The following is a 1,096,249-nucleotide window of genomic DNA, read 5'->3' as shown; positions in this document are numbered from 1 at the left end:
CAGCTCTGAGTAAACAAACACAGCTTTACAAGATGAAGTAGGCTAATGGCTGCTCCAGCATCTGTGGGATGGCCTTGGACGGAAAATGACCTACCCTTTGCTTCATTCTGCTCGTACTCCTTTTACTTTATTCCCCTTCTCTCTGAGACCTTGAACTCCTCTTTCCATATGATCAGAGTGGGAAAAGTTGTCAGATGTGACAATTCCAGGACCCCTAAGCCTACATCAATGGCCCCCCTTTTTAAAAGATTGTATTTATTTATTTATTTATTTAGTTATTTAGTTATTTATTTATTTATGAGAAACACAGAGAGAGGGGCAGAGACATAGATAGAGGGAGAAGCAGGCTCCCTATGGGGAGCCCCATGCAGGACTTGATCCCAAAACCCTGGATCACAACCTGAGCCAAAGGCAGATAGATGCTCAACCACTGAGCCACCCAGGCATCCCAATGGCCACTCTTTGTAGTGTCATGTTCAGGATTGTGGTCTTTACCTCTCAGTCTCTCCTCTCCAGTTTATTTTTCCAATTGACTTTGAACTCACAGCTGAAGCAATTTTGACCAACTATGTGTTCACTGCTCTAGACCTGACCAAAATGGATGAGGGTCTCGGTGTACTTTGGAAGCACCTTAGGGGAAGCAATCCACTCTGCCTGACAGTGCAGGAAAAGGCTTCATGGGGGAATAACACAGGCACTGGTACTTGCAGAACTAGTTGAGGCTGCAGAAACCGGAAGCTAGGATAGCATATGATGGACAAGCATATGCTTCTTATGAATCATCATTTAGACAGAGCTTGAATAGGTGTGTGTGCTTCGATGGAGATACCTATTTTCTGTGAATTTATAGTCTTACAATTTTAAATATGAATATTCACCTAAAAGGGGAAGAGAGCATGGAAAGCTAAAATTAATTGCAGAAAACGTGTGATGCATATATTTCTCTTGGCTTGAAGACAGCAGCTTAAATCTATATTGAAAAGAATTAAAAATTTTAATTTAAAAAGCTTTTTTATAATATGGATTTAAAACTAGTAAGGATACACTGAAAGACAAGGCACACCAGCAGTAATTGGCCCTATGAAGTAAAGGAGGACACTTCAAGCCATTTTTTCTCATAAAATCCCTAAAAATATTTGGAAAAAACATGTACTTTTGGACATATTTTCAAGTTGAAATCTAAAAAATTTCAAAATGAGTTTAAATAGTTGCAAAAGATCTAATTTATGAGGCGCCTGGGTGGTGTCGTTGGTTAGGTGCCACTCTTGGTTTCCGCTCAGGTCATGATCACAGGGTCCTGAGGCTGAGCCCCCTGTCAGGCTCCACGCTCAGTACAAAGTCCGCTGAAGTTATTCTCTCTCTCTGCCCCTCCCTTCCACTTGTACTCTCTCTCTCTAAAATAAATAAATCTTTAAAAAATGTAATTTATGATAGTTTATAACACTGTTTTATTTTATTTTTTAATTTTTTAAAAATTTTTTAACACTGATGTTTTAGATGCATTTTAAGTTAATCAAATGGCATCTAAATAGTATGTTGATAAATACTCATCTGTTACAATTTTTCTTTTTTTAATGAATAAGCTGATCTTTAATAGAGAGAATTTTTTCTCCTTGAACTTGTATTTCTGTCCCACTTTCTCACAATATTTGTTTTCTAATTCAATGTTTTTAGACTTGAAATTATTTTATTGCTCAAGTCATCATATTTTTCACAACTAAAAAACTATATAAATCCATTAAAAAATTACATTGACATTAGATTCTAAATTCAAAATGCTTATTTTTGAATTGAGTCTTTATAATTATCACAAAATTAATAAAACTATATAAATTTTAGAAAAATTATTAAATATTAATATAAATTTTGTTGGAAAGCTATTTCTTTTTTAAAAAAGATTTTATTTATTAATTTGTGAGAGAGAGAGAGAGAGACAGCAGGAGAGGAGCAGAGAGGGAGAAGGAGAGAATCTCAAGCAGACTCTGTGCTGACCATGGTGCCCACCATGAGGCTCTATCTCGGGACCCTGAGACTGTGACCTGAGCGGAAACAAAGAATTAGAGGCACAAGTTGGGGGGAGGGGCAGAGAGAAAGGTAGAGAGAGAATCTCAAGCAAGCTCCATACTGAGCATGAAGCAGATGCAGGGCTCAATCTCAGGATCCTGAGATCATGACCTGAGCCACCTAAAATCAAGAGTTAGACACTTAACTGACTGTGCCACCCACGTGCTCCACAAAGTTATTTCTTTTTAAGATGGTTGGGACTTTTGTTTATTCAGTGAGTTGATGTGTCCAGCTATTGCTTATTATAAAAATGAGCTGTATTTGGCATCACTCTTATCCATATTTATTTTTATTGTGATAGCTGTAAGTGCTGAGAAAGCTTGTTCTCATAAAAAAAAACAAATGAAGGGCTTTTGTTATAGCAACATCACTCCCTTTGAATTTCTGAATTTGATGCCAAATATCACACGGTGATATAGCATAATAATAGTTTTTATTTTTTTTTAAAGATTTTATTTATTTATTCATGAGAGACACCTAGAAAGAGACAGGCAGAGACACAGGCAAAGGGAGAAGCAGGCTCCATGCAGGGAGCCCAATGTGGGACTCGATCCCAGGACTCCAGGATCATGCCCTGGGCCGAAGGTGCTAAACCGCTGAGCTACCCAGGGATCCCCAGTAATAGTTTTTAATAACCATCTGCTAATAAAATGGTTAGTTCTTCAATTTATGGAAAGCAAAGAATCTTGATAGTTACTAACACTAGGTGCTGGGGCTCTAACAGTAAAGAATTTAATCTAAGGAAAAAAGGTTCCTGAAGCTAGAATCCTGAGAAACACCTATTTAAGGAGGTAGATGATGAAAAATAACCAAGCAAATCAAGAACTAAGAGCCAGGAAGTAAAGTGTTATAGTGTTCAAAGGAGAAGAGAACTTTAACAGGAGATGTACTTAACAAGGTCAAAATAATTCAGGGAAGCAAGCTTGAGGAGGATTGATGCCATCATTCCTTTGAGGTTCCAAAGAGAATAAAGAAGTTAATTTTTTACTGTGTGTAAAACCACAAATTTTGACATTTTAATCAGTTATGGAGACTCTGGGATTAGGGCAGCTGGCACTCTATTTTTTTTTATCCAAATCATTTTTTATGTGTGAATCTCATTTAGGATTTTAATTCTGATGTAGTTGTCTATTTGTCTATACTTGGGCTGATTGCAGGTTATCACACTATTATTTTACACAGAATGTTGATTTTACATAAGGCAAACCCTTTTACTTTGTTCTTTATTGAAATTGTCAAAATTACATCTTCTTAATCATGAGTTGTACCATTTGTGAAACTATTAGTCTATTTCTTTACTTCTTTTTATTGTCTTCAGCAATGTTTCTGTGATTTTCCCTATAAAAATTTCATGTCTCTTGTTATTTATGTTTAGATACCTTAAGTTTTTGTTGCAAATGTGAATGAATGGATTTTATTTTCTCATTGCATTTTTGAATAATTTTTATGTTGATATTTTAATGAGTAGTAGTGTGGAATTGTCTTATTTCTTAAAAGTTTATTGGTGGACTCTTTTGCATATTCCACATAGACAATCACATTAACTACAATAGAGATACTTTGACCTTTCATTTCTAATTTTTATTCATTTTATGCCTCTTGTTGTCTTCCTGCATTAGATAGAAACTGCAGTAGAATGTTGCATACACGTGGCAATGCTGAGCTTCTTACTTTGTTCCTAATTTTGTAGGAAATGCTTCTAAAAGTTCACCATTAAATATGATTTTTATTGCAGGTCTTTAATGGATGGCTTCATCAGATGAAGATAATTCCTCTCTACACTAAGTGGGTTAAGTGCTTTATATCACCTATGTACATTTACTATCAAATGTTTGCATTTACTTAGAGAATAATATTTTTCTCTTTTAATTTATAATCATGTTTATTACATTATTAGATTTGTTGATGTTGAGCCATCATCCTTAGATTTCTAAGAATAATTCCATTTGAATATGATGTTATATTTTTTAATCATTGATGAGTTCTACTTACTAATATTTTACTTGGGATTTTTGAAGATATGTTGTAAGTAAAATAAATCTATAATTTTGTTTTCTTGTACCTTACCTTTCTATTTTGGTGCCAAAATTATATTAACCATAAAATGCTCTTTGTTTCTCCTCTTTCTGTACTTGGAAGTTTGGATATGATAGAAATTATCTCATAATCACTTGGGAAACTTTCTGAGCTTATTATCTTTTGAGGGAGGAGACTTTTGATCATCAATTCAACTTATTTAATGATTGATTTTAGTGGTATTCATATAAACTGGTCTGCAAATATATTGACAAATTTATTGATAACACTCTTATTTTTTAAATTTCAACTTATCTTTATCTTTAGTTATTATTCCTTTATGGTCCAGTATTGTTGATTCATGACTTTTCTTCCTTTTGATTAGTCTCACTATGTTTTGCTTCATGTAGCGGTTTGCAAATAACTACTTGTTGATTTTTATTGATCTTATCTGCTGTGCCTTTATTTTCTAATTCATCTGATGTCTGCCCTTACCTTTATTTCCTGCCATCTAGTTCTCGTGTGTTGTGTTTCTTTCTTCTTTCTTTTTTTAAAATATGTATTTATTTATTTGAGAGAGAGAGTGAGCATGAGCAGGGGTTGGGGCAGAGGCAGAGGGAGAGAGAGAATCAAGCAGACTCCCCACTGAGCCCAGAGCCCAGAGTGGGGCTCTATCTCACAACCCTGAGATCATGACCTGAGTCAAAACCAAGAGTTGGATACTCAACCAACTGAGCAACCCAGGTGCCCCTTTCTTTCTTATCTGGAGCACTTATTCATTTATAGTCAATCTCTTTCTCTTTTTCTTTTAAGAAAGTGCCTTCGATTTTTCTTCTTGTATCAATGTCTCCTCTTGCTGTAGTTTTTACAAGTTTGTCTTCATTCTCTATATTCTTTAGTTTCTCAAAAGTGTGTATTTGTCCAAGTTTGTTTTAAATGTTTCCTCTTGGGATGCCTGGGTGGCTCAGTGGTTGAGCATCTGCCTTTGGCTCAGGGTGTGATCCAGGTGTCCTGAGATTGAGTCCCACATCAGGCTCCCTGCAAGAAACCTGCTTCTTCCTTTACCTATGTCTCTGCCTCTCTCTCTCTCTTTCTCACTATCTCTCTCTCTCTCATGAGTAAATAAATAAAATCTTTAAAAAAATGTTTCCTCTCAGTACTTGGAAGCTCTTTCAGTTTAAAGACTCATGTGTTTCTTTAGTGCAGACTAATTCTTGGCCCTTACCTCCTCACTGCCTTCCTCCATCCTCTCACCAATTTTATTTGTGTTAGGTCATGGATTTGGGATTGGCAGAATCATTTTCAATGAGAAATTTAGTTTTTGTTCATTTGTCATTTTTTTCTTCTTTTTTTCTCCTTGTTAAATGTGCTCTCTCTCTCCTCACACCTCAGTGGTTTTCCTATTTTGTTTGTACATGTGTCAATTCCTTTGGACTCCCTGTTTTAGAACCAGGTTTTCTAATGGCTTTGGGGTTCCTGTCCTGCAATGACATTGGACTATTCTAGATACAGTCATAAGGCTAGTTAGCAGTTTGGCTTAGTTCCTGATCACAGAACTGTCTTAGTATTTCTTTCTCTTAGACCTACAATACTTTGCAAAGCCACAGTCCAAGCAAAAGGCTAATAGCTATTTTTAAAACATATCTTAACATAGAGTTCAGGGCATTGATATCAAGGAGTAAGTCTCGATCTCGTCCTCTCTCTTGCATGGAAGACTTTTAGTATCAGTTTTCCTTGAGAAGTCAAGATTTGGTTATCATACCTACTCTTGGGCATGGAGGCCAGCAAGGTTGTGACTTCCATCATGCTTATTGCTTTGCATTTCAATTCTGTTTTTAGTTTACTAGAAAGTATATTTCGCTTTTGAGTATGTGTGTCCTTTTAGTTGTCTCTTTCAGCAATTTTATTTGTTATTGGTATATGGATAAGAGGAAGAAGAATGATTAGTAGACTTGGGATCAAGTAATAATGAAAATAAAGTGAGATTTTAAGAGATTATAGAAATTGGGCATGCTAATTTTTAAGTGTTTCTTCATGTTAGGACTCTACATGTATCTGAAGAAGTTCCCTTGATATCAAATATTTTGATAAAGGTATATTGATTTGGCTTAAAAAACAACACAATTAAGAATCAGTATTTTTCTAAATGACTGATTAATAAGGAAGACCATTGCCTTCATCTCAGAGCTGGAGCTCTCTTGCTCCATGCCATCCTAATCCTCACCTGCTGTGGAAGATGAGGTGTAGATCAGGGTAAAGTTATGCAAAATCTGCAGACAAACCACTCAAAGCAAGTGTCCTTACAAACCTTTTTACAAAAGGAAATTTAAAAATACACAGATATATTCAAAGCCCACTTTTTAACCAAGAGCATCTAGCACTCAAGTATAAGAAGTCTAGACAGTGAAAACATTAATGTAGTGAGTTTATATTTTAGGAAATGTGAGGACCTGTTAAAGGGTTCCTGGGAAATCGGAAAAAGTAATATTCTTTCATTCAACAAGCATTACCCAGTACAAACTGTATTATAAGAAATAAAACCCGTGTTCAAGAGGCCCACAGCTTTGAGGAGTAGAAATTATTTAAATGCTGAATCACTAGCTGAGCTATGAGCAGAGAAGCTTTTATCTTGTTTGTTCCTCTGAAGCAAAGTAATTCTTAAAATTACTTAAAGTAGAAAATGTTCTCTTTTTGCCTTGTTTCCAGGAAATTCTGAGCTAAATTTATGCTTAATTGTATCACTAAAATTTGAAAATAATTATCTCAACCCTCCATCTATTGAATTTTGATTTTTTTTCAAATGTTATCTCCATTATGGAAATCTTTTAAATTATTTCAGGAATTACAGTTTTAATGGGTGGATTGAAAAAAAATAAATTAATAGCATTTGAGCTGGGTGGGGAAAACTGACAGAAGCTGCTCATACCAAGTTCAGCAAAAGTCCTGATATGCCCTCACCTCAGAAGCAGAAAATTGCCAAATGTATTATACTTGTATTTGTATGTTATATAATGCACATGAATAACGAATATATTCTTACTGTCTCACTTCCTTCCTGGGAACTCTTCAAATGGAATTTTATGTCTGGTTAAGAGTAATACAATTTAAGAAGGATGTGGATATACTGGAGAGGTTACAATGGAAACTACTTAAAATGATGGGAATTCTAGAAACCATGGTCTGTAAAGGAAAATGGAAAGAAAAATGAGACTTATTCAGCAAAAGGAGAAATAGTGCTAGGTTAAGAAGAAGATGATATGAGGCAAACCGGAGGAAAGTCATTTTTAACTACAGCAAGGGCAGATTAGATTTTTTGAAAGATCCATTAATTATTTAAGTGTTGGAAATACTTAGGGAGGTTAAGAAAATTTTTCTAAATGGAAGTTTCTCATAAACCACCCTCCCCCTCAATACTCCTTTGCGCTTCACTCTTCCCGACAAAGAAAGTTTACTTGTCTTTAGACATAACACAAGTAATAGGGTCAATGGGAAAGGACCTACCCACATGCCCATAAAGGAACTGCGTCTTTGACCCTGGAATTGCTGTCAACTATCTTTTTTGGTAATTTGGAAACTAAAAATATTCTGTTCTTTCAATAATACTGCAGCAGATGACCACCAGAATCCAGCAAGGTGTGGATGGGACAGTGGAAAAGGTGAAAGATCTCCTCTTTAGGAGACAGGAAATTTCCAGTCCCGGCTCTTCTAAAAACTGGTGGTTAGTCACTTAATCTCTTTAGGCTTTGTTTCTTCATCTCTGACATTAGGTGAAAATGGGAGCATGAGGGATCTCTGAGGGCTTAGGGCATTGTGATCAGTTACAAGTCCATGGGATTCTGAGACAATTTCTGGGGGTCAAGCAGGAGCAAAGAAGAAAGGATAGGATTTTTCCTCAGCAGCTTTCACCAGCAAATTGTTGCATAAGCGTGCCAGCTGAAACAAACAGCTTTGTGGGCTCCCATCACAGTGCCCTGCTGCCCTCATTCCTGAACTCTGCTGTGACCACACAGAATGCTGCCATCATTGGTGGACTTTGACCTATGGCCTTTCGGAGCCAAAAGGAAGAGAGATTATCAAGAATCTGGTTGCCTGTCTCTGACCCCAGTCCCACCCTGCTTGGCTGCCATCATAGCCTCAGCATAGCCTCCTCCAACAACTGAGACCTTTATTTATGCTCCAATTAAAAAAAAATGCCTCTCAAATGCTCAGATAGCTACTTTGATTGCATTCAAGCTCTCAAAGTTAACTAAACCCAATCCCTCAAAGCCTGGAGACTTTGAATTCTTTTTTTTCCTTTTTAGCGTTGGCACATTGTGGTCCTGCCCAGTGTGGAAACTGCTTCCACATCCTTACCCCCTGTTCACACTTTCCCCATCAATCTGATGACATGAAACCGCTTGACTCATAAACAGGACTTAGAGAAACAGAGGTTAAACCACGGGCACCAAAAGTGGTTGTGAGTCTGTGAGTGTGGAAAAAGTGGGAAAATCCACAAGCATGTGGCTTTTACCATCTGCCTCAAGTGCTGAACTGTAGAACCGTGTTCAGCAAGAGCCTGCTATTTAAAATGATACAAATACTTTGCCCCCCCTTCCTTGGTAAAGACCAGTGCGTTTTAGCCACAAAATTACCTTCTCTTCTGAATTTCCAGTATCTGTCCATTTTCTTTTCCTTTTCAATGACAACAGGAAGACTTCTAAGCCTCTATTAATGTTGTTCTATATGGCTGCTCTCCTTCTTCCACCTCTTATATATTATCTAGTGAGCCTGTTCAGTAAGAATTGCTGGAAATGCTTATACAGTATATACTATGTAGCAGAAACTGTTCTAAGCACTGTATGTATATTAACACACTAACTACTTAAATCAACCTTATGATACAGGTGTTGTCATTATCTGTATTGAACACACAAGGAAATCAAGTACGGAAAGGTTAAATGACTTTTCCCAGGTAACAGAGCAAATGAGTGGCAGGGCTTGGATTTGAACTTGGACTTACCAGCTCCAAAGTCTGTGCTCTTAGGAGCATCATGTTCTGAGAAGGACAGAGGCGGAAACTAAGAAAAAAGATGGTGCCATAGTGATGGCACCAAGATATAGAAGTTTTGAAAAAAGTTGACCTACTAGGTCAACTTTTCATAGGAGAGTACGTCAGGCACAACTACAATAAAAATTACCTATTTCCTTACTTTGTTTTTGTTGTGTTCCTGTAGTGTGTACAAAACTGCTATGCACTAAGCAGGTGCTTTGCACCCTTCAGTTTATTGTGTTACAGTGAATGCACTAAGAGAAGAGACCAGATTCACAGGTATTGAGTTCATTTTGTGGCAATAATGAGATTTTCGAAGGGAATAGAATGTGATAGTTCAAATACAGTCACTTGAATGGGTTAAGTCTGAACCCCTGACAGGTAGCATCGTGTGACTGGACATTTTCGAGTACTTTCCTGAAGGCATCTATACATGTAAACATGTATAGAGATGATTATAAACAACCCTGTGCAGGGAAACACATTATAACGTAGATTTTAATAGTTATACTGTAGGCACAGTAAGAATAGTGTACCTTTGTCCCCTGTTTACTCTCAGCCCTCCACACCTTTTTTCTTTTTATTTTTAAGATTTTATTTATTTATTCATGAGAGACACACACACACACAGAGAGAGAGGCAGAGACACAGGCAGAGGGAGAAGCAGGCTCCATGCAGGGAGCCTGACATGGGACTCGATCCTGGGACTCTAGGATCACGCCCTGGGCTGAAGGCAGCACTAAACTGCTGAGCCACCCGGGCTGCCCCCTCCACACCTTTCTGATTGATAATAAAGTGGTATCTATTTCACTTGATCATTAGCTTTTAGTTTACTTCAATTCAACAAACATTATGATGAGCACCTACTATGTCCCGGAGAGTTCCTGTCCTCAAGAAGTTTACTCAGTCCAGCAAGTTGATATAATTTTCATCATTTTAGGGCACAGACTTACCCATCCCTAAATTTGACACTGATTTACAACTATAAATAAATAAAGTCCTTCGTTTTGACTGGTGGTAGCTGAGAACATGTAAGAAAAACTCTTTCTCCATGAGATTCAAAGGTAGTGCACAAAAAGGAAAATTCATATATTTTATTCTTCTATGATTCATCATCAAGAGGGTTTTTTTTATTTTTTTGGTACAAATGATATCAGAATATTTCCTTCCCTTACATCTGTGTGGGTCTGTTCATTGCGTGAGTCATATGGTTAAAACTTTTGAAAATTTCTGACTTAACAATAAACAGTAAGAGAACAGAACTCCTTTATCTTTGGGGTTGGGTCTCCCGTCATTTACAGACAGTAGCCCAGAGCAATGAAATGTATGAGTGACTGACTGGGGGAGGGTGGTGGGGCAGACATTCGCTCAGTCTCTGTCAGTATAATACTTGTCTGAGATCGGTTTATCTTCCGCCTCTAACCTCAGCAGATCTGTGTCCCTGACCTGAAAATGTGGGAGAATTCAGCGGGTATGGGAAGATTTTTCTCATTAAAAAAAGGTGCTTTCATTTTATAAGAACATAAAAGAAATGGATATGCTAGGATTACTGCATGAGTTCCCCAGAACTGTCACAACAAAGTGCCACAAACTGGATGGCTCAGACAACAGAAAGGTATCGCTGCACAGCTCTAAAACCTGGGAGTCCAAAATCAGGATGTCAGCTGGATTGGTTCCTTCTGAGAGCTTTGAAGAAGAATCTGCCCCAACCCTCTCTCTTCTTCTCTGGTAGCATTAGACATTCCTCGGCTGATAAGTGACATTTTCCACGTGTCTTCACATCATCTTCTTCAATGAGTGTCTTGCCCTGTACCCAAATTTCCTGTTTTTATAAGGACACCAGTTTTATTGGATCAGGGCCCACTCTGCTTATCTCAATTTAACTTGATTATGTCTGTAAAGACCCTACTTCCAAATAAGGTCATGTGAGGTACCCAGGACTTCAACGCATCTTCTTTGCGGGGAGGCAGGCCAACCCATAACAAGCACCAAGAAAACAAAATGTTGTGGAGGTTTACAAATAAACCTGATAGGGCAGCCCTGGTGGCTCAGCGGCTTAGCACCGCCTTCAGCCCAGGGTGTGATCCTTGGGATCCAGGATCGAGTCCCACGTCGGGCTCCCGGCATGGAGCCTGCTTCTCCCTCTGCCTGTCTCTGCTCTTCTCTCACTGTCTCTCATGCATAAATAAATAAAATCTAAAATAATAATAATAATAAAGAAAACAAATAAAACTGACAAGTCTGCATGGCTTGAATAAAACCCTCTAGCTCTCCTTCCTCATATAGCTTCCATCCTTGGGTAGATTTTTGCCTGACTTAAATAAGAAGGATTGTGTGAATATAATTTTTCACGTCCTCAGGCTCTGAACATGTTTTGAGATGGAACCATGGATTTATATCCATGCTAGGGAAGACCTGGGGCAAGAAGTCTAAATCATAGGGCCAAGGCTGTCATTAATTAGTTTGTTTCCTAAGCCACTTCTCTTTCTTGAGGCTCCATTTCCTGATCTGTCAGATGAGCATTAATACACATTCCTCACATATCCCGTTAGAATGTATAAACCCTGCAAGTGTACTCACTTTAGTCCGTTTTGTTCCCTCCACTATCCCACGTGGCAGCTAGACGAGTTCTGGCACATGATCAATGATTACTATTTGTTACTTTCACAGGTAAAGGAAGAGACTTTCTGTATGCACTAAGTTCACACTGTGAATACACAGGATTTAAAAGTTAGAATGTTCTGTACTAGAGAGAGTTTGTGGCAGGGAGGAAGAAGTACAGCTATGGAAGACAGCAGACAGGTGTCAGGCTTTAGTATTGCCAACTCACTGTTCTAATCCTTAACTGCAAAATAGGGGGAAAGTAACCTCTAAAGTCCCTTTCACTCTAAAACTCTAAACTCCATGTTTTTAATGACATGGAATGTATCTTTCATGTGTGTTCCTAAGTCCCATGTAGTAGAGGTGAGCCCTCTGGTACACATCATAGCTGTTCTCTCAAGTTTTCTTAGACCTGTTATTAATCAGAACCCTTCCCCTTGTGTATGGCCTGAACTTGAGCCACACCCTTGAGAACCAGCTGAAATGAAATCCACCCTGAGGTGTTTGAGATGGAACCATGCAAGGGGAGTAGATGCAATATTTGGTCAGGCTTTTCCTCATATGTATTCTTCTCCACATTTGGTGCAGGATTTCAAAGACGTTTCATGTGTAGGAAACAACCAGGACTGAAAAGTAGTGGGTTTGGATTACTTTCCCAGAGTAGTGGGAATTTGGAATTCTTATAATGCAAATCAATACTAAGCCCATTTAGAATCAGACAAACAAAGTGATGATTATTTTATGTCTCTGGGCCCAGAGCAAATCCACTTCCAGCTAGTCTAATACCTATTAACATTTACAAAGTTCTTTCTAGTAAAATACAAGTCTTTGGGGAATAGCTCATGCCTAGCTATTTCATGCCTTTTCACACTTGGCACAAACAGATCTAGGTTTTGATGTGGAAATTCTTCCTTGTTATAAGAATTCTGATTCTTGAATCTCCTTTTCCCTCTCACTCTTTCTCCCTCATCTCCTACAACTACCTGGTGGTGAAAGAAGTCAGTGGGAAACAATCCTGTAAGCCGCACAGAGCTTAACCTGCAAGCAAAATCAGCTCTGTTGTTGGGGTGATGACTGAGATGGGCCCAGGCTCCCCTTGCCTGGGATAACGACTCTCATGTGCTCCAGACATACGTGCACTGTCTGTCCGGGGCATGCCTTGGGCACCTCAAGTTCCTCTCTTCTACATGTTTCTAATAATGTTAACTGTTCAATTTCCCCTTCCAGTCCTGTCCTATGAACAACACATCCCTCAAAGTGACGACACAGACTCAAACAGGAATTACCCACCTCACACTTACCAGTATGCTTGCCTATGGACTCTAGTAGGAAGTGAGTTTCTGATGTCTTAGACGGAAAGTTAAACATAAAAATCCTTTCAGCCATTAGTAATCATGGTATCTTCTGGAACATGGACTCTTTGAGCAACAATATGATTTCTCTTGAAATTTTTCTTCCTTGACCAGGGAAGTATCCGTGTAGCAGGTACTCAGAAAGAAAGTGAGCACCACACGAATTTGCCCTCAGGCACCTCATGATTCCAGATGGAGAATAGATAGGTAAGGAAACAATCGTAAAATAGTGTGAACAATATGTAGGCAGATTGGTAGGTAGACCATATCATCTAGGGGAGGATTTGTTCCACTTAGGGGGGGTTCTGAGATGGTTGGTCAGAGAAGGTCGAATCTGATCTAGCATTGAAAAATGGGACGGAGGTAACATTCCAACAGAGAGAGAAAAACATGAACGAAAGCAAATTTGGGTGTGGTAAAGCAATACTGAATAGTTCTGCATGGCTGGAAGATACAATATTTTAGGGGGAGTGGCGAGAAACAAACTGGAAAATTTGGACCAGGTCTTGAAGCTCCCACCAGGCCCGAAAGAACTTCTCTACTAATGTGTCATCTTTTGGCAGCTCAGCAGCTACCCCTACTGGCGAGGCACAGACGGTATCCAGAGTTTTGAATAGAGTCTTCCCTTTTATCTGGAACAACATCTGAAAGTATGCCCTATATATCACTACCCAGCTCCCAACTTTCGCCCTCCTCCATGAAAAGACGATGTGAGGTCTAATGCTTCCTCTGGGATCTAGTACAGTTCACCAGCTACGGATTTACAGCCAAAGCCATACACAGCAATGCAGAGTGTACCTTAACATAGAGATGGACTTGGGATCCCGGTGTAAGTAGTTGGGGCTGCTCAATAATTTTGGATTCTGCCCAAGTAATTTCCATCACAACCAGCAACTGGTGTTTCAAGCAAATGTAGAATAGGGACTCCTGCAATAGAATCTGTGTCGTCCTCATCCAACAGTTCATGATATCTATGGTTTTCACTTCAAGAAAAATTGTAGTACAGTGTGACCTCCTTTTCTCTTTAGCTGTCTGTCTCATTGATTGAGCCATTCAATTTGTAATACCAGGTATGTGCCAGGCATGACCAAAGACTTAACCCCATCAAGAGAGAAGATTTCTACTTTCAGAGCAGCAGGCGATTTTTGTTCCAAAATTCGAATTAGCTTTTCCAGTATTTCCAAAGGAAAACTCTACTTTTCTTCTTCAAAGATATTTTGGATCATTAGGGTGAAGGAACCCCTTGTCATCCTTCAAGTTAAAGGGGTGCCTACAAGAAGTAAATCTATGCAGTGTTTTCCCTGGGGCTTAAGTAGAATGTCTAAAGGGGCCTGAGTTGAAAAACAGGATTCTTTGGCAATTTGACCAATTCTTTCAGCATTAAGTACCAGTTGGAGGATTGCCAAAGGTAGGAAGTTTATTCTCTAGGAGGGCTAGGAGTCCCAGGTTGCTCCGTTTTCAGACCACAGGAGATGCTTCTCTAGCTTTGGGCATACACTTCTCTGGCAAAAAAAAAAAAAAAAAAAAGGCAATATTTACAGAAGTCATTGCTCTTCATGCTGTCTTCAAGAATGATGTCCACCCTTAGCCCAAGATTAAAAAGAAACAGAGGAGAGAGCAGAGTAATAATCACTTGAGGGTGGGTTTTTGGCTATTCCCACTGCCAGGACAAGTCTCCAGCAACCTTCCTAACTGAGATTGATGCAGTGGACCAGCCTGGGTCAGACTTTGAGGTCATTCAATAATTTCAGAACATAGCCCAAATCCATGTGCTATGGAAGCTCAGGCCCCTCTTGGTAGCTGTTTTGGTCTAGTTGGTGAGTGATAAAATGCAGGTATCAGCAGCTCCATTGTAATAGGAAGAAATTGAGCAAGAGCAGGGAAAATAGGTTTAGTACATGACCAATTGTAATCCTTGTATTAATCTGCTCAGGCTGCTATAACAGCATATCTTAGATTGGATGGTTTAAACAACAAATATTTATATTACAGTTCTGGAGGCTCAAAGTCCAAGATCAAGATGCTGGCCATTTCGGTTGTTAGTGAGAGCTCTCCTCTGGCTTGTGGACAGCTACCTTCTTGCAATAGCCTCACATGGGGAGAAAATCTCTCTCTCTTCCCCTTATTATAAAGCCACTGATGAATCCAGTCATGAGGGCCCACCCTCATTGCCTCCTCTAACCTTAAGCACTTCTCAAAGTCCTCACCTCCAAATAGCAAATTGGGACTTAGGGGCTCCAACATGTGAACATGTGAATGTGTGTGTGTATGGGGGATGGGAGGGGGGCACAATTCAGTCCATAGCAGTTATATAACAGAGAAAAGGGCTCAGCACAAAACTAGAAAGGAAAAGCCAGATACCTTTAGTTGTGACTGTTTCTTGTTCTTAAACTGTGTCACTGAGGGTGGGATTAGGATTCTGGTCTGAGCTGAAGTCCTTTACTGTATCATCAATGATAGACTTTTACTCAACAAATCAAATGGACTTCTACTCATCCAAGTATTACCGATCACTTTTTCCATGCTATAGGCCTCAATTCATGTCAACTGCTGGACAGTGTTAAAGGAAAAAAAAAAGAAAGAAAAGAAAGAAAGAAAGAAAGAAAGAAAGAAAGAAAGAAAGAAAGAAAGCAAGCTCAGTAAGGAGACAAGGCAAATAAGAAGATGCTCAGTAAAAATATACAGCAGTATAAATTTAAATAAATTAAGCTGTCTGAAGCTCTCTAGAGTAAAACAAGAGATTAAAAAGAGAGAAAAAGAAAGAAAGAAAGAAAGAAAGAAAGAAAGAAAGAAAGAAAGAAAGAAAGAAAGAAAGAAAGAAAGAAAGACCAGCCCACTGGAGTCTTCTGCACTCAGAGCTGGCTTCATGGAAACAGAGAGAGGTGAACTGGGTTCAGAAGGGAGGATTTTGGATAGAGGGAGAAATGCTAGATAGAAGAGAAAGTATGCTGAGTGTGCCTAAGATGTGGCTTACATCAGGGTCAGTGAAGAGATCTACCATGTGGATGCAGAAGATGGTCCCTTTATTATGGTGGTCCATAATAAGATCCATCGGTGAAGCTTTTTTTCTACTACTTTCTAACTTCTGTATAGAACCAACATTTTTGTTCCTTGTAAAATCAAAAAAATTCCTTAAAAGGATATTTAAAAGAAGATATAAGGAATTATTGGGTGTCAGGAACGGAACTAGCTGTCAGCTTTACCCTTCACCAGATGTGATATCTGAACAAACTATTTAACCTATGCTTTCATTTCTATATGTGCATAATGAGGGGAGCTCCTCTCATTAGCTTGCTCTTGCTTTTACTCTCTTTCTCTCAGGATTGTTGTGAGAAATAAATAAGGCAAAGGTTGCACTTCTCATGGTGCCTAGTGTATAGTAAGCATTCAAAAATTGTTAACTTCTGGGGCCCCTGGGTTGCTCAGTAGGTTAAGTCAGCCTTCGGCTCAGGTCATGATCCCAGAGTCCTGGGATCATTGAGCCTGAGGCGGGATCCCTGCTCAGTGGGGAGTCTGTTTCTCCCCCTTCCTCTCCCTCTGTGATCTCTCTGGCTCTCAGATAAATAAATAAAATATTTAAAAAATTCCCTCCTTCCCCCTTAATAAGTGGAAAAACAAACCACCATCTAGGTGTTTGAGAATTTGTAGCTACCAGAGAATAATCTCAAGAACTACTGCTGTCTTTTAGTTTCATTTTTTAAAAACCCCAAACTTCCAAAATAAAATACACTGGGAAAAGTTTCCATCGTTTGGAGTTTTACAAAGCCTGCCTACATGCCAGGACTTCACAGAAAGTGTCTGGGTTTTGCACTTAGGGAATCAGTGTCTCCATGATGCACATAAAATATGAAGAGTTTGCTTCTCATCAAGCCATGGAAGAATGACTGATTGTACAATGCCAGACGAGATAATTAGATGGTACAGACAATAGCTATTATCACAAGCACTAACACATGGTAACTTGCATGCTACTGTGCCAGAACTGTCAAGAATCCTCAAACTATATATCCCTGCAATACACTGAAGGAATCGCTTCAGAGCCGAAGCATCTGCAGGAGCAAATGAGGGGCAATTACTTCACCTCCAAAATAAAGAGAGTGATTTGATTGCCTTAACTTACACTTGCTTAACCTTCTTGGCTGAAGGATAGCATAGCACAATGTAGAAGTGCCCTCTAACGTTGCTTTAGGGGAAAAAAATTGGCTGTGGGTGGGGAAAACCTGGCCCCTGATACTTGCAGGTGTATTTTTCTTGGGAAGCAAGATTGCTAGAGAAACAAAAGATTTGGTTCGTTTGGCTTGGCAAGTCAAAAATGCAATCCTAGAAGAAGACTTTATTTAGAAACTTTATTTTTCCCCTGTTAACTTGAATAGTTTGTGGAAGAAAAAAAAAAGAACTATAAATGGTTCATAAGTTCGCAATTATTTTTGTTTTGGTTTTAAAAACAAAATATACTATCCCCACCCAGGTAGATCTTGCTATAGATTAATTTCACATTTAATTGGCTACTATTCAGATCCCCACAAAGCTGCAGTTTAGGCTGGGAGATAGAATTTTAAAGCATGTGAGTATACAGAATGGGCTCTGCCCCCTCGGTATTGCTGCTCTAGCCTGAATCTTCAATAGTCCTCTCTCCCCTGGGCTTTGTCCTAAGTCTGTAAGTATGTCTATCTCTCCTTTTAAATATACTCCTTCCTTGATTCTGCTCTTTCCATTAATCTCCAAATTACTGATTCTTGCTTCTTCCCACCACCACCTTCCATATACTCTTCAATCCACTATCATCTGGTTTTTGCCCCATCACTACCATGATACTCAATTTGCTGAAATCACTAGAAATTACCAAGTTCAAAAGAGACTGTATTTTTTTTTAAGATTTATGTATTTATTTGAGAGAGAGGAAAGATTGAGCATGAGCATGAGGGACAAAGGGAGAAGGAGAGAGAATCTCAAGCACACTCCCCGCTGAGGAGAGAGGCAGACCTGATCTGGGGCTCAATCTCACAACCCTGAGATCACTACCTCAGGTGAAACCAAAAATAGGATACTTAACCAACTGCGCCACTCAGCACCCCAAAAGACACTGTATTTTTATAGGGTGCCTCTGAGTAATGAATACTGTTGATTGCTTCCACCTCCTTGGAACTACTCCCCCCCCCCCCCATCTCTTCTCTGGTTTCATCTCCTTTCCTGGCTTCCCTCCCACATGTGCAGACTACATTTTCTTCCTTTCTATGCTCTTGCTGGGTGATCTTATCCACACTTCAATTTTCCCCTGAATTCTAGTGGCCACCAAAACAATATTCCTAGCCCCTTTAGCTTTCCTAAACCCTAATCCCGGTATTTCTAGTTGCCTAGAGGACAGATCATCCTGACTAACCTGTAGGAACCTCCAATTCAACACATTCAAAACTGAACTTACTTGAATTCTCTCACAACTTGCTGCCCTCCTATATGCCAGAGCAATGAATGTCATCCATTTGCTTAGGCTACAAATCTTTGGGTTATTTCTGTATATTTTGACCCTCCCAACACTCAGATCCAACCAGTTACAAATTCTTATAAATTGCATTTCATCAATATATCTTGATTCCTTCTTTTCTTTCTCTGTTTTTGCCCCTTTAATTTAAGCTCTATTTCTTATCTAAGACTATTATAATGAATTAGTCTTTTTCTAGCACTTCCTATCCTCTCTGTAATCCATTATATATGTCCTATAAGAGTTAATTCTTTGATACATGTTAATTCTTTTTTCATATTTCTCTGCTACAAAAGTGTACAAATAAAACCAGACAGTAGATTCTGTTGTACAAGACATAAATTCCAAAACTCCTGACTTACAGAAGACAGCAGAAGAATCCATTCACTATCTGGTCCTTCAATTCCCTTTACCACCCTGCATTTACAACACCATTCACTCCACACTTTTGCCACAACATTGCCATATCACACTAAACTCATTCGTGGGCTTGTCTTTCTTTTATGCCCTTCTCTTCACCAGAACAGGCACTTTCCACCTTCCACCTGATGAACTCCTGCTTATCTTAAATTATAATTCAACTGTTGGCACCTTTATAAAATTATACTGACCCCTCTGAGCTGAACTGGTAGTGACTTCCTTTAAATTTCCTTTTAATTTTCTATACTGCTACTACCAAATTTTACAATATGATTATTATCTTGAATTGCTTACATGTAAATCTCCCATCAAAGTTTGTTAAATCCTTGAAATGAGTGAATGTGTCTGACTTATTTTATACCTCCAGCATTTACCACAATGCCTGCCACTTGGGAGTTGGTGAGTCTGCGGAATGAATGAATGAATGAATGAATGAATGAATACATTCTATAAATATGCAACACTACAATCTTTGGTTAGACTTATAAAAAAACAAAGCAACAACAACAAAAAAACCAGCTCAAGACTTCTAGTGTTCCAAATCATAGGTCTTTATTCTTTCCGTTTTGGAATGGTCCTCTCCAGTGGCTTTGTCTTTCTTTAAGTATGCAAATGACTACCTTGTGGTACTTGTATTTAATCTATTTATCTCACTTTATTTAGATAGTGGATAGGAGCTCTGCATTCTATGGTTTCAGCTGAGCATGATGGGAAATAATTTTATATAAATGAGAAGAGAGAAATTACTTAAGAAATCTCCATAAGAAGATGAAATTAAGCTTCCTCAGCCCTTGTTGTTTGAGAGAGATTTCCCCCAGAAGCTGCTCTGCAGGCCCAAACCTTTCTTACCCATCACTATCTTTTTCATGAACCCAATTTCCTTAGAACACATTTCTTTTCCTCACCTTCTTGAACTTATGCCCAAATTTATTAACTGGGTTAGTGAGCTCAGTTGTTAATCAATCATTATATTAACATTTCTAAAGCCTGCTTTTACATGTGGTGTATTTTCTTCCTCTATTGGGAAGCATGGGGTTACCATTCAATATAAAAATAAGTTTTGGGGATAGGAGAATTTCCTTTATTCCATTATTCTATTGTTTTTTCCCCAGAACCTTATGAACTAAATCCCATGATACTGATAAAGCAGCTACACAGCTAACAGGTGCTAATGGGTTCCATTTGGCTCTAAATTACAAGGCTGAGAAAGTAATTTAAAGACCTAGAGCTGAATTATTGACCAGTCTTCATTAGCATCTTTAAAGGACCTTGGGAATTAAAAAAAAAAAAAAATCCAGACAGATCTAATTAACCTTTGAAAGGAGGGTAAGGTGAGAGTCATAGTAAGGAAACCACCTGAGACTGACTTGAAAACATAAAGAATGAGGCAAGGAAGATGAGAGATTGCATTAAAATATGTTATCAAAAAATGATTATCTTTTGATCAAGATTTGGGGCATATTTCATTTTTATGATGGGAAGTCATACCTAGCCAGGGACTGTAACCTATGGCATCTCTAAAAAAAAGTCTCTTCATATCCCACACAGAGTAAGAGCCACGTCATGGCAGCCGAAAGACATATTTTTTGTGCCAACCCAGAAAAACAGCAGAATTCAATAAAATAATGTTCTAGGCTAGTCTTTACCAGCTACCATCAGTGACAAAAGTAGGCCCACTCAGGTTACAGTTATCCTTTCCCTCACACCCTGAGACAAGCCCCTCTGTGCCTTATCCAATTCTGAGCCCCTAGTTGGTTTTCTTTTCATCTGACTCCTTGTTTTAATCTAGAGAATTTTCCCCAGCTTAAGTACTACCCCTAAATGGGTTCACTTAAGTCTTTTTTCTTTTTTCCTTTTTTTTTTTTGCTCCTGCAGAAATAGAAACATTTTCATTTACATAATTACCTTTGCCAACAGAACATGGAATCCTACAGGGAGCAAGGAGGCAATATGAAAAAGGGTAGAGAAACAAATTCATTGAAAATGACCAATAAGAAGGAAAGACATATACAGACAATAATCCACTTTCCTATTAGGAAAAAGTAAAAGATAAAATGATATTTTCGACACTCATGTTACCCATGTTTCCTTTGCTTTTCAAACCCTGGATGGAGCATTATTGAATCTTATCAGTGAGCAGCATGGAAGGTGGGCACTGGAAGATGGGACCTGAGCACTTTGCGTCCTCAGGACAGTGATCATGTGGAAGAGAAGCTAAGGCTTTTCCTGCACTCATTATTAGCTGCAGGGATCCTTGTCTGCAGAAGGGCAGTTTGTTCACAAGGCCAATTTTACTCCAGGGTAATTCATGGGCACCTCGTCCTTGTGAAGAAGGAAGGGGTGGTCATGAAAATAATTCTAAACACAGCTTACGGGAAGCCCGGGTGGCTCAGTGGTTGAGCACGTGCCTTCACACTCAGGGCATGATCCTGGAGTCACAGGATGGAGTCCCACATCGGGCTCCCTGCATGGAGCCTGCTTCTCCCTCTTCCAGTGTCTCTGCCTCTCTCTCTCTCTCTCTGTGTGTGTGTGTCTCTCATGAATAAAAAAATAAAATATTTTTTAAAAAATAAATAAACACAGCTTACTTAGAGTGGAGAACAAACTGAAAAGCATGATTTGACTCCTTAGTGTAAAAAGCGTGTGTAAAGCGCTCTGAGCAAGATGAGCATTGCAGTGATTTTCAGGGATATTCTGCAAGGCAGGACATCTTCCCCAGTCCAAGTCTGGATGATTTTCCTCCCTTCCTTCTTATTCCTTTCTCACCTTTCATATTCCTTCCTTCCAATCTTTGACAATAATGAGGATGATAAGCTGATTAAAATTACTTCCATGAGAAAATAATTAATAATGGTTATAAAGTTTATTGAATTTCTCATTTTGTGCTATGCACTTTCTCAGTATTTTATGTGTCATCTATTGGATCCTCAAACAAACTTTAAAGTATTTTATTACATTTTTATTATACCCACGAGTAGATGAGGCTCAGAAAGGGTAACATTGCCCTCGATCAAACCAACAATTTGAAAGAGCCAGGATTCAAACTCAAATGTGTCTGTCACCCAAGACTATGCATCTCCTACCATGCTATACTTTGTGTCAACTCGATTCTTCTGTTTATCAACCATACACTCAGTATTCCCTTTGTATTGTTTTGTGCTGAACAATATTGTTTGGTCATTGCTTGGAAAAATAGAAACAAAAGCATGTTATTTTAAGAGGGAAAATGATAGAATATAGAGATGGTTTGCTGTACCCCAGAGAAAATACATAGCTCTCAGGAGGAGAACCAAGGATTGGAGAGCTGGGATGTCTTCTTACTTCTCAGCTCTTCCCATCTTAGATGTCAGTTTCATCTTTACCATGCTCTGCAGACAACTTTTCCCTGTATTTCAGTCCAAATGGTGGTGAACAGGTATGCTTATAGGCCTGGGTGACAGCTATTGAAAGATAAGTCAACCCCAAGCCCAGAATCCTATCCTTCCATTTCAAAAATTTTAGAGAAGTATTCTTATTGGCTTAGCTTAAGTCATGGACTTATATTCTGGACCAATCAACTGTGTTTAAGGGACTAGTGTCATGTTGTACAAATGGATGCTCCCAGAGGCTCACAGCCATTACACGTGCTTTTATAGGAGACTGTTAGGATACCTACCCAGTATATGGTAGACATGTATTAGGAATCCATTAAGCATTGAGAACATATCCATGGATGAATCACCCAATATCTAAGAAGCTCAAAATGCTTGGGCTGGGGTGTGCAAATGTTCAAAATTCAGGAATGTAGGTAGGAGTACCTTATCTGTTTATTGCCTTACCTTAAGCCTCAACTCCAGTTCAGCCAAAAGTGGTAGAGAAGCAACATCTGTTCCTTCACACATCCCTGAATTCTTGAGTCAACTTCTAAAAAATGAATGACAATTTAAAATACCAGTATATTCCAATTCACTATTATAAGAAAAGTCATTGAAATTATCATCCTTCAAATATATTCATCATAAGGCATGTTTCAGACTAATAAACACTTTTTTTGACAAAGAGGAAAAAAAAGCCTAATTAAATTGTCCATTAATATGTTTCAAAAAAATCCAAATAATAGTATGCACAGATTTTCCCACATTTTTATTCTCTGAAACACTTCAGTTAGATGAGAAATTCTATATAATACATTCCCTCTTTGGATACTGACAGAGGGTGTTTTAAAATTTCAGAGAATTTCAGACTTATTTAACTTTGTTTAATGTAGCATTCGCCTACCGATTTAATGAAGGAAGATCTTACAAGTATTAGTATTATCATGAACACAGTTTGGAAAACACTACTGCAAAGGCTATGAAATAATCCCATGGAAAGATAGATTTCCTGTAGTTCCTATTTTACTGAACAGAATTTCACTGGAATTCCAGAAAGATCTCTATTTTTAAAGCTAAAGTTGTCAGAAAAAGTAAATCACTTTCCTAAGTTCTATTGCACAATAAGTCTAAAAGTCAGGTCTCTAACTCTTATGCTCTTTCTACGGGTCAACACATGGAGCAAGAGCTTGTTTGAGGTCTAGCAAAAGAAAAATAGTCAATTCATATGACCTTTTATGTTTTCCACAAAACTCACCAGTGGATTTCGTGGCGCAAAGGGTCAACTCTTCAGGAGGTAGATTTCTACAGAAACCGTGATTACTCAGAAATATAAACCCACCAGCTAACCAAACTCCCAACAATGTTTCAGATCCTAAGACTATTTCAAAATAACAACCATACTAATAATAAAAATAGGTTTAAATTTGGTTTTACTTTTTACCTATAGAAGAAAGGTTAGGAAATAGGAGAATTTACCTGTTGACTCTACTTCATACTATAGGAGTTTCATCCCCCTGAATTTCCACGTTAGGAATTCTGGGAGTTCCCTATATGATTCCCACAAATACCCTTGGTACTTCTACCTTTGTGTCCACTTTTTTTTTCTTTTTTACTTTTTTAAAAGATTTTATTTATTTACTCATGAGAGACACACACACACACACAGAGAGAGAGAGAGAGGAGAGAGGCAGAGCCACAGGCAGAGGGAGAAGCAGGCTCCATGCAGGGAGCCTGACGTGGGACAGGATCCCAGGTCTCCAGGATCACGCCTTGGGCTGAAGGTGGCGCTAAACCGCTGAGCCACCAGGGTTGCCCGGTATCCACTTCTTTCCTAGCATGTTGCCAATATAAAAGTGACAACTAAGCTACTAAATGCCAAGTAAAGGCATATCTGCTGCTATCGATGTTATTTGCATTGATGACATCAATGCCTAAAACCAAGAAGGCTGATGTCTGCAAATAGGTGTCAGCAATCTGGCCAACTCTACACATACTACTACTGCTGCCACAGCTGGCAACCCATGGCAACCATGGGGGCTGCTGATGCCTGTTTTGCTGACTTCCCAGCCATTTTCACCTTGCATTCTCAATATCTCACAGAGACAATAGAGAAATCACTTTTTAGTTTTATTGGCTTTTTGGTACAGTCCTTTTACCCAGTAACTCAACTGGAAGACAACAGTGACAAGGCCCTAGGCAATGTTCTCCCTCCCAGACCTGTTTTATGCAACTTGATCCAAGTCAGTGTATGTTGGCTTCTCTTTCCCTTGGAATGAGATTTTTCCTGAGCGGCTTCTCAGTCCTTTGTGGCTTTTCCCATCAGTTATTTAATTTTCTCAGACATAGGACAGAATCCTAGGATGGACACAACAAAGAATCCGGCTAGAACCCTGGCTGTAATAGCCTACTCCCAGCTGTTCTCATGCAAAGTAAGAAGGAATCTCTCCTTCACTGACTCTACTAAACAGTGTGCAACTGTTATGGGTTGGGCAAGCCCAGCTGCAATGAGAGTATCATTTTCCTAAATAAACATCAGTGTTAAAAGTAAGAGCTCCATGAAGTGGTGAAAAAGCCCTGGCCTGGGAAGAGGACATCTGGACTCTGCCTCATTAATTGTTTGGCCTCACTTGAGTCTGTTAATCTCTCTGGACTTTGACTTCCTAGCTTGTAAAACCCAGTGCTCATTCGGGTCACTAAGCGTCTATCTAGCCCTGACATTTTCTACTTGACTAGGTGAACCTAGGTCATCTAATTTCCACAAAGAACACTAATGTTAATTTACTGTCTTTATTGAATTTATTTATTCATTTATTATGACTGTTCCATCTGAGTCACTCTTATCCACCTTATTTTATAAATAAATTGAAGTCTGAAAGTTTTATGTTAACGTATATGCAATGCTAGTAAAAGGGTTCCATTTAGAAAAAAAAAAGAGATGTCAATTGGCAGCTTTTTTTTTTCTTTTCCACATATTTATTAATAATTCTTTATTGCCCTTGTCTTTCACAACCAAATTATATCAATATTTTGACAGCAATACCCTTTGCATTCACATTGCTAACTACCTAATTTGGACCTTCTTTGTCTCTGTCCTCAAGTACTTCATTGGTCAAGGAGCTTCTTAAATGTATCTCTTCTTCTAACCTCCTTGCCACCCCCAATATATCCTCCTTCCTCCTGGCAGATTATTTTATTGAATATAGACCCATTCACATCCCTACTGTTCATATGGATCACAGAATAACATCTGAACTCTTTAACCTGGCATTCAAAACTCTCACAATATGGCTTCAACACACCTGTCAAACTTTATTTTTTCTAGTCATCTTTCCTTATATTAAGCAAATGGATTTACTTTCAGTTCCTCCAAACACTTCAGAATACTTACACCTTCATTAACCTTGTTCCTTGGTTCACAGTGTCTGTGTCTCTGTCTGAGACAATTTTCCCTCTCAGTACATTGAAATCCTCTCTGTCTTCAAAAACTGAGTTCCAGTGAAACCTTTTTTTTTAAGCAAAAAAAATGCAATGACATGCTCCATGTCATTGGAAGTGGTCTTTCTCCCTAAATCATCTCGTACTTTTTTTTTTTTTAATTTTATTTATTTATGATAGTCACACAGAGAGAGAGAGAGAGGCAGAGACACAGGCAGAGGGAGAAGCAGGCTCCATGCACCAGGAGCCTGACGTGGGATTCGATCCTGGGTCTCCAGGATCGCGCCCTGGGCCAAAGGCAGGCGCCAAACCGCTGCGCCACCCAGGGATCCCCCATCTCGTACTTTATAAGTATCTCTACTTTGAGGCCTTTATAAATATATTGATTTTTTTATTTATTCAATCTTTCTTCTCCTTCTAGGCAATAAGCTCAAAAGGGACAAGAATAATGTCTATTTTTGCTTATCGTTCTGTTCCCTAGATCTAGCCCGGTACCTATCACACTGTGGGTGCTCATTAGGTAATTATCAATTAGTTGAATGAACATCTCTTAAGACTCATTTTCTAACTCATGAGGATAAACATTTGTATCCATGTCTTGTCTTTCATAATAAACTATTATCTCCTTGAAAATAGTATTTATGTCTGATTTAGGGATATCTTAAAGAAAAATTCCTTACATGTTGAAAGTATTTATTTACAAAGATTATTACCAAACATTATTTATAAATATTTACTAATTTATAGTTGATTAACAAGGCAATTTTAGGAAAAAAAACTTTGGAGTCATATAACTCTGTGTTCACATCCTGGCTTTGTAAAGCTAGATAAAAAATGTTCAAAGATATCTTCCATTTAACATAAGTATTACGCTTTACAACCTAGAAAATGGCTTTCATATATATCTCAGTTGATTGCCAATGTTAGATAGTGTTATAATCCCCAATTTTAGATGAGGAAACAGAGAGGTAAAAATAAGACAATTCAGGATTAAAAAGGCTAGTGGTCATTCAGCTACTAAATGGAAACACAGAGATTCAAACCAAGGTTTTCTAAAGCCAAAGACTATGTCTTTTCCATTCCTATGAATATATTGACAGTATATAGATGCTGGCCAATAAATCTGTGCCTTTGGATAGCAACAATGTCTCCAGACTTCAAGCCTCTTTTAGTGCTTTTCCACTGTTCTGATCTCTGAAGACACAAGAAGGAGCTTTTTTGAAATTTCTGGTCTCAAGATAGAAAGGTAGGAGTAGTCCCCCCTTATATGTGGGGCCTACAGATACCACTAATGTGGTTTCACATTCCATGGGTTCAGTTACCCTTGCTCAACTGCGATCTGGAAGCAGATGATCCTCCTTCTGATATGTTGTCAGAAGGTCAAAGGTAAACTAATGCTATATCAGTGTCTACATCCTTTACCTCACTTCATCTCATCATTTTATGAGAGACATTTTATGATCACACATCATTACAAGAGGAAGGGAGTACCATGCAAGAAGATATTTTGAGAAAGAGAAAGAGAGACCACACTTAGATAACTTTTATTACAGTATATGTTTATAATTGTTCTATCTTATTATTAGTTATTATTAATCTCTTACCATCCCTAATTTATAAATTAAACTTTATATATAGTAAGTAAGTTGGGACATAGTGTGTGTGTGTGTATATATATATATATATATATATATATATATATATATATATATATAGTTCAGTACTATCAATGGTTTCAGGCCTCTGCTGGGGGTCTTGGAACACATCCCCTGCAGATAAGAGATTACTATATGAAATACATTTTGGAGGAAGAGCAGAAATAGTCCCATTTTCATACTTGACACAGAAATTACAGAAAAGCTCTAAGAAATTTTTTTCTCTCTGATGCCTTTTTCACTAAATAGGTACAAAATGGAAACTCATCACTTTTACTTAAGCCAGAGACCCTTCTTTTCTTTCTGTAAAACCACTTGATCTCTATATTGAAGCTCAAATCCAAGTCAAGAGAAAAACAAGCTATTATTTATTATGCAGTTTGCTCTTATTAAGTTCTTCCCAGAAATGAATCTCCATCCCTCTCGGACTTCCTTTCACAGGACGCTCTGATCTGGCTCACCCTCACAGCACTGGGCAAGTTGTTTTGCCTGGCTTATTCCATCAATAGAAGCTCTCAGCTGCCTTTTCTCACACTCAGAATCCAGCAGACCATTTTCCTTGGTCATCAACAGAGAAATGGGGAGTCTTCTCTCTTAATGGTATTGAGCTTCTGCCAACCCTTTCTTAAAGATGCTAAATATTTGCTCCTTACTCAAGACATCTGGATACCTTGTGTGAGTAACCCCGTCCTAAGGGTGGTGGGTTGTTTGAAAGTGGATCATTCCAGTAAAAAACATTTAGGCACTTTCAAACAATTCTGATAGAACTTGGTAATTGAAACAAAACAAAACAAAAACCTTCCCAGTTGTAATTTCTACTCAATAGCAGGTGAAACAATAAAAAACTATTGAGCAAGCAAAAGTAATCTGCATCCAGAGAATTTTAATAAATTTTAAAACAAATAAATCCACACAGATTCTCTGGGGTTTTGCCAGCAAGTCTTTAACAATCTGTTTTTAATAGCCAGGCAATATCCTACAATGGCAGACATTGAAGAGTAATGAAGTACTTTGTAAAAAAAAAAATAAATAAGAATGATAATAATGCTGAACGCAGTTTCAAAAGAGAGACAAAACACTGGCTAAAACACAAGGAGTACTAGAAGTTATTCTGGTTAAATATCTGTCAGCTGGATAGCTGAGTTACAATGGCACTTCCATTCTTATTCCAGAATGGTGTGACAGGTATGTAGCCTCACTATACCACCTTTATTACTTATGAGCCACACAGCTAAAGGCCAATACAGATCTTATTAACATTTGTAGGGAATCATGACCTTTGGTCTATTTTTCCTTTTCTTTTTTTCATAGCCCAAAAATTGCCTCAAAACTTCAGAAACAAAAATAAGTTTTTAAAAGATACTTTTTTGGTAACCATTATTCTTCTAGTTAGAGTAACACCTCATTTGTCCATCATCAATGAGGAAATGCATAGTCTTCACAAATTAATTTTCCAATAAAAGAAAGCAAGTTTAGTGTTCAAAGGAGGAAATTTAGATATTTTTGCTGGAACTCTTTCTAAAAGATATTACATATTGAACAGGATTTGACCTTTTCTGATGATTCAGAGTTATCATCATGAGCATCAATCACTATGAATAGCCACCAACTCGTTCCTCCAGAGTGCAAATATACTGGAATTTCTCACAAGTTAAAAGAAAAGTTCCTTTTGATCCTATCTACCTTGATTTACCCCTTTATTTTCGTTTTTTAAACAGCTTTATTGAGATATAATACAGATACCATATAATTCACCAATTTAAAGTGTACAATTAATGGTTTTAGTACAGTCACAGGTATATGCAACCATTACCATGATCAATTTTAGAACACCTTCAGAAAGAAACCCTTACCCCTTAGCTATCATCCTCCCCATCCTTTGCTACCACTCCCACTCCCTCCGGCCCAAAGCAATATTACTCTACTTTCCATCTTTAGGTTTCCTTCTTCCGGACTTCCATACTGATGGAATCATATAGTACAAGGTCTTTTGAGACTTGCTTCTTTCATTTAGCATAATGTTTTCAAGGTACATCCACATTGTTGCATATATATTAACATTTCATTTTTTATGGCCAAATAATATCCCATTGTATAGATGGCTATACCAGGTATTTTAGTCCACTTGTCTATTGATGGACATTTGGGTTGTTTCTACCTTTGACTTTTTTGAAGAATGCTGCTGTAAATGTTCAGGCACAAGTTTTTGTGTGGACATATGGTTTTATTTCTCTTGAGTATATATGTAGGAATGAAATTGTTGGGTCTTATGGAAATTCTTTAATCATTTAACTTACTTCCAGACTATTTCCCAAAGTGGCTGCAGCATTTTACCTACCTTCCAGCAGTATATGAGAGTTCGAGTTTCTCTACATCCTTGTCAAAGCCTATTACCTGACTTTTTGATCTAGCCATTCTAGTAGGTATGAAGCTGTATCTTATTGTGATTTTGATTTGCATTTCCCTGATCACTAATGATGTTGAGCCTCTTTTCTGTACTTAGTGGCCATTTGTGTATCTTCTTTGGAGAAATACCTACTCAGATCATTTGTCCACTTTAAAATGGCTGGGTGGCTTGGGATGCCTGGGTGGCTCAGTGGTTGAGCATCTGCATTCCAGTCAGGATGTGAACCTCAATCTGGGGATCAAATCTCGCATTGGGCTCCCTGTGAGGAGCCTGTTTCTCCTTCTGTCTATGTCTCTTCCTCTCTCTGTGTGTCTCTCATGAGTAAATAAATATAATCTTTAAAAAAAAACTGGTTTGTCTCTTTACTATTGAGTTGTAAGGGTTTTTTATTTATTTTATATGTAATCTGACAAGTCCTTTATTGGATATATGGTTTGCAAATATTTTCTCCCACTCTATGGATTGCCCTTGTACTTTTTTGATGGGGTCCTTTCCTCTTAATTTCCTTCTGTTGTTATGCAGCTACCTGAAAGACATTCCTTACGGTCCACTAAGTCTTGCTTCCCATTTATTTCTAAACTCTACCACAGTGTGGTTCCAACACCCTCCGTTCCTTTGAAACCCTCTTATTAAGGACAAGTTGCTCTGATTAGAGCCAACAAGGACTTCCTTACTGTTAAATTCAGAGGCTTTTCCTTAATGCTCTTTTTTGTCATTTGATATTTGACAATATTCAATCTTCATTTCTTTGAAAAATCCTCCTTAGCTTCCATGATACCATTTTCTTCAGATTTCACTCTTAATATAATAATAATTCCTTATTTTCCTCTTCTACTCCTCTTCTTCTACCTCCACTCAAATGTTGATGTTCCCTAGTTTAATCTGCCATCATCTTTCCAGAGTACATATTCTTCTTGAATGATCTTGTGTATTCCCATGCCTTCAGCTATACTGATAACTTCTCAGATAAATCACCAGCCTCTACCTTGTTCTAGAGTCCAGCATTATATTTTTCACTGACTGTGAGTTCTCTCCCTTAATCACTTGGAAATCGTTTAGGCAGCTAAACTATGACATTTTCAAAATCCAAAATAACCTCTCTCTAATTGTTTATCTTCCCTTATTCTCATGTCATTGGGGCAAGGAAGTCTGGAATCATTCTCCTTTAATCTTTCTCTTTCATGTTGATCTCATGTTGCTCATCAAGTCAGTCTTACCTTCTATTTTTCTAATCTCTTCTTTAACTTATTCACTACTGTCATTGCCTTTTAATAAACTTACATAACCACTTAGGATTATTTTAGTACAGTCTGAGTCCATTCTTCTGTCATCTCTCCTGTTCAATCCATCTTTATTGTTTGAGCCAGCATTAACTTTCTAAAACACAAATCTGGTATTGGCACCTCCTACACTATCTACTTTTAATGACTTTTATGACCCACAGGATAAATTCAGTCTTCCTTTCATTATGTATCAGACACTTAATTAGTTTTTCCCTTGTCTACATTTCTCTTGTTGTCTTGTTTATCAACACCATAGCCCAGAAATCTTAAACTTCTATTCCCTCAAAATGCTGTATTCATTTCTGTTTTTTTTTTTTTTTATTGGTGTGGAACAAATTACCAGAAATTCAGCAGTTTAAAATAACATAAATTTATTATCTCACAGTTCCTTTGAATCAGAACTCTGGCACATTTTAGTTGGGTTCTCTACCAAGGGTCTCACTAAGACGAAATCAAGGTGTCAGACACCTGTGTCTCATATGGAAGCTTTATTAGAAAGAGATCCATTTCCAAACTCCCTAAGGACGTTTGTAGAATTTCTTTACAGGTAGCCATATGACTGAGGTAGCTGTTCTATTACTAGGTGATAGAAAGACCACTCTAACTGGGCGCCACTCTCAGTGCCTAGAAGTGACTCTCAGATCCCTATATAGGCCCTATCCACAATGGGTCAGTTTGCTCCTTCAAGGCAAGCAGGAGAATTTCTCTCTCTTTGAACATCTTAATTTCTTTTAAGGGCTCACTAAATTAAGTTAGATTCACCCAAGATAATTTCCATTTTGCTTAACTCAAGGTCAACTGATTAAAAAATCTTAATTCTATCTGTACAACCCCTTTTGACAATTAATACAACATAATCATATAAGTGATATCCCCTCGCATTCACAGGCATGTTCTGCTCTCACTCAAGGGGAGGGGATTATACAGGGTATGTTCAGCAGGGGTGGAAATCTTGGGGGCCAAATTAGAATTTGGCCTGTCTTACACATGTTTCTTTGTTTGTTTTTTTGCTTTTGTTTTTTACTATTCTATGCCTGTGTATATACTGCCATTTCTTTCTATTATAGTCATTCTTTCATTATTAGTTTGGAAAGTCCCTGATTGGTTTTTAAGACCAACTTCAGATGTTACTTATCCCTTAAGCCTTCAAGACAAATCAGTTTTTGCTTGTCTATCTTCCCATTGCACATTCTTCTTCTATCATAATTGATTATGTTTCTGCTTTCCCTGCTGCACTGTGATTTTTTTAAGGACATGAATTACCTTTTATTTGTCTTTGCTTCCCCAACCCCAGCTATGTATTAAGTTCTTAATGAAAAAAAAAAGTTCTTAATGGATGTGTATTGAATGAATTAATCCACCTCTTTGCTGGGCAGTAAGGCCATGATAATCTCATTGGCTGTTGAAGTGAATCAAGCTTTTAACCATGTAGCAAATGCCCTCAGTTTGACACTTAACTGTTAAGCCAGTTTTTTGTTTGGTTGGGTTTGGTTTGGTTTTGGTTCTCCGTCTCCCATTATATTATCAGATTGTCAAATGTTACTGCTTCTTAGAGTCAGGGACCCTAACGTAAAACTGCTTCTTTGGAATTGCTGTACCCAAATTGGTGTGGACCAGGAAACAAACTAATTAAATATATTAGAATTAAAGACAAAGTATGAATACAATGGTTATATTTTCACTGATTGTCAGAGAGACTCTTTTATGTTTGTATTACATGACCCTTGGCACAGAGACTGCAAAATCAATTTTGAATGTTTTTGTAGGCATCCTTCCAGATTCTTGGAAACCAGCTAGCAGTTTACTGAGTAAGTGACCTTTGACTAAGTGAGGGCCATTTTACATTCACGAGAACAACCATTTTGAAAGGTAACTTTAATAAGAAGCAGCTAAGAAGAAGAGAACATGTCCAACACTTGACTGTTCAGTTTACATAATTACTAACAAATGAAGGTCTTCAATAAACTTCACTGAAAGTCTTAAAACTGGAAAAATGAGCTAACAATATTTCTTCCAAATTAAATATTTAATTCACTTGTTTTTGTCATTTCATTCCCTAGTGGAGTGTCCCAAGTGGAGAGAGATAAGATTCCAAATATACACTTTAGAATCAGGCATCAAGTCCCCAACAGATCACAAAAAAGCAAAAGTCAATGAAGCAGACCTGGTGGAAAAACCTATAAATTCTGAGCTGTGCAGGTTGTATACTTCCAATGGCTACAATGGCAACTTGCCAGAAGCCTGAGGGTCACACTTAATTTGCACATAAATTTATATAAAAACTTTAAATTGTGCACATGCATGAACAAGCTTAGCACTCATTTGCATGATAAATGGAAATGTCTTGTTTCCTGTACTAGTTATGAAAGCTCCAAGATGGATAAGCTTTGTCCCCAGACCACTATTATGCAAAAATGGCTCCTCTGGGCCTTTATAGTCTTTGTTTTAAAATAAGCATACGGTGGTATTTTAAGGCCTGCTTGTTGCTGTTCCTATTGCCATGTTTAATACAAAACATGCTTAATAGATAACATTAATGAGACACTCTGAGAAACCAAATAAAACATTCATAGCAGTCTCAATAAGGAAAATTATGATTCCATTCCACAGAGACAAAACTTCAGCTTGGTTCAATATTATGCTCAAACTACAGACTCTCAAAGACATCTTTATTGGATGAATTCTTTGAGGTTTTTTTTTTTTTTTTTTTGGTGAGTGTTGGGTTAGACTGGGTGTAGACTATGTGTAGTTACTAGTGACACATAAAATAATATTTTTAAATAATAAATTTAATAAGAAGCAAGTACTCAACTTTCACAGTCTTCTGCAATAAGGAGGGCACATAATATTAGGAAACAAGATAACCATGATATAAAGGACTTACATGGCATAGGGAAGGATAGGGGTCAAGGTGCATCCAACTTGGATTGTTCTCTTCCTGCTGAAAGTCAGGAAGATCTGAAAAGCCCTATTCATTTCAGTAATCTTGTAAATGGAAGATTTGGTGATAAAAATTATGTGAACACATCTTCTCAAGGAAAGAGTAAACCTCCAGTATTTCAATATTAAATGTGCCAGTATAGTGTGAAATAAGAATAAAAATAGTTGAAACAACAAAAAAAGAATTGATGATAACCAAACATTGAGCAACTACGGATGTAAATTTAGTACTTTTCTACAGTCTGTATGTCAGAAAGGGATAGTCACTAGAATGTGTGTGCTATGAGAGTGAAGATGATGTCTAATATTATCTCTTCTGCCTGGTCCAATTTCAGCACATATGGGCTTCCATTAAATCTTTATTGAGTGTGAGAATGATGGTGGATCTGGTATCTAATGCTGTGACTCAGGATGACTCAAAATATGTAGTGTTAGAAGAGAACCAGTGGATAATAAAGAATCAGCATGAGAGATGAAGAAGATTTTGACTCAAACTTGGAAATAAATTCTCTCATTCCTAATGCAGTATTTCATCTTGTCTAGTGAGGTAGGATTGATGGTGATATAGAGACTCACGTGCCAGTGTTATATTATCTATACATATATTATAAATGTATATATATTTCTATATATTATCTATAGCTATTATATATATGTTTAGGTTCACAGTAGAATATTCCACAATATTATGTTAGTCCTTTTTCTTTATTATTATTTTTTTTTTAGAGAGAAAGAGAGGGAGCAGAGAGTGAGGGGAAGAGAGAATCTTAAGCAGTGATGAGGGGTTCAGTTTACTACCCTGAGATCATGACCTGAGTTGAAATCAAGAGTTGGACACTTAACCAAGTGAGCCGCCCAGGAGCCCCTACTGTAGTCCTTTTTCAATTCACATAAGTCTTGAAAACCTAATCAAACTGAACTAAAGTGACTCAAACAACACTTTTCTCAGGATTCTATTGGCCAGAATATAAAGGCAGAGTAAGAACTCTTAGAATGATTCATAACAAGAGTCTATTCTTGTATAGCATATTTTGTACAGCCTGATCCCTTTAAGCTTAATCAGGATAATATAAACAGAACACAATCTATGCTAACAGGCCCTACAGTATAATATTAATTTAAAACTGAATAATTTTGAGGTTTTGAGTATTTCTAGGAATTTGGGAGTGGGGTAGAGAATCATAAGTAGAGTAGTTTTATTGTTTTAATCTATTTATAGATTATTTATTTGAGAAAGAGCACACGTGCAAGTGGGGAGAGAGTCAAAGGGATAATGAGAGGGAAAGAATCTCAAGCAGACTTCCCACTGAGCAAGAGCCTGATGATAGACTCAGTCCCATGACCCTGAGATCATGACCTAAGCTGACATCAAGAGGCGGAAGCTTAATCAATTGAGCCACCCAGACACCCTGGTAGAGTAGTTTATAGCAAATAAATGCTAGCAAGTCAAATGATATACAGAAAATTCACCAGATTGAGAAATAACAGGAAACCTTGGCAACTAACTGCATAATGTTTGCTAGTCAGTTAATCTGAGGAAGACTCAGTTTTCTTACTGCAAAATGATAGTTGATCTAACTTCCCTTCTAGCTCTAATATTCTAAAGCTCTGAGCCTGATTTTTCATTGTTGTGTTTTACCACTATTTCATTTGTGAAATCCATGATATAGTTTTGTAATTTTCCTGCACTTATGCTTTACTACGGGATCATCCAAAGGCCTGGATTGTTTCTTACACATTTGATGACTATAAGTTGTTGCACTAAACTGGTATTCATGATCATACAGCTCATCTAGACCATCGAAAAATAGACATGAACAAAGACTAGGTGGACACGAAAGCAAGTGTCTAGTAAGTGGTTGAGAGGGAGTAATAATAAGACCAGTATTAGAAAGCCAGTGACAAATTAGAAGCCAGTGGTCATATAAAGTTGTGAGGTAGATATTGAGCATAATATATATATATATTTTATGAGTATAAGATGTTGAGCAGATCCATTCATTGATAGTAAAGACTCTGAAAAGCACAAGAAAGGCAGAGTAGAATGTTGAATGTCTTTCTTTTCAAATGCATGTGGTATGAAAAAAGAGGATTGGTCAATTTTAGAAATGGTTTAAATACTTCATTTACTTTCCAAAATACATTAAAAGCAGTGAACTACCCTGGAAGAATAAAAAAGACTATATTATCCAAACACTCATGCCCAGGAGTTCTGGATTCTAAAATATGATTTATCCTTAGGCTTTCACACTACCAAACTGATTTGAATACTATATTTGGCTATTTCATCAAGGACCTTAGTATCAAATTTTAAAAGACTCTGAAGATGCTTTGTTTTTTTTGTTTTTTTTTTTTTTTTTTTAAAGATTTTATTTATTTATTCATGATAGTCACAGAGAGAGAGAGAGGGGCAGAGACACAGGCAGAGAGAGAAGCAGGCTCCATGCACCGGGAGCCCGACGTGGGATTCGATCCCGGGCCTCCAGGATCGCGCCCTGGGCCAAAGGCAGGCGCCAAACCGCTGCGCCACCCAGGGATCCCTGAAGATGCTTTGTGAAATGTATTGAGCAATAAGAGATGTTTATTCTGGGAGTATTTCTTTGGGAAATTCAGTTACTACTTGGGAATGGATCAACTTCCAAAATCATAATGATTTTGATAATATTCATATCATCTCCTTGAAAGCTGAAAAAATAAGACATATTTTTAATGAAGTTCTAAGAGAAATAGTTTTCAAATAACAAGTCTTTCCATTTATTTTGCCAGAATGATTTCTATGTTTGGCATGGCTGGGATTCCAACTTGCTGGTAGGACTTCTATGAGAATGTCCACCTTCCTGCTCATAGATCTGCAGCCGTTGCCACTTGTCCTATATTTTGTGTTTAAGCACACCATCCAAAGTAAAACTCACATCTAAAAATATAGTGTAAGGTCACTTGTGAGATCTCAATAAAAGTGAGTTAAATTGAATGACAAACCTCTCATACTTGCAGAGTACACATGGTTCTTCAGTAAACCAATCTGCCTTTTAAAATGATTTTTCCTAAACCTCCTACTTTAATTATTTTTTGTCCTTCCCTCAGGGGCCATTGCTAGCAAAAGACCATAGCAACCTTTTAGATATTTATAAGCTATGTTTGTAGATACAATAAAACTCTGGTGCCATCATCTAAAGAAAGAACCAATTGGCTGCCATATCTTCTGTCCTCTGAATTTGAATGAGATGTAGTCCCTAAAGATTCTAAAGGGAACATGAAAAAAAAAAAAAGTTGCAAGCTAACAGCCAAAGTCATTTTTCTAAAAAATACCAAAGGCATTAACACCTTTATTTCATGAGATAGAATGAAGCCATTTCTCATATGAAAGTGAAGTAATCTTTTGCTATAAACTCTAAAGTGTTTTGGGGTCCTGAAACTTATTCCACAAAAAAGTAAGATAAAATTTTCAGTATCACAAGGCATGTTAACATGTTAAAAATTCCAAGAAGTCCTGTTCCAAAGAGGTGCATTTACCTTTGTTTAAACCTTTATAAAAACATATCTTACCTTTTTCTTTTTTCTTTTTTACAACACCTATTTTGTTACAAGGAACTATTTTTTTCTGCAATCTATGCCCCGAAGAATGCTGTCTTTCCTTTTGTGGAATGAAGCATAAGTGGCCATGATTTTCTTTGCTTAGCCAAAATACTATTAAACAGGCACAAAATAATAACATACAGCTGCCATTCTTTCCATGATTTCCTTTCTCCTAAGGAAAAGAATAACAGATAACTCAGAGTTCATTCTAAGCGCCTCCATTCACCCACCAATCTCCTGACTTGGAATTCCTGGTGTTCACCACTCAGCCTTACAAATTTTGAGCCACTTTTTCTGCTGATATGTGTCTGCCTATCAGGTGTGATTTTAAAGAGTATCAGATTATCAATAACAAGAATAATACCAACAATATGAAAAGTAATAATACAGCTTTAGAATCAACTCTTAGTGGTGAATGGAGGATATATGATAAAAGTTTCCATATAGCATTATTTTCTTCTCCCTGGAAAGAATATAGGCAGAATATCAAAATAATACCTGAAAGAAGATAGTTTAAGAAGTAACTAGAATAATAAAATCTGTCTCTTGGGTAGTTCTAGTCACCACTCTGGTTATTGTGTTACTACAGGTGTATTTGAACAGACTTCTCATTTTCTTCACCTCTAATTATTTCTAATTTTTCTTGGGTCCTTATGATTGTTGAGGGTCTGAGTGGGCCATAATGACTTGTAGGAAGCTGCTCAGCAGAAATAATAAAATTGACTTCATGGTGAGCTGAAGGTGGCACACTGAAAGGGAAATAATAATAGTTATTCCACTACTAAAATTCTGAAAGCATGCCACCATTTGGTCTTTCTGAAGCTCTTGACATCCAAGAGCCAAATGTCCTCTGGAATTGCTTCTTAAAAATACAAGCAATTGGATGTTTGAACAAAAGTAAAGAAGAGTAATTATTTCAAAATGAAATTTAGTACATTAATGTTTAGGCTTCTTTGGAAGGTAAAATACTGTTTGAGGATGTGGACTTTGAAAATTCTACATCTTACTAGACCTGCCATTAAAAAAAAAAAAAAAAGGCACTTGAATCCTTATAAATTTGGTTGCCTAACTTTGAAATTAGGCTCTGTAAGATAAAAGCACAAAGCAAGGAAGGTATATTAAAATTTCTACTTCCAAATATATGTCCATGGGACCTATGTTAATTTAAAATGTTTAATATATATATAAATTTATTATGAAATTTTTATCTTCAATGACACTAATAGCTTATATGTTTAGAATTTATAAACTGAATGCATTCAAGTCAATGTATCAATATGCTATGTTTGAGGTTGCACACTTTGAAAATTCTACCTCTTATTAGACCCACCACTTTTTAAAAACGGCACTTAGCATTAGAGGTGTGTGTTTCCTAAGCCGATTGTTGAATTTGGCTTCAGTAATCTTGGCAGATAGTTGCCACCTTCTGATCTTTGTTCTACTTGGCTGAAAACAAACCAGAATATGCCATTTTCCTGATTAAAAACCATCAGAATACCCTTACCCCCTTTTTTTTTCCAGGAAGATTGTGTAGTGAAGGCTTAATGGTTTCAAATCCTTGCTCTGATTCTTATGTCTATGTGACCAGCATGTTTTCATCTGTGGATTAGGTATAATAATAGCTTCCCATGGAATTGTTGCAAGAATAAAATGAGGAATAGAATGGGCTCATTTTTTCCAAGGCAGCTCTGAGTTGACTTCTTAGCTGACAAACTGGCCTATGGGGATGCCCTGTCTCTAAAGAAGATCAGAACAGATTGAAGGACGCAGGAAAACCTTTGAAGTCCAGGTTGTGGGTAACCGGATGCCCTCTCCCTTACTCCCAGGATTACATTCTCCCTTCCCAAGGAGGAGTCACCAGTGAAAGAGCCCAGGACTGTGAAAGAGCCCAGGACTCCGAGGACGAGAATGAGCCTGGCGGAGCTGATCTGCCCAACCCAGCCCGAGGCCACTGGGATTAATATTGTCTAATTCAGAATCTCCATGAGAATGGGAGTAAAGTGAATGTCTTTTGAAAACAGGACTGGTCACTGCCTATGATCATCAGTCAAATCATAACCAAGAGCATGGAGGCAGTCTATTTGACCACATGGTCATCTTCTAGGAACTAGGAAGCCACCCTCAGGAGTCCATCCTGGGAGGATCTTTCCTGGCTCCTCCTTTCCCAGACTTTACTGAAGCTTTAGTGTCTGCTAGTAGGACCTGGTGCTTTTGTTCCCTGCACCACCCCCACGCCTTACTGCCTCAAGATATCTAGTACTCTCCTTCAGGGAGGAGATTTGAGCTTTGTTCAAGCCCTGGAGGAGACATAGCCCTCATGAGGACTCCTTAAAAGGAGTCCTCACATGATTCCTCAGTAGAGAGGGCTGGGTATGAGCAGGAACCCCACTATAGGCTATATCAATGAAGAGGATGGGTCCCTTCCCCTCATCAAACTTTCCCCCTTGTCCCAGAGCTCAGCTCTGACCCAAAGGCTCTTTCATGTAATCATCAGTGTGGAAACTTAGCTCTTCACTTGGATATATTTTCCCTCTTTTGTGCATTATCTTGTTCTTCAAAACTGCCCTTCCATGAAGGAAGCCTGTGGAGTCAAATGGCCTGGCTGGTCACCCAGAGGTGACTGAGCCCCTCAGACCTCAGTTGGGTAGACAAGTTTAATAAAGGCTTTATGTCCTTGAAAAAAAATGAAGAATAGAATGAATTACATGTTTAGTTGACATTATTACTTTTGTTTTCATCAAGTCATGCTTGCTTGCCGTCTTGCCTTTATTAATTTTAGTCTCTTAGCCAGAAATGGGTTTTTCCTACTTTTTTCTAACCAAGCAAAGTTCTAAGTATCTTTTAAGTCCCAATCTAATTATAGCTTCCTTTATGAGCCTCTCTTTAATGTCGCCTGGTAAAATTAATTGTTCTTTCTTCTGGGCCTTTGTAGCTTCCTTATAAGTATTTGTACTATTTCATTTCTACCAAAGATCTATTATATGTGAGGCACTGCGGAGTTATAAAGAAGAATGTGACCTGATCTCTGTTCTTCATGTACTATAAGCTTGACATATTGCATGAAGACTTTTTGATCTCCCTTACCAGACTAAGAATGGAAAAAGGCACAGCCCAAATCATCTTAGCACGGTATATGCCACACTAAAGTGTTTGATAAATGTGGCTTGAATTAGTTGAATTATAGCAAAAAGGGCTTGTTCTTTACTCTCCTCTAATGCAACTCACTGTGCATGACTGAAGCATCCATATGAAAATAGGCCAAAATGACTCTGTGGCTTGGCAGGGTGTTGCACAGGGTGTGGAAGTCCAGGGTGCTGGGGGTATAGGTCTAATGCAAGGGCCATTGGCTGAACCTCTCTTTGTATCATGCTACTCTCCAAAAGGAACAGAATATCTTTTCTTAGAATAAAGTACAGTAATATTCTACCTTTTAACTTGCTTTTCTCATCTCTTCCAAATTTTATCTAGCTCTCTATGATCTAAAACTGTATTCATCATAAACTCTGAAATGTGACACAAATTTCCTCTCCCATGTCCTTCTACTGGGCGTCTTTGAAAACATACCCTCTGTTCAATTTAAGTTGAGGGTGACTAAACTGTGTCACTTGCTCTAAATAGGAAAGAGATGACATTGAAACTAAGCATTTTATTTTAATTCTGAATTACAAAAATTTTAATTTAATTCTGAATTTTATTTTAATTTCATCAAAACCATAACATGTCCACAGCAGTTCATTTCCACATCTCTTTGTCAATCCAGTAGGACAAATAAGGAGATAAATGAATGTTAAATCACACTTTAAAGAATGGAATTAATCAACCTTTCCAACACAATCATCAAGAGGAAGGCCATTAATAACCATTTGGTTTTGAAATATAAGTACCACAAGCACTTCCTCAAGAATGTATCATAAAGAATACCCCTTGGAGGACTGATTTGAAAGAGAAGTCCAAAGAGGTCCTGGAAGTGACTGTCTAAGGAGACAAGGAAAAGTATAATAATAATAACAACAACAACAAGAATTCTTTCTATTGGAATACCAAGGGAAACAAACTGAAGCCTATGCATTACTTTGTTAGGGCTGCATAACAAAGACCATGAACTGACTGTCTTTAACAACAGAAATTTATTGTTTCATAGTTCTAGAGGCTAGGAGTCTGAGATCAAGGTGCCAGTAGATTTGTTCCTTCTGAGTGCTGTGAGGAAGAATCAGTTCCATGCCTCTCCCTCAGCTTCTGGTGTTTTTTTTTCTGATAATCTTTGGCATTCCTTGGTGCAGGAAAACATCATCCTGATCTCTGCCTTTACCTTTGCATGGTGTTCTCCTTGTTTGTGTGTCTATGTCCAAATTTCCCCTTTTTACAAGGACATCAGTCACATTAGATTAGGAAGTCCCTTGTGCTCCAGTATGATCTCATCTTAACTAATTACATCAACAATGACCCTATGAATTTGTGAGGAGAGGACACAATTTAATCCACAACAGCCCCCTTTTATTATACAGAGAGTTCATGTTGTTTGTATGATTCTGAAGCACACATGGCAATGGAGATTCAGTCCAAGACTGAAATAAAAACAAAGATGAAGACTAAGAATAGATTTCAGCAAAACCCTCAAGAGGGCAACTGCAGTCATTAAGGAACCATGTAGGAAAATCTCAACCATTTTTAGCCGCCCCAGAGGAGGCTACTCACTGATATATGACTGCCTGACACATAGCTATAGAACTAAGTTAGTAAACAATTTAAATACTAGATCAGTTTTACTTGACTTCTCAGGCTTGCTTACTTCCATTGTTCCCCCTTGCTCCTTTCAACACAAATCTTCTTCTTCTTCTTCTTTTCTTTCTTTCTTTTTTTCTTTCTTTCTTTTTTTTTTTTTTTTTTGCTTGCATGGCAGCTCAATGTGTGCACATGGTGAAAACAGATTAGCTCCCAAATAACTGAGTGCCTTGGGCATTTATAGTCTCTTATTAAACTACCTTGTAAGAGTGAATGACTCCTGTGTCAGTTATGACAGTATTTAACTCATAATAATATACACTCTCATTCATAATGGATTAAATATTTATGGGTTTATGTATCTCATGTAAGAAGAAATACAGGTCTAGGGTATTTTAGTGATGCTAAGAGGGATTCTGACTCTTTCTGTCTTTCTGCTCTTATTCCTAGCTTGCAGGTATTGTCCTTATGCTATTGCTAGTGGATTCAAATCGCTTTTGCACTTTCAAGCCTCAGGATCTCATTGTGGGTAGGAAGAAGAAAGGGAGAATGACAAAGGGAAAGAGGACAAGGGACACAACAGCCAAAAACACCTTTTGCAATCCAGGATATAAAAACTTTCCTGGAAGTAAAAACTCCCCACTTAGCAAATTTCTAATTGCATCTCTTTCAGACTATGTCATATGACCTTTGTGGCTTCATAATAGATAAAAACAGATGCAATTATATTTTCAGCTCTGGCCTCTCTCTTGAATTCTGTCTTTCACTCCAAATCTATACATCTAGCTCTACCTGGATATCCCAGAGGCAACTTATACACCATATTATCCAATCCAAAAATAAATTCCCCTCTACTTACATTGCTCCCCCATAGATGTTCTCCATTCTAGCAGACATCCTAAGACAGAATTCTTGGCAATGCTCAAATCCTTTCTCTACATATTGTATTTAATTGATAACCAAGTCTTCTATTCTGTCTCCCAAACATTTCTTGAGATCCATTTTTTTTTTTTGCTTTAATTTTGGTCCTTATAGCTCTTGCCTAGAAGACTGTTATGGTCTTCTCAATGATCATCTCACTTCAGTATTTAACTCATTCCAATACAATTTTATATTGCTAGAGAAGTGAATTCCTAAAAGGCAAATCTAATCAGATCCTTCACCACCAACTACAGACATCTTAGTGATATATGTGAGGCCTTTTATGATTGGTCCTATGGCTTTCAATCTGACAAATTATTTGCAATCCCTGTGCACACCAAGCTCAGATTGCTGTAACTAGTTGATTAAAGGCATTAAATTAGTAAGGTACCAGCAGAATATACAATTATTCTTTGCCACAATTTCCTTTTCAAAACCATTAAATTAAATTAAATTGTTCTTAAATGTGCTTAGGTAAAATCTTGAGCTGACTCCTTAGTTTACTCAGGCCATTCTTAAATCAACAAATATTCTCTAGTTTCAGATATTAAATCTTCTCATCCAATCTGTATGAACATTTTATCTTTCCATTGTCTAGGGAGGAGAAGACCACTAGTAACCTAAACCAGAAAGACTGATATAGTGGCTACATAAATGGATTTTTGTGAGCACTAATAGATGATATAACGCCTATCTTAGAATGTGGAGGGTTTTGACATCTCTTATCATCAGCTTGGAAGCATCATCCAAAACTCCAGATTAGAAAAGATATCATTTTAACATTAACATTAGTTAACATTTATTAACCTGCGAACTTTCATTCTATCACCTTCTCTTGCAGTATATTTCCTTCCTTCATCCAACCGAATAACTTATACTTTTATTTCAAGATGATTTAATTGCATTTCTTAAGAGATCTACTCCCTTTGTTCCAACCAGAACTAATATGCTCACTTCATTCCTTAGACTTTGGTATAAAAATTCACCAGAGCAATTATCACATCATACAGTAATTGTATTTTTCCATATCTTTCTTTTCCCCTAGAATGTAAATTTTTCAGGGGAAGAAATCAGTCTCATTCATCTTTATAATTCCAAGGATGTAAGACAGTACCTGGATGGTTATTTAATAAATGAATCTACAAATCAATGAATAAAACCATTGTCTGAATTAATAAAATGTAATTGAAGTCATTAAACTCCATGGTTAGAGTTTGCCTCTAGGAAGGTTTGGGGGAGATCTTAATTTTTTTATTCTTCACAGAGATGATGTTAGAAATTCACTTTCTAAATGGTAAAAATAGCTCCTTTTTGTGTGTAATTTTTTCAGTGATCCTCAGCAAATGAAACTTTCTGGTGTAGATGCTTTTCAACAGCCTCAAGTGCACGAGCGCATGTGGCCTTCTCTGTAATACACTGTTATTGCATATCATAATAAAGATCTCTTTGGGAATAATTCTCCAAATAATTTCCTGTCTATAGTAGTTCTGCAATATCCTACACAGATAACAGTTTTTCATTTTCAAGCTCTTCCAGTTATATTAATTATATCAGAATAAAACAATGCATATTGTTTTCTAGCAAAGGGTCATGAGCTAATTTCAACATTTAAGGACTTTTCCAGGAATAATTAACCAATAACTATTAATAAGTAAGAAAGAAGAAGGGATGTGAAAGATGATAGGGAAGCAGAATTTTGAAATGGGTTTGAAATTTTTTTGCTCTAATATTATCCAACTTATATCATTATAATTTAGTTAAGAATATGTATTGAGCTGTCTTCTAAGTGTGAGAAATATCATGAACCTTGCTCTTGCCAAAATTCAACTTTTATTGGGAAAGATAGACATTTAAGACATATTGCAATTTAATGTGATTGATGTTGTGACTATCTAAAATCAGGATGCCACAGAGGCGTATAGAAGGTTCTCTCGAAATAAGAAGGAGATAGCCAAACATATTAAGGAGTGATTCCATTCTAAGCAAAGGGAAATGCATATTCAGTTAGAAACAAGAAATAAAATTGCCCATTAGAGGAAGTAAAGTTTGTCTGAAGAATAAAAGTGTAGAAACAATTCCACATCTTCTCATATATCAAGCAGATATTTTTCCCTTGTTCTAAATATAATTCCATTTTGAACCACTAACCAACACTGTTCTATAATGAAGTCATCAAAAGGTATGCCTGCAAGATTTGTGATTATTATTTTTTAAAGATTTTATTTATTTATTCATGAGAGACAGAGAGAGAGGCAAGGACATAGGGAGATGGAGAAGCAGGCTCCCTGTAGGGAGCCCAATGTGGCACTCAATCCCAGGACCCAGGGATCACAACCCAAGCTGAAGGCAGACACTCAACTACTGAGCCACCCAGGCATCCCTGTGATTACTATTTTTGTCTTTCCAGTATTATACTGATGTTTCTCTTTTATAGTTTATAGTCATTTATGATATTTCAGTGTCTTTTGTTGCTATATCATTTAAAAATATCAGATGATACAGTTACATCTCTGAAAATGATGGAAAAAAGTTCCCCAACTTTTCAGCCATAAAGAAAATGAAAACACTAGTAAAAATAGTCATGATCAACATTTTCAGAACTCTATAAATTAACCAAAGGCTTATGGAAATTAAGTGAGAATTTATGCAGGAAAAATGACTGAATCTCACTAAGAACAGTATTTGTGCCATTTTAACTTTTCCAATTTCCCCTTCCCCAACCCTGTGCTTCAACCATATGCTCTTCAAGAAATACATTTTATATATAAAGACAAAAATAGGTTGAAAGCAAAAGATGTAAAAAAGGCAGTCAGTAACCTAAAGGAAGTTGGAGTGGCTATGCTAATGTTATAAAAAATAGACTTTAAGACAAATTGTTACAGGAGATGAAGAAGAACATTTTATAATGATAAAGGGTCAATACATCAAGAAGATACAACAATTGTAAACACATATATACCTAATCAGAGAGCCTCTAAGATACATGGATCAAAGACTGAAGGAATTGAAGAGAGAAACTGACAATTCAGTAATAATAGTTGAAGACTTCAATATCCCACTTTCAATAATGTGTAGAACAATGGGATACTAATCAACAAGGAAATAAGGCTTGAACAACACAATGAAAGAACTAGATCTAACAGATATCAATATAATACTCCACCAAACAAGAATAGAACATATATTCCTTGCAAATGCACAGGAAATACTTATAACTCAGTAACAACAACAACAACAAAACCCCAGATAATCCAATTTAAAAATAGGTGAAGGATCTAGATAGCTATTTCTCAAAAGAAAAAATACAAATGGACAAAAAGCACATGAAAAGATCTGTGACATCATGAATCATTAAGGAAATACAAATCAAAACTACAAAAAGATACTGCACAACCATTAGCATTGCCATATTTAAAAAGACAGAGTAACAAGTGTTGGTAAGGAGGCAGAGAAATCAGGACCATCCTACACTATTGAGAGACATTTGAAATGGTTGAGCCATTATGGAAAACAGTCACCTTAGACCTCGGGCAGATGAGGGGAATCAAAGAGGTACTAAAGACAAGTCACCAGAGGTATAGAAAATAGGGCATCACTCCAGACCTGGGAAGAGCCAACAGAATTGAGGAAAATAACAAGAACACTGAGAAGGTGAGAGATGGGATAGTTGTAGCCAAAGGACCCTTTCTGCCTGGGCATTTCCTGTACACAGATGAATTCCAGGACTATGGAGATACAAACAGGCTTTGTGTCTCCTGCTTAGTTTTTCCACTTATCAGAATCAGAACTCCTCAGTTACTGATTCCAAAATATAAAGACATAGAAGACTGGAAAGTTGCTTCTGAAAAATAACCTGCAGGAACCTCTAATTACCTTTTGCTGACAAAAGCTGTGAGCTCCACAAGAAGGGGAGGGGTACTCTCCTCTTGACCTACAACTCATTATGTTAATGGTACTCTCAAATCATCCCTTCAAACATCTGATCTTCTCTTTTATAGGCTAGAAATGAGTGACAGAGATTGATCATAAGTTGGATATGGTCGGCTGTACTTACTTCCTATTATTCTCAGTTTGGGGATTATAGAAAAACATTCAAAATAAGAAAAAACATCCCAGCTAGCTTGCTTCAACTTATCAAATAATTCACTGGTTCTATCCATGCTGTTATTTTATTAGTTTTTTTTTTAAAGATTTATGTATCTAATTGAGAGACAGAGAATATATGAGTAGGAGAAGAGACAGAGGGAGAGGGAGAGAATCTAAAGCAGACTCCCCACTGAGAGTGGAGCTCGACAAGGGGCTCAATCCCAGGATCCAGAGATCATGATCTGAGCTGAAATCAGAAGTCAGACACCCCACCAACTGAGCCACCCAGGTGCCCCACCATGCTTTTGTTTTAGACTTAAGTAGAAAATGAACCCATCTTTATTATTTAAAATCTTTTAGTTGTTACAATTAGAATATATAATGATGGCTTGTGAGCTCCTTTGTCACAATTCAGATGCCATTTTCTCACAGAAGCCTCTGTGGATCAGTCTCTTCATGGAACTCCCTCCTAGCCACTGTCTCAACTACATCTCCAGCTTTGTGTCCTTTGAGGAACTTCAGAATCTTTGAGATGACCTTACTCATTTATTTACCTGCTCATTGTACTTCTCTCCCTACCAGAATATGCTTTATTACAATAAGAAGACCTTATTGTCAGAATGCCTGGGTGTCTCATTAGGTTAGGCAACTGATTCTTGGTTTTGGCCCAGGTCATAATCTCAGGGTCCTGGGATTGAGCCCATCCTCAGGCTCCATGCTCAGTAAGGAGTCTACTTGAGATTCTTTTTCTCCCTCTCCCTCTGTCCCATCCTGCACTCACCCTCTCTCTCAAATAAATAAATAAATAAATAAATAAATAAATAAATAATCTTTAAAAAAAAAGAGAAGATCTTATTGTCTTGCTCATTCTCGTGTCCTAAATGCCTAAAATAATTCCCGACACATAGTAAGTGCACGGTAAGTATTTATTGAATGAATAAACAAGCAAATAAGAAATATTTTTTTAAACATGGCGAGGTTTCATAATTTCATCTTGCTGTTGGAGTTTTTGTTCCTTGATAGAAGAGTTTCATACCCATTGTAGTGTCTGTACAGTAGTAGTTATCTACTGTACTCAGCAAACCACCAGGTAAATTAGATTGACATTTCCATGATAAAACTTTACTTGGAACTTTGATAAGCTATCTAGGCAGCTTCTTCAGGAAACTCCTGTACTCATGAGAAAACTGAGAACATTTGTTATCGAATCATACTTTTGCTTTTTATACATAATCATTTTCGGGTTATTTACCCTTCAAAATAGCCCCCAAATCTGACCACTTCATTCTAGTTTTTCTAACTCTACCTCTGCCTGGATTACTGCAGTAGCATTCAAACTATCTCCCTAAATCCAACTCTGACTTTTTCCAGTCCACACGGCAGCCAGGATGATCTTTCTGAAACTGAAATGCTGTTGTTTTCCTTCTTTAAAAACATAAAACCCTCTAATATGTTCTACTAACCATTAAGCTAAGGTCTTACCTTGTTAATATAGTTTGCAAGGAATTTTCAACCCACTCTCCTGTGCCCTATATAATTTTATTTCAAATTACTCTCCCATCTTTCAGTTCCTAGAGGAATATTCTCATTCTCTCTCTCTCCCCCAACTCCTTCTCGCCTTCCTCCCACTCACCAAAATATTCTTCATAAATAGAATCGTTTTCTTAATATCATTGTTGGATAGCTCATTGCTAACATATAAAAATACAATTGATTTTTGTATATTGATTGCTAATCTCATATCCTGCAACTGCACTAAACTTACACATTAAAGTTTTTATCGGTTACATAGGATTTTATCTATAATCATACTATCTGCAAATACAGTTTAACCTTTTTCTTTCCCATCTGTTTACTTTTAATTTCTTTGCCTTGCTTTATTTCCCTGGCCAGAACCTCCAGTAGAGCGCTGAATGAAAGTGATAAATGCACGCCTTTGCCTTATTCCAAATCTTGGAGGGAAAATACTTTTGCCATTGTGTGATGTTCGCTATGTATTTTTTTATAGACATCTTTTATCAAGTTGAAGAAATTCCTCCTTTGTATCAGTTATCTACAGCCTCATAACAAATATGTACAAACTTAGCATCTTAAAGCATTATGTATTTATCATCTGGACAATGTTTATGAGTTCTTGAAAAGAATGTGTGTTCTGCTATGTTGCGTGGAATTTTCTATACATGTCACTTAGGTCAAATTGGTTGATGATCTTACTGAAGTTTCTCACTCTCTCACCCCCACTGGCTTTGAGGAAGCCAATGGGCACATTGAAAAACACACCATGTGGCCAGGAGCTGAAGATAGCCTCTGGCCAAAGGCCCACAAGAAACTGAATTCTCAGTCCAACGACTGCTAGGAACTGATTCTGCTAACAACCTGAGTGAGCTGGGAAACAGGTTCTTCTCCAACTGAGCCTCAAATGACATTGCAGCTCTGACTAATACTTGATTGCCCTTGTGAGGTCCTAAGCAAGGGATCCAGTTAGAACATGCCCAGATTCCTGAGCCAGAGAAACTGAAATCATCATGTGAAGGACATTAATATAGCTGATATAGCTCTCTTACAGCTACTGTTTGTGTTATTATTTGCATGGCACATCTTCCATCTTTTAACTCTGAACTTCTTTGTGTCTTTAGTTCTAAAGCATATCTCTTGTAGGAAAGATACAATAGTAGTATTGTATACAACAGTAGTACATAGAGACACTCTGTCTCTTAACTGGAGTATTTAGTTCATTGACATTTTGGGTTTGTATTCTTTATGTCTCACATTGTTTTTGTTCCTCCATCTCTCCTTTACTGCTATATTTCAGTTAAACAGATATTTTTCAGTATATAATTTAAATTTCATTTTATTTTATTAATGATATGTCTGAGGCTTTTTTTTTTTTTTTTTTTTTTTTTTTTTTTTTTTTGCTCTGGAGAGCAAAATCTTAAAAAAAAAAATCTTCAATTTATTATGATCTCAACACAATCCACCTCAAGCTATTATTGATTTAACTTTAGTAAATTTAACAATGTTGCAAACTGTGAGTTTCTGTCCCCTGCTACAATTTAAGCCTGCCTCCTTTGGTAGCAAAGCTGCAAATTTTGAAGCTAATCCCAAGCTACTAAAACTATAGTTATTATCAGGTTGAGGGGGGGATGGGAGAAACCCCTAGTAAATAATCATTGACTCTCATGTTCTTACCTGACACTCTAGGAATTTTTCAACAATAAATGTTTCTCAATTTACTGTCTATCTGTAACCAACAAGAGAAGTATTTTCTGAAAATTCCGTCATTCGGGTTTTTTTGGAGGGAGGGAGGAGGGTAGGATAGCAAATCTCATCACAGTATCATAAATGGAAGTCCTCTTTATTTTTAAACTTATGTCCACTCTTCTTTGACCAAGATTGTCAGATGTTTGTGCCTGTTATTTAGTGATTTAAATTAGACCATTTCCCAGCATAAAAATGAGTAAGACTGGACATGATGTCAGCAAGATATCAGAATAGGAAGTACCCTGCTGTATTCTCTCACAGAAACAGTAATTTGGCAGCAGTCCATAAACAAAAGTAGCTTCATGGGATTGTTAGGATTCAGGCAAAAGATTGGGAAACCCTGGTGGAAACCAAGATTGAGAAGGGCCATGCTGACCCTGGTTCTGGCTACAGACACAGAAACAGCCCTGCACCCCTGTTGATTCAGCTATAGCCCTATTTAGACTTGGTCTTGCCACCAGCACCATCCCCAAGTGACCTGGGAGAAGACATGTTCACCCATGCCTTGAGTAGCCAACATGCTGACGTGGTCCTGGCTGTGTACCCTGAGGAAGTCCATGACCTAGATCTAACTTCTCTCCATGGTTTAGGAATAGTCCTGCCCATCCAGGGCAAGAGAGACACTCTCATCTGTGACCCTGAAGACAGGCCTGCTGACCTCCTCAGATTGCAGATTCTGAAGTGGCCCTGAACCCTACTAAACGATGGTCCAAAAGTAGTCCTGCCCACCAGTGAACACAGCAGAAAGAACCTGTACCCTGGAGCCGACTGTAGAACTCAGTCCTGCCTATGGATCCTGAAGCAATACCATGACTTCATCCCAGCCCCCAGTAGATGCAGTCCAAGGTCAGTTTTGTCCAGCTGGGGCCTCATTTAGTGACATGACAAGAGCTCTTCCAGGGTCTTGGTCAGAGCTACACCCATCTGTGAACCTGGTAATACTCCCATCATCTGCAATCCTATCTGAAAACCCAGATGATTTGAAGCGTCTTTTCAGGCCACAGTGCTATGAATCTACAGATCAACTACAGGAGAAAAGTGGGAACATTTCACCAATATTGGGAAATTAAACAATACAATCCTGAGCAACCAATGGGTCAAAAAATAAATCAAAAGGAAAGTCACAAAGTATCTTGAGACAAATGAAAATGGAAACAAACATACCAAAATCGATGGGATGTAGCCAAAGTAATTCTTAGAGGGAAGTTTAGAGTGATAAATGCTACTAAAGAGAAGAGAGGTCTCAAATAAACAACTTAACTTTATACAATTTTAATCTAACTATATACTAGAAAAAAGAAGAAACTAAGACCTAAGTTAGCAGCATGAAGGAAATAACAAAGATTAGAGAAGAAATAAATGAAATAGAGACTTGAAAGACAATAAAAGAGAGCAACGCAACTGAGTTGGTTTTTTAAAAGATAAACAAAGTTGACAATATTTTAGCCAGACTAACCAAGAGAAAAAAAAGAACCAAAATAAGTAAAATTATAAATGAAAGAGGAAACATTATGACAGATGCCACAGCAATGTAAAGGATTATAAGAGACTGCTGCTAGAATACCTCTAGGCCAACAAATTAGACAACCAATTTGGATAACCAAATTGGTTAACCAAATTGGATAAATTCCTAGAAACATTCAACCTAACAAAATGGAATCATGAAGAAATAGAAAGCCAGAGCAGATAATTAATGAATATGGAGATTGAAGTTGTAATAAGAAACCTCCCAACAAGAAAAAGTCAGGATCAAAAGGCATCACAGGTGAATTCTAACAAACATTCTTCCAAAAAATTGAAGAGGAAGGAACACTTTCAAACTCATTTTTATGAGGCCAGCATTACTTTAATACCAAAGCCAGGTAAGAATGACACAAGAAAAGGAAACCACAGTTCAATATTCTTGATGAACATAGGTGAAAAACCTTCAACAAAATCCTAGCAAATCAAATTCAACAGCACATTAAAGGAATCATACTCCATGATAAAATGAGATTTATCCCTGGGATGCAAGAATCATTCAACATATGCAGATCAATAAGCATGATACATCGGAATGAAAGATAAACACCATATGACAGAGTGAAGGATACAAATCATATGACCATCTCAATAGGTACCGAAAAAACATTTGACAAACTCAATAATTTTTTTATGATTAAAAATATTGATAAATTAGGTATAGAAGAAATGTACCTCAAAATAACAAAGGCTATATATGACAGTTAACACCACACTCAATGGTGAAGAGCTAGAAGTTTTTCCTCAAAGATCATGAACAAGACAAGAATGCCCACTCTCATCTATTCAATATAGTACTGGAAATCCTAGCCAGAGTAATTAGACAAGAATAAGAAATAAAAAGCACACAAATTAAAAAAGAAATTAAGTGCAGCCTGGGTGGCTCAGTGGTTTAGCGCCGCCTTCAGTCTAGGGTGTGATCCTGGAGTCCCGGGATTGAGTCCCATGTCAGGTTCCCTGCATGGAGCCTGCTTCTCCCTCTGCCTGTGTCTCTGTCTCTCTCTCTCTCTCTCTCTCTCTCTCTCTGTCTCTAATAAGTAAATAAATAAAATCTTAAAAATAAAAAAAATTAACTTGTGTCTCTAGATGACATAACATTCTATATAGAAAATTTTAAAGACCCCATCCAAAAACTATTAGAACTAATAAACAAATTCATTATAGTTTTAGGATATAAAATCAACATACTAAAATCAGTTGCATTTCTATACACTAACAATAAACTATTTGGAAAAAATTAAGAAAACATTCAGTTTATGATAGCACCAAAAAGATTAAAGCACTCAGGAATAAACTTAACAAAGAAGGAGAAATATCTGTATACTGAAAACTATAATACATACATTGGTGAGAGAAACTGAAGAAAACACAAATAAATGAAAAGATATCCCATGTTTATGGACTAGAATAATTAATACTTTTAGAACACTACCCAAGCATTCTACATATTCAATGTAATCTCTATTAAAATTCCAATGACATTTTTAACAGAAATATAAAAACTAATCCTAAAAAATCGTATGGAACCACAAAAGACTCTGAATAGTCAAAGCAAACTTGAGAAGAACAGATGGAGGATCACACTTCCTGATTTCAAACTATATTATAATGTTATAGTAATCAAATGATAAAATACTGGCAGAAAAACAGATACATAAACTGGAACAAAATAAGGAGCCCAGAAAAAGACCTACACATTTACAGTCAACCAGTCTTTGACAAGGACACCAAGAACACAAAATAGGGAAAGAACAGTCTCTTCAACAAATAATATTGGAAAAAATGGATATCCGCATGCAAAAGGATGAAATTAGATTCTTATCTTACACTATACACAAAATTTAATTTGGAATGGATTAAATCTCAGACTTACACATGAGACATGAAACCATAATACTCTTAGAAGAAAACATAGGGAAGAATTTCAACATTGGTTTTAGCAATGATGTTTTTGGATATGACACCAAAAGCACAAGCAACAAAAACAATGAGAAGCAAGTAGAACCGCATCAAACTAAAAAGCTTCTGCACAGCAAAAACCATGAACAAAATGTTTTCACCTACAGAATGAGAGAAAATATTTTCAAATCTTGACAACATAAGGAACATGCACAATTCAATAGCAAATATATATGTAATTATATTTGATTAAATTTACATTTATATGATTTATTTAGATTTATAATTTTTATATCTATTATAAATTATCCATATAATTCAATATTAAAATGGACAAAGGAACCAAATAGACATTTTCCAAAGAAGACACACAGGTACCTGGCCAACAAAAGGGCCAACAGGTACATGAAAAAGATGCTCACCATCACTAATCATCAGGAAATGCAAATCAAAACCACAATGAAATATCATCTCACACCAGTTAAGATAGCATTTATCAAAAAGACAAGAGATAATAAAAGTTGACAATCGTGTGGAGAACCCTCATAGACTGTTGGTGAGGATGTAAATTGGTATATCTTATTATGAGGTCTGGAAATACGGCAACATGGAAGTTCCTTTATAAAAATAAAATGATCATATGATCTAGCAACCCCATTCTAGGCTTATCACCAAAGGAAATAATACTATCAGACTCTCGAAGAGAAACCTGCAATCCCATGTTCATTATAACATTATCACAATAGCCAAGATTTTAGAAACAACCTCAGTGTCTATTGATGGACAAATGGATAAAGATGTGATTATACACACACACACACACACACACAGAATATTATTTAACTATAAAGATAAGAAAATCCTGCCATGGGCAACAACATGGATGAAACTGTAGGATATTATGCTAAGTGAAATGTTGGCCAAAGGGTACAAACTTCCAGTTATAAGATAAATAAGTTCTGGAGATCTCAAGTACAGTAGGATGGCTGTGATGAAAAATACGGTATTGTATATTTGAAATTTCCTGAGAGTAAATCTTTTTTATATATATAAATTTATTTTTTATTGGTGTTCAATTTGCCAACATATAGAATAACACGCAGTGCTCATCCCATCAAGTGCCCCCCACCTGAGAGTAAATCTTAAGTGTTCTCACCACACACACAAAAATATTAACTATATGACCTTATGAGTGTGCTAATTAACTTAATTGTGGTAATCATTTCACAATGTATATGCATACTAAATCATCATGTTGCACACCTTAAGTATATTCAATTTCTATATGTCAATTATATCTCCGTAAAGCTGGACAAAAATTCATGGTCCCAATTTAGGGGAAAAATTAATTTATAAGCCTAATAACCTATTGTTTAATATGTATCTGTTATACTAAATGATGAAATGACTAAAATAAGTAATAAAGACTTCTTCTTGGCTCTTCTGCTATTTTTGGCATTCTCAGATGCCCTTTTATGACATATATTCAGTTGCTGTTTCAGTTTAGAACATAGTTTCAATTTTCAACTTTAAAGTGAATTTTTAAAAAAGAATAATTAAAACTGCTGGGTTTGGGAATATCTGCAATAGAATATTTCAGCATTAAGCATGAATAATATAGTCTTTTACTCTCAACCGAAATGGTGAATCTGAACAAGAAATGGCTTTTATAAAAAAAAAAAAAAAGAAAGAAATGGCATTTATAACATTTCATGAGGATAACGAGAAATGATTTTTAGTTTAAAAAAATCACTGAAATAAATTTACTGGAAAAAATGTAATTAGATTTCTTATAGCATATTCATCTGACAATATGGGAGAAGGTTGCCTTTGATGAGAATTCAGTACATATTTCCAGCAATCTTTTTGTGTAAGAAAAAGAAAAACAAATTAGGAAAAAGAAAACTTCAGAAGCTTGACTACTCTGGTACTAGTAAATTTAAAAAATGCAATTTGTTAGGAAAAACAGTCTCTCTACATAAGGCAAAGTCTTGGCAAAGATTTATCCAGTTCATAAGAATTATTTCTGTAGGTCCACCTAACCACAAGGGAGTTGAAGCATGTGAGAATGTAAATGACGACTTGAGAGGAATTCAAACATGTTTAGCATCAAAGGCATATAATGCAGATGGAAGGGAGGCCCGGTATTGTGCTGTATTTGTTAATATGCATTAAAGCCTCAGTACCTTATGTCATTCCGTCTCCACACCAAGGCCTTGGGACAACCAGCACTTTGTGGCACATTTCATGGAGGACAGGATTGGCAGTGACCTCCCACCCTCGGAAACTCTGCCTCGCACCATGGGAATGTTCTTGGCCTGCTTGGAGAAGGTAATCCGAGGCTGCTCTTGGGCCACAAGCAGTGCAGTTTAGCAGTAATTACCTGGAAACTCTGCAGAACGATAGAGTTTAAGAAGCCTCCACAAATGAGTAAGTTTTTCCTAGAGAATTTCTCAAGCCCTGGAAAAAAGGTAGCTTATTATATGTAAACATTGCTGAGGGTGTTTGTGTGTGAGAGTGAAGAGTGAAGTGTTTGGGTGGCAGGGACGTGAAGGGAACATTGAAGGAGCAACAAGACAAGACCCAACAGAGATGAAAGGATGACACAGGCTGGCAGGAGGATGGACCCACCGTCACAGTTGATTGAGAGGAACCTGGGGAACCCTGAAGCAAAGTCACATAAACAGAACTCCAAGAAAAGTCTTTGAAAATAAAAGGGAAGGTAAGAGCCTCAGAGAAACATGCCGAAATTTCAGGAGGGAATTAGGTTACGTTGCAAAAATAGATATCAGGGGCTCAGTGGTGGAGTGTCTGCCTTTGGCTCAGGTCCTGATCCCGGGGTCCTGGGATCGAGTCCCACATTGGGCTCCCTGCATGGAGCCTGCTTGTCCTTCTGCCTGTGTCTCTGCCCCTCTCTCTCTCTCTGTGTCTATGTCTCTTTCTATGAATGAATAAATAAAATCTTTTGAAAAAAAATAGATATCAGAAAGATGGTGGTGCCAGAAGAGTGGGAGCAGCTCCAGGGGGTAAAAAAAAATCATTGCACCCTGCTGCTGCTGAGCCCCAGAGTTTAAAGGAGGACTTTCTGTAAACAGCTGCTGGCCAGATGTCCCAAAGCGAATGGAAAATGATAACACGTATGTAACCCTCCCCCCTTTCCAGGCGCTCCCCAGCCAAGGACCCCAGTTGGAACTGAATTCTCCACTGAGGGCTCTGTGGACCTCAGTGTCAGGGCTGCTAATCCTGCCAGCTTTTCATTTGGAGATTTTCTTTCCCATTCTCGGTGAGGGGTTTCCTGAAAGATCAGCAGACTCTATCCTCACCAATGTGACCCACGCTGGGAGCGGTGGAGGGAGCCAGGTCTCCCCAAGACCCCAGGGCCTGGGAGAGGAAGGGGCTCCCCGCATGGGCAGCTGCCGGTGGCTCCCCCAGCAGGGGCAGCACCTTCTCCATCAGCACCCCTCGCAGGGCCCACACTGGGGTGAGGAAGAGACAGGGCACGCCGAGCGTTTGGGTGGCAGTCACCCTACACCAATCCCTAAATGCACCTGTTTCATGGCCTCCAGAGGTGGAATGGGGTGCAACCCTCAATCACAGCGCACACCTCATTTCCCGGAGTTCAGCCAGTTTCTGGCTCAGGCTGAGGGCCCTTGTAACTCACAGAAGTTTCCTCTCAGGAGATACAGCCCATCACTCTCTCCGGCAAGTGTCTACACTGGGTGAATCACTCTGGTTAGGTGTGGAGGCAGCCAGATATGGATTTTAACCCAGTCTGTACCACGTATTAACTGTGTTACTTAGCTGCCTAACTGACTCACTCGCTTAGATCTGCCTCGGTTTCCTCATCAGCAAATGTTTCACTTCACAAAGCGGTTATGATGAAATCAAAAGCAATGGTTAGTTTTACAGTACTTGGTGTAATCTCCTCTGCCCCGTGTCTTGACTCACTATCCCCCTGAAATTAGAGATTGCTGGGAGAAGTCCCACCTCCTTGACGCCAGGTCAGGGACATCTGCAGAAAGGAGGTAGCAAGGGCAGCCCTGATGAGCTCCACTGGATCACATCACCTGGGAGCCAGGGACTCAGGCCTGAGCCTGAATTTCACGGAGCTTTAGGATGAGTAAGGGAAGTATCTCAGGAAAGGAGGCAGCCTCCCGGGAGCTACAGGTTGCAGGCCTGCAGGGGAGACAGACAGGCAATGCCCATACCCCACACAGGGATGTGAGAGAGGGGGCAGCACAAGCACAGCAGCCTCCTCTGTTATTTGTAGTAACAGTAGCCTTTGTGGAATCCACCCTCCTTGCTAACCGAAGGGTGTCCCATTGAGAGCTTCAGCTGTCTTCACTGAGGTGGCTCCAGCATGGCTGAGATGTCTGGTGACTTGTTGACCAGACCTGCCGGAATCTGCATGAGGAACTACAGAGAGAGAATTAATCATCGTTTAAAACTATCAGTATTGGGCAGCCTGGTGGTTCAGTGGTTTAGCGCCGCCTTTAGTCCAGGGCTTGATCCTTGAGACCCAGGATCAAGTCCCACATCGGGCTCCCTGCATGGAACCTGCTTCTCCCTCTGCCTGTGTCTCTGCCTCTCTCTCTCTGTCTCTGTCTCATGAATACATAAATAAAATCTTTTTAAATTTTTTTTAAAAACTATCAGTATTTATTAAGCATTAATTCCATTCTAGATGCTGTACAAAGCCCCCATACACAGTGATGTCAATACATTATGACATATGAGAAGAGAGCAGCAGGCAGAGGAGGATGCCCAGGGGTGCAGTCTTAGCTGAGGGGTAACTCAGCTAAGGCTGGCACGTGGTCATGTGGCTTGGACTTTCTTCTCAGCTCCAGGGGCATGTGGAGAGGAGGACCCTGAGGGACAGTGAACAATTTATAGCCTGCCTTCAGCTCCCAAGGACTTCTGGGAGCATTGTGTTGGTGGCCACCAGGTGGACAGAGAAGTTTTCAGGGGAAGGCACGGTTGTGACTGAATGAAGAACAGTATTTGTGGACATTGTGAAGGGTTGGGGAATGGGGATAGTTGGGGGAGAAAAAGCAAACAGGGCACCAAGTGACAGCTAACAGGACTTACCTCTGAACACAGGAGATACCTGTGGGGATTCCCAGACATATATCGGGGCTTTGGCTTTGGCCCCGAGAATGTTTGGATAACGTCAGCAAGAGGTGCATTCAAGAGGCAGGGAAAGCCACAAGGGTTGCTCTTCCACCATGGAGCATGAGCTGACACCGGGTTCATAGCCCAGTCTCGGCAGTAGCAATGGCAGCCACAGAAAGAGGAGTGGACAATCTTCCCTTTGAGCTCATCAAAGAGAGCGCCTCCCTACCTGTGTGGAGTAGAGAGGGTGTAGACACTGAGCCACATGCGTGCACTTGCGGGTCTTTGGAAAACTAATGCAGCTTGCTCGGTCAGGGTGGGGGCCACATTGCTGTGAACGTGGACAGAGTCCACTCCTGCGCACACCTGCAAGGCTCACAGCCCTAGTTACCCTCCTTGACCTTGGTTGACCCAGGGTGCCCTGCACAATGTGTGTGTCCAGTTGGATCTTTTCTCATGTATAAAATAGTATTAATCTTTACTTCCTAGGATACACATTTTATACAAACACTGACTAAACTGAGTCCTGGCATGGCTAGTATCTAAATGCATATTCATGACAACCTACTTAAGCCAGTGCTACTGTTACAGAAGAATCACCTGGAGAGCCTGATAAAATACTGATGCTGATCCAGTGTTTGCGAGGAAGCATGCCTTACAGGTGGCCAGGTAATGCTGCTGCTGTTCCTAAACCACATTTGGAGTAGTGGGGACTTTAACTCTTTGATCCTTGGTTTTCTCATCTGTAAAATGAGGATAAGGATGGTTAGGTTGCTGTGAGGATTGAATAAGATGGTACACTTTGCACAGTGTCTGGCAACTGTTGGGTGCTTGATAATAGGATCAAATATTTTAGGACTATATGTTAGTTTCACTTTATGGAAAACCCACAAAAATATACCATATGTCTTTGATGTGAATTTGTGTGTTCTAGGACAAATATTTCATTGCAAATTTTGTTTTACATTTCCAGACATTACAGAAATTCCTTTAAATTGTTCATTTTGGTTGTTTATATAGTATCTTCAGTGCAATGAATAAATGTATTATTATTGGTGATAATGAAAATAATAATGTATTTATCGTCTACATGGTGGTTCTTGTGATCAAACCTTTGGACAAGCTATGAAAGAAATCAGACCCATATTCATCCCTGGTGGCCTTATCTCTATTCTGGTTCTGTCAGCATGTGAAAATGTTTGTTCTGAATGACTGTCTAGAGTTACCTTTTAAGTACAGAATAACTTAATTATGGATCTCCCAATACTGGTAACAAAGTGCTATGAGATTTACAGGTTTTCTTTTTTTAAAAACTAAAAGCAAAAACCATCATTGTGCAGATTCTTCCAAAAAAAGATAATAGAGAACTTTTGACTTCCACTTATCTCAAGATAACTTAAAACTTCTTAAAAATCTTTTGCCAAAGATTTTCTGACTTATTTCTCATTTGAAGTTTTATTTTTTAAAGATTTTATTTATTTATTCATGAGAGACACAGAGAAAGAGAGAGAGAGAGAGGCAGAGATACAGGTAGAGGGAGAAGCAGGCTCCATGCAGGGAGGAGCCCTATGTGGGACTCGATCCCGAGTCTCCAGGGTCACACCCTGGGCTGAAGGTGGTGCTAAACCACTGAGCAACTCGGTCTCCTCTGAAGTTTTATTTTTTTTAAAAATCAGGTGTTTAAAAATGTCTGTATGATGTATCTATAAATTTATATGTAATAATTATTTTGACTCATTTAAAATGGATTTTCCCTTTAATATTACATCAGATTTTTTAAACCACTATAGTAGAATATTTCTAATAACTACTAAAAAGTGTTTTAAAAAACTCTTGCTGATATTAAGAACACCAATCTCTATTCTCTCCACAGAACCTATAAAACCACACCACACATAAAAGAAGGAATGCCATATGTGACTCTCTTCTCGTCAGCACTGCTAATCATGAGGATAAGTAAGACTGAGCTGCTTATTTTTTTAAAAAGATTTTATTTATTTATTTGAGAGAGAGAGGGAGAGAATGAGCAGAAGGATGGGCAGAGGGAGAGGAAGAAGCAGATTCCCCACTGAGCAAGGAGACAGAAGCGGGAGTCCATTCTAGGACCCTAAGATTATGACCTGAACCAAAGGCAGACACTTAACCAACTGGGCCACCTGAACTGATTATTTTGTAGTTCAGAGACTCTCATCTTCTTCATGGTGGGTGAAGCATTGTTGCCATTTTAAGTTTCCCAAGAAGTTCATCATCTTCACTCTAGAATGATGATGGTTAGCATTCACTGAACTCTCATCCAATAGTTTTTGATACTGGCTGCACATTAGGGTCTTCTAGGGAGCTGTCCAGTTCCTAGAGTGGTTGTACCTGAATCTCTGAGGCTCAAGCATTCATATTTTTTAAAGTGCCCCAAGTGATTTTAGTGTACAATGAGATTTAAGAAATACTTACCCTAATTAATAGAACATATTCAAAATCTAATTACAGATTAGTAAGAAGACTTTCATTTTATCATATAATCCTTACCACAATTCTGTGAAATCTGTATATTTGGTGGTACCTTAGATTTAAGCTTAGAAAGATCACAAAGCAGGACAAAATTCATATATTGAATCCAATTCTGTCTGACTTTCAAGTCTGTAGCAGTTCCACTAAGCTATGTCACAAGGGAAAAAAATGTGGTAAAATAATGAAACTAATTAAATTAATTTAAAAATAAGTGAAAAGTAAATATCACTCTTTGTGGTACTGGTAAACTTTCTCTGCTTTCTAGAGTGTTTTATTGCAATTTAGGCCCTGAAAGACCCAAACTGATCCATTTTCTAGGAAGAAAGGAACAAATAAGACATCCAAAGAAGATGGTTTTAGGCATAGTAGTAATCAAGATTGATAGGTTAAAAAAAAAAAAAAAGGCGATGCCTGGGTGGTTCAGCCAGTTGGTGTCCAACTCTTGATTTTGGCTCAGGTCCTGATCTCATGGTCACAACATCAAGCCTCTCATTGGGCTCTGTGCTGAGTGTGAAGCCTGCTTGGGGTTCTCTCTCTCCCTGTCCCTCTGCCTCTCTCCACCCACTCCCACTTGCGTGTGCTCTCTCTCTAAAAAAAGAATTATAGGTAATGAGTTTATTATATAGATAATAAGTACAATAAGTATATACTGCAAGCAAATATAACCACATTCATCTAAGCTTGTTAAACACCACAAGTTGCTCAAATAGACATTGAGATAATGAGTGCTTAAGACATACTGTAGCCTAGGTTAAGCACTATGTATGAGGAATGTGAAGTCTATAGAGAAAGGGAAAATATCAAGAAAGTGAAATGAAACCATCTTTAACATTATGTTGGGAAGAAAAACATCACCACTCACATGTATTTCAAACTCTAAATTTCAAATTCCTGCTTCCAAAGTTGACCAATATTCAAAGAGCAAATCTGAAATTTGCTTTAGATGCAACAGTTTTATAGCTGCTGCTTAATTAACTTCAGTGTGGTCTCATTTTTGACCACCATTCTAGTCCAAAGAAACCTCATTTGATAAGCCAATAGCTGCCTATGCTAAGGGTTACCAAGTCTAAGATTTGAATGTTTGCAAGAACACCACTAGGATCATTCTAGTCAGGACCACAATACTGAATTAGTATTTGCCCAGTTACCACAAAGCTGACTTAAGACTAAGACTATACCCAGACAGGCTATCATAATAGAATTGCTATTAAAATGACCCTACCAAGATTATGAGGGCAAACATCTTTTTCTTTCTTTCTCTCCAACGACAGTTTCCCAACTTAAAGGGAAAAAAAAAATTCAATGCAGATATGCATTGACAAAAGTTGAATTAAGGGTAATCCTTGTTGAGCAATTACTCAGAATATGAGTATCTAAAAGAGACTAGAAACATAATGAGATGGAGAAAATTGAACATATGCGAACTCTTTTTAGGCAGAGAACCATATGAGTCACACAGATAAGCCATAAGAACTCCCACCACTACCACCAGCTGCACTACTCCACTTATAAGAGCATGTTTATGCAATAAAGAGTTTCTGAAATAATTTGCAAAGGGTTCAAGTTAACTGCAAAGCTTTCTTTATGTGGAGCTTCTCTTTTTACAATGTGGGAGCTTGGTGAAGCTTCTCTCTTTTACCAAATTCTCTTTTTGTAAGTTTAGGGCCAAAGAGACACTGCCACCTGGTCCTCTTATCCCATCCTCTGACATACAATCTCTTCTCTCTTCCAAATAAAAGTGAAGTGAAATACCCGTTGGAAAATGCCTGCCCAGTGCAACCAGTCAGTCATTGGTCTGCCTGGGCCATTGGTCGGTCTGATTCTGTTGCTGATTCTTCTATCTTGTTCCAAGCTATGGAACTAGATGTCGAGTAAGAGCAATTTAGACCAGGTTAATTTGTATCTAAAGGAAAATTTCAATTATATATTTTTAGGACCTGACTATGTGCCAAGCAAAAAGAGGAACCAGGTGTGAGCCTATCTTTGAGGAGCTCTCAGTCTAACCATGGTTGGGATCAGGGGACATGACTGAAATTCTAAATTTGAGCTGTTGTGCAGAAAGTGACAAGAATACAACTACTCTCCTTTAATAGAACAGTGCTACTGTCTTTGAGGAAAAATTGATGTGTCTCAGCAAACAAAAGTTTTAAAGAATAGAATATTCCCTCTTGTTTCACATTTAAATGTCTGTGATTCTAAGGCATTCACTCAGCTGATGTTTACTGAAAATCTCTTGTAATCTAGGCACTGTTGGACAAAGGGAAGCTAAGACTGCTTAAATATGGTAGATGACCACCAGCTCAAATCATGAAAGTAAAGAAATATTTAAGAAGATATAAAGCAGAGAACACAAAGACAAAGAGACAAGAGAGAACAGTAGAAAAAGGATCACCTGCAAACAAAAAGAGGACAAGGTGGAAGGTTCTATAGTGAAAGATGTCCATCTTTGATCTTTGCAGATGCTGGCAGCCAGTGATACATCATTCCCAACCTCACCCTCTGCAGAAGATTGGTGATTTTTTTTCCTTTGGAGAAAAGGAATAGCTCTAAGAAAAGACTTACAGATATTGATATTTGGAGGTACCCTAATTGATTAGCTTGCCATTTGGGCTAATTATGAAAAGTAAAAATGAAAAATAGAGATCAAAACAAATGAAAGAATATTATAAACTTGAAAGAAACATGACAAACCAGGAAACATAAGATAACTTTAAAATTGCAACTTTGTTCCATATATTTGGACAGATAAAAAATGGTATTTCATCTATAAAAAAGAATAGGGCATTAGAAGAATGAAACAAACAGAGGAAAAGAAAAGGCTTTCGAAAATTAACAAAAATAAACACTAGGAGATCTGGAAAAATAAAGCTAAGGAAATCATTAAGAAAGTAGGGCAAAAAGAGAAAAATGGAAAATTGGAGATAAAACATAAGAAAATTAGAAGATCACTTCTAGAGACCCAACAGTTAACGACTAGGTATTCTGAAAAAGAGCAGAGAAAATAGAGTACATTATTAAATAAATAATAGAAGACAGCAGTTGGGTGTCTGCCTTTGGCTTGGGTTGTGATCCCGGGGTCCTGGGATAGAGTCCTGCATCAGGCTCCCTCCAGGGAGGCTGCTTCTCCCTCTGCCTATGTCTCTTGCCTCTCTCTCTCTCTCTCTCTCTGTATCTCTCATGAATAAATAAGTAAAAATTTTTTTAAAAAAGAAAGAATAGAAGAAAACTTACCAGAATAAGAATACATGAGATTCCAGCTAAATGAGTGAAAAAGACTGACACTCAGGCACACCAACAACATGAATTATGTAATTCTTGGAATTAAGAGAAGAGCCTCAAGACTTCCAGAGAAATCATTATGTCGTGGAGAAAAGAGGGAATAAGCATAGCTTGCAGTCTAGTAAAACCAATAAATGAACGATAGCAAGGTGATGCATTTAAAATTCTAGGGTGTGTTTTAACCTTATCATTAAGTAATTATAAGTTAAAATAATTGAGTTTTCAACTATCAGTCAAATATGTGGATATAAGAAAATTATTTTCAGACAGTCGTGTAAAAATTACTTACCTCCCATCCCTCCTTTCTCAAGAGACTTCAAGGGGACATATCTCACTAGAATGAGGGAATAAATCATGAAATATAAAAATTCCAGAACCAGCAAAAGGAGAAATTCAACAATGGAATAAAAAGCCTAGGGAAGCTCACTCTCTCCTTTCGCTTTATAGCTCCCAGGGTGACAGGGCCATGTTCCTGTAAAGTCCCTGGAACATAATCATAGCCATATATCCTGGAACACAAACATTGCCAAACATGAGTCTCCATTGTTTATCTTATAGCATGTTCTTTACCTAAAGGAAGACTCCAGTAGCCTGAAAAGGTGCAGGGAGCATCACTCATGTATAAATAGTCTAGAAATAATGCAATTCAGCTCAATGTAGGGAATACTTGCATTAGAAGCTGTTAGTAGTGCACCCAATCTGACTTTAACTTAGAAAAAAACCACCATTTCATAACCTTCATTTATTTACAAAAAGGCAAAATAGTGGGGGTGATTGTTGCTTTCAAAATATGGCTCAGAAAGACCTTAGCCTTGCCTGGGTTATTTATTAAGAATATAGGTTACTCAATACCAGACTTTCCTTCTGTTTTTTTTTTTGTTTGTTTGTTTCGTTTTGTTTTGCTTTCCTTTCCTTTCTTATTTGCATTTACAAGATGCACTTGGCTCACGTGGACTTTCCCTGTCCTAATTTTTAGACTCATCCATTTGTCCAAGTCATGTATATTTTAAAGGAAAATATTTCAGGACCAATACCATTACAATGAATCAGCACTGCTTTGGTAGAGGTTCCAGAAGAAAGATCTGAGATAATCCAAAACACTCTAGTTCCTCCTAAATGATAAACTATGGTGCTGGGTGAACCACTAACATTCACTTTGAATCTAATTCTGGGGTCCACCCTATCACATGACCTGTATTTGGACTGCTGACTTCATGGTGATGGAGGCCTTTCCTGGAGTCTGTGTTCCATAAATTTTGAAGAGAGCATCCAGAATATTTTCCCTCTTACACACCTCACCTGCATGAGCAGAGCAAGCATCGGACATGTGGGGCATGTGTATATTCCTGCCATGCACACCTGTACTTGCAGAAACCGCACCTCATTTGTACTGATGAATGAAAACCAAGGCAGCTTGTGTCTATTTTTTAATTATCACAAAGATCTGCATTGTAACTTAAAAAAAATCTTGGCATTCTCAAGTGTGAACAGATTCATGTAACATTAGTTGTTCCCCTTTTTTGTTTATAAACTGTGATAGTATCTCTTTCCATCTCTTCCACTTGGGTGCTGCCAAGACTTATTAAGCAGATACGAGTTAGTCATGCCTGGTACTAAATGAGTTAGCATTGTAGTAACTTTAGGAACTTCACTGGCATGTGATTTATTTTAGATAAACACACTTACCTATAAACATTCCAAAGTTAAAAGCATGTTTTTTAAACTAAAATTTGGTAATAAGACACTCTCATTTATTTTCAATCTTTTCGCAGTAAATATTCACTCATTCTATTTGAGAATAAAGGAGTTAAAAATACTCATTCTCCATTTTTTCTCTTTTCTGTTTCTTTTATTATTACCTTGTATCATAGAGAAAAGGGATTTAAACAAGGGATTTAAAGGCTGCTTATGTCAAATGACTTATTCTTAGAGCAGATTCATTTTGCTTTGCTCTGAGCAGTCTTCAGTGTTAAGGACATTTTCATAGACAACATGGAGAAGTCCATCTCTGTCTGCAAAGGTGACTTCACAAGACTAATAGATATTCTTCTAGGGCTCGACAGAGGTCCTCATTTCTTAGAAACTTAATTTTCAGAATGATCTGATGACCATGTTTTGATGTATTACTTCTGAATGCTGACTGGGTACAGTTTGGGTACAGTACCTCCTAGCATTCAGCTTACATAGAATCTCAATAGTTCAAAGAAACTTCAAAACATGTTGTTGAACAGTGTTGTTAAAAAAAAAAAAAAAAAAAGGTATCACAGTTTGACCTTGAGATGGATCTGTGGTAACCATGTTTCCCAGGAATACTGGTCGTGGCACATGATGGGGATACCAGTAACCATGATTCCATGCAGCCTCAACCTCAGGACAAGGGAGGCCGGATCAAACTCTAATTCATCTTTGCAGGTTCTAGAATTCAGGGAAAGCCTCTCTAAGAGGTTGACCTCTAAGCAGAAACCTGCATGAAATGAGAGAGGAAGTAAGGTGAAGATCTAGGGAGAGAGCAGAGAAGGCAAGGGGTAGATTTTGTTTGCTTGAGAAAGAACAGGAGAGTCATAGTGGCTAAAGCACAGAGGGAGAGATTGTGAGGGGATAGACTGAGCAAGGCAGGGAGGGATCAACGCATAGAATTTTGTTCACTTTGGCAAGGAGCTTCAGCTTTATTTGGAGTATATAGTAGAAATCCATTAGAGGGTTTTGAAGAACAGAATAATGTGACCGTGATGCAGGCAATGTTGGCTTTAAGTCCTCTGTTATTTTGTGTGGCGACCTTCTTCCATTAGGTTTTCCATGTCTCCTATAACCCCATAGGCAAAGTGAGGGGGAAAATCCTTTCTAAGTAACTAGCATCATACATATGTAGTAGTATATATGTGTGTATATATATGCAACTGGGATAGTACATAAAGACAAGCATCTTGGACTCAAATGTTTTGTAGCAGTTTTATTCATACAGTCTTACCTGTTACAAGCCCCTCTCCCCAAATATCTGGTCCAAGTTCCTGCGTCAGACTCCACATAGTTTTGGAAAAATAGAGTAACAAATATTCTGCTATTCTCAGAATTCTCCTTTTAGTCTTACCAGTAGTTTATTGTCTCTAGAATAATGTTTCCAGCGAGTCCTCTTCTGCTCATGGGGTCAGGTTTCTCCTACGCAGCTCCCTGGTGTCCTTGCCAACAGACCTGTGACAGGTCCTTCTCTCTTGTGCTCCAGAAACAGGAACTTATGCTCACCCTCTGGCATCCCTTCATAATGCATGCCTAGCAGGAACACCACAGTGCTTCAGAGGAGTCTTGGCCCCTGGATCAGTAACTCATAACATCAGTCCATTACAGCTCAAAGGGAGTTTTCTGTATTCTCTACCGAGGGACTCCCTTTAACTTTCCAACAGGTGATGTTATAAGGCCTCTTGAATAATTAACTGTCAAGACCATAATGTCAATTTTTCTTCTCCTGAAAATTTTTGCCTTCAGCTAGTTTTCTTACCGTCAAGTCTTCAAGGAAGGTGACTCCTTTTATTTAATGTGGTTTTCTCCCCCATTATTGTTTGCTCACTAAGCAAATACTTCTTTATTAAAGTGGCTCTGTATTTGACATGGGGTGAGGAAGGAGGTATAAGCTCAAACTGAAAAGTCAGAGATGATGAGATGCCCAAAGAACACTTAGATTTCTCGAGTTTAATTGCACCACTGAGGATCTGTTTATTCATCTGCAGTTTTTGTTATTGTTATTTTGCTTTTGGCGAGGAAAGGCTTGTTAGTGCCAAGGCAAACAAAACTTTCTACCACTTTGTAGAGGTACTGAGAATGAAATGGTTCTCTTTTTCAACCAGCAACAGCTTTAGACCTGATTGTCTGAGCAATTGGCCTGAAGAGTTCCCAAGAAAGGGATGCTTTCACTTCTATTGAGGAGCTCATGGTGCTGTACTCATAAGGCCCTCAAGTGCCCAGAAAGAATGTTTTTTTTTATTCCGTGGAAAGCTTCTCTGCTAACTGGACCCTGACTGAGTACCTTACCAGAGTTTTAAATGCTATAATCTTCTGCTGAGACCACTTTGCCGCATTTATCGTTTTACACAAATCTTTGATGTGTCTGTCCCACTATCAACAGCCCTTTGCTTAAGAAGGGCTTCGTCCATTTTTTTTTAAGATTTTGTTTATTTATTCATGAGAGATACAGAGAGAGAGAGAGGCAGAGACTCAGGCAGAGGGAGAAGTAGGCTCCATGCAGGGAGCCTGATGCAGGACTCGATCCCAGGACTCCAGGATCACGCCTGGGTCGAAGACAGGCGCTAAATTGCTGAGCCACCCAGGAGTCCCAGGGCTTCATCAATTTTTATATCATCTCAACATTTCACTCTTTTACTTTTCTTTAAAATCTAAAAACTTGGGACGCTTGGGTTGAGCATCTGCCTTTGGCTCAGGTCCTGGGCTCCTGGGATTGAGCCCCACATCGAGTTCCCCACAGGAGGCCTCCTTCTCCTTCTGCCTGTGTCTCTGCCTCTCTCTGTATGTGCCTCATGAATAAATAAATAAAATCATAAATAAATAAATAAATAAATCTAAAAAATCATATCCAAAGAAGTCTCCATTTGCTTCTGCATGAGGCTGTCCCCTACCATATTAAGCTCTGCTTTTGCAGCAGCAAGATGCCTGTCCCCCACCCCCCTCCCTAACTGGATATTGCGGCCAAGGATACAGGGATCATTTTAAAACACATGGAGTCCTTAGAAAATTTTAATTCCGCAAACCCACTTGAAACGGTAACGACCAACAGTCCTGCATTTTCTCGAAAGCTCAGGCTGTGTGGTGGCAGAGAAGGAGACAGTGGGCCGAGGCGGGCCTTGCCTGGAGCGGCTCCGGCTGCGTGGGGAGGAACAGTTCATTACTGCTGCCTACATCAGGCGACACTCGGAGGGCAAGATCCTAAAACACTGTATGTTTCTGGAACAATTTCATTTTTGAAAAGCTCATATTGCTGCCTTTTAAGTATTTTTTTTAAGTGCCCAATTGTGCCTGCTTTGAAGTCATGCCTTTCTGGTCCTCCTTCCTCTGCTTTCATCATCTGCGCTTGGTTTTAGGGACATTTACATTTAGGACACTTATTTAATTCTGTTTTAACCTCGGGTTTCTGAGTGTTGTACTGTTACTCCATTGTTATGTTTTGTTTTGCTTTAACCTGCTGCCAGAGGTGCCACGTGGGACTGGAACCCACCTTCTGCCAGAAGCAAGCCTGAATTCATGAACTTGCCATTTTCTTTGCTCTCCGTGGGACCTGCCAGACAGGCACCTCCGTGGAAGGACTATTTACCCAACACCAACACCTGCCAAGGAAAACAGAAAGAAAAACAGGAGGCAAAGAAGGTGGAACGGGTAGGAGTACGCCTGTGTTTAGAGATTGGAAGAACCTTTCAAAAGTTATTGTTTAGGGGTCTGGGAATATGATTCTTGCTGTTACCAAAAGCATCCCATCAGGGACACATGGTCTAACATCTTAGCTGAGAGGCAGACCTTGAGCTCTAAACTTCCGAGACAACATGAATTAAAATCACAGCAGACTTCTGACAGGGAAATGAACATTGTGATCTCAGCGGGAGTCTCTGTAGGGTGGTAGTCCACTGGATTACAAAATAATCTCTGTAATTAAACACATTTGACCTCTTCAATGTGTGGGAGAAGTCACGGATGAACAAATCAGAGGATTTGATTTTATGCTGGAAGGAGGGTGGTCCTGCTAAGGCAGGGTCAGCTATCGGGCAAGAAGTCAGGAGGAGAAGCATGTTGTTTGGCTGACTGATGCAATCCCCGGATAATTAGAAAACTGAAATCATGTCTTGGTGTTTTCATCATTCCACAGCCCCAGCACACACAGGGAGAGGGGAATGGAGATGTGGTCATCGGTCCGCGCTTACGTAAAGCAGAGGCCTTCTTTGCTTGTCTGTACGCACCGGGCTTCTCCCCAATGGTTTCTCCTCCCACCAAGAGAATAAACAAAATTCAGCCTAGTCTTCTCTTCTTATCCCTGATGTTGATAGAAAAAAAGGACTTTCAGAGAGGAGGGATACATGCACAAAGTGAGAATGCTATCTTTCTTCCCTTTCGCTCCAGAGAATAGATTGTGCCACCTTGGCTACGCCTTACAGAATGATCAATACTTAGTCACAGAAATGAGAAGCATGTTAAACACATCACAGCTTTTGGAGACATTATATTTCACAGCTAAGTGTTCTCTGCAGAGAACCACCTGGATGTCTCCACTCAGGAACATTCCAGTTCAGGCAGGACTGATGATAACTATTCTACACTCTCTCTGGAATCATAGCCACCATCCCTTATCTTCCACTTTCTTCTGCAGAGATGAGCAGAGCCAGTGAGGAAGAGCACTGAACTGCCAGAGACTCTGATTATGGTGGATTAAAACCAACGGAACCCTCAGAACCCTGACCTCTCTTTTTCCTCCCGCATGATTTAGTCTCCTCCATGCAATGACATTCCACTCACATGGTGTTGAGGGCCTCTCCTTTGGGTGTTAGACCTTGTTTCACAGGATCCTAAATATCTATAACTGTAATCCCTGGAATGAGAAGTGTGTCTCATGAACAAGTACATCACAGTCAGGTAAATTCCCATTTCACTGAGGGATTTCCTAAGTCTGTATGATGCTGTCATGTAATGCAAAACTCTAAGAGTTCCCCAATAGGTAGCGTCTCCAGAATACGTTTGACTATGAAGCCCCTATTGCTGTAGCAGATAAGAGTATGTACTAGTGTCATGCTGCTAATGTTAACTTGCAGGGATCTCTAGGATGACTTGCGTTAAGGTTCTGTCCTTGATCTTATTCTCTTCAGTATATTTATCAGTAGCTTGGATGAAGTCATAGAATGCGTGCTTACCAGATATCCCGAGGAACCAAAACTGAAATGGATGACAAATTTGTTAGATGATGGAGTATGCTGTCAACAAACAGACCAATTTGTTGGCCTGGTGATGGACCAAATCCCACAAAGTGAAATATAATCAGCGAAACTTAGAGTCCCTTCCTCAAGCCCCCAACTCATAAGTATGGGGTAAAGAAGATGTGACTGTGTAGAAGAAATACTCAGGATCTTTATTTGGGTGCAAGAGAGATATGAGATTATGATGAAGAGGATGAAGAGTTTGAAGCCACACATAGGTTAGAGGCAAGTTTGAGGCAAAATGAAGGCCATTTGTGTCATGTTTGCAATTCTGCAAGAAGGAACACAGCTTGAGTGAAATTATGTCCATAAATACTCCATCCTGCGAGTGAATAGGCCGGTATGTACAAGAATGTGAACGGACGGCACACCCCACACTCCCAGGCTCAGTAAGTGCAGCGTGACTCACTGGAATTGTAATTCAGGAATTGTTACACATTTAAACAATACTCATAACATTCTCTTCCAAATGCTTATCACTTAAAGTAATTCTGGTTCATCAACAAGTCCCAACACTTTCCTTGGCTAACGATACCTCCCAAACTGGTGCCCATCACTTCATATCTATAAGCAAGACTTTTACTAGGATCTCACAAATGTACTCTTAGGATTGTCACCTCATCCTGGCTTGCATGTGTGTGTGTGTGTGTGTGTGTGTGTGTGTGTACGTGAGCATTAAAGTTGTGCTTCACCTGAATTGTGAATAGATGATATTCACAACTTAAAGTAATCCCTTATCGGCTACTCTTTGTTGGAGAGCCAAGACAATAGTAATGATAAAAACTAACACCTGTGGAGTGTTTGTTCCGTGCCAGGCACTGTTATAATTGCTTAAAATAGATTCTTTAACTTTCACGACTCTCCATTTCCTTCTCCCTCCGGCAACCCCTGGCAACCACCATTCTGTTCTCCACTTCTGAGTTTGACTATTTTAGATACCTCATATAAGTAGAATCATACAATAGTTGTCCTTCTGAGACTGGCTTATTTCACTTAGCAGGAAGTCTTCCAGTTTCATCCGTGTTGCCACAAATGGTAGAGTTTCTTCTTTTTTTAAGGCCAATGTTCTATTGTATGTACAGACCACATTTTTTTTTATCCATTCATCTGTTGATAGACATTATTGTTGTTTCCATATCTTGGCTATTGTAAACAATGCTGCAATGGGCATGAGAGTGCAGATTTCTCTTTGAGATTCCAGGTTTTTTTTGGATGCATACGCCCAAGTGGAATTGCTGGATTATACATAGTTCCATTTTAATTTTTCTGAGGAACCTGTATACTGTTCTCCATGGGGGAACCATTTTACATTCCCACCAACAGTATGCAAGGGCTCCAGTTTCTCCACAGTCTTGCCAATACTTGTTATCTTTTCTTTCTTGTTTGATAATAGCCATCCTAACAGTTAGGAGATGTTATCTCATAACCTGATTTTTAAAATGAGCCCAGGACTGGATTAGACATTTCTCCAAAGGAGGCATACAAATGGCCACCACTTATATAAAATGTGCTCAACATCACTAATCATCAGGGAAATGCAAATCAAAACTAAGTTATCTCCTGTACTTGGTTTTATCAGGACTTTTAAAATCAAGTTTTGTTGAGGCATAGTTTATAAACAATAAGATGCACTCCTATTAAAAGTACAGTCCAGTGAGTTCTGACAAAAGCATACATACTTGTAACCACCAGCAAAACTATTTATAAAATATTATTATCACCTTCAAAAAATTCCCATGGCCCCTTCACCATAAAGTGCAAGCCCAAACGTGGCTCCAGACAACCATTGATCTTTCTATCACAATATATTAGGTTTAGCCTTTCAAGAGTTTCCTATAAGTAGAAACCTACAGGATTTCTCTCCTGTCTTCTTTTACTGAGTGTAATGTTTTTTTCTTTTTAAAGATTTTGTTTATTTATTCATGCGACACAGAGAGAGAAAGGCAGAGACACAGGCAGAGGGAGAAGCAGGCTCTATGTCGGGAGCCCAACATGGGACTCGATCCTGGGTCTCCAGGATCACACCCTGGGCTGAAGATGGTGCTAAACCATTGAGCCACTCGGCCTGCCCTGAGTGTAATGTTTTTATGGTTCATCATGTTGTGTGTACAAATATTTTATTCCGTCATATAGCTGTGTAGTATTCTGCTGCATGATTATAGCACAATTTGTTTAGCCATTTACCTGTTGAGGGATATTTAAATTATTTTGAGCTTGGGTCATTATGAATAAAGCCACTGTGAATATTTGCAAACAATTTCTGTGGACATGTTTTCATTTTTCTTGAGTGATTATAGATTAAAATGACAAGATCATATGGAAAATGTTGTTTAACTTTATAAGACACTGTCAAACTGTTTCCACAGTGGTTGTACCATTTGACATTTCCACCAGAAATTAATAAGAAGTCCAGTTTTTGCATAGTCTTGCCAAAATTTGGTATGATCTATCTTTTTAATCTTACCATTCTCATAGACGTGTGGTGGTATCACATTGTGGATTTAATTTACATTTTCCTGGTGAATATTGACACTGAGTATTGTTTCATGAGCTTATTGGGTCTTCATGTAGTTAGTTTCTCATGTGTCTCTTTAAATTCTTTTTAAAAGTTATGTTGCTTGTCTTCTTATTAAGGAATTGTGAGTTCTTTGTAAATTCTAGATACAATCTCTTTAATCTATAGTGGAAAAAAGCAAATGTTTTGTTCTTTAACTTGCATTTTTATTTTTAAATGCATTTTCAAAGCACAAAAATGTGGAATTTTGATGAAGTCCATGTTACAATTTTTTTTTCTCTACGCTTCATGCTTTTTGCGTTCTACTTTAAAAATTTGCCTGCCCCAATTTGCCAAGATTTTTCTCCTGTCTTCCTTTAGAATTGCATATATTTTGTTAATTTTCTTGCATATATTTTGTTAGCTTTCTTATTTCATATTTTACTGATATATATTATATTGGTTTTCTCATTTTAAGTTCCAGTTGTTTATTCTTAATACAACAAAATGCAATTAAACTTTGTATTTTGACCTTGTTTCTTTTAACTTGACTAAAGTCATTTTTAGTTTGAATAGGATTTTTTTTGACCCTTACATTTTTTTCACAAAAAATTATACCAACTGCAAATAAAAGCAGGTTTATCTCTTTACTTTCTTTCTAATCTGTATGTCTTTTTAATTCTTTCCTTTCCCCCCTTTTTGCATTAGCTAGAACCTCCAACACAACACTGAATGGCAGTGTTGAGAATTAATATGCTTGCCTTGTTTCTGAACTTAGGGGGAAATATTTCAGTTACTTATCATTAAGTATGAAATTAGTTTATGATCTTCATGGATTCTACTTATCAGGTTGAGAAAGTGATCTATTTTTATTTTGCTGAAGGCTTTATCATGATTGAGGATTAATTTTTTAATTACTTTTTTGCATCTATTTAAACGGTATTATAACTCTTATTATGTTTTTTATTAATTCGGTAAAGTTCATTGGTTGGCCATCAAATGTTAAATCAACCTTGCAGTCTCAAGACAAACACCACCACCACCATATTGTACATGTGTATGTGTATATATGTATATACTTATATTGCTGAATTTGATATCATAAAATTATTACCATAACAATATATTATTAATACACGCATATACACATAGATGAGATATAGTAAAATTATTTGCTCTACACTTCACTGAGGTTGATTTCTATTATTATGTCTCCTGCACAATGTAATCTGCCATTAGTCTAATCCAGTGAGCTACTCATTTTAGATATTTTATTTTTCGTCTGTGGTTTCATTCGGTTCTTTTTTTATATCTCCATTTCTCTCATTGAGTTCACATTTTCCTTTATATACTGTAAGATAGTTTTAACATCCTTGTCTGCTAATCCCATCATTTCCATCTGTTTCAATCATTTTGGTCTTTCTCTAGTGAGTGATGTTTCTCCTAATTATGGGGCACATTTTCCTGCTTTAAAGGTCTAATAATTTTTCTCTGGGTTCTGGACATTGTAAATGATACATTTTTTAAGTCTGGATTTTGTTGACTTCCTGTACAGACTGTCGGGCTTTGTTTTTAAAGGTAGTAAAATTAATTGCAAGTTAAGTTGATCTTTTTGAGTTTTAGTTAAGCTTTGTCCGGGAAGGTCCAGGAGGTATGATTTTCTTTCTTTTCTTTCTTTCTTTCTTTCTTTCTTTCTTTCTTTCTTTCTTTCTTTCTTTCTTTCTTTCTTTCTTTCTTTTCTTTCTTTCTTTCTTTCTTTCTTTTCTTTCTTTCTTTCTTTCTTTCTTTCTTTCTTTCTTCTTTCTTTCTTTTTCTTTCTTTCTTTTCTTTCTTTCTTCTTTCTTTCTTTCTTTCTTTCTTTCTTTCTTTCTTTCGTCTTTCTCTTTCCTTCTCTTTAGTACAGTTCACACAAAATGTTATATTAGTTTCAGGTGTACATAGTGATTTGACCAGTTTATGCATGATCCTATGCTCATCACAAGTATAGCTACCATTTGTCCTGATACACCACTGTTACAAATATTATTGACTATATTTCTTATGCTGAGCCTCTTATTCCTGTGACTTATTCATTCCATAACTCATCCCACTAGCCTTCACCCATTTTTTTAACCCCCTGCCCCCAGCAACCATCAGTTTGTTCTCTATTTAACGGTCTAATTCTGCTTTTTGTTTATTCATTTGTTGTTGCTGTTGTTGTTGTTATTTTTACATTCCACTTATAAGTGAAATCATATGATATTTGTCCTCCTTAGTCTGACTTACTTTACTTAGCATAATAACCTCTAGGTCACCCATGTTATCTCAAATGGCACTATCTCAAGGGATGAGTTAGTCTATTCATAAGGTCTGACCCATACAGGATCTCTAATAAATGCCCTAAGCAATCAGTGTAGGCTTGCAACTTTGACTGCCTGGCACTTCATGCCCTGCGTGAGTTCTTGGAACCCTGAAGTTTACAGATCCCTGGTCATTTCCCCCCCAATTGCATGTAGTTTTACCCTGTGCATGCATATCTTTGTGTCAGGAAAGACTCATGGATACCTCTGTGAAGATTGCTAGAGTCCTTCCTCCTCATTGCTCCCTTCTTTCTGAACTGTGCCATGCATAATACAGGGAAATTCTGTTTCCAGCCATGACAGAGTATAAAGGACTAGATTTACCCTCCCACTGCAAGCAAATGAAAAACGGAACAAGATAAATGAAACAACTGTTTTCAGGCATTGGAAGACGGGCAGCATCAGACTGTAATGCTTGAGAGAGAGGGAAAAAAAAAAAAAAAAAGACCAAGGTGAACTAACTCTCTCACTAGAAACAAGTTCCCTACTGCCCCAGGGGGAGAATCATCAAAAGCATTGTTTGGTTATCTCACTGAACTAAGGAAGCACAGGTTGGGGTTCAGAGAAAGTGAGTTGGTTGGAAGTTCTGGGACAGAGTTACAGGGAGGAAAGAACTTCGAGAAAAGAGCGAACTTCAGAAATCTACTTGGGAGATTCCTTTAGTTCATCAGACTTTTTGCTTTTTGCCGGCCAAGTGGGTATGGAATCATAATTCAGCATGGTCTTTTTTTTTTTTTTTTTGGGGGGGGATTTACCCCAAAGATACAAATGCAATGAAACGCCGGGACACCTGCACCCCGATGTTTCTAGCAGCAATGGCCACTATAGCCAAACTGTGGAAGGAGCCTCGGTGTCCAACGAAAGATGAATGGATAAAGAAGATGTGGTTTATGTATACAATGGAATATTACTCAGCTATTAGAAATGACAAATACCCACCATTTGCTTCAACGTGGATGGAACTGGAGGGTATTATGCTGAGTGAAGTAAGTCAGTCGGAGAAGGACAAACATTATATGTTCTCATTCATTTGGGGAATATAAATAATAGTGAAAGGGAAAATAAGGGAAGGGAGAAGAAATGGGTGGGAAATATCAGAAAGGGAGACAGAACGTAAAGACTGCTAACTCTGGGAAACGAACTAGGGGTGGTAGAAGGGGAGGTGGGCGGGGGGTGGGAGTGAATGGGTGACGGGCACTGGGTGTTATTCTGTATGTTAGTAAATTGAACACCAATAAAAAAAAAATTCAGCATGGTCTTAATTTGAATTCTTCTGATTACTAATAAAGTTGAGCAATTTTCAATATATTTATTGGCCACTTGTTCTTCCTCTTCTAGTAAGGTGTCTGGTCAAATCCTTTGCCCATTTTTCTTTTGAGTTTTTTCTTATTTACTGTTTCTTCTACCTTGCTAAATTCCCCTATTTTATCTAGTGATTTGTCTGTAGGCTCTTTGATGTTTTCTTTTTTTTTTTCCTTTTTTTAAAATTTTTATTTATTTATGATAGTCAGAGAGAGAGAGAGAGAGAGAGAGAGGCAGAGACACAGGCAGAGGGAGAAGCAGGCTCCATGCACCGGGAGCCCGACGTGGGATTCGATCCCGGGTCTCCAGGATCGCGCCCTGGGCCAAAGGCAGGCGCCAAACCGCTGCGCCACCCAGGGATCCCTCTTTGATGTTTTCTATGAAGGAAATCACAAAATGTGAAAATAATACGTTGCCCTCTCATTATCAATTCTCATACCTTTTATCCCTCACTGTGGTGACTCATAATGACAATAAGTGGTGAGAGCCAATATTCTTCTCCTAAAGTGGTTTTATTTTTATTTTTTTTAAGATTTTTATTTATTTATTCACGAGAGACACAGAGAGGGAGAGGCAGAGACACAGGCAAAAGGAGAAGCAGGCTCCATGCAAGGAGGCCGACGTGGGACTCGATCCTGGGTCTCCAGGATCAGGCCCTGGGCTGAAGGCGGTGCTAAACCGCTGAGCCACCCAGGCTGCCCTAAAGTGGTTTTAAACATTTTCACCATGTGGGTGTCTGGGTGGCTCAGTCGGTTTAGCATCTGACTCCTGATTTCTGCTCAAGTCATGATCTCAGGGTTATGAAGTCAGTCCTGCTTCAGGCTCTGCACTCACCATGGAAGCTGACGAGATTCGTTCTCTCCCCCTTCCCACCTCTCAAGCATACTCTCTCACTCGCTCTCTCTTTCTCTAAAATAAATACATAAATAATAAATAAATAAATAAATAAATAAATAAATAAATAAATAAATAAAATCTTTAAAAATTTTTGACCATTAAGTTGGTGTTTGTTCTAGGTATTTTGTTTTGATGATTCCTTTTCCCAGGTTAGGGATGATCCCTTTATTCCTAGTTTCTCAGGTTTCTTTTATGAGGCATTTATTTGTACCCAAGAATCCTGAAGAGATCTAAAATTTCGCTGTCAACAACTTCTGCCAGTGGAATAATGTTTTATCTAATTTCCCCTTCCCCTTATGTTACTTTCCAGTTCCATTTCTCTGCCTTATGCAATCTCAAGACCATCATCCTCTGTCCTCGTACAGGGAGTGAAACTCACACACATACTCCACTCTTCTCATTAATTAGCGAACTCTGTTAGATAATGAGCTCACTATTCTGATTTTCAGATTGCTTTTTTTTTTTTACATATGGGTTTTCTTTTCTTTCTTACTAATGTAACTATGTGTTTAAAATAATGAGTATTGTATCCTCTCCCAGTATTTTAGGGTGTTTGTAGCAAGTTAATATTCCAACTATCCAATCCACAATATTGGCAGAATCAGAAATTCTCCAGTTTCATCATCATAGTTCAGAGTGCTAGAAGAAAAGAAAGAGAAGGGATAGACTTAGAAATTGGAAGAAATGCTATCAAGTAGTTTATAAGATGAAAACTACTAATGATCTAGTCTTCCTTCATAAAATGCCTATTAATGTCTATATGATGTTGTTGAATAGTGTCTCTGACACAGCATTTTCCATAGTTGCTGTGTGTACTTCCTTTGAACCTATTTGTGGAATTATGATAATGTAGCCCAAATTTGAAGGGAAGGATTCTTCATAGACATGTGAACAGTGAAGGAAGGAAGGAAGGAAGGAAGGAAGGAAGGAAGGAAGGAAAGAAGGAAAGGAAAGAAGGAAGGGAAAAGAAAGGAAAGGAAAGGAAAGGAAAGGAAAGGAAAGGGAAGGAAGAAGGAAAGGGAAGGGAAGGGAAGGGAAGGGAAGGGAAGGGAAGGAAAGGGAAGGGAAGGGAAGGGAAGGGAAGGGAAGGGAAGGGAAGGGAAGGAAAGGAAAGGGAAAGGGAAAGGGAAAGGAAAGGAAAAAAGAAAATCACAGAATATGGTTGAATGGCTTTTCTACATGGAAACCTCAAACTCTAAACAGGAAACCTTGTAAATGCATTCCTTAAGTCATTAGCTTATTCCTCTAAGAGTGACATGCTAAACATTTTTAACTTCTTTTCAAAAAATCAAGTCTTGGCTTCATAGATATGTGTTCCCATTCTGGTAAACCATCCTCTCACTGCTGCATGGGAACCCTTGCTCCATGCTGAAGGAACAGCCCTCTGTACTCAGCTGACACTGAGATGCTCCATTCCACTCCCAGGAGTCTGTTGCTCAGCAGAGGACATTGCAGCCTCAGTTGTGATGGAAGCTCACCGTGCCTGGCCCCTCCATTCCAGGGTCACACTTGTTCCCTACTCATCACATTCTTAGGGAAGAAAGGAAAGTATGCAAGGAATAAGGCTGTCCTCTCTGACCTTTCACTTATGGTCCCGTCCCTAGAGAAAAGGAGTAAGCATTCATGAGAATGAATGAGATTCTTTCCCTTAGTACCTGTCTGCCCATTGTAAGGACATTCTGTTCTGCTCTTCAGACCAAGGTAACTGTTCTCGATCTGGATCCAGGCTGCTTTGAAAAGGTATGTGTGAAGACCTGTGCCTTTCTCTCTTCCTTTTAGTCACCAAGAATTACAAGCCACAGATAGAGCTCTGCCGACTAAAACTGTCACATGGATGGATGAATCCAAGGTCTTAACTACCAGTTGGAGGATGAAGAAATGAGGTAGTCCAGCCACGGCCACAAATATCAGTTAAAAAACGAAGCTGGTATTTTATACTCCAGTTGTGTGTCTCATAAATCATATTTCACAACAGAGTAGTGTTCGGGATAGGCAGAAAATGTAAGATTATCAGCCTTAAATCACAAATCCTTGCCCTCCTCTAACTCCTTTCTCCAATCTTTAACCAGAAACTTCTTGAAAATGCAACTTTGATGGTATTACTCTACTTGCTTAAAGCATTTGGGTTTCATGCTGCCTGGGTGGCATTGCCAGTTAAGCATCTGACTCTTGATTTCAGGTCATGATCTCAGGGTTGTGAGATGGGGTCTGCACTGAGCGCCTGCTCAGGAAAAGAGGTTCTCTCCCTCTCCCTCTGCTCCTTCTCACCTTGCCCCTGTGTGTGCTCTCTCTCAAAAAAAAGGGGGGGGGGAGGCATTTCAGTTGCTTTATTATTTGTAATGCCTCATGCCTTAATTCACCAATATTCAACACCTGCTGTCCTCAGTAGCCTAATTTTTCACTTTTCTAGTTATACTGTATTCCTCAGTCATAAATGTTCTAACAGAAACTAATTTCTTTCTAATTCTCCGCCTTGACACAGTTGTGGCAGGTTATTACTCCTGAGCCATCAAAAACTTTGAAAACGCCCTTTTGAATAATCCAAAAGAAAGTAAACGAAGCATAGACTGAAGATGCAGTTTTGTATGCAAATTATTTGATAATTCATTATTTGAATATATGTGATAGTTATTTAAAACACTGTTATTATAAAAGCAATAGATGTATGTCACAAACAACTGAAAATCATAAAAAGTGAGAAATAAAATCCCTGCTCCCTTCCACAGTCTAACAAATCTTACTCCTCAAAAGATGTTATAAATCTTCTTGGATGTTCTCTGTGCATTTAGAACACATACATTCAAGTTTTTTACTTAAAGGAAGTTCATTTCACACTGTTGTGCAACTTGTTTGTAGAATCTAAGTCATGTGTGTGCATGCATATATAAAGAATTCTTATGATCATCTATATTCCATAGTGAGGACATGATATTATTTATTTGTTGTAAATTACGCTGTTTAAATATTTTTTACTACTTCAATAATCTTTATTTGGGCTTTTGCTTTTAATCAAATCGAATTTTAATCAAGAATCTTTTTTTAAAGTTTATATCAGTTTGAAAAAAAAGTTTATATCAGTTTGTATTTACTATGGTAAATATATTTGGCAATTTTACTATACATGATTTTATTTTATATTCTATCATATTATTTTATGTTAGAGTTTCCCTTTTACCTCTTCTCCTTCTCCCTGTTTAAATTTTAGACACTTAACAGTTTCTGCTTATATTTGTATTTCTTTTATTCTCCTGATAAGCAGTTCTATTACCACTTGACTTTAGAATTTTAAATAGCATGCTTAAAACTCTTCCAATTTCTCAATTTTAAACAGTACATACCAGCTCACATAAAACAATGAAAAAAATTTAAAAAATAAAGGATTACTCCTTCAGTGCAAGCAGAATATGACTACAACCACAAACCATGGATTTTCAGAAATTTGTAAAATCTGTGAAAATTAGGACCAAATGGAGGCAGGACAAGTGAGAGCCTATATGTAATCCTACATGTTACTTTGGTTGAATTCAAGAAACAGTTCTTTGTCTCTTGTGACAGAAACCAGGATTTGGAGTGGGCCAGAGAAAAGGTTTGAAACCAGTCTATGGAGGTTTGACTCCCAAGCACAGACTGGTAAAGAAGAAAGGTCTGGACAAGGTATATCGGAGTTGTGCCATCTTTGATTTTTCTTTATTAGAATCCTCATCCCAAACCAGGTAGAGAGAAGGAAAGCTATAATCAGCTAGAGTTACATCTGATACCATAGTGAAAATAAACACTAAGTCACCGAACAGAAACAGACGGACTGGATAGAACTAAGCTTGCAGGCCTCCTGCTGAGCAATCGGCCTACTTCAGCGTGTGAAGGGAGATATGGAAGGAATTCCTGGAAGATGAACGCAGTTGTTCTACAGAGAAAAACAACAAATATGCTGAGAAAGTGTTCTGAGATGACACTCCATTGCCAATTCTAATCACCCTCCTTGCCCCTTCCCATGTTATTCTTGAGCAAAGAGCAGATTTAGATAGAATATTAGATATTAAAAAAAAAAAACAGTGAACAGAAAGGATTCTACATGAGACCCAGGTACATATTCAACAAAATGGGAACATGGCATGCTGTTATAAGCATGATAATCAGATAATCTGTGAAACGCACTTTAGAAGAATTACGTGGAATATGAGAATATTCCAGGCAAACCATTTCCTAGATTTGTGAAGAAATTAGTAAGACAATGAGTTGGAAAGGACACAAGATACCAAGATTCTTACTCTGTAGTTTGTTCAGGCTTCCCCTCAGCCAAAGACACCCAGGGAATCCTACATGACTTCTGAAGTCTCCCTTTTTGGTGCCTTACCCTTCAGATTCCTGGACATCCTCCAGATGCTGATCTCTGCCTCCTCAGCTCAGAAAAACAACTATATCTATTTAGATTCCAGATCCCTACATTGCACTCTGGAAATTGTACACATGCACAGGACTGGGATGATTCAGGGCTCTCATCCCATGGATTTCCTTTCTCTTAAGGATTGCTTTCTAGCACTGCCTGTTGTCCAAGACCTGGATGGACACAGTTGCCTCATTTTGAGGGGGTGCCTTTTCTAAGGCTGTTTAAGGAAGGGAAGTAGTTGGGTACCAGTTACTCCATCATAGCCAGAAGCAGAGAGACCACTTCTTTTTCTATCAAACTCAAATTCCTCTTCTAACTAGCACTTTGAAACTCTCAATGCTTTTGTATTTGGGGTTATAGCGAGTTATATTGTGCATAAAATAAGCAAGAGCATGCACAAATGCAAAACAACATGTCAGAGATGAAGGCTGAAATAACTCACAGCTTCTACTGCTACCTGCTAGTGACAGACAATGCCCAAGCTACGTTCTCTCATATAGATTTGCACATATTAATGAAAATTCATAAAAAATAAGTTTGTAAATACAGAAGCTTCTAAATTTCTAGTTCCTACTTCTACCAATCAGTGCCTTAATTTACTAAATATTGCAGGATGACATCAGAAGGTACATGTCTGATATACAGAAAACTTGAATCACAAAACGGGTGGACGACTTGATCAGGTAAGGAGACCTTCACTGATAGAAATTCCTTCAGAAGGAAAGAGATGAGTGGAAGCTTGGAAAGGTCATGAAGGTGCAGAGGAAGAAGATTTGACAAAGGACTCAGGGGGCCCAGGCCTGAGGCAAAGTGTTACCATGTAATAGGTCTACCAAATTGCTAAGAAGCCCAGTAAGTGCTGAGGCAAAGGGCTGCAACCATCCGCAGATTGCCATGCACTTTTGCAAAGTGCTGCTGCTGGAATGTCAAAGGAAGGTTTGAGGTTCCGTATTTGGTAGGCTTTGCCAATTTTCTTCCTGACTTTTCTAAGTGAGGTCTTCTTAGCACTGAGAACAGATCATTTTCTAGCCCATCAGTGAAACCCTGATCACCGTTCCTCCCTTTTTTAGAACTTTTGGTTGAGTGAGTTGCCAACTCAAAGCAATGGTGGTGTTCCTCTTCATAAAGACAATCTTTGTGATAATAGTCAACAGTGCTGTGCAGTATTTGAAGTGCTTTCCATGATCAACACACGTAATCATCGCAAGAACCATAAGAAGTAGGTATTATTATCCCAGTTTTATAGATGAGAAGCTGAACATAAAGATTAAGTAATTTGCCCAAGAGCACAAGGCTAGGAGGTGCAGAGCTGGGAGTCAGAGCCAGCCTGAACCCAGAGCCTGAGGACCTCCCTACTCTGCTTTCCTGCCTCTCGGTATCCTAAAGTGCTTACTAAACGCTGCAGATTCCTGGAGAGCTAGGAATGTCTACCCTACCAATAATTTTCCATAATATTCAGCCTGTGTTGTAGGTAAAACTATATTTTCCCCTCTGCCATGGCTATCACTTTTCAATGGACACCACCTACTTCCTTTTCCCTTCAATGAACATCTGTTTCGCAGCATCTAAGTGACCTGGTTAGAATATTGCAACTGGAGAGAGGTGGGTGGTGTTACAATGAATCCCAGCCAAGGCAAACCTTAAAACCCGGCAGCACTAATGCTCTCCAACACAGTGCACAATTTTGTTTGGTGGACCAGTTTCGATTTAGCCATCCAAGTAACTTGTCACTGCCTGGTTTACATAAGAGAGTGTACTGTGTGTGAGCATGCATGTGCATAAAACTAAGTTTCTTTCCACCTTTATAGCTCAGGCCAAATGGCTCCAGGGGTATAACTTGAAAGCATTGTAAGTGGAAACAATTCTACTTTTCTACCACAGGTTTTCAATGTAGAAAGGGATTCTTTTCTATTTAAAAAAAAAATCGCTAGAGGATAACAGTATTTCAAATTTATGTCATAAAGACAATTTATTACCTTTCAACTTTGAAGCAGCTACCTGAAGTAAATCGATTTTCACAGCACTCCTGAGTGTCATGTTAGTATGCCCTGCTCTGCAGATACAAAGCAGAGCAAGTGGTTTTGAGTTGTGAGTGGAGTTGACATTCAACCAGTAACTAAGATTCTGTCCTCTCTGTTAGAAATAAAATTTACCTTCATGCCTGCCCCTGGACATACAAGCCTCTGTGTTCTCTCTGTGAAAGCCATAATAATGAATGGGTTATGTCTTGATTTTCACTCATTCCTCTACTCATTATTCATTCACTTATGCAAACAAGTATCTGAGAGTTGACTCCAAAGGACTGCGTCAGGTGCTGTGATACAATTATGACCCTACACTGGAGGATACTTCTAGTCTAAAAGCTGAAACATACATGTAGACGATGTCACTATGTGCTGCAAGTACCCTGCCTGAACTATGCAGAAGGGCCCTGAATCATGGGGGATCGCTGAAGAGGAAAAGGTAGCTGGCTGGGAGGAGGAGGGAAGGAAGCAGAGAAGGCTTCACAGAGAAGGTGGTGATGGAATTGTTTCAAAGATGAATAGGAAGTTGTCACATGGAGGAGGGTGGGAAGGTATGCTGCGCAGAGGATACAGCATGTGTAAAGAAAGGACTACATGGGGATCCCTGGGTGGCTCAGCAGTTTAGCGCCCGCCTTTGGCCCGGGGCATGATCCTGGAGTCCCAGGATCGAATCCCACATCAGGCTCCCTGCATGGAGTCTGCTTCTCCCTCTGCCTGTGTCTCTGCCTCTCTCTCTGTCTCTCATGAATAAGTAAATAAAATCTTTAAAAAAAAAAAAGAAAGAAAGAAAAAGAAAGGACAACATGATGTATGTGCCATGGCCCATTCTGAGAGATGAGTGGTGTGGTATGATGGGAGCAAAATCTAGGGTGCTAATCGCCAGCATCAAGAGAGAGGAACAGTCTGAGGCTGGATTGGAATGAACCCTGTATTTTGTGACAAAGAGTTTGTACTTTATTCTGTAAGTTCTAAAGAGCTATGTGTGTGAAAAGCAGAGAAAGGATGAGAGAAACAGAATAAGCAGCAGGATGGTGCTTACTCTTTAATAGGAAATGGAGCACAAATTACAAAATATAGTACCAATTACTTTTTTTCCTTTCAACTGGATTTTTTTTTTTTTTAACTAAGGAGCTTTTCCATGAGGCAACCTTATCTTTACATGTTCATATATATTTAGAAAATGAGGCATCTTTTAGTTTCTAAGGGCGTATTTGCTCTGGACTTCAAAGTAGGGAGCTGGGTAGCCGCCCAGGACCCCCAACTATATAATACTGGTGTCACCATTTCTTTGTTTCAATATATTCTGTTCAACTGTCCAAAAGACTGATTGGGACAAAACAGCTTCTTTATGGGGCTAAAACAAAATTAAACTTCTCTGTTCTGAGGTATTGCCGCTAAAAAAAAAAAAAAGGAAATGTCTTTCTAGATTCCTAAGGTAATGCATTTCTCAGTTTGTGTTTGGGAATATACCTAAATGGTGTCTAAAGTCAAATATAGGGCATGTGATAGTATATGGGACAGAAAGACTGGGGACCGCCAGAATGGGAAATGAGACACAAAAACAAGAAGACGAGACCAATCATCAAATGAGAAGTTGCTGAGGGAAAAAGATCAAGGATTCTTTTTTTAATTCGACATATTTTTATTGTGTACAATTCACCCTTTTAACTATTTTTACGGACACAACTCCACGGCATAAAGTACACTCACCTTGTTGTGTACCCAATACCACTACCTGTCTTCAAAACTTTTGCATCTTCTCTAGCCCAAACCCTGTGCCCAGTAAACAATAACTTTCCATTGCTTCCTCTCCTTCCTTGCCCCTGGCAACTATCATCCTTTCTTCTGTTTCTCTGAATTTGATTACTCTAGAAATCTCATATAAATGAAGTCATACCATATTTGTTCTTTTGTGACTGGCTTATTTCACTTAGTGTGACGTCTTCAAGGTTCAGCTGCTTTGGAGCATTTGTCAGAATTTCCTTCTTTTTAAGGCTGAATGAGAGTCCATCAGATGTGTATACCACATTCTGTTCATCTATTCGTCTTACAATTGACACTTGAGTTGCTTCTATCTTGCAGATATTGTGAATAATGCCTCTGTGAGTAGAAGGGTATAGATTTCTGAGCCAGGGAATTTTTTATTAGCAATGTAAGGAGGAAATTGAAGCAACATGCTGCTGAAGGAAAATTTGGCCAACATTAGACAAAGTGTAATAGTATGATGCTATTACAATCCTTGAAACACCCCAGTTTTTATGAAAAGGGAAAATGAGGCCATTTTGTTTACAGGGGGGCCAATATCATTTGGTTGAATATAAAGATGAAATTGAATATGACCAAAGTATATTGAATTAAAGTAGAGGAAGACATTAATTATAAGTAGGGAAATCAGGAAATGCTTCGCAAGATGGTGGCTTTCAGCTACACTTGACCTTTCTCAGCCAAGACTGCCTCCTGGATGGGAATGACCTTGGCATCGTGGCCTTGGAAAATCAGGAGGAGAAGTTTCCCAGTGTGTTCAGTAAACTCTGCTTGGTTCATAAAGTTTAACCTCTAGCGAGTATCAATTTTTCATTATGCAGCTTTAGTTACACATGCAGAGTGGTTCAGAGAACTGATCTCTATCTTCCCTTGCCTATCCTCTCAGCTCTCCTGATTTCACTTAGAATGCATGACTGGGTGATGGGCACTGAGAGGGGCACTTGATGGGATGAGCACTCGGTATTATTCTATATGTTGGCAAATTTAACACCAATAAAAAATAAATTTAAAAAAATTTTAAAAAAAAAGAAATGTAATGCACTAAAAAAAAAAAAAAAAAAAAAAAAAAAAAAAAGGAATGCATGATTGTATTCAAACAATTCTTCCAGGAAATACCACACATATGAGTGAGTGCAAACGCTCCTTGCCCTAATACCCTATGCCCACTCTTCACCAAGATAAATCTTAGAATACAACTTTTCCTCCATTTAAAGACGGGAAGTGAGAACTGACAAAGGCCTATAAAGGGCACAGGAGACTTTTGGTAATTAAAAGGTTCTAAATGTGTAATTTAAATAGGCTCCGAGAAGAAATGGAACCTTCCAGGAGTGTTTGAAATGGCAACTCTCTAATGCAACAGCAGCAGGCAGTAATGGAAAATCCTGCTTTGGCAGAAAAAAAGAAACAGGTTTCATCATTAAAGGTGTGGTAAAAAGATTTTGTAAATTAATGCATAAATCAGTCAACCTGTATTTTAGTTAACTTAGCCAAAAACGCTAGGGACAAAAAAATTGTCAGAGTTTAGAATGAAGTGTAAATCACTCACTAAGGGGGATCCCTGGATGGCTCAGCGGTTTGGCCCCTGCCTTCGGCCCAGGGCATGGTCCTGGAGTCCTGGGATCAGGACTCCCATCATGGAGCCTGCTTCTCCCTCTGCCTGTGTCTCAGCCTCTCTCTCTCTCTCTGTGTCTCTCATGAATAAATAAATAAAATCTTTAAAAATAAATAAATAAAAAATAAATCACTCACTAATTTTATAATAATAATACACATACAGAAAAGTGCAGAAACTATCGGTACACAGTTTAGTGAGTATTTACAAGTGAACATATCCATGTAACTGCTGTCCAAATCCAGAAAGTGAACGTTATTAGCACTCTAGAAGGCTCTGACTTGTTACCCCCCATTACTCTCTGCCCCATCCCCAAAGATAACCACTTTTTCTGACTTCTATCACATTGATTAATTTTGCCTGTTTCTGAACTTTACATAAGTAGAAAGAATATAGATTGAATTATATAGTACTCTTTTGTGTCTGGCTTCTTTTGTTCACCATTATTTTTGTGAGATAAATCCATAAGTGTAAATGTCTAGATTTTTCTTTCTATATAGTGTTCCATTGTGTAGATATACCACAATTTCATTTTGATTCTTTTATTGATGGACATTTGCATAGTTTCCAGGAAAGGACTATTACTAATAGAGCAGCTATAAGTATCCTAGTACATTCCAGGTTTGGGTATATATACATTTCAGTTGGGTACATGCCTAAGGGCAGAACTGCTGGTCATAGATGATGCACATGTTCAGCTTTAGCAGATACTACAAAAAGTTTTCAAAAAAAAAAAAGTTTCCAAATGGTGTGCCAATTACAATTTCATCTGCAGTGTACAAAAGTTTGAATTGCTCCACATTCTTGTCAACACTTGATATTTTCCATCTTTTCCATTTTAGCCATGCTGGTGCTAATTTATGTTTCTATTATAACTAATAAATTTAGCCTGTTGGATATCCTCTTTTGCAAAGTACCCTTTCAAGCTTCTACCCATTTTTTTATTGGTCTGTCTGTCTTATTGATTTGTAACGATTTTTATACATTGGCATATATTCAGAAAATATCTGTGTGGGTGTATGAGTTCTCTGTCAGGTAGAAGTTTTACAATTATCTTTTCCCATTCTTTAGGTTGCCGTTTTACTCTCTTGATGCCTTTTGGTGAATAAAAGGTTTTTTTTTTTTTTAAGATTTTATGTATTTATTCATAAAGGACAGAGAGAGAGAGAGAGAGAGAGGCAGAGGCACAGGCAGAGGTTAGAAACAGGCTCCTTGCAGGGAGCCTGATGCAGGACTCAATCCCAGGACCCTGGGATCATGACCTGAGCCAAAGGCAGATAGATGCTCAACCACTGAGCCACCCAGGTGTCCCATGAATAAAATTCTTTAAATACCCACCATTTGCTTCAATGTGGATGGAACTGGAGGGCATTATGCTGAGTGAAATAAATCAATCGGAGAAGGACAAACATTATATGGTCTCATTCATTTGGGGAATATAAATAATAGTGAAAGGGAATAGAAGGGAAGGGAGAAGAAATGGGTAGGAAATATCAGAAAGGGAGACAAAACATAAAGATTCCTAACTCTGGGAAACGAACTAGGGGTGGTGGAAGGGGAGGAGGGCGGGAGGTGGGGGTGAATGGGTGACGGGCACTGAGGGGGGCACTTGACGGGACGAGTACTGGGTGTTATTCTGCATGTTGGCAAATTGAACACCAACAAAAAATAAATTTATTATATAAATAAATAAATATTCAAAAAATAATTTAAAAAAATAAAAAATATAATAATATACATTATCATTTTTTTTTCTTGATGGTTACTTTTTGGAGTCCTTTTAATATTTTTCTACTAAAAGCTTTTTTGCTTTTTTTTATATTTAGATCTGGAATCCATATGGAACCGACTTATGTCTTGATATTAGGTAGGGATTAAGATACAGATGCATATGTGTGTCTGTTTTGCTTGGTAGCATTTATTTTTAAAAATCCCTTTCCCAATCATCCTGCATTGTCATCTTCCCAATATAAGATCCATCCCAATATAAGATCCATTGATCTTATGTTTGGATCTGTTTTCCCGGTCTCAAATCTATTCCATTCATTGGTATATTTATCTTTAATACTATGCTGTATTATTTACTATAGCTCTATAAAGGTCTAGCTATCTAGTAGTATAATTCTTTCACATTTGTTATTTTCCTCCTTCAGGATTACAGTAACTATTCTTGGTTCTATGCATTTCTATACTCATTTTAAAATAACTTTTATCAGGGTGCCTGAATGGTTCAGTTGGTTAAATATCCTACTCTTGGTTACAGCTCAGGTCATGATTTCATGAGCCTTGAGATCCAGCCCCAAGTTGGGCTCAGCACTCAGTGGGGAGTCTCCTTGAAGTTTCTCTCCCTCTGCCCATCCCTCACCTCTAAAATAAATAAATCAATCCTTAAAATGATTTTTATCAATTTCCATAGCAAAATATGCTATTTCAAATTTTTTTAAATCTATGGTTTAATACAGAAAACATTAACATCTCTAACACATTGAATCTTGAATCATTAACATCACCTAACCCCCCTATTTATCTTGCTTTTCTCTAATTTCTTTCCGTAATGTTTCTAGTTTCAGTACAAAGTTTCCACATTTGTTTTCTACTTGTGCTGGTAAGTTGAAGCCCCACTGATTTTTGTAAATTGACTCCAGCAAATTTGCCAAATTGACTTGTATCCAGCAAATTTGCCAAATTGACTCTTATATGGTTTCTCTATGGATGATGATGGATTTTCTGTCTACACAATTATGTCACTTCTGAGTAATTCTATCTCTTATTTTCCTATTTCTATACATCTAAATATTCTGCACTTGCCTACTGAACTGTCTGGTAGCACATTCAGTATAATGCTGAATAGAAGGATGCTAATGGGCATCCATGTTTCATTCCCAATCCTGAGTCCAAGCTTTTAATGTTTCATTTTTACTATGTGCAGCTTAGCTATATCATTTTTATAGGTCCCCTTTATCAGATTAAAAAGTTCTCCACTATTTTTCTAGTTTCCTGAGAAAATTTTGAGCTCTTGTTAAACTATGTTAAGTGTACTTTCTCTACTTGTGAGGAGATTGCATGGTTTCTCTCTTTCATTCTCTTATTGAGTTAAAATATATTCGCTGATTATCAATGGTAAATAGTCTTACATTCCTGAATAAACCAAAGCAGGTTATGATGTATTATCCTTTCCATATTTTACTACTCACAATTTTTTTTGGAATTTTTGCATATATGTTCTTGAGAAATTGAACTATAATTTTTCTTTCTTATGATGTCCTTGTCATGTTTTGGGATCAAGCTATGTTGATCTAATAAAACAAAATGGAAAGTATTTCCACTTTTTTAATTATCTGGGAGCACTAATGTAAGATTAGTATTTGTTCCTCCTTAAATATTTAGTAAAATCCACTAGTGAGTCTATCTGAGTGATCCTGATACTCTTTTTTGGAAAGGTTTTTAATTATGCACTCAATTTAATAGTTATATGGCTATTCCAGTTTTTCATTTTTTTCCTTTTATTTTTTAAAATTGAATTTTGCTAAGAATCTGTCCATTTTATCTACCTTTTCAAAATTCATTGGCATAAAGTTCATAGTAAAATCTTATTACTGTCTTTGTAATGTCTCCAGAATCTGCTTTAGTGACTATTCTTTCATTCCTGATGTTAGTAATTTTATTTCTCTTTCTCTATATCTCTCTTTCTGTCTCTCCTTACTCTTTACCCTCTTAGCCTTGATGCACATTTGTTAATTATATTGTTTTTCTTTTAAAGAATCAACCTTTGGGGGTTTTTTTACATTTTTTATATTTACATTTTTACATTTTACATTTATTTATCATTTTATTTCTTCATTATTTTTTGCTATGTCTTTATGATTTTCTTCCTTTTGCCTTTCATTATATTTAGTTCCTTCTTTTTGAGGTGGATGCATTGCTTTTTAATCTTCCTTCCTTTTGTATCTACTTTATGGCTATAAATTCCCTTGTGATCACTGTCTAGTCCACTAGATTTAATATATGTTTATTATGATTTGGCATAAAATATTTTCAAATTTCTGTTGTAAATTTTTCTTTGACCATGGGTCATTTATAAGCACATATTCCTTATTTTTTAAAGGCAGAATTTTCCTTTTTAAAAAAAATATTTTATTTATTTATTCATGAGAGACACAGAGAGAAAGGCAGAGACATAAGTAGAGAGAGAAGCAGGCTCCCTGCTGGAAGCCTAATGAGTGACACAATCCCTAGACCCTGGGATCACAACCTGAGCCAGGAGCAGATGCTCAACCACTGAGCTACCCAGGTGCTCCCAATAAGGAATTTTCTTATTATTTGTTTATACACTTCTAGCCTAACTGTCTCATTGTGCAAGCTGAAACTTTTAGTACAATATTGAAAAGAAGTAGTACCTTGTCTTATTTCCAATATTGTGAATAACTGTTCTGTATTTTTCCTTTAAGTAAAATGTTTGCTACAGGATTTTTTTAGATATATATTACCATGTTAAGAAAGCAGAACATGTAATCCTAATCATTATGATATACTTCTTTCACTAAGTAATATTCAGAGTATTTTACTTTATTCCACTTGTCTCCTAAACTTGGCCTAAGTTAAGAAAGCTCTCCTTTAAAAAAAAAAAAAAGGAGTTTATTCATTTATTCATGAGAGACACAGAGAGAAAGAGAGGCAGAGACACAGGCAGAGGGAGAAGCAGGCCCCACCCAGGGAGCCCGATGTGGGACTGGATCCCGGGAGCTCAGGATCACGCCTTGAGCTGAAGTCAGACACTCAACCACTGAGCTACCCAGAAGTCCCTAAGAAAGCCCTCCTTATGAAGAACAGGGCTTCCAAACCAAGACACATCCCAATATTTTAATTTTCTGCACCCACAATGGATTTCTCTATAAACCACTTCTTTAGAAAGAAAGTAACTTGTTCCTCTGCTGTGGGATTCCGAGAAACATGTTTCTGGGTCATTTCAGATCTGAGAGCTGATGAGGACCCAGGGGTGAATCTTAAGACGTGGTATTTTTGCATTGTTTTCCACTGTAATTGGGCATTTATTGCCTTTACCCTCCTCCATTCCCCATGTCCCCTCCACAGACACACTTCCACCAACAGAGAAAGAGGATCCCCTATCCATCACCCAAGTCATATTGTTTCCTTATCCTATGGTATCTGTATTGCAACTTCTATGTTTGTGGGCTAAAGAGATCCATTCAGTCCCTTTTTTTTCTTTTAAGATTTTATCTATTTATTTTAGACAGGGTGGGGAGCCCAACTCAGGGTTCGATCTCACAACTCTGAGATCATGACCAGAGCCAAAATCAAGAGTAGAGTGCTCAGTTGACAGAACCACCCAGGCACCCCGGTTCGGTCCCTTTCTACTTCCTAAAGTGATTTTCCATTCTCAGAGATCAGCAAATGAAATATTTATGTGAGTAACAACTTCTGCAAGTACCTATTTAGTGCAGAGAAAGTAAAGAAACAGTTTGTGCTCCCCTATTACCCTCAGGCACTAAGCAGACATCGCTAATCTTTCACAGAATAGAGTCTGACTATCCTTCCCAACACAGCCCGCTGGACTTCCTTCAAGAGCATTTCTTCCTTACGACTGGGGCAGATACCTACTCCTCTCCTCTGTAAAAGATCTTTACTGTTAGCCCTAAAGTTGGGAAGCCCTTTGGTGGAGGGTGTAAACTTTAGGTTTCTTCTTATAAACAAGTATAGGATCTCTTTTCAGCCACCCTCTAAAGAGTGGAAAACACTGTCCTTAATATAGCACGATAATATCTTCACTTTTTAAAATGTAGATTTCACTTTTCCTATAGTGAGAAAAATATCAGTATCTCAGAAAAATGGGACCAGTTGCCAAAACAGAGTTGTGTTTTTTAATGGGACAAGGGTTGAAATTCACTTGTATCCTTGATATTTTTAAATAGAAAAAAAAAATCAAAGCCAGATGATTCACTATATTGTGATTGGTTTTCATTTCATTTCTTCCTCTTCAGTTTCCAATATTCATCTGTCCAGTCTAATCTCATAACTTGGAAGTTGTTAAAAGTCCTTTTTCTTTTCCATCTCTTTTCCTCATGCCTTAAGCTTCCAAGGCTTCTCTAATTAGATGAATAAGTGATAAATCTGTTCATGACTTGTGCAGCAAAGCAAAGGTCTTTCTCTCTCCAGGCTCCCACACATGCCTCCAGAGCAGAGCAAAGGCCTGGTTAGTCCTGGTTACTCCCAAAGAGGTAAAGGGAACTACATTATAGCTTAAATTGATTGTTCTCTTCTTTGGAGAATTGCTGGCAGCTTCTTTGAGTCGTAAAATGCTTTGCATATATAGAGAGTGGGTTGAGTGATCCGCTGAGTAGGCAATCACGCATTCTGTAGAGAAATTAACAAAAGCCTCTTCTAACAAATGTAAGCGAGAATAAATCCCCTTTTTCTGCTCTTCTTGACTCCTATGAATACATTAGTGAAATGGTCATTCCCATAAAAATTAAAATCCATGTTAGTGTTCCAAAGATAGTTTTCACTGTATACACAGAAAAAAAAAATGGTACTGTGGAATAGCAATATATTGCATGGCACAAGGGGCCACATTTCTACCTTTCTGAATCCCATGACCTTAAAGATTGACTATTGGGTTGTGAGGGGACAGGTCACAGTTGCTAAGATGATCTCAGTTGTTTTGCTCGTGTCTGGATCTGCAAATACTCTCTGGGCCCCTCCAGTCTCTCTTACTTCCCTCTTGCCATCATTCTTTGCTGGCATTCAAGAACAAGCACATAAGGGACTGACACATGAAAGCCCCCCCCCCCAAATTTAAGAAAACATGAAGGATTTGGGATGGAGTGGGGAGGCCAGTGCAGAAGAGCCAGCTTCTGTTCTATTTACTTCATGTGTATTTCTCAAGAGAAAGATGTTCCCTTTCCAGAGCCTGGGACCACCCAGGACAGTGAAGCAGTCTTGAGACAGGCGACCTCGTCAGGTGGGCCTCCTTGGGCACAAGTTGTCTTACTTCTCAAGAGATTGGCTGAGAAATCCAGTCATGTTGCATAACAGATCCTGGGGCTTCAAATTTTAACACACACAGATTTCAGGAGGAGGGAAGGCGGACTTAGGGCAATCCCTATCACGTCCTCCTTTCCAAACTCCTTGCTGTTCTACTTGAATCCCCTCTTCTTATTTATTCCTTGGTGCCCCCACCCCCACTGCCACCAAGTCCCTGTAACAGCGCACTGACCTACTTGGAAGTTGGCTGCAGATCTGAGAATCCCAGTCCTTCCCCGGTTTCTGTGGTTGCCACATTCATTACTCATAAAAGACACAGGGAGTCCCAACTCTCCACGGAGCCTCTGGCCTTTACTTTACTTTATTTATTTGTTTATTGATTTTGCCGCAGCTCACACTGGAGCCCAGGGAGGGTCTGTCCACTCAACCAAGAAGGCGAGCATGGAAGCTTTGCTAGAAAGAGCCCTCAGTTCTAGCATCTCAATCAGGTGAGAGTTGGGTGCTCAGGGGGTTTTGTTTTGGTTTTGGTTCTTAAGATTAGCCCAACTAAAATGTTATATGTTTTCATGATTGTTCAACCATGTGTAATTTTTTAAAACATGAGTATTACTAGAAGCAAAGGAAATGAGTTTTCCTGCATGTGCAATATTTAAAAATAACAATGCCAAATGTAAATAAAAAGGGAAGGTACTTCCTGTAAGTTTGTGAAGGATTCTGAAAATAGCTTCAAGTCTGAGCCAATGTTAATACAGTTACACAGCCAGAATTTCCATGAAAGCATTGGTACCTTGGGTGTTTGTACTAGTAAAATTGTGCAAATATCTGCAGCCTGGATGCTCTGCTCACCACAGCTTGACTGTCCCGCACACGGTGACTTGAGATTCCTTAGTTCTCATGCCACTTTTTAACCCCCAATTAAAAAGGTGGCAGTCATGTACCTTGTGATGTCCAAAGACTTTCAAACCTGTGCTGTATTTTATAAAATAGCATGAAACCTGGCTGTGTCACTAAACCAACACACTGAAGGGGTTTTGATCATTCTGTGAGTATAGAGGTGTGTAAGTGTACATGGGGTGGGGGGGCAGGAGAACTTTCCTCTCCTCACCACACTGCCCTTTACAGTAGCTCCCTACATCATACAATAATGAAAGTCTTTCTCCATATCCAACAACACAGTCACCACTTTTCCAGGTATGTTCTCTTAATTATCTCATTTAATCTTCACAGAAATCCAATGCAGTACAGAAGCCAGAAACTACTATTTTCACTTCAGAGATGAGGGAACCCAAAAACTCAGAAAAGATAGAAAATTGAGTAATCCCTGAATGTTCAATTTCAAGGATGATTATAATTTTTAAAAAACTAAGGAGGCCACTTAGAGTAGAAAGTAGTATTTTTCCAAATGAGGATATTAAAGAAAATGCTCATAAATGCTCATCAATAATTATGATAATGGTCAACCCCACACACTGTAGCACGCACTTACCGTGGGCTATGACATTGGATTTCCTTGATGAGAATCCCAGTTTCATCACTTAGCAGCCATGAGACCTGGGCAAATCAGTTGACATCTTGGTGCATCCTCTTCCTCACCTTCAAGATCAAAGTAATAGCACCTATTTTATAAATTTGTTGTGAGTACTAAGTTAATATCTGTCAAGTGTGCAGGGCAATGTCTAGCTTAAGTAAGCACTGCTGCTATTTGTCAAATAAATAGTCTCATTTAGTCCCCACAACAGGCCAAAGAGATGAACAGCAAGGTTAACCAAATTACTGAAGGCCATACAGATAACAGATGGCAAAGCAATGCTCTCACCCAGAAAATGTAAGCCTAGAAGCCACAAACTTAAGGGCTATGCCACACGGAGCATTAGCCTTTCAATTTTCTATAAAAAGGGGACTTTTTACCCCTAAAATTAAATAGGATATGGCATTATGATAAAGGACACCTTTCCTAAGGAAAGACAATTAGAGATTATACAAAGGTATATATTCACATTTATATTTTTATTTCCTTAATATATATGCATACATATATATGTTTATATACACTAAATCGTATCTCTTTTAAAGTTTTTATTATGTAATAACAAAAACTTGGCTGTGGGTGGTACTGGCCTATGGAGAACATTGGCATTATTGATTTGGTTTACTGAACTAGGGGATCCTTGAACAAATTCTCTTGTGTGTCTCTGAAATCTACCCACTGTCTCTCAGCAAGCAAGGCACAGTAGCATCTGTGTGCTGGTTTTCCAGAAAGCAAATTCCAGATACTGTAACAAATAAAAGCTGTAATACTTCTTCTCGTCTTCTGCTGAGAAGAAAGAGTATAGATCCCATGCAATCTGTGTCAAATAAATAATAGAATCCTGAGTAAACATTTCATGACCCTCCAAAAGATCTATCTACCTTCAAATGAGATATAATTAGGAACTCAGAATATACTCAATCTCCTACTACTGCTTTGAAGAAGCCATTGGTTGTCTCTATTCTTCATCCATAAGAATAAAGGCATAGTGGAAAGTCTAAGACCACTCAGACTTGAGATGAGACAAATCTTTCGGCAGAGGGATGAAACCTGTATGGATAATATTTGAATGGAATTTAATAATGGTTAGAGTAGAAAATAAAGATCAAAGAAAAACCTTTCCCTGGTCTCTTGGGACCTTGAATGTTCTGTCTCATTGTTTAAAATGACTCCTGATTTGGGTAAGGTCCTGAACAATTCTTCAAGCTTTCATGGCTAATAAAGTCAGAAAAACCTCCTGACCCTAGTTCAGGGGAACTCTTATCCCATGATACTGGGTCTTGGAGTTGGTGACTATCAGGACTTCGACACACAGTCTGGTGTTCTGGCAAACTCTTCCTGAAGGGCTTTCTTCAGCCTGATCTGATCCAGGGGACATAGAAATTACCATGTTCCCTATGGGTCCCAGAAAGACCATGGTTCTGGATGCTTTGCATCCAATCACACTGGATTTATTTTAAAAAGATTTCATTGCAGGAAAATGCATGTAACATACAATTTATCTCTTCACATTTAATTTTTTGTTTTGTTTTCTGAGGGTGGGGGAAGGGGCAGAGGGAGAAGGAGAATCTTAAGTAGGGATTGATCTCACAACCCTGAGATCATGACCTGAGCCAAAATCAAGAGTCAGATGCTAAAAAAAAAAAAAAAAAAAAAAAAAAAGTCAGATGCTCAAAAGACTGAGCACCCAGGTACCCCTACCCTTTCACCATTTTAAGTATACACTTCAGGACAGTAAATATGTCTATAATGTTATGCAACTATCACCACCATCCATCTTCATCAACACTTTTAATCTTGTAAAGCTGAAACTCTATAACCATTAAAAAAAAATAATCCACCAAGCACTTGGCAATCACCCTTCCACTTTCTGCTTCTATGATCTTGACTACTTTAAGTGCCTAAGGAAAGATAATTAGAATCATACAGTATTTGTCTTTTTGTGACTGGTTTATTTCACTTAGTGTAATGTCCTCAAGTTTCATCCATGCCATAGCATATGTCAGAATTTCCACACTGGAATCTTCTTAAGGCTCAAAGAAAATATCCTATTTGCCTGATGTATTTGGGAGTACAGAAAAATGGCAAACTTTGAAGGCATTAGCAGGCCTCCCTACTTTTTCATCACAAACGCAGATGGAAATGCAGAAAATGTATTACTCATACAATTCTCATGGTTTGAAGGCTTTCACCTCTATTACCATAGCAGGTACTATCCTCTATGGTAAGTAATATTTTTACATCTCTGTTCTACCTTACAGTCTACTGTAATTCTGAACTTCCTGAAACACTGATTTCCTTCTGCCATTTCCTAACAAAAGAGAATGCATGGCTCTTTACCTGTGATTCCCTTTCTAATTTTTATGGCCTTCCATCCCCTGCCTATTCCCCTGCTCATGGCTTATCCAGTCTGACTTTGACAGTTTGATTTGTTTACAGTTCCTCCTCCCCTCTCCAACCTTGCCATGACTTCCCTCCAAGCAGAATGCACTTCCCCACCCTACTGATACTGGGCTTGGATATGTCAGTTTTGCCAAATGGAGTGAATGGAAGTGACAAGTTGTTAGTTCTGAGCCAAAGATTTAAAAGGCATGGCAAGATTCTTTGGGCCCTTTTGAGCTTCTGGCATCTTCTATTACAGAGCATGTGCCAAGTTGTCAGAGATCCTGCAGCTTGAGTCCTAGGATGAGTAAATATGGCTTGTAGCCTAGAGTTAAATCCAGATGAACCCAGGAAATCTTAGCCAAACTCAGCAGAGGCATACCTAATCTGTGGACTCATGAGCAAGAAATAAATTGTTGTTGGTGCAGTCTATTAAGATTTGGGGCTTGTTTGATACACAGCAACATTGCAACAAAACTGACTGATACACTAACCTCAAACTATACTCTTCATCTTGAGATATGTCTCTTGCTCTAACTTAGCTTTCTGGTCTCCAAATATACCAGACTTCTCTCTGCCTCAATTATGATCCTTGTGCCCTTTCCCTCCTCTACATTTGTAAATCCCAGGTCAAGCTCCCCTTCACATGTGAGATTTTCTCTAAATTTCCCTCTACAATTTGTAAACGTGTCAAGTTTAATATGGACTGAAATCAATACCTTTTTATTCTGATTTATTTCATTTCTAAATAAAACGATTGACTCATCTTCACCTACCATTCTATTTCATGACACCTTGTTGAGAAAGTAGATTATCAATATAGTAGAAAATACTTTGGCATTGAGTCAAAAGGCAAGGGTCAAATCTTGCTTCTGATTAGAAACTTGAGCAAGTTACACAATCTCTCTGAGCATCAGTCTCATCACCTTCAAAATGGTGGCTATAATACCAGATTTAGAGGAAAGCATAAATAAGATGAAGTAACTCCATGCTCTACACCCCTTCCTCACTTACATTCACTAATGTCCACCCCATTCCAATCACTTTGTTTTATTACTTCTGTTGTGAAGAAAAAAAAAATCCTTTCACACAGATGATTGAAATAGATTTTCCATGAATTTTTATCAAATAGAAAAAAACAAATCAATCACTTTTCTAGTATTTTATGTGACATCAAATTTAAGCCCAGAAGTGCTAAGATTCATGTTAACTATAGTAGAAAGTTAAGATATATTTCCTTCTTTGCAGTCTAACCTAGAAGACAAACTAACAAGCCCACTTTAAAATTATTAGAAAACAATTAAAACATAAATTATATGGTCTGGATTTTTTTTTAAAGATTTTATCTATTTACTCAAGAGAAAGAGCACATTTACTTGGGAGGAGGAGCAGAGAAAGAAGAGATACTAGCTCTCCATTGAGGAGGGGGCATGTCTTAGAGCTCCATCCTAGGACCCCAAGTTGTGACCCGAGCCAAAGGAAGATGCTTAACTGACTGAGCCACCTAGGCGCCCCATATATTTTTTAAAGTTCAATAAAAATAAGTAATCCAAGTAGTCTAAGAAGTGAAAAAGTTTTTAAGAAAGCACTTGGGCTGAATATTATATCTGTAATATCAGGGTAGGCAGAAGGCTGAAAGAAAGGTGTTCCAGGTAGGGTGTGAATAACATCAATGAAGCCCAGTGGTAAAGGAATGGGACAGTTTATGCAAAGACAGTAGAAATATCAATCTAGAGGAATGGCTTTATGTACCAACCAGAAAACAAAATGAGATTGTTTTAATATAATGGGGCCAGATTAAGAAAAACCAGGAACAACAGTTCTGGTTATTTCAGCAACAACAACTGGGACTTTATGTTGCTGCTAAGAGTAAACTATTATGTGTTCTTGGAAAGAACAATGATCTAAAGGATAGACAGATAATAAATATAGTTTATTATTCTCTCAGCTCTTGATAATTATACAAAAGTATGCTGCATTTGTTAGCACTTCTACTTTTTTTTTTCTCCCTCTTAGACCCAGAAATGTATTTCCCTCAAGTGTAGACCTAGCAGAGGTAAAAACCTTTTTAATCAACCTTTCTAAGAATTATAGTAAATAATGATATCTTTTTTAAGATTTTTTTTATTTGTTCATGAAAGACACAGAGAGAGAGGAAGAGACATAGGCAGAGGGAGAAGCAGGCTGCCCACAAGGAGCCCAACGTGGGACTGGATCCTGCACCCCTGGGATCACTCCCTGCCAAAGGCAGATGCTCAACTGCTGAGCCACCCAAGTGTCCCTGATATCTTTTTTTTTCCCCTGATATCTTTTGAAATAATTTTTAAAAATCACAGTCTTGGAGTGCCTGGGTGACTCAGTTGGTTAAGTGTCTGCCTTCAGCTCAGGTCATGATCTCAGGGTCCTGGGATCCAGGTCCACAGGAGGCTCTGTATTCATTGGGGAATCTGTTTCTCTTCCCCCCCACCCCCCCCCCGCTGCTTCTACCCTGCCCCTACCCCTGCTCATGCTCTCTCTCTCAAATAAATAAATAAAATCTTTTTAAAAAATAAACACAATCTTTTAGTATTTATAGTATATTGGTACTAATTCTTTTCCTCATTCCCTATATATCCCATATAAATCCCCTCTAGAGAAAAGCAGGAAGGATGAAGGAAATTCTATAAATGTATCTCATGATAAAAAACTATAATACTTAGTAATTTGAAACCCTTTATATCATGATGATCTTTGTCAATTGGGCAAGCCATATTTACAAGTTCATTATGTGTATATTAATCTATGTTTGAAATGTAGATTTTTATCCTTTTAATTTGTAAAGTTCTCTTAAAGACAATTTTTTTTAAAGCTTTATTTATTTGAGATAGAAAGAGAGAGCACAAGCAGGGAGGAGGAGCAGAGGAAGAGGGAGAAGCAGACTCTCTGCTGAGCAGGAAGCCCAAGGTGGGGCTCAATCCCAGGACTCCGTGATCACAACATGAGCCAAAGGCACACACTTAACCAACTGAGTTAACCAGGTGCCCAAAGACAATTTTTTAGAATAACCATGGAGGCCAGATGATAAAGAGTTGATTTTGATAGAATTCCTCACAATATTGATAGAAAGATTGAGGTTTGAATGTCCCTGAAAATCATATTCCATCTCTCTAAAATTGGCTGGTAGATCAGAAAGCCTTAAGCTGTGACTTACTCTTCTCTCTGTCAGCAGTCATAAGGAGAGAGACCAGTGTTTCTTTTAAAACTTCTTGGCTTTTCTAATATATTCTTACTCTGAAAACAAAGGAAAAATCCCCTCAGTTACTTTGCCAAAATGTGAGTCTGATGTTAACATACATTGGCTGAACAATAGACAACATAGTAACAATAAGGAAAACTGATTTGTGGATGAAAAGAGAGATGACAGATACTGTTTGGTTTCATTGTCTTTTTCCTTTGCTGCAACTTCTTTTCTCTCTCCCTAGACCTGAGTCATAGTGACATTAGGACTCCCAGTTTCAGTGCCAAATCCTATAAATGATCCCATTCATGCCATGCTAATACCATGCTGTGGTGGGCAGGCTCAGCACAGCTTCCTACTCTGAAGTTTGCTTATGTTGCTCCCCCACTCCTGTTATATACCACATGGGACAAAATCCCAAAAACTTGATAGAAATTTTTATTTCTCAATCCGAAACTAGTCACCTTTGATATCAATGAGTATAATACCCAGAGGGAGGAAAAAAAAAAAGAATGATTACAGAATAATTGAAATGTTTTCACAGTGGATAATTGCATACTCAGTGAACTGGCTTAGGGGATCCTTTGTGCGAAAGGCTGCCAAAATAACAAAAAAAAAAAAAAAAATGGGAGAGCTAAAGAAAAGAATATGGTGCTTTAAATCCGCTCTCTTAAATCTGAACATATGCTCTATCAGAAGTAAATGTATGCTAAATCTGATGCGGATTGTAATAGCTTCTGCTCCTAAATCTCTGAAGAGAGAATATTGATTTCCAGTTTGCTTTAATCTACTCCAAAGGGGAGCATAGGACCGCTACTTATTCCTGGTATCAAATGCTTTATAGTAGTTTCCTATAAAGGAACATTCCAGAGAAGCTTCAGGGAAGAAAAGGGGTCAAAAATCTAGGGTGACAATGAATATCATGCCTATCTATAAAAAAGTTAGATCTAATCTTCAAGGATTCATTCTTTCCCGGTTTAACCCTATCTTTCCAATTCGTTCTAGCCTAACCTCTTCAGTTCACTTCACTGTTCCTTTCAATCCTCATCCCTTTTGACCAGCTCTTTCCCTTTATTATGAGAACCACATTTCCAGCCCATGGAATTTTTCCATTCTCTGGCAATTTTTAGCTTATAAACCTCCGGGTACCAACTATCTTGTTGTAATCTCTTCTTTTTGGGTTTGAAGGTATTTTCTGTGATGTCTAATACAATGCTATCTATGTGCCTAGCAGATATTCATTCATTCCTAAGAGACCACTGGACCGCTTTGTAAAGTGCCAGGATAAATTGAACTTTTATAAGAACACCAAAGTCCTACAACAACAGATTCCGGGCAAACACATTGATAACATATTTAAACGACAGGCACTCAAATATCCACACACTACTTATTTTCAGTAGCAGGAACCTAGACATAGCCAGCGTAGAATTTGCAGAGGTGGGGGCAAGGATGGGGAGGAGGTTGTGGCTGGAGGAGATGGAATCCTAGGATGAGCCAAATAAAACTTTAAGCTGAATCCTTGATTTCTCAGTGGCAGGTATGGCTCAGCAAATAAGGATTACCCTTGGAAATATTTAATAAAAACACCCTGTTCTGTTCTGCTCAGTGGTGTTAGGAGGTAGACCACACTGTTGGGTATAGTCAAGCATTGCGCTTGTTGTTCAGAAATCTGTGTATTCTTTACAGCTCAATCAGTCACACCTAGGGAAAACATTCTCCCCTGGATTTCTCATCTGAAAACTGAGTGAGCGGGGTAGCACCTTTCTTACCTGCCACACAGTGTGGTTTTAAATTCAAATGATGGAACCCAGAGTTTAACAAAGAAGAGGCACCCAAAAAGCATTTGTTGAGTGAATAAGAAGGATGACAATTTAACTTGACCACATGTGACTGTGCATCATGCAAATTATTCGATACTATCCTCGTTAAATCAGGAAAACAGAACCAGGTATTTTCTGAGACCTTTTCACATTTCACCTTTTTTTCATGTTCTAATGTTGCTGTTATTATTTCCTGTGATTACATCTATAGCATAATTTTTAAAAGGAAAGGGAAATTTAAAATAATCTGTATAATTACTACCACTTCAAAGAAGTAGAAGGAAGAGATCACACCCCATCTCTTAAGTATGGCCTACTCAGTGACGTCTTTTCCAAGAGTATATCATAAAAAGGGGGGAAAAGAGTAATTTTACAGTAGTTACACACTACTTCAGCCAAAGGGTCATGGTTGACATCAACAGGACTAAGTCGTGCTGTTAATATGTACCCTTGATAGTGGTGCTTATACTCTGTCACCTTCCTCCCCCAAAACTTACACCACCATTCGAATAATGAGATAAACATCAGACACCCCAAACTGAAGGAAATTCTACCAAACATCTTACCAGTCCACCTCAAAATTGTCCAGGTCATTGGGACACCTGGGTGGCTCAGCAGTTGAGCATCTGCCTTTGTCTCAGGGCGTGATCCTGGACTCCCCAGATCTAGTCCCACATTGGGATCCCCTCAAGGGATCTTTCTCTGCCTGTGTCTCTGCCTCTCTCTCTCTGGGTCTTTCATAAATAAATAAATAAAATCTTAAAAAAAAAATTACCCAGGTCATCAAAAATAAGGAAAGTCTGAGCAGCTGTCACAGTGCAGGGGATCTTAAGAAAATATAACCAGTAAATGTAATTGCTATCAAGAGGGGGAATCTTGAGTAGAAAAAAAGAACCATACATTAAAAACAACAACAACAACAATAAACAAAAGAAATGTGAATAACGTATGGACTTACATTAAAAAATAATTTAGCAAAAAAAAAATTTAAAAAAAATTAAAAAAAATAATTTAGCTTCATAATGTATCAATATTGGTTCATTAGTTGTGATAAACACATCACATTAGTGTGAGATATTAACAGCAGAGCATCCTGGATGCCAGGTGTATGGAGACTCTACTCTCTTTGCCACCTTTCTGTAAATATAAGATTTTTACAATAAAAGCTTATTTAAAAAGATCAAAGCCTTGATCTCTCAAGTTAACTCCAAGGGGGTCCACGTTTGCTCTGCCTACTTGGTATAAAACCTGGGCACAGCGGCCCTGTCCTTTTTTGAAATACTGACTCCTGAGTTCTTTATTTTTTTAGAATTTATTTATTTATTCATGAGAGACACACAGAGACAGGCAGAGACACAGGCAGAGGGAGAAGCAGGCTCCATGCAGGGAGCCCAATGAGGGACTCGATCCCAGGACCACAGGATCACGCCCGGAGCCGAAGGCAGACGCTCAACCACTGAGCCACCCAGGTGTCCCTGACTCCTGAGTTCTGATTGGGATCCATGTGTATGTATGTGTTTACCTTATCTCATATCAAGTAGTTTCTGTTTCATGTACATTAATTAAAACAAGACTATTTTGTAGATGCCAATTTAGACATATTTACTCCCTTCTTATTTAGTAAATAATATGACTATGTTGTGACTAATATAGTATACGGCTCTTCTGGGAAGCATTATTATATATAGCTCAAGCATCCAGAATGCTGCCTGAAACATTTTAGACAAAGAATGATAGTAAGTGAAGTTAAAAACAAAACACTAGGTAGGAATTTAAAGAATTAGACCCTTGGTCCTATCTCTGTTACCAAATCGTTGGGTGACTTAGATAAATCTGATCATATGTCTGAGCAGATGTTTTATTTTAAAGAGATATATTGGGGTTCTGGTCATTCACCTGGAAAGTAGTGTTCATTGGTGCTCACCCCAATTTAATGCCACTTGAGAAAGTTCCCTGAATATATGTTTTTTATGACTCCTTGTTACAAAAAGAGGAACTGGTTGTTTGGCTGCAAGGCAGAAATTATATTCCCAAAGCTGGAGCTATAAGCACAGTCACTAGTACTGGACAGGAAAAAACACACACAGGCGCGTGTGTGCACACACACCCACCCACCACCACCCACACTGCTTAAGAAAAGTGACTGGATCCACAGAGGCTCTTTCCATTCCTCCATACTTGTTGAAAAGTTTGAGGTGCTAGATGCTACAATCTACTATTTATCTTGGCTTAAAAAAAACAAGAGCAGAGTAATTCTATTCTGTGTTCCTTAAATAGGTGTGGAGGCTGTATGTATGTGCCTAGTCCTTAGATTTTCTCTTTAGTGCTGAAAAATTAGTTCCCTTCTTTATTAATGAGGCATCAGGGGATGACAGAGGTGATTTTTTGGTTGAACTTTCATTGTCTTAATTGCAAATCCAGCATCTGATGCCTCCATTGATTCCTGCTAGAGCCAGGGAGCATATCTCCTCGTCAAAGTAACTGTGCCACTAAAGAGACAGCACTCTGGGAACAGTCATTTAACATGAGTAAAAACAGAATTTCATTTAAGAAAAATCAAAGAAGTAATTCACAAATGATTCCCACAACTCTTTGGAGAAGCTTGGGCAGCCACAATAAGTTTATCATGTTGTTGATACAGACAACAGTCTAAACCACCCCGGGGGTCTGTGGGAAATCAAACCCCAGGGGGCGGGGTAGATAGAAGCTTTCTGGGAGAAATTCCCAGGCAACTGTGAGTGTGGTTCTAAATGAGACTGGTGGGAATTTCCAACATAGACTGCACTTTGGGGGGCCGGGGCAAGACAGAAAATCTTTTTCTTTTGGACTGGGGCTGGGAATATTTCTTTCAAGCAAAATCTAAGCACCCACCAGTTGGACGGGTTGCTTAGAGCCAAGTTATAAATGATTAATTTTATCAAGGAAAAGAAACAGTGCCTCTTTGCTAAGCTTTGTAACGGGGTTCATATAAATTTGCGTAAAATATTATGTGGGATTAGCGTAGCCAGCCAGGAATTGAGCTACAGGAGCCAAGTGGAGGGTGGGAGCTTAGCCAACAGGAGAAGCAGGAGATGAAGTGGATCAAGCTCGCCAAGCCAAGGAGGCCAGCCAAACCAGAGCTACAGTAGCATAGAAATGAGAAGTGAGAGTCTGGCTCATCTGAGGGGTGTTATCATTATTAGTATTGCTGTTGTTGTTTATGAAATAGAATTTCATCCCCTCTTTCCCCCAAATAATATTCTCCTTACATTCAAGTTTAATAAGAATATACGATTACTAAAGATGACAACAGGGAAGTTCATTTGCTTTTTAGGTTAAGTTCGACCTAGCAAAGAGATCCAGCAGGTTGGGAAGTGGAAGAGGAAGGACACGGATGGCCCTCCAGCCCCATAATGGCTGGAAGGCAGTAGGGAGACCTAAATGTAGAACACGGAGCCTACATTATTTACTCCCATAATCCCATGTGAGAGTCAGATCCAGAGGGTCATAACTTTTGTCCAGAGACTCCACAAGGCTTTGCTTTGGCTTATTCTTTCCATGATGTCTTCCTGGAGCCACTTTCCCTAGAGTTAGGAGTGGAAGCTGTCAACAGTTTTATCAGGACAGGCCTGATTATGTCTCCTCAGCTCCACTCCAGATAGTAGACTTATTCAGCAATATTCCTACTGGGATAAAAGTACAAGGAATTGGTCAGAATTAATACATTGAGGTCACACATCTTCCATTGTGGCCAGATCCAGTCAGAATCTAATGTACACTTGTGGACACCCTCCAACCCCCCATGATCGTCCTGCACTTCTGGCAAAGGTCCCAAGTAGTAGCAGGTATGCTACCCACAGAGGAAGTGTGCCCCTCCTCACATTCCAACAGGTCTTCTTTCCCTTCCTCAGGGTTCCCAACACATTCTCCACAAGGAGGTCTAAACCAAAAGGACCCCAGTGATTTGTCAATAGTGGTTCCTCCAGGACAGATGAAGGGGAACCACCCTTCCTGACCAAGCCTGTAAGGAACTGCCCTGCTCTGTCTCAAGAGGGAATTATTTCTGGCTCCACTTCCAACCCCTGATGCACAACACACACAGTGTACAAGAGCACAAGGCGCATCCCAGCTCTGAGGGCATTATTCCAATATGACTCCTGTCTGTGCCCCCCACCCCCACCCGGCCAACAACAAATGTACAGGCACATGGAGGAGAAACAACCCTTCCATGCCTTCAGCAAATTCTGTGGGCTCTGCGCAGCTGAGAAGAGGATGACATTCTTTTTACTTTCAGCTGGAGCTAATCTGACGATCTTCTCATAAACACAAACTGAGAGATTTCTTGTGTTCTGGAAAGAGACAGGGTGAAGTCTGGACTTTTGCCCTAAGCCATGGTAGAGGGAGTTCCCCTCTTGGAAAAGGAAGTCTTGCCAGCTATGGCTGGCCTCACAAATGCCTAGAAATGGGTATTAGCATAGCCAACCATGGTCCCTTTGTCTGAGATTTTTTTTTCATTTAGTCCTACTTTGGGGGAGCCTACCTTTGATTTGCTGGAGTCGATGAAAATAAGTTTTCCTGACTGCAGGTGCCTTCTGGTGATCTAGGGCACAAGAGAACTATAAGCTTCCCGTGAGACTCTCTGGCCCTACCAAACACCCATCTCCATTGCCTGTGTACTAGCTGAGGGGTGTGCTCACAGACAGGAGGCACGGTGTACGACCATTTAGTGAGAACTGGGGCATTTGATGTTTTCTTTTTCTTTTAATTCTCATGACAACTTCATGAGGTACATTTTCATTTTATAGATACAGTTACAGATTCTAAATACATAACTTCCCTGAGGATATCTAGCTTAAGAAGTTCTAGTAAGTTCTAGCTTGACCTCAAACCCAGGTCTGTGTGACATCAGAGCCCAGGTTAACGATGCTGGGCCACCTGTTTAATAACGCCCTGAAATTCTGTGTCCCAGAAAATGAGTTCTTAACCTGGCCACTCCGCAAGTGTCTCCCTCAGAATCAGAACCTGATAATGCTTAAGCAAAACTTTTGAGATCTCCCTGCTCAAAAGCACAGCTACTCTTTTTGCCTTCTATAACAGAGAAAGAACCTCAGGTCCCACAGAAGTGATGTGCCTGAGGACACATAGTGACCTGTGGAGCCAACATTCAAATAAAAGATTTTTATTTTGTCTTCTCCTACAGTCATTTGATAGTGAAATAAAATCAGTAGGAAAGGAATAAAAGCAATTCCTCCCTTTCACTGTGAAATAGAGACAGCCTAATGCTGCCAGGTGAACTGAACTGTTTTCCATCCTGGGACATGACTAGTATTTTTACTTCTTCTTTTTTTTTTTTTTTTTTTTAGTATTTTTACTTCTGTTTATGAATTTTCCATTTTGCCCCAAGATAGATAATAAGAGCTACCAAGAGTGGAAGATGATTTAGATGATGATTTAGAGGGATGAAAATTATCTTTGCTAAAACTTCAAACAGAAAGAAACCGTTCTATACTTGCTTTTTTATTAAATTTCATGACATCTAAATAATCACACAAAGAGCAATCTTCTATACTTGCTTTTTAATTAAACTTCATCACAGCTAAATAAGCACATAAACTCAGATTTTTCCTTCAGTAGGCGGTCTTGTGCCAAAACTCTCATGTTCAAATCATTCTCAGCTTAGTAAACAAAGCCATTTTCCAGCGTTTAGAAAGTAAAATGATCCATCAGTATTTGCTGATATTAAATGATACTTGATCTCCGTGTACATCATCTGTCTGCTGTATCAGAAACTCCTTACAGGCAGGATTTTTTTTTCTTATTAATCTGTATATCTCAGTGCCTATTTGAGAGCTATGCAGAGAGTAATTGATTGACAAATGTTTGAGGATGAAAGATAAATGAATAAGGCTGGCTGATACGCAAATTATCTATTCCCCTTTTCCAGGGAGTCATGATCTTTAATTGAAAAACTGGTAGGGAAGGAAAAACCAGATTCCTTGTTTTAAATGTGAAGAAGCCATTCATCCATTAATCCTTTCACCACTTAATTATTTCATATACTTGTTCAGGTGTACATCCACTCCCCCTGCCATGTCCCAGGCACTGGGCTGGGGAGCTCTTAGCAGCTCACATCTGATGAAAGGAGGCAGATCAGTAAAGGTGGACAAGTCCAATGAGAAAGTAGAAAAGAGAAACATCTAACCCAGTTCCCAGGCCCCAGAACTACTTTAATCTTAGGGAAAGAAAATAACTTGGATGCTTGAAATTGGAAAGGCACAAATAAGTTTGGTTATCCTTTGGGTAACCACAAGATGTTTTTCAAACTATTACCCCAACTCAAGGTATCCCATTGTTATGGTTCTGCCCTTGATGACATCATGTCAATGCTCTTCTTCAGATGTCTCAGTTTCCTTCCTCCTACCCAAAGCGTATTTTTGCTGGACAAATAGCCCTCTCTATTCTCCCTTGGGGTCTATTTTCCCAGTCATTGTTGCAGTCGACCCTTCTTTTCTCTATGGTAGATGCTTGCATGATGGCCTTGATATCTGAGAACCTACCATTAGCAGGATTTTGTACTCGATAATGGGCATACAGACATGGATGCCACTTACAAAAAAAGCAAGGAGTTTGCTAAAGTTTTATGTTTGGTTTCCCTGAATCATTTAGCTAAATGAATATACTCTACCTTTAAGAAGTAGTATGGTTTGGAACACGCTGCCTCCATTTAGATCCTTTCTAAGAATCTTCTCTCCTTTTCCTCAAAAACTCAAAAGGGACATGTACTTTATTCATTTATTTATACTTAAATCTGGGCACTTGCTCTGAGGAACACTGTGTTAAGGATTGTGATCATATTCATCCCTGGTGGCACTGACAGTCAGAGGGACTCACAGTCCATTGGGAGGGACTAGTGAATAGTAGGGTGTTATTGTGGAGTGCTTTGGAGGCACAGAGGAGAAGCACCTCAGGCAGTGTAAGCGTTAGAAAAGGCATCAGGAGGAAACTTCATCTAAGCCAAGACTCGAAAAAGGAATTTGAATTAGCTTGATGGTAAGATGATGAAAGAAAGTACCAGCAGTAGGAATAGCCTTCAGTTATGACACATGCTTACAGAATCTGAAAACACGCTTTCACATACAGAAAGACAAATATTGCATTACCTCATTTAGACATGGAATCAAAAAGAAAAAATATACTGCACTTATAGTAACACAGTAGAATGATGGTTAACAGAGGAAGAGGGAAGGTATTGATCAAAAAGCACAAACTTTCAGTTTTAAGAGAAATCTAAGGTACAGCATGGTGATTATAGCTAGTAGTAATGTACCATATGCTTGGAAAAAAGGAAACATATATTGAAACAAAAACACAAGAATACAAATGTTCACAGCAGCCTTATTCACAATAGTCAAAGAATGAACATTACCCAAATGTCCACCAATGGATGAATGGATAAACAAAATGTGGCACATCCATACAATGGAGTATTACTCAGCAATAAAGAGGAATGGGGTGATGCTACTAGATGGATGAACCTTGAAACATCATGCTAAGTGAAAGAAACCAATCATGAAAGGTCACATATGATGTGATTCCATTTATATGAAACGTCTAGAATAGGCAAATTCATAGAGACAGAAAATGGATGACTGGTTGCCAGGGGCTGGAGGGTGGGGAAGAGACAGGTGAGGGGAGGAGGAGAGAATGAGTAATGGGTACAGGTTTTCCTTTCAATATGATGAAAATGTTTTGGAATTTAGAGGTGGTGGTTGTAAAACACTGAGAATGTACTAAATACCGCTCAAATGCACACTCTAAAACAGTTAATTTTATGTTCTGTAAATTTCAAATCAATAATTAGAATGAATAAATAAATATATAAAAAGTAAAAATAGGTTTTGCATCCATTGCTCTCTGAATCCATTGAAATTAAAGGCCAATTTCAGAAAAATAAAAGGATTTTTCTAGAGTTCATCTAGTATTTCTCTTTCACTCCTAATATCTTATAATAATAGGAAAATTTTAAAGCACCTTGATATCATTTACCACATAAAATATTCCTGAACTAAGTTTACAGAAGTCATAGAATAAATTAGTCAATGTATCCCAAGCCTGTAGTGCAATGCAAATATGCCCGAGATTTTAGTGCAGAAGAGGTGCAGAAGAACATTCAAGACAGGGAAGGATAGAAGTGCCATTTTTCTATTGATCAGGACATGATCAGGACAATTGTTTCCTTATATAATGGTCCATGTGTACACAAAAGTGCACATATGGGTTTGTAGTCTATGTCTCTATCTTTAGAATTACTGTAAAAAAAAGAACACACGGTGGTAGAAATAGAAAATATTGGAATGAGAAATATAATTTTTACATTTGATTTGTGTTTTTTGAAAAACATTTTATTTTTTTATTTATTTTTTTTTTAAAAAACATTTTAATCTGAAGAGCTTATGCAGGTTAATTTTATTATGTCTCTGACATGGAGAATTGGCTACCGAGTGCTGTTAATAGTTTCCCTATCTTGACTTTAAACTCAATAAGTCCAAGACAGTATATCCTATTAACTTGGTTTTCCTATGTTCTAGCATGGTGTGGTTTAACGTAAGTCCTTGACAACTATTTGTTAGGTGAGTGAATATGAGAGCTCCCTGCTTTAATCAGAAAAGACTGCACAAAGGAGGGGTTTCAGCCTGGCAGTTGTTACAAGCAGGGAAAACAGTGAAGGGAAAGACTAAATGTAGGACCTGGGGCTTTGACCTTGGCCCATGAGTACATTTTCATGGCTAAGCTGTCAGTCATACACAGAGGGTAGGTGAAATTTGGATGGCGATTTGTTTGCTTTCATTAAAGTGATCAAGGATGCTGTAGCGTGTAGTAGAATTTTTAAGACAAATGATAATGCTGTGGAATCTATAGCTGAAGAACCGGTTTTACAATAAAATTTGTTATATTATGTAGGAGAAGCCAGCGAAATGTATGAACTCTGTGTGAGGATCTCCTGAGCATAGTGTTTTTAAAGAGTGTGGCTTCCTGGTCAGACTCCCTGGGTTCACATCTCCGCTCTGCCATTTGCCAGCTGTATACCTTGGGGTAACTTACTCAACCGCTATTCCTCAGACTTCTGATCTTCAATGAGGATAATCACATTTACCTTGCAGTGCTATTGTAAAGGTAAAGTGAGTTAACATACTTCAAAACCAAAGGATGATTTTTGCACATATGAAGTGCATAATAAATGTTTATTTACTACTCTATTGCATGGGTTACAGAGGATCAGGTGGTCCTACCAGCCCAGAAATCTCTGGCATGGTTTACTCTTAGCTCCTCCCTGGCTTAAAATTCTCACCATGGAGAATTTAAGTGTAGAGAAAAAGAAAGGTTTCCAGACAGCCATTTTTTAAGTGTGCATAAATTACTTCAAAAAGAGAAAAAAATCATAACATCATTATGTGGTGGGTGTGATGGTTAGTTTTATGTGTCAGTTTGACTCGTCAGTGGGTACCCTGGTTAAAAATTATTTCTGGGTATCTTGGAGGATGTTTCTGGACGGGATTAATATTTGAATTGGTGGACTCAGGTACATTGCCCTCCCCAATGTGTGTTGGTATTATCTAGTCCACTGAGGGTTTGAATGGAACAAAAGGTGGAGGAAGGAGGAATTAGCAATTAGCATCTTTTTAAACCCTGCTTCACTGTTTGAGCTGGGATAGCTCATCTCATCTTTTCTGACCCTGAGACTAAGATATATATAATATTTATTTTCCTGGTTTTCAGGCCTCTGTACTTGGAATGAATTACACCACATGCTTTCTGTGGGACTTCTCAGCCTCCATAATCATGTAAGCCAATTCCTCATAATAAATATCTTTCTCTCCCGCCCTCCTTCTCCCTCTCTCTATCTCTGTCTCTGTCTCTCTCTATGTATATAATCTATTTATATTATATGATATATTTGCATTATATAAATATACTTCATATATTTATATATTTATGTATATACTATATAATATATTATATAAATATAATTCTGCCAATAAGAAAAATAGATCCTCAAAAGGGAAAAGTTACCTCTCAAAACTTATTGATGTACCCAAGATTATCATTCCATGTATCTACCTCTTAATCCCCTTTTTATTTCACATCTACATCAAATCTTCTTCCATTAATATAATTGCCAAGATGATAGAATGCGGGCTGATGTTTGATGGCCTTCAGAGAAGACCTTGAAAACCGAAGGGAAAGTAGGGAACACCCTGCCTTATAGGCAAGGGACAACCCAAAGATTATCAACCAAGAAGCATCCCCTAGATAATAAAGAAGAAGAGAGGAAGCATTGATGATGAGGAGGAAAACATTTACTTAACACAGAAGGTTTCTTCCATGATGTGAAAAGGTAAGAAAGAGGTGCTAGATGGAGGTAATCCCTGCATTTCCCAGGTGTCTGGCTGAGAGGATGAAAAAGAAGAAATGGGAACTAAGAAAGTCTGGGATGACTGAGTCTGACTTTCTTTGGAGATTTCCAGAGCATCTATCCTGGAGCTTCACAGTTGGAGGGAAGTAAACATCCAAACCCAATAAATGTTCTAAAAGAAAGCAACCCTCAAGGGGTGCCTGGATGGCTCAGTAGGCTAAGTGACCGACTCTTAGTTTCTGCTCAAGTCATAACATCAGTGTCATGAGATCCAGCCCTGCTTCAGGACTTCTTGCTCAGCCAGGAGTCTGCTGGAGATTCTCCCCCCTTCTCTTTCTGTCCCTCTCCCCTCCCCCACTTTCTCTCCCTCTCAAATAAATAAAGAAATAAATCTTAAAAGAAATAAACAAAAGAAAACAATCCTTGATGAAGAGTTTTTTTTTTAATTTTTGAAGAGTTTAAATGTCTCCTACCCACTTAACAGAAATTGGTATTTGATGGGATTTTTTTTCAGCAAGATTGAAGGTTTTACAAGAAATCTCAAACCCTGTGCAACTTTTCTTCTGAGAAACCTGAAGGTCTTCAAATTTCCATTGTAACAGCTGATGATGATTGCAGTGTGACCCCAGAATAGCATGACTGTGAGTAACGGTCTAGGACATCACAATGTTTTGACTTGATGCTTTTTTTCTTTTCTATAATATGCAAGCAACATGTTTTATTGGTAAAGTGGATTTTAATTTATGTTTATTCTTTGCCACTGACATATTATAAAACCAGTAGTTTTCATAATTTGAGAGAGTCAGGACACCAGATATTTGCTATGTAATTTTTTTTATATACTCAAATGCCTTTAGACAAAACAAGAGCCTAATTTAGCCACCCACTAGCCATGAAAGCATCTGGGGCACATAATATTTTTTCCATGGGGCCTGGATGACTGCTTTTGGTGCTTGTTTATTTGATCTGGGAAAACACAGCTCACAAACAGCATCTGGATTTCAGAGAAGGTTCCTATATTTGCCCCCAAATTCTCCCTTTCAGTCAATGCTATCCAAGTGACTCATCTGCAGGGTCAGAGAGTTGAGTTGCTCAGCAGAGACTAAAATGTAAGACTCCCTGGCTCATTCCCTGTAACCACCAAGCCCTACAATCTCCTCCATGGGTGTGTGGCATGGGAACCTGCATGAGGTTTTGCCAAGACCACCAGGGACTGGGAAGAAAACCAGATCTTATAGCCAAAAGTGGGCAATACAGTTCTGACAAGGGTAAGAGGGACCCTGGAGAGGTTTTCGAAGTTGTTTGTTTGGTTTAAAGAGTTCCCTGCTAAGAGCAGAAGCTGGGGTGCGGTGGGAGGAGAAACTTTTTTTTTCCATTAAAAGGTGTGACTGAGAACTTGCAATTTTTGATGACATGTTTCTCCCCGAGAGATCTTCACTATTGGCAGTCCCATTTGAGACACCGATGAAAAGCTGTGGGGCACAGTTTTCCAAGGTCTCCAAGAGAAACGCAACAGTTGTAACTTAATCCAGTTCCAGTGGGGCGAGTAGCTTAGAGTAAATGAAATAAATAGCAAGTGGCGCTTCTCGAACACTTGAGCGAAGGTGAAACAAGACTAGGTCATGTCAGTGTCAGCTTGACCTGTACCTCTTATCAGCCTGAGAATTACGGCTTCCCCCGGTTTTGCCCAGCTCCTTTATTTACTTTATTGAATAACGTCTGGAAGCAGGCCACCTACCTAGCTTGACCTCCCTACCACTGTGGTTTTCAGCAATCTGTTTTCGGCAGATTTAACGCCAATCTGTTTTCACTGATTTATTGTATTGCTATGGCATCATTGAGACACACCTCGCCATGAAAGGAATGTTCATGGAACATGGAGATTTCTGTCATTTTAATGAATGCACAATAAGTTTAGACAAAGTGAAGAAATAGCTCATTTCTCAAACAGGCTCGTTAGCTGGTGACCCAAGTTAATGTCTAACTCTGGGCTTCTCACATTTTTTTTTTAAGATTTATTTGTTTATTTAAGAGAGAGAGGGAGAGAGAGCATGACAGGTGGGGGGGGGGCAATGGGAGAGGGAGAGAGAGGGTCTCAAGTAGACTCCTTGCTGAGAAGGGAGCTTGACACTGGGCTCGATGCCATGACCCTGAAATCGTGATGCTGAGCTGAAATCAAGAGTCAGGTGCTTAACCAATTGAGCCACCCAGGTACCCCTGGGCTTCCACATTTTTAATCTTCTTTTGTTTCTTTTTTGTTTTTAACTTAATTTTTGACATAAGGAAGAAGATTCCAGTTACTCTGCAATGTGTGAAATCAAGCTCAGTTATATCTTCAAACATGGTAAGTCTGCTAAGAACTGAAAAGTATGATTATGTTTAAAGGAATACACAAAATACAGGTTAATACTTATATAGCAGTAATTACATAGGGCCATGTCCTCAAAACAAAAAGAAAAAAAATCAAGCTTTTCCCTTCTTCTTGTAAGTGGGGGAACCTAATATTTAAATGTTACTAACTTCCCACAAAGACAGTCAATATTTAAATCCCTGGACTTGGGCAGCCCGGGTGACTCAGCGGTTTAACGCCGCCTTCATCCCAGGGCGTGATCCTGGAGACCCGGGATCAAGTCCCACATCAGGCTCCCTGCATGGAGCCTGCTTCTCCCTCTGCCTGTGTCTCTGCCTCTCTCCCTCCCCTTCTGTGTGTCTGTCATGAATGAATAAATAAAACCTTTAAAAAATAAATAAATAAAAATAAAATAAAATAAAATAAAATAAAATAAAATAAAATAAAATAAAAAATAAATCCCTGGACTTCTTCCATAGATGTATGCTGGATTAAGTTCCCTTACTCTTCGTACTTTTTCTTTTTTTTCTCTCTCTCTGACTTTCTCCACCTTTTCTTCTCCTTCATCCCTTTTTCTCTTCCTCTATCCATAATTTCACACCTCTTGGCTCTAGGATATCTTTTTTGTTTGCTTGTAATTTCTTCTGCCCTAAATGACAGTGCTTCTCTTGTCTTCTTGTAATATTATATTCTTGAGACTCACAGCTTTCTTTGTCATTTTAAAGTAAATTCATTGTTACAGACCAGATCTATGTTTTATTTATGTATTCTACAGTTCTGAAGAAATGTGCATAGCATTCAGAAACTTTGTTAGAAGCCCTCTCAAATCTTTCCAGTGCTTTTATGGTGAAACATTATCCATCCCAAAGCTAGATATCTTTTGTAGCAGCCATTGTCCAGCCCTGAATGATAATACTGGTAATGAAAAAAATAAAGATGAATATACCAAATTCAGCCTTTAAATAAATCCCACACCACATTTTCTTTCCAACACGTCCATAAAGTCTCATAATTTGGGGAGGCGGGGTTGTAGGTTAGTATAATCATAGCCTTTGGAATAGATAAACCTGACTTCAGATATTGGCTCTGCTACTCACTAGTTCTGTAATCATGACTAAGTTCATCTCTCTCTGCCTCATTTTCCTTATAATGCCTACTCTGTAATATTATGGTGAAGATCAATGAGAAATATCATGCATAGTATTAATATTACTGTATGTTACATAGTATACGTTCAATGGAGCTTTAATGTGATGGGCAAATATTTTTCATTGATGGGAAAGCAGTATCAAAACTGCCACCTTATGTAACTCACATTATTAACTTAAATAGCGTAAGAAAAAAGCACAATTTCTACAGTTTAAGTTAAATACAACTAATTATTTTTCATAGAGATAGTGTCTTGATTTGAGTCTTAACTAAATTAACTTTATTATAGACTCTGGCTTTGGGACATCTGGTACATTACTCTGGATGTTAAGCTGTCTTCTGAATAAAGTTTTCTCCCTACAATGGTCCCTAGCTGGTTGGTGGCAAGGCAACATTAGTCACCATAATATACTAAGCACATTGTCACTGCAAAGTGATTACCAAGGGGCCCTATTCCATTATTTCTATAATTCCCCAGGACAAATTACCTGAGCTCATTTACAAACCAGGTCTAGTATAAATCCAGAATGTCATAAACAGAGCCCAGAAATTTGTATTTCTCCTGGTTTTCTAGGGGCCATGAATACATTTAAGAATCGTAATGAAAGCTATATGTGACATCCATCACTTTTCTATTTTTTTTTTTAAGATTTATTTATTTATTCTAGAGGGAGTGAGCTAGAGCATGCATGCAATGGCAGGGGCAGGGAGGGAGCAGCAATGGGAGAAGGAGAGAAGCAGACTCCTCACTGAGCACAGAGCAGGATATGGGGCTCAATCTCATGACCTTGAGACCATGACCTGAGCTGAAATCAAGAGCTAGAAACTCAACCAACCTACTGAGCCTCCCAGGCCCCCCAACATCCGTCACTTTTCTCATCAGTTGCAGAACCTTCCTGGGTTTATAGTTTTGAAATCTACACAATTCACAAAATCACAGGTGCTGAGTACAACTAATCTTTACTGGATGTCAATGCCTTCATGAAGGTGAAGAATAGTAGTAGAAAATGTCTATTCATGTCTTAGAGTGGAGGCGGGTGGGGGGATGGGTGAAATAGGTGATGGGGATTAAGGAGTGTACTTGTCCTGATGAGCACGGAGGGTTGTATGGAGATATTGAATCACTGTGTTGTACACCTGAAACTAATATTACACTATATGTTAACTAACTGGAGTTAAAATTAAAACCTAAAAATAAAATAAAATAAAATAAATAAAACTGAATATAAAAGCAATTATCTTGAATTTAAATGGTCTAATGCTCTAATTACTTGAAAATTCCAGGCTAGATTTAAAGAAAAAAACTACTCTTCTGTTTATCGGAGACAAATTTGAATATCGTGGCACAGAATATTTGAAATTTCAATGATGAGGATATTATATTGTATAAATACTAACCAGAAGAACGAAGGTATATTAGGCAAATTTATTTAATGTCAAAGTAAACTTTAAGAAAAAAATATAAAAGATTTCTAAAAGGCTGTTTTCTTTAAGGTAAAAAGCTTAATTCACCAGAAAGAGATATCAATTATAAGTGTCATGTACCTTAAGAACATAACCTCAAAATATATAAAGAAAGGCTGACAGAAATAAAAAGAAATAAATGAGTTTATAATTAAAGAGGGAGATTTTAACACAGCAAGATAATAAATATAACAAGTAGACAAGAAAATACATCAGTAAGGAGGTAGAAGATTTTAATAACATGATTAACCAATTTCTTAGTTGACTATAGGGGCACCTGGGTAGCTCATTGATTGAGCATCTGCCTTTGGCTCAGGTTGTGATCCTGTGGTCCTGGGATCGAGTCCCACATCGGGTTCCCCACAGGGAGCCTGCTTCTCCCTCTGCCTATGTCTCTGCCTCTCTCTCTGTCTCTCATTAATAAAGAAATAAAATCTTTTAAAAAATTACAATGAAAATTGGGAAAGATTTTGATCTGGCTGAAAATAAAACTACATATCAAAACTTGTGAAATGCCACTAATGCCATATTTAGAAGTTTACAATGGTGGATACATTTATTAGAAAAGAAGCAAGTCTGAAAATAAATGAGCTATCATACATCTTAAGAAATTAGGAAAAGAATATCCAATTGAACAAAAGAACGTAAACAGAAGAAACTAATAAAGATAAAAGAAATTAATGAAATAGTAAACAAATAGACTAATAAAGAAGGAAGTTTCATTAAAAAAATATAGCGAAATTAATCAATGCTGGACAAGACTACCAAGAAAAGAAGAAAGAAGGTACAAATAAGCAATGCCAAAAAAGGAGAAGGGAGCAGCAGTGCTGAAGAGCCTGCGAACCTCTGAAAAAATCATCAGAGGCAATAAAATGATGTTGAGATTTGCTTTAAAATAATTCAGGGGAAGGGGGTAGTGGGAAGAATATGGATGAGATAAATTGGCATGTGTTAAAAATTGTCAAAGCTGTGAGATGAGTACCAGCTCTCTAATTTAGCATATGCTTAACATTTTCCAGGGTGGGAAAGGAAAGGAAAGGAGGAATGAGAGGGAAGGAGGAGGAAAGCAAAGAAAGAACTCAGCAGAGTATTATTTGTAAAGTGACTACATGTCTAGTTTATACTTTTTGACCTGATATCCCAACTGCTTCCTATTTTCACTTGAGTTGCCTTTTGTGACAAAACATTACTTTTAGTACTTATAATAAAATCATCTGGATGGATTGTGTAGACCTCTTCTTTGTACTGTCACCGTCTACTGTGGCTTTATCTAGTGGTGTATGAAATGTACGCTCAGGGCACCTGGGTGGCTCAGTTGGTTAAGCAGACGTCTGCCTTGGGCTCAGGTTATGATCTCAGGGGTCCTGGAACCCAGCCCCACATCAGGCTCTCTGCACAGTGGGGAGTCGCTTCTCCCTCTCCCTCTGTGTCTCCCCGCATGGCCCACTTGTGCTTTCTCTCTCTCTCAAATAAATAAAATCTTAAAAAAAAAAAAAAGAAGAAAGAAAGAAAGAAAGAAATGTACGTTTAGTGAACAAGGTTCTCACTATAAAACTGAAGATGTTTATAATCATAAACTAACCCTAACCAGACTCAGTGCAGCAAACACCTCCCTTCACAGGCAGCAAGGAAGGCACTCACTGATTAAATTAGTTCATTTTGCAGGACAGCACCAGCTGACGCTGGGCTCCGGGGAAGATAGGAGACTAGTCATCTGACAGCCCCTGTTGGCTACTTGGCATTCTAGTGAGTTATGCCATGATTCATGCTGAGACTATGAGATGCATGAAACCACCAGGCTGCCAGAGGTGGAGTCTATGAGAAAAGTGAAAAATTACAGGTTACATGAGGAATTTATGTGGGAAAACAGCTGTGCAGCCCTGCCAGAAAGGGTATGGGCTAGAAAAATCTTAACTCTCTTGCTATAATGGTTTTGTCATTCACTGACTGGAGTAACATGTAGAACTATCTATATGTTTCTTTTACTGTTTGGTGATGCTTTTTTACTTTCTAAAAAATATTTTTGAATTTCAAAAAGCATATTTGGTAAAAATAAATTCTGGATTTCAGTTTCTCAAGAATGTTGCTGATAAACATCTGGACTACACAAATAGGAGTTTACATTTACCCAGTCATCATGGGAGTCAATGTTATTCCTGCTACACACACAAAAAAAGACAGAAGATACAAATTTACTAGCGTATCACTATCTTACTACAAAATTAATATTTGAGATTATTTCTGAAAACCAAAACAAGCAAAAGCAGCTGCAAAAGGTATATTTATATATCATGACTTTCCATTTAGATCAAATGACTGGTCTAAATTAATTCCACTCATTTTGTTAACATAAGATTCCTTGCACTCATATGAAAAGTAAAGTGACAGCTATGAATATATTGGCTCCATTAGTTCTCTAACTTCCTAAACATGTAAGCACTGGCTTTATTCTAGTGTCATCAGACACTTCAAATAGAAAATCAGTTAATTCAACAACTCTTCTGTTGTTTACACAGAGTGAAATGCTTGGAAGTTTATTCTGTTGAAAGTCAGAATGGGACATTTTTGTGAATGCTATTATAAATTTTCTTTAAAAGTTCAACAATAAAGACAAGATTATTCATTTCTGTGATAAAAATACAAATTTTGGTGAAACATGACACCAATACAAGGTAAAATTCTTAATTTCAAATTTGTGTCTTAGTCATTAGTTGTGCTATACACATAATTTAAAATTACACTCAAGAAACTACTACTTGAAATCAAAGCTCCAGTTGTCAATACTTACAGATATATATAAATTTTGACAAGGAACTACCAACATTTTGTGATAAACTTATTAAATTTAAATATACATACACCATAGCCAAACACACGTGCTGCCTTTGCCACTCACTATCAGATTTTAGAAATGTTCAAGCCTTTGAAGAAAAACTATTTAGTAATTCAACCTCAATGACCTACAATGCTTTTGAAGTTCTTAAAAAATAAGACTTCTGAAATTTGTCTTTATTTTTCCAAAATCAATTGTAAATCTTTAATGAAAATATTCATTAAGTGGAACAACAGAAAGCTTTAGTTCTTAGAATTACTAATTGCAATTAGGTAACAAATTTTTTAGAGAGAAATACGAATGTATCCCTTCATTAATAATGGAAGGAGGAACGGAAGAAATTAAATACGAGAACTCAAATGGTGTGTGAGGTTTAACATTAAAACATTATGACTGAGATTTGTGATATGTCAACTTGTCATAAGAATGTTTTGATGGACCTTCTATTTTAAATTGGATAAATTTACATTCTGAACTAGAGTGGAATGAAATTGAAAAGGCCTACAATTTTACAGCATATAAATTTAGCAAATGCTCAAACAATCGTAATCATAGACAACTTGTTTGATGAATCTTGCTAAGCAAAAACATTTTTAGAGAGATGTATTTTAAATTGAAGAGACATAATCTGTGAAAATATGTGGACTGATATATTTACACATTTCTTTATGAAAAAAATTTATTCTTGAAAACTATGATCTTTGAAGTACCTCAACACCTGTAGCAAAAGTATGCTCTCAATTGAAAATATCTCCATCTATAGAAAAACATCAGTTGAAATTGTCAACAACTTCAAATTTAGAAGGATGAGACTCAATTTTGAAAACACCACAGGAAATGCTATGAAAAAATTAAAAATAGTAAGGCAGTATTGTAAAAAAATATATTCTTCAGAAAAATATCAGTGACAAAGTAATATCAGTGATAAGCACAGCCAAGAAACCAACTAGGTAACATGAATATTTACTAAAAACAAATATTTGTATGTCATTTTATAATGTTTCGATACTCAGTATGAAGACTTGTTTTAATAAAAATAGATATGCTCTTTATATTTTATAGAATGGCTTTTATCTTTGAAAATAGATTGTCAGTAAAACCATTTTATAAGTACAGCAAACTGTTTTAGGTAAAGAAATAAATATCTAAAAAATTACCCAATTTTAATTATTTGCACTTCCCTTCTCAATCTCAAAAGTGTTCCAGTAGGATTATAAATTATATGATCACTATAATCATAAGCAACTTAAAGAAAATGAACTTAGATTACAAACATCAAAAAATTTCAATTTACTTAAAAATATATGATTACTGGGGTACCTGGGTGGCTCAGTCAGTTAAGCATCTGCCTCCAGCTCAGGTCGTGATTCCAGGGTCCTGGGATGGAAGTCAGTCCTGCATAGGGCTCCCTGGTCAGTGGGGAGGTCTGCTTCTCCCTCTCCCTCTCATGCTCTCCCAACCCCCATAATGCTCTCTCTCTGCCTGTCTCAAATAAATAAATAAAAATGCATATACATAGAATTACCAAAGATGAAAGAAGAAATCAAAAACATTAATAACACTATAGTGACCATTAAATAAATAAACTTGGTAAATAAATACTTTTACCTTTGTAACAAAACTTGACAAAGACATTGGCAGGGGGAAAGGGGGCAATTACAGACAAATCTAACTCATGAACATAGAAGCAAAAGCAAAATTCTTAAACATTGTATTAGCAAGCCATGCCAAGGTAAATACATCATGATTAATTTGGGTTTAGACCAAAGAGGCAAAGTTGGTTTAATATTAAAAAATAAATCAGTATACTTCAGCACATGAAGGAATCATGAAAGAAAAAAATATGGTTATCTCAATATTAGTAAAAACCATTTGCAAATATTCAATATATATTTGTGATTTTTAAAAATTCCTTGTAAATATAAATAAACTTTCTTAATCTGATAACAATATCTTCAAAAAACCTTCAGCAGACACTTTATTTTATGGTAATAAATTCTGAAATTTCAAGAATAAGAATAAGAAGCTTAATATCACAACTTCTCAAAATCATCATGGAAGTGCTATAAGAAAAATAAGAGGTGTAAGGATTGAAAGAGAAAAAAATAAATTATTATTTTCACTGAAAATAAGATTATATAGAAAGTTCAAATAGGGGCATCTGGGTGACTCAGTGGTTGAGCGTCTGCTTTTGGCTCAGGTCAGGATCCCGGGGTCTTAGGATCAATCCTGCATCTGGCTCCCTGCGGTGAGCCTGCTTTTCCCTCTGCCTATGTCTCTGCCTCTCTCTCTCTCTGTGTCTCTCATGAATAAATAAAATATTTTTTTAAAAAAAGAGAATTCAATAAGCAGCTTTTCAAAATTGCTGGGGAAAGATCCATATGCAAAAAATCAATTGCATTGTGGTGACTTGCTAACAAAATGGGAAGTTGAAGTTTTAAAAAATATCATTTTCAGTCTTACCAAATAACCAAGTTTCTAGGAATAAATCTATAGAAAGCCCTGTAAGATGCTTACATGGAAATTTATAAAGTATACAGCACAGAAATCAAAGAAAACCTAAATAAATAAACTATTGGATATACATGCTTATGAAATGTAAAAATTAATTTTGTTAAGATGTCAGTTCTACCCAAATGGACCATACCCAATGGTTCTACCCAATGGTTTAATGCAATTCCCACAACCCCTGCAAAAATAAAAAAAAAAAAAATCCTAAAGCATTTCTTTAATAACTTCAGCAGATTTTGAAGGGTTGACTCTAAAACTTCTATTAAAAGGCTACCAAAGTCAAGGCTATCTAGGAACCATTTGAGGGAAAACCAGTAAAAGGATTTGTTCTCCTAGACACCAGATACCAAGACATATTATAAAGTGACAATAATTAAGACAATGTGATATAGGCTCAAGGATTAACAAATAGGTCTCTGGAAAAAAGTAAAAAGAGTCTATACAGACCCACCCATATGTAGATACTATATTGAAGATGGCGGTGTTACTATACAACCACGGAAAAATAATAATCTTTTTGATAAATATTGCTGGGACAATTGGACTTAAATACGGACAAACTGAAATATCCTCTACCTCAATTATATGCAAATATCCATTTTTGATAGGTTGTAGATCCAAACATGAAAGGCAAACAATAATGTTCTAATGTAAAATATGAGAGTGTATGCATAACCGAAGGGAGAGAAAGTTTTCTTAACCAGAGTATAAAAGACATTATCCTTGAAGGAAAAAGAAAATAGTAAATTGGACTGTATTCAAAGTAAAAACTTTAATTTTTCAAAAGACATCAAGAGAGTGACAAAGGCGAGCCACAGAAAGATGATATTTACCATCTTTAAGTTAACAAAGTGTTCATATACAGGATATATAGAGAAGTGCTACAAATCAATAAAAAGACCCACTGAATAGAAAAAATAATCGAAATAATACTTCATTAGCAGCCAATAAATATATAAAAAAACACTCAACTTCATTGTCATCATCAGGGAAGCGCATATTAAAACCATGGTGCAATACCACTACATGCTTGCCAGGATGGCTAAAATGAAAAAGACTTAAAATAACAATTGATGGGAATGTAGACAACTGGAGCTCAGGGCTGGTCAAAGTATCACTTTGGAAAACTGGTAGCATCTATTAGAGCTGAACATACACATATCTTATAATCCAACAATTCTACTCCACAGAAATGCAAGCACATATGCACCAAAAGATTGGAACGAGAATATTCATAACATCATTATTCATCATAGCTGTACCTGAAAACTTTCCACATATCCAGTTAGGATATATTCTTCCCCGGGAAATCTATTCATCATTGAAAACAAGCTACAGTTACTTGCACAACTTAAATGAACTTCACTAATATATTGTTGAGTGATAAAAAAAAAATCAGATACCAAAGAATATACACTATATTACTGCAGTGTAGCATTAAAGGTCAGGATACTCACAGAATAAATGACCAGATCTTTTCTAGATTACCCAGATAGCTCAAGGTTTCTTAAAGTAACTTGGGGGGAAAAATCAGTCTTCTTGATCATTGTGTGAAAAATACTGTTTCTGTTTGATAAATCTAGAGTATTGATCCTTTCCCTAGAGGGAATTATGCATGCTTGGTTAGCAGATTTGGGGGGAAAAAGTATAATAATATATTTTTTTGTAATAATATTATTATGTCATAGTATGTGGGTCCAAATCTTGATTCTACTATTTACCAGCTGTGAGATTTTAGTCAAGTTACTTACCTTCTCTGTGTCTCAATTAATTAATCTGTAAACAACAACAACAAACAGCTGATAACATTTACCTGACAGGATTGTTGGTTAAAGAGTTAAATTATACAACACAGGCAAAATATGTAAAGCTCCTAGCATTTAACAGTCACTTAATGACACTCATTAAGTGGGTGATAAAATTGTTATTATGCACTCTGGTGTTTTAACCATTAAGTTCATGAAAAGGAAAAGAACTAATATTCCCTGAATCTATTATGCTTCAGGTATGGCATCAGCTTATTTTTATATTTTAGTCAATCCACAAAATAATGTTACTGGGTAAAGATAATTCCTTATTGATCATATTAGGGAAACCTCATAGGAGAGCTTAAATAACTTGTCCAGGTCCAGACAGCTTGTTTTGGAATAAAGGCCTCCTTTTCATAAATATTTTGAATGTCATTTGTCTGGCAGTACATTTGACACCGTCCCCATGTGTACCTGCCCTTCTGTTTTATAAAGTAGCCTTCCTGTTTTTCAGGGTCAGGAAAACTCTCAGACCCCATTTTTTTTCTCTTGGTTTCATATTTCTTGTCTACTGTCTATCTGAGCAGCCGATCCCTCCCTAAACCCTAATCATTTCCTTGTGGATCCAGACCTACAATTAGGCTAATAGGTAGAGGGATGAAATAGATAGAAGGAGACATTCTATTAGCGGCTTTTTAGCATGTGCCCCTATAGGGAATAAAGGTAAATGGATTCACACCTTAGGAAGAGAAGTTACACTTACCCATCCCTGATTTATCACCACCACCATCATCACCCCCTCCTAACATACACGCTTTGCTGTTGTTTGCAGATTGATTTAAATTAGCCTCTAAGTAACTCAAAGCTTAAATAATGAGGTTCTAATATCCCCAGGCCCCCATGAGGGAGTGAAATTCAAAGACACAAAAACCAAGAACAAGAAAAAAGAGGGTCATTTCCATGTCTCTTAAAAATAAATGCAATATTTTACTTCCATGAGAAGTAAGGGACACGGGCTTGAGGGAAGGAATTCTATAAAGTATTAAGGAACGTCCCAGTGGTGAGGTAAAGGAAAACCAATCATGGCATCCACTACCTTGGCTGAGGCTGCTCTCCAGAAGGGCTGCCCAGTTTTCCTGCGGTAAAAGGGGAAGGAGCTAGCACACATATCTTACGAGCATAACCATAATGGACACTGACGCAGAGCTCTAAAAAAAAAATGAATGGGCTAATTCTGACTTCTTGAAGTTCCTACAATTTCTAAGCACGGAGAGTCTTAGATGTCAATTTTCTAGCCTTTTCTCTCTGTAAAAGAGATTAAGTCATGCCACTGATCACCTAAATTATATAATCAATCTTTAATGCAAAATAATCATTAAAGTTGTACTGTTTTTTGGTTTGTTTATTTATTTTTATCCAAGTATCATTGATACAGTGTTAGATTAGTTCCAGTGTAAGGATGTTTTGTGGATACAGTTGTCAAGCATAGTAACTGAATTCCTTTTCTCTATAACCAGTTTGGCCACATCATTATAGTCAAAACCTGTAGATAATCAGGTAGTTTAAGTTAAATCAGAACCCCCCCAACATTTTCAAAACAAATAGATCAGTAGGTGATTATTCATTTCACAGAAGTTTGTTTTTTTAAAGCATCCACCATAGGATTTCTTTTTTTTTAAATAGAAGAGCTGTCTGGTGTATTTAAATTATGATTCTAAAAAACTCCTTTTTTTTTTTTTTTTACACCAGGGACTCAAACCAAGTGAAATATCAGATCGGTCAAGTTGGGTTTGGAGAATATTTCGATGTTCTGGTTTTGTTCCATTTCAATTGCTTTAGAAAAATTTATAATGTCAGTCATAGCTCAAACTGACTCACAGAGGCTTTTTGGAGGGAGTAAAGTTGAGATTGGGGGGACCTGTGGTTTGTTCACAATGCCATAAAGAAGAATAATTTAGAGTTTTAATTTCTTTCAGACTTGAATCTATTAATGGAATTCCTCTTTCTCTTTAGCTCATAGTTTGATTTTAGTAAACACTCTTAATTTACATATATATAACTTTTCAGAAAAGAAAACTTCTTTGCCTAAAATGAAGTAAATCTGAAACACAAACTAATATTTCTACCCTCTATAAAAGAAGAAACCAACAAAAAGCTGCAATTTTTATAATGATATTAGGTATCTGTAAGTGTTACTCAAGCTTTTCCTCTAAACTGAACAACTCAAATGTCATTAACATTTACCCATAATTCCTGTCTTCAATTTTTTCCATCTTCCAGTATTTTTTTCTCTAAATCATCTTTACCTCTCTATCTTTTCTGTAAGTGTAAACCAAATTTGCAGGTAATATGCTAGTAAAGTCTTGACCATTTCTGAGCATATGAAAAATGCTCATTTTGTCAGTCTCTCTCTGTTCAATTCTATCCCATATATTATCTTAACTCTTTTATTTTCCTCTGTTTTTAAAGACAAGTCACATATATGTTTTATTTCTAGATCATTGTCAGATTAGCTTGTGTCAAGTAGTCATTCTCTATTTTGTATTTCATTGTTTAGATTAAATCCTTGCACTTCTTTCCATTAACCTCATTCTATTATTAATATTCTGTATTTCTTCTTAAAAAAAAAACAATAGCATCATCCAGAAGACTTTTTTAAGATTTTATTTACTTATTCATGAAACATGGAGAGAGAGGTAGAGACATAGGTAGAGGGAGAAGCAGGCTCCCCACAGGGAACCCAAGGCGAGACTCGATCCCAGGATCCCAGGATCACGATCTGAGCCAAAGGCAGATGCTCAACTACTGAGCCACCCAGGCATCCCATCACCTAGAAGTCTTTTGAGCTAATTTCTACATATATCCTTCATGTCATTAGAAAGAATATGGAATAACAGCAGTCTGAGATCTATGGCGATAACACCCCGACTCATCCACCCCAGGCACAGAAAAGCCTTGTTTGAATGGAAGAGACTAAGAGTGTCCCTGATGAAGAGCATGGATTTTGGAACAAACAGACCTGACTTTGAGTCACAGCCGTGCTACATTGTCACCATGTGACCTTGGGATATTGACTTAACCTGTCTAAAGCCTCTATTGCTGCCTCTTTGAGGTGATCACTGAATTACTAGGATGAATAAATGACATAAATGTCATCCCTATGGAAACTGTTAATACCTAGTATATCCTCAACACCATTTTCATTATTTTTACTGTCATTTTCTTTTTGCGCTGTGACAATCAGTGTTATGAGAATATATGTCTGATGGAGAGGACAATGAGAAATTGGGGAGCATATGAGCAGAGAAGTCTATCTTTGAAATTTCTGGGAGATTTTCAAATCCTCTGCTTCTCTAAGAGATTCATTTGTTGACACTGACTTAGCAAAGTGGATGACGTAGAGCATAAGACAGCATCATTATCCTTGCCATCATTGAAAGACATCAATCCAGTCATTAAAAAAAAAAAAAATGCCATGCTACAGCCTGACCTCTCAGAGCACAACTGATGTCATACAAATTGACAAGCAAATGAAAAAAAACAACCAGAGCAGCGTTGCTGGAATAGCCATAGGAGAATATAAATCAATACATATGTTCTATCAAGTATTTTGGGAAGTAGGAGAAGAGTATAGTATAAGCAAAGAAATCCATAGGCACCTATAGTTCAAAAGAAGAAACAGTCTTCTTTGTATGAAAAGACTGCCTTCAAGTTTTCTTTAGGTGATGGTTGATGGTGCCAGGAAATCACATCGCTTTACATTGCATAAAGACTATGTGTATACAGAACCGTGGATACCAACACAAGTTGTTTCGCCTTGGAATAAAATCTGACTGTTTTCTACATATTTAACCAGAACATCCATTTGAAACTGCTCAACTTTTGGAGAAACATAGTGGTATTTAGAATTCTATTTAACAAATTTACTAATTACTGTGTTAAACATTCATGAGTCTTGGTAAAGAGACTTCAATCTAAAAGTCTCAGACATTGCAGTCAGTTTATACTCACTATTACCAGGCGACTTGCTGGTTATATAGTTATAGTTTCTGAGCCCTTAGTGATTAAGTGTCCAAGCATTTTGATAATGTGCTCCATTATTCTTGGAACTCACTACATGGCCTTCTCCACCTCAGGACTTCACTCACAGGGATTTTAATTGGAACTCTGTTTTATTGTTTAATGAGAAGGGAAATAGTATCGACCCTATCTCTTATTCTAGTATAGGAAGAAGAATAAATGTGCATCCCATGTTTTATAGACATGTTTTATATATGATTGGCCTTTGTTTTAACTTCTTTTTGTTACTCCTAATACCCTATTATGCTGCTTTTGAGAGAAAGTCCTATTTTATTTTCTTAGACTAGACGTTATGAACTGTTACATCTCTACGCTTTTGTCTCTACAGTCCATAATCCCAGGATGCCCTTCTCCCCTGTCTTTTGACATCTATTCATGCTTCATATTAAAAAAAAAAATAAGTGCATTCCAGGGGCACCTGGGTCACTTGGTCGTTAAGCAACCAATTTTCTGTTTTGGCTCAGGTCATGATCTCAAGGAGTTGAAATTGAGCCCCATGTCAGACCCTGCACTCAGCATGGAGTCTGCTGGAGGTTCTTTCCCCTTCCCTCTCTCTCTCCCCTTATGCTCCTCCCCCTGCTCTCTCCCTCTCTTTCTTTCAAATAAATATATCTACAATTTAAATTAAATATATTCTTTCAGAGAGAGCATTCCATGATCCCTTCAAATTACCCTAGCTGAGCAGAATCAATAGAGTCCTACTGTAGATTTCTACGGCATGTTTTTTAATGGACGTCTAGTTGGCATACTAGTTCCATTAGTCTCAGGTGTACAACATAGTGATTCAGCATCTCTGTACACTATGCAGTGCTCACCACAAGTGTAGCTGCCATCCATCCATTACAGGTATTGCTATTACAGTACCATTGACCATATTCCCTATGCTTACCTTCCACTTCCATGACTCACTCATTCCATAACTGGAAGCCTGTACCTCCCACTCTCATTCACCCATTTTGCCTACTACACTTTGTTCATGCATCTATCTGACTTGTTTATTTAATGTGACTTGTGGAGTACTAATCCCAGTAGGGGCATTTAAGGGCAGCAACAGCAGCTCGAGCAGGGACCAGCAGACAAGGCATCTCCAAGGGCCAGCAGTAGCAGGGATCTCAGGGGATTTTGACAAGACCAGGAGGCATTACCACAGTGAACTGGTCTGGGAGAGAACCAAAACGGTGTTTGCAACAATGGGGACCAATGCTTTAGTGAGTGGGTCACGCCTGGATACCGCTGAGTAATCTGAAAGGAAATAGAGCCAACAAAAAAACTCTTTGGGGAGAATCATTTTGATCCTGTTTTAACCCCTGGAAAACACTAGATGTATTTATGAACTCATTTTTCCCTTTCAAATTGCAATTCTTGGAGGCAGGGAATGTTTTCTTCTTTCTAAGTCTGGGTTGTGGTCTTGCACATAGAAGCTGCTCAGAAAAATCTATATTGAGTTACATTATTTCAATCAGCTTTTTTGAATATTAGACCAGTTAGATTATTACTTCAAGAATTTCTAGGAGTCATTCATCATAAGAAAAAGATCAATGGTGATTTTCAGTATTTGTCAGACTTTGAAATGTGCCTTGGCTTACATGCTGAACAAACCAGAAGATGAGAACATTTGAGGTTTTACTTCTCTTTCTTCCTGTGCACTGATTAAACCTAATTTCCTATTGTCAGTTTCTCGTCCTTTCTTCCAAAATTGCTTTCAGAAAACATAGCTGTTTTTGGCATAGCTCTTTGCACACGGAACTTTTCTATTCAACTCCGAGCATAAGAATCACTTCATTAAATAATAATAATAATATCCCTAATTTATATATCACTTTACACTTGTGATACACAGACACACATTCTCTCATATGACTCTCAAACCAACCCTCTTTAAATAAACAGGGTAACTATGATTGAATCCATTATCTATGTGGAAGCTGAAATCATTAGAAGCCAGTAAGTCAGAGTTCAAACTAGGTCTTCTGTCTCCATATTTATATTCTTTCCACTGCACTAGAAGACATCACATCCTGGTACTTTCCCTCCAACTTTGCTCTGGGAACATCTAGAAAGCACTTGTGAGCTCAGGTTTCCTATTCACCGCCATCTCTCTCTTGACCACATCCCTTCAAACTCTGCCCTTTGCAGATTTTGACCTCTGAGTGTCTCTGGACTTACATAATGGATTTGTTCTTCCCAGGGTAACCAAGTAAAATATAACAAATACAAGGAACAGCAGAGTGGGCAAACACAAATATGTATTGGCCTATTAAATCATCTATTCCCCAGAACAATGGTTCATAGAAATTGGAGATGGAAAAGACCTATGAGGTCATCTTATCCACCCCCAGGACAAAGCAGGTTCAAGCCCAGAATACTAACAGCCAAGATGTCATTTTGTTTCCAGCCCTGCCTTTGAGGCTCTAGATTGTATCTGCTGCTGGAATCTGCTGGAGGGGAAACAGCAAAGTGATCTCTAAGTTGGAGCATAACTGGGGTCCCCAGGACCTCACTGCTCTGTGCAAAGGACAGTGAACTTGGAATCCATCAATCCTCCCCTAATGGATGTGGTCCTAATCAGCAGTGATTCCTGCAGAGGCTTTCACAGGTGAGTGGTTGAGAATGAAAATCTGACCTCATAAAAGGCCACAAGCTCAAATCCTTTCTGGTCAGAATTGGCCAATGGGAATGTCCTACTGCACGCAGACGGTTTGAATCATGAGAAACCTGCCAAAACCTGCACCTTGGGTTTATTTTTCTCTATCATTTCCTAATTTATCACTGAGGCAGATCGGTCAGGGAGGTGGAGTGCTGAACATTGTGAGAAACCCCTCAGGATCCCCTAAAAACATCACTGTTTGTAGAGCGACATTAACATAGAGAAGCATCCTTTATGTGGACCTTCTTACTTTAACCCTTCTTATTTGAAAGAAGACTTCGTTAAATATTCTTGGAAGAAAGCAGATCCATGTTCTGAAGGCATAGGGAGACTACTGTGCTGAGAGCTTTACAAAAATCGATAATATAATAAAAACAAAAACAAAAAAGGAATAATAACCGAGTTCAGATCAGCCATGTGACCAGCAGTAAGGTAGTAAGGTACTTCCCTCTTTCCCTTAGAAAATAAGAGTGTCAAATCTCTTTGCTTCTAAGATGCATTCTACATCTCAACCCTCCAAAAGAGCCCCAAATAACTATTGATTTTCCACAAAGCCTGTGGAAAAATGACTCCCCTTTTTCTCTGATTCGTCAAGATGCCCTCCACCTGACCTAGGAAGAGAGCTTGGAATGGCAAGAGATGGACCTCCTTTTCATGCTTTGGTTTTCAGAGCTCAATCATATTAGTGCCTTCTATGATGAGAGATTCTAAGAAAACAATCAGTAAGTTCAGAAAAACATGGCACCCTGTATGAGTTCAAATTCCTCCAGAAGCTTTGGGCAGGAAGGAGCTCCAAAGCAGCACCCTCTCTCCATCCCTCTTCCTCTCCATCATCCCTTCCCAGGTCCAGCAGGTCTGTTCGTGCCACCTTTGGGAAACACTTCTCTCTTTTATGCCCCAGGCGTTCCTAAAGAACTCCTAGTCTGAGTTCCTGGCTCATTAGAAAGTTATTCACTTGTGGCCTCAGTAGCAATAAAGACTTAGCTCTTTCAATAACCCATCTTTAGCCAACATTGTGTGTTCAAACTCAGCTTTGTGGGGTGCCTGGGTGGCTCAATCAGTTAAGTATCTGCCTTCAGCTCAGGTCATGATCTCAGGGTCCTGGGATGGAGCCTCGCATTGGGCTCCCAGCTCAGTGGGGAGGTCTGCTTCTCCCTCTGTCCCTGCCCCCTCCTTGTGTGCTCTTTCTTTCTTTCTCTCTCTCTCTCTCTCTCCCTCTCAAATAAATAAATTAATTAATAAGTTCTTTAACAAAAAAAAAAGTTCCTTCTTACTTGTCCCTCTTCCCTTCTCTTGTCACTTTTGGGTCATTGTGTTCATGATACAAACCCTCTCTGTTTCCCTCTCTGAATTGCTCAGTCCTCCCTGAGGACCAGCCTCCACCCCACTCCATCTGTCTCTTTCCTTTCTCCCTGCCCCGCTCCTATGGCCTTACTGTCCCTTCACCATCTGTCAGCAGGTGAAATGTGAAATAAGCCACCAATATACCTCAGGGCTTAAGAATTTCAGAAAAGATTCACCTCACCCCCTTCAGGCCCCAAGTGCTCTATTTCTGAATCATCAGGTGCAAAATACGGTCTGCCTGTCTCTTCACTGGCCAACAGCTGATAACATAATATATTCCACTTGCACAGATTATTTTTTATGCTCTCACTTGTTTTTGTTAATAGGAAAAAGAGGATAGAGTATTGAGAATGAGAGAAAGAAGACAAGAATGGAAAAACTGAGCAAATGTTTTCTCAGTTCATCTTCGAGCAAATTAAGAAAAGCTGAATCAAAGTATAACTTGCCCCTTACTTGAACCTCTGAATTTTCTCAGGGATAAAAAGGACTGACATAATTGTATCAGAGTGAACTGGTAAATGCTCAAAGCAGGCAAAAATAAGGTAATAAAGTTCTGTATGGGAGGCCTGAGTTGGGGAATGACAGCTCTGGGTATATGTGAGTGTCACCTACCCCAAGCATCTACTGATGCAGAGGTAGGAGCTAACATCTCAATGATGCAGTAGGAGGAAAAACATTATAAAAGACTCTGGGATCTGTGCTGCAAATGCCCTCAGTACCTTTGATGGGTCTGTTAACCCTCTCGGCACCATGTCTTAAACAAGCATGAGAGCCCAATTACACATGGCTCAGTAGGGAGAATTAAGCTTGATTCTCTTAGGATCCTCTTCCTCACTTGCTGCTTGGTTTGACTACTTTTAATCCAGTGTGTTTTGGGGCATTGGAATGGGGGAAATAAGATTTGTTTTAAATTTCAACTTTTAGATTTGAATATTTGAAAAAAGGAGGAAAAATCAGTCAAGTATTACGATCACTAACCATTCATACACACACACACACACACACACGCACACACACACACACACACACCTTGGTCCACCATCTATTTGATACTCAAAGCGTGATTCCTGGACCAGAAGCATGAGTCTCACTGGGCAATTGTTAGAAATGCAGAATCTGGAGCTCCTCCCTAGGCCTATGGGCTCAGCAGCCAGCTGCGTTTTTATAGGAAGCCTAGGTAAATTGTTTGGGCAGCATGATCCTACAGCCATCCTAAAAGGCAGAAAGAGGGGCACAGTCTGACAACACGGAAGGGAGGCATGTAATTGTGAAGACTGTGATAAATTGGAGAACATTTCCTTAACCTTACTTTCAGCCTATGTCAGGAATAAAGTAGGACAGTAATCAACACGTTGCACTTCGTTGTTTCTAAGGCAAGTCTGAATCTGTCACTCTCACCCTAAAAGCTCAATCTGAAATTCCAATAGGTGCCTCCAGCAGAACAATGGTGTTTCACACACAACTGCAAAAATCACCCAGGAAGGCTTTCTCCGGGCAATGTAACTGGGTCTCACATTCCGGTACCCAGTCCAATCAGAGTTGTTTTTCTAAGGATAAAATAAACTTTTAATTAAAAATAAGCCCAAGCAGGCACCCGTGTTGCTCTCTAGTTGCTAACTGAAACAATAATACACTATTTCGTATAAAATGAAAAAGAAATGTCATTTGGTATCTTTTTCACCAAATAGTTTTCAATTGCTGTTTAAGCTAATTGCTTTATTTCCATAGAAACAAAACTTACCACAAGCCTTTCCTTAAAGTCAAAATAGCCTTCCAGGGCTCCATGGCTTCAGCCACACTTTGAAGCTTAAGCACTGTTTGGCTGAGCCTTTCTTCTTTTTGCTTAGTGATACCTGCCTGCAAACCATTCCGTTTACACCCTGCTCCAGTAGCACTGTTGGAGCTTTGCTGGTTGGAGAACAAGGTTTCGGACACCAGCCCCAATCATGAAACAAAGCTCCCTCCCCACAGTCTCCTGTGCAGCAGGGAACACGTTTCTCTGATGACACCAGACTTTCTTTTTTTTTTTTTCCTCCAAGACCCTAAGCTTTCTTTTTTTTTCCCTCCAAGACCCCAAGCTCACCTTTGAGACTTTCCTCAGTATAGATTTCTACACTAACTTCAATAGGTGTCTATACCCTTTCCTTGCTTTTTCAGAGACTTCAGGAATTTGCTTTTAATTAAAGGAGATAGATCATTCTCCCCTCACAAAGAGTTTTTGATAGATCTTTTTATCAACCTACAGGGTAGTTTCTTCCATGATGTTACAAAGCATGTTTGTTTGAAGGAGTCTTCATTGGCACCATGTATGAGGATGGCAAATTATAGGGAAACGTGTGTGTGTGTGTGTGTGTGTGTGTGTGTGTGTGTGTGTGTGTGTGTGCTGCTTTATTCCAACATAATTATCTGCTCATAAAATACTTGAGAGGGAGAGAAGTTTCATGAGGGACTTTTCAAGATCAGAGAACTCAGCAATAGGAGTGGGATCATCTGGCCTGAAGACAAAATTTCTTACCCCTACCGAGGTTAAGAATATGTGCCCCGAGGCACCTGGCACCTGGGTGGCTCAGTGGTTGAGCATCTGCCTTTGGCTCAGGTCATGATCCCAGGGTCCTGGGATGGAGTACTGCATTGGGCTCCCCGCGAGGAGTCTGCTTCTCCCTCTGCCTATGTCTCTGCTTCTCTCAGTCTGTCATGAATAAATAAATAAAATCTTAAAAAAAAAATGTACCCCAGAGTTCACAGCCATGGGCCAAGCCTGACTTGGCCAAAACTGTATTGGCAAATTGGACAAATTACTTATCTGTATCTTGGTTTCCCCATCAGAATAATAAAAGAACCTACTTATTAGTGTCATTGAGAAGACTGAATGAGTTAATATGCAGAGAACACCTAAAATATCTAGCATATAGCAAGCACCACATAAATAATTACTATTATTAGTTGTAGGCTATGGGGGGGGGGATGAAGCAATTTTCCTAATGTGTTCCGTGCTATAGTTGAATTCACAATTCTAGGTTTTGCACAATGTAGTTTTTTTTTTTTTTTCATCTGACAGCCTTGCCCTCAAGAAGTCTTAAGCGTTTCATATTATCCTCCCACCAATTACCAAGGTAATATACACATGCATCCTTCCTGGAATATGGGGGGACTGAGGAACTAATAGTAGAGCTGACTTAATTATAGAAGAAAAACAGAGGCTGGCCTTTGCCATCGCTTTTGATGCCCAGCCAAATATTCTTTCAATTAAAAGACACTTCTTTAAAGCTAGTTTAAATCTGTTTTGACCTTGGAGGGGCCGAGAACTTCTGGTTTCCAGCTTTTCTATTAATTGAACTTGCCCACCAGGCATCTGGGTGGCTCAGCAGTTGAGTGTCTGCCTTTGGCTCAGATCATGATCCCAGGATCCTGGGACTGAGTCCTGCATCAGTTTCCCCCCAGGGGGGCCTGCTTCTCCCTCTGCCTATGTCTCTGCCTCTCTCTCTGCGTCTCTCATGAATAAATAAATAAAATCTTTCAAAAAATAATAATTGTACTTGCCCACCGATAAATAGTCCCACTGCTGGAAATCCCCTCAAAGGCTAAAAAAGAGATGATGGAGGACTTCATGTGACTCAGAGGGCCTGAGCCTGAGACGATCCTGCACGACACAAATGGGGAACATCCTCAGTCTGTCGTTTCCCTATACTAATCCACAAAAGCGGGGGCCAGGTCTTAGGTTACCGGGTGCCTAGGATATGGTCGAAAACAGGAATCTTTGAGAAACAGAAGGAAAAGACCTACGTCACCTTTGAAAAAACAAACAGGATGAGAACAAAAGGAAGAAATGTCTTCCCTCTCTGTGAATTCTTGGTTTACTGGAAAAACTGAATTGCTCCGCTGCCACGCTGCTTTGGGTCCCTTGTTCCCTTTCCAAGGTAGTTGTTGTGTGCAGCATGAGCCACAGGCCCCAGAGCCAACCTTAACAAGTAGGTGGTTCCCAGGAAAATTTTGCCCCCCCATCATAACCCCCCCCCCCAGATTGTGGTGCTTCTCCAAACTGCCTTCACACTTCTGCCTTCAGTGAATGGAGCTGGAAATCTTGTGAGGACATGTTTCCTGGAGGGTGATTTTGAGACTTTCTTGCTTCTCGTGTCAGCCCAGACCAGAGAGACAAAGCCAGAGTTGGATTGCAGAGGCAAAGAGAGGAACATAGAGCCGAGGAGACATCACCATTCCTAGCAACTGGTCCCATAAAGTCTGGAGTAGAGGCTTCAGTTGGTTCTCATTTAATCTAAACCCATTTATTGCAATATCGAGCACAAGCTATTATACTTTGTAATCGGGCCCCAAAAAAGGCACAGCCAACTGTGCACGCGTTGCTCAGAGCTGGAATACTTGGGCCGGGAGGTAAGACATGTGCCCTGGTTGGAGTGGGGACAAACCTGCTCTGGTTCCAGATTGCAGCCCCGCACCATGAGCTTCACGTTTCCCTGCCTATACAAACACCAGCACAGTTTGGGAAACGGGTGTCCCCCTGGCTGCGAGTTGGCTGTTACCCTCCCGGGTGGGCTGGGCGCTGTAGGCTTGGACTCACTCAAACACCTCCAAGTACTTCTCAGATGTTTTGGGTTCGGTAAAACCCTCAAGTGTGTTTGGCCTGCTTGTTCCCCTCCTTTTTTCAAGCCCCTGCGTGTTTCAAGGGAAATTTAATCCATATGTTTCTGATACATTTACACTTAACTCATCAAAATATTGTTTCGTGAAAACCACTGGATGTCCAGGGCACTTTAGAAGTTCTTTCAATGGAACTTTTGAAAGCTTTTTTTTCTTAGAAACAGGAAGTCACATTTGTGCCAAAAGTTGAAAGAGCTCGAACCTCAAAAAAAAAAAAAAAAAAAAAATGGAATTCTATCTGGAGTTCCAAATCCACAGGTTTCCAGGGGGTTCTAAACTTGGCAAAGCATCTCCTGTTTTGGAAGCCAGAAACCTATAAACAGAACCCAGCCTTAGGTTCCACATTCTACCCAGGAGCAGACCCACGTCTCCGCTCCATAAAGTGAGAGAGAAAACTCACTTCGCAAGGGAACTGTGGTGACTGCACCTCGTAGCAAAGACAACCTTTGGTGTTTGGGGAGGACCATCCAAACCTGTGCAGGAGGACCTGAGCTTCGTTCGTGCCGTGGGATACGTTTGACTATTGCAAGTGCTGGTAAATTATAGGTTCCCCTATATGCCCAAATCCTCACTTTTTAAAAATAGAAAGTAAGAGATTTGGGCCAAGGGTGCTTTGTTGCTGCAGAGCCCAGATGAAAACCAGGGCCAGGAGCAGGAGCTGATAGTGGCAGGACAGAACAAGGCTTTCCCCTCCTTGGCTGTAATTACTATGACTTTGCATCAAGGTCTTGCCAAGGGGACAGTTCGCAGCCCCTTCCCTCTTGCCCTCCTGCTACAGGTTTCATTTTCCTGCCCAGGGTCTCGAACTTGAGCCCATTAGAGACAAGTTTCGTCATCTGGTTTCTCCCAACATTCATCAGGCCTCTGCCAGCTTCATACTTTAAGAATCTCATAAAAGTTATCTGTTATTGTCCAGACATGATTCTCTACAACCACTCCAAATGAAACACTTTTCATCAGGGTAAAACACAACTACATTTTTTTTTTTTTTTGGCTCAACTCTGGGGCAACTCTAGCTATTGTCCTCTAAGGCCCAATGGAAAGGAGACCTTTTATTCCATGTTTGCACCCCTCGTCTTGCAGACTGGCTTCCCAACCCAATGCCTTGAGAAAGAATACTCATTCGCTCATCTGTCTTAATCCTGAGCCACCTGAGGGTGACCAAGAAGAGTTCAAGTGTTCCTCTGAGCTCACCCCCACTGAACTGTCCCCTAATTGAATAGACTGAATGCTTGTGTCTCCTGAAAATCCGAAAAATCTGTAGGTTCATCCTCTAATCCCAATGTGATGGTGTTTGGAAGTGCGACCTTTGGGAAGTAATTAGGTTGTGAGGGTGGAGGCTTCACAAATGGGATTAGTGCCCTTATAAAAGGGACCCCGAGAGATCCCTCACTCTATCAGCTTCATGAGGATGTACTGAGAAGTCAGCAGTCTGCACCCAGAAGGGGGGCTCCCACCAGTACCTGACCATGCTGGCACTCTGATCTCAGACTTCCAGCCCCCCGAACCGGGAGAAATAAATTCCTTCTGTTTATAAGTCACAGTACTTTGTTACAGCAGCCCGAACCGAGACACATGGCTCAAGTGGCATATCTTCCCCAGGCAGCAGAATGTGCTATCTTTAGGATACAACTGCCAGCCCCTTCTGGAAGGAAGCAACATCCTTGTTGTGTCTCCTCCCCACCCCACGTGTGCACTCAGAAATATCTGCTTTGTCCACAGGTGCTTTGCCATCCATCAAAACCCATAACTTTTCACATGTGTCTCCCTCACTCAGAGCAAGGCCAGGGGGGATATCAACCACTTTGTCAACACCATTCCCCGTGACTCCTTCTCCAAAACTTGACCACCCTAACAATGACTGCAGCACAGTGTTCATGCACTGAATTCTCACTTAGGGATGTGTGCATGCACTAAACTACACACATACACACCTGCCAGTCTACTTACACACAAACAATGTACATACGAAGACCAGATCAGCACTGGGGAAGCAGCTGGCTGGTTGGAGATGCTGGAGGTGCTGGGGAAGGTACTCAGTTTGCTTCAGCCTTGGCTTCATCCCCACACACAGGGCCCCAGTGACTGCACATCGAGAGGAAAGGCCCCGTCTAGGACTCCAGGCACCTTCCTGTTTGCTTGGCTGCATTTGCACAATCTCTCTAAAAAATCAACTGTCTCCCCTTTCAGCCTCCCCCGGGAAAGGCTCTGGCAGTCCATGGAAGTACTGTGTACAAGGTCTGTGAGATGAAAAAATTCCCAGGAAAACAGTTTTGGCCCAAGCCACTTTCTGTTAACCTTGGGTATGCACTTTTGATTTGAAAGCAGGAAAAAAGAAATGCCATATTGTTTCCTCTCAACTTCTCTTACCTTGCTTGGCATGCCATTTGCCAGTTTAGACCACCTATCATGCAGACCTGCCTTGGAAGAAAAGGCTCTCTGATGACAGGAAAACCCAGGAATTTGTGAAGCAAGAATGCCCCCTAATGGAAATGCAAAGGACATCATGTAATTCACAAACTTAACTTACCCTACCTTGTGCCTTGTTTTAACCAAACTGGCCATGGAGCTGTTCCAGGTTTTAGATCTTGGGCTCTGAGTTCACATTAATTTGCACATGATTCTAAAAGAATGAATACTTCAAATGACCATGACTTCCATTTATAAACCATTTTGAGAGGCTCTTTGATGTGATCCTGGCCTTCTGTGCCATTCCAGTCTCTGTACCCAACAAACTGTCCACCCATGCTATGATAAACCAGTGTCACAAACCAACAAAAATTATTCTCTGATTTGTTTAAGCGTGTATAGATTTTGTATAGAGATAGTTCCTCTTATCAATATCACTAATATCTCCATTTAAAAATGTTTCCCTATTCCGCATCCCTGATGGTTGAGAAAACGTGTATGTTTTCCATGCTTTGTTTCTTTCAAGTTCAAGATGGAATACCCAATTCTCTCAGACTCCTTTCCATCTGAGAAATTTCCATTTTCTTTCATAAAGGCATATGTTTGCCATTGAGACAATTTCACTTGGCCCAGAGCACCTCCAAAGCCCTCTTGGTCACACAGTGTTACAGGATATGAGCCCAAACATAGCTGTGTCAGACAGCATAGGAGGGTTTTGTTCAGACTTGCTGACTGCAGTTACTGAGAAAAACCCACATAGGCATTTTCCAGAAGGACTGATGATTAGCTTAAATTGAACCTAGGATAAGGCTAAAGCTCTCTGAGTACTACATAGCTACTTCCTTTGTTAGTCAATTAAATAATTAATACTAAGTGGTACAGAGGCAGTCAGTTGCCTCCCACTTAGCAGCCCACATCTTAAAGGACTTCTCACTTGCCTTTGTTTAGCCATGTTAATGGCTCAGGCAATAGATGGGATCTAGCCAGGGTTGGACTTACTCTACTTACCATCCAAGCAGAAGCTTAGACTCCAGACCATGGGTGGAACTGCTGACCATGGACGTCTGAGGGTGGAGTTTTCTGAGATAAAAGCCGCAGAACTTGGTGTTGGTGATTTAATGTCATTAGAAACAAACCAAATAAACGCTGCTGCTTACTCCCACTGGGGTGGAAAATCGATGTCAGGCTTATGGGTCAGTAGGTATTCACTTGACTTCTGACTGGACTAGTCAAACCTGAGCCAATGGGAATGTCTACTCTCGGGTTTTGATTAGTGGTCTTGTCTCTGACTTCTGTGATTCAGAACATTAAACAGCTTGGGTGGGGAGGCTTCTATGGAAAGCCTACTATCTATTCTTGCCTGTAAAGATCTCTTGCCAAAAGACTTCACACATCCAATGCCATTGCTGGAGGAGGTAAAGATGGAAACTACAGTGTCAGGTGGGACCTAGTTACTCAACATTAGTACACATGAGCCAAGACATGAACTGAGCCACTTTCATCACCATAACCACAACCTGGCAGACCAGAGTCCATTGCTTGCCTGCCGAATGTTGTGCCCTTCCATCTCTAAAACAGAAACAATGATTTCAACTCATAGGGGTACCAAATAGTTAAGGATACCAATTACCTCCAAATGAGTAGACAGTTTGCATTTGTTTGGTCAATGGAGATATGCTATTCATTGGAGTTTTGGTCTTGAAACACAATAATGGACATGATATTCGCATTCCAGCATTCTCAATTTTTTAGTATGGTGGCTGATTTGACACAATAGAGAAGCACATAACTGGTTCTTGTGTCTACCTACGTCTGTCATGAAGCACATTGCCCTCTCCTGATCTTTCTGTTGAAAATTATTCCAGAGTTGGATTGATTTGCTTTCGAATGAAATAATTTTTGTTTAAACCTTGTCAGTGTTTTTCATTGAGAAGACCCTATTTAAAGTTCCACTTAGTTTCCAAACTACTTTCTAGCAGGATAGGGCCTCTGAAATCACTATTCAAAAGTTCAAGTATCCATGAACAGCCAAACACCACAACCTGTCATTCTTTCTGGTGTATTTTGAGGGCTTTGAGTCTTTGCTGAAAAATGTCATCTTGTTGTGATATGAAATTCCGCCATCACAACATATTTCACTGAGTTCAACATTTCCTTCTCTCTCTCTATTTTAAACTATAAATTCACCAGGCAAGGTGATATATTAACCAGCAAGGAAAAGTTGTAGAGAGTAGAGAATGCGTTTTGTTTGACAGCAAACCGGAACCTCCTTGATCCTCTGTCATAGGTTTTCCCTTGCTTTAAGACAACACAGTGGCAAAGAGCCTGGAGGCCCAATTTAAAAAATATCCCAAGATTCCAGGAGTGAACAAATTACATCCTTGCCCTGGCAGACACCTTAGCCCCTAGGGCAGAGTCCAACATGGAAGGCTGTGAAAGCTGGTGGTCAGCAAAGAAGGCATAATATAGATGCAGTGCTGTAGGTCAGGAGTGCAAATGTTTTGATTGAATTATGTGTGGGCTTGGGACTTGAGAAACAACTGTGGGCAGCCTGGCCTCAGGGGTACATAAAGAATGGTACAAGATGTGTACAATTGTGGAAAGATCCTTATATGACCTCTGCCCAAAATTGACTCAATCTGGTTCCAGCCAAATTCATCCCTCATTTTTAAGAGTGACATAGTCACTCACCAACTCCCAAAGGCCTGGAATTAATCAAACTTCAGAGAGAACAACAACAACAAAGTGTGTTTAAGTAATACCTGGGTTCTCCATTCTGTTCCATTGATCTATGTGTCTGTTTTTGTGCCAGTACCATACTGTATCTACGATCACAGCTTTGTAATACAGCTTGAAGTCCGGCATTGTGATGCCCCCAGCTTTGGTTTTCTTTTTCAACACCCCTCTGGCTATTCAGAGTCTTTTCTGGTTCCATACAAATCTTAGGATTATATGTTCTAACTCTGTGAAGAAAGTCCATGGTGTTTTGATAGAGATTGCATTGAATATAGATTTCTCTGGGCAGCATAGACATTTTCACAATGTTTATTCTTCCAATCCATAAGTATGGAATGTTTTCTCATCTCTTTGTGTCTTCCTCAATTTCTTTCATAAGTGTTCTGCAGTTTTTAGAGTACAGATCCTTCACCTCTTTGGTTAGGTTTATTCCTAGGTATCTTATGGTTTGGGGCACGATTGGAAAAGGGATTGATTCCTTAATTTGTCTTTCTTCGGTCTCATAATTAGTGTATAGAAATGCAACTGATTTCTGTACATTGATTTTGTATCCTGCCTCTTTACTGAATTACTGTATGAGTTTTAGCAATTTTGGGGTGGAGTCTTTTGGATTCTCCATGTTACAGTATCATGTCATCTGCAAAGAGGAGAGTTTGACTTCTTTGCCAATTTGAATGCCTTTTATTTCTTTTTGTTGTCTGATTGCTGAGGCTAGGACTTCTAGTACTATGTTGAACAACAGTGGTGTGAGCAGGCATCCCTGTCATATTCCTGACTTTAGCTGGAAAAGTTCTCAGGTTTCCCCCATTGAGAATGATATTTGCTATGGACTTTACTTAGATGACTTTTTATGATATTAAGGTATATTTCTTCTGCACTCTGAAGAGTTTTCATCAGGAAAATTTGCTGTATTTTGTCAAATGCTTTCTCTGCATCAATTGAGAGGATCATATGGTTTTTGTCTTTTCTTCTATTAATATGATCTGTCATGTAAATTGACTTATGAACGTTGAATCACCCTTGCATCCCAAGGATAAATCCCACTTGGTCATGGTGAATAATCCTTTTAATGTACTGTTGGATCCTATTGGCTAGTATCTTGGTGAGTATTTTGGCATCCATGTTCATCAGGGATATTGGCCTATAATCCTCCTTTTTGATGGGGTCTTTGGTTTTGGGATCAAGGTAATGCTAGCCTCATAGAATGAGTTGGAAGTTTTCTTTCCATTTCTATCTTTTGAAATAGCTTCAGTAGAATAGGTGCTATTTCTTCTTTAAAAGATTGGATCATTACTCAGCCATCAGAAAAAATGAATATGTGCTATTTACATTGATGTGGATAGAACTAGAGGGTATTATGCTGAATGAAATAAGTCAATCAGAGAAAGACAATTATCATATAGTTTCACTCATATATGGAATATAAGAAATAGTGAAAGGGACCATAAGGGAAGGAGGGGTACCTAGTGGGAAAAAATTAGAGAGGAAGACAAACCATGAGAGATTCCTAACTCTGGGAAACAAAGTGTTATAGAAGGAGGAGAGGTGGGTGGGGGGATAGAGTAACAGGGTGATGGGCATTAAGGGAGGGCATGTGATATGATGAGCACTGGGTGTTTTATGTTGGCAAATTGAATTTAAATAAAATAAAATAAAATTTTAAAAAAGAAATAAGTAAAAAAAAAAAAAAAAAAAAAAGAAAGAAAGAAAGAAATACCTGGTGATTGTCTATAAAGCTTACAGTGGGGAGCCCTCCAGTGGCCATTGGAAAAATTGAACCCTGATCAGTTTGGGCATCAGTCTCTTAGAGAGATATGTCAACATCACAGAATTGCTTATTAATTAGCCCCAGTCATGTAACAGCATCTAAGATTAAGCTGAAAAAGATCTCAGAGGAGGAAAGGGAGTCTTGCTATCCTGAAGATATGGGTCACAGACAGGGAAAGTAGTTGACATTGATGTTGGCTGCTGAAGTTTGTTCTGGTTATTTCCCTTGCAAAGTACATGACTTTGGGTTCTTTATGCCCCTCTCTGCTCCATCAATTCCCCTCTCTGTTTCTCTCCTGTAGCCCTGTTGTGAGGATTCAATGAAATAAGAGAGCCAATCAGCTAGCACACACAAGGTGTCCTAAGAGTGCTAGTTCTGTCCACTTTTCCCAAGATTATTTATGATTATAATGCTAGCTTTGGACCTTACAGAATTGAATTATTTTGTTAGTTACCTACTTCTTTGGTTAAGAGTTGTCTTCCCAACTAGCTTGATATCCGGTTCTTCACACTGCTTTGCATTCACTAACTAGTGTCTATCTGGTATGTGGTACCAGGTAAATGTTGATTTAACTGTATAACAAATGTTTCCTCAGAGTCTACTATATTGACTACTCTCCTGAGTACTTTTATTAGGATTGCCTGGCAATTTCAGCAAAAGAGGCACTCTCTTTTTTCTTGCTCTCTTTTTCATTTACCTAAAAACAAAAACAATTTCACCTAAGGAGGTTTGGGCTAAAATAATGATTCTTTCCAACTGTGGACAATGATAGATTAAGATTAACCTTATGCTATGAAAAATGAAATGTTTCTATTCATCAAAAGTCTCTTGCTTCAGAGAGGAGAGGATGAAGATACTTCAAGAACACCAGAGAAGAAAAATACAACATATAGAACCATCCATATGAAATGTTGACAAAACAAATAAGAGTAGTAAAAACATACCAGAAGAAAGAAGAGTAGAGCATCAGAGCAGACAAGCTCAAAGCTTGGAACACTATTGCCCAATCTCTGCATATTAGCATTTTATGCCACAGACCTTGAGTGTGGATCATTAGGTAAGTATCGAACCTGGCGTACAACTCAATAGGTCAAAGTTCAAAAGATGATATAGTAAAAAAATTTAAAAGAAGGTAAAATCATTCTTTAGGGTCCAAAGTACTTTCATATATATTATTTGTATGTGACAGATTGTATTTTCTAAAGATTGTCACAATAATATCTCCCATCTCATTTGTTCTTTTACAATGTGATTTTGCCATTCCCATCAAGAGATAGAGTCTAATTCCTCTTCTCTTGAATCTGGGTGACTTGTGAACACTTACAGTAATAGACTGTATTAGAAGTAATACAACGAGCTGTCAAAGTCAGGTCACACAAGACAATGCAGCTTCCATTTTGTTTGCTTAAATCTTTCACTTGGAACCCTAAACTTCCATGTAAGAAAGCTGATTACCCTTCCATTACCACTCTGAAGAGGCCACATATTGGTGCTCTGGTCAACTGCCTCTCCTATGAGTGAGCCAACTTGGACATCCACCCCAGTTGAGCTTTTAGGATGAAAGCAGCCCCAACCAACATCTGAGTATATGCACATGAGTGATTCTAAGTAAGAACTACCCAGATGAACCCTGTCTAAATTCCTAACCCAAGGGGCACCTGGGTAGCTCAGTCAGTTTAGCTTCTGGCTCTTGGTTTCAGCTCAGGTCATGATCTCAGGGTCGTGACAGGAAGCTCTGCACTCAGCATGGAATCTGCTTGAGACCCTCTCTCCTTGTCCCTCTTCTCCTCCCCCACCTCCCCTTCAAAAAATTAAATAAATATTTTAAAAATAAAGAGGGCACCTGAGTGGCACAGGTTGTGTCTGCCTTTGGTGCAGGTCATGATCCTGGGATCCCAGGTTCAAGTCCCTCATCAGGCTCCCTGTGGGAATCCTGCTTCTCCCTCTGCTTGTGTCTCTGCCACTCTCTGTGTATCTCTCATGAATAAATAAATAAAATCTTGAAAGAAAGAAGGTCCTAACCCAGAAGTCATGAGTACAATAAAATCATTGTTTTAAACTGCTAATCAAGGTAATTTGTTATGCAGCAACTGTATTGAGAACAATATGTAAAGTTGGTGACTTATTCCCATTTTAAAGATAAAGATGGTTTCAGATCATTAACATGTCCTAAGTGTGGGAATTAGTACTTAAGATGTAAGCTTTGTCTAAATGACCTCTCACACTACTAAAGAAGATGACTTGTGATGAAGATGATATGTAGATAAGAGTCATGAATAATATCATCAAAGCACTATAGAAATGAGGGGAATGAGATGCCTTTAATTCACATGATCAGAGAAAGCTTCTTAAAGATGGTGACATTTGAGCTTGACTTTGAACAATAGAGATAGATCTTTTTTGAAGCAGAAATAAAGATCCAGAGACAGGAGTGGGAAATGTTTTGTAATAGTGAGGTCTCAAGGAACTGAACATTATTAGCCCTTTGCCTTCCCACTCCATTTCTGATTATGGCTTCTTGGCATCTAAGTTAAGCTACCTAACAGGAAACCATCTGACCAATTCCACCAAGAAAAGCAACAAGCCTTTGAAAATGCCCAGAACTACCAAGAGACACTCTTTACAACATCTTTAAGGCTGATATTTCAGAGGCTTTTTTTAAAAAATGTGTAATGTGAAATCTTTGAAAAAGTCTTTGCAGGAGTCCTTGGAACACTCAAAAGGGAGCAAAAGAGTTCCGGGATCTTCTATTCTGCTCAGTATTTTATATGCTAAACATTTATTTACAAAGTGGCAGAAGTCAATCAATGGCAAACATTCCTTACCTCCCAAGACTTGATATTTGATCTATTCCAACTGTTTGTTGTTGTTTTAAGACAATGGTTTTAAAATTCAAGGCAATCTTTATCACTTATGTGACCTTTTAACTTTGAAAAATAAGTGATTTCTTATCTCTCCTTTTTTCTCCTCCCCCTTGAAAATACCCATTTTACTACGTATGAACTTATAGTCATATTCTGGATCTAAGATACTTAACAAGGGTTTTATTTTTAAAGTATGGAAAGAAACATTATAAAATAAAATTGGACAATGCATGAGAAATAATCAAAGGCCATTAGTTTAAAAGAGGACTTTAAATACCATGTCTTTTAATACCTATATTGTAACTAAAATTGTTCTTTTACACAATGACAGCAATTTGGAAAAAAACACATTTAACTGGGAAGGAAAAAAATCTAAACACAGTTAATATGTTTCAGAGCACGTTACCTAAGAGGTATCAACTAGAGCTGTTCCAGTTTGATAGCCACCAGCCACATATAGTTACTTAAATTTCAATTAATGAAAGATTAAATTCAATTCCTCTGTTACACTAGCCTGACTTCAAGTGGTCAATAGTCACATGCGCCTAGGGGCAACTGTGTGAAAATGGGCAGATACCAAACATTTCATCATCGTGGAAAGTTCTATTAAACAGCACTGCTCTAGAGAGCTAGCTAGCTGGTCCTTTCATCAATATTCAGTCAGCAGTGTGGAAATTACTTGAAATGGAAAGGATCTAATAATTCTTGAAATGCAAAGCATTACGCTTCTGTTGGAGGGACACCTTAATGCCATAACAAAAAGCCTTACTTGTATATTAACTTTTGAAGAGGGGTTGATAATTTTGAAATACAGCTATAAACATTCATTCATTCAAGAAATTTTCACCAATTTTGGCTTGTAAATATCCAATAGGTGCTAAGTCAAGAAGCCACTTTGAATTTCAAGGGCATTTAGAAACGATAACTTTATAACATATATGATAAGTAAGATGAATATTTGTTCAGCTTTCCATAAATCGGCCCCAAACATCAAGTAAAAAAATTGAAAGAGTGTCATTGTTTTTTGCTGAAATTAACAATAACATTCAATATATAAATCGTTATATGCTTTATTTTATATTTCAGCTTTCCTCAGCAATACATTTCATTTATTCCTTTACAAATTTATTCATCAACAAATGTTTGACCATTATCTATAAAACTTATAGAATAAATTTTCTTTTCTCAAAAGATTTCAGCTTAGTCAAAAGACAGTAACCAGAATGGGGAAACCATGGTAAGTGGGAACAGTTGAAAGAACTAGGAATGTTTTCTCTTGTGAAGACAATTCTCAAAGGGCATACTGCTTGCTTAAAACGGGATGAGTACTGGGTGTTACTCTGTATGTTGGTAAATTGAACACCAATAAAAAATAAATTTATTAAAAAAATAATAATAAGTAAATAAATAAATAAAAAATGAGGACTTTCACGTGGAAAAGGCTTGAGACTAGTTCTTTGTAATCCCAATGGAGAAGTGACATCAGTGTCAGAAAGCTACAAAGAAATTGATTTGGAATCAATGTTAGTTCAAAACTAGCTAAAGATAGAATAGACTGCTTTAAAAGAATTGAGTTAAAAGTCACTGATGACATTCAAAGTCAAGCCGGGTTTGTCAAGGGATGTAGTGCAAGGAATCCAAAGATCACATGTGTGATTTTATAAGGTCTTCTTTGGGATCTTCTTGAATTCTGAACTTCTGTAATGCCAAGACTAATCTGCATCACAGAAGCCTTTTGAATAATAACAAGTTGTTTTATGATGTTCATTCCTTTTGTAAAAAACTTTATTTGAATACAATTAATTAACATATAATGTATTATTGGTTTCCAAGGTCAGTGATTCATCAATCTTATATAATACCCAGTGCTCATTATATCATGCACCCTCATTGGTGTTCATCGCCCACTTACCCCACCTCCCACTTCCCTCTTCTCTAGCCACCCTCAGTTGTTTCCTATGATAATGATGTTATTCCTAATGGTTTTTGCCTAGGGCTAATGTATATAATAAGTAATATTTGTAGAATGAGCTATTTTATTGATGACATTCAATTTTATAACCTACTCACTGTTTTATATATCAAATTCAATAAGAATATCTTCAAAAATACAAATGATAAGAATTTAACAAATATTGATTGTGATTTTAAATCAAGAAAATGATTCAACTCACATAAAACTTGGATAATTCTGGGAAGTTTACCACATTTGGTCAATTTTGTTAAAGTTGTCAAGTGATTAACAAAGTGATTAGCTAATGGTAGATAAAAATTGGTAAGCAAGATGAAAGACCATGTCCAATTTGGGCAGAAGAATCATTGCAGTGTTACCTAAAATGCTGACGATGTCACAAATTATTGAACTGATATTGCATAGTATGCCTACCTCTCTGTCTTCTACATAACTACTGAACTTTACTGAAATCTCTTTCAGGGCAGCCTGGGTGGCTCAGGAGTTTAGCGCTGCCTTCAGCTCAGGGTGTGATCCTGGAGGCCTAGGATCGAGTCCCACGTCGGGCTCCCTGCATGGAGCCTGCTTCTCTCTCTGTCTGTGTGTCTGCCCCTCTCTCTCTCTCTCTGTGTGTCTCATCAATCAATATATAAAATCTTTAAAAACAACAAAAAAAGGAAGAATCTCTTTCAAAATAGTAATGGTTATCTCCATTTGAAAAAAACGAAATCCAAAACCATTTCTCTTTCAAGGTGGCAGATAGAACCAGAAATCAAACTTAAAACTATGTGTAAATTTTGGAATGTTCCAAGCTTTGTCAGAATCTATGAAACCTTTTAAAAATTATTTTGAAGCAAACATACTGACAGAGGAGAGGAAAATGTTAAGCAGTCAAATTGAAGCAGAGACTTTCCATTTGTCTAATGAGTATCATGAAAGCCTCTGTCAGAGTTTCTTAATATTCCTGTCTGTGCAGTGTATTTACCTGGAGTGAGTTCCATTCAATGGCATGAACCATAGAAGAAAAAAAAAAAGTGCAATCTTGCATTCTAATTAGTTTATAACTATTTAGGCTCATGTTAAAAATTCTTATAAATAACTACAAATTCATCCTGGAAATATTTGGTCTTTGATGTATTTATCATAAAGAAAGTTTTTTTCTTCTTCTTTAAGTACCGGTGATAGAGAAGTAAAATTAAATACATAAAAATGCATCAAAAGTAGAGTTTACTTAAAGGCATCTATGTTGTCCTGGCATTTTTAAAAATGAAGCCTCAGAAAAATGGTATCCTATCTTAATTGAATAACACATGTAATTTTAAAAAGTCACTTCTTAATTTAATAAGTGGGTCATCTGAACTTTATTTGTGTATGGATTTCTTGTCATCCATTGTTAAAGATTATGCATTTGGGTAATATTGGCCTTAATTTGGAAAGCTATCAGAATAGCCTTATGAAACTTCTCTTGGATATTACAAGAGTTTAGAATCACTCTTCATTATTTATATAAAATCTTCCACTTTTCAAAAATCCTTTTTTTCAAAAGGATTCTGACTTTTCTGTCCAATATCCTTTCAAATTTCTTATCCAGGTGCTTCTTAAATTTTAATCCTCTGACAATCTTCAGAAGAATCTTCAAGAAAGTATATAAAAATGCAAATACTCAAATTTTGCCAGAGTCAGGTTAAGGAGATCTCTATAAGGTAGAGACCAGAAATCAGCATTTTTAAAGCCCCCCCAAATAATCTTTAACAAAGTTGAAGAACATTTTCTTATTAAATCTTAACAGGATTTTCACTTGTGCAAAGATGGAAAAAACAGGGCCATATCAACCCTCTAACTTAAAATTCCTTTTGAAAAACAGATAACTATAACAAAGAGGAATTTTCAGATACTGGATATCCAGCAGGTCAGTGATCACTGAGAGAGGGGAAACAAATTAGGTGATCTCTAAGATTGCCTAGCAAGAGTTTCCAGGCTACTGCACAAGGAAAAGAGAAGGTAAGAAGAACCTAGTAGTCTTCCCAAGTAGAAGAATTAGAGCTGGGAGTCCAGGAAGGCTATAGGGGCTAAAGTTTGTAAGGTAGATGCCAGAGACGAGAAGGCTGACTGATAAGACTCTCTGGAAACCAGAAGAGGCTCCACCTCTTTTCTTTAACTAAGTACTAGCCAGCATCCTCAAGGTTCTAAATGTAGGGGTACTATTACTGAGTTAAAGTTTTTCCTATTTTCTAATATAAACCATTAATACTATAAATTTCCTACTACATGAAGAAACTTAAGCTGCAAGAAAACTCAGAAAGACAATTCAATTAAAAAAAGCCCCAAAAATGGTTCAAAATGAGATATTTAGCGAAGAGATAAAAATCATTAAAAAGAAAGAAGCAGAAAAAGAAGAAGAAGAAGAACAACAACAACAACAACAGCAACCAAGCAGAAACTCTGGAACTGAAGAAATCAGTGGGTGAAACGAAATATACAATAGAGAGCATTTTCAGTAAAGCAGAACAAATGGAAGCTAGGATAAGAGAGTTAGAAGATAGATATTTTATTTTTTTTTTTTAAATATTCATATCTTCTCTTTTTTTTAATCCAGATGGATAATCTTGGTCTTTTTTTTTTTTTTTTTTTAATTTATGATAGGCACACAGTGAGAGAGAGAAAGGCAGAGACACAGGCAGAGGGAGAAGCAGGCTCCATGCACCGGGAGCCCGACGTGGGACTCGATCCCGGGTCTGCAGGAAGGCGCCCTGGGCCAAAGGCAGGTGCTAAACCGCTGCGCCACCCAGGGATCCCTAGAAGATAGATATTTTAAAATAATGAATTGGAGGAGGAGGAGGAGGAGGAGGAGGAGGAGGAGGAGGAGGAGGAAGAAGAAGAAGAAGAAGAAGAAGAAGAAGAAGAAGAAGAAGAAGGAGGAGGAGGAGGAGGAGGAGGAGGAGGAGGAGGAGGAGAAAAGAAAAAGAAAAAGAAAAAGAAAAAGAAAAAGAAAAAAAGAAAGAAAAAGAGAAGAAAGAGCCTACATGATCATTAGATACCATCAAAGTATAAATGTTAGAATAAAGAGGATTCCAGAAGAGAGGAAGAAGGGACAAAAAGTTTATTCTAAGAAAGAATACCTGAGAACATCCCCAACCTGGGGAGAGAATTAAATACCCCCATTTTATGACTTAATAGATAAGCCTATCCTCTCAATGCAAAAGGACCTTCTCAAAGATATATTATAATTAAAATGTCAGTGATCAAAGATAATGAGAGAATTCTAAAAGAAGCCAGGTGTAAAAAGGTTATAACTTAGAAAAGAACCCCCATTAGGCTAATAGCAGATTTCTTAGCAGAAACTCTGGGCCAAGAGGGAGTGGAATTATGTAGTCAAAGTTTTGAAAGAAAAAAAATGTCAACCAAGAATACTTAGGAAAGTTATCCTTCAGATGTTGAGGAGAAATAAAGAATTTCCCAGACAAACAGAAACTTAGAGTTTCACCCCTACACCTTTCAAAAAATACTGAAAGGGCTTTTTTAGGCTGAAATAAAAAGATACTAGTCAATGCCATGAAAATATATGAAAGTATACAACACATTGGTAAAAGGAGATATATGGTTAGACTTACAAAGTTCTGATTTGTAGTAAGATGGTATATTAAGCACTTACCTATAGTTCAAAGGTCATAGGAAAGGAGTGCTAAAAAATAATTATTAAGGGATGCCTGGGTGACTCAGTGGTTGAGCATCTGCCTCTGGCTCAGGGCATGATCCCGGAGTCCTGGGATCGAGTCCCACATCAGGCTCCTTGCATGGAGTCTGCTTCTCCCTCTGCCTATTTCTCTGCCTCTTTCTCTGTGTCTCTCATGAATAAATAAATAGAATCTTTAATAATAATAATAATTCTAAATTTAAATAGGTTGAGTTCACCAATCAAAAGGCATAGAGTGGAGGTACCTGCATGGCTCAGTCAGTTAAGTATCTGCTTCTTGATCTCAGCTCAGGTCTTGATCTCAGAGTCATGAGTTCAGGCCCCACATTGAGCTTCATGCTGGGCATGAAGCCTATTTAAAAAAAAAAAAAAGGCATAGAGTGATTGGATGGATAAAAAAAATAAGCTCAGGTATATATTGCCTACAAGAGACTCACTACAGCTTTAAGGACATATATAGACTCAAAATGAAGGGATGGAAAAAGATATTCATGCAAGTGGAAATCAACAAAAGCAGGGGTAGCTATATTTATATACCAGGTAAAATAGACTATAAGCCAAAAATGATAACAAGGGACAAAGAAAACCATTATATGATGATAAAGGTGTTCATTTCATCAAGAATATATGAGTCATAAATATATAAGGCACTCAATATTGGAGCTTCTAAATATATTAAACAAATACAGATCTAATGGGAGAAACAGACAATATACAATAATAGTAAGAGATATCAGTACCCCACTTTCAGCAATGAATTGATCATCTAGACAGAAAATCAATAAGGAAATTTTGGACTTGAACCATGCATTAGACCAGATGGACCTAACAGACATATATGGAACATTCCATCCAACAGGAATACACACATTCTTTGCAAGTGCACACAAAATATTCTTCAGCATAGACCATGTGATGGGACACAAAACAAGTCCTAGCAAATGTAAGAAGACTGAAATCATACCAAGTATCTTTTCACAGAGGTTTGAAACTAAAAATCAATTTTAAAAAATCTAGAAAAATCTATACATATGTGGAAATTAAACAACACACTTCTGAACAACCAATGGGGTTATAGAAGAAAGCAAAAGGGTGTTCAAAAAATATCTCAAAACAATGAGGCACCTGGGTGGTGCAGTTGCTTAAGGGTGTGATTCTTGTTTTCAGCTCAGGTCATGATCCCAGGGTCATGAGATAGAGCCCCTCATTGGGCTCGGCACTCAGTGCAGAATCAGCTTAAGATTCTCTCTCCCTCTCCCTCTGTCCTTCCCCACTCTCATACTCTTTCTCTCTCTCTAAAACAATTAAATAAATCTTTTAAAAAATATCTTGAAACAAATGAAAATGGAAACACAACATACAATACCTATGGGATGCTGCAAAAGCAGTTCTGAGAGGGAAGTTTATAGTGATAAATGCATACCTTAAGGATGTAAAAAGATCTCAAATAAACAACCTAACTTTATACCTAAGACTGAATGAGGAAGAAATAGAAAATCTAAGCATATCAAATACAAAGAAGGACATCCAATCAACTTCAAAAACTTCCCAATGGATCCCTGGGTGGCTCAGCAGTTGAGCGCCTGCCTTCTGCCCAGGGCATGATCCTGGGGTTCCGGGATCGAGTCCCACATCGGGCTCCCTCCATGGAGCCTGCCTCCCCCTCTGCCTGTGTCTCTGCCTTTCTCTCTCTCTCTCTCTGTGTCTCTCATGAATAAATAAGTAAAATCTTAAAAAAAAAAAAAGAAAAAAGAAACACTTCCCAATGAACAAAAGTCTAAGACCAGATATCTCCACTAGCAAATTCTACCAAACATTTAAGGAAGAACAAAAGCCAATCCTTCCCAAACTCCAAAAAACTGAGGCACGGGGAATACTTTCAAATTCACTTTATCAGGCCTTTTTCACCTTGATACAAAAGCCAGATAAAGACATTGCAGGAAAAGAAAAGTGTAGAATACTATTTCTAATCACTTCTGATGCAAAAATTCTCAACAAAATGTTAGCAAACCAAATTCAATTAACACACTAAAAGGATTATTCACTATAGTCAAGTGGGATTTATCCCTGCTTTGCAAGAATGGTTCAACACATGAAAATCAATCAATGTGAGGTATCACATTAATAGAATAAAAGATAAAGGTTATATGATCATCTTGATAGATGCAGAGAAAGCATTTAACAAAATACAACATCCTTTCATTACAAAAACCCTCAACAAATTTGGTACAGAAAGAGCATACCTCAACCTAATAAAGACCATATGCAATAAACCTATAGCTAACCATATACTCAATGGTGAAAAATTGAAAGCTTTTCCTCTAAGATCAGGAACAAGACAAGAGTGCCTACTCCCACTTTTTAAAATTTTTATTTAAATTCAATTAACTAACTTATAATGTATTATTAGTTTCAGAGGTAGAGGTCAGAGATCTTACATAACACTTAGTGCTCATTACATCAATGCCCTCCTTAATGTTCATCACCCAGTTACCCTCCTCCCATCCAGCGATCCAATTTGTTTCCCATGATTAAAAAGGTCTTATGATTTGTCCCCCTCTCTGATTTCATGTTGTTTTATTTTTTCTTCTATTCCCCTATGATCCTCTGTTTTGTTTCTTAAATTCCACATATGAGTGAGAGCATATGGTAATTGTCTTTCTCTGATTGACTTATTTCACTTAGCATAATACCCTCAAGTTCCATCCACATCATTGCAAACAGCAAGATTTCTTTTCTTTTGATGGTTGAATAGTATTCCATTATATATATATATATATTATATATATAGTATTCCAATATAAATATATATATTATATATGTCTTTGTGTGTGTGACTATCATAAATAAATAAAAATTTAAATAATTAAATAAATAAATAAATAAATAAATAAATAAATAAATAAACAAACAAACAAACACTGGGGTGCAAGTGTCCCTTCGGATAGCTACCTTTGTATCTTTGGGTTAAATCCCTAGTAGTACAATTGCTGGATCATAGGGTAGCTTCTTTTCAATTTTTTTTTTAAACATTTTTATTTATTTATGATAGTCACACAGAGAGAGAGAGAGAGAGGCAGAGACACAGGCAGAGGGAGAAGCAGGTTCCATGCACCGGGAGCCCGACGTGGGACTCAATCCCGGGTCTCCAGGATCGCGCCCTGGGCCAAAGGCAGGCGCTAAACCGCTGCGCCGCCCAGGGATCCCCTCTTTTCAATTTTTTGAGGAACCTCTGGACTGTTTTCCAGAGTGGCTGCACCAGCTTGCATTCCCACCAATGGTGTAAGAGGGGTTCCCCTTTCTCTGCATCCTCACCAACATCTGTTGTTTCCTGACTTGTTAATTTTAGCCATTCTGACTGGTGTGAGGTGATCTTCATTGTGGTTTTGATTTGTATTTCACTGATGTGGAGTGATGTTGAGCAATTTTTCATGTGTCTGTTGGCCATTTGTATGTCTTCTTTACTCCCACCACTTTCATTCAACATTCCAGCTTCTAACAATTGGAAGTCCTAGCTATAGTAATTAGATAAGACAAAGAAATAAAAATCATCCAAACTGGAAAAAGAAGTAACATTGTCATTATTTGCAAATGACATGATCTTATATATAAAAATCCTGAAGACTCAACCAATAAATTGTTGGAACTGTAAAAAAATCAGAAAAGTTGGAGAAAATATAATCAACATACAGAAATCATTTCCATTTCTGTATACTAACAATGAAACATTTGAAAAAATAAAGAGAATTATCTAATTCACAATGGTGTCAAAGGCAATAAAATTTAGAATTAAATTAGAATAAATTTTAAATAACTAATTAAATTAGAATAAATTTAACCAAAGAAATGAAATATCTGTATACTAAAAACTATAAAACCTTGATGAAAAAAAAAAAGAAAAAAAATTAAACCTTGATGAAAGATATGAAGAAGACATAAGCAAATGGAGATATATCTCATGTTCATGGATTGAAAGAATTAATACTGTTAAAATGTCCGTACTACCAAAATCATCTACAGATTTAATGCAATTGCTATTAAAATTTTAATGACATTTATCACAGAAATTTTTTTTAAATCTTCAAATTTGTATAGAACCACAGAAGACTTCAAATAGCCAAAGCATTTGTGAGAAAGAGCAAAGCCACAAACAGACTTCCTGATCTCAAACTATCCTATGAAGTATAGTAATCAAAGCAGTATGTTATTGTCATAAAAATAGACCAATGCAACAGAATAGAGAGCCTAAAAGGAGACCCCTGCATTTATGGTCAATTAGTATTTGATAAAGGAGCCAAGAATACTCAATGGGGAAAGGATAATCTCTTCACCAATGGTGTCGGGAAAACTAGATAACCACATGCAGAAAAATGAAATTGAATCCTTATCTTACACCACTCATAAAAATTAACTGAAAACAGGTTGAAGCCTTAAACATAAGACCTGATACCATAAAACCCCTAAAAGAAAACATAGGAAAGGAATTGCTTGACACTTGTCCTGGCAATCATTTTTTATGTTAGACATCAAAAACACAAGGAACAAAAATCAACAAATGCATCTCCATCGAACCAAAAAGCTACTACATAGCGAAAAAAATGAAAAGGTAATTTGGGGAATGGGAGAAAAGATTTGCCAAGCAAATATCCAATAAGGGGTTAATATCCAAAATACATAAAGAATTCATACAATTCAATTAAAAAAAAAAGAAAATCTGATGTTAAAAAAGGATCCAGCATCACTAATCATCAGGGAAATGTAAGTCAAAATCACAATAAAATATTACCTCATACCTGGGAAAATGGCTGTCACCACAAAGATAACTTTTCCTCTCTCTGCCTTCCCCCTTATCATCCTCCCCAACCCTAGGCCTTGAGTCCACAAAACTCCAGGAACTTTCTTGTTCAGGGTCCCTCCTCAATGACACACACCTCTGCACCCCCCACGCTGTGCTTGGACTGGGGCACCGTTCCATGGAGGAAAATGCAATAGGGAGCAGTAGACCCTTTTTCCAGTTTTAGACCCTTGCTTACACCATTGCACTAAGTGATTAAAGGCTTGAGCATGACTTTCTTTTTGGTTTGTTTTTATTCAGCTACTCTGACAGCTGGTGGCTCCCTCAGCTTCCGACAGCTCAGCTGACCTCCTGGCACATTACTTTTTAACTGGCCAAACTCAGAGAGATGGATCCCATTTTACAGATGAGAATTGGAGGCTCTGATGGGTGACTTGCTCAAGATCCTTCAGCTAATAGTGATCAAATCAGGATTTGAGCCCAGATCTATGTGCCATGCCTTTACTTAGAACAGTTTTTTGTTTGTTTTCAAATTATGTGTCGTGAATAATTAGTGGCATTTAAAAATATTTTAATTGTTTCAACCTGATGTTTTAAAATAAAACAAAAAATGAAAAGATTAGATTTCACTGCAGATAGTAATGGTAACTACTGTTTTTTGGACATTTTTGTTTCCAATATATTTCTTACTCTGGGTGAGAGCTAAACATTTTGAAGCCACTAGCTTCGAAGGGTTTCTTCCACACAACTCACCCTTGCACCCTACTCTATGTGGGGATAGTAATACCCATAGTACTGAATTTCTGAGAGGGTTAAATATGACAGTACGTGTCAAACCACAACACAGTGCCTGCCATCTGTAATCTGGGTATTCTTGGAATGCCCGCTCAGTGCTCCAGCCCCTGCGCCCTGTGCCTCCATCCTGTGTGTTCTCTCACTCTCTCTCTGAGAGGCCATTGATGCAGTTTGCAAAGGATCCTTAGTCCCTCTCCCCTCTGGATTCTGAATCCAAGAGAAATCAAAGTATGGTGTCAGATGAATTGCAGGCCAAAGCTTGCACCCAAGATTGCAATGGGATTCTCACTCCTCTGGCCTGAATTGGATTGACTTACCCCTTCCCATCCAGAGCCAATGCCAATATCAGTGTCTGCTCACCAAGCTTGCCCCAGAGGGCTTCCCATGTGGAAGAAAGCAGGATGCAGCCTGCCTGTGGGTCTAAAGAGGCAGCTAGGGAAACCCTTGGGAAGAGTCACTGGGCAGAATGTGACAGAGAACATGATAGCTTCCCTCCCACAGTTTCCATGAGGGCAGAAATTCTTATTATAATTCCTCTGTTTCTCCCAGAGCTCCTATCATTTTTGTTCTGTAAGCTAATACGCTGAAGCATTCAAGTCTGCTATTCATGGCTGGTCCTCTAGGAGAGAAGTCCTACAGTCTGTGGGGCAGGACTGCTTCCATTCTTCTAATGTGGCTTTCCTCCAGTTCCAAAGACTGCCCCTCTGTGGACTGTCCCAAGACCTGAGACATACCAAGTATCGACTTTGCCCCGAAAAGAGTCAGACCGGGGCATACACTAGGGTATTCACAAAGCCACTCGGCACCAGAGGTCAAAAATCCCTGATCTTTCTCCTGTTGCAAATAATACCCAGAGACATACTCCATTGTACCTCAGTAGAAGTTATGTCATGAGCCCAAATGACTACATAAATTGCTCTATTTACTATTATAAATCACAATGTTCTCAAATTTGAATATAAGCATCCTTCTCATAATAAATTCATCAAAAGAAATGAAAACCAAACATTAAATCTCCTTCCTCCTCCTTTATGTTAAAGCACAAAAACTTAAAAAAAAAAAAAAAAAAACACTTTGTTTCTTCATTTCCCCATTTCTTACTCTATTCAATTCCAGCCAGAATGATTTCATTTAAACATCTGGGTAGAATTGGGCTTCTTCACATAGCTGCCAACTGGGGCATTTCATCAGAGGGGGTGATTTGTTCAGCATTTTGAAAGTTGAATTAACCTCGGGGCCCTGGGTGGCTCAGTCAGTTAAGTGCCTGCCTCTGGCTCAGGACATGAACCCGGGGTCCTGGGATTGTGCCAGGGTTCCCTACTTCGCAAGGAGCCTGCTTCTCCCTCTCCCTCTGCCCCTTCCCTTTCTTGTGCACATTCTCTCTCCCAAATAAATAGATAAATAAAAATCTTAAAATTAAGGTAATCAAATCCTCAATCCTTTTTAAGAATTCAAAAGAATAAATCAGAGAGATGAGAGTATCAGAGGACCAGTCCCATGCTAAGAAAATCTGAAAATCTTAATACATGCTTATTATAGCAAAACAGCATTTTCCATACCACACAGAGTACAGCCTTTAACCACATGAGGGATGCCAGTCAGACACTGGAGCAGACACTTGTTGGACTCTTGAGGGTATAGGCCATCTCAACCCATCTCAATTCATCAGTCTATCAGCATGGAGTGGTTCTGCATATTTTCAATAATCATTACCATCTTTTCTTTGTCCAGATCTTACCCCAATGGGTAATGAGGCTGCTTAAACTTTACAATCATTTCTTATGTTTCACATCAATCCACTCTAATAACCTTTTTTTTCCCAGCTTTATGGAGATACAATTGGCAAATAAAATTGTAATCTGATGACTTTTTGAAAAATCTCATTATGAAGATTTTAGTCTCTTTTGGTTCAAAATCTCCTTCTTCTATGCCTATAAAGCTTTCCCTCCCCTTTCATTCCAGGCTATCTTGAGGCACAGAACTTTTGGAGTATAATTTTCTCTTCCATCATCTTTGTCTTTCTTCTCCTCTTTTCTTACTCTTGTCATCTAGGGATAGCCATTTTTGTGTATAATTGCCCGTTGAGTTAAGTTTACTCTCCTCTGATTTTTTAAACATTACTTTTTGTCTCATGTTACACACTTATTTGTAGATTTATCTATTATCCATTTCTCTCAATGAGTGAAAAGCAGTCTTTGTCTGGTTTGCTACTCTATCCCCTTAGCAATTATAGTTCTTGACAAATAGTGGGCACTCAGTAAATATTTTGTTGAGTGAGTGGATCCCTGCTCATCTAGTTCAGCCTGTGGATTCTATAGGTACAGGTGGTTCAGGGATCTTGTCCCTCAAAGGTTTCTTGTCATGAATATTCCTTTTGAAAGATGTAGTTAGAAGTTCTATCTGGCCACCAGATGGAAGCATCATGTTTATATTCCTCTGTTTTGTGTACTTTTCCCCTACACTGTGGCAATTCCTGGCAAGCCTACAGAGTGTTAATCCCCATCCTCTGTATTCCTAAATTGGGTTTATGGATACCTTACTGTGGAGGTTTGGTAAAGATAAAGAGGGCTTCCAACCTCTCTCTTTTGCTGTGGCACTTGCATGGGTCCCCACGTCCTTCTGTTCAGCAGTCATCCTGCTAGGAAAAGTAAGGACAGTCTTTGTTTCCTACAGACACCTGCAAACTTCACAAGGAAAGTTCTTGGGGGCTCTCTGGCACTCTACTCCATAGGATAGTAATTATTTCCTGAACTCAGCTCTTCTTAAGAAGGTGATATCACCTCCATTGTCTCCAGCAGTGTGTGTGTGTAAACTAAAGGGAACAGAGCTTGCTATGTTGATTCTTCTAGAATTCCGCTTTGGACTATTTTCACTGTGATAACCACTGTCAGTAACTCTAGAAGAACAGGAGAATTGTGAGAAGTAATTCATAATTTTATAAAACATTGGAGAAGAAAGGTAGACAAACAATAGGACAGTGGAAATAACATCATTGTTTTCAGCCATGGCAGTCAACCTGGACCAGTTCTGTAGAGCTCATGTATACTCCCCACCGAGTGCTGCTCCTGGAGTCTCCCTAAGAATTCCAGGGAGAAGCAGAAACCCAGGCCATAGACTTATCCCAAATCTTGCTTTTTCAGCATTTAATCCTTAGACATTGAATAAACCTTCCCTGTGGCTGTCTGAAACTCCTCTTCTACCACCTATGACCCTTTGCAGCAGAACCAAATTTATGATCTGTTTTTTAGCACAAGTTGAGAAACAAGATAGAGTGGGAAATTAAAAGAAAAAAATCAATTCCATTTTCACCTCTTCAGGCTCAGTACTCCAAAAGTACTGAAGAGTGGAAGTCAGAGAGTGCCTGCTGTAACTCTGTGCCCTTATAGTCCTGGAAGAGATGCTGTAAAGAAACCACTACTTCTTTTGAGGTGAGCAGGTTCTAGCTCCCCAAAAGATTTTGAAATCATTAAAAAATAAGGTTGTTCTCTAGAATCAAAGAATCTTTTTTGACCCATGAAAAGAAATTGCCATCTGTTCCTGAGCGCAGAATCTACTCTCTCAGTTGAAGGTCCTAATTACCTTAATCCCTAAACTGAATCCCTTTTATTTGCTAAAACCAGACAGGGATCCACCCTTGAAGATACCAGACAAAAAAATTGGCTTAATCCTCCAAATCTGGCAGTGCTTTTAAAAACCAATCACAGGCCTACAAACACCAGCCATAAACTGCTACAGCCCACAAATTCAAAGACTGCCAAGGCCTATGTTTAAAACCATCCTCCCAAGCCACCCCAAGACTCATTTTCTTGCTCTTTCACACGTTATGTTGATTTCTCAAGGTTTCCAGACTAATGTACCATGTACCTGGTTTCAGAAAATTAGATGTCTGTGCTTCCAGATTCTGATCCAGTTAAGATGAAAGGACACAAAACATTTAGCCACCAATATGGCAATAATTGATTTAGTCAGGAATCATCAATAGAAGCTACTCCAATACGTCACAGTTTGTTGTTGAATGGGATCAAACTAGCAAGATAAAGATTGCATATTAATTACAAAAGAAAAATTGTTCCTTTATTGTGGCAAAATCTCTTAACCAAATGATCAAAGTCAGCATGTTGAATGAGACAAATCTGGTCAACTGAGAAAGACTGATCACCTTTATAGTATTTTTGAAAAAAAAAAAAATCTAAATCTAATCATGAGAACACAATCAGAGAACATATTAAAAGGGCATTCATTAAAAAATTGAATTGTATTCTTCAACAATACCATCATCATGAAAGCCAAATAAAGGCTGAGGAACTCTTCCAGATTAAAGTATAGTAAAGACACAAATGCAATGTCAATCCTGGATTGGAACACAGATCAGGAAAAAACAATTGTTGTAAAAGACATTTCTGGAGCAATTGGTAAAATTTAAATATGGACTGTGTATTTATTAGGTAACAGTATTGTGTTAATAATTGAATTCAATAATAGTATTGCAATTATGAAGGACAGTGTCTTCATTTTCTGAATATATATGCTGAAGTATTTAAGAATGATGATTCGTGATATCATCAATACTCAAATGGTTCTGAGAAGTAGTAATTATATTAATATTGACATTTTTATTCAAAGAGATAAAGTATACCTGAAAAAAACATTAACGATTGCTGAATCTAGATGAAAAGTATTGTGAGTATTTATTGCCTTACTCTTGCCACTTTTTGTAGGTCAAAAATTTTCAAAATAAAACCCTAAAAAATCTATTCAAAATATATCAAAAAAGTAAATCTAAGAAACAGGTCCAAGAGTCAGATTAAAAGTATCAGCCTTATTACTGGTAAAAATGGATTAGAGAACATGAAGAGTAAGGGACAAAAATATGCATCCTAACTCTTTTCTGAAGTGCTTTACTAGATAGAGAACCTAGTCTTTCCGCAAGATCTCTCCTTGCCTTCTCCTCCCCTGAGAAAACTGGGTTTAACCTACAAAGTATATTCTGTATATTGGGTGTGGGTGTGTGTGTGTGTGTGTGTGTGTGTGTTTGTTTGTTGTCTTAACTTCTTATACTATCACTTGAAACATATATACAATAGATTTTACTCCTAGAGTTCTTAGTTGGTTTTGAAAAGCCTCTCTGTTCATGCTTGGTTTTTGGTATACTTATCATTGTAAGTACATACTTTATTTAGTATGTAAAATATTTTCTTACATTGTTTTAGTGCATCCTGTATCTGCCAACTCTAACATGTCAATCTTTTAGTATTTACGTATTTTGTATCCTGTTTTTGTTGACAAGCATTCGTTATGATTCCTGGACTTCTCTTTTTTTTGGCAATCTTGTTTCCGAGCTACACTTATTTCCATCTGTGAAAGTTCTATTCTGAGCCAATTCTGAAAACTCTCCAAATTATTGTCAGCCATATGATCCCCTGTACAGGGACAATCTCACACTTTTCAATTATTTTGGCTAACAGTAGGTGTCCCAGACTCAACTTCCCTCCCCTCTCTTTGCTTTTCTGAGAATTGATAACCTCTCAAGACACCTTGGTGGCTCAGTGGTTGAGTGTCTGCCTTTGGCTCAGATTGTGATCCAGGGTCCTAGAATCCTGAATCCTGATGCTCCCTCTGGCTGTCTCTGCCTCTCTCTGTGGGTCTCTAATGAATGAACAAATAAAATCTTTTTTAAAAAAGTAAAAATAAAGAAAATTGATAACCTCTTTATTCTGATGCTGTAAGACTCTGGCCAGCTTTAGGGAAATTCTTACTGCGTGCTGGCCCGGATAGTCTCTGCCACTCTACTTTGGTAGCTTTCATTCAGTCGCTCCAGCCATTGCTCCGTCTCTGGAACTTTGACTTTATTCCATGCTGGTCCGGCTTCCAAGCATTCCCACCTCAGCTCCTGCCCATGAATATCCAGCCCCTGCTTCCTAGAAAATTCAGGTTTGTTTTTGTTACTGGGTTGTTATTTTTTTTTTTTAATGATGACTGATTTTAGTGATGCTCCTTCAAAGTGATATATTTCCTTGTGTATTATTTAAACTTGATTGTTAACTCATCATCACTGTTTTTTCTCCTATGAAGGTCCTATATGCTTTAGGTTGTGAAAATATTCCCTTCAGTGTGGTTTTGAGTTTTATTATTCAAAAGACCCTCAATATTCTAACTTCTTCTGAATAATTTTCCAAGCTGGAGTGCTGATGACTAGAGGCAACTTTTTTTCCTATGCACATTTCCAAGTGGATAACAAGCATTTTGTTGTTTCCTTTTCCTGGGTCTGTAGATGGAGTTGTTCCAGTCCTTTTTCCCATAAATATGTGAGACCAAAAAGCTTCCAGCCTATGCAGAAGCTTAGCTTCAGATTCCTTCTTGCATGGACTGAAGACCATATCTTCTCTTCCATATCTCACGTCTGGGACTTGTATTCTTTTATAATGCTGTATTATCAGCTTCTAATTGTGCCTCTGCCTAGAATTGCCTCTGAGTTCCAACACCTGAGAATATCTCATTTTTTCTGAGAGCTATGCTTATTGATGTATTAATAGCATGGGATGGGGAGAAGAGAATGCAGCTTCCATGGTCTATTTTATTTCAATCCTCCATTTTCCTGACTGTTCTCATGATACTTCTCTGTAACACCATTTAACCTCCCTGACTGTAGTCAATTGGATAGACACTTTGGTAGGATTTACTCTACCCTCAAGTTCATGGGTAGGCTTAAAGCAATTAATGAAGCCCATAACCCTGAACAAGGTGATTGGTTTAGAGTTGGTAACATTCACTCAGTAGAGCCAATGAGATGCAAGAAGACATTTTCTGACATACTTGATAAAAGTTGCCAAATTTTGAAAGATATAAGATAGTAGTATGACCATGTTATTGACTACAATATATATTACAGTTTTTATTTTATGATTTTACGTTAAATTTTTCTTGCTTATGTCTAAAACTCACTCAAAGTAATGTAATTAATTTATTATAAAAAATGTCATATTTACTTACTTTAGACAAATGGGGCATTTATGTAGACAACTGAAAACCCTCTCCCAAGTGGATTTACCTGTAGTCTCAAGATAAAATATATTCTCCATTATATAATACTTTTTTAATTTTCTTAATACAATGTATCACTAACTCAAGTTATGTTTATTTGATTACTTATTTCATCTCCTCCATAAAATTAATCTCAATGGAACAAAGACCTTGTCTTTCTCGTTAACCACTATATTCTCAGCATTTGCAATGGTATATGAACATGTTGGAGACTCAGTTGAATAAACCCTAGCCACAGTTCAGGATTTTCCTGTTTACCCTTTTCCCATTCACTTGTTCAGGCTCCAAAAGAAGAAAAGATCATCTCTGTTAATAATTCTCTCAGAAGTATAAGGTTGCTCTCTTCCGAGAAATCATTTTTAAAATGTCTCCTTGATCTCACTGGCCTGTATCAGAATGTGTGATCATCTCTGAACTGATTACATCAGCCAGAATCATGGTCTTCACTGATTAACTTAAACCAACCAAGAGCCATCCACATTGCTGAGGGCAGAAAGAATCCACTCAAATCAATTTACTAAGAATGTGAAAGAGGCAGTTCCTTGAAGAATATTCTAATGGAATTACCATGGAAAAAAAAAAAAAGATACACATTAGTATCTCCAACAACTTTCCCGTCAATCTGTAAGAAAGGATCTTACACATGATAGTTGTAGTCCAGGAAGGTCAAGTGACTCAAGGAACATTAGCAAAGATTTAACATAGGAAAGAATTAACATTGAATTCCCAAAGGGCTAAAATTGGAACAAAATCCCTAATACTTCTCCCTATTAATTATTATTTAATTTAATTATTTAATTTAATTTCTTGGTACACCATTCATTCATTCACCAGAAATATGTTTTGATCATTCACTATATACCCAACAAACACATGCTATTTGAGATATTGAAGACTAGGGTAGTAAACTATACAAACAAAGCCCTTATCCTAAGGGAATTTATACTCTACTGTGAAAGACAAATGACAAACCAATGAGTACGTGCATATCTAATATAATGTCAGGTAGCAATAAATGCTGTGAAAAAAATAAGGAAGAGGAAGTGGATAGAGAATGACAAGGAATGATATCTTATGAAAGGTGGTCAGAGAAGTCCCCACCACGAAGGTGTAGTTGAGCTGCAACCTGTATGAAATAAGAGAGTGAGATATGAGGATATCTCATATGAGATATGAGATATGACAAGGGAACTGTGGGTAGAAAGAGCAGGAAATAACTAAGGCCTGAAGTGGAGGCATGCTCAGCTAGTTTGTGGAAGAGGAAGGAGATAGCATGATATGATAAACACAGCTTGTATACTCTTGGACAGATTAATCAACCTCTCCTGATCTTACTGTCCTCTTTTGTAAACAGGATATACCCTACTTTGCCCTACAGATAAAGGTGACTATCCATATAAAGCCTCTGACACACCATACATGTTTGGCCAGAGATGATGCCTTTCTTTTAATGCTCTTCTCCATGGGTCCAGTCTTCACTCAAGTCATCTTAGGACACTAACTAACCATATGCTCAATTTGCCTTTATAAACCCTTTTGGTTTGAAGGCAGCTGCTGCTTTGAAGAGTTCTCTGTCCAAACCATGTGGTTTTGTGACCCTTTTGTTCATGATCCTGTTACATTAACCACAATCCACAAAGGGGACTGCAACAAGCTACCTTCTTCACTCTGGTGGTTTTTTTTTTTTTTTTTAAGCTAAGTGGGTTGTGTGGGTGTCTGATCATATGAGTCAAAGGTTCCAACCAGAATATAAATAAAATCCAGCCTTTGGTCAAAAGAAGCCAGTGTCAATTGGTGTAACCAGACCATACGATGTACCATAAACCCTTGTAAACTATTGAAATCCGTTCTCCATTGATGTTTCCAAATGTATTAGGATAATATTTTCTGTTTGGTTTCTAAGTTGCTAACTTTTTCTAAATAGTCAGGTCTCACTTTATGCATAAAGTTTTACATACATATATATAGCGTATATGCGTATGTGTGTGAATACATGTGGGATGTGTTTGTGTGCATGTGCGTGTGTGTGTGAATAAATAATCCAGTTAGTCTATGAATATTTATTTGCCTAGGCTTTTTATAGATTTGCACTGGTTTTCAACCTCAGCTCCACAAATTCCTTTAGAGCTATATGGAGAAGGATGTAGGGAGTGAAAACATGTGTGGACAGAGATGTGGGCTATGTGCCACCACGGTTTCAACTGGAACTTCAGCTCTTATCTATTTACATAGTTAGTAAGATTTCATTTGAATGAACAGTCCTGCTAATTTAAAAAAAAGTGAAAATGTCTTAGGATACCGGAACAAAGCCAAAGTGAGATATGATTGGAGACATAATTAACCAAATTATGTTCTTGTATCAGATGGTGAGGAAAAGAGGATATTAGACTTCCCTGACTTCTGTGTCACTGACAAGGGAGTGTCCTCTTTTTTCTAAGTTCTAGTATTAGATACACTTTAGGTGCATATGGATGAAGTATTTAAGTGAAAGAAGGAACATCTGGGCTACTGTGTAATTATTGTGAGAAAAATAGTTAAGTTATAACATGAATAGAATAAATCATTTTGTACTTCCCAATTAGCCTTTTTTCTGATTTGCCAGTTGTATTAACAGGGAAATGGCTTTGCATTTAAGAGTATCCATCTTCCGGGGCCCCTGGGTGGCTCAGTGGTTGAGCATCTGCCTTTAGCTCAGGACGTGATCCCCGGGTCCTGGGATAAAGGCCCACATTGAGCTCTCCAGAGGGAGCCTGCTTCTCCCCCTGCCTATGTCTTTGCCTCTCTTTCTCTGTGTGTCTCATGAATAAATAAACAAAATCTTTAAAAAACAAACAAAGAGTTTCCATCTTCCCATAAAGTTATAATGCTATTTCAAAGTTTCAGAGTCAAGATTATGTAACAAATGTCTAGGAACTAGGTGAACAAGACCTTATTAGCAATAGAATTTTTGTTAAATTCTGTTAAATTTTGTTAAAATTCTGATTAGGGTTACATATCCATAATGAAATTTAACCATGTTTTTCTTTTTAAAATTATTAGAATTATCACTTTTTAAAAATTAAATTGGAAAAAATCATTTGGTGAGAAATATGCATTTACTTTCCTAATCTGCAACATTCCAACCTGACTACCTTCCATTCTGTTGGCTGCTTCAGAGCATCCTTATTTAAAATGAAGAACTGGTCCATTTGATCTGGATCTTTTCCAGCTCAAAAATGCTATGGTCCTGGGGGATCCCTGGGTGGCTCAGCGGTTTAGCATCTGCCTTCGGCCCAGGGTGTGGTCCTGGAGTCCCGGGATTGAGTCCCCCATCGGGCTCCCTGCGTGGAGCCTGCTTCTCCCTCTGCCTCTCTCTGTGTCTCTCCCATGAATAAATGGATAAAATCTTTAAAAAAAATGCTATGGTCCTATGAAATGTTTCCTTGTGGAGTTTTCCACATCTTCCATGATGTTTGTGCTGGAACACATCAAGAGAGTGGAAGACTGCTAGATCTTTTGCTGATTGTTTTGCATTTCCTTCCACCTGGATTCTGACAAGGGGTAAGGGAGCAGGCAAGTTAGTTTGAGCCATTTTTTTTTTACCTAAAAAAACAAAAAACCCTCATCTATAAATGCTTTTCAGAAAGAATAAATTCTTATGAGGAGTTTCTTGTTTTCTTACATTCAATGTTCTCTACCTTAGGTGACAATTTTTCAAAGCCAGGGAAGAAATGAACTGCATGAGATGTCTGAGGCTCCCTGGTGGACCCAACATGCTGGTGCTGATAATAAAGAGTCTACTTTGACTCCATTTCTGAGAATATAGCCCACTGGTGAACTGAATTGTGCAACTTCATTATCTAGCCTGCTCATTTTCCTTCCAAAAGGATATTTAAAATTTCAGATGTGTCTGGGATCCTGCATAGACTCTCTGAAAGTCTAAAACCCAGAGTTGTCTATTATACCTGCTTTCAATACTCCTTCCTTGGTGTCATCTGCTAACATTCCATGTGCATTATCAGGTTGACCAAAGACTTTTGTTCCCATTTTAAAATCTTTCTCTCCATCTTAAGCTTTGCCGTCATCTTGAATGATGTCATCACTTTGGAGGAATCACCCTTGAAGTCATCAATTCAAAAAATTTAACCATGACTTCTGTTCTTCCATTTTTCCTACCTACTTATTATCATTGTGCCTACACTTTGACAGTACCTCTGTTTTTCATCTACTTTATTTCTGTCTGTCCAGATTTTCTCTTTTCTTTTTTTTTCTGTATCTAGTTAGATTCTGTTACTTCTATTAAATCTTGGCAACATCCTCAGTCGTCTTGCTGCTTATTCATTGAATCACTGCCTGGAAAAAGCCAAACCCTGGGTTAATACAGCTAGCTACTTTCTTTTCAATGTTCTAAGCCACTGAGGCTGAATATATCCACATCGAGCTCATCATCCTCTCACCAGCTCTAGTTGCCATGTGGTACCATCATGGTACCCTCATGCCCAGGACCACCACCTGTTGAGTTATCTCTCAGGAAGGAAGACATCACACTAAATTTATCCATCTCTTAACCAACCCAATTTCCACTCTCTCAGCAGGCCTTAGTGATTGTGCTCCAGTTCTTATTTCTTCATTCTTACTTCCACTCACTTAGTCTATTCCCTCAATAGTTTCCTCGACTTTGACATCAGCCTCCAAATGGTCTCCCTGCATTCAGTCGTGGCCTTGTCCAACTTATTCTGTACACTGAAACCAAAATGATATTGTTAAAATACAATTCTGATCAAATTACTATTCTAATTATGACCTTCAGTAACTAACCATTGCTCCAAGAATAAAGTCCAAACTAACTAAAATGGCCACAAGGCCTTTCAACATCTCAGCCTGTCTCCTTCTGCTGCTCTGTATCTAATTTCTCTGAAGATCCTCCTATAGTCCTTGTTCTCTCTAGCTTCCAAGATTTTTGTATGTTCTCTACTTAAACATCCAGCAGTATAGTATCTTTTCCCCCATTCACTGACTGGGCTAGCTGCCAATATTAACTTAGGTAACATTTAGACCTCCCAAATATGAGAAGGGATGTTTCCTCTCTTCCTATAGCACTCTTTACTTCCCTTATCATTCTCTTTATCATTATCATATAATTATATCTTTATTTGTTTGTGCCACCCATGCCCCATCTAGTGAGACTAGAATCCCTGAGAGCACAGAAACCTTAGATAGGTCCAACCTCAGAAACTAGCATAGCAATAGAAAATTGTAGATATACAATTACTATTTGTTACATTAATAACTAATTCAATAGATATGGTCTAACCATTAATGGAGTCATTCATTCAAAAAATATGTAAGTGCCATTCATAGTTACAAGTGCTAGAAATACAAAACAAAATCATTTGGGACACATTGGAACATATTTTTATAATAAAGGTAATAATAACAAACCTTTATCAAATATATAATATGTGCCAATTATTGTTCCAAGTGAGTAATATGTCTTGTTTAATCCTTAAAACAGCATTATGAAATAGGTAATACTACCTGCATATTGCCAATACACGAACTGAGACAAATGGAGGCTAAATAATTTCTCTACATTTGGGAAACAAGTGGCAGTGCCAGGATTTGAACCTGAGTAGCCTGATTTATGAATCTGTGAAATTCCAGTTTCTTATTGGGTTAGAGTTGCTTCCGTGTCTATATTTCTTTCTAGACCATTAGTTTCAGAAATGAGGAAACCTTACAAAGCTCAGTTAAACAAGAGAAGTTGTCCTTAGGGCTTTCACAATCTCTGTGTGGGTGAGAAATTCGCTGTGTGGGAAAGGTAGAGGGCAGACTGGCACACAAAAAAATCTCAATTGATGTAATTGGAACAGAGCATTCTAAAAGTTCAAAGGAGCTGGTGATTCTCTCAGCCCTTAGGAGATAAAGAGCCAAGCAAGCCTTTATGAAAACATGGCTATTTGGCTGGGTTTTGAAGGATGGATAAACAAAGGCTTAGACACAAGAGTATGAATGACTTGGAGAAATGGTCACAATACAGGCTAGCTGGAGCATGGGTTGCTTGGGATATTTCTATAAGCCATGGGGCAGCAAAGTAGGTTAAAGTTTTATGCTCCCTGCCTGTTAGAAAGTTCCCATATTATTTTGTGGTGATAGTGGTGAGGAGTTTGACCAAAACCCAACTTCACCACTTCCTGGCTTTGAGACTTTAGGTAATTCACTTAAGCTCTCTGCCTCAGGTTCTTCATCATAAAATAGGGTTAATGATAGTGTCTAATGTACAAGGTTGCTATGATATTTAAATAGTGCATATATCTAATATGTGCATATATACATAATTTGTGTGTGTATGTGTGTGTGTGTATATATATATATATATATATATACTAGAACAGTACCTGACACATAGTAAGCACTGTGTACCTGCTAGCTATAATTATGATGTAACTTTCAGACATTTTTTAAAATGAAATCTTACATGGAATCCACATGTAAAGAATAAATTTAAAGAATAAGAAAAAAACAAAAGCTGCTCTGTTAAAGGAGTTCCACCCCCTTGCATTTTCTGTCACTTTATTGAGTTGTCCCTGTGGTGTTTCCTGGGAGTCCTAGGACTCCAGCAGAAAGGTTTGAAATCTTCCATGGTAAGCATTGGAAAGACACCCTAACTCACAGGGAAAGGAAAGCTTTCTCCAGCCTACAAGTCACTCTTGAAATTGAGACTCCAAGATTTAGTATTAACTAATGTTATCAACAGTGGTGCCTAATAGCCATCTCTAACAGATCTGAATTAAACTCCTGATTTCCTCCCCTTTGCCCCCACAACCGGCAAAATCCATTTCTCTCTACCTTCTTTATTATTATTATTATTATTATTATTAATTATTATGTAAATATTTTATTTAAATTTAATTTGCCAATGTATAGTGTAACATCCAGTGCTCATTGCTCCACCTTCTCCACGTTGTAAATATCCCCACTTTTCAAATGGTTGTGAAGCCAAAAACTTTGATTCCTTCCTTCTCTCACCTCATATTTATTCTGACCTGCTTAAAAACCTTTCAATCTTATGCCATATATCACAAAATTCAAACTGATTAACATGAGCATTCAGAGCTGTATGTGATTTAGTCTGACCTTTGTCTTTTTTTCTAGCATTGTTTTCTATCCCTCACTGGTTGCTTTTCCTTCCTGGAACATGTCAACCTGCATCCCTGCGTGGGGCTTTTATACCTGATATCCCTTCCCATCAATTTCAGTAGGGTTTTCTATGATTTGTAATGTTGCAAATAATATCTGGATGCCTGGAGCCCCATCACTAACCTGATACTATAAGAACTATTATAGTTTCTTACTGTAATAAACTTACTATGTAAGTTTCTTACATAGTCATGACTGTTCTTTCTACTGGCTCTTAGGGCTTATAGATTCTGCAGCCACCTCATTTTGCAGCTCTAAGAATTTGTTTGTCCAAGAGAAAGGAAAGGCCAGGTCATGGAGAGGTTTTGTGATTCACTAAAGAACCTGGACTTGATCCTGGAGACTATCAGGTTAAAATGAGAGTAACTTGGTTATATTTGCATTTTAGATAGATTTCTTTGTCATTCATATGGAAGCTAGTTAAATTCAAAGTTTTTTGCTTAAAGAGTTCAATAAATATGCAGATTACAAGGGGAAGAAGCCAGACTTGAATTCCAATATTCTAGCTTCAACCTCACAATTACTCCCTTTAATAAGTGAAAGGAATAGAGTTTCTCGGGTTAAATGTCTTAAATGTCTGTTTATTCTTTCCTTTAAAGACATTTGTTAAAATGCTTACAATATGCTTTTCTATATATCCTGGGAATAAAGAAATAAAGAAGATCCAATCTCTGCCCTTCAGAGTTTACAGTCCTTTTATGTTTTAGCTTTAATTTGATTTCTAATAAGCCTCTGTTTCTCTCCCCACTGGGGTGATTTCTTCCTTTCCCCATTCTTCCCTGGTGTGGACAGAACATAGAGGCACAGTGTCCTTCCATTGCATGTGTATGGAAATTTTCTATGTTTCCATTTGAGAGAAGCCTGACCATTCTTGTGGCAGATAAATTGGGTTGGAAGACAAATTAAAAATTTGACCAGCAGCTACACTTGATGTTGTTCCTACATCATGTATAAGTGTTCTAAGGATTCTAGTTACACAGACCATCACAGTTTCCAAGAGAAGAGAAACCGAACCAATGAGGCTATGAAACTCACCCAAAAGGAGCATTCATCTGGAATACTAAATGGCTTCTTTAATATTAAAGAGAGGAAAAGAAAACAGTTATGCATTCTCATAAATTTAAGCATTTTTTCCCTGTGTCATCTCTGAAAAACTTGCATGTGAACCCCAAGGATCATAGTAACATTTTTTGGTTCAAAGACTAATTTGACTATAGGAAAAATGATCTTATACAGTGATCAGTGTGGGGTAATATAGCAGATGCATAATAAAATGATGGAAAGTAATGATTGATAGTGTTAAACACTTAAATAAGACTTTCAGCTTCCTCAAACCATATTTCTTTTTAACTTTATAAGAACACTGGCTAAATGGAGAGCAAGTAACCATATGACAACCGGACAAAACTAAAGCACAGAAGTCTCAGTGATTTGTTTCACGTATTGATAGCTATACTGGAATTAAAAGCCAACTCTATGAACTTCCAGACTGTATCTTTCCTATTAAATTGTATGCATGTAGTAGAGTCAACAAAAGCACAGGCTCAGAACTTGGGCAGATCTAGGTATAGGCCTTTTTGCATACTACTTTATTTGTACCTTTAATATTCAATATCCCAGTAAAGCGTAAAAAGTAAAAAATAAATAAATAAATAAAGCACTGGGATTTTTCTGTATTCTATAAGTTCACTCTTATTACCTTTTAACTTGTATTAAATACTGCTTTTTCTTACCCGGGGATATAGAGTCAGGAATTTTGGGTCAGAGATTTTAAAGTAATATTAAACCTGAGCTCATGTGAAGAATGGATGGATCACTCACATGTACCTTTGAGCTTTGCTGCAATGGTAGAGGAGTCCTAGAGAAGAGAGTCTGAATTCATGTCCTGATTAATTTTTCCTCTATGAACTTGGGCAAGTCACTTAATATCTCCATACCTAAGTTTCCATATGTATAAAAATTGTAAGTCTCTGCTATATGAGATTGCAAGGATTAACTGATAAAATATATGGAAGACAGAAAAGTGCCTATCATATATTTGATTCTCAATAAATGGCAGTTAATATTGTAAACATTGTATTTATATTAAAGTGGCTATTTCCCTCATGCGTGGCAAAGCCACCTAACTCTAATAACTGTAATTTTTCTTTTAATTTTAATTATTTTTATCATGTTTCATTATTTCCCGTGAGCCACATAATAGCAGCCAGTCTTCAGATATTCCATCTTCTATTGACCTATCTATATAACTTCCCCTGCCTTATAGACTTTAGACAATTGACAATGGTAAAGACAGTCCACTTTGTTTTAACAAATAGTCTTCCTTTTTAAAATAAATTCAGGGACACCTGAGTGGCTCAGGCTGGGCGTCTGCCTTTGGCTCAGGTCATAATCCGGGGGTCCTGGGGTCGAGTCCCACACCGGGCTCCCCACAGGGACCCTGCTTCTCCCTCTGCTTGTGTCTCTGCCTCTCTCTGTGTGTCTCTCGTGAATAAACAAATAAAATCTTTTAAAAAAACTCAATTTCCTTGGGCATTTATGTTTTACTCTGTTATGAGAATAGATCATGCCAAGGCTATATGTGGAAAATATTTAGGCATGCTCAATTTTTCTTGATTCCATCCATTCAATAGACATCCACTGAGCACCTGATGATCCCTGTGCTCAAGAAATTGATAGTCCAGGGATCCCTGGGTGGCGCAGCGGTTTGGCGCCTGCCTTTGGCCCAGGGCGCGATCCTGGAGACCCAGGATCGAATCCCACATCAGGCTCCCGGTGCATGGAGCCTGCTTCTCCCTCTGCCTATGTCTCTGCCTCTCTCTCTCTCTCTGTGACTATTATAAATAAATAAAAATTAAAAAAAAAAGAAATTGATAGTCCAATAGAGAGAAAAGCATATCAATAAATAATTTTAACACATATTTCCCTCTTAAAGCTGACCTTGTGATAAAGCCTTGTATACAAGTGAATGTGAACCCAGAAGCAGGTGTGAGGGACAGGGAGACTGAACAGAGGAAGAGAAAAAAAACAATTGAAGCATATGTTATAAAGCTGGCCATTGTTTCAAGCAGCAACTGCTGCTTGATTTTATGGGACCGTCCAAAGAATTCTATGAAATGTGTCTCAGAGCTATCTGCTTAGGAGACAAAAGGAAGATGCATTTGTCCATTAGCTCATATATTACATTGGTCAAGTGTGGTTCCAGTGACCTAACTGTTCTGAAGTTTCTAATTCCTACTTCAGTGTGGAGCCAATATCCACAGACATCCCATACTGTTGCATCAGAGGAACCATGAAGCACAAAGCAGCATGAAGTCCGAAAGTGTCGTTGTCAAATTTCAGCTTCATGGAACTTGTCAAAATCTAAGCAGATCTGCTTGCCACTGCAATAACTGATGTAATGCAAGGCTTGGAATATTATGAAACTGTGCATAAGGGTTGTCTGATACAATCCACCTCTTGCATCCCTCCAATCTGCTCAAGCTCTCCATTTAATCCAATATGTCACGAGGTCTGCTTCACGGGGATGGCCAGCCACAATAGCTGCAAAGGCTTAATACAAGAGCATTAGGTGAAAAAACTGAAGTCCTTGTTGCAACTGGCCCCAAGGCAATGGTTGATGTTCATCATCTCCCTCCTCCACTATTTGTTTTAGATTTTTCTTGCATTTGTCATCTCTCCAGCTTAATCTATATTTCCTGGAGAAGTGAGATGTCTCATCCCTGAGACATCTAAGCTCTTGTCTTTTGTCAGAAAGTGAATGCTGTAATTGTCCATTCATTATTAATGCTGGGCATAGAAAGAGTACAAGAGGCACCTGATGAGTTCCTCGAGTTCCAGAAATCCTCCTCTCTACCTGTGTTTTGTAGAAACAGCCAACCCTAGCTCTCTCTGGAAATCCGGCTAAACTCTGCCATCTTTGTAGTTGTTTTGTTCTTTGCCTGCTGGTCTGATGGCATGTAGAACCAATAGAATAGAAACAATAGAATTCTCTTTGTTTCTGGTAAAAGTCTTTATCCCTAAGGAACCAGGGCCTCTGATGAAGCAGAAGTTAAGGTTGCAAAGGTAATGCAAGTTCCACAAGCAGTATTCAAAAGTGAGAGGAGCCAATCTTACTCCCATTGCTTGGGTGTTTGACCTATCTAGTCTACTTAATGAAGATATAACCCCCCATACACTTACTATTGATTCAACACACATACTGTATCATAGAAGACAGCACCCCAACACAATACTCTAGCCCTTGGAAAGTGTTAGCACCAAGTTGGCACCTTAGTTGAGGTTTTCACTGGACATCCCACCTTTCTAATATGCCATTTACTTCAGGATGGTGAGATATATGGCTGGATAAATAGAATCCGTTGCCATGCACCTAGCATTGTACCTCTTTTACCATAAAAGAGGTCACTGGGTCTGAAACAACAGGGATATCATATTGATAGATATGTGTGGGATATCATATTGATAGGTAACTTACTCTATAAGCTCTCAAATGGTGGTGGTGCTGACCAAGCCACTATGAATAGAGAAGGAAAGCCCCAATCCAGAATAGATCATTTTGTTGAGGATAAATCACTGCATTTTTTTTAGAGTAGAAGGGATCTGATACAATCAACTTGTTTCAAATAGAAAGTTGATTGTACCATATTAAAAGCCTAGTATTGGCCTCTTTGCTGGCAAACTGGATATTCGACCATTGCAACAGCTAAATCAGTCTTGATTAGTGGGATCCCATGCTTCAGACCAATGCAAAACCTCCATCACTGCCACCATAACTACCTTCATGGGTCCTCTGTGCAAAAGACTGTATGCCTGAAGATAGAGACTGAGAGCATATATATTAGTCTGCCTGACTTTTAATTGTCTTCTCTGTGGTAGATGCTCTCCATGAGCATTAATATTCATATGAAATTCTCAAATATTGTGCCCATTCACTGCAAAAATCTCCCTGCATGCTGCTTTTCCAGATTCATCGTCCAGGATTTTACTCCTTCCAATCTACTTACCACTGGCCAGCCTTCTCTTTGCATCCTTACCATGAGCTACTTCTATAACCACATAAACAAAATGCCAAGTGCACCACTCAAAGATTTACCCATTTGATGGATGATCCCACTACTGTTTTTTGGGATGTTAGAGTGGGGCTTCGGTTATGCAGCATTCAAATTACAACTAGAATATTTATATAAACCCATCTGGGGTGCTCGCTTCAGCAGCACATATACTAAACCCATCTGGGAACTACTCCCCAGTTTCTCTTTCATCCGTTGGCCTTAGGAAGCCTTCCTCATGGAAGGCATGCCATGAGTTGAAAAAGAATCATTTTTTTTTAATAAATGGAACTGTATGGGAATCTGGAATACAATTCAAAGAATTTACTTGTGTATTTTGGACCTGCCTAGACCCACTCTTAGATATGTACAATGCATTGCTTCTATGCTTATCCAATTTTGTTACTTCATGGGTCTGATACTCTCCAAAGCATGACAGGCAACTTGAGTTTATACTATCTTACTTGGTACCACATGACCTGACACTCAGTCTTTTGTAGGGTCCAGTATGACACCAGAACCTGCTTTTCAAATGATAGGAGTTCCCTACCAGAGAAAATATAGCCTTCCTTCACATCTCTAAAGGTATAAACTCTGAGTTTCTTACTGGAACTTGCTAAAGACCCCACATGGGGGGTCTTTATTCACCATGGGATATTGTATTAGTTATCTAATTGCCCCACACTGCTGCATAACTAAATACTCCAAAATGTAGTGGCTGCAATCAGTTTGCCTTCCAACTATCACTTATTTTAAAGCAAATGTCCTTACCTTCAAGTAAGTACATAGCATACCCATATTGCTGGAAGCAGTTGTAGTCTCAGTGCCTTCTCTGTCACCCATTCTTATTTATATGGGATGGGGTTTGAAAGGTAAAAAACCCTGAATCAGACTGTCTCACCCATCTTGTAGCAAATCATGTAGGAAGACATTTGCTACTATGTGGCCAACTTGAGCCAGGTGGGGGGACTGGGGGAGGGGGGCAGCTCCACTCTTCCTGGTGGGTATCATGTGCTCCTCCTTTAATCCAACACAGCAGATTGAATGTTTGTCCCTCCTGTGAGGTTTTCATCCCTGCAAAAATGGCTATTAATTTTAGTTCTTGTATTAACTGAAATATATTTTTCTTTCAACCCATTTAGCTGTATCCAGAGCCAGGGAACCCACACATGGATAACTAATTCTAAGTGTAACAGTCCTGACAATGGTTCCCCAGGGAACTGCTTATATCCATCAATAAAGTGGTTGAATTGCTCAAGTAGTTCCCATATTCTCTGTTCTACAGTATTTCCCATATTTATCATGCTTTTTTTGTAATTAGAGCTTTCACCTCTAAAATTGTCTGCTCAAATTCCCTTGACTGGAGCTTCGCTTGCTGGCCAAGCACACACACAAAAATTGTATCTTGGTTATCTCTTGTTCAGCAATTATGAAGTGACTAACAAAATTCACAATTTGCTGTCAATGTGCATATCCTTCTTAGTTTTTTTTTTTTTTTTCTATTTCCCCAGGCTCCATATCTGTCATCTCTAAGTACCATTAGATTTTCCCCATCACAAAGCACCAAGTTTTTACCATTTCAAACCAAGGATGACTTAGTGGCCATTTTAGGCATAAAAAGCTCGTTTTCATCTCTTCTCGTTTGTATCAGTCTGCTCATGCTGCTAGAACAAAACACCACACTGGGCAGCTTAGACAACAGACTTTTAATTTCTCACAGTTCAGAAGACAGGAAATTCCAAGACAAGGTGCAGCAGATCCAGTGTCTGCTGAGGGCACACTTTCCTGGCTTATAGGTGGCTGCCTTCTTACTGTGTGTTCACCTAGCCTTTTCTCAGTGTGTGCTTGGAGAGAGAGTATGCGGGAGCAAGCTTGGTCTCTCCTCCTCTTCTTATAAGGACACTAATCCCATCATGAGGGCCTTACTCTCAAGACCTCATTTAAACCTACTTCATAATGGTCTCACCTCCAAATACAATCATGTTGGAAGTTAAGGTTTTAAGCATTCAATCCATAACATAATCTTCATTCTTTTGCTCCCAAAACAGTCTTAGCCACTTCTCCATGGAAAGTGAGTCAGGGATCTTTTTAGTCGTTCTACATCTGAGACCAATAGCACTAATTTATTATGTTATAGCATCTTTTTCAACGAATTATTTATGTATACACATCCCAGCCACGTGACCAGCCTCAAACATTGAAATCCCCCAGGTCCTACTGAAACCAGCTGCAAAGTCATGATTGGTAAATCCAATTATTATTTCTAAGCCATGCCGATAAGTAATTGCATTCTGTCCCCAAACAACTTACAGACTCATGGTTGTAAAATATAATTCATCTCAGTTAGTAAACACTGTAACTTTAGTCAAGGATTAGAGTACCATTGTCTAGGCAACCTGGAATAAGTATGTAATCCAGTGTGAGATTACCCCGTGCTCTATACAAGGAGCTGGCCAACTTCTTCTGTATGGGGCCACATAGTGAATATTTTAGGATTTGTGGGCCATATGTTCTCTCTTGCAAGTACTAAACTCAGCTGTCATAGCATAAAAACATCTATAAACAATGCATAAATGAATGTGCATGGCTGTGCTTCAATAAAACTCTACATACCAAACTAGGCAATGGATCAGATTTAGCCCACAGTCAACAGCAGGCCAACCCTTGCCCTACACCATCCCTTTTACTTGTATCTGTACCTCCTTTAGCACAGGTGAGCATCTTAGTAATTGTAATGCTCTAACTGGCCAGCAGTTATGACCGTCCTGGAGGTTACCTGCACTTTACCACCGACAATACCATCTTTGCTATTCCTGATTGGTGAGTGAGCCTGCTCTATAATCCAATTCTGATAATTGGCTTTTTAGGACCACTTCTGTGCCAGTTGCCTTTAGCTTGGGCTTCTTGAAAGCATCAGCTGAGACAAGGACTTGGGTGAGGATAGTTTATTTGAGACAATGCTAGGACACAGGAGTGAGGTCAGAAGAGAATGAGACAAGAAAGGAAAAGCATTATCAAAGTTATGCAGTAGGCAATGAGGGCGTCTCGAAAAGCATGCAAGGTATTTCTTAGAATTGTCATTTACTGTACAAAGAATAGGGGTTGTAGTCCTTATATACTAGTTCTCAGCCCACCTTTATCGACAAACATTAACTACCCTGAATTTCTGGACTGAGCTTGGGCCTGAGCCTAAGCGGGATCTTACAGGTCCCTGCAGAGTTGGAGAAAGCCATGAAACAGAAAATGAGGACACATGGTAAACTCTGAAATGAGAAGCTGTCAGTACAAGGTGACTTGAAGGTTGTAGTGAACTCTTATCACAATGAGGCCTGAAATCAGAGGCGGCCAGGGGCAGTGGCCCAGGGTGCCAGCTATATAAAGGGTGAGATGACACAGGAAGGAGAATTCATTTGCAGTACTAAGTAATAACCATCTAAATAAGCAGAAGCTTCAGAAGACTGAAGCACTAGGGTAAGAGGAGGGGTAGCCTCCTATATGGTACATTGAAAGGGTAGAAAATCCACTCCCCCTGGGGGCAGGGGCCAAAGGGCAGATCAATTGTCTAAACTGGCTTTCACTTCCCAGGTCACAATTACACCCACTTGTATGATCCAAGGTGTTAAGCCATTTTAAAACACAGCAGATTGAGGGCAGTTTCAACCTCTGGGTTCAAAATGAGGAGTGACTACTCTCTCCACAAAGCCACAGATGCTCAGGCCCGTCCTACTGCCCAGAGGGCCTCTTTCCTTTCCCAAATGAGCCAGCCCTGAGAGTCAACACCTCACCTCACAGCCTCTCTCCTGGAACCAACAAGAACCTGTGATAGCACTTTGATATACAAACCCAAGATAAGGCCAAAAATAAACAAATAAAAAAAAATCATTAAGAATAAGAAACTTAGTATAACCTTATGTTTAAAAATGAAAAAAAAAAACCTGTAATAATCTAAATGTCACTACTTAAATAAATTGGCACCCACATAGTTGTGCAGTCATATTTTAAAATATTACACGATTCAACTCATATTTTACAAATCCTTAAGGATATTAAACATGCTCACAATAAATGCAAGTGTGAAAAGGCAGAGTATAAAAGAGCATATACTACTACAGTGACTTCATTTTAGGTGAGTAAAGTGGTATACTCTCTTTTTACTATAGGCTTCTTGCTGAGGGCCTTCCAAGAACACCATGATAAAGCAGAAGGAGATGGTTCAGAGGAATGATCACTTAAAGAAGTCTGAGCCAAGGGACCTTGCTGACGAATTACCAGACCCACATGTCTCTGAGATTGAAGAACAGAAACATTTTGTCCCGGCCACTGACCACAAACCAGAGGTAAAGGGCGCATGAAGCCTCAGATGACTCAGGACAAGGCACTTCCGAAATGTCCACTGAGCTTATCAAAGCCTCTGTGACACAGGGTGGCTGATAGTATGGGAGCATGATGACTTGTTGTTCTAAATAGTGTTGAGAAAACTGGGGCACTTTCATAAATATAGTAACAGAAGCTATAAAAGTCTTTCACAGCATAGGAATGCAGCTAGCAGTGACTAATGTCTTGTGGTTCTTTCTAGGATAATAAAATGTAATGTCTATGGAGTTTGGCCTGAAAATGATTTCAGCTATTTCAGGAACACAGTCTTGGACAATTTGTTGACACTCTGGCAAAAGAAGGATTAGTCTCAAATCAGTAAGCGGTCCTCAGAAGGTAAGGAATCGCAATTTTGTGAAATAAAGACAGCATCACAGATCTGAAGGGAATCCAAGCCTGAACAAGAAGAAGAATGGGAAAACAAAATTTGTAGGCTAGGATTTTGAAAAAAGACTGGATGGAAATTTTGTAATTGGAAGATCCTCGTTTGTGTGGTGGAGGTGGGATGGGCAGCATTCAGTTTCATTTTGAATTCTTGAAGTGAATTAAACTGTCTCCCCTTTAATTTGACTTTTTTCCAGGGTTCTCCTTGGTGTTTCACACACAGTGTCAGGAGAGGAGTAAATAGCAGTCCTACACCTCTGATGGAAATCCTCTTCTACTTTCGTTAGATCTAGCATCCTTTTATTGAAGAAAAATTTTGAGCTTTGGTAAAATATTTAACAGTCATATTATTACTAGCCTGAGACTGTTTCTGTTCCTGAAAATCATGGAATTCCTAGGTTCTATGGGTGAAAAAAACTGTCAGAAGCATAATACAAAGGAATCTAGGGGCGCCGGGGTGGCTCAGTCACTTAAGTATCTGCCTTCGGCTCAGGTCATGATCCCAGGATCTTGGGATCAAGCCCCACACCAAGCTCCCTGCTCAGTGGGGGTCTGCATCTCCCTCTCCCCCTGCTCTTGCTCTTTCTCTCTCTCACTCTCTCTCTCTCAAATAAATAAATAAAATCTTTAAAAAAAATAAATAAAAAGGAATCTATTTTTTAAAAATACAAAGCTTGTTTGAAATTTTTGAAGTGTCAGGATAGACATGTTCTAAGTGAAAGAAAACTGAAATGATCATGTATTTGTATTAAATTTTTTAAAAGATTAATATTCTCCCAGTGATGTTTTATTCATAGTGAGTTGATAAGACCATCTCAATTTATTGTATTGGCAACATCTTTAGACAGCAGGACCCAGGAGTGATATGTCCTTGTACTACCCTTGGATTCACTGAATCACCAGTAGTTCCCTGGTCAATGGTTATCTCTCACCTTTTGACAGAGTAGCTCTTCCATTTAGTGTGAATCTGCTTTGAGTTAATTTTCAGTGAAGGACAGGCAACATTATGAGTCTTCTTGCTCAGAGCAAATGAGTCACAAGGGGAAAAAAAATGACATATTATTAATACTATATAGAAATACTACAATTTTATTATCTACTTTCTTGGCAAAGAAAGAAGAATCCAGTTTAACTACCGACTACCAAATGGAAGAACTACTACAATAAAGCCAAAAGGCACCAGTCATAGCAAGTTACCGAATTAGCAGTTTAGTTCTCTGAGAACTAAAGAAATTACTGGCTGTCATATTTTAGTGCCAAATGCTCAGAATTATTATCTCTTATTATCTATTTTTATTATCTATTACAAAGAACATGGTCCTTCTTTATTATTTTCAATAATACCTCTAAAATATAACAGCAGCAACAACTCAAACATAAAATGTCAAAAGTGAGCTGTTCATCAAAAAAACATACATACACTGCCTGGTGATGGTGCTGCAGGGGATTTGGGAATTTTTCAATTTGTTTAGGTCAATGATTTCTCAAGGCACAGCATTATTCCATGTATTCATTTATTCCACAATTTATTCTACATGTATCCACAAATAGGGTAAAATAGAGTAAAAATTTAAAAAAAAAAGATTAAAAATTAACTGCCTATAATGTGAGAGTTGTCATGGAAGGTACTGCAGAGATGACTCATTGTCAGCCTCTGAGAAAAAGGATCTTAGGATTTAATAGGGTTGTAACACTATATCTACCATACACCCTACCAGGTGGCATATGGTTACTGCCACAAAGAGAAACTCCAAACGGTGTATGCTAAAAGGGATGAATAAAGAAGGGAGTATTTTTTAATGGCACTGACCAATGAGCAAAATTTCAGTGGACAGTGAGAATGTTCTGGATAGGATGTATTATGGGCAATGATGTAGAAGCAGGAGAGTGCACCGTACATTCTGAGATTAGCCAGGAAAGTCACTTTGGCTTGCTCTTACTTCTATTTCAAGTAAGAGGAGATAAGATGAATGTGTATTGGTTGGTGTTTATCCTTTTGGAAAAAAAAATAATCTAATTCAACTATTGGCTACTGGGGGAGTAGATAATATACAAAACATTATGATGAGTTACGTAAAAGGATTAATTCTGGACAAAATTGTCAAGGGGATGAAATTTTTCTTTGGTTCCCACACTCTACCTCCTTCAGTGCCTTAATACTTTCCTTAATCCTCTTAGAAATCTACTTGCAGCTCCTCACTTCATAGGTAATTGCAAAACACTGGTTAGCATCTCCCACTGTTACCTCAGAGATGCTCTGTATATGTTAATTAGAATAAATGGGTTATTAAGGATGAAACAGGAAATTCAAGCATAAGTTAGTGGATGAAGAAGAATTTGGGAAGATATTAATTAGCCTTCCCAGACTCCTAAAACCAGTTATTACATGTAGGGTTAAAGTCTGCTCTATTACCTGGAATCTTAAGCTTTCAGATAGAATTTATTTTTCTCCCACAGCTATGTAATCCTCCTGGGAGTACATTTTGGACTGTGCAGAAGATGAAAAATTCAATTAAGGAAGAAATTCTTAAGTACCTGGTAAGGGAGACAAGAGCATTTACTGCCGTTCAGTTAGCACATATCCATTATGAACTAATCTTACACCTTCCACAGAAGCTAGAGCACATCAACTGATTTACCCAGCCTCCCTATGGCTACAGGTGGTTGTGTCACATGCTTTTGGCCAAAAAGACAGAAGTAGATGTCTGCTGGGGAACATCTGGGAACTTGTGCTTCACTGATAAAGGGGACAAAGATAGCTGGCAAAACCTCTTCCAGATTTCAGCATGAGCCCAATGCCTGGAGCAGTGACAGGAGTCCTGTCAAAAATGAAGACAAAGAGAACTTCAGAAACGCCAAATCTGATGTCTCTGAACTGCTGAATCAGCACAAGCTACCACATATTTCTTGTTAGGTGAGAAAACATAATCTTTTTACTCAAGCCATTGTTAGCTGGATTCTCTATTACTCGCAGCTGAAAGTGCTCCTAACAATGAAAGGCCAACATCAGAATGCACTGAGATTTTTTTTTGAGAATTTTTCTTTAAATATATTTATCTCGGGGTTGGAATCAGGAGACAGTGGGAGTGAGGCATATTATGCAAAACCATGAACATACAATTCCAATTTTTACAGCTCCCTCCCTTAATCCTTCAATCTGTGAGTTAATTTTAGGCATGGAGAGGAGTGTCTCAGCTTTAAACAAAATCTTTAGTAGCCAAAGGTTCACATTCCAAGTTGTCTAGACCAGCTCAGAAATATACACTGTATTATGAAGCACATTTATAAACATCATTCATAACCAAAATTGGGAAAGACACAAATAATTATTGAATACCTCCTAGTATAGATATTTTGCTGTTTGTTTTATTTGTATTATCTCATAGATTCTATACAGCTTTGAGAGATAAGTCTTTATCTTCACTCTTCTCTCTTGCTCCTCTTCTGGTGAAAAATCTGAGAGCTGAGAGGTTAAATGGTTTGTTCTTACTCCTCTGGTCAAAGGCAGCATTCAGATATGCTTATATTCTTTCCATTACCAAAATGTCTCCTCTATAATTTTAAGATTTTATTTATTTATTTGAGAGAGAGAGAGAGAGAGAGAGAGAAAGTAAGGAAAGGAGCAGAGGAGGAGAGGGAGAGAATCTCAAGCAGACTCTGTGCTGACTGTGAAGCCCACCATGGGGCTCTATCTCAGGATCCTGAGATAGTGATCTGAGCCAAAACCAAGAATCAGAGGCTTAATTGACCAAGCTCCCTACATCTCCAGGCACCCCACTCCTCCATAATTTTAAATCTTGATGCTTTAATTATTTATACTCATTGAATTATAAAATAGAAAATTTAAAACTATGCAAATCATAAGATCTTTTAAAAAGAAAATGAAGACAGAGTACTATGTAAACTCAGCTTCTAAACTAGCTCTTTTTGTTCCAAGTTTCATACACAAAATCAATATTCTAGTAGCTTTGTGTTTCAATACAACTGATACTGCCATTTGCTTTCTGATATTTCAGGTCACAAATAGTTCATCAATCAATTCAATAAAAATGGGGGGAACGTGATATGGCAATCCATCTTTGACTATAAAATTTGTGATTCATAGAGCCCATTTTAGAGCTTAATTTTGAAAGAGGTAAACTGAGTTCCAGAGAGTTTCAGGGCCCATTGTTATTTCATGATATAACCAAGTTAAACTTGTTATAACAAGTTTCTTGACATCTAGAGTAATACTGTTTCTATTGTGCCATAATTCTGGATCTTCTACAAGCTGTCTGTGTACCTTTGGCAAGCTACTTAACCTCTTAAACTTCTTTTTTTCCCCTTCTCTCAAAAGGGATGATAGTAATAACATTTTTTGTGGTATATATGTGAGAGCTGTTCCTTTTCTCTCTCCAAAATAAACCTCTGATTTTAATTTCTTCCACACAGCGTTAGTAGCAGCCCCTCTCTCAGGAGTGTATTCTTAATAGTCTAATTCAAGCTTAGAGAACTATCCTTTTTATGTATGTATACATACATGTGTGTATATAGATATATATAATATACATGTGTACAATGTTAAACACAATGGCAAAATTAATTTTCTCCCTAAGATCATGACGTCCAATCTCATCATCACTCATTGAGTATTATGTGATTCCAAAATTGTAATAACAGAAGGAAAAGAAGGTGGGCATATAGATTGGAAAGGAAGAGGCAAAACTGATGCTATTTTCAGATGACATCATTGGGTATATAGAAAAACCTAAGAATCCTACTAATCAATCCTAAAGAACTAATAAGCAAATTAAAAAGGTCATAGAATACAAGGTTAAAATATAAAAATCAATTTTATTTTTATATCAAGAGAAATGATTGAAAATTAAATTAGTATTCCATTTACAATAGTACCAAGTACCATAAAGCATTTAGGAATAAATTAATCAAAAGATATGTAGAATGTTATCACTGAAAAGAACACACTATTGCTGAGAAAATATAAAGAAGACCCAAATAAATACATATACCATACTCATCGACAAGAATACTCATTATTACAAGGATAATAATTCTCAACAAATTAATCTATAGATGCAACACAATCCAGGCCACAAATCCAGCAACAGTTTTTTTGTGTGTGTTTTTGTTTTTGTAGAAACTCAAATGCTGGTTACAAAATATGCACAGAACTACAAAGAACCTGGACTATTTGAAGCCTGAAAAAGAACAAAGTTTTAGGATTTACATTATCTGATTTCAAGACTCACTGCAAAAGTGCAATAATAAAAGCAGTATGGTATTGGCTAAACCAGAGAAAAACTGATCAATGGGATAAAATAGAATGCTCCAAAATAAACCCACACTTACATAGACACTTAATTTTCCACAAAGATGCCAAAGCCATCCTGGGGGGCGGGGGGCGGGAAGGAATGGCTTTTTAACACATAGTGCCAGAACAACTGAATATATCCATATGGAAAAAGAACCTTAGCTGCTTTCTTATACCACACTCAAAAATTATCAAAAATTAGGGTTTAAAGGACAGCATAGGAGAATATGTTAGTTATTAGTTTGGTATAAGCAATGGCTCCTCAGGAAGAACACAGAAAGCAGTGGCCCAATAATATAAGATAATATAGATTTTACCCAAATGAAAAACGTTCACACAACAAAACATACATAGGTGATGGGCAGCAGCTTCCCATGTGTCTAACTCGGATATAAGCCAGCATCAGAAAGGTTTGATTAACTTATCACTGAAACCCGTCTATTTTAGTGGCAAATCTTTCAGCACTTCACAACTCAGGAAATGCCTGTCATTGCTCAACCTATCAAAATCTTCAGTTGAGCCCAGAGCCATTCACAGTGGCATCTGATGGGAAAGATAAGATCCCTGCCATAGCACTAGTATACTACCCACGATTATTCTATTCTAATAAGCAGGCTTCTGGCTCATTGCTAAATGCCAGCTAAAGACAGAACCATCTGGAAAGCAGAGTGTAGAATGATCTCTATTTTTCCAAGAATCAAAGCAAGGTGGAACATTTCTGAATGAAACCATGGATGTTATTCATAAAATCTGGGCCACATGAGGTTAGAGGCATATTGATTTCCAGTCTAAGGATGAATTGGCCATCTTTGGCCTTTCCAGAAAATGACCACAGATTAAAATGATGAAGAACAGATGCCACTATTTGAAGCTTCAATTAGAGAGCCCTAAATGCGCTTAATTGGCAAGACAGCCATAACAACTGCGTCCTGCCACAGATTGACGGATGGATGACAAATGGTTTCATGTGGTCAAGACAAATCCCAGGTCTAGCTGCTTCCGAATAAACAATCCGGCGAGTTTGAAAAGGTTTGAAGGAATCAAACTTGCCAATACTTACCAAGTTCCAGGAAGGCCTTAGATTTGAGTAATTCTATGTTAGAATTAGGTTTGAGAACAAAAAACTATTTTTAAAAAATGTTTTCTTAGAAGAGTTCCTTAATGAGAATATCCATACCTAGCAAGGCTTAGAGAGAGCACAGCCCCTGGTTTGTCTAGGTTTCTGCCTCCCTTTTTCTGCCTTTTCCTATCTCTCAGCAAGCCTCCCCTTCTCATTACCCATTACCTTCTCATCTTCTTATAATGTCCCAGAAAATATATACTATATATGTGTGTATATTTACATTAAGTGACAACTGACTGACTAGTATTAGATTATTTGCCTTAACAGGAAAATCTACAGTGCATAAGTCGCTGAAATGTATAACTAATGATTCAATTGTGGGTGTCACGGACAAGTTGGAAAAATATTGGAGGCAAAAAATATCCAGTATGTAGCCAATTATTCATAAGCTGGGTATTAACACCCCCTCTTTGAACATCTTTTTGTAAGTTATGATGAGAAATACAGTGAACTAGAAATCAAATTTCCTTCCCTCCTATATCAGTGCCTGATATAGGTTATGTGATTACTAAATATCACATGTTCTCTAGGAGTTCAAGGAGTGGAGAGAGAACTTCTAAGAAGGGTATTCATGGAAGGCTTCAGGGAAGAGGCTGACAACAAGTTGTCCATGAAGGGTTCAACTCATGCAGCTGCGAATAAGGAGGACAGTCTGGGTGGGGAAAATAAGCAAAGGTATGGAAGAAAGGCAGACGTGGAGAACGGACATCACTAATCCTTAGGTGAGTGTTCATCTAAGTGTGTCGATTTACACTGGGCTTCACAGATCAAGGAAGCTGCTATGTACTATTTTCTGTTCTCTGAATTGGCAACACTATCACAGGCTAAAAGTCCCTGCACTACTCTTCATTCTACTACTTTTTATATAAAACTCAATATGTATAGGGAGCCATGGTCTAATTTATATATTCCAAGTTACATTTTAAAATAGCAAATACACTTGAGGCAAAACAGTCCTTTGAAAACCTCCTTTTGTTTTGTTTTCCTTCTCCTGGCTGAAATTAAATACATTCTGTCCATTTCCTCTGAAGTTACCAACCTCATTTCTTTAATAAAGAGAAAAAACATTATCCAAAACTGCAGTCTCAAAATAATCTCCAGAGATTATCCAATCAACACTCCTGTACTTAGGATTAGTGTACTTATTTTATTTTATAAACAAAGTAAGTAATATTACTGATAATAATAGTCATAAAAGAGTAACAACTCTAATCCTGTCTTAACATAATAAATAGGAAATTAACAGAGCTCATTATTCTAATGGTTATACAGGGATTTTCTATTTGCATGACAAGGATTCAGAAGCTTTGTCCTCCAAACTAACACCAGAATATTGAGGAATCATTTTTGAAAGGATAATTATCATTGTTGGTATCGTTCCCAGTTCTGAAGACTTGCATAAATCATAGCTGTAGCATGTAGGATGTCTATGAAGGGAACGTTCATTCAAAATATAAAGGGCAGTTCCTGGTTTCAGTGTGTTTGTACCTTCCTGACCTGCACACATGGACACTTCAAGCCTGGGAGGGAGCAGGTTGTACAGGAAGGGAAAAGCTTGGGCTTGGCATCAGGCCCTTGCTAGTTGTTTGATCTTTGGCAACAGACCCAACTTTTCTAAGCCTCCATTTTTTTTTTTTTCAATCCACGGTAGAGATCCAAATGCCAATGCCATATGTGTGTTGGGAGGATTGAACGATATAAAGTCTATAAAGCAGCTGCAGAGAACCCACACAGGCAAGCATTCTGGGAGAAACTATTTTCTGAAGTTGATAATCATCAATGCTTATGTCCCTGAAATTGTAACTTACTCAAAGGATTTACTTCCAGGGTTATAGATGCATCTAGTTCTACCTATACATAAGTTCCCTCAACCCTCAGCCAATGGGAAATGGCTGATATTTTGGCACCTCATCTCACCACTTGAAATACAGTATTCCCTACAATAGATTAAGAAGTGCAAGCACATTGCCCAGTGCCTGGATGATGTGTTTTAAGTAAAAATTTAGAGAGATGTTTTTCACTTTCTGGAAGAAGAAGAAAAAAACCTGTGAAAATAATGCTGGTGAAAGGAACTTCCTCATAATATTATCTTTTCATAAATTTCTCAGAGGACTTATGAATGATGCAATGTAATTGGCATCTGTATAGTTTATTTATTACACCACCAAATACAGCTAGCTTTATTTCTTCCTTTTTCTCATTGATGTAATATTTTTAAACCTGTAAAAAACATCCATGAAATTTAAAATCAGAGACACAGGATTCTAAGTTTCCAAAAGCTTCTATCTTCCTCTCACAAAGATTTTTTTTCTAACATAATGTGTTAAAAACTCCGACTCAGTCTCTCCCTTAACCTATTCACCATATTAATCAGAGCTCTGCATTCCCAATATAAACACATAGTGCCTAATAACTGAGTCTTACCAAACGCTTGCTTAATAGATCTGCTCATTCCTGCACTTACATATCGTATATGTACCAACACACATTTGTGTATTCCCAAGCCAACACATGCCAGTTAAATTTATTATTTCACAATTTAATTAAATATTACAAAAGCCTATGAACCAGGAGTGAAAAAATATAGTTACTGTTTTAACGAGAGTTAAATATAATGCTTGGGAAGACCAAATAAATATAAATGACAAGAAAAATCTCATTCAATTAGGTGGAAGTAGATAAATGTAAACAAACTAGGGGGGAAAGTAACAAAAATCTAAGATTCTGTGCTTAGAATATTTTCCCTTTTTAAAGTTCTTGCTTCACAGTAAAGAACCAAAACTTGGACATTGAAAGTGATACACAATGGATGTGGTTAATGGAAAGGAGACTGTATTGAACTTCAAACAGTGGATCCACATTCAAAGAAACAATTTCAGGGTCACGAAAAGAAAGAATTGTATATGAAGATCCATTTATATGCTTTAAGTTTATATAAAATACATGTTAGGGGTGAATTTTTCAGTTTAAGCCGCTTTATCTAACAATCAACTGTCATTTCTAATATAAATGCTTAAAGCAAAAAAAAAAAAAAAATGCTTAAAGCTTCTGTTGTGTTGGAATACTCCAGTATTCTTCAATGGATTTTTGTACAGTGACAAATTAATCTTATTTGTTATATTCTTTTAGCAGGCAACCAAGAACATGAGATCTTAATTATAAAAATAAGCAAAACAAAAATAAGAAGTTAACACCTAATTAACAATGAGGTGTTTTGTTTTGTTTTTTAATTGCCTGTATTTGATGATTTCCCCATGAGAATGGACCTCCCTTGGTCCAGATGCCCTTCTTCCCTCAAGATATTACTCTCTCTCCTGTCATCATTGCCTGTCATCGTAGCTAAAGCTACCCAAGATTCCTTCATGACTTAAATGACCATACATCCTGAAAAACAGAGGACAATCCTGGTTTATGGTTGGTGTCCTGACATAATTACTGAAAGCACCCTATTTCACTTCCAAAGTTGTCCCAGTTTCTATGATAAGTTATACGAGCTCTATATTCCTATGGTATCTCATACCACCTTGTTCTCTGAATCTTTTACTTATCCCTTCTCTTATCCCACCTATCCCCTTTCTCTGTCTACTCTGCATTGAGGAGGGGGGGAATGTGGTTGCTTAGACATTTATTTCTGACACGTAGATCATTCTGCTGCAAGATGTAGATCTTATTCAAGATTTGCAAAAGGAGGAGCTTTTTTGGAAGGATATACAGATGTATCACAGAACTCAGATAGAAGATAACATTTTCATTCCAAACTGAGACCATTAAGCAAAAGACCTGAAGGAGCCAAAACAATCTGTATCTTTCTACCTCTCTCTGTCCCTGCATAGTTTTGTCTCATCCTCTCTTCACATGACTGTTTTATTCTCCTCTTTCTTTATCGAAAGTAAAGCCTTTTCTGCTTTACTTTCACTTTACCCAAACATGGCCATCTTAGTCATGATTTTTTATCACCTACCAGTTTTATTACTCAGCACAGACAATCTCAATTGACGTGGCCCTTCTTAAAATTCTCAGGAGAACAAAGTATCATTTTTATCCTTTATTCTTTTAATGTGGCATATCATATTCTTTTATTTGCCTATGTTGAAACATCCCTGCATCCCAGGAATAAATCCCACTTCACCATGGTGTGTGATCCTTTTAATGTGCTGTCAAATTTAGTTTGCTGACATTTTATTGAGGATTTTTGGTTTTGGTTTTTTTTAAGATTTTATTTATTTATTCATGAGAGATGCACACACAGAGAGAGACAGAGACAGAGACACAGGCAGAGGGAGAAGCAGGCTCCATGAAGGGAGCCTAACGTGGGACTCGATCCCGGGACTCCAGGATCAGGCCCTGGGCTGAAGGCGGCACTAAACCACTGAGCCACCCAGGCTGCCCTATTGAGGATTTTTGTACCTCTGTTCATCAGGGATATTGACTTATAATTTTCTTTCCTTGTGGTGTCTTTATCTGTCTTTGGTATGAGGGTCATGCTGACCACATAACATGAGTTAGGAAGTGTTCCCTCCTCTTCAGTGTTTTGGAAGGATTTGAGGATTGGTGTTAATTTTGTAAACATTTGGCAGAATTCACTTGTGAAGCCATGAGGTCTTGAACTTTTCTATGTTGAAAGGTTTTGGTTACTGCTTTAATCATCATACTTGTAATTGTTCTATTTCTATTTCTTGATAATTCAGTCTTGGTGGGCTTTATGTTTCTAGGAATGTATCCATTTTTCCTAAGCTGTCCAATTTGTTGGCGTATCATTGCTCATATTTCATATTTCTGTGCTATCAATTGTCTCCTCTTTTATTATATGTTTTCTCCATTTATAACTTTATATATTTGTGTCCTATTTTTTCCCCTTGGTTAGTCTACCTAAAGGTTTGTTAATTTTGTTTATCTTTACAAAAAGTCAACTTTTAGTTGATCTTTTCTGTTGTTGTTCTAGTCTCCATTTATTTCTGCTCTAATCTTTATTTTTCTTTCCTTCTGCTAAATTTGGGCTTAGTTTTTTCTTCTTTTTCTAGAAAAAAAAGAATAAAATTAGGTTAAAATGGAATAAAGTTAGGTTGTTCATTTGAAAGAAATTTTAATGTAGACATTTACCACAATAGACTTCCCTCTAAGAACAATTTTTGCTACATCGCATAAGTTTTGATATATTGTGTTTCTATATTCATTTGTCTCATGGTACTTTTGATTTTCCTTCTGATATCCTTTTGGACCCATTGGTTGTTTAGAAGTATGTGGTTTAATTTCACAAATTTGTTAATTTTCCCCTTTTCCTCTTGTAATTGATTTCTAGTTCCATACATTGTGCCTAGAAAAGATACTTGATGTGACTTTAATCTTCTTAAATTTGTTAACACAAGTTCTTGGTCCAACATATAATATACTCTAGAGAAATTGCATGTACACTTGAGAGGAATGTGTATTCTGCTGCTGTTGGATGGAATGCTCTGTATATATCTGTTAGGTCAATCAAATCTATAGTGTTATTCACGTCTGCTCTTTCCTTATTGATTTTCTGTATGGATATTCTATCCATTGATGAAAGTGGGATGTTGAAGTCTCCTCCTATTGTGGTATTGCTGTCTATTTCTCCTCTCGTTTCTGTTAACATTTTCTTTATTTTGGTGCTCCAATGTTGGGTACATAAATATTTGCAACTGTTATATTCTCTTAATAAGTTGACCCCTGTATCATTATACAGTGACCTTCTTTGTCTCTTGTGACAGATTTTGACTGAAAGTCTATTTTTCTGATAGAAGTATAGCCAACCCTGCTATCTTTTGATTGCCATTTACATAAAATATCTTTCTCCATCACTTCACTTTCAGCCTATAGGAATCCTTAAAACTAAACTGAGTCACTTGTAGGCAAAATATAGTTGGATCTTGTTTCTTTATCCATCAGTCACTCTGTTTAGTGAGTAAAGAATTGAATTCATTATATTTAAAGTAATTACTGATAAGTAAATATTTACTGCAACCATCTTTTTCATTATTTTCTGGCTGTTCTATAGTTCCTTTGTTCCTATATTCCCCTCTTGCTGTCTTTCTTTGTAATTTGTTGATTTTTTGTAGTGGTGTGTTTTGATTCCTTTTTCTTTATCTTTTGTATATCTACTAAAGATTTCTTCTTTGCAGTTATCATTAAGTTTACATAAAACATCTTATAGTTAGAAGTCTATCTTAAGCTGATAGCAGCTTCAACTGCACTTCTCCATCTTTCCTATTCCCACAAGTAATGCCACTAATGTCACACTTTACATCTTTTTTTATTGTATATTCATTAAGACATTAGTTTAGTTGTAGTTATTTTTAATATTTTTGTCTTACAACTTTTATACTAGAGATAAGTTATTTATAAACCACCATTATAGTATTATGATTTTGACTATGTATTTACTTTTCACAGTGAGTTATACTTTTATTAGTTTCATGTTATTACTTAGCATCGTTTCAGCATTTTTCATAAGGCAAGTCTAGTGGTGATAAGCTTTGCCTAAAATAGATTTAGTTTTTTACGTGTGGATGTCCAATTGTACCAGTACCCATTTGTTGTAATGACTATCTTTACTCCATTGTAGTGCTTTGATCTTTTGTCAAAGATCAGTTGACTATATTTATGTGGGTCTATTTCTGGACTCTCTAATCTGTTCCATTGGTCTGTTTGTCTAATCTTTTAGCAATATGACCCTTTCTTCATTACTACAGCCTTATAGTAAGTCTTAAAGTTGGGTAGTGTCAGCCCTCCGACTTTGTTCTTCTCCAATATTGAGTTGATCACCTGGATCTTCTACTTCTGCAAATACTCTAGAATCAGTTTGTCAATATCCAAAAAAACCTTGCTGGGATTTTTATTGAGATTACATTGTGAAGAACTGAAATATCTATAGTATTAAAACTTACTAATCATGAACTTGAAATATTTCTCCACTTATTAGTTCTTTTTAATGCCTTTCATCAGAGTTTTTTAGTATTCCTCTTATAGATCTTACATATTTTGTTAAATTTGTGTCTAAGTATTTCTCTTTCTCTCTCTCTCTCTCTCTCTCTCTCTCTCTCGGTGTCAGTGTACATGGTAATTTGCTTTTAATTTCAAATTCCACTTATTTATTGCCAGCACAATAATATTTTAAAAGATTTTGTTAATGCCACTTAACAAATCCACTGACACTTGGGCTATGTAGCACTAATAAAGCACTACTATCTTTGCTTTAGGTGCAAATATGTCCTATGAATATTGTCTATTTAATAGATATTTTTCAGAGACTGAGTTTTCAAAGCTCACAAGAGGAATTTATAAGATATTTTGACATGAATTATGATACTTGTCAATGTTCAGATCACCATGAATAAAAGAGTTGTATTGATCACTGCCTACAAATTTGGAAATGATTAAGAAGCTACAATGAAATTACAATTCATTTTTACTAAAAACATAATGGACCTGAGAAAGACTGAAGGAGACCACAAAGTTTTATATAATTCCGGCAAGGGGGATCTTAACCTACTGCACCTATATATCACATATGTGTTAATTTATATATATAAATGCCTTTAACAATCTTTACTCTTATCCAAAACAATTTCTATTAATAATAATCCTTTTAAAAACTTATAAACATAAATGTTTAATTTTTCAATGTGTACAATATTCAATTCTTATAAGCAAGCCAGCTTAATTATCTTACTACTCTTTCCATGGCAAGAGAACCAGGCAGCAGAGAGTAATAAAATCTTAAAACAACTGTCAAACATTCCCAGTTCAAATGATTCTTACCAATCTACTCTCTACCTGACCAAGTATTTTGTAGTTTAAGGGGAAGAAATTTAAAAACAAAAAATTTTAATACATGTTATATTTATGATGTTGTATGCACAATCAGTAGTATTTACACATTACAAGTGTGGAGTTTTCTATAGCCAGTTAGAAGTGGGTAAGCAAAAGAAATAATTTAGCTCCCACACTTTTTCCACACTTATTCTTCCACAATCCATTTCTAGACAACCCACATGTTACTGTCACTGTGTAAACAAGTTGTTTACACATATACATGTACTGATTTTCAACAGCTATTCATTTTACCTGCTGATAAATAATCCTGTCAATATGTCCAAAATGATGGATAGAAGCACACAACTGCGAGCCAGAAAAGATCGTAGAGGTTACATGGTTCAATGTGCTTGCTGCATAGATGAGGAAATGGAAGCTAAATGATATTTACAGGCTTGCCCAATGTCACATAGCCTGAGGATGTGATTATTTTTCAAATATCTTAAAATACAACTAAAAGATCATTTAATGAAAAGAGTGGGTAGACATGATATGTTAAGAAAATTAGCACTTCAATTTATTTTCTCACATGTTACATGGTTTCACATCAGTGGGCCATTACATATCTTGATTCCTCTAAAAGGCCTTCCAAGTCTGGTAATCATCTCTCAAAATCGTACTCAGGTTAAATGCCTTTAGCTATTACTATTACTTTATTACTAGCTATTTAGCTACTACTTTATTATTTTGATACTTGGTATTTGCATTACATCATATGATTCATCAGATATATCTTATGACTCACTTCTTTTCCATGTAGTCCCCCTCTTACTCCGGCCACTACTGTTGTGACTACTGCCACGAGTCATGGACTAGCTTTGTGCAAGTGCAAACTGGCAGTGCCTCACATCATTTCTTTACTCAGTACTTTCACTTCTTGTCCTGGGGTTTCTTTGATGTAACGCATGGGTTACCTGTCGGTATCCACTCAGTACTCATGTACATCAACTCATGGAACTTAACCCACATGTGATTATTCTTTGACCATTTGGGGACAAGGACTGAAGAATACATTCTTACCCCTTTATACTCTGGGAAGCCAGTTCTCAGATGCATTTTTTTTAACTTTTATTTTTTAATCTTTTATTTTTTAATTTTTTAAGTTATGTTTTAATAATATTATAAAATATATTTTTTTCAGTAATTCATCAGTCTTATATAATACCCAGTGCTCATTACATCATGTGCCCTTTTTAATGCCCATCAGATGCATTTCTAAAGGCTCTTCTGATGAACCTGCATGACTGAACACAGTTATCCATTGCATGGTCAACTTGATAATGTACCTCCCCACCCTGTGCTGTCTTCATCCCTTCCCTGTTTTACTGTCTTTATTTCCCACTATTGCTTCCTGTGCTCACTTCCCAATTTAACTACCTATGTGCAAGCCATTTTCTCCATAGAAAATTGCACCAACTCAATACAGACTGGACTATGGTCTCAGACATTTCAGGAATGAAGGTTTGTAACACTGCATTTGCTTAGCTGAAATCTAGCTGAGGATAAGGGAAATGTCCACTTACACTGGATAGTGGAAGAAAATTTTGTGGTGATAATATTTGACCTCATAACCAGATACAAAGCCAAGGATGGTAGCAAGTATGCATATTTCATTTTAATTGATTATTTTTCTCCCCTTTTCCGGATTCCTTATATGAAAAGTTGTGATTATGGTAATATTACAAATAAGTTCCCATTGAAATCATGACTGAATGATATCATTCCATCACTGCATGGCAGCTGATGGAATTTTGTGTCTCCTCGAAGTCAGGGATGATGATTTCTTCATCTAAATACAGGGCAAAAATGGATGCTATGCGGCAAAACTAGAGAACACACCATTTTCTGACTTAGATTCATTCATTCTCTACCCTTTTTTGCCTTCTCTGTGCCAAGAATGCTGACCTCTAGTGCTCCTCTGATGACTGGCTTCTAGTAGGATTTGGTCAACAGGAGGACCTGGCAAATGACTAGAAGCCAGAAAAAGAGAAATGTGGTATTTCTTTCCTGCTCTCTCACTGCCTGGCACCATTATTTCTGGTGGCTGCTGCATGCCTCTCAATCACAGTGCTCACCAGGCCCTGGTCACACTATTTCCTCCCCATGGCTCAAAAGAATAATGGTTTCTCATTGTCATTAGTCTGAATGTCAAACCATGCCTTATTTGTCTTCTTAAGTGTGCCGACCCTAACCCTGTTAAAGTCTCTCATTTGAACCATCTGAATGAATTCTGTTTTTTTGCCAGGTCCCTGGCTGATGCACACATACTTGCTTCCACACACGGACATGTGTACACATACATAGATACCAAGACACAGAACATTCTCGTTTCAATGCAAATGAGTCACCTATGGAGAATGGTAATCAAATGCTTTATAGGGATAAAAAGGGAAAAGATAATGAGGCACTGGGACCATTTATTTAAATAAAAACTGCTAACCATTTTAAATTATGTTGTCTGTTCCATTAACAATGTTTTTATAGTGATCTCAAACACATTCTTTTCAACTGTCACCTCTTTTCTTCTCTGGACCTCCTTTGGAGAGGGGGTAGAGATTACACTGCAGCTATAATATGATCAGAAGTAAAAAGTATTGGGGCGCCAATGTTGGAGAATGTTGGAATGCAGAAACTTAGAGTTACAGAGATGTAGAATCCTATGTTTTGGGGGCACCCGATGGCTCAGTTGCTTAAGCATCTGCCTTCAGCTCAGGTTGTGATCCCAGGGTCCTGGAATCAAGCCCCACATAAAGCCTGCTTCTCCCTCTATCTCTGCCTCTCTCTGTGTGTCTCTTGTGAATAAATAAAGTCTTTAAAAAAAAAAAAAGTAGAAAGTATTGCAAGTAAGGACAATAGGCCTTATTCAACTGAAAAATTCTAATTCGACTGAAAAGCAATCACTCCTAAGAACCATTTTTTTCTTTTTCAGCTCCTTTCTCTCATGTAAACCCTTGCAGGGCACTCCTCTTTTACCTTCTGTCCTGCCTGCCCATGTTCCTAGTGTACTTTCCCTGTCTTTACATTCAGACGCTATACCCCCAGGCCACATCATTTATGTACATGGTAGGACACATGAACACAACAGCTGGTATGACAAGACTGACATATCCATTTATAAATCCTTTAAAGATGCTTATTTCATGACCTATCATAGAGAAAGAGAAGGAATAACCAGGCCTTAATATGCCCTGTTTCACCCCAAAGGCTAAATCACATCTGATTATAGTATTGAACATAATGAGGTATCTGAGTTTACTAGACTTTATTTTGAATAAAGAAAACCTATTTTCAAATTGAATTATTTCCGTTTTCCCTCTACACATAACAGGAATTTTCATGTCTGTATTTTGACACTTTGCCAAATGTTGAAATAAACAACATAATTCTTTAAATGGACAGACAGGGCCTCTTTACTTAAAATAAAGCTTGGTAAACTCAGAAATGGCTTAAAAGTAAATAATATGAGAGAAAATGACCTCCAGAAGTGTAGGAAATGACTTCCTGACCAGATTAAAGTTTTTTCCTACTCAAATATGGTAAATAAACTCTGTGTGGCAGGATGTTCCTGTCTTCGTTTACATTACCTGGAGGCTGGTACTGTTGTCTGAAGGAAGCCGCTCACAATGTTCTTTATTGACTCAATACACTGCACGAAGGTGTCTCTGCGTTTGCTGGCTGTGGTTGTGTTACAAACCTGGAGAGAAAAATTGAACAGCTCAATACACTCTGCCACATATTCGAAATACAAATCAACACCAGAACCTTCTAAAAATTGCCCTGAAATAGTTATTTATAACATTTCTTCCTCTTTTTAAAGTTGCTTTGAATAAAAATATTTCTGCCTAAAAATCCATTAAAGTGTTATCACTTTGAAAAAATTAAAATTAACATTAAAAACAAAAGAAATGTTAATCTCATCCCAAAACACCCTCACAGAATCGTCAGAATAATCTTTGACCACCTGGCACACTGCCCACGTCCTTATTATTTTATTTAATACAGCATTAGATACAAGTGGTACCCAAAGTCTTCTTGGCTTTCTGGTGGCCACGCAATAAACAGAGATCCAAAAGATCTTTTTCTGAAAATATCTTAAGAGATCTGAGAGCAAAGCAGTCAGAGAAAAATGGTTGAGAATGTTCGTTACATCCACTTTCATTCTAATCTTTATTCCTGCCATTAGAATCTCTGCTTCTATTTCAGTGTCCTATTCTGCGTTCCTTGAAGGATGCAAAGGAGAGCCCACCTTGGGTATAGAGTGAGTCCAAGATTGACCAGAGCTCCTCTGAATAGTTGAATCGCAGACACACATCACAAAGCCTAAGAAATAGGAGCTTGCAGAGCAGGGGTGGTCTATCCACGGTGCTGGCAATAAAGAGGTGCACAGTCTGTAGTTCATTTTAAAGCAGTCGTAAAACTGATTAAATATTGATCTGCTTTTTATTATCGCCATATGCTAGTAATTCTAAACAAAGTCAATGATATAATAGCTTTGCCCACAAAACTAAACTAAACTAAACAAAAAACCTTATTTCTGCAACCCATCTCTTTGGCCACTCCTAAGACAGAGGCTTTTAAAGCATCTGTAAATACAGTATAACAGCAGCATCCTTATGTCAACCTCAACGTGAGCAGATGGGAAATTCTATTCGATCATAGCCTCTGTCTCCCATCTATGGATTCCTGCACCTCATGGTGGGGGGAAGGAGTACAGGGGAAGACTCCAATTCACTTTGCTAAAAGTAAAATAAAGCTCCAGAAAAGAAAAAAGGCCAGGAGGACAAAATTCACATCAGGAAGTTGACTTTGTTTCACTTACTGAAACATCTACATGGGTGCATTTAAGCCCGAATGCATATACACAGAATTACTGTAATTTGTATATTTGTATCAGGTAGGAACCAGTCTACAAAATCAGGTGTTCATTCTCTTATGAAAAATGTTGAAGCACCTACCACGTGCTGAGTACTCTTCGATTTTGAAGGCTTCCATTATAACAGTATACAATATAGAGAAGTATGACATACACACAGTCCCGGTTCTTTACTGAACCTATTAAATCAAACATGTGTACTCTTATCTAGCAGAGATAAGAATTTCCAGTGACGGAACAATGTAAACCTTTACTGAGACAGGAAATGTTTCCCTTTATTGCCTAATAACTGCTTAATCTCATCTTCCCTGGAAACATCAAGATCCATTACCATGCAGAGTAGGATTCAAATTTGTTCTCTTCCACCTGAGGGCCTATCAGAAAAACAGAGGAACCACATTATCTATCAACAGCGGCTACCTTAGTAAGCCCAAAAAGGAATTCAATTTTGCTCTTCTTATAGCAAAACTCAGATTATTTTTTCTTCAATCTTCCATGGGGAGGGGATGTGGGGGAGGAAGCAGAGAAAACAGTTGCAAATGGCGAAAGCCAGTGGTGATTTCTTCCACTTACTCCTATGATTACACATTATTGCACTGAGGGAAGAGAAAAAGGAAAGAATGTTTCTGGGATAATAGACACATATCCCAGTCATGGTGATTGAAACTTAACATTGCAAGACCTTTTGTCACTTGAAAGGTTCATTCTTGATCATTTTATGATTTACAGAGAATGCAGTGCGACAGAGCGTTGAAGGTTGGTTACTGATTTTTTCCTCCAAAGCCAGAAAGAATTTGTCTTAGCTTGATTTAATTGAGACACCAAAGGATACAGTTTTGAAATGCTCCAAAGGAAAAAACAGTTGCAAAATCAGAAAACCATGTAAGCTACTGACGCCAATCAGCTAGACCATGCAAAGGTGAGCTCTGTTGGCGGTTTAGTACTTCATTTCCTCGAAACTGAAATGCTCTGCAGAAAAGTGCCCTTGTGATTAAAAGTGACACTGATTGCGACACTTAGAAAGGTTTCTCCAGATTTTGCCGCATTAGGATCCTTCCACATTGTGAGAGAACTTAGATGATTCTGGCACGCAGAATTCAAACAGGAGTGCTATCTTATACTCAACAATATTTTCGCCATTTCACTCTTTCAGATACCTTTGAATGATTTAAGTTGCACTCGTGAAATACATGCAAGTTAAATATCAGAGTAACATAACTCCAATGATTACACAAAGCACATGAAATTAAAACCTAGTAATGAAAAAAAGAGGAGAGGGGTGCCTGAGTGGCTCAATTGGTTAAGCATCTGACTCTTGATCTGGGCTCAGGTCTCAATCTCAGAGTCACGAGTTCAAGCCCCACATTGGGCTCCATGCTGGGTATGGAGCTACTTAATTTAAAAAAAAGAGAGAGAGACTGGAGAGTGAGGAGGAGTGTGTGTCCCTACTTGTCAGGGGCATTCTAATGGCTTGAGACACAGTGATAGCCGCTCTTACATTTAAGTATCAATGGCAAGTGACCATTTTAATTTAGTGGATAACCAGATATGACGTCATCTGATGCCCTTCCACCATATTAAAAAATCACAAGTTTCTCCATGTTGATTAAAAAAATATTTTGTCGTATATTTGAGGCATACCCATATTTAGCAAGAAGTAGAAGACTGCTAAGAAGGAGAGATGCTGTGCAGACTGGAAATACAGATGAAGAATTCTTTAATAAGCTTCAATAAGTATCTCTTCCTTTGTCCATTTCAAACAAGCTATGATGATCCTTTGTGACATTAAGATTTCAGGAAAGAGAATAAACAGTCAGAGAATGTAAGTAACTCTTCCATGATGACTGTGATTTTATATGTCAACCTAACTAGGTCATGGGGTGCCCAGATATTTGGTCAAACATTATTCTGGATGTGTCTATGAAAGTATTTTTGGATGAGATTAACATTTAAATTGGTCAGGGCACCTGGGTGGCTCAGTCAAGTCATGATCCCAGCTCAAGTCATGATCCCAGGATCCTAGGATCAAGTCCTGCATCAGGCTCCCTGGGAGGAGTCTGCTTCTCCCTCTGCCATGTCTCTGCCTCTCTCTATGAGTCTCTCATGAATAAATCAATAAAATCTTAAACACACACACACACACACACACACACACATTTAATTTGGTCAACTGAGTAAAGCATATTTCTCCTCCTAATGTGAGTGGGCCTTGCTCAATCAGTCGAAGGCCTGAATAAAACAAAAGAGCTGACCCTTCCCTGAGTAAGAGAATTGCTCCTGCCTGCTGTCTTTGAACTGAAATATAGACTTTTTTCTCCCTTCTGACTTGAATTGGAATATCAGTTCTCCTGGGTCTCAAGCTTATTGGTCTTTAGGCTGGAACCACTCCAGGAGTTTCCTGCTTCTAGGGCCTTTGAACAGGAGCTACTCCATGAGCTCTCTTAGGTCTCCACCTTTTCTGATTCATGATGCAGATCTTAAGACTTGTTAGCCACCATACTCATGGGAGCTATTCTTTATAATAAATAGGTGAATAAACAAATACATAAATACGTACATAAATAAACACACATATCCATATATACCTCCTATTGATTCTGTTTCTCTTTGAACCCTGACTAATGCAATGTCCAAGGGTATTTTTCTTAAGCATGAATTAACTTTCCCATTCCCTGCTTCTTTTCTTCCTTCACTCCTTCTTTCCTTCCTCCAAAGAATACAGATATTTATAGTTACCCCAAAATATTCACTGAATAGTGATTGGATTTCTGTTGGTCACTTTATCTTCTATTAAACCCCTGTATACATGTGGGTATATTTCTAGGTTTTCTATTCCATTTCAGTAATTTATCCACTCATATGTGTATACCACTCTCTATAAAAATCATTTGTTTTTTTAACTGTAGAACTACTTTTTTTTAATTATTGAGATTCTATGAATTTTAATATAAGACTCCCCCCTCTCCTCATTTTTGTCAACTTTCTACGGGGTATTCTTTTTGTAAATTCTTTTCAACATTGAGGTATAGTTTATGTAAAGTGAAATGCATAGATCTTAAACATACAGTTTGATGAGTCTTGAAATTTGTATACAACCATGCAGATTTCAATACACTAAGTCATGTTTTGATTTATTTCTTTTATTTTGTTTTCAGAAGTGGCATCTTTATGTTGTTTAATCTTCCTATCCGAGCAGAAAGTATGTCTTTGTATGTGATCAAATGCTTTTTTGTGTCTTCATATAGAAGGTCACTAAATGAGCGTCTATTTCAAGAGCACAAAATAAACTTCTATTATGTTATGCCACTAAGAATTTGGAGGTCATTTGTTATAGCAGTTAGCCTATGCTGACCAACACAGTTACACTTAATGTACAAGGTTTGGTTTATACTTTGTTGCCTCGTCATGTCTGTATTATATTTAACTATAAGATCCTGGTAGACTGATTGTTATTAATATTTAAGTGTACTATTTCTTAGCATAAATGAACTTCTACAAAACACCACTAGGTGTCCTCTACTAATAATTTTCACTGAACTGCTGAAGGATAGACTGAAACTCTTTGTCCCTGTTTGTGCAACCCTTTAGCTGTGCTGGCTGAATTTGTTGAAAGTTGGACCAGAACTCCACCCCTCCTGCCATCATTGTTAAAACACAGACAAATTCATTTAAAAAATTGGACCTGTCTGTTCTTTATTTTTTAAAACATTGTTGAATAGATCATTCTACTCAGGAACAATAGTATAGCCTTTATCACATTATAAAGATAAAGTGAGTACTAGAGATTAGTAGATGATTTATCTTAGAGTTACTTAAGATCAAATTTGGAAGAGACAAACTTATACTGTACACCTCCCTCATTTCCCACCTTTTTTCTCTAGCATCATAATGCAGCAGAAAATCCAACAGGGTTAGCTTTGAAAGAGAGAAGTAATTATAGAGTGGGGGAATCTCAGAAAAGAGTAGTTGAAGTCCTATCTCTCGACTTTATGTACCTGCTTAGAGGAAGGCACTGGAACTGGTTGAAAATCATCTTACAGGGCTATTGGTAAAGCCACTTCAACCCCCACTGGCTTCAATATTCCTATTTAAGAAGAAGATAAGAATGGAGGAAAAGAGATCAAAGGTTGTTGAGGTAGAATAGATAAGAATCAATGGTGTCTAGAATGCAGGGAATGGCAGCAAGCACTGAGAAAGGGAAATATATTTGAGAGGAATACAAGAGAAGAAATCCAAAAGATTTGGCAGCCATTAGATGTTTTGGGTGAAAGAGAAAGAGATATCTAGTAAATCTCCAGAGTTCTAAAGTCAAGACAACTAGACATAATGGTACCTCTTCCTGAGGTAGGAAAAACTAAAGAAAGAAAAGAAATGTTTGGTCCCAGGTTTCGGCACCAAAAAAAAAAAAAAAAAGAAAAAAAAAAAGAAATGTAGTACAAGGAAAGAAGGAATATGTTTTCACTTTTTAATGTGTTGATTTTGATGTATCCAGGGGACATCCAAGTGAAAATATCGGATAGACTGAAATCATTCCAAAAAAAGATTAGGGGTTAAAGAAAAGGGTGTAGCAAAATATTTACTCTTCTCCACTGCCTAAAATTCAGCCAAAAGCAGACAAACAAAAAGAGCAAAAATAGTCTATCTTCAATGGAACATGGAAAAGGACACAACCACAGGCCACAAAGTAGGAGACGTATCTGCCAAATACCTGAAGTCTAGACTAAGATGAGAGAAGAGAGCCTGGTGAGCCAACCTCTGCCTCCTAGGATCTAGACCACGATAACTAACGTCCCCGAAAGTTCATGTCACCACCATAAAAATTCCTTGATTAGTGTATTGAGCTCTGTGGTTATAAAGAGTAGACAAGAAAGGAGGGATACCCTTACAGAGACCAGGATGACATCTCAGAAGGCATGCTGATCCAGCATGTATCTGCCTTGAGGGTGGGGGAAAGGTAGATGTGGGTGGATGCATGTGTGAGAGAGAAGAGAAAGGAAAGGAAGGCAAAGGGAAGGGAGGGAAGGGAAGAGGAGAAAAGAGGAGAGGAGAGGAGAGGAGGGAAAAGATTCACAATATACTGTCTAGCCAAGGATGACCTCTGGAGGTGAAAGAGGGAGGGAAAACACTTAGAGCCAAACTGCAACAGAGCTTGTGACTTAAAAGACTATTGTTCTCCTCAGCCACTCCTAACCACAGTATGTATGTATGCATATATGTATGTATGTATGTATGTATTTATAGCTGGTCACTGGCTTCCATTTGAAGATGAGTAATAATTAAGTAGAAACCAGCATGGGCCTATACATAAAAAAGAGAGAGAGAAAGAGAACACACACATATGCGAAAGGCAGATAAGGGGCATATTTTACCCAAAGGAAATAGAAGAATTACTCAGTAAGGTAGATAAAGAGTAGCTCTCCACATGATATAAAAATATGTGAGCTCTGTTTAGAAGAGACAACATGAATAAGATAGTACTTGTCATGGGTGTTGGCCTGTTTTGTTGCCTGGCATCCACTTCCCCTTTTCTTAGTAACAGTTACCAGTCCTGCCCTCATGCAACCACAATGCTTTGAAAGGAAACGGCCCAACCCTCATATCTAGGGGTAGTGTTTCAGCCAAAGTGGTTGGTTCAGGAATGGACCTGTGACCTAAGTTGTTCAACTCATAATGAAGCCATTATTTCTGTGCCTTATTTGGGTTAGAAAAATCTTTCCCTCTTTTATTTCCATGTGAATGAAAAATAAATTTTAGAAGCTGCTGGTAGCCATTTTACTACCACAAGGGGAGCTCTTGCCTAAGAATGGAGTCACCACCAAAGGAACTAATTTGAGAGGAGCAAGAGAGAGACCAAGTGTGAACATGTAGTTTTAACCTGGGATAAACTCATTCCCTGCTCTCTTCAAGATCCAATCAATATTCTCTTATTATTTAAGCCATTTGAGTGAAAGCTATTTATTGAAATACAGAGATCAAGAAAAGAAATTTAGTAGTACTAGATAATATTTATTGAATGCTTGTTTTGTGCTAGGCACAGTCCTAAGCACTTTATGTAAACATCAAGGCCAGACTCTATAATAGGTACGATTATTACTTCCACTTTATAACTGTGTGACCCAGATGAGAAAGTAATGATTCTAAAGTCGCAAAACTAGTAACAAATTGAGCAATAATTTGAACCCAGTGAATCTAATTCCAAAGCTATACTGACACAACAGCAAAAGACCATTTAGACAATTTAAGAAATTAAGTAGAGGGGCACCTTGGGTGGCTCAGCAGTTGAGCATCTGCCTTGGGCTCAGGTCGTGATCCCGGGGTCCTGGGATCAAGTCCTGCATCAGGCTCCCCACACGGAGCTTGCTTCTCCCTCTGCCTATGTCTCTGCCTCCTTCTGTGTGCCTCTCATGAATAAATGAATAAAATCTTAAAAAAAAAAAAAAGAAATTAAGTAGATATACCTAAAGTGGAACATTGTAAACTGTCTTTTTCTATTTCATCTGTTTTTGGTTTGCTTCTTGAATACTTCTTATATGGAAGTTAGATCTCCTAATCATCTCTATAAAAATGTTCATATCCTTGTTCTTTGTAATTTTGTGAGATAACTTCAAGATTCTTCAAATTATTTTGGTGTCCTTTATTGGGTTTATTGAAATTTCGGCTGTTGTGCAATGTTTTATGTTTACATCTTCCTTTTCTTGATTTTCATCTCATCTTTATTCACAGATGACATGATCATCCATGTATAAGATGCTATAAAATCTGTAAGAAAGCTACTAGAATTAATAAATAAGTTTACTAAAGCCAATGGATAGAGGGGTTGATGTCAATTGTATTTCTGTATATTAACAATCAGCATTTGGGGATCCCTGGGTGGCGCAGCGGTTTGGCGCCTGCCTTTGGCCCAGGGCGCGATCCTGGAGACCCGGGATCGAATCCCACGTCGGGCTCCCAGTGCATGGAGCCTGCTTCTCTCTCTGCCTGTGTCTCTGCGCCCCTCTCTCTCTCTCTCTGTGACTATCATAAATAAAAATAAAAATTAAAAAAAAAAAAAAACAATCAGTATTTGGAGCTTGAAATTTGAAAGGCAATACCATTTGCAACAGCATCAAACAATATAAAATAGAGATAAGTTAAACAAAATATGTGCAAGACTTGTACACTCTAGACTATAAACCATTGCTGAGAGAAATTAAAATCCTGAATAAATATAGAGATATGTTATATTCATGGATTAGAAGATTCAATCGTATAAAGAAATAAATTCTCCCTAAATGAGTGTATATATTTAACAGAATTCCAATAAAAATTCCCAAAGGCTTTTGTACAGAAATTGTCCAACAAAATTGGGAGATTGATATTAGCTAACATCAGTACTTTTTATAACACTATAATAAATAACACAATGAGATCCTGACATGTAGATATAAATCATTAAACAAATTATAAAACCACATATGTATAATGAATTGATTTTCAACAAAAGTACCAAGAAAAATTCAATGAGTAAAATGATAATCTTTACAGCAAATCATTAAGAATAATTGCATATACATACACAATCAAATGAATCTCAACTCTAACCTTGTACCACATACAAATATTAATATGAATTAGATTTGCCCAACTATATGTAAGAGCTAGGACTGTAGACCTTCTAAAAGAAAACACAGGGAAAAAAATCTTTGTGAACCTGGAGTAGTTAAGATCACCAGTCTTGGCATAAATTTCTTCTTTCTTTCTTTCTTTCTTTCTTTCTTTCTTTCTTTCTTTCTTTCTTTCTTCTTTCTTTTTTTCTTTCTTCCTTCCTTCCTTCCTTCCTTCCTTCTTTCTTTCTTTCTTTCTTTCTTTCTTTCTTTCTTTCTTTCTTTCTTCTTCTTAATTTCTTTTTTAGAGAGAGAGAGAGAGAGAGCACATGAGTGGACGGGGGAGAGGCAAAGGGAGAGGGAGAGAGAGAATCTTAAGCAGGTTGCACATCCAGTGTGGAGCCTGATGTGGGGACTCAATCTCCCCACCACTCAAAAGGAAGGATCATTACCTGAGTTGAAATCAAGAGTTGGTAGCTTAAACAACTGAGCTACCCAGGAGCCCCTGGGCAGAAATGTCTTAAACCATGTGCACATGCACAAAATAAGTCACGAAAGAAAAAGTTGATAAATTATTCTTCACGTAAATTAAAACTTATGCCCTTCAAAAAAATAATGTTAATGTTACAGAAATGAAGAGACAGCCCAGATTAGAAAAAAAAAAAGGATTGTAATGCATGTATCTGAACATGTACTAGTATCCAAAAAACAAAACAAACAAAAAAACAAAAACAAAAAACATTTACAACTCAATAGTAAAAAGACAAACAATCTAATTTTTTTAATAGGCAAAGGATTTTCATGGATACTTCACCAAAGACATATAGGGATAGTAAATAAGCATATGAGAAAATAATCAACATCATCTTCAGGGAAATTCAAAGTAAAATCACAGTGACATATTGCAATATATTCACTGAAATGTCAAAAATCAAACAGTGACAACACCAAGCACTGTCAAGGATGTGGAGCAACTAAACCTACTTATACAATGTTGACGAAAATGCAAAATGATAAAGACACTTAGGAAAAACAGTTTGAAGGCTCCTGAAACTATACACATGCAATTCCAGTAAAACACAGAAATTGATATCTGAGTACTTACCTGGAGGGAAAAAATGTATGTGCCCACAAAATGTGTATGAGAATATAAAGGATAAAAACTGGAAGCAACCCAAATGTCAATCAGCTAGTAAATGGATAAGAAAAATGTAGTATAGCCATAAAATGAAATATCACTCCACAATAAAAAGGAATGTACAACAGTGCCTGGGTGGCTCCGCCACCAACTCTTGATTTTGGCTCAGGTCATGATCTCAAGATCCTGAGAACAAGCCCCAAGTCTGGCTCCCTTTCTCTCCCTCTCCCTCATGCCCCCACCATCCTGCCTCAAGTACTCTCTAAATAAATAAATAAAATCTGAAAAAAAGAAAAAAAAGGAATGTGCAACTATATACACAACAACAATGGATGAATATCAAAAGCATTATGTTAAGTCAAAGAAGCCAGACGGAAGGGCGCCTGGGTGGCTCAGTCAGTTAAGCATTTGCCTTCAGCTTAGGTTATGATTCCAGAGTCCTGGGATCAAGTTCCACGTCAGGCTCCCTGCTCACTGGGGCTCCTGCTTCTCCCTCTCTTTCTGCCTTTCTACCTTTCTACCTGCTCATGGTCTCTATCAATAATAATAATAATAATAATAATAATAATAAAATCTTAAAAAAAGAAGCTAGACATAAAATATTATATGCTGTATAGTTTCATTTATGTGAAATATTGCAAAGACAAATCTAGAATAACAGAAAACAGATCAGTGATTGCCAGGTACTAGAATGAAGAACAAAGATTTACTACAAAGCATGAGAATACTTTAAGGGGTAATATAAATATTCTAGGGATCCCTGGGTGGCGCAGCGGTTTGGCGCCTGCCTTTGGCCCGGGGCGCGATCCTGGAGACCCGGGATCGAATCCCACGTCGGGCTCCCTGCATGGAGCCTGCTTCTCCCTCTGCCTGTGTCTCTGCCTCTCTCTCTCTCTGTGTGACTATCATGAATAAATAAATAAAATCTTTAAAAAAAAAAAATTCTATATGTCATGATTAGCTGCAGCTGTCAATACATACCTGTAAACTTTTGTTAAAATAGAATTTTACATTAAAAAAAATCGCAGGATTTTATTTATGTAAATTATCCTTGGGCAGCCCGGGTGGCTCAGCGGTTTAGCGCCGCCTTCAGCCCAGGGCGTGATCCTGGAGACCAGGGATCGAGTCCCACGTTGGGCTCCCTGCATGGGGCCTGCTTCTCCCTCTGCCTGTGTCTCTGCCTCTCTCTCTGTGTGTCTCTCATGAATAAATAATAAAATCTTTAAAAAAAATCATCCTTAATAAGTTCTAAAAATTGAAAAGGCTCTTGCCAATGTAGTATAACCGTTAGACATGTAAAGATGGTGAATATTTTAAACGGCTGTTAAGACCTCCGGACAAACAAATAAATCTTTAGTTAAAGAAAAATCATACAAATGGCCAAGAGGTATATAAATAGGTATTCAATGTCACTAACCTCCATGAAAATGTAAAGCTAAACTGCAATGATTTTTATCACTTCCCTCCTATTAGGAGGGCTAGTATCAAAAAGTCAAAAGATAACAGGTATTGATGAGGCTTATGCACTGTTGGTAGGAATGTAAATTAGAATAGTCATTATGGAACATATTATGGAGGTTACTCAAAAATTAAAAGTAAAAATACTATATGATCCAGCAATCCCATTTTTGGGTACTTATCCAAAGGAAATAAAATTAGTACCTCAAGGGGATAAATCCACACCCATGTTCATTGCAACACTATTCACAATAGCCAAAAATGGAAACAACCCAAGTGTCTGTCAACAGATGGATGGATAAAGAAAATGTGATCGATACATATACATATAAACATACATATCCAAATGGAATATTATTCACTTTTCAAAAAAGGAGAATATTCTGCTGTTTGCAACAACATGGATGAATCTGGAGGACATCATGCTAAGTGAAATAGGCCAGAAACAGAAAGACAAATATCCCATGAGCTCACTTACATGTGGAATCTAAAAAAATAGTCAAACTTAGAGTAGTAACACAGACTGAAATAGTGGTTACTAGAGGCTGGGAAGTGGAGGAATGGGTGAGGTTTTACTCAAAGTATTCAAACTTTCAGTTATAAGATGAATAGGTTCTGAGACCTAATGTACATCATGGTGACTCTAGTTAATAATAATGTATTATATGCTTGAAATTTGCTAAGAGAATAGATCTCAAAAGTTCTTACCACAAAATATAAGTTGATTATGTGAGGTGACAAATTTGCTAATTGGTTTGATTATGGTAATTATTTCACAATGTATACATATATGAAAATATCACCTTGTGTACCATAAATATATACAATTTTTATTTGTCAATCATGCTTCAGTAAAGCTGGAAGGAAAAGTCAAACCAATGAAGGGCTCAGGGATCAAGTTATTGCAGAGCAGAAATTATTGCCACAGGAAGGAAAATTCACAAAAAAAAAAATTTGTAAAAGTTGTATAGGTTGGTGAAATTCGGGAAATTTTGATTGCTGCAAGAGCTGCCCCAAACAAGTAAAGCCCAGGGTATATTTAATGCTTTGTCATATATCTACATGTTAAACTGAAAGTCTGTGCTGGCATTTGTACAGATGTTATGTCCGTGAAAGTCTTCACCTCTCTTGTAAAAAATATGAAAGTTTCAATTTCGTCACAGCTACATTTCTTTCTTCACAGAGGGATTCTGGTGTCGCATAGTTTTTGGTGTGAAAATGAAGAATCTTCTGGATGATGCTAAATGTTAAATGTTAGCTCTACTGAACAAAGACCAGTTTGCTCAAGACCAATCAGTGTGAAAATTTAGACTAAGAACACATAAATTTCCTGCTACACACAGAAATCTGATGGCTCAACTGATGAAGAGTTCTTAACAAGTTGTTTGAGTTAGAAGATAAATTTCAGAAGCAATTTCAAGCTGGTACCCTAGGGGCACCTGGGCAGCTCAGTCAGTTAAGTGTTTGCCTTCAGCTCAGGTCATGATCTCAGGGTCCTAGGATCAAGCCCCCAGGCTCCCTGGTCAGTGGGGGGTCTGCTTCTCTCTCTCCTTTACCACTCTTCCTGCTCATTATCTCTCTCTCTCTCTCACTCTCTCTCTCTCTCTCAAATAAATAAAATCTTAAAAAAAAAAAAGCTAATTGTCTAGATTTTGCTGTTTGCTTTGAAGATAAAGAATGGCTTCAGAAACTAGCCCCCCTACTTGTTTAGCTGGTTTATATGATGAACATGGCTGCCAGGGAGGCTAGTTTCTAATATTATATTGTGTGTTAACTAACTGGAATTTAAATGAAAACTTAAAAAGAACGGACCCAAACAAGTCTCTGCAAAGCCTGGAGAAAATGTTTTGACTTCACATGACCTGATTCGTGGCCTTAAAAGGGAACTCATGATTTGGGAAAATCGTGTTCCAAAATAATACCTTTCAAATGTTTCACTGTTGTTTGGACTTGAGAATGAGAGAGCATATGGACAAAGTTTTAAGTATTGTTGAAAACCCACCGGAAGAACCAAAGATTGGAACTGAATATTTTTGATCTTCTCTCTCTGAAATCTTCTGCTCAGCCTCAGAACATGTCTTTGACAAAGGAAAAAGGTTTACTCATCTGCCCCTGGATAAGTTCTGGATTTCAGGGAAGAAGACTATCCTGCAAGTTGTGGGAAAGTAGTGAACGCTGTTGCAGGTTTTAAAACCTTAACACGTGTAATCAAGTTTTTCTTGATCTAAACAAGCATTAAGAGCAAGAATAGCAATCTCATTTCAGTTAAAAATGATATGTGTGTGCCTATCTCAAGTTTAACACAGAACTGAGTATTTGTACAACAAAAATAAAAGCTTCACAAAAAAGAGGTGAATTTCATTCTTCACTTTTAGGGTCAAAAATAGCATCTTTATACATAAATATTCTATAAAAAATCAAGAATGCTTATATAAGAACTCATGTAAGACCATGAGCCTTATCACACTACTTGGAAGAAACTGTTTTTCAAAGTGTTTTGTAAAATTGTGTCTTGGGTTATATTTTCATTCATATAGCTTCAGTTTATGGCTTTGGTTATTTTACTGTTTAACATTGTCAAGAAATTTTCATGTTTTAAACTGTATTAGTTAAAATCAATGTAAAACATTATTTAAATCAAGGGTGCCTTGGTGGCTCCGTCGGTTGAGCAACTGCCTCTTGATTTCAGCTCAGGTCATGATCTCAGGGTGGTGAGTGTGGAGTCTGCTTCAGATTCTTTCTCCCTCTTCCTCCCCTTCTGCCCCTCCCCACTTTCTTCCCCTCTCTCTCAAATAAATAAATAAAATCTTTTTAAAAAATTACTTAAGAGCAGCCCGGGTGGCTCAGCGGTTTAGCACCGCCTTCAACCCAGGGCATGATCCTGGGGTCTCTGGATTGAGTCTCAAGTCAGGTTCCCTGCATGGAACCTGCTTCTCCCTCTGCCTGTGTCTCTGCCTCTCTCTCTCTCTCTCTGTCTCTCATGAATAAATAAAAATCTTTAAAAAAAAATTACTTAAATGAAATCTACCAAAGCCATCTTTACAGCATTGAAATTCCATTTTGGCTTAAAGTAGTGATTTACCAGAAATTTATTGTTTGGCTTATGATTTTAAAAAATTTATAAAAATTAAAAAAGATCGATTGTGAGAAAGGTAACCAAAGCTTAATTGGCTAGTTCTTTTTCAATAATATTGACTGAAATATAATTTTTAGCTTTTAAGTACAAAAAAATACTCATACAAATGCCATCCACAAAACATACCACATATTATACTTCATTAGTGTCTTGCATAGAAAAAAATCTGTTGTGAGATTTTTAAACCAATTCGAATAGATAGAATGATCAGGCAAGAAAAAAACTCAAGTTTTCAACCATCTCTGCTACTGACTTGCATTAAGGCTGACATCATTTGTGGGGAGGGGGATATCACACAAAAAGAGAAAGTTAATAAGTTGGCTAAAAGAAACAGATCATGAGAAAAATATCATTCTTTACTCAACAGAACATGAATAATTGGCTCATTACACCTCCAACTTACTGGCCACCTTAAGATACCATGAACTGTTAATACAATTTTGATTCAGGAGTTCCTGAGACCTGAACATTATTGCAAATATTCTTCAAAGATAAAAAGATTAAGAAATGCTCCAGCTCAGGTCATGTTCCCAGGGTCCTGGGATCAAGCCCCACATGAGGCTCCTTGCTTAAGGGGGAGTCTTACTTCTCTGACTCTCACTTCTCTTGCTTGTGCTCTCTCTCAAATAAATAAATAAATAAATAAATAAATAAATAAATAAACTCTTTAAAAAAATACAGAAAAGAAAGGCTTTTCTAGAGTGTCCACTGGAAAACTTCAAAGCATTCATAAATCCTGCAGGATGGTATGCAATCTTTTAAAAATAATTATGACTATGTGATAATTTTTAGAAATTTCATGGTTCTGCTACTACAAGAGTAATATTTCCTTTCCTTATATTCTACTGGTCATTGATATTATGTGGGAAAGTTACGTTTTGTGAATATTTTTAAATCCAAATCCCCCATGAAGCTCTGATTTTTTGCTTTTAGCTCCAGCTGATTCCCATGGATGTTTTAATAATTTAAATTTTTTTTTAATTTTTATTTACTTATGATAGTCACAGAGAGAGAGAGAGAGGCAGAGACACAGGCAGAGGGAGAAGCAGGCTCCATGCACCGGGAGCCCAATGTGGGATTCGATTCCGGGTCTCCAGGATCACGCCCTGGGCCAAAGGCAGGCGCCAAACTGCTGCGCCACCCAGGGATCCCTGTTTTAATAATTTAATCTTCAAGCAATGATAATAAATTGTTTAATCTTCAACTAAAATAATTTAATCTTCAAACAATGATTATAAATAACAGTGATGATAGTAAGGGAGTAAACATGGATCATTCCAGTCTCCTCTTCCTATTAGCACCCCACTTCTATTTGGAGAACACTCCCATTATATGAAGTACTGCGGGTTGGGAGGAGAAACCCTTGACTTAAATTAGCCAGGTAATCCTCTCCTGGATGTAGCCTGTTGAGCCGGTGACCTGCCAACATGCACACTATTGAAGGTATGAATCATTGACACCAAGGCAGCACTGGGAGATGGGCTACACCAGAACTACTTCTAACCAAACACTGTCCCTGCCATGTATCTTGCTTCTTGACCCTCGTGAGTTCCTCAAATCCTATTGTTTCCAAGCCTGTGAGCCCCTGAGAATTTTCCAACAAATCCCTTCTTTGCTTAAATTAAATAGAGTTCTAATTTATGAAATCTGCATAATTTATCCTTGGTTTTAATAAGACTATTTCTAGTGTCTCACTCGTAAGTATTCTTTTGGCTATTGGTCCATGGCAAATATTCCTTTTTTACAATAAGGAAATGAACTTCAACATCTGATTCACTAAAAACAGGTTTTAAACAAGGAATGGATATTGAGTTTTATCATTTGCCTTTTTTTTTTTAACAGCTACTTAAAGGATTGTTTGTTTTTATGACCTGACCTGCTAACACAACATATCATATTCCTGGGATATAGTCCACTTGTTCTTGGTACACTATTCTTTCACTTTATTTTCTTCTGCTTAGTATTTAACTCTAGACTTCCTCATCTACCCTCACCTACCCACAAGCAGAGTATTCCATTATGAGCTACCTTTATTAGTTTTTGTACTAGATTTATACTTCATGTTTTTCCATAATGTAGAACAGATCATATATCAGTATATTAAATATTATCAGAAATACATACTCTTTAAGAGTTGCAAAGAATGTAACAAAAAGGCCATAAGGCCCTCAAGCATTTATTGAAGGTAAATTTTTTACTGTAATTTGACTAAGATAATAGTGAAGAATCTGAGGAATCATATTTTTAATATAAGATTTTTATATTGCTCATGCATAGTTTTTTTTTAATAGTAAGTGGAAATGTCATAACTCTAGATCCTAGATACAAAACACATGCTTCATAACCAGATCACAAATGTTCTTCACCCATTCTCTATACCTGTGTGATGACAAGTTATCCTAGTTAAAGGCTAGATAGATAGCTAAAAGAATTTTCTCTTTTCATGTATTAAGATTATAAATCTCCATAAGATTCTTCTATTTCTTGACACTTTGAGTATAAAACAGAAAGCTCCGTTTTTTATTGCATAGAAAATACAATTATATTGTACGTCTGCTGCTTTGCACATGTGTGGACTATAAGGAAACAAGGGGTGAGATTTTATTTGGATTCTCCCATCCTTTATCAGGTCTTTTTATTTTAATCTACTTCTATCAAGGATCTATTTGAAATCAGGATTGAGAACTACGGGGCACCTCTGATTTTTTAAAGTATTTTACAAATTTCCATTTCCTTCTATTCACTTCACCTTCCCTTCAGGCAAAGTCATTTGCAGTGGAGGATCAGAGTTACTTTCCTGAAACTGGCAGACTGCTGATTCATTCTTCACTTAATAATGAGAAATGGCAAAGCTATACAAAGAGCAAAGATTGTTTTAATGATACCTTATCTGTGGAAGTACCTGGGTGGCTCAGTTGATTAAGTGCCCAGTTCTTTATTTTGGCTCAGGTCATGATCTCAGGGGTGTGGGATCGAGCTCCATGTAAGGCTCTGCTTTCAGTGGGGAGTCTACTTCAGATTCTCGCCTCCTGTCCCTCTCCCAACACCCTGTCTCTCTCAAATAAATAAATAAATAAAAATTTAAAAAATAGTACCTTACTTGTGAATGCTACATGACTACTTTGCTGACAGAAGTAATAATTGAGAATATTTGTTTAGCCACATATTGAAGAATTGTTAAAACCAAAGAGATCTCCAACAATTCCACTTGTGGGTATATAATCTCAATAAATTGAAAGCCTGAGCTTGAACAGATATTTGTTCACCAATATACATAGTAGCATTATTCACAACCACCAAAAGGTGAAAATAATCCAAATGTCCATCAACAGATGAATGACAAACAATGGAATGACATACTCTGGAATATTATTCAGCCAGGCTCCCAGCTCAGTGAGGAGTCTGCTTCTCCTCCTTCTTCCTCTCCCCCCGCTCATGCTCTTTCTCACTCTCCTTGTATCTCTCTGTCTCAAATGAATAAATAAAATCTTCTTTTTAAAAACCTCAACAGGGATCCCTGGGTGGCGCAGCGGTTTGGTGCCTGCCTTTGGCCCAGGGCGCGATCCTGGAGATCCGGGATCGAATCCCACGTCAGGCTCCCGGTACATGGAGCCTGCTTCTCCCTCTGCCTGTGTCTCTGCCCCTCTCTCTCTCTCTCTCTGTGACTATCATAAATAAATAAAAATGTAAAAAAAAATTTAAAAAAATAAAATAAAATAAAAACCTCAACAATAAGAAAACAAACAACCCAATTTAAAAATAGGCAAAATATCTGAGCAGTCACTTCACCAAAGAAAAATACAGATTGCAAATAAATAGATGAAAAGGTGTTCAATGTCCTATGTCATTAGGAAATTGCAAATTAAAACAAGATATTTCTACATACCTATTAAAATGGCTTAAATCCCAAACACTGATAACACCAAATACTGGTAGGAACTCTCGTTCATTGCTCATGGGAATGCAAAATGGTACAGCCACTTTGGAAAACAGTTTGGCAGTCTCTTACAACTCTACATACCCTTACTATGTAACTCAGCAATCATGCTCCTTAGTATTTGCCCAAATGAGTAGAAAACCTACATCCACAAAAAAGCCTGCAAATCAATGTTTATAGAAGTTCCATTTACATAACAGCCAAAACTTGGAAGCAATCAAGGTGTACTTTATTAGGTGCATGGATAAACTGGTATATTCAGACAATATTCAGCACCAAAAAGAAATGAGCTATCAAGCCACAAAGATATTGAGGAAATTAAAAAGCATATTACTAAGTAAAGGAGATCAATATGAAAAGGTTATATATTATATGTTTCCAATTATATGACATTCTGGAAAAGGCAAAGTTATGAAGATGGAAAAAAGTTAGTGGTTTTCAGAGGTTGGGTGAAGGGAGGAACGAGTAAGACAATGAAACTATTCTGTACGATATTATCATGATGGATGCATGCCATTATATATTTGACAAAACCTATAGAACCCACACCACAAAGAGTAAACCCTAATGTAGTGACAATAATGGTAATAGGTGATGAAGTGTAGGTTCACTGAATATAACAAATGTGCCACTCTTGTGCAAAATGTTGATAGTGGGAGAATCTACAAGGGGAGGCCAGAGAGGGAAAGCATAAGAACTCAGCACTTTCCATTCAACTTTTTTTACAGATTTTATTTATTTATTTATTTATTTATTTATTTATTTATTTAGGAGGGAGAGACACAGGGATCGCAACTGATAGCACAAGCGGGAAGGAGAGAGCAGAGAGCCAGATGCAGGGCTCCATCCCAGGACCCTGGGATCATGACTGAGCAGAGAGCCAGATGCAGGGCTCCATCCCAGGACCCTGGGATCATGACCTAAACAGAAGGCAGATGCTCAACTGATTGAGCCCCCTAGGTGCCTCGCCATTCAATTTTTATGTGAACTTGAAAGTAACCTAAAAAAGTCTAATAAAAAAAAATTTTGATACATCCTCTAATATAGATGAACCTTGAAAACATTATGTTCAGTAGAAAAAAAGCTAGACAAAAAAGGACAAATAATGTATGGGTTTACTTAAATGAGTACCTAAAATAAGAAAGCCACAGAGACAGAAAAGGCAATAATGGTTACCAAAAGCTAGAGCTAGGAGGTAACAAAAGATTGTTGTTTAATGGGGACAGAATGTTGTTTAATTGAGAGGATGTAAAAGTTCTAGAAATGTATAGTGGTGATAATTGCACAACAGTGTGAAAGCACTTAATACCACTGAGTTAGTCACCTAAAAATTGTTAAAATATTTAAGTTTATGACATGTGCATTTTATCACAATAAGCAAAGCAAAGAGAGGAAAATCTCTGCTTTTGTATTCTTTAGAAATCTGTGTTTCCAGGGATCCCTGGATGGCTCAGCAGCTTAGCGCCTGCCTTCGGCCCAGGGAGTGGTCCTGGAGTCCCAGGATCGAGTCCCACATCGGGCTCCCTGCTTCTCCCTCTGCCTGTGTTTCTGCCCCACCCCACTCTCTCTGTGTGTCTCTCATGAATAAATAAATAAAATCTTAAAAAAAAAATCTGTGTTTCCAGTGAAGTTAAGTATGACCAAGTTGAACAATTATGTGAGTAAAGCTGGTGCATAAGAACTGTGGTTTTATCTGACTTGGGATTTGACAAATGATTGCACTTTCTCTTTTACTCAGTCTTTTTGTTCAAAGGTCTAAAATTCTATGTGAAATGTCTTCCCCCGTTAGACAACCCATAACTCTCCTGATAATATTTCACATTAAAACCGGAAAATTCAAAAGAGATCATACTGTGTGAAAGAATACAAGTTGGTCTTGGGAAAACTGAATCCACAGTAATATTTATGAGAGTAGGGATAAAATCATGGTAAATTGGGATGCCTGGGTGGCTCAGTAGTTAAGTGTCTGCCTTCAGCTTAGGGCGTGATCCTAGAGTCCTGGGATCGTGCATGGAGCCTGCTTCTCCCTCTGCCTATGTCTCTGCCTCTGTCTCTCATGAATAAATAAATAAAATCTTTTTAAAAAATTACGGTAAATTATAGACAATATCTTGTGATCTTCTTTTCTTCAAACTAGAACTATCCCCCTTGTTTTGACACATGAAAAAATATTCATACATCCTCAAACAGTACAACTAATTGGAATATTCAAATGTATTAGCTAGCCTCCATTATCGTGAAGTTCTAAGGTATTAAACCATTAGTCAGTAAAATAGTATAGAGACTTTGCTTTGCCTTTGGCTTAAAAAAAATAAACAAACATGCTCCCATCCAACAAAAGCAGCATGTGTATTCTTCTCAAACACACATGGAACATTTACCACGATAGATCATATGTTAAGACACAAGACAACTCTTAATAAATTGAAGAAGATTGACATTATACCAAGCATTGTTTTCTTGGCACAGTGGTACGAAACCAGGCATAAATTACAAAAAGAGGGACGCCTAGGTGGCTCAGGGGTTGGGTGTCTGCCTTCGGTTCAGGGTGTGATCCTGGAATCCTGAGATCGAGCCCTACATAGGGCTCCCTGCATAGAGACTGCTTTTCCCTCTGCCTATGTCTCTGCCTCTCTCTCTGTGTTTCTCATGAATAAATAAATAAAATCTTTTAAAAAAATTACAAAAAGAAAACTGGGAAAGTCACAAATACATGGGGATTAAATGAAATGCTCCTGAACAACCAATGGGTCAGAGAAGAACTGAAAAGGGCAATAAAAAATTTGTATGAAGCCACAAAGACACTGAATAGCCAAAACAATCTTAAGAAGAACAGAAGTATCACATTTCTTGATTTCAAACTGTCTTATAAAGCTATAGTAATCAAAACAGCATGGTATTAGCATAAAAACAGACACAGATCAATGGAATAGAATTGAGAACACAGAAATAAACCCACACATTATGTGGTCACTAAATTTTATGCAAAAAAACCAAGAATATGTAATGGGAAAATAATAATCTCTTCAAAAGTGGTGGGAAAAGTGAAATCCACATGCAGAGAAGTAAGAAATAGAAGTACCATATGACAATTTCACTTCTGGTTAAGTACTTTAGGGAAATAAAATAATCTCAAAGACATATTTGCACTCCCATGTTCATTGCAGCTTTATTTATAGCAGCTAAATCTGGAAACAACCTGTGTCAGTTGACAGATGAAAGGATAAAGAAAATGTGGTGTAGGTATGTAATGAAATATTACTTAGCCTTTAAACAGAAGGAAGTCCTGCTTTTGGGAACAGCATGGATAAACCCGGAGGGCATTTTGCTAGGTGAAATAAGTCAGACACGGAAAGACAAGTATTGTATGGTACCGTATTTATATGGAATCCAAAAAATAGTCAAACCATAGAGACAGAGGATAATGGTGGTTGCCAGGGGCTTGGGGTAGATGGGAAAGTGGGGAGAGGCTGGTAAGGGATACAGGTTTTCAGTTCAAGATGAAAATGGTCTGAGGATCTAATGTATAATATGACAACCATAGTTTAAAACACTGTATTGGGACAGCCTGAGTGGCTGAGCGGTTTAGCGCCGCCTTCAGCCCAGGGCCTGATCCTGGAGCCCTGAGATCAAGGTCCATGTCGGGCTCCCTACATGGAGCCTGCTTCTCCCTCTGCCTGTGTCTCTGCCTCTCTCTCTCTCTCTCTCTCTCTCAGTGTGTCTCATGAATAAATAAATAAAATCTATTAAATAAATAAATAAATAAATAAATAAATAAATAAATAAATCACTGTATTGTATAACTGAAATCTGATAAAAGAATAGAACTTAAATATTCTCCCCCAAAACAGTAACCATTTAAGGTGATGCATGTGTTAACTCAGGGGAAATCCTTTCACACTACATACATGTATTAAATTATTACGTTGTACACTTTAAATATCTAACAATTTTATTTGTGGGTTATATCCAATAAAATTGAGGGGAAAAAAAGAAATAGAACATTTGCTCCTTAGAATAATCCTCTTAGGTAAGCCCTCTTAGGTAAGTCCTCTTACTGTGGACTTTCTCCAGGCAAAGAAATTGGGGCTTAAAGGATGTTAAGCAATTTGCCTGAGATCAGTAGGTAGGAGCAGAGTGAAGAATTGAACCAGGGTCTTACTCCAAAGCTCATACTCTGAATCATTACAGGATTTGCAGGTATATCCATTGTGGTCCGTGTCACAACATGGTATAACTTCTTGCACATACGTCTCTTTTAAAATGAAAAGATGATAACGGACAAATTAACAATGTGTGATTTCCTCTAGTCTTTGACTTTATATGTCCCTTTGCTTGCCCAGCATTAGTTCAATCTAATGCCTAAAATTCTCTTCTATCCTGCTTTCCTCCCCCCAACTTAGCTTTTTTGGCGGGGAAGTATAGTATGTGTGTATTCACAAATCTATCTTTTAGCCTGAGACAGAAGTGATGGAAGAGAAATACCTGGTGCTTCTGACTCAGCGTCATCAACTCAGGAACATCCTCACCAGCATTTGGTGTTATCAGTGTTTTGGATTTGGGCCATTCCAATAGGGGTGTAGTGGTATCTCTTTGTTGTTTTATTTGCAGTTTTCTAATGACATAGGAAGTTGAGCATCTTTGCATATGCTATTTGACATCTGTATTTCTTCTTTGGTAGGGTTCAGGTCTTTGGCTCATTTTTTAATTTTTTAAATTTTTTAAATTTTTTTGGCTCATGTTTTAATTGAGTTGTTTACTTCCTTTTTGTTGAGTTTTAAGAGTTCTTTGTATATTTTGCATAATAGTCCATTATCAGGTAGGTCTTTTGCAGAGGTGTTTTCCTAGTCTGTGGTGTGTCTTTTCATTCTTCTAACAGTGCCTTTTGCAGAGCAGAATCTCATTTTAGTGAAGTCCAGTTTATCAACTTTTATATTTTATAGATTGTGCTTTGGGTGCTGAATCTAGAAATTCATGGCCAAACCAAAAGTCACCTAGACTTTCTTCTACGTTACCTTTTAGGAGTTTCATAGTTTTGTGTTTAACACTTCAGTTTTTAAAGTACTATCTCCTACTCTATTTGTCCTAACATCTGAAAACTCCCAGAAAAAAAAAAAAAGTGTTCTGGCCTGGCTTTTCTGGCTAATTATTTTCTACTCTCTTTTATGGATTTAGATTGTCTCAGTCTATAAATCTGTAAAAAGGGAGTATTTTTCCTTGCAACAATTTTCTATTTCCTTTCTGTTAATTGTGTGAATTAAAAACAGAGTGCAGAGGAGCTGCAGATTTGGAGAGAATCATTATGTTTATAATAATGATGAAATGCTTCCTGGCAGAAAGTGACCTGTACTCTAGTCATCTTTAGCACAACTGAAGGATTGACTCTACCAAGGAGTCTATATTTGTCCAGATTCCATTTTCAAGGCTAGGACAGACCAAACTGGGAGCAAAAGCATGTGAGAGCAGAAAAGGTGGAGGAGGACACATCAAGAGGAGGTTTCTGAGTGCAGGAGTTTGAAAGGTCCATGCCCAGGACAGGCCTAAAAAGAGTGTGAAGTTAGGCTTTATGGAAATACATCTCATTATTTGCTTTTGATGCTGTTTTAAACTCCCAATAATACATTTTGTATTTTGAAACATTTGGAAATAGTTCCATTTTCAAATGTAGAAAAATAAATAAAATTCCAAAATTTGAAGACATAATGAGATTGAAAAACAGAAATATTCAACATGTAAAAAATAGAGGGAATAAAATGAACTACTTCTCTTCACTGTCATCACACAGACAAGGAAGGATACTGTGGGAGTGATGAAGCCAGCCAAGTAACAGAGATTTTATTCGACATCTCTGGGCAGTGAAGCCTTTCAAATGTTGATAAAATCTGTAGTTATTGACGATATCCAATATTTCTCATCATCAATGGACACACAGCAGAAATACTGATGCCATTCTTTGAACTTTTTTATATGTGACTTAATACAGGGTCATGTAAACTATACAATTTTGCCTCTTAAAAATTAGAATACATGGCGATAAGGCCAGGATTGGGTCCCTTGCAGAAAACACTCAATTTCCCTTTACTTTTTTCATTCTGATGGAGATTTTCTGTTTGTTTGTTTGTTTGGTTGGTTGGTTGGTTGGTTGGTTGGTTTGGTTGGTTTTTCTAATCCTCCCTGAAATAAAGACAGTGCTTATGGTGTTAGTTGGAACAGTGGTTAGATTATCTGGAAATGTCATTAATATTTCACACTATGTCACCTGTTTTTAATTTTTCTCCTTATTATATGATGACCAAAGCTAACATTTATAAATGACTATATTATACCAGGCACTATACTGTGCCATTTACATTGATTTTCTTGTTTGATTTTCATAGTAACTGCTAAGATCTTTATTTTCATCCCCATTTTACACACGAAGGAAATGAAGGAAAAATAATTCCCCCCAGGGGTCACCCACTGCTGGGTCAGAATTCACACTCAGGCCATCTGGCTCCAGAGCCAGTGCTCTCTACTGCCTCACGGCAATATCTTCTCATGAGTGGCACAAAACTAAAACTGTGTGCTTATTTCCAGTAAGAAGAGAGTTCCAGCTCTCTAACTGGTTTCCTGCTTTTAGGTTTGCTCCTCTCAAATGTATCCCAGACACAGCTACCGCTGTGGCTTACAAAAATTGAAAGCTACTCCTGTTTTGCCCTGCCTCAAGCCCTTCAAAGCTTCAGCATCCCCCGTAGAATAAGATCTAGTGTCTTGGCAGCTGAGAGCCTCTACGTGAGCAGGTCTCTGCCTCATGTCCCTCAGTGCTCCCTTCCCACAGTTACACGCTGCCACAGGTACACTTTGTTTCTCACGCACACGTTCCATGGTCTCCTATATAGTTTCTGAAACACACAAGCTATTGTTTCTGCATGGGGAGGTCTCCCATGCTAGCCCTCTCTCCATCAGAGAAACACCTCTTGCCTCTCACTGATGAGGGAAACAAAGGCAAGGGATGTAGCTTAAATTAAATCTCCTTACAGCTGGCAGCCCACTGATACCTGAACCATGCAGAGCATGACCTTGGTTAAGGAACTGCCTTACTGACTCTATGTTTTATTAAAGACTAAAAGTAACCTTACCTTAACAGCAGCTAGCCCCTCATGCTCCTGAAAGCCTTGCTTCCAAATCCCATAGAGACTTATGCTATCCCGAACCCCCACTCATGAAAAAAGTGTATAATCAGTTACTCCTCACAACCCAGCTTTTCCTGCTCATGGGTCCTCTCCTTGTGCTGCAATAAAATCACCTTTTTGCACCTTTTGCACCAAGAACTCTTTATTAGCCACTCGCTCATGAACCCCAAAACTCCCAAATTTCATAATCACCAAGAACCCTATGCATACCATACATTCCCCTGAACCTCATACTCCACCGGGGTGAGATGCTCTCTTCTACCCCAGCAGACTGTCCCCTAGAATTGTGTTTTGGTCGCTGTGGTATAGCCTTAATACAGGCGCCAGCCTCTCCCAGGAGACTACAGGTTCTTTGAAGGCAGGATTGGCCTCATCACTTTGAATACCATCTGAACATTGGATAATGAAGGAATGAGACTGATGCAGGCAGGTGGAAAAGTGACCCAGTGATCAGCCTGGTCCTTGAACTGGGTTCTGAGGCTTTCAACTTGAGTCACTGGCCTTAAGAGGGAAGCTCGGTAGCCCCACACCTCCCCTGCGCCAAGCCTGAAGCCTGCAACTCCTAAACGCTCACCGATCCTCACTCATGTTTTCAGCTCCTGAGCAGCTTGCTATAGATGGGGCTTGATATGTAATAAAGCTGAGCATTCTGATCTCAAAACAGGACCGGGGTTCAGAAACGCACAGATCTTGGCGCTGAGTCAGTGTTAATGAAACTCCTTAATTGCACCATGCTTTCTTCAGAAAAGCTTTAACTGAAAATGCCCATGTTTTATTTCACATCGTGGCCTTGCACATAACTGCCAAGTCATAAGTTTTAATGCAACAGGCTCCCTGTTTCAATCCAAAGCAGTCCAGTAAGAAACAAAACAGCCACGTTTTGTAAGGCACGGAGTTACTTTTCTCTCCAGTTCTTTTTAGAATAATGTGTGATCTAATGACACTTTTTCCTTTTTTTGCAGACCTAACACTGCTCATTTATTTCTTGGTCTTAATAAGTCACTTGCTTCAGTGTGTCACTTTTCCCAAAGAGAAGAGGAGCCCATAATAGAACTGTCATGATAACTTAAAAATAAAGGCCAAGAAAGTAATTTTTAGAGACAAAATCCTGCTATTTTAAGTTGACATCAACATCACGGTATTGACATTAACCCAGATGACTTTAATTTCAACTCATTCTTTCAATAAGAAGTATTGAGTCTCTACATTTATAATATCACTCTAAAATAGATTGAAAGGCTTGTTGTCAAGGAACTTGCAAAATAATCTTTTAAGCTTGTACACATGAATATCTCCTGATTTGTATTGAATAAAGATAATTTGTAGAACTGGAGTGTTTACTCATCTTCCTTTGTATCCATCAGAGGAAAAAACTCAGCCCTCTGGAGAGGAGAAAACAAATCACAAAACATAGAATAATAAAGCTAGAAGGAGAAATAAAGACCACAGTAACTCAGCCGTCCTCAAGATATAGTCTGGAACCCAGGTATCCCCTGACGTTATGGCAAAGATCCCATAGCAAAAAAAAAAAAAAAAAAAAAAGGTCAGGCTGTTTAGTATACATTTTCGTTATTTTATCACAATACAGTCTCAAATGAGAAATGTCATATTCAAACATCAGTGGAAAAAGGTATATAAGAGTTTTTGTTGTTGTTTTTTTTTTTTTTTTTTTTTTTTAGATTTTATCCATCCATTCATGAGAGACACAGAGAGAGAGGGGCAGAGATGTAGGCAGAGGGAGAATTAGACTCCCTGTGAGGAGATCAATGTGAGGCTCACTCCATCCCAGGACCCCAGGGATCATAACCTGAGCCAAAGACAGATGCTCAACCACTGAGCCACCAGGTGCCCAAGAGCCAGACTTTTTTTTTTTTTTTTGAGCCTGACTTTTAAATAAAATTTTAAATTAATCCCTCAGTTAGATTAGCCATCTCTCTCTTCTCTTGTTTGTGAAATAAGAAAAGTTGTTAGATCATTTTCAAATATAGTAACTATGACAAATCCATGGATGTAGAAATACATTTTTTCTCACATTTACATAAACTGGTGCACACACACGCACACACATGCAGTATTTCAGGCAAAGATCCTACTACCATTCTCCACTGCCGTCAATTTGGGAGTTTCTTTCCTAACTAAAATTTACCCCAATTATTTTTTGTTTTCTCAGCTTAAAGTGGGGATAATGATAGTGCTTACTTCTTAGGGTTGTTGCATGAATTAAATGAATAAATACACAAAAAATACTTATAATAATGTGGCACACAGCAGGTGTTATTTAAGGATTAGCTATTATTTCTCATCCAAGAGATATTTTTCAAAGCTAGACACTTCCTCTAATTTATGTCCACAACTCAAATGGCATGAAAGCCTGGGCTGTAGGAAATAAAACCAAGCCTGCCAATAACAAATGGGAGTTCATGTGGTATTTAAAAGCTCATCTTTGTAAAAAGATGATTATATACGGAGGCTAGGGATATTTAGGTTGAATTTTAAATGTGTGTGAGGAACAGAATTCATTATCTTGGGCAGTGAGGACAACCCTTTTGTGTTGCTCTGAAAATGAAGATGTGTGCTCTATAGAAGGTATTCTAATACCCTACGTGGCTTTGATTCAGTTAAGCCAATTGGAGGCATACAAAGAAATTGGAAGATGGGGAATAGACAAAGAACAAATGAAGTGCAGAATAAAAAGAGAGAGAGAAAAAGAGAGGAAATGGAACTAGCTAGGTGGGCAGAGATGTATGGAGATGGTACCGTAGGAGAGGAAGAGCAAATCAGCAAACAGGAGACAAAGAGGTTAGGAAACAGAAAACTGAGAGTCAGAGAGAGAGCAGAACTTGTGGACAGCAGGTGGAATGAGGACATGGAGCATGGGAAATGGGGATCTGAACTCACACAGGCTAAGAACAGGCTGACAGCAGGTCCTAACTTAGAAGCAAGAGGAGAGAGCAGGTGGGATTGCTTAATCACAATATCTGAGTAATCATGGCACCCACAATGGGATCACTGACTGCTTCCCAACATGCTGAAATTGCTGGAACTGTTGGAAACTTTAACATGTTAGATTCTCTTACTAGTATCTACCTTATACCACAATATCCATACATAGGAGTAAAATGCAATTGTGCATCAGAATCATTGTTGCCTCTTATTTAATAACAGCTGGCAGAAACAGAGCCTAGCCGTATGCCCAGGGCAGAAGTAAGGGGAATACAATGGAAATAGAGAAATAGGGGCTGAATTGATTGTCATTCACAAGATGGGGGGAAAGATGAATGAATATGAAAAATAATTAATCTAAATATATTTCTTCCTTCTCTATTAGAAAGATGGTGACACTGTTCACTAAGAAGGTGATACAGAAGGAAGAGTAGGTCTGGGAGAAGACAAAGGGGAGTTTGATGTGAACATGAAATATTTTAACGTCAGGCAAGAGGTATGAATAAGGGTATCATCAGAGGATTGTTACAATCTCATGCAGAGAATCCAAAAATCCATTGGAACAGTTGAGACCATATGGCCAGCACCAAACTTAAACCTTTGTCTTGGAAGAATTAGGCTGGCAATGAGATCAACATGACATGCGTTGTATGGGAGGCTGTAAACCTCTGAGTGGCCTCCATGCCCAGAGCTCCCTCTGGAGAAAAGTTGCAGCAGGTGAATCTTATATTTGTGAAGTCACAAAGCCTTAGCTAATGTGACACTGCTGCCTTGATCTTAATCATAGTCAGTCATAAGGAGCTGGTGCCCAAGCCAAAAGCAAGAGTAGATATGGGTTAAGGAGGTCAACTACCAGAAAGGTGTTTCAGCACCAAATTCCAGTCCAGAGAGGTGTTTCAGCACCAAATTCCAGTCTTAAGGTCCTTTTATATAAGAAGGTGACAAAAATGTCCTTAGTCCAATCTACTGGAAGTAAGTGGTATTCAGAAAAAACAGCAGGGTTAAAAGATGCCTGTGTTGAGGGAACAATAAAATAACTGGAGCGGTTGAGGAGCTATTGTATCTTGTTTAGCAATGAGCTGTTCCTTCCACTCTCCCTGACACCTGCTATATGCACCATCTGGCCTCAGATGCCCTGGGACTCAGCTGAAATCCATAGCAGATAAGGTGGGTTTTGATGAGTTCTCATTTTTTGGCAATTCTCAGAAACCCCCACCATTTTACAGAACATGGGCAGTTCCCTTCCATGCAACCTAAAAGACTATGGGCAACGTAAGGACCAATGCACTGGGGGAGCCAGAGGACCCAAGTTTGAGAGAAAGCTCATGTCAGAAACCAGAATCCCATAGCCAAGTATGTTAGAACACAGCCAAAGTATAGGAACATAACCGAGTCATGAGTCACAACAGGAATCAGACTGGGAAGACTAATAATGGGGAATGTAAGGAGGGGCACCAACAAAATTCTTTCAACTGTGACTTGGACAAGCCGCTTCTCCGTGCTTCATGTTTTTGGATCTGGAAAATGGGAACAATTGTAGTCCCTTCTGCATAGGTTTTTCTTTTAAGATTTAATTTATTGATTCATGAGAGACACACAGAGAGGCAGAGACAGCAGAGGGAGAAGCAGGCTCCCTCTGGGGAGTCTAATGTGGGATTCGATCGTAGGACCCAGGGATCATGCCCTGAGCCAAATGCAGAGGCTTAACCACAGGTGCCCTCTCTGCACAGATTGTTATGATGACTAAATATGTTAAATGTGTGATGTCCTTAGAGCTGTGAACACAGTAAACATGTAACTGGCTGTTAAAAAATAAAATAAACTGCTTGCTTAACAAACAAAAAAAAAAAGTGTCTTGTATCAGCCCGTTTATCCCTTTAGAGGAGTCTTAGACACCATGTTGCTTCTGACACACATCATAGCAAAGTTAGCCAAATGCCAAATGTACACTGAGATTAAGAAATTTCTCTCTTGAACTTGTGGTTAAGCTTTCTCAATTTGGTTTATTTAATAATTGTACCTAGGACTCTCAATATATGTATTCTGGGTTAAGTGAACTTGGAAAAATGACAAGTTGTGCTGACACTGGATCTTTCATTCTGAAAACCTTCAGAAGGAAGGTGGAAGAGAAAAATATGTAGGGAAATATTATGTAAAGAGGGACAAAAATGTCATTGTAGAGAGAAAAATATCATTCTGGTCTGGTGTTGTTCCTAAAAAAGACACCAATCAACAGTAAAAGAATATAATCCAAAGTGAAGAAACAACTATTATTATTATCAATTGCTATGCATTTGTTATGTTTTTTATTTCCATAGTCTAATTTTACATTTGATAATAAGCATCTCCTTTGAGTTTCCCTACAAGCTATATAATTTCTGATTCTAAAATATATATGCAATCATCCAATACAATTTTTTAAAAGATTTATTTATTTATTATAGGGGGAGAGAGAAAGAGTGAGTGCATGGGGTGGAGGAAGAGCAGAGGGAGAAGGATTCTTAAGCAGACTCCATGCGGAGCGTGAAGCCTGAGGCAGGGCTTGATCTCACAACCCGAGGATCATGACCTGAGCTGAAATCAAGAGTCGGTCCCTTAACTGACCGCGCCACCCAGGCACCCCTCATTTGATACAATTTTTACTTAGCCAGAAAACTAAAGGGCAATTTCCATTGAGAAGCTACTCTAGTTTATGTAGTATACTGTTCATTGTTGCATACATGTTTTTCTTATTTAATTCTCGTGACAAGTTTATTGGGTTAACATTATCATCCCCATTTTTACAGGTGAGAAAAGAATGAGAGCAAGGGTAAAAACAAAGCAAGCAAGCAAGCAATAGAGAAAGAAAAAGAGACAAGTTAGAACTGTTGACTTCTATTGTAATATTGCATCTGGAAGATTATACTACATTTTAAAAACCTTTTTGTCCACATTTTTATAAATGATGAATTCTACACTAACAATGAAATAAACGAAATAATGCAGTGTTTTGTTTTGAATTTCACATTTGTCCTTTGATTTCAGGCATTTGTCTTCTAAAAACCTTCCAGGGAGTATTTTCTCTGTTTAACCCTGGTAAATATTTGATTTGTGACATTTTTTCTTCCTGCTGGACTCTTAGAATCATCCAAGAATGAAGGCACAGAATTGCTCAAGCTTAAGGATTTAATGCTGCATTTGAATGTGGTTCCATTCTAACCAACTTGGAGCCTGTTGATTTAAGGTTTAATAAGAAGTCATATGGGACATGTGCCTTCTTGTTTAAAAACACTCAGGGCTTTTGATGATGCCACTATTCCATTACAACCAGATACTTTACTGAAGCAACAAAAAGAGGAAGAGGAAGAGTTATCTAATTTTTAACCTTTTTCTTTATCTTTCCAGATTTAGTTGAGTGATATCCTTGCTTTTTAAGGATCTAAGTGTAACTATTGCGAAGAACTTCTCCTTTACCAAGTATACTCAGTAAAAAAAAGTTTCAAACTTCTTTGTTCAACAAAGTAAAAATGGTCACTGGAAATATCATCAAAATTATTGTCCTCTCAAATTATCTTTCTTTGATGCTTCTTTGGTTAAGCCATCTAAAGGCACTAACAAAATACAATCCCTACTGCAGAAAGTTATCAACTGATAAATTATATTAAGGTTTTTTGTTGAAATAAAAGTAAATGAAATCTACCTAACTTGAGCAAAATAATAATAATAAATAACTTTACAGGGATACTGTAACATTTATTGCAATCCAGGAAAGAATAAACAGGCCTTGAGAACAGGAACTCAGGAAGCTCTGGGACCCAATAGCAGAAATTCATGGAATTTCTAGAATGCAGTCTGGAATTAGTAAGCTTCCAGAAACTTTCAAAATCTATGTCTTTTGGGTCAAAGATTCCAAATTTCTGGAAAGAAAAATGTGGTTGGTCTAGCCAAGGTCAGAGTCAGTTCCAACTACAACAGCAGGGTCTTAAAATCCGGCTTAAAACACTTGCATGTCACCGTTGTACTTCCCATCAAGTCCAAATATCCTACCAGGAACTCCAGGGCCTTCTATCATCTGAGGCCTACCCATTCTCCAAATTCAACTCAAACTACAGACCCACATGCTCAATACCCTTCTCCTCTGAAATCTTTACATGTTCTCTTGCCTAAAACTTTCCCCACTACTCTTTCTCGTTTCTTAAGTATCAATCTAAATGTCATTTGACCGAGTTGTTTGAACCTCTGCATCTAAACCAGGTCTCCCCTGTTATTTTCTCCCATAGAGTTCTCTTCTGTTCTTTTATAGTACTTACCAAAATTTGTAAATGGATATTTACTTTGGAATTTGTTTAATCTCTGTCTTCTATCATCTCTAACTATAATCTATAAGAGGGCAGGGATTTTAATTCTTTTGTCCCAGTTTCAAAACTGAGACAGTATCTGATACCTCGCAAATGATCCATGAGTATTTGTGAACAAATGAATGATGGTTGATGGAGGATCACCCTTATGTTTCAGGGGCAGTTCTCAAAGGGAGAAACTGGGCATCACCTTGCCCACTGTGCAGCACCTGAACATGAAGACAACTGATTGATTGAGAATTTGAGGTGAAATGGGCAGAATGTTTACCCAAAAATGATTCATATTTAATATTTTGTGAAATCCAAGTAATTTTTTTACTTTGAATAGCTATTTTTTCTTTTAAAGAAAAGCATAATTTGGCAATATTTATTTGGGGAAATGTAGATAGAGAGAGGATTCCTTTTGACTTACATGTGCCCAGCACTATAGTTCAGTGGCCAGAGTAATACGAAAGAAGTATGGGGGTGAAGAAAATAATCAAAAATAATATATTTTTCACTCCTGACCAGTGAGGCAGGGGTTGCACTGGACCAAAGGCTGAAGCTTGGCCATCTAGCATTCCAAGCAACATTGTTTCCTCTAAGCATCCCTTTTATTCTGCATTCCATCCTGGGTGGGCCTGAACCTGAGAGTGCAGCTTCTCCTGTATCAGCTGCTGGCAGTGCCCTGCACCCAGGCCAGTTAAAGTTTTCTTGGAGTCTTGGCCCCTTCCTTTCACTGGGATCCCTGCCCAGCACCTTCCTATAGAGACAACTTAGACAAGAACAGAAAAAAAAAAAAAAGAAAAAGAAATAAAGTAATAGGAAGGAAGGAAGGAAGGAAGGAAGGAAGGAAGGAAGGAAGGAAGGAAGGAAGGAAGAAAAGAGGAAAACACACCATTTTAAGGAATCTGGAATTCCTTCCTCCTTCCGAGCTAGGTGCCTCTCCACCTTCATTGGCTCCTTTGTCCTGTCATGCTCAACTGCTTTTGCTTTCTGTCTGGACACCTGATCAAAGGACTAAGGTCTCCACTGCAGCCTGGTTTTAGGTCTTTTTTTTTTTTAATTTTTATTTATTTATGATAGTCACAGAGAGAGAGAGAGAGAGAGAGAGAGAGAGAGGCAGAGACACAGGCAGAGGGAGAAGCAGGCTCCATGCACCGGGAGCCCGATGTGGGATTCGATCCCGGGTCTCCAGGATCGCGCCCTAGGCCAAAGGCAGGCGCTAAACTGCTGTGCCACCCAGGGATCCCTGGTTTTAGGTCTTAAGAAAGAATCTTTCACAGCACTGCTGATGTAAATTACAGTTTTTCTCTCTAGGACCCTTCCCAAAATATGCAACTTTTTTGGTGGGAAGAGAGATTGTCCTGTTGACTTCAACCCATCTCCTGAGGCCTGTGGCAATAAACCTTTAGGTACTTAAAGTTATACAGAAAATAGAATAAAATTAATACCAAACTTGAAAAAATACATCTTTGAGTACTTGAAATTCGTAAGAGCATGAAACAGTAATTATTAAGCAAACACCTGAGAACTTAGCTTCAATTTTCCTGCTTAGAAAAGGTAGTAAAGGGAATACTGTAGAAAATTGTGTGGATATGCCTTTAATAGCCTGCCTGGTCCTAAGTTATGGAGGACAAAAGGTGATGACTTAAATTGGTGCCCACTTAACCAACTGGAAATCTAGGCCTGAGAAATTCAAGCCCAGATCAGAATATATTCACTGCAACCTGTTGCAATCTTTAATAGCACACATTGGTGGGGGACCAGACTGTTTATCCTTCCTCCTCATGCCTATTTTCAAACTCTAACATATTATGAGGTTATTAGGAGTGGGCTTCCTGAATCCCTGCTGTACCACATCCCCAAGGAATTCAAGTGCTTAGAGGGTCACATAAGCAGAGTTCGTGCTTTGACCACGAATCATAGTCACCCAAACCATCAAACCTCTACAAGAATGAGACCAGTGGTCTTCTTCCACCAAAGCCTACCTAAACCATCGTGGATGAAAACAACACTGCCTGCGACCGCAACAATAAGAAAAGCAAAACTGAAGATGACGGAAGAGTAGGGTCCCCAAATCACCTGTCTCCACCAAATTACCTAGAAAACCTTCAAATTATCCTGAAAATCTATGAATTCGGCCTGAGAATTAAAGAGAGACCAGCTGGAAAGCTACAGTGAGAAGAGCTCGCGCATCTATCAAGGTAGGAAGACGGGGAAAAAGAAGTAAAGAAACAAAGGCCTCCGAGGGGGAGGGGCCCGCGAGGAGCCGGGCTGAGGCCGGGGCGAGTGTCCCCAGGACAGGAGAGCCCCGTCCCGGAGACGCAGGAGCTGCACCGACCTTCCCGGGCGGAAAGGGGCTCGCGGGGAGGTGGAGCAGGACCCAGGAGGGCGGGGATGCCCTCGGGCTCCCGGGACAGTAACAGGCACCTGCGCCCCGGGACAGTGCGCCGAGCTCCCTAAGGGCTGCAGCGCGCACGGCGGGGCCCGGAGCAGCTCGGGGGGGCTCGGGGGGGGGCTCGGCGGAGGGGGCTGCGGGCGGGAGCAGCTCGGGGGGCTCGGGGGCGGCTCCGCGGAGGGGGCTGCGGGGCGGGAGCAGCTGGGGGGGCTCGGGGGCGGCTCGGCGGAGGGGGCTGCGGGGCGGGAGCGCGAATCCACCAGCGCAGGCTTCGGAGCACAGGGCGCCGGGACACAGCCCAGGATCCGGCCTCCCCCGGGACAGGCAGAGGCCGGGAGGGCCCAGGACAGCGAGGACGCTCCTGCCCCAGCTGAGCAGATCAGCGGCCCCGCCCCGGAGCCTCCAGGCCCTGCAGACGGAGAGCTCCGGAGTTCCTGCGGGGGCTGACTCCAGGGCTGCAGAGCAGCCGCGGCCACTGTGGCTGTTCCTCCTGGGGCCTCACGGGGTGAACAACCCCCACTGAGCCCTGCACCAGGCAGGGGCACAGCAGCTCCCCGAGTGCTAACACCTGAAAATCAGCACAACAGGCCCCTCCCCCAGAACACCAGCTGGACGGACAAGTTCCAGGAGAAGCCAAGGGACTTAAAGTACACAGAATCACTAACCCCGTGGTTCTTTTTGTTTTGTTTTGTTTTGTTTTGCTTTTTGATTTGTTTCCTTCCCCCACCCCCTTTTCTTCTCCTTTCTTTTTCTTCTCTCTTTTTCTTCTTTTTTTTTTTTTCGTTTTTTTTCTTCCTTTTTTTTTCTCTTTCTCTTTTCTTTCCTTCTTTCTCTCCTCTCTTTTTCTCCTTTTCCCAATACAACTTGCTTTTGGCCACTCTGCACTGAGCAAAATGACTAGAAGGAAAACCTCACCTCAAAAGAAAGAATCAGAAACAGTCCTCTCTCCCACAGAGTTACAAAATCTGGATTACAATTCAATGTCAGAAAGCCAATTCAGAAGCACTATTATACAGCTACTGGTGGCTCTAGAAAAAAGCATAAAGGACTCAAGAGACTTCATGACTGCAGAATTTAGATCCAATCGGGCAGAAATTAAAAATCAATTGAATGAGATGCAATCCAATCTAGAAGTCCTAACGACGAGGGTTAATGAGGTGGAAGAACGAGTGAGTGACATAGAAGACAAGTTGATAGCAAAGAGGGAAACTGAGGAAAAAAGAGACAAACAATTAAAAGACCATGAAGATAGATTAAGGGAAATAAACGACAGCCTGAGGAAGAAAAACCTACGTTTAATTGGTGTTCCCGAGGGCGCCGAAAGGGACAGAGGGCCAGAATATGTATTTGAACAAATTCTAGCTGAAAACTTTCCTAATCTGGGAAGGGAAACAGGCATTCAGATCCAGGAAATAGAGAGATCCCCCCCTAAAATCAGTAAAAACCGTTCAACACCTCGACATTTAATAGTGAAGCTTGCAAATTCCAAAGATAAAGAGAAGATCCTTAAAGCAGCAAGAGACAAGAAATCCCTGACTTTTATGGGGAGAAGTATTAGGGTAACAGCACACCTCTCCACAGAGACCTGGCAGGCCAGAAAGGGCTGGCAGGATATATTCAGGGTCCTAAATGAGAAGAACATGCAACCAAGAATCCTTTATCCAGCAAGGCTCTCATTCAAAATAGAAGGAGAGATAAAGAGCTTCCAAGACAGGCAGCAACTAAAAGAATATGTGACCTCCAAACCAGCTCTGCAAGAAATTTTAAGGGGGACTCTTAAAATTCCCCTTTAAGAAGAAGTTCAGTGGAACATTCCACAAAAACAAGGACTGAATAGATATCATGATGACACTAAACTCATATCTCTCAATAGTAACTCTGAATGTGAACGGGCTTAATGACCCCATCAAAAGGCGCAGGGTTTCAGACTGGATAAAAAAGCAGGACCCATCTATTTGCTGTCTACAAGAGACTCATTTTAGACAGAAGGACACCTACAGCCTGAAAATAAAAGGTTGGAGAACCATTTACCATTCGAATGGTCCTCAAAAGAAAGCAGGGGTAGCCATCCTTATATCAGATAAACTAAAATTTACCCCAAAGACTGTAGTGAGAGATGAAGAGGGACACTATATCATACTTAAAGGATCTATTCAACAAGAGGACTTAACAATCCTCAATATATATGCCCCGAATGTGGGAGCTGCCAAATATATAAATCAATCATTAACCAAAGTGAAGAAATACTTAGATAATAATACACTTATACTTGGTGACTTCAATCTAGCTCTTTCTATACTCGATAGGTCTTCTAAGCACAACATCTCCAAAGAAACGAGAGCTTTAAATGATACACTGGACCAGATGGATTTCACAGATATCTACAGAACTTTACATCCAAACTCAACTGAATACACATTCTTCTCAAGTGCACATGGAACTTTCTCCAGAATAGACCACATATTGGGTCACAAATCGGGTCTGAACCGATACCAAAAGATTGGGATTGTCCCCTGCATATTCTCAGACCATAATGCCTTGAAATTAGAACTAAATCACAACAAGAAGTTTGGAAGGACCTCAAACACGTGGAGGTTAAGGACCATCCTGCTAAAAGATGAAAGGGTCAACCAGGAAATTAAGGAAGAATTAAAAAGATTCATGGAAACTAATGAGAATGAAGATACAACCGTTCAAAATCTTTGGGATGCAGCAAAAGCAGTCCTAAGGGGGAAATACATCGCAATACAAGCATCCATTCAAAAACTGGAAAGAACTCAAATACAAAAGCTAACCTTACACATAAAGGAGCTAGAGAAAAAACAGCAAATAGATCCTACACCCAAGAGAAGAAGGGAGTTAATAAAGATTAGAGCAGAACTCAACGAAATCGAGACCAGAAGAACTGTGGAACAGATCAACAGAACCAGGAGTTGGTTCTTTGAAAGAATTAATAAGATAGATAAACCATTAGCCAGCCTTATTAAAAAGAAGAGAGAGAAGACTCAAATTAATAAAATCATGAATGAGAAAGGAGAGATCACTACCAACACCAAGGAAATACAAACGATTTTAAAAACATATTATGAACCGCTATATGCCAATAAATTAGGCAATCTAGAAGAAATGGACGCATTCCTGGAAAGCCACAAACTACCAAAACTGGAACAGGAAGAAATAGAAAACCTTAACAGGCCAATAACCAGGGAGGAAATTGAAGCAGTCATCAAAAACCTCCCAAGACACAAGAGTCCAGGGCCAGATGGCTTCCCAGGGGAATTTTATCAAACGTTTAAAGAAGAAACCATACCTATTCTCCTAAAGCTGTTTGGAAAGATAGAAAGAGATGGAGTACTTCCAAATTCGTTCTATGAGGCCAGCATCACCTTAATTCCAAAACCAGACAAAGACCCCACCAAAAAGGAGAATTACAGACCAATATCCCTGATGAACGTGGATGCAAAAATTCTCAACAAGATACTGGCCAATAGGATCCAACAATACATTAAGAAAATTATTCACCATGACCAAGTAGGATTTATCCCTGGGACACAAGGCTGGTTCAACACCCGTAAAACAATCAATGTGATTCATCATATCAGCAAGGGAAAACCAAGAACCATATGATCCTCTCATTAGATGCAGAGAAAGCATTTGACAAAATACAGCATCCGTTCCTGATCAAAACTCTTCAGAGTGTAGGGATAGAGGGAACATTCCTCCACATCTTAAAAGCCATCTATGAAAAGCCCACAGCAAATATCATTCTCAATGGGGAAGCACTGGGAGCCTTTCCGCTAAGATCAGGAACAAGACAGGGATGTCCACTCTCACCACTGCTGTTCAACATAGTACTGGAAGTCCTCGCCTCAGCAATCAGACCACAAAAAGACATTAAAGGCATTCAAATTGGCAAAGAAGAAGTCAAACTCTCCCTCTTCGCCGATGACATGATACTCTACATAGAAAACCCAAAAGTCTCCACCCCAAGATTGCTAGAACTCATACAGCAATTCGGTAGCATGGCAGGATACAAAATCAATGCCCAGAAATCAGTGGCATTTCTATACACTAACAATGAGACTGAAGAAAGAGAAATTAAGGAGTCAATCCCATTTACAATTGCACCCAAAAGCATAAGATACCTAGGAATAAACCTAACCAAAGATGTAAAGGATCTATACCCTCAAAACTGTAGAACACTTCTGAAAGAAATTGAGGAAGACACAAAGAGATGGAAAAATATTCCATGCTCATGGATTGGCAGAATTAATATTGTGAAAATGTCAATGTTACCCAGGGCAATTTACACGTTTAATGCAATCCCTATCAAAATACCATGGACTTTCTTTAGAGAGTTAGAACAAATAATTTTAAGATTTGTGTGGAATCAGAAAAGACCCCGAATAGCCAGGGGAATTTTAAAAAAGAAAACCATATCTGGGGGCATCACAATGCCAGATTTCAGGTTGTACTACAAAGCTGTGGTCATCAAGACAGTGTGGTACTGGCACAAAAACAGACACATAGATCAGTGGAACAGAATAGAGAACCCAGAAGTGGACCCTGAACTTTATGGTCAACTAATATTCGATAAAGGAGGAAAGACTATCCATTGGAAGAAAGACAGTCTCTTCAATAAATGGTGCTGGGAAAATTGGACATCCACATGCAGAAGAATGAAACTAGACCACTCTCTTGCACCATACACAACGATGAACTCAAAATGGATGAAAGATCTAAATGTGAGACAAGATTCCATCAAAATCCTAGAGAAGAACACAGGCAACACCCTTTTTGAACTCGGCCACAGTAACTTCTTGCAAGATACATCCACGAAGGCAAAAGAAACAAAAGCAAAAATGAACTATTGGGACTTCATCAAGATAAGCTTTTGCACAGCAAAGGATACAGTCAACAAAACTCAAAGACAACCTACAGAATGGGAGAAGATATTTGCAAATGACATATCAGGTAAAGGGCTAGTTTCCAAGATCTATAAAGAACTTATTAAACTCAACACCAAAGAAACAAACAATCCAATCATGAAATGGGCAAAAGACATGAAGAGAAATCTCACAGAGGAAGACATAGACATGGCCAACATGCATATGAGAAAATGCTCCGCATCACTTGCCATCAGGGAAATACAAATCAAAACCACAATGAGATACCACCTCACACCAGTGAGAATGGGGAAAATTAACAAGGCAGGAAACCACAAATGTTGGAGAGGATGCGGAGAAAAGGGGACCCTCTTACACTGTTGGTGGGAATGTGAACTGGTGCAGCCACTCTGGAAAACTGTGTGGAGGTTCCTCAAAGAGTTAAAAATAGACCTGCCCTACGACCCAGCAATCGCACTGTTGGGGATTTACCCCAAAGATACAGATGCAGTGAAACGCCGGGACACCTGCACCCCGATGTTTATAGCAGCAATGGCCACGATAGCCAAACTGTGGAAGGAGCCTCGGTGTCCAACGAAAGATGAATGGATAAAGAAGATGTGGTTTATGTATACAGTGGAATATTACTCAGCCATTAGAAATGACAAATACCCACCATTTGCTTCAACGTGGATGGAACTGGAGGGTATTACGCTGAGTGAAGTAAGTCAGTCAGAGAAGGACAAACACTATATGTTCTCATTCATTTGGGGAATATAAATAATAGTGAAAGGGAATATAAGGGAAGGGAGAAGAAATGTGTGGGAAATATCAGAAAGGGAGACAGAACGTAAAGACTCCTAACTCTGGGAAACGAACTAGGGGTTGTGGAAGGGGAGGAGGGCGGGGGGTGGGAGTGAATGGGTGACGGGCACTGGGGGTTATTCTGTATGTTAGTAAATTGAACACCAATAAAAAAAAAATTAAAAAAAAAGAAGAGTTAAAAAAAAAGAAAAGCAAAACTTATATTAACATTGTACCTATTCTCTTGAGATTATTGTACAATAATCTGGGCCCAAATTTATGTCTAGATTCTATCTGACTAAGGCTCTTCTTTGAGCTGGATTCAAAGCCTGGTAAACACCCCTTGTCCTTACCTTTCCTCTGTCCCATCTACCACTTCTCAGATTCCCAACATAATGATTTAAGATTTTATGTCTTAAGGCCTAAGGCCTCCTCTCCTCATTTCTCTTTTACTTATACAATCTAAAAGTGGTCTTGTAGCCAGGCTAGGGAGTCTCCTTCCCTAAGATCTGCATTCCAGAGGGCTCCATCTATCCATACACATGCGTGCATACACACATATTCAAATGCATGATGTTGCTGTCACTGAGGCCCAGCAGTCATTAGTGGCACAGATGAGACACAATCCCAAACATCAACTCTCTTGATTAATGTCATTCAGGTCTCAGAAGGCGCTAGCTCTCCAGCCATTTGTCTTCAAAACACATCTGAATGCCATGAAGGTTTGGGGTTGGGCCATTGCTGGCATCAGTGAGGACTATTGCTTTGGAATGTGAAGAAGAGTTGAGTGGCAGAGCACTTCGATAACAGAAAAGACAAAATTACTAATATCAAATCCTGCTTCTCAGGTACTATGAATACAATACATTCTTGCATCGTAAAGTGTCTTTTCCTAGTAGTGCAGAAAGTGAAGTGCCCTGCTCCTCTTTGTGTTCCAATTTCTGATTGGGAATTAATGCACTATTAGCAACAGTTGCTTTTCACGGTTCAGGAACATTTTGCCATAGTAAACAATTCATACTCCTCTTAAGTTTGTATATATGTAGGGGCTCAGAGGGGTGCGTGGTCTCCTGGGGAGGCCAGCTCTGCGGGGTCTCCATCCACACCTGAGTGAGGTTTTGAGGTTCCTGTACATCACCTTGGCGGTCCACCCCTGTGCAGCAGGAGCTTTGAAAGACTGAAATGACTGGGGAGATTCCAGGATATGGTTGGCAACCTCCTCTTCCTCCCCACAAAGTGTGGTTTGAGATGGAGGAAGTGGCTGTTTTATTCCAATAAAAATAAGTATAAATTGCAAACCACATTGTATATATGGAGATCTGAATGTAATACCATGAAGCATGTTACTCGCTTGATCTTTTCTTTCTTACATTGACAACTGCAGGAACACGGAACGCTAGAATTGATCATTCAATCAGTATAAAAATTCATAATAATATGTGTTAGCTTTTTTCAAAACAGTAAAATAAATATTACCTTATTTGAATAATTTTCCTTTAAAACTTTGATATTCAATAATTTAATTCTTCAGTTTGACTTTATTTTTAAAAGGATTTTATTTATTTATTTCAGAGAGAGAGAGAGAGAGTGAGCACAAGTGAGGGGAGGGGCAAAGAGAGAGGGAGAAGGAGACTTCCTGCTGAGTGCTGTGCCTGAAGCAGGACTCCATCCCAGGACCCTGAGACTGTGACCTGAGCCCAAGTCAGATATTTACCCAACTGAGCCACCCAGGTCCCTCATAGTTTGACTTTATTTTAATAGATAGTTTAAATGTTTTGGTAAAAAACATTAAAAATACTTTTATTTTTTCAAATTTTCCATTTAATTAATCCACATTTTTAAAATGCCAAGTTCATCTCTTTTAAATATAATCTCAATGTATTCTTTAATCCTTTTAATTCTAATCTAAATTAGTATACAAATTATGCTATTGTCTTGATCTTAATAATATAACTAGCAATTTCTTTAAATGCAAGCAAGAAAAATCCATTTGTGGGAATAAATAAGAAATAATTTGTGAGTTATGTATACCTTTATTTTATTACTCACCCAAACTTTATCAACCTATCAAATGAACATTCAGATATGCACAATAAGTTATCTTGATACTTTGGCAACTTTTCATCACACTAAAGTCCTAGCTTTAGGTATGCTATTGTTTTGTAATTCGAAAGTATATTTGTCAAGGTGGGAGAATAGAACTGACCTTATATAGCACTTTGTTAGCTTGAATTGTGTTTTAAATATCTCAATTATTGAAGTTAGTCAATATTTACTTAAACTCCATTTGACTCTTGCATCAGACCTCTTAATACTTAAAGGTAGATGTGGACTGGTTTCCTTTTCAGAATCCTTTGGTTTTTGTTTTGGTTTTTGTTTTTAAAGATTTATTTTAGAGAGAAAAACTCAGAGGGGAGGGGTAGAGGGAAAGAATCTCAAGCAGACTCCCTGACCTGGGGCTCTATCTCACGACTCTGAGATCATGACCTGAGCTGAAATCAAGAATTGGACACTCAATCGACTGGGCCACCCCAGTACCCCAGTAGCCCTTCTCTTATCTTTTTTTTTTTTTTCCTGTGCTACTCTTTGACTTCTAATTGTAGCACTGGCCATAGGCCCTACTAGCAAATCTAGACAAACCATGGGAGCAAAGTAAAAATGCACAGAATCATGATTCAATGGAGAGACATGCCCTACTGGTACGATCTATATTGTGCACAGCGTGGCCCCAGGAAACAGTGTTGATTTAATTAAGCTTACACAGAGATACAAAGCCTCATAACCCACAGTTACTTATTCTCTGAAGTGTAGTAAGTCTCACACTCTTCTGTCCTGTGACATATAAGAGAGATTCCTTCAGTGGAATCTAGCTATAACCATTTGATTCTAGCTATTATTACAAGATCCTTCTTTTAGAATCTAAAGTAATTCCTTTATTGGAGGAGGATAAAATAAGAGAAAACCACTGATCTTGCTTCAAGATTGTGCAGTTACCCTTTTTGTTCATCCATACAGCCCATGACTTTCCACAACTATCTTTTTTTTTTTTCATTTCACACTTGACAAATAAACACTCATCTTCTTCAATTAATAAACTTTTTTAAGAGCAATTTTAGGCTCACAGTAAAATTGAATGGGAAGAATAGAGCGTTCTCATATACCCTCTGCCCCTCCCCACATGCATAACCCCACATTTTCAACACCATACACCAGAGGGATAAATTTGTTATAATCGGTAAATTTACATTGACACATGATTTTCACCTAAAGTTCATCTACAAAGAGAGTTTTAACCCTTCCTTTCCAATCTATGTACCTTTTTTTTCTTGTCTTATTGAAAGTTCCCCTTAAGTTCATAGTTTGCTGAGAGGTAGGTTTGTTGTTGTTGTTGTTGTTGTTTTGGTCATGAATGGGTATTGAATTTTGTCAAATGATTTTTTTCTGCATCTATAGATATGATCATGAGATTTTTCTTCTTTAGCCTGTTGGTGAGATGAACCATAATAATTGATTTTCATATGTTGAACTGGCCTTTCATGCCTGGGATAAACTCCACTTGTTTGTGGCGTATAATTCTTTTTATATATTGTGGATTCAATTTGTTAATATTTTGTTAAGGATTTTTACGCTTATGTTTCATAAGAGATATCAGTCTGTAGTAGTTTGGGGGGTTATTTTGTTTTGTTTTTGTAATGTCTTTTTTTTATTTTGGTATTAGAGTGATGCTGGTTTTGGAGAATAACAAATGATATAGTCCCTCTATTCCTGGAAGAGATTCGAGAGAACTGACATAATTTCTTCCTTAAATATTTGGTATAATTCACCTGCGAACCCATCTGGACCCGGTCATTTCTGTTTTGGAAGGTCATTAATTATTGATTCAGTTTCTTGAAGAAATATAGGCCTATTCAGATTGCCTATTTCTTCTTATGTGAGCTTTGACTGATTGTGTCTTTCAAGGAATCAATCCATTTCATCTAGGTTATCAAATTTGTGAGTATAGAGTTGTTCATAATACTCCTTTATTATCTTTTTTAAGTCCCTGGGATCCACAGCAATTTACCTTTTTTCATTTCTAATGTTAGCAATTTGTGTATTCTTCTTTTCTTACCTAGTAGAAACATCTACTTAGTAGAAAAAAAATGTATTAATTTTCTCTATTGATTTCCTGTTTGCAATTTTATCAATTAATGCCCTAATTTTTATTGTTACTTTTCTTCTGATTAATTTAGGTATAATTTGCTCTCCTTTTTTGCTTATCCTGAAGTGGCAGCTTATCTTGTTGATGTTAGATCTTTGTTATATTCTAAAAATACGCATTCAGTGCTAAAAATTTCCTTCTAAGCACTGTTTTCAATCCTACAAATTTCAATAAGCTGCATTTTCACTTTCAGTTAGTTCAAAGTGTGTTTTAATACATCTTGAGACTTCTTCTATGACCCGTCTGTTATTTGGAAATGTGTTTTTCAATTTCCAAGTATTTTTTAATTTCCCAGCTATCTTTTCAGTATTGATTTCTAGTTTAATGATAATGTGGCATGAGATCAGACATTGTATGGTTTCTGTCCTTTTAAATTTGTTAAGGAGTGTTTTATGGCCCAGAATGTAGCCTGTCTTTGTGAACATTCCATGTGAGCTTGAGAATAATGTAAATTATGTGGTTAGATAAAGCAGCCTATAGATGTGGACTATATCTGGTTGACTGATGGTGTTATTGAGTTAAACTCTGTCTTTACTGATATTCTGCCTCCTGAATCTGTCCATTTCTGATAAAGGGAGTGTGGAGGTCTCCAGTATAATAGAGCATTGATCTATTTCTCCTTGCAATCTGATCAGGTTTAAGCTCATGTATTTTGACACCATATTGTTAGATTATTATGTCTTCTTGGAGCATTCACCACATTATCATTCTTTATCCCTAATAACTTTCCTTGCTCTGAAGTCTGCTATTTTGAAATAAATATAGCCACTCTTGCTTTCTTTTGTTAGAGTTAGCGTGGAATATCTTTCTTCATCTCTTTACTTTTTTTTTTTTAATTTTTATTTTATTTATTTATGATAGTCACAGAGAGAGAGAGAGAGAGAGAGAGAGAGGCAGAGACATAAGCAGGCTCCATGCACCGGGAGCCCGATGTGGGATTCGATCCCGGGTCTCCAGGATCGCGCCCTGGGCCAAAGGCAGGCGCCAAACCGCTGCGCCACCCAGGGATCCCTCTTCATCTCTTTACTTTTAATCTCTATGTGTCTTTACATTTAAGGTGGATTTCTTTAGACAGCATATAGTTGGACCTTGTTTTGTGATCCATCCTGACTATCTTTTATTTGGGTTCTTAGAATATTGATATTTAAGGTGATTGTTGGTATAGTTGGATTAATATCTCCCATATTTTTTACTACTTTCTATTTGTTGCTCTTGTTCTTCGCTCTTATTTCTGTCTTTGCTTTGCCTTTTGTGGTTTTAACTGAATACTTTATATTTCATTTTCCTCTCATTTCTTAGTATAGTAATTATACTTCCTTTTTTACTTTTTTTTAAAGTGATTTCCCTAGAGTTTGCAATAAACATTGACAACTAATCAAGTCCACTTTCAGATAACACTGTATGGTTTCATGGGTAGTGAGTACCCTGTAATAACATAGTATTCCCAACTCCTCCTTTCTACCTATCATTGCTATCATTCATTTACATAAATATATATCTATACATAAGCATATATAGTCAAGTACAATGCTGATAATGTTATTTTGACTAACCCAACAGTTGTTAAATCAATGAAGAATAAGAAAAATAAAAGATTTTATTTTCACTTATTCATTTACCAACACTCTTTCTTTGTCTACATTGATCTGAATTTCTGACCTATACCATTTTCTTTCTCTCAAAAGAACTTAACATTTCTTCCAAGGCAGTTCTACTGGCAGCAAGTTCTCTCAATTGTTACTTGTTGGAGGAAGTCTTTATTTCCCTTTCACTTTAGAAGGATAATTTCACAGGGTACAGAATTCTAGACTGGAGATGGCTGGGTTTGGTTTTTGTTTGTTTGTTTTTTCTCGACATTTTAAATATTTCATTCCGCTTTCTGCTTGCTCGCATGTCTTCTGAGAAGTTGGATACAATTCCTATTGTTGTTCCTCTATAGCTGCAGCATATTTTCCTCTTCTCTCAAGACTTTTTATCCGTGATTTTATGAAATTTAAATATGAAATGCCCAAGTGTAGTTGTGTGTGTATTCTTGTTTATTTTTAAATCTTTATCCTGATATTTTCTGAGCCTTCTGGATCTGTAGTTTGGTGTTTAACACCAGTTTGGGGGAATTCTCAATCATGAATGCTTCAAATATTGCTTCATTCCTTTCTTTCTTCCCCTTCTGGCATTCCCATTATGCATATGTTACACCTTTAATAGTTGTCTGAAGTCCTTTGATATTCTGTTCTTGTTTTTCTATTGCTTTTGTGTGTGTGTGTGTGTGTGTGTGTGTGTGTGTGTCTTGTTTTTCAGTTTTGGAAATTTCTGTTGTCATATCCTCAGTCTCAGATTTTTTCCTCAGCCATGTCCCATCTGTTAATGAGCCCATCAAAGGCATTCTTCATTTTTCTTATAATGTTTTTGATCTCTAGCATTTATTTTTTATTCTTTCTTAAAATTCCTAACTCTTTGCTTATATTATCCATTTGTTCTTGCCTGTTGTCTACTTTTACAATTAAAGCCCTTAGCATTTTGGGGCACCTGGCCGGCTCAGTTGGAAGAGCATACAACTCTCGATTTCAAGGTCATGAGTTCAAGCCCCATGCTGGGTGTAGAGATTACTTAAAATAAAAACTTAGAAAAAATAAATAAAGCTCCAAGCATCTTAATCATTTGGTTTTATTTTATTTTTAAATTCCTGATCTGATAATACCAACATTCCTGCTATATCTGACTCTGATTCAGATGTTTTTTCAATGTCTTCAAACTGTGTTCATTGCCTTTAGTATGCCTTGTAATTTTTTGTTGAAATTTGGATATGAGTACTGGGTAAAAGGAACTGAAGTAAAAAAGCATTTAGTAATATAATGATAAAGTGTGTGGAGAAGGGAAGCCTACTATATTCCAATGATTATATCTCGGTCTTTTGATGAACCTGTGCCCCTAGGCTGTGAACTTTATAAGTGCTTTTATGTTTCCCACCTCCCACCTCTTAAATGGGATAGGAGAGCTAGAGGGGCTGGAGTTGGGTATTTTCATTACCACAGTTAAGTTAGGCTCAGTAAAACCCCAACAGTTTAGGTCGCAATATAACAGTTTCTCATGAGGGTAAGCCTTCTTAAGAACAGAATGTTCTGGGCAGCCCTGGTGGCTCAGCAGTTTAGTAGCCTTCAGCCCAGGGAGTGATCCTAGAGTTCTAGGATTGAGTCCCACGTCAGGCTCCCTGCATGGAACCTGTTTCTCCCTCTGCCTGTATCTATGCCTCTCTCTCTTTCTGTGTCTCTCATGAATAAATTAAAAAAAAAAAAAGAAAGAAAAGAATGTTCTGGCTTATTTCAGATGATTCCTTTTTCCCTCTTCCTGCTTGAAGCATCAGGGAATTATTCTCCTATATTCACTGTGAGGATTTGGTGGAGGAATTAAAACACAAAGAAGTGTGCCACCCTCCCACCCATTAATGGGTCCCCTGGAATTTTTAATTCACAGTTGTCCACACTGAGTCTCCAGCAATTCATCAAATATAGTTCAGGTTTTCTTACTTGGAACTGATAACTCAGAGATTTCTTCTCATTGGTTCCTACTCCTGTCAGTTATTACTTTTTATATCCTCTTGTTTGTTTCTCCAATTTCAGTGGTAGCAGTCTGCCCTGTGATTTCACTTCTCTATCAAATCTAAAAAAGGTTGTTGACTTTTCGGTTGGTTCAGCTTTCGACTTGTTAGGATGGAATGGCAACTGATAGCATTCTTTTTTTAATTAAAAAATTTGAAAAATATATTTAAATAAATGCATGAGTGTGATCATATGATACTGTAATTTACATTTTAGTCTTTCTTTTTCTTTGTCCACCTTTGCCTTGTGTTCCTCCTTCTAACTTCCTCGACAAGCTTTAGCGCCTCTCTTTTAAAACCCAGGATAACATGTTAATAACCTCGTATGTATCCTTCCATGTTTTTCTCCATGCTTTCATAGACCTATATATCTATGTACAATTACATATTCAAAGTTATTGGATATTGGTTTAATAGGAGCGTGACCATATCATACATGTTTTTCAGCATGTTACTTCTTCACAAACCAAACCTCTTGGAAATTAGTGCAATTCAATTGGCATAGCTTTAACTTATTCTTTTTAATGTCTGTATGACAGTCAATAGAGAGAATATGGATTTAATTAATTCAGCTGTAACCCTATTGTATTCTCAAAATAGGATTCTCAAGAGCATTCTTGAAAGACTCTTGATGTTTATGACCCAAGGTTTAAGAAACCATCACCTCAGAGTACACTATACTTGGAACCAGGAAATACTAGTCCTCACCTGTTACACTTTAACAATTGTCAATAAAGGTGGTATATAATTTTTTAAAGACCTATATATCTACATAGGAAAAAGAAAAAAAAAAAGGTAAAAACCCACATCAGTTGCTTCATAAAAGGGCCAGATAATGAAAAACAATTCTCCTTTTACCAAAGAAACTCCTCAGTAGAGTAGGAAACAATACTCTGCTAGTGCTGACACAGCCACGGACCATCTAAATGAGTGAGTGAGATTGGCAGGATTCTGAGATGGCCTCCAAAATCACGCACTCTAGTTTATATGCTCTGTATAACCCCATCCCCTTAAACAGGTGGGACTGTGCCTACAATGGGTTTCACTCCTGGGAGTACCTTGTATGATGAAAGTGAAAGCTGATTTTGAGTTAATCAAAAGGGAGGCTATCCTAGGTGAGCCTTACATAATCACAGCTTTTCAAAGGGTCAGAGATTTGAAGAAAGAGATACTTTCTTCTTTTACCTTTAAAGAAGCAAACAAAAGTGCTGCTAGAGTGCACATGGTTAGAACTAGAAGATGGCCTCTAAGAGCTGGAAGCAAACCCTGGCCAACAATCCTTAAAAACATGGGCCACTCAGACCTATAGCTCCAAGGAACTAAATCCTTTCAACAATGAGGAGCTTGGAAGAGGACCCCTAGCCACAGATGAGAGATTAGAGCCTAGGCCGTCTCAGCATTGTGAAATCCTGAACAGAGAACCCAGCAACTTCATGTCGGGATGACTGACTTACAAAACTTCAACACAGTAAATGGGTATTGTTTTAAAGCACCAAGTTTATGGTAATTGGCTATGCAGCAATAGAAAACTAATACAGTGACCATGGACGAGACATGAACTCCAGGCTTTACCAAGCTGAGGTAAGATAATAGGCCTAAAGGACTAGCTTCCCAGTTCCAGAACATTATATTTTTAGGATTCTACTCTAGATGAAAATCAAACCTCTGTTTCCTTGATACTATCAGTCAACAGAAACAGTCTGTGTTTAAAGAGATAGCATTCTTTTGGAAGACTGGGTTTATTCACAACCTTCCACTTGACAATGTCATTAGAATGATTTGACATACTACTTTTTTTGTCTGGCACATTTTGTAAGTATTTTGCATATTAAATAAAAGCCTCTAGGCAGATTTATAAAGAAACATTTATTATATGGGGTTGAATAAAATGGTAAGTCACTAGCAATAGTGAGAGAGAGAAGACTTTAAAAGTAGAGGTCAGTTGTAATAGCCTATTTCTCAACATCGACCATGAGCAACAACGGTTTTGAGATAAAACCCTACAGGCTGCCCTATAATCAGATTAGCATGGAGCTGAATTTGTATTAGCAGGAATTGTGTATGTACCACGTGTGAGGATCCTAGAACAATAGGACATATTTCACAAAATCAGAACACTTTGTCGTTTTAGCTGCATTTGAGACCCATTAGAGACTGTATTTTGCAAAACGATGAAATCTTTAGTATGTTCCCTGCCTATCCCTTCAAAGGTGAATGAGAATTTTAAGATAACTCTATAAAAATACCCACTTGCAAAGGTCTTGATCCATCTACCTCTCTTTTGAAATAAAACAAAAAAACAAATATGTACAATTCCACCACAAACAAATTGCTCCTACTCATTTCCTAGGGCTGCTGTAAAATGGCTTAAGCCACAGGAATTAATTCTCCCACAATTCTAGAGCTAGAAATCTGAAATCAAGGTGAAAGCCACTCTCCTTGCAGATGGCATAGGGAGGAATCCTTCCTTATCTTCCAGCTTCTTGGTTTCCTTGTTTGTTTGTTTTGTTGTTGTTGTTGTTGTTTTTGTTTGTTTGTCTGTTTGCCTCATGGCTCCAATCTCTGCCTTGTCTCCGTATCACTTTTTCTAACATGTAGGTGTCTCAAATCCTCCTTTGCCTTTCTCTTATAAAGGCATTTGCCATTGGGTTTCAGGCCCACCTCAATAATCCAGGATGAATCACTCTCAAGATCTTTAACTTTATTACATGCAGAGGTTCTTTCATCCAAATAAAGTAATATTCATGGGCTTCAGATATTTGTACCAGGATATATATATCTTCTGGGAGTCACCATTCAACCTACTATACTGCCTCTTTTTTTTTTTTTAGATTTTATTTATTTATTTAGGAGACAGTGTGAGAGAGAGAGAAAAAGAGAATGTGCACATGAGCAGGGGCAGACTTCCCTGTTGAGCAAGGACCACAATGTGGGGCTCAATGTGGGACTTGATCCCAGGGCCCTGGGATCATGACTTGAGCAGAAGGCAGATGCTTAACCAACGAAGCCACTCAGGGGCCCCTACACTGCCTCTTTTTCTTTTTTTCTGTTTAGAGTTGAATCTTCCTCTTTTCCACCCACCTCCTTCATTCATATGTTGAAATCCTGACCCTCAGTACCTCAGAATATGACCTTATTTGGGAACAGTTTGTTGCAGATGTAATAAACTAAGTTCAAATGGGGTCTTTAGGATGAGCCCTAATCCAGTATGACTCGTGTCCTTATAAAAAGGGGAAATTTGGACATCATAGAGAACACCATGTGAACATGAAGGCCAAGATTATATTTCTACAAGCCAAAAAAAGCCAAAAATTACTAGCAAACCACCAGAAGCTAGGTGGGAGGCCTGAAACATTCTCTTCACAGCCTGCAGAAGGAAGAACCCTGCAGACACTTCTTCTTGGACTTCTAGCCTCCGGACTGTAAGACAATGAATTATCTACACTTAAATATCATTTTAAAAAGTGACAATCAAATTACAATTTTGTAATCTATAATCATGTTGCATTTTATTTGCCTACATTCCACCATTCCACCGGGAGTATGTTTATCTTCTACCTTATAAACAACGCTGTAGTAAACCTGTAACTTTGTCCATATGGCATTTCCCTTTTTGTAGATTATTTCCTTTGGATATAATCTAAAAAAATGGGCATTGTTTATCAAAGTTTAGAACAATAAGAAAAATTTTGAGTGAATATGTTATACCCTGGAAATGTGTTGCTAAATTACTTTCCAAAGAGTTGTAACAATTTACCTTCTAGGGACTGCCTGATGAGAGAATTCAAAGTGTTCTCAACAACCCGTGACAGTATCATTTCAAGTAGTGTCATACACGTTTGGAGAACACAATCAGGTGTATTCTCCCGTGGGAGGAAGGGGAACAAAAAGTCGATTTGCTTGGTCCTAACTTTCTCTCTCTTGCTGTCAGGCTATCACCAGAGGAAATTAGCCCCGGTGTCTTTAGGCTACACTTTGCTTGCCATGACCAAAGAGAGCTCAGGCAAAGAGAACTCCAAGTGGGTATGAATTCTTTTTAATGCAAGAGAACTCCCGTTTCATTCATTGTAACGTTCATGAATTACATGTTATCTCTTTAATCGTGTGCAGACCGTCGTGATGAGGACAGTGAAGACAGCTTGTGAGAAGGGCAATATTCATTTTGGTTTTTTTCTTAACACACCATATTGATTCGGGAATGTTATCTTCCACCTTCTTCAAGGAATTAGGTTGGGCGTTGGCCCGCATTCAGCACTTGCGTGCTGCGGACTGGGACGGCTCCGCTCCCCCGCCTGCCCTCCCCAGGTCTCCCCCCTGACGACCGATCCGGCTTTGGCCGTTTACATAGCAAAATGACCAAACCGAATCTGCAAAGAAGCCACCAGGCTAAGAAGCAAAACATCTCCCGTCCGCCCACCCCGCTTTTCCTTCTGAATCTGTCTGAAGCGCTGCTGAGCAAAGCTGGCGCGCTGCTGCTTCTGCAGCTCCATCCCTGGTCCCTTCTCGTCTCCCATCCACCTGCCCACTCCCCCCTGCACCCCCCCACCCACCCCGACCCCCTACGCAGACAGAGCCTCAAGTCTGCCCTCCAAACCCCGGGGGGGAGTAGGGCGGGCCTCCACTCCTGCAGGATTTTCAGAAGGACGCTGCGCCGGTGGGTCCTCGCCTCCGCAGAGCGGAGCAGATACAAGAGCATCCCTCCCACAGTGGGGGGGGGGGGGGTACCCACAAGCTCAGTGACCTCGGATTTTGAGCCTGTATTTTCTCCTCGGGTGGATGGGGGGGGAGGTGTGCCCTCCAAGCATTCAGACTAGAACCCCAGACTTTCTGTCTCTGTCTCCCCCCTCCACTTCCCTCCTCCTCCTCCTCCTCTGTTTCTCTCGCAAGGTGTGGGAGCTCTTCTTTTCGAGGCCAGAGAGGGGCGCCTTTCTAGCTCCCTTTCCCCTCACCCTCACCCATCGATTAAAAAAAAAAAAAAAAAAAAAAGCCCGGGAGTAATAGCGAGCGGCCGTGCTGGGTGCCGAATGAATGGGAGCCGCGGGCGGGCCTGCGCGGGCCCTCGCCAGCCCCGCGCGCTCCTCCCGCCGCGGGCCGAGGCCGCCGCCGCCGCCGCCGCCACTGCGCCCCGCGCCCAGGCCGCGGCGGCAACGGGGAAGGTCGGAGGGAGGGTGGTTTCCTCCCGCCCCACACCCAGCCTCGGAGCCGGATATATAGTGTCACGTTTGGGAGGCGAGAGCGAGAGGCTTCCCCGCGCCGGAGCCCCCGCGGGCCTCGCAGGACCACTAGTTGAGCCCGCGCCCGCCGCGCCCAGGACCAGGTACGGCAGCGGCCGCCGCCCGGCGCCCGGGACCACGCGCCTCGCAGGCCACGCGGGGCGGGGGGCCGGGGGCCGGGGGCTGGGGGCTGGGGGCGGCCCGGGGGCGGGCGCGGCGGCGGCGCGGGAGGGGCGGGTCCCTGCGGCCCGGGAGCCCGGGGGCAGCGCTCCGGGCGGCTCCAGCCCCGGCCCCCGGCCCCCGGCCCCCGGCCCCCGGCCCCCGGCCCCGCGCAGGGGGCGCCCGGGCGGAGCGGCCCCGCGGGGGGGACGTGGGAGCCGCGCTGGGCGGCCCGGAGCGCGGAGGGAGGGAGAGCGGGCGGGGGACCGGCGCCCGGGAGGGCCTGGCGGCGGCCTCCGCACCCCCGGCTACGCCTGAAGAGTGCGCGGCCCCCGGGGCCACGTGCCGGCCGGCCCGGTCCGCGGCCTCCCAGCGCCGGAGGGAGCCGGCGCGCCCCCGGACCCCGCGCCCCGGACCCCGCGCCCCGGACCCTCCCGCCGCCGCGCCCGCCGCGCCCGCCCCGCCGAGGCCGCGGCCCCCGGGCTGAGCAGCGCAGGGGCGGCCGGCGGGGTCCGCGGCTCCGGGGACCTGGCCGCGTCTCCCTGCGGCCTGGGCGTGGTGCAAAGAGCGGGGCGGGGGGAGCCCGGAGACGCCGGGCAGCCGCCGGGCCATCCCGTTCGCTCCAACCGGCTACGAGCCACCGCACTCCTGGACACCCGGGAGAGCGTCCCATCTGCCAGGCTCCTCCTGCGCCTTGCGGGGTGCGTAGAGTTCGTGGATGAACACTTCTTCTTCCGTGGAGGGGTGGCCTGCTGTGAGCAACCAGGTCTTTGGTGCATCTGCAGGAGCTTTGGTGGCTGGGGACCGGGTGGGGTGCTCCATGGGACCATGTGGGGTGCTCCACGGGACCGTGTGGGGTGCTCCATGGGACCATGTGGGGTGCTCCATGGGACCGGGTGGGGTGCTCCATGGGACCATGTGGGGTGTTCCATGGGACCGTGTGGGGTGCTCCATGGGACCATGTGGGGTGCTCCATGGGACCGTGTGGGGTGCTCCATGGGACCGTGTGGGGTGCTCCACAGTCTCCACGGGACCGTGTGGGGTGCCCCATGGGACCGTGTGGGGTGCTCCACGGGACCGTGTGGGGTGCTCCATGGGACCGTGTGGGGTGTTCCACAGTCTCCACGGGACCGTGTGGGGTGCTCCACGGGACCGTGTGGGGTGTTCCACGGGACTGTGAGCTAGGGCAGGGCAGGGACAGCTGAAGAACCCAGAAAGGTTAATCGGATGTTTCTACTTGTTCGACGTGCATCGAGAGAAGTTTGACACGGTGAGAAAGGAAATCGGAGAATTACCGTGTGGTTTCTTTCTTTTATTTTTTTTAAAGATTTTATTTATTTATTTATTTATTTATTTATTTATTTATTTATTTATTTACTTATTCATTCATTCATTCATTCATTCGAGACACAGAGAGGGAGAGAGGGAGAGACACAGGCAGAGGAAGAAGCAGGCTCCACGCAGGGAGCTGGATGCGGGACTCGATCCCGGGACTCCAGGGTCACCTCCCGCCCTGGGCCGAAGGCGGGTGCTAAACCGCTGAGCCACCCAGGCGTCCCTACCGTGTGGTTTCAATTGCTCAGCTCTCCACCCCCAATTCTGTGAGTTGGACATCTGGCTGAGGGGCAAGAATATTTCGGCTGAAAAGGCAAAGGACTAAAGAAGCCACTCGAATTGCGAGAAGAGGCTTTTCAGTAAAACGCACGTTAGGGATATTTGTTTGTGAGACTCCCAAGAGATGGCCATGGTGTTTTACCGCCCGCCCCCCCCCCCCCCCCCGACTAGGGTATTGAAATATTTCATCTGGAGTGTGTCTCAGGGTGCATATCTTTAGAGGACTCTTTCTATTTCTGCGGGCATTTTCTGCACCTTCTTTTTTAAAACCGATTCCTGCCTCACTCCTACACCGAGAGTTGGTGAATCTTACCGTGAAGCATTTCTCCTTTATTTGAAGGAGGGAGTGTGACATCTCATTACAAAAGAAGGGAAGCTTTCTTTAAGGGGGCAAAAGATCAATCAAAGAGCTAATATTTGGGTGTCACGTTGGGGTTCATAAAGAATTTGATCACCTTGAACATCTCTCCATTTGCTCTCCTATCATCTGAAGATGCAGTTTGAGTGTATTTCTTTCTGGCAACATTTGGGCAGCCTTAAGAATTCTGTGTTCTTTTGGATTAACTCCGGTGCAGTCATGAAAACTCACTCATTCACAGGCAGTCTCCAGAAGGATCATGCACAGTGACCACCAGCCTGCTTGTCCCTAACATTCTTGGCTCTGTGAGAACATTTTTTTTACTCTTGAAGAGGCATTCTTGATGCTTTATTTTGTTAACAGACCACTTTAAGAATCTGATAAAAAAAAAAAAAAGCTATAGAATATGAAAAACAAACATATGCACATTAGCAAAGAATTCTGCCTACAATTTCAGGAGTTCACAGCCTCCTTGATACCCAACCAAGTATCAGATGTGCAGAGGCCCTGCGCAGGGCCGGCTTCACGGAAAGGCAAACTGTGCAGTCACAGTTTAATGAAGGACTCCGGGCTTGGTTTAATGTTCTGCTGTCACTGTCAGCTGTCTTAATAATTTTCAAACAAAGAGCTCCAAATTTTCATTTTATACTGGATCCTGCAAATTCTGTACCCAGCCCTGACCCCAGGTTAACCATCCTGTTCTAGAAATTACTGAATAACAGTGTTGTGATAGAGTGATCCTACATTTCAAGTGAATTCTGCAACACAAACCTGGAAGTTAGCTGCTAGATACCTATATCATTAAGCCCCTCCTCCTCGTTCCCAGTTTCCATGCTGACCAAATAAAGCTAACACACTAGATCTGCTACTGTATTCATCTTAAAAGGTTGTTGTGATGATACACTTAGGTAAAGAGATAATAACTGTAGATATATTTTCTTCCCTTGAACAGTTTTATGCTAACAAAGATCCTATTCTTATAGGCTTAACTTTTCTATTCCATGTTTCAGAAGTAGCCTGAGGAAGATCAGTGGCAGGACTTGTTTAATAACTGTTATATTTTGATGGGGAAGAAAATAAAACAAAAAGTAGCTAAGATATTCAGTATTTATTTATTTTTTTTAATTTTTTATTTATTTATGATAGTCACAGAGAGAGAGAGAGGCAGAGACATAGGCAGAGAGAGAGGCAGGCTCCATGCACCAGGAGCCCGATGTGGGATTCGATCCTGGGTCTCCAGGATCGTGCCCTGGGCCAAAGGCAGGCGCCAAACCGCTGCGCCACGCAGGGATCCCGATATTCAGTATTTAAATAGTCCTTAAAAACCACTATTTGGACAAGATTGGGATTGGCAAGTAAAAGTGCAGAATAACTTATTGGATCCCCAAGATGATTTCTGAATTAAATGGCTCTTTGGATCCAACTCATCCAAAAATCGGACAATGAGAAGCCGAGTGAATGATTGAAATCTTTTTGCTTCATTTAAGTTCTAAAAATCCATATTTTCCAAATCTTGAGCAAGTCATTCTTTTAAATATTCTAAGAGATACCTAGAAGGATAATGTACACCCAGTCCTCTACCAAGCTGTCTTCACCTCTTTTAACACTAGGGTCGCTGGGAAACTTCAGGCAAGTTCTCTGTCTCGACTTTCCTCCCTTAACTATTTATCTTTATCCCAGCTTTTATTCCCAGTATGATGGCAACACACTCCAAAATGTTGAGGAAGAGAACAGTGAAAGGAAATGAGTCAAATTCCCATATCAAAGTCTGAAAATGAGGGCAGTAAAAGTGGTAGCTAGAGGCTCCTTTCATACAACTACTCTGCAGAGGCATGTTGTGTACTTTAGGTTATGAAGTACCAGGTCTTGTGCTTGATAGACTTATGACATCATTGGCAAGACAAACTATAAAGATAAGGTGTTAATTAACATTAACAGATGAGTTGTTACACGGCAATATAAGAGCACACACTAAATGACTGGTACAGAATATAAGTACAACGAGTTTCCAAGAACAGGAAAAACTGAAATGGCTAAGGAAGCTTTAGAGGAGAGTTCCAGGAGACGTTCCTTAGAGCTCTGCTCCCAACAGAGATGAATGATTGAGTGTTCTGGGTGATTAGTGTGCAAAATAATGAAAATCTGGTTGGACCTAAAATTTCATGTGGGAAAAGGCTGGAGATAAAACCATTAGAGAACTTTGCAGTAGCTAGCTTCATTCATGTGCTAAATCATTATTAAGCCTCTTCTGTAACTAGACACAGTGCCAGTTTTTCCACATTTAGTGTTGAATAAAGCAGATGTGTTCCCCATCTTGCGGAACTTACAGACTTTTAAGAAAATAAAATGTAATAACAAATTGTTGGAAGTAGAATGAAGAAGAACAAGGCGCTATTTAAAAAAAAAAACAATACAGGAGGGGTACCTGGGTGGCTCAGGTGGTCGTGTCCAACTCTTGATTTCAGCTCCGGTCTTGATCTCAGGGTCCTGAGATCGAGCCCTGTGTTTCATGTTTCAGGCTCCACACTCAGCAGGGAGCCTGCTTGAGTTTCTCTTTTCCTCTCCTCTCTGCCCTGCTCACAAGCACTCACTCTCTGAAATCAATAAATCAATAAATCTATCTTTAAAAAAATACACAGGAACCAATTCAGATTTGATGCTCTGGGAAGGTCTCATGGACAATGAAAGATTTACATTGATATTTGAAAGAAGCTTGGGGGGTTAGCTTGGGAAAAAAAGAAAAGGAAGGAAAAGCATCTGGGTAGAGAAGTAGCAAATTGGAAGGCGGTTAGGAGAGGAAAAGCCTGGAAGTGTTCAGAGGACAGAAAGGAAGCACATGTGGCCGGAGTTTGGTGAGGAGATTGCCAAGAGGCTAGACATGAGTGTGGGAAAGAAACACTCTGCTTGTGTAACACCTCACAGATTTTGACAGAGATTTTGAATTTTATTTTGGTGGGAAGCCGCTGAAGATTGTGATGCCATATTTTAAAGAGATCTTTATGAGTGCAATAAGGACAAAGGACAAGAAGGATAAAGGATTGGCAGGAGGATGACCAGTTAGGCAGAGTGCCGATGACAGTACTGACAGGGAAAGTGGAGAGAAGTGGACAGACTTGAGATGTATTTCGAAGGAGAATTGGTAGAACTTGTTGATAGGTTGGAAATGAGAGGTGTGTGAGGCAAAAAGAAGTGAGAGAATGAATTCTTTCAGTCAGATACTGCTGAAAGTTTGTAATCCAAAGCAATAGACTCATGTGCGTATGATTTAGAGTTGCCACAAGAACTGAAAAATGAAATGGAAGCTGGTAACCCTGCCTGGAACCTCTGGAAAATATACCAGGCTGTTGGGGTAGAGGTGAGAGAGAGAGGAGGGAGATACTTTTGCTTTTCATACTATCATTTATACTGTTGGGATTATTTTTAAACCATCATATAGTTTATCACCTCTGTAAAAGTTACCGTAGTAATAAATATGGCTCCTGTTTTGCTGGCTTGGCCACATGAATAGAATATAGAGTCATTTCCTAAAATGAAAAAAATTAGGAGAGAAAGGTTTGATCCTTATCAAAGTGGATTGGTTCTAAAACATAATTCAGTCCCCTGCTTAAAGCCTTTCTATGCTTCTCCCTTGTTTATATCAGCATTTCCCAAAATGTAGTCTATGGATCATTAGTGTTTTGGCTTAACAGTTAAGTGAAGGAAAAAAAAAAAAAAAGCTTTCCTGATCATTTAAGTTTCAGAAACAATTGATTTAACCTAGGTAAGCAATTTTATTGCAGGAATCCTCAGAGCCTTTAATTTACTAATGCACACTTAGAATCAAGAAAGAAGGGATATTTTATGCTACATTTCCTAAACTTATTTGACCTTGAAATGCTTTTTTTGGTAGAACATCTAACAGTCAGCATTCAGCATGCCACGCTTTGGGAAATGCTATCCTTATATTAATAGAGTAAACCTTTGAACATTCACAGCTCTCTATTAACCATCAACTTCTCTCATCCCTTTTATGCTACTTAGCTGGAACTGGAAGGAAGCAGGAGACCAGAACAGACTCTGTTAATAGGCTTTAAGTGCATGATGAAACCATAAAGAGATATTCAAAAGCAAAACCTACAGTCTGATGAAAAATAAGTTTTTATTTGTGAGTGTTTTTTTTTAAATTTCTACTTTCATGGCAAGGCTATGCAGGACCTCCCTGAGGTCCATTCTATCAAGTCCAGATTTACACGTGAAGAACCTCAAACATAGACAGTGGGGAAGATGTCACAGGTCCATGGTAAGTCTGGGCCTTGTTTGATGTTCATAATATATCTTACAGGGCAACACGATGTGAATTCATAAGGTGTCTGTAGGAGTGAAGATTTTGCAATGAATTTCATACATCTTCTCTCTGGGACTCCAGTGCATTTGCAAGGTGGTGGGTTGACGCAGGAATGCAATCTATGACCAAAGAACAACGCAATCCAAAGTACAGAAGAAACAAGTTCACAGGGCTCTGGACTCTGACCATGGCTACATCCACTCAGTGCTTTAGCCCTGGGGTGGGCATACTATGGCCCGAGGGTCAAATCTGGCTCCTGCCTGTTTTTATATATCCCTTGAACAAAGAATGGTTTTTATGTTTTTAAATGGTTGAAAAAAAAAATTGCAAGACTAATGTTCTATGGCACAAGCAAATTATATGAAAAAGAAATGTTAAAATCCATAAATAAAGTTTTATTGGAAAACAGCCAGTGTCATGTATCTATTCATCATATTGTCTAGGAACTTTAGTGTTCTACTCAGTGAGTAGTTGTAACCAGCAAAGCCTAATAAATACATCTGGCCCTTTACAGAAAATGCCAACCCTAGATCTAGGAAGTAAATTCACTGGCTATAATTTTAATAGATTTGTTTTTCATTTGTTTTACATATTAGGGGGTAGTCTTAGTTCAGGCTGTTATACCAAAGTACCATAGACTGGGTGGTTTATAAAAACTGAAATTTATTTCTAACAGTTTTGGTGGCTGGGCTCCTGGGCTTATAGATGTTGCTGAGGCTGATGTCAAAGAGTTTACTCCCTATTTTTCTTCTAGGAGTTTTAAGTCTCAGATGTTTAATCCAGTTTGAGTCGATTTTAGTGTATGGCATCAGAAAGTGATTCCGTTTCATTCTTTTGCAGGTAGCTGTTTTGTTTTCCCAATAGCATTTATCAAATCTTTTCCTCATTGTATGTTCTTGCCTCTTTGGTCATGGATTAATTGACCATAAAACATAGGTTCATTTCTGGGCTCCATAACCTGTTCTGTTGTTTATAGGTGTCCATCTTTTCATTGTAACCTCACTTGGTGGAAGGGGCAAGGGAGTTCTCTGGAGTCTCTTATATACAGGTACTAATCCCATTCATAAGGGTTCTACCCTCATGATCTAATCACCTCCTAGAGGTCCCACCTCTAGACCATCTCACTGGGAAGTAGATTTCAACATATGAATTTTTGGGAGACTCAAACATTCAGTTTATAAATTGTAAATTGACTTCCTAGACGCTCCTCAATGATTATCGCCATTGGCGTCATGACAATGCTATTTCTTGTCTGACTAGTGTAGCTAATGTTACGTGCCAGTATGAAGGGCAGAAGATAGTGTTGAAGATAATCACTTTTGAGAGCTACTCAAATATTTGCACTCCTATATAAAGGGTGGGCACTCATACAGACAAAACTTGAGCCCCAAGAGGTAGAGAGGGTAATTAACCCCAGTATTACTTAGTTGCTGAAATCTGTTACCTCTGAGCACGGATTTACTGTAAAGTGTCACCTTCGATTTTTATTTCAATAATGAGGCAAATATATTTTTTATTTATGTACCCTTTGGGGAATATTGATGGTTTCAGGGTGATAGATAGTTTTAATCCAGGGGTAACAGAAATACACATTTCATTGTCTCCATCCTATACTTAATTGAATCAGGATTTGGGACATGAGGATCCCCAAGTGCTTCATACATAACCAGCACAGTTAGGGTACAAAATGTGGGGACAACTGATTCAAGTACTTCCATGGGACTATGAACCAGAAGATCAGACACCTGAAGCTTGGTGCTTAGGTTTATCATTGCTATCATGAAATCCTTCCAGGTCGGTGTAGTCAGTGGGAATCAAACAGTGTGAAATACGGGGCTCCTTGCCAGGTACATTGAGCAGGAGATTTTTTTATGACTAACTCAGAGGCCTACCTTAAAAAAAAAAAAAAAAAAAAAAAAAAAAAGAATTGATTTCAGGTAATGTCTTGATTCAGTAGGCTTTTTTTTTTTTTAACTCTAATGCCTCTACCAACACAAAGAATATCGTATATTTCTTTGTGTAGTCAACAATGTGATTAAATAGGCAGTGACAAAATCGTTCTCACTATAATTATCAAACACTAAGAATAGCGCGTGTTTATTGTTTTCATCATGGTTTATTTTAAAAGTCCTTGATAAGTTTCTATCCTTAACCTCTGTAGTCTAGCAAAAGCATTTCTAAGCTGTAGTTGACAACATGTGTTCCCTGTGGCTTTTGGACATACTATGTTTTTTGTTATTTTTAAGGTATTTTAACATCCCAGGCTCCTTCAGAGGTGGCTCCAAACTCCTGAGCCACACATTTGAGGTGAGGAAGGGAAAGCAAAGACTTCCCTGCAAATGTATGTGGAAAAAACAAGACTCTCCCATCCACTATGCATTCTTCTACCTCAGCTGAGGAGTTGTTGGGTCAGTAATATTCACGGGTGAATAACAGGGTGACTGTAAGGGACAAGAATCATATTTCCTGAGCCAAGAAATAAGGAAAAAGTCATTGTGAAAACACGTCACATTTTAGATCATTTTAGAAAAATGATGCTTTATTTATCCCAGGTCAGTCAGAGGACACATCCCACAAAAATCACACAAACCCTGGCATCCTCGAGGGCAGGATAGTTGGAAAGTTAGGAAGACCATTAAATTATGTGTCTGGTCCCAATATATTTGAAACCATTTACTTCTAGTAAAGTTAGATTTGCCAGTGCACAACACTGTCAAAAAAACTGGAGGAATCTGCCCAGGAGAATTTGATAAACTGAACAAAAGAAGCTGTGTGTAACATTTCAGTACATGTGCCTATATCGAAGGTTTTGCTTATTATTTTCAGGAAGCAACATTTCATATAAAAACGTGTATGGGTGGCACCAGCAGTTTTTTTTCCATTAAAATATCATCTTAAAGATGAACAATATTCATTTAATAAAGTTAGAGCCATTTAGCAAAAGCTTAAGAGAAATTGTCCATTTAATTTCACGTAAGACATAAATGTAAAGAAGATAAATATTAATGAAATCAATTTCATGTCAATCTGTATTTTTCTTTTACACTGTAGCTGTTGTCTCATTCTGAATTGAATCATATTTCTTTTTTTTTTTTAAGATCTTATTTATTTTTTCATGAGAAACAGAGAGGCGGAGGCTCTCCTGAGGGGAGAGGGGGGAGCCTGGGGCGGCACTCAATCTCAGGACCCTGGGATCACACCCTGAGCAGAAGGTATTTGCTCAACCACTGAGCCACCCAGGTGTCCCAGTTGAATTGTATTTCAATTGTGTTTTATTTATGCAAGACCTCCAGGACATATCTGCCCTGAAGATGAGCAGATGATCTTAAAGATGGACACTTGTTCTCTTTCTCCAAAAGACTTGGAGAGTCTTAAGATCCACTTCCAAAACTATTCTCAGAGTGGTGGGAATCTCTGATGGGCTGAAAGGGTTAATTTCTCTCATCCAAAAGAGCAGTCGTACTTGTCAAAACTCTCTCCCTAGTAGAATTCAGACTTTGCCTCTCCCTTCTCTTCCTCCTACTTTGGTCCCTTCCCTGCCTGAAGCAATAGTTATGCAAGTGCCACTGAGTGCATTACAGATCACAGGACTGCGCCTTAGATAAATTTAGGTCTCACTTTCTGAAGGACAGAGTGAAATTTTCTCAAATTAAATTTCCCCGAACTCCTGGACATGCTACGTGTCGGCCCATACCACACCTTCTTATCTACTGTACTGAGTGGGCACTGCAAATAGCATTGCCTTAACTAAGTATATTCATATTCTAAGTGATAGAGTGTTCGAGTACCTCCTCTATATGCAGTCCAGGTCCCCCACTTTATAGAAAAGCCAGTCCCAAAGACATAAAGTGACTTGTCACACATCTATTTAATGGATGAATGTACACTAGTATCCAAATCTTATGACTGCAAGTCTCATGACCATTTCATTCCTTTATGCCTTCATTTATTAATACATTTGGAGAATCAGCCATGTGCCAGACAGAGTGTTTAGCTCTTCAAATATGATGCTGAACAAGGTATGTCACCTGCCTTTAAACTTTAGTGCCCCCCACTCTCTGAGTGATGTTTAACCAGTTATAGCTTTGGAGTTTGTGAAATCTTTCAGTAAAGATCTTCAGTGTAAAATATAAAATACTCACATGTTTTTATTTCCCCTTCTTCACCTTCCCAACCAGACCCAGTTAGTGATTTTGCTTCCTATAGTCCTGCACAGTTCACAGCAACAAGAGTATGCTGGCAGGGGCACCTGGGTGGCTCAGTTGGTTAAGCATCTGTCTTCACCTGCTGGTCAAAATCCCAGAGTTCCAGGATCAAGCCCCACATTGTGCTTCCTGCTCAGCAGGGAGTCTGCTTCTTCTCCTGCCCTCCCCAACTTGTGCTTGCTCTCTCTCGCTCTCTCTCAAATAAACAAATAAGATCTTTAAAAAAAGAGTATGCTGGCAAATGGAGTTAAAATGAAATATTAGAAATTCTGAAAGGAAGAGAATGAAAATTCTGCCCCAGGGAATGATGTTCTTCATTATTGACCACAGGTCCTGAGGGTTGATTTACCTGTGCTCTTCTCCTATCAGTTAGTTACTCACTCTTTCCCCATACCTGGCTGTGGAGTAGGTTCTATCCTCAGGCTTCCTCTTCCTTTCCTGCCCCTGAAGGCAGCCACATGGTTTCTTTGTGTTTTAAGTAATTAACTGCTTGTTGTTCTGGAAGAAAAGATAGGGGAAGAGAAAAACCAACCAATGGAGGGAATTTACAAAGTTTCCAGAATGATACCTTTGAGTCTTGGAGAAGACCAGTTGTTGCTGACTCCCTCTGAGATGATAAGTGGAAACCCCATATCTTTAGCCATCCATCTTTGTTTTCTAGAAGAGAGATCAAAAACCAATCCTCTGCCCTAAAAATCCTTCCCTATACTCTTAAATCAGATGAGTATGGACACTTGTCTGATGAAGGCACCTTTGACTTTCCACGAATCCTCAAAGAGGTCAAGATCAAAGCGTGATTGGAACCACTGCTTTAGGAATACTTCAGGGGACCATTTTACCTCTTTGAAGTACTCCAGACCCAGGACACTGCCAGGTCAGAATATCCTTTCTGAGGATTCCTCCCAGGATCTATACAAGTGTTTGGCATGCTTAGGTTCTTCTGTTCCATCTTCCTCTATGTGTCACATGACTCAGAGCATTACATTGCTTCAGATTGGAAAAGGATCGCCCCTTTGCATAACACCTTCCATTATTCTTCATTTCCCAGAGCAGCCTTACCAAGTGTGTGAGGTGCTAGCTGAGGTAGTTTTGGAGTGGGGAGTGGGGAGTGGGTGTTCCCAGTGCAAAAGACCTTTAACACCACCGTCTCTTCTTGTTACCTGGCTGGGTATCCAGAGGCAAGTTACTTCACCTACCAGTTTACCTGGTTTGCTGGGGTTGCTGTAACTACCTACCATAAACTGAGTGGTTTCAATAACAGAAATGTATTGTCTCACAGGTCTGGAGACTAGAAACCCAACATCCAAGACCAAGATGTCAGCAAGGTTGGTTCTTTCTGAAGGCTGTGAGGGAGGGTGCCCTTCCAGGCCTCTCCTGTTGGCTTATAGGTAGCCATCCCCTCCCTGTGTCCTTACCTCATCTTCCCTCTACACACGTGTATCTGTGTCCACATTTCCCCCTTTATAAGAACACCAGTGGGCACCTACATCAGTTTGCCCTCACCTTGATTTAATTTGTTACTTCTACTACAACCCTATTTCCAAATAAGATCACATCCTGAGATCATAATACTGGTTTAAGGCTTCAATTTATGAGTCTGTAGAAGACACAATTCAACACCTAAAACCCAGGAAACTGACACTTGACTCTTCCTTACACAATGGCATATGTTGCTAAAAACAAACACCAAAAAGCTATATGCATTTTTATATAAAGTAATAATGAACAGAAGTAATGGTTATTGCCTTCACCAAGAGGTTCTTCTCTGAGTGATTTTTATTATTTTTTATCACATATATATGGAACAGTAAATATGTCATAAGTGCAATAAGTTGAACATGCTCAAGCATCTCTCAGATTCCAGCTTCCAGATCAAAAAAACAAAACATCATGGGCACTCCATACACCTTCTTCATGCTCCCATCCAGTCCCTACCTACTGCCTCCAAAAATAACCACTATCTTGACTTCTAAGTCATAGAGTAGCTTCACCAGTTTTTGGAGTTATATAAAGGAAGTCATATGGTATGCATTCTTTTGTGTCTGACTTCTTCATTCAACATTGTGTTTGTGAGATTCATCTAAATTGTGTGAATTTGTAAATTTTTCATTCTCATTGCTATATAGTATTCCAGTACTCCAGTATGGCATCATGGATTTGTTTTTATTTCTTTGGTGACTGACAAGACAGAATCTTTTTTACATATTTATTGGCCATTTGGATTTCTTCTCTTGAGAAGCACTCAAGTCTTTCCCCACCCATTTGTCATTTTCTTAACTATGTGCGCATATATTTTATACATTTTCGATATAATTCCTTTGTTGGATTTATGTATTGTGAATGCCTTCTTCCAACTGGGTTTTTTTACTCTCTGAATTTTTTCTTTTGATGAACACAAATTCTTAATTTTAATAGAGTTCAAAAATTAGTATTATTCTTCTATAGTTAGTGGATTGAAGATGTTCAAGGCAAGTTACTTGCCTTGATCAGAAAGATGTTCTCTTCTAAAGGTTTTATTAAGTTTTGTCTTTTGTACTAAGATCTTCTATCCATCTGGAATTAATTCTTTATATGATATGAGAAATAATACATTTTCCATCTTGATATCCAATTGACTTAGTGCCATTTATTAGAATTCTGAGGATGATTGCAAATCGGAGGACATAGTAACAGTTTGGACACTTCAGTTAGAACTAACACATTTAAGCATAAAATCACTTAAAATATATCTTGCTATAAAGATATCTGAGGCCCATGTGACTATGAATATTCTAGAACCCTCAGTGTTAAGGTCAAAGTACTTATTTACCTGCTTATTTGGACTTAGTTTCTGGTCTAATAGGTTAGGTAAAATAAAATAAATTTGTTTAATTCACACTCAAAAGTCAAAGTATAAAAATTGTGTCTGAGATATGGATGAGAAAATTACTATGCTAATAGAATGATAAATTTATGATCGAGGGATCCCTGGGTGGTCCAGCAGTTTGGCGCCTGCCTTTGGCCCAGGGCACGATCCTGGAGACCCGGGATTGAATCCCACGTCGGGCTCCCGGTGCATGGAGCCTGCTTCTCCCTCTGCCTGTGTCTCTGCCTCTCTCTCTCTCTCTCTGTGACAATTAAATAAATAAAAAACAAAAAATAAAATAAAATCTTTAAAAAGATTTAAAAAAAATTTATGATAAATTTAAGGAACAAAAATCAAACAGTTCTTAAGGAAGATAACAAAGGGCTTACTTGTCTTCATTGAACTTGCACACTAAATGTCTTACTAGTTATCTCAACTCACCTTAAGATACAAGATAGCTGAAATAATGAGAAATTGAAGGCAAGCAGATTAATTAGGTTGGCCATTCATTCTTTTATGCATTCATTCAACAAATATTTAGTGATTACTATTAGGTAGTACGTCAAATCCCATGAATATTACAAAGAATAAAACACAGTCACTGCCCTCAGGATGTTTGCAATCCAGTGGAGAAAGACAAGTAAGTGATCAGTTATATGCAGTGTGATATTGAATGAGGGCTCTGAGAATTTGGTAGATCAGACTTTCAATTTAGCCAGAGTGGGGGAGAATTGGGAATTGCTTCCCAAAGGAGATAAGACTAAGTCTTACCCAGTGAAGGGTAGGGTGGAATGAAGGGTATAAGGCCATGTGGTCTCATCTACAAATGTATATGGCATGTCCTTGAGCTAGTCTACAAGCTTAGTGACCTGAGGTAAATGGCTTTAATTTATCTGTGCTTCAGTCTCTTATTTACAAAACATGGTTTATAATAGAAAATATTATAGAGTTGTTGCACTGATTCGTGAACTGATACATGTAAACCACCTGGAAGAGTCTTTTGGTAGAGAGGAAGTGTCCAGTGAGCCCAACTATTGTCATATGCAACAGTTAAAAGTTAAAATTGGCCCTGTCACTCTGTAGAAACAAAGATCTATAGCATTAGTCCAATGTAAAAGCTGAGGCAGAGAAAGAAAAGACTAGAACTCGGGAATACAGACTCTCATCCTGATCCTGCCACCTGTGACTATGTCTGCCTTAGAACATGGCGAGATTATCTCTAAAGCCCCTTCCAGCTCTCATGGCCTATCATTGTGCAGCTTCTGCTGGCAAAAACTTAATAAATATTTTTTATTCTGGTAGAGAAATTTTTTTAAAAAGATAAAATTTGATTCTGAGGTTTCCAGCTGAGTGACAGGGTGAGCAATGATATCATTTCAAAAGAAGTAGGCATGTTGTGAACAGATTGGTGTGCGGAGACTGGGAATGATATGGCACCAATTCATGGATAGAATTTTTAGGTTGGGAGAAACCACTTCTTTCATTTTAATTCAGTGTGGTGGAGAGTCAGGGTATTTTTGGTTGTTAGTAATGACCACAGAAACAGGAGCCTGGTTGCCTGGCCCAAAAAGTTTGACACTTTCTAGCAAGTTACTTAAGTGCTATGCATCTAGATTCCTTCATCTATAAAATGCAGACAAAATGCAGGCTGTACCATGAACAGTTGCCATTTGTAGGTCAAAATGGTTAAGTTTTGGCAATTGTACAGGGTAATACACACTTTCTAAAGGGCTGTGCTGAGACATAAATGAGTTCACATGTCTCACATGCAAAGGATAGTGCTCAACCCAAAAAGGTAACATGGAGGTGTTTTCTTTATTACTATGGCATTTGTCTGGTTCATAATCTACTATACAAGTTTCATTTGGCCAGGAAGATTAGGCGTTGCATAGTATGTCTGTGTCAGATCTCTTTCCCATCTGTATGTTTAGGCAGTCATGAGGTCTTGGTTAGGCAATTTGTCTGTAAGGTACAATCATGTTCACCTTCAGTGCTGGAATCCACTGCCATTTTGCTTATTTCCAGTGCTTTCCTTGGTTTCTACTCAAAAGGGAAATTTAACATCAAAGTTCCTGGGTTGAACCTAGCTTCTCCTCTCTCTTCTTTCCTCAAACCCCTGCCCTCCCCCTCCAGCCCAGTCCTTGGCATCCAAGGGCCTCCAGTCCATCTCCCCCATGTAGCATGAGTACTGGTCAGCCACCTTCTGAGGGCCCTCTGCATTCCAGACATTAGTCTGGCCCTGCAGGGAGGGTTAAAGAAGCTAAGGACATCTAAGAGTGGTCTGGTCTCCATCTAAGAGGGAGATCCAGAATTGGGGAGAGCTAAGAGGGGTAAGAGGAGCTCCAGCCAAGCCTAAGCTATGAACTGAGGAATGGGAATGAGGCAGAGCTTGTTGGGGAACCACACTCTGACTGCATGACATTTGAAGAATATTACTGTGCCTGTATGATGAGGATCCAACTGTGTGTGTGAACCAAGATGCAAAGAGATGTTAGAGAAGTAGCAAAAAGAAAACTAGAAAAATGCCCTTGCCAAGTAAAAGCACTACTAGTACAGTTCCTTAAGAAATTGTTTACTGGCTGTTGCCCAGTGTTACCCATACATTAACCATGATTCACATGATATATGTCCTGGTTTATGACTCGTCTTTTCACATTCTTTTTGGTATTTTTTGAAGAACAAGTCTTCCTACTATTAATATTGGTGAATTTACCAAATGTTCTCTCTTTCCGTTGAGATTTTTGTGTCTTTAAACAGATCCTTCCTTATTTGCTTTATTATTGAAGTAATGAGTTTGTGAACATCTGCTCAGGCTATGGTCTCAGACTCAAGGTTGTAATGATCTGTGTCCTCTTGTTGATGTCAGCACAGTAATACCATTCTTACAAAGGAGGGAAATTCTCAAATGATGAAATGAGGGATAAGAATTAATGGCTGATTGGAAACACCTGTACTGTTTACTGACTAATGAATCAAGAGACTGTGCTAGGTAGGCACTTGACATACCATATCACATCAATCCTAGGGATTACACAGTATACAGATGAAGAAAATAAGGCCCACACAGTTTAAAATGCAAGCATTAATATAAAAATACAGTCATTATTGAAGCATAACTTTAGTAAAGAGAGACATTTCCAACTCAAAAATCTATTTTGAGGGCAGCCCGGGTGGCTCAGCAGTTTAGCACTGCCTTTGGCCCAGGGCGTGATCCTGGAGACCTGGGATCGAATCCCACGTTGGGCTCCCTGCATGGAGCTTGCTTCTCCCTCTGCCTGTGTCTCTACCTCTCTCTCTCTCTCTCTCTCTCTCTCTCTCTCTGTCTCTCATGAATAAATAAATAAAGTCTTTAAAAAAGATCTATTTTGAGGGGTGCCTGGCTGGCTCAGTCAATAGGACACGTAACTCTTCATCTCAGGGTTATGAGTTCAGGGTCACGAGTTTAGCCCCACAATGGGCATAGAGCTTACGTAAAAAAGAAAAAAAAAAGGCTATTTTGAGAGCAAGTCTAAAGAATGCCTTTGGTGTTGAAATACTCCCATTGTTTGAATGTAGTAGACATGTTTGTATTATCATCAGATTTTCCTGAAAATCAAGGAAAAATGATTCTATATTCATTTTTTGATGGGCAGTTTCTCAGGAACAAAATCACGGATTTGTCTTTATTCCCAAGAGACAGTTTACCAAATTATTTTGTAAATAATTCGAATATTTGAAGCCTTGGAGAGGAAATTGACTGCTGAGGATAGTCTCCTTGCAAATTCAGTACCTTTGTGCTCCTAGAGTTCTAATAGTCTAATGTACAGTGGTTGAGAAAAAAAAATATAGAACAGAGAGTTATCAGGTGTACCTGTGTTCTAGATGTTGTTTTATAGGAAAAGCAGGAAGCAAATGAACACCTGGTGAAAAGTTTTTTTCCCCTCATTATCTATGAGAGTTAGGAGGCTGCAGTTGATTTGATCAAAACAAGTCTTAGCTCTTGGCACTGGAATTGGCGTTGGCCAAATCACTCATATCTGTTCCTCAGTTTCCACCTCTCTGGATAATAACATCTACACTATTTACCTCGCAGGACAGTGGTGAAAAAATACTAAAATGTGCTCATGAAACCCTTTAAGAACTGTGAAGATATGTGTAAGATATGACACGAGTTGCTATTATTAATAGTAATGTAGTATCGATAACACATAAGACTGGTAATTTTTTGTGTGTATGTATATAGTTTCTGACGTCTATATCTGTATATAATTTTACACACAAATAATGATAATAATGATAATAATGATAATAACCATAGTAACCCTTTCCATTTAAATTCTATTTTATACTCTTTGGAAGACGTATACAGCCATTACTTAATGTGAGCCTCAGAAGCACCCTGTGAGGTAGGCCACACGTTGTCCCTCATTCCCATGCCCCTAATGCAGATCCCCACATTCTCCCTAAAAGAAAACCTCTCTTCTTTTGCAATTTCGACAGCTTCTCCCAGTCCCTGATACTATATTACCTTTCACTTCAGATCATTATCTGATATTTGTCAAATATGAAACTCACCTATGTCCATTCCTTTCAACTTCTGAGAGTCTCTGCAAGTTCAATATCCATGTGGAGGACACACAGCTCTCTCGTGCCTTGACCTCACATCTTCTTCAGCTTTCATTTTAAGCCCTAGACCCCGTGTTTTTATTTTTTAAAGATTTTATTTATTTATTCATGAGAGGCAGAGACACAGGCAGAGGGAGAAGCAGGCTCCATGCAGGGAGCCCAATGTGGGACTCGAGCCCGGGACCCTGGGATCACGACCTGAGCCGAAGGTAGATGCTCAACTGCTGAGCCACCCGGGTGTCCTGTAAACCCCATGTTTTTAGAAACCCACTTCCAAGACCCATCCCTGGGGGTTCAGTATTGTTCCAGACTGCTACATCTCAATCTAATGGTTCACACATGGAGAGCGATATTCTTTACTTCTAGCTCTCTTGTTTTCTTTCTCCTGCCCAAGCTCCAATCCCAATACAGCAAGACCTCTGGTCATTTTTTGCCTCCTGTCTGCTCAACACACACACACACACACACACACACACATTTTCATAGTACATGAGTTTCCTCCTGGCTTCCTTTCTTCTCTGTGCAGAGTAGGTCCATTACTTTATCTCTTAGTCAGCTTCCTCTGCCTCCTACTTTTCCCATTTGTTTCCCTCTAAATCCATTGCTCATGCCCCCAAATTTGGGTCTTGCCAACAACCCATTTTCCCAGCTCCAACTGCACGCAGTCAGGGGCTGCTGGAGAAAACCAGGGAAGTATGTGTGTGAAATAGGGATAGGACAGATTTCTCTTTAACCTCAGCTGGACTCACTGCTGCTTTCAGCTTCCTTGCTGGTTTCTGGTCTATTTTCTTTCCCATCTAAAGCAATGGTTATAAACATTTATTCCTTTTCCAGGAGTACCTTCCTTTACTTACAGCTCTTTAACTGACAAAATATGACCTTGGCATATAGTCCTTAGGGAAAAGAGAAGTAACCAAAGGTCTATCTCAGGTTCTGTTCCAACCTCCCAATTTATGTACCTCCCCACCCACTCTTACCTCTTTTCCTTCTTTTTATTGGTTTATTGATATATTTAAACAAATCTTTTTAAAATGATTTCTATACTCATTGGCACTCAAACTCATGACCAGGAGTTCCAGAGTCCCATGTTCCTCCCACTGAGCCAGCCAGGCACCCCTCTTCACTTTTAGAGGATGAACTAGCTGTCCTGTCTTCAGGGCTGTCCTCCTCCTCCTCCTCCTTCTTTTTATCAATTGTGCTCCTGCTCTATGTTTCTCCCAGAGCCTCCATTCCACTTATTCTCATTCTCTCCTGCTTTTCTAATTCTTCTGAGATTTAGCTGATGCTCAAACATCCTATTTCACCCACAAATGAACTTCCCACACACACCTTTATTTTTTGTCCTTCTATTCTTCTCTTGCTACCCTGTCACCCTATATCACTTTTCCTGCTATGGTTGAACTTTTCCCAGAGGTAATTTACACTAGCTATTCTAATCAAGCAATCTGTCCAGAGTTGTCATATAAATACTAGAATCAAAAAAGAGAACATGAATTATTCTGACAATTTGGTGCTTTATTTCATCACTTTCTTCTTCCATGTTGATAGTTCACCTTCATTAAGAAAAATACTTGCTTTGGAGGAGTATGTGAACATGACTTGCTTCTTTGACTAATGACTAGAGGTGGTATCAGAACACCAACTGGGAAACCTCATGGTGAAAGTAAGAAATTTAAGGACAACGATAGGGACCATGAAATAAAAAATTCTGATTATCAGTTGCTGAGGTGAAATTCTTGGAGAAATCGTGCATCAAAAATAAAAAGTATAGTCTAAATAAATGTGTATATCCTCATAGAAGAAACACAAATAGTTTCTATACTCAGGATTCCAGAAAGTACCAGAAGGTGAGTTCTTGATGTGTCAAAGAAGATTAAACACAGATGTCAGAGGAAGCCTTTTCTTTGCAGTTTATCCTGGCTTGAAACCAGAAACCAATTGGGAGTTGCTGAACTTTGGCTCTTGCTCCATAAGAGAAGAGCATGCAATAAGATGAACCCTTACCTCTGTTGGCAGAAATTAGTGTCATTTATGATATTAAGAGGGGACCTGGGGGATCTTTTACTATTAGCAAGTGTCAAGTTACCTTGAAAGTATTGAGTCACCTCCTTTCTGGGGGTAGAGAGTAGTGGTATATTTGCCAATGGATTAGGCCCTGTGGGGCATATAATTTAGTATATGTACAGAAGCTAAAAGAGTTCATTTCTAAAGAACAGGCTCAGAATAAATGAATAGAAAGTAATGCAAACTATAAATAATAATAATAATAATTTAATATTCATCTTATAAAAACGCTAGAGTAAAAATTGAAAAACAAAACAAAATGCTAAAGTTTAATATTGAGGGTAAAAACTAGGTAACCTGAGTTTATGAAACTTTAAAGAATCAAAAAGTTTAAATATTGCACTCCTTTTATAAAACTATGTGCCTATTGCTTCTTAAGTTTTCAAAAGCACTAAACATAGGAGATCACTTTTTATGACCTTCATTATTACATTTTAATTTTAAGCTATCTAAATTGCTCTTATCTCTCTTGAAAATTTTGGGAAAATGTTTAGCAACTTGGTTTAAACAGAAAATTTAATTCCTAATAGATAAAAGCTCTTTGTTTTTCAGTAATTGCCAAAGGTATCACTGTTACTGAAGCAAGGTATACATTTGTTTTTCTTAGTCATTTTACTGCTGGGGTGTGCATCACGTCATGATGCCACTGGCCTACCACTAAACTCTGTGATGTGCAGTCATCACAACTCTAGCTGAGTTTGGATAAAAACAGCAAAAGCAGACAGGTAATTTACCAGTGGCAGAAACAATATTTTGAACATTTTTATTTGGTTTGCATTATTTTCTTCAACCTAGAAAAGAAAGAACTCTTTAAGGAGAAGAAATTCATTTGTATTTAAAGGGAATGAAGTTTAGATGAAGCCGTTGAAAATCGAGAGAAAAATCAAATAATAACTATAGCCCGCACATCACCCTGATTGTAGCAATTTATGATAATTGAATAAAAAATCTAAAATATATAATTGCTTATGACAAAGACTGGGGAAATGATACTCCAAATATACTACGTAAAAAATATAGGTGTGTTACCTTTGCCCCAAGTCACTAATCCAGTGTGTAATCATTTAGGCTCCTTGATTCTACCATAGGCACTCTGTGTTCACTTGGACTTTTTCCCGTGACAGTGTCACAGAAAATGAAAATGACAAAAAGGGAATTGTACGTTAATCCACTAAATACTTTTTCAGAGAAAAAGTGGTAGGTTTGGTTGTAGGGAAGGCAGAGACTCTTTGTTCTTTAACAAACCATCAGTGAATTTCATGTAGCCATGCTGACATCCTGTCCTTCGTCAACACGGTTAAGCAAAACAGAGCTGCACACAGCGCTTACATCATAGCATGAAGCAATGGCCAACCTTATCTGGATCCCAGACCTTTCTGAAGTGTAGTTAGTTTTCAATAATCCTGGGTAAGAGCCTGAAGAGGTTCACAGATGATGTAACAATGAACAGAGCCAATTCAGTTGGAGATGATGTTGCATGCCCTCAGAGGGCATCCAGACATTCACACACTAGAGCAAACCTCATCAGTCTTATTCCAGGCTTTTCTGACTACATTGGATCCAGGGTGGCAAAGCAGGTGGAGACCTGCTGCATAAATTCCCCTCATCGACAGAGCAGACATCAGAGCTGGCTGTGGCTGCTGTCTTGATTCAAAATTTGTAAGGGAGACTCTTTTTTCTTCTTATTATGCTCTTACTAGAACATATTATTATGCAGATGTTTCTGTGGAAAAATATGAATAGAATAATGATGCCATTGAGAACTATGCCAGAGACTCTGTTCACCATCACAGGGGCATTTCTCCAGACAAGAATTGGTGTATGACCAAATTTTCTGTGGCTAGCGTAGAAAGGGCCATCCTCAGGTTTTCTTCTGTAAAGTTGGATAACTAAAAAGATATTTGCAAATGATTAAATCCTGTAAAGTTGGATAAGTAAAAAGGCATTTGCAAATGATTAAAATGGGGACTGGGTTGAAAAAAGCATTGAAACTGTCATCAACTCCACCCACTCATTGACCTCACAGCTGGACAAAATCTCAAGTGGACATTGGTTCTGGGCTCTAGAAGATATTACTATCTTCATTTTACAGACACGTCCCACGGTTTCCCACAAGATGACATGTAATCATCAAACTTACAATTAAATAACAATTATAATGTAAGCCTAAAAAAATCAGCAGCCATATTTCTGTCTAGAAGATGGATTGCCTTTATAAACAAGAAGCATGCAAAAAGATGTAAGGAAAACTGAATTTACCTATGCTGCTGCTATGAAGGAGCTATATGGCGATCCAAAAACAGCAGATCATCTCTCCTTGGCTCCATAGTTTCAAATGCAGTCAGTGGCATCTCCGATAAGACACATTGCTCATGGTCTGCTACATGGAGACTACACCAATAATTTTCAGCTGGGGGTCAGATCTGGGACTCCAGGTTGCTCTTCTCTGGCCACTCTGGGTCTGCTGTCCTGCCCAGCCTCAGGGTTGGCATCCCCCTTACATGCCCTCAGACACCAAACCTACTTCACTCACTTCTCTTACACGCCCCCTCTCCCCCTGCCCCTGTGGGGCTGGAACCCCAATGTGGTCCTCTGAGGGCCCTCAGGAATAGTGATCTGCTTTGGATACAGCTCTGTTATAACAATGACAACAATAAGAACAACTATGGAAAAGAATTCTCAGTAAAATGGATTCCCAATGCTGCCACTCTCTCATGTTCTTAAAACTTACATAAAGTAAAAGTGTTTTTCAAAACATACCTGCAAAATCAATGTTCCTCTTAGAATAAAAAGGGAGGACAGCTTTGTTTTTCCAGCATGGTGAGGCCCAGGTTCTTTGATATTGCTTTGTGGAATATAAGACACAAAAATCAGAGAAACCCGATGCTAGACAACTTCTTGAAAGATGATCCTTTTTTTTTTTTTTTTTTTTTTTTGCTAGCAACATATTGCTTGCTTTACATGCTTATTGAATTTGCTGACATTATTTCAACTGTATGAATTTGCTAGGGTTGTCATAAAAGGTACCACAGACAGCTTAAACAACAGAAATGTATTTCCTCACAATTCCATGGGCTAGATATCTGGGATCCACATGTTAGCAGAACTGCTTCTTTCCAAGGGCTATGAGGGACGGCTCTGCTGCAGGCCTTCCCCTTTGGCTTGTAGATGGCCTTCTCTCCGTGTCCTCACATCAACTTCCTTCTGTATGTGTTTGTATCCAAATTCCCTCTTTTTTTAAAGATTTTATTTATTTATTCATGTTGGGGGGGGGGGAGGTGCACACAGGCAGAAAGAGAAGCAGGCTTCTTGTAGGGAGCCTGACATGGGACTCAATCCCGGGACCCTAGGATCAAGCCCTGGGCTGAAGGTGGCACTAAACCGCTGAGCCACCCAGGCTGCCCCTCCTTCCTTTTTTAAGAACGCCAGTCGTACTAGATTAGAGTCCACCCTAATGGTCTTATTTTAACTCCATTACCTTTGTAAAGACCCTCTTTTCAAATGTGGCCACATTCTGAGGTACTAGGGACTAGGAATTCCACCTTTGATTTTGGAGTGAGGATACAATTCAGCCCATGATATTTGCCTGGTATGAGTGGGAAACAGAGCCAGAGAGAACCAAACCCATCCTGGCCCCTTCTGTCTCCTCTGTTTGGGTGATCTGTCATCTGAGTCAATCAGTCATAAGCTATAGTTTGTCAGTTATGAAGGTTTGCAGCAGGGAGCATTGTTGATGGGAATGAAATGGGCCATTTTCTGTATAAAATTTAAAACTCTGGGGGTACCTGGGCGACTCAGTAGTTGAGCGTCTGCCTTTGGCTCAGGTCATGATTCCAGGGTCCTGGGATCGAGTCCTGCATCGAGCTCCCAACAGAAAGCCTGCTTTTCCCTCTGCCTCTCTTTGTGTCTGTCATGAATAAATAAAATCTTAAACTTTAAATCTCTGCTATGACTACTGCCAAGAAGAGAAAAATGGCTGATGGGGAAAAAATATCATGCTTTTCAAAGTAGGTGGGCTGGAGAGTAATAATATTTTTTTAAAGATTTATTTATTTATTTGAGTGGGGGAGGGGCAGCGGGAAAGAGAATCCTGAAGCAGATTCCCCTCTAAGCACAGAATGTGGGGCTCTGTGCTTACGTGGGGCTCGATCCTAGGACCCTGAGATCATGACCTGAGCGGAAATCAAGAGCCGGCAACTTAACAGGCTGACCCACCCAGCTACCCTCTAAGGAATAATAATAATAATAAAGATATTGATGTTTATCTCCTATTTGCAATGGAAAATTCTCTTTAAGAGGTACTTTGACATAGTCAAGTAGTTTACAAGATTAGTCAAGAAAAATTGAAATCATCCAGCTTGAGAAGAATGAAACAAGAAAACGTCCTTCAAAGGTTCAGTATTACCAGTAGAAGGTGTGATGAGTATGGCTAACCTGAAGACCAATTCACTGTTGGTGAACTAATAAGAGAATCTTTTGGTGAAGCTTTTCCTTGATCCAAAAAAGGAACATAGGAAATGTTATTTGTAACATCCTAAATGTTTTACAGAGTAATAAGAACTAAACGAAGGTTTAAAAGGCTTCTCCGTGAGAGCCCAGTGCCACCAATTGTATCCTAGCTCATAAAGAGATTCAAGGGTGTTCAGAATGCCTCTCATCTCTCCTTTGCTTCTTTGAGGATGGCTTTCCAGTGCTATCATGGTGCACAGGACCCAACCCCCGCCCCCCAAACTATCCTCTCCCCATGAAGTCCTTCACTCCACATCCTTGACCTTCAGGGAGTTCCTCCATCTAAATTTATCCATTCACTTGTGGCCCTACTACATTGGTCTCTTACTCAACTAATTGCAGATATGTTGTAACCATCTGACATGTGACCCCTTCCAGAATGCATATATATAATTTAACCAGAGACTTCATTATCTTCTAAATAATATTTTCAGGCCCCATGGATTACTTCCAGGGGAGAGATACTCGGTTTGGGGAATATTTCTGCTCTTTAAATCACATGTATTTTCCTAAGGTCATATGTATTATTCAGTGAGTTTATTATCAGCTGGCTAGTTAGCTATCATCTGTCTGTAAAAATCACACAAAATACGAAGGACTAGAAAATCTTGGATTTACTGAGGGAGCATTTGTTTTTTTCATTCATTCATTCTTGTATGTGCAGAAAGAACAGCAGCTTGTGATATATCCTCTCCCTATTTTTTGGTAGGAGGTCAGAAGGCAGCCACTTTTGCTATCTTTTCCAAGCATATATATTTTTGCATAGTCAAAGCCCATTGTATTTAGTTTCATTACCTTTAAATGTTCATTAATTCCTATATGCTTATCAATAAAATACATAATTGCGTGTTTTTTACTTAATGACTAATGTTTATCTTGTTATTATACTTAACCATATTTTCAAATATATCACATAACAACTGGTAAACATTGAAGGATAGACCCTTAGATTAGTTTTCCTGAAGTTTATACATAAAATTACCTATTAAAGATTAAATTTTCTGTAGTTAACAGTAATCAAATTTTATTTGAAATGTTCCTTTTGGAATATAGCATGTTTATGTTTCTCCAGAAGCTAAATTGAAGAGAGTGGATTTATCCTCTAGGACACTCTCTAATTAGAATTTTACCTCAGTGGTCAATAGCACCCAAACTTATTTTCATTCATTTATCGAGCATAAACATCTATCATTCATGCACTAAGTGGCTACTTTAATGCCAAATGAAAGTTTAATGGAACCCTTCAGATTTTCTGATGCTGTACCACATCATTACTTTATTAGGAAATCTCACAGAAAAATGTACTAAAAATTGTCCTGATTATAAATATCAACACAAATTTGGAACTTCATAAACATGATATTTTTTGTTCCGTTGTTACGTATTGAACTGTACATATTAATTTGGTTTGCGTTATGTGAATTTTACCTCTATAAAAAAATATTTTAACACAAAGGTAGAAAATCTCTGAGAGACTTATCTCCCTCCTCCATGAAAGGACCTTATATAACTCTACCAGGATAATTGTCTATCCAGGCCACAGAAATAAATTTGAATCTGCAGTTCTGGGAGAGATTAGGTCAGGCTTTAAATAAAGAAGTTGTAGGCAAGTTAAATTGTCACTGAATTCTTAAATACTACTCAGAGTCCAAGAACTGTACTTCTTTGGAAATATTTGTTTTCACTGTGATAAAGTATATGGGCTGGTTCCCAAGATCCATTGTAATGGTTGATGGTTGATCTATCATCTTTGTTCTTAAAGGCTTCTGGAGATTGAGCTTTTTTTTTTAAACTTTCATGGCATTTTCTAGAATTTCACTCTGAGCCTCAAAGTTTGTGAGGCTCAGTTAAACCTCTCCTTCAACTTTTTATTTTTTTTTAAGATTTTATTCATTTATTCATGAGAGACACAGAGAGAGGCAGAGACATAGGCAGAGGGAGAAGCAGTCTCCGTGTAGGGAGCCTGATGCAGGACTCGATCCTGAGACTCCAGGACCATGCCCTGGGCCAAAGGCAGCCGCTCAACCACTAAGCTACCCAGGTGTCCCTCCTTAAACTTTTTAAATTCATTTCTTCTCTTTTAAATTCTCAGTAGGAAGAGATAACAGCTGAATCCAGCAGATACCACTTCAAAAACCCTAGTAGTGTTGCTGATCATTCTCCAACTTTCATAAGCTTTCCTCCAAAAATTTTTAAAACAAATTTAAACCATCTTTATTATTCATTTCTTGCCTCTTTTCAGTATTTCCATTTCACACATCATTTCATAGGGTTCCAAACTAGATATAATTGTTACCCAGATGTGTAATGGAAAAATTAATTTCTTCTTCTAGCATGCTGTCCTCTTATTCTCTAGATGGATAATAACATCATATCATCAAGCACTATTGGTGCAATGAATTAAAATGTGTCTTCACAACCATCTCTCTTTTGTTCTCTGTCAGCTCCATGCTCTTTACTTGCAGTAATGACACTAACATTGTGTTACTGTGTTATACTCTGCTTTGGGATTCAATTTTAATTCTAAATCTTTGGCTGTAACTGATGGCTCTTATCTCTCTGATGGTTTTAATTCTATGTATGCTTGCTATTAAAATCCACTCTATTCCTTTCGTTCCAGTTCTACCAACTCTTTTGAATTCTGATGCTATTTCCAAAACATCCGTCCACCTGAGTCCTTGCAGGGAAGGGCTATCCTTAGATGTCTTATTCAGATGGAAGTGGATGTGTTGCTGACTATGCATGGCTAGAAGCAATACTGGAACATAGCAGAACAAGAGTGGGGGAAAAACAGGAGACGGGTGAGGACGATCCAGGTGGTCTGCAGGTCAGGGTTCCAGCCAGAAGCTTAAGCTTGACAAGGACACCACATCCAGAGAGCCATGAGTACAGAGGGCAAAACTCAAATACGACTACACCAATTCCTTCACTACTTGAGAGGGAAAATTCTGAGGCATGGTATATTTGTTTGCTATTATTGCCATAATGAAATATCATGGATTGGGTAGCCTAAACAAGAGACATTTATTTTCTCACAGTTCTGGAGGCCAGAAGTTGAAAATTAAGGTATTGGTAGATCTGATTTCTTTGAAGTCTCCCTCCCTGGCATGCAGATGGTCGCCTTCTCATTGCAACTCATGTGATCTTTCCTCTGCATGTGCACAGCCCTGGTATCTTTTTGTCCAAATTTTCTCTTCTTGTGAAGACATGAGTCACATTGGTTTAGAGCCCACCCTCACACTGTCATTTTAGCTTAATCATCTCTTTCAAGGCCCTTTCTCCAAAAACAATCATATTCTGACATACGGGGCATTAGAGTTTTAACATATGGAGTTTGAGAGGACACACTTCAGCTCACAACAGTTGGGTTTTACACCATTTCCAGTGTTTCCTTGAGAAATTAAGACCTATTTGCAGGTCGTGGTAACTGGCTTAATATCATCCCTTACTAGATGCTTTCCCTTACCTATATCATATCTCTACTCCCCTTCAGATGTTCTCCGTACCTCCACAAACTTCCACCCAAATCCTTTCCTTAGGGTCAACTTTTGTGGGAACCCAAATTGGGACAGAAACAAAAGAAGAGACATTGCAGTGCTGTAAAGTGACCCAGAAACCGTCTGTCTAGCATCAGTTGACCTAAATTTGAGTTCTAGATTCAGACTCTGACACTTCTACCATCATATTGTCAATCTCCTTCAACCTCAGATAATAACAATATCTGCTTCATAGGATCCTTTAAGTCCTTAAATTAGAAAGTGTATGTGATATCAAAAAGCTAGTTTTAAATACTACTTTCAAATATTATTACCACAGTAAGACAAAATTCTCTGCCCTCAAATAATTCCATTCACATTGGATAATCAGGCTTAAATCTATGAAATTTTTATACTGCATAAAGTAGCATATGGTTAAGTTTCAAACGAATAATATAGTCTACCATAATTGTCACTGCTGAAAATATTAAATAACAGCAGATTCTAACTTAATCCAGAAAGCTATCCTGACTGCTGGATCCCTTTACTTCACTGGTATCTATTATTCATATGCTATGGAGAGAGAAAGTTTGTATAAGAAACTGTTCTTGCCATCAGAGCTTATAATCCTGCTTGGAGCCCTAGACATATACACAAGTGAATGAAATAAAACACAGCAGGTGCTAAGTGCTAGAACACTAGATGAGTAAACTTCCTATGAACTTAGAAAATTATACAGGATAAACACTAAGTATGGTTTTATAGTTCAGCCCTCAACTAAGCTATTATTAGACACTGGGTTATTATGTTAATAAAAAGTAATTTTTATAAAACCAAGAACAAAAGAGTTTTATAAAATTATACTGTAAAATCATTCACAACTATGTATATGTTTTTTTTTTTTTTAAACTAAATCTTTGAAAAAAAAGCACATCTCAATTCAAACTAGCCTATATCTGGTGGCTCCCATCTAGGAGAGTCTGTGTGTTTTTCTACACCATCTTTGTCTTTCTTACAAGATGCATGGCATGAGCAGCTGAGTGAAAGACCTCAGTTGACTCCCATCAACTATCCCCATCACTGTAACATAGAAAGAAATGAGACTGGTCTGACTAAATGTGTTTTTCAGAAAGCCAAAAAGCATGTTGATTATTATTTTGTATCTTCTGAATCTTCTAAGCATTTGAAAATTAATTTCTTGATGAGTCACTTGGGTATTTCTTTTTTTTAGGTATGAAGCTAAATTGACCATTTTACAATTCCAGGCTTGGCTTTTTCTTTTTCCTAAAAAATATGAAATCTTTTTGCCATTTGCCATAATTGCTTTCATTATTCGGGATATTACCTGAACAAAAGTTTCTAGACTTCTTATCATAATCTTACACAGCTCAGTTCTTATGGCTTTGTTTTGTATAGTATTTTGCCTGAATTTCCCTTGCTGAAACTTCCAAAAGTATTCCCACATTTCCTTCAGCTAATACAACTATTTATTTCTTACTCATTTTTTAAGAAAGTGAATTTTACATGTCACTAAATTCCTTCTGGCATTTTTTCATGCTATCTTGAATATAGCCATTTTGTCCCTTCCTCCTCATTTCTCTAGAGCTTGGTTATTGAATGATAAACATTTTGCTTGGGGTATCATATATTTTTCACAAATGTTTTATTTCTACTTGACTTTCAGTAAAAATATCCCTAATATAAGAAGCATAAGTGTGCTTTTTAATATTCAGATTTCAAGTATAGGACATTTGAACTTTAAATCCAATAAGGCAGATTTTAAAATGTATTGAGCCTGTACATTAGCAACTTAGATTATGAGATAGAGAAAATCATATCGACTTTTCTGAAAATTTTTAAGGGAATGATTTATCCACATTATATTTGGAATTTGGAACTCTGTGGCCTAAAAGCAGAATAAAATAAGCGATCATTTCTAGTCCATGTTTGTTTTTTGTGTGTGTGTGTGTTTAATTATCCACTTCTCAACCAACATAGAGAGTTTATATTCCAGGCAATGGCTCTATGTCTGCTTTTATTTAAGCTTTTTGGCTGAATTTTCTGTCAAGGTTCAGACTGTAAATATTTTAGGCTTTGCCAACTTAGTGGTTTCTGTCGTAACTACTCCATCTCCCTGGCACTGTAACATGAAAGCAGCCTTAGACAATATTTAAAGGTATTATTTATTTAGAAAAACAGACTTCAGATTATATTCGGCCCATGGACTGTGGTTTGTTGGTCCTTGTTCTAAGTATTCTAGAATCATTCACTTCACTTTGACTGTATAGACTGGCCGTTTGGTCTCCCATTATGATACTGGCATAATGTTGAGTTTTACTGAGCTTTGAATACAAAGAAGACAAGTTCAGAGATCACTAATTCTTATCTGAATATGAAATTATATTTATTGTCTTTCTAAAAGTTTTCCTGCTATGTGTACTTAAAAACCATTATACCTCTGCTTTTAAAGTGAAATTTATCCAATGTTTACACTGTTGATTTGTTTTAGTAATTCCCATAAAACCTCATCCTCAGCTTTGTGGCCATCATTCCTTGTCTTTTGGCCCTTCGTTTTTTTTTGTTTGTTCTGTTTTTTTTTTTTTAAGATTTTATTTATTTATTCATGAGAGACACAGAGAGGGCAGAGGCTTAGGCAGAGGGAGAAGCAGGTTCTGTGCAGGAAGCCTGATGCAGTACTCTATCCCAGGACCCCAGGATCATGCCCTGAGCCAAAGGCAGACGGTCATCCACTAAGCCACCCAGGTGCCCCTGGCCCTTAATTTTTACATATTTCTCACTTTGAGTTCATTTGCTGTGTGGTGAATACTCCTAAATTTTCTGGCTTACATCATAGTGTACAAAAGCCTTCCAATTTACCAAGGGGATTTATCGTGTTTCTCCATTAAAGTGTAGGGATGCATTAAAATACTGTTGGCTAAAAGGGACAATTGCAAGATACTCAGCTGAAGCCATTGCCAGTTAAACAGTGAGGCCAGTTTGAAGAGTTTTCAGTAGTTAAACCTAGATGGGATGCTTTTGAAATACTGATGTGAGTAAACACAGCAAAAACAAATGCAACATAACAACCCAAACTTTTCAGTGACGGAAAGTCCTAGAGCTGCTGCAGAAAGGCTTGCTCTGGTTGTAGATGTTACTGTTGAAGGGGTAAGTGGCCAAGTTATAATTGCTATAGGAACTGTAACTGAGACTTGACCTTTGATACACTCACAAGTTCAATCAACTTTGTGTTAACTGGCTTTTGCATTTCCTTGTGTTTGTGAGTAGCTTTGTGTTAGGCCTTTACAGAAAATAACTAGAAACAAAACTGGGGAGGAAGAAAGCAAAAAGCTTGATTTTTTTTTTCCAGAGTCTTATCCACTGCTAGCATCAGAGTTCCTTCTGTAGAATCAGCTTGCAACAGTGCTTTCTGAGGATAATGAAGTCCCTTGTAGAGACTACTCCTTGAAAGTAAATAGTGAACTCTTTATCAGAAAGTCAGTTGCCTGGTTGTTTGTGTTGGTTGATTAGAACGTTGGTTACGGCCTATAAGCAGGTAGGTTTCCTGTGGCTTGTCAGAAAGCAAGGGAAGAAAAACAGTAGCCCAGTGAGGATCCGTGAGTGAGAAATATATAGCGATTGCTAATTCTCTTACCTTTCTCTTTAAATAAAATTCAGAAAATGGGATCCCTGGGTGGCGCAGCGGTTTGGCGCCTGCCTTTGGCCCAGGGCGCGATCCTGGAGACCCGGGATCGAATCCCACGTCGGGCTCCCGGTGCATGGAGCCTGCTTCTCTCTCTGCCTGTGTCTCTGCCCCTCTCTCTCTCTCTGTGACTATCATGAATAAATAAATAAAATCTTTAAAAAAAAAAAAAAAAAAAAAAAAAAAAAAAAAATTCAGAAATGGGTGAGTCCACACACCACAGGAGTTCCTACTGGTTGTCTTGTTATTGTACTTTGACAAATTAAACCAAATACACTATCCTTTCTGGCTATGCAAAATTAAATGTTCTGAGTAAATATGAACTATCAGGCTCCTTAAGCCCTACGTTTCAGAGTACCAAAACCCAAAGGACCAGAGGAGACTCACTTGGAAATAAAAAAAGGTTAGCATTTATTAAGCACTTTCCGCATGCCAGATACTGTGATGGATACTTATCTATGCAATCTCATTTAATCCTTACAACTTTCCTTATGGAAACCTGAGGTGAACAATTACACAGTTAATAAGCGGTGGAACCAGTGCTTGAACCTAGTTCTGTATAACTCCCAAATCCTAGAGTTCTTTCTTTATTTTATTTTATTTTTTTTTAAGATTTTATTTATTTATTCACGAGAGACACAGAGAGAGAGAGAGGCAGAGACACAGGCAGAGGGAGAAGTAGGCTCCATGCAAGAAGCCTGATGTGGGACTCGATCCCAGAACCCTGGGATCACAACCTGAGCCAAAGGCAGACACTCAACCACTGAGCCCCCAGTTGCCCCTCCTAGAGTTCTTTAAAAACCACCCATGCTTTTGCAAATTTCTAGTTCCACAAAGAATATTTGTTATACGTTTTCCAGATAGCTCAAAGGTTCCATAAAATATTGTACTTGTGCATGAAATACCAAAGTCAACTAATATATCTAAATTTAAAGAGTGAGATCCATTTATTGAGTGTCAGCTTTCTATAACAATGCAGCCTAAAAGTCGGATCAACATGAAATAAAAGTGAAAATGGAATATAAAGGATGAGAGAGTTGAAAAAAAGGCTTTGGTTCCTAACGTGACACTCTTTTCTCATTTGTATACATATACCTGTAAATTAGTGTCTACATTGCAGATATCAAGAATTTTTAAAAATTTGATAGCAAAGGGAGTAAAATGCTGCTATTTCCAGTTATGTAGCTTTTGAAATTTCACAGTAGCTTCTCAGAAGCTTGCCATGTGTTACCTTTTAAAACACAGTAAAGAATTTTTTAATAGACAATGTAATTAATAGAGCCAGGCCACCCTGGGTTGTAATACAAAAGCTCAGCACATCTATTTTCTCTTGCTCCATTTAAGTTAACTACTGCCCCCTTCAGGCATTCTTGTCTCCCTTCGTATAGTAGAGGTATTCCTTCAAATGGAGTATATATTATTTACTAAAGGTGTACAGTTGTGTTTCCATGTGATAAATGAAAGCAGAAAGAGATTATGTGTTGTAGTGGTCCATTGGAGGTGTTAACCATTCCCCAAGACTAGTCTGCAACTTCCCAGCTTCTGACATTTAGTCTTGGCATCATGTTAGTATTGATTAGGTTTAATGGCATGGATTCACAGTATATGAACTCAAAAGAAATAGATGTTTTTAGGATTTTGTTGGATGCAAATTTATTCCTAAGAATGATAATTATTATGTCCTCATTGAAAGGGATATAATGTCTCTTCTTCTTCCAGTTTCATGGTGACTGGGTGTTGTGGTCAAATCCATAGAATTGGAATGGGTTACCATCCAAAATTTGGTTTGGATTTCCAAACTGAAGATAGTACTACTACTGCTACTACCACTACTACTACATAGACACAGACAGACACACACGTACACACACACACACACACACACACACACACACGCTAAGAACTGTGAAAAGGTTTTTAATTCTCATAATAAAGCTTTGTGGGGAGAACAAGACAGACCCCTCAAGCTGATCTGAAAACAGCTCAAAAGAGCTATGAAAGGAAAAAAGAGACTGGCTTTGAGTTTTCATGGTAGTTAGGGGCTGGAGCTGGAGTGAGGGATTTAGTGCATAGTATGAACTTACTGCTGGTGGCAAAGCACCTGGGTTTTCTTATCAGCTTGCCCAGATCTGAGGCAGGATGGGAAGAGGTCAGGGTAAGGCTTGGAAAGTACCTGTAGTCAAACATCAAATAATGGAATGAGACTCTTTATTACATTGGGTCCTCAGATATTAAGAAAGATTATTTAGTTAACATAGAATTAGTGTGAGACTCCTGGGTGGCTCAGTCAGTTAAGCATTGGCCTTCAACTCAGGTCATGACCCCAGGATTCTAGGATTGAGTCCTGCATTAGGCTCCCCAAGAAGCCTGCTTCTCCCTCTTCCTATATCTCTGCCTCTCTCTGCATCTCTCATGAATAAATAAATGAAATCACTTTAAAAAAAAAGAGAAAAAGTAGATCATGTGAGTACAACAGTCTAAAGCAGTGGTTCTTGATCTATTTGGAGTCATAGGGCTATGGGAGAATTGCTGAAAGTCCTTGGTGGAGCAAAAATTCAGGTGAAACAACATTTGCCTTTGACCTATAAGGTACATTATGTTATTCACTAATAACTTTACGCTTTGTGGCAAATAAAAATTGTTCCAAAGGGCAAGAACTTATTTTATAAGCTAGTTATTCCTTACTAGGGCTGTTTATCATAGTTGGCTGGCTATGTTCATTTACAGTTTCCAGTGAGTCTCTAAACCTGTCTTTGTGTTTTGATACTGAGCTCTTTCTCCTGTTTTGGAACTGAAATATAAAATTGTATTTCTATGAACATATTGAAGATCCAAAGGCCCTAATAACTAGACTTACAAGGATCAGATATGCAAGCAATAACAGAAATCTTGGATTGAATGGTTACCATGTACTAGCCAGAGTACAAAGCAGTATCTTATTTAATTCCCCAACAATCTTTTTAAAGATTTTATTTATTTGTTTGTTTGTTTATTTATTTTAAAGATTTTATTTATTTATTCATGAGAGACACAGAGAGAGAGGCAGAGACACAGGCCGAGGGAGGAGCAGGCTCCATGCAGGGAGCCCAACGTGGGACTCGATCCAGGTCTCCAGGACCACGCCCGGGCTGAAGGCAGTGCTAAACTGCTGAGCCACCCGGGCTGCCTAATTCTCCAACAATTTTATGATGTGGTTATTAATCCCACTCATTGATGAGTGAACTGAGGCTTAGAAAGACTCAATGATTTGCCTAAGTATTCATTGAACACCTCCCAACCACCTGATACTATAGAGGAAGATGCAAATGAAACAAAACATGGACTCAGTAAGCTTTTAAAACTAAAAATTTCTTTTTTAATTTTTCAAAATTCCAGTGTAATTAACATAAATAAATGTTATATTAGTTTCAGGTGTCCAATATAGTGATTCATCAATTTTATACATCACCCAGTGCTCATGATGCTAAGTGTACTCTTGGTCCTCTTCACCTATTTCACCCTCCCCCCCCACCTAACTCCCCTCTGACATAAAAAAACTAAGTTGTTTTTTATTTTAATTAATTGTATTTTACAAATGTCTATGTTTGCAGTTATGAATTGGAATTTTCAGCCTTGTAGCTTAATGATACCCCACACCAATGATATGGAGAGTTGACTTCAAAAACTCTACGGGTGTTTCATTTAAGGAATGTCATCCTCCATCACAGGCTTTGTTAATAGTGACAGCCAAGCAAACAGACATACCCCAGATATTTTAATTCAAGACAAAACAACATCTCAGACTTAATGCAAGATAATTTTTATGAACCAAAATTCATCTCTTTTGTCTGTACATACATGAAATAATTGATACAGCTTAATGGTGACATTAAGTGTACTTCAAATAGATGTGACATTGCTACCTCCTTATTTATAGCTTTGAACAGCTGTGTACTTTCAAAATAACAAACTTTTTTTAAAAGACGAGAAAAGAATAGAAGAGAAAGGAAAAATATGCTTGGAGAGTTTCTTTTTATGCTTACTATTTTGAAATAGTTTTGTATAAATGCAATTTATATCCACTCCCATTATTCTTTTACACTGAAATATTTTAAGGCTTTTAAGGCTTATCACTCATATCCACAGCTTTGTCATAAAGGACAAAGACTTTAGAGTATTAATGCTTTGAAGCAATGTTTTCCCATTTGTAAATTAAAATTTAAAAAACTAAAGCATAAAAATGTTAGGTGCCCCCATGAAACAATGATGCTATCAACACTACACTTCTACCTATAAAGGTGGGAAAAGCAGAGTGATTTTGTAATCTAAAGATACCTTCTGCATCACAGACACTATTTTCTCTCCTACCCCAACTCTTCACACTCCCCATTTTCCCTGAAATTCTGGGAGTATCTGAATTTCATTAATTTCCCCTCTTTCCTTTCTCTTTGACCTATGCATTTATCCATCTACTTGCCAAACATTTATTCTAAAGTAGCAGATGGTAGGCAGGTGCTAGAGAGGTAAAGATAAAATCATATTCCTGTTCTCAAGGTACTTAAAATCTAAAGAAAAAAAGACAGATTTGAAAACTATTGCAATGTGCCCTGGTAAATATCACTGGAATTCTATGAAGAGCCACTGACCAGTCTAAGGGGTTGCCCTGGACCTATTAAGAAAGCCAAATGTAATTCATGTGACTAAAATGCAGGCATATGCTGAAATGGAAAAACATACAGGGACCAGCTCACCTACAGCTTTGTTATATGCCACATTGGGAATTCAGACTTTATCATGACTCACATTAACAAGGCATAAAAACTGAAGCAGCTTTAGCAGGAGAGTGACATAATAATACATGTATTTTAGAAAGATCCCACTGAAAGCTATATGGAAGTAGAATGGGCCACACTATAGGAAAGATGGAAGCTTGTAGAGGAGAGTGTGGCAGCAGCAGTAAGGAGGTAACGGGGATGTACACAGAAGGGGTTAATTGTAGCAGAATCTCCAGGATTCATAGATTGAAGTTATGTGGGGAGTGAGTGAGATAGAGATAATTCACACGTTCTGGCTTGAGTTACCAGGTGGATGGTGGTGGTGTTAATCAGGACTGGGGATCAATTCTTTTTTTAATATGTTGTGTTTCTGGTGCCACTGAAACATCTGAATAGAACTGTGCAAAACCCAATTAGGTGTGAATCTAGGGCTCAGGAGAGTAATCTGGGCTGTGGATAATAGAATGTATATAGATGGTTTATAAGTGGGGGTTGAAAAAAATAAGTGGGGGTCAAAGCAGTAAGTATGAATGAAGTTATTAGTAGCTAATTCAAAGTGAAAACTCGGAGGGCCTAGGGTGGCACTTAAGGGAATTACAGCCTCCCTAGGACCAAATTGAACTGTTTCTAGGCCATATGGTACCTTTGTATGAATTAGAGAACACCTTTACTGCCATCATCCAGAGTTGCCGTCATCTATTTTCAAATTTATGTGGTCTACAATGTGAATAGTGTCCCCATGGAGCTGACCAGTAAAATATCAGTTTTGAAGATTTAGAAGCTTTCACCAGGCGGATAAGAAATCAAGTGTTACATAGCAACTATCAGAATAGAGTTTCAAGGCAGAAGAATGGTCAACACCACCCACCAACTATAACTCGGGTGGCAGGTAAATGTGGTCTGAAAGTTTTCATCAAATTGCTGTTTGATCTTAGGGGAAACAGTTTCAGACAAGATCTCAGCTTTGGGTTATTCCCCTCCTAAATTTGGGCTGTTCTCTTTCTCCTGCCTCCTGCAGATACTTTGAACCCAGCCACTGTTCTGCTTCCATCCTCTTCACCATTTGAATCTATAGACATCCAATTCCTGTCTTACTTTTGCTTTAAGAGCCATATTTCCTATGTTGGATCTTGATACATTTTGTTTTCCTCTCTTTCCTTTGGTCATTCATATCTCCACCTGATCCAGCTCATTCAGTTTCTCGTGAGGGCTTTAAAAAAATGTATTGGTTTCAGTCACAGTTCTTATAGACATTAATTACCCTTCAGATATACTTGTGAGCATACATTTATATTTGAATACAGGTACCTTCTAAACAAGTGATCAAAGGGAGATTGAGATCTTCCTAATATTCACTATCATCTTTTTGGATAAGGAAAATTTTATCAGGCCATTTTAGACAACCATGCCAAATCATCTGGCCCCTTAACTCAAATGAGGTTTCTGCCTTCTTCATCTAATGGAGGAGCTATGGGTGTAAATAGAGGTCAAGAAGTAGACTCATCAAGAAAAGAACTTCACTTTCTAATGTCTTATACGGTGAGACTTATGATAAGATAAATTGGTTAGTCATAAGTTACATCTATAATGCTATCATTCATCTAAATTGTGAATGATGACTCTGACATACCTAGGTCACACCTGAGCTCATTACTTCACTGGAATGGCACCGTCCAATATAGTAGCTACATCTGGAAATTTAAAATTAAAATTTGGGAGGGACGCCTGGGTGGCTCTCAGTTAAGCATCTGCTTTGGCTCAAGTCAGGATACCAGGATCACAAGATTAAGCCCCACATGAGGCTCTGCTCAGCAGGGGAGTCTGCTTTTCCCTTTCTGTCTACCCCTGCCCCACATGCTTACTCTTGCTCACTCTCTCTCAAATAGATAAATGGCATCTTAAAAAAAAAAAAAGCTAAAAAATTTAATTATTTTAAATTACATTAAAATAAAATTCCATTTCTAAGCCATAAGCCACATTCCAGGTGTACAGTAGCCATATATAGCTATAGTGGTTACCATGTTGGACAGCATAGGTATGGAACATTTCCTCATCAGAGAAAATTCTCTTGGGATAGCACTACTCCAGAATAGTGCTGATTATTCCTGTTGGTTCTCTATTGTTGATGACTTTAAGGAAATAAGTTAATCTAGTCTCTCAGCAATAATGCACAATTTATATTATACTATATAGAGGATTTTTTGCTTGTTTTTTATTTGATATGATAATTAAAGAAAAAAGGGAATCTATTTCCAATCAGCATCTATAGTGTAATGGTAATGTTATCATTACCATTTTACAAATGAGGAAAATCAGGTTAAGAGAGGGAAAATGCTGGAATCAAAATCCAAAGTCACATTTATCTGGTCCAAAGTCTACTATTTGATGGCTTCCAGAAATCACCATACGGTGGTTACATTTTTGTTTCTCCAAGTAAAATACGAATGTACACTGGGGTATACTCAAAAGATAATGGCAGAACCTTCTAGACCCTTCAAGGAACGATTTGTATTATCAAATGAATATTTATTTAACTGATGAACATGTTGGTAGTCATGTACTTATACTCTTTTAAGAACTCACTGGGAGGTTCATTCATTTTCTTACCAGCAAAAAACAAGTTCTGGCATTCAAAGAACATTCTTGTTAAAAAAAATAATCAAAAAATTCATTCTACATATATCTTCATAGAAAGTCTGAGAAAAAAAGAAATAAATCTCAATAATATTTTTCCAGAAGATGAATGCTATTTTGCTTAAATTGTCCATTCAACCCTGAAAATTCATGGAGACAAGGTAGTACACGTGATTTTGTAATTCGTTGTACAGATGACTTCTGGAGAAAGAACTGATACTTGATGCTTGTATTCTACAGAGAAAAGAAGCACTTTATGAAATTTAATTTTGCTAAAATCTTGGCTTAAAGCTGTGGTCTTTGGTTTGCATGACATTCGAACAAGAAAGGAATCTCCTCCTTAAACTGTAGAAAAGTAAATGAAAATATAGTAACTCTCCCACCAGCATGTAATTGTTTTTCCTTTATTGTTTTTGCCAGAAAGCAATTCATGCTGCATGTCTACCCTCCTTTGCAGAGAATTAATAGAGAGGTTTCCTTGGTCCTTAGGTTTCCACAAGAGAATCTTCTAAGAGTGAAGTTCCCACTTTAAATCTTAGTTAGTGTTCATGGTCTACATAATTCTACTTGGGCCCCAAGAAAAACTTGAAAATCATGGCAATTGTAGGATAATCCGTCGCTGAGGTAACCAAAAACTTTCTATTTCCCACAATCTTGTTTTGTCTGCATGAACACTGTGTGTATATTAGTACAGGAATGAAGGCTATAAATGAGTGGGGCCTTGATTGCCACCAGCACCTTACAAATTGCAGAAGACTTCACGTTAGAAAATATGTCAGAGGTCAAATGTACTCTTTCAATAGGATCCAGAGTGGTAAGACCCAACCTGATTTTGTAATCAATAACTTGACAAACGCTGCAGTTAACTTACAGCAACTTGTTTCTTGGGCATAGCAGCAAATGAGAGATAGATCTGTGTGTTTAAAAGAAATGAACTTGTTCTCCATATAAATACAGATCATTAGCTTTTTTCCTAAGGGTCTCCTCTAAGCCAGGACTAGGCTGGCACTGGAAAGACCAGGGAGACATGGGCCCTGCCTTTGTTGAGCTGATATTCCCATGGGATGGCTGGCAAAAAAACATACGAAATAACAATTAAAAATACCATATATTTCATGAAGGAAAGTAACATAAATCTGACAGAAAAAAGGACAAGGACTCATTTACTGTACATAGGATGTTCAGGAGAACTTTTCTGTGTATGTGGCATTTAATCTGATGTCTGACAGGTAGAGCAGGAACTAACTTTGTGAAATGTGTTCCCCACAGAGGGAGCAACCTGTCCAAAGGCCCTGAGGTGAGATTATGCCCCTACACAACTGCCACAGGCTTTTACAAGGTCTTTTATTCTTAACAGAATCATCTGATGACTCCTTTGTAATATTATAATTGCAAGTATTATATTGTTGCTTTCATGGAGAAATTTGAGGTTTTTCCATTGAAATATTGTTATACAGTGAAACCTCCCATTTGGGAGTATTCATTCATTCCTTTCAGTTTGTGAAAATCACCCCATATACCTGTGATTGGGGATGTAGTCAAAGTTGACACATTTTACTACGTTTGGATAAAGTTGCTCATCGGTCCCCTACCACACCTGAATCATCACAGAGATTTTTCAGGGGTTGTAGAGAGAAAGATCTGTCAAACAGGAATATAGTGTTTATTTTCTCTAGTCTCAGCAAAGAACAGGCCTGGAAGTTTTCAGTGTAGCAGTATGTCACACAAACCTTTGCTCTCCTACTCTGTTCTGCTAATCTGAAGGCACAAAATTTCCACTTTGTAGTGTTCGTTGAATGATTACATGAGGGAAGGAAGGAAGAAATGAAAGAGAGAGAAACAAAGAGAAGGAAAAATTAAAACCTATGTGATATTTTAAGTACTTGTTGTTTGGAAAGTATGTAGTGAAAGAACAGCCAGTGTAGGGCAGGCTGTAGAAGAAGCAAAGACCAATGAAATGGAGGAAAAGCTCCATATGATCCTTTAAATAAGAATGAAATCATGGTACTAGCCAAACTCAAAGAATCTCACATAGAGGGAAGAACAAAGGCATTCTTGGAGCTTGAAAGGATCTTAGAGACCAATGAAATTCTCAGAAGTCTCAATCTCTAGGAAATAGCTACTGTGTCATATGGCTGAACAATAAAGGCAGGCACAAGCAAGGGAGTTAGTGGTCTAGAGATTATTGATTCCTATTTTCACTTGTCTTTTAAAAAGACTGTATTTTATTTATTTTTTGACTTGTGGCTACCAGCTGCCCATTATGAAAAGCTTTAAAAAAAAAAAATCAATGTCTTCTGGCCTTGATTGGAGCCTAGAGACTGTGTCTTAATGATAGCATTTCCCAGAAGTAGAAGCATAATAAAGATGCAGTTTCTTAAATGGTACTGGCCTCAAATGTACTCTCCAGTACTCGGCATCACTAGGAAGTGTGTTCCACGAGAGCACATCCTCATCCAATGAGCATGACCTTGCACCACCTGTTTGTCTGACTTGTTTCTGAAGAATTGAGTATAAATCACCAAAAAGATGGGCCGTTTTCACCTTTGTGCACAACTGGACCTAGCACTTATCTTCGATCAGGTTTTGAGTCTTGGATCACCATGCCATTTGTAGCTTACTTGAACTTTCTCAGATTGTTGCAATGTTCCTACAGGGTTCAGTACTCAGAATAACTAAGGTAGATGCTAAAAGTGACACCCAGGTTTGCCTAACACACATTCTTGCCTCACCAGATTCATGACCAATTGAGAAACTGTGCCAAATTTCCTAGCCATGGGCTTATATTCAACTTGGGACAAGGACACAGACTCAGACAGCTGCACCCACATCACTGCAGGGCCTGCATCTTTCCCATAGAGCTCATCGTGGGATGCCGTGGATAAAATCATGTTTGGCTTTGCTTCAGTGCCTTCGACCCCTTTCAGGCAATCAAAAATATTTATTGACCCCTAACTAACTGTTGGAAGGCACAGTGGGATTCAACTCTCATTACTTCCACCTCTAATTGGGGGATTAAGATACTCCGACATTTAAGCAGGGGAAAGCACAGTGAAGGTGCTCAGTAAGAGTAAAAGAAGACCATGACATGAAACGACAGGCAGTCCATCAGCATAGGCCAGAGGATCGACATGAGCTGTGGCTCTGTGGTGGGACTTGGGGAGGAAGGAGACAGGCCTCCATGTCAGAGGAGCCCCAGCAGGTATTCCATGGACAAGAGGTCCATCTGGGGAGGTTTTACAGAATGCTAAAAATGCCTGGACAGGTGGAAAAGAGGAGTCAGGGCTGCCACGAGAAGGAAAAGAAGTTTATAGGAACAAAGCTGGCTTGGTCACAGAAAAAAGTTAGCATAGGAGGAGAAAAAGAGAAAAGGTAGAAAAGTTAGATTTCATCAGGTTTTTAAACAGCCTTGTGTGGCAGGCCAAGGAGTTTTGGAAGCATCTTCGGCTCAGGATAGGGGGGTATATTTAGCCATCACACCTGATTCTTACAGCTGGAGAAGGATATTAGAATTCCTCTGTATCACATAACTCCTCACTTCCCACTTCCACCCCCTGCTTGGAAGTCTAAGTCTGATAGAAATGAAGTGTAGACACATGCTAATACTTTACCAGTTCCTCATTCTCTCAGATGCAGGATTCCCACTGTTCCTGTGGGGGTGTGGTGACTCACGCCCAAGTACAACCACTTGCGTAGAACTCCCTTGAGTAATAGCCAGAACGGGGCACCGCTGGGGCAGCAAAGCCAGTGTCTCCCAGACGGTGGCCAGGCCACACTGGGCTCTCACCCCTTTACCTAGGATGAGGGGGCTCCACACTGGCATATCCTGAATTGCACAGATGCTTTCACCATGGCTGCAATCCACTTGCTACCTTGGTTTTGCTATCTCTCTGCCTCTTTCTCTTTCTTCTTGTTGGAAGGGCAGTCCTGGGTAAAGTTTCAATCCTATTACTGCAAATATTGGGCTGAGAGAGGTTTGACAAATGGACGGATGGACGGATGGATGGATAGATAGGTAGATAGGTAATTTTTCTGAAGAAGTCCACCTAACCAGAAGGAAACCATTGAGAGCTTACAGCTGGCATTTCCTAAGATTCTTTGCAGATAGAATTCTTTACAGCTCTTAAAGGAGGTAAATTTCACACCACTGTCTTGAATTCCAAGCTGGAACACAGCACATTAACTGTGAGATTCTGCTTATTCATATAATAACGTAAAAAGACTGTTTCAAGGAAGTTTGTGTTTTAGCACTAAATGCATTTCCTCACAGTGAACTAGAAGCTGAGCATTTCCTGGCTGAACAAGAGCTTTGAGCAGTAACACCACCTGCATGTGGCTTTGGGGGGGGGGGGCGTTGCGGGGATTGGTGGGGGCGGGGCAGGGAACCACCACAATTTGAAAGCAACTGAAATCCTCTTCCTGTGCTTCTTCCTCTGAATTGAAGTTTGAAGACTGCGGGCACTTCTGGTGAACTCCACGGAATGCTTCGGTTTCTGCTGTGTTCACACTCATCTCCTCATTACTGAGCAGCTGCGGACCAAACAGGGCAGTCTTCTGCGCAAATCTCAGCAATGCAGGGACTTGAGCCTGCCACTCTGTCCATTGAAATAGGAGAAATAGGCCGTATCAGAGGCCAAGAGTCAGAGAATATTCCTCTAATTTTTCTGTGAAACCTTTCTTGACAGGATGTGGCATGTGGCTAGGCAACTATCACACTCCTTATCTTGTTCATTCTTCATTTACATTTCTATCAGATTTTACTAAAAGGTTTATTATGGTTAGTTTCATGAGAAGAAATGCAATGGTCTGATATTCCACTATTAGGAAGTATTTAATGAGAACTCTGGTTTGGAGCTAAGTGCTAGAGAGAAGAAAGACAAAAGAGGCTTTTTTGGCCAGTGGCGCTCTGGAAACAAAATCATAAAACATGAGCCAATTAGAGAATAAATACTACCAAAATGAGAGATACTTACAACAGCTGCAGTACACATTTTGAAAAGGAAATGATCGTGTGCACTGGCGTGTTTATCTTAAACATGGGATTGGACTAATGAGGGGTACTTAATTTCCGAGTAGTAGGAGGAACAGGAACAAAACCATGGGAGAATGTTCCAGTGGCAAATGTGAGAAACTAATAGGAACTAATGTGGGAAAAGCAAACTGCTCTAGATGGATTCGTCTGGAGAGGATACGCAGAATATTGTGCAAGGGAAAACAAGGTTAGCTGGAAGACAAGCTAGATGGTCGTAGCAGAAATTCAACCAGGAGGTAATTTGGGCCTGAACTAAGATCAAAGCACTGCACAGGGAAAGAAAGATGATCCAAGAGGAATTTCACTGCAAGAGTCCAAAGATCATATGTTTCTAGTAAAAAAAAGAACATTGGAGACCATATAGTTTAATGAATGATAAGATGTTTTCCTCTGGAATCAGTGCTTTCAGCAAAGGTTTTTGTCTTTAGAACTGTTTTTGACTTTACAAATGTATTCCTATAAAGTCTTCTCTTACTACCTTTTTCTTTCTTTCTTTCTTTCTTTCTTTCTTTCTTTCTTTCTTTCTTTCTTTCTTTCTTTATTTTTGGATAGATGGAGTGGATTAGGTCAATCATCAATCTGTTTAAGATTAGACTAGCTTGTGGGGTTCAGCTCCTCTGGAACTGAACTTGAGCAGTTCAGACAGTGATGCCTTCCTTTAGAACAAATATCTTTTAATAATTTATGAAGGCCAGTTGCATCAGTTGTGGGAGTGATGATTTCACCAACTCAGACTCTGGAAAGAAGTCCTCACTGCTGCTGAATTCCATTCAGTCCTACTAGTAGAAAACCAGAAGTTAGGGTCATTAGGCAGGCTGGGTCAAAGCGAATAGTGAGTTCATTCTTCCAGTAAAATAGCCTCCTTGCCACTAGTTAAAAAGTGTATTAAGACTTTTCTGCTCCAGGGAAGGATACATACATACACACACATGCACACACACACACACACGTAAGAGAAAGAACAATGAACTCAAAATCAAATGAGCTGATTTCAGTCTCAGCCCTGCCCCTGCCACACTCATTCATATACACTAAATGTGTGACCTTGATAAGCCACTTAATTTCTTCTTATTTCTGATACTTATCTTGTTTCATTTCATCAGCATCCTAACAGTTGTTACAGCTGGTGAGACAGCTGGTAAGTGTTTCTCTAAGATAGACAAGGAGACAGAAACTCAAAGAGTTGTCCAAAGTCAGGCACTTGTAAGTGAATGCCAGGACTGATTTCCAAGCCTAAGCTCCTGTGCTACCTCATGCCAATGGTGCAGATGGCCAGGTAGAGCTTATGTTCATGGGTGACCATCTCTGCAGCTGGCAGTGGTTTGGCCTGATTAGTTATATGGATAAAAAATGGTAGAGTCTGGATGTATCAGTTATGGCAGTACAAATACCTGACACTTCCACAGCTATTTAGAACAGACACCGCCCCCAGCATCTTGAGGTTGCCTTGCCAACACCTTGATTTTGGACCTCTGGCCTCTATGAGACAATAAATTTCTGTTGTGCTAAGCCAACCAGTCTGCTGTACTACAGCAGCCCTAGGAAACCGATACGGTGAATAATGGTACAAAGAATGCAACAAGATAGTACAGACCAGAGCATGGAATAAAGAAAATGGAAGCTCTTTCTCTGAACATCAACACTGATTGAGATCATTCAGAAAGTGAATCTTCCATTGAATCAAACACTTTGAGACAATAAAGAAATTGTTGTCCTTATATCCCCTAATTTGCATCATAGATTAACAGACATTCATGTTTGGAAGGAATAAGGTCACCTAGGTCAGCCATCCTTTGGCTAATTACGAATCTTCAGCCATGTACCAGCAAAGTGGTTTTTTAGCTTCTGCTTAGATACATCTGCTAACTCCTGAGGCAAACCACTCTATCTTTAGCAGCTCTAATGATTAGAATGTGATTTCTTATATTAAGCTGAACTATACCTATCTACAGCTTTCAACCATTTATTATCATTTAGTTTTTTAAAACAGGAAAGAACAAATTTAATTCTTTTTATGTGTCAGTCCTTGCAACGTTTGACAGCTATCATGTGCTCCCTAAGTCATTTGTTCCCTTAACTAGCCCATAAGTTCTTTCAACTATTGCACATATGACATAGTTCTTAGTGTTTTAACCTTTATGTTCAGCCTCATGAAATGTGTTCTAGTTTATCATATAGAAAGGAACATCCAAACCCTGGTTATAATCAAAATTGTGCAGATTAGAATTAAATATACTATTATTCTAGATGCTGTTTTGTTTTGATTTAGAGAAGGGGGCAGGGCAGAGGGAGAGGGAGAAGGAGAATCTTAGGCAGGCTCCATGGCCAGTACAAACCTGACTCAGGGCTCCATCTCACAATCCTGAGATAATGACCTGAGCCAAAATCAGAAATCTGATGCTTAACTGACTGAGCTACCTAGGTGCTTCCTACTTGCTGTATTAAATAAATGCAACCTAAGATTACATGTACTGGGGTCAGATCATCACTGTGTTCAGTAATATTGTGCTGAAATCAACTAAAATTCCTTAATCACTTTTCCCACTATATAAGCTACATAATGATAAGCTTTGGCTTGATCATTAAGTACCATAGTGGCTTGGCAGAAAATAGGAGTTGACATGTCATTGAATGAATGAATTAATTATAGATAGATATACTAATACTAAACCGTGCATTCCCCCTAAACTTGCCCAGTTTTTTTTTTTTTTAATTCAAAGGAGGGAAACTTATTGTACTTTTTTTCGTTAAATTCAGGCAGAGAATAAATACCTTCTAGCCAGTCAAGAATCCTATTATTCGTCACATATCATGCAGACAGCAAAGATCTTCCTTTTGTTTAAAAATTGTTTCTTCTGCAACACTCAAATAGCACTGAGAAAAATAGCCATTTAAATACTTGGTTTTTATCTGTCCTTTAGCTAAGACTTGCTTTATATTCCAGACAAGTATTTAAACCCTCTGCTCTCTCCACCTATAAAATGGTGCTAATATAATATGAAGTGTATGTGTATGAATTTAGTACATTATGTATGCATATGTGTATGCATATTTATAAATGACTACATATTAGGATGACACTCATAAAAAAGGCTGTGTTGAGCCCTTTGTTAGTAGTTATAATTATAATGTGGTGACTTATGAGATCAGTTTTGTGCCTAGATGTATATAACAAGCCAAAACTCTAACTTTTATGTAAAGGAGGAAAGAGTGTGAGCTGCATTCTATTTCCATTTTGCCAATGAATTATTCAATTTCTTAAAATAATTGAGTCGATCCCTTGTGCTAGGTTTTCTATATATTAAATGAAGAAAATTCTTCTCCTTGACCTCCTTGATATTAAAGAGCTGATGGGATATATTCGTAAAGCACTATATGAAATAGAGGAAAATTAACTTTGACAGCATCTCAATAAAGACATGAATCCTGGGTAGCCCTGGTGGCTCAGCGGTTTAGTGCCACCTTTAGCCCAGGGTGTGGTCCTGGGGACCTGGGATCGAGTCCCACGTCAGGCTCCCTGCATGGAGCCTGCTTATCCTCTGCCTGTGTCTCTGCTTCTCTCTCTCTATCTCTCTCTCTTTCTCTCTCTCATGGATAAATTTAAAAAATCTTAAAAAAAAAAGACATGAATCCTCTATATAAAAGTCAATGTTTCAGATTCTTTTTTAAATAAGTAGTTTTTCACAAGAAATGTTGTGAATAGCATGAATTTTCTACTTGACATGCTTTGGCTGTCTTACTTGCCTTATTATCAAATTAATTTAATTATAGTCCACTTAATGAGGAAATATTTTGTGTTTTTTTAAAATGAAACATAAATAAATCTTCAGTTTTCCATATAAATGGCAATCAGAAATTCTAAAACAAAACATAAAAACAGATGTCCCAAAGGTGGCATTATTTTAGTGGCATGAAATGAAACCACATTAATCAACTAAGAGTATAGCCCATACATGGTAATGAACACTAACTTAAGGGGTTTCCATTTTGTCTTTGTCAGAAGAGCTAGTTAACTTTACTGGGGAAAGATGCCAGCATGATATATATTTTTTTAATCTAAAGGAGAATTCAAAATTTGTGTTGGGATATGATGTTCTCTATAAATCACTCAAAGGACATAGAGATGAAGAGTGACTCATATATAGCTCTTTGGTAGCCCAGTACTACAACATATTGCTTCAGTGGTTGCCTGTTTTGGAATAGTGTGGGACTGCCTAGCCCAAACTATTTAACATTGTGCTCATGACCATATGTTATTCTTAGGTAAATCCAATTTAAATATTCTATTATTTTGTGTAAGTATATTCTTAATTTATGAACCAGAACACAGATCAGACATATATTTCACTTGATATATTGAATATTTTTTCCATATTATTCATTATGCGTAAAAATAACCTCATAGTATTTCATGACATGACTCAGATAAACCCCTTTACTTTCCTGTTGTCATACATTTGTTTCAGTGGATGCCCTATTAGAAGCAATGCAATGATGGACAAGGACAAAATTCTATTAGAGAAAATAGAAAATTATAGAGACTGAGACCAGTCTTGTCAGATCTTGGGAAGTAGAAAAGGATAAAAAGCTTGAGTGATACTGGGGGAAGCCTGAGAGGTATGATAATGAAAACAAAGTGGGCACCAGGAATGGAGGGAAGAGGTGAAGGTTATAATTTACCGGCCAATATAGCCTTTCCCAAATCATCCTTCTACTTGTTGGGAAGGTGCCCTTGGCTTTAGCAGAACTCTGAGGACCTATCAACAAGACTTCACTTGACCTGAGGAGAAAATATATTTTAACTACATATCTGTGGTTGACATGTGCTCTGTTTATATTAGAAATATCTGGCTAACCACTTTTTGAAAATAGTAGCTAGAAATTCCCAGAGGACGTTTAGAAATATTTTATTCTATTTCTTGAGTATATATTCAAGATACAATAAAAATAAATGAATCTGAACCTGAAACAATAGAAGACAAATACTTAAAAATCTGGCTGCTACTTCTACCTCTGCCCTAAAAACAAAACAAATGTGTTCTCTCGAGGAAAAAAAAAATGATTGCTAAATCTGGTGACCCATTTCTAGTCTTTATTTTTGCTGACCTGCCTTTTTCATTTATCACTATCCTTGATGGTTCCTCTTCATGATCATGACCTGTACTCTTAGTTTCTAGTTTACTTCTCTCACTGCTCTTTCTCTGACCCATTTTTCATCTTTATAGTCAGGGTTACTCAGGATACTATCTCCTCATATCTTCTTTTGCTGTCATTTAGCAAAGTTACCAATTTAAACTATATTCCCAATGCAGATAACCCCCAAATTTGTGTCCAACCTTCACCTATTTCCAGATCATCAAGAAAGGAACTCAAGTTAAAAAAAAAAAAATTAGGGATCCCTGGGTGGCGCAGCGGTTTGGCGCCTGCCTTTGGCCTAGGGCGCGATCCTGGAGACCCAGGATCGATTCCCACGTCGGGCTCCCGGTGCATGGAGCCTGCTTCTCTCTTCCTGTGTCTCTGCCTCTCTTTCTCTCTCTGTGACTATCATAAATAAATAAAAATTAAAAAAAAAATTAGACACCTAGAAAATTGCTATAAAACAAAGATAAAGAGAAAAAAGTATTAAAAGTAGCTGGAAGTGGGGAAGTTACATTCAGGAAAAACAGAGTAAGAACAAGGACTGAATTTTCTACAACAATGGAAGTCAGAAAATAATGGAATGATATCTTTGAAATGTTGAAAATAAAAACCTGCCAACTTAAAATTCTGTATCCAAGGTAGGTAATATTTTTACCTCCCTCTTAGGGCTTGTATGAGAATTACATGGATTAATGTGATAAGTCACTTAGAACAGTGTCTGTCCCAAAATAAACTCTAAAATGTTTGTGACATAAAGTAAAAACTCCGTGGGTAATTGGGATTGCAAATTGCTGCAATCTTTCTTGGGAAAAAATTGCTAGGAAAAAAATGGGATGTCAAACAGTCTAACCTAGGTGGTATTTATTTTCTTCTCCATACTTTTCTCCAATCATGAATTACTAATATTATGAAACAGGACAATGCTGATGGAAGGTTTGCTTCATGAGAACAGGGCCTTTGTGTAGTTCACTGCATCCTTCAGCACATAGAACAGTACCTATTCAATAAATCAGCTCACACCATGGATATGAGAAAATCCTTTCTTGATCATAATTTGCAATATTATGTTGCAACTGAGTAGAAAGAAAAAAAAGATGAACCATAAAGTCTAGACCAATTTAAATCCTTAAAAACGATTTGCATAATAGAAGTAATTCTGCAAATGCTTATATCTAAAGATAGTGCATATACCATGTCTTTCATTTTCAAAAGACTTCAGAGAGGAAGGCAAATGCATCATTTGGTACCCTTTTCTCTAATAGCCTTAGTGTTTTTTATAATTTAGACACAGAAACTTTTTTTTTTCTTCTGGGGGACATGAAGAATTGCATGAAAAAAAGAAGTATTCTAGCCAGATTTAGAAACCTAAAAAGTCTGAAATGTTTAGGACCAAATCTTTTATTATGGTGCTTACTCATTACAAATCAAGAGTGTTAGGGCTAGCGGGGTACTTAGGAATCACCATCCCTATACATTACACAGGAGGAAACTGAGCTCAGTGAGGTTACAGTGCTAATTAGAAACAGAGCAGGGCTAGAACCTAGGCTTTTAGTTGACGTTCAAGGTGAATTCTTAATGGACTCTGGCCTTGGCAGTTTTCCCTTAAACATCTCACTCGCTTTCTCCATGCAGACCCTTTCTCTATTAGCTCGTTATTGCTAATGGATGTCAGATACAGAGTTAGATCAAGAGCAGTACCAAACCTTTTCCTGGGAATACAGTGGAAAGTTGAGACTCGTCTCATGAAGTGAAAGAAATAGGAATCCTATGGATATATTTTTTTGAGTATTAGGGAAAGATTTCTAATTTACAATAATTTTAAAGGGAGGTAGAGTTTAGTCTCATAAATGAGTTGCTATATTTCTTTATTCATCTAATAGATGGTTTTGGTAAAAGTATGGAAAAATCTAAAATTTAAACTTAAAATCAGACTTTTACTGTATGTAAGTACTTCCTTCCGGAAAATGGTAATTTACTTACTAAAAAAGTAAAAAATAATTTATGGTGACTACTCTAAGTATGCATTTTTTTTCTCTGCTCATCAATATTTCCTCTCACTTTTTTTTTTTTCCCCTCTCACTTCTTTCGGATCTTCTAATTAAGATTACTGGAGACTAATATATTTTGAAAATCAAATGACTCTTTTCACATAAAAAAATACAAACATCTTAACTACTTTTGAATTCTTCCATCTCTTCAAAATATATTCCAGTTGACCCCAAATTTAATAATTTTAAATACCCCATCTATTAAATTTATTTTTTGTCTTTCCAAAGTATCCAATTATTTCTGACACTTTATTTCTTGACAAATGGTCTAACTCGCAGCCAGTTTTCTCCTCTATTTAATCTGCAGTCATGCATAATGCTATGTGCCTAAAAATGTTATATCCTAGGACCACCAGAGTTAGAAAATGAGTTTGTTGGGGGTTAATGTGAGTAATGGTCTTTTACTTTAAATGAGAAAAATATCTATAGATGATGCCTGGGAACTAATTTAAGTTATCTATGCATGCTTTTATGATCTGCCTCTCTTTTCCTTCATCACAATATGTCAGAAGGAAGTCTCCAAGCATCACAAACTCTTCCACTGTATTTGAACTTTTTCCTCATTGAGTATATGTAGAGAATTAATCATATCTCAATGATAGTGATATTTCCTTATTTCCATTGTTAAAGAGAAATTATCCTGATGCTTGTTGAAAATGACAAGGAAGATTTTATTCAAGACTATTGCTGTAGGAGCCAAGACTATATCAGCTGGGGAGGGAGATTGAACTCAACGCTGAAGAACAAATAGGGGTGAGTGGGGGTTTCTAACTGGTAGACAGCATGAGGAAGAGGATGGCAAATTAATCAGGAACTTGCTTAGATGTTAAGGTGGGGGTGAGCTAGAAATCAAACTCAGTTAGAAATGAAAGGTGGAGGAAGAAGAGCTTGAGTGGATCAAGAGTAGGGAGGATTCTCAATAAACTGGCCTGGGAGAGTCTTCTACTGAAACTGGGTTCAGTAGGTCAAGTTCAAGACCTGGGTGAGAAGAGGGCTTACAGGAGCCCGATTAAAGTTTGGTTAAGGGGATCCCTGGGTGGCTCAGCGGTTTGGCGCCTGCCTTTGGCCCAGGGCCTGATCCTGGAGTTCTGGGATTGTGTCCTGCGTCAGGCTCCCAGCATGGAGCCTGCTTCTCCCTCCTCCTGTGTCTCTGCCTCTCTCTCTCTATGTCTATCATAAAATAAATAAATCTTTAAAAAAAAATTTTTTTTTAAGTTTGGTTAAGTAGGAATTTTTTGTTACTGTAACATTTCTGGGTTTGGATTTACCCACTAATAAGGACTAATTTAGAATGCCAGAGGTACCGTACTAATTCTTTTGTAGCTCTGGAAAATAAGCTCCATTATTATTAATACTGCTAATATAAATGAGTGACACCAACTGTCCTTATCAGAACAAAATCTTTTAGTAGGTCTGTACACACACTGACAGTTTGTTGCAAATGAAATCTAGGAAATCTGATCAACCTTAGAGGATAATGAGAATGTTTGTAATATTTCCATTGTTCTGACTATTTGCCAGGCTCTGTCCTGAATCATTTTTATAAATTAATTTTTTTAATTCTTGCTATAATCTTCTCAGGGAGGTACTATTATTAACATTATCCCAGGATTACAGACAGGGAAACTAAACCACATAGCAGTTACAAAACCCAACCAAAGTTACTTAATTGAAATACATGAGGGTTGTGATTGGAATCTAAGCAATATGACCTTGAGATGGTGGTCTTAACCACTTCTATAAAACCCCTTTCTCCTCATATCCCCAAGCAAACACATAGAACTGGGAGATAGGTAAAGGGGAAATCTATAGCTTTTGTTACATTCTTCATATTCAGTACTTTTTGCCTCCACCACCTACTATAGTTCTTAATACATAACAAGTCATCAGTAATTCTTATTGTGGGATAAATGAATGATCGAATGAGTTATAAGATGATGTTCAGTTTCTGATTGTTATGGAGATAACTGAGTTGGGTTTCTCAAACTCTGGCTTGCAAGGGCTGCAATAGCAACATTTTACGACAGAAGGCATTATCTGCATTTCATAACAGGTGATTGCAGGTGTCCGTGTCCGTGGAAGCCCAGCCCACAAAACCTTCCAGTGTCAGCTTGGGGTGAGCTGGACCTCAGGCACATGGATATAATAGTGCAATGAGCCTTTCTTCCAGAGGTACTAAAGCTCCCTTGAATGAAAGGCTGCTGGTCATGAGATGCTTTGGGAGCCCGTTCCATTGCTTTTTAGACCTAGTTTAAATTTTTCTGCCACATTTCCTGCTCAGTTCTTATTCATACCTCCTTCTGATCCTAGGGAAACTGGAAGTGGGAGAAACACGACGAGAAGGTAAGAGAAAAACAAGCAATGAATGAAGTCCCAGATGTTGCTAAAGCTAATAGGAGGAGTGACAAGCTAAATGAGTCTTGGGGCGAGAGACCTCATTTTCACTTTTGCTTGGTTTCGACCATAGCTCACCAGAACTCACTTATCCTAAGAAATCAATGACTAATTTCCTGTGAAGTAGAATCAATGAATCTGCAATGTTGTACATTGGTTAAAAATGATTGCTTGGTTTACTTTGGGCTGTGAAGTATAAGCCAAATGATTGTTGCGAGCTATTGAGATGTTTGAATAAGGAAAAAAATGTTTTCTACTGTAACACCATGACATGAAATGCTGGACTTTCTCTGGGACCAGGGGAAGGGGTCATGGGGGTGGGGAAGGGGTGGAGATGGTTGTCAGCCGTCTCTGAAACTCAGTTCTGCCCTGAGTATGTGTATTACCAACTGCCACTTTGGAACATCTGGTGCAGATTTAAAGGCTAAGGGTTTTCATGTGGGATTCAAACATAGGTTATAGTAGAAAGAACTCGAGAGCTCCAGGGAAGAATATGATATTTCAATTGTATTTGATCACTTTATTAAAATTGCCTAGAAAAATCGATTAAAAAACAGAACTTAATTTTCATACTCAGAGCAGAGGTTATTCATTCTAGCTCACATCTAACAATAGATGTGTGCATGTGTGCGTGTGTGTGTGCGCTTAAATAATCAACCCCAAAGTGCAGAAGGCTGCCTTTTCCATTCTGGTTGGGTATGGAGGAATTGGAATAGGGCCTTCATTCCATGAATACTTCACCTCCTGTTTTGTTTCATGGCCTTTCCATGGAACATATTCAAACCATACATGTGCCAAACTAATAAGAATTAGACTGAAACAGTGTTTTTAAAAGTCATTAATAGAATTTTGAAATTGCAAAGTGGAATTAATGCCATTGAATGAAAGCTGTGTGGTTTATATAAATTAAGAGAAGGGTCACCAAGTGAGTACTTGATGGCTTCATGTTCTTTTTTTGAGCAAAGGGATATAAAAATAATGTAAATTACCAAGTAATTAGTTAACTTTGTAAATGAAAAACTCTGGGGCAAGTTACCTTCTTTGAGCCTTGGCTCTCTCATTTGTAATAATCATGCCTGCCTCATAGAATTATATTAGGGTTAAATGGGATACTGCATATAAGGCCCTTAGCAGAAGGCTCGGTATGAGCAGTCTTAGCTACTGATGTTTTTGCTATTATTGTGGATCAAAGTTTATGGTTATAGGATAGCTCTAGAAACATTATGCTCTAAATGATTAGCATATATTTTTCCCAGTGGGAAAATTGAATGGAGGGGCTCTTGGAATGCTCTAGAATAATAATTTCAGTGGCAGGGTGGGTTGTATCTCAAGGAAGGATCAGAACTTATGTAGGTCTCTGGCCTTTCCAGCTACTCAATAAGACCATGGGACAAATGCTGATGTGGAAATTTGAAAATAAGCAACAAATGAGGGCAGTGATCTTCTCCCTGGAGTAGAGCTGCCAGTTTTGCCCAACAGTTGTCAATTAGTACACCTTTGAGCACCTCAAGGCCTTACCTTGTTTCAAATCCAAAAATGATTGCAGCCTGACTGATTTCCAAACTAAATAACATGTGGAGGTGACGGTGCATGCTCTCTACCCTAAAAAATACGTAGCCAACGTTACCTTATTGGCTTCATGTAGAAGGAAACAGACTCTGGAAACAGAGTTCTCACATTCAAAATCCCACTCTTCCTCTTTCAACTATCAGACTTGTGCAAGTTACTTAAGCTTCGGGGCTGAGAGTTGTCATTGATTACCTCATGGACTTACAGTAATGATCCTATGAGAAAATAGTTATATGTCAACATGAGATATTTGTCTGCAACATAGTGCTGCATAAATATTAGTGATCATTTTATTTATTTTGTTGGATGATATTTGCGCTGAGAAGTGTTAAAAGATAAACTGAGGCATATTAAATATGTTAAGGGTTGATCTGAGTGAAAATCAATTAGAATTGGGTGGTGCTAAGCCAGAAGCAAAGCAAAGATATTATTTGATTAGCTATAGCTTATATGGTTGCATCATTTATGAAAGCCAAGTTGGTTATTTGTGTTTGGTTGTCCTTAGGTTTCAATTTCTTAATGTTGAGGCATTACAGGCTAGGTTTGGTTTGCTCATGTAAGGTAGGAAGGCATTAAAGCTGCTTCTGTCTAATGGCCTCCTTGTTTATTTTAACAGAAGTTAGATATCATTCTGGTTTTATTACTTAGCTTCCTCCATGAGTTAGGTTGACTCAGAGTAAAGAAATTGAGAGAAAGGAAAATTAGAGGTCTTGTTCCCCAAACCCATCAACAAGCCTCTATACTTGCTTCCTCTATTAACTTAATAGTATGGGATCTGAAAATTGCCTTAAGATTTAAATTATTACTCATTTCACTTCTAACGGAAGGTTCACAAAATACTGGGACAAGGTCTTTGTCACTAAAGTAACTGTAAGGAGTTAATTAGCAAAAGTTCATATGTAAATTCTGTTCTGGAAAAGCTTAAACTCTAAGTCCCTTTTCCAAACTGTTTTGGAAACACAAATCTATTTGGGATGGTAAGTTTCTTTTAAAATGAGATTCTAATCCATCCCAAATCATTTTGATGTAGTATTGTAGAGTAGGCCTATATCTTCTTCCCCTCTTCTCAGAGAGTTTGAATCTATATCTAATTTTCACACTGTTTTTCGTTCCACCTTGAAATCATTTTAGTTCTAGTCTCACCCTGATTTGGAGATAGTGTGTGGAGCCTCTGAATCCCACGAAACAGATATTTTGAGTAATGATGTAGGAGACTACTAAATTCTTTTAGAGCCAAATGGTACCATCTTTTGGGAAGATGGTGGAGATATCCTGGTAGAGCATCATCCAAAAGCATGATGAGGTGGTATATTAGAAAGAACATAGAACATAATTAATATCTTTATCTTACTTAGGCCTTTAAAAACTATGATTCGAAGATAAAATTCAAAGCAAATGTCCCTTTCCTTCTTTATTTTTTTTAAAGATTTTATTTATTTATTCCTAGAAATGCAGGGATAGAGAGAGAGAGGCAGAGACACAAGCAGGCTCCATGCAGAGAGCCTGACGTGGGACTCGATCCAGGGTCTCCAGATCACGCCCTGGACTGCAGGCGGCGCTAAACCGCTGCTCCACCGGGGCTGGCCCCTTTCCTTCTTTAAAAGGAGGTAATTTCTTCTATCCTGGTGAAGAAGGAGAGATCCCTTAGAGTATAGAATTGTCCTGATTCCTGCAGGGCACCCTCTGTGCTGTAATTGTTATATTTCTGACTTCTGGTGTTTGTCAACAGATTTGGCTCCTTGGTTGCTAAGAGCTAGAGAAATATTTTGTTCAAGGCATTTTGATTGACAGTATTTAAAAGAACTTAGAAAATTTTGAGAAGGGAATTTAAATTAAAGAAAATAGAAACATCATAATGAAGCTATTGGAAATTAAACAATGTTAATACAATCAGATATGGTTTATCCATTATCCCTGATACAGTAGTTTCATATTATCTGTTTAATTCCTGACAATTAATGCAAATTTCCCCCCTTTCATCTTTCGTAGGGTTAAAAAACAATGAATGGGCAGTCTTAAATTATGCATAAGAAGTAGGTTCCTTTTCTTTCACAATTTGCTTCTCTACTGAGCAGGTAATTGTGTATTTACAGAATTTGACCCAAGACTTTCCACCTCATCCTTTTTGCCATTTTGCCTTTTATATGGGGGATATTATAACTGTCTCTAATCAGTTTTGTCTGGGCAGATTACCTTATTAAGCAATCAATTTTTCAAGAATGCTATGAAATAAGAAACTTCAGTGTCAGCCCAGGAAACATCTAAAAAAGCAGCATTCTCTTGACTGCAGGAAAATTTTTTTTTTCCTAAGAATCTTTACGTTGCATTTTACTTTCCAGGGCAATTAACACCTGCCCCATTCTAGACTTAACACCAGAGCAGAATAATGGCCACAGACTGTGTATATTGCCTGGGTACTCTGGTAAAGTCAATCTAATTGACTTCCATTTTGTTTTCTTTTAAAGAGTGGGTTTTTTAAGTCATATAACCTTTACCAACCTATCTACCTTTTCCTTGGCAAAATATTCTAATAGTCCTACCTTTGATATAGATCTGTTTTGTTTCCAAAAGAAACAAAAAAAATCACCAGGTTTTGTACTGTAAAATATTAGAGTTATATCTCTGTTTTCTCTTCTGAAAAATGGTACCTCCTCATAGAGTTACATTTACTTTAAAGTTTTAACTCTTAAGCAAGTTATTATTTTTAAGTATCATACTACCAAAAACACTTCATTTGAGAAACTTGCCATAAAATTGATTATTTCAGGGGTGACTCATTCCAATTTTTTTTTCATCATATTCTCATAGAAAAATCTGAATCTTCCCTGAAGTGTGGATATCTGGACTGGCATCTGCAGCCACTTAGAGTAAAACTCATAAAAGAGTGTCTTTGTTTTAGGCAGAAGAAAAACAGAGACCATTTACAGAAACTCAGCAATGTTCTGTCTGTAGCTACTCAGTCTTGACATTCTTTGCACTGGTTGTTTTTAAAAGCATATCCACACGTGATCGAGTGTATTTCTAAAGCCCATCTTCCCCGCTGAGTATGGCATGCGCGGTTTACCTGTTGTGTGATAATTCATATATTTGGAGTGTAGTCCGTTTTTAATTCTTCTAATGACAGAGAAACAAAATAAGATAAAATCTGAGGGTCCTGCAAGATCTCCGCTATTTTTTAATAGGTCCCTATGAGAAACTCAAGTGTGGGGCTTGGAAATCTGATATTTTTTTAAAAAAAGATTTTGTTTGAGGGCACCTGGGTGGCTCAGTGGTTAAGTGTCTGCCTTCGGCTTTGGTCATGATCCCACTGTCCTGGGATCAAGTCCCACATCAGGCTCCCTAGGGAGAGCCTGCTTCTCTCTGCTTCTCATTTGGAGAATAGACAGTGGAGCAAAGGGCAGTGAGGGCAATGAGGGCAGCGAGAATCATTTAGAGGTTGTTGCAATAATGATTTGGTCCAATTTGACACGAGCAATGATGGTGAGAAGTAGTCAGATCCTGGATATGCCTTACAGGTAGAGCTCAGGGGGTTGGTGAGAGGTGGAGGTAGGACATGAGAAGAAGAGAGTCAGATGGCCTCAGTATCTCTACAATGAGCAGCAAAAAAAACCACAGGGTTTTATTTACTAAGATGAGGAAGGTTACCAGTGGAGCAAGCTGGAGGAGCTGTTTCAGGAGCTTGTTTTGAGCATTTTAAGTTAGAGATGCCTCTTAGACGTGTGACAAGCTTGGCGTGTCTGGTTAACAGTGTCTGAGCAAAGCAAGCACAGGAGAACATGTTGTCCAATGTGCTGGAGAGACAGGCTGGGGTTAAACCACATCAAACCTTGGAAATCAGCTGGGAGATTTCAGCCTTATCCTAGGAGCAAAGGGAAGACATAAGGCATTAAGGGGTATTTCAGACTATTGGATTTTCATTTTGAAATGAGAACTGGCTGCAGTATTGCAAAGAGTTTGGAGTTGGGAATTGATGTGGATGAGAATGAATGCAGAAAACTTATTAGTAAACACAACAGTCTAGACAAGATGTGGTGGCTTAAGTCAGGTGGTCGAGGTAGGCAATTAGATGAATTCAGGAAGTGACTGTCAGGAGGTGATGGGCAGATATGGAGCCGAGAGGGAAGGAAGTGCCAAAGGTGATTGTGGGCTTATAGGCTTGTATGAAAGAATGGACAGTGATTTCATTCAAGAATACAAGAAAAATTTGAATGAGAACTAGTTTTTTAGGGAAAAGATCATAAGATGAAGGTGCCTTTATAATATACAAGTGGAAATGTCAGGTAAGCATTTGCATACCATGGTCTGAAGCTCAGGAGTAAGGTCTAGACAGAAGAGAGTAATTTAAGAGAGGTAATTCCAAAGCTTAAAGGAAAGATAGTTTTGGGGTACCTGGGTGGCTCAGTCAGTTAAGTGTCTGCCTTCAGCGCAAGTCATGATCCAAGGGTCCAGGACTTGAGCCCCACATGGGCTCCCTGCTCAGCGGGAAGTCTGCTTCTCCCTCTCCCTCTACCTGCTGCTCTCCCTGCTTGCATTCGCTCACTCGCGCGTTCTCTCTTTCTCTTTCTCTCTCTCTCTACTTGCCAAACAAATACAATCTCTTTTTTTAAAGAAGGAAGGAAAAAAAATAAAAAATAAATAAAAGAAGGAAGGATAAGCAAGAGCCTTGGGGTTGATCTAACTGTTTGCAGTTTAGGCTAAGATTTCTTTAAAGACTGTCTCTTACTTTCTCCTTGAACAGTAGAGCAAAGGACTCAGCCTGTGCATGTCCTCAAGCTTCCAGCACTCTCGACATCTACACTGACCATGAAGCAGCTTCAGGCTGGTCCCATCCTTTCCACCTTGGCTAATACCAAATTGTAGACGTCTCTAGTCATCTGTCCTCTCCCACATTCTGGTATCTACACTCCTTTGTGCTTTCTTCCCTTCTCTTGTTTTTTTTTTTCTTCTTACTACAGTCTTCCCTCCTACTCTTTCCAGCATGTTCATGGAAGCTGTCTTCATCTTTTACTTTCTTGCTGTAACTGAAATTTGAATATCCCATTAGGAACAATCTCAATAGTTTATTTTCTTTCCTAAGATCAGGAGGGTGTTCAGCATCCTCTTACAGCGTAAGCATTGTATCTTCAGACATCTTTTTGTAGGCCATGCCATCCGATTATTGTTCCACCCAGTATCTCTGCCATCTGTCAACATCATGGTTATTTCTCCATACTTTATCATAGCTTTGGCATCAGAGTCCCCGTGTCCCTCTTCACTCCAGATTCTAGTACATCAATGTGGATGACCCAAAAAATATACTCATCCCCCGCAATGTTCTTTGACCTATTCATTTCCAATGTTCTTTGGGTTAACTCCTCATTGACAGCTATTCCCATGGCCACATCATGGACCTTGTCACTCACAGCTGCTTCAACTCTGGAATCCTGAATTCTAGCATCTCTTTTGAGATCTTGAAAATAACCTGTCTTTGAAAAGTTGAAGCCTTCAGTGTTCTCATCACTACACTACTTCTTTGACCTCCATGAATTCTCTACTCCTTTAAACACCACCCCCCTCCATTTTCTCCCAATCTGTCAGTCCTATTCTCTACCTTGGTTTTATTTTCACTCCTAAGTGGCCTAGACTCTACAATTTTTAATCATTTTCCTAAACTATTTTCTTAAATCATCCACTCCATTTTCTACCACCTTCCATACTTCACCTCCAGAATCCAAATCCTGGAAAGACTCCAGTGTCCAGCCTCACGGCACCAATTCATGCACCACCAAGCACAGCTGCAGAAAATTGCACGTGTGCAGACTGATGTCACTGTCTCCAATTTAGGCGAGACCCTCAATCTTGCTCAGCAATACTTCTGCCTGCCCTTGTCATCTTCTTCTTACAGTGCTCACAATGGCTCCTTCGCTCCTTCCCTGTCCTCCTCAAGCCCTCTACCCCATAATTTCCCATGCTGTTTTCAGCACTTGACTTCCTTTCCCATTTCCAAAGAAAATAGAAGCCTTAAGATAGGAACTCTGTCAATTTCTCCTCAAATGGATAAATTGCACAATTCATCATCTTCCTTCTTTTCCTCCTCACCTGCCACGTACCTGCATGAACTTAACGATATTTATACCAAATTAATATATGTCTCTCCTCCTTTCAAGTTAATTTGTGAAGTCTATTTGGATTGCATTTGCATTTCTCTTCTCTTTTGGGGGCTTCTCTCTATCAATGTTTTATAGTATTTGGGCAGTAGGAAAGATATTCATAAAGAAGCTGGGTAAGATTAATAGACTAGAATGAAAATAAAAATCTTGAGTCAGGACGACAGAATAAACAGTAGTTGGAATTTTTTTAAGTGCAAGTTCAAAAATCTCATCATATTTTCACTGTGGTGCATGCTGGGAATGCAACATTAGCAGCTTTGTGTGTGGTGGAAACGCCCCTTTGCGCACCTCTCCGTATTTTTCCATAAGTCATTCACCTGCAAATAGAAAATTACTGAGCCACTCCTATAATAAGTCTTGAAGTAAAAAAAAAAAAAAAAAAAGTCTTGAAGTATGTGGTCAAATAAGAGGCACACTGTGGAGTCCAGGTGTGATAAGTCTGTAACCAATATACATTTATTAGTGATTGGTTTTCTCTTAGAATAAACCTAGAAGCCATACCAGAACCTGTCACCACACATTACATTTCCTGCTTCACCGTGGCCCACATACCAGTCAGTTCCATTGGCATTATTGGGCATCTACAATGCACAAAGCATTGTTTATATGAGGTGCTACACCCAGCTCTGAGAAAAAAAAATGTGATAGGTGATGGGAGCAAATGAGACGAGAGTTATATTTTTATCAAGAAATAAAGCGCTGCTAGTCAATATCATGTTCCTTTTCCAATAATTCTAGTGAATTCTAGGTTGAGTTAAAAAACAGGAAATCTTCTTTTGTGGACTCAATCAGACTATTGAGAGACATGGCTGGTAGAGCAGATGTGCTTTTTATTAAAGCCTTAAATGTTCAGAAAGAATTTCCCTTAACCTTTTGAAGTACTGAATTACACCCTGAACCAAAGAGAGGGAACCAGGACACAGCTAAGAAAAAAAAGGAATGCTGGATGCTTTGGTAACTTGGTGCCTTAGTTCATGGTTTGGAGAACAACAAATCAAAAATGCCCACGCTTTTGAAATAGGAGAAATGGAATCACAGAATATCAACCATGTTAAACTGCTGATACGTTGTCATCCTTTAACTAGTTTAGTTAAAGCTCATTAGGTTGATCATGATCAGAATATATTTCTAACCCTTACTAATTACTAGCCCAATCTAAAATATAAAGACACTTTTTTTTCCTGTCTTGTTTTAATACGTTTATGTAATAAGTTAAAGGACTTCTGTGCTCGTGAACAGTACCAGCAATTCCTTTCCACTTGAAAATACCTAAAGAGTTCTAAACCCAAACTGAAATGTATCATTAAATCCACCTTGAGCTAAGTGTAAAAATGGTTAGAATAGGGCCTCACATAATAGTTTAGATCAGTGGTTCTCAAAGTGAGATTAGGTGGGATGTCTGGGTGGCTCTGTTGGTTAGGCATCTGACTCTTGATCTCAGCTCAGGTCATGATCTCAGGGTTGTGAGTTCAAGCCCCACATTGGACTTCACACTAATCATGGAGCCTTACTTAAAAAAAAAAAAAAAAAAAAAGAATTTAAAAAAGCGGGGTCCGCAGATCTGTGTAGTATCCAAGATACTTTCAGGAATCCACAGGATCAAAGCTACTTTCATAAAAATGTTAAGATGTTATCTGCCCTTTTTACTCTGTTGATGTTTTCACTAAAGGTACAAAAGTGATGAGGGGTAAAACAGTACGATTCAAGGCAGTGACCCCCACCTGTACTAATAGTCATTGCATTCTTGATCATCAGGTTCTCCACGCTTAAAAAAATCACCAGTTTCATTTCAGAATATCCTTGAACTCAGCAGTTAAAATAATTGTATTTCAATTCTTGCTTACATATCTTTATTTATTTTTAAATTTATTTATTTATTTATTCATGAGAGACACAGAGAGGGAGAAGGAGGTAGAGACATAGGCAGAGGGAGAAGCAGGCTCCATGCAGGGAGCCTAACGTGGGACTCGATCCTGAGACTCCAGGATCACACCTCAGGCCAAAGGGAGGTACTCAACCGCTGAGCCACACAGGCGTCCCTACATATCTTTAATATTTCATGTGATGACATGAAAAGTATGTATAAAGAACTTCTGCCTACCAAAGAAGGCTGGCTGTCTCAAAGAAAAGCACCTGTGTGATTGGGTTGAGAACTGTACTAGCTGATTTTTTTCACAAAATATCATTTTATCTGTAAGAAAGACTCCTGGACAAACTATGGTTTTTCAGATTTGGGTCTTTGGCAGACATGTCCTCAAAATAAACTAAGTGGACTGGTCACTTATGTAAATAACTGACAATATTTTTGACAATGACAGACTTTGAGCTTTCAAGTAAAGATTAGAGTTTTGGAAGACGTGTCAGTCGCCATGAGCTTGACAGCTTCCCAAGACTTACAGACTTCGCTAATGAGATCGGTGATGATATTAACAAATATGATTTTTTATATATAACTTCATTACATAATGAAGTTTGTCAACATTTTGGAACATCTGCAGAACTCAGTGAATCATTAATTTCCAAGCAACCAATGAATGATATTATAAAATTATGCATGTAAGTAAATGATCCATCTAAATAGTGAGCTAGACCAATGGGTCTTAAAGTAACAGTCTGGAATGCTCATAGAGTTTTAAATTCCACATCGTACTACTAAACTTTAAGAAACTACAGTTTGCCAAATTTGGGGTATGATATAAAGAAAATCCACAATTATTTGGAAAGAATTTTAAAGTACTCTTCCCTTTTCCAACTATATATCTGTGTAAGGCCAGATTTTCTTTATAGATTCGACCAAAACAATAGCAACAGATGGATACAGAGAGAGATATGAAAATCTAGTTGCTAAGGCATATATTAAAGAGGTTTGCAAAAATGTAAAACAGTGCCAATCCTCTCAATGTATACTTTCTCATTATGGAAAATGGAATCACTTTTCAAAAAATACATTATTTCTGTTAGCATTTACTAGGTTGTTACCATTGTTTTAAATGATAAGTAAATATTTTTTGATGTTTCATATTCATATATGCTAAATATTGGTGGATATAACCACTTACAAGGTCTTTGGCATACTCAGTCACATTTAGGAGTATAAAGAGATCCTGAGACAAAAAAAAGTTTGATAAAGCTGGTTTAGCTGGTCATCGTGAGTGAAGAAGGACTGTTTGACTCACGCTGAACTGCAGGCACAGAGAAGACAGTATGTTTTGTGACATTTAATCCCAAGAGAAATATAAGTGGTTTTGTCATTTATTGATTAAAATATGCTTCGCAGACATCAGCCAAGGAATTTTTTTAAAATTTTTATTTATTTATGATAGTCACACAGAGAGAGGAGAGAGGCTGAGACACAGGCAGAGGGAGAAGCAGGCTCCATGCACCCGGAGCCCGACGTGGGATTCGATCCTGGATCTCCAGGATCGTGCCCTGGGCCAAAGGCAGGCGCCAAACCGCTGCGCCACCCAGGGATCCCCCAGCCAAGGAATTTTTAAAGAGATCCAGCATTTTAACAATCCGAATTCTTTGACCGAAAGCAACAGAAACAGGCAAGGGCAACTGGATTAGTCTTCCATTGTGTAACAAATTACCCACAATTTACCGACTTAAAACAACACATAATTATTATCTCACAATTTCCATGCAGTTTTAGAATTCAAGGAAGCTTGTCTCTTCAAAGCAAAAAGACAGTCACTCTTATAAAGGGATCACTGATCAGAAAGTCCACCAGGGATGATCTCTCTTTTCAGTGGATTAGCACCGTAATTACATCTATAAAATCTTTTCACCTTTGCCATATGAAGTAACATAATCGTGAGAGTGAAAAGAGAGTGAAAGCCCATCATCTTTGCTGAATCTATTGATTAGAAGCAGATTACAAATCCTGCCCATTCCCAAGGGGAGAGGATTATACGGTATGCAGGAGGTGGTCATAGAGGTGGGGGGGTGCCGTCTTAGAATTCTGCTTACCATAGAAATATAAACAAATAAGAGTGTTATTGGAAGTGAATGAAGTAGCCACATAATCAAAGTAGTGGCTGAAAAACCAGCCTTAGAAAGGGCAAGAAGCCCTTTTGCATTTCCTAAGAGCTATCAGAGACTTGCCCTTGGTATCAAGAAGACAAGCATTAATTGACTAGATTGTCTACTCAGCATGCCACCACTAGATGAATCAACTCCATATTTATTTATATTTTTATTTTTAGGGTAGCCTGGGTGGCTCAGCAGTTTAGCACTGCCTTCGGCCCAGGGTATGGTCTTGGAGTCCCAGGATCAAGTCCCACATCAGGCTCCCTGCATGGAGCCTGCCTCTCCCTCTGCCTGTGTCTCTGCCTCTCTCTCTCTCTCTCTCTCTCTCTCTCTCTGTGTGTCTCTATGAATAAAAAAGAAAAAAAGAGAAAGAAATATATTTTTATTTTTATGTTTATATATTTTATATGTATCTATTTTATGTATCAATTTTTGTATATCAATACATACATATATATTTTTTAAGATTTTATTTATTTATTCATGAGAGACATAAGCAGAGAGAGAAGCAGGGAGCCCAACGTGGGACTCCATCCCAGGACCCCGGGATCACGCCCTGAGCCAAAGGCAGGCACTCAACCACTGAGCCACCAGGTGCCCCAGGAATTTTTGTTTTTTGATTTCACTTAATTGTTCTTGCTTCATAATGCACAGCACAGATTTTTTGGTTCACGTTCCTTCTCTCACCATCATATTCAGGCCTTCTCTCTGCCCTCTAGAATTCTTCCTCTTCGTCCTCCTTTCTTCTCCCTTCCTCCTCCTCCTCCTCTCTCTGTCTTTCATAGAGTGGGTGAGAGGTGATGGTTGTCATGACTAAACTTGCCCATACTTTCCTGGAAAAAAAAAATTGTGATCTTCCTAGGAAGTATTCCTGCCTTTCTCTTTCCTCTGAATTACAGCTCTCTAGGTGTAATTTATTGGCATTATTTTTTTTCTCTTTGTAAGCTTTTATTGAGAAGACACTATATCTGTTAAAAAGGCAAAAAGGCTTCTAAGAACATCTAGGCCAACACCAATTCCAGGTATGTTTTTTTTAAGATTTTATTTATTTATTCATGAGAGACACAGAGAGAGAGGCAGAGACGCAGGCAGAGGGAGAAGCAGGCTCCTTGTGGGGAACCTGATGCGGGACTTGATCCCAGGACCCCAGGATCACGACCTGAGCCTAAGGCAGATACTCAACTGCTGAACCACCCAGGCGTCCCCAGTTATGGTTTTTTGATGAGCCTATATAGTTGGAAAGGGTCACTGCATTATGTCATTTATTCACAGATAAACATGACTTTCTCTAAAGTGCTAGGGACTTCATTGAATGAAGCTAGTTCTGAAAATGCCATTTTGAATTTGTACTAAAGGAAGATGAAGTTTTGTATGTATTACATTTATAAAGTGTATGTATGTGTACACATATGTGTGATGTTTACGTATGTGTGTAAACATTGGCTAAAATGCATTTCCCCGCTTCTCTTTTTTTTCTTCCTCTAGTCTTCCTGTGACTTTTACCTTTTTTGACAGAAATCTAAAAATACATACTCAAGAACCTGATGGAGAAATTTCTGTAAATTTTAGATTTATTTTACCTAGGTAATCTGCACAATTATGGTTATTTGTAGGTATATACTACTCAGTTTTTTTTTCCTTCTCTTCAGAGAAAAAGAAAAAAAAAATGTTCTCCCCCTCCCTCCTCTTGCCTCTCCAGCTCAATCTCCTTATTTTTTTATTTTCGTATTTCATGTTTTAGCAGCCTTCACTGCAACCTGATAATATTCCCGGTATTTCCTTTAATGCTATATTCTGAGTCACTTAAAAAAAAAGGTATGAATTGTAAAAGCATTTCTTTCCTTCCTGTGTCAACATTTGAAATGAAAAGCAAAGAGTCTTCTTTTTCTTGTTGCAAATTCCAGCAGCAGGGCTTGTGTGGCATGCTGTCTGTCCTTCCTGCTTTTCATTCCTGCCAAGGTCCCTTAGCCGCCCCAGGGAGTGGTTGATTCCTGAGTGAACAGTGGATGGGTGTGACAGATGCCCCCAGGCGTATGTCCGGAGTGGGGAGGAAACTCCCCTTCCTCTCCAGTCTACAGAGAATCGCTTCAGTCGGTGTCCTCGGTGACAGCGGAACATGGCCAATGTCGGGGGCAGCCTCTGTTTCTGTTCTTGGACTGCAAGTCCGAATGCTCAGCATGGACTTGCTTCTGGATAGCTTTGTGCCTCCGATGCAATGCAGAGCATTTCATGTTGCACAAAAGGATTCACGCAGATTTTGACACAAAACTTAAAGATTCCTGTGCACTGGAGAGGAGAGTCTGTGTGAGTTTGAGACATTAACCTTGGCACCTTTACTCCATTAGAACTAGGCAGCTTAAAATGACAAAAGGTAGTGAGTAAAATAAAAGCTTCTTTTCCTTAAAATTATATTATCGTTAATCAACTGTCCTTCCTGCCCTCTGAACACCATTATACTAGTAAGATTACCCAGTACTCTAAATTAGCGACTATACACCTGCTAAAAGTATGCATTCTAGAGCTAGCATGTTATTTTTATTTTTTTTTAAGATTTTATTTATTTATTCATGAAAGACGCACAGAGGGAGGCAGAGACACAGGCAGAGGAAGAAGCAGGCTCTCTGCAGGGAGCCCAATGTGGGACTCGATCCCAGGACCCCAGGATCACACCCTGAGCCAAAGGCAGATGCTCAGCCGCTGAGCCACCCAGGTGTCCTCGCATGTTATTTTTAAATGCTTCTAAAGTTAAACAGAAGCTCACCTTCAGGAATTGCCTTAATTCAGTAAGATGTGCAGAGGTGGGCAGCTACGTGGTCCCATGGATCAGTGACAACACAAGAGTCACAAGACTTTTTCTCCACAAACAACTCATGTCTCTCCACCTACTGGGCTCTAGACCTGTTCATATATTCAAATCATTGTAAAGAAATCGGACTCAGGGTCACCATGACAACCTTAATACCTCCTTACACTCTTAATAGTGCTTCTGAATTGAACTTTTCTATTGAACTACCAGGCCGGTAGACTAATATTCCTTATATACCTGGATCACTTTCTTTTGAGAAAAGATAAAAGTACTCCAAAAATACAAATAAAGTTTAGCAGAGGACAGCAGAGGAAAAGCTGCTTTATCTCTTCTACCTTTGAATAAAGGTTAATAGAATAACTTTGGAATTAGATCAGGCTCAAAACCTTGCTCTCCCACTTGGATGGCTCCATTCAAAGTGAATCTCTATAAATTCTCTTATCTGTAAAATGAGTGTAATGGTTATGTGGAAATAAATGAAGACTAACCAAATGAGAACAAGCTCTGTTGTTATACATGATCTGGCCATTGCCCATTTTTATAGTCAGTCTCTTAGTTGCACCCATGAAAAGCATCATCACGGTGTGATCATGTACCACATGCTCATTAAATAGAAGTACAGTCTCTGTAGGTGTTTGAAACCACTTCTATCTGATACGTTTTTCTTGATGTCGGTGCTGGAGTTTGGATCAGAACTGGGTGAATGTGGAGGAAGTCAGCTTGTTCTTCCTGAGGAATTACGTCAGTTGGAAAGGCATATCAGTTGTAGACAAATTGCCTGTGAATTTGTTAGGAGAATCTGAAATTGTTCATCCCATTCATTTCACTCCTGGGAACTGTCCAAGCCCAAAAGAAACTCCTAAGTCTTAATAGGTCTCTAAATTCATCCTGAGTTTAGGATGTATCTGGGGAGACAAATGAGCTTAAAGCTATTGCAGGTATTAGAGGTTCTATGACAAGAATTCTCATGTGATGAGAGACAAGGCACCTTATCCTGAACAGGTAGGTGTCTTGTTCCTCACTGTATCTCCAGCATCTACCACGATGCCTGCAACATAGTATATACGTAACCAGCAGTTGAATGAATGAATAAGTGAATAAATGGATGAATTTCCCAACTTAGATCAAGGAGCTATTATGAAAATAAGAGGTGTCACCTTGCCTACTACTTGCTATGTAATTTAGATATTCCCGTATGTTCCTTTTTTTCGCCAGAACTCCTAAAATCTGGTTGAACTAAAAATAACCAAGCGATTGATCACAGAATTTATAATGATAGGCAAAGTCACAAATGACTATTTTGGTCACCATCTCTCCCCCTCCAAATGCAGAATTCTGGAAAGGAAATGTGAATGAACACATTAAATGGAATTTTAAAGCACTGTTCAATGAGCAGGAAAGATGACTCAAAGTAACTTCTTATTAGCATCCATGTGAAGTGGTACCAAATTTGAACTTTAAAAATGTTAAAGTTATTCAAATGATTTCACAGAAATATATTCCAAGCCAGTTGGTTCACACAGCCTTTTGGAGACCATACACATCCACATGACAGGCACAGTTTCTTGCCTTTTGTATGACAGAGTCCTCGAGGACAAGGATTTCAAGACAAGAGACATGGCTTAGCATCCAGCCATTACTAGTGTGCACTGCATCCCCACACATCCATTTATCCATCCATTTGTTCATTTATTCGGTCACTTACATAACATTGATTGGCCACGCAGAATTTCTCAGGCAGTAGGGCTAAAAAGTGAATCTACTATTCCTGCCCTCGAAGAGCTTGGTTTATGATGTGAGATCAATGATGAACACAAGTGCAGCTGAAGACAGGGTCTGGCGGAACTTATTCATTCAGTTATAAGATCTGAAGCACAAAACGATAACTACAGTCTTTGCCCTTGAAAAGAACTTCTATTCTTGTCAGCAGAAAACTCGTGTACACAGATATTTAAGATAGAATGTGGTAGGTGGAGGCAGGCCCTTAGAAGGCAGACAAAAATTCAGACTTGGGAATTCTCATACCTTCCTTCTCCTTAGCCCTACATCTTTCACATAGCTTGGGGTGGGGTATGTATAAATGGAAATGGAATCAAAATTCATTTTTTATTGATAAGTAAGCATGGTGTTTGCTCTAGGTATGAAACAGGTAATTGCTAATACGTTGCATTGGCCGATAAATTCTGAGATAGGCAGCAGAGGTCAGACTATGAACAGCAGCCTTAAGAATATGAAAGATATTCTATCCCTGGTCACAGTAAAATGAACAGAGAGTGGATTTAATATACCACTAAAACTATGAAAAACACATGAAACACAGGTGATGTGATTGGCTAGGGCACATTAATAACCATTGCCAAAGAGTGTAAAATGAAGTCTGTATCCATTTAAATAACATGATAATTAGAGGAGAGAGCAGAGTGCTTCTTTTTCTCCATGAAAGTGATATTAAACAATTAAGCCTAGGAAGCTGTCCCAAACACAACTTCGATAGATTGGGTCTTTCTGATAGCTTGCACTTTGCTGTACAAAACCTGTTATTTTTCTTCTGATACTGTGTAGCTGCTACCCACAGTTTAATATGGACATGAAGTAATTTTTTTTTCAGGTCTATAAGGAACTTTCTTTTCAAGACAAATGATTACAAATTTTATGGATTTTTAGTAGTCATTGTACATCATCAGAGAAGAATAGGCGCTGTTTGTACTTGCTGTGCTTCTGGCATGGATTAAGAACCTACGCAGAGAATTGTAAAGAAAAGCATTAGCCTTAATTCAGAATTAATCCTTCATAAAGGCCTAACTGCATATTTCCAAATAGTATGTTCATATTTATTTAGGTATTTCCTGAGAGACTGTCAACTTATTGGCACAGGTTATGATCAGTAAATTCCATTAGAAAATAAGGATTTCCAATTCACCATATTGATTTATATACAGTATATGGGCTGCTGAAGTGAGCACTATTTATTTATTTTTTGCACTATTGATTTATATTTAATTAATTAACCTTTTTAGAAAATATAATTTCCCATGTGGTTCAAGAATGGTTAGTTGGTATGTGGCAATGGCTAAGCTCCTGAAATCTCCCTACATGAGGTGACTAGTGCTGTGACTTTTCTTTGGATAGGTACAGTCAATAAATACTGCATTTAATCATTGACAGTGGCATATCCTGTTAACCACAGAAACAGTGGTATCTGTTAAAGAACCATATATACCATTATGACATTTTGGTGCAAACAATAATTTGGACTGTGGTTTTATAGCAATTTCTCAGTGTTATTCTATGAATCAAGTTGTCTTTTTGGTGAATTTATTGATTTTTTGACATTAAATTAACTTCCTTTTGGGGCTCCTGAGGGGCACAGTCAGTTAAGTGTCTGCCTTTGGCTCAGGTCATGATCTCAGGGTCCTTGGACTGAGTTCCACATTGGGCTCCCTGCTCAGCAGGGAGCCTGCTTCTCCCTCTGCCTATGTCTCTGCCTATCTCTCTCTCTCTGTTTCTCATGAATAAATAAATAAAATCTTTAAGAAAAAAAAGGCTTTTACACATCCCAACTATTTTGTTTCCATGTAGTTTCCCTGATTGAATAACAGATTGAGATACGGTTGTATGGACTGGGAAATAGAAATCTCAAACTTCATTTCTTGAGTCTACTTGAGTGTCTGAATAAGTCTTTCAACCCATATGAGTGCAGACTGTATCTTATTAGAAGAAATTAGGACACCTTGATATGTAACTTTTCTCATGCTGGGGTAATGCAATATGTTTATTAGTCATCAGTATACTATTCTACTCTCTGTGCATATATTTGAACTGTATTTTTAAAAATCTTTTAAGAGGCTATTTGTTTCAACTTTTGGTTGAAGCAGCAAACAGAGGAAAAAATAATAATATTTTAAAGCTTTAGTTATTTATTTGAAAAGATGTGTCCCCGTTCCACCTCTTTCAACACATGTGTTATTATGGGTAACAGCTGTGAACTCCAACGCTGGTAGTAAACACGCAGAAAGTCTTTCAATCTTAGCACAAATGGGAGGTCAGAGATGAAGTTCAGACAAAGGCTCTGGCTGGACTGCAGCTACTTTCTGCAGCATCCTGTGTTCGCCACATCCTACTATTATTAGAAATGAGAACTCGCAAGTAAGCAGATTATTTTTTTGTATTGTTTTAAGAAAAAAAAATGAATCACAGGGACAACCTAGGCTTACATTAAAGATATAGGCTAAGGTACAAAACATGATCTGGCGTCAGACCACACTCAGTTAAATTCCTTATACCTAAATCTCTCTTCCAACTTAGGTGTGAAGTCATGGACTAGTCATTAAAGTGCTTCTACTTGGGCCCTACCTCAGACTTTCTAAATCAGAATTTCAGAAAATGGAGTATGGTTATAGGACAATTTTAGATGATTCAAATACCCACAGGGCTTTGTGAACCACCCCCTGACTTTTTATTCACTGATTAAAGGAATCAGTCTTTCAGTTCTGAATCATTCATTTATTGACTTAATATTTATTAAGACACTTTTCATTGCACAGTACTGCGCTAGTTAGCATGTAAAGAATAATACAGTATAAAATACATCTGTGTCAAGCATTTTACTATCTAATTTGGGTGACAAGAGGTATCCTCAATATCTATTAATAAATAAACAAGAGGTATTTGGACTATTAAGTAGTATTAATAGTATAGCATGTAACATCCAGAACAAGAGAAACATCATTCTGTTCTGATCAGATGACACTTGGCATAATAATCTCTCTTGCTTATCACTTTATTTGATTATTAAAACTGCTCTCAGATAGAATATTATTTAACAGCAGGGGAAATTGAGTCCTAGAACTGTCAAAATTCAAAATTGAAAGTTACATGACCATTAGAAAACCGAGAAATAAAATGTGCTCTGTGGCTAACACCTACACCAGTATTCTTCTCACTGTACCTAAATTACACCTCACATAATTTTTCATTGTTGTTACTTAAGCTGAGTCCATTTAGAGATAAAAGAGTTTACTGATAATGAATACTTTGGTGGAAAACCAGACAAGAGAAATAATTCCAAATAACTAAAACTTCCTTCCTCTCAATATGTATTTTATGTTCAGCAACTGAGCCATATAGCAAGGATTTTGTTCTTTAAAATTTGTGAGAGAAGTCCTGCATATGGTGAATGTGTTAGAGGAAAATATAATTATTGTGTTGGTTCATTTTATGTGTCAATTTGGCCAGACTACAGAAGTAAATTTGTGAGGGGAGCCCCAGCATCCTTGAAGAGCTCAGTGATCATTCTTCTCTGCAGGCCAGAATTTATAGTGGGAACTGCTGTCATTAAATTAGGAGACCTAAATGGAGTGGGGATCCTGGTACAGCAGAAGCCAAATGATGACCCTTAATTGCCAAAGTCAAAGTGGTCATGGTTCCATAATGGACAGCAGAATGAAGAACAAATCAGAATAGTCTGACTTGTAGAGAACTAGGGCATTGACTGGTTGATCATGGTGTTCCTAGAAGTGAAATATATAGGAAGCCTACTAAATTCTTCCTTGATCTGTATGAGCAGAAAAGTCCAAGGTCAACTGAACAAAATTTTTAACTTGAATCATAAAAACAGAGTTATGACCCCTTGATCAATCCCCAGATATGAGCCACAATGAAGAGGAAGCCAGGTCCCCTTGAAACAGAACCTCTGAATCTTGCTAAAAATTTATTCTGTTAATCTTTCTCCAGCTATCCCCAAAGGGACATGCAATCTTTAATCAGGGTAACTGTACATTGGAGAAAAAGGAAATGAGCTTTCAAGGACACTGGGCTTACTGGACTTTGGCTCTGAATTGACACTAATTCTAGGGAACCCAAAATAAAATGTCACTCTGGTCTTTTGGTCAAAATAGGAGCTTATGGAGGTCAGGTGATCAATGGGGTTTTAGGTTAGAACCATCTTGCAATGGGCTCAGTAGATGTCTGAACTCATTCTGTGGTTATTTGCTCAGTTCAGAAAGGCATAATTGAGGAACACGTGGGTGGCTCAGTCAGTTAAGCCTCCAACTCGATTTCAGCTTAGATTATGATCTCAGGGTGGTGAGATGGAGCTCTGCATTGGGCTCCATGCTGGACATGGAGCCTGCTTAAGATTCTTTCTCTCCATTTCCCACTGCCCCTCCCTCCCACCCTGCTCACATGCTCGCTCTCTCTCTCTCAAAAAAAAGAAAAATATATATATAGTTTATAAATATTATATTTTATATATTTATATATTAAATATATATTGTTAGATATATATTAAATATTATAATTTATTATATATATAAAATATGTTTAACAACTGGGAGAATTCCCACATTGGTTCCCTGACTTGTGGAGTAAGAATGGCCAAGTGAAAGCCACAGAACTACCTCTACCTAGAAAAATAGTAGACAAAAAGAAATACCTCATTCCTGGAGGGACTGTAGAGCCGAGTGCCACCATCAAAGACTTGAAAGATGCAGAGGTGGTGATTCTCACCGCATTCCCATTTGACTTGCCTATTTGGCCTGTACAGAAGACAGATGGCTTTTGTAGAATGATGGTGGATTGTCATAAGCTTAACACGGTGGTGACTCTGCTATACCAGATGTGGTTTCATTGCTTGAGAAAATTGACACATCTGGTGCCTGATATGTGGCTAATCTGGCAAATGCCTTTTTCTTCATCCCTGTTGATAAAGACTACCAGAAGCAGCTCGCTTTTAGCTAGCAAGGCCAGCAAGACGCCTTCACTGTCCTACCTCAGGGATCTATTAGCTCTGCAGTTCTGGGCCATAATTCAATTTCCAAGAATCTCAATCACCTTGCCCTTCCATAAGATGTAATTTTGATGATTACATTCATTGATGGCATTATGATGATTGGACCTAGTGAGCAAGAAGTAGCAACTGCTGTAGACTTATTTGTAAGCTATCTGTTTCCCAGAGGGTGGTAAATAAATTTCAGGAACCTTCTATCTCAGTGAGAGTTTAGGGGTCCAGTGTTGTAGGGCACATTGAGATATCCTTTCTTAGACAGGGGGTAAGTTGCTGCATCTGGTTCATCTTACAACCAAAAAAGAGGCACAATGCCTAGTGGGCCTCTTTGAATTTTGGAGGTAACATAGTCTTCATTTGGGTGTGCTGTGCTGGCCCATTTAGTGAGTAACCCAAAAAGCTACCAGTTTTGTGTGGGGCCCAGAACAAGATAAGGCTCTGCAATAGGCCCAGTTGCAGTGCAAACTGTCCTGCCACTTAAGCCATATAATCCAGCAGATCCATTGGTGCTTCAAGTGTCCCTAGCAGAGAGAGGTGCTGTTTGGTGCCTTCTGCAGGACTCTATTGGTGAATCACACCACAGACTCTCAGGATTTGAGAGTACAGTCTTGCCATCCTTTATGGGTAGGTAACTATACTCCTCTTAAGAAACAGCTTTAGACTTGCTATTGGGCCTTCATAGAGACTGAACACCTAACCATGGGCCACCAAACTATCATGCAACTTGAGCTGCCCATCATGAACTGGATCTTATCTTACTCCCCAACCAAACCATAGAGTTGGGCATGCACACCAGCACTTCATCATCAAATAGAAATTGTATGTATCTGATCAGGCCCAAGAAAGCCCTAAAGACACAAGTAATTTACATGAAGAAGTGGCCCAAATGCCTGTGGTCCCCACTAGGACTACGCTACTTTTTCTCTCTCAGCTTACATCCATGACCTCGTGAGGAAATCCCTATAAACAATTGGTGGAAGAAGAAGAGATGATATATAGTTACCACACAAAGTGAACAACTGCTTCTCTTTGGGACATCCCCTGAAGGACAATGGGAATAGAATGTCAAGTGACACTCAGTGAACAGAATGTCAAGCAGTGCACCTGGCTATTCACTTTACTTGCAAGGAGAAATGGCCAGATTTGCAACTGTGTACTAATTTATAGCCTGTGACCAATATTTTGCCTGGGTGGTCAGGGCCTTTGAAAAAAACATGATTGGAAAATTTATGACAGGAGAGACTGGGGAAGAGGCATATGGAATGGACAAAAATATGAAGATACTTGTGTACCTCATGAATATTTACCAAAGAGTGACCATAGCAAAGGAAGATTTTAATAATCAAATGGATAAGATGACCTATTCTGTAATATCCAACTACCTCTGTTATGCCCCAGTAGCTCATAAATCAAGTGATCATAGTGGCAGGGATAAAGGTTATGCATGGGCTCAGCAGCACAGACTGGCTCACCAGAACCAACTTCTCTACAAACACACTGGTGAGTGCCCGATTTGCCTGCAGCAGAAACCAACACGGAGTTCTCAGGGTGATAAGCTAGCTACCTAGAGATGGATTGATTACATTGGACTACTTCCATCATGGGCCAGTGTTTTGTTCTTACTGAAATAGAAGATGTGGATTTGCTTTCCCTGCATGTAATGCTTCTACCACAACTACCATGAGTGTACTTATCGAATGCCTATACACCATCATGGTATTCCACACAGCATTGCTTCTGATCAAGGAACTCACTTCAAAGCAAATGAAATGTGGCAAGGGGCTCATGCTCATAAAATTCACTGGTCTTACCATGTTCTCTACCACCCCAAAGCAGCTGGTTTGATAGAATGGTGGAATGGCCTTTAGAAGACTCATTTATAGTGCCAGCCAGGTGGCACTACCTTGAAGGACTGGGCCAAGGTTCTCCAGAAGGCTGTACGTGCTCTGAATCAGCATCCAATAGATGGTGCTATTTTCTCCCATATCCAAGATATGGAGTCCAGGAGTTTTGGGGTGGATATGAGAGTGTCACCACTCACTATTATCCTAGTGGCACACTAGCAAAAATTTTCTCCCTCTCTCCATCACCCTATGTTCTGCTGGCCTAGAGAGCTTAGTTCCCAAGGAAAGAATGGTTCCACTAGGAAATGTAACTATGATTCCATTGAACTGGAAGTTTAGATGGCTGCCAGGCCACTTTGGACTCCTCATGCCTCTGAATCAACAGGCAAAGAGGAGAGCCTCCAGGTGGGCTGGGGTGACTGATCCTGACTACAAAGGGGAAATTCCATTGCTACTTCACAAGGGAAGAAAAGAAGAGTAGGTCTGAAATACAGGAGATCTCTCAGAGTATCTCTTAGTAGTACTGTGCCCTGTGATTAAGGTTAATGGAAAGCTGAAATAACCCAGTGCAGGGAGGACTACTGATGGCGCAGGCCCTTTATCCTACCAGGTAAAGAATCATAGCCAGCTGATGTGCTTGCTGAGGAGACAGTGGAAGAAGATATTTATAAACACCAGCTGCAGCCATGTGACTAATTATAGAAATGAGGATTGTAATTGTCATGACTATATTTTCTTGTTTTATTATGAATACATTGTGTGTATAAAACAAATATGTTTGTTTTCCTTACCATCTGATCCTCTTATCATGTAACATAACATGTATTGATTTTATATCATAGTATTTAAATACTTTCAACTTTATGTCATAGTATTTAAGTTATGGGATATTAAGAAGAGGAGTAAACATTACCCAAAGACTTTGCATTCTCTTCTGGGGAAAGTGTGTTTTAATTGTATGCGAAATAGTTGTATAATGTTGGACAGAAGTATGAGTTTATTTGGATTTCTGTGAGTATAAAGTTGACAAGAGTGGACTTATGATGTTTATTTTTATATGTCAACTTCGTTAGGCTACAGTGCTGGATACCAGTTAAACATTATTCTGGATGTTTCCGTTAAGGTGTTCTTTGAATGAGATTAGCATGGACATCAAGGACTTTGGGTAAAGCAGATTATCCTCCATAATGTGAGTGGGCCTCATCCAATTAATTGAAGGCTTTAATGGAACAAAGACTGACCTCCCCCAAGAAAGAATTCTGCCTTTTACCTTAAACTGCAGCTTTTCCTTGAATCTCTAACCTGCAGATTTTGGATTGACCAAGCCTCCATAATCTCATGAGTCAATTTTTTAAGAACGCCTTTTTAAAGACTTCCTCTGACATCTGCATTTAATTTCTTAAATCTATCATCCTCCGTTTCTCTCCCCATCTTCTTCTCCCCTCCCTCTCCCTCTTTCTTTGCTCTTCCCTCTCTCTCCCTGTCCCAGTCTCTCCCCCACCCTCTCTCTTTCCCTTTCCCTCCCTCCTTTCTCCTTCCTGTCTCTGTCTCTCTTTCTCCCTCTGTCTACAGATAGATGGGTAGGTACATAGATATTCTATGTCCTGTCATCTTTTTTAAAAAAATAGTCTTTAGTTCTAAGCAGAGCATGAAAAAGTAGGTTAGCTTATTATCTATTCAGTTGGGTTCCTTTGGTCATTGTGTTAATAGATCAAGCATCCTTTTATTTATAACCCGACCCAATTTATAATTCATCAAGATAAAATAGGAAGCATCAAGATTTTCATTTGATTGTGACTCTCTTGATACCATTTTAGAATCTTCATATGCTGCCTGTTGTTTGACTTACCTGTAATCAATAATTATGATACCATGTGTTTTCGTAATGCCTTATTATTTAGAGAAAATGTTTACGTATTAATTAGTCACATCTAACACAGTGTGTTGCACATAGTAGGCAGTCCACACACCTATTTAATCAATTATGATGAAATAATGAGTTTAGGTCATATTATTTTCTTTTTCATTTTTTTAAGACTTATGTATTTATTTGAAAGAGTGTATGAGTGGGGAGGTGGGGCAGAAGGAGAGAGAGTCTCAAGCAGACTCCCCACTGAGCACTGAACCCAACACAGGCTCCATCTCACCACCCTGAGATCATGACCTGAGCTGAAACCAAGAGTTGGATGCTCAACCAACTGAGCCACCCAGGGGCCACTCCTTTTTTTTGGGGGGGGGGGCACTCCTTTTTAATTCTTGTTAAATTTGGAGGGTTCTTTGAAGACTTACTAATGAGCTAAGCAGAAGGAAACTAGGAAGACTGTGTTAATGTGATTAATTTTGAGTTCCTAAAGCCAGATGGGAAAATGATACAGGTTTGCTCCAGAACTGAGAGTGATAGGAACTATTGTCAAGTTATTTTACTCATTTGGAAATGTTCATGTCTCTGTTCATGTGTGTCTGTGTGTGCATTGGCCTACTCAAGCTGCTATGATAAAATACTATAGACTGGGTGGCTTTAACAGACATTTATTTTCTTACAGTTTTGGAGGCTACAAGTCCATGATTCATGGGCCAGCAAGTTCAGTTTCTGGTGGGAACTCTCCTCTTCACATAGTAAATAACTGCTTTCTCTCTCTGGACTCACACAGCCTTTCCATGGTGCCTCTTTGAGAGACTGCTCTCTGGTATCTCTTCTTACTATCATTATGGCACAGGTCCTGTCAGGTTAGGGCCCTACCCTGATGACCTCTTGTAACCCAAAGGCCTTATATCCAAATACCATCACAGTAGGGGGTAGGGTTTCAATATATGTGTTTGTAGGGGACATAATTCAGTCCATAACAGCGTGTAATGTCAGTTGAGCCACACTTTAAAAAATAATTTAAGTACATTTTAAACTAAGGAGGTTTGTTTTTGCAAATTTCTTTGTACCTTTTTGTGTCCACAGCAAAAGAAGAAAGTATAAAAATACTGCCTGCCGTTACTTTCTGAGAACTACTTTTTTAAAGTATGTATTATTAAACTACCTTTTAAATCATGGAAAGAAATTATAGATATGAAATGAGACTCTTTCCTTTGAATCCTATCACACGGTTAAACAGCTACTGTCATTTATTTCACTCACCTGCCAATCTTTCCCAGAGGTATTCGTAATGGACATTATGATATTTTCACAAACTTATGTGGTCTCCTTTTATTCATTGAATAATATTTTGTAAATGCATTTATGCAATTAATTCAACACACATATTGGGATAATTTCAACCGTTCAGTTTTGATGAAGCAGAACAACTTTCATTTGCTGAATTTTACAAAATAGCATCAATTTTCTTCAATAGATCGGCCCATATTACCGTGTCCATTGCCAACCAACACTCCATTTGCCTACCTCATTTATCTCTTAACGCACACAGGATCTTTGAATCTTCAAAGAAGGCACAGAATTACATAGAGATGATATTGGCTCAATTTATCCATAGTATTATTTATATTCAGCAACCAAGACTGATGGTTTTCCTCAACTGATCTCACGCTGTTCCAATTACCATTCTTTCCTAAGCTTGCCCATAATTGGGTGAAATTGAAAAGCTTATTCTGTATGGAAGGTGGAGTTCCTAGTCTAACTTAAAGCACAGAGACCAAAAGAAAGTTGGTTTGAAAAAAAGTATAACATCTTTATCTGAAGAAGTTTTCCTTCATCTCCACTTTGAGTATAATCAGGATTTGCCACACATGTCATTTGCTTGGGTAGATGTATGTAGCTATGAACAATTTAATAGAGGTAAAATCCTCTTTGTATTTAGTTTCACAAGCAGAAATTTAAGCCTTGAATATTGACTTTGAATGTGGTATGCTATTATAAAATGAGCATTGAAGAAGGTCCAAGAACAACGATTCTCAGTTTTTCCTGAGATCACATTTGACAAATCTTAGACACATTTTGGGTTGTCATGCCTGGCTGGGGAAGAAGGATGTTATTACCATCTAGTGAGTAGAGGCCTGGGATGCAGCTATATGCTAAACACTTTACATTGTACCAGACAACTGCTCCCCCTGCCCCCACCAAGATTTATCCATCCCAAAACATTAATAGTGCCAAGACCAAGAAACCTTGGTTAAGTAAGATTCCTGGGGGAGGGAGGGGGAAGCACCTTGTTTCTTTTTGTAAAATGCTTTTCTCTAAAGACTATCAAGAAATTTGGATAAACTAGTCTCCCTTAAGTATCTGAATCTTAATTTTTTATTTTCCGGAAGAACCACTCAAAGAATTATTTCCATATGCTGAAACGTGCAAAAAAATGTATATAGCTTGGCACAACAATCATGATTCAGTATTTTGACATCTGTTCTCTAGAGATGAGAACAGCCTCATTTTACTACCAAAAGGAGAGTAAAAACTAGCTATTTCTACTCATGACCATGAGAAATGATCTTAAGGAGAAAAAAGGCTCCAGAATAGAAAGGAAGACTCTAAGCTGCCTACAGCCTATTCACTACTATTCCCAGTACCTAGATAGTTTCTGGCACATAGTAGACATTCAATAAAAATACCCTGGCTGACTTTCAGAGGCCCCCTCATTTTTCATTCAAGCATCATATACCCTACGTTACACAGGATGATTCTGAAAATTGTCAAAGTGGCTTAGGCTTCCTACAAGCCATATCATGAGCATGAGGAACAGGAAATGTTCCTTTGCTCTCTGCGCTGGCAATCAAAAGATATGAAAGGCAAACCATGACTGGTCAGCTGGTCCTAAACATATTCCTCCTTCTACAGTTGCCTATCATCCATTACTGAATGTAAATTAATTTTTAAAATAATTATTTTAATGAATTATATTCAGGATTAGTAATTCCGAGACTTTGCAAGTTTAATATATGGAACAGAATTCAGAGAGTCAAATTTTATATAAGAGTTTCTCAGGCCAGGAACTATGCCATATATTGAGAGTGGGGCAAGAAGTAGAAAATCATCTCTGATACAGCTTTGATCTGAGGATGAGGAATTCTTGGACATTTTTCAGAGTCACTTGCCTTGATTGGAGTCTTGGCCACACTCCTCTGCCACCTGCTCTTGAAAATTGGGTAATGAGTGCCACGAAATACTGATTTGTTTTGTTTTCCTGTCAGAGAACTCAGTGTACTCTGCCGTGGTTTTGGTGTGTTTGAGAAGTATTTGGACTCCAGACAGAGCAGGAAAATTCTATTATTTGGGGACACATCAAGTCTTCCTTTGTCCTATCAAGAAATGAACTCATTAGAAATATACTACCTGCTTCCTAAAAAATTTTTGTCACAGGTTACAAAACTGCGTCTGGGATCAAAATTTCTTAAAAGGATATTCACATTTCTAGAAAATATGACAACACTAAAGCATATAAGAGTGCAAAACAAGCATCTGATCTCTTTAGAACAAAGGAGGTTGGAGATAACTCTATCCAAACTCAGTTCCTCTTCTATGTTTTCCTTCCAGCCATGCTCATTTAGACCAAATATAGTAAAGGAGTATGGTGCTGAAACATTTTCATACATAAAGGAACTGGCAAGGTTTATCATCAAGTAGAGTTGCATTTGGGGAAAACAGTTTACTTGGCTTGATGACTGATTGAGTTGTAAATCATCTCCTATTTCCAAAAGAAGGTATATAAAATGCATAAGATAGAGCACTTAAAATAAATGTCAAAAGGAAAAAACAGGAACTATTAAGAGGAAAAAAATGTATAACCAGTGACTATATTAATAACTAATACTTACTGAATATATACTATAGGTAATATCTCTAAGAGTTTTCTTTTTTAATTGATGTATAATTAACAGAGTGTTATATTAGTTTCAGATGTACAATATATAATTCAACAATTTTTATATTGCTTAGAGCTCATGATGATAAATGTACTCTCAATCTCCTTTATCTATTTCACCCATCCCCCTACCCACCTGCCCTCTGGCAACCATCACTTTGTTCTCTGTATTTAAGAATCTGCTTATTTGTCTCTTTTTCCTTTGTTTGCTTTGTTTCTTAAATTTCACCAGAGAATGAAATACTATAGTATTTGTCTTTCTCTGACTTATTTCACTTAGCGTTAATCTTCTGGGTCCATCCATATTGTTGCAAATTGCAAGATTTCATTCTTTTTACGAAGTAATATTCCATTGTATATTATGTATGCCACATCTTCTTCATCCATTCACCTATTGAGGGACATTTAAGTAATTTTTATATCTTAGCTATTGCAAATATGCTTCAGTAAACATAGAGGTACAGATATCTTTTCAAATAAGTGTGGGTTTTTTGTTTTCTTTAGGTATATACCTAATAGTGGAATTACTGGACCATTGGTAATTCTATTTTTTTTTTTTTTTAAGAATTCTTTATACTGTTTTCCACAGTGGCTGCACCAAATTGCATTCCCACCAACAGTGTACAAGAGTTCCATTTTCTCCACATCCTCACCAACACTTGTTATTTCTTGTCTTTTTGATTCTTCCCATTCTGACAAGTTCTAAGGTGATAACTCATTATGGTTTTGATTTGCATTTCCCTGATGATGAGTGATGTTGAGCATCTTTTCATCTGTCTGTTAGCCATTTATATGTCTTCTTTAGAAAAATGTCCATTCCTGTCCTCAGCCCATTTTTAATCAGAGTATTTAGGGGGTTTTGATGTTGACTTGTATGAGTTCTCTATATATTTTGGATATCAATCCCTTATTGGATACATCATTTGCAAATATCTTCTCCCATTCATAGGCTGCCTTGTCATTTTGTATTGATGGTTTCTTTTGGTGTGTAATAGCTTTTTATTTTGGTGTGGTCCCAATAGTCTATATTTGCTTTTGTTTCCCTTGTCTGAGGAGACACATCTAGAAAAATGTTTCTATGGCCAATGCCAAAGAAATTACTGCCAGTGTTTTCTTCTAGGAGTTTATGGATTCAGGTCTCACATTTAGGTCTTTAGTCCTATTTTGAGTTTATTTTTGTATATGGTGTAAGAAGGTGGTCCAGTTTCATTCTTTTGCATGTAGCTGTCCAGTTTTCCAAGCATCATTTAATCAATAGACTTTTTCCATTGTATAATCTTGCCTCCTTTATTGTAGATTAATTTTCCATATAAGCATGGTTTATTCCTGGGCTCTCTAGTCAGTTCTCTTGATCTACGTGTCTATTTTTGTGCCGATAGAATACTTTTTTGATTACTAAAAGTTTTTGTAATATATTGACTCATATAATCCTTGGCTCAACATTATTACATGGACACTTTTGTTATCCCCATTTACCTACAATCAAGCTACAAGACAGAGAGATTAATAATTTGCCCAAGGTCACAGAGCTAATAAGTGGCAGAACTAGGATTTGATTTCAGATAGTCTTGCTTAGACCCTGTGTGCTAAACTAGGATGTCATCCTGCCTTCCAAACTTGGTGACAGCACTTTTCTGAGCTTCCAGGCAGGCAAGGCAAGACTCTTCAGTACTTTTCCCAAGTGATAAAAACTTGAGAAAATGATTGGATAGATTGTAATATGAGTAACATTATGATTAATTGCCATTTTCCACAAGATCCAGATGTGTTCTTCAAAATACTGTTTTTCACATCCACCCTCAATAAAAGGGTTCTTTTTTTTTTTTTTTTTTTAGATTTATTTATTTATTTTAGAGAGAGAGAAAGCATGGGAGGGGGAGGGAGGAACAATCTTCAGGCAGACTTCCTGCTGAGCACAGAACCTGACATGGGGCTCAATCTCACAACCCTAAGATCATGACCCAAGCCGAAACCAAGAGCCAGATGCTAAACAGTCTGAGCCACCCAGGTGCCCCAATAAAAGAGGTTTAAGTAGTAACTCAGTGAATATAACTAAAGTGATTTGAAATCCAACTATCCTAAAGTGAATAGCCGTGATGCTTGGATGTGATTTCTCTCATTGGTCCTTATTTTATTTGCATTTGTAACAGTCTGTAATTGTCTTGTCTACATATTTACCTATTTTTGTATTGCTGGCCTCTTCTACTAGAAGGGAGTGTGAGGATCTGTTTGCCTCAGCCATCTGTTTATCTTCGTTTAGCACAGAGTCTGGCATGGCAGGTACTCAAAATTATTTCTTGAGTAAATTCATGAGTGTATGAATCCTCCAAAGGCAAAGAGTTCTGCCGAAGAACAACCTCAAGATCCTTACAGTATAAATTATGATGCTATGTACAATTTATAAATTACGACGAGTAGGAGTTCCTTAAGGAGTTCTTGGTAGGGTAGTCCTGACTGCCATTGACGAGGAAGGGTGCTGACTCTCCTACTTGTTTTCTTCTTCTTCCTGAGCTCTGATGTCAGGGCCAGAGTTGGGTTCTGTAGGATCACCCCACCACCACCCAGCAGCTCACTGGGAACCTGCTGCCGGTGGCAGTGACAGGGACAGAGAGGAAGTCCACACTCACACCGCAGCACTGTTCCCTTCAAAGTTCTTGGCTGCTGCTCTCAATGGACAGTTGTAAAACCAGACTTACAGAGATAACACTTCACGTGGCCTCCCAAGAGCAGGTGGTGCCTCCCCTGAGAGGCCCAGGCCCCAGGCCCACATCTGGCTTCTTCCCACCCCCAGGTCTCTTGTCTCTCAGTGCTCCAGGCAATGGCCTTAAGTGGCCAGAGCCCTGTGTTCCCTGGGCCCTATTTGGGGGCTTAACAAAGCCTCCAGTCCCTGGCCTCGCTCGGCCAACCTTCTCTGCCCTTTGTCTTCTGCAGTGTTTCAACCCTAAGAGGAACACGTAGGGCAAGGCGGACACTAGACCCCTTTTCAGCTCAAGGAAGAGAAAATGTATTTTTTCAGCAATGACTGGGTAGGCCAGGGCCCGTTAGTTTAAGTGAAACCAGAAGGTATTTGCTCCCGGATTTTCTCTAAAGAAAACTGCAGCTGAAATGCTGGTTACATCATAATTCTTAAAAGAATGTAATGGCTGTTCTAAGCTTTGTTTTCACAGGTTACGGGTCCACTCCCAGCCGTGTCATCGACACTCCCGTGACACTGAATTCCTTCTGTTCCCTCCAGGCAGTGCAGCCCGCCACACCTTGCACCTTTGCTCTTGCTCTGGGTTAAAACACCTTCACTCCAGCCCTTCCCTGCCTGCACAGTTCACCTCAGGGCAGGGGTGGGCCTCCCTGAAATTTCCAGATCCTGCTCTACACCCCACATTTGTTTTAGCACTCACATATTATACTTAATGATCTATTTAGATGTCTGTCTCCTCCGTTAGGCTACGAGGAATCTCTTGAGAGCGGGAACCATGTCTTACTCATTTTTATTTTATTTTATTTTATTTTATTTTATTTTATTTTATTTTATTTTATTTTATTTTATTTTTTTGCCGCAATTCCTGGCATAAAGTCTGGCATGCAAAACGGGCTCAATCAATACTGACTGAGATGAATCGTGTTGTCACTAAAATATGGTGCTCTCACTCTGACCTTTTTCTGCATTCGGAACTCCTGGAAGCACTGGAAACATTTTAGATTGTCTGCATTTTAGAACTTCCGAGAATGTAATGTTTTGTTCCTTCTTTTCCTTTTCAGGAACCTCTTTCTGGAGCTATAAAAGACAAAGAGAAGAATCATGTCCATGATTGCAGCTTTCTATAGTGGCAAGTCCATTCTCATTACTGGGGCCACAGGCTTCATGGGCAAAGTGTTGATGGAGAAGCTATTTCGCACCAGCCCTGACCTGAAAGTCATTTACATCCTTGTGAGGCCCAAGGCTGGCCAGACAACGCAGCAGAGGGTTTTCCAGATCCTAAATAGTAAGGTATGCCGTAGGGGAAGAACCCTGGGACAAGGTGACTCACTACAATGTTCCCTGACATCCCCAGACTGCTAGTGGGGGCCAGGATGCCTGGGCAGGTAGAGGAGAGGAAACAGAATAAGATGGCAACCAGCTGCTCACAGAAAACCTGTGATGTTTTCCTGTAACTGAAGAAAGAGGGCCTAGGCCCTAGCCAGGGCAGGTGAGCAGATACTCTATGTTCTGGAAATAACTGAGTAAGAGTCCAAATGCCAAAACCCCCAGTGTGGACTCTCCAAGCTCAAAAGCTGTCAGAATTCAACAAAACTCTTTCCTATACCTTTCTTCTAGATTCAAGGTAGTTCCTGCCCCACCCCTACCTCCCATTTGGGGATGTTCTGTTCTGTTCTGAACAGATAGGATTAGTTAAGTAGCCATGTGATAATACTTCTCGTTGCCCAAACTCCACCCAAGGTTTAGGTGTTATACACTTCTTCTGGGTCACTTGGCATTTCAGTCATCCCAAGGGTTCTTCTCAGGGGAAGGACATGCAAAATGAAATATTATATGCGTAAATAAACATTTGGGTAGCAAACCCTCTCAGCCCAAAAAAGGATTATGCATATCCTCCCATGTTTTACCAACTTGAAGATAGTACTGGCTTTGGTCTCACCAGTATCTGAGCTCAAATTCTGGCTTTTCAATCCATTGTCACTGTACCTTGGAAGCTCTAGTGTGCAGTGTTCAAAGTAGGAGCAACAGCAAACACTTCCCAGGACTGCTACAGGAGTTGAAGGAAAAAAGGCACGTGTCTGGTTTATAGTCCTCTTTAGAATATACGGGGTCATTTAGGGTTGGCAAGAGGAAAATGTAAAGAAGACACTGTCTTACAGTCTCCTTTCCTGTGTGTCAGAATGCTCACATCTAGCAGAGGCAGTGCCTCCAGCGCAGCACACTGCAGACACCCAGTAACCCCGGTGGGCACATCTGTCTGCCAGGCACCAGGATGAGATTTTGGTACAAATGATCATAAAGAGGGACGGCTGGGTGGCTCCGTGGTTAAGCATCTGCCTTGGGCTCAAGGCGTGATCCTGGAGTCCTGGGATCAAGTCCCTCATTGGGCTCCCTCCATAGGGCCTCCTTCTCCCTCTGCCTGTGTCTCTGCCTCTCTCTCTGTGTGTGTCTCTCATGAATGAGTAAATTTAAAAAAACAACAACAAATGATCATCAAGAGAATCAGGAAAGCCTCTCCTTCATCTCATGGTGTGACTCCACAGTGGGACAAGTAATAGTAGTTGCCAGTTACTGGCAGTAGGTGTAGACGCTATTCAAAAGCTTCCTCATGTCTTATTTCATTGATTTTTGCAACAGCCTGTGAAGAAAGAATGACTCGTATCCTCAATTTTTATTTTTATAAAGGGGAAAACTGAGACCTGAAGTGTTAACTTACCCAAGGTCACCCAGCTAGGAAATGAGAAAGTCAGACTTCAGATCTCTTCAGTCTGGCTCTCGAGCCAGTATGCTTGCGTCTCCCCTGCACTGCCCGCGTGGTAACCAGTGGTTCTTAAGAGTAAGACCAAAAGGCTAAGTGGCATAAAACCAAAATCTAGAATAATGTCTCAGATCCCTCCTCAGGCAGCTTTGTTCACCTATATACCCCTAACAGACTTTGTTTTTATCACATAGCAAACATGTCTTTATAGCTTTGTAGCCAGCTTATAAATTTCTAGATAAATATTGTGGCAGAGAGTCTTGTGGTCAGCGCAGCTTTACCTACTATTCTCTTCGATGACATTACTTTTGTTCTGGAAATCTTGGTTGTACTATATATAACTTCTCTATGAAACTGGCTTGTGAAATCTCTATACCTGTTTCCACTATTGGGCTATTTATTGTCAGCTGTTGACCTTTATAAATAGTGGTTCTCAAAATGCAGTCTCTAAACCAGCAGCATCAATATCCTCCCCGGGAACTGTGTGTTATCAGCTGGTGCTTAAAGAGCAGAGGCTTCAAGGCAGCTGACCTGGGTTCGAATCTCAGCCCTACCATTTAGTAGATGTAGGACAGTGGGCAAGACACGTATTTTATTGAGTTTTAGTTTTCTTATTTGTGAAGCGTCTGTCTATCTACCTCTGTCTCTCTCCACCCACTCAAGTCTTTCTGGATTCAGATCCAAGTCCGACATTATTAGGTATGGTATGGCTTTAACCACTATCCCCTGTGCCTCACTTTCTACTGTTATGCTAATTAGAGTTTATTGTATAGATTTCTTCATAAACTTTACCTAAGAATTATGGGAGGAAAGAAATCTGTTGTGCATTATACGACTGAAAAACTTAGTATCTGTGGTCAAACGCCGTGTCTGCATGACCATTTTGTGGGTTTTTTCTTTTTTTCCTCTTTTCTTTTTTTTTTTTATTACTTTTATTTCTTGAGGGCCTTAGACATCTAAAGAATTTTGAGAAGCTTACACACTATGTCTGATTATTTTTTAAGGCAACACCTACCTCCATTCTATGTTGTCATTTATAACAAAAGAGAGCAGAATTCTATTACCTATTATAAACAAGCCTTTGGTTATGCAAATATCCACTTTCTTGGCACTTTATGGAATTTGATACCTACAAAATGGTATTCCATGGGGGAAAACAAGGATGTGCTTTATTTTGGGGTATTCCAAAACTGAAAAGCTGCCACTACACAAGTCACAAATGCTGACCTCAGAATATGAGGACGCTATTGCTGATTGCTGTCAATAAAGCTGCACGGAGGCAACAAATAACCCAGTCATTAGTTACTGACTGTCTGTGAGATACAAGGTATTATTGCTCATAATCATTGTGAAACTAAAAATCCATAATAAAGACAAACTTTAAGATTATATGTTTAAACTATGTGAACAGACTACTTTTTGAATTGTAAACAAAACAAACAGCAAGCTTTCCAGATTATATTACATTTTTACTTAGAGCATGTGGCTATTTAAATTCAAATGAATTATAATATTGAACTTTACAATTCAGTTTTTCAGTCAGACTAGGCATATTTCAGGGCTCAGTAGCCACATGTACTGCTGGCTGCTTTCGGGCAGGTGTAGAACATTTCTATTATCACAGAGGGTTTTAGACAGCATTGATCTAGATAATTGTGTACAAAGACCATACCATGCTTCAGATTTCTATCCTACGCATTGTTTTTATTAATTCTACACTTACTGAAGTGCTTTCTTGTGTGTCAAATGTAAGCTAGGCACAAAGGACATGAAGATAAAAGTGAGATAACCAAGTCAAGTGACAGAGATAGTCATGTAAAACATGACTGCAATGCAACCTGAGATCTCCAGGGAGAGGAGACCAAAGGGCAGTCTAAGCAGAAAGAATCACACTTGCAAATGGGTGACTGGTATGGTGTGTTTGCGAACCTCTGGGTAGCTTGCTTGGCCCTAAACATGTGAGTTTTTAAGAACTAGAAAGGCATACTGAAGCCAGATCCTGAAAAACTACAATTGTATTAGTTAGCTCATTTTCAGTTGGAAGAAAACTCCATTGAAACTGGCTTAGAACCCAAAGGATGATGTATTGATTATACAGTAGAAAACCCCAGGACCACAGTAATGAGCAGTTGCCTGGAGCTTTGGCTTCATTGGTCTGTGAATCTCTCGGCTCTGCCATTTTGTTCTGGCTTTATCCTTGTTATGATAAGATGGTTGGTGTTTTGTCTTGTTTTGTCTTGTTTTGTTTTGTTATGTTGATAAGATGGTTGTTATCGTTACAAGATTCATTGCATTCTTTGGATAAAGAGAGGCTGTCTCTCCCTAAAGCTCTCAAAATTGATGAAACCTCTTTTCTGGAATTTCCTTCAGCAGATTTCCCCTTATATTTCATCAGCCTGTGTTAGGTTACATGTCTACTTCTGCATCAACCCCCATGGCATGAGGTATGCGAGGTACTGCTTTATTCAGAAACTCCAGATCTAAGCTAACTGCTGGGCACATAGAGTAACAGTGCACTTAGATCAATAAGTCTTACCCCGAGGCTGGGGTAAGACCATCTTCTCCTGCAGCACAGTAGCTACATGGAGAAAGGAAAACATCTAAATGACTTATCAAGACACAGCAGAATGGATGTTAGGAAGACAGCATCCTGAGAAGAGCATGGTCTCAGGAGTCAGACACACATGCCCTCTCCCTACCAAGCAATGTACCTTTCCATAACTGAGCCTCCATTTTCATATGAGGATACTAATGGCTATTGTCTTCTGCACGGTTGTGAGATGTCAGTGAGCTAATACAGGAAAGGCACTTAGCATAGTGCCTGCACCATAGCAAGGGTTCAGCAAATATTTGAGCCCTTTATTCAAATACGGGAGCTTGAGCTTTTTCTTTGAGGGGATGGAAGTCCAGTTAAAGACCGTTTTTGTCATCCCACAGCTAGATGATTTCCCACTATTTAAGAAATGTTAATAAAACAGTACTCAGCTGCCAAAGGTGGGAAATTAATTGTGGGATCTATGATGAGTTTAGTTGAATCACTACAACAGAAACCGTACTGTCTGGCCCTTTACGGAAGAAAGCCACCAACTCTTAAAATAGAGGGTCAGAAAAATGCCTTTTGATACAGAACCCCTAAGCATGTTAGACAAAATATATGTTTGTAAAGTCATCTTAATGCATCACTGAGCTAGAGAAAAAGCAAGAACAGAGGCAACCTTAAAAAATTAGCTACCTGGGAATTCTGAATAATCTCAGAGAGGATCCTGAATTGGGATTGTAATCAATCAGAACTCAATTAAGTGCAGAGAGACCAAAGCTGACATAGGGTTAAAAAGGCAAAGTAGAATTTCTTTATGGATTTTGTTTATATAAAAGATTATATAATCAACTTTTTACTTTGATAATCCAAAACATTGCACTTGACTGGTCATCTCCAATGCAGAGATAACTAGACTGGAGCTTGATTGTAACTTAAAACCAAGAAAAAAAAAAACCAACCAGCAGCCATTTGCCAAATCCCAGAATGGTTAGGACTCTACATTTCTAGTCCTGTAGATACTTTTAAGTTGCAACTTTTAAATCTTTTCCCCATATCTTTCAAGGTAGTCCCAATAGTATTAAGTCCAGCCCCCGGAGTTAGCTTTCTCTAATTGCTCAGGCTCACATACCTACCTCTCTGCTAAGCCTTTCTTCTCACAGTCTCCTAAATTCAACCTCAAAATAAAAGTATTTTTCTTTTTTTAATTAAAAATCTGTCCTCTCTCTAAAAAAGACTTTACTGTTATAGTGAAACTATCGAAGATACATATTAGTGAGTGTCTTAATACAAAACAATTACTAGAGCATTAAATGCTCAACAGATTGAAATATGGACATGTCTTAAGTTTCTAGCTATTTCTGGGTTTGTAGCAAAGGCACTCATTATTCTTTCATAAATGTTTGACTTATGTGGTCAGATAGAAGTATGCAGAATGGACGGATCTTGGGCGTCTACCCCAAGTGAAGTGAAATAATGTAGTTTAACATTTTTTTACAGCTTCTTATTTTAAAAGTGAGACTATTCCATATGAATTCCAATTTTCCTCTATTTGGTTAGAATTCCTCTATTTGGGAAAGGTGTAAGTCAGTTATTCCAAATATGTGGGCTGCCACAATTAGCCGTCCAAGATAGGGTTATACTTTAGGGAATACACTCATAAAACTTTGATTTCTGAGTAATTCTGTGTGCTTTTATGCTCTCCTCATGTCAGATCCAGTAAGAGTGAGAGAGTCTTAGGTTTGGCAGATAGCACACCATCTTCTCAAATGTATTAGATTTGCCAAAACCAATAACACATTTATTACCTCAATTTTTTCCCTTTAACTTGCAAGTCTGAGACCTTTCCGTTGTGTACTCTCATGTATTACCAATGTCCTCTTGGTAGATCATCACCCAAATTTATTCAATGAACGACTTCAGTGCATTCCAGGTTTTCAGTGGTCTTATCTGGGCCCAGGCCAAGCTTTACTTCCATCAGATAGCCCCTCTCACTCCTGGATTTTACTCCGAGGAACTTTCCTGCCTGGTTTAGTGTTACTTCCAGGAAGCCACAAATCCAGACCCAGTTTAGCTTCTTTCGTTTACCCTTATTTTGATGTAGACAAAGTGACTTACGTGCAGCCACACCTTATTCCTACGTTGGGCCTGGTGTTGCTCTTAAGCAATATATCTCTTTGATCACACATAGTAATGCGTGGATTCAAACCTGTCTTAAAGTGATACGGTGTTCTTAAAGGTAGATTAATCATATCAGATATGTGAGACTTGGAAGCGTTTCTTTAAGACATAACAATTTAAAATGTTATCAGTCTGCCTTTGCTTCCTACCCCAGGAAAAAAGGGTCAAGAGAACATCTGCTCTATCTATCAAAATTCATGCATCTGATTCATTTCTTTCCTTTCATGGTATGGACAGCTACCACCTCTTGCTTCCTGTTTCCGTGCTTTCAGAGGGAGACAATTAAGTGGGAGATGCTTTGGAAAAAAGGTTATTGTTAATCCTTGGGCTACAGAGAACTAGGGCTCCAGAAGTCAGAATGGATCGGTTTTCTCATATATAACTAGGTTCCTGAAGTATTTTCAGAGCACTTAAAAGAAAATATCAATAGAAGGAAAGAGATCTGAATTAATGGCAATTTCTCGAGGACTTCCTCATAAAGATAATTAAGCTGGCCCTCTAAGAAAACACCCAGAGACACACAAATATGTTCCAGATATATCACTGTAGTATTATTTATGGTAGCAAAAACTGGAACCAATCTGAATGTTCTATGGTAGAGAAAGATAAAATAAGCAATAATACCTACATATGTTAGACTAGTATAAGTGCTTATTTTATAAACTATTACATGAGAAAACACTTATAATATATTCCATGTAAAAAAAAAAACAACAAAACAAAAAATCGATGCAAAACCATATTCTATACAATCTCAACTAATGTCCTATGCTGCTAGGATCTTGAATTAATCTTATTTTTTTGGCACTTCCAAATTTTCAAATTATAATGATCATGTTTACTTTTATGGTGAGGAAAAAGGTGCCCTCTTTCATAGTGAAAAAATAAGAGCAGTAATCTTTTCCCAAAGTTTTGCAAATATAGTGAAAATGAACATGTTTCACGTCTACAGTGGGGGATGAAACAGCCGCTTTTTAAAAAGTAAATAAACAAGGCAGCAAAGCAATCATGAATTTCCGAAACTATGTCATCAGATGTAAGTTCAGTTGATTTTGAGTTTTGAAACTGATGGTCAAAATTAAATAATTTGAATCTATTTTTTATTAGAAATATGATTCCAAGGATTCAGCATTATTATTTTTTTAATCTTCTAGTTTCTTTCCTAAAATGTGAGAAACTTCTAAGGAAAATAAGGCCATTCCATGTGCTAAAATGTGAATGTGCTCATCACAAATCCATGCTATCCAACTTGTGGGTCCCCAGGGTGCCCAAGCTGGCTGCTTAGTCTCTTACTTATGAAAAATGTGTTCATTACATTATGAATCAACCAGCTTTTTCATTGTAGCAAAAAACAGTTTTAGAGAGAGAAATTGATATTTAATCTATTTTGCTGTCTTGCATATTGCTTTGCTTAACAAGACATAGCTCTTCCCCACAGCAATAGATAATAAGTTGCCAATAAATCATTCAGTTGTCAAGTTCAAAGAAATGTTGAGAGGTTCTTTAGTGCCTTAAGGATGTGTTTCTTTTTACAACACTCATGTCCCATTTATACCCATTTAGGATTTTAAACTGATTGTAATCTACTCTTAATAACTTTAAGGAAACCTCAAGGAGACAACATCCATATTTGAAAAATAAAACCCCAGGTAGTTGAAATTGTATGAAGAGTGAGGTCATAATTAAGAGGTATTGAGAGGTTGGTATCTAAAAGATGTTTTATTGAGAGAACCCTAAACTTCTGTTAAACTATAGTAATCAAATAAAGGAAGCGTTGCAGTGAGATTATGCTGAGTTTAGAATTAATCATCTGAAAAGACCAGGCAAAATTCAAAGTTTCCAGGGCGGGAGTGTCTTATATGATGTCACCAGGAAATGGATTAATAAACAAAGACAGAGCTTGGCAGGTTGCACTGGATACTTCAAGTCAACTTCTCTGGAAGAATGTGAATTACTCAATAAGCCCTCATTTGTCCATGAGATAAATCAACTTTGAAATACCCTAGAGAACTGTGGTTAATGAATCATGCAAGGTCACACACTGGGCTCTCAGTTCACAGAACTAATCAGGTTTAAGACAACAGAAGATAGTAACATTTTATGAAATAGATTATTGAATCCTTTCACAAGACTGTCCCTGTTTGGTAGTTTCTAGAAGGCATTAGGTAAATTAGTCCCTGAGAGGAAAAAATAATGCACTTAGACAAATCAACTTTGAACCAAATAACACCTGCAAAGGAAAGTTCAGCAATCTGACCTTGTCGAGTCCTGAGAAGCATCCAACAGAGATGTTCATTTCATTTTACATACAAGTTCCCTGTTAGTTCTCAAAGACTTTGTCATAAGAAAAAGAGCGTTTTCATATTTGGTTCAAGGAGCTACCCTGTATAAGAGCTGCTTGTTCCCAACATTCAAAAATGAATTTCTGATTGACATTAATGATTCTGTTAAATCTCTACATAAGACAAAGGCAACTGGAAACAGCAATTTATATTTTAAATTCCCAAAGACAATTTTGTTCCATTCCTTTTTTTTTCCTAAGAAACTATGCCACCAAAAGCGAGAGGCTTCTATGAACTTGGAACAACCCAAAAAAGATATCATCTTCCCCGGAATTTAAATTTCCCCATGATTAACAAGCACACACTTTTAAAGGAGTGTAGCTGGCCTTCCATTTGACAGTTACTCAACTTGGATTATTTGAAGCATGTTAAGCCTACTCCCTGTGGGCCTTTTCCTTTCTCTTAAGAAAAAAAATTAAAGAAAGAAATTGATTTAGTCCTGGGGATATAATAACAGTCCAAGAAACAGAAGCAATTTATTTTCTCAATCTCTTATTTTCTTTTACAATACAATTTACTAGGTAATTCAATCACTGGCATGATTTCACACATCCAACTTTTTCCTTCCTTTTCAATTTCTTCCAGTCACATCAAATCTCTTTCTTAAAAGCTTCAAATTGCCCATACTCATTTCACTCAAAAAGTCACCAAGCCACAGGATTCAACTTGACTCTGAAATACGTTCAATTTGCAGAGGTGTCTGGATCACATAGTATATAATCAGAAATCTTGGAATGGATGACCCAACAAATACACACATGTGCGCGCACACACACACACACACACACACACACAGATGTCTGATTAGCAGCTTTTTAAAGCCGAGTATTGCTGTCTATGTGAAGAGTTTTCCTATGATCCTGAACCTACTAAGTAGCAGGCACTCCGTTAGGCATCTGACTTGGCGTTGGCCTGTTTGCCCTCACAAACCTGTGGTATGCGCTCTTGCTACCTCACAGGTGAGAAACTCATCCAGGGAAGTTTTTGCCTGTCCAAGGAAATGCCAACGAAGCACAAAGGATTTAAAGGCAGTCCTCTTACTTCTAAAATTCACACCATCCCCACTGCCTTGCATTGCCGCCCCTGAGAAACTACATCCTCTAAGCTCTGATTGTCTTGCCCTGCTCTCCAGGTGGTACATTTGCTAGTGATGGCCACCTCCTTAGGAAGGTAAGACGATGGCCACTTCTGCATTAACATCATCGCTTTCCCCATCCTTTAGTGTGGAGGATGCAGAGATGCCACCAAATCTACTAGTAGGGACTTGGAAGTCATCTTAAGATTGGTTTCCATCTTCCCAACCACCCTAGTTCCTCTTAGCCTCTGTTACCTCTCTCAGAAAACTCTGAAAATGACCTTGGAGGCACAACACATAATGAGACAATGAGCTGAGCACTGTGTCCTCTTCGGTGTTTACTACAGATTTCTATGCAAAGTGAAACTAAGACGTTTTAATGCAAAATTGTTTTGAAGAGTAGCAGAATATATGCTGAATCATTAGTTCTCTAGCAATAAGCATTTTAGATACATGAAAACAATGAGGCCCCAAGTGGTGACTAACTTGCCCCAGTCACCCAACTCCTAAACAGGAGAACCAGAATTCAAACCCAGGCCTTCCGGGCTCCAAAGAGCCTCAGATCTTTCCCAGGGGCTCTCACCCACAGCGTGGATCACACTCACCGGAGAGCTTGTTCAAAGTACGGATGCCCAAGCTTCCACCCAGGAACCAGGTTAGAATCTCCAGCAGCAGGACATCTGGGGTTGTGTTTTTGTTTTTGTTTTTGTTTTTTTAACAGCTTTCTAGGTAACCCTGCTACATGCCAAAGTTTGATAACTACACTGTTACACTGTACAGCTTTATGGTCCTATAGAAATGGTCCTCACTAAAGCGACAAAAACTTCCAGGTTAATCCTTTAGATCTTAGGAGAGTTATTAGTGAACTAGCAAAATCGTAACATTTTGTAAGTTTTCGTGAATCTTTACATTGGGTGTATAGTTTCTGCCTTAATTTACTTGCACTTATTTGTTTTTTAGTTTAGGTTATATCCTTTCTTGGTAAGTCTTTTTTGCTCGAGAGCTAACTTGCAGGATCTGTTGATTTGCTTTTACTCAGCACACCAAAATTTCTCTGATAAATATTACAGGTTCTCTTTTGCTTTGGGATACCTGGTACTCCACAGGGATTGCCCTCTAGCTTAAGAGACCTTACATGTTTTTTCCCCATTAGAAATATTAGGCAAATTTTGGTGGGCTGCTGGAACAAGAGAACAGAGTTATATTAGAAGAGAGGGACTCAACACTGAATAAAGATCAAAGACTCAAGATTATTAAAGATACCATGACTTCAGTGGTCCCCGGAAAGTAACTATTGGATACCTCCAAAGTGAGGTCAGGTAGGGGCACCTGGGTGGCTCAGTCGTTTAAGTGTCTGCCTTTGGCCCAGGTCATGACCCCAGGGTCCTGAGATCGAGCCCCACAACAGGCTCCCTGCTCAGCAGCGAGTCTGCTTCTCCTTCTCCCTCTGCCTCCTATTTGTGCTTTCTCTCTCTCAAATAAATAAAATCTTAAAAAAAATAACAACAACAACAAAGTGAGGTCATGGGGATAACAAGTTGATTGTAGAAATCCAAGCTCAGGACCTCTAAACTATTTCAAAAGCGTTAAAATAAATGCCACGCCCCCCAGCACCTTGTCCAATCCCTGCTTCTGATAAGAATACAGTCCTGGTATCTGGCTACAGAAGTCATACCCAGGGAATTTATCAAATCCAGAATATTTCTCTTTTTGGTCTTTCTGCTGATTTTCTCACTTACGATTTGCAAAGCTTCTCTCTTGCCTCTGGGCTGTCAGTACCTATGGCCAAAAATGGAATGGTCTCTTGTGTTTGAAACAAATGAAGAGAGAGAAATACCTGCAGTATAACATCAAATCAATAGAACACTGCTAGACTTTCCAAGAGAAATGTATAGCTTTGTTATCAGTTTGAAATGTTTATTTTTTTAAAGATTTACTTATTTAAAAGAGAGCGAGAGAGAGGGAAAGAAGGAGGAGGGAAGAGGGGCAGAAAGAGAGAGAGAATCTTGAGCAAGGCTTAAGGGAGGCTCCATCTTACCACCCTGAGCCAAAATCAAGAGTCGGATGCTCAACTGACTGAGCCACCCAGGCGCCCCAAGTTTGAAATGTTTAGATCGCCTCTTACCTTGAGATCTTTCAGTGACCACAGCAAAGTGTCCTCTGTCAAGAGCAGGATTTCAGAAAATGGAAACACAGCAGTCCCTCCTCCCTCCACTTGAGTCTTCATCAGTGGCAGGTAGCCACTCCACTCTACCTTCTCAGGCCTGTGCCATTAAATAAAGACTATATGAGAGGGAATGTGATAAATCTTGGAATCTAAAATAAGTACATTAAGTTCTTTAGTGGTGGACCTTCAATGAAATTTTTGAAATTATGTATTTTTTTCCTCACTCATCTTTGTTCCATCGATTTTTCTTCCTACCTTTAATGAATGTCTCCCATCAGCAAGAGAAACTTTCTGAAGAGCTCGTGTCCACTGAGGACCCATTTGCAGCGTATCTTCTGTCCTTCAGTTGTGGCATTATTATAAAAGCAAAGGTTCTGCTCTGAGTCTTTCCAGCTCCCGTTTGCAGTCAATGCAGAGGACCCAAGGGAACACTTTGTTTCTTCAACTTGTGGTAGTTACCGGCTGTCTTTCATGTCACCAACACAAAGGAGCTGGTGAACAAATGATTCCAGGAATCAAGCTCCCACTCCTGGTTCTATTACTCTTCTTACAGTAATTAATTTCAATCTAACAAGCAACACTTGCGTCTTTCTGATGCACTGGGTGCCATCCAGCATAATATAATAAACAAGAACAAAGGAGTTTATCAACCAGAGGGGGAAATTTAAACCCTGACTTTAAAAATGGATATGAATTTTCAAAATTAATGTTTCACCAAGTATGGCCTGTGGAGCTGGTTAAGGAATATACCTGCCTGGGTAACATGCCAAACCTACTGAGTCAGGATCTCACAGGGTAGAGTAAGGAAGTCATTTTTAACTGGGTGCTTAGACTTTTTTTTTTATGCCTATACCGTTTGAAAACTGTGGATGTCCTTTTAGCTCCTTTTAACTGCCCTGGACAGTTATATAGGGAAATAAGTCCAACACCGTTGTTCATGAGCCATTAATCTATGTTAACACTCCAGCTGAAGAAGGAGTTCTCGTCTTGGGATCAGTTAAAATGAACCAGGGAACTTGACGTGAAATGCAGACTCCTAGGTGTGCCCCAGTCATTTCTTACTTAGTGGATGGGGCCGGGGGTCTGGAAATACAGTTTTAATGCACATCCTAGTTATTCCAATGTGGTTTGCTCGGTGGATAACACTTTGAAGGCACTGACCTGATAGCAGTTGGCTGTAATCTCAGCAGTCTATTTAGGACGTGGCAACATTCAAGAAGCATTATTTTGTTAGAGGCTGTAGTGAAATAGTGAGATGCCAGACGAAGCAAGTCATATTACTGGCCATGGATAGTACAGTAAAATATGACCCTCACTTAGCCCTGTGGTTTGAATTGATGCAGCTAATTCACTGATTTATTTCAGTTGACCATAAGCAATCCCATCTGGATTAGAAAACTTAGACTTTAAAAAAAATTAAATATCTGTTCACTCAGATACCACCTCACATTGGAAGATGTAATCAATAAATAGAATATGGATTGGAATACTATTTCCTGGGACGCATGGGTGGCTCAATAGTTGAGCATCTGCCTTCTGCTGAGGGCATGATCCCGGAGTCCCAGGATGGAGTCCGCACTGGGCTCCCTGTGGGGAGCTTGCTTCTCCCTCTGCCTGTGTCTCTGCCTCTCTCCATGTGTCTCTCATGAATAAATAAATAAATAAAATATTAAAAAAAGAAATACTATTTCCTGAAATGGTACTTATCTCCATGTATCACATTTACACAGGTGATCTAAAAGTACAATATGGGGTAACAGGATTCTCTGCCTTTTAAAGTCATAAAAACCAAAGGCAAAAGAAAATCTGTGTGGTAGCTTACATTGTGTGTGAGGATCTCCATCGCTGGAAGGATGGACACCAAAATCATTTTCCACTTACTGCTCTTACGTAGCCAGAAGTCATCACAGGCCAAAATCAAAGATTCCACAGAACCCTCAATAAATTTCATGTGAATAAAATCGATCATGCAGACTCAAAACTGAACTTTCTACAAATCCAATTCCTTTTTTAAAAGGGGGGAAACTGTGCAAATTTTAGATAAATGTACCCAAAAATATCCAACATGGACCACAAGAAGGGAAACATTTGACAGTGAAAACTAGTATTTAGCATGCTTATGATCCATAGAGATTATAAAAGGTGTAAGGTATCTTTCTGGAAGAGCCAGAATGACCTTTGTTGAGAATGTCCCATAGACACTTTATCCACCTCATCAATCCCAAATGTCAAAAACTCACTGAGGATTGATCTACCTTCCAGAGTGTTTTCAGAACTCAAGTAGCATGGTACTGCAAGGCTGATCCTGCAGTGCAGAAAAATGGTAGCTCAAAGGCGGAAGTATATTAACTCTCTAGACTTGACTTCCTTCTCTGATCACCTTCACTGGATTCCCGGAAAAACCTCTGAACATGGTCTTGCCTGATTCAAATGAGGCATGATTTCTCTGACTACTTAAGGTCAACTTCTTATTACCCAATAAAATGAGCCTAGGATGGATCTCCAATGGAGAGAAGAAGCCTGCTACTCAGGATCGAGGAAGAAATGCAAACATTCTTTGGGGGCAGAAGGGGGAGAAGAGGACAGGCTCTGTTACTCTACTGTGATCAAAACCACAGACTAGTTTTCTCTGCTCCTAACCCTTCTAAACTTTTAGCCTTACTTTTCCTCACTGTTAACATCCCGTACCAATACTATGGTAGAATTTCATTTTATCAAAACAGATTGAAGCCAAGATCATTTTGTTAGAATTATATTCTTTGAGAAAATGGAAAATACCAATTTAATCTAAGAACTTGTATGTGGAGGGGGAATGTAGAGACTGTTCCATCCGAATAATTGTAACAAGAGCTAAAACTGCCAGTGTTCTTTCCTTTATAAATAAATTAGAATATGAAGAAATCAATTGAAATCCCATAAAAAGTACATAAACTCATGTGATTCTCTTACTAGACAATAACGGCCATTGATACTAGAATGAGATTATATAAAAGTTGTATTCGTTTTGCCCATTACAAATTTGCTTACTTTTTATTTTCTAATATGTTTGTGCTGCTAAGACATATGGTTCCTCTGGGCCAGTGAACTACGTAGTTTCAAACTTGTGCCCATGAGAACTCCCTTGTAAAGGCTGGTGATTTTGCTGGTAATTTGTAAAGGCTGATAATTTGTACTGAAAACCACATTTCCCAGCCAAGGATGGAAACAATCACCAAGTATAAACACCAAGCTGCCTTGTGGGGGGAAAAGAGGATGGGGCAGGATATGGAGAATTTCCTGTCACTCCTTCACTCTGCAGGAAAAGCTCAAAATATACTCTTTACTGGTTATTAGAACTGATTTTATTTTTGAATGCTTATCAAATGAAGAGGAGCAGAAATTACACTAAGCCGACTGAGTCACATGAAGTAAAACAAATGCCTCTTGAGTAAATACCTTCTTTGATATTACAAATAAAACTGGGTTTTGAGAATTATAATGAAATAAGTTAGCAAAAACAAGAACAATGTGATGGTGATGATGCTGTCTGCATATTGATTTATATTTATGTTTTAGCTGTTTGAAAAAGTCAAAGAAGTTTGTCCAAACGTGCATGAGAAGATCAGAGCTATCTATGCCGATCTCAATCAGAATGACTTTGCCATCAGCAAGGAGGACATGCAGGAGCTTCTCTCCTGTACAAACATTGTCTTCCACTGTGCAGCCACCGTGCGCTTTGATGACCATCTGAGGTACATTCCCATTTCCCTCTCATGACTCGTGTGTGTGTGTACATGTGTGCATGAGTGTGCACGTGTACAAGTGTGTGTATGTGTGTAAGTTTCTTTGTGGTCTCCATTAAAAAAGAAAAAAGATATATGCAAATGATGAATCACTAAATCCTACCCCTGAAACTCATAGTTTGTTAACTAAATTGAATTTAAACAAAAAATGTAAAAAAAAAAAAAAAAAAGATATATTCTCAATGAAAAGGAAGTTTAAGGAGTAAAACTTCTTCAAAGATCTCAGGATCCCTGGGTGGCGCAGCAGTTTGGCGTCTGCCTTTGGCCCGGGGTGTGATCCTGGAGACCCGGGATCAAATCCCACATCAGGCTCCCGGTGCTTGGAGCCTGCTTCTCCCTCTGCCTATGTCTCTGCCTCTCTCTCTCTCTCTCTCTGTGACTATCATAAATAATAAATAAAAGAAAAAAAAACCTAAAAAAAAAAAAAAAAAGATCTCACTATCCAGGGATAACCATTTAATATTATGGAGAGCATTCATTCCAACTTTTCTTTATGCATCCATAAAATAGATTTATGTTCAACTTCACCCAGAAATTTGATATTTTTTTGGCATCATATTGAATATGATGCATGGCATCATATAAATAATTGTTTAGCAACTTGCTCAATTATATCTTTGGTTATCTTTCATTGTCAATAGATATGCTATTATAATTTCTAATGACTGCATGATATTCCATTATACATGTAGATAACATACTCGACTAGTTCTGTATTGGTAGATATTTTTGGATTGTCCTAATTTTTCAGTGTTAGAAACAATGCTTCAATAAACAACTCTGTGCGTGCATTTTGTTATACCTTTGTGTGCTTTACTTTGGGTAAATGTCTAGAAGTAAAATTTTTTTTAAATTTTTATTTATTTATGATAGTCACAGAGAGAGAGAGAGAGGCAGAGACATAGGCAGAGGGAGAAGGCAGGCTCCATGCACCGGGAGCCCGACGTGGGATTCGATCCTGGGTCTCCAGGATTGCACCCTGGGCCAAAGGCAGGCGCTAAACCGCTGCGCCACCCAGGGATCCCTAGAAGCAAAATTGTTAGAGATGTACAGGTGTGCCCAGGTTACAAATGGTTTACATTTTAACATATGCTAAGTAGTTTTCCACAAAGATGGTACTGATTTACATTGTCCCCATGCACATGAATCCTCATTTCTGACACCCACACCCATACTGTATTATAATTCTTCATTTTTAATGTTGCCAATACAATGGAAATGCCATTGCAGATTTTGATTTTGTTGATAATTTAAAATTTTAAAATAAATAAATAAAAAATAAAAAGTTGAAGATGTGGAAATGCTGATGCACATTTTATTCTTTTGTGAAATGCCTAGTCATGTTCTTTGCCTATTTTTCTACTGAAACATTTTTTTTCTTGTCAATTTTAAGACCTGTTGGAATATTTAGCATATTGATTTTTTTGTATTTTATAAGGCTCAAAATATTTTAACAGTGTATCATTTGTCGTCAACTATTTTTATTATTTATTCAGTTATTCATAATTTCATCTAGAATTTTTATTGCTTCATTTTCACCTTTAAATCTTTGACCCGTTTAGAGTTTATTTGCCTATAAAGAGAAATGGGAAAATTCTATAAAAAGGAAAGTAATGTGGGTGTGAATACGGAGTAGCTTTTGAAAGAATTTCTAACAGATGGCTACTTCTTAAGTAACACTTATTAAATGATTTGCTTTTATTCTTTATTTAAAGTGAAGCTTTTATAATATACTGAATTTCCATTGTTGGACTCTTTATTTTGTTCTATTACTTAGGCTTTCTCTTCCAACACCACAGCATTTTATTACAGTAATTTTTATTTTATTAGGCAAGTATATACACATAATTCTCTTTTTATAGAATTTTCCTGACTATTCTCTTCTGCTTATACAACTTGATTAAACTTAGGATAACTTTTTCAAGTTCTTAAAAAATTGCAAATTTGATTAGGAATACCTTGAACATATCAACGAATTTAGAAAAACTCAACATATCTAAAACATTGGTTCTTCCTATCCAAGAACAATGTTTATTGTTTATTCAATTTTTCTATAACCCTTAAAGAAGTTATATCATTTTCTGTATATAGTCTGTTCATTTATTCTTAACTTGATATATTTTTTAAATGTTCGGTTTTGAATATGTGCCTTTCTTTCACCATATTCTCCAGAGTTTTTTTTTTCCTTTTACATAACTTTTATAAATGGACACTTTCCTGAATTAATCATTACATGTCCCAGGGTGGTTTTTTTAGCTCTTCTGTTTATTTTCCAGATATACAAGTATGTAATCTGACAGGGATTTTTGTGACTGCCTTTACACCTTTTATATCTGCTGATTCATTTTATTTTCCTCTCTGATTACCAGGTGGAAGTTCAGAGCAATATTAAGTAGTAGTAGTGATTGTAGGCAGCCTTCTTGCCCCTGACTTTAAAACTTTTCACCATTAAATGTGATACAGGCTAGCAGAGTGAACGGGATATATTTTAATCGTTTATTCTTTTAGTGAATTTTTAAAACTTAAATTGGAAATGGATACTGAATGTCATTTAAAACTTTTTAAAATACATTATAGAAGATCATTTAGTTTTTCTCTTTTTTTAGCTAGAGTAGTAGGGTTCCTGATATGGTATAGATCATGTATTTCTAGAATGCACCATTTCATTGTCATCACATATTGTGCTTATCTAACTTCGTGTCCTATTAGCTAAAATTTCAGATTTTTATATCAAATTTTATGTCTGACCTGGACCTTTGCGATTGAAATTTATATTTCTCATTCTACCTCCATCCACTGTTGCTCTCCCACAATGTATTTGAATTTTCCAGCTTCTTGAGTTAGATGCTCAATTTATATATTTTTATATTTTTAAGGGCTGTTTAGGAAGCCCCTTTATACAGAGGATTATGATTTTTTTTCCTTCTAGCACATTTAGAACCAAGCAATCTCGAAATGCAATATGAACAATGCTTTAATGAATAGGATTTATGTGCACAGAATGCATAAACAACATATAACACATTCCAGACGTCGCATAACCGTGTAGCTGGGACCCATACTTTTCTTCGTGGTTCTATGGTGCAGCCACAAAAATCAGATAGACATGACAGTTTTTGGAGTAGGTGAAGTTCTCGCAATGGCGGGTTGCCTCATTACTTCCTTCTGCTTAACCTCCTGCAGACATGCCGTGCAACTTAATGTCACTGCTACCCAGCAGCTCTTGCTCATGGCCAGTCAGATGCCAAAGCTGGAAGCCTTCATACATATCTCTACTGCCTTTTCAAATTGTAACCTGAAGCACATCGATGAAGTCATCTATCCATGCCCTGTGGAGCCAAAAAAAATCATCGACTCCATGGAGTAAGTTGGGTCACGTGAGGGGCCAGGAGGTCGGCAGATTGTTGTTCTCTTTGATTCTTTATAGTCATTCCTTAATGAGGTGACAAAGGGAGACAGTCTGGAAACAGCATGCTTTGAGAAGGTGCCGGCTGTTACTACCCTATCCCTGCGCTTCCCTTCCTCCCAGTGGGGAGGGAGTATAGGGCTTGGTAATGGGGGAGGATGGACATAGGTAAATCCCACAGAAAAGTTTTGTTAAGTAGTTTAGGATTATAATAGGTACAGGGGAATGCTTTCCATACAGATGGTTTTTCACTTCTTCATGAACTCAGCATGGTCACTAAGGGCAGTAGAGTGTACAGTAGCAAGGTTGCAGCAGCAGACCTACCCAGCTTCTGCAGCTTACTCTGTGTGTGACCTTGAGTGATTTCCTTGGCTTCTCCTTGCCTCATCCCTTCATTTGTGAAATGGGGCCAATAATAATGCCCATGTTGTAGTGAAGATAAATTGAGTTATATAAAGCAGTTAGTGTGCTAGGGAGTGTTGAATAGCAGTTAGTCAAAAAGTTAATAAAGAAGAGCTAATAGGTAAGGGGAAATCCTTCCAGGAGTGGCAGAAAGTGCCAGTCTCTTGGTCTAGCGGCCGAGATACACTCTCCTTATTGTCCTGCTGTGGAGGGACAACAGCAGGCTAGCATTTTTCTCTTCTCGCCTAGGAACAGGAACCACTTTGCTCTTAGGACGTGGGCCTGGTCTCAGAACAAGGATGTTTTTGTTTTCTGTGTCTTCATTCTTTTGTTCAGTTTACCGAGTTTACCTTGTCTAAAAAAAAAAAAAAAAAAAAACTGCAAAAGAGTACGACAGCAGAGAAAATCGACTACTTCACAGTGAAATTTGTCAGATGTTAATTTCAGGCACTGCTGTATCTCTATTTGAGATACACTCTGTAAAACGAAGCTTAGCTAAATCAAGAGTTCATTCCCTTCAGGGCAACCATTTTTATCTCCTACAGCTCTGAGAATAGATATTTTTACCTGTCATTTTAAAATATCCAGGACAAAGAAGAAGGAAAGTCATTTAAAGGACCTGGAATTTACCTAAAGCCGCTAATAAGCGATGATTTGCTTAAGTGGTGCAAAGGAACCTTCCAAGTGCAGAGCTTGTCGGGAGAGTTGGAGAAAAGGTGCTCTGATGCCCAGAGTCGGTACAGGAGGGTGGATGTGGAAAGCCTCAGTGCATTTGCAGATGGAATCGATTAGTTGTCTAGTTGTCGGTTAGCTGCCCTCCTAGGGTGCTGTCTCTCAGTAGATGTGGTGCTTACGTATTCGCTGTGCCCAGGAAAGGGGCAGACCTGCTTTGACTGCAGACTCTACTGCTGAGATTCCAGAGCCTTACGCTACTGTTGACCAGTCTAGCACCTGACGGATCACAGTGTGAGGTGAGGCAGTACAGAAGTCTTGCAGAGTTTGCCCGAGAAAAGAGACAGGAAATGCGGATTTGGTTCACCCCTGGTGAGGGCCTTCTCTAGGTACTCCTGCACTTCCTCCCTCCCTCCCAAACTATGTCCAGACACTCAGTACCCCTAGACCTCAAAGAAGAGGAGTTGATTTCTCTTCAGATGTTCAGCACTTGCCATCCTCCTCGACTCTGTGTCCCCCGGTAAAAGCAGGTAACTGCTACATGATCTATGATCAAACTGTAATTGGCATTTCTACAGAATTTACATCTGTCATTTACTGCTCCCCAAGGAGTATAATTATTTTTAAAAATACACAGCCAAACAGAACTAAAAATAAAATAAATTTTGTCTCAATAGAATAATTTTGCATGCAATCAAGGAACCAAGGCTTTAAAAACAAAACAGAGCAAGTCATAAGCACAATTTATTAACTCAGAATTTTATATTCAGGACCACGTGTCCAGCCTCCTCTCCGTCAGCCCTCCCTTTACATTTGTGCTACGGCCCTACTGCAATTACTCCTCTTCCTCATGCCTCTCTGCCTTGGCTTATGGTGGTTCAGTTTCCAGAAGCTACTTCCACCTCTGCTTCCTGGGTTAATTCTTACTCGGACATCAGAGGTCTCCTCTGAAAGCCATTGAGCTGAGGTGGCTTCCCCAGTGCCTCTAAGTACCCCGTGCCCACCTTAACCATCGCTCTTACACGGGTTATTCTAAATATCTGTGTTCTCTATTAGGCAATGAGCTTGGCAAAGGAAGGGAATGTCTCTTGCTCCTCCTGGCTCTCAATGCCAGCACATGGTAGGGACGCCAGTGTTTGCTGAATGAATGAAATGTTGTTGCTGGAACGAGGTGACCACTGTTCACACTGTCGCGACTGAGGTTTTTGGGTTGGTTGGTTTAAAAAAACGTGGGAATAGATGGCAGGATTCCATAGCAAGCTTCTTATATCTGGGCGTGTGAAGTCCCATGTGTAAAACACCTGTATGCCCTCATCTTCTCCCTATTTCTGATGGCCTGTTTTTTCCTCTTAAGCTTCTAATAAAACCTATGTGTTAAGTCTAGAATAATGCTTTGAATAAAGCCAAGGAACCTTTTACCAGCTACACTGTTGGTTATGATGCTTTCAACAACCCCTATATCAGATGGAGTTCTCTGAAGGTTTAGAATAACAAATAGCATTGGAGTTATTCCGAATAAATATTAATTCACCTAAATTTAGTTACTTTGATTCAAGAAAATACGTTTTCTCTGATTTCTATTTTTGTAATTGACCTGTGGTTAAAACAAAGGTACTTTCCAAGATTTTTAGGTTTCTATTTCCCTTGGAAATTTTTACTAATAGTGGCCTCACGGGGTCTCGGAGCTGTCATTATTCTTGGTATTTCAGTGGTCCTCATGTTTTAAAAAGGAACCAGGTGTTAAACTCTAAGATGATCTCAAAGCTGTGCTCTGGGCTTTGTGATCTCAAGAAAATCACCCATGTGGGTGTGCTAATTAACTAGATGTGGGGGGAGGGGGTTGGAATCCTTCCACACTGTATCTGTATATCAAATCATCATAATGTACATTTTCAATATCTTACCATTTTGTCAGTTATACCTCAGTACAGCTGGGGAGAAAAGAAAGAAAGAAAGAAAGTCACCCATAACAAAATAAAGTAAACCTTTATTTTCCCAGAAAACCAGTTTAATGAGAATTCCAGTTCTAGGAAATAAAAAAGGATTTGCACTTTTTTGCCAGGAACTTTTTCAGTTGTGTAGGCCCGAGGGGTAAGGCTCAGTGGTGTTCATAAAGGGACTGGGACTGTGAACCCAAAGCTGACACCTTCCAGCCCTGCCCCATCCCCTTCCACCCACCTCATTCGGCTCTCCCAGCCTAAGACTGCCAAGCCTCAGCTCCCTTCCTTCAGCCTGGATCTGAAAAATTCCAGAATTACCTTGGTCCTGAGCCATGCCTGAAAGATAAAATCTGATCAAACTTTTAGCGTGGTAACGTAACCACATTTTAACAACACCTGAAATTAGGAGTTGATGTTTTCTATTGGCATGACAAGCGTGGCCATTAATCAGCATTAAAAAGACAAACAAACAAAACAACAACAACAACAAAAAAAAAAAAAACCAGGCTTTTCTTTCTTTTTTTTTTTTTTTTTTTTTTTTTTAAGATTTTATTTATTTGTGTGAGAGAGAGGGAGAGAGAGAGAGAGGCAGACACAGGCAGAGGGAGAGGCAGGCTCCATGCAGGGAGCCCCATGTGGGACTTGATCCCAAGTCCCCAGGATCCCACCCTGGGCCAAAGGTGGTGCTAAACCGCTGAGCCACCCGGGTACCCAAAGCAGGCTTTTCTAGTTCTCCTTACTTGCCTGTGTCCTCGGCCCTTGTCACAACTACCGCAGGCATTTTCTCAGGGAATTGTGCCACCGTTCTTACTCATCTGTCTTTGTATTTCTAGCTTTTACATTTGGGGATTTTTACCTTTAGAAACTCCTGGGCGTAAATGGATGAGGGATTACCAATGAAATTACAGTTTTCCAGAATAACAGCTTAAGTAGGCTTATTTTTAAAAATGCACATAACTGACCAGGAAAGACTGCTGCTTTCCATCTTTTTTTCAGGCCAAGTTAACTCCACAAGGATTTCTGCACCTACATGAAAACTTGAGATAATTCGAGTTAGAAACTAGGAAAGTGGATCTATAAGTATTTACTGCTTTATTTAGCATATTTAATATCGTCAATGTGCATTAAGAAGGGAAGGACCGGGCAGCCTGGGTGGCTCAGCGGTTTAGCGCCACCTTCAGCCCAGGGCGTGATCCTGGGGACCTGGGATCGAGTCCCACGTCGGGCTCCCTGCATGAAGCCTGCTTCTCCCTCTGCCTGTGTCTCTACCTCTCTCTCTCTCTCTCTCTCTCTCACTCTCTCTCTCTCTCTCTCATGAGTAAATAAATAAAATATTTTTTAAAAAAATTTTTAAAAAATAAGGGAAGGACAGCTATGAATCATCACTGAGCAAGTATTGGGAGTAAAGACACTTTCATGGACACCCAGTTCCTTACGGTAATACTGTAGGGTTGGTAGTAGCAGCGTGACCTACTATGCTAATAAGGGAACCAAAGCTCCGAAAGGCTGAGGAGCTCTTCTGAAGTCTCTCAGCTGATAAGTTACAGGGACACCATCTTTTTCTGCAGTCTCATGATTCTGGTCACATGGCTCTGGCCTTTTTGGCACTCCCACGTACTTGGCAGTGTGAGCAATTAAAAGGTACTTTCCTCCAATATAGACTGTGTTCTCAGGGAGCTCCCAGTAAAACACAAAATAGAACAGTAAAGATGAGGAGTGTGGTAGAGCATACTCAGGTTGAGGGAGTAGATGGAGTGGAAAGGCCATCGGGGACAGGCACAGGATACGGACTTGGATGAGGAGGCACAGCATGGGTGGGTGGGATGGGGTCACAGACAAGCACAGCCCCTGGAGCAGGAAAACTGGGGGCATGGTTGTGATCCAGCTGTAAGTCCCCTTGGGCAGCACGGCTGGTGCATGTAGGGTGCATCACATGTTACAGGTATATCGCACATTAGAGGCCTAGCTGGGAAATGGGTTGGGGCCTCACTGAGATCTTGAACACCATGTGGAGGGTTGTATTTAATTCTGTAGAACAACAGGGATCCGAGGCAGAAGGGGCAGGTATGTGTGTGTAGCGAGGTGGGGTTGCTCGGTTGGTTGTTCCATTTTGTTTCCATCAAAAAAAAAAGACGTTGATGAATGTGGGCTTTAGGAACATTAGTAGGGTCATGGGGGAGCGGGGGTAGATTCGCCTGGGCAGTGGCCAGAGGCAGAGACAGCCAGAACCTGCCTTGTTGTGGGGAGGGATCTGGAGCTGGGGAGTGGAGACAGCTACAAAAAAACCCACTTCTGTGTTGGGGAGAGAGAAAAATCGGTAGGATGTGGGGTGACTGCTTTGCACGGGGGCTTGCACACAGCTGTCCAATCAACTGTCAGCTTCGGAGACTCCATCTCTAGTGCCCAGAGTTTAATTCTTTTAAAGTTCAAGTCTACTGAAGGTTTTAGGCATCCAAGAAGCGATGCCTTTCTGAGAGCTAATCCCAGTTTGTTCAACTCTTACGTTTGTGGAGTGGCGTCCTTTCAGATTGGTGATTCCCCAGCTTGCCTGACCATCACAATCAGCGATCCACTTGACAAAAGCAAAGATTATCCAACTGTCACCCTCAAAGATGGGATTTAGAGGTTTTAAGATGGTACCCAGGGATCTAAATTTTGTCATAGGCCCCATGTAAGTCTTAATGATGAGCAGGCAAGTTTGGGGAAAAGTGTCTTAAATTGCTTTTCATTTCACGGCTCTCGTTTGACATGGGGCTCATTCATATTCCAGTCACCAAAGCACTCTGGCCTCCCCACTCTCCTCGCTTTGCCTCTCCGTTTCTAGATGCCGATGAAAAGCTCCTGATAGATTTGTACCTACTAAAAGTCACGCTTTTGAAGCTACCTGGCGTCCAGAAGCACAGCTAATCTGCCATGTGAAAAAGAAAAGGTGTTTTTTGATCAAACACTGACAGCAGCCAGCTGTGGCAGAAATACGAAAGGAAATCAAAGGTTGGAAAGTAGTTTTGCCTGCGTGCTGAAGAACACATTGTCAACACTAAGAGGCGCATCTATCCCAGGGGAAAGGAAAACACTCATTCTGATACTTGTGGTTTTACTGTCACGATTGTATAGGCTTAAGATGGCATCTAAGCAGCTGGCAAAAAACTGAAAATTTAATGGGGCTCTATTTATTTTTTAAAAGATCTTATACATCTATTCATGAGAGATACAGAGAGAGAAGCAGAGACATCGGCAGAGGGAGATGCAGGCTCCGTGCAGGGAGTCCAATGCGGGACTCGATCCCAGGACCCCAGGATCATGCCCTGGGCTGGAGGCAGGTGCTCAACCACTGAGCCACCCAGGTGCCCCATTACTGGGCTTTAAATACACATCAGAGCCAGGTTAGATTGTTTCCTAGACAGACTGAATAATTTTCCTATTATCAGGCTGTTGGAGGTCAGAATAGGCACTCACTGAAAGCCTGGAGGGAAACGCAGAGGCTGGTTCACCAGGAGCATTAGACACGGGTATACCCTTCTCCCCAGTACAAAGTCTACATGGACTCTGGAGCCAGCTCTGCCAAGTGGAAGTTGGTCAACATGTAGCCTTTCGGTTTCTCCACACTTTTCGTCGCTGCCAACTGGGTATTTTCACTTCCAGTTTTGCTTTGTCCCCTATAAACACATCTCCCTCCCTCCTTTCCTTCCTTCCCCATAGTCTCCCTCCAACCCCACCTCCTCCTGAGTTCATTCATGCTCTCCGGCCGCTGTCCATCTCAGCTTCCCAAAACAGTATTCAAAACACACACTGGCTGATTATTACCTTTGTAGATACATGCTCCTTGGTTGTTTTATCAAACAAATATAAAAATGCCTTAGATTTATTGGCTCATTTTGCTTTATCAAATAGCCCTAAGTGCGGTTGTGAGCATCCCTGAAAATTAGGACAGCTGTAATGAACACCATTTTTCATCAGTAAAAATCAAGGAAACAAGAAGATAATTCAGTGGAATGCAGGCGGAGGCACGAATAGTAGAGGCAGGCCATCCATAGAGCACTACAGCTTCTTTTTGCAGTCGTGTTCTTAGAAAACTATGAAACCAGCATTTGTGGGTTTATTTTTTTTTAAGATTTATTTACTTTAGAGAGAGAGAGAGAGAGAGTGCTGGCAGGATTGGGGGGGGTGCGCGGGCAGAGGGAAAGGGAGAGAAAGAACCTCAAGCAGCCTCCCTGCTGAGCTCAGAGGCCAACACCAGGCTGGATCCCAGGACCCTGAGATCATGACCTGAGCTGAAACCTAGAGTCAGAGGCTCAACTGACTGAGCCACCCAGGTGCCCCCAAACCAACATTTTCTAAGATAAGCTAACTTATCTTAGCCTCCAAGTGTTACCGGTTCCATGCACACCAACATCAGTGACAGACAGCTGGTCTCAGCTATGGGCTGTATCATCCTGGTGCGTGGCTAGCTTCTGATGTGTTCTTAGAGTTTTTTCCTTTACAAACTTAATGAAATTAGGCTGTATTTCTCCTGACCCGGTTATTGCAATCTGCACGTGTTCACTGAAAGAAAAATGGTCAGTTAATCCAGTGCCCATCATCAAATCAGATGAGGTAAAGGTAACATCGTCATAAAATGGAGAGGTGCCTAATTTATCCCACACGCTTTATCCCAAACCTCAGGTGGCCATATAATTGGAAAATCTTCTATTTTTCTAAGTATTTGGAGTTGTTTTTATTCTAGGAACTTCTCGACCTTTCCCTATTCAATTGAAATCAAAAGGCAGGGGATCCCTGGGTGGCTCAGGGGTTTAGTGCCTGCCTTTGGCCCAGGGCGTGATCCTGGAAACCCAGGATCGAGTCCCACATCGGGCTCCCGGCATGGAGCCTGCTTCTCCTTCCGCCTGTGTCTCAGCCCCTCTCTCTCTCTTTCTATGTCTATCATGAATAAATAAATAAAATCTTAAAAAAAAAAAAAAGAAATCAAAAGGCATTTGAGTGTCTAGAAAACACTCAGCACTAATCACAGCAAAGCAAGAAGGAAAACCCAAACATTACAGACAGTGCTCATGTCCCACTCCAATATCAAATGAGAGTTATTAAATTTGAGAGTTGTGTTTCTGAATAAATATCGGCATAAGCACATCTTAAATGCTCACTAATTCATCATGGGAGCAAAGTGGTAACAGCTAAGATCTTTTTACAATCAAAATAGTATGACTGAGCTCAGTCCTTTACGATAGGAATCAATGTACCAAACAGACTAATTACAAAATCATACCAACATATCTACATAGCCTAATTTTTAAAACCCATATTATAAGAAATGGTTAACCGCATAGATCTGTCAGTTAAGAAAAACATTAAATATTTAATTGACAGTGATTTCATTGCTTTCTCTGAGAAGTGCAGATAGGCTTTGGGATTATCAAAATGGTTCTGACATCTTTAAAAAGATTAGGCGGGTGTCCTGGTAACTCAGTTACTCATGATACATGTCTTTTTGTAAGTAGGGGTGTTCGGCAATCACTGTTAAAGCCGCTTCAGAGTACTCTAATCGCTCCACTTGACAGACTATTAATAGTTATTAGAGAACTTCAGCGTTCGTGGGAAATCTCTAGAAATAATTACCAAGTTATTACCATAGGCTGTAAATAGAGCTTCAAAGTGCATTTCATAGATTTGTTGAAACAGGTTGTAAGTCTGCCAAATGTCCCTGCTTTTATTCATTGAGGCATTGAATGGAATTCTACACTGAAAAGCTAAAGCCTGCAGGATTGGTGCACCGGGTGTTAATCGGACAATGTTGAATGAGCAGGGCTGCTTCGGAAGCACCCAGGGTGAGAGTCTCTAAACTCCGCCGGCAAAGCACGTGGCGTACTCCTGGGCCCGGCTGGCACCCTCAAGTGTCCTCAGGGGTGTCCTCATGAGCCAGTTGGAACGGAAATAATTGATGATAATTAGAGATCATATGTAGTAAAGTAGTAGGTTGCGTGGCTGTTGAATTTATCAATGTAGGTGGGAGGAAGCAGGACTCAACTGGTAAGACTGGGCTTAGCGCAGAGCAGAGAGTTCATCCAGCAGCGCGCAGGATTTGGACTCCTACACACTCAACCTTGGTGGCCTGTGTGTGGAATTCCAGAATTCAAGCAAGAAAGGGAAAGTTTTGTTTGATTATGTTTTGTTTTGGGGTACTTTTCTCCTCTCTCTCTTTTTTTTTTTTTTTGATCTGTTGTCTAACATATGTTGCTAGAATTCTTTTTTACTCTATCTGTAGGTGGTTAGACGATGCTATTATTGACGAGATCACACCCAAGCTGATCGGGGATCGGCCCAATACTTACACGTACACCAAGGCCTTGGGAGAGATGGTGGTGCAGCAGGAGAGTGGGAACCTAAACATTGCCATCATAAGGCCCTCCATTGTGGGGGCAACCTGGCAGGAGCCTTTCCCGGTAAGCGGCCGCTCACCTGGATTCCTCGCTTTGCTGCCAAACCAGAGTCCTACTCACCCAATTACTTTCTGAGGTCCTTCTCTCTCTCTCTCTCTCTCTCTCTCTTTCTCTCTCTCAAAATGTGTAGCTGAGTGCAGCATATCAAACGCAAACCCATTATATTAGGACAAAATTCCATGTTTGGTTCAGGATTTATCCAGCATGAGGCTCGTCCGGGGTTTACACTGCCTCTGCTAGAGTTGGGTGGGAGTCTTAAATTAGCTTCCCATTAACCCTTGGCTGAAAATTCCCATGGGAGATAGTTTTAGTTCTTGGCTTCCCCACTATAGTTTAAATATACCAGAATGTTTCTGATGGCCAAATTGGTAATATTATGACTGCCAGGGTAAGTAAGTAAGGATCACAAACTTCACAGAAGGTTCTCAGTTTAGGAATAATTAATTTTTGCACCTGTATACTACGGTATCCTTTTAAAAGCACACTGAGCGATACCATCTTTTTTGAAGCAATTCTGTGAAACTTTAGGGCCAAAAAAATTTGAGCTCTGTTACTGACTGAAAAATGCAGCCTTTTGAACGGTCTCATCTGTAAAACTGAGCTAATGCTGTTTAAGCCCCATACTGGACCCATTCTGGAGAGCTGATCAAATGAGACAAGGTAGGAAGAGTGTTTAGTGTAGTGCGTGGTCCTCAGTAGAAGCCTCAACGAATATTAAGCCCTTCATCTTCTCTTTTCTCTCTCCTCTCCTATTTTCACGTGCATGTTGACTTTTACAGATAAAGAAACAGACATAATAAGGCCAACTGCCTTGCTTAGGGCTTCGGAGACAAATTCAAAAGGATGTGTTTGTCTAATTGCTCCTGAACATATTTTTCCTGCTAACATCTCTAAGCAAGCTAATACAAATAGAGTATGGACACTAGGACTTTTCAAATGTTCAAGAAATGGATAGTTCCCACAAACCAGGTTAGATATGTAGTGTTCTGGAGAGTTAAAATCAGACCCAAGGTGAAGAAAAATGATGGTTAATGAGTTGGTTATCAAGTTGTGATATTAACTCAGCCTCTAAGATATCATAAAACAACCTGAAGCTCTCCATGACTCCTCCTATTAAAAAAAAAAAAATGCTGCAGAATTTTCATTCTTGCACAAGTTCAGAAGTATCCAGTGCTTTGCCACTGACCCCTGTTTGTGATCTTAGATATACTGGATAGAACCTTCTGTTGGCTGGGGTTCAGTGCTGTTGTTTTGACACTTACTGAGATCAGACTGCGGACACTGCAGATGTGTTATGAGTTTTCTGACATGTGTAACCAATACAGATCTTTTTTCTTTTAGGGTTGGGTTGATAACTTAAATGGACCTAGTGGGCTCATTATTGCGGTATGTATAATAATATAGAAATAACTCCTTGAAAGGTAATGGAGCAATAGGAACAAAATGCTTAATGTTGGTTTTGCTTCATTGATCCCAAACCATAAATGTTACTTTGCTTAACTACTGTTGAAAACAACTTCATCTCAGTGTTGCTGATTGGAAAATAGAGGCGGGATGAAATTACTTTCATCATTTGTGGATTTTATTATCAGGAAAAAAGAGGTTCTGTGATATCATCAGTTATTATTTAGGAGTTCTCGTTTTTGCAAAGCCTGAGCATCAAAGACCATGTCTGTATTTCCTTTTGATTACCACAAGATGGGAGTGTTTCTTCCTTTTTGCTATTTATCAATAGCTCAAATTAGTACAGTGTTTGCCAGAGGTGAGGTGGAAGGATAAACAGAGCACAGAGGATGTTTAGGGCAATGAAATACTCTGTATGCTACTATAACAATGCATATGTGTCATTATGCATTGTGCAAACCCATATAGTGTACAACACCAAAGGTGAGCCTTAAGGTAAATAATGGATTTTGCTAGTAATGATGTGTCAGTGTAGACTCTTCAGTTTAAGAAATATGCTTTCTGGTGAGGGATATTGATAATGAGGGGGACTGTGTGTTGGGGGAGCAGTTATATGGGAAGTCTCTGTACTTTGTCTCAATTCTTCTGTGAACCTGAAAGTGCTCTAAAAAAATAAAATCCTAAAAGAAAAAAATTAATATTTAAAAAAATCAGTGGAGTTTGAAATAGGTTAATTCTAAGTTCTAGGCTATTGAAGGAGCCGTGGTAATCTAGACATGCTGGTTAGACATTTTTTTTCAGATATTAACAAAAAGCAAATAAGCCACACTTGTCCCCCATTTTATGTTCCTATTGAAACTTCATGATCGTGAATTTAATTAAACCTCTTTGATTTTTTTAATGTCTAAAAAAAAATACACAAAAAGGGGGGAAGCAATAAAAATCAAAGATTTTTTATTTTTATCAAAAATTCTCAAAGATTATTCAATTCTTGATTACAATATACATTCAAGAGTTAATGTGTGTGGGTAGACATGTTATGTATATACATAAAAATACATCAATAACTAGTTCCCAATAGATACAAGAAAGAAAAGCTACCAATAGGAGCAAAATTTTCACATATAATGAATATAGAAAACACTTTTCCCCAATAGTCTTCTCCCAGACAAGGAGAAACAGCAGGGCCTCTAGGTCAGCGGCCCTCTGGGGGCATCTCCCTGCAGCGAAGGCTGATCTAGTTGACGTGAGGCCTGACCCAGTTCACAGTTCACGCTGAAGCACTGTTAGACCAGAAGCACATCTCTACTCTTTAGGACAATGAATAGGAATTCACTTCTGTCCGAGTTTAAATCTTATTAGAAGTGCCATGCTTCGGACTGCTTCTGTTCCTCTCAGAATTAGGTCCCACATGAACTAACATACAAATGTAAGAGTGAATTTGTGACTCCTTGTCAACGACAGTGACAGCAAACTTCTTTCTGATTTCTTTGTCACGGCCCCTCTCTTTTTGTTCTCTACCTGCCTTCAACTCTTTCTTCTTTAAAGCTGAGTTGGGGGTGAACATGTGAGAACTTAGAAGCTGAATATTTTAACATGATCCTAGAGTGAGTTTTATTATATTATTTGCAAAGCTGCAGGATGCCTGGGTGGCTCAGTGGTTGAGCATCTGCCTTTGGCTCAGGGTGTGATCCTGGAGTCTTGGGATCCAGCCCTGCTCAGCGGGGAGTCTGCTTTTCCCTCTCCCTCTGCCCCTCCTCCTTACTCCCTCAAATAATAAATAAAAGAAATGGTAAACTAATATTAATGGAAAATGTGGGAAACCTTAATTCTTAAAATGTCTTATGAATTTTTAAATGTGAAAAATTTCTCTTGGTGTTTGTTAATTAAATATATTAACCTCTCAAAAATTTGAGGAACTCAACTCCCTAAAGGAATCTGAGGACTTGTGTGGAAATGTTGGCATTTGGACTTGGCTGGGGGGTTGGCTAGGCTGAGAGAAGTCAGCCTTAGCGCGAACCTAGGGAGCTGTGAGTCGGTCGGTGTTAACTATTATTACTAGCAGCATTTAGTATTAGCCCCCGCTGTTACCTAAAACTTGGTTCAGTATTTAATGTTCTTTTTCCTGTGCAGGCTGGTAAAGGGTTTCTTCGGGCCATAAGAGCTACTCCGATGGCTGTGGCAGATTTAATTCCCGTTGATACAGTCGTCAATCTCACCTTGGCTGTAGGATGGTACACAGCAGTTCACAGGTGTGCATGTGGAAGCTGACTTTCAACAGTTTGATGAGAAGGAGGATGCATATGCTAGGCTTATTTTCAAAATATATGCATTTCATTATAGAAGACCCCAAATGTCAGAGAGGATCTGTTTCGATATCTTACATAGTTCTTAATATGCCATTATGTATTCATGGAGGTGTTTTATAGATACTGCGTAGTATTTTGTATAAAGTAACAAACTCTTTAAATCATTTAACCATAAAATTCTTGATAACCAAAAAAAAAAAAAAAAAGCTTTTTCTATTCAGTAATCTAAAATACAGCTCCCCTTTTTAAGGCAAAGGTAATAAAAAGTAGGTGAAATAAGGTCATCTTTTATATTTTATAGAATTGCTCATTTCCTGATAAATGCCAAAAGTTCAGATCACCAGATGGGGGGGCTATTACCTAGTACAAAAAAAAAATAAGTTGTTTGTATATTTGATTCATAGCAAATGGCAAACAACTAAATTTTTTCTTATTCAAAGTCAGCCATTTAGATGTTTTGCAATCCATCAGGGCTTAACTGTACTTAGAAGAAAACATAGCCTATATTTTGCCCAATAAGCATATCCAGAGGTTAGCAATATGATCTGCTCTCTCATTGTCAGGGTACTTCCGTTTGCTCCCTAAATACATCAACTTATTGAGATCTCTTTCACATGCACACGCACAAACACATACACTTTCCTAGTCTTCTTCCATTTTGCATTTTTACCCAAAGAAGGAACAAAAAGATGGAAGTGTTGCCTTATTTATGGGAATTATTGAAACATCTTTGTCTACATGTTATTTTCCCTTATCTTTCTTCTATCCGTCCTCCATTTTGTTGTGCTTATTTTTTATTTCATTTTCCAGGCCTAAGTCAACATTAATCTACCACTGTACATCTGGTAACCTCAATCCTTGTAACTGGGGCAAAATGGGTAAGTGCCTCTAGAAATGTGACTACTAACAATTAGTGTCTGCCCACACACTATTAGTATCGACCACAGGGGGAAAAAGGTGACAAAAATGGGAGCTTAGAATCTAATGGGAGAAAAAGATGAATAATAAATAAGATAAAATAATTAATAATTATAAATGTGTAAGAGTTAACTAGAATGTACTGTGGACCATCAAAGAAAGAGGATCGGCGGGAATATGTACATGACTGTAAGCAATAAGGGGTCCACTGGCTATAAACATTTTAAAAATAGATAAAACTGAGTAAAAGTCAGCAGTTAATAAGTAATGTCGGTGAGGAAATAGCCCTCCTGCTGAGGTGGTGGCTCCCATGCTCAAGTCCCTTGTACCCTGGATACATCACTGAGACTGAAATCATCAATGACCAAGTAGATTTAGAAGAGTTCAATAATACTACCTTATGTTACTGAGAAATACTCTTTATCAATGTATACAGTGAGCCGTGTGACCTCAAAAGTATCTTGTTGAAGTAGTTAATCCTGCACATGATAGAAAATTAGCTAACCCATCTTACACTCCTTTGTCAATTTAGTTGATTTTCAGCAAATATCTGAAACTTTTAGATCAAATACTTTTGTTTAGATACTAGATATAGAAAAAAAAAAAACTCACATGTACGTCATTTGTTAGAATCTGATTTCCAATTCAGAGCACTCTGCTATGCTACTCTGTAAAGTTGTCACAACAGTAAAAATGAAATGAAATTATCTACTACCACCAAGGTTCTTTAGATCATATATTCAGTTATTTAGATCATATATCTAAATAATTCTGAAGACATTTGGAAATAAAAATAAATCTCCTCTACCTCAGTAACAGAATTAAGACATCACTCATAAAAAGAGGTAGTAATGGAAGCAAACAAGGTATGTTGAGCTCCTAAATAAGAAGGTGCACATGTAAATTCCATTTCTGAAATTCCAGTCTTCTTCTATGCTGAAATCTCTTATCTGTCTTATCAAATTATACAATGTCATAGTTGAAGGTAATCTTAAAAATAATCTAGCGTCCTTGTTTTATTTTATATATGAAGCCCCAAGATAGTGAAAGATCTATTCAAATTCATATGGAGAGCTGGTACCTAAAATAGAAACAGAAGACGGTCTCTTGTGTCTTCTGGATGTGCAGTAACAATTCCACTAGTGATTCTTAAAAGTGAATATGAACCCCTATGGGAAGAAAAGTTCAGATTCCTGGGTCAGATATTTCTTGAGAATCTTCTCTGTATAAAGAATATATATATATATTATATACATTCCCAAGTAATACATTTTAAGGAGGACCAATAATCACATTACCATAATAACTGATATCTTTATCATAATTGAATAATGAACTTAGGTATATTCTTTGAAAATTTTTCATAGATAAAATCATTTAATTCAAATTAATGTTTTTTGAAAAATTCTTTATTTTACAAATGTACATTAAAGGTTTTTAACTAGGTTTTATCTACATAACAATATAAAAAATTATTGTGAAAACAAATCTGGAGACAAGAGTGGACAATTGAGTCTGGGATATTCACAGAGAAGCAGAAATACCAAAGAAGTAAAAGACTGGTATTTAAAGTGAGCCAATGCAAGGGAATCCTGCCTCCATATTGTTTTTCACTTAAACCACTATGAAAGCTTTAGGTAACCTTTTATAAAGGTTTAAGTAAAATATGAAGAAACTAAAAATATATATATATATATGTATATATATTTATTTGAAGAAACTCCCCTGATGGTTCTACAAGTGATGATCCAACCTAGGAAATAAGGCCCTCAGTCTCTGTCTTGGGACTTTCAGAATAGACTAGATAATCTGGGAACCGAATAATGGATTTAAGCTTTTCTGATCAATATCTCACTGTATTGATTGAAACTACTTCCCCAAGAAGTTGTTTTAGAATAAAGGCTTCAAGATAAGGACCCAATGTGTAAGCCGTTCTCATTATTTGATTTTGTAGGTGAACTTTTGCCTGGCACAAATATCTTCGTATTGTTCTCACAGATTGATTCTTGACTCTACACAGCAAATCACTAGTCTTTATCATTTTGACCCACTGCAAATGCCCTCCACTACAGTGGGCTTACATGCTCCTAAACTTAATACTATTATATATAAACTTATATATTATATATGTTATATATAAACTTAATACTCCTAAAAAAATACTATTTTTTTTTCCCGCAGGATTCCAAGTCTTGGCAACCTTTGAAAAAATCCCATTTGAGAGAGCTTTTAGGAGGCCATATGCTGACTTCACAACCAACACCATCACAACCCAGTACTGGAATGCAGTCAGCCACCGGGCTCCTGCCATCATATATGACTTCTATCTGAGGCTCACGGGAAGGAAGCCCAGGTGAGAAGCTGGGTCAGTTGCTTTAAGAGTGTTGCTACATGGAAGATTAGGGCCCCAAAGTCCTTAGCCCTCCTTTCATCTGGGGATTAAAGGTAACAACTGAATCTTATATAAATTTGGGACCAACCAAAGCAGTAGTAATGAGAAGCCCCAAAGGGACCCGTACCTTAAAAATCCTCCATCATAATAAAGGAAGTTAAATGTTGAGGAACTTGCTTGGTGAATTCAGCAAGTAATCATTCACCCAAAAAGCAAAGCAACTGAGACTCTAAGTCTGGGGTTTTCTATATTGTTAGGTAATCTTAAAATTGTGCAATAATGGTAACAGCCATGCCACACACACACACACACACGCACACACACACACACAGGATGATGTGAGATGATTTCATTTTCATTCTCACAACAATCCAGAGAAGATGTAATCAATACACCAATTTTACAAATAGGAAATAGAAGCTAAAGTAGCTTAGAAGTGGCAAAGATCTGCAGAAACCTGAGCTAGATTTACTGCCACCTAGAGGTGAGTAAAGAAATTAAAGGGAACAAGGTAGAATGAAATGTGCTGATGCTGAGGCAGCTCTGTCGCCATCTAGCAGTTGACGTAGGAAACATCTCTTTCTGTCCCCCTTGAGGAATTTTATATTGTTGTCTGAAGAGTCATTGTTATAATTACCAAAGGCAATCTCTGCAAGCAAGCACAGGAGCATGAATAGCATTGCTTTCTGTGCTAGTCTCTTTATAGGAGGAAGACTTTATTGCTGTGTTTAATTTCTGTCCTTATTAGCAGTGCAAATAGCTAAAACTATTAAATAGTTCAGATAAATGCAATGTTGCATTTATCTGAATTTCCAGAGACCTTATTTAAAGCTCATAATTCAGTAATCATCAGTTTTTTCTTGAGCAAGGTGAAGAGAAGATGCTGTGGCTATGGGAAAAATATTTGTAGGGGGCTTATTATATAAAGGTGGGAAAAGAAGGAAAACCAAACATTGTAGGCAGAAATGCTGAAGACTTTAAAATTTATCAGGGTTGGAAGAAGACCTCGATAAAGAGCAGAGGTCCATAAGTAGAAAAAAGGAGGAAGGGAGCCAATAAAAAATCTTTATGAATTTTGTTTGTGAGAAATTAAATATTTGTGGGAAACAGGTAGATTTCTTTTGTGATAGGAATAATCTTTATGGCAGAAAATGCTAGAATCCTTCTAGACCCTTCTTCTTCCCAGATGTTTGTGTGTAGTCTTCCATGCATTTACAACCATATAGAGACATATATAAATATAGTGTTGCTTTGAGGTGTGTGTGTAAATCAAGCCTACATATTTACCCACTTTTTTCACCAATGTTCCTTGAAAATCTAAGTCATTCTATCTAGTGTTGTCTGTTTTTTCCTATCACAAACAATGGGGCAATGAGTATCACTGCATTTTTTTTTAGAACTTGCTACTGGGTCTGGGGAGGATGCTGAGGAGTGTGATTGCTGGATTGGAGGCTATCTGGAGTTTGTGACTACCGCTAGGTTGCCCTAAAGGAAGGCTGCCAATTTGTACTACCACATCAGCACAGGAGAGGAAAAATGTGTTAATTACCCTCATCAATACTTAGCAAAAAATCAATCTTTTGAATTGTCAAACTAATAGCAATGAATGACATCTCTTTGTTATTTTGATTTGCATTCCCCTGATTGCTGGAAGGGCCGAGCTTTTATTGTTCACTGGACAATTTTCTCCTCTGGGAGTTGTCTGCCTCTGCTTCTTACCTATTTTTCTATTGGATTGTCCTTATTAATTTACAGAAATTCATATTTATGTGCATAAATATATATTTAATGTATTTTCTCCAAGTCAATTTCTTCTCTCATAGCTTTGATTATGAAGCTTTATTTAATACGAGGGGAGTACATATAATGTAGGTCTAAAAGCATGGAGTTAGACTGTGACTTACAGATTTAAATCCTGGCTTCACCACGTGAAGCACCATATGAGCTCTAAATTACTGTTTCTAATACCTTACTGCCTCATCTGTAAAAAGGGACAGTAATCATTCCTATTTTATAAGATTTTATGTAAGAGGGCATAGAATATAGTAATCACTATTATTGTTAAAGAAGTTTTAGATTTTTATGTGATTAAATGAATCACTTTTTTCCTTTATTGGTTTTACATTTTATGTGTTAAGAAGACCAGGCAGCCCAGGTGGCTCAGCGGTTTAGTGCCACCTTCAGCCCAGGGCGTGATCCTGGGGACCGGGGATCAAGTCCCATGTCAGGCTCCCTGCATGGAGCCTGCTTCTCCCTCTGCATGTGTCTCTGCCTCTCTGTGTGTGTCTCTCATGAATAAATAAAACCTTAAAAAAAAAAAAAGACCTTCTGTACCTGAAAGTAATAAATGTACTTTCTAAAAAAAAAACAAAACACAAAAACTATGATACTGATATATTCCTGTACATAGGGTATCATTCTACAATGATTATTTTTAAAAATTAAAATAAATTATTGAAATCACATCAATTACATGAGAGCTGTAGGATGGATAATTATCCATTTGGCTGCTACAGAAGTATCATAGACAGGGCAGGTTATAAACAACAGAAATTTCCCTCTCACAGTTGTGGAGACTGGGCAGTCTAAGATCAAGGGCTGGTGGATTCAGCATCTACTGAGCGCCTGCTTCCTGATTCCTAGACAGCCATCTATGCTGGAAAGGCCAGGAGAGATTTCTGGATTCTCTTTTAAAAAGGGCACTAGTCACCTCCTAAAGTCTTCTCTAAATACTATCACATTGATGAGAATAGGTTTAAGTATATGAATTTGGAGAGGAGGGGGATATAAATATTTAGTCTATAGCAAAAATGTAAGATAATAATAGCCAGATGAAACCCTATTATGATGCTTGTATCAGGGAATAAGGAATCTACCTTCTGCCTAAGAATTTCCCATGTACAATAAGTCATTGGGTATATAAGCATTAGGACTTGACCAGAAATAAGACCAAATTCCCAAAATAGCATCATAAGTCATTACTGGGTCAAATGGGTAGTCACTACTGCCAAAACTGGCCCGAGATAAATGTTGTAGAGGCCAAATGTTCTATAGGCTAAATTGATTTGTAGCCAGAAGATCTAGGTTGATGCATTAGCTGTGTGACTTTGAACCGTTAATCCTTTTGTAAGATGAAGGTAAAGAATGTAGATCTTTACCACCGGTGAGGATCAAATAAGAGCAGGTATGAAAGTTTTCTATAAAAAAAAAAAATTTAAAAAAAGAAAGTTTTCTATAAATGGTTGCAAAGTTGGAAGTTCACAACTAGGCAAAGTGAGCTTAAGATAGATTAAGTGGCCACGATAATATAAGCATCAAAACCAAAATTCCAACCCCGTTTTGACTGACCTGAAAAAGCCTCTGCTTTTCTAATCTCACCACTCTGTGCCCCATTACTTTAGATGGCCTGCATCTCCCAGTACTGTGGTCAGGACTTGGACCAGCTCACTTTGTCCATTCACAAAATGTACCTACCTAACAGAGATGCTATGAGGATTAGTTAAGATATTTGTTTAAGGTATCAGCACTGTGCCAGACAGTGGGTTATCACCTAGTTATTTTCTGATATCTGGCTGGGTTTTTAAAATTTTTGCTACTCTTGAGAAAGAGAAGATAGTAAAGAAGCAGAGGAGGAGTTTGGTGGTATTAAAATGACTAATAGAACAAACTCCTTTAGATGAGATGCATCAGCTTCCTTCATTCAACACAGTTCATAAATATGGAAAGAGAAAAAAGAATACGTGTTTTAATGAAGAAGTGGGGGGGAAGGTAAAGAGGGAAATTTTTGATATTTCCTTTTATATATATTTTTTTTTCTCAAAAGTAATTTGTCATACGTCCTAAAGAGTAACCGTGCCATCTGTGGTGTGCTGATATTTGCTCCTATGTGATCTTTACCTTAGGATGACAAAGGTCATGAATCGGCTTTTAAGAACAGTTTCCATGCTGGAATATTTTGTCAACCGGAGTTGGGAATGGAGCACGTACAATACAGAAATGCTAATGTCTGAGCTGAGTCCTGAAGACCAGAGAGTAAGTAGAACGCTGACAACCAACAGGAAAATCTTACTCATTTGGAATTTAGAATTATTTGACCTGGAAAGCTGATAAACAAAGGAAGTTTTAGTTATAGACACAATATTTTTTTTTTTTTTTTTTATGCTAAGAAAATCAGTCAGTGCTATTGACACAATTGCAGGACATAAGTTAATGTAGGTAAGAGACCTGGGTTCTTGACCTTGGTTAGATTCTCACTGCTATCCTGCAGTCACATTTCATGTACTGAATTTGCTTCAATCCCTGTTCATCCTTGGTGGCTGTTTTCAACAAACCCTCGGTACCTCTGTATTTTCCCTAACCCCACAACATAGGACTTCAATGAAAAATCAGTTTTACTGCTCATAAATTCATCCACTATTCTTATTAAATCAGAATCATTCTCCATCTCCAGAGCTTCAATTCTTTCCTTTTTAAAAGCTAACCCCTACTCCCATTGCATCCCACTTAGACCTCCCTCCCTCCCTCTCCCTATAATGATCTGTCTTCAACAAATCAGACTTCTTATTTCTCAAGACAGGCCTTCACCTTAATGCTTTGCACCAGTGCCATTTCTTTCTTTACATTAGCTTCTTGGCAGTTAGAATAGTTAAGTCCTGAAATCTTTGTGTATTCTGAAATTCACAAGTATAGAAATCTTTTGTACTTTGTACATGTTCCTAGGTTTTTCTTTTCAGGGAATCACATGTTCCCTGACCATATCCTTAGTTTTCTATTAAACTTTAGTTCTTACTCTCTTGCTTGGCATTATCTACTAAAAGAAATTTTTTCAAAAGGTAAAGCATTTCTTGATTTATCTAATACTTGACAGTATGTAGAAGAGACCATGTGTGAGGAGGAAACATTAGAAGGCCATAGCTAGCCTCACTTGCCAACTACGGATTTCCTTCTACAAACCAGCGACACAGACCATGATTCAAATCCAAGCCCTAGAATTACTTTGGGTCATGGAACCTAAGGGTTATTTACAAAGTCAAACACCATAATGTTATATTAAATACACCAGGTGAGATTTAAAGGGATATTTTAACTGAAATAATTTGCTGAGCATCTCTAAACCTGACATGAAATAGGGCTATATTCAGAAATATCTACATACCTTTATAGACAAAATTATTCTAAAGTACTTGCTTGAAATGCATAGACAATGATGAAACTAGATTAAAAAAACCTCGAGCTATTGTAAATTATTTTTAAAATTAGCTTCAAATTTTATGTGGGCTTATCTTTATTGCATTCTCTTCATGGAATTTATCCATCTAAATAATTCAAAAGGTAATAAGGTTAGTGTTTCGTTTTTTGACATGTATAACCGAAAATTTTGTGGAAAAAAAGAATCAACTCTGCTCTGGATATAACATGTGCTTTCAAAATAGCTTAGCAAAGATAATAGTCCTGAATAATTGGATATAATTGCCAAACTCTGGCTTAGAATCGAGTTTGATTTGCCCTATGGAATGAGGATTCCAAACTAGGGCCTCATTGAAATCTAACTTAGAACTGTGAAATAGTATAAAAATAAAAGCCTCTGTTTATATAGTAATATTTAGTGATTCTATAACAAACAAACATATCCAAAGTAATACAGAATCACTTTTGGAAAGCATTTCAGCTGTTGGACAAGTCTATGAAGCTCTCTGGAACTCATCAATCTCATCTGTTCTTTGTTGATTCTCCACAGTATTTCACAAGAATTTGAGATAACTTGCAATAAACATATAATAACAGAAAAGAGAAATAAAACATCAAACTAGGGGAAATATTAAAATGTGAAGTCAAAGAATGAAAAATAGAATGTCCATCCATGTGTAGTCTATAAGATCCTACTAAGTCACTGCAGTTAAGCAAGGAATTTGTTTTTGGGCTTTTTAGTAGCAAAATGAAAGGGAAAATATAGTTCCGTGGCATTCTGTGTCCAAGAGGAGGAAATGCACCAGTGTTCCAAGAGAAGCACTAAACTCGTACCACTGAATTCAAATGTTTTTGAAGGGCTTCATTTGACAACACACATAATAAATAATATCTCTGAAGCAAATACAGAATATAAATTTTGCTAAACTATAACTTAAGGCTTTGCTTATCCAGTCTTATTAGTCTGCTCTATTAAGTAGAAAAGGATGGTAGGCCAAGGAAACACCACCAAAATTTAAGAATGGAAAAGAAGCACAATTTGTTCTGGTCCCTAACCAAAGGTGTCCCATCACTTTTAAAAATAACTAGTCCTCATTTATTTGAAATGAAATTAGCCTTCACCAGACAAAAGAATGACAATTCTTTTAAATTTCCCTCACAAGACTTCCCAAAGGTCAAATATTTGTCCTTGATCTATGTTTAAATATTTCTGTGTAAATGGTAATCCATATTATCAGTGTCTTTGAAATAACAGTTCAAATAATCTCCTTTGGAGGAGTCCAACCCAAGTCTCCCAAACCATTTACTCAATTATGTGAAAGACTGTCACTCACTTATGTGAAAGAAACGTCATCAAAAGGACAATGTGATTGTCTCCAGCAGTACAATTCTGGCAATCCATAATCTCTTCTTGCCTTTCAGGTATTCAACTTTGATGTGCGCCAGTTGAACTGGTTGGAATATATTGAAAATTATGTTTTAGGAGTTAAGAAATATTTATTGAAAGAGGATATGGCTGGGATCCCAGAAGCAAAACAACATTTGAAAAGGTAAGCATAACCAGTTAATATTTATTAAGCACTTACCACATATATCTGATTCTATACTAGACATGAAATTTGAGCAGGGGAGGGGAAGAATCAACATTTTTTGAGCACTTACTACATTACAGGTCCTTCCTTGTACACTCTCCCCTTGCAGTACACTGTTTCACTTATATTTCACCACATGCCTATGAAGGAAGTATCATTTTGTTATCCCATTTTTCTTTTTAAATGAAAGAGCCTTTTAGGCTCAAAGAAAGTAAGTAATTTGTACATGGTAAGACATGGTAAGGAGCCAGATTTGAACCTAAGTTTCTGTTTCTTCATATCCTGTCCCAATGTGATATAAAGAATACCCAACAACAGGAAACCTGACTGTACTCTTTAACGTGGGCAAATCAGTCACTATTTTTTAAGTCCTTAAATTGCCTTAAATTTCTTTCAGTCATTATTCCATAAGGGACAGAGAACTGTTAACAACCTGATACAATTCTGGTAGGAGCAAAGGGTTTTTAATGCAGAGATTATCAGCATGGAAAAGTAAATTGAAAACAGAGAGGAACCTTGAATAGCAGGCTAAGAGCTTAGAACTTACCTTCTACTGAACAAACAGTGAAGATTTCTGACAAGGCAATATGATCTAAGTATATTTAAGAAAGATTGTTAGTAATGTTTGTAAGATTGGTTAAAAAAGAGAGAGGTATGGGAAAGAGAAACTCATACTATGGAAATTTGATTATTCCAGAGGCATGGTGTAGAAATAAAAGCTATAAAAATCAAGAGGTCGTAAGGTCATGCCACATACCTGTGAACACCTTACAATATTCTGGTCACAACCAGGAAACAACACATTTAGATTTCAGATAACACAGTTGGGTATTTGGTGCTGTTTTAACTTTGGTTATATATGTCTGTTCCCCAGGCTCCGAAATATACACTACCTCTTTAATACTGCCCTCTTTCTCATCGCCTGGCGCCTTCTCATTGCAAGATCTCAGATGGCTCGGAATGTCTGGTTCTTCATTGTGAGCTTCTGTTATAAATTCCTCTCCTACTTTAGGGCATCCAGCACGCTTAAGGTCTAAGAACATTTGGCAAGCTCCTTTCACCTGGAACCTCTTGGATACCTCTAAAACAGCAAACTGTGGTTCTCAAGATTAAGAAGTAACAAAGAATATGCCCCAAGCTCATTACCTGTCCAATGTGTTGTCATGTATTCATCCCTGTTTCTTACCTATATATTGTTTTTATTTCAGTGAAAGAAGGAAAGTCATATCCTAGCCTATAATCATATCTATCTTAGGAAAAATTATTTCCAGATTGCTTCCTAACATTCTATACTGTGCCCTTGAATATAAAACACCAAAATACACTTATCTGTCCGTATTTAGGTTTTTTCTCTTGAGAGGACTAATTTTGACTCCATGAACATGGAAGAACACATGGTAGAAGCTAAAATATGCTAAAGAAAGGCAGTTCTAACCTTGGAACCATTCTGGGGTTCTAAGATTAAGTTGAGGAGGAATGATCTTCACATCCTCAGAAATACTGTAAAAGAAATCATTCTCCACTGAAATCTCAGCTTCCTGTGTTATACCATGGAGACCTGATTGAAGGCTGGGGGAAATTGGAAAAGTAGGTTCACATTTAGCACCTCCGTCAACTACACCTACTTCTGAAATAAAAAAAAATAAATAAAAATAAAACCCAAAAAACAAGGTCTAAATAATTATGTGTAGAATATACATATTTGATGTAGACTATACATCAAGCATATTTGCATCGGGACTGCTTATTATTCTTTCAAGTAAAATTAGTTGTCGTAATTTGAATCTGACAACTATTATTTCTAAATCTTTTGAATCATCCATTTTCCTGATAACCTCTCAAGAGTTTCCTTCTTGTTCACTGAAGTCACTAAACCCCTTATATTTAAGCTTATTTTGCTCAGGCCTCAGAGTGACTGATGGGAGAAAGGTACTAGGCTAGAATCATTAAAAAAAAAAAAAAACAGTCCCCTGATCTCTGCCTGGGAGGAAAGCAAAATTTCAAACATAAATGTAAATGCTAGTTTTAGTCTTTTTCTGCAAAGTAGGGAAGATTACCCTTCTGTGATCACCAGGACTTGCTAGTATCTTGATCATTCCAATTACACAATGTTAACTGTACAATGTACAGCAGAAGAGGATAGACTTCACTAAGTGACTGTCAACTTAGAGACTGGGTATTGTTTTGTTTAAAAATATTTTATGTATAATATCAATGAATTAGTAAAAACTATATTTATTCTCAAATTCCTATATTAATAATATAACTGTTATCCCAACTTTCCTCATATTTGAGAGATCTGTGTATGTTGGATTGGAGCATTTCATGTTAAAAACATGGAATATTATTCAAATACGGTATTTGGGGCCTAAGCAACTAAAAATAATCACAACTACTAGAAAACTACAAAAGCATAAAATGGTAAGGCAGTTATGCTTATGCTCACTTTCCAGAATAATTAGTAATACTCAAGAAAGCACATGCACGTGGTTGCAGTGCACAAGGCTTGAGGGCAGCTTCTAGTCCAGTATTACTAGAGATTTTTCTGAACACTATAAAGGGCATTTAGGGGAACACTTCTGGGCAATGTCTTTTCCAATCTTATTTAAGGTCTGGGAACTTCTTTCCAGGGCAGACAAACCAGCTCTGAAACAAAGCACTTGGTGATCTTTAGTTTGAGATGTCTATATGATACTTCTGAGTTACATTAAGATACAAACTGCAGATAGGATAAAAATGAAATCAAGATATAACTCATTGAGATTGGATTAAACAATTATTCTAAGAATTTACTATCTTTTGATTGTTTCACCAATTCCATAAATTCTACTGATTAAGTATTCATTTTAATTTTTGATTAAATGAAAGTTTGAATTAAAAAATGTTTTCCTCTTCTAGTGTTGTATCTTTAACTGCTGACTATTATGGTAAATCTCCCTCCCCTGAGAAAAAAAGAATCTTCCAAAGAAACTACCAAATGAATATAAATTAACACACATCCATACATAATATTTAACTATGTTCTGATACCGTTAAGAGTTACATTTACAAGCTGAAGCATGTTTTATCTATGGCATTAATGACACAAAGTTCTGTGATGATTATGTGGTAAAAATAGGTATCTTATGAAAGAAAATCCCTAATTATTTTATATCAAGAACAATTAACAATTATTTGAATGCCTAACACATACAATTACAATGCAGTAAGAATCTTCTACTATTGAGAAAGGGACTGATGGTAAGTACAAAAAGATTTCTGTTTTTAAAAAGTTTTGTTCATTCCTATGTTTTTTGCCCACAACATACCTGATACAGTAAATAATATTTCAGAGTTTAAGACAGTCACCACCTAAGCAATTATTAGAAAAAATTGAAGCAGGTGGGCATACAACTCAAAAAAAAAAAAAAAAAACATTCCTTACATGACTTACTAATTTTATACTAACCCAATACCATCACCTCCAGTTAACAGCTCAAACAGCTGATTTAGAATCTCAGGGTAAATAGACTGATCTGAGAAGAGACCCAAATAGTGTGTTATCTTACAGTGGACATAATAGTTTCCAAAAACATCAGTATTTTTCAAAGTTCACAGGAATCCCATGTGAATTTCCACATGGTTATTTTTCTAGAACTGCAAATCCATTAATTATGTTCTGGAAACATGAACAACTGTCTGTAGTTAAAAGTGATGGTTGTCCCATATGCCCACATAGAGGTATGGGAAAATGTTCACTGCTTAGATTACTTTGTAAAAATATACATTTCTTTTATTTAATGAAATAAAATTAGCTGGTTTTATGATGTAACTGGCTTGAGAGACAGTGGTGACTTATAGTAGAAATAGTTATGGCAAAGGACACTAGAGTTTTAACAGCTAGAAACCCCTATTTTGGTACACAAAAAATTCAGGTGTGAATTGAAATACTGATTCCAACTTGGAGCTATAAACAGGTGGGGAGATATGAGGTTGGACAACTTGTATCAATTCTACTTTAAAGAAATAAAAAATCTTGTACTACAAGAATTCACCAAGTTCATTTGCAGAACTGCTTGATACAAGAAAGATTCTGAAGTATTTTATATCAGCTTTAGTATGTAGCTTTCATCAGTATGTCCCCGCACATCTACTGTCTTACCTTAAAGTTATTACACAAAATAGCATAAAATGGGTTATATTTGGAAGTTGTTAATCTAATTCCTTTTGAGTAACATCCAATACAATTAGGAGTTGCTAAGACAAAGCTATTTAAATGTTTCACTGACTATAATCTTATATTCAACTCCGTTGACAGTTTTATAGACTTGAGTCAACTATTCAATTTGCATCACTCATTCACTTTTTAATATGAAAATACAAAAGAAATCCACTCTTATACAGTAATTTAACTCCATTTGGAGCAAAAGCAAATGTAACAGAGTGATATTTAAAGATTGCCAGTTTTCCTATAAGGAAAAAAGCAGCTTAAATATGAGGAACTGGGGCTTATTTGGGGATACATGATCATAAAAGGACAAAGAAACTTATATTTGTCATTTTATTTAGAGTCCAAATGTTCGGGATTGAGACATTAAATGAGTCTTTTGTATTCTCTTTTCTCTAAAAATAAAACAAAACAACAACAAAAAAAACACAAGAAAACCAAAAAATCCAAGGCAGTTTGTTTCCTACTCCTAAGATAATGCAAGGTGATTTTATCACTAAAAAATATTTCAAGAGTGGGGGAAAACTACAATAGGAAATACTTGAATATCAATACAGGCATTATACCATAATGTATGAACATATGGTGATCTAGTTTTGATAGTGCTGACAAAGGGTGGACTCACTTTGGCTTGCAGAAGGTTTGTAATAGAGCTCCAAGCAGAAGGGGAGGAAGGACTTAAGTACTAAGTTCAAGGACATAATGAAATTTTAAAGGTCCTCTGGCTCAAGTTTAGATAACTTTTAAACAATCAAAATTATCCATCTTGAGATCAAGATTCAAAGTTTTAAATTTTGAAGCAGACAAGCTCCATATAAATTTTACTTTCTGGTACCCAAATCAGTAACCCACAACATAAAAAAGACAGGTTGCATAAAATATCCCTACTGATACCATTAAAAAATTAGACCTTAGTCATTCCTTTATGAATTCCAAAGTTAAGTTTGCATTAAAGATTGTGAACTTTACTTGCATTAGTAATTTTACTATGAAAATTCAGTGTTCTCTATCATAAAATGTATCTGAGAAAAATGTGATACTAATGGTCTAAATTGAGAATTAGAAGTAATTTGTAATTATAATACTGGGTTAATCTTTTCCCAAGAGGTAGTCTGTATTGTACAAATACTGCAGCAGAGAATTATTCACCTAAATATTTTATCTCTTTTTATAGGCCAAAGTATACAAAACACAGTTTAAAAAAAAAAAAAAAAACTTTCATGTAAGTTGAAGTTTCAACTTTTAAAATATTTAGGCTGGAATATATAAATATTATGAATACCCTAATAAAATGAAAAAGGACTGAGTAATAAAGTTGGGTAGCCTCCCCGAGGCACAAGCCAAAGCTCCATAATAGGTATGTCAGTACACTGTTCCCTGCAATGGAAAAGAAACACTTGGCAAGATCAGAAACTCCTAACTGATCCTAATATGCAGGCATACTTCATCATTCACCATCCAAAAGGCTGGTCAGAATCTTACTACCTTGATGGTCAAAAACCTGTCTTTGACTATTTGAGGAATTTCAGGTAAAAAGCTTTCTTAACTATTAAAGTATAAATCAATGGCAAAGCAGGATTTGGCTTTAAAGAAATTCCTTTTATAGTCAGCTTTAGTGGGACAGATTAATTACATTAAAATTTTAATAAGGTATTTGGAAAACATGGGAACAATTAAAAATCATATGTAAGCAAGCACCAAAATAATTTTAAAATCCTTTTAAAGATACTTAACTGCTAAAATCCTAACTGAAAGAAAATAATTTTAAATCAATATTGTTTTACCTCCCTTAAAAAAACAAAACACCTTGAATGAACTTTCTGGAAAGCAGATTCACAGAACCAAGATTCAGTCTAAAATAGCTAAAATTCTAAGTAAAATTCCTTCTGAGAGATGTTCTATTAGTTCCTAGTCTAACTTCATTGGAAACAGTATTTGAAATAAATCAATAACAGAGAAGGCTCATTCATTTTTTGGAGTTTTCTGGAATCCAAAATCTTTCAGAGCATGTTACATCATCTGTGTTAATCAGTCAACTTAATAGCTTTTAATAGTAAAGTATATATTTTAAACAATAATGCTTTTATTTCCTTCAGAGTGCCATTCACCATAAGCTTTTAATTCAAAGCAGTTTCATTAGTATTTTTCCTTTTCTTCATTGACATTATCTGTACCAACTATTTCCAAGGAAACATTTTTTCATCTTTAAAACAAAAAATCCATTTGTAAAACTGTAATTTGTGACATACTATCTCCAAAACCCACCATTTTAAATCCAGTCTTTTAGTCTTATCTTTGTCACTTACCTGGAATTTTACTTCCCCATTTCTCCAAAGGACTTAAACCATTGGGGACTGGTAGTTATTCTACTATCATTAAGTATTACAAAAGGAAAACTGATGTTGGTACATGTATTCCAAATACAGTTTTTAATGGCACCTGAGCAATATCTCCCTCTCATTATTTTTAGTCTTTCAAAGTCTGGAAATTTAAAATTAATCCTTAATTAGTAAGAAAGCTACAACAACACAATCTAATATCAAAATCAATCACATTCAGGACACTCTGAATGCAGACACTCATAATCCAGTTTTACAGCTTAACGGACATTGTTTAATGATAATCTCTCAGATCTGACATGATCTTGCCTTATGTAAGTATTTGCCTCATGTTTCTACTTTATGTAAAGTTACCCTGTTGCCCCTCACCCAAACATGTATAAAATATTCTACTTTTAATACTTTACAAACTGATAATTTTCATCACCATTAGTGGACCTTTTTATTACTCACCTCCCTCTACCAAAGTATACCAATAATATAAGGGTCAGACAAGAAAATTTAGCATCTTTTTAAAAAATGTGCTTTCTTCTCCCTGTATAAGTGCCCACTATACAGTTTGTGAATGCTACGTTTGTTACATATTATATAGCACCTACATACCCTGCCCCTGTAAGAATTCACCTTAGTCTTCCACGACCCTGCCTTGTACAGTCAGAAAAAGCCAATAGCCAGAGTTTAAAGAAAAGCAGTTACCTTCCTCAGACCAAATTATTAGATAAATGGCCTTGTCATTATGGCTTAACATTGATATGGCTATAGCATAGGGACCCATCCCTATATTCCTTTATTAACAGTGTGACCTGACCACAACTTTTTAAAGTCTAGACTAGTTTTCCATATGTTTTACATATTTTATTCTGATATATCTTTTAAAAACAGAAGGACGCAAACATTTGCACTTATCAATGCCTTTTTCTTTAGATGTGGTTTGACTTCTTTCCTTCAGGCTCTTTGCCACCAAGAAGCAAGCTCTGATTTCAATACTGCCCATTCGCTATGAAAATATCAGACGGGGTCATCTTCAAAGCAACACTCCAGTTGGGCTTATTCACTGATTAGCTGCATAATTTCTTCTAGGACAACGTAACAGACACAACATATACGGGATTTCAGTTTGGGTTTATCTTTCTTTTTTTTTCCCTAGGTGTGATTCCCACTTCTCATTCATATTTTCTTTTCTTTGAATATATTGCACAATATTTTATTATTAAAAAAGGTTTTATGTCTCAGGCAAAAAGTTTATCTCCTTCACTCAGGAGGTGCTAATGTGTATTATTCTCTAAAAGAGGTAAGTGGTTGTCTGTGTGGCCATCCTCAAAGGGGACCTAGGGAGAAGAAAAGACCAAAGCATTAGTTTTATTCCTTACACTATTCCCTCTAAACACAATGCTTTATTTTGGGCAATTTCTTTTGAAGCACCAAAAGCTACTGTTTAGATTTAACAATGATACTATGATTTAGAGATCAGCACCATTTGATACTGTAGCACTTACAGAACTGACAGGTTTGTAGGATCCAAGTCTGAAACGACAGTAAATTATCTCAACTATAAATTTCCCAATTCCATGTAACATGCCTGTAATAAAAAATAAGTTTTTTAAAAATTAAATGATGCTTTTAATGAAATCATTTCCTAAATTAATTATTCCTAAATTGTTACATAAGAATAAAAAATTTCACTAATTATAATAGAATAGATTAAGAAAGGAAACAAAGCAGTTTGCTTTATTCATTTCCATGGTTAAAAATAACCAAACAGGGGTGCCTGGGTGGCTTAGTCAGTTAAGCATCTGCCTTCGGTTCAGGTCATGATCCCCGGATGCTGGGATCAACCCCATACTGGGCTCCCTGCTAAGCAGGGAGTCTGCTTCTCCCCCCACCTCTGCTCTGTGTCCTTGGATGCTCTCTCCCTCTTTTACTCTCCCTCTCTCCTCCATGCAAATAAATGAAATCTTAAAAAAAAAAAAAAAAAAAAAAAAGTTAAATTTTAAAACATTTCTTTTCAAAATCACAAGGCCACATAATTCATGATCTTGACAAAGCAATCTTTTCAAGGGTGCTTTATATGTCTCACACATACCATTTTGAAAAATAAATAGTATCAGTGCCACGAATTTAGACAAATTTAAATAAGGTAGTAAGGAAGTCTTTCAAAGCTGTATATAGACTATACAGCTCCATGTAATATTGAATAGGGGTTGGGGATAAAGAAGGAACAGTTTCCTTTCTTTATCTATTGTACTCAAATCTTCATGATTACTATTCTGCAAATTACCTTTGAGAGAATCTCATAAACTCAGGACAAAAAAAAAAAAAAAAAAAAAGACCCAAATCATAAAAACAGTATTGACTGAAAATTCTGGTTGCACATGTTGCATAGTTCAAAGTACCATTAGATGTGATTTTATATATTGTACAGTTAAAAATACCTTAAATGAAAAAGAAAATTTACATTCAAGTGTCTACTATTTATAGGCATTTTCTCATCTAATCCTACAACACACTTGTAAGTTAGGTATAATTATTATTCCCATTTTTATAGATGAGGAAACAATTTCAAAAAAGGTAGACGACCTATATTACCACATAAATGGCAGAACTTGGATTGAATTCTAGGATCTTTTTAGCTCATTAAGTAATCTCCCTTAAATCACTGAATGTAAATGTAGTGACCTTAGCTATATTCAATGCTTAATCAATACAATTTTGGAGGTTTGGAATTAAATCTTACAGAAAAAATTCTTTAAATGTCAAAATATGGGAATGTGTGTATATATTTCTTGCTCCTGCTAAGTAAAACCATCTTAATTTCAGTAATACTTTTAGAAATTAGACAAAAAAAAAAAGAATGAATCTTAACCTGTTGTTGAAAAGATTCCTCCAACAATACCACAGAGTCTTACAAAAAACTGCCAGAAAGGCATATGCTCCTCAGTAACTGTTACCATAAGAGAACTGAGATCATATTTCATAAATATCCCAGAGACTCCATGGCTGCCTGCAGCATGGTTAATGACACGTTCCTAAAAGGAAGAAGAGAGACAGGAGAAGGAGAAAAATGGGATTCACATCATCTGGTTACTTGTACAATCAATATGAAGCCCTACAGTCCAGCTGTACAAGAGGAGTATCTAAATCTCTTTACGAACTGCCTTACTAGACTAAGCTCTTCAGAGACAATCAAATTATTCTGTATTCTTTGTCTGATGAGATTCTAAGGAAATCAAAAGAGCAGAGTCATTCTTTCCTATTTTCTCAAAAAGGTCACTTTACATACAAGTGTTCTACAGAGCTCAAGAGCTTACAACTATATGGCATCTTCACTGACCAAATCCATAAAAACTAAGTTCATATTTTAATATACTTTCTGTAACAATTCTTTGCTAAGAATTTACAAAATAATTATATTTATTTCCTGTCATTTAAATTCTCAAACTTAGAAACAATTTCACTTTCTGTTATTCATTTTATTTAAACTATATGAAATATGATACAAGAAGAAAAGAGAAAGGACTCATTTGAAAGTTATCAAATTTGGGCAGCCCAGGTGGCTCAGAGGTTTAGCGCCGCCTTCAGCCCAGGGCCTGATCCTGGATACCAGGGATCGAGTCCCACGTCAGGTTCCCTGCATGGAACCTGCTTCTCCCTCTGCCTGTGTCTCTGCCTCTCTTTCTCTGTTTCTCATGAATAAATAAATATAAAATATTAAAAAAAGAAGTTATCAAATTTAAGCTATTGGTTTAGTTTTTAAAGGAAGTTTTCTCTTAAAATGAATGCAGCTAAAATCATAAACCTACCATAATGTGTAGACTGCATAAGAAAATACTCTATTTCATTCCATCCTGTTTACACTTCAAAAGTCAACTTTGCAAACCATCTAATAAATTTATTTTATAGCTTGAAAAATATGCTACCACAGTGCTTTGCTGACTTTTGTCTTAACAGTCCCTTACCTATTTTTATTAAGCTATAAACTGCAAGCTGTAGCTATACAAATAACAAGGGAAATTTTTTTTTTTTTACAACTATTTTAGTTACCCTATCAGCACAAACATACTACGCAAAGGTCAAATGCTCTAAGATTAGATATATTTTTAATATAATTTTGTTGTTTGAAATACATCCTGGAGATGATTTCATTATCAGTATATAGATACCTTTCTCTCTTTTATTGAAAGTTGTATGTTCCTCCATTGTATGCATGTACCATTTGAGTTGTTTATAATCTTCTAGTATTACAAATAACAGTGAATTCAGTGAATGGAGTGAATAGCCTCATACATATCACTTTTGTATTTTTTCCACTATATCCTCAGATTCAGTTTCTAGAAGTGAGATTGCTGGGTCAAAGAGTAAATGCATATGTCATTTTGCAGATACTGTTAAACTCTCTTCCATAGAGACCATGTTGTTTTGCATTCCCATAGTAATGTATTATGTGCATATTTTCCCCAAAGCTTTGCCACTATAGAGACTGCCTGAAGTTCAGGTGTTGTCAATCTTAGTGAAAAATGTTATCATTCCATCCCTAAAGAAATGCTGAAAAACACAATATATACTTGCATATTTTTTACCTAGTTTTTCTCTTTCTGTACACACACACACACACACACACACACACATATACACACAAACCCTTGTGGGGGGGGGGGACCCTTGATTTTTCACCCTGAATCATTTGAAAGTCACTCCTAAAAACTTCAGTATTTAATTTCCTGAGGATAAAGGAAATTCTACAATTATTGAGGACACAGTCATCATAAATTGTAAGGCTATCAAAAGAAAACTCCACATGGAGGAAGTAAATTTTTAAAAGCACTTATATTTTACCTTGGGATTCTTCTGGATATTCATATTTGAATATTCACCATTCTTAAATAATAAGAAGAAAACATGAACCCAGAATAAATGAGAAATGTGTTAAACTGTTCAATTTTAAAGCTCTGTTCCTCATATTTTTAAGGCCACTCCACTCTGAGATTGCAGAATGTTTGTCTCTTAATTAGATGAATAAAAAGCACTAATTTAGGAAGGCAAATCCTCTAGGTCTGCTCTCTGAGCCACTAGAACCATGTACGCCCCAGGGTAGGTACATTAATTAAAAAATAAATAACACAGAAATCAGAGTGTCCACTGGCAGGTAAGAATTAATTATACCAATACAATAGGAAACATTACAAAATAAGGATATTAAAAATAAAAGCATTAATACCATAATAGTTTAATAATACTTTGTTTAAATTGAATAGAAGACATTCCAGATTTTTAAAATCTTTTCTTGCTCTAAAGCATACTAATATCCATTTCTAATATTTACTTCATTGGCTTGAAATAAAATGTTAATGCATTTCAAAGCTTTCACAAATTGTAAATGGGGGAGGGCACCAACTCTAACCTTATTTTGTAGCAGAATTATAAAATGCTAAAAAACAAACAAAAAAAAACCAAAACTTTTTATCTGTGGGATTCAACTTACCCTTTCTGTCACAGAAAACTGATGGGTGTCTGCTGAAATTTTATATGTATGTAGTTTTGTTGGCACAACTGTAATAAAATACTGGAACATCTGGTTGTCTAGAATAAAAACAAAATGTGTTTTTTTTCCAATCAATCCAATAGTAACAAATACTACTGCCAAATACGCCCTCCTCCTATTAAATGCACTTAACTTGAAATTTAATGCTACTTATTACTTAGTGTTTAAGAATAACAACAACAATTAAAAGAATCAATGAAAGCAGTATATTCATACGTGGTAAATAAGCTCTCAATAAACATAAAATATTTACATATACACATCTATTAGAAGATGTTTAAAAAATGAACTAGTCATTAGGTATCCTTTATAACATTATCATCCTTTTATCAAATGTGAAAAAATAACATTTCTTTATAGTACAGAAACTAGTAAGAATAAAATTATAATCACAAGACATATTTTCATTTTCTAGTAATATCTTAAGAATTATAAATAAACCAAAATTGAATTAGTCAGCCTTTGGATATATACAAGGAATTGATACGACAGGAGGAGATAATGAACAAACCTACTCACTGTCGTTCTGAGATTACTGCATAGTCAAAAAGATCCTATTTATAGTATTTAGGCATTTTTAGGTTTAATACAGTCATAAATACCAGTATATTACTAATCATTAATTAATTAACCTTGAACAGGTAACTGTTCATGTTATACAAAACGTGTTCATTGTCAAGGTCTATATTCTAGAAAATTTAGAATTAGATCTATCTGTAGTTTCAATCAGGTAAATAATAGGGCCTCATTACATCTGACATGAAAACAGATGTACTACATACAGCATAACTGTCTACAGAAACTGTGTACAGGAATAAAATACACCAATTTTAAATGTATGGTCTGATAAATTTTGACAATTGCATTTGGCCACATGGTTACTTACCACCAATCAAAGTATAAAACATTTTTACCACCTCAAAAAGTTCCTCCATACCCCTTTGCAATCAATCCCCTTCTTCAATCTCTGACCCTAGGCCAACCACTAATCTACCCTCTATCACCACAGATTAGTTTTGCCTATCCTAGAACTTTATATAAATAGTAGACAGTATGTATTTTTGTGTGTCTATCTTCTTTTGCTCAACTTTAATGAATTTTTATTTCCATCAGTTCAATTTCTCTGTCTCTTAGTGTGACTCAGAACAGGGGAGGTAAGGGTAAACGAGATAGGAGGGAAAGTTAAGAGTAACGGCATCTTCAAACACTAACATTAAACAAGTTTCTAATAAAATAAAACCTGTTTCAACTTCACCACTTATTTCACCCACCACTTGTACCAATATAACTTTCAAAAACATAAACAGTATTTGACTAGTTCTTCTATATAATAGCCTAAATATTATCACAGATAATACTAGAGTAGAAAGTATCCACTTTGTCCACCACCGATAGATGACTTTTAATTGTAGATAGATGGTCTTCAGTTTCATCCTTTGAGTCATTCTTTGATACAAGGCGAATTGCTCTATCTATGCCTAGTTTTGAGGTGTTTTACAAATAAACTCTATTGTGTTATAAACAGAGGGAGTGAGCTGGAAGTGCTAGGAGAAAAAAGGCGTTTAAATCTTCAGTATTAATGACAAAAAGATGAAATTGAGAGCAGTGAGGCAATAATAATCTCTGCTGTATACATGGGTGGGATAATCACTTGGGAGAAACATGATGGATAAGGGAATCTCACCACATGTGAGGAGTGAAGTATAATGAATAATAACCAAAGAGTCAAAGAAATATGACCAGAAAAACTGGAAAGCATTTAAGCTGTGGTCAGAGAACTACTAAAGACCTATTTGTCAATGTTAATTCAAGAAAAGTCTATAAACTTGTTAAATAATTTAATGGCCAGGTTGGGGAAAGCGGGGAGGGGGCAGCAGACGATGTTGAATGAAATTTTGTTGCAAGCCACAAATTGTTCCAAAGGAGTGGGTCTATCGAAATTGGTAGTACAGCATTCAAGATATAAGTACTATGGGGCAGCCCGGGTGACTCAGCGGTTTAGCGCCGCCTTCAGCCCAGGGCCCTGCTCCTCCCTCTGCCTGTGTCTCTGCCTCGCTCTGTGTCTCTCATGAATAAATAAATAAATAAATAATAAAATCTTTAAAAAAAAAAAGATATAAGTACTACGTAATCCCCTCAAAACTTCTGGGGCAACATAAAGGAGGGAGTGGTTACCTGACACAACAGATCTGTAATGCTGATTTTCCTTTTTTTAAAAAAAGAAGCCCAATAAGATATATATTAGTAAGGAGAAGAGTACACCTACTTTAAAGCTTTGAATAACCTACTGACACTCATCTAGTGACATTTTATAACATAACTCTAAATATCTCTTAGTCTTTATGAATTTAGGGACAAGTAAATTCAAAAAGAGCCTTTTGAAAATTAATGTGTTTATATTTAGAACTGTTTCTATACAAAAATTTGAAGTAATTTTAGCATCCTGAAACAAAGTATTAACCAACATGTTTTCAATGATTGCCTCATATGTATTTCTGTATACAATGAACGTACACATAAAGATGAGATTATGTACTGAATAAAGCTTATGATTCTCTCAGAATGCTTCTACTAACACATTTCCAAATGTAGAATATTCAGGTTTCTCTAAGTGAAGCAATTCTGTACAAACATAAAATACTTAGGAATGTAACTCAGGGGACACCTGGGTGGTTCAGTGGTTGAGTGTCTGCCTTTGGCTCAGGGTGTGATCCCAGGGTTCCAGGATCGAGTCCTGCATGGGGCTCCCTGTAGGGAGCCTGCTTCTCCCTCTGCCTATATGTCTCTGCCTCTCTCTCTAAGTATCTTTCATGAATAAATAAATAAAATCATTAAAAAAAAAAAAAAGGAATGTAACTCAGTATTCTAAGTAAAACATCTTTGATGTATCTGATTATAAGCTATGCTAAAAGAGTAAAAATACGGAAAAGAATATTAATAAATTATTTTAATTAATAAAAAATGAAATCCTTAATTAGTTTTGCAAAAGCTAGAATTCCTAGTAGCACAGGAAGCTTTACATGTCCTTAAAAGGTCTTATAGGGGGAACATGTCATACAGTAGGACTATTTTAGTAAAGGGAAAAGCAATCAAAAACCTTCAAGAAACACAAGATAGATTACTTGTTATAAAATTAAGAAAATAATCCATCCATATTTGGATAAACCAAAATTTTAAATGGAATAGAAGGTTAAAACAGTAATAGAAGCTATCTATGCTATAATGTACTACTTCTGACTATGTTAATAACCAAGCTATTCTAGAATAACTCTAGATTTCTGATGTCTGTAAAATTCCCCAAAGATGATTCTAAAATGGTAAATATAAAAATAAAATAAAATAAAATGGTAAATATGCATTTTAGAACTTTAAATCTATACAAAGAAAAAAATACTTATAATGTTGAAACTTTCTTTAGTGCATATGAGAAAGCAGTTCAGCCCGATTAACACATTAACCTTTCATATATTTCGAGAGCTTTCAAACTCTATTTTTTTCTGCTTAATTTTTTTATGTCTTTTTTCTCCTGCTTACTTCTAACTCTATAATTTCTTTTGTTCTTATGGCTCATTTTGTAATACATAAATTTTATCCACTAGTAGGAAATTCTCTCTATATATACATTTCCACATAAAATTATCAACCAGTTAATCTACTTAAATATTTACCTCTTTATTTGTCACAAGAGGGTTATTAAAAATGTGTTAATATTAAAGTTATAAAAGCAATTGCCTGCATGCAAATTCCAACAGTAATTATTAAATACTTACGATCTACAGCAATTTTTTCAGTTCCATCCAAAGGATTAATAATTCCTGGAACAACCTCTCCAAAAGACAAATGATCTATTCTGTGAGAAAAGTTGTAAGCTAAGAGGAATAAAATAAAACAAATTAAGTATAGAAATTAAATTATTCAAAACTATATGTTACATACTGGTTCACATTCTTACCCAATCTCAAATGAAAATATCTCAAAATCTATAGGTATAATATAGTACTTAAAACTTCTTTATTTTGAGGGATCCCTGGATGGCGCAGCGGTTTGGCGCCTGCCTTTGGCCCAGGGCGCGATCCTGGAGACCCGGGATCGAATCCCACGTCGGGCTCCCGGTGCATGGAGCCTGCTTCTCCCTCTGCCTGTGTCTCTGCCTCTCTCTCTCTCTCTCTCTCTCTCTCTCTCTGTGACTATCATAAATAAATAAATAAATACCTTAAAAATTAAAAAAAAAAAAAAACCTTTATTTTGAGAAAATGCATATAAATATGTGGAATTAAATGTATAACAGTAAGTACATTCTAATAAAATGTTATATCTCAAATTTCATAACGTACAAATTAACCTCTATAAAATAGTACATCTAATCCTGATAACCAGTAATAATAATAATAATAATAATAATAATAATAATGGCTTTCCTTGACAAATCATTATATAGTAACAGGATTGTTAGAACTGGAATGATGTCTATGTAGTCAAATAGTGAAACCCATTGATCAATATATTTTTAATAATTACCATTGCTAAATGTGACAAACTCACGTTTTATGGAATTCATTACTTTTTTTTGTTCTCTAAAGAAGACCTTTTTTTGTTTGTTTTTTTAAAGATGTTATTATTTATTTGAGAGAGAGAGAGCACAGGCAGGGGGCTGAATCCCAGGACCCTGGGATCATGACCTGAACGAAGGCAGTTGCTTGACTGAGCCATCCAGGTGCCCTCCAAAAAGGACTTTAAAAACCAAGTTTTATGACAATCATTACACTAAACTAACTTGACTAATTTTTATATATGCATGTGTGCAGATGTACACTGAAATAAGCTTGAAATATATAGGCCTTTCATTAGCCATAAAAATTAGCAGAGATGTGTACAAAGTGATATAAAGCACACCAAGGCTCTGCTCCCTAACCCTAGCAACTTCTGAGCTATGAATAAATAAAGACAAGTAGTTTAAGGATAAGAGAAAATGGATTAGTCAATAAATCTATTCATTTATTTTCTCCTTTGGATATCCATTTTGCCAACAGCCCACTCTGAAAGCCCTACCTCGCATGTGCACTCAAAGCAAAATGAAACAAAACCCCACACACAACACTTTTTTCAATGACCTCTTCATGGAAAAAATTTCAGAAACTGCTTACAGTCATGGTTGACAAGTGCTGCCAAATGTGCATGACCTCGGGGATGTGGAATTGCCCTGAAAAGAGGAAAAAAATATTAAAGTAATAATACCTAAATATATATATATAACTAATTAAAACCAGAAAGGGGATCTTTCCTAAGTTACATACCTGCCTTAATGTAAAATAAAAACATATTTGTCCTATGATTTTAAGTAGGTTAAGTCTACTCATTTCAGCCCATGTAATAAACTGGGGGCTGCCAAACTGTTTCTGTGAAGTGCCAGACAGTAAGTATTTTAGGCTTTTGTGGGCCAAGATGCAAAACTGAAAATATTATGTAGGCAGTTATATAAGAAGAGAGAAAATTTTTCAAACTTCTCATAATGACATTCAAAATATAATAGTAATAACTGAGTACTTTTTTGATATAGTTCAGGTATTTTTGCTGGGAGATAACATTTCCCTTAACAAGGGAGGGTTGGTTCATGTTCCCTATTTTCAAAACTGATCACAAAAATTTATCTGTTATGAAGCTCTAGAATATTTTACATATTTTATCTTTGAAAATATTAATCCATGGGCATATCTTTTAACTGAGTATATTCATTTGCTTGGATAGAACTGTATGAGGTTCCTCTCGTGGTATTTCCTTTGGTGTATGGTTACATAACACAGATTGGTCACTTGCTAGCTAGCTAGCTACTTATTTATTTATTTATTTATTTATTTATTCATTCATTCATTCCTTCATTCATTCATTCATTTGCAATCTAAAGTAGAATTTCCTCAAGTGAATAGTTAAATGGATTTCAAAATGTGGAAATTTCCTTTGCACCTGCATCAAGGTCTGAAAACCCTTCAGGAAGTATAGTTTGAGGTTGGAAAATATATACAAGTATAAGAATGCAGATATTGCTTCTCGTCTTACTTTTGACTGTGCAGCCTATCCAAGCATGGAAAGCAAGAAATAACACTTAAAATCATTAGACATTACTTACCACTGAAATAACTCTACCATAATGTTAAGTTTCATATAGAAATACTGTTTTTGTCTTATAACTTTAGGCTAAATTCATGAAGAAACATTATCCAGTCTGCACCAAACTTAACTTCCAAACCTGTTCAGTGTTCGATAAAAATGACAGTAGTTTCCTTATTCAGAAAAATTTCAATCTCAGCCCTAAGCTTAAAAGAAAATCACAAAAAACTAGACAACTGCTAAGTTGTCAAGGTGCTGTGTAGTAGGGCAAGTTAATATATTCAGCCTTTTTTTCTTACAAAAGTTCATGGAAATGACAATATTAAGTCCGTGAGAGCAAATGAAGTTCACCATCACTACCAGTTCAATACATGATAGATTCAAATATGTTCTGTGAAGTACTGCTGATATAACGCATAACCACAAGGTTTTAAACACCTTACATTTTCACAAGCCTTGAGAATTTACCCACACAAGCCTTTTTCTGCTTCATACATATTTACCACCAGCAACACACCAATGTTCTCTCAATTTCTTTAAAAATATTTTTATCTATAGTTATTCCACGCAGGCTATTTAATCAAATCAAACTCACACTCCTCAAAAAAACAACAAGCAATATTGGTAACTTCCATTCACTCAGCAAGAGCTAAGGAAACCCACTCAGTTATCACCTGCCTTGCTTTTGAATTGAATGTTGGACACTGCTCTCACTATCCTCAGCTGCTAGGGCACTTTTCTCACCAAAAAGCTAATTCTCCAAAGCAAATTTATTTTTCCGAGATGCATTTCTCTGATTGGTGCAAAGACAATCTCATCAAGCTGCCGGTAAGTGGCTTTCGTTTCTTAGCTAAACAATGAGTCATGCGTCTATCAACTTTGGTCACAGTCTCAGTTTCATTTTTTATTTTTATGAAGAAATTCTGCTTGTGCTTGGATATTCCCTTTAAATTTTTTAATCTTCCTGAGAGTTAGTAATGTTGTAAGGAGTGTTTAGTCTGGTTATATTTACATATCCTATATCCTTTTAGCACAGCTATGGTGTCACTGCATAATAAACATGATGTTTGGAAGTCAAATTTGACAAAATAATCCACACTCCACTGTGCCTTAAAAGTACATTTGAAACCCTTATTTCTTTTTCTTTTCTGACAGAGTAATACAATAAAGAAATAAAATGTTGTGGTACACCAATTCACAAGGAATCTGTAACACTGTGGAGTTTTAACTGTTATAATTTGTTGTAATTTGTAGTGCACCAAGTAGCAGTACAAAGTGATGAGTCATATACAGTCTGCCACAGTTACTCAATCCTGGTATTGTAGTGTACAAGTAGCCAGATGCAAACAAACAAACATGACTGTGTTCCAGTAAAACTTTATTTTTGGACACTGAAACCTGAATGTCATGTATTTTTCATGTGTTATGATATATTGTTCCACGTAATTTTCAGTAAAGGAAAGACTGTTTTGAAGGAGAATTGCTAGAAGGAGGCATTTTGGGTTGTCACAATTATTGGGGAGGAGTCACTATCCACCCGTAGTGAACAGCAGCTAGGGAAGCAAGGCATCCTGCAAACACAGTGACAGTTTCACACTCAAAAATATTGTCCAACATCTTGCATGACTTCCAAACACTCTAAGTGGCATTCATGTAGGTGAAAAACCTATGAATAATCATCTGAGTCTAGAATTTAGTTACACAAAAGACTTTGTTGTAGTTTTAATATATATTCAATTTCCTAGGAAATGGAGGGAATAGTATACTTTTTTTGTTTGCAGTATTACAGAGTTGTTCGGCATCAATAGAAATACCATTCATGATATTTGAATGGCCAATACAGGTTTCATTTTGCATATGCGACTGATGTATATCTGATGATTCTACATGCAGCAGCAGGCATCTGGCTACTCCATTACCTTACCTAAGGTACTCATGCTCAAACATCTGAATATTGAAATACATATTATGTAACAAATCATGTTCTTTTTATTTCTCCTTTATGTTACAGCTGAGAATGATACTGTATCTTAGAGGTAACATGAGATCTTCAAAAAAATAAATATTGAACTTGGTAAACATAATACCAAACTTAGGAGTGGGTTTATAAGATATCCCAGAGATGATGAGGACAAGATATGAACCAAATACTTTTCCATCTGGCTTCTCTTATTCATGGCATGAGTTATCACATGGAGAAAGAAGTGAAACTGGGAATTAAGGCCATAGTATAGAGGTTTATAACATAATAGTCAAAGTTCCTTCTTTCAGTTAGTTTGGGAGTAGGATATCATTTACATCCACAGGTATAATAAAATCTTCTAAACTTCTTTGAGCCAACTATTATCTATTGTCTGCATGATACCAAGAAATTCTAAGGTTCCCAGCCATAGAATCAATCCTGGCAACAGTAAGAAAACAACAAAACATGAATGGGACAACAAAGACAAATGTTTGATCTGATCGCTGTAAACACTGAAATAATTTTACATAAAAGACTTACGCTATTTATCTCTATATTTAACAACAACAACAACAAAAATTCCAGCAATGATTATTTCCTTCTTCGTGGCCTTTCCCTCAGTCTGGATGCCCTTTCACCTTTATATATAAAATTCCTAATCATTCACTAGTATTCAAAGGTTCTCCTCAATAAAGCCTCTGCTAATGTGCCAGGTAAATCAGATACCCTGTTATACAGTTTTTTATTGGCTGTACTTCTGCTATACAGCTTCAATACAACTATAATTAAATAATTATTAGTGTAATTTTACTGTTCAAAGTTTGGATTCTCTCACAGAATGTCAGCAACATAAAGGCAAAAACCCTCTTTTCTTCATGGTTTCATCTTAGTATCTGGTATGCCCATAGCAAGCTCTCAAAAAATGTCTTTTACAATGAAGAATTGTTTAGCTCTGCAACTCCAGATGGATGGAGAGGGAAGGGAAGGAGGGAGGCGGGGAGAAAGGAAGAGAGTCAGAGAATCATTTACTTACTCAGAAATTTACCAAGTGTTCATATCACATGACAGTTTCTCTGCTGAGTGCTGCTCATGAAGGTAGGTGGTCTTATATTTTTCCCTAACTTTTACCTACTTTATCTCAGGCACTACAAATTTCTAACTACATCAAAATACCTCAAATTAATCAAGGATTACATTTTGATGATGATTATCAAAAGGAAAAACAAAACAAAAACCTGATAGCATCTGCAACAAGAACAAATTAATGAAATGTCTAGGTAAGAGCTGCCTGGCTACTAAAACTTAGCAAATTAGGTTTTGATTTCTATCAACCTGCAGCTCATTTACTTTAATGTATAAATTGTGTCATAACTGTTTACTTTTGTTTTGAAGTAGTTGTTAAAGTTAGCAGTCTTCTCTATCCTGAGATCAAAGCCCAGCACACAAGTCTCAAAATATCAAAAACACAGATACACAACATTTTAAGCAGCCCTGTAGTAGTTACATATTATTTGATTAGCAAAGAATTTACTCTTAAACCAAGCTGCCAACTTGTCTAAAGTATTTTCAGTAAGTGAAAAGAACATACTTGCCCACAGTTATGTGAAAATTCCCCGCGACTTTATTGACATAGAGATGACCACGAATTCTGCAAGCATCTGGAGGCTGTGATGAATCATCTTCCCTGTTACATGAGAGGAAGAATTACTTACAATACACTTAATATAGTCACCATTCTGTGATAGGAAAATTTGTAGAGGGAAAACAACATCCCTAAAAATTGATTTTTAGGTAATGTTCTAAATGTCAAAAGTAGTACAGAAGTTTTTTCAAGTCTACACATTTATAAAAGCTCATACACCTACAAAATGGGAAAATATTATATAATTATATATATATGTATATACACAGACATATATCATATTTACACAAATCTAAAATTCCATGGTTCTTCCTATCAGGATTAAGGCCATTTAGAGGAAAGCTTAAAAGAATTAGTCCAATAAAAACAAAGTTTTGTAATCTGTCTGACACTTTAGGGGACAGAGAAAGACAAGTAAGAATGAGGGAAGGACATGTCATCTAAGTTCAGACAATGACACTTTCATCCTAAGCAAATGTAAAACCTCTCTATAGTTTTAAATTTAAACAATCATTTTCATGATTATAGCATTTCTAAATATCACCTATTCTAACCTATAGAAGAGAAAAAAGTGAAATAAGAACACAAAATTCCTGGGATGCTGGGTAGCTCAGTGGTTGAGTGTCTGCCTTCAGCACGGGGTGTGATCCTGCCATCTTGGGATCGAGTCCCACATTGGGCTCCCCACAGGGAGCCTGCTTCTACCTCTGTCTATATCTCTGCCTCTCTCTCAGTCTCTCAGGAATAAATAAAATCTTGAAAAAAACAAAACAAAAATCAGAATTCTAAAAAAAAAACCATAAAATTCCTAACAAATATTTATAAATCCTTATAAAATAATGCTAAATGCAATTAATTTGTTCTTAAAATCTAATATAATTTTATATGGAAGTATAACATACACACATTAAGAGAAAAATGAAATGAAAATGAAGTATTATTTGTGATACTCCTGATCAATATCACAGGCTATAAATTTAATAGTAAAAAGAAATCTTCTTAATATGGAATGATTACATTTTCTCTAAGAAATATGAGATTCAGAGAACTAAACCAATACTAAAATTATGTCATAATAAATAGCTGTATATTTAAAAATTACATCTCACCTTGGTGGAAGTGCTGTTGATGCACTTTTAAAAGCACTTTTAAATATCACGTCTTGAAGTGAATGTTCTTCCTGCAGTCTACTCTGAATCAGCTGCAGCATCCTAAATACAACATAAATAAGCAATAGTTTGAAATACAGTAAGGTAACAAGAAAGCCAACACTTTTTACAAAGTGTTAGCTGACGTATTATTATAGGACTTTATTCTAAAACAAAGTATCAAGTTTTCTTTGGTCATTTCCTTAAAAGAAGAAAAAATGGTAGGGTGGTTGAAGGATTAATAGTTGAGGTCCATTAGCATGTCTAACTTCACTGATAATGGCTATGCAGTCAGGGTCATTAAGAAGGAGCTTCTGGGATCCCTGGGTGGCGCAACGGTTTGGTGCCTGCCTTTGGCCCAGGGCGCGATCCTGGAGACCCGGGATCAAATCCCACGTTGGGCTCCTGGTGCATGGAGCCTGCTCCTCCCTCTGCCTATGTCTCTGCCTCTCTCTCTCTCTCTCTCTCTCTCTCTCTGTGACTATCATAAATAAATAAAAATTAAAAAATATATATATATATAAAAAAAAGAAGGAGCTTCTGTTCACCTGAGTATCTAAACCCATCTTTCATGCATGCATGCATGCAGCTATTACAAAATTCTTACTTTTTATCAGGTATTGAATAAAGTATTACAGATACAAAAAGTAAGACAAGTACAACAGATTTGGTGGATTTAAGTGGGAGATTACTTGGGTATAAACCCCTTCCACAAGCATCTAATCCTCATTACAAAATAGGCCATAGTGCCATTTAATATTACCTCGTGTCTCCTTTTCCAAAGAAATCTAAACGTTAGTCTATATGACAAGACCATTCTGAACAAAATATTATACTCTACCTATACTTTTTAAAAAGAATATAAGCATCTTCAGATTTACACGGTCTCATCTTCAGATTTACATGTCTAAAGGCTTAAAATCTTTGGACCTAATGCTAAGAGGAATTGTAAGTTTCTATTTGTGTGTGTCCTGTATTTCCAGAGTCTAGTTTTAGAGCTAGGCAGTGGTAAAAGAGGTTGATGGCAGCAAACCGTGTGTGTGTGCGCGCGTGCACACATATAACTTCTGTCTCAAATATACCAATATCTAAGCTTATATGTAAAAAAACTCAACTATGATGGAAAACAGCCATCATTTTAATAGTATAAACACAATCTCTGCTCCCACGTATTACTAGTCTGGAACACTGAATAAAATTCCAGATGAAAAAAGGCTTCTCATTTTAATATTTTTGGATTGAAGTAATGTATTTCATCTCTGAATGGCTTTCTACTAAAAGCTCTAGAAGCCCAGAAATACTTAATATTCCGTTCTTTTGTTCAACTACATTTAATTTTAAACTTAATTTAAAACTCTCCCCAGATGGAGAAAGTGGAAATTAAAAGAGAAAGGCCTGTGAAATGTACTTAGGGACTAGGAAGAAAAAAAAAAATGGGTAAAAAAAAATTTTTGCAATAATCTTAAATTAGGTAAAGCCTTCATAAGTACCAATACATAGACTGGAAATTATTTAAAATTATAAAGGAAATAAACAACAACAAAGCAAAATGGGCATATGGCATAAATGAGCAGTTTCACACAAAAAGGAATACAAATGGGGAAAAAAAATCCACAAAGATATTCAAGTGATTCATAAAGAAATGCTAATTAAACTGGTATAATACCATTTTCATCCACAGAATTGGCAACAATAAAAACAGTATACCCACTGTTGGTGAGATTGTATATAAATAAGTACTCTCACATAGTTTTGGACCACAAATGAAGATACTTTGGTATCATCTATCAAAATGTCTTTTTTCCCAGTTTTATTGATATAATTGACATATCACGCTAAGTTTTAGTGTACAACTTATGATTTGACATATGTATATATTGCAAAATGATGACTACAATAAGTATCACCTCACATAGTTAGAATTTTTTGTGATAGAATTTATCAAAATGTTAAATATCCCCTGAAAGAGAAGTTTCATTTCTAGAAACTACGCACACACACACACACACATTCTGACCAGTACATAAGGAATTAAGTTCAAGAATTTTCATTGAGCATTGTTTTTAATATTAGAATCCTGCCAACAATCTAAATGCCCACTAATAAGGATCTAATTTAATAAACTAAAGTTTATCCATAAAAAGAATACTATACGTAGTGAAATGGGAAGATGTCCAAAATATCAGGTTAGGTGGAGAAAAAGCAAATTCTAGAACAAATGTATGGAATGATCCTATTTGTATTCAGAAAAAAAGTAACATAAGCAAATATGCAAACATACGGAAAATTATAAATGATCAGAGTTTCTAGAAGGTGACACAAGAAATTTAACTGGTTGCTACTGCTAGTCAGAGGCTTTCACTTTTAATTTATATCCTTTACTTCATATCTTTTCTATTCAAATTGAATTTTAATGATCATATATTGCTTTATGAATTTTTAAATAGTTAATAAAATTTTAAATGAAAATTAAAATGTATTTGTGATTCAAAGTGCATTAGAGAAAAGATTATACATGACTTTCCTAAGATCTGATAAAAATGTTTAAAATTATAAAGATTAAATACTATATTCTGCTAATATTTCATCCCAAAAACTGCCTTGAGAAATATTCATCTATGAACAATTCACAATAGATAAAGCAGGAGAACATGATCTAGATTTCTATGGAGCACAATACTTTGTTAGCTTATTACCTTTGCCACTCTTTCTGCTGTGGTGAAAGATCAAATATTGCCTGAAATAAAGGAAAAAACATAATCACTAGCACTGTCAATTTCTCTTAGCTTGTATATCATAATTTAAAATTCTTTCTTCTGAGCAAGAAACAAATTTATAATGTTCATAAAAACAAATATTCATGATATACATTTAATCTTCTATAAGTAAGCTAAAAAATGTAGTATATTCTTACTCAAAGCCAATATAAAGAAGTTCTACTAATCACAAATATTTTTGTATTACAGTTATCCACATTTATAGGAATGACTGCAAGTTGGCAATCTGACATAAGCACAAAATGGTATGTTAGGACTTGAAATCATTTAAATGACACATGCATGAAAGATTTCAAAAAAGAAAAACATAAAGCTCAACTATAGGATCTTAGCATCCAAAGTCTTTTTTTTTTTTTTTTTTTTTTTGCTGGGAAAAATACCATGATAAAATCAACATTTTTGGGCAGTCCCAGTGGCTCAGCGGTTTAGCGCCACCTGCAGCCCAGGGCATGATCCTGGAGACCCGGGATCGAGTCCCACGTCAGGCTCTCTGCATGGAGCCTGCTTCTCCCTCTGCCTGTGTCTCTGCCTCTCATTCTCTGTCTCTATGAATAAATAAATAAAATCTTAAAAAAAAAAGTCATTTCTTTAAAAAAAAAATCAACATTTTTTAAAAAAGATTTATTTAAGTAATCTCTACATTGACATGGGGCTCAAACTCATGATCCCAAGATCAAGAATCACATGCTCTTCCAAATGAGCCAGCCAGGCACCGTGAAATCAGTAATTTTTTAAACAAGTTAAGCAATGGCACAGTAATTCCCAAATGTACTAATCAATAAGGAATAGTTCAAGAAATTTAAGCACTATCTTCATCAATTTGAAGTCAGAAGAGGTAGCTTGTAGGATAAGAGGGAAATATGCAAGCTTTTCATGGTGTGTGGCAAGATCTACAATTTAAGTTTGCAATAACGAAGACTTGATTTTTATAAAGGCAATTCATAAGAAAGTATATATTGATTCTACTTTTTATTTTTATTTTTATTTATTTATTTATTTATTTTTATGATAGTCACACGGAGAGAGAGAGAGAGAGAGAGGCAGAGACACAGGCAGAGGGAGAAGCAGGCTCCATGCACCGGGAGCCCGACATGGGATTCGATCCCGGGTCTCCAGGATCGCGCCCTGAGCCAAAGGCAGGCGCCAAACCGCTGCGCCACCCAGGGATCCCTGATTCTACTTTTTAAATTTAGCAAAATTAATTATTCTTCCATAATCAGGCCCTAACCTTCTACTCTCTACAAAATCCTCAGTTTTTAATCAAAATGGGAAAATCTCTCATTTTATCAAGCAGTTCTACCTCTCTGCCTTTGTTAATTTAATTATACCAACCTGGAAACTTCCTCTCCTGTAATTGTGACCCTCTCGTCTATCTAAATCCTACGTACCAGACCCTCCAGGTTAAATTGCCCCTATCGTTCTGATTACAGTGAAATCATCTCTGATTACTCCTCTTGCTGATCTTGTCTACAGCATGCTTCCCAACCTTTTCTCCACCATAGCACACAAGGAAAATGCTTCTGTAAAGCACACCATAGCAAACAGGAGGCTGCATGCAATTGCTTCCCAGTTACCCTTGTAGATAAAACTTTTGACAGTGGGGGCTATGATTCTTTCTTTTACTTCCCCAAACTGCATAGTGTAGTACTGGGCACAAGGGGCCCGGGGGTAAAGGAACTACTGAGTAGCCAACTTCATGCTAGATACTATGCTACTTAATTTCTTACCTCACTTAGCCTTCAGAACAACCTGTGAGTCTGTTATCAGTCTTGCCTTTTTTATGAGGAGGAAGCTCAACAGGTTCAAAACTTTTTCCAAAATCACAGACCTTAAGAGTTAGTATACAAACCCAGCTCTGTCAGATTCCTCACTTTTAAGCAGTTTTTAAATTCTTTAAGTAAAGAAATAGTAATAAAACATAATAGTAAGCAGCAAAGTAGTAACTCTCACAGCATATTGTGATCATTATTTGGAAACTAGTAAAGTCATCAGGGCTATGTTTTTAATATTCAGAGTGCATATTAGGACAGTAAGTATGAAAACATAAAAAGAAGTAAAAATTATCTCAAATAATTTTACATTAATAATTCTTACTTAGGGGCACCTAGGTTAAGCGTCTGCCTTTGGCTCAAGTTGTGATTTCAGGGTCCTGGGATCGAGCCCCATATCAGGCTCCCTGCTGAGCAGGGAGTCTGCTTCTCCTTCTCCCTCTGCCCCTTCCTCTGCTCATGCTTTCTTGCTCTCTCAAATAAATAAAATCTTAAAAAAATAATAGTTCTTAATTTTTTTTAAGATTTTATTTATTCATGAGAGACAGAGAGGCAGAGACATAGGTAGAGGGCACAGCAGGCTCCCCACGGGATCCAGGGATCCCAACAACTGGATATTTTTAAGTTCCCGTCTGGTCAAGACATGACTTTTAATTATATGACAGTTAAATTTAAATAAAATGTTCCTATTCCACAAATGACTGGAAGAGATGGCAGAAATTGTTTACAGTAGAATAATCAGCAATCTTGTTACATTTACATAAATCTAGCATGTTCCTTTAGTGCCTAATATCTAACAGGGCACTATACTTCACATCTTATGAAACACAGGAAAATAAATTTAATGCTTCTCAGGAGCTTAAAAGCTAGCTAGAAAGACAAGCTCTCCAGAAAAATAGATATAAACAAAACCAAGGACTTAACAAATGTGAAGAAAAAAAGGGTAGGAATGGGAGACAAGAAAAGCATTAAGTAAATTTTAGAGGATAAGTTTAAGATGATTAAGTCTCCTCATAATCAAATTTTCACAGTGTTCAAAGATACAGAAAATATAGAAAACACTCTATATTGTCATTTTAAATTAGCATCCACATACTGGAAATTTTCAAGAATTTATGTAAGACTGCGTATAAGGGAGACAAAATTGAGAAAAGAGCCCAACCCATAACTCATTTCATGGCACAGAGAAGTCTATGTAGGAAACAAGAAAAGTCCCTCACTCAGAGAAAGAGAGGAACATGTAATAAAATGGTAAGACACCTGAGAAAGAGGCAATCTCCTTTCCTAGGAGCATTTTCAAGGAGTTCAATCAAGTGCCAGAGACCACACAGTGAGGACATCCCACAGCAGTGTTATTCCTAGCTTATCTGTGTCCTGGACAGTGTTCTAAATTAAGCAAGAATACTGCCACGGTTGGCTGCTAATGAGGACAGTCACACAAGCTAAAGAAAGGAGGAGTTACCCTAGCAAAATTAAGCCTGTCAAAGCAAACATAAGGAAATTTGGAGTGCCCTGGTGAACCACTCTGCCATCGTGGACCCAATACGGACTCCTTCCTTCCTTTTCAAAAGCATCTGAAGCTAATATGACTCTTAAAAAAACACAGTATATCTGAACTTTTACCCTTTCCTCCTTTCATCTAGGTCTGAAAAAATGTGTGTGTGTTGGAGAAGGAGGGTCACATAAAAATTGACATAACTCAACAGTCTATGTCAACTCTCACTGGCTTAATAGGCCACTTATATCCTCATCCTAAAGATGAACAATAAATAAATAAACACATGAAAAGATTCATTAACTTGAAAAAAGTGGTCCATCTCAGGTATGAGGGCTAATTTTCCTCTATGATACTAGTCCTAGAAATAAGGAGAAAAATGTTAAGTTTTTCTAATTATTTCTCAATGAAATTTGGCATCATGAAGACATAAAAAAATTGAATGATCTGAGATACATTAAGGATATATGATATATAGATATATGATCTGTGACATATATATAAAAAATACAACCATTGTATTTTAAAATGTAATGAAGGCACTGAAAAGAAGATTGATCCTGCTAGATCAGGGTAATCTCCCAGAACTCAGGTGAAGTTTGAAATATGCATCTAAAATAAGAATTATCAATTGAGATACTGAGAACCACTCCATAAAATTCACCATCATATGGTAAGAATTGTTAAAAGGAATACAGCTCAAACATTTTTAAAGACTTAAATTTGCTAAAAGTAGAATACAAATAGGATATAGAATTTCCAAATCATTGGAGGAAAAGAAGAAAAACTTCATCATTACAGCAAATATAAGAAAAGAGAAACAGAAACTATTAGGAAGCATTAAAAAAATATAATACATGAATAAGGTTGTAAAACAGATTTTAGAGGCTTATCTGAAATGCTAACAATGGTTATCTCAAGGCTTTGGTATTAGAAACCTCCACAAAGAATACAGGTTACTTTTAAATTAAAAAAAATATATATATATATATTTTTTAAAAGCTAGCTCAGACAAAACTAAAAGTAAATATCAAAACTGTCTTCAAACGCCAGGACACCTGCACCCCGATGTTTCTAGCAGCAATGTCCACAATAGCCAAACTGTGGAAGGAGCCTTGGTGTCCATCGAAAGATGAATGGATGAAGAAGATGTGGTTTATGTATACAATGGAATATTCCTCAGCCGTTAGAAACGACAAATACCCACCATTTGCTTCAACGTGGATGGAACTGGAGGGTATTATGCTGAGTGCAGTAAGTCAATCGGAGAAGGACAAACAGTGTATGTTCTCATTCATTTGGGGAATATAAATAACAGTGAAAGGGAATATAAGAGAAGGGAGAAGAAATGTGTGGGAAATATCAGAAAGGGAGACAGAACGTAAAGACTCCGAACTCTGGGAAACGAACTAGGGGTGGAGGAAGGGGAGGAGGGCGGGGGGTGGGGGTGAATGGGTGACAGGCACTGAGGGGCACACTTGACGGGATGAGCACTGGGTGTTATTCTGTATGTTGGTAAATTGAACACCAATAAAAAATTAATTTATTAAAAAAAAAAACTGTCTTCAAGAAAACAATACCTCATAGCATATTATTAAAAAAAAAAGTCCATTAAACTTACTGGCTCATAAACTAGACCATCTGCAGATGCAACCATTGTTTCTGCTAAATCCAATACATCTGCTCCAACATCTGCAAAAAAAATTAGAAGTTTACATTCCATGTTCAGAGCTAAACTAAATCTTAATTAACAAGTCTAAATGTCTAACAGAAAAATCAAATACATGAAATCATTTTCCCATTCCATTTGTTCAAAAGTTATAATAGTAGAATTATACAGTTTTGGTAGAAACTATTCAAAAAATCAATAATACTTTTTCTAGTTCTTATTCAGTAAAGAATATGACTCAATCTCATAGTAAAAAGAATAAATTTCACTGAACCTCAGAGCTTTGCAAAAATTAAGAACCTAATCATAACTACTAAATTAAATGGCTGCCAAATGAAATATTAAATATTAAAATTATTTCTAGAAATTAAAAGAAATTTTAAGAGAACGTTACTGATGACTTTTTTAAAAAAAATCAACAAATAGGAAAAGTTTATTTTGAGAAGGCAAAATTTTAATGGTATTCGATTATCTAAAATAAGGCAAAAGTATGATATATTCAGTAGTAACAAACTCATAGTTTAGATATAAAGTGTTTCTTTACTCTTAAAACCACTACCATAAGGAAAAATAAATGAAAAGGGAAAGAAATTTAAAATTTCTCTGAGATGAAATCTCCCAGAAATTAATCTCCTTAATTAAACTATTTCACAGTTTAAAAAATGTTGTCTCGGCTACTGAACTTGTAGTCTCTACATCCCAAGCAGTAATTTAAAAGATATCTTTCATGCAAAAACATCCTCACTTTTGAGAGCAATACTGATTCAAACATTATCTACCTAACATAATAACATTTTCCCACTTTTATCAGTATAATCAAGTGAAGCCAGAGAAGAAAATAGAAAAGGGTAACACATTATCTGGTTAAAAGATTTGGATCCATATTTTAATATGCAGAGTACAGTAAAGGGTGATAAACCAAAACAGTGAAACAGGATATTTTGTGGAGTATGGGTATAAAACTGGTAACTCTAAACAAGAAAAAAAGGATATACATAAGAACTCTGACTTACAAAAACTTTCAATTTTCTTTTAATTATATTAAGGTGAAACTTAAATCTCTCCTCCTCATGGAAAAGAAATTTAAAGAATATCAGCTGGGGAGCAAAACAACTTGCATTATTAAATAACATTACCATAGCATTTTAAGATATCATAAAGGGATAAATAAAGTTAAAACACTACCATTGTTTTACTTTTTACTAACAATTGTTTAAACCATAAATGATACATGGACTTAACAAGTTAAAGGTGTACTTACATTGACACTTCATAGCAACAGTAATATCTATATTGATTCTCAATTTGCTAAAAGACAAAAAAGGAAATATTAGTACCTACCAAGTAATCAAAACATGAGAAATATAAATCAACTGATCATGAAAATTTGGATTTCAAACAGAGTAAGATACACTGATTAGAACTTGGATAGCATTTTCTTATGGTCGAAACAAAGGCACTTTAAAAATAAAAATTCTATATTTTGCAATTATTCTAAAAGCCTTTCTGATTTCACAGGTTTTTAGCACAGTATCCTTTAATTTAATAGTGGTAACTCAACAATTACTCCAAGCAACTCAGAGAAGTCTCTTTATATAAACCCTACATAGAATATTCTTTTAAGAATGTAAAATTTTCAAAATAAGAAGTTAGAAATGACAAGTATTTCTCTTCCATTTATCAAATAAATATATTAGGCATTACGCCTGATGCCCTACAATTATTATCTTTTTTATCCTTTACCATGGACCTATAAAGTAGATAACTTCCCAGTTTTGCAGATAAGCCAGTTGTTTTCAGAGCAGAGTAAATGCCTGGCTGTAGATCCCATAACCACTAAAATGGCATAATGGAAACTAAGTCTGAGTGGCCTAGAATAAATGCACCAAACTGCCAGGAAAAAAAAAACCTTTGATGATTACAGTTTTGTGTAGCCTTTTCAAATGCTTTATTTTCAAAGGATCAGTTCAAATCAAATTAATTTTAAAATATCAGAAATAATTAAGCACCATGAATAACAGAATGAGTACAATCAGTGTCAGTCCTGTCCTATGCTTCCAATCAAAACTTTTTCACTCTAATAGTATTTCTCTGGTTTCAATAGGAACTACAGATTTTCAGAGCTTCATATCCTCTTAAAATTGTCTAGAACTCAAACTGTGTTCCAAATAACTGTGGAGTTTAGGCTTAGAAGATGCTGTAGGAACCAGAGAATGAGGCAAAGTGGCCAGGCTTCTGGGCATCCCCATTATGCTTATGGAGTAACCTACATAATACTTCATTTGGAAAAAAAGCAAAAAAGTGATTCATTGGTGCTAAAAACAACAAAATAATAAAAACAACAAATTCTTTGAAAACTAATGGTATCTAGAATAACGTTCATATTACAGATGAAGATACTGAGACCTAAAAGAAAAGAAGTCAGTTGTCTGATTTGCCCATGGTTACATGGCAATTAACAAATATTGATTTACTTAATTCTCATTAACTCCAGGAAGCATGTACTATACCTATTATCCCTATTTTATGAAAAAGGAGACTGAAGCACATCCAAATACAGATTTGGTAACTTCCCTAAAGTCACACAGCTAGTAAATGGCAGAACTAGAATCAGAATTGAGAAGTAAAGGACACTCCTCTCCAACTAGTGCAAACTTAACATTATAAAACTGTTACCTCCAATCATTAAAAAATCAAAATACAAATAAATAAAACATATCTTTTCAAAGAGTTAAAAGTGATATTATTTACAGTAAAATTTTGTTTAGATATAATTTCTAAAAATCTAGTTATAAGCATATACAATGTAGCTTTAAACTGTTTTCCAACACACACAAGTCAGTAAGATATTTCAAAATCTAAAGAGAAAACAGTTTCAAAACTTTAAATGATTTCTAATATTTCAGCATCTACAAAAAATATATACATTATGTTCTCCTAACCATCATATACAGTACATACTAAATCAAGAAGATCTCTCTTTTAAAATTTAACCAGTACTGAAATGATTCTAAAATGTTTCACCTAATGCATGCAATTAAGGAGAATTTTTCAGGACTATTTCTTCAGAACTAAAATAAACCAAGTATAAAAGGTTAGAAAAAATTTTTAAAAATATATGCTAACCTTAAAACAATTTGAATCTAAAGGTATTTCAAGAAGAAAAATGAAGTTACCTAGAAAAATCCTTATCTACTTCATATTCGTACTTCATCCATGTATCTTGATATACTGAAAATTCCATTATGGTTAATAAAGCCATAGTGGTAAATGCTATTAGAGAAACTGAGAAATCAAACAAACAAACAAACAAACAAAAAAACAGAATTAAAACAATTCTTAAAAAGTAAACAACAGGAAACTATTTTAAGTGAGATTAAAATTAGCAAAGAAAGCTCTTTTATGATTGCCATGTGAATGGATACTACTATAAAAGGTTTTCCTTAAAATGTTCATTACAGACTTCTTTTTAAAGCAGCTCAAAAATGAGGATTTAATGAGCACAAACATGAACACAAACATTTTTCTTTTTTTTTATAAATTTATTTTTTATTGTTGTTCAATTTGCCAACATATAGAATAACACCCAGTGCTCATCCCATCAAGTGCCCCCATCAAGTGCCCCCCTCAGTGCCCATCACCCATTCGACCCCACCCCCCACCCACCTCCCCTTCCACCACCCCTAGTTCATTTCCCAGAGTTAGGAGTCTCTCATGTCCTGTCTCCCTTTCTGATATTTCCCACTCATTTTTTCTCCTTTCCCCTTTATTCCCTTTTACTATTTTTTATATTCCCCAAATGAATGAGACCATATAATGTTTGTCCTTCTTCGATTGACTTATTTGAACACAAACATTTCTACTACTGAGAAGCATTTTATCTCATCAATATTAAGGGTATCTTGGGCAGCCCATGTGGGTCAGTGTTTTTAGCGCTGCCTTTAGCCCAGGGCCTAATCCTGGGGACCCGAGATTGAGTCCCATGTCGGCCTCCCTGCATGGAGCCTGCTTCTCCCTCTGCCTGTGTCTCTGCCTCTCTCTCTCTCTCTGTGTGTCTCTCATGAATAAATAAAATCTTAAAAAAAAAAAAATTAAGGGTATCTTTCATTAAGCAGATTTGTCAAATTTCACAAGACACAAAGTTTTTCCTTTCTTCTCTATAGCAATGCCATAGATGATAAATGATGAAAGCATAAATCTTAAACAAAAAATTTGAAAGCAGTCCCCTCATAATTAAAAACACATCCATGCCTGTAGCCCAATCTATAAAAAACAAAACTAGACTAATTCTTAGCTCCTGAGAAGCCATGACAATCTTTGTGCCAGAAACTCAAATAACATCTCCAAATCTCTAATAAAACCCTCATCTACTTTGGAATCTCCCAAATACATCACCTCATTTATGAAAGCAAATAGAAGATCTCACTAAAAGAACTATCTTATACTATGACAAAATACACTTAAAGTGGATTGTGCAACAAGAACTTGCACTATTTTCATTGCCAAAAATCACAGATCAGAAATAGTAAGCAACTTTACACATTTTACCAAATGAAATGTCAATCTTATGTGAAATATTCTATTAGCTCTTCATGGGGAAAGAAATACAGTAAATACTATTATAGGCATATACTTTTCTTATATATTTCATATTTTATTTAATGAAAACTTTTATTTGTACCAGGTACTGCATTAAGCATTTTTAAAATATTAATTTACTTAATCACTAAAATAACCTCACCAGATATTGATATTATACCCATTTCATGGAAGAAGAAACTAAAGCATAGATGGATTAAAAAACTTCCTTAAGTGGTTAGGAATGGTTAGAGGTTGGATTTAAATTCAGAGTCTGGTTCCAGAGTCTGAACTCTTAACTATTACCTCAATGCTGTCTCTCTCCAGTAATGTGAAATTTAAGAATTTCTATTAGAATGTCTAAATTGATTTATTCTTAACCAAAATAGGACCAAAGTCATGAAATATCTTCTTCCAAGTTCAATTCTATTTATAATTATACATAACTCAAGAGCACCAAAGCAGTAAAATTAGATTAACTTGTTCAGTAATGTTTTAATAAACACTGCTAAATGCATAGACTGCACTGGGTTAGATGCCAAAGAGAATATATATGAAAATAAAATTAAGGCAAATAGTGTGACATGAGGACAGACCAGTCACAAAGTTATTACTCAATTCATTGATGAGTTCTTCATGGCTACATTTCTTTATGTTGTTGACTGGCTCCCTGAGAAGCTGCACTCAGTGAAGGAATTTGAACTGGAGCTGATACTCACCTGTACCCCCACTGGCTGAAGTCTCTACATAGCTGTCAGGAACCTTTGGAAAGGCATCCAACTCTTTCACCAAACTTAAGGTTTTTTTCCGATTCAGTCGCCTCATCTTCAGGAAAACCTTCTTTTTCTTTCATATAGTCATGCTAAGGAATAAATTATGAATAAATGAATACTCTAAAAACAATACAAAGATATCTTTTAATTTTAGATAACTGGCAAATGTTATTGGAACAACTTAATACTTTCATTCCTTCTTGAGGAAAAAGTGTATACTTATCTGCACTTCTCCTTTCTCCATCCCACCCTGACAAAAAACACAAAGGCAATTTATACAAAAAAAAAAACATATAAAATAGCAAAAAAGTAAAAAGCAATTCACACTTATAATATTTAAATACACAAATAATTTTTCTTCTATTAAATTAGCAAATATGAAAATAACACATTCCCACTAATAGATGACAATGAAATAAATGAGGTATGCTAATCTCTTGCAAGAATATAAATATTCACCACTCCTCTTCTGACTAAGTAAATTCTCTTTTTAGGAATATATCCCAAGGTAATAATCTGGTTGTCACCAAAACTTTATGAGGATAATTCTCAGTATGAGGATAATTCTCATATTGTTAATTTTAAATAGTGTAGAAACAAATGCTGGGTAGGCAATACACAAACTATGGTGAATTAAAAGCTCTGAATGTATGTAAACATTGAAAATCTTACAAAAGAAAACATTTAATGACATAGGAAAATACTCATAATAATTAGTAAAAGAGTAGAAGGTTGCATAAGTCCAGTTTTATGGAAAAAAGGAAAGATATACAAAAAACTGATTCAAAGTCTATATGCAAAAATGTTAGAAGTAGAGAATGGGAGGATTTTAACTGTCAAACAAAATTTTGGATTTTCCAAATTATCTATTTTTACAATAAAAACATTATTTAAAAACTGCTTGGTATTCTTTTTTTTAAAATCAGTATGACAACTATATCTAAAATTGGTTACAAAACCATAAAAATAACTGAATTCTCAAATTTTTGTATAATCTAAGACTGGTTTATATAAATAATGCTATAGGTGATACTATAAAGCATTACCAGAAATCAAAGTGGTATTAATAAAATCAACACCCAATAAAATAAATCAAATGGTTGCAAAAATCACTAAAAGAAAAAGAATGTCTCTAGAAGAAAGTCCAATGACTTATCTGAAATCTAATGGGTAGGATTAATATGGAAAGAATAGGCCATAGAAGGCATTTGTGAACAAAAAAGAGTCAGAGAAATAAAAACTGGCAGTGATCATGAACACCCAAGAGACCAGTCCCTAACCAGGGGTACTATTAATCCGTAAGGGGGCTACTGTTCTAAAGTGAAACTGGGTGCCTTATTATGTTGATTTCATTTGCCATTAAAAATGTCCAACTAACTTCTACTTCCTGTTCCATATGCACAACATGGCCTTCAGATTAAACTTTTGCTTCTCATATGTATGTTTTTCTTAAGGAAAAATGAGACATGCAGTTGACAGCTGAGTTTCTGATCCCCATGACAATTATAAAACTAGTATTCTCATTTGTAAATTAAGCTTCTGAGTGTTTATAGGCATAGGCTGTGCTGCCTAAGTTCGTTCAACTCAGAGTAATCAAATTTCTTTTCTGTACCTGGTAAGTACACCAAGACTGATCATTCTTCAATCTTTCAAGTTCTACTCATTCTTATTGGAATTAAATACTAAATATGCCCAAACCTCTTATCTTTAGAACAAAGCTTTACATTTAAGATCAAGTCCAACTCCAACTATAGATCCCTGGCTGCTTATCTAGAAGCCAAACTTAAAAGAATGAATTCTTCAGACACTTGGCTGACTCAGTCAATAGAGCTTGTGGCTCCATCTCAGGGTGGTGAGTTTGAGGCCCATGTTGGGGGTAGATTTTACTTTAAAAAAAAAAAAAAAGAATAGTCCCCATTTGTACACTATGACTACTTCCTCACTACATGCTCACCTCTTAGCTAAATTTGCTCTAAGCTAGGTCATTAACAACTTTTTTAGTACAAAATCCTATGGACACTTTTTGTTTTGTAGTGTTTAATTCTGTCTCTGAAAAAAAACAGCTTATGATTTCTTAAAATAGCATCTTACCTTGGCTTAAGTGATACCACACTTCTGATTTTCATTTATCTCAAAGACCTTCTTTTGCTTACTGTGCAGATTCTTCCTTTCAGATTCTGCACTAAGTGCTCCCTCCCAATGCCATTTTCTCCCAGTGATCTCCCACTCCTACAATTTTCATCTACATGCTATTTCCTCTCAAATCTTTATTCCCAGTACAAATCTCTCGCAGACATATATGTATTTTTCTTTCTATGATATCTTCATTGGGTCATTCCAAAGACAATTCAGAATCAATCACTTTTTTAACTTCTCCAGTATAATGTTAGAGCAGGAATCTATCTAATTGACCTGCATATCTCCAACACATGGCACAGAGACATTCAATAAATACTAAGGGAAAAATAGAAGGATGGAAGGGAGGAAGGGAGGGAAGACGGAAGGAAGGAAATTTCTCCAGAAATACCCATGACAGCACAACGTTCTAATTAAAACAGTTATGTAACTAAATATATAAAAAAATAAGATCCACAAGGAGAATTTTTGGTTTTTTTTTTCATTCTAGTAGTCCTAGTACTCAGAACAGTGGCTGACACATAAGTATAGATAGCATTGCTGAGTAAATGAATAAAACTGAATTTTACTCCTAAACTTTATTTTTATAAGCTTTATAAATGCTTTATTTTAAATTGTAAATTTTACAAACCTTCTAACAATTCATACAGCTTATTCAGCACTCCTTCCACTTGGTTGCTTCCCAGCTTCTATCTAGCATCTTCCATTCTTATTTTTCACAATTACTCTTCTAGAATAGACACTGCCACTCCTGACCCATTCCTGTTAGATCAGCACTAACTTAACACCCAAGAAATCCACTCCATCTCCAATACTTGCCACTCTATAGAGCCACTTTTTTGATATGAACAAGTTATCTAATAACTTCTAGTATTTCTAAAAGTATCCTTTTACCTGCTCTCTTCAGAAACTTGACATTTTCCTGGTGGTAATTCCCTTCAAATCCTTACTCCATTTTTGAGACTCATCAGGTAAAGCAGCACATGTTTTATTATGATTTCTCAACCATCTCTTCCCATTCCAAGTCTACTTCTAATAATAATAAACACATAAACTACACAGAATTAGAGCTTTCATACTATGTATTAAGTATTTCCTAAAGCATTTTACATATTTATTCATTGAATCCTCTATGACTCTGAAACAGATACTATTTTATTCTCATTTATAGAAAAGGAAAATGAGGCACAGAACAGTCAAGTAATTTTTGCAGGACCACACAGCAAGTGATAGAACCTGGATTGAATCCCAAATCCATGCTCCAAATCACCATGTACACTGATACTTCAGTACTTGTGATCATCTTCTATTAACACCTGGATATATTTAAAATTTCCTTAATGACTCTAGCACCTGGATTATTCAATATGCTTCTCTTCTTTCCCATTCCATCACAATGCTTTGCAAGTCACAACCCTATGACACTCATCCTATGGCATTCATTCACAATGATAACACTTTTACCATGCAAGTGTAACAGATTTTCTATGCCAGTGACTTCCATCTATGCAAAGCCACACACAAGATCATGTTTTGGCTCCTCTTAACTTTTAAAACTGTTTCATCTCTAAAATCTAAAATAGTAATTTTCCTCTCTGAGCAGAACCAATTATCCTTCCAGCTCTTTAATTTCCTAACCAGGATAGAATTTGTTCTTTATTTTCCCTTTGTATCCAATCCCTCGGACCTCGCCCAGTTGTCCAGTTCCACTGTTCCCATTCCCACTTTATATGCTTGGTCAGCCATTTTTAAAAATGTATTTATAAATATCCTAGATCTGAGCACCTGGGTGGCTCAGTTGGTTAAGCATCCAACTGTTGGTTTCCGCTCAGGTCATGATCTCAGCTTTGTGAGATGGAGCCCCGCACTGGGCTCTATGCTCAGCAAGGAGTCTGCTTGAGATTCTTTCTCTCCCTTTCTGCTCTGCTCCTCCACCCCCCCTCTCAACTTGTGCTCTCTTTTTCTCTCAAATAAATTTTTAAAAAGAAGAAATACCCTAGATCACTAGTTTCCAGAAGTCAGTGCCATTCTCCTATAAACTTTTCTTTTCTGAACCTTAATTTAAAAACCAAGAACAATATAGGAAACTTATCTTGTATCTGAGACTATTTCCTGCCTTTATTTATGTGTGTCAAAATGTGTGTCCTTTCTTTTATGAAATGATAAAAGTAAATAACCAGATTTTGTTTGTTTTGATTTTTGGATTAAAAACTGCAATTCTGGGATCCCTGGGTGGCTCAGCGGTTTAGCACCTGCCTTTGGCCCAGGGCGTGATCCTGGAGACCCAGGATCGAGTCCCACATCAGGCTCCTTGCATGGAGCCTGCTTCTCCCTCTGCCTGTGTCTCTGCCTCTCTCTCTCTCTCTCTGTGTGTGTCTCTCATGAATAAATAAATAAAATCTTTTTAAAAAAATAAAAAATAAAAACTGCAATTCTACATCAGTCCTCAAATCCAGCGCTGCCCACCTACCCACCCCACCCCACCCCCGCCGCTTATTTTGTGTACTTCCACAAAATCTAAAAATTTAGGAGCCAATGCATTTGATTCCTTTGTCCAGTGGTTGGTGCTGCCCTTCATACTTTCTGAATCTCCAGAAATATAGCTGTTTTCTTCAATTTCTCCCCAAAATTGTCATGTGTATTATTAAGAATTAAAACAAACAAAAGTCTAGGAAGTCACTGATAACAGTTGAGACTAAGACAATGCTTTGAAAAACTGCCCAAGAAACAAGAAACCACCTTTCATGCTGGAACACAGATACACATTATCAACACTCAATCTAAGTAATATCATACAGCCCGTATTTCCTCACTGCATCCATTTAAATATAATGAGATTATCAGACGCTTTGACAAATTAAAACACAGAATTTGTGGCACCTTTTTAGTCTGCTTAAGTTTAACTACTTCTCCAAACAAAAATGGGGAAACATTTTTACTCCTGCTATCCACATTTTATGAACTAACTTCTATTTTTAATGTATATTTGGCAATATAAGAAATATTTAATTAATACATATGACCATGTTGTGGCCTGAAGTGTGTCCCTTAAAAGGATCAATGAGGTCTTAATCCTGGTATCTGTGAATGGGCCTTATTTGGAAATATTTGGGTCTTTGAAGATGTAATTAGTTAAGATGAGATCATACTGGATATTAGGGTAGCCCTAAATCCAGTGACTGATGTTCTTATAAGAAGGCCATGTGAAGACACACAACCAGGAGAAAATGCCATGTGAAGATAGAAGTAGAGATACAGGTATGCATCTACAGACCAAGGAGAGCCAGGGATTACTCAGATGCTACAAGAGACAAGGAAGGATTCTTTCCTAGAACCATTAGAGGTACATGGCTCTGGCAACATCTTGATTTCAGCCTGCAAGCCTCCAGAACTGTGAGAGAATACATGTTGATGTTTTTAAGTCATCCAGTTGATGGTAATTTGTTATAGCAACCCTATGAAACTCACACAAGCCATTAATAAGAATGAGAAAGGACACAGAACAGGTATTATCCAGGCCATCAATGAACTTCAGAAACAAAAAGCAAAACAAAAATTTATCTGTAACTTGAAATTACTTGATTATATTGCATTAGAATACTTTAAAATTTTATGATGAAAGATAACTTAGTTCACTTGACAAATACTAGATATACCCCCAAAAGTACTTACTCTTTTCACTTTAAATCTTAGACTTTTTACAAGACTTCATGTTGTTTTTAAAACTGTTTACCCCAAAAAAAAAATAAAAATAAAAAAAATAAAATAAAATAAAACTGTTTACCCCAACATAATTCAAATAAATGTTTATAACCTTCTAAGTGATTTTTTTTTTTTTAAGGTATACTTGGAAGCTGAGTAAGATGGTATAAATATGAGTTTTGTGATCAAAAAAACAAAACAAAACCCTAGGTTAATATCTAGTCACTTACTACCTATATGACAAATTTGGAAAGATCCTCAACATTATAGAATCCTCTGTTATATTTTACTTTAAAGGGGGGGGAGGGAGGTATAATGGCTACCTCACAGTTTCTAACAAAGGTAAAAGTGAATCATTTGGTAAACATTTCTCATTCTCAAAAGAAATGCCAAGATTTGTAAGATATTTGAAAGTCTTTAAGGAAAGTGGGATAGTACCTGACATTAGTTAATAATATCATGAATAGACTGAGGATGATAGGAATTGATAGAAAAGCTGAGAGGCTGTGGAGTGACGGCAACACAATTTTGGAAGTGCCTATCGGCACAAATATAATCCTCCTCAAATAACAGCTTGACTGTACTAACTATTCAATAGAATTGTACAAAATTGAAGTGGAAAAGGTCAGGGACACATGAAATGCATTTATAATAGAATGTCTCCAAATGCAAGGAGAATGGGTTAACAAGGCTCCTAGAGCAGAACTGACCTAGACTATAATAAGATTGTATGGAGTAGTAGAAAGGAGAAATTTGTGCCTTTTAGTAATTGAGAGGATAACAGCTTAAGAAAGCAAGCCATTGGAAGATGGAGTTTAAAGATATATTAACCGGGATCCCTGGGTGGCGCAGCGGTTTGGTGCCTGCCTTTGGCCCAGGGCGCGATCCTGGAGACCCGGGATCGAATCCCACATCGGGCTCCCGGTGCATGGAGCCTGCTTCTCCCTCTGCCTATGTCTCTGCCTCTCTCTCTCTCTCTGTGACTAATAAATAAAAAATAATAATAATAATAATAATAATAATAATAATAAAGATATATTAGCCATATAAAGGAAGAGTATTTAATCACTTTTGAGATCAAAAAGAAATTATTTTTAAAAGTGTCTTCTTCAGCCTGTATTTGACTAAGTACCAAGGCAACATCTTGTAACTACAGAAGTTAGGAAATAATTTTAAAATAACAAGAGATAATATTTAATGCATGCTAACTGTATGATAGGCATTGTTCTAAGTGTTTTTGCATGTGTTAACTCAATCATCATCTACTACCTTATGAATTAGATGTTATTATCATTATTCCCATTTTGAAGATAAGGAAACTAAGACACCAAGAGGTTAATTAGCCCAGCATGACTCTAAAAGGCAGAATCAGAATATATCCTGAAAAACAGTTAAATAGGATGGTTAGCTGGCAGACTGCCTAAACATAACTCCCATTAAAAGTAAGTTTCACTGGGGCCCCTGGATGGCTCCGTGGTTGAGCATCCGCCTTTGGCTCAGGCCGTGATCCTGGGGTCCTGGGATCGAGTCCCGCATCGGGATCCCCACAGGGAGCCTGCTTCTCCCTCTGCCTATGTCTCTGCCTCTCTCTCTCTCTCGAATAAATAAAATCTTTTAAGAAAAAAAAAAAAAGTAAGTTTCACTATTTCTTCCAATTAAACCATTAACCCCGGGGATCCCTGGGTGGCTCAGCGGTTTGGCGCCTGCCTTTGGCCCAGGGCGTGATCCTGGAGACCCGGGATCGAATCCTATGTCGGGCTCCCTGCATGGAGCCTGCTTCTCCCTCTGCCTGTGTCTCTGCCTTTTTCTCTCTCTCTCTCTGTGACTCTCATGAATAAATAAAATATTTTAAAAAATAAAAAATAAAAATAAACCATTAACCCCTAAAGAAAATAAATTTATATATTTTTTATAACTTTTTTTTTTTAATTTTCCGGACTAAGCCTGATTTCTTCTGAGAGATCTTTCAAGCTTGATACCTTTTTATAATCTATACCTTCAAGCCATTGCAACTCGGTTGTGTACTAAAGTTTATCATCAAAAACAAAACTCCTCTCCTCCCCCTTTCCCCAAAACCATGACTTTTTTTTTTTTTTATGTGTTTCCACTAGGAGAACCGGATAATTGCATCAATTCAAAGACATCGATAAACAAAACAAGCACACCCCTGAACTCTTCAGTGAACAAGCCCCCACTCGTTCTTTTAATGATACATTGAAATATACATCAGAGTTTAATGTATCAGGCTAGGCAATCACTTAAAACACAGCTTCAAACAAATGAATAAATCTTGCTTTTAAATGTATCTTTAACTGCTTCCGAAAGCCAATCTCGCAACATTGTAGCCGATATTTTGTTAAGTTTGCGTTAAGTAAGTCTCCAGGGTACTAAATCCTACATATAAAAGTTACTTAAACATGTTTTCTCAGAACAATGCCCTATCAACTCTTGATCACCTATACCCAAGGGTATTACCTACCACGAAGTGACAAGTTACCTTCCGAAGGTCTCTGAACCCTCGAGGCTTTACGAAAAGTAGTGACAGGCAGACCGGTCTCTCCTACAGCATCTCGCCAGCCCTGCCCCTCTCTCGTTTCCCCAAGCGGCGTGCGAAAACTCTTTCCAGGCGAGGCCAAGACCTCGGTCTTTCTTAAAGAGAGCAACTTGCTGCCAAGAATTTGGTGTTTGTCTGAATGGGGGGGGGGGGGGGGGGACGGGAGCCAAACCCCCCGGAGGATGCGGACGAGATCCAGGTGGTCTTCACAACACGGGTACCAGGGGAGCCCCCGGGGCACCGGACACCGGGAGCAGCGATGGGTCGGCGCCAGCAGCTCTCAGGGAACCACTTCAACTCCTCCAAGTTGCAAGACAGGGCGGAGACCCCGGCCTGCGCGGAGGGGCGCTCCCGGGCGCAGCGCTGCCCAGGGTCCTGCCAGTAACGCCCCCGGGGGAGGTGGAGCGGCTCCCCAGCCCGGCCCTCTCCCCTAGGAGAATGATAAAGACAGGGAGCACGTCCCATGACAGATTCTCAGCCCCCTTCACCACACTCACGCCCTGCACAGCCTTGGAACCAGCGGGAGGACAGCACCCGGCGGGGTTTCAGTATTTTACCTTGTGTTACGGCATCAGCCGACCGCCATGTTTCACAGAAGCCCGGGTCGCCCGGGCTCCCGTTTACCCGAAAATATCGCGAGAACCAAAGCGACAACCAGCGCCGCGAACGTCAGCTGGGAGACAATGTAGAGTTCTCGCGATATGCGCGCTGCCTACGAAGGGCTTTGTGAATCAGGAGGCGTGGCTAAGGTGAAAGGGGGTGTGGCCAAACAGAACCTTGGGTGAGACACGTTTTACAGGTGTAACCACGTGGCCAAGAAGGAATGGGTCACCTTCCGACCGCTGCTTGGAGACCACCGAACGGATCCCAACGCCTCACGTCGTACGTCGTTGCTAATGGGGTCTTGGGAGCAGGGTTTGTCCCTTGCGACCCTAATAACGTATCCCATCTCCAATCTGCCTTCTGTTTTTGCCTCCTTATTTTCTCCCGTCAAGAACATTTAAACTTCCTTTTCCAGACATACGTAATGCTTTTAATTATTCGTTCAAGGTTTCTCTTGACTTCCAGATGGTAAGCTCCCTAAGAAGTCACATCCGTCTAACTCACCCCTATAATCGCCAATACCTGGTGTGCACGTAAATATTTGTTGGGAAAGAAAATTGATACTTTATCTTGACCTAGCACTTTGTAGCATAAAAGGTAATAAAGGGGAATTTGGAAAGAGGGTAAATGGAAACTGCTCCAGAGTGAGCCCAGCTGTCATCAGATTTTCCAGTCATTGAGATTTTAATTTTGATTTATTGGCCAAAAAATTCTTACAAAGACATAGTAAGTGATGTTTATACAATAAGCACTGTTTGTTTTTCCACTAAGTATTAAAGTTTTACTTGCCTCATCTTATTTAATCCTTACAAGTATATACACTAGCTATACACAAGTATATACAAGTATAGACACAAGCTATACACTAGGCCTTCATTTTTACTTGCTTCAATTATAATTATGAACCCTTTACTCAAATTTTGTATTTGCATTAAACATTGTGCTTTACATTCTTTATTTCTCTCTCTCTCTCTCTTTTTAAAGATTATTGGCAAACCATTATTTACCAATAAATACAAAAATTGAGTCAAGTAGCAATTAAATGATTTACCCATAGTCAGCTGGGAGAGGCGGAGAAATCTTGACCATGTTACTAAACTGCCCTTCGAAGGAGCAAGTCACACCATTTTAGTGAATTAACATTTTTTGAAATATGAAATTTCACTAGATTGAAACTATCCCAGAAAATTAAAGCAGATTAAGTGTTTTCACTGATTCAGTTTCATTTCCAGACTTTTCATGTCAGGGTTAGTACCCCTTCACATATTGAAGAAGTTTATTGTAGTGGGTAAGAGGGTAGACAATGGGGCTAGAATTTCCTGGGTGAAAATTCCAATTCAACCATTTACTAGCATGTGACCTTGGGTACATTGTTTCATCCTGCTTCCTCACCTGCAAAATGGCAAGATAATATCTCATACGATTGTTATGAGCACTAGGTGAGTTAATAAATATCTAAAGTGCTTCTTTACCTTAGCCACAAAGGTACCAGCAGCCCTTCCTTCTTTGTGGGTCTAAGATCATACGGGCTCTTGCTTTGATGGAAGCTGACTGTTGTTCACTTAACACCTGATCACTGGTCTCCAAAGTAATCTACTTTCAGGGTAATAAAAGTTGGATATCCCAGTATTGCAAAACTGACTAATTTGATCCTGCTTATTTAAAAAAACAACTCACCATCTTCCAAGCTACCAAATGAAGACAAAATTAATTTCCCCTGAAGATTGAAACTCAGCTTAACTTTAAAGAGGACTGAATACTTAGTCCTATGTTGGTGGCAGGTTATTATATCTGGAAAACAGTTTGCTTCCAAAGGGGAAAAAAAAATTCATTCCATTATATATTACCTGCAAAAGAGAACCAGGAGATAGGTTTTAAATTGGAATTTAAACTGGTGCTAAACAACCTGTATTTTGCACAGATGCTCAAAAGGTATTTTCATACTGTTTTTTTTTTCTTTATAGATTGAGTAAAAGTTTTAGCAAGTTAGCAAAATTAAGGTAAATGTTTATACTATATATATATGATATATAAGATATATAATATAAATAAATATATATATTTTGCTGTATGAATGCCCCATAAACATTTCAAACTCAGTGTATTCCCAAGTGGATCTTATCATTTATCCCCAAATATATTTCTTCTCTTCTATGCCTAGGAAAGTCAAAGGCACCAATAAACTCAGATTCAATCAGGTTAGAATCTCTGTATCTCCTCCTTCTCACTAGCTACTAATCCTTATGACCACAGTTCCTTTTATAAAACTATTCTGTTTTTATGCTATACACTAGGCCTTCATTTTTACTTGCTTCAATTATAATTATGAACATTTTACTCAAATTTTGTATTTACATTAAACATTGTGCTTTACATTCTCTCTCTCTCTCTCTCTCTCTCTCTAACGAAGAGTGCACACATGAACTGGAGAGGAGGGGCAGAGAGAAGGGGGAGAGAGAATCCCAAGCAGGCTCCTTGTCCAGCATAGCTCCCATTATAGGCCTCCATCTCACAACCCTGAGAATCATGACCAGAGCTGAAACAAGAGACAGTCGCTTAACCAACTGAGCCACTCAGGTACCTCGTGCTTTGCATCTTAAATAATTTTTTCATCTGTCAAGTTGGGACTTAAAAATCTGAAATCACTTTCCATGTGCCAAGTTTAGATTTTGTACATTAGCTAACGGATAAAGTCTGTACAAAAAAAAAAAAGTCTGTGTACAGTGGCACTATTTGCCACTTAATGTCTCTGTTTCAGTAGAGTTACCATCAATATCTATAAAGCATTGTGCGGTATTTCAGTATGACTAATAATGGATCAAAGGGAACACAGATTACTCAGTTGAACCTGTGACATGGCCATTCATGTAACCAACATTCATTGAGTACCTTCTATATCACAAGTGGTGTGTTAAGTACAGAATATGACCTCGTGACAAAGTAGACAACCTTGCCATCATGGAATTTGTACTACATTGGCATAGACAGGTACCCAATAATAAACCCCAAAACAAATATATAACTGTGACTGGCCATTTTTCTTAATAGTTATTAATACATTATCATATTAATAGTTATTAGTAAACTAATAGTTATTAATAATGTTTTATGTGTATTCAACATGTTTTATTATATAGTCTCCCATAAATTTCAACACAAAAATATCTAGCTGAAATATATATTTTTTTATCTTTCTCCACATTGGTTACAACAATTGAATCTGGTGTTTTACTTTTCATTTCCAAATATTCTTTCACTAATATTTTTTATCTTTGCATCATAGGTGTATTGTCTCATCTATTTGATTAGCTATTTTTGTGAACTGTCAATATTTTTAAATAAGTTGTAGCTCTTTTATATTTCTTAAGACCTTTAAACACATTACTAATTTCATGCTAAAAGTGGATGAAATTCTTTATATAAGTGCCTAGGACATAGCATTATAATTACTTTACTGCAGTATATTAATTAAAAAGAGGCAGCATATTTAACTCATATATTGTAGTCAAATTTTGATTTCAATAACATGACACAAACAGAAATGTCTGCAAGCTTTATTGCCTATCAAACTCAAATGCCTTCAGGGATCAGGCAAATAGCATTTGTGTCTTATCCAAAAGCTTTGAAAGTCAAACTTCTTTCAAACACTGTGCTGGCCTCTAAAGACACAAATGTAGCCTCCCAGACCAAACAGCTGATAATCCATATAGCAATCACTACCTCATTTTCACCTATGTTAATATTTGTAAATTCAAAAACCAGGTGAACCTTATAAGGTAATGTCTAGGAGAAAGTACATTTGTATGTGTCTTTGCATAATTTTTATGATGATGGCAGACTGTCATCATTACATTAAAAAAAAAAACAGGATGCTATGAGAGGAAAAAATCAACTTTCAAATGAATGGAGCAGAAGGTATTTTTCCATTTTCTGATATGATTATCTAACATTGATGTTGAGCTAAAAAGATGAAATAATTTCCGTCCCATGTATGAGCTATATCCCTACAGGTGATTTTTATATCATGTAAAAATACATAAACAATTAAATATATAAATAATATATGGCCAGGATTCAGATGCTTTGACTAAGAATTATGAATATATACCTTACTATTACTGTTCAAAAGGACCTAACTTGACAAATACTTTTATTTATTACATTTGTTTTTCTTTTCTTTTCTTTTTTTTTTTTTTTTTTACACTTGTTTTTCTAAGTGGAGGATAGTTGAGCCAAAGTAGTAAGGTCCCCTCCTCTCTGTCTGGGTCTCAGAAGGAAAGAAGCCAGTGGAACACCCCAGCATTCCCCCTTGCCCTACACACGCTTTCTCCTGAACTAGGCTCTGAAGAAATAAACTTGGTCAGAAGTTGGTTTTCCTCTAATGGAAGGTAGTCAGGTTTTGGGGAACCTCAGTTAAGATCTAAGTCTTTACACAGATTGGGGCTGCTGCTTTGATATCCCTTCCATTCTGTAAGGGTAATGTTCCATAACATATTGAGTCCACCTTGGCACTCCCATAATAGTAGTGATGGGGATCGCTGAGCCTGGAGTTAGGAGAAGCCATTATCATGTCTACCAAAAGCCGGGTCTATGTTGAAGGAACACATAGGAATCCAATACAGTCTTTGATTCAGAGGCAAAAGGTAGAAAAATATGAGGCCTGCAGGGTACTAGTACTAATAGTACTAATAGATTAGTACTATTCCCATATTTTTCTTTTTGTCCAAACACAGAACAAGTAGGCTTGATTCGGTTCGACTATAAGATTTGTCAGGGAGAAATTGAAAGTCTTAATTGTGGTAAAGTTTAGTTGTGCTAGCAAGGCCATAATGGTCAGTGTGGCTTTCTCCTTGCTCTCTTGGATCATCCTTTGAGAAAATACAGCTGTTCTGTCACAAGCATACTTAAGTCCAGTAGAAAGGTCCCCATGGCAAAGTTTGCTTTAAATATTCCTGATGACAAGCTTAAAGCCACTCAGATCCCTGCAACCACAGTATACATTTTTTTTCATTAGCACTGCTTCTTCTACATTTATTTCTTTAAAAAGTGACAAAGAAAAATTAAAAGCAATGTATAATAATCAGGGAGTAGGAGAGACTTCTGTTTGCCTAAATACTCTTCTCTCCTTTAGTACCAGAATCCTGGACAATAACCCAAATGAAGAACTACATTCCCAGACTTGGCATGGGGGATGGCCAGATATATAAGTAAAACTCATTGAGTAGGGCTTTTATGAAAGCCTTTTCGTCTCTTTTCCCTGCTTGGAATGTGGGTGTGATGCTTGAGCCCAGCAGCAATTTTATGACTTGAGATGGTGGAGGAGGAAGCCAAAAAAAAAAAAAAAAAAAAAAGCCCAGGCTCTCATAACTGTAGAGCTGCCTGACTTCATTTAGGTAAGAGAATAAAATCCAAATTCCTTCAAGCTACTGTACTAAAGGCTTTTTAACCAGAAGCTGGCAAGTAATTCAAAATAGATTCAAAGAAATTTATACTACTTTTAACCTTTCTGAAAATAGAACCTCCCTTATTACATGTAAACCTTATTTTTATTTCTGTTCATTTTATTTTCATTCAATGTTCAAGTGTGTGCTTGAAGTTGGCCCAATTCCAATATTTCCTGCTTCCAGTCTCATTTCCTTAGTCCAAACTCCACACTTGCACTACTATTATCTTCTGAAAACACTTGTCAGCATGGTGTGGTGATTAAGGTCTGTAATCAGAAAAACCTATGTGCTGATTCTGCTCTGAAACCAGCTGTTTAATATGAACCAAGACACTTGGCATCTCTTGCTTCAATCTCTTCATTGGTAAAATGGAAAAGATAATGCCTTTCTTAGACAATTGTGGTTAGAATTAAATTAATATTTGTAAAGTAGTTGGCATAGGAAGATATTAAGGTGACCTTAATATCTTGACAATGAGATTGTCATTCCCCAATTAAATCCTTCTGGGAATTAGGAAGATAATAATTGAAAAAGAAGTGACAACATAAAGAAGAATTGGAAAGATATACAAGTACTTATGTTCTCAAATAGCAATTCTTATAAAAAATATTATTAATGGATTCATGGGGTGGGGAATCCTCTTTAAAAGCTTTATTTTAGGAAAATGAACAAAATAATAGTCACATGAATTCAGAGTGTATTTGGAGCCAGTCTTTTTTAAGTGTTCTAAATTTATGAACTTCTTTAACTATAGGATATCTTTATGAATAAGTGTCTTTTATTACCTCCACATTATAGATGAAGAATTGGAAGTATAACAATGCTAATTAATGATGGAGCTGGGATTTGAACCCAAGAAGTCTGGCTTCAGAACTAACACTTTTAATCTCTGTGCCCAGGGGTTATTCATATTACATTCAAAACATTTTTATAAGGATTAGCTTTAATGATTAAAGGAACTAAATGGAAATATTGGGTAATGTCTGGCATCTAGAAGATATTCAGACACATTTGAAGCCCTTTTTCCCTAGAAGATTATGGACAGTAGAAAGTGTAACTGGTAACTGCCAGTGTTAATTAACTAAGCAGAAATTAACATATACGCTGATTGTTACAAATGACATCAGCAACAGCAAATGCAAGTCACAAGGACAATTTGTGCTTTCTAGGCAAAGGGAACCACAAAAAAAATTCGAGGGTTTAATGTTCTAGATATGTGTGGAACATTCTAATTACCTGGACAGAAGGAAAAGTCACTCTGAAGAGCTAGGGTAATTAAAAAGGCCTTTAAGTGGAGTGAGGGGGAAGTGGGGGCTGAGATAAAACAGATTCAGAGTACACTGAATAATGTATAGTATTGTTGAATAATTATATTGTACATCTGAAACTAACAAAACCGTGTGTTAATTATAAAGCAATAATTTTTTTTAGAAAAAGTACAGTGATATTGGAAGATCTCCAGCATATATGATCAAGTGGGAAAGTAAGATTTAGAACAATTTACATGCTATTTTTGTATAAGGGGGGAAAATAAGAATACACATTTATATTTGTATTTATTTGCATAAAAGCACTGGAAGGATATTCAGTAAAGTAATAAAATTTTTAAAAGGCCTCTCAATATATTTATATGGTGTATTTCATGCACACAGAAGCATAAGTAAATTAGGAAGCAAAATAATACATATCTGTGAAGCCATCACCCAACTTAACTAGAAAATTATTAATAGCATTGAAATGACTTGTGTGTGGTTCCTCCAACAATATCCCACAGCCTCCCCACTACTTTAAATGTTGGGCTACATCTCTTGCATTTTTAAATCATATATGATATACGCCTAAGCAAAATAATGTTTAAGTTTGCTTGTTTCTGAGCTTTATAATGGTACCTAATCTTCTGAAATTTTTTAAAGCTCATCCTTGCTTCTAAGATTCACCTAAAGAGCCTATGGACTGTTTTCTACTTTTTTTAAAAGATTTTATTTATTTATTCATGAGACACACACACACACACACAGAGAGAGAGAGAGAGAGAGACGCAGAGACACGGGCAAAGAGAGAAGCAGGCTCCATGCTGGGAGCCTGATGTGGGACTCGATCCCGGGACCCCAGGACCACACCCTGGGCCGAAGGCAGGCACTAAATTGCTGAGCCATCCAGGGATCCCCCTGTTTTCTACTTTTTACTGCTATGTGAGTATAGTACATTTTGATTATCCATGCTTCTATGGGGACATGTGGAATTCCAGCTTTTGCTGATATTAACGTCTCTATAAACATTCTTGTACATGTTCAGTGGTCATGGTCGCCTCATTTTCTCTAAGGCACTGCTCTCAAACCTGACTGCAAATTAGAATCATGCCAGGAGCTTGAAAAAATATCATTTCCCACACTCCACATTTTACATTTAATTGCAGCTATGAAGACAATGCCCTAGGGCATATACCTAGTTAGAACCGCAGACTCAGAGGACACTGGCATCTTAAATTTTTCTGCTACTATCTAAGTCTTCTAAGGCTGGAGTACCTGATTATACCCCAGCAGCACTAGCAGTGAGAAGAGTTCCACCCCACTCCACATTCTCATCATGTTTATATTGTCACACTGTTGCAATTGTTTGCCAACTTAAAAAATGGAAAATGGCATTGCTTCTTGCTTTTGTATTCTGTTCCATTGGTCAGTTCATCTCTGCAGTAATACTGTAATCATTGTCTTAATTACTATAGCTTCATCACCCATTACAGTTCTCCCACTTTATTCTGCCTCCTTTTAAGAGTTTTTTAGATATCTTGGTACCAGCAGTTTTTTTGTGTTGCCATTATTTGACAATTTGATTACTCTTTATAAATATCTATGGGGAATAGAAAATTGAGAGTGATATTCTACTGATGAGACAGTTGAGACCAAGATGAAATCGGGATAAGTGCCAAATGCTGTTAATTTTTGGTGAGAATTAGGGATGCCTGAGTGGCTCAGTGGTTGAACATCTACCTTTGGCTGAGGTTGTGATCCCAGATCGAGTCCCACGTCAGGCTCCCTGCATGGAGCCTGCTTCTCTCTCTGCCTGTGTCTCTGCCTCTCTCTGTGTGTGTCTTTCATGAATAAATAAATAAAATCTTAAAAAAAAAGTGGTGAGAATTAGATACTTGTTAGACTTAAATTGTTGACACTTCCTTGAATTGACAAAGAACATGCATGACATGCTGGAACTATATTATGGAAAATCACATGAGGAACACCTCGGGGGCTCAGTTGGCAGAGCAGCTACCTTGGGTTCAGGTCATGATCCCAGTGCCCTGGGACCAGGCTGCACCTTGGGCGGCCTGCTCAGCGGGGAGTCTGCTTCTCCCTCTCCCTCTGCCCCCTCCTCCCACTCATGCTCGCTCATGCATGCTATCTCAAATAAATAAAATCTTTTTTAAAAAAATATGAAAGAAACAAGGTGGTGGGGGTTAGAGGAAATGAAGGAATCCAACTTATGGCTGAAGAATGAGCACATTTTCCAATAATCTACATGACAGGAGAAATTCAGAGTATGTGGAGTTGTTGATAGGAAAACAGATCGATAGATATCTCTTTAACATAGGAGATTGGTGTAGAACATTCTAAAACAAAACAAAAATCAACTAATACTTGAGCTCAAATCTTCTGTAAAACCTTCACCTGTTCTGGAAGTGCTGGCTGTTGTCTCCTAGGCTGACACCTCCTACAGCTTGTTGAATAATTTGTGTATCACTCTTCTCCACCAACATGAGATTCTAAAGATGAAGGAAACAACTTCTTTCTGGTTCCCTCCATTTGCCACATAGGTGCTCAAAAAGGATATTTTTTATTTTAGTTATTATTATTTTTTAAAGATTTTATTTATTCATGAGAGACGCACAGAGAGAGGCAGAGACACAAGCAGAGGGAGAAGCAGGCTCCCCACAGGGAGCCTGACGTGAGGACTCAATTCCAGGACCCCAGGATCGATGCTCAACCACTGAGCCACCCAGGGGTCCCAAAAAAGGATATTTTTAATACATACATGAAGACTTAGGTGATTAGGTCTCTCATTCCTTTAAATTTGGCTGTGTCACCCTTACCTAATATATCAGTTTACACAGTTGACCGCAACCTGGTACATGTAAGGCTTGACCTTGCAATGCAAACAGGAGAGCCCTTGAAAATGTCAGAGTAAGACTATGAATGCCCCTCCTCCAATGAATTGTAGAGGTGGGGCAAGTAAAACAGTCTAACAATCCTATTCCATAGATAAAAGATTAAATATAGAAGAATTTAAAAATGACTGCCAACTGAAGCTGAAAACAGCACTAAATAGTTTCTGACGCCTGTAGGAAAACCAGGCAGCTTCTCTTGGTGGTATGTGGAATGCTAAACCTGCACCCCTTCCTGACAGGGCCCTGGAATATCACCACCTGGTTACCATCCTAGGAGGTCACAGTGGGGGTTGTGGCAGCACCAGAATTAAGCACCAGCAAATCACACCATGAAGCAAAAAGGCTTTAGCCAGGCCTGACACTTCACTACAGCCCATTTTTAATCCCCTTTAATGTCACCTGATAAAAAAAGATGAGAAAAATTCAACAGGAGACAAAGTAAAAATAGTACAAAATGGATTAACAGGAGAATTAGAGAATCCCTATTGCACAGCTCATATTCTATTTTATTCAGAGGCCCTGGCAAAAAGCATAATTTTAATCAATGCAGGCAGTTTAGACCAGTACTCATGGAAGGAGTTTTTACTAAATACTAGGACATTTATAATGCTTTCTCTTTGTAGCATTGGCAAGAAAGAGCAGAGATGGAAAGAGAGTGTGTGAGGTGAGGACAAAGGAATGACAGAAAGAGAAAGAGAGAGAAAGAACATATATGTATATATTTCCTACTTCTTTATATGGCTCTTTCATTAGGTAATAGAGGTGCTGACCTAAAGTTGAACTATACTCTCTCTCTGAATGCTGTACTCTTGGAAACCAAATGCTTAAATTTGGGGGGAAATGCATAAAAAAAGAAAAAAGTAGTTTCTACAGGCCATCACTCATTCCCTATTATATATTTCTGTGGTGGACTTTGGCATTTAATCTTCTGGGTTGAGGGCCTTTCTTAGTTCCTTCTCCCTTCTTGGCTACAGCTTAGAAAGATGAGCATATTGGTTAACTGAGGTTCAGATGAATTAACTGTTTGGTAAACAATTGAGATACCCTAAAATTTCATCTAAAAATTTAGAAATCAAGTAATAAGTCTGAGAAATCATTTCTTAAATGTCCATTGTTCATTGAAACTCTGAAACTTAGAGGGATCTTCCCTATCTGACTGTGTACTCAGGGCACTATTCCGGGTGAGATTAAGAATAACATTTCACTTCATATCTTCTAATGTTTACCAAACTAGAAAAAATAGTAACAGTGTATATGATGGTATTTGAATAATGGCATATACATGGTTACACTAAATATGAATTTAATGACATTTCAGATTATAAATTCCCAGGAGGTATGAATCAACATTCACTTTCTGTATTCAGTGTTTAATGTTAAATGTATGTACCCACCCAAACCAAGCTCCTCAATGACAAGGGTCAGAGGAAGTGACACTGAATCTTTTTAGCACTGAAAAGAGACCTATTTTTCAGGTATGTTAAGGATTTCCTTTCCCATGTATAAACACAATTCCACCATGCTACTCTTTCAGTGATAATGCTTCTCCTCCAGTGACAGATGTGATCCAGCCCCTGTAGGCAGAAATTCTGGCAAAGACTGTTGGTGCAGCAGGATGGCAGTTACTGCTGCCCCAGCTCACGATACCGATGAGCTTGTACTGTCCATCGTGGGCAAACTGCAGCGGTCCTCCTGAATCTCCCTGCAACCAGCAAAAAGAGAAGTTCTCCTGGTTTCATGATTCATGGTTGATGCTAACCTCCACTGCAGAGCTGGTCAGACAGTGTGGAAGACATTCCCTCATCTTTGATTTCTGCTCACGACAGCAGAGGGAAGTAGGCAGTTGGCGGATGTTACAGATCTCTGAATAAGATCAAAATCTATATTTTCAAAGAGTGGCTAAAAGGTACATTTAACACAAAGTCATTTAATGCTGGCAACAGACTGTGCCTTGCAAAAAGTTTCAAGCATCTACTAAATATAAATGACTAAATGGTGGTTTTGAGTTACATGAAAATATATTTTCAATGCCACTAGAAGTAGATTCTTTGAGCTGCCTGATTCAGCTGTGAATCTGAGCCATAATAAATTATTTTTATAGGTCAAAAACAGTTGAATATCATCAATTTCACATAGTCAACCAAGCAAATGAATGAGCAATTCCTTTTGAGAACTGCGTTCACTTCAAGTATCAAATTAGCAATGACAGTACATCAGTTTAGCAATGTACTTATTCTTCTCGCTTTTCATTTCATTTTGAAACTACCATATATTTATACCTCTTTATGGCCAGCAAACCCCATTCATAGACACACTGAGAAGAAAACCACACTAATCAATGCATCCTTGAATTACCATGCATGAGGATGAGCCTGCAGCCCCTCCACAGATGTTGGTGTTTTTAATATCCAGTCCCCAGTAGCTTCGACAAGATGTACTGCTGATCAGTGGTAGTGATACCATCACTACCTCCTGCACAGTTTTAGAAAATCTGTCTTCTAGTAGAAAAAGAATAAAACACATAACCTAGGCAAATGCTTTTAAAAGATAGAACAAAAATAGATTCTGAGGGTCAAATCCCAACCATTCTCTCCTCTTGGCACTATAGTGATGTTGTTAGGTGGTTTGTAAAATACTAGTATTACTCCATGGTGACTTCTACAACTGGAACAACAAATGACATTTTATGTGGGTTCTTTTGTACAGTCCTAAGAAGATAGAAAAAGGACATCACTATATAGAAGGGAAAAGGAAGTTTACACTCAAGTCAGTTGTTGATAAAATAACAATGCATTTCATTTTTTACATGTTAAGTCTATATTCCATTGGTTTCATAGTGTACTTTTTCTTTTGACTTGACTTCACATTGGTGTTGACACTAGAGGTGACAACTGAAGTTGCATTCTGACTTGCTGATAATTTTATTGGTTATTTGTAATGTGTTAATTCAGTTATAGAATATGGTGGAAATGAGACCAGCGTCATGAGTCTATCACTATTTTCACATCATCTTTACCATTTACACCAGCCTATCATTTCAGAAAAATGCCTCACATCTGTGGAAATAGGCTCATATCTTTAAGAAGAGATTTTTACAGTAGCAGTACCTATACTGTTGTGAAACCAAGTGTGTGTATTCACACAGTACAACTGGGGAGGAATTATATATAAGTGAGACATACAAATATTTGTTAGGTAAAAAGAATCACTAGATATTCTCCAGCACAAGTTTTTACAAGTCTCTGTGAACTAGTATCAATTAACTAGTATTAATGAATATGATGTCCTAAGACCAAAGTAGTCACACCTTTAGATCCATTGTGGAAAAGATTTTTTCTACACTTACTCCCATTAAAAACAGAAAAATGGAAAAGGAGCAAACAGTATACTCAGATTTCACAAATACTTGTTTGGATTCTAATCTTGGAAGAGGTAGTGAATGTACTCACGATATGGTTCAGTTATTCCCCATCCAGCAGTCATACATTTGGAATGTAAATGTATTTTATCATCTCTCTCTGGCAAACAGATTAGAGAATCAAACTCTCCTAAAACCAAAAAAAAAAAAAAAAGGGGGGGGGGCAAATATCATTTAGTCCATTGGAATGATGTTATCTATATTGTTTCCATTCAATGATGGCTCTAAAAATAACTATTTTGACCTGAATAGTACCTGTTTTAACCCTGTAATTTAATAAGTAAAGCTTTCAGAAGATACTATCTATTAATTACTCACAAGGGATCATCTCAATTCACTTGTAACCACTTTGTGCCAGTATTACCATATCTTCCTAGGACAGTAGAAACATAGAAACATATGCCCTGCATAGGGGCGGTTTCTCATCTGCTGATCATTTTTAAAATGCATCTGCCTGGGCAGCCTGGGTAGCTCAGCGGTTTAGTGCCGCCTTCAGCCCAGGGAATGATCCTGGAGACCTGAGATCGAGTCCCACATTGGGCTTCCTGCCTGGAGCCTGCTTCTCCCTCTGCCTGTGTCTCTACCTCTCTGTCTCTGTTTCTCATGAATAAATAAATAAAATCTTTAAAAAAATAAAAAATAAAAAATAAATAAAATGCATCTGCCTTTTTGTCCATGTGCCTTTAGGTTATCACCTTGTTGAATTTGAGATGACACCTGAGAAGAGTATAATCATCTTTTCTCCTGAACTATGTGACATGAGGAATGAAGAAAAAAAACACATTTGTGGCAATTTAAACTTTTAGAGCATTTTCACAGCTAGTATTTTTATATCTAACTCTATCTTTGCAGGAATATTATAAAGTATGATATATATTTCCACATTCACATTTTTATCACCAAAATTTGTATATAAATAAATATTGTAGGTTTATGTGTATGGCTTTGTGTATATACACTGCACTTACACATACATACACACACACAGGATGCAAGTGCTCCTGTGTTTGTTTTCCCATGCTGTTTGACTTCCATTTTATCCAGATTTTTACACACTTAAATGTTCCAACATACTTGCTGTCTTAGATCATTTATTTCAATGATTTGTTCTTTATTTTTTACTGCTGTCTCAATAAAATCACATAAAACTCTGTAACTTATTTCTCTCCTACTCTCCTCTTTACATTCTGATTACAAATCTTGTTATGCTACCTTCACAGATAATCCTTGCTATATCATATCATTTCCTGCCAAATTTCTTTGAGCTAAAATATTTTCCCTCTACCAACATTTTTTTTTAATCAGCCATTTTTCTTATTCTGGTTTTCTTCATTTACTAGATTACAGTCATATCATTTATATCATTACATTTAGACCTTCCATGGCATTTTCTTAATAGCACCACAGTATTAAGATAATGAATGTACTACAATTTGTTAAATTCCCTTGGCAAACATTTAGACTATTTAATTTTGTTTTTCCTTAAAAGCTGTATCAAGCATCCTAGGTCACCAATCTGTGCATTAGTGGCAGTATTTGTGGGAGATAGAATTGCTGGGGCAGGATGCATATACTTTAAAGATTAACAGATATTGCCAAGTTGAACCAAAAAAAAAAAAAAAAAAAAAGGATATATCGACTTACACTCTACCCAGCTGTGTTTTTAATTTAGAAGTATGTCAGGAATCTTGAAAATGGTTGTGTCCTAAATCTAACAATTCTACTTCTGAGAAATTTATCTTAAGACAAACCTAGACCTGGAAAAACATGTATGTAAGGATAGTCAATCCAGCATTATTTAAATTAAAAAAAAAGAAACTATAAGAATTGTGGAAAAGCTACTGTGTAGCCATTAAAATTACATTTTAAAAGAAATTTTAATAATATGAAGCAATGCTGATACTAAGTGAAAAATCAGGATAAAACTCATAATAGGTATATTACAATTATTTAAGTACAGGTAGAGCAGTATGAAAAGACAAGAAATAAATAGGCCAAATGGCCACATAATGCCCATGATGAGGTGTTAAGGATGAAAATCATAGGTAGAAATTTTATTGTTTCTAATGGGAAAAAGGATATTTCTCACTCTGACTACTGAAAAAGAAATGAATGGGTACAGACTAGGTAAACTAACTAAATACTTAGGGTGAAGAGGAGCAGAAAATGTCATGTTGCTGTTGACATCACATGGTGCTAAGTGGAAAGCAAGATCCCTGGAGACCAGGAAAGGGGCAGGGGAAGGACAAGATAAAGGATAAGGGTAAGTTCAGAAGGGCTGAAAAAAGAGAATGTTTGTAATGACTCTTGTGGAAATTGGAAAGAAGAAACATACACACAAAAATTGCAGAATGGTACTGAAATTGGAGACCACAAATTTTTAAGGGCACCCACACCTCATCAATGATCTTTTTCTAGAATGGTGGTTCTCAACTTTGACTACACGTTGAAATTTCCAGGGGAAGTTTATAAAATACTCCTCTAGATTCAGCAAGATCCAGGACAAGACCAACATACAGAAGCCAATCACATTTCATGTAGAATTTAAAATTAAACACAATACTATTGATAATCACTGAAGAAAATGCAAAGCTTAGACATGTATATACTTAGCAAAACATATACAGGATCTGTGCACTAAAAATTGCAATATTCTGGTGAAAGAAATAAAAAAGACCTAAATAAGTGGGAAAAATACATTGTGTTCATGAATTGAAAGACTCAACATAGTAAAGATGTCAGCTCTCCCTCAAGCGACCTATAGGTTTAATGTAATTCCTGTCAAAATCACAGGGAATGTTGCAAACGTATTATTTTTAAATTTACATGAAAAGGTACATAGCTTAGAACTGCTAAAACAATCTTGGAAAAGAATAAGTTGAGAGGAATCAGTTTTTAATATAAACCCTATTATCTAGCTACAGTAATTAGGACAGTGTGGTACTGGAGAAGGAGGAAAGACCTAGACTGACAAAGTAGAGATCCCAGAAAGAGACCCATCAAATATGCTCAGCTGATTTTTCACAAAATCAGGCACGAAAGCAATTCAATGGAGGAAAGACCGCCTTTTCAACAGCTTTTGCTGGCACAATTAGACATCCTGGGGGAGGAAAAAGAACCTTGAAACCTTAACCCTTATACAAAAATTAACTAAAAGTGGATCACGAATTTAAATGTAAAACATAAAAATGTTATTTTATTTTAAAAGATTTTATTTATTCATGAGAGACACAGACAAAGAGAGACAAAGGCAGAGGGAGAAGCAGGCTCCCTGCGGGGAGCACGATGCAAGACTCAATCCCGGAACCCCGGGATCGCAACCAAAGGCAAACACTCAACCACTGAGCCCCCCAAGTGCCCCTTAAAATTTTAGAGAAATGGGAAAATTTTTTTCAGCATCTAAGGTTAGGCAAAGAGTTCTTGAACTTGACACCTGAAGCAAAATCCATAAAAGGAAAATGGAGAAATTGGGATTCACCAAAATTAAAATCTTTGCTTTGTGAAAGACCTTGTAACAGGATCTGCAGACAGAGACAAGCTACAGGCTGGAAGAAAATATTTGCTAACCACATATCTGACAAAGCAGTAGTTTCTAGTCTATATAAAGAATTCTTAAACTCCACAATATGAATAACAATCCAGTTAGAAAATTAGCAAAAGTTATGAAGAGACATTTCATGAAAGGGGTTTTAAAATTGGCAAATAGGCACATGAATATGTGTTCACGATTATTAACCATTAAGGAGATACAAATTAAAATTCCAGTAAGATATCACTACATATTGATCAAAATGCCTTAAAAAAATAGTGATGAGAGCAAATGCTTATGAGGATGCAGAGAAGCCAGATCACTCCTACATCTCTGGTAGGATATTCAATAGTCCTATGACTCCAGAAAAACAGTTTGGCAGTTTTGTATAAAACTGAAACTCAGGGCACCAGGGTGGCTCAGTGGTTGAGCATCTGCCTTCAGCTCAGGTCATGATCCTGGGGTCCTAGGATCAAGTCCCACATGAGTAAATAAATGAAATCTTTAAAAAATTTTTTAAAAATTTTAAAACCTGAAATGCACCTATCATATGACCCCAGTGATTGTACTCTTGGGCATTTATCTCACAGAAATGAAAACTCCTATTCCATTTTATTTACACAAAATCTATACACAGATGCTCACTGGAGCTTTATCTGTTATATCCAAAAGCTGGAAACAACCCAAATGTTCAACAGATGAATGGTTAAACTTTTATGAATGGCTAAACATCTATTTCATGGAATCCTACTCAGTAGTGAAAAGGAATGAGCTATTTTATAGAGACATGGAACAATATGAATAAATTTCCAGGGCAGTATGCTGAGTGAAAAAAAGTTAATCCCCAACGGTTGCATACTGTGTAATTCCATTTATATAACATTTTTGAAATGACAAAATTATAGAAACAGAGAACAGATTCCTGGTGGCCAGAAGTCTTGTGGGGAAGTGGAAATGAATATCGCTATAAAAAAGCAACAGTGTCACTTGTGGTGATAGAAGTGTCCTGTATCTTGACTGTATCAATGTTCATAGCCTGAAAGAGGTTTCCATTCGTGGATAAAGGGTAAAAAAAAAAAAAAAAAAAAAAAAAAAAAAGTACGTTGGCGTGTATTTCCTACAACTGCACGTGAATCTATAATTATTTCAACATAAACAATTTAATTTAAAAATTTTAATAAGCAAAATAAGGAAAAAAATACTGATGCCAGGTCCCCACTGCTGAGACTGTGATTAATTGGTCCAAATTACATCCTGGCCTACAGTTTTGTTTTCTTTTTTTGCAACCCACAGGATTATAATGCATGGCCAAAGTTAAGCAACACCGTTCTAGATGCTTTCAGTGAGTCACTTATAAAAGCACAGAAAGCAAACAGTTGGCCGAACCATAGCTGGAATTTGCAAGATGGATCCACTGAAAACACATTAAGTAGAGAAGTGAGGCTATTGGCAAGGGAACAGCTGAAGAATGCAGAAATATTGGGAGAGTTGGAAGAAAGCAAGAGTACTGTCCCAGAGCTCTAGGAAGCCATGGAAAGGCACAAGTGTGAAAGTGGGGACTGTCCACAGGCCTTCGTTCCACTTCCCTCCCTCATTTACCTTCTCACTGAATGTGCACCCCTGCCATGTAGGTAAGAGGGTTACTATTATTCCCTTTCTACAAGTGATAAAGCTGAGGCTCAGAGAAGTTATATAACCTGCCCAAGATCCCATGGCTACTATGTGACAGAACCAAGATGTACCATTCCTCACTACATGCTTACATCAGCTTCGGTTTAAATAAACATTAAAAAAGAACCTCTCTCTCTGTGTCTCTCATGAATAAATAAATAAAATCTTTTAAAAAAAGAAAAAAAAAAGAAAAAAGAAAAAAAGAACAAAATTTTCCTAAACCCTAAAGGTACAAAAAATTGAACACCTGATGGTTCAAACTGCTGTTTTAATTATTTGGGTAAACTTCACCTACGAGTGAGGTCTCAGAATAAATAGGACAATAATAAAAACATATTTCTTTGAAATCTTCTCTAAACTTCCATCAATTAAAAACATATAGAAGTAAAATGTTTGGGCAGGTGCTTCAGCTTTGAGGGAAAGTATTTAAGACAGTTTTGAAATAGTGAGTTGCAAAAGTACATACAGCACTTCTAAGCAAGATGAAAAATAAAACACATATGGCAAAGGTTCAAGATATGAAGGAGAGTTATCCATACTGACCTAGTTTGACAGGTTTCTCCAGATGCAGCAAGGATAGATCATCCGTAGGAGGGAACTGTGTGAAGCCAGGGTGAGTGTATACAGCTTTCACTGGTATCAAATCACTATTTCCTGGGTTTGAGAGGTAACTTTTTCCTATTACCAGGCCATCTGTGACTGTACTTGTCATAAGAAAAAGGAATGGGGGAAATAGATACCATTTTTAATGAGGTCACAATTTTTCAAAATTACTAAAAATATATTCTCTAACATTTCCAATCTACATTAGAATCTTTGCTATCTTGAATTCTTAGAAGATGGGGGATTCCTATTAATTTGATCTTTGAGAAGAATTAAGGTATCTAGTTTCTTGTCTTCATAACATCAAACAAAAAAATGATTTAGTATTTCTTGACAAGACTCATGATGCCTCAGGATAATGATTCCATGCATTATTAAAACCATAATCTTACACATTATATGATATACTTATATAATGGTCACTGAAACCTATTCTGAAAGTTATAGTTACTCTACTTCCTAATACAATGTTTCTCAAAGAAATGTCTAGGAACTACACGCATTAAATCTGGCATGTGCCAAAAATGCAGGATTCCAGACATAACTCATCAAGTCAAAATTCAGAATTAAGATTCTAAGATTTCATAGCAAACTCCCCAGGTAATTTTGAGCACATGAAAGTCTGAAAATCACCTTATTAAGGAGAACTTCTTGTGATTTCTCTATATCAAAGGAGTTGGGGATGATAAAAAAAAGTTTTTGATTCTTTGAAGATTCCTGCCCACCAAGTTATTTGAGCAGACACTTTTATTATAAAGCCTATTTTAGAGGCATTTAACTATGGGCCATCACTACTTCTGGGAGGCCAGAATTAAAAACATCAACCTAAGACTTCCCTGAGGAAGGAGTTTTCAGATATCTCCCTATCACACTGAGACCAAGATTCAGTGAACATTTTTTAAAATGTTTCTTTTAAAGGACATTCTTTAAAATTCTTTGAAAGATGATACTTACTTTGAGAGTGGGTATGATGATCAGTAGTCAGTAGAGTAGAGCAAGAAGGAAACGAATTCACATTTGAGCACTCCTGCGCTCTAGGTAAGGTGTTAAGAAGCTGATGCAAAAATGTGAAGATATTACGTCCATTTTATAGATGGGGAAAGAGGGACTTATTGTTACTTAGAAACTAAATTACACCTGGAAGCCAGAGGCACCTTTTAAAATGAAAAGCTGTAAGGCAAACATATTAGAGAAGCGCAAAGCGTCATCATCCTAGTATGTTCATTCATTTGCAGGGTGGGGACTGATCAGTGGGAGCTGAATGTTTCTTGTGATGTGGGGAGAGGAGTACACCCACTGCAGGTGGTCAAACAGCTCCGGCGCCCCCTGCACCGCAGAGGCACACACCTAAAGTTACAGTGCGCTGCCGTCAGGACCCACTGCTTCGCAATCAGAGCCCCTCCACACAAATGTTGTCCTTGGCGCTGCACTGACCAGCCAGGGCCACGACCTTGCAGGTGCAGCATGGCCACCAGCCATCCGGGGCTCCCCACGTTCAGCTGGCAGCATGTTTGTGTTTCTCTCAGATCTTTGCATTAGAAATGGGTCAACAACTGGAATTCCACATGTGTCTGGGGGTGGCTGTTTTCCAGTATTGCTTTCTACTGTTATCTCTGAGAAATGTAACAACAAAACATTACACAGACTTATCGGTGTCTACTAAAATCTCAGAACGGAGCTGCTTATTTATTTTGTAAGTTCAAAACTAGGATTCTTAGCAAGAGATGAGATTTCTCTTTTCTTCCATTGCTTTATTTTTTTAATGATTTTTTTTAAAGATTTATTTATTTATTTATTCATGAGAGAGAGAGAGAGAGGGACAGAGATACAGGCAGAGGGAGAAGCAGGCTCCATGCAGGGAGCCTGACATGGGACTTGATCCCGGGACTCCAGGATCACACCCCGGGCTGAAGGCGGCGCTAAACCGCTGAGCCACCCAGGCTGCCCTAATGATTTTTTTAAAACAAATTTATTTGAGGGATGCCTGGGTGGTCAGTGGTTTAGCGTCTGCCTTCAGGCCCAGGGCATGATCCTGGCACACGGGATCGAGTCCCACATCGGGCTCCTTGCGAGGAGCTTGCTTCTCCCTCTGCCTGTGTCTCTGCCTCTGTGTGTGTGTGTGTGTCTCTCATGAATAAATAAATAAAATCTTTAAAAACTTTTTGAGAGAGAACAAGCACAAACAGGGGGAGAGGCAGAAGGAGAGGGAGTTGCAGACTCCCTGCTGAGCAGGGAGCTGGACATGGGGCTCCATCCCAGGACCCCAGGATCATGACCTGAGCTGAAGGCAGATGCATAACCAACTGAGCCATCCAGGCATCCTCTTCCATTGCTTTTAAAATGAACAAAAGTCAATAGCATTAATATACACCTTTACATACATCTTTAGACAAATCAGAACATACATTGATCTTTAAAATTTTACACTTAATCAAGAAATTACTGGATGTTGTTCTTTCTTTGGCATTATTGGTGTTACCCCAGTATAACACATCTAGACATATCAAAAGACTTCATACTATGTGTATTCCAAGTACAATTTATGTAGAAAGGAAAAACATAAAGAAACAAAATTTCTGGTAATGTGTTACTGCATTCTCAGATTGAAAGAGAACTACCAGGGAATTAAAAACAAGAGACTTATTCAAGTATATCCTGAAATATGAAGAAAATTAAGCTTCCTCATAACCTGTAATTTGGGAATTATAAGATATGCTCATTTGTTAAGTGCTTGAGATTTTCTTAACACCAGAAGTCTATTTATTTATTTTTTAAAGATTTTATTTATTTATTCATGAGAGAGGGGGTAGGCAGAGACACAGGCAGAGAGAGAAGCAGGCTCCATGCAGGGAGCTCGATGTGGGACTCAATTCTGGGATCCCAGGATCATGCCCTGAGCCACCCAGGCATCCGAGAAATCTATTTAAAACAAAGATTCTCTACACAGTGGATTTATTTATTCAATACTTGTGTCAAAATTCATTTCTGGGATGCCTGCATGGCTCAGTGGTTGAGTGTCTGTCTGCCTTCGGCTCAGAGCATGATCCCAGGGTTCCAAGATCAAGTACCACATCGGGCTCCCTTGCAGGGAGCCTGCTTCTCCCTCTGCCTGTGTTTCCACATCTCTCTCTGTGTCTGTCATGAATAAATAAGTAAAATCTTTTTAAAATTTTCATTTCTACTTTCTCTTCAGATATGTATAGAACATAGATTCCCTCCTCCTTTTGGATTTATATGTCAAAAAATGCAAATCTTCAAAATTAAGACTATCCTAGATCATAGAAAAAAGAAAAAAACCCACAAAAGTATTTATTCAACATGTTTTGTACCTTAAGGTTTACTGCCTTACTGCATTTTAATCTGTGTATGTGGTAACTCTTAGACCTTTGGACTGTTTGTACACATGTTTAACAGCAATATTTTATTAGTATTCAATTAAATTGTTTTCAACTTCTAAAAAAAAGAAATGCTTAAAAGAAGAAATGAAGCAGCCTAAATATTTTTACCATGTGAATAAAGGGTCATGAGTATATGTAAAGATATAGAGATGAAAAGATAAGAGCAATGGACACAGGGGCGCCTAAGTGGCTCTGTCATTCAAGCGCTGGACTCTTGATTTCACCTCAGGTGATAATCTCAGGATCATGGAATCAAGCCCTGAATACTCAGCTCCCTCTAAAAAATAAATAAATAAATCTTAAAAAAAAAAAAAAAGGAGCAATGGAGACCTAAGGGTCTGTAGTTTGCACACTCCTTACACAATTAAAAAATCACACCTATAAGATGATAGAGTTCATTAGTCTATGGCTCAAATCAAGGACTTTTCTAGAACTCATTTATTTCCCTTCTCTTACAAAAGACAAAGTGACATCAAAAAGAACTTTTTTTTTTTTTTTAAGATTTTATTTATTTATTTGAGTGAGAGAGTGAATGAGTGGGGAAAATGGCAGAAGAAGGCTCCCACTGAGCAGGGAGCCTGATGTGGGCCTAGATCCCAGGACTCTGGGATCATGACCTGAGCCAAAGGCAGATGTTTAACTGACTGAGCCACCTAGATGCCCCCAAAAAGAACTTTGTATTGATTGTTGATTATTAGAATTCTTCCTAGAATTACACTTCAAAAGAATCTCCTAATAACAGATTCATTTGGCTTTTTAATCTTAAGCACAATTAATGAAATTCTGACTTAAAAGTAGATTGGATAAATAGAAAAGTCATTACATGTGTTTCTAGTTTATGCAGAGAAGTTAGTATACATCCTAACAAAATATTCTTTTTTGGGAGGAGGTGTGTTTTGGGGGATTTAGGTGTTGTTATTTAATGAAACCAAGACGGTAACAGAGACATGGAAACACAGCGAGCTCCACCTTTGTTTCAGCCTCAATCTCCCCATGGATTTTTTTAAATAGCAACTGTCTGACTTTTATGTTTATAATTATTTCTTAAGTAAACACACACACACACACACACACACACACACACACATACACACACCAGTTAACTGTTACCATGAATGGTCTACCTAAACTACCAAGGTCTTGTGCCTTAAGGAATGGTTTGAAATGGAGTTATCCTGTTTTGAGTATTAAAACAGGATGACTACCAGGGACCCACAAACCAGTGTTTCACAGGTTCTACTTTGATATATATGGTATCTGCTTTAATAAATATTTAAAAATACTTACCATTGATAGGCAGTCGGGCCCCCATACTACTTTTTTGTAATGCTTCTGATTTATATCTTCCAAAATAAGTTTAAAACCTCTTTATCCCACAGACATATCAGTTTTAAAATTCAGAGTCAGGTAAGCACCACTGGATATCAAGACAAATTCTTCCTTGGAACCACATAAATGAGCTGCAATGTGAGGTATACACAGTAATTAAAATACTTCTGCTGTGAAGTAACATAGGTAAAAGAGGGCAAGGTGGGGACATTAAATTCCATACTGTTAATATTGACAAAGGAATGATTATCAATGTAAAAATCAAGATTTGTGGAATGGAATTCATGTTTGATTGCAACAATGGAAAGATACAGATTTTAAATGACCAAAGGGATGAAAATGACATACAACTCTATGGCAATCTGTGAATATAAGGATGAGAAAAGAGACATGGTGGTGAAGGCAAAGGGACAGAGAAACAAAAGTAATAGGACAGTGTTCTGGACTGAATATTTGTGCCCCCTGCCACCCCCACAATTTTATAGGTTGTAATCCTCATCCCAAATGTGATGATATTAGGGGGTGGGGCCTTTAGGAAGTGATTAGGTCACACTGGAACCCTCATAAATGGAACTAATGCCCTTATAAAAGAGACCCAGAGAACTCTCACTCTTTTCTTGCCATGTGAGGACAGAGTAAAAAGACAGCTATGAATCTGGAAGTGAACTCTTACTAGACACCAAATCTTGGACTTCCAAGCCTCCAGAACTGTGAGAAATAAATGCTTGTTTTTTAAGCCACCTAGTTTGCAGTATTTGTGTTATAGAAGCTCCAAATGGCTAAGACACTCAGACTGCCCAAATGCAGACTAATGACGATCCTTTCTTAATTCAGAAATACAAAGGTTGTTACAAAGGTGGTCCTGAGAGTGGTAGGACATCTGCTGTCATTTACCTGTACATGCTATAATTTAAATTCTTTCAAAATAAAACAATGATACATTATTGATTTGTCTTAAAGATAATGTTATCTCAAAAATCTGACAAAGAAAGATAGGGAATAGGGGAATAGTTAACTTCTACATCATTCTTATCTTTGATGAATCTGCCTGGCGAACTGGATATGATGGGGGAACTTCTGGGATGCCCCATGTCAAGGAAAAGGACTCTGGGTAGAGTCAATAAACTTGCCAGAAGTTTTAAATAATGTAAAAGGGAACATATTACTGTTTAAACATTTTTTGAAAGACAATATTTGGGGGTGAGAGAAGATGGGTAGAAGTTACAGAAAAGAAAGTGGAAAATTTCCAGTTGTGGATCAGTGAAATAGCATAGCTTAATGCTTACAGGCACAGATCCTACAGCCAAACTGCTGGTTTACACTACCTCTGCCATTTATTAACTCTGTTGCTCTGGGCAATCTCTCTCTGCCTTAATTTCTCAATGGAAAATAAAAAATCATATAATGGAAATAAAAATCATATTCAAATGGGATTTTATAAATTGATATTTGTAAATTATTGTGTTTGTTTAAATAAAAAAACCTCAGCAAATTATTAGACAGATAGTTTTTGAACAGTTGGAGAAGGAATCAATGGTCACAAGAAGCCAGCATGGGATCCTTAACATGCCACATTCAAGTAACCTAATTAATTTTTTTTGTAAGGGCTAATTAGATGATGTCTAGGGGGAAGAAGATAAACTTAATCTTGATTGCAATGAAGCACTTAATAAAGTATCTTATGATATCCTGTGAACAGATATTAAATGTAAGTAGATAATTAAGTGGCAAGGAAGTTTCACAGACGATTAAATAACCATACAATATTAACTTGAAGGAAAGGTCTCAATGGTATGGAAATGGTTCTATCTTGGTTCTGTCAAATACAGTATTTATATTAATAACTTAGAAATACAGACAACATATTTACAAAATGTGTAGGTTTAAAATGGGTGAGAAGGGAATTATGTCAATATAGAATCTTAGAGATGATTTAGTTCATTCTTTTATCTGACACTGAGTTTGTTCTAAGATAACCTTGGACATATGACTCATCACCTTGAGGATATGACATGGAACTTATTAGCATTTTCTCTTTTTGAACAGTTCTAATTGCATGTTCTTCATGTTGAATCAAAAGGCATCAATGGAATGTGTCACATGGTTGGGGTAGGACCCAAGAATACAAGTGTTTGAATCAGAGTGCATGAGTTTGAATCCCACTTTCCCTACTTTTTAGTTACATCCCTAGGAACAAGTTACTCAATCTTTTTTTGACTTGGTTTCTTTATATTTAAAATGAGGATAAATGTAACCTATCTCTACAGGAGAGTTAAGAAAATTAAAAGAGCTATATGTTCTTAGGACTGTGCCTAAATAATGGTAAATATTCAATAATGATTAGATATCATTAGGTAGAACAAATTTCATATTTGGCCTGAGAGTCTCTAAGAATTCCACAAATATTTGAAAGGAAGAATTGTGATCCTTCTGTCTTTTTTCTTCTCTGAGGTAAACACTCCCAAGTGCCCACGCCCTTCGGCATCCTGGTCATTGTGCTCTATGTTCGTTTCAGTGTTCTAGTTTGTCAATGTTCCTTAAAACTGTTGTTTGACTGAGGTTAGTATTTAAAAACCAGTAGGGCAGGAGTAACAGCCTGGAAGATAAGACACAGACTGAAGATTTGTAAGACTGAGCTAGTGCATGCCTACTAAGTGCCAACACTAAATTTCATGGAAGGGAACAGATTCCGTTTACTTGTAATTCTTTACTAACAGTGCTCTGAAATGTTATCATTTGATACCTCTGATATTTTGATTGCAAACATCCTGCTTTCTAATCACCACCTCCTATCTCTCCAACTTATTAGTGTTTCTCTACTATAATTGTTTCGTCTCACCATCACCTTCTAGTTGTCAATCTCATATATTTTCTAAATCCAGTGGCCTCTAAGAAAAGAGAGAGATTTTGCTGTAAAGAGAATCAGAGAAATGGGGCAATAGCTACATTTCTTGTTCTATTTTTGTTGTTTTTTAAAGGTTTTATTTATTTGAATGAGAGAGAGAGAGAGAAAGCACAAGCAAGGGGAAGGGGCAAGGGAGAGGGAGACTCTCCACCGAGTGGGGAACCCAATGCAGGACTCCATCCCAGGATCCTGGGATCATGACCTGGGCTGAAGGCAGACATTTAACTGACTGAGCCACCCAGGTGCCCTGCTCTATTTTATTTTAAATGATGGGTAATACTAGAACTGATGAGAGTGACAGTGGAGATCAATCATGTCTGAGAGAGAATAACTAGAGGAAATTTGTAACATAATAATTCTCAAATTTTTATCCCTGGCCCAAATTCTGCCTCTGGCTCAAGAGTTCTACTGATAGCTACCTATTATCAACTCAACCTGGATGTATCAGAGCATTAAGAATTTAACATGGCATGGGCACCTGGGTAGCTTAGTGGTTGAGCGTCTTCCTTTGATTCAGGTCATGATCTTAGGGCCCTGGGACTGAGTCCCACATCAGACTCCCCACAGGGAGCCTGCTTCTCCCTCTGCCTATGTCTCTGCCTCTCTGTGTGTCTCTCATGAATAAATAAAATCTTAAAAACAAAAAAAGAATTTAACATGGCATCAATAGATCTCTCCCTACAGATCTAGTTCTCCCTCTAGTACTTCCTATCTTTGTCAATGCTACCACCCCCAGCCTCTCACACCAGAATCATCCTTGATTTGCATATTTAATTCCTTATGCAATTCACCCAGAAATCCTATTAGTTCTATCTCCACATCTGTCCACTTCACTTGCACTGCACTCCATTGTTGCCACCCTCTTTAAGACAATATCTATTGTTTAAAAACAGTACTAATAGAACATTCTGCAATGATGGAACATTCTGTATAAGACCTGTGCACTACGGTAGTCACTCACTACATGCAGCAATTGAGCATGTGAATATGGCCAATACCATCTTTTACTCATTTTAACTAATTTAAATTTAAATAACAAGGGCTGGACAGTGCAGGTCTAGAATAACACAAGAGCCTCATAACTTTAGACATAATTCACCCTGCCACCCTGAAACTCACTCCTGACACAGCAGCTAGAGCATCCTCCAAATTACTCCCTCATCAAAAAACTTTTGACCTCCCTTTGGATTGGAACAAAATCCAAACTCATTATCACAACCTGAGCTGCACAGCGGCAAAGCCTCTCTCTCCCCTCATTCCAGTCTGTCACCACTCAGTCTCCAATCACTCTACCCCCTGACATCTCCCCAACTTAACAAGCTTTTCCCACATGTAAGCCAACTTTCTCACTTATTTTTTTCATCAGATATTTACTAAGTATTGAGTAGTGCTCTACCAATGTGCTGGAGAAACAGCAATGAGTAAGAGACTAGGACCTGTTCTCAGGAGACCTGTTCCATTCTGGTGGAATGAGACAGATTAGAAACAAATATATACTCTTCCACGTCATGATAAATGCTGAGAAGACAAGATGAAGGAGGCCTATTTACATCATGTGATGCAAGCCTTAGATGAGGTAACATTTGAACAGACACCTGAGTGAACTGAGGCAATGTACCCTTCCTCTGCAACTTACTCCCTTCAGATTTGCTTTTGACAATCAGTAATTATTTGATTATTTAATGTTATATAATATTATCATTTTCTTATTTATTGTCTCTTTCCAAGAGAAGATGGCAGAGATCATTTCTGATTTGTTCACCATTGTGTCTCCAGTGTGCCCAACCCATGAGGTAATGCTTGGTAATGAATAAATTCAGCCTGTACATTTAATGTAGTGTTTACTAGTTACTGATGTCTTACATTCATATGGAAAATGGAGGATGACCAGATGAGCCTTAATTTTGGTAATTTATGTTCATTAAAATATTGTAAAAGCATTGCAGTGGAAACTATTTGGATGTTATGGACCACTCCATTTACACATCGACAAATAATTAAAAACCAGTTAAAAAGTGATGAATTCTACTTACATGAATAAAAAGATTTATTAAAAAGAGATAACATGGTTCCATATATGGGATAGCCCATTTAACTAGCTGGGAGATTAGCAATGGGAATCCATGTTCAGTGGTTTTAATATCTTTATATAAATTGCATGTTCATTGTAATGAAGTTATATAAACATATAAAATTGTATAAACTATCAAACTAATGATAGCTTCCTTTTTTTATAGAGATTTATATAAGCTGATTATATGAATGAGTAGTCTTATTTATAATCATCTGACACTTCTGAATTTTTAACTTATCAGAACTTTAAAGAGGAATAATGTTGCCAGATAGAAAAATACTAAAGAGTAAGAAAGACAAAAGTAGCCCCTGACATTCAGAAATGGGTTTGGCGCTCACAGCTAGACCGTGATGTTCTCTTATTGGCCATAAACAATCTCACAGAACAGCAACATCAGACAGGACTCTTTGTATCTATGATGAGGTGAAACAAAAACAAGGTCATGTGCTACCACCAAAATACCAAACATTGACCTCTCATGACTAAAGTGAGGGCTTGCCACTTCTTTACCAAATGCAGTTTTATCCTTATTCTGGCAAGCCTCCCTATGATTGAGATACCTAAACATAAAATTGCTCCACTTCCTAAAAGCAACCAATCTAGAGCAAAATCCACTTCCTTAGATCCTCTCCAAAATTACCTAACCAAAGTCCAAATCCTATTGTAGGCTCTTCCTAACTCCCTCTGACTGAGACACCCCATGGTGTGATCCCGGGGTCTTGGGCTGAAGGGCATTGGTGAGAGTTAGGGTTACAGAGTCTGATGCTATAGATACCTCGTATTAATCTTAAGGAGGACTAATAGCTTGAAATGTTGTATCTGCCTCCCTGCCCCGCCAAGACTCTAAAAGAGTCCTTGATAGGAACCAAATTCACTGATAAGAAAAAGCTAGATACGTTTAGAATTTCAAAGCAAATTGCTGAGCTTATTGGTGTTATATATCCTGTAATATCAAAGAAGAGGTCAAGGTCCTGGAAAAAGATTGTATCAAAACTCTCCTCTTGCTCTTCTGGATGGTGGATTGTAAGGGCATCCTGAGGAGAACTCGTTGGAGACTGAAAGTGATGCAGTATTGGATTACAAAAATCTTTCAAAAAGTTTTCTTCTATGAGTCAGTTTCAGAACAGGATATTGCCTGACAGTCGAGTGTGATAGACACCATGTGGCCAATAAATCTCTGAAGATTATTATTCAAATGAATTGGCCTTTTTCTCCTTTTAAATTTATCCTGGGTCTAAAAAGAAACGCTTTTACTTTGAGGATGAAACCTGACTAAACAAATTTTCAAAAAGTTACCTAAAAATGCAGTTCAGAAATTGAAAACTCGTAAAATAAAAGGCCTCCTGAGAAAAACAAAATTAGGGGGCCCCCTAATGGTAAAAGGAGATAAGAATCAGGGCTAAAATTGGGAAGAGCTAGAAGTAACCAGTCAAGATCCAGTGAGTGTGGGCTCAAGCCCATCCCATTGTGCTCAATAGTGCTCTGGGATTCTGATGAAGGATCTCATGAAAAATCACTGACAACAAATTATGTTTCCAAGGCAAATGAAGGTCATATTTTCCAAATATATGCATTGTATAAATGCTTACATGAATTCCACTTAATGGAGGCCACTTAAGAAAGATCAGTTTACCAAGTAATCTTGATTGCTGATCTGGTCCATCATAAATACTGAAGTAATCCCATTCACAGTTCTAAGATTCTTCTGTTGTAAGGTCTTTAACCACTGCCTTCACTTTATTTCCTGACATGGAATAAAAAGTCCAAGTGCAGTTCAGCATGTTGGGATAAATGTTAGGATAATTGGGAGATGATCTCAGTAGAACTAACTGGAATCAAATCTAATACTGGACATCCTTGAGGCAAAAAAGAAAAAAATATATTTAACACAATAATCAAGGAGCTAAGTTATTTTCTGACTCCAGTTTTATTTATTTATTTTTTTAAAGATTTATTTATTTATTTATGATAGACAGAGAGAGAAGCAGAGACACAGGCAGAGGGAGAAGCAGGCTCCATCCCGGGAGCCTGACGTGGGATTCGATCTTGGGCCTCCAGGATCGTGCCCTGGGCCAAAGGCAGGCGCTAAACCGCTGCGCCACCCAGGGATCCTGACTCCAGTTTTAATGTCTACGACTAGGTCATTACAACCAAAATGGTTGTTTTGACTTTTATTAATTTTTGTCACTCTTTCTTCCTATCCACAGTTCCTTATGTATACTGACACAGAATTTGAATGACTTTTGTTTTTGAAAAAGTAACCCCTACAAAAGAAGGCAGACTGAAGTTCTTTGACTTCAATTCACAAACTGAATTGCTAAATCACCCAGATCCACATTTCAATGTAACTGTTGCTTACATTTAATTATTATCAATCTTATTTAATGTTCATGATCATGAGAAATAGATTTTATCATCTTCAGTCCACAGATGATAGTGGTCTACCACTTTGGTATTCAATAGATATGTCCTAAGACTTTTAGGACTTACCCAAATTTGCAAATGCCACAAAAATATTTCATTTCCTATATAGTGCAGGAAAAGATAACTTCGACACCATAAAATGTGAAGAGAGAACAAGGCAAGCAGGTTGAGAGGTAGACTGAATTCTTGAATAAATTATGTGCTCCTAAAGTTCAGCCTCACAGCACATACAATTCAAATTGCAAACATTTCTCAGAGAAATTTGGATCGCCCTTGGATAGTTGAAATACAGATACTAAAATTCACAAGAACTAAGTGGCTACACCAAAAAAGAGAATTGAAGAATTCAGTGACATTTTGGACCTACTCCAAAAGTTATAGGTATCATCCAACCTGAAAGTAATGTCATCCAAAAGCTGATTTACTTCATCAATAATGTTATCACCTTAGTTTCACTGTACAGTGGTCCAGTGAAGAAAAAACAAAAAAATATATATGAAATCTGAAAGACATAAAATATATGGAAAGAATGGCAATAAATAGATTTTAAAAAGCTACGAGGGCTCCATCAACAAAACGGATGTTTCTCATCCAACTAAAGTTAGATAAACTTTCTCTATCCAACTGAATAAAGGACGACAGCCTCACTCTCTATTCCCTAATGGGCCACAGGTCTCCACTGCCTCTGAAGTTTGACATTAAGGAAATTTACACATTTTACTATAAAATGACTTGAATTAGCCACAAACACCTGAAGGTTTTTGACAGAAGTCAGAGTACACTTCTTACTACATAGTGTTTAGCAGCAAGTGCATTTTCCTCTCTATTTTCATAATATCATATAACCAAAGCCAAGCCAATTGGATTCCTTATCTCCTTTATAGTCTTACTTTTATAATTAACTTTATTTTTTCCTCTCATGGAATCTAGAATAAGAGAATATTTAGTGTCAGTACATCCAACTAAATCTATTTCTGTATTCTTCTAATTATAAAAATGATACATGTTCCTTGTAAAAAAAATTCAAAATACAGAGAGTTCAAGGAAAATAAAAGGTCTCAGGGGCACCTGGGTGGCTCAATCAGTTAAGTGTCTGCCTTCATAACCCTGGGGTCCTGGGATAGAGCCTGCATCGGGCTCCCTGCTCAGTGTGGAGTCTGCTTCTCACCCAGCTCCTGCTTGCTCTTTGTCACTCTCTCTGAAGTAAATACATAAAATCTTGGGGGAAAAAAAGGAAGATAAAAAGTCTCCTGTGGTCCATCTTGTAAGTAACCAATACTCATATTATAATATAAGTCTGGCCAGGTCTTCTTCTATGCTGTGTACATATTTTTGAAAAATTGTATGCCACTTTACACCATTAAAACCTTTTTCCTACATTTAATTTACTATGACTATTTTTCCTTTTTTTTTTTAAGATTTTATTTATTTATTCATGAGACACACAGAGAGAGGCAGAGACACAGGCAGAGGGAGAAGCAGGCTCCATGCAGGGAGCCCGACATGGGACTCGATCCCAGGACTCCAGGATCACACCCCGGGCTGAAGTGGCACTAAACCACTGAGCCACCAGGACTGCCCTATTTTTCCATACTACTAAATACTTCATTTAAATTTTAATGATTCACATAGAGATAACATAATTTGTATTGATATATTTTAATTTATAATCTCAAAAATATGAAAGACAAGTCAGATCTTTAAAAACTACACACATGGGATATAAATTTTGTGTCATTGGCAGTCTCCTGAGTTGACTCCTATTCGTATATTGGCTCTCAGTCAGGAGGATTCCCATTAGCAAATGGATGCATTTCTTTTTTTTTTTTTCTTTTTTTAAAGAATTTATTTATTAATGAGAGACACAGAGAGAGGCAGAGACATAGACAGAGGCAGAGAGAGAAGCAGGCTCCACACAGGAAGCCTGATGCGGGACCCGACCCCGGGTCTCCAGGATCACGCCCTGGGCTGAAGGCAGACGCCCAAGCACTGAACCACCCAGGCGTCCCAATGGATGCATTTCTTATCCATTCACTGAATATGGAGCTACCCCCTTACCCTCTTCTCCCTAGTCTGCCCCAGCTGAAATGTCACATCCTTTATTCAAACACACAATTATTGTACACCAGCTGTTTACTAGGCATGGTTTTCGGTTTTGAAGATAATGGCATTAAGTTTGAGCTGCCTATCAGGTATCCAAGTGGAGGAGGAGGCAATTGGTGATACAGTGCTAGAGGTCAAAAATAAAAAACAAGTTGGGAGTTATTTGTATATTGAAGGTAGTGAACGCTAAGGATTGGGTAAGGTCACTAAGGAGTACAGGTAAAGAAGAAATAAGAGTACAAGGACCAAATCCAGGGATATCTTTACCTTTAGTGGTAGAGAAAATGAAGAGCAGCCAGCCAAGATCAGTGAAGTAAGAGAGAGCTAAGGAGAATGGTTTCCTGGAGGTCGAGACAAGTAGATTCTAGAAGGAAGAAGACCTCATCTGTGCCAAACGCTGTTTGGGCTGAGAGGGGGAACTCTTGGATATGGACTTAGGGAAGTCATTTTAACTTTGGTAAAACCAATGCCTGTGGAATGGTAACAAAGAAAGCCCTATGGCAATGGATTTAAGAAAAAAAAAATGAGGGCAAAAGATGAGACTGTGAGTAGAAATAAATCTCTTGGAGTTCTGTGGTAAGAAAAGAAAGAAACTAAAGTTTTCCTACAATCCCATTGCCATCCTTTACCAAACTGAACAAAATCCCTCTACTGTATATTTTTACTGAACACTATATTTTTTCTTCAAAACAAGACAGTTGCTTTTTTACTTTATATTTTTCTATATGATTATTTCATTATTGACTATTACCCCCACTAAACTATAAACTCTACTAGGGCAGAGACTTTTACCAGACTAAATTAAATTTAATACTTTTAGTAGAAATGCCTCTTTAATTGTATTCCAATTAACATTTTAATGAGTATAAACTGATTAATGTTAAGGATGGAAGCCATTTTAATACCTGTTCAGAATTAAACCTAAATTGCAAACGTTTTCTCCATGATAATATCTATAATTTGCAATAGTTCTAGATTAATAGCTCTTAATTTTCATAATGCCAACCGTGTCTTCACCCAAAGCAGGGGAATGTTGGGCAAAGTATATTTTTCAATAATCTGGTTGCAACCAATATAAATGAACTATTCATCAAACAAGCGAAAAAAGAAAGTATTAGTACAGTAAGGAAACTACTTTCAAAAGAGAACTACTTGAAACTTGAAACTTCTATGCTAGGGATAAAGGTTTCCTCCTATATTGTTATAATGATCCAAGTACACAGAAAAATAGATAAAATTCTTAGGTACTTTAAGAAAAAATTATAAATCTGATCAACCTTATACTTTATAGAGGGTTAGCTTGAGGCCTCCACAGATTACAGAAGTGATACTTTATACAATGCCTTTTCCTTCTCCTCTAAAGCAGACCAATAAAATAGAGAATTCAATCTGTTTAATGACAGATTTTTTCCTAATAAAGCACAAAACAAAAACATAAACATAAACATATATGAAAGCAATAGACTTACCAGAAATATGAAAAGAATATCTCAAAGAAAATTCTTCCATGGCCAAACTGACATTGTATGTGAAAATCAACATCATTAGAGGACCATAAGTCTTTAATGAAGGTGAATTTCCTCCACACAATTTTCCTAACCCAGAATAAAGAAAAAAATAAGCATACGAAAAACTTAGCTCTCACAAAGCAAAATAAAAGTAAGAGGAAAAAAATCCTATTTTTGAAATAATGAATTTATACCATTTATCCACTCCCAAGAATATAAAAATAAGAAAATTAAGCAGAAGAAAATCCTATTAGAATAGAGAGAAAGAGGGCACCTGGGTGGCTCAATGGTTGAGTGTCTGCCTTTGCCTCAGGTCATGATCCTGGGGTTCTGGGATTGAGACCCACATCAGGCTCCCCACAGGGACCCCGCTTCTCCCTCTGCCTATGTCTCTGCCATTCTTTCTGTGTCTTTCATGAATAAATAAATAAAATCTTAAAAAAAAAGAATAGAGAGAAAAATATTTCAGATTCTTGAATCTAAGCAATCCTAAGGAAGGAGCTCTAAACCAACTAGAGCACAGGATCTGTTCCTACAATGTCTAGAATAGTCTAGGTAGATCTCTTTAAAGTGATGTATTATAAAAGAAGATGACACGGTCTAGCTAGGTCTCCAGAGAACAAACTATTCGTCAGGGAACAATAAGCTAGCTAGGTCCTCAGGAAACTTATTCTTGTCACCAGACTGAGATAAAATAAAGATATATAGGGAGTATATTTGAGCTTCAGCTACATACAACCTTCATTTATCTACAGCATAGCCAAATGAATAAGAGGCAAGGTGTAGCAATTGGCATGCTTTCTATGACAAACCATTTCCAATTTTAAGTGATCATACATAGTATTTTTAGAAACAAACATTCTAACAAAGATAGTTTGCTCTAACATTCAATAGTAAGTATCAAAGTTTCAAGTGGACAATTTTAAGAAACTTCTGTCTTATAGAAAAACTCTCTTTTTAGTAGACAGATGGCCAGAGGATCAACTTCATTGTGACAAGAAACGAGATTTAATTTAGATTGTATAGGAACTGATAGGTGAATACTCACTAACCTTTCTTATCTGTGAAAAGAAGCTAATGGTTAAGCCAGGGCTCTATGTTCTCAAAATCATGTGGGTCAGTAGTTTGTCATCTCGTGGGAAATGAACAAAATAAAAATCAAAAGCTCTGGAGACTCTGGTTTTAATTTGAAATTTAATCAAAGCTGAGTCAAAGATATTGGGGCCTATAAATTTATTTTTACAGATTTAAACTTTCTAATACTGATTTATAAACATTCCCTATGCTATTTACCTTATACCTTTCTCAGAGTTATTGGAAATCTGGTTTGTGATTTGTTTTTAAATTTTGTTACTATCGAGGCAGAAGTTTTTAATTATATAGGATTTTTAAATAATTTCCTGTTTCTTCAGGTGCTTTTATATGAGAAAGTCCTTCTCCATCAATAGTTAAGATAATTACCCATTTTTTTCTACTTTGTAAGGAAAATGCTCTTTAATTGGCTCTTGTACAAAGTTATGAAAAATATAATTTACATTTTCCTCTTTGATTTGTAACGCCACATTTCTCATCTATAAATATTGTATGCCTTCCCTTTTGGTTTACTTATTTCTATTCACTTGTGTCTCTATGTGTATTAAAGTATGTTTTAATAATATCTGACAATTTGCCTCATCACTTAAAAAAAAACCTTTGGGGATTCTGGTTTTAATTTGAAATTTAATCAGGGCTGAGTCTCTCAAAACATTTTCAGCTAGTCCTATTTATTTTAAAGATAAATAGTTACTAGTTTCTATCTCACTCTGAAAAAAAATTACCATGGGATTTTGCTGGGAAATATACTATATTTACATATTAATTTGGTGTGAATTAATGTTATTTCTGTTTTCCAGTTTTAGAACATGGTACATTTCTCTGTTCATATTTGTATGGTTGTGTGTGTGTGTAAAGTTCTATATTTGCACAAAAAAACCACAAATTTTAGGGTGATGTCAAAAAGAAAACTATAGGCCCCAAATGGAGTAACTTTTGTGAGGTCATGTCACCAAACTGGGTCTTAATACCTAACCTAATTGCAATTTCAACCTACTCTGGAAATGCAGTCTTAACCAGTTAGTCGAGAATTTTCTGGTCAGCACCAATGAGGTAAAGTGTCAAAGGGGGCCTCTTCATTCCCTGAAGGAAGACAAGGTATATGTACAAGAGCCCCTTCCTTTTCTTCTGCTAACTATCCTGCCCTCTTTCTATAAAATCCTTTCATTTTGTACGGTTCCTCAGAGCAATCCTCTCCTTGCCAGAAGGAATCTTGCCTGATGCATGAGTCCCTTAATAAAGCAAATTAGACCTCCAAATTTATTTGGTTGAGTTTTGTTTAACAGTTATTCCTAGTAGTATGTTTTTTGTTGCTAATTATAATTAAAATGATTTTTCCATTATATCTTTTATTAATTTTACTGGTGTGATTTTAAGGTTGTAATTACTGTATACTTAATTTATATCTATTTTTTCTCACATGACATAGTTATATTATATGTAATACATTTTTCAATATCGAACTATCCTTGCATTCTTGAGATAAGTTATATTCGGTTATGTTTAATATTTTGTAACCTATTGACCTCAATCATTGAGTCAACCCCTGGAACTTGCATACTTTACTGGCAAAAATTGAAACATTAGGAAGGAGAAAGGAAATGGTACATATGTTTTATGAACTTATTCTAAGAAAAGTAGGCTTATAGTTCATTAACATTATAAAGTATAACTGATACAGTTAATGTATTCTTTCCCCTTTTTTCTTAGTTTCTTTGTTCTTCCAACTTTGTGTACTCTGACACCCCACTGATGGAGACGTACTAGGGAAACAACAGTCTAATCTCTTCTAAGCAACAAAATTTTCTTAAAGATTTTATTTATTTATTCATGAGAGACACACAGAGAGAGGCAGAGGAAGAAGCAGGCTCCATGCAGGGAGCCTGATGTGGGACTCGACCCCGGGACTGTGGGATCATTCCCTGAGCTGAAGGTAGATGCTCAACCGCTAAGCCACTCAGGCGTCCCAACAACACAATTTTAAGAATAGGAATGAAAGCATATATTTATAATTCAAACATGGCAGAAGCTTGCTTTCTTTTATATTAGCATGCATCCTCTCATTTAATTCCCAAAAGAGTCCCCTAAGTAGTATAAGTAACAGACATTCTATAAGGCAAGAAAGGAATAAGTGTAAATAATTTCTAAGGATACTGTGGGCAGATTCTGCATTCTCCCTGCTAGAAGCTGTGGCCTTGTTCATACTAAATGGGCTCAGGAACCAGGAACTATCAGCATTTATTAACATTTGCTTAGGTAGAAACAGGAAGATTTTAGTGCATCTACTTCTGGGATGGTAATGTAAATCGGAAGAATAAAAGGATGGTGGTTTAGCAATAGGCTGTTTTAGCAACTCTGGCAGGATCCTATCTAGGGGAAGAGGTACACTGGTATCTGGATCTTTCTTAGGGAGTCAAAGGCCAGCATCATGCCAACATCATCTCCCTCTGGGCAGTCACCTGGTGTCATCAGACATAAGTGTCCTTGACTAAGTAAATCGAGAATTTATAGCACACATGTATATATGTGGTGGTTGTGACAGTGAGTTTCTCTTCTTGTAAATTATATTAAAAACTAAGATAGATATTACATTCTCTTGTCACAATTCAGGAAACAGGGTCTGAGAAAGCTTTGGGAACATTCCCAAAACTATTTAACTACTATATAGTAGAACTGATATCTGGATCCAGCACTATCAGATTTCCATCTGGACTGCCATTATCACATCATGTTGTGTAATGTTGGTCAGCCAGCTCAAGCCCCATCTCATGCCCTTTGTCCCTAGTCATCTCCTAGTCAGGCATGGCTATGTGACCAGTCTGGCTGGAGGGGGCTTAAATTTGCAATAGGATTCCTGGAAATGTGTTTGTTTTCTCAGTGGTATACTCCTTTCTCTGTGTCCCTTCTTCCTTTTTCCTCTATGAAATAGTGAGAACTGAAATAGCCATTATGGAACCATTAGGGAAAGGCCAAGAGAACTGCCATAACCTTAGCCTTGACAGAGTTGAACGACTGAGTTAGTGACACATCTGAAAAACTCTGAAGTTTTCTTTCTTTCATTCATAAAAATCAGTGTAAGTCACTGTAGGGAAGTTTCCAGCTACTATTTAATTGATAAACCCATTTAATGCCTTTTCTGGTGGATATAATTTTGCCTGATTAATATTATACTCTCAATTTCTTGTGTTACATTTGCCTAAAACTTCTTTGTCCATCCTTTATGTTCAGTATTTCTGGGCAAGTTTAATCTAGGTATGACCCAAATAAGCAGCATATGGTAATTGGGTTTTGTTTTTAACTCAGTCTGAGAGAGTGTTAATCTCAATTACAAATCTAAAAAATAGCAAGGCCATTTCAGTATCACATAATTTACATCATCTGTAAGTAACACTGAATGTAAAACAATCTGGGAATATTTCATTTAAAAAAAAATCAAGAACATAGTGCTTCATGGGACGTTAGTTACCTATTATTTTTTTGCCTGATCCAAATCCTTCATAAACCCACATATGACCCTGACAGGCCAAGGGTGTTGGCTTCATCTGGAAGTTGATAATATCAAGATGAACGATGTGGTTTAAGGGGGCTGATAACTTCCAGTGGCAACTATGGCACAGATAAAAGAAAGTCAGTAATGATTTCCAAATAGCACATACTGGTCCGACTTCGTTCAGAATTGTATGCATCACTGTTATCTGTTATGGACTCTTATCTGCTCCTTTGTGCTTGGGTGAAAGAAGGATTTTTTACTTTAAGTTGTAACAATTCAAAATATTTCTAAGACTTAATTTGTTAAGATTGTTAATTGAGTTCACCCATCACAGTGAATGGTGGATCAATCATATGTAATCCTTTAAATTCTGACTGGCAATCTGAGAGTTAAGGACATACTTTTCCCTGAATTTGCCCCCAAACTTCCCCAAATCATATAAATTTACTTAGGAATGATATTATGCAAATCTTCACTTTTCACTTCACACTTTAAATTTATCCTATTGTCTAATTCAAGGAAAGTTCTCTGTTTTAGCAATTTAAATAGCCACTTATTGAGTACCTAATATGTGCTAGAAGACTCTATGTACATTATTTCAATCTCCAAAACAGATGGAGATTTGACTTTCCACTTTACCTAATAAATGATCTCTTTTGTTGAGAAAGTACACAATTTATCAATAGGGACGATCTTTTATATTCAGTCTTTGTCTAATGAAGGTCTCAGACCAGGGATTCCCTCACAGTCTATTACATCAAGGAGAGGAGGCAGGAAATAATGCCTTAAGCAAGGGTTGCTGCTTGTCAAAGGATCATTCACAAACTTCTTTCCTCATAATAAACATTCCTTCCTCACCTCATAGTGGTTCTGTGAGAGTATCTTGGGATCTGAATGATTCCTCCTAGTTTCAGAATAACATCTTCACAGGTGGCCATATATTCTTGGTTTGAACTCTGGAGAAGTTTGGCAGTTTTACTGCCCTTTGGACCTAAAAATACAGAAAAAAAAGAGGCGATGAAAATAAAATTAATCTTTGAAAGGCTTATGATAATGCCTTTCAGAGCAGAGAAGTCACTTTTCCTCCCCGTTTTAGAAAAAACATGAACAGAAGTGGTTTTACTGAAAAGTATCTGAATCATTCAAAGATACTGAGAACAGCACTTTTCTCAGAATTGTCTTTGGCACAGCATCAAGTCAATGGAAGAGAATGTGGAAAAACTATAGATAATGCCAGTTCTCTGTACAATTCCATCTAAAAGCAACATTTTTAATATATTTTTTTGGGAAAACAGTTTCATATGATATGCATGCATTTCTTTATTACTCACTGAACTTTTTCCCCAAATATCTCTCTGCAGTGCTTTTTGGTGCCAAGAAAATAAACTAGCTTTCAGTTAGTTACCTATACTTACCAAAAGTCAGAAAGCCTTATTAATTACTTGTTCTAAAATGCAATCTGATAAGTCTGAATTGCTTAGCATTTACAGTTATAATGCTAGGACCTAATATTTGTGTAGTTTATCTTAAATACTCATCTTAACCTTTTATGATTATAATAATATCAGTATAAAGAATACTCTGATACAGAGATAATAAATTATCCATAGCTAGTCAACCAGCTAACAGTTAAAACCCTTATATTCTTATCCACAGAAAAGGCTGTGGCATAAAAATCACATGAGGGTAAAAAAAAAAATGTCTTGAAATCAACATATCGTAGCCACATTCAGAATCACAATTCTGGATGATTTACAAGTCAATCAGGTTATCCACTGAACAGTTTCTCTTTTGAATCTGACCAATCTCAGATCCCTTAAATAGATTGTCCTTTCAAACATAAACTCCCCACAGAAACACCATTTCTGGGGATCCCTGGGTGGCGCAGCGGTTTGGCGCCTGCCTTTGGCCCAGGGCGCGATCCTGGAGACCCAGGATCGAATCCCACATCGGGCTCCTGGTGCATGGAGCCTGCTTCTCTCTCTGCCTGTGTCTCTGCCTCTCTCTCTCTCTGTGACTATCATAAATAAATAAAAATTAAAAAAAAAAAAAAGAAACACCATTTCTTACAAAACAATGTATATGTTTTGAAACATCTCTAAAAAGAAAAACATTGATTTTTAACTTTATAAGTTTATAAAATGATGAAGCATACTTTGGACTGTAAAGACAATATAACTTATGCCCAAAGCACCTTGCACAAGGGAATGAAATACCACTCTCACCAGTGGTCCGGAGCTCATGAAAAGCATTGAATAAAGCCCTCTCCCACATAATTTACCTAGGTTTAAAAAAAGTGAAATCTAGTAAAACATAAGAACTAAAATTTTTTTAGCAGTTTCTCTATTTTAGGTATGGCAATTATTTTTATTTTTATCAAAATATATTTAACATGTGACATTGTATAGATTTAGAGTATACACCATTTTGATGTACACCATTTGATGACAAGATCTACATATTGTAAATGTCTGCCACTCTAGTGATAGGTAGCTTCTATCACCTCTTATCATTACCATTTCTTTTTTGTAATGAAACTAGTTAAGATTTAGTCCCTCGGCAAGTTTGATGATTCTAATAACAAATGTTGACTATATTTCCTATACTATGCATTAGATCTCCAGGACTTGTCAACTAGTTATAAGTTTGTACCCATGAGGTAGGAATTTATTTCACTCTGCAAAATGAGGGAAACGGCTCCAGAACTCAAGTGACTCACCCGAAGTCAGACTGGCAGGGTAGGGACTCAGGATCTAAACCCAGGACCATGAATTCAATTCCTATCACAGTCTGCTATGTCATATTGCTCCCTTGAAGGACAGAAGGAAGTAAACTACTTCATCTTTAAAATGATGCTGCTCTGCCATTTTTTCTTCTAGTAAAGTACCTACATATTAAAAATAACTCACTATGAAAAACCCACGATGGAAAACAGTCTACCTGAAAATTTATTCTTTCCTTATAGTCCGTCTCCTTTTGATTGCTTCAGGTTGAGGACCTGAGTCAAAGATGAAAAAGGAAAGTATACCCATAATTCTAAAACAATTCAGACGCTGATTAAGAAGATGTGAAAAGAACATGTGAATTTCTTAGGATCGAACCCCTCTACTATAATAATAAGTCAGTATTATCCTATAACATTTATCAAAGTGTCACCTGCTCAGAAAGACATTTATTTGCTGGTTATACTACATACAACTGTATGGCATATCTCATATTCTTCTCTTTCTTCCTACTTCATTTTCCCCTGGCTCATCTACCTAATAATATATATTTTGTTTTCATAGTATGTGTCCACTCCCCACTAGAATAGCAGCTTGATAAGGGCAGGGATTTCTTTTGTCCATTTTGTTCACTATTGAATCCCTACAACCAAGAAGAGTTGGTCTCTAGCCCCTAGTATATCCTTCTTACAAGTATCTATGGAACAAGAGAAGGAAGAGGTTACATCAGATTAGAAAAAAAAAGCAAATAATATTAGATGGTATGACACATTAAGGTAAATGATGTTGAAATATTATTTGAAAAATAATCAAATACTTATTTGTAGCAAGTAGAGATCAACACAACTCTTGAGTGAGTGAGTTGCTGGCTCCCACAGGGAAAAAGATAGCATTTACAATATAGAAGAATACTATCTGGCTTAAATATGGGGTAATACCTCCATTAGAGTCTTGCAGTTCTGCTAGCTATCATTTGAAGAGAAAGAACCATTCTACAAGTTTCAAGCTGACAATTTCAAATCAAAGAAATGCTAGGTTGGAAAATTATAGGGATTCCTCAGTTAACCCACAACAAAGCCAAGCATGGTTTTCAATAGATTATAAAGATGAAGGTAAGTTTTCCCAGAAAATGTTTCTCTTTATATGTGAATCTAGTATATAATAGAGTTGCTACCAGTTGGAGAGAAAATAGTTTTTTCTTGAAGAAAAAGATAGCATCACTTCACCGTATGAAAAAAACATTTCCTTAGGATTAAAGAAGTTTATAAAAAAAATTTTTCTGAACTCAGAATGAACAATGAATATTTATAAATAAAAGCAATGAGATAAATCAAAGATCAAAGGTTTATAGATAGATTTAAACAAATTTTTAAATGTTTACATCAACATATAATAAATATTAAGGATGTGCCTGAGTGGCTCAGTCAGTTAAGCATCCAGCTCTGGGTTTTGGTTCAGGTCATGATCTTGGGGTCATGAGAGCGAGCCCTTTGTAGGGCTCCGCACCCAGCAGGGAGTCTGCTTGAGATTCCTTCTCCCTCTCCTTCCCTTTCTGCCCCTCCCCTCACTCACATGCACTCTCTCTCTCTCAAATAAATAAATAAAGTCTTTTAAAAAATTAGAGGCAAATGGCAACCTTATGAATAAGTACTTGCAACTTATGAGAAGGGAAAAATATATGTATAACAGCTTTCATAAACTGATAAAAAGAATAATACCAAAAAATGGATGGTAATGACAAAGAAATAAAAAATACAAATAGCTAACCAAAATTAGAAAAAAAGCCTCCATTAATGATTTTTAAAAAGTAAAAGTGCCTATCAAATTGATATATTCAGTTATGGTGCAAAAGGCTGCCATGTATTGCTAATGGCAATGAAAACTGATTTAGCTTTTCTGAAGAGTAATTTATCAGTACACAGTCATGAAAAAAAAAATATTCTAAGTCTCTAGACATGATTCTAATTTGGGAAGATATAGTAAGGAACAAAATAGCAAGATCCCTGCTTTCATGAATCTTTTATTTTAGCCAGGTAAATTAAAGAAGATGATTTCAAACAGGGATCAAGGCTGCCAGTGAAATAATCTGCATAATATGATGAAAAGGACTTTGGGAGGGAATAAATGGCACTACTTTAGACTGAGAAGCCCTCTTTGACCAGGTGACCTATCATTCATTCATTCACTCATTCAATGCCTTCCTTCCCCCCCACCAAGATTTTATTTATTTATTCACGAGAGATACAGGGAGAGAAGCAGAGGGAGAAGCAGGCTCCCTGTGGGGAGCCTGATGTGGAACTCAATCCCAGGATCACAGCCTGAGCTGAAGGCAGATAGTCAACCACTGAGCCACCCAGGTGCCCCTCATTCAGTGCCTCCTACGTCTCACATACTGTTCTAGGCACTGGAGAGACTTCAAAGATGAAAGTCTTTACCTTCTGAAAACTCACATTCAATAGAGAAAACACAAACCACAAACATGAAAACAAATCATAATGTTGGAAGATAATAAGTGCTAAAGAAAAGGGGGAGGAACTAGGAGGTACCCAAGCAGGAAGTGATGTAATTTACAGAAATGAAGGTAGGTATCATTCAGGAGATGACACTCTGGGGGCGCTTGGGTGGCTCAGTCAGTTGAGCATCTGCCTTCAGCTCGGGTCATGATCCCAGCCAGGGTCCTGGGATCCAGCCCCACAGCACACTCCCTGCTCAGCAGGAAGCTTCCTTCTCCTTCTCCCTCTGCCTGCTGCTCCCCCTGCTTGTGCTCTTTCTCTGTCAAATAAATAAAGTCTTTAAAAAAGGAGGAAGAGAAGGAGGAGGAGATATTCTAGTCAAGACTTGAGAGATGTGAGGGACAGACAAGGAGCTCTCTGAAGAGCTAGGAGGAGCTGGACAAGGGGCCTCAGGTGAGAAGGATAGCACCTGATCATGTGAGTCAGGAAGGAGGACAGAGGGCCATGCTAGGAATTCTGGATTTCATTCCAGCAACAAGAAGACCTAGAGCTGTTTCAATCAAGGTGGATGGGGGAGGCCATCAGATTGCAGGAGAAAAATGAACAAAGTGGATAGGCCAGGTCTAAATGAGACAGTATTTATAAAGATTCTTTAAATAAGTGTTTTGTGCCCTCTAACCAAACGATTTCATCTCAGAATTTATCCCAAGAACACAGTTTCATCATCAGAGGATTTTTCTGGTCTTCCGCATGTATGTGCAGGCATACACTTATTTTCTTCCCAGGTGTCCCCATCAACCAAATGATTTCCAAAACGTTCCCACCTCCCTCCTAAGAGCGGTACCACCCCTACACAAACAGGAGGTATCAACTTTGTTTTGTTGCACAAAACAGGGTTGCCTGCACATGAAATGAAATGAAAGCTAGTGTATTATTGGCAAATATTTTAAATTCTGCCATTGTAAAAACCTTTAATATATTTTGCTTTATTTTAAAATCCAACCCCCACCTCCTACCCACATCTGATTTTTAACCATCTTAATTCCTCTTTCATATACATTTCTGGCATCCTGGCATAGTTCCAGTATGCTTGAAGAATTTGAACTCTCTTGTCTTTTTTCTGCTTGAATACACATACGTACAAACACATACACACACACTCAACCTCTAGTACACCTGTTTTGTAAATTCAACTTTTGAAACTATTAAGAGCCTAAGTCTGCTCTTCTCAACCCCAATTCCGAAATATTTTTAATCTAAATATGACTCTGATATACCACCCACAACCTGTATTGTCAGACCATACCACCCACAACTGGTCCCCGAATTACCACTTTCTTATTCCTAGAAGATTTTAGCAGTCATTTTTCTCCAACAATATTTTTGCCACACATCTTGCTGATTTCAGTACCCATATAAATGATGAGCCCAGCACTGGAGTTTTTAATTTCTCAACCTCTTTCCAATGATTTTGTTCTCCACCAGACCTCAGCCACCCAACCCAATGGTCAGCCCCCAGGGATGTGATCCTCAGCAACAACAACACCTTCCATATCTCACTTTCAAGCACTGCTCTCTCCATCCACAACCTTCTATCTTCTCAGCTCCCTCCAATGCTCCTTCCACTTTTTGAGACGTGCTATTCATCTTCCCAACCACCTTTCCTTTGCCCCTCTCTCTCACCCTCATTCACTTTGAAAATATTAAGTGTGCCTTAAAAAAAAAAAAAAAAGGTGGGATGCTGGGTGGCTCAGCAGTTGAGCATCTGCCTTTGGCTTAAGGCATGATCCTAGAGTCCCAAGATTGAGTCCCACATCGGGCTCCCTGCATGGAGCCTGCTTCTCCCTCTGCCTATGTCTCTGCCCTCCCCCCTCTTGTCTCTCATGAATAAATAATAAAAACTTTTTTAAAAAAGTCATGCCTATTACACGAATCCACATTTTGGTGGTAGTGTTACCCAAGTCAAGCTCTCTCCTGATCATAAAAGCTGCCTATACCAAAAGGGCTCCCAGCAGAGAATTGAAATGCCATTACCTGATACCCTTCTCTCATCGTGGCTTTCTTCATAAATAGTCGCAACAGAATCTGGACACACAAGAGACCAAGGCAGTGACAGATACTCAACTGTCAATTTTGCCATACTGCTTGGTGACACTCTGAGCACCCAAGAACATTCCAGTTTTCCTCTGTAATCCAGTGGATATCTTGGAGTTGAAAAAAAGCCTCTGGGTTCTTCTGGTTCCACTTCAGAGTAACAACCTACAATTCAGAGCACACAGACACCAGGGACCAACATAAACAAAGCAAAGCAATGCAAAGTGAGCCTCCACCACAAACCTGAAAAATTTAGGCTTGCAAGAAGAAAATTAAAACTTTATTATTCTCTTTCACATGTCCTTGGGTAAAAATGATCATCCCATTGAATGTGTCCTATTTTCTTGAAATGAGATTGTAGTAGAAGTTAAATTATAATTATTTAAAATTTCTTTTCAAGGAATCTTTTAAATGCCTTAGAAGATGCACAGTGGATATGCAATCTCTACTTCCAGCATGTTTTCATTTCCTTCCTTCTTTGAGATGCAATGAAGGTCTGTTCCGAAAAGCTTCACTAATTTCACTGAGCATTTATCTTGCTGGGACAAATGATCATATTCATGGAATTCGTGACTGAGATCAAAAGAAGGAGAATCTGCTGATACATTTGAAAGTCTCTCACTTCCTCCACTTGCTCTTAAGTCCAAGGACACCTTTGGACCTGCAGGGCTACTTGCAGAGCTTCAGATGCCTGTGGCTCTCTGGCCCGCTGATCCTATAGTCAGCTGCTGCTTCTTCATGTTATATATACCCTTGACTCCTCCTTCTTCACCTCTGTGTATTCCTTTGACAAAAATCCTCTGAGCAATTACATATTGAAATACTCTGCATTCAAATGAACATATCTTAATGTAGGAGTTTTCGTTAATTAATTAATGTGTGATTATATGTGCATTGCCATAGAGAAATTAATGATCTGAGGTGACAGATACATAAATATACTTTTATGAAGAGTAGAAATGAGGAGTGGCAGAAAGTGAAGAAGGGAAATGGAATGTTATAAGAATTCAGGATTCTATTCAATTGCCTAGTCCCATTATTTTCTTTGTAAATTCTCCCCTTCATGTATATGGCTACTGTAATCTAATTTAGATAGTTATAGACCCACCTTGATTTAATAGTAACCTCACTGATTTCCCAGTCTTTAATCTTTCCTACCATGCCCTCCAATCTGGGATAGTGTATGAAACAAAAGAATTAAGTTCTTTCCTTGCTCAAAGCAACTGAAATTGTGCAGCTTGCACTGTCTTTCAGACTCTGGCCCCAACATATCTTTTCAATCTCTTTTTCCTGTCCCCATGAATCCTCTATGACAAATCTGCCTGGAAAGGAACCAAATCATATAAAGTCATGAATTCCCAATCAGTCACTTCTTTTTATAAATGGGCTAACAATCCTCTTGTGTAAAAAGCAAGTGGTGGGAGTGGGTGGATGTTAAAGATAGGATAGTTTCAACATTTTAATGCCTAGAATATTCACAGAATTAAAACAAAACAATACCCTTTCATATGTAAAACTTGCAAAGTTCTTTGGCATGCATATGTATTTCTGAACATATACAAATGAGAAATATCTTCTCTACATTTTAACAACGTTTATTTTCTGAATGGGACAGTTCAATGAATATATTAGTTGATCACTACCACCACCACCTGTTGACTGTTGCCAATCATCATGCCATTTCTATTTTAAGTGCTTTGTCATTTCTATTTTAAGTGCTTTGTATGCATTAATTTACTTATGCACTAATCACAATTGTTCATTTAACTCAAACCATCAAAATCATTAGGTTTAAGGATCTTGGGCCTAAATCTGCTCTTCATCTCAACCCCAATTCCAGATTTATTTTTAATCTAAGTAAGACTCTTTGATTCTTGTGTTGTCAGACCATACCACCCACAACTGGTCCCCGAATTACCACTTTCTTATTCCTAGAAGATTTTAGCAGTCATTTTTCTCCAACAATATTTTTGCCACACATCTTGCTGATTTCAGTACCCATATAAATGATGAGCCCAGCACTGGAGTTTTTAATTTCTCAACCTCTTTCCAATGATTTTGTTCTCCACCAGACCTCAGCCACCCAACCCAATGGTCAACTCCCAGGGATGTGGTCTCAGCAATAACACCACCTTCTATATCTCACTTTCAAGCACTGCTCTCTCCATCCACAACCTTCTATCTTCTCAGCTCCCTCCAATGCTCCTTCCACTTTTTGAGACGTGCTATTCATCTTCCCAACCACTTTTCCTTTGTCCCTAACTCTCTCTCATCCTCATTCACTCTTTTCCTAGCTTAAATTCCAAAATACATCATCTTAATCCCTTCCTACTACACAATGCCTTCAACACCTTTATACTCTTGCATACTTGGGAAAATCCATTCTGATTGAATCTACTCTCCCATCTGTTCTACATATATGTGCTACCCCTCAGTGTCTCCAGAAGAAAACATACAAATAAACTGGTCAGTCTCCCTATAAATTCATGTTATTAATCTCAGAGGCTTTTATGTTGCCCAGCAATCCTACTACATTTTCCTAGTACATGCACTTTGTCACTTTTTTGAAGAACTATTTCATACTTCTTCTTTTCTCTTAAAACCCTCAAACCCTCTTCAACAATCCTGCTTCATCTGGTAAGTATATAGAAGCAATTAGAAAATTGCCAGAAGCTCCCATCTCCACATATACAGCATAAGTCTGTCTCCCATCCAGCAACTATGGATGAATTGCACTTTGCTCTTCTCTGAGACCAACCTCTCCTGCTGAACACAAGATCTCATCCCCTCTCTCCTACTGAAGGTTATCACTCTAGCAATTCCCCCTGTCTTCTGTAGCCCCTTCAACCTTCCCCCACCTCTTCTAGTTGCCTACTGAGCTTGATTGTAGGTGGGGTGGATGGGGGTAGAGACGATGAGAAAGAAGATACTGTGTGTGACCACCTGGAAATAAAGAATGATGACATTATAGAACTTTCATCTCCCTACAGGTCTATTACAGACTTCTAATTCTCCAGCTGCAGTTTCATTTTAAATAAAAATAAAAATCCCATTAGCAAACAGACACTGACAATTGTGGGAGAATTATAAATGACTAACACTGATGCTAGTTGTAGTTCTCTCTCTCTCTCTCTCAGGTCCTCACCTACCCAGATATCTGAAAATGTAAGGACCTTTAATTATGTAGGAATAAACAGGTCAGAATAATTCTTTCTATGCACTCCTTCAAAATTCAAATCCAGGAACTTGTTCACAACCACAGGTTTGTTTTTTTTTTTCTTTACCTGCAACAGCTGTATCTGTGGGGGTAGAAAAGAAACCCAGATGGTCACAATGACAACACTCCTCTCCTTCAGTATAAACTACTAGTCAGAATGAAAACACAGGGTTTATCCTATTCCAAAGAAAATTAGTGAACATAGACATGCAAAGCTTTTTGCTAAATTCTTACCTGCTGAATTAATTGGATAACATGAACATCTATTACCTGGTCCAAATGCATTGTCCGTTGAAGGCGTGAGTGGTGGTAACTGTTGCCTTGTTAAGGTTTTGCTTTCATTATTTATCTGAAGTGAAGCAGGACCTGTACCTGGAGAGAGCATGTTAAAAATAAATCAAGATGAAAGCCTCAAAAGAAAATGTAGTCTATATCAAAACAGCTTTTGTCAAAAGAAAATGCAAATCTAGGATTATAGCAGCCTCAGGAAAAGTCAGTTTTACTCTCTCTGCTCAAGGGAGAATGTTTTCTTACAGAATTTTAATGTGCATTTTAATGTTTTAGAAACTAAAATAAATGAAATACTACTTTATGTTTTTTTCTTTCATAATGCTGATTTCTACCACACTCACTTCTTGCAAACCTACTCTAAAGAAAGAGGAATTGTTTTTATAATATCTGAAAAATATTTACCTTTCATTTTGAATTGGATCCAGTCCAAGAAGACACTCACCCTGGCAAGTACATCTGGCTTCCTTGGCTGGGCACAGCCAGCTTCCCAGCTGACAATGTCATATAGGACAAAGGGACCTTTTTCACGTCTACACACTAATGGGCCACCACAGTCTCCCTGAAACACCAAGAAAATATGTTCTAAAAATTGCTTTAACCAGAGCTTCTGCCTTCAATTTTGGAACAGGAATAATCAATAATTTATTCATAACACATTTCTTTAATGAAAAATGTTTATACTTCATCAATTTGTATACCTTTGAGTCCTTAAACTCAAATAAGTAAAATCACAAAGATATTACAACGGATACCACAGAAATACAAAGATTCATGAGACTACTATGAATAACTATACACCAAAAAATTGGATAACCTGGAAGAAATAAATAAATTCCTAGAAATAAACAAGCTGCCAAGACCAAATCATGAGGAAATAGAAAATCAGAACAGAGCAATATGAGCAAGGAGATTTGAATCATTAATCAAAAACACCCCAATAAAGCAAAGCTCAGGACCAGATAGCTTCACTGGTGAATTCTACTAAACATGTAAAGAATTGACTTCAATTCCCAAACTCTTGCCAAAAATTGAAGAGGACAGAACACTCTAAAATTATTACACAAGGTCAGAATCACCCTGATATCAAAGCCAGGTAAGGACACTACAAGAAAACTACAGGCCAAAATCTCTAATAAGCACAGATGTAAAAATCCTCAACAAAATACTAGCAGACTGAATTTAATAGCATATTAAAAGGATCATACACCATGATCAGTGATGCAAAGATAGTTCAACATATATAAATTAATGAATGTGATACATATTAATAGAATGAAAGTTTAAAATTCATGTTATCATATGAATAGTACAGAAAACGTATTTAACAAAATGCAACATCCTCTCATGATAAAAACTCTCAACAAATTGGGTATAGACAGAACATACCACAACATAATAAAGGTGATATATAACAAACCCATAGCTAACATCATACTCAATAGTGAAAAGCTGAAAGCTTTTCCTGTAAGATAAGAAATAAAAACAAGTATGCCCACTTTCACCATTCCTATTCAATATAGGTTTAGAAGTCTTAGCCAGAACAATAAGGCAAGAAAAAGAAATAAAAGGAAGGAAGGAAGGAGTAAAGCAGGAAGCAAGAAGTAAAACTGCCTTTATTTGTAGAGGATATGATCTAGGAAAATCCTAAAGACTCCATCAAAAACTGTTAGAACTCATAACAAAACAGAACTAATTAATGAGTACAGTAAAGTTTCAGGATACAAAGCAAACATTCAGAAATTAGTAGTGTCTCTATACATTAACAAAAAAATGTATGAAAAAGAAATAAACGGGATTAAGGAGGGCACTTACAATGAACACAGGGTGTTGTAAGTAAGTGTTGAATCACTAAATTCTACACCTGATACTACTATCATACTACATGGTAACTAACTGGAATTTAGATAAAAACTTGGAAAGGAAATAAGGAAAACAATCCTATATACAAAAACGTCAAAAAAATAAAGTGCTTAGGAATAAAATTAACCAAAAAGGTAAAAGATCTCCACACTAAAAACTATAGACAAAATAAATTGATAAAGATACAAACATATGGAACACATAATCCTAATTTCAAAGATCAGAAGAATCAATATTGTGTCCATACTACCAAAGCCACCAGTAGATTCAGTGAAGTCCATTTCAAAATTTCAATAGTATTTTTCATAGAAATAAAAAAAAATCCTAAAAATCATATGGGCCCACGAAAGACCCTAAATAGCCAAAGAAATCCTGAGAAGGAACAAAGCTGGAGACATCACATTTCCTGATTTGAAAATATGTTACAAATCTATGGTAGTCAATGCAGTATGATACTGGCATAAAAAGACACATAGACAAATGGGCTAGAATCATAAGTCCAGAAAAAACCTAACATATGCAGTCAACTAATATTTAACAAAGAAGAAAGAATACTCAATGGGGAAAGGATAATCCCTTCACCAATGAAATTGGGAAAACTGGACAATAGGTAGAGGAATGGAATTGGTCCCTATTTTATACTACTCACAAAAAATTAAACTTGAAATGAATTAAAGACATATATAAAGCTACAAATGTAGAACTCCTAGAAGAAAACATAAGGATAAAGCTCCTTGGCAACAATTTTTTTTTATATGAAACCAAAAGCACAAGCAACAAAAGAAAGAATCAACTAACTGGAACTACTGAAAGTAGTTGAAAGTAAAATGCTTAAGGCAAAAGAAACGAAAGCAAAAATGAACTATTGGGACTTCATCAAGATAAGAAGCTTTTGCACAGCAAAGGATACAGTCAACAAAACTAAAAGACAACCTACAGAATGGGAGAAGATATTTGCAAATGACGTATCAGATAAAGGGCTAGTTTCCAAGATCTATAAAGAACTTCTTAAACTCAACACCAAAGAAACAAACAATCCAATCATGAAATGGGCAAAAGACATGAAGAGAAATCTCACAGAGGAAGACATAGACATGGCCAACATGCACATGAGAAAATGCTCTGCATCACTTGCCATCAGGGAAATACAAATCAAAACCACAGTGAGATACCACCTCACACCGGTGAGAATGGGGAAAATTAACAAGGCAGGAAACAACAAATGTTGGAGAGGATGCGGAGAAAAGGGAACCCTCTTACACTGTTGGTGGGAATGTGAACTGGTGCAGCCACTCTGGAAAACTGTGTGGAGGTTCCTCAAACAGTTAAAAATAGACCTGCCCTACGACCCAGCAATTGCACTGTTGGGGATTTACCCCAAAGATACAGATGCAATGAAACGCCGGGACACCTGCACCCCGATGTTTCTAGCAGCGATGTCCACAATAGCCAAACTGTGGAAGGAGCCTCGGTGTCCATCGAAAGATGAATGGATAAAGAAGATGTGGTTTATGTATACAATGGAATATTCCTCAGCCATTAGAAACGACAAATACCCACCATTTGCTTCAACGTGGATGGAACTGGAGGGTATTATGCTGAGTGAAGTAAGTCAATCGGAGGACAAACATTATATGTTCTCATTCATGTGGGGAATATAAATAATAGTGAAAGGGAATATAAGGGAAGGGAGAAGAAATGGGTGGGAAATATCAGAAAGGGAGACAGAACATAAAGACTCCGAACTCTGGGAAACGAACTAGGGGTGGTGGAAGGGAAGGAGGGCGGGGGGTGGGGGTGAATGGGTGACGGGCACTGAGGGGGGCACTTGACGGGATGAGCATTGAGTGTTATTCTGTATGTTGGTAAATTGAGCACCAATAAAAAATAAATTTATTATAAAAAAAAGAAAGTAAAATGCTTGTATATATCAGAAGAATCAATCAACAAAATAAAAAGGCAACCTATGGGATGGGAGAAAACATTTGCAGACCACTTGTTTGATAAAGGGTTAATATCCAAAATATATAAACTCATACAAACTGATAACAAAAACAATGTACCCTAAAAAATAGGCAGAGGATATGAATAGACATTTTTTCCAAAGAAGACATACAGATGGGCAACAGGCACATGAAAAGATACCCAACATCACTGATCATCAGGGAAATGCATATCAAAACTACAATGCGACGTCACCTCATACTTGTTAGAAGAGGTATCATCAAAAAGACATAAAAAAATGTTGGCAAGGATGTGGAGAAAAGGGAATCCTTTACACTGTTGGTAGAAATATAAATTGGTACATCACTATGGAAAATAATATAAACATTCTTCAAAAAGCTAAAAATTTACTACTATATGATCCACTTCTGAAATACACCTCAAGGAAATAAAAACAGGTTATCAAAGAGGTGTCTGCACTCCCATATATATTGCAGCTTAATTCACTATAGCCGAGATAAGAAAACCTATTTTTCTGTCACAGGATAAAATTAAAAATATATGATATTTATAAAAATATGGTATATATATGAAATGGTATAAAAATATGGTATATATATATATACATATACATGTATATATATATATGAAATGGGTTATTATTCAGCCATGAGAACAAATAGAATCCTTCTCTTTCCAACAACATGGATGGTCCTTGAGGACATGATACTAAGTGAAAGGTCAGATAGCAAAAGACAAATATTATATGATATCACTTATACTTGGTATCTAAAAAAAGCTGAACTCAAAGGAACAGAGAGTAGAATGATAGTTACCAGGGAGTGGGGGATGGGGAAAATGAAGGAGATCTTGGTCAAAGGGAACAAAATTCCCATTATAAGATGAACAGTTCTGGGAATCTAATGTACAACATGGTGACCATGATTAACAATACTGTATTATATATTTAAAAGTTGGTAAGAAAGTAGATCTTAAGTGTTCTCACCACCAGGAAGAAATGGTAATTATACGAGGTGATGGAGGTGTTGATTAACTCTACTGTGGTAAGCGTTTCACAATATACAAGTGCATCAAATCATTACACTGTATATCTGAAACTTACACAATGTTATATGTCACTTATCGCTCAATAAAGCTATAAAAAGCCTATCAGATTTGCACTTTAAGGCAGCCTTTCTGATTTTCACTCTCTTTTTCTTTGACAGAAATGTATTTAGACTCAAACTAAATCCTTTGTCTTCTGATAAAAAACTGAGCTTATGACATTTGATGTAGCTATTTATTTTATATGAAGAATTTCACAAAAGAAATCCTCAAGTAGGAACAGGGAGACAGATTCCCTAGTCTGTAATGTAGAACAATTAACATTTTCTCTGGATGTAATTTTTCTCCACATGAAGTAAGGTTATACTTAAGACTTCTTTCCAGTTTGTAAGTGGTCTGATGTGTCAAGTCAGGTTTATTTTATCTTTACATTACTTATTCACCTGGTACCAATGTATACCAAATAAAGAATTTTTCTTGCAATTACAAACATCCCATGATCCAGAAAGTGTCTGTCTAATTCATCTTTTATCGTCAGGGTCTATCATAGGGTCTACCATATGGTAAATATTCACTAGGTAAATGGTACCTATTTATTTTCAAAAAATTATTCAGTGCCTACTGTGAGCTAGGCACTCTAAGCAAGAGAGTATAAACAAATTAGATGGTGATAATAGCTATAGAGAAAATATTCAGAGCAAAAAGTAGAGAATAAAGGCAGGCAGTTGTGTGTGCTTACATACCCGTGTAGGTGTATGTCATTTCAATAACATTTGAGCTAATACACAAAAGAAGGAGCTGGGTTTTCAAAAGCCAGGAGGAATAGCATTTTATTCAGAATTGATATCTGGGCTAAGTAAGGCCCCAAGTTAGGCAGGATGTGGTGACTTGTTATGGTCAGAAAGTAATCAGTGTGGCTGAAATATATAAGCAAGAGAAGAGAAGTATGAAATAGATTCGAAGAGTCCGCAGGAACAAGACATACACCACTCTGTGAAGACAGAGATCACCTTATAGGTCAAAGAGCTCAACATTTTAAAAACAATCTAGGATGTGTTGTGAGCAAATAATAGGATTTTTTTTTAAAAGATTTTAATTTATTTATTCATGAGAGACACACAGAGAGAGGCGGAGACATAGGCAGAGGGAGAAGCAGGCTTCCGGCAGGGAGCCCGATGCAGGACTCCATCCCAGGACCCTGGGATCACGACCCAAACCAAAGGCAGATGCTCAAACACTGAGCCACCCAGGTGCCCCCAAAGCATAGGGTTCTACACTGCATCTCTGAAACTCCGTATTTCTGCATTCCAACATTCTCCTTCACCTTCCTGGATGAGAAATTACATTACGCAGGTCCATTACCTCTGAGCACAAACAGGAGGGTAAAAATCAACTACTTGATAGAAATACCAGAGTCCACCTTATCAGAGTTTCTGAAGTCACCTTGTTACTAATCTAGTGTTCTTTAGCTAGCCACATTTCTTAGCCAGAATCTCAAATTCTACTTTCATCCCCTTGTAAATTTGGTTGTGCTGCAAAGGGACAGTTGGATGTCACTGAAATAAATGCCCACCAAGATCATGATATTTGGGTCACCTCTGTCATGGACCTAATTCCCTCCCAAATTCCCCTTCGCTTTCTTGATATCGAGTAAGGTGTTCCCTTAAAGTCAGATGCTGTCAAACATGACAGAGACAACAGAGCCATTTGTGATTTCCTTGATTTGAAGCAGAGAGAAAAACCATCCCTCAAAAGGGGAAGAATGACCACATTAATTCAGAGCACTTTTCTATTTGATTTTTATAATATAGCATTTACGTCTTCTAGCAAATGGTGTGAATGCCCATCCCATATTCATAAAGTCTTTCAGTCCACATCCTAGCCCTGGGTCTGAGGGCTCTTCCCCTCCTCCACCACATTCACAAGGCAGGCCAGAAGTGTGAAAAGTGCAGCAGAGGGATCAACAGACCCGTTCCCCAGCAGCCCTCAAACTATGGCTTCGGGGAAGTTGTTATATAAATATCCCAGTTCCCTCGCCCCTTGCATGGGACAAATATGTTGCGTGCATTTTACACGTTGCAGGATTAAACTCAGTCCCCTTATTGTGGTAGCTGATTTAACAGCACATCTCACATTTCCTGTCTTCCCTTCCCTAGACCACCCTCCTGACTTTCCTACCAGCGATGTCTGCACTTCCTAAATAGACCATCATACTTGAATCTTTGTCTCAAGGTCAGCTTCTGAGAAATACAAATTAAAATACAGAAAACAGAATCTGAGTAGTACTTGATACCACAAAAGGGTTTAACCACCAGAAACTGATATTCAGTGTCAAGAGGGGACTTCCTTCCTTCTCGCCTCACATTTTCACAGGGAAGGACTTCTACATCAATTAATACCAAGTTTTCTCCTACTGGTTGTTTCTTGATTAAGAGGAAAATGATCAAAAAGCAGCACAGACTAGAGATTCATCCTTTCTTCCCTCTGTATTCCAGACCAGTATGAAATGATAAATCTAGAGAAGTATATCTGCCCTGAAGACCCAAATGTTTCTATTTAGTAGGCTGCCTCAAATCCAGACTAAATGTTGAAGGTGGGTTACAGAGTATCAAACACCCTTTTTGGTTGTATATCTAAAGTCACATTCGTCACTTGGCTTTCAGGATATTAAAGCTGGTGTTTTACAATCCATTTGTCCACACTTTCTTCCCTTGGCTGATTTGAACTTGCCGATAGCACGCTTGTCCAACTGACATGTGAATGTAACTACACTGCTTTTGCCTCTAAGGATCTCTGAAATGAAACTATTGTTTTGTAATTTGTTTTCCACTGCACTGCAAACCATCTTTTCAAAGTTTCTCATTTTCCCTGATTATTTTATTTTAATCTGTGGTAGAAAATTAAATGTGAGCACATAGGAGATTAGTACTAATTTAAAACAATAAAAACCTTAAGTCATAAGTAGGATATGCTGATTTAGAATCCTTCTTTGGGGCAGCCTGGGTGGCTCAGCGGTTTAGCGCCGCCTTCAGCCCAGGGTGTGATCCTGGAGACCTGGGATCGAGTCCCATGTGGGGCTCCCTGCATGGGGCCTGCTTCTCCCTCTGCCTGTGTCTCTGCCTCTCTCTCTGTGTCCCACATGAATAAATAAATAAAATCTTAAAAAAAAAAAAAAAGGAACCCTTGTTTGCTTCTATCTCTTTTCCCAGAGCCTTGCATCTCTCTGAACACATCTTCCTGCCCACGGCCCAGTCAGCAGTGTTGCCATGCCCTGTGTTCTCATGGGCTCCTCAGTCCCCCTCATCTGCTTTTCTGGCTCTTGGCTGTTTTTACCCTCTCTCCATCTCAGCAAGTTTGGAACTCCCTCTTCCTGCTGTCTTGCTGGCCCTCCTGGAAGGGCATGGCGTGGTGCTACCAGGCACAGGGTACAATGGTTACCTGTGCTTCCGAGTGTCCCCTCCCGTCCAAGGAGAACCTCCAGCAGATGCCTGGATCTTCCTCTGCAAAATCAGAGTCTTCTCACCTGACAGAAATCCTTCCCTCCAGAGACTGCAAAGCCAGCACACATCATCTTCTCTGTGAGCCCTCCTGGGTGAGAGGAGTAAGTGTGTTCACTGACCTCTCCTTCTAATATGGGCACCTGAATCTGCTGTAAGTACCTTGCGAGGCCGCCATCTGCTTAAGACACAGATTCAGAAAGACAGCTTCATAATGAAGTAAACAACAAATTATGTTAAAAAAACATATATAAGTTCAGACTTGCTCTGTACTAATATAATTGCAATCATTCGGTTTCACCTGAGCTGATATAGAATACTGAATCAAAAAATGTAAGTGTCAAAAAAAAAATAATAGGTCTCATTGCAGGATGTCTTCATTTTCAAGCATCGCATCTTTGTAAAGGAATACATTGTCAGGAGAACAACACCAGAAACTTTTTTTTCCCCTAGCTTATTTGTTATTTAAAGTTTAGTGTTTCAAATATTGCTACATAAGAATTCAGAAAGGAAAATTCAGCAGGATATAAATCGGTATTATATAGGATTTATGTGATTATATGTTTTTACACAGTATATTTATATGTAAAAATATATTATAAATGTGACATGTTTATACGATTTCCTAATAAAAACCAAAATTATATTCCTTTTTCCTCCTTTGTCAAACTGGGACTCATCTCAACACCAATTTAAAAGAACTAACAATGAAGGCTATAAGGCTAGCAATGAACACTAAAAAAATGCATAACTGACCCTCAGGCAGGCCTGTATGCACATGTATTCTACATAACTTATTCTATCATTTTGGATTCATGACTGACAAAAAAAAATAGCTAAGTCTAGTCTTATAAATTACCTGACATTTATATAGTACTTTCATATTACTCCAACCCAATAATACAATGTTTTGAGGCAGGTTGTTCACATACATGATCACACTGAACTCTGAACTCACACACGAAAAAGCCACAGTTCTGCAAATCTGATCTCACAGCCCCTGAGGGTCAGAACTAGTAGTTAGGCTGAGGCTCGACTCTAAAGCTTGTGGGTTTTTTTTTAATGTACTCATCGAATACATAAATAAATTTAATGTACTTAAAATCCTCTTTTCAGGGACCATCCCCACCCCTGTTCTTTAACCATGTCTTAAAATTGAGAACTCATTTTCTCCCAGATTGGAAGAATGAATTCATCTTTCCTAAGACTGTAGCCACATCTCAGTTGTCTGGTGGTCATGGAGGTGGTGACGGTTGAAGATATCAGAGAATGGGTGCATTTATTCAAGGGCTTGGAAGCCAATCAGTCAAAAACATATTTATTGTTTACTCTATGCCAGGTAAACTTCTAACTCTGGGGGAGGATGGTGAATTAGAGACCTGCTGCCAAGAGGTTTCCACTCTAATGCATGACACATGGAGAATGATTTTTTTTATTTTAAAGATTTTTAAAATTTATTTATTCGAGAAAGAGAGCGTGAGCAGGAGCATGTGAGCTGGGGGAGGGGCAGAGAGAGAGAGAGAGAGATCCTCAAGCAGACTCCGCACCAAGCATGGAACCCAATGTGGGGCTTGATCCCAGGACTCTGAGATCATGACTTCAGTTGAAACCAAGAGTTGGCTGCTTAACCTGTGCTACCCAGGCTCCCAGGAGAATGATTACATACACTAACATCATGTACATTTGAGCGCAAGGAGATAAAACTGGGTCATGCAGGAAGTGATGGAAGGGCAGGCCTGCTGCACCAAAGTGAAATGAAGAGGGAGTGCTGCTGTTTAAGCATCAAGCAGAATGATGAAAACACAGATGGGAGAAGTGCAAGGGTGTTCCAAAGCTTCAGAAAACAGAACAGGTCTTGTGTTTAAGAAAGAGAAAGAAGACCACAATGCCTGAAGGGGACAAAAGGAGGAAAAGAAGTTGGAGAGGTAAGTGGAGGCCAAATCACATAGAGTTTCCCAAGCCAGACTAGCAGTTCAGATTTCATTCTAAATGTTAAAAAAAAAAAAAAAAAAAGCCATTTGATGATGATCGGCTGAAGCATGCTGATTTGATTTTATTTTATTATTATTTTTTTAGCATGCTGATTTTAAATCTTAGCTTTGATATTTATTAATTATGGGATCTTAGCAAGTTATCTAATCTTTGAGCCATAACATCCTCATCTACAACATAGGGAGGATAAAATCTCCTCATATGGTGGCTGTGCAGATCTTAGGAAAATTAGAGAAATGTGATTTGGTTGCAGGTAGCACAGAAAGCTATGATCACGAGCACTGTACACAGAGATAAATTCCCCTCTCCTTCAAGCTCGCAGATTCCAAATAAAGGACACAGAAACAGAAGGAAAACAGAAAAGCAAATGATCTTGCACAGTGAAAAGAGGCAAAACATAAACATGAACCCACTTAGATCTGTCAGTATTTTGCTTTGGCTCTAAGAACTCTACTATAAAAAAAAACCCAAACCAAACAAACAACAACAAAAAAAAACAGAGCTCTACCATCTAGCCCAGGGGTCAGCAAACCAGAGCTAGTAGGCCAATTCTGTGCCAACCCCTCCCCAACCCCTCCAACCCTAGGCTCATTTAGTATAATCTGGGAACTAGTGATGGTTTGCACATTTTTAAATGTTTTTTTAAAATCCAAAGAAGAATGTTTTGTGGCACGTGAATATTATATGAAATTAAAATTTCATAAATAAACCTCTACTAGCACACAATCCAGTCTGTTACATACATATGTCTGTGACTGCTTTAGACGATAATAATTAGCAGAGTTGAATAATCGTGACAGAGAACATACGGCTTGCAAAGACCAAAAAACTTACTATTTGGCCCTTTACAGATCTAACCTACCTGTAATTAGTCACCCTAAAGGAAAAATATAAAACAGTTCATTCTCTGATCATTCATACTTAAATAAGACATGGGTTCTATGTTTCAGAAGGAAGAAAGGCTTGCCTGATATCATTTCCATGCCAAATTTTCAAAATTAACAACTGGTAGTGACATTTATATGGAAGCAATGCTTACCTTCACTAATGCTTCCCCATCCAGTCACAGCACAGATCTCAGAGGAAAAGAGCAGCTCCATGCTTTGTGGGAGACACACTGGCCTCACAGCGGAGTTGAACCCCCGAGGAGAACTCAGTTGTATCAGGGCGATGTCAGAGGCACAGCTCTGCCTATCAAAGTCTTCATGTACCATGATGTGTTTTGCCCTTCTCACCTGGATCAGTGGCGAGCAAGTGAATTAAAAGCTAAAGCCAATGAGTCAAACTACTTCCTTGCATAATAGTCCAAAATAAACCTTAAGTCTCTACATTTCCATATGTTGGCAATGAAGGGGACTCCGTGCTGAATTTAAAAGGGCTGAATTTAAAACAATCTCTGTTTATAATTTGCAGGAGGCCATGATCCACGTCCTGAGGACTGACAGTTCTGGAGAAACCAGGCTATGTGGACCTGGGTATACAGACCTGAACTTGTACTTCCTGACCTACCGCACTTAATTATCTGATTAAACTCTGATCTCAGACTGAATCTTTAAATGTTGGTATAAATAGTAAGTATAAAGGGACATTAGGAGATGAAATACTAATTATATAATTTAGCTAAAGGTATTCCCCAGCATGTGATGACACTTAGAATACAAGCAGAATTGTCCTTAAAAACATTTCTCACCTGCTCAGTTGGTTCCTTCAGGGTTCTATCATGGTCCCCAGCAACAATGGTCCAGAAGAGTGGATTATTTTTCCTGGAGAAAGAACAATGACAAAAGTTTGACATGAAGAGACATTTTTCACCATTTGATCTAACCCCATGTGGCTCTACCAACATGCACTAAGTTTAGTTCAGCCAGATGTCCCAAACACTCCCCTGTCTGGTGCCTTTGTGTGATCTCCTTGCTGGGAAGGTACACCACATATCCTAATCTATCTAAAGATTTCCTAATTATGTATTGCCCCCTTCTTTTGGCCAAAAGATCCTTCTTTTGGATCCCCTACCAAATATCACCAAAGACTAGTTTTAAGTTAAGAAGACACTGAAGGGGGCACTTGGTGGGATGAGCACTGGGTGTTATGCTATATGTTGGCAAATTGAACTCCATTAAAAAATTTTTTAAAAAAGAAGGAAAAAAGAAAAAGTACAGTTTAATTTCACAGTAATGTTAAGAATACATGAAAAAAAAGGGGTGCCTGGGTGGCTCAGTCAACTAGTAGCTGACTTCAGCTCAGGTCATGATCTCAAGGTCTTGGGATCGAGCCCCACATCAGGGTCCCAGCTCAGTAGAGAGACTGCTTATCTCTCTCCCTCTGCCCCTACCCATGCTCATGCTTACTCTCTCTCTCAAATAAATAAATAAAATCTTTTTTTTTTTTAAAGAATACATGAAAAAAACCCTACATTCATAATGAAGTAGCTTCTGGCCTATGTTTTACAGTTAAAAGTATCCAAACATTGTCTTATGGAATACATCTCAAATTGTATCATCTTTTATCAAATCACCAGAATCAATGGAACAGAGGTTTAAAAAGAGTGTCAGCTCACAAAACAGGTAAGACTCACCTATGGTGATACTTCTGAATATATGAGACATAAAGGACTGCTGGGTGTTGGCACTATTTTGTTTTGTGATGTGGGCACTAGTTCTTTGGGTGTTCCCTGTGTGCATCCTCTAACTATACATCTAAAATCTGCACACACTCAGGGATCCCTGGGTGGCTCAGAGGTTTAGCACTTGCCTTCAGCCCAGGGTGTGATCCTGGAGTCCCAGGATCGAGTCCCATATCAGGCTCCCTACATGGAGCCTGCTTCTCCTTCTGCTTCTGTCTCTGCCTGTCTCTCTCTCTCTCTCTGTGTGTGTGTGTGTCTCTCATGAATAAATAAATAAAATCTTTTTTAAAAATTTGCACACTCTTGACATATTTCAAAAGGATGTTAAAAAAAAAAAGCCTGAAATCAACATCCATTTATGTGCCACATCAAGATTTCCAGCTGAAGCAATATCTAAGGAGAGTCCCTCAACTGTCATAAATATTCTCTCACTTCAGCTTGGAGATTCCTTAACTTTTTCAAAACTGTTTCCTTAGGAAAAGTAAAGCTACTGAAATTATTTTTCAGTGCACTATATTCATAGGAGAAGTTTCTTAACACACATAGGCATCTTCTTTCTAGTCATAACCATGCTCATTTCAATTCTTTGCGTGAGGAGTCTGACTTATTCATGTGTTTCAATGTGCCTTTATTAAGGAAGCCTACTCAGGTAAAGTGCTTGGCAAGTACCTTGCAGATGGTAATGATTCCATAATGGTAGCCATTATTGCTGTTATTATCTGCTATGCACTCTAACAGAAGGATTAAACTTTATTTTCAAAGTCACCCTCTAAATTATTACTTGGTAGGAAGGAAACTTATTTCTTAAGGCCACTCTACTTCTCTGTGTAGAGGATGGTGTGCACAATAAGATGAAATAATAAAAATCACGGTATAGTTGATAATAGAGATCACAATTTCTAGTGAAGTCTTATGTAGACAGTCAGCAAATATCCTTTAATTTGGCAGAAAATACTGTGTAAAAAGCATGTGACAGAGCAACATACATGTGATGAGGCAACAAAGCCTGAGTTTTTTCAACAGTGGGATAATAGCTCAAAGTGGCAATTTATAGTTTTCCCCATACTCTCTTGCCCCTTGTTCATAACCAAGTTCCATTCCTTGTATCCTTAGGGTCTTATCCCCCATCCAACAATGGGACATGTGCCACTTCTGCTTTGGGAGAAAAAAAGAATCACTGCTCAATTACAGACAAAAAAAGTGGCTGAAATTGAAAAAAATTAGGTTTGGGACAGAAAGATTCTAATGTATAATTGCAAAGTGAATTTAGTCCCCCGAAGTAAGTTAAAAATCCCAAATGAGCACAGAGATCTGTGTGGACTCAGCAAAAGAAGAACACCAATTTTCCCTAAGTGTGGAACATTACCTGGGAACTTATTGCAAACACGAATCCTCAGGCCCCAGATAAGACTTACAGATTCAGAACCCCTCCAGGTGATTCTGGCATATGTTACGTTTGAAAACTAGTATTAAGGGCAGCCAGTTCCAGGCAAGCCATGGAAGGTGGCACAGTGTTGAACACCATTAGCGTGCTACCCAACCATGTCAGCTAGCCTGGCATCTGGGGACCTTCAGCAAAAAGAGGTCTCTCTCTGCTCCCAGACTTGGCATATCTCCCCAGCTGGCATATGCCACTTGTCAAACTTCCCTTCTCAATGGCTTTGGCTATGTAGAAGCCCCTTTCAAAGGGGGATGGAACCCTGGACGTCTACTAGGTCAACGAAGAAGAGGCCAAGAGAAACAAGTCCATGGAGGAATCAGCTGCTGAGTTCCCACAAAGGCAGGGCATGAGTGGCACACTGCTTTTGTTACTCCAGCCTATCAAACACATCTGGCATAAAGAGTCATACACTACAAGGAAGAGTTCCAAAAAAAACCATTTTTCTAGTGAAAGAAGTTAGGCAACCACGAAAAGTAAAGAGAAAATGAGGCACACAGATATTTTCTGTATTGCTATAAATAGAAAGCATTATGTTTTGTGCAAAAAATCATGAAATAATATATATGGTATATACAAATACTATAAAATATATGCCTGTGTGCCTAAATGTTAGTGGAAAATCAGTAATTAAAACATTCTTTAAAAAAAAAAAAACATTCTTAATACTCATCACTTCTAAAGAGGAAGGCTGGATTCACGAAATGGAAAGCGTAGTTTAGATTCTTGATAACTTTATTTAACTGCCTTTTCCCATAAGTAATAAGATTATAAAAGTCTTTTTAAAAAATCAAGAAATCACTGATGAAATTTCAAACAAATTCCTTTTGTGGTCAACTTAAATGGTTCACAAACATTTACAGCTGATTGTGTTTATTAATCTTAACTGACTCATCAAGTTGAATATCCACCTTATGAAGAATGGTTTTGCTATGGTCTGAATCTTTTTTTTTTTTTTTAAGATTTTATTAATGTATTCATGAGACACAAAGAGAGAGGCAGAGACACAGGCAGAGGGGGAATCAGGCTCCATGCAGCAACCCGATGTGGGACTTGATCCCAGAATTCCAGGATCATGCCCTGAGCCGAAGGCAGATACTCAACCACTGAGCCACCCAGGTATTCCACCCGCCTTTTTTTTTTTTTTTTTTTTTACTTCATGAGAGACAGAGAGAGAGGCAGAGACATAGGCAGAGGGAGAAGCAGGCTCCCTGTGGGAAGTTGATCAGGACTCGATCCCAGGACCTGGGATCACGACCTGAGCTCAACCACTGAGCCACCCAGGTGCCCCACTATGATCTATATCCAGCCACAGGGTCTTGAATCACATAAATTCAAGAATAGACTATGCTATTTGACAAGGGAATCTGCCAAAACTTCCGTGCTTCAAGCTTCAATACTAATATTTGTCTTCTCCAACACATTAATTTTTACTAATTAATCAGCTATGGTCGAGGCTTCTTTTCCATGGTACATAAACATGAATTCTGATAGAATCACTATAAAATTGGCATCTCCAAGGGAGGAAGGCCTAGAATAAATGATGTGGTATTTGAGTTAGAAACATTCACATAAAGTCACGTTTAACTTAATGTAGGTACAGAAAGAAAGCTTTGTTTATAAAATGGGCTTGTGTGCATGGCTATATTTTCTAGCTCTGTCCACTGAGAGAACCTAGCATGATAAAACCCTAGTAGCAACTGGTACACCTGCCACTTAGATCTTAATTTCTTATACCATTCTCCCATAAAATAAACCAGGGCTCACTGGAGAAATGACTGATTCCAGGTCTGATCAGGGAATGTGTAAGATCAACCTGGAGCATTTCATAGTGTCACAAATGGGCACACATGAAAGATAAGAGGCCACCCTGAAAAAGCGGACCCTGGCCAAAGCTGGAAGAATCTAAGCAAAAGAACTTTAGTATTTTATGTAGTGTTATGCAGTGTTTTAAAATAAATACCCCTGAGTCCATACTGATTTAAACAAATTATTTAGCAAATAAATAGAGAAGAAGAGCCGTATCTCCCATACAGAAAAATTTCCAACTATTTATGTAGATACTCTCCACTCAAGGAGGTGGACCTTAATACCCAATGTCTCAAGTGCCATCTACCCTAAGTGACTTGCTTCCAAAGAGTAAGTGTGGGAAGGAGGAAAGTATGACTTTAGGATGGAGACACTTGTCAAATACTACTACAGCTGGTGCTCAAAGTTAATACCATCAGTGATAAATCATGCTGATAATGTATACTTGTGGGATGATACACTGAGAATGGCATATTACCCCTGTGGCTTTCCTCCTCCACCCTAATCCCAGTAAAACCATGAGGAAATATCAGACAAACTTCAACTGAGGAACCTTCTACAAAATAACAGATGAGTACTCCTCAAAACTGGTTAGATCATCAAGGAAAGTCTATGATACTTAGAGCCAAGAGGAGCCTTCCATGGCATGCTAAGTGTAACCTGGTATCCTGAGTGGCAGAGGGAACAATGATCACAAACACCCTGGGACAGGAGCAAGTGGAGTGTGTGTTTGAGCAAGGGGGCTGACCCACTGTGAGCAAGCAGGGCAGTGGTCAAGTTGGAGTCAGATAGACAGGAAGTGGTTCTTGGTCATGACTGTACATTGGAATCATCTGAGGAGTTAAAAAAAAAAAATCAGCATCCAGAACTCACCAACAGGTGACTGATTTAGGTAGTCTGGACTGCACATGAATGAATTACAGTTACACATAGTCATATGGTTTATCTATATATCATGAGGGTGAGAGCACGTCACAGAAAAAATTATAACTACAATTTTTTATGTTATCAAAATCAAGAAAAATCAAACAATATACAAGTTTTAGGGATTCACAGATAATTAAAATAAAGAAAGGAAAGATATCATAAATACAAAATCTAGCCTAGATACAATGTCTACCTTATGGCAAGGACATTGAAGGGTCTTAAGAAGCGTAAAGACCCTTCCCTAAACTGAATGGCAGGGATATACACACACATTTAATATTCTTTAGACCACATATATATTTTGTGCATTTTCATATCATGGCATAATTCATAAATTGAAAACATTTCAAAATATTCAAACATAATTTGAAACATCTTTAGTGAACTAAAAATTTTAGTTCACTAGTGACTAAAGGTGGTAGATTATCCTATTGTGCTCTCCACAGTTTTCAACCATTTTTTAAGAAAGACAACACGAAATCCAGAGGAAGTTGCACTGCATCTGGAATTACTGACAAACAGAACGATCAATTTTTAGCTTAAAGATGAAATTAAAGGACAATTTCACATGTAGGAAATACTATATGTGGAAGAAGAAACAGATTCACTTCTTGTTTTCTGGAACTCCAGTAAACTTAGAACAATAGATTTCTGCTACAGAGAAGCAGACTTGTTTGTTTAGAGATTTTATTTATTTATTCATGAGATACACAGAGAGAGAGAGGCAGAGGGAGAACCAGGCTCCCCTTGGGGAGCCCGATGTGAGACTCAATCCCGAGATTCCAGGACCACACCTTGAGCCAAAGGCAGACACTCAACTGCTGAGCCACCCAGGCATCCCCAGAGAAGCAGACTTGAGCTCAATAAAATAATCAGAGATTGCCATAAATGGGATGAGCAATTTCAAGGTTTGATGAACATTTCGCACACTGACATTGTTTAAATAGAGGTTAGATTGCTATGTAGAAAATTACTGAAAGATTCTTCCTTTGGAATTAGTCTGGATGACTTCACTAGTTAGACAATTATATACTTATGTCCTAGGCACAGTCTATAAATATAAGTGCTAAACACTTTATTAAAACATCATCCATTTTACTCACGATTGCACACAGTGGGCTGCTGTCAGAATCCAAGTGGGACTGAGGATGGCCCCTCTACACTGGTGACTACCTAGGAACCTCACACCCACTTGCCATGGCCAGCAGTGGGGACAGGCTTCTTCCCCATTTATAATTCTTCCGGAAAGCCACTGGAAACTAACTGGAGGGATGCCACAGATGCCTATAGCAAAGAAGATAAAATTAATGACCGATCCATCTGAAATTATAAAGAACACATGTATTCGATGGGATGACCACTGGGTGTTATACTACATGTTGACAAATTGAATTTAAATTTTTAAAAATGTTAAAAAAAAAAAAAAGAAGAAGAACACATGCCTCCCCCAATGGCTTGCAATAGCCAACAGTAGTAATTCAAAAATACCAGATGAGCTTTATAAAGATATCAACTCCCAAGACCCCACTTCTGAGGAATCTGTTTTTAAAAGCTTGCCCAGGAGTGTCTGGGTGGCCCAGTGGTTGAGCATCTGCCTTTGGCTCAGGTCATGATCCCGGGTCCTGAGATCAAGTCCCGCATAGGGCTCCCTGTGGGGAGCCTGCCTGTGTCTCTGTCTGTGTCTCTGCCTCTCTCCGTGTGTCTCTCAGGAATAAATAAATAAAACCTTGGGGGAAAAAATAAGCTTGCATAGATGACGCAATTGTTTAGCTGAAGCACTTTTTTTTTTCAAGATTTTATTTATTTATTTCTGAGAGACACACGGAGAGAGGCAGAGACACAGGCAGAGGGGAAGCAGACTCCCCACAGGGAGCCTGATAAGAGACTTGATCCCAGGACCCGGGACCATGACCTGAGCCAAAGGCAGATGCTCAGCCACTGAGCCACCCAGGTGCCCCAGCAATTGAGTTTTTAATTATTGGTCTATAGAATAATACTTATCCATTTAATAAATATTTTAGTGCCTGATATTGCCACACACTGTTCTAGATATCGGTGATTATCAGTGAACAGAACAGACAAAAATCTTGGCCCTCATGGAACTTATATTCTAGTAGGAAATTTTTGCTAGTTAACAGAGCATGCAAGGTTCTTCATTATATATCTTTGTTTCCTCTCTCTTATGGTATGAAACCATTTACCATCTTCAAACATGCCAAATGCACTCAGACATCCTAATGCCTTTCTCTTGTGTGTATTATCACTGGACTTAGCTCACTGTTCTTTTCTCCATGGAGACTGGCTTCCCCATAAGAGGCAGACATTTTCTCCTATTAAAACTCCCTGTACCACTTTCTACTACAGCCCATCAGCTAGACCATATTCAATACATGGATATAGAACAATGAAAGATCATAGTTTTGACCAGATACTTCAGATTACAAGTTAAAATTTGTGTGCTAAAGTGAAACAAAACAAAAAAAACTTTTGTTTTCTCTTTTTGCTTGAAAATGTGTAATCATATTAAATATGGAGTCTAGGAAGATATTTTAAATATTAAGTTTCACAGGTATAGATGACGACAAAGGATTGCTCTCTGTACCCCTTTCTTCCAGTCATAAAGTTTATTTCTTCTTCCCTCTATTTTGTGATTCTATACACAAACCCAAACAAGATTCTGGAAGTTTCATGGATCTAAATATAAAATTCATTCTTCTTCACTGTGGAGTTATATCAATGTAAAATGAGGCTTTTCAAGAAAGAAAGATTAAACAGATTGTAACTACATGACCATCAACTCACCATATGGAATAGCTCTTACAGGATTGATTTTGGGAAGTGATATTGATCCAACTTGCTTTAGAAAGTTTATAGAGGAAACATTTTGTTTTCAACTGAAAATATTTAAAGTAGTCTACACCCGCTGGCCTTACTTGCTTACCCTGGTCAATCATAAAACCACTCTAATGTCAATTTCACTAATACTATCTTTCCAATGCTAAATGCCAAGTTCCATAGATGTGATTTATTATATATTTTTCAATATTCCTCATGTATCTGACTCTTAAGGATTTTTTCCTTCCTTGGCTTCATGAAATCACTCTGTTGATCTTCCTGATACATCATCTATGGCCATCTCTTCTCAATTTCAGTCTTTTTTCTAAGATCCTATCCTTCAGCCTGAAAGATATTCTACAAGATGCTGTTTATAAACTTATTACTATTCATTTGTATATATAGGGCTTCCACATTTCTCTCTTTAAGTCTCTTTTCTGAATTCTAGAACTAAGATTGCTAGATCTCTACATCTGGATCTCCCACAAGCTCATAAAACCCCACTTGTCTCAAATGGAGCCAAATGATTTCAACAATGAAGATGGTCTTGTCATGCTTCTCGGTATCATTTAGTGGCTCTACCATTCATTTTCCACTCACACAAGCATCCAAAAATCATGTTGGAATTTTTCTCCTTCATATATTACCTTTGCCAGAATATATCTGATTAGGGAATAGATCTAAAATAAATTCTCACAATGACTTCTTTACTACACTCCCTGCATGGAAATTTACCCCTAATCTCTATATTCCACATTACTACCAAGGTTTGAATCACGGCTCCACCTCTTAGCAGCCTTGCATCTTTGAGAAATGCTACTCAATCTCTCGTCCCTTATCTGTGAAAAGGAGAGCAATATATAAACCTCTTACATTTGTAAGGAGGAATAAATGTCATAATGCATGAGAAATGTATAGCTGATACCTGGTACAGAGCAAGTAATCGATAAATATTAGCTAGCTATCCTAGCACTCTGGTACAGAAAATTGAATGCCCTGAATCCATCATGATCTAACAGTTGCCTTTTTCATTCCCTCCAAAACTTGAACAATGTTGAATTATTTTCAGCTTTTTGTACATCAACCATTCTCTTCCACAGTAGGGTCTTTGCAGGTGATATTCCTTTTGTCTAAGTAAGGTTGCTTTGTTTTCTAGAATGACTAGAAAACTATTAGTCCTTCAAAACCCTGAAACATCCCAAAACAGTCAATCTCATTTCTGAATTACATTCTCTCATCTAAATTATCTACTTTCCATATAGGGTGTGTAGAGTCTTTTTTGATCATTTAGTGGATGTAGCTTCTTGGCATCACCTGAGGTTCTTGTGAAAGCACAGATTCCTGGGTCCCATCAGGGTGGGGTGAAGGAATCTGAATTTTTTTTTATTTTGCCATCAAGGTGATTCAAGCACCCTAATTTCAGGTACACATGGCTAAGTGATCTTCTGTATAACTATTTCACAAGCAAAAATCACTACTGTGCAAGTGCTTATACACACATGAGAGCAAAAAGGTGAATCCAGCCTCGAAGCCCTGAAAGTTATTATCACCATCACTTTTAAAATGAATCACCCAGCATGTTACTAGGACTGAATATTGAAGTAGGGTTCAAGATTCCACAGAGTTTAGCCATGAAAGTTTTAGGGAAGTTTGATTTACAGTTATACGTTTTTAAAAAAAATCAGAAAACAGAGGTAAAACACTATCTGTTTTTTTTTTTTTCCAACAATTCTAGTTTTCTTCAACTTTGGTTTGTAGGCACACTTTTCCATTTCATGTGGCAATTAAACTAGTTTCAAGATACTACGTATTGTAATTTTATCGCACACAAGAACACCCTACGATAGGAAAAAGACATCTGAGCTTTAGTATGCATAGAAACTTCAATGATTAATACACGCAATGAGAAGAGGCGAGTTAAAGAAAATCCCAAACTTGGTATTCCTCCTTCCAAAGAGAACAAGGCTATATTTTATGTGAATAAGGAACACCCAAAATCTGCTTCACCTAAAGCCTACCCAACACAGGTCCCATTCTGCTGGATGAGGCGATTATGCCTCCACTAACCTGCCTTGAATATCTAAACAAACATTCCCGGCCAACCTATATTCCTGGTCTTCAACCCACACTAACATTTAGCTAAGGGACAAATAGTGTGTATTAAGGAAATGACGACACAAGTGGAAGGGATGATTTTTTAGACTTAATAAATTGGTAGGTCAAAACTGAAAGTATATTTGAAGTTTTAGTTCCAAAAATTAACTTTCGGGGCCCCTGGGTGGCTCAGTGGCTGAGCATCTGCCTTTGGCTCAGGTCATGATTCCACAGTCCTGAGATTGAACCCCACATAGGACTCCCCATGGGGAGCCTGCTTCTCCCTCTGCCTATGTCTTTGCCTCTCTGTGCATCTCATGAATAAATAAATAAAATCTTTTTTAAAAACCCAAAAAACAAAAATTAACTTTTAAGATTTAAGCAGAAATTATAGCTTTGGTTTCTTCTTTTGGTTACTTTTCTTGGACATAAAAATATCAGCAATTGAAGAAATTAACACAGAAAGGTGTCAAAAAAAAAAAAAAGTTACCTTAAATAACTGCCAAAAACGTACTCAGTGTTACTGTGGGAAAAGTTCATCCTCCAAATATTCTGAAACATTCTCCAAATTTTGCATGTTTCTGTTAAAAACCTTACTGGTGAATCCATTATTGGCTCATGGGTTAAAGCCAAGGTTTTCTGACACATAAGTTTCCAGAATAAGAAATCCTTATTCCCCTTTGACTTTGTGGCACCACAGGAGGCCAGTCTGTGTTGTAACTGCTCTCGTGCTTTTCAAATGGAATGTTACCCACCTAACTCAGGCTCCTTTTCTGGATCACCGTAAATCATAAATACAGTTTTGGCTAAATTCAGTAATAAAACCTTCAAATTCCAACTGTACAAATTAGAAACATAACCAGAGAAGTAGTCAAGGAACAGAAGAGATAAACTTTAAAAGCTTCCCTCTGCACATGAACAGGCCCTTAGTTACCCCCTCGTATTCCACTGATAGAAGTGTAAGTAATTGCAGCCTCTTTGGAGAGCAATTTGGCAATGACCATGAGGTTTAAATGTACAAACCCTTTGACACAGAAAGTCCACCTCTGGGAATTACATACATCCACATGTGCCCCAAAACATTGACACAGGATTGTACTAGCACTGTCGGTATGGGCAAAGGCTGGAAATCCACTAAATGTCTGTTAATAGGGAATTGGCTTCAGAAATTATGGAATATCACAATATAATTTTTATGCAGTTGTTAAAACAAGCTCTGTGGACTCATTTGGAAAGATCTTTGGGATATTTTTAAATAGAAAATGCACTGTGAAGCCATATAAATATCTGCAAGTTCATAAGGGCTCAGCATTTCTCTCTAGGGATACTCGAGATACTTACGAGTGTTTGCCACCAGGAGGCAGGATGGGAGTTAGAAAAGAAGAGAGCATACTTTTTTTTTTTTTTTTAAGATTTTATTTATTTACTCATGAGAGACACACAGAGAGAAGCAGAGACACAGGCAGAGGCAGAAGCAGGCTCCCTGCGGGGAACCTGATGCAGGACTTAAACCCAGGACCCTTGGATCATGCCCTGAGCCAAAGGCAGACCCTCAACCACTGAGCCACCCAGGTGCCCAGGGTGGTGGTGTGGGGTACTTTTCATTGCACTGTCTTAAACTGCTGAAATGTTTCCAACAACCCATGTAGATCCATATTTAGATTCACAAATATATGGCAAATAGAAGTTCCTGGTCATAGTGGCCGTTTCCTAGTCCAGATGGACTAACTCTGCCTAACCAACACAGCTAAGCTCTTGAGGAAGTGAAGAGCTTCCCTAGTTGCTTACCCTGATAAAGTGTTCCTCTGGAGCACGAATGAACCAATGACACCTTACATTCGTGGGCTACAAGTCAGGATAATTAGCAGAGTGAATTGTCCCTCCTTCCACCAATACGGCCACACTCCCACAGCCTGAACCTGTGGAAGTGTCGGGGTCTTCAAAGTGAATGGTTGGAGACATTCCCTCTTCCTTACCCCCATACGAATAAAAATGTCAGAGAATTAAATATTTGAGACACCTGCTTCTGAGTTCTTCTGTGCAGCAGTAAAGGTCAGCTCAAAGCTGCTGTCGCTGTTTTCTATCTTAGAAACAAATGTAACTATGGCTTCATTGGTCTCTTCAGCAACGGTGAGGGCAATATGCCTCCACAGACCTTACCTTAAAAGGAAATGAAATAGAAATAGAATTAAAATGGCAGAAACTTCTATTTATTTTCCTAATATTATCTTCCAAGAACTCTGTTCTCAACACACCAAACTCTTTAATGGTTACTTTTATTTTTCCACACTCTCTGTCAATGGTTTTATATTCCATTTGCTTTCTCAAACTCAGTCTCACATGTCTGAATTCTACTCATCCTTTAGGGCCTGACTCAAAGTCCAGTTCTTAAAAACTTCCCAGGGATCCCTGGGTGGCTTGGCGGTTTGGTGCCTGCCTTTGGTCCAGGGCGCGATCCTGGAGTCCCCAGATCGAATCCCGCGTCGGGCTCCCAGCATAGAGCCTGCTTCTCCCTCTGCCTGTGTCTCTGTCTCTCTCTCTCTCTATGTCTATCGTGAATAAATAAATAAATAATCTTAAAAAAAAAAAAAAAAAAAAAACTTCCCAAATACCCACTGAACTAAGAACTTACCTTTTCTGAATCACCACATTTCCTATGCTAGGTCATTTCCTACTTTATGGTACATCTTTAGTTAATTCATTGAAGTGTAATTTCATTACAGCAGAGACTTTTTTATTCTATTTTTCAAAGATTTTATTTATTTATTCATGAGTGATATAGAGAGAGAGACAGAGACAGAGAGGCAGAGACACAGGCAGAGGGAGAAGTAGGCTCCATGCAGGGAGCCCGACATGGGACTCGATCCTGGGTCTCCAGGATCAGGCCCTGGGCTGAAGGCAGCACTAAACTGTTGAGCCACCTGGGATGCCCTGTTTTTATATAGTTCTGAGACCAGTGTCATTCAAAACTGTCACTGAACTTGAGAAAGGAATAGAGAAATCTCAGTAAATATGCTGATCATCGGTTTTTCTCCCACCACCCACACTCACCCCATCAAGAAAGGGACAGTAGATAAGATGTCTTATGGGCACAAATTCGATTCAGGTCCCTTTGCACATCTTTGGTTGTTTAGGTACTCTAACATGACAAGTAACAATACATGTAGCATACGTATTAATAGGCACACCACTGCTTGATTGTAAAGATATATAGTCATGGTCCCATCCAACTTGATTTTGTATGTCTAAGCTTCTAAATTTTATCAGGATAATTTTATCTTCTGGTACCATTATTTCCCACATACATAAGCTAGATAGGGGAAGGCAGAGAAAGTACAATAAATGGCACAATCAAGTGTGACAAATAAGATCTAGTATCTGGGCTTTAGCTCATAACTCACCAATAACAAAATTTTAAAGGCTATTAGAAGATAAAAGGCAATGGAAATCCTTAATGTGAGTGAGAATAATTTGTTTATGCTCAAATTGCCGCCATTTATCCAACAAACAGAGGAGTTGATTAGAGAATTGACAGAAACCACCCTTTGACTTTCATTCAGTTATAAAATGCTAGAATTTTGATCTACAAATTGAAGAATCTAAGATTCATCTCTTCGTTCTAAGTTAATAGTCTAATGGAAAATTCATAATGTTCACCCAGAAGTTGAATTATGGATCATGAATTATGGATTGACCGTGCTGCATACGTTAATGCCAACCAGCCACATCCTCCAAGGTCAGCCTGGGTCACAGTCCCTGAGGTTGCAATGTCCTGTCTCTACCTCCCAGAAAGGTCAGCTGTAGACCTTTTACTAACAACTTTAGAAACATGTCTAAACATTCCGAAAGAAGTCTTACATGATTTAACACATAACTCTGCCTTTATTTTCCTACATAAATTCATGTTATTAAAGAAACCCCAGCAGACCATAAATCCTCAGCGTCTTCCCTGTCTCACATTCATCCAAGTGCAAAGCAATCTGGCCTGGAATCTAACCTGTCAGAACAAATTTCTAGAACTTGACAGTCTCTATCAACCACCTTAGACCTCTTAACAGTCTCACTGCCCTCTAAATAATAATGTTCAGGACTGCAGGAGTTACCCAATGTTTTAATGCCCAGTTTTTAAAAACCAAATGCAATATCACTTACTAAATATCTCCTTTCACCAGAAACTCCCTGCTTTGCTTTCTTAAGTCCATCATCTTGAACATCGATGTAAAAAGAGGCTGCCTAAAATATTATTAAAAAATCACTCTTAAAGCACTTCAATTCAGAGAGCAATAAGCTGTATAAAATATTATAAAGCTCACTTTTTTTTAAAGACACTTCAATTGAAAAAGGACTCCACACTTACCATCTTTCTTGAGATGTGTTATCCCCTCTGAAGTGGGCAGGGAGAAATTACTCCCTCCTACGCCAAATAAGAAAACTGTCATGCTATTAAAAGACTCATCACACCTCACACATAATGGGAAATATACTTTGGACTTTATGGCCCCAAAGGTAAACCTTCTCCTGTTCAACAAATTTGCTACCTCAAAATCTCTGTCTCAGATAGAAAACAGATTTCAAATCACCTGATTTATTGTTGGTGACTGCTGTGTTAAAAAGGATTCTGAAGTCTAGTCAAGCTAAGTGAGAGAGGGGTACCAAAATTAAGCACTGATTTACCTAATCAAATATTTATTGAGCATTATTGCATGCCAGGAACTGTTCTAGTCCCTAAGAAATGCAATGTCTCCCATGGGCCTGGAAGGAGGGACACCACTGAGTGTCCTGCATCTGCCATGTCTAAGAATCTAGCTACCTCCTAGCAGAATAAAGATAGGCTTGGAGAAACTGTATAACTTCTTCCTTCTTCACGTTATCCGTCTCTACCTTACCACTAATTAACTCCATCTGGAATTAATCCTTCTACCATTCTCAAGGCTCCTTAGCATAATGGAGAAATCACTAAGTACGGAAGTTGACTCCATATCTTATTACATTTCTAAAGCACATTCCGCCCCCCCCCCCACATTTGAAGGTTCTAAAATCAGAAGGGTCTTACTTACAATTACTTTTAATTACAATTAATTACAATTACTTACGATTCTGTTAGACTTACATGGAAACGATTCTTCCATAAAAGAATTATCTTGGGCCAGTCACCTAGGAGCACTATCAACTGCATGCTACTTAATTTTTCTGCCTGGGGTGTTTCAAACTATACTGGTGGTGGAAATTTTAGATTATAGACCTGCATAAGTATTAGCTTATGATTCAAATTCTCAGAGAATTTTTGCCCCTTCCTCCCTACACCCAATGTCAAGGTTGAGGCATGTAACTTTCCAAGTGAGTGGGCCTGTGCCTTATTTAGCTTTACACTGAAGGTATAGCCCTTGGTGTCCTATCTTTATATGGCAATCTCCCAATCTTGGGTATTTTTTATTCAGTTACAGATACATAAAATAATAATGAATTTTACAACTTTATTTTAGTCCTTACATGCTATTATAAATCTTAGCTATTTAATCTCGACCTCCTCCTCTAAACTTGAAGCAACTAAAACCTTATAAGTAATAGAAAGACATTTACTATAAATTTATTTAACTTTCTATAGGTAACCTGAAATTTTTTTGTTGCTTTTCCAGGAAAGCAATATTCATTTTCAAAGCTAAACCTTCTAAAAAAATAAAAATAAATAAATTAATTAAAAAGTAAAATAATAAAATAAAAATTAAAAAAAGCTAAACCTTCTTTATTTGTTGTGTTCTGATGAAACTTCCTTCATGTTTTTATGCATTTCTCTTGACTCACATCCCTTACTCTCTCTTCCCCTCATAAGCACAATCCTAACTCATCCCCCGCCAAACAAAATTAAAAAATCCTGCTTCTCTTGAACCCTGTCCTACTACCCAAAAGCCAAGTCCCATTTTCATCTTTCCCTTCACTGTTAACTCATTGAAAACAATAGCAGCTCCATCCCTCCAACAGGTCAAATACTCTCACGTTAATAATAAGTCTCTCTCTCTTACGATCCACATTTTCAATTTACTATCAAATCCTGTGGTTTCACCACACTTCACCATGGTTGCAAACATGGTCACTTGGACTATTGCAGTAACTGGTCTTTCAGCTCTTGGGTCTTTCCCATCTGATGTCTATTTTCTTTTCTTTTCTTTTCTTTTAAGATTTTATTTATTTATTCATGAGAGACACACAGAGAGAGAGAGAGAGAGAGAGAGAGAGGCAGAGACATGGGCAGAGGGAGAAGCAGGCTCGTTATGGGGAGTCTGATGTGGAACTTGATCCCAAGACCCCTGGATCACGACCTGAATCAAAGGCAACCACTGATCCACCCATGCGCTTCTAATGTCTATTTCCATTACGACACCCAAAGTGATCCTTTTTAAATGTGTTAGATCATGTTCTTTGTCTGCTCAACATCCTCTGCTAGCTACACATCTTATAGTAAAATCCAACATCCCTCTTAGGTCCTGTAAGTCTGATCATACTACCCATGACCGCCCCCTCCCCACAGCCCCACCACTCAGCTCTAGCACTCTGATCAACCTGTTCCCCAAATATACCAAAAGTTTTCCTCTCTCACACATGACATCCCTTCTGCAAAGAATGTTTCTTCCCAAGATGACCCATAGGATTCTCTCCCTCATCTTATTCAAGTGTTTGTTCAAATATCATCTTTCTAGTGAGGTTTTCCCTGACCACCTTCCCTAATATTGCACCACCATCCATCTTTCTTGTGTTTTTCTGCATAGCACTTACCACTTCCTACTATTGTTTATAAAATTATTTGTATTATCCCCACTCTCCATTTTCCATCTTGCACCACAAAGGAATCATTTCAACTGTTTCATTCATTGCTATGTTTCTAGCACGTACAACAGTGCCTAACACATCTTAAAGTTTTGATAAAAATGTTTTGACTACTTGGTGAAGGAAAGATACCAAGTCTTCAACAATAACTTAGTCAATTATGAATATAGCTCCTGATCCTGCAATTCTACTGAATTAGCTACTAAATTTTGAACTGCCATATCCAATGGCATTTTATCTGACCTCATTTTGACTTAATGTAATATCTAACACTTATAATACCCCCTTTTGCCTTGAAAGGCTATCTTGCAGAAATCTCTTCAATACTTCATTGTCTAAGTTGAATGGCAGGTTCTCTGTGTTTGAGGATAAACTGGCTGTCATCTGCATGTCCCTTAACCCAATGTATCAAAGCTTTCTATAACTTCACCCATAGCCACCCATGCTCTTCTCAAATACCTACTTATAAAGGAAATTCATTACTTCTGAGGAAGGCCATTAAGTCTTAGAGATCTCTCAAGTTAGAAACTACTTTATTTGGATTGAAATCTGCTTCCTCCTAATATCTACCCTTATTCTCAGCTCTGCACTTCATTAGAACAAGTCCAATTCTGTTTCTATAGTGGCTCCTCAGGTAAATTCCTTCCTCCTCTCAAGTCTTTGGATCAAAACCACTCCTGGTTCCTTCTATCATATCTCCCAAGATATTGTTTCAAATTTCTTTCCATGTTAGCTACTGTCCTTCAGATAATTTCCAGCTTATCGATGTCCCACTCTAAAGATTATACCTGGAGAACCTTCCCACTCCCGCTACCCAGAACTCTAATAAAACAGAACTCTCCCTCTTGTTCTAGATGCTATTTTTCTAAAAGTTTAATCAAATATGGCAAACACCTTATTGGTATTATATTACTACTAGGTTGATACACAGAAAGTCAACTTAGACTTTTAAGCCATTTAAATATGGGGCTTCAATTAAGCCATACCATTCCCCCTCTATACTTAAAACAAACATTTACAGTCATTGCACATTCATTTTATAAATTATAATCTTGCCACCATTTTAGCTTCCCATTGCTTATGGCAAAAAACTAAGCTGCTTCTCATGGAATTTAAGGTGTTCTACAATTAAGACCTAACCAGAAGTTTTATCTTCATTGTCCGCTGCTACACCACTTCTTATTTATGCTAATATTGCTCTCCAGCAGGTCTGTGACACACACTCTCTGAGCAACCATAATATCTCTACCTCCCTTGAAGTGCTTACATGTAATTCCCCCTGCCTGGATGATCTTTTTTGCAATCTCTTAGATACTAGAGCTACAAAAGACTTTATGAGCTTCAAAATTGTAACTATCCTTCAATGCCTGGGTCAATACTACCCCCTTCACTAACACATTTCATATTCTCAATCTCTTGCAGCCATATGATAAATACACTGCACAAACGACTGTAACAGGAATTAGTCTCTCTATTTCCCATAAGATCACCCTATACCTGAGCAATGTGGATTATAAAGCTTATTTGATCTTGTTTTATAGTATGGCTCTTTTTGTCCAGTTCTTTCTTCTTTCCAGATAATAACTCATAGAACTGTGATCTACCTTTGCATACCTTTCAATGCTCATACAAGGTTTAAAATTAATTTACGACACTTGAGGAAGTGAAATACTTGCAAAATTTATTTCTAAAGCTTAAAGAGATCTTTAGCCATAGAGGGTACAAGTTATGTAGAAAAAATTTAAAAACACTGAAGCTTATAGATCATGAGCTATTTTCTACTTTCTAGGCAACACTTAACAAAATATTACCATTATTACAGAAATAAGTAGGAAAAGATTAATCACTAAATTCCCATAACAATCCACTACCAGATGCTGTTAATGTTGGATATTTGAATACATCAATTCAGGTAAGCTCCAGTCTTAATACTTCATGTGTTGACGATCTGTATTAGTGGGTATCAGAAATACCAGTCAGCAAATACTTGCTAACCAGAAAATATCAGATGAAATTTATAGACTTTTATGTCAATCAGCTTGAGAAATAGATACTAGATAAAATTGCCAAAATATAACCCCTTAAATGGCTTGATTTTGGGGGGATCCCAAGAATCATTCCTACCTTGGATACATACCAATTATGAGAACAGCTGCCTTCTTTGGAATGGGGATAATGAATTTTCCCATTTTCTCCAAATAACACTATTCCTTGAGATTCACAAGCTCTCAAAACGTAGAAAAAAGCTGATTATTTACCTCAGCTATGAACAGAATTTCAAGACATATGGTACAGTTAGCTTGAAGCTATGTAATTTATATTTATGGGAATGCATGTTTTTAGATGCTATGACCTCAGACTTTGCTGAGAAAAATTTTAAATCATAATGTTCTTTTCTTTATCCGCGTTCTTCAGATTTAACATTTCTTTATCCAGTTTTTTGAAATCATGAGTCACACTGAGGCTTCAAATTTATAGTATATGGAACTACTATGGCTTTTCCCTCCGTCTCTCACTGGGAAACCCTGGGTTATAATAAAATACCTTTGTATAAAAACACTAAAGTAAAAAGACACAAATTTTAGCAATGACATGGCAAGTCTCTATCATGCACTCAGAAATTTCAGATTCCAGTGTCACATTTTAATTGTTGGAAGCGAGGAAAAAATAGGCAACTATGGGATGAGAAGCTTAGATGATGTTTAGGAAGCATTTAAATAAACCATCCCATTCTGCTATTCACTTGACTGTAGAATTAATTGTTACTGGCTGATTTCACTGCCCTTTGAAAATACTGTTATCATTAACCTTTGTTCAGGGCTTGTTAATCTTTTTTAACCTTCTCTTCCAGGTGATGAAAACTGAATAGAATTGCTACCAGGAGAGAATTTCCCTGCGCAGTAATGACAATGAACAGGACACTTTCACTCTAACACCTAAATGAGAGGGAGTAGAGAGCCTGCCCTAGCCAGAGGTAGCTCTGGTGGTCAGTTGGACCAGTGACAGTGGTGCCTCTCAAATCATCGGTGAGGTGGCTGATCTTGGACTACAATGAGGGAGGGCTGGTGGGATGGAGAGAACACTATGTTCTGATGCTCTGGGCCCTGACCTTGAAGAAATTGGTTCTTGTACCAAACTGCTTGTTCTTGTAAGTCACGTAACTTCACAACTCTCTACTCTGCAGTGACTGCCCCCTTGCTTGGCAAACCTTCTGGTCCCTCGGAAATGAGCCCCTCAGATCTCTCCTAGTTGCTCTGACAGCTCTCAGGGCACAACCGCACTTCACCTTTTGTCACAATGGTCAATTTACTCCTTTGTCTTTCCAACTAGTAGGAAATTTCCTTGAGGATGGGTTTAGCATCTCTAGACTCACATTTGTTTTCCTAATCTAGATTTTTAGATTTTTAGTGCTGCAAAACAAAAATAACTCTCCAAAGCCTCTCTTGTTTTTCCCACTGTTGCCAAATAAAATTACCAAAGGTATACGAGAGAAATGGGAGAGGAGTAATTTATTTTAAGTGCTCTAAACTAGCATAGAAGAAAAAGATATGTCAACTGGATGAATGAAGAAAGAATCCTTTCTCAAAGGTTATTTTTTAAACCTTACAAATACAAAAAAATGATCCATATTTCATGAAAATCTACACGAAAATAAACTTGAAGCTTTAGGTTATGTCCAAGTTGAGTTAAAGTTAAGTTGAAAGATATTGGGGAAAAAAAAAAAAAAGAAAGATAGTGGGGCACCTGGGTAGCTCAGTGGTTGAGCATCTGTCTGCCTTCAGTTCAGGGTGTGATCCCAGAGTCCTGGGATCCACTTCCACATTGGGCTCCCCACAGGGAGCCTGCTTCTCCTTCTGCCTATGTCTCTGCCTCTCTCTCTGAATCTCTCATGAATAAATAAATAAAATCAGGATAGATAGATAGATAGATAGATAGATAGATAGATGGAAATAAAGATATCGGTTCACATGATTTTAGGGATTTAAGTTCGTATACATTGGATTAGGAATTGAAAACCAGACACATTCGTGCTTTTAGAGCTTAGTTCTGTTATATCTGCAACATATCAGAGTAACTACCCTTGAAATAAACATGATCAATTTTTGATTTGATCATGAATGAAAGGAGGAAGAATGAGTTCGCAGAAATTACATCTACCTGTGCATATGTTCTGAGTCATAAAATCCATCAACTCAAACACCTTGGAGAAAATGCCCAGAGATGCCCTTCTATGTTTTTTTCTTAAAGAAATCCAATCTCTAGTCCAACCAGCTCTCCAGGAACTTATCCCAGCAAGGACCCAGATTCCACTGTCTCTTCTACAAACAAATGGACTTCCAGAGTCTCCCTTTTATAGAACAGAAAAAGAAAAGAACTTGAAAATATTCACAAATTTAAAATGTTTTAGCAGGCCCACACACAACAGCACTTATCTCAAAGAGAGAAGTAGTAGAGGTATACATGCCCACTGGTTACTGTCTATATATATATTTTGTCCTTTTTATCTCTTCACATTAGTTTCAAGGTATAGTCCTTTTGCCCATATGTAACCTCCTTCTAATTATTGCCTGCAATCTTGTCAAGCTAACAATTTCTCTCTTGCCCCTACTTAATTGGGGGGAACAACCATGTACATTCCAAACCAATGGAAGGAAGAGGAGGAATTTACAGATACAGACTTCTACTATAGTTTGCCATCTATAATCGCTATAAGAGACTGGGTCATATCTAAGCCTATAGCACCAGTGAATAGAGTCCCAAAGTTCATGAATGGCTGAAGACTCTGAGAATAGAATGGAAGCCTAATTTTGTCCCAGGGGCTATATGTAAAGGACTGTTGGCTCTCAGACTAGAGGATAAAGAACCCATAATTTTAGGATCCTTTCTTTAAAACTCCTTCACAATAGGGATGCTTCAGGGTGGCTCAGCAGTTGAGTGTCTGCCTTCAGCTCAGGGTGTAATCTCGGGTCCTGGGATCAAGTCCCTCATCAGGCTCCCTGAATGGAGCCTGCTTCTTCTCCCTCTGCCTGTGTGTCTGCCTCTCTCTCTCTCTCTCTCTCTCATGAATAAATAAATAAAATCTTAAAAAAATAAAATCAATTTAAAAATCCTTCATAATAATGTGTTTTTTTGAGAAAATGTGTCAATCCTGTGTCAGACTAAACCCTCTTCAAAAAGGCATAGAATTTGAGTCCTTAATCCAAAAAATGATTATTTCTCAAGGATGCAGATAAGATAAAGCATCCTTAATCTACCTGTGTTCCAATTTATAAAGTGGCATCATTAAACATATCTATCTCCTCCCTTTGAAACTCTTTCTGGTGCTTGTCCTGTTATCACCACCCCTTTCTCCCTCCATCCCTAGAACAAAAGTCAAAACTTCTTCCAACAGATAATTTTAGGGAGCTTCCCATAGTAGTTTCAAGCTACTTGTTGGGGAAGAATAAAGACTCCTTGCTCCTCCAGTTTAAAAAAGAAAATGTCTTTCCAAGAATATTATCTTCTCCATCTAAAACTTAAAACTCCTGCCTTTCCCAAATTGGTCTCTCATTCCACTCTCTATCTTGTGAGGATCAGTCTTCTTTGTAAGTTGCTGTGTCAGTCTTGGGAGGTCATTCACATGTTTTACCCAACAATTACTATAGCTATGCCATCTTTGGTCAAATTCTGTGTAAGCATTGCATTCTGCATTAAAGGCTTTTAAAAAAAAATCACACACACACACACAAAAAACAACAAAAGGAATGAAAGTGGAATGAAAACTTATAGGATGTTTGAATATTCTGATGCTATGGAGACAGACTGATCAGTTAGTCAACAGTTAGTCAATTGTTAGTCAACAGTCAACAGTTGTCGTCACTGAAACAAATCAGTAAGAACACTACAAGTATAAAACTACTTCAAATATGAATAATCACAACGTGGAAGTCACTTTTTAAGGTGTGAATTATATTCTTTCCTAAAATCAGATATATGACATTTTATAAAAATTGGTAGATTTTTAAAGGTAACATAGGCAACTGTATCTTTTCTGATCATATACTTGAAGTTTCCCTAAGAGAGAAAACTTTAGTCAATAAAGTAGTATTTTATGAAATTCTTTATTGTAAAAAAAATCACAATATTAAAGACAAGCAAGCTTATGATTATTACTATTTACTGATTATCCCTTTACTATATTCTTTTTCATCTGTCATAGTTACCATTGGTTTTCTTTTTCTGACACACCTAACCAAAATGGGCTGCAGGAGAAGTTTTATGTAGAGCCTTAAGTATAGTCATTTTTATGGGGAAGACAACAGAAATTCTCATTGGATCATACAGTTTTATCGGGCGGAGAAAATAAAACCAAAATAGGGTAAATGTATTACTCATGGCCAATAAAATTCCTGCTTTTCTTTTTTTTTTAATTCCTGCTTTTCATGGGCAAAGAAATCTAGAAGAGCTATTATTATATCCTTTTGATGTCTCTTACTCTCTGAGATCTTGCACCATCCACTGGTCATACAAAGAATCCCTGCTTCAAATTTATCATCTCTCTGGGGAAGACAGATTGGCTGAAGAGCAGTTCCTGGAAAAACAACAATAACAGAAAATTATAAGGTTCATAGACAGAGAAGTTGAATATATTTGGAGAAATAACATCCAGTTGATTTCATAGCTTCTACGCTTTCTCCCTAAGTGTAATATTGATAAAGAGTTTTAAAGTTTCCCCTTTCATAAAAAAAAACTATTTCATATTTATGCAAATTTAGAAAAATGCAGATAAAGTAAAACAAGGAAGAACATGCTCCAGTGTTATACACACCACCACGATCCTCCAAAAATACTAACATATTCAGGTAGACCCTTGCTCTTAAAACTTCTTTTTTCTTTTTTTAAATTTATTTATGATAGTCATACAGAGAGAGAGAGAGAGAGAGAGAGAGAGGCAGAGACATAGGCAGAGGGAGAAGCAGGCTCCATGCACCGGGAGCCCAACGTGGGATTCGATCCCAGGTCTCCAGGATCGTGCCCTGGGCCAAAGGCAGGCGCTAAACCGCTGTGCCACCCAGGGATCCCCAACCTTTGCTCTTAAAGGATAGTCTTCTCTAAGAGTAATTGAGTCCTACTATGTGGCAAGCACTTTTCTAGACCTCAGTGAATTAACAGAAAGATAAATCCCTTACATACAAAAGTGTGTGTTGGGGAAGCAAGAAAGCAAACAATAAATAAAATAACTTCATTGGTTGTTAGGTAACCGCTCTGGAAAAATCAGAGTAGGGTAAAGAAGATTCAAAGTCTGGGAATTAGGGAGGATGGCATGGGAAATGTAATTTTAAATATGATAGTCATGGCAAGAGTCATTGAGCAGATGAAATTTGAATAAAGCCTTAAAAAGCTGAAGGAAGGAAGGAACCATGCAGTTATCTGAGCATAAATCATTTGAAGAAGAGAATGGAAAGTCCCAGTAATGGCATCATGTTATACATGCGTGAGGAATAGTTGGCCACAATGGCTGGAAAATTTAAGAAAAAAATAGTGAAAAAAACAGTACACACAATAGATTAGATGTAGAGCTAGGAGGACAGAGACATCAATGCAAGAACATTGATTTCCATCTGTGTGTAATGAAGAACCATTGAAGTGTTTTGAAAAGAGTAACATAAAAAAAGGAGTAACATAATATAACTTATGTTTCAAAAAGTATTAGTCTAGTTGTTGGGTTATGCATGCAAAAGAGGAAGTTAAAGACAATTTATGAGACTATTAAAATTAGCCTAGACAAGAGAGAATGGTAGCCTGGAACAGATGTTAAGAGCATAGAGAGTGAGGCAGAAGCAACAGGACTTTTCTGGAAGAAAGAATCATCAATGTGAGAGAAAGAGGAATCAAGACCCAAGGCAAAGTGTTTACCTTACACAGCTGGAAAAATGGAGTTGTCATTAATCAAAATGGAAAGCTATGGGTAAGGAAGATTTAGGATGTAGAGGATAATCAAGATTTTGTTTTAAACATATTAAGTTTGAGATGCCTATTAGCTATCCAGGTGGATGGCCAGTAGACAGTTAGCTATACAGCTTCTAGTAATCCGAGCAGCATATGTAATACGAAGAAACCTGGGTTAGATAGACAATATTTGGGATACATCACGCAGATGGTATAAAGCCTTGATCCTGGATTAGAACACTTAAGGAGTGAGGACAAAAAGAGAAGAGGTCCAAGTGCTGAGCATACCTATAATAAGAGGACACAAAGAAGAGGAGATATCATCCAAGAAGCCTAGGAAAGGGTGAAAAAAGAGGTAGAAGGAAAACCAAGGGACTCCTGGAACTCAAGTGAAGAAAATGTTTCCAGAACAGTATGAGCAATTCTGTCAAAACTCCTAACAAATAAGCAGAGGATTGAGAATTTACCTTTGAATTTAGCAACATGGGAGTGAGTGAGATCAAAGCAGATTTGGTGGAGTGATGAGGGTAAAAGTCTGATTGACCTGGATGTCTAACAGATATCTTGAACCTAATACATGCAACTATGAGAATTGAGGAGAGGAAATTAACCTGCTTACCATAAATGAAGCTTCATAGCTTTTCTATAAAGGAGAATAGAAAAATGGGGCAATAGTTTCTTTTGGTCACAGGTTATGGGAATTCCAGCATAAAACCTAAACGAGGGCATCTGCATTTGGCTCAGGTCGTGATTCCGGGGTCCTGGAATCGAGTCCCACATCAGGCTCCCCACAGGGAGTCTGCTTCTCCCTCTGCATATGTCTCTGCCTCTCTGTGTGTGTGTCTCTCTCATCAATAAATAAAATCTTAAAAAACTTGAATGAGGGCTTGCTCATGATTACAGATTTTTCTGAGAACCTTCCAACCAGAGACAAGATTCAAGCAGGTAATCTTGACTTCCCTCACTTTATGACCTTCCCAAACAGGTAATCTTGACATTCCCTCACTTTATGCGGCATTTCCCCCCTCTATCTTTCAAAGCATCACTTTTTGGGAAGTCAGGGGTTACATGGCAGGCTCCAATCAGACTCTCTCATCCCTCATCCCTCCTCCCATGAAGGGTCCTTGCAGGACCAGTTATAGCTCTAGGTTAACAATTTGATGTCTCAAAGGCAGTGGCATATTTCAGTATCTGGCCAACTCTTCTAGATTTGTGCTTTTTCATTGTTTTGGGCCACTCAACACTTTTATTTTTTGATTTTTATTTTTTTAAAAAGATTTTATTTATTCATGAGAGACACAGAGAGAGATAGGTAGAGAAAGGCAGAGGGAGAAACAGGTTCCCCGAGGGGAGTCCAATGCAGGACTCAATCCCAGGACTCTGGGATCATGCCCTGAGCCAAATGCAGATGCTCAACCACTGAGCCACCCAGTTGCCCTATTTTTCACATTTTTAAAAAATAGAATTTTAAAATTTTTATTAAAAATGCTTAGAATACCTGTGCTGAGAATGTGTCAGATATCTAGTCCACAATAATGACAGAAAGAAGTTTCTGAGAACATTTTCAAACGTCCCAAACTCCCCGGTGAGAGCTGAGCGTAAGTCTAGAATCTAGCCCAGCTAAAAGAAAGGAGCACTTAAAATGTGGATTAAGTCAGGTATACATGACTTGTGTCTGGGACTGATAGCCTGCACAGTGCTTTTTATAGGCTATCAACAAACTTTTAAAAAGGAACAAAGCTTAGTTATTATTAGATATATGCACAAAAATTAAAGTGAACTGGTACAGAGTTAGTAAAACAGTGTTCTCCTACGTTTTTTCATATGCTAACTCCCCCTACTTACCAAACTCAACTTTGTGTTTGAGATACAGCAGTGCAATATCAGAACTCATATATCCAAGTGTGCTGTACTCAGGATGGATAATAATTTTTGAGACAGGATTCTTTTGTTCCTGTTCCGCCTGAGAACAGGTTGAGAGAGGTTGTCCTGCCAGCAGTCACAGTCAGACTCTTAATTTGCTTCCTAAAACCAAAGAAAAATGTTGCAATTAAGTATAACTGTTTCCCCCAGGAAAGACTGTCTTGGTTTCACGTAATTAAATGAAAAGTGATTAGTGTAACTTAAAGCATTTCTTTTTTTTTTTTTTAATATTTTATTTATTTATTCATGATAGTCACAGAGAGAGAGAGAGAGGCAGAGACATAGGCAGAGGGAGAAGCAGGCTCCATGCACCGGGAGCCCGACGTGGGATTCGATCCCGGGTCTCCAGGATCGCGCCCTGGGCCAAAGGCAGGCGCCAAACCGCTGCGCCACCCAGGGATCCCCACTTAAAGCATTTCTAAGTCTTAAAAGGAGATGCACCTTTATTGAGGATTAATACCAACTATCATAAATGCCTATAAATTATAGGGATCTGTAAAAAATCATGGGTTTCCATCAGTGTTTACATTCTGTGATCCCTTCCCCTGCCATCAATTCTCTTTCTGCATAAAATATTTAAGTGTGGTCTGTTTTTTTTTCTTTTTTACCAGCTTATATGCTCTTCCATTTTTAACAAAATATAAAAGGTGTCTCTAGAACTGTCCTTATTATTAGTACTCTCTCTCAATCTAGCTAAGTATCTGTTATTTCTATAAAAAATAGTAAAATATACCAAATATACTAATAGATATACTAAAAATAGTATACCTATTTTTTCCCTTCTAATGACTGAAACTCAGATTATTAAAACTTTGGAACATCCATTTAACATCTGATGTCAATATGTTATTAGAAGAAGTAACCATCACCTCCACCTTACCACTAACTCCACAAATTATAGAAGATCTATGGGATCTTTGGGGTCTCTAGTTAGTGGAGTAGGAAGTACAGGGAATCTTGAGCTGGATACAAGTTTCTGGGGATCAGGAAGGCCAGTGAATGGGTGGACCAGGTTGAAAAAATCAGAAAGGGGCTAAGATTGACCCTCCCATGGTATTTAGAGCTTCAAATCTCCCAGTCTTACCTGCTATGAATTAAGGTTTGATAAGCAATGGAAATCCACAACTTACTGGTTGAGACCAACCAGGCAGCCTGCTGCTGTAACAACCAGATCATCTTGGATCAAGCTTCCTCCACAGAAGTGCTCCTCACCTAATTTTAGGGAGACCTGCCCAAGAAGAAAAGTACAAACAACTAATATATACATCTCCCCATAGATGCCATCGCCTTCAGAAACATGTGAAGTCAATTCTCCTTGTACAACCTTCTTAAGTTACCAATAAAATTGGTTAGGAAGATACTTCCTATGAAGTAAGCTTTTTGGCGGAGAGGTTGAGTTGGGGTCAAGAGAAAAGTTACACGTTCCTCTGGAGTTGTGAGAGCTGAAGCAAGAGAAAACGTCACCATTTCTCATTAAGAAATCAAGGCTTTCCTTACACTGACCTGCCTCAGATGTCGGCCGACTGTTGAATTTCTCCAACTGATCGTTCTCTGGATGAACCCGGTTTCCCAGTGCACATCAACCGCAGGGACCCCACACTTCAGTCCTGTGTGGCAGAGAGGGCACGTACGTGTGTGTGCACGCGGGCGCCCAGGCCACAATGGCAAGGACTCTCTTTATCAAGATCGCACCTTCAGATTTGCCTGGCCCTGCCGGGATGGTCTGATACCACACTCAGCAGCAGGCCATCCTTGCCCTTGGGACTCTCCCACGACCAAGCCATTGTTTGACCGAACTTGTACTTGGTTCAAGACCCCCTCGCCCCTTCACAGCCTAGGCTGCCCTAGTAAGACCCCCTCCTCCTCACTGGGAGGGGGTGACCAGGGGAGGGGGGAGGGAAGGGGAGCCAATTCCTGTGCACCCACCACCACCCCCACCACCACCCCCACCCACTCCCCACCCCACCCTGGGATCCATTCTAGTCTTACTCTGGGGGGTTGGAGGCGCTGAGCAGTACATAATTTAGGGTGTATTAAAGATACTGGAGAACAACACATGCCACTCCAGAAAAGAGAGATCGGGCTTTAAATCCCTTCTAATGGGCTGTTTTTCCGTTAGCCCAGAGGCCTACAACCTTGACCTCCAGAAGCCCCCGGGCCAGGGCGCCCTTGGCCCCGCGGTGCAGACCCTCGGGCTCCAGCCACCGCCCTGCTGCACCTGCCCCGGGTCGCCCCGCCTTCGGGCCGCCAGGTGAGGCCCCTCACAGGTGCGCGCGGTCCCGGAGCAGGGTGGTCGGTGGCCCGGAAGGCTCAGCACAGGGGGACTCGGTCCCAAACCGGGGAGTGTGACCCAAGCCCAAGCCCGAGGAATCCGGTCACCCGTGCAAGCTGCAGGCAGGCCGACTTGCGAAGGGAGAAGACTCTGGAAAGCTCAGTGAGGGACTAGTGGTCCTGCCCCTCCTTCTAAGAAGCTTGTTGAAGCTCTTGACATTCAAGAATTTTCTAGAAGAGTGGGTATGAAAGATCAGGTTTACGGCTGCCATCCCTGTTCTGGGTGGCTGTCTTTTTTTTTTTTTTAAGATTTATTTATTCATTTATTTATGATAGAGATAGAGAGAGAGAGAAAGAGATAGAGAGGCAGAGACACAGGCAGAGGGAGAAGCAGGCTCCATGCAGGAGGCCCCATGTGGAACTGGATCCCGAGTCTCCAGGATCGCACCCTGGGCCAAAGGCAGGCGCTAAACCGCTGAGCCACCCAGGGATTCCCTGGGTGGCTATCTTATTAGCTTTAGAGGAATGGGCCAAGGCAGTAGGATCCACTGTTTAAAATTATTAAAATGGGACACCTCTGTGTATCTCTCATGAATAAATAAATAAAATATTTTTAAAAAATTATTAAAATGAATTCATCGGTAAGATGATCATGCCCGCATTTTTCCCCCACAAGTATTATTTTTGTCATAGGTAGCTTGCGATTGGGAGAGGGAAAAAAAGCCAGCATGTATAATGGATTTATGTTTCATCAAAAAAAAATTAGGGCAAAGCTCAGTGGACATTCCAAATATAACTCAGGTAGACAACAATCTCCCGGGCCCAGTTGTCTTACTTCTGTGCAAAAGAGAAATAAGAATCTCCTTAAGGTAGGAGGTATAAAATTAGGAAGACAGGCAGGCAGTAGACAGATGGACAGGAAAGCAGAAGGCAGGCAAGGTGGAGGGAATGCAGGTACAGACACAGGCAGGTGAGAAACAGCTGGGGACAATGACCCCTGAAACTGCAGAAGGGAACAGAAGGTAAAGGGGCACCTTTTGATGAAAAGCTTGAAGAGTGTATTTGGCACTGAAATTGGAAACAGTCTCAAACCTTCCTATCTCACGAACCTCGAAGATGTTTCTCTTCTTATTACGTCCCATCTTACAACAGTAAGAAGCTCTAAGAGCTGCACTGTCCAATTATAGTGGACTCTAGTGGGACAGGTTTATTTAAACTAGTATTAACTACAATAAAAACATTAGTTCCTGGGGATCTCTTGGTGGCTCAGCAGTTTAGCTTCTGCCTTCGGCTCAGGGTGTGATCCTGGAGTCCCAGGATCGAGTCCCACATCGGGCTCCCTGCATGGAGCCTGCTTCTCCCTCTGCCTGTGTGTCTGCCTCTCTCTCTCTCTCTCTCTGTCTGTCTCTCATGAATAAATAAATAAAATCTTTAAGAAAAAAAATTAGTTCCTCAGTCACAGTGAGGCTAATAGCCACCTGTGGCTAGTGGAGAGCAGATAAAGAACACTGCCATCAGCACACATAGTTCTATTGGACTGCACTGTTCTCGAGAATAGCAAGCACCATTTTATGTATTTATTTTAAATAAAGACACCTTGCATAGACACCTTGAGTAGATAGCTTCTGGGTTTCAAGCTTGGGTTTCAAGCTCTAGGTGACACTGGGAGGGGGCTAGGTAAGGTATGCAGCAGTCTGTGAAAAGAAAGCCCTGTAACTCCAGGCCTGAACACTGCAAAGGAAATCCCCCAGTATGGTGGGTGCCTAACCCATGGTCCCTACCACTTCACCTTTATTTTTTTCTTTTTAAAAAATATTTTACTTATTCATTAATGAGAGACACAGAGAGAGAGGCAGAGACATAGGCAGAAGGAGAAGCAGGCTCCCCGGGGGGAGCCCAATGCGGGACTGGATCCCAGGACTCGGGCATCATGACCTGAACCAAAGGCAGACCCTCAACCGCTGAGCCATCCAGGTGCCACCACCTCAGCTTTAAATTTTGCTTTCACTGTGATGATCTTACCAGGATTACCATAACCATCCCTTGCCCCAGGGGCAGACTGTTCTCCAATAAAAGCTCAGGCCCCTCCAGATAGACCCAAATATCTACTTCTTCTTAGCAAGAGGAGGTCCGATTAAAACCGCTACAAAGTCATTACCAAATAAAATGGGAGAGGAAAAGAAAAATGCTCACTTGATAGGCAAGTACAGTTGGACCCACAATGTTCAAGTTCATGGCTTTCTCTTGAGGTCTACAGATCCTGGCAGTTTGCACTCTTCCACATGTGATGCACAGTTTTGCGGGATAATCAATGGTTTGTTTCATACCCAGAAGTTTCCATGGGGTTGGGCATGGTCTCATTTCCTGTTACAGCACAACTCCCTTTGTTTCCAGAGTTCAAAAGTCACAGCCGAAAGTGAGACCTTGTCCTTTTTTTGAGGATTGGTCCCTTATAAGCCTAACAAAATAATCCCTTCTCATTAAATAGGAAAGGGGCCATTCAATAGGAATTGTAAAGCTATCCAATAGGTTGTTAGTTTTAAATCTGCCAATGAGATGATGGTTTAAATATGTTGTTTGTGATGATGTTGCAGCATCTAAATGAGAGTCTTCTCCATATATATGGAAATGATGTCAAGGGACAGAGTGGGCCAAACTGCCCCAGATTGGATATGTGATGTGTGGGAAATCTGCCTTTAATGTGAATACATCTTCTTCATTAGGTAGGGCAGGATAATGATGTGTTTTGGGAGGTCTTCCAAGACTCTTAATGGAAGCCCCAACTCTAAGGAGAGTTGTAAAAATAGGAGTGTTAGTGACTAACCTATGATCAATGAGCAAATCATGGGCAAATCATGTTTTGTGTAGACAATGTTTTCCATCCCTGATAAACTACTGGTCTAAACTCTAATACCTTCTCCGAAGTCCCACGAGGCTCAAGATTCAACACTGAGGGGATTCTTGGTGGCCTTAGAAACAGCAGTTTCATTTGCTTATTTGTTGCAGTGACAGATCTCTGTGAAGCAGAGGGAATGGGAAGGATGGAGGCAGAAAGAATGGGTGAAGACAATTCACTCAAATAGCTTGACTGAGAAGGAAGAGAGGTGTGGTAGTAGCTGGAGATAAAAAGAAATACAAGAAAGACTTAATCTTTTTTTTCCCCAAATGATTTTGATGGTGGTTATCAGTAAATTGTCTTCAAATAGAATTCACAAAAGTCAGAAGAACAAAGTTGAAGATAAAAAAAAAAAAAGTTTAAAGGATGAAATGAAGCTTCACAAGAGGCAAAATCCAGAGCCTAGGGCTCTCTTCTTCCACTGTAGTAATAGGAGGAAAGAATTGGGTACAGCTAAGTTTGTAGATGGGGTGCAAGGATATTCAGAGAATATCTGTTTTCTACCTTTTACTTACTTTCTGCAGAAAGAGGTGAGGCATTTCTTCAGCAAGATGAGAGGAAAAGATCAGGAGCACATAAGGACTGAAATAGTCACTGTGAGGTATGGGAAAGAGGGCAGTCACGAAACACGCAGAACAATGCAATGCAATGGATGAATGAGAGAAGGAAGTTTTCTTTCTTTTGAGGCAGACACCAGCTAGTGACATGGATTTCAATAGGAACTGCTCACGGAGTACTTGAGAGATTGAAGCAGACATAATTATTTTCATTATATTTTATATAAAATAAACATTTACATAAATTTTATTTTGGAAAGACCTAGGCAAAGTGTACATAATCAGACTTAAATGGGAGGCATAGCTTATGGGAAATATATTTCTAACTGGCACAGCAGAAGTTAACAAAAATGTACATTTATATACAACTGATCAAAGTAGGAAATAACAACATGAAAAGAACCCGATGCAAGTCATTTTCTCCCTGATAAAAAGAGGGATCAGCATGAGTCACAGCAAGTCAGATGGTTTCCACATTATAAAAGCAAGCCATTTGCTTTAAAATACAACAGATATTTTAATTCCTTTGGATAAAATTTTTAAAAATATTTTTTCCCTAGAAACATAACAAAATGATGAATTTTTCTACGTACAGATTGCAAAAAAAAAGAGAAATTATCTCTGCCATATTAAAGCACTTGGACAGTGCAGTCACTTTTATGGTTGTTAAGTATCTTCAGAATTTCTAAAAAAAGAGCAACGCTGATCAGTTATCTCTTCAGAGGTAGAGGGCTTTATGTCTGGTTTCTGGAACTTGACAGCTCCACAGAACTAACTAATCCCTCCCTGGGTGATAGGTTGAGACACCTGGTAATCTGCCCAGGGTGAGGCGGCTCCTCCTTAGCAGACCAGTCCTACCACCCACATTTCCTGATTCTTGGACTGGTGGTGCACCCCTCTTCTGGGCCAGCAAGGCAACCCCAAAAGGATGTTATGCACCTTGGAAAACCTCCAAACGTGATATAAATATACACCACTTGCACCGTTGATGATGGGGTCCTGGATTTCTGGACATCAACATATCTTTCCATTTTGGGGTAAATGGTGGTCTAAACTTACAAACTAATAATAACCAAAATTGTAATGGATACTGATTTTATGAGCTACATGCCCTAAAAGGTTTTAACTAAAAGGATCATTGGGGATGAAAATAGTATATTTTCATACAAGCCATTTGATAGACACGAAAGTCATCAATTCTGTTGTGTCATTTTTATTTTGCTGATATTGTAACCACTTCTTTGAGTGTAGTTATTTCTTCTCTTTAAGTTAATGACTACTAAAAACAAAAAATAATGAAGAATGCTATTCTTGCAAGTATTTAATAAGTATTAATAATTATTAGCATTGTATTTAATTAAATTTAATTATAATAAGTATTTGAATTTGATTGTATTTTGTTTTTCAATGCTATTGAAGAACCATTCAGCAGATTTTTCTTTTACATCAAAACTTCAAGAATCATAAAAAATTATAATATTTCCATATATAATATATATGGTATTGTGAGCTTCTATCTTAGTCAATTCAACTTAAATGCAAGATTTGACAAGTATCTGTTCTTTTAAAATGCCAAAAGATATCAGAAAGTTATGTTTTGCTATTATTGGGAGATATACCAACATGCAATTTGATCTAAGTAAAGGTGATTTGGAAAGTAGGTGAAGAAATTAAAAACAAACCACCCATAAGTACATTGGCATTGATTATTGTTACTAATATCCTATAGATTTATTTGTCTAAGATGCACATCCTTCACACATCAGATCAAAAGTTTCATTTTTCCCCCAAAAACTGACTCTAATGAGTACAATTAAGAAACGATGAACAAAACTTGACATGTGTGTAATGAAAAGAGAGAAGTATAGGCATAAAGTCTATGCCATGAACACCTTACATGAGTTTTATATATTGAGTGCCTTGTCTGTGTATAAAAATGGTAATTCCTCTTCCTCTGAGAACCAAGAATTCTGAAAATGCACAGTCAAATTATACTCCATTTGCCACAAGTGCACACCACCCCACCTGACCCATCTGTTTGTCAATCTTGAAACAAGTCTCAACCAATCAGCTGTGCCATAAATCATTTTTTAGACTTCTTTGGCTTGTTTTAGTCTAGATTTAAACATAAAAGTTCCATTAAAGTTGGGAGACTGCAGTGGTTCTCCAGCCTAGCTGCATATGGGCAGCCGGCCTCTCCAAGATGCCCAAAGGGCCCCAGGTGACCCCTCAGTCCAGCCAGGCCCGAGAGCCCTTGTATGAAGGAATACTTCTCAACTATTAGCTGAATGTGGCTCTGGAATGTTTAGTAGAGACAGTGAGAAGCCCCACATTTGTTTTTATTCCCCCCAAGTTACAGTTTTTGTGGGTCGGTTTGTAGAGAAGTTTGGATTTCCTCATTTAGTCCTGTTGAAAACATTGTACACCCACCACAAACCAGTGTGTCAAATGAGGGATGATCTACGGTGCATGTCACAGTCTCCTGCTAGGGGCCGTGAGGTATTCTAGGAAGTTGTAATTAAAGTGCTGGCAATCCTCTATGTTTTGTGATAAACTTCAAAATAAACAAACCCAACAGAACGGATCTCAGGATTCCCTAAGATACGATGTCTTTTCCTCCAAGGTATTTGAATCTTTGGTTTAGTTTACCTAGGTGACGTCACTGAACCGTGTTTTATGAATACTGTTAACAGCCTGAAAACATCTGGGTCACTTACAAAATCCTGAAGAATTCTTAAGGTTGAAATGAACTTGTAGAGCCATTCTCGAGGCTCCCACATCAAAGGACTGCCACTCACTGGGAATCTTAAAGGCAAGGAGGACTGGTTGTAGGTAGGACAGGAAAACAGGTTAGGTAGATGGGCAGTCAGCGGGGGATAGATATAGTCAAGGAACTCTAAATGTAGCTGAGAAAGAAAAGAAAGTGCTGCTCAGAGTAGCACAGTCACAGATGAAATTCTGATCATTGGCTCAAGGGTTCAGCCAGACTAAAGCAACTCCTGTCTTGTCCTCAGCCAACTTCCCTTCTCCCGAGGGCACCCTATGTATTTAAGGATCCAGTGTAAAATGGAATCGCAGGACCCCTCGTTCAAAAACTATTAAGAATTTCAAGCAAAGCCTTCAACCAAGCACAGAGGGCTTTTGAGGGCAGGACCCTGAGGGACCACATGAACTGCAAGTCCATGAGGCTGGCTCTGTGGTCCCATCTCAGAAAAGGGGCCATCACCTCTCCTGCCAAGCTTTTATTAGGGAAATGGTTTTATTTTATTTTATTTTATTTTATTTTTTAGGGAAATGCTTTTATTAGGGAAATCTGGATATATCTCCTTGACTAGCCAGGGCACTCTGTTTTTATTGATAAGAATGAATTCCGCATATTAGTTCATGTTATAAGAACCAAATAAAAATAGTTATAAAATACACTTAATATCTTTGAAAAATAACATGTGATTTATTTTCTTATAGGCACCATTTAACTATGAAAACTATTTCATTGGCTACATCTCAGTGACATTATTAAATCAGGATAAAAATATCTGACCCAACAAACAGTGCTTATTTTTAATGTTCAGAAGGATGCCAGTGTGCACACACAGAGTGAGCCAGAGTGACAGTGAGAAAGAGCGGGGGAGGGACAGAATGAAGGGAGAGATTGCTGGGTGTGGGGAGAGGGACAGGGGAGGGAAGGAAGGAGGGACACACACAAGAAGTCATGGGGAGAGAGAAAAGCACCCAAAAGAAGGTAGAACCAAAATCCAGAAGGCCACATGACCCCTTCCTTCAGAAACTTTTAGGCTGTAGCCGCCATTTTAATCATTCCCACTAATGTACCCTCATACCTTTAGCAGCACTTCAAGTAAGGCATAATTTTGTTTTTCAAAATTTGGGGCTTAGTCTTTTCCATTAACTTCCTAAGTGTGGATTTTGGTCACAGATTATTCTATAAAGTTGTGATTAAAGTCTCAGATACTGTTTTTAGCTAGGACTTCATGTTTTTTCCATTTAGGGGTGGACTGATCATTTAAAATGAACACTGTGGTACATTTCTTGGCCTTAGGGTATAAAAGTATGATTTTGAGGAAAATGAAAATATTTCTTAAAAATTTTTAATTTTTTTTATTTTTGATAATGAAAATATTCTAAATAGAATTTTAGATAAATTTCTGATGTATAAGGTTGAAAGACTATTAGAAACAGAAGATCTTAGTGGCAAGAGATACACTGTTGGATTATTGATGCACATAAATACATGTATGCTAATTCAAATTTGCAATCCTTTGCATTTAAAACATTCCTTGCATCATCCCTTTCCAAAGAAGTTCTTTTAACTAGACTTACCTTAACAAAAAAATAGTAACACCAAGGGGCATTACTTCCTGATTTTGTGTTGAAAAGAAGCAGGCTTTTTACCCTGCCCTGGCCTGAGCATGTGAAATCTGCGTGCCTTTCAGGCTACTACATCTGCAGGCCACCTGGCTCCCCAGAGTGGTTCCTCTTCTTCTTCTTCTTCTTCTTTTTTGTAAAATTTATAATAATGACCAAATTAGAATCAGGTGTTCCAATTTCTTCAATTCCAAAATATATTATCACTCAAACACTGAAGTCAGATTCCTAATTTCTTTAGCTTTAGCAAGTGAATAACCCATATGAATTTTTTGAGGGGCTGTTACAACTTTACTTTGTAATTTAGATTTATAATTTTTGTATGATCACTTCTAAAAGCTGCTATTAAACCTACTATGTACAGAGAAAAAAATGTGTGTGTGTATATATATTAAATATTTTATAAGTTATGAAATAAATAACACTAAAAAATGTCAAATTGTAAGTTTAACTTTGCTGCCTCTATCTTTTAAATATAAATATATATATTTTAAATTATGAATTTAGACATTTTTTCCCTAGAGTTTTTGAGCATTCTTCACAAAATCTCCAAAACTAACAAATACAGAACCAAGCATTCTGGATTTCCATCAGTCATGTTCTAAAGCACAGAGTTCTCATTAAGCTTCAGTAGACAAATCAATAGAGCTCCTTCCAGCTGTTTTAGTCTATGAAGATTCTGTGATATACTGTACAGATTTTTCAATGGTTAAATATAGTTTTCAAAAAAATAATAAATCTCTGGATGACTGAATGTTAAGATAACAAAGTAGAACATTTCTCTTAGTTAATATCTTTAATATTTGTCATGTAGAATATACTATTTTTTTCTCCACCAAAATAACAATATATGTGGAGTCAGAGAAACATTTATGATTCTAAAAGCACTTTTGAAATCTTAGAGCAGAACCACTACTCTAATAATACTTGTAATAAAATTAAAATAATCTGAAACATTTCCATAAAGAATTAGGGGTACCAAGATCCTTGATTTTCCCCTAAGGATAAAATACCCATACACAATTCCAGAAGCTTCCTTTTTGATATATTGGGCAATGGGAAAAGCTTGCATCAGAGTGAAACTTCATTTACTCTTCACTTGGGCTCTAGCAATATCCTCAGGGGGATATTAGACAAAGCTCACTTGATAATAGCCCTTTCCCCCATATATCCCAGAAAATTCTACAAAACTATCAGATACTCAGCTCTAGTTCTGGGGAACTAAATGAGCTACCTCTTGGTGGAATTTCCCAAATGATTTCTCCCAGAGATTTTATCCTCTTTGAAGCATCTCATCTCATGAAGAAGAACTGCTCTGCCTTCAAAGCATTTTAAGCCTCTATTTCTGGGACATAAAAGTCTACATTAAGAGATAGAATTAGATTCTAAGGCTGGGAAAGCAGAGAAGCAGATGAAGGGAAATCTGGAATTAAAGCCAACAAAAATCTGCAAAGTGTGTAGTAGTTGTTTTGCTTCCTCTCAGCCTCTCGCTCTTGCTCCTTTTGTATTCTTCCAGGGAAATGCAAGTCTCTCAGCACAGGGTTACCAGCAGGTGTCCCAAAATGTGCCTCCCTGAATTCAGAGTGAGGGGAAAGCTTCTCTGTTGCGCTACTGCTGATGTGAAGGCCTCCATCACTTCTTCCTCTTCCAGAGGCACCAGCGCTATCCGACGAGACTGGGTCAAATGCTGCTACGTTTGATCCTTTTCTCGAACTTCTTGTAATCGCTTCTCAAGGCGATCCAATTTGGCGAGATTTTCCTGCAGGAGTTTGCTGTCTGGAACCAGCTGTAAGGCTCTCTCATAATAAGCTCTTGCGGACACATAGTTTCCCTGTGGGGAGAAAAAAAGAAAACAATTATATTCTGATCCATGAGACAGCTCTTGGAGAATGGGGAGACCAAGAGGCAGGCCTTCTGGCTCAGTTTAACGTGTATGTCCTTAGAAGGAAACCTGTCTGCACGGATAATTTTCCCTTATCTGTGGGTGCTTTTGGAGAATCCATTTGTTTTAAGTACCAGACCAGCTGGAGAATGTGAAGGATAAGAGTTATACCGTAAGGTGAAATGGCAGAAAAACAGATTTTCAATTCTACTAATGTAGGTTATGAGGCGATCATTTCATAGTGCTCTCGTGGGGTTGGCGCTATTCCTTGGTAATCAATGCAGCCAAGGCTAGACATCCAGAGAGAGAAAGAGTGAAAGAGAGGGGAAGGAGGGAGATTGTGGGAAATGTTTTCGAAACTGCAAAAGCAGTGATGATTATATAGTTTGGAATCCACTATACCTGTTTAATGGTAGAAATTATTTTAATATCCGACTGACGACATAAAAGTAACTTCTGCCTAATTTAAAGCTTTAAATGCAAGCTTTTTTATAATGAAAAAAAAAAAAACTAATAAGAATATAGAGTCAGAGAAGCCCTGGTGGCCCAGTGGTTTAGCGCCGTCTTCAGCCCAGGGCCCGATCCTGGAGACCCGGGATCGCGTCCCGTGTCGGGCTCCCTGCATGGAGCCTGCTTCTCCCTCTGCCTGTCTCTCTGTCTCTCTCTCTCTCTGTGTGTGTGTCTCTCATGAATAAATAAATAAAATATTAAAAAAAAAAAAGAATATAGAGTCAAATGTGGGCAGCCCAGGTGGCTCAGTGGTTTAGCGCCATCTTTGGCCCAGGGCATGATCCTGGAGACCCGGGATGGAGTCCCACATTGGGCTCCCTGCATGGAGCCTGTTTCTCCCCCTGTGTCTCTGCCCCCCTCTCTCTCTCTCTTTGTGTCTCTCATGAATAAATAAATAAAATCTTTAAAAAAAAGAATATAGAATCAAATGTACCCAAGGTATGTGACAATATGAACCTCCTGGATCCTCTTAAAGCAGGAAGGAAGGCATGTCACCCCTGACCTGCTAAAGACACCTGTCACCACCCTCTGTTGGCCCCATCTGCTTTTGTTCAATGGCTTTCTAACTGGAAACCATGTGTACCGTCCTTGATGGTTCTGGACAAATTAGTCACAATTATTGTCTCCCATGGCCCTTTTCTGCTACTAAATTTTACCTTTCTTATTTGGTCCACCCTCTTTCAGATCTGTGTCCTGCCACATCTCAGAACCATGATGGTCAGAGTTCTCTCCACTCCCCCAAATTTCAATTTACTCTATTTTATTCTCAAACCTCCATGTGGATGAACACCGGTTACTCTCTGAACTCCCATCACAATTTAAAACAGGATTCTAGGTGAAAGTACTAGATAGCAACTAATACTGAATGCTTAACTGTCCTCCAAATGAGTTAATGCATGTGAGGAGCTCAGACAGACAGTGCCTGATGCTGGGTGAGCACTCAATCTGATACTACCATTGTTGTCATTATTAAACGACCATCCAGCCTTGTGCAAACACCATCTATTTATTTATTACAGTACTCACTCAACATACTGGTAAAAAAGAGAGTGGAAATGACAGAAAAGGAAATTGTACATTGGGAATCCAGGCTCTGACACACGCACAAAGGGAAACACTTCTGGTTATTAACCCTGATTCTCATGAGAGGCTAAACAGAATTCTGAACAAGTGAGAACCTGGATTTGCTACATTCAATTATTTTTTTTTTCAACTCCAGCATTTATCCTCCAAGTATCTTGTGATGTTTATTAGGTTTAGCACACACCTGTAGACAACTAAACATTTGTTGCCCTTAGAGTGCTCTCAAACTGTATCACAGTTGACTTTGAAATTGTTCTGCTCAGTTTTATCTGAATTTAGGCCTCAGCTCGGTGCCTTGGCATTTCCTTCTCTGATTATCAGCTTTCTTTCACGTAAAATCTACTGCTGGAGTTATCTTCTCTCACTCGAATTGCTCTTTACTTGATTAAACTAGAAGCTGTATTTTTTTTAAAGTTATATCCCTTGATTCAATGCCCCCAATTCTGAGATGCTAAGATAGGGAATCTGAGTTCTCTAATTTTAGAAATGTGCTATCTATTATGATAGCCACCATGCCACATAGCTATTCAAATTGAAATCAATTATGATAAATTAAGAGTTCAGTTGCTCAGCTGTACCAACCATATTTTAAGGGCATATCAGCAACAGGGGCTAGTGGCTGCTGCCTTGGACAGAGCAGATATAGAACATTTCTGACATCAGAGTTCTACTGCACGATGCCATTCTAGAAAATGCACATAGGGACAGTACTAAAAATAGTACTTTGTGGTATGGCCCAATTGATGTGACTCTTTGTTTAAAAAAAAAAAAAAAGTTATTTTAGCTTTTTTGGTCTATCCATTTCATCCTTTATAAAGCTTCATAATAATTATCTTTTATTACTAAGCAGTATAAGCAAGGGGCAACTCCCTTCTCATCTCTTCATGCCACCTCCTTGCAAAGCTTTATTGTAGCTTCCAACCTTGCCACAGCCCTCAGTATCCTAAGCTACACCCAGGCTCGGGGAAGGATGTGAAGCCTGGAATGAGCTAACACAGCTGATGTGCACACTAGCTGGCAATACAAAGGATGGAAAATTAATGATGGCTCTTTAGGACCCAATAATAATAATCTTGCATCCTAATGGTGCCACATCCAAGTTATGTGCCTGGTTTATATATTTATATTGGATTGTATCACATGAATTCACTGATAGTAGATGATTTTTCAACTCCAAACATAGCAATTTTATACTGTTCAATCTCATATATAATGTTTGCAAAGATGAAAAACTGCATAAACTAATTTTTAATCAGTGTTTGTAACATTTTTTAAAAATTATTTTATTTATTTATTCATGAGAGACACAGAGAGAGGCAGAGATATAGGCAGAGAGAGAAGCAGACTCCATGCAGGGAGCCCGATGTGGGACTCGATCCCGGGACTCCAGGATCAGGCACTGAGCTGAAGGCAGACGCTCAACTACTGAGCCACCCTGGCGTCCTTAGTGTTTGTAACATTAAAGTAACACTCAATAGATCCTTCTTTAACCTCCAGACACTTATCAGGGCAAGTACCTCTACATTTAAAGCATTGAATTTACATGTTAATCTGAGAGTTCAATGAATGTACTATTTTTCCTATATTTCCAGCTTTTTTGGATAGTCTTGAATGTACTTATTATATCTTTTTTTTAAAAAAGATTAATTTATTTATTTGAGAGGAAGTGAGAGAGAGAGAGAGAGAGCATGAGCGGGAGGGTCAGAGGGAGATGGAGAGAGAATCCTAAGCAGACTCCACGCTGAGCCCAACATGGGGCTTGATTTCACAACCCTGAGATCACTACCTGAGCTGAAACCAAGAGTTGGCTGCTTAAACAACTTCACCACATAGCACCCCTACTTATTTTTAAATTAACAACCAGACCTATTGCTTTAAATGAAGGCACATGCCATCTAAAAATATATTGAGCATATTATTTTAAAATATAACTATTTGGGGGGTTGGGGTGACTGGGTGATAGGCACTGAGCGGGGCACTTGGAGGGATGAGCACTGGGCGTTATGCTAAATGTTGGCAAATTGAACTCCAATTAAAAAAACTAAAAAAAAAATAACTATTTAACAAACTATTTAAATATTTAAAATTATATTACTATTTTAAAAGTAAGTTCAGTTCAGGGTAGCCTGGGTGGCTCAGCAGTTTAGCGCTGCCTTCAGCCCAGGGTGTGATCCTGGAGACCCGGGATCGAGTTCCACATCGGGCTCCTTGCATGGGGCCTGCTTTTCCCTCTGCCTGTGTCTCTGCCTCTCTCTCTTTGTCTGTCTCTCATGAATAAATCAATAAAATCTTAAAAAAAAAAAAGTAACTTCATATTGCTGGACATTTGAGAAGATCATTAAAGTCAGAGCTCAGGTTATTCTGCTCTGATAAATGTCATGTTTGTCCCTCTATTAGAGCATGGCTGGCATTCACATCATAACTAATCCATTATCTGCTTCTGGCTATCTAATCACGAGTCACCTTTGTATTTTGTTGTGTTTCTGAGAGTGAGCAGTTTCCAATTAATAGTAAACCTTATTAGACTTTTGTTCAAATGATAATCACTATATTGCTATTTTATCAATATAAAGATTGATAGAAGCCTGGAAATAGGTTAGCTAAACAAGAGTTATCCTTTAAAACATGTCAGACCATGGCATTTCTCCCTAACACATCTGTCTGGCATGGCATAAGAGCTGAAGACCCTACACTCCCCTTTAAGGCTCTCACAATCTGGCCCTGTGGCTTCTTGACCCTGACTTTTACCATATTATCTAATTTGCCTCCTCCCTGTTCTTCAAACACAGCAAGTACTCTCAAACCTCAGGTCCTTTGCACATGCTCTTTTCTTGTTTTGCCACATGGCTTGTTCCTTTCAGGTCTCTACTCAAAATCACTTTTTAAAGTGAGGCCTTCTCTAATCACCTTAAGTTTAAATTTTAGTCCTTACCACATGGCACTTCCTATCTTCTTTCCCTCTCTCTTTCTCCATTGCACCATGGTATGTTTATGTATATATACATACATGTATGTGTCTATTTATTTATTGCCTGTCTCCCTTACTAAATGTTAGCTCCATGAAGACAGGAAGTTCAGCCTTTCTTGTTTAGTGTTCTATTCTATTCCTAGTGTCTGAAGAAAGAGTACTTGGCACATAACATGCTCTGTATAAATGTTTGTCAAATGAATAGATGAATGAATGAATGAATGAATGAGTGACAGTGAGTTCTTGAGCTCATTGCTTATAGACAGCAGTCTTCCCAAGGGTCATTCTTAATGATTTGCTCAAAGGTAGCTTTTTCTTTTGGAAAAACAAAAACCAAGAATCAAACCCAAGAACAACCTTATGTTTCAGTAAATGACTAGGGAGTAAAAGATACACTGGTTACAAGAAATAATCAAGTAATATTTAAATTAACACTGTGGTCTTGACCATGAGTTAAGTTGTAGGACAATGACCTACAGGAAGTTCCAACAAGGCTTAGTTCATATAAGCAAATTTTATTTGCTGTACGATATTTCTCTTAAGTATATATGATTTTCTTTATGTTCCATAAAATCATTGCATTTAATTTGTATAGATTTAGTTTTCAAGTGACTTCATGACATTCAATATGTAGATAATACAAAGTGAACATAAACTGCCCTAGTTTCACTTTTAAACACCTATGGGTTTTGGCATTTAAATAATTCACAGAGGGAATTAACAATATTTTCTCAATCTTTTGAGAGAAGACAGAAAGAAAAAATGCAAAGAAAAACCCATCTACATGGAAGGGCATTACTCTCCTACCTTGATGTGTTGGATTCCACCCATGTTCATCCAGGCCTGTGCTTGATCTGGATTTAGCTCCACGGCTGCTTTATAGCTCTAAATAGATAAAAAACATCTTCAGGTTGAGAAATGAGAACCCATGTTTAATGCTACAGGATGGTGGCAACCACTTTCTTCATACGTGAGAATGTAAATGGTTAACACAATGAAACTGGACACTTCTAGCTCGCAGGTGTTCCCGTTTATTTCAATTATTTTCCAAAACTGATGATTTGGAAGTGGAGGAAACTGAAATGTGTAATTTGCTTACAGAGACTGAGGATGCCTGCAGGGAATCCAGGTGATTTTATTATAGTGCATCATTTCTCACTGGCCTTGACCTGCATGAAAACTGCTTTGGCCTTTTCTCTATAGATGGGAGTTTTTAAGAATATTTTTTTAATAATCACAGAATCTTAGAATTTAGTGTTTTCCCACTCAGCTCAGCCCTAGTAGTATCACCTTTCACAATATCATTAGCCTGGTTATTCGGCCTATGCTGAAATTCTTGCAGTAACAGGACGCTCATTTCTTCCTTGAGGACATCCATTTTCCTAGGGGATGGTTTCAATCATTAAAAAGCCTTCCTTTTTCTTTTGCCACAAGGTCTTCAAATGTCTGAAGAGATTTACTTAACTCTCAAATACTTCTTTTGGTCTGGAAATGTGTATCCCATTAAATGTAACATCTGTGAGGCATATTTGTAATATTTTGCAGGTTGTTTTACATCACTAGGATGCTCACCACTGGGTCTTAATTTAAGAGTTAAGAATGATCACCTTAGGGGGGGAGGAGCAAGATGGCGGAAGAGTAGGGTCCCCAAATCACCTGTCTCCACCAAACTACCTAGAAAACCTTCAAATTATCCTGAAAATCTATGAATTCGGCCTGAGATTTAAAGAGAGACCAGCTGGAATGCAACAGTGAGAACAGTTCGCGCTTCTATCAAGGTAGGAAGACGGGGAAAAAAAAGTAAAGAAACAAAGGCCTCCAAGGGGGAGGGGCCCGCGAGGAGCCGGGCTGAGGCCGGGGCGAGTGTCCCCAGGACAGGAGAGCCCCGTCCCGGAGACGCAGGAGCTGCACCGACCTTCCCGGGCGGAAAGGGGCTCCAGGGAGGTGGAGCAGGACCCAGGAGGGCGGGGATGCCCTCGGGCTCCCCGGGACAGTAACAGCAACTCCGCACCCAGGAGAGTGCGCCGAGCTCCCTAAGGGCTGCAGCGCGCACGGGGGACCCGGAGCAGCTCGGGGGGCTCGGGCGGCGGCTCCGCGGAGGGGGCTGCGCGGCCCGGGAGCGCGAATCCACCAGCGCAGGCCCCGGAGCACAGGGCGCCGGGACACAGCCCAGGATCCCGCCTCCCCCGGGACAGGCAGAGGCCGGGAGGGCCCAGGACAGCGAGGACGCTCCTGCCCCAGCTGAGCAGATCAGCGGCCCCGCCCGGAGCCTCCAGGCCCTGTAGACGGAGTTCCTGCCGGAGCTGAATCCAGGTTTCCAGAGCTGCCCCGCCACTGGGGCTGTTCCTCCTGCGGCCTCACGGGGTAAACAACCCCCACTGAGCCCTGCACCAGGCAGGGGCACAGCAGCTCCCCCAACTGCTAACACCTGAAAATCAGCACAACAGGCCCCTCCCCCAGAACACCAGCTAGACGGACAACTTCCAGGAGAAGCCAAGGGACTTAAAGTACACAGAATCAGAAGATACTCCCCGGTGGTTCTTTTTTTTTGTTTTGTTTTTTTGTTTTTTTGTTTTGTTTTGCTTTTTGATTTGTTTCCTCCCCCACCCCCCCTTTTTTTTCTCCTTTCTTTTTCTTTCTCTTTTTCTTTTTTTTTCTTTCGTTTTTTTTTTCTCTTCCCTTTTTTTTCTCTTTCTCTTTTCTTTCCTTCTTTCTCTCCTCTCTTTTTCTCTTTTTCCCAATACAACTTGCTTTTGGCCACTCTGCACTGAGCAAAATGACTAGAAGGAAAACCTCACCTCAAAAGAAAGAATCAGAAACAGTCCTCTCTCCCACAGAGTTACAAAATCTGGATTACAATTCAATGTCAGAAAGCCAATTCAGAAGCACTATTATACAGCTACTGGTGGCTCTAGAAAAAAGTATAAAGGACTCAAGAGACTTCATGACTGCAGAATTTAGAGCTAATCAGGCAGAAATTAAAAATCAATTGAATGAGATGCAATCCAAACTAGAAGTCCTAACGACGAGGGTTAACGAGGTGGAAGAACGAGTGAGTGACATAGAAAACAAGTTGATAGCAAAGAGGGAAACTGAGGAAAAAAGAGACAAACAATTAAAAGACCATGAAGATAGATTAAGGGAAATAAACGACAGCCTGAGGAAGAAAAACCTACGTTTAATTGAGGTTCCCGAGGGCGCCGAAAGGGACAGAGGGCCAGAATATGTATTTGAACAAATTCTAGCTGAAAACTTTCCTAATCTGGGAAGGGAAACAGGCATTCAGATCCAGGAAATAGAGAGATCCCCCCCTAAAATCAATAAAAACCGTTCAACACCTCGACATTTAATTGTGAAGCTTGCAAATTCCAAAGATAAGGAGAAGATCCTTAAAGCAGCAAGAGACAAGAAATCCCTGACTTTTATGGGGAGGAGTATTAGGGTAACAGCAGACCTCTCCACAGAGACCTGGCAGGCCAGAAAGGGCTGGCAGGATATATTCAGGGTCCTCAATGAGAAGAACATGCAACCAAGAATACTTTATCCAGCAAGGCTCTCATTCAAAATGGAAGGAGAGATAAAGAGCTTCCAAGACAGGCAGCAACTGAAAGAATATGTGACCTCCAAACCAGCTCTGCAAGAAATTTTAAGGGGGACTCTTAAAATTCCCCTTTAAGAAGAAGTTCAGTGGAACAGTCCACAAAAACAAAGACTGAATAGATATCATGATGACACTAAACTCATATCTCTCAATAGTAACTCTGAATGTGAACGGGCTTAATGACCCCATCAAAAGGCGCAGGGTTTCAGACTGGATAAAAAAGCAGGACCCATCTATTTGCTGTCTACAAGAGACTCATTTTAGACAGAAGGACACCTACAGCCTGAAAATAAAAGGTTGGAGAACCATTTACCATTCGAATGGTCCTCAAAAGAAAGCAGGGGTAGCCATCCTTATATCAGATAAACTAAAATTTACCCCAAAGACTGTAGTGAGAGATGAAGAGGGACACTATATCATACTTAAAGGATCTATTCAACAAGAGGACTTAACAATCCTCAATATATATGCTCCGAATGTGGGAGCTGCCAAATATATAAATCAATTATTAACCAAAGTGAAGAAATACTTAGATAATAATACACTTATACTTGGTGACTTCAATCTAGCTCTTTCTATACTCGATAGGTCTTCTAAGCACAACATCTCCAAAGAAACGAGAGCTTTAAATGATACACTGGACCAGATGGATTTCACAGATATCTACAGAACTTTACATCCAAACTCAACTGAATACACATTCTTCTCAAGCGCACATGGAACTTTCTCCAGAATAGACCACATATTGGGACACAAATCGGGTCTGAACCGATACCAAAAGATTGGGATTGTCCCCTGCATATTCTCGGACCATAATGCCTTGAAATTAGAACTAAATCACAACAAGAAGTTTGGAAGGACCTCAAACACGTGGAGGTTAAGGACCATCCTGCTAAAAGATAAAAGGGTCAACCAGGAAATTAAGGAAGAATTAAAAAGATTCATGGAAACTAATGAGAATGAAGATACAACCGTTCAAAATCTTTGGGATGCAGCAAAAGCAGTCCTAAGGGGGAAATACATCGCAATACAAGCATCCATTCAAAAACTGGAAAGAACTCAAATACAAAAGCTAACCTTACACATAAAGGAGCTAGAGAAAAAACAGCAAATAGATCCTACACCCAAGAGAAGAAGGGAGTTAATAAAGATTCGAGCAGAACTCAACGAAATCGAGACCAGAAGAACTGTGGAACAGATCAACAGAACCAGGAGTTGGTTCTTTGAAAGAATTAATAAGATAGATAAACCATTAGCCAGCCTTATTAAAAAGAAGAGAGAGAAGACTCAAATTAATAAAATCATGAATGAGAAAGGAGAGATCACTACCAACACCAAGGAAATACAAACGATTTTAAAAACATATTATGAACAGCTATACGCCAATAAATTAGGCAATCTAGAAGAAATGGACGCATTCCTGGAAAGCCACAAACTACCAAAACTGGAACAGGAAGAAATAGAAAACCTGAACAGGCCAATAACCAGGGAGGAAATTGAAGCAGTCATCAAAAACCTCCCAAGACACAAGAGTCCAGGGCCAGATGGCTTCCCAGGGGAATTTTATCAAACGTTTAAAGAAGAAATCATACCTATTCTCCTAAAGCTGTTTGGAAAGATAGAAAGAGATGGAGTACTTCCAAATTCGTTCTATGAAGCCAGCATCACCTTAATTCCAAAGCCAGACAAAGACCCCACCAAAAAGGAGAATTACAGACCAATATCCCTGATGAACATGGATGCAAAAATTCTCAACAAGATACTGGCCAATAGGATCCAACAGTACATTAAGAAAATTATTCACCATGACCAAGTAGGATTTATCCCTGGGACACAAGGCTGGTTCAACACCCGTAAAACAATCAATGTGATTCATCATATCAGCAAGAGAAAAACCAAGAACCATATGATCCTCTCATTGGATGCAGAGAAAGCATTTGACAAAATACAGCATCCATTCCTGATCAAAACTCTTCAGAGTGTAGGGATAGAGGGAACATTCCTCGACATCTTAAAAGCCATCTATGAAAAGCCCACAGCAAATATCATTCTCAATGGGGAAGCACTAGGAGCCTTTCCCCTAAGATCAGGAACAAGACAGGGATGTCCACTCTCACCACTGCTGTTCAACATAGTACTGGAAGTCCTAGCCTCAGCAATCAGACAACAAAAAGACATTAAAGGCATTCAAATTGGCAAAGAAGAAGTCAAACTCTCCCTCTTCGCCGATGACATGATACTCTACATAGAAAACCCAAAAGTCTCCACCCCAAGATTGCTAGAACTCATACAGCAATTCGGTAGCGTGGCAGGATACAAAATCAATGCCCAGAAGTCAGTGGCATTTCTATACACTAACAATGAGACTGAAGAAAGAGAAATTAAGGAGTCAATCCCATTTACAATTGCACCCAAAAGCATAAGATACCTAGGAATAAACCTCACCAAAGATGTAAAGGATCTATACCCTCAAAACTATAGAACACTTCTGAAAGAAATTGAGGAAGACACAAAGAGATGGAAAAATATTCCATGCTCATGGATTGGCAGAATTAATATTGTGAAAATGTCAATGTTACCCAGGGCAATATACACGTTTAATGCAATCCCTATCAAAATACCATGGACTTTCTTCAGAGAGTTAGAACAAATTATTTTAAGATTTGTGTGGAATCAGAAAAGACCCCGAATAGCCAGGGGAATTTTAAAACAGAAAACCATATCTGGGGGCATCACAATGCCAGATTTCAGGTTGTACTACAAAGCTGTGGTCATCAAGACAGTGTGGTACTGGCACAAAAACAGACACATAGATCAGTGGAACAGAATAGAGAATCCAGAAGTGGACCCTGAACTTTATGGGCAACTAATATTCGATAAAGGAGGAAAGACTATCCATTGGAAGAAAGACAGTCTCTTCAATAAATGGTGCTGGGAAAATTGGACATCCACATGCAGAAGAATGAAACTAGACCACTCTCTTGCACCATACACAAAGATAAACTCAAAATGGATGAAAGATCTAAATGTGAGACAAGATTCCATCAAAATCCTAGAGAAGAACACAGGCAACACCCTTTTTGAACTCGGCCATAGTAACTTCTTGCAAGATACATCCACGAAGGCAAAAGAAACAAAAGCAAAAATGAACTATTGGGACTTCATCAAGATAAGAAGCTTTTGCACAGCAAAGGATACAGTCAACAAAACTCAAAGACAACCTACAGAATGGGAGAAGATATTTGCAAATGACATATCAGATAAAGGGCTAGTTTCCAAGATCTATAAAGAACTTATTAAACTCAACAGCAAAGAAACAAACAATCCAATCATGAAATGGGCAAAAGACATGAACAGAAATCTCACAGAGGAAGACATAGACATGGCCAACATGCATATGAGAAAATGTTCTGCATCACTTGCCATCAGGGAAATACAAATCAAAACCACAATGAGATACCACCTCACACCAGTGAGAATGGGGAAAATTAACAAGGCAGGAAACAACAAATGTTGGAGAGGATGCGGAGAAAAGGGAACCCTCTTACACTGTTGGTGGGAATGTGAACTGGTGCAGCCACTCTGGAAAACTGTGTGGAGGTTCCTCAAACAGTTAAAAATATACCTGCCCTACGACCCAGCAATTGCACTGTTGGGGATTTACCCCAAAGATACAAATGCAATGAAACGCCGGGACACCTGCACCCCGATGTTTATAGCAGCAATGGCCACGATAGCCAAACTGTGGAAGGAGCCTCGGTGTCCAACGAAAGATGAATGGATAAAGAAGATGTGGTTTATGTATACAATGGAATATTCCTCAGCTATTAGAAATGACAAATACCCACCATTTGCTTCAACGTGGATGGAACTGGAGGGTATTATGCTGAGTGAAGTAAGTCAGTCGGAGAAGGACAAACATTATATGTTCTCATTCATTTGGGGAATATAAATAATAGTGAAAGGGAAAATAAGGGAAGGGAGAAGAAATGGGTGGGAAATATCAGAAAGGGAGACAGAACGTAAAGACTGCTAACTCTGGGAAACGAACTAGGGGTGGTAGAAAGGGAGGAGGGCGGGGGGTGGGAGTGAATGGGTGACGGGCACTGGGTGTTATTCTGTATGTTAGTAAATTGAACACCAATAAAAAATAAATTAAAAAAAAAAAAAAAAAAGAATGATCACCTTAAATAAAGCTAAAGGCTAAGAGAGTTGCTTCAATTACAAAACTAAGTATCTGTGTATATTTTAATGCTCTTTGCCATTTTCATTGATGAACAGATTTATAAAGTAAATAGAATCTGGCCCGTCCCTCCTCCATTTCTGTTTTAAGAGAAATAAGCAAACAATAAGAAACTATACCTTTAAAGAGCTCCTAAAATAAACCTGAAGAATGTATCTCTTGGGTTAATTTATATCAACAGAGATGAGAGTTTAGGATAGAAATTAAGAACCTGAATTTAAATCCTGGCTCCGTCTTTTACCCTCTGTGACCTTAAACAAGTTATGTAACCTCTGAGTCTCAGTTTTTTTCAACTGTAAAATGGAGACAACGACCATAGCTTTCCTGTATGACCTATATGTTGAGAAGATTAAATTACTTAATATGTGTAAATCATATATAAAAGTGCTAACACACTGTAACTGCGATTATTAGGTCACAGGCCCACCTGCTTCCTTCATAGATCTACCACTTAATTAACTGATTGATTGATTAATTAGTTAATTTATTTTAAGTAGACTCCATACCCAGTGCGGAGCCCAGTGTGGGGCTTGCACTCACAACCCTGAGATCACGAGTCAGATGCTTAACTAATTAAGCCACCCAAGCACCCCAATCTAGCCACTTTAAAATGGCTATTTGATTTATTAGTTAAAGCAACTAGTTAGTTAAAATCTTTAAAAAAAAAAAATTTTATTGATTTATTTTAGAGAGAGAGAAAGCACAAGCCAGGGGAGAGGCTGAGGGAGATGGAGAAGTAGACTCCCCATTGAGCAGGGAGCCTGATGCAGGACCTGATCCCATGGTCTCAGAACCATGAGCTGAGCTGAAGGCAGACACCTAACTGGCTGAGCTACTCAGGTGCCTCTACTTTTGTTTTCAATGAAATGTGTAAGATACAGACAGATACTGATACCAAATAACTTCACAACTAAATTACAGATTCAGGGATGCCTGGGTGGCTCAGCGGTTTGGTGCCTGCCTTTGGCCCAGGGCATGATCCTGGAGTTCCAGGATCGGGCTCCCTGCATGGAGCCTGCTTCTCCCTCTGCCTGTGTCTCTGCCTCTCTCTCTCTCTGTGTCTCTCATGAATAAATAAATAAAATATTTTTAAAAATTACAGATTCATTAAATTGTCATGCTAGGTATTAAAAAATGTTCACATGTTAAGGTACTAAAAATGTTCACAGGGCAGGGGTGCCTGGGTGGCTCAGTCAGTTAAGTGTCTGACTCCTGACTTCAGCTCAGGTCATGATCTCAGGGAATTAGATTGAGCCCTGCAGTGGGGCTCTGTGCTCAGTGGGGAGTCTGCTTTCCCTCTCCTCCTCTCTCTGCCCCATCCCCTGTTCAAGCATTCTCCTTCTCTCTAAAATCAATCAATCAATCAATCAATCAATCAATCTTTTTAAAAAAGTGTTCACAGGGCAGAGAATAGTACACAATTTCTGCTTCCAATATGCCACTGTTTCAAGAATTCAAGTTAGTTTTCCCAAAGATCTTTATATGTGCCTTCCAATATTTTATAAATCAACTCACTGTTTGTTTTCAAAAACAATAATATCACTTAAAATTTTACTTTTCTCATGTTATACATAGTGTAATTTTATGGCTTCTTTAATTCCTACTTACGGCTTTACCAGAAATGCTTGGTATTTCTAAAACATTTCTATGTGCTTATAATATCTTTTTGACTTCAAACTGTGTATAAATTGTATTTGGAAGCTGTAGATACTGAATGCCTATAAGATGCAAGGCATTATGTTTTCAAACATAAAAGAAAGCAGTTCCTTTCTGCAGGGAGAAGTCCAACCTAACCGGGGAGCAGGCGTTGTACACACAGGAGTGGGAGAGGGGGCAGGAGTGGGGGGAGGAGGAGAGGACAGAGGGGTAGGAAAAAGAGACCTAACGATGTAACACAGGATACTTTCAAATGACTTGTAGAGACGGTAAATGTGGTAAAAGCTCATAGGAAACAAGGACACTAGGAGAAAGCATGGTCCAGATGGGCTTCCACGGGGAGGAGGACAGGCTGTGCGTTAGCAGATGAGAGGGAATCTGTGGGGACGTGGGGGGTTGGGTGGAAGGGTGTTAGAAGGCTGTGTGGAAATGCCAAAGCTATTCAGACACTAGTCCAGATGGACTAGAGGGTTACTGCAGGCAAACAAAGAGTGAGAGAGGCAGAGAGAGAAACGAGTTTGAGGGAATTATGTGGAATTGCTTCAAACAGCACATTAAAGGTGGATAATTCAGAAAGTAATGCCGAGAGGTACCGCAGAACTCTAAATAGTAAAACACAGAGACTCAATTATAAAAATCAAATATATAACGTCATTGCAATTAATCAGGAACTTCACTCCACAAACATGCCAGTGATCTTAAATTTTCCTGTATATGCTTCAGTAAAGATTGAGAGAATTAATTTTAATCCCTTAATTTAATAACATAATTTTATTAAGTGTGTATACCTCAAAAGCTTTATCCAGAAGATTCTGCTCTCTTAGTTGGTTTCCTTTTGTGAAAAAAAGCTCAGATACGACTTTTGGGTCCTTTGGTTTTAGCTGGAGAGCCTTGTCTATAACATCCAGTGCCTGCAACAGGTTTGAAAGTAAGATGGAATGTAGGTTAGAGGAAGAAAAACGAACTTAAATAATAACATTTACACTATTCGCTCTTATGTAGTAGCTGGTGTCGTAAGCGACAGTCAAAACATTCTTTGTTCTCTCTGATGTTCTCATTGCGAAATAATGTGGCCCTGACAAAATAATTTTCCTGATGGTTTCCATTTATTTAGTGACAATGACATGTCCCTGACCATGCCACAAGGAGGTCATGTGATAAAGCTGAAGGAAAACAAGATCTGGGGTCAGTTGTTTTGCTCTGCCCGTGTCCATCTGGACCACTCCACCCATAACCTCCTCTAAGGTCCTTGGCACCCACTCTGCCCCCAGCACCCACTACCCCACCCCTGCAGCCAGGGATCCCTTCAAAGCACAAATAACACTATGTTGTTCTCCTTAAAACCCCAAAGCTTCTCCCAGGATAAAAAACAAAACCTTTGAGGGCAAACCTCAAGCTCTGTGGGGTGTTATCTCTAGCAACCTCTATGGCCATTATCTTCCACAGCGCCCTGTCCCCTTCATGCCCATCCCTCAGACTTGCCATTTGCTGCCGTGACGCCTTTGCATGTACTTTTTCCTGCTTGGAATGCTTTTCATCATCCCCCTTCATCTAATAACTCCTATTTATCATTCAGCATTCACCTTCGTATCACTCTGCAGGAAACCTAACCTCCCAGACCACTCAGGTCCCGGATTATATGCTTGTTAGGTTCACGTGACTCTTCATGACATCACTGAGCACAGCTATAATTCTACATTTGTTTTGTGATTGCTTGTTTAATCTTAGTTTCCTCTTCTGCTATAAACTCCATGAGGACAAAGGTAATTTTTTTCTTTTCCTTCTACCACTTTATTTCTGGTACCTCCCACGCTGTCTGGCATATAGTGGGCATTCAATAAATATTTTGTTGAGTCAGTTCATAAATTTACTGATTAGGTGACTTCTCAAATGGACATAATAATAGTTGCAATACAGGGTCACTGACCTCTATAAAGACTGTTAAAAGGATTCTATAAATAAGGTATTAAGAGGAATGTGGAAAATGATAAAGCATACAAATGTTAGCCTTTATATAGTTAGGTGAAAACAAATTGAGAAAGTCACATAAAATCTTTAGACCAAGGACGAGCCAAGAAAATATTATTTCAAGGGGACATAGTAGAGTTAAGGGGATATCTGTGAAAAGCATCCATAAGATAGGATATGCCAACAGATGATATTTGAGACTGCTCAGCCTCATAAATGTGCAGACTGGGAATCATTCAGGTGCACCCTACTTTCCACCTGTGAAGCCAAATAGCTCCAGCGTGCACTCTACCTTGTCGTGGTGCTCCTGCTTGCTATAGATTGCTGACAACAGGCGGTAGCATTCAAGGCATCCAGTCTCTTCTGACACAATGTGGTTGGTCATCTTCTCAGCTTCTTTTGTCTGACCCATCACGGCCAAAACCTGAGCCTGTGAAAAACACACTGAATTGGCTTAGGAGACATTGTGTTACCACCTCATCAAATAAAGCATCTCTGAATAGAGGCATTCCAGAAACACTCCAGAAAAAAATGCTTAGCATCTGATTGCAACTCACAGAGGGAATTGAATTTCCAGTTTACGGGCTAAAAAGTTTGTTGTTTGTTTCTGTTTATTTATTTGGGGAGCATGCATTGTGCATGAAGAGCAGGGACACCAAAGATATCAACGAAATGACTTGTGACCTTTTTTTAAAGTTGAGTAAATATTTCAACAAAGAAATGGTTTTTTTATGGTTTCAATAGGACATGATGTTTCTAACAAGATAAGAAGTTTGATTTATTGCCTATCTGAAGAGGAACAGCAGAAATGCAAACTTCCAAAAATCAAAATTAAAAATATTGTCGACTATTAATTTTTAAAATTTGACAACCATACTGTAGTTGTGTTAGAGAATGTCCTTGTTTTCAGGAACCAGATGCTGAAGTATTTAGAAATAAAGGGCATGAGATCTATAACTTTTACATGGCTCATGAAAAAAATAAATGTATTAGTAATATGCATTTGCACACATACATAAATATGCACATAGGTACATATATGGATGCATCCACCCATACCTACATGAGGGATTGATAGACAAATTCATCAAAACACTAAAAACTGATGGATCTGGGTAAAAGGGGATACAGGGGCAATTTGCTCTTCTTGCAAATTTTTGTAAGTTTGAAATGATTTCAAACCAAAAACTTAGAAAGTTTTTTAGTGTCCATGTCTTTGGTGAATGGCTCCAACAATGGTTATAGGGATATGCAGAAAATGGGTATACTATAGTGTTCTGGTTGCAGTTCTTTTGTTTTGTTTTGTTTTAAGACTATTTATTCATGAGAGACACAGAGAGAGAGGCAGAGACACAGGCAGAGGGACAAGTAGGCTCCCTGTTGGGAGCTCAATGCAGGACTCATCCCAAGACCCTGGGATCATGACCTGAGCCAAAGGTAGACGTTCAACCAGTGAGCTGCCCAGGTGTCCCACAGTTCTGAGGCTTCTGACCCAGCTCCCCACAAGACAAACTGTGTGTCCCCGCCTCATTTCCTTTAGCCACTGTGCTCACCAGGGCCAGACGGAGCTCCCTTTGAGAGGGCTGAAGTGCTGCAGCTTCCCGGTAAATCTGCAGAGCCTCTTCATACCGGCCTGTGTTATAATACAATGCTCCCAACGGTGATAGTATCTCGGCTTTGCGTGCCACCTGCAGGGCCCTGAGTTTTGAGAAAGGTGAATTGAAATTCTAACAGATACATTTCGAAAGCTCAAAATTCAGATTCATCCCTGAATTCATCCTCAGATTCAGGGATGAATCTGAGTCCATGGTTGGAGACTCTGCTCCAATGTGGTCTTTGTTTTTATAATCAAGAAGAGTGTTTTTAAAAAGATCATAATACCACCTTCTGACTAGAAGAAGGTCTCTGGCAACCTATCAACATGGCAACTGAGCTCCAAAGGAGCTCTTCCATTAATAGTGACAGGCTGGTTCTGATGCATGCACAGTCTTTCCCCCCATATCCATTTTGGAAATGGCTATTTGTGGCTTGGGCTGCAGTCCAGAGCCTCAGAAAACAATGGACCAACAAAAGTAGAGATTAAATTCCAACCTTGCACTACCCCTACGTTCTAGCCAGCAGGCTTTCTAAAACCATTCCCCAGGACACACCACTTAGTGTTTGGTAGTAGAAGAGGAGAATCTGTAATGCCTGACTTGGCAATATTTCTTAATATTCTAAGAGCCTGTCTGTTCTGATGACTAAGCACTGGAAGGGCAACTATTGAGGTCTTTGGGCAACTTACAAAGTGACAAAAAGAAACTTTACCTTTTGTACCATTCTTCGGCCGCACTATTGTCTCCCAGTGACCTGTAGAGCCTCCCCAGATTCACCATGGCCACGTGATGACTTGGGCTGAGGGCGATGGCCTGTTGGTAATGGGCCACTGCCTTCTCTGGAGAGCCTGTAACCAGTAACCAGTAGTGGTTGGTAAGAGCAGAGAATGCTTAAATTATACAATATATGAGACTCTTCATTTCTCCTCTAATGCATATCATTCCTCTTCATATTACTGAGTCATATCATCAGTTATTCAATTGGTAAATTAGCTTGCATTTGGCTTCATCTCCTTTGACTTTGGACCATTTATTACTCATTCCCACTTCCAAGGAAATTAATAATAATAAAAAAAAGCAATAAGAACTAAAATCTGTTTCTTTTATTAGGCATAGCATTTCAGCCAAAGTGTTTTTTTGGCCATTGCCCTAGATAATATAATGTTTTGAAATCATCAATGATCGTTACTTATACAAGATATTGTTGATTCTCATTATACGAAAAATAGAATAGGCTATTATAGAAAGAATACTCTCCTGAAACAATTTCTAAGGGTTGGCCTCAATTATTCTACTGCAATATAGTAACTGAAGCACTACTTTACAGAAGCATGTATCAGCTAGATAATGAAAATCTTTTTTAAAACCATACATTTTTGTTAAATGATATTTATGTACTGGGACTTCAACAAATAATGCCACCTTGCATATGTCCAATGAATTACACATCTTAAAATATTTTAATTAAATGATCTTTACAGGTATTTTTGATACTATTTATCTGCCTTTTTAAGAAAATATTTTATCTATTTATTTATTTGAGAGAGGGGGAGCGTGAGAACGCACAAGAAGGGGGAAGAGCAGAGGGAGAGGGATAAGCAGACTCTGCACTGAGAACCTTGCATCAGATCAATCTCAGAACCCTGAGATCATGATCTGAGAAGAAATCAAGAGTCAGCTGCTAAACTGACTGAGCCACGCAAGCGCCCCCCTATTTAGCTGCCTCTTGATACCATTTGGCTGTCTCTTGGGATTTAGGAGCTATTTAAAAATAAACAAAAGTATTATTTCAGAGATATAGACACTAAAGTGCACAGTGCACTTAAAAGACTTGACAAAAATCCCAAGTCAACTGAGGATGAAGACCAGAACTAGAATCCAGTCTCTGATGAGGTCCTCAAAGAAGTTTCCTAGTGAAATTACATCTCAGTGACTGAACTGTAGTATAGTCTGAAGTTCTAAAAAAAAATGGAATGCTTATTACCTGTAGATACCTTCTCAAGTGCACCTTCTTTGAATACATGTCTGCACCAAAACCGATGTTATGTTTGTACAGATCTATGTACAGGTCACAGGTAATAGGGAGAATTTCACCAGTATAAAATACATGAATATAAAGGGAGTGGCAGGAAGATATATAGGGAGGCCAGTGAGATTTTTAGGGGAGTAGCACTGTTTGTTGTTGAAGTAGAAGAGGGAACACCAAACCAACATAAGTCTCTTTCAGTTCTTAAATCTTTAGGACACCTAACGTATTATTGTGTTGCTAATAAACCAGCAGGTGGCACTACAAAACAATTTTATATGCAAAAATAAGGGACATGTTCTAGGAGTTTAAGAATGTAAATTTGCATTCTATAAAACAGTAAAGTTTCAGATATACTAGAAAATAAAAACCCTTTCGAGCATTCATATTGACAAAATAATTAAAATGGAATTTTATCACAAAGCATATAGTCTAATAGTCACTGAGACCAAAATGGTGCTTTTGCATTAAATTCAAATACCTTTTGATTCTTTATAAGTATTCATAGCATGCCAACAGTAGATGGGACACAAATCACAAAGAAAACAGAATCCCTGCCCAGTAACGTTTTGCATTAAATAAGATGGAGTAAGTATATTTTATATAGTTCCTGCCATATAAGTGTACTCTATCAATTATAATAATATAGTTTCTGTAATGTACATCAAGTAAAGAATGATGAGACAATTCTGGAGACTATTTTTTTTATCAGATGTAGAAAAGTATTTTCCATCTGCTGGTAACTAGATTCAGAGGCAAGCCCTGCATCATTGCTAAGGAATGTTTCACCATCATAGATTTATGGACTTGTCTAAATGATACTCAAAGGCCTGCTACTCATTAAATCAGCAAGGCTACTTCCTAACACCTGGCGGGGGGGGGGGGGGGGCAGGGGGGGGCAGGGGGGGTTCCCTTAGCGCTATACAAACTGGGCGGATTTTACTGAGCTGAGCTTGAAGGCTTAGAGAAATGACAGCCCCACGGTACAATGTGATGGTCAACAATGTGAGTTTCCTGCCAATGCCAGTGAATGTGACTTCTGAGACATCATTTGGGTGGTTGCCATTTTGCTGGATACATAGTATTATCTCATCTCAGCAGAACAGGTTCTCTTTAATTTCACTTACCAGTATCAACTAAGAAAACCCCATAGTTGTTGTGTAAGTCTGAGCTGTCTGGACAGTTCTTTATTCCAGCCTGGTATATCTCCTCAGCTTCCTTAAATCTCTCCTTTAAAACAGAACAGGAAAATAAATGAGAAAAAAACCAGTAACAGTAATAAACTGAACAACTGATGCAGGACAAGTAAAACCTAACTTACTGAGCATCTACTATGCAATAGGTACTAAGATCAAACACTATGTACTTTGAATTAAAGTCAGTGCTAATGGCACAAATTCCTACAGTTCATATCTGTTCATATTTAGTTCCTTCAGGGCAAACAAACAGATGTTAACCAAGAAGGGACATCTGGAAGGATTTGCCTTATAATTGGAAAAAGCCTCAAATAGTTGTTTGAATGGGGATTCCCTCACCCTAGTAACTCTCTGAAAATGAGTGATACAACCATAGAGGAATATCTTCAGAGGTGACAATCTGACTGGGAGCCAGAGATGCCTGGGACATTCGTCTTGCAGCTGCACTTGGCATAACTAGCATTCTCTTTACATACACTATCTTCTTTATTTGGGAAGGTATTTGAGGAAAGGAGAAGGAAGCTGATGCAGATTCTGGAGGGATTGGCTGTGACCTTTCTTTAATCAAAATGTTTCTAGAGCCTACCCAACTCTTTGCTCCTTCTTTTATTCAACCTGTGTTTTCCATCTCAGAGCCATACCCTCCCATCAGAATATATGTCTCCCCAACTCCTACTACAGTGCAAGGCCCAGACCATTCATCACAACTTCAAAGAGTCATTTCCTAATTGTCCTGGTCTTCTTCTAAAGATTCACTTTAGTACACTAGTAATTCTGAATTAGCTTTTAGTTACATTTTTCACAACCATCTGAGATTGCCATGCTACACTTTCTTTCACAATATAAAAGGTAAAACCTATTTAATGAATCAAAGCTACTTCGGTTCTAACAATTACAAAGTAAACAATTTCATAGTTTCCTGGTACTGCTGGGAAGGTCAGGTAAAAGGAAATGATTTGGCATAAAGCACATGGCAACTTTTCCTTTAATATGCTCTGGGGGTGGGCATATTCCATGATATTACTGCTTTTACTACTAAGCATCCAACCAGACCCATGCAAAAGGAACATACAGCATCGATTTTCTCAGACTTGACACTGTTGGCTTGTGAATAAAAATGCACTGAGAGTTGTACAATAAGCCAAGGAGCCTAAATTTGATTTGACCCAGAAAGGTAAAGACACTTTACTCTGTGGAATGACTGCTGACAACTTTTTGAAGATTTATTTATTTATCTGAAAGAGTGAGAGTACACACATGGGTGTGAGGGGGAATGGGCAGAGAGAAAGATCTCAAGCAGACTCCATGCTGAACATAGAGCTCAATAAGGAGCTTGATCTCACAACCCATGAGATCATGACCCGAACAGAAACCAAGAATTGAATGCTTAACCAGCTGAGTCACCCAGGTGCCCATACAGCTATCTCTTTGAATCCACACACTTAAGTACCATTTAGGAAACCAGGTGCGGTTGGAATTTGGCAAATTTCATCTATTTGAATTACAAATCCAGAGTCTAGCAAAAATGGAGATCCATGTTTCTAAAAAAGTATATGTGCTTATATATATGTGTGTGTGTGTATATATATGTATGTAAAGTATATGTATTTATTTTTAGCATATGTATTTTTTGATTGCCAACAACAAATTGTCAAACTTAGAAAAATTAGAGATGAATGAATATCTCAAAATCTTTCAATCTATTAAAGAGAAGAAAAACTTGATGAAAATATCATCCGTTGAAGAACTGATAAATTAGTGTGTGTGCATGTGTGTTTAGAGATAGGCAGAACACAAATTATATAAGACTCCAATCATATTAGTAGCTACAAAGTACCACTGCATACTTAATCATTTATTCATTCACTCAGGACAGGTTTACTTCAATGCCTATAGAAAGTATGGCAAGCGATTAAGAAATGGGCTGCCGGTGAGCGACTAAATGGATTGGAATCCCAGTCTCACCATTTACTATCTATGCCTTACTTCTATACGTGCCCAGGTGTAAAATATGGCTAACAGTAGTCCCTATCTCATAGGGTGGTTGTGAGTATTAAATGGATCAAAACATGTGAAGCACGTAGAACAAGGTTTAGCACATAGCACTTTGTCATCTTAGCCACATCCTTATTATGATCACAGCGCTAGCATTACTACTGGTATCACAGGGAGGCAGATACTAAAAACATGGAGATGAATAAAACAAAGTATTTCTATTTTAGGAGCTCAAAGACAAGTGAACTAACAATTACAACCCAATGAGAGCAGTGTTTTAAAAAGGTAGGTACAGCTGCTCTTGAGCTCAGGTATCCTAGAACTGTTCCTGTGGCTGTATCAGGTGTCAAGGCCCTGTTGAAGTTCCTTTCCTACAAAATCTCTTTAATTAATAGCTTTAAATGAGAAATAATTAACCCAGGTATTTCTCCTTTTAACTTTTCTTAATCATCTTCTGAAACAGGTCGATAAACACCTAATATCCTAGAGGCAACCAGAAAAAGAAAACCCTGGTTAATCCAAAGGGAGTGATCAGCTCCTGAAAATCTGAAATTTTCTGTGTCACCCTTGAACTAATGTTGCTGTTGGATTCTGATGCCATCTTTGTCTTTGTAGAAGGATCAAATTTTCTACATTACATCGTACTTTTATTTTTTTTTAAGTTTTTTAATTTATTTATGATAGTCACAGAGAGAGGGAGGCAGAGACACAGGCAGAGGGAGAAGCAGGCTCCATGCACCGGGAGCCCAATGTGGGACTCGATCCCAGGTCTCCAGGATCGCGCCCTGGGCCAAAGGCAGGCGCCAAACCGCTGTGCCACCCAGGGATCCCTACATCGTACTTTTAAAATACACTAACAGGGGATCCCTGGGTGGCTCAGCGGTTTAGTGCCTGCCTTTGGCCCATGGTGTGATCCTGGAGTCATGGGATCAAGTCCCACATCGGGCTCCCTGAATGGAGCCTGATTCTCCCTCTGCCTGTGTCTCTCATGAATAAATAAATAAAATCTTAAAATAAAATACACTAACATAGTCCCGATAAAATAAAAACTTAAAAAAAACCACCCAATTATTAAAAATACAATGGATAAAATTTTCAGCAGAGGAAATAAAAGAACATTAGAGCTGGAAAGTATTAATTTATAAATAAATAAATAAAGATGGAAAATATTAATTTATAAATAAAAATGTATAAAGAAATAGACATAGACACTGATTTGCCACCATTTTTAACTAATCAAGAAATGTGGGTACAAAGTGGCTACCAAACTTGCTCCATATCTCATAGCTACATGGGGACAGAAAACAGAATTTAGTTTTTTAGTGGACATACAGGGAACTGGTAAGCCCTGAACAGAAGCAGTATTTCTGGAAATAATGGTGTCTCTGGCATCAAAAGAAACCATTATACCTTTGGATATCCATCTGTCTTCTCAACAATTATTTGTGAGCACCATACACATGCCTAGTAGACAGTGGAGATAGAAGAATGAACAAGACAGACAACAATCCTGCCATGACAGTCAAGTGGGATTCAGACAGGAAGAAGACACTGAAATGTACTGTGACAGTGTCATGGGAAGAGAATCACAAGGTACTTGGGGCAGCCAGAAATGACACCCGGACCTGGGGTGAGATAGATTCTCTACACCTGTCATGATCCAAATACCTGAGAATGCTAGTTACCATGAACTCCGGCAGCTGCACAACATAAAGGTGTGCTTGAAAAAAATCCATAGCTACTTCAAATCTTAGAAACATCATTTTACAACTAAGGAGAGCTGGAAGGTGTTTTTCCTGAAAAGAATAAAACCGATGTCTTCACATTCTAATTTGCTGGAGTCAGATCCAACAGTCAACAACAGTTTTCAAGTGCAATTACCCTTTACCTGGTTTCATTTTACTTTTTTCCCACATTCTTGTTGCTCTCAAAGAGCCAAAAAGGTCACTTTTTTCATCTTAAACTTCTCTTATTTGGGGGTTTATGAACTGGGTTTCCACCAGAAGTGCAATTTTCAAAGTCCAATGAAGTAATGGGATTTAAAAGACCATGCGTGTCAAGAGCAAGTGATCGCATCCATGTGCCCTTGGTAACCCAAGGGCAGTCTCAAGACTCTGGCTTTATGAAAAATGTCTTCAATATCTGTCTTTTCCTTTCGCTTGACTGTAAATTTCAAGGAATGATTAACTCTGCTTATTAAAAAATGAAAGAGAACCACCACCACAGGAGAAAAATACCTTCTAGGTGTTTATTTAAAATAAATTCCACCTTCTCTGGAAGGGCAATGCATTTATCTTAACAAGTAGTAGTACTGCATCCCTGAAGCTCTATTTCAAGCACTCACTTTTTATTTACCTCATCTGGCTCGATGTCCTGACCTAAGCTAATCATTCCTAGTCTCTACTGACTCGTGAGATCCAGGGGAAATGAATATAAGCTATTTATAGGACAACTTTAATTAAAAATGGTTGTGACCAGAGAATGGCTCTGACAAATAATACTGCCTGCTGTACACCAGAGTCCCTACCAACCGCTGCCTCAGCATGAGATCATTTTTGAGGGCAATGGTTAAAATGGGCAGCATGCAACCATGGGCTCCTCTCCAAGGCTCAAGCACTTTCAATAGGGTGGAAATAAAATGGGCCTTGTGGGAGAGATAAAGCATAGTCAACATCTCCACTTTTTACATGCTGTAATTACCCAACATGACATGCTTTTTACCTCAGGGAAGGGAAAGTGAAGAGTAGATCTTTGGAAAAAGCAACTTGACTGTAATTTACTCTCTTGGGCCAACTGATATTTGGAAAACTCCTTACAGTTCAAGCTGCAGCAACCAGGAGGACAAATGGATATGGGCTTAATGCAGCAAGCCCCAAACTTCTTGGTTTCAGATCCTTTTGTACTTTAAAAATTACTGAGGACTCCCAAAGAGCTTTGTTTATGTGAGCTATATCCATCAATATTTACTACAATAGACCAGAAGCTGAGAAAATTTTAAAATATTTATTTAAAATAAACTCAAACATAATACATGCATATAAAAATTAAAAAAAAATTTCCATGGGGGGAGAAAAACCTAATGAGAATACTGCCATTGTTTCATATTTTTGCAAATCTCTTTAATGTCCAGCTTAATAATAGAAGACAGATGGATTCTCACATCTACTTTCATGCTAGTCTATGTTTTTTTAAAAAAGATTTATTTACTTCAGAGACAGAGAGCAAATGAGTGGAGGGAGGGACAGAGGGAGAGAATTCTCAAACTGAGTAGAATTCCCTACTGAGCACGGAGTCTGACTCAGGGCTCCATCTCATGACCCATGAGACCATGATCTGAGCCAAAACCGAGTTAGACACCAACTGCCTGGGCCACCTAGTAGGCGCTCCTGTGCTATTTTTATGTTTTTAGTTGAAGTATGTGAAAAAACATAGCCATGTAATTGGAAAGTGGAAGAATATTTTAGTGGTCTTTTCATAATTGTAAATACATCATGTAGCCTCTAAAAAAATACTGTACACTCACAGCAGAATGAGAGAAAAAAAGGCAAACTACTGGTTAGTAGTATTATGAAAACTGCATTGACCTTCCTGGACCTCAGGGTTCCCCAGACAACACTTTGTAAACAGCTGGCTTAATGAATGGCCAAAATGGGTACTTACTGTACAGAAGGTGTAAGATGTGGTATTGCAAAGTGGTGAAGGACCTACAGAGATTGGGATGGAAAGTTGTGCTAGTGCCCTGACATCATGGTCACACACTTGAATTGTTTTCTGGACGTATTTCCATTCTGGTCAATGGCACACAGTGCCATAAGGTATTTCCCCTTTAGTCCAATGCCTTTATTTACTATGATGAACCTGGAAAGTGTAGGAGCAATGGATGTTTAAACTCATGCCAATGATTTCTCTAAGAAACTCTCCAACACATAGCAACTCAAAACACAGAGCAGAGATGCCTGCTTTCCCATCCTCTCTTTTGCTTTTATTTTCTTTACAAAACCATTCTTCCACCCAACAGCCATCAGCAGGGACATTCGTGAGCAATAAGCTGCCAATATTTGATGTCTAATTCTCTTTCTCATCCAACTAAAATAAACCAATTAACTTAGCATTTCTTCTCACCAAGGAAATGGTAGGTATTTCTTCATCTTGAATTTTTTTTTATCACTCAGCAGACTGTGATCACTAACACCGTGTGATAATTTATGCAAAAAAACCAAGCACTTTACAGAGGAAATGCCAAGAACAGTTAAATGAAAGTTAAAAGTATGATGAGAGTAAGCAACCACAAGTGTATAACACTGTAGATCAGGAAAAAAGGGGGAAAAGCCCACATTTGCAGAGAGCTGCACTCTCTCCATCACTAAACTCTTCTCATGCCGTCCTCATTCTCTGCATTTTCAGACATATGATTTCCTGTTAGAGAAAGATTTCCTGCTCTTCTTCACCTCAGAGCCTTCATCACACGGTCTATTCTCTCTAGCCAGAAAGCTTTCCCCATTCCTTTTTACCTTGCTGATATCTAAAAGTTCTTCAGGTATCTGATGACATGCTGCTCTTTGGTCCCTGCCCCTGCTCCCCATGTGCCCCTTCCTACATTAGGCCACATCCGTATCTTATTCTCATTGGTACTTTCTCTTTGCACGTTTGTCACAGTTGTGTTAGATACTAGGGAGGGGGCTATAATTCTTTGCTTAGGGGCATCCTTCCCTTCTAGACTCTTAGTTCCATGAAAATAAGGCTCATACTTTATTAGTTCAACAATCTCTAATGTTTAGTGGTACCTAGATGTTCAAAAAATATGTGCTGAATAAGTAAATCAATACATTATCAAGGTAGAGTCCAGTTTAAGTTTACGTTTACTTGGCCACAATGCCAACAGTATACATGGCTGAACTGACCCAAAAGATGGCAGAAGGAGAAAAGTTGACTCTGAACCTTTCTCTCTCTTAGTCTATACTCCTTTTATTTTACCGTTTCAATTTTCTTTTCATTCTTTTTTTTTTTAACATTTTTTTTTTGAAATTTTTATTTATTTATGATAGCCACAGAGAGAGAGAGAGAGAGAGGGAGGCAGAGGGAGAAGCAGGCTCCATGCACTGGGAGCCTGATGTGGGATTTGATCCCGGGTCTCCAGGATCGTGCCCTGGGCCAAAGGCAGGCGCCAAACCGCTGCGCCACCCAGGGATCCCCTCTTTTCATTCTTTTATCAAGTGAAGTCATATCCCAAAATACATAAAAGAAAAATATTTTAAGTGTTATGAAATTAATTAATTGAGTTTTTCAATAGGCTATAAAACTAGGGAGAGCAGTAACTTACAATGGGTCAGAGTCATAAGCAGTGTTAATTTTCCCCCCTTTACTGCTAGTGTAATGTAAGCTACATAATCTATCACAAGAGCAGGCTGTTTAAAAATGATGGTGGGCTTATAAATGTTTACAATCCTATCTGTGAAGCTGGAGTACCGCCAGTTCTGAGTGGTACAGAGTATACCAGAAAAGAAGAGTAACCCCGAGACCACCTTGACTTCGAGTCTAAGAGTTTATTTTCTGTTCTCAGTTTTCTTGACTTCTTTGCTGCAGTACACAGACAGGGACATCAATTTTTTCTAGATTCTTTTATGTATCTCACTTCTATGACAACTCACCCTCCTGGGTTTCCTCTATCACTTATCCTCCTCCTTTCCACTCCTTCCACGCCCAACCTCATTGACTATTGCCCATTACCACAGTCTAATCACAGGACTGAAGGGTCATACAGTCAAAGAGCAGTGCCAAGGAATCAAGAAGCCAGGCTCTAGTCCTCTCCTGACACTAGTTATCTATATGACTTTGAGCAACACCTAATTCTGTATAACCCATATTTTTCTCTGTAAAATGAGAAAGTTAAATTCTCCCCCCATTCTTCATTTTTTCCCTCAGAGAAATTACCTCTTCATCATGTGATTTCATTTATTTGAAGTCTTAAATCCATCTTCCCAGCCCTAATCTCCCTCACTGCCATCTGTCCACATGCAATTTCCACTTACATGTTCCACTAACATTCAATACTTTAAGGCTATACACCGCTGGCAGCAGAGAGTACTGGTACCACTCTCTTGGAAAGCAACTTAGTAACATGTCTCAAGAGCAATTTAGTAAGGTATCTCAGTGAAATATGCTGATACTCTTTTGATATGGGAATCTTTCAAAATGATTCAAAATATTGTTTTAAAAAAACCATAAGAAAGGAAAAGTTCACTGCTACACACACACGCACACACACAACCCAAATGACCAAAAGTTGGGGTATTATGTAAATTACAGTGTATAATTTTGATAACTAGTAAGTAGCCATTAAAATAGTATTTATGAAGGCTGTATAGCACCATAAAAATAGGTATAATATATATAATTTAAAAGTAAGTGAAAAGAATAGGATACAAATTATGTGTGAATATTAGTACGAAAACAAAATAAGTATGTTGAAAGACCTGCACGGTATTAAAAAAATAATATTTGTTGTTTCCATGTATTATATTACTAATGAAAGATATATTTTATCTTCTCTGACTTTTCCACACTTTTCATGTACATTTTCACATTACTTGTGTAATTGAAAAGGAATGTGGAAGCGGATCTCATTTCCTGCCTTCCTAAAATCTCCCTCCTCCTTGGGCTCCCCATGGCGCTCAGTTGGCCATGTGTCTTCTCACTCCTTTAGGTGTTTGGCCCTGGAATTTTTTAATTTTCTATTTTCTTTTCCCATCAGCCTTCACATACAAACAGTTCCTAATACAAAGGAATTCTTTTCTCACAAGAACATCTTTCCATCCCCACACTTTATTCCAGAGAGGAAGCTCTCCACTACTCATACCAGAATGCATTTAAAAGCCTCCTCAAAATACTCCACATATTTCCACGATTTTCTTCCTCTCCTGTTTTAAAACCCTTGCCTTCGACACTTGCCTTTGCTTCTTACTATCTATCAGTTTTAAATCCACTGTGGGCCTTAAAAGGCTCACATGTAATGCCTTTTCAACTTATTAACTCATTTTTCAAATTTCCCTTCCTCAAATTCTCTACTGTGCCCTAACAGAATTACTTTTTACCTTTGGGTTCCAAGAGAGTGATGGACCAAATGTTAGTCCAAGACACATCCAAGAAGGGATTATTACACTCCTAGCTTTACTGGCAGTGAGGCTGGGAAATAGTATAGACAGACAGCATCATGCTTACAGTAAGAGCGAGGGATGGCAAATAAATCCTGTTGTTATTGAATGGAATCACAGCCTTCAGTTAGGGGAAGGATTTCAGCAGGTTTCTGACAAAGTGCCTCACAACACCCTTGTAGATAAGATGAGGTGAGCTAGGTGATAATATGATTTGATAAATTAATCAAAAATTAAATAACTCTACCTAAAGAGTCTTGGGTAAAAGAGGTCAACCTGAAGAGCCTATGGACACAATGCAATGCAAGTCTTTGCAACATTTTTTAAAAAAGATTTTATTTATTTATTTGAGAGAGAGAGAGGGTGCACAAACAGGGGGAAGACGCAGAGGGAAAGGGAGAAGCAGACTCCCCACCGAGCAGGGAGCCCGACGCGGGGCTCAATCCTAGGATCCTGGGATCCTGACCTGAGCTGAAGGCAGACACTTAACCGACTGAGCCACCCAGGCGCCCCTCCCTGCAACATTCTTTTTATCAAAAACATAAATAAATAACTAGAAGCTATTCTTACTCAATTTGCCAAGTGAAATATCTGAAAAGGGGAGTAAATACAAAAAAACAGAGAAAAAAAAAAGTCCTAGAACGTCTGAAATTGCAGGCTGATCATAAAGAAGTTGAAATTAAATACAGATATAGAGGAATCCTTTCATCCAGATTTTAAAAACATGCCTGCAAAATGGGTGAGACCTGGATTATTAACAAAGGTCCACATTCTTTAGGGATTTCAGTTGACTGTATCTCCAGTGTGAGCCAGAGCATCATGTGGATGCCAGACAACCAATATTTATTTTACGGTGACATTTAATAGACACCCAGGATGTCAGGCCAGGGAAATTTTTTTATTCCACCCTGAAATTGCTGAACTATAGTTCAACACAGGGAGCCATACTGTCATAGAGAAAGTGGACAGTCCAGGGGATCCCTGGGTGGTGCAGCGGTTTAGCACCTGCCTTTGGCCCAGGGCCCGATCCTGGAGACCCAGGATTGATTCCCACGTCGGGCTCCCGGTGCATGGAGCCTGCTTCTCCCTCTGCCTATGTCTCTGCCTCTCTCTCTCTCTCTCTCTCTATCATAAATAAATAAAAATTAAAAAAAAAAAAAGAAAGTGAACAGTCCAGAGGCTATGCAAAGCAACATGACCAGAAGCAAAGAAATGGTGAAAGAAATGGGGTTAACTTAGAAAAAGGATGATGAGGGAAGTGATAATACAGCTGTGCTCTTCAGCTGTGTTCAACAAGCTCTCTGTTAGATCTAGCTCAAAGGGAGCAAATGATAGGATGTTTGACTTTAGCTCAGTGTAGGACAGTTTTCCATTATTAGGTTGGCCCACAGCCACAGAACGCATGGGCCATGCATGTGTACTGTGACACTGCAAGATGGCCTGCTATGCGAAGGGATGGTTTTACTAGTGTATTACAGAGTGACCAAGGTTTGCAGTCACTGCTTTGATATACTCTGGGAGTCTGAAATTCTGGAAAGCTATTAAATAAAGTTGTGCCACCAAGAAATGAATCTGTTTACTACCAAAGAATGTTAAACTGAGTGGATTTTTCTCTACCAGTTTCTCTGTGTCTTGCTTGTACCTCTGAAGTACTCTTTTATTACTGAAGAATTCAAAACATGAAGACAAGCTGTTGAAAGTCAGAGAGGGAAGGCAATCCTGAGTTATGCCCAACAGCTGTTCTGTCTCTTTGATGTTAAAAATCAATTGCCCAAAGGAGCAAAAGAGAAAACCTTTCAATCTTTCAATTACATTCTTAGATCTCATTGCATTTTACATTCGAATCTGGAGTAGGAAAGTCTGGCAAAAAAAATGTGACCCTCGTATGGGAGGAAAGATCATGACTGTAGTCATTCTTTGTTCTTAAAAATTGTTCACAACTTCCAACCAGGTGATACACAGTAACTTTACCTCAATTTCCCATTGTGGTTCACAAAAATGAAATTTACCACACAACTGATTTTAAATGAGGCATCTGACATATCTTAAACATAACAGAGCAAAATGAACATATGTTGTCTTTTTTAAACTTCCATTTGTTTTTTTTTAAAGATTTTGTTTATTTATTTGATAGAAAGAGCACAAACAGAGGGAGTAGCAGAGGGAGAGGCAGAAGCAGACTCCCTGGTGAACAGGATGCCAGATGTGGGACTCAATCCCAGGTCCCTGGGATCATGATCTGAGTCAGAAGCAGACACTTAACCGACTGAGCCACCCAGGCACCTCTAAACGTTCACTTTCTAGAAAATGTGTTAATAGCAAGATACTACAGAATGGACTGCAATACATTTCAAGGTCATGAAACATCTTGATCATTTTTAGAGCAGTAACTTTTCATCAACTTGGAGTTCATTACTTTAGGAAGACAACACAATTGAAGACCAGATATTGATTAAGGCAACTCGCTTTTCACAATATTAGCATATTAATGCTTTATTTGTACAGAAACAATAGCACTAATTACAATGGAGTCTTATATTATTCATTGAAATACTCATCAGCAGTAAGGGCATGTATACCGATGAGCACTGAGTAATGTATAGAATGTACAGAATAATGTATAGTAATGTCCAATTGCTGTACTATACACCCAAAGCTAATATAACAGTGTTTGTTAATTATACTTGAATTAAAAAAAATATGGTAAAAGCCAATTCATTAGCACTTAGTTGACATTAAAGAAGATAACTTCAGATACTCTTAAGATGTTAGCGCCATAGACATAGCACCATGTCCGCTTAACCACTATGTTAACCACTAGGTAAAGATAATTTAGAATATTTATCAATTTTTGGATTTGGAAACAGGCCCAGAGAGGTAAAGTACTCCTGACCAAAGTCTGTGCAGTTGGTTAACTCTAGAGGAAGGTCTAGAACCAGGTCTCCTAGCTCCCTGTCAAATGCTCTTAAGATCACACTACAGGGAGTACCCGAATCCCAAAGCAAATCAAGTCCACACACGGGGTATGAATGCCTGCACTATACAGTGAACTATCCTAAGCCCTAGAAAAGCAATGGATATACGAAGAAGCCACTGCTTTCCTTAAAGAAACTTATGGTTTTGTGAAGAAAACAAACCTGGAAAATTGTTTAAATTATAGCTCCAGATATTAATTGAAGAGTTAAAAATATGTGATTAGTTTTCACGTTGATGTGTGTTCCCATGACTGTTATAGGAGCTCTGAGGAAACATGACTCCCATGAGAAGGGGAGGTGGAGAAATGTGGCAGGAGCAAGTAGGAGTTGAACTAGATCTTGAAAACTAGGGAGGATTTATAAGGAGAGAAAGAAAAGATGGCATTTTAGGAAGATGTAATTGTGTGAAGAGATACAAATTCTACTTGTATCTGTAGAGAGCTCTGCAAAACAACATACTGTGTTATCACCGGTATGAGGTAAGGGATATTATCATTTACTGTAAGAGTAATTTTCCCCAAGAAGAGCAATTAAATGTTTATTATCTGTCCTGGTAAATCGGGGGGAAAAAAGATAAGAGCTGGGAACTATTAATGCAATACTTTATTTACAGTTGACTCTTGAGCAACATAAGGTTTGAACTGCGAGGGTTCACTTATACACAGGCTTTTTTCAATAAACACAGTATTGTAAATGTATTTTCCCTTCCTTATAATTTTCTTTTTTTTCTTATGATTTTCTTAACATTTTCGTTTCTCTAGCTTACTTTATTGTGAGAGTACAGTATATAACACATATGCAAAATATATGCTAATCAACTGTTATTGGTAAGGTTTCTAACAGTAGCCTATTAGCAGTTAAGTTTAGGGGGAGTCAGTATGTAGATTTTTGACTGAACAGGTGGTCAATGCACCTAACCCCACATTGTTCAAGGGTCAACTCTATTTGCTTACTTATACCTCATTATTCTACAAACCGAGGAAGTTTTAAAAATTGGAAACAAAAATTGAATAAAATAAATTAAGGAAAATGATAAACTCAGGAATAAAAGCATCACACACAGAAAAGCTAACTATACAGTCCAGATGGCTGTTAATCAGAGGTCAGGGGCAAGGTGGATGGAAATAGAGCTGACCCTTTTTAGCATCTGCAAGACTTTCCTGCATTAGATTAAAAATAAAGCTAAGAGCTTGCAACTCAGGAGAGGCTGAGCCTTTCTTAATACTGATGATGAGAGAAATTTTTCCTGAGTTCTCATAAAGAAGCCACTGAATGATATAGTAGATGCTGTCCTCAACCCCATCCCTGATTCTATGGTTACAAAAAGTAATTTCATATGGTGGTTCCTCATACTACCGCTTAGTGTAGGACAAACATATCACATTTAGGTATGATCAATTACAAAACAGTGTGGCCCACATGCTTACTCCTCCCACAACATAAGAGGAAAATTTAGAATATGTACTGGATTGGAGAGACTATATATTCTACAGTTCATAGGGATTCATTTATTCACTCAAAGTGTATTGAATGTATACAACGTGATGGCCATGGGAATACAGCCATGAATAGAGGGGATGGTCATTCTTGTGAGTTAAATATTCTAGTGGTGGGAGAAGGATCACAGACAAACATGTCAGGGGTGCTTGGGTGGCTCAGTCTGTTATGCATCTACCTTCTGCTCAGGTCATGATCCTGGAGTCCTGGGATTAAGCCCCAAGTCCAGCTCCCTGCTCAGCAGGGAGTCTGCTTCTCACACTGCACCCCCATCCTGTTTCATGCTACCTTTCTCAAATAAATAAATAAAATCTTTAAAAAAAAAACATATGTTAGATGATGATAAATGTTATAGGGAAAAATAAGGCAGGACAAGGTGACAGAGAACATGATGGGCAGTGTGACGCTGGTATTTAGAAAGGGTAATAAAAAACAATCCCTCTGATGTGGTAAAGTTTGTGTAAAACCAGCATAGTAGGAGGAAGGATATTCTAAGATGTCTGGGAGAAAAGTGCTGCAGGCAAAGGCCCCAAAAGAGGAGCATGCTTGGCATGTGTGAGCGACTGCAAGACAGAGGACAGGCAGAGGCAGGATTAAAGGTCTTCTTATGAAAATGAATGAAACAGGATGAGGTGAGAAAAAGGAACAATGGCAGAGTCAATCTTTGCTTCAGAAAACTCCTCTGTGTCTGCTTTAAAACAAGCCAAAGGGAGTTGAGGACAACCAGTATATATCATAGAATATGACCATCACCATGTCCGCTTAACCACTATGTTAAAACATGCACTAAAATCATCCAACAAACATGAGTTTTGTCTAAAGTTCAACTACTATTAGAGTTAGCATGAAAACTAGGCTCTCATTTCTGACATTTAAATATCCATAGAAAGTTCTAAATTGGCTTCCTGGTGAAACCTCCAAAGTTTTTTGAATGCAAATCACACCTCTATGTAACTGACATGCAGTATCAAATCATTCATTATATTTAAGCCAATGGAATGCTACAGGGCATCTTTTGAAGGTGTTGACTTTTATTTTATTTTCTTTATTTATCTTTGTATATTTTTTATTGGAGTTCAATTTGCAAACATATAGCATAACACCCAGTGCTCATCCCATCAAGTGCCCCCCTCAGTGCCAGCCACCCAGTCACCCCAACCCCCCCACCCACCTCCCCTTCCACTACCCCTGTTCGTTTCCCAGAGTTAGAAGTCACTCATGTTCTGTGCCCTTCACTGATATTTCCCACTCATTTTCTCTCCTTTCCCCTTTATTCCCTTTCACTATTTTTTATATTCCCCAAATGAATGAGACCATATAATTTTTGTCCTTCTCCAATTGACTGACTTCACTCAGCATAATACCCTCCAGTTCCACCCACGGTGAAGCAAATGGTGGGTATTTGTCGTTTCTAATGGCTGAGTAATATTCCATTGCATATATAGACCACATCTTCTTTATCCATTCATCTGCTGAAGGACATTGTGGCTCCTTCCACAGTTTGGCTATTGTGGACATTGCTGCTAGAAAACACTGGGGTGCAGGTGTCCTGCCGTTTCACTGCATCTGTATCTTTGGGGTAAATCCCGAGTAGTGCAATTGCTGGGTCATAGGGTAGCTCTATTTTTAACTCTTTGAGGAACCTCCACACAGTTCTCCAGAGTGGCTGTACCAGTTCACATTCCCACCAACAGTGCAGGAGGGTTCCCCTTTCTCCACATCCTCTCCAACATTTGTTGTTTCCTGTCTTGTTAATTTTCACCATTCTCACTAGTGAGGGGGAATCTCATTGTGGCTTTGATTCGTATTTCCCTGATGGAAAGTGATGCGGAGCATTTTCCCATGTGCCTGTTGGCCACGTCTATTGTTGACCTTGATTTTAAAGACAATCTGGCAATTGTGTGATAGCAGAATCCACTATCTACTGAAGGCACTTATGTGTGTCAACAAAACGGTATCATTAATTTAGAGAAGACAATTTATGTTTGGTTCCCCTCAGCAGGGGGCATGCATCCAGAACACTGAAACCAGTATCCAATCATGTAGACACAAGCAAAGAGAAGGAGGCGGATAAAAATATCCCTTTATGCCATGAGAAGTGTTGTCTTTTTGGAACCTGTTCTGTAAGCTTCTGCAATATTTTAACAGGTACTGAGACACAGGATCTATTAAGATTATCAGTGATTGGTTCCCTATTGAGTTTGGAGATCTGACTCCCATTAATAATTCCCCAGAAAAATATAAGTAAAGAGCAATAAAGCTGGCAAATATTGTGTATTGCTCTTGACAGATTCTGTCCCAAAGTGACACAGAATATATCAATGACCTCTAATGGACCATCTTTGCCTAAAGGCTCTCTTCACTACACTGACAGTTCAGAGTAAGGAAGCTGGGCTTGTAATTTCTGTCAAGAAGAAACTGACATAGAGATTGGCTGTCCAATATGGGTTTACAAATTAAACCATCAATACCAAAAACTGGTTAATATTAATTTATACATTCAACAGTAAAAACTTTTTAGAAAATATGTGAAGTTCCAAGGACACAATTACCTGCTCGGCCAACAATGAAGCTAAGCTTGAATACGCATCTGCAAACTCTGGACCATATTGAATGGAGTCCTTCAGTAATGTGATGGCTTCTTCTTTCTTCTCCTGGGACCTACAGATTATAAAGAGGGAAAAAAAAATCTTTTAATAACACTTTGTTTAAATCCTCTGACTAGACGTTAAAACCTCATTTCTTTTCGCAAAGAGAACCTGATTCTCTCTGGATTTCACTGCAAATGAACTGCACTAGATTGCCTCAAGGTGCCAACGGTTTCCGTCTCTGAATTCTCAGTGGAAAGACATGTAAATGATGCTGCAGTTTATTCACTGATTTTTTTTCTACTTTCTGTTTCCTGCTGTGCACTTCCTGAGAGTTTTACTTAATATTTTACAGGCTTGTTAATCAGAAACCTTGACCCTTAGAGGAACAGTTGTGGAGGCATTTGTGGGAGCCAGTTGGAGCCAACTCCAACAAGAGGAGTTGAGCCCCGGGAGTACTGGTTGCACCACCACAGGCTGGGCTGCTAACAGTGGCTGAGGCACCTATCAGGGACAAGTCAGCCAAACTGCTCATGTTAACCTTTGCTCTTATATCTAAGAAGGATCCTTTTATACATAAGATGTGAAGTTAGAAAATACCATGACTACTGGTTGGCAAAGAATGATTGGCTATTTAATCATATTATTTTTATTGAAAATCTGGGCTGGTTCTGTTTTCTTCATTTTAGTCTTCTCCCAAAAGTGATTACTTCTGGTTCAAAGAGGACTCAAGGCCCCAAAGTTATTACCAACATTTTGGGTGGCAGTTCTCTTTCCTGCTTGTGCCATGGGGGCAAAACTGGGTCATTATTCTGATATCAGTATTTTTGAAGCCAAAAATACACACCAGCAGTGATCAACTTCGCTACTAATACAATTTCACAAACACTGACTACTTTGCTCAGTGCTAGACATAACCTGTAAAAGGAGTGGAATGAAAAAAACAGAATCCCCGAACTATAGAGAACACACAACCTAAGGGTCCTCCCACATTTATTGGGTACCAATACGGAATTGTATGCTTATGTCTTCACTATTTAGGGTCAACAATCATTTTTTTGGCAATGTACCTTATGCTCTGGGAAATTTTCACATTAACAGTATTAATCTTCACAACAGCCTCATGCAGCAGGTGTTCACTGCCCTATCATTTTCATTTTTTGAAGGAGAAAATTTGGATTCAGAAAACCTTAGTGACTCATCATGTTCATATAGCCCGTCTTCTGGGTCGAGAGCCCATACTCTTCCATCACACTGTATCTGCTTCCTCTAACTACTTAGAAACCCATTTTTTATGACCTTGCTGCTCAGTGTATGATTCATGGACCAGTATCATCAACCTCACCAGGAACCTGTTAGAAATGCAGAGCCTCCGGCTCCATCCAGACCTCCTGAATCAAACCCTACATTTTAAAAAGATTCTCTGGTAATCTGTTCACACGCTGAGATTTCAGCAGAATTGCTTCATAAATTAGCAAAGGAGGCTCAGTGTCGTTCCTGCTGCAAAACCCCTACGTCTTCAGTGTCTGGGTGATGAACATCTGGAGAGGAAAAACTACTATTGAGTCCATGAGTTTGAGTTCCAAGTGCTAGAAGCAGCATGCTACAAGGCAATTTTACCTGGAAGAGTCTTCTATGATAGACCTTGAAAAAAAGTCATGTTTCCAGCATAGACCTGCATTCATCTGTGCAATTTGGCTCATATGTATCATTGGCCTATTACATGTTAGCTATTTCCTTTTTTTTTTTTTTTTTTTATGTTAGCTATTTCCTAAGGGAGGTCCATGCCATCCTTGTCTTCCTGGAAGCAAGCTAACTCCTACTGGGCTCCCCTTGATGCACAGTCCTGCTCTTGATATCAAGGTGTAACACCTGTGTGCTTCAGTGGATTATTTTTGGGATGTGGCTTGAAAGCTTCAGGATTATAAGAAATTTGTATCTCATCTCTTTTAGTAATGCTTTTTTAAAAACTGATTCATTCATTTAGTCAACAAACACTGAAAGAGTGTAACTACGGAAGTCCACTATGTTTATGTACTCCTTGGTTTCTAATTTAAAATATACCTTGAAGTACATCTTCCATGGGCACATGTAAATGAAAGCTTATTTTTTAATCCTGGTAATTTGACTACTGATTTCATGGTTAGCAGAACTCTTCCTCCAAGGATTTCATAAATCTTTTTTTTTTTTTTTAAGATTTATTTATTTTAGGGAGGGAGGGGCAGAGGGAGAAATAGTCTCCTGACACAGGCAGCTGCTCTGAGACCCTGAGACCATGAGACCATGAGACCAGAGCCAAAACCAAGAGTCAGATGCTTAACCAACTATACCACTTAGGTGCCACTCATAAATCTTCATTAATATTAATTTGGAAATCCTCCCAAAATCCATAAGAAGATTCAGACTTTAGAAATTAAGGCTGAAGATTAAGTCCCTCAGAATGTAACTGAGCTTGGATATTCTTCAAAATCAGCAGGAAAAAAACCCACAAACCCACAACAATTTGATAGAAAAGATGTAGTGATTTTCATTTGTCATGGCTCACATCAGTTAGAATGGCAATTTAAACCTTTTATGTATGAATTCAGTGTGATTAATTACCACTTAAGGCAGTCTAGGAATCTAAACATTTAAGGCTGTCCATTAACATTCATATGATACAGTGGAAAAGTCAGCATCAAATTATCCCCAGGGAACCTAATTCTTTATGAAAAACTGTATCTCTGTTAATCTCTTAAGGGACTGACACACTTTCAAAAAAGAGCTCACCATGTAATTTTGGTGAGTATAGGAGTATTGCAAGATGCAAAGACCATGCAGATAAGACATTTCTCCTGGGCTCTGTACTCCTGGATGATTCTGCTTTTTTCCCTGGGAACTTTTGAGAGTCATTAGATATCAACAGGTGTCAGGTACACACCACCTTAACAGATATTTGAAAATGTTTCTTTTACAGAAGCCCAAGACACTCATAAGCAGTATTTTGTTGTTGTTGTTTCTGAAAGGGAGAGAAATAGGAGAAAGAAACAGTTCCTCTGTAGTGTCTCTTTTGCTCAGCCTTTGGTGGGAGCTTAAGAAATTGGCATGGTTTTGATTTAATAACAGAACAGATCATTCATCTCAATAGGACCTTCACTGGTTAAATAGTACTGTGATTACTACGTGAGAACTGAACTTCATTTCAACCTGATTCTGGTTTCAGAGGCATCCCTTTTCATATCTATCTTATAGCCCCATGTTTCTCTACTAATTGTCTCATATGAATTAAGAATTGGCGGCAATATTTCTACAAAATTCTGTCAACTAGACTGCACCTTACTCAGTTTTGCTTGCTCGTACCTTCGTTCACAGCCTCTTTCTAGTTCTCCTTTTTTTTTCTCCTTCTACTGACAGATACATTTTTTTCTACAGCACTGCCTTTATATAAAAATCATCACTAACGCCCTGGTGTGTACAGATAGACTGTTTACAACCTTCCACAGTGTGGTTCTGATCAACATTCCCAACATAATCAGGTACCCACTAGTCCAGCCAGACTGGGTGGCCTTTGGCATTTATCCTACAGAACCTAAGACATCATCTACTCCACTGCTTTTCTACCCTCAGTGTACTATAAAATCACCTTGGGTGCTTTTAAAAAGGTCTTGGTGTTTCTAGGCTGCACCTCTTAATAGGGAGCCATACAAATATGACAGCCATTCAGATTTGAGAATTACGGATATAATTCACCCTCCTTGATTTACAGTAGGGGGAAATGAGGCTCAGAGGGCCTCAGTGATTTGTGCTGGTCCCAAGCAAAAAGGGAGGTCTCACATAGGTCTTGTGCCTCTCTGCCTGGCATTCATGCTGTGCTACTGCACAGATGGCTTTCCCCTCCTCTGCTCTCAACTCTGCTTGACTGACTCACCAGCTCAAAGCATGATCCCTCATCCCATCTCCTAAACATATAACAAAATTAGAAAACATATTTATATATACACTGCCTTTCTTATATGTTGGTTTTCTTTCTGTATCTCTGTAAGGAAAAAAAAAATGGCGGGTAAATTGCTTTCTGGAAGGCCTGTTCTGGCCTCCAAAGGAGGAGCTGCCTTTGTTCTTCAGCTCACCATTCTAAAGAGTATCTGGGTTCCATCTCACTTTGCTTCTCCAAGGCCCTGGCACAACATATGAAGGGCCCCTGCCACTGCCTCACAGAGCGGGTACATCTTTCCACCAGTGAGTGGGCCATGCAGGGAAGTGGTCAGAAATTCTTGTTTTCCAGCAGCTGTTTGCTGAACATTTACTCTCTGTTAAGGATACAGTAAGTGATTCTTTTGAAGTCTTTATATTAATTCTTGAGTATAATGAATTAGGTATAATTACTGCCATTTTTAAGATTTAGGAAATGCCAGTAACCAACATCCTAACAAAAATAAACTGAGATTTGGAGGGCTAAGTGATGTGCGCCCAGCACACAGCTACTGTGACACCAGGATTCTAATCTAGAATTTCAAATCTGTCCCGTTCCATGGGCAGGTCACAGTCAGCACTTCTGCATTCACTCTCTTAAATGATAGGCATCTGAGACCATTACTTGGTTTTAAGCTCCTTCATAGGCAAGATCTATGTCTTATTAATCTTACTTCTTTTACCCCAGTAATCTGTACACCGTAGAAAATAATTTTAGTAAAGTGACCTGTACATAATAGAAATTCAGTAATTGCTAAGTTAATTTTTTTTTTAAAAAAAAACATGGTTTTTCTATTCTCTTTATTCCTAATCTTTGTAAATCTTAAATAAGCATCTCCGTATTCTAATCAAGTTAGAGGTACATAATATTATCATCCATTTTATATCTCCATTTCTACAGCTCTTTCAGTATTATAGAAGCAATCCTAAGGAAGACAGAAGCATCTCAAGCTTTAGAATCATAAGAACATTACAAATATAGTTATTATTTATTGAGCACTTCTTACTTACCAGGTACCACTAAGCAGCTTCTCTACTTTAACTCTGCATAGTAGTTAAAAGCACAAACTCAAAAACCAGGACTGGCTTCAAATTCTATTTCTACCATTTACTAGCTAGCTTCTTTAGGCACATCATCAGACCTCTCAGTCTCAGATACACAGTAGATACTATATATGTTTTGGCTTTTATTAGCTTGTTTAATGTTTCTAAAATCACTCATCAAAACCTATCTCCTTTTTTTTTTTCCAATTAATTTTTTAAAACAAGGAGAGTGTAATATTTTTGAAATTTCTTCAAAAGTAATATACTTTCAGGGCACCTGGATGGCTCAGTTGGTTAAATGTCCAACTCTTGATTTTGGCTTAGGCTATGATCTCAGGGTCATGGGATGGAGCCCTGTGCTGGGCTCTGTGCTCAGCATGGAGTCTGCTTGGGATTCTTCATCTCCTTCTCCCCTTGCCCCTCCCCTGCTCCCTCCTGCTTTCTCTCAAATAAATAAACAAAATTAAAGATTTTATTTATATATTCATGAGAGACTCACAGAGAGAGGTAGAAACACAGGCAGAGGGAGAAGTGGGCTCCCTAGGATCTAGGATCACATCCTGAGCCCAGGCAGATGCTCAACTGCTAAGCCACCCAGGCATCCAAATAAATAAAATCTTTTTTTTTAAGATTTTATTTATTTATTCATATAGACACAGAGAGAGGCAGAGACACAGGCAGAGGGAGAAGCAGGCTTCCTGCAGGGAGCCCGACGTGGGACTCGATCCCAGGTCCCCAGCATCACACCCTGGACTGAAGGCAGGTGCCAAACCGCTAAGCCACCCAGGGTGCCCCCAAATAAATAAAATCTTTTAAAAAAAGTAATATACTTCCACATTTCAAACTATCCACAAAAAATTAAGGCTAGACATCAGAGTGATTTTTTTCTTTGATACCATAATAATTTTTTTAAAGCTTTCATTTATTTATTTGACAGAGAGAGAGAGAGAGAGCAAGTATGAGCAGGGGGTAGGGGCAGAGAGAGAGGAAGAGGGACAAGTAGACTTCCTACTGAACTTGAAGCCCAATGAAGGGCTAGATCTCAGGACCCTGGGGTCATGACTTGAGCTGAAGGCAGACATTTAACTGAATAAGTCACCTAGGTGTCCCCATAATAGATTTTTTTTTAAGATTTTATTTATTTATTCATAGAGACACAGAGAGAGAGAGAGAGAGGCAGAGACACAGGCAGAGGGAGAAGCAAGCTCCATGCAGGGAGCCCAGCGCTGGACTCGATCCCAGGACTCCAGGATCACACCCTGAGCCAAAGGCAGTGCTAAACCGCTGTGCCACCCGGGCTGCCCTATAATACATTTTTAATACAATTTAAATCCCATTAAATACACAAATGAATATGTTGCACTAAATGTAAGATCACACCCCTACCAAACAAGTCATTACCCCTGGAAAAATCACTCTAAGGCAAACAGCAAAGTGAAGAGGCAAAAATGGCAGAATGATAGTCTGGAATCCACTCAGTTTATGTCAGAACCACATAAAGGAGTGGGTCTGCATTTTTAGGGGTGACTGCTAGAGGTGAATATTTGGGCAAGAAAGAATCAGGAGTAATTCCCAGCCTCTTCTTCGGTAAAGCCAGGAAAGCTTCTTAGAAAAGAAAGGATTAGGCAGTTATCTCCATGTGAAAAGATATTAAAAAAAAAAAAAAAAAAGAGAGAGAGAGAGGCAGAAAATTTCAAATAGACATTATAAAATTTCTTAATGGGAATGAGTATGTACTCCAACAGTACAGATCACCCCTGGGCCAGCATTAGACAGTATTAAAACTTCCTAATACATTCATTTTGGATCTATCATTAAGCAATTTGGGGAAATCAGAAGCCCATTTTCAATGTAAGCCCCATCTATACAGGACTACTCTGTTAGCCATTTAGACTAAATTGACAGGTCAATTCAAGAGGGGAAAAATATGAAAATAACATTTGCCTCTGAATTGACCAAGCATGTGATTTAGCTAACTCCGCAGGTTATTTCTCCGAATAATGTAAAAAAGCTTAAATTAAGTAGCCCATACCTGGTGAATGAATTGATAAAATCAAACCTCAGTAAATACCCCTTGGGCATACACCTTCACTTAGAAGTCACAGAAAGGAGCATTCGGAGTCCCTTTGGAAACTCATGTCACACTAAGGACAGTCAGAGCTTCTTTTGGGGGGTTCATCTGACACCGGTGAAGCTATTAGGGATCGCTGGATAGATGAGAGGAGTAGGTAAAGGTAAAAGTGTCCCAGGGTGATAATATTTATTGCCTCTCAGCATCCTGAATTTCCTGACCCACCAAATAAGGAAACATCAAGTGACTGCACCATCTGATGACTGTTGATCCTCCATGACCTAAAATATTTTGTCTTCACTTTTCCTTTTAGATCAATAGTCCTTGGGGCACCTGGGTGGCTCAGTGGTTGAGCGTCTGCCTTTGGCTCAGGTCATGATCCTGGGGTCCTGGGATCGAGTCCCACATGCATGAAGCCTGCATGGAGCCTGCTTCTCCCTCTGCCTGTGTCTCTGCCTCTCTCTCTGTGCCTCTCCATGAATAGGTGAATAAAATTAAAAAAAAACAAAAACAATAGTTCTCAAATTTTAGTGCTTAAGAATCCTTGGGTGTTTGGTAAAATGTGGAATTCCAGGCCTCCTCAGATTCAGTAGGTCTGAGGGAGGGCCCAGGAATCATTATTCTCAATAAGCCCCTCAGAGAATTCTGTTGGGGGTGGTCTTCAGCCTACATTTTAGGGCAACTTTGCCCTGGTTCAGTTTGGGATTTGCCTGTTCACCTGATCCTGGAGACAAGGCTAAATGTAAGAGGATGATAAAAGTCAAAAAGACTTCCTGGATCCATCAGAGCCAAAAAGACAATCACAGTGGTCAGGTGATTTGGCCGGATGACTGGGAGGCTCCAGTGGGGATGGGTGGAGAGGACACTGAGAAAGACTGTGATTGGAAGAGGCAGTTTTCTGTCTCCCTGCAGCTCCACTGTGGATGCCTCTTCTCTGCATCCAAGTCTTAGAGCCCGTGTCATCCACGTGGGCATCAGAGCATACATAAAAATCTAATACTCTGCAAGCAAAACTATTCTCTCACATTTTCCCCAGGAACTTTCAAAAGGCTAAAAGTCCTGAGAAGGGCTTCCTGGGACCAATAACATCTTCATCATTGATTTCATGAGAGAAACATTAAGTAGAAATTAGATCTTGCTCATAATGTGCAAATTTTGCCATTAAACGTTTGTAGCTTCCCAGGGAATTCTTCCTTTGGTTATACAGCAGTGGGGCTGTTTTTCTTGTGTGTTAAGTAAAAACATTTGCATCATCTTACTTTCTTGGCTCTATCTCAATGACAGATATTTAGCGAAAGCAAAATAAGGCTTCACCATATTTTCTTTTAGTAATTAAGGACCTGTTAAGTTTGTCAATTTGGGAAACTTTCTGGATTCCTGTCTAAAATCTCATGATACATTCATTTAAACTAAAAGCAGATGCTTGCTTTGAAAAAGTATTGACATTTGGGGAGAATTTAGGAAATGCCAGCAACAGAAATAAATGGATTTGGCAATCCACTTGGCAGCAGTAAAATTTCCCATTAACCACAGTGTGAACTTGGGAGTGCTGGGGAGCTCCCTTAATTTGGTTCCATTATTGGAATGTTTTGTTGTTGTTGGGTCCCAAAATGATGTCTCTTACAAAGGAAAAAGATTATGATTTTTTTTTGGGTGGGGGGAGCTTCTTTGGGGACAGATAGGCTTTACCAGTACTTTTGAAAAATGAACTGTGAAAGTCAAGTTGTAAATATCTGACAGATGATCTTTTCAGAGTATACATTTTTTTCTAGGGCCCTACTATCTTTCCTATATAGAAAAAGAAGAAAATTGGATCAGCGTTTGTGTACCCTCACTCACATTCGAGTTTACTGAGCACATCTCTGAGCAATGCTATGGAAATACAGCATTGGGTTTACTGGTGTTCACACGAGTTGTGCTATTTGACTTTTTATGGAAGTCACACAGGAAAATTGTCTGCAGGGCAGATCCCTATTATGTGCTGATGAAGAATGAATTTTTTTTTAGTTCAAAACTATACTCACTATAGTTAGTGAGTCACCGGCACCTCACACCCTGCCCCAATCCAGGTGGGTCTGCAGGATCAGATTGAGGTCACTGCAGCAACAATGGGAGGCGGTTGGGGTGCCCACCCTGTGTGGCGTCAGTGGTCAAGCTTTAGTTGCCTTTAACACTTCTCGCCCCAGCTGAAATCTGAGGAATAGAATGCTGGGGAAAGTTCTGACGCTGTCTAGTTACAGAGCAGCAGAGAGGAAGACACAGCTCACAGAAAGACCTCACACAGAAGCTGGCACAGCGTAGGTGCTGAGGAAATGTTTGTCCTGAATCCCTCCTGTTTCACTCCTTTTGAAGGCTCCTGATATCTTCATCAGCTCAGTGAGGTCACTGCCCTGAACCCAGGCAGCAGAATGCTTGCCCCACTAGGGCCTTGCTCCTGCACGTGTGGGGCAGTTCGGTGCCAGGAGTGCATGGAGGTGAGTCGGGAGTGGAGGGAAATAGTCCCAAGCCAGCATCACTCCAAAGCTCGCGCAAATATTTATGCTCAGCTATTCCATGATCTGAAGGAAAGCATAGAAGCAATGCTCCCAGTTTGGTATCTGGAGAGGGCAGCTGAGAGCAGCCTGATTTAGCCAGGATTCATTCACCCCATAGATAAAGGGTCACTGTGATGACGGGCACATCCCTGGTTTTAGGCTCAGGCTGATTGCTGTCTGAATCCCAGCTCTTCCCTCATTAGCTGTATGGCTTGGATTAGATGTTCCACTTCCATGTGCCTCAGTGGCCAGATCTGTTGAATGGGTACATGAATCACTACCCTCCAGGTTCCTTTGAGGATGCAATAATTACACAAAGGCAGGGTGCCTAGCAGATTGTCTGGCACATCGGATGATGCTAACTCTAACTTGCTCCTTCTCTACTTTTCAGTCAGATTCCCATCTGGAATTCCTATCAGAACCCTTACCAACTAATTTCTCAGAAAAAACAGAATGCTGTCCCATTGCAACTACTTCATCTGAAGAAAAATGCACTTTCAAATTCCTTTCTGGTCTTCCTCTTCCACTTCAGTTAAGGGATTAGAAACTTGGAGTCATAGTTAAAACCACAGATTCCTGCGGCTAAAGAGGTTTACAGGATCACCTTGTCCAGTGCCTTATTTCATAAAGGAGGAAACTGAGTCTCAAGGAGGTTGAGTATTGCCTGAAGCTGTTCAACGGCAGGGGTAGAAAATGCATTATCTACTTCTGATTCATTATTCATTTTATCCCAAGAAGCTGAGCTTCAAATTGGAAGTGGGAAATTATGTCCCTGGGCTAATAATTAATCGTAGCTAAAATTTATTTCATCTTTATTGGGGGCTAGGTCCTATGTTAAGTACTTATATGCATTCTTATGTTCACTACTCATGAAAAGAAGTTACTAGTATTATTCCCATTTATTTTATTTTTTAAAGATTTTATTCATTTATTTATGAGAGACACACAGAGAGGCAGAGACACAGGCAGAGGGAGAAGCAGGCTCCCCACAGGGAGCCTGATGCTGGACTCGATCCCAGGACCCCAGGATCATGACCTGAGCCAAAGGCAGATGCTCAACTGCTGAGCCACCCAGGCCTCCCTAGTTCCCACTTTATAAGTGAGTAATTGGAGGCACTGCAAAATAAAAATGTTTTCCCAAAAACACACTACAACATGGCCGAACTGAGATGCAAACTTACTAAGTTCTTCCACAACTCCTAGTCCTGAGGAGAGACACAGGGACAGGTGATAGCCAGAGGTACGAGAAAGGGCTGGCTCTGGAGGTGCCACTCAATAGAGCTTACTGTTCCTAGCCCTCCCCTCCCTGCCTTGTGCCCTGTCTCTAAGGGGAGAGTGATGGTGTCCATCCTCTGACCACCCTGAGTGGGCAAGTGTACGAGGCATGAGGAAGGGCTTTGTAATTCTTCATGCGAGTGTCAGTTATTGGCATGCTAGTCACTTGTTGGAGGAGAAGTGGCAGAAAGATTGAGGGCAGAGAGCCCTGCAATGCTGCCCAGCAGACAGGGGCATGAAAACACCAGGCTGGGTCCTCGGAGCAGAGGAAGCTGGGAGGAAGACTTCAAGGCCAACTTCACGTTCCCACAGTGCTTTCTGGCACATTCCCCGCAGACTACAGGTGAGTGTGGGCCAGAGCTCACGTGGAGAACATGCATATCCCTCTCTCTGCCCTTCGTGTTTCTCCTCCTGGCCCACACAGAGCTAAAAATAGATCTGAAAGCCCCCTGACAATCCTGAACAAGTTATATTCCAAATGTAGCCTGTTGTGTCAAGGCAAAATCGAGCTACTGGACTTAAGATAAAAAGCTTATCTTGATCTTGTTCTCCTAGAGTAAGACACTGCATGCGAGAAGAAATTCCCACTGGTTACCCTCATTTCTCTCTCCCTTTTTTTGGTTTTTATTTTAATTCCTGTTAGTAGACATAAAGTGTTCTATCAGTTTCAGGTGTGCAATACAGCAATTCAACACTTCCCTGTTCATTTCTCTTATTCTTCTAATTGACTTGTACCTTCTTCAAGCTACATCTCTACTCAAGAGTTGCTCCAAGTCAGAGCCCAGCACAGGATCTTAAGGAGACCAGACTATAAACAGAGCCAGGAAAACTCATGAAGCTTAGGGATGGTGGCGGTGGGGCGGGCACATATAATTTTCAGGACAGGGGAGAACACTGAGCACTCTGGTACTTGACAAAGCAGTCTGGCCCGTTTAATTATCCTGTCAGAAATATTTATGCAGGGAGAGAAAAAACATTTCAATTCCTTCAAGAGAGTGTAAACAGAATCAGGGGTTCCTTAAAGCTTGCGCTCCCTCACTGGGTTTCTCATGCAGGCTGCCTTCTGGCCTCACCAGTGTTCACTGCCGCCGTGACAGCATGAGAGGGGATTGAGAAAAGGGACCGTTCTTTGCAAACGTACTATGGATTTAAAGCAACCCACTCATGCTCAACTCATTAGCAATCACAGCATGAATGAACAGAGTTTTGGTGGGGGAGAGATACTTACAAAAATATTTTAACAATTAGCAATCTGTGTATACACAAATAACTCCCAAATCTTGAGGAAGTAGGTAAACATTCTTATCATTTCCCAGATAATCCAGTTTTGTACAAACAGTAAACTGAAGATAAAAATGCAAACGAGGGGTGCCTGGGTGGCTCAGTCAATTAAGCATCCAATTTCAGCTCAGGCCATGATCTCAGGGTTGTGAGACTGAGCCCTGTGTTGGGTTCTGCACTTAAGCCTGCTTAAGATTCTTTCCCTCTTTCTCTCTGCCTCTACCCCACCCCTCTCTAAAAATAAAAAATGCAAATGAAGCCGTATTTTAGATGAGCTAGAAGAGTTCTTACTTTAAAAACCTTTGTAATATTCTCTCTCAAATGAAGTTTGAAGGCTCGTATTTCACATCCGTTGGCAAGCGATCAGTGCGACTGTGTCAGGGTGTACACAGCATGGGAGAGTGGTGGAAAAGACAGACGAAAGTGGCAGCATTATGGAAAGTCCTAAATGCTGAGACATCTGGACTCTGTGTATGTAATGGATGATCAACAAAATTCACAGGTGCCCCTCAATTTATAGGGAGGGTGGAAGAAGCATACATGTTGGAAATAGAAGGAAAAAAAACATGTTGCAATACAGGTAATGAAATAAAGAGCTTCAAAAGCAGGACAAGGTCAACAGTGGCATATTCTTCATTTCAGAGACATCAGGGGAATGAACAGGTGAGGAGGAAGAAGGACCAAATACTAACCATTCTTACCAATCTGATGGGAGAAATTTCAGAAGGAGTTAAGAGAACGTGAATGAATAGTTGAAATGACACAGATCATCTAGGGGAATCTGGGGTGTACAGAAATGTGTGGAATGGGAAAAATCTGAAGACCTAAGATCAAGCCCACAATAATGGATGGGGGAAGGGGATAGAAATAGAATCAAGAACACATGTGGATTTTATACTACTGCCTACTAATGGCTAAAAAAAAAAAAAAAGCTGACAATACCAAATGTTAGGGTGTGAAGCACATGGATCTCCTCATCATTGTTGATGGGAGGGAAAGTGGTACGATTACTTTGAGGAACAGTTTGGCAGTTTCTTAACACATTAAAGATACATTTGCCCACAATTCCATTCCTAGATATTTACCTAAGAAAAATAAACATACAAAGACTAGGACATGAATAGTCACAACATGAATATTCACAATTACTCAAACCTGTATAAAACAAAACAAAACAAGTATTCACCCACAGGAAAATGGATAAACAAATTACAGTCTATTTACACGATGGAATACTACTCAGCAATAAAAGAAATGTAACATGTAACCACAGGAATAAGACTCAAAACACTATGCTGAGCAAAAATATCCAGATGCCAAAAAAGTGCATGGTAAGTGATCACTTTTAAATGAAGTTCTAAGGCAGGCTAACTAATTTATGGTGGAAAGAATCAGAATAACAAGTGCCTGGGGTGGAGGGGGCAGGGGGAATTACTGGGAAGAAGCATGAAGGGTCTTTCTGGCATGATGGAAATTGTTCATGTTACTTTGGGGGTAATTACAAGAGTATTTAGAGTTGTCAAAACTCAGATTTGTGCATTTTTTTTCCATGTCAGTTATGGCTCAACTTAAAAACAACAACAATGCATAAAATCATGATGTAAGCACTGGCCTTGTTAAGGAAGCAAGACACATCTTCCCCAGAAGAGCAAAAGAAGGGGGAGTCTGTGAACATGCAGGAAATTTTGTGGTAGGAAGAAGGGAAGCTGCGCAAGTTGACCTTGCATGACTTGACTATTCTTAGGAAAAGTAAGAGATGATATTATCTTCTGGGTTTGTGTATGGGCACTAAGGAGGGGAAGGATACATGTATTGGGAAAAGAAAACATATTTGGGAGATACTATAAGATGATAAGGGATGAATCTCTAACAGCCTTAACCCCCGATCCTGTTTTGTTTCAAAACCCTCTGCTCTTCAGAGTTTGTTGGGTCCTACTCAACCCAGATTTGTATTTCTCATCCCCAACATTTGACAGATTGGAAGAAGGTCAAGAGCATCTATTCCTAACAGATGAAAATTGCTTCTTGGAGTGGAAGTGTGCAGTGAAGATACAATTAGATTACATATAAAAAATAAAACTCGATGGTTTGTGGTCTCCCAAAGCTCAATACTATTTAACAAATCTTATTCTTGAGCATTTATTTGGGAAAGAAGTAAGAAAAAATGCTTACAAAGGCTCCTGGGGGGAGGGTGGGGGCTGATAATGAAAAGGAGTTGAGGAATATTGGTCTAGGAAAAGCAAAATGCAGGCAATGGGATAACCTGAGTTGCAGGCCTGGTCAGGTAAGTAAATGAGGGTTAAGGTGTGCAAGAGTCTAAGATGATGTCACATGTATTAATGAATGGATAAATAAGAGATGGAATTATAAATCAGGAATATAAAAACCAGAGAGAACAGAGATTGTAACAACGGTGAAGAGCAGGGTTGGTAGGAATGTGGGAGTAGGAGAGGAATCACGCCAGTCGTGGAAGTCATGTCAATACGAAGCTCTTAGAAAAAAGACAACTGAGCATGGTTGGAGAAGAACTAGTGGTGGCAGGTCACAATCCCAATCCCATCCAAGGGTCAGCAGGAATGACAGAGGGGAAAGGGAAGGGTGGGTGGAGGTGAGAGACTTAGGTCAAAGGGGAACATCAGAATTCAGGTAGTAGAGAAGAAAAAGATCTGCATGGCCATGTAGGTGGGTGCTCAAGGCAGAGCAGAACTGGAGGGTCTGGGGGTGAAGCTGGCAGAGGAACTGGGTGATGGATTCATGTCTGGAAGGGATGTAATGTGATTGAGACCACAGAGAAATAAGGTTGGAGATGCCTGGAATACTAACAGGTCACCATGGGAATGGGGGCAAGGAGTAAGAGAGTTTACTTGGAGGGGAGAGTACAGAACTTGCCCACCCGAAGTTGACATCCCATTGTGGTGGAAAGCAGCTCAAAAAAGCTTTTTTTAAAAAAAAAAAAAAAGAAAAAAAAGCTTTTCTTTATCCAGCGGACTGAAATTTTGGATTCTCTGAGGCTTTGCTTGAAAAGTAGAGGAGTACTACTATCTTGAATGTATCAACTCCTTTTTATAAAATAAAAGGTGGTGTAGCTAGTGCCAGAGATAAAAAGAAATTTAATCTCAAACATTTAAATTTATTTCAAAGATAGTGATCACCATTCTTTCCATATTCTTTTATTTTTTAGGATTTAATTTTCTAAAGATTCAGGGTGCCTGGCTGGCTCAGCGGTTGAGCATCTGCCTTTGGCTCAGGCCATGATCCCAGAGTCCTGGGATCGAGTCCTTCATTGGGCTCTCTGCAGGGACCCTGCTTCTCCTTCTTCCTGTGGTCTCTGCTTCTCTCTCTGTATCTCCTATGTATAAATAAGTAAAATCTTGAAAAAAAAAAAAAAAACTTTCTAAAGGATCAGACTATAGAATGTATTTTGTTTTTCAAATTCAACTTCTATATAGTTCAATTATTGGACATCCCACTTCACTTTCTTCTGTATTTTGATTACAATACTTATTGTAATACCTATATAATGCCCATATCCTATCATGTGAATAGAAAGGAGTTTTGGCAATGAGGGAGGTATGACATAATTCTTTAAGAGGTTCTTTTCATATTCTGTTTCAGTAGCAAACACTAGCAACTATTTTACCACAGCAGTCACAAAACTATTTTCCCATGCCCTGAATTTAAATATTCAATTATATTCTCTTGAGCCATCAGGGACTTCTCTTTTCATCCATAAAAAGTTTATGCTAATCTTGCCTATTTTCTTTTACATTTTAGGTTCTAAGCAAAGCCAACAATAATTAATATAAATTAAGAATGCTGGCATGGAAAGCTGTTCCTTATCAATCTGTCACACTGTAAACATGCCACACAGAATCATAATAGATTAGCGTCAAAGTCCAGTGAAATGGTCATGAAAGAGGCCAAATATATTTGAATAACATTCATTGAAATCTATTGCTATGATCAGGTCTAAAGCTGTATGTCATGGAATTCCAAGAATTCAAATGAAATTTGTCTTCAGTGCTGTAAGATTTCTGGGCTGTTCTGACAGCATCACATTTTATTTAGAGCTTCTGGCCTGGACAAAGTCTTACATCTCTTTCAAAGTCAAGGTCATTCATAAAGATCTGTGCTGTCCAATACAGCAGCCACAAACCACATGTGGCTATTGAACACTTGAAATACAACGAGTCTGAGATAGACTGTAAGTTTAAAACATATACTAGATTTCAAAGATTGATTATAAAAAAAAAATAATTGATTAAAAAATATTACTGGCTTGGTAATATTTTTACATGCTCAATTTTAAAATTAATTTTTGATAGTAACTACATGCTAAAATGATAATATTTTAGACATATTAGACTTGAATAAAATAATTATTAAAATTAATTCCAGGGATCCCTGGGTGGCGCAGCGGTTTAGCACCTGTCTTTGGCCCAGGGCGCGATCCTGGAGACCCGGGATCGAATCCCACGTTGGGCTCCCGGTGCATGGAGCCTGCTTCTCCCTCTGCCTATGTCTCTGCCTCTCTCTCTCTCTCTCTCTCTCTCTCTCTGTGACTACCATAAAAAAAAAATAATAATTCCACCTTTTTTATGTTCTGAAATATGGTGATCTGAAAATTTTAAGTCACAGATTCTGGCTCTCATTACATTTCTGTTGGGCTGCTCAAGGCTGTATATCACTTTTGAAGTGAGCCGCAAGGAGGCAATCCAGTGTGGTCAGACAGGTGTAGGTTCAATTCCCACACCTTCTCTTTCTTCACTGAGGGACCCTGGCACATTACTTCTCCAAGCCTTTCTTTCTTCATTTACAAAACAGGAATAATGACAGCACCCTGCTCTCAAGGATGATCCAATCTAATGCTTGCGACTGAACATATGCTTAGGTTCTCAGAATGAGCTTTAACTTCTAGATTACAAAAAAAAAAAAAGAGGCACAATTTAAAAAAACTCAGCTGCCTCATGAAAAACAGAAGGGGTAGAAATTTTAAACAAATAGTAAAATGGATCAGATCAAACACAATTTAAAATATCCTTATCTTGGGATCCCTGGGTGGCGCAGCGGTTTGGCGCCTGCCTTTGGCCCAGGGCGCGATCCTGGAGACCTGGGATCGAATCCCACATCGGGCTTCCGGTGCATGGAGCCTGCTTCTCCCTCTGCCTATGTCTCTGCCTCTCTCTCTTTCTCTCTCTGTGACTATCATAAATAAATAAAAATAAAAAAAAAAATAAATAAAATAAAATATCCTTATCTTTGTTGTTTCTTTTGTCTTCAACCCTTGCTACTTAGTAGCAGACATATATTAAGGAAAGCAGAAATGAAAGTCAGAGGTAACTAAATGTGGATTAGCTCTACTTCCTGAGTCAACTCTCTCTGCTACTGAGGGAAATAATGTAAACAAACATGTTTCCTTATAGAAAACAAAACAAAACAAAAAAACCATGATGGGCCTTTCTCCCAAGAGGCAACCACATGCCATTAAATAGCTAAATATTAAGTAATTTTTGGGTTGAAGAGCTATTTGGGCACATGGGTAAATGAAAGTGAACAAAACAGAGTCCAAGGGCAGGGATTCAGTTCTGGGCCTGCCAGGGCCTAGGCCAACATCACATAAGATTTCTGAGCCTTGGTTTCTCCTTCGTAAAATGGGGATATGGATGAGAATACCTTTTGTGAAAAAGATTGAATTAAATAATGCATAAGAAAACACTTATCTATAAACTGCAAAGTATTATGTAAATGTTAGCTGTTATCATGATTTTATTCCACTGGATTGTAAGAATAATCTATGTGGATACAGCCACTCCACTCTCTGATGCAAATCAAAGGAGCAACAGGTGAACAACAGTGGCTTTGTACAAGGCACTCAACTTTTCAGGACCCTTATTCCCTCTTCTTCCCTGTCTACCTTAAAGAGTTACTAGGAGAGCCTCATTAAAAAAAAAAAAAAAAAAAAAGCACTCAGAAAACTAGAGGCTTACACAAATATAAAGCATTGTTGTTGGTTTGGATAATCACCAAGAGTTGATTTTGACAAAATCTCTGACAAAGAGAGAAAAAAAATCCCATGTTTAGTGTCCAGGAGTCCCTCTTACTGTGAAAAATAGCCATTACCATGGTCCAAAACATAATTCTTTGTCCTTTTAACTCACATATACTCATCCAAGATAATAGTTTTTTTTTTTTTTTCAAGATAATAGTTAATGGCAATAATATGTGGAAAAGGAAGGTTAGGGCGTGCATCTCTTGTTCAGGTAGTGGCAAGATGAAATTTAAGGACTGTCGGCTGTCATTTTTAAGTAAAGCTCCATTCAGCACAATACGATAATCATAACTGCAGGACATCCTTCCTTACAAGAACTGCCATGAAGCTGGCTCTTGGGCAGCCCAGGTGGCTCAGCAGTTTAGCACTGCCTTCAGCCCAGGGCGTGATCCTGGAGACTCAGGATCGAGTCCCACATCAGACTCCCTGCATAAAGCCTGCTTGTGACTCTGCCTCTCTCTGTGTCTCTCATGAAAAAAAAAAATAAAATCTTAAAAAAAAAAAAAATAAGCTGGCTCTTTGGGGGAAAAATACTCATCTATGTGGTCTTTAAAATCAGTACTATGTAATTCTGGTACCCCAAAAGATACTGATAGGACTTTATCCAGTCATTAAATTATTTGACCTCTAAGGCAGGACAAAAACAGATGTAACAATGACTTAAAAAGATGTGTCTTTAGAACTTCACATAAGGGGGTGCCTGGGTGGCAAGTAGGTCAAGCGTTTGCCTTCAGATGAGGTCATGATCCAGAGTCCTGGGTTCGAGCCCCAAGTCAAGCTCCAAGCCCTGCATGGGGCTCCTGGCTCCACAGGGAGCCTGCTGCTTCCCCAGCTTGTGGTCTCTCTCTCCCTCTCTGTCAAATAAATAAGTAAAATCTTAAAAAAAAAAAACACAAAACCTTCACATTAAAAAAAAAAAGAGCTCATAAAAATCAGAGAATAAAATAGAAGCAGCCCATTGACCTGCAACTATTATCTGTAATAATTAGAACTCATTTTCCCCACATCTCTTGATCTGTTATTACTTTTAATAGGAGCCGACTAGTACTAAAAGGACTTTTCTGTCACCATGTGTACCACTTCATTTAACAACTAAGATTGTTTTTCATCATTCTCAATTTGTATCAAATTGTAACAAAAAATTATCTAACTTGAAAAATTCAGCTTATTTGGTTTTTGCTGATTTATACTTTTATTTCTCTCATTTGAATCATACTTTCCCCATATTTACTTACTTTTGTATAGTATTCCTTGATTTTGTGCTCCTGTACCTGGACAAAGCCAACCCTAAACCTAGAACTTCACACTTAGGATGGCACCTCTCACATCATACCATATTAGCTTGTTCTATAATTAAGGCACTTCAATACTTCTGTCCAAATGGGATTAAATAAAAAACACACATTAACACACACATTAGGAGAAAGGACTAAGATCTATCTATACATGTAAAACTCAAGGAGTACACAGGAAGGTGAAGAAGTTGCATCATATGGAGTTACTGAGGCAATTAAGACAATCCTTTTAGGGAGAGGACAAGAGAACAAAGCAAACCATTAGCTAGCTGTAAGGTACCAGATGAGTGCTCTAGAAGTTGAGAGACTCAGAAACCAATGCAGGAAGTATGGAGATTTTTTTTAAGGATGGATAAATTTATTTATTTATTTGGTGGGGAGGGCAGTGGGAAGGAGGTACGGATCTCAAGTCGACTCGGTGCTCAGCAAGATCATGACCTGAGACGAAACCAGGAGTCAGGTGCTCAACCGACCGAGCCACCTAGAGTCCTCCAGTAAGTGTTGTAGATTGTTAGCATCCTAATAAGCTGAGATAAATACATCACTACCATCTCATTTCAAACCTTGTTCATCCTATTTCCACATTGGATCTTTTCACCGTTTTCTTAAGCTTAGAAGCAAATTCCGTAACTTCCACCATTTCATTATTGCCAAAACTACAGATGCCAACACCATCACCAACACGCTTAGATTGTATTAATAAAAATACAAGATGCAAAAGCACCCCTGTTCTAGGTTTCAGTGATACTAATTACACTATGAACCTCTTCCAAGGCAGTGAGTAAAAAGCCAACACCAATGACTGATTGTACCTGGCAGGTCTCCCTAAGAGCAAGAGTTATCATTACTAAGTCCAGGCAGGCCTTGCTTCATTTCTTACTGCTTGCATATGCTGGACATGAGTTGTAGTTGTGTCATCTGGTTGCAGCTTTATTTTTTTTTTAAGATTTTATTTATTTATTCATGAGAGATACAGAGAGAGAGAGAGAGAGACAGAGACAGAGACACAGAGGGAGAAGCAGGCTCCATGCAGGGAGCCCAATGTGGGACTCGATCCTGGGACTCCAGGATCATGCTCTGGGCCAAAGGCAGGTGCTAAAACCACTGAGCAACCCAGGGATCCCTGGATGCAGCTTTAGAGCACACTACTCTTCTTAGATGAGTGCTTTGCCCAAAGTATATTTGTGGAATACTTGGGAAATGCCTTACCAAAAAAATTTGACTTTGGGAAATATCATATCGTATTCGATATTGCCTTCCTGAAGATTCACAGAGCATTTAGCATATTAAAGGTTCTTGCAAGAGGAGGAGTTATCTTTGTCTAACTCAGCATTTCCTAAATTTACCTGACCATGTAACCCTTAGCTATGCCCCCCCCCCCCCATTGGCATCCTATGAACATCCAGAACTGACACTTCCAGAGACACTCTTGGAAATACTCTTTTTGAGTGATAAGGGATAGATTATTTCAGAGGACTATTACCTCATCTCAAAGCTTGAAAACCCTAAATTATTCCACTCTGGGAAGAGGAGACAGTAGCACAACCAGATGAGTATTAAGAAGGAAAGGATTTCCTTCGTAAAATTTTCAAGACCGCCTGATCAAAGGTACACATTCTACTTACTTAAGGAGATTGCCGAGATTGAACAGAGCCCGGTTGTGCTGAGGATTTAGCTGGAGAGCCCTCTGATAGTACATCTTTGCCTCTGCTGCGTCTCTCGTCAGTGTTCCCAGATTGTTCAGGGCACTTGCATGGCGAGGATACAACCTGAAAAGTCAGAACTATTCAGCCATGATTGTTCAAAAACCTGTAAACTGGGCATAATTTGCTTGTTCTCCACCGCTCCCCCCGCCCCCCAGGGAATGCCACAACCAAAATGAAACACGGAGTTCTTCCTTTATTTTAATGGTTTGTCCATGTGAAATCTTATGTGTGCAGCTGCAGGCATATAGATATGGCTGAGAAGCACATATTTGACCCTTAATGGTATAAGTAAATAACCCCCACATGGTACGAAAATAAACAGTATGCAAATCTAACAGGGTTAAACAAATTTTAGTCCTTTGGAGCCTATAATTACTTTCGATCTGCTTTGACAGAAAATTCTCATTGCCTCATTGCTTCTGAGTTTCTGGGCTGGTGGACTGCTGAGCAGCTGCCTGTATAGGGCCTACTATGTACACGAGATGCTGGAGGTTCCTCAGGTGAAGGCATCTTCACATATTTGGATTGGGGGATTAGAAAGACCATCATCATTGAGAAAGCATAATATACAATGTCTTCCCATAAAAATAAACTTTATCCCTAAAATGACTTTCCATCTTGGCTCTCTTTTTCCATTTTATCTCCTTTCCCTCCTCCTACTGTAATTTGGTACCAACTGGCCTGATACAGTTCTCAGAATGAAAATCCTGACAAACGCTTAAAAAAAAAATTAAATAATGCACAATGAAGTGAAAGTAGCATTCCCATGTTCAAAAGCAAATGTAAAGGAGGCTTGGGGATACATCAGTAAACCAAATTTATGCTGATTAAAGAAGGAAGGGAATCAATCTACTTCCTTAACTCAAAACCATAAAGAAGGCAAATCCGCACAGCTACATAGTTTAGTTGTTTCCGCTATATTTAGAGCAGAATATTTAGCAGACGAAGAGGTTCACTCCGTCTCTGTCACCCAGAGTGCTTAAATAAGCTCATGGAACTGGCTCTTATTGTAGAAAAGCCAAGATAATGCACAAGAAATAAAAATAGGATGTGTACTTGTCAAATCTCTTGACAATCAAATGACATGCTTGCCCCCTCCCACTCTGTTCTGCACCTTCTAAGATCAGTTATATTTGCGGACAGAAGAGCTTCCTATTAAAAGGCTGCCAAGACAAGTCTCATTTTTTTTTTTTTAAATCTTTGTTTAACTCAAAGTTTCCTAAGTTTATTTGATTACGGAATCCTCTCTTCCCCGGTCCCTTCTAGAGCAGCAGTGAACACAAAGAACATTCCTGAGGGGGAAAAATAAAAAAAAGAACATTCCTGAGAAATAGTATTTTCAGTAAGACATGCCCATGCCAGGTGATGTTCCTCAGGACTGACAAGGGACAGAATCTATTCAGAGGTATATTATGTCCTCCCAAGCACAAAAGTTCTAATTACTCTCAATGGCTGTAGAGGATGTTGGGGAGAGATACGAGAGGAATTGGGAAAAGGAAAACATACTGGGCCAGCACATGGCACTGTTGTTTGCTTCTCTCTGGTCATCTTCACTCAGGCAAAGACAACCCGAGGTCCCTGGTAGCCCTATAACCCCTGGCCTTACAGTTCTAAGGGAAGCAAGTCCTTGGCTCTCTCTCTCTGAGATGCCACTAAGGGATATCAGAGCTTTGGATGAGAGCAAGATGCTCTTGTATCTGCTCATTCTTCACTCCATGGCCACAAAAGTCTCTTAGGAAGCTTGTGTCTAAGAATGTTACAGAAAGCATATCACAGCCAGGACTCAAATTCCTTTTAAAGAAACCTTTTTTTTGGGGGGGGGGGTGCAGGAAAAGACATTGAACAAAGCTCTCTGACCTCCCAAAGATTTAAGAGATGTCCAATGAACACGATATGAGCAATTCTTGTTTCTCTGTTGACCAGCTGTAATAGGAAGCTTCCTGGGGGCATCAGCCTTCTTAAAACTTGATCTTTTCCTTATTTCTTTAGGCTTGGGAGCCCTTGAAATCAATGTTTGAGGTAAAAGCACTACTTATGGGAAAGGACAGTATAAATTCCATAAGATCTTCCACCATGGACTCACTCACCTCTCGAAGTGCCCATCCGCACTCTCAAGCAACTGCCCTTGGCATTGGCTCTCAGCCCACCTTATTCAAATTTATGCTTACTGGCAATCCCACTGTCAAATAAATAGTCATGGACTTTCTTTCTTTTTTTAAAGATTTTATTTATTTACTCATGAGAGTCACAGAGAGAGAGAGGGAAGCAGAGACATAGGCAGAGGGAGAAGCAGGCTCCATGTGGGGAGCCTGATGTGGGACTCCATCCCAGGACCCCGGGAACCATGCCCTGAGCCCAAGGCAGACATTCAACCCCTGAGCCTCCCAGGTGCCCAGTCATGGACTTTCACATTTCGCTGAATCCAAAATGTTTTTTTTCCCTCTCTCTTTTCTTCTAATTCAGAAACTGAATGCAAGTCCACACCAAACTCTCAAAACCAGAAATAAGCAGTGAGAAAGGAAGTAGCGAGAAACAGAAAGAAGCACTCTGACAGAGAGAGGCACCCTGATGGAAGAGGCCTTGACTTGTGCTCCAAGAACTTGTCTGCAGTTGCATTAGCATGAAGCTTAGGACAAAGATTCATGGCCAGCCACAGTCGGGGAAGAGGCTGTATGTTGACAGAGTCCCAACCCAGGGAGGAAGGGGATTGCTGACATCTAGAGTGGCTTACTGAACCTATTCCCACTCAGAGCCCCCACCTGAAAAACGTGTGATATTGTGTATTCCTGGTAATAGTAAGCAGACTGCTAGCAATATCCTCTCTCACCGGGTATCTGATTAGGTTCAGCTACTCACAAGCAAGTATTGCATTATTTATAAAACAAAGCTGAATTTCATTAATAGGATTCTTCAATAACTAGGTCAGGAAAAAAATACCACAGTTTATTTTGAGTTTTAGATAAATGTAAATTTTTTTTCTTAAAAGACCTACTCTTCTCTTGTTCACTGAAGACCTATGCTAGGACAGAGGTTATTTTTTGTGTTTGCTTTTTATTTTATTTTTATTTTATTTATTTATGTTTTTAAAGATTTTATTTATTTATTCATGAGAGAGACAGAGAGAGAGAGAGAGAGAGAGAGAGAGAGAGGCAGAGACACAGGCAGAGGGAGAAGCAGGCTCCATGCAAGGGAGCCCGAGATAGGGACTTGATCTCGGGTCTCCAGGATCAGGCCCTGGACCGAAGGTGGCACTAAACCCCTAAGCCACCCCGCCTGCCCTGCTTTTTAAATAAACTTGTGTTTGAATGAGCTTGGGTCTAATTTAATACTGAGGTCTCCAGGAGGATAATTACATACTATAAAAATAAACAATTTAAGAGATGTCTATGTTGGTACATCCATTGTCAGAATAAATTAACCCTATCTTGACTTTGACTTCTACAGGAATACTTTATAAAAGTTCTGTTAGTGATTATTCCCTTCCCCATCTAAAAAAAAAGTCTCAACAAAAGCTTCACTAAACTAGGGTGGAGTGGTGATTTTCAGACTTTTTTTTTTTTTTTTTTTTATGAGTATGAACAGCCATAGGATTTTCCTTCTCACACTCTTACTCAACATTTGTGCTGGGGGTTCTTGCCATTTCTTTATTATTGTCATTTTTTATTTCAGTGAGTTAAATTTTTAAAACTTATTACACAGAAAATATGTTGTATTGTTAAGTAGTCCTAGTGTGTAAGGAAGCTTATTTTTTCTCTTTAAAAATGAAATCTTGGGACACCTGAGATTAAGCATTGGACTCTTGATTTTGGCTCAGGTCATGTTCTCAGGCTTGTGAGATAAAGCCCCACATGAGGCTCTGTGTCAGGCATGGAGCCTGCTTAAGAATCTCTCTCTCCCTCTCTCTTTGGGTCCCCCCCCCCCCCCCGTAAAAAAATTAAAGTGAAATCTACATATAGAGATATAGTTCTATGAATTGAGGAGAATTTTGGTCAAGTACTGAATAATCTGTATTCTTGGTAAGTACACCTCCAGTTGAGCACATATGGGGTTCTTAATTTTTATCTAGGAGCATTTCCTTAAGCAGAACTGATAAAGCACCTATTTAAAAATATTATTCCCCTCCATTCCCAGTTACCTTAGCTGTGAGAATCAAAATCAACATGTTATTAGGAGATCATCATTGGGGGTGGGAACAAAAGAAAATGGGTCCCAAGTGACCTAGGATGGATTAAGGATACTTCACACTTTTTCTTCCATCGTCTCATTTAACCCTCCTAATTCTTTAAGTAGAATTACTGTACTATGTTACAGCTGAGGAAAGAAACTGAGTAGATAATAGATTATTAAAAAAAATAAAATCTCAGAAGCAGTTGTGTTCTTGTGTTAAGAAGACAATTGGCTCCTGTAAATCTATTTATTTTTCCTGACAATCATGAGTCTTTCCACCTTCAGCAAATAAATAACCGCTAGCAATTAGAGCTTCCATTTAGAGTAATTTCTCCTTTTTTTTTCTTTAGCCCATCCATTCAACTATGATCTTATAGGAACTAGTTCTCAGGGACAGAAGTAGAATAAACTCAATACTCAGAATACTTGGCTGCTGAGATTCTTATGCACTGGAAAAATATGTTACCCACCATACAAAATAATCATGTTATCTCCAAAAACCACAGCATTCAGAGAGGCTATTTAGAGCCAGCAACACTGAGTAAGTGTACAAGATGTACGTACACTCTCTCATCTACTGCCCTTAAGCTTTAACCCAAGATCAACCTGCAGACCCAGAGACACGAGATGGATGTGACTAAAGTGTGGTTTTACATTTTCTTTCAGTTATTTACTTTGAATTTTGTACCATCTGTTCAAAAGTTAAGGATGCTCTTAATTTTTTGTTGGAGTACCTTACACGGCATTTCATTGTGCAAGCGATATTGTATCCTATGCTCCAGCTTGTAATTTCCTTTCAGAATATACACACCCTGATTTATTTGTCTGATTTTCATTCCACACCTTAATTTATTTGAGGTTAACTATGCTAAGGTCAGATGTTTATTTTCTATTTCCTGTTAAGAAAAAAAAAATCCAAAAGAAAAACATGTCTGGGAAAAAATTCAACCATAAAACCTGAACTTCACTGGACTAAAAAAATAACCAAAGTAAACTTTATTTCAGGAGTCAGCAGCATATTTTCAACCAGATTAGTCTCTGGCATTTTTTAAAAAATGCCTGGTTCTTCCCTGTTATAAAATTTGAACAACCATGTCACTAAAATGTACCAGGTGACACTGATTATTGATCTGCTTCTTTGCTTGTTCGAAATTGCCATTAACACCCAGCAAGTAATCTTGCCACTTTCTTTTTGCATTATATTCTTTCCACCCTTTAAGAAAGCTTTGGGAAAAAACCTCACATGCAATTTAGGGAAATGTAACACACTCTCCAAAGAGGGCCAACTAAATTATCTGACCTCTCACAATGGATGACCTCTCACAGTGATCCAGAAGGACTCCACCCAGTTGATTTTCCAAGACAATTTAGAGTAAACCCTGTTCTCTGATGCCCTCAGGAAATGAGTCATTTTAAGTGGCTGAATTTTCCTGATTCCTGACAATTTAACTCTAAGGGTTGGGAAATGCATTGAATTAAATAGTTCTCTGCTTTTTATTTAACCTTTCACAGAGGCTTGAGGTGATTATGGTGAACTTTGGTTTTTGGGGCAGATGGTGGGCCTGTTTTGGTGGAGCAGAAATATAACTGTATTTGGAGTCAGAAGCCATGGACTTTCAGGGAAAAAAAAAAAACATATCTAGCTATGAGATTTTGAATTTATGTCTGCCCCTTAGTTGCTTTCTCTATAATAATAAGGTCAATAGCTATTGACCTTCTGTGTAAACAAATGGGCGTCTATGTTAGAAAATGAGATGATGGGTATAAAAATACCCATCATCATACTTGTTCCACCATAAACAGTTTGTGTTTGGGGTGAGTTGCAGGACCTCTGGGTGGTATTATTCGGTTCCCCCTCCAGCCCTAACGAACCCACGCCAGGCTGAAGCTGCCAGGTCTCCTCTCATATGGATTTCTCACCCTCCAAAAAAAATCATTCTCTTCACTGCTGACAATGGCCTTCGACTTGATCCCATCAGTCAAAATAACATCCATTATTTCTTCATCACTAATCCAGTGAACACTCAAGTCATCTTGAATCCATCTGTCTCTCCTATGCCGTGGGTTCTCAGATGTGAAGGACGTGCGACTCTTTCCATTTTAAGAATGTAGGAATGTTCTCTGCCAAACCCTCATTCCAAAGCCTGTCAATCCTTCATCATCTAAAGCAAACGATCCCCACAGGCACCAGAGCAATTTCCTCCAAGCCTTATGATATGCTCAACACCAAATGGAATTCCAGACACGTGCAATTTTACAAGCTACATCCAAGGTTGTAAGGAGATTCAAAGTCCTGTGTGACAGATCCATGTGCACATGGAGTCTTTACTGTACTGATACTTCATAGCATTACTAGCACTCCAGTTGTATCAACTCGGGAAAAGACGGCAGTGGGCGGAAAAGGGGGTCCCTATTCCTAATCAGTAACTGCCAATGAAGATCATGTGGGATGGGGAGAGAACAGGGTGCATATCCTGAATATCCGCTTCAGGATCTGGTGGTCACCAATGGCAGGAAGTAGGCGTGTTAAACATCTTGTGATGCATTAGACAGTCCTGCATAATTAAGAACTGTCCCATCTACACTGTTGACAGCTCTCCCACTGAGAGATACTGCTGTCATTACAGAGTTGCCCTCTAACTCTAAGGGGGTCTGTGATATTCTGTGCATTATATCCATCTGGTCTTTCTTTCAATAATCATTTAAACATCTACTAAGCACCTACAATGTGCCAAACCCTCCGGTAAGGGACCACAGCAATAAAGAGAAAGGAGTCCTTGCTCTCCAGTAAGTCCTGTGGCAGAAGAGGAAGAGACAGGGACACCAATTTGCTTTAACACACTGTGATCAGAGCACACAGGGCAGAAAGAGACAAAGTGGAGGGAGGGGGGTGGACAGTATGAGAAGCAGGAGCCCATGGCAGGAGCATTGGTACTCACCAAGGTGTTTCCAGGCCAGATGATGCTTCACCAGCGAGGCAGTAACAGTTGAGAGTTAAGGAAAGGGGAGGAAGGGATATAAGTAGAAAGAGGAAAAAAAAGTGTTTCAAAGAGAGAGAGAGAAAGCAAACTAAAAAGAACTCAGGAAACAAAACATGTTACTCTGGTTTAAGCACAAATTGGAAAGGAGGGCAATAAAGGACAAGGAACAGGTTTTGGAGAGAAGGTGGTAAGGTGAGTTTCGGTGCAGCGGGAAATGTGTAGAAACATCCAGGAATCAGCTGGAGAGATGGCTCTGATACAGGAACGTTATGTGGTGAAATGACAGCTTTGAGAGTTGATCAGCATACAGATGCTACCTAAAAGCTTTTGGAACTGAAGAGATCCTCTGGGAGGAAAACAAAGCTTGAGAAGAGGGGGAGCCTGAGAACTCCTCCACTAAGGGTTTGCAGGAGAGTCTAGAGAAAGAGGGAAAACCAAGGCAGCATGGAAGCTGACAAGTAATTCACTTTAAGGAGGACGGAGCAGTCAACAAAATTAATGCTGCTGAGAGTCAGCAGTGTCCCCTGGAGTTCCCCATATGAGGGCAGCAGGTGCACCTACAGAAGAGAGTCAGTGGTAGAGTGGAAACCACTCATAGGTGGTGGTGGTAGGGGGCTGGCTAGCAAGAGGGAAATGAAGGAGAAGACACTGAGACCAACAGGTAAGGGGAAAACAGGAGAGGTACAGGCTGGTTTGCATATTTGTTTCAAGAAGGTAGAAACTTGAGACTATTTATTTATTTATTTTTAAGGTATTTTATTGCCTGGGTGGCTCAGTTGTTTGAACATCCACCTTGATTTCAGCTCTGGTAACGATCTTGGGTTGTGAGATCGAGCCCCATGTTGGTCTCTGTGCTCATCAAGGAGTCTGCTTGAGATTCCCTTTCTCTTTCCCTCTCCCCCTGCTGGTGCACGTGCCCTCTCTCCCACCCATCTCCCACCTCACTCTCTAAAAATAAATAAATGAATCTTTATAGAGAGACATACAGAGTGTAAGATTGGGGAGGGGAGGGGCAGCGGTACAGGGAGAGAGAATCTCAAGCAGACTCCCTGCTGAGTGTGGAGCCCAACATGGGGCTTGATCGCACAACCCCCAAGATCATGACCTGAGCAGAAATCAAAAGGCAGACACTCAAGGGCTTGAGTCACCCAGGCACCCCGAGAGTATTTAAATATTAATGGAAAAGTGCCCAGAGAAGTAGATGAAGTGAAGGCTTTAAGAAACAGTTTTAAATAAAATCTCAGAGGAGTTGGAAATTAGGGACTCCTGAACACAGGAGAAAGGCAAGATGGGTTTGGGGACAGATTAAATATATGTTCTGTAGAAGTGACTATGGATCTACTTTGGAAAGTTTTTGGTTTTCATACTGTACCTCAGCTGCCATTTAAAAAAAATTCAGGTAATTCACATCTTAAAAAAAAAAAAAGACCATATAAAGATGTTTCCAGGTAGCATTCACCCAATCAACACACACTAAGTGCTACATTCCTGGTATTGTTCTCTAGGCTGCGGATAAAGACCCAAATCTCTACCCTCATGGGGTTTCCCCTCTAGTAGAGGGAGACAGACACTTAAAAAAATGAGAAGTAGGGGCACCTGGGTGGCTCAGTGGTTGACCATCTGCCTGTGGCTCAGGGCATGATCCCGAGGTCCTGGGATCAAGTTCTGCACTGGGTCCCCCACAGGGAGCCTACTTCTCCCTCTTCCCATGTCTCTGCCTCTCTCTGTGTGTCTCTCATGAATAAATAAATAAAATCTTTAAAAAAAAAGAGAGAAGTAGGTGAATGGGTGACAAATGCAATGGAGAAAATGAAGCAAAGAAGAGGAATAGAGCATGTTGGTGGTGACTGCACTCTTGGGTGGGGTGGCCTGGGAAGGCCACATTGACAAGATGACCTAAGTGGGGAACCCCGAAGGAAGGGAAGGAGGCAGCTAGTTAGAGAATGAGGGTGTGTTCCAGGAAGAGGGAATTACAAATTCAGAGTCCCTGGAATAGAAATGTGGCCTGACTGTATGTAGCTGGAGCTGAGCTGGCAGAAAAGTCCCAGGAGGTGAGGTCTGAGAAGGGCAGTGCAGGGCCTGGTAGGAGCCACAGGGGCTCTGAGACAGGAATCTAAGTGAGACACGATGGCCAGTGGAGGTGGACAGAAGTGGTCAGATTTGGGACATACAAATAAATAACACTTAATGAATTTATCACTGTCAGGTATTGGGCAGTGCCTCAAGCTTTTTATACGAACTATCTTGTAATCTTCCAACCTTATCAAGTATGGTGTTACCTCCCATGTTGTCATTTTAACAGAAAATCTAAGTGATATTGTTAAAGCTGTCATATTTGCTTATATAGGAAATTGTAAATTGAGCCGGTTGTGGTGGCTGCTTTCTCACACCACCCAGACACCACTCACGTCTGAGACACTTGTTCCCCATCTGTTGACAGTTCACAGCTGAGTCTTCTCAGGAACTGCCTCACCCCAGGCTACCCTCCCTGGCTGGGGCAGTGACTGGTTCATAAGGGGATGTAAAGATTCCATCTCTTGCCATTCACGGCAATCCTGAGGGGCGCTCGCAGCTCCAGAGCTTCCTAGGTGTCAGCTGAGGCCCAGGAATTGCCCTTGCTTGTCAACTCTCCCTCTGCCCATCCTGCTCCCCTGGCTTCCTTCCCTAACATTTCCAGAGAGCACTTCTTAATGGACTTCCTGCATGCAGATCCCAGCCTGGGATTCTGTTTCCTGGGGAAGCACAGTGAGTTTCTGAAGTGAAAGAGAGGTATAAGGCAGGAAAAAATAAATAAATAAAAAGCAAAAAACAAAGCACACCCTCCCCCCCCCACCACCAAACCTGACAGCAAAATGTTCTTGAATAGAAATTACAGAACTTTCATTCAGAAATTTAGTCTATAAGTATGGCCACAAAGTCACTAACTTCTAGTTTTCTAAATGAAATAGTGTTTAATTTCTTGGATTTAATGAGTAAAACTGCTAGACTTCATTAACACAAAATATAGTGAAGCTATTAATTTCATCAACAAAAAAAGGAATAAAACTAATTTCAAGTGTCTATTTGTGATACTGGGAAGTGCACTTAGACTTTTATAAATGAAAATACCACACTGGCAAAAGAGCCCATCTCCACATGTTAAACCTGGTTAACAAATGGTCCTGGAGTTTTAATTCTTTCCAGAAATACATGACAGCTGGTATCCAAGGTCACTTTTACTCATAAGAGTTATTTTAAATGTTCACTTAAAATAGGCTGTGTAATGAAGGACTTTTAAAATAAGCATTATATCCTGATTTAAAAAAAATGTTCAAACTCCACCAGCTTCATAGATAGCATTTCTCAAAGGAGTTATAATAATGTTATTGATGTATTCAGGACATCAGTGAACAGTGAGTTAATTACACATGGTTAGATTTTGTTAGACTATGATACAGGGTTTCCTTGATTCTTTTATTACTTCCCTTTTTTCCATATGCACTTACACAGTCTAATAGAGTCTCCTTGCAGAGTTCCAGTTATCAACACAGCAGGGAATGCAAAGAATGCTATCAATGGTTACTACTATCATGACGAGTCTCTATTTTATGCATTAAAAATTCCAATCAAAAAGATTTTAGTTCTATCCTTTCCCACGTGGTAGGCAATTAAATTGCTAGTGGCAATTTCTTTGGGACAGGAGCAATAAAAGCACATTTCTTCCCCTTTACTTATACCAATAAAAAAAAGCCTGGTTTGGGGATCCCTGGGTGGCTGAGGTTTAGCGCCTGCCTTTGGCTCAGGGCGCAATCCTGGAGTCCTGGGATCAAGTCCCACATCGGGCTCCCAGCATGGAGCCTGCTGCTCCCTCTGCCTGTGTCTCTGCCCCCCTCTCTCTCTCTCTATCATGAATGAATAAACCTTAAAAAAAAATCCTGGTTTTCTGGCTTCTTTTTCTGTTTAGAACATCAACAACAGGGGCACCTGTTGGTTAAGGCAGACTCTTAATGGGATGTCCTGGGATGGAGGCCCACACTGAGCTCTTTGCTCAGTGGGGAGCCTGCTTCTCCCTCTGCCTGCTGCTCCCCCTGATTATGCCTTTTCTCTGTTAAATAAATAAATAAATCTTTAAAAAATAAAAAAAGAACCTCAACAACAGATATACTGGGAGTGGATAAGGCTAAGGGTCCCATGGCTGCCCAAGCACATTTGAGTACTGTCATGGAAGGGTAATGCACCTCCTGCTTGACAGGAGTATGGGAAGGTGGAAATCTTAGATGATTTACTGTGTATTTCATGGTGAAACCATACCTGTGAGGGGGATGAGGGAAAGCAGCAGTCTGGGTAACTGAAGATCATAGCTCTTGTATCAGGGATGGAATCCTGCAGAGGGGTGATATCCAATCACCTGGGATGCATGACTAGATCTGGGTATGGGAGGTGCTTATCATAGTAGGCTGGGAGGAATTCTAAGTGAACAACGTTCCATGGATATGGAATAATTTGCTGGTGACAGTAAGGAGACTTTCCTGACCCATCTGGACAAAGGTGAACTCTATTCCTTCCCAGGTGCAGGGTTCTTGATGGCCAGCCCATTTTAACCAACCAATAACTGAGTCATGCAGTGAATTTAAATATAAGATGAAAAACAACTTCCATAACTCTATCACCTGTAGTGAAAACTATTTTAAAACTGCCTCTTTGGGGCATCTGGGTGGCTCAGAGGTTAAGTGTTTGCCTTTGGCTCAGGTGTGATCCCTGGGTCCTGAGATCGAGTCCTGCATTAGGCTCCCCGCAGGGAGCCTGCTTCTCCTTCGGCCTATATCTCTGGCTCTCTCTGTGTGTCTCTCATGAATAAATAAAGTCTTTTAAAAAATAAAAAATAAAGATAAATAAAACAGTTTCTTCACTATGTTGTACTCTTCTCTGTAAAACATATTGGTGGTTGTCCACAACTTAATAAACTTTTCCTGTAAGTCTGGGCCTTTTTGACCCTGTGAGTTGAGTTGAATGACTAACAGACAATCATGTTTATTAACAAATTTATTGCAGTTGTAGTTTTTATTGCAGTTGTGTAATGTAATAAAATATTTTGCAAACTGATAAAATAGAAGTGAAAAAGTTATTTCTATGAAAACTAAGTAAATACTCTAAAATTCTCAAAAAAGGGAACTTGCTCAAGAAATTGCTATTGAATTAGATGAAAAACATCTGTAAAATCTATAGGAGAAAAATCAGGAAAATCTCACAGTCATTACATTTTTATTCCACTTTAAAGTATCAAAATCATCAGACAAATGATTTATGGATGTGATTTTGCAGATTATAATCATTAGACTCTTACCCAAAGGAAAAAGTGGTTTGACATTTGAAGATTGGTGAATAGATGTACATGTGAAATTTTGGGATACAATAAATCATTCAAGAGTGTGCATAATTTGTTTTATGATTTTCCCCTTTTAACTAACTTTTTAAACTAATCAACAAACTACCGGCCAACTACACATTCGGGATCTGCTGCACTTTATCCAGGCAAGGCTACTATCTCTCCTTTTGGACTTATTGGATGAATTTTTGGATGGGCATTTTTGTCAGGAAGAGCTGACATACTGGGTGGTTTCTGAACTTTCTACTCAGCTAACAAGAGGTGGAATGGTAGAAACTTTTCCAGTTTTAAGCAATGGTCAGAAAGTTTTGGTAGCACACGGCAGATCCACCAGTGGTGTTCTGATTCTGAACCATATAGAATCTCAAACTTTATAAAACCTGGAATAGGTATAAACATGACAGCTGCCCTTCATAGCAAAGCAAAGCTGACACTTCTGTTAATAAAGGATGAGAAAAGAAGAAAAGAGTTATTTTCTTCCATCTTCCTTTGCTGATTTTTTTTTTCTTTTTTTTATTTGGGTCTTAATCTGAATCTATAACCTCAGTGGCAGCATTTTCCAGGGGAGATTTCCCCTGCACTACAGAAATATAATAAATGAGGTACACCAAAAGGGAGGAGAAATTAGTACTACTTGCATCTCATTTAAAAAATATAGTAAGGTTGGGGTGCCTGGGTGGCTCCGTGGATTAATCATAATCAGCCAGCTCTTGATTTCAGCTCAGGTCATGATCTCAGGATCATGGGATTGAGCCCCGCATTGGGCTCCCCACTTAGTGGGGAGTCTGGTCCAGCATTCTCTCTCTCTCTCTCTCTCTGAAATAAATCTTTTTTAAAAACATAGAATAAGGTTTAAAAGAAGCAGAATATTCATGTCATATATAATTACCAATTTAATGTGGCATTATTTCTAGAATTATAAGACAGCCAAAATGATATTGGTATAGATACAACCCTAATGACTAATTTCATCACTGCCTTTGGGATCTATGCAGTCATTAAAACAGAAATGGATAATTGTTGGGACTGATTTCAGATAATAGCACCATTATCCCTACACATTTCTCTAGTCACTGTCTTTTTGCTGTGTGCAAATATGGAAAATATCAAATACAATGAAGCTAAAATAGGGACGAGGTAGTTGGGAAGGGGAGAATCAACTTCAGCAAAGAAATTTTAGGATACAATAAATCAGCAAAGAAAGAGCAGTATCAAAATAAGGGCAATCTAGGATACCTGGGTGGTTCAGTTGGTTTGGCATCTGACTCTTGGTTTCGGCTCAGGTCATGATATCAGGGTCGTGAGATGGAGCCCCACAGTCAGGCTCTGAGCCAAGTGTGGAACCTGCTTGAGATTCTCTCTTGCACTCTCCTGCTGCCCCACCCCCTCCACCATTCATGCGCATGCTCTGGCTCTCTAAAAAAATTAAATTAAAAAATAAGTGCAATCTTCTAGTCACCTAGGATGAATAATCATCAAAATGATGAATAGTCCTAGCATTTTCCTCTTCTCTCTAACACAACAAGTGACAATTTATTTAAATTAAAAGACAAAACAAAACACCCACACCATTGAAAATTCACCACAGAGATATCCACACAAAAATGATGCTACTTAAATCAGAAGCATTTTGAGACTGGTCTGAGAGGATGAAATATTTCACTAATTACTATGCAGTGTATTTATAGCTCTAATTGTTTTTCCCCCCACTTCTCAAAGGACATGTTTCTTCCAGAAGTACAGTTGCTGAAGCAAACATTTATTTTTATTGTTCCATGGGAAAAAAGCGGTAATACCCAACCAGCTACTATAATTCTGTAAAATCAGCTGCTGAAGAATTTTGTGTAATTTATATCTTTGCCCCAAGCTGTGCCTTAGGGTTTGTCTTATTTTTCTGTTTGAACTTGACAGAAAACAGTCTGTTAGAATGCAACAAATTTTAAAGGATACTGGTAATACTTCTTTTCAACCACTATTTTTCAGACAAACTAATTGCTCTCTTCTCTTCAAGAATGTCACCTAAAATCCTGAATCGTTAATTAATCATTAAGCCAAAACATACTTTATTTGTGCCCTTGAAGGAATATGCCTCTTTAAAAATTACATCTCCTCATTGCAAAAATAATACACGTTCATTATAGAACATCTGGAGCACAAAATAAAGTATACAGAAAAAAATTAAGCCATAATCTCACAACTAGAGATAAGTATTGTAAACATTTGGGTAAGCTGGCTTCCAGGGAAAGAATATAATTCCTTATTAAATCCTAAAAATGACCTTCTATTCCTTAATAAAAACTCCTTTTCCTCAAAAAAGGTTTTGTTATAATTTTCCTTTGGGACATGCATTTCTTGTATCTTTGGAAAAGTATCTGATGGTGAACTTGATGTGCACAGCCTAAAATTTTTGCCATACTGAATACTAAATAACAGAGCCTAATGTCTGAAAGATTTTGATTCATGAACAATACACTTATGTAAGAGCATTGTTCAAAACGATAATTTTACAAAGCGGGTCAGTTACTTTAAGAATGATGATTTCACTCTTTTTTTTTTTTTTAAAGATTTTATTTATTTATTCATGAGAGACAGAGAGGGAGAGAGAGAGGCAGAGACACAGGCAGAGGGAGAAGCAGGTTCCATGCAGGGAGCCTGACACGGGATTCGATCCCAGGACCCCAGGATCATGACCTGAGCTGAAGGCGGTGCCACCCAGGCTGCCTAAGAATGATGATTTCAAACTAAACTTTGATATAATCCTAGTATGTGCTTCAGGGAAATGTAGTTTTGTTTGCTACATATACTTTAAACATATCCCAAAGTGGAACAGTTATCAGAAAATTCAGCCAAATGTGGGCCAGTCTGTAGGAGCATGGAAACCTCTTTAAAAAGCTTTCACAAGCCTCATAGTACTCAATAAACACCTTTCTTTGTTTTGCCCACATCTAGAGACTCCGAGGCTATGTATAGTTCTCATATCTCCACATGTTCCAGGTTAAAGACATTCATCATGTGGGATCTTTTAGATAAGACCATCTTGAAAGTCAGAGTTGTGATTTTGAGTACTCAAGAGCAGCGCAGACTGCTGCTGGACATGCAGGATTGATCTGCAGTTTCTCATAAAGTGACATCTAAAGCTATGTTTGCTACAGTCTCTTCCAAACGAATACAAGGAGAGGAGTACAAAGAGAGTGTCAGGGCTGTTCATCTACATATGCACATACACACATATTTGTGTACACACACACCCCTTATTAACATATTCCCCATATGGTAATCAAGTATCTTCTAGTTCTCTATTTAATACAACCATCAGGGTATTTCATTTCTATACTCAAATGTCTTCATATAAATCCTTTCTGACAATGAGAAACCTAAAAGTGGGAGACTTCACTGGAATACATGTTCAGAGAATTTGCAGTGTATTTTTGACAACCGACTCCTGTTTGCCTGTATGTGTATATTCAACCGAGGATCACACCTCATTGAGGAGTGGGCAGCAATGGAAACTTCTGCAGGAAACCGCCAAGAATTAGAAGCAACGCAGTTACTACATTCACAGCAGACTCGAGCACTGAGCCAAGAGATGGAGAGTCCAGGATCCTTACCCCCTCCAAGGAGATGTCCGGTGTCCCCCACCCACGACACACTGGGAGGGTGGGCGAACAACAAGGGCCTGAGAAGCACAGCAGTGGACAATATACATAGGGTGCTTACCTGAGGGCAGTTCTGTAGTGAGAGATCGCTTCCCGGTTCCGACCCTGGTCCTTCAGGAAATTGGCGTAGTTGTAGTGAACCTTGGCATTGTGGGGCAGGGTTTGAACTCCAGACCTATAATTAGCAGAGTTAAAGGGAAAAAAAGAGCAACAAAGAATACTGTTGGGTTTTTTCATATTTTACTCAACTTCATGAACCTGCATTTGAAATGTCTTACATCCATCTAAAGCCAGGTTTTCCAAAATTGGAAACCTGCATTATGTGACTTACTGAACATGCTTCTATGGAAAACAACGGAGCAGTGTGTGGTTGTGCACAACTAAACAAACATGCTAACTGGATATGAAGCAGAGGTGGCTGCATGGGGTGATAGATAATTCTCTGGAGAACAAACCTGCACGCTCAGGTTCATTCAGTTTCTTTCCTTCCTTGCTTTTGTTCACCTAGAACCTTCCTTTTAAAAAAAATTGAGAGTGTCCACAAAAACAAATCCTTACAAGAGGGATGACTATGGACTGGCCTTCTTATTATGTTTTACTGGAAATTAACATTCCCGATGTTCCCAGCCTGGGCTAATTTAAAAAATAAATAAATAAATGCAAGGATAATTATTTTACAAATTGCAGATAAGGAAAAGAGGTTTTGCTCAAAAAGGTAAAAACCGTGCTTACACGGTCACTGTATTAGTCTGCTTGGGCTGCCATAACCCAATGCCTGGGGAATCCCTACAGTGTAAGAGCGAAACTTTGAAGATAACTGGAGGGGCCTGAGTGGGCAGAAAGGGGTCTGTTTCTTATTTGTAACTAGTCCACACATTTAATATGCACAAGATTATACAGCTGGTAAGTGGCAGAGGTGGGATTCTAGAGGATTCTAGTTTGGTTTTAGAGTCCCTTGTTCCCTCAATGAGGAGGGACGAGGTGGCAGGGGAATGATGAAAGGAGATGAGTTGGAGGCCCACTTGGGAAGAAAAGTCTTGGAATTTGCATGGATTATATGTGGGTTGGGGACAGCTGACGAGAGAGAGAGAGAGAGAGAGAGAGAGAGAGAGAGAGCAAGGAGAAAAGCACGTAACCTAGTTTCTGGGCCACTCTAATGTACTACTGCCTCTCCCAGATAACATACTTTCATTTAGTTTTTAATTTAAAGGTAAGATTAACAGAAGGATTTCATACAAAGTGTTAAAAATCTGTTGGGATATGTAAGGGCTTTGTAATCTTTTTGTTGAACTTTCAGCAAAACAGGTTCCTTAGGGCCAGCAAAGACAGTCCCACTTAAAACCCACTGGCTGGGAGCTTGAGGGACTCTCCAGGGACAGAACTTACCAGGCGTGCAAGAGGCTAGAGACTGACCCAAGGGCAACATTATCTGAAAGCAGCAGACTCCAAATTTATGCAGGCTGCTTCAGGGACCTCAAATGTGTTGCAGGTAGCTAGGATTATTTTTGATGGCTGGGGTGTGGCTAAATATAGGCTAAATCTATATCAGGAGCAGTCAAGCCCCAGATCCCCATCCTTACGCTGCATATCTAAGTAACTTTTTTCATTATTCTTTCCCCATCCCAGCAAAAGGCAGAGATTTTACTCTCTGAAAAAGTTGAGTTAGAGGGATCCTGCACTCAGGAACAACAGATATTTCTGAGCAAAGAGAGAAGAGTTGTATCTCAAAGGTAGATCATGTGAAGATCTGTATTCTGAACACCGGGTTCTCAGTTTGTCTCCCTTATAAAGCTCTCTGATACTGGCAGCCAGGATTGAACCCCTAGGGAGGAGTCTGGACAAATCTCAGTAAAAACTGACGCACCCAAGACAAAAGATTTATACATGCTGACATTTGGGTGCTCCCATGAAATCATTGGTATCCATTAATCACCCTATGGTGAGCCCCAACAGCTGCCACATAGAGCTGGGATTTTAATCCATATTTAAAATGGATACTAAGCAAAGTGAATTTAGTCACAGGGGAAGAATTTGGGTCAGAGTGACAGTAATGGCTTTAAATTTTTTTCCAATTTCTATCCAGGAAAATCTCTGATTTTTCTACCCAGGAATAAGTAGTGCATGGTAATGGGCAGATTTTAAAGGTAACTTTGGTTTCAACATGGACATAACTGGCATATTGGAATTGATCCTTCCCTCTGTGTGACTAGTATGGTGACTCTAATTTACGTATCGCCCAAAGAACAGACAATTAGGTCTGTGGAAACATGGTCCTTGCAAAGATCAGGGCATTGTTCAGTGATACCCAGAGGAAGTAATGATATTCATAACAGGCAAGCAGATGTGGGTGGAGTAACTCGAATCCTAAGAACGCACTGCTTTTTCCATTGTTGTTTTTTTGACCTTGGTGTTCTCTCTGTGATATTTTTCTGCTACGTTTTTCCAGTCTCTCATTTTACAATGAGTACTTTGTGGAAAAAGGGAAACAAACAACTGGCCAAAGGCAAAACTTTCCATGTAGCTGTAACTGGCCAGGCTGCTCTGGCTTCCAGAGCCAGTCTCCTTCATTTGTTCTACTGATGCTATGATTTCGTAGCCCTGATCATTTTAGTGGAAACAGGCAGCTTCCGTATATTTACTCTACAAAGACACGCAGTATTTATTAATTATACAGTTAGATCTCAATCCTTATTAATAATCCCAATGATGATTACAAAGAAAAATCTCTTTTCAACTCACGATCTTAATTCATGTACCTCATATTTCTCCCCCACACCTCTCATCTGCACAACAGTTGAAAAATAACAGAAATAACAAAAAAGCCACTTCTCTCAGGTGTATCTCCCAGTTTCTTGGACATCAATTGTTTTACTGGCATCACTGGAGAATAGGTCACGAGAATCATCCCCAAATTCTTGATTAGAAAACAAACATTAAAAAATAAAATTAATGAGCAGCGTTCAGCCAGAGGCTAACAGGAAAAGTAAGGAGGATTTGTGGTTCTCTTCATTTCTGACCCTGCTTTGACCTGAAGTTGTACAATGCCACACTCTGGATGGCTAGTACTCATGAAATGGGCCCAATTTGAATCAAATTCTGGCTAAGCACCCATTTCCATGGATTATTTCCTTTTATCCCTTCAATAACCTATTGGATGGGTAGAATTATTACACCTCCCACAACACAGAAGAGGAAATTAAATTTCACAGAGATTAAGACTTTTCTCTAAAGTTATAGACCCTAGAAAGTAGTTGAGCAAAGATTCCAACTAACACATGGTCAGAACCATTCCTGAAGCTGATCAACATTTGATGCTAAACCAGAAAGGTGCCACAGGATATAGTAACATTGTAATTTTCACTATCACAATGTTTATCTCATTGGTAAGCAAACTACAGCCCTGTGGGCCCCAGGTGCGCAATATGTTTACTATCATCTTTGGCATCTTTCCTGAGACAACAGCAGAGTTGAGTAGTTGCAAAAGAGACTATATGGCCCACAAAGACTAAAATATTTACCATCTACTCCTTTACAGAAGAATTTACCAATCTTCAGTATATATTCTCTGACCTAGGAATTTGGCTGATCTCTCTGGTTTAAGCAATTCAGAAAGGAAGACAGAAATGTGTTTCCTACAGAGATGGAGAATAGGGTAGGCCATAAATTCTTAACTGATGGTCCATGGATCATTTGGATAGTTCATGAATGGGAATCAGAGACCCTTATCTAGATGCAAATAAAAAAAATGGGGTCTCTGCCTTTATAGGTATTTCGAAGATTTGGGGCATTGAGTAGATTTTACCAAATTGTGTTATTACAGTGTTGTTTACTCCAAACAAATGTAAAATTCTGGGCTGTTACCACGGCCAGCGGGAGCTGTGAAGTTACCCACTTCCCAGGACAGGATAGCAGAACGGTTTCTTGTTATAAAGAATTAAAGAAAATATATCTTGCAGTATGATTATGAACCAATCCCTCCCGCTCTCTTTTTTATACTGGGCATAGTTTTAGTTAGAAAACAAAAGTAAAAAATAAGCGTAGCAAAGCTCATGTATTCTTTTTATATCAAATTCTGGTTCATATCCTGGCTCCTCCTCTTCACAGCTATTTCAGCTTGAACCAATTACTCTCCTCGAGCCTCTGATTAAGACACAAGTGCTGGCTTCTTATGCTTTTGTGTGTAAGGTTATTGCCAGTGGAACTACAAAGCTGAGAGGGGGCCCTACATCTACCTCCTAAAAATACATCATGCGGTGGGATCTTTTTTGTAAGAGAAGGCCTCAGCTGGAAAAGCTGGGACTTAACTGAAATTTGGATTTTCTCCAACACAAAGGTCTGTCCTAAGATACTCTGTAAGACTGTTCATAGTGTTGCCAAGCAAAACCACCTCGTGTAATAAGAGAGGCCTTAATGAGACCCTATGGCCAAGGAATGGTCAATAAATTCACTGTTCAGAACTGAGGAGAGGGGGATCCCTGGGTGGCTCAGCGGTTTAGCGCCCGCCTTTGGCCCAAGGCATGATCCTGGAATCCTGGGATCGAGTCCCACATTGGGCTCCCTGCATGGAGCCTGCTGCTCCCTCTGCCTGTCTCTTTCTCTCTCTCTGTCTCTCATGAATAAATAAAATCTTTAAAAAGAAAAAAAAAGAACTCAGGAGAAACCAGAAGGAGGACCTCTGTGAGGGACATCACCTTATCTAGAACTGTAATAAATTTTTCTTACTCCAATCAGCCAGCTCTTGGTTTTGATCATTATGGCTCATTTAGGTTGTCTTCATCCTTATGTACTCAGTTCAGGTCTATAGGAGAACTGTTCCTGAAGGCCTGGGTTGTTCTTAGCAGCCTGCCTATACTTACAGTGTCCTGCTTCCTCTGTCTACCACTTGCTACATTATATAAACCGTGTTTATGTGTCTGACCCCCATGTAGACTTTGAGGTCCTCTACAGATAATCTTCCTCCCTCTCCCTCACCACCTCTGTCTCCTACCCTAGAACACAGTGCAGAACAATAATTTGAAACCCTTACGTCGTGTTTACCATAATGCCTTCTGCATTTTTCACATACTCATTTATTCTTACACTATAACCAAAAAATAAGCATTATTATTTTTCTAAGTTTTAAAATAAAGTAAGGCACAGACTGGTTAAGTAACTTGCCCAAAGTCCCACAGCTATTAAATAGTGGTACTTGGAGAAGAACCAGAAAATCTAACTCCAGCCCGCACACTCAACCAGTAACTCTATCTTCCTTCAAAGATTGTTAGTAAATGTTCATTCAACTGATTGGAACATGACTCAGCACAGATGAATACATACAAACATCAAGTCTTAGAGAAGAAAGAATATTCTTAAAGTCTCAGATTCTTAAAACTTTTCTTGGGACATGCATAAATTATAATAGGCAAAGTTTTCTAAAAACTATCAAAAGCTTTGATTTGCACGTTATACAAAATTCCATTTGATCACAAAAGGCCTCTTTAGGGCACAAAACCTCTTCAAGCACACATGGGGAATGGCTGTGTTTTAGTAATCAACTGTCACTTACTACATACTTCCATCTAAAAAAACAGAAGCCTCTGGATACAAGGTCAATGAGCTTTTTGTTTTTCTGTTTTTCTGTTTTTAAATTGCTGGCATCAGCCTTGGAGGGTTTGAACACGAACTTGTTATCCTTGAAACAGGCTGCTGCCTGCCAAAATCCACCCCCAATGTTGCTCTGATTAAGCAGTAAACATCATTAAGAAGACACAACCTCTGTTAGTACCTTTTTTTCAAGAAAAGAGTTTAACACAGGGCAGAACCATTTTAACATTTCTCCTAAAAGCACTGACTGTTGAAAGCAAAAGAAAAAAAAAATTAAGCCAACAAAGATGAAGAGGAAGTTGTATTTCTGAACTTCCATGCCCCTGTGTTTACAGAATGACCCCAGCATGGGTAGCAAGAGGGAACAAGCCAAGCCCATTGTGGTCTGTGAGAACTGCCTTGAAGGTGAAAGGATGTGACGGAGACAGAACAGCATCTGGAACCTCAAAGTGAAAAAAATTTCAGAACACATCCACACAAAAAACCTTAACCAGCAACAGGTCTCTACAGTACCCACTGCAGTAATGATGATGACAATGACAATGATGAGGACAATGATATAGGAATAATAAATAAGCTAATAAGACATGTATGCCAAACTAATATTTTCTATTAAAAAAAAAAAGTTAAGTTGCCAGCAGCAAAATCAAATATATTGTTTTAAAGTAGTAGAAGAGGGCAGTGAAACATTTGTCTTATCTATTCGCTCATTTGTTCATTCATTCATTCACTCATTCACTCATTCTTGGCAGCCAGAGTCTGTGCCCCTCCTCTAGTACTTGTATTTCCTGTGGGAACTCGCTCTTGTCTCACTGTGAAGTCTCAGTGGAACTCCAAGGTGTTTGGCCTTCCCTAATTCCCTGGGAGACAGAGGAGCTTCTTTGGCCAATCATTCATTTTAGTGACGTGGTGGAGACAAGGGGCAGGCCATGACCTGAAGCTCAAGCTCTGCCAGAGGTCTTAGTTTTCCCAGGACTTTGATGTGAAGACACAAAAACTTGGTGTAAGTTGACCTATTTGTTCCTGGGCAGGTACTCAAGTGCTCTCAAGACAGGGTATCCTAATGCCTGTTTCCTGTCCACTATGTGCCAACTTCTTTACTGGCCCTTCAATTCTGTGCACCTTCCTATACTCTTTCAACGTTTTCCCTTTTTTTCAAGCAATCCCAACGCTGTTTCACTTGCCTGTCCCCAAAATGCAAGTGTCGGGTATCAGTTAAGCAGGGGGCCACGTGAAAACCACATTGGCTAAATTGGGTCACTGGATCATAAGTGAGGACAGAAGCTGGAAGAGGGGGTACAGATTGGGAATCCCTGGAAACCAGGAAAAATACTGTAGGGATGCCAGGGGTGGCAGTCCCGGGAAGTTCAGGTGAAGGTCACCAGGGCTTTGGCATTAGTGAGACAGCGTAAGCTCCAGGAAACACAACATGATGAGCCACAGTCCCAAAGAATGTTTATACTTTACGACAAGTTTAGGGCTTTAAGTTGACCTTGTGATTGTGAACAGCTTCTATGCCACATAAAAACCTACTAGGAGATGAGAAAGTCTTCTATTTCTTTGTTCACAATTAATGTTCAGATAAAAGCAACAAGATCACAGATCACAGCTTAACATCCTGGAATATTCTGCGTTTCTCTTCCTTCCTGCTGTGTGTTCACCTTTCCCATTTACTTGTCTGCATAATGAAGTTAGGCTTATCATTTCATTTTGTTTATAGCTGATTTTACAGCCCAGCTCATCATTACGACTGTTTCACAGACCCAAGAAACCTTCCCATGAGCCTTATTTTCATAAATTCACTGAGAATGAGCTCACATTAAACTTTATATAATACCATTTTAAAAACTAAAGCTAAAACCCCAAACAAAATTACACCTTCCACTTAAAACTTTACTAAAAAAAAAAAGAATTTTGGGTTAATGATGATTGCCAGACCCATGTTACCTCGTTTGTTTGGAAACAAATGGGAAGAGTTTTGCTTTTCTCCATCTAATCATACCTGAATAGGGATTCTCTTGACAGCCAAATCTCATTCTGCTTCACAGTTTTCCAAGAGAAAAGCAACAGCAACAGCACGGTGGACACAGTCAGGGTGGTGGCCCCACATCGATTCAGCCAAGTGCAGAGCTTGCTCAGTCCGTGCACAAAGAGGATGCAGTAGCCCATGCTGGAAAACAGGTGGGAGGAGCAGGATTACTCTGGGGGTGCAGTGGAGTCCCCCTGAATATTCTATCCGTGTAACTGACTTTCAAATAAAACTTGTCCTAGGACAGAGAAACATATATAAACTCCCCTGTCATACACAACATTTACATGTTGGTTGGCCAATGTGTTATTCCAGTACATTGCTCACTCTCTGGCATTAGTGTGGAGAATAACAACTTCATCATTTAGGCTCAAACTGCCTTGGATTTCAGCAGCTCAGGCATCATTCATGAGGAGTTTTTTTTTTTTTTTTTTTGATCATGAGGAGTTCTTATTTATGTTCTTGGGTCGTGCATAGACCCTCTGACTCTTGCTTCCTTACGTCACTGACGTTGTATAATCATACTGGCACCACATGTCTAAATTCAGACTGTTGTAGCAGGTCACATCATGGCTTTGTGAGAGCCAGTCCCCAAAAAGCACTGGTGCATCTCTAGGGGTGTGCTGTTGGTATGTCCCCACCCTGGTCTAAGTCCTTTGCTGAAGGAAAATCATCTATCCACAGGCCAACTCCTGAGCCTTGCAGCTTGGAGCCCATCACAGACAAACTATACTGATACGATTTTCTTACTGACTCTGGCTCAGCTTTCTAAAGAGACACGAAGAATCACTCATGTTATCTGAGTGGCATGTCGACAGCACGTCTCTAAAAGCCTTTGGCTGGAACGTGGTCCCTCACATCATCTATATAGCCATGGAGAGATGCTTCTTGCCTGTTGACTGGCCTCAGAAAAAATACAAACATTTGCCATACGCATTTCAGTTAAGATCCACTTCTTTCCAAAGATAATAGACTACTACAAGTTATCATAGAATATTTTAAGAATGAATCAAGCTTGTGTAAAGAAATCCTATGTCTGTTAGACATTAATGCCATAATCCCAAATTAATATAGCCTATTTACTTGTTCCATTCATTCTCTCTCTATATGTGACTGGCAATATGCTGGGCACTAAGAATGCAATTATGAATAAAATATAGGCCCTGTCCTCAAAAAACTCCAGTCTACTGACGCAGGCTGGTTTTGCAAAGGAAAACACTTAAACAGTCTAATTCCCAAACATATTTCTGTTAAAAAAAAAAAAAAATCTCTCCACTTTCTGTTTGTTCACCTTCTTAAATGTCTATGCTTTGGTATCAAGGGTCGAAAAACAAGAGAAGCATTTGCGGTTTCTGTCATGGAGATGCTAGGAATCATTTCAAGTTAGAGCTCCAATTCCATACTTCAAGTTTCCTAAGTCGGTTGGTCCAGCTCCCTCAACTTTTAGGGTTCACAGGCCAAACAAATGGAGTCACCACCCCACTTGGTAGGTTCGAGCTCAGGAGGCACAGGCCTATTACTGGATTTGACCGCCATAAGCACTGTGCAGAAGCCTCGAACATGCCAGAGCATAGAGTCACTAATGCAAAAATATTAAAACCCCAAAAGCTCTTCTCATTTTCACATCAAGTCATGTTTGGCCTCAAAGGTATCAAGGTTTTCTAAATGTCTCTCATCCTACACAACCGGCCATGCTGACACCACTATAGACCACATGGATGCTCAAGTTCCTGAGGCTGCTGGCCATCTGCTCCTCTAGCCCCATCTGGATCCCAGCCCTAATCAAGGATCAAGGAGCATCTCTGGCCACATGAGAGCCTTCTGGGCTCCATCCTTCCATTCAACAGATATTTAATAAACACCAACTGCGTCCTGCCATTGTTACAGGTACCGAGAACATATCGATGGACAAAACAGACAATAATTCCTGTCCTTGTGGAACCCACATGGGTGGAGAAAAACCACCAATAACAAGAGAGTATGCCACAGAGCAGGATAATGTTAAAGATCTATCAGGAGAGAGGAAGAGGGAATCCGGGGTGGGGAGGGGGTTGAGATTGTAATATGGTGAGGAATGGTGCCATTGAAAAGGTGACATGGGAACAAAGTCCTAAAATGTATGTACCCTGTGCAGGCATCCACATCTCTAGCACCAGCTGACTCCCTGCTCCTGCCTTCATAAAGCAGCCCCATGAAAAACTAATGTTTACTGAGCACATCTTACATGCCAAACACGTTCCATGTAGGAGTTCAGCTCATCCACGCATCCCTCTCATACTGGTATTTAACCATAAAGACGCCAACAAGAAGAAGGGTGAACTGGTCTCCTGAATTTGGGCACACAGCTCGTACACAGTCAGCAAAGATAACCCAGGAATATCAGATTCCAGAACTCACACTCCATATGTTGTCCTGCTTGTCTGGGTTTTCACTTGACTGGCTGATTCTTGCGTTCCTCACACCTTATCACACAGCTTCACCTACTTCCCTCCTAACCATTCCATTCATAAAATTTCAGTAGTTGTTTACTGTCTCCTTGTAGGAAACAGAGCTGCCATCTGGCAGAGCAGTGGGAAAGGAAAACACTGGGATCTCCACACGGGGCCTGAGCTATGGCCACAAAATGCCAGAAGACAAGAATAATGAAGATAACAAAAATAATTAGCTATTTTATACATTCATGTTTATACTGAGTCCTTCCTATTGGCCAGGCACTGCACGAAGAGCGTTGCATGGGCGCCTGTCCACCACATTTATAGGGCCTAGGATAAGGATGGTACTGGCTTTAAATATGTTATCTGATTAAATAGATAATCCTTGGTATCTTCCATTTCCTAATTGATGAAATTAAAGCTTACTAGGAGTTGAATACCTTTTCTGCAGCACCCACGGCTAGTAATAGAGAAGACCTATGGCTGTGCTCCAGAAGTGGGCAAACTTTTTCTGTAAGGGGCCAAAGAGTAAATATTTCGGACTTTTCAAGCTTTTCTGTCCTTCCCACTCACTCTATCTTTGGAGCAGGAAAGCAGCCATCGACACTATATAAATGAATGGGCATGGCTGTGTTCCAATAAAATTTATTTATAAAAGAGATGGTAGGGCAGCCTTCACTCAGGAGCCAGTGTTGACCCCTGCTATAACCAGAGGAAGGAGAAGGCCATTTCTTTCCACTCAGCACAGGCATCAGTATCAAGTAACATGACAATTTTTTTTGAAAGTCATTATATTGACATATGGTTTAAAGAAATGGTAAGCCATATAAAATAACCTCTACTTAGGTTTGCGAATTTCTTAGAGAGTAACACATTCTTACCAACTTGAACATGGTATCACAAAGATTAAGATGCCTCTCTATTGTGACATTTCATCCTTCAACATCTGCTTTAATACAGATCTCAGCAGCAGTGGGGACAAATGCTCTCTCCATTTCTAGGGGCAGAGCAAGTCCTCATTTTGAATGTAGGAAATCAAGCAAATGAGAAGCTACATGCTTTTCTGGCCTCCAGGGAGATGAAACCAGACTCCAGATTGCTGTGGTTAATTTGGTTAAGGAAAACCTGGGCTCTGATCAGAGACCTCTACACAGAGCATGAAGGAGTCAGTGCAAACCACTGACACCTGGCAAAACCAGAACCTGAAGAACCAAGAGCCAAACTCCAACTACTGATTGGTTTACCTCAGCACTGGGATGCATTTTCAATTTTTTTAAAGATTTAATTTATTTATTCATGAGACACACACACACACAGAGAGAGAGAGAGAGAGAGAGAGAGTGAGGCAAAGACATAGGCAGAAGGGGAGGGAGAAGCAGGCTTCAAGCAGGGAGCCCGGGATGTGGGACTGGATCCCGGGTCTCCAGGATCACGACCGGGCTGAAGGCAGATGCTCAACCCCTGAGCCACCCAGGTGTCCCCGAGATGCATTTTCAAAGCAGCTTGAAAAGTACCACTGCTTCTGAGAATGGGGTAATTATTTGATCTCTCATTCACAGGCTGAAGGTATCCCCAATTCAGTGCATATAAGAACTAGAGACTCTCTAGTTACATGCATCTCTCCCTTATATTTTTATGATGCACATTTAAAGGAAACTGAATAAGAAATGCAGGTCAACAATGTTTGTCCTTTCATATTACAATGAAAAATATTTATTTGAGAACTTTGTGAGAAGTAATCATTCTGTGAACAGTAAAAATGTACTTTCACGAACCTTGCCCAGAAGCTCTTTAAGTGATAAAAGAATACTTCTTCCTATTTTGAAAAGATGACAATTTCCTATTTCTGGGCTAAGCATTTTACGATGCTTACTATAGCTTCACTTTTTGTTTAATTACACGGAGAAAAGAGAATCTTTTTGCTATTAAGTAGAAGTGAAATTCTACCTTTTAACTTAAACTCAAGCCACTGAAAATATCTATAAATAACATTAGTGATACAAGACAGACACAATCTCACGATTTTATTACTTAAAGAAAAAAAAGTCCCAGCTTTAGATCGTTGAAATGAAGTTAACTATTCCTAGTTAACTTCATTCTGGTCTGTTGAATCCCCACCTGGAAAATTATGACAGTGAGATCTTATTCTGTTCTCATGGATGGTTAAACAATAAAGCCCTAGAATGCTGAGCCCAGAACAGGTGTTTGATGCTGTATCCGGGAAGCAGCAGGGAGCCAATGGTGAGGCCACTTATCGGATTTAGCCTGGAAGCTGCCAGCTTCTGGTGAGCCAAGACTCCCCCCTAGTTCTTTTTTCTCAAATATTTGATGGGTGCGAAAATTTCTCAGAAGGTTGACAGTATTGGGATGTGAGTTTATTTATATTCCAAGAAAATGACTCCAAAACCATTTCTTATACATTTCCCTCTTGCACAGCTCCTCATCCGAGGTGCCGGGCTTCTGGGGCAGGGATGAAGAGCTTCTATTTACTTCTTCACAACACAGATTTCTTCCATTCTTCCCGCAGCATATCTATGGAACAACGTGATAATAATGTCATTGCTTTCACTTTCTGAGAACCTGATTCTCCTTTACCTCTTTGAAGATGAGATGCTTCCTCTCAACCTCGTAGTTCATCTATCTACTAGCTCCATATTTATGAGACCTCTCGTGATAAATAAGGCAGAGCCCTGGAGTCAGAAAAAACCGCATTTTCAGTTCTGACACTCTTGTTTGATCTTAAATTATTTAAGTTCTCTAGTTATTATTTTTCTTACAGGTAAAAGGAAATAATTTTACACTGTGCATAATGGTAGACAATAAACAATAAATGATAACATTGTTATTATTAGGGAATCATTTTCTACTGAATAGAATATGAGGTAGGATATGTGTATAGTCTGCACATATCCAGGTAGAAACAGATGTCTCTATCAGGCTCTTATAAATGTTCCTGAGGCCACTAAAATACTATGAGCTGCAGGGGAACAAAAGTGTCCTGCAAATTTGGAAGTTTGGGAGTTCAAGGTGAGGAAAAAGGAATTCTTTGGAGAATAAAGAGTCTGGAACTGGGTTAAAGAAGCTGGGTTCTTTTCTGACACTTGGGAGTTCCGTGGCCACATGAGACTTACTCAATCTCATGAAGCCTTGGTTGTTTATTTTAAAAGAGTTTAAGACTGCCTGCCTTGAATAGCTGAAAACATAGCTACTTTAAAAGGCTGATTGTTTGGAGGAAATGAAATAATGTATGTGGACACAGTCTGTGAACTGAATATAAGGTATCAGTGTTTTCAGGTGAAGTGTTTATGTGTTCATGTGTGTGTTTAGTATGCCATATACTATTACATCAATAAAATGTACTGTGTATATCATTAAAATAAGTGATTAGATCTGTAAATAAACCTCAAGAAATCCAATTTATTAAAGTCCAGATTGACCTAAACTATGTAATTTACAGGACAATATTAAGTCTTTCATAAGCATTCACAGAAACTCCCTTAAAACTACAAAATCCCTTTTACAATATTGTTCACTTCAGAAAGGTCTGATTCACACATGACTTTTTTTTTTAAAGATTTTATTTATTTATTTATTTATTTATTCACAAGAGACACAGGAAGAGAGGCAGAGACATAGGTAGTGGCAGAATCAGGCTTCCTGTGGGGAGCCTGATGTGGGACTCGATCCCAAGACCCCAGGATCACAACCTGAGCCAAAGGCAGACACTCAACCACTGAGCCATCCGGGTGCCCCTCACACATCACTTTGATAGAACAATGTAGTGAAGGAAAATACACTTGTTATGAAATATAGGTAGCTATGTAGGTATGCTAATGTGCATTCATAGTTCTAGAATTCAACAAGCACTTAAGCAAATTTTCCCTTAACCCTATTTCAAATCTTTCTCCACTCTATCCTTGTGAATAAAAGAAGAAAGAAGAAAGGGAAGAAAATGTGAACGATAATCATTTTGGTGAATTAATGCACAAAAGAAGTTTTTGTATTCAACTTTGATATAAAATAAATTATTAACTATTTGGAAGTTCCGGCTGGTTATTTAAAAATGGAGTAATGTTTTCACTTGCACTTCAGCATCAGCTTATGACAGGAGCTATTTTACAAGTGTGGTTGAAGGGATCCCTGAGTGGCTCAGTGGTCTGGCACCTGCCTTTGGTCCAAGGCGTGATCCTAGAGTCTCGGGATCAAGTCCCACGTCGGGCTCCCTGCGTGGAGCTTGCTTCTCCCTCTGCCTGTGTCTCTGCCTCTCTCTCTCACTCTGTGTCTCTCATGAATAAATAAATAAAATCTTCAAAAAAAAAAACAAAAACAAGTATGGTTGACAAAGGTTGAACAAAGAGGTTGGAAGTATCATAAACTAACATGGAAACAAGGGTAAACTTACAAATGAATCAATCTAAGGGGTGAAGATGATTAGAGTTCTTCACCAGGAGAACTATCCATCTGTGGGGAGTGGGTGTTTCCCCTTGCAGGAGTCTTCACTCCAGGCCCGGCTTCCTTCCCTCCCAGGCTGGTACAAAAAAATCACAGCCAGATTTGCCATCTGGGCCTGAAAGGCCTTTGGCCAAAGCCAAAGACCTTCCCCAAGGAACTCTAAAGCAACTCCTAAAAAGTTAGAAAAACTACCCTCTCTCTACCCTCCTACAGCATGCCCATCTCTGGGACCTGAATCCTGTCATTTATTCTTCCATACACTACCTTATATTATAATACAGCATCTTCACTTTTGAACCAAAGACATAATGGACAATCTACTAGTTGTCGCTGCCCCCCGCCCTCTATTCTGTGTGTGTTAACACAGACCTGACCGCACAGGCATTTACTTTGTTATGTGTTCAGTGTTCTTTAAGTATCTACGATTCTCTTTTCTGAAGCATCCATCGTGTTGGCTACTATGAAAAAAGAGACATACAAAATGGTCGTTCTGAACCTCACGGGAGCAGGACAATCCAGATTTCCAAGAGACAGAAGATATTTTAAGATTACTAAAATTTGTGTAAGAAGTCACTGGTTAAGTGGTAATCATTTGGCAATATTTATAAATGTATCAAATCAACACATTGTACACCTTAAACTTACACAATAGGTCATTTATATTTCAATAAAGATAAAAAAAAAAAAGAAAAAGTCAGTGGTTTGAGATCCATTTCCTTGCACAGAACCCAAGACAAAAGAAATGGATTTACTTATAAGTCTTGACTTATAAGGTGTTGAGACAGCCAGCTCTATGCAGGACATGGGGTATCAACATCTACATTTTAGTTGCTCTCTTCTGTTTGCAGAGGCAAATTTCATAACCTTCAGTATGGTGTTCCAGAACATTAGCCTACTAAAGCAGGGTTGCAGGACCAGTGGAGGAAGAGAAGGGCCGGGAAAGGAGGAGAGACTCATATCTATGTTGCTTTGCTTTTCTTCAACTTTGATTCCTCCAATCTTCTCATTTGCACAGGGTGGACTGAAAGAATGACTCGCAGCTACCTAGGGCACGGCTTATGGTATTTTTCACACATATTTTTCCATTTAGCCTATCTGAATCCAAATTATAGTCTCCAAATTTCTACTTTCAAATTGTGGTTTCCAATACATTTGCTGTTCATCACTTAGGACTTAACAGACATAAACATTAGTTTTTTTAATAACTAATAGGATTCTGTGATATTAAGGCCATGATTGTAGTTTAGTAAGTAACTGGTTGAGACTATCCTCATCGCTGGTCCCATGCCACCCCATGGATTGGCTAACTGATCTTTGGCCCACAAGCACCCAAGCTCACTTCATTTTCCCCTCAGCTCACTTCATTTTTACCATGGCTCTGTTCTGTTCTATTTGTCGGCAGTCTACAATTGCTCCTCCAGTGGTATCACTGATCTTCACTCTTCCTCTTCAGATCATTTGGTGACATCACTGATCTTTGCTGCCCCCTCATGCAAATCGCACTGCATTTCTCCTTTTCCTTTTGTTGTGCTCATTATGATAAAAGAGAACCTCCCTTTAAGATGGCATGATAGAAATGCATAAAAAATGGACTCAGAGCTAAAACTAAGTAATACTGAGTGGCTTTGGGTAATTTACCAACACATATGCACACTCACACACATCTATTCTCAGAGACCTGGTGCACTTGACCTTGTAACTGAAACTGCCTCTCAGTTTATTTCTTGGGTTTTTAGTTAGTGGCTCTTTGCCAAGCCCAAGCTGCTTTTCCCACCTCTCTAACGTATCATACAACGGGAATTTCAAACAACAAAAAAAATCAAACTAAAAAGCGAATATGTGACTTTGCCTTGTTCCTGGATTTTTAAAGATTTTTGGGACTTTGTCCTCTCAAAATTGAGTTACTTTTGCCCTCTGATATGGTTCAATCTTGTCCTATTGCTGCCAGCCATGGCCTTAGAGGGACCCAACCTTCTCTACTCAGTATCAACCACCTTGGGGGCAATTTTACCTGTGCTTTGAGCCCTTGTCTAGATACTAAGCTTCAGCAGAATTAATGAGTCTCTCTCCATAACTTCCTGTGGAGATGCAACCTTTTGACCTGTTCTCATGGACTACAACCTCTCTCATTAAGTTGTCTTTACAACTGCTCCTTAAGGGAGGTCTGGCATTGCTCTTGCTGCCGGGGCCCCGTTTCCTCTCAACATACATCATACATTCCTTCTTGCTGCTTTCCCCATGAACTTCTAAGCATCAGCTGTTCCTGCTTCTTATGAGGACACCCTGTTATCTCACAGTAGAAATCCCACGCAGATGCTTCCTGACCACCTCCTGGTGTCCACCCCAATGCCCCTCAGAGAGCCTGTCTCTGTGGCAAATGTACTGCCTTCCTTGCCCCTCTGCCCAGGGGACCCATCTTCCTTTCCCTACTGGGACCATCCTGTTGAAACAAAGCAGACACAAGTGATCACATTCCAATGCATGACAAAAATCTTTGTTTAAAATCTTAAGGAGAAAAAAAAAAAAATTCATGCTTCCCCCCAAGGTTATTCTGAATCACAGAACAGTTGAACTTTTGAAGCTGAAAGGGACCTTAAAGATCATGTGACACAATGGTCACTGGGTTTTAGGTTCCCCAAACGAGTAAAATCCCCAAGAAAGTGGACTTGGGTGGGGGAAGAGGGATGTTATCATCTTGTCAAAGGAGGAAGGATATTTTAAGACCAAAAATATAAGAAAGGCATAATTTCATAATTTAAAAATAAATGCATAGATAAAACTTTATGAAAAACTGTCTTTTCTCTCTCTCCTCACCCCCTTAAGTCAGAGAAAACTCTGTCATGGAGATCTAGGCAACACTTGGGAACCACTGAGCAAGGCCAACCAACCTTCTGGTTTTACTAGTAGGAAAATGATTCCGCAAGGCTGCTAGGTAGTAGGGGACAGATGGGGCTGTGCTGATTCCCAGTTCAGTCTTCTTCCTACTGGATTTACTAAAGTAAGCTTGTGTTGATACTGAATGACTGCTCTGATTTTAATATTTGACAAAATTTTGATTTACTCTCAAATAATTATTAGTCTCCTACAGCAAATCTAAAGGAGTCTACACATAGATAGCTCATCAGGAGGGGTTCCCAATATCAGATAATGGAAGCAGTGTAACTTCTGAGGTAGCATTTCTCATTTTGCATTTTGAAAAATAAATACTGCAGTATTGCTTCCATAGCAACCCATGTAAAACTAAAAATTTTATCTCAAATTGATAGGTCTGAGTTGAAGGTATTTCTCAAAATCAAAAATGAATAGAGGTCATCATTTTTCCTTCTCCATGTCTGATGTGTCTGTCTGTAAGTTTTAGGGATAATACAATACAAATAGCATCTTTGTAAGAGTAGTGGAATTTTTTATATTTCTTTCTTCTCTCCGTCACATAGTATCTAACTTCTCCTTCTGAGGTCTCAATTATTCTTGATCGATGCTATCCAATATTGTTTCTGCCTTCATTTATTCCTATCCGGCTTCTCTCTCTCTCTCTCCTCATTCATGTTTTCTTAAAGTAGCTTAGGAATTTGCTCTTTGACGCTGAAGTGAATAAATCACCCTTAATTTGGCATGTAAATGGATATCTGATCACATCCTATGACTTCATTTGAGAGCTCTCAACAACTTTTTCTGCTTCATTGATTCAAAGAAATTTTAGTCCTTTGAAGCATTCTAATGTGGTTTTTATAAAATACAAAAAAAAGTAGCCATAAAATTATATGCCTCTCTGGAGATAAGAATAAGAGATCAAAATTTCTGGCAAAAAAAGAAAGAACGAAAGAAAGAAAAAAATGATTTAAGCCCCAAACTCTCCTGCCTGTTCAAAAAGGAAATCCACAAAATAGGCATTTATCACCAGAAGAAAAGATTATTCCAATTTCTTTTGGTGGTGAAACTCTGACCCTAAAGCCATGCAATGATAAATAGATAGCCTATTTCTGTCTCTTTTATCCACAGATTTCAAAGTGCAAGTAAGAGGAAGGTGATATTTTGGGTCTTATCTAAGTTAGGATAGAGGGAGAACAGAAGCCAGGAGATTTGAGTGGCTTGTTCATTGTTAGGCATAAAGGCAGAGATAAAAGAGCACTTGGTCTGACTCATTCCAGGGCTTTTCTTGTAAAATAGCCAAATTAGCCCCTGGGACTGATGGAAGTCACCCAGGCTTCAGGGAGGATAGACATGACTTCTGTGGTGTTCATGGATGGAAATCTAAGGCCAGGATTTGGCTCCATATAACTTGAAACAAACATTTAACGAGTAGAAAGTTCAACTTCCTCAGAAGAATTACCAGTTCAGCTTTCTATTTCATTGTCCTATCACTTGCTAAAGTTTTTGAAACAACACAGAAGTCTGCATAAAGATGATGATGGGTATTATTAAACTTCCACTGAGGACACCAGGTACATTTTGTTTTCCCCAAAGCACCTGGGTCTTAATGCTGTGGAAAATGACTCTTTCTTGTCAAGGTCAAAAACTAAGGAGAGTCATGCAGAGAAGATTCCTGTATATATAACAAGGCTTGGGAAATGTTTTTCACAATTGGCAAAGTCAATGTCGAAGTTTAATAAACGCAAAAGGCAACATTCAGGATTCTCACACTTTCCCAGGGATGCCTACAGCATATGCAAACTTCTCTGTGGTCCCCAGGAAGCTTTCAGCAGCTCTAATGACTTCATTGCAGTTAGTTTATAAATATTGAGAGTTTTATATGAAACTGGGGGACTTTCTCTGGAAAGGATTGTAACCAGCAGTGACCAGCTGCCCCACTTCAGTAGAGAATAGTGTATAGTTGGGCAAAGAGCTGCTGAAACCCTCAGAAAATGAAGAATGAATGTCAACACTGCAATAGACATATGAAAGCATGTGGGGAGAAAAGAAAAAGATAGTCATCTTTTTAATGAAGACCAGCTTTCTGACCCTGATTATGGATAACTCTGTACCAAGTTTGCAAAATATAGCAAAATCTGAGTTGGTTCTAAGAAGCAGGCACTTGCTCTTGGAAATATTGAGGGTTTTTTTCATATTCAGAACTTCATTTTAATCCAAATAAGCTTATTACTAGTGGGGAAAAGGGCAGGGACACTACTTTTTCTATGTTAGAGCAAAGAAATAAAGTCAGAGAAAGGTTGGGACCCTTGGGTGGCTCCGCTAGTTGAGCAGCATCTTCATTTTGGCTCAGGTCATGATCCCAGGGCTCTAGATTCAGCCCCATGTCGCACTCCATGCTTGGCACGGAATCTGCTTGGGATTTTCTCTTTCCCCTCATCCCTCCCCTTTCTTGCTCTCGCTCTCTCTCTCTCTCTCAAATAAAATAAATCTTTAAAAAAAAAGTCAGAGGAAGGTCTGTGTAAGGAATGGGAACCCATGGAGAGACAGAGCTGGGATGATTCTGCATGTTTAGGGGAATACACCTACTTTTGAGAGATGAACCCCTTATTTTAACTAAGATACCCCACATATGGATGATGACAATATTATGGGCTTAATAATGTTTACATAAGAGGCTCTTCCAGGAAAATGACATTTTAACCTCTTGTTTAAAATTCTAGCCCTTGACTTACTCAGAAATTGTTCCCTTGTCTCTGGATTAGAGAAGTTTGCCACACCTGCAATTTGACCCCCGGAATCCTAGCGTCCTGAGAGTTTATATCACAGGATTTAGAAGTACACGTCCTGGTCACCAAATGGAGTTGAATTGAAAGTACAGTACTATGTACTGAATTTCTCTTTCCTTTCACGTACAAAGAATACTGAGATGTTACCAATCAGAGAAGCAATATAGTCTGGAAAGTGAGAAGTCTGTCAGTAGACAAAGATCTGCATTCCAGCTCTGCCCACCTTGGTCAAGTTCATTAAGTTTTTAGCATGCAGGTGTTATATTTTTGTAAAACACGGTAATGGCATCAGCTCCCTAGGGAGCTGACATCAAACAATAACACACATTATTTATTGACCACGTACAATGCAAAAACACTTTCTAAGTTTTTTAAATGAACCTCTCATTTAATGCTCACAATGGGTCATTGAGTTGGGTGCTGTTATCATCATTTTCTATAGACAAGGGAAGTGAAGCTTTGAGGCATCCACTCGTACTTAAGGCAGAATTCAAATACAGGCCCTGACTTCAAGGGGGGAGCTATGAATGACTACATAAACAGAGTGAGTGAGCTGATAAAATAAATATAATATGCTTAGCATGGTGACTGATATATAATCGAGGTTCAACAGAAGTTTTGATGCAATTAACTAATGTTTATCAGCAGTTAAACTCTTTGGGGGCAGACACTGAGATTCACTTATTTTTGTAGCCTCATATTCTAGTACAGCATGCAGTGTGCTCTGTGAATACTTGTTAAGTGAAGAATGAACAGAGTCCACTTGGAATCATCAGCACTACAGAGAAGAGCTGACTGAAGCCACCTGCAGGTGGTCAAAGCAAAAACATATCTAGACCACCCGCTGACATCTCCTTTGCCCTTCATATTCCCTATTATTGGCAAGGCCTCACAAGCCTGTTATTCTATTAACAATACAGAATATAAAGAGTTTGTGTTGTATTTTTGTCCTTAACAAATAGTATTGATCAAGAAATAACCTCCTTCCCAAATGGTGCTGAAGACACATAAAGAAAACTAAGGACTGCCCTCTCTTCTTAACCAACAAGTCAAAACAAGAAGCTGCAAAGCCTTGGAAAAACTGTTAGGTACTTGGTTTGGTGATAAAGGTTATAAAATTAATTTCTAATCATATATATCTTTAAATTTCTAACTCAATGTCTATTAATAAAATGAAAACTTATTGATATTTAAATTAATTTTAAAATAAAATTTAAAGCTAATTAAAATTCCTACCCAAAGGATACAAAAATACAGATTCAAAGGGGCACATGCACCCTGATGTTTACAGCAGTATTATCAACAATAGCCACACTATGGAAGCAGCCCAAATGTCCACTGACTGATGAATGGATAAAGAACATGTGGTATGTGTGTACACATACACACACACACACACACACACACACAATGGAACATTACTCAGCCATCAAAAAGAATGAAAACTTGCCATTTGCAATGACATGTATGGAGCTAGTTTATTATGCTAAGCAAAATAGGTCAGTCAGAGAAAGACAAATACCATATGATTTCACTCTAGGTGAAATTTAGGAAACTAAAGAGATGAACATAGCGAAACGCCAAAAAAGAGAGGGAAGCAAACCATAAGAGACTCTTAAAGACAGAGAACAAACTGAGGGCTGCTGGAGGGGTGGTGGGTGGGGGGATGGGTTAAATGGGTGATGGGCATTAAGGAGGACACTTGTGATGACCACTGGGTGTTATATGTAAGTTATGAATCACTGAATTCTACTTTTGAGGCCAATATTACACTATATGTTAACTAACTAGAATTTAAATAAAAAATTTGAAACAAAAATAAAATAAAATTCAAAAAATAAAATAAAATTCCTAACTCAGGGATCCCTGGATGGCGCAGCGGTTTGGCGCCTGCCTTTGGCCCAGGGCGCGATCCTGGAGACCCGGGATCGAATCCCACATCGGGCTCCCGGTGCATGGAGCCTGCTTCTCCCTCTGCCTGTGTCTCTGCCTCTCTCTCTCTCTCTCTCTGTGACTATCATAAATAAATAAATAAATACCTTAAAAAAAATAAAAAAATAAAAAAAAAATTCCTAACTCAATATCAGTAAATAAAAACAATGATTTCCTTATAATATTTTGGTTTAGGATACTGCCCTTTAGAAAAGTTCATTCTTATACATAGCATTTATGATACTACTTAATTTTAGTAAGTTTACTAAAATCCCTATTTTAAAAATGTGAAAGCTTGAATTCAAAAAAGCTTCATATCTTGCTCAAGGTTACACAATGGATAAATAGCAGAACCACTTAGGGGACATTTCCAGGCTCCTGAAAAATGTGGCCTTGAGACACTGACATCTGAATAAGACAAGAGAAAAGACAAGCTTCAGCACAATTCAAATATTCAGAGATAAGTGGCATTATGTAGTCACGTATGGCTGAATAGCTTTTATAATTTTTAACCATTTTTTTCCTCAAGGACAGATTTTCTTGAGATTGTACCTATTTTTAAATTAAAAGGACAAAGAAAGAGACAGAAAGAAAGAAGAGAGAATTCAATTACAATTGTGGCTACTTAACATAATTAATAATTTTATGCAAATCAAATATTTCTAGAAAACTACTACCATAATGTTTAACAAAACATAGTTATTGGGGTAAGAGATTGGGGTAAAATCTCGAATACATTTAAACCAGTGGAAATGAGCGTGAACACGTGTGAGCTTGAACTCTCCCCAGCTGCTCTGCGGCTGTTGTTAAGCTAATAAACGCCTGAGCGCCACAAGGGCCTGATTGTGACACACGCAAAGGACCGTCCCTCCGGAGCTATCAATGTTGGTGCGGGAGGGCAGGTCTCGGAAAGAGGAAATCACGAGCAATAATTACCTAGGCATGTAAAGGACTCTCTCGGCCACCACAAAACCCACCCTGAAGAAGAGATTGCTGGCTGGAATGAACGGGAAAACCAGGAACAACAAGCCCACTAACACTTCCTTGTGCTCCAGTCTCTGAAACACACAATAGTGAAGGACAAATTAAGTTTTAAAAAATTTCACTGCAGTCGGCATTTAACCATCTCTTTCATTCTCAAGTTCTCATTGACGGAATGAATAGATCAGACCAACGTAAACCCTTTGCTCAGTGAGCTGAATTCATCAGAGAAAGCCCTCAGGCGTGTCCCACGTCTGCCACCCAGAAACCTCTGACAATTGTGCAGGATCAGTGACCATTACTCCTCGTTCTGGGCCGGCCCTACAGCCACCCTGTTTCTTGGTTCTGGTCCCTTTCAGAATCTCTGTCCCCCCAGGCAACTGGCTTCCAGGGAGCAAAGCAGCTTGATAGGACCAAGCTCACTAAGGCTTCGTGGAACATTATTGTCCTCTCTGAAATAGATGCATTCAAAAGAAAAAAAACAAAAAAACAAGAAAACAAACAACCAAAACCCCACAACCAACCTACACACAAAGCTCACCAGGAGCTTAGCATAAAGCCTGGCATAAAGGAAATTAAATGCAAATGGTAAAATTCAGGGAACCAATGAAAGAGATCATTAAAGCTGAGAAATTTTTAGTGCAAATTAAGCCAGTATTTGTTCCATGAAATTTTTTGGCACCAAAAGTCATTAAAATAATTCATTAAATTGACAAAAACACCTTTCTCTAATATTATATATTTATTGTAGATATTACTTTGTCAAGATTTCTCTGTCACTTCTAATTAACAGAAAAAATATTTATTACTAATTTGTTATAATGGACACTATAAAAACTAGTTTGTGTTTCCATTACTGTCTATATGAACACATCTGAAGACAGGCCTATTTAAAACCTCAACATATGGATGACATGATTTTTTTCCCTTTAAAAAAATTTAGGAAAATCAAATAGAACTGCATATTACAGTTAAAGATATTTCTCACAAACATTTAAAAGTGTATTACTTTTAATAACTGTAAACAACTAAATAAAAGAGTTTTAAAAATATAAACAAACTTCCTAAAACAAACTACTAATGCTTTAAGTGGACAAAGTAAAAGATTTTTAACATCTTGAGAAATTTGTCACCTGGATTTTATTAAGATCTTTGTTTTGCTGACTATAACATATAGAGTAATAAAATTTCAGAGAGCAATTCCATATGAATAGATGGGATTTGGACAATTTTCCTTAAATAATTAATGGTTCTATAAGTTATGACTTCATTTTTTTCCCAAAAGGAACCATACTCTTTAGAATTAAAAGATGGAAGGGAAAAAAAAGCTTTCATAACAAGCCTTCAACTGAAATGGATGCAATAGGATGATGTTATATTTCTCTGACCCACTAAAATTGAGGGGGGGAAAAAAACAGGTGAGAAAAGTAGCAAGTTCATTATATTTAAAAGCTGCAATATAATTTTGAGATTATACTTTGAATTTACAAAGTACATTTCATCTCAAGAACTTAAAGTTTACATAATTAAAAAAAAAATAAACACCTTCATAAGAATCCTGTGAACCAAGAGCAAGGATTCAATGCTAGAATTGAAAATGAATCCCAGAGAATGAGTGTCTTGTCCAGTGTTCCTCATGGACTCTCAGTCTATTACTGGGTATGGGGTTAGTATTCTATTTTTGTAGATGCACTTTTATTTTTTAGCTATAGTTGAATACTTCTTTTAAGCCTATCAAAAGTGAAATGCCTTTTACAAAAGAATTCACATATTATCCCATAGACCTTTCTAAAGGGAATTCAATATGCTCTGTTTATTAATCATATAGAATTAAGAAAAAAAGAGTATAAACAGAATTCCAACCAAGCCTTTATCCATGTCCCTAAATAGTGTTTCATCCAGTGAGCCACCTCTCTGGCCCTCATCAATGTTATGAGAGAATGGTCCCCAGTGGGGATCTGAAGGAGGCATCACTTCCACACCCCCAATCTCACAGTCTTGCCTGAGCAAAGGCTACCTTCCTCACTCTGGTGGGCATATGTTTCTCTCCTTCACTCAGCAGAATCCCCTGGGTTGGGAGGAGGCAGGTGTCAGGGGACCTGCAGACACCCTACTCCATGCCTGCCCCTTCTCCCTCACCCAACCCTGTAGGGGGCAGGACCCCCATGAAGCTCACCACTGCTGGGGACAGGGAGATGAGGGCAGGACTCAAGGAGCCTCATGCCTCCTCCAGAAGACTGACGTGCAAACTGAGAATTCACAACACCATGTCTTTCTTGTTCTTCCACCAGGTTCTTCAGGCTCCAAGAGCATCTTTATCTCCTTCATGGCCATCATCCCACTTGTAATTACACACTTATCTGTGTGTTTATGGTCTTTATAAAATGGCTGTCTTCCCCAGGAGACTATATAAGCCATGAGGGCAGGGAACTGGTTGGCTGGGTTCCCTGGTGCATGATCTGTGCTTAGCTCAGTGCCTGGCACTTAATGGATGCTCAGAAATATTTGTTGAGGGCACCTGGGTGGCTCAGTGGTTGAGCGTCTGCCTTTGGCTCAGGTCATGTTCCTGGGGTCCTGGGATCGAGTCCCACACTGGGTTCCCCACAGGGAACCTAGCCTGCTTCTCCCTCTGCCTATGTCTCTGCCTCTCTCTCTGTGTCTCTCACAAATAAATAAATAAAATCTTAAAAAAAGAGAGAGAGAAATATTTGTTGAATAGGTAAGTGAATAAATGTACCAGGCAAGAGAGAAAACTGGATGCAAGAAGGGGAGAAGTTAAGGAGGACATCCTGGTGGAGGTGATGATTTGAGTCTGAAAAAAATGAATGGATGCTTAGGAGGCAAATTTGGTTGTGGTTGGGATGGGAAGGCAGGTCACCCGCAGAGGGGCGGGTCCTACAATGAGCTTTTCTTCCAATTTAACTGAAGACAGTGGCACAGCACCCAAACTCAATGAAGTTTTATTATTTTATTTTGTCTTGAGAAAAATAATATTCAAGACAAATTCTTTATTCTCCAATTAACTTGATGATCACCCCTTTGCCTTCCCTCCTCCCCATTCAGTCAAGGGAGAGAAAGTATTCAGAAATGTATTTCCTTAAACGTCAAGTCAATCAACAAAGCAGAAAGTTGTAAAGCTAGGGAAAAATGTCATGGACATGGCTAAATTTCCTAGAATGAAAGAGAATGGGAGGAAATCCAGTTTTGCATCTTGTGGGTCACAGACAGAACTGACTAAATACCTTAAAGCTTTTTTCGGCCTAATAGAAACTCAAACAAAATATGAATGAGGGGAAAGAAAAAATTTGTGACACTTTCCAAAGTACACAGAGTGCATTCAATTTCTAGGAATAGAGGCAAATGGAAATTTACTTATTCAAATTACAGTAGGAGGTAAAAAAAAAAACATGAGAATTAAAAGCTAATAATATGGCTATTAATAATATGCATTTTTGTAATATGCTAATACAATAATATGGCTATTAATATGCATTAATAATATGGCTATTAATAATATGCATTTTTTGTCTGATTAACCATACAACTTCAGAGAGATTGATTTTTTTCTTTGCGCTTTAATTTGATGACCAGTCAGACAAAAGAAAGGTATTGATACCTATTATGTCTGTAGGAAAAACGTGTGATAGATTCAGTATGACAGATGTTAGGTTTGATTCTTTTCTGGCTTGGGATGATGTAGAGAAGCATGCCCCTGAGTTGCAAGGAGATGAAGACCTCTTAATACCTTTCTTAGGTGCCGGAGAGTTGTTGGGCCGCTGTCTCCACAGTCACATATCTGACCAAGCAGCTAAGGGAAGAGCAGTGATTTTCTCAGGATTATAAGTGACCTCAAAGGGACTGTCATGCCAGAACCCAACTCTAGCCTGGCAGCTTCTGGTTTATTTCTTCTGCTTCTCACTCTCAGTTCACTTTCAAAGCATAGGTCATAGATAAGGGGATAAGGGGACGGACACACACTGTGGCCAGCACAGTGTGGGTGAATGTTAGGGAGAAGAGGACCCCTCCCTGCCCGATTCAAAATAGACAACATCCACTGCTAACTGTTCCCTTCTAGAGAGGCAGAGAAGGCCTCATTATAGTAATTTTTTTAAAGATTTAAAAAAAAATTTTTTTTTAAAGATTTTTTATTTATTTATTCATAGAGATGCAGAGAAAGAGAGAGAGAGGCAGAGACACAGGCAGAGGGAGGAGCAGGCTCCATGCAGAGAGCCTGACGTGGGACTCGATCCAGGGTCTCCAGATCATGCCCTGGGCTGCAGGCGGCACTAAACCGCTGCGCCACCGGGGCTGCCCGATTTTTAAAAATTTTTAAGTTATTTCTATGCCCAACATGGGACTTGAACTTATGACCCTGAGATCAAGACTCACATGCTCTACCAACTGAGCCAGCCAGGTGCCCCCTCATCATAGTAATTATTATCATCATTATTTTTATCATATTTTCTCCCACCTCCATAGTTTTCAGGAAAATGGTACAGTGCATTTAGGGTGCGAGCAGGTTCTCACAGTTCTACGGATAGCACAGTTATATTTCAATCCTAAAGATTTATTTGGCAGCACCATGCTCTCGCTGTCTGCATCTAATTTATCAATCTACAGGGAAGCTGATGACAGTCAAGTTCTCCTCTTCAGCCCCAGGAGTAAGGCATTTGCCAGGCTGACAACTGGCATGGCTGCCAATACTTATTATGCTTTCCTTTTCCTTTCTGTTTATGGATCTACTTCTCCCATTAGACTATGAGTTCCTTGATGGCCAGTCACCATTACATTTAAATTTGTCACCTAGATACCTGGAACACACATAATTGGCATTCAACTAGTATATGCTGCAATAGTAAAGATCAGTGATGAAAGCTCCATAAATATCACTAGGGTTCTCCAGCACACCCATAGCCTTTTTCAGGGACTTCCCATTAAGGAAATCCTTTACTTTGGTAACCTTCTGAAACACAGTATTTGCAACATGAACTTGGGGTGGAAATTCCTCAGTGTTCGAGCATCCAAGAACACCTTATAAGGGGCTGGCACTTCTGACCAACAATACTGAGGTATTTTAATCAAGATATATATGCACACCTCCTGTGCCACACTGATTCCATTCACTGCTGCTTATTACTACTCCGTCTTGCCTGGTCATATATTTGGTTTGATGTCATGAACAGTGATATCTTTCACTTTGTTGACATTCAATTTTAATTTTTAAAATATTACAGTCTAATATTACTATTATTGTCATTTTGAAAATTCTTTTTATTTGGAGACAGGTTATTTAATCAATTGGAATCCCTTGTGAATGAGTAATATACTACCTCATCTCTTGTGAGGGGCTCGTTCTGAATTCCAGTCTCTGAGCTGGGCAGTGAGTTAGGCTCATTCTCTGGCTAAGTGACTCGATCTGCAACCCTGCGGCAGCCAATCAAAATCTGTGCAAGTTTAAATAATGATTTAACCTTACAACACAACTCTTTGGAGATATTACTACCCCTGTTGTAAACTGTTCTATGTCTTAGACCTTTGAGTCCTTCATTAGTAACTATAAACCATAATCAGCACAAATGCCAGGGAGTTATTGTGATATTTCTGTGAGAAGCATTTCTCAAGGTTGCACACAACCTCTGATCTCCTTCCTGCAAAACTGGGGAACCTGGGCTCTCCTTGTGCTGCTTTTATACACCTTAAGAATTCTTTTGTGGCCCAACTCCTGCTGTCCACGGGAAATGCATCAGTGAGTCTCCACTTGAGCATATCAGAGACTTACATTTATTTAAAACATCATGAACTTTCAATCTACAAAAGCCCTTAGATACTATCAAGGATGGTGATAATACAGACTGCATCAAATGAGTGGAGAAATGGCCCCAAAATACTAAGTCAGGAGACATGAAGGATGCTTTCAAGACCAGGATGGGAAGCGCCAAGTGAGGAGGACAGAGAGAACTCGGCTGTCTGGGGCAAGGGGATGCACTGTTTGTTTGAGTCTGCACAACCTCATGCTTCCTCCCCCTGAGCTGCCCCTTGCCTACACGATCTTCACTGTTGTCTGTGTCTGCCTTGGCATTTTACAGCCCCTCCCTTCTCCACCTCTGTCTGGCAGTGGCTTGGTTCGCATATCCGCAGGCATAGCTCCTGTCTGGTGTTCCTGTCCATGGTCACAGCTCTCATCCCTGTGCCCCCAGTGACAGTCCCATCCTTTACTTTTATGAGCCATCTGCCAGGTGTCACTTTACATGTTGCCGCCATGAACCCTGACCATATCACTGAAAACAGACCCTTCATAAACTCTTCAATCACCCCATTGGAGTCTGTTGTGTGTTTCCTGCCAGACCCTGACTGACAGGTCAGCCCAGAGTGGAAGGGTACAGGGATGGAAATAGAGCTGTGGATGGATGCCAAAGCAGCATCAGAATTCTGGTTTTTGTGAGCTGACAGGAGCCAGCTCCAGCCCACTCTAGTCTCGGTCCCATCCTTACACTGTTATATTTCCATTAGGTTTCAGCCTGTGGCCTTTTTAAGGCCATTGAGGTTATAGAAAATTTTAAGTGTGGTATAAAAACAAACCCCAACCCAAGAAGCTTTTTATCTGGCAAATGAGAATGAGACTCATCTCTCAATAGTTGAAGGGGAAGTTCTGAATTTTTACTGCCAGTGTGGGTATCCAAGAGACCACCTGCTATGCCTCAGACAAGATCTAGAGTCTAATCTCTGTAAGAACAATGAAGGAGGCAAGACAAACCCTGGGCCAGTCCTCAAGGAAGAGAAAAGAAAAACTGAAAGCTGATTCTCAGAGCCTCAGTCACAGTAGCCAAATTCCTTGGTGATTATTCATATTCAACTGGGACCCTGAGCTGGGCCAGATGGCCACAATACTGCACCGCAAGAGGTCTACAGACAGTCCTCCCACAACATGAACACACTTCACATCTCACAAGGAGGCATGGAAAGGTACCACTTGCAGGGTTCTCCTCCCATAGAAATGGATGGGATAAGCTAAGCTGGGTAGGATAGAAAATGGCCTGGGTTCAGGAACTCGACAGCATGGCTGCCAACCCACACTCTCCTTGGCACGACCCATGGGTATCATTTCCTCACTTCCATGTGCTCTAGAATTTACTCATAAATGTACAAGGAAAAAAATTTTTAAAGGGGAAATGAATGAAGAAATTATACCCCCTAAAAAGACAAAAGTAGATTTGTACACTCTGTGTCTTCTCTGAGCCAATTTAAACACGGTTTTCCACCCATGCCAAGCTTTTCTTCACCGAGAAGCACTGCCAGATGCGCTCATGAACAGAGAGCCGAAGGCAGATTAAAATCAGAGCATTCAGAAACTGGCATTTTCCATTTCTGGTCTTTGGTTTGGAACTTCATTTTCTGCCATCATTTTTTGTTTGATTTGTTTTTAATCAACAGACTGAATCTTCTTGCCAACATGAATTCCTGAGATTGAAATTCCTTATCTCACAAGAGCACACAAGTACGTTTCAGAGGTAAATCAGGTGGAAGAGTGAAGCTCTCAGATTACTCTAATTGCGGATAAGCTAATTCATAACATTATTTAGATGTGTATGTTACATTCTGCATACGTGTGTTTTAAATGTTTAAAGAAAAATAAAAGCAAAAACCTTTTAAAAGATTCTGATTGGTAAATATCAGTCTAGTGCAAAAAACACCATTTGCGTAGTAAATCAAGCATTAGTAAGGAGTAAAAGGGAATTAATTGGAAAATTAATTTCCCTGATTAGAATGAAACTACAGGAATTTTTGGAGATAGGGAGAAGTCACAGAAGTGAACTTTCTTCATATCTAACTGTGGTTCTAAACAGAAACAGAAAAGGCTCTAGAAAGCTATGTATTTTTTAAAAAGTGAGGAAGACACGAGAGATGGAAGGTCACATCTGAGAAATTATGGTATGTGTGCTACATACATGAGAGACATGGGGAGGGGCCGATGAAAGCCACCTGGTAAGTTGTAAGTGGCAGAGGATGTAAGGAAAACAAGTATCTCTCAAGCACAAACCATATGTCAAACCTTTGGCTGAATTTTCCCACTGAAACTTCATGATAATATTATAACATAGGTAATTATTTCCAGTTGTACAGATAAGAAAATGAAGTACAAAGGGCTTAACACACAGATCTAAGTTGATACAACTAGTGAGAAAAAAGGGTTTCAAACGGAGGTCTAGTTCACCCCAAAGCCTGTCCTCTTCCAACAGTCCATGTGGCTTTGGAATCCGTGTGTGTGTGTGTGTGTGTGTGTGTGCGCACACATGCGCATGCACACCATACACTGGGGGATTTCAGCCCTTCCCTACCTTCTGATTTTGCAGTAGAAATATACTGAGCGCAGATGAGACCCAGCAATTTGGAGTTGACAAGTAAGGCACTGCTGAGGTAGTCTAGAAAACTGCACCCTGAGGCCTATGACAGAAGGTACCACTGATTCACTTCGCCACATCAATACAGATGCAAGTGTTCTACAGTCTACAGGAATGTAATATGTGGCACAGAATATGTGTTCTTTGTCAAGTTTTCAATTGGAATGGTTTCAGGTGGTCCATCTCTTCATTCTGACAGCCAGCCTCTGGAAGAAGGACATATACTTGCCTACCAGACACAACACAATAAGACATAAAATATTGACTAATCTTAGTTCCTGAATTATATTTGAGAAGTCTCAAGGGGGGAGTAATGATTATTTTTGACATAAGAAATCAAATAATACGATGAAGCTGCCCTTGTTAGTAAGGAAAATAAGAGGACATTCATATTCTAATGACCACAGAAGCACAATGAGTAAACTAAGTGAGTAGCTAACTGGGACAAAGGCCTTCTAATTTTTAAATCTACACATGCTCTGTAACTTGTTCTGGCTCTAACCTTCCATTTTTAATATGCAACTGTTTATCTAAGAACTGTTTATGCATAAACCTTGCAGGAGTGGAACAACATGACAACGATTTACTATTTATAACATATCTATTATATATATATGTAATATGTATATCTAATATGTATATATATTAGAACATACCTGTTATTTATATACTGTATCTGAATATATAAAATAACAACAATAAAAAATAGAGTATTCACTCAGGAAGGTGGATTTAGAAAATTAACAGTGGTGTGTGTTTGCAAGTGTTGAGATCAAAGTTCACTGAAGAGGAAGGGGGAGGGGGAGAGGAATCAGGATCCCCGTCAGACACCTCTGGCTTCAGATGATGGGCCCTGTCCAGAGGAGGGTCAATGGTGCCCTAGATAAGATACCTATGAGAAGCAAGGAGAGAAATGTCAACAGGAGCTCAGTCTTGTGTTGGAGCCTGTCCCAACAAAGTGGGGAAGACAGTCTACTGCCTAGAGGCATTGGTCTCACATCATGCCCACCATGTCCAGCTCTCCCTGGCAAAATGGAGAAGACACAGGTAATACCCCAGAATCCTGAATCAAGAACTGTAACTCAATTAGGTGACTCAGTATGCGAGGGAGGCAGGAGCAATTAACCAAGTTTTCCCCTCTGTGAAGATTCAATTAGGGACCAGGATGAATTTAGCCATGGAAGTCAAGTCATGAGGGAATTTAGCTTTGATGAATTCACCTGTTTAAATTTACTTTGATGAATTCATTTGTTTGAGCAAACAGAAACAGAGGATAAATTAGATGCGTTTTCATAAATTGTTTAGTTCCTATGAGAGTATACATGCTGGGCAGAATTAGTTTCTACCTATAGTTATTGTTCAAATGTTTCTGTTAAGGAGAAGTTCCTCTGCCAAAATCTTCCAAAGCAAGATGGCATAGACTTATTTTTTTGTCTGGAAAAAGACAAGGTGCTTTACTTTTTCACATAGTGAGTCATACTCACTAAAAAGTATGATTCATCTACTTGGGATTGTCACAGAGGAGACAGTACCTTCCCTCTGTAATCTAAAATAAATAAGAAGAAACCACAAAAATCCCACACAATTTCACACAATAAAGACCCAAACATTTTAGAGCAGCATTTCTTAAAGAAAATAATTCACCATGCTTTATCAAACAAATCTCAGAGAAATATTTGGCTTACTTCAGGTTTATGAAATATAAAGTAAGAAGAAATTTAGAAAGCTCTCTTAACAGGTAAAAACAACAAAAAAGTGAGATTTACTTGTACAGCTGAGCTCCTAGGGGAACTACTGTTAATAAGTGGATTTGAATCCTGGTATCCATCAATGTACTCCTCCAAAATCAAAATATCTTCTGTAATCAAAAATGCTGCATCTCATTGCATAAGACCCAAATCCTGCTTCTGAAACATTTTGGTGATAAAAGCCAATAGATCATTGCTTCATGAGAAGTCACTGAAAAGCTTTTTTCAAATAACCATCATGATTAAAAAATAATGCTCTTCCCTCATCTTTAACTGGGCAAACAACAGCCTGCCTGCCACAGTTTAAAAGGACAAATTTAATAGACTCACAAATGCAACAAAGGACAGAAACAAAGGCTCTGTTTAAAATAGTATTAAATACAGATCGACCCTGACTTAGGATGCTTCCACTTATACTTTTTGACTTTATGATGGTGCGAAAGTGATAGGCATTCAGTAAAAACTGTACTTTGAATTTTGAATCTGGATCTTTTCCTGGGCTAGCAATACATGGTACTGCCCCTCTGTGACACTGGGCAATGAGCCACAGCTCCTGGTCAGCTATGAATGGAGGGAACTGATCCACTGACAACCATTCTGTACCCATACAACTGTCCTATCTTTCACTTTCAGTACAGTACTCTATGTTTCAGAGGATATTCAACACTTCATTATAAAACAGACTTTGTACTTGCAATGACGTGGATGGAACTAGAAGGGTATTATGCTAAGTGAAATAAATAAGTCAATCAGAGAAAGACAAATATCATATGATTTCACTCATGTGGAATTTAAGAAACACAGGATCATAAGGGATGTGAGGGAAAACTAAAACAGGACAAAAAACAAGACAAAATCATAGAGGGAGACAAATCATAAGAGACTCTTAATCATAGGAAACAAACTGACAGTTGTTGGATGGGAGGGAGGTGGGAGGATGGAGTAGCTGGGTGATGGGCATTAAGGAGGGAATGTGATGAAATGAGCACTGGGTGTTATTTAAGACTGACGAATCACTGAACTCTACCTCTGAAACTATTAATACACTCTAAGTTAATTGAACTTAAATAAAAAATAAGTTTAAAAAATATTTTTGAAAAGCTTCTAGGTGCTTCTTAAACATAATTAAGGTAGGAAACCACTAGAATAAACAAAAATACCATGTTAAAAAATTTAAAAATAAAGTGTGTTTCTTGTAGGCAGCAAAAACAAACAAACAAACAAATAAATAAAACAAGCTTTGTGTTAGGTGATTTTACCCAACCGTAGGCTACTGTAGACATTCTGCGCATATATAAGGTAGGTGAGCCTAAGCTATGATATTCAGTAGGTTAGGTGTAGTAAATGCATTTTTTAACCTATGTTTTCAATTTGTTACAGGTTTATCTGGATGCAACCCCATCGGAAGATTTGTACCTATAATTCCAAGTTGAGAACTTCAAACCCCTATTCCGTTGTTTCATTAGGATTGCTTTCTACCGATAGCAACAACGTAAATCTCCAAAGTATATATAAGAGAGAAGCAGTTCAATACATCTATATGAGGCTTGACAAAAAAATAAAAGAACTTAGCCACAGAATCACTAATTAGGAGTCATTTATTTGCCCTTGGGAAATTCTTACAAGGTAAGAGAATAAATGTTTTAGGAAAACAAAGAGTTAAAGTTTTCCCCCAATAAGCCCTGGCATTGAATTATTCCCAAGAGAAAACACTGTCATGGTGAGGACCTAAATCTGTAATAGGCAAAAAACTAGAGTTCACTGCCAAAGTCACCCAAATCAAAAGAAATTGTGGTACACAGTAATGGAGAGAATTTTCAAGGCAATGCCAGAGAGGCTGACATTAATAAATGTTCTTCCTAATTAATCACTTTTTAATACCAAATGCCAGAGTCCTGAGTCACAAACTGACTAAGCCAATTTGGCCATTTAAAGTTGCCAGGTCCTTTTGTAAATACTGGTGGCTTCTGACAATTAGACCCAGACGGGATACAAAAATGAAAGCGAGTTTTAGAGAAAATTCTGCCAAAAGTGCAACCACTTATTAGCAAACAGGCACACACTGGCTTATCATGGAGCTCAAGGAAGTCCTTTGTCCACCAGCTTTCCCGCAAGAACCACCCATGAAAGGAATTATTTTCTGAGGCAAGAACTATTCACTTTCTACTCAGGGAAGACAGAGTACTCTGTCAAGTGGCTTCTTGTAAATCAACACCTAGGCAGATAAAGATAGAATTTTTAACTTTCTCCAGATATAAGAAAAACTATATGTGGAGAGATATATGTGGTGTCACTAAGGTCTTACCTTTAACACTGCCACTTAACATACCAGTGGGTCGAAGTGGATACTTGCTTCCCCAAACTGTGACATTTTATAGACAGTCCTGTAGCATCTCTCATTTCTCACCATTGTGAGCAGTCATTGTATCAAACGCTCACACTGGTTATTTCAAATTAAGGCCTCAAATACAACGAAAACCAAGATTCCATCAATCTTGGCTTTCACTTGCTGTTGGGAGGTTGTCAACTCTAACTCTAAAATAAATGGCTTCAAAGAAATTCCTTTTCAGCTGGTATTGACTGCTAAAGGGATAAATAAACATGAAAATTCTTCCGATGATGCTGTGGTGGTGGTGGTGGCTATTGTTTTTGAAAGTATAAATAAGGCAAAAACAAAACAAAAAATGTTTAAAAGCGGCTCCAAAAATGGACTCTCAAAAGTTCACTTCTTCACTCACCCTCAAATATTTAAGTCAACGCTTCCCAGAGCATATCACGAGAACACTGACACATTCTCAAATTCAAATAAATTTGAGAAATGCCATTCACTGTACACCCCATTTGGAAACTCAAAAGGCCGCTTAGAGCACAGTCAAGGCTTTCTGAAATCCTCTAGTAGGGAAATACGTTGAACTTTTTAAAACTTCTGAAATGCAGAATCTTTATTTAGAGTAACCTTACTTAATGACCTGTACAATGCTAGAACATATTTTGAAAAATGATGGTATAAACTGCTCAAGCAGAATGGAGTTAAAAGGAAAAGTTTCCACCTTGGGAGTTTCTCTATAGGCAGTACCAAAAATTATCTCACTGTCTGCAAATAGAAAATTCTCCCTGAATCTCAGCTATAGCCTTTATGCTATAGTCAAAACACATTTTTTGCTTTTCATTCTTGGTGGATGTAGGGTAGCTGATTGCCATTTTCCGTGCAGAAAACCATTATACATTGAAAGAACTTTATCATGTCATGAGGCTGCATAGTGTTGGCTCTAGCCAGGGTAAGTTCTGAAAGCAGGAAGGTTTCTTGGCAGGTCAGAAGCAGGTTTAGATCATACCTTTATTTAGAAGGATAATTCTCTCAGAGGTGGGGGTTGGAAGCAAGCAAAACCAAGTTCTTCAGGCAGCTACTGGGTTTTATCCTATCATTACTCTCCACATTCAGGATATTGTTTGGAACCAGTGAATGGCCAGTAAGTTAAATGTTTAATATTCTATCTTATTGCCTATGCTAGGCTTTTCCTCTCTGAAGGCACCATTCTGCATCTATACATTCCCTATAAATTTATTCTGCTTGTCTCTAAATACTTTGTTAACTTTTAAGACTAGTTTCTATTTCTTTATTTTTTATTTAAAGATTTTATTTATTTTAAAGACAGAGGGAGCACCCATGAGCAGGGGGAGGAGCAGAGGGAGAGAGACAGGCAGACTCTGTGTGGAGCCCAAGGCAGGGCTCGAACCCAGGGCCCCAAGATCATGATCTGAGCCAAAACCAAGAGTCGGACACCCAACCAACTGAGCCACCTAAGTGCCCCAAGACCATTTTCCATTTCTATCTCACAGCTATATATGTATATGCTAACTGTGACTGTTGTTACTCATATCCTGACCTCCTCCTATGAGATACACAGAAAGTATAGGAGGGTACTATTGGACACTTCTCCCAAATCATTTGCCTTGTCCGGTATTCTTGAAAATTTTCCCATCCTCGGCAATGGTGCTTTTAGTAAAACATGTCCACTGATTACTCATTCATTCAACAAATGCATACTGCTATTACCTCTTTATAGTCTCTTTGGGCATTATACTTATAAGCAATCACTTAAAGAATTTAGTGGGATGCCTGGGTGGTTCAGTGGTTGAGAGTCTGCCTTTGGCTCAGGGCATGATCCCGGGGTCCAGGATTGAGTCCTGCATCGGGCGCCCTGCAGGGAACCTGCTTCTCCCTCTGCCTATGTCTCTGCCTCTTTCTCTGTGTCTCTCATGAATAAATAAGTAAAATCTTAAAAAAAAATTTAGCAAGTAATTGCTTTGCTATTTTTTGCTTGCTAATTTATTGCTTGCTAATTTTTTTTAGCAAGTAATATCTCCTTTGTATTTTCCAGGGTCTATTCTAAGTTCTTTGGAATACATCAGTTAGCAAAACAGACACAAAGAATCCCTGCTCTTGCAGAGGGGCGGGGGGGGGGGGGGGAAGAAAGAGCGACTGGTAAAGGGTATCTACAAAATATGGTGAGCAAGAAGTGGGTTGCAGCTCAAAACACGGTGGTCAGGGTAGGCCTCATTGAGAAGCTGGGAACTAAGCAAAGACTTGCAGGAGATGAAGGAATCCGTAAGACTCACTTCATAGTCAGCAATGAGAAGGAATGTAGAAACAAGAGAGATAATGACCACACAATGAGCACACAGAACCTTTAGGGCCATTATAAAGGCCATAACCTTTAGGTTATCATTTTTGCTTTGAAAGCAAAAAGAAGCCCCTGGAAGATTTTAAGCACAAGAGGGAAAGGTTAGGTGCTCGTTTACATTTTTAAAGAATGATCTAGTTACTGTGTTGAGAACAGTCTGGACCACTGGCACAGGGTAGAAGCAGGGAGACTAGTTAAGAGCTCTGGCAATAATCCAGGTGAGAGATGGTGGTAGTTTGGACCAGGAGGGCAGCAGTGAAGGTGGAGAGAACTGGTCAAATACCAGATGTACTGTGAAAACATACTTGCCAGTACTTATTGACAGATTGGATATGATATTAAAGATAGAGAGGTGGAGAGGACATGATGAAACCCCAAGAATTTTGCCTTGAGCAGCTAGTAGAATGTAGTGAATTCACAAATGTTGTGAGGGACAAAATAAATGGGTATATTCAGCGGTTAAAGTTTGGAATGTTGACTTTGAGACATCCATGTGCAAGTGCGTTTATATAGCAATGCCTTCCTGAACAAGGGTGGGTACCATGTATTTTGTTTCATTTATTGTTTTTTTTTTTTAAATATTATTTATTTATTTTTTTGACACAGAGAGAAAGAGAGCACAAGCAGAGGGAGTAGCAGAGGGAGAGGGAGAAGCAGGCTTGGAGACACTACCCCCTTCCCCATACAAAACCTAGGACCCTGGGATCACGACCCCAACCGAAGGCAGATGCCCTACCAACTGAGTTACCCAGGTGCCCCTGTTTCTTTTTTTTTTTTTTTTTTTTTTTTTTTTCTTTTTTTTTTTTTTTTATTGGTGTTCAATTTACTAACATACAGAATAACACCCAGTGCCCATCACCCATTCACTCCCACCCCCCGCCCTCCTCCCCTTCTACCACCCCTAGTTCGTTTCCCAGAGTTAGCAGTCTTTACGTTCTGTCTCCCTTTCTGATATTTCCCACACATTTCTTCTCCCTTCCCTTATTTTCCCTTTCACTATTATTTATATTCCCCAAATGAATGAGTGTGTTTTATTTATTCTTATTAAATTTATTCTTATTTTATTTTATTTATTTATTTTATTTATTTATTTATTTTATTTATTTATTTATTCTTATTAAATTCATTTTGATGTGTGTAATAACATGAATACATAAATATTAAAGCTCCTACCTATTACAGACTTGTTCTTTTTTTTCTTTTTATTTTTTATTAGACTTGTTTTCTAATACTCCATGCTGCCTCTTTAGGCAAAGCATGTGTAAAAATAAGCATTCTTAGGTTTTTGTAAGGGGAAGGCGGTATTCTCCCCAAGAATGTGTTTGTCACCCCTGTACAGGCTTTCTCAGGCATGGTACTTTATAGCGAACCATCTAAAGAATATGGCAATCAATCACTTCAGTTTCCTTTGTATTTTCTAATACAATAGCAATTTCCACTGGACCCCTCTGTTCAGAGGTATTTGTAGCTACTTTTATCTCTAAGAATCCTAACTACATATTTCATTGTTTTCTTAGAACGAGATGAAAAAAGATAAGCTCCTTTAAATAGAAATTTCATGTTCTGAATGGAAACAGGACAGAATGACTATAGGAGTTACAAAAATGTCTTTTGACCTTGTTAAGAGTTTAAAACCAATCAAAATCATTGTAAAGCTAAGTAGAAATGAGTTGCTTTCTCATTAAGAGAAATAAAGTATTAACAAACTGTTAAGATTATAGGGGTGCCTGACTGGCTCAGTTGGTAGAGTGTGTGACTCTTAATCTTGGGGTTGTGAGTTTGAGTCCTATGTTGTGTGTAGAGCCAACTTAAAATACAAACAAAAAATTATTTTAAGTGTTAAGATTATCACTCAAAAGGTGGCAATTATTCTGAGTAAAAGCCAATAACATTAACTATGAAATCTTGCCAAGAATCATAAAGCATATAATCAAGAAAAAGAAATAAAGCTGTTACTGATGTTAGAAAACTCCTTTTCCCGGCATGCAACTATCTAATTCTTCCATTAATAAATTCAGAGAGTCTTCCTTCGAACTTAGGTATAAACATCAAAGAGGTAGGTAAGTCATTTTCTTATTAAAGAGTGTGACTTGTGAAAATGTAATTGCCCTGTGAAGGCAAAGAATAAAACAAATTATTTAATGATGTGGAAGAACTCCTGCCAGGCATAGATCAAAAGCCAAGCAGAACAACCCAGGTATAGCCGAGTAGTACATTACACAAAACACAGGAGAGAAGGATTTGTATAAAGTTCAGATCTGGAACAAGGAGAATGACTTTGCACGTGATATATTAATCATGGACAGAAAGGAATGCCTGGGAAGACTTTGCTCAAGGGCCTCTGATTTTTAAGCAGCCACTGAATAAAAGGTGCGTTTCTAGCATCTATTTTGCTCCAATGGTCACAACTGAGTGGAATGGAGAAATCCAGCAATGGAGAAGCCTTGAAGAATAGCAACAATAAAAGAAAACAATTTCTTTCTTATATCCTACCTACTTTGCTAAACTTTCAAATACTTTAAAGACTTCTAAACTATTTCTATAGTTTGGAGGTTTATGTGATAACTCCAACATTCATTTATAAATAGGTCAGTGATACTTGCCACTATTTTCTTTTCCTTGATAAACATTCTTTTTTTTTTTAAACAGAAAAGTTTTATGTTAGGACTCTGCCCTTCTGTTACAGTTGAACATACCTACTTCCAAATTCCAAAATATGCTGAAGCATTAGAAACTTCAAAGTATGTTACTACCATTAGCTCTTAGGTCAAGAATTTAACCTCTGTTATATAGGATGGGGGATAAAACGTGGTCTGGCGGTGATTAATCTTCACTGGCATTACAAGTATTTTTTTTTAACATGTAAAGCATGACTGTATATTGAAATACACAGAATCAAAAAGTCAATCCAGCTGGATTATGTTTATTTGGGTTTTTTTTTTTTTTGGTTTTAGTTTTTATGGTTATTCTTATAAAATAAAAACAGAAGCCCCAACTGTGCTCCTAACTTTAATCTGTGGCAATTTCATAATGGTGGCGATGACAAGGATGACAACAAGGACTACAAGGACAGCTGACAGGTACTCAGGGCTTCCCATGTGCCAGCCACTGTGCTCAGTGTTTTATGTGGCTTGCCCCAGTTAACCTCACAACGACTCTGTACCATGGTGTGGGAACCTGGCTGAACAAGATGAGCCCACACAGCTCATCCATGGTAGAGACCCACCTCAGATTTAGGTCAGCGGTAATCACCCTACAGCCTCAGAAACTGTCAATCTAGAACTCAGAGTAGTTTTCCTTCATGTGCATCTTAGGACTGCCTCCAACATGAAAGAACGGGATCCTACTTGAGGATGATGGTCCTGAGCCTGAAAGTAGACTATCAAACAAAATTAGATGACACAGTATATTGTCTCATATACACTGAGGAGCGTACTTGTTGTATTGAACATTGGGTGTTGTATGTAAGTGATGAATCACTAAATTCTACCTGGAAACTAGTATTATACTATATATGAACTAACTAGAATTTAAGTACAAATTTGAAAACATTCAAGAAAAAAAAGTATGTGGAAAAAGGCAGTTGCAGTGGATCTTTCGATATGTTCCATTTTACAATGAGGGACAATTCAACTCCTCTAATTTCCAGCACTGCCTATGATGAAGCAGTCAGCTTATTTTCACTCTGTCATCAGAAAAATGACAGAAAGAAAACTTTCAGCTTTGGCCTAAGGCCCGAGGGCCAAAGTTGACTACAGCCATTGACCTGAAAACCTGTGCCCTTACGTACTAAGTAGCAGGATGTCACCATCATGGGTAACGGTGGCAGGTGGAGAAGCCAGCTGAGAGCCGTGATAAGAGGCTGGATCAATTGGGATGGTCAAATGTGAGACAGAGAGACATCCCAGACAATGACAACCCCCATGGTACTGGTGGTCAGGGACAGACAGACCACGTCAAGGCATCATTAGGACTTCTGTCAGAAAGTATAATGGTCCCGATTCAGGACAAACTGGATGGGTTGTAAGTGGACTAGACAGATCAGATCTGTGATAGCATGAAGAGGATTTTCATGAACTGGGGATAGAAAAGGATGGAGAACATAGAGTCTGCAGAAAATGGGAACTGAAGACAGAAATGTAAGCCAGAAGGGGGAAAAAAAAAAATCAACTTTGGCGCAGAGCCATGCATCATTAAACACAATCTTCATTCCTCAAGTTCAATTTTATTTTACCACTTGGTATATTAAAACAAGATGCTTATTTTGCCAGGTTTCATAATGGCCATTCTGGAATTTAGAAGACTTGTTCCACAGTGATCCATGTGCCATGATAATACTTTAACCTATTATGTGGCTGAATTAAATGCAAGGTAATTTCCAGAAATCTGAAAGCTTGTTCAGTTCAACTGCACAGGTCTGTGGTAGTACAATGTTCTAATTTATGCCACACTGGCAGAGGTGAATAGTTGTGATGGACTGTATGTCCAGCAAAGCCCCAAGTATTTACAATTCTGTTTTCCCTCTCTCTCACACATACACACACATACACGTTTTTCCATCTCCTGGTCTACTCCATTGTACTGTAGTTATTCCCATAAGCTGCTCCACTTCCTTCATTAAAAAGGTAAGAATGCCAATGAGTAAATAATCACTTACCAACAGTGGTTCTTATTCTAATCTTACCTCCTTGTTGTGATGTAGGGTTTTTTTTTTTTTTTATGAGAAATCTAAGGCTCATAATCTCTGCTTGTCCATCAGATAACAAACTGTCTGTTCTTTTATTGAAAATGTGGTTGGGGGCTGTGATCCAGACTAGCATGAAGGCTAAGCAAGGCAAGGCTGGGAACAGGCAGGAAGGGAGGTCCCTGAGATAAACACAGTCCCCTCCCTAAGTGAGGAGAGCCATTATTTCCATCCCATCCCACCGCTCCATTTCCACCAAGCTATTACTGGAGGTCACCTCCACTGACCGGCCTGCAGGTTCATCCCTGTGTAGACTTGAGAATTTGACTTGTTCTCCAGGGCTCAGAGAGAAAGCCGATGATTTGTGTTGTTTTCAAGGGAATGATGTGTAAGACTGGGAATGGACAGATGGATTGGGAAAAGAACTCTACAAAAAATGAAATAAACAAAACACAAATAAACAAAAACCAGCCCTGAAAGCCCCGTACCTGGGGGAGGGGACCCTCCACTGCCTCATGTCCATTCTCAAAGATCTCTCATTGTGGAGGTCATAATGGGAAAGTCAGGTGTCACTAACCTCTCTCTTTTTCCCTCGGGTTTTACTTTTACAAGTATCCCAGAAGATTGTAAACGATATAAAAATAGTTTAGAATATCAAGATACCCTGTGAGAATGTAATAATCAATAACAAATAAATTACTCTTAAATATGATTTAGTGTTATTTCCTCTGTAATGCAAGGAAATCACATTAGAGGATGGGGTGAAAAGGGCAACTATAAAGAGTAAGACCAATAGTATTAATTCCTCTAAACAATCCAAATTACAAATTACACTACCTGATATAGATCCCTATTGCAAGTCAACAGTCTGACGGCCTGACATACAGTCTGTAGGAGGCATAATGAAAACCCCAAGTGCATTTTTTGGCCTATGGTGCATAAACAGTCACTATTGATAAAAAAAGAATAGCATAATAAGCCTTCATGGTTTAAATTCTCTCTCTACTATACATACATTCCAACAGAGTGATTATCTTCAACACAAAGAGTAAGAGTAAATTAGTTCATTTTAAAGTTCATGGTTAAAAAAGAATTTTTAACACCATACTGAATTACATTGTAGACTGTTCTCTACATTATCTAAATTAAGTTCAAATGCATTCCTGGTGGAAAGGGGTATGAATAGGAGGAGGAGATGAAGGAGAGGCACAGAATAAGACAAATTCTACACTTAAATTCTCAAAGATGCCAAGTATTTCCAATAAATACAATAATATTATACAATAAATAATAAACTACTCCTTGAGGTCTTACATTTCCTATGCTACGAAAATAGGACAGATTAGAAACAATCTCTAAATTCATTCTGCTGTTATTTCTGCAGAAAGCAAGCTTAGATTCTGTGTCCTAGCCCTCCCACTCAATCCTAGACAAGTGCTTGTCAAAGTCAAACATCTACTCCCTGAGCAGCTGCCTTGCAGGAATACTCCCAAGTGGATGTGGAAGTGGCTGGGAAGAGTCTGCAATCTGTAATAGCATCTAACTTTACTTACTTGTGTAAAGAACTTGTTTTTGTTTTCATTAAGTGTGAAAACGTACAAGAACAAAACGTTCAAAAGAGGCCTATGGAGGGTGGGGTTTCAAGAGCAGGGTGGAGATTAGGAAATGACACACATGGTATTTTATTCATTACATGTGTTAATTTTTGGCTTTGTAAAGTCAATTGTTAAAGTATTAATGAAGCAGTCAAATAAGTGTAAATATAACTGTAACAGGGTAGATTACAGCCCCCTCCTCCAAAGCCCTGGTTAATAACAAGGTAGGATGACAGATGAAGAAAACCAGACAAAACCCACCTGACTGTCAACATAGCCAGAGGCCAAGTAGAAAAAGCACAGCAGGAGAGAGGGAAATAGGCAGAGACTTAAAAGACCGAGGCTGAATCTTACACACACACACACACACACACACACACACAACTACATCATCTCCGTGGCATCATTTCTTTTGGCTCTACCTTTGGCCCACTCTGCTCCAGCCATGTCAATCTGCTATTCTGTGAACACTCCAGTACTCTTCCTGCCACAGGGCCTTGGCGCTTGCTTTCCCTCTGCTTGAAATGCTCTTCCCTAAATAGCCACTTGATTCACTCCTTCAATTCCTTCACGTCTCTGCTGAAATGTCACCATATCTGTGAGGCCAGCCCTGACCTCATCAGAATGCTTATCAACACTGGCCATATAACAACATATTTTAAATGTTTATGTATAAGCTCCATGTAGACAAACCTTCATTCTATTACTGCTCTAATCCTAATAGGCACTATAGTCAATATTAAGAGAATTAAAGAAGTAGTAAGGCTAAATAAAACATATTATCCCTGAATACAAGCCAAGCTGGCTGTTGTATGACTGAGGCTCAAAAAAGGTAAAAATAAAAGAAGCCTTTTCCATGATTTCCTGGACTCAATGTCTATGCTTCTTTATACAATAATTTTTTTCCTGGTAATGTACTATATGGCCTCACTATCTCAAAATTTAAGGACACTGAAAATTATTTCAATTCATCATATGCAGTACACCTGTCATTTGGAAATACTCTGGATGGACAGAGCCACATTTACTCTGCTGACATTATTACAAATATTTCATCCATTGTTTCCTTTTGGCACAGAACAATGTCCATAAAGCAGGACCTCTGTCTTCATAAAAGCTTAATCCTACTGCTTACTGTCTTGGAGTCAGACCCCTGAAGATCATGTTCTTAGTAATTAATCATCACATCAAAAAATAGTATTATCCCCCCTTTAAAAGGTCATTTACTACCTCGCATGAGAATCTGACTTTTAAGACCTTCTAGTGTGTAAGATCTTCTAGATCAAGAACAGATCTCAAATATGAGCTAGATGCCAAACCTCCGGCAAGACGCTGAAAGAAGAAAATGTAGAAAGTGTAAGCAGCCTCCAAGAATTGCTGGAGGCTTCAGTCAATGTTTTCAAAGAACTTTCAAGATGAAATCTATCACCAAAGAGCTAAGTCTTACTATTACCACAGCAGGGATGCTTTGCTAATATTTTTCCCGATACATTAAAAGGGATCTTGGAACAAATTCCATGAGAGAAAAGGATTGGTAATTCATTCCAAGGAAGTTTCCATTCAATCATTTTGTTATCAAAGATACTCTGGAGAGGGCCAAGGCTCGCCTATGTGTGGGGTCCACTGGCATCATGAAGGTCCATATTTAATACACCTGACCAAGATGACAGCCTATGGATACTCAACACTCCCTTTTGATAGTTGCAAAGGAGTCAAGGGAAACCCTTACTGACATACCAATCCAGTGGTCTATTACATTTTCTCCTGTAGATCAATAACAATATAGCAGGCATGCCAAACTATGAGCTAAGGCCAGATTCTAATAAAAAAACATTATATCGACCCCCAAACATTTCATACTCATATTGTGTATGAGCCTTTTATAGTCTTAAAAAAAAAGAAAAAGGTTCTGCATACCAAAATCTAATTGAACAGAGTTGGTAACTTTATAGTTTTATTCATTTAGATGATATATACTGAGAAAGAAACAATAAAATTTAGATTATATATATTGGATGTGGCAAGCTCTTGATGCTAGAAACATGGCAGTAAACAACAACAAAAAAATCTGTCCTCACGGGGTTCATATTCTAGTTGGATGAAAGAGACATTACATTAAATAACAAAAGTTACATAGCATTTCAGAAATTGAAAGTATAGTGAAGAAAAGTTAAAAAGTTAAAAGGGAAAAGAGTGGAGGGTATATGATTGCTTTTTTAATAGGGTACATATGGGGGTGCCTGGGTGGCTTAGTTGACTGGTGTTCTGCTTTTGGTTTCAGTTCAGTTCATGATCTGCTTGTCCCTCTCCCGTCCCTTCACCCCCCCCCCTTTTTGTTCTTTCATTCTTTCTCAAATAAATAAATAAATAGGGTACATATGGTAGACTTTACTAAGGTGAAATTTGAGCTCAAGTTTATGTAACTAATTGGCATGCTAGAGTTTCTTGAGGATGGTTATTCATATCATACTAGTCTTATCAACTTGATTTACAAAATGATTAAGAGGTAGATTACTGTAAGTAAGGTATTTTGGGGCAAAATAGTTTCTTCAAAATATGGTTCAGAGATAAGTGGATATCCACCAGCAAAAAAATGAAGTCAGCCATTTACCACTACATAAAGAAAAAATAACTCAAAATAGACCAGTGACTCAAATAGAAGAGCTAACACTATAAAACTCTTAGAACAAAATAGAGTCATAAATCTTCATGACCCCAGCTTTGGCAATGGATTCACAAGTTTGGCAACAAAAGCAATGAAAAAAAAAAAGAAATTAAAAACTTAGAATGCATTAAGGGACATTATCAAAAATGTGAAAAGACGATATAAAGAATGGGAGAAAATATTTGCAAATCATTTCTCTGTTGGGGATTTAATATCCTAAACTATTACAGCTCAACAACAAAACAACAATCCAACTGAAAAATGAACAAAGGACTTGAATATACATCTCTCCAAAGAAGATACACAGATGGCCCATAAGCACATGAAAAGATTTTCATCACTGTTCATTAAAGAAATTCAAATCAAAATCACAAAGATATAACTCTTCATGCCTACTAGGATGGCTTTAAACAAAACAATGGAAAATAACAAGTATTAGTAAAGATTGGATATACAGGAACCATTGCATACTCTGAGTGAGAATGTTAAATGGCTACAGCCATATGTAAAATAGTTTCTTGAAAAGTTAAGTACATAATTACCATATGACCCAGCAATTTCACTTAGGTATATATCCAAGAGAAACAAAAACATATGTCCATGCAGAAACCTGTACACAAATATCATAATATAGCAATGCTCACAATAGCCAAAAAGTGGAAACAACTTGAATGTCCACAAACAGATGAATGAATAAACAAATTATTGTATATTCATCTGATGGAATATTATTCAGTCATTAAGAGGAACTAAGTATTGATACATACATTGATACAAGTCAAACAGAAAAGGTCACATATTGTGTGATTCCTTTTATAGGGTATAGCCAGAATAGGCCAATCCACTGAGACAGCAGATTAGAAGTCACAGGAGGGGAAAAGTTGGGAGTGATTGGTATGGGGTGTTATTAATGCAGTAATGAAAAGGTTTTGAAATTAGAGAAAGCTGGCAGTTACACATTATGAATACATTAAGTACCACTATACTGTACAGTTTATAATGACGAATTGTATCTTATGTAAATTTCTTCTTAATAAAAAAAAGATTTTAATCAATCAAAAATTTTTCATCGAAGTTTCAGTATCATGTGTTTGTGTTTTACACTCAAATATCAGTTCTTTTTTCATTCCAGCCTTAATCTATTTGTAACATATTAATCTTTTTAAAAAATACAGCTTTACCAAGATATAGTCCACATACAATTCACCCATTTTATGCGTATTAATTTGGTGAGTTTTGGTAAACATATGTCATTTAGCAATCACCACCACAATCAAATTTTAAAAGCATTCAACATCCCAAAAAGTTCCCTTAAGTCTTTGTATGCCTACATCCCATCTGCACATATTTTCTGTCATAAATCTGCCTTCTCTATGCATTTCTGGGCAATTCTAGAAAAGACAGAATTATAATAGCAGATATTTTGTATGAATGGAGTCATACAATATGTAGTTTTTAATGTCTGGCTTCTTCTTTTTTCTTTTTAAGATTTTTTTTTAAGTAATCTCTGCACCAACATGAACTCAAACTTTCAACTCCGAGATCAAGAGTCACATGCTAAAAAAAAAAAAAAAAAAAAAGAGTCACATGCTCTATGGACTGAGCCAGCTGGACACCCCCATCTGGCTTCCTTTACTTTAGTAAGATATGTTGGAGGTTCATGTATGTTTTTTTATGTATAAATAAATAATTTATTCCTTTACATTCCTGAATAATTTATCATATTATGTGTATCCATTTACATTTTGAGATTACTGGCTTGTTTGTATTTTTCAGCTATTATGAATACTTACTTATAAGACTACTGTATGGACATAAGTTTCTATCTCTCTTTGGTAGATATTGAGGAGTAGAATTGCTTATTGTCATATTTAACTTTTAAGAAGCTGTCAAATTTTTCCAAAGTGGCTGAACTGTTTTTTAATCCTTATCAGTATGAGGGTTCCAGTTGTTCTACATTCTGGCCAATACTGAGTAATGTGAATCTTTTGAATGAGTCATTCTAGTAGGTGTGGAGTGATATCTTTTTGTGGCTTTAATTAGCATTTCCCTAGTGACTAATGATGCTGAGCATCTTTTTTTTTTTTTTTTTTTAGCATCTTTCTATATGTTTATATTTTTAATAGGCTTGATGCCCAGCATAGAGTCCAACACAGAGCTTGAATTCATGACCCCAAAATCAAGACCTGAGTTGAGATCAAGAATCAGACACTTAGGGCAGCCTGGGTGGCTCTGCGGTTTAGCGCCACCTTCAGCCCAGGGCATGATCCTGGAGACCTGGGATCAAGTTCCACTTCAGGGTCCCTGCATGGGGCCTGCTTCTCCCTCTGCCTGTGTCTCTGCCTCTCTCTTTGTCTCTCATGAATAAATAAATAAAATTAAAAAAAAAAAAAAGAATCAGATACTTAACCCAAGAAGCCACCCAGGCTTCCCTGATGAGCAAAATTTTTAATTCTAATGATGTCCAAGCTGTCATCCTTTTCTTTTATACTCTGTACTTTATGTTCCCTAAGAAATCTTCCCTCAACCCAAGTCCACAAAGACTTTTCTCTTGTTTCCTTTTAGAATTTTGCCATAATTAATTCTTTTGTTTAGAAGTGTGATCCACTTAGCATTAATTTCTAAGTGTACAGTATAACATAAGGGTTAAATGTCATATTTTTTCCTTGTAGATATTCCATTATTTCAGTACCTTTTAGTTAAAAGACTATCCCTACCCCATTGAATTATCTTGGTAACTTTGTCAAAAATCAATAAAGCATGTAACTGTCAGCTTACCTTTGGATTTATAATTCTCTTCTGTTTTCTACTCCCCTCCTGTGTTTGGGACATACTCTCCTGTCTCTTTACATGTCCAGTAATCTGATTAAAAACTAGGCATGTGTATCATACATTGCAGGGACTCCATATCCCATTTCATTCTTCTGAAATTTGCTGATTTTACTGTTTTAATATATAATGAACTTGCCTAGACTCAAAATGAAAAATCTGTTTCTCTGTAGAAAGTGGAAATTTTTGCTCAGGTTTTGTTTTGTTTTGTTTTTTCCTTTTGCCCTCCTTGTTGTGCCTGAATAGCTTTTCGATCAGCCAATGCTTTCAACAGAGGTTATACAATGACAACTCAAGCCAATGAAGCTTCCACTTTCTGTTGCCCAACCTGTGTATGGGTTAAAAAATTCATTCAAATTTCCAGCAAATAAGTAAGTCTCCCCAGCCCTTCAGTTTTGCTTGGGCTCCCTGGGGAGCCTCATGCTGTTTAGCAGCCAGTTATGAAGGCATGAGGAGCATATTATTTCAGCCCTTTCATAGCTCTCATTTCCAAAAGTTCCCCCTTAGGTTTCTTACTGCTCTGTAATGCTCTCACACCAAATCAGCCTCTAAGTAGTAAACCTGTGGGTTTTTTCCACGCCAGCTGGGTGAGGGGGTGGAGGTGGCGGTGAGGGGTAGGGGGCTGAGGGTATGGGAATACCCTCAACCAAGAAGTGTCTTATCCAATGCAGTAGCAGTTTTTCCTAAGTAAACATTTTCAATTTCTTTGCTGTGTTTGATCATTTTTGAAAATGCTGCATTTAATAATTTTTCCAGTTTTACAGTGTATTTTTTTTTTGAAGTGAGAATCACCCAACCAACTCAGGCAGGCAGGCAGTCATTAGTGGAAGTAGCATCTTAACCATATTTTAAGCACTTATGAATATATTATCATTATCTCATTTATCATTACATGAAATCAAACAAGTTACCACAAAAATTAGTCAACTATAGCAGGAAAAAAAAATTCTTGTTTGCAAACATTTATTTCAGATCCAATTTCTACAGGGTTGAAAGAACAGTAAAAGATATATAATTAAGGTGGCCATGATCTGTTAGCTCCATTAGGGTCTTTAAAATATTTATCACTTACCTGGAAAAATTAAAAATTAAAAAAAAATTTAGATGAAAGAGTAGATTCGATTTAGACTTAGACCACCTGGAGATGGGGGGTGGAAGGTGGGGTTGGGGTGGGGAAGGCATTACTAAGTATAGAGCATCTATCTTTAAATGCAGAGAGTTCAGTTGGATTTTAAGAAAATTACCTTGAAGGCTGCTAAACAATGAAGGCTCAGTAAAGCCATCACAACTGCCAGAAGGATGGTGGCTAAGTTCCGTACGTCCCATATGGTCTCTACCAGAGGAATACTGCCGACCTGCCAGTCATAGCACAGAGTAACAGGTGCAAGCAGAAGCCACACATTGAAGGCCAAGAGGTAGGAATAGGTAAGGAACCTGCGAAGAGAAGAACAACCACTGAAATACAACTCAAGGTCCATGATACTTTGCAAACATTCATTATCATGGTTTAATTAAATGGCATTTGTATACTGTCCGTGTTATCAGGAAAGACAAGGCAAGATGGAAAGCCACTCATTCATTTATTTATTAAATAGGCCATTTGGGAATATTACTTAACAGTTCCATGCACTGTGGTAGGTGCTGGCCTTTCAATGGACAACAAGTAAAGACAGTTTCCATGACATATATTTTAAAATGGTCATACAAATAAATACATTACATCCAGAGATATATGTCAAGAAGGAAAAGTCTGATGGAAGTATACGACAGAAATGCTGTTCTGCTAGTTGGGGGTCCCTGGGCAAGAGACAGACCTTTAAACTGTCCTTTTTTCATAGAGTCCAGGAAACTGCTGTAGATAGTAAACCATTTTACCATCTTTATAACAGATTGATCATACCAAATTATTTCAAAAAACTAAAGCATCTGTGGTAGGGACATGAAGTCTCTTATTCACAAGTGAAGGGGCTAGCCTTTAACAGGAGGGTAAGAAGTAGTACAGCCATCAGCCTGCTAAGAAGAACACACAGACCTACAGAAGGGAAATAATGAATGCAGGGGATGCTCCTCTTTCCTGGCTGTGTCTAGGTACAAAGGGAAGGTGAAAGGCATTCCAAGGGACCCCATTCCTTTTAGGGTAGAGGAAACTGAATTTATTTAAATGTGTTCAGTCAATGCAAATTCATTGAGTGGTGGTCTAGACCCTTGAAAACTATAGAACTATCAGCACATAACAAACTTCGTCCAAACCCATGCACTAGGGGACGCCAAACTCCAGCATGGCTCCTAGCAGCGTGAGGCACATCCCTAGGGTGACCCCGCCCCCAATAGAACGCTTGCCTGAGAAAGCCCGGTGCTATCAGAAGAATTTACTGTTGGCTCTAGCCAGTACCTGACAAGAGGCCTCTGACCTCCCTGTCTTAGAGCATGTTCTATAAAGGGGTTCCAATTTTGAATATGTATCTCCCATGACCCCCAATCTTTCTCAAGGACCTGAGAGATATGTCTTTAAAATGTAATCGTCAGGAAGGAAAGGGCCTATCGCCCAGTATCTGTAAGAGGATAACTGCCAGCCCACAGATACAACCAGCCTAAATGCACTTCGACGACCATTCCTTTGCAATCTTTCACCTCTTGGCCTCTTCTGAGCCCCAGCTCACCCAGCCCTCCCACTCTCCCTTAAAAATGCCCAATCACTCTGGCACAAATCAGAGTGGTGCTCAGCCCTCTCCTTTGCTGTCAGCTGTTACTGAATAAAATCTATTTTCACTGCTTTAACTGATGTCCAGCTGTGTTTCTGTTTGACACCCTATATGGGATTAAACAGAATAATTAGATAAACTCCTTGTCCTCAAAAAAATGCATAATCCAACAGTGAAAACAAGATATACAAAATTAAAGAAGAACAGTACACAATGTGAAGGAAAGCCGCCTGTCAGTTGTCACGTTCTTTTGGAAGGATGCTTGGATTGGCAAAGAGGTTAGATGGAATCATTTCTAACTTAGCTTTCAATACAAAGAGGTATTTCACCTTGAATTCTTCTCAACAAGCAGCTGCAAGTTGGGAACACCCTTCCCAGACCTTCCCAACTGATCTTCCATTCCCTCCTTTCCCTCTAGGATTGGCAGTTAACAAATCATCAGTGATGGCCAGGTGAGGCTTAGGGATGAGGATCACTCACTGTCCCGACTCTCAACTCCAACAAAGAAATGGGTTGAAGGAGTGGGGACCTTCCTTCCTTCCTACCTTCTCTTTCTTTCTTTTCTTTTCTTTCTTTCTTTCTTTCTTTCTTTCTTTCTTTCTTTCTTTCTTTCTTTCTTTCTTTCTTTCTTTCTTTCTTTCTTTCTTTCTTTCTTTCTTCTTTCCTTCCTTCCTTCCTTCCTTCCTTCCTTCCTTCCTTCCTTCCTTCCTTCCAGATGAGGATCACTCACTGTCCCAACTCTCAAACTCCAACAAAGAAATGGGTTGAAGGAGTGGGGACCTACCTTCCTTCCTTCCTTCCTTCCTTCCTTCCTTCCTTCCTTCCTTCCTTCTTTCCTTCCAGATGAGGATCACTCACTGTCCCAACTCTCAAACTCCAACAAAGAAATGAGTTGAAGGAGTGGGGATCTATCTTCCTTCCTTCCTTCCTTCCTTCCTTCCTTCCTTCCTTCCTTCCTTCCTTCCTTCCTTCCTTCCTTTCTTAAGACTTATGGGCAGCCCAGGTGGCTCAGCGGTTTAGCTCTGCCTTCAGCTCAGGGCCTGATCCTGGAGACCCGGGATTGAGTCCCACATCAGGCTCCCTGCATGGGGCCTGCTTCTCCCTCTGCCTGTGTCTCTGCCTCTCTCACTCTGTGTCTCTCATGAATACCTAAATACAATCTTTATTTAAAAAAAAAGATTTATTTATTATTTGAGAGAGAGAGAGACAACAAGTGACAGGCAGAGTGAGAGGAAGACGAATCTCAAGGAGACTCTGAGCTGAGCATGGAGCCTGAGGCAGAGCTTGATCTCATGACCCTGAGGTCATGACCTGAGCTGAAATCAAGAGTCAGATACTTAACTGACTGAGCCATCCAGGGGCACCAGGGGTGGGGATACTTCAGTGGTGTTTTCTAACTCTTTTTCTCTCAGTTGGTATTTTTAATAAAACATTAATGCTCAAATCATGTGGTATGCACTGAAAGCTTAATGAAGTCTAAGCTTTATTATTTAACAAAAATCAAAACAAAACACTGCCTTGTCTCTTTTACACTTGGGGCTGAGAAACTGTCTCATGAGAGAATGCCAACTCCACAGGAAGATGATTGGGTCACTTTGGGCTTTGTTTTTTCACAGAGCTTCTAAGTTGATGCAATCCACCTGTTAGCTCAGGGAAGATTTGCTGTGACTTGGCTTTAAAGAAGGTGGAACCATCAAACAGGAAAATCACAATGCTTTCTCCCTCACTTAATATCCAGGTCTTAAAAATTACTTTTAAAAAATGGTATCTCTCCTTCTTGATGTAATAGTTACCAGCAATGATTATAAATGGCTGCTAAAATTATTAGGTGGGAGCTGATAGGGTACTTTGTAATGGATGGATCACACTAAATCAGGTGCCTAGAACTGACTAACAAATTTTAACATCACAGAAAGGGAGACTAATAGCCAGATGTCCTCCTGATGGATCCATCTATCTCCACCTTTAAAGCAGTCTTGTCCCCCTCAAAAAAGAAAAGATTAAACTTGAATGTGATCAAGCCCTTTATTATCAGTTTACATCAAATAAAGAAAACACCAGAACATGCTGCATGACACTACAGGGATGCAAAGTGACAAATTCAGAATGTTGCCATTCCACAGAACAAATCGATGTCAGGTTGTCCAACAAATACACTGTAATAGGGGTAATGGGGAAGGGGGGTAGGACTGAAGAAATAAGAGGGCATCTGTAAGTCAGGTGAGACCTAAGGGACATATCAAACAAAGTGCAGTTATTGTTCAGGTGCTAATTCAAACAAATCATTATTAAAAATAACCCCTTATGAGCAGGAAAAATTGAAACATTAATCAGATATATGACACGAGAGAATCACTGTTAAAATTTACAGATGATAATGGTATTCTGGTTATATTTTTTAAGGATCCTTATCTTTCAGAAATATACACTTGAAAATATGCATATGAAACGATGTCTGAGATTTGCTTCAAAATGATGGACTGGGGTGCAGAAGGAGGTGAGGGTATGAATGAAACAAGATTGGCCATGAGCTATGATTTTGAACCTAGGTAATGGGTCTGTAGAGGTTCTTTATGCCATCTGCTCTACTTTTGTATGTATTTGTTATCATCCATAATAAAAACTATTTTCTTTAAGTAGGCGACAAAAATGCAACAGGAATATTTTCTTTCTTTATCTTATCCAACTGCAGCTTGACCATGGAATAGATGCAAATGCTAATGTGGATTTTTTTGTTTTTAAGGTAAGGTCCCAATGCAGAGTTTGAACTCAAGAACCTGAGGTCAAGACTTGAGCTGAGATCAAGGGTCAGATACTTAACGAACTGAGCCACCCAGGCGCCCCACTAATGTGGAAATTTTTATTTTAATTGTTAGGTTCACATTTTGACCTGGCCCTGAAAGTTGTCCTCAGTTTCTTTTTTTTTTAAGTTTTTTTTTTATTTATATAAGTAATCTGTACACCCAACATGGGGCTCAAACTCGTGATCCTGAGATCAAGAGTTCCATGCTCTTCCAACAGAGTCAGCCAGGTACCCCAGCTTCTTATATTTTCTAGACTTGCAATAATGCCAGGTTGACAAAAAAATGAATAAATAATAATATCTTTTCAGTTACAATCTCTGTGTAGCTATTTAGATTTTAAAAATGTTCATTGTCACTTTTTTATACTGGCTATAATTGAAATATGTTAAAACAGTAAAGTAAACCACAGAACTAAAAGCAACTTGCCTTCCTATAACACTAGAAAAGTCAGCACCATTAACTTACCCCTTTTAATACAGATGTATTGTCTCCAGAAACTCAAGAGATATCACTTACCTTGTAGTACATATGAATTCAGGTCAATGTTGCTAGTAAACTCTTTTTAAAAACTATTTGAAATACTGAAACAGCATTGGAAAATTTCTGCAAATTTAAGCATAAAGAAGCCACTTGAAATCTTGCCAAAAGCTAATTACATTTTAGGGGGCCAGTTGAGCTAGTGTAATCAGCAACTCAAGTCTTTCTTTTAACTCACTGACTATGAATTACATTTTAAACTAATCATCTTGTTTATTTCTGCTAAAATTTCAAAAATGGAATAATCTGTTGAATATCTCTGCCCTGCTGAGTTCTCTTTTTTTAAAGCAGGAGGAAAACCAAAATGAATTATTCACCCATTTTCTACCATGAATTCTGCTAATAGGAGGAAAGCCTCTAGAATATCTTACCAACAAAGTGGAATGGAATACACAGGAATTCAACTTGAACAATTTAGTCACGAGGTTGTGCTGACAAGCCAGGGAATATGGGAGAGGGATGAGGCTGTGGGGGAGCTGGTGTGTATCTAATGGCACCTGAACAAACTGGGTGGCTCTTAAAATCTAAATCTTCATTTTTTATCGAGAAAAAAAATGAGAATGTTGGAAGGGCAGAAATACACATAGATTCTGTTCCTCGTCTTTGAAAAAACCATTTTGGCTAAGAATTAACATGAGCCTAACCTATTTCCTCATCCTAGGAAGATGCCTAGCATAGGTACAGGTGAAAAAATCATGCATCTCAAGCAGAAATATACAGCACTTGCTTGTTTTATTTAAAAATGTTACTGCTCGGGCAGCCCCAGTGGCTTGGCGGTTGAGTGCCACCTTCAGCCCAGGGCCTGATCCTGGAGTCCCGGGATCGAGTCCCATATTGGGCTCCCTGCATGGAGCCTGCTTCTCCCTCTGCCTGTGTCTCTGCCTCTCTCTCTCTTTGTATCTCTCATGAATAAATAAATAAAATCTTAAAAAATAAATAAAAATGTTACTGCTCAAAGAATCCTTCTTTCTCATTCACCAAAAAGTCCTTCATTATTTCATAAACACAGGACACGGAGTCTCTTGTATACAGAGTCCTCTCAGGAAGGGCATTGGCTAACACTGTCAATAGACCAGAGTTCCTATAAACCACCTTTATGATGACCAGAATGGAACACCCCTCACTGTCCTGACTCTGCCACTAGCCCCTAAGTTTTGTGATCTGTCCTACCCATCCTACCTGTCCTACTGTCCTCTATTTCCAACTCTTAAGTTACCATTGGTGCTTTAAAAGGGTCTCCACAGTCTCACTGTGCCCCAGCAATAATAGCAGGCTTTTTTTCAGGTTATCCTGCTTCTTATCATCATTAGCATCTTCTACCTCCTATCATAACTAGCCAAAGAAAGCTACTACCCTTCTCCATAGACAGAACATCCTCACTGGAATTCAATAAATGTTGATTAATTAATTCTGCTCACTTTTCTAGGTGCTGGAGGGTAATAAGATCTAGTCTGCTACTCTTCAAAAGGGCATTTCACAGCATTAGTGGTAAAAACACATATACACATTACATAGTTGAGTAACTGGGGAAAAGAAAGATCAAATATCAATGAATTTCTAAGAAATGAGAGATGAATGAAAAATGGGAGATTCAAGGATGAATCTGCAGAATTTAAACAGGTGGAGAGATGGGAGATGAACAAGTCCAGGCAGAGCCACCAAATGGCTTCAAACTGTACATGAACATGATACTCTGAGGACAGATAAGAATATGGGTCAAATTAGAGTAGACAATTAAAAATGTGTAATATAAAAAATTATAAAATGACTCTTGCTAAAATGTCTAAAATGAAAAATATCACAACTGTATTGGGTGAGGATGTGAGGAAATGGGAACTTTGAAATACTCCTGTAAATTGAATGAAGCTACTCTGGAGAACGGCAGGAAGTGATAAATGCATAATAAATGCATGTGTGTTTTAGCAAATCTACTCCTGACTTTATACCCAACAGCACTGCATACAGATGTTTACCAAGAGACATTTACAACAATGTTCACAACTCTTCTTAATAGTCCCAAACTGGAGACAACCAGATGTCCATCTATAATAAAATGGATACATATTGTAATATATCCATTCAAAGGAAATCTACTCAGCAACAAGAATGACTACAACAACATGGATGAACATGATAATGATAATACAGAACAGAAACAGAAGACACCCACAAGAAAAGGAAATCAAGGAAAACCATCTATAGACAAGGACAGGGTGATTGGAAACAGGACCTGACCCCCAGGACACAGGGCCAGGGCAGAAAGTCACAAGGCAACCCCAGCTAAATGGACTATGTAGATGGTAGTCTGGCGCCATCATCCCTTTGCTCCTCCATAACAACAGACTAGAAGGTGCCAGGACTCTTCAGGCTTCCCAGGACCAAAGCCTAGCAGTACCACTGAATACTTGCTGATTCAGCATCTGGGAACAGAGATGGCAAGACCAATTCCAAACCCTTAGTGAAATCGAGAAAGAGATCCAAAGGACTCTCACCAGCTTCTCACTGTATTTTGTTTTTAAAGTTCTGCTGGATTATAAGAACCAAAGCTTTAATCAAACCAGCTCAATAAAAGGTAAGGTTACTTTGGGGCACCTGGATGGCTCAGTTAAGTGTCCAATTCTTGATTTTAGCTCAGCTGGCAATCTCAGGATGGTGAGATGGAGCCCCATGTCATGCTCTACACTGAGCCTGGAGCCTGCCTGAGGGATTCTCTTTTTGTCTCTTTCCTTCTCCCTCTGACCCTCCCACACGGTGTGTGCATGCTCACTTTCTCTCAAAAAATAAAAAATAAAAATAAACAAAAGAAGAAGAAAATAAACAAACAACAAACAGAAGAAGAAAAATGAAAACAACAAAAAAATAAAGGTAGGGCTATTTTAAAATGTCCCAGAAGAATCCAAAGACAATGGGACATCTGGGTGGCTCAGTGGTGGAGCATCGGCCTTTGGATCAGGTCGTGATCCCGGGATTCTGGGATTGAGTCCCACATCAGGCTCCTCATCTCCCTCTGCCTATATCTCTGCCTCTCTCTGTGTGTCTCTCATGAATAAATAAATAAAATGTTTTTTTAAAAAAATCCAAAGACAGAAAGTAAGAGTAAAACCAGGTTTCTCATGAACCCAAACTAAGTGGCTACCATTAAGCAAGGCAGCACAGCCTCCCTTTGGGCCACAGGCCTTCCTCATGGCTGCCCTGCTTCTCCGTATTTGCTCCATCTCATGGGCTTCCTGGAGCACCTGTTGAGAACTGAAACTGGAGCTGGTTATGAGGGCATCCCCACCTCTCTTTCTCCCTTGTCCACGCACAATCGTCACTACAGTCTTCACAGCTCTCTCTCAGGTGTCTGGTTGCTGAGAACAGCACCTCTCAGCTCACCACCTTCTGGAACCAACTCTCACAGGCCGCTGAACTCCAGCTCCTGCTGACCCTCCAGGTCCCAGCGAGGATGTCACATCCTCTGACAAACCTTGCCTGTCACAGTCCGCTGCTGGGCCTGGCTGGGTCCCTTTCTGTGTTCCCACAGCCCTGCCTAGGCTCCCACACTGCCCTGTGAGTGAGTGTTCATGTGTCGGTCTGCCCACAAAGCAGAAGCTCCTGGGGGCAGGGCTGTGTCTCATGGATGGTTATTTCCCTAGCACTTGGCTTTTTAAATGGATAGATTTGGTGGATTTTAATAAATTAACCGGATATTAAAATATTACCTAAAAATCCAAAGTATTTCCATTTTATACTTTTGTTTTTGTCCTGAATCAACCACTTAGTTTTTATATGGCCCTATAAGGGCTACCCGCAGGGTTTCCAGTTGTCCAGGTGGGTAGCTAAAGGGTGCAGACTGAAGATTCCGCTTTCATGTGGCCCCCTCAGCATCCAGCATGGGCTACCTCATGGCATACCATTGGAGTGAGGAATGCATAAGGAAAGACCCCTCTCCTCATATGTCACAGAAGCATCATTAAAAAGCTATGCCAGCCTTATATTTTCTTATTTTACATTAAACTGCAATGAATATAGTTTAAGTGAGAACTCTTGTTACCATGGATAAATAATAAAGTGAATCTGAAATGTCATGAGGTCTCTCTGACCTTTATAATGTGCCATTAATACCATTACTCTATTAGCAGAGACAGCTTCATCAGAGTAGGAAAAACTTGAATTTCAACATGTAAGACTGTCAGCAACAACTTCTCACATATATATATATATATATATATATATATATATATGCCAACAAATAAATGAGGAAATAACACTTTCTGCAAAATAAATACTTGGTTCATTTCTTACCTAAGATCTGTTTCTTTCTATAAAGCATTTAACAGTATCTTTATTTCAAACCAACACACTTTCTCTCACGGAACATAGGTTTGGTTTTCACTGAGCAAACTCGCACTGTTTACTATGCATTGGGCAGAGATTTCCAGATATCCAACAGAAGAATCCTATTGATATGAACCATATCCAAGAACATTAAAAATCCCTTAAACATGTACAGCACTTTCTAGTTCATGAAGTATTTGCATATAAGGAGTAGCTGATCCCCCACCACACTCCCTATGAAATAGGTATTAGCCTTATTTTTGCAGTTGGGAAACAGCTTTATGGACATGTGACTCATTCAATGTCCCACAGCAAACCCATAGCAGAGCCTCCACATAAGACACTGTTCGTTGGCTCCACATGGAATTCTGCATCATAGTCTTCCATTCACGCATCTTTATTAGTGTAGAAAAGAAATACAATGGATCAGATATTGGTAATTCATGGAAAAGCGCCTGCCTGAGTCGCTGACTTATTTCTTAAACAGTGAAGCCTAGAAGAATTTCAGCTTTTATATTAAACCAAACCAAAACAAAACAAAAAACAAACGCTACCTTTATAGTTAAAGCAGGGCTGACAAAAACTTAAAGCCAGTGTGTGATCCCCTCTACAGCACAGTAAACAGATGACTGCACTGAAATAAATGTTTGTTAGAGCATCACACAGCAAGAAATCGAATCCTTAAATAAAAAGCCTGGGCTTGGCATTTTATTCGTTGTGAAAAAGCAATCTTTGTCTTTATGTTCCAATGTTAGGAAAAAAGAAGTGAATTGTTACTTCAATTTTTATTAGCTTCTCAGGGATTTAAGATTCTGATACAAACATGATATGTAGATTCAGAGGCTTATATAATTTTCTTTAAGAAATGAAGCATCAATGAGTGATCCGGACCTCCAACAACCAATCCCTAGTCCTGAGGCAGCAAGTGCTCCCTCCACGAGCTGCCTCCTCAGGCTCCCTCCCCTTTTCTCTTCCCTATACTTCTCCCCTTCCCCTATATTTCTCCCCTTCATCCCCAGGGTCCAAGACAAAATAGGTCAATTACTATTACGTGGTGTCATTTCAGTTAGGGAAATGACTCTCAGTGACCTTGATAACCTCTTTCATCCCCAAGAAGCTACTTTCTATGAACATAATTCAAAATATATAATGGAGACAACAGCCGCCTTGGCAGAGAGCTCTTCAGCCACAGAGGACACATTTTATACCTGAGGATTTCACCCAACTGCCTCCAGAACCACTTAGGTTCCTGGTCAAATAAAGAGTCTCTTACCCAACTATTCTTTCAGAAATTCTGGGACGTGAACCAGGAAACCTTTATTTTTAACGTACTTCCCTGGGTGATCCTGATATTGACCCTACTTTGGTAATCACTGCTTTAAAAATCAGAGTAACTTCAGTTTCAATTCCAAAAAAAACACATGTAGGGGGACCCCCTAACACAAGGCCCAGTTGGTTGCTAGAGCAAGAACAGAATATAGCTCAACTGAAACACACAAGGCATTTTAAAATAATAATTTACATTTGAATTCAATTTATTCAGAGTTTATTATGAAATAGCCCATACGTTAGGGGGTCCAAGAGCTATAAAGATGAGGAAGACATAGTGCCCCAAGGCTGTAACAATTAAAACCTAAGGTTTTGGGATCCCTGGGTGGCGCAGCGGTTTAGCGCCTGCCTTTGGCCCAGGGCGCGATCCTGGAGACCCGGGATCAAATCCCACATCGGGCTCCCGGTGCATGGAGCCTGCTTCTCCCTCTGCCTGTGAATCTGCCTCTCTCTCTCTCTGTGACTATCATAAATAAATAAAAATTTAAAAAAAAAAAAAAAAAAAAAAACCTAAGGTTTTGTTTGTGCCTGTTTGAAACTATCAACTGAAAATGGAAAAAGAAACTTCTTCAGAAGGAAGGGGCTGAGTTCTACCTTCATCTTATTATTTCCTATCTTGATGTTTTCCTACAAAGTAATACAAGCCTTTGCCAAGTTTTCAGAACAGCAGAAATAGATCTACCCACTTAAGTAGATATATTCTATGTTCTTATCCAGGACCATATCTCATGAAAATACATGATGCTGATAGGGGGCCTTTATATTCTTTCACTGAAAATCCTATTCTATTTCTTGAATTTGAAAGACAACCATTTACAATATCATAAAGGCAATACTTCTTCCATCAAGTATACACAGCTTTACATCCTGTCCCCTTCTGATCTGTCAGATGGAAACCAATTACTAGGGAGCAGCTGCAGAGAGGGGCTTTAATAGTGGATCATTGTGTTTTCACTTCTGCAGGCTCCAGCCCTATGCAGAAGTCATCCTTAATTTGGGCTTTTGTTCTTAATTTTAATCCAAGATTTACAAGATTGAATGTTGAAGTATCACATTTCTTTTCTTCTCTTTTTTTAAGAATTTATTTATTTATTCATGAGAGATACAGAGAAAGAGAGAGGCAGAGACACAGCCAGAGGGAGAAGCAGGCTCCCCATGGAGAGTACAATGCAGGACTCGATCCCAGAACCCCAGGATCACGATTTGAGTCAAAGGCAGATGCTCAACCATTGAGCCACCCAGGTGCCTCTTGAAGTATCACATTTCTGAAGAGATTTAATATAAACAGATGAGTAAATCCTGGGGCAAAAGACAATTCTGTGACAGAACAAGTTGCACATAAACCTCTTCTATCACTTCTCAAATGCAGTGTACCAAAATTGCAGAAGCAGAATCTTGGGGCATTGGACCCCAGAACTGAAACTTCAACATGATTCCCAAGTGTTTTAGAGACTCATGCAGGTTTGGCAACCCAAGTGGAGTAAAATCATAAAGCCCTGGATGGCTGTAGTCAGGGCACAATTTGGGGCAGCAATTTAAAAGAAGTGTCATGAGCATGCATGGTCTTGGGCTCTAAAGCACATTTTGTTCACATGGAACTCAAATTGAAGTTAGTCTTCACACCCAAAGGTAAAATGCAGTAAAATCCTCCCACCACTCAAAATCAGCTGAACAAAACATGAGTTGGCAGAGTAGAAGAAACCCCTAGACCAGAGGCAGAGGAAGGCTGTGGAGGATGTGGTGTGGGCTCCATGCACCACTTACTCCTTGCCAGCCTGCTCATCCTTCACCCTCTCAGGCCAAGAGCCCCAGTGCTTGATTTAGGCCAGTGCTGTCCAATGGAAATACAACAAAAGCATACATCATTTCAAATTTTCTGTTAGCTACACTTAAAAAAAATAAAATGAAACATGATAATTTTGGTAATGTATTTTGTTTCAGTAAGTAGACTTAAAATATCACTTCAACATATAGTCAATTATTAGTGGTATATTTTAATTTCTTTTTTTTTCTTACAGGATTTCATCTCCAAAATCCCAGGTAGACTTCATTTATCCTCATAGCACATCTCAATTCAGACTAGTCACATTGGAAGTGCCCAGTAGCAGCCTCATGTGACTTGTGGCTCCCACAGTGGACAGTACAGATCTAGACAATTGCTCTCGCTCTCATCACTCTCGCTCTCACTCTCTTTCAGCTCTGCTGTACTCAACTTGTCCTGGATTTTATCCTTTTAGGTCAGGATTCTTGCTACAAACTCATGCCTCAATCCTTGGCTTTAGGTTTCCACTTTCTACTCTCAAATCCAATCCCCAAAGTTTCAAATGCAAAATTTTCAATCTCAAATTGCTGAAATCACTACCATGGTATTTTTTTTTATTTTTATTTTTTGTCCTTCTGTTTCAGTACATTTTGGGGGGGCATGTCACTACTCATGCTCTTTCACTTCTGGTAAAAACTTCTGTCCTGGCCCTCGTTCCTACAGAAATTCCATGTGGGATGAGAAGGATGGAGGGATTTGGACATACGAGGGCAATATTTTCTTAACTGTAAAAATTTTTTTAAGTAATTTAATAAAATCTGAATTTAGGGCAATTTCAAAGAAGATAACAGAGAATCTCTTGTGAGTTATATAAACAATATTCTAGCTATAGTTATCTGGGCATTCAAAGGTACAAGAACTGTGAAAGACTCAGAAAGGAAGCAGGAGAGCCAACCTGACAAAACAAAAAATGGACAGAGTTTCCTCTTACTCCCAAGTAAAAAACCAGATTCTGAATTCAAGAAAAGAGCACTCGGGATCCCTGGGTGGCGCAGCGGTTTGGCGCCTGCCTTTGGCCCAGGGCGCGATCCTGGAGACCTGGGATCGAATCCCACATCGGGCTCCCGGTGCATGGAGCCTGCTTCTCCCTCTGCCTGTGTCTCTGCCTCTCTCTCTCTCTCTCTGTAACTATCATAAATAAATAAAAAAAAAATAAAAATAAAAAAAAAAAATTAAAAAAAAAAAAGAAAAGAGCACTCTTACTAGAGCAAATTCACACTCTGCTGGAAATAACTAAGTGTATAGCCTGTGAGTGCGGAGCAGTTACTGTGAGTTTTATATCAGAGGAACCTTTCTGCACTTACCTGAGTCTTCATGAATGGGCTGGGCTTAGACTGAGAAACAGACAGCACAGGTAAATAGGATGGATGGGGGTCTGGGAGGGTCCCAGGATTCTGAGGTGTTAGGTTGTAGTGGTTCAGGGAACATGCTTGAGAAGGTTCTGGCAAGATCTTCTAGAATCAACAATAAAAAAACTCTGAGGTAAAAGGCATTTAGGGAACTAAAGCAGGTTAAGATGGTTAATGTCTAAGGTTAGGGAGGAAGGGCAGAGGGGTATAAAGAGATGAGCCTGAAGAGAAAAACCATGGTCAAAACTCCTTACTCCTTATCCTAAAGAGTACAGACAACCACTGACCTTTAAATATTAAGCCAGTGAGAAATATCATTTGGAAATAGTGTGGAAGATATATTAGAGGAGACCAAACTGTGGGGAGAAAGACAAGTTAGGAGGATTTCAGTAATACACGTGAGAGACCACGCGAAGCTTAATGAAAATAGTTGCAGCAGGGATAGAGACTGTGAAAAAATTCTAGCAGCATTAAGATCAAAGGTATAGGACTACATGACCGCTTAGAGGTGAGGGATGAAAGAAAGGTAGTAGTCAGTCATGATTACTAGGTTATTTGGCTGGGACAACTGGGCCCAAGGAACTTGCTTGTCAAGAGAAAGCCATGCATGGGACGCCTGGGTGGCTCAGTGGTTGAGCATCTGCCTTTGGCTCAAGTTGTGATCCCGGGGTCCCAGGATTGAGTCCTACATTGGGCTCCCTGCAGCGACCCTGCTTCTCCTTCTGCCTAGGTCTCTGCCTCTCTTGTGTGTCTCTCATGAATAAATAGGTAAAATATGAAAAAAAAAAAAAAAAAGAGAGAGAGAGAAAGCCATGCAAACTATAGTATCTCCTCCATTCTTTAAATTCTACTTACACTTTTCTTCTCAGGTCTAAAATGGAAATGTTTATAATTCAATGTCATACCATTCAACTAATCGACATAATCTCAATTAATTATGGGTTGAAAAATTTATTGATTAGTCACATCAAATTCTTTTTTTTTTTTAAAGATTTTATTTATTTATTCATGAGAGACACAGAGAGAGAGAGAGAGAGAGAGGCAGAGACACAGGCAGAGGGAGAAGCAGGCTCCATGCAGGGAGCCTGATGTGGGACTGGATCTGGGTCTCCAGGGTCATACCCTGGGCTGAAGGCGGCGTTAAACCGCTGAGCCACCCAGGCTGCCCGTCACATCAAATTCTTGACAGCTAATACAATCTGAATGTTTGGGTTAAAATGGAAAGGCAAAAAATTAAGAACCTTACTGTCAGTGTATTCTGATAATGATGATCCTTCAATACTTTATTGATTTACCTTGTGATTTGACACGTTCAATGATAAATAATCAAGTATAAGAAATCAAATTCTAAATTTGACTTAAAATTCTGCTTCCAAATTACTGTTAACATAAACTGGATCAAAGTGCGATTTTAAAAACATTAAAAATTTAATCCTTATATAAATACACAGTGAAAATAAAGGTTTATATAACTGTTTAATAAGGCAACCAGATACTTGACAAAGCCAATTTAAAAAGAAAATTTGGATTAAGCAAAGCCTTCTTAGATATAAGCTCAAGCAACAAAAACAAAATAGATAGCCTGGATTTGATCAAATTTAAAAACACTTGTGCTCAAAAGGACACCATCAAGAAAGGGGAAGAACAACCCACAGAAAGATAGAAAATGTTTATAAATCATGTACTGATAAGCAACTTGTATCTAGAATACATAGAGAACTATTACAACTCAACAATAAAAAGTAAATAATAAAATAATAAAAACCCTTGATAATAAAAATAATTAAAAACTGGTCAAAGAAAAAAAACTGGTCAAAGAATCTGAATAGACATTTTTTCTGAAGAAGATATAGAAGTGGCCAATATGCATATGAAAAGATGTTCAACATCATTAGCCATAAGGGAAAAGCAAATCAAAACCATAATGAAACACCACTTCATACCCACTTGTACAGCTATAATTAAAACAACAGAAAGATTGTCAAAAAGAGAAGTGTTGGTGAGGATACCAAGAAACTGGACCCTCAGATACTGCAGGTGGACATGTAAAATGGTACAGCTGCTTTGGTAAGTAGTCTGGAGTTTCTCAAAAAGTTAAATACAAAGTCAACTTCTATGGCCTGGCAATTCAACTCCTAAGTACATTAGTGCAAGAGAAATGAAAACATACAAACAAAAACTTGTAAGTGAATATTCATAGCAACATTATTCATAACAGCCATCAAAGATGAAAGGTAAAATAAAAAGTGCTACACCTATACTTTAGCATATTACTGGGGAATTAAAAAAGAATGGGGGCAGCCCCGGTGGCGCAGCGGTTTAGCACCGCCTGCAGCCCAGGGCGTGATCTTGGAGACCCGGGATCGAGTCCCTCGTCGGGCTCCTTACATGGAGCCTGCTTCTCCCTCTGCCTGTGTCTTTGCCTCTCTCTCTAGCTATGTCTCTATGAATAAATAAATAAAATCTTTAAAAAAAATAAAAAATAAAATAAAAAAGAATGGAGTATGAATACATACTACAACATGGATGAATTCTGAATACATTACGCTAAGTGAAAGGAGCCAGTCATAAAAGACCACATACTATTTGATTCCATTGATAAGATGCATTCAGCACCGGTAACTCAACAGAGGTAAAAAGCAGATTGATGATTATCTGGGGTGGGTGGGGGAGGGCTAAGAAAAATATGAAGTAATTGCTAATGGATAGAAGATTTCCTTTTGGGAGATGAAAATGCTCTAAAATTGATTGTGATGATGGTTGCACAATTCTGTGAGTATAGAGAAAACCACTGGATTGTATACTTTAAATAGGTGAATTGTACAGGATGAAAATTATATGTCTATAAGGTTATTAATAGATATATAGATAGAATATATATAAAATATATATAAATGTATATATATATATCAATATACTCCAATTAAATTTGAAAAAATTGGGTTATATGGTCCATGACAAAATAAAAAGGGATGAGATTGATAAATTAGACACAAATTTGTTCAGTGTCCTACAAGACAACAAAACTATAACATTTGAAGTCTTATTTCCTACTACAGAGAAAATAATCACACCTAACCTATTCCATATGTTAAGTTCTAAGTCGACAGAGTTATAAAATATAGTACTGTAGGTGTAAATAAGTCAAAGCTGTATTCTTCTAGGTTTGTTAGACAATGCCCTACATTACAGTAAATATCACACAGTCATCTGTAGTCTTATTCTCATGTCTTCGATAATTCTTTTAACAAAGGATTTTCATGAGCAAACCACAATGATTTTGCATCCCAATGCTGGTAAACAGAAAATGACAGAGTATCTCCTCTAACTTAGCTAAACACATGGAAACAGATAATTTAAAAGTGAAGAAATCTCAGAACTAAAGCCACAAAAAATCATCTGAATGAAACAAGGGAAAACTTGCCCAAGTAACTCTTAAAACTCTTAGGATTTTTTTAATTACATGTTAATAACTATAGCAATCTTTTACAGTAATAACTATGCTAACTATTGCAATATAGTAAAAACTACAGCAATTATTAAAGAAAGAGAAAGCTAGTCTGAAAATTCTCATCTGATAATAGAGTGTAAGTTATTATATCGATTTTAAAAGAAGATATAATACTTGCAAGATAGAAGCAAAGATGCTATAAAAGTTGTTTGGAGTTTATAAGCTCAATAAAAGAGGTGGAATGGCAATGAGGCAGACTGACACAGCTGGATGACAAACCTGTGATTAGTAATGATGAGCTCACAGAGCCTGCCAAATCAGAGCTATTGCTCAGCTGATGAGAAGGAAAGAAAACCCAACAGAACTAGGAAACAGACCAAGGTAATCCAATTTAAGAATCTTCAGCCTACCAAAGGTCAAACAATTATGCAAGCAGAATAGAAACCTTACTTGAGAAAGGAATTAAAGACAATTTTCTGGATGCTCAAAAGAGTCAATTATAATGCAGCCACCTCAGAGGAATGTGAAAAGCCATTTATAGCAACTGTCATTGAAATGTCCCTGAGTATCTACGTATTTTAAGCATGAAATGCAGAAATAGAAAGACATGGGGTTTTTTTTTGGGGGGGGGCGGTGGGGAGCAGAGAGAGAGGGAGAGAGAATCTCAAGCAGACTCCACACTGAGCACAGGGCCCAATGTGGGACTCCATCTCACAACCCTGAGATCACGACCTGAGCCAGAAACAAGAGTTGCATAGTAAACCAACTGCACCACCCAGGTAACCCAAGAGGAAAGATATGTTTTTTTAAAAGAAAAAAGGGGAAGAATATATGGGTGTTAGGATATTGCGTTCTATCACTTTATATTGATCAAATGACCTGAAAACAGTCACGTAGATGGATTCACAGACCGAAAGTCCTTGATGAAATGTGTATCAGACACCTCTGCAAAAGTATATATTATGCCATGGAAGTGAAAGGCAGGACCTGGCAAAATGACTGGTCCAAGATACTAATTTTAGCCAGAGGTTTCACCAAACAATTTTTTTCTGCCACCAGTAGGATAAAAATGTAACTGAATACCCCTGGCGTCTAAGCAGTATGGACAGGAGGGGATCAAGTCAGAGACCAAAGGCACCTGGCCTGATGCTAAGGTCCACAGGGTAGGTGCTTGTTTGCCAAAGACACAGGAGTGAAAATAACTGGTTGGTGAGTTCACAACAGTCTATTCTGGGGGTGAATGTAGCTATTTAAGGAGCTACAGAACCTGAAACAATTTATCAATGAGCTAAAAATATCCAGACAAGGATCCTGGAAATTTTGAAAGCCAGTGAGAGCTACCTAAGAAGGACAAGCAGATTGCAACATTAACAAAAAGCTGGGTAGAGAGGTCATGATTAGTGAAACAACAACATTTTTAAAACCATAAGGCATAAACAACTATTTTTAAGTGTCTAGACTACCTAGAAAAGATAAGACTAGAGGCTGGATATGATAGGATTTCTTAAGGCACACTCAAGATTCTTTAATAGAAATATATGTCAGGGGACACCTGGGTGGCTCAGCGGTTGAGCGTCTGCCTTCCGCCCAGGGTGTGATCCCAGGGTTCCGGGATCGAGTCCCACATTGGGCTCCCTGCATGGAGCCTGCTTCTCCCTCTGCCTGTGTCTCTGCCTCTCTCTCTCTGTGTTTCTCATGAATAAATAAACAAATTAAAAAAAAAAAAAAAAAGGAAATGTATGTCAGAAGTAATGGAAATAACTGTGATGTGATATTTTTGTAAAAATGGGCTAATCAAGTTGGAAGTTATTTTTTTTTTGAAGGGGAAATTACCTTTTTTTAAGAAAGGAAGAAAAGAATGGGAACAATAAAGGAAAACAAGACAAAGAAAATAGAAGTGTATCAACTGAAACATATAAAATAAATGAGTCAAATAAAGCAAAGATCACCGCCTGGAATAGAAACAAAATCCAACAATGTATTCTCCCTAAGAGATACAAGTAAGCCAAACTATAAATGGGCAGCAGATCAAAGTTTAAGACTTATTGTGTCTTTGCAAACACAAAAAAGTGAAGGTTACTATTATGAAAATGATATTAAATGTTAAAAAGTATATATAAAACTATAAAAACTTAAGAACAGTGCATCTTAATGTTTAAACATAATAGCAACAATATATCCTGAAGAAAAGTTTTTAAAATTGTCAAACGTAATTATAACTGAAAGCCTTAGCGTGACATCACAGCAGATTGAACAGATAAAGAATTAAAAACCTTCTCAATGAACCAGATCCATCGATCAACATCACTTCTTAATCCAATATCTCTAAATCTCTTAGGGACAAACAGTATGACATAATTAGCCATTTCTTAGCAAAAATTACTGTTTTATTCTGTTTTCCACTTTCATCCTCTCCACTGATTTTATGAAGAGTTTTAATGTGCAATCAGCCTCTTTGTGCTTCTCTGTGCATTGTTCTGTAACGTTTGCCACTCAGTAAATATTTATTATTGATGAGTGTTCAATAAAATACTTGTTGAATAAGCAAATACATACCAATAGGAGAACATCAGCAATAAGCCTGGCAAAACAGCACCACCAGTTGAAAAGAATTGCAAATGTATAATAGTTTCTTTTCTCCCTATGTCCCAGACAGAATAAAACCATTCTTTCCTTAAAATGCAAAGGCAAACTGATATTTAAGATTATTTAAAACAATCTAATAAATACCACGTTAAGCTAAAAAAAAAAAAAAAAAAAAACCCAAAAATTACGTTAACTGACCTCGTTAGAATGTAAGGCGAAAATGAAGCTGGATTATCCTGCTCTGAAAAGAGGGGCATAGATCCTCCCATTATCCACAGACGGAAGTACAAAACGACAGTCACCTTCAAAGAAAAGAAGATTTGGTAAGAAAATCATTGTTTTTTGGGAGTTAAATCCCACCTTTTCGAGGGCACTTGTAGATGCTTTATAAATATTTTGTTTTCACAGTAAGCATTTCTATAAAATCCTAACACTCAAGATGAGGAGGCAAGATGGAAACAGCTGGGTAGGGAGAGAAGTATAAACAATGAAGGTGTTGAGGGAGAGGCAAGCAAATTCTTAATTACAGCTGTCAGTATCAAGCATTTACCAGCTGTTATCCACTGTGCTAAAGATTTTCCATCTCACCTGCGGCCTCACAGCAACCCCAGAGGTAGATGAGAAAGCTGACGCTTAGAGGTAATTTCCCCAGAATCCCACAGCTAATAACTGCAAGATCCAGGAAGTGAACCCATGTCATTGGCCAACCACTTTCTTAACCATCCCATTTACACAGCCCCATGAAAATTAATTTAAAGTACAATAAATAATACTGCTGTGTTTTGAATAAACACATGTGAAGAGTTCCAATCCTTGAATGCCCTGAAGCAGAACATTCAAGAAGAGTTATTTCAACAAATCCCAGGAACAGCTTTTGTATCACCCACTGGAACTCTATCACTAAATGGTGCTATTCTGTTGCTAAGGTGAATAAGAAAGCCAGAAGCAGAGACATTTCTGTGGGGATGAGTTTTGTTTACAAGGGAGTTCCAGATGATTCTCATTTCAATAGGACCAATTACATTATTTTTATTAAAGTCAGAGGGAAAACTTTGCTTGAATAAAAAGCTAAAGGATTAATTTTGGAGGTAATTAAGGCCGGATTTTTTTCCATGAATATCATTGACTTCCTTTATAAATATCCTTTATATAAATAACCTCAAATCCAAAAACCTAAAATAAATGTACGGTGTCAGCCAAAAGCATATCAACAGTAAACAATGCCTAGGCAGCAATTTAAAATCATCTTAACACTCACAAAATGTCCTGCTCAAACTGAATTTAAATTCTTAAAGGCATTATAATGGAAAGTATCAACGACAACAGTAACAGGAAAAGTACCCTGAAATAATATAAATTCCCTAAAATACTATGTAGAGGAAAAAAGCTGTGATAATTAAGAGTAGGAAGATAAACAGCAGAAAGGACTTTGAGAATAAATTTTTAAAAGAACAAAAGGATTAATAATTGACAACTTCCATCACAGCAGTGCTGTCAAATTACTTGCATTCTCATACAATTCTAAGAAAATAAAACACTTCTGAAACCAGTGATGAATCATTCTAATTCTATGCAAAGATACTGAGAAATACTTTAGAGAAATATTTTGTCCATTTGTTGAGATTGTCCAGTCAAGGCTCTCCACCCTCATTCAGTTTTTGTATACTATTCCTCCATAAACATGTTTTAATGTCAAGAAAGAAAAAAAATCACGTAAACATGACATTACAAGTCAAAGACTTTATGTAAGTTTCCTATCAAAATTTGTGGGAAACTGCAACAGCATTAGAGACTGGTCTCCTAATCTGGAATCTTGAATCCAACAATGTAAGAAAGTGATTAATGTGACAGTCACCAAAGATGGCCACCAAGAATTCCTGCCCCCTTTGCATGTGCATTCTGCTCTTCCCAACAAGGATGAAGCCAATCGCCCCTCCTCTTAATCTGAGTTGGTCTTATGACTTGCATTGACCAACACAATGTGGGAGCAGATACACTGTATCAGTTCTGGGCCTAACCCATGACAGGTCCTGCAGCTTTTGGTTCATTCTTTTAGAACCCAGCTGCCATGCTGTAAAGTAGTCCTGGCAATCCTGCTAGAGAGAGGACACGGGGAGAGACCCTAGGAAATGAGATACCACAATCTATAACTGCCAGCTATAGGAACCTGCTTGTGTAACTCCAGTGAAAAACCATGAGGAACATCAGGACCATCCAGCTCAATGATGCCCAACTAAAGCATTCAAGGCAAACATCTGCGGTTGTTATTTCAAGCCACTACATTTTGGGGCGGTTTGTTATACAGCAATAAATACCGAATATAGCCAGGTTTGTGCTGCTTCAAGAACCCAGGATTAGCACCTTGAAAGGGAATCATAAAATATTATAGTTCACACTGTCTGTGTCACTGAGTTCACATATCCCTCGGAGGCTTTCATACATACCTTCTAAGGCTTTGTAACATTTATGGCATGTAAATTCTTTGATCCTAAGATCGTGTTGTTACAATCTATTGCTGATTCTATTAAATAATCTGAATCATGTCTCTAAGCCAAGTAAAATATTCCTCATCAGATATTTCAGACGCATGTATATACACTTACATAACTTATGACCAACGTGGCCCTTTTTAAGAATGGCCTCATGGTAAGCAGGAAATTTCTATTGCTCCTTGCTGTCAGACACCTGAAACAGGAAAGGAAAAAAAAGTCTTAAATAAGTGTTAGAGTCCACTACACATAATGCTCTCTATTCAATGTGAATAAGCTATTGCTTGAAAAAAGGCTAGAAAGGATCATAGCTAAGAGCGTGGCTCCTGGAGCCAGACCACCTGCATTTCAATCCCCCCAGCTGCTTACTGTTGGAAGACCAGGGGCAAGTTTCTAAACTTCTTTGCACATCTATTTTTCTCACTTACAGAAAAGGAGATAATAATAGTACCTACTCCACATAACGGTTGTGGGAAAAAATGAAATAATATATGGAGCAGGATCTAGCACTATTAGCTATGAGTATTACTATCCCATCTACCCCAAATAACCCAGGCATTCTGCCAACTGTAGTATGGTTACACTGGTCAAAGGGATGATCAGAAACAAAGTAAGAGTTTATCTACTTCATTTAATTTGAGAAGTACTATGCTTTCAATCTACACAATAGCTCTCAAATATCTTTTTTATAAGATTTATTTATTTTAGACAGAGAAATATAGAGTGGGGGGAGGGGTGAAAGGGGGGGGAGAAAATCCTAAGTAGACTCCCCACTGAGCACAGAGCTCAAGATGGGCTCAATCCCACAACCCTGAGATCATGACTTGACCTGAAATCAAGAGTCAGACTTTTTTTTTAAAGATGTTATTTATTTATTCATTTATTTGAGAGAGCATGAGCATGGGGAGTGGGAGGGGCAGAGGGAGAAGTAGACTCCCTGCTGGGCAGGGAGCCTGAAGTGGGGCTCCATTCCAGGACCCTGAGATCATGACCTGAGCCGAAGGAAGATGTTTAACCTACTGAGCCATCCAGGCACCCCAAAAGTCAGACATTTAACTGATTGAGCCACCCAGGTGCCCTATCTCACAAATACCTTACCCCTGAAAAAATAACGGATGCCAAGGTCACCCAAGGTTAAGAAATTCATCCTACCTAACAAAGTTAGTAAGCATCAGTGGTGGGATCAGAGCTCACCAATATGCAGTGGGCAATTTTCTCACCTGCCTATGGCCTCTGGAACCAAACTAGGTTAAAAGAATGTCAACTTCCAGAGGGCAGAGGGGCCCTGTATCTACCATAGCTCACTCATTTGCACAAAGTGGGAGCTCCATATTTCACATAAGGCACATGATTGGCTGGCTTTCATAAAGACAATGAAAGGGAAGCAAGAGAAAGTTATTAACAAACTCCAAGCAAAAGCCTAAAGTGCATGATTTTCACCCACATGCAAAATTTCTATGTTTTAAACTACAAAGTGAAGGAAAGTCAAATGGAATCATGTAACCTAGGAGCATTTCCTACCTCATCCTTTTTTCCCCATTTTCCCTACCCTTTCCCACATTTTTTCTTTTACTCCATCCATTTTCTCCTCAGAGGATTTCTTCTAGAATCTCTTAAAATATGCATTTGAATGAAGTCTCTTTAAACAATGGGAATATTTTGAGAGAGATCCCTTTTTAAGGCTGCAGTGGATTAATATCACAAAGAAGTGTCCATCTTGACAGCTGCTTATAAAATATATATGGTTGCTCTGTTTTCTATCAGTTAAACGTGTCCAAATGGCACTAAGGAGGCAATAATGTCACTCAGAGTCAGGTCTCTCTTCTGGCTTCCCTTTTCCTATTCCTGGTTCACAAACAGCTGTGGATCTGACCTTTCAGAGTTTTTAATGAGTGGAGAAAATGAGGTGAGCCCACAAAAACACAAGTCAGCTTTTAGCAAAATCTGGACTGCATCCAACCCCAAGCACTGCACTGAAACCTTTCCTTTCCCTTAGCTCTCAAGCTAGGCAAGGAGGAAGGCCGGGGATATTGTCAGCTCTCACAATGCAGATGCATCACTAATGTCCCAAAATACATTTAAGGGAGTCCATCACTTCCTGAATCCGAACATGAGATTTTGTGTATATTTGCATCCATGTATATCTCGGAAGCAAAATCCTTGGCTCTGATTTTTCATGTCAACTGGATCTATGATTCCAAGAAGGTTAAGCCATTGCTAAGTGGCCTCTCTCAGCTCTGCCTATTACTATCATTTTCATGATGACTCAACAAAGATCAAGCCTGTATTATTTCTGCTATTCCCTTCCGAGATGTAAGATAAATGGCAGCAGGAAGGGAATAGCAGTGCAGGAAGGAAAAGGTGCTGGGGAGTTCTGAAATTGCCGTATCACTGAATGAAAAAGAGCTTCTTGGGTTGGTCCGCTTTCCAAAGCTTCATTTCTCAGGTTCCCTCCATTGCTGGTTTATTTTAACACAATGGAAAACACTAAAAGAGGTTGCCTCTCTATATAACAACCAACCACAGGGTTTAGGATTTTGTTCAATGTTAAACTTAGGTAAATTCCTAAACTCTGCATTTTGTTTCACTGAAAGCTCACTAGGATGGTTATTTCAGGGAGTGATATTTATAAAGTGTCCCTTTGTTCAGAAATTCTTCTATCCAAGACAAATTCCATTTCCTTAAGAAGTTAAGCACCTTCAGACACCAAATAATTTGCTCTTAAAATGTAGCTTCCCAAAGCAATGAAAGCTTAGAATGATATAGGGAGCAGAGGTTGAAAAATTATTTCTTTCAAAATTCCTATTTCTAGTTGTTGACCAGTATTAAAAAAAGAAAATAAGCCAAAATGATATGGCCCCCTTTTCAGTAAACACTAGGTTAGAGGCTGAGATTCCTAAGCTCATACAGGAAGCACTCCAAGAGCTGAATTCTCAGTATCCTTTCCTCCTCCCCAGCTCACAGTAAAATTAGATAGTGGGATTTTACCCATTGGTCTGTGATATATGTATGGTCTATAAAGTAGAACTGAACAACAATAACAAATAATGAAAATACTATTATTAATAAATATAATAAAAATACCGAATAATTAATATGTGCCAGACAAATCTAAGTAATAAAACCGTAATTATTTACCACTTATAACAATTCTATGAGAACAATAGAATTCCTTTTTTAGCGAGGAAGAGACCAAAAAACAATATTTAGCTATTCTATCACATTCTCTCAGCTATTCATTTAAATCACAAGCAACAGTACCTGTAAGTGCCATTTAAACAAAAGGCTCTATGCAAGTGCCATCACTGATAATTTTCAATTTCAGCCAAAGTCTCCACTGTTTTTCCCTGTGAAGCCAGAGAACATCCCAACAACCCAACCAAAGCACCGAGGAACCCCACGAGAATAGGAACCAAGGGTTCTATCCCTTTGCTTCCAATTCACTGGTTATAGGCCTTTCAACAAGTCTACAAGGAGCTTTGTTTTCTTCTTGTATCAATGGGTTGGACTCAATGGTTTCAGGTCTAAAATACTGATCTTTGGATGTCCTCACCAATTGATGACATCACAAAGAACAACTGAAGAAAAACAGAGAGAAAACTGAAATTTTAAAAAGAAATGCTAAGAGATTAGGAGGAAGCAAATGTTAACTGACAGATCCCCCCACTTTAGTAGACTTCATAATTTGTATTTGCGGATGAGAAAATATTTTAAAATTAGTGTGGGGTGTTGGCATTATCACACTCTGCATTTTTAACAATTTCTGATTGTAGGCAAACAAAATATCAAGATTATCCCAAATAAATTCCATGTCCTGCATTTCCCCACACCCAATACTCTCTATTTTTCTGACATCAAATTTTCTACTAACATCCTCCTTCTCAGTTTGATTGTGTTCGAATATTCAGAGCTAGACGTGACTTCCTGAAGTTCACCTCCACAGCTTCTCATCAACAAATTCCATATGAGGTCCCAGCTGAGCTAAGGACAAGCAACCACCCTGAGTCACCCACCATAATCTTGAGAGTTAAATAAATGCTCCTTATTTTAAGCCACTGAACTTTGTTGACACAGAATTATTGTCAGCAGATAATTGATATGTATAACACAATGATCAATAAATGCTTACAGACCCAAAAAGAATTTTCAAATTATTTTTCTGCCTCCACTCGAACCTACCCCACCCTACCCCCTTCTTTTCCCCTGTGTGTTCTTTATCCTTCAGTGCTAGATCAGGGTGCAAATAAGAATACTCAATTTGGGAGGCAGATAGCAAGCTGGAGGAGGAAAACCACTTAGATGGTAGTATTTCCCGTAATCTTAAATCCTGCTGGTTTATTTTTTATTTTTTTTTAAAGAATTTATTTATTTATTTATTTATTTATTTATTTATTTATTTATTTATTCATGAGAGATAGAGAGAGATTGAGAGGCAGAGACATTGGCAGAGGGAGAAGCAGACTTCATGCAAGGAGCCAGATGTGGGATTTGATCCCGGGACTCCAGGATCACGCCCTGGGCCCAAGGCAGGCACCAAACCACTGAGCCACCCAGGGATCCCCCAATCCTGCTGGTTTAATTGAAGATGTTATATTATACTTTTCAGCCCTTCTCAGTGATGAGGGAACAGAAGGCAAGCTGAGGACAAAGCAGAAGCGGACACCCTACAAATCCCCGCCCCCACCAGGTGGGACATGTGTGACATTCCTCAGGCGCTCCTAGCTGCCCGCCCTAAGCATTTTTTATCAATAACCTAGCTTCCAGAAAGAAATGTAGATACAATTAAGTGTCCTTATAATCTGCAGCCCATTGACAGGTACTTGACGCGGGCAGAGTGTAATATTCCTCCAGGAAGCTCCCAACTATCTTAATGTTACTGCCTTGCTAGAGGGAAAAACAACCTTAATTGACAATGGCAAGGCCTCCAGGATCCTGTCTTTTTTAACATAGGAAAATCCTTTTGAAACCTCCCCTTTCCTTACCTCCCCCAACTCCCAAGTTATATTGTCAGCCACCCCTCACAAGCCAAGGGCAGCAGCTCTTCCTGCCCATGGTCCTGTCCCCATGCTTTAATAAAACCACCATTTTGCACCAAAGATGTCTCAAGAATCCTTTCTTGGTCATCAGCTCCGGACCTCACCCCAGCACCTCACCTATATTCTAAAATGACATCATCAGGATCTATAAAAACCTGTTAATTTTTGCCTTAACTTGAGCCCCTGGGGCAAACATCTCAAATACAAAGAGGTGCTACTTTTTAATATTATGCCAATAAATTATAAAAAGCTTGAAAGGGCTCAGAATACATGACCCTAAAATATACCACTCTGGTATGTGTATTATTTTAAACTGAAGGCAATCAAGACCCAGCCAACTCAAGAAAAACCTTTACCTCTCCCTTAACTACCTAAAAGAATTTATAGAAGGGGCCTGCATCCTATAGAAAGCTACACCAGAGATAACTTTTATCTGAATGACTTACCAGTATGATCAAGCAAATCTGTTATTACCAAACATCTGCTCTTCCTATTGTCCTGCAAATTATCTCCCCTCCCTTCCTTGGAAGCCCCAGGCCCCTACCCCATTTCTTAGCTCAGGAAGGCCTGTAAACCTGATTTGCCTTTGGGTCTCATATTTTTATGGGGCTCCCATATGTAGGAAATTAAATTTGTTTTCTCATGTTAATCGATCCTGTGTCAATTTAATTATTAGATCAGCCAAAGAAGCTGAAAGTGTAGAAGGAAAATTTTACCTGTCTTATGTGCTCTAGACAAAATTCCTTCTAGAACACCAATCATACTAATTTAATTTCTCCTGTTCTTTCACGGTAAGAAAAGAGACTCATAAAGGGTCCTATACCATGATCAAAATTTTTTTAAAAAATTAAATTCAGAGTTTTTTAGAATAGGAATTCAGGTATCTGCTTCTGTTTGAAACACAAGAAAAAAAGGTGTTTTGTTTTGTTTTGTTTTGTTGACCAAAATAAAAAAGACACAGCTCACAATGGAAAAGATTATAAGCTTAACAAAAATAACAAAAGGAAATTTAAGTGTCTTTGGGTTCTTCTTTAATGCACTCTCCTTGAACCCATAAAGTGCCTCATCTAAATCTTAATAACCAAAGGCATTCTGAAGAGGAGTGAAACACCCTTTGATGTGTCCTTTGATATTCAAATGCAGAGTCTGAAGGAAAGGAGCTAACAATTCTAAGAAGACAATGATGAATTTCTCAGTTTTATCTATTCAAAAACCCCAATTGACCTACAATACCCCATTCCGTAGCTGTGGTAAATTTTTCTTCCAGAAACTTTAAAATTAGCTCAGTGTGTTATTTACAAAGAAATGTGTGGAAATAAAGACAGAGAAGGCATAGGGGGAACTGGAAGAGATCAGAATAGCTAAGGCAGTTTTACAGCAGGGGAGGGAGGGGGGATGAACTCCAGAAATATTAACTGATTTGCGGAAGATCAGGATCCTTCGATGTCAAAGATCAATGAGTTCAGGCTTTATTAATTAAATCTGTAGTCTAAGTTATATTCCTTCTAAAATGAATTTAGTCAGAGGTCTCAACTTTTATTCCTTCTACATGTAACAGCAAAAATTCAGTTCTGGTGATGTCATCCTTGTCTGTCATTAGCAGTCCCAGAAAAGTTTCAATTCATTCATAATAGGGAATACTTAATGCATTTCACATGCCTTAGTCACTGTGCTGAGCACTTTACCTTTTTTAATTGGATTCAATGCCATACCAGCCCCGTGAGCCATGCTGGTCCCCATCTTGTGAACAAGACTGAAGGAAGAATTTACTCAGGATTTTGCAGCTGGCAAGTAGCAGAGGCAAGATATCACTCCAAATCCAAAGCATTCACTACTCTATGCAGCATATAAGTAAAATAGATCTGGTTTATTTAGTACATTTTCAACAGATTATTTATTAAATGCCCTTCTGCGTGTTAACAACACACTGATTTCTACTGAATTAAAAATGATTGGGACACCTGGGTGGTTCAGTGGTTGAGCATCTGCCTTTGGCTCTGGGTGTGATCCTGGGGTCCTGGGATGAGTCCCACACTGGGCTCCCTGTGGAGAGCCTGCTTCTTCTCCCTCTGCCTATGTCTCTGCTTCTCTGTGTGTGTGTCTCTCATGAAAAAATAAATAATAACTTTAAAAAATGATTAAGTTCATTCATCTTCAGTATCTTCTCCATTTCTACGAGTCTAGAGTAAAACCTTTAGTATAAGTTTTTCAAACGAATGAACTGAGGTAGTGCACAATTCTTGAAGGGTCTTTTATCAAGTATCCTCTTAAAGGTTAATATGTGTAATGGTTGCCACAGTTTGAAATATAAGCTTCACGTACCATGGGCTGATTCAGAATTCCTAAGTGAGAATAGCTGGCCAAAAGGAGAGCATGTGCATAGTTGAGAGGGTGTCACTGTACTATGAACCCATGAGCCAGCCAGCCCCACAGAGAGAAGTGGCAAGCAGCAACAAAATGAACCAGATAAGGATGCCCCAAGAGTGACAATGAAGCTGACACCTGAGGAAGATGAGACGTGAACCAGGTAAGGTGAAAAGGAATAAGACAGGGATACAGAGGCCTAGGATTGAGATAAAGCAAGCAAGATGAGGAAAATAGAAGTTCACTCTAGCTCTGGGATGTAATACTTGCAGAGTGGCAACACCAAGGCTGGAGAGCCAGGCAAGGGCCCCATTGACTATCACATCCACTGTGGAGTTTGGACTTCATTCTGACAGCAATGAACAGCTGGTGAAGGGCTTCACATAGTGATGACCCAATGGGATTTCCAGCAGAAACTGTCACTATATGATGTTGCTACTGAGAACACCCTGAGGTCCGCAACAAAGAGCAAAGGCCCTAGCAGCCCCTAATGGGGAAATGGTAGGCAGCAGTGATTCTGAAAGTTTCTGAGATCTCAGATGCAGAAATAGATGAGGTTCTAGTCCAAGTAGGTAGAGAGACCTTATGGTAGGATAAATGAGAAAGGCATATGTTGTTATGTTTCTTTAGCAGTCTGATCTAGCATTAAGCCTTTTTTTTTTTTTTTAATTTTTATTTATTTATGATAGAGAGAGAGAGAGAGAGAGAGAGAGAGGCAGAGACACAGGCAGAGGGAGAGGCAGGCTCCATGCACCGGGAGCCCGATGTGGGATTCGATCCTGGGTCTCCAGGATCGCGCCCTGGGCCAAAGGCAGGCGCCAAACCGCTGCGCCACCCAGGGATCCCAAGCCTTTTCTTAATACATTTCAATTTTGTGTTGACTGGTCATTAATTTGGTATCTATAAAAACTTTCTACTAACCAGAATATTAAATCGCCAAAATAAAAACCCATTACAAGAGTATACATAGATGCACTGTACGGCCTTTTCTATGTCAAAGGGCTTTACAGTCTAGTCTAATATTTAATCCTTGAGTGATCCATATGCCCTTGGCAGAAGAGAGAGCACCATCCCCACATTACAGATCTGGACCTAGTGAGCAGTGCCTCCTGAACCAGAATTCAGACGTGTTATGGCTGATTCCAGGCCTGTTAGCTGCATCACGTGATCTCTTCTCCAATCACACTTTCAAATACCATTTGCTGAAGGTTTCCCCTTATTTCTATCCATCCAAACTTCTTGCATACCAGACTCTAAGAACTCATGCAAATGAGATTACTGCTATTTGCAATGCATATTTGTGTGGGTACACAAGTAAACTTTTGCACTGAGAAGATAAAAAACAGCCAATGATACCATAATCATATTTTCTAAACCTCTTATTGGAATATATGGACTGATAAATTCCAATACAATTCAGCTAGTGAAAAAGTGTTTTTGGTATTAGGGACTGTCCTGGTAAACTGGGGAAACACCCTTTCTGTTAACAAGGGCAATAAAATGATAGCTGACACTGCGTCAAAGCCTACAGTGCCCCAGGCTTAGTCCCTACGTATAAATCCTCAGCACCTTCCTAGAAGTTGTGCACTATTAAAATCTTCATCTTATAAATGAGGAAACCAAAGTATTGAGGATCAAAAAACCTGCCTTAAGGTCTAACTGGTAGTAGGCAAGGAGTCAGAATGTCAAATCTAGCTTGTACCCTTAATTACCAATGCTTTGCTACTTCTCTATCACGGCCAACTAAATGTCTTCACCTTCCCTTGCCTGAGTCTCAAACACTACTCTCAAGTCCAAATGCGTCATTAGCATGTGCTCAAAAGGATGATGATTCAGGATACCATATATACCCGATCAGTTTAGGAAATTAACAGAAAGGCTGCTGCAACTTCATCGCTATGAAAAACGACAGGCTGTTCCAATAGCAAGATTCAAGTTGCAAAATACTGGGCACTGAGTTAGGTCCTATAAACAATACATATAAGAAATAAAACATCCATGGAGCATTTAAATAACAGCTAAGGGCCAAGAACCTGAACTAAGCACCTATATTAGCTCTTTAAAGACACACAACAACAGAGTATGAAGCAGGTGTGATTTCTACCACACAGCATGGGCAGCCCCTCCTCCTCTATACCAAGAATGCTCCTCTGTCTATCAGGGTCAAGGGTCTGAAACCTGAATACGGAAACGCAAAAGTGGAATTCTGAAACCATGACAGCTCAAAGAGCAGTAGAATATCCCTAAAGATCACTGATGTTGTTTCTGCCTCCCTTCTGCTCAGCCACAAACGGGCAAGGGGTCACACCGGGCAGCCAGCTCCCTCTCCCCTAAGACTTCCCCAGTCGTCACCTGGCATCACCCTTGTCCCTAGAGCACTTTTAATATCCAGAGCAGGACCGTGTCTCACCATGGTCCCATCTCTGACCTCCTCCTTAGGTGTTTGAAACCTTACAGTCAATACCCAGACTGGGCACCATGCAGGAAGGGTGGGGAGTCATCGTGTGCTGTAGCTCTGCATCCTCTCTTGGCCTCTCCTGCACTTGTTGCATCCATGTAAAACACAGACCAGGCTGGCCCAGCTGGGACTCTATCCCATTTTTATGTTTGTCCCAAGGTAACTTAGGTTAGGGTCTGTGCTACAGATGCAGACAGCTTAGATTTTAGACATGCCGAGGAGGAAGCCTCGCTTAATTATGTCTCCAATCCAGCTTTCAATATAGGGCCTTCGGCTCATGGTCTGAAGCAACTCCTAAAAACAGAAGGTAAACCCAGAAGCCCTCTGGTACACATGGGTTCACGCACAGGGTTCATGCAGAGGCCAAGGAGGACACGTGGCTACCTGGGCTTCCTGGAGACCATGGCTCCTCCTGAGATAGATCACTTCCCAGCAGCCAAGGCTGTGCTGTGGTCAAGATAGGTGGCCTAAGTAAGAAAACACAGCACCATTCACAGGGAGATAAGCACAGCTGATGCAGGAGAAGAGAAACCTTTCCTTGGTCCAAACTTATCCAGAGTACAGCCCATTTCCCTGGCTCCAAACACTAACACCCTTTATAGCAAAGGTCAGAGGGCTGACCGTCAGAACTGAAAGGGCTGGAAAGGGGGCCACTGGTCATTCCTGCATAGTCCTGGCAAACACCTTTAAAAAAAAAGATTTATTTATTTATTTGAGAGAGAGAGAGAGAGAGAGAGCATGCGCAAGCAGGGAGAACAGAGAGGGGGAGGGAGAAGCAAGTTCTCCACTGAGCAGGGAGCCCAACATGGGGCTTGATCCCAGGACTCTGGGATCACAAACTGAGCTGAAGGCACCTGCTTAACCGACTGAGCCACCCAGGAGCCCCAGCAAACACCTTTAAAATTCTCATTTCCTACAAGAATGTAACTGTAGGGGGATTCAAGTTTTATTTCACTTGGAATTCTTTTTTACAGTGAGGACAAATATGCCACATATTTTAAAACGTTTTAGTTTTTAAGGTCCAACTCTAGGCAATTTGGTTTCATTTTTAAATTCCAGTGTTCACACATGTTGAAAGCTCCTAAGGAGAAAGCTTTAACTATGATTTCAGAGTAGAAATAATAACTGTGGTGGCTCTTAGCACAGAATATACATAACACAGAAATACTCATTTTCAGATAATTGTCATGGTTTTAATGTTTGTGTAAAATTCCAGTACTACGGAAGTTAGGAACACATAATAATTAAGTCTATGTAATTTATTTTCAAATGCATGCTTTTTTTGGTTGCATCATTTTTAAAACTCTCCTAATTTACTTCTAGATAGGAATCTCATTTTATTTTTAACAAAGATTTTATTTATTTATTCATGAGAGACACACAGAGAGAGAGAGAGAGAGAGGCAGAGACACAGGCAGAGGGAGAAGCAGGCTCCATGCAGGGAGCCCGTCTTGGGACTTGATCCCAGGTCTCCAGGATCAGGCAGGCACTGGGCTGAAGGCAGCGCTAAACCGCTGAGCCACCTGGGCTGCCCAGGAGTCTCATTTTAAAATATAACATGGAAAGATGAAGTAGGAAAATTGCCAAAGGAACTAGAAATTCCAGTCCCAGTCATGTTTTTCATATGTATACTCATATCTAATTATATTTATTTAAATTTTTCAAAGGAAACATTCAGAAAATAATGTTGCAGGGCACCTGGGTGGCTCAGTGGTTGAGCGTCTGTCTTTGGCTCAGGGAATGATACCAGGGTCCTAGGATTGAGTTGTACCATCGGGCTCCCCACAGGGAGTCTGCTTCTCTCTCTGTGTCTCTCATGAATAAATAAATAAAATCTTAAAAAAAAAAAAAGGAAAATAATGTTGTGATGTCACAGTGTGTTAAGTTTTAGTCATCTCTGTATATGATGCCTTGGTTGTCAGAGGTCTAAAGGTCTCTCATACTAAGCTCATAAAAGATAGTGCCTGTGACAGAGGGCCAGCCCATCTTGCGGAATTCTGGCTCCTTCAGTTCCCAACTGAAAGACTAGCCAACCCTTTCAACCTCTCTGGGTCTCGGGTGCCTCAGCCATAAAGGATCATCCTAATTTCTACCTTACAGGTTCACTGAAAGGATATCAATGAGACAAGGTATGTAAGTGGCTCAACACAGTACCCAGAATATAAAGGCACCCAAAGTAGCCATTATTGGAGTAGTGACCACAACTTCAATGGAAATTCTAAAACACTATGGCCTGTCTTTCATGGCCACATTAAAAAAAAAAAAAGAATGAATCAGTGAACTCATCAAGGGTTAAGTATAGAAAAAGGACTCATCTCCCTCAAGGTCTAAAAGCTCCCTCCTTCCTGAAAGGAGAAGGGAAAGAGATCCAAATATTTTCCTAGAAGATGAAGCTAGAATTTAGCTTTCAACATTCTTCTCATTCACTGGTTTCCTTTCATTCAGCTTGGATGCTGAAGCCAGATCCTCCAATGTGGTGGGCAGGTTGTGCCTCCCCAAGGTAGTTGGTTGAGGAGGTGGACTAGAGGAGCGCTGCAAGGGCTGAAATCCAGCCCATGCTCCCTACAACAACCCAGGCACTCTGGTGCCCATTGCATCCACCTTGAGGAAGGGGAGCCTTGTCTGAATTCTGTCAAAAGAGCAAAAGGTGCCCTCAATTCAAACGTCATACACTTGGCCACCACACACCCCCAGCTTTCTCTACTTCATGAAAATATCCACCGCTATTGGCCAGCAGCAGCCTGGACATTATTACTTAATACTCATTAAACAGTTTCGTTGTTCTAATGACTTTCACAGCAACTGCTAAATATAGTGTTTCCGTTTTCTTAGCAGCAATTTTATTTTCTCATGGACACACTACCACAGTGTTGTTATATTTCCAGTCACCAAACCAAGTGTAAAGTAACTTAATGTTAGCTGACTAACATCATTTGTTTCTGTATTAACTCACCTAAGTTTCCATTGCCAACTCACCATGGTGTTTGATACAGTAGGAATTTAGTTCATTACACCAAATTTTAAAGATTCTTAATCATCTAAGTCTTAACACTATCTTTGCAAATCCCACCATTATCAGGGCCCAATGTGGGACTGTCGAACACATTTTTCCTCTCCTAAACTGAACTCAAGCCCAATTAAAAATCCTATGAAGTTTTCCTCTAACGTTTCCAGATTCTAGAGGTGTTATACACAAGACTGGATTGTTGGCAAGGGTGACCAACCAGTCCAGCATGCCTAGACCTAAGGAGCTTGCTGGGACATGCTTTCAGTGCTAAAATTAAGAAAGTCCTGGGAAAACCAGAATGAGCTGGCCATCTTCTAAGCAGGTCGGTAGGATACAGTAGAATTAATTACTATCAACTAAACCATGAGTTTTGCAAAAAAAACCAAAGAAATTATCTCATTATCTTTTTCTTGCTTTGGACAGACACACCTGAGTGCAGATGCACACACACAAACGCACACACCACCACCCCATATACCTTCTTATCCATGACATGCTATTCCTTATGAAGTAGAGTTTAATCAAAAACAAGTGTTTCTTTGGTGGAAGATATTTACTAATTGGTTGACCTTGTTAATTCTGAAAACATATGAACTAGAATTTTCTCACCCACGCTTTCCAACTGTCAGACCAATCCTCTCTACTTGGCTAAGCCAATATAAGGTATTCTTAAAGTGGCATTTTATTAAAGTAATTTAAGGAAAGGAGCGCAGGGAGAAAAAAGGGTTTAATAACTACTAAGACTGTACTGAGTTTGCTATATGTGCAATCAATGGAATTGTAAGGACTTTATTAACTAGACTGTAAAACTGCCTGGTTGATTACAGTAGAGGTTAATATTTTTTTTTTGAGGTTAATATTTTAAAAGTTAAATTCAATTCAAACACACACCAGAAATTAAAAGGAATCTGACAGTCTTGATTTAAAATACACCATGTCTATAAATGATAGACACAGTGGTGCCTAAAATGATCAATCTTAGCTATAAACAAACAGAACCAAACATTGAAACAAAATAAAAGATCCAAAATCTCAAGACCTATAATTTTGACACATTTACTTGTTTATACTCTGCCATATGTAAATATTACATATTCATTTTTCTTTTTATATACCAGTGAGACTTAATTGAAATCTTATGAAAGCTTTTCTATCTTATACGCCACTCTTTTTCTTATTGTCTTTTCCTGGTACACAGGGCTTGACGACTACAGGATTATTTAAAATCATTTGCACTCTCTATAAACACTAAGTTCCAATTTCCTGGGCCCCATTACTAAAAACACCACACTAAAAGCAGATTTTTCCACTGTTCAATGATCTTCTATTCACGTAAAAGAACCAGATTATGAATATTAAGTGAATACTTTAGACTGACAAAAACAACAGATGTTCATCATGAGGAAAACAAACTCCAGAAGAACTTATTTTGACACATCCCTTGCCCAAATAGGAAACCTGATTCCTGCCATGGTCAGTCAGTGTGCAGTTTCTAGGGGTCCCATCTGCACTCGGCCTTCAAATCAAATAGGCCAACTCCAGGAGTAGCAGACTGGGCACAGCCTCTCTTCAAGATGTTAGGACATGGCAACCAGTGAAATTCTATTAGCCAGGTGATTAAGAATTATGCTTGATTGCAATTTCTCTAACAAGCACTTTATGAGAAGCCAATAGAAGGTGGGTACCCTTAGGTGGCCAACCGAAATATGTCCCATACATGCTGGATGGATGCCTTCAGAGAGGCCTCACCAGTGTGGACAGCTGGGGGATCATTAACTCCCGACAGAGCTGGCTGGTACACTACCGTGTGCAAAAAAGAAAAACATCTTGTCCTTGTATAATGTGATTTGGTTACGGACCAAAATAAGACAATTCATGTGAGGCCCTTCTGGTCCTTCTGTGGAAATAGAGGTACAGACAGGGAAACATACCCATCTGCCTAAAATCACTTACCATTCCAAGCCCTTATGATTTTTCAGGTCTACCTTCAAGAAAATAGCATAAATATATTGGCTGACATCTAATTTTACTATGTTCTTCTTTCTTAACTCATTCAAACGAATGGATTTCAGGATCAAGGTTATTGCAAATAAAAGTAAAATAAAATTTGCAGCATGAATAACCCTTTTCCTGGATGGCTGTTTTGCACACTGTGATGTTGTTTTGTTTCTTTGTATTTACCATATCTGCACAGCACCAATGGGCCTATTCACTGGTAGACACTTACTCTGCAGTTATCTCTATACATAAAATGTGCTATAAAATATGCAGAGGACCATGAACAATTCAAATAAGAGATGTGAATTAATCCATATTGGATGAGCCATTTTTACACAACCACATGATTTAATTTCTTCATTTGCCAAAGACCACTACTTCTATCATTATACTATTTTACAAACTTAATAAACTAATATTTCTGCAATAATCAGAAACTCATCTACTAAACAACTTCCTCTACAGCTTATACATACAAAAATCAGAGATGGGGCAGCCTGGGTGGCTCAGCTGTTTTCTCAGGGCCTGACCCTGGAGAAGCAGGATTGAGTCCCACATCAGGCTCCCTGCATGGGGCCTGCTTCTCCCTTTGCCTGTGTCTCTGCCTCTCTCTCTCTCCCTCTCTCTCTCTCTCTCTGTCTCTCATGAATAAATAAATAAAATCTTAAAAAAAAAAATCAGAGATGAACAAAAATTGCTTCTGAGCAACCAAAACTAATGTTTCTAACTCACAATTGTCCATTTTTTTCCCCTAAAACATAATCAAACCAGGCAGATATGCTAATACAAGTATACTGTAACAAGGACTGGTTTGCTGTTCCCCAGATCCTGTTTACTTTTTTTCCTGAGCACACAACTTCTCGACTTCACTTGTGGTTAAAAACGACCACATGACTGAGTTCTAGCCAAAGGAAGGTGAATGGAAGTAACAGCAGCACTTCCAAGTCTGGCCTATATCATCTTCCTGCATTTCAACCCCGAAGCATTTTCCTGTTCCTGTGTGATGAAGGCAAGCACAGTAATGCAAAGTCACTGCTTAAAGGTAAAAGTCACAAGATGGAAGAAGCCTGGACTCCTGAATCACAGTGTGGAGGTAAGCTGCCCCCCTGTCAAGAATATTTAGTTCACACTTAATGTGAGTAAGAAATAAACTTCTATCACATGTGAGCCATGCTCATGGCTGGTGTTATCTTACTTAATACAGATGCCAACAGTAACAAGAAGTGGTATCTAAAAGCAAGGAGAGATCTACAAATTCATCTTTGGGAACAAATCTGAGATAGTCTAAAGAATTTATATAAGGAACATTAGCATCTCATTATTTACAAATACTAAAGTTTTGAAAACTATAATAGGATTCAATGTTGACATGGGCTCCAGGAGACAGATAAAATCATGGACTTCTCATGGGAGTGAACATTTGTATAACACCATGTACTTTTTTCTGAATAGCAACTTGGCATCACACAACAAAACCTAAAACATTTCGCCAACCTCTGGTAATCACACTCAAATTGGAAATGCACAGAAACAATTTTGTTCACATTAATGAAAAGCTGGAAACAATCTAACTATCTAATTATATGGAAATAGTTACATAAATTTTAGCATCACTATACAGTGGAATAATACCATTTAATCATTCTAGATTATGTTTAAAAGAATATTTATAGGGGCATCTAGATGGCTCAGTCAGTTAAGCATCTGCTTTGAGCTAAAGTCATGATCTCAGTGTCCTGGGATGGGTTAGGCTCCCTGCTTGGTGAGGAGTCTGCTCCTCCCTCTTCCTCTGCCCCTCCCCTCCACCTCATGCTGTCTCTTGCTCATGGTCTCTCTCTCTCTCTCAAATGAATAAATAAAATCTTTTTTTTTATAAGAATATTTACTGATGGGGCATCTGGGTGGCTCAGTGGTTAGGCGGCTGCCTTTGGCTCGGGGAGTGATCCTGGAGTCCCCAGATTGAGTCCCACATTGGGCTCCCCACAGGGAGCCTGCTTCTCCCTCTGCCTATGTCTCTGCCTCTCTCTCTCTCTATGTCTCTCATTAATAAATAAATAAAATCTTAAAAAAAAAGAATATTTACTGATATGTGTAAATACTCATATCGTTAAGTAAAAATAAAAGATGATCAAGCTGCATATATAATATGAATCTAGCCATTAAAACATGTGTATGTGCAACAGAAGATTGGACAGCTCTCTATCACTTTCTGACTGCATGTTTCTATCCCCCTCTCCCCCAAATGCCTATGTTGGAGTTCTAGTTCCTAATGTGATGGTGTCTGTAGACAGGCCTTTGGAAGGTGACTCGGTCATGAAAGTGGAGACCTCATGATGGGATTAGTGCCCTCAGAAGAAGGAAAGAGCCGCTTCTCCCTCTACTTTCTGTCATGTGAGGATACAAGGTAGCAATCTGCAAATCAGGAAGACAGGACTCACCAACAACTCAATCTACCAGCACCTTGATCTTGAACTTCCCAGCCCCAGAACTGTGAAAAAGAAATGTTTCTTGTTTAAGCCACATAGCCTTTTTAAAAAAAAATTGTATATAAAGGTGAGTTTTTAAAATTTTATTTAAATTCAATTTGCTGAGTAGCCTGGGTGGCTCAGCGGTTTAGTGCCGCCTTTGGCTCAGGGCCTGATCCTGGAGACCCAGGATCGAGTCCCACGTCGGGCTCCCTGCATGGAGCCTGCTTCTCCCTCTGCCTGTATCTCTGTCTCTCTGTCTCTCTCTCTCTCTGTGTCTCTCATGAATAAATAAATAAATAAAATCTTTAAAAAAAAATAAATTCAATTTGCCGACATAGAGTATAACACCCAGTGCTCAACACATCACCTGCCCTCCCTAATGCCTGTCACTCAGTTACCCCATCCCCCTGCCCACCTCCCTTTCTGCAACACTTTGTTTCCCAGGATTAGGAGTCTCTCATGATTTGTCTTCACTTTAATTTTTCCCCACTCAGTCTGTCCCCTTGCCTTATGGCCCCTTTCACTATTTCCCATATTCCATGTGGGGTACCAGCTGCATAGCCTGAGAACTGAAACTGTAGCCCTCAGCAAGCCAGGGATATGGGAGTTCCTGAGTCGCACACTGACTCTTGGCCACATTGTTCTCCAGATACAGCTCCTCCGCTCCCCCGTCTTTGAGTAAATAGCTTATTCTTTTACCTTTTGCAGTAAACATGTTTTTCTCTGCTTCCCAAAGTTAATCATTCCTATAGCCAATCTGCTAGCTCTCTTAATAAAAACTGGAGGAGACAAGGCCTTGGGGGTCCTAGTCCAAGTCTGGTTTGAGTCCGAGTATTGGTCCCCCTATCCCCCAGATTAAAATTCATTGAGACTCCCCTAGTCTTTCTTCATATTGTTGCCTCTGACTATCCTGGATCTGGGGCAATTTCACATATGAGTAAAACCATATGATAACTGTCTTTCTCCAACTGACTTATTTCACCACCCTCCCCGGTTCCATCCACATCAATGTAAGTGGTAGGTACTCACCCTTTTAGATTAAGCCACATAGTTTAGGGTTATTTGTTACAGCAGCCAAGCAGACTAAGACAGTACCAAAACCCTAGTCCAGGTTACCCTGGGCTACTTAGTGTTATTAGGCATGTCTTGTAATTTCTTCTGCAAAATTTTGGTAGTTTGGAATTTTTCAGTAATTAACATGAAATACTTTGTTATTCATGAGAGACACAGAGAGAGAGAGGCAGAGACAACAGGCAGAGGGAGAGGTAGGCTCCTTGCAGGGAGCCCAATGCAGGACTCGATCCTGGATCCCGGGTTCACGCCCTGAGCCGTAGACAGATGCTCAACTGCTGAGCCATCCAGGCATCCCTAACATGAAAAATACTTTGATAATCAGAAAAAAAAAAGTTCAATGAAGTCTATTATTTAAATAAAGTGTTTTAAAAAGAAAGTTAAAAACAAGAAAAGATGGAATCTTTAGAAGCAGATATGAGAGCTAGAGGACAAAGAGCAGACAAAGATGAAATCATGTGCGCCACCCTGGTTGTTCCTAAGGAGCTAGTATAATATAATAGTTGCTCAGTAACCAACATTCATAACGATGACCTTCATATTCTGCTACGGAGTGGTCTCTAGGATACATTATTTAGAAAAAAGAAAAGCAGAAAAGTATATAATACATGTTAACATTTATCTAAGCTAGAAGGATGGGGAGTCTATTTTAAATTAAAACTAAACTGGGGCATCTAGATGGCTCAGTCAGTTGAGTATCTGACTCTTGATTTTGGCTCAGGCCCAGGCCATGATCTCAGGGTTGTGGGGTCCCCACATCAGGCTTTGCACTCACCACAGAGCCTGCTTAAGACTGTCTCTTCCCCATCATCCCCCAACTTAACACTCTACCCCCCTCCGCCCCCACCCAAAAAAAAAAAAAAAAAAAACTAAACCAAACTGAAGATGAGAAGGAAGAGGAAAAGGAGAAAAGAAGAAAGGATTACCTACAGGTGGAGGGAGGCAATGGGATAGGGAGACATGTCTGAGTACCTTATATTACAGATTTTGAAGCAGTCTTTATACGATTGTAAAAACAAATTAAATCCAAGAAAAAAATCCTTAAAAATCACAAGCAACATATAACAAACGAGTCAAAACTACACAGAAGTTCCTTTCCAAGACCACAGAAAGGAACTAGATCAAGTAAGTTTAAAGCACAGTAATTTTACTGTATATATCTAGTTCTATATACTTTAGAAACATGAAGAATTATAAAAAATTCAGAAACTACTTTTAACAATCATATTGTTTCTGGTAATGTTGATATTGTTATTTTGAGACTATTACATGAGTAACGTAGGATAAAACAAATACATAATTATACCAATGTGGTTAGGAACCAGAATTTCAGTAGGCAGGAAGACAGACAGAGATACCATCAAAGAGGTTAGGTAAAAATCCTTGCAGTTCCAAATTTTAACTGGAAGTGTTAGCTAGGATATAGTGGGAAGCTCCTCAAGTAAGAGGGTTGGAAGCTAACAGCAGAAAGAGGGGAAAGGAGGAAAGCAGGGCAAGAATGTTGTTTTGCAAAACCGACAGTTCCAGCCAGGGAGTTGCCCCCTTAGATGGGGATGCCTAAGCATGCCTTACATGAGCCAGTTTGAGCTAGATTCGAGCTGAGGACCTGTGCACAACCCCTGAGTTGTGCTGAAGTTACCTTCAGCTCATTATAAAACAAAGATCCTCCTCCTGTGGGTGAGGTTTTCTGCCACTTTTTTAACTACACTTATTGCACTAGCTTGTTGACATCAAATGAAAGTGCTTATGCAAGCTCACTGCTCCCGCCCCACATACACCCAATAAAAGCTTCCTGTCCTAACCCCAAAAGGAGACAGATTTTTTAAGACATGGAAACTCAAGGAACTCCATGAAAGACTGCCTTTTTTGCTCCTTTTCCTGCTTCTATTCCTCCTAGGACCTAGACCCCCACCTCACACATGTCCTATAGTACCGATAATGTAGGTCCTCCTTGTAAAGGTCAAGGAGTTAATGATTTCTTTGCCGTCTTCCAGCACAATAGGTAATACCTAACAAGTGACCTAAGCAGGGTTATCATGAATGTTTTCCAAGACCGCTGACTCACCAAGACTCCTGGCTCCAGAGCGTAAGTGACTTATAGAGGTCACCTGAACTTGTCTTTTTTCTTGGATTCCTGAGAAATTACGTGCACTGGACCACAATCCTCAGTATATCCCAGACCCCAAGCAAAGTTGAGACTCAATCTCCTCTCCTTTCCTTTCCCAAATGTTTGTTCTCTGTCTGCTCTCTGTGTCTTCAATAAACTCTGCTCTCACATCCTCTTGGCTCATATTTCATTTCTATTCTGCTCAAAGCCAAGGACCCTCTTCTCCTTGGACCCACCCAGCCTGCATCACTTTGAGAGCTATCTCCCTGTCTCCTTACTTGTAACACTAATAAAAAGTTCTTGGCTTTCAACATTTCCTTAAATTTTGTTTAATTTGAGGCACCCCAAATGGCGAACCGCTTGAGTTCAGTTAAAAGTATCAGAATGAACTCATTACCTATTTTCATATTTTATAGATAATCGATTTTGATAGAACTCACCACTGAAAAGGCCTGGTGACACAGTGAATTATCCAGTGGCAGTGAGCACCACAAATGCCCTCATCTGGGTCCTAAAAACCATTCCCCAATAAAAGGAACCAAAAGCTCTTAGAGAAATGGCTGTTTTCGGGTCCATTGTAGAAAATGAATAAGATGAACATGGAATATCTAGAATAATAAGAAAGACAACCGAAATCACATCAAGCAGCCTTAGGGCCAACTTGAAAAAAGCTTCTACTGACCAAAATGGACATTGGAACATCAACAATATAGCTGGCAAATAGAGGAAAGAATCAAGTGTTTGTCCTGTGTTGCCAATATAAATTGTATCCTTAGGGTAACCAAATGTTTCATGAAGAAATGTTTCTTTTTTTTTATTTAAGATTTTATTTATTTATCATGTGTGACACAGCAAGAGAGAGAGAGAGAGAGAGAGAGAGAGAGAGAGAGAGGCAGAGACACAGGCAGAGGGAGAAGCAGGCTCCATGCAGGGAGCCCGACGTGGGACTCGATCCCGGGTCTCCAGGATCATGCCTGGGCTGCAGGCAAGCGCTAAACCGCTGCACCACCAGGGCTGCCCAAGAAATGTTTTGATAAATATTCTAGCAGATAAATGATGAGAGAATGGTAGAATTAGAACAGCACAAATTTCAATCCCTACTGAAATAATGGGTCAAGGCATATAGCAACTCACTTCACAAAAAGAAAAATAGCAGAATTACTCTCTACTATCTATTTACCCAAAATAGAAAACCTAAATGTGATCGAACTTCTAAATCCAACTATCAGTTTTACAGTTAAATATAGTGGAAAGAAGAACATATCATTTGACAACATGGAGATGCAATCAGCAAAAGACAGGATGAAAAGAAAACAGTAACAAACAAAAGCAGAAGTGAGAACTGAAAAAATTCTCAGCATTATACTGAATTCCAACCCTGAACTGACACCTGACCCAAATAACACAGTTTCTAGCAGCCTAACACCTCGTTCCTGGAATGACCCAACCCCCTTTTGAGTTCCCATCTAGAAGCTCAGAGTTCTCAAAGGACTTAGTGGTTTGTTCTAGTCAACATCTTAAGATAAGCTCGTCATCTCCCTTTCTTACAACATTTAATAAAAAGGGCTTATAAATGTGAATCCTTCCTCAGCCCTTTGAAGACACGGACATATCTCCTACAACCCGGGAGTGTCTTTCTCAGGGATTTGAAAACCATTCTTTTACCCATTATCGTCAGGGAGATGGGGTTCTGTCTCTCACTCTCTACAGAGGCTGAAAATCCTCAGTTCCCACCAGCTAGCAGACAGGACTAGTCTGACTGCATTTACACTGACCAACCTTTTGTTAATGTTTCACGTGCAACTCCATTCCCCATCCCTACCACCCTTTCTCCCTTTAAAACACCCAGTGACCTGTGCACAAACTGGAATGGAGTTCAGCTCTTTCCCTTCCATCAGAAGTTACTAAATGATAATCTGTTTCTACTGCTTTAATGTCCAGCTGTTTTTATCTCTGACAAATCCAAAATAACAAAAACAAAAAAAGCAGCACTGGAAGGGAGAATCTATAGATTGACAGGGATTTTAGAGGCATATCAATCCACTGCAATGTATAGATAGGCATTACTTATATTTTATCTAGAACAAAAATGAAAAAAATATCAAAAGGGGGAAATGTAATGACTAGCAATTTGATATTAAGAATTAGTTCTTTTAGATATGACAGTGCTATTATGGTTGTGTTTGAGAAGAGTCTTTATATTTTTTAATATTTTATTTATTTATTTGAGAGAGAAAGAGGGTGAGCGAGTGAACACGAGCAGGAGGGTCAGGAGGGGCAGAGGGAGAAGCAGCACCTCGCTGAGCAGGGACACTGATGCGGAGCTCGATGCCAGGACCCCGAGATCATGCATGATCTGAGCCACAGGTAGACTCTTAAGCAACTGAGTCACTCAAGTGCCCCAAAGTGTCCTTATATTTTAGAGTCCTACTGAAATATGTATACTTAAAATGATATGATGTCTAGAAATTTGCTTCAAAACAATCTGAGTGTAGAGAAGGGACTGATAATTGTTGAAGGTATGTGAGGGTTCATTATACTGTTTTACCTAACTTTGTAAATGTTTAGACTTTTCCATAAGAGTTTTTTTTTAATTGGAATAGTCAGTGAGAAAGGAGTAGGACCTACAGTATATTAAGAACTCTCAAAACTCAACAGTTAAAAAACAGTACAAAACAATCCAATTAGAAAATGAGCAAAGGACATGAAAAAACATTACATTATAGAATGTGTGTGTCGCCAATAAACATATGAAAAAATGTTCAATGTCAGTAGCCATAGGGGAAAAGAAAATAAGACAATGAGACAACACTATGTATCTATTAGAACAGCTAAAATTAAAAATAATAACAATAACAAAGGATAAGAAAAATTCAGGGAAACTGAATCTCTCCTATGTTGCAAGAGGGCATATGATACTGCCAGTATAGAAAACAGTTTGGCAGGGTTTTTTTTTTCTTTTAATTTAAATATACACTAGCAAAAAAAAAAAAAAAAAAAAAAAATATATATATATATATATATATGTAAAATATATCTACACTAGCAAATGATCCAGCAACTATATTCATGGGCATTTATACCAGAAATAAAAAAAATTATGCCCACATAAAACCTGTATACATGAATGTCCATAGTAGCTTTATTATAATAAATGTTTAAAATAAAATTACTAAATTTTATCACAAATACAGCCTTAAACTGAAAACAAACAAAGAAACAAAAAACGCAAAATGTCCCTCAAATAGATAAGGTTAAAAATTGTGGTACATCTATTTGGTAAGTCCATAGGGTATAATACTTCACAGCAATAAAAAAGAATAAACTACTAATATACACAACTTACATGGGTTTCAAAGACATTATGCTCAAGAAAAAAATAAAAGCCAACCTCAAAAGGCTACATACTATATGATTCCATTAATACAACATTCCTGAAATGCAATATTACAGAGATGGAAACAGATTTAGGGCTAGTGGTAGGGTAGACAATGTGTATAACTACAAAGAGACAGCATAAGAGACATCTTTCTTGATAGAATAATCTGGTATCTTGATTGTGATGGTGCTTATATGAATCTACAGTATGATGAAAACAACCTAGAACTATATATCACATCCTACCAATGTCAATTCCCTGGATTTGATATTGTAGCAGAGTTATACACAAAGTAATCTTCCTGGGAACTTGGTGAAGGGTGAAGGGGACCTCTCTGTACTATATTTGCATCTTCCTGTGATTTGCAAGGTATTTAAAATAGGAAGATAATCTAGGGGCAGCTGGGTGGCTCAGTCAGCTAAATCTCTGCCTTCAGCTCAGGTCATAATCCTGGCGTCCCTGTATTGAGCCCCCACTGGGCTCTCTGTTCAGCGGGGAGTCTGCTTCTCCCTCTGGCCCTCACCCCGCTGGTGCTTTCTCTCTCACTTTCTCTCAAATAAATAAATAAATAAATAAATAAATAAATAAATAAAATCTTAAAAAAAAAAATCAAGCTAATCTAATCCTAAAACCCATGTCTTTCTGCCTGTGCCATGCTGCCTCATTACAAGAACATTAAGCTCAAAGCAGGAATAGGTGTTAAAAATTCATAAATGCTCATGCAACCAGCACAGTGGACACCCAGAACTCCAAGATGGTATCAGCTGTACCCCTTGAAAGAGAAGCAGCTCATGGATGTTAAAATAGGAGAGCTGCCAAACTGGATACTAATGGGGGATGTTATCCTTAAAGGCATTGCTGGATTATTTCAGAGGTCACTGCCACTGTTACAAGTATGTCAGTGTGAAAAAAGGAAGCATCACTGCGACTTCTACAGTGCTGGCAGCTCACGTGCTTTTGAACTACTGCTGTTCTCACAAGGAACTCAAATTTGAGTGGCTACACAAGTACCAGTGAAGATGGCCCTGTGTGGTAGGTGCACTCTGCAATCCTCACCATGACCTTTTCCTGGAATCCCTGAATCCCTTCATATTCTAAGAATTAACACCCAATAAAAGATGACTGGTATATTAAAAAAAAAAAAAACAATATAGATTCAGCACCTGCAGTTACCTTATTTTGAAAAGGAGCTTAGCATTGATTGGATTTGGTTACTGCTGTCAGCATCTGAATTATCAGAACTTCTGGCTTCCTTCCTTTAATATACAAGGTTTGGATTCAATTGCCCAGAGGGTTCACAACTGAAATCAATGGAAACTTTGACTATTATAGAAGCTAAGTCAAACTTATTTATATCACTCTTTCCAAAAAGCATCCAAAAACTTAATATAAGACCCCCAAAACTAGAAGAGAGATGTGTAAAATTGGGATAAACACTGTTATTCTAAACCAGAGGGAAGTAATTTAAAAAACAACCCTAGGGCAGCCCCGGTGGCTCAGCGGTTTAGCACTGCCTTCAGCCCAGGGCCTGATCCTGGAGACCTGGGATCGAGTCCCGAGTTGGGCTCCCTGCATGGAGCCCACTTCTCCCTCTGCCTGTGTCTCTGCCTCTCTCTCTGTGTGTGTCTCTCAAGAATGAATAAATAAAAATCTTTAAAAAATAAAAAAAAATAAATAAAAAACAGCCCTCAAACATCTGAACCTAAATTATACTTACCCAAACTCCCCATAGACCTCAACGGCTAACAATTTACATGTATATATGAAACAGTCAATTGTGTGTAACATAAATAAACACTAAATCATAGTCTCTCTTTCCAGTGTGTTTCTGAAAGTACTGCTAAATGTAACTGTACAATTTTCTCTTTTAGACAATTCAAAGGTTCAAAGAAAGCAGAAAGTCCAACACAGGAAGGGAAATAAAAACACACCTGAAAGAAGTGAAGCTTGCAAGCAGCCTCTCCTAATTATTAAACAGTTGAGATGTTTCCACTAACAGGGCAGCCTATAAGCAAACTGGAATAATTGATTTCTTAGCACTTTGAAAAAGGAAACAAAAACAGTGTTGTTGGAACAGAGAGGTCAAAAAATAAACACCAATTTTCCATTTTTACTCTTTTTCTGGGTAAAACATGGAATTTCCAGAGTACCTCTTAATGACCAGTTAGAGAAAAAGGAGGCTAAAAAGAAAACTTGAACCTCAAATGTTTGTGAACTCCTAACAGCTTGAGGAAAACTAACAGTAAATAATTGCAGCAGATTTTCTCATATCAGAGGAAATACATGTAGTTTATCTCATTTAACTAAACACATTACATCCAAAGATGACATTTATAACAACAAAAAGATGGCCTTCTCTTTCTTTTTAATCCTAAATTAGTACTAAACTGTTTTGCACAAAGTCACATCTGATTCATTTCCTAATGTTAAGAAATACCAAGTAAGGTCATTGGAAATGTTTAGGTTTTTTTACCTAATTTCTCACTGTTCTGAAGCTACCCTGATCAGACCTTGGTGTGAATGGTGTATAAGATCTCTGGTTCTAGACTCAGGTAGACCTGGATTCAAATATTGACTCTGCTATTTCCTCCCTGTGACGATTAAGTGAGAAAATACAATGAGAGCACTTAGCACAAGGCGTGGGACACACACATACATCATTACTTCCTAATACTGTTATTGCAAATGACTGCTTATGGTGTACAGAGAATTTTTCCAAGTCAATAGTTACACAGAATACGTGCTAACATGTTCCTTGTTGTTCAGATGTGTCATGATATTTTTAAATAAAACTCTAATAATTTGTTTTTCCTTTCTGTTACAAACAGTCCTTTCTATTGTTGGTCTGAGAAACTACTTTTTCTAAAAAGAGTAATTGGGCATAGGATTGTAAGATCATATCTTTCCAATACACATTTTTACTTCTACAACTAAAATGCATTCACAGGCATTGAAAACAAAATGCAGTTCAAACTCTAAGAAAAGATTTTCCTGAGTATCAAATGTATCATTCAGCAGCAGTAAAATAAATGAAGGAATGCTCCATTGTTGGCACAAAGGTTTGGAAAACAAATTCCCAGGCATGGTATAACACAGGCTACCTCCCAGAATTTAAAACTTCCTTATTTACTTTTATGTAATTTTTCATGATTCTTTGTTCATATGCAATGGTATAGCAGCCCTTGTTTCCAAATTTGCCATAAAAAAAAAGCTATATGAAGGTATATAACATCCAATAAACTAACAGTAAATGCGATACATGAGAATTTCTGTGCTTAAAGATTCATTTTTGCTTTGCTACCTAAATTAAACATCAGCTTTTATAAAAAGACAGAAAGCAAAGAACAAAATCCCATTGTATAAAACCTATGGTTCTAAAAAAAATTCACATACCTGACTACTGATTCTAAAAGAGTGAATTAGTCTTATAAGAAGCTTTATTTTCCATTGAAAACATAACTGTCAACTAGAAAAGACAAAGAGGCCTAGTATGCAATCTAACTAGAAATATTACTGAGAAGCTTAGTAAAGGAATACAATTTTTTATTGAAAATTGTTTTTAAGTGTTAATTGTTTTTAAGTGTTAATTGTTTTTAAGTGCTTTATATTCTGGCAAAATTGACAGGGAACAACAATGCCAAAATTAAAATCAAATAAACTCAAACTTTCTAAATGAGTTCCCTCCTTTATAAGCAAAGTAGGCTCGGACACCCACATAAGGTACACAAACTACACTTGTAGCTCATGTTCATCATGGTCTAAAATAGTAGCCTATGTTACATAGTGAGATTATTAAAACGAACCTGGGATGTTCACTTTCTCCACCCTGAAAGATCCATTACTACCCATTCAATACTCAACAGCTACTGAATTTTAACTAAACTCAATCTGGCATCTGCTCAAATCACTAAATTAAAACTTCTACTAAGGTCATCAAACAATCTAATATATCCTAAACCACATTTATTCTTTACCTTACTGGATATCTTGGCCACACATTGCATGGGTCATCAAACCTGTCTTAGAAATCCTGCTATATTGGATTCTTTGAAAACCTTCACCTCTAGTTCCTCTTAAACATTTCTCCATCGTTTCTGAAACTCTTCTGTGGCTTTTCTTCTATATACCCCTAATATGCCATTTTTAATTAACATATTTTATTTTCATATTAAACGCTAATCACTTAATGATTTCGTATTCACTTTCAGGATTTTAACTGGCACATATATGCCAATGCCACCCAAATAGTGGAATGCAGGTAAACTGGCTCTGTGGGGAGACGAAGCAAAGCAGAGAGAAAGACTGATTTGTATCATTTGCTGCTTTCTGTGGTGGAAATATTTCCTCCATGGGTGATTTCAAGCTACTCATGTGATGGCACTGAAGATAAAGTTGGGAAGAGATACCCAAAATGGGCTCTCTGAAACAGGAGGAGCCTGCTCCAGCACACGTGCTCCAATGCACATCTCCACCAGACACTATCCCTGAGCATCTGTTTCCCACATCAAAACACCTCCCCCCTGAATTTTCACAATTTCGACTTATCCCTTTCCTCTCTCAATCTCCTTTTCTCATTCTGTTACACTCAGCCTAGAGGTCAGGAATCATCTTTGATTCCTCCTTTTCATCATCCACAAAATCCAGTCCAGCTATGCAGCTATGACAATCTTACCTCCATATAAATCAGTTTATTTTTTGTGTCTTACTGTCCTGTCACACAAAATAAATGGATATATTTTCACCAAATTTGGAGAATATATGTGGTCTGACCAGAATTAAAATATGAGTCACAGCATATTTTAATATATATGAGTTTATTTTGGTACACATAACTACACAAATAAATGAGGGAAAATGCAAGTTCTTCCTAACAGTAGAAAGCCAATAAATACATACATAAGGAATGACAGAATGAGATCTTTATTTTGCAACCATAACAGTATTAAGTGAATCAAGCAAGAATACATTAGTGGATTCTAAAACCTGTGGGTGGAAGCAGACTTATAGTCTCTAAGTATATCCCCACAATCTATTAATTTTAAAAATGGGGAAAAGTAGCTTCACAATAGAGAAACCTGGTAGGTACCACCTTAATTAAATGATCAAAAAGTTAACATGATCAGTCATGGGACAAACTGACACCATGTGTCTCCTTGTACAATGCACTGAGAGTACAACATCCTTTCTATCTTATTCCTGACAAAAATACATAATCTGAATCTAATTATGAGAAAAATAGCAGCCCCAAAGTGACGAACACTTTACAGAGTAAGCAGTCCTGTATTTATAAAAAGTCTCAATGTCACCAAGAGAAGGAAAGACTGATGAACTAACTGTTTCAGATGAGTGGAGGATAAGAGTCGCAGCATTCAAGACAAGACATTCACTAATACATGATCGTAGATTTCTTTTACTCTAAAACATATTATTAGGACAATTGATAAAAATCAAATTAGATCATTAGGCAAGAAGATAGTATTGTTTCCTTTTTTAAAAAAGATTTTATTTATTCATGACAGACACACAGAGAGAGAGGTAGAGACACAGGCAGAGGAAGAAGCAGGCTCCATGCAGGGAGCCTGACGTGGGACTCGATTCCAGATCTGGGGATCACCCCCTGAGCCAAAGGCAGACGCTCAACCACTGAGCCACCTAGGCGTCCCAGATAGAATTGTTTCAATATTAATTTGCTGATTTAAAAAAAAAATTGCTGATTTTGATCATTGTATGGTAGTTATGCAAAAGAACGCCCTTGTATGTTAGTTGGCTAGAGGTGCCATAACGAATAGCACAGACTGGCAGTTTAAACAACACAGAGCTATTTGCTCACAGCCGCAGAGGCAAGAAGTTCTCCATCAAGGTCCGGCAGGGTTATAGTGTCTGGTGAGACCTCTCTTCCTGGCTGCAGACAGCTGCCCCCTCACTTGTCCTACTTTTCCTATTTTCTCACTGTCTCCTAGCTTAATGGATATTTCTGGAAATCAATCCCTCCCATAAGACAATTTGCCTGAGTGAGTATCATCACAATGCAAACTGACTCATCTAACAGCCTCTTAGAGAAAAAAAAATTTTTTTTTTCTTTTTCTTTTCTTTCTTTTTTTTTTTTTTTTTTTTTTGTAATAGGTGTGGTAAAAGGGCTTGTTACTAATTTCCAAAGAAGAGAGAGTAATGGGCTCAGAGAAACGGAGTGCTCAATCAGCATATCCTTTGTTTTAAGACTATTGCTTTCTTATGAGACAAGATGAAGAAAACGTGTTTGCATCTCAAAACAGGCTAAGCTCAGCACCAGGCAACATATGAGATAGAAACTCAATTTATTTAAATCTCAATTACTAAAGCATATTGCTTTTGCATCTTATATATGAAGTGTGACAATAAAGTAATGAGATCAGTTTTTTTTAATTTAGTTCATAAACTGGCACTGATGGAAACCCCAAAATAAGATTGAGGAATTGTAAAATGGATGGAATAAGTTTATAGCTAGATCATTCATTTCAAAGTATATAACGCTCATTTAAATATGTAAGCCCTGCTCTATTTATTAAAACTCTAGTCATAGCGCTTGATCTTCACAGCTCATATAATACACATATGTGAATTTGGTGATAAACAGAATTAAACTCTGAAGAGTAATTGTGTGTTTCCCTATTCTTTGAGGGTTTTTTTAATGCCCTTCAATTTTTAATATACATTTTATTTTACTACAGTTTAGAAAAATCTTTATGCTAACCCTTGAGCCTAGGATTAAAATAACTGGCTTAACATGAGAACTGTTTTGGGTTTGTCCAGCTGGCTCAGTCAGTGGAGCATGTGGCTCTTGATCTTGGGGTTGTGAGTTCAAGGCCCATGTTGGGTGTAGAGATTACTTAAAAAATAAAAACATAAAAATATTTTTTAAAACTCTTTTGGATTCTTCACTACCACAGGTGTTCAACTGACTGACCATCACTCAAAGTCAAAACTGAGGAAACAGTTCTCAATCATTCAGATACTAGCATACACAGGGGAAATATCTCAGAAAGTTTCATAACATAATACAATGATGTGTTATGTTAATAACTCATGAGTCCAAAAATAAAAAACAAACAAGTAAACAAACCAAAAACCTACTCCCTCAAAACGATCTACTTAGGTCTGTGATGAACATAGAGGCAGGGATGCCTGGGTGGCTCAGTAGGTTAATCGTCTGCCTTCAGCTCAGGTCATGATCCTGGGGTTCTGGGATCGAGCCCCACATTAGGGTCCCTGCTCGGAGGGGAGTCTGCTCTCTCACTTTGCTGCTTCCCCTGCTTGTGCTTGCTTGCTATCTCTCTCTCTGTGTCACATAAATAAATAAATTCTTAAAAAAAAAAAGGCAGAAAAGGAGCAAAAGTGAGTATGCTACACATACAAAAGTGTGTTAATAGGAAGAATGGACACGAAGTTCAGAATTATCCAAATTTAACACTATGAAGCTCAGATGGACACTAGTCACCACAGAAGGCCTGATGCTGTGTCCAGAAGATAGGGCCTTAACAGATGACCCTAATAAATCAAAGGAAGAAGCTATGAGTACATGAAAATGGGCTCTTTCTGCAGAGACTAGACAAATGTAATGGATAATAACTCACAAGTATTCTCAGTTCATGAGCACATTTTGATCTAAATTAATTACCTCAGTATACATTGGCATTATTCTGGACAGAAAATATTCAAATTGTTACCAATGTTCTTAATGTACTCACATCTTTTTCATCTTGACTGGTATTATCACGATAAGATTGGACTTTCCAGGAATGCAATTTTTCTTTTTAATATGCTCTTCCTTCTCCTCTCTTTCCTATAATCATGCATCTACTTTATTCCCATAACCTTCGCTCACCACATTCTTTATTTCATTTTTATCCTCAACTCTTCTTATATCCTTTTGCTCTTCCTATTGTGTGGTCTATGCCCTTCCTGATTTAAAACAAACAAACAAACAAACAAACAAACAAACAAACCATGATTGAGTCTTGGAAGACCAACGACTGGACTTAAGAGCCTAAGTCGACCTAAATGGCCTCAAAAGACATAGTTAACATCATTAGTGACTAGTCAAAATGAGACACCACTTTGCACCCACCAGGATGGTTGTCATAAAAAAGACAGACAATAAGAAATATTTGGGGGATCCCTGGGTGGCGCAGCGGTTTAGCGCGCCTGCCTTTGGCCCAGGGCGCGATCCTGGAGACCCGGGATCGAATCCCATGTTGGGCTCCCGGTGCATGGAGCCTGCTTCTCCCTCTGCCTGTGTCTCTGCCTCTCTCTCTCTCTCTCTCTCTCTGTGTGTGTGACTATCATAAATAAATATATAAAAAAAATTTAAAAAAAGAAATATTTGTATAGATGAGGAATAACTGGAACCTTCCTACATTACTGGGGGGAAACGTGTACTGGCACAGTCAGTTTGGAAAACATTTTTGTAAAAATGACAACATGAAACTTACTATATAACCTAGCAATTTCCCTTCTAGGTACTCTTCCAAAGTCTCTTCCAAAGACTAAGAAAGTCTTCCAAAGTCTCTTCCAAAGACTAAGAAAGTCTTCCAAAGTCTCTTCCAAAGACTAAGAACAGGTATCTACACAGATATTTGTATGCAAATGTATATAGCAGGATAATGGCCCCAAATGAAACCATCCAGATGTCCACTGATTGGTGAATTGATAAACAAAACATTTATAAACAAAATGAAAACATATGTAAGTACTATTTGGCAATAAAAACAAATGAAATAACGATATATGTTATAACATGGATAAATCTCAAAAGCATTCAGCTAAGTTAAAGAAATCTGATACAAAAGAATATTTATTTTATTATCAGATTTACATGAAATGTCTAGAAAGGGCAAAATGCTGAATACAGAAAGCAGGTGAGTTGTCTGGGATTGTAATTGAGGGTAAGAATTGATTGCAAATAATCATGCGGGTTCTTTGGGGTGGGAATTTTCTAAAATTGGATTGTAATAATATATGCACAATTCTGTAAATTTATTAAAAAGCATTATATTGTACATAAAACAGGCAAGTTTTACAGTATGTAAATCATGTCTCAATAAAGCTTTAAAAATACCCTGCCATTTTTTATATAGTAGTGATAAATATCAGCATGACAAGTATCTATTCAGTGGATTCCACTGTAAAATTAGAGATATATTCTCATGAAAGAAAAATCTGACAGCCTGAGTTGACAAAGGTCTTAAAATTGCCCAGGTAGATTGATAGCATGGTGGATGTTATACTTTGTTTCTCTTAGTATTTAAAGAACACACTGAAACATCCCTTTCACTTAGTTTACTACAGCTAAAAATTCATCAAATTCAAGCATTTAGGTTACTGATCACATCCTTTTAATATTATTAATAGGTGCATTAAAAATAGCTTATTTTACAAAAAAGCTTTCATTTACAAGCCACAGGTTACCTGCAGCTGACCTAACTTTGTCTCATTTTTCAGAAGAACATTGGTATTTTTTCCATCTTCCCATTATTCATATATATTTATATACCTTTGCAATAAATCTTTTCACACAGCATTGTAAAGATCCATCCCATATCTGACTAACTACACTTACATAAGCCTCTTATAGGCAGAAACGATCTCCTCAATGACTTGTATCACAACTAATCAATTGGCTGAATCCTACATATATTAGTGTCCTGTGGCTGCCATAACAAATTACCACAAATTTGCTGGCTCAATACAACAGAAAACTACTTTCACATTTCTGGAGGCCAGAAGCCTGAACTCAAGGTGTTGTTGGCAGGGCTATACCTCCACTGGAGACTCTTGAGAAGAATCTTTTCTTGCCTCTTCCAACTTCTGGGGCTGTCAGCATTCCTTAGCTTCCTTGGCCTGTGACCACATCACTCTAAGCTTTCCCACTCCAATGTCATATCACCTTTCCCTCTCCGTCTTTTATAAGGGTACTCATCATTAGATTTGAGGTCCACATCGGTAATCCAGGATGCTTTCATCTCAAGATCCTTAACTCTCTTACATCTTCAAGGACCCCTTTTCCAAACAAAGTCACAGTCACAGGTCCCATGGATTTGAAAAAGGACATAACTTTTGTTGAGCCACCATAAAACTCACTACCCTATATAACCTAAAGATTAATTTTCTAGTATTTTAAAGAGCTTGACAACACCTATATTAAAATAAAGCAGCTTTGTCACTTTATTGATTTACTTTATAACTGAAAAATAGTTCTTTTTTTTTAAACCTATGTCATCAACTTAAATTCTAGAAATAGATTTTGTGATGGGGTTGACTACAGACTAATGGGAAAACAGGAAGCAACTTTTCCCATTCACTAAAACATGGGCCCGCTGTATATTGTTCTCCCATGCTCTTAGATTTTTTTCACAATTTTTCTTTTGATTAAAAGCAGTTATTTTCTATGGTTCTTGTAACTTTCCAATAGTGTTTTATCCAAAGGAGGTATACTTCAATATATCTTGGACTAGAATAATGTATTTTAATTAACTCTGAAGCAATACAAAGACAAATTTTGCTCTTTATCTTGACATTTTATCATAGCCTTTGGTATCATAAGCACTATCATCCCAATCTTTTCAATATGTATTAGTTTGTTTGTGGAAAGGATGTAACCAGTCACATACCCGTAGATCTGAGTTATTGCAGTTTATGTAAGTATGGAGTTCTACTGCTTTCATGGGGAAGAAGGGAGGAAAACAAAAGAGTAACATTATTAAATGTTTTAAAAATAAGAATAAGAGGGACACCTGGAAAAAAAAAAAAAGAGGGACACCTGGGTAGCTCAGCAGTTCTGCATCTGCCTTCAGCTCAGGGCATGATGCCAGGTTCAAGGATTAAGTCCTACATGGGGAGCTCCTTGCAGAGAGCTCCTTGCGGAGAGCCTGCTTCTCCCTCTGCCTCTGTCTCTGCCTCTCTCTGTGTGTCTCTCATGAATAAATAAATAAAATCTTTTTAAAAAATTACAATAAGTGAAGATGGCCATTAGCTTTTTAAACCTCATTTCTGGATGTGACTAGAACTCAAAAGCCCTGACAAATCCACCTCTGCACCAGAAATCTAATGAATGCTATAATACATTTCTAGACTCTTTCATCTAAACTTCCAAAGATTTGAGTTACTAATTTTTTCCTAGATCCATCCCGAGAATGCATGAGGTGTATATGTTAGTAAACTTGTGTTTTTCTCGTTTCTTTTTTTTAAGATTTTATTTATTTATTCATAAGAGACACACACAGAGAGAGAGGCAGAGACACAGGAGAGGGAGAAGCAGGCTCCATGCAGGGAGCTTGATGTGGGACTCAATCCTGAGTCTCCAGGATCACACCCTGGGCCAAAGGCAGGGCTAAACCACTGAGCCACCCAGGTTGCCCGTGTTTTTCTCTTGTTAATCTATCTTTCATTACAGAGGTCTCAGCCAAGAACTCAAAGAGTGGAGGGAAAATTATTTTTTCTTCCCTACCAATGCATGAACAAAACTCTAGTCCATAAGGAGCCAAAATATAAGTTATACTTTGGAGTAGAATCCATCTCTGGGTATCTCACTTTCTTATAGGCATTGATTAATTATGGCATATTTAAGAAACAGCAACCACAGAAACAACAAATAAACTACGGTATAAGAAGAGAAGCAAAGGAATGTGGAGATGTTTATCCTGGAAAAGAAATTATTTAGAAGGAGAAAATGTTGCTTGTACCTATCTGCAAGATACCAGCGGAAGAAGGTTCAGACAAGTCTTCCTCACTCCAGAGGAATGGGTAGCCTCAGGAAGTAGTGAGCACAGAAGAGTTCAGAGTAGAGGCCAAACATACATGGCAGCACCAAAGTGGAAAGGGTGCTGCAAGATGGGTTGACTCTATTACCACCGAGGTCTCTTCAAATCCTGACAGTCTATGGTTGGTCCACTGGTCAAGCTCAAAGAACTCATCTCTGGTCACGGTTGCTAGGTCCAATCTGCTCGAGACAAAGGTCAGGTTGTGCATACAGATTGATCCCGGAGAATCACATGCTCTTTGTCTTACCTTACTGAACCTTTCTAATTTTCAGTAAATGTCTGCTTTGGACACGCCCCACCTCCCCAAAAAAAAGACACACAGCTATAAAAAGCTATACAAAGGAATACTGTAATTCTCATTATAATTTATCTCTATCCCATCACTGCTTCTACTAGGGCCACAGAATGCATCTCTACATCTACATCCATGTGTTGTTTCTACAGTTCTTCCTATGCTTCCCAGTAATACAATCAATCTAGTAGAGATGGTAACTCAAAGGGAATAACAGAATTTTATCGTAACACACATGTTGGTATCTGGTGCCCAAGCAACAATGCCACGAGTGTTCAGAGAAAGATGCAGTGGAGTACAGCTGGAGAGCTTCCTAGAAAGGATGAAATCTGACCTGGGCCCGGCAGAAAAAGAAAGGCTTAGAATGAGAGAAAGGTAGGCATTTTCCAAAGAGCAAGAACTTGAATAGCCAGGAACATTAAAGGCAGAGACAAGAGCAAAAGTTCATATTTCCATTTCCTGTATGTTGAAGCATAAAGGAACTGCATTTCAGAACCATGCCCAACTGCTGCACACTTATTTGATCTCTGCTCTCAAGTAATGAAAAGTATATCCTGGCTTGCGAATGAGCCACGAGGCTAATAAGGTAGCACCATGAGCACGAGATGTAGTCTGAAGTAATTACTTCTAGCTACATCTTGGCTTCCTCGCTGAAACGTGGGATGTGAAGATGTGATTCTAGAAGTATTTTTAACAGGGGTTTTGGAGCAGATGCTTTCACCTGGAACACTGGCTCCAAGAATCTTCAACCACTGGGAACAGGCATCCATAAACATCGTTTATTTCATACTCTGTGGAGTTGACTGTTAATTCTGCCAGTGACATTCCACATAGGTATTTCTGGTAAAGTTGAGTTTCTGTGCTGAGATTTCTCTTTCTACAGTACCATTTTGTTAATGAGGACACATGTGTGTGTACATTTGTGTCCCAAAACTCAGCGGGCATAAAAAGAGGAAGAATGGAGAGGATTAAACACAGCCAGTGGAAAAAATATAATATGACTCTGTATGGGGAAAACATGGGAGTTAGCATGATAGCTGGAGAAGGCAACAGTATTCAAACTCTGAAGAAGAGACGTGGTTTGGCCTAGAGGCCTTGGATCCTATGGGGACACATAGGCCCGGTGGCCAAATGTACTCTGCAGATTAACTTCCCACGGAATCTTTGTTCTTTGTTTTCTGGATACTGAGACGTGACTTGGGCTGATGTTGGCAATGGTGTTGATTTCAGAACCATGCTTCAGGCCCCTCCTCAGCTACAGCCCACCTGAACCCCTGTGGAAGGCATGGTAATGCCCCTTCCTTGGACCACATCTACCATTTTAGTCCTCAAAACATCCCTGAATCATCGGTATAGCTGAGCTGACATATATTATGCATTTCCTTTGAGAAAACAGCTACTAGGTGCAATTTCTTTCAGAATCTTGCTTGGTGTGTGTGCCCATGCACACACACACATACATACACAGAGCATCTTGCTCTCTCTCCTCTGCTCCCCAGCCCCCAGGCATCCTGTGCTGTAAGGTAGGGTTCAGAGGGCTAAGCACTCAAATTAATCCCAGAACTTCCCTTTCTTCTTTTTGAACACCCCTTCCCCAACACAAATTGCCAGGAGCCACTAGCCGTTCTTTACTCAAGCCCTGATTTTAGGAGAGGTGATGGAAGACAGCACTCCAACTAGGAAACACTGTAGACTGATCTGACCTCAGCACTATGTGGCTGTCCCCACCTTTCTGGCCAATCCTGTTCTTCAGTGGGCCTTGAAATGTTCCCTCTGCAATTCTCCCATCCCTCAGGTCCTCTCCCGGTCTCATCTCCACTGACAAACATTCCTGGTCTGCTGTCCACTCCCCTTCTCTATTTTTAACCTCTCACAGCATTTAGAAACAGGTTTCAGATTTTCACTCTTCTCCTCCACTGCATTATATACACATTCTGTGAGACTGGGGATCACATGATATTTTTTGTTTCTATCTCCAGGGCACACAAAACCAAGTCAAGCACTCAAATTCTTGGACATTTGTTATTCACAGCAGATAGGAAATTAACTCCTGTTAAGACACTGGGTACTCTGAGACACAAAAAATGTCTTAATTCAGCAAATACTGTCCCAGATCCTTTTTTCTGCCAGGCAGTGTGCCCAGCACTGTGGGATACACTAGAGAGGAAATACACAGGCCCTGAGCTCCTGCAGCTCTTACTCTCTTGAGAGAGACATCACCCAAGTATATAATCACAAAACATGAGAGTGGTTAAAATGGAAAGGCACAGGACTGCAGAATGATTGTATAATGAGGGGAAAGGATTTCCTCTGAGGGGACATGACCTAACACTGCGTCAACACATTAAGGACCTAAAAAAATAAATGAGTGAATGAATGGATATAGATAAAAAATGAGAAATTAAAGTGAAGAAAACTACAAAAAACATAATATACTTTATTTACTAAATGAATGCATATGAAAGGCATGGATCAAATCTAGTTATAATTAAGAGTCTGAAGATCGTGGGAATAAGCAATGTGGGTGGAAGCCACTTCCGAGATGACTCATGCCACCAAGAGCGGTTCCTAATCCCTAAGCCCTTCTGAAAACCTGAAAACAGTGTTACATACAGTTGCAATGGGGCTCTCTATATCCCATGGACCCCAGAATAAGGAGTCCACTGTATTTTACTCGTTAATTCCTACTTAAAACGGAGGACTACTCTGCACGTTTCCAAACAGAGCTACCACATGGTAGGTACTTGGGAAAACTCGGGTTTGTGCCCTATGTTCTAAAGACGAGATATTTTCCGTGTTAGGAACACACAACATAAACCCAAACTTAAATCTAGAGTCCATTTCATAAAAGCTGTAGTGCAATGCCTGGCATCTTAAGCAGGAAAATAATGTAGGCAAGAGAATCAAAAGGAAAAAAAGGGAGAAGATACTTCCCAGTTAGATACATAAGAAAAAACATTACAATTCCATGTTGCACTTTTTAAAAATAGGAGTACCTTCAAAAGAAAAATTGGAAGTGAGAAATGCCATAGATTTTCAAAAGAGAGAAAAAACTGGAAAAGAACTTTTAAAAAATCTCCACAGTTCCCGCAGCTTTCCTAACCTTTCTCCATCTTTCTTTCCTTTGTAGAAATTAAAACACCAGACAGGAGTAGAACCAATCACAACTGGACAACACTTATCCAGATATACATCTGCCTTCCAAAATGCATTCAAAATTTTTACAGTGCTTGGGCACCTGGATGGCTCAGTGGCTGAGTGTCTGTCTGCCTTTGGCTCAGGTCTTGAACCCGGGGTCCTGGGATCAAGTCCCGCACTGGGCTCCCCAGAGGGAGCCCGCTTCTCCCTCTGCCTATGTCTCTGCCTCTCTCTCCCTCCCTCTCTCTCTCTCTCTCTCTCAGTCTCTCACGAATAAATAAAATCCTTAAAAATTTTTTTTACACTGCCTTGTATTTACAAGTCTTCTGTACCGCAAACTCCACTGTGAGTCAGGTTTCCTGAGGTTGCTGAGTGGAGATAAAGCACCCAGAAAAGCCTGAAGTGCTCTAGCATTGCAGAAGCAGTCTCCCTGGCATTACAGAGAAGAAAATGAGGCCTAGAGACTGGTTCTAGCATAAGGGCAAAGCCCCCTGAAACGTCACTAAAAGAGCTGACAGTGAGCAGAGGGTAATGTATACACTTGTCCAATCACAATGTCCTACACCTGAAACGAATGTAACATCGTGAGTCAAGTACACCCCAGGGAAGGGCTGAGGAGGGGAAGTGGGCGGCCCCGAAGGATGCTCCCGACCCCACTGCACACCAGTACCCCCACTGGTGTCATATGCCTCTCTCCAGCCCTTCTCAAACAAATAGCCATTTGGAGACTATTTCTGTTTTTCTTATTTGTTTCCTTCATTTCTACCGAACAATGCTCTTTAATCAGGCAGCTGCCACGCTGCTCACTGGCTTCCAGTCTGAGCTACTCCAAACGCAGGCTGCATCCCCTTGTCGGGGTCTGCAGAGAGTCTTTAGGCCTGTTAGGACACAGCGGATCCCTTGTAAGTCATTTGGCCGCTCCCGCTCCCCGCTGCATGCCAATTAGTCTGCAGGCTGCTCGTCCTCTGCGGCCACTGGAACCACACTCCTATTTCAGGGAAGTCTCAGGAACCGCATGCCCGAGAACCTACGTGATGTTGATGCCCAATGCTGATGTGCCACATACCTGGCTCTCGGACATCCTCGGCAAAACCCGCTGGACCCCTCAGGACATTATTTTTAGAGAAGGAAACAGAAAAGTTAAATATTTTTCAAGGTAAGAAAGGGAAAGCACCTACACAGGAACTAGTTTTATATGATCATTTAGAAAGGAGGAATATGAAGAATTATTACCGTGGAACGGGTTCCTATGAGGAAAGCATGTGCAGATAGCACCATACGTTCCTTGCCTCCTTGATGTATATCAAACATACTGATAATGTCTGCATCAGCCCACTATGTTCTACGACCAAAAGTTAAGGACACTGGTGTCACTGATTGGACTCAAGCTGTAAACAAGTGGCATGGCACTCATAACGATGCCATAACGAAGTAACAAGGATTGAATGGTGGCAGCAGATGAGGGAAATACTCAGGGATTTGGGACCAGAAGGCAGGACTTCAGGGAGCTGCTGGAATTCTGCAGGTGCTCTGGCAAAATGCTCTCAGTGCCACTTTACAAAGCAGCCCTGTTTCAGCCGGCTCCTGTAGAGAAGGCTTTTAATGAGAGGTCACTGCTCACCAACAGGACATGGACTTGCCCTCAAACAAATCCCATCTGGAGGAGAACCCTATAATTAACCAGTTTGTTCATTTCAGACGGTTCACCTGACATCAGATAGAACCACTGCCAGCGCTGCTGTGGAGCATGGAAGCCACTTTGGTATGAAGGACCTCATTACAACATGCAGGTATCCAGACAGGTTAACACCTCAAGAAAGAGTTTAATTCCCAACATGCGTTGTCTTAGTAAGAACTGTTCTCTTCCCAAGCTATCACCTCCTTTTTGTTAAAGTAACAACTCCCAATTGTCTTATCCAAAGACTCCTTTGATTCAAAAATTACTAACAAACCAAAGCATATTATGTGTGTTATATATAAAAGAAAAAAAACTAATTTTTAAATCACTAGAAATAACAATAATAAGATCATTTCCAATTAACATATTTTATCTTTAGAAATCTACATATTCTAGGGCATCTGGGTGGCTTAGTCTGTTAAGCCTCTGCCTTGGGCTCAGGTTATGATCCCAGGGTCCTGGGATTGAGCCCCTCATTGGGTTTCCTGCTCAATGGCGAGTCTACTTCTCCCTCTCCCTCTGCCTTTCCCGTGCCCCACTCATACTCTCTCTCCCTCTCTCTCTCTCCCTCTCAAATAAATAAAATATTTTAAAAAAAAGAAGAAATCTATATTTTCTAAAACAAAAATGAAAAAGGTAGAATATTTATAATAATTTTGCAAATCTCTTTAAATATCTGACTCAATAAAAGAAACTAAATTCCTGTATTTCCTTCCACATTCATCTGCTGCTGTATGCTGTTTGCATAAAAGTATGAGAAGAAAATCTATACTTGCTCAGATGCAGTTGGGAAAAGGGGAAATGTTTTTAAAACTTTTTAAGGTAATTATGGATATCCTTCTTTGAAACTACATTACTCAGTAAGTGTAGTCTCTTAAAAGCTTACTTGTAACATAGAACCCACTGGTATACCTTGAACTCTAAATAAATCTTTCACCCTTTGGGATGGTTAATTTTATGTATCAACTCAGCTAGGCTACGATGTCCAGTTTATTTGGTCAAATGGGAGTCTAGATGTTGTTGCTGTGAAGGTATTGTGGGTGTGGTTAAATTTAAATCATCAGACATGGGCAGTCTCGGTGGCTCAGTGATTTAGCACCGCCTTCAGCCCAGAGTGTGGTCCTGGAGACCCGGGATCCAGTCCCACGTCTGGCTCCCTGCATGGAGCCTGCTTCTCCCTCTGCCTGTGTCTCTGCCTCTCTCTCTCTCTGTGTGTCTCTTATGAATGAATAAATAAAATCTTAAAAAAAAATCATCAGACATTGAGTAAAAATTACCCTCCATATATGGGTGGGCCTCATCCAGTGGGTTGAAGGTCTTAAGAGAAAAAGACTGAGGTCTCCAAACAAAAGGGAATTCTTCTTCCAGACTGCAACACAGAAATTCTTCTTGAGTTTCCAGCCTTTGTACTCAGAACTACAACATCAACCTTGACTGCATTTCCAGCTCATCAGACTGCACTGCAGATTTCAGACTCCTCAGCCCTCAACCACAGGAGCCACTTCCTTAAAATTAATCTCTCTCTCTCTCTCCCTCTTTCTATACATATATAATCACATGTACATATCTATCTCTATATATATATCTATGTCTATATATCCTATTTGTTCAGGTCTTTGGAGAATCCTGTTACATCAATGCACGATTTCATAACATCATGCACTAGTTAGAAAGTATTAGATCGCTGAATTATACAAATTTTCAAAATGTTTACAAATTTCATGATATAATATTTTGAAAATTATTTTTGCTAATATCACTGCCAACCTCATCAAAAGTCTTTTGGTATAAGAAGTTTGTCAAGCTCACAATGGCAGTTAAAAGTTTTCCAAATTCTAATTTCTGTTAGAGAACTTGTATTTTAGCATTAGTAATGAATACCATCAGTTGTTTGCCTTGTAATGCCAGGCTCATTGCTCATTTGGAAAAAAAAAATGCCTATTAAAAACCTAAGTTTGAATAACCACAGTCTTTCAATAAATGATCTTTTATTAGAAAGAAAAAAAAACTGGCTAGTACAGCTTGCCACTCAAACAATCATACAAGCACTTCTCGAGACATTGCTCTCCGGTGTGCAATAGAAGTGCTTTGTGAATACCTGCCAATTTCATCATGTGAATATATATCACATGAGCATGCAGGAAAAAGAGATATATTCACCTGTCGGGGCTTAATGCTGCTTCATCAAGGACACTCTTAAGTAAAAATGGAATTTTTTTAAAACTCCAAGTGTGTAGCAGTATATGCAAAGACCACTAGCACAGTTTGGTGCCACTGTCTAGATGTGTGAGAAGGGGCCAATTATCTTACCCATCAACTGTCTGTACTGTTAGTGTATATATCAACACAGTAAAAAAGGCAAATAATGTCTTTGTATTATTATGAGAACAGTTTTGACCACACAGACCCCCTAAAAGGGTCTGGGGCTTCCCGTCGATCTGTTGAGCAGTTTATGAACCACAGAACTGACCTGCTCTCTCCCACACTCAGGTACCAAAGAAGTCCAGAAGAGAAAACTCAGGCCAGCAGATGTGGGGGCATGATGAGTTCCTGGTTCAGACTGCCCAGAGGAAAGGGATGGTCCCAAGAGCCACAATCTCTAAACTGGGGTACATGAGCCAGGGCACACAAAGTCTTTTCAAAATTGATTTGCTTCAGAAGGAATACAGTCCAGACTGTCATTATAGTTCTCTGTTTCCACCTTCCCTCTTATATTAGTCCTGATTCCCTCTCTGTAAAAGCAATGTTATCTCTTACCCATCATGCTTTATAGTAATGCACTGTCTGGATGGTAAATCCTCTCAGGACACCCAACAAAAGTGTAATTAAAAATGTTGGTACTGGTGTTCCCAGAGATATAACTACAAAGACTGGAGAAAAATCACTCTGCAAGTGAAGTGGTTCCCAACTGAATGCTTTCAACAAAATGGAAGCTGGACCTAATGGTGTTATTCGCTGAAAGATCATTTAAAATGGCATTTGATGAAAGATCAGTAACTAGTGATTTTTTTGGCAGATAATTCAAAAGGAGTCAAAGAATTGAGAAGTTTTGTTATTAAAAGACCCCTTTTATTCTCATTTACTCACCTAATGTTTTCTCATTCTAAGCATATAAGTGAAAATTGAGAGAGCTGTGATGCTGAACCCAGATTCATGCCATCAATAAACAATAGTCATCATTTAATAAGAAAATTAACCATAAAAAAAATAAAAGCTATCTCTATTTCATTAAGATGCATTTCTTTTTTTTTTTTTAAGATTTTATTTATTTGAGAAACAGTACATGCATGACCAGCGGGAAGGTGGGGAAGAGTAGAGGGAGAGGATGTCAAGCAGACTCCACGCTGAGAGCAAAGCGTGACACGGGGCTCTGTCTCACAACCCTGAGATCATGACCTGAGGTGAAACCAAGAGTTGGACGTTTAACCAACTGAGCCCCTAACCACCCAAAGATGCACTTCTAATAGAATTTTACTTTTCATTTTTAATAAGTATGAATAGAATAATCAAGCAAACACTTATATGGTGTTTATATGGTCTAGAAATGATCCTAGGCACTATATCTGGTAACTCACTTAACCTTCATAATGTTCATGTTAGGCTAGTATCATTTTTAATCCCCATTTTACAGATAAAGAAGATGAAGCTACAGAGCAATAAGACTTAGAGCTAGGATTTGAACCCAAGACTTTCAGGTTTGAGTCTATGCATTAACTACTATACTTTGCATCTCCAATACATTATTTAAAATAAATACTATTTTGATATTTGTGAATTCATAACTAATTGAGAAGAAAATTTAATACTTAGATGTTAAGGACATGGAAATTTAAGAATCATATTAATGTATTTGAAGATTTTTATTGCAAGGAAATATGATACTAAGATTAATAAAAACCATAAAACTATACTACATTAGTATGAAATTCCATAAGCCAAATGTAATGGAAATAGGAGTTCAAAGTGGAAAAGAATAATGTAAAATTCCAAGTGATAAAAGAGAAGCATAATGATGTACTTAAAAAATGTATTATGGTAGGTAACAAAGCACTTTAGGGATTTATATCCCATTAGACATATTTAAAACAGGGATATAACAATTTTATTTTAAGTTTTCAACACATACAATACATGAGACATTATGGTCTTTGTAAGTACTGAAAACTTACAATGAACAGTTTTAGATGCTAACCTAAATGTAGAGGGAATCTATAGTTTTTAAAAATTAATTTAGAGGGCAGTGGAACAATATTTTTAGTCCTAGATGAGGAAAAAGTTTCAAGAACCATATTCTTGGCCTAAAGAATTTTCTTAGAATGGCTCGACATTCACCAGGTCTGAAAAGAACAGGGCCTGTGGAACTTACTTGGAATGGCTTGGCCTTAATTTAACATCCTTGTCACTCTTTGTTTACCAAAGATCATTCCACTGAAATGTTACCTTTTCTCCAGCTTTACTAAAAGGAACAGATCTATTTATGTATGAAACTTAACACATCTGTCTTCCTGAATTAAAATGAAATAAATTTAACAATTCCTAACAAATTGAAGAGAGTTAACAATTAAGTTTTTTCGTTTAAATGCCATTAGATATGAAGTAGTACTTCACTCACTCATATGCAACTTGACAGCAACATAATCATTTAGTAATTATTATAGTATTCTTAAAGTCAGTGGAATGTGTGGCTCTTGATCTTGGGGTTGTGGATTCAAGCCCCATATTGGGTGTTGAGATCACTTAAAAAATAAAATCTTAATAAAAAATAAAATAAAACAAAATAAAAATACAACTACTAAACAAATTCTACAGCTAAAAAAAATGTTTAAAACAAATGTTCAAAAAAAAATAAAACAAATGTTCACTGAATGAGCTTAACAGCATATTGGAGAAAGTCAGTAAATCTGGAAGATCAAAAGGACTGATATAATGCTAAGAAACAGAGATTTTAAGAAATGAACACTATCTCAATGATGATATACAACAAATTAAATGCTCCAACATACATGCCATCAGAGTCCCGAAGGGAGAAGAGAGAGAAAAGAGTAGAAAGAAATATTTAAATAAATAATAACCAGAATATTCCCAAATTTTGTGAAAGGCATAAATTTATGATTAAAAAAAGCTGAGTAAACCTGATACCGTATAAATACAAAGAAAACCACAGCTAGAAGAAAAAAGCACAGTAACTACAGGGGAACAACAATATAGTAGCTAATGAGGGGTTATTGAAAACAGGAAAATAGAAGGCAGGAGTTCTATTGCCATTAAAATGCTGAAACAAAACAAGCAGGGGCAGGCATTTAAAAGGAACTAAGTCTAACAAACTGAGTATGATCAAATTTTAAGGAAGATATAAATCTCTCTCCCACATACCAGTGGCACGGTAACAGTGATCACTTCTATCAAGAGAAATGGGTAAGATATGGCAACAAGGAGACTCATTTTTCAACTGAATGTCCTTCACTCATAAATCTAGAAGAAATGAAAATGAACACCCAAGAGAGAAGTAAATGAAGTCAGTAAAACTGAAACCGAGAGAAAAAATAATAGAAAAAATAAGACTGAGCTTTAGAATAAGAAAAAATGTGCTTCCACCTGTTATAAAAACTATGTTCCTGTTTCTTTTTATATATATATTTTTTCATTCGTGAGAGACACACAGAGAGAGAGAGGCAGAGACACAGGTAGAGGGAGAAGCAGGTTCTATGCAGGGAGCCCGATGTGGGACTTGATCCCAGGTCTCCAGGATTACACCCTGGGCCAAAGGCAGACACTCAACCCCCTGAGCTACCCATGCGTCCCCAAAGCTGTTCCTTATTAAGTTTTTTCATCCCTCACAAAATGGTCCAAAATTAAAATATATTATATATAATAAATCCAGAAGTAATGAAAAGAAGTACCCTATAGATAAGTAAAGTCAGCAAAACTAAGGGGAAAAAATGAGTAAAAATCAAGGCTAAACTTCATGATAGTGAGACAGAGTCTAGAAATTGGGAGAAAGCTCAATTTGCATTTAATCTTTATAGTAATTTCCATTTATAGGGCATATGACAGACAGACTCAGGAAAAAAAATGATGATTTTACATTTAAAGCCGCAATTTGATTCCCTGTACTATCCTACAAGAAAAGCTTAGCATAATGGTCAATAGCAGTTTTGAGCTGGCCTAAATCACTTCAAATCATGGTTCTTAGTGGCTATGCAGCCTTGCATAGGCACCTCGGTTTCTTTACTTAGAAAATGAAAATAATAACAGTACTTATCCTATGTAGTTGTGTAGCTGTTGTAAAGATCAAATGTGGGAGTACAGTACTACACTGCTTAGAATAACATGTAACACACAATAAACCTTTATATTTGCTTATAAATGTTACATAGTATTTTAATTAAGCATCAAAGTGTTAATAACAACTCTGTTGCTTAAAAACCAATCTACCTTTGTGCAGAACACCTTCAATAATTTTTATTATTCATGTGTATTTGATTAAACTTCACAAATATAAGCTATTTAAATAAGGTACAAAAGTTTTTAAGTTCTAAAATGGCTACGATTTGCTTCTCTGTAAAAAGGGAACTGCCTTGCCATACAGAGCCTTGCAGACGTGCAATCAGGACTTTTCTCGAACAGAAATAAACACAAGTGCTTAAAGAAAGGAGAATTAAAAATTAAAAGTGGAATTATATGATCTCTGAATTATAACCCCAAAAAGCTGTTTAAAAAATACCCAAGCAGGGACGCCTGGGTGGCTCAGCAGTTGAGCATCTGCCTTCGACTCAGGGTGTGATCCCAGAGTCCTGGGATCAAGTCCCACATCGGGCTCCCTGCGAGGAGCCTGCTTCTCCCTCTGCCTGTGTCTCTGCCTTCTCTCCGTGTCTCTCATGAATAAATAAATAAAATCTTTTTAAAAAAATACCCAAGCAAACTCTTCTTGTTAACTGGAAATTTTGCAATTCATTTTTCTTCTTATACTCCTATTTTTATCCCACTTTTACCATCGAACTTTATCTTGACATTGTATACTTTATTGGTCAAGCTGTCATTCTTATCTTGAACAAAAATATGTACGTAGACCGGAATTAATTTTTTTTTAAAATAAGATTTCCTGGGGAGAAGTAGATGATAACTTGATTGGACAGTTTATCTTATTCCAAAAATGAAAATGTCTCCCTGACAGAGACTCTGTGTGACCTACATATCTTCACATCATCATGACCATTTAACAACCTGCACAAAGGTGAGGACAAGAAGAAGGGATGTGTTCAATGGCAACCAGACAGATGTGACCCTGAAATTCCTGTGAATGAAGACAGCATGTGGTACAGATTCATTTCTAGATTGTAGCTGAGACCTCCAAGCTGAGATGGTTTCTTAAAACATGCAGTTGTGGTTCAAAAGCCCCTAACCTTTTAGCGAGAGAGGACTCAGTGCCCACTGTATTTGTAGTTAGAAACAGATAGAGGTGAATTTCTTGTTCAGAAAGTGTTGTAACTAGATCCTCCCATACAAAAACAAAATTGCCAGATAAAATATTTTTTTAATCCAGTTTGCATGTAGACTGATGAACTGAGAAAGAACTTCTCAGAGACCAAATATCAGGTGAAAGCAAGAAGCCAAAAAGATCAGAGGAATACAAAAGCATTTGCTAGGTAATGTTGACCTTGTAGACACCAGAGAACAAAAGAAAAACGTCCTATGACCACCATAGATAGGGAGTCGGTAAAAGACTCTCCCCCTGCATAAAGCTGGGATTGTAACGATAATGCTCTCATTCTAAGGGTACAAGGAAATTTAGCTGACCGAAACACTGGCCTTAAAGAGAGGGAAAAAATTCTCCCTTCAGAATTTATAATCACAAACCTATTAGCATAAGGTTTTACAACTTGAATTCATACCACTGTAATCTCCAAAAAAAGTTCAAGTTAAAATTTAAAGTACTCTTGGGTTTTGCACTGTCCCCCCAAGAAAATGAAGCAAATGTAGATTATTGCAACCTAGGCATCCAAGTATTCACACAGAAAAAGTTCCAAGAAAGATAAGCTCAGAGGTAAATCTTCAAAAGATCTATAAGCAAATAAAAGACAATGAGAGAGCCTGCTGAAAAAAAATGGGGGGGGGGGCATGTCAAAGCAGATTCACAAAGACTTCATAAATTGGAATTGTCTGGAAGAGAATATAAACTCCTTATATTCTCTTCTCATCTTATCGAATCTAAAATGCCATCAATTTAAAAATGCACTGTTATTTTATCTAATAAAAACAGAAAGAGAATGTCAGCTGTGTCCCAAACTTCAGTGATCCCAAACTGTGTGGGGAAAATGTTTATCTTAGGAAGAATGATATACAGTCAGTATGTTAAAATAACCAAGTAATAAATTATCTTGTCTAAAATGAATTCTCAAAAGACTGGCTTCCTGCAAAGAAAGCTCCATGGAATCCTTCTCAAGCTGAGTGCTTTTCAGAATCAATCCTCGTGGCATACTGAGGCAACAAACCAAGAAGCCAACTGCCTAATACTGAACTGCAACCACAACACCTGAACGTCAGAATCCTGATAAAGCCAAAAGATGGGCTGGTGCTCCCCTGAGCATGAATACTGAGGTGGGAGAAGAGAGACTGGGGTCAAGATTTTGTTGTGTCATAACGTTACTACCCAAAGGTTTGAACCACTCATTTACTATGTGAGGAGAGGAGTGGTATTACCCCAATCTTGTAGCTTAAACTTTCCACAGTCCGAGACCCATTCTCTCTCCTGGTGTCTTACAACCCTCAATGCTAGATCCCTGGACATATGCCCTGATACAATGGGCATGCGGGGATGAGCACATCTGCATGGACTCCTGTTTCTGTAAGTTTCTCCCAACAAAATATGGTGCCAGATGGCCCAATGTATGTGCTCTTAGGTATTTCATTTTCTTGCTTTGTAATGTCTAAAGAATCTGTAAATATACAAAGAAGAAAAAGAACAGTGAAAAAGACTAAGAAGGTTTGAATTAAAAGCAAATTTCTAGAAATAGAAATATAACTGAATATTTTATTCTATACTTAAAATTTGCAAAGAAGTTAGATATGTTAAGAATTTTTCCCATAAAAGATGATGATGATGATGATAAAGGGGCCAAGAGGAAACTTTGGGAAGTGATGGCTGTGCTTATAGCTTTGATGGTGGTACTGGACTCATGGATATATATTTATCCCCAATCTCATTGAGTTGTACACATTGAATATGTATCTCTTTTTACAGGACATGTCAATTATACCTCAACAAGGTATTTTTTTCTTCTTTTATTATTTTATTTCTTTTTACAGGACATGTCAATTATACCTCAATAAGGTATTTTTTTCTTCTTTTATTATTTTATTTCTTTTAGAAAGGAAGGGGTTAGGCACAGAGGGAGAAGGCGAGAGAATCTCAAGCAGGCTCCATGCTCAGTACAGAGCCTGCGTGGGGCTGGATCTCACAATCCTGAGGATCATGATCTGAGCCTAAATCAAGAGTCAGATGCTTAACAGACTGAGCCACTGAGCCATCCAGGCACCCCTATTTTGTCTTTTTTTTAAAGTGTAACTGTAACATTAAACTCCATGGCAGGTTTATAACACAACAAATCAAAATGAAAAAAGAATTGGCGAAGTGGAATTAAACAGGTTAAATTATCCAGAATATAATATTAAGAGGCAAAAGGAATATGAAAGCAGGATTCATGAAAATGGAGAAAGAGTCAGAATATGTACCACTTGAACAGGAGATGCAGAAAAAAAGATATGAAAAGATGAAGCAGAGGCAATATTTAAACACATAATGACAACAAGTTTTCCAAACTTGGAAGAAGCCTAATCCACAGGCTCTGGACTCCTAACATATCTTAGGCAGGATAAATAAATAAAAAGAAATCCATCTCTCAACTATCAAGATGAAAATGTGGATGTCAAAGACAAAGAAAAAGCTTAAAAGCCGTCAACAAGAACACACAGATTATATTACAAAGGAGTGACAGACAGGGCTGGTGACCTCTTGAAATTAACAATAGAAGCTGGTAGTCAGAACATTATCTTCAATATGCTGAGAAAAAAAAAATAACTGTCAACCCAGAAATTTAGATCTATGCATAAATATATATAAAAATATAGATTAAAAAACCTTTTAAAAATTAAAGTGAAATATACTTTAAACATACAAAACTAAAAGGGTATATACCACCAACAGATATTTACCTTAGGAAATCCAAAGAAATATTTTTCAGGCAGGAAAGTGATTATAGATGGGAGCACTGAGGTCAATTAGAAAGGAAAAATTGATGTCAAATACTGTGTGTGGCGGTGTGTGCACACGCACATGTGTGTGTAAAGATTTATAAAAACAAAAAAGTTGGAAATAAAATACATGACAAGAGTAAGATATATGTCATGAGAGGATGGCTATGCTTTCTGACATATTGAATAATTTTTAAATTTGTTTATCAGAGTCATGTCTGAAATATAAGGTCTAAGATTTTGGAAAGATAGAAAAATGTATCAGGTAACACTAACCAAAAGAAAGCCAGCATACCTGTAACAATTTTTTTTTTTTATTTATTTATTTATTTATTTATTTATTTATTTATTTATTTTTAAAGATTTTATTTATTTTGTCATGAGAGACACACACAGAGAGAGAGAGAGAGAAAGAGGCAGAGACACAGGCAGAGGGAGAAGCAGGCAGCATGCAGGGAGCCGGATGTGGGACTTGATCCCAGGTCTCCAGGATCAGGCCCTGGGCTGAAGGCAGCGCTAAACCACTGAGCCACTGGGCTGCCCCCTGTAACAATTTTAGACATAATATACTTTAAGACAAAAATCTTTACTGCCTGACAATGAAGGATTCTTATCACTAAGAAGATACTACATTTCTAAACTTGTTTATTCCCAATAGCACAGCTTGAAAACATAAAGAGCAAAACAGAATGTCAAGGAGAAATAAATTCATTCACATTAATGAGACAAATTTTAACATACTTCTCTCAGTAACTGATACATCAAAAAAAAAACAAAAGAAGAAAGATCAATAATAATACCAATCAATAATATAAGATTTGAATGACACAGTAACAAGCTTGATCTCATACACCAAAGGCTCTCAAAAACTTTGGTCATAGGCTTCCTTTACATTCTGAAAAACTAAGAATTCCAAACAGTTTTTATTTATATAGTTTATATTGGTTGATACTGACTGTATAAAGGAATAAAAACTGAACATTTAAGAAAACATTTATTGATTAATAATTTTAAAATAACAATAAGCCCATTACATGTTAGCATAAATACATTTTCTAAAACAAAAAAAAATTTGTGATAAGCGGGCTTTGTTCTTTCATTTTTTGCAAATCTCTTTAATATCTGGCTTAATAGATGACCTGTATTCTCATATCTGCTTCTGTCATTTATTTTGTTGCAACAAGTATCATGTAGCCTCTGAAAAACTCCACTGTAAACTCATGAGAGAATGAGAGAGAAAAAGGTAAATAATGTCTTAGTATTACTACTAGAATAGTTTTGACTTCATGGACCCCTTAAAAGGGTATTGGGGAACCCGTGAGGTCCCTAGACAATACTTTGACAACTGGTAGAATAAAATCCACAGTAATTTGCACCCATATACAAATGAAGAAAATACATAAAGCTCTCACAAATGTTAATTATATAGGCCATAAAATAAGTCTAAATAAATCTTAGAAGACTTGTATAGTACAGACCATACTCTATGACCACAATACAATTAAGCTTGTAATCAATATCACTCTTAAAGATCAGGAAATGATGAGAGTGTCTTCTTTCATCTCTGAGACAGAGCCATGAGACCAGGAAAATAAGTAAAAATCATAAAGATTAGAAAGGAAGAAGTAATTTAGAGATGATAGGATTGTATACATAGAAGACCCAAAAGATTCTATACACGAACTATTAGAACTAGAGAGTTTAGCAATGTTGCTAAATACAAAAATCTACGTACAAAAATCAGTTTTATTCCTATACACTAGCATCAAAAGGTTGGCGAATGTCATTTTTAAGTATTGTCTCTTATAAGAATATCAAAAAATAAGGAGCCTAGGAAGATAAGAGCTTTACACAGAAAATTATAAAATATTATATAAAGGCACTAGGAAGACCTCAAAAATTAGACAGATGTGCCAGTTAATGGATGGGAAAACTCAACATCATTAAAATGTCAATTCTCCCAAAATGATATCTTTAGTCTCAATGTAATTTCAATCAAAAACTTCTAAAATTTTAAAGGAACAGAAAAGGTTCATAAAATTAAGGGAGACAACTATAAAAAACTACAGAGCAGCTATTTTGGCAGATATTAGAATAGTTTTAAGCTTGCAATATTTAAGAGTAGGTAGTATGAGCATTGGGAAGACAAAGGAGCATAAGAGCAATTGGAAATATACCCGTATGTAGAGAGCGCATTTATGACAACAGTTCAGGCACTGTAGATTAATGCTAATGGTCTAGATTTTTCACCGAATCATACTGAGATACTTGATTATTTGCAAGAAAAACAAGAAAGGAAATAAAGACGACTCAGGTGAATGAAGACTGAATGTAAAAGTCAAACCTATGTTTTTAAAATGTTTAGAAAACAATAGGAGAACCTCTTCACGATCTCAGAATGGAGTAGGATTTCTTCTCTGTTTCTTCAGAATAAAAGTTTTGCATAAAAGGTGCAAAAAAATAAAAGAAAGATTGATAAATTCCACTACATTAAAATTAACTATCCCATAGTGGTCAATAATAATATGGAAATATGGATCATCTTCTTAGCATTTAGGGAAAAAAATTAAAACACAGGGATACATGTCACATGCAAATTGACAAAATGTTAAAGTCTGACAATATCAAGTGTTAGCAAGAATATGGAGCATCATGATTACATATGCTCTGCTGAATGTTGTAACATTGTTACAACCAGTTTTGGAAGGAAATTGGCCTAATTAATAACAATGAAGTTATGCACATCATATGACTTAATAAATGTCACTCTATTATAGGAATACATATGCATGTACATATGTATGCATACATGGGAAAATCCATGTACATATACACAGACATGTAAAGAATGTTCATAAAAGCACTATATTTGTGATAAAAAAACTAGAAACCCAAATTTCTATCATATTCCAGATAGTGATAGAACCTTTATGTATTATATACAGCATAATGCAGAGAATATTACACAGCTGTGGAGGGAGATAGTGGACTGCAGCTAACAGCAGTAACAAAGATGAATCTCAGAAACATAATGTTGAGTAAAAGAGCAAATTGCCAAATAATATATTATCACTAGACCCAGTTTATACAAATTTACCATGTAGGGATACAAACATATATGGTAAACCCATAATGAAAACAAAGGGGAATATAAACACAAATTCAGGATAATGTTACCCCTGAGGAGGTTAGATTGAGAATGGGTTGGGGGGTGGGTGGGAAGGACACTCAATTCACAGGAATCACTGTATTATTAATTCTTGAAACTTCACATAAATTTTAATAAAATTCTGCAATCAAAGTTAAATTTTTAAAGTAAAGCAAAGCAAAAAGATTATATAAAAGTGAACCAAAAAAAAAAAAAAAGTGAACCAACAAACATGAGCTGAAGTGTCATACGGTTCACATTTTTTATTACAAATGACAACCTAAAATTCATTATAAAACTTGGCCATATCTCTGCCAAGTTCTTAATGTAGTAATTTCTCATTTTGAGTTATCGGATCATCATGTAATAAAGGCAGAATTGAAAGACTACCAGTGAATAATCATGTTTATAAAACACTGCACCCAGATAAATGACAAAAGTACTATAAAATATATTATTTATGCTTGGTTCATAATTAATTACATGCCCTACAGAGACAAGACGCTCCAGTAATAAAGTTTTCATCTTCTCGGAAAAGATATTTATTTGATCTGCTACTTCACAATAATCTATCATTTGCTACAGCACTCAATCGTCCATAAAAGTAGCATTTCCCAGTCCTCATGGGAGCTGACTTCCAGGGGGGAAACAATGACATTTAAGACCTCCAAATTGTTGAAATCAAATCTTTAAATTCAAAACTTCATTTTGTTTTTACTTCTGCCAATGGTATTTCAAAGAAGTGCATCTGAATCCAAAGAACAGGCTGCCTGCTTGAAAGGGGAAGAATTCCATTCTGGCTTCTCAACTTTAAGACCTAAGCATTTATGTACACAGGCCCACCTAGGCCCCGGATTCCACGGCGCAGCTGAGCTGGTTGCCAAGTGCTTGGCTGGAGCGGAATTACAGAGCATACACGGTGTTCTAGTTCATCCAGCGCCTCTCTGGGAAACAGCAATGCAGTCCCAGGGGACACCCCTCCCCGCCCCAGGCCTGGCTACTGCAGGCCCTAGGGAGCTGCAGCCGGCCCGGAGGGCTACCTGAGGAGAGATGCAGAATTAAGGAGGGGGAAGATGAAGCAGCCCCTCTCCCGAAAACATCCTAGATTTCCATCCTCATCTCTGCCCCTTCGATGTCTCAAACCAGCTCGCCAGTGGCATCCGGTATCTTTACCATGAGACCATAAGTAACACAAAAACTGCTCTTTACAGACACAAAGGACACTGAAACACTGTATTTACTCTCTCAGCAACGGAGATTCCATGTCATCTCCCAATCTTAATATAACCCCAGGGAAGCTCTCCCTAGATTATTAATAAAGCCCTCTTCCACCCACATCCGATTCTGCTGGCTCAAGAGGAAATAGGGCACACGGCCAACAGGCACATAAACAGAAGTACAGACCAACTGTGTTCCCCCAGCCCTAGCCTCCCTTCAATTGTTTTCGGAATACTTCCTGTCTTCTCTGCAAGCTCATCAAGCCTTAGAACAATGTCTGACACGATTGTACCTCTTATGCTTTAACAATGCAAAAATCCCATCTCTGGTTCAGTGCTGGCCACACCAACGTGATGGCCTCAAACCAACCAGGAATAATCGCTAGGGATCAACAGCACAGAATAAAAATATTCCTGACGACAGATCGGAAAAAAAAACTAGAAAGTCAATTAAGGCAATGCTCTCAATACAGAGATTATTCTACAGTTATAGAGGCTTGTTTATATTGAGAAATTAACTGGACATGTAAAAGATGATCCCTTCCGAATAGCTACATGGCTTATAAGTAGCACTAGATGCAGTTAAGAGATAATGTATCACGTACACATGGTAACAGGACAGCACACATCCTTCTCCACAACCTTCCAGAAGGCACTGCTGAGCACAACAGGGGAATAACACTGCTACTGCAGCCTGATTAGGCTGAGACCATCATCAAATGCAATTAAGTCACCCAAAAATGTCAAAATACAGCAAGGAACCTATACACATAATGTTACAGGAGCTCTGCGTCTGGAGCAATTTGAGGTGTGATTTATTGAGCATGTGCTAGAGCACTGTGTGATCAAAGCCCAAGGAAGGAAAGGAAATAGAGGGGCTCTGTACTGCCGTCTCAGACTGATTTTCCTGAAACACGAAGTCTGAGTTTCTGCATATTGTATATACAGCTGTGGATCACAGTAAAATGAGAGCCCCAAATCAGAAGTGGAAAGCCTGGGAACCCAGGGAACCAAAACACTGACATTTGTCAGGGTTTAATAGTGAGGGTTTATCACTTTCCACTTGCAGGTGCTCCTGGCAGCAATGGCATTCTCTAGTCATTACAAGAGGAAAAATAATTTTCAAATTACAAGTTTTAGGCAGAGCACTGGCCCTGCTTAAAACTGAAGCCACACAGTCAAGTAACTTCTACATGTCCAATAGTAGAGACCCTTTTATTTTTTTTTTTTTAAGATTTTATTTATTCATGAGAGACACAGAGAGAGGCAGAGACACAGGCAGAGGGAGAAGCAAGCTCCATGCAGGGAGGCCGACGTGGGACTCGATCCTGGGACTCCAGGATCACGCCCTGGGCCAAAGGCAGGTGCCAAACCACTGAGCCACTCAGGGATCCCCATAGAGTCCCTTTTAAACAGAAATGGAGCCTTGTGAAGATGCTAGAGGTTTTTTCACATGAATATTACAGTCTGGGGCTGAAATGACAGAGCACAATATAAGTGATACAATGTGGTGCCTTGAGTATCAGGCTCCATTTTTAGATCCAACCCCCTAATCAGCTGTGACAGGGAACGAGAATCCATGAGGCAAAACCGAGCAGCACCAGATGCTGGCAAACCTCTCAGACGTGGAAGGAAACAGCCCATCACAGAGCAGCCCCTGTCTGTCCGGAAGCTCAAGCGCTGTCATCTGAACTCGGCCCTGTGGGGAGAAGGAGGCTGCTGCCCATACCAGCTCCCCTGTCTACAGCCTCCTAGCTGCTCAGGACCAGGAGAACTGAACCAATGACAGCAGAAAGGAGAGAAAGGAACGGGGGGGGGGGGGGGGAGTAATGCAAGGTTTGCAGGCTTGGCTGGGACTTAAAAATCATGCAACCTGCTCATGTCACATCGGGAAAAGGAATTGGCAAAGAGAAGAACTGAACTGAGCTCACCAGAGTCTTAGCCCTAGGACTGGACTCCACTTTTCTCTCCCCAGGTCCTTGACCCCTCACCACACAAAGCAGATCAAAAGCATTTGGTAAAAATGCAGACGCTTGGGCTCCACCTCAGGTCAACTAAATCAGAAACTATTTTTGGTTTTTTTTTTTTAAGATCTTATTTATTTATTTATTTATTTATTTATTTATTTATTTATTTATTATTTATCAGAGAGAGAGAGAGAGGAGCAAGGGGGAGAGGGAGAAGCAAGCCCCTGCTAAGCAGGGAGCCCAACATGGGACTACATCCCAGGACCCCAGGATCATGACCTGAGCGGAAAGGGGACACTTAACCGACTGAGCCACCCAGGTGCCCCCAGAAACTATTTTTAAACAAAGTTCCCAGAAGAGTCCCTGTACCTTTTGTTTGAAAAGCACAGCTCTAAGCCACACCGTTTAACTCTTGCAGTCCAGCAAAGCAGATCTAGAGACAAACTTCCCAGATCCCAATTTCGATTCCTTCACTTAATAGCTAAGCTGTCTGTCTCTCGGTTTCCATTTGTGTAAAAATCATCAGGATACCTATCTCATGGTGTTCTTGTGAGGGCATTTGATAATTTAATTATTATTCTAACTATGATACAATGTCTGCTTCCTCCTCTGTCTCCCTGATGGGCTCCCCTCCTTCCCAGCAGGGAATTTCATCTGCATATTTGCGAACTCTCCCTGCGTCAGAAAGCAGGCTTTGGGCTACCCTACTCTCTATTTCATGATAGGGAGCCATGGAACAAGAGGAAAGAGAGATCAGGGTATCTGTTGCCCATACTCTCTTCTTGCCAGGTCACCATGCTTCCAACGAACTCGTCTCAAGGTCACCTTTCTTGCAGGACTTTCTTCTGAGGTTCTGGGTGGTAACCGCTCTTCTGCTGTGACTTCCCTCATCTGCTTTGTCCTACTGTCCTAATTTGAATGTGCCACCTCTTTGCTGATGTGACTCTGAGCAATAAGCCATGTCTTCTTCCATCCCTTCAATAAATACTCCTGCATGTCAACAATCCTAGACACTGTGCCAGTTATTGAAGATACAGAGGTAAAATAAAAATGACAAAGTCCCTGCGCTTGTGGAATTTATATTCTAAGCCAGACGCTGTGTCTGGCACAGAGCAGACACCCTGCTAAATGGATACATATAACATCCTCTTTTCATGAAAACTTTTCCTCGGTCCTGGATCAAAAGTGCTGGCCACAGGCTACACCAAGAGCCCGCAGACGTGCTGGCGAGGACGAAGGGTGCGGAACAGGCCACACAGGGGAACTGGAGCCTCGTGGAAGCGCACAGCTGACACAGGAGCTTTATCGATTTGAATCCAAATCTACTTATTGTCATTTAATAAAGTCAAAGCCTTTGAACACATCTCACCTGAGAAAGTAAGATTTAAAAAATAAACACGGGAGGTGAGTTTTGCAGCATTTCTATCAGATCAAACCACTGCAAGCAGCATCACTCCGCTCATCTACCAAAGAACGACCTCCCACAGACATCCTGGTTGGTGCTTTCTTTTAAAATGCATTTTCAGGAAAACAACCACATTTCTTAGGAGCCAGATGGATTAAGCCATGTCTTATCAGTAATATGTGTCACTTAAAATTCTAAGCTTAAGGCTTCACAAAATCATCTTCTCACATCTGCTTGAAAGTTTCATCAAAATAATACCCATGCCTGGAGATCTGGAGATGTTTATCAATTCTTTTCTCCCACTCTTCCTTCCCAAAAAGTCAGATTTACTGTAAGCAAGCAGAGACTCCACATTTAGAGCCATCTCTGTGAAGGATCAGCAAAGGGTGACAGCCCTGCCGCATTGCAGTAGAGAGTAAAGGCTAGAGGATGGAGGCTAGAGGCTAGTATGAGTAATTATTTCCTGAAATTAACAATTGCTTTCACCTCCTCTTCCTTCAGTTGTTCCCAATGTGAATGAAGGGTAGGAACTCTGCACTAATAATGTCAAAATCTTAGGTTCCAAAATCTTAAAGGTCAACGTAGTACTAATTCATTTTGGATATAAAAATGGGAAGGATCATGATGAAAAATCCCACCTAGTATTTGCTCAAAAAGGGGGAAAGGCCCTCATTTTGTTCTTATTTTTGTCAGAATTTTTAAATATTCAGCATGAGTGTTTAAATCTCCGCTTTAGGCAAAGTAGAGTACAATAGGTCCTCCTGCAAGGACTACCTTCATCAACACTACATATAACAAGAGTGAATTCTCCAAGTTCTTGAGGAGGATCATAAATCAGAATTTGGAGTAGTAAAGTAACTAGTGAGTAGTAAAGTCAAATTAATGAAAATCTAATCTCCGCCATGGAACCCTAGCTCTTACTAAAAGAGAATTTAACTCAAAAAAGAAATGGGCTTAATAACAGTTTAAAAGTCTAGCAAGTGGATTTTTAACAACATAATAGCAAAGCAACCAAGAGTAAGGTTTATGTTCTTGGAAAAAAAGAAAGAAAGGAGAAAGAAAGAGAGGAAGGAAGGAAGGAAGGAAGGAAGGAAGGAAGGAAGGAAGGAAGAGAAAGAGAGGAAGGAAGGAAGGAAGGAAGGAAGGAAGGAAGGAAGGAAGGAAGGAAGGAAGGAAGGAAGGGAGGGAGGGAGGGAGGAAGGAAGGAGAAAGAAAGAAAGAAAGAAAGGAAAGAAAGAAAGAAAGAAAGAAAGAAAGAAAGAAAGAAAGAAAGAAAAAAAAAACTTTATAAACTGCTCCTCTTAAGCAAGTACTATAAGAAAATGTAGGTCTCTAAATCTAATGTTAATTTTTTTCTTCTCTCATATACCTGAAAGGAGTCCAATAACCAAATAATACCAATATATAAAGCATGTTCATGCTTGGAGTCCATTAGAATACAAAAAAGGAAATGGAACACTGCTAGACAGCTATACAAATGTACACAGATTTTTTTCCAGTCACTTTAGCTACCACTTTTTGTTACACATTTAAAGATTTTTGGCACAAGCTGACCTAATTCTTCTAAACCAGAATATCAATTCCCATGTGGTTCTAGTCTATTCCTTCCATCATTATACAGTTTTTCTTGGCTGCTGTTTTCTTCTGCTCATTCCTTGTTGTCTATTACAACATTCTAGCAACGTTAGTCTAATTCCCAGAAGCTAGGAAATGTCTTATGATTATTTCATTTCAGCAGAATATTCTTTTCCTGGAATTTGTCAGTTGAAGAATATTCAATATACACTATATGTGAGATATGGTACAAAACACTGTGGGGATTTCTTTTTAAAAAAAGACTCACACCACAAAGGCTTTAAAATCTTTTTGAAAAGGGCACATGTAATAAAGGTTACAAATACACAGTAGCAAGTGATAATTGCAAAATCAGTAAAGCATTACCAAGTGCAGTGGGCCTTAGGATAAGACAACCAGACTGGGCCGCATGGTCAAGAAGAGTGTTCAAAGGCTGGAAGAAATTACTGAGTGAGTGGAAAAGAAGGTACAGATGTGAAAGACAAGAATGGCAACCAGATATACAAGGCATGTAGTTCAGTGGAAGCGAGGACAGCCATTTGGCTGAGTAAACCCTTCCAGGGTTTCCAGGAGGAAAGCACTGGGAGGCGAAGATAAACCCGCAGGCTCACAGCACATCAGACTCTGATGGCCAAGAGAAACGCATCATGGGAGATTCAGAGATTGGCTCCGAGGCCAGGCAAACTCTGTTCTAAACCTATTTTCCCTACCTACCACCCCGAGTTTCCACATTCACAAAATGTTGATAATAACAGTACCTATCTCAAAAAAAATTTCTCTAAGCAATAAATACTAAAACTCTTACCACAGTGCTTAGCATGTATCCAGGGGATAAAGAGAAGTACTATTTTTAAAAGATTTATTTATTTATTCATGAGAGAAACAGAGAGAGAGAGGCAGAGACATAGGTAGAGGGAGAAGCAGGCTCCCTGCAAGGAGCCCAATACAGAACTCGATCCCAGGGCCCCAGGATCATACCCTGAGCCGAAGGCAGACACTCAACACTGAGCCACCCAGGCGTCCGTAAAGATAAGTACTTTAAGTTCGTTCCTATTATCAGCCACACTGAGGGGTCTAGATCTTGCATCACCATTACAGGTGCTGTGGCGTAGAGTGACATGATGATTTCCTCCTCTGTCAAGCACCATCCCCAGCCCAATCCAGCCCTATCCACCGCACCCCCTTTATGCAACCTTCCCAGTGCAATACGGATTTGAAGTGACTTCTTATCTACCCACGTCATTCCATAATACCCCTGGGCTTCCAGAACTAAGCCTACCTCTGTCCTCAGCTGTCCATTCCTCATATGCTCCAGTGTCTGCTCTTACATATGCTAAACCTTAGAGTACAGTGGAAAGGACATGTGTCAAGGAAGACCTGCATTCAGATGCTGACTATGTGTGTTACCCTTGACAAGTTATTTTCTCTGAACTCAGTTATCTCATAAGTTAAACATGGAAATAATCAAGCCAACTTGGATCGGTTATTATGAGGCTTAAGTGAGACAAGTAAAGAAAAAGCAACCGGCACATCATTAAAACACTGAAGCTAGGCACTGATGATTATCCAGTTAACCCTGAAAACAACTCCATCAGATACATGCTTGTTATCATTCACCTTTTACAAATGAAACTGAGGCAAAAAGAGATTAAGAAACTTGCCAAGTCACAGACGGCCTGGATAGCAGAGATGCTTCAGAACTGACCCCAGCACTATCTTCACCAGTGGCAGTCTTCCCAGGCCCAGGGTCATCACTGGTGAGAATGTCTTTGGTTGACATAAAAGCCACAATAAGGGGCATCTGGGTGGCTCAGTTGTTGAGTGTCCGCCTTCAGCTCAGGTCGCAACCCCAGGGTCCTGGGATCGAGTCCTGCATCGGGTTCCCCACAGGAAGCCTGCTTCTCCCTCTGCCTGTGTCTCTGCCTCTCTCTGTGTCTCTCATGAATAAATAAATAAAAATCTTTTTAAAAAGTCATAATAAAAGGGGAACCCTTAATATCTTCTAGGAAGTTTATTTATTAATCACATATTTTTATCCCTAAGGTCAAAGACTAATAGCCTTTTTGATGGCATAAAGAGGTCCCGAGAGGTAGATGAAGGTCTCAGGTGTTACCACACTCATGCCTCTTTTTCTTCCAGAATTAACACATTTTGATAGAAATTTCCATCTTCTCAACACACTCTGCCTTTTTCCTCTCCTGGTTGCAACCTGACAAAATTTGCAATCAGGTTGGCTCTATGTCTCGGTGTGAGCTTGAATTTCTTATGAGCTACTTTTCTATTCACCCCTTATCAGTCTCCCTCAGTTTCTGTGCCATCAATAATTTTTCTGTACACAGCACATCATGTTCTTTTTTTCACCTGTTTCAATATTGCTCTGCAGTCTTTCTATTGTTTTTCTTGGGAAGCTTCCCATTTCTTTGTTTTGACAACCTAAGGCCATTTTTTTCATTGCAGTTTCCACAGAACATTAATGCACGTGAAGATGTTTACTTATTTTCCCTTAAAGATATGTAACCAACATTTCACTAAAGAAAATAACTTGCTTCTGATATTACTGCTGGAGTCTTTGTACATTTGCATAATGCAATGATCCCTGTTCTCTCTCACTCAACCCAGGAACTCAATGTGCCCTAAAATATATGTTGGTACATCTGCTTTCTCACCGAGCAGACAAAAGGTACCTATTTAAACTGTGATTCATTCTTTCCTAATCCAGTACTGCCTTCTGCCTTCTTACATTTTCATATGTCTCTTAAACTTCAGGGAGGTACGAGTGTGATGTCCACAGGACTTACTTACTTCTGCTGAACACAGTTTGCCTGTCTCTAATATTTTCTTAAATTTTATTTGGTTATTTGAGAGAGAGAGCCAGAGAGAGAGCAGGGGAGGGGCACAGGGAGAGGGAGAAGCAGACTCCCCGCTGAGCAGGGAATCTGATGCAGGGCTTGACCCCAGGACCCCAGGACCATGACCTGAGCCAAAGGCAGATGCTCAACAACTGAGCCACCCAAGCGTCTCCTGCCTGTTTCTAATAAGGCCACATGCCTTTTGAAGAATAACTGACATGCTCTGATTTTTTCAAGTGGGTTCTAGGAGACGCAAGAATTTTTCATATGGATGAACCCCTGACCCCTTCCCAGAACATCAGTACTCCTTTCACATCCTCACATTTGGCACACTCTTCCTTTGGGCTGGAAGCTAGAAGATCATAAGTTACTCTGACAGTTCCACAAACCAAATGGAAAATATATATGTTTTATGAATCACATTATGGAAATATCTGAGCAAAAGGCTTTATAAGAATACACAAATTCGCCATGCTTTTCGTATCTGACTGCCACTAGCAATTTTTCACAAAGCTCATTTTAAAAAGACAACTTAATTTTACTCTAATTTCAATACTGATTATTTGGAATTTTTATTTCCTTCTTTAGCTTTTTACACCATCTGCTGTTATGGTCAATATTTCTAGGAGGCATGAATCCTTCTGCCTGAAGACACTGCCACTTTAAAATGTTACTACAATTAAGGGGATTATCTGGAACCTCCAGGGCTATTCCAACTGGTTGTAAACACAGTCAGAACATTATTTGGTAGATCTGTTTGTGTAAGGTCCACTTCTCCATAGTATTTCACTTCTACCATAATAATTAGGCTATTCCAGACTAGTTAAAAAGATGTAACAGTTAAGCAATCAATCATATACCACTGTGTTCTCATCACAGCCTAGAACTAAGCTGAATTAGGTGAGCAGAGGGGAAGCCCGCGACCGAAGGCAACACCAACACCCACCCAGAAGACTGGATCCTCATAAAGGCATGAATGCAAAGAACCTTCTGCATTCTGCAAAAAGGAGCATCTTTAAACAAACAACCTGATCACTTTTTGAGGTTATAAAATTTCTCGTCAAAACCAGCTTAATCTTTGCAGAGGAAAAATACAGGGAACTGATTTTAAGAGGTAGAAGTCAGGCTGCAGTAATGTGACTTCCAGGTTCTTCACGTATTAGCTATGTTATTCAGAGCAAATTACTTATCTTCCTTGTGTCCCCATTAACACACCAGTAAAATACGGACAATAATGGCATCAAACCATAGAGCTGTTGTGAGGATTAAATGAGTTAATACATATAAAGCTCTTCAAACAGTGTGTGAATATAGCAAATTCTCAATGAATGTCAGTTATTATTACTAATTATATTCAATATACTCTGGAGAATTAGTTATTGGAATTCAGTATTACATCTAAAAGAGAACTGTCAACTCATCATTTAGCATATGTTTAGTAAATACTTATGAAGTTACACTCATTGAGGTGATGACATTTCATAAAACACTCTAGCATAAAAGTTGATGGACAAGTAAAAAAAGTTGACTGCACTTGTAACTCCTGTGCAAAATCTCAAAAGCTGAGATGAGTATTGCTAAGAGTCCCTGTTGGCTCAGATGGACTAAGGGATCAAGAGGGGCCTCTTAAAAAAGCCGTATCCACCTATGGCGGGCTGAAAATCAACTGGATGTTGTTACAGGTGACAAGAAAGCAGGATAAAAAAAGAAATCTGAGTCAGCTTCACGTAATTTAGGGCTTTCCCAGAATAGATATCCCTGGATTATTCCAGTTCCAAAGATACTCCTCAGTTCTATTATAGACTATAGGTTAAGGAGATCAAAATAAAGTAAAACCTGGAGATTTCCATGGGTACATTTTCTCCCCATCCACATAAGACCTTTTAATCTATTTTCTATGTGGAATTTGACCAAATGACCAGATTAACCAGAGGCTGAAGCATATTTAGGTGGGAAAAATGTGGCCTTAGAAAACAGCGTATACACATAAAACTCAGGACACAGCCACTGGCCCTGAGGAGATAGCAAAGGAAATGGGGCTGAAGGCACTCTTAAAGTAGACTTTAACTATATCAATACAGCTCCATTCCTTAGAGGAAAAAAGAAAAAAAAAAAAAATCTTTGAAATAAACATGACCAAACATAGTATGGGTGTTTGCTATATATTTTTTTTCAAACTCACTTGAATATTTTAAGTTTCTCAGACCAAAAAAAAAGGAAAAGAGAAAAGCAGCCTTTTCTTACTTAAAATTTCTCCTCAAAAAAAAAAAATTCTCCTCAAAAAAAAAATAAAGATAAAAACTAAAAATGATATGAATAACAGACTACATGATCATCTATGCAGAAAATCCAATGGAATAGACAAAAAAAAAAAAAAAGAACCTCTTGGAACTAATAAGCAATTATAGTAAAGTTGCAGGATACCAGGTTAATATACAAAAATCAATTGTTTTCCTGTATATCTGCAGTGAACAAGTGGAATTTGATATTAAAAATAGAATACTCTTTACATTAGCACCCTCAAAAATGAAATACTTGGGTGTAAATCTAACAAAATAAGTAGAAGATCTATATATGAGGAAAACTACATTTTGATAACTGAAATTAAAGAACTAAATATATGAAAAACTGTTCCAAGTTCATGGATGGAAAGATTCAATATTGACAAGATGTCAGTTCTTCCCAACTTCATCTATAGATTCAATGCAATCTCAATCTAAATCTCAGCAAATTATCTTGTAGATATTGACAAACTGCTTCTAAAGTTTATATGAAGATGCAAAAAATTTAAAGCAGCCAACAAAATATTGAAGGAGAAGAATAAAGTTGGAGGACTAACACTACCCAGCTTCAAGACTTACTATAAAGCTACTATAATAATCAAGACATTATTATATTAGTGGAAGAACAAACAGATCAATGGAACAGAATAAAGATTTCAGAAAATACCCACATAAACAGAATCAACTGATCTTTGACAAAAGAGCAAGGCAATACAATGGAAGAAAGATATTCTTTTCAACAAATGGTACTGGAACAACTGGATATCCACATATAAAAAATAAATCAAGACACAGATTTTATAGATTTCACAAAAATTAACTCAGAATGGATCACAGACTTAAATGTAAAACACAAAATTATAAAACCCTTAGAAGATAACATAGGAGAAGTCATAGATGAGCTTGGGTATGAAGATGACTTTTTAGATAAAACATCAAAGGCATGATCCATGAAAGAAATAATTGATAAGCTGGACTTCATTAAAATTAAAACCTTTTGCCCTGTGAAAAATAATGTTAAGGGAATGGGAAAACAAGCCACAGACTGGGAGGAAATATTTTCAAAAGACACATTTGATAAAGGACTTTATCCAAAATATACAAAGAACTCTTAGAACTCAACAATAACAAATAATCTGATTAAAAAATGGGTCAAAGACCTTAACAGATACCTCCCCAAAGAAAATTTACAGGTGGCAAATAAGCCTATGAAAAGCAGATGAAAAACATACATTTTCAGGGAAATGAAAATTAAAACAGCAATGGGATACCACTACACACCTATTACAATGGCCCAAATTCAAAAGCTGACAACACCAAATGCTGATGAAGATGTGGAGCAAAAGGAACTCTGGTTCACTACCGGCGGTAATGCAAAATAGTAGAGCCATTTTAGAAGATAGATGGGCAATTTCTTACAAAACTAAACATACAGGCACCACTGGATCCAGCAACTGGGACTCCTTAATCCTTATTCAAAGGGTTAAAAGTTATGCCCATAGAGGGATGCCTGGGTGGCTCAGTAGTTGAGCATCTGCCTTTGGTTCAGGTCATGTTCTGGGGTCCTGCGACCAAGTCCCACATGGGGCTCCTCACAGGGAACCTGCTTCTCCCTCTGCCTATGTCTCTGCCTCTCTGTCTGTGTCTCTCATAAATAAATAAATAAAATCATAAAAAAAACCCTTATGCCCATACAAATACATGCACACAGATATTTATGACAGCTTTATTTATAACAGCTCAAACTTGGAAGCAACCAAGATTTCTTTCAGTAGGTGAATGGATAAACTGTGGGACATCCAGACAATAGAATATTATTAAGCAGTAAGAGAAATGAACTATCAAGACATAAGAAAGCATGGAGAAAATGTAAAAGCATATTATTAAGAGTAAGAAGCTAATATGAAAAGGCTGCATACTGTATGATTCAACTACATGACATTCTAAAAGGCAAAATTATGAGGACAGTAAAAAGATCAGTAGTTGCCAGGGGTGAGGAAGTGGGGAAGAATGAATAGGAGGAGCACAGAGGATTTTTAGAACAGTGAAAATATTCTGTAAGATATGATAATGATGAAGATACGTCATTATACATTTGTTCAAACCCCCAACAGAATGTACAACTACAACAATGAACCCAATGTAAACTATGCACAATGGGTGCTCTGATAGGTCACTGTAGGCTCCTCCTTAGTAACAAATGTACCATTCTGGTGAGTGATATTGATAATGGGGGGGCTACACATGTGTGGGGGCAGGTTGATGGGAAATCTCTGTATCTTCCTCTCAACTTGGCTGTGACCCTAAAACTGCTCTAAAAATAGTTTAAAAAACAAAACAAAAAATAAAAACCAAAAAAAAAAAAAAAAAACAATGACTGACTAGTACACCACTGTGACCACAATGAATTGCTTTGGCGTGCCCACGGTGAATGTTTACACAGAGATACATTTACTTTGCTGTTGTTTTTTTCTCATGTATGTGTCGTTTTATTCATTATTTCCCTACCCCTTGACCAGGCACAAAACAGGTTAAGTAATAAATAATTACTGAACGGATGAGTGGGTCATCGATTGAATGATTAATGATGAGTTGAGAAAACAACGCTGGGCCATAGTGTATCAGTGAAAATTTCCAATTCATTCTCTCCTTTATCTTAAGAGTATCGTAGTACGATTCATGATTTCTGTTTCAAAATCTCTAGTACATGTTTGTTTTTTCTGAGGTTCAGCAAGTTACTTCCATGTTGTGATTCTCTTCCCGTGAATAGTTTTACTATTGCCCACATATGTTCAGTGGGGGCCCTCATGATTGATCAACGCTCAGAGTTCATAATAAGAGATCTGGACTGCCTGTGTTTCTGTGTTTGTAATCCAAGATAGCAAATGGTCAGTTTCCCAAAGTATTCATCACTGTTTCGGGTTTCAATAACAGCAAATTCTTCAGGGACAGAACTCTTTTTCTCACTATTTCTCTTATGCATTACAGAGCTTTACTTGAGTTTCTTTACATTATTTGATTTTTTAAATTGAACTACAGTTGACACAATATTGCATTAGTTTCAGGTGCACAACAGTGATTCAATGACTACAACTCTGTTCAGTATGTGATGCTCACCACAAATGTAGCTACTGACACCATACAACCCTATTACAATACCATCAACTATATTCCCTATGCTGTACTTATCATCCTCCTGACTTATTCATTCCAGAACTGGAAGCCTGAACCTCCCATTCTCCTTCACCCATCTTGCCCATCTCCCACCCCACGGCCCCTCCCCGGCAACCATCACTTTGTTCTCTGTATTTATGAGTCTGTTTGTGCTTTTGTTTGTTCATTTTTGTCTGTTTATTAGATTCCACATGTAAGTGAAAGCCTATGGTATTTTTCTTTGTCTGTCACTTACCATAATATTCTCTAGGCCCACCCATGTTACTGCAAATAGCAAGATTTCATTCTTTTTTAGGTCGAGTAATATTCCTATATACATTAACTTTAGAAGTCACAATCAAAAGTCCACAAAGCAGGGGTGCCTGAGTGACTCAGCTAAGCATTCGACTCTTGGTTTCGGCTCAGGTCATGGTCTCGCGGTGGTGGGATCTAGCCCTGCGTCGGTTCTAGCCCTCCGTGCTCAGTGCAGAGTCTGCCTTAAATTCTTTTTTCCTCCCCCTCTGCCCCTCTCCACTCATGCACACATGGCACTCTCTCTGTGTCTCAAACAAAACGTTTATTAATAATCCAAAAATCAACACTATTTCTGCCTTTCCCTTTCTCTCTCTCTCACATATACACACACAAAATCGATCCTTCAGAAATGTCACACATAAAGGAGTTTCATTGAAGAGCAACACAACCATCCAGCAGAAAACTCTGCAGATACAATAACCTGGGACCCAAGATTGCATCTATTACTGAACAGCTAGCTCAGTCTAGCTTTACGGAATTTTTTAAAAATGGTATTTAATGACTGCTTACAGATAAAATGTGATACATCCTACCTAGTATTTCACTTTAAAGTGAAGAATAGTTTTCTAAAAAATGCTAAGCTGGGTGCTATAAACAGCAAACCCCCCCCTTATCTCCAGCGTGATGATGACATGGCCAAGAACCAAGCAAGGCATCAGGAGCACCCAACATGTAAAATGGCATAAAGCCACTCGGGCTCCATGAAATGCAGAAAAAAGAGGAACAAGTAAATATTCCCAGTAGAACTTCTGCCTTCCCTACAACAGGCCTTTCTAGAAGTTTCTTGTAAATATTTCCAGGAAATCTTGTAAGGGGTCTGACCTTGCTAACTTATATAGTAGAATCAGATGGACATAGGTTCAAATCCTGGATCTTCCTCTTTCTAGCAGGGTAATGATGTGAAAATTATGTTGCCTCTGTAAGCCTTGCTTTTCACATCTATGTAAATGTGGTGGGAGGACCTACTACTTCCCAAGGACTTGGTGACGATTAAAAGTTTCTCTCCTGGCTTGAAATAGGCAATCCATTTTGTTGCTTTTTTACCTCCCAATGGAATGAGGCAAGAATGACTTAAGCCAAAACTCTCAAGACCTTGAAAAGTAGCACCACAAGTATATGAGAAAGCCTGCTTATCTCCCTATGCCCAAATGTAGAAAGACTGGACATTTTCAGATTAGTGCACAAGTGATAATTGGGTGTGTGTCGTACTGGGCCTCGTACTTTAAATATTTCATACCATTTATAAGAACTGATTATTTCTACTTTATGGATGTTGAAATCACTTAATCCAAGTTTAAAATGCTACTAAATGAGAAATCTGGGACTTAAATCCATTTTGTGTGGTTCTGGATCCATGCACCTAACCACTGAGCATACCACTGTTCTACCATTATTAAAGGTAAATAAAGAAGGAAATTATAGAATCACTTTTGGGGGCAGTTACATCAATAAAGGTCTTCATGTCAACATACTATTTTCCTTATGTGGAAACTAAACTGTTTCTTATAGTCAAGCTTGAAACCTAGTCTGATATACAAACTTGGTCAGAATTTATCTTGGCCAGGGATCCCTGGGTGGCGCAGTGGTTTAGCGCCTGCCTTTGGCCCAGGGCGCGATCCTGGAGACCCAGGATCGAATCCCACGTCAGTCTCCCGGTGCATGGAGCCTGCTTCTCCCTCTGCCTATGTCTCTGCCTCTCTCTCTCTGTGTGACTATCATAAATAAATAAAAAAAAATTAAAAAAAAAAAAAAAAAGAATTTATCTTGGCCAAAGTGAATTCCTGGCAGTTAATAGCTGCAGTCTAACATGGAGCTGCACTTGCTTATCACTTATGAAAATGTAGTCAACATTGGGCTGCAGAGCTTCCAATCGACCATGCCAGAAAAAGATATTTGTTTTGCATCTGCTCATTTCCTTTGCCAAGTAGAAAAGCAATTATCTGTGCCAATACAAAACACAACAGCTGCTTGGACACAATACACATAAGAAGAAATGATTATTTTAATCAGAAACCAGAAATCAAAATTATATCAAACTTACCATACTGAATACATAATAGGAAGGGATTATCACCTCTGTGAAATTTCCAGTAATTTCTATTCTTTAGAAGAAAATCATAAATCGAAAAGGCTTAAATCAATTAACAAGTGTGGATAAATGGTATATAGCTTCTTCCTACCGTGGGCAAATGCACTTTCAAGGCTCCTGGTAACTTTTCTTAAATACAAGAATTCCTCCAAAATTGCAAAAGTGTGTAGAGAAAATTTTATATAAGGTATGATTTTAATGGATAAAGAGAAAATATTGAGCTTTCACAAATATGCAGGATTCAGTTATGCCAAAAATCTCAGAATTGCTGCTTTGTCATTCTCACAGGTATCTTGGAGAGATAATGGTTTAGGGACAGGTATCCCTGGTATCCATGGTGGCTCAGTGGTTAAGCATCTGCCTTCAGCTCAGGGCGTGGTCCCAGAGTCCCAAGATCGAGTACCCACATCGGGCTCCCCTTGAGGAGCCTGCTTCTCCCTCTGCCTATGTCTCTGCCTCTCTGTGTGTCTCTAGTGAATAAATAAATAAAATCTTTAAAAATATATATCAAAGGTTTGAGTTTTTTCATCTTCACTTAAATAATATGTTCCATCCAGCTTTATGGTCAGACTTCTATCTAGTACATAGGAATCTAAAACAAAGATGAGCATGCCACTTTTGTTGTTGCCCTTCATATGTGGGAGTCAAAATCCCTTGGCATCTCTCCCAAATTCCTCCATGACAGGGCTCCTGCCAACCTTCTCAGCCTCATCTCCCACTACTCAACTCCTGAGCTGCTTGTTGTTGTGTACACACACACACACACACACGCACGCACAAGCGCACACACTCTGCAAGTACATGCCACTGTGTTCTCCATGCTGTACCTTCGGCCTGGGAAGCTGTCCTGTCTTTTGTCAGTTCACTGTCTCATCCATAAAGACAGCTTGAGCCAGATTCCCCCAGCAGACAAGCTATATGCTCTCCTGTTTGTATTTCCTATCATTCAATGCGCAGATATCTAATTGTGCTTATCACCACAGGTGACATAACCTTTTTACCTGTATGACCTCTCCACTGGGATATACGCAAGCTGACACTGGGCCAATCAGTCCCCTTTAAGGGAATATGGAGTGAGGACACAGTCAAACTAGTCCACCTCTTGGGCAGAATTGAACTGAGAGGCTGTATGAAGCTAGAATTGAGGCAGCCCTGCACTAATCAATTAAGAAAACTCAGTCTATAAAAAGAGGGGAAAAGGAAAACAACATGGATTTTTTAAAAAGCAAGAGACCATGAAGCCCCAGAAGATTTGGACTTTGCCAGTTTTTGTGCCCAATGCCCAGACTCCATACCCAGGCTGGGGAGCTATTAGATTCCAGTGTATCCTTCTAATTAATACCCCAATTTGCTTAAGGTTAAGCAAGTTTTCAAAAGCTTTTGTTCTTTGTAAGCAAATGATCCCTAAGACATTTTCATGCTCAGTGTTTAATAAATGTTTACTAATGAAATGAGTCAACAAACTGCCTCTGAATAGTTAGCAGCAGGAGCCAGCTTCCAAGTACACAGCACTGATTACAACCAGGATGACTGAAGGCAAAACATGTATAAGGTAAAATGTAACTTTTTTAATGTTGACAGTTTACATCAAGACATTTAAGTTCTAAGACCTTAGGCAGTCAAGAATTCAAGATGGAAAAGGAAACAAGAAAATAACAAAATGCACATTAGCAAAATTTCCTCCACCATCCACTTCGTTACTTCTGAGAGTCCCTCATTATGGTCATTTCTCAGTGTCTTCTCCTTTCAGGGTCAACCTCCAACTCCCACACAACTTTCAACCATGCACAAGCCCACGGGAGACACAAAGAGGAAAAGTAACAGCACAGCTACCTGGGTGTCTGGCCAAAACAGACCTTAGAGAGAATTTCAAATGGCTGGAAACCACTCCATCCCACCTCCCCTGTGTCACATCATAGCTAGGTAAAACCAAAACCCATGTGAAGTCACTGGCCCAAGGACCCCAGCAAATCACATTCAGACTGAACCCAGTTTTCCCACCAATCAGGCCATGGCTCTTTACACTACCCTGTGCTGCCTCTCATTTCTTTACACCCAAGCCCACCCTGGGTAACTCTTCCATTTCCAAAACAAAAACAAAAAACAACCTATCAGCAACCCTACATTGTTCAAATTTTTCACAAACAGCAATAAGGCACAGTGATGACAGTGTTCAAGACATCATGACCTCTTAGCCAACAACTATTATCACACCTGTATTTTCTGCTTCAAAATATATAATTAAGGGATCCCTGGGTGGCGCAGCGGTTTGGCGCCTGCCTTTGGCCCGGGGCGTGATCCTGGAGACCCGGGATCGAATCCCACGTCGGGCTCCCGGTGCATGGAGCCTGCTTCTCCCTCTGCCTGTGTCTCTGCCTCTCTCTCTCTCTCTCTCTCTGTGACTATCATGAATAAATAAATAAAATCTTTAAAAATATATATATATATATATATATAATTAAGATTAGCATCCAATCTTAATTTATCTAAAAGGTTTACCTAATTCTTTGTGGCCATAAATTATACCATATAAAGAAGAGGATTGAGGATAAATGCACAGCTTTTCAGTGACTTTGCATAAAACCCAAACTGCAGTTTTATAATGAAATAGACAACTTACTTATTTTTAAAAATTTTTAAAGATCTTTTTAATGCAATCTCCACACCCTATGTGGGACTTGGACCCATAACCTTGAGGTCAAGAGTTGCAGGTGTCACTGGCACCCCTAGACAACTTTTTTTCAATCAAAAAACAAATTGACCATAACTGCAGTACAGATTGTAATTCCTTTCACAAAGTCACATTCCTTTCATACTCACAAAGAAAAATTACTTAAGGAGCCAAATGCAAAGTAAAAAAAAAAAATCTATGAAAAAGATTTAACAGTCAGGAACTAAAAGCTCTGCCACTCAAAAGATGAAATGTATTGTTTATTCATTAGGGGCTGAGGGCATCTCTTGCTCTTAACATGAAACAAACATTCTTCCTCCCCTCCATCCAACTCTGACTGGTTGTTTGGATTTGGTTTGGTTTATTTTTTTTCCAAATTATGATATATTAATCGCCTTCATTCCCTAAAAATCTATACTTATGTTCCCTTTAAACACTTTACCAATACTTTTAGAGGTTAAATCGTTACAAGCAAATCTTTAATGCCAGGCTCCTCATGGAGACTGCCGCTTTGGGTGATTTCAAAATCAATACGTATTTTCTACACTATATATAAAGTAATAAATATCATGGTTTGAATAAGATGAATGGCATTAAAAATTCATAAATTTACAACATGAAACACATCTTCCTATATGGTTATCTGATCATCTACCTAAAAAACTGATGTTAAATCTTTATTATTTTATTTGCAACCTAATGATTTGTTTACTAAAGTGATATTTTATTCCACAGTAATTCTAAATACATAAAAACTATGAATTTTTAAAAGTTGACTGTTAGTCTCATAAACAAAGAATAGCTCTACATGCATCTTTGAGACAATTCATAATTAGCATGGTATTCATCAGTTAAGAGTGTTAACACAAAAATTCTATTATCCTGCTAACCTTCAGTGAACTTTCCATCATGGGTACAAGAATGTTTTTCTTGTATAATCATTTCCCTTTAAAATGTTGTAAACTTGGGACGCCAGGGTGGCTCAGTGGTTGAATGTTTGTCTTTGGCTCAGGGTGTGATCCTGGGGTCCTGGGATCAAGTCTCACATTGGGCTCCCTGCAGGAAGCCTGCTTCTCCCTCTGCCTGTGTCTCTGCCTCTCTCTGTATCTCTCATGAATAAATAAATAAGATCTTTTTTAAAATGTTGTAAACTTGTGAAAAAAGAGAAAATAACTATCACAAACGCAAACAATCAAGACTATACCACTTTCTTTCTTTCATAAATAAAGCAAAGAAATGGTGAATGTGCTAAAAAAAATTCTAAACAGTAATTTTCCACATTGGCTTTGGCATAAAATAAGCATGAAGGGGAAGAGGAGCTAAATCCTAGCACTACCGTTATGAAAAGCAATTTTAATCTCTTTCCATATAGTAGCTCAATTTGTTCCTCACAATAACCTCATGGTATCAGTATTACTACTGCCCGCACACAAGGAAACGAATGACACAGAGAGCTGAAGTAATTTGCCAAAGATCACATACATGGGAAGCAATGGAACAGAATTAGAACCCAGGAACTCGGGGATGAGCCCATGGTCCTTGTACAGTCTCCCGCATAGGTTTTTATAAGAATTAAAACTGTAAGCTGCCCATAAAACCTGTAATATGATCTCTGGCAGTTGGTTAAGTACACACATGGGACATGGTAACTCTAATGTTGACATTGATGAAAAGCACAATCATGATGCTTGCTTCTGAAATCATCTGGATTTCCACAAATCATTTGGATTTCCACAAAAGGTACCTCTCCAAACTCTTCTTGAATTAAAAAAAAGTGTGTTTAGCGACGCCTGGGTGGCTCAGCAGTTAGGCATCTGTCTTCAGCTCAGGTCATGATCCTGGAGTCCTGGGATCGAGTCCCACACCAGGCTCCTTGCAGGGAGCTTGCTTCTCCCTTTGCCTATTTGTCTGCCTCTCTCCCTCTGTCTCTCATGAGTAAATAAATAAATATTTTTTTTTAAATGTGTTTCTCAACCCTGTATATCTTTAAGATTCTGTTACATTCAGTCTACAAAACATATTACCAGATCAAAACGTGTGGCAGACGATTTTCAGAATGACAAACTGAAAATCCCACCAAATTATCTGAAGCCACCGTGAATGGATTGCCAGGCATCGGCACAAGGTTCTCATGAAAGAGTTATTTATATAGATCCTGAGTGTTTACGATGTTAAGATGAGCTGATACTGCTATTATAATCACTTGATAACCTCTCAGCAGGCTAACACTTAAAAAGATAAAGAGAAAAAAATTATTAAGCTGGATGTCAGTAGCATTAATGAAAAGAGCAAAGAAATCAGCAGTCAACTCCCTACACATCCTAAGAGCCCTTGCTGTGCTCTGAAAAAGAAGGGAGAGCTGTTTGGTGGCCTGGAGGCCACCCAGCCTCTTAGGCACATGGGACAGAGGTGGAGGGCTCCGTACAGGGACCCATTAGGGGATGGAAAAGCATGGGGCCTGAGACTCTTCTAAGAAGAGCCTATTGTGGCAGTGACAAAACTGCATGCCAACCAGAAATGCCTATATTCTGATAGTTTTCTCTTTCAACATATGTCCTTGTGCATCCAGTTGGAAAGCAGATGCCTAAGCTTGATTGCTCTACACTGAGAAAGGAAAGAACTTATCATCTACTGACTGAAATTCACAGGGGATCGAAGATTGCCAAGAATCAGTACCCAATCAAGATTAAACAGAATGAACCAGGGGCTGTCAGCAGTTAGAAACTCTACCAACTGCTATCCATAAATTAAAAGGAATTTTGCCTCCTTAGCATGTGATTTATTTGGAAGAAGCTTTTAGTGCTAAGTTCTGAATGAATCCAAGGAACACTTTATTGAAATGATCCATTTTAGTGCTGAGCTCAGTTCAAGAACCAAAGCTGATTACTATAAGCTTTCCCACAAACTCATCAAGATAATTCCCGCCTCACCACATACTCTAGGTCTGGTTCAAAAACAGTAATATCACTCTCAGCTAATGGTTAGAAAACAATATGAGGAAAAACAATTCTCTTCTAATTCTCTATCCACACAAGAGAATACTTTTTTGGTAAGCTCCATATTTTGGAAAAGCTACTCTGAAAGAATTTCAAAGCCCAGCTTGGGTAAATCAGCCCTATTAATGAACAGTAAAGGCACATGAATGATAGTATCACGATAAACACAGTTCCTAATTGAGAAGTCCAATAACACAGACTCAAAAATAATTTATTAATTAAAAATTTTTAAAAGAAATTTCCCAGGCAGCCCAGGTGGCTCAGTGGTTTAGCACAGCCTTCAGCCCAGGGCCTGATCCTGGAGACCTGGGATCAAGTCCCATGTCGGGCTCCCTGCATGGAGCCTGTTTCTCCCTCTCTCTCTCTCTCTCTCTCTCTCTCTATGTCTTTCATGAATAAATAAATAAAATCTTTAAAAAAAGAAGAAATTTCCTACCATTTCCATCATTCCTCTAGCAAAGCATTACCACTGGTTCACTCTTCCCAATAAAATATTTCTTTCTCCACAGGAAGACAAATGCCTAAGGTGATCACTCACTGCCTTTCTCCAGTGCCTTCACATTCACTAAGCAGATCTGCAGTTGACTGACATCAGAAGGTACCACGAGGCCGTAGCAAAAGCTACCATCAGTTCGCTTTGTTAAAACGAAATTGACAAACTATGAAAAAACTCAGGGTGTGTGGGACAAAAGTCAGAAAAGGTACCCTTTGGAGACTGTGCCCACGTGATAGGTTGATAGTGCTCACAGTTATACAGTTGTTTAATAATAAATAATTCTAACAATAATTATGCTAGCTGGTTTGATTAGTGTCTTTATATAATATAGCCTAAGAGTTATTGCATTCTTGGATTCTCCTATCATGAGCCTGCCTCGCCTAAATAAGTCATAGTGATGTGGATACAGCCATCCAGGAACAACTAAAGACCAAAGAACTTAGACCACTGAGGAAGCGAGAAAAGTCTCTAGCAAAATGTGTCCCAGTTCATCTTTAAACAAAGAAAAGTGAGAAAAAATGATAGGTAGCAACTGAATTTGCAGTCTCTTTATAATAAAATCATAGGGCAGCCCCGGTGGCGCAGCAGTTTAGCACCGCTTGCAACCCAGGGTGTGATCCTGGGGACCCGGGATCGAGTCCCACATCAGGCTCCTTGCATGGAACCTGCTTCTCCCTCTGCCTGTGTCTCTGCCTCTCTCTCTCTCTCTCTCTCTCTCTCTGTGTGTGTGTGTGTCTCTCATGAATAAATAAATAAAATCTTTAAAATAAATAAATAAAATCTTTAAAAAAATTAAAACAATAAAATAAATTCATAGTTAACATCTACTTCCATGAGGTGATCTGCATTCTTAACAAAGATTCATCACTGAGGTTCACACTTGCATTAAGAGATTTTAAAAGTAGGGGAAGGGATTTATTATTATGAATCCACAAACTTTACCTGCAACTGCTGGATGATTTTCTGTGTAGACCTACTAGTTAACTCGGACCTCTTTCATTTGGTCATTTAACTTTTTTTTTCTTAAGATTTTATTTTTAAGTTAATCTCTATACCCAGTGCGGGGCTCAAACTTACAGAACCAAGATCAAGAGTCACATGTCCTAGACTAAGCCAGCCAAGCACCCCTGGGTCATTTCATTTTGGAAAGCAGCAGCTGAATGAGATTGAAAAAGGCTTATTTGAAACCAGTCAAAAGAAGAAGTGTGTAAAATTGGAGGTGAGAGGGAAACAAAAGAGAAATCTGTTATTAGTAATACAGGCTTTCAACATATTTTTTTTCTGTCCCTTGCAAATCACACCTGGCTAGCTCACAAAGTTTCTCTCAAAGCTAATATGAGACTACTAATAATGATCTGAAACACACTTGCCCTACTCATAGGATCAAATGTGTGGATGAAAGTTCAAAATCTCACCTCAGGAGTTTAATCTGCACAGCATTTCTTACTTTGGGGAAAAAGAGTGCAATGCCAGGTCTACAGAAATAAAGCATTAAAACGACACTTAAAAGATCAGTTACCCATTCCCATCAGTGAAGGTCAAAATATTTAAATGCCTCCCTAAGTCCCCTGAATTTAATTACCTCACAAATTCACTTTAGTGCCAAACCGTTCTCTAGTCCTAAACCTGTCTTAGTTTCTTGATTTGCATGCCTTTGTGCAAGGTATTTACAAGAAAAACTTTAAAGGCCTACTAAAGTAAAACTCTAACGACTGTCTTGCCCACAAAGGTAGAAAATGAGCTCATTTTAAGTAAAAACACCATGATCAGCATCCAGTCAAGCTCCATGAGGGCTGGGCTTAGTTTGCTTCACTGCCATAATCTTCCCACCAAAACTGATGCCTGGCACATAGTAGATGCTCAGTAAATACTATTGAATGAATGATCCCTGACAGATCCAGGTGAAAAAAGAGGAAATGAGCAAGAATTTATTGAGCCAAAAACTTCTCTTCAATGCCTATTGTGATCACTGTCACTTAAATATGAAATCAATCAAGTATGTATATGAAAGTGACTATACAGTTATATATAAATGTCAGTAGAACTTACTGAAGATAAGATTTCACGTAGAATTCACTGATCTTTTCAATGTGAAAAAGAAAGCGTGTCTATATGTGAATGAATTTAATATTAATGGAGGAGATAAGGGAAGGAACGTTTACATACAAAACATTCCTCATTTCACATGGAATAATTCAGTAAAACATAGCATCAATTGAAATTTTATCTGATTCCATAGTGTGTACCCTAAGTCTGAGGGGTATTTTTATACTTTCTACTCATAAGTTAATCACTGAACCACAAAGAAAAACCAGCATCTGAAAAAATGTAGGATTTTTTTTGTGGGTTCAGATTTTTCCCTGAGCACAGTAACTTCTGAAAACATATTTTAAAAGATTTCATCTATTTATTGAAAGAGAGAACAAACAGCAAGGAGGGGCAGACAGGGGGAGAGAGAGACAGAGAGAGAGAGAAGCAGGCTCCCCGCTGAGCAGGGAGCCAGACTCAGGGCTCAATCCCAGGATTCTGAGATTGTGACCTGCAAGGAAGGCAGATGCTCAACCGACTGAGCCACCCAGATGTCCCTTCTGAAAATGTTTGAAGTAATAGTGTTCAGCACAATTTTTTTGTCAGCCTAATGCCATCTGTGCAATACAAATGCATACTAGCAAATGGGCTCAAAGTTCAATCAAAAAACAAACCAAAAAAAAAAAAAAAATCCCATGCAAACTCCTCATCCCCCGCCTGCATACTGTACGTTCACCATTTTCATGGTGCATCCTGGTTTCCAGAAACCCACAGGGGATGGAGAATAGTTACAATATTAAACTACTAATAATGATGAGGCTGCCTGCCATGTGCTGAATGGCTACCTGAGTACCAGGCACCTGTTTATATGCTTCTTATCTGTGCTATTGCTCTTAGTCCTGACAACCAATCTGAGAGTAAAGTGTAATTACTACTGCTTTCCCCATCTGGAGATGAGGAAACATAGGCTCAGGGAGATCATATCTTGTCCAAGATCAAGTAAGCAAAGGAGCCATGATTTAAACACCTGAGATATTAAGAACTAGAACAGCATCACCTTTTTGAACTTGTATTTGCTTTACCTGATCACCTTCTGACAAAAGGTTCGTGCATAGTTTTTTTTTTCAAATATTTTTTTAAAGATTTCTTTATTTTTTCATGATAGGCATAGAGAGAGAGAGAGAGAGAGAGAGAGAGAGAGGCAGAGACATAGGCAGAGGGAGAAGCAGGCTCCATGCCAGGAGCCCAAAGTAGGACTCGATCCCGGGACTCCAGGATCGCACCCTGGGCCAAAGGCAGGCGCCAAACCGCTGAGCCACCCAGGGATCCCCGTCGTGCATAGTTTTCAAAAATAATTTTAATTCTAACCAAATGCATACTAAAAACATAATACCTTTCCTTTCAAAAGAGAGAAAATATATGACAACTTTCCAAAGTAAAGAAAATGGTCCTTCTTGCCCACAAGCACGGTAACTTAGTAAAACTCTAGTGCAGTTCCAGTTGTGCTGTATACTGCTCTTCAGACACCACTGTTTCTAAAATAAATACTCTGAATCTCAGAGTTCAAAAAAAAAAAAAAAAAAAGTGACCTACAAGAGAATATCATCTGATTTCATGTATTAGCACCAAACCCTATATCAAAGCAAGTCAAAAAGTGCTTCGGGTACAGTCCAAGAATGACTGCAAGAATCTTTTCCCAAGAGTGCAACAGAGCGGTGAGCTCCACACAAAATGATACAGGTGTCCTGCCTCCTCCCCAAAGCTAAGTCCTCACATGGGACCCTGGATTTGAGATCACGGCCAATGGACAAAGCACAGGCTGAAGGGACAACAGCTTGAGTTCCATCCCCAACCTTAACGCTTACTGTGTAAATATGGACAAAGTTTTTTAACCTCTAAGATCTCTCATTTCCTCCTGGCAATGGGAACTCTAATAGCCATCCTAAATGGCTACTATGATGGTTGCAGGGATAATAGAGGGAAGTGTTAACCAAACTCTTGGTGCGTAGTAGATGGATAATGGATACACAATTTCCTTCCTTTTTCTGAAGGGCCTTCCTCACTAGTGTGCTGGAACTAACTCACGCTGGCCTGTAGAAGAGGACTATTAAATTTTTAGGAATTCTGCAGGCCAGTTATTAAATACAGCCATTACTGAAAAATTCAACTTTAAATTTTAAAAATCATCTTAAAAACAAAGGTGATAGACACTCAAAGCTCATCACTTCCTAATTAGGTTACTTCAATTTTACTATTATTTAAGCTCTTGAGATTATGTCTGTTGTCTGTGAGGCAGTGGAAATACTGTGCAATGGTGAGCTCCAGCCCATTTCCCCCAACTCCACGGTCTCAGTCAGTGGAATCACATTTGTAGCCTGAAATGTGCCACGGTAGGCGTGCTTATGGGAAACTGGCAAACTCTACAAGTCAGGATTTCCTTTCTTTGAAGAGCCAGGTATTAAACATTCACCAGCATCCCTCTGGTATTCATAATTCATCCCAACCCTTTCTGCTGCCGTGTCTTTCATCTCTCCTCTCTACAACGTAGCTACATACACACACGTCCATCAAATTTAAAATAAGAATGAAAACAAAAACCTAACACACCTCCAGATAATACCCTTTTCCACCATTCCTCCATTTTTTAAGATTTATTTATTGAGAGAGAGCAAGAGTGTGCAGGGGGACGGGCAGAGGGAGCGAGAATCCTGAAGCAGAACCCCCCTCCCCCAGAGCATGGAGCCCCAGTGCAGGCCGATCTCTAGGCACTGAGATCATGACCTGAGCCGAAACCAAGAGATGCTTAATCAACTAAGCCACTCAGGTGCCCCTCCACTATTCCTTCATTGCCAAATATACTGAAAATAGTCTTTCTGTGCTTAATTCCAATATTTTCTTACCATCAATTCATTAATTTACTCATTTCACAAATATTTGAGCAACTAGATTAGCCAGACACTATGAAATTATGGGGCATATGAAGGTGAATGAAGCCCAACATGCTTGCTCCTTCATGAGAGTCACATGTTCAAGCCACTATGAAAGTCTCCAATGTTCTATTAATTCCTTTTTTTCCTCCTTCTTGGTCTTTCTTTTAAAAATTTACATTTCCCTAAGTGCTCTGTCTTCTTTTCCTTCACAGTCCTCCATAAAAAAAGTCATGATTTCCTCAATGATAGGACTGTTGATCCCTTTTTCCTTTGGCAGGAATTTCATACATTTCTGTGATTTCACCCTCCCTCAACTCTCAGAAAACCTATTTCTCCCCTAGTCTACCCATTTCAGTAACTAGCACCCCCATCCATCCAACTGTTGAAACCAGAAACCCCCAAATCCTTATTTCCTGCCTTTCCCTTATACCCCCTCTTCACAGTGGCTTGAACATGTGACTCTCATGAAGGAGCGACCATGTTGGGCTTCATTCACATTCATATCCCACATACTTTCATAGTGTCTGGCTAATCCAGTTCCTCAAACATTTGTGAAATGAGTAAATTAATGAATTGATGGCAAGCACCATCAAGTTCTGTGGGACCTATATCCAAAAGATGTCCCAAATGCAACACAGCACTTCATCTCAGTCCCTATCATCCTTGGCCAACACCTTTCTTTTTCATTCAATCTGTATAAAAATCTCCAAACCCTCCTCCCTGCTTTATTCTTGTGCCCGCACATCAAGCACAACAAAGAAGCCAGCACACATTTTAAAAAAGAAATGTAATCATTTCTCTCCACGCTTAAACAAACAAAAAACTGCTACAGTCTTCCCTCTCCACCCAGAATAAAATCCAAACTTGATTTCATGGCCAACAGGTCTCTTCTGTATCTGGGCCTGGCCATTCCCTGACCTCACCCCTTCCAACTCCCACTTGCTCATTACCCCAAGTCTGGATCCTTCTGCCCAGATGTTGGCAGGTCATTCCCAAGGATTCAGGAGGCCTTTCCTGACCAACCAACTCAAACTTGTCCAGGCCAAGCCAATCCATCACTCTCCACCACACTGTTCATTCCTTGATGGTTACTTAGTGTCTGTCTTCCTCTACTGGAAAAGAAGCTACACAAGAGGAAAGACCTCATTCTCCTTATTTACTATAACATCCCTAGGGTCTAGAACACTGCCTGGCACTTGACAGATGGTCAACAGATATTTGTTGATGAATGAACCAATGAATGGCACAAGATCCAAAAAACAGGCGAAGGCGGAAATAATTGGAAACTAAGACCCTGAAATGAGTTTTCTGGGACCACACAGAGGAATAAGAACAGCAGTCTGAAGTGGTTAAGTGCTAATAGGATGAATCTAATTTCCATCTTTATTAAATTCTGACTCGCCCATGGTTTGAGCTATTTTAGAGGCAACCTAATTTAGTGAGGACCCATTCTGATAAATCTATGTTAATTTTCAGCAGTAGGCCAAAATATTTTTAAAAAGAAAGAAAACTACATGCTTTAGAAAAGATTGTCCTATATCCTCAAAAACATTTCTGAGAAGCAGGGTCCCCTGGGCTTCCTCCCATACTTAGGCTGTAATCAATTCCTGTCACATGGGAGAGTGGGAGGAGGGAGCAGGGGAAGGTGGTGCGCTCCTCCCCCACCTCAGAGGAGGGGCCTGCTCTCCAGCTCAAAGCTCTTCCACTTCCACTGGGTGTTCTTCACTGAGGCTTTCCAGACCCACACCTCACCCCCGCCTCCAAATCAAGGCAGACAGTAGGGCTTCCACTTGTCTCTTCTAGGGACTTCTTTCTTACCTCATCTAATACAGGGAAAGGGAAGAATGAAGAGGACGAGGAGGGAGGGAAACGAGAGAGCAGGGCTGTCATGAAAAACCCACTCAGCACTTCACTTCACTTCTCCTGCCCACCCACGTGACACCAGGTGCTGCTCACTGGTGAAAACCGGCACGAAGAGCCCAGCTCAGTACCTCATCATGGACCACATAGCTCGAGGAGACCCTGGGAATCCGCTGCTCTTGGGTTCTGGTGGCGATGGTGAGTGGCAGCCACCCCAAGCTCCTCGGTGAGGAAATCGATGTTGTTTTCCATTCTCTCGGTGAGGGTGTGTGGGCAGTGAGGGGGGCTGAGGGCTCCCCAGCTGCTGTGGGCTGCGCTGATGGATGACCCCATTGCTCCTAATGGTGCACATGGAATTGAGGGGAATCAAGGTCAAACAGAATGACAAGGCTTGCAACAAGAAACAGCAGTCCCCTGGCCCACTCCCAAGTCCTGTGCCCTGAAGCAACCATTCTCAAATCTTTTAGCTCTTGTGTTTCTGTTATGTATCACAATGTTTTAAAAATAACGTGATTATGCTATCATTTCTTTTTATTTTAGAACTTATGACTTACTACTGTAGAAGACTAAGTCTCAGCCCCTCTTACAGGGTCACCCGCACGTACACACACATTCACACTGTCTCTTCTTCATCACTTGTCTTCCAAATATATTTCTTTCAAAATATGTGGTTGAACTGGTATTTGGGATTTACATAATTACGATCTTGAAAAGTACTGTTCAAAGCTGATCCATCCAACGTACCTTGATTACATTTTCTTTCATGAATCCTCTGAGATAGAATTCATAACCACTGAATGGGAAAAATTAGAATGTCTGATACTACCAAGTGATGCCCAAAGCAAAGCAAAGCAAAGGGTATTCTCAGACATTGCTACAATCATTTCAAGAGCAATGCTTCAGTCCAGGACACAGTGAACATGCATCCATCTGTGGTCCCAACTCCACTTACATGGTTATGCCTGAGAGAAACCCACAGGTATTTGTGCACACACACACAAAATCCTGTGCAGCCCAGTTTATAATAGCAAAAACTGTATCTCAAAATCCCAATGTTAAATGGAAGAGCAAGTGATATTATTTATATAAAGTTTGAAAATATGTTTTAAAATATCCTGATATTCACTTTGATATTCAATTTGATATCTATACCAGTATATACATATTAGGTAATGGCATAAAAATAACCACAGAAATGAAAAGTGATGAATTCAAGATTGTCGTTACTGCCAGAGAAAGAAGTTAGGGACTGGAGTCGGGGAACGTTATTCTCTGCATGTTGGAAATTTTTAGAAAAGAAAGAACAGTGAAAAGAAACTTAACTTTCAGGAGTTGATGTTTCATTGAAACTGTTTCTTCCTAATGGTGATGTCAAGTCAAAGCAATCCTACTCCATTCCTATGGCCCAATCTTAAAATTTAGAAATGAATTGCTCTTCATGTAGAAAGGCTTCCAACATTTTTTTCTGTTACTGTTTCTTTCCTGCTGCCTGAATCATATGATAAAAGATCTCAAGAATAACCTAATGCCTAGATGTTTATTCTAAATGAGCAGATAAAGTGGGAGGAGAGCCCTAAGAGTTTGTGCAAAACTGTGTGTGTGTACCTTATTCTGGGAAAATGGGACATAGTTCTGTGGGATTTTAAAAAGGGTCATGACCCCCAATACACTCAGAACGTCTGAGCTGACCTCATGACACAAATGTGAGCCCAGGTCTTAGGCAGCAGATGTCCTGGCAGGTCTCTCGGGCCCTCTTTGCTCTGTGTTCATTCCTTGGTAGCAGAGGTACTCAGAGGCAGCCCTGTGGCTCCAAAGCACGCAGACAAGGACCCAAATCCTGGCCCCACCTGGGATTTGGTGACTCTGGAGAGGTCACTTTCTGTGATTCTGTTTTCTCCTCTATAAAATGAGGCTAGCAGTGAGGATGAGCATTATTGACTTCATACCTGTAGATGGTGTGGCACAGTGCCTGGCATGTGGCCAGAACTCAAGAGATCTTAATGGTTATTGGCCAGATCTCCCTGGTACATGCTCCCCGTTCCCTACTGCTGTTCACAACCGTAATCAGCTACTGATGTAATTACTTATACGACATCTGCCTCCCCCAGTACTGTATATGCCTCTGGAGGGAAGAAATCTTATCTCTTGTTCTTGACTAGGTACAGAATGAGTATGTGTTGAATGGGTGGATAAAAGGATGAAGAAAAGAATGAATGTCTCCACTTATGCAGAGCTGCTGGCTGTGAGAGCCAAAAGTTACTAAAAACCAAAGCAGAGACTATAAGCAGTACAACTTCTGAGCTACATATCAGCAGTATGATTCCTCCCATTGAACTTCCAGCAGTTTAGTATTATGAAGGTCAGGAACAATTCTTAAAGAAATAAAAGAACAATTATCCCCTTTGAAAAAACCCTGGCTCAGCAGTGACCAGATGAAGAAGAAAGGAGGATATAGGCTACGGTGGGCTGGAGAGTCCCAAGACCAGAGGAGACATGACTTCACTGATGAGGTTAAAATTGCTTTGGACTGGACCACAGGGGAGGGTCTGCAGTCAGTTGTCACATCCTTCTGCTGTCAGTGAGGCAGAGCAGAAAGGGGTTAGGAGGCAGAGATATAGAGGATGCAAAAAGGAAGCAAAAAGATGGGTTGCCTAGGTTGTTCGGTAAAAAGTAAGGCCGGCACCACAGCCACAGTCCCTCACATTTGTTGAGAGGATCTAGAGGAAAGGCATTCTCATATAAGCCAAGGGGAGGTCCTCTGGCTCATAGCTTTCTTGGCATGAGCTTAGGTCAAAATGATAACTGAGCTCCTTCCTTTTACACGCCTCTGAGATTTACAGAGAGCCAATAGAGCACTAAAGTCTATTTAAATTATCTCCAAGCACGCCCAGGCAGGAAGGTGATCAGAATTTAATGACTCATCTCAGTTTGTTGCCACTCAATAACATTGCTCTTATCTTTATGTCAAGGAGTATAAGAGGTAGGGAATGGGATAAAAAGGCAGGATTTTTTTTAAAGCTAATTCTTCACTGGATAAAGTAGAAGAATAAACCAACCACATTTTTTAAAAGTTCAAAAGGGCCTTATAGTTATTGAAAAATGGGGTCTGCATGGGAAATTATTAGTGGAAGGAAGAGGAATATGTGCTTCCACTTTTAGTATGCCATAGAATTCTTACCATCTATAATCCATAGTACGTAATGAATGTGCTTAAACTCTTTACGTGAAAATAGGCTACTAAATAAACTTGACCTTTAATTTGAATATAGCATGTCAGTACTCCCGAATGGTTTAGACTGGCCTTTTGTGGAATTCCAAAATAAGACTCCACAGAACTCTTAGGTAACAGCATCATTCCTACAACAAGTAAGCAGATTCCAACTTAGCGGTGTTTTTTGATGGATAACACTCATTTGAATGCAGGGATTCAAGGCAAGCTGTTAAAAAACTGTCACCATGTGCAACCACTTGTCTTTGTGAATCAGGATTTCTCAATAGTATGCAACCAAAACAATCTAGCAATATAAATTTGCAATCAACATAGAGACGTTCCAATTCCAAATTTTGGGCTCAAATCTTTATGTCCTCATTGATTTTTACAAAGTGTGAAGAGTTTGAACATATCTAACGCATTTATCTTAATAAAACAAGCTGGATTAATTTATGGTGTAAGGCAAGGTTACATTTAACAAAATGTAACCTTTTTTTAAAAGAAAGTTTGAAAGCTATTAAGTAATTCTTCTCTGCACATGAACTGCTTGGTATCAAAATTTAAAAAATGACTTACGATTTCTCTTGCTTATGGGATAAGGAAAAGAGATCATAAACCAAGCACACTCCAAACACCGTGACGCCTGTCTCTTTCACCAGCATCGCACAGGTCCCCAAAAACAAACTGAGCAGCAAGAAGAAGGGAGAAGCCGTGGGAGGGAAACATTCCCCAACATGATGCTGGTCCACACTCCTGGAAAACAAGATCAAGACTCTTTTTAATCTAAGAAGAAATGTGGGTCACTGAGAAATACTAGCTTTTAAAACTAAGATTTAATAATCAATTTCATTGTATTCTAAGTAAGCAGGTGAAGAAAGATTTCTTCACGAATATTCATCACAGACTTATTTAAAATCGCAAAGACAAAAAAAGTAAATGCCCAAATAACACTGAATTTAGTATTTCAATGGAGACACATTTAAATTATGGTAAAATGTGGCACATAATAAATGGACACTAAAAACCCACTTAAAATACTACCATAGAAATATAGGTAGTGGTATTGAAGGATGTTTAAGTGAATATATTTTAAGTGAATAATAAAGGTTACTAAGCCATATGTGTGAACTCTGGGGCCAGGTTCTCTTGGATTCAAATCACAGCTTTGCAGCTAACTAACCAGGTATTACGGCACAGGCTACCATGACTCACTGTGCTTCAGTTCCCTCGTGTACAAAATAAGATTACAGTATTGTAGGCAGGTTTAAATAAATGACTTATTACATGTGATGTGGTTATCATTATAATTGTTATCTTAGTGAAGGTGTTTCAGATGCTTCTGTACATAAATCAGTCAGTGGCTAGAGATATACCAAAATATAATCCTTATTTTTCTCTGTGATGAAAATACAGATATTTTGGCCTTTGTCTTCTCTTCTGGTTAATTGGTATTTTTAAATTTATTTTCCAAGGGGATGTATTAGGTAAAGTCGTTGTTTTTTTTTTTCCCCCTCACTATAATTTCCAGCCGGGATTTTAAAAAATCTTCCAGGGCATAAAGCCTTTTCTCACCTGACAACATACCATTGGCCCACACCAAAAAAACATCACTATTCCTTCAGTAGGTACCACAGCCATATGCCCTTACTGCTCTGAAGTAAAAGCCAATATTTCTGTAATTAGGATATCTTACTCTTATTGTTATGTCTTGGAACAATCACCTAAAATGATATGCCAAATTTGCAATAGATATGCATTTTTCTCTGAAGCTGGTCTACAGCTTAAATTGCTAAAAGTAAGAATGGCATGTACAAGAGAAACGGTAATCCCAAGGTTCCTCATCACATAGCTATGGACACAACTCTGGCCTGATCATGTTCCCAAATGTACCAATCACACAGAAAAAGCCCCAAAGAGTAAGTTTAAACTAAAAGGCAATTGTTAATATTGTTCTAATGCCAGAGTAAACAGGAAAGAACTAACTGGTGAGTTTAGGTTTCTATTTTTAAGATTTTTCACAATACCATTTCACATGACTAGCAATGTTGTGGAGAGCCACAAAGCCAGGCCTAGAAGACTAGTACTATACAGGTCCCCCCACTTTTCAATGTGAACTGTGGCAGTTCACATTGCTGCCCACTTCACTTTTATGAAAGACTTACATTAGTACCTATCTTCCCTAACAGGAAGAAATCTGAAGAGGATTTTGTTTTTACAAAAAAAAAGGTGAGAACCAAAAATAGTGTTTAGCGTTTGTTTTGTAGGCGCTATTAGAGAGGCAAAGTGCACCCCAAGCAGCAGGAGCAGCCCCGCCAATTAGCTCCTTCCCCAGGAGCCACACCCTGCATCTCAGCACCAAGCCCCCACAGCTTTGAACTGGGTGAGCATCTGTACTTTATTTCCATTTATTCTGCGCATGCATTAGAAAGATGTGTCCTATGCTATCAGAACAAGCCTAAGAGAAGTTGTTTTGGGGGTCTGGGAATGCCCCCAATTTTGCCATATTAATGAATGGCCATTGTTTCAACACTTTAGGCCATTTTAGCTTACAAAATTGTTCACAGAAATGCTCTGCTTTCAGATAGCATGGAAAACCTAAGAACTAAGAACTAAGAACAGGTACCAGGGGCACCTGGGTGGCTCAGTGGTTGAGCATCTGCCTTTGGCTCAGGTCATGATCCTGGGGTCCTGGGATCGAGTCTCGCATCTGGCTCCCCATAGGGAGCCTGCTTCTCCCTCTGCCTATGTCTCTGCCTCCCTCTGTATGTCTCTCATGAATAAATAAAATCTTTAAAAAAAAGAACAGGCTCCATGCATTAAACCAAAATTTTTTAAGAATTAAAAAATTCTTGATCATTCAAAGGCTAAACTGGTTTATGACTGGGTTTCTCATCAATAAAATAATACTTTGTTGTAAGGGCTGTGCTGTACATTGTAGGATCCTTGGCCTCTGCTCACTAAATGCCAGTAGCATAGTTCCACTTAATGACAAGCAAAAGTGCCTCCAGCCATTGCCAGATGTCCCCAGGGGAAGGACAAGACTGCCCCATATTGAGAACCACTTGTTTAGAATTGTATTCCTCAGTCACTGGCTGGCAGGTCAATGAACTCATCCAAAGATCAATATTCACAAATCCTTAACCAGGCATCCCTTCACAATTAGGGTGACACAATTCATTGACCCCCTTTATCTGGGCCACCCTCTAAGCCTTCTGCCCCTTTCCCCCTGTGGATATATCACAACTCAAGTGAAAATCTGAGCAATATAATGGGAAATTATTTTATTGCTTTTCAGCATCTCAAAGCAAGGAACTTGCTCGTTATATTTTAACGAAAGGAGTGTAAATTAGAAAACCACAGTTGAGAAATATTACTTCCAATTCAGCCTTGTTATTTTAAGCTCTGAGCTAATTTAGTGAGGATAATAAAGAGGGGAAAAAATTAGGACCAAAATGAAAAGAAGGAATTAAACAAATCATGTCCAAATAGAAGAGAGGACTACACCCAACATATATTGGCTTGAAGCTTTCAAATTCCATTCTCAGTAAGAAATGACAGGTAAGAATAATCAAGAAGCAAGAGCTTGTCTTCCCAGCACTGGGATAGCCGTTCCTTTAAAACACTATGACAAGGTTCAGAATGTGGCTGGAAGAGAGAGCAGCCTCACATTCAGTAACGGGAGGTTTCCTATCTTGGTCTTCACAAAGCTCTCTGAGCATTTTACTGCCAACAAGCCTCCCTCCTGTCTCAGATAGATGCTCAAAATCCACACACACACACACACACACACACACACACACACATACACGACAAAAATTCCTGAGGGGACAGCATGATTGTAACCACAAAGACGGCATTCTTAGCCATACATACCTATTGTAGGAGAGAAAGGCCAAGAGAAACAGCAGGCATGCTAACACATCAGCTCTGCCAACAATTCCAGCCACCTAGAAAGTTTGAAAAAAATAAAGACCTCAGAAAATTACTTTCAGAAAACTGTTACAGAAATGCATATGTTTTGGGCACCTGGGTGGCTCAGTTGGTTAAGCGTCTGCCTTCAGCTCAGGTCATGAGCTCAGGGTCCTGGGATCAAGCCCTGACTCGAGCTCCCTGCTCCACAGGGAGCCTGCTTCTCCCCCTACTTGTTCTCTCTCTCAGTATCAAATAAATAACTAAATAAAATCTTTTTTTATAAAAAGGTATTTTTTTAGATGAATGAGAAGTATGATAAAATAAGAAAACACATTGTTCTTCAAATTTGACATAGGGCTAACCACCTCTGGCTATCATATATTTAACAACAAGTTTATAGAAGGAGAAAAAGGAGGAAGGGAAAAGATTTTTATGCTTAATTTCATTTTTAACCTTTCTTCTATAGAAGTCAATTCATATCAACAAGGTTTATTCATTTGCTGACTTAATCAAAATATTTTTTGAGTGATGACTGAGTGGCAGACATTGCACTAGTGTTAGGCACCAGGCTGCTAATGCAGCAGAAGGTATTTACAGAGTACTAGGAAAAAATAAGTTTAGGAAACAATAATCCTAGTAAAAACAGGAATAAATATGTTCTCTATGTGAGCACACATGCATGTATGTGTGTTTGTGTGTGTTTCTTAGTTCTGTCACTGAAAGAGCCTAAAAGCAAGATATCCCAGTAGCAAAGAGCCATCCTGGCCCAGACAACAAACCATTCCTCCACTAAAGACAACATGGGCTTCCTGGAGAAGTGGTTGGTTCCGGGGCTGTGGCTAAGGAGATACAAGAGAAGCTTGGCTCATCTTATCATGTTAGAAGGTAAGAAAAGTGTGCAAAAAGTGACGGGTGCACGTCAAAAGGATACAGAAGCCAGTGACAAGGGACAAGGGGCTCCCACTGACCAAATATCAGGTCATTTGAACATCAAAATAAATAAGGACAATAATAAAATAAATCATTAAAACAAATAGACATCCATGAATGCATAATGATATTGATGGATGGACAAATGAATGCACATATAAGCACATACATAAATACAGTAAGCAAGTCACTGGGAAAGAATAGAAAGCTCTTCCTTACACTAAAAAGCCAGTTAATGAATGTGGAGGGAACAGTGCATTTGGCAAATAGTCATTTTGCATCCAAAAGATTGAAGAGTATGGGCAGCCCCTGTGGCCCAGTGGTTTAGCGTCACTTTTGGCCCGGGGCGTGATCCTGGAGACCCAGGATCGAGTCCCATGTTGGGTTCCCTGCAAGGAGCCTGCTTCTCCGTCTGCCTGTGTTTCTGCCTCTCCCTCTCTCTGTGTCTGTCATGAATAAATAAATAAAAATCTTAAAAAAAAAAAAAAAGATCCAATAGTAGAATGAGCAAGAGACATCACAAAATAGCAGTGGATGCTAAACCTAGGGTATAAAGGTTAATACAGAATATTAGCACCAATAAAGGGCAAATGGATGTGGCATGCCTCTGCATGTGATACCCTGAGAGAACACAACATCACTTTTGTCAAATTCCAGCCAGGGATACATAACATGAATACAATAATGAGAAGACATCAGACAAACCTAGGGTGAGGAGCATTCTATCAAATATATAAATAAATATATATTAATAAAGTATGAAATATAATAATTCTACATTATTCTACATTAAAATTTTAATATTTCAATATCTCCAAATCTATATGGTATCATGATTTACTAGATATATTACCACTCCTATAGTCTAATGTACTATAATACTGCATATATTACAGATTACACGTATATTACACTTACATCATATACTACATATGCATATATTGTGTATTTCTATTTTATATACTATATTTTATATTATACATATTTCTATACTATGTATTTACATACAACAGTTATACTACTTGTACTTATAAAATTTTAATACAAAATATAAATAAATAAGTCTAGAAAATATAAAGTTTCTTTTTTTTTAGAAAATATAAAGTTTCTAAAGCATGGGCCATAAATTATATAATACATACATATTATATATAATAATCATTGGAAATAACATATATTACACAACATCAGTTGCAATTATATGTCATGTAAACATTTTATAATATTCATATTAAGTATGTTTCAAATTATACTTAAAGTTGTGAATCATATTATAGAAAGACAATGCAGACTGGTAACAGTTCCAAACTTATGGAGACCAAAGAGAAATAATGACTAATGGCCTTGGTTTTAGAAAATATACAACTAAATTATTCAGGTGTGAAGAGGCATGAATTATGCAATATACTCTCAAATGCTTCAGAATACAAATAATACTTCTATATATTAAGAGAGAGAGGAAGAAGAACAAAACAAATGTGGGTTAAAAATTGATGAATCTGGGCGATGAGTATATGGTCATTATATTTTTGAGATTTAAAATGGTTTCTCTTTAATGTGTTACTTAATGTGGAGGAGGGTGAAGAACAAACAGCTATTTATAAATCTTTGTGTTGTTTACTACTTAAAATGTGTGCACATTTCTCTTGATTTTTGGAAATTCAAGAAATAAAACTGTAAAGGAAAAAAATGGGATATGTTTCAAAGAATGCTTAAAACAAAGGCCATGTATGAGCTGGATCTTAAAGAGGAGTAAGAGCTCACAAGGGAAAGGAACAGGGTTGACATTTCAGACACAGAAGATAGCATCACCCCAACCATCAAGAACAAGTCTACAGTGTGTTCGAGAATCAATCATAAATAGCAGAAAATAGTGTTCTGGGAAATACACCTATAAATATTCTCATATAATAAGCACACTTGTAGTCATAAAGGAGGGACAATGACACATACATGTAGCTAGACCATCCAAAGCTTCAGTGTAGATCCTTCTCTTACCATTTGAGTGAGACTCAATTTTGTTGACTTTAATTTCTGCAATTTATTATCTTTATTTTTTTTAAGATTTTATTTATTTGAGGGGATCACTGGGTGGCTCAGCGGTTTGGCGTCTGCCTTTGGCCCAGGGCGCGATCCTGGAGTCCTGGGATCAAGTTCCATGTCGGGCTCCCTGTATGGAGCCTGCTTCGCCCTCTGCCTGTGTCTCTGCCTCTCTCTCTCTCTGTTTATCATGAATAAATAAATAAATAAATCTTAAAAAAAAAAGATTTTATTTATTTGAGAGAGAGAGCACGGGCGGAGGGTGGAGGGGAGAGGCAGAGGGAGAGGGAAGCAGACTCCCCACTGGGCAGGGAGCCTGACAATGCCAGGCTCAATCCCAAAATCCTGGGATCAGGATCTGAGCAGAAGGCAGATGCATAAACAATTGAGCCAACAGGTGCCCTGTTTCGTTAAATGACCAAAACACCCCCACCTCATGTTACTGTTGTGATTAATAAGATGATATATATGAAGTGCCCACTCAATATTGGTGCCCTTCTGTCTTCCTTTTCCCTGCAAAGAAGGTGGGTGGAACTCAGCACTGAAGACAGGTTTTTCCTGCGAGGCTTACAGAAATCATTTTTTTTTATGTTAAGGCTTATATATATGATATTGAATTTCAGTTTATTAGATAATCAAATATATTAGTTAAAAAATATAAATAATAAAAAATATAAAAATATAAATACAATGAAATAAATTAGTTAAAAAATATAAATATAAATGAAGATAATATCATTATATACTTGCGTTAAGGATTGATAGCAAGTCACATACTGAACCAAGTCCAACCTATACCAAGAAAAATCTGGATATGGCTAAAGAATTTCACGAGCAGTACAGAGTTAAAAGGCATTAGCTAATGTGGCTGCCTTGGACCACACACTCTTCATTAATCCATTAATCTATAAGGCATCTGAGTGCCAAATCAGGAAGGCTGCCTGACTCAAGGGAGGTAAGCTGTGACAATATGGTGTCACCTCAGTGTCAAGAACCAGCTCAGACTCACATAGTCTATAAAGCAACAATTGCACATGGTTCACTTGTGAGCCCAGATCTGCTCAGTCTACACCACCATGTCCCTGAGCATTGAGCTCAGCATCACCTGCAAGGCCCCTGGAAGGTTAAAGAGAGCCCAGCTCACTAGCAACAAAATCTTGGGATAAAGCCACACATCTGGGCCGAGGGACACTCAACACAGCACAACTGATGCGGTCAACTCACACAACAGCAAGACTTGCAAGCTGATATTGGGTGTAGCAAGTTGGAATGAGGCAATCACAAGCTAGGCGAGCATAACTAATGTGCTAAAGGCGCCTGAAGCCTACTTCTCAAATTGCAGCCAGTTTATGCTGCTGGGAAGCCAGCTGGATGTGCCCAAACAGAAAGAATGTGTGTCCCTTGGAGCAGAGGCTCAGAGGGTGTGTTGAAATGTTAGTGCTGACACTGAGACTCTGTGGCCAGTACCAAACCACCAAACATTTACTGAACACCTACTCCATATCCCTGTTGAGCTGGGGTCTCTGGAGCAAGGGGGTTAGATGTCTTAAAAACAAGGTGCTTGTCATTAAGTTCTATACATCTAGACCAACCATTCACTTCCACTGTGATTCAATTAGTCAGTATCTCCATGTTCAGTAACTGCAGGATTTATTCCACTCAACAAACATTTTCCAAGTACCTCCTATTTGCCAGGTATTGTGCCAGCTGGAGGGATATAACCCGCCTCAAAGAGTCTCACATCTGGTGGGAAGTCAAAAGAGGGTATAATTATGATACAAGGAAACTGCATGTCGCATAAAGAGGAGAAATCACTGCCATGAGAAGAATGGAGGGATTGAATTTGACTGTAGAATCTATTAGGCTTCATGAGAAGGCTGGAGTTACACACTAAAACCTAAGGAACAAGCAATAAAGAAAGGCTCAGTAAGTTTAAGACACAGGAGTGTGAATCCGGGGCCAGAGAAGGAACACAGAAGCATTCCAGGCCAAGGAAAGAGCAGTCTAAAAACACAGGAGGTGTTTCTGGAAGGGAAGGCAGAAAGTGACAAGGGCATGGAGTAAGTAAATGAAAGGAATGAGCAATGGAAAGCAAACATGGGATACTAAGTTGGAGCACCCGGGCTTGAGTTTCTGCAACATAGGCCGAATGGTAGGATGCTGGGAAGTACAAAGGACTTAGTCAAAAATACGTACAGAAGGATAGCATGTACTTTTTCCTCAAGCTGCAGGTTTTCCTCACCAAGGGGGTGGTTATTACCTGAGAGTTGAACCCTGTGACATATAGTCAAATAACGGAAAAAATAAGTGAACGTCAATGGGTGGAATTCAAATCATGTAACATTCAGATCTAAGCCCTAGCAAGCTTAACAGAATCACATGTGAAGAACAATTAATTTAATTTGCCCCCAAGACTTATTATTTCTTAGAATACCATTCATAGGATTTGTATCAAGTATACCATATGTAGCAAGCTATTGATTGTTCTATCTGCATGAATGGGTCTCGTTAGTGTAGATGGAGCCAGGAAACACACACTTAAGGTGCAACAGCTGAAACCCAGACTGATTGATTAGATTATCGTTCTCCAACGAGCTCTTGTCCCAGTTCTGGAATGTTGACCTTAACCTTCAACTCCACGTGTCAGCATTTCCTGCTTTTGCTTTTGACTTGACATAAGTGCCTTCCTTCCAACCAATAATGTTTCTATGATGATTGCTAAAGTTTTAATTCCCACCGAGGAATTACAATGATTTTCCCCATTTCCCCAGTTTCTCTACTTATTTTTCTCATGATTCAGGAATCAGAAAAACACACAAATCTCCCAAGAAATATACTGTCAGAAAACCTTTCAAAGAATCACAAGGCCTTCAATGAGGAAGGAGCTGGATCTACTCTGGCCTTTGCACTGGGTGACTATATTATAATCACTTAAATATCTGTTGAAAGGTTGAGTAAATAAATGCATTTGTTCCTTATACTTAAATCGGAAATAATTTTGTATTGCAACATATTGCTTTGTCCTGTATGTATCTATGTGTATGTTCTTTTGCTTTTTTAGGAGCTTGTGAACAAACTATGGGTAGAGACCCCTTATCCACCCACTTACCCTCTTGGTACCTAGCAGTACCTACACCAAACAAGTATTCATTTACTACATGTTGATTACGTAATTAAGGAAATAAATCCTTAATCATACCAACATGTCTAAACAAAACCCCTCCCCTGCAAAAATGTAAATCCTCCATCCTTCCTGGGATTACTTATGGTCACCATGTTGTTCTTCTTTAGCAAGGGAGAGATATATCCCTGTTTCTCTCTCTAGCCACACTATGATCTTTTAAAAAATAATTTATCATTAAGTCTTCTGTAATACAATGTGTTTTTATATTTCTCTTCTTCCTTAGAAACCTAAATTAATACTTATAATTGGATAATAGTCTCCTGATTTTACTTGATAGTATAGATTGTTATTTAAGTCAAATTTCTTCACCTCCTTCTTACACTTCTCTCATTCCTTGTGAATGCAAACAATTTCTCTAAAATTTTTCCCTAAATGCCTAGCTCTCAGACTCTTTTGTCCCTATAATTGTGTTATCATGGATTTTTTTGATTAGCTTATTGAAATTTTTTCTTAAAGATCATCTTGCTAAAAGGATTTGTCCTTTTTCTTAGAATTCCACCAATCTCTACCAGCTCGTGATCACACTGTCCAAGGTTACCTGCTCTCCCTCTCTGCAAGCATAGAATTAAGACTGTTATTATCCTACTCTTTTGTTCTTTCTACAAACATTTTTCCCAAGACACTCCAAACACATATTTTCCACTATACTTCAACCCGGTGTCATGTATCCTATATGGCTAGGAGTAGTAATCAGTCCTTGATTATTTCACTTCATGGGACTTCCAAAAAGAATATTAAAAACTTAGGTATCTCTCTCATCTTTTAAAATTCATATCTAAAATTTTTCATCATAATTTTAAATACTTGAAGGGCTCTAGGTTCCCATGCATTGTAAGTACTGACATTTTAAAATAAGGCCATATTATTACTGTTTTAAATATACCAAATGGAATCTGAAATTTGCCACTGCAATTTGAAACTCATTATTTTCTATTTACACAAACATGAACAGGCTCTTCTTTAAATGGCAGACATTTCACACCTATTCCCCTTGAACTCTTATTTCTGTATTTTATCTCCCCCTTGGCATTCTTAACGTATTGTATAGTTATGCTTAAAAATATTTTAACCATCATCTTCTCTCTCTCTGTAATAAAAATACCTACATATTTAAATTAATTTTATATAATTATGTAATTCCTGTGATCATAGGAAAGTTACCCCACTTAGTATTAATATACAATTACTCAACACATCATAAATTAGAAAAATGATAAATAGCTCTTAGATATAAAAGTATACTTCTTTTTTTTAAAAGATTTTATTTATTTATTCATGAGAGACAGAGAGAGAGAGAGTCAGAGACACAGGCAGAGGGAGAAGCAGGCTCCATGCAGGGACTCGATCCCAGGATTCCAGGATCATGCCCTGGGCCAAAGGCAGGTGATAAACTGCTGAGCCACCCAGGGAACCCCTAAAAGTACACTTCTTAATAACACAAATGCAGCAGGTTTTTTTTTTTTTTTTTTAAGATTTATTTATTTGTTTGTTTGTTTGTTTGAGAAAGAAAAGAGAGGCAGAAAGAGAGAGAGAATCTCATGCAGACTCCCTGCTGAGCACAGAGCCTGATGTGGAGCTTGATCCCACCACCCTGAGATCATGACTTGAGCTAAAATCAAGAGTCGGATGTTCAACCGACTGAGCCACCCGGACACCTGATGATTCTTTTCAGTAAATACAATTATTGGCTGAATATTACATTTTTTAAAAGATTTTATTTTTTTATTCATGACAGACACACAGAGAGAGAGAGAGAGGCTGAGACACAGGCAGAGGGAGAAGCAGGCTCCATGCAGGGAGCCCGATGTGGGACTCGATCCCGGGACTCCAGGACCACACCCTGGTCCGAAGGCAGGCACTAAACTGTTGAGCCATCCAGGGATCCCCCTGAATATTACTTTAGGTCAGTATAAGAAAGCATGCAGTATCAGTTCCATTCCTAGCTTTCATCTTTATAGAACTGTTCGCATAAATAAATGAGACAGAAGTAGCCATGCTATGGCAATGACTTAATTCTTTGAACACTAAGTTGTCTGCAAAATTATAGTGATCTATTATATATTGCATAATGCTTAATGATCTACCAGCTGACAACTCAATCAGATTCTCCTTTCATTTGGTTGAAAGCAAATAAATCCAGTGTACGCATTAGGAGAGTTACCTGTCATTAGAGTCATTTGTTTTCATAGTTTCCTAGCAGTAAAGCAAAAATGGCTTCACCAAGACTTCCCAAAGGACTATTACTTATACCGCATAGCCTTCCACTTAGAGGCACCTTTTCAGTCTAAAATATTCAAGAAAGGGCTGGAAATTTTACCGTAAGTAATGTAATTTTTTAGTAAGATGATTTTTTGTCACTCATTCCAAATATATTTGTGTCAAAACCTTGGGCTGACAGATGTAGAATATTGTTGGTGGAAAATGTCCATCTTATAGCCTAACTGGCAAAACCAGTCCTCATTACAAAACCAATTGGCCAAATTAGGCTTTTTGTGTCAGTTCAAATGAATGTATTATGCATCCCCATGACAACCATCTCACTTCTGAATTCAGAAGATCAACACAGGCCACCATACCCTACTTCTAATGCCATGCTCCATTCCTTTCAGAAATACGTATAAGTCGGAGCAATATGAAGCCCTACTCCAAGTCTGTGAGCCTTAACTGAAGGAGGCTTTGCTGACACCAATATATTAAATTGGTTCTTTATAAGATACCTCAGGGATTTGTACACCTGGGGCATAGTAAAATTCTGATGTAGGTGAGATACTCCTTTTTTTTTCAATTAGGACAACTGAAAAAATTAGAGGAGGATGCAGAGAAGAACCAACCTGACACCGTGACCTCGACTGAGTATGTTCTCAGACAGATGAACTATAAGCAAGTGTCCAGACACAAGCCAAGGCTCTGGAAATGGTTCTTTTAAAACCATGGGGCCCGTGAGCCCCTTGGAAAGTCTTTGTCTGTCCCTAGCAATAAGGATAAAATAAGCCAACTGTGGTTACTGAGCCATGAAATAAGGTAACTTGATAATGTCTTATTGGTGCATGATGAAGTCCATATTTCAAAGAGGACCACAGATCTGAACCATCTATAGTTTTCAAATAGATTTTCATCATCCACCAAATAACTACACTTCACAAGAAATAACTTGAAAATCTTTCTTTCTTCCTTTGAGAGAGAGAGGATGAGCAGGGGAGCAGTGAAGAGAGGGAGAAACAGACTCCCCACTGAGCAGGGAGCCCGATGTGGGACTTGATCCCAGGAACCTGGGATCATGACCTGAGCCAAAGGCAGACGCTTAACCAACTGAGCCACCCAGGTGCCCCGGGAAACTTATTTCTAAGTCCCTACTGTAAGTCTGTCTTTCTAAGTTGAAGAACATCAGTCTAACTTTTTAGTCTTCCCTTGCATTCACAATTCAACATTACAAATATTATAAATATAAAGCAGAGAAAGAAAAGCTACAATACAAATGTAGAGCAGGAACAATGCCTCAGCATGACAAGTACCTCAAAATGCCCTGTGCTGTTTAAAACACATTAGAACTTAAATTTTCTTCAAATAAAAAGCTGTGGCCATTTATTACTATATGAAATAATAACAGTGGTTATTTGGAAAAGCAGTTAAATTGTGAAGGCCATGTGAACATTCAAAAAGATAAGCTGTCAAGCAGAATGATTTATATATAAAGATAAACACTTCAGTGGAGCTTTGAATTCACAAGGTTTTGAAAGGGGAAAAAAAAAAAGATCAGTTGAGCTTTATTTTTTTTAGTTCCTTGTTTCATTGAGGTCCAATGATACTCACCGCCTCCGTGTGAATAGGATGCACAGCAAAAAGCAATGCTGTAGCAAAAGCAAGTCCTCGATTCCTGAAGACAGCTTTGTCACAGGTGTACATCAAGACAAGAGTCACCAGGCAGTGTAAAACCACATTCACTGCGTGAAAGTAGAATGGGTTCATGCCAGTCAGAAATATGTTCAGCCTGTAAAAAAAGACAAGAACAAAAATGCAATCAGCTGCAAACCAAACCTAAGCACAAGGAAAGCAGAGGGAATCAATCATTTTAAAAGATTAGCTATACCATCGATTATTTTTAAATGACTCCTAACATCATCTCCTAACATAGATGTGTGACTATTGTTTTTCCCTAGGATCTTCCTATCTGCAGAAACCACTGCAAATGCAATACAATATTACTCCAGAAAACTCTGTGGCCTCACTGAGAAGGCAGGCAGGCAGGGGCCAAGCCTGTTTCTCCCTTACTCTGTGGCTAATGTGAACAACTCCATGATACTCTTACTTTCACTCCTGGCTCTTCCCAAGGAGCTGAGTGTTCAAAGGCAAGTCCACAGTGCTGTGGGTCAGAGCCAAAGCCACTGGAGAGGAGAAAAAATCCACGAGACTGTGACTGTGGTCACATTTGGGACAAACCAAGCATGAACATGTTCTCTCACCCAGAGTGCACACCAGGAACCAAATTTCCAGCTTATGCACCTGGAATGATCGTTAATTACCAGCCCACAAGGGATCTTCCGGGCATCTGAAGAGGCTATTACCAGCTGCAGCTGAAATTAAAAGGATGAGCAAAAGCACATCATTTTAGAATTTGTATTAAATATTTTCTAACATAAATTCCCATAGATCTCAAAATCTGAATGCTAGGATTATGATGAAGTAACTAAGAAGAATCACAGAAAGAAGGGAAATGTATGAGCTTGGGTGGCCCAGTCGGTTAAGAATCTGACTCCTCAGGATCCCTGGGTGGCGCAGCGGTTTGGCGCCTGCCTTTGGCCCAGGGCGCGATCCTGGAGACCCGGGATCGAATCCCACGTCGGGCTCCCGGTGCATGGAGCCTGCTTCTCCCTCTGCCTGTGTCTCTGCCTCTCTCTCTCTCTCTCTCTCTCTGTGACTATCATAAATAAATAAAAATTAAAAAAAAAATAAGAATCTGACTCCTCATTTCGGCTCAGGTCATGATCTCAGGTTCGCAGGATCCTACCCCACATCAGCTCTGTGCTGGGCATGGGGCCTGCTCAAGATCCTCTCTCACACTCTCCCTCTGCACCCCTTCCCCCCACCATTCACATGCTCTCTCTCTCCCTCACTCTACAAAGAAAAAAAAAGATAAATTTATTGTTCAACATCTTAAAAAATACTTTCCTGAGATAGACACGCTGAACAGAGAGACTTCTGAAGAATGCTTAAACTTAGTAACAGGACATGATGTCCCCAACTGATTCTGTGGGGTTAGCAAAAATACTGTTGTACAGAGTATGATTCTTTCAGGAGAGCAGATTTACCCTAAGTGGGACTGCTTGTTAGCTGTCTATATTCCAGCTCATTTTACTGAAACAGTAATCCCATGTCTTTATTCTCATGCCGTTGATCTGCTTCTCTTACAGAAACACCTCCTCTTTGCCAAAACAATTGAGAATGTAAAAATCAACTTGAGCGATGGCGTATGCATATTCTAAATACTTGTCTTGATTCATGAACGAATTTAACCTACAGAATTTTAAACATCTCAAGCTTTATTTGGACACATGAATATAAATGTCACAGTTACTAGTTGACTCCATTTTCATTCCCACTGAAGTAATCATGGTCCTCACTAAGCCTAGAAAAATGCATTGCTCTGTGGAATCCAAGTTCAAGGCTCCCAAGCAAGATTCAAACTAGCTGCATGTTGGCAGACCCACAAATGTGCGCAAGCCCCAGGGTCCTAAAGACAGGAGTGTGTGGGAAACAGCGCCCCTAGAGGGGCTCTCTCTGTGACTATCATAAATAAATAAAAATTAAAAAAAAAAAAAACAAAGATAGATACAGACATATATAGATACAGATGCAGATACAGACACAAATAAACAGATACAACACTGTGATATAGTAGGAAATATGCATTTTAGTCTTTATCCCAACTCCTGGTAGAGACCGTAAACCCTTTGTAATTTCTTAAGTGAGAAAGGAACTAGGGGAATTTTGTTCTAATATTTGGTCTTTGGCCCTGATTCCTGCACAGAACTCCTAAATCACTTGGAACTCCCCCATGTAGTTGGATTATGATTTTTCTAATAAGGTGACTCCTGGTGGGCACCTGGATGGCATCTGGATGGGGGCTGGTCACCAGAGAGATCAAGTTATGATTAGAAGCTTAGAACTTTCAGCCTTTTCCCTCCTCTATCCTCGGAGATTGGAGAGGGGCCAGAGATTGAGTTCATTATCAATGATGCCTACTTGATGAAGCTTCCATAAAAAATCCCTGAACTACAGGGTTTGGAAAACTTCCAGGTTGGAGAACACATCAACATGCTGGGCAGGTGGCACACCCCAATTCCACAGGGACAGAAGCTCCTGCACTTGGGACCCTCCAGACCCCACCCCTTAAGGATCTCTTCATCTGGCTGTTCATCTATATCCTTTGTCATATCCTTCTATAATACACCAGCAAACGTTAAGTAAGTGTTTCCCTGAGGTCTGTGAGCTGTTAGAGCAAATTATTGAATGTGAGGAGGCGGTCATGGGAACCTTCAATTTGCAACCAAGTTGGACAGAGGAAGGCAACCTAGGGACCCAGTAACTACAACTGGTGTCTGAAATGAGATCAGCATTGTGGAAATGGCCCTCGACCTGGGGGATCTGATTCTAACTCCAGATAGACACTGTCAGAATTAAATTGAATTGTAGGACACTCAGATAGTGTAGGACACTGAGAGTTGGTCAGGGTGGAAAAAAAACCCTACACATCTGATGTCAGAAGTATTGAGCATATGTAGAAGAAGAAACAGGACTTTTCTTTTTAATATACAAGGATGCATCTTACTGTAATGATCATAGAAATGACAATAAAGAGAAGGCAAGACATCTAACCAGCCAAATCCCAGATGTATTTGATTGTTCCCACAAATATACTTCAGACCATAGTTTTGGATTACAAATTAACAGTACTGCTTTCAAAAAGAGAACAAAAGACTTATTTTTCCAAAGTATTTGTTACTCGACCACTTGAAAAGTAAAAAGCATCATTAACAGTGGTAACATCATTACCACACTTTTATGAGGTACTTTCCCCTTCCAAAAAATGGTATATGAGTCACCTTTGTGGTCCATATGTATCATACCTGAAAATGTGTAGGTGTTATCCATATAGATTATTGGAGGGGGGATTGTTTTTTTCTTCAAGACAGTTGACATACCATGTTATATTAGTTTCAAGTGTACAACTTAGTGATTTGACAAGTTTATACATTATGCTATGCTCACTACAACTGTAGCTGCCATCAAATTATTATTCCTGGAAACTGATTAGGACAAAATGCCTAGTGTTATAAGTGAATTTAATTTCATCCCAAAATGTAAAAATAAATTACTGAATGGGGAACCACTGCAGTGCTAATGGTACCAGATACTGGTGAATCTAAACTTTGAGAAATTACTGAGAATCTAAAGTTAGAAGAGTTTCCCAAATATCTAAAAAGATGGAGAGTGAACTCTCCAAACTATAGACAAATGAGCTTGAGATGAAATACTCACAGAATGTAATCTGTGACCACTGGAAAAAGAATCTCTGATCCTAGGAGTCACTATGGGTTCACAAAAAGGGGTTTTAACCAATTAAACTGCCATTTTAATATAACAGGGAGTGTGACAGACACATCACATCTTTATTTTTTTTTAAAGATTTTATTTATTTATTCATGAGAGACACTGAGAGACAGAGGCAGAGACACAGGCAGAGGGAGAAGCAGGCTTCCCGCAGGGAGCCTGATGCGGGACTCGATCCCGGGACTTCAGGATCACGCCCCGGGCTGAAGGCAGGTGCTCAACCGCTGAGCCACCCAGGCGTCCCATACATCTTTATTTTAACAAAGGCATTTATCAAAATATTTAAGAAACTCCTTTTGTACAAGATACAAGATGGATCTGTAGCAAACACAAAGAGTGGTAAATAATAACCAGTGTCTCCTTAGATGGAGACCTTCAGTGTAAGTCACAAGATTCTGACATTATCTCTGGTCTGTCCAATATTTCTATCAAAAACTCAGCAAGATCTATTGTGTATGCTAAACAAGCTTGCAGAAAACCTTTATCTGTGAAGGAGGGTCCATTGTACTAAGGAGACTAAGATTCACAAATGTGTAAGTGCTTAATACTGTTAATTAATTCTTAGTCTTAGAGACTCAGATTCACAAAGAGCTTGATATTAATTAATTCTTACAGGTAGAATATGGGTAAGAGTAAAGTCTCACACATGGACATAAAAGAGAACAAAACACTTGCAATCCAGACTAAAACGATACACATAGTATTGCCCAACGGCTGTTAATTTACTCTAAATTCAAAGAGTTATCGTGTCTTGGCTATCAGACCAAACTGCATAAAAGAACTGCACAAGTCAGAATAATTTTCATTTCAATTTCACTAAATAATAATTTCATTAAATTTGAGTATCTACTATATGTCTACTATATGTTATGTAGGGCCCAGAGATACAAAGAGAAGACATGGCACCAGCTACCAAAGAGTTAACAGCATAGTAGTAGAAAGGGACATTAAACAGATAAATAATTAGAGAAAGAAATCAATCAATGGGAGACTCTACCAGGAGCACAGATAGGAAAGAGGGAAGATCCTGCCTGTGTGCCTGAGACAGAAGGTAGGTGGAATCCAGAGTGGGACAGCAGCCCCTCTAGGTTGCTGGGGCATCTTCATAAGAGAGCTTCAGGATGCTGGAAGGATGGGGAGTCTCATGTCTCAGGGGGGTGCCTGGATGGCTCAATCACTTTTGTTTTGTTTTTTTTTTAGATTTTATTTATTTATTCATGAGAGACACAGACACAGAGAGAGAGGCAGAGACATAGGCAGAGGGAGAAGCAGGCTCCTCACAGGGAGCCCGATGTGGGACTCGAATCCCAGGCCCCCAGGATCACACCCTGGGCTGCAGGCGGCACTAAACCACTGGGCCTTGGGGGCTGCCCTGGATGGCTCAGTCAGTTGAGCATCTGCCATTGGGTCAGGTCCCTGCTCAGTGGGGAGCCTGCTTCTCCCTCTTCTCCTCACTTGTGCCCTCTTATCGCTATCTGTCTCTCTCCTCTCTCTCACATAAATAAATAAAATCTTGGGATGCCCGGGTGGCTCAGTGGTTGAGCGCTTGCCTTCAGCCCAGGGCATGATCCTGGAGTCCCAGGATCGAGTCCCATGTCAGGCTCCCTACAGGGAGCCTACTTCTCTCCCTCTGCCTATGTCTCTGCCTCTCTCTCTGTGTCTCTCATGAATAAATAAATATCTTTTTTAAAAATAATAAATAAATGAATAAATAAATAAATAAATAAATAAATAAATAATATATACAATCTTAAAAAAAAAAAAAGATGCCTCAGGAAAGCAGGCTTCAGGAAATGAATGCTCAGCCTTGAGAAAGATGACAGAAATGATGCCAAATTCTCCAAGGGAAAGGATCTTTGCCATACGATGGCTATGTCCAGCGCAATGCCTGGTTCACACTTGCCAAGATTAAGTGGATAAATGGATGGATGCATATAAATGAATGAATGAGTGAAGCAATGCACTTACTCAAGTAGCTCTCAGAGTGGAAAGGAAGATCCAGTCCATAAACATGTTGCAAAGAGACTGCCCACAGGCCAAGTTTAGCATGCAAATTATTTTGTTTCACCTCGATGCCTCTTCTTTCTTCCTTAAATTTACCAACACTTTTAAAACAGATGATTTCATATAAAAATTTCCAGCTTCTCTTGAAATATTAGAAGACCTGGCAATTCTGGGCCTACACGGTTACATGGAAATGTGTGCCCATTTAGATGGCACGAGTACTCACAATGTGCCACAATACAAGCCAACTTACCAGGAAACAGACTTCAGCTCAAAGAAATAGTGTTTTAAGACTAGAATTAGTGTTTGGATAACCAGAATTGTCCACGTAGAGGCATGGAAAACAGCCCACCCAAAATACCACCTAAGAAGAATGGTCTCTCAGGTTCCATGTCACCCTGAAGGTACTCCATTATTTCATTTCCTCAGTTTTTAAAAACTCTTCTACTATAATCCTCAAAAATTATAAGCATTTTTTCATACATTGTAAAAAATTAATTTCTTTTTCTCATCCATCTCACTTAGCACACAGTAGATTCGAAATGAAAGTTTACTGAATGAGCAAATAAACTCAAGTTGGAAGGTGAAAAGATCATATTTCCCTTTCAACAATAAGAATCTCTAATTTTATTTGATTTAGCCTTCATTTCTAATTTAAAGCTAAACTGAACAGTAGGAAATTGTTTTCTTCCAGAAAAAAATCTGAATAAGGGCACGTGGGTGGCTCAGTCAATTAGGCATCTGCCTTTAGCTCAGGTCCTGATTCCAGGGTCCTGGGACTAAGCCCCACATCAGGCTCCCCACTTAGTGGGGAGAGTACTTCTCCCTCTGCCTCTGCCCCTGCCCGACCGATGCTTGTTCTAACAAATAAATAAAATCTTAAAAAAAAAAAAAAATCTGAATGGTCATGCCTGACTTCCAGACTTTGGCAAATATGAATGTAAATACACCTCCTCCATCTGAGCTCCTCTGCCTCCCTGTAAAACTGCCCAGAAAGGTGAGGCTATAATGAGCTCACAGCAATCAGAAGGCACAGGTTTCCAGAAAAGGTCACAGGGTCACACAATTTAGCACCAAAAAGTCAGAGGAGGAGGAGAAAGCCATTAGCTGCCCCTCTGGCTCGCATAGCCTGGAGCTCTAGATAAAGCCCCTTACTCTTAATTTTCTCCTTTGGAAAATAATTCTGTTTTTAAAAGAACAAAAACAGTCTTTATCCTTGGAAGAAACTTCTACTATGGAATATACTAGGATCCTTCCTCCAGGGGACCCCAACTCCACTCCAGTCAAACAGCTCTACCTCAATAAACTGGCAGAGAGGTCTGGAACCTGCATAACAGGTCATGATTCTCCCCTGTGTGGACTCAAGTCTGGTTTTTGGCCCTGAACCTGGAGTTTTCCTGGTATATAGATGAAGCAACATTTAAGAGGGCTGCACATCGACTTCATTCCTGGGGACAATGTGATTAATTAGCCACCACCAGTGATCCTTCCCAGGGGGTCGCAACACTCTGATTATCACTACATCCCTGCTGCCTATCATGGTAAACGCACTCACCTTGTCTTTGGCAGCTAAGCTCTGCCACCTGGCATCTGGTTCTCCAGGATCCCATCACCCCCACTGAAATCAGAAAGCCCACCTCATTCGCAGCATCACCCACATCACACTTGCCTACAGAAAGAGCCAAGGCAAAGAGGTGCACGTGCTCCCTCATTAATGTATTCCTCAATGCCTCAGCGAAGGGAAAATCTTCTGGCCCTCTCAGGAAATGTAGTAGAGTGGTAGGAGGAAGGTGTGGGCAGGCGGCATGTGATAAATGCACTGCAACATTCCTATTCCAACGAGCTTTTGGATTCTTTCTTCTATATCACACCAGAGATATTTGGCATCTCAACCTCACGTAACATATGCTCCCATTGAGTCCCAGTGGTTCCCAGGATTCTGAATCCCCTGGTGAGCTAGCTACAATTGCTAATTCCTTCATCCCTCCCCAAGATATCCCAAGTCAGTAAATCTGAAATGGGACCCAGAGATCTATCCCAAGAAACCCAGTGATTCGAACCAGGTGATACTCAGAACAATGAGACACACGTCGCAGAGCTTAAAGGAAGGCTACGTACATTTGCCACGCTTACCAGGAAAATTCAATTTTCTCAGCAATGACACAACATACATTCTTTGCCAATAAGAATTATAAACCAGAGGAAAGAAAAAATAAAATGTACCCCCCTTTATCATCTGTTTCCCCTGTCCCCAATAATGGGTTCTCCAACACTTTCTTTGTGAGTTTCCACAGCCCACAACTGAACACAGTACATTCTCCTGTCTTCCTCTACTGCCTTTCATTTTTCTTCTTTCCCATCTCTTGCCATCCACTCAGCTCTCAAATGCTTGTAAGTGCTTTCCATAGTCTTCTTAGATCATTCAACCAATAAATAACAACATCTGGTTTTTCTCGTTTTCCTCTAAGGAGAATCCCTTTGGCCCTTAATCATTTCAGTTGCTCTTCTTCTGCATTCCCTCTAGTATCAGGAATAAATCAGCAAATCATCATCACTTAATGTATCAAAGAACCAAAGGATGTGATTTGCAAGCACTGATGCAAACAACAGTGCAGAAGGGAGGCTGGTGCTCTGAGACACAAACAAAATCCATGGTTTGGGCATGAATGTTCCAGGCATCCCATTCTCACCTGGCTACGAGGAAGCTACGGGGAGGGAACAAGGGAAGAGGAGCTTGTCAGGAGAAGCGCCCATCCATTCAGGGGGCAGTTACTGTCACTATTGTCACATAAATGCTCAGAGTAGCAACTGCATCAAAGAAACAGTGGGGAAATTGAAGACAAGATCTGTCACCCTATCTAGAAGACAGCAAGTCCCAGAAAAAAATCGTCAAAAGCAGAGTCAGCAAATAATAAAAATTAACAGATCAACATCAAATATAATATATAGTGTTATAGCTACAATTGAGTTGTCAATTTTTAGCAAATGTGTTTTTGTTTAAAGGTAAGTGTTGGGGTCCCTGGGTGTGTCAGTGGTTGAGCGTCTGCCTTCATTCGGCCCAGGGCGTGATCCTGGAGTCCTGGGATCGAGTCCCACGTTGGGCTCCTTATATGGAGACTGCTTCTCCCTCTGCCTGTGCTTCTGCCTCTCTCTCTCTCTCTGTGTCTCTCATGAATATATAAATAAAATCTTTAAAAATAAAAAAATAAAGGTAAGTGTTTGGTAAAGTTCTTAGAGGCAACACAATTTCTAACAGTGACTACTCAGAGTTCAGGTGAGGGAAAGTCCTGCCGCATCGGATCCCACTCCCTTCAGACACTAGCTGCAAGTTCAATGGTCCCCAGGCTACCTGCACTGCTGACCAACTGGCCACATATTTGGGGGCTCCCATAATTCTTTTAGGTTTGATAATTTCCAAGAATGACTCAAAGAATTCAAGAAAGCATATACTTACAATTTCAGTTTTATTATAAAGGATATAAATCAAAACCAGTCAAAAGAAAAGACTCATAGAGATAGGTCTGGAAGGGTTCCAAACACAAACTTCTTATGTCTTCAGGACACAACACCCCCTCAGCACAATGATGTAGGATTACCAATCAGAGAAACCCAACCAAGCTTCAATGTCAAGTTTTTAACTGAGGTTTCATTACTTAGGTTGATTGATTCAATCATGGGCTATGTGACTGAACTCCAACTCCAGCACCACTTACCCTGCCTGGAAGTTGGAAAGTAGGGCTAGGGCAGCCCCGGTGGTGCAGCAGTTTAGCACCGCCTGCAGCCCAGGGTGTGATCCGGGAGACCCGGGATCGAGTCCCATGTTGGGCTCCCCGCATGGAGCCTGCTTCTCCCTGTCTCTGCCTCTCTCTCTCTCTCTCTCTCTCTCTCTCTCTCTCTGTGTGTGTCTCTATGAGTAAATAAATAAAATCTTAAAAAAAAAAAAAAAAGGAAAGTAGGGCTGGTATGTAGCTCAAAGTCCCATCTCTCTAATCACACATGCTTTGGTCTTTCCAGCATAGCCAGCCCACTTTCTGAAAGTATCAGGAGGCCCACTATGAGTTACCTCTTCCTTAGCATAAACTCAAGTGTGATTTTGGGACCCACTGTGAGCCACAGAGACACTCCCATCAGTCAGGAAATTCCAAGCGTTTGTGTTTTTTTAAAAGATTTTTATTTATTTATTTATTCATGAAAGACACAGAGAAAGAGAGAGAGAGAGAGAGGCAGAGAGAGACAGACAGAGACACAGGCAGAGGGAGAATGTGGGACTGGATCCTAGGACTCCAGGATCACACCGCAGGCGGAAGGCAGGCGTTAAACTGCTGAGCCACCCAGGGATCCCTGTCCAGGAAATTCTTTACCTGCCTCCACTTTTCTCTGACAGAAGAATAAAGGTAAATAAACCAAGAAATAAGCAGACTTTTTTTGTTTATATTATAAAAGTGTAGCTCTGCCTAAATATTTACCTGAAAAAGTTAAGCATTCACAAAAATGATTAATTCATTCACTCTTTCAACAGTCATTTATGAAGCCCCTACTTTGCATGCCAGACACTGTTCTAGGTGCTAAGGATACACCTGATGGAGCTTTCACAGTAGTGAGAGAAGATAAAAACCAACAATAAATCCATGTTGCCAGAGAGCTAAGGCAAAGAAAGAGAACAGAGAGTGAGAGAATGAGGATGAAACAGAGGAGAGTTTGCCATTTTGAATTGGAAGCCAGGGAAGGTGTCAAGGAGGAAGTGACATTTGAGCAGAGATTGAAGGTGGCGAGAGAGCAAAGACTGTACAGGTCTAGGGTAAGAGTATTCCAGGAAGTGCAAAGTGCAAGGGTCCCAGGCAGCAGGTGTGGCCTATTGGGCACAGGACTGTATAATGCTAGCAGAGGTAGAAGGAGGTGCAGATTGATGGACTAGAGGTCAGAGGGGTGGCCAGGGGTCAGATCAATTGGGTCTTGTAGAACAGACGCCATTTCTTCTCATTTGGAAAAGCAACAGTGCCATTGCTCTGGCATGACCAAGCATTCCTCCCCTCGTCCCTGTCTTTTTAAGTGGAATGACTACATATTCAAAGTTAGGAAAAACATGACTTGTAGCTCCAAAGGAAGACAGAAAAGACATGTGTTGATTTAAAAAAAAAAAAAAAAAAAAAAAGATTGCTTCCAAAAGTGTTTTCCAAGCCTTCACTCAGAGATTCACCTATAAAAATCCTCATAATTCAAAAATACATTCCTCTCATTTTCCATCCTTCCTACACTGCCAGACTGCAGTCTAAAGCCCATTTCACATCTAAGGCATATGCTAAGGGACAACAATCTTAACCTCCTCCTTTTGGGGTTTCTAAGATAAACCTGAATTTGGCATGCAATTTTCAGAGGCCATTTCTTCATTTTTCTCTATAAAATCTTTATTGCCTCCAATCATATTTTTCCTTGGCTATATCTATCATTGAACACCCTAGACAATCTAGCCAAACAATCTCCATGTGTTTCCATCATAGACGTAGAACACAAACCTATCAGCTCTGCTGCAATAGACTATCTCAAAATGAGTTCCAAAGAGGGACAAATCAAAAGGAATAGAACCAAAATGAACACACTACCATTTCTTTTAGGTTTTGGGCACAGAGGCTAGAGCCGATTTTCATGGTTGGCTTTTCATCTGTGACTAAAAGATGCAAACTGCTGCAAAAAAAAAAAAAAAAAAAAAAAACCTTCTCCAGATCCAAGCATTAAAATGTTGCAAATCCTTACAGCTGCACATATTAAGATATTCTATTTTTTAACTCTGACATTTGAAACCACCCACTTTCACTCCTATGGTTTATATCACCATCAGAAGCCTTCAGTAAGACAAACCTTTATAGCAAACTGGTAGACTACTATGATCTAGTAGCCTAAACATGGAATGAGAACCAAGAGCTTAAGGTCCTTTAATTTGCCCTAGTTTCCCATCTTTACCTTGGAAAAAAAAAAAAAAAAAAACCTGCTTTTTTTTCTTGTTGAAGGAAGCTTCTCCTTGCTTCCTGATGTGGAATGGCACTGCTAACGATCCAGCAGGAGCTTCTTCTCAAGAGGAAAGGGATGGAGTGGAAATAAAATTCAAAAGCTCAACATCCTTTAAAATCAATCAAGGCCATTTGTCATGGTGAGGGTTATGGGCATCATGGGTCTTGGTTCTGTGTCAATTAAGTGTCTACAGAGTGACTTAACATGTTTAATGTGTTTAATGTCCTGATTCCGGAGTTAAAAAACAGGTCATGGCCGATGGAGGATAAAGAAGCAAAAAAAGAAAAAAAAAAAAAAAAAAAAAAGGTTACTGCTGCAGATTAAGTTTCCCCAGATGTTCTGATTCTGCTCTACAATGGTCCAAAAATATTCCTGTGTGCCCTCGGAAATGATCTTACGGAAAGACCGAATAGAAGATTTGACTTAGGAACAGAAATTCATTAGAATTCTAGATTCACTTCAAGGAACACAGAGATGACCGCTTAGATCAGTTAAAAGTGCCACCGGAGAAGCGGAACCCCCAGGGATGACCCAGCAGGAGGGGTTTGGGGCGGAGGCCTGCCCTTTCACGGCCAAGCTGGCCAAGCGGCAGCTGCGGGCCGGGCCGTCTGGGTCAGAGGCCTCGGCCGGGCAGGCGCTGGGAGGGAGGATGCAGGGCTGAGCGCCGGGGAGGGGCAGCAAGAGCCCGAAGCCGCGAGGGGGAACCGGGATGTACTGCTGCTGCCCACAGCCGCTCAGGCTCCAACTTTCACGACCGACGCCAGCGACCGCAAACAGGCTGACGACGCTCCTCCCTCCAGGGCTGCGCTCACACCTGCACCAGGTTCCAAGTTGCTGCAGCACCGCGATCTGGAGAGTTCCGGGGGGGCCGCCCAGCTAGCTCCAGGCGCGCGCACACCTGCGCCGGCGGCCCGCAGGCCTGGGACCGCACCCACCCACGCGGACCCCGACCCCCGACCCCCCACCAACAGGGTCGCTTCACTTTCACTTCCCAGAGCTCCAAGGAATCTCTAGCGCACAACCTAGGGCGATGCAGGGAAACGGTTGCCAAAAAAACAAAGTTTCAATTTCGTTGCACTGACATAGCACAAAGCCACCAGATGTTTGAAAACTGCCTTCCTGTCCCTTTGCACCCTGCCCCGCAAACTGGTAGAGTAGGCACTCTAAAAATCCATTCCCTTAATTAATAAATAAATAAATAAATAAATAAATAAATAAATAAATAAATAAATAAATAAATAAATAAATAAATAAATTTAAAAAATAAAAATATTTATCAAATAAATATTTGAATAATTTTAATTCAAATATTTGAGGGGGTGGGAGTGAATGCGTGACGGGCACTGGGGGTTATTCTGTATGTTAGTAAATTGAACACCAATAAAAAATAAATAAAAAAAAGACAAATAAATATTTGAATAAGTTCATCAATTTATTTGATGAATATTTTATTTATAAAACACATATTTGATAGATATTTTATTTATAAAACACATATTTTATAAATAAATATTTTAATTTATAAATTATTTATTTATTTTTCAAAAGATTAAAAATCCATTCCCTCATTCCGATTTCAGCAGATTTCTTCCTTGAGAAAAACTGTGATTAATAGCTTTCCATACATGCAAGTACCTTTATAGTAATGAGCATTACACAGCTTTATTTATTACTGTGTTTATTTATTGTTCTTTCTTAAGGTAATTTCTTTCTTCTCTTTTTTTTTAAGATTTTATTTATTTATTCATGATAGACCGAGAGAGAGAGAGAGAGAGAGAGAGAGAGAGAGAGAGGCAGAGACACAGGCAGAGGGAGGAGCAGGCTCCATGCCAGGAGCCTGACATGGGACTCGAGCCCAGGACTCTAGGATCATGCCCTGGGTCAAAGGCAGGCACTAAACTGCTCAGCCACCCAGGGATCCCTCTTAAGGTAATTTCTAGCTCTCAGTATGTGTGACATTCATTGAATCAAAGATAATAAACTATTTTAATAAAAACTAGGTTTTTTGGTTTGTTTGGTTTTTTTAAAGATTGTATTTATTTATTCATGAGAGACACAGAGACAGAGGAAGAGAGATAGGCAGAGGGAGAAGCAGGTTCCCCATGGGCAGCCCGATGAGGGACCTGATCCCAAGACCCCAGGCTCAGGACATGACGCAAAGGCAGATGCTCAATCACTGAGCCACCCAGGTGCTCCTAAAAATTAGGTTTGAGCGCCTGAGTGGCTCGGCTGGTTAAGCATCAGATTCTTGATTTGGGTTTGGATCATGATCTCATGGGTCATGGGATCAAGCCCTTGTGGGACTCCACACTCAGGGGGGAGTCTGCTTGCAGATTCTCTCCCCCTGCCCATTCTCCCACTCATGTGCACCTGGTTCTTGCTCTCAATCTCTCTCTCTTTCAAATACATAAATAAATTGTTTAAAAACAAACAACCTAGGTATGAGTTTTGCCCTGGGAAAGACAAGCTACAGAACAGGAGAAAATATGTGCCAATTACATAGCTGACAAAGGACTTGTACACCCACAATATATAAAGAAATCTCAAAGTTCAACACAAAAAATAAAAATTAAAAATTAAAATAAAACTCTACTTAGGAAATGGACAAGAGATACAAAGAGACATTTTAGCAAAGATGATACACACAGGGCAGATAAGCACATGAGTATATTTAACACCATCAGCCATTAGGGAAATGCAAATTAAAATCACAATGAGATATCACTGTACACCTATCAGAATGGCTATAATAAAAGACAGTGACAATATCAAATGCTGGCGAGGAAGCAAAATAACTAAATTACTCATACATGGTATGAAAAGCTCTGGAAAACTATCACTTTCTTAAAAAAAACTAAATACACAACCACCATGTGACCCAGCAATTGCAATCCTGGACATTTATCCCCAAGAAATAAAACTTATGTTTACATAAAAACCTATAAATGAATGTTTATAGCATTTTTGTTTGTAATAGCCCAAAACTGGAAACAACTCAGATGTCCTTGAACAGGTGAAGGACAACCCTGGGCTACCCACACGACGGAATACTACTCAGCAATAGAAGAAATGAACTACGGATATGCAACAAATCTGAATAAACTCCAGAGTGCTAAATAAAAGAAAGCCAATCTCAATAGGTTACATACCATGTGATTCCACATATAGCACTCTCAAAATGATGAAATTATTTTTCAACATGGAGAACAGGTTAGTGGTGATTATGAAGCAGAGTGGGGTGGTACAGATTAAGGGGTTGTTATGAATTAACATTGTTTATAACAATGTTAAAGAAGCAGGAAGGATCCTTGTGATGAAACTGTTCCGTGTCTTGACTGTGATGGTAACCTTGTAAATCTACATGTGACATCTGCATAGAACTAAATACACACTTAACAAAAATAAAAAGAATACATGTAAAAAGTAAAATCTAAGTAAATGCTGTGGATTGTATTAATGTCAACTTCCTGGTTGTGATATTATACTATACTTATGAAAAGCTTTAACATTGGAGGAAAATCTCTATATTATCATTTATAACTGCATGGAAATGTACAGTTATCTCACAATGAAAAGGTTTTTTTTTTTTTTTTTTAATGCCAAAGACACTATATAAAAAGGAAAGTACAGGCCAACATTCATGATAAACACAGATGCAAAAGTCCTCAACAAAATACTAGCAAACTGAATTCAACAGTATGTTAAAGGAGCACCCACCATATACTAAAGGAACATCCACCATAACCAACTGGGTTTTATCCCTGGAACTCAAGAATGGTTCGACATGCACGATTTACCTAATGTTATATGCTACATGAACAAAATGGAAGGTAAAAATTACACGATCATGTCTAGGATGCAAGAGAAGCATCTGACAATATCCTTTGCGGTAAAAACTCAAAAACTAGGTTTAGAAAGAATTCACCTCAACATAATAAAGAACCCACACGAAAAGCCCACAATTAACATTATACTCAATGGTGAAAAACTGAAAGCTTTTTCCCTAAGTCAAGAAGACAAGAATGCCCACCTTTGCACTTCTATTCAGCTTAGTACTGGAAGTCCGACCCAGGGCAATCAGCCAAGTAAAAAAATAAAAGGCATTTACATTGAAAAAAAGAAATAAAAGCATCTGTTTGCAGATGACACTGCTCTTTTATGTTAGAGGACCCTAAAGACTTCAAAAAAAAAAAAAAAACCTGTTAGTATATTCAAATTCAGTAAAGTTACATGATACAAATCAATACACAAAAACCAGCTGCAAATGTATCAACTATATTTCAATAAAAAAATCAGCTGCATTTCTTAAAATATTTTATTTATTTATAAGAGACACAGAGAGAGGCAGAGACACAGGCAGAGGGAGAAGCAGGCTCCATGCAGGGAGCCTGATGCGGGACTCGATCCAGGGACTCCAGGATCACGCCCTGAGCTGAAGACCGATGCCCAACTGCTGCGCCACCCAGGTGTCCCTCAGTTGCATTTCTGTACACTAATAATAAACTATCCAAAATTAAGAAAACAATCCCATTTACAATAGCATCAAAAAGAATAAAATACTTAGGAATAAACTTAACCAAAGAGGTGTATAATTAAAACTATAAATCGGGATCCCTGGGTGGCGCAGCGGTTTGGCGCCTGCCTTTGGCCCAGGGCGTGATCCTGGAGACCCGGGATCGAATCCCACGTCGGGCTCCCGGTGCATGGAGCCTGCTTCTCCCTCTGCCTGTGTCTCTGCCTCTCTCTCTCTCTGTGTGTGTGACTATCATAAATAAATAAAAATTAAAAAAATAATAATAATAAATAAATAAAATAAAAAAATAAAATAAAACTATAAATCACTGACAAAAGAAATTAAAGAAGACACAAATAAAAAGACATCCCAAGTTTATGGATCAGAAGACTTACTATTATTAAAATGTACTATTCAAAGACATCTATAGAGTCTTGTATTCGTTATCAATATCTCAATTACTCTTTTTTACTGAAATAGAAAAAAATCATAAAATTCATTTGAATCTACCAAAAACTCTAAATATACAAAGCCATTTTGAGAAAGAACAAAGCTGCAAGCATCACACTTCCTGATTTCAAACTATATTGCAAAGCTATAGTGATTAAAACACTATGGCACTAGAATAAAAAGAAACATACTAACCAATGGGAAAGAATAGAGAGGCCAGAAATTTCCCTACACATGTATGGTCAAATGATCTTCAACATGAAGGCCAAGTATACACAACAGGGAAAAGATGGTCTCAACAGTTTGGGAAAATAACCACATACAAAAGAATTAACCTGGACCCTTACCTTACACTGTATACAAAAATCTACTTAAAATGATAACGATTTAAATGTAAGGCCTGAAACTGTAAAACTTCCAGAAGAAAAACAGGGGAGGGGCGCCTGAGTAGCTCAGTCAGGCAAGCATCACTTCGGCTCAAGTCATGGTCCAGGGATAGAGCCACATGGGCTCCCTGCTCAGCGAGGAGCCTACTTCTCCCTCTCCCTCTGCCTGCTACTCCCTCTGCTTGTGCTCTCTCTCTCTGTCAAATAAATAAATAAAATCTTTTTTTAAAAAAATGGAAAAGAAAAAAGAAAAGCAGGTGAAAAACTTTATGAAGTTAGACTTAGCAATGATTTTTTAAAATATGACACCAAGAGTACAAACAATAAAAATAAAATTGGGTAACTGAGACAACATCAAACTAAAAACCTCTGCACAGCAAAGGAAGTAATCAACAGAGTGAAAAGGCAACCTATGGAATAGAAGAAAATATTTGCAAAGCCTGTATGTGATGTGTTACTAATATACAAAATACACACGAAACTCCTACAACTCAAGGTAAAAAAAAAAAAAAAAAAGATGAAAAAATGGGCAAAGGGCTTGAGCAGACATTTCTCCAATAAAGACTCAGCCATCAAAAGGAATGAAATCTTGCCATTTGTGACAACATGGATGGACCTAGAGACTTAGTATTATGGACTTAGTATTATGCTAAGTGAAAGAAGTCAGAGAAAGATGAATACCATATGACTTCATTTATATGTGGAATTTAAAAAACAAAACAACCAAACAGAACAAAACAGAAACTGACTCAGATACAGGAAATGAATAATTGGTAATTAGTTCCAGGGGGTGGGGGTAGAGTGAGCAAAATAGGTGAAAGGCATTAAGTACAAACTTCCAGTTATAAAATAAGTAAATCATGGAGATGTAATGTACAGCCTAGGGAATATAGTCAATCATATTATAACAAATTTTTATAGTGACAGATGGTAACTAGACTTATAGTGGGAACCATTTTATAATTTATAAAAACACCAAATCACTATGGTATACATCTGAAACTAACAGGATACTGTATGTCAATTATACTTTTAAAAAAAAGAGAGACATACAAATGGCCAATAGGCACATGAAAAGATGCTTAACATCACTAATCACCAGAGAAATGCAAAGCAAAACCTCAATGAGTTATCACCTCTGTCACACCAATTAAGCTGTTTTTTATGGAAAATAATAATGATAATAACAAGTGTTGGCAAGGATGTGAAAAACCAGAATCATTAGACACTATCCGTGGGGATGTAAAAAGTACAGCCTCTATGGAGAACAGTATGGCGATTCCTCAAAAAGTTAAAAATACAATTACCTTATAATCCAGCAATCCTACTTCTGGTTATCAATCCAAAACAATTGAAATCAGGATCTTGAAGAGATATATGCACTGCCAAGTTCACTGCAGCAATATTCACAGTAACTAAGACATGAACACAACCTAACTGCCTATGATCAGATGAAGGGATTTTAAAAAGCAGCATATACATACAACGAAGTATTATTCAGCCTTAAAAAAGGAAATCCTGTCATATACAACATGGATGGAGGTAGAGGACATTATGCTAAGTGAAATAAGCCAGTCACAGGACAAATACTGCATGATTATATTTAGATAACGTATCTAAAATAGTCAAATTCATAGAAACAGAGAGTAGAATGACAGCTGTCAAGGGCAGGGGGAAGGGGAGCCCAGAGCGTTGCTGTCCAGCAGGTATATGGTTCCAATTACACAAGAGGAATGAGCGCCACAGATCTGCTGCTGTACAACATTTTGCCTGCAGTTAATAATATTTTATTGTGCTCTTAAGATTTTTAAGTGGCAAATCTCATGTTAAGTGTTCTTACCACAAAAAAAATAATTTAAAATGATCTTGAATTCTCAGATTTTTTTTTAAGATTTTATTTATTTATTCATGAGAGACACAGAGAGAGAGAGAGAGAGGCAGAGACACAGGCAGAGGGAGAAGCAGGCTCCATGCAGGGAGCCCGATGTGGGACTCGATCCCGGGTCTCCAGGATCACACCCTGGGCCAAAGGCAGTGCTAAACCGCTGAGCCACCCAGGGATCCCTAAATTCTCAGACTTTTTTATTCAAACAAGCCTAACTTAAGATATACTTAGAAGTGTGTATATATATTTAAAAGGCTACTTTAACTTTATTTTCTACCTAAACTACCTAAACTACCTAAAGTAAAAATCATAATGACATATTCTATATAAGGTGCCTAGGCCAATGTTTGGTTCACACTGAGTAGTTACTAAACGTGGTTTTCTGTCCTTCCTTGCAACATCTTTAGAGTTGTGTGGGTCTAACATCAGTGCCGTCCCTTATACGTGCCCCTCTTCATGCTGCTGCACAAGAAGACCCAGTGTGGAGAAAGCTTCCGGGTCTTATTTTAATCCACACCTGTGAACCCAGAAACATGAGCTTTTTCTTTCTGAAGAGATATCTCCCCCTTTCCAATTAGTGTTGCTCTCTAGATTTGCAACTCAATCCGCTCAAAAAAAAAAAAAAAATTATCTTACATTTATCTTACATAGCCAGTGAGATAAGATATACAAAGAGAAAAAAAAAAGATATACAAAGAGCAATAGTTTTAGACACCAATCTGCATTTTGTAACCAATGAGTACACAGTGAGCAGTTGGCCCCTCCCTGCAACTCTCCTTCCCCCTTCCCCCCTTACCCTAAATCCTTGCTAACATGCTTGCATCATTGTCTACTTCCTTCCCCATTCCTCTCTTTTCTCTCCCTGCCATCTCCAGCATGAATGAAAAAAAAACATTTTAGAAAGTGAAGAAGTGAAAACATCTTCCCCACCTTCCACCAAGTGGGCACAGGCATTTGGCCCTGGCTTTAAAAATTAAAATAAAAAAGATTTATTTATTTGACAGAGAGAGCAGGAGCTCACAAGCAGGGGGAGCCAAAGAGGGAGAGGGAGAAGCAGCTCTTGGGGGAGCAGAGAGCCTGATGGATGCGGGGCTCCATCCCAGGATCCTGGGATCATGACCTGAGCTGAAGGCAGCCGCTTAACTGACTGAGCCACCCATCCAGGCGCCCTGGCCCTGACCTTTTAAAATGGAAAATGCTCACATCCAGTTGGTCTCCACGGCTGTTACAAGCCAAGCACAGCTCATGCTGTGAGCTTCCACACCTGAAACGAACCATCTTCCCTCCCTGTTAAAAATGAATAAGCAGATCAATCTAGAAGATGAACATATATATTTGTACCATCTGAGATTTTAAGAAACATTTGGAAAACTGAGAAACTCCGTCATTAGCTGAGGTTATCTTTCAGCCAAAAAAACCAAAACCACTTTCCAAAGAGACAAATGTTTCTAAAATACTCTCTTCAGAGTCAAATGTGCAATTTCCTCGCCCTCTTTTAAAACACTGAATTTTCAATGGAAGAATTAAGTCAAAAGGCCATGAATTACCGCCAACTGCTAGGGTTTCCTTTCCTAAGTCATCACAGCCACCTGTCAAGAAACCTTGGCCTCCTGGCCAGAGGCGAGCTTTTCAAGCTGCCTATCCCGTCTCGAATGACCATCACCATAAAGACGGGTTCATATTACACCCACTGCAAAAGGCTTAAAATACGGATGATACTGAACCAATATTATTTCAAGTTTCTGTCCGGCGCACTGTAAGCTTTAATGCTGAGCCAAATTACAAGGGGTTGAGTCAGGCTCGCGGTGTAGACGACCGCGCTCAGGCAAAGCCCCTCCTCTCCTCCTCTTCCGCGTGAAGCAAGCCCTCTTTTAAATTCAAGAAAATACTCCACCCTACAAAAACCTGGCGTTCGCTCGGTTCCCTTTACACTTTATTCACACCAGAAATGCTGAATCATGACTCTGAGGGTTGTAAAACAAAAACTATTTCGACTGGGACACCAGGATCCCCGGAGGATCCCACGCTTCTGCAATCCTTTGCTTTGCATCTTTTAAAATCGAAATCGCGAGCCCCTCCGCAGACCTGCAGACTGGAAAGGCTCGGGGAGCAGCCGAAGGGTGCAGGTCGGTGGGGGGGTGGGGGGAGGATGCGCTCCCTCCGCGCCGCCTCCCCAAAACCCGGGAGCCCCGGCAGCGCAGGGCTCTCGCCTCCTGTCCCCCCGATCGCGACCCCACAGGGGGCTCATCCTCTCGCCCCCAGCAAGGCTGCCCTAAAGCCTTCGGGAAACCCCCAACTTGGAAGCATCCTCACCGCAGCCTCGCGTCCGGGACTCCGGCGCCCGCACGCTCGCGCCTGGCCGGGCCGGGCATCTCCGGGCATCTCCGGGCATCTCGGGGCATCCCGGGGCATCCCGGGGCGCGCGAGCATCTCCCCCCGGCCCGGCCTCGCTCGAGAGCGCGGCCCGCCCGCAGCGCGGACTCTTGACAAAGTCGATCCCAACTCGCAGCCCGCGCCCCGCCAGCCGCCCCGGGCGCCCGGGGACCCCGAGCAGCGCGGCGGGGACGGCGGCAGAGCGAGGCGCGGAGGCGCACGGGCCGCAGGAGGAGAGACGAGCGCCCCCCCTCCAGCCGGTCCCGCAACTTCTCCCCTCGCTCGGGCCGCGGGGTCGGGGGCCGGGGGCCGGGGGCCGGGGGCCGGGGGGCGGGGGCCGGGGGCCGGGGGCGGTGAGAAACGGCGGCCCGAGCGCGGGGGACCGACTCACTTGAAGGTGAGGACGCAGAGCGGCCGGTAGGACTTGTGGCTGGTGTTCTCGGCCATGCCCTTGCCCCAGAAGTCGTTGCTGAAGATGCTCCAGCGGAGCGGGGCGCCGGGCCGCACGTCGGGGTTGTTCACGATCGCCCACACGTCGTCGTGCACGAACTCGCCCCGCAGCGAGCGGCCGTAGCACAGGCAGCTCGCCCCGGCCAGCAGCGCCGCGGCCCCGACCCGCGCCAGTCCGCAGCCCGGCCGCCGGGAGGGCGCGCGGTCCCCGCCGGTCACCACCATCGTGCCGCCGCCGCCACCGCTGCCCTGGCCGCTCCCGGGCGCCTGGCATCCTCCCCGGAGGGGGGCTCGGGCATGGTGCGGCGGCGCTGCACCGCCGCCGGCGCCCCGCGCTCCGCCGCCGCCTGCGCCGCCGAGTTGGCCCCGCCGCAAATAAACAGCCGCCCCCCGCCCCCCGCCTCCCGCCTCCCGCCTCCCGCCTCCCGCGGCCGCCGCCGCCGCCGCCTCCGCGCCACTGCGCATGCCCCGCTCGCTCCCGCCTCCGCCCGCCCCGCGCCATCCCCGGACCCGGGCCGCCCGGGCCGGCGCGCAGGTGGAGCGGGGCCGCGGCGCGGGGCGCCCGGGAGGCGGACGCGGGGCCCCGGGGTCCCGCCTGGCGCCCCCCCGCCCCGCTCCTCCGCGGGCGCCCCCGGGCCGGGGCAGGGCGGGCCGAGCAGGTGCGCACCCCACGCGCGCCCGAGGAGAGTGGCGGCCGCGTCCCGGGAAGTCTGCAGCCTGGGCGTCGGGGGGCCGCGGGGGACCCCGAGCTGCCGAAGCCCCGTCCCGGCTCCGCCCGGGGTCTGCCCCCGCCCTGCGCGGGGGCTTCGGGGGCGCCCCTTGCTCTGCTCGCACCTCGCCGACGGCCCGGGGTGGGGGTGGGGGTCGGGGTCGGGGTCGGGGTCCGGGCTGCGCCCTGGGCTGGCTCCTGAAACATTTCTTCTCGTTTGAAACTCTTTTAAGACGATCCAGGAGATGCTGAGCAAATTACTTTTTTCTTCCCACCTAAATGGATCACTTGGGCCTGATTATTATTTCCTGGGCTGTGGGCGTGTTGGAACTGTTCCTGCTAAGTCAATACCACTTGGGGAAAAAAGAAGAAAGAGTGAAAGAGAAAGAGAGAAAGAAATAAGGGGAGAGAGGGAGAGAGAAGAAAGAAAAGAAAGAAAAAGAAAAAGAAAGAAAGAAAGAAAGAAAGAAGAAAGAAAGAAAGAAAGAAAGAAAGAAAGAAAGAAAGAAAGAAAGAAAAAGAAAGAAAGAGAAAGAAAGAAAAAGAGGGAGGGAGGAAAGAAAGACGGAGGAAGGAAAGAAAGAGGGAGGGAGAAAGGAAGGAAGGGAAGAAAGGAGAGAGGGAGGAAAGAAAGAAAGAAAGAAAAAGAAAGAAAGAAAGAGAGAAAGAAAGAAAGAAAGAAAGAAGAAAGAAAGAAAGAAAAAGAGAAAGAAAGAAAAGAGAAAAAGAAGGAGGGAGGGAGGAAAGAAAGAAAGAAAGAAAGAAAGAAAGAAAGAAAGAAAGAAAGAAAGAAAATGAAAGAAAGGGAGAAGGAAGAGAGGAAAGAAGGAAGGAAGGAAGAAGAAAGAAAAAGAAAGAAAGGAGGAAGGAAGGAAAGAGGAAGGAAAGAAGAAAGAAAAAAGCGGGAGGAAAAAAAAGAAAGAAAGAAAGAAAGAAAGAAAGAAAGAAAGAAAGAAAGAAAGAAAGAAAGAAAGATAATCCCCCAATCTCCCCATTTTTCTGAAAAGTTATTTTCTTTTTAAAAAAATACTAATTATATATGTAAATAAGGTAGGTATCTCAGAATGATGAATGATTACTAGAATTTCTCCAGGTTCGAAAAGTCTGTTAACTCTTTGAGACCCATCGTAAATTTCCATTGCTATGTGTTATTGAAGTTACCTGGAATGTGACACATCCAAAGAAAAACTTAAAGTACGAAATTTGCCATATATTCCCATCCTTCAAAGATTCTTAAAAGGTTTCATTGATTTTTTTTTAAGTAAAATAAAAGGCAGAAATTGTTCTTGTACTGAGCATTTGTGTGACTCTTTAGCACATCAATTTTTTTTTTTTTTAATTTTAAGATGTATCTGAGCATTTGAAAACTCAGTGAATGAAGACAAACGTATTCCAGGTCAAGATGCATTTCATCCACTTCACTTTGCTTTTTGGTGACTTGAAAGTCAGTGACTTGCAAACTGAAACGGAGAAAGCCAAGCATCGATGTTTATCCTTACCTCAAAACTTTTTGACCCATGATAGCTTTAATATCCAGCCCCCACACACACCTGCATCTACCATCTTCCCCACAGAACACACTACAGCCTTTCCTCTTTGCCTGCCCCTCACTTTAATAGAAATATATTAAGAGTATATTTGTGCTACAACGTGCTAAGTACTGGGCTGGATAAACAAAGCAGCCCAAAGTGTGACTGTGTGGGGTGTGTGTGAGGGGTTAACACAATCAATGTCAAACTTTCTAAGTTGACTTTTGACTAAGACAGTGAAATTGCCTTTGCTGAAATGATAGATTTAATAAGCCAATATATATCAATCCTTACCTATCATCAATAGAGGCTTCCTTGAAACAATGCCTTAATCCCAAAGAATGACTAATAATAGAGTTTTACAGAGACCTTACTCCCTCCAATTACCCTTAAAGTGCCCAGGTAGGAGTATAGTCCTGCCCATCCCCTTCTTATATGAGTTCTTTTCCTTTTTAGGTGCAGAGTTATCAGAGTTCTCCATGACAATGGAGAAAAGAGAAGGATGAGAGCTGAACTCCAAAAAGACATTGGAAGAGTAAAGGGAAAGAGATAAAGGAAACATCTAAGTAGGGTTCCAGGTTTCTGCGCTAGATTTCCTTAGGTTTTCCTCTACATTCAGCGGCATTTCCAGCCTATTTAGTTCGGATGATAAATTTGGGATGGATTCACTTTAACATAGTGAGATTCCTTAAAAGTCCTCTCAAGCATGAACCAGTAAGTAAATTTTTTTTTTAAATTAAACAATTCCTTTGCAGTCCCATCACTTCCTAATTCAATATTGTTCTGTGTTACAGGAAAACAGTAGAAAAATGGTGATGTCAGAGATGGGTTTACATTGATATGCCAAGTCCATCATCCCCTCTGCTTCTCTCTTAAGGTATAAAGCACTCATCTTGGCTAATAAAGGGGCCCAAAAGGAAATGAGATTTTATTCCTGTTGCTTAGTCTCTGATTATTTTTAAAGGATTTATAATTAGAGCAATACTACCTAAGACGTCTTTTGTCCACTCAGAGCAATTTAAAACATAAATTATTACAGAAGTGCTTCTCTGAGAGTCATACAGATTAAGTCACTCATGCAAATTAAAAGGGACCACAGTCCTTAAAGAAATTAGGACACAACTAAAAATAAATCAAGGATAAGTAGGTATTTTAATAAAACAAATTTCAAATTACTGCCCACTGTGCTTTTTCAGCCTAATATACATCCTGTTCAGGTACACCCTTAATAAAGGAACAAATGCAGTGTTACAGAGTCAGGAATCAAAAAAAAGGAATTGATAATTTACATTAAAATAAATTTTTGAAAAAAATAAAAATAAATGTTTGTGGTTTAGTTATTTAAGTATTACATGCTCCTGAAGAAAATACAGCAAAATAGGAAGGAAAAAAAACAAGAAAACAAGAAAATTAAAATATACTTATACTTATCCTACCACCTGGGCCTAGGCAACATGCACTTTAAGAAGTTGGCCAGCATGAGGCTGGACAAATGTGGGACAGTCTGAGGTGTCCTGTGGTCTGAGAACTGGCTGTGCCCAGGTCTGTCCCAGGGCTGCTAGCAATGACAGTCGCAGAAGCAGCAGCCCCTGGAGAGAGGAAGGGTTCCTCATGGCCATAAACTGGCTTCCACACCTGTCTCCAGAATGTATCTCTGTGAATTCTGCCCAGAATTAAAATTAAAGAATATCCAAAAAAATTATCTGTGATCCTGCACTTGCTGTCTCTCAGGCAATAAACTTTGTCAGCAAGTTACTACAAGATAAAAGCATATATGTGTACATGAAGATAAAGCATAGCAAGTACTTACTAGACTCCTTCAAAGAGTTTAGAATCTCTGGTTTGAAAGCTGCTGCAGCATTGCAAAGCAAATATCCACAGTCTTAGAAACAGACATTACATTTTAAGATTATTGTATACAAAAGAAAAAAAGGTATTTTTCATACAAATGAAATTTTAATTACCTATATTTTTATTTTTACACTTTAATTATATACAAATGAAAAAGCCACTTTTCTTTTCTTGTACAACCTCCACAATTTATGGGAAATGTCAGGAAGAAAACCCGCTAAAATACCCTGTATCGATTTACATTTAAAATTAAACTCAAGCTTACAACAAACTAATTTGTATGAAGACTTAAAATTTTTTAGAAAAATTATCCCATCAGAATCATTAGCTCTAGAAGTACTGTGATTTATATTTTGAATAATTTCTCAGAAATTTATCCTAATGTCACAGCCTATAAAATACTCTTTAACAGGGGCACCAGGGTGGCTCAGTGGTTGAGCGTAGGCCTTTGGCTCAGGTCCTGATCCTGGGGTCCTGGGATTGAGTCCTGCACTGGATTCCCTGCATGGAGCCTGCTTCTCCCTCTATGACTCTGCCTCTCTCTCTCTGTGTGTCTCTCATGAATAAATAAATAAAATAATAAATAAATAAAACACTCTTTAACAGTTCTAGTACAAGTTGCTTCAACAGAAAAATGCTTCTGAAAATTAAAATGCATTCAGAAAAAGTCCTGATTCGTAGCATTTGTTTAACTTCATGGTGTAAATATTCTCACCATGGTCAATTTCATGCTACCAACATGACGTCACTGAATGCGGAGATGAGAAGAGAAGCATAGTAGGATAATATACATAATTCTCACCAGACAGATACAGGAGATAGGGATAGGATCAAGAGCATATTGATAGATCTAGTAAAATTATTTTACTAGATGATGAGTTTTGAACATTTATTATCTTTGTGACTGAATCTATATGTTTATATAACTAAATTTTTTATAACAGTTATGTTTAACAACCAGCTTACAAAACTCCTATATATTTAATAATCAGTTTTTGTGAACTAATATGAATTGACTGGCACACTCTCAGATGAAATAGGGTTGGTCATTATTAGTATCATAATTTTGAATTTGAGGCATAAGTATGGGCAGAGGCAAAGGGATAACTATACTTGTGTAGTGAAGAGTTAGCCTTACCTAAAGAGAGTCCTGGCCTTTGCCTTAGCTACTGGGAGATAATCTTTAGGCTCCTGGAATTTCCTGCCTAACAGAATTGTCTTTGTTTGCCTAGGGCTTTGGCCACCGGACAGTCTAACAATGTAGTTTATGACAGGAACTTTGGGTTACACAGTATCAGCTCTGACTTCTGGGAGATCTGGCCACTAAAGATCTTAGCCTGATCCCTGGGAGGGGTTGACGAACAAGGTCAGCCATGTGGACAGTATGTGATGAGCCCCATGGGGTAACAACTCTGGACACCAAAGGCCCAAGTCAGCTTCCCTGGTTTGGCAATACTCTGGACATATTATCACACATTAATGCCAGGATGGAGACATGTCCTTGACTTCATGGAGAGAAGACAACAGGCATGCTGTGTTTGGTACTTTTGCCTGGACTCCGTTCTTAGGCACTTCTTTCCTTGGCTGATTTTCATCTGTATCCTTTTTCTGTAATAATCCTTCACTGTGAGTGTAACAGTTTTCAGTGAACTCTATAAATCCTTCCAGAAAATTCTCAAAACAGGGTGGTTGGGGAACGCCCTAAACTTTCAATTGGTGTCAGATGTGGGGGCACTCTTGTGGAAACTGGCCCAAATGCTCCTTAATGCTATTTTTCTACTTTAAAATTTTTCTGTTTCTTAAAAAATCTTTTAAGAAACAGGATAGCTATCCCCCAAGAAGAATGGAAGAAATAATAGGCATCCCCAAAGCTGTTACACTAAATTTTCTTCTTTTTCTCTACTTAAAGTCTTCAGGAAAGGCTACAAAAATAAAGCTAAGGGATCCCTGGGTGGCGCAGCGGTTTGGCGCCTGCCTTTGGCCCAGGGCGCGATCCTGGAGACCCAGGATCGAATCCCATATCAGGCTCCCGGTGCATGGAGCCTGCTTCTCCCTCTGCCTGTGTCTCTGCCTCTCTCTCTCTCTCTCTGTGTGACTATCATAAATAAACAAAAATTAAAAATAAAATAAAATAAAGCTAAGCTAAAAGAAAGAAGGAAGGAAGAAGGAAGGAAGGAAGGAAGAAGGAAGGAAAGAAGGAAGGAAGGAAGGAAGGAAGGAAGGAAGGAAGGAAGGAAGGAAGGAAGGAAGGAAAGAAGGAAGGAAAGGAAGGAAGGGAGGGAGGGAGAAAGGGGAGAGGGAAGAAAGGAAAGAGGGTAGGAAAGAAGGAAGATTGGGAGAGAGGTAAAAAAAGTAAAAGGAAAATTGTGAAAACGTAGAGCCAGGGGTGCTTGGGTGGCTCATTTGGTTGGGCATTTGCCTTCGACTCTGGTCCATGATCCCAGGGTCCTGAAATCAAGCCCCATGTATGGCTCTCTGCTCAGCAGGGAGTCTGCTTCTCCCTCCCCCTCTGCCTGCCCCTCCTCTGCTTGTGCTCTCTCTGTCAAATAAATAAATTGTCAGAAAAGAAAGAAAAGAAAAGAAGAAAAGAGGGTGGGGGTGAATGGGTGACAGGCACTGAGGGGGACACTTGACGGGATGAGCACTGTGTTATTCTGTATGTTAGTAAATTGAACACCAATAAAAATTAATTTATTAAAAAAAAGAAAGAAAAGAAGAAAAAAAGAAAGAAAAGAAAAAATAAAAAAGAAAGAAGAAAAGAAAAAGAAAAGAAAGAAAAGAAAAGAAAAGAAAAAAGAAAAGAAAAGAAAAGAAAAGAAAAGAAAAGAAAAGAAAAAAGAAAAAAGAAAAGAAAAGAAAAGAAAAGACCTAGAGGCACTTCATAAATGCTGCTAGGGAGTTAACTTAGTGAACTCATGTGTGACTATCAGTTTGTAGATGATGAAGCCCAAAACTAATGACTATTTTAGAAAAGAAAGAACAAATAGAAAAATCTGAAAGCTTGGTTGATCTATACAAAATATTTATTAGTCATCAATATTGTTTTATGCCCCATATTGTACAGAAACACTTTGTTTTAATATAGTTAATTTGATGTGTCACATTTATTTATGTTTTATTGAAATATAAAAATTATTTTGCTAAGAAATTCCCCACCTCACAGATGGTCCTGAGATCCATTCCCCACCTTTCCTCAGAAGGTCTGGGACTGCCAAAATTAGCAGGCTCACGGCATAAAAAACCTAATAAACTACCTGCCAAAAGCCAATGACTTTGCCTGTATCCTACATTATTGAAGTAGTTGGAGAACCTACCATGCCAGTTTTTCTTTGTCAAAAAGTAACGATTGTATCTGGAGATAAATAATTTCCCTTGAGAAATAACACTCTCCCATCTTTTCTCACCATTCTGTTAAGTCTTATTTCTTGGCCTATTTTTCCCTATGTGAGATCATCGAGAGGGATGCAAGTGAATCTTTTCAAGTCCTGCTGCAGCTTACAAAAAAGAAAAAGAAGAAAGAAAGGAAGGAAGGAAGGAAGGAAGGAAGGAAGGAAGGAAGGAAGGAAGGAAGGAAGGAAGGAAGGAAGGAAGGAAGAAAGAAAGAAGAAAGAAAGAAAGAAAGAAAGAAAGAAAGAAAGAAAGAAAGAAAGAAAGAAAGGGAAAAAAAAAAGAAAGAAAAAAAAGAAGAAAAAGAAAATGTCTTTCAGATTGTATTTTTGGTCATGTTTTTATGAATGAGACAGCCAGAAGATTTTTGTTGTTGTGGTGGTGGTGGTAGTGGTAGTTGTGTTTAAATAATTTTGGTGGGGATCCCTGGGTGGCTCAGAGGTTGGGCCCCTGCCTTTGGTTCAGAGCATGATCCTGGGGTCTGAGATGGATTCCCACTTTGGGCTTCCTGCATGGAACCTGCCTCTCCCTCTGCCTATCTCTCTGCCTCTCTCTCTCTCTCTGTGTGTGTGTATCTCTCATGAATAAATAAGTAATATCTTCTAAAAAAATAAAAATAAATGGATATAAATAATTTTGTGTCTTCTTTGCACGTCTTGGATTAGGACTGAATCTTATGACCTTTCTGGTTAGAAGACAAAGTAGAAACAGATTCTTGCTTTACAGTCTTGTTTCACATACTCTCTTTCTCTTCCCATTTGTTCACTGATTTCATTCTTTCCCTCTAAAGTAGTCTGAGGGATTATCCATTCGACAACCTATTTTAAGAGGATGAGCATTACACCTACCCTCTAAGAATCGATGTCCTGGTAATGCTGTCATCGCTAACTGATTTGTATATATGGAAACAACAACCCCATTTTATTTTTTTGTCCTTCATACTTGGCCCAGAATTCAGATAACGGCTACTGAGAGATGGTAGCATGACAGATAGGGATGACAAACCCACAAAACATGTCATAAACCCTCTTCCTTTCTATGCTCATAAAAATCTTGACTAATCAATTGTAATAGTCTTCTTGCACATTAATTCCATATGCAATGTTGGAGTCTTTCTCAACATAACCCACCCACCAGGCCATCACTCTAGTGGATAGGTTGGCCTGTGAGTTGAAACCCCTCACCTTCCCTGAACCAGTGGAACATAGCTGCCTAAGAGGCCGGAGTACTAAAACCGTAATGCTTTCCATAAAAATAAAAGTTTATCGTTACAAAGTATAAATTTCATATATGTGAATATGAATATATACATATGTTATATATAATCTCATATACAAAATAAATTTATATAAATTTTAAATTTTGATGTTATCACTTCTATTTGAATAATGCATTTCTTTTTTTTAATAAATGCATTTCTGATTAATTTTTAAGCAGGTGTAAGAAGATTATACATTTTATATTTGGGGGCACTTTTCCGGAAGTTTCCATAAGAATTTTCATTATTCTGCAAATATATTATCAGATGAGTGAAAATTACCACGCAAGGATTAAATTACCATATTAGAGTTTTGCTATGAATAAGTGCCTATAAAATGTGAAAAATCCAGGAAAAATACTAGTAAGAGCCATTTCTTTTTTTTATTGTCTTATTTTTAATAGATTCATGCATATTTCACATTTCATCCAGAAATCTCCTTATAACACACGTGGTCACATACTAAAAATTGGAGAAGCTAGTATTTGAATGTGCACAGCCTCTGATGATCATCATACACTTTAAACGACAGATTTTGGTGTGACACTCCCTGTTAAGGCAGGATTCTTGAAAGCTCCAAGTAGCAGCTATGCTTTTTTTTTTTTTTTATTGGAGTTCAATTTGCCAACATATAGCATATCACCCAGTGGGTTTTTTGTTGTTGTTGTTTGTTTGTTTGTTTTGGTAAGAGCCATTTCTAAAGAAAGTCAATAATTTAGGCATAAATAAGTACCCCTGATGGGTAACACAGTTTTAGCTATAACTTAGCATCACTAAAACTAATGCTGAGTTTTATTGTCTGCCTTCAAATTGAAAATTACTTGCTCATGAACAAAGGAGAATTCGATTTAAGGGCAAGTGTGAAGATTACATGAGCTGAGTCAAGAGCTTTGAAGAGTGCCTGACACATAGTCAGTGTGCTTCAGTAAAAGTATATCCTTGATGAAAGATGGTGATTAGTGATGATTTTTCTCTCCCTTTTTTCTCAGTAATTTTCTCGCTACTTCTATTTCTCTCCATAAAGGAAAATCTGCTCTTAAACAATTCTTAGATATCTGCTTCCCAATTCCTGACCATTCATTCAATCATTCATTCATTCATTCATTCATTCATTCATAGAATATGGCTATCAGCCTAACTAGATTTAGGCTGGACAGCTGTAGTCTTATTTTGCTCATCACAGTCTCACTACAGTTGTGGGACGGAGACTACAAACCTTCTTGGTTCCTGATGCCAGAGAATGCCTCCTTGCCAATGAGTCACCCAGCTGTTCTGTTGTTTCTAATTTGACTGCCAGGATCAAATTGCTTCTTTCCAGAACTCTAACCTTTAAATTCACATGATATAAATTTTTAACAATTACTCTATAGGAAGTTTTTCTTATTTCCCCATGGTTACAAAAGAATTATTAGCAAAGTTTTTTGGCTATTTTATTATGAATGTTTATCCTTTTCTTCAGTTTGCTTTAAAAAAAATTTTTTGGGGGGGGGCGCGGGGACAAGGGTGGCTCTGTCAGTGAAGCGTCTGCCTCCAGCTCAGGTCACGATTCCAGAGCCCTGGGGAGCCTGCTTCTCCCTCTCCCTCTGCCTGCCACTCCCCCTGCTGGTGCTCTCTCTCTCTGTCAAATAAATAAATAAAATCTAAAAAAAAAAAAAAAAAAGTATTAAAAAAGTTTTAAAATATCCTTGTGAAGCTTACAGTGAGTTTATAGCAAAAAACAAAAACAAAAAAACAAAAAACTGGAAGATGATGAAAAGGCTTTACTTTTCTAAAGATAATCCTTTCCTAAGATTTTCAAGGAAATTTTGGGTTCCTTTCCTTTAAAGCTGCAGGTCTGGAGTTTAAGCTACTTTGCTCTGTTGTAATTCTAGGGTAGGAGATAGTGAACTGATATCCTGGAGGAAACAAGAATGTCATGGGTATATAAAAAAAGTGGGGGAGAGACTTTCCCTCCCTTTAATAGGGAACTAGAAGATTCCAATCAATCCTCCTTTGGGGGACAGAGAAAATCAGATTAAACAAAACTCATAACATTAGATTCTTAACAGTAGAGAAGAGCTAGCCCAGGAGAAGATAAAGGGTGAGCCCAACATTTGGGGCCCTTTTTTGCTTCAAGCATGAGTGAGAGGCTGAGCAGAACACTGACCCTGGAGGCACCAGGAAAGATAAAGCACTAAGAGTCCGAGGTCCAGCAAGGATAGGTGTCCTGGTGACCCAACCTGTACATCGGGTGGGACCTGGAAGATGGCATCTTGAAATAAAGAGGAACTGGAAGTCGGCCCCCACTTCTGATTCCAGCCCAACTTCCAGGGATCTGGCTCATCTCAGCAAAGGTAAAAGAAAGACTTTTACTAGCAAAAACAGAAAGTTTAGCACTGGAAAACCAGTACTCAAGGAAATGCTAACAGTAGTTTTCCAACAGAATGAAAATGATTCCAGATGAAAGTATAGAGGGAGAAGAATGCAATTTAAATGGTAAATATGATGATATGTGATTAAATCTAGTTGAAACTGCATGCTTACAAATCTATAGAGACAGAAAGCAGATTACTGGTTGCCAGGGGCTGGGGGAGAGGGGTAATGGGGAAGACTGCTAATAAGCACAGGAATCTTTTTTAGAGACATGAAAATGTTCTACAGTTATATTGTGGTGATGGCTGCACGGTTCTGGGAGTACACTAAAATCTATTGAATTGTACACAGTATTTATAAGGGTGAATGTTATGGTATATAAATTATCTCTCAATGAAGCTTTTTAAAAAACAAACAGAAAAATTCATGACATCAACAGCCTGTAAATGAAGAGGGGCTCCATGGACTTGAAGTGTTCTGAAATCATTGAGCTGTCTGGAAAGAGGACAAATTAGGAATTAGTCATTAGGCTTTACAGTGATGTTTTATGTACATATTACAGATGTTGTGTCATATTTCATACAACACTCACACACACATTTTTTTAAAAAGAATGAGAGGCGACAAAGTCAAAGGGGTTAATACTTACATACACTCCACTTTTCTAGTCAGTTCCTCCTTAAAGAACCCTAACAAAACAGTGATATGGTTTGCAAGTAGACAGAGAATGGGAAGATAAAACTTTTCTCTTGAGTTTTCTTCCTAAAGTGGTATATGTAAGAGAAGTGTAAAGAGTAAATAATATGAATAAACTTAGTAAACACAGTAGGTACAAATCACCTCAAACAATGAAATATGAAAGTTTAAAAAATACAACTGACTTAAAGTAGGATGGCTAGGACTTTACAAATATTTTTCTGCTTTATAAATGCCTTACTATTGTAAACCTTTTTCACTAGCATTTATATTATTATTATTATTATTATTATTATTATTTTAATTTATGATAGTCACACACACAGAGAGAGAGAGAGAGAGAGGCAGAGACACAGGCAGAGGGAAAAGCAGGCTCCTTGCAGGGAGCCTGATGCGGGACTCGACCCCAGAGCCTCAGGATCGCGGCCTGAGCCCAAGGCAGACACTCAACTGCTGAACCGCTGAACCACCCAGACATCCTCCACTTGCTTTTAATTATCAAAATCATGACCAGCACTGTTCTGTCTGCCCCTGGAGCCTAGCAGATCGCCCGCACACAATAATAAGTCAAATATTTGTTACTCAGTGGAATACATAAATATTTGAATGCATTCATAAATTGATAGGATACAGAACTTCCAGAAGCTGGATGTTTAGGATTTCCTAGTGGCAGGAGGAAAGTTCACTTTTTTCTTTTTCTATTACAATACACATTGTAAATATCTTCAATGCTTAAAAAATAGAAAGTAACACATTTAGAGAATTTTATATGTTTCTAAATGAAATTGAATAAATTCACATCCTGGAGGTATAAAACAGTTACCTCTAGATATAGGATTCACTTTCTACATTGTCACTTCTACTGAGTGATGTTAATCCTGATTTCTGATTTAGAACCACGTCACCCGCTTTCTCTTGGAAGGAAACTTCCAAGGTCAGCGCACTTCCTCTGGACTGCCTTGCTAAAATTACTGCAAATATTCTGAAATCTCCAAAGAAGGAAACTCCCCAGCCTCTTATTCTAAACTTTCTCTTCCCTAAATTTTTCTTTTTAAGATCATTTTAAGATTCAATTTAAGATCATTTCTTTTCACTATCCAAGTGTGAATGAAGAACAATTCCTAATAAACATTTTTTGTTGTTGTTTTCTATTGCTAAATGGTTCTCTTCTTAGGTAACGATGTTGCTTGAATGTCAAAATGAACATGGTCCTTTTCAAATTCAATTTACCAAGCTGTCGGTCCAGCTTTGACTTGAAGAGTTTGAATTCAGTGAAAGGAGTACAGTATCTGAATTACATCTCAGAAGAAAGGAGCTCAGAGAAAGCTGGTTCTGTCCCATGGGGGCTTGACAAAAATGAAGGCCCGGCTTAGCTGGGTCAGTGATAGGAGCTGCCACGAGGTGGAGCCTGCAGCAGAGACAGGAATAGAGGAAGACAGAGAATGGGTCAGCAGCCAGAGTTCACAGGCAGAAATGCCTGTGGTTATTCAAATATAGGAGTCAGCAAATCAGAGTCCTGGAATGAAATGGAATCTTGGAGCAGAAGGGGAGTTGGGTGTTTATGCAAACATGCAGGAGCAGAGGGGGCTCCAGTACCCACTGCCAGGACTAACCTGACCTTCTTGGGGCTGTGTTGAGACCACCCTTCACTGGCCTGTCAGTTCTGTGCAGGGGACTCCAGTTCTGGACCATCTCAAGGATGACCCACAGCTTCTCATAGGCAATAAGACAGAGCTCAGAGATGGATGGGAGAATTGTTCTGCACAGGAAATAAGAGAAATAAAAGTAAGATTTTATTTCACCAAGAAATCTGGAATCAGATGGTTGGTACAAAAAAATTTAATCAGAAAGCCTAATTTTATCATCTTGGAAAGTGACTAGGAAAGCAACATTAGCATGATATCATCAATGGAAAATTAACTTTGGCTAGAGATGAGAAAAGGAGTTTAGAAAAACATGGGAAGAGTTCATTTAAAAAGTGTTGTCATGTGTTTACTTTTTAAAATATTTGTTTCTGGAGTGCCTGGGTGGCTCAGTTGGTTAAGGGTCTGTCTTCAGCTCAGGTCATGATCCTGGGGTCCTGGGCTCTCTGCTTGGTGGGGTGTCTGCTTCTCTCTCGCCCTGCTCATGTTTTCTTTCTCTCTTACTCACTTTCTCTCTCAAATAAATAAAATAAATAAATCTTTAATAAAAAAATAAAGTATATGTTTCTATATTTTGATATGGTTTTATTATAGTATGAAGTGTGAAGGAACGTTACTTTAAATAATATTGTACATAAATGATATTGTTTATTCCTAGAGCCAAGATCTAAGTGTCACATCTGGAAATAGTATTTTTTTTTAAAGATTTTAAAAATTTATTTATTCATGAGAGACACAGAGACAGAGAGGCAGAGACATAGGCAGAGAGAGAAGCAAGCTCCATGCAGGGAGCCCAATGTGGGACTTGATCTCAGAACTCCAGGATCACGCCCTGAGCCGAAGGCAGACACCCAACTGCTGAGCCACCCAGGCCTCCCATAGAGATGGTATCCTAAACTCCATGTTTAATGACTTATGAGTCATGGGCATTGGGAGCATTGGCCAACACTGACCAACCCAAAGTACCATTAGTTCTTGAGATGACTTCTGGAAGCTCTTCTCTGTGCTGGGTAATTAAGTCTATCATTAGGAATTAGGAGACAAGGTCCCCAGGAAAGGGCCAGGCTAAGGCAGCAGGGGAACGATATATACCAATACTAATGAAAGTATTTCAATATTTTAACAACCTGTGTTATAGTGCACACTCATAATATCAACTCTGGTTATAGTTGTGTGCTAACTCTGACCAGGGGTCTGACAGCACAGTGGTGAAATATGTCTCTGTAGTCAGACTGCTAGGGATTGAATCCTAGACCCAACATTTACTAGCTGTGTGACCTTGGGAAGGGTTATATAATCTCTAAAAAGCACTGAGGTGAGGATTACATGACTTAATTTCTATAGTGCTTAGAAGAGTTTATGGCACTCAGTAAATGCTCAATTTAGCCAATACTATCTATGCATAGTGGTTATCTAGAACACTGTCCAGAGCAGAAAGCAAATTGTTGTGATTGAACAGCAATGCATTCCACTGGCCAGGGAAAGGATTGTGCCAATAATAAGTGCCATAGGCTTGCCAGCTCTACTCTAGTCCAGTCCCAAAATCCAACCTGACCACATTACACGTCAGCAGCATCAACACATACATGATCAACAAAAAGAGGACTCTATACTTTTTTTTTTTTTTAGATTTTTTTTTCCTTTATTTATGAAAGACACAGAGAGAGAGGCAGAGACATAGGCAGAGGGAGAAGGAGGCTCCTCGCGGGAGCCTGATGCAGGACTCGATCCCCGGACCCAAGGATCATGCCCTGAGAAGGCAGACACTCAACCAGTGAGCCACCTCGTCGTCCCCAAAAGGAGGACTCTTACAAGCCCTTGTGCTCAAGTCCTAATACAAAATCAGTGATGTGAACACCACTTACTATCTTTTAATACTGGCCATGAAGACTGACAATTTTAAGGTCTTGTATGGCAGGGGCCAAAAAAAAAAAAAAAAAACTTTGCTTTGAGTCACCATCTGGAAACCTTACAAATTCTATCTTTCCTTCTGTCCTGTCCCATTTTTGTGTTCCTGAGAATTTGGGAGATGGGATTTTCAAAAACTTCATCTCCTGGAGGCTGACAGTTGTCAGATCTGAAGTGAGAGATTCTGATTAGGGGCCTGAGATAAAAGGTGTAAAAGTAATACCTCTGCTTACCTTCACCATGCTTCTGGGGTCATTTCATACCATCTTAACACCTCCCAGGCCAAATGTCTTCATCTGATATGTATTCTCATCATAACCCTAGTTCTTGTGCATACTGTACAAAACGGTGTGATTTCACTAAAGTTAATTGGAATGTAAGTGAACTTCGATGAAATTTTAATATGATTAAAACTGTTTATCTTAGAGATAACTTAGACCAAAAAGGCAAGACAATTCCTTAACATTCAACACTTGGCTTTTTGGTGTGTGGTAAGAAGCTTCTTTTTTTTAATATTTTATTTTTTATTTATTCATGAGAGACACACAGAGAGAGACAGAGACACAGGCAGAGGGAAAAGCAGGCTCCATGCTGGGAGCCCAATGTGGGACTCGATCCTGGGACTCCAGGATCACACTCTGGGCCAAAGGCAGATGCTCAACTGCTACGCCACCCAGGCCCTGGTAAGAGGCTTCTAATCAAAATTCTGACTTTGTGAAAGGAGAAATTTTTTTTTTTTTGGTCCAAAGCTAATTAAAAATGTGGGAAAGCTAAAAACATTTCAGTTCCACTAACATCTTATCATTTCCTACACCCTGCCCTAACTCCACTTCCTTCGAATACTGCCCTATCCACCAACTCCTTCTCTTTCCCACTGTCTCCAGGATCCTCTTCTCTTTCCCCCAAAGCCCTCCATCCTGACATCTTTCTTTTCTGCTCCCATCCCCAAAGTACAAGTTCTTCCAAAAATAAGTCCACCAGAACAGGATGGGAAACAGGTATATTGTAAGCAAAAGGATTTTTCCAAGTCCTCAAAGAAAAGACAAACATTTACCAAAAACTTATAGTACTGCCAGGAACTAAGAATTTCAGCCTCCCTGATTAAACTAACTAGAAGAGTGGGTTCTTCAGATGTGAAGTCTGGCTCTAAAATGTTGACTGGAAGGCTCAGAAAAGGATCTAGCTATGCCTGATACCTTTGAATAGAACAGAAGACATAAGATGTGAGACAAGGCTTATTTACTGGGGCCAAAACCATTGCATTTCCAATAAAGACTGAACTGAATTGATCCAGTTTCTAGACAAAGAAAGGGTAAATAAGGCTGCCTGGGTGGATCAGTTGGTTAAGCATTTGCCTTTGGCTCAGGTCATGATCCTGGGGTCCTGGGACCAAGCCCCAAGTCTGTTGTCCTCTGGTTCTCTGCTCAGTAGGGAGCCTGCTTATCCCTCTCCCTCTGCTGCTCCCCTGTTTGTGCACTCACTTTCTCTCTCTGTCAAATAAATAAATAGATAAATAAATAAATAAATAAATAAATAAATAAATAAATAAATAACATCTTTTTAAAAAATTTAAAAAGAAAGGGTAAATCTATAGGAGATTTTGAAAAGCATCTTTCAATTCTTTCTGACAAAATTCTGGATAGATCCACAAACAGTTGCTTCTGCTTTATTCCCTTCATTTTTGTTTGTGTTCCTTAGGCAAACACCAGAACTTAGCTAGTAGAGATTGTTAATAAGCAAGGGCTAGAGTTAGAAACTCTTTCCCCAATATAGCTGCCAGATTTGGCCAAACATTTTGAGATGTTCTTAGAGCAAAATGAAACAAGTCTTTGGAAATTAAGTAAGGTGGCACCTGACTTTTCTCTCTCTCTCTTAAACTTACCAGAATTATCTAGTAGGGTAAAGTCATAGTTTTCTTATAGCTATAAGTGCTAACACTGTTGATAATAAACACTACTACTGTGTTCATTCATCTCCCTTAAAATCAATCATATACCCCAGTGATAGGCATCTCTAACTGCCCCCAAACACCCCTGACTCCCATATTATTAATCCGACCTTCCAATCACACAAATACTGGACCCTAACACCAAACAGCAAAATATTGCAAAAATAATTACAGTACTATCCTTGTACTATACTCAGGGACAATACAGAAGTAATTAATATTGAAATAAATATTGGGACTGTCTTCTTCACTTGTTATCGTCAGAGAGTTTTTCAACTTTATCAAGAACTCTTCTTATCAACAGATTACAACTGACAAATTTCTATCATTGAAAACAAAACCTGTAACCTCAATAGTCCCCATGCTCTTCTAGACTATTATTTCTTATGTGGACACTAAGTCTTTACTTGTTTACCACACACAAATCGGATTTATGACTGTGGGGAAATTCTGGGAGACTCTGATATATTCCAGATTCCTTAACCTTCTATGAACCATATATACATATATACATTGAAGAGTGTATCAAGTAACTTACAAAATGAAGAGTAATCTATACTCAAGATTTACCTACTTTTTATGGACACCATCCTGTGGGGGGGGGGGAGGGTTGTAATACAACTGGAAAAGTCATAAATATATTATTTAAACTTGGCCGAAGTTACAAGAAATACTTCTGCAGTTAAAAGATAGTATTGGACACTCTAATGGTTTTCAACTTCCTATTAGCTAATCCAGGCAGCGTCTGTGCCATTGCTAATAATTTGTGATGCACTGGTCAGGTAAAACAATCCATCTCTAAACTAAAGGAGATGTGTCCGATCTCCAAGATGAGACCAAATGGGCACTGAGCGAACTGTTTGTGACTTCGGTTCCCTGGTTATAGATTATATCTTCGAAGTACTCTACGAAGGCTAATCACCCATCATCCCCCTGCTCTTATTCCTCATGTGTATTACAATTGTATAGTATGGATTTCCAGAGTTGTAGGTGCTGCCATTGTCATTTGACAAAAGGAACACCAACGTCAGATTTTATTCTATGACCAAACTTTTATTTTGACATGATAGAATCATCTCTAAATCATGACAGTAGTAGAGATCTGCACCAAGACTACTTTTGTGGCCTAGGCTCACCTCTAGACTAGTCAGAGGATAGCTAAGAGGGGGGTTCCTAGAAGTACTACCATCTTTATTAGTTTATACAATTGCAATCTTAGGATGTCTTGTGACTCATATAACATTTCCTTCATGCAGAACCTCATCTGCCTGCATTAATCTTTGCCTTAAGAAATTGCCCAAAATGAAGAATCAGCTTATTTCTGCTTTCCTGCCTTAAGAATTTCTCAGCTAACCCCAGAAGCAAATTAATCCCCAGATTAGAAGGTAGAAAGAAATAAAAAAGACAATATTAGAAATCAATAAAATAGGTTAAAATAAATAGAATTAATTGAATTGAATTTATAATTGAAAACATTTCCCTAAAGAAAACTCTAGGTCAAGAGAACTCTACAAGTGAACCCTATCAAATACTTATGGAAGACATAATAGCAACACTGTAAAAAATCTTCCAGAAAATAGAAGAGTAAGAAACACTTGTTAACTCTTCTCTAAGTCTAGAATTATGCTATTACCAAAATCAGACAGAGATAGTAGATGGAAAAAAAATTAGTGATTAATATCTCACATGTACACAGATGCAAAAATACTAAATAAAATATTTTAAGTCAATTTTATCTATATATTAAAAAGTAAAATATCATAACTATGTAGTGTTTATTTCAGAATGCAAGGAGAGTTTACTATTAAAAATCAATCATTGGATTAATATTCACTAGGATAACATAAAAAATGATCATTCAAAGATAAGAAATTCTCAGTAACCTAGGAATAGAAGGGCATCTCCTCAACCTGATAAAGGGTGCCTACAGAAAAGCTCTGATTAGCAGCATATTTAATGATTAATGATTGACTATTTCCTTCCTAAGATTGGGCACAATTTACAGATGTTCTCTCTCTCATATGACTTCTATTTAACATTGTCTTTTCTAGTGCAATAAAATAACAAAAAGTGGTGACATAAATATGCACTGGAAAAGAAGAAATACAAGTCTCTATTAGCAGATTACATGGTTTGGTATATTGGAAATTCTTAGGAACTTAGGAAAAGCTACTATAAATAATAAGTGAAGTTAGCAACATCTAATGAGATACAGAGCCAAATTAAAAAAAATTATTTCTAAATACTAGCAATAAAAATTTGAGAAAATAAATTAAGGAGGAAAATAAATTTCAGTGACATCAAGAACCATGAAATACTTGGGATAAATTCAACACAAAATATTTCAGATCTGTAAAAAGAAACAAAACCGAAAAACAAACTGGAAAAAAAAAACCCAAAACAAAACAAAACAGAACCCCAGAAAACATTGCTGAGAAAAATTAAAGCCTTAAATAAATGGAGATACATGTCATGTTCATGAACTGGTAGATTCAATATAGCTAAGATATTAATTCTTCACAAATTGATTGAGAGATTCAACATAATTCCAGTCAAACTACCAGAAGACTATTTTGGAGGTGGGGATAGGGGCGAGTGAGTTTGACAAACTGGTACTAAAATTTACATGGAAATATAAATGACTTAGATGAGTTAAACAATTTTGAAAAAGATGAATCAAGTTGTAGGATTTCTACTCTCTGAATTCAAGACATCATAGTAGTGTGGTATTGGCTTATAGAAAAATACATAGCTCATGGAACAAAATAAGAGTACAGAAATAGATCCACATATATAAGGTCAATTGATCTTTGGCAAAGGTGCTAAGGTAATCCAATGAAAAAAGAGGTTTTTCAGCAAATGATGCTGGTCCATAGGGAAGGAAAATGAACCTCAACCCTTAATCATAAGCAAAAATTAATTTCAAATGGATCATATACCTAAACATAAACCTTGAACTATAAAAGTCTAGAAGAAAACAGAAGAGGGATCCCTGGGTGGCGCAGCGGTTTAGCGCCTGCCTTTGGCCCAGGGCGCGATCCTGGAGACGTGGGATCGAATCCCACATCAGGCTCCGGGTGCATGGAGCCTGCTTCTCCCTTCTGCCTATGTCTCCGCCTCTCTCTCTCTGTGTGTGTGGCTATCATAAATAAAAAAAAAAAAAAAAGAAGAGAAAAATCTTTGTGACCTTGGGTTATGCAGAGATTTTTTAGAACACAGAAACCATGACTCATAAAAGAAAAAAATTTGATAAATTAAACTTCATCAAAATTAAGAACTTCCGATCTTTGGGAGATGTCATTTAAAAAAAAACTGAAAGTACAGTCATAAACTAGAAGAAAATATTTTAAATACATATCACCAAATACTCCTTTATAAAATCTGTAAGAAAGTTATAACAATAAGATAGTCAATCCGAGTAAAAATTGGAAAAACAATTTAACACACACTTTACAAAAGAAAGTTTAAGAATGAACAGTAAGCACATTGGGAAGTATTTAAATTGTGGAGTCATTAGAAAACACAAATTAAAATGATGAGGTACTGCAATACACTCATTAGAAGGGCTGAAATTAAAGCGTTTTTTTCAGATGTGGCAAGAATAGAGAGTACGTGAAACTCACATGTTGCTGATGGGAATGTAAAATGGTACACATTTTGGAAAACAGTTTGACAATTTCTTTTGAAAAATATGACTGAGCAAGTCACTCCTAGGTATTTACCTAACTAAAATAAAATATATATTCACACCAAGATCTGTATAAAAATATTTCTAGCAGCTCTGCAGAGATCCAAACTGGAAGCAATCTAAATGTCTATCAATAGGTTAGTAGGTAAACAAAATTGTGGCATGTTCAGACAATTCAATGCCGTTCAACAACAAAAAGGAACAGTGTGGGTGAATTTCAAGCATACTGCCCTGTGTAAAAGAAGCTAGACACGAACAGTACATATTTCATTATTCAATTTATATAAAATGTTAGAAATAAAAAACTTTCATCTCTAAGTGATTGAGAAGTAAATCAGTGGTTGCCTAGGTAGGGCAGTGGGAAGTAGGGATTCACTGCAAAGGGGCAGAAGGAAATTTTTAAGGTAAAGAAAATGTTTTACTTCTTGATTATAGTGACAGTTACATAGATGTGTACATTTGTCTTTAAGCTGTGCTCTTTTTTAAAAATGAGGTATAATTGATATACATTTTGTTAGTTTCAGATATACAACATAATGACTTGAAATTTGTATATATTGTGAAATATTACCACAATAAGTCTAGTTAACACCCATAACCATATATAGTTGCAGAATTTTTTTATGAGAACTTTTAAGATTTACTCTTAGCAACTTTCAAATATGCAGTGTAGTATTAACTATAGTCACCATATTGTACATTACATCCCCATGACTCATTTATAACCAGAAGTCTGTACCTTTGGATTTCCTTCACCCATTTCACCTACCCCCCTCGTCCCCATCTATGGCAACCACCAATTAGTTCCCTATACCTATGAGACTCTTTGTTTATTTTTTAGATTCCCCATTTAAGTGCTATCATAAGGTATTTGTCTTTCTCTGATTTATTTCACTTAGCATAACGCCTACAAGGTTCATCATGTTGCTGCAAGTGGCAAGATCGCATTATTTTTTGTTGCGGAATAATATTCCATTATATATACTACACTTTTAAAATCCATTTATCCATCAAAGTACACTCAGTTTGTTCTATATTTGGTTATTGTAAATAACGTTGCAATAAACATAGGGGCGCATGTATCTTTTTGAATTAGTGTTTTTGTTTATTTCAGATAAATATCCAGAAGTGGAACTGCTGGATCATAAGGCAGTTCTATTTTTCATTTTTTGAGTAACCTCCACACTGTTTTCCATAGTGTCTGCACTAAATTACATTCCTACCAACAGTATATGAGGATTTCCATTTCTCCACATTTTCCCCAACACGTGTGTGTGTGTATGTGTGTGTGCATACAATAGCTATTCTAACAGGTGTGAGGTGATATCTCATTCCAGTTTTGAGTTGCGTTTCCCTGATGAGTAGTGGTGTTGAGTATTTTTTCATGTACCTGTTGGCCATCTGTATGCCTTCTTTGGAAAAATATATGTTAAAAAAATGTTCAGATTCTCTGTCCATTTTTCATTCAGATTGCTTTTTTTTTTTGCTGAGTCATATGAGTTCTTTATATATTTTGAATGTTAGCCCCTTATCATGTATATTATTTGTAAATATTTTCTCCCATTTGGTAGGTTTGCTTTTTCATTTTGTGATAGTTTCCTTTGCTGTGCAGAAACTTTTTAGTTTGATGTAGTTTCACTTTTTATTTTTGCTTTTGGTGTCAAATCCAAAAAATAATTGCCAAAACTAATGTCAAAGAACTTACCCTCTAAGTTTTCTTCTAGGACTTTTAAGGTTTCAAGTCTTACATTCAATACATATAATACATTTTGGGTTTATTTTTACATATGGTATAACATAGTGGTCCAGTTTCATTTTTTTTTTTTTTTGCATGTGGCTGTCCAGTTTTCCTAACATCATTTATTGAAGAGACTACACTCCTTTTTTAAAAATATATATATTTTTAAAATTTATTCATGAGAGACACAGAGAGAGAGAGAGAGGCAGAGACACAGGCAGAGGGAGAAGCAGGCTCCATGCAGGGAGCCCAATGTGGGACTTGATCCCGGGACTCTGGGATTATACCTTGAGCAAAAGGCAGATGCTCAACTGCTGAGCCACCCAGGTGTCTCAAGGGACTATACTCTTAAAATGGGTGCATTTTAGTGTATAAACTATTTCAATAAAGTTAATTTTAATAATAATTATTTAGCTGCACCATATGAAAAACTGGAGCTACTCAACCAATTATGACTTATGAAATGTCATTTTTTACAGATAGCTCAATCTAATTTATTAATGAATGAGAAATATTATTTGGAATTAACTCAAACTGAATTTTTGAAAGCATTTTTACTATAAATAATATTTGTATGATAATACATGCATCTTTCCCTTAAGAATCACTATTAGAGGACCACTATTTTTGATGGATAATTGGAACTGGTAAGAAAAAAGTCATTAAATGGTATTTTTAAAAAAGATTTTATTTATTCATGAAAGACACAGAGAGAGAGAGAGAGGCAGAGACACAGGCAGAGGGAGAAGCAGGCTCCATGCAAGGAACCTGATGTGGGACCCGATCCTATATTCAGGAATCATGCCCTGAGTCTGTCCTGAGGCAGACGCTCAACCACTGAGCCACCCAAGTGTCCCAAATGCTATTTTTATTTTAAGTTTTAGGATCTCTTACACCTAGTTACTTTTGATCAACTTTAATCAAGAGTGATATAGCCCCATCTACCACAAATTTAAATCAACAAACATAATACTTTCAAAAGAATGCTGAAAGATGGTCTTAAAAATAACAATTTTAGAGTCAAAAAATTTATTTTCTTCTCAGAAAACTAGAAATACTAATTTCTTAGGATGAAGACAATATTTGACAAACTTCTTGATAAGAGTTATAAAAGCATTTTGGGGGGTTGGTTAAGTACTTGCCTCTTGATATCAGCTCAGCTCATGATCTCAGGGTCATGGGATGGAGCCCCAGGTTAGGCTCTGTGCTGGGTGTGGGGCCTGCTTGGGATTCTCTTTCTCCCTCTGCCTTAATCCCTGCCCCCACCCTATTCTCTACCTCTCAAAATAAAATAAAATTAAAATTAAAACATTCTGGGATTGTTGATTCACTATATTGTATACCTGAAAATAATATAACACTGTATGTTGTTGTTTTTTGTTTTTTTTTAGATTTTATTTATTTATTTATTAGAGACACAGAGAGGCAGACACAGGCAGAGGGAGAAGAAGGCTCCACGCAGGGAGCCCTACGCGGAACTCGATTCCGGGTCCCCAGGATCACGCCCTGGGCTGAAGGCGGCGCTAAACCGCTAAGCCACCGGGGCTGCCCTATAACACTGTATGTTAACTATACTAAAATGAGTTATAAAAGCATTTAAATATAAAATTCAGGATACCCTCCTTAACAGTAAATGAAACAATGTCATTTGCCTAATTTAGAAATCTTAGTTTATTTATTTATTTTTTTAAAAGATTTTATTTATTTATTCATGAAAGACAGAGAGAGAGGCAGAGACATAGGCAGAGGAGAAGCAGGCTCCCTGCAGGGAGCCCGATGTGGGACTCGATCCCAGGACCGTCAAATCATGCCCTGAGCTGAAGACACTCAACTGCTGAGCCACCCAGGCATCCCAGAAATCTTAGTTTAAAAAAAACAGCACCAAATTTTCAGACACAATTACAAAAATGTAGTCAATTTCAAAAAGCATGAAATTCTTGTTTCTCATATTGTTTTGTCCTATATGTGTTCATGTTTCTATTTTAGGATGACTAAGAACTTTACCGCAGTCAAGAAGTCCTTCTGAGAAAAAAAGAACTATTGAGGTTCATTATTACAAAAATAGAATGAAGAATAAAGAGCAGCAAATAGACTGTGACAACCTGGAAAGGCAATGACAACATAGTCAGCTTTCGCTCACTTTCAGCTCCTTCTGAAATATTTTCCTTGCTGACATCCAAGTGGTTAGATCAATTGTCAAGGAGCGGTTAGTTTCTAAAGGATAAGCCAAGGTATTTGAGGCGAACTGATGTAAAACATACACTAGAAGCATTTCAGGTGAAATTGGTCTCTTGGAAGGATTGCCAGATAAAATACAGCATGGCCAGTTAAATTCATATTTCACATAAAATTTTTTACTATAGGTATGCCCCATGCAGTATTCATTATACAGAAAAAAATATTTCTTATTAATCTGAAAATCAAAATTAACTTGGTGTCCTGTATCTTTATTTGCTTTATCTGTCAACTCTATCTCATTGAGTGATTAATATAATTCAGTAAAATAATAGTTCATAACCTATCAGAGATTTTGTAAAATATACTTAACAGACTCTTAAAACAAGATTGAACAAACTGGCAGGGTTCCCTCCTTATCTTTCAGGTACATTGTCAATATTGTTTTCTGGAAAACAAATGTTATTCAATTGTATGGATAACAAGTAAGTAATTAATAAAACCCATTTGTATGAGGGAAATAGTCAACAGCACATTGCTTCAGTAAAGACTATAATGATTCTGGATTACATATAGTCCAGCCTTCAGAGAGGAAAAAACTTTCTGGGAAAGGTTAACAGGAACTACATCTTAATTTCCTTTGGGAAATTCCCTATGCATTTGGCTATGACACTATCCTGTGTGTACACACACAGACACACAGACACACAGACACCCTTTCTATTTGTTTCTGTTGTGATAGAGTTTATTTTATCTAAAAGAAGTTGGAAGGTGTTTACTTGGACCATGTCATTAACATTTCCAACTTGCTGAGTGGTTCCCATGTTTCTCAGAGGTCTTCACCCTGTAAAGGCTGATGGATGGGCTGACCGAGCCTTCTAGACTTCAGTTGGTGTAATGTGAGCTCAGTGCCTGGAAACAATAAAACAGCAATTTTCTGAGAGATTTGCCTGCAAAAGAGCCGGGAACATAAAAGCCTTTTCCGTTTCCCACCCTAAGCCTCTTCTTTTCTCTCAGTCCCAGGAGGGGTTTGGGAGACTGTATCCTGTCAGGTTAATTGAGGGTGACATTAAATGTAGTCTCAGCAGCAGCCGCTCTAATGGCTCGAAGGGAAAGACCCCTGGAGTAGGAATCAGAAGAGCCAGGCTCCAGTCTGGCCAGAGTAGAGGCTTCAAGTCATGAACAACAGAAGCAAAGGCCGCAGGGGTGAGAAAATGTCAGATCTTTTCTCTCGAAAGCTGGATGATACCATCCAGTCATGATTTGACAAGCAATGGTTCTGGCTCTGGTAGTGCCTTTGAACTAGGAGAAGGCTTGTCCTCAGGTAAGTCCATCAGAACTGGGCCAGAATGTCTAACTTCATGCTGGGTAATGACCACAAGAGAGCCGTGCCTTGAAACTGGGTATCTTCATGTTACGAGCCAAGAAGGGATATGCACGCTCAACCATGTGTCCTAAAGATAGATTCAGAGTAAGGAGATCTAGACTAGAGTGATGTGAAGGGCTACCAGTGGGATTTTGGTTGCCCAAGGCAGTTTCATAACAGTAAGCAATAAACTTTAACTCTGGAGAAGTCTAGATTCAGGATACCCCATCTAGTACCATAGCCCAATGGTTACTTTCTGATTTAAAATGCATGGAATTGGGGATCCTTGGGTGGCTCAGTGGTCTGGCACCTGCCTTTGGCTCAGGGCGTGATCCTGGAGTCTCGGGATCGAGTCCCACATCGGGCTCCCTGCGTGGAGCCTGCTTCTTCCTCTGCCTGTGTCTCTGCCTCTCTCTCTCTCTCTGGGTCTCTCATGAATAAATAAAATCTTAAAAAAATAAAATTCATGGAATTGTGATAATTCTGCCCATATTTGCCACTTCTTCTTTAGTAATCTAATAATTGTGTAATAGCAACAATTGTATAATAGTTTATTTTCAGGTTCACCCAGTAATCTGTAGCTATTCCAAATAATAAATAACTATAAACTTAAAGTCTCTGGATATCCTAAAAAATAATGTTGGAAAAGTCTCACTTCATGAACTTTTTGGCTCTCATGAGGAAACTGCCTATATTTTCAGGGTTTAAAATTCTAATAGAAGTTAACTTACATAGAAAAAAGTTGTCCAGGGACCCCTGGGTGGCTCAGCGGTTGGGCGTCTGCCTTTGGCTCAGGGTATGCGCCTGGGTCTGGGGATCAAGTCCCACATCGGACTCCCTGCAGGGAGTTTGCTTCTCTCTCTGCCTATGTCTCTGCCTCTCTCATGAATAAATAAATAAATCTTTAAAAGAAAAGAAAAAAAGAAAAAGGTAGCCCAGGGTGCCTGAGCTCCTTTTACCTTGGGGCAAGGCCAGAAGCCTGTGTTAAACTCACACTCAAGATGGCAAAGGCAAGAGGGGCTGGGAGGAATATGCTAAATGCTGAGGAGAGTTGGATTCTTCTGAGATGGAGGAAACAGATAATTGAAACCAGGCCTTTCAAACTCATAGGTTTCCACTGGTGGACACTTCTATTCCCCCCACGCAGTGCCTCAGCAGGGGGCAGCACAATGAAGGGATGGGGAGCACAGGGATACCCTGAAAATGAACACAAATCGTTATAGCCTTGAAAGCCTCAGCAGGTCCAGCGGCCAAGCCATGAGGCGACAAAAGCAGCAGATGCCATGGACAACAGGACTGTAAATAGAACACACACCCACCTCAGAAAGGAGGTATGAGCCAGAGATGAAGACAACATTTCTAATCCAAACTGGAACACTCTCCAATCTTCCATACTGATGCTGGACTGACATCACTCGCCTTGGTCTAGATACTGGTCCCAAAGCAGCTAAGTGTCGGTCACTGTCAACTACTCCTTGCACAGAGCAATAACAGGAAGACCATCTGGAGCCATCTTTTCCAGCCACAGCTAGAAGTCAGAGGACAGACTGACCACCAGGCAGAAGCAGGCTGGACTTCTAAGGCCCTGCCTTGGTCACAGGAGCCATGGGAAGCATGTGAACAGTGACCAGCCATTGTGGGGTTTTTCCAGAAGGACACTCTGATTCTTCTGGTTCAGTCTCCTATCTCCTGTCTAGCCTTCCTCCTGGCATTACTTCCAGGCCTCTGCTGGCAGTGGTACTTTTGGGACTGATTGTGATGGTGATTTTCTGTTTAATGGATGAGTGAGCATTTCCATAAAATGCATCTCATATTACTAACATCACTAATTTCTTCGCTTTCTTGCATCCAATCAGTCATTCCACTTCATCTGTGGATTTCATTAATGGGCCATTGACTCCCTCTTCCAGATCATTAGTGAAGATGTCAGATTCTGACTGGACCTAATACCAGTTCCCATGGCTCAAAGCTGGCTTCCCTGAGAGCTCCCACGGGAGGCATTCATCACTGCTGTACGTGTGCTTTCTTTATCCCAAACCAATTTTAACCTATTTTGCAAGAAACACTTGTTAAGATGTTGTAAAAATTAATATTTCTCCAAGGAAGTCCCAATTTTCATAGGACCAGAACAGATGGCCACATGACATGGTACAAAATACACATTCCTGAAACCCTGGCTCCCACTGACCAGATAGAACAGGCTCGTTTATCCATTCATTCCTGTCTCTGGAAGAACAAAGGGATTACACTCTTCTGTGATAATCCTCTGTGCTTTTCATGCCTTTCCAGCATCACACTTTTCTGTTGATTTGCCTTTTCTGTTTGACAGAAGCTTTTGATTTCAGTCCATCTTCCTGGTTCTGTTAGGGTGCTTTATGGAAACCAGCACGTTACTGGATTGGCAGTGGAACATATGTAGACAGCGAAGACTGCAGTTGAGAGAAGATGATGTTCGTCATGGCTGGAAGAGCAGGTATTGTTCCTGGGGTTTCTTAACCTTTCTTTACCTTCTCCCAGTGTAAATCAGGTTCTTGTGATGAGAACTGAATCAGAGAAAATGATCTAGTAGATCAGATCAATTTCTTTTTCTTTTTAATCCCTAGATGCCTTGCTATACAGAGTATTCAAGTTTCAACCCCAATTTTTTCTTCTTTGCCTTGTAATTTCCTTCTGAAATTCAGGAAAAGAGGAGTGCTTTTCTTCCCTCTATTAGAATACTTTGAGGGGGGGCACCTGGGTGACTCAGTGGTTGAGTGTCTGCCTTTGGCTCAGGTTGTGATCCTGGGGTCCTGGGATGGAGTTCACATTGGCTCCCTGCAGGGAGCCTGCTTCTCCCTCTACCTATGTCTCTTCCTCTCGCTCTGTATCTCTCATGAATAAATGAATAAAATCTTTAAAAGAAATAAAAAAATAAAAATATAGCTCTACCATCACTATGACTTGTGAACAATGCTTATGGAGGCACACTGAAAAGAAAACTATAAAATGAAATGGGAAGAAACTATCTTTCTGCTTGGAGTCCAAACTGAAAATGGATCTTCCATTAGCCAAGTGTTGTGGCATTTCCTGAGCAAACTATTAAACATTTTCCAGGCAACATGATCTCTGATATCACTGTCTAATCACTTCACACCAAAAAGCATGTGGGTTATATCATGTAACTCAAAAACTATTCTGAAACTAAGGTACCACTGGATCTTTGGATGCATTTCCAAGATATATTTGATTTTGTACTGTAATATATAGAATAGTATAGCTTAGCATAGCATTGCAGAACAAATATATAGCATAATAGTTAGAGTATTGACTTTGGAAACTCCATTGTTTCAAATCCCGGCCCTGCCACATATTAGCTATGTGATCTTGGGACTATATTTAATCTCTTTGAGCCTTAGTTTCACTCTATGAAAATGTGATAATAAACCTACCAATTGTGAGGATTAAGTGAGTGTATTAGGATTCGCCAAAGAAAAGGGATATATATTGGCTCATGTGATTGTGGAGGCTTGGGCAGTCCAAAATGTGATAGAGCAGGCTGGCAGGCTGGACACTCAGGGAACAGTTACAGTTTGAATCTACAGGTGGTCTCCAGTAGAATTCCTTCCGTCACAGGAGAGGCCAATCACTGACTTACTAAGGCCTCCAACTGATTGGATGAGGCCCACCCACATTATGGAGGATAATCTGTGTTACTCAAAGTCTACAGATTCTTTTTTACACATTTTATTTATTTATTCATGAGAGACACAGAGAGGCAGAGACACAGGCAAAGGGAGAAGCAGGCTCTATGCAAGGATCCCGATGTGGGACTCGATCCCAGGACCCCAGGATCACACCCTGAGCCGAAGGCAGACCCTTAACTGCTGAGCCACCCATGCATCCCAAAGTCTACAGATTTAAATATTAGTTTTATCCCCAAAAACACCTTCACAAAAAAATCCAGAAGAACAAATATCTGGGCACTGTGGCCCAGCCAAGTTGACATGTTAAAGTGAACCATCACAGTGAGGTAAGATTTCTACAGAGAAAGGAGCAGATAGTGCAGACAACATTTGATAAAAACATGTCATTATTTTATGTATCCCAGTGGCTTGGGGGATGAGGATAAAGTTGCTGATTTTAAGAGGAGTTCTTTGCTGGAAGTTTCTGATAAAGATTGGCTGGTATATGGCTAAGGAGAGGTGGAGTGATTGCCAGTTTACTGCTTAAGACTAGAAGTATTTGTGACCCTGCAAACTAGCTGTTCTCTTTCACAAAGAAAAGAGAAGGCTAGAAGGATGTGGAACTACAAACTCTCGCACCACTAATGTAAAACAAAAGATTTTTAGGATGATTCATCAATGATAAACAGCTGTACTCTCTTAACTCCAGGGAACTACAAGGTCAATACTGTAGTAAGAAATAAGTGTATACACTTAATTTTGTATTTTTCTCTTCCAAACCATATACGAAGTGAAGAATCAGATGTTCTAGAAGATATGCCCTCAAAATAGTGCAGGTTGAGAATAGAGTACGAGAATAAAAATGTAAATGCACCAATTAATACTCTGGGGAACAAACTTTTAAGACATAAGGTTTTCTATAAATAAATTCAATACAAATTTCATTCTGACTTGGTGATTGATAATGATCTTGCCTGGATCTGATATGTTTCAGAGGTAGAAGAGCTTAGCAAAGATATTTCCATCCTACACATATCTCCACCCCCTGGAAAATAAAACCATCTATTAAAGTACAGACAGTGGATGTCAAGGAGACTACAGGTTTATAAATGCAAGAATAATTTTTAAATGGTTTAAATGAGCTTTAATGGAAAGGGCATTGAAATGGAGACAGAATCGACAACTGGTGGATGTTTCCTTCTAGAAATGTTTTCCTCTTTCTATTGGGAAATGTCCTAAGCCAAGTTACTTCTCTTGTAACATTAAGAAAATAATATGACCTGTCCTACTTTCCAGAGGAGTTGTGATTGTCACATACTGCAAGGTATGTGAAAGCACTTCGAAAATGAAATGATGTAAGTGGAGTTACTATTTTTAGTATTAAAAAGAAGAGAGGAGAGACAGAGTAGAAAATGGGAAAGGTAACAGCTTTAGAATCAGCCGTCTGGAGGCTGAATACTAACTGTGCCTCTCTCTCCTTGTGTGACTGTGAGAAATTCTCTACTTCTTGGAAAATATCAGGCTTTATAAATGGAAGTTTCCAGGTGTGTGGCCACTTGGAGTATAGAGGGGAATGCGCATGCATGAATACATAAGAAGCAAGGACAGGTAAAAGCTCTGCCATTAACAGTGCATTAGAACTGGATGCAAGCATACTATTTCACACAGGAAATGCTAAAAAAGAAAGTTTCCGTTTTGCAGGGCTAAGAATAACATACTTTTGTAAAATGATTTTACAGTGGGCCAGGGAGAGTGGGGAAAGAACAAAGGAGCAGAGCTGGATGGGTGTAAGTGAACAGGAAAGAGGTTTCAGGCAGCCAGCTGGAACCCTCTTGACTGAGCTTCCAGCAATTCCATAAGAGACAGATCCCAGGGCAGTGAAACCTTGTCAGTCAGTAGCATGGCAGGCTTTCTTCAATCTCAAATTAGGAAAGTAAAACAAAACAAGTAAAGTACTGACTCTTGGGACTTACTCTAGGATGGAAGAGAAGGCATGCTTGAGCCTGAACTCAAAGTATACTTCTTGGGTGCCTATTAGTAAGCTATTGCCTCTTGATTCCAAATCCATCTTTCTATAGTCAGCCTTGTGATGGTGGGCCTGGGACTCTGTAAACCACATCTCTGTTTTGCCAATTGATTCTTCCATATCAGGCTATTTGTGCCAATAGGGGGCACCAGAAAAAAAAAAAAAAAAAAAAAAAAGGAAGGTTGAGGAAAAAGAAAGGATTGCTCCCTTCTCTTTGCTGCCTGTCGGCTTCGAGGTCCTGGAAGTATCACCTAGCAACACCTTTTCACTATAATAGCAGCAGTTTCTTCTTGTAATTTCTTTAACACTTGCAGATCCACATCCATTGTATTTCCTTGCAGATACCTATGTCAGGCAGTCAGCACCCACCCTCCTCACATGTCTGGGTCCCAGTACCCTTCTCTGGGCCCAGAGACACCAGAGCACAGTGTCGTGTACACTCCGCCAAAGGATGCTCACTCTCACCATGTCCCCTCAACATTGGGCTTGGTCACTGCATTCTGACAAAAAAAGGAGAAATATAAGAGAATAGTGATCACGAAAGAAGATGTAAATTCTCTCTCTTTGCGTAGAAATCCTAACAATCAGGGATCTCTGGATGGCTCAGTGGTTTAGTGCCTGCCTTTGGCTCAGGGCGTGATCCTGGAGACCTGGGATCGAGCCCCACATTGGGCTCCCTGCATGGAGCCTGCTTCTCCTTCTGCCTGTGTCTCTGCCTCTCTCTCTCTCTCTCTTCCTCTCTCTCTCTCTCTCTCTCTCTCGGTCTCTCATGAATAAATAAATAAAATCTTAAAAAAAAAAGAAATCCTAACAATCTATAAAATAACTTTAGAACTAATGAACTCGTCAAAGTCACAGGATCAATGACTATACTCAAATCAGTTGAGTTTTTATATACTACAGCACACAACATGAATATTAAATTTTAAAACTTCCATACATAATAGCATCAAAAGCCACAAACCCCTGAGAGGTTATGATTCTGTCATACAAGATTTAGTATAAACTTTTGATCAAGTAACAATAAATGGTGTGGTCTCTCCCATAGCTAGAACGCATGGATTGTCTAGCTATCAGCAACAGGAAGTGGGAATGGCTCCCTCATTATTATACCAAATAACCCACTTGCAGAGTTTTTGCATCCATCTCTACAACTTTAAGTTCTGCTGCTTGGAGGTCTTGGTTTCTAAGAAAGAAGTCCTTACAGCAATGGCCCCATGGAACTGGAGTTTGAGACTGTTAACACTGCTATCAGATCATTTTGAGTCACTCACATCATTAAATCACCAGGCAAAGATGGAGGTTGCTCTGCTGGGTAGCTGATCTGGATTATCAAGAGGAAATTGGATTGGTGCCTACAAATGTGAAAAGGGAGGATCATTTCTGAAACCTAGGGAATTCTCTCTGATTGCTCTTTTTTTTTAAGATGTTATTTATTCATGGGAGACAGAGAGAGAGAAAGAGAGGCAGAGACACAGGCAGAGGGAGAGGCAGACTCCACACAGGGAGCCCGATGTGGGACTTGATCTGGGTCTCCAGGATCACACCATGGGCCGACGAGGGCAGGTGCTAAACCGCTGAGCCACCCAGGCGTCCCTCTGATTCCTCTTAATATTATCATTCCCAATAGTAAAAGTAAACTGAAAACTACTATTAGTATAAAGGAAAAAGCCACTGAAGACTTTTAGGTAATGACCCCTGACCAGTGGAGATCCTGGCTGATGGAAATGGAAGCATGGAGTGTGCAATGGAAGAAGGAAGTTATTAATACCAATCAGCCACAGCCTGGTGATGAGTTCCAGGAATGAAACGGTGGTGGCTTCACATAGTTTCTTGTTTGCTGTTGTATGTGTTTCCATGTATATATTAACTATTATATTCTTTTCTTTCTTTTCCATATTTCTTAACATGTTTTATTGAAGGCTAAATCTATGATTTAATATTTAGGGAACAGAGTAGATAGGATTGGGATTGAAAGTGAGAAATAATTAACATACTTCAGAGATAACTTGAAATTATTTACAGTATGGGTTTTCCCACCCTGCCGTATGGCTGACTTTAGCTCAGGTCATGATCCTAGGGTGTGGGATCGAGCTCCAAGTTGGGTTCTGCGCTCACTGAGGAGTTGGCTTCTCCATCCCCCTTACTTGTGCTTTCGCTCTCTCTCTAATAAAATTTTTTTTAAAAAGAACCCATTAAATATCTATTTATATTTATTTTACCTTATCTTTAAAATTTCTATTTTATAAGCATATTATATATTATTAGAAAAATACATATATAATTAATAAACACATAAACACAGACATCAGGGGTGTGTGCTTAAAAAAAAAAAAAAAAAAACATGACCGAAAGAAGTTTAGAGACCATAAGGCTAGAGCATAGTGGTTTGGAGATCAGGAATATAGCTTTGCTACCTCTGTGTGGGCTATTTAGCTCTGCAAATAGGCCGCTCTATTTCAAAGTTACAGGCTATGCTTACCCATCCATTCTGTGCCATCCTACCCATGTAGTAGGTCAGAAATTGAAGGTGCCTTAATAGAATACATCTTTCCTGCTTAACAGTGAGTCCACATCATTGGTGTCAGATCCAAAGGTCAGTGCTTACACATCCTGAACAAATGGGTCTACTGTGGTCACCTGACTTAGCCAGCAACCTCTCAGAGACCTAGTTTGTTGATAGTTAACTCTTACTTTGCATTCTATTTCGCAGAAGTATCTACAAATGACACTTTGTAGATTTTAAAAAATATTTTATTTATTTATTCACGAGAGACAGAGAGAGAGAGAGAGAGAGGCAGAGACACAGGCAGAGGGAGAAGCAGGCTCCATGTGGGGAGCCTGATGTGGGACTCGATCCCGGGTCTCGAAGGTGGCGCTAAACCACTGAGCCACCCGGGCTGCCCACAAATGACACTTTGAAGCTCCATTACTACAGTCATGACATGTTCACAAAAGTCCTGAAGAATTACACAGTCATATTCTCCCTCCCTACAATCAAACCAGAAGACTGTAAATTATGCTCAGTTTTGGGTATTAGAGCAGGGTAGCACTCTATTACCAAAAATATTTCATTAACTTGAGTACTTCCACTGGCCAAGCCTGACAAACAATCTCTACTGCCTTTCTTTTGTTCTATTATCCATCCAATTCCTCCATCCATGTTCTCACTGACTGCACCTGTATTTACTGAACACCTATTGAGTGAACAATCAAAACTTACAGATGAAGAAAATGTCAAAGTCCTCACTCTCCTTATGCATAAAGTCGGGAGTTGAACTCAAGTGACCTTAAAATTCTCTAGCAGAGTTAGAGACCTGCACCAAATGTTCATCGTGGGCGTTCTAAGTTGCCTTCTGATTGATCAAGTTAGCTAAACTCCTTCACCAGAAGAGTGAAGACCTGTTTCCTTCCTGCCCAAGTATCCTTATAAATTGTTACTGGATCCAGATCCTGAAATATTCTAATGATCATTACCTGGAATCTCACAGGCCACCAGGACAAGAAGCTGCTTTGTCTCCAAGGCTGCCCACCAGCAGCCTGGCACAGCACGTCTGAGGATGAAGGACCCTCTCTTTCTTTCTTTTTTTAAAAGATGTATTTACTTATTTGAGAGAGGGACAGCAAGAGGGAGGGAGAGAGCAGAAGGAGGGGCAGAGGCAGAGGGAGAGAGAGAGAATCTCAAGCAGACTCCATGCTGAGCACAGAGCCTGACTCAAGGCTCAATCTCATGACCCTAAGATCAGACCTGAGCCAAAAGCAAAAGTCAGATGCTTTAACTGACTGTGTCACCCAGGACCCCTGAAGGACCCCCTTTATTTTTATAGACAAAATGTTTCTCTCTTAAAAATAACTGATATTTTTGACAGATTGCAAACTGTAGAGGCTCTGCTCAGTAGGAAACAGAACTTGTCTGGGGAGAAAGTACTTCATTTCTGGATTATTTAGATAAGAGAGACCAGAGCTTTTTAGGGAAACCAAAAAAAAAAAGGTCAGGTGACCCCAAATGTTAGAAGAGTTTTCCTTGTTGATAAGAAGAGGCACACTCATCTGAATGACTGCCAGCACACAAACACATCCACACAGTTATATGCCTTAACATTTATCTTACTAATTAGACAGCAATCTCACATCCAAGAAGCCACTCAGAAGTGGGACTCTTCCCAAGTCTTTTAAATAAATCTCACTTGCAAACACTCCTTCTGTTTCACATTTCTGAAATAAAGTTATTTGAATGCTACTATGTATTTGTCGCATGTCCATTGTTTTAATTGTGCTAAGTCTCCTAGTCCACCCGTGTCAGTATTTTTCCCGGTCTCCAAGCCAGCTCTAAAACCTCTTCAATCTAGTCATCTAATATTCACACTGATACTGGTGACGAATCAATGAAATGTACTCACGGATCAACCGTATTTCCTTCAGTCTTTACCCACTGAAACAATGCACTTGAAGTTCTTTTGTGTGTGAATATCAGTAGAAAGGATTTGGAGTTGGACACTTGGGTGGCTCAGTGACTGAGTGTCTGCCTTAGGCTCAGGTCATGATCCCAGGGTCCATGGATCGAGTCCCCCATCGGGCTCCCTGCAAGGAGCCTGCTTCTACCTCTGCCTGTGTCTCTGCCTTTCTCTGTGTCTCAAATAAATAAATAAATAAATAAATAAATAAATAAATATATCTTAAAAAAAAAAGGATTTGGAGTTTATTCACTTGCACCAAGAACTAGGGAAGAGACATTGAGGAGAAAAGGCCATAGATTATATTGCAAAGCCATTTCAACTGCTGCACTTAGACCTGAGTAGCTTTCACAGAGGAGGAAGAGGAGTAGTAGTAGTAGTAATAGTAGTAGTAGTTGTTGTTTTAAGAGGAGGGTTGTTTTCTTTTATGTTTGAAAAGAAAACCTGGGTAGAATAAGATTTTAATAGTTATTTATGCTGTATGGCTAAAATGGGTTATGTCATAGTGAGACCCCTCACCACCTCTAAACCTGCAGTGTGAGAATGACGTTCTTTTAAACAGGATGGAAAATAAACAGTTATGTGAGCATTGCCATCTGGATAGGCTCTTGGTGATAACTTTCAAACTCCTCTTAGCATCCTCTAAAAGAGACTTTAAATGCATTCACATGGTTCTGAGTAAGTGCTGTGGGAGTTTAAAGGATTTCAGCAGTTCTTCCTCTCTCAGTCAGCAAGAATTTTCTGCTAAAGATCTCCAATTACTTCAGTACTTTGCAAACACTGTGAATGAAAGCACATCAGCGCTACCCACAAGCAAGCTGCTTTCAGAAAGCTCTCTCAGCTAGCACGGGGCTATTTGCTTACTATGAGCATAGTCTTCAAGGATCCTGGTGGCCGACGGTCTTGATGTCCTCCTGGAAAAGGAGAGGAAAACTGGAACTGAGTGGCCCTGGTTTCAGTCATGGACCCAAAGAGTTCAAAGACTGGCTATGGAGATGTCACCTGAATGGAAAGCAGCCAATTGGCTTATAGGGAGCTTTACTGATTCTCTAAAAGCTACTATAAACCCAGTGCAGTCCATAAAACAAACTGTGGATATCCAGTGCAGGATGTCCTGATTTAAACACCAAAGAATTTCTGAAAAGTTTCCTTTCATATACAGTTAGTAAGACAGTTTATTGGAACAACTATTCTGATAAAAATGTAACCAAAATTTAATTGTTCATATCATTCGACTAAATCATATCTTTTCTGGGAATTTATGCTAAGAGTACAATCTTACAAGTATACAGGGACATATAGAAGTACTTATTATAGTATTGTTATTGGAAACAATCTGAAGGCTCATACTGAGTACTGTACTGAATAAATCGTAGTACATGTTTATAAGGGACTATCTAACCATTAAAAATGGTTTTGGTCCTCATATGGAACAAGATGTTCACAATACATTTTTAGGTGGTAAAGGTATACATTTAGATATATAGTATGAGTCAGAATATACGTATTTTTGGGTGAGTGGAAAAATAAATAAGCTTTTCTTGGCTTCCCCACTCTTGGTACCAAATTCTGCATGAGTCACAATTCAACAAGAGAAGTAGAATCAGTAGGATATATCTATATGTCTATATCTACATCTATATTTTTATCTGTCTATCTATCTATCTATCTATCTATCTATCTATCTATCTATCTATCTACCTATAAATAAAGGCATTTGTTAGAGGAGTTGGTTCATACAATTCCAGGGGATGGTTAACCAGTATCTTTAATCTGTATGTCTGTATCTGGTCCTGGAGCTTGAAGTTCACAGGACAAAGGGTCAGTCACAGTAGGCTAAAATTTCATGAGGATTAAATGAAATGTGTCTATTCTTGTCTCTGTCCTTAGGGATGACGGTATCCCTCAAAAAAAAAAAAAAAAAACCGAGGTAGCAGTCAGAGGAAGGTAGGTCATCTGCAGGCTCAGCTGTTGTCTGATGGCAATCAAATGAGTCCGCAAATCAGCAACAATGTGTGTCAACTACAAAATGTCTGCTGCCTCCCTTCTGCCTGCCAAAAATCTTGCAAGAATCTCCTCTGCGACCTACCCTATCAAGAAATACGCAAGAAGAACTCTTGGAGGATGTAGTTCAGACTGGCCAAGTTGACACATTGCAAAGCCATCGCAAAGGCCAAGTTGGAACACAGTTCAGAGGGAGAACCCAAGGACTGCCCATTCACTGAACCATGGGTGAACATGTTCACCCAGCCCTGGGTAGGCAAGAATTGCTCACATAACTTAAATGGTTTTCTTTCTTCCTATGACAAGATTTAGCATCCAGAAATTAAAAAGATAAGACTTCACTGGGCTTTTTTTTGTCCTTTCCTTTCCTTTCCTTTTTTTTAAAGAAAGGCAGACTGCCATGTGCAGTGTCTCATTTGGATGTGTTTAGACTTGACTACCCTACTTTCTCCTACAAATGGACCCTAAGAGCTTGTTTGGAGGTTCTAGCAGGGGAGTGCAGCTACTTGTATACCCTTGACTGAAGAATGTCCTTCTCTATCGGGAACGGTCATCCACTTCCACCAAGCATGCAGCTTTGAGAGGGATACACATGGAGCTGGAGTGGTGAGGGAGGAAGAGGACACACACCCACCTAGTCAGCCAGATCAGCCAAATCAACCCTGGCAATCAATGCAGGGACAGATGTCACAACCAGATCACCTTCATATCCAAGACTTCACTGTTTTTTTGAGAATGACTTAATACAAATTACAACAAAAGAGTATGTGCTTGTCCCAAATGTTTCACAGATTTTTATTCATTCAATTCTCACATCAAATTTATACATATATTTAGATTTTATTTATTTGTTTGAGAGAGAGAGAGAATGAGTAGAGGAGGGGGAGAGAGAGACGAAGACTCCCTGTGGATCAGGGAGCCCAACACAGACCCTCGGATCATGACCTGAGCTGAAGGAAGATGCTTAACCAATTGAACCACCCAGGGGTCCCTCAAATCTATATTAAAGATGAAACTGAAACACAAAGGGGTTAAGCAACTGGCTGGCAAGCACACAGATGATACAGGGAAAAGTCAAGATTTCAACCAGAACAGTCTGGTTCCAATCCTATGTGTTTAATCATTATGCTGTACTTGTTTCTCTTCAATAGCTATGTTCCTACAAATTGTTGTCTGCTGTGAAAACACTTAAACATTGCAAAATGCTTAAGAATCTAATTAAGTATACTGTATTCTGTTTACTAAAGAGAAACAGTTAATAGATTCTCCAGAACTAAAGATAGAGAAACAGTTAATAGATTTCTCCAGAATAGATTTCTCTTTAACTTGTGTTAAAGTACAATTTTCGAAATGGCCAAATCAGATTCTTACACAAACACAAAAGGAACATCTCTTAACTATTTTATTTAATTCATAGATTAGGGCAGCCCGGGTGGCTCAGGGGTTTGGCGCCACCTTCAGCCCAGGGCGTGATCCTGGAGACCTGAGATTGAGTCCCTGGGATGGAGCCTGCTTCTCCCTCTGCCTGTGTCTCTGCCTCTCTCTCTCTGTGTCTCTCATGAATAAATAAATAAATAAAATCTTTTTAAAAAAAATTCATAGATTAATGTGGGAACCAGTAAGATATTAAATCTGATTCAAATGAGAAGCTGACTTACAGATATTTTTATTCTCTAGTAGACGAAATTCACTTACCTCACTACAGGAATCCTTTGCTTTGCTATAGACAAGAGGTATTTGCATTGCCATCAGTTTTCTACGTGCGAAAAACTCTATCACTACTGACTTGTGAATAGCCTTGTCAAAGATAATCAAAGGTGCATACCCATAGAGTCAGATAATCCCTGGAGAGTCTGCTAGACAGCCCCACATTCACCTAATGGACACTTTAGTAATGTCTCCTGCCTGTTTCCAGGACTTGAACAACTTTTTCTGACAATTGAAATAAAACTTCTTTACTGAATTAAGTTGAGCCATCATAAAATATTCCAGTTACTTCAAATTGTATTCTAACTGACACATTTTCTGAGGATCCTTTCTCTTCTATGATTCTAAGAAAATGGATATTTCCTGATGACATAAGAATAAGATGACAGTAATTTTATTTTCCTGTTTTAGTTGGTTTTATAATTTTGGGGTAATAGAGGAATTTTTTAACAAAACAATTTTTATCAGGGGAAATTGTAAAAAACAGATGAACAGGGTAGCCCGGGTGGCTCAGCGGTTTAGCGCTGCCTTCAGCCCAGGGCCTGATCCTGGAGACCCGGGATCGAGTCCCACATCAGGCTCCCTGCATGGAGCCAGCTTCTCCCTCTGCCTGTGTCTCTGTCTCTGTCTCTCTCTCTCTGTGTTTCTCACGAATAAATAAATAAAATCTTTAAAAAATAATAAAAAAATAAAAACAGATGAAGAAAGAAATACAAGAGAACTTAAGTTAAAAACAGAGAAAATAAGAATAAATAAAATAGAAGAGGTATTAAGAATAAACATATGGATAATTTTTAAAAAATCATACAGGTATTCTAAGCAAACACTCTGATTATATTTATTTCCTCACCAAGAGTCTCAAAACCAGTGACCCAATGTTGCTGAGTCCTAAGTAACTAATCCAGTTAGGCTCCCCTGGTTTGGGGTCAGTAAATGTTGGGGGGAAGTAAATGTTCTAAGATTCCAACTGGGATGCTTAAGAAGAATGCTTAGTTTGCATGATTACAAAAAGGCAAAGTCCATCCCCCCTTCCCCTTTCAGCAACCCTTAGTTTGTTTCCTACTGGGTGTTGTGTGCAACTGATAAATTATTGAATACTACATCTGAAACTAACGATGTGTTATATATTAGCTAATTTTTTTTTAAAAAAAGGCAAACAAGAACACAATGTGCAAGATTAAGAAAAAAAAAAAAAGTTACAGAAGGAAGAATCCTTCCACTTAGCCCTGTGATAGAAGGAGACACTGAATAGTTAAACATAATAGAAGGTGGCCTCTCCACGTGTGCTGTGGGACATGTACATCTGTATTTTGTGATGAAACTAGTTTCAAGAAGGCTGTGTGAACTAAGGAGACAATGAGCCCAGGAAGGGGGAAGAGCCCCTTTGAAAGTACCCTCAATAATACTCTAATCATATCACTGTAGCCCTAGAATCACCCAAATAGTTCAACACTGAGAGTGTTAGATCATTATTTTAAAAAGATTGAGCTCCTGGTAAGATGGCCATTAGATAAAGTATTACTCCTTTAGGGTGCTTTAATCTCTCTCTCATTATATGGTGAGCAGGAATTCAAATGGGTTAGCCCATAAATTCATTTAATCTTATTTGTCACATAAAGTATCAGAATTAACTTCCAGATTATCATTGTGGCAGCAGAGGTGTTCATGCAAGGCTTTCTGCTCAGCACTGGGCCAATCACCAGAAGAGGGACCACACCCTCAGGTTGCTTAAATTTTAGTTTAACAACACAACAGGCATATACAGAAAAAGACCCATAACTCAGTGTTCTAGTTTGAGATCTAGCACTGAGTAACTGTTTGAGCCTGAACAAGTCACCTCCCTAGCATGGGGTCTTATCAGTCAATCCTAAATAAAAAGATAAGACAAGAAGATTCCTGAGCTCTCTTCTAGCTTCCAACTTACAGTTGACTCTTGAACAACACAGGCTTGAACTGCATGGGTCCACTTACACATGAAATTTTTTTCAGTCAACACAGTACTATAAATGTATTTTCTCTTCCTTATGTATTTCTTAATATTTTCTTTACTCTAGCTTACTTTCTTGTTAATCAATCTTATGTAACTGGTAAGGATTCTAGTCAACATTAGCTTATTAGTAGTTAAGTCTGAATCAAAGCTGTACTTGTTTTTTCAACTGTGTGTGGGGGGGATCAGCATTGCAACCCCATGTTGTTCATGGATCGACTATATTTAATTCATTTTTGTGAATATGAATTCATATAGAGTAAATATAGCTGAAAGCATAAAAAAGGTGTTCGGTGGTGTCTGGGTGGCTCAGTAGGTTAAGCATTCAACTCTTGATTTTGCCTCAGGTCATGATCTCAGGGTTGTGAGATTAAGTTCTGTTTTGGGCTCCACACTGGGCATGGAGCCTGCTTAAGATTCTCTCTCTCTCTCTCTCTCCCTCTGCCCACCCCCTTGCTCTTCCTCTCTCTCTAAAAAAAATGAAGAAAGAAAGCAAAAAAACAAAGTGTTCAGAGCTGTATATTAGTCTGGAAAGAGTTAGATGTAGAATGAGTAGTAGCAGTAGTGCAGTGACTAACTTTGTGCTCACAATGGGCCCAAGCACTGAGTTTACCACTTTAAAGCATATCTCATGTAAGCCTTAAAACCATTCTATGAAGCCGATCATGAAGCTCACTTTACATATAAAGAAACTGAGGCATGGAAGGTTAAAGCCCTCTTCACAGATTACATAGTTTGAGTGGTGGGTCATATGCCTAGTAGCAATTTTTTAAAGCTGGACTTGGAGATAAAGGTTTTAGGAGGTAATTACTGAACACCTGTGAAGTCACAGTCTAGAGGAAGAGGGGATACACACTCCCTAAACAGGCTGTAAAGCAAATTATTTCACCGGTGTCGACTGCCAAGACCCTACTTGGAGACATCAGCATCTCCTGCTGGGGCTCCTGCACTAAACTCCCAATAGGCAACCTCAGAGGGTCTCTTGTCACATCTACCTCAAGGCAATTTCCACGCTGTAGCCAGAATGTGCTTTCTGTAAGATGATGTTGTCAATCCGTCAAGAAATATTTGCTAAATGACTCCATGAAAGGTACAGTAAAGTCCATCCATGCCAGAGAGCTTATGGTAAAAAGAAGTGGAGTGGAGGACAGAGAGAGAAGCAGAAGCTGAGCCAGGAAGTGGCATGACTGAGAAAAAGTATTTCCAGAAGTTCTGTGTAGAACACATTAGCAAAGACAGAGAACAGAGGGGTGGTGGCTGCCTTCCAGGGTGGGGATGATGAGAATGGCCAGGGTGGGACCTTGCAGCTTGACAGAGGGGCCCATGCCAGGAAATATTCTTGGGAAACAATCCAGAGATTTAGGGGAGGGCTAAGTGAAACAAAAAGAGAAGTAGAAAGATGAGCCACGATTTCATGAGCTGTAGGGACAGCACTGACGGAAGACAAAGCAAACAGGTCTTGTATTATTTCTTTAACATTATTTCTTAACATTTCAAAGGAAATCCATTTGTGACAAGCCCCAACCTTCTCAAGCTCCTCTACATTTATGTTTCTAACGTAACCAAAACATTTATCTAGAGATCCTTTGTAACAAACAAAAGAAACTTTAAAGATAAAATTTCTAGAGCTCATTGATGATGAAAATCTTTCCAGAATGTATTTATCACATGTTTAATTATTTGAGTAGATTTGAGTAGCTTCAGGTTATAGCCATCATTTTACATTTATATTATACATACATGGTATAAATGGTGTAAATCTCATGGTATAAATCTTTGCCTTTCTTTAATCCTTATGATATAACATTTAACTGTGCCAATAGGAATGATCCCTTCACCCTAATTTTAACTGCTGAAATATATAAGAATTTTTGGAAAAGCACTTTTAATATTATAAAGTATGTTCATTTAATCCCAATTTACTGGGCCCAGAAAGGAAGTGTACAATGTTTTGTTCAGTACTGCTATCTATTTTAGGTCAGGAGACAGCTCAGAAAAACAAATATCACTTGAATCTCACATCTGACTAGGCAAATCTACACTTTCCAATATGGATTATTTTTGGTCCAGTGAGTTTTGTTTCAATTCTTTTTCTGCTATGTCTAGTTTCACAATGTGATTAATGACTGAACTTTCCTTGTCTTTCCCACAGTCGCCTTGAGAATTTGCAGCATTAGATTTATTCATTTATTATAAGGGCAAATCAGAGACATGATCTTTGATGTAAATGTTGCTGTTCAAAATGTGCAGATATTCATCATTAACTATGTTTTAATCATTTTTTTATGATAATGCACAGAACAGCTTCATATGCCACACACACTTTTTACCCATATTTTTGAGGCAAAAAAAAAATAGTGCTTGTAAAAAGTATCAGATTCACATTATAAATTAAACCCTCTCTCTAGATTAAGGCCTCCAGAATGGCTGAATATGATCCTCTTTCTGATATGTAGTTTCAGTTCTCAGAAGAACCACTATAAAAGTAAGAGTAATTCTCACAGAAAGAAAAAACAATTAACTAGAACTTTTGATCTTAAAAAGTCATTTATGCAGTGAATATCAACAGCAATTTTTTTTTTTTTATTCTGTCTGAGAAACCACCAGACATTTCTCCTCTGAATTCTACTGTGATCCACTGGAGTTTTCTCTGAGTCTTAAAGCACAGTTGCTTGTGGAAAGTCCTGACTACAGAGTTAGTGTCTTCATAAAGTCATTCTGGCTATTTAAAACTACAGACCTGTGCAATGAGACTACACCATCATCCTACAGTGAAAAATCCATTTCTTTCTGGCTTTTGGGACACCTGAAAATGGCAGCTTAACGTGGATTCTTTACATGAGCCAACAGGCTTCAGGAAAATGTCAGGAGCTGGCCTACATTCTAATCTTGATGCAGGAACTTGTTAGCTAAGCTGGCCTTACTCTTTCCTTCCAGTTCTATGATCCAAATACTCAGACCCTTTCTCATTTATTTTAATCAGTTAAGTCCTCTTTCACTTCCAAACTTGCAGCATGTTTTTCAACATATTTTCCTAGAATACACTTTCTGTCCCCTTTTAGCTAAACTGACAATATTTGCCCTTCAGGTCTCCATTTATTCTTTTATTTTTTTAAAAATTATTTATTTATTCATACGAGACAGAAAGAGAGACAGAGACATAGGCAGAGAGAGAAGCGGGCTCCCTGAGGGGAGCCCGATGCCAGACTCAATCCCAGGACCTCAGGATTACAACCTGAGCCCAAAGCAGATGCTCACTGAGCCACCCAGGTGTCCCCAAATCTCCATTTAAAGGTCACTTCAGCAAGGCCTTCTCTGCCCACCAGATTAGATTCCCTCTGATATATATTCCCATAACTTCCTGTCCTACATTGAAAGCATCATATCATACTGTAAATTAGTACTTTAAAAATGGAATATCATCCTTCCCCTGGAGATTATAAGCTCCATAAGAGTAGGGACCGCCTAATCTTCCAGCTTAGTACAGGGCCTGGATGGGAGTGGATGAATGAAAGGCTATCTGTGTAATCCAAACCCTGTTAGTCATCATTGACACTGCGTGGGCACTTCAAAAAATTAAAAGAGATAAGGTACATAAAGTATATAACACTAAAAATGAGGAGCGTATTAAACAGAAGCTGTCTTAACCAGCATAGTTTATGCACTTGGGGCCATAATGTGAAGGATAAGCAAGCTGAAGAGGCTGTTGGAGCCCAACAGAGACCACTTCCGAGTGCCCTGGCTCGGCGTCTTCTCCAGGAAATGCCAAGCTCAACTGCCATGGCAACCGATGAAAGCAAATGCTGCTGCCCCATTGGTTTAGGAATATTTCTTAATGTTGTTTTCAGTGCAGAATACCTTTAGCTAAAATGTAGTAAGAAACACAACCTAAGCCTAGGGTTGTAGAATTATCAATATTGTAGTAATGCATTTTCTTATCATGTCCCCCCACTAAAGGGATGTGGCTAAAAGGTGGGGATTGTATATTTCTTGTTTTGACAGAACACCTGGCCCAGATCTTTTTACCTCTTTGTTAAATAAAATTATTAAAGTAATTTTGGCTTTCTAAAAGAAACCTTCAGATTTTACCTAGAATTCAGGGTGATATTTGTAGAAGTGAACTGACTGCCTCCATTCAAATGCTTTGCCATGTTCTAGAATTCAAAATTAATTTCCTAGAATTTCAAAATTAAGTTTGTTATTTCCATCAACTGAAACCAGACTGGCTCCCTTCCCTATCATCTAAGAAATTCCAGTGGTATCACTATTATTACCATTATTATTATTATTATTATTATTATTATTATTATTATTAACCTTGCAGTTATTTTAAATTTTCCCTTTGTTGAAACAGAGCTTCCATCTCCGATCTGTCACAAAATCAGTAACTTCTATTTATTGCTTCAGGATATCATTGCTAACTTTCCAGATAAATATGTTCATGACTAATTTCCTCACATTGCAACTGTTAATCTTCCTAAATTAATTTTCGTGTCCCTCACTTGCTCAAGAACTTATATGACTGCCTACTCACTGACACATTAGGAACAGACTGTTTTTTTGGGTTTAAATAGTCTGTCTCTAATAATCTACTTACCTTCTTTATCCATTATTTCCTCACTGTTCCAGTAAGATCCATTTGAACCCTGATCACTTTCCTCTACCCCTCACATAAACACATAAGCCAGGTTAATTTCTGAAATGCCTTCTTCAATTTTCCTCACTTAATCAAATTTTAAATCATTCTTGGAGGCCTAATTAAAGTCCTGTCTCTTCCATGATCTTTCTAAATCCCACACTATTCTTCCTTTCTCGAACTTGCATTGTAGGAACAGCCATTGCCACAGAATGAGCAATGATATATTCTCTGGTTTTTCCATATTCTTCCTTTCACAGACACAAATGCACATGTACATGTGTCACTGGGCTGGGCACTAGATGAATGCAGATGAATAAGACCAACAAAGACAAAGACTCTGCTCTTGAGATAGACTGACATGGACAGATGCTGTATTAGCTGCCTGGAATAGCATCCTCTACATGCACAGCCCTTCTGGGAAATGCTTCTTTATCCACTGAACAAATCAAAGGGAGGGGTTTTTGTCTTATGGAACTACTCTCATATAGCCAGTGCTGATTGTGTTTGGGATATGTATCAGATCCCACTTGAGACCGTGACAGTAAAGAAGCTTACTGTCACTTAACTGGTTAACTGGAACTGGCTGCAAACCTTACACAAGTTTGATTAAATGGAGTCCTTCTTGGACGTTCTGAGTCACCACAGAGAGTAAGTTTCAGGCCATTCTGATGGTGATGCTGTGTGATGTAAAGCCATGTGCCAAGAACCATAAGCAGCCATGTCTCCTGATGATAGAGAATTTAGGCTGATTGAAGGCTAGATTTTCATGGGTGTGTGCTCAGGACCAGTTGCGATTCCTGGTACACTGTATTCAATAAATGTTGACTAGATGGTGCCTGATATTTTTACTTAATGTCCATAAAATGGACAGAATATTAGATCAGGCATTGTGAGAAAGAAACAAAAAATGGAATGAAGGTTACAGACACTAACAAGTTTGATAATCATGCAGTGATATTTTCTCCATTTTCCTTTCTAATTTTAATTAATTTACTTCTTTTAGAGAGGGAAGGCATGAAGAGGTAGTGGAAAAGGGAGAGAATCCCAAGTAGACTCTACACCCAGTGCGGAGCCTGATTTGGGGTTTATCCCAAGACCCTAATCAGGTGATTACCTGAGCTGAAACCAACATTCAGAAGCTTAACTGCCAGAGGGCCTCCCCCACCGCCCCCGCCCCCGCCCCCAGATGCTCCACTCTTTTCCATTTTCTGATGAGGAAACAGAGACTCAAACAGTTAAGTAACTTGCCCAAGTTTAACACAGGAGGTAAGGGGCAGAGCGTGGAGCACGGACTCACAGTTCTCTCTGGTCCTAAGTCTATGCTTTCTCCACTACGCCATGGTTCCTGTCTTCTCAAAGCTTACAAATTTGTTGGGAAGATGAAACATACAAACATTAATTAACTTGAGAGTTGGGTATGCCCTCTGGATGTTTACTGATCAAACAGATGCCATTTAAGTTTAGGGTAAAGCTGGATTGGAAAGTGAGCATGTCTCAGGACCTACCACAATAACAGACTGTAACTTGATCAGATTTGGGGTTAGATGATTGGTTTTGGCAGTGCTAATTAATAAGGTCTGCCAAAAATATAATTGTAAACAGAAACAATGTCTGACTGTAATACAAAAAGAAAGTAATGTAATATATCCCAGCATTCAATCAGAGTTTGGCTGTTTCTAGGATGGCCAGAAAAGTGATAATGAAGAGGTGTTCATTATAGCTGAGGTTTCTGACAGAACTGTCACCACATTTCTCTCTGGAACACATTATACTGGTTTTTGTCTTATGCGGCCTATTCTTATTTCATCCCCAACCTTTGCAGATAGCATGTGTGTATGTCTAATTTTGTCTCATTTACAAATTCAGTTCAATTTACATTCAAATTTCAGGCTTTCCCTTTCTGCCATGACTTAAGCCACAACATGTGGGAAATGAGGGTGAGTAGTGGCTTGAAGAGAATCAGCGTCAGAGGAAAAACAATTGCTTTAATACTAACATCAAAGGAAAAGGAAAGAATGTGCTCAGGGGATTTTATTCCCTAGGCTTCCTCAAGGAAAATACAGGTTGGGGTTAGGGGTGGATAAAAAAGTTGCTGGTCCACTTCTTGGTGTGGTATTTGCATCAATCAAGGTTCTTTGGTTGTGAGCAACAGAACCAGCTCTGACTATCAAGCAAGAAGGAAATATATTGGTAGGACCATTAGAGTAGCTCTTGGGGTGATCAGAAGGGGAGAGCGGAAGCATCTTCCTTTTGAAGAGGCAGGAGTCAGGACACCAGGAGTCTAACAGAGCAATGACTGAGCACCAGTCTTTTTTCCCCTGTCTTTGCAACATGGCATTCAAGACTCAAAGTCCCAGGGAAAAATCAAACTGTCTATAGGAATCACTCTTCTACCCTTGTCTAGGTCAGGGCAGGCACTTTTATTTAAAAGACTATTAGCATTATCAAAAGAAAAGATTAGATCCTACACAACAGGAAAGTGATAAATACTCACTACATCCCCTCTCAACCCAGCTCTCCCTATGGCCCAGCTCAGAGCTGCTGTTCCCAGAGACCAGAGCTGATGTTGAACCTACATTTAGTAGCTCTTGCTTTGCTTTTCCTGCTGTGCATAGATCTGAGGAGCCTTAAGTACCCTGTGTATCTCTCACAATCCCATGACTGTCTTGGTTCTGTGGAATAAGGGTAAGAAGCTCTGAAATTTTTCTGTCACCTGCAAGCAATGAAATCTCATTCCATCAGTTATAGGTTGTCAGTAAAAAACGTAATTTCTAGTTTTCTATCCTTTTCTCCTACTATAGGAGACCTGCATGTGATGGTCAATACAGCGGTGTACCAAAGGTAGATGCATTCAATCCAATTAAAATGACAGCTTTCAGTTGGGCAGAGTTTGTGCCCTGATGTACTGAAAACAGAGATTAGAACTACAGATATCAGAGACACTCTATCAAACATAGTCGTGTTTACCTAGTGCTCAAGTGATGTGATCTCTCTGCAACGTTTGGTATTGTTGGCAATTTTGTCTTTGAAGCTGTTTTCTCTTTTGATCTTAATCTATCCTCCACCTCCCTGATTGGGTCTCCTCTGTCTTGTTCACTTATTCATGCACTTAGCACGTTCTAAACACAAGAGAAGAATCACTTCTCATTGTAGTTTGAATACAGTTCTCAGTAGAAAGAGTGAGTATCCCATTAGAAAGGCAAAATAATATCGTGGGGCTTTGGAGTTGGCGAATGCTCAGAAGTCTTGGCAAGCATCTTATGGTTTACCATTGGATTCTAGGTCCGGTCCTTCCCCAGAAGAAATATCAAGAGAAAGGCTCTAATGGCCTGGAAAGCAGAGACAGGAGAAGACTGAGGTTCTAGGTAAATTCCTGGAATGAGAAATAAAAGTAGGTGCATGGAGGACTCTGGGTCTCGGACATGAAGTGCAAGACCAGAATGAGTGAGCCTGACTTACCATATAGCCCCAGAATGTGAACCAGAGGTAGTAATTTAGCTGCCCTCTGCCTCAGAACCCTCAGGTGAAAGACAGGTCGTCAGAAGAGAGGGGAAGGAGGGATTTGGATGAAAATGACAGAATTTTATACACTACGAAGCTGACACGAAGCTGCAAAGCACAGAGACTGATAATAAGGCTCAAGCATCTGAGTGTGGGCAATTTTGGTCCAAACTGTCAATTATCCAATTACGTGATGTAGTGTGACTTCCTAACAGCTGTGTGACAAAGACCCTGGGGATTTAATTCATGGTAAGTTCAATATAAATCATTATTATGTTTTGACTTTCCCAAAATGTTAATTTGACCATAGATTGTATAATGAAAGTAGAGTATCTTAAAAAAAAAAAAAAAAAAGGAAAGTCGGGTATCTATCTGAAAGATCAGATGTAATAAATCTGCTCTTCCCTACACTGGTCGCATCTCGAGTGTCACATTCAATTTTGATTCAGAGGAACACAAAAAACAAAGCAACAACAACAACAAAACAACAGCAAATCCTGAGACATTCAAAGAGGGTAAACAAAGGGAATAAGTGGTCTTAAAACAACATTGTATGAGAAACAGTTGAAATTGGGGGCTTTTAATCAAGGTCAAAGAAGATACAAAGGTAATAATAGCAGCCTTCAACTATTTGTGGGGTTGTCATATGGTAGAAAATTAAATCTCTTCTGTGTTGCCTAATCTATAGGTAAGAAATGTATCACATTTTCAGGGAGGTAGACTTCAGTTCAATATCAGAAAGAATTTTCAAAGAAGCATAAATATCCAAACATGAGATGAGTTGTTCAGGAGGACAGCAATTTATGTCATTGGCACTGTTCAACATAAATACTTGAGCATCGTGTGGATATATTAGAACTCTTTTGGTTGTGACAGAAAACCAATTCAGGCTAGCTCAAGCAAAAAAAGAAAATATATAAACATATTAATTATTTTAGCAATCATTTCTTGAGCTCCCATCATGTACCAGGCATTATTCTAAATACTGGGGATCCAGCAGTTAACAAAATATTTAAGAAATCAAATATTTTTGTTTTCATGGAGTATACGTTGGGTGGGGTGAGGGGACAGACAAAGATATAGGCTGATACACATACACACATGTTGTACAATTTGTGCAAAGCCCAACAGAGCCCAGAGGAGAGGGCAACTAGGGATGAAAGCTGATCTGAACTCTATAGCCAAGCCTTGAATCTCAGTGGGATGCAATGTTACTCTGGAGGAAAGGTCAGTGTTTTGTAATTTGTAGCAAGGCGCCAAATGTGCTGACAGACCAATGTATAATTTGTAGCAAGGCACCAAATGTGTGTTTTAAGACAAAGTAATAAAATGTGGACCCTAAGAGTGCTGTGAAGAAAACTAATGTGTGAGGCCACATGGATGGCATCTGAGCAAAGACCCGAAGGATATGAAATCAGAAAGGTAGGAAGCTGGGAGAGGCAGCCTGACTGAGGGTCCTGTGGACCACGCAAAAACTCTTTGACTCTGAGGAAAGCAGGAAGACAATGGAGGAGTGATGTGATCTGAGTGACTCTTCGAGAATGTTGTCCTGGCTGCTGGGCTAAGAACAGAGTGAAGAGATCCGTGGCAGAAGCAGGAAGCCCAGGCAGTAGGCCACCAGAAGGACCCAGGGAGATGACAGTGGGTTGCAGCGGTGAGTAGCAACTCAGTGTTGACAAGGGCTTGGATTCTGGATATATTTTGAAAATAAACTAACAGGATGTGTGGATGGATTAAACGTGGAACCTATTTAATTAGAAAAGCTATGAATAAGACCAACATCAGGCATAGCTCAGTCCAGGTGCTTGAAACAGTAAAGTCAGGGCTCTATCTCTCCATGTGTCAGTTGGCTCATTATACACAGCAGGTATAGTTCTCACATAAAGCCCTATGTTCATATGCCACCAGCCTAAAGAGAATGACTTCTCTCCATAATTCTGCCAGAGAATCGTATGTTTGTGTTCTGCGTTTATCCCTGGGTCAACAACCATGGCCAACTTTAGGTTATATGCCCACTCCCTGTAGGGTCAGCTCAACCGAACTTCAAGGTTTGTTTTTTTTTTTTTTGTCATCCATAATTAATGTGGAATTCTGCAAATGGGCATGGGGTGTGGATATTTTATATGTGTGTATATCTTTGTAAAAGCTACAGATTTCCATTCAACAAGTATTTATTTAACATTTTCTTTGACTGTTACTCCAGAATTGTCAAATCTTAGGTTGGATGACTCCGTGATATGTGGACTTCCTGTCTTTTTTGGACATTGCCAGTAGTAGGGAGCTCATTCCGGTTTTGAACATACCAGAAAATTAATGTAAAGGAAAAATTTTTAAGGGGGTGGGAGAGAATTTTAATACATTCACCAAATTAAATGAAAGGACAACATACTGTAGACACAACTTAAGACAATTTAGAATCATAAACAAAATGTGAGGTAGACCAACTAGTGAAATTCACCAAATTTCAAAATTTTCTGGCTTGTCAAGAGCCAATCAATGAGAATACATTATGGAAAAGTCTGTGTGGACAAGTAGGAGATTAGCAGATAAATTATGCCCAGAATGGAATGAAGATGCATTAATCTGTACTTCCCTCTGGAGCCATTTTTTTATCATTAGATGTTTTCAGAGAGAATGTTTTGAGAGCCTCTCTGTTTCCTGTTGCTTCTGTAAAAAATTACCCAAAACTTAATGGCTTAAAATAACACAAATGTATTTTTTTAAGATTTTATTTATTCATGAAAGACACAGAGATAGGCAGAGACATAGGCAGAGGGAGAAGCAGGCTCACTGCAGGGAACCTGACACAGGACTCTAAACCCAGGACCCCGGGATCACAACCTGAGCCAAAGGCAGACACTCAACCACTGAGCCACCCAGGTGCCCCAAAATAACACAAAGGTATTATCTATAGTTTTGGAGATGAGAAGTCTGACACAGTCTCACTGGGTTAAAATCAAGGTGTTGGAAATAAAAACCAAGGTGTTAAAAATCAAACCTTCTGGAGGTTCTAGAAGGAGAATCCATTCCCTTGTCCTTTTCAGCTGGTAGAAGTGGCCTGTATTCCTTGGCTCATGGCCCTTTCCTCCATCCTCAAAGCCAGAAGGGTAGCACTTTTATTTTTATTATTTTAAAGATTTTATTTATTTATTTATGAGAGACAGAGAGAGAGGGAGAGGGAGACATAGGCAGAGGGAGAAGCAGGTTCCCTGCAGGGAGCCTGATGCAGGACTTGATCCCAGGACCCTGGGATCAGGACCTGAGCCAAAGGCAGATGCTCAACCACTGAGCCACCCATGGGTCCCAGGGTAGCATTTTTAAATCTCTCTCTGTGCCTCTTTCATTGGGCTTGCTCTGATAATTCAGTACAATATTCCCAGCTTAATATCCTTAACCAAACAAATCTGCAAGGTCCCCTTTGCCATGAAAGATAACATAGTCATAAATTCTGGGGATTAGAACTCGGACTTCTTTGGAGATTAATTTTGCTGACCACAGCCTGCCATACGCTTAGCCTCATTTTGAAGACAGTTGCCATATGCACAATTTTTTGTTGTAAAAATCTTCACAAGTGGTTTTTACCATGATAAATGTATCCACATTCACTCACCCAGGAATAGGTCTCCTGGTACGATGGTTGACGGTTGACCATCCAAAGGACTGCTTCTAGAATTCTTCCTAATGGAGACATTGTATCCAAGAGGGAGAGAGACCTCAAACCAATCAGATCTTGTCCTTTGGGGTGCTTGAAGTGCAGACAGAAAAAAGTATGGCCTGTTGGTAGAGTGGAGAATATGTAGAGACACAAAGAGTGAAGGCAGTCAATAGCAGCCACGATCTTGAGAAAAGAGTGAAAAACCAAGTTTGAATAGTTTAGAAGAAAGGCAAAGCAGGAGAGGGAAGATCAGAGACCCAAGAGCTCAGTCTACTACAGTAAATTCCTGCACCTTGGGTTGGCTCCTTCCCATCCCTGTGGCAAAGTGGCTGTGGGACCATTAGATCTACCATTGCAAATAAACAATTACAAATGGGGTTCTGTTTCCTATGTATGCACCAGCTTAGATTTTTTTTTTACTTGTCATTCCATCTATCCTCATAGGTGATAAACTGACCATGCCTCTCTTCCCAGCAGTGTGGAAGAACCTGACCTAAGACATGAAATCTGCCCAGTTAAGACATTAAATTAGAGAAGCCTGGATCCCACCCCAGACAACATAGATCAGCCCCTTAAACGTCTACCACTACTTTCCCAGAAAACTCCCTCTCTGGTGGCCTGACTCTATGACCTAAGAACGAATTCTTGGATGACCACATAGTAGCGCCAAGCTTGCTTATGACACTTTGTCTTGTAAGGTGAAAACTTTGCCATATTGTGAACAGAATTAAAACAGAGGTGAAGCCAATGAAATAAAAGAGGGTGGGGATTTTGCATATGAAGAAAAAAAGAGAAGCATTTAGGACAAAAGTAAGTTGAACTTTAGATATGCCTGTATGTCCTTATTTAGTTTTTTTTTTTTTTTTTTTTTAAGTAGAGTCTAAAGCCTATTGTCATCCACAGAGGCCATGGAAGCAAAATGGTGGATCTGGAATGAGGCCAGCAGAATTTGTAACCCCACCTTCTTAAGCCAAAACAATACTGACAGGCATAAAATTGCTATTTATGAGGTTATAAGTCCTAAAAGGATATATTGTATATACAAAGAAAAATGCCACCCACAGAGCTAATTCTTTTCCATGTTTGAATTTAGGCTGTTCTCAGGGGTAAGAAAGCCAATCTTTTTGATTTTCAAGTTGCATTTATTATCTGGCCAGAGTTCAATAACCACCGTTTTTTATATGGTGGTTCTCAATATTTCTTGAGTCATGAAGCCTTTCGAATATTTTATGAAAACTACCAACCCTATCCACTGAAAAATGAACATATACATACAATTTTGCATACATTTTCAAGGAGCTTATCATATCCTTGAACTGCCATAGACCTAAATTAACAAAACCAAACCAAAGCTCTAGTATATAAAAAATTAAGATAGATGCCATGAGTTATTTAACAGGTCAGTTGATTCCACAGATATTACTTTCTTTGTTCCTTTACTTCTTTTTCATTCCCTAAAGCTGCTCATAAGCATTTTTGGATCTTTGCATAATGTGTGCACTTTTGAGAGACATTCTAGAAAGATAGCACTGGAAGCAGCCACCTATAAATGGTTTGCAGAATGCTTCTTGGGAGAAGGGGCAGAGAAGTGCTAGATGGGCATTGAGTTAATGGCACCTTCCACATTTTTCTCTTTGCTATCCTAGCATGGAGGCTGCTTCTACCTAAGTTGTCCTCTTGGTTTCATTTTAATAAAAATATTGAAGTTTAGATATGATCCTAAATATCATCAGTTTCGGGTAGCCTGGGTGGCTCAGCAGTTTAGCTCCGCCTTCAGCCCAGGCTGTGATCCTGGAGACCCAGGATCCAGTCCCATGTCGGGCTCCCTGCATGGAGCCTGCTTCTCCCTCTGCCTGTGTCTCTGCCTCTCTCTCTCTCTCTCTCTGTGTCTCTCATGAATAAGTAAATAAAATCTTTTAAAAAAATCATCAGTTTCAATACTTCTCAAACTTTTCTGTATCAGAATCCCACAAAAGGCTTGTGTAGATGCAGATTTTAAAGCTCTATCTTCACAATTTCTGAGTCAGTAAGGAGAGGGTGTGGTCCAAGGATCTGTATTCCTAACAAAGGTGGCCCTGATGCTTCTAGCGCTCCGGCTACATGAGCGAGGCACTGATTCCATCTCATGTAAAGATGAGAGATGGAGACCTGCTCACATTTGCACTACCTCCCTTCATTTCTCCCCAAAAACACATAGGTCCACATAACCTTTCATCTCCACCTCACAAGATTATTGGCAGCAGTGCATGAGAAACACATTGACATTAGAAACACATCAAGCTCATTTCTGTCTTGGGAACATGTACTTGCTGTTCCTATTGCATTTTCTGGCTAAAGTCATCATATGACTTTCTGCCCCACTTCATTCAGATTTCTCCCCAAAATCTTTCTACTCTATCTTTCTTGATCAGTGCATATAACATAGATCTCATCACTCTTTTTTCCTCCCAAACAGAAGGTCACACACATTTATTACCAAACCAACCTACCAGCTCAGAAGCGCAGAAATAGAGAAAAAACCATTTTCCCAGAAAAACAGGTCAAATTGTTGTAGTTGTAGCAATGTTTACAGAGTGATATGGTATGAGCAAGAGACCTCGATGCAGCATAAATACGTGTGCCATCTCACGACTTCTTACAGACTCAGCTCTGGTTCTTCTCCAGTGTCTCCTCCTGGAGATTGTACCTGATTTTATTACCAGTTTTCATCCAATCCACTGGGGAATGGGACAATTCTACTTTTGTTTCTTAGCTAAGAATCACTTGATCCTGAAAGTCTTGTGAAAAGGCATAGTGGGGAACAGCTACCCACACACACCGCAATGGCAGAGAATGGAGAGAGGAGCCACTCTCTCTTCTTACACCATATCCATTTTATTCCAGCATTGACCTCAACTTGAAACATGTGCTTTGTTCACTGTCTGTGGACACAGCTCTATGAGGACGGGGCCTCTGGTTATGTTCACCACTGTGACTCCAGCTCCTAGAAATGGCCTGGAACATGATACACTCTTAGTAAATATCTTCTGAATTAATGAGTAAAAGTGTAGTACAAATTCCATTCTGCTTTATATGTCTACAACTTTCCTTGTAATGATAACTTTTCCTATAATTTTGGTATTTTCCAGAATTCTATTTCAGCAGCTATGATTGTAACAATAAAGTTGGGTAACAATGTTTAGATGCAAGAGAAGTGAAAAAGTATTCATCTTTATTTATTTAAAATAAATCGACTTAAAGTAATTAATTAATTTAAAGTAGTTTATCTTACTACAGTGCAAATGCTGTTCATTAGCCAATGTGATTGGGAGACTATAGTAGTCAAACAGAGAAGGACATAAATGAGAGGAGGTATCTCTTTACAGAACCAGGGGAAATTGGTTGCTTTCATTCATTTTTGCAATAAGTAACTATTCATGGGTGACTAGCTACATGTCAAATACTATTCTAGGCTAAGGATACAGAAGATAATAAAATGGGAAAAGATCACTTTCCTAGGAGGACTTTCATAGCAGTAGAAGGAGGACAGAGAAAAAATATACAATATTAATATGCTACATGGTATATTAGAAGATAATAAAGGCTTTGGGGGGGAAATATGAAAGTAGGGATAAGGATTATATGTGTCTGTGTGCAATTTTAAATTGGATAGTGAGGAAAGGCCTCCTTGAGAAGGTAACATGGAGAGAAAGCTTGACTGAGGGAAGGGCAAGAGTTATATAGATATCTTAGAGAAGAGCATGATGGGCAGAGAGTGAATGTACAAAGGCCCTGAGGCAGAAGCATGCTTAGCATGTTGAGGAAATCTTTGAGAAAACAGAATGGCTTAGAAAGACTGGGAAAGAGGGGGACAAGTAGATGAGTTTGGAGATAGTGGAGTGCAAATCACACAGGCATTGTAAGGATATATCACTAGTGGTGAGTTCTGGGGTTAAAACTCAGTTATGATCTGCCTAAAAAGGTGATTGTAACAGCATCACACTGCTGCTGCATTGAAAAGAGTACCTAACTCACACCCAGGCTCTAGACTCCCCAGAAAGAAAATCTGAATCCAGAAATGTTTTTCAAATACTTAATTGTGGGCAGCCCGGGTGGCTCAGTGGTTTAGCGCCACCTTCAGCCCAGGGCGTGATCCTGGAGACCCAGGATCGAGTCCCATGTCAGGCTCCCTGCATGGAGCCTGCTTCTCCCTCTGTCTGTGCCTCTGCCTCTCTCTCTCTCTCTCTCTCTCTCTCTGTGTCTCTCATGAATAAATAAATAAAATCTTAAAAAAAAACCCAAATACTTAATTGTTTGAATTTCTCTCTGATGATTTCTGCCACAATACATTATTTAAAAGTATTTAGAGGAGTGTGGGTAGCTCAGTTGGTTAAATGTCTGACTTTGGCTCAGGTCATGATCCCAGGGTCCTGGGCTGGAGCCTGCATCATGCTCCCTGTTCAGCAAGGGCTCTGCTTCTCACTCTCCCTCAGACCCTCTTCTTTGCTTGTGTTCTTTTTCTCTCTTAAATAAATAAAATCTTAAAAAAAATTTATTAATCATCTACTAAAAGTCAGGTATTGTGGATAACTGTTTTTTAATGCAGGAGAAAGTAGTAAAATCCTTTATTTATTAAGGGTCTTTTATGTGCCCACTAGGCAAGGTGTCAGGCACTTTACCTCTGTTGTCTCAGATTCTTATGCTCTCCTAGAACTTTCAGTTAGCAGGGAATATACACAATATGCAAGAGTAACAGTAAAGACTCTATGAAAGGACCCTGAGCAAACAAATAAAGTACCACTAGCTTTGTGAGGCAGAGCAGGTCACTTATGACAGGAGCTCCATTGAGTCTTCACCAAATGTCCAAGACCAGGGTGGGAGCGTGCTGGATTCCAGTCACCAGCAAGGAGTAAGTGGCGGTGGGGAACAGAGCAGATGCAAATGTGGGCCATGGGGACTTAGGAGGAGGAGCGAACAGTAAGAGGTCAGTGGATTGGCTGGATCCAGAGCCTGACAGGGTCTTGTGACCTTAGGGGTGGACACAAGGAACCACTGAGACCACCCAAGAAGGGGACAGCACAGCAAAGCCACAGACACCTACAAGAGTTGGGGGGAGGCAGGGGCGCCGGGAAGTGGGCTCCTGTTTGGAAAGCAAAAGAGAAAGGAAGAATGGAGACACTGTGTGGAGGGATCTCCTGTCTGCAATGAACGTGTGTTGGGACAAAGCATTTCTGGCTAACTTTTAAGCATCAACGAACTTTAAGTCTCAGCTGCATACTCCAACTTCTGCCTAGAAAGGGATAGCCAAATAGAAATTCTTACACTGGCATGAAGGCTGTGATTAGGGGAATATTCCTTAGGGCAGACAATTCAGTCAGCATATTTTTCTAATTTATATTTTAAATAGTACAAGTGTTCCCAGAGGCCTGGTGACACTGCTTCTATAAATATATTAAAGTCAAACAATCCACACATAACTGCCAGCCTGCTGAAGACTCCCGCCCCTTTCCAGATTTAACCAATTTTTAAAGGCAATTACATTTGGAAATTTTAAACTTGCAGCTAATCAATCTAAGGAAAAACAGAGTTTACTCCCATAACATTGCAGAGGAGCCTTTGCCCACTATTTGTTCCTTCAGCATTAGAGTCTGGGAGACCTGTTCATGTCACCAAGAATATGGAAGAAAACAAAAAGCAGAGGAAGGAGTAGGCTGATAGGGTGGTGCAAAGTAATGGGGTGAGCAGAGTCTGTAGTCAGAGAGGCTCAGGTACATATTTCAATCCTAACCCTGGCCCTTTTACACACACAGACAGACACACACACACCTACATATATTTATTTCCACATCCATCTATATGTATATATATTAAAGATCATGAGCTCATTCTAATATCTGTCATTCTAATCGTATGCCACAGGTCTTACATTTTTTTTATTTGTCACTTCTTTCTCTGATAGTGAGCACCCTGGCTCTTATTACCCACAATATGTTCACTTATTTTTTTCAGTCCTCATATACACACACGTAATTTCTGAATTGCTAACCCCATACTCCCTTAGGAAACCAATTTGCCAACCCAAGTACAGTATTTATATACAGTTACAGTGGTCTTTAGTTTTGGGTTTATAATAAAAAGTCAAATACTGTTTTCCAAAGTTGCTTAGGTTAGTATTTTTCCCCATCCCCTTCACCGTAATTACGTTATGCGTTTATAATACAGTTAGGTTTGATTTTTTATTGTTTGCATTCCATTTTGAGTTCCCCCATATCTCTGTTGATTTTTAATTACTCCTGTATTCTTTGACTATGTGAAATATGGTCATGGTTCTAAGAGTCAGAGCTACGTAGAAAGTTATCGTCAGAGAGGTGGTCTCTTCCCCCAAGCCCTACTACCTGGTCCCCATACTCCCACTCTCCTCATTCCATTCTTTCCTGCTACCTGTAGGTAATCTCACTAGCCTTCAATTTGTTCATTTTGTATGTCTGCTGTAAGTGAACAATTACATGTATAATTTCTTATACCCTCTTTTCCTCATATAAAGTAGGCGTACTAGACATATTCTTTATAGTTGGGTCAAAATTGACCAACTTCTTGACAAGTTGCCAGGGTAATTCAGCAGGAAATGAATAGTCTTTTCAACAAATGGTGCTAAAACAACTAGATATCCATGAGGAAAAGAAAAATGAAATTTTCTGTTTACCATACCATACCATTATCCCATTCCATACACGTAAACATCAGCTTAAAATGGATCATGGATCTCATATAAAAACAAAAACTATAAAACCTCTCAAAGCAAGCATATGTGAACATATATATGACCTCAGAGTAGACAAAAAATTCTTAGGTAGGCCACAAAGTTTTTGTTACTTTAAGCTGTTATGGTTGAGGTAATTTGTTCTGGCAGCAACAGAAAACTAATACATAAGGCATAGAAAAATCACCAAAAAATTTCAGAAGAAGCTACTGGTCTTGTCAATGTTTTATTTGTGTTGGGATTTGAGGGAAACCAATAAATAACAATCCTTTCCTCACTATAGTTTGGAAACAACTGCAAGTTAGACATAAGAATCAAGCAGATGGGAGCTAAAAATAGAAGGAGATGAAAATATTACTATAACATATTACTTATAAAGTAGATGTTGGAGAACATGGCTTGGATCTGCTAGCCAAATGAACTTGCTATTACTCTTTCTCTTTTTTTGAAACTTTGGAACAGCCCACGTGACAAAAATCTTCTGCCCTTAAGAGCAGAGAACAGTCTTGTGCTAGAAGAAGAGGAAATCAAAAGATGTAAGACAGAAAAGGAAGTCAGAGAGAGCAGACTCATGAGAGAGATTCAACATGCCAGCTCCAAGACATAGGGAGCACATGGGAGGACCAGAGAAAAGTCTCCAGAAGCTGAGGGTAGCTCCAGCTTTGTAGCTCTAAGGACAAATGAGCAACTGGCCAGTGGAAAACAGTAAAACCTCCTATTAAAGAACACTACTTAGATGTTTATGTGGCTAAAACCCAGAGCAATAAAATCAAACACAATTTGGAAAGAATTTTATTTTTAAGCCTTATTTGAGTGAAGCTTATTAGCAACTATAGGGAATATAGTGAAAAAAATACTATACTGTATAAAAATAGAAGTGGCTCAGGGTTAAAAATACTGGGTGATCTTTCCAACTCTGCTACTTGCTTTGGCTGTGAATATGAGGAAGTCCTCTGAATCTACATCTTAAAATAGGAACTACACTATACTCCTACGCACAAAATCTCTGCAATGATCTAATGTAATAATACATGTGAAAATGCTTGGAAAATTGGAGAATGCTATTTAAAGATATCATTTTCATTAATATTATTAAAGATAATATCTTACCATTACTAAGCTCGTGGGGCATAGTGCAGGTGCTTTCGGACACATCTCAGCTCTTCACTGGTACTGGGTATTATTTATCACATCCAGAGAGTAATTTTCTAAATGAGAGATACTTTCTCTTTTCCTTGGTCACTGGCCATGGCATGTCTACAGAGAACTCTATTTCAAATGAACAGCTGATATAATAGTGCCTAAAAAAAATGAATGCATCTTACAGAGGAAAATACTATCACATCCAAGTTCAAAATGAAATGCAGCAGAAAATCAGAATAGCTGCTTAAACTTCTACCTGTGAACTATTGCAAGCACATTAACTTATGTTCATTCATGAGCCTTGCTTTTCAAGCTCCTGAGGACACTGTAAGTTATACATTGGGGTTAGCAATTACTATCTCCCAACCTTGAGGTGCAAAGTTGAGACAGAGAGAGGTTGAGCTCAGTATACCTAAATCTTTTTTCACCAATGGTCCAGAAAAGTTTCTGCACATTATTACCAAGGGCCATAGAAGTATGGAAGGACCTCACTAAAATTTAGAGCTAGAGTTTCAAATTACGTATCTCAGGGAAAATGTAGAGTTAAAGTTAATTTCCTTCTCAACAAGTTGACCTTGAATCTGAGAAGTTGGAGGGAGTAGATATAAAAGAGTACACACATGTAAGATATATAAATGCTCGGGCCCCAGAGACAAGAAGCTAAGAGAACACTATCAAGTTCAAGAACAAAAAGTTAGAGTAGACTACAGAGTCTTCCATTGCCCCTGGTCATGACTGAACCCTAGAACAGTCTGTGTGACTCTTTACTTCACAAATATGGGAAGACTTTGGAGAGATGATTATAGTGTTGAGAACTGAAATTAGGATGGAAATATAAAAGGAGTACTGGGGCTCAGTTTAAAATAGAGAGTTATGGGAGATAATAGGAAATTAATACTCTCCTCATGAATAAAGATCTCTTATCCTATGAATAGCACCTGGGGTGTTTTTCATGGAAAAGTCTTGAAAGGAAATGGTTTAAAATCTTTTAAAAATCCAGTTCAACTCAGTATGTAATAAGGAAGTTTGTAAATCTGACATGGTAAATAATAAACATTTATCAAGTGCCCTCAACGTCACAGAGCCTCTGACCCTTCACTTGAAAGTGTCGGCCAGATGTCCTGGGAAGTGGTCAGTACAGTGTGGCAGATGGACTAAACATTTGGCTGTGGAAAGAAAAGGGGGACGCACCTTTCCTAAGAAGGAAAGGTACCATCTTAGCCAAATTTTGAAGGATGTGTGAGCCAGGGAAGGGCATTCCAGGCAGAGGGAATAGCAGGAAGCTTGATATGACATGGTGTGATTGTAGAACTAAAAACTAGCTCAAAAGTACAGGTTTATATAATACAAGACTGGATAAAGTTTAAGCAGTATAATTTATTGTATAACCCCTGCTATTTGTTTTTGTACATTATCTTGGTTAATCCTACAATATCCCTTGTGAGGTAGTTTTGTTATTCAAGGTTAATAATCAAACCCTGAACTCTGAGTGAGTTTAAATAAAAGTCTATTTTCCATCTCATAAGGTCCACTATGGACCAGGCAGCCAACTTATGTCTAGTAGACATGACATCCGGAACATGTGGTCTTTAAGACAACCAGCCCAGGGGGAAAAGGATAGAGAAGATACTCTGATCTATAACTTCTTATGGTCACTTCTGCTCAGTCGGTGGGGCCAGAACTAGTCCCTTCTCCCCAACTTGACTGTAAATGAAACTGGGAAATGCAGAGAAGCACGGGGATATTCGGTGAGCACAGACTACCACTGCTCTGGGAAAGCACCTATATGAATTATTCATCATTGCATAACAATGACCATAAATCTAGTGGCTTAAAACGACACCCATTTATTATCTCACTTGCTGTGAGTCAGAAGTTCAGGCACAACTCAGCAGGATCCTCTGGCTCAGTCTTCAGAAGGCTGCAATCAAGGTGTTTGCTGGGACTAGGGTCTTGTCTGGGGCTCAAATAAGGGAGAGTCAATCTCCAATCTTTCAGCGTGGTTGGCAGCATTCAGTTCTTTATGGGCTATTGGACCAAAGTCTTCAGTTTCTTGCTGGCTGTCCCCCGAGCCCCTTCATTCTTTATCCCATGGGCTTTCCCAACATGGAAGCTTCCCTCCTCAAAGTGAGCAAAGGCTGATGTTACAGCCTTATGTAATGTAAATCCTGGAAGTGACATCCTGTCAACTTTACCATGTTCTTTTGGTTACAAGCATTACAGGTGCCACCCACATTCAAGAGGACTAGATTATACAAGAGTAGGAGTACCCAGAGGTGGGAATAGTTGGAGACAATTTTAGAGTCTATTCACCACTGTGCTTTTATTATATCCTTATTTATCAGAAAAATAAATTGGGGGAGGTTAAATGCTTTGTCTAAGGCTTCACAAATAAGAAATACAGCTGGAATTCTGGTCCACTTGATTCTAAAACCTAGAATTTTAACCATTACACTGTACTACCAGATTGTGAAGAGTTTTCTGTTATGAGAAGAAAATTAGGCTTTGTAATCTGTAGATAATAGAAAGTAATAGGATCAGATTTTCATTTTCTTTATTTTTTAATGTTAAATTTTTAAAAATTTAAGTAAGCTCCACACCCAATATGGGGCTTGAACTCACAACCCTGAAATCAAGAGTCATAGGCTCTAGCAACTGAGCCAGCTAGGTGCCTCCAGATTTTCACTGTATTTTATTTAAAACTTTTTTTTGGGGGGCCCTTGGTGACTTAGTTGGTTAAGTGTCTGCCTTTGGCTCAGGTCATGATTCCAGGGTCGTGGGATGCAGCCCTATGTTTGGGTTGCTGCTCAGTGCAGAGCCTGCTCCTCCCTCCCACTTGTGCTCTCTCTTTCTATAAAATTTTTTTTAAAGATCTATTCATTTCTTTGAAAGAGAGCAAGACAGTGAAGGTATGCATGCCCATGTGAGTGGGGGAGGGGCAGCAGGAGAGGAAGAGAATTCTGAGCAGACTCCTTCATGAACATGGAGCTGAACTCAGGGTTCCATCCCATGACCCTGAGATCATGACCAGAGCTGAAACCAAGAGTCAGACACTTAACCAACTGAGTCACCAAATTGCCCCATTCTCCAGATTTTCATTTTAGATGAGATCATGTGTGTTCACAGTGGTATGGCAATAGACCAGATTTTCATTTTAGATAGATCAGTTGACTATTGGGGTTGGATTTGAGAAAGTGATGCTAATGGCAAGTGCCAATTTTGGAGATTCTGGACCTGATTGATCTGGAAAAGAAGAAAGCAGTGATTGGGTATATGTAGTTGCTCTAAATGGGCAGGGGATTTTTCATGATGGTAGACATTTCAAATGCTTTTAACAATAATCTTACAAGGTAGAGTGTGTCATTATCCCTATTTATAGGTGAGGAATGTGATGGTTGAAGGGGTAAAGTAACTTGTCCCAGGTCATGGAGCTGACAAATGGTGTGTCCTGGATTCAGGCTGGACAATCTGAGTACAGAACCTACTTTTCTAACTACCATCCAACTCGGGCTCCACTGACATCATTTCAGACCTCATGACTCTTAACTCCTCAGTCCCAGGTTTATTTCAAAGAATCAAAAAATTGTATAGTTCAGAGAGTTACAAGACTAATCCACTCCCATTGTTCATTCATTCATTCCCAAATATTTATTGAGCTCTTGCTCTGTATCAGATGCTGTACTTACCATTTACATTCATTATCATTCATTTTACACTGGAGAAAGTATTACTTTCCCCAATTCATAAAGAAAACACTATTTCATCATTTCCCACAGTGCTGAGTATAAAATGAATCCTTCATCAATCCTAGTTGAGTTTACTTGACTTCAACATGTTTACAACAAAATTGGCTGAACTTACGGATGCCAGCCACACAAGTATCTCTATTCCTTCAGTACTTTCTTCTCTAAATCTAAATACTACTATTTAAGCACTACATATAAAGAAGCTACAAAATTGATTCAAATAGAACAACAACCAAAAAAAGATGGTTCAGCAGCTTCTGGTCCAGAAATTTACATTTCTCCACCCATAAAATTATAGAGGCACAGACGCCAAACTTTTATAGATTTTTAGTTCAACCAAATTAGTTTCTCTTCTGCTTGCCAAACACAAGGCAGACTCTCTTTACCCCAATGAAAACTTCATTGTTACAGGCAACAACCAACTCCCTACAGACAGATTCGCTGAAATCATTGTGATCTCAGCAACTCTTGTCCCTACACACCCTTTCCAGATCGATCCCATGAAAGTACCTCATTATGTCTCTCCCTCAGGCATTTACAGCACCTTCCAGGCCTTGTATAAGGCACTGCACAATCACTGAGGCACGAAGCTTTCAAGAACAGGGACAAGGTAGCTCAATTCTATCACCCCATTCCTAGAGCCTGATTCCCAGTAGGAACGTAAATGATACTCGTAACTTGCCAATTCTTCATCTGATCATTCTATAGGGGATAGGGTAAAAATGACGATGTAGGGGAACATTCCCAGCTTTTCCCTCTGCCAAATAAATTTGGCTTTGTTTTTGCCACTGGTCATTTCTACCCCCTCCACCTGTCCCTATGTTTGTTGTGAGCTCCAATCAGGAAAATAGCCTGAGGGATAAACGCTCTATTCCTATGAAACAGTAGTGAAAGGGAAAATGGAACTTTCACAGAAGCCATTCAGTGTGGGGAGTTGACACTATGGAAGTCTGGAGGGATGTGCTGGTGATGAAGGGCTGGGGAAGGTTGGGCAAGGCAAGAGAAAGGGTAATGGTCATGACCAGGGATGGGTCATGGAGGATGAGGAGAGAAGGCAAGGGATAGGCCCTTGGGAGATGTGGGGTGGTAAATCAGATGAGAGGAAGGGAATTTTACCAAGTTTCCTTTGAGTTTTACCTTCCTCAAGAAATATGTGTGAAGGTTTGAATTCCTATTGGACTTTTCCTCTTTGAATGTGGTGTCATCTTGAATAACCTATGTGGATCATGATTATGATGCAGTGACATATGCAACATGCATTTATTAAACTTGCCTATTGATCTCAAACATTATACAAGACAAGAGATAAAAATAAGTAAGTGACATTATTAGAGACTCTTACAGTTTAGTTAAGGATTGAGATGATAGTATCTGTACATTATTGCTTATAAAATTGTTCCTTATTTAAATGATTTAAGGAGGCTATGTAAGCACTGGTCATATGTAGATTGTTCCTATTTTAGAAATAAAGAATGTGTAGCTCAGAGAAGACTTGACAGGGGCTGTCATCTAGTGAAGTAGGAGAGTTAGTAATGGGCTCATGTTTGGGGAGCACCAGAGTTTGTCCCCTTACTCTCTCTGCTCATCAGGGAAAAGGAAACAGATGACAGAGACCCTGATTCAGATGGATAAGGTGGATTTGTTAAGATTATGAGAAAGGGAGGTGCTCAAGTTACCTTTGTGATAACAGTTGTGATTGAAGGGCGTATTGGGTTATACAGTTATTACTTCCTTCTTGGTGGTAGCATCACTCTATGTTCACAGACATCAGCCCTTGGCTAGAAAGTAGGCTTCACAGAGTAAGAACAACATCTTTACAGGCTCTGGGTGCATTCCTGTGCACTTTGGGAATTCCTTTTTTGAAAGAAAGAGGATCTGATAGAATCTGCTTATTACTATTTCCTATGGAGCGCCTGATGGAGCAGAGTCTGGCCAAAGTCCAGCAGTAGTTTCTGGCCTTCTTCATGTCCAGCCTGTCCCATGGGTGACTCTGGCTTAGGCAACAGTCCCTGTTCAATCAGAGGTGACCAGGCTCATTTCATTCCTTGAACTTGGCTCAAGCTGTAGTAACATAGCACATGAAGAACTCCTGGAGCTATTTTCTTCAGAAGAGGGCTTGGAATGAACCTGCAGATGGCCTCATGGATCTTTCAACTGGGGCCATACCAGTGAGGTGTGGGGAAGGAAAGCCTGGGACCCAAAGGCTCACGAGCACCCAGGAAGGCTGCCAGAGTGCTGTACTGTATGGAATAAGTGTGGTACCCTTAGGGCTTACCTGAGCACAATAGAAATGCATGACCTCATGTTCTCTTATATTTTTATCCTCTAAATGGCATGTATTTTTAGTCTTTATTTCCATTTCTCTGTTTTGTGACTCACAATGTGTTGATACAAATACTGTCTAATAAGCGAAGAGATATTTATGTTATTTAATTTTAAATGATTATAGATGCAATTGAATTGCAACGTATATAAATGTATCACTTACCATTAAATAGTGACAAATGCCCCTGAAAAAAGATGTTTAGAAACTGTTCCTATTTGCCTCATCAGTGGATTATCTTATCTCCTATATTTTAGGTTTATATGAGAAAACATGAAGCAATCTAGTCTGTACCTCGAAGTTTGATTCCTTTTAAAATAAAACAAATTTTTAATTAATACAGTACAAACAAATGAACAGTCACTAGTACATTCAGGGTAATTTAATATAATTCAATTCAATTAGATATCATTGCAGTAAAGAGGGATTAAAGGCTCGACAGCTGCACTCTAAGTATAGCAATTAATGTAGTTGGAATTCAGGAACCTAAAAACTACCCCATTACATCTCACTAAATCAAAGGATCTAAAGAGCAGTTGTTGAATCATTATTGGATTAACGGAGGATCATTGATGTTATATCACTGAAATCATAGGTCTTAATCCCTATAATAAAGTCAAGCATTACAGTGTTTGCAAAGCAAAACGAGGTCTTGGGACTGGGGAGATCCATTTCAGCCGCACTTCCCTGCTGTCACATTGACACCCACTCACAGCAGTCAGTGAAATATGCTAAGAATGCATCTGGCCAGGGATGTCAGAGTCACTGAGGGCCAGACTTAGATGTAGGGTGTGAGTAGACAACCACCTAACTATGATCTGAGGGATTATGAAGAGTCTCATGACCAAAACAATATCCTCTGCCCTATGTCATTATGTCTGGAACCCAGCCACTGAGGTTATGGTCCTTTAAGTCTTAAGGGTTCTCCAGACTTCCTGACATTTCTGTTGCTACAGAGACCAGTTCTTCCTTTCTTAAAGGCAAAGACTTGCAGTTCTAACCATTATCACTAGATAGATGGTGGTTCAGCAAAGCGTGGTCATGTAGTGGTTTGGGGGGAGGTGTGATGGGGTTAACAATCCAGATAGTTAAGCCTTTCCCACAATCATACACTGTTAAGAGAATGAAGATAATAGCTAAATGCAAGAGCTACTTCACTTACTAAGATTTAAATGAATAACATGGGGCAGCCTGGGTGGCTCAGTTTAGCGCTGCCTGCAGCCCAGGGCGTGATCCTGGAGACCCAGATGAGTCCCACATCGGGCTCCCTGCATGGAGCCTGCTTCTCCCTCTGCCTGTGTCTCTGCCTCTCTCTCTCTCTCTCTCTGTGTCTCTCATGAATAAATAAATAAAATATTTTTAAAAATAAATGAAAAACTGTTACTTCTTTACATTAAAATTTATTAATTGCAATTTGACTGATTTACTCTTGGCTTCCAAAATTAAGATGAAATTTTTCTTAAGATTGCACAGCTCTTACACTATATTTCTGGACCAACTTTTACATAATTTCCTTTTGTCTGAGGAGAATTTTTTCTTTTCTGGCTGCCTGGAACTCAGAACTCAGTCTCCTTTGATACCTCCCATCCCTTTTCATAGGATTAATGACAAAGTTTCAGTGTATTCTCTCTCTCTCTGCTTTTTTGACTTCTCTCACCATGATTAAGTGAAGAAAATAACCAAGAAATCATGATAATTGTGCGCCAAATTTGGTCCTGTGAAAATGTTTGCCCATTCATTCTCAATATTCAGTTTAGCTTTGCCGACTCAATTCTTGCTATATCAAGTGTGCTCCCAAACCTTCAAGAAAAACAGTTGACTGAGATGAACACAAGTCAGTCACAATATCTGCCTCAAATCTCAGGCCAAATTCATTTTCACATCTTTCTTGAAAGACTGAAAACAGATTTTGAAGAGAATACAATGGCAGTTTTTCTTTTCTCTTTTTAAAACACAGTTGTAGAACTTCTGGTAGGGACATGGTGCCAGTTTAATTCTAGATCTTACTCCAACTCCTCTTGGAAACCAGACACAGAATTTTTCCAGAAGTCACAAAATTTGTTTAGAGTGAAGACAAAAGACATAGAAAATCTGCAAACTCTATTTACACTTAATAACTGCCAAGAACAGCTGAGGCCAGCAAAACTCTACAGGAAGCCAGGTGGGAAGCATCAGGAAGATTGGGAAGTCCAGAGGGGTTAGTTGTGGTGCAGCTCAGAAAGCTCCAGAGAATTACTCCCTCAGAAGGAGAATATTCCACTCTGCAAGAAAACTGCTGGAGGTAGGAGTTAGAACAGAGAGGTTAGAAGTACCAGGGAAGCATGAGAAGAAACATGTGGAAGGTGTGTGTGTATTGGTTCTGTGTTGGTATACTTCAGAAACCATCAACAAAATAACACCTTCAAAAAGTGTGGGGACTACGTTGAGGGCAGTTTCCTTGTTGCAGTAACTGGTGAAGGAAATAGAAGAGTGTAGGGCTGCCTGGAGAAGTTGCCTGAAATCAGGATAAGCTCAGAAGATGTGGCTACACAACAGTGTCATACTAATGGAAGAGGCATAGCTCTTGAGTTACTAAGCGTGAAAAGCTACGTTGGCCCTCATTCCTCCTAATCTATCCCTCTACCTCTAAGTTTTTGCAAAAGCTGGTCAGGACAATATGATGATAAAAAAAGAAAAATTAAAGGAAGTGTAGAGTAGTCACCTCAAAATACTCTAAGAAAATATGTGAGAAAGAACACCAAAACATTTCTGTAAGACAAAGAAAAGAAAAGTTTTCAGGGAAAGTTGGGACAGAACAGATAAAAATTATAATCAAAGAATCTATCATTATTTTTAAAAAATTAAATGAATCCTAAACATGAAAGCCAAGATGGATATTTTAGGGAAGAAGGGAGTACACAACAGAAGGTAATGGCCGAATTCAGGAAAGAAAACAAGACAAAAAGTTACAGAAATAAAACATAAAGTAGGAAGGGTGTAAGGGAGATCTGACAACAGGGAGGCCACAGTAAAGGATGTGGAAGATAGAAATGGGAAAAACAAACAAAATAAAAGAGAAATACAGAGATAGAGTTAGCAACAGATCACAGTTATTGAAGTAAAGAAGTGAAGAAAAGCATACCCCTTGTGTGCTTAATTGGAATTCCAAAGGAAAAAACCAAAAGAAAGCAATAGAATGAATATTTTAACATATAATTAAAGAAAATTCATGACACACTGAGCAACAGAGGGTTGGCCCAGAACCATCAACACCGAGTCACACTTTGGTGAAATTGTGTCTTCAAAGATATGGAACAAATCCCTTTTGGAATCCTTTAAAGATGTAGAAAGAATCCTTGCCTTTGGAGAAGCCAGGCAATAGATGAATTCACTTTTAAGGGAAAGAAAAGCAGGGGTGGCATCTGACCTATATACAAAACACTTAGGACCAAAAGACAGTGAAGGAACATCCACAGTAGACTCAAGCAAGGACAGTGAGTTGAGAATTTCATAGTCAAATCTTACTTTACATAAAAAGGGAAATTATTTTATTTTATTATGATGTCATCTTTAGAGAATTGGATTAATCAAAGTTATTTTTAAAAAAATCAAAGTTATTTTATAGTCTCATCAAGGTTCAAACATTGTCTTATTTTATGTATATATACATGCATGTATGCATATATCTATGTATTATGAATGTATTATGCATGCGGGTTTCTATGTAGGTAGTTATTATTTATGTAACAACATAATAAACTCAATGAATCCAAATATAAACACTAGAACATCATAGTAACTTAGGTCTACCGATAGCCTTGTCCATCATGCCTTATCTCCAACTCCCTATACCAGAGGTAAGAACTATTTAAAATCATGTTCCTAAAATATAGTTTTATTTGTTTTTAACTTTGTGCCTAGAATATTTTGCTGTGTATGATATTCTGAGACTTGAAATCTAATACTCTGTGAATTCTAAGGGGTACAATGATTTTTATGTTCCATTGTATTAGAAACCACACTAGTTATTTGACCACAGGTATTTGATGTAAAGTACCTGTACCAGGTATAAACTTGTTTTCCACTGAAAAGGTAAAAAGAGGGCTCTAAGACATCATGGAGGTAGAAACTGCAGGAAGAAGCCACCACCCCCTGTGGCTGAGAAAACAGAGGAAACTAAAGGATGAACCCAGGAAAGGGTCCATATGGAGCTGAAACTGAGACAGATATCTGAGGAGAAAGCACTGCTCAGTTGGTGCATGAGTCTCAGCCAAGAGGAAGGGGCACAGACCTGGCCTCTGAGGAGGGGGCGGCTGCCTCTGGTGAGGAGGTGTTACCAAACTGGTTCTGTGTGTGATGGGAAAGCTACAAGCTGAGTGTAGCTGCCACTGCAAGAATGAATTGCCATTGCAGCTCTGAAAAAAGGTTGCTTGGGGGTAGATCTCAGGGACAGGAAACAGGAACACAAGGAAAAGCACAGCACAGAAGCCTGCCTGCTCTACTGCCCCTACTGACAAAGCTTTGAACAGAGCCAGCTGGAGAAGCACAGAAGTGCGCTGCAGTCTCTCAGTGCCCGTGTCACAAAACAGAGCACACAACAGTGGGTCTGGAGCTAAAGGACAATATTTTTTATTTATTTGTGTTACGTCGTTTTTAAAAAGATTTTTATTTATTTATTTGAGAGAGCACACAAGTGGGCGTGGGATGGGAGGGGGGGCAGAGGGAGAAGCCCACTCCCTGGGGAGCAGGGAGCCCCCAGCGGCACTGTGATCCTAGGACCCTAAGATCATGACCTGGGCCGAAGGCAGCTGCTTAACTGACTGAACCACTCAGGTACCCCTTGTGTTACAACATGTCTTATTGCTATCTAATATTCAGTCTGGTTGATTTGTTCCAAGGTGGCTTATTTGTTTCAAATTTTTATTTAAATTCTAGTTAGTTAACATAAAGTGTAATATTAGTTTCAGGAGTAGAATTTAGTGATTCATCACTTACATATAGCATTCAGTGCTCAAGACAATAAGTGCCCTCCTTATCTAGGACGATATTTTAGTAGCAGGCACAACCACTAATGAAAAATCCTCTGTCAGGGAGCTTGGGTGGCTCAGTCAGTTCGGCTCTGACTTTGGCTTAGGTCATGATCTCAAGGTCATAAGATCGAGCCTCGGGTCCAGCTCTGAGCTCAGCACCACTCTGCTTGAGATTCTCTCCCTCTGCCCCTACACCCACTGGCATATGTGCTCACCTCTTTTCTCTTTCTCTCAAATAAATAAATAAATAAATAAATAAATAAATAAATAAATATTTAAAATAACAGACAAAACAAAAACACCTTCTGTCCAGTAACCTTTCTTTTTTTTTTTTTTAAGATGTTATTTATTTATTCATGAGAGAGAGAGAGAGAGAGAGAGAGGCAGAGGGAGAAGCAAGCTCAATGCAGGGAGCCCAATGTGGGACTCGATTCCGGGACTCCAGGATCACGCCCTGAGCAGAAGGCAGATGCTTAACTGCTGAGCCACCCAGGTGTCCCATAAGCTAAGATTTCTGAGATGTCAAAAGAAAAATTACACATATTGGAATAGATGGAATACAGCACATTGCTGATTGGTTATTTTGGATTTAGCTATAGGTCATTCATTTTGACTGCTATATAATATTCCATTGTGGGGATATACTATAGTTTTTCTGTTTTTGTTGTTGTTGTTGTTGTTGTTGTTGTTGTTGAAATCCTCTTTGGTTATTTCCAGGTCTTGCTAGGCATCAATACTATTTTGAATATTTTTTTGTGCACATCTTCTAATATATTTATCAAAATTTTTCTCTTGGATATAAATGTTGGTATGAAATTGCTGGATCTTAGAGTCTGTAAATACTCAATCTTAAAATTGACTATGTTAGCAAACTATTTTCCACATTAGTTGTACCCCAATATACATTGTAATCTGTGATTGATTGATCCTGTTGTTAGACATTCTCTTCAGGACTTGGCATTATCAAATAGTTCTTAACATGTAAGAAGTCAGGCAACGTTGTTCATATGAACAGGAGACCCTATGGAAAATTTACTCTTTTGAAGGAAACTACAGGAGGACACACCCTGGCCAATGAGTAGATGATGGGAGATTCTGGCGAAGAACTGGTGGTGAGAACTCCAGTTTCACATACCTGATTGTCTACATGACGTCTTCTTTTGACTGTGTAACAGACATATCAAATTTAACATGTTTAGAAATGAACTACTAGTCCTACCCGATCTGTTCTTCTGATTGTCCTCCCCATCTCATTGAATATCAACTTCATCTTTGTAGTCACTAAGACAAACCTTGGAGTCACTTGAATCTCCTTTTTATTCTTCTTCTCATATTTCTTATCCAAATTTTTAGTAAAACCTTTTGGATCTACCTTCAAAATGCATCACGAATTCCATCACTTCTTATGATCCCCACAGCACTACCACACTGGTCCCAGCCACCATCATTTTCTGCCTGCTTTATGATGATATCCTCCTAACCGTTCTCCCCACTTCTGTCTTTGTCTCCCTTCAGACTTTTTCTCCATCTAGCAGCTTCACTGATTCTTTAAATATATAAGCTGAATCATGTCACTTCTGCACAAAATCCTCTCATGGATCCCAATTTAACTTAGAGTAAATGTGAAAATCCTTTTAATCTCAAACTATATCTTGTAATCTCCTAAGAGATTCTGTGTGAGCTGGTCTCCCTTAACTTTCAACTTCATCTCCTACTACTATACCCTTTCTCATTGCCCTCTAGCCACATGACCTCCTTTCTACTTATCAAATAAGCTTGGTATGCTCCTACTTTGGGCCTTTGCACTGGTTGTTCACTCAGCCTGGGATATTCTTCTCAGCTGTCTGCCCAGCTCAGTCTCTCTTCAAGTCTTTAAAAAAAAAAAAGGAAAAAAAAGAAAGAAGAAAGAAAGAAAGAAAGAAAGAAAGAAAGAAAGAAAGAAAGAAAGAAAAAAAGAAAGAAAGAAAGAAAGAAAGAAAAAAGAAAAAAGAAAGAAAGAAAAGAAAGTCTTTTAAATGTTACTTTCTCAAGGCTTTTCCTGCCTACCTTGACTAAAATCGCAAACCACCCCACTCCATGACATTCCCTATTCACTTTTCTATATTTTAGTCTTCTCTAATGCATTTATTACCATCTAATATATACACATATTTCCTCACATCTAAGAAACCATAAATTATAAGAAACACTATAATTTTGTGCCACGCAAAAAACATGAACAGAAATTTCACAGAGGAAGACACAAACATGGCCAACAAGCACATGAGAAAATGCTCCGCATCACTTGCCATCAGGGAAATACAAATCAAAGCCACAATGAGATACCCCCTCACACCAGGGAGAATGGGGAAAATTAACAAGGCAGGAAACAACAAATGTTGGAGGGGATGCGGAGAAAGGGGAACCCTCCTGCACTGTTGGTGGGAATGTGAACTGGTACAGCCACTCTGGAAAACTGTGCAGAAGTTCCTCAAAGAGTTAAAAATAGAGCTACCTTATGACCCAGCAATTGCACTGCTGGGGATTTGCCCCAAAGATACAGATGCAGTGAAATGCCGGGACACCTGCACCCCAATGTTTATAGCAGCAGTGTGGAAGCCCAACTGTGGAAGGAGCCTCGGTGTCCATTGAAAGATGAATGGATAAAGAAGCTGTGGTCTATGTATACGATGGAATATTACTCAGCCATTAGAAATAACAAATACGCACCATTTGCTTCGACGTGGGTGGAACTAGAGGGTATTATGCTGAGTGAAGTAAGTCAGTTGGAAAAGGACAAACATTATATGGTCTCATTCATTTGGGGAATATAAAAATTAGTGGAAGGGAATAAAGGGAAAGGAGAGAAAATGAGTGGGAAATATCAGTGAGGGAGACAAAACATGAGAGACTCCTAACTCTGGGAAATGAACAAGGGGTGGTGGAAGGGGAGGTGGGCAGGGGGTTGGGGTGACTGGGTGACAGGCACTGAGGGGGTCACTTGATGGGGAGCACTGGGTGTTATTCTATATGTTGGCAAATTGAACTCCAATAAAAAAATAAAAAAAAATTTTGTGCCACAAAAAATTTATTAAATTAAAATTGCCTTTATTTGTTTAGAGATTTTATTTATTTATTTGAGAGACGGGAACAGAGTAAGTGAGAGAGAGAGCATGAACAGGGAGAGCGGCAGAGGGAGAAGCAGATTCCTCACTGAGCAGGGAGCCTGATGTGGGGCTCAATCCTGGGACTCCAGGATAATGACCTGAAGTGAAGGCAGCTGCTTAACCAACTGAGTCACTCAGGTGGCTCTAAAGATTGCTTTTAAATTATTTTAAACTCAGGTACCTGGGCAGGGAGCCTGCCTCTCCCTCTGCCTCTCTCTGTGTGTCTCTCATAAATAAATAAAATCTTTAAAAAAATTATTTTACACTCACTATGGCAGCTATTTAGACATATCTAGACATTAGTTTTTATTATATATCACTATTGTAGATAACTCAAGGGGAAAATATTAGCAATGTAAATTGAGATATTCCTAAAACTATATCATACTCAGAGTTCAGCTGCTCTGGACCAAGTAACCCAGATTCATCGACACAGTGTTTCTCCACTCAACACCGTATTTTGTGTTAGCAGCTTTGGAAATGCAGCATTTCCTTAGTCTTCTGCCCGTGTCCCCAGGATTTTGTCCCAAACTCCTGAGTTTGTTCTATAAATTTTGATGCTTTATGAACAGGCAATAAGAGCTATATCTCAACTGTCACTAGGCTAACAGTAACTATAAGAGAAAAAAAAGTCCCTGAGGTCCAAAAATGTGTAAAAATATGTATCTTAATATAAATTAATTATGGTATTTAGTCACTTTTTAAAAAAAATATATTTTATTTATTTATTTATGAGAGACACAGGGAGGCAGAGACACAGGCAGAGGGAGAAGCAGGCTCCACGCAGAGAGCCTGACATGGGACTTGATCCCAGGTCTCCAGGATCATGCCCCAGGCTGAAGGCAGGTGCTAAACCACTGAGCCACCCGGGCTGCCCTAGTCACTTGTTTATTGACTATCTCTCTGTATGAGATTGTAAGCTTTAAAATGGCAGAATTTTTGTCTGTTCTGTTTCTTGCTGTAGCCTTGGGGCCTAGTACAATCCTTGGTACTTACTTGTTACTTTATTCTCTGTACTAAGAACTATTAAATTACAATAATGGGTCATACTTTCTAGGCTCCATATAACTTCTGTGGTTATAATGAATGAATCTTTACTGCTATGAGTTACTCTGTCTTTTTAAAATTGGCAACAATTTAGGACTTTTTCTTTAGACCTCTATGAGGTTCTGATTTCAAATTAGACACTTTCCACTGACACATTTTAGAATTTGTAACAAGAGCAGGAAAAGCTGTAATAAAGCTAATGGATGGATAAATGTACTACACTCTGAAATTGTACACCTTTGATAACATTCTGAGAATACATCATTGCTTAAACAATTGGATCAAAAACATTTATAAATAGAAACTGTCATTCATCAGAGCTGTGAAAAAGGAGGAAGATTGCTTCAAGGAATTACTAGAAATATTCTATGTTAGAATGAGCCAAACCAAACTAACCTGGTGTGAGGTCCCCTGATTTTATTTTATTATGAAATGGGCATCTATTCAAACTGCACCTATTCTACAAAGAAGATAAGCAGACAATACCCCTGATGCCTTTACTTGCTGCCTTCAACATCTTACTTCATTCAATCAGCATTTATTGAGAACCCATGGGTGCCTAATGTATAAGAAATTATGGAGTAAAGGAAACAGAGCACAGATAAAACCAGCATGTCTAGAGGGAAGATCATTCCAAATTCATTGTTTAAGTTCCCATGTACTGAGACTAGCTTCATGTGAAATGGTACATGGGCTCTAACCTAGTATATAAGAAATCTTAATCCCGAATGTAACATGCAAAAACTTTCATTTTCTAGTGTAATCATGCAAAAACTATGGTTATTTCATTTTTATTTTTTAGCTAAATTAAGTTTTTAAAAGTTTCAATTTTGGCAATTATATCATTGCTTGTTTTTTTTAAAAGATTTTATTTATTCATGAGAGACATACAGAGAGAATGAGGCAGAGACATAGGCAGAGGGAGAAGCAGGCTCCATGCAGGGAGCCCGATGTGGGACTCAATCCCAGGGCTCCAGTATCACACGCTGGGCTGAAGGCAGGCACTAAACTGCTGAGCCACCCAGGGATCCCCCTATATCATTGCTTTTAACTTGATTTGCAGAGTTCACCTGAAATTTGGAACTGTGCATATTCTGTTGATTTCTGTTCTATTAGTGAACAGAACTGAGATTAAAAGGACTGTAAACTTCTAAAAGAATAAAAGTAATTTGACATATTACTCTTTAAGATGGTATCCTCAATACTTCTTGTCATCTGAAAGAGTTAAATTAATAATAATAAAAAGAAACCCTGTGGTAGTGCTAGCATGCTCATCATGTACAAAATTCTTCCATAGTTTTAACCTCCAGTTCTTTTCATCTTCAAAAAGAGAGAGGTACATAAGGAATGGATGAAGTCAATTATATTTTCATGCCCTTCAGGTAAGTAGAAATTATCACTTTCTTGGCTGTGTTCTGTAGCTATTGAGAAAAGTAAACAGAGATTCAATGACTCAAAAATCAGCAAGGAAAGACTAAATACTTAGAGTGTTTTCCCACTGAAAAGAAAGAGCACTAATTAATAGCAACTAAACATATGAAAGAATAAATCTCCTTGGAAAGGTAAATATATGGTAAAGATAGCATATTAATCACTTACAAAGCTATTATAAGATTACAGGAGAAAATTAACTATGTGACTATGATTACTATAATTAGTGAAAAAATACACAAGATAAAAAATGTAAAATGTGACATCAAAAACATAAAACATGAGGGGTAGAGAATAAAAAGATTGAGCTTTAAAGTGGGATAAAAATTAAATTGTTATTAAACTTAAATATACTATTATAGATATAAGTTATTATATATAAGCTTCACAGTAACCACAAAGCAGAAACCTATGGTAAATATGCAAAAGACAGAGGGAAAGGAATACAAGCATATTATGAAAGAAAGTCATAAAACCACAAATTAGGAAAGCAAGAGACAAAGAAAGGAAAGAGAGAAACTACAAAAACAGCCAGAAAACAATGAACAAAATGGCAATAAGTATATAACTAATAATAATTATTTTAAATATAAATGGACAAAATTCTATAATCAAAAGGCATAGAGTGCTGAATGGATAAAAAGAAAAAACAAACAAGACTCATCCATATAGTGCCTACAACAAGTTGACTTTAGATCTAAGGACATACAGACTGAAAATGAAGAGATGGAATAAGATATTCCATGCAAATGGAAACCAAAAGAAATTGGTTTATATAGAGTAGCTAAAGGAGCTATACTTATATCAGACAAAATAGACTTTAAAACAAAGACTGTAATAAGAGGCAAAGATAGTCATTACATTATGATAAAGAGGTCAATCCAACAATATAACATTTGTAAATATTTATGCACCTTACATAGGAGCACATAAATATATAAAGCAAATATTAATCAACCTAAAGGGAGAAATAGACAGCAATACAATTATAGTAGGGGATTTTAATACCCCACTTACACCAATGGGTAGATCATTCAGACAGAAAATGAGAAACACAAGCCTTAAATGAAACATTATACCAGATGGACTTAACAGATATATACAGAACATTCCATCTGAAGGCAACAGAATATACATTCTTCTCAAGTGGAAAAATTTCCAGGACATATCATATCTTAGGCTACAAAACAAATCTTAATAAACTTAAGATAACTGAAATTATATTAAGCATCTTTCTTGACAACAATGCCATGAAACTACAAAATTAATTACATGAAAAAAATGGGAAAATTCACAAATGTGTAGATTAAACAACATGCTCCTGAACAACAAATGGGTCAAAGAGAATATTGAAAGAGAAATTTTAAAAAAACATTTTAAGACAAATGAAAATGGAAATACAACATGCCAAAATTGGTGGGATATAGCAAAAGCAGTTCTAAAAGGGAAGGTCATAGTGATAAATGCCTACCTCAAGAAACAATAAAAGTCTCAAATAAATAATTTAACCTTACACACAAAGAATTAGAAAAAGAAGAACAAAGTGCAAACTTAGTAGAAGGAAGGAAATAACAGAGATTAAAGCAAAAATAAATGAAATGGATACTAAAAAGATATTAGAGAAAATCAATAAAACTAAGAACTGGTTCTTTGAAAAGATAAACAAAATTGGCAAATCTTTAGCTTGACTCACCAAGAAAAAAAGAGAGGATTCACTTAAGTAAAATCAGAAATGAAAGAGATATTACAACTGATACCACAGAAAAACAAAGGATACTGAGATTACTACAAACAATTATATGTCAACAAATTGGAAAAAAAAAACAAATTGGACAATGTACAAGGAATGGATAAATTCCTAGAAAAATACAACCTTACCAAGACTGAATCATAATGAAATTGTAAATCTAAACAGACTAATTACTAGTAAGAAGGTTGAATCCATAATCAAAAACCAATCCAAGGTCCGGGACCAGACCAAAGTCCAAGGCCAGACAGCCTTGCTGGTGAATTTTATCATTCCAAGAAGAATAAATACCAATCCTCTCAAACTCTTCCAAAAAACAGAAGAGGTGGAAATTCTTCCAAACTCATTTTAGGATTCCAGCATTATCTGACACCATAAGAAAGAAAAATTACAGGCCAATACCCCTGATGAACATAGATGCAAAAATCCTCAACAAAATATTTGCAACTGAATTCAATAATACATTAAAAAGATCATACACCAGGGTGACTCAGTTGGTTAAGCGCTTGCCTTTGGCCCAGGTCATGATCCGAGGGTCCCAGGATTGGGTCCCACATTGGGCTCCCTGCTCAGTGGGGAGCCTGGCTCTCCCTCTCTCTCTGTGCCTGCCTCTCCCCCTGCTTGTGCAATGAAGGATAAAAATCAGAGGATCACCTCAATAGATATAGAAAAAGCACTTGACAAAATTCAATATCCATTTATAATTTTTAAAGAACTCAAGCAGGTATAGAGGGTGCAAACCTCAACATGATAAAGGCCATATATGAGAAGCTCACAGTTAACATCATACTCAACAGTGAACAAGAGAAAAATGCCCATTCTTAGTACTCTTATTCAGCATTGTATTAGAATCCATAGCCAGAGCAATTAGAAAGAAAGAGAGAAAGAGAAAGAGAAAAAAAGAGAAAGAAAGAGAAGAAGAGAGGAAGGAAGGAAGGAAGAAAGGATGGAAGGAAGGAAGGAAGGAAGGAAGGAAGGAAGGAAGGAAGGAAGGAAGGAAGAAAGAGTGGGCATCCAGATTGAAAAGGAAGAAGTAAAACTCCCACTATTTGCAGATGACATAATATTTACATATATATATATATATATATATATAACCCTAAACACTCCAAAACCTATTAGGATAAATGAATTCAGTAAAGTTGTAGATAGAAAATAAATACACAAAAATCTGTTGCATTTCTATACACTAATAATGAACTATCAGAGATATTGCCTTAGCAATTTTTAAGAGAACAATCCCATTTACAACTGCAACAACAACAAAAAATGCCTATCAATTTACAAATTTAACCTAGAAGGTGAAAGACCCATACATTGAAAACTATGAGATAGTAAGGAAAAAAAATCAAAGAAAATATAACCTGGGGCACCTGGGTGGCTCAGTCAGTCCAGCCTCTGACTCTTGATTTAGGCTCAGGTCGTGATCTCAGGGTCATGGTATCAAGCCCCGCATCGATCGGGCTCCATGATTAGCGCAGAGTCTGCTTGACAGATTCTCTCCCTACCCCCGCACCCCCGCTCCTCATCCTGCTCATGTGCTCTCTCTCTCAAATAAATAAATAAAAACTTTATTTATTGTTGTTAAGACACAAATAAAGAAAAGATATTCTGTGCTCACAGACTGGAAGAATTAGAATTGTTTAAATGGCCATACCACCCAAAGCAATAAACAGATTCAACAGAATGCCTATCGAAATTCCAATGGCCTTTTTCACAGAAATGAAATAATCCTAATCCTAATAATCCTAATAATCCTAAATTATTTCACAGAATGAATAATCCTAATACTTGTATGGATCCATAAAAGATATTGAAAAGCCAAAGCAATCTTGAGAAAAAATAAAGCTGGAGGCATCACACTTCCTGATTTCAAACTACATTACAAAGCTATATTAATTTAAACAGCATGGTATTGGTTTGAAAACCGACACATAGATCAATGGAACAGAATAGAAAACCCAGGAAAAAACCCTGCATAGATAATTTATGACAAAGGAGCCAGGAATATACAATAGGGGAAGGACAGTCACACCAATAAATGGTGCTGAGGAAATAGGGCAGTTGCATGCAAGGGAATGAAACTGGACTGCTATCTGACACCATACCAAAATGAACTCAGGTGGATTGAAAACTTGCATGTGAGACCTAAAACCATAAAACTCCCAGAAGACACATAGGTGGCAGGCCCTTTGACATCTGTCTTGGCGATGATTTTTTAAAATGTGACACCAAAAACAAAAAGCAAGAAAAGTAAAAAATTATTGGGCCAACATCCAACTAAAAAACCTCTGCAGAGTGGAGGAAACTATCCAGAGAACAAAAAGGCCTCCTACTGATGATACAGTGAAAATTATGAACACATCATTAGGAGACCAGGAACAATGTCAAAATCTTTAAAATGTTAAAATGACTTAAATACCTTTTAAAGTTCTACTTGTTTTTACCTCTAAAACCAGGCATACGATGCTATACAATCACTTATGTTGGATAATCAGAGACTGCAAAATGGTACTGCTGCTGAGAATTTAAGGGCAGAGTCCCTTGATACATATATTTGGGACTGATATATATGCCAGGCACACATTCTAAGCATTTAGTCAGACTTTCTGATTTGTTTCCCATTTTTCTCCTTAATGTTATCTCCTATAAACAATAATGTTACTTTATATCCATCAAGATGGGCCACAGAGCTGTGGTTTCAAATAGGTTTTTAATACTGAATTTCTTTTTTTTCTCTCTCTGTCATTTTTTTTAGACTTGCACATTCTTCTGTAATAAATGAATAGATCGGGTGATGTTTGTTCGTTTTTAAACATTTGAAAAGAGAGTGAGTTAAGCAAAAGTGCATTCATTCCAACATTCCCCTCATTACTTGATATATATTTTTTTGGTTTAGTAAGCAAATATTTTAAAATCCAACATTTAAATTTTTCTGGGAGAGGGTCATGACATTAATACCTTCCCTTGGGATCACATTTACAATCTTAAGCTGGCATGTAGTGGGGAAAATAGAGCCATTATAAAAAACTGCACTTTATGGCATTTTCTCATCTATTTAGTTATTAAGGTATACAGGGTTGTATGGAGTCTAATTGAAAGCACGATCCATTATTCTAATTTAGTGGTTCTCTGCACGGCGGAATAAAATGAACGGTGTCACCAAGTAACTATCGCAAAACGACAGCTCAATAAAAGACCTGGGGAATCAAAAGCCTGGTTAGTATTTTACACAAACAATCCTGTTCCTATATTTAAACTCATAGCCTATTTTAAACCAAGTCATTTATGAAAATTAGATTTCAAGTTGAATATAAACATGAGAGGTTGAAAGCAGAACCCAAGGGCAGAAAGTCATGTCCAGACTTAACAAATACTCTTGAATGATTCCAAGGAACAGTTTTGCAGAAATGTAAATCCTTCGTGCACATTAAACTGATCTATTGAGGAGCTGTCTTTGCTCTGCATTTATAAATGTTTGCAGTTATCAAATTCAATCACCTGTGGTAGCAGAGTTGACCCACTGAGTAAAAAATAAACATGTCTATTACTACAAATGAGCACATTAACAAGTATTAACTCAAGATAATGCCTGAATATGTTTAAAAAAGAATCACTCATTGTTCCAAATAGGCTTTATGGCCATATAAATGTAACCTATAAATTTGATGATGCCTTCTCACTTGTAGAAAGCTTTTTATGTTAAAAATGTAGATGACTTAATAATAATAATAATTTCAAAAAGTGGTTCCGGGTGGGGGAAAAGGATAAACCCTGAGATCAAATGTCTAACAGATGTAAACCTAAGTCTAAGGACTGAATTCATGCCTTAGCTATTTTTAAGCATAGTAGTTTGAAAAAATACAAGCTACATCATCCTGAAAAAATTCGGTTATTAAAAACTTCATATCCAAACTCTCACAGAATCTTAGAAGGAAGAGGAATCTTGGAGGTGGTCTACTTCTTTCTCAGATCTGAAGCTGACTTTCCTCTCTTATACTCCTGCGTACACAACACCCATCCTTTTATTAACAGCTCAAAGTCTGTATGTTTCTATGTTTCAAAGTATAGGACAGGTTATGTGACCCTAATTAAGAAGAAGGACACAATTCCAGGCAAGGCAAGCTATCTATTCTATTCTATTCTATTCTATTTTATAGTTTTCAAAACAAGTAGAATGAAAGTTAACACTCCTATGTCACTTATCAAAGTGAAAATTATTCTAGCCATATATAGAATGTGTGATTTATCATTTTTGTTCAATTTCTGTTTATTTTATTTTAAGTAATCTCTACACCCATTGTGAATTTGCAAACCCCAAGGTCAAGAGTCACATGCTCTGCTGACTCAGCCAGCCAGGCATCCCTCAATTTCTGTTTCTAATGATCTTTGTCACACTTCCTTCATACCAAAGAAAATAATCTGACCCATTATGTTTCTAATACTGACACCTCCATATTTCTCACAGATTTCTACATTTCCACAAATTACTGAAGAAAATGTTGAAATTATCAGAATTCTATAAGATATTTTAAACAATGCCACAGCTCATTGACACTGAATAGGAGGCCTTAAAGTGAGTTGATTCTAAAGGAAAACAAATAGCAATGATAGAAGCAGAAAAATACCAGAATGCATTCGGACTTCTGTTTACTATCGGATGGATGTCTCAGGAAATTGGAGGAAAATGTAAGAATGTGGTTTCCCTAAAACTGGGTTCTAGGAAGTCGAGCCTCCCAGGCTGAAGCACCAGCCCCAGTGTGATTCCTACACCTTGGAGACCAGGATGTTTGTAGACTATGAGAACTGTCTCCTTAGTTTTCACACTCACTCCCCTTCCCAAAGATCATAGCTCAGGGGCAGGTGGGACATTAACTTCAGAGCACAAGCCCTGATACACCAGACCAGATAAATCCTGAGTGATGCAAATCTGATTTCCTACATATATACCGAGATGTAGTGAAACTGAACTTTGGAGTCATTCTGCACCACACACGAATTGCAGGATTTTATGGAAGTGCCTTAATTTCTCTGAGCTTCTGTAAAACAGGAATAATAACACTTAGTGTACACAGTGGATGTAAGGAATTAAGCAGGTATGAGACAACATCTAACAATGCACTTTTTTATGGTAGGTTTTCAATAAACTCCAGGTACCCTTCTTAAATCGTCAGATAGTCTGGTCTCTGCAATAAGCAATCTGCCCCAACCTGAAGAGAATGGTTGAACCCTGTTCTTTAAGTTTGGCCTACCTAACACATTTCTCCTAAGAAACATAAAAAGTAGAAAATGTTTCTGCCTTATCTTTTGTCAAATTGGGTTTATGGACAGAGACTAATAATTCACCTGGGGCCACCCACCTAGGAGCAAAGTTTCAGTTTGTTTCCCATATCAGTTAGCATTGCTGATTGCAAGAAACAGAACCCAACTCTGGCTAATGTAAGTAGAAAAGGAATTCATTAGAGAGACTTGAGATTGCTCACAGAACTGAAAGGAAGATGGGAAAACAGGCTTGGGAAATGTCAAAAAGTAAGAGAGCCAGGCAGCAGGAACCAGCATGAAATTGTGCCCCTGGTGGCACCCCCACTCCTGCTGGCAAGAAACACCATCGCCACAGGGCACTTGATGCAGCCCAGTGCTCAGTACTGCCTTCTGCAGATTCTGCTGTTTGATTCCTGATGCTGCAGCCATGAATAATTTCTAATGAGTCTTGAATTTTTGATACGTTCCCCAGAGACTCAGGTTTCCTGATTGTCAAAATGGCACATATCAGCTCTATTCCCTGAGTACTTTTCACAGCAACAAGTTTTGAAATACCAGTTTTAAGGAGATCTCCTTGGATAAGGAGAAATCTGCAGTCTCTGCCCAATTCTCTCAAGAGGAAAGTCACCTATTTAAATAATCAGCTCTCTCAGATTGCTCCAACTATAACAACTGCTTCTATTCCCAGGCATGAGTCCAACTGCTTCTATTCCCAGGCATGATTCCAAGTCCAGATAGAATAAGTTCATGAAGATTCTCCCCTTTTACCTACCTGAGCACAATGGTTCTCAAATTTGGTTAGGTGGCAGAGAACTTGGATGTTAGCTCTGAACATATGCTTCAGGGTAGATACAATGTCTGTTTAGTTCAAGATGGTTCTTCCAGTGTCCAAACAGTGCTTAGCAAAGAGCCGAGACTCAGTAAATATTTGTTGAATGATACATTAACTTGAAGTGCAATATGACATTTTGCATCAGATATTATCGCCTGGTGTTGCAAAAGTTAACAAGAACAACTCATGGTAGCTTTTCAAAATGCAATTTTAATTTTTATCTACCAGTGTTCCTTTAACATTTATTTCCTGGAAGAATTTTTTCCCTTTCCACCAGATAAAATCTTTGCCAGGCTCGTCGACTGTCCTGGTCGCTATTAAGTAATGGTAAATCACCTTAAACTTTAAGTTGCCCAACATAAAGTTCATTAAAAAGTGAGAACATCTGGTCCAAGGTATTAATCAGTACTTCTGACTTTATTTAAAGGCAAGACATCCCACTTTACCAAGGTCCAGAATAATGCAGCCAAGCAAAGGATACTCACTGTTGAGGAGACACGAGGGAATCATCACAGCACAGTAAGGGAAAGAGCGCCACCTTCATTTGTGGCTGGCTTAGGACATCCCATATTCTGAGTAGGAAAGGGAGGTGTACCTTTTCAGGTGTGAGCACAACTCAAAATGTGTGAGTACTCCGTTCATTTCATCCTTTCTGCCTTCAGAAATGACGTACTACCTCTTAATGATGAAGAGTCTTGGGATCCCTGGGTGGCGCAGTGGTTTGGCGCCTGCCTTTGGCCCAGGGCGCGATCCTGGAGACCTGGGATCGAATCCCACATCGGGCTCCCGGTGCATGGAGCCTGCTTCTCTCTCTGCCTATGTCTCTGCCTCTCTCTCTTTCTCTCTCTGTGACTATCATAAATAAATAAAAATTAAAAAAAAATGATGAAGAGTCTTAAGGGTCAACCCCAGCTCAGTTAAAAGTCTGGCCAACTGGGGAGTAGCCCAGGACACCAACCAATAAGGAGTCTAAAACCTGTTTTGTTTTGCTTTGCTTTCTTTTGTTTTTACTTTGAAAGTATGTTGCTAGTTAACTCAGGCTTTCAATGCCAATTCCTTATTTAACTAGTGAAGTAAAAGTTGTCCTCACCCCTACTGAAGTAGACGATGCCCTTAAGTAGAAAAGAACATGTCTTCCTGGCATACATGTGTTGAATATGGAAAAAATCAACTATAAAATGAGCAAAAAGAAAACAATTTTCTAAGTTTTTCCACCAGCTTTCCAGTCTCTATTGCAGAAAGATCTTGAACTTCTCATGTGATTCCAGGAGGGCCGGTACAGAAACTTTAGAAATACCTACATCTATGAGAATGACAGCGGAAACTTGGTACTGAATTGCTTGCTTATTCCATCCTGCTTCCTGAAAATATATCTTAGTAGATATGAAATATTTTCCATTCATCTGCTTACTGTGATAATTAATAATCCTTGTAAAAAAGAACATCTCCAGTTCACAGACTAACAGTTAACAATAGGAATCACAACCACCTCAAGTCCAACAAAGAAAGATAGAGAGTAGTTTCTCATCCAGTTCCAGGAAGACAAGCTCCTGGCAAGAACTCACGAAGTGCCTTGGGCCATGTGTGACTGAGATGCTTTGGTGGGTGATCCTCTTGATTAACTCTTTCTTAGCAAGACTCATTCTGACTCTTATTCCTTACCTTTGCTTCTAAAATGGAATAATGATAGGAATAGGAATATTGTCTATGAGCATATTAAAGACGTACAGAAGACGCACAGTTAATACAAGTAATTAAAATGATAAACAAGCAAAATAATGCCAATTTCTTATATTTTGAAGGTCTGATACTGTTGAGTTTAAAAAACAGCACTGAGGTACAAACAAGTCCTTAGCCTCGCCTGCAGTACATGTACTGCAATCTAGAAAGTTCTCTGACCAACCGCCACTGTGCTTAAATGTTAGACAAAGTGCAGACTTCCTTCAGCGCCCTCCTCTCGTCCTAAGCTGCTGGTGACAAGGAGCATTCCAGTTCTGCATAACTGTCTTTTTGGGGTTGTCATAGGGAGAGGAGGAAAAGATAAGAGAGTCTAGTGACAATTCTTACATCGGAGAGAAAGTGATGGTGTGATCAAATTTCAGTAAAACGGGTGCCTGGGTGGCTCAGTTGTTTAAGCATCCTACCTTTGATTTCAGCTCAGGTCATGATCTCAGGGTCATGTCCCAAGTTGGGCACTACGCTGGGCACGGAGCCTGCTTAGGATTCTCTCTCTCCCTCTGCCCCTCCAACCCCTTTTCCTCTCTAAAAAAATATTTTAGACAGTAAGATATAAAAATACAGCAGTCCTACCGACACAGGGCAATGATGCTCACTCACACAGCGACATATTTCTGTGTACCCCATTAATACCTACTTCTGCAGGATAGCAAAGAAAATGTAAGTCATTGCAAGCATCCGGTTCTTGTTAATTACTGTGCCTTCATTGTCTCCTTTTCTTTCTGCTGTTTCATTAAGTATATATCAAATAAACATCGCAAATCAAGGTGTTGGGAAGCATGTGTACTTCTCTTGTTTCTCCGCTCCTCTGAAAGTCTCACTCCCTAGGAGCAGCTTCAGCATTGCCCAAGGACTCCAAATCCATACCTTTAGATTAAACCTTCCTCTAAGCCTATTAAACTGTTTCTGTTTGGATAATTTCCTCAAACTCAAGACGTCTAGTCCCAGATTTAACATTTTACCTAAAAAAAATCCTCCTGTCTCCTCATTTCCATCACCAGTTCTGTTATCCTCCCAGCCACCCAGGCTAAACTTCTGGCTTCTTCAGCAATGTTTTCTTCAATCACTTCCAGATTTTTGGCTAAGATAAGATGCAACAATGTCCTCTCCACAATCATTGCTCTTGATTTTTAAGAGGCTTTTCTCCTCCTATGTGCTTATTTCCATCAACTGTGAATCCAACACCAGAACAGGGCCTTCTTAGCTGATTCCTAAGTTTAAAAAGTAACTGCCTTGTGCTTCTACCTCTATCCCCCTTTAGCTCCTCTTAACGCGATGTTAATTCCTGGTACGCCCAGGGGCATGAGGTCACTGCCCTTAAGGAAAAACATTCAACAACCCTCTCTTGGATATGACATAAAATCATCTTAGTCCAAAATTTAAGCCTCCTACAGTCTGTCCCCCTCTTATATTTCCATTTTATTCTTTTAAAAGAATCCATCCTTGGCTGCCTACACAAGAAACACCTGAGGCACATTATTTAAATACACATTTTCAGCCCTTACCCAAGACCTAAAAGCTTCCTAAGTAATTCCAACATTTGAAATCCACCACCTTGTAACACACACTCCTTAATCTCATATCCATATTCGAACTTGTATTTTCCCCTGTTCGGGAATATCATTCCTTTTGATCGATGCCTTTAATGCCTGTCTGTCCTTCAAAGAGCAGACTAAGCCTGGCTTGTTTTTTCTTCCCCCAATCACCCAAGTCATCAAAATCCCTCTTCATTTTCGACTCCTGTAGTACACGTTTTATCATTCTTTTGGCATTACAACACTACACTCTTTTCTTTTCTTTTTTTTTTATTAAATATTTTATTTATCTATCCATGAGAGACACACAGAGAGAAGCAGAGATATAGGCAGAGAGAGAAACAGGCTCCATGCAGGGAGCCCGATGTGGGACTCGATCCCGGGACTCCCGGATCATGCTCTGGGCCGAAGGCAGATGCTCAACCACTGAGCCACCCAGGTGTCCCTCCTTTCTTGTTTTTAAAGCTCTTCTTCTTCCTTTTCCCCTCACCTTTTTCCTCTTCCTTCTACTTTTTTTTTTTCTCCTTCTACTTTTTAATAAACATTTGATACTATGAGGATTCCTGTATCATTTTACATGTACCTTTTCTTGGGTCTTCAACTACTGCTTTAGAGTAGGGATTATGTTCTCTCTTTTACATCCTCCATGACATGCTGCACAGATTAGGTGCTCAATAAATATTTTTTGAAAATATTTCATAATGAGATAGTTTTGTGAAATACAATTGAGACAGTAGAAAGGAAAGTCTGTGACTTGAAAGACACAGACCAAAACAAACAGTAAGATCATGAAGGAAACAGACAGCTTTGGGAGAAATAATAAGCTTTAAAACTTCATGAGACTCTGGGTGGCTCAGTGGTTGAGCATCTGCCTTTGGCTCAGGGCGTGATCCCAGTTCCAGGGATCGAGTCCCGCAAGCTCCCTGTGAGAAGCCTGCTTCTCTCTATATATCTCTGTCTCTCTCTCTCTCTCTGTGTCTCTCATGAACAAATAAATAAAAATTTAAAAATCTTTAAAAAAATAAAACATCAGTCATGATGGAACTGGAGGGTATTATCCTGAGTGAAATAAGTCAATCAGAGAAGGACAATCATCATATGGTTTCACTCATATGTGTAATATAAGAAATAGTGAAAGGGATTATAAGGGAAAGGAGGGGAACTGAGTGGGGAAAAATTAGAGGGAGACAAATCACGAGAGACTCCTGACTCTGAGAAACAAAGGGTTGTGGAAGGGGAGGTGGGTAGGGGGGATGGGGTGACTGGGTGATGGGCATTAAGGAGGGCACTTGATGGGATGAGCACTGGTGTTACACTATATGTTGGAAAATTGAATTTAAATAAAAAATAAAACATCATTCATGTCCTCAGAGAGACAGGAATAGCTATTGCATCAATAAACAAGAGGAGACAATATAAAGGGATTATCAAAGATACAAGAAAATATTTGATATTAAGTATACAGTAGCAAAAATTAAAAACTCAATATAATAACTGGAAGATAAATTTGAGGAAAATCTCCCAGAAATGACAACAACAACATGAAAATGAAGGTGTCGTATATACATATGAAAGTATAAAATATACTGGTGAAGGTAAGTATACAGTCAAATTCTGAATACTCTAATACTGTAATATGGTGGTATATTAATTATTTCACTTTAGTATACAAGGTGAGACAGAAGACAGAAGTATTGAAAATAACCATAGCAACAATAATTAATGGACACAAAATGTAAATTGAGCAAGCCCGTAAGAAAAAGAAATGGCATTCAAGTGACAGAAGTAAAAATACCTGTTTGCAGACATGATATTATGTATAGAAAACCACAAAGACTCCAACCAAAAAAATTGCTGGAACTAATAGACATATTCAGCAGGGTTGCAGGATACAAAATCAACATACAAAAATCAGTTGCATTTATATACACTAACAATGAACTATCTGAAAAGGAGATAAAGAAGACAATCCCATGAACAATAGCATCGAAAACAATAAAATATTTGAGGATAAACTGAACCATGTAGATGAAAGATCTATACACTGAAAACTCTAAGACATTAATGAAAGAAATCAAAGAAAACACAAATAAGAGGAAAGATACCCCATGTTAATGAATCAAAAGAGTATTGTATGATGTCACTAATATGTAGAATCTAAAAAACCTCAAACTGATAGAAATAGAATGGTGGTTGCCAGAGGTGGGATGGAAGGAAATGAAGTATTGGTCACAGGATACAATCTTCCAGTTTTAAGATGAGTCACCTCAAGAACAACAAAAAAAGGTAACTATGTGAGGTAAATGAGGTAACTACCCTTATTGTGGTAATCACTTCACTATATATACGTGTATCAAATCATCACTTTGCACACTTTGTTTGCACAATGTTAAATTCAACTATGTATCAATAAAGCTGGAAAAAAACATGGAAAATATATATTCCATAGAACATCCCATATATATAAAAATATATAGGACTCTGGGTGGCTTCGTGGGTGTGGTGGCTGTATCTGGATTTTGGCTCAGGTCATGATCCTAGGGTCCTGGGATTGAGCCCTGTGTCAGGCTCCATGCTCAGTGGGGAGTCTGCTTAAGGATTCTCTCTCCCTCTCCCCCTGCACCTCCTCCTGCTCTCTTGCTCTCTCCAAAATAAGTAAGTCTTAATATACGTATTCTATATAAAATATCCAGGAATATTCACTTTATATTCTCTCACTCAGATAACTACATAGATGACATTATGTCATATCCTTATCAGAGTATCACATCTGAAGATAGGCATATGTTTCCTTTACTGGTGATGTAATTTAATCATCCATCAAAGTTTTGCTGGATGAATGTAATTATTTGTTGTCTTTTGTAGCTAATATGAAGTCTGTGGAGAGACACCTTAAGACTATGCAAATGTTATACTCATTATCAAAATTTTCCCATAGGTTTAAAATCCACTGATGATCTTTGCTTCTTGATCCAAGCTTTACTGTGATGGTTGAAAAATAATGAGTTTTGAACTCAAGCATTCTCTGTATATTTATCATTGACAGATGGCATTCTACTGTGAGCAAGAGTCCCTTCTCCTTTTTTTTTTCTCCCTCTCTCCCTCTTTTTCTTTTTTTTTCTTTCATCATTCATGAATTCTTATTTTTAAAAGTGTTTATAATTCATTTCTGTACCTAAATATTTTGGTGTTCAAACTGTTCCATAATTGACCAATGAGAGCTCCTTCAGAATGAACCCTCCGTACCTATGACATTTCTCTTCAGTTTCTTGAGAATTTCTTTACTTTCTAATATAATGAAATGTTCCAGGCCTATCTTTTACCTACTCTTCCCTAGGCTGGAATAAGCCTCTTTTACAAGGAGACCTAGAGGGAATGATGTTAGAAATTAAGGTCTGGGGAAAACACTCTTGAATATGGTGATTCTGAAAACTTCCAGGATAATCATTCTAATATAAGGTTAGAATGAGAGTCAAATTTCATGAGAGCAAATAATGAGCGGGTGACTTTCCCCGAGTGACTGGTAAAGGCAGTATAAGAGCTATTAGTTCTAAAGAGAAAAATCTACTGGAAAGGGGTTCTCCAAGAAGGCTTATGGAGAAAGAATTTAAACCCACAGAATCAGAAGGACTTAGATGAGTGCCTCTTAAGGCAATGTAGACAGACTATTGTTGGGTGTCACTTGCCAGCTTTGAAAGGGTTCATTCCAGTTTTTCTCATTCTCATATTTGTAATTCCCCGCCCCAACAATGAAGAATTATATTCTCTACTGTCAAGGTGTAGTGTTTGATACAAATCCTAAATGTCTGTCCTCTCAATCAAAAGTTTTAAGATCTTTTATATCAATACTTATTTTTTGTCGACCCAACAAATGAGATTTTCAAATATATTATTGGTGTATGTATTCTGCATCTTTTCCTGCATCTCCCACCAGTATCTGCAATAATTACTACAGCCAGTCCAGTAGTGAGTGGTATCCCATGCAGCTCAACTACCTTTACTTGAAGCACTGGTCTCCCATGTTCTTAGCTGAAGGAACCATAGCTTTACTTGCTTTGCAAGTTTACCTTGCCGACCCAAATGAGGAAGGTCAAAATAAACAAAGTCTACCTACCATCTCTATCTCCTGTAATTCCAAATAAATGAGCAGTAATAATTCCCTGCTCTGTGAAATGAGAATTCATTTCTAATGAAATAAACTATATAACTAATTGCCTAAATAACTAACATTTCCTCTTATGGCAAAAATTCTCTACATATTTGTTGAAAATTACTCATCTAAAGTTTCTAACAAAAAAGGGTAAAACCAAATTAACCTTCCATCCAAACAATAAGACAACTACCTAATTTTTCTGATTCTTTTAATGCCTTGTCCATAGGTACATATTTTTTTCCATGAAGGTAAACATAATTTAATATTCTCTACTTTTCAATTAAAAACACTTTCCCCACTTGACCACCTGGGCTTTATAGTCATTTTGAATTCTATAATATTGTAGTAGGCGAGTGCCAAACACTCTAGACAATTTCCTTATTGTTAGGTCTTTTCACTGCTAAAAACAATTTACAATGGGTATTTTAACATAACATTTGGGAAAAAATTATCATCTCGTACCAAAGCTCCTAGAATAGAGACTAACATATTAGAGTTTGGTTGTATTAGAAACTAAGAAAGGCTACAAACTTAAAAAGCTACAAGTCCAACTCGAGAATGTAAAACAATAGAATGAGCTCAAAGAAACGGGAAATGAAGATGAGAACAGAAATGAATAAAATAGAATAAATTACATCAAACCAAAAGCTAGTTCTTTTGAATCAAGATAAATGAAGACTAATGTATCATTGTAAAATAATTTTTAAAATGCAAAGAAAACTCAAACAGTATCAGGAATGAAATCAGAGGCATAACTATACCTATAGTTTATAGCATAATATTTTTGTTGTAGAATTATACTATTTTCTCCTCCAAAATAACCATATATTGGAAGATGTATGCTTGTGATTTTAAAAGTGCTTTTTAAATGTTAGAGTAGAACCAATATCCTACTAATTATTTTTTTATATTCTACTAATTCTCATGATAAACCTCAAATAGGTAAATATTTCCATAAAGAATTAGCAGTACCAAGCCCTTTGATATTCCCTAGGAGCAAAGACATCCATCTCTGACTTTGGAATTTCCTTTTGATATATTGGGATAATGAAAAAAACTGTATTAGAGTGGAATTTAGTTTACTTTTTAACAGGGATGTAATAATATACCCCTGGCTCAATTAATATCATCCCTTTCCCCCACATCACCCCAAAAGTTCTACAAAGATTATAGTCACTCCACTGTTGGCTGTAGAAAGCTGTATACTCCTCTTGCTAGCATTCTCCAAATAAGTTACTCCTGGAGGATTTGCCATTTCTGAACTATCTTACTCCATAAAGAGTAGACTCTGCCTCTATAGCCCTCTAAGCTTTACATTTGGACATAAATAACTCAGAAATGGAATTACATCCCCCATGCAGAGCAACATATGATGGTGAACCAGGAGCTAAATCAAGCATAAATCAGGCTAAAAACTTTTTTGGTTTTTCCCTCCTCCTTCTCTTATCTTTTCTTACATTTTATATACTCGGCCATGGAAATGTAAATCTCTCAGTGTGGGGTTAAGAGCACATGTTCCAAAACACACCACCCTGAACTCAGAATGAGAATAAATCTTCATTGGTTTTGCCCCTACCAATGTCAGAATTAGGACGTTCATCCCTCTGTTCTTTCTTAGAGTCATCAGTTTTGTCTCATAGGACTGGGTACAGGTACTGCTGTGTTTGACCCTCACCTTGAATATCCTCCAGTTGTTTTTCCCCCTACGTATTCTAGTTTATTTATTTTTTAAAAGATTTTATCTATCTATCTATCTATCTATCTATCTATCTATCTATCTATCTAAGAGAGAGAACACACACAAGTGGGGAGAGGCAGAGGGAGAAGCAGGCTCACTGCTAAGCAAGGAGACAGACGTGGGGCTTGATCCCAGAACCCGGAATCATGACCTGAGCCTAAGGTAGATGCTTACTGACTGAGCTACACAGGTGCCCCTAGGTATTCTAGTTTAACAAGAGTTTCCTTTAGTAATTTGTTATCTGAAACCAGGGTAAGATTTCCCCAAAATCACCCTTTGCAGACACCCAAGAAAAAAATAGTTTGATTCTGATCCATCACATTACTCTCATAATGCAATGGAGGAAACAGAAAATAATGCCTGGATGAATTATATTACCCTTGCCAGTCCATGTCTTGAAGAAATCATTGTTAGTGTTAAGTATCTGACCAGCTGGAGAATGTGCAGAAGAGTTGTACCACAAGGTTAAACAACAGAAGAGCAGATTTTTCCTTTCTGTTTATAAAAAGTATGTGGATGTCAGTTGAACCTTTTGAAAGTAACAGCTGGACTACCATTTCATAGTGTTTTCATCAACTAGAGTGTTGGCTAGAGATCCATATTATTGGGAAGAAGGAAAGAGAGAGGGAGAGAAAGTGGGAGGTAGGAGGATGGGGTGGGGGGTGGGGAGAGGGAGGAAGGAGAGTTTTCCGAATCGGCAAGAGTGATGATGAAAGAACTCCTAAGTGTATCATACCTACTGAGTAGTTACTCTAATCTTCAGTTGAAAAATATGTACATATAAGTAACTTTTACATAGTGTAGTTTAAGTGAAAGTGTTAGTTTTTAAAAATGAAAACAACAAATAAGAATAACAGTATCAAATTTGCCCAGTGCCCAAGATGTATGGTAGTACATCCTTACTGGACACTTAATGCAAGAGGGAAGGTACAGCGCTTCCTGTACCCTTCTCCTGACCTGCCAAACACCCCAACCCCACTCTGTGTTGGCCCCCTCTCTTTGGTTTAATGCCCCCTAACTAGAATCCTTAGGTTTGCCTGGTCCTAGGCCATTGGGCATAAATCTGTTTTCTCCTTCATCTAATTCACCTTCCCTTTGAATCCATTTCCTGCAAAGTCTCAGAACTCATGACTTTTAGTTTTCCCTATTTAAGAAAAGTTTGACTTCTTTCCACTTTATTCTCCCTCAAAGCTCACATACAGATGAGAAATGTTTAGTCCCTAGATTTTATCTTAGATTATCAGTATCTCTTGGAGTGAAAGTACTTTGTGCCACCAAGACTAACATTTTCTGATTGTCATTGTGCTTAAAATGTTGAGGAACTACACACACGTGAAGGGCCAGAACAGAGCCAGACACAGTGAGCGCTCAACATTCTGCTGCTATTGTAGGTACTGGTATTACTACCCAGACATTGTCTAAAAGTGTCTGTCCCTGATGCATCCCTTGTCAACAAGGTGAGAGGGAGGGTGGGAAGGAATGAAGAAGCCCTTTGTGGCTGACTGGAAGCCTCAGGCTCTTTCTGTGTCCAAGCACTTTTAAAAACTATTCTTGGGATCCCTGGGTGGCGCAGCGGTTTGGCGCCTGCCTTTGGCCCAGGGCGCGATCCTGGAGACCCGGGATCGAATCCCACGTCGGGCTCCCGGTGCATAGGGCCTGCTTCTCCCTCTGCCTATGTCTCTGTCTCTCTCTCTCTCTCTCTCTGTCTCTGTGCGTGTGACTATCATAAATAAGTAAAAATTAAAAAAAAAAACTATTCTTATTATTGACTGATGAGGACAATTAACAAAATCCAGCATAAGCAAGAACTTGAGACTGCTGCACTTCATGATTTTTCTCAACCCAAACATTTCTCTTACAAGTATCTTTTGATATTAAAGTTCGCACACATATATAGTCAACTGAGAATTTTCAAGACATGTTCCTACTGCAGCTGGTTATCAACTTATTTTTTCCGAGAGGTTTTCCTGAATTGAAGGCTCTAGTCTGAGACCTTGGAATCTCCTTTCCTGGTGCCTGCAGGATTCTGTCTCTGACCCTTCACTCAAAACTCAGGATGAGTGTGAGCAACACTTAGTTTCCCAAATTTCCCTTTAGTTTTTTCTCCCCTCCCCCAAAATACTATAAGAGAAACCATTAAAAATATGTTCTGTAACTTTGATCTAATATTTTTATTCCTTACACATGAAGGAATTTAAATCTTGCAATTTTTAGCTAACATTACATTCTGGTATGTTTTTGCAAAGAAAATACATTTTATGATGTGCCCAGATTGATGTTTCCATTTGTTCATGGAGAATGTTGCTGTTGCTTTTTTGATTCAGTATTTAATTCCATCCCAAACTGTAAAAATGCTTCCTTTTGTTACCACACCTCACCCTTTGGCTTCACTTTCTTTTAAAGTGGCTTCTCATCTTGTACTATTACCCTCATCACAGCCTCAGCTGATCCTAAGCCCCACCCAGTCTCAGGGAAGGAGTGAGGTTGAGTCCTGGGGCAAGACACAAAGTACCCAGCAGTGAATCTTCAGGTCAAGTGAGAATAATTCCCATTCACTGGTGGCATCAAGGCCATATCAGATACAAGGCACCTGAGCTGCAGGTGTACTATCAGTAAGACCAGGGTTTGAGTCTGATGAAGTTCTGCTCACATGCACCATTTTGTTCTCCGGGGTCACACTCATATCCTCACTGCTCCCCAGGCCCAGCACCATGGATCACCTTTCTGGTCTGGGTATTTTGTTGTGTTGTGTTTTTTAGAGTGGTCCAGTTTCTGCACAATAATAAGCCTTGTTGGCCAGGCAGTCCTGTGTTCATCACAGCTATTGGATGAGGCTGACATCTCATCTCTGTCCTGCCATTTAGCATGTTCATGTTTTTTGGATATGGGCTGAAGAGCACAGAGGCCAGTAGGAATGAAGCCTGAGAAGAGCTCATCTGAACCACAGTGCTCCTGCTCAAAGTCTCCCATAGGTCTCCAGCACATCTAACATGAAAGCCAAAGTCCCTATAATTACCTTCAGGGCCTATATGCTCTGGCCCCTGCAATTATGATCTGACTCCTGCAATCTCTGACTCACTTTCCACTTGTTCCATCTCAGCCATGTGGCACTTTGCTGTAACTCAGAGCCTTTGTACTTGGCCATTTGCTTTGTCTGGAATGCTCTTCTGGATGGCCACATGGCTTTTTCCCTCATGGGAAAAATTTGATACTGTTATTCTTATTTGGTCTTTTCATCTTAAGGCCTTCTTTGATTACCTTAGTTTATAATCATAATCTCTACCTTCAGCATGCCCCATCCCCTTTGCCTGCTTTGTGCTTCTCTGCAGCACTCACTTCTATCTCTATATGTCTGTCTGTCTGTATATGCATATGTATTGGTCGATGGATACTTTTCTATTAAATAAAAGCCCCATAAAGTCAGGATTTCATTGCTCTATTCTCAGGACCTTGAAAAGCATCTGAAGCTTAGGATACCTTTGATAAATATTATTGGATAAATGGATGAATATGTGAATTATGATGAATCTTCACTCTTGTTAAATAAACCAGCAATACAGTACAGTCCCCCTACTTTCAGTTCTCCTAGACAAGGGTTTTTGTCAAGGGTAGCTTTTACTATAGACCAAAACAAGCTTGTTTATCAGTAAGAGCAAGTAGTTTTTACATGAGAAATAGGAAAATAATATTTGCAGTAGCAATAGTCTTGACACTTAAGTCAGAGCTATGGACGAAAGGAGCCACACAAAGCTCTAACATGTGGTCTCTCCACCTTGGCCATGTTGAAATTTGAGGCTGGATACGTCTTCCTTGTGGGGGCTGCCTTGGGTGACTTAGGATGTTCAGCAGCATCCCTGACCTCTACACCTAGATTCTAGTAGCACTCTCAGGTTGTGACTACCAAACATGCCTCCAAGCATTGCCACATATTCCCTGAAAGACAAAATCCTCTTAATTGAGAATCACTGCTTTAACAGGGATCTAGTTCAGTAAAACAGATCATAACTGATGTTAAATGATACTTCCCACAAGCACATATGATTCTCTTTATGATCAGTAAAATCATGGTACCAAATTTACACAGACATATTTAAAAAAAAAACAATACAGGGGAGTCATCATATTCAGTATCTGGTTAACACATGGCAAAACATAAACTGTACTAAATTCATTTTTAAGCAATCTCTCTTTTTTGTTTAAAATAATCCCAAAAGAAGATAACCTAGAGTTTTCAATTATTTGAGGAAAGATAATATAAGGCAAAAACCCAGGAAGACTCATTCTATTTAAAAATAATTTCTTTCTTATACTCTGATGTACTGGAGTCCACCCATGTTCATCCAGATCTGTGCTTGATCTTAATTTATTTCCATGATTGTTTTATAGCTCTAAATAAATTTTTAAGAACACAAATATCTTCATGTCACAAAACTAAGCCCCTAAAGGTTTGTGGAAAGCACTGTCTTCACACACAAGAATTTAAACGACGCATGCCATAATCATCGTCATGGAGCTGACCACTACTAGCTCACAAAATGACCCATTTTCTTCCTGTTATTTTCTAAAGTTGCAGGCACAGTGTAAGTTGCTGATTCTAAAGTGGAAGAAACTGAAATGTGTAATTTCCCTGCAGAGCTAACCTTGTGGATGAAAAGAGGATGAAGATGCCTGCAGGAAATCCAGGCGATTTCTATTACAGTACATCATTTCCCACTGGCTTTGACCCGTACGAAACTATGGTTTTCAGCTGTTTTCATTATAAATGAAGTTTGTAATAACAATTTCTTATTATCATAGGATCTTAGAGTAGTTGCCTAAGCCAGTACAGTGCTCAATGCAGCCATTCCTTTTACAATGTTCCTGACATGGTTACCCAATCTACACGCAAATACAGATGGAAATGTCCAGGTGCTCATTACTCCGTAGGAAGCCTGTTTCACTGCTGGAAGTTTTAATTAATAGAATATCTTCCTTCACTTCAAGATGAATTTGCTGCTTTTTGTAGAGCAACACACAATGAGTTTCTCCTGCCATAGGAGAAGGCCTTCAAGTATTTGAAGTGTTTTCTCTTAAATGTTTATTTTTATCTAGAGAACAAATATTGTATTGAATGCAATATCTGTGAGGATATTCTTTAAGTATTTTTGCATGTTTTCCCTAAAGAAATTCTGCCCAGTGATTTTCAATTTTAATAGTATGATTCCCAACTTGTTGACTCAAATTAAAGACAAAAACCTAATAGTTGCCATCAATTGAAATATAGATTATATACTCAAAGATTATGATTTTATACTAATATATTCCTTATGATTTTAATTATTAAAATACAACTGAACAGATGTATCAAGTAATTATGTAAACATAGAAAGAAGTAGTTTCTTTCCTTAAGGAACTTTCAGTCTTGTTTGGGAGATTACATATATTAGATCAGGAGGTTTTATATATTAGGAGATGATTTTTATTATATTAGAAGATTATATATATTAAAGATAAGGTTTTATATATTAGGAAATTATATATTAAATTAAAAGAGGTTACATATTAGGAAATTCTATATATTGGATTTTATATATAATGTAAAATATAATGAATATCGTGCATATAATGTATATCACTCTCTAAACAGGACTAGAAACCCCTTGAGAAAGTTCCTGCTTGCATCATTGTGTCTTACATCTTCTGGCTTGGTATTCAACGGGTACAGTACTAAAATAAAATGCATTATTGTGACATCTGCAAATAAATATAAATAGTATAGAACAACATTCCTTTTCTTTTTTTTCTGGTAAGGCAATTAGTTGGGTGTTTATATGAGATATATATATATATGTATTTGAAATTAAATATGTTATGTATTATAAGTACAGAAAGAGTATTAGTTTTGGATATTTCCACATTTACATTTAAAGATTGATAATGTATTAATTTTTAATTTCTATAATATACTATATATACATATATATAATATATCTCAAGAGAGACCTAATAGTAGAGTGTACCATATGAAGATTTTCAGGTAATCAGTATGGACAGTAAGTGGTTTGAAGTATAGGAGAAGCAAGGTCCCTAGGAGCGAGGATGGTCAGAGAGGCCTTCCTGAGGAGTGAGGATACAGTCTTGGTGGCTGAATGGGACTCAAAGAGGGGTGACCAGGAACTATTGCAAAGACACAAGCGCATGCAGATGTGGAATGTCCAAAACTATTCAGATGATAGTTAAGCTGGAGTGGAGGGTTCTGGGATCTTGAAAAATAAAAACAGAGGCCGATTAACAAAATTAAATAGTGTTGATTAATCAGAAGGTAAATTCTACAATCGCCAATGATCTTAGATTTTATTGTGTAACTGTGTAAAGACTGAGGAAGTACTAATTTTAATCCATGAACATAATTTAATGTCTTTTTTTTTTATTTTATTGTTTATATCTTTAAAATTTTGTCAAAATGGTTCTGCTCTTAGTCGATTTTCTTTCATGAAAAAAATTTATATATGACTTTAAGGTATGATATCAGCTGAAGCACCTTTTCTATATTGTCAAGTGGAATTAACTCATGAATATAAAAGACTGGAAATTAAGACTATGAGTGCAGATAGAGAAAACCTTGCTTAAATAATAAAAGTTATACTCTTGTTCCTACATATTACTTGGTATGGTGCATGAAATAAATGTAGTGGAATTAGAAACAAAACACTCCTATAAGTCCTGACTTTCTTATTGAGAAATAATGTGGTCCTGAAAAATTGACACACTTCTCATCTATGAATTAGTAACAGTGAAAAGTCCCTAATCACTGTACTGGGAGGCATGTGATACTGTTGAAAGAAAACAGGATCTGGGGTTGGACATCTTGCTCTGACCACATGTCCATCTGGACGACTCCACTAGTCCTCTCCTGGATTCCAGTGTCCACTCTGCCCCCCAGGACCCCCTGCAGCACACATCTGATCACATTTATCATCTCCTCTAAATTCTAAAACTCTCTAGTATTTCTGGGATCGCAAATAAAGTACTTGAGCTAGCCCTACATTTGCATATCACCTCCTGCTCCTGCTTCCTCATTCTGTTCCTCAAGTAGGCCATATTCTCTCCTTCACAGAGCCCTTGTGTGTACTCTTTGTCCATCTGGAATCTTTTACTCCTGCCTCTGCTCTTTCAAGACCATGTCATTCTTCATGTCATGATTGAGTACAATGATAATTTTTTGCAGGAGGCATAAAAGATTAAGCAATCTTTTTACTATCTCCCACAAGATCTAGCACATCGCAAGCATTCAATAAAACATTGGTTGAATTAATACATGAATTCAATGGTGGTGTGATCTTTGAAATAGAGACACTGATAATCACAGGGAAAACAGAGACAATATGTTAAGAAGGAACATGGCAAACAGTAGAGGACACAAATATGAGAATTCCTCATAACACGAATAGCTAAAAACAAACTGAAATCATAACCTGTAACATTTGATACCAAACATGAATCTGAGGAGTTCAGTGGGTATCTGTGAAAAGCATCCATTCGATAGGCTATGCCAACAGAATATACTCAAGACTGCTCAGCCTTGTAAATGTGCAGACTGGGGAATCATTTAGGTGCACCCCATTTTCCACCTGTAAATCTAAACAACTCCAAACAGTATGCTCTCTACCTTCTCCTGGTGCTCCTGGTTGCTCCTGCTTGCTGTAGATTACTGACAGCACACAGTAGCATTCAAGGCATCAGTCTCCTCTGACACAATGTGGTTCGTTATGTTTGACCCATCACAGCCAAATTGAAGCCTGCAAAACCATGCTGACCTTGGCTTACGAGACACTTTGCTATCACCTCATCAAATAAAGCATCCCGGAATAGAGGCATTTCAGAAACGCTCCTGACAAAAATGCCCAACATTTATTTGTGACTCACAGAGAGAGCTGAATTCCTATAGTTTATGGTTCTTTGTGTGTGTGTGTGTGTGTGTGTGTGTGCATGACCGTGTGTGTGTGAGGCTCGCAAGGATGTCCAAAGGTAACTCAGAGAAATAACTCATGCTTTTTAATAAAAAATTAACTAAGTATGTCAAATCACCACCCAGAAGCACAGTATTGACTGATTTCACGTTTTAAACAGAAGAGCATACTTGTAGGAAAACAAATTAATTGACTACATATTTAATGGGAAAGAAGTGCATGAAACTGATAATTGGGATAAAAGAAGGACTTGAGTATCTATGATTTTGATGAATGAATCTCATACTGGTATCACATCAATAATTTTTACACTACAGATATTTTGGCTCCAGCTTTTGAGGCTCGTCAAAGCCTCCCCAATACTGCTCATGTACAAATCTTCTGCTTTATTTTCTGCAGTCTTCTACTTGCCAATGCCAGACAGAGACCCTATATGCTATAACTTTCTAGCAAATCTGCAAAGCCTCCTCATCCTGCCAGTGTTGTAATGTAGCTCTCCCAAAGAAAATCTCTCTCCTTTATGTACCACCTGCAGTGTGCTCAATTTTAAGAACCACTACTTTCTTTCAAAAAGTCCATTTCTAAGTGCTGTGAAAGATTGGAGAGGACTATCCTTAGACCGAAACTATGTTTAACTTCATGCTTGAGTACATATCAAGAAAAGAGTAAAAAAAATAAAATTATTATGTCACTATCCCATGCATTTAAGGATGCCTCTCTTTTTTGAGTCATTAAGATAGAACCGAGGGTCATTCCATCAACAATAGTGGACTTGTCTGCTAATGCATTGTCTTTCATCTACTCCCAGTTTCAAAATTAAAAATTGCTAGCTTTTCTTAGGAACATAGAAAAGAATGGGCTTATGTGAAATATTTAAAAAGTGGGTTCCAATTTGAGTTTCATTAACAGTATGTTGTAATCAGCAAGCTGTTCAGTCATTATTCATTAAGATACTGTTTACAGCATTTTATTATTCTTCATGAGAAAGAGAGTCAATGCCACCTAAATGTTTGACATTTGCTAATGCTTAAAAAACTGGTCTCTTCCATCTAGCTAAAAAGTTAATGGGTAAGGCGTAGGTTTCTGAACAATCTGCAAAGTGTAGAAAATGATCTACACCATTTTTGGCCATGTGGTTCTCTCCCACAGGTCTGTAATCTTCCCTAATTCACTGCAGCCACATGATGATTTGAGTAGACTTGGATGACCCATTGCTAATGCACCATTGCCTTCTATGCAAACTCTGTACCACTGAAGGTTTGGTAATACCAGAACTTTCTTAATTATAAAACACAACTCTTCGATCTCTCTTCTTATATGATGTTTCCTTGTTATTAGAGAGTCACACCATCAGTTTCTTCTTGTCAGTGACTAACTCTGGGCATTTATTATTTGCTTCAATCATCAAAGAACATAACTACAAAAAATAAAACAAAACAAAAGCTAAACTCTATGTCTTTTTTTATTTGTGGAAATTTATTTTTTTTTATTTTAAAAATTTATTTATTTATTTTTTAAATAATTTATTTGTTTGAGAGAGAGAGAGAGAGCATAAGCAGGTGGAGCAGCAGGCAGAGGGTGAAGGGAGAGCATGATAGGTGGTGGACAGAGGGAGAGGGAGAAGCAGATTCTCCACTGAGCAGAGAACCCGATATGTAGCTAGATCTCAGACGCTTAACCAACTGAGCCACCCCGGCAACCTTATTTGTGGAAGTTTTAAAAAAATGTTTGCTCACCAACATTCTAGCATATGTGGTATTTTGAAATTGCCAGTGGCTGTCACATATCCAAATCATTCTTATTTCACATTAAGATAAATAATAGACTGTTATAGAAAAAAAAATCATCCTGTAGCAAATTCTAAGAGTCTGTCTCAATTACTAAGTTGGAACATAGTAATGGATGCATTGCTCTAAATAACTGACCTCAACTGAAGTTTGAAAATGTCTTTTCCAATTACACATTTTTGTTTTGCTGCTGTTTACTTTGATAGGACTTTTAGCCACGTTCAGGCCACCTTGCGCTTGTCTGGTGAAGTAATGGATCAAAAAACTTTCATTTGCATGATCATATATGACCTTAATTTTTTATTTTATTCTTAACTTTTAAAAGATTTATTTATTTATTTATTTATTTATTTATTTATTTATTTATGAAAGAGAGAGAGAGTAGGGAGAGGGGCATAGGGAGAGAATCATCAGATAGACTCCTCACTGAGCATGTAGCCCCATGCAGGGCTCCATCCTAGGACTCTGAGATCATGACCTGAGCTGAAACCAAGAATCCTGGAACACTCAACTGACTAAGCCGCCCAGGTGCCTAACCTTAATTTTTTTTTTTAAATCATTTGACTGCCTAAAATCCCTTACATCCTCTTGGGATGTAAGACATATAAAAAAGTAGACGAAACTACCATTTTACAAATACAGAAGCCAAAGCACAAAGAAGTTAAATGCCTAGACAAAGATCTCAGAGCAAGTGAGGTTCACGTAGTAGAATAGAATTAAGTCTCTTTAGTTCAGATAACTTTCTCTGAAGTCGCATCCAAATAAGACTATACGTAGATAACTGAATTTGGTGTGCATTTTCCCTAGTGGAAAGTTCATTCTCTACATAGTAATCTTTTCAGGCATGCCATTTTAGAATGCAAGTTTGGCAGGTGACAAGAGACAAATCTATATACAGATACACAGCAGGTGGTGGGGGAAGGTTTGGGGGAACTTCACAAGTGTGGCAGCACAAAGACAAAGATGAAGGATATTGTTGGCAAGATAAATAGAGCAGTCAGGGGATGGTTCCCGGGGGTTTGCTGGTCATTGAAGTAGGAGAAGGCTAAGCCAGTCATTTTCTTGAATTCTCTTCTGCTTTTCACTAATGTTTTAATTAGTGAATTAGTTTAGTTAATTAATTTTGTTAATTTCCTTATGGCTATAACTCCTAATTTGTATTATGTTTCTAACAGGTCAGCAAACAGGAATATAAAGTAATTTTAAGTGCAAATTAAACAAACTTCTTAGGCAGGTCATTTTAAATAAACCCAAAATAAAAATTTATATTCTTGAAAACAAGAGAGCTTCAAATTTACCACTAAATGAATACACTTGTGTACATTTCAGGTTAGAAAAATAATTAAAATAGAATTTTATTGCAGGGCGGGCAGTCTACTGGGCAATGAGAATGATGTTAGTTTTTGCATTAATCCTGAACTTTTTCTTTTTATTATTTATAAGCGTTCATCATATCCCAAGAGCATATGTGGTTCTGCTCAGATCATTAAAAAAAAAAAAAAAAAAAAGAATCCCTTTCCATACAGTGTCGCTTTAAATAAACTGCAGTAAGAGCATTTTATATTGGGGATCCCTGGGTGGCTCAGCAGTTTAGTGTCTGCCTTCGGCCCAGGGCATGATCCTGGGGCCCTGGATGGAGTCCCACATCAGGCTTCTGCATGGAGCCTGCTTCTCCCTCTGCCTGTGTCTCTGCCTCTCTGCCTCTATATCTCTCATGAATAAATAAATAAAATCTTAAAAAAAAGAAGAGCATTTTATAGAGCACCTGCTATACAAGAGCATTCTATCCATTATAAGGTATAGTAAATGGGGTTATATAATGTGTTTAAATAAGGAGAAAAACAACAACCCTGGGGGCTCATGTCATGTATAGAAAGCTAGTGTCTGCCCTGAGCCTTTGTCCACATTCAGATGAAAGTTTCTGCCTCACTGTAGAAGAACATTTCCTCATCATGGATTTATAAAAGCTTGTATAAACAATGTAAAAAGAAGTCTGCTGTTCAATAAATCATTAATACTACTTCCTGCAGCCTGGGGAGTTTTCTTGAGGGATATGATTATAAGAACCCAGCAGATTTTCCTAAGCTGATCTGAGAGACCTGGAGAAATCACTGTCCCAAGGTACAATGTCCTGTCAATATTTTGAGCTTACTGCCAAGCTCAGTACATTTTATTTCTTGGGTATTACTTGGGTCACTGCCATTTGTTTGATAGATAGGCCTGATTAGCATTATCTAATCTCAACAGAACAGGCTCTCCTTAATCTCCCTCGCCAGTGTCAAGTAAGAAACCCAATGATTGTGCAAATCTGAGCTCTCTCCACAATACTTGATTCCAGCCTAACTCATTTCTTCTTCTCCTTTAGTTACTTTTTTAAAAAGAGACAGAAAATACATGAGAGATTTTTAAAAACTAATACTATAATCTCTACTGACAGAAGGTGTGTGGGGGGGAGGTAAAATGGGAAAAGAACCAACATTTACTGAACATCTGCTGTATGCCAGGCATGATGATTTACTCTTTAAATATTTAGGTGCATTGATGTCAATATTAACCATGCAAAAATATCTACAATTCAAGGGGCGCCTGTGTAGCTCAGCGGTTGAGCATGTCTTCCATTAAGGTTGTGATCCTGGGGTCCTGGGCCTGCTTCTCCCTCTGCCTATGTCTCTGCCTCTCTCCATGTCTCTCATGAATAAATAAATAAAATCTTTAAAAAAATCTACAATTCATATCCATGTTTATTTACTTCAGATTTAATTAGCAACCCTAAGGTGACTTCTGGTTTCAGCTGGAAGACATAAAGAGCTGGAAAGAACATCACTCCCATTTCTACAAGGGGGAAAAAGCAGGACAAGCTGCAAATTAATGAGCTTTCTTGAACCTATCACATAAATGAGGTTGCAGAGCAACCAACCAACCCAAGAGGCAGGTTCTTTCAGGAAGAAACAGGACCTGAGTGTTTGCTTACCAAATTAAACCAGTAGGAAGATCAAACTAGTAATGTTAACAAACTGCTAAAGGCAGAGTGCAGGCTAGTTGAGACTGTGAGACCTCTGAGGACTACAGACATGGGTGCAGGCAGTGATCCAGGTCTCTCCTAGATTTCTGTCTAGGAACCCCACTCAGTTCTAGGGTGACCAAATGTTTTGTCTGATTTACCTGGGACTGAAGTGGACCCCAGGATGTGGGATTTTCAGGTTTAGAAGCAGGGCAAGGTGGTGACCCTACAAGGATTTCACAGAAAAGATAGTGGAGAAACCCCAGAGAAAGCTTCCGCTGTCTGGGGCAGGAGAAAAACAGCCACTGCCCACATTTGTCCAGACCGGCTAGGGCAAGGCAATGCACTCTTCCCAGACTCTTCTCCCCTTTCTCCCACCTGCTGATCCCAGCATCATGTGTAATATAAACATGTACTTTAAAGGTCCGGAGACACTTTAGATCTCAAAAACACCTTATAAACAAACCCAGGGCAAAGAGTTTTCTTGAAAGGATTAAAATCAATTTCCTCACAAAGTAACTTCTTGAAACAGAACAAAGCAGTAAACAGTAGTGCAATTGCTATCTTATCTGAATTAATTTTATTTCTCTGATTTTTTTTTTTTCTGCTCTAAAGCAGTCAAAAAGACCACAGGTTTTCATCTAAAAATTTGCCTTCTACTGGATTACTCAGCTGGCTTTTAACTAGAAATGCAAATTTTGAAATCTGAAGTTTTAACAAGGGCATTCAAATTAGCACACATATCCAGATCATATAATTACACCTCTAACTTCCTTAGCCCCAGGGAATGGTCTTATGATTCTGGTTCAGTGAAAAATGTCCTCGATATTTGTCTTTCTTTTTCTTTCACTCGTGACTCTGAATTTCAAAAAGGAACTCAGACTCTACTTTTAAAAATATGAAATCACTGCAGAAGGAAAATACTTGATATGGAATACATCCAAAACCAATTTATTGTTTTGTTCTCTGTACAGGCAGTGCATTTATCCTAAATAAAAATATTACTGGGCAGCCCAGGTGGCTCAGTGGTTTAGCGCCTGCCTTCAGCCCAGGGTGTGATCCTGGAGACCCGGGATTGAGTCCCACGTGGGGTTCCCAGCGTGAAGCCTGCTTCTCCCTCTGCCTGTGTCTCTGCCTCTCTCTCTCTCTGTCTCTCTCATGAATAAATAAATAAAAAATCTTAAAAAAAAAAGTTTTATCTATATATTTCAGGCATTTCCTCATCTATTAATCTACCAAGTTAGAAGTTCCTGAACTAAGTGTGCCCATTCTTGGTCACTACTGACATTGTGAGTTCTGGAGGAAAAAAAGATAAAATATTAATAAATCACTTCTAGGTAAAAATGCATGTAATAGTAATACTGCCTGTCTACTGAAAGTGGTGTGCTAGGTCCAACTGGGCATACCTCTTTCAATTTTGTGGGGAGGGACATCACATAAGCAGCTTGCAATTAGCCACACAGGGGGTACTTACACCATGGAAATTAGTAATGCTACACCCAGAAATGTTAACGTACATACTGATTAATGGCTGATCTCTAATAACATGTAGTGCCTGCCTAGAAGGGTAGGGGGCAGGTATTTCAGATTCATGAAGGAGCTATAGAGAAATGGCCATGGGTACCACCACTGGAACGTTGGCCTAGTGCAAGCCACTTTCTGGAAGTACTTTTCACTCTGGTTAATGATAAGTCATAAATTATCTCCCATAAACATTCTTTTCCCCTAAAATAATGTACCTCTGATAAATTAAAGACTGTAGTGAGTTAACTATGGCCTCTCAAAAGATATGTTTACATCCAGATCCCTAGAGTCTTTGAATATGTCCTTATTTGGAAAAAGGGTCTTTGCATATATAATTGACTAAGGAATTTGGGATGAGATCACCTTGGATTACCTGGTAAATCAATGACTGGTAGCCTTATAAGAGAGAGAGGAAAAAAAAAGGCACGGAAGAGAAGTTCATTATTTAGATGGAAGCAGAGATTGGAGCCATGTGGTCACAAGGCAAGGAAGCCAAGAAACATGTGAAGCCATCAGAAGCTAGAAGAGGCAAGCAAGGATTCTCTCCTAGAGTCTCTAGTGGGAATATTGCCCTGTTGACACTTTATTTCAGACTCTGGCTTCTAGAACTATGTGAGAATATTTCAGTTGTTCTGAGCCACCTGTTTGTAGGGATTTATTATGACAGCCACAGGAAACTAGGACAAGGATCAACAGGAATTAAGATTTATTCTAATTATTTCTCTAAGACACATGCCATCCAGACCCACTAATTCAAAGATATAATAGACAGGCATCCTCTTTCACTCTATACCTCTTCACTTTCAGTTTCCAACCTCTACATTTCCTCCTCAAAACAGCTCTTCCACTCAATCTGTCGTCACTATGGTCATTTTGTGGGCAACTCACTTCCCATGTCTGCTTTCGAGTTCATCTTTCACATAGGCTGAAATGAATCATTTACTCTGGCATTCTCTTCACCCCCCTACTCAGCAAATGTTGGTTCTTTTCTAATCTGGGTTTTCTCAGCAGCAAGTGGGTGTGATCAATATCAAACTGTGACAATTTAGGCAAGAGAGAAATATCACTTTAAAGAGGAAATGCCAAACATTATCAAATAAAAACTAAAGAAAAAGTGTGACCTGAGCCAGCAGCCATAGGACCATAGCACTGTCAGGATACCATGGAGAGGAAAAAGACAGAAATAGCTCTCTATCTGTTCCATACAATTGTAGCTTCCCACTTCTCCAGACTCATCTCATGGCATTTTCACTCTCACTCTATTTCCAGGCACAGCAAACTGTATTGACACCTGAGTGCCTTCAACTGCGAATTAGTTTAGAGTGACTTGGCCATTAATATAATGGCATGAATGGCTGTGAAATACCTCTCACCTCTGACCCAGGATTTCTACTAGATCTTATTTTATTTTATTATTTTATTTTATTTTATTTATTCATGGGAGACACAGAGAGAGAGAGAGACAGGCAGAGACATAGACGGAAGGAGAGGCAGGCTCCATACAAGGAGCCCGATGTGGGACTCAATCCTGGGACTCCAGGATCATGCCCTAAGCCAAAGGCAGACGCTCAACCACTGAGCCACCCAGGCATCTCTCTACGAGATCTTAAGATGTTATTCCAAACCCATGTTTTATACTCATATGCATGAGTATACTCATTTCCACAAAAATAGAAAGGAATCTAAATGTTTGATAGGGAAATGATACAATAATCTCTAATACATGAATTTGATAACTACTAAGTAGCCAGGAAGATAGTATTTATGAGGCCTCTGTAGTAACATAAAAGACATGTGTAATATATAATATAATGACAAGTGAATAAAACAGGATATAAATTTGTAAACAACTTAGTATGTATGTAGGCATATATATAGAGAGAAGATATTAGTTTTATATTGCACTGCTACTAATTCAGCAGTTGAAAACAACTATCTCATCGTTCTATAGATCACAAATCTGGGGCTTGACTGGGTTTTCTACTTAGGGTCTCGTGAGATCAAAGTGAATATGTTGACTGTGTGGGTTCTTATTTAGAGGATCTGGGAAGGAATTTGCATAGAAGCTTATTCAGGTTTTTGCCAGAATTCGGTTCCTTGTATTTATAGGATTAATGTACCCATTTCCTTGCTCTCTGCAGGCCTTCAACATTTCTTCTCATGTGACTCCTTCCATCTTCAAACCAGCAAAGGTTCATGGGGTCCTCTTCATGTTTCAGCTCTCTCTGACTTCACCTTTTGCTTTCCTCTTTTGCCTTTTGAAGGTCTCAACTGATTAGATCAGGCTTACCCAGATAATCTCTGTATTTTAAGGTACACTTAGGACTTAGGACTTTAATTAAATCTGCAAAATTTCTTCATAGCAGTCATATCTAGATTAGTGTTTGGCTAAATAATCAGGGGATAGAAATCTTAGCAGGGCCATCTTTAGAATTCTGACTATCTATCTATCTGTCATCTTTAATGGTTAATTTTATCTGTCAACTTGACTGATCAAGGGATGTCTAGATAACAGTTAGACATTATTTCTGGATGTGTCTGTGAAGATGTTTCTAGAAGGGATTAGCATTTGAAGTGGTGGACTGAGTAAAGCAGGTGGCCCTCTCAATGTAGGTTGGTATCACCCAATACTCTGAGGGCTTGAACAGAACAAAGAGGTGGGGGAAAGTTGGATTTGCTTTCTCTATCCTTGACTGCTTGAGCCAGGACATCCATCTTATTCTGCCCTCAGTGTTCCTGGTTCTCAGGCCTTCAGATTTATTTATTTATTTTTAAAGATTTTATTTATTCATGTGAGAGAGAGAGAGAGAGAGAGAGAGAGAGAGAAGCAGGCTCCAGGCAGGAAGCCTGACGTGGGACTCGATCCCGGGTCTCTAGGACCACACCCTGAGCTGAAAGTGGCTCTAAACCGCTGAGCCACCTGGGCTGCCCAGGCCTTCAGATTTAAACTGAAATTTACACCATTGGCTTTCTGGCTCTTAGACCTTCAGCTATACCATGGACTTCCTTGGGTTTCCAGCTTGCAGATCATGGAACTTCTCAGTCTCTATAATAGTATAAACCAATATTTTATAAATCTATCTATACATCCTATTGGATAACCTTGATTAATATTCTACTTACCTATCTATTTAGGAAAGACTCCCCATGCAAAATTTGATTCTGATAGTAGGCTAAAGATGCCACACATGCATATGTTCTATAGGAAAAACACTAAAATATATGAATGTATATTATGATTGATGAAAGGGTTATTGATTTATTTTTGTTTTTCCCTCTACCAAATATTCCATTACATTTTTATATTACTTGTGTAAATGAAAAACTATCTGATTTTGTTTTATCCCTTTCTAATACTTCATCTCACCCTTGTGTCCCCATCAGTGGCCTTGGTAGTTGTTCTTCTTAGCCCCCTGGGTGCTTTGTCTTAGGTTCCTTAATTTTCTATTTCTCTTGCTGCTTCTCTCTTCACATTTAAGCAGCCCCAAGTACAACCAAATCTCCTTCCATGATGGATTTTATCCATTCCAACACTGCCCACCTCTAGGCTTTCAGCCAATCTCAACAGAATGTCTTTAACTGATCCTACATACTCTACATATTTCCATAGAGTCTTTCCCACATGTTGTTTCAACATTCCCGCCTCAAAATATACCTTTGCCTTTTGTTTTCTACTAGTTCAAATTTGGACTCCAATGTGTGTTTTACTACTCCCTTTATATAATCTTTCTTCAACTCTTCACCTTATTTTTAAAATTTTGCCATTTAAAATTCTCTACTTTGGCCAAGCAAGCTTTGTTGGATTCACTTCCATGTTCTGTAAGTATCCAACCATCTGTGTTTCTCCTCTCTCATTTAAACCTATCAATTTGATGACACTTTAATGATGTCATCTTGATGAAGATCTTAAGGTTTTCTTGGTCCTTATTTCCATGAAATTTCTAAATATGGAAAAAGATATTTTAAAATATGCAGGTATTATGTAAGATACTGTTATAGGATAGCATAATCACTAGAAAACTTACGGTTGCTAGAGAATGTCCCAGGACCCTTAAAACTAATATTTTTCCAATTTTTAAAAAACTGGAAAGGTATGTCCTAAAAATAAGAGATTAGTGAACATAGTATCAGTCACAAGCAAAATATTAGAAGGGATTATGGTTTTTTTTGTCACTAAGGACAGGAAATATGATCAGTAGACGCAATAAGAGTGTTATTTAATCATATTTTTTTCAGCCTTATTGAAATATGATCAATAGGACTAACCATAGTTTTGCTAGATTTCCTTAGCCTCCATCAGGGGAATGCTTTCAGCAAGGTAGAGTCTTATGACAGAGTCTCATGATATCATTGTAGTGAGAATGAGAACTGTGAGCTGGATGATAATAAAATAGGTAAATTCATAGGTAGTGAAATAACTACATCCAAGAATTTTAATAAGATAGAGGTCAACTTGGAATGCTTGGGTGGCTCAGTGGCTGAGAGTCTGCCCTCGGCTCAGGTCATGATCCTGGGGTTCCAGGATTGAGTCCCCCATTGGGTTTTCCACATGGAGCCTGCTTCTCCCTCTGCCTATGTCTTCCTCTCTCTCTTGGTCTCTCACGAATAAATAAATAAAATCTTAAAAAAAAAAAAAAGATAAAGGTCAACTTAAAGAGGTCCCACAGACATGCCACAAAGTTTACATCACTTCTACTCTCACTTTAACACATATATCAATGATTTAAATAAATATTCAGAGGCATTCTTACCTAATGTGTCAATTAAGGTAGTTAGAAAAATTTGTTAAGGCAATGAGTAGTGGGAAAAAAGCAAGAAGTTCCAGGAAATCTGAAATTTCATGCTGTTATCAAGAATCAAAACTAAATACCAACAAATATGAATCCTTTCACTTGATTTTATTTCATCATGGGTGAGACCTAAAAAATGTTCACATTAACAAAAAATAAGAAAAGTTTATGTTGACTACATCTCCAATCTGAGCCACAAGTCATCTTAAGGTAAAAAAATATATATTATTTCAAGGTAGATTATAGATACATGAGATCTAGCCAGTGCCTTGCAAGTAAATAATCTCTCCCTATCCTAAACTTACTGAATTACATTTCAAAAAGCCATTTCAGATTCTGGGCTCTATATTTAACCAGGAAAAACAGATAATCTGAAGACTAGCCAAGCAATGTTATCAGAAAGATCACTGTATGAGAAACCTGGCAAAGGAGGGACAAATTGAAAATAATGAAGTGCTGGGCTTCCAAAAGACAAGTGGTTAGAAAAGGAGCATGGTAGCCATTGTTGTACATCCAACAGGCTCTCAGGTGGAAGAACAGGGCCCACAAGGTGCAAATGATAGCGAGGTTGGTTCCAGCTTAGTGTAGGGAAAACTTTTCTAACAATTCAGTTGTTAGAATAAAATGTGTCTTCTTGCATAACAGTGAGATGTCTTTTCCTGGAAGTTTTCAGGCAGATGCTAAAGAATTCCCCTTGAGGTGTGTACTGTATATAGGGATTCCTGCATTTTGTAGGTTACTGAATTGAGAAAATGGAGAGAATACCTAATGTGCACTGCTCCCCCTGCATAACTGCATATGCACATTTACAGTAAACATGGGCTGTGCATGCGGACAGATGGTGTCACTGAAAAATGACAGGTGGTTTGACAGGGTTTCACAAGTTGTGATGGATTGAGAAAGGTTTGTAGACAATGATTTCATCTGGTGTGGGTGCTTGAATTGCTGGGACAATAAACAAAGTGGTATCATCACAAAAGGAATTTGTTTGCTGCTAAAGAATGTTGAGTCCAGTGAGTTTTTGTTAACAGATTCTCTGTGCTTTGCATGGATTAGGAGCATGCTCTTGTTATTATAAAACACAAAATATGATGGGATCATGAAAGTCAGAGAGGGGTGAACCACTCTGAATAATGCCCACCAGCTACTCTGCCTCTTTGATGCTAAAATCAATTACCCAAAAAGCTGAAGAAAGAATCTTTCAAACTTTCAGTTTATTTCTCAGATCTCATAGCATTTCATAATTATATTTAATGTGAGAAAGACTGGCAAAGGATGTAACCTTTAGATATAAGACAAGATCATGGTCTTACCAATACTTTGTCTTTCTTTATAATTGCTCACAACCTCAAATATGTGAAATGCAGTAACTTCACATCAGTGTACCCTTGAGGTTCACTCAGATTAAATCTGTCATATTACTGATTTTAAAATACAACATCTGTCATTTTTTAAACTTAAGTGAAGACAAAATATATACACGTTATCTCTCTTAAACCTCCATCTTTTATAAAAATTGTCAATAGTAAAGATGAATGCTAAGATCAGCAGAAAGACATTAAAGTCAATTTTGAGGTCACTAAACAACTCAAATATTTAAAAAAGTAACATTTCATGAATTTGGAGTTGGCCCATTCAGAACCTACATAAAAATATTCCAAGCTGAGGGTTCGGTGAGAACTTTGTTATTAAAACGTAAACTCTAATACATTAACATATTTGCATTGGGATAATAATACTAATTGCAATGGAGACATGTTATTCATTACAATAATGGCTAGTAATTTATTGATATTGAAAGCAATAGTACTAGACAGTCATGAAATTTTGGAACTAGAAGACAAAAAAATCACTGAAAATATTTTTTAGCCTTAGGTTTACAAACTAAGACCCAGAAGGTCCAGCCCCTACCACAGCCCAAGTAGCTGGTTACTTGGGTGTGAGGTACAGAACCCAGGATTCTCTGGTCACAGTCAAATGTTCTTAATAACACATGGCAGGGTAGATGAAGCCCAAAGGAAATTAACTCAAGAGATACTGTAATGACTGCCTGGTTTATACAGTGAACTGTACTAAACCCTTGTGGGAAAAGTGGGTATTCCAAAAAGCTTAGCACTTTTCTTAAAGAAATAGTTTGAGATCAGGGACCAAGGCTGAAGACCTCAAAATCAACACAAGGCTGAAAGCATGGCTCAGGATACTAATATAGGAAATAAAAGCACATGACTAATTTGCCTACTGATGTGTGTATAACATGTTTTACAAAAACATTAAGGAAAGATGGGGAGGTATGAACATGCTCTCAGGAGGAAGGGGAAGTTGAACTGGATTTCAGAGAATGGATGAAACCTAAGGAGAGAAAACAGGGAAGATGCTTTCAAAGGAAGATAAGTACATCTGTAAAGTGCTGTCCCTCCAAATCATAAATATTTAACATTTATATTAGGTGACAGATATTGTTCCTAAGAGTGATTAACATTTTGGGATAGCAATGACTTGTATATTTCCTATCCTGATTGAGTTCAGATGGAACAAACAAAGAACTATTTTTTTAAAAAGATTTTATTTATTTATTCATGAGAGACACAGAGAGAGAGAGAGGCAGAGACACAGTCAGAGGGAGAAGCAGAGTCCATGCAGGGAGCCCGACGTGGGACTTGATCCCAGGACTCCAGGATCACGTTGTGGGCCAAAGGGAGGCGCTAAACCGCTGCGCCACCCAGGGATCTCAAACAAAGAACTATTAATTCAGTGTTTTACTTATTTATTTTTACCCTTTCTTTCCACAAAGTAACTGAAGCAGCATGCAAATATATATATATCACATAAAATAAATTACTGAGGGAAAATAATAAACTCACGAGTAAAAGGAAGACTAGCCAACAAAGAAGCATAGTATATAAGACCAAGCAACTCTTCATCAAGGGCACAAATTTGACTAGCAAAGAAACATACAACATTTAAAAACAAATCTGTAATTCAGGAGAGGATTTTTGCCTTTGTGTTTGCATAAAGAAGTCACCCAGGGATCCCCTGCTAAAAGTAATTCTATGAGGGGTCTCGAGTAGTGTGCCCTGCATGCCCCAGATCTAGGATGATCTGAGCATCTTGATACAAGAGTAAAAATTCTAATATATACAGGAATAGATGGATTACATATTCTTCAGTTTATACTCATTCACATATTGCACAAATTTTATTGGGCACCTATTATGTGATAGCCACTAGGCAGACAGTGGTGAGTAATACAGTATTGAGGGAATGCAGATATTAAATGAACAGAGAAGACAAATGGTATGTCATGAATGCTCTTAAATAGTAATAATAAATATGATTTCTCAGAACTGAGCATTTGATGGCAGAGAGTTTTGAGGTTACAGTCTCTGGCGAGAACTTGCAGCAGACATGCTCATGTTGAAGGATATTCTCTATTCTTTAATAACCAGCCAGGTGGAGGGCAAAGTAAGAATCTACTTTTGAACATGAAAGAGTAAGGGTTAGGTGGACCTAGAGAACACTGATGGACAGGAACATTGTCTTCTTAAGGAAGAAGTTCTGTATCTGCTTCAATACATGAACAAATGGACTGGGAATGCCTGGTATACTCAACATTATTTAAAGATATTAAAAACAAAAAAAAAATCCCTCATACTTTAAAATCACATATACAAATATCCATAGACAAATCCCCTAAAATATCTAAAGACTGTCCCAGTTTTGCTTCCTGGTGGATCTTCCAGGATTAAATGACCATAAATTATAGCTTTTGGTAATTGATCTGCAAGATAGAACAATTTACTGATTATAAGTCAATTGAATGGTGGGAAACTGTCAAAAATGTTTAGTTTTATTTTCAAGAGACTCCCTCTGGCAAAAAATAATAATAATATAGGACCTGTTGTCTGTTTTGGACATTTCTAGGTATTAACAGAATTACGTCGTCATATTACAGAAGACAATTTATATTTTTAATTTCAATAGCAAGTGGTATGTATCCCGGACATTGAAAAACAGTATCAAATCATTTAGATAAAAGTGAAAATGAAAGAGGAGAGGCCAACTGCATCTGTGTTTGATTGTGTTTAACATTGTTAAAAATGTTTCTCAGGGGAAGCCTGGATGGCTCAGCTGTTGAGAGGCCGCCTTCGGCTCAGGGCATAGTCCGGGAGTCCCGGGATGGAGTTCCACACTGGGCTCCCTGTGGGGAGCCTGTTTCTCCCTCTGCCTGTGTCTCTGCCTCTCTCTCTGCGTGTCTTTCATGAATACACAAATAAAATCTTAATTTTTTTTTTTTCTCAGACCACCTTGGTGGCTCAGTTGGTTGAGCTTCTGGATCTTGGTTTTGGCTCAGGGTTGTAGAATTGAGCCTCTCTCTCTCCCTGCCATCCCATCAGGCTCCCGACTGAGGGAGGAGTCTGCTTGAGTTTCTCTGCCTCTCACCCTCCTCCAATCCCTGCGGGCTTGTGAGAGCAGGCTCTTTCTCATTAAAATAAATAAATCTTAAAAAAAAATTTTGTCCTAAAGAGGCCATCATCATAACTGTCCTTTCTCTTTTAAGAGGCATTAAGATGCAAATTCTGAAGATTATCAGTAATTGGATCAATCTGAGTTGTGACATAACCAATTCCTAAGTAAAGTCTGAAGAAAAATTAATAAAAGTTGCAAATAGCAACATGCACTTTCTTACACTACACACAAAAATAAATTCAAAATTAAAGACCTAAACGTGAGATCTGAAACCATAAAAATCCTAGAAAAGAACATAGGTAGTAACTTTTCTGACATTGGCTGTAGCAATTTTTTTCTAAATAGTTCCCCTAAAGCAAAGAAACCAAATAAAAAATAAACTATTGGGAGTACATCAAAATAAAAAAGCTTCTTCACAGTGAAGGAAATAATCAACAAAACTAAAAGGCATTGATACTGTTTTTCAATGTCCGGGATACATACCACTTGCTATTGAAATTAAAATGCAAGAAGATATTTGCAAATGACATAGCTGATAAAGGGTTAGTATCCAAAATAAATAAAGAAATAATACAACCCAATACTCAAAAAAACAAATAATCCAAAAACTGATCAGAAGACATGAGCAGACATTTCTCCAAAGAAGACATCCAGACGACCAACAGACACATGAAAAGATGCTCATCAACACTTAATATCAGAGAAATGCAAATCAAAACTACAATGTGATATCACCTCACACCTGTCAGAATAGCTAAAATCAGCAACACAAGAAACAAGTATTGGCAAGGATGTGGAGAAAAGGAATCCTCTTGCATTCTTTTTTTTTTTTTTTCCCTATTGCATTCTTGATGGAAATGCAAACTGGTGCAGCCACTGGAAAACAGTATGGAAGTTCCTCAAAAAGTTAAAAGTAGAACTACCCAATGAGAAATCAAACTACTGGGTATTTACCCAAAGAATACAAAAACACTAAATCAAAGGGATAATTGCACCCCTATGCTTTTGGCAGCATTATTTATAATAGCCAAGACATGGAGGCAGCCCAAGTGTCCATCAATAGATGTGTGGATAAATAAGCCACCCAAGTGCCCAATGACACCAGCTTCTTCTTTTCTCCTGGGATCAACAGATTATGAGAGGGAGAGAAAGAATACCTTTTAAAAATATTTTGTTGGGATGCCTGAGTGGCTTAGTGGTTGAGCATCTGCCTTTGGTTCAGGGTGTGATCCTAGGGTCCTGGGATGGATTCTCACACTGGGCTCCCCACAGGGAGCCTGCTTCTCACTCTGCCTATGTCTCTGCCTCTCTCTGTTTGTCTCTCATGAATAATATACATAAAATCTTTTACAAATATCCTTTGTCTAAATACTTTGATCATATTTCAATAGTATTTAATTTCTTTTAGCAAAAATTAAGTGATTTACTCTAGATTTTCACTGCAAGTTGATGAAATGATGCTTTCTCAAGGTGCTAACAGATTTCTTGTCTGAGTGCTCACCTGCATTCCTGCTGTGCTGGAATTCTCAGGGTCCTCTACCTGCATTCCTGCTGTGCTGCTTGGGAGTTTTGTTCTGTTCTCTACGAGTTGTTCACAAGACTTTCACCTGACCTTCAGCAGAGCATCATTCAGGGCAATATAGGCAGCTCCAGGCTGGAGTCAGAGAATCAGGAGGATGACCTGGGTCTCTGTAGCACTATTCACACCCCTGCAGGCTCCCCAGAGCAGCTTAGCCACCCTCCTGGATAGACCCAGCCTTGAATCAAAGGTAGATAATGTTGGACACAGTTTATACTGAAGGATATGAAAGATCAACTATCCTAACAGGTACTTTTATTGAGAGGGGCTAGTTCTGTCTCCCACTGCCCGCTCAGAGAAGCCTGGAAGTTTCCCCAAGGCCTCAAAGTTGCTTTCTCCGTGACAATTCTCTCCTGTTGGTGCCACACGGAACCATCAACCAGGTATCAGTGTCTCTACAGGGATCGATTGCTCTGCAAACACTCCCTGAGCACCTGCTCAGTAGGGAGCACTGTCCTTGGTACAAAGAGGGATAAGGAGTGGACTCCTCTGACCTACAGAAAGCATGTGACCTGCACTTACAGTGTGGTCAGTGAGCATTTGCAGAGCAAAGACTATCTACAGAACATGCGCCTACATTTTTATATTGTTATTCATTAATTGTCAGAAAGATCCCAGGGTGTGTTATTACCATCCTATCATCATCACCATAACTATCATCATCATCATCATCATTATACCCATTTTTCCCATGAGACATTTTGGATTCAGAGAAGTTAAGTGACTCATATGTGGTCACATAACCTGTCTTCTCCAATGTTTCCCATTACCCTGTATCTGCTTAGTCTGCCTGTTGATTCAGGAATCTCCCTCTTCCTCTACAATCTTGCTGCCCCAAGTGTGTTCCACAGACTCCATCTGGGCATCACCTGGGAGCTTGTTAGACGTGCAGAGTCTCAGCCCCACCCAGACCTACCAAATCAGACACTGTATTTAACAAGCCCCCCAGACAGTCTGCCTGCAGGCTGAATTCTCAGCAGCACTGCTCCATGAATCACCAAAGAAGCTCCTGCTACAGAACCCCTCTGGCTCCTGTCTCTGCAGGATGCAGTTCTGTAAAGGGAAAACTAACTTGACTCCATAAATTTTGGTTTGTAAGTGCCAGAGCAGCTTATTACAAGGCAATTTCAACTAGAAGGCAGTTTCCTATCACAGATACTGAAAAAAATTATATTTCCCACACCGATTTTACATTTAATGATTCAGTTTGCAAACATTGATCATGGTGTGTTACTGCGAGGCTCTGTGTGTGATGTGGGTCTCAGTGGTTTCCCATGGGAGGCTACTCCCTGCTTATGGTGATTCAGCCAATTCCTGGTTTCAGAGTTGCATGTTTATAATAAATTGCATCGGCAGCTCTCTACATGGTGCTTTCTTATTGATCCATTCATTTAGTCAACAAATATTTGAAGAGTGTGCACAAAGCACTGTAGAAGTCTATTATGTTTACATGTACTCAGCTTTTACATTAAAGTATCTGCTGAAGTAATGATTCAATGGACACACACACACACACACACACACACACATTTTTCAGAGGGTAGATTGAGGGAGAGGGAGAGAGAATCTTTTAGCAGGCTCCACACCCAGTGCAGAGCCTGACAAGATAAAATTAACCATCTCAGCATAGGAGTATTACAAGATGCAAAGCCTTCTGAGACACAGAATATTTCCTCTTAGCTTTGAACTATAGGATGACTCTGTCTTTGTTTGGGGACAACAAAAAGACTGTCTTTTGAAGAGTCATTAGATACTGAAGATTCAGGCTAACAAGTCTGTTTCATGCCACTTTGAAAGATGTTTTTAAAAAGAAAGTCATCAAACCCAAGAAGTTTATAAGAGGTAACTGGTAATTTTTAAAAATAAGAACTATTCATATAATTTACATATAATTCAGGGCAACTTAGTGTCCAGTTCAGTGGATTTTGATAAATGCATATAGCCCTGTAACCATTACCTAAATACTTTCTATCACTCCAGAAAGTTTTTATTGATAGACTACTTTCTTTCTCCCATGTTTCATGTGGAGTAACATATAATGTATTTTAATTCTTATTTAACATTTTGAAGAAGGCAATATTATTCCCATTCTAAAATTTTAATAGAGAAGATCACAGCATTTGTCCAATAACCAGCTATTTACTCAGTGATAACAGAATTTGAACCTGGGCACAGTTTCTCCAATTCCTTAACTACTGCAGGGCACTAACTCCCCAGATACTTCAGCGCCATACTTTCCATTTGCAACATCAAATCTAACCAGTTCCATGAGCAAGCCTCACTCAGCACTCCCCTTCCTCCATTTATTCCCATAGGTAGTTGTGCACTCCTCTGTAATCCTTATCATATTACAGTTGATCCTTGAACAATGCTGGTGTTAGCAGTGCCATGCCCCTGTGCAGTTGAAAATCCATGCAGAACTTTTAATTCCCCCAAAACTTTACCAATAGCCTACTGTTGACCAGAAGCCTTTCGGATAACATAAACAGCTGATTAACATATGTTTTGTATGTTGTATGTATTATACATTGTACTTTTCTGATAAAGTAAGCTAGAGAAACGAAATGTTATTAAGGAAATCACAATGTAGATGGAGCCCTTGGGTGGCTCAGTCGGTTAATCATCTGCCTTCAGCTCAGGTCATGATTCCAGAGTGCTGGGATGGAGCCCTGGGGCTCCCTGTCATCAGGGAGTCTACTTCTCCCTCTCCCTCTGCCTTCCCACCCTCCCCACTAATGCTCTTTCTTTTTCTCAAATAAATAAATAAAATCTTAAAAAAAAAAAAAAGAAAGAAAGAAAGTCAAAAGGAAGAGAAAATACATCTATAGTACTGTGCTGTATTTAGTGAAAAAAATCTGGGTATAAGTGGGCCCACACAGATCAAACCTGTGTTGCTCAACCAAAATTTCTTCTACTTCTTTAATCCCACATACTACTCCAGTGATCTGAAGATAAGAGCAATTCAATAAATATTCACTAAATAAATAAAACACAGTTTCATAATTTTGAATATTTATTTAAGTTTTCCTGCTTTGAATGCTAATGAGGAACATTTTAATTATTCTTTTCATGTGTCTGGATTGGTGCAGCACTGTGAATCATAGAGACATGTTCTGAAGGAATAAGAATAATAATTTTAAAGAATAATACTAAGCTTCATTTGGAACAATAAGAAAATAACAATTAGAACATCCAGTTATTGAGCATTTACCACCTAACATACTCTGCTAAGTAATTTATTTGCTTATCCACATTTGTTAATGAAAAACATAGTCTCTAAAATCAGACTTCTTAGGCTCAAATCCCATTTCTACTTCTTATTAGCTTTCTTGTGTAAATTATTTTATAACCATGTGTTTCAGTTTCCTCACTTTTGATTTGGGATAATAATTACTACACACCTATATAATTCATCAGAATTGAACAATTAAAAATGCTTTAAAAAGTGCCTGACACATACAAGGCATTCTTATTTTGTTATTATCTCATTAAATTAAAAAAAAGATCAATTATCTTAACTTACCTTTCTTTTTTTATTATTTTTTTAAATTTTATTTATTTATGATAGTCACACAGAGAGAGAGAGAGAGAGAGAGAGAGAGACAGGTAGAGGGAGAAGCAGGCTCCATGCACTGGGAGCCTGACGTGGGATTCGATCCCGGGTCTCCAGGATTGCGCCCTGGGCCAAAGGCAGGCACCAAACCGCTGCACCACCCAGGGATCCCTTAACTTACCTTTCTTAATTAATTTGGTAAATCAAGAAGAATATTATGGTTCATACTCCTCACAAAAAAAAAAAAATTAAGATTTCAGAATTATTTTTCCCTGAACAGATTTTTGACAGAATGACCACATTAGACTCATGTATAAAACACATATCTGAAATTAAGAATGGCACTAAATATAAAATGACACCATTAACAAACAAAATCATTAACTCTGGAAATCTCATTTTAAAGCAAACTCTAGGGGATCCCTGGGTGGCTCAGCGGTTTAATGCCTGCCTTCGGCCCAGGGTGTGATCCTGGAGTCCCGGGATCGAGTCCCACATCAGGCTCCCTGCATAGAGCCTGCTTCCTCCTCTGCCTGTATCTCTGCCTCTCTCTCTCTCTCTCTCATGAATAAATAAATAAAACCTTAAAAAAAAAATAAAGCAAACTCTAAGGTGAGAAAGCCTAAATGGCAGAACAATAATTCAGAATTCCCTTGGTTGACATTAGAGATGAGCAAAATGCAGACACAAAATGATCTGCATTTTGTGGGGTTATTACTAAAAGTGAATATTTAGCTAAAAAAAATCCAATATTTTAAAAGACTGAATGTTTTCCCCCTATAATCAGTAGCAAGACAAAGAGGTCTGCTCTCACCACTTCTATTCAACCTTTTACTAAAGATGACAGCCAGAGTAGTTAGGCAAGAAAGTAAAATAAGATGCATCCAGATTGGAAAGAAAGAAGTAAAGTTGTCTTTATTTTAAGTTAACATAATCTTGTACCAAAAAATGGCTAAGTAATACACTAAAAAACATTAAAACTAATGAATAAGTTCAGCAGTTTTGTAGGATATCAAAATATATATACAAATATCAGTTATATTTCTATACAATATCAATGAACAATGTGAAAATTAGATCAAGAAAACAATACCATGTAAAATGAAATAAAAAATAAAATACTTTGGAATAAAATCAATAAAACATGTACTCTAAAATTATCAAAAAATTGTTTACATAAATTAAAGGAGACCTAAATAAACGAAAAGCTATCCCATGTTCATGGAATTGAAAATTCAATATTGTTAAGATGGCAAACTGATCTACAGACATAGCCCAGACCCTATCAAAATTTCAGCTGAATTTTTTGTATTTCAGATGGACAAATTGAACCTAAAATTCATATGGAAATTCAAGATACCCAGAATAGCCAAATAATTTTGAACAGGAAGAGCAAAGCCAGACGACTTGTACTTCCCAATTTGAAAACTTATTTAGAGCAATAGTAATCAAGATGATGTGTTACTAGCATAAGAATAGATATATAGGGGATCCCTGGGTGGCTCAGCGGTTCAGCACCTGCCTTTGGCCCAGGGTGTGATCTTGGAGTTCCGGGATCAAGTCCCACTTCGGGCTCCCTGCATGGAGCCTGCTTCTCCCTCTGCTTGTCTCTCTGCCTCTCTCTCTCTGTCTGTCTATCATGAATAAATAAATATTAAAAAAAGAATAGATATATAGATAAATGGAATAGAATAGGGAATCTGAAAATAAACCCTCACATTTACAGTTAATTGATTTTTGGTAAAGGTGCCAAGATAAGTAAATGGAGAAAGAATCATCTTTTCAACAAAAGGTACTGGAAAAGCTGGACAGCCATGGGCAAAAGAATGAAGTTGGACCCTTACCTCCTGCCATATACAAAATTAACTCAAAATGAATCAAAGGCTTAAATGTAAAAACTAAAACTTACAAAATTGTTAGAAAAACATAGACATACATCTTCACGATCTTGGATTTGGCAATGATTTCTTAAATATAAAACCAAAAGCATAAGCACCGAAGGAAACGTGGATAAATTAAACTTCAGCAATATTCAAACTTTTGTGCTTCAAAGAATACTATGAAGATAGTAAAAAGGCAACTCATAAAATGGGAAAACATTTTCGCAAAACATATATTTCATAAGGGATTTGTCTCTAGCATAATAAAGACTTCTCAGAACTTAATAATAAAAAAGATGGGGAATCCCTGGGTAGCTCAGTGGTTTAGTGCCTGCCTTTGGCCCAGGGCATGATCCTGGAGTCCTCTGATTGAGTCCCACATCATGCTCCTTGCATGGAGCCTGCTTCTCCCTCTGCCTGTGTCTCTGCCTCTCTCTCTCTCTCTCTCTCTCTCTGTATGTGTGTCTTTCATGAATAAATAAATAAAATCTTTAAAAAATATAAAATTAAATTTAAAAGATGAAGAAACCAATTAAAAATGGGCAAGAGATCTTAACAAATATTTTTCCAAAGAAGATATGCAAATAGCCAATAAACACATGAAAGGATGCCCAACATCATTAGTCAAGAGAGAAATGCAAATCAAAATCGAAATCATACTGAGAAATCACTTCATATCCACAAGGATGGTTATAAAGTAAGATAATGAGAAGTGTTGTTGAGGATATGAAGAAATCAAACCCTCAAACACTATTGCTAGGAATGTAAAATGATACAATCACCTTGGAAAACAGTCTGGCAGTTTCTAAAAAGTTTAAAAACAGTTATCACTTGACCCAAGAATTCTACTCCAGGAATATACCATCTACAAAAAATTTGTCCATGAATGCTCATACAAGTATTATTCATAATTGCCAAAAGTAGAAATAGGGAAAATATCTGGTATATCCATACAATGGAATATATATATATATATTTAAGATTTTGTTTATTTATTCAGGAGAGACACAGAGAGAGAGAGAGAGGCAGAGACCCAGGCTGAAAGAAGCAGACTGCCCTAGGGGAGTTCAAAGTGGAACTCGATCCCAGGACCCTGGCTGGGATCACACTGAGCAGATGCTCAACCACTGAGCCACCCAGGCTTTACAATGGAATACATTTTGACAATAAAAATAAATGGAGTATCAGTATACACACTGCTGCATAGATGAAAACTAAAAACATAATGCTAAATGAAAGAAGTCAATGACAAAGGACCACATATTGTGTAATTCCCTTTTATATAAATGTCCAGAATAGAAAAATGTATAGAGACAGAAAGTAGAGTAGTGGTAGCCTAGGGCCAGGAAAAATGAGGGCTGATGTGGGTGATAACTAAAGGGTGTGGGGTTTCATTCTGAGGTAGTGAGGTACTCTAAAATAGACTATGATTATAGATCCACAACTGTGAATATACTAAAATTATTCACTTTTATATCTGAAATGGGTGAATGGTATGGTATATCAGTTCAATGAAACTGTTACCAAAACCCCCCAGAAATATAAGGCCATAAAAAATCTGAATGTGAAAGAAGAAAAAAATGCATAAAGACAAATCAAAAGAAAGGTAACATAGTTATACTAAAGTCAGGCAAAGTAGATTTTATTTTCATTTTTTACAAGATTTATTCATTTGTTTGACAGAGAAAGAGAGTAGAAGTAGGGGGAGCAGCAGGAGAGGGAAAAGCAAGCTCCCAGCCTACTGTGGGGCATGATCCCATGACCCAGGAACATGACCTGAGCCAAAGGCAGACACTTAACCCACCAAGCCACTCAGGGACCCTACAGAGTAGATTTTAAAGCAAGATGTGCTATGAAAGATAAAAAAAGAACATTTAACTGTGATAAAAGAATCAGTCTACCTGGTAACACAACTGTAATCTGTATGAACCAGTAATACAGCTTCAAAATACATAAAAGAAACACTGATAAAACTGGAAGGCAAAATAGACACTGCATACCAAAATGAGATTTTATTTTTTTTTTAAGATTTTATTTATTCATTCATGAGAGACACAGAGATAGAGGGGCAGAGACACAGGCAGAGGGAGAAGCAGGCTCCATGCAAGGAGCCCAATGCGGGACCCGAACATGGGAATCTGGGATCACGCCCTGAGCCAAAGGCAGGCGCCCAACCACTGAGCCACCCAGGTGTCCCCAAAATGAGACTTTAGCACACTTCTCTCAAAAGCTGACAAAACAACCTTACACACACAACCAGGAAGAATATAAATAATCAGAAAAACGCATTAATGAATTTGCCAAACTGACATTATAGAACACTATAACCAACAATGGAAGAAATTACTCTTTTCAAGTACACAATAGAATGCTTATCAAAGCTGTCCACATGCCAGGCCATAATGCAAGCATCAACAAATTTTTAAAAATTGGCATCATTTCTAGTATTTATTCTGACCAGAATGGAATTAAAATAGATATCATTCACAGAATCATAACTGGAAATCTCCAACCTGTTGGAAATTAAGAATACACATATAACTTTCACTTTTGGCTCAAATAAGAATCACATTAGGAGTCAGGAAATCTTGTGAAGTAAGTGAAATGAAGATATGACACTAAAATTGTTCAGTTGTAGCAAAGGAAGTGCTTAGAGAGAATTTTAGCTCTCAATACACATGTTAGAAAAGAAGAAAGATTGAGATTTGGTACTTTTAATTTTCATCTCAAGAAAGTGAACAAAATAGAGCAAATCAAGCTCAAATAAAGTAGACAAAAAGAAACTGCCTGCAACCTAATCATTAATCATTAGTTGTTTATTTTTATTGTTAGCACAGGTACAAGAAGTGGAAGACTCATCCATTTCTCTTCAGGGGCAACATCCTCATTGTAATAACCTCCCCTTTTTGAGGGGAAATCAGCTAGCGAAGCTTCTGGTAGAAATTCCAAATGAGTATCTGGCTGGAGAGTGGGAAAGGAATGAGTGGAGGTAACATTTATTGCACTGTCCCATGTTCCAGACAATCTGCTAAGCATACTGCCTGTGTGCTTTTTCAACACTCTTTTTTTTTGTTGTTGTTTTTCTTTTTTCTTTTTTTTTCTTTTTCTTTTTTTTTCTTTTTTTACACTCTTAAAGGAACCTGGAGGGTAGTGATTCATGTACCCATTCAACAGATCTGGCCACTGAGTCCCATGGAAGTGGAACATCTAATCCAAGCCATATAGCTAATGAGGGCAGAGCTGGGATTCAGACAGCAATCAGCCTGAGCCTAAAACCACAGATGTGCCCATCATCACAGGGACCCTTTATCTATGGATGAATGAATCCTGGTTAAATCAGGCTGCTCTCAGCTGGGAGAGCATTGTTTCTATGCTTTTCCTTCAGATCATGGGATAGCTGAGCATAAATATTTGTGTGAGCTTTGGAGTGATGCTGGCTTGGGACTATTTCCCTCCACTCCCGACTCACCTCCATGCACTCCTGGCACAGAACTGCCCCATATGTGCAGAAGCAAGGCCCTAGTGGGGCAAGCATTCTGCTGCCTGGGTTCAGGGCAGTGACCTCACTGAGCTGATGAAGACATCAGGAGCCTTCAAAGGAGTGAAACAGGAGGGATTCAGGACAAACATTTCCTCAGCACCTACTCTGTGCCAGCTTCTGTGTGAGGTCTTTCTGTGAGCTGTGTCTTCCTCTCTGCTGCTGATAACTAGACAGCGTCAGAACCTTCTCCAGCATTATATTCCTCAGTTTTCAGCTGGGGAGAGAAGTGTTAAAGGCAACTAAAGCTTGACCACTGACGCCGCACAGAGTGGGCACCCCAACCGCCTCCCATTATTGCTGTACTGACCTCAATCTGATCCTGCAGACCCACCTATGTTGGGGGAGGGTATGAGGTATAGGTGATCTATTCTTTCTTTATTTTTTTTAAAGATTTATTTATTTATTTATTTATTTATTTATTATAGACATAGACAGAGAGAGAGGCAGAGACACAGGAGGAGGGAGAAGCAGGCTCCATGCCGGGATCCTGACATGGGACTAGATCCCGGGACTCCAGGATCTTGCCCTGGGCCAAAGGCAGGCACTAAACCGCTGAGCCACCACCCAGGGATCCCCGTGATCTATTCTTTAAAAAAAAAAAAAGATTTATTCATTAATTTGAGAAAGAGAAAGATAGCAAGGAAAAAGAGAGAATCCTCAGGTAGACTCCCCACTGAGCCTGGAACCTGATGCAGGGTTTGATGCTAGGACCCCCAGATCATGACCTGAGCTGAAATCAAGAGTCAGCCACTCAGCCAACTGAGCCACCCATGAACCCCTGATCTACTCTCTTAGTGCTAATTATGAGTGTAATTTGGGGATTGAAAAAAATTAATGCTCCCCTACCATACAATATGAATATATCCTCCAGATAGTTCTGTGTGGCTTCTGGAAAGTCAAGTAAAAAAACTAGGGTGAACACCAATAAATGAGATACTGTATTTCCATTGCATTGCCTAGAAATGCACTTCGGTAAACTTGAACCCGAAGGAAGCTACACAAAATATAATCCAATTTTTCTTTTTCTGAATGGGAGAACTCATTCAGCCTGCATGGCAAAGTCATAGAAAAATAGATGCTTTAAACAGATATTTTTTGTCAGATTATTTAAAATTTATTTCTCAAAATATGGTATTTTTAAAAAGTGATAATGTCTAATTTTATGTGTAATTTAGTCTGCCAGACAAAAGAAAATAATAATCTTTTTCAATTAAAAGATGTTTTTGAGATCCAACCAAAACCAAACAAAAGTAAGAATCAACCAAGGCATAGTAACTAAGGGGGATCCCGTACATTAGGATTGCTGCTGCTCAGTGGATCACCAAAGTTCTTGATTTCAGCTACTGGCATTTCTTAAATTCTCCCTAAATGTCAACATTTTTACAAAAAAAGCAGTTGCTTTTTATTTTAAATTAATGTGTCAAAAATTTTAGACAGAGAGCTAAAAAGTTGATCTAACTTGGTAAACAAGTCCTTAATTACTGAAAGAAAATGTGGTGAAGCTTTATTTGCTTTTGCTAAATTTCTCGTCTTTAGGATAGAGCCAGCAAACAGATGAGGCAAATACGTTTATTTAACACATGGGAGAGAAGTGTCACTACCGATAACCAAAGCGAAAATTTCATCTGAAAAACCAATGTTTACTAGGAAAATTTACACCCTTTGAACATGATTTAGTTCTAGTAAACGTTCCTCTTTTAAATATGTGATAAAGTTGTTCCCGGTCCCAGTATCCCATTTTCAGAGATGTGATCTTTTAGAGGCTCCTAAGAGAAATGTAGAGAGAGGAATGTGGGGCCTGATTACAAAACACTGGGAATCTTTGTTCATATTGTGATGGACATTTGGATCTGCTGGAGCTAGGGCCTCAGTGTTTCTTACCTAACTCAAAGTGGACAATCAGAATAGAATTTTTATGGGAAAGAAAAATTTGTCTTGTCATTGCAGCATTTCTCAGTACCATGCAACAACCTCCAGCCTCCTTATCTCAGCAATTAACCACAATTATTCACATCATGGAAAGTGAGCCACCTACTGTGATCTTAGCTCCAACTGTCCCAGGGAAGTCTTTTCCCATTTTTCTTTGTGAGCTGTTACCACTGATACATTTAATCTGATATCAAGCATCAAGTGATCAGGAAAATCCACATACGAGCATTTCTCAAAATGTAGCCTAAACACCACTTCTATCAGTATCACCTATGGTGTTTATTGTCAGTTCTGGTCCCTGGGTCCCTCCCCCAGACCCGCTATGTCACTGAAGGGCCATGGCTAGGCATTGTAATGTATACAATAATACTTATGGCACTAAAATCTGATAACTGTTGATCTAGAGTAAAAGCAGAGGATTATTGATCCTTACGTATTTATATCATTTGATAAGGAAGTACAAGTTTCTAGAGGGAAATAATACGGCTTTATCCTAGAACAATGTTTACTTTGCTCATCTCATTTAACGAGTGTCTTCGTCTGTCCAAGCTGCTGTAACAAATGGCACTGTCTCGGTGGCTTATAAATAGAAATCTTATTTCTCATAGTTCTAAAGGTTGAAAGTCTGAAATCAGGGAGCTGGCATGGTTTGGTAAAGGCCTTTGTTTGAATGGCAGACTTCTCACACGGCGGCAGAAGGGGCAGGAAGCAATCTTGGATCTCTTTTATAAGAGCACTTATCCCATTCATGAAGTCTCTGCCTAATTAGATGACCTAATCATTTCCCAAAGGTCCATTTACTACACACTATCATATTGGGCATTAGGATTTCAACATATGAATTGGTGGGGGCAGGTTTGAGGGTGGGGAGGGACACCAAACATACAGACCACAGCAACCAGAATTTCTTGGTTCTATCCAGTGCCAATTGCACATCCTCAATAGAAATTCTGAGTCATTATATCACATTATTTTCAAAAAGGATTCAAGCACTCTTTTCTCTAACTTCAGACTTAAAGTGGACCCTTGGCTAATTGGATAGAATATGTAATGAAGTGTTATCTACTTGTACAGCCAATTCAACCATTTTAATTTTATTCTTTCAACACATATGACTTCGGGATTTAGATATTATATCTGTTGATGTAATAAAGAAAAACAACCTGTAGACTTTGTTACATATGACATTTGCCTAGTGAATTCAGAGGAAATTTTATTTTACTAATTATTTTATTTTCTGAATACGCCTGTCAATCTGGTTCAGATAATTAACATGATATTCCTTTATAAATGGGGCCTAAGTTAATATTTGGCTTCCGGTTTCCCTAAATTATTTATTATGCAGTCAAAATACATGCATTAGGAAGTTTTAATATTGTTTGATGCCATCTCAGGGGTGATCTGTGTTGTCAGAATAAATAGGTCATTCATGTTAAGAAATTGCATAAAAACTATCTGAAATTTCTTGTATGTCTTTTCAGTATTCCCTCTTGGTTTTACATTTAAGTAACTCCCGAAAAAATTAACTGAATGGGAAGCTTACTTATCTCTCTAAAATGGCAGTTTCAAATGGCTCCTGCTTCTTTCATTTGCTTTCTTTCTTTCAAATTGTGCATATGTGTGTATGTGTGTATGTTGGGAACATTTAAGCTCTACTCAGAAAATTTCAAATATATGCTATAGTTTTGTTAGCTATAATCACCATGCTGTACCTTAACTGGACAAGTTTGTACCTCTTGACCAGTGTCTCTCCACTTTCTCCACACCGAGCTTCTGGTAACTAACCACCATTCTACTGTTTCTATGGGTTGACTTTTTAGATTCCATATATAAGTGAGATCATACAGTATTTCGATTTCTCTGTCTGATTTATTTCACTTAGCATAATGCCCTCCAGATTCATTCATATTGTCTTGAATGGGAGGCTTTTCTTCCATTTATAGCTGAATAATATTCCATTGTACATGTTAATGGACATTTGGGTTGTTTCCATGCCTTGGCTATATAAACAATGCTGCAATAATCATGGGGATGTCAAGTTAGGTTGTTTATTTGACACTTTTCTTTCTTCTTAATGTAGAAATTTATCACTATAAACTTCCTTCCTGCAATTGCTTTTGCTGGATCCTGTCTAGTCCCTGGGTAGATGGCACTGCCTCTAATTTAGAAAATCAGTAGGGTTGTGCTAAGACAAAAGTCTACTTCAGGGTCTACAATTAGTCCTTAGACAGTGGACTTGATACCAGGTGTGTAGGAGATGTGGTTCCCACCAGGTCCCTGGAAAATTCCTGCTGGGTCACTGGGTAGGTCCCTGGATGAAAAGAACTAGCCCTGGACTATGGCTTAGAGGTACTAGAACTGAGTCCTACTACTATTTCAGGGTTCACAGCCAAGATTACGTTTGCAGATATTGCTCAGGAGCCATGAATGAGTGAGTGCGTCTCCTACTAAGTGTCTGGATAGGTTGCATTGATCCCTTACCATGACTGGAGCCAAGTATATGGCTGTTTCAGGATCTCCTGAGATACAGACAGGAGTGTCTCCTGACAGATCCTGTGCCAGCAGGACAGTTTGTGGACTGCAGCTGGGAAGAGGTAGAGCTAGTATAAGGCCATTTCAGAATCTGTGGGTGTGTAGACGGGAGTATCTCCTCTGGATCCCTGGACTCACAAGACTTCTTGCAGACTATAGCTGGGAGGGCGTTGGACCTGAGTGTGGGGCTCTTCCAGGATTGGTGAGGGAGTAGATTGACATGTCTATTTCTGGGTCTATGCCGGCAGACTTGCTTACAGACTGCAGCTGAGACGGGCCTGGAGTCATGAGGAGACCCAGAGTTTCTCTTGCCTGGTTCCTGCCAGCAAGTCCACCCACAAACTACAGCTATAAGGGGCCTAGAGTATGGGGCCCCTTTAGGATCTCTGAGAGTACAGAGAAACATGTCTTGCTGAGTGCCTATGGCAGCAGGGTTGTTGATACACTGTGGCTGTGAGGGTCTGAAGCCAAGTTACTGGGCTCTTTTAGGATCTACAGTCAGGCTAAGTCTGGTGGGCTTATCTCAAGGATCTCCCAGACGGTAGCCAAGAAGGTCTGGAGCAGATTCACAGGACACTCTAGAGTCCACAGCTAGGACTAAGGTTTGTAAGCCTATTACCTGGGAGGGTATGACTCCTTTTGGGTCCCTCAGTGTATGGTACTGGTGACAGGATCAAGCCAAACGAGGCTGTGTTAGAGTCCTCTGGGATATGGAGTTATTTCCATTTTTGTGGCTGGGACCACAGTCAGTGACTCAGGACTGGATGCAGTCCTGCCTTCTCAAAATGGCTCTCTTCAGCCTTGGACTATGCAAGAGTCTCTCACAATCACCTACCTGAATCCAAAAGCCCCCACAAAGCCACTTTTGTCCATTGATAGCTGCCAAATTATTGTTGCTGAAGAGGAATACAAGCAGAAGACCTCTTATTCAGTCATCTTGTTGACTTTTTCTTTCTTTTCTTTAAAACAGCTTTACTGAGTTATAATTCTCATATATTCAAACTTAAAGTGTACAATTTGATGGTTTTCAGTGTATTAGTGGCATTGTGCAACTCTCAGCATAGTCACTTTTAGAATATTTTCATCTACCTGCTAAACTCCACATTTCCTTGACTTCACACATCAATTCTCTATCCCCCACGGCACTAGGCAGTCACTAATCTACTCTTTGTCTCTGTAGATTTGCCTATTCTAGATGTTTCCTATAAATAAAATCTTCTAATGTGTTGTCATTTGTGAGGCTTCTTTCACTTAGCATCAAATTCCCAGTGTTCACCCATGTTGTAGCATGTATATATACTAATAATCTATTTCTTTTTATTGATGAATCATGTACCATTGTATGGATACATCACAAATACATCAGTTGATGGACATTTGGATTATTTCCACATTTTGGTTATTATGAATACTGCTTTTAAGGTCATTTGTGGAACAGTTTCTATATGAACATACAGCAAGCACTCTCATTCTCACTACAGATAATTCAGGTTTAGAGAGAAATCTGATTATGAGCAAAAAATAATTCAAATGGAATTCATATGGAATTCAAATGGAAACACATTTCAAATGAATAAGAGTTCTCATTTTAAGGAAACCCTTAGGTGATTTCCTTTGTAACATTCCCTCCAGCTGAATTTTGGTAGATCTTTGTTTCCCATTTACTGCCAAGCATTTAGTTTGGCTGGAGGGCTAGGTTTATATAGTATAGGAGAGCAGTGAAAAAACAGCCATAGAAAGTGGCTGTATTACTGAGAATCCTGGATGCTAAGGCTTTTTATGTATGCAAACAATGGGTAATTACGGATTATCTCTGATGCCCCTAAATTTAGAGTGAGTAAAATAAAAGTAGCCACCAGATACGGAGGCTGCAGAAAACTACCATAGAAGCAAAGAAAGAGAGAACTTCAAAAAGAAGAGAATTCAACAGTGAAAAATATTTCATTCTATAAAAATCAAGGATGCTAGGGCTGAGAGAAAAATTTAGGAATTCACAGCTGATGTTCAAGAGATCAATTTGAACTGATCTTGGATACTAAGTTTCAAATTAATAAAAAAGGGGGGGGGGAAGAGAAGCAACAGTGCCAGCCCCTCTTTATGTTAAGAAGTGGCAATTTAAGCGTGCTTAATTTCTAAAGAAAGCCAGTGGTAATTAATATAAGTCAACAATTTCAATATGAAAGCTATTCTTTATGAATCTCTCATATTGGAACTATACTGTACAGAACCTTGGCTGATTTCCTTCTAGGTTCATCGAAGAACACAAATGTTTGTTGAAGGAGTCAGTATTCACACAGCATTCAAGAATTCTTTTACTGATCATAAAGTTGAGGGTCCACTTCTGGGTTCTCTATTCTGTTCCATGGATCTATGTGTCTGTTTTTGTGCCAGCACCTCACTGTCTTGATGACCACAGCTTTGTAGTACAACCTGAAATCTGGCATTGTGATGCCCCCAGCTATGGTTTTCTTTTTTAATATTCCCCTGGCTATTCGGGGTCTTTTCTGATTCCACACAAATCTTAAAATAATTTGTTCCAACTCTCTGAAGAAGGTCCATGATATTTTGATAGGGATTGCATTAAACGTGTAAATTGGCCTGGGTAACATTGACATTTTCACAATATTAATTCTTCCAATCCATGAGCATGGAATATTTTTCCATCTCTTTGTGTCTTCCTCAATTTCCTTCAGAAGTGTTCTGTAGTTTTTAGGGTATAGATCCTTTATCTCAATTAATATTCAACAAAGGAGGAAAGACTATCCACTGGAAGAAAGACAGTCTCTTCAATAAATGGTGCTGGAAAAATTGGACATCCACATGCAGAAGAATGAAACTAGACCACTCTCTTGCACCATACACAAAGATAAACTCAAAATGGATAAAATATCTAAATGTGAGACAAGATTCCATCAAAATCCTAGAGGAGAACACAGGCTACACCCTTTATGAACTTGGCCACAGTAACTTGCAAGATACATCGATGAAGGCAAGAGAAACAAAAGCAAAAATGAACTATTGGGACTTCATCAAGATAAGAAGCTTTTGCACAGCAAAGGATACAGTCAACAAAACTAAAACACAACCTACAGAATGGGAGAAGATATTTGCAAATGACATATCAGGTAAAGGGCTAGTTTCCAAGATCTATAAAGAACTTATTAAACTCAACAGTGAAGAAACAAACAATCAAATCATGAAATGGGCAAAAGACATGAAGAGAAATCTCACAGAGGAAGACCTAGACATGGCCAACATGCACATGAGAAAATGCTCTGCATCACCTGCCATCAGGGAAATACAAATCAAAACCACAATGAGAAACCACCTCACACCAGTGAGAATGGGGAAAATTAACAAGACAGGAAACAACAAATGTTGGAGAGGATGTGGAGAAAGGGAAACCCTCTTGCACTGTTGGTGGGAATGTGAACTGGTGCAGCCACTCTGGAAAACTGTGTGGAGGTTCCTCAAAGAGTTAAAAATAGACCTGCCCTATGACCCAGCCATTGCACTGCTGGGGATTTACCCCAAAAATACAGATGCAATGAAACGCCGGGACACCTGCACCCCGATGTTTCTAGCAGCAATGGCCACAATAGCCAAACTGTGGAAGGAGCCTCGGTGTCCATCGAAAGATGAATGGATAAAGAAGATGTGGTTTATGTATACAATGGAATTTTCCTCAGCCATTAGAAATGACAAATACCCACCATTTGCTTTGACGTGGATGGAACTGGAGGGTATTATGCTGAGTGAAGTAAGTCAATCCGAGAAGGACAAACATTGTATGGTCTCATTCATTTGGGGAATATAAAAAATAATGAAAGGGAATAAAGGGGAAAGGAGAAAAGATGAGTGGGAAATATCAGAAAGGGAGACAGAACATGAGAGACTCCTAAATCTGGGAAACGAACTAGGGGTGGTGGAAGGGGAGGTGGGCAGGAGGTGGGGGTGACTGGGTGATGGGCACTGAGGGGGGCACTTGATGGGGGGCACTTTATTCTATATGTTGGCAAATTGAACACCAATAAAAAATAAATTTATATATAAAAAAAGAATTATTTTACTGTGAAAAGACTCATAGTAAATTGTCATGTGATTGCAAAGATCCAAATAAAATGTGCTCCAGCTTTCTAAAACTTTTTCCACAGGAATGTAATGTTCTGACAGGCCCTCATTTTTGGACCTTTGAGGCTGTGTAAAACTTTCATTTATTTCAGTAAAAGTCATTAACAAAAAATTCTGGGGGAATATTCCAGCCTTGAGCTGATTCTAGGGAAGCAATGGAATGTGGAGGCAAAAGATGTGAGTCTTAGAGTAAAGAGATGTAGTTTCTATTCCCAGGTCTCTTCCCTGGGACCTTGATGCATAGGTGCCACATTTTTAAATAGGAATAACAACCATGTCTACATTGTATGAGGTGTCCAAATCAAATCTAAGTTGCTCATTTCACATGAGCCAACTCTGATTGTTGGAATGAATACTAAGTTTCAAATTTTTAAAAAGGACAATAATTTTAACGGATGTAATTTTTAAAAGATTTTTTTAATTTATTCATTAGAGACACAGATAGAGAGGCAGAGACACAGGCAGAGAGAGAAGCAGGCTCCATGCAGGGAGCCCGACGTGGGACTCGATCCCAGGTCTCCAGGATCAGGCCCTGGGCTGAGGCCGCACTAAACTGCTGAGCCACCTGGGCTGCCCAAAAGATGTAATTTAAATAAAAATACAACATGCTGTTGTGAAACAGAAAAACAAATCTAAAACAAATCAAGTTTATAATATTATTCTTTGCTTCCAGACTTTGACCCACTGCTACTTAGAAGGACAAATACCTTAAGGAAAGTGGAAGAAAAGCTCAGTTATCTAAATGTGTATTAGTCTTGCTGTTTTCTGAGCCACTTCTCTCTGTACTCAGAGATCCTGGCTCAGGGGAATGTAAACTAAATGACACAAAAGGACAATTTAGAAGAATTCTTTTCTCCAATGAGGAAAACAAAAATCATTCAATTTGAAAATAAACAATTTCTAGATTGAAGAGCTATTTGGGCAGCATAAGTCATGGAAACTAAGCAAGCCCAGGGTATAAGGGCAGGGATTCAGTCCTGAGTCTCCCAGAACCTAGACCAAGGTCACATGAGATCTCTGAGCCTTGGTTTCCTCATCTATAAAATGGGGGTGCAGGTGATAAAAATAGTGAGAGCTAAAATTACCCTAGAAAGTAAATAAGTTAAAGAACATGAAATAATTCAGTTAAGTGAAAAGTCTTATACAAGTTTTCACTGTTATAATCATTCTAAGCTGCTGGATCATATCATATCTACCCTGAAATACAACCATTTTGCCCGTGAAATACACACACACACACACACACACACATACACACACCCCTGAGAGTGTAAACCAAGGTGACAATCCAGGTCCTGTCTTCTACAAGTCACCTGCAGCTCTCAGGGCCTTGATTTCTCTTCATCCTGGTCTACTGTGCACACTTATCATGAATTCTCATGAAATAAAGGCAAGAACACACTTCAAAAACTGCCAAGTACTATACAAATGTAAGGCATAGTCATTAGCTGGGGTTGTCAGCAAGAGCTGGCTTTCCTGGAGGGGAATTAGAGGAAAGAGTTTCTGGGTTGGTGTTTCTTGAATTCCTTTTATCATGAAAAGGAGCCATTTTCATCCTTCGAAATGATTTTTTTTTTCCTAAATTGGAACTCATATGTACTAATTCAAGAAAACAATCACTGGCAATTTATATGATTCAAAAATGGAAGAGTAGGGCATCGATCCCTCCCTTAGGTCTTGGCAAAATGAAATGTAAAAGAATTTCTGCCATCCTTCTTGTGGGGAGCCACATTCAGCACAACATTGTAAGTGCAGTGTTATCTTTCATGAGAAGGAAAGGTAGCCAGCCTGTTAAAGAGGCTTTCTTGAAAAGAATCAGCCAGGAAAAAATAATACACAACTATGTGATGCTTGAAATGATTTTTTTCATTGTATTAAACTATCCAGGGACCCAAAAAAAAAGTAAAAGAGGAGTTTTCCAAGCTCTTCTGTTATATGGGCTTTAAGTAGAACATGTTGAGAAGCAATAACTTTAAAAAATGAGTCCTTAGAACTACACGTGAAGAAATAAGTGGCCATAAAACCTAAACACAGTAGAATAAAATAATAAGCTTCATATAACTTTGCATTCTAAATAAATACTATAATAACTACACTCATTTTTCTTTCATCTTTCGATTTCCTTTCATTTTCTTAAGGAGCTTCTTGGTACTAAAATGACAGTCCTGCCTCAGTAAGTACTTTTCCAATTATCCTTAAGGTTTATCCTTCTCAGTTTCTGTCAATGGTACCTGGTTTTCAAATTAAGCTTTAAAATTATTTTACTGATTTACACGTTTTAAAACCGTCTTTAATACTACAATAATGGCAGTTATTTTTTGTGTTGTGTGTCCCTTTGATTTTGTATTCCATCATGAGATCTAAGGCTATTTTTGAATATACAAATTACTTTATACCCTTGATGAATGGTATCACCATACACTATAATAAAATTACTCTATAATTGATGAAAAACCAATGCTTTCATTTAATGAGACTAAAGAAAAACATGAACACACACACACACACACACACACACATAAAAGCACAAGTCCTGCTATGAATACAATCCCAAGAATCAGGGGGTAAACAGGCAGATGCATTGTACTTGCAGTTACCAAGGCAATTGCATCAGTTTTGTTATGGAAAAGCTAGAAGAACACAAGCAACTTATTAACTTTAAGGGCCATCTGGAAAGAGCCCCTGACAAAGCATTAATGAAAGACATAACTGAAGGCATCATGTCAATCATTATACATGTATATTCAGCTGGGCAACCATGACTTTACAAAAAGGAACGAGATAACATTATGCCTGCTTAGAATAACCAGAATTTTTAGAATTATTATTCATTGTGATGAGACAAAAATATTTATTAAAAAAAGCAAAAGCTAGTCTTAATCCCTCATTAAAATTAGTTTAGTAAATTTCAAATTTTAAAAGAAAACACTTCAGAATATTTTTATTTCTGAAACTTGAAACTAAAAATATTTTTAGTGAAAAGTTTTGATTTTGTATTTTTGTAGCTGAAGCAGGACCCTCCAATAGCATGATGTATGATGACTGAATTTCTGATGAGTTGCTTTAATTCTGTTAAAAGCATCATCAATAATCTGGTAAATACGAAAGACCAGGGCAAGTACCATGGGATGTACAAACATGAATAAGTGCATTATTTGCCTTCCAGAAGTTTATAAATACGGAAACTATTTCATTATTTGTGTGAATTCTCAGATTCTCAAAAGACATATACAAATATTTCACTGCTTTTCTTTGAGCCTATTTTTTCTAGTGTTTCTTGTTGTTGTTTTCATTCTGACTTGTTTGGAAAGAAAACACCACATTAGCCACTACCATCACTAACACATCGCCCCCATGTCTAAGTTTATGTTAATAAATACCTAAGATTCATTCACCCAATTAGAATTTAGTCTTCAATGACCTAAATGCATTATCACCTCATAGCACAGCAGCAAGCAAGAACCAAACACTATTCCTAAGAGCAAAGGTTACCACTACTAGTAACCTTTGTTACTTTGTCACTTTGTTTCTTATTTAGAGCATAAACTGGGAATGGTAACTGAATTATAATCTTGCATGTTTCTCCCCAAATTATATGCCTTGGACTGTTTGTCTTGAGAAATGCTTATCTCCTAAAAACCGCTCTTTGGGCAATGCTGTATCCATACTTCTTTTTCAAAGTTTCACAGTGTTCTTAGCATATTAAAGGCTCCTGCAATAATCATTTATCTTTAAACTTTTGCTTTCTGAATCTATTTGACCAAGCAACTCCCTGTTCCCACCTTGCCCATTTAAGAACAGCTTTGGATATCCCTCAGAACTAATATTCTCAGGAAGAAACCTTGAGAAATATTGTTGTTGACTGACAAGGGAAAGAGCATATTTAAATGGATATTACATCCTTTTAAAGCTTGAAAGCTCTAATTACTCTGCCCTAGGAAGACACCAAGGCATGGTACCTAAAACAGTGTTTAAGTTATAATATCTCACGATGTTCTACTTCCTTAAAGGTATTTCTAAGATTTCAAGTGTCCCTCGTATGCTGTGGATCTGACTGGAGAGCCCTCAGATAGTACATTTTTCCCCCTCCTGTGCTCATGGTCGTCCAAGGCATTTGCATGGTGGAGACATAACTTGAAAGAGTGAAAATATCAAGCTATTTGTTTGTACAAAAAGCTCTCAATGAGGAAGAGTTTATTTGTTCTTTTGACTCCAGATATTCCCCTAGCCACATCAACCACTGGAAAATTGTCCCTCAGGAAGAAAACCATTGACACAGAATAGTAAATTAAATAACTACGCTATAATGCATAATTTCAAGTTACTAGGCAAAAGCTGTAAGGATTAAATAAATTTTAGTTTGCCTGGAGCTGCATTGCATTAGAAAATCCTTACCCCAGGTGTTGAGTTTCTGGCCCAGCTGGGCCATCCATTGGCCACCTGCTCATGCATTGCTCTGTTTGCACAACGTGATGGAAATTCCTTGGGTAAAGGATCTGCATAATGGAGAAAGGAAATCATATAAAATTTTTGCCAAAATAGTTCTTTCTCTTGATTTTTAAAATTTCATTTCCCTCTTCTTTTGCCACTAGATTCTGCATGGCATAATGTATATTTTTAGCATTGCAATCCTGGCAAATACTGTTAAAAGAATTAAGTGATGCACAATTATGTGGAAACATAATAAAACAAAACAAAGCAGACGACAGGCCAACATTCCCAATATTCAGAAGCAGATGCAAAGGAGGACTGGATGTATGTACAAGTCTGCACCAGTTAAGGAAACAAGAGACTTAGCTTATTTACTTCTTTAACTCAAAACTATAAAGAAGGCAAATCAGCACCCCTGCATGACTTAGCTCTTTTTGCTACATTTATAGTAGACATATATGGCATTTAATAGGTTCTCTTCATTTCTGTCACCAAAGGTACTAGAAATAAGCCTATGGGACTGGGCTTTAATGTAGAAAAGCCAAGATAATGCTCAAGTAATAAAAATAGGATCAGCGCTTGTCAAGTCTCCGGACAATTAAATGCCAAGCTTGCTCCCCCATACTGCCCCATCTAAGAAGATAATTTAAAATGGGGCAGAAGCAGTTTCTATTGAAAGGCTAAGGAAGACCAGTTGCATTAGCTTAAGAGGCCCATATAAGAGCTTAGGAAGCTGTTATGAGTGACACATGAGAGCCAGCTGGACAAAGAAAACAGTGAGCCTCAGAATGCCCCACTGTTTCTCTCCGAATGGCTTTAATTGGCAAAGACAGTTCAAGGACCTTTTTATCCCCCAGCCGAGGGATAGTAAATCCCAAGTGCCATCTCTGGGAGGCAGCTCTTGGAGGATAGTGGATATCATAGCTACAACTACAGCATAAAATACCCTGTGCTAACCTACTCAAGGCCTGCCCTAGCACTCTCCTGGACAGCTGTGTCTAAGAATTACCTGGCTGCTTCTTAGAAAGGGTTATAAGAGCATGTCACAGCCAAGACTATAATTTAAAAATCTGTTGTATCTCTCTCTCTCTCATCTATCTATGTATATATCAAGCTAAGCTCTCTGGCCACTAACAGATTTAAGGAATGCCCGGGAAACACGGTGCACCAATTCCCACACTAGTTGTTTCCTTGATGACATGTGGTAGTAAAAAGCCTATCTGGGATCTTTTCCTCTCTTCATCACAGAAGAAGTAATTTCTTAAAAGCTTGATCCTTTCCCTAGGAGAGAGAAACAAATATAAACTCTGTGAGCAGAGAAGGCCTTTCCTATATCCTGTGTTCAAACACTGTCTGCAGCTGCAGAATCATGAAATTTATGGGAGAGGACTTCAAGATGGCTATGATCAGAGCAGGGATTTTGCTTTAACAAATAACCCAAATCATCAAAGAATGGAATCACTATTATTTATAATAATGTACTGATTCTATTACTGAGCATAGCACTCCATATGGATAATATGCAGATACTTTCTGTTGCTGGTAACACCAAATGTCTGAAAGCAATATCCTCTCTTACCAGGTATTAGATTAGGTTAAAATTCTTTGGGGTTCACCTAATCATGTGCAATTGTTGCATTAGTTACGGAACAAAGCTAAATTTCATTAAAAAGATTCTTCAACAATCAGATCAGGAAAAGTTTTGTTTTATTTTGATTTTCTAAATCAAATGCTCTCTTAAAACATGCATGTATATTTTTTTACTATAGACTCATGCAGAAACAATACACACTGTGTATTTCCCCTTTAAACATGTGTTTGAACTAGATCAGGGCTTGAGGTGTCCAGAAGAGTTAAGTAGGGTTATTTTCTTTTGGAAAGAATAATAATTAAAGAGATGCCTATCCGAATAAATTGAAGTACATCTTGATTTTGACTTCTACAGGTGTGTCATACAAAAATTCTATTGGTAATTATTCCCTACCCTACCTCAAAAACAGAGTTCCATTGGTTATAACTCAACAAAAGCTCCACTAAACTGTAGCAGAATGGTGTTTTTCATGCCTTGTTTTGAAGCTCAGTATGAATAGCCACTGGATTTTCCTTCTCAGTCTTATTCAACATTTGTATTGTTTTGGGGGGACTCTATTACTATTGCTTTTTCATCTTTTTCTGACTTGAATTTTAAAAATTCATTGTAAGATAACATGTTTGATATTTTAAGTAGTTAAGACTAATTACAGAAATATAGCTTAATGTGCTAAAAAAAAAAGGAAGAAATTAGTTGCAATGGAAAAAATCTCAAATCCACTGAGAATTTTAATCCTTTTAATTAAAACATTAGAAAACTTAAGTGTTTCATAAACACAACTATTTGATCATTTAAGGGACTCTTAATACCTATCTAACAGCCTTTCCTTAAATACAGCTAGTCAAATTGGTAGGTGAAGACATTATTCCCTTCCACCCAAGCCAGCTTTATCTGTGACATTTGGATAAGACATTGTCTTTGGGCAGGAGGATTTGCCTAAGGGAAAAATGGAAGGCAAGAACAGCAACAACAAAAAGTCTGAATAACCTATGTTAGTAAAGCTGATACTTGATACTTGTATTTCAGTCATTAGATGAGTTTTCAAAACAGACAATTCAGTCAAACTTTTAGTTTAACTAACAAAATGTTTAAATAACTACTAAATAAATCTTTTACTGGGATAATTTCTTGATTTTGTTTCATTGGCCAATTTAGTTAGCTTTTAGGCGCCAGTTCTCAAAGATGCAAGTCGAATAAACTCAATTTTCAGAGTACTAGACTATTAAAATTTCTTTTTTTTTTTGAGATTTCTTTTTTTAAATAAAATTTTTTTTCCAATTATTCAAAATGAACATCCCATTCCTGCAAAGAATGGCATTATGGAAGGCTGATTTAGAATAGATGTTATTCAGGAAGTGTATGAAACTTAGCTTCCTAAGTTTTCTAGAAAAATATAAATTAAAATATGCATTCAGCTCTACTGTTTTTAATTTTAACCAAAGGTCCAAAGGCTGAAATCTGGATAGCAATAAAATGGGACTGTACTCCAGATAATAAACAAAGATTATTTATTGATGAAATTCATATGATTATATTTTAATTTTACACTTGATTTCAGTCATTTCCTTTAGATTTTTTTTAATATTGTTCAAAACTGAATGATTTGGGCTAATGTTTTTATTTTTTCAGTCGTTTTCTTACTATAGCATGTGTACTTCTTTGCAATCTCCTTTCTGAATGCATGTACCATTATTATTTGTCTGATTACCATTTTCAAACATTAATTTATTTGAAGTTAACTATGCTTCACATTTTAAAAGACGAAAGGGAAAATATGACTGGAAATTCATAAAAATTACTTTCATAGCACAGAAACAGACACATAGATCAATGGAACAGAATAGAGAACCCAGAAATGGGCCCTCAACTCTATGGTCAACTAATCTTTGACAAAGCAGGAAAGAAGAAAATGAAAATGGAATGAAATGAAATGAAATGGAAAAAAGAAAATCTCTTCAACAAATGGTGTTGGGAAAATTGGACAGCCACATGAAGAAGAATGAAACTGGACCATTTTCTCACACCATACACAAAAATAGACTCAAAATGCATGAAAGACCTAAATGTGAAACAGGAATCCATCAAAATCCTAGAGGAGAGCAGAGGTAGCAACCTTTGTGATCTTGGCTGTAACAACTTCTTACTCAACATATCTCCAAAGGCAAGGGAAACAAAGGCAAAAATGAAGTATTGGGACTTCACCAAGATAAATAGCTTTTGTACAGCAAAGGAAACAGTTGACAAAACCAAAAGACAACTGACAGAATGGGAGAAGATATTTGCAAATAACATATCAGATAAAGGGCTAGTATCTAAAATCTATAAAGAATTTATCAAACTCAACACCCAAAGAACTAATAATCCAGTCAAGAAATGGGCAGAAGACATGAAAACACATTTCTCTGAAGAAGACATATAAATGACCGACAGACACATGAAAAAATGCTGAAAATCACTTGGCATCAGGAAAATAGAAGTCAAAACCACAATGAGATAGTACCTCATCTCAGTCAGAATGGCTAAAATTAACAAGTCTAGAAATGGCAGGTGTTGGCAAGATGTTGAGAAAGAGGAACCCTCTTCCACTGATGGTGGGAATGCAAACTGGTACAGCCACTCTGGGGAACAGTATGGAGGTTCCTCAAAAAGTTGAAAATAGAGCTACCCTATGACCCAGCAATTGCATTACTGGGTATTTACCTCAAAGATACAAATGCAGTGATCCAAAGGGGCACCTGCACCCCAATGTTTATAGCAGCAATGTCCACAATAGCCAAACTATGGAAACAGCCCAGATGTTCATCAAGAGATGAATGGATAAAGAAGATGTGGGATATATATCTATCTATCTACAGTGGAATACTATTCAGCCATCAAAAAAATGAAATCTTGCCGTTTGCAACAAAGTGGGTGAACTAGAGGATATTATGCTAAGCAAAATAAGTCAATCAGAGAAAGACAATTATATGATCTCACTCATGTGGAATTTAAGAAACAAAATAGAGGATCATAGGGGAAGAGAGGAAAAAATAAAACAAGACAAAATCAGAGGGGAAGACAAACCCTAAGAGACTCTTAATCATAGGAAACAAACTGAGAGTTGCAGGTTGAGGGGGGGTTGGATAGGGGTAACAGGTGATGGACATTAAGGAGGGCACATAATGTAATGAGCATTGGGTATTGTAAAAGTCTGATGAATCACTGACCTCTACCTCTGAAACCAAAAATACATTTTATGTTAATTAATCAAATTTAAATAAAGGTTTAAAAAATGACTTTCACAGAACTAAAAAATACCCAAGGAAACTATCTCACCCATGTTAGCCTCTGCCATTCATTAAGTGCCTCAGTCTTTCCTTATTCTTGAGTAGCATTTGGTCCGTCATCTTAACTTGAACTTAATTCCTCTTATAACATTTGAATTATCATGTCAATAAATTGCCACTAATAAGTATGGCTAATCCACTGGTCTGTTTCCTTCACTATTGGGAATTGCTATGAATAATTCAGATAGTTACTTTCTGCTCTAAATGTACTGCTTCTGATCCATAATGGATGGACCTGAAAAAAAACTCTCAGGTGATTTAGGAAAATATTTTTAAATGAGTGGTTTACTAAATAATCTGACTCACAAAATGAGTACAGATGACTCCTCAGGATGACGTAGGGAGATTCTATCCTTTTTATTTTCCAAGTCAGTTTACAGTAAAACTACTGCTGTCTATTTCCTCAGGAAATGAATCTTGGTAAATAACTGAATTGGCTGATAGCCAAGGAGTGAATCCTTTATGTACCAGTAAGCAGGGATTTTATTGAATGAAACTCTAAATTGCACTATTACACTTCTCTGCTTATTTATTTACTTATTTATTTATTACCGAAGTAGAGTTGATACAAGATGTTCATTAGTCTCAGGAGTACAACACAGTGATGTCGTATGCTGTCCTCAACTGTAGCTATTGTCGATCACCATACAAGTGTATTACAATACCATGGACTGTGTTGTTCACGGAATGAATGAGGTATTTATTCTATAACCAGAAGGCTATACCTCTCACTCCCCTTCACCCACTTTGCCCATCGTCCACCCCGCCTTCTCTGCTCTTTTAAACAGATGATGGTGACCATAACAACCTTTTTTTTTGGTTGCTTGAAATGAAGATACTGAGCCTCAGTTCTTTGGACAGAATGATAGGAAATTGCTTTGGAAAAATGGAAAGAGAATGGAATTTGGATTCAGAAGCCCTGACTGACTTTTCTATGATACTTTCTAGCTGCATGACCTTGGACTTATGCCTGAAAATTAAGGCCAATAACATCTCCTTGGGCTGCTGTGTGAACAAATGAAATCATCTGTGTAAAACCACCCACTACTACACATTTACAATATGTTATTGTATTTAAATATTTAAATATGGTTGTCTCCATTTTGAACTTCCTCCTTTGGGGAGGAGCCTTGGCTCTGTCCCTTAGAGATGTATTAGAACTCATGTGGGACCTCTGTGCAGTGGTGCTCAGTTGGCTCCACAGTCGGAATGATCCATGCCACAATGAAAACCTGGCTCTGCTTCTCTCCTATCTGTTTTCATCTTCCCTAAGCCATTCTCATCACAGCTGTCAACAGCCTCTGACTTGCTCCCATCAGCCAAGAGATCATTCATTATTTCTCCATCACTAACCCAGTGACACTTGAGACAACTTTCCCTTACACTGAGTGCTTTTAGGTGTAAAAGATGAGTGATCAACTCTATTTCAAGACTGGAAGAGTGTGTCAAGAATTCACTCCAAAGTGTGTCAATCCTTCATTATCCAGAGCAGATGATCTTACAGACAGATGAGCAGTTTTTCTTGAAGTTTCTCTGAAATGCCAACATCAAGTGGAATTCCAGGCATGCTCAATTTAAAAGTCTACGTCTAAGGTAATAATAACATTCAAAATTCTGTGAGGTGCCAGTGTGACAGATCAACAAGCTCATGGAATTCCTGTTGTTATAGTACTTTGTAGCATGAATAGCCCTCTGGTTGGTGGACAGATGCAGGGAAGAGATAGTGGTAGCAGGAAATATGTACCTAGTGAATAACTGTCATCAGAGGAGACCTGGGGAAGAGCACAAATCCTGTATTCCCAACCATGTATTCCATGCATACGAGACATGATTTCATTTGTAGGGGATCACATTAGGCCTCCTGTGAGGAACTCTAAATAGGTTACGATAGTCACTTATAATTCTTACTGAAACCTTGAGCTCTGGAAACTTCTTTCATAGGAAAAAAAAAAAAAAAAGATGAGAGAACCAGCCAGAAAAAAGTCTTTGTGCATCCATATACCTCTATTAGAAACATGGACATTACAACATCTTTGAATATTCTGGGATTAGGACATGTTGAATTGGCAAATGTTATCCTGCATGAGGCCCAGGAATGTTACAACATAGAAGAACATGCAGTCTCTCCTTATTTTTCTTATATCTGGGAGAACTTGATTCACTTGCAGACAGACATTGGCAAAAACCCTACCAAAGTGGACTAGTTCTACCAGAAATTAAACTTTATTAAAAACAAATTCTCTGGAAAATTCACAGAATTTTTTTTTTTTGTAGTCACAGTCACTCATTTTCTTCAATGCTCTGTGTGCTCTTGAAATGCCCAAGCCCTCCTCCTCCAAGTTAATATTCCCAAATTCACCATAACAAATCTTTGTTCTTTTAAGAAACAAACAGCCAAAAATCAGGAACTTTCTTGAGATCCACTCACAGAGAAAGCAGTCTGGATGAATAGTCCTCAAAGGAGGGTGCTTAAACATCTCCTAGGAAGTTTGTTGAAATGTCCAGAGGCCCCATTCTCGGTTCTTCTCAGGTGGTAGGTCTGGGGTGGCCCCTAAGAATCTGAATTTCTAGAAAGTACTCCAGTAATCACAGTCTGGACTTTACTATTCAATGAGCTCTGATTGTGATTCAATGTTTGTAATTGCATCAAACTTAAATGACTCAAGATCAGCAAAGCACAACGACAGACAGCTTTTCCGAAGCCAGGCATTATAAAGGTAATATGTGCTAAAAATGAACTGACTCTGCAACGGTTTCATGCCTTCATGTTTCTAGTGAAGATTCACATTTTTTTCTTAAAGCATCAGCCTTCTGATTTTCAGTATAGTAGCTGGAATCTATACAATTATATAGTTTTAATGAGTGGTCTAATTCTCTCTGATTCCCCAAGTATTCCCATTGTGGAAACCACTGCACTACCCAGAATACCAACCCAGAAGTTCCCAGCCCAAGGTGAGCTGCTGTCTCCACGAGAAGCATCTAGAAATGTGGTGGGGGTTGCATTTCTGATTTTAGTGATTGAGAGTACCACTGTGTTGTTAACCATCCTGCAATGCTTAGGACAGGAGCCAGACTCTGAGCAGAGGAGTGACCCAAACAATTCTACCAAATAGAGTTGTTCCATCCAAAATGCCAACACATCTTCTATTAAGAAACTCTGCTTGGGATGCCTCAGTGATTAAGCGTCTGTCTTTGGCTCAGGGTGTAATCCTGGAGTTCCAGGATCGAGTCCCATATCTGGCTCCCTGCATGGAACCTGCTTCTCCCTCTGCCCGTGTCTCTGCCTCTCTCATTCTGTGTCTCTCGTGAATAAATAAATAAAATCTTTAAAAACAAAAAAGGAAAAGAAATTTTGCTTAACATTATCAACTTGTCCTCTCTCCCAAGAGCCCTATGGCCTTTATGAATTCACACTCATTCACTCTTTCAACAAACAATTATTAATCACTTACAAAGTGACAGGCCCTCTGCTGAGTGCAGAGGACATAGAAGAAAAAAATAATGCAATCGTTACCTTCAAGAAGCTCCCATGGTGGAAGAAAATCAATTTATTTCAATACCACGTGGTAAGGGCTGAGACAGAGGGGAGCAGGGGCTGACTGGCAGCACACAGGAGGGGAGCAGGGGCTGACTGGCAGCACACAGGAGGACCAGGCACTCACTGAGGTCTCAGCAGACAACATAATGCTAGACCAAGAGAGGCAGAAGAATTGGGGTCAAGGGTGGAGTAGGACAGAGAGTAAAGGAAGAATAAAGGCTTTCCAAAGAGAGAAGGCAACACCCAAACAAAACTCTGGCAACTACGAACATTTCACTCTGATGAGGTACACAGAAGGCGTGAGGAGAATAAAGGACAGGAGCTGGCTTTGGAGAGAAGATCATGAGCTTAGTTTTAGATATTCCGGGGTTGAAGGCGCAAAGGGCAAACTGTGGAAATGCCCTTTAGATAGTTGGGTAGATGGCTCTAACATCTGGGGAAAGATACGGGGTGAAAATATAGATTCAAGAGTTAAGTCACCACACAGACTATAACAGGAGCTGTTGAAAGTAAAGAGATCTCTTAAGAAAAAGCAAGCTTGAGAAGAGGGGTTTGGGAGTGGAAGAAGAGGTTGACAAAGCAACGAGAAAGAGGTGAAGAGTAGTTGAAGGGATTGTGATGTTTCTTAAGCCAAAAGAAGAGAGAATTTAGAGGAGGAGACAGTGGTCAACAATGTCAAATGCAGCTGAGAGGTCAAGGAGGATAATGCCTAGGAAGAGTCTGCTGGATTGAGCCACCAGGAACCTAGTGAGAGGGACAGGGCAACTCTCTCAAGGAGTGGCCGCCACTCAAATGCGGACACAACCTAGGAAAGCAGAGAAAGGAAGGGAGGAGAAAAAAAGAGGCACAAGGAAGTGTGTTTATCTGCTCATTTATAGATGAGAGAAAGATAGTTATATAATAACAGGAAGGAGTCATTAGATTTTAAAAGAAGGCGTAGAACTATTAGGTGAACTCCCCAAGGACCTAGAGGCTTGGAATGCTAGGCACAGGAGAGAGGAGGGGAGCAGAGTAGTGAAGGCGATTGCCTTTATGGATTTGCTTTAAGGTGGCTTAGGATCTCTTCCTATAATGACTGATTTTCTTACCCTTCAGCCACATACTTGTAACTTCAGACAACTCACGTTAAAAAAATAAACAGCATGAGTAGTGCCTATACAGGATATATATATCTGCAGCATTTTATTCATCCAACAGATATTTATCATAGGCCTAGTTTGTGCCTGATTCTTTCCTTTGTGCTGAGAACATTTACAAAAGAAGTACTCTTCTGGTGGAGGGAGACAGGCAAGTAACAAAACCGTAAGTGATCTATCAGAGGGTAAGGAATGCTAAGGGAGAAAATAAATGAGGGAAGAGGGAGAAGAGGTAGTGCTGGGGGTGAGAACAGCGCAGTCAGGGAAGGCCTCTTGAAGAAGGTGACATATGACCCGAACCAAGCGGGAAAGTGAGTCTTGCAAGGATAGGGAAAAACACTCTGGGCAGTGGGAACCTCCACGTGCAAAAGCCCAGACTTAGCATTGAGCCTGTGGAGCTCCAGGAGCAGTCGGTGAGGCTTCAGATGCAAGGGGCCCCAGGTGGCTGCAGGGGAGGGGTGGGAAGCCAGCAGCCAGAGGTGGGAATAGAATGGGACAGGCCAGACAGCAGGGTGCAGTGTGCACACCCACTTGAGGGCTTTGACCTACTCTCTGGAAGGGGGCTGGCGGGGGGGGTGCTGGGCTCTGAGCAGGGCAGTGACTTGTCTCTGGGGCCCATGAATCCCTGAGGCTGCCCAGGAGAGAACCAAAGGGATAAGACAAAAGTGGAGACCCCAAGCCCTGTAGAAGTTATGGCAGTGACTCCGGCTGGGTCTGGGGGACAGGCTGCAGGAGCAGTGGAGGGCAGAGGCATGGGTCTGATTCCATTTGCAGTGAGATACTGTTCTAAGTGCTTGACATGAATTAATTCCTCTAGTTCTTACAAGAACTCTGAGATAGGTACCACTACTAACTCCACTTTTCACACTCTAAAGGATACTCTGTCCAAACAGCCGTAGTGACTCATGTAATGGACTATCACTTAAATTATTTCTGAAGTGCAAGATAGGTATGAGGTTAAAAACAGAACAGAACTCTTTCTGGATATTTAGATATTGTGCTTTGATTCTGAAGTTTAGTGTACAGCCATGACCAGTATGAACTAAAACTGTAGTACATTTTAAAAATTAAATAATATTTAATTTATTTTATTTAATGAACATCCATTTGTTACCTTTTGCCAGACTTAAGTAACACAGAACATACAGTGAGAATATTATTTTATTAATAAGAAGAGACAAATAATTTTGATACCAGATGGATATTTTGGGGGCTCTACAGGAAAGTCCCAAAATAGTAACACCACTTTAGCAGAGAAACCTCTCTCCACTCCTTAAGCTTGAGTAACAAATGGCCTTGTTATTTTAGTTCTTCCAGAAATGCATGGCAGCTGGTATCCAAGGCCACCTAGAGCCATGAGAGAATATTTTAAATGTTCTTTTAAATAATAATGTAAGGAAGTGTGGGTTTTTTTGTAATATTCAGTGAATTCTAATTTTTTATTATTTTAATTTATTGGCTATGCTTTTCATTTGGTATTATGATAAAACAATCTTTTAATGATATCATAAGATAGTACTAAACAGGGATCCCTGGGTGGCGCAGTGGTTTAGCGCCTGCCTTTGGCCCAGGGCGCGATCCTGGAGACCCGGGATCGAATCCCACATCGGGCTCCCGGTGCATGGAGCCTGCTTCTCCCTCTGCCTATGTCTCTGCCTCTCTCTCTCTCTCTCTCTCTCTGTGATGACTATCATAAATAAATAAAAATTAAAAAAAAAAAAAAAAAAGAAAGATAGTACTAAACAGTAGGTTAATTTACAACTGAGATTAGGTTTTTTGGATTTCATTACAATACAAACAATATGATGTTTCTACAATATCCATTCATTTGTTATTTATTTACTCAATCTACATTTTTCAGAGTCTAATGGAATTTCCATACAGGAGAGATTACAAAGTAATATATTATTGGATACCAGTCTCATGATTTTCAATCTTTTCCCTTCTCATGTGTTAGCAAATGAAAAATTGAATGAACATTCCTTTTGTACAGAAGCATTAAAAGCACATTTCCTTTTAATTTGCCAATAGAAAGTCAAGGACTTAAAATTCTTTATATACCCTTCTGATATCACAGGTTGGAATCCTGCACATGGTTGAAAAACCAAACAACAGGGCATATCAGCAAATTTAAACCACTGGGTACAGCAAAGCCTAATGGGAGTGGAATTTCAAAGCAGGCATCTAGGTGAACAAGTATTCCATGGAACCTAGGTAATTTTCTGGTGATAGCACTGAAACCTTCCAATTCACCAGGAAAAAGAGACTTTTATTTTACATTCTAAGATGCTGGGTTTTTTGATGACCAACCCACATTAATCAACCAATAATTGCATCATGCAGGGAGTCTGAATGGTAAAATTCAAAGCTAATATTAATTTACCTATGACAATTTACCTATTTCACCTACAGTAGAAGCTCTTTTAAATAATGTCCACCTCATCAGGTCACCAGATTAATAGATATTCCCCATTTCCTCTGTGAAAACATACTGGTAGATGTCCTAATAAACATTCTTTGATATGCTTGTGTACTTCTGCTCCCGTTGCACTGAACTGCATTGAACTGCCAAAATTCAACTGAGTTTATCCCAAATGTATCTTGGTTGTATTTTTTATCAAAACTGCATAAATTAAAGTACCTGGAAATTGATAAAAGTATAAGTGGAAAAAGGACTAAGTGCTCTTTTAATGAAAACCATGTAAGTGATGTGGAAAGATAATGTCACAATCATAAAGATGACCAGGTAATTGCTATGAATAATGTATGAGTGCGACAACTGTAAGAGATTGGAAGAAAAATTAAAAATCTCAGATTCTCTAAACAAATCGATGTGCAATCACGTTTAAGTTTTCATTCCACTTCAAAGCTATCGAGATTCATAATCACTGGCTATCATGACTGGTGGGTTTATACAAGAAAGATGAAGTGGTATCTTAGAATAAACAGTGGATTCTTACTCAAAGAAAAGCCCTGGGTCTGATATTAAAATACTGATGAAAAAAATAAAAATAAAATATTGATGAATGCATGCATATTTTCCCATTTTGGGTTAAAATAGAATATGTACAATTATATATATAATTTGTTTTATGATTTCTCATATTTAACTGACCTGTCAAAATGATCAGCCAAGTATTGACCAAGTACCTATTCACTTGGAGGTTTCCTTCTGTACCTTATTCAGGCAGGTTCACTGAATTTCTTCTGTGGAGGATTACTTTTAAGTTCCTTGTAGGAATAGTGAGCTGATTTCAGATGGGCACTGAAGGGGGAAAATATGTGTAACTTATTATTTGCCTCCATTATAATGAAATGATAGAGGCACACCTCAGGATGACTGGGGTTTATTGCTACAAAATAGCTCCAATGAGTCACTCCTCCATGATTTCATACCCTTGGATACTATCCTCCAATATGATCAATTTCTTGGACTGAAAAAATATGGCATAAGCAATGCTGTGCAAAAAGTAGGCCTTGGCCTTAAGAAGTCTCATACTTTTTGCCTTTGTTCTCCTGCTGCCACAAGATGTCATGCAAGGAAGCCCAAGCCAGCCTCCTCATGAACTGCAAGTCATGTAAAGAGACTTTAGAAGATATAAGACCACTTTGAAGAAGGAGAGGCCAAACCAGCACCCATTTGTTCCAACCATCATAGATGATGGTGCCAAACAGATTAGTAAGTCCATCCTTGATGCTCCAGACCCAGTCATAATACCAGCTGACTGGAAACACATGAGTCTGACCAGCTGATACCACACAGAGTGGAGACCAGCTGCCCAGTTGAGCCCTGCCCGTTTGCAGAACTTCGGGCAAATAAATGATTATTGATATTTTAGACCACTAGATTTGGGGGCGGGGTAGTTTATTACACAGTAATAGGTAACTGTCACAAAACTGAATAATCACAAAACCTTGGAAGCCTATGGCAGATGTCCCAGTGGTTCTCTGGTGTCTGGAAATAAATACAAGCTTTAAGGCACAAGCAATAGTAAAAATAAGAAAGCTCTTTCATACCTAAATAAATAAAGAAAGAAGAAGAAGAAAAAAAAAAAAGAAAAAGAAAAACTAGAACTCATGTTTGTTGAAGCTTTAAGAAAAGGGTTCTGACATTTTTCTTTGATTTGGGGTTTAAATTAAATCCATAACCTTAGAAGCAACATTTTCCAGGGGCGATTTTGCTCACAGTGCAGAAATAAAATATGCTATGCTAAAAAGAGAAAGGGCAATAGGAATTCTACAGTATTTTAAAAATAAAAAGTTGAAGCAGAACAGTCTGGTAGTCTATGAATACCAATTTAATACCATGCTAATTTGAAAACTATAAGCCAGAAAAAACAGACTGATTATTATAGATGAATATAACCCTGATGACTAATGTAACTATGGTCTTTGGAATCTGTGTTCACTGCAACAGTAACAGACCGTTGTTAGAACTGATTTCCAATTCTATCCCCTTATCCCTGAATTTCCCAATTATTCTCCTCCCTGCTGCGTGCAAAGGTGGAGAACATTAGAAACATGGCACTTAGAGCTGGAACGGGACAAATGAGAGAGGAGGAATCTCTCCCTCAGGATCTGCTGCAATATCAAAGTAAAAACAATCTTCCAATCACTTGTGTAAATAACCATTAAAATGATGAATCGTCCTTGCATTTTCTCCTTTCTCTCTAGCGCATATTAAAAAAATGACAATTTGTTTCGAAAATGACCAATGTCATCTGAATGTTTGCAACAGGGGCTACTCACGCATACACGGTAATATTTTTAAAGCAGAAAGTGTTTTCAGCCTGGTACAAGAAGATAAAAAATTACTATGCGGTGTATTTGTAGCTTTATTTTTTTTCATTTCTCAAGAGACAGGTTTCTTCCAGAAGCGCAGTTGATAAAACATGATTTATTTTTATAATTTCGCCAGAGAAAAGCTGAAAGTACCTACCCAGCTTCAGTACTCCTGTAAAATTAACTGCTAGTGATTTTTGTTCATTTTATACCTTATTCTGAGCTTTGCTTTAATGACTGCCTTATTTTTCTGTTTGAACCAGATAGAAAAATAAACTCTCAGAGTGTGAAGAAATTGCCAAAACATTTTTTTCATCTGGTAGTTTTCCTATAAACTTAATGCCCTTTATTTTCACTCTAGAATACCAGTAAAACTACTAAGTCAATGAATTAATTGTTAAAGTCAGCATCACCTAATCTGTGTCCTTTCAGTTTAAAAAGACATCCTCTAATAGCTAAAGTATAAGACATTCATCATAGAATATTTACCAAATAAGAAAATCTTAAAAATAGAATAAAAATTGAGAATAATCACATGACCCAGAGATAATCACTGTAAATTTTGGTAAATTGTTTCCTAGTGAAGGAATCTGAATGTTTAATAAATTTCAAACATATCTGCTACTCCTCAATAAAACATGAAACTTTGGTCTAATTTTCCCTTTGAAATTTATATTTGTAGTCATATTTGATAAAGTTTTTGATGGACACTGTTTTAAATTATTTGACAGGCTGAATATTAAGCAAGAGATAAACAAGACTGTGGTGCAGAATAAAGTGGAAAAAGAGAATTCTTTATGCACTCATATAATCATGACACAATCAAGCCATAGAACTTCCATCACTCCTATAAATTCCTTGGTGCCCTTTTGTAGCCAATCACCTCTGCTCATCCATGGCATCAGGCAACAATTGGTGTGCTTTCTGTTATATATACTGTATACTATAGTTATTAGAGTTTTCTAGAGTTTCACATAAAGGGAATTCCTACAGTATATGATCTTTTGTATCTGGCTTCTTTCACTTAACATAATGGTTTTGAGATTCATTTATATTGTTGCATGTAACAATACAATGTTATTTTATATGACCAAGTAGTTCATTATATGGTTATATAATAATTTGTTTACTCACCAGTTGATGGACATTTAGGTTATTTCCAAGGGCCATCATGTTTAAAGCCACTATGAACATTTGTATAAAAATATTTGGGTGGGCGTGTGTTTTCATTCTCTTGGGTAAAAAAGTAAGTATGAGATTTCCCAGTCCGAAGATTGGGTATATACACGTTTCACTTGATAAAAAAAACTGCCAAGGTATTTTCCAAGCTAGCGTATACCATTTACACTCTCATCAGAAATATATTTGTTAGGATTATTTCCTCAAGTTTTAACCATTCTGTTGTATGCATAGTGCTGTATCATTAGGGATTTAATTTGCATTTCCCTAATGACTAAGGTCATCTCAACTAATGTTGAGAATCATTCATGTGCTTATTGGCCATTGATACATGTTCTTTGATTAATTTTTTAAATATGATGTGAAGTAAAGGCTAAAATGCTTCATTTTCATATGGATATCCAACTATACCAGTACTACCAGTCAAAAAGATTAACTTTTCCACTATGCAAATACTGTAGAACTTCATTAAAAACAATTGGCCCTGTATATTTGGATCTGTTTTTGTACTCTATGTTCTGTTTCATTAATCAACATGTCCATGATTAAATCAATACCACAGTATCTCGATTAATGTGCATTCATAAGAATTTTTTAAATTAGGTAGTGTAATTCTTATTTTTCTAAGTGGTTTTTTCAATTCTGGATTCTTTGCATTTCTATATGGATTTTACATTCACCTTAAAAATTTCTTCAGAAAAGTCTGCTGAGATTTTGATTTGCAACTGCAACTAACTTTATTTATTTAAGTCAATTTGGGAGTTTTTGACATCTAAATAAGTCTTCTAATCAATGAACTTCTTTAGGTTTATTTTAATTTTTTTCTGCAATGTTTTACAGTTTTCAGTTTTCAAGTGTTACATATAATTTGTTAAAGGTGCCCTAATTTTTTTGGTAATTGTATTGTAATGGTTATTCTTTAATTGCAATTTCTAATTATTGGTTGCAAATATAGAAATGCTCATTTTTATACATTGATCTTATGTTCCATTGCCTTGCGAAACTCACTTATTGGTTCTAGTAGTTTGTTCATAGATTTGTTAAGATTTTATAAATACATAGTCATCTCTTCTGCCTTTCTAAGACATATACATGTTGGGTTTTTTTTCTTGCCTAAGTGCACTAGCTATGAATTCCAGTAGAATGTCTACAGTGCTGAGGCTTGTAATCCAAGAACTATACCTCCTCCAAGTGTATGTTCATTAAGAGTAAACAAACAAACAAATAAAAAACACTCCATATACTGGAGGAGTCAAGTGAAATAAACAGTGTTCTGAAAAGCATCAACTTGTATCATGCACTTATTTGAGGACACCAGTAAACTGTTTCACTGTTCCAAATTTAAGCTTTCAGTAAATTACCACAAAGTAGTGTGCCTAGGCATTGTGGCATACAGCTCACTTCTGAGCTAAAAACAATAAAAACAGAGTGATAATTAGGAATTTGCCATTTTACTTCGTGTTTTTACTCATGGATTTAATGAACTTACATTTGAAATCATGCATTATCTCTATCTAAGCCAAGGCTTCCAAAATAAGTGAACTGTTTAAGTTATTAAACATAATTACACACAAAACTATGGAGAAGGCAAAAGGACACATCTGAACATTGTATTTGCATATGATCAAAATTCCATTAGCATGTAAACAAAGGATCTGCATGGACCAGAGACACACTCAGAGCCTGAGCAGGGCTCTGTCATCTTATCTAAGGCATGTCTGGGAGCACAGCAGGGCCCAGTTACAGACCCGAGTGCACATCATACAACCAAGGAAGCACATAACTTGAAATAACCAGGCCAGCCTGGCTTTCCTCACTTAGTGAGAAGAAGAGGTAAGGACATTGAGGCTGCACTACAGCGAGGCTAGGCCCCCAAAGAGAGTAATTAATAACTTGTTTTATTGGGAGGAGCCTGGCATTAGGCAAATCCTTTCCTCTTTTCATGTTTATCCATCCAAAAAGGGCAGTCTTTTTAATCATGGAGATTTGAGGACATAGCCTCAATTGACCTATGTGAGCACAACAGAACAAAGGATTAAATGGTTTTTATAACAAGAAATAGGCTAAAATTACATCCTCCTCTGTAAACTAAAAAATTAGCTATAACAGGTAGCATATCTTCTTTGCTTTTCTTTAACTTATTTCCTCCATTCTAGTTTCTTTTAATATTAGAATCAATTCAGTTGGTAACTGCGAAGGTTTGAGGACTCTCTTCCATCTCCATGTTTTCACTTTGGTTTGCACAAATCTCAGGGGTACGATGTTTGGAAAGAAAACACATTCCAGACCTAAAGGCTGTGCAGGGGGATTTGTACAGCTCCTCAAGCAAGTAACCATGCTGGGTAGTAAAGCTGGGCTGGCTGAGGTAATTATCACATGCCTGGCCTGGACAACATGGGAAGAGTACAGTTCTAATGAGGGCAGGACAGGAAAAGGTAAAAGTATGTGTGAGCTCTCATAGAACCATTAAAAGGGGAAATTCCTGAACTGGTTTGGCCCAATTAATTTCAAGCATTCCTGTCATTTGAGTAACGGGTACAGACATTACATGTGCGGCAGGGCCTGCTAGAAACCAAGCACTGTGTTAATTGCTGGGACAGTCAGCATCTCTGCCCCCTAGAAGCTTACAGGAGAGCAGGAAATATGGGCAATTACAGGATGACCAGGGTCTCATGGGAGCAGAGGGGAGGGTATGTAACTTAAGTGTGGAGTCCAGAAAAGTCTTTCAGGAGGCAGCAACAGTGAAGCTGCAATTCTATGGAAATGAGTGTCTAGAGGAGGAGCAGCACCTGGGGAGGAAGAGAATCCCTTGAGCAGAGAATCCAGAGAGAAGCGAGTGGGGGGCTTTTGATGAACTGAAGGAAATTCAGGCTGGCTGGATGTAGAGCAATCCTGAAGGAGGCTTGGAGGTCGACCCCATTAGAGACTTTGGGCTTTAAAAGCAGAAAAGAGTCACTGGAAGGTGACTGAGACCAATTGCACAGCATTTTAGAAAGACAGCTCTAACTGCAGGGTGGAAATGTAGTGGAATGGGGCAAAACTGGAAGTCACATCAAGGCTTCTTTCACTGACCTAGGGAATAGGATGTGCAGAACCACAGTGGTGCTGCTATAAAGAATTGCCATGACCTTAGTAACTTAAAACAACACATTTACTATCTTAGAGCTCTGGAGGTCTGTAGTTCAAAATGAGTCTCATCTTTGGGACCCATCTTTTCCAGCCTCTAGCAGCTGACATACTCTTTGTTTCATGGTCTCTTTTTTCCATCTTCCAAGTCAGTAATGGCCAGTCAATTCTCCCTCATAATGTCAACCCTCTGGTTCTGAATCTTCTCTCTCTCTCTTTCTTTCCCTTTAAGGGCCTGGCCATTACATTGGGCCTTCCTAAAAAATCCGGGCCAATCTCTTTAAGATCAGCCATCCTTAATTAGCATCCTTAATTCCATCTTTTAGACTTAATTGCCCTTTGCCTTGTAACATAAGGTATTCAGATTAGGGATTAGGGTGCTGGCATCTTTGCCAGTCATTATCCTCTTCCCACTACTATGGCTACTGCAAGGAGTGAAGGGATTCAGGAGATATTTTGGAAGCAGAAATAAAAACAGTGATTCGTGATTCCCTGGAGAACAGCTGCATGCTCAGACAGTTCAGTTTGTGCTTCTCTCCGTTATCCATTTATAGCCTTGTGTTATTTGGGGTGGGGAGTCTAGGCGGCTGACAAAATCAAATCATTATTACAATATGGGAAATAAAGAAAAAGAGATCAGAGCAGAAGTGGCTCAAGGAAAAATCTGACTAAATGGCCAAGATTTACCTCTAGAAATAGTTCTGAGATCTCCAACACACCAACAAAGGAGGGATTTCTATGCTTTCCTCATAGCCACAATGATTTCACTCTGGAAAAATTTCAGGGAAGCATTATCACTCACCTTTGATAGCTCTTTAGAAAAATCTCAGTAATTATCCATAAAGCATCTAGTTTTAAACAATGAAACTTCCTGGTGATATTTCCAAGATAAATTACCACATTTCCTCAATTCTAAAATGCACATTTCCCAACATTATGTTTCTGAAATCAGGATGGATATGGACATTTAATGTAGCATTTCTTCTTTTTTACTTTTCCTCTCAAAAACTGTTTTCAACAGATGAAGTCTTTACAATTAAGGGTATGTGGTAATTTTTCTCCAACCATGGTGATTGTCCTACTAAGGCAGACAATGTTTGTTTTTAAAGTTTAAGGACTTTTTAAAAAGATTTTATATTTATTCATGAGAGACCCAAAGAGAGAGGCATTGACATAGGCAGAGGTAGAAGCAGGCTCCTCACAGGGAGTCCGACGCAGGACTCCATCCCGGATCCTGGGATCACGCCCTGAGCCGAAGGCAGATGCTCAACCGCTGAGCCACCAAGGCATCCCAAGATAGACAATGTTAATAAGCAAATGACAATACCTTTGCCACAGACATTGTTATAGACCTGGATCAGACCAATGAGCTGTGAGATATTTGAGAAAGGTAGCTCCTCACTCTTCCAGGACAGAAGTTAGAAGACAGGTCTTTTCACACCGGATACAAACAAGGAAGAAGCTCTCAAACACAGCAGGAAGAATAGATGCAAAGATATGAAGGATTGTGGATGATAATGTTGATATACCAGGTTCTTTATTGAGCATCTATTCTTTACATTTAATCCCCATAATAATCTTGTGAGACAAGTTACCGATCTTGGATCCTGTTTCATAAACCAACAAATTCCTTCTACTGTTTGAGTCAGTTTGAATTTGTCACTTATAATCATATGCATTCACACAGATACAGCTAGAGAGCTATTGGGGGGGGGTATATACCATCGTCAAAAAACACCAAACACTAACATCATACACCAACCTGAGCAGAAATTTCCCTTTTTTTCCAACCAGTCCCCAACTCAGAACCAACCCAACTTTCTGCTTCCTCCTAGTTTGCCATACGTTGTTGGTAACAGCTACATAAACTGAGTATCATAAAGACACTCCATAGCCCATGATTTCCCACTGCATTTTAAATATCAGTGTTGCTTAGATATTCCTTCACTTGTGACTTCTCACCTACCTTTAGAACTCTCTGATTCAATAATTTCAAATGTGTATTACTTTCCTCTTGGGCCCTAATCCACATCTTCCTGCTTTCACAGAAGATCTGGCTTATGCTGTCATTGAAATGTGAACATCCTCAACTATACCACCTATCCTCCTTTCTTACTCCAGGGGTTACACCTGGATTTAGTTGCATCAAGCTCTCCAGATTGAGATTATTTCCCATGGCTTTCTATTTGCTCAACCTCCAGACGTTCTGCTGGGATCATGAACTTAACAGAAGAATGCTAGGGGCTAGGGATGCCTGGGTAGTTCAGCAGTTGAGCGTCTGCCTTCAGCTCAGGGCATGATCCTGGGGTCCTGGGATTGAGTCCTGCATCAGGCTCCCTGTAGGGAGCCTGCTTCTCCCTCTGCCTATGTCTCTGCCTCTCTCTCACTGTCTCTTGATCTGTGTTTCTCATAAATAAATAAATAAACTCTTAAAAAATAACAAACAAACAAGGGAACACTAAACTCATTCATACCCTCTATCCCTCATCAAAATCTTGCTTTTCTCTCTGGACTCCCTATTATTGCAGTAATTGGAACATGAAAAATGGAAATGGGAGTAAGTGGGGGTAGAAGGCAGCTAAATTAGAATTTTCTGACTTGCAATCTTCAGAAAAAGACGGGTGTTGTACTGATTTTTCCGACCACATTAGGAAGGGCTTCATGTGGACAAGGATGCTGACAGAGCCAAGTCAGCTCTCTCATTGAAATCTCACAAAAAAGGGAAACTATTATGGGTGGACCTAGAGGTCTATAATCTTGTATATGCATAGTAACACTCCTGAGCATGATATAGGAAACCCTCTTAGCTGTGCTAAGTAAGTAATAACAGGTTGGCAACAGCTTTTTATTGACAGTGTCAAGAAACAAGAGGTCAGGCATCACATATTTTTCACAGTCCTCTAGCTTGGGAATCTCCCATATATTTTTTCCTCTCCCTAAGCCCTACAATTGGTTCTCTATCCTGGAATCATCACCCAAACACCGCTTCTCCTCTGCATCCTACTGGACAAGGTAGTCTCAACAGCCCTGTACTAGATAGTAGTACCTTCCCCCCTTGCCATCTGAGGAAATTCTGCTCATCTTTCAAAGCGCAATACAAGCTTTCTTTCCCCTGTGAAGACTACAATGACCTCTCTTTTCTACTTGTCCTATCAGAGATGACTGCTCATCCTGGCTCAGACCCAGTGTTCATTTTCCCAATGTATTTTTGCATGAATAGTTATGTATTCGTAGATGATCCTTATTAAACTTTGTGCTCTCTCTAGTGGGTCAGTCAGGGAGTGAGGGAATTGAGGGGGAGAGCAGAGACATGATATCTTCTTTTTCTTTATATTTTCTGCTCCCCAAACTGCTGTTGACCTAATTGATTGAACCAAATCTCCTGAATATGCAAATACATGCATAGGCATATTGCTGTAAAGGTGTGTTTCCCAGGAAACACAGTAAGTGCAGACTTTGGGATTGTTGTGTTGCACAGTTCCAAAATGCATTGTGGGTGTGGGGGAAGTTGTGAATGGAAAAAGGCAGAGGCGTCACGCACTCCTGCTCAAAGAAACTGTGCAAGTCCTGCAACAGCCCTACTGCAATCCCTTCCAGTCAGTTCTGAAATGGCCTGGGGGAAAAGCGCCAGACAGAGTTGTAAATTGGCTCATCTCTGCTGTAGACCAGGAGTGCACTGGGCTGAGACACACACATGGAAAGGACATAGAGATGATTACTTTTCTAAGGGATATAAAATACCCAAATGGTGTAATACAGGAATATTTCAGTATCACTAAACTCCACACTGCATTAGAATCTGTCACCCATATGGAAATAGATGGTTCTGAACTTATCACCCTCATATTTCCAAACTAGCAAATGTAAAAATGGTTCTGCATGCTTGTTTGGACAAAATTTTGCAAGCAACAGCAGATTGTATTGTTTGTCGACTGCTGATGAATTATGCTTGGAAGGTTGAATATTGCCTCCTTTTATTATTACTTCCCATGTGCTAGGCACTGTGCCAAGCACTTGTGTAAAGGCAGGTGAAGAAAGGGAGTTTTCTCTCAGAGGGATTTAATGTCTTATTCAAGGTCACCATCCAGCAAATGAGACACCAGAGCTTGAACTTCAATCTGATGCACTTCAAAGGCCACATACTTAACTACTAGGAGAAACATGATCGTCTCTCATCAGGTACGGGAGGTACAGCCATTTCAAATGCCACGGAAGGTTGCTACTAGCAGAAGGAGGATATGAAGCTCTCCTCAAGTGAAGGAACCCCTCTTGTCCAGGCCTTTCTCGAGTCACACAGAACCAAGTGTTCTATTTTTGTTTTATTTCCCGTGGAAATTTTTCCTGTGGAATTTTTCATTACAAAGGCCACCAAGAGGTAGGAACAAGAAGAGCAGGCGAAAGGTTTTTCTCTCTGCTGCTCCATGCTAAGGACATCTGCCCAGGGATCTTCATCTTTTGAAGGCAATGTGAGACTGTGCTGTTGGCCATTTAGAGCTACTTGAGCTTAAAGGATCCTGTTGGCTTTTTCCTGAGGATCAAGCTGTAGAATTCATGTTTCCCAGGATGCTCTCTTCCATAGCCCTCTCATTGTCTTTTTTTTTTTTTTTAAATTTTTATTTATTTATGATAGTCACAGAGAGAGAGAGAGAGAGAGGCAGAGACACAGGCAGAGGGAGAAGCAGGCTCCATGCACCGGGAGCCCGATGTGGGATTTGATCCCGGGTCTCCAGGATCGCGCCCTGGGCCAAAGGCAGGCGCTAAACCGCTGCGCCACCCAGGGATCCCTTCTCATTGTCTTCAGGTCTTCAATGTCACTTCTCTTCACTCTCATAACTTCCTGTCCATGCTTCAGTCATAGTCTCTACACCCTGTATCTAAATCTCTGGTTCGTCTGTTTCTCTCAATAGACTTGAAAGCTCCTTGAAGACATGAACTGTGTCATCTTCACTCTTCTATCTCTAGTACATAGCAGAGTACCCGGCACAAGGTAGGAGCTCAACAAATAATCTTTGCTCGATGAATAAATGATTCTTCATAACGCCTGTTACCAGCTACTAATGATCTGAGGAACTAAGGATCAGAACTGATAAGGTTTGTATTATGGGATAGGTTGAGGATGGTGATGAGGGAAGATTCAGGACACAAACTGCTCTTGAGGTGAGGATCAAAGGGGCATTGAGTGAGACTGGGATAGATGTGAAGCTGGGATAGATGTGCCTCCACCACCATAGAATACTGGCACCTGCTGTGATAGAGAGGAGGAGTATGGAAAAAGGTAGAAAACGGAAAGGGAGAAGAAAATACTACAATGTATTTATTAGTTCTCAGTGTTGTGTTAGGCCAATCTTGGGGCCTTCCTTGGGTTTTCAAAAATGATGAAAGAAGGATGTTTTTCAAATTTTAACCAGGGACTCTGATTTGGCTTAGTTATATTGTTTGGGAGCTTTGCATATGTCAAAGTTTTTATTTAACTCAATATTTAAGGAAGGTACCAGTAAGATGTTAAAACTATTTCAAAATAGAATTCAATGAACACACACACAGATACACATGCATACATATACAATCAGGAATTATGAAATCTATTTGCTAACAGATGCAAAAGTGGTTGATATATAAAGCAGAAAAGCATCATGTTTGAGGTTATCTTTTCCACATTGTGGAAATCGGTTATATCTCTATAAGACAAAATTCTTTTCCATTTTTTATGACAAAGATCACTTGCATTAACTTTCTACAGTTTCTACACATGCACTATTGTAAGATACTTTAATCGAAGAAAGACTATCAAAGATGTCCACAGCCATAGAATCAGATCATTCCTGGAGGTTCCACTGGACAAGATACCAATGCTCCACTAAAAGGATAGCCAACAAACTATTTTTTTTTTGCCCACTTGTAAGTCTTGAATAATTTTCCTGACAAAGTAAGTTGAAAATGAAAATGACTGTAAGTATGTTGTTAATTTAAGAAGACTGTAATCCTTAGATATTTTATAATAATCTAAGGATAGTAGCACCTTACATCATTATTCTAAGTACCTTTTGTGTATTATATATATTCTTTAGTCTTTATAACTCTGTGAACCATTGTACTATCATCCCCAAATTACAGACTGAAAACTGAACACAGAGAGGTTGAGTTATGAGACTGGGGTCACACAGCTGGTAAGCAGAGAGCTGGAATTCCAATTTAAATAGTTTGATTCTACAGTCTATTCCCTGGCCTGGACAGAGGCAATAATAGTGAGGAGACAGAAAAGTAGATAATTTGTGGATGCCTAGGTGGATCAGTTGGTTAAGTGCCCAACTCCTGATTTTAGCTCAGGTCATAATCTCAGAGCCCTGGGGTTGAACCCTGGTAGGGTTCTGCACTCAGAGAGGAGTCTGCTTGAGGATTCTCTCCATCTTCTTCTCTCCCTCTGCCACTCCCCCTGCTCGAGTACATTGTCTCTCTTTAAAATAAATAAATAAATAAATCTTTTTTTTTTTTTTCAAAAAGGTAGATAATTTTGAGAGCCACTTGGGAGGACACAGCTTGTAACTGCTCTTGATTAGATGAGAGAAGGAGAAAAGCACATGGAGAAAAGGGCAAGAAGGGAAAAATAGGTGATAAAATAGAGGAAAGAATTAAGAATGTTTCATTTCATGTTTATCCAGTATTGTGAAAATTGGAGAAAAGTTTATCAAATTGTACTGTTATGGTGTTATTATTGCAAACAAATACAAGGTAATATAAACTGTTATAGTCCCTGGCTAGGGATGGCAGTCATCACTGTTTCCAGGAGATAATACTGTCCTTTTTTAAAGAATTGAAGTACAGTTGACACAAAATGTTACATTAGTTTCAGGTGTACAACACTATGATTCCACAAGTCTACATATTGTGCTGTATTCACCGCAGTGTAGCTACCATTTGTCACTGAATAACACTATGACAATGCGATTGACTATATTCCCTATGCTGTACCTTTCAACCCCATGACTTATTCATTCCATAATTGGAAGCCTTTATCTCCCATTCCCCTTCACCCACTTTGCCCATCCCCCAAGAAAATATTGTTCTTGCTAATCAAATTTAAAGTTTCTTGAAAGTATAATTATAAGCACCTCTTATTTACATTGGGCATAGATTAGGTTGGAAAATACCCTCCTTCCCTAAAAAAAAAGTAGTGAAATATAATATCTCTTAGCTTTTTAAAAGTTAAATGTGGGTTCAAATCTTGGCTTTTTGTTTTGTTAGCTTTGTTAATGTAAACATATTAGTTTCTCATTGATTAAAAAATATGTGCAAATCATTGAATACAATGCAGGCATTCAATAAGCACCCTCATAAATGATCTTTGTCATTAGCACTTACCTAATCTGATGAAACCCGGGTGCTGTGTTCTTGTGGTCCTTGTGGTTCTTGCCAATGGAGGCACATCACTCACAAAGCTAAGAGGATCTGTTTCTTCTGAAAATGCATCAGATGGTGGGATCTCTCTTGTGGAAAGAAACTTATTTGAAAAAACTGGAACTTGACCAAAATCTTTATTTTCTCTAATACAAAAGCCTGTGCTAAGGTACTCTAGAAGATTGCTTCTACTACAGAACCATCCTAGATGCAAAATCAACAAGTTACTTTTGGGCCACTGGCATCATTGGAGGAGAATTTGAGCACCAACTCTTAATCCCTGAAATAAACTTCTATCTGCCAAAGATCCTGTCCCCAAGGCATGGCTGCTCTTAGACTATAGGTACCTTTATTCAGGCACAAGACTTCCACAGAACAGAACCATTCTGAAGTCTCTTATAAAAGCACCAACATTTAAAAGATGGAAGAAAAAAATTAAGCAAGAGGCTTAAGAGGAAGTTGAAGTACCAAATGTCAATGTCCACTCCAGCCCATATCGCATCATTTCCCCCACAGCCTTCCCAAAGACCACCCATGAAATCAGAAATAGAGTTGGTATATGACCATGCAATGGTGAGACAAAGAGCTGGTTTCCTACTATTTCAGAGAAATGGCCACATGCCATAAGTGATGATGACAATGATAATGACAATGATGGTGAAAAGTGTTTCTTGAGTTCTTACTATGTGCCAGTGATTGCCTAAATATGCTCTCACTCCTAACATTGGTGGAGTCTGGGGCAAGAGTCCAAATAGGGCTAAACACATAAAACACATCTGGTGTCCTATTTGACAAGTGTTCCTCCTTCACAACCTAGGAGGCCATGAGTCTGAGAATTTAGCATGCTCATTCTCCTTGACATTTCGTGTAGGAATGTGGAAGCCCAGGTGAAGGCAGCCCCTGCTCACCTCCCTTTTCTTCCCACTCAATCTTGGCAACTCTACAAGGGGCCACATGTGTGGACATCCAGACTGCAAAGCTCCTCCCACAGCCCTACTAACTGCCACTCTCCGGCCATCCCTCAGGAGGGGTGATGCCCACACCACTGGTGTGGGGGAGGTGAGGGTGTCAGCCTTCAGGAGGCCAGAAGCAGAAAAAAAGCCTACAAAGGTCCTGCAGGTGTACCTGGGGACAACTGGGCAGGGACCAGGAGCTTCTAGTGCCCAGAACTTGTTCTAGAAGGGTAGCATTCCCTGAGAGACAGGGAGAAGGGAGAGCACTTTCTTGCCACCCCTCCACTCATCCCAGATTCTTCACTTTGTAGGAAAGAACACTGCTATAAAGAGGCAGAGTGGAAACCTCTGAAGTCTAAGGCATGACAAGGGAACTTGTAATTGAGTCTAAAGTATAGTGGTTTTAAATATATCATCTAATTTAAAATTTTACTGCTCCTAAAATCCCATGAAGTCACTACTATCATTACCCTCTTACACATGAGGAAACTGAGACTTGCAGGGTTCAGTACCTTGCTCACTGCTGAGGAATGCAATCAGGGCAGCCCTGCCTCCAGAGCCGGCCCCTAACAGGGTGCAATAACCCAAGACATCCATATAAAATAAAAGTGAGATGATGTTTTTCAAAACCAATGAAATGAGCTATGGCTTAAAGAAGCAGTAATTCATCTAAAATAATCTCTACTTGGGTTTGAAAATATCTTGACAGGTGTCACATTGCTTAAAATTCTAATGCAAATATTACAGAGATTAACATGTTTCTTCAATAGGAAAGATCTTTCAATGTCTGGTCTAATCCAGACCTCATCAGTCCAAGGTATTGAAAAAAGTACTCTCTCTCCATCTCTAGGCACAGGGCAAGGACTCTTTTTTGAAAATGGATATTCAAATGAATATGAAACGATGTGTTTTCCTGGCCTCCAAGGAGATGAAAACAGAATTTAGCTGGTCCTGGCTGTGAGGAAAACTCTTTGCTCTGACTAGAGATCTCAATACAGAGTGCAAAGGAGCCAGTGCAAGCCACTGACATGCAAAAAACAAAAGATAAACTCTGGTTGCCTAATGTTTGGTTTTGCTGCATACTAAGAACATGCGTTTCAGATGCAATTTCAAAGCATGTTTGAGAAACACCACTACAGTCTCAGGGACTAGAGCTTATTCCTAGCATATAAAGGTGATCATTCATTTTGTAGGCTAATGGTACCTATGATTTTGAACATGATTTCATTGACAGATTTCAGAATTCAGCATTTAAAGTAAGTAAAGATACTGTGCTTCTCTCACTTATACTTTTACGGTGCATGTCCAGAGGGGATTTATCGGGACAGGCACATTAGCAATATTTGACTGTTGAAGTTAGAATAAAGCAAATTTTCTAGCTAAGCTTTAAAACCTGTCATTTTAGAACTTTGCAAGTATTTAATTTCTGTGTAAATTGTACAAATGCACTTTCATTAATCACCCCTGGAAGCTTTTAGGTGATAAAAGAACAATGTTTTCCATTCTAACTTACATAAACAACTTTCTAATTTTGGGTCAAGCATTTTATGGCTTTTATGGTTTTGCTATGGCTTCATTTTTTAATTTAATTACATGCTGCTACAAGATCCTCTTTACTACTACAGAGTACTGAAATTCTCCTTTTTCTATGTTAATAAATTCACAATCTGCTAAGTGTACCTATAAATAACATTAATGATATGAGGCAGATATAGTTTTACCATTTTATTGTATTTAAGAAAATCACAGTTAGGAACTGTTCCCAATTAAAGGAGACAAAGGAGGCTCTTCAGATGTCTGTGATACTTGATGCTATACTGAGTCCTGTCCTGGAGGGGAAACTTTATAAAGGACATGGAGTCAATTGACAAAACTACAGATGGCATGTTAAATTTGTGTGTTGTGTGTGTGTGTGTGTGTGTGTGTCAGGAGAGAGTGTGCAAATGATGAAAATATAGTAAACTGTTAAGTGTTAGAAACAGGTGAATCTGGGTAAGGGGTATACGGGTTTTCCTTTTACTATTCTATTTTTGCAACTTTTAACAAGTTGGAGATTATTTCTCAATAAAAAAATTTTTAAATGGTTACCCAAAAAAAGTGCCCTTAGAACTTTTTTCACTGGAAAATTCTTTTATGCATTATTCACAAGCTTAGTCATGTAACTATAAATAAATATTTAATATTTACATTTCTTGCCTTATTATAATGCTACTGGTTCCAGCTGAGTCTGGGGAAGCCTGGCTGAGAATCAGGGTGGCAGTAGGCAACAGAACTAGAGACATCATGATGCTGTGCTCAGGGAGAAAGAGGCCAGGCTTCTTCTGGAGTCACTGTCCCCCAGCACCAGGCCTTCATGCACAGAGAGGTGCTAAGTGGCCAGCTCTCAGTCAGCACTCCTACATGAATGAGAGAATGAGCAAATAATTGAACAACTGTAAGAACAATGATTTATCTTATAAGTAATTTCATGTAAAATGTAGGCAGTTGATTTCCACTTCTGGGAAATATACATACTTTTCCCCATTTTGCATGCTAAGTACAACTAAAAACCTTAGACAGTATAAGTAAAACAAATGTATGAAGATTATGAAAGGTGTTGAGAAGAAGGCAGACTGGCTAGGGACTTCAGGACCCAAGGAGTGATACAGTAGCTCTTCTCTTTGCCTTATGTATCCCAGTTTTGGAACTGGAGAAACCAGCAACTTGGATGCCAACACGTGCAGACAAAAAGACCCAAGGAAGCCTGCTCTCTCTAGCCAAGATCAGGAAAGGGGCAGCCTAGAAAGACAGGAAACCTTTAGACAAAAACTGCTGTACTCTAGCCAGACACCACAGAAAACACAGTGGCCCCATTTTCACCATGCCAGCAAATGCCAAGAAGAGAGCCAGACTTCCACTACCACAGGGCTGTAACAAACTGCTTCAATTATCCCCCTCTCCTGCTATGATAGAATCAGATAAGGCCAAGCAGGGAGCTGGGACTTTTAAAGGCGGTAAAAAACCCTGTACCTCCCTGACTCCCAGTGTTAGTGGAAAACACTTGGCAGCCTGGCCTACCATGAGGCTTCACCCTCCTTCTCGCCCCTGGAGAGTGTCAGGAGAGACCTCCTAGAGAGTCAGGACTTTCACCACCACACACGGGTAATGAGGCAGCTCCACCCATTGGTATCAGTGGAGATCACAGGAGTATATAGTATATATATAGTATATAGGCACTCCTATCCCTCTGCCAGGAAAGTGTCAGAGGAAGTGTCCTTCCTAGGAGGAAGTCCTAGGACTTCCCTGCCCCACAGTAACAAGGAGACTCTCCCTCCCACTAAGACCACCTTGGCGTCAACAGAAGCAAACAGGTGAAACTGGAATTCCAATCCCACCTGGCGGTAACAAGGCAGGATCCCACTTGCCTGGTCAGAGAGGTGTCAAAGAAGGACAGCTAAAGCTGAAGGTGTAAATAAGATCCAGAGTTTCACAACAAAATATCCAAAATATATTTCAGTCAAAAACACACATCAAACCAAGAACCAGGAAGATTCCCAAAGGATGGATAAATGATAATCAACAGAAGTCAACATTGAGATAACAGAGATGTTAGAAATGTCTGACAAAGATTTTAAAACAACCATCATAAAAATGCTTTTACAAGCAATTATGAACATGATCAAAACTAATGAAAAAAATAGCAAGTCTTAGCAAAGAACTAGAAATTTCCAGCAAGGAAATAAAAAGATACAAACAGGAACCAAGCAGAAATTTTAGAACTCAAAGCTATAATAACTGAAACTAAAAACTCAGTGGATGGACTCCTAAGCAGAACAAAGGGGCCAGAGGAAAGAGTCAGTGAGCTGGATGACAGAACAATGTATTATCAAATTTGAATGACTGAGAAAAAAAGATCAACAGATAGATCCTCAGTGATCTGGACTATACCAAAATATCAAAGAGTCATGTCATTGGAGTCCCCAAAGGAGAGGAGACAGAGAGAGGGCATGGCTGAAAAAGTCCTAGAAGAAATCACAGCTAAAAACTTTCCAAATATGGCAAAAGACATAAGCTTATAGATTCAAGTGCTAAGCAAATGCCAAACAGGATAATTAAAAAACAAACAAACAAATACCGATACTATGTCACATCATAAACTTCAGGAAACTAAAGGCCAAGAAAAAATTTTAAAGCAATTCAAATACCAGTGGATTTCCCATCAGCATCCACAGAGGCCAGAGCTTAAAGAGAGAGCTGTCAACCCTGAATCTTACATCTAGTAAAAATATTCTTCAGGAAGAAAGAGGAAATGAAGCCATTCTCAGATGAAGAATGATGAGAGTGTGTCGCCAGCAGAGCTACCGTAAAAGAATGACTAAGGAAGTTCCCTAAGCAGAAAAGAAATGATAGAAGAAAGAAACTTGGCACATCAAGAAGAAAGAATATAGTAAGAAAAAATATGGGTGAATAAATAGACTTTCCTTTTCCTCTTGAGCCTTCTAAATTATGTTTAACAGTTGAAGCAAAAATTCTAACACTGTCTGATCTGGTTCTAAATATAAGTAGCCTTGAGAGCTATGGCTCATCAGCATCTATGCAGGAGAAGGCAGAGGGAAGTATTGAGGAATATGAAAACAGAAATAGCACTAAAAATAGTTTCAGACATGAAGACTAAACTGAAAGGAATGCATGGCAAATGCATCCAGGTCCAGGAAATAATGACTGGGTAAGCTTTATAATTTAGCCATACACATACACACAGGCGTATACTGCTACAGAGGGTGATGCAGAGAACATCAAAACTATGAAAAATGCACGTTGAGTTATTTTACTGGTGTTCTCAGTACAGGCTTCGTGACAAGACCAGCTTGCTTTCCTGTCCCTTTAATGAATGGCACTGTGAGATGTCAAACAGAGCATCAAGCCAAAGGTATCTGGGCTCTCTATCCTGTGGCCTGGTTCCCTTTATAACTGGAGCTACCTGAGTTACATCAGCAGGTTCAATCTTGTCCAGTCCTGACCAAGGGCGCCTTACAAGGAGGGACGTACACTAACTCAACGCTCTGAATGGCACCAGTCATCTGTGGGGAATCTTGCTCTGACCTCGGGCCTCTCCTTAGAATTTAGCTTTTCTCATTCCAGTGTATTTTTCCACTCTCATTCATGTTTTCCTAAAGTAGTTTAGGAATCTGCTCTTTGGCACCAAAGTGAATAAATCACACTTTATCTGGCATGTGAATGAATACCACATTCTATGTCTCTTTTGAGAGCTTTCATTAACTATTTCTGCTTCACTAATCCTAAGAAATTTTAGACATTTGACTCATTCTGATGTGGGTTTTATAAAAGACAAAAAAGAAACATAAATGTATAAGTTTCTCTTAGGATAGGAATAACAGATCAAAAGTTTTAGAAATAATAATTCAAGCCACAAAGACTCCTGCCTATTCAAAGGGGGCACTCCCAATCTTTTTTTTTTTTTTTTTCTGTTTCCACCTACCAAAAACTATTTTTCCATGTCCAGAGACTTTAGATGAGAAACTGGATTAGTTCACTTGCAAATCTTTGGCACACAAAACCAGATAACCTGGGATTTTGACCATAGGAATCTTGGAAGGATCAAGTGTTGATCACTTAACAGAATTAAAAGAACTGAAATATTTTACTAAATTTCATAATTTTAATCACCAGGCAGAATTACAGATTAGAAGTTAAGAAATTTGGCATTAATCGGCTTTCCAGCCCTGCCGCTTAAAAGCTGTGTGACTGGGCAAGTTACTTTATTATTCAAAGCCACACAAAAATTTTCTCTATTACCTATCGATAGAGTTGATGATGACAAAAACAATCATAAGGAGTTAACATTTATTGAACATTGTTCCAGACACTATATTATTTTGCATGATTATGTAAATCCACATGTAATCCTCAAAGGTCAATGCAATAAGACTTGAGGTCATCACCACTTACTGGGTAAGATGGAATTTGAATCCAAAATCTTTGACTGTAGGATCCATGCTGAAAAAGACTCCTCAAAGTGGGTGTTGTATTAGGCAATGAATATAAACTGCATGGCATTATATCTGACATGTTATAAGAGATCAACAGTAGTTTGCTATTATTTTTTGTCCATATCAAATGAATGTTTTGATTAATACAAAATAGAATGAATATAATATCATTTTAAGGGATAGTATAGCTTACTGAGTGTTCAGGGTAAGCACTGGTACTCTGACAAGCTCTGCATTCCTTGAGGACCTGCGCTAAGTGCCATTTACATTCGTGGCTGAGATCCTAATACTAAGCATCTAATTTGAAGTAAATGTTCTATAAATATTGGTTGAATTAAAAGGTGTTCAAAGTGGTTATAAATATTTAAAGAGATCTATATTTAATCTATCACAATAATCAAAACTCCCAAAGAATAAAGACTTTGGCATTAGTAACTGTCCTAAAACAAAGGTCCCTGCCTCCTTTTGACTGTCTGTAATATGGATACAGACTGAATTACTGGCAAGGCTTCATAAGACTGTTATTTTAAGATCTATTTAAGATGCGAAGAGCCTTGTCCTAGTTTTGCCTTTATCAAATAGTATCTATTAAGTAACCATCTGCTTCTCAAATTGTAATGAAGTCATATAAAACAAGCTAAGGGCTGACGACTTCCTTAATCAAATCCAAACAAGATCCTGAAATGTCTCAAGAGAGTTTGAATAATTGGTTGCTGGGAAATAAAAGATTTTGAAGTGCATTTCTAAGTAAAATATATGGTTTCGAATATTTTTAATTACTAGTCTAACATCAGACAACATTATCTCTTCATATTATTTTTGTTTTTTTTATACTCCCTCTCAGCAAATGGCATTCTTCTGTATTATTTATAAAACAAACAATTTTAGAGATTGTTTAGTCAAATGCCTTCATTCTACAAATGAGGTACACCAAATTTTGTGTCTTGCTTATGGTCATACAACAGATAGTGGCAGAACCAAGACCCTATTTTCTGACTCGGGGATTTTTCTAGGCATCCAGAAAGAAACATGGCCTCACAATAACGCAGGTTGAATGAGACAAAAGATAAGTTTCAGAACAGTTCAAATATTTGCAATACTATTACAATTTTTACACCTTGTAGTATGTTTCTCAAGGCCAAATTCTTATGTGATTTTCCTTATTAATTTTTTAAAGAGGACAAATTTTTTTAAAGGACAAATTTAATTACAACTAAACTACTTAATTGAAGATAATCAATTAATGATGTTATGCAAATCAACATATTTCTAGACAACTTCTTTAATTACATTCCAGAAAACATAGATATTTGGTCAAAGACTGCACTCATTGTTGCTAAGAACCTATATCTACTCAAATCAATACTTCAAATTTCCTGTAAATCTCTCAGTTGTACACAAAGCATTAAATACTAAAGTGGATGGGCCGAAATTTAATCTTGTACAATAGTTTATGAGATTGTTTTTAAAGCTGTTGTAATAAAAACCTTTCATCCACATGGACCTAATTGTTATATGCACAAAAGTTTTTCTCTCTGGACAAATAAATGTTGGTGATGGAGGGCAGGTCTAATTATAAAAGAAACCAAATACAATAATTACTTAGTCATGTAAAAGGTTTTCTTGGCCCCCACACAACCCACCCTGAAGAAGATTTTGTTGGCTAGAATGAACAGGAGAACCAGCAATAACAAGTTAATTAAAATGTCTTTATGCTCCAGTGTAGCAGATTGTATTTTCTAAAAATGGCCAAAGCAATATTTCTGGTCCCACACGTTCCTTCTTGAATTTGAGCAGGCTTTGGGGCTGTGGGGATGAATGGAATGTGGCAGAAATGATCCTGCGTAATTTCTTAGGCTAGGTCATAAAGGAGATAGGGCTTTCTCCTGCCTCCTTTTCTAAGGACACTCATCTTGGAACCCAGCCACAATGCTGTGAGGAAGCATGGGCCACAGGAAGAGGCCACCCATCCTGGTGACAGCTCCAGCTGGGCTGTCAGCCGACAGCCAGCATCATCTGCCTGACACGTGAGTGAAGGAGCCTGTCAGATAATTCAACACTAGCCTTCAAGCTGCCCCAGCTGACACCAAGTACAGCAGAGAAGAGCTAGCCGCCTGAGACCAGACCAAATTGCAGACTCATGTGCAAAGTAAATGTTATCATAAGCCACTACTTCAGTGGTCTTCTACTCAGCAATAGATAATCAGAACAACTAGAGTTTTCCCCTCCCAAAACCTATAGTTTTTGAAAGGCACAATCATGAAGGACAAATAAAATTTCACTTAATACTATTGTATTGGTTTTTAACCATGATTCTCATTGAAGAAATAAATAGATCAGTATTAAGTATTTTGATCAATGTGCAGAGAAACCCAAAAGTGAGAACCCAGCACATCTAAACATTCACATGTACCTCTGACACAAAACTGCCATCCAGAAACTTCTGATAGTTGTACGGTGTAATCAGTGGGCTGGACCTAAGCAAAACTCTGATCAGATGAGACTGCCTTCAGTGGCCACTTTTCTTTGTCTCCTGCCTCTTTCAGCATCCCTGCTACCCTCCCTGGCAGCAAAGCAGCTAGAAAACTCCATCATGTTCAGGTACCAATGCAACCTTAAGTTGTTGGCTTATCAGAAATGAGAAGAATTAAGGGTGTGTGGGTGGGGGGGGGACAGTGGAAGTAAGCACTCATGGAAGCAAAACTGAGTATAAAGGGAATTAACAGCAATGAGTTGGGTGCCAATGTGAGAGTTTTCTTGGCACCTCTCATTACTGACAGCATCTAGGCAGAAGGTACAGAAAGTACAAAGACAGGAAGATGTAAAATGCCATGGTGTATTTATGAGACATTTGTACTTCCTGAATGTAAAGTGACAAGGGAGAAATGGCAGTAATTTGGACTAGACATGAGGACAGGAGATGGGAAATGAGGTTTCCCATGCCCTGCTGTTGAGTCAACTCTCATCTACCAGTCACTGGGAAAGCTACTGAAGAATCCCATGTGCACAGGAGAGAGCCCAAATCAGGAGTCAGCAGGCCTGGAGTAAGTTGTGACTTTTCTTGTCTTTAGGTACCTCCTGAGGCTCAGGGAACAGTGGGGCCTGTATGATTGCAGAGATTCTCTAGCTCAAAAAGTCCATCTTATCTGAGTTATGTTACCTTGAGACACAAAGCCATCCATCGTGGGGTGAGTGAGATGAAGATTCCATGGCATGAGCTGTGAGCACTTGGAGGCACCACTCCTTATTTCTTCCAGGGTACTGGCTTGAAGAGTCAAAGAGTGGATCTGTGCTTATTTTCATTTTTGAAATTTTCCGCTAAAGACAACATCTCTATACTCCATGGGGTTAATTTTTAAAACAATAATATTTACCAATGCTTCTTGAACATCAAATGCTACTGTTCATAACACTAATTTTTATTCCTCCTCCTCAATCAGCCAAGTTGAACTTAAAATATCTAAGATGAGGGGTGCCTGGGAGGCTCAGTCAGTGAAGCATCTGACTCCTGATTTCTGGTCATGATCTCGGGTACCTGAGACTGAGCCCCACACCCAGCTCCACACTCAGCCGGGAGTCTGCCTGAGATTCTCTTCTCCCTCTCCCTCTGCCTTTCTTTTCTCTTAAGCATGTGTCTGCTCTCAAATAAATAAATAAATCTTTAAAATAAAATATCTAAGATGATATTTCATTAAATTGCACATGCATCTGCCAAGTAGAAAGTTGGAAAATTAGGCAAAAATATGTTACTGAGGTATGTCTGAATTTCCAAGCACAAAAAGACTGGGAGAGGAGCCTAATTTTGAGACTGGGGATCAAAAATTGGCTAAACATTCTTGTAGTTTATTTGACAAAATTGTTTTTAAAAATTATAGCTTATTTCAGCCAAATAAATTTAGATAAAACTGAAACACAATTCGAGGAACCAGCAAGAAGGCATTTGTGGCATTTTCCAAAGTAAACATAGTGCATTTGTTTCTGGGAAATGAGGCCAATGGAAAGGTACATATTCCTGATCATACAAGGAACAGAGAGACATTAAAACAGCTAATGATACAGTCACTTAAAACACAACAGTATAACAGTATAATTAACTCTGTGACTCTAGACTTTTCTATACTCTTTAAAAAGATTTCATTTATTTATTTTGAGAGAGAAAAAGAGAGTGTGTATGTGAGCAGGGGGAAGGGCAGAGGCAGAGGGAGAGAGAATCTCAAGCAGACTCCCCACTGAGCAACCAGTAGACTGACGTGGGGCTCAATCTCAAGACCCCTGAAGTCATCACGTGAGCCAAAATCAAGAGCCAGACACTCAACCGACTGAGCCATCCAGGTGCCCCTAGACTTTTCTATACTTTAAGCTGACATACATAAGTAAAAAATAGGTAATGACTGCAGCCTATCCTACCTCATAGCAAACCTGTGGAAACAATTGGCGGGATATTAATAGATCCCCTGCAGCAGACATGACTGAGCTTGAATTTCATTTTCTGGCTTGGGCAGGTCTTCTTGAGCTGCAAAGAAGTAAAAATCTTTTCTCATCACTCCTGTTAGGAGTCTCTAAGGTGACCAAGTGTAAAGCTCAGATTGTTGTTTAACTGCCATCGGCACAGCCACACATATGGGCAAGCATCAACAGAAGTGGCCTTTCTGAGTGCTATCAGTGACCACAGAGGAAATCCAGCCTGAGGCTTCCATGTAATTTGGAAGCTCAGCTTCCAGAGCACAGGACATAGCAGGGACCTATACACACACAAGCACACACAGGTATAGGTGGTCAAACACACAGACATACACATGTGTCCACACATGTACTCAATAACATATAGATATACTCACACCATCCTTCACATACATACACAGATAAGCCAGATGTAGGCGGTGAAACAAGCACATACAGATGCACACATCTATCCACACATGTATATGGAGACAGAGACACAGATACATGCATATGCCTATATATGCACACAAAGACACACATATACACACACAGAGACAAGACAAACATAGGCAGATACACACACATATCTACACATGTACTTGTGTACAGACAGATGCACACAGATACACACACCCACATACTCCAACCCCAAAACAGAGACAGGCACACACAAATTCACATAAATACCGACACTACGCACTCTCCCAGACATAGGCATTGTGGCCAACAGTGTGGGGGTGAGTATGCATGAGAGGAAGCGGCACTCCTGCCCTGCCCATACAATACATATTCCATCCACTGCAGGCTGTTGCCTTCCTAAGGAGGCAGAAAATAGGCTTCATGATATTAACTATTATTATCATTTCTAATATAACATGCTCTAACTCTAAACAGGATCCTGATGTGTTTGGGGTATGTGGGTGTTTTTCAGAGTTCTACACATAGCAGTTATATTTCACTCTTAAAGTTCTATTTGGCAGCCCTAGGCTCTCGCTGTCTGCATCCAATTTATCAATCTTCGGGGAAGCTGATGACAGTCAAGCTCTCCCCTTCTGCCCTGGATTAAGACACTTGCCATCTGACAACTGGCATGGCTGCATCTCTGCATCTAGACTCCCTGCTAGATTCATGTCAAAGGCCACATATCTGAAAATTCAAAATCTTTCCCACTGACAAGTATTAGACACAGCTGTCCAGAAAAGGGCTGTCCAGTAGATATGAGGCAAACTCCGATAAACCGCCTGGCTACAGTTAGGGAATCCCAGCATCCCCTCTCCTTTCTGCCTCTCTTCCTGGACTAAAGACACTGCTACTTTCCTCTGTACTTTCAATCACAGTAGTTCTCCCCATCTGTGGGGACATGTTCCAGGACCTCCAGTGGATGCCCAAAACTTCACATGGTACCAAACCCGATATACACTATATTTTTCCCTATACATTCATACCTATGCATAGTTTAATTTATAAATTAGTCACAGAAGAAATTAACAATAACAACTAATAATAAACTGGAACAATTATCACAATATACTGTAATAAAAGTTACATGAATGTGGTCTCTCTCACATATCTAGCTGTACTGTATGCACCCTTCTTCTTCTAATGATGAGGATGAAATGATGGCATGCCTACCTGATGAACCCCAATTGACTGCAGGTAACTAAAACTATGGAGAGTGAAACTCGGGAGATACAGATCTAAATGTACAGTTGTTTTCTATCAGTGTGTTTAGAAAGTGTGGTATAATCCTAAAAGCCATCTACGAAAAGCCCACAGCAAATATCATTCTCAATGGGGAAGCACTGAGAGCCTTTCCCCTAAGATCAGGAACACGATAGGGATGTCTACTCTCACCACTGCTATTCAACATAGTACTGGAAGTCCTAGCCTCAGCAATCAGACAACAAAAAGACATTAAAGGCATTCGAATTGGCAAAGAAGTCAAACTCTCTCTCTTCGCAGATGACATGATACTGTACTTAGAAAACCCAAAAGACTCCACCCCAAGATTGCTAGAACTCATACAGCAATTTGGCAGTGTGGCAGGATACAAAATCAATGCCCAGAAATCAGTGGCATTTCTATACAGTAACAATGAGACTGAAGAAAGAGAAATTAAGGAGTCAATCCCATTTACAATTGCACCCAAAAGCATAAGATACCTAGGAATAAACCTAACCAATGAGGTAAAGGATCTATACCCTAAAAACTACAGAATGCTTCTGAAAGAAATTGAGGAAGACACAAAGACATGGAAAAACATTCCATGCTCACGGATTCGAAGAATCAACATTGTGAAAATGTCAATGTTACCCAGGGCAATTTACACATTCATTGCAATCCCTATCAAAATACGATGGACTTTCTTCAGAGAGTTGGAACAAATCATCTAATATTTGTGTGGAATCAGGAAAGACCCCAAATAGCCAGGGGAATATTGAAAAAGAAAACCAGAGCCAGGGGCATCACAATGCTGGATTTCAAGTTGTACTTCAAAGCTGTGATCATCAAGACAGTGCAGTATTGGCACAAAAACAGACACATAGATCAATGGAACAGAATAGAGAACCCAGAAATGGGCCCTCAACTCTATGGTCAACTAATATTTGACAAAGCAGGAAAGACTATCCACTGGAAAAAGGACAGTCTCTTCAATAAATGGTGCTGGGAAAATTGGACAGCCACATGCGGAAGAATGAAACTAGACCACTCTCTTGCACCATACACAAAGATAAACTCAAAATGGATGAAAGATCTAAATGTGAGACAAGAATCCATCAAAATCCTAGAGGAGAACACAGGCAACACCCTTTTTGAACTTGGCCACGGCAACTTCTTGCAAGATACATCTATGAAGGCAAAGGAAACAAAAGCAAAAATGAATTATTGGGATTTAACCAAGATAAAAAGCTTCTGCACAGCAAAAGAAACAACAAAACTAAAAGACAACCTATGGAATGGGAGAAGATATTTGCAAATGATATATGAGATAAAGGACTAGTATCCAGATCTATAAAGAACGTATTAAACTCAACACCCAAGAAACAAACAATTCAATCATGAAATGGGCAAAAGACATGAACAGCAATTTCACCAAAGAAGACATACACGTGGCCGACAAGCACACAAGAAAATGCTCCACATCACCTGCCATCAGGGAAATACAAATCAAAACCACAATGAGATACCACCTCACACCAGTGAGAATGGGGAAAATTAACAAGACAGGAAACAACAAATGCTGGGGAGGATGTGGAGAAAGGGAAACCCTCTTGCACTGTTGGTGGGAATGTGAACTGGTGCAGCCACTCTGGAAAACTGAGTGGAGGTTCCTCAAAGAGTTAATAGACCTGCCCTACGACCCAGCAATTGCACTGCTGGGGATTTACCCCAAAGATACAGATGCAGTGAAACGCCGGGACACCTGCACCCCAATGTTTATAGCAGCAATGTCCACAATAGCCAAACTGTGGTAGGAGCCTCAGTGTCCATCAAAAGATGAATGGATAAAGAAGATGTGGTCTATGTATACAATGAAATATTACTCAACCATTACCCACCATTTGCTTCAACGTGGGTGGAACTGGAGGGTATTATGCTGAGTGAAGTAAGTCAATCGGAGAAGGACAAACATTATATGGTCTCATTCATTTGGGGAATATAAAAAGTAGTGACAGGGAATAAAGGGGAAAGGAGAGAAAAATGAGTGGGAAATATCAGTGAGGGTGACAAACCATGAGAGACACTCAACTCTGGGAAACGAACAAGGGGTGGTGGAGAGAGAGGTGGGTAGGGGGATGGGGTGACTGGGTGACGGGCACTGAGGGGGGCACTTGACGGGATGAGCACTGGATGTTATGCTATATTTTTGGCAAATCAAACTCCAATAAAAAATATACAAAAAAAAAAAGAATCAGATAAAACTTTTCAAACTAAAAAAAGAAAGCTAATACAGAACAGGAGTAGGAGGCAAGGCCAGGCTCTATAAAACAGAGCTCTCTAACTTTGCTTACTGTACAAATAGAGAGTGATAAGTGATATTCTTTGTCTAGTACATCTGGATAAGGAGAAAACATTGACTGCAGCCACCCAGGCACCCCCAAGCCATATATTCTATAGATGTGGAGGATTGAGGCTTAGACTAGAACTTTCAGTGAGGAAAGTAGCTGGCCAAATGTCAGTTGAAGTTTACTTTGTTTAGAATTCATTTGTTTGAAAAGGGAAGGAGAGGGCTTATTTTAAGTGGTAAGGCTGGACAGAATCAGGAACAGTAGGGACGTATTTCAGTACTTTGTTCAATGACTATTTTCAATGTTTACAAATGTTTGTGTTTTTTCTCTTCAGTACAATCTTGTCTTTTGTAGAAAATGAAGCAATTATGCTACACTGGTGTTTCCGATGACACAAGGTGATTTTAGGTGGTTTACTGACCCAGCATTAAACAACACTGAGCCATGTAGCAAGAAAGGAACTTCTTTCTCTTGCAAATCTTTTAAGTATGTTAAAAGCTCTTTGATTCTTACTAATCTCCATCTTAAATTAAAAAAGCAGTTCTCAGGTTAAAAAAAAAAAAAAAAAGAAAGTGTGGTATAAAGGTAGTTGATTTTGAGTAAATAGATCATGGGCATTTTAGAACTCCTGGGCATCCTGTAAGATTCAGTTTCTCTTCTTCAAGAAACTTTCCTTAACTACTCCGCACATAACTCCATCCCCATTGTCCAGCTTAGGTAGCCCTCTCCTGGGTTCTTCTAGCACCCTCCAAGGACTTCTATTGATGCCCTTAACTCATTGTTTTATATCTCTTTATGTGGCCATGTTTTCCATCACACTGCAAATTCCTCAGGGGTACACTCAACATGTTCAAATTTGTCATTTCAGGACCAGGTACACACAAAATAGATGTTCAATAAAAATGTGTTAGAAGGGACGCCTACGTGGCTCAGGGGTTGAGTGTCTGCCTTTGGCTCAGGATGTGATCCTGGGGTCCAGGACCGAGTCCTGCATCGGGCTCCCTATGAGAACCTGCTTCTTCCTCTGCCTATGTCTCTGCCTCTCTCTCTCTCTCTCTCATGAATAAATAAAAATAAAATCTTTTTAAAAATGTGTTAGGAAAAATTCTCAGTTACGGCTGCATATTTTTCACTGATCTTTCTGGCACTGGTGTGGCTTTGTGGGAATTCCCATGAAAGGTTATCTATCTCTGATAATGTACTAACACACAGTAGATGTGACATGAAGTTGAGCTGGCAAGTTCTCAGCCTTGAGCACACGGGGTGCCTCATGATGGTCTGACAGCATTGACACTTGAGATATTTTTCATCATCATACAATGCTTACCATTTGAAACCCTTCAATTGTATTCATTGTTCTTTGTGACTATTTGTTCTTGATGACCATAATAACTTTCTTGCTTGGGGGAATCATCATGCTTCAGAGAGACATTTGTTATTTTTATTATTGAAGAATTTTAAAATAGAAAATACCATCATACGTCATCTGATCACACAATTCTTTGACATCCCTGAGAAATATGTTCAGAACTCCAGCTACATGAAGGGGGTGGGGGCTGAACCATCAGATAGGTTATTCACTAGTGAAATGATTCCCATGTATGAATCTTACACCAAGGCACTCTAGATTTGTGCCAGGTAAGTCACGTTTCATTTTCACAGCAATGTGATAGAGGTATCATCCCCACTCAAAAATGGCATGTATCTTAGACCTTTGGGTCCCTCACAAATAATTCTAACCACAAATGCTAAGATAGCAAATATGGAGACTATACAGGTCTGACAATGGCAAAACTCAATAGCTGCTGCATGCTTTAAGAATCTTCTGCAGTGTAGGGGCACCTGGGTGGCTCAGTCGGTTAAGCATCAGACTCTTGGTTTCGGCTCAGGTCAAGTTCTCAGGGTCGTGGGATCCAGCCCCATGTCTGGCTCCATGCTAAGTGCAAAATAGGCTTGGGATTCATCTTCCCCCTGCCCCTCATCCCCTCAAAATATATAAAAATCTTAAAAAAGAATAAGACTTTCTGCAGTGTAATGCCTTTGCTGTTGACCATAGGAAATGAAACAGGTGTTTTTAATGGAGTAAATCAGAGGGCCAGATTTATTTAAAATATCACAGAACTTTTAATCCAAGAAAATCCTTATCCTCGTTAATACTACCATTGGTGAAGCTAATTAGGATTACAATTAACCTTACAATTTTACAGATTTTACAATTTGGCCTTTTCAAAGGCCACCTTCTGCAAGAGGCAATGCCACATGCAATAATAATCGGGGAGCTGAAGACCAAGGGAAATTCAGTGTTCCTGCACTGATATTTTACACTTCTGGTTTTTGAGTTCTGAATGAGATCTTTTGCATCACTTTTTGGGTTTTGTTTTGGTTTCAATCAGTAGTCTTAAACTTCTCACAAACTATGTCATGAGATTAAAATTCCTTATCTCCTCATAAAAATTATGATCAGTGTGTTTTATTGTGTGGGAATTATACCTCAATAAAAACAGAATTCCTTATCACACAAGAACAAAAAATTATGTTTCTAGGTTAAGTAGGATGAGATGCTGCAGCTCCAAGTTTGCTTGTTTGTTTTAGTATAAACATGAATAATAAATTCATAGCTCTGTTTAGAAAAGTGAACTACACTCTGCTTATATGTTTTCAAATGTTCAAAGGTAAACAAGGGGAAGCCCTTCTAAAAATCACTTCTCTAGATGGGGCAAGACAGGAAAGGACAGGATCTAGCACTGACATTTCATTCACGTTTTGTGTTAAGCAATTGCTAGAAAGGAGGAGTGTTTAAGAGAGTGAAAATCATGAATAAATCTTTTCCAATTGGAAAGAAACCATTATAGCTTTTTACGGAGATCTGGGGAGTAGCCAATAAGATGAACTTTCTTCATCATCTATGGTTATGACCAGAAGTAGGAAAGGAAGTAGAAAACTCTGTGTGTGTGTGTGTGTGTTTATTTTAAGAATCAAGTGGAAAAGGAGGAAAGGATTGGCTTAGATAACCTGTCAGATTCCTTACAAATTATAAATTCTATGTGTCCTGTAGAGGTAAATATGTGAAACGAAAAAAAAAACAAAAACCAAAACTAATATAAAAAATAGTGAAAAGGAATAAAGGGGGAAGGAGAGAAAATGAGTGGGAAATATCAGTGAGGGTGATGGAACATGAGAGACTCCTAACTCTGGGAAACAAACAAGGGATGGTGGAAAGGGAGGTGGGTGGGGGGTTGGGGTGACTGGGTGACAGGCACTGAGGGGGGCACTTGACGGGATGAGCACTGGGTGTTATGCTATATGTTGGCAAATTGAACTCCAATTAAAAAATATACAACCCCCCCAAAAACTAAACAAATTAAAAAAAAAACACCAAATAAGGAGAAAAATTATCATCTCTCAGGTGTTTACTAGGAAACAGATGAACCCTCCTGGTAACTTTACCAGATAAGTACAATTATTTCTACATTACAGATGAAGAAATTAGCATTTAAAGAGATTTAATAACTTAGCCAAGTTCGTCCAATGAAAGGCAAGGCTGGGTTTCAATTTGACATTTGGCTGACTCCAAAGCCTGTCCTCTCCCCCACAGTCCATCTGGCTTTGAACCCCAAAGCCATCCTCAGATATGGGAAGCAATTCCAGCCTGTCCACTATTTGTTATGTAGCCAAAATGTTCTCTGCCAGCAGATGAGATGCAGTGGGCTGAAGTTGCCAGGTAAGATTGCCATGGTGTTTTAGGAATATTTCAACCCTGTGGGTCTCTAGTATGGAGCATCACTGCTTCAATTTGCCAGCTGAATGCAGTACAGCAATTCTTTAACCTAAAGAGAGACAACTCCAGAATAGTAGCTCCTTACAAATTAGTCTGTCTTATTATTTTATATGGACCACCTGCTTATGTTAGCACTTAATATCTGAAAAATAGACACATGATCTGCACTAGCCACAATATTTTACTTCAGGAATAAAAGTTTATACACAAATACTCTTTTCTCTCTGTTTAACATAAGTGTCCAAATGCTCGGTTGAAACCGCCCTTCTCAGTAAGAAAAGCAAGAGAAGGCTGGAAAACATTCACATTCCAGGGACCGCAGAGGGCCCATGAACAAACAGCCCAGTTGGAAATTGGCCAGATGGGACAAAGATCTTAAACATTAAGTCCATTCATATTCTATTATTTGTCATCACAACCACATTACTTTTTTCTTCTTCATAAACAATTCTTTACTCCATAACATTTTCTGTTAACCTCCCAATAATGTAACTTATCATGACCTCTCAGCCCTGTAACATATTTGCTATAGAAAATTACATTTTTCACTAAAGTGATATAGCACTTGCTATAGGATTCTGATTTTGCTCAAACTGAGTGCTATAGAAATTCACAAGCCTTGTGTTAATTACTATATTATTATGTAGAACTTTCAGTTATTAATTCACTCAACAAATACAATTCAAAAATCTAGTCTGAGTCTGGATACAGCAGTGAATAAAGCAAAGTCCATGGATTTCATATACTAGGGGGTGCTAGACAATAAAGAAATAAATACATGCATAATAAAATATCAAGTGGTTGTAAGCACCCTGAAGAAATATCATTTAAGGCAAGTCTATGAAAGATGATAAAGGGAGTTATTTTAGACTGTGGTTGAGGAAGGCTTCCTTGAGAAGGAGCATTTGAGTATAAACCTAAATCAAAATATGAGAATAATCCCTGTAACTCTCAGGAGGAAGAGCATCCCAGGCAGAAAAATAGCAACTACAAAGTCTTGCAGCTTTTCGTTAGAAGGTTTTTGTAATGACACTCTCTTGTGATTGTAGATATTAAAACTGCCTATTAGAGTTCTGATCCAAAGTCAAAATGAAGCCTCATTTTTCCCATAGTAAATACATGTATATATACAGAGGTACATAAAAATGTATACATTTGTAATAGTGTTATAGTTTGAGGTACTACAACACAAGGCATGAGTCAGGATTCTCCAAAGAAACATAACCAATGGGATGTGCATATATCCAGAAAGAGATTTATTACAAGGGATTGGCTCATGCAATTATGATGGCTGGCAAATCCAAAGCTGCAGAGTGGGCTGGAAGGTCTGAGACCCAGGAGAGCTGATGACACAGCTCCAGTCTGAAGGCCAGCAGGTAGAGATCCAGAAAAGTCAATGGTGCAGATGGAGTCCCAAGACAGTCTGTTGAAGATTTCCCTCTTGCTTGGGGAGGCCAGTCTTTAAAGTTCTATTCAAGTCATCAACTGATTAGATGAAGCCCATCTGCATTGTGGACTACAATATATTTTACTCAAAGTTCACTTAATTAAACGTTAATTTACTTCAAAACACCTTTTAAGTTGACATGTAAAATTAACTATCACAGGCAGTATAGTTACTAAGGCAACAGAAAATTATTGTGGGAGGGCAGGGTGAGCTGACATCAGGCGGATGTGCAGAGGGATGCCACTTAGCTACAAACACTCACTTGGTAGAATATGGGTGGGTTTTAGTCCCAGTTTCACTGCATTAAGTACTAGGTGTTCACTTAAGGGGCACAGTTGGAAAATCGAAGCAGCAGCATTGCTCTAAGAGAGATGTGTTCATATGGTAGGACCAAAGTCAGCTTGACTAAGGGTCAAGCAGGAGATTGGGTAAAGTACCAGGACCACCATTAAACTCATCTGGCTCCAGGGAAGACCATATGGTTAGCACCAGGCAGGGCACTGGGCAGGTTAACTTATGAGAACAAAAGAGAGAACCTAAGTAAAACCCCATTCCTCTGCTCAGAGCCAATCCAGAGCTGAGAGGGAAGAGAGGGTGGACAATTAGTTAAGGGCTCCTCAGAGGCCCAAACCTGGCACCTCATCTTGGTCCTGGTTGGAGATATGTGTGGCTCAGGGAAGGTCTAAATTATGGAATCCTAGGTCCCTAGGTCTGGGAATGGAATCCTAGGTGAAGCCATATGGTAAAGTTAGCTTTGATGAAGTAGAGAAAACAGAAGTAGAGAAAATGAGGAGGTGGGGAACACTGATCTGTCGAAATTAGAAGCCGACATGAATAGTCTTGTTCCTGTGGATAAGTAGCCTTCTAACAATTCTCAGTACTGCATTAGGAAAACATTTGTCCACCAAAATCTGCTGAGTCATCCTCACTGCAGGAATACTCCTCATCTGTCACACATTCTGACACACAGAAAGTGGTGCCTTCATTCTATAATCTCAAATCAACAAAAAGAAAGAGGCAAAAATTCCAGTTTCACTCACTTAGCGAAGATCCAAATAGTTCAGAGCAGCATTTCCTAAAAGCAGGGAAGAGTTCACTGTGCTTTATCAAACAAATGCGCGAGAAATTCTTGGCTTACTTCAAGGCCACATTATATGAAAGATAAATCTAGAAAGCATCTATTTTAGCAGCTAAGAAAAATGTGAGAGATTTATTTGTATAACAGAGCTTTTTGGGGAGCTACTATTAATAATGTAGCTGATTCCTGTTATCAATCAATGTATTCATCCAAAAGCAAAATATCTTCTAAATCAAAATATAGTGTATCTCTTTGGACAAGATCTACTTTCCTACTTCCAAGTTCACAGTGATAAAGCATGATGGATTAGTTAGCTTCTTAAGAAATGGTTTAGGGGATTCCTGGGTGGCGCAGCGGTTTAGCGCCTGCCTTTGGCCCAGGGCGCGATCCTGGAGACCCAGGATCGAATCCCACGTCGGGCTCCCGGTGCATGGAGCCCGTTTCTCCCTCTGCCTATGTCTCTGCCTCTCTCTCTCTCTGTGTGACTATCATAAATAAATAAAAATTTTAAAAAAATAAAATAAAATAAATGGTTTAAAAGGGTTTTTTTTTTTTTTTTTTTAGAGGAAACTCACTTGATGGAATAGTCACCTTTCTCCACTTTTAAGTGTGCACACACTTACTTTCTAGAACCTAAGTGGGAAAATATTAATGGGTTAATAAAATATAGGAAAGGTCCTATGTTTTTAAATTGTTCAAATATCTGTGTTTTTCTGTGTTTTCTGTACACCTATTTTCTCTATTTCATGGTTTGGAGAAAGCATTCCTAAAAGGACTGTTTTCCATCAGATGACATCAGCCTATATCTCTTACATGTATATACAAGACAGGAACCTTTATATGATTCATATGAGGCTCAAAATCACATTAAAGAGAAGAGTGAATCCCCAACATATTAATTAGTCCCTTTAAGAATTTTAAGTGTCTAGAAACAAAGAATGAAATGGTTCGTCCAACGACTTTTGACTTCAATTATTCTTACATGAAGACATTATCGTAATGAAGACCTAAATCTTGGGAGACAGAAAACTAGAGTCTGCTACCGGAGTCATCCAAATCAAAAAAGGATAGTAGCCAGGGCACCTAGGTGGCTCAGTTGTTGAGCATCTGCCTTTGGCTCAGGTCATGATCTCAGGGTTCTGGGATTGAGTTCTGCATCAGGCTCCCCTCAAGGAGCCTGCTATTCCCTCTGCATATGTCTCTGACTCTCTGTGTGTCTGTCATGAATAAATAAATAAAATCTTTGAAGAAAGAAAAAAGGATGGTAGTCAACTGGAATGGAGAGGAAATCACAGTGTTTCTCCCAGTGGATTCCTTTTTGATACTGAATTGTAATTTCCTCCTGTTGTGAACTAAGCTAAGCTAGTTTGGCTATCTAAAAACAGTCAAAGCCTTTGTAAAAGCCTTTGGCCATAAAAGCCAGATGGGATGTAACAATGAAAGCAAGTCTTAGATAAGATTCTGCTGGAATGCAAACATTTATGAGCAACTAGATAGAACCCTGCACCACCTGTTCCTGGAAGCTTAAGAGTCACCCTCTGTCTTGGGCTTTTTAGGAGAAACTTGCATGACAGATTTACTCTGAAGAGGATGTACAGTACTGTGAGGTAGCTTCAGCTTACCTTCTAGTCTTTTCTGCAGGGAAATATTCAAACAGAGCTCAGTTCTAGCTCCATAAGGCTGCTGGACCTGCCAGAGCTGGATCTTTTTCATTTAAGGCCAATAATGTCCATACATTCCTTTTGGCCAACCACTTAGTTTGACCACTACTTATTTCAACAATATAAGATTATTTTCTAATAATTCTCATGCTGAAGAACAAGGCTCTGATATGAATTTTGACAACAATATTGAAAGTGCTTGTGTAGACTCTTTAATAGTTTTCTGTAACAACTTGGCTAGGATATAGTGTCCAATTGTTTGGTTAAACACCAGTCTAGATATTGCTGTGTAGTTATTTTCTATATGTAATTCACATTTATAATTAGCAGGTAAGTGGGCTTCATCTAATCAGCTCAAGCTCTTAAAAACAAAGACTGGGGTTTCCCAAGGAAAAAATAATTTTTCCGCAAGACTCCTACATAGAAACCCTGCTGTTTGAGTTTCTGGTGTGCCCTAAAGTTTCAAACTTGCCAGCCCCCATAAACACCATGAATTGAGCCCTAAAATAAATCTTTCTTACACACACACACACACACACACACAGTTTGTTTTTCTGAAGAACCCACATTAACATAAGATCCCTAAGGAACAGAGACTCCTGATTTGGGTACTTTAAGGGCTAACTAACCACCTCTAGAGTGTATATTATAGGTCACTTAATCTCACACACATTCAAAGTAAATTACTACCCAGATAATATGTCACCTTGTTCTGTGAGTGTCTTCCCCCATGTACCTTCTATTTTTTTTTCCTCATTTGAAATTATCAGTTAAATAGACACAGAAATAACTTCTCTCCCATACACCTTTCTGGTTATGCTTATGAAGCTCCCAAAAGATTCACTCAAGATCTTGAGAACTTACTCTAATAACTGTAAATATGTGAAGAGTTATGTAGGGTGATAGTTTTGCTTTCTATGGGTAAGCTGTCATGCAACGTAGTAGTGAGTAAGCTAGCTATTCTAGGTGAAATTCTCCTCCTTCAATTATACCATATCATGAATATACATACCTCTCATTTCATTAGAAGCCTTCAGAGCCGCAATCCTCACTACAGCAAAAAACAACATGTACTTCTATAGCCTCTGCTTCTACTGTTAGTATAATAAATGATGTGTTCAGAAATCAGAGTGAGGAGTGAGATTCTGTGAGTCTGTTTCTAGTTCTGAACACTCATGGTTTTCATTTCACTGTGGCTCACTAGACAGCATGTAAAACTGTAAAAGAAATTATTCCAAAGGAATCCATATTTAAGTGTTTTTTTTTAAAAGGGATATCTCTTTGAAGTACTTTGTCATTGTTTTCAAAAGTAGGAATGTGGCAAGTGAGAATTTTTTTCGATATTGTGTGAAAATCCACCTAATTTATCTACTGCTTTCAAATATGTGGGTCAACATATCCCTAAGAAAGTAACGCAAAATACCAATCCTTTAAAAAGCCTCTAAAATGGGTTATATATGGTTAAATATCACCCTGTAAAAGTTTAGAAATGCTTTTTACTATACACATCCCTACCTCCACCAGAAATTCCAAAGCATACAGCAAAGGCCATGAAGCCCTTCAGTAGAGAATTTTGTTTAATTTTGTTAAGCCTAATGTTTCTGAAATGCATTTGATAACAGAATCTTTACTTTGAGTAACTTCCCTTAGCAGTCCATAAAATGTGAGAGCATACTTTGAAAAATGTGGACATAAACTATTCCAGACAGAATGAGGTTAAAAAGAAAAGTTTCCACATTAAGAGATTCTGTTAACTTCTCTCAAGAAGTCATCTCAGTATCTGGCAAACAGAAGATCTTTCTGTATCTGAGATAAATCTTTCATGCTACATTTTAAACATTCCCTGCTGTTGTGTACTCTGTGGAGAAGAACAGCTGGGCACCATTCTCCATGTGAGAAATCATTTTTCATTTAGAGACCTTTATTAGGACATCTATCTACCTTCTTTGCCACAAGAATAAGTGCAATGATTAAATCTTTCTTAGATATTTATCTTCCACAAGTGTTAACTATCTTTGCGGCTCTACTTGGAATCATCTATTTTCTCCATTACATTTTTAAGTTAGACAGACCATATATGTAGTTACTCTATTATAAATATGACCTGGACTTAGGACCATCGTGCTTACAGATTACTGTGGAGTAATACCTTGTGTGGAAATTGAGTCTAAAAGTCAGCGGGTTATATCAAATAAAGTAGTTGGCTTCTTCTCAGAGGCAATGTTGTATGACAAATGCATATCTTTAAACACTATCCGTTCACCACAGCAAGATGCTCGCACCATGAGGACTCATGAGAATGGAACTGACCAAGATGGGAATGAATTGGTATCTCAGTGAGGGCAACAATAAGAATTCTATCCACACTGTTGAATTCATTACTTTCCTCTTTTTCCATTGTTTTGCTTCTGATTTTTTAAATCAATATAGTATAATTGAATTTGTGTAAATGTACCTATGATGTGAATAACTGTCAAAATGCATTTGATTATCATTGTAGTTAAGTTTTTAAGGAAAGAGGAGTCTTTATTATTTGTTTTATTTTGTTTCAATAAACATTCAACAAACAATTTCTGTAGACAAAGAGTGGGTGAACTATTGGGCAAAAAATAACTACGACCCAACCTCTGGCTTCAGACTTCATCTATGATGAAGATAAGCATAAATAAAGCCAAAATCAAAATAAGACTATATTAAGTATCATAATATTATAGAAAGGGAAGAAATTCATTCTGCTTAAATCATGGAAGAATGTTACAGCAAGAAGTGCCTTTTGAATCAGGTCCTGCACAAGAAATAGGATTTCACTATATAGAAAAATGCATGTGTGCATGTGTGTAAATATATAGTGTGTGTGTGTGTGGGGGGGTGGATTTTATGCCAATGGAGCAAAAGACAAGTAGATATAAAATGGGTATTTTGTGTCAGAAAAATCCCATAATCTGGAACTGTGCTCCTTGTGTGGAAGGAACACATTTCATTCACTCCACCATGGATATGATATAAACAAGTCATTCCCCTACCAAGAATTCGTTGTGGTTTCTGTTCTCCATGAAGTCCATATTCCCTAGTGGAACATTCGGGGTCCTTCCCAGCCTGGCTTCAGCCATCTTTCCCATTTCAGTTCTTGGAAGTAGGGCAAGACAAGCTCCTCAAGGCTGTATTCTTTTTATTTGCAACACTCAGCATAATATCTGGTATTTTGTCTCATACTTTACCACTGTGTTTTTCTTGCCAAGGCATTGCCCTGCATATATATATATTCCTCTTTACTACCATAAAAGATATTCTGCTTCACTTGAATACTTTGTCAGTTTCATAGTAGTTTTTCATCTCCATCAAGTTCTCTGTGAGGATCTTCATATAGGGCAGTATATATAGCTATATATATATATGTATATATGTAGCTGCTAACTGCAACTAGTCTGCTATTCAGATGCCCAGCCTCTGCCTTTGAGAGACACAGAAAGTACAAGTGGCACATGGATGATGAAGGGAAATAATGGACAGGAACCTTCCACTTCACTTCTTTTGTGTAAGTCTTCTTGGAAACTTTACTAGTCTCAGTATTAGTATTCCTAGTAATACAGGGTTATTGATCATTCATTCACCCAAGCTATATGCATCTAATACCAAATAAATGCAGGTTTTATTCTAGGCTCTTTGGGCTATATCAACAAGCAAAATAGGGGAAGATTCCATGCTAACATTCTACTTGGGAAACAAGATCATCAGGGAAACATAATAAGCAATAAATATAAATAAATTATGCATCATGTTAGAAGGTAATAAGTGCTATGGAAAAAACTATAAATTGAACAGATAAACAGTACCTGGAGGGTATCATGGGCCAGGATGAGTTGCAATTAAATATGATGGGTCAACCTGCTCAACATCATTAATTATAATGAAAATGAAAATTAAACTCACCATGAGATTCTACTTCATGCTTACTAAATTGGCTAAAATGAAAATGTCTGATACGAGCAAATATTGATTAGGAAACTGAAACTCATGTTGCTATGGAAACGTAAAAGGGACAAGGACTTAAGAAAACTGTCTGAGGTAATGATAGTGACTAGAACTAGAATGATAGTGGTAGAGGTTAAAAGATTGAATGCATTTTAAGGAAAGAGACAAAAGGCTTTATGATGAATTAAATGTATTATGTAAGAGAAAGAGGAGTCTATGCCAATCCAAGATTTTTGGTTTGAAAAACTGGAACGGTAGGTTTGTGATTAATAGGTGGGAAAGATTTCAGGAAGTATACAGATTGGGGATGCAGATATCAGAAGTCCAGTTCTGGACATATTAAACATGAATTGCATATTTTTATAACCACTAGGAGACATAATTTAGACCATTTTACATGAGTTGGAAGTTTGGAGAAGTCCAAGCAGAAGACCTAATGTTGAGGTTGACACTATCCAGATGGTATTGAAAGCCATGAGACTAGGAGGAGATCACCATAGAGATAAAGACAAAGAAGATAATTCACAGGCTAGAAGAAGCCCATGGATTAGCCTTAGACTATTACAATATTTAGAAGTAAGGGAAATGCAGAAGTGACTGAAAAATGGTGTTCAGTGAGGCAAAAGGAAACTCTAAATGAGAGTGAGGACAAATGAAGAAAGTGTTTCAAGGAGGAAGAAAAAAGTTAACACAGTTGAATAAGCTGAAAGAATAATATGAGGCTTAGAACTGACCACTGCATTTGAAGATGTGATTCTTGATCACCTCAGTAAAAGTTACTATCAAGAAACGGTAAAAATAGAAGCCTATCTGGAAAGCATTGAAGAAACAAGAGAGGTATAAAAGCAATATGTGTATATAATGGTTATGAATTTTTTCAGTGGAAAGAGAATTTAGAAATGAGGTGGTAGTTGAAGAGAAACGTGAGATCAAGTGAGGGTTTGGATGGGTGGGTGGATGGATGAGGACAGCTGGTCACCTCTACTGAGAAAAAAGCCTTCAAATCACCCTTCCAGTGGGGTTCCATTGCTTCACACCATGAGGAAAAGATATATCATTGTTTTGGTCATTATTAGGCAAGTCAGATCTCCTCATGTACCCCTAACCCCACTTAATATTCTCCCCTTATAAGTAGGCCATATGATTGTAAAGTGCATAATAAAAATACCCCCAAACCTCAAGACACCTTGTAAGAATGTAATAAAAAACCAATACCAAACAAATTACTCATAAATAAAATTCAATGATGTTTCTTATTGTTATGCAGGGAAAACACATGAGGAGATATAGGAAATAAAGAACTGTAAAAAAAATTAGACCCAATGACATTAATTCTGCCAATCAAAATTAGACTGGCTATTTTTCTGATTTATGTCACTATTTATTACAAACAAACACGTTTAGTCTGGCTTAAATCTGCAAGAGTCATAAAGGAAACCTGAACACATTTTCAGACTATGGTCTTCCTGGGGTATAACATTAACTATTCATAGAAGAAAATGGAGTAATCAGCCTTCATAGTTTTAATTCCCTTTATCTCTACTGTACATACATTCCAATGGAGTGATTATTCTAATCACAATGGTCAACAACAAATTAGGTCATTTAAAAATTTTATGCTAACAAAGGACTGAATTCAATGCTAAATTCTTAAGTGATTGTTTGCATGATGTAACATAGGTTTAAATTCAGTCTTAATGCAGGTCGAAGAGGAGTAGTAGGAGGATATGATGGAAAGGCACAGAACAAACCAAATTCTATGCACAAATTCTCACTGTGACTCGCTTTAAAGGGCACAATCCTTAGAAGATGCAACCTGAGTTCTTTTGTGATAATTAGAAGCTAAGCTTGAGGTCTCAAATTTCTAATGCTATGAAAAAACATAAATTTCAAACAATCCATATATTCAATCTGCAGTTTTTCCAGAGAAAAGTTAATATAGCTTAGTGTTTTTACCCAATTCTGTGCAATATCTTGTAAAATTTAAATATCTAGGGTGCCTGATGGCCAAGTCTGTCAATCGTCCAACTCTTGGTTTTAGCTCAGGTTGTGATCTCAGGGTTGTGAGATCAAGCTACACTTCGGGCTTCATGCTTAGTGGGGGGGTCTGCTTACAGTTTCTCTCTCTTTCTCCCTCTGTACCCTCTCACTGACCATTCTCACACATGCTCACTGTATCTTTAAAATAAATAAATAAATCTTTTTAAAAAATATAACTATCTATTCTTTGGGTCTCCTACCTATGCTAACCTTCCAAGTACTTTATGGGATTTTTTTTTTTAATGAGGAGACTTGGGACATCTGGGTGGCTCAGTGGTTGAGCATCTGCCTTTGGCTCAGGGCATGATCCTGGGGTCCTGGGATGGAGTCCTGCATCTGGCTCCCCACAGGGAGCTTGCTTCTCCTTCTGCCTGTGTCTCTGCCTCTCTTTGTGTGTCTCTCATGAATAAATAAATAAAATCTTCAAAAAATGAGGATACTTGATCTGTAACTCTCTGTATACTCCTGAATCTCTGATTTCAGTTGATACCACTAAACCCCTGACTCACTGTGCTACATCCCATTGCTTCCTTATTGCTGCTGAATATGTCAGCTATCCTCCTTCCTCAGGATCCTGGTACCTAACTTTCCTCTGCCTAGAATGCGCTTCCCTCAACAATCTAAGTGGCTCATTCCCACAGTCCCTTCTAGACTGTACCATGTCTCATCTTACTTGAAAGCTCTGTCTTAATATCTACACAGTATTTATCTACACTTAATTTTAATACAGACACACAATTTTATTTATTAATTATTCCCCTCTACTATAATCTAACTCCATGAGGCCAGAATCTGTGTTTTGTTCACTGCTCTAATCTCAGAAACTAGGTAAGTACTCAGCCCGAACTAGGCACTCAACAAATGTTAAATGAATGAAGAAAGACTAGAAAGAGTAGCTGCCCTCCCTCTACTGGTCAAGGTGAATTTGGCATACCTAGAATGAAAGAAATAATATGCTTGATCCTCTGGATTTTGTGTATATGCTTTCTCCTCTCCAATAAAAAATACACTTACTGGTAGTAGACCTCCAACCTCTCAAAATTTAAGAAAATGGGAAAAGTTATAAGATAAATTTAACCCAATACTTACTGAATACAGTGAGCATGTTAATGAGAAACTTCCAGGCCAACAAAGTCGTGGTTATTTTGCTGACAATTCTGCATACATTTCTTTCATTGTGTGTGTGTGTGTGTGTGTGTGTGTGTTTTCTGAACACAAAAGAATGTTCATACAAGCAAGACCTCTGTTTTCTTATAAGTTCACTCCCTGCTAGATGATAAATAGAGTCAGAGTCCTTAAGATCATTGCCTTAGTAACTAATCATTGCACATGAAAAATAATATTGTCGGAAATAACAATTGAGACAGGAAACAACTGGCCTCAAGAGGTTGCTAAGTAGTAGGAAAATCTGATTTTTAACAGCTGATTTCTATCTCTTTTCCAGTACATAAACAGACCAAAAAGGAAAGAAGCCACAAAAATAGGAGATAGAAGCCAAACCTCTGTCTTCAACCTCTAGAAGAACAAAAGGTAGAGTATAAATTGCCTCCAAGGATTGCCTGAAGCATTAGGTAATATTTGCAAAGACTTTTTAAGATGAAAGCTATCAGAGAAGGGTGAAATCCTACTATCTCAATAACTGGAATGCTATTCTTTTTTTTTTTTTTTCATGCTGCATTACAAATTCTTTTAAAAATACTCCACCAAAAGAAAAGCCTTAACAACCTTCCATAGGGGAAATTTCCATTCATCCAACCAGAGTTAACCAAGACTGGGGAGAGCCAGGACATGCCTTCTGTGAGTCTACTTCTATCACGAAGGTCCATATTTGAAACACCTGAACAAGATGACAGCCTATGGGGAGTCAGCACTCTAATTTGTTGGAAGAGAGTCAAGGAGACCACTTACTAACATATCAATCCAGTGCTCCACTACATTTGCTTCTGCAGGTTAATAACAATATAACAGATGTACTATACCAGGAGTTTAGGCCAGATACTAATAATTCATAACCATCCCCCAGATGTCATGATGCTATTTAGTTTTAGTTTCTGTAAATCAGTGTTTATTCAAAGTATGTTTCCTCTACCACCAATAACAGAATGATCTGGGAACACATTAGAAATGCAGATTCTCAGGCCTCGTGCTAGATCTACAGAATCCAAATTTGGAGATGGAGTTCAACATGGTCTGTATCAAGCACTCCAGGTGATTCTGATGCATTGCTTTATAAATTATAGTTTACATTTTAAAAAAGATCTGGCTATTAAAATCCCACTGGACAGAATAATCGGCTTATTACTAATTTATTTATTTATTTATTTATTTATTTATTTATTTATTTATTCAGCCAATGTATATTATTTTTTTTTATTGGTGTTCAATTTACTAACATACAGAATAACACCCAGTGCCCGTCACCCATTCACTCCCACCCCCCGCCCTCCTCCCCTTCTACCACCCCTAGTTCGTTTCCCAGAGTTAGCAGTCTTTACGTTCTGTCTCCCTTTCTGATATTTCCCACCCATTTCTTCTCCCTTCCCTTATTTTCCCTTTCACTATTATTTATATTCCCCAAATGAATGAGAACATATAATGTTTGTCCTTCTCCGACTGACTTACTTCACTCAGCATAATACCCTCCAGTTCCATCCACGTTGAAGCAAATGGTGGGTATTTGTCATTTCTAATAGCTGAGGAATATTCCATTGTATACATAAACCACATCTTCTTTATCCATTCATCTTTCGTTGGACACCGAGGCTCCTTCCACAGTTTGGCTATCGTGGCCATTGCTGCTATAAACATCGGGGTGCAGGTGTCCCGGCGTTTCATTGCATTTGTATCTTTGGGGTAAATCCCCAACAGTGCAATTGCTGGGTCGTAGGGCAGGTATATTTTTAACTGTTTGAGGAACCTCCACACAGTTTTCCAGAGTGGCTGCACCAGTTCACATTCCCACCAACAGTGTAAGAGGGTTCCCTTTTCTCCGCATCCTCTCCAACATTTGTGGTTTCCTGCCTTGTTAATTTTCCCCATTCTCACTGGTGTGAGGTAGTATCTCATTGTAGTTTTGATTTGTATTTCCCTGATGGCAAGTGATGCAGAGCATTTTCTCATATGCATGTTGGCCATGTCTATGTCTTCCTCTGTGAGATTTCTGTTCATGTCTTTTGCCCATTTCATGATTGGATTGTTTGTTTCTTTGGTGTTGAGTTTAATAAGTTCTTTATAGATCTTGGAAACTAGCCCTTTATCTGATATGTCATTTGCAAATATCTTCTCCCATTCTGTAGGTTGTCTTTGAGTTTTGTTGACTGTATCCTTTGCTGTGCAAAAGCTTCTTATCTTGATGAAGTCCCAATAGTTCATTTTTGCTTTTGTTTCTTTTGCCTTCGTGGATGTATCTTGCAAGAAGTTACTATGGCCGAGTTCAAAAAGGGTGTTGCCTGTGTTCTTCTCTAGGATTTTGATGGAATCTTGTCTCACATTTAGATCTTTCATCCATTTTGAGTTTATCTTTGTGTATGGTGAAAGAGAGTGGTCTAGTTTCATTCTTCTGCATGTGGATGTCCAATTTTCCCAGCACCATTTATTGAAGAGACTGTCTTTCTTCCAATGGATAGTCTTTCCTCCTTTATCGAATATTAGTTGCCCATAAAGTTCAGGGTCCACTTCTGGATTCTCTATTCTGTTCCACTGATCTATGTGTCTGTTTTTGTGCCAGTACCACACTGTCTTGATGACCACAGCTTTGTAGTACAACCTGAAATCTGGCATTGTGATGCCCCCAGATATGGTTTTCTGTTTTAAAATTCCCCTGGCTATTCGGGGTCTTTTCTGATTCCACACAAATCTTAAAATAATTTGTTCTAACTCTCTGAAGAAAGTCCATGGTATTTTGATAGGGATTGCATTAAACGTGTATATTGCCCTGGGTAACATTGACATTTTCACAATATTAATTCTGCCAATCCATGAGCATGGAATATTTTTCCATCTCTTTGTGTCTTCCTCAATTTCTTTCAGAAGTGTTCTATAGTTTTGAGGGTATAGATCCTTTACATCTTTGGTGAGGTTTATTCCTAGGTATCTTATGCTTTTGGGTGCAATTGTAAATGGGATTGACTCCTTAATTTCTCTTTCTTCAGTCTCATTGTTTGTGTATAGAAATGCCACTGACTTCTGGGCATTGATTTTGTATCCTGCCACGCTACCGAATTGCTGTATGAGTTCTAGCAATCTTGGGGTGGAGACTTTTGGGTTTTCTATGTAGAGTATCATGTCATCGGCGAAGAGGGAGAGTTTGACTTCTTCTTTGCCAATTTGAATGCCTTTAATGTCTTTTTGTTGTCTGATTGCTGAGGCGAGGACTTCCAGTACTATGTTGAATAGCAGTGGTGAGAGTGGACATCCCTGTCTTGTTCCTGATCTTAGGGGAAAGGCTCCCAGTGCTTCCCCATTGAGAATGATATTTGCTGTGGGCTTTTCATAGATGGCTTTTAAGATGTCGAGGAATGTTCCCTCTATCCCTACACTCTGAAGAGTTTTGATCAGGAATGGATGCTGTATTTTGTCAAATGCTTTCTCTGCATCCAATGAGAGGATCATATGGTTCTTGGTTTTTCTCTTGCTGATATGATGAATCACATTGATTGTTTTACGGGTGTTGAACCAGCCTTGTGTCCCAGGGATAAATCCTACTTGGTCATGGTGAATAATTTTCTTAATGTACTGTTGGATCCTATTGGCCAGTATCTTGTTGAGAATTTTTGCATCCATGTTCATCAGGGATATTGGTCTGTAATTCTCCTTTTTGGCGGGGTCTTTGTCTGGCTTTGGAATTAAGGTGATGCTGCCTTCATAGAACGAATTTGGAAGTACTCCATCTCTTTCTATCTTTCCAAACAGCTTTAGGAGAATAGGTATGATTTCTTCTTTAAACTTTGATAAAATTCTCCTGGGAAGCCATCTGGCCCTGGACTCTTGTGTCTTGGGAGGTTTTTGATGACTGCTTCAATTTCCTCCCTGGTTATTGGCCTGTTCAGGTTTTCTATTTCTTCCTGTTCCAGTTTTGGTAGTTTGTGGCTTTCCAGGAATGCGTCCATTTCTTCTAGATTGCCTAATTTATTTCAGCCAATGTATATTAAATGCCCATCATGTAATAAGCATTGCTCTGGAAGCCAGAGATTCTGCAATGAACAAAACAGACACAAACCCTGACCTTATGGATCTTGCATTCTAGTTGAAGTAGGCAGAGAAACAAAATGAGCAAATTATATAATATTTCAGAAAATAAGGGTTGTGGAAGAAATAAAACAATGAAAGGAAGATGAGGCATTGATGAAAAGGGGCATGAGTGCATTTTATTTTCTTAAAGATTTATTTATTTATTTATCTGAGAGAGAAAGAGAGGACAAGTAGGAGGGGCAGAGAGAGAGGGAAAGAGAATCTCAAGCAGACTTGTCACCAAGCACAGAGTCCAACTCTGAGCTCAGTCTCACAACCCAGAGATCATGACCTAAGCCAAAACCAAGAGTTGGCTGCTTAATCAACTGTGCCACCCAGGCTCCCCTGAATGTATTTTATATGAGGTGGTCACAGTCCACAAAATTTGAGCTTTGGGTCATATAACTAATTGATACGTCAGAATTTGTTAGAGGATGGTTTTTCACATTACTTTTCTAAAGCCAATTTATAAACTGATCTAAGAGATACTTATGTCAGGGTTCATTTTAAGTATGTTTTAGATACTTGACAAAAATTTTCAGAAATACACATTACATTTTGTATTCAAATCTTATTTCTAAATTTATCCCTTCTTTACTCCTTTTGTATGTTTTAAATTTTATTTTTAGTACTTAAAATTATATTATTTAACCATTATGTTAAACTAAATGTTTAAAAATTAGACAAGCATGGAAAAATTAATATATGCTAATTTTAGACTTTTGATCCAATTCTCCTAGAGTTGGTAAGCACAGATAAAATAATGCTACAGTTAAAGCGGCCATGATCTTTTAAACTGTGATAAAACCTTTTAAAATGTGGGTCATCAATTAGTAAGCATTAAAAAGAAACAAGATGTTTTATAGTTTAAAAAAGTGGATTCAATTTCGACCCAGACCCCTGGGAAATGTGTTACTGAGTTGTTATGGACTGAATTATGTCCCCTTCTATGTTGAAGCCCTAACCCCCAATGTGACTGTACTGTATTCGGAGATGGGGCTTTTCAGGAGGTAATTAAGGTTAAATAAGGTCAAAGGGTTGGACCTAATTCAACAGGACTGGTGTCCTTAGAAGAGGAAAGATACCAGAGCATGCACACGCGCTCTCTCTCTCTCTCACCTTCTCTCTCTCTCCAAGTGCACAAAGGAAAAGCCATATGAGGACCTAGTGAGAAGGCAGCTGTTTGGTAATCCAGGAAGACAGGTCTCACCAAATGCCAACCTCCCCACACCTTGATTTTGGACTTCCAGTCTTGGGAGCTGGAATTTCTGTTGTTTAAACCACCCAGTGTATGGTGTCCTGTCATGGCACTCCAACCTGACTAATACATAAATATAAAAACATCTCCTTTTAGATAAAGAGTTCATTTGAATTTTTTAAAAGATTTTATTTATTTATGAGAGACACAGATTAAGAGAGAGGCAGAGATACAGGCAGAGAGAGAAGTAGGCTCCATGCAGGGAGCCTGATGTGGGACTTGATCCCAGGACTCTAGGATCATGCCCTAGGCTGAAGGCAGACGCTCAACCACTGAGCCACTCAGTCGTCCCACCTGAGTTGATTTGAATTTTAAGAAAATTTCCCTTAAGACTCATTACCGATGCGGTTCCCCAAACCATCATGACCACCAGAAGAAAGGTGACTAATTTATGGTCTCCCCTAGAAGAATACTGACCACTTGTGTGTAGTACAAGATAGTGGGCTTGAAAAGTAACCCATACATGTAAGGCCAGGAGATAGCACAAAGATAAAGAATAACTGGAGCACAACTTTTAATCACTTCATTTGTATTAAGTAATATTTAATAAGATAAAGGAGGATAGAATATATTATGTTGATTCATCTAAGTTAATCATCAAATTCATCATTTTTTGGCACATTTTCATGGACAAGTTGCTATATTAGGTGCTGACTATTCAATGGTGTGCTAAAAAAAAGACAGTTTTTAAAAACATGTTAAATAACATACAAACAAATATGTTACAGAAATAACTCCTAAGGAGAAAAATGTGCTATAAAAGCATATGATGGGTTCCTGCCTTGGTCAGATAAGGCTTTCCTAAAAAAGAAGCATTTGAGCTGAGTAGTCAAAGGCCATTCTAAGCTAAGGTGAGCAAATTCTGGGATGGATAGTGTACAGAAAGCCCCATGTAAGATGAGATTGAAGAGTCAGGGATATATCATGAAATGACCAGATTATTCAACAAATACAAGAGACAGAGTAAGATGCTGATTAAAAAAATGGGAATACAACCTGCAACATGCACACGGTGGGACAACCTAGAGGAATAAATGACCAGTTTTTCCAACAAATGTATTGCAAGGGGGAAAAATGAGGAAGAATAAACCTATACTCAGAAGGAAATTAAGTGACATATTGAGCAATTACAATATACAATACAATATACAAGTTCCAATATATGGAACTTGTTTAGATCCTGATTTAAATAAATATAACAGGGATCCCTGGGTGGCGCAGCGGTTTGGCGCCTGCCTTTGGCCCAGGGCGCGATCCTGGAGACCCGGGATCGAATCCCACGTCGGGCTCCCGGTGCATGGAGCCTGCTTCTCCTTCTGCCTATGTCTCTGCCTCTCTCTCTCTCTCTGTGTGTGCCTATCATAAATAAAAAAAAAAAAAAAAAAAAATAATAAAATAAAATAAATAAATAAATATAACAATGATATCAGACAAAACTGGAAATTTGAGCTGGATATTTGATGAAGGAAGCAATCTTGATTTTTTTTTTTTAGATGTGGCAATGATACTGAAGTTATTTTTTAAAGGAGTAATAATTTAGAGATCATGCTACAATATTTACACATGAAATGACCGGAATGTCTGGAATTTGCTTCAAAAGAATTCAGTGTAGGGGAAAGGAGAAAATAGGTAGGAGATGAATGAAACAAGATTGGCCGTGAATTCATGATGCTTGAAACAGAGTATTGGGTAGTTGAAGCTTTACTATGCTGCTCTCTCTTTTTTTGTGTACATTTCAAATTACCCATAATAAGAATTTTCAAAAGGAAAAAAGAAACACATTAGGAGAAAAAGGGCAATAGAACTGCAAGTGTATGAGGAAAAATCAGGGCTATGCATTTATCTCAACTAGTGTCTCCTTTCAATTCATGTATACTACGCTCATAAAATTTGAGATACCATCAACATTCAGTGCATTTAGAGTCAGATCAATGCTACCAATAAACTTTTTCAATACTATTTGAAATATTGACACAGCATTGGGAAAATTCTGCAAATTTAAGCAGAAAGAATCCATTTGGAATCATTCCAAAAGTGAATTGCATTTTAGGGGGTGTATTTGAGCTAGCTGTAATCAGCAACTCAAGTATTTTTTTAAACTCATTGACTATGAATTACATTTCAAACTAATCATCTTGTTTATTTCTGCTAAAATCTCAGAAACCAAGTGATCAGCTTAAAAATTCCTGCTTTGCCAGGTCTCTTTTTTAAAGCTAAGGCAATTTTCTGCCATAAATTCTGCTAACGAGAAGAAAGACATTAAAATATCTTGCCAACAAAATAGAATATAAAGCACAAATAAGCCAAGAATTAAGCTTAAACAATTTAGTCATGCATTTTTGTTGGTTAATCAGGAAAGAGTAAAGGAATTCATAACAAAAATATATGAGCAGGAAAGAGGAGATAAGACTGTAGGGCAATTGGCATCCAACAACTGGCACTTAATTAAATTGTATGGTTCTTTATATTCAAACTTTTAATTTTAATCAAGATTTTTTTTTTTAAATCCCAGGATGCATTAAGTTCAAAAAGATAATCAGAACTCTAGGTTCTTTTGTCTTTGAGGAACATTGTCAGAGAAGTAACCAGAGCCCAAAATACTTCCTCAGCATGAGAAAATGCCTGTGATAGGTATATATGAAAAAAAATTTTAAAGCAGCAAGTGTTTGCCTTATATCAGAAATGTTAGTGTTCAAAGTCAAAGGATCCCTCCAATTCTTTTATTTAAAAAAATCTCTTGTTTATACAAAGATACAGGTGCTCAGTCTGTTTCATAGATCTTACCTCCTTCCTGGGGAAGAACATTGTCTGGCTTTGTGAAGGACACTTGTCTCAATTTAAACACCTGTAAGACGAGTGTGTAGTACTTCACCCTGACCCGCCTCCTTTTGTTCTACTTGCCAGGTATTGGTGATCTGACACCCTCGCTAAAGCTATCTTTTATTTTTGCTCTCACCATTTCTGAGAGCACTGATGCTTCAAAGGGCCTTTGGTTCCACCCAGTACCAGTTATAATAGGTCTAAGCAGCTATCACCTATTCTCTGCTCTCGAACATCCCTAGCATCTCACTCTTTTGTCACCTACCTTTTCCAGGATCATCCAAAGAAAGTTACTCTCAGCCATTTTCTTCTCAACAGAACCACTTAAACTCACTTGATGGGTAAAACCTGTCTTCCGTTTGCTTATACTTACAGTCCAGGTAATAACCACACACACATTCCCACTCATGTTGCATGGTGGAATGGTGTATGTGCTATCAATACCAAGTGTCAATGGAGCTCAAGAAATAAGGAGAATGGATGAATATGGGAAGATGTGTCTTCTAGGGAGAATTTAGATAGTTGGAATGATGGTACAAGAACCAGTCTGGCAGGAGCCACCGAATAAAAAAGCCTTAATATTATGAGCAAATGAGACATTTTCCTGAGAATAAAAGCACAGTTCACACTGTGTACTATATGACAACAATAATTATGAAGTTAGTTTGAAGAGGTTGCCATTTGTAGCAAGCTGTGGAGAGCCTTAAATTCTAAGTGTACAATAAAACTTACCTTCCAGTTTTCTCTGGAGAAGATTTGAATAACAGAGGAGATATCTGACAAAATCAATGAGATAGAAACACTGATTTTGTGTGAAGCTTATTAATAGAGCACAAAATGATGAAGGTCTTGATGAGGATAGACAGTGATAACAGAAAAAAAGGAAGAGAAGAAAAGCTGCTTCAAAGAAATGAAACAAAACAAATCAAAACCAAACCAGGATTCAGATACTAACATACAAGAAAGGAAAGGGAGCTGTCTAAGATGACTCCTGTTTCTGGCTTAGCTGACTGGACATTGGTAGTGTACATGGCCAGAATAGAGCATATGGGAAGGAAATCCAAGTGTATGGAACAGAATGTGGGGGAAGAGAATGTGTTCACTTATTGGCAAGTTTGGAATCATGACAACTAGGGAATTATGGAAAGAAGCTTGTTCCCCAAGGATGTTGCCTCAAAGAGCATCTGCTTCAGACAGTATGGCAGACTCAAGCAGATGAGCTCCAGCGTCCTCCCTAACTCTTGTATTTCTAGCCAAATAGACAGTGTGTGTGGAGTTACAGGAGTTGTTTTCCTGATTATCTCAGGAGTCTGAGTCACTTCAAGAGCAAGAAGACTGTGGGTTGTGGTGCTAATTCTTTATCACTTGCAGTCTCCAAAATCTGTCTAATGTGGATTAACAAGTCCCAGTGTCAGTTGGGCAGGGAATTCTCCTTCTTGGAAACATGGGATTTTGTCTCATGTCTCATGTCTCAACTCCCTGGGAATTCCCATGAGCTTTCCTATGGGAGTCCTCCTATCAACTGGCATCACATCTACCCAGCCCACTCACTGACATTATCATATACCACACAGTAACCAATAACCATTACATTTTTGCTCAATTCTACAAGCAGAAGTAGCACTTTATTTATTTGAGAATTTTGTTCCAATAACCTCAACCAACGAACACCCAAAGGGTAAATCAGGAAAACAGTGGTACTCAGATTTAGTCTCCTAGTGACTACATAAGAGTCAAATGGCAATATAACTGCAACTGTGTCACCTTGAGAAGGGTGACAATCAGCTCAAGTTCCAGTGGAGTCCCGACAGTTGCATAATACTAAGCAGGCATCAAAACCAATAGCACAGACAGCAGGGCCAGTGCTAAGAGTGTGCAACAAAGGAGCTCGTTAGGGAAAGTAGCATGAAACTGAGGTTGGACTGACTTGGAACAAGGCCAAAGCCCAGGTCACAGGTCTCCCAGTGGGAAACCACAGTTCCCATCAGTGGATAGGAGAGGGCTGGTACTCCTATCTGTCTGGGCCACAGCTTCCTTCATGGCCATCCTGCTTCACTCTGTACATTTAGTTTCCTTGCTCTCTCTGCTCACAGGCTTCTTGAGCACCGGTTCAGAACTGAGACTAGAGCATGGTTATGAGGGCAGTCCCCGCCTCTCTCTTTCTCTTGTCCACACACAATCATCACTACAGTCTTCCTGGCTGTCTCTCAGGTGTCCGGTTCCTGAGAGCAGCACCTCTCAGTTCACCTTACCTTCTGGAACCAATTCTCACAGGCCGCTGAACTCTATTTCCTGATGACCCTCCAGGTAGCAGCGAGGATGTCACATCCTCTGACAAACCTTGCCTGTCACAGTCTGCTGCTGGTCCTGGCTGGGTCCCTTTCTGTGTTCCCACAGCCCTGCCTGGGCTCCCACACTGCCTTGTAACTAAGTGTTCGTGTGTTTGTCTGCCCACAAAGCAGAAGCTCCTGGGGGCAGGCTGTGTCTCACAAATGATCATTTCCCTAGCACCTGGCTCTTTAAATAAATGAACATGAGCTCAATGGGCTTTTATTAACTAATCCTATATTAAAATATCACCTACAAATATGTAAATACATTAATTAAGTCTGTACTTTTTGCTCTTGCTGAAGCCACCTTGTGCATTTCTACATTTCTATAAAAGCATTTGCTATTCTTCCAGTTGTTCAGGCATCTAGCTGATGGTACTTGTTGAAGATTGGCTTCAGGTATCTGAAATCAACCTTAGTAGAATGAAATAAACCAATGGGAAATAAATGAGAAAGCAGTCCCTTTTACAGGCTACAGAAGTATCAATATATACCAACATAGCATAATGTATAAACTTTGATTCACTAAGTTGTACACCAGAAACTAGTGTAACATTGCATGTCAAGTATATTTAAACAAAAAAGTAAAAATAAAGAAATATCAATGTATGAATAAAGCTATGTGAGGTTCTTTTTTATCTTGTATTGAACAACAACACAGTTTAAATGAGGGATTTTTCTCATCCTGACTAAATCTAAAATAGATTTGAAATATACCATTAAGACTCTGAATTTTCTAACACAGTATTAATACAGTTACCTTATTAACAGAGCAAAATTAGCAAAGTAAATATCTAAATCTCAGACTGCTAGCAACAAATTCTAAAGCAAGAAAGCAAATGTGCTATTCTGCAAAACACATACTTGGTTCATTTCTTACCTTTAGTCGAGTTCTGCTCTATAAAGCATTTAATATATTTATTTTAAAACAATGAATTTTCTTTCTATCATTTCATCCTCTCAGTTTCATTCAATAAACATGTACAGATTGCATACTCTGCATCAGACACATTTCCAGACTTTCAGGCAAGAATATTATTTATCTATTGACAAACATTAGCAATCACATTAACAATGCCATAAATGGGTACGATGCTTTGTGGTTCATAAACACTTTTGTATAGGAATCATCTGATACCAACAAAAACCCTTTAATTTTACAATGGAGGAATAAAGTGGTTGTTATGACTGTCTCAAGGTCACTCCAAGTACGTAGTGGAATCCCACATGACACTAGGTTGTCTGGCTCCAAATCCAATTCTCTGATACAACACATGGCCTCTCATTTGTTAATGTGGAGAATATGACACAGGAATATGCTGTGTCAAATACTGCTTCCATGGAAGCACTTGTCTGAGACCCAGGCTGTTCAGGAGTGCAGCCCAGGTGAACTTGAGTATCCTTGTGACTAAATCAGAGCTGATACGATCTTACAATGAGTATACCATCTCTTCTAACAACACAGTCAATAGATGATTGCACTGCTGAAAATTTGTTAGAGCATCACACAGCCAGAAATAAAATTGTAAATTAAAAGCTTTACATAATGTTCACTAGAGCCTAGCAATTTTGTCATTATAAAAATTATTTTTGCCATTATGTTCTGATTTATGGAGAAAAGGATTTTCTCTCAACTTCATCGGTTTCTTGGCAACTGAGAATTTAACGGAAATATTAACATATAGGATTATGTAGTTTTCTCCATGAAGTTAAAAGCCAATAGTTAGACTGGAACATTTTTTTCCAACTGCTGGGCCATTATCCAGAGGCAAATTTTGTAACTCCAAAAGCTCCCTCCCCCTTCCCCCCACCTCAACACCATCTCCAGAGATAACACAGGTTGCTCAGCTCTTCTCTTCATCCTACCTTACACTATTTCTTTTCATTCCTAGGTATAAGACAAAAAACAAAAAACAAAACAAAACAAAAAACCTCACTTCACCCAACCATGGTGCCATTTGAGTTAAAAACTAAGCTAGCAAACTAGATGATCTCTTCTAAACCCATGAGTCTATTAGTCTATGAATAAAGCACTAACTACATGAATATCAAACAGTACTCACACTCCGAAGGATGTTATACCTATGAATCTCTAAAGGGATGACCCCCAGAAATCCCAGAGACACTTGGACACCTTATTAAATACACAGATTCCTGGGTCCAAGCCCAGATGTACTAAATCAGAATTTCTGGAAGTGAGACCTAAAACTATATTTCTAACACACTTCCTTCGATGAATCTGAAGTTCACCCTGGTTTGGGAAGCATTATTTAAACCAGTAGTTCTCAAAATGTGGTCCTTGGACCAGCAGCATCGATATCACCTGGGAATATTCTAGAAAGGAAAATTCTCATGTCCTGTGCCAGATCTACTAAATCAGAGACTCTCAAGATGGGGCCCCAGAACTCTGAGTTTTATCAAGTCCTCCAGGTGGTTTTGATGCATGGCGATGTTTGAAAACCACTGATTTAAACAAAAGAATAAATTTCAATTTTAAAAACCCCCTATACTGAGACCCTCCTGAGCAAAGTCCCTCAGTTGCTGCAGGGGAAAAATAGCAGCTCATTTTGTACTATATTATTTTTTTAATGCACATTTCTTCAAACATCTATTGAGAATTTACTCTGTGCTAAGTAAACACTGTTAGAGGATTCTTAGGATAAAGGTATTAAAAAGATACAGTTCCTGGACTCAAGGAGCTTATAATCTACTAAGACAATCTTTTCCTATAAAGGAACCAGACAAGAAGGGTTGGCAAACTTTTTCTGTCTAGGGCCAGCGATCAAGTGTTTTAGGCATCGTGGATCACATGCCTCTGTGTAACTACTTGGTTCTGTTATTATAAATGCAACCAGAGATAATATATAAATGAATGAGGTTGGCTGCATTCCAATAAAACTTCACTTATAGATACTAACAACATTTGAATTTCATATAGTTTTCACATGTCGTGAAATATCATTCATCGTTAGAGGTTTTTTTCCCAACCACTTAAAAAATGTAAAAGCAATTTGGGGGACCTTACAAAAACAGCTAGGGGCCAGAATTATCCTGTGGGTGGTAGTTCACTCTAAAGTAAAGCCTGTAAGACAGTAACAAACAAAATCTGAGGGTTTGAGTCTCTGTGATGTCAACAGAAAGTAAAAAGTCAGCAGAAAGAGTTTTTAGAAGGAAAAATGCTGAATTCTGTCTTAAATAGTCTTTTCTGTCTTTTCCTATCCTGTTGTTTTCCTAAAAAGTATCACATGTCTTTTCTTATATTTCCTTATAGCAGAAATACATCTTTCCACTTAAATAAATCCACTTCATCTTCTTATTCATACCATATCTCATGAAAATAACATGATGCTAACAGAGGGTCTTTATGTCTTTCCCTCTGGGTCCAATTTTATCCATTTCTATGGATATGGAAGCCAAGATTTTCAATATTATAAAAAACATCTTTGTTCAAACATACATTGCATCACTTCTTCTCCTTCAAGTACTAGGAGGTGGAGGTTGGCTACCATTTTTACATTTAGTCTGCCTTGAAAACTGCCAGCTTATGTTGTCTACTGAGGGCTCCAATTTTTTGGAGAATCATAATTAGCTTGGGCTTTTTGTTTCTTTGTTTTTAATCTCATATTTGTGCAGTTAAGTGCTAATTATCCAGCTTCTAAAGATTAATATTCACAGAAATATAAATGTCACTACTCTGACAGAATGAGTGACATGTGAATCTATGGCATCAGTTCCCAAATTCAAACCCACTCAGGATATTAAATCAGAATCTCTGGGCATAATACCCAGAATTGGTACTTTCAACATGTTCCTTAATGTCCTTGATGCCCAAGAAGGTTTGAGAACCAATCTCTACCCTACAGTGGCTAGACAGTGGAAAGGACAAATGTAAGTGGCTCTGGCCAGGACATGCTATTGGATGGTCAAGCTCAGGAAGTGTCACAGCACCATTTTGCTGGGTCATGGAGGAAACATCTTCATTTTCAGATAGCAGTTAAATTCTAAGTTTTTTATCACAACAAAAGTAGAAATAAAACCCAAACTTCCCACCATTTAAAGTAAGCTGAGCAGAACACGAGTTGGCCAATTAGAGAACACCCAAACCAGAGACGAAGGCTGCAGAGTGCACCGTGTCTCTTCTACCTGGTCTTTGCACTTGGCCAACCTACCCACTAATCAAGTTCCTTCCAGCTCCTAAAGTCAAGCTAGGAACTTTAGAGCTTGTTCTAGACAATCACCACAGCCCTCAACTCCATCACCATTGTCCATTCACATACACCTTGCTCTCATCTTCTGAGTTCATCATTACTGACTCTATGCTCAGTAGTTGGTTGGCACCTCCTTCTCAAGAGTCCTCAAATCAACATCAGTCTTGCTGTATTGCTTTTTCTCAAGAGTCCTCAAATCAACATCAGTCTTGCTGTATTGCTTTTTCCTCTACTTACTTCGTTTTTGGTGAAAACTTTTGTTCTAGCACTTGCTCCTATAGAAATTCCTGCTGGGGTTGGAGAGATATAGGACTTTGGACATATGAGACCTAACCTTTCTTAATTAGGAAAAAAGTGACTAAATAGCTAAATATTGAAGAATGACAGGCAAGATGTAGAGAAATCTCTAAAACTAATATGAGCATATTGCTGTACAAAAGCATCTTCAACTCTTTAGGCTTTCAGGGCCAGAGCACCAAATGTAGGGCACATTTGGGGAGTACTAGAGAACCAGGCTGACAAAAGCAGAAGGTGAGACAGACTGGGTCAACCAAAGGGGATTTGCCAGCTCCCTAGAGAGTTTATATCTTATTTTATATGAAATTACACTTAAATTAACTAGAAAGTCACACTTCTCATTCCATTGCATAAGTTCAAGAACTCTCAAGGAAATCTACGAGTGTATAGACTTCTGTAATACTATATTTTAAGACAAAAAAAAACTGGACAAGGGATGGGACATGGAATTTTAAGTTTCTATCAAAATTCTGATGCAGCATGGACTCTCAGGTGGATGATATTGCTTCAGAAGGTACCTCAACAGGTCTCACTCCTGTCTTGCTGCTAAGTGTATCACAGGCACTGGCATTCCTTCATCCCATAAGGGATAGAGGATCTAGCTGGGAGCCAGGTAAGCCAAATTATTTAAAACAGTCAAAGCCAATAAATATGCTAAGAAATGTTCATGGAATAAAAAGTATGCCATCACTGTGGCTGTTACCCCTAGAAATATAGGAAAAACTGAGTAGTAGATAGGTTTGTCAATGAGCATACATCTCCCACCTAATGTACTGATACCATTTCTGTGAATTAATAGCTGCTCCTCTTGACTTCAAAACTTGCATTCCTTCATAGTATATGTTCACCCTAGACCTCTTACCATATCACCTGTGCCTCAACTTACTCCTCCAGGTATGGTTCATGCTGCAGAATCACCAGGCATAGCACCTACTTGTTCAGGGGCAAGATCCTGCCTGCCTGGGCTTTGAAAAGAAAAGCACTCTGATCAAAGTAATTCACAATCCAGTACAAATCACAGTATATTTAAACAATTAGGAAATGAAAGTCATTGCCAGTTTTATGTCAGAAAAACCTCTCTCCAAAAGAGGTTAAGACTTTAATTGGCCCTTTATGAAATTTATGGGCTAAGTAAAAAAGTGTGTCTGTGTGTCTGTCCCAAAATTCTGAGATGTCCTGTTCAAGAAGTTAATGACAGTGCATTGATCAGTAGGCCTGATAACTTTTACTGATATATAAATACAAAGGGGAAAAATGTTTGAAAAGAAACAAAGTGAGCTGGGAATTTATCTAATGTTAGGTTGTGTTCACCAAGTCCTGCTTTGTAATGCTTTTCCTGAGTACACAAAAAGACTGCTTTTCCCAGAATCTTAGCATTTAGTTAGAGTCATGTGACTAGTTCTCACCAACAGATGTGAGCAGTAAAGTAATGTGTCTCTTTCTGGCTGAAATATCTAAGGATTGGTGGGGCTAACTGAATATTTGATGATATTAGAAAACTGTGTCATCTTTTAGGTGTGATAATGGTGTTGTGATGGTGCTTTTAGAAAGAATCTATATCCTTCGGAGTGCCTGGGTTGCACAATCATGACCCACTCTTGGTTTTGGCTCATATTGTGCTCTCAGGGTGGTAAAATCAAGCCTCACATGAGGCTCCACACTTAACTTGGAGTCTACTTGAAATTCTCCCTCTTTCTCTGCCCCTTCTGCTTGTGCTTGCTCTCTCTCAATCTCTCTCTAAAATAAAAACACAAAAAATTAAAAAAAAAAAAAAACAATGAATCTAAATCTTTTAAAGGTATATACTTAAACATTTACAGAGGAAATTCCTGGCATCATTTTCAAAATAGTCCAGTAAGAGCAGGCAGGGTGAGTAGGGGAATACAATTGAAGCAAAATTGAACTAATGATTGTTTTATATGACTGAAATATATTAGAACAAGTTTTTTAAAGATGAACTGATTTGAGACCTCTCCTTATACCTTCTTGTGATAGTGATCCCAAAGCCACCTATTTCAGAAGTAAAGCAGTAATCCCATGCAGGTCACTGCTTAGACAAGAATTGCCCTGATGATCCAAAGCAGACCTTTTGTGAACAAGATAGAAATTTTTATGTGTTATGCCACTGAGATTTCAGGGTTACTTGATACCTCAGTATAGCCTCACTGTAGCCTAATCTAATCAAAATAATAATAAGCAGCATTGATTTTAAAGATGGTGTAGCCTGGAATAGCCTATATGGTATGGAGCTAACCAAAGAGAGCATTTATAAGATGACTGACTTGGTAAGAAACTCGTAGGAATTTGAGAATAAACACAGAGGAAGGAAATGGGGGTAAGAGGGAAAGGCCAGGAAACAAAGGAAGCAAGTGGTTTTCAGAAAAAAAAAAAAAAAAAAAAAAAAAATCAACCAACAAGAAGTCACCTCTGGCAGAAGTGGTTAAAGAACTTTTTAAAAAATGGCAATGCCTAGGGATGCCTGGGTGGCTCAGCAGTTAAGTGTCTGTCTTTGGCCCAGGGCATGATCCTGGGGTCCCGGGATCGAATCCCACATCAGGCTTTCTGCATGGAGCCTGCTTCTCCTTCTGCCTGTGTCTCTGCCTCTCTCTGTGTGTCTCTCACGAATAAGTAAATAAAATCTTTAAAAAAAAATGGCAATGCCTAAAACATTGGATAATTTAAAAGAAATGAATTAATTACTAGAAACATAAAACTAACCAAGACGAATCATGAATAGAAAATGTGGAAAGATCAAATAATGAGTAAGGGGATTGAATCAGTATTCAAAAATCTCCTAACAAAGAAAAGCCCAGGACTAGATGGCTTCCTGATGAATTCTACCAAACATTTGAAAAAGAATTAATACCAATTCTTGTTAAGTTCTTCCAAAAACCTGAGGAGGAAAAAACATTCCCAAATTCATTTTACAAGGCCAGCATTATCCTGATATCAATGAGGATACTATGAGAAAACTACCAATATCCCTAATGAACATAGATTTAAAAAATCCTCAATGAAGTACTAGCAAACTGAATTCAACAACACACTGAAGTTGCAAGGATGCAAGGATGCAAGGATGATTTGACATGCAGATATTAATAACAGTGATACATACATTAACAAATAGAATAAAGGATAAAATTCAGCTGTCCATCTTAATAGATACAGAAAAAGTACTTGACAAAAATCAGCATCCTTTCATGATAAAATTGTCAACAAATTAGATATGGAAGGAATTTACCTCAACATAATAAGGGCCATACATGACACCCCTCAGCTACTATCTTCCAGCGATCATACTTCTGGTTACATATCCAGGGAAATGAAATCAGTATCTCAAAAAGATATCTGCACTCCTACGCTCATTGCAGCATTCTTCATAACAGTCAACATGTGGAAACAACCTAAGTGTCCATCAAAGGATAAGTGGATAAAAAAGATGTATATCTATAGATAGATAGATAGATATAGATAATAGAATATTGGAATATTATTTATTCATTTAAAAAGAAGGAAATTGTGCCATGGATGTGCATGGATGAACATGAAGGATATTTTGCTAAAGGAAATAAGCCAGACAAAGAAGAAAAATTGTATATGATCTAACTTACATGTGGAATCTTAAAAAAAAAAAAAAAGTCAAGCTCATAGAAACAGAGTAGAATAGGGATTATTAGAAGTTATCAGGGGCTAGGCAGTGTGTGAAATGAAAAGGTGTTGGTCAAAGGGTACAAACTTTCAGTTTTAAGATAAGTTCTGGGGATCTAATAATGTACAATATGGTGACTGTTGTGAATAATATTGTACTGTATACTCGAGTTTGCTAAAAGTGTAGATCTTAAGTGTTTGTACCGTAAAAAAATAACTATACGAGGTGATGAATGTGTTAATTAACCTGACTGTGGTAATTATTCACAATGTCTATCAAATCATCACACTGTACACTTTAAATACACATAACTTTTTGATCAATTATATTTCAATGAAGCTGGGAAAAAGCACATACCGTAGGTCTAGTCTAGATTCAATACCATATAATCTGTTGGAGATATAAAGGAAGACATGGTCCCAGTCCTCAAAGACCTCACATCAAAGTGAAGAACTATTAGAAAAATAACAATACTGTCTAGTACAATAAAACAGAAGTAAATACAGAGTGTTGGGATATTAGACATAACACTGCAGATAGGAAAGTTCAGGCAAGAAGTGTTAGAAGCAATATAGAAGCAGCGGTAGCCAAGGATCAAGGAAAGGGCATTCCAGGAAAAGGAAGAAGCTTGTGAAAAAGCTTTGAGCAAATAGAACTTGGTGTATTGAAAGAACTGAGAGCAATTTAGGGTGGAGAGTGTTTATTATTGAAGAAGGGCAGGGGAGGCATCAAGAGGTCAGGTAGGGCCAGGCAATAATCATATGCCCTACCAAGGAGTATTAGCCCCACCCTAAAGGCTACAGGGAAACACTTACTATTTTAAGATAATTATGAAGATCCAGTACCAGCAATGTGGACAATGATTCTGAAGAGGTGCAAAACCACAGGGCAGGGAGATTTGTTAGGAGACTATCTGCAGTAGCCCAGGTGAGCTTTAACCAAAATGGTGGCACTGGAGTTGGAGATAAGTGGTCAAATTCTGGAGTTGAATGATCAAAAACCACAGGCCCCAGTGAGGTAGGCAGGAAGAAATTGTTCAAGGATTGCACTCACTCCTTATAGGTTGCTAATGCATTGGCTGCCTTTCATTTTCCTCCCAATCAAAATACAATGACTCCTCTATCCTCTAACTTTTAATTACAGCTTTCTACACAACTTGAAATAAACACATTTAGGATTCAATGTCATATCATTCAATTGATCAGCACACTCTATTCACTGCCGGTTGGAAAAGTTATTGATCAAGCACACAGAAGTGCTGACAGCCTACAATTGGCCACTTGAGATAAAATAGAAATGTGAAAGATCAAAGGGTTCTTGTCACTAGCATATTTGAATAATGGTTCCTGATTATAATGGTCTCCTGTGTGATTTGACAGGCCAACTGATCAAAATTAAGAAGTCAAGCCCCTAAAGGCATCCAAACTTTGGGTTCCATTAACTACTTCTAAACCATGTTGTTAGCTCTTTTTTTGTAGGGCTTATGATGCTGATCTTCAGAGTATCTCACTCATGGAGAACATGATAAATTATCAGCTCAGCATGACTTCCGTGCATCAGAAAAAACCCCATTGGACTAACATTATCTCTTATTGGACTAAGATAAAATTTTTTCTGCTTAGAAGTCTAGGGTTGTTCTCTAGAGAGATCGCTGGATTGCAGGAGACCCAAATCTAACCCTAAGCCTAACCAGAACCCTAAACTATGAACCCCAAATGCCTAACTGCTAATGCTAATACTAACCCTAACCTTAACACAAAACCTAAACCTAGATCTAAGAAAAAGACAGGAAGATACAGTATACAATATTACTCAACCATAAAAACATATGATATCTTGGCATTTGCAACAATATGGATGGAGCTACAAAGTATGCTAAGGGAGATAAGTCAGAGAAGAAAGAAAAATACCATATGATTTCACTCATATGTGGAATTTAAGAAACAAAACAAATGAGCAAGGGGAAAAATAAGAGAGGCAACTAATGAAACAGATATTTACTATAGAGAACAAACTGATGATTACCAGAGGGTAGGTGGGTTGGGAATGGGTTAAATAGGTGATTGGGAGTAAGGAGTATAGTTGTGATGATCACTGGGTGTTGTATGGAAGTGTTGAATCACTATAATCACTGGGCGTTGTATGGAAGTGTTGAATCACTATATTGTGCACCTGAAACTAATATTACACTGCATAATAATTGCAATTTAAATAAAAAATTCTAAAATAATCTTTTTCTGCTTAGTTGAAGGTCTTAGCATTAACTCAGGAATTAGGATGCTGTAATAGAAAGATTTCAAGCTTTACAGACAAAATATATATAAGTTCATGGCCTGGCCATGCTGAGTGACCAAGAGCAAGTCACTGAACCTCCCTGAAACTAAGTTTACTCATTTGTAAATTTGGACAATTTTTCCATCCCACCTGCCATACAAGAGCTTTGTAACAGTACAAAATAAGTAATGATTGAGAAATCATTCTAAAAAGCATTGCATGCTTTTTAATCGCTGACAAATTGTCACAAGTACTATTGCCACTATTTTTATCTTGTCCTTTTAGATTAAGTAATATAGTGAAAAGTATTATTCTAGGGCTACTATATAAATGCATTTAAGATGAAGATGACAGAAAGATTAGTTGGGGGTGACAAGCATTCTCTGCTTTTTTACATAACATACCACAATGTCTTGGGGTTTATTGATCTTCATACAGATAGAGCGAAAGAAAGAAACTTCTGGGAAAGACTGAAAAACAAATGACTTCTTAGCTAAATTTAGAAAAAGAGAATCCTTGTACTTGCTTCAGCAGCACATATACTAGAAAAAGAGAATCCAAAAAGGAAGGAAACTCAGAGAAAACCTCACAAGAAGATACTATTTACAGAAAGGAAAATGTAAGAGCAAATATCAATGAGTTATACATAGAAGAGAAATAAGATTTTCGAAAAGCTAAGTTTTATTAGGGCAACTACTAAAAAGACAGGAAGCTAGACAAAACAACCATCATCTAAAATGGCTTACATGATTATATAGTAATTGCCTCCCACTATTTTAAAAGAGGAGACAATTCGTACTAAAACAAGGTGCAAAGATACTATTAAAAGCTGTATGAAATCTATAAGTTCTTTAAAAGCAGTCAAGCAGCAAAGGAGACCAATAGTAGCAGAACTGATATCAAGAATGAAGAGTCTGTGATATTGAAAAGACAATAACAGAACAAATGAAAACACATCAAAGGTACACAGACATTGACAAAGAAAGAAATCTACAAACCAGGGATAAAACCATGATATTCAATTTGAGAATAATCAGTGTACCAAAGAACATAAAAATGCAAACAAAGTGGAATTTTTTAAGTGAAAAAGTTTATTATTGTTTAAATGTTATTTATTTATCTATTTGTTTTTAGTTTCAGAGGTAGAGTTTAGTGCTTCGGTTGCATATAACACCTAGTGCTCATTAAGTGGTGTCCTCGTTAATGCCCCTCACCCAATTACCCCATCCCCCCCCCCGTCAACCTTCCCTCCAGCAACCTGTTTGTTTCCTGTGATTAAGAGTCTCTTGGGCACTGAGGGGGGCACTTGGCAGGATGAGCACTGGGTGTTATGCTAAATGTTGGCAAATTGAACTCCAATAAAAAAAATTAAAAAAAAAAAAGAGGGATCTTATGGTTTGTCTCCCTCTCTGACTTCATCTTATTTTATTTTTCCTTCCCTTCCCCTATGTTCATTTGTTTTGTTTCTTAAATTCCACATGAGTGAAATCATATGATATTTGTCTTTTTCTGACTGACTTGTTTCGGTTAGCATAATACCCTCTAGCTCTATCCACATCATTGCAAATGGCAATATTTTATTCTTTGATGACTGAGTAATATTCCATCTTCCTTATCTATTCATCTGACAATGGAATCTGGGCTCTTTCCATAGTTTGGCTACTGTGGACATTGCTGCTATAAATATTGGGCGTGCATGTCCCTTTCAAATCACTATGTGTGTATCCTTTGGATAAATACCTAGTAGAGCAATTGCTCGATCAAAGGGTAGTTCTATTTTTAACTTTTTGGGGGACTCTCCATACTGTTTTCCAGAGTGGTTGTATCAGTTTGTATTCCTACCAACAGTACAAGACGGTTCCCCTTTCTCCACATCCTCACCAACATCTGTCATTTCCTGACTTGTTAATTTTGGCCACTCTCACTGATGTGGGATAGTAGTAGCTCATTGTGGGTTTGATTTGTATATCCCTGATCTTGCGTGATGTTGAGCATTTTTTCATGTGTCTGTTGGCCATTTGTACATTTTCTTTGGAGAAATGTCTGTTCATGTCTTTTGCCCCTTTCTTGACTGGATTCTTTGTTTTTTGGGTATTGAGTTTGAGAAGTTCTTTATAGATTTTAGATACTAGCCCATTATCTGATAATACATTTGCAAATATCTTCTCCCATTCCATAGGTTGAGTTTAGAGAAGAAATGGATTACAGGTGCTGTGGAGGGGAGGAAGGCATCATGGTCTCAGAGAAAGATGAGAGAGAGAGAGAGGAGCACACAGGGGAACACACAAGGCAAACATTTTCCCAAAGCCATTGGCTAGGAAAATGAGAACAGGATGATTTTCATGAGGTCTTAAGCCAGCAGAGCTTAAAGATTAGAGTTTTAAAGGTCAGTGGGCTTGACTGGGATAGAGCCCAGAGGGGGCTGTCCTGCTCCTGGAGAGAAGGTAAGCAAACAATCTGGAGACAGACAGTGTAGAAACACCAATCTGAAAATGACTGGGACACCTAGTGGGAAGATTCTTCACTCTTCTTGGAATGCTTCCTTGAGAGATAGCAATCATAGAGATGCGTCTCTGGGGACAAAGGAGCTCGCTGGTGCCATTTCCTTTCCCCACCTCTCAGCATAAACACAGATCTACCTACACGAAGCAGCACAGTGTCCACACTGGCTGTCTAACCTTCTTAAACCAAGTCCTACATCCCTCAGGCCCAGCACGGTGGGCCCTTTCCCCAGAAGACCAGCAGAAACCCATGCCCATATCATGTTTCCCTACCAGAGAGTTCTGCAAGGCTTCAGTTCTAGTGGAAGTATTATAAGGTCTCTTTTAACAGACAGACCAGAGCACACTTAACCAAAACTTGCCGCAACCTGTCCAAGAATCAAACACTGCCCACTACAGGCAAGGAGAACCTGTGCAGATGACTGGCCTGAAAGATAGAGTAACCCAAATGATAGCAGAGTTCATGTGGCACACACCACCAGAAGCACTCCCTGACACACTAGGCCCCAGACATTATATGATCTCTTCTTCATAAAGCTATTACTCTCTGGAACAGGAAACATAGTGGGCTTTTCTAACACAGAGAAGAAGGCAGACACTTAGACAAAATGTCAAGATGGAGGAATTCATCCCAAATGAAAGAACAAGATAAGGTCACATCCAGAGAGTTAATCGAAATGTATATAAGGATTATGCCTGATAGAGAATTTGAAGCAAAAATCATAAGGATACTCACTAGGCTTAAGAAAAGAATGGAAGACTTCAGGGAGACTCTTACCACAGAGATAAAAGAATATTTAAAAAAATAAATTACAAAAGAAAAATACAATAACTGAGATTGGAAACTGACTTGATGCAATGAACACGAGGCTAAAAGATGAAGATGAATGAATAAGTGATACAGAAGACAAAATAATGGAAAATAATGAGGCTGAACAAAATAGAGAAAGAAGAATATGGAACATTCGCATAGATTTGGGGAACTGAGTGACACCATCAAATGTAGTAATATTCATATTATAGGAGAAGAAGAAGAGAAAGGGAGGCAGAAAATTTATTTGAGGAAATAATAGCTGAAAACTTACCTAATATGGAGAAGAAAAGAGACATCCAGATCCAGGAGGCACAGAGAACTACTATCAAAATCAACAAAAGCAGTCCAATACCAAGTCATATTGTAATTAACTTTACAAAATATAGCAATAAAGAAAAATCTTAAAAGCAGCAAGACAAAAGAAGTCCTTAACTTATAAGGGAAGACCTATGAGGCTAGCTGCAGATTTATCAACAGAAACTTAGCAAGCCAGAAGAAAGTGGCATGATATATTCAATGTGCTGAATGGGAAAAATCTGCAGCCAAGAATACCCTACCCAGCAAGTCTATCATTCCAAATAGAATCTCCCAGACAAATAAAAATTAAAGAGTTCATAACCACTAAACCAGTCCTATAAGAATTATTGAAGGGGACTCTCTGAGTGGAAAGCAAAAATCAGAAGTGACAAAGAAAAGAACAGAGAAAATGTATAGAAACAACAGTAAAACTAGTAATAAAATGGCACTAAACATATATCTATCAATAATCACTCTGAATGTAAATGGATTAAGCACTGCAATCATTTGACACAGTGTCAAATGATTAAATTAAAAAAGACCTATCTGTATGCTGCCTACAAGTGACTCATTTTAGACCTAAAGACACCTGTTTGAAAGTGAGGGGACAGAGAAACATTTATCATGCAAATGGATGTCAAAAGAAAGCTGGAGTAGCAATATTTATATTTGACAAGACAGAGTTTAAAACAAAGACTGTAACAAGAGATAAGGAAGGGCAGTATATCATAATAAAGGGGACAACCCAACAAGAAGCTCAACTGCAAATATTTATGCACCCAACACGGGAGCACCCAAATACATAAAACAATCAGTAACAAACACAAAGGAACTAATTGATAATAATACAATAATAGCAGGAGACTTTAATACCCCTCTTACATCAATGGACAGATCATCTAAACAAAAAATCAACAAGGAAATAATGGTTTTTAGTGACACACTGGACCAGATGGATTTAACAGATATATTCAGAACAGTCCAACCCAAAACAGCAGAATACACATTCTTTTCAAGTGCACATGGGACATACTCCAGAATAGGTCACAAATCAGTCCTCAACAAATACAAAAAGATTAGGATCATACCATGCATATTTTCTGACCACAGCTCTATGAAGCTATTAGTCAACAATATGAAAAATATTGGAAAGATCACAAATACATGGAGGTTACACAACTTGCTACTTAACAATGAATGAGTCAACTAGGAAATCAAAGAAGATATTAAAAAATACATGGAAACAAATGAAAAAACACAATGTTCCAAAGCCTTTGGGATGCAGTAAAAGCAGTTCTAAGAGAGAAGTATGGAGCAATACAGGCCTACCTTAAGAAGCAAGAGAATCTCAAAAACAACCTAATCTTACACCTGAAGGAGCTAGAGAAAGAACAACAAAGCCTAAATCTAGCAGAAGGAAGGAAATAATAAAGATTAAAGCAGAAACAAATGATATAGAAATTTTTAAAAATAATAGAATGGATCAATGAAACAAACTGGTTCTTTGAAAAAATTAATAAAATTGATAAAATTCTGGGAAGACTTATCAAAAAGAAAAGAGGAAGTACCCAAATTCAAAAAAAAAAAAAATCACAAATGAAAGAGAAAACAACGAACACCACAGAAATACAAACAATTGTGAGAGAATATGATGAAAATCTACATGCCAACAAAATGGACAACATGGGAGAAATGGATAAATTCCTAGAAAAACAAAAACTACCAAAACTGAAACAAGAAATAGAAAAGATGAACAGACAGTAGCCAGCAAAGAAACTGAAACCCACCAAACAAAAGTCCAGGGCCAGATGGCTTCTCAGGTGAATTCTACAAAGATTTAAAGAAGAGTTAATACCTATTCTTCTCAAACCATTCCAAAACATAAAAAAGGAAATAAAACATCTAAATTAATTTGATGAGGCATGCATTTCCCTTATACCAAAACCTGATAAGGACTCCACTAAAAAAGAGAACAACAGGCCAATATCCCCAATAAACATGAATGCAAAAATTTTCAATAAAATACTAGCAAACTAAATCCAACAGTACATTAAAGGAATGATATTTTTAAAGGATATACATATTTATGTATATATATATATAAACATATATAATTCATATGTAGAATAATAAACATGCTACTGGAATATCTTACTATTATGGAATATAACCCACACATAGGATAGTAAATGTTAAGGAGATAAAAATAGAATATAATGCTCATTAACGTTTTTTTTTTCCCCTAGAAAGTTGCTTAAGAATCAGAGAATATAATCAGAAAACAAGATCCAGATATGGCAATTTTCTCTCTTGTGAGTGTATGTGTGTGTATGAGAGAGAGAAAGAGAAAGAGAAAGAGAATGTGCTTTACAAGGAGGAGATTTATCATAGCTTTAGAAACAAAAATATTATAATTATAACAGTAATAAGTAACAATAAAAACTCTCATAGATGGAACACTAACTCTAGACTAGCCACAGTATGCAGCACTTTCCATTTTTATCTCATTAGCCTGGAACTCTCTATCATCTACGTCACTATTCCTCTCTGCTTCCACCAAGTCACATGCAATAGAAGTTGGCCTATCAAATAGATCAGGGGTAGAGAGGGTTGGCATAACACTGTTGGGGGCTTTTGTTAAAGATCTAATTTGTAAGTAACTTTTGATGACATACTAGAAAACTTATCATTTCAATCAATCTAAAGTAGCTAAAATAAACGTCAGAAATTATTACTGTTGACATGTTTTACAATAAAAGGGACATAATTTGAAGTGTGAGCATCTTATTAAACATGACATCATATAATTTGTATTAGATACCACTATAACCAGTTTCAATGGTGTAGAAATTAAGATGTTGATATTCATTAATGTTTTACTTTCTCAAATGAAATCCTACCCTGCTTTTGTCTCACTTTCAAATAATTGCCTCTAGCTCTCCATATGCTGTTCAGAATTGATTTTCGAGGTTTTGAAAGCACATAAAAGAGTTTATTGGATGCTTCTAAATACATTCTTCATGATTATTGTTACAATCATCATTGATAGCATGGTAATAATCAATAAATACCCATCAAAATTTACCCCATAAATGGAACTCTTGAATTCCATTTTTTTTAAAGTAGACCTCAAGGTGAGGTTAAATGCAAAGGAACAAATGTATCCCCCAAATAATTAGCATTATTTATACAGCTTCCCGTATAAATACCATATGGATGGCAACTAGACATTTGGTGGTGATCACTCTGTAGTACATACAATTGTCAAATTATAATGTTGTATACCTGAAGCTTATACAATGTTATATGCCAATTTTACCTCGATAAAAATAATAAATAAATAGAAATACCCTGTGGTATATATACCACATAATAGAATATTTAAATAGCCCCACAACCAAACCAATAATGTCACCAATTTCTATGAAAGCCTTATCACTAAATCAGACTCATTGGTCAACATATCCTCTGACCTAATACTTCTATAACTTTTATGGACAAATGGTGACATAATTAAATGTATCTTTTGCAAAAATAGCTATTAATTTCTATTTGCCACTCTTCTCCACACCTTGAATAGAATGTCACTGTTCTTTCCTCAAAGTACAAAACCAAAATATAACATTGTTAAGATTATTAAAACTATCCAACAAATACCTAGACAAGGTTTCAAATGTCATTTCTACTGACCTTGCAAAAATGTTAGGCAAGACTGCAGCACCATGATGGGGCTCCCAGAGAATGTGGAGGAAGCCATCCCCCATATCTTCAAACTAGTGGAGGGATACCTGGCTGATGTGGTCAACAACGAGACGCTGCAGATGTACATGAAGCCACCAGTCCATGAAGAGTCCAAGGTGCCACCCAAGGGCTTTGTGGTATGGGAAGCTCCCTGGATCACCAACAGCAGCAAGAAGGCTCCTAAGATGAGCAGCTCAGAAGAATTTCCCAGCTTTGGGGCTCAGGTGGCCCCAAGACCATCTGATGAGGCCCCAAATGATAATGATCAAAAAGCAGAAACCTCTCCAGCCTGCTGACCCAAACTCCACCCCACATGGCTTGTCTCAATCTGACTCAGCAGCTGGACCCTCCATAACCTATTCACGCTTCCCCCTCCCCAAAGTCTCACAGTGAAACCAGAGGCATCAGCATCCTGCATGTGCCTTAGGATCTGCTCCCTGACACCTTTGCTCTGGGACGGCTCTCCGCTGCTGTGAACACTAACAAAGGTAATAGGACATTTCCCCATAAGTGCCCTGGCTCATCCAACATGTCAATAAAGTTCTGGCCTCCCTGTGAGAGCTCCACAGTTGTGGCTGAGTCTACTTCCTGTGACATGACCTCAGGAAATAAATTTCCTTGACTTAAAAAAATGTTAGGCATGAACGAAACTGGATTCTCTTGCTCTGAAGAGTAGCACAGACCCTTCCATTATCCACAGGCAGAAATATTGCAGGACAAACAAAATCACTCCACAGAACAAAAAACTGAGGAGTAAATAACCACTCAGTGGAATGATATGCCTTTCTGGACATCTCAAGGCACTTTACAGACAATTCTTGTGGTGAGCATTTCTATCTTCATAATATATTGAGCAGGAAGACCAGAAGTAGCTGGCTGAGAGAAGAGCAAGTAATGATGGTGATGAGGCAAAGGCGAAGCTGATAAAGGTAGCAGCTGCTGGCTACGATGCCCTTCCTGTCGTTGTGCTAAACACTTGCTATTTTACGTTACCCTCATAACACTCTAGGAAGTAGGTATCATTGCCCACCATCCCACCCTTTACAGGCAGGTTGAGGCTTAGAGAAGTTAATTCATCGTCCAGGATCACACCACTAGGAAATTGCAAGAGCCAAGTTTTCAAATCCAAAGCCCAAGCTCTTAACCATCCTGTTCATGCAGCCTTCTGAAAATTATTTTCAATGTGTTGTATAATGTTGTTTCTTGCATGAAAACAGTTGGAATAAGGCCAATTCTTGAATGGCTTGAGACAAAACTCTAACAAAGGCTTATTTTAGCAGACCCCAAGGAAAGATTTTTCTTCTCTTTTTTTCATCTCATTGACCAGTGGGATCCTGTGGCTGTCTTGGGCAGGAGGACTACAGAGCCTGAGGTGACACTGCTGTCATGAGTATTGTTCATAGGCAAATCTGGGCATTCTTCTCATCTCTGTTAGGACCGATTACATTGTCCCTTTGAAGTCACTAGGCATTCTTTGCTTGAACAAAAGATGAAGAATTCTATTTTGAAGGAGTCATGGCTGGATTTTTAAAAATTAATATCATGGACTTATTAGTATAATGGCCCAAATCCAAAAATTGGGATAAATGTGTGGCATCAGTCCAATGTTACTGTGATAGTAGATATGCAATAATTTAACATCATTTCAATTTCACACTTACACAATGTCCTCGTTTAGGGTGGATCAAGATAATTGGCAAATTTTCAGGCTAAACTTAAGTTCTTAAAGACATTTCAGTAGCAATGCCAACCACAAAACTCGTCGGAAAACTGATAGTAAAATGGGCTTTGAGAAGCAAACTATTCAAAGAACAGATGGATTGAAATTTGACAACTTTCATCATAGTAACACACACACAAACACAAAGACTTGTAGAGCAGTCAGTGACACCTTAACTCTATGCAAGATGCTTGAGGGTATTTTCTAGACACATGGTCCTCCCTCTTTTTTAAAAACCAGTCTCCATTTCATTCCATTCTTGGAATAAGTCTCTTCACCTACAAATGTTTTAATGTTTGGTAAATAATCACATTATGTTAGTGGCTGACATGACAAATAAGCAGAAAAACATTTTTATGTATAACTGTTGTTAGGGAATTTATGAGATACATTAACATCACACAAAGCCGAGCACCTATATTGGCTGACTGGCTTATTGGGAGACTCCAATAACACAAGAGAATGGGTGGGTTTGTGGGACCATTTACCGATTCAGCAACTTTAAGTGGTTGGGCAAATATCCATTGTTATCATAGCATGTTATTGGACCATGTTACTAGGCTCCAATGAAGAATTTGTTAAATATGTATCTCTGAACCAAATAAAAGTAAAAACATTCCTTATCAGACAGTCCAAAAACATATACATACTTACATAGCTTATGACCAGAATAGTCCTTTTAAAAAATAGTCTTATAGGAGCAGAAATATCTATTGCAGCTTCTTAGTCACATACATGAAACTGGAAGGAAAATTTTTTTCAAAAAACAGCGTTAAGAATCTGCCACATATGCAACACTCTTTCAAAAGGAATATGCTCTAGTCTTGAAAAATGTTTCACTCAACCTGAATTAAATTCAGAATGTAACTGTAAATATAAATGTAAGGAACTATTGGAAGAGGTCTTTGAGAGGACATGACTGCCACTTGACCCACAAGCTGTACTCAGTCACTCCCTCCTCTATCCTTGGAAAGTACATTCTGCCCATTGTTCCCACAGTAGGAATGGTTCCAAGGACATAGACTCGAGACAGTGATGTGTTGTCGAGACCATCTAGACAGTATACAGGACTGAATCTAGTTAAAGACCACTCTATAAACATAAGATTCTGGCCAGCAGGTGCAGAGATCTACTCATTTTATGGCTGCTGAAGACAAGCCTCATAGATGAGTTCCCTTGCTGATTAAATTTGCCACCTGTCTATCTGGAGTGGCCTGCATCTTTCTTCCATCTCTCCTTGCCCTTCATGTATGGGGACATATTGGAAAACCAACAAGGACCAAAGCTAAGAGTATGGCCTTGGGGCCAGACCAGCTGTATTTCTGTCCTCCAGCTCTGCTACCTACTATCTGGGAGATCTTGGGCAAGTTACTTAACCTTTCTACACCTCTGTATTTTTCTCAGTTATAAAATGGCGACAATAATAGTATCTACCTCATAGTTCCATTCTGAAGAATAAAAGAGTTATTTTATGTTATTGAATATCTCCCAAACAGGCCTATTCCTTATTCTTAAAAAAAAAAAAAAAAAGAGGGATATTATGGTTAGGTGAGGTTATGTGATTTCTCCAAAGTCACAGTTAATAAGTACCAAAGGTGAGCTTCGTGGCCACCTACTTCACATCCGGTGTCATTATTTTTTCTATGATCTTCAGGACCGCAATTTTAAATTATGTGATCATTTACTTTCTTTTCAATGTCAAATTTTGCATAAATCCTTTGGTTATATCCAGAGGTAATTACTATGTGCAAACTACACGCAAATAAACTACATATTAAAGGACAGAGAGGAGACAATAAGTTGCATCTAATCATAAAATCCTATAACCATTTCCCTTACTGTCCACCACTTTTACTTATCCTCACCCTTTCACTCTTTTATTTTATTTTTTTTCACTCTTTTTTAAATGCAATTTTTCCTCAGAGTATTTCTTCCCATCTCCCTCAGAATTTTGCATTTGAATGAGGTCTCTCTGGGAAAATCTTTCTGTAAGGCCTGACTACCAGAGTGTATCAGTAACTCCAAAAGAAGCTTCTGTGTTGATACTTAGAAAATATATGTGGTCTCATGTATTTCATAGCAGTTAAATGTACCCAAATGGCACCAAGAGGAAGCGACCAGCTCACTCAGATCACAAGTCTTCTTTCTCTATAGTTCTTTCCTTCTCTCCTAATACCAGATCTCCTGCTATCATACCAACACCTGGCAGACATTCCTAAAAAACTGACTGTCCATGTATTTACGGAATGGAAAAAAATGAAAATAATCTGGAAGACTAAACTGAGTCTCAGTGCAGGGATTCACTTCCAAGCACTGTATTTATTATTTCTTCTCTCTCTCCTCTGCCTAATAGTGGGCTTGGCAAGGAGGAAGCCCTGAGTCACTGCCATCTCTCCCAAAATAGGTGCTGCTCCTATCCCAAGATAGGCTTAAGGAAGTTCACAACCCTTGACATCACAAATAACATTTTGCATATATTTGCATTAAAACATTTTTTTTAGGTAAAAGCCTACCTTTGATTTTCAGTCTCATTATGATCTGTGATCCTAATTTGCTGAATCTTTGCTAAACATCTTCCTCCTCTCAGCTCTGGTTCCCTGATAGGTATTGTTTTCAGCTCAACATCACAAAGACCAAACTCGGGATATTCCTGTAACAACTCCATCTCCCCCCCCACCCCTCTCTTCCTCCCTGCTTCCTCCTCCTTTTCTCTTATTTAATCTAATTTTATTTTATCTTTTTTCAAGTTTTTAAAATTTATTTATTTTTAATTTCAGTATAATTAATATACAGTGCTATATTAGTTTCAGGCATACAAACTAGTGATTCAACAATTCTATACATTACTAAGTGCTTATCAAGATAAGTGTACTTTTAATCTGCTTCACTTATTTCATGTATCTCCACCCATTCATCTTCCCTCTGGTAACCTAAGTTTGCTCTCTATAGTTAAGAGTCTGTTTTCTTGTTTGTCTCTTTTTTCTTTGTTTTGTTTCTTAAATTCCACACTTGAGTGAAGTCATATGATACTTGTCTTTCTCTGACTGACTTATTTCACTTAGTATTATACTCCCTAGCTCCATTCATGTTTTTGCAAATGGTAAGATCTCATTCCTTTTTACGTCTGAGTAACATTCCATTATATATGCCATATCCTCTTTATCCATTCATCTTTGGTTATTTCCATATCTTGGCTATTGTAAGTAATGCTGCATATATCTTTTAAAATTATTGTTTTCATATTCTTTGGGTAACTACCCAGTAGTGGAATTACTGGATCATATATTCCTGCAACTTCTTTAGAGGATCAAAATAAAGAGTAGTAAGAAAGGAAAGAGAGTGGCAGTGTGGAAAAACTTACTTGGAAGAGCTGGAAGTAAATGGAATAGTACTCCAAAAGGCTCATGAAATTAGAAGTGGTTCCTCTTCTCTGAAATGACAAATTTTGTGTCATTTTGGGGATTTCTTTTAATGTTATATTGAGGTATATTTCTCATGTTCCAGTTCCCTGAAAGCATGCTGGGATGGTTATTTGAAGTTTTATTTATGAGGCTCTCTCTTACTTGGCAGTTCTTCCTCTCTCCATGAAAAATTCTATTTCCTTAAGAAAGTGAATCTAAAGGGACCAAATAATTTACTCTTAATTAAGAGTTAGCTTCCCATAGCAATGAGGGACTAGAATGTCAGTGACTGAAGAAATGATCTTTATTTCAGAGTTTCTATTTCTCCTTGTCAACTCATAATAAAATAGAAAATAAGCCAGCAATGATCTTGCCTTTTCCCCACTCTAGATCAGAGGCTGAAATTCATAAATTTGTACAGAGGTGAATTCATAAATTCACTCCAGGGGTTGAGTTCTCTAAATCTCTTCCTCCTCCCCCTCACTCCTGTAAAACTAGCTTGTGGGATTTTCCTTGTCAGCCCATTCATTATATATAGCTCACAGAACTGAAACTTAACAATAATAAAACCAAAAATAATAATGGGAAACAATTTGTATGTTCCAGACACTGTTGTGATTTAAACATATTAACTCATGCAATATAAGCCCGGGGGGGGGGGGGCGGGGAATCATTATATTCCCCATTTTATAGATGAGAAGAACAAAGAACTAGAAATAATAATCACTATATCAGATATTCTCAGCTACTTAATTCAATCATAAGATAAAGACCTGAATGTGCCATGTAAACTTAGGGCACTATTTAAATGTCATTAGTTACTTTTCAATTTTGGTCACCTTCCCGGAGGTTTGTTCCTGAAGAGACAGGAAACAATTATAAAAAACACCTCAAATTCTCTGTTCATGAACTCCCCCTTCTTGGCTGGTCACGTTCAAGACCATAAACTTCTTCTCCTTAAAGTTCACCCTCCATGGCTAATCAGTCTTCCCAACCTGTTGATTCTATCTTCACAAAGGCTCTTCAGTTTGTGCTCCCTTTTCAATTTGCCCTGGAGTTTCTTTAGTTTGGGGCCCAGTTATCCCTCCCCTTGATTACCTCAAAGCCCCAACTGGTCTTCCCAACTCTAGTGTTTTTCCTCAATGCCATCCACTCAGAGCATAGCTCCCTTCTTAAAAAACAGATCTCACCAGGGCCCTTAACCAATACTTTCAGCTGCACTCACTGGAACCCGAGGTAGCATCTTGGGCAAGACACTTTGTCTAGGCCAAAGGATGTGAGACCCGGTTCTGAATCTACTACTTCCTAGGTCTGCAGTCTTGAACTCCTTATTTAACCTCCTTGAAAATAAATTTCTTCATGTATGCAGTGAGATCATGTAACATTTTCTTGACCTATTTCATAGACTATAAAAACTTATTTTTTAACTTGTGAGAAAATTCTTTGAAAACTGAGAATCATTTCAAATAAGGAGCTTTTACTAAAATTAAAGTCCAAATTTCTTACCTGGCACTCAAAGTCTCCAAACTCTGACTATGAGCAGCATCCAGATGCTCTTCCACTACAAACATACCCAAATCCCTCCCAAGTTCTCTGGATCTTCCTTCTTTGTCCTTTGCAACCCTAACCCTACACCTTCCTCTGCCCAGAAATCCTTTCTTTTCCAGGGCTTCTAGCAGAGACCTGTTCATTCTTTAGCACCAAATTAAAATCTCACCTTCCCAAGGTGGGTATCCACAATTTCCCAGTAGGATTTAATCTCTCCATTCCCTGGATTTTCCTATTACTTAGTTACCATTTTGTCAACTCTTGCTATATGTCTGACACTGTGCCAATGCATATAGTTATCTATGCTATAATCTTTATGCCTGAAATCCTCAAAATGACCCTTAGAGGTAGACATTATCTCCGTTTATAAATGAGGACATTGGCTCTATAGAACAGTCAATACCTTGGCCACGGTTACACAAAATGTAAAGAGGAGAGCTTGGCTTGGCCAGGTCTGTCTCCTTCCAGAGCCTCTGCTCTCAACTCTGTGTATACATCTTTGTTGTTTCATAATAGCCCTTGCCAGAATCAGCCTGGTAGTAGTCAAAAACACATTTACCCATCTTTTACAAGTCTGCAAGCTCCTGGATAATGAAGGAGCTTTCCTCCCTATTCATTTGTACCATCAGATGATTACGATATACTTAACTTATAGCAAGATGATCAATAAATATTTACTGAGCTACAGTGAACTTATAAAACCTTTATTACTCATCCACTTAGAACTTTCACTCATCAATCCCGTCATCTCTCAGACTCTTTCTCACTCTCTTGCTCTCTCTTTTTTTTTTTTCTTTTCTTTTCCTAGTATCCAGTGCTAAACCAGGGTAAAAATAAGAATGCTAACAGTGTGGAATATGGACAACAGGATGGAGGAGAATAGGCACTTGGAAATTGTTTACCCATCTTAATTTTTGGTGGTTCAAATGAAAATATTCTGTTAGAGTTTCAAGCTCTTCATAGAATAATAAACACTTGATAATTTTTGCCTAAATACTGGCTCTGGTGACCATCATCTAACTCATTGCAAAGCATTGTTAACATAAAGTAATAACAATCCATGAATTATAAAAAACCTTATATAAAATTTTTTCTAAAACACTAACTATATTGATACAATTTTCCTTGTTCTTTTAAGCAATAAAAAGAAGATTCACATCTACTAACAAGAAAGAATTGGAACTCAAAGTTTTTAGAATAAAAATTCAGAAATCCTATTTCCCTTTGAACAGTAAGTAAAAAGATTTCTCAGCTGACCAAAGTAGCAAAGAGGCAGCTCACATTAGGAAAGATTACAGTTTAACAAAAACAACAAAGAGAATTTAAATGTCTATGGGTTCTCTCTGAAATGTACTACCTTAAACAAATTAAGTGCTTCATCTAAACCATAATAACCAATGGCATTCTAAGAGGAGCAGAACAACCTTTGATGTCTCCTTTGATATTCAGAGGCTGATTCTGAAGGGAAGAAGCTGTCCAACCAGTCAAAAAAGACACTCACAAATGTCTGCACTGCATCAAACCTTCAATATCTTGTCCCACAGCTATGATAAATTTTTCTTCCTGAAATGTTAAACGGTTGTTTTGGCACGTTACTTACAAAGAAAGAATTGTGTACAAGAAAATGTGTCCTGTTATCATGCTAGGAAATGTAGAAATAGGAAATACAGGAGATATGTAAAGATATAATTTTTTAATTCTTTAAACCCGTTTGAAAATCTTTAAAGAGATGGCAAAGTTCTCATATACTGAAACTAGAAGGGACCATATGAGCTCCTATAATGTTACAGGTAAGAAAAATAAAGTCAGAGACTTTATTGCATAAAGTCATACAGTCATATAGTATCAAAGTGTCAAAAATCAACTGGAGCTCAGGTTCTTTATGCTTAGTCCAGTGGGTTTTTTTTTTTCAACACTCTACCACTAGTTTAGTCAGAGCCTCCAGAGACATCATCTCTATTCTCTCTACAATAAATAGCTTTAATCAGTTTTCATGCTACTGGCTACTTCTGTGGTTAACAGTCTCAGAGAAGTTTCAGTATAATAACAAATTTGGCATTTAGTGCATTTAATATGTGCTGTCTCTGTACAAAGTATACTGCTTGCTTTATCTTAACTAATCCTCAAGACAGTCTGAGTCAGAACTCTTCCTTGTCTTGGGGCTTAGGGAATTTATATCCAGAAGCCCAGAGCCTAACACGGCTGTTAGGAGGTAGGACACAACACAAATTAAAAACCATCGACTAATCTAGACCCTGTAAAAGTAAAATAAAAGTTGGTTTATTCAGCATGTTTTTAATATAATATCTTTTATTCACTGGTATTTTTGGGTATCTATAATATAATGTGTACTGGTTTTTATTTAAAAAACAGCAACCTCATTTATGAATCTTTTGTGTCTCTATAAGCTAGAACAGTCCCTGGCACACCCTCAGTAAAAAAAGAATGAACTTAGGCAGTGTGCAGTCTCAAAGGGCCTTCTACAAAATATTTTAAAAGATAAATGTACATATTGGAAACCGTGAGATAAAATAGAACCCTGTATAGAAGCCTATATAGAACAGGTTAATTTCGAAATTCCAAGTGGAAAACAGCTGACCAGAGGGAGAGGGTGTGCACAGTTGAGAGAGGAAACTCTAGACCAGATCGCTGCACTGTAGCTTCTCAGACTGACCTGTCAACCAGCCTCAAGAACACAGATCTGCATGCCACACTGAGAGAAGCTGTAAGCAGAAGCTGAGAGTGAGTCATGGACAAATGCCTCAAAAGAATGACACTGAAGCTAGCACATGAACGATGATGAAGAATTCATGAGATGATGGAAGATGATTTCAAGGGAAGAACAGAAATAAAAGCTGGGCGTTCAAAGAGACCAAGATATGTCTGGAGGAGATGAAAGAAATTCAACATGGCAGGAGTATCAACCACTGGCAGAGTGGTAAGAAATGAAGCTAGAGATAAAGGGAGAGATAGAAAAGAAACTAGCTTTTGAGGCCTGTTAAGGAATCTTACCTTTATTCTGAAGGTAGTGGAGAGCCAGGGAAGGGCTTTAAGCAGATGGCATGATCAGACTTTGAGCAAGGCCGATTCTGCAGCATATATCGTGCATACAGTGCCACTCTGGAGTCCTAGCAGAATGCATCACCATGGAATAGGGTACTAGGCAGAGAGGCAAGGCCCCAGGACCAGAGGGAAATACCAGTAATGAGAGCCAGAATAAGAGGTAGAGTACAGCACTTTGGAGACTGTACAGTACTTTGGAGATGTGGCATATAATCAGAGGAACTTTCAGAAATATTAAGAAGGCTCTTATAGTAGGAACTAAAGACTCTCCCAACCATGGATAAGGATGAATGAGAATATATATATATATATGGATGGATATGTTGAAATGATTTAGTTACTAAGTATTCTCTCAATGTATTTCAGTCTTCTGCTAGTTGGTTATTAATTTGTTATGTATGAAAATTCTCTATTACTTAAACATGTACTTTGCCAGAATATCAACCACTCACATAAATATACACATTATGTGTTTATATTTCATTGCATAGGTTACATTGGGCTCTTCCATCCATTTGCTTATTTAATCTTTGAAAGACTCTTATAAGATTGGCAGACGGAAAACACTGTCTCATATTATAAACACTCATATTACAGAAAACACTCATATTATAAATGAGGCTCTCAAAGGTAAAGTGGTCAGAGGTAGTGAACAATTAACTAGAATTTGAGTTTTCTGAAGTTCAGTGTTCTCTCAGCTACACAATTATAAGTATGTGGAATTTAGTCTTTTTTTTCTTCTATTTCCATCTGTCCAAACTTAGTGCACAGCAAAGCTCCAAGGAATCCAAGCAAACAAAATCACTTCTACCTGCAGCATATACTCATGCAGGTGCATGAGTGAGTTTAGTACTAAGAAGATTAAAAGAGCCAATGCTGCTGTAATTCCTAATTGGGATACAAGGGCCAATAAATTTTAGCACAATTAAGCTAGTGAAGGAAAATTCTGACATTAGAACTGTCTTCAAAAATTGGGGATATACCTACCACCTTATAGTAACAATAACAACAAATAACATTTATTGAATGACTGCTTTGTGCAAGGGACTTTTCTAAGTGCTTTACTTGCCTTAATACATCAATCCTCAGCATAACTCAATGACATGGGTACTATTATCATCTCTATTTTATAGAGGGGAAATTGAGGCACTAAATAGTAACTTGCCCAAATTCCCACAGCTAGTAAGTAAAATAAGATATAAACCTAGGCCATGCTGAACAAGAACCTATGCCCTTAATCATTGATGCTCTACTACTTCTCATATTATCATCAGTAAAATCTCTGTCTTCCCCTTTCCAGGAGGAGACTTGAACTGCAAATACTACTCCCAGAGATTCAAGTACATCAACAATATATGTTAGAAAGAATGTTAACCCAGGGATAACATGAAGTTGCTGCTCAATTTGGGAAACTGACAACAAACAGCTATAACTTAGTCACTGTGAAAATGATGAATTATTAAGACATCAATTTCCATTTGAAAAGCAGATATTGAGAAGCTACTATCTGCCTAGTCTTGTGGTAGACCTGGAAGTAATGGAAAAGATAGAAAACATATCTGTGAATCTAACCTTCAGGAACAACCAGGCAAACCTGAATGAATTATTATTATTGAATATTTTAATAACAATATCCAAAATTTACTGAATGCATACTGAGGCTAGACACTGTTCTGAACACCTGTATTAACCTTTCAATCCTCATAACAACCCTAGGAAGTGGGTGCTATTGTTATCCCTCTTTTATAGAAGAAAAAAAATGAGACCCAGAGAGTGGGTTAATTTGCCAAAGGGTGACATGTCCAGTAGTTATCTGAGCTGAGACTTGAACCTGTGCAGTCTGGTTCTGAGCCCTCACTCTCAACACTGGCTCTCTTTCTCTTTATTCCAGTTTTGTGTCTGCACTTGGGTAAATAATTTAAGCTGGAGCCAGATCTACAATCCCAGACATCTCAGGTTTAAGGCAGGGGGAAAAAGAAACCTCACTTAGGGCTTAAGACCAAACCAATTTGACCAATGCAGCTTTTAAAAGAATGCTCTGAATCAGGGATATTTCATGGTATTCTGATTACTAGCCTGCTATTGTTCTTTATGTTTATCTTTGTTAGCCAAGAATCCTACTTGGAAGAAGAATAAGCAGTAGGGAAGGGGAGGGTCTACCTTCCTATGATTTCCCCCTCTAGATACCTCAGATCTAGGAACAATCCAAACATTCATCAGTAGGTGAACAAATAAATTATGCGGTATTTTCAAACTCAGCAATAAAAAATTAACTACAGATACAGCGACATGAATGAATTTCCTAGCTATTATGCTGAACACAGAAGCCAGATGCCAGAGAGTATATACTAGATAATTATATCTACTTGAAATACTAGAATGGAACAGTCTCATCTATGGTGACAGAAAGTAGATCAGTAGTTCCCAGGGCAAGTGGGTGGGCAAGATGGACTAGGATGAGGCACAATGAACTTTTTTTAAAGATATTAATTGTTTATTCATAAGAGAAATAGAGAGAGAGAGAGAGAGAGAGAGAGAGGCAGAGACACAGGCAAAGGGAGAAGTAGGCTCCATGCAGGGAGCCTGGGGTGGGACTCGATCCTGGGTCTCCAGGATCACGCCCTGGGCTGAAGGCCACGCTAAACCACTGAGCCACCCGGGCTGCCCACACAATGAACTTTGTAGGGTGTTGGAAATTTAAGAGATTCTTTTGAGAATCAGAAAAACATTCTCTATATTAATTCAAATAGTAGTTATATGATACATAAATTTGTCAAAACTTATTAAAATGTACACATAATAAGATGAGTGCATTTTTATGTGGGATTCTGAAGTAGATCCTAAGCCAGAAAAAGAACATGAGGGGATCCCTGGGTGGCTCAACGGTTTGGCGCCTGCCTTTGGCCCAGGGTGCGATCCGGGAGTCCCGGAATCGAGTCCCGCGTCTGGCTCCCGGCATGGAGTCTGCTTCTCCCTCTGCCTGTGTCTCTGTCTCTCTCTCTCTATGTCTATCATGACTAAATAAAAAAAGAAAAGAAAAAAGAAAAGAAAAGAAAAGAAAAGAAAGAAAAGAAAAGAAAAGAAAAGAAAAGAAAAGAAAAGAAAAGAAAAGAAAAGAAAAGAAAAAAGAAAAAGAACATGAGTGGAACAGTGGTAGGTTTTGAATAAGATATATAGATTACTTAATATATTGTATTAATGTTAATTTCCTAGTTAGTATGATTTTTGCAATTTTTCTCTAAATCTAAAATAGTTTCAAAATAAAAAGTTAAAAAAAAATTAAAGCACATGAGTTTCTTGAGCTGAGTTCATACAGGGGCCAAAGAAGACATTCTGCAACCTCAGCTTCTGGCAGACCACAGCTCCTCCTCAATAGATCATCTTACATTCGTGGTCAAAGCCTTTCAGCAGAGTAGGTGGCCCTAATAAAACACAGTACAACTTAAAGGGTGCAAATACTGTTGATATAAGAGACAATAAATTTTTTCTTAGCCCAAACAAAACCCATCCAAAGAACAGGTCACGACCCCTTCCCGGTCTCAATGTGGCCTTATATTTAAGGTATGAGGATTTGACTACCCTCAAAGATAGGGCTAGAAGATGGGGAATAAGTCATTATCTGTACAATCTTGCCAAACACCTCTAAAATTCATTTTTCCTCCCAAACAAACAAAATAAACCAAGCCAAACCAAAAAATCACACAAACACCAGGCAATGAAGGCCAGTGACCCTGAGAAACAGAAACAATTGCCCCAGCTTACTGCTCTGGAGAAAGTTCCCAGGCTACAGTGCAAGATGGAACAGAGAGGTCTGGACTGGGAATCCCGGAAGGTCACAGTGGCCAGGGATCAAAAGGCACAAAGAGGGGAGAATGACCTGGACAAAGAGCTCTGGAGATATGTAGTTGGAACTCTGATTATTTTTACCTTGAGGACAAAGGTCTGTGTTATATTAAAAACAGCCTGTAGATTTTTTAACTCTTCACTTCTGGAATATTTTATTTGCATTTTATTTCATTTTTTATTTTGAATTTTTACTCCCACAGAAAGCTAGCTCTGTAAGGGAAAGCCATAAATAAGATTTTAGATTAGAAATGAGAACCATATTGACCCTAGCACAGAGTATTAAGACATATATACAAACATTATTCATGTCAGGATTTTAAAGTTTGATTAATATGCCTATCAGTATTATAAAAGTAATGTATGCATCATAATCATGGTTTATATAAAAATGAAATATGTGTTTCTTTCACTTTTGTAATTTTTGAAACCTTCTCCTAATTTCTCCATAGACCTGACAATCTATATTTAAGGCATGGAAAGATGTTTACATTGGAAGGTTGCTAAGGAAAGTAGAAATTCTGCTGTGTCCTAACATGCAATCTGTATGCCTATTTGCTTATAATTTAATATTTTTAATCAAATCAAAGTGTATTTCCAATGTGAAAACAGAAATTAATAAAAAATACTCCAATTTGTTCAGCTGTCATGACCTATATCTATGATGAATCCTGAGAATGTGGATGTCTATCTGCAACATCCCAGACACCTACCCTGGTCCTTAGGTAGTCTGTGTAGGGGAGTCAATGGTAACTATATAGCCACACAGCAAAAAGGGGGAAGACACTAAAATACAAACACAGAGACAAAAATAAACAAAAACCAAATTTATCCCCCAAAACTCCTATCCTTATCAAAACTAGGTTTTTATTTTTTTTTATTATCATTCAGACATTGCCTCTTATCTGAATTGTAGCGATTATATATTGATGGTCCCACATAACCTTTGCTCTAACCAGGTGGAAGCTATTATTACATCATCATCTCCATTTTCCAAATGGAACATGGAGGCAGTGGCACAGCCCAAAGTCACATAGCAAGCGAATGACAGATCAGGGGGCTACTAGGGCCTGGATGATACCACAAGCCCAAGCCTCTATCTATGGCACTGATCTGCCTCCTTGTGGCCCCTAAATAGGAACTACAAACTGGTCTAAACCACTCACCAATTGGGCTTGCTGATGACGGCTATTGTTCTGATTCTTAAAACCCTTTAATGAAGACCCTTCTCCCCTGGGAAAACTCTTCAGTTTTAGCTCTGTGTCTTTGGGCAAGTTCCTACACCTTCTGAAAAACCTTCTGGGGCCTGTTTCTAGAATGATCCCTAATGATTCTTTTCATTCTAAGCTCTCAAAACTAGGTTTCCTTCTTTCTACAGGACATCTGAGTGTGGTCAATCCAGCACAGCCCAGGGATGGAGGCAGACCTACTTGCATCCCAGCTCAGCCAGTGACCAGCTGGGAGTCTGAACAAACAATTTAAGCTCCCCAAATCTCAGGTGCCTCAGCAGTAAAGCAGTCATCATAACTTTTGCCTTATAAGGTTGTTGAAAGGATTTCAATGAGATCAAGTATTTAAGTGACTTAACACAATGCCCAGCAAACACACAAAGTAGACATTACTGAAACAGCCAATACAACTCCATTGAAAATACTAAAACACTGTGGCCTATGCCTTCCAGGGCCACACCAATATAGGAAACTACTGTCTCTCTCTGCCATGCATGGCATGAAGGGATTCGATTTGAATAAGTACAGAAATAGGACAATCAAAATGTCTATCAATCCCTTCTTTCCTGGAAGGAAAGGGAAAATGTAACACAGTATCATCCTAAAAGATAAAAGTGTAATTTGACTTTCAACATTGCCCTTATTAAGTCAGCCTGGATATTGAGGTCAGATCACTACAGTGCGGTAGTGCAAGGATGCCAAGCTGAGGTGACAATTAGGGGCAAAAGTAACACATGCTCTTGGGCTGGAGCCTGCATCTGTCCACAGAAAAGGAAGCCTCAGTACTGATGTACAGAAGTGCCATCCACATAACCAAATAACAGGCTCTGTGGCCCCACCTCATTCTCATGGACACACAGGTGTCCTGACTCTACTACTGTCCAACTCTACTACTGTCTAGTATGGACTAGACAGCTTCATATTGCTAATGACCTTCACAGAGATTTGTTTAATCAAAGGTTTCCATTTTATTTGCAGCCAGTTTCATTTTCTCACTGATGTACTATCACATTGTTGCCATATTTCCAGTCACCAAACCATGTGCAAATTAATGTTCAAATGGAGAAAGTCATTTAGTTTTTCTAAGTATGTTGAAACAGCGAGTGCCTTATTCATCTGTGTCTTCCCTGCATTCCCAACACAAGGCTTTGCGAAGTAAGCATTTAACTCACCCAACTGAATTTACGAGAGAAAAATTCCATTCACAGCTTTTAAAAATCTGACTAATATCACGATATCTTAAATTGTTATTTTTAAAGATAAACTTTTTAACCTAAATCTAAACACATGCCCACATCAAACGCCTCTAAAAATTTTCTACCATAAAGTTACAGATTATAAAGTTTTACAAAGAGACTAAATTGTCCCTGGCAAATTGGTACGATGCAAAAGAATAAAGTAATAAAAACTAACCAAAATCCAAAGAAAAATCAGCAACACTTCCTTCATCTTGCCCTGAACATGTCTCTGGATCTATAACTTATCCATTTCGTATTAAAGAAAATAGTGTATAAAAAGCAAGTGTTTCTCCAGTGGAAAACAAATATTACCTTCCTTTCCTGGAAATAGAAGGACTAGAATTTTCTCATCCATACTTCATTGCTATCAGACAAATTCTTTCATCAAACTGAAATCAGCCAATGTAACATACTTCCCACACTTTCATTTTATTAAAATAACAAGAAGAAAATGAAGAGATGGAAGGAGCAAGAGTTTAATGACTTCTAGGACTATTTGGAATAAACTAGTATGTACGATCTAATGGGTTTTTAAAATTTTATTTAGTGAACCCAAAAGCTGCTTGGTTACTTAGAGCAAAGGTTCATATTTTGAAAACTGCTCAAATATAACATACATCATCAAGGAAAAGGTTTCAGTCACTAATTTTTAATTATATCATATCCTGCTAAACTGGACACTGTGCTACATATCACAATCCTATTTTAAAAGACAAAACCAAGCTGAACCATAACATTTGAATATATATCGTGTTTTTTACTTTTGGAATCAACTTTATTGGATACAATAACATCTAATAAAATACACACATTTCATGCATCCGCTTAGATACAGTTTGACAGATTTATACATTTTCATCTCCCTCAAAACTGTGGTTTTATTTTGTATTTCTTTGATGACTCATGACATGAAGCATCTACTATGTGTTTGTTATAGATCTAATTTTGTGAAATGCCTATTCAAATCTTATGTCCATTTGGTCAATTTGATGGTTTGGCTTCTTATTGTGCTATAAGCTTTCCTTACATATTTTGAAACACATCCTTCATTAAATATATGTACTGCGGTATTTTCTTCCAGTCTAAAGCTTGCCTTTCACCTTTATTTTCTTAATGATACTTTACCCTTTGATAAAGAACAATTTATCAGTTTTTCTTTTTATGGTTAGTGCTTTTTTTCTCCTATCTAAGAAATATTCACCTACCTCAAGGTCACAAAGATGTTAATTTTTGTTTCTTCTGAAAGCTTTATAGATTTTGCTTTTATATTTATGTCTATGATCTACTTAGAATTAATTTCTTAATCTGGTATGAGGGAAGGGTTGAAGGTTGGGTTTTTTCTCTATATAGATATTCAATTCTCCCAATGCTATTGACAAATAGCATTTCCCCCCTTAAATTACCCTGATATATCAATTGACAAATCATGTATGGGGTCTGCTTCTGGATTCAAATTCTCTTGCATTGGTCTACATGTCTGTCATAAGCCCAAATCATCTGGTATGATTACCAGATCTTTATAGTAAGTTGTGAAATCACATAGATTAAGTTCTCCAAATTTTTCTTCTCATTATAATTGTTCTAATTCTCCGAAGTTTTTTAATTGCCAGAATTTGCATTATAAAATTTAAAAAACAATTTTTTAAACAAACCTAATGGGATTTTAATTGGGGTGATTTTGAATCTTTAGATCAGTTTGAAGTGAATTGACCTCATAAAAATATTGAATGTTTTGAGTCATGAACACAGTATATCTTTATATTAATTTTGTCTTCATCCATTTCTCTCAGCAGTGTTTTATAATTTTCAACCAATTTATAACTGATAAAATTATCCCTAAGTATTTTATGATTTGGGCTATTGTAAATGATGTTATTTCGATTTTATTTTGCAATTGTTCATTGCTACTATATAGAAATACTACTTGTCTTTGCACAACAACTTTCTATCCTGTTACCTTCCCAAACTCAGTTATTAGTTGTAGCAGCTTTTTTATATATAGATTCTTTAAAATATATAAGTTCATGGTCATGATTTCTGTAAGTAAATCCAGTTTTACTTCCAATTTGTATGCTTTTTTTTCTTTTCTTATTACACTTGGTAGGACCTCTAGGACAATGTTGAATGATTAATCATTATCTTTTACTCAGTTTTGTTCAGACTTTTCCACTTAGTAAAATATTAGTTGTAAGATGTTTTGTTGATATCTTTCATTGGTTAAGAAATTTCCCTTTGATTTCTAGTTTTCTGAGAGATTTTTCTTTAAATTATGAATGGATGAACAATTTTGTCAAATATATTTCTGCTTCTTTTAGGATGATCTTATGAGTATTTTCTTTATTTTTATCTTTTATGTTAATATGGCAATCAAGTAAAATATGTGCATGTGTGTGTATTCATGTGTATGTATGTGTAATTTACCAACCAAGACCTGTATTGTTGAGATAAATCCCATCAAATTATGATAGTGTATTATCTTTGTATATGTGGTTGGATTCAATTTGCTAAAACCTTGTTACGATAATTCTAATCTCGAATTAGTCCCAATTCCGGTCATGTTTACATTTTCTCATTCATCATTCACACTCATCTGAAACTGCATATTCTTGTCACTGATGATCTTCAAATAGCTAAGTGTAATTTCTTTACTTATTTTTAGTCCTTAGTCTCATTAACTTTCTAGTAATAATAAATAGTGCTGGTCATCTCCTTCCTGAAATTTCTAATCTTTGCTTTCCTGATTTTGTACTATATATCTCATTGCTCTCTCATTTCCTTTGATTCTACTCTGGATCTTCCTTTTTTCTCTAGTCTTTTAGCACTTGGCATAGCATCCACCCGGATATATCTTCTACCTTTATATGAACATGTCCGGCCTCCCTATATTTCTATTGTAAGCCCCTCTTTGTATTACCAATTCTATTATGATATCCTTTCCCAACAGATATTCAGTAGTTGTAAATGACAGCAATAGCAGATTGTGAAGACTTCTCTAATATTTGTAAGGGGTATGGTCTCCAAATAATGTATTTCTACAATGATTTGCATATTACATTTGTTAAAGAAACATTTCTAAATAAACTGTCTCTTCATTCTGATGTTTTATATATAGAACGTCATAGGCAAGTCAAGAAGCGACCTTTCTTCTGTAGCTGCTTCCCGTATCTCATTTGATTGATCCCAAAAAACAGTCACACTTCAGCACTGAAATTCTTGCTCCAGACATCAACACTTGCACAGACCTCATTATACCATCAAATCCAAATCAATATCTCACAGTCTTGCCAAAATATGAACAGATCACCACTATTAAAGAAAATCTCCATATCTCTTTTATGGACTTTTGGAGCCCAACTCCTATCTGTAAATTCAAGAGGGAAATGGGGAAGGAGAAGGTTAAAATTGCATTGATGAAACCAACCCTTCACCCTCCAGCTGTGAACAATTAAGCTCATCAGCATTCCCTTCAGGAAACTCCTGCTGCTTTATTAGGACTAACAGGCAACAGAATTTTGACTTTTTGATAGGTGGGGTTATAAATCTCCCATCACGACTGAAGAGGACAAGCTAAATTTATTTGCACAGTAGAATCTTTAATTATGGACCCCACAAGATGCTCAATCTAAAAATGTCCTATTTATTCCAAGGTAGGAATGGGAGGGGATGAAGGAACCAGATCTAGACTAGGAATTATTTTCTTTTAACCAAATTTGATAGTAGGGTGGGTAACAGCTGTGCAGAACAAGATTTCTGAATTTCTTTGGTGTGTCAACTAAAGAATCTTTGCTCGTGTAATTCTTCCCTTTACATGTCTAGACAAAATTGTACTCCTTTCATTGAATTTTATTAGTTTTTTTTACACATTCTTTTATATAAAAATAAGTCAGCTCTTTGGAGAGAATACAGCAAAGATGAAGAAAAGAAATTAAATTTTAGTGTGTCTTATTAATAAAACAAAATCCTATGTGAGAGAACAAAGCAGTTCTATTAAACCATAAAATATTTTCAACTTTTTTAATGCCACTTTATTTTTAAAAGCTCCATGTTTAATCCAACAAATTGAATAAATATAGCTTCCTGTTACACATAAGTTTAATAGAAATGCACATAATTGTAACCTAATTTTGTTTTCAAAATTAATTCCTTTTCAAAATCCAAAAAGTCCCTAGTTGCTTTAATTCATCTTTGATGTGCATGAGCAGAAAGATTTAAAGCTGGTACAGTTTTGTGGTACCTGGGTGGCTCAATCCATTAAGGGTTCAACCCTTGGTCTCAGGTCAGGTCATTAACTCAGGGCTGTGAGATTGAGCCCTGTGCCAGGCCTGGTGTTTAGTGCAGGGTCTGCTTGAGATTTTCTCTCTCCTTCTCCCTCCCCCTCTGTTCCTTCCTTTGCTTATGCTTTCTCTCTCTCTCTCTCTCTCTCTCTCTCTCTCTCTCTCCCTTCCTCTCCCTCTCCCCACTCTCTCTCTCTCCCTCTCTCCAATAAATAAATTTTAAAATCTTTAAACAGGTACTGTTTTTTTGCCAGAAATATTTCCAGCTTTCCTATTTGTGGTTGAGATATCTATTCTTAAAGAGAGTTTGGAGAGATTGTCTTGAATATCATGGTCTTTTTCTCATCTCTCTATATTTAAACTTGCTTTGCCACATCTCCACTCTGCTATTACCTCTAATGCTCCCAGAAAGATCTTTCTAGAACATAAATCATTCTCATTTCCTTGCTTAACATCTTTATCATTTCCCTACAGAATTCAAAATAAAATTCAAATGACCTACCATGGCATACACAGTCCTTCATAATTTGGTTCTAACTTCATTTCTGTCACCCTACATTTAGAGAGGCAGGATCTTCATGAAAGCAGGAATTCCATCCATGCCATTTTTTACTTCTGTGTCTCAACACCTAGCACTAACACCTAATGCTTCTAAATTGGCAGGTGGATGGATGGATGAATAATTTTATGTCTTTCTATGTCATTCATTGATGGTGCTCACATTAGAAAGAGTTCATGTGATGTTTATAAAGTTGTTCACATACTTCTGGATGGGAAGTTTGATGTATATTCATATATATTAAGTTTCAATAATATTTTGAATAAAAGCAAAGGCTTCAGACTTTTTTATTTCTCAAAGTTCTGTATATACAATAGTTCCTCGAAAACTGTTGAACAAAATTTAATGTTGTCCATGTTCTCTACATACCCTTTTCCTATGCTTTTTAGAAATAAAATCAACTGGGATCCCTGGGTGGCACAGCGGTTTGGCGCCTGCCTTTGGCCCAGGGTGCGATCCTGGAGATCCGGGATCGAATCCCACTTCGGGCTCCTGGTACATGGAGCCTGCTTCTCCCTCTGCCTGTGTCTCTGCCTCTCTCTCTCTCTCTCTGTGACTATCATAAATAAATAAAAATTTATAAAAAAAAAAAGAAATAAATAAAATCAACCTATCAAGGCTGTTTTGTGTGTGGCACTGCCACAGAAGGAAATAGAATTGAGGCATGAAACACAACTTTTTTGGTGCCCAAACAACACCACCAGCAGCTTTTAAAGAAAGGTACATCTAGTGGTCAGGAAAACTTCACAGAGAAGTCGAAATCTGATCTGATACCTATAGGAAGGGGAAGGTTTAGATGAGGAGGAAAGTGTGCATTTCCCAAAGGGCAAGATCTCAAGCAGCGGGAACATTAAAGGCAAGACAAGAGCAAAAGTAACACAATCCCCTATAATTCCCGTCACCATTCCCTTTATGTTGAGACATTAGTATAATAGGATTACATATTCCTTCTGCCCAACAATTCCACTTTAATTTTATTATCATTCTAAACTCATTAAAAATACACTCTGGCTCCTCACTGAGCCACAATACTAATGAGGTAGCACCATTAGCATCAGGGCTTAGTCTGAAGTAATTACTTCTAGCTACATTTTGGCTTCTTCACTGAAATGTGGGAATGTGAAGAAGTGATTCTCGAAGTACTTTAGCACTGTTTAGAACAGATGCTTTCATCTGGAACACTGACTCCAGGAATCGTCAAACGCTTGAGAACGGTCATCCATAAAAATAATTATTTCTCTTCAAAATAAACGACTAGAACCAGACTCCTAGTTCCCAAGATTTTATTGTTGACACTATTGATGACACTCTCTAAGGGTATTTTTGGTAAACTAGTTCTGTACTATGGTTTCTCACTCTACAAAATCCCTCCTTATTTTTTTTAAATTTATAAGTTTTTATTATTATTCTTGCTTTTTAACTAGTGACAAAAAATTTTTTAAAAAAAGAAGAGCAGGAGAAATGAAGCCTACAGGTCAGGCTTTATTCATAATATGTGGTATGGGAGGTGGGCAGCAATGTTGAGAGTAAATAACAAACTGCTAGCATAAAAGTGGACTTTATTATTTGTGAAAAGCATGTGTTTGTGAGTTGTAGTGGATGAAGTATCAGTATTCCTGTCCTTGAGAAGATGGAAGGTATATCTGGGGCCATTTGGAGTCTTATGAGGCAGATATGCTGGGAGATTAGGGGGAAAACAGTGGGCAGAAGGCTAACTGACCCCAAATAGACACAAAGTGATGCTTGCAGGGTAGAAGGGTATGCTGGGATGTCTTGGATTTACAGCTACTGTGCAAGATCAACCACATATGCAGGTGACCCTGCCTGAAGGGCAGCCCCTTCTCATTTCCATCCTTATGAGGTTCATGAGATACATAGATGGTTCCTGGATCATGGATACCCTGTCTCCTTCTCAGAAAAAAACTTGCTTAGCTGCTATTATGCATTCCTTTTAGCAACTCACTCTGGTGCCCACACTAGTTTCGCCCTCCTCTGCTCTCTACCCTGGGGCATCCTGTGCTCCAAGACTTAGTCTTGCTTCAGGGCCTCTCAGTGCAGCCCTTTCTCCTTTCCAAATCACACATTTGCAACAGCCCCCTAACCTGGCCATGGCTCTTTGCTCACTGGCATTAGGAAAATCGCTTGTTTCTAGTGCCCAAGGAGAGAGGCAGAGACAGTGCTACAACTGGGGAAATTCTACAGACTCCTTGCAGTTGCCTCTACATCACCAGGTCTTCCTTAGGTTTCCCCCTGATCCTGCTCTTCAGACGACTTAACATGTTCGCTCTCCCCACAAATCATTCCCCATGTCAGGTCTTTGCTGCGAAGCCTTCCTTCCCTGCTGCCCACTCTTCCTTGTCCTTCTCTTCATTCCCACAGTACCTCCCTGAGAGTTATGGGTTTGATACTTCCTTTTCCTTTGCTGAACTGAAAGTTCCCTGATGTAGGGATCATGCTGTGTTTCTTTTTTTCTATCCCTCCAGCACTCTATTGTGATCACTTGTTTATGATAGATATAAAATGACTCTCAGGTAGATGCTAGGCACTATAAAGGGACACAAAGATATATTCATTCAACAGTGATTTTTTGGAGATCCTATTACGTGAGCAATGTGCCCAATCCCGAGGGACCCTGGCCTCCTATAGCTTCTGGCACAATGAGGGAGACAGCATACAAATACATAATTTGCAAAGAGTGATAAAGTTACTCCATGGAGAACTATAGAATGAATTTATAATGGAGTGATCTTACCTAGTCTGAGAAGACATAGTTTTGCAAATGGCACAGTGTAAATGTAATAAATGAACGAAGGAATGAATACAGCTAAGGGGAGAAAGAAATTCACGTAAGGAAGCTCCCAACAAACTTAATACACTTTACTCCCTAAATAAATCTATATGAAATACAAAAAAAAAAAAAAAGCTGCTAATCTTAATCAATGAAAATCATAAGATAAATAGTTTCACTGAAAGTAACTTTAGAGAACAGGCAAAGCTGTGCTATTAAAATTTCAGGACCCCCTGGAACTCTGAAAGCAGACCAGTGTTTGCAGACAATTGCAATGAGACCCTCTAAAGCTCGTGAATGCCATGATAAGGATTCCTCCACTAAAAGAATTTATCTCTCTCTCTCTCTTTTTAAAGATTTTTTATTTATTTATTTGAGACAGAGTAAGAGAGGGAGAAAAAAAGGGGGGAGGGGCAGTGGGAGAGGGAGAAGTGGGCTCTCCACTTAGCAGGGAGTCCCATGCAGGGCTCCATTGATCCTGGGACTCTGGGACCATAACCTGATCCAAAGGCAGATGCTTAACAGACTGAGCCACCCAGGTGCCACTAAATGCATTTTTCTTACAATACATTATGCAGATATAGGACATAATGTACAATCAGAGTATATTAGAATTTTCCAATCAGAGCCACAGCATACCCAAAATAGCAGGTCCTCCTAAAAACTTTGATTTGTTCAATAAATTCCAAAGAAAAGATGATTTCTTTGAGAAAAAAAAAAATCCACAAGAGTCAAAACACAAATCTAGAATATAGTCTCTCAAATCTTGTTTTATGGGAGATGCAAAAGAGGAGAAATAGTCTGTAAAAAAGACGGATCCAAGATGTTTGAAAGCTTTGAGAATCAGATCCATATCTTAAATAGGAACAAAGCCAAAATGAAACGTTATCTTAGTTTCCTTTTGAGTAAAGTGAGATATTTCATTTCTCCTGTAAACATAAGAATAAAAGAAAGTGCTTTTTCTGCCAAATGGACATGATCCAGACTAGTTCTTTCTAGTAAGAGAGAAATCAGTAAGAAAGGATACTGAATAAGTGTAGAACAGCAAAATCAGGAAGAGAAGAGATCACTGTTTTTGTATCTTTTTACACAATATAACAAAACTATGTCTCAAACTCAGAGAATTTTTGGGGTGTTTAGGGGTGCCATCTTATACAGTAGTTTTTAAAACATAGGCTATGGACCCTAATTGCTAGACACAAATGAATCTGAGTCCTTTTTGAACTGAGTGACCTTGGTCTACCCATTTAACCTTTCCAAGCCTATTTTCCTTTTATGTAAAATGGGAGAAATAATAATTACAAGAGTAATAATAATAGCTTCATAGGGCAGTATAAACACTAAACAAGACAATCTATGTTTGGAGCACTACTTGACACACCAACAAAATGCAGGAAAGAAAGTGGAAAAGAAAAAATGAGAAAGAAAAATATTTCCACATTACAGAGACTTGAGTAAAAAGTAGAATATGTTTCTATGTACAACTACTGTCTTTTTTTTTAAGTAGGCTCCACACCTAGCGTGAAGCCCACTGTGGGGCTTGAACTCATGGCCCTGAGATCAAGAACTGAGCTGAGATCAAGAGTTGGATGCTTAACCAACTGAGCCACCCAGGCACCCTGCAACTCCCAGCTTTTAAAATACTATTAAAATACATTGTCAGAAACTATTTAAGGGGTGGGAGTTTCACAAAAAAAAAAAAAAAAAAAAAGGCCAAAGAAAGAGGCAAACATGGAAAAGAAAACAGAGAACTCCCATTGGCTAAGAGTCTTTATCCATTCTCTGCTTTTAGAATCCAACTCCCAGACGGTAATGGAACCAATCATACCTGGATAACATTCTTTCAGCTCTATGTCTGCTTTAAGAACTTTGCTTTAAAGTCAAAATATGCCTTGGGGCACCTGGGTGGCTCAGTCAGTTACACATGAGACTCTTGATTTCAGTTCAGGTCATGGTCTCAGGGTCATCAGCTCAAGCCCTGAGTCTCCTCTGTGCTGAGCATGGAGCATGCTTAAGATTCTCTCTCACCCTCTTCCTCTGCTCTTCCCCACCCCACCCCTGCTTGCACGTGCACGCTCTCTTTAAAGATAAATTTAAAATAATAAATTTAAAAATATGCCTTTATGTCTCCATATTTTTTTCAAAACATGATTTCCAAAGCTTAGCTTAATGTTTACTGATGCTTACCTATAAGATGAGTTTTTTTTAAAGATTTATGTATTTATTTGATAGGGGGGCAGAGAAAGAGAACCTACAACCAGACTCATCACTGAGCACAAAGCCCAACGCAGGGCTCAGTCTCACAACCCATGAGATCATGACCTGAGCTGAAACCAGGAGTCAGATACTTAATTGACTGAGCCACCAAGGTGTCCCAGGTAGGTTTATAATGCACATAAACATAAATAAACACAATGAAAAGCAAAAAAATGCTGCCCAAATGCCTCACCATCATATGAGAATATATGTGAAGAAAATTATGCACAGAAAGACAGGCATTCACAGCACAAGGCAAGTTATCTGAATAAGTATGAAATGGCTAGTTTGCTAAGGGAAGGACCAACATTAGTATAGGATCAGCCCAAAGGAGGTTTTCCTGACAACTCTGCACTACACAAGACAGGCCCCACATGGGTCTACTGTGGACGAACATACTTTGTCCCTCCTCAGGGAAGCTAGCAGTTTACAGCTGATTTCTGTTCCCATTGATTCTACTGAACAATGCTCTTTAATCAAGCAGCTGCCACGCTGCTCACTGGCTTCCAGTCTGAGCTACTCCAAACGCAGGCTGCATCCCCTTGTCGGGGTCTGCAGAGAGTCTTTAGGCCTGTTAGGACACAGCGGATCCCTTGTAAGTCATTTGGCCGCTCCCGCTCCCCGCTGCATGCCAATTAGTCTGCAGGCTGCTTGTCCTCTGCAGCCATTGGAACCACACTCCTATTTATTTGGGAACCACGTGTCTGAGAAACCAAACAGTAATGACATCCTATGTTTTTCATCAACCTGGACCTCAAATGTCCTTGGCAATCCCTGAAACCTTAGAAGACTATTTTCAGAGTAGGAAATATGAAAGTTAAATATTTTACAAGGTAAGAAGGGAAAGTACACAGGTACTAGTTTTATGTGATGATTTGGAGGGGAGGAAATAAAGGCAGGTAGACAGATTTCTGTTTTTTAGTTCAAAATGTGGCTTTTCTATTTCTTCAAACCCATTGAAATGTTCTACATTATCCCATAAGTTCTAGTCACAAAAAAATTAAATGCATTGAGCTAAGATTTGGTGATTTTTTTTTTTAACTCAGGCTATAAACTGCAAATGGCAGTGTATTTCTAAGACAGCTATAAGGGAATTTAATGGAATAGATGGAGCATATATAGGAATACTCAGGGAAATGGGGTCCAGAGGCAGGCCACAAAAGAAAACTGGTGAGCTGCTGCACACACTTGGTGAAATGTTCCCAAAGTCACTTAACAAAGTTGCCCTCTCTGGGTTGGCTCATCTCACATACTCTTTTCTTAAGGCTCTGCCGCTCTCCAATGTATTATAACCTCCTCTGGGGAAAAAAAAGAGAGAAAGAGAGAGAGGCACCTGGGTGGCATAGTCGCATAAGAGTCTGATTCTTGGTTTCAGCTCAGGTTGCGATCTAGGAATAATGAGATGGAGCCTGGCTTGGGCCCCACACTCTGGGAAGTCGACTTGAGATTCTCTCTCCCTTATCCCCTCTCTGCCCCTCTTGCTCATGATCTCCTCTAATAAATAAATAAATCTTAAAAAAGAAAGCACATGGAAGAGAATCCTAAAAATGAATGCCATTTTAAGGCCATTCATTTTGCTACAGACAAAACACACTAAACATACCACATTGTACGATCTCATTTAAAGACAAACATTGTATGATCTCATTTAATAAGTGGAATCTAAAAAAGTCAAGCTCATAGAAACAGAGAGTTGAATGGGATTGGGGGGTCAAAGGGAACAAACTTCCAATCATAAGATGAATAAGTTTGGGGGATCTGATGTACATTAGACTGTAGTTAGGAATACTGTATTGTATACATGAAATCTGCTGAGAAAGTAGATCCTAAGTGTTCTCACCACAAACAGAAAAAAATGGTAATTGTGTGAAGTGACAGATGTGTCAACTAGCTTGATTGTGGTAATCATTTCATAATATATACATATATCAAATCATCATGTTGTGTATGTTAAATATATGCAATTTTTATTTGTCAGTTATACTTCAATAAACAAGGGAAAAAACATTAGGAGAAGGTAAAAGGTATATAGGTACTATCATTGCAATGTTTCTATAAATCTAAATTATTCCAAAATTTAAAAAATTTAAGACTATTAAAAAACTATACTGTATGAATATAATTTTAACAGAAAAACTTGGAATCTTTCTTTCAGGGTGATAATGGGATTATGGGTCTTGTTTTTTCTTTATTTTAATATTTCTGTAATATAATATTATTTCTATAAGTAAATAAGATTATCCAAAGACTATGCACACCAAAAAAATATCCTTCCACACAAGAAACTGCTTTTATGGAGCAGCCTGGGTGGCTCAGGGGTTTATAGCCGCCTTCGGCCCAGGGCCTGATCCTGGAGACCAGGGATCAAGTCCCGCGTTGGGCTCCCTGGATGGAGCCTGCTTCTCCCTCTGCCTGTGTCTCTGCCTCTCTCTCTCTCTCTCTGTGTGTGTGTCTCTCATGAATAAATAAATAAATATCTTAAAAAAAAAAAAAGAAACTGCTTTTATGTAAAAATGTCCAAACTGGTTAATCCCCGAAAACAAAATTTAACCCATAATATGTGTTCAGCCAAAATAAGAATTCTTTTCTTTCCAACTTCATTTCCTCCTGTTTACTAAGAGGCCACTCTGAATACCCACATCCAACGGGAACAAGAACAGAGAATTCAAGTTGGCAGATGCTGTGTGCAATATGTTCCTGGTTCAAACACCTGACAGAAATGAGGGCTCCCCCCCAAGCCAGTTCTTTCTTTCTTTCTTTAGTTTTTTAGAACACAACGAATCACTTTTATTTCGGTATGCATCCACATCTCCGCATTTAGAGGTCCTGAACAGAAAAGTAGAAAAACACAAGCCCGCCAATTTCAGGGATCTGCTGTGCACACCAAGTCTTTTCTCGATCCCTGCTGAGGACCATGAGATGCAGTGGAACCAAAACAGAAATATGCACCAAATCCAAGGGTTTTTTTGTTCCACTTGTCAGATTTTAAACTAGACCCAAATGGATTATAAGATGATCACACAAGAACCCTGCTTAAAACTTCTTCAAATATTAAAAGCAGAAGCAGCTACATGAAAAGAAAACAATTCATTCAGAGGGATTGTCTGTGCTTACAAGTGTCTTCTGTGGTCTTTCTTCAAGTTTAGCCCCCAAGCACCCTTGGCTAAGAGTTGGCAGGTCTGAGAACGCTGGTGAGTTTTTTTCACTTTATCTAAACCACATCAGCTGATGGTGATAGCAGAAGGTGGCAGGGCTGGGGACCCAATATCCATTCCCAGGCTGATGGAGAGTGAGTAAATGTTGTTTCCAAAACTAAACGAGGGAAGTCAGAGACTCTTTCTAATCTTACCTGATAGCTTCTGGCCAAAGTAAGGAAGTGTCGTGGAAAGTGCTGGGTGGTGATGGCGCAAAAAGGGACCTAAGGAGGAGGAAGGAAAAAGTAGCACCCCTCTATTAAGGTGGGGAAAAGATATGGGGAAAGCTCCGAATTTCTCACCAAAGGCCAACTTCAGAGGAGAGGAGGGTCGGTTACAATCTATGCTTCGGCCAAGGGTGGTCATGGTAAGTGGAGAAAGGACGATGGCTTGGAGGGGGTAGGGCATCATTTAAGATTTAAAAAAAGAAACCAGGGGTGCAGCGGGAACACCCCTACACACCCAGCAGTAGTCCCACAGGCTGCAGCCTGAAACCTTCACAGCTACTCCAGCAAATCACCCCAAGATAGCCAGTTCTTTAAACTGAAGCCTACGCACAAAATCTATCCACATGTATTGTTTCCTTAGATTTGCCGGATAAGGTCAGGAGTCCATGGATCACACTGTTTCTCTTTCCTGATAGCTATTTCTACCACTCCATAGACGGAAGGCCAACCCTCCCCTCTCCCAGAATTTCACACGGGCACTTGACGGGATGAGCACTGGGTGTTATTCTATATGTTGGCTAATTCAACACCAATAAAAAATAGATTTATAAAAAAAAAAAAAAAAAAACACCCTGCTGAGGTACCAGGGATGTAAACCAAAACCTGGTTGTGGTGGTTGCAAAGGAAAATGACTGAGAAGTCAGAGGAAAAAGCTTTTGCAAGTCAAGTGGTCTCTAAATCCTTGCTTTCAATAAAACTGAACTAGGTGATTATTTTATGAAAAAAAAATGTAAGTGATTTTTTAGCATGGAACTCTAATTGACTTCGTTATACTTCAAGAAAAAAAATCCTTCTTACATTTCCATTTTGATTTATTAAAACAAGTTTCCCTCTACAATGTCACAATGGAAAATAAGGATAACACTGATGTTAAGCAATAACTGAAATTCATCACACAACTACAATAAAATTTGATCTTCTATATAAGCATCAACATAAAAAATAATAATAAACATATATATATATAGTGCTTTCTAAGGACCCTAAGTGCTACACATTTTTAACTCATTGAACTCCCTTGAGATTGCCGTGGGCTAGATGTTATTTTTACCACATTTTACAGCAGAGGCAATGGCTACACAGAGAGGTTAAGAAACTTTCTCAAAGCTACCCTGCTGGGCAGAGATGGGTTTTGAATCTAGGCAGTCTGACTCCAGAGTATGTCTTTTTAACCATAATGTGTATTGTCTCAGTGTGTTTATAATAAATACATTTAGGTTGTTTGCATTCATAACCAAATCCAGAAACATTTTAATTATTTAAAGGGTTGCAGTCATAGTTAATTTAAAATTTGAAATGTGCATACAATGCATATTTCAGGGAAATATGATATAGAGTAGTCAATGAAAGCCATTTGATTTTTAAAATTATTATATTAGCATAAAATATTGTAATGGAAATAGAATGAAAATACAAGTTCAAGGGGAAAAAGAGAAGACACAAAATTTGATGTGTTGGAGGAAGAGTCTTTGTGTATTTTTTTTGTCTTTGTGTATTTTTAAAAGAACTTCGTAGTTAATATACATAAACCCACCACAGAGACTCTACATTAGCATTGTCTTATACTTGTTTTATCATAAACCCATCCATCTAGGGACACCTGGGTGGGTCAGTGGCTGAGCATCTGCCTTTGGCTCTGGTCATGATCCTAGAGTCCCAGGAGAGAGTACCGCATCGGGCTCCCCACAGAGAGCCTGCTTCTCCCTCTGCCTATGTTTCTGCCTGTTTCTCTGTGTCTCTCATGAATAAATAAAATCTTAAAAAAAAAATCCATCCATCTACTCATCCATATATCCTCACAATTTCTTCTTTAAAGCTTTATTGGGTTATAATTTATATATTATAAATTTTTCCCATTTTAAATAATATGAGGACTTTCACTAAATTTATAACAATCCTGAAACCATTTTCATAGCCCAGTTTTAAAGTACTTCCATCACTCCCAAAGAGTCCTATGTGCATTTTGTAATCAATACTCAGTCCCATTCCCCTCACTCCCTGCAACCACTGGCCCTCTTTCTATCTCTATAGTGTTTCCTTTTCTGGTAATTCATATAAACTTGAATCATCTATTATGTGTCTTTCATTCAGCATAATACTTTTGAGTTTCATCCATGCCATTGCATATTCAGTGATTCATTTCCTTGTATTGCTGACTAGTACTCCATCATAGGAATATTCCATATTTTGTGTATCCATTCACCAGTTGGTTGACGGATATTTAGTTCATTTCCAGTTTTTGACTGGAAACAACGAATAATGTCTTGTGAACACTTGTGTGCAAGTCTTATGTGGACATGTCTTTCCATCTCTCTTCAGTAGATACCTAGGAATGGAATTGCTAGGTAGAATGAAAATGAAATTTATCTTTTTGAAATATGTAATGAAAATGTAAATTTATCTTTTTTTAAAAAAGATTTTTTATTTTATTTTATTTATTTTATTTTATTTTTTATTATTATTTATTTATTAAATGAAAATGTAAATTTATCTTTTTTTAAAAAAGATTTTATTTATTTAATTGAGAGAGAGCAAGAGAGCACAAGTGGGGGTGGTGGAGAGGGGCAGAGAGACAGGGATAAACTCCCTGCTGAACAGGGAGTCCTATGAGGCTCAATCCCAGGGTCCAGGGTTCATAACCTGAGCCAAAGGTAGATGCTAAACTGACTGAGCCACCCAGGCACCCCATCTTACATTTATCTTTTTAAGAAACTGTGTGCCTATTTTCCAAAGTGGCTGCAGCACTTTACATTCCTACCAGCGATGCAGAAGAGTTTCTCCACGTCCTCACCAACATTTGGTATTGACAGACATTTTAATTTTAGCCATTCTGGTAATGTATAGCAGGACCTCATTGTGATTTTAATTTGCATTTCCCTAATGACTAATGATACTAAACATCTTTTCATGTGCTTGTTAGCCAATCACAGTTTTTCCTTGGTTTATTATCATCTTTGGCTCATTTTTATTGGACTTTTTTTGGTCCTCTTCTTAGAGAGCTATAAGAGTTCTTTATAAAATCTGGAGTCCTTTATCAGACAGATAGCAAAATTTTTTCCGAGTCTGGTTCGTCTTTCATTTTCTTAATAGTGATTTCATTTTCTTAAAAAGCAAAGTTTTTAATTCTAATGAAGTCCAGTTTATCAAATTTTCTTTCATGTGTTATGCTTTTGATATCATAGCTAAGAAATCTTTGTCTATTTGGGTCACAAAGATTTTCTGTTTCTTGTGCAAGATTTATAGTTTTACCTGTTACATTTTGGACTATGATCCATTTGAGTTAATTTTATATATGGAGGAAGGTAAGAAAAGGATCTACATTTTTTTGGAAGGAGGAATAGAGATATGATTATCCAAATGTCTCACAACAGTTGAAAATGCTCTCCTTTCCCAATTGAAATCACTTGGCACCTCTGTCACAAATAAATTTACCATAAATACGTAGTTTGGGAGTTTTCTTAGATTCTCCATTCTGTTCCTGATCTATACATCTGTCCTTACCAATATTACACTGCCTTGATTACTATACTGTTATATGGTAAGTTTTAAAATCAGGTACATTTTTAACAGTTTGACTATGTGCATGTGGGTTTGGATTTCTTTCTTTTTTTTTGTAACTTAGAGTTCATTGGATCTGTAGATTAATGCTTTTCATCAAATCCAGGAACCATTCCACCATTATTTTTAAAATTATTTTCTTGCTCTTTTCTCTCTCCTCTTCTTCTAGAATTTCCATGAAACATACATTGATAAACAGGATATTTTTTTATTAATTCGCTGAGGCTCCATTCATTTTCATCAATCTCTTTTTTCACATGGTCATTGGAATGAATAATCCCTATTGATTGACCTTCAAATTTGCTGATTCTTTCTTTCTTCTATCATCTTGAATCTGCTATTGAGACCATCTAGAGACTATTTCATTTATTGAGGTTTTTTAATTCTAGAATTTTCTTTTGATTACTTTCACAGCTTCTATTTCTCCAATGATATTCCTTATTTGTTGAGCTATTGTTATCATATTTTAATTCTTGGGACATCGTTTCCTTTAACTCTTAAGAACATTATTTGTAAGTACTGCTTTGAAGTTTTTGCCTGACTAATCCAACATTTGGGCACTCTTGATGTTATTTCCCTTTGTTTCCTGAATATAAGTCACACTTTACTGTTTTATTGTATGTCTCTTAAATCATGGTTGAAAAGATCTGGACATCTCAGATGATATATTGTAGAAATTATCAGCTCTATTTTACTTTTTTCTGAAGGTTTTGTTGCTGCTGTTGTAACTTGCCTGGCCTTCAACTTTGGAATCTGTCTCCTCTGCAGTATGTAGCCTCTGATGTCTCTGCTCATATTTCTTATTCTTATCTTTATTTTTTGGCTTCATTTCCTAGAGTTTGCTTCTGAGGCTGCATACCTTAGAAGTTAGCTAATGACTTGGGCAGACACTGACTAACCACCTTGAACTATACACCTTCCATCTTCTGTGAGTCAATCTCTTTGTGGTTTGGGAGCATATTCAGAATTGAAGCCAGTTCTTGGGTGTCTTGCTTTTTACTGTTTGCTTGTATGTAGTTTCCCAGTCTACCAGGCATGAGTGCAAAGCTTATCTCAGCCCTTTATGACACTCTCATTTCCAGAACCCTGCTGTTGATTTTCTGGCTGTCCATAGCTCCTCTCAAACAGGAACATGACACTGGACTATCAAAGCTTCCACTGAGTTTGTAAAGCTTATTTGACAAAATAGTCATGTTGCTCCTCATCTGAAATTGTTTGCTTCCTCTAGCAGCAAAGCTGTTGGCTAGTTGGTTTGTTTTTGCATCCATTTTTATGCTGATAAGTTGGCAAAACTATGTCTGGCAAGGTGGCTGGGAGCAATCCCAGGCAAGAAGGCTGCACATATCCTGCTAATGTTACCTGAACTGTAGAAATATTTCAGTAATAAATGCTTTTCAATATTTTGCCTGCCTCTGTTCTATTTGCACAGCCCAGAGGTTGTTGTTTTTGACATTTTTATGCAGTTTTATACTTGCTGGTTGTGGAAAGATTTCTCCAAACTCTTCACTTTGCCATAGCTGGAAATCCTTCTTATTTGTGTATTTGTAAGATGGGTACTGATGGATAACAAATCCCTGCAGAATTTAGATTCTATTGGGTATGTTTTTAAAAAGATAAAGCAGGTTTTTTTTTTTAATTCACTGACATTTACAGTACATGGGAAATGACATACTTTGTAAACTCTTGACATGATTAAAAATTTAAGATACCAATTTAAAAATGTGAGGGCATATGCAATTTGTAAAAATTTAGTAGGCACATAAACCAAAAGTTTAAAAGTTTAAACTCCCAGTCCTAGAAGACAGGAAAATTTCAAGATCTAACTCTTGGGCTCAGAGAAGTGTCCTATAGTAGTTTGAAATATACCAGATCTGAAAGGAATCCATCTTGCTGATTTTGCCTAGAATGGCTCAATTTTAGTAAAAAGGACTCTGCTCCATAACTTAATGTATCCTGTTTAAGTTTTATCACATACAAAATAAGTACTAAGCACATTTAACAATTTTTAAAGGTTAAAAATTAGACAAGCAATTGTATTTTTAGTTCTGATACTTCATGTTAGGTATAAGACTCTTTTTGTACATATCCTGTAACATCCACTTATAATTAGAATTGCTAATTATTTTGGAATTCTCAAAATTTTATGATATTAGGGGTTTAAAAATTTTTACCAAAAAATATGTACTTTATTATAGGCACTTAGCCTATAGCCTATAGCCTAATGACAGGCACTTGGCAAAAACAAAACAAAACAAAACAAATTGTAGATCATGGACAATGAATTAAACCTCTTAAACATTATTGCACTAGTTACTGTAAAAATATTAAAACAAGTAGAAGGCAATTTTTCCTTTCTATATCCCAATACAACCCATGACATGGTCTCAGTGGTAGTCTCTGTGGAGGAAAGTGGTAGCTGGCGGACAAGGAGTAAGAGAAGTACTCATTGTTCTCTCACTACTCTTTTGGATATTCAGAATTTGACTTCTAATTCAAGAAATAAATAATTTAAAAGTATAAAGTGATAGAAAATCTTCAACCTATTATATAAAACATGTTTCTTATTAATTCAGCTATTACATTTCTAATGAAACTATCCCATGTTCTTTGAATACACATTAGTAAATGAAAGATGAAGGATAGGTAGAGATAAGTAATTAGAATCAGAAAAACCAAATTAAAGCCAAAGATGGTGAAAAAAAAAAAGGACAAGTTTTAGACTAGAGACAGTAAGTGCAAAATGAATTAAAGAATGGAGGATGTGGGATTCAAAGGGAAATCTGGGTTTTTATTCATTGTTTACATCCCTTTCTACTCTGGGAGTAAATGGCAAGCTGACTAGAAAAAATCTGATGATCACAGAGCTAAAAGATGCAAAATAATTCTCTGCAGTGCTAATTTTTCCAAGATGACTATCTTACAAAAGATGCAATTGTAGAGGTTAAGAACACTGGCTCTAAGTTTCATATTAAGTTTCTGCCACTTATTATTAAATGATCTTGGGTGTAGTATTTAACTCTGCTCACCTCCATTTCCATCCCAGGGAAGTAGGCTACTGACAGTAACTACCTCATGTGGTGGATGCTAGCTAGAATCAGTGAAGTGGCACACATAAGTAACATGCAAAACAGCCCTGGCACACAATAAGTAGTCTATAGATATCAATGATCATTGCTACATGTTAATAACAGTTTTGATATGAATCCCATGGCTTAAAAACCAGTGACACAATTTGTCACTGTGCAAAAGATCTGCTGCTCTATTATGTTTTTATGTATTTGATCAGGCTTCACAAATATGAGTTAATTGAGATTAACTCATTAATCGCATTAAATTAACTCATTAAAAGTTGGTAGATTTTAGGGACGCCTGGGTGGCTCAGCAGTTGAGCATCTGCCTTCCTGAGGGCGTGAGCCCAGGATCTGGGATCGAGTCCCACACTGGCTACCTGTGGGGAGCCTGCTTCTCCCTCTGCCTATGTCTTTGCTTCTCTGTGTGTGTGTCTCTTATGAATAAATAAATAAATCTTTTTTTTTTAAGTTGATAGATTTTAGAATTAATGACATGCTTCTCAAGGAGAAGCAATCACACTGCCATGGTCTATGTACATGCTCCATGGTGCCCAAAACAAAAGACTAGGAAAACAAGTATACACTGTGAATTCAAAGAAAAGAAAAAATTTAAAGTTCAAGATGAATGAAAACTGAATGAGAAAGCTACTTTATGCCAAAATTTTTTTTAATTTACTTTAAAAAAAGATTCTTATCCTTCATTGCATAGATATCCTGACATCACAATGACTCTTTAACTGCATGTTAAAAAATAAGTCCAAAAATATAGAATTCTTTAAAAGGCAGTGGAATAAAGTAGACCCTAAAGTGCCTTGTGAACAGCCAGAACACATAATTGGGATTCATTTCCGGGCAATCAATCAGCTAGTTGAGTCACCAAAATGGGGCTATTACTTACGACATGTATGCCTGGTTCAAGAGTCATTGACTTCTGTCACTTAAAATAGTATAAGTCATAGGATTCATTAGCTCTGCAGTTATAGAAGACTGAATATCTTAATGATATCAAGTCTCCAGAAATTGATCTATAAATTCAATATGATTTTAATCAAAATCTCATAAATTTGGAATAGTTAATATCCAAGAATAGCTAAGAACCCATTGAAAAAAATCAGAAAAAAAAAAAAGCTGAGAGTAGCTATTGTACCAAACATCAGGAATTATTATAAGTCTGTAATACTTAAAATCATGTGGTAGTAGCACAGGGAAAGTAAAAACAAACCTACAGATAGAAAGAAAGTTCATCAGGCAAAAGCCACACTTTTTTTCTAAATCATATTCTGATCATTCGTTTTTCATAAAGTTAAAGAAGAACTGTACCCCCAGGTTACTCTCCACACACTAAAAAAAATCAATTATGGGTTCTTTAAAGGCTTAAATATGAAAAAGGAAAACTAAGATATTATCGATGGTCCTGTAATAGTGTTGTATGGTGACAGATGTGGCTATACCTCTGGTGAGCATAGCATAATGCACAGAATTGTCAAATTACTATGTGACACATCTGAAACTAATGTAACATTGTGTGACAACTATAATTAAAAAAAGAAAGAGACTTAAACACGAAAAAGCAAAACTAATAGCTTTTAGAAAAAATATAGAAGGATAGCTTCATGAATTTGGAATGTAGGAGGATTTCTTAAGTAGGACACAATAAATGCGAACCATCGAGAAGTTGTTAAAATTAACTATATTTGTCTTCTCAAGCCAGCATAACAAAGTACTGTGGACTAGGTTGTTTAAATAGTGGCCATTTATTTTCTCACAGTCTGGATACTACAAATCCAAATTAAGGCTTTGGTAGGGTTGGTTTCTTCTGAGGCCTTTCTCCTTGCAGATGGCTGTCCTCTCTCTGTGTCTTCACATCATCTTCCTTCTGTACCTTTGTCCAAATTTCCTCTTTTTATTAGGACACTATTTGTATTGGATTAAAACCTACCCTAATGACCTCATGTTAACTTGACTACCTCTTTGAAAATCCTAAGATCATACTGACGTATTAGGGGTTAGGACTCACCATATGAAATTTGGGGTGATATAATTCCGGCCATAACAGCAACCCAATAGAAAAGTGGGCAAAGACCTAAAATGGGCACCACACAGAAAAGGAAATCCCAATGGTCAATAGTACAGTATGAAAATATGCTGAATCTCATTAGTATTCATAGAAAAAACAAGTTAGAATCCATACAGACATACCATTTCACACCCACCATATTGGTGAGAATTTAAAAGTCTGACAGTATCAAGTACTGGCAAAGATATGAATCAACTGGATTGCATATACTTGGTTGATGAAACTGAATATTTGTTTAATGACTTTAGAAAAAGTTTTGGTTCACCCAATAATGTTGATGGTGTCCAAGATTAAGAAATATCAATCCTAGGAATATTAACTAGAAAAAGTCCCATACACTTACACCAACAAGCATGTAAAAATTGTTCAGGCCAGGACTGTTTGTGGTAGCAAAGTAGTGGAAAACCAAAGGTCTATCAATAGCATGATGGATACATAGTGGTATAATTTTATAACGAAATAATCTGTAGCCATTAAAAGGAATTAATGATAGTTAAAAATGTAGATAAATCTCAGGAACATAAGGTGTGTGAGTGAAAAAAAGCAATTTCAGAAATAATACAGAATGATGATTTGATTTACACAGATTTCAGAAACATGAAAGACTACAAAATGCATTTTTAGAGATACAAACATATGTGGTAAAAACATTTTTAAAAAAGGAAACATAAACACAGAATTCTGGATAATGGCACTTCTGAGGCAATTGGAACAGAATGCTTTGGGGAAGAGGTACACAATATAAAGGTATTCACTGAATTCATTCAAAACTCTAAATTTTTTCAAATGTTTTATTAAAACTTTTATTATATTTCAATACTTAAATTTTTTTAAAAGATTTTATTTATCCATGAGAGACACAGAGAGAGAGGCAGAGACACAGGCAGAGGGAGAAGCAGGCTCCATGCAGGGAGCCCGACACGGGACTCGATCCCAGGTCTCCAGGATCAGGCCCTGGACTGAAGGAGATGCTAAACCACTGAACCCTGGCTGCCCAACACAAATATTTTTAAATCAAAATGTTAGAATACATTAAAGTGCATGAAAGAATATGAGATGAAGATGCTATCAACAGTGTTTCTTATTAGAAATAAGCAGTCTAAAAAAAATCTATGTATAACTAAACTATCTCCACCAAATTCTAAGCATTGTCATTTCTCATTTTGAATCATAAGAGAACCGTGTAATAAAAGCAGAATTGAAAGACTATTAGTGAATAATCTTGTTATGCACTGCAAACACTGCATCCCGATAAATGCCAATAAAATGATTATTTCCCCATTAATCTTAATTAATTGAATGCTCTGTAAAGATAAGATTTCACAGTATTAAATTTTTATCCTTTTTTAAAAATGTTCATTTTATCTACTTCGCAATATTTTATGTTAAAGTATTTTCCACCCTCCACATATAACATTTCAAAATCATCAGAACTACACTGGAATTAATTTGGAGAGAGAGAACAACAATATGCATATGTCCCAATTTTTTATACCGAATATTGAAATTCAAAATGCATGCAGGTGTATAAAACATGCAAGTGATTATTTCAAGAAGGGGAATCTGAATCCAAATAACAGACTATCTGGCAGAGAGACACAAATTCCATTATAGCCTCTTATTTGTTGCTAGACCCAAGTCTTTATATGCAAAACTGCTACCTAGACCCAGGATTCCATAGCCTGACTGAGTTGCCAAGTATTGGCCCAAAAGGAAGAGACTAACCATACACCATGTTCTGGTTCATCTAACATTGCCCCAGGAAACCCAGGGCAGTTTCATGGGAGACCACCAACCCCACAAGCCTGGGAGAGCTGAGGCCTATTATCTGGGGCTGCTAGGCTAAGAGTGGGTAGCATACAGGAGAAAAACAGTCTGTCTTCCTCTGAAATCACCCCTGATTTTTGCCCTAACCTCTGTCCATTCAATAGATTTTTTTTCGATTTTTACTATAATTCAAAAGCAGTTAACGTGGAAGCTGCTTTTAGAGGCATAAGGGATATTTAAATGCAGTATTTACTCCGTTAGTAACAATTCTCCCATCTTTCCAATCTTAGGAAAATCCCAAAGAATTGCTTCCTAGATTTCTACAGCACTCTTCCATCTATTCCAGATCTTCAACCCAAGTGGGAATGGAGCATTCAGCCAAGACAGACATACGGATAGAGATAGTGGTTCTCTTCAAAGGTTTTTGGAACCATCATCCCTCTCTTACCCATCACAAGCTTTACAACAGTTTATTTTACTCTGCACCTTTCTATCCTTTAACAATTCTAAAAATCCCATCCCTAGTTAAATACTGGGCACACCAATCCTAAACAATAGCTGGAATAATAATTGAATACCAATGAGACATAATAAAAACATCCCTAACCACAGATCAGGAAAAATTAGGAAACCCAAGACATTTGATACCTCCAATATGAAGACCATTCTAAAGATGGAAAGACTTGCTTCTACTTTATCTACTTGGAAATTAAATGTATGTTTAAAAGATTACCCTGTCCTAACATCTTCATGACTTGTAATTAGCCCTGAATGTAGTTAAGAGATAATGAATTACATAAACACGGTAACAGGACAGCAAACACCCTTCACAACTTTCCAGGAGGTACTGCTGAGCACAGCAGGGGAAATAACACTGCTGCTCTGGACTGATTAGGCTGAAAGCATCATCAGATGCAATTAAATTTCACAAGATGTCAAAATGCAGCAAGGAAACCATAACACACAATGTCACAGAAGCTCTGCATCTGGAGAAATTCTTTGCATAATTTATTGAGCGTGTGCTATAGTACTGCATGATCAAAGCAAAAGGAAGAAAAAGAAATGCCCACTATGGACCCAGACTGATCAACTGAAACACAAATCTGTGATTTGCATAGTGAATATAGAACTAGGGATTACAGTGAAATGGAGCCCTAAACTCAGGTACATCACTTGGAGATTTAGGGAACCCTAACAATAAAATGTTCTTTGAAGCTTAAGTTATAAGAAGGCTTATCACGTTCTATTCATAGGTCCTCACAGCTATTACAAAAGCAAAAGAAGTTTGAAAATGGTGAGTTTTAAGCACAGCTCTGGCTGGCCACACTGAGTTAAGTATCTCCCATTAGCTTTATAGTAGAAATCCTTTTAAAAGAAAAAGGAGCCTTGTGAAGATGCTAGAGGTTTCTTCACAGGAATATTACAGTCTGGGGCTGAAATGACAGAGCACAATATAAATGATACAATGTGGTGCCTTGAGTATCAGGCTTCATTCTTAGATCCAACCCCCTAATCAGCTGTGACAGGGAACGAGAATCCATGAGGCAAAACCGAGCAGCACCAGATGCTGGCAAACCTCTCAGACGTGGAAGGAAACAGCCCATCACAGAGCAGCCCCTGTCTGTCTGGAAGCTCAAGCGCTGTCATCTGAACTCGGCCCTGTGGGGAGAAGGAGGCTGCTGCCCACACCAGCTCCCCTGTCTACAGCCTCCTAGCTGCTCAGGACCAGGAGAACTGAACCAATGACAGCAGAAAGGAGAGAAAGGAATGGGGGGGGGGGGGGGGGGGCGGGGAGGGTAAGTGCAAGGTTTGCAGGCTTGGCTTGGACTTAAAAATCATGCAAACTGCTCATGTCACATCGGGAAAAGGAAATGGCAAAGAGAAGAACTGAACTGAGCTCACCAGAGTCTTAGCCCTAGGACTGGACTCCACTTTTCTCTCTCCAGGTCCTTGACCCCTCACCACACAAAGCAGATCAAAAGTATTTGAAATGTTGATGCTCAGGCCCCATCATGGGATCTACTGAACCAGGAATTATTTTTAAACAAGATCCCCAGAAGGTTCCCATGCACATTAAGATTTGAAAAGCACGGGTCTACACCAGACTATTTATTCTTCCAATCCAGCAAAGCAGATCTAGAGACAAACCACTGGGTTTCAATCTAGTCTCCTTCACTTACTAGCTATGTGACCCTTAAACACACTTCCTCAGTTCCTTCTGCAAAATCACAATATTTATCTCAAAGGGTTCTTTTTTTTTTTTTGGTTTTTTTTTTTTGGTTTTTTTTTTGTTTTTTTTTTTATCTCAAAGGGTTCTTGTGAGCAATATGCAGATAAATGTATAGAAAGTGCTTAGCAGGATGCCTGGCATAAAACTAATTTAATGTAAGTTTTAGGAATTATTATTTTAAAATCATTTTTATGATGATTTGACAAGGAAAACATCAAAAATGATCAACTTCTCCATTTATATATGACTCTGCTTAGAGATATGGATTTTGCAAGGCTTTTAAGGATTCATATGGTGATTCCCTAGTGTCTTCAAAGAACAGAGAAACATCCAGGCTCACTATAAAAGAGCTGCTTCCTGTCTTGTCTCTACTTCTACTCCAGTCTTGTTTTTTTGCCATAATGCCCACAGATTCTGCATCAGCAGTAGGTCAACTAAGTATGCACAGGACATTTATAAAGCACTTAGCACACTTACAAAGCCACAGTTCCACCCTACCCTATAAAAAAAAACTTAAAAAAGTACATTTCTATGATTATACTGTAATTTTGCAACCAGAAAATCTAGAAAGAAGTTATTTTAATTTCTGCATACAGGTAAGTTTTGAGGTATTTCAAAATGTAAAATATTTCTCCCTTTTTTATACATGTTATTTCTTCTCCTTACCTAATTACAAAAGCCAGGAAAGAATATAATTTATTTTTGAATACACATAGGGGTCACATTTACAGCCTCTAATGTACTTAGATAGTACCAACCCTTGTGAACTATTGTAATTTTTCCAACATAACATATTCTCTCCATCCTAGTCATTTTTACATGCTGCAATATTAATCTAAAATTCCTTTTCTCAACTTTAACCAGTGTTAACATGCTCCAGCTAAAAATCACCAGCAACACACCTGTGGTAGTACATGTTGAGTTTATTACTCACTGCAGAGAGGGATAATACACAGCTTGAGGAGCTCCAGGATGCCTTAGTAAGAGGGTTTAGAAGGAACGTATTAAAGGATTGAGGTGAGTATTAGGTGAATCTGGGTAGGAAGGAAAAGTTTTGATCAGGATGTCTCATGTCTGTGATTGAATTCCAATAAATCTTATCAATAAGGTGGATGAACTGAAGCAAAGCTAAATCGGTAATTCGTAAAGAAAGAACAGTCACTCATATGACCCAGAATGGAGGAGTATTTGGCCATGTTTGTGATGTGAACAATGTTCAACCTTTCATCTATGTTCAGACATGATTTCAGAGTGCTCTTCCTTTTTATTTAATCCATCTGCACATGGATCCATCAACATTTTCTGATGTCGATGTTCTGTGAAATTGTTTATGTGCAACAGAATAGCTAGGCCTAACTGTGACTGCCAAGCCATTCCTTGCTGTCAGCGGCTACCTTTCTCACCAGGAAAACTCTTCATCACTCAAAATCCCAGGAATGCCTCCTGTAAATCCCTCCAGCCCCCATCCCTCTGAGTTAGGGACCCATCCTCGGTGCTCCTCAATTGCACGCTATGTGTACCACATCAGGAGCACATGTCACACCAGGCTGTCCATGTCTGTTCCCTCTTCATCCTCCCTACTAGACTGGGAGCTTTCAGTGGCAGGACATTTTATCTGTATTTGCTGTCTCCTGTCTCCCCCCCCCTCCCCTTTTCCCAGCCCCTTTCTCTGCTGGCTTCTCTACTCTGTTCTATTCAGAAGCCTATCTCACCTGATCTGCAACTTGCTCCCATATCCTCTGCCTTCTGGTTTGATTTCAATGGCAGGGGAAGTGGGTTCCTGACAGAAGAGGGGAAAAAGGGAAGAAAGAGAAGTCAGGGCATATTCCTATGGTACCCTCCCCACAAGGCTGCTTCAAGATGGATATGTCACTCCTTGTAAGTCTCAAGGTAACATTTCTTCATGACTCTCTTCCCTGGGTTTAAGTACTTTCTAGGCTGTTGGTTATGTGCTGCAGATGCTCCTGGAAGGACTCAGGGCAAGATGGGAATAAGCCACACAAAGGGAATATTCCCAGAATCAGTGGCTAGTTGAGGGCTGAAGAGAGCTGGGGATGGGAGTTCCATGGAGGGTTGGAAAAGTTTAAGCTGGAAAAATGGTATAATAATTTCCATCTCAATTCATTTATTCTTACCTCACTAATTCAAAGACTCTGAAAATGTTTTACTTGAATGAGATTTAAAAATGAATGTAGAATGGAGATTTTAGGACCTTGCCTATCAGATTCAATGATCGCATGCAGCTCAAACTGCCATCTTCCCAAGAATCATCCCCCACACAAAGTTCCAAGGTGGCTTTTAAAAACGCATTTTGTAGAAAACAGCCACCTTTCTTCACATAAGAGGCAGATGGGTTACACTAAATGTATTATTAGTAACATACACTACTGGGCTTCAGTGCCTTGCAAAACCATCTCCCACATCTGTCTACAATTTCAAAAAAATAATACCCATTTCTAAAGATAAGAAGATGCTATCATCTCCTTTCTTCCACTTATTCTGTATTTTTAAAGTAAAATGAAATCTCTGAAAACAAGCAAAGATTCTACAGTTAGAATCATCTCTGAGAAAGATCTTTGGAGGGTGACAGCATTGCCATCTGCAACAGAAGATGGTGGGTATTAGCACAAGGATGATATAATTATTTCTTGATGCCAACAGAGGTTTCACCTGATTGTTCTCCAGCTGTTCCATATTAAAATAAATTACACACGTTTAAAAGAGCCAGTAAACAGGGTAATAATGATTCCTATGCTCTTGCATCTTAATAGTCAACTTTGAACAGAATTATTTGGAGTATAAATAAAGCAGGAACCGCACTGAGAATTTCTACTTAATACTGACCCAAAAGGGAGAAAAGTCTCTTTGAGAATAATATTTTTAATTCCCTATTTTATGCAAGATAATATTAATAATTGTGCAAAACAGCTACATTCTGCCCTCCAAAAATATTTGTTGGCAAGATGGGAAGATATTCAAAAAAGAGGAAAGTTATGGAAGATCAGATCTTAGATGCTCTTACAAATATCATCCGTTAGTATATGAAACAGAAACCGGTTCTACATATTTCTAAGGAAGGTTTGGAGAAAGGAGTGAGAAGTAAAGTAGAACTAATCATGAAAATCTGATTTTTACAACATTCTATCAGTGAATTAGTTCCTACTAAAAGATTTAATTCAACAAGTACAAAAATGGATTGAATAACAGGCTAAATAACCAGCAAAGCAAATACATATTTTAAAAATGCACATAACACAAAACAATGTGATAAAACATCAGAAAATAAATACTAGGTTCTTAAAAGAAAAAAATTTAAGACTAGGTAACTATATTTAAACCTACATGACTACAGAAACTGCTTGCTCCTTGTGCAACAAAACACTGGAAGAAGACACAACAAAAATTTCTAAATCCAATACGAGGTTTACTTTTGAATCATCTTTCCCTGATTTACGTGGATGAAGCAGATAAATAATATCACCATATATAAAAGATTTTATTTAGTATGAGGAGTATTAAAAAGACACGTAGGGGTGTGTGGGTGTCTCAGTCAGTTAAGCATCTGCCTTCAGCTCAGGTCAGGATCTCAGGGTCCTGGGATCAAGCCTCGCATAGGTCATGATCTTGGGATGCTGAGATCACGCCCCAAGTAAGGGCTTAATGAAGAAGTCTCTTCTCTCTCCCCCTCTGCTTCTCCCCCAATCTCCTGTGTTTTTTCTCTCTCATTTTTTCTCTCTCAATCTCTCAAATAAATAAAGAAAGAAATAATCATTTAAAAAAGACACATAAAAGAAATGAAATGCTACTTAATAGCTATATAGGATATTGATTTTTCCTTTACTTTAGCTGCTGCATTTTTTTACACATTGAAGGATTTGGAACACTTGGTTGATCGGTCTTCCAAACTGGTAGGTAAACACCAGTGTGACTCTGTTATGTTCCAGCCTTTTTTTGCATCCTTATGATAGCTTTTCTTTGGCTGCGATTTTTCTGCATTCATTCACTTTCTTTTCATTGGAATAATCAAGATGATGAAGGCTCCTAATTCTAATATCCATAAGCTGTGACTTGTGCTATAATTTTATAACAGATTTGTTTTCTTCCATGTTTTAAAATTATCTCCCTTGATGAGTATATTATTTCCTCAAATTAATGAATTAATTAATATTTACTAAGTTAGATGATGTGCAAAGTAAGGGTTTCTAGAGGAAACAAATCCTACAAAAGGAAGACATGGGCCACAAGGGCTTGGTAATGTATTTGAAAAGACAAGGCACAGACACATGAAAGTCTAAGAATACAATGACAACTAGCAATGACAACTGCTAGGTAAGTTTAAGCCAAGAAGAAGCGCTGTGTGTTCTCAGATAAGTTACAACAGGACCGAGCAAGATGTTCAAGAAACAGTATCAAATGGATCGCTTTATGTGAAAGAAATTATGGGGGAGAAAATACGGAGGTGGATGACAATACTGTGAAGCCATGGCAATCAGAAAGCACAAGGTACACTTTGTAGCAGGGAGGAGAGGGATCTGGTGAGCACCACCTACTTCAAAAGAGCACTGTGTGTTGGGGCTGGGGGTGTCCAAAAACATGGACATGAGGCCCATCAGCCTACAGCTGCAGAGAAAGACAAATGTTCTTTCCAATTCCAGTTCTGCCACCTACAGGCCCCATTTCCTCATCTGCAAAATGGAAAGATAAGGGCAACTGCCTCAGAGAATTCCCATCAGTATTAAGTGGGAAAACATCTTTCACAGCACGTAGCACATATCAAGGTAATAAAGCAATATGAGTTCCGGTTACCAACCACATTGAGTCTGGCGTCACCGTTGAGTGATGTGATAGATCATTCCATCACAGCCAGGGCTCTCCAAACCAAGGCTCTGGCCTCTGTTCCCGATGGTGCTCCATGTCTGCCCTTGCATGTGCTAAGCATCACTGTACAATTAACATGAACTTGAATCAAGAAAGACCTAGATTCCAAAAGTGATTATAAGGGTTACTCTTGACAAGTAATTTTTTCTGAATTCGATTTTCTCACAGGTAAAAAATATGTAAATAATAGCAGCAACTTGTAAATGTTGTTTTGATGCTTAAATGAAATAACTAAAGCATCTTACCAAGAGTGGGCACATGATAAAGGTGACACCACCACGGACACTCTAACCGTCCTATGAGAGAGATGCTATCATCGGTCCCATTTTACAAATAAGGAAACTGAAGTTTTAAAAGTTTAATTTGTCAAGTCACAGGCAATGTGGGTGGCAGAGCTGTGTCTGAACCAGGCAATCTGACCCCAAAGACACCACATTGCCTTCTCCTTCCCATCAATTCAGAACCCCAAGAGAGTAACCACATGGACCAGTGTCAGCTGCCCCAGGCCCATGGCTTCCTTGGCCTTACACACTCACCCAGAAGAATGGCTTTGGTTGACAGAAAAATCATAATCAAAGGGAAATCCTTTGTGTTCTCTAGAAAGTTGTTACTTATTTCTCTGTGCTTTATCCTAAAAGTCCAACACTGACAGCCATCACTAGTGTATAGAGAGGTGGCAAGAGTCAGCTAAGGTCTCAGCTGCTCAACCGTCACATCCTTTTCCCTTCCAGAGGAATGTATTTTGCTCGAAATTACCATCTTCTGAACACATTGGCCTTCTCCCTCTCCTAGCTGTGCCCTGACAAAATCCACAATCAGGTTGACTTTATGCCTCAACGTGCCCCTAAACTGCCAACCGCTACTCCTCTTATTTAAGCCCTCACTCCTTATCAGCCTCCCACTCAGTCTTTGCCAACAATTTTTCCATACACAACACCTCCTGCTTTTCTTCACCTGTTTCAAATTGCACTGCTTGCTCTACTGTTTATCTTGAGGAGCTTCCCATTTCTTTGCTTTGACAATCAAGGCCTACTTTCTTTAATGTCAATTTCCACAGAACATTAATGAACTTGAAATTGTTCACTTACATTTCTTTGAAGACCTACATTCAGCACTTTACTGAGGAAAATAAATATAACTTACTTCTAAGAATAGGGCTCCAGTCTTTTTATCTTTTTATAGTACAATGATCAACCACTCTCTTTTACTCTCTTAACTATATGACGCATCTTAAAATATATGTTGAGACATCTGCTCCCTCACCAAGCAGCCAAAAGCTATCTGCTTAAACTATGATTCACTCCTCTCAGATATACGTTGACATTCTTTTTACTCCTCCACATGCCTCTTGTACTTTAGGAAAGAGAAAGTGTGATGCCCATAGGGATGTTGTATTTCCTCTCAAGAACCCATCAGAGTTGGCCTCTACCTAATGAGACCACATAACTTTGCTGACCTGAAGAAGGGGTGGCCCGATCTGATTTTGCCCGTGGTAGTAGGAGAGACAACGTATTTTTCATATGAGTGAAGCTCTAACCTTTTCCTGGGACATCAATGCTTCTTAACTCTTCCTCACAACCTTTGTCAGGGCTGCCTCAGTGAGCAGATGGGTGACCATATCCAGAAGCTAGAAGAGCACAAATTATTTTGAGAATTCTACCAACTAAACAAAAAAAATCACCAAAATTATTTTGAACTGCATTATAAAAATAGTGAAATATCAATTGTTTGATATGTGCCACATTACCCATGCTATTGATGTAGGGCCACCATTATCAATCTTTATGAAGCTCAATTTTATTTAACTTTATTTTACTTCAATTCAGTAGTTGGTAATTTGCATTTCTATTTTGACTTGTTTGCTTTTTACAACTTAAACAGTTATAAGAGATATTTTCAGCAATCACAGATCCTCTGCCTCAAGGTAGTTAGTGGTTTAGCTAACAACCACGCTAAGCTATATTGTGATTATGGAGATTATGTGGGACCTCTGGGGTTATTTTATTTCTGTGTAAATATTTCAGAACATAATTTGGTGCATCTCTTGGTGTGAACTTTGTTTCTTGACAGTATTTGGCTTCTGTTTTAAGAATTAGCTTATTCCAGGCTAGTTAAAAATACCTAACACTTAAAATAACCAATCATCTCACAACTGTGGTCTCATCAAATGCAGGACCAGGCTGAACCTGGGTTACATAGACAGTGGTAAAGCTCATGACAGAAGGAGGAAACAGTACTTACTCAGAAGGCTGCCCCCAACCCCAGATGGTACATATAGTCTTCAATGTCAACCAAAACAGTATCATCTTTAATGTAAAAATTCTGTCCAATTGTGAAGTTATGAGCTTTCTTGCCATAGCTAACTTTTTCTCTACATAAGGTGAGTGAATTGGTTAAGAGCAGGGACTAGGAACCAGTCTGCATAGATTTGATTTCCAGATTTACTACACCCTAGCTGTATGATCCTAGGGAAGACTTTTTGTTTTGTTTTTTTAATCTGTAAATGCAGATAATAATAGTACCAACTGCATAGGATTGTTGAGGATTAAATAAGTATGAAGGTATTGATAATATGTATGAACATAGTAAAGACTCAATAAATATTAGTGTGATGGTTAATTTTAAGTATCAACTTGGCTAGACTATGGTACCCAGTTATTCAAACAAACAGTATTCTACTGTACTGTGAAGGTATTTTGTAGATGTGGATGACCTCTATAATCAGTTGACTTTAAGTAAAAATTAGCTTTTATTATCTGGGAGGGCCTCATTGATTCAGTTAAAAGGCCTTAAGAGCAAAAATTAGATTTCCCTGAGATAAAAGAAATAATGCCTCTGGCCTGAATTGCCAGCTCCTGCCCCCCAAGAGTTTCTGGCTGGCTGGCCTACCCTGTAGATTTTGGACTTCCCTAGCCAGACCCACAATTACATGAACCAATACAAGTCCTTGACAAGAAGTTGATTCTCATTATTCCCAGTTATATTCTACAAAGTTGCCATGATCACTGAATTCATGCATATGCAACTGTTGTTCTTGGGAGAAATACAGGTTAGGTTCCTGCAAGTGTCTAGTCACAACATTTTTGTCAATCAATCAATACATAATCTTGTTTCGTCTGTTTCTATTTTAAAACTCCTTATTTAATATGTATTTATTACAAATAACTAATTGCATGGTCTTTGAATGATTTAAAGCCAGGAGATTTAGAGGCTATTTGCATTATATAGGTTTTTTTGCCAGTGTTCTTATACAATGAGCCAGTCTCAGTGTGAAAATTTGCTCTTTCCTATAACCCTTTTCCTGTCTATCATTTAACAGGTATTTTTAAAATTCTTATGCAGCCTTCTGATCTGTAGCACCTACCTCATCTGCAAGTTAATATTTGTCATGCTGTATCACTTTTTGAAACACGTGAGCAAGCCAGCACTAGCCAAGAAGGGTTTAACATTTTCCTGACCATGGGTAACATGACCTGAAATTTCTTTGGCTTTCAGCTTCACAACATTGCTGTTCACTCTGCTTTTTACGATGAGTTATTATCTTATGAATCCATAAATTTAGCCATTTTCCCATATTTTCCATAGTTTCATCACACATTATACTTTAGCTCTTTCCAGAGCAGCCGCATGTACAGAGCAGGGAACGTCTTCTTCATTTTTCTGGATCTGTTTTGCTGTTGATTCATTCACACTGAACTCACAACTAGCAGCACCATAACTCATGCCTGAATGATGCTTATCTAGCACACACATTTTCTCCATAAGGCACAACACAGGCTTCTTGTGCTGAGAAACACTAGACAGCACTGGAGCACTACACTTGGGGACCATTGTAAACACTGAAATCACCAACAAAAAGAATAAAAATATGAAAAATGTGGCATTAAGTAGACCATGAAAGAGACGCTTGTTTACAGTATGATAGCTGAAACAAGAAGGCAGGTCATCTCCTTGTTCAACCTCAGCTGGAAGCATGTGCATTAGGCAATCCCAATTTTTCACCACTCTGTGTGTGCCTGTGAATGACCATGCCAGCACTGCAAATACTGATTTTGGGTTACAACCATAGATATGGTTATAGATATCCTGCTGGTTTTGTTTTGCTGATAAAACCCTGACTGTTTACAGCTAGTACTATTAATTATTCCAGATACATCTAAATCCCTGGGGTGTTTTTTATTGAATTCAGAATTGCATCTGATTAGTAGGTGTTGAATAAACATGAATAAATATTTGTATAATTAAACTAACAGAAATGACTGGGTTTTTTTTTTAAGATTTTATTTATTTATTCATGAGAGACACAGAGAAAGGCAGAGACATAGGCAGAGGGAGAAGCAGGCCCCATGCAGGGAGCCCAATGTAGGACTTGATCCCCAGACCAGGATCACACCCTGAGCCAAAGGCAGACGCTCAACCGCTGAGCCACCCAGGGGTCCCAGAAATGACTGTTTCATAAAACATTCTGGCATAAACTGTGATGAGAATGAAGTAAAGTTAACTCATATGTAACTTGGGTGCCTGCCTCACAAGGTGAAGTATGTGTCACTAAGAATCACAGTTAGGGTCAGAGGTCAGGTCCTGTTCGGGTCAGCATGAACAGGAGAGCAGCACCCACTCATCCAGACTGAATGTCAGCTGTGCAGAATGTGTTGTCTTAGGGGGTAAGATAGGAGAAAAGAAAAACAAACCACCTAAAAGGGAAACAATACCATAGAACTTCACTAATCAATGTAACATTGTAAAATAAAGCAATGCACATGAGCTAAAATAATAAAATTAAGGAGAATATATCACCCCTTAGGAGAGAAGGAGATTTTGAGCTAAGGGGAGTAAGGGAGGGATCTCAGGGTCACTCTAAAGAAAAAGCACAGTGACATGTAACATATAGGAATGATTATTCTGAAGATAAGAACAATAATAATAAACAGGCTATGGTGGTTTGCCAGGAAAAGAAATATTTAAACAGTTTCTCTGCAATATAGATCCAGGTTTAACAACAAATTTGACAATAAAAATTGAGAACCGGAACTGTAGAGAATAACTCTGCAAACAAAAGCCACGGCACACAGCATAAAGATACATGTGTTTTTGTTAATACAAGATGCCTTAAACCCATGGCACCCCAAAGGCATAATTATCTATAACTGAAATTACGATATTCTTAAAACATAGGGAAATTTGCCTAAGTACCAAGAGCAATAAAGAGAATTCTTGCAATAGAATACATAAGAGGAAGGACAGATGTTGGATGTAAATAGTCCTTAAGTATTTTTTTTCTTTATGATAACCTATATATTCCAGGGGTAATTCAATCTAAATGACACCAAGAAAGGTACCTTAGTGAGTGATCAGTTAACTATTTAATTTTTCACTCAGAAACCCTTTTTTGAGGCATTAATGTGAGCCAGACACTATTCTAGGAGCTGGGGATACAGTCGTCAACATAAGACTTGAGGCTTCTGCATTTATGAAGTTTATATTCTACTAAGAGGTACAAACAACAAACAAATGAGAAAAAATAGCAGATGGTATTAAGTGTTGTACAGAAAATAAGGCAATGTGATAGAGAATGATGTGGAGCTGCTTTAGATTGAATGATCAGGTCTGACTTCTCTGAAGAGGCTGGACTCATAAGCTGAGACCTGAGACTACGCACGATCCAGGGGAGGGCATTTCAGAGTGAAAGCACAGAAGGTCCTACTTTGGGATGCATTGGGCATATGTCAAGATCAGAAGACAAACAAATATGGATGGGATGATGTAAACCAGAGAAGAAGTAGTAGAAAATGAGGTTGAAGAGGAGTTTAGATGCCATGGATAGAAGGCCTTTTAGTCAGGGTGAGGAAAAGGGATTTCATTCTAAATGAAATGGAAAGCCAACAGAGGTAGTTAAGCATGAGTAAGACATAATATCAACCTTTTTTAAAGATGACTGATGAATAGTGGATTGCAGAAATGGAGAAGCCAATTAGGAGCTTTTGATGTAGACTAGATGAGAAACAATGATAGTTTGGATCAAGGTAGTGGCAACAGAGAGGAAGCAAAATGGATAAATCTGGGATATGGTTTGAAGGTATTGTTAACAACTCATCAGAAAAAGGGGAAATCCAAGATTACTCTTAGATTTCTGGCTTGAGCAACTGCACTGATGCTGATGCCATTCACTGAGATGAAGAAACTTGGAAAATATTTTAGAAAGAAGTTTAAAACACCTATTAGACATTTAAGTGAAAACATCAAGTAAGCATTTGCATGTACAGATCTAGTGTTTAGGGGTGGAGACAAATTTGAGTGCCCATAGCTCATATACAATATATAAAGCCACAAGACTAGATGAGAACACTAAGGGAGAGAATATAAACACAGAAGAAAGGAGATCTATCTTCAGAGACCAGGGAATGCCAACATTTAACAGTCAGGCTGACATGTAGTGGCAACCAGCCTCTAGGATGGCCTCCAAGGAACCTCATCTCCTGGTGTCCACATCCTTGTGTACTTCCCCCAAAATCTGGCCCGTGCACAATGAATCCAGGCTAGCATGTATGGCCAATAGAACACTATGAAAGTAATGGTGTATGACTTTCAAGGTCCCGTCACAAAAAGAACTGCAGCATCTGCCCAGCTCTCTTTGTCTTTTCAAAGGAAAGCCAGTCACCATGCTGAGATGGCTCAAGCAGCACCACAGAGAGGTCATATGAGAGAGTTAGTCCAAGTTAAACCTTCAGATGGCTGCAAACCCAGCTGACATCTGACTGCCATTTCATGAGACCCCAAGCCCACTCCCAAATTCCTGACCCACAGAAACTGAGAAACGTAATTAAAGATTTTCGTTGTTTTTAGGGACGCCTGGGTGGCTCAGCAGTTAAGTGTCTGCCTTTGGCTCAGGGCATGATCCTGGAGTCCCGGGATCGAGTCCTACATCGGGCTCCCTACATGGACCCTGCTTCTCCCTCTGCCTGTGTCTCTGACTCTCTTTGTGTGTCTCTCATGAATAAATAAATAAAATCTTTTTAAAAAATTATCATTGTTTTAAGCCAGCTAGGATTTGAGGTAACTTGCAAAGCACAGTATTACAAGTATCGATAGGGAAAAAAAAAAAACAAAACAAATATTGATAGGGGAACAAGCAAAGGAGACCAGAGGGGGGAAAGCCAATGTATTAGGAAGACAGTCAGGAAAACTGAGGCAATAGAACAAGACTTATAGGCTTGAAGAATGAGAATGTATAAAACAATCATTCTGGAGTATGGGAAAGTGAACAGACTAGAAAGTTCAGTAGAATTGATGGGTAGTATTAAGTCCCCACTTAAGATTTATATTCATAAATCTGCAAGCTACATAGTTTTCTCCATGAACATTTAGTTACTTGGATTCTTGCAGAATAGGTATAAAATTGCAGTTAAGTAGAGCTGTGGTTCTCCCAGATGAGTATAAAGAAGGGAGCTGATGTTGCAGGAGAAGGACTATGAAGAGGGACCACAGACACTACTGTAGGTGGAAGATAGTGCCCACATGGAGGATGAATGAGAGTGAAGGGCAGTAGAATCCAAATCTTGGAGATGTTGGTAGAATGTAAGAAATGCTTGGAAAGGAAGCATCAGAGAAAGTGAAGTGAAAGGGAAGGAGTCAGTGCTTAGACATTAATTTACTTGAAACTGAAATTTTAAATACACTATAGTCACTGATGGAGATAAACATAAGAGAAGGATGATAATTGCTTTTAAAAATAATAGCTCACACTTAATAAACATGTACTATGTGTCAGACATTTTAAGAACCTTTTATCTATTATCATTTCTCCTCACAACGACCTTCATTTTACAGACAAAGAAACAAGCACAGCATGTCCAAAGTCATACAGCTAACAGGTAGTAGCACCAGAATTCAAACTCAGGCACACCTTCTAAAGCAGATGCTCCAACGACTAGATGAATGGTAGCCAATGACAGCATTAGAAAGACAGATCATGGAGCACTTAATTTCTTGAAGGAATAGGGAGGAGGGGCAATGAGATACAAGCACAGGATGCCTAATCTATATCTATTTGCTGCAGTGTGTTACTGGAGAGGAAAAATATGGCCTCTACTCAAGAGGACTGCAGCGTCATCAGGGGAGATTTAGGTTTCACTTAGTCAAAGTACGTTAAAAGAATGTGGATATAGAGAAGCTTGCCAAAGACAGTTCTTGAGTGCACAAAAGAAGAGTTTAAAGGTAGGAGGGGGTAACAGGAGAGGTCAACTTAGGGGCTATCCAGAATAAGAATAAGAATATGAGTGTCCATGCATAACCTGGAGAATTTAAGCTTCTGGTTGCAGTAGAGGCAAAAGAGGATGAGATGCATGAAATGAGTGCATCCTGTTTAAACTGGAGGGCCAGGGTCACTGGGCAACTCTTCTCGCTTGCAGTTCCCAGTGGCATGGGTAGCCCCGGGATGAATGAAGGCCGCCTGGTAAACAGACGTTAGGGACTCTGATATAACAAAATCTAGGAATTTCTTCCATATTATCTTTGCATGAAGATGCTGAGAGGGACTAGAAGTTTAGGAACAAGTGAAAAGACTCTGAAACTCATCACTTCAGTGTCACCTAGGAAACTCTGAGTTAGTTACTAAGATTTCAGGGCAACTCCAGCCTAGATCTCTCTGAGTAATTTAAGATCCAGTGAAACTTGGTCACATAATACATTAGAGATTTAAGAGACCAATAAAAGATAAAACCTAGGGGGATGCCTGGGTAGCTCAGCAGTTGAGTGTCTGGTTTAGGCTGAAGGCATGATCCTGCGGTCCCGGGATCGAGTTCCACTTCGGGCTTGCTGCGGGCTCCCTGCTTCTCCCTCTATGTCTCTGCCTCTCTCTGTGTGTCTTTCATGAATGAATAGATAAAATCTTTATTTAAAAAAAGATAAAATCTGGGGAATCCTGAAGTGTATTTTGTTTTACTTCTAATCCCCTGTGTAGGAGAACACCGATTGTATGGCCTGGTTAACCAGAAGTTGACATAGTTTTCTGGATAATTTGGGAAAGACAGATGATGTCTCAGAAAAGAAGCGCATGAGTGGAAGTCTACACCAAACTCACCATAGTTGTTACCCCAAAGAAGAGGGGGAAGGAATAGGATTTTTGTTGTTGTTATGTAGTTAAGAGATATTGATGTAATCTGCAAGGTTTCATTTCCTGAAGGGCCTAAAAGAATTTCAAATATTCAAAGTTTTCTTTCTTGGGCAGTAGGAATATGGATGCTTGTTTTATTTGCCTACATACTTTTTCTTAATTTTTTTAACTTTTCAGAAAAAAACAAACCAGTAAAGCAGTCTATGAAAAGATACTAGAAAATATATTTGAGTAAGGAATAGTATATTCTAGATAACGAATTGAAAAGCACAAACATAAAAGTTAAAATGAGAGGTCGTTTCATTTCTAATTGGGGACATAACAGACCACTTCTCTTACTTGAATTAATTTCCTCACTTTTTTTCCCCCAAGAAACTAATGATGCACTAATGCATGACGTGACCAATTACAGCAAAACATTGTTTTAGCATGCCCACAATGAACAACCACAAAGACATACATTTACTTTGAAGTGTTCTGGACAAAAGCTCATAAAAGTAATTATGAACCTTGCAAAAAGAGAGTCAAACCCCGAGAAATGTTACACATAAAGTTATTTCACTGAGGAGCAGAACAATTCAACCAAAAACCCCATCAGATACAATTATCAGGGCCCACGTTTTCATTCTATAGCAAGCAGGCTGTCACTTCACAGGCCTTCAAAAATTTATTAAAGGGCTGCTTAGAGATGGAGTGTGACACATTTCATATTTTACTTCAAGGTGAATAAGGTCCTTCTGAAACATACTGAGCCCAGGGCCCTGGACAGTGAAAGTCCACTAATCTCCAGCGTGATGATGACATGGAAGAGAAGAATAAATGGTCAGTGCCCAACATGTATGAAGGGTAGGCGAAAGCCACTTGAGACCCACAGGGTAAAGGGAAGCAATGCCCTTCATGTCCACTGAATGTTTCCAGCTATCTAAGAAGACACCATGGGGCTCAGCCTCTAGAACTTGGGACAGAGAACGAGTAAAATCAGTACAGCTGTGCAATGCTGTGCAAATTATATAACCTCCTTGAGCCTTCTTTTCACATATATAAGTGTGGCAAAAAGAACTACTTCACAGGGGCATGCTGACGGCTAAAGGTATTAATTTGCTGGCTTCTGGTAGACATTCCAAGGTATTTCCCCTTTCCTTCCCAATGGTGGAGAGGTAATGAAAAATTAATATAAAACTCTCAAGAAATTGAAAAACGGTATCACGAGTGCATTAGACAGGAAGCTTATCTGCTCTGATACAGTATCCCCCCCCTCCCATTCCCAATTTCAGGAAACCTGGTCAACTGCATGGGATTATCATATAATACTAACGACAGCATCAATAAATGTCTACTGAATTCTTTAAGTTGTGCTGGGTCATATGCCAAATTATTTCTATACTTACTCCCATTTAAATCTTACAACTATCATCCTGAAGCTGTATTATCATTATTTCCATTTTTGGAGTGAAGAAATAACCTAACTTCCCACTACTACTAATTGATAAATATGAGAATTAAACCTGGTACTTTTAATTCCAGAGGCTAGCTATCTATGTACCTAATCACTAGGCCATGCTACTCCATCATTATTAAAAGATAAACAAGAAAGGAAAGTCCAGAACCATTTTTCAGAAAATAAATAAATAAATAAATATATATATATATCAGTGTAACCCTTCTAGTGGTTCAATTTTCCTTATGTGAACACTAAACCCTGTTTATTACTAGTCAAGTCTTAATTCTAAGAGCTTTGATACTACAGGCTTTGTCATATAATCTTGATCAAAGTGAATCCTTGACAGTTAATGGCTGCAGTCTGATGTTGAGCTGCATTTGCTTATCACTTAAGACAACACAATCAGAAGTAGGTTACAAAGCTTCTGAATTATCAAACTAGAAAAATATACTTATTTTGCATCTTTTTATTTTCTTTGCCAAGTAAATAAGCAATCACCTGCCCAAAGTTTATCAGCTGCCTGGATGCAACAAGCACGAGTTAAATTCTAAACCTAACCGTGTAATTACTTGAGCTTTACCTATCAAGGTACACCAGAATAATTCAGATGGAAGGATGTTTAATAAATGGACTTTATTTTACTTTTCCCTGGAAAACCCTATTGAAATATATTCCTTATTCTTTCCCCTTATTCTTCAAGGGAATTCAGATGTTTCTTTATCAGTATAAACTAGCTGCTGTTTCACTATTATAACAACATCCTCATAACTGGATATAACAAACTTAGAAAATGAGACTTAAATGTTTAATGTGTTTGTAATAAAAAGAAAACAAGACATTACTGCCAATGTATTCATTTTATTTCCAATTACCAATTATGTGGGAACATATTTCCCCTCTTCCAAACAAGGTCTCGAATCTCACTGGCCAACAGACAGCTCTCATTTTACCCAGCTATATCCAACTGTGCATTTCAGAAGTGATGAAATTAATTAAAAGCCAGAGATAAAATTACAAAATTAACATATTGGATACATATTAAGGAAATTTCCATTGGCTTTTTTATATTCTTTGGAGGAAAATAACATTTTTATCAAACCAATTAATAGATACAAATAATACTATAGTTTCTCCACCTAGTGTGATAAAATGACACCGTGAAGGGTCCTAATACCATTTTTTAAATATTAAAATTCTTTCAAGCTACAAAAATGTATAGAGAAAATTTTATTTAAGAGATAATCAATATTGAGCTTTCAAAGATATTATGGTAAAAAAATATTCAAAGATTCAATTATAGTAAAAATCTCAGCACTATTGCTTTGTCATTCTCAACAGTTAATTATCATTCTCAGTTAACTGTTATAAAAATAGTATTAAGTGACTTGAAATTTTTTAACCTTCACATTTAAGTAATATGTTCTTTCTGGCTTTGATCACTTTTTGCCACACAGGACTCTAATCAAAGATGGCTGGGCCACATCACACTTGTTGTCAGAGATAAGAATCACCTTGGCATCTCCCTCCATGGCAGGACTTGTGCCTACCTCCCCAGCCTCGCCCTGTGGGATACAGAAGACCTGATTGGTTGCTGTCACACACACACACACATTTTGTGACTGCAAACCTCACATGCTGCTAGTGCTGCCCCTCTGTCTAGAGACATTCCCATCTTTCTTCTGCTCACTGTTTTGGGACTCTACTCCAGCTAAACATTCCAGGTTGGTTAAGATGTTCCATCCTGGGGTCCTGCAGCACCTTGTGCATACATCTATCATTGCACTTTTTATTTAAATGACTTATCTCTTATAGTATAAGCAGACATCTAACCCATGCTGGGCCCATCAGTCTCTTTTATGAGAACCTGGATTTAGAACACAGTAATTCTAGTATATCTCTTCTCAAGACAAACTGAGAGACCATGCAAAGCTAGAATGGAGATAATTCTGCAATCACCAAATAGGGAAGGCCACACTTTGAAAGGAGAGGAAAAAAGAAGAAAACATGAACAAACATCAAAAGGGAAGCCACAAATCCTGAAGAGGCAAAAAACAAATCAGTTTAATTTACTGTTTCCTGTGTCCAGAAACCAGGTCACACATATGCAAACTTGGGTTCTGGGAGATTCTCATAGATCCTTCCTACACAGTCTCCATTTTTACTTAAGCAATTTGAAAGTATTCCTGTTTCAACAAGCAAATGATCTCTAAGACACTTACATACTGTATGTAAGTGGTGAATATATGTCTGTTAATTAAATGAATTCATGACTGCCTTTTATTGAATTAGATCAGAACAAGGATTCCCTTCAGCTCCAATCTTCAGGAGAACCTCCAAGTTTGCACCTACCATTGGAACAGCAGCAATTTTTTAAAAAAAGAAAAATGGCAGTGCAGTTTTATAAGATTTTGAATATAGAAAGACCTTAAAAAGTATTAAAAAACTTGAACCTCCTCCAACTGCTACCAGTTTAAAGATTAAAAAAAATGAAGACCCAGAGAGGTGAAATAACTGGCCCAGGGTCATCTGCCAAGTCAGAATCACAACAGAGCCCAGGGTTCTTATCAGACAAACTATTTCTCGTCTCCTCCCTAATATGCATTCAAATACCTTTGACTCAAGCACAACCAGGGAAACACTTAAGCTGTGACATGAGCTTTCAGAAGAGCAGACCAAACAGTGGTTTTATATCCTGCAGATTTTTCAAAAGTAGAATAAGGGTCAATGATAAGAGTTAAGATCTTTAAAATATTCTGTTCTCTCAGTCTTTGACCATGATCAACCTTAAGTGTTAAAGACAGTACAGAGCAGTTCTCAATCCCAGCTATAAATGTGGTGATTTGGCCAAGAAATACTAGAGATATAAAAGACAATCTTTTATTTTCTTTGCATAAAAATCAAAATTGCAGTTATCAAAGTAATCAATCATTTTTACAGATAATGTATGTTCTTCATATTTGACATGTACATCATAACTCTTTTCACAGTCACAAATAAAAATTACTTAAAGCTAAGTGCAAAGTATAAAAGATTTATAATAAAGACTTAACTATCAGTTACATAAAGCTCTATCAATCAATAACAAAAATGCATTGATTATTCACTAGGTGTGGATGAATGCCAGCCCGTAAGCTCAACACAAGCATTATCCTTTCACTTATCCTTCTCTGGATGTCTATTTGAGTGTGTTTTATTTCTCTTTCAAATTATGATAAATTAGTTGCCTCACTTCCCTAGAAATCCAGATTTATGTTCTTTTTAAATAATCCATCAATATTTTGGAGGTTAAATTTTTAAGGGCAAATCTTTAATATCAGTCTCCTCATAGACACTGCTGCATAGAATGACTTCAAAATCAATATGCTTCTAGCTTATATATAAATAATGATAACCATGATTTGCATAATGCAAGAAATATTAATATTTGTAAAGTCTACATACAAAAAGTATAGCTTCCCAAATGAAAATAAGGTTTATTTATCTAAAAATTGGTAAATTATGTCTATTTCTTGCTTTTCAACCTAATTATCTGTTCATTTAACTAATGCTGCTTTATTCACTAAAGACTCTAAAAATGTTAAAAGGGTATTTTTTCTTGACTAATTGTCACAGAAAAATGAAGAATATACATAAGCAATTATTTTCAATCAATTTACAATGAGGATGACATTCATCAGTTAAATAAATATGCCCTTCTGTTAAGAATGAGTGTTAATTCAGGCATTCCATGAGCCTCTCATAAACACTGATGAACTTTACAACAGTATCCCAGAATACTTTTTATTTTCTACTCTTTTCTACTCTGTTTTTATTCCCTTTGGAATGCTATAAGCTCATACAAGAGAGCAATAATTTATAGAACAGATATGTCAAATCAAAAGTATCTCATTTTTCCTAAATTTTTTTTTCTCATTTTCCTAATGAATCTGATAGAAAATGAGGAGATATTTTAGAAAGAAAATGGGTCTCAGCAATAATTCTTCAACATTGATCTGGCATAAAATAAATATAGGGAAATTCTAGCACTTACTAGGCTGTCTTTATGTATTAGATTGTTTTAAGTCTTTTCATGTGTTCCATCATTTATCCCCCATAACAATCCTGTGGGGTAAGTGCTAGTATTTTTGCGATTGTATACATGAGTAACCTAAGGCACAGAGTTTAAGACATTTGCTCAAGATCACACCTGACAAACAGTGGAGCAGAAGAGGAGCTCAGGCACTCCGGCATGAAATGAATGCGGTTAACCACTGTGTATACTGTATACTTCTTATGCTTCTGTAATTGTACAATTTAAAAATATATGTAAAACAAGCAGCGTAGTTCCTACCCTTTAATGAGTACCCAGCAAGTGTGGTAGTGTCACCATTATGATTTTGAGTTGATAATCATGACTATCAGTCATGATGCTTCTTTTATATTCTAAGTTATTTTTATATGTATAATCTCATTGTTTTCTGCTAAAAAAAATAATTGGCCCTCTAAATTCATCATGGTTTTTTTTTAATGTTTCGAACATGAATTTCTGACATCTGTCACAAGCACTCTCTAAAACAGTATCATTCAGTATTCAAAACATGTGACATATGGTTTTGGGTGGGGGGAGTCATTGAAGTTTTTACCAAGTTATTTGGGGTCATAGGATTTGCTACTTCCTCTAGAATTACATTATCATAAAAGAATTCCCATTATATTTTCTCAATTTTTATGATACAAAAAATAAACCGAGACTGCTTTTATTATAATCACCATCTTTTCACGGGCTACATTACAAGGAAAGAGAGGGAAATGGAGGAAAACAGGGAGAGAAAGAGAGAAGTAATTTGTGTTTTGCAAAAGGATAAAAGAGATGTTGGTGATCTTAAAATCGCAACTCTTAACTAAAGTTAGAGGATTCCATATGGTGACTGTTTGATGGGCAAGCTTGAAACCTGGGATACGCTAACAAGAAACCATTATGACAGTGACTAAATTGTCTGTCAATCAGAAATGCCTCCATTCTAATAATATCTCTCTGAATATGTGATGCTGGGCATTTACTACAAAGTAAGTATCTAAACTTGATTAGTTTCAGCTGATAAAAGGAAAGACTTTATCTTCCATTAGCTGAAATTCACCTAGGTGATCAAAGATTACCAAGCACCAGTACCCAATTAACATTAAGCAAAATGAACAAAGGACAGCAATAGCTAGAATCTTTACCAAATGCTACCCATAAATTTAAAAATTTTTGGCTTGTTAGCAAATGATTAATTTGGAAATAGCTTTTAATGCTAATTTCTGAATGAAGCCAAGAAGTATTTTATTGAAATGAACCATTTTAGTGTTGAGCTCAGTTCAAGTACCAACCAACACAGTTTCCAACAAGCTTTCAAATGAACACATCAAAGTAATTCCTGCTTTACTACTTATTCTGGGGACTCAATTAGAAAGAATAACACTATATATAAAATTCATTCTCTCCATTTCACTATGAAGGAATTTGAGAGTCCAGCTTTGGTAAATCAGCTAATCCCACCCAAAACAGAGGCAGAACTCTTCAGAACAAAATCCTCTTCCTTAATGAGGATCTCCAGTGGGAAATGGCTCATAATTTACAAAACTAGCAATACTAATCTAATATAGTTTTTAAAATAAATTTCTTAATGGTTCCTATAATTTCTGTTGCTCCTACACACACACACACACACACACACACACACACACAAATGAGGTTATCTGAGCATATTCTTGTTAAATATTTCCTTCCATTCTTAAAAACATTTGTCTGAAAAAAAAAAAAAACATTTGTCTGGGCATCAGAATCACCCAACTACCTCTCTAATGCCTTAATAGACACTAAGAAATCTGTACCTCAGGGTACTTAGTATTAACAAAATCTATGAACAGTTTATTGTTTTAAAAAATTGTAAATAATATAAAATCATTTTTAAGCAAATGGGTTAAGATTTTAAAAATATCATAGAGGTATCTGAATTATTAAAATCAAAGAATAGGACATGTTATAAAGGATTTTTTTAATAATAAATTTTTCTAAAGCAACCAGGTTATATTAAAATCCAACAGATGACAAGCTCTGCTGAGGAGAAAGGTTTCACATTTGGCACAGCATAGGACAAGATCAGCATTATAAAAGTAAGAAAAAAAATAGGTGATATTTCAACAAATTCTTAAATGCTAGGGACGAACTAGCCTGTCAGTTTAGATCTCTAGGAGTCCCAGACTTAAAGAGAATCTCTTCTCATTCATCATCTTTTATCCAAGAGCCTCTATTGGGTGCTCTCAAGATGAGACAGAGATGGTACCTGGAACAACACCCTCCCAGTGCAATACCTCATATGAAGCAAAATCTGGAAGACACAGGAGGTGGGGTAGGAAAGCCTGCTGGCCTGCTCTTGGACACAGGTACCACTGAAGGGGAAGGGAGGGAAAACAGCAATCTGCAGCTGAGGAAGGGACAGGACAGCTGCTTGAGCCCAGGTCCCTATACTGGTACAAAGCAGAGGTCTACTGTCACTGGGGGAGGGCAGGACACATGCGCCAACTTAAGTGTCCCTTCAAGACCCCTTCATAAATATAGGGCAGACTATGGTTATGTGGTAAGCTGGCGGGGGGAAGGACTGCGGTGATGACAGAGGTCTGAAACGTTAAAAAAAAAAGCTCCACCTCTAAAATGTAAGTGAATAAAGCCTTCCTGAGACTGATGCTAGATCAAGGAGAACCAAAACACCCTATCTACCCTCCCCACAAGTTTCCACCAAATAATGAGCAATAACAACCTGCTTGTTCCTTGGGAGGAACAAGACCATGGGGAAATATCCATTTGTAGTTCAGGTATGCAGGACCTGCTGGTATCAGAACAGGAACACTGAAAAAAAAAAACCTATGGTAATGCAGGCCTCATACTAAGCATGAAGTGGCGGTATCCCACCATTGGAGGAACCTGAAGACAGATACACAGAAGGCAAGTATAGCAACAAAACCAGTTCAACTACTGATGACCACTCAGGCCCTGATAAAAGAGGTGTGCCAGTTTCAGATGTAAATAGTACTGACCTCCATCCTTTCTGCTCTTTTAAAAAAATATCCAGTATTCAATGAAAAACTGTGATACACAAAAAGAAAAAAACCAAAGACATATTATCAAGTAAAAAAAGCAGTCTAAAGGACCAGACTGAGAAATGACTCACATGTTAGAACTATCAGATAGGCAGAGACTTTAAAATAAGTATGACTAATATGTTAAAAAATTTAGTGAAAAAGGTAGACAACATGCATGCACAAATAGGAAATTTCAACAGTGAGACAGAAACTGTAAAAAAGAACCAAATAGATAATCTAGAATATATAAATATATATATATATTTATGTACATTTGTGTACATATATACATACATATATATCAATATAGAATTCCTTGTACAGGCTTATCCATAGGACACCATAGAACAAAGAATAATGGGTTTAAAAATAGGCCATCAGAAATTATCCAAATTCAACCACAAAGGGGAAAAAAACCCAGATCACCTAAGAGATGTGGGACAATCTTAGGTGTCCTAAGACAAATAGTCTTATATACATGGGAGTACCAAAAGGATAAAAGATAGAGAATAGGATAGAAAGAGTATTTGGTGAGATAATTTTCAAAATTAGCAAAAAAAACAATAAACCACACACCCAAGTTCAGAGAGTCCAAGCAGTATAAATACCAAGATAAACTCATTGGGCACATTATAGTCCAAATGCCTAAACCTAAAGATGAAAGAAAAATCTTGATGGTAGCCAGAGAAAAAGAAACAGTTCCTACAGAGGTATAAAGATAGGAAGTAGACCAGAGTTCTTGTCAGAAATTAAGCAAACACAAAACAATGAATATCTTTAGAGAACTGAAAGGAAAAAAAAATTGGTCAAGTCATAATTCTGTATCCACTGAAAACACCTTCCAAAAATGAAAGTGAAATGAAGATTTTTCCAGTCAAACGAAAGCTAAGAGAATTAATCACCAGCAGACCTGCACAATGAGAGATATTGAAAGATGTTCTTAAAGGAAGTAAAGGAAGTTTCTTCAGTTCAAAGGAATCTAATATAGGATAAAGAGCAGGAGAAGGAAAAATGTAGATAAATATGATAGACATTTTTCTTAATTTTAATCTCTTTAAATGACAATTGTCTGAAGTAAAAACACTTAAAAAGCATTGTGTATTTCCTAAAATATGTTGAAGTAAAGTAAAATGTATGAGAATGGTAGCATGAAGGATAAGAGGGAGCAAATGAAAGTTGAACCCTGAACAGCACTGCTTTCCTATTTGTGCATGCATGTTGTCTAACAGCATGGGAACAGCATGAAAGGTACTGCCCCCACCTCATGCAGTCAAAAATCCACATATAATTTTGACTCCCCCAAAACAGAAATACTAATAGCCTACTGTTGATCAGAAGCCTTACTGTTAACATAAACAACACATATTTTGTATAACTCTTATATACTATATTCTTACAATTAAGTAAGCTAGAGAAAAGAGAATGTTATGAAGAAAATCATAAAAAAGAGAAAATAAATTTATAGCACCACCTGTACTTATTTTTAAAAATCCACATATAAGTGGACCTGTGCAGTTCAAACCCGTGTTGTTCAAGGATCAAGTGTGTGCTACGGTAAGATTCTTGAACAATACAGGAAGTCCTATAATATTCTTTGAAAGTGAACTGTCATGAGTTAAAGATATGTATTAAAAACTATTGAGCCAAAATAATTAAAAACATACAACTAATAAGCTAATAGGAGACATAAAATAGAATCATAAAAAATACTCAAAAAGAAGATGGTAAATCAGACACAAAGGAACAAAGAGAAAAGAGCTAGAACTATATAGAAAAGATGGCAGATTTAAGTGAAAACATCAATAATTACATTAATGGTATATACATTTCAATTAAAGGTGAAGATTACTCGATTCGATGAAAAAAAGCAAGATCCAGTTAGGTACTATGGAAATGAATTTTAAATATAAAGACATAGTTGGATTAAAAGAATGGGGATAATATACCATTCAAATGCTTATCAAAAGAAAGCTGATATGGCTATATTAATATCAGACTAATTGGATTTCTAAACAAGAAATATTACTAGTGATAAAGAGGGACATTCCATAATGATAAAGGGGTTCATTCATCAAGAAGATACAACAATCCTAAATGTGCATGCACTTAAGGACAGAGTTCAAATACACAAATAATAAATGATATTACAATAGTTTTGTTAGCTGTTTTGATATGTACCAGTAACAAATGCTGCAGCAAAGTTTCTGCTCCCTTAATGCCTGAAACCACCACCCTCCTGTTTTGCCAAGTTAAGTGACAATGGTGTTGATGTAGCCATCATAAGATCTACAACT

At 38.4% G+C, this 1,096,249-nt stretch overlaps 4 protein-coding genes and 8 long non-coding RNA genes across 22 annotated transcripts; 6 read left to right on the top strand and 6 right to left on the bottom strand.

Annotated features, from left to right (window-relative positions):
- Window positions 1-232,161: 232,161 nt before the first annotated feature.
- LOC140616838 (uncharacterized) lies at window positions 232,162-234,379 on the top strand. The gene is made up of 2 exons (XR_012017172.1): window positions 232,162-232,542; window positions 234,162-234,379. It is a non-coding gene; the product is annotated as an uncharacterized lncRNA (long non-coding RNA).
- A 22,288-nt stretch (window positions 234,380-256,667) lies between these two features.
- FAR2 (fatty acyl-CoA reductase 2) lies at window positions 256,668-388,707 on the top strand. Of its 9 annotated transcripts, XM_072798477.1 has the most exons (15): window positions 278,455-278,624; window positions 308,888-309,010; window positions 310,568-310,600; window positions 336,783-336,842; window positions 343,393-343,621; window positions 358,946-359,121; window positions 362,356-362,535; window positions 371,849-372,026; window positions 373,365-373,409; window positions 375,561-375,679; window positions 376,547-376,614; window positions 378,836-379,007; window positions 382,949-383,078; window positions 385,656-385,783; window positions 386,700-388,707. In XM_072798477.1, the coding sequence occupies exons 5-15, from the start codon at window positions 343,433-343,435 to the stop codon at window positions 386,860-386,862; spliced, it is 1,548 nt and encodes a 515-aa protein (XP_072654578.1). In that variant the 5' UTR covers window positions 278,455-278,624; window positions 308,888-309,010; window positions 310,568-310,600; window positions 336,783-336,842; window positions 343,393-343,432; the 3' UTR covers window positions 386,863-388,707. The 9 variants fall into 9 exon arrangements, with proteins under 9 accessions (XP_072654580.1, XP_072654576.1, XP_072654583.1 ...); XM_072798479.1 differs by lacking the exons at window positions 278,455-278,624; window positions 308,888-309,010 and adding an exon at window positions 256,668-256,895; XM_072798474.1 differs by lacking the exon at window positions 336,783-336,842.
- On the bottom strand, window positions 322,716-342,737 carry LOC140617309 (uncharacterized). Of its 2 annotated transcripts, none has more exons than XR_012017543.1 (3): window positions 341,815-342,737; window positions 331,638-331,740; window positions 322,716-324,684 (listed from the first exon to the last, which is right to left on the bottom strand). It is a non-coding gene; the product is annotated as an uncharacterized lncRNA (long non-coding RNA). The 2 variants fall into 2 exon arrangements; XR_012017544.1 differs by lacking the exon at window positions 322,716-324,684 and adding an exon at window positions 329,146-329,324.
- A 4,497-nt stretch (window positions 388,708-393,204) lies between the features above and the next one.
- On the bottom strand, window positions 393,205-430,938 carry ERGIC2 (ERGIC and golgi 2). Its single transcript, XM_072798483.1, has 14 exons — window positions 430,779-430,938; window positions 421,776-421,918; window positions 419,655-419,763; window positions 417,740-417,786; window positions 416,431-416,501; window positions 411,465-411,505; window positions 408,730-408,831; window positions 407,567-407,662; window positions 403,055-403,110; window positions 401,681-401,779; window positions 397,851-397,948; window positions 395,235-395,397; window positions 393,868-393,950; window positions 393,205-393,699 (listed from the first exon to the last, which is right to left on the bottom strand). The coding sequence occupies exons 2-14, from the start codon at window positions 421,879-421,881 to the stop codon at window positions 393,637-393,639; spliced, it is 1,134 nt and encodes a 377-aa protein (XP_072654584.1). The 5' UTR covers window positions 421,882-421,918; window positions 430,779-430,938; the 3' UTR covers window positions 393,205-393,636.
- On the top strand, window positions 430,636-442,966 carry LOC140617308 (uncharacterized). Of its 2 annotated transcripts, none has more exons than XR_012017542.1 (3): window positions 430,636-431,292; window positions 433,235-433,401; window positions 435,956-438,314. It is a non-coding gene; the product is annotated as an uncharacterized lncRNA (long non-coding RNA). The 2 variants fall into 2 exon arrangements; XR_012017541.1 differs by lacking the exon at window positions 435,956-438,314 and adding an exon at window positions 441,962-442,966 and having other exon boundaries at window positions 430,638-431,292.
- Window positions 442,967-451,001: 8,035 nt separating this feature from the next.
- Window positions 451,002-522,920, bottom strand: OVCH1 (ovochymase 1). Its single transcript, XM_072797867.1, is given in 29 exon segments — window positions 451,002-451,261; window positions 469,948-470,087; window positions 470,830-470,962; window positions 472,127-472,252; window positions 477,182-477,406; window positions 480,729-480,824; window positions 481,152-481,308; window positions 489,142-489,293; window positions 492,147-492,342; window positions 492,798-492,870; window positions 499,008-499,188; window positions 500,033-500,055; window positions 500,485-500,512; window positions 502,215-502,311; window positions 502,313-502,371; window positions 503,592-503,620; window positions 503,622-503,671; window positions 504,622-504,752; window positions 504,854-504,955; window positions 504,958-504,993; window positions 505,995-506,143; window positions 511,793-511,880; window positions 513,814-514,003; window positions 515,422-515,444; window positions 516,131-516,226; window positions 519,430-519,571; window positions 519,573-519,609; window positions 520,638-520,735; window positions 522,813-522,920. Coding segments are annotated over 29 exon segments (3,225 nt in total).
- Window positions 522,921-528,488: 5,568 nt separating this feature from the next.
- TMTC1 (transmembrane O-mannosyltransferase targeting cadherins 1) lies at window positions 528,489-802,272 on the bottom strand. The gene is made up of 20 exons (XM_072798473.1): window positions 801,894-802,272; window positions 780,088-780,265; window positions 770,085-770,158; window positions 766,788-766,964; window positions 763,132-763,338; window positions 679,092-679,173; window positions 676,687-676,790; window positions 656,836-657,025; window positions 628,942-629,063; window positions 613,506-613,673; window positions 605,982-606,095; window positions 589,671-589,814; window positions 568,513-568,621; window positions 552,274-552,376; window positions 549,833-549,968; window positions 549,079-549,223; window positions 547,818-547,955; window positions 546,346-546,468; window positions 536,865-536,942; window positions 528,489-531,445 (listed from the first exon to the last, which is right to left on the bottom strand). The coding sequence occupies exons 1-20, from the start codon at window positions 802,175-802,177 to the stop codon at window positions 531,305-531,307; spliced, it is 2,817 nt and encodes a 938-aa protein (XP_072654574.1). The 5' UTR covers window positions 802,178-802,272; the 3' UTR covers window positions 528,489-531,304.
- On the top strand, window positions 801,024-805,111 carry LOC140617305 (uncharacterized). Its single transcript, XR_012017540.1, has 3 exons — window positions 801,024-801,255; window positions 804,647-804,904; window positions 804,985-805,111. It is a non-coding gene; the product is annotated as an uncharacterized lncRNA (long non-coding RNA).
- A 22,427-nt stretch (window positions 805,112-827,538) lies between these two features.
- On the bottom strand, window positions 827,539-829,698 carry LOC140616836 (uncharacterized). Its single transcript, XR_012017170.1, has 3 exons — window positions 829,195-829,698; window positions 828,932-829,102; window positions 827,539-827,746 (listed from the first exon to the last, which is right to left on the bottom strand). It is a non-coding gene; the product is annotated as an uncharacterized lncRNA (long non-coding RNA).
- LOC140616837 (uncharacterized) lies at window positions 829,671-852,423 on the top strand. Its single transcript, XR_012017171.1, has 3 exons — window positions 829,671-830,212; window positions 830,568-830,673; window positions 851,962-852,423. It is a non-coding gene; the product is annotated as an uncharacterized lncRNA (long non-coding RNA).
- An 84,366-nt stretch (window positions 852,424-936,789) lies between these two features.
- LOC140616834 (uncharacterized) lies at window positions 936,790-1,036,493 on the bottom strand. Its single transcript, XR_012017167.1, has 6 exons — window positions 1,036,008-1,036,493; window positions 1,034,462-1,034,530; window positions 973,731-973,939; window positions 970,555-970,679; window positions 944,482-944,582; window positions 936,790-936,851 (listed from the first exon to the last, which is right to left on the bottom strand). It is a non-coding gene; the product is annotated as an uncharacterized lncRNA (long non-coding RNA).
- LOC140616835 (uncharacterized) lies at window positions 993,788-1,041,486 on the top strand. Its single transcript, XR_012017168.1, has 5 exons — window positions 993,788-993,896; window positions 1,001,407-1,001,492; window positions 1,002,064-1,002,170; window positions 1,037,188-1,037,280; window positions 1,040,413-1,041,486. It is a non-coding gene; the product is annotated as an uncharacterized lncRNA (long non-coding RNA).
- Window positions 1,041,487-1,096,249: the final 54,763 nt, after the last annotated feature.

Source organism: Canis lupus, chromosome 25, assembly GCF_048164855.1.
Source record: "Canis lupus baileyi chromosome 25, mCanLup2.hap1, whole genome shotgun sequence".
Taxonomy (NCBI): Eukaryota; Metazoa; Chordata; class Mammalia; order Carnivora; family Canidae; genus Canis; species Canis lupus.
The sequence above is the reverse complement of the archived record's forward strand: the minus strand, read 5'-3'. Positions and strand labels throughout refer to the sequence as shown.

Excerpts from the sequence above, each read along its gene's own strand:
- TMTC1 (XM_072798473.1), bottom strand. The coding sequence starts at position 802,177 with ATGGTGGTGACCGGCGGGGACCGCGCGCCCTCCCGGCGGCCGGGCTGC. Across the intron at positions 613,674-628,941 it reads AGAGTCCTTTACATGCCTAG|CATGGGCTACTGCATCCTCT; the intron begins GTAATTATTGCT and ends CCTGTTTTCCAG. Across the intron at positions 568,622-589,670 it reads AATCTCGGCAATCTCCTTAA|GTCCCAGGAGAAGAAAGAAG; the intron begins GTAAGTAGAATG and ends TATAATCTGTAG.
- FAR2 (XM_072798476.1), top strand. The coding sequence starts at position 343,433 with ATGTCCATGATTGCAGCTTTCTATAGTGGCAAGTCCATTCTCATTACT. Across the intron at positions 362,536-371,848 it reads AAAATCATCGACTCCATGGA|GTGGTTAGACGATGCTATTA; the intron begins GTAAGTTGGGTC and ends CTCTATCTGTAG. Across the intron at positions 383,079-385,655 it reads TGAGTCCTGAAGACCAGAGA|GTATTCAACTTTGATGTGCG; the intron begins GTAAGTAGAACG and ends CTTGCCTTTCAG.
- ERGIC2 (XM_072798483.1), bottom strand. The coding sequence starts at position 421,881 with ATGAGGCGACTGAATCGGAAAAAAACCTTAAGTTTGGTGAAAGAGTTG. Across the intron at positions 416,502-417,739 it reads TGTTGCTATGAAGTGTCAAT|ATGTTGGAGCAGATGTATTG; the intron begins GTAAGTACACCT and ends TTTTTTTTGCAG. Across the intron at positions 407,663-408,729 it reads TCAACAGCACTTCCACCAAG|GGAAGATGATTCATCACAGC; the intron begins GTGAGATGTAAT and ends CTCATGTAACAG.